General features: G+C 42.7%; 8 protein-coding genes, 1 long non-coding RNA gene, 1 other non-coding gene and 3 pseudogenes across 13 annotated transcripts; 7 read left to right on the top strand and 6 right to left on the bottom strand.

The window, feature by feature from the left end:
• Positions 1–301: 301 nt before the first annotated feature.
• On the bottom strand, positions 302–27,482 carry PYROXD2 (pyridine nucleotide-disulphide oxidoreductase domain 2). Its single transcript, XM_056120848.1, has 16 exons — positions 27,356–27,482; positions 23,949–23,968; positions 19,703–19,796; positions 19,548–19,621; positions 13,065–13,220; positions 11,966–12,119; positions 10,774–10,835; positions 10,585–10,682; positions 8,104–8,245; positions 7,636–7,770; positions 6,108–6,180; positions 5,857–6,013; positions 4,676–4,830; positions 3,659–3,765; positions 1,415–1,535; positions 302–378 (listed from the first exon to the last, which is right to left on the bottom strand). Exons 1-16 carry the CDS (start codon positions 27,480–27,482, stop codon positions 302–304), a joined length of 1,752 nt encoding a protein of 583 aa, XP_055976823.1.
• A 2,915-nt stretch (positions 27,483–30,397) lies between these two features.
• On the bottom strand, positions 30,398–52,303 carry HPS1 (HPS1 biogenesis of lysosomal organelles complex 3 subunit 1). 2 transcript variants are annotated; one of them, XM_056120624.1, is made up of 21 exons: positions 52,205–52,303; positions 51,831–51,898; positions 51,222–51,407; positions 49,515–49,628; positions 46,347–46,484; positions 45,981–46,120; positions 44,904–45,012; positions 42,100–42,266; positions 41,598–41,694; positions 41,081–41,167; positions 40,933–41,002; positions 38,753–38,808; positions 37,789–37,956; positions 37,525–37,704; positions 37,108–37,169; positions 36,257–36,391; positions 36,083–36,148; positions 35,218–35,362; positions 32,913–33,026; positions 31,802–31,884; positions 30,398–30,945 (listed from the first exon to the last, which is right to left on the bottom strand). In XM_056120624.1, the coding sequence occupies exons 4-21, from the start codon at positions 49,626–49,628 to the stop codon at positions 30,783–30,785; spliced, it is 2,094 nt and encodes a 697-aa protein (XP_055976599.1). In that variant the 5' UTR covers positions 51,222–51,407; positions 51,831–51,898; positions 52,205–52,303; the 3' UTR covers positions 30,398–30,782. The 2 variants fall into 2 exon arrangements, with proteins under 2 accessions (XP_055976599.1, XP_055976598.1); XM_056120623.1 differs by having other exon boundaries at positions 40,933–41,167.
• A 12,544-nt stretch (positions 52,304–64,847) lies between these two features.
• HPSE2 (heparanase 2 (inactive)) lies at positions 64,848–717,167 on the bottom strand. 2 transcript variants are annotated; one of them, XM_056120795.1, is made up of 12 exons: positions 716,878–717,167; positions 713,887–714,044; positions 651,287–651,448; positions 338,125–338,298; positions 315,207–315,378; positions 275,004–275,051; positions 226,156–226,249; positions 200,879–200,985; positions 195,815–195,929; positions 91,176–91,321; positions 84,955–85,101; positions 64,848–65,049 (listed from the first exon to the last, which is right to left on the bottom strand). In XM_056120795.1, exons 1-12 carry the CDS (start codon positions 717,165–717,167, stop codon positions 64,884–64,886), a joined length of 1,779 nt encoding a protein of 592 aa, XP_055976770.1. In that variant the 3' UTR covers positions 64,848–64,883. The 2 variants fall into 2 exon arrangements, with proteins under 2 accessions (XP_055976770.1, XP_055976771.1); XM_056120796.1 differs by lacking the exon at positions 338,125–338,298.
• Positions 223,305–223,415, bottom strand: LOC130029945 (U6 spliceosomal RNA). Its single transcript, XR_008793400.1, has one exon. It is a non-coding gene; the product is annotated as a U6 spliceosomal RNA (small nuclear RNA).
• On the top strand, positions 307,766–307,996 carry LOC130029994 (uncharacterized; annotated as a pseudogene).
• A 63,292-nt stretch (positions 717,168–780,459) lies between the features above and the next one.
• Positions 780,460–843,280, top strand: CNNM1 (cyclin and CBS domain divalent metal cation transport mediator 1). Of its 2 annotated transcripts, XM_056120581.1 has the most exons (12): positions 780,461–782,349; positions 817,115–817,258; positions 820,220–820,360; positions 823,612–823,781; positions 826,456–826,555; positions 827,389–827,436; positions 831,075–831,137; positions 837,142–837,305; positions 839,401–839,584; positions 839,687–839,836; positions 841,336–841,437; positions 842,954–843,280. In XM_056120581.1, the coding sequence occupies exons 1-12, from the start codon at positions 780,786–780,788 to the stop codon at positions 843,031–843,033; spliced, it is 2,910 nt and encodes a 969-aa protein (XP_055976556.1). In that variant the 5' UTR covers positions 780,461–780,785; the 3' UTR covers positions 843,034–843,280. The 2 variants fall into 2 exon arrangements, with proteins under 2 accessions (XP_055976557.1, XP_055976556.1); XM_056120582.1 differs by lacking the exon at positions 831,075–831,137 and having other exon boundaries at positions 780,460–782,349.
• Positions 806,151–806,263, top strand: LOC130029949 (uncharacterized; annotated as a pseudogene).
• Positions 843,281–847,837: 4,557 nt separating the features above from the next.
• Positions 847,838–881,183, bottom strand: GOT1 (glutamic-oxaloacetic transaminase 1). The gene is made up of 9 exons (XM_056120937.1): positions 880,952–881,183; positions 869,582–869,763; positions 858,448–858,571; positions 857,643–857,755; positions 857,337–857,441; positions 855,461–855,611; positions 855,204–855,369; positions 854,226–854,368; positions 847,838–848,243 (listed from the first exon to the last, which is right to left on the bottom strand). The coding sequence occupies exons 1-9, from the start codon at positions 881,067–881,069 to the stop codon at positions 848,104–848,106; spliced, it is 1,242 nt and encodes a 413-aa protein (XP_055976912.1). The 5' UTR covers positions 881,070–881,183; the 3' UTR covers positions 847,838–848,103.
• An 88,239-nt stretch (positions 881,184–969,422) lies between these two features.
• On the top strand, positions 969,423–972,009 carry NKX2-3 (NK2 homeobox 3). The gene is made up of 2 exons (XM_056121044.1): positions 969,423–969,795; positions 971,249–972,009. The coding sequence occupies exons 1-2, from the start codon at positions 969,423–969,425 to the stop codon at positions 972,007–972,009; spliced, it is 1,134 nt and encodes a 377-aa protein (XP_055977019.1).
• Positions 972,010–998,384: 26,375 nt separating this feature from the next.
• LOC130029605 (phosphoglycerate kinase 1-like) lies at positions 998,385–1,000,119 on the top strand (annotated as a pseudogene).
• Positions 1,000,120–1,045,661: 45,542 nt separating this feature from the next.
• Positions 1,045,662–1,056,618, bottom strand: SLC25A28 (solute carrier family 25 member 28). The gene is made up of 4 exons (XM_056120554.1): positions 1,056,313–1,056,618; positions 1,049,325–1,049,553; positions 1,048,135–1,048,191; positions 1,045,662–1,046,471 (listed from the first exon to the last, which is right to left on the bottom strand). Exons 1-4 carry the CDS (start codon positions 1,056,601–1,056,603, stop codon positions 1,045,966–1,045,968), a joined length of 1,083 nt encoding a protein of 360 aa, XP_055976529.1. The 5' UTR covers positions 1,056,604–1,056,618; the 3' UTR covers positions 1,045,662–1,045,965.
• LOC130029573 (uncharacterized) lies at positions 1,049,460–1,055,063 on the top strand. Its single transcript, XR_008793371.1, has 3 exons — positions 1,049,460–1,049,581; positions 1,052,282–1,052,439; positions 1,054,941–1,055,063. It is a non-coding gene; the product is annotated as an uncharacterized LOC130029573 (long non-coding RNA).
• Positions 1,056,619–1,073,104: 16,486 nt separating the features above from the next.
• Positions 1,073,105–1,105,607, top strand: ENTPD7 (ectonucleoside triphosphate diphosphohydrolase 7). The gene is made up of 12 exons (XM_056120462.1): positions 1,073,105–1,073,238; positions 1,074,688–1,074,867; positions 1,086,498–1,086,703; positions 1,086,917–1,087,067; positions 1,088,978–1,089,081; positions 1,091,642–1,091,698; positions 1,092,936–1,093,069; positions 1,096,595–1,096,761; positions 1,098,712–1,099,036; positions 1,101,126–1,101,211; positions 1,102,649–1,102,810; positions 1,105,368–1,105,607. The coding sequence occupies exons 1-12, from the start codon at positions 1,073,231–1,073,233 to the stop codon at positions 1,105,597–1,105,599; spliced, it is 1,812 nt and encodes a 603-aa protein (XP_055976437.1). The 5' UTR covers positions 1,073,105–1,073,230; the 3' UTR covers positions 1,105,600–1,105,607.
• Positions 1,105,608–1,118,762: the final 13,155 nt, after the last annotated feature.

Here is a 1,118,762-nt window from a genome sequence, read left to right on the forward strand (position 1 = left end):
GACGGGTGGGGATCATGCATAAGCCAACGTGTTGGTCTAACAGACTGTTTGGAGCTGATGTGAGGCTGCTAAGCATCCCGAACAAATGTACCCACCTGTTAATACACTATCATGTGTGACTACATAGGAACTTACATAACGACTACGTATTACCCGTTCCCCTAATACACAGAAAAACACGCAGGCGATCTACATGAAACATTCTTTTTAATTAAACAAAGCTCGTTTATTCATGAACTCATGGGTGCAAGGTTGACAAGCTCTAAATGTCACTTGTCTGTTTCTTTTAAGACACAGCTGTTCAGGATGACATGTTCTTGAGGTCCTGAAAAACCACGTGGGCTGAGTTGCGTCCAGCAGCTCCCATGACACCTCCTCCTGGAAGGGAACCGCCGAGGAACCAAAGCTTCCTCCACTCCCAGATCCCTCTCCCAGGGTGCAGGCAGGGCCAGGGCTCAGAGGAACCACCCAGTGGAGCAGCAGCCTGAAGGGAGGAACTGGGCCCTGGACTGCAGTGAAGCTGATCTGGGCTCCCTTCCTTGTTCCTGTATACTCATCTATACTCTGGGGGAGGGTTGGCAGTTGGCGGCACAGTCCAAACAGTCAGAGAGCACATGTGCCACGTGACCACAAGACTCTAAGCAAGTGAACTAAAGGGGAGGGAGGGAGGGAGGGAGGGAGGGAGGGAGGGAGGGAGAGAGAGAGAGAGAGAATGTGTGTGTGCAAGAGAAAGAAAAAGAGAAAGAAAGAAAGAAGAAAGGAAGGAAGGAAGGAGGGAGGGAGGGAGGGAGGGAGGGAAGGAAGGAAGGGAAAAAGAAAGGGAGGGAGGGAGGAAGGAAGGAAAGGGAGAAAGGAGGGAAAGAGGGAGCGAGGGAGGGAAGGAAGGAAGGAAGGAAGGAAGGAAGGAAGGAAGGAAGGAAGGAAGGAAGAGAGGGAGGATGGATCAATTCCTTGCAGAAAGGCTGAAGAGTCTGGGTAATCCCCAAACCCTGCTCATGGACCTGCCAACCTGGGTTCCATCCCCAGCACCACATATGGTCCCCACCACCATGCCCTAGAGTAATCCCTGAGCACTGATGGGAGTCCCCCACCCCACCCTCTTTTTCCAATCTATCTTAAAAGGTGTCGCTGATCCTGTTCTGAAGTACAGGTGGGGATTTACTTAGAGGCAGGACTCTGGAGAGCCAAACTGGAATGTGCAGAGCTCCCTCCCTGTGCTGGCCCTCAGACTGTGAAAAGGGCTGAGGCAGCCGGCAGAGGCCAGCAGGAATTCCTGCAGTCGGGCACCAAGAGTTCTGAAACCGGAGGGGACCGGCCTGTCTGGGCTGATGTCTCGCTCACTGATATCCCGCCAGCTCTCTGAGAGCCTCCGGCTACCAGCAACCTCCCGGGAGTGGGGCCCCAGCTCACTCACCAGGATGGGCCCCACTTCCGCAGAGGTACAGGCCGGGGAGAGGGCAGCGGTAGATGGAGTGCAGGGGCACGGGGCGGGTGAAGTAGAGCTGGTCCAAGGCCATGGCACCGTGGAATATGTTCTGGGGAGGAGAGGCCCAGGAGCATCAGCCTAGGAGCATCCCTGCTGGGCTTTCTCCCCGCACTCCCAAACAAGTCTCCTTCTGGGTGGCTTGGAGCGGGGAGAGAGAATGGATACGTGTCTTAGGGTCAGGATGGACTTGCCCAGAGGCCTTTGGGAGGTGAAGAAAGAGCATGTGGAACAGGAGGGAAGGCATTACGGAGATCTCAGAGGTTTTGTAGTGGTCTATGGATTCTCCCACTCTCTCACAATTAAGAGAAATTGGCTTTGATTGATTCTTGGCGCCCTATTTCCTTGGTTAAGATGCCCCAAGATATTGGAGTGGTGGGGAAGCTCCAGTTGGGGGATCCCAGAAAAAGCAGTTGAGGCCCTGAGCTGAGGTCCTCATTAGCCCAGAGCAGAGAGCCGGAGGAGACTTGGGGGCAGGAGGCGTGTGCGTGGGACAGGAAGACAGCTTCTCTGGATGTCCCCACAGGGGCACCTTCCTGTGGTTCCATCCATGGGCCTGGCCTGGCCTGTTCCCTTCCGCAAGTTCCTGATGCCCTGGATGACACCTCTCACCTCACCACTGGGCAGGGTCCTTTACCTCTCTCCTCCCTGGGCCTCTGTGTCCACACTGTTTCCGAGGGTTTCCCAGTCACTGGCTGGACCTTCCACACCCAACCATTTATTTCCCTGCCCACAGTCTGGTCAACTGGATTTGGACTTGTATCACCCAGTAAAAATGTGGTGTGAGATATGTGTTTTGTTGAGATTTTCAGTAGCCTGTGAAAGGGGCCCAGGAAATAGTTGAAATGGATGGACAATATCTCTTACAAGTCCCATATTTGATCCCCGGCACCACACGTTCGCCATCCCTCCCAGATGTGACCTTGGTTGACCCAGCTCCTCGGAGCCAGGCAGCATGACTGGGAGTGGCCCTCAGACCCCTCCCCACCAAGCACCACTGGGTGCGGGGGTGGTCATCCCTTCAGACTTAATGAGTCTCCAGGATCTATATGTTCTAAAGCTTTTTTTGTTTGTTTTCTTTGGGGGCTTTGGGGCCACACCCAGTGATGCTGGGGGTTCCATTCCTGGCTTGGTGCTCAGGAGCGATCCCTAGCGGGTCTTGGGAGACAGTATGTCGTGCTGGGGATTGGAACTAGGTACAGTTGCATGCAAGACAATCTCCTTAAACCCTGTACTATATCCTCAGCCCCATGTCCTATTTACTGAGCTATCATTAAGACAGAACAGTCTACTGGTTTTAGTATGCATGTTATTTTAGCTATCAAGTAATAATTAGCCGTGCAGTGGGAATATGGAGAAATGATGACCACAAGCTTAGTGACAATCTCAATGGTGACACCTCACCATTGAGAACTTTTAAGAGCTACTTGCAGAGCAACAGCATGATGTTGTTATAATATGTCACCTATAATACAATGTTTTATTTAACCCTGTAGGCAAAATTTATGGTCATTTTAACAGGTAACCAACCTACCAATCACCGACAAGACATTTAACCTTGACTCCATGTTAAGTCGGCAGGTCCCACGCACACACCTGCCCCTGGCCACAGGAGCCAGCTGTCTGCTGTGCTGGGCCTGACCTCCCAACTGCTTCATTGGCCTCTCATCTCATCAGTGTCTGATCAAGAGAAGTTGAAGAACTTGCTGCCTGGCAGAGCACAGCTCTCTCTGAAGAAAGTTGGCAGGAGAGGCTGGCAGGGCTAACCAAGTGGCTGGGTCCTTCCAGGTGGCCCTCTCAGCATTGCTCTCTCCAGCTTCCCACCCCCAGTCCTCCTACTGACCACACCACTGTAACCGTCCCCACCGTGTTTTCTGCCTCAGTCTTCCCTTCCTGATGCATTCAGGGAATGGAGGGAAGAGAGAGAGAGAGAGAGAGAGAGAGAGAGAGAGAGAGAGAGAGAGAGAGAGCCCAGAACGCTGGGCTGGAGATAGAATAGGGCGCTCACCTTGCATGTGGCCTATCCAGGTTCAATCTCCTGAGTACTGTTAGGAGTAATTCCTGAGCTCAAATCCAGGAATGACCCCTGAGCATCACTGAGTGTGGCCTCAAAACAAAACATAAGGTGGGGTGCAGGAGGAGACCGTGATGAAGAATCCCTGGGTGTATACTCACCCCTCCAGGAAGCCCAAAGATTCTCTCCAGGTCAGGAGGTGTGAGGATGTCTCTGCCCAGCACGGAGCTCTTAAAGCCAGGGGCGTAGGTCTCTACACAGTCAAACACTGGGCGCCCACAGCAGGAAACAGGTGGTACAGGGGCAGAAGTGGCATCGGGGTTGAACAATGTGATTACACTATTCCCTTTAAATAGGTTGGTTATCTGCATAAGCAAATTCTGTCTCAATAGCAAGAGCAAAGTGAACCACACCCAGGCAGAAAATTCGGGGTGAAGGCCTACGCGTCTCAGGGCTAGACCAGAGCCCTGCTCACCTCTCCTCCTTGCTCCAACCCTAAACACAAACTTCATTGTCTTCTCCAGCCAGATAAACCTTTCTTTGCCTCAATGTTTGGCTCAAACTCTTCCTTTAGCTTGAAATGCCCTTTGTTGCCTTATCAACTCTAACTCATCCTTTAAAACCCAGCTCGAAATGTCCCTTCTGGGATTGGAGTGATAGTACAGTGGACAGGGTGTTAGCCTCACACACGGCCAAGCTGGGTTTGATCCCCAACATGGCATAGGGTCCCCTGAGCACTATCAAGAGTGATCCCTGAACCCAGGGACAGGAGTAAGCCCTGAGCACTGCACTGCTGGGTGTCCTGTCCCCCTCCACCACCCCACCCTACACACACACACACACACACACACACACACACACACACACCACCTCCCAAAAAAGTCTCTTCCTTTAGAAAATTTAGGAACCACTCTTCTCTGGCCTCACAGCTTTTCGCTCCCACAGCATAGCACATTCCATGCTTGCTGTCATTCCTAATCTCCCCACTGGAGTATGAGGACTGTGAGGGTAGAACTGTGTTCTGTCTTTCTCATCCCCCTGCCTGGCTCCAGCTGGCATTCACTGAGCTGGTGCTGATGTGGGTTCTTTCTCCATTGCCAGGCACAGATCCTGCTGAGCCTGAATGAGGAGAGGGGACAGGTCCAGCCGTCACTCCGGATACCAGCGTCTCCCGTTACCTTTGTCTGCGTACGCGTTCCTCTCCTGCTCGTCCCAGGCTTTGCCTCCTGCCAGCGTGTAGGGCGTGTACTGAGTGAAGAGGGAGATCACGTGGCAGCCAGGGGGAGCCAGGGTGGGGTCCAGCGAGGAAGGGATGCAGAGCTCAATCATGGGCCTGCAACCAACACAAGGCGAGGGCGGGTCAGGTCTGAAGCCTGCAGCAGCCCAAGGGAAGTGGTTGTGGACGTTGAGGGCCTGGAGCGGGTGAGACCAAGGCCAGGCCAATGAGCTCTGAAAGCAGTGGACAGTCCGTAGAGCACAGTTCTAGCCACCGCTGAGGCATTGTAGACCCCTCCTAGATTCTCCCTGACTGGGCTTCCAGATCTGGGGGCTCTCAGTGCCACCTATCTTCCTCAATGTGTGGTCTGTGCTCCTCCTCTTCCACTCCACGGACTGTGCTCTTGCCAGGTCTTCTGGCACTCGCCTTCTGGACGGGTGATGGGGCCGGGCCTAAGGCAGTTACTGCTCAGGGGCAGGTTTTAATTAGCCTTCCTGGTGGATAATGCCTCCTGCAGAGCCACCAAAACAGAGCCCTGGGATGCCAGACACTCCACAGAAGAGTCCCCTGCCCTCTGGGGATGGGGGAGGTAAGTTCTGAGCTAAGTTCTTTCTGAGTGGCTTTTTCCCGGGAGTTCGTTTTTCCTATCTTCCAGCACCATCGTCATTCAAGGCCTTGACAAAGGAATGCAGGGCTGGAGCTATAGCAAAGTGGGTAGGGCATTTGCCTTGCATGTGGCTGACCCGGGTTCGATTCCCAGCATCCCATATGGTCCCCTGAACACCGCCAGGAGTAATTCCTGAGTGCATGAGCTAGGAATAACCCCTGTGCATTGCTGGGTGTGACCCTCCCCCCAAAATAAAGGAATGCTCCCACATCCCTTACTGGCAAAGCTTTATCAGAACTAGATGTTCAGCCAAAAGGACCCAAGCCTGCAAGCCTGGTCTCCCCTAAATCTCCTTCAACCCCCACTGCTTGGCCATGCGAGCATCCCAGATGCTCCCCTGCTCAGATTCCCACCTGAGTTGCCCATGGTATCCTGAGTACTTCCACCCACATTCTGGAGGTAGAGGCTGCCACTGGTATGTCTGGGCAATGGTTACTCCCATCCCAGCCTACATGGGAGGCTTTCCGGAGACCCACCTGCTGGAAGGGCGGCCACCCGCAGCATCCTCAAAGGCCTGGTGGAGGAGGTGGGTGTCTTCACAGTTCAGGTGGATGGAGCACTGGTGGTGAGGCAGTGGCTGGCCGCCAGCAGCGTTAGGGGCTGCCAGGAAGCTAGGGAGTCTGTCGACGGCCACTGAAGACCGAGGAGCAGGGTCAAGGCCCAGCGTTGGGAATGTCCCCCTTAGCTCAGGTCTCACGAGAGAGCTCTGGGTTCCGGCGCTGCTTACCGTTGATCTTGGTGACTGGTGACTGCGTGTCCAGTTGGGAGATGCTCTCCACAAAGTCCTCGGGAAGCCACGTCTGGAAGGAGAAGTTCCCACCTGGCCTCAGGCTAGTTGGGGCTCTCAGGTAGGGCCCAGCCGCCTTCCTCCCCTGTTCACGCTGGTTCCTCACCCTGCATCTCTGGAACACTCCTCCAGCCTTCAGAACTCAGCCAGATCCCTTCCGCTGGGAAGCCCTCCTGGTCCCCAAATGGCTCAGCGCTAACCATTCCTTCCTCCTGCTCCACCCGCTGTCCCGATAGGACACGGCCCACATCATGTCCTGCTTTGGATCCAGCCAGTGGTCTGAGGGTCTCAGTTTCCTCTGGCCTAAAAATCCTGGGAAATGACCAGTCCCCCCCATTGCCTTAATCTAATACTTTTCAGCATATGCTTATGGAATTGTATGAACACAATAACTCTGAAAGAGGTGCTTTGAACCCAGGGAGTTTTTGGGGTCTGCCCCCACACACAATTGTCTTGTTTTGTAGGACATAGAAAGTGTGGTCGGTTGTGAATCTTCGCCCATCCCTGCCCATGCCCTTTGGTAACACCCTTCTGTATGACTTGGGGCTGGACTATGTGAGCATATGCAGTGAGACCACTTCTAGTGACCCAGGGAGAAGGAGCCTGTCTCAGGCAGACCTGGTTTGCTTCTCTCCTCTGCCAGACCCTGAGCACATGCCTGAATCATTGAGCTGGAAGACAGAGACACGGAGCTGAACAGACTCATCCCAGCAGAAAACAAGGTCACCATGGCTGCAGCCAGTCAGCCCCCCTGAGCAAACCCATGGAGGCAGGAAGATGCATGAGGGAACCCAGAAAAGCAGGACTTAGGTACGAGCAACTGAATTTTGTGGCTCTGGATACTATATCAGACACAGTATGGACGGTGTGTGCTTATCAGGCAGCACTCCCGGGGCCACAGGTAACTGATAACAGGCCAAGACTTGGTCAAAAGGGGGACATCTGGGGAGCAGGAAAGCCAGAGAAAACCTTCTGGGGGGATGGAGCGATAGTACAGCAGGTAGGGCATTTGCCTTGCACGTGGCCGACCTGGGTTCGATTCCCAGCAACCCATATGGTCCCCCAAGCACCACCAAGAGTAATTACTGAGTGCAGAAGTAAGCCCTGAGAATCACCAGCTGTGACCCAAAAAGAAAAAAGAGAGAGAAAGAAAGAAAGAAAGAAAGAAAGAAAGAAAGAAAGAAAGAAAACATTCTGGGCTGAAAGTCAGAGCTGGATTTCAGTTCTGGCTCTGCCTGGGTTATAGCCGAGGCACCACACATGTCCAGCCCCGTCTCCCTCTCCCCCCATGACACTGCTCTCCCTGTTGACCACCCGCCTGTCAGGGAAGGAACCACTGCTTGGATTCCCCCCTCGGGGATGTGGCATACATCTGCCATGCTTCTGGTCCTGGCTCCCTGAGCACTCCCCCACCCACACTTTCCACCTCTGTCTTGGCAGGTATCTGACCCCCGGTGCTGGGACTCACCTGGGGTGTCAGCTTCAGGAAGGTAGTCTGTGGCGAGGCGTTGGACAGGACCACCTTGCTCCTCACCTCTGTGCCATCCTGCAGCACGACTCCGTGTGCGCGCCCTCCACTGTCCACCTGCACCGAGGCCACTGTCTGGAGGCCACAGGAGGGACAACCCAGAAAACACGTGGAAGGCAAACCTAGGTTGCACCTTGGGGGGGTCCCACTACCTGCGCCGACACCTCTTCCCCAATCCCATGGGGGTAGCTGCACTGTGGGGCTCAGTCTGAGAGTAGCTGAGGGATGGGGCTTTCAGTGGTCAGAGGACCTGGACCCTGGCTGGTGGCTGTCCAACTACTAACCACTATAGAGACTTGGCTGTGAGCCCTGCTGTGCCAGGGACCCCCAATCCTGGGACTAGGGGGGTCCTTCCTTCACTCTTGGGGTCCTTCCAGTTACTGGGGTACAATTAGAGGGAATGCTCACCTTTGAAGTGAAGATACTTGCTCCATATGCCGTGGCCGACTTGGCAATGGCATCCGAGAGGGCCCCCATGCCACCCTGGACGTAGCCCCAGGCCCCAGGCACCCCCTCAAGGCCCCCCATCACATGATGCAGCAGCACATACCTGGGGAGGGACCAGAGCCCGAGGCTGGAGGGGCACTTCTGGTCTCCAGGTTTCCTGGCCAAGTGCTCCTTCAGCCAACCTCCCGACGGGGACTCTTAGAGGGTCCAGCTCTGCCTTCTCCTCCCCCCAGTCACATGCCTGCACTGTGACTGGGAGGAAGAGGACCCACAGTGCTCCAGCCTCCCTGACTCCTTCAGCCCCACCTGAGGTGCCCTCGCATCTCCTAGCAGTTGTTTTCGAGACAGCACCTTAGACTCGTTCCCTTTCCCCATCTCCCGGTCCTCTTTCTGCCTGAGTCATCTCCAGTGAGGATGTCTTCCCTTTCCAGCAGATACCTGGGCATCCCCATACCCCTACTTCTCCCCGCCACCCACTCCCTCCAATCACTGACTGTCCCCCTCACCCCCGCCCCAACCTGCATCCTATGTCCTTGCTGCCCCCGTAGGAGCTTCTCCCAGCCCACTCCTACACCTCAGACAGCCCAGCCGAGTGCTCCTGATGTGCCCACCTTCTCCCACACCGCCTCCATGCAGACCCCCCCCCCCCTTCATGCCAGAGGATCCTGGTCTCCCTCAAAGCCCAGCTCTACTCCGGCCATGTCTCCTGTCATCTATGCACTTGGCAGCCAGTGCCCAATGCTCCTGCTTGTCCATCAGCCTCATCCTCGAAGTGCTCACCCTCCAGCCCCGAACTCCCACCCAGCCATGCCTGCCCTCCCTCCCTCTTCCCTCATGCAGTGCATTCCTCCATCCCTAGTCTCTTCCTGATGCAATCTCTCTTCCTCACTTTCCCTGTTTATTGCCCCGAACCAGCCCTGTTGCCGGCACCCCAAATTCACGAGCTGCTCTGGGTTCCTCTCATTAGGGTCTCTGCTCCCTTCCCTACCCACCCTCAGCACTCAGCACGGGCTGGTGCTCCATCAATGTCCATCGAAGGAACTAATGAGGAAGCAAATAACTTCAAAGACCATTTCAGACAAGGCAGGGGCCTCTGAGAGACCCATGGAGGGAAGAATGAGAAGCTCAGCTGGGAGATCCCAGTTGGCAGGTTGATCACACACATTTGCCCAAGGAATAGAAATTTGCCAACGTCTGCCTTTCCCATGGCCCTGAGGACTTTGGGAAGCTTTAAGAGTGCTGAGACCATCCAATGGGGTGCTTGGTTCCCACAGAGAAAAGCCACACTGACAACCTCTAGCTGCATCTTCTGATACACTGGAAATGGTCCAACCCTCAGCAAGATCCTTTGAATGCAACACACGTGCATACACACATGCACACATAGGCATACAAAGGCACACATGCATGCCCACATATACACACACTCATGCACACGTGTGCATGCACATACATACATACTCTACATGTGCACACACACACTCCTCCTTATAGGTGCATGTACAGTCAGATCACAAGCGTTCTCTGTGCCTGGCTGGCCCGCTTGGCACAGTCTAAAGGCAGCCTGAAAGGGCCTGGACAGCTGCAGATCCCACAGCTCAAGGGGCAAAGGGGCTTCAAGGGAAGCAAGAGACAGGAGGAACAGAGAGAGAGAGAGAGAGACAGACAGAGGGAGAGGGAGAGGGAGAGAGACAGAGGGAGGGAGGGAGGGAGGGAGGGAGGGAGGAGGGAGGGAGGGAGGGAGGGAGGAAGGAGGACAGAAAGAGGGAGGGAGAGGGAGAGAGAGGAGAGAGAGAGGAGAGAGAGGGGGAGAGAGAGAAGAGAGACAGAGACAGAGTCAGAGACATAGAGGGAAGGAGGGATTGGGAGAGGGAGGGAGAGAGAGAGGTAGAGAGAGACAGAGAGGGAGAGAAGGAGAGGGAGAGGGAGAGAGGGAGGGAGAAAGAGAGAGGAGAGAGAGACAGAGAGGGAGAGAAGGAGAGGCAGAAAGAGAGAGAGGGGAGAGAGAGGAGAGAGACAGAAACAGAGAGACAGAGAGAGACAGAGACATAGAGGGAGGGAGGGAGAGAGATAGAGATAGAGAGGGAGAGAGGGAGAGGGAGAGAGGGAGGAAGAGGGAGAGAGGGAAAGAGAAGAAAGAGAGAGAGAGAGAGAGAGAGAGAGAGAGAGAGAGAGAGGAAAGTGGGGAGAAGCTCTGAGAGGTGGGGTTGAGGTGAGGGAGGAGCTTTCCTGAGTGGGATTCAGGGGCTATGAAGAACTATTTGTGGGGGCGGGGGTGTCAGATTCTGGGCTGGCATTCAGCTGTGCTACTCCCAGTTGCATGTGTAGGCACCGGGGGGCCATCCCCAAACCCAACACTCAGATGTGCACTGAGGGTCCACAGGCTTGGAGCTCTGGGTTCTGCACCCAGCTCGCAGGAGGATGGGGATCACGCTCACTCACCCGCTCCCCGGGGTGCGGGGGCTCAGCATGGCTCCGATCACCGCGTCTGTGGCCAGGGTCGCTTTGAGAGGCTCAGACTCGAACCACTGATCCAGCACCTGGAGAGCAAAGCAGCCAGGCGAGGGCTGGGGGCTGTGGGCAAGGGGACCCTGCCCTGGGGGTCTGGCCTGAGGCTGGGGACCCCCTCACCTTGGTAATTGGAGCTGTGAGGACCTGGTAGTACTGGGGCAGCTGGGTTCCCAGGATGCGGCCTACAAGAGACAGACCTGAAACTGAACAGAGCTCGCTCCAACCCCAGGAAGCTCCGTGAGGGTTAAGCGACACGCGAGAGCTGTAGGCTCCCTGAATACAATCAAGCTTCGCACATTAATTTGGGGGAAATATCGACCCGCTCATTATTAGCCCCTCACTTTTTTTTTAATGGAGGAGTATTGTTATTTATTCAGCCATTGACTAGGCTGATTGAATTGGGCATGAACTGTGCCTTACTCTTTTTTTTCTTTTTTATACATTTATGTATTGAATCACCATGAGAGCAGTTACAAAGCTTTTGGGTTTAAGTCTCAGTCATACAATGATGAAACACCTGTTCCTTCACCCGTGTCCATTTTCTACCACGAAAAGCCCCAGTATAACCCCCATCCCACACCCTCCCCCTACCTATGGAAGCCCCTCACTCTGAAATCTGTCATATCAGTGCCTTGGGAGGCAGCAGGTAGAGGATCCATATTCCCGACACCCTTCAGACCATCCCTGTGGAGAGCTGGGCTCAGGCCTGAGGAGTCATGATCACTCCCAACAACAGCCCAGGTCTCACCTCGGATTGTTCAGGTGAGGACGGACCTCTATTTCTCTCCTAGGGCTTCTCTGGTACCACAACAGGATGCCCAGGAGATTCCAGGGGACACCCAGAGATGCACCACCCAGAAGTTAACATCCACCAAAGGAAGTGAGACATGGGGGCACCTGTGAGCAGTGTAGGCTATACCCGATGAGCCGCTGCCCCTCATCCCTTTCTTCACTCGGGAATGGTTCTTGTGTCCTCTCCAGGGGACTCCGAGAGGGTCCCTGCAGGGCCCAGCAACTCCATCCCCCGTGGTGGCCAATACAGAGTCACAGCCTGGCTCTGACTCCTCTCTCCGGCTTTACCGCTTTTCCTGGTAAATGACCCTTCAAGATGACCACTGGCACATCCAAACCTCTGCCTCTGTCTGGGGGGTGGCGAGCCCTGGGTGAGACTTTCTCAGTAAAATGCTCTGGGCCGTGGCTCATAATTCAGCACAGTTGGTGGCTGTGTTGGGGGCTTCGGGGTTTTGTCCAGTCGTGGAGGACACAGGTTCCGCTCACTGAAAGTCCCTCTTAGCCCTGTATGTGGACCCACCTGCCTGCAGCAGCGGTCGAAGGGTGGATAGAGACTTGAGTCTTTGCAGGAGGGGGCCCTGCTGAAAGGCCCCCGGGTCCACAGGGGGTGAGTCCAGCAGGGGGTCCACTGCCAATGCCAAGCGGTGCATGAACGTCTCATAGCTGGGAAAGACCTGGAACAGAACCCGAGTGGGGGCCCGGAGCCTAGTCTCCCCCCAGGTCGTGCCCCTTCCCTGCATTCTGCTCTGCACGGCACCCCCGAAGGTCTGCGGTCCCTCCCAGCCCAGCCCTGGTGGTGCCCGGCGCTGGCTGTGCCCAGCTAAGTGTAAGTCTGTGCAGGTATCAGCATCAGGAGGTAGGGGAGATCCTGGGCATCTGGGCACTCCCGGGCAGAGGCAGGGCTGAGAGAGGTTAACAGTGGCCGGTACCTAAGGCCAGCCATGAGCAATGGCGAGCACCCTAGGGTGTGGGTGCTGAGGTCGGCCAGAAGGGCACATCACAATTCTGCCTCCGCCCCAACTTGCCATATATTGTGGCTGAAAGCGAGACCTTGGCCCTGTTTTGCTCATGCCAGCTCTTCTTTTTCTGGCGGAGGGGGAGGTTGGCACAGGGTCTTCATTCCTGGATCTGTGCTTGGGGGACCATGGGGTGCCTGGACCTGAATGTGGGTCGACCACATGTGAGGCAGTAGGCTCCCCCCAAACCCTGTGCACCCCCATGGCCTCCATACTCTCTCCCCATCCTTGTTGACGGCTCTCTCTTGGCCTGCCCATCTCCCACAGCCTCTGCAGTGCTCCCCCATCAGCACTCCCCACAGGATCTTTTCTGATGGCTGGTTACAACCTGCAAGCTTCTTTCACTGTCTGGGGCATGGGAGCAAGGAGGTCCTGTACACACCAAGGCCTTGACTCTCTTCTCAGCCCACAGCACTTCATTTCTTGATCTGTCTACACACACTTAGGTTATATATATAGAGAGAGTGTCCACAGGTTGTAATCTGTGTCCTTCATCCTCTTCCCAGTGCCTGATCTCAGAGGCTGGCACAGGGCACAGCCCTCCACAGGGCCCGTCCGGGCTGGCAAGGAAGGAGGAGGCTGGGGTGGCACTGCTCTCCCTACCTGGGCATCCTTCTGGGAGAACTGGGCGATCTGACGCTGGTTTTCTTCCATGTCTGTGCCCAGCAGAAGGGACCTGGGTGCCTTGTTCCCTGCACCCCCTTCCAGCATGGGGGTGAAAGAATAGGGATCCCGGAGATGGAGCTTCAGCCCATGTTTCTGTGGAACACAAATAGCACAATCTACGTTTAGTGGGACTGGTGGCCTCTCCCATGGACCTCGTGTTTGCGTGACCGTTTCGGTTCCTCTATTCAGGTTCCCAAGGCGAGTGGCCCTGGCTTGGGTTGTTTCAGTGTGAGTATAAAAATATCTCTTGCCCAGGACCCCTATGGCAATCATATCAGAGGATGCCAAACCATACCACACACCACACGCCACTCCATCCCACACCACACTATTGGTGTGCCATACTATACAATACCACATCACACTATACCACACTATCCTAATATGACACAATATGCACCACACACACCATGCCACACCACACTATACCACACCAAAATATTGATATACCATACTGTAAATACCATACTACACAATACTGTACCACACTATGCCAATAGCACACAATATACAGCACACCATACCACACCGCACCACACCCCAACCATACCATACCACACTATACCACACCACACTATTGATATACCATATATACAACACCACACCACACTATACCATACTACACTATCCTAACAGTACACAATACACACCACCACACCATACCACTCGAAACCATACCAACACACCACACCATAACACACCATGCACCATACTATACTAGACATACAACACAAGCCACACCATACTACACTATGCCACACCATCACCATACCACACTAAACAACACTATACCACACCACACATCATACCATATCATATTACACCACACTATACCACTACACTGCAATACCACAATACACCCATACCACATCACTACAAACCGCCTCATAGCACACACCATACCCTGCTGTGCCATCCCAAACCACACCATACCATCCAATACCATCCCATCCCACCCCACCCCACCCCAACCCAACCCACCTCAACCCACGCACTATGCAACCTTGTGCTAATCAGGGTACTAAAATCTCCCCTAAGCACCTCCTAACAATCCATCACATATAGCATCCTCATTGTGCAAATGCAGCGACAGAAGCTCAGAGCAGTGAAGTACCTTTTCCAAGGTCACATTGGAGGTGAATATGGTTTCAAGAGCGCATCTCTGTGACTCCAGAGCCCTGGCTCTCGGCACTAGTCTGTAAGTGCCTCCACTCCAGAAATAAATAATTAACATTCAGAAAGACACGAAAGAAACGTTTATGTGAAAATCCATACTTACAAGGTAGATAAATTATTCACATTAAAATATTGTATTTACTTTGTGGATTCATTTACTCCAGGGTCGTTTTAAATGGAGATTCCCTTGGTGCATTTAAAAAATGATTTGATATACAAATATTTGACTAGCACACAGAACTTTCCAAGTGCACATCCCGGTCTTTAAAGGAGGTACAGCTCCAGCTCCTCCTCCTCCTCCTCCTCCTCCTCCTCCTCCTCCTCCTCCTCCTCCTCCTCCTCCTCCTCTTCCTCCTCCTTCTCCTCCTCCTCCTCTTCCTCCTCCTCCTCCTCCTCCTCTTCCTCCTCCTCCTCCTCCTCCTCCTCTTCCTCCTCCTCCTCCTCCTCCTCCTCCTCCTCCTCTTCCTCCTCCTCCTCCTTCTCCTCTTCCTGTCACCCTGGAGATGCTCAGGTGTCATTCCTGGCTCTGCACTCCAGAATCACTCCTGGTGGTGCTCTAAGGACCATATGGGATGCCCAGGGATTGAAAACCATGTTGACCGCATGCAAAGCAATAGCCCTACCCACTGTACTATCGCTCTGACCCCCAGGACCCCCCCTTTTTTTTTAAAAGCACTTGATTGAAGCATGATTGACACACAAAGAGCTGTCCATACTTAAACAAAAACTACTTGGAGAATTTGACCACAGCGCCTTCATTCCCCAGGTACGTGGCGCACTGTCTGACTTCTTGTAGGTCTCTGCTCAGATGTTTTCTTTTTAGCAAGGCTTCCCCTGACCCCCACCCCTTGCCCAATTACTCTGCTTTATTGTTATGGGGTACAGATCATCTCCTGTCTGCTTTCACACGCTGTGCCCCCTTCTCCACTGGGGCAAATATAAGCTCTTTGTGGCCAGGGGCCTGGTCTTGTTTGTGCTGTGGGTCCAGCACTTGGATGCAGTGAAATCAGCAAATGCATGAAGATGGAATAAACGAGCCTTCATTGCAAACCCCCTCCCGCTGATCGTAGATTTGCTCGAGCGGGCCCAGTAACGTCTCCATTGGAGACTTTGTTGTTACTGTGTCTGGCATATCGAATACTCTCGGTAGCTTGCTGGGCTCTCCGAGAGGGGCGGAGGAATCGAACTCGGGTCGGCCATGTTGGCCGCGTGTAAGGCGAACGCCCTACCGCTGTGCTATCGCTCCAGCCCATTGCAAACCAGGCACAGTTACAGAAACGAGATGTGTCTGTGGAAGTTCTAGAATAACACAAGGAAACCAAAGAGTTTTCCAAGAGTCATAGCTGAAGTTTCCCAAACTGGAGGCACTCCAGATGGCAGGAAGTCCCCGGTTGGACACTCTGGGGAGACAAATCCAAACACTAGCTGGGGCTGGGGCTGGAAGGCTCTTGGGTCTTTGAAGACTGAGATGGGGCATTCTGACACTGAAGTGGGGGGAATTTTTACTGAGTCGGGGCTATCCCCTGACTTCCGAGAACTCCCTCTCTGGGAAGCCTCTGCAGTTCCTGTCCCCCTTGGCATCCCATGTCTTGCCAAGTCTCACCAGCCCTGCTTGTCTCCATCTTTGCCACTTCTAAGCCCACGCTGCCCCCTTGTGAACCAAGGCCCCAGCTCCCTCTCTCGCCTGTGACCCATGACCTGCAACCCTGCCTGTCTTCCCCCGAAGCCTGTACCTGTGTATACTGATCAGTCAGGAAGCCACAAATCCCTTTGCTCCACTCCCTGACGCAGCCTCTCTACCTGCTCCCCACTGCGCTCAGGACAGAACCAGGCCCTTTGTCTCATGGGTGTGAGCCTGCCTCTGCCTGCTCCTGCCTCCTCCACCCTTCCCTCAGGCCAGCCACTGCCCTCCTGCTCGGCCACCCTGACCTTCCTTCCACCTGTGCTTCTCCACAGGAATCCGGCCAGGCAGAGTGACTTGCTGGCACTTGAACATCAGCTGAAGTGTTACCTCTGCAGGAAGCCTTCCTGGTCAGTTTCTTCCCTTCACCCAAGCAGCCTTTCTCGAGATCTCTTACTAGGAGCTGAGGCCCTACTTCCCCGCAGCCTCTGCCTATTTATTGGAAACTCTCACTGAATAAAGGCATCAATAACCAGCTCCAGCCCAGGGGGCTAGATCCAGGGGAGGCTGGGGCTCTCCTTCTCTATTGCAGCCTCATTTTTCTCTACTCCCAAACAGGAGCAATGAGAGGCACTGACAATTATTGTCTACTGGCCATGCCCCAGGTTAAGCATTAATAATTACCAGGCCTAATAATTAATAGCCGTGCTAATAATTCGTGAACATACTAATGCCACAGTGGAAGGTCCTGATGAGGAAGATGAGGAAGATGATGAGGAAGATGAGGAAGATGAGGTTCTAGGAGGAAGAAGATGAAGAAGATGATGAGGAAGAAGAGGAAGATGAGGTTCTAGGAGGAAGAAGATGAAGAAGATGATGAGGAAGAAGATGAGGAAGATGATGAGGAAGATGAGGAAGATGATGTTCTAGGAGGCCAAGTTATATACTGGGAAGGCAGTGGCATGTGGACCCTACCCCAGGCTCCTGATCTCAGACCCTGGCTGGAAATTCAGGAGGGCTAGTGTCTGGGACCCCCATTCGCTGAGAGGGCAAAGTGCTGGTGGCATGTGGGGCTCAGCAGGGTTCTAGGGTGCCTGGGGCAGCAATCTGGGCTCTAGAACCAGGAGGAGGAGTCCCTGACACCTGCTTAGGTCCTCTGCGAACCTCCGTTCCTCATCACGAGAAGCAGACAGGCAGGCAAAACCCAAGTCATAGAGCAGTAAGTCACATTGAATCCCCTAGCTCAGGAGGTCAGAGCCATAGTCCAGCAGGTAGGGTGCTTGCCTCACTCACAAGCGCCCTACCCGCTACTACCGCAGGTTCGATTCCCAGCATCTCATACGTTTCCCTGAGCCCCATCAGGAGTAATTCCTGAGCGTAGAGCCAGGAGTAAGTTCTGAGCATCATCAGGTGTGACCCCCTTCCCTGTCCTCCAACAAAGCAAAGCAAAACAAATAAATCCTGTAGCTGAAACTTGTCATGGATACAAATAAATGTTCTGGGGGCTCGACCATAGACGGCAGACTGGAATATGTGCTATGCCTGGAATATGTGCTATGCCTGCAGGAGACAGAGTCTACCCCCAGTATGGACCCCTGAGCCTGGGTTAGAGGGTAAGGGGAGGAGAGTGCTCAGCACACAGCTGAGGGTCCTGAGGGTACCTAGCACCCCTTATATGGATCTCCAAACAAATAATAATAAAATAATAATAATAAACATAATAATAGTAATACTTTTTAGAACATTAATTATTTTAGAAAATAATATTAACGGAGTTGGCCTCCTACAGTTGCCCTAAGTCACCCCTGTCTTTGGAAACTGGGGCTCCATTCTGGAAACCGGGCAGCTGGGTGATCAGGCAGCAGGGCCAGAGAAGCCAGACCGTACACTTACTCTCTCTTGAGAGCTTCTAGGGAAAGATGCTGTGATAAAGACCATTTTCAAATGAGCCACATATTTTATGGAAAGAAAAGAATCACTGAGGTTAGAGCAATAGTACAGCAGGTAGGGTGCTTGGCTTGCACCCATATGGTCCCCAGAGCCCAGCAGGAGTGATCTCTGAGCACAGAGTCAGGAGTAAAAGCACCTCTGGATATAGCAACACCCCTATCCCCCCACCCAAATAAAAGAAAAAATAATCAAGTGAGAATTTCTGTTCTGCGATTCTTAGTTTTCATAAGAATGGTTTCTCCAGAGAAGGGCCTCACCCAAACCCTAACACACACACTTACACACACACGCACACACACACACACATACACGCACGCACTCATATACATACACCCATACCCACACACATGCACACACGCACGCACACATGCACACACATACACCCACACATATATATATACACACACATACATATGCCCATGCATGCAAGCACACATGCATTCACACATGCACACACATATACCCCCACACATGCACACACATATATACATACACCCACGCACACTCACGTACACACATGCACACACACATACACCCACACACACGTACACACGCACGCACACACAAGCACACACATGCACCGCCACACATATATGCACACATGCATGCACATACACATGCACATGCATGCACACATATACATATGCCCACACACAAGTGCACATACACACATGCACACACACACACACTTTTGCCTGCATGCATTACATTTCTCAAATGCCTTCAGCTGCTGCGTGGTATGATCTGGACTGACAGCCAAGGGCCATTCTCAGACCTCAGTGGCCCTCTGAGGGGCAGCTTCCTCTCTCCTCACTGCTGCTGACTCTAAGGGGCTCCTGAACTATTTCTTCTGGAGATGTGTAGTTCAGAGACCCACTGGGCCTGGGTCAGTGAAAGCAGCCAAACAGCTGTGACTGGCAGCTGAGCAACTTGCTAAACTTCTACCCACCCCCTTGAAGCCAAGGGCTGTGTGGTCTCTTGCACGAAGCCACTGTCTCTCGGTGGTGGGTGGCACCGGCCCGGGCAGACACCTGCTCTGGTGGTGGGATCCATGCTAGAGGCAGTGGGACTGGGGAAGGTGAATGGAACCTGCAGGGCAGGGGGCTGAGCTGGGCAAGTCAGTGGACCCCCTGAAGCAGGGTCTCAGAGCCCCGGGAAGACGCTGTGGAGGGAGGAGGGCATGGCCTTAGGCTCTGGCTTCCTGCTCAGGCTGCCGAGAGCGGGAACAGGATGGGAGTTTAATGAGGTCAGGCACGAGGCTCGGTCCTGAGGCAGCTTTGGCAGCCCAGAGACTCTGGGCTCCAGGCAGGCTCCTTGGAGTCAAGGCAGACAGAGGAGGCAAGGAAGGAAGTTGGGGGGGGGGGGGTGTCTGGGAGCAGCACCAGTGGCCAAGCAGGGGACAGGCAGGCCTGCAGTGCAGGAGGAGTGCGGTGACCTACGCATGGCAAAGCTCGCTCCTGAACAGGCTTGACCTCTAGAGAAGACATGAGGTGGGATGAGCCCCTTCTGGACAGGCCAGCGAGATGCTGGGAAGAGAGAGAACCGGGGGCCACTGAGCCATGTGATGGAGCCACTGAGTCACGGAACAGGGCCTTCGCAAGGACAGGGATGCAGCGACCCACACAGATGCGCGCGCCGTCTGGCCAGGGGCAGAGGGGCCCCGGGGGCTCTACCTTCAGCTCCAGGTCCTTGTAGATCTGAGGTCTCAGCAGGGAGAGGAGGTAGGACGCTCGGGAGAACTTGAACCCTGAAAACAATCCAGTGAAGTGTCACCTGAGGTCACCCGGGGTGGCCCCTGCCGCCCCCTCCACCAGCTCCTGGGGCTCACCTGGGATGATCTCCTCCGTGACAGCTGCGCCCCCGACCAGGTGGCGCCTCTCAAACACCGCAGTGCTGACCCCCAGTCTCTGCAGGTACGCCGCCTGAGGGCACATGGGGCTCGGATCCCCCAGGCATGCTCAGGGTCCCTCCCCCTCTCCCTCCCATACATTCCCCCTCTCCCAGGGGTCTTTGTTTGCCTGGTTTGGGGTCACACCCGATGGTCCTCAGGGCCTAATCCTGGCCCTGTGCTCAGAGATGATGTCTGGTTGTTGGGAGCCTGTGCTAGTTAATATTAAGAAAGTTATTGTCCCGGGGACGTGTTGTCTAAAGGCTGGTTTATTAGAAACCATTGTCTTGGGGTTAGACTATCTAAGGGCTGACTTTCTTGTTTTTTCTAGCGGGCTCTTTCCCCATTCTTGGGGCAGAACATGTTGCTAAGGTGTATCAATATATAACCAAGGAAAATATCATGGAAACTACGTAACTATAGAAAACCATCATTGACGTCTAGAAGCCCAGTTGATTCTAAACCTGAACATTCCTGGATATTTTTCCAAAGTCTATTTCCTTCTAGAGACCTATATAAGTCTGTTGCTTATCGATTCTCAAAAAATTAGAAATTGAGCTCCCATTTGACCCAGCAATACCACTCCTGGGAATATATCCCAGAGAGGCAAAAATGTATAGTCGAAGTGACATCTGCACTTGTTTGTTCATTGCAGCACTCTTTACAATAGCCAGAATCTGGAAAAAACCTGAGTGCCCGAGAACAGATGACTGATTAAAGAAACTTTGGTACATTTACACAGTGGAGTACTATGTAGCTGTTAGAAAAGGCGAAGTCATGAAATTTACATACAAGTGGTATACATGGGAAGTATCATGTTAAGCGAAATGACTCAGAAAGGGATAGACATAGAAAGATTGCATTCATCTGGGGAACATAAAGTAACAAAATAGGAGACTAACACCCAAGAATGGCCAAGATTAGTACCAGGAATGTTACTCCATGGCTTGGAGGCCAGCCACACATGCTAGGGGAAAAGGGAGCCCAGCTAGAGAAGGGAGCACCAAATAAAGGGTGTTGGGAGGATCCTCCCAGGATGGGAGATGCATGCTGAAAGTAGACTATAGACCAAACATGATTGCCATTCACTGCCTCTCTTGCAAACCACACCCAAAAGGAGAGAGAGAACAGAAGGGAATGCCCTGCCACGGAGGCAGGGTGGGATGGGGGGTGGGGGGTGGGAGGGATACTGGGATCCGTGGTGGTGGAGAATGGGCACTGGCGGAGGGTTGGGTACTCGATCATCGTATAACTGAAATCCAAGCACAAACATTTCTAAGTCTTAAAAAGAAAAAAGTCTGTTGCTTGTTCAATAAAGACGCCGCATGAGCATTGCTTGTCCTCCTCACCCCATTGCCCTTCTCCCTCCGCCTCGGGAGACCCTGTTCGACTTAGCCGACCTCGTTGCCGGGAGGGGGGGGGACATGTGTGGTCCACAGGAAACAATCCTGATCCATTGGCCTCGGGTTTCCTCCCATGGAGTCCTGGGGCTGATGCTAACAATACCCCACTCTGCCTGCCTCCTGGGGTACCGAGAGAGAGAGCACTGACTGAGCTGGTCCCTAAGACGGACTCGCTCTGGACCCCAACGTGCGCCCAGGAGACCGAGTGTGACGAGAATGCAGCTTTGCTCTGGGGAATCAGCGGGCACCAGGTTTCGCTTGTGTTTGTTTTGGCACTTGGTGAGAAATCAATAGATGCCAATAAACTTCTGTGAATGACACTGGCTGCCAGACCTGGATGAGTCCCTCTGTCCTCCCCTCCACTCCAGCTCTGCCACCGTCTGGGACCATAGGAGTGGTCAGACATTAGGGAGTCAACTCAGGTTCAGCACTTGTGGGCATGAGGCCCTGGGCTCTCTCTCTGGTGCCACAGTAAATTCATAAAGTAAAACTTCACTTGGCGGCTGGAGCACATGGCTGGCTGCCGAGGGGCCAAGGCTAATTCCTGGTCCTTCTGGGGGTGGCCCTGGTGGCCCCCAGCATAGCTGGGCCTGAACATACCAATCATAGTTCACCTCCGTGCAATCCCTGAGAGTTTCCCCCACCAGAGCCCCCATGGAATAAACCAAGTTCACTTGTTGACTACTCTGTGGTAGAGGCTGACCGCAGCATCGCATCTCATCTGCTGAGCCCTGGACGCAGGCATGAGGCTGCCTCCCGTTTCACAGATGGGCACACTGAGGCTCAGTGAGGCCCAGCCGGCCTCAAGCTCACGGCGCTGATGGGCAGGGTGCGGGGTGCTGAGCTCGCCATTCTGGCTCAGGGTGTGTCCCGATGAGTCCTCCCTGAGAGGAAGAGCAGAGAGCTGCGCACTCCGAGGGGAGGCCGGGGGCAGAGCAAGCCCATACCATGGTCTTGGTCCAACGCAGAGCAGGAAGCAAGGGCCAGAGGGAGAGACCAGAACTGGAGCCAGTGGCTGCCTCCCCTCTGCCCTCTCTCTGAGCTCCCTCTGCACCTCAGACTCAGGGAGACCCCCAGAGCAGCTCCCTGCTCTCTCTCATGGCTGTGCTAAAGCGACCCCCCACTTTGAACTCCCCCATTCTCATCCGGGTCCCTAGTCACACACAGGTTCCTCTGCCACCTCCATCTGTCCCAGACGCCCTGTTGTCTGCTTGTGGGGAAGGCTCTCCCCAGCCCATCACCTAAAAGGGTTCCTGGGGCTTCAGCTGGGGGCAGTGATCCCGAGTGCCTCGGGGGCTTCCAGGATTCACCCCACCTCTGAGCAAAGCTTCCTAGGCCAGAGGCCCGAAGCACAGAGGCCCGCTCGGTCTGTTGCCCAGACTGATGACCCGTCCATGCCTTCAGGATGGAGCAGGGGAAGCTGGGAGACATAACGTGCTTGTAGGCAGTTAGTGTGATATTCTGGATATAATCTAAGTTACGGATTCCAGGTAATACACCTATAGAACATATACGTCATAGAGTATTTATATACATGCATATAGTAGTATATATTAGTGTATCTGCTTATTCTAATATCTTTTAATATATATTCCAAGTATATTTGATATATATTGATACCTTGATATTTTTACATGAATGATGCTTTCTTTCTTTTTTTTTTTTTTTTGACTTTTGGGGTCATTCCTGGTGATACTCAGGGATTCCTCCTGCCTCTGCACTCAGGAATCACTCCTAGCATTGGTCGGGGGACCGTATGGAATGCCAGGGATCAAACCCGGGCTGGCCCCGTGCAAAGCAAACACCTTACCCACTGTACTATTACTCTAGCCCTGAATGATGCTTTCTATTAAAGACAAATGTCTTTTATTTGGGGGAGCCATGCCCAGTGAGTTCAGGGACCACTTCTGACAGTGCTCTGGGGACCCGATGGGACACCAGAGGTGTGGACCTGGGTCAGAGGCCCTACACTTTATTTATTTGTTTTATTTTAGGGTCCTGCCTGGCTGTGCCCAGGGCTCACTCCTGGAGGGGCACAAGGGACCACGTGTGATCTCTGGGGGTTGAACCAGGGTCAGGGGCATGCCAGGCAAGGGCCCTACCCTCTGTACCATCTCTCCCCCTCAAGCTCAATGTCCTGAGTGACAGATTGGCTGAGCAACCTGTCAGGATGTTAAGGAAAATGGACAGGCTTGGCAATCTGGCAGCTTAGCATGTGCTTTTCTGAGTCCCTGGCACCGAGACTGATAGCTGCTGCTGCCTGAGGGGTACCCCGGGTGTGTGGTGTGGCTGGCCACCCTCTGGCATACTCCAGGCCTCTGCGGGTTTAGGTATGGCCTCAGGCCCGCCCCACTGGCTCCACTGGGACTAGCAGAGGAGCAGCAGGTAGGGCCTGGTGCCTTTGTATCACACGCTGCCTCCTGTGTCCGGGGCTCCCTTTGTGCCTGGAGCTGCTGGCTGCCTAGACACCCCCTCCCCCAACTGTGAGGCGTCCGGGGGCCTCACCCAGCCCAGAACTTGGACCCCTGGCTCTGCAGTCTCCAGTTCACCCCTGGCTCATGACCTCCTCCTGAAAGCTCCTTGATCCTCACAAGGTCATGGGGATCCCTCAGGCAGCAGGGGAGGGCCCTCCTCATTCCTGAGGGGTACACCCCACCTCACCCCCTGGCCACAGGTCAGGGGGGTCTGTGTCTGTCCCTCCCCGTCCTGTCCCCTGGGGCCTCCGCATGCCACCCCAGAGCCTCCCGCAGGGCCAGGTTGAGAAGTTTGGAGTGGGGACTCACCGCCACCAGCCCGTTGTGACCTGTAATGAGATGGGGAAGGGGGGAAGCACAGCTGGTCAGCAGGTGGACACATACCCGGAGCAGTGAGGTCACCCCTCCCAGGCTCCTGGCCCCTGAAGAGCCTGGAGGGCAGCAGAAACACGGGGACTCCCTGTCCAACAGCTGGATGAGGGAACAGCCTTTAACTCTGGGTCTCTGTGAGGCCAGTCAGGGTCAACAGGTGTGGCCTGTAGCTCCTGGCTTGACGGAGAGGCCAGAAGGAGCCCAGAGTTCCCCAGAGCATCCTTTTGTGGACTTCCTTGGGGTTCCTGGGGGTGAGGGGAAGGACCATCCATCACCCTTCACTTGGCCTTGGCTGGAAAGACAGCAGAGAAGGGGTGAGGCCACTGAGCACCCCACCAGCCGTGTGGGCGTGGCCACTGTAGACCCAGAGGCTTATTTTTTCTGTTTGTTTTTGTTTCTTTTGTTTGTTTGTTTTGGAGTCACACCCAGCAATGCACAGGGGTTACTCCTGGCTCATACACTCAGGAATTACTCCTGGCGGTGCTCAGGGGACCATATGGGACACAGGGGATTGAACCCGGGTCAGCAGCGTGCAAGGCAAGTGCCCTACCCGCTGTGCTATCGCTCCAGTCCCCCTAGACCTAGAGGCTCGATCCATCTGGTTTGTCTTGGTCAAGCCCCACTCTGGCCAGGAAGAGCAGGAGAGTGGGGATGGAGAGGAAGGGAGTTTGGCTTCACTGTGTGCCACAAAGAAGAGGCTTGGGGGGAGGGGCGGCCAAATAGTTCTCTTCTATAAAGAGGGGAGCTTCCCACCCACCCTTGGTTAAGAGCGGAGCTCGGGGTCCCCAGTTTTTGCTCACAGCCCATCAGGAGTGGGGACCTCCGGGCTGAGCTTGGATCGCACTGGGAGGTCAAGGAGAAAAGGTCCAGATCCCTCTTCAGTGTTGACTTAGCAGGAGGGGATCCCCAGCTTCAGGGCTGACAGGACCCCCAGACTGAGCTGAGCTATCCTACTCTCTGGACAATGGTGGCAGCTGGCCACTAGCTGGGTGAGGGGTGGAGGGGATGTTGGTGTGGCTTCCTTCCTTCTTCAGAGGTAGCTGCCCATAGCTCTATCCTCTGAAGTCGCGGGCTCAGTGGACTCAAGGCTCCCCTATATTGGGCTGAGCTGGCTGGGCCTTCCTGACCTCAGTTCTTCACCAACTCCCCATAGCAGAGTTCTCACAACCGTTTTGGACCCGGCTCCCAGAAGTAACCCCACTTTATATCGTAACCGCTCACACACTCACATCTAATTATCTCTCAGGAGTCAGAATTTGGTGAGCTGACAGTAGACCCTGAGGAAGGCGTATTTGGCCGTATTTCAAATTTTCTTTTCTTTTGTTTTGGCCACAGCCCATGGAACTCAGGGCTTGCTCCTGGCTCTGCACTCAGGCAGGGCTCAGGGAACCAAATGAGGTGCCAGATATCAAACCTGGGTTGGTTGTGTGCAAGGCAAGTGCCCTACCCTCTGTGCTATTCCTCCATCCCTGGATTTAGATCTTCAAAGCTGACTTGCATGCTATTTCACATACTTTGGATCCTTCTCATTAAAGAGCTTTGGAGTCGTGCTATATAGGCCACGTGAGCAGACTGTATCTCTCCTCAGATTAAAGGCTAAAGTTTCCCCCTAGAGCTGCTATTTTTTGGGGGGAAAGTGGGGCAGAGAGCCTTTTCAGCTACCCAAAGCCTCCAGCCCCACCATCTGCCACAGGTGCCGGAGGCCTGGCGTGTTTCAGAACCACTGGGACAGATGTAAGACTCCTGACCTGGTGGCCTTGCTCAGAGCACTGTCTATTTGCTAAAATTAACCCAGGCTTCCAGGCACTGGGGCCAGTTTGCGCAGGTCTAGACACAAACAGGCCTCACCCAACAAAGCCAAGGGACCGGCAACCTGGGCTCTTCTCTCCCCAGCTGCGCCGTCTTCTCCCAGGCCCCGAGTGCTCCCCGGCTGCTGTTGGCTCCCTCCCTGCCCTCCCCCTACTGAAGGGGCTCATTAAAGGCGCTGCCTGTTTAGCTGATCTTTGGGGGTCCCCAGGCCCAGACCTGTTGGAGGACTCTTAGAAGAAGATGCCCTGATCATTGGGTCCTCATGGTGTGGGCTAGAGGGGCCTGGATCAGAGCATCTTGGTATGGAGGGGGGACATGTGGTGACCTCTGGGGGGGGGGGGGAGTGTCACCTTCTAGCCTCAGCACCTTAGTCACCAGCATCTGGAACTGGCCTACGAGCTGACCTCCCAGGTCACTGCAGCAGATTTAGTCAGAAGACTCACCAGGCCCATCTCACAGGAGGCTCCCTGGAAGGACTGTGGCTTCATCCTATGCCTTTAGTGTGTGTCAGGGGGCTCCCCTGTGTCAGGGGTCATTCCTGGTGACACTTAGCCCAGCAGCCTGGGTTCATGTGGTGGAATGTGGTGACTGGGATTGAATTTGGGGTGGGGGTGGGGGGGCGTTTGCAACTGCCAGGCATGAGCCCAGCCCTTTGAGGCTGCTCTCTGTCCCCTCTAAGTGAAAGAGGAAATAAAATCACCAAACAAGGATAATTCCAGAACTCTCCTCACTGGTCAACTTCAGCCACAGGCTGGCTATTGAGTGTTGGCAGAAATCACACTCAGGGTCCATGGGCTCCCTGCAGTTCAGAGCATACATGGATGTACGCATGTCTGTTGGAAAACTGTGAGCTTTACTCTTTAGCTTTGGTATCCGCACGAGCCTCCAGCATGTGAACACTCACACGTGCCCCCGCAGAGCCGGCTGTTTAAACATTCACCTGCACGCAGCTGCTCAGAGCATGCACTGAAGCGAGAAAGCGCTGCTCTAAGGCCGAGGGATAAGCCCCTCCCGCCCCTCCACAGGCCCCTTGGAAGTGTCGCAGGAAACTGAGAAGACTGGGGGTGGGGGGTTTGGTGCTGTCTGCAGCCTTCTATACGCAGATGAGCCCAGCACAGCACAGCGGAGCCCCCAGACTCATAAGGAGGTGACAGCCCCCATTGGCATGAATTTCCAGTTCCACGTCTGTCTCTCTGTCACCCCTTTGGGGAGCACACCATCCTGGGTGCCCTATGTCAAAGTGATGGTGGGCCCTGGGAGTCCGCCAGCTCTCCCAGGTCTCACACTCCTCCTGCCCAGCCCCCAAGTCTTCCAAGAATGTGGCTGCCACTAGCTGACTTGGCAGGAGACGCCCCAGGAACCAGCCCCCAAGACCTCCCCAGTCAAGTCTTCCCAGAGAGGCAGAGGCCCCAGAACCTGCCCGGGAGCCCAGGCGGGAGCCTGGGCCCCGGACCCCAGTTCCCTAGCCCCAGGGCTGTCTAGAGGAGGAGGGAGGCCAGGAAGGGTCCTGCCCACGGCAGGCTCGGCCGCTTTACCTGCTCCAATCACCACAGCGTCGTACTCGGGCTTCGGGTGGGCCCTGGCCTCCGAGTGGGTGCGTCTCCCAACGGGGCGAAAGGAGGCACCCAGGCCTCTGCAGAGGCCCCAGCCACTTGCCGCCATCTCTATGGGGGACAAGGCCAGGGGTTTCCTTGCTCCGGGTTATCTGTGTGGCCGGGCTGTGGCAGGCTGGCTCACGGGGCTGGCCAGGTCTAAGTCCAGGGGCATTGGGAGGAGCTGGCTGCTGCTGGGCTGAGGCCTCGAGAGGAGTGACCACTGCAGCTGTGTGTGTGGGCCTGGGAGTGACCACTGCAGCGGTGGGGTCCCAAGAGTGACCACTATAGCTGTGTGTGGTAGTGGCTGAGAGTGACCACTGCAGCTCTGTGTGGGGGTCTGGGAGTGACCACTGCAGCGGTGGGGTCCCAAGAGTGACCACTGCAGCTGTGTGTGGGGCCTGGGGTTGACCACTGTAGCTGTGGGGAGCCCCAGGAGTGACCACTGCTGGTGTGTGTGGTGGGGACTGGGAATGACCACTGCAGTTGTGTGTGGGGTCCAGGAGTGACTACTGTGGGGGACCCAGGAGTGACCACTGAAGCTTGGGGGGGATCACGGCCCGGGAGTGACCACTGCAGTTGTGTGTGTCCCAGGAGTGATCACTGCAGTTGTGTTTGTCTCAAGAACTGACCACTGCAATTGTGTGTGTGGGTCCCAGGAGTAAACACTGCTGTTGTGTGGGGGTGGGGGGTGGGGATGGAAGAGACCACTACAGCGTGGGGGGCCCAGGAGTGACCGCTGAGCCTATGTTGGGGGTATTGCTCAGGCTTCCCACCCAGTAAAGCCCCCTCGAGATTCCTGGTGAGCCCCGGGACTCCCACCCTACAGACAGGAGCAGAGTCACGGGGGAGGGAGTCCTGGGGGGCCTCTGCAAACCTGTATCTTCTGGGGCCCCTCAGCACCCAGGACAGCAGCACCTGCCCCGAGGGTTCGTCTCCTGCCGCAAGGGCACCTGCTGGCTGAGGGCGGGCCTGACCCAAGACAGACTGAAGGAGGGCGGAGGAGAGTGGAGGGAAGTAGTGAGGGCACCCACGGAGGTGCTCCTTAGCCCGGGGTAGCAGGAAGCCAGGAGGAAAAACCCTGCACTCCCCAAAGTACAGTTCCCTCCCAAGCTCCTGGAGCTTTAGCTGTGGCCTGCCGAGCATGTGGGAGAGCTTGCTGTGGGGGGCAGGTGGGAGTGGCCAGTGTGACCCTGCAGCCAGATGGTGGACACAGAGCTAGGCATCCATCCGGGGCCAAGGGTCAACCCAGCACACGGCAGGTGACCAGGAGACTGCACAGGGAGAAGCCCTCAGCACAGGGGTGGGAGACGTGGGGTCTTGAGGCCCCTCCACTCTCCCCTGGAGCCTCCCCACCCTGCCCCGCCAGAAGGTCCACACTGTGGGCACTGTGGTTCCAATCCAACGGGTCGCATCACCATGTTGCTGCTAAGCACTGGGAAGTCGAGGGGATTGGTCACACCAAGAATGCTGATGGAGCCGCAGAGATGCCTCCAGACCCCACGCTAGGCTGAGTCTCGTCCAGTGAGCCCAGCACCCGCCCCAACAGAGCCCCAGTAGCTGAAAACCTCCAGAACCAAATTGCTGCCATGCTCATGGCCAATCACCATATGGTTGGAACAAGCCTCAAACATGAGAATGAATCTGCCGGAAAAACAAAACAACCCCCCCCCCCCCCCCAGGTATGTGGGATTTGTGGCTGAAATTTCCAGGCTCTCACAGAGTCAGGAATAGGCTACCCCCACCCCCTGACCCCCTATTCTTCCGGGAGCCTGGCAGTCATGCCCATGAGCTGCCTCTGGTGCCATATAAGCTCATTAATGGCCATGACCCAGAGAATCACAAATCTCGAAAGAGAGCCACAAGCTGCAGGGATTCCTCCAGGCCCCGAAGTCACTATCTAGTTAAAAATTTAACTTTAGCACTATCACCTTATTTAAAGTTTTAGAATTCCTAGAGTGTACAGCTGGAACATCTCATCCTTTAAGCCACTGATGCAGCAGGAGTAGCACATTACATTAGATGGGTGTAATGTAGAAGGCAACTGATCTCAATAAAATATATATACGTACATATATATATATATATATGCAAACAAGGCTTAACCTATAAACATGTTAGTAATCTCTTATACAAAAGCTTAATGGCTCCAGGGTGAGACACAACAATCTTCACACACTTTCCTCTGAGGAAATGTTTTTGGGATCATTTTTAGCAGATTATTCATAACAAGCAATACAAAATAAATTATTTAGGACTACTGCCTTTGGGGCAGGCTTGGGTGGTGGTGGTAAAATTCAAAATAATAGTGGTGGGAAGGTGTAATGGTGGTGGGATTGGTGTTGGAATATTGAACGTAATAAATTATTGTGAACAACTCTATAAAAATAAAAAATAAGGATGGTGACAGTCAGCTGCAAAGCAGCTAGGCAGGATCAGGTGACCCAAGTGGGGTCCCCAATAGCACTGAGCAGTTGGGACCCATGTCCCCTGAGACTCAAGTGTCCCCTGTGCATCAGTCACTGGCACCACTCGGGTTTTCAGCTTTTGCTCAGAGTCTGGCTACAGGAAGGACGAGCAGAGCACTCAATGATGCTGTCCCCTGCTGTCCCTGTCTGTGGACACTCATCCGAGCTGGGGTCACGGTTCCTGCCCAGCTGCTTTGCAGAACAGGAAGCCCAGGGCTCTAGGCAAGAACGTCAGCTGGAGACACGAAGGCCAGCAGGAGGCTGATGGTCCACCCTGCCTCAGGGCTCTGCGGACCTCCTCAGCCTTGTGTCCACGCTGGGATGGGGCTTTCTGGATCTGATCCCTCCTGGGCACTCCAGGCCCTCCCAGGAAGCTTCTCAGGACCTGGGGTGGGGGATGGAGGGAGTCATGGGGGACAAGGAGGGGCAGGGAAGGGGCAGCACTTGGCAGGGGCTTGTTGGCATCAAACAGGATTCGGAGCTCAGGCATGTCGGCTCAAACAAGCATTTATTGAACACCTGCTGTGTACCTGAAGCTGTCCACTGGGGGGAGGGGTGGTTGGGTGAAGGAAACCTCCCCTAACCGGTGGGGTTGGGGGTCCAGATGAGGAAAGATGGAGGAGGAATCCCTCCCCAACTGTAAGAGGGCACCCCAGGGCTCTGGAACTTTCCACCCCATCCACAGGGGACGGAAGGACAGGGCAGCATCAGGAGAGATGGACAGAACCCCAGCATTCCTCCTCCCTTAGAGGGCAGGATCGGGATTTGTTCTGCGTGGCCCAGAGGCTGATGGGGTTGGGATGAGGTTTCTTCCAGGAGCCCTGGGGGCTGTGTGAGGAGGGCAGGGGCATGTTGCAGCTGGGTCAGGCCGGAGCTTGAGGCAGAGGGGCAGTCAGGGGTGCTCAGACCAAGGGCACACGGGAGGCATCGCACAGGCGCCCGGCCAGCTCCCCGGCCTGCTGCACCAGCACCTCCTGCGGCAGCACCGACAGGTGCAGCGTCAGCAGCTCCCGACACCTGACGGCCTCGGCCGGGTGGGCCTTGCTGTAGTAGCGCAGGAGCTTCCTGGGGGCAGGGGCGGGACTCAAGCCGGGGCGCCTCCCGCACCATGGTCCCCCAGGTCTCTCCCCGGGGCCTCAGTCCTACTTGTGCAGCGGGATGGGGCGTCTGCCGAGCGGGGTCTGAGCCAAGGGCGGCCACAGGGCCAGTGGGAAGCTCTGGGCAGACGGCAGGCGCCTGCTCTCAGCACCGGTGCCAGCAGAGGGGACGAAGGGCAGCAGCTCCCCCCACCCCCGAGCCCACACACCTGCCCTCGCTGCACCTACAGTGCCTTTGCAGCATCGAGCTCTTAGTGTGTATGTGTGTGTGTGTGTGTGTGTGTGCGTGCAAGTGTGTATGTGTGTGAGTGCATGAATGTGCATGTGAATGTGTATCAAAGTATGAGTGTGTACTGTATGTGTGTATGCATGACTGTATGTGTGTGCATGAATATTGTATAAGTGTGAGTATATGTGAATGTGTATATATGAGTATGTGCGTATGAGCAGTGAATGCATGTGTGTGAGTGTATGTATGTGAGTACATGTATGTGAACCTGTGTATGTGTGTATGTGAATGTGTGTATGTATGTGTGTATGAGTACATGTATGTGAATGTATGTGTATGTGTGTACAAGTGTGTGTACATATATGTATATGTGTGCATGAGTATGTGTATGTATGTGTGTACGAGTATGTGTTTGTGTCTGTTTGTATGCATGCAAGAGGACATGTATGTGAATATTTGTGTGTGTATGAATGCGTGTGTGTGAATATGTGTGTGAGTGTGTGAATGTGTGTGTATATGTGTGTGAGTGTGTGTGTGCTGTGAGGTGCTCTAGAGCCAGAGTGGCCCCACTGGGGGGCCCTGCCCCGCCCCTCACCTGTAGTAGTCTCCCCCCAGCACGCCCACGGGGGCCGAGTCGTCGGACAGGACGGGCACTTCCATCATCTGCAGTTTGAAGCCCTGTGGGAGGAGGCGAGTGAGGGTGGGCGTGGGACAGAACAGGGCCCTGAGGCTGGCACACGGGGCAGGGGCGCAGCTCAGTCTGCCCAGGTGCGTGGTGCCAGGAGCCGCCTGGACCCCACGCTTTCCTCTCCGAGGGGGGCAGTGCAGGAACACGAAGCACCGAGTGCCAGGCCTGGCATGAGGAGTCCTGCCCACCAGTGGGGGCAGAGCTGGGGAAGAGCTGCTGCAGGGAGGGGGTGTGAGGGACGAGATGGTCACGAGACCCCTGCCGCCCAGTGAATCCTGCTGGAGAGATCGGGCTGTCCAGGGCCCAGTTTGCAAGTGGGGGTGGGACAAGCAGACTGTAGCTGTGCTGGGCATGTGGGCGCCAGGCCACCGGCACCTGGCCATGTTCTCACAGGCAGCTGTCACCCCGGGCCCCCCACTCTGTGTGTGTGTGTGTGTGTGTGTGTGTGTGTGTGTGTGTGTGTAGGTGGGGGTGTGGTGAGGACAGGGATGAGCACCCCATTGCCCACAGTGACTGACTGTGTGGGGGACAGGGCCCCTCTCACAGTGCCTGAAGAAGAGTTTGTCATGGGCAGTGGCGAGGGACAGGAAAGGGGAGGGGAGGGGAGGGGAGGGGAGGGGAGGGCAGGGGAGAGGAGAGGAGAGGAGAGGAGAGGAGAGGAGAGGAGAGGAGAGGAGAGGAGAGGAGAGAAAAACTGGGGCTTGGGGCACAGTCAGCCTCCTCCTGGGCTGGTGGCTTAGCTGCTTCCAGCCTCAGTTTCCCTAGCTCTGCAGTGGGCATGCGGGGCTGCCATGCCCTGGTGATGCTGTGTGTGGGGGAGGAAGCAGGTGGCGAGGCCCGAAGCCGGGTGTCCCCCCTTCCCAGGGCCTTGCGGGGCAGGATGGAGGGTCATCTCGGCTACCTGTCATCGGGAAGGATGAGGCGAGGCCGGGAGGTGGCGGCAGAGAAGGGGCGTCGGGGACCAGGGCAGGCAGCATGGCGGTGCACCTGCGAGTCATGGGAAGAGGCTCAGACCTACCATCTCGTTCTCGAACCACAGGAAGTAGGAGCAGTAGAAGTCACCATCGCGGAAAAGCAGCGTGGTGTAGCCCTTCTGCAGGTGCTGGCGTGCCAGCCGGATCAGGGACCACACCTGGGCGGGGCAGAGCGGGCACAGCTCAGTGCACGGGGCTGGGTGTCGGGGGACAGCCCACATAGTGACAGCGACTGCTCAATGGACACCGAGCATGCAACTTCACACACACACACACACACACACACACGAAACATCCTGGCTAGAGAGATCAGCTATCACTGCAGGAGGTCAGGGTGTGACCCTGGGGCACCTCCTGCTGTCAGGGTCACTGGAGTCCCCTGAGGGACCCTCCTTCCCCCACCCCGGCATCTCTGGCACAGAGTATCCCAGGCCCCGGGTGAAGTCTGGGCTCACTACAGTCGGAGCCAACAGGGTTGGCAGGATGATGGCCTCAGACTCTCCCTAGCTCCTCTCACTGGGCTCGAGGACAAACTATGGTTTGCCCCAGGGAAAGGCCGGATGCTGCTCTCCTCAAAGAGTTGGCAGGAGGCCGGCCCAACCCAGGCCTGACTGCAGAGTGCGATCTGCACGTGAGTGGCCAGGGGCTACTTGACCAGATGGTGTGTGCTTGCTTCCCGGCTCTACAGGATGGCATGGCAGACAGGGAGGAGAAGGGGTGGGCTGGTCCTTGGACCCTCCCCACCCCACCCCCAATATTTCCATTAGTATCTTGTGCAAAAAAGAAAGGCAGAGACATCATTAATGGATGGAGACTTACGTGTTACTGACATTTTTGAATAAACTGTTGTTTCTAAAAAAAAAATAAATAAAAGCCTGACCACAGAGCATGGTCTGCCTTGATGTGGACACACATGTACATGAACATGCACACGTGTACACATGCATGCATGCACACGTACACATACACACACACACGTGCATGCACACACACATGCACAGGAATGCTGTCTCTCAGGAGCACACCCTGACGGGACAGAGCATCTAGGACCACAAGCATCCCTCCCCCTGCACTCAGCGTGTTTCTGGGAAGCCACGCTGAGGGAAGGCTCGGAGAGGAGCACAGAGGCACCCACGCACCGAGTGGGGCTGTGGAACTGTTTAAAACAGTGAAGGGCAGGGACAGCTCTGCATGCCCAGCAGCGGGGGAACAGCTAAGTGAAGGAGGCCAGCTTCCTGCGACGGGCCGCCCAGGGCCGGTACAGGTCATGGTGAGGAAGAATTAACGGCACATGGAAATGCATCGGACAGGAAGTGAAGTGGATATGTGGGAGATGTCATGGCACAGGCAGGGTCATCCCAGACCCAGAAAACTGCATGGGGAAACTGTGGGACAACTGTGACACTGTCCAGAAAGTGGGACAGAGAGGGGCAGAGGCTGCGGCCACCAGCAAAGGCTTAGGGAATCCCATCCGCTCTGGTACCATGTGTGAGGAAAGCCTTAGGGAAACCCACCCGCACTGCTACCATGCGTGCTGGGCTGAGCACTTCACATGCATCATCTCCCGCATCTACAACCTGGTGAGAAGCCTGAAGTTCTGGAGGGCTTTTCACCCTCCTCCACAGAGGAGGAGATGGAAACTAGTACCAGACAACATCTTGGGGTACAGGCGAGTGAGAGACAGGTCCCAGCAGGCGTCCGTGGATAGCGCACTCCACACACACGGACGGCTCGGCAGTTCTGTGCCTCTTTTCCACACATACACAGCAGCACAGCGCCTGTTAGCCACACACACACACTATCACCTGTCCTGGGTACATGCACCAGCTCGTGCTGAAGAAGAGTCAGACAAAAGAATTCCAGGGGCCTAAGTGATAGGACAAGCAGGTGAGGCACCTGCCTTGCATGAGGCAGACCCAGCTCGATCTCTGCCATCCCGTATGGTCCCCTGAGCACCACCAGGAGTGATTCCTGAGTGCAGAGCCAGGAGTAACCCCTGAGCATAGCCAGGTGTGGTCCCCAAATAAAACAAAACAAATAAACAACAACGACAACAACAAAAATACCAGAGGATGTTTCCTGGGTAGAAGCCGCCTAGCTATAGAAACCCAATGGGATGAAACCCACGTTTCTTTCTCTTCTAGATAATTCAGTCACTCAGGCATGGAGTGAAGCCAGCCGTACCGTTAGGCCCCAGCTGTCTCCGCAGATGGCTGTGACCTCAGCGCCCAGATGCTCCCAGCTGCAGGGCTTACGGAAACACATGGGCAGGTGCAGGATACAACACGGGACCTCAGGGTTGGAGGGGCACAGTCCCCAGCGAACCCTTGGAGGTCAGGTGGCACTTACCCTGGCTTTGACAAAGGTGGCCAGGGGCCCCTTGCCCAGCTCTGAGGAAATCCTCTCGCTGCTGTTGAGGGAGGGGGCCACCATCTGGCCGGTCGTGCGGTCCACATAGATGAAGTGTACGAGGCCCGGGAAGTCCTCCAGGTAGGTGAGGGCTGAGTTAAGGGGCCTGCGCAGGCAGGAAGGAGGGCAGCGGGCCTCTGTCCCCCCCCATAACCCCCTCCCCACACAGCAGCCCTGAAGCCTCCCGACATGTCCACGCCTCCTGAATCCACTCTTTCCCAGCTCTCTCTTAATCTTCGAACCCCCCCCCCCCGCCCCCACCAGCCCTGAGAGACTGCAGGTGAACGTGGTCTGTCTGGGAAGACGAGCTAAGATGACTGACGCAGGGGTGGGGGGCCTGGGGCATGGGCAGAGCTGAGGCCTGCACCCAGCACACTGGCTTGGCCCACACCCTACACTTCACCTGGGCCACTTGCAAGAGGAACGGAGGCCCAGGGTGGGGGGGGGGGGGGGCGCAAAGGGACTGCCCCCCGCTGTCCCTGTTACCTGCATCCTACGGACAGAGGTCTCAGGGAGGGGAGGCCTCACCTTAAGAACTTTTCATCTGGGAAAAGCCGCCCTGTTGAGGGTTCCAGAGAAGGGGCAGCACGGAGTGAGGTAGGGGTGACCTAGTTTGGGCCCAGAGCATTGGCCTGCAGTCTGCTCCAAAGGGTGGGCACTATGTCGCGGGCACCCCTCCAGGCCCGTGGCATAACCACTGAGCCCCGCTTGCCTGGTCCTGGGTGTTCCAGACCTAGGGGTCTACCTACTCCCACAAGGAGGCAGACGCCGTCCCCTATTCCCAGGGCTGCGACCCTTAGGATATGACACCATGGTGACGTTCCTCTTGCTCTTCACCAGCAGGAAGTCCTTCCAGTCCATCAACTTTTCTCTGTGGAAGGGCAGGAAGGAGGGAGGGGTGAGTGGCAGTTCTCCCTGCCCCGCCCCTCCCTCCCCGTGCCCTGTGCCACTCCACCCCACAGGTACCAGCCCCACTCACTGCATGAACATCTGGAGCTGGTCCTGCAGGTGCTGGGGTAGTTGGGGCCCCCCCTGGCCGGGGGCCTGGCCCAGGAAGCTGAGGCGGTACAGGGCACAGAGCTGCCGCTTCAGCTGCGCACACGCCTGGAGCAGCCTGGGTGCAGGGGGGCGGTTTCAGCACAGGGAGGACCCTGTCCCACCCCAGCCCAGAACACACACCAGAGCCAAGTGGCATCTTCCCTCATGGCCCCCGCCCGGGACAGTACTCCCTCGCCTCTGGGGGAAGAGTCACTTGGCACCTTCTGGGCTCAGGGAGAGCATGCCAGGCAGGGGGACAGAAAGCTTGAGGCCGCAGGAGGCAGTGTTGAAGCTGGGCAGGACCTTGGGCTGCTGCTGTGGGGTCCCCACAGCCCTGCCCCTTCCACCATCCTTTGCTTCCCACCCTCTTCGGCAGCCCCGGGCTGTGGGCAACTATCCTGGGGGCCGTCCTGGCTCCGTCTGTGCTCACCCACACTTCTTAGTCCCTTGGGAGACAGAGGATGCCCACAGTGACCACCCAGAGATAACCCAAAGACCACCCAGAGGCAGCACCCAGAGACATCACCCAAAGACCACCTAGAGAGACAACAGAGACCACTCAGAGACCACCCAGAGACTACCCAGAGAGACTACCTACAGACCACCCCAAAACCATGCAGATAGATCACTCAGAAACCACCCAGAGAGACCACCCAGAGACCACTCAGAGACTACCCACCCAGAGACCACCCAGAGAGACCACCCACCCAGAGGCCACCCCCACACAGACCTACACAGGGTCCCTGCACCCAGCCCTCCCCACTCCACTGCGTGTCCCTGAGGCCCACTTACTCGGCGGGTGATCCGGGCTCACTTCTGGAGAAGGCCTTGGCCTTGAACTCCTGCCAGGTGCTCTGTAAGGGGACAGGTGCCGGGGCACTGCTCTGTGAGGGCTCTGAGCAGGCACTGGGGCTGCTGCTGCCTCTCCCAGCCTCTGCACCCAGCAGCGTTGAGAGCAAGAGTCAGCAGGAGAGACCACCCAGAGACCACCCAGAGAGACCACCCAGAGACACCACCCAAAGACCACCTAGAGAGACACCAAAGACCACTCAGAGACCACCCAGAGACTACCCAGAGAGACTACCTAGAGACCACTCAGAGACCATCCAGAGAGACCCCTCAGAAACCACCCGAATCCCTGGCCCGGCAGCCAGAGTGAACACACAGGCCCTGTCTCACGGCCCAGGGTCCCAGGGCCCTGAGTCTCACCTGAATCTCCTGCCGTCCTCGGACCTTGACGAACTTGTCCATGCGCTGGCGCAGGTCGCCCAGGAGCGGGTGGGAGCGCAGGCTGCTCCCCGTCTCCTGCCCCTCCTTGATCTTCTTCTCCAGCACGACAAACCCATCCAGCAGCTGGTACAGGGCCAGGGCCAGGGGCGTGCTGGGGCCCTATGGGGAGGGAGGTGGGCGGCCCATGAGGTGTGGCAGGGGTGGGGGGTGGGGGCTGGGCGACGAACTATGGGGCTCCCCTACCTTGGTCAGGAGCACCAAGTTGATGCCAGGCCACAGGGGCAGGCAGTACATGGTGTGGGGCACCAGGGGGCAGTAGCTCTCCTTCACGCTGGCATCCAGGAAAATCCTCCGGGGGCTGCAAAGTGCTGGGGACTCAGGGACCAGCGTCTGGAGGATGTCCTCCGCAATCTGTGGGGACAGAGGTGCGGACAGGGTGCGGGGTGGGGTAGGGGCATCGAACAGGCAGAAGAGACTCCCTAACTTGGCCTCAGAGCATGAAACATTTAATTTATTGGCTTTTTGGGTCACACCCAGTGATGCTCAGGGGTTACTCCTGGCTTTGCACTCAGGAATTACTCCTGGCAGAGCTCAGGGGACCATATGGGATGCTGGGATTTGAACCCGTGTCAGCTGTGTGCAGGGCAAACGCCCTATTTGCGGCACTATCACTCCAGCCCTGAGAGTGAAGCATTTTAATGAAATTAAGGAAATAGTTACTGATACCAAGAACACTTCTCTGCACAGATGTGTGTGTGTGTGTGTGTGTGTGTGTGTGTGTGTGTGTGTGTGTGTGTGTGTCTGTATGATACTGGGGGCAGGGGACGTGGGGCTGGCCAGTGATTTCTGTACCTCTTCCTGACTTCTTCACCTTGTGTTTGCCAAATTTTCAACAATGAGAATCTATTTGGCTTTCTCATTTAAAAAGTCATTAAAAATTAGGTTGGCTGTGTCACTCCCAGACAGAGGAGGGCAAGGATTTCTCAGGGCCTGGGGGTGGTGGGAAGGCCACCTTCTCCCCTTCCCCCAGTCCTGTCCTGGGCCAGAGTTCCTCTGTCCACCTACAGTCCCAAGATTGGGGTGAGGGGGAGCAGGAGCTAGGACAGCGTCCCCGGCAGGAGAGAGTGGGTCCCAGGGCTCAGACCACATCCGTAACCAGCTGGTGGGGTGGCAGGGCCGCCCCCTCCCCGCCCCAGAAGACACTCACCTGAACAGGGGGGTCATCAAGGGGTGGGGTGCCCCCTTCCAGCCAGATGGTGCTACCTGCAGGCCACAGGTAAGCACAGGACATAAGTAATGGAGAAAGCAGACAGCGGCCCCACAACCTGTCTGGGGCCGGGAGGAAGGAGACCCCCACCCATCTGCAGCTCGCAGCCTCTGCCAGGCCACAGGGCACAACTAGTCCCATGCCAGGCTGGTATGCATGGGGTACTGTCTGCTCCCAAGGCTAAAGTAACCTGGAGCTGGGGAAAAATGTGGGGCATGTGCCACCAGGCCATGCCCTCCTCGCCTCTCAGGCCTCCCTGGCTGTCATATGCCTCTCCAGTAGGGTCAGCCCTCGCCACTTCCTCCCCCACCCCATTCACTCCGCAGTCTTCACTGAGCACCTACTACAGCCAGCAATCTGGCTCCCGAGCTCCATTTCCCCTCCTGCCATAGCTCACAAAGGCCTGGGGAAGCCCCCGACAGGTATAAAATATTACATGCTTATAATAAACGCCCTCTCTTATATTTCACTGCGGAAAATGAACATTTATAATCATGTTTCTCGGGGGAAGCCCATTCCTACGGTTTCAGACACCTGACTTACAAATGCACGGATCCGCCCGGAGTCATTTGTAAGCGGGTGGCTGTGTGCACAGAGGAATGGTGTTATTTACAGCACCAAGGCAGAGAAAAGTCAGCCAGGGAGAGCGAGGAGCCCAGGAGGACAGGGATGGTGAGGGAAGGAATAGTAAGGGAAGAAAAAAAAAACGCCACAAAACCAAAAAATCCAGTTTCTCTACCGAAGGTCACTCCAGAGCTTCTCGGCATGGCCAGGCTTGAAAAAAGCTCAGAGAACCTGGGGACACTCATGGACCCTAGCCCCAAGGAACATGTCCTCAGGGGACCAAAGTTTATTTTATTTATTTATTTTAAATAATGTAGGAGTACTGCTATTTGTTCAGTCACTGATTAGGCTGATTGAACTGGACATGAACTCCACATTACTTTTTATTTTATTGTATCACCATGAGATAGTTACAAAGCTCTCATGTTTGAGATTCAGCCATACAATGATGGAAGACCCATCCCTGCACTAGTGCACATTTTCCACCACCGATTATCCAAGTGTCCCCCCTCCCCCACATCACAGTCCTCACCCTGCCTCTATGACAATTAGGGGACCAGAGTTTAGAACATCAAATCCATGCTATCCAGCCTTGGCTGCGCCTGTGACCTCTCGGAAGCTGCAATGCCCAAGCTTGCTGGGGCCTCCAGCCCAGGCCCACTCTGGGGGCTTTCAGAGCTCTCCCCCGGGGTCCCAGGCAGCTAGGTGTGAGAGCCACTCACAGCCCCCATCTGTGTTTGCCATGGCCCCATGTATTCATGTGCAGGACCCACAGGAAACGTTCCCACAGGTGCCCAGGAGGGTATCAGTGGCCTGGCTGACAGCACCCAAGACACACTCACGAGGGTCAGGCAGGCAGGGGCCACCCCTACAGTCAGTCCCGGCCATGGGATGGCAAGTGGTTGGCCCATTCTGGCCCAGCACAAGAGGCCTGGCAGCTCATGCCATGCGCTGCCTGCCACCACAACCCCATACGCCACAACCAGAACAACTCATCCCCTGGGAAGTTTCTCCTCCTGTGACCCTGGCGGGCCTGTCCTCTCTATCGGGGACCAGGAATGGCGGGGCCCAGCCCTTCTCCCGAGCTCTTCCCAGAGCTGTGCCAAGCTCACCCACGTGTCGTGGCCCAGGGTTCCCAGGGCCAACCTCCGTGCTCAGTGAGCCGCCTCCTGGCTCTCTCTGGCCTGTGTGTGACTCCCAGGATACTTTCCGAGGCCTGTTATTGACTGCCCACATACTTGGGAAAAACACACAGAGCATGTGCTGGAGGTTGAATGACTACGTTTTGAAGATTTGGAATCAAATGACGACTGCCTGATTCTACTGAGTTACCTGTTGCCTAAAGGAGCGGAGGCAGAGAAGATCCCCCTCCCCCGAGGGCCGCATTTTAAATGGGATCAGCCTGGCAGAGAAAGGTCCCCAGTGTGACCTTGACAGCCCTTTAAATTCAAGGCAACTCAAGGGGGGTAAAGGGGCCAGACGGAGTCCGGTGCTTGTGCCTGGGGGGGGTTCCGACCAGGTTTGGGGGGGCCCAGGACAGGTCCCCGGGGTCTCACCTGAGCTCTCCTCCCCAGGGGATGCGGCGGGCGTGAAGTACTCCTCGGGCAGAGAGAGGCTGTCGGTCTCCTGGCGGGGAGCAGAGGGGTCAGCCGCCACCCTGCTCCCCACGGCCCCGGCCTGCCATCGCTCAGGGGACAGACTCACCGTCCCTGTGGAACTCCTCCGGGGGACTGCTGGCGCCGCTGGCCGCACGGGGATGTTTTGGCTGCTCCTGGGCCGCCGTAGGGAGGGCTGTGAGGAAGAGATGCAGGTGAAGATGGGCCTGGGGTTTTCCCGCTAGCACCCCACGCACCCCATGGCTTCACCACCAGACGAGTCTCATGTCTACACAGTCTCATCTCTCTAGAACCGCCAAAGGGCCAGGAAACCCCTGTGTATGGCCTCGGGACAATGGTGAGGACATTGTGGCCGGGAGCACGGGCTCCTCTGCTCCCATCACTGGGCCGGCACTTCCTGCCACCAACCAGTGAAGCCAGGACGTCCCACATGGCAAATGGTCATTCGAAACCATCACATCGCATGCATTCTAGAATTCTCCAGACCACTGAAAGCAGCAGGACGGGGAAATGTCCTGCCCAGCCCCCGGAGTGCTCCCACCCCCTCGCACCCTCCCCGGCCCCAACACCCGCCCGCCCAGCCTCCTGGAGCTGCCTCCTGGCACCTCGACGCCGTCATCCTCGGCGCTGCTCTCGCTGGGCTGCAGGTCCTGCACCAGGAGGATGAGGGTGAGCAGGTCGGCGGGACGCAGGGCGCTGTGGCTGTAGGGAGAACAGGGGGGGACGGTGGGCCCCAGCCCCCAGGAGGCAGTGCAGCCCAGCCCCTCCCTGTCCTCAGGGGGGGTTACAGTCCCATGCCTGTGCTGGGGGTGCCCCGGGTGGTAGGGGGTGAAGCTTGGGTTCCCCAGGCATGCCAGGCACGTGGCCCTGAATGCGTCTTCCTGGCCCCCTTAACTCGTGTCTCTGGTTGTGCGAGAAAAACCACCCACAGTGACCCAGAGGGCCTCAGATCAGGCTCTGAGACAGGGTAGGAGCAGCCCCCCGGGAGAAAGAGGGGGGAAGGGGGAGGGGAGGCGAGGGGGAGTTGGAGGTGAGGTGAGGGCCCCCTCCCAGCAGGGAGCAGGGCTGGGCAGGGGGCCGGCAGGGGGTCGGCAGGCTCAGGCTCACCTGGAGTAAAGGGCCAGCAGCCTGGTGTGCACCAGCAGGAAGGCGTGCAGCACCTCCTCTCCCGCCCGCTGCCGCTCAGGCCTGGCGTTGATGGCCTGCACCACGTGCCGCTCCAGCGCCTCCACGCACAGCTCGCACAGCTGCGGGTGCACCAGCCGCTCCACGGCCTGGCCCGGGGCAGGGAAGGGGGCACGTGAGGAAGGGGACACCCTCTGCAACCCGGGTCTGGCAGGAGGGGTGGCAGGGTGGGGTGGGGTTTCAAGTCCACACTGAGAGCAGTCTAGGGACAGACACATGGGGACAGGGCAGTTCAGGCTGGCACGGGCACAACCTGCCTGCCTGGGCTTTCCTGAGGTTGGGAAGGCACGGGGAGGCTGCAGCCAGGGAGGGTGGGGGGATAGGAATAATGTGGAGCCCAAGGCACCTGGGGGAGTCAGAGCAGCCAAAGGAAATGGCCAGGTGGCAGCAGTGGAGCCCTCTGCCCACAGGGAAGGACAGAGAAGCCTTCAGAGAAAGATTCGCGGGGCAGAGAGATGCCACCACCCGTGGGATCCAGAGCGAGTGCAAAGTCCCTGAGGTGGGCAGAGGGGCTGGACATGGGGGCGCCTCCCTGAGGCACAGTCTCGCAGAATTCCCCCATCTCCAGCCACAACCTTCAGAGAGTAAATGATGAAATGCGTGAGATGGAAGTGAAGACTTTTAGTTTAGCCAGTTATGCGAAATTATCAGAACACCGATGCTGGCCTTGATGGGGGTGGGGGTAAGGGCTGGAAAGTCTAGCATGCCATCACCAGAATCCCACCCACCCAGACCACCCTGTTCAGTTCCGCACCAAAGGGGCGGTGGTGAGTATTGACCACGCCCAGATGGAAGGTTGCCCAGGAGGAGAGGAGGAACAGAAAAGGCAGAAGAGAGGGCAGGTGGGGGAGAGGGGGTAAGAGGGCTTAGAGGAGGGGGGGAGGGGGCTGGAGGGAGAGAGGGCAGGAACTGGGAGGGGAGAGAGGGCAGGACTCATCCAACTGCATCACTCCCTCCTCCTGCCCTTCCTGGGTGCAGAGTCCTGGCAGGCAGCGAGTGGCTATCCATCGTGCATGCTGGACACTGGACACATACTGATGAATGGCAGCCCGGGTGGGCCGGAAGTGAAGTCCCCCAGCCCGGATTCCCACCTCGGCTGCTGTTTGACCGGGCTCTGAGCCTCTGCGTCTGCGGCGTGCAGACGGAAGCCACCTGCATCCCAAGTGTGCGAGGTGCCCGTGGCTGGCTCCAGAGCCCCACGTTCACACTGAGATTTCATTTCTAACTTTTCTAGACAGGGCTCCGATTCTGATCCACCTGGTCGCCTTTCAGTCTGCTCTGTGGTTCTGCTCCTTGCTGTGGGGCCCAGTATTCGCATCCTTAAATATCCCACAGCGAGTCTGCACCCGGCACCCAGTAGCGCGGCCTTATCAGGCTCCCGGGGATTGACCCTGTGGGTGAGGATCCCCGACTCTCTCCCAGGTGGGCTCATCTTACCGGGCACCTGACCTTCAACCAAGGGCTCCTATTTGCTCTTCTGTCCTCAAAAGTAGCGGTTTCTGAGGGGCAGCTAGTGACCCATGTTACCTGGTGACCTGGCACTTATGAGGAATGTAGCTTTGGGGGGTCCGCTCCCCTCCTGAACTAAGAAACTGAGGGTGAGGCCCAGTAAACCATGTGTGAAGATCCCCTAGGCCCCTCTGCTGCTCCGGGGTATGAGAAATTCTTAGACAAAGTACTTGTGTATCTAGGGGTGGGGGTGCGCAGGCCTCGAGAGAATGCTCACTTGCATTTGGGGGAGGAGGGGAGGGGGGAATGCCTGGTTGCATTTGGAGGAGATGAGAATTTACACTGGGCAAGCCCTCAAGCTTGTATACGTGCTTGTGTATGGGAGAATTGTGTGTGCATGTTTGTGTATTAGGGAGAATGCGTGCTTATATGCTTACCCGTGGGGGAGTGGCGAGAATGCCCGTCTGCCTACAAGGCTGCCTGGGCCAGTCTCGCTTGAAACCCGGGTCCCATGGTCATGGTGCCCCATGGGTCACGGTGGTATCCTCCTTGGCCCCCACCAGCTCCTGCCCCTTCGGGGCTGCTCCCCTCCCACACTCCCCACTCAAGAGTTTCATCGGCTCAGTACAGACCCCCTTTAGCAGTGGGGGGTCGGAGGTGGGCAGAGTCACAGGGGGCTGTCTTTCCAAGATTTCCTGTCAGCGCCAACCTGTCCTCGAGTCTGTCTTATCTGGATCAATGGCTCTTTCCTGGGGAGATGCCGGAGCAGCCAGCCTACCTGAGGTGGCCACTCTAGACACAGCAGGGGTGGCCGTGCCCATCAGGGGATCAAACTCAGCATGAAAGTCTGATGATCCTTCTGACTGCCTTCAGTGGCTCCCCGCCACCAACCACCCTCAGTGGTCCCCTGCCCCCTCTGACTGCCCTGGGTGCTTTCTGCTCCTCTAAACACCCTGGGTGGCCCTTCACCAGGTCCTCTTGGGTGGCCCTGCCCTCTTTGACTGTCGTAGGTTGCCCTTCCTCCTCTGCTGCCCTGGGTGGCCCTCCTCCCAAGACTGCCCTAGGTAGCCCTCCCACCTCGGGCCCCCTTGGGTGGCCCTCCCTCCTCTGACCACCCTGGGTGCTCCCTGCTCCTCTAAACGCCCTGGGTGGCCCTCCCCCTTGACTACCCTGGATGGTCCCTGACTCCTCTGGCGGCCCTGGGTGGCCCTGCCCCCTCTGATCGCCCTGGGTGTCCCCTGCCCCTCTGACCGCCCTTGGTGGCCCTCCCCCCTCACCTCTACGGCGAAGCTCTGCTCCCGGTCCCTGAGGCGGCTGTAGGTACGCAGCAGGCTCTGAAAGTGCTTCCACACCTGCTCGCGCTGCTCCAGGTCCCGGGGCCGCAGCCTGCAGGCAGAGTCGCAGAGATGGGGAGAGAGAGGGCAGTGTCCGAGCTCAGGGAAGGCCCACGGTCCCAGACACCCTGAGCTCCTGTTAGGGACCGAGTGATAGGGTGGCCAGGCGCACAGAGCGGTCCTCAGCAAGGAGGGGAAGGCAGGGACAAAACTGGCAAAAGCTCCCCCACAACTGGACCTGTGGATACTGCACATATATACACACACACACACACACACACACACACACACACACACACACTAATTCCAGCATCTGGCAGGAGGTGCTGACCGAGAGGCTAGAAGGCACCGGGGCTGTCCAGAGTCACCCGACTCCCAAGGGAAGCCAGTTCCTCTCCATGTGTCTTTCTTGCCAGAAGCGCACACAGACCACCCCGCACGGGTAAGCTGGGAGACACAGGCCTCGGCCTCTGCAGGGTCTGCCTGCACCCAGGAGACCCGGGACGGCCTCAGTTAATCTGCCAGTGGCTGATGGGGCCCTGCTCACCCTTCTCCAGCCCAGATCACTGCACTTCCGAACTCAGCAGAACCAGGGGTGACCTTGGCCTGGCCAGCCTAGAGCTTTCCTATCCAGGACACAGTTCCGCCAGGCTCCTTCCCTGGGGCCCATCCCCCCTAAGTCTCCTCTGAGCCCCCATTCTCAGGCTTTGTACTGTGGACTGGAGGGGGGATCTGCTCCCTTATAAAGTGCTCAGGCTTTCTCCGTAGGGAGCAGAAGAGGACAGACAACTTGCCTGGGGCACAGGGAAGGGGGACTCAGTCCGGAGCTGCTGGCTCAGGGCTGGGCTGCCCGGGGGAAGTCATGTGTGTTTCCTCATCAGGAAAATCAGGGAGCTGTCAGCTCTCCATGGCTCCCGTGGGCTCTGCTTCTCTGACCCAGGGCCCCAGCCAGGGACCGTGTGTGCAGCTGGGAGGCACTCGGGAGGCCTTAGACGGGGACCCTCAGGGGCGGGCACTCACTCCTTCCGGATGAGCTGGCTGTCCACGGTCACCAAGCCGAAGTGCACCTCAAACAGGTACTTGAGTACACAGAGCTGGTGGCGCAGAGTCCCTTCATCTGTGCCATCTCCGCTGATGGCGATGAACAGGCACTCTCCAAACTGCAGGCACAGAGGGGCTAATGGTGGGGACCACATGCCCTGGTCCCTGGGGGCTGGTGTGGTGTGTGTGTGTGTGTGTGTGTGTGTGTGTGTGTGTGTGTGTGTGTGTGTGTTGGGGACGGATGGGGGTACCCGGGGATTTGGATCACAGCCCTGCCTTTCTCTCCCAGAGGGAGAGGTGGGTGGAGCCCAGGGCGGGGAGGAGGAGCTGGCGCAGTGAGCTGACCAGGTGCAGGGCATACAGGTGGGCACTGCCCTCTGTGGAGAAACAGGTGTAGGTGTCCGAGAGCTTCTCCATCATAGTCATGGAGGAGATGATGACCGGGGCCAGCAGGGTGCTGAGCTGGTCCTCCAGGGCCGGCAGCTGCGAGAGGGCAAGAAAACAGTGAACAGGTACCCAATGATGGGGCAAAGGAAAGGACAGGGTGCCCGAGGGCAGCACAAGGGACAGGACCAAAAAAAAAAATCCCGCAACTCAGAAGACACAGTACCCAGTGCCCTGGAAAAAGGAGAGAGAGGGCCAGGCAGTGCCACTTAAGAGTCCCCTTTAGGAGTCAGAGGCCCACCTGGGAGGGGTCACTTCCCTGATAAGGAGGATGATCCCAAATATAGAATTTGCTGCCCCCATGAGTCATTAGGAGGGCTGGGAAGGGTCCGCTAGCTAACTGGGCAGTTCCGGTTCCGACTGGACAATGGGCTATTTGGGATCGGCTGCAGAGCAGAGCACTGGGGACAACTGGAGGTGGAGCTGGCCGACTCAGGGGGGCACCTGTCCCCTGTACGCAAGCCCAAGCATCTCTGACACAATCTACCTTGGGAAACAGCTGACCAGAGACAGGGTAGAGATGTTCACTGCAACATAATTTATAGTGGCCAAGACTGGAGATAATGCAAATGTCGAGCCCAGAGAGGACCATAAATAACGGCGGCTCTAGTGGAGGAACACACACACTCCTGAGACTCAAGTGTTGCCAGTGACGTGGAAAATCGCTGGGGTCCAAAGGAAGGTCCACCCCCAAGCAGCTGTGCTTTCAACTGCACAGACAGAATGTTGCGGGGGAGGGGGGCCAACAGTGTTGGTTACTACTGCAGGTAAAGGCCAGGACTGACTCCCCCCTTCGGCCTGTACATTCCTATTCTTTCCCGGTTTCCATAACCAGCGGACACCGGCTTTTAGATCCTCTTTCCCCATTCATTCTCTCCATCCGCTAAAATGAGGAACAAAACACACAGAGCCAAACCAGACAAATCAGTTGAAAGTCTGGGCCGAAATACGGGGTAAATCAGAGTACTGAGCAGGGCACAGAAATGATGGGGGAAAGCTGAGTGCCCACTCTGAGCTGGAGAAGACCACAAGGAACCTGCAGGCACCAGGCCGGGGGTGGCATCGGGTGAGTTTCGCCAGTGAAAACACAAAGGACTCATCACGATGGGCCACTCACATGTGGCGCTAAATGAACAGCAGGCTGAGGAGATGGTGCGTGTGAGGGCTACAGGGTTTAAGCCCTGGCACCACATGGCTCCATGAGCACTGCTGGGTGTGGTCCTGATGACCCCGCTCCACCACTCCACAACCCACGTGGCCTGAGACTCACAAGTGCTAGGCTGAGCCATCAGGCCTGGGGGAGTATTTCTGGGGGTGACCCAGCCTTCCCCAACTCCCCATGCCCCTTCCCAGCAAAGCTAGGGGTATGCTCACTAACCCCCCTTTCTCTGTGTATATGCGTGCATGCATATTATGTGTGTGTATATATACATACATATATATACCACACACACACACACACACACATATATACACACATACATACAATGGTCTGAGCCTCATATACATATGTATATATACACACACATGCACGCACACACACACACACACACACACACACATATATGTATTCTTATGAAGAAACAGAGCAAGGACCAGGGGAAACCATCCTGATTTCAACTTGAACAACAGTGTCTTTCAAGACAATTTTTTTTCTTTTACTGGGTTGACTGTGTATGGCCCGAGTTCACAGCCTGTCAGTTATACCCCAATCTAGCTCTGTATGGTTTTTTTTTTTGGATGCTTTTAAACTTTGTTATTGAATCACTGTGAGATAAACTACCACAGAGCTGTTTATGGTTGGATTTCAGTCATACAGTATTCCAACACACATCCCTCTACCACTGTACATTTCCCAGTACCAGTGTCCCCAGGTTCCCTCCCATCACCACCCACCACCCAACCCCTTCCTGCCTCTATGGCAGGTCCCCCCCTGTCTCTGTCTCTGTCTCTGTCTCTGTCTCTCTCTCTCTCCTCTCTCTCTTTCTCTCTCTCTCTTCTTTTGGGCATTGTGGTTTGCAATATTGATATTGAAAATTCGTGAGAGATGTTTTAAGTATAGCAATAATTTTGTTATATATACATTGAGATTAATACTACTGCTACAAGTATATAGTATAATTCAAATTTTAAAAATTAATTTACAAATGGAAAACATAGAATAAACTTTTCCCTTCTGGCAAAAGACCATGTTCTCTCTTGAACACCCTTCTTTCTCTCTTTCTTTCTCTCTCTTTCTCTCCTCACATTTCTCTAAGTAAATTTTGCTAAATAAAACTATTTAGTTTCACTCAAGTCAGTAAAATATACAATAAAATTAGGGATTAAGTATAATGTTGTTATATTTTTAAGCTTTTGTTTTGTATGAGACATACAAGTTGGTTAAACAATACAGCCAAGCAATAAGTGCTAATATACATGCTAATATTTAAATATTAAAAGAGAAGAGACCAAAAAAATAAGAGTAAATAATAGCCAAAATCCTTTCTCTATCTCAGCTGCCTTTCCCCCCAGATGGTTGGAGGGCTTCTTGGGGAGGGAGATACATGCTGAAAGTAAGCTATGGACCAAACATAATATCTGCTTAGTATCTGTACTGCAAACCATAACAAACCAGAGAGAGAGAGAGAGAGAGAGAGAGAGAGAGAGAGAGAATGCGCCTGCCACAGAGGCAGGGGGTGGGAAGGGGTGGGGGTGGTGGGAGGGATACTGGGGACACTGGTGGAGGGATGGGCACCTGAACACTGTATCACTGAAACATAGCTCTGTATTATTTTAACGGGACCGTGCTTGGGCTTCAGCATTCCAGGCTGAGAAATGGGGAGCGTACTGAACTTCCACTCTACGATGCGGCCCTCACCCAGTGGGAAGGAGGGACAAGGAGGTCCCTGCACCCGAGGGACCTCTGTGACACCACCTCAATGATTCAATTGCCAGGGAGAAGTGAGGTCCAGGCTCCCTCCCGGCACGGTGGTCCTGAAAGGAGTGGCGGACGTGACTCCACCACACACACCCACATCCTGCTGCTCCTTCCATTTCCCATGTCCAGCCGTCGTCCCCGGCACTTACCTCGCCTTCATGCTCTCCCTGCCCAAACCGCAGCCGCAGATTGTCCTCAAACTCCTTGTCGGTCCAGTAGAAAAGGATCTCGGCACCGTCTGTGGCCACAGCCACACACCTCATCTGTTGGGGAGCGTCAAGGTCAGGGTCCCCGCCCGGGGGGTGTGGGGGAGTGGGTGTCATCAGCATCCTGAGAAACACAAGCCTTGGAAAAGGGTCCCCAACCCCTTTGGAGTCAGAGAATCTTCGTTTGCTAGTCCCTGGCGCAGGATGTGGGCACATCTAGGAAGGGCAGAGCTGGGGGCTGGACCAGGCGGGCACTTTCCCTGGTGCTCTCAGGCCCCTCTCACCGGCCCAGAAGGAACGACGGTTCCTAACGATGGTTCCTATCTGGAGAATCAGGTGCACACGGGTGGGCAGCGAGCCTGGCCTGGAGGGCCACAGGCACATCTCTCATCCCAGCAGCCAATTGGCCCTGCACCACACACACCGCAGGCTGCTGCATCACATCCTCCTGCTCATGACTGGGGTGGGCAGGGGACACGGGCTGGCCTGGTCCTCACCCTTCTTGGCACTCAGCAATCCTGGCCTCTCCCTCCCAGGCACCTGCCTTGGGAGCCACACATCCTGATGTGTGACTGCACCAAGTGAGTGTGCTTTTATTCACCAACTGGGGACTCCTTCTCCTGCTGTGCCTAGGCCCCTGGGGGAAGGCACTGACTCCCTAAGGAGCTGGTGATCCAGAGTCTTGGGGGATCCAGGCCTCCCGTGGCCTTGAGTGTGCCACATGGCAAAGGTGAGCTGAGAGAAGGCCCCGTTGGATTCTTCCTCATGCACATGGTCAAGGTCCTTGGTATGATGGGGAAGTCTCCAGAGGTTGGGCTCCGCTCTACTCTCCTGGGTACCCCCTGTGGCTAGCTTAGTGGGGCTCACCGACTCCTTCCCGACACCTCCAACAGCCTGTCAAGACTCACTCAGAACACAGGGGGAAGTACAGGAGGGCTTCTAGCCCAGGTCACCGTGGGGGGCCAACTGGGCCTGGGAGAGCAAAGGCTGCAGGGAAATGTCCCGCATGGCACAGGGCAACCTGGAGGGGGTTCCCAGGCAAAGATGACATATATGTGGGGGGGGGGGCGGGGTGAGGGCGGGCCCGACCTCAGAGAAGTGTGTGGTGGGAAGGGGGGAGGGCTCTGGACAGCGAGCTGTGGCTGACAGCTGCGAGTTCCAGTAGCCAGGTCAGTGTGGGAAGTGATGTGGACAGGAGGGGTGAGGTCAGGGGTGCGGCTGCTGTGGGGTCGTGAGGTCAGCTTCTAGGTAGAGACAGGGGGAGAAAGTGAGAACCAGCAAAGGTGACATGACATGATAATGCTGTGCTGGGGAGGGGTGAGAATGAGAGGGCCTGGGTAGGGGTGAGGGTGAGAGGGCTGGGGCAGGGGTGAGGATGATAAGGCCGGAGCAGGGGTGAGGGTAAGAAGGAAAGAGCAGGGATGAGTGAGAGGGTCGGAGCAGGGGTGAGAGTGAGAGGGCTGGGTGGAGGGTGAGTACAAGAGGACTGGGGCAGAGGTGAGGATGAGAGGGCCAGAGCAGGGGTGAGGGCGAGAAGGACAGAGCAGGGGTGAGTGAGAGGGTTGGAACAGAGGTGAGAGGGTGAGAGTGAGACGGATCAGTGCAGTCCACTGCTGCCTCTCTCTGCCAGGGCTAGGCTGGGTCCTCTACCTTGGCAAAGGACGCTTCGGTTCTTATGGTCCGCCAAAGGTTCAGCAGGGGCTGTGGTGTCCAGCGCCCTGGGCAGCTCCAGGAAAAGCAGCAGAGACGGATGCCTGAAGGGTCCTGCCAAGGCTTCACACTCGGGGCAGGGGTCCCCGGGCCGGCTGACTCACTTCTGTCCCCTGCAGCCAGCTCCTGTAAGGGACAGACCGGTGAGGGTCAGGAGGCCCAGGATCTGGTGCTGGCTTTGGGCAGACTTCTCAGTACATACTCCCCACCCCCATCCCCAGGGGTGGCCCAGTGCTCCTTGCGGTGGAGAACATGAACTCGGCAGTAGAGGGGACCTGAGACACACAGGAACTCCCCGGTATCCTGTGCCCTTGGTGGGCTGTCACTCAGCCATGGTGTGGTCAGCTGCAGGGGTGAGATGGGAGACAGCTTCGCACCTCCTAGGGCTGGGGACCCCCAGCGGGGAGGAGCTACCCCCCACCCCCAAGATGCAGGGAATAAAGGAACAGTCAACCACTGGCTCCTCTGACAAGGCCTCATAGGGGCTTTATTGAGACCCGAACCCTTCCCAGCACGGCCACCCTCGGGGCCGAGCTTAGCTCTGCTTACACAGCGGCGGGCAGGGGCTTCTTCCCGGCTGCCAGGTCAGCGGACAGTGTCTGTGCAACCACCGACGGCTGAGGGTCAGAGCAGGGGGGGACGGTGTCAAGCTTCCTAGCCTAAGGAGGAAACCGGACAGCGACGTGCGCGCGCGCGGGCAAGACCCAGCCCAGCCGGGGGCCGCGGCGGGGGCACCCAGGGTCCCCACGTCCACCGCCAGGCAGCTGCTCTGCACCGCGCACCGCTTCCCCCTTCTCGGACCCTGCTGCGAGAGCTCCGGAGCCCAGGCCGCGGGACCCCCGCGCCCGTCCGACCCCCGACGCGCCCCAGCCCCGCCGCCCGGCCCAGCTTCGGCCACGTCCCCGGGAGGACCCCCGCCTCACCCCCAGGTCCCAGCTCCCCGGGGAGCGGCTCCGAGTCGGGCCCAGCGGGGCAGCTGGACTCCCCGGCCCGGGACAGACCCCGCTTCCGGGATCTCCCGCGCCGCCACCCACGTGACCCCCAGGCTCGGCCCAGGGGAGGGGCTGGGGCGGGGTCCGGCCCGGCGGGCGCTGCCCAGCTTGGCGTCCCGGGGAGGGCTGGCCGGCCCCCGCTTGGTCTGAGGCTGCGTCGCGGGCACTGACTTGGGGGTGGGGGAGCCAGCACTATGCTGCACCCTTTCCACTGCGCAGTAGCGAGGCGTCCTCATTTTACAGAAGGGGAAACTGAGGAAATCACCCCTCTCCCCCCCACCCCTTCCTAAGGAGCACTAACTCGCGCCGTCGGGGCTGAGAACTGGGAGCCAGCCAGGCTGCAGAACACGTAGCATAGCAGCGCCCTCATTTCCTTGTGAAGACTGTCCACTGCGCGCTGGGGCTTTGTGCGCAGAATTTGCAAACCTTATTAAGTTGCATGCATATTCTTAAATGGGGGCTGAAGGTGGGCAGCGGATGGTCACTGGGAACTAATTCTCACCCCAGCCGCCACCACCCCACTCCCCCTTGGAACCTCGGTGCCGCCTGATCTGGCACTTTCCAATTTCTTCGCACCCGGCACCCACACTTGCTAGCCTGTCTTCAGTTAGCCTAGGTGTGAAGTGATGTCGCATCCTCCTGACTTACCTGAATCAGGATGATTGCGCTCCATCCTTCACGTGCTTTCTGGCCAGTTGTGAATCTTGGCTGAAGTGTCTGTTCAAATCTTTGGCGCAGCTAAAAAATTGTCTTTTATGACCGAGTTGTAAATGTTGAGAGTCTAGATATGAGTCCCTTCGTTGATGTGTGATTGGCACTTCTCCCCTCCGTTTTGTGATTTGCCTTTTCACTTTATCTTGCGGCATAAAAGTTTTCCATTTTGATGCAACCCAGCTTTTATATTTTTAACTAGGTTCAGGGTTTTGTGTCAAGTTAGGTTTTTATTCTACTCGTGTGAGTACTTAGGAGTTGGGTGGCCAAGCTTTGTGTTAGGCTGATGTTTATATTGCAGAACTATTTTCTGTTTTCTAAAGCACCACAGTCATTTTACATGCAGGCTAGCCATGTCAGTGGCTCTGTCATCCGCGGTGACTTTGATCCTGTCCTTTTAAAACATCAGCAACTCCAATAAGACAGAGTAGCAGCACCACATCGTGATTTGCATGTACACGAAATAAAATGTTCATTTCATTTACTCTTTCATTTCCTAATGTTGAACTTTTCATGCACTTATGTCCCCATTTCTTATAGAAACTGTCAAAATTGCTTATCTATTTTAAAGTTGATGGAGACGTTACTGGGCCGGCTGGAGCAAATGGATGAACAACGGGAGGACCGTGACCGTGACTGTGATTGTTTTTCCTATTAGCTATATGATTATCTTTGTATATCTGAACACTAGTCCCTTATCAGAGAGTAACTAATTTTAGTTTGCTTTTTGGTCAGTCTATGGCTTTTTTTTTTCAATTTTCTTCTTGGGGAGGGGGGTTTGGCATCTCCCAAGTGGCAATCAGGGGACCACTGAGAGTCTATCCCCAGAGATTTTCTACTATCTAGGCCCTGTGGTTGAATGTTAAGATGCCAGGAGGCAGTGTTGCATGAACCCAGAGTCCTGGGGTCTTCTCCAGGTGATGCTTGAGGTCCTTCAGGCCACATCTGACACTGCTGGAGTTGGGGGTAGGTGATATGTGGAGCCTGTGCATGTAAGACATATGCCCTAACCTCTGTTCTGTCCCACTGGTCCCTTTATTTTCCTTACAGTGACTTTCAAAGAACAGAAATCTTGGTGCTTTTGGTGAACTAGCTAAAGAACTTTTGAATAAGTCAGGGTCACAGAGTCTTTATAGTCTCAGTTTTTGCATGTAAGCCTACGATTCAAATTGATTCTGGTAGGTATTGTGAGAGAATTGTTCAGGTCTCTCTCTCTCTCTCTCTCTCTCTCTCTCTCTCATCCAATTTTTCTAGCATGAGCTCTAAGCTTTGAGCTATCTCCTTGGCCTCTGCCTTTTCTCTTTGATAGTTTCTTATGGTAAAAGCTGACCCACTGATATGAGGCATTTTGTCTTTTCATAAAAAAGAGTTGAGTACCATCAATGTCCCCCAAAATGCCACATTATGAGCACCCACAACTTTTGTAAGTTGTATTTTCATTTTCAATTCTCTAACTGCTTTCTAATTTTTCAATTGACCCATAGGTTATTAAAAGCATGCTATTGCTTTCCAAATATTTGGAGATTTGACCATATATCTTTCTGTTATTGGTTTTTATTTTAATTGTACTTGGTCAGAAAATATCCTTTATACTACTAGAATATTTAAAATATATGAATATTCTAAGATATGATTATTACCTTGGTGATGATCCATGTGTACTTGAAAAGAAGATACATTTATTTTTTTTGGTTGTTGTTGTTTGGCTGAGTCATCTCTAATTGTGAGTTGGGAGTAAACTGAAAGGAATAATTGAGTCTTGTATAAAAATAATTGTATTTTCAACGATTTTCATGTGCTTATTGAAAATCAAGTGTGTGGTGAGCTGCTTTTAATTGTGAATTTGTCTATTTCCTTTTGTAATTCTGCCAGTTTCTGCTTCATATATTTTGAAGCTCTGTTATTTGACACACAGGCATTAATGACTTTTTTGTCCCCTTGAGTTAACCCCAATACCATTATAAAATGATCTGTTAATGTTTGGCAATGTTCATTATTCAAAGTCTACTTTTTCTGAGACTAGTACACCCTACCATTTTCTTCAATTTATGTTACCAGGCTATGTGAGTGAGTTCGGGACATGTTTCCACAAATACGTCACTTTGCTCTATCAATTATTTTGTTTTGTGTTTCATTTGGAGGCCACACCTGGCAGTGTTTAGGAATCACCTCTGGTAATGCTCTAGGGACCATATATGGTGTCAAGTACCTAAGTAGGATTTGCTATATACAAGGCAAATACCTCAATCCCTGTTCTCTTTCTAGCTCCTATATTCATTATTTTGAATAAAGGTGTTTGAAAAACTGCAGGGACAGGGTGTGCATGTAAAGTTAAGAAGTCAGGCAAATATCTGAGGATGCTTCTTACTAGCCACTTAGGTTTCGCCCATTTTCACAGTCTTTATTTTTCAAGTGCCCTTGCAGTCTCTTACTCCAGTGTCTAATCAAATACCTATTTTCCGATTGACCTCAGTTCCTTTCTGTTGTGAACTAGATTCATTCCTTCAGGGAAAAGCTAGAGAAATGGGGATCTTAGCTAGGGTGGTTCCTCTCATTCAACAATTATAATTAAGCTTTTCTCTTAGTTTAATTTTAATTGTTCTACACTGCCTTCAGAGAGTTGGTATTTTGGCCTTTGTTTTCTACTTTTTCCCCGGTTTATAACTGTTATGGTGAAGTGGTCAGTATGATCAAACTTGAACACTAAGTTGAATTTCTTCTTGCATATTTTAATATGTAGTATTTTCCATTGCATTTGAAATATCTCCTACTCTTTTTATTATGACTTATGCTTGACCCACAGATAATATATGTATATTTCTTAACTTTCAAACATCAGGTGCTATTTTAGTTACTGTTTCTTTACATTTCTACCCACACTTCTTCACCTTTTTTTCAGAGAAATTCATTGCATTTTATCATTCCTTTTTTTTTCTTTTTTGGGTCACACCCGGCAATGTACAGTATGTATTTCTGGTTCAAGCATTCAAGAATCTCTCCTTCTCTCCTGGTGGTGCTCGGGGGACCATATGGGATGCTGGGAATTGAACCTGGGTCTGCCGCATGCAAGGCAAACGCCCTACCTGCTGTACTATTGCTCCAGCCCACCTTTTATATTAAAAAAAAAACTTCATGTCATAGCACATTATCAGGTTTTTAAATATTTCCAAGTGCCCTTGAAAAAAAAGACTAGTCAGTTGTTGACTGTGGTTTCATGCATACAAATATTTAAATAAAATTGCACTGGAGCGATAGCACAGCGGGTAGGGCGTTCGCCTTACAAGCGGCCAACATGGCCGACCCGAGTTCGATTCCTCCGCCCCTCTCGGAGAGCCCGGCAAGCTACCGAGAGTAATCGATATGCCAGACACAGTAACAACAAAGTCTCCAGTGGAGACGTTACTGGGCCCGCTCGAGCAAATCGAGCAAATTTTGTTAATTGGAAGTGTTTGCTGAAGCAACAGCACAGTGGGTAGGGCATTTGCCTTGCATGCGGCTGACCTGGATTCGATTCCTCCACCCCTCTCTAAGAGCCTGGCAAACTGCTGAGAGTATCTCGCCCACATGGCAAAGCCTGGCAAGCTACCCGTGACATATTCGACATGCCAAAAACAGTAATAACAAGTCTCACAATTTGTTGTGAGACATTACTGGTGCCCGCTCGAGCAAATCGATGAACAATGGGAGGACAGTGCTTCATTTTTAGGAAAACTGGTATTACCTAAATCTTTCTCATTCTTTCTGATTTTGCCTGATTTTTGTCTTATTTGCTGAGAGAACTGTTCAGTGCCAAAAGGGCCTATCTGGCAGACTCAAACAAAAGGGAACTGAAGCCCTCTCAGATGCAGAGATCTGAGAAACCGGTGGTTGGTCTGATGTCACATAGTTCATGGAGCTCCCAATCTGGAGACCCAGTGACACCTGGAATTGCCTGCAGGTACTGCTCCAGGCTTCTCAGGTGGGTTCAGTTGCAGGGATGGACACTTGTGATATCTGGGTAAGGTATTCACTAGGTCTATAACTCCATCCAGGTGGTCCTGGAATCCACATTAGTCTTTAATGTTTATTCTTTGCTTTTTGTTTTGTTTGGGGGCCTTACCCGGTGGTGCTCAGAACTTACTTCTACCTCTGTGCTCAGGAATCACTCCTAGTGTGACTCAGGGAACCATATGTGATGCCAGAAATTAAACCCAGGCAAGCCACATGCAAGGCCAGAGCCCTACCTGCTCTATACTACCTACCACTCAGCCCCTACTCTTTGAGGATTTCATTTATATTTTAATGTGTCTAGTAGAAGATCAAGCATCTTATTCCAGGTACATCCTAACAGGATAGCAGTGGAACAGCATAGAGATGGTTTTCTGACAGAAGTCACTCACATTTGAGAATGGGGTTTGAGTAATGGCAGGGAAAAGAATGCTCCTTTGGGTCATTATCAAGTATATAAAAAAGTCCTTTGAATTCAGGAATCACAATTGTGACTCTTGATGGCATATTAGCAGGAGGAACTCATTATCATCAGTGCATTCTCTAGCAGCCTATCTGTCAGAACATTGTTCTCTTCTTCATGATTGTCTTAGAACCCATCTGAGTCACCAAAACAGAAATACTACAAACTGGGAGGTTTATGTATTTATTATTATTTGGGCCTGGGGTGGGATTGGGTCACACACTGCTGTGCTTAAGTCCTATGTCTGGCTCAGGGATTACTCTTGCTCAGAGGACCATGTATGGTGCTGGGGACTGAATCAGGATTGACCACATGAAAAGCAGGCAACTTTTTTGGTTGTTGTTTATTTGTTTTAGGACCAGAACAGACAATGCTTATGCTCTGCACTCAGGAATTATTCCTAGAAATATTCAAGCAACCATATGGTATGCTGGGGATTGAACCCAGGCTGACTGGATGCAAGACAAATGCCAGATTTTCATTCCAGCCCTATCAAGGCAAGTAACTTAATTCCTGTATTATCTCTCTAATTCTAACTGGAGAGATAGTTTATAGACAACAGAAATATATTCCTTACAGCTCTAGAGTCTGGGATGAAGACTGACTAATTGTATGATCAGGGCCCATTTCCTGTTCATCACTACCTTTTTGAATATGTCCTTATATAGTGGAAGAGGCAAAGGAACTGTCTGAGGCCCCCATATATTACCAAATCATCTCCAAGTACCATCACACTGTGGATTAGGTTTATAAGTTTGGGGAATACAACTTTTCAGATTCTAGAGATAAAACGGGCTGTTGAGAAGTGGCTGCCTAGCCAGACCTCAGCAGCCGGATGGGATCAGCAGAGAGAGCATTGGGCACTGAAAGCAAATGGAAGGAGTGTCTGCCAGACCAGGTCTGACCCCGATAACAGGCCTTGCCTCTCTGTCCTTCTCTACCAGGGCCCCTGGATGCTTAATAGAGAACCGTGGATGCTAAATGCTGACGCATCCAGAGTCTTCAGCAGTCTGAATACCCTAAGGATTTCACGGAAGAGATCACTCTCTATCTTACCCCTTACCCACAACTGAACATCACATAATATACGCAAGAAATAGCTTCAGTTGTGAAACCTTTGAGGTTCCGGAGCTAAACTGTTACTGTCGCAAACACTTTAGTAAGTCAAAGATATCAAAACTGAATCATCAGATCTAATTTTCACTTAGGGCCCTTCAAGTGAAGCTTCTTGGGTAGCTGGGTGGGGGAGAGGCATGCAGTTGAAGATGCTGTCATGTGTTAGTCCATCAGGCAGCCAGTCCTGTGTGGAGGTGTGGGATGGGTACCAGGGGCCTTGCCTGCCCCACAGAACATCTCAAGATGAGAACAGAAAGTGAGAGTAGTCACATTTTATTACTTACAAAACAGCACCTCAAAGTATAAACTACCTCATGGGCCAAAGCTCTCTGCAATTACCAGGCTCATATAAACCTTTAATATCGTCTGCTTTCTAAAAGGAAATATTAACACCTGCTCAAATCCCCTGCAGAGAGAAGCAACTTTCCCCGGGAAGTGTTCTTGCACTCATTTTAACAATGTCCAGGTGAATGAAACTAACTTTTTTTTTGCTTTTTTCCAAAATATAATTTAAGACATGACATTTACAACTTGAAAATGAACACTGGGTATTTCTGGAAATACTAATAGGGCAGTTTTGGTGACTTGGATGTAAAAGAGGAGAACCTTTTCTCTGTGGGGTGCACAGGTCAGGGGCTGAGCCTGAGTTAGCCACTTTGAACGTGGGTCTGTTCCTCTCAAATGCTGGTAGGGCTCAGAGGCTGATCTGGCATCAGAAAGAATCAGCTGCTGAAATAGTTGATAGACTATTGCTTGCAAATATCACTCTAAAACAAGAAGGCCAAATTAGTATAATTCCCCAAGGGCTATGCTTAATAGATCTATTATTAAGTTCTGGAGGCTTAAGAGAAACTTCCAGACTGCTGGGTGATAGGGAGTAGTGCTCTCCAAGAGAGAGTGTGTATGTATGTATGCAAATTTGTGAGAGTACATGTTTGTGACTGTGTGTGTGTCTGTGAGTGCATGTATCTGAGTTTTGTGTGTATATGTGCTAATACATGAATGTATATGTGCATGAACATGTGCATGTGCTTATATATAAGAATGTGCATGTATGCATACATGTGATTGTGTATGTGTGTTTAGTGACTGTGTCAATGTATGTGTGTGTGCATGAGTGTGCAAGAGTGTACACATCTATGTGTTTATTTGTATATATGTGTGACTGTGTGTATATGTGATTGTATGTGTGTGAATGCCTTTGTGTGTGTTTATGTGCATACATATATGGCTATGTGTGAGTGTATGTGTGTTTAGGTATATGTGTAGCTGTATGTGAGTATATGTGTGAGTATGTATATGTGTGGCTGTATGTGAATGTCTATGTGTTATTATGTGTATATGTACACATGTGAATGTGCATGATTATGTGAGTGTGAGTATGGCATATGTGTGACTGTGTGAACATCTGTGTGTATATGTGTATATGTGTATATGTATACATGTGAATATATATGAATTGTTTATGTGTTTATCTGTGAGTATTTATATATGTGACTGTGTGCACATATGTGTGTGTGGGTTTTTTGTGGGTGTATGTGTGTGTGTATGTGTGTGGTGTTGTATGGTTTGGCTACTTACCTCTAGGACTTAGACATTGCGTTGTCCCAGTGAGTAGTAGACATGGAAGAGGGACTTTTATTGTTCTATAAAAACCATGGGGAGGAAGAGACCAGGAGGTCACCAGGGGGCTGAGGTGAGCATGGATTCAAGATTCCACAGGCATGGATGTTCTGAGCCCTACCCACTCTCCAACAGAGCTGCAAGTTGAGTCCTCCAACCTGAGAGATCTGTCCTGGGTGAAGACCGGCTAGGGCTCTCTGCAGACATCGCAGTATGTTATGAAAGCTAGCTGTGGAAAACACACAGAGAGAAGCTATCCGGGTGCCAGCCAGAGTTCAGTGACGAGGCATGCGTCTCACCTGGGTTCCAGCACCACAGGACTTGAACAGTACTGCCTCCTTGAACCCCTCGAACCCTCACATTACATAGTAGGGTCCAGTTCACTGAAAAACTACTGAGTGGCTCCTGGAGCCATTCAGTACTACTATGGAGACCCCTCAAAAGTTTATCACTGTCATTTCAAGGAGAGAGATGGGAATGTTTTGTTATACTTCTCTGTAGCATTCTGGAATCCTATGCCCCATTCTGCCACTCTGCTTATCTCCATGGCTTTGGACAAATGTCTATCCTTCTTCCCACTCATCACCAAGACTGAGCCGAGAGGCAGTTACAGAAGCCTTCAAGTCTCCGTTAGTGGGACTAAGAGCAGTGGCTCCGCTGATTCCAGTTGTTGGGGCTTTATGATTACTGTTTCTCTCTGAAGACCCTTTACAGTCTTATTTTGAACTCTGGACCATCCTAAGCAAATATTGCAATGGGTCAAAAACCCAAATTTAGTTCCTCTCAATTTAGCATATTTCCTTGGGTTTTGGATGGGGGTGGCATGGTTGGTGGCGGGGAGGTGTGGAGTAGGAGTGAATGAATGAATGAGTGGGGCAGAGCCTGGCAGAGCCCAGACTGTGCCTTGGGTGCTGAGGTTGGAGAATGGGGCAATGGACGAAGCTTTTGAAAGTTAAGGATTCCCTTGTCCTCTGCCAGCCCTATCCCACAGTCCTGGATTGCTCTCTTGCTATTTCAAAAATTTAAAGTCTGTCCCTGTCTTGGGGCTTTATGAACTCATTTTTCTTGACTTTTGCAGAGATCAGAATAGAGCTGCTCTTGTGGTTTTCCACCCTGTATGCTGCAGTGTAAGGGGCGTTGGGTACAAGTTAGGGAGGTGACTCAGCACTACAGACCTGCCAGGTCCTCTCCATGCCCACCTCAGGAAGCTGAGAGGCTCCCTGGTTCCAAAAGTGGGGAGAGGGCTCTCAGGTTGAGTCTGCCAATAGCCCCTGCTCCATAGGAGTGTGCAGGCTCAGGGCTCTCTACCCAGGAATACTCTCTGCTCTACTACACAGAGCAAGGGGACTTTTGGGAATTGGGATTCTGGCAAGCCAGACCCGAGTCTTACAGCCTCCAGTCCAAGATCTTGCTAATATTTCAAGGTGACAGCTTTTCCAGGGTCGTAGAAGAATTGAGACTTTCTCTTTAAAACTACAATGGGAATGTGTTCTGAGCCTTTGCGATAAGAAAGGAGAAAGAAAATCATTCCCGCAGACTGGAGGTGCAGAAAATCACCTCAACAAAAGGCATAGACTTCTCATTATACGTTATTATGCTTTCAAACAGACATTTCTGCAAGCCCATTCTCTGGTTTAAAATAGAGTGGTTCTTAAATCTTAAAGGATCTCAGCCCTCTCTTGTTTTAGGAAGAGAAATCTTCCTTAAAATGGTGGGAGGGATGGGATTAGCTCTTTTGTTCTTTGCACCTTGATGTGGCCCAGAATGCTGAGTGTCGCACAGGCTGTCTTTGGGGTGGAAGTGTGTGAGGGGGATTCCCTTATAGTGATCCCCACCTATTTAGTGACTAGGCCCCACAACAAAAATTACAAAACCACAACAAATGTCCTGTACTAAGATTTTTATGGAATGTGATGTTGTAGCGAGTTTCTTGATATCCTCTGCACATGGCAAATGCATCTTCCACGAGATGATTGTGATCTTGGATGTGAAGGACTCCGAAGATAGATTTCTGAAATTCTCTCCTCCCCTTTGATTAACCAAAACAAAACAAAACAACTAAAAAAAAAAACCCACAAGGCCCCGAGGAGAGCAGCATTTAATACGCAGAGAAAGACCAAAGAAGCAGGAACCACTCCTTTTGTGCCAGCTTAGAGTCCCAGTGAAGTCCTGGCTCTCCTTTATAGGGTAGGTTTAAAAGGTGCCCAGGAGGGTCTGCGAGTCCGACTTAGAATCTACAAAGGGGAAGGCAGAGGAGCTGTGAATCGCCACTGAGCTTGGTGGACAATTGAGCAAGCTCTGGTTTATTCCCTGCTATTGTGCCTCTCCATGCTTCCTAAGGAAAATGGGGGTTGATATTACTAACACCTTCAGGGACTAACGTGTAAAGCAAACTAGCTCCAGGACCAAGGGCCACTCATCATCTGGGGCTCCACAGCTATGCCAATGTCAGCATGGAGAAAAGATTTTGCTGCCCATGCAAATTTGAAGGTGTTATTTTGGGAAATAACATCGCTGTCCTCTTCTCTCTCTCTCTCTCTCTCTCTCTCTCTCTCTCTCTCTCTCATCTCTGCTGCTTTCTTTGTTCCTTTGGACCCTCCAGTCTGGCCCCTGTTGCGCCTTCCCTCTCTCAGACTTGAGGCTTGCAGGCGATGCCTGTGGTCAATTCAGTACTGACTGCTCGCTCTTCAGTTGCATGAGCAACTCCCTGACCCTGTGCATCCTGCCCTCAGTTTCCCACCTCTTTATTTACGACAGCATGCACCTCTCGTGGACTATTCCTCTGTATCTACCACAGCATGCACCTCCGGTGGGCTATTCCTCCGTATCTAACACTAAGCAGGTCCAAATACAAGTCTCTCTCTTTCTCATACTAAGAGAAGTCTGATGAAGTAGGTGATAGAGAAGAGGTGTCAGCTTCCTTCCTGAGCGTCTAGGTTGAGACTCCCCGACTGCTCTCTCGCCTCTTCCTCCTCCTGTCTCTCACCTCAGCCTTCAATGTGCAGACTTGGCTGTGAATAAGCCTGGGCCCCAGCATCTGAGTCACCCCCCCGCCCCGCCCCACCGCCCTCCTTCTGTTCCACTCCTTCCACAGCAGCAGAAAGGGTTGGGATCTATTAATTGAGCCCTAGCATCTTGTCAAATCTCTTTCATCTAAAACAGCATCTTTCTGCCCTTTATGCTGAGAAAGAAAATCATTTCAGATGCAGTTTGTTTGCAAAAAAGACACACACACCACCTTGAATCATAGAGGTTTTGATCAAGAAGGGCAAATCATTCTGCTTATCATTCTGTCCCCAGATGAACTGGGGGCTTCTCATGGCCCCCCAACTTCCAGCCCCCAGTCCCCTCCAGAAAAGCTTGGGTCTGTGCTCAGTGATGCTGGTTTGTGACAGCATGGACCTGGGCCTCTAAAAGCACCAAATACAGTTTTTGCCTTGTAAATAAATACTGCCGAGAAGTGCACAGCTACTTGGGAAGAGGCAGAAGGACTGGCTCCACTGAGCCTTACAGTGATGACCTTTGCTTTTCACTTCAACTTTAAAACTTGGTTTTGATCAACTAAAGCATTAAGGGCTTACCTTCAAGGGTTCTTCTCATTCCCTTCAGTTTTGAGACAAGTCTAATTATTTGCTCTGCTCAGTGTATCTGTGTGAATGTATGAGTGTGAGTTTGTGTTATGTATGTGTCAGTGTGTGAAGGTATGTGTATGTATGTGTGTACGTATGTGTGTGTGTGTGCATGAATGTGGGTATGAGTACGTATGCGTGTGAGAGTATGTATGTGTGGATATATATATATATACGTGTGTGTATGTATGTGTGTGTGGATATGTGTGTAAGTGAATATGTGTGTACATATATATGTGTGTGTGTGATGAGAGAGAGAGAGAGAGAGAGAGAGAGAATTTCATGTGCTTTCTCTGTGTAAGGAAATGCCCTCCCTCACAGCTCCATGACGAATGACGATTGCTTTCTGTGGTGCCTCATACATTGTTCTTCACTCAGTGAATGTTGTTACCTGATTCCCCTACTAACCTTGGGGAAATCTGAATTCACGGAGGCATAGAACCTTCTTACAAAATCTGGAGTATGATTGCAATTTTACTTTTGAAGGACCCACTTCCCAGAGGAATAGCCAGTGATTGATGCCACCCTCAGAAACCCAGATGTACGCTCTCATACATCAGCCGGGCAGGTATAGGAACAGCTTGCCCAGCGGGCCAGTGCTGACTCCCTCACCCCACTCACTTCCCAGTGGGAAGAGAGGTGACAGGGAACCCTGAGCAACAGCAGGGAACAGACAAAGGAGTGGAGGGAGAGGAGGTCTGAGCTCCTGTCTTCACCAAGGGCAGCAGCCACAGGTGGTGGAGTGAGTGCAGTGTGGCAGGGCCGTAGGGCCTGGTGGGGGAACAGTTGTCCTGGGGACCAGGTGCTCAGCTGGTTTTCCTGCTGGCGCACATCAGTGGAGACACACAGCTTGGCCTGTGCCTTCCTCTGGGGAGAGGAATGCCGGTGGCCTGCACTTTCCCGGGATGGATGAGATGTATGGAGGCTAAGCTCACGCACTAACACCTTGGTCTCTTCAGAGGGTGAGACTACACGGATTCCAGCAGGATGGGGTGGCAGCGACTGCTGTGTACAGGAAGGCACTACAAGGCAGAGGAGTGGAAGGCAGTCCAGCGCAGTAGGTCGTGAGCGTTAGGCTGGTTTATCGGTAGCGGCAGGCCAGAGCGTTGACGTTCTTGACCACGTAAAAACCCATGCTGACTGGAGGGATGACCAATGTCCGGCCAGCCCGCAGTGGGCGGGGCTTCAGCTCTGGCAGGGTGCCGTCATCCACCATCACTAGGGGCTGCCCATTAAGCTGCACGGACCTGCGGTGGGGGAAAACAGCAAGGGCCGCATTAGAGAGCAACGCCACAGAGTTTTGACCTCAAGCTGAAGAGGCTGCCAGGAGTTTCCTCTTGAACCCAGTTCTTTCGTTAATCTATGAGACAGATTAGAACTGACCTCAAGTCACCTTTCTAGTGCTGCTCTGGAGGCATGTACAGAGACATCAGACCAACTCTCCCTTTCTGAGACTCAGTTTCTCACCCAGCATTTCAAGGGAGCTTTGACAGAAGTGACACAGTGAGGAAAGAGCTAAAATAGGCACTTGGAGTGGCCATTCCTCTATCCTCTGGCATTCATCCTTCCTGTGCACTGACCACGTCCAGCCCTGAGGAGGATGCCAGAAACACTGCATGACCAGTGCAAGACAGAGGAAACGGCTCACCAGCTCTCCTTGGCCTGAGGGTTCAGATAGAGTATGTCCCTGCTGAACCCCATGGTTCAGTGTCTAATCTGGCCATCTATCCAGACTGAAGCACAGTTTTACAGTAAGTAGAAAAGGTCAGGGCTGGGCCAGACATTGGAAGTAAAGTTGGGAGTAAGGAAGGAAGGAGACTTCCTTCAGAAAGTCAACATCGGGGCCACAGAGAGAGCACAGGAGGTAAGGCACTTGCCCTGCATGCAGCCAACCCCAATTGGATCCCTGGCACTGCCTATGATCCCCTGAGTACAGCCCAAAGTGGTCCTTGAGCACAGAGCCAAGAATAAGCTAATTACTACTCCCAATTCTCCCCCAATAAAATCAGTATCACATAATAAGGATGATGAGGCCTGACCTAACCTCCCCTGTGACAACACTACAGTGACTGCACTCAGCTGTGAAGAGAACACAAGGTTACACGTTGCTGAAGAGGTCTTTGTTTGGGGTTCCTCATGTGCTGTGAATGATAGACTGCTTGAGAGAGAGATAATCAGACTAAGTTCCCATAGAGCAGTAAATCCCCAGGGAAGAGTGCATTGTAAATTGCTCCCAACCTGGAGAGCTGGGCAGACAAGCAGCTCCAGCCTGACTCCACATGCAGAAATGCGGGCCTGACTCGGACTTGACAGGTCGGTGGGGCAGGCCTCCTCTTGTAATGACTGAGGTGAGAAGGCAAAGAGGCTTTCTGGCATGAAGAGCCAGGGCTGGCTCAGGCAGATGCTGGAGAGACAAACTGGAGAACTTATTTGATAGGATGCTAGGTATTGCATTTGAGACATTTGATATGCAAATTTGAGTGCATCAAATATGCAAATCATATAGCAAAGAGCTTTAGCTCCCTATTCCAGGGATCCCTCTGCAGACCACCTAGGGGAGGCAGGGTGAAGACAGGGGGCTCTATTGTATTTGACAAACACCCTGACGGGTCTTCACAGTGAGTTTGGGTGGGTACCTAGCCAACAATCCTCTCGCAAACATGTTCAACAACATCAGGGTCTTTCCAAAGTCGGCTACTTTCACATCCTTTCTCTAGGTGAAGTCCATCAATGCCTCCCTTCTATGGACTCTGGTAGAGGCCACCCCCTTAAGGAATTAGGTAATGCCTTTTTAGATTCAGCTGATCCTAAGCAGTCGCATCCTTGGGCTTTGGGAAGTGAAAAGCCAAGTGTGAAAAGTGTGTCTTTTGATTTCTACCAGAATAACGAGCAAGTTCTCCTTTGGGAAGAGGGTCTACTGGATTTACTTATTGGCTGGTGAAAGAGAAAATAGAATGCAGGTAGAGCCAGCAAGATGGTGAAGATTCTCGATCGATCTCTCATTCAGGAGCTAAGCCACTCACTTGCTAGATGGGTTTGGCAAAAAATCTTAACCTTGCTTTCTGCATTTTTAAAAAAACATGTGAGAAGGCTATATGGGTCGTAGTAAGTATGAAATAAAATGTATGAAAGTGCTTTGAAACATAACGAGCCATAGGAGTGGAAGATGGTGTCTGTGGCATTGTTGCCATATCTATTGTGGGCAGCTTCTGGTCCTTGTACTTGATGGCTCTGAGGCACTGTCAAGGTCCAGCCTTCATCCCTGAAGCTCTGTCTTCCAGGATGGCTCTTACAGATCTCTCTCGGCTTCCCTTTATGTCTAAATGTTCTTTCTTTGAAGGGGCATGGCTCCTATTTAACTGAGAGATGGAGTGTGTGTGTGTGTGTGGGTCTGTGTGTGTTCCTGGCCTCTGTACCTGGACCCTTCTCTTTCTACACTCTGGGTGCTACTGCCCACATCCACTATTTTGATTTATACCTCCCTGTCAATCCTTTGAAAACCTGTATCTCTGGCCTTGCTTTGTCTAACCGATGTATATCCCCTTTCCTGACCCTGAGGAACCTCAAAGTCACTGTGTGCAGTCCAAATCTCTTTGAGTTCTATCTTTACTTCAGCTTTTAAAAAAATCTTTGTGCTTTTACCACTATTTATTCAATTACTGAAACCAGCAAGCTGGGAGTTATCTGAGACTTACCTCCCAATGCCCATGTTTGGGGTCACTAAGTCAAATCAATTCTTCCTTTAGTATTTTTCAAATCTGCTGTTATTTTACTACAGGACTTGACTTCTGATCTCTTTCTTGTTCCTTCCAACACCGCCCACTTGTCACATTGCCAACAGAGCTATTTGCTGCCGTTATTGCTTCAAATTCTCCAACAAATCCCCATCCTGTCTCCTTTAATATGGATCATGAAGCCAAGGCTTCAGCTAACTCCCAACCTTGTTCTGACAGTCTCTGCCCACCACCCCACCACCTTATTCCAAATGCTGACTGAGAATCACAGTTCTCTGAGGATGGCTGGAGGACGGGCTGGCAGTTGTGAAAAGGACATCATCAACAGATGCTTGATCAAAGGTGGTTTACGAACAAAACAGTAAGTCTTGTACATCGATGAGGTAACTGCTTCTCAACTGAAAATATACATAGACTATTGGGATTAAAATACGCAAGTTTATTTAAAAGAATAGTAAACATTTTTCAAATGTAAATGTCAGCAGATGCTGCTGGTATTCTATTTGTTTGTTTTTCTTTTTCTTTTTGGGTCACAACTAGGCAATGCACAAGGATGACTTCTGGATCATGCACTCAGAAATTACTTCTGGCGGTGCTTGGGGGACCATATGGGATACTGGGAATCGAACCTGGGTAGGCCACGTGCAAGGCAAACACCCTACCCGCTGTACTATTGCTCCAGTCCACTGCTGGTATTCTGAAGACAAAAGTTAAGTTATAACTTAGAAAAGTCCTAATAGTTTTATTGGGGAGGAAGGGCAGGAAGAGCGATTATGTGTCCTTTTCAAACATGTCATTTTGAAGTGACAGCGATCTGTGATCTGGGTGGGTGATGTAATTTGTTGATATTATAAAGAAATCCTCATACTTAAGGCTGAAGAGATACAACAGGGGTTCAAAGGTGCTTTGCCTTGCACATGGCTGACTTTAGTTCAATCTCCGACAGCACATATGATCCCATGAGCACCACCAGGAGTGGATCCAGAGCAAAGAGACACGTGAAAGTCCTGAGCACCACCAGCAATGCCTCCATAAACAAAGAAACAGAAACTCTTATACTTAAAAAAAAGCCAACATCTTTGTGCAGAATTCATGCCTTGCACTTGCATTTCTGGGTCCCTATAGCACACACCTGGTTCTCTGTCCAACAAGATGACAAGTCCTTGAAGGACTTTTGTTGCTCCTCTGGGAAGAACTTCTTTGGCACTGGGCTGGGTAAGGGTCCCTGTACCTGCTCTCTCTTGTATCCCCCAAACTTAATATAACAGCCACTCTGAGTTATACTGATTTACCAGCTCTTTCCTCCACTGGGCTCAGTAAAAAAAAAAAAAAAAAAAAAAAAAAAAAAAAAAAAAAAAAAAAAAAAAAAAAAGGATTTGTGTCTTTTATCCCCAAATCCTCAGCGTCTAACACACGCTTAACACAAAGGAAGGATGAAATATTTTTTGAAGAAGTGAATGAAACTTTTAAGGCTCCTATCATGATTTCTACTCTCCCCAGGTTTCTCCAGCTCGACAGAGGCTCCCCGAGTGCCCTCACAGATTTCATTAATGTACCAATTACTCTTGCTCTCAGTGGCTCTGGAGATGTTAGATAAGAACTGAATTATCGCTGATTCTCACAGTCACTCACTAGATACCTTATCCCAAGCTGACACAAGGCTATTGATCATTACTAGTGTTTTTCATCTTTGAAAATGATCTATATGGCCATCTCTTAGCTAAGCCAACAGGAGTTAATTCTGTGAGACCTTGAGTGCTCGTACGTCCTTATCTACAAAGTTCCTTCATTATAAAGATGGACTGTGTGCTTTATCACCTTCGTTCTATTTTTCCTGCTTATGTTTTTCTTTTAATATTTACCCTGTTACCCAGTGAAGTCATATCACACTAAACATTACAATAATCTTTCACATTTATGGATTGTCCAATATGTATGTTTGCACACATAATCACACTCATGATATAAATCAGCAATTATTGAACTGTGCAAAAGGCACCATGCTATGACTTACTTTAACTATTTGAGTTCTTACAACTGCCACCCGAGAGAGGTGACAGCACCCCTATGTTACAAACAGGGAAACTGAAACTAAGCAGGGTCTGAAATTCACTGAAATCATGGAGCCAGGAAGGGACACAGCCAAGATGTTCATGGATGCCCTTCATCATAGGCTCTCTGATCCCTGCCTTGTGCTCGCTAAAGAGCCCTGAGAGGCACATAGGGCAAGTTTTATTATTATTATTATTATTGCAACTCTCCTATTGAGATGGGGTCAGAGAGGTTAAGTAGTCTGGGCAAGGTCACAGAGCTAATAGCTCAGTCTCCAATTCAGGCCTCCTGACACCTCTTTCGATCACTTCATGGTGATCTTAATTCCAGATGGCACTCCAAAGGATTGTGTTTCTTTCTTTGAAAACCTTTCTTATCATATTTTCATCACATTCTGGGACCTTCTTACTGGCCCATGACTTTTCAAACCCAATGCCAAATGATCCAGCCTCTGCTGAATTACTCTCTTAATCCCCAGCCTGCCTGCATGGCTGGGGGCACTGAAATTATCCAAATATTAGGACAACTGCATTTTATCACCATCTGTTTTCACAAAGTCTGAGTTACTTTGCAGCTCCTACACTTGTTTTCTTTCTGTTGCGTGCTATTGGAAATAGGATTCAATATCTTGATTAGAAGTCATCCCCCAGGTCTCTGGTCTCCATGGGAGATTCTTGGCCCGGTCAACCCTACATTCCCCTGTTTCTACACACCTGTCTATTCTCTCTGGATCCCATGTCTTATCATGTCTTACTAGTTATGGATATTGAAGCAAGCGCTAAGGCCTTATCTCAACTGTTCCAAGGCCTCGGGCCACAAATAAACACAATTTGTGCCAGTCCTAAAGATAATTTATTGGATTCTGGGATCATGTGAACGTTTTTTAGGAGTAGATCAAGGGGGAACCTATATATTATGAGGAGCATGTTTGGGAGCTGGTGTCGAGTTCAGGCTGTTTATTTATTTTAAAAACGATTTTATTTCATTTTTTTTCTTTTTTAAATTTTTATTAGTGAAACACCATGAGGTACAGTTGTAGACTTACAAATTTTTGTGCTTGGGTTTTAGAGCCTTGAGTTGGGAGGTGAAAGAGGAAGTAACTTGACCGAAGAGGACAAGTTCCATCCCTGCCACTTGGAAGAAGTGATTTGACTTCTCTGAGCACAGGTTTCTCCCCCTATAAGCCAGACTAGAAGAACACCAAGATTCCTTGACCATTTTTTTGGGAGATTGGGGGTGTTACCTTGACATAACGGCTAGCCTGAGGCAGAGTTTGATGCCAAATTGAGAGTGATCTTGTACAAACAGAAACCAAACACCAGGGTCACACATCTCCAAGTTCAGAGGCTCTCCACTGATCGCAGCACATGATTCAAACCCCTCCTAAGACCCATAAGCAAATCCCTTACCTACTTTTCCAGTTCCTGAGAACTATTTCTGTTCTCCGTCACCTCCCTTCGCTTCTCTAGTCATGGTTTCCTGTAATCTCAGGGGTTTTGAACATGTTCACTCTGTCTGGAACCTTCTCGATGACCCATGCTCCAGCCACATCCTGCTTTACTCCCTTCCAGCTTCCTCTTCCTGGTTAACTCCTACTGTCCACACCTCTCCATGTTTCTACGATCACCTGGCTCCCAGGTCTCAGCACTCATCCCAAGGAAGTGAGCCTCTAATCAATCGCCCATCTTTTTCTGCACCAGCCCAGAACCCCTGTCTGTTCTTCCCACCTCACACCCACATCCACTAACCCACATGACAGGTGTGTCACAGGAATGGATGTGAGCACGTGGACCAACACACTATAACCCAGAAGGTAAACACGCTGCATCAAACGTCACCGAGGTCTATTCCTGATGAGCAGGACATAGGTAGATATAGCTCCATTCTGCTCTGGTCTCAAGTTTTTGGCCACTGAACAATGAGTGACAGAGGGAGGAAAAAAATGTATGGAGGGTGTGGGAAAGAAGAAAGAGGGAGAGAAAGGCGGACGCATAAGAATACGTGTGCTTGTGTGCATGTACACGACCGTTCTCCTGGCCCCTAGCTAGGGCCAATGTGCTTGCCCCATGCCACTAGAGGTCACTCTTGCTCCACACAAGGATGGTGCAGCGTGGGCTTGGCCCTGCAGGGCTGCTTCTGCGCCCGCAGCCGCACTTCAACAGGGGACAGCTGAGTTCCCTGAGCTTGGTCCTCCCGAGGAACAAACCACAGGAACCGTCAAACAAAAACTTCCTTGCGGTCCTCTTAGCAGGGGACCCCACCTGCAATGTTCCTGGTGTGAAGGAAATGTAGCGAGGCAGGCTGCAGTTCCTGCCGAGAGACCTGCCATCCGCCCGCCCGGGTGCTGGAGGAGGGACGTGGGCTCAGGGTCAGCGCGGGGCTCAGGCAGCTGGCCCAGCCCACCTGCCACGCTTCGATTTGCTCATCACAGCCCCCCCACCCCCCACCAGGCTCGGGTAGGGTTAGGAAGCTGGTGCGTACAACTTCCTGCCTGCCCTCACCAGGCGAATCAAACCGGGAGCCAGCTGGGGTTAGAGAACCACAAGGTTCTCTCTCTCTCTCTCTCTCTCTCTCTCTCTCTCTCTCTCTCTCTCTCTCTCTCTCTCTCTCTCTCTCTCTCTCTCTCTCTCTTCCTCCCTTCCCCTCCTTTTTGGGTCACACCCAGCGATGCTCAGATTTATTCCTGGCTTTGCACTCAGGAATTACTCCTGGCTGTGCTTAGGGGACCATGTGGGATGCGGGGATCGCATCGTCCAAGGCAAATGCTCTCCCCTCTGTACCATCGCTTCGGCTCGGGGTCCCGCTTCTCTTCCCTTGCTTGGGAGAGGCTGTGCATTTAGGGTCACTTAATAAAGGGGTTCCACTGAAATGCCTCTCCCCTGCATCAGCCCTCCCTACTCCCCACTGCTGCACACAAAGCGGGAGTACGCAACAGTAGATTCGTGCCCAGTAAATCCCAGCTGGGCAAGAGCTGCAGGGGGCTCCCAAAGTGCTTCTCAGGGTGCCTCCCCATGGGGAGGGTTATTCCCCCCCACGAAGTGTGTGCTGAAGCTTTCCTCCTATGTGCTTCGGGCCCCACCTGGTATCTGTCCCAAAGTCTGCTCTTCCCTCACCAATGCTGCAACTATCTCAGCCGGCCCTCATGGCTTGGCTTTAGCTGTGTGCCCACTGTGGGGATTGCTCTCATTCTTGATTTTCGATAGCACCTACTGCCGTGCCTTTCATGCCTAGGAAAGTAGTTCAAACCGACACTTGCCCAATTTCACTCCACCTTTCTGGTTTTCATGCAGTGGAATGACACTCCCATCCCTTTGTATTTTCAGAGGGGAGCTTGAAGGAGAGGAAACACTGCAGATGACTGTTTCCTGTCCTTCCAAAGCCCATGATGGGCATATGGAGTCTCGGAAACATTTTGAGGTAATTAGTTCATTTGCCCTTGTCCTATTATTTAAGGGACATATTGGAAAGACGAGTGTTTTCCTAGTTTCTGCCAAGCAGAGAGAAGAGGACTCCTATCTGCAAAGAGCGCCGACGGGGTTAGGGGCAGGTTGTCAGGAATTGAGTCTTTTCTGGTTTGCAATTAGGTTTGGAAGTCACCATGTGATCTGTGTCTCCTCCAGGTCTGGGCAATAATGATCCAAGCCGTAATGGGACTCATCCTCGTGCTTCTAATGGCTCACGATAATTCTGTACATTTGGCAGACAAGATGTGAGCTGAGCTCAAAAACCTGGATTTATTATACTGATACTGTTAATGTCTAATAGCAGAGGGAATCATCTGGGGGAAGTTTGAGTAGAAAATAAGATTCTGTGACCTTTCAAAGCTCCACGTCATAGGTATATCACCCTCCAACCACAGGACACAATCAAGCAGCTATAAAAACCAAGGAGACTCTAAGATGGGTTGAAAAGGGCTCCCTTTCCATTGTACAGTCAATGCCATGGTTTCTGACATTCCTACACGGTGTGCCAGGGGCTTTGCTCATATCACTATATTCATGTGTTGCACAAACTCAGTTGTAAATGAAGAACATTCCACTTGCTAATACAGAAGACATGCAAATGTGTGGAGAGACACAACACAGTGAAGATATGAGGAGAAAAAGAAAACTTTCCAGAGGGTTGGAGCAATAATACAGTGGGTAGGGTATTTGCCTTGCATGCAGTTTTGATTCCTGGCATCCCAGATGGTCCCTTGAACAGGACCAGAGTAATTCTTGAGTGCAGGGTCAGGAGCATTGCCAGGTGTGACCCAAAAAGCCAAAAACAACAACAATAACAACAAACCCTTCAGCCTGGATTTCAAGGCCTTCTACGTTAGACTGGCTAATTCGGTTCTAATATAACTCTCTGAGCTTTCGTCTTACTCTGCAGAGCAGACTGTATTCTCCTCATGCAAAATGATGATCCCTGCTCTGCCCTGCAGAACAAAATGGGTCTTGAACATCATAGATCTGAAATTTAGAGAGATCTTTCTGTTGCTTAGAATCAACATCTGCCTGACTTCCTATCACCACCCGCTCATCTCTTTGGTGCCTCTCCAAGTGATGCTCAGTCCTAATAAACGCACTGATTCCCAGAGTAAGAATTGATCTCTCCTTTCCTTATATTTTTACTCTCCCAAACGGATCCTCTTATGGGCCCTCTTTCAAAGTGAGAAATGAAAGCATCCTCTGTGGGAGGAAGCCAAGGTGCTGCAGCCTGAACTGTGTGGGGCCAGAATAGGTAATAGTGTATGTGAGTGAGTGTGTGTGTGTGTGTGTGTGTGTGTGTGTGTGTGTGAAGCATTTCTTTTGCAGATACCTCTATAGGTACTCTAATAGGTGAAATGAAGACAGACACTTAAGAAGGTAGAGGTGTGTGTGTGTGTGTATGTGTATGTGTGTGTGTACACTTGTGCACAGATAAAATTTCCCATGACTGTAAGATTTCCTACCCATGACTGTAAGACTGAGACTCCCTGGATATCTATTTAAGGGTATTAAATTAAAGAGATAAATATCTCAGTTTTATTACATTCTAGTATTGTGCTCTGGCATATTCTGAAAAGTGAAAAGTAAGCTGTCCTAGATTGCAGAAGCTCTATTCTCAGGTATACAGATGCCAAGGCGTGCAGTGACCGAATCACTCTTGCCAAGACAAGCTGAGATGAGACAGCTGTCAAGTGATAGCTGGCTCCTGTCAGTTGGTTCACTGTTGCCCTAGTCCTTTGTCTATAGTGAGCGCCATCCTAGCTGCTGCTGTTAGGTTTAAAACAAAACCAAACAACTGGGACCCGAGCTATGGTGTAGGAATAAGTTGGATTAGGACTTTCAGTTTCCTGGAGCTTGTGTTTGTCCATTCTGCAGCCTTTAGAAGATGTGAGAGAGAGGGAAGGCAAGACGATTTTCAGTTTGCCAGAGCCACATTCCTATTCTGCTTCTACCCCTTAGTCTAGACTCAACAGCGTGGAAACATGTTAGCTTTAATCCTGAAGTCTTCATTAACCAATGTTTCCTTTGGGTCATCTGAAGCAGAATGGAAATCTCTGCCTGCAACCAGAGCCCCCAAGTAAGTGGAGGAGGGGAGGGGAGACCACAGCCTTGATGGACGGCAGCTATGCAGAGACATTCCAGCTGCTGCGAATAAGCTGGAAGAAAACGCGTTCTGGAGCTGAGAACAAATGGAAATCTCTAAGAAAATAACAGTGAAAACCGTGGATGCCTAAACAACTTGGTTTAAGATGTCAAGTCACTGTAAAATAGAAAAGCATTTCCTAATCCTCTAATCTGCAAGTGATCTGTATATTACTAATCTGGGAGTTTAAACAAAACAAACAATAAAGCCTTGGGGAGCCATACACATCCTTCCACACAGACGCAGAGAGCCTCCAGGGCCCTGTGGCATGTTCACACCTTGGGTGAAATGGCTCAGTGCCTGAATGAAAAATGGAATCTAGGGGAAGTCAGAGATGCAAATCAACTAGAAATTTGTCCCTGTATTTTCAAGAGGTGTGATGGCTCTCAACTTGGCCACATATTTGAATCATCTGGGGAGCTTTTAAAAAATACTGATGCCTGGGTCCCAACCCAGAGAGTTTTGTTTAATTGGTCTGAGATACCATTTGGGCATTGTTTTTAATTTTAAAGTTCCCCAGGTAATTTGAAGCTTACCACAGGCTAGGGCGTGGAGGTTTAGGGGTGAGAATCAGGGGTGGGGGCTCAAAAAAAAAAGAACACTCTCCTGGAAGGGGCTGCTGGAATGTGCTCTGCATGAAACCCTATCACTAACAGTATTGTAAACCACGGTGATGAAATTTATTTCAATTAACAAAAAAGATGATTGGAATATGTATGCAACTTTGACAGTACAACCACTGATTTCTTTCTGATAGTACTTCAAAATGTACCCCAACTATCTTAAAGAAGCAAATATTTAAAATGAAACAAAAGAGAAACTAGAAGATAATAAAATATTTATGATTTCATACACACACACAAACATACACATGTAGAATGCAAAAAGATGAAACAACAAACCACACAAAGTGAGACAGATTTAACTATACAGAAGGAGAAGATTTCTGTTAAGTCAAGATAATAGCCTAAAAGTGAAACTGTTGGAAGAACAGGAAACAAGATATAAGGGGAAAGATTACAACAGTATGATAGGTAGCAAAACGAAGTTGCCTTATATTAGTAAAAGACTTACAGGTTATTAATATTCCAACAGGTTATTAATATTCCAACAGAAAGATAGGCAGACAGAAATCCATAAAAGTGATGTTACTAAAAGACATGAAATTTAATTTTATTGACCTCAAGAATATACATTTTGAAATACTGTTTTTTTAATTTTGAAGTTAGCAAATATTTGAAAAATAATACTGTTTTGTTGTGATGTAAGTGTAGTAACAAATTACATACCACTTTGACCTCTACAATAAATCTGGTTTTATGTAAGAAAACATATATTTCATCATATATAATAAGGTTATATAACAAAAAATTCCAAAATGAACAGAATTATGAAACCAGGCATTTGATGAACAGCTGATGTTGCTAAGAGTGGAGATTAGAACTCTAACGGGAGGAGGATATGCTGAAAAAGAAGGTATAAATGTATCCTACTTAATTTTTCTAAAGCAAGGATAGCAAAGGGAGAAAATACCCTTTGGACACATAAAAGGAGTTGATCTGTCCCACAGCCAGAGTTGTTCAGTACTGGGGGTGGGGGGGATGACTCATGGGACAACCAGGCTCACTAAACAGATAAAGACAGGCTAGAACATCAGGATTAATATAGAAGAACTTCCTGATCTCTAAGGGTACTTCCAATTTTTTTCTTCCTAAAGTAATTTTTTGAACAAGTGCAGAATGTTTATAGAGTGGTTTATTTTGAGAATAAATTGATTTAAATGATTCCAGACAAGTGAAGACGATGGAAGACTTCAGGGAGTACATCTGGTCGACCAGAATTTGAAACCTCCAGGTACCAACTAATATTGGCAGTACAGAACTTAACATTTAGATGCCTTGAGCCTACTGAGACAAATGGAGTAATGGGTCATTAGTTTCAGAACACACGGCTTGAGGGTTTGTTTCTGAGTGTGTGATTGCAAAGTCTTCATATAGAATTTGTAATCTACTTTTACACTATCATTCCATGTCCAAAACCAGAAATGATGCTTCTTGTTTTCAGAGAGAGATATTGTGGTGGCTCAAGTGGTGGTCAGTTCATCCCCTTTTTCACACTAGCCAAACTCTAAATCTAGAAATTAAGGATCATAATGTGCTTGATTTCAACAGGAACATAAAGTTATTTTTAAAGTCTTAGCACCTGGGAGTTACTTGAGTATTTTCAGAATCTTTCTGTTTGGCTAACATCAAATGACACCTCTCTAAAAGCATGTGGTTAGATGCCAATACTTTTCTTTGATACAAGATTTAATAAGGGTGAAATCAAAGCAAAATTTATATTCCAGGAGGATGGAAAAAACAAAATCTATGGAGAAAAAGCAAATAAAAAGATATTTAGTTCTTCATAGAAGAGGCAATAAGAATGTTGGTTCATAGGAGTCTTGAGATTATTTCAGCTAAAATCATGGCAACTAGAGGAGAGACTCATGCAGATATAAAATCTAAACATTTAATATGAGACTTATTAGACCCAAAGCAGAAATGCTAATCACCTTTCAAAGGCACCACACATAGGCTACTTCCTGTTAGTTCTTTCTAATTATAGAGATGAACTTTGAGGGCAGGAACCCGAGAATATCCTTCCCAACATCCCACATTAAATAGACCAGGTGATGGGATGGCCTGGCATTAGAGGGGAACTGGAGACATTCTGATTTGGTGTATTCACATTCAATTACATTCAGACTTTTTTCCTAATTTGCCTACTTAGTCTTTCTGAATTCTATGGATATAGTACCATATTTTCCCCAAATGTAAATTTCCACTGTAAATTACATGGCTGAAAGGGAATAAATTGCAGATGGCATAAAGTAGAATCTCAATATAAATTGATAAGTGATGGAAATAACTACCATTCAGATTCCCTGGGTTGCCTTTTCTGCCAGAACATTTTCCTGAGAGATATCCTCTGTGGATGGACTCAGTGAACAGCAGGGAAGCTGGCAGAGAATACATATGGGATAAACATAGGTCATATAAACTGACCTTTGTAGCCCTCAAATTAAACCAATTTACAGTCAACCTCAATATGTAATTTTGTTTGAGAAGACAATTAAAAAAATAGGGAAGTCTCCAAAATTTTTGAGTAAAAATCTGCTTTTACTAAAATTTTGTAACTGGGAAATAAAATCTGAGCATCTTCTCAGAGAAGATCTTTTAAAAAAGCATCTGAATTATAAATCATGAAGAAAAGCTAATGAAACTAGGAAGAGTTGGCATAAAGGCGACAACACAGTTGAGTAGACTAATCTATTCATTAGGAGCCTAAAATGGAATGAAGCCAGGCTGTACCCTGACCAAACTCAGTATTTTATGTTGTATATTTGTCAATCTCTAATTTATAGTTTTTATATTTTTGCATTGTTCGGGTAGCACAGTGTTGAAGAAAGCTTATTGAATTTGGGATCAAGAGAACTGGATGCAAGGTACTTTCTCGATCTCTAAAGAGTTGTGGAACTTCAAATCACCGAAACACCATTGAAATCATGAGACCTAAACTTTAACAGCCTAACTTAAAACAGTGCCTGTCAAGAGGGCAGACTTGTAGGGTAGGAGGGTAGGAGAGGGAACCTGGGAACACTGGTGGGGGGAAGTTGATACTGGTCGAGAGGTCAGTGCTGAAACATTGAATGTCTGAAACCCAATTGTTAATAACTGTAAATCATGGTGCTTTAATAAAATAAAATTTCAAAAGAACTTTGGAACTTTAATAAGTCACTTATTAGGCTTAGCTTCTTAAATTATAAAATGGTCTATAGTCTACTTTCAGCATGCATCTCCCATCCTCAATTCCTCTTTTGAAAACCACAGCACCCAAAAGGAGAGAGAGAACAAAAGGGAATGCCCTGCCACAGAGGCAGGGTGGGATTGGGGGGATGGGGGGTAGGATTGGGGGGATGGGGGTGGGAGGGGTACTGGGATCAGTGGTGGTGGAGAATGGGCACTGGTGGAGGGATGGGTACTTGATCATTGTGTAACTGAAACCCAAGCACAAAAATTTTTAAGTCTACAACTGTACCTCATGGTGTTTCACTAATAAAAAAAATAAAATAAATTATAAATTGGAAGGGAGGGAGTAATTATTCTACTTGCTTCATGGTAATGTGTAGTTCATAAATGAAATAGTGGTTCTAAAGACTCTTTGTTCCCTCTAAAGTGCCACCACCCATGGGAACAGTGAGGTCTGGTGCTCTTATAAAGGGAAGTGTTCAGAGAGGATAAAACTGTGAGCACTTCTTCCCTAAAGGTCTTTAAATGAAGAGCATTTTCTGGTCCAGATGGCTGAGCCATAGACTCTCTGAGGGCAGGGAAATGAACCAGAGTACCTCCAAATGTCATTCTACCCCAGGATTCTTCACATCTGTTGGTTCCCTCAGGTCAGTGTGTCAGAAAAGAACCAATGTGATGAAAATGGTTTCCTTCTTTTCTAATTTTTGGATAATTTTCTCTCCAATTGGAATTGAAGAAGACACATAGGCAAGAATACTGGGGTCCGACTAAAACACCTGCTCTTGGTTTGATTTTTCCCTAAAAAGTGGGTCCCTTTACTAATATTTTCTGATGTAACTTAATTTATTTGGCCCCAATTCATGTTCGTTTTATTTTTGTTGAAAGACATCAGGGATACTTACATCTTGGGAAGAACAGATTCCTTAGAGGACAATGTTTATTGATTTGTGATGACATGAGGTGTTGGATAAATTCTTTTCCTTGTCTTTTCCCCTTGACTTGTTCAGTCTTCCTCTCAGACAGGCAAGAAACTAGGGAGGAATCTGCTCACAGAGATTTCCTGGAGAAGAACTAGCCTGTAATAACCACACTTCCTCGTATGGCCGTTAGTGATTGAAGAGGTTACTTTGCTCATGACCAGATCAACAGGATCCAAAAGTGAAGTGTGGGGGCTGGGAAGGGGAAGGTTAGGAAGAGGAATAGAAGAGAATACCAGTCTAAATTTTAGAGGATAACTGGAAACAGCAGCCTTTAACTGCAACCTCCCACAGAAAGAGAACTCTCAGAAAGCCTTTAAAATGGCTACTCTGAATAATTAGGCCACCTCCTGCGAAAGTCCCCCTTCACATGGTCAGACTGATTAGGCAGGTAGGCAGTGAGGGAAGTCCCTCTCCCAAGGCAATGGCAGTAAATTTTCTGGGAAGTCATAGCCTGACCTTGCTAACCAGGAACTAAGGCCTGATAAGACCTTCATCTGGAGCCTGCAACAGACCCAGAGAAGGTCAGGCAGAAACAAAAGGCCAGGAAAGGAATTTCAAAGAAGACCATCACCATTCCCAACCCCTTGGTAGCCTTCTTGGCAATGGACTTTGACCTATGTAGAAGCCCCAAGTGGGGGCAGGCTGGAGAAACCTGATAAAAGTCACCTGGAACATAGAAAGGACCCTTATAAGCTGCCTGAGCCCATGTGCTGCTTGTGCCCATGTGGACGAGCACATCTCCCCTCTTGAAATGTGCAGTTTCATGCTTTCATGTCTAATGCTGGGATGTGTGTAGTGGCTCTCTCTACTCTTGGATAAGCCCGTGTTCTCTCTTGAGCATGTTACTCTCTACTCTCTCCTACTTTCTCTCCCTCCTTCCCTTCAAAACCTCCAAATAAAATCTGCTTTACTTCACTGCTTGTCTATTCCTGAAATTCTTTTCTGCGAGGCAAGACAAGAACCCAGTAAACCCTCGATCCCGGGTGGCAGAAGTGGGTGGGGAGAAAGTGACTGTCCTTCTCCTCCCTGCTTCACATGAGCCACCTGTGGGGCTCATCGACATCAAGACCAGGTGAGACTTTGGAAAATAAGTCCATTTTGAGATGAAATTTAAAAAAATGACAATCCCTGATTTTCTGTAATTTAGAATGTATTAAATCCAATGTTTTCTGTCATGCAGATTTGAAGAGAGACCTTCCAACCTACCTTCTTTATCTCCTCTGAATGATTTCTCTCCATTTTCTTCAAAGATTACTTGAAGAATACCTGCTCCAGATACAGAATACCCTTCCCATTTTAGTTTTCTAAAAGTTTTCATTCTCATATCCTCTGGGATGACTTTGTCTGGTTCCTAGAATGGGCGGACTCTCTCTGAACTAAGAGTTAAGACTTGAGCACCAAACTTATGATCAATGCATTTACTGAGATGAGAACAGAAACTATTCTTACAGACCAGATGACTAGTCGATACCTGACTAGAGGTTTCAAGGTGCCATACCTGGCATACCCAAGTTCTACGGTCACAAGGAGATACTCCTTCAGAGATTTCAAGTATTTCAAGCCCCGATAAAAATTCTAAGAGAATGGGAATTCCCTATAAAAATTCTGAGAATAGGAATTTTTTAATGCTTTCAACAAATCAAAAAAGTTTGCTGTGACCTCCCTACTGCTGAAATGTGTCATGATTACTTGCTCTCTATCTTCCTCTCCGTTCCCCCAGACAAAAGCAATTACAGGTTCCTCTGTTCCCAGAACTTTCCAACTTCTTCTGGGTGAATATGGATCCAGGCTGCAGCAAGGAATGAGCAGACACAGAACACAGAATGTGGCCCCAGAGGCTTATAAAAGAAGGAAGGAGACACTCAAGGTTGAAATCACTTCCTAGTATCCCCTTTCATGCTTTCCTGCAGAGTTTGCTGCAGTGAAACCACACCCTTCCTGTGGGACCCTCCCATCTTAGAACCACTGAGGTCTCACTCTGATTTGATAGTTAACTGAGCTGACAGCTGGATGAAACACGAAATGAGCACCTGGTGGCCCCTGCCCGGCACCTTCAGTTCAAGATGGCACAGGCCAGTGCCAATGGGGTCTAGAATAGGTGGTGTGACAACTGCAAGTAGGCTGCAGGCAACAAGACTTAAGAAGTAAATGAAGGGCCTGAAGTTCCAGAGTGAAGCAGTGGGCAGATTTGGGGTTAGAATCAAGTTCTCCTGACTTCCAACTCCAAACTCTCTTTAACAAGGCATGTGTGATAACAGGCATGCGTGGCTGTATTTGTTCTTATATAAGTGTGTGGATGGATGGGCATATGAAATTTACATTTGCAGGAGCTCCCATTTCATTCCTGTGCTCTAATTTGACTCTCACAATAATCCCATCTACTATAGGAGTGGAGGCTGATCAAGCAGAAAATGGCAGCAACTGGATCCTGATCCAGTTTCTGTTTCAGATCCTTCCATTGCCAGCATCCCTTTCCTTTCAATTGCATGGCCTTAGGGAACTTGTGGAATTGAACCCTCTTTTCCTTGTGCCTCTTAGATGTTCTTCAGAGCTTGAAGAACTCTTGAGAGCATGATGACACGGGGAGGAACAAGACCATGCAACTGAGGTATATAACACAATGGTGTCCAAGCAGAGTCACTTTAGTCATTCTTAAGGACAGGGACCAAATATTGGGAGAATACCCCTGGAAGAAGGGATGTACAGGCGGGAAATAGGAGCAGGGGGCTGAGCCCTTGTTTGGGTGAGAAATCAAGTGCATAGAAGAATGCCAGTCTCTGACTACCATTGCCTCCTGTTTGTGATTTTTCTTTCAGGCAATTATCATCAGATCTTTTTATTATAATCTTACATTTGTCTTATCAACACATCATTTAAAAATCGAAGACAGCTCCATTTTTGAAGAACATCTTTGGAGAATAATTGTTCCCTTTTTCCCCAGCTGGATAGAGTTCCAAGTTAAGGAAAGGGAGAGCAGTAACGGGCATTAGCTGAACATTTACTGTGTTTAAACTTTATACAGAAGGGCTAATTTACACTTCTTCACATGACATTTTACAGGTGAAGAAATTGAGACTTATAGTTTATGCAATTTGCCAAGGGAAACACAGTCAGAGAGTGGCCGAGCAGGAACTGGCACCACGGTCTTTTCGATGAAATCATTTGGCCAGTTTCTTCTGCACAGAACATATGATCTTCCTAACATGCTGAAGGTTCAGCTCCAAATCTCTGAGAGGACCCTGAAACCGTCACAACCCCCCGCTGAGAAGTTCCAACCCTCTGCCAGAACGGACTTTATTCACTGGCAGTGGGCAATTTAAAAGTGCTTAGGGGACTCAGATAATAAGGCCCAGTGTGAGAACTTTAGAGCTCAGAGGGCCCTTAAAGCAGCCCTGGAATTTTACAGATGACGAAATTGAAGCCAAGGATTAGGATTACAGGATTTCCCATGGGTCATACGATTATTTAGTGAAGCCGGGACAAGCACTGGTTCTCCTGCTTAGGGTGAAGACCAGAAATTCAGCACACCATCCCTGAACTACTGGGAAGTAGAGAGAGATGGGGCAGGGGGAGAAAAGACTTGAGAGAGTTCTGTTGATGTAGGTGGATTTGAGAGGAAAGGAAGTAGACACAATAGACACGTAGCCAGAAAAATGAGGCAGCATGTGAACCAAGGATGAAAATACAGAGCTAGGGCGGGCTACAGAGACTCAATAAGTGACTTCCCAGATTGTGTTTTGTTCCCATTGCACATGCAGTTGGAAGCCAAATGCAAGCCACCAAGGTTGCAGTGAAACAGCGAACAATTATAGCACACATAGTTGTGGGCAGCTGTGGGAGTGCAAGCCACCTGCTCCAAGTTTACAGCTTTGTTAAACTTGGTAAACATTAACATGGGATGGGAATGTTCCCAGTCTGCACAGCATCCCATACCCTTCCTGGGAGGCCTGGCGTGGGGAGATGGGGTGGCCTTGTCCTTGACTAGGCAGCCTTGAGCTGCTTTTTGTTGGAAGAGGTCAGTGTTGTCTACAGTTGCTCGCAGTGATGGACGGAGGTAGGGAGTATCACAGATCATATATTCATAGAGTTTGAAAGGCACACAGAGCCCCCAAGAAATATGCTTTTCTCCTAACGTACAAAGAGGCTGAGATTCAGAGCGGTGATAGGCCCAAAGTTCTAAATGTAAGGGAAGAACGGACTGAACTTTTGACCCCAGGAGGTTTACAGAAAATGACAAACAGGGAATTAATGCATTGCAGAATATTACATCTTGGAAGGGACAGGGTTTTCTCTACCTGGGCATTTAGTTGTCAGAAGACTAGGAACTCCATTAGCGTTAGGTGGATGGTAGCCAAGGATGCCCAACAGCTTGAAATGTGATAATCCCGCATAATGAAGAACTATTTTGGGCTCAGGATATGGTGGAAGTGGTCAACTACATGTCAAGGCATGTGAGAGGCTGTGAATTCAACCCCCAGCACTTGCAGTGCTTCCTGAACCCTGATAGGTATGATCCTGGTGGCCTCTAAGCACTGCTGAGAGTGGCCCCTATTTTTTTTAAAAAGTGAAATGTCTTGCCTGGATACCAAGTGAGCCTTTGCTAAGAAATGTTTCATCTAGTAGTTGACATTATAGTTGAGGAATATAAGCAAGCACAGAGAGAGAGAGAGAGAGAGAGAGAGAGAGAGAGAGAGAGAGAGAGAGAGAGAGAGAGAGAGAGACAGAGACAGAGAGAGAGAGACAGAGAGAGACAGAGAGAGAGACAGAGACACAGAGAGAGACAGAGACAGAGACAGAGAGACGGGGTGGCGGGGAGGTTGAGCAGGGAAATACAATCAACAGACCCTGATTCCATCCTGCTGAGCCCGTGAGAGATCGACAGGGCCCAAGATCCCTTTAGTAAAGGCCTAGTGGCTTCACTTTCTCTCCCTTGGCTCCTGCTGTCTCTGCTCTGGACTGGTTTCCAGGCTGGCACTTACTTGGATTTCAGGCCCTCTTGTCCATAGGGCTGCAGCAGGTACTGGTGGACGAGCTTATCCCTGAGAGTTCCGGCCAGTTTGATTTTCTTCCTTGATCGGTGCAGGTTGATGATGAAAAGTGTGATGGATCCACGGACATAGTTGTGGCTGATATGCAGAGAGAGAAAGAGCGGGGTTGGGGGTTGGGGGTGGGGGAAAATGGGAGCAAAGTGATCAGTTAGATGTTTCCAAATATTTCATAGACTGCACAGCACAGGCCCAACCCAGAAGAGGACATAGATTTTGTGATTCTTGGCCATTCTAGGCCTTCATAAACAGGAAGGTCTTTTTACTGTGGTTTCCTGCAAAGAAGATACCTACTTTCAATTACCCTATTTTTTCTTTTTGCTTAAATATAATGATTGAAGATAAAATCTTATTTTTTTCCTAAGAATGGAAGTAAAACATGATACTGAATACAAAAAAATTGAGAAACACAAAAGAAAAACATTCCTTGTATTTCTAGCATAAGAATAAGATTCTTCATATGATCATAATATTTTGAAATGATGATATTTTGGTGAGCATTATTCTAGTATATCTTAGCTTATTGCTGACAAATATTGATTGAGAGTTAATGATGGGATTTAATTAGTTCACTAAATTGTTGTATTAATTTGCATTTTTAACACAATTCTACTGTGTTGCTGCTCCTTTTTGTCTGTTTACCTTTTAAAATGACTGCTCATGTCCTCTGTCCATATTACTATTGACATACAATTATTTATTTAATAAAAAGAACAATTTTTTCTATGCATGTATGCTGCAAAACTTCTTTCTTTTTTCTTTGAGAACCTCAATTTCCTTGCATTGTATTCTGCTGTAGAAAGATTAAAACCTTCTGAGGGAAATGGATCAATCTGCTTGATTCCTGCTTTTTGCTACTCTACCTACCCCAGGACTAGAAAGCTATTCACCATTTTGGAATCTGTTTAAGTGTTCACAGGATGTTCAGAAGTCTAGGAAAACTATGTGCCTACATGTAAAACAAGTCTCCCAGCATGTATCAACAAAACTATAATGATTCCCTTTTCTCTCATAGGAAAAAAGACTTTATTTCTGAGGGGTCCCTTTGGGCCCCATCTGGATGGGTTAATGAGAGGAAACAGGAAAAAATGACCCGGTCTTGCCTTCAAAGGAGCAGTTCAGAGAAACTCTTAAGTCAGCTTTGCCCAGAGGAAAACCTCATTCCTAGCAGGAACTAAACCTCTCAGGCACTGGGCCACTCTGCTTCACTTCTAAAGGTGCGATTAAGGGTTGAGGAACCAAGTTCAGGTCAATGTGATAAATTGTTTTTATTTTTTGAAATAATACAGTTTTCAGGATTCATCCCTTGGAGAATTCTGGTCCATCCATTTGGGATCAGGGCTTGGGAGCCTCTGTGAAAAAAAGGCTTTCTGGGATATTTGGCAGACAGAGTGAGTGGGGTTGTGAACCTCTTGCCTGGAACAATCCATTCAGGTTATAAGGAGAATCCCCAATGTAGAGCTCTCTGGTTCTGTCAGGTCATTTTTCTTGTATCTGTAGGAGGGTGCATTGATGTATTTAGGCTTTTTGGATTCGTACATTGATAAATTATTAAATGACTTCTCTATCTGATCCTTCTCCTCCAGGCCTTCTTCTCACTGCCCTGAAGTAGATGAACTAGGTTTTGGAGCCAAATGACTTAGGTACAAAGAGAATGTACCTGAGCAGGCATGTCATTAGAATTCTATAAAAAGAACACCCATTATAGAACATCCATTATATTCCAGTGGAAATGTGCAGAATTGAGGAGGATACAAATTAACTACATATACTCTGGACCACAGAGTGAGGGTAAAAGTAGGCATGCATGGGGACCAATTTTGCTTAACTACAGTAAACCCTTTTGTTTTACCATCAAACAAGTTTCTCAGAGGTTAGCATGGAGGAGGAGAGCCCAGGGCTTGCATTTATGAGTTTCTCTTCTGTAGAGACAGAACGAGCCCACAGAGACGGGAGAGGAGAAGGATGAGATGTGGGGAAGTAGTGGGTGGGAGAGACTTGAAATCACAGCGTGGCTTCAGGGAAAACACTCCTGTTAAGCTTTGAGGGCCATAATCTGCTTCCCATTTACACAGCTCCCTTGGGGGAGACAAACCTGCACTGAAAGCCAGCCCAACAGCAACGTGCAGAGGTTCTCATAGCACTCATGGAGTCTCCTCAGGTAGGGACTGGCACTGAGCGTGGAAGATAGACACACCATCCTTTTCCCTGCCTAGCTGATGGGTGATGACATGAAGCAGAGTCCTTGGGCTGCCATGACACTTTCTTGGCCGGGATTAGATAGCAAATAGCTATTCTCAATAGCTATTTGAGCACCAACTCAAATAGCTATTGAGAATCCAGATTTCTGAAGAATAGATATTATCTTCCCACAGCATATTCATCCTGGAGATCCCTCTGTTCCCTAAGAATATGGTCTGAAGGAAATTTCTGCCCTTGCATTGTTGTCTGGACCAGGTGGTCTTGGGTTCTTCTGGTGGATGACCTTCCTTGTCTAGTAGAACACCTGTCTGATTCTATGTATCCCTCAGGGTACTATTATTTCACCAGTGGAGGTTCTGTAACTGCCTTTCATCTCTCTGGCTGTTCTTTGCTGCCTGACATGGCGGTCATGTTGCCATGGAAGGGAGAGGAAGTGAGTCAGGGTTGAGAGACTGGAACTAAAACAGCCTGGATAGAAGAGGTAGGGGATGTCAAAGAGGAGGCACATCTTGACTTCCACATAAAGGAGAGTCTTCAGTGGAACTGCAGGATGAGGATGGAGAAAGGAGGATGAAGCTTGGGATTCCATGGCCATTCCCAGTGAGTCAACGTGCCTGGAAACTGGGTTGGTCCATTGTCTTCAAACTGAATTCAAAGTTTTGGGTTCGGTAAAAGTCAGGCCATGTTTGGCCAAACATTTTTCCCCTAATTTCAAAGCCCCTGTGTATTTTAAGGGAAATTTAATCCACATGTTTCTGATTCATTTACACTTAACTCATCAAAATATTGTTTTGTAAGAGCCATTTGATGTCCAAGAAGTCTCAGGAACCTTTTTTATGAGTCTTTAAAAAAACTTCTGAAAAACAGGAAGTTGTGTTTTGCCAATAATAAACTAATCTGAACCCCAAAAGGCTCAATTTTGCTTCAATATGCACAAGATTTCTATTGATTATGAACTTGGCAAAGGACCCCAGCTCCTCCCTAGAAACATACATTGTCTCAGTGGAATAGTTTACAGAAAGATTTCCTAGTCAGAATTTGTTTATTCTTTGAACAAGATGACCTGTGAGGGAGACTGCATTGCTGGCTGGGCCTAATTTGTTAATTTGCTAGAACAGAGCACAAAGCACCTGTTGGTATTGGTATGGATATCTAAGATTTTCCCCAAAATTAATCATGAAAGACAATTTTCTAGCAAGACAAAAATGCACAAGAAAGACAAGAAATGCCTAAGAGGCAATGTGGTAGCCAAGGAGAGGGTGTGTGATTGTCAGGGAGATGATGAAAGAAATTTCTATATTGTATAGAACACTGGATTAAAAGATCTTCAATGGTTCTTTTGCAAAAGTAAAATTCACTGTCACTGTCCTCCTGTTGGTCATCAATTTGCTCGAGTACACCCAGTAACGTCTTCATTGTAAGACTTGTTACTGTGTTTGGTATATTGAATACGTCATGGGTAGCTTGCCAGGCTTTGCCGTGCGGGTGAGATACTCTTGGTAGCTTGCCAGGCTCTCCGAAAGGGGCGGAGGAATTGAACTCGGGTTGGCCATGTTGGACACTTGCAAGGCAAACGCCCTACCCACTGTGTTATTGCTCCAGCCCCAAAGTAAAATTATTTGTGTTATACATTTTATCATTTGTGCATATGGCCCCGACCATAACCACTTGACATAAGCACTGCACTGTCCTCCGGTTGTTCATCGATTTGCTCGAGCAGGCACCAGTAACGCCTCCATTGTGAGACTTGTTACAATTTTTGGCATATTGAATACGCCATGGGGAACTTGCCAGGCTCTTTCGTGCAGGTGGGATACTCTCAGTAGTTTGCCAGGCTCTCAGAGAATGACGGAGCTAAAGAACCTGGGTTGGCCACGTGCAAGGCAAATGCCCTACCTGTTGTGCTATTGCATTTAATTAAGCATAAAGTCAAATAACTGGCAAGATGCTAAGTATGCAATAAGCATTCAAGAAACACTAGAATTCAGGTATGCTATTTTTGTCATCTTAACTTTTTCCATGAACCTATCACTAGTTTAAACTATTATCACTAGTTTAACTATTATCACGGTGAGAAGCACCGTGGCTCTCTCTTCCCAGCAAGTTTCTGAAGCAAGCTTGACACACAGAGAAGTTTGTCAATTCAAATGATTGTAGTTACTTATTTTAGGTTTCATGATAATGAATGGGAGGATTCTTGGCAAATACACCACCCCACCTCCTTCTGGTTGATGTGTTGATATCAAAGGGCAATAGAGCTAGAATTATAAATCAGTAGTAACATCTCAACGCACTATTTCTGCATTCTTTTACTGGGGTCTTCTCAAGTCAGTGCCATGACTCTGAGAAATTAAGCTTACAAAATTGAATTTTAAGTTACTAGTCCTGAGTTCATGGACTAGACAGAATATTAAGAAGGGTAACTTTCCACAAGAATGTAAAAGAATGACAGGAAGATTACTAAGGATGATGTGAGGAGTGTTCTGTGAAGACATTCAAGTCCTTATAAGCCCAGGGTTACTGATATTTTGTGTCTGGACCCTCAGACTGGTAGCATTAAGGCCACAAACAGATCTTCTTCCCAAGAGTCAGAAGGTGCCAAGAGCAATTTTTCTCCCTTGAAGGTGGGGGTCTACCTTTTGGGTGGTTACCTCAGGCCAGGACAGAGACAAGGAATACAATGTGTCCTTGTGTGGTGATCAGATAACTTCAGTCAAGGCCATAAAGCAGTCACTCTCTGTCAGGTATTGGACTGAGCTTCCTGTTGAGCAAAAGGGATGTTGAAAGCCTCTGGCCTGTGCCCAACCCAGCCTCCCCTCATCCACAATAGACACTTGTCTCTACAGACAAGACAACTGGCCCCTGGCCCCTTCAGCTCAGAGTGATCCTTTGAAAAATCTTCTCATGATAAATAATGATAAAGCTTGACTTGGCTCCTCTCTCATCAAGGAAGGGGGAAGGAGTGTCTGTGGTAACCTGACCACTAGCACCCTTTGTACTATCCACTCCCCAAGGCCAGTCCTAGATAGGCCCGGTACGATGAGGGTCTGGCTGGAGACACTTGTTGCCCCTCCATGTGTACCCCTACTCCTCAGCCCAGGCTTCTCTGCACAAAGAGAAAAAGGATTCTATTTTCTAGGGCTAACCACTCTGCTCCTTACATAGGAAACAGTGCAAGAAAGTCAGAGTTGGCCAGATGTGAGTTTGCTTTAGGCTTAGTTTTATGTTTTCACCTTGTGAGTATCATGCTTTAAAATATTTTAAAATCACCTGCCAAACTTTATATGGTGATAATTATTATTTGTTTGAAAGATAACTCTGATGAACAACCGGTGCTTGTGAGCTAAAAGAGAAAAAAAAATGTTGAGTTGCTGTAAGTCCAATTCTGTGGAAAGGAGGCATATGCTTTATTTAAACACCCAACCTTTTGAAGAGCTGAAAAGACTTTTCACAGGGAATGAAAATGGTGCTAAACTGGCACAAATAACTACCTTTGGGCACTCATTTCCCTCGGGGGACCCCAAGATTGGGACATACTCATGCAGGGAGAGGTTCCCAGCAGTGAAGCTCTCCAGCACACAATTTTGAAGCAGAGACCTATTGCCTCAGCTCTGCTGGTGGGACACAGGAACAGATTTTATCTCTCTCCTGTGGTCCAGGCGTAGGCACACAAAAAGCCTCATGGGCATTACATCAACTGGCACAGAGAAAATGCTCAATAAAAATCTTGGATGCAGAAGTAAATCAACAAATGGCATGCATTTTTATGAACCTTTTATGGATAAATCCTCTAAGTGTGACAAAGAGAGTTTGTTTACGGCAGAAAAAGCGATTTATCAGAGATCACTTGAAACCTGCACAGCACAGATGGGGTGGATCCAGAGAGGCTTTGAGTAAGTCTTAAAGAGGCCCAAAGACCCAAACCATCTTGGTTGTGCTCTGTGGAGACTTACTTGTGGTGGTTTGTGCAGTGAGCATAAATCCTTAGTTTGTCTCGGATCACTCGGCCTGGCCGTGGCTTCCTCTGGAGTCCAGCCACGTGCACAGCTAAGACTTTGGGGCCGATGAGGCGCTTGTAAAGGAGAGAGAGCCAGTAGTCCTGAGGAGGAGAGAAGATGAAGAGTCAGGGAGATTGGAGACCGTCAGATGTTCTGAGTGAATAAAACAAACACTAGCCGAAAGGGGCTTCCTGGTAGGCACACCCTGGATCACTTCCATGGAGACCTGAATCCTGTGAACGTGATTCCCCACCGTGGGGCTGACCCTGCAGAGGGTGAGTGGGCACTGGCTGAGCCCCTTTCAATGGCCAAATGGGGAAATGCTGGTGGAGTGGAACCAGGGACGCAAACACACCAATTAAAGTTTTCACGTAAGATGGAGTGTCAGGTTTTCAACTTTCTTTACCTATGTCTTTACTTTGACACTGGCATATGAATCTCATTTACTTGTAGAATGGCAGCTTGCCAATTGTTAGGACTGTCACCAACGCGGGACTCCAAAGCGCTGTACTCCAAATAGTGTCACTATAGACCATTAACCCTGTGGGAAGGAGGTGAAGTGACTCTTGAAAGTCCATGCAAACAGGTTTGCAAACCAGAGTGCTGATTTTTCAGTCATAATCAATGAGTCCTAAAATTCAAACCCAAAAAGAATCATAAACTTTTCATCACTTCAGGTGCTATAACCAATCAATAAATATTCAGTCTGGTAATTCACACACTGATTACACGCATTGAGATCTTGTTTCAAACAGGGCTTCCTTATTTGTCTATGTGGCCCCCTTCTCTGTCCAATTCTGGGATTCAGTGAAGTTATTGTCCAGTACATATGCTAATCAAGAGCTTAAAGACATTAGTCATGTCTCTACAATCTTTTAAGTTATGATAGTGTTAAAGTTTAAGCTTTGGGTTTTCAAAGTTACTACATCATCACCCACCCAGGGTCAACTCCCCTCCATCACAGTCTTTAGGTCACTTCTAGTCCACCTAGCCCCCTCTGCCCTCCCCACCCCTCACTGACCCATTCCGTTCTCACATCCCCTTTGGTAAACTAAGATCAGTTCTCCTGTCAGGAGTCCAAGGTTTTGTTTTCATTCACCACTGTCCATTCCCTTTTTTCTCCAGAGGCCAATATGAATGAGATCATCAGCATTTGTCCTTTTCCCTTGACTTTTGTCTTTTTTTAATGATATTTTGACAGGGGGAATTTAAAATGTTTATAGAAAAATATATATCAATACAGATTCTATTCTTTTGTAGTTAGAAAATCCTTTCTCACACAAGGATTTGGACAATCCTCACATATTTTTCTAGTATTTTTAAAAAAATTATCATTAGAAATTTAACTTTTTAATTCATCGAAAAATATTTGTGTCTATGGTACTAATTTTTATATTATTTATAAGTAATTAGCTGGTTGTTGTACCATTATTTAGTGGATGGTCTATCTTTGTGAAGATATTTTTCACAAACTAAGTTTCTATGTAATATTTTAAGGATACGTACACCATGATATAGTGATAATACATTACATGTAATTTTGTCTATTAATTTCCACTGAACTCTTCATTTTTAAATCAATTTAATATTTGTTAAATTATGATTTAATTATGCAATTTAATTACACCATTAAATTTTTACAACAATAATAAATTATAATGGTAAATCATAGTATAATTTACATTTTAATATCTGGAGGTTCAAGCTCATTTCATTATAATTTCCTTTTCTTGCTCAAACTTCAATTAGTCAATCATTCTCACTTATTTGTCCCACCAAAACTCTGAAATCAATTTTTGTTGGTTTTTATTGTTGTTGCAGAGATATCTGAGCCTAGCATGACTTTTATTCTGTTTTGCTAACATGTTTGTTTTGTATCTTTTCTGTTTTTCCAGAATGCTTAGAGGGGGGTCCCGCTTTATCCCTGACATTTAACTTTTATTAGGAATGGGTCAGCATGGGTTCCTGTTTAATTTGCTGGTATTTGAATAGTACTTTTGATCAGAGAGACAAAGGCTTGACTTTGACATGCCAGAATTTCCCTGAAATACACTTTTTAATTCTATTTCTTTCTGCTGACTCCAATCTCTGTTTCAGGAGTCTGTTAGATTTCTGTCCTCAGTTCTGTGCATCTATCATAGTTTTTCACATCTTGGTTTTCCCTATGCACCATAGTGCATATCCATTTTCTCCAGGATCATTTCTGTCATTTAATGTGTCCAGTGAGTACTTTAATTACTGCAACTTTAGTTTCCTTATTTCATTTAGCTTCCTTGGTTGACACACATTTGAAATAGTTTTGCATTTCCTGTGCACTTTATACATGCTTCCTAGACTGGAAGAATGCACATGAATTACATGATAGATCTCAAGCATACGGGAACTTGCAATGACAGTCACCCTAGAGCAACTAGTTATCTCTCTCTTCCTTCTCCTGCTTTTGTGTTTTTTAATTTCTTTGCTTCGTATTTTAGTTTCATCCAGATATTGGTTCCTAAACGGTATATTTAATCTATTAGCCTTACTTTAAAGACTGGTTTCATGCACTATGTCATTTTCTGTGGTTCACTTTTTTCACGTAACATAACACCTCAAAGATTCATTCAGACTATTGTAGATACTTATATTTCATTCACTTTCGATGTTGTAAGATCCTTCATTATGTGAACATACTAAACTCTATTTATTCATCATTCTTCTACTCGATATTTGGGTTGGGTTCAAATTATTATTATTATTATGAACAATATGGCTTTTGAAGATTCTTCTTCCTCCTTCTCCAGGCATGATGGAGAGATCTGGAGAAGCATTATTCCAGCTCTGACTGGAAACCAGCAGTGGTCTGGTTTCTAGAAATGCAAAATCAATGGTTTCTAGAAATGAAAAAAAATCACGAACTTTATTTCAGACCTGCTGAATCAGGTCAGAAGAGAAGCTTCCAAACTGTGGGATTTTCAGTGACTTGGATATTTTTTAAAGTTAGCAAAGCACTGCTCCAAAGTTTACACCTAAGACTGGAATTGCTTTGTTAGACACAGATTTACTAACAGCCAACCTTACAGGGTAGCACCAAACTGTGCTCCAGAGCGCTCAGGATTCTTCCAATTTATTCTTTCTCCAGCAGAACCTTTGCCTGTTCCCTTTGATCCACGTCCTTGCTGACACCTGCTCCTTGCAGACTTAATTTCTGTCAATCTAGTGGGCATGAAATGTCTAGCACTTTTTTGTGTGTGGTTTCAGAAGTGCTTTCTCATGTGCAGTTCATAAAGATGTTTTATGTTTTCTTTGCAAATATTTAAAGTTTTTCCTTTGCTAATAAAGCCTTTAATCAAGCTAGAATTGATCTGCAGGTGTGATTTCATGTTTTCTGATCTCCTGTTTTTCCCCAGATGGAGAGCTGATGGCTGCGGCATCATCTGTTTAGCACCCTCCTTTCCAGAGATCTGCAAAGCTCTCTGCGTCATATATCAAACTCCCCTACATGCGTGGGTTTGTTTCTGGGCATTCTATTCTGTCCTACTTTTCTGTCCTGCACCAGTCCCACACTGTTCTAATTACTATTGTTTTCTATACATCTTGAAATCTGGCAGAGCAAGTCCTCCTATCTTATTCTTTAGGAATGGCTTTGTTAATCTTGTGCCTTCGCTCAGTCATAGTATTTCAGAATCAGATTATTAGGTTTCTAAACAAAAGCTGCTGGAACTTTGGAATTTCAATAAATTTGTTGCTAGAAAGAGGCAAATTAACATTGAGAAGGGGGTGGGTCAAACATTTGGTCATGCTAGGGGTGACCCCTGCAGGCCCTCAGGGGACCATATGTGATGCTGGGGATTTGAACCTGGGCCTGCTGCATGGGACAGAAGCAACTTACACACTGTACTATCTTTCACGCTGTGAATTTATACTTTTATGTTGTTTAGTCTTTTTATCCATAAGTATAGAAGGAGCTAAAAATGAAATCCATTGAAGAGATTTTCCTCCTTCTTTACATTTGAAGGTAAAATTTCACATGTAATTTTTTTCTTTTTTTTTTTTTTTTGCTTCTTGGGTCACACCCAGCGATCCACAGGGGTTACTCCTGGCTCTGCACTGAGGAATTACTTCTGGTGGTGCTCGGGGGACCATATGGGATGCTGGGAATTGAACCCGGGTCAGCTGCATGCAAGGCCAATGCCCTACCTGCAGTGCTATCGCTCCAGCCTCATATAATTTTTTATATTAAAATTACATTAAGTCATATACAGTGAAAAATTCAATGGAGAATAAAACACGAAAATATTTCAGGGACTGAAATCAGAAGACATTTTATTTTCAAAAGTTTTCTATGCATTTAGCAATAAGTATAAGCAAGACTGAGAATCTGGTATTAAGAGCCCCAAAGTCTTTTTTTTTAAAGAAAATATTTTTTTTAAAGAATACTTTCTATTTCTGTGTTCCTTCTCTCCATACCTATCTTTTTAGTATTATATGAAATCCATCTGTGATGGATCTTTTTCTTTCTATTTTCAAAAGAGAGTATGGATGGAAAAAGGTCTTTATTCTCTTCCTCCTTCTAGCCCTTCCCTAGGAATACAAGGATAATGTGACCAGAAAAGGTGTGTGTAATTTTCATGTGCTTATGCAAATGTTTGCTTTCTGTTTTTTAAAAATAGCTCCACATTGCATTTATACATACTACTTATAAATACACAGATGTCATAAATTAGTGTGCACAAGGAGTATGTTGAAAACATTATTGGGATAATGGTGATTTGGGTAGGGCAGTTGGAACCAGGAATGGGGGAGTTAGAGAATTTGGAAATTAACAGGAGTTACTGGTAACATTTTTGTTTGGAGGTTGGGCAACATATTCACTGGTGCTGATTGTACCAATTTGTTTTAAAATTACTTTTTTCTGTTTGTATCAAATATATATATACATATATATATATAAATAGACATGTATTAATCAAGATCCCTTTCTGGAGATGACACTGTTTATCTACCCATTGGGCTGGCAGCACATCTTTGAACTGTTTCACCCAAGCAACAATGGATTTGTAGTGACTTGTTCTGAGTTTACCATCTTCTATTTCAGAGAAATGGACAAATAGTTGTTAAATGCATTGATGTGGACTAAAAGTCAAGGTGAACATACTGCTTTTACCTTTAATTAGCTCTGTATACCATATGTAGTTTTTCCTGGCCCTCCCAGAGAGCCCGGCAAGCTACCGAGAATATCCTGCCCTCACAGCAGAGCCTGGCAAGCTACCCGTGGTGTATTTGATATGCAAAAACAGTAACTTTAATGGGTCTTATTCCCCTGATCCTGAAAGAGCCCCCAATATGCCATTGGGTTACACTATCATGCAACAGGGACAAATAGAGACGCTAACTGGTGCCCGCTTGAGCAAATCCATGAACAATGGGATGACAAGTGACAAGTGATCATATGCAGATCCCCCTTACCATAATATTTTATTTCCTATTTATCTTTTCCTTAAAAAAACACAACTTTACCTCCTCTCTGTCTTTATCTATCCCTCATGTAAACCAGATCTCAACAGATTTAAATATTTCCTTTATTCCTTCCTCCTCCCCTCTCTTCCTTCCCCTGGCTTCTCTCTTTCTTTTATTTTACTCTGAAGATGTGCCAGTTACATAACTACATTCAAAATTAAACAAATTAAATGATTCCTAAAAATTTCTTAAGTAAATTATTTAATATAAATATGAAATACGATCTTTATGAATAGAATGAGGAAGGGAAATATATGTACATATATGTATGTTAAACAATAACAAGAAACACATTGTATGAAGGATGAAATATTATTAGAGTTTATCAGATAATAAAAACTATCAAGAAGGAAGGCAAATATAATGACTTTTATGCTAACAAAAAAATCCAAAACAAGTAATGTGTTGCAATCCTTAAGGACAAAGACACAGATAGACATCCTTTAAATATATCAGACATGAGAAGAGAATGAAGAAAATAGTGTCCATTTATTAGGGGGAGACGGAAAACTAATGACAGATGACATGAAGAAGACAGTGGTTTTAAATCTTTTCATTTTCTTTAGTATTTGTCAAAAAGTCCATTTTTATCTGAAAGCTAGACAAGTCAGTATATGGTGTAAATTGAACCAAAATAAATGAGAAAAGAAAAAGGAACTGACAGAGGGCTGCGGAATTCACAGGATTAATCACTGAACTGTGTGCTCCGAGAAGTCGAAGACTATTTGCCCTTTCCTGTAGCACATACCGTGCAGAATGGCTGGCTAGGAGGAGGTGCTAGAATTCAGCTATGGGATGAGTCCTGTATTTATGACTGTGCTAGGTCTCAAGGGCAGGGAACAACAGTACATAAACAATTTTTGTTGGCATGAAGTTTATAAACAAGAAAGACAGCCTTTAAATTAAGAAGTTAGGTAACTGGTTAATTTCCATAGTGCTGTGATTATGGAATAATCTCTGAGATGGTATAATAGAAGATGCACCCCAGTTGAAGGCAGGGAGGGTGGAAATACTAGTTATGGAGGGACTTTCTCATGGTGTGACATTTAAGATCTGAGGAAAAGAGGGAAGGTGATAGAAAGTGTTTGGTCAGGAGAAAGAGATTCTGCACAGATATCAGAAGGGAAGGCACTTGGAAAGCTTGAAAATTTGAAAGACCAATTCAGCCTGGAACTCAGCAAGTGGAAACAACACGAGGATGGCAAGGCTTGATTATATAGAGCACAGGGTGTTAGAATTTGCTTTAAAATAAATGAGAAGCTATTGTAGAATTTTAAGAAAGTGGCATTATTCAATTACTATTTAGCAAGCTGCCTTTGATAGCGGTGCAGAAAGTGAATTGGAAAAAGTCATTTAGGAGGTTAGTGTAGAAGAAAGATGATAGTCTGAGGTGACAACGATCAATTATAGAGAAAAGGAATTTGAGAGATATTTAGAAGATAAAATTTGTTGGACATGGTGATTTATTGGATATAGAAAATGAGTCTGAAATTAAATTTATAGCCTTTTAGATGTTAAAATCCTTAATTTCAGAGGATGGGTACGAATGTACAGAGAGTACAGTATTTTCTTTATATTTTCAACTTTGTCTCTTCCTAATCCTCCTCAGTGCACCAAAATTTAGTGAGATCACCTTCCACCAGATCTAAGAAAATAAAACAAAGCATCCAGTGTAATAGTAATGTTTTGCACATTGGTTAAATCCTTCATAATGCGTTAGAAAATTAGTTCTAAAAAATTTGTAACTATGAGTGTACACGGATCCATATATGTTTTGAAATATCATTGTTCACCTGACTTACTATATGTCATGTCTAATATTCCCACTAGCTTAGAGCTGTACAAAGTTATCCTTGGTTTAGAGAAACAGCCAGACTCTCCTCCAGTTAGTCATGTTCCTATCCATGGACAAGAAGTATACAGTACCAAGGGCATGTCTCTCTTTCTCCACCAGGTTCTGAGCCCCCATGAAAGCAGAATTTTCTAGTCAGAGAGTTTCTTGCTTGCTGCCAGTATCTCCATGGGTCTGCAATCTGGAGTCTGGATTCTAGCACGTTGAAGTCTAAATCTGAATTGTGTACCATGATGCAGGAAAGGTGTCAGGGGGAGTTGCTTGTGGAGGTACAATCAAAACCTGGGATTACAGGCTGGTTGTCTAACAAGAGACCAATAAAACTTTTATGATACTTTAGATCTAGGGCTGAGGAGGGGCCGCTGAGCTGTGGTTCTACGCTCTTACCCATGCAATGAGAGCTGTGAATATGTTATTTTATTCTACAAGCACTTCCTGAGGATTCAAGATGTTCTTTTTTTTACCTGGGGTGAAACAAAGACACTTCCTTGTCCTCAAGTACCTTTGGGGCCAAGATACATGTAAACAGCTCTGTAAAACAAGACTGACTCAAGTCAACACTACATGAGCAGGAACCACTTGAAGTACTTTGGGAATTTAGAAGAGGAAATGGTTATTCATGGCCAGAGACTTAGGGAAGGCTTCACAGAGAAACAAAAGTGGAAAAGTAATTTGCTTAGAGTTGAAAGATATATAGTCAAATCTTGGAAAGTGATTTATTGTCCCCAAACCTCAGTTTCCTCATTGGAGTTTGATGAGATAAGGTACCTGAAAACATCCATCATGGTGTCAAAAACATAAAAGTATTTAATACATGTTTTTACTCTTTTCTATATTCCTTGAAATGGTTTTCTCCTTAGGAAAACTGCTATCCTTTAGTACGAACACATTCTATTTTAAGTTGTCTTGAGAACATAAACCTATAGTTGGAGTGTGTGTGTGCATGCGTGCGTGCATGTGTGTGTGTGTGTGTGTGTGTGTGTGTGTGTGTGTGTGTCCAGGTGTGCATGTATTGGGAAGGTTAGGATGGTTGGAAAGGTTTTTGAGGTCTTGAGGTCAGGGTTTACTTTTACATCCATCCACTAGTGAACATATTTACTAGTGACTCAACAAATATTTAAACAAGCAATCAAATGAAGGTTCATCTCCTGAAGCTGATGGGAAGACTCCCAAGGCTGATTGGGAGTAAAATGGAAATTTTATTAAGACCAAAACGCATGTTTTCTGCATCACTGAGGGAGGGATGGAACTTTACTGCAGGTGCTACATTTGTTCCATTTCATTCTTGTTTTGCTTCCAGGAAATGTGCCAGGGCTAAGTGTGAGAGCAGAACTATGACGGGTGGTTCCTTTGTGGAGCCGCTGTTAAACTTCCAAAGTCGTGAGAATTTTGTTCACTCAGATGGGCACAAATGAGAGATGGACAGACATCTGACCTTAGAGTGCTGAAAAGAAGTGAAGTGAAAACCTTCACTTCAAAAGGGTTTTGTACCAGATGTGGTGGTATGTCAGAGCTCAAACGCACAGGCAAGAACCCCGTGGCTCCCACTTCCTCCACAGACAGGGAGTTGCAGGATGATCCAGAAAGTTTCCATGTGACTCAAGTATGTCTTTGGAAATACTAAAAGCTACATTTCCCCTGTTGCCTTCTGTAGAAGGAATGAAATCCTCTCCAGCCGTTTCCGACCACCCAACTTAAAACTGTCAAATGGTTTCCCCATTGCAATGGTTATAATGAATTGAACCCCCTTCCCACCACCACCCACCCTCAGCCCCCAGACTGCCTCTTCCTCGCGTTTCTGTTCAAGGACATTTATTTATTTTCCTATTCCTCCCATGAACAGGACATTCCTATCTTGATAATTACCTCCCACGCCCATCTGTACTTCCCACCCCAGCAGGCATGTGTGACACACATATGCATTTATGCGTGTTTAAACCGAAACTGAGGTGTTAGCTCCAGGGTCTCCTAGGGAAGGCTTCCTGAACCACTTTTGTCTCTGACCCATTTCTATATGAAGCGTTCTCATTTAGTATACTTCCTGTTTCTAAGGCAACTTGACTCAGCTGCTAATACATTTTTGGTGGAATTTCCTGATCCGTTTGTTGCTTTGGTTCTAGACTGTGAGTGTTCCAAGATAAAGGCAAGTGTGTTTTCTCATCACAGTATCCCTAGAGCCTGCCATAGCACCTCAAATATTAAGGTGCTTAAACAACAGCTGGAACTAGAAGGGCCTAGAGGTATCCTCTCTCCACTAGGTCTGTCTCCTGTCCCTTACTCCTCTTACCAAGTCTGACCTACAGCAGGACTTGAGGTTATCTATTTGAAACAAATAACCAGTTTTTTTTTTTGTACTTAGGCCCAGTAGTCCTGGACATGAGCCAGGATGGAAGGCAGCATTGGTGCAGTGGGGCTCCAAGCACCAATGGTGGCAGCAGTGTGGCATTTCTCCTGATTATGATGGGATGACATCCAGATGAGAATACTGAATGCGACTAAGACCCTCAAAGTCTTTCGCCTCCCAAGGTAGTCCTGTGGGCCATCATACCAGGAACATGGAAATCTCTGGGGCAGGAAATCAGAATTCAAGGCATATTGCAAGGAAAAGCAATTGCAAATATGAACAAAGAACTATAAAAGATTACCTTTTTTTTCTCACTGGGGCAAGGTAGCTGGTATTTTCTAGGTTCAAAACTGATAAGCTTTTAGCCCCCAAAATATCAATCAAATGATATACTTTTCATGAGAGTTATTTTTGGCAAAAATATATTTGAACTGTTGTTTCAACAACTTGGATGTCAGCTGATAAATTTTTAGTATGTAATATGTCAATGAAACATTTCCTAGTGTTTAGTTTCAAGAAAAATTGCCAAATGATACAGCTGTTGTGAAAAACAGCTTGGCAGTTACTCTAAAAGTTAAACACAGAATTATATATGACCCAGCAATTCCACTCCTAGGTATAGACCCTGAAGAACAGAAACTGTGGGTGAATTTGTATTACAGCATTATTCATGAAAGTACTTGTCAGTAATGGAAACTCTAAGTGCAGTTAACAGAGAAGTGGATTAAAAAAACTCCAACAAAAAAGACAAAAATATGGTATATCCATGTATGCAAATATTATTAATCTATAAAAGGGAATGGAGCAAGAAACAACATGAATGAAACTTGGAAACATTATGCTCAGAAATAAAGCAGACCAGACACAAAAAGACTAATATTATATGGTCATACTAATAGGAGATATAAAACAGGTATATTAACAGACATGAAAAGTTAAATAGGGCTTATAGGTGTGGCAAAGGCAAAAAATCAGAGAGTTAGTGTTTAATGGGTACATAGAGTTTTTGTTTGTAGAAATAAAGACTTTTGGAAACACAGTGAAGACTGTTGCACAGCATTGTGAATGTACTTAAACCCACTGAGTTATATATTTAAAATAGCTAAATTTGAAATTTTATGTAACATACATTTTATGCAATAATATAAAGAAAGTGTGGAATGGAGGCTGGGATGGGGAAGGAGTCTGGGAATACTGTGGAGGGATGCTGACATGGGTGGAGGGATTGGTACTGAACCATTGCACGCCTAAATGCAACTATGAGTAACTCTGTAAATCATGGCTCTTTAATAAAAGCTTTTAAAGACAGTATTAAGAAAAACTAATGAGTTGCCAAAATAACACTTCTAGAGAATAACTTGCCAAGATACCTCAGAAGCGTCAATTGCTGCACACCTTTTTTTAAAAAATTTTTTATCAGTGAAACACCATGAGGTACAGTTGTAGACTTACAAATTTTTGTGCTTGGGTTTCAGTTATACAATGATCAAGTACCCATCCCTCCACCAGTGCCCATTTTCCACCACCACGGATCCCAGTTTCCCTCCCATGCCCAATCCCCCTGATCCCACCCTGCCTCTGTGGCAGGGCATTCCCTTTTGTTCTCTCTCTCTCCTTTTGGGTGCTGTGGTTTGCAAAAGAGGCACTGAGTGGCAATCATATTCGGTCTATAGTCTACTCTTAGCATGCATCTCCCATTCTGGGAGGATCCTCCCAACACCCTTTATTTGGTGCTCCCTTTTCTATTTGAGCTGCCTTTTCCCCTAGCATGTGCTGCACACCTTTTAAGCCAAAAGAGAATGACTTCAGTGGATTTATTCTGTGAAGTGGCACCTTTAGGAGGCTGATCATTCACTGGTGACACCACAGACATTCCGCATTGCCTGCATTCTATTCTTTCCAGCCTGGTATTCAGGTACCCCATTTTCTCTGCTAATATTCAATATATTCCTTCCCTCGCTTTATTTCCTATGGCCATCAAAACTTAAGTTGTTCAATTATCATCAGAGCATTATTATTATTCTTATTGGGCTGATAAGCCCTGGAAACAATTCATGCTCATTTAATAATCTGTGGGTAAATAAATCATAGTAGACCCAACTATGCTTATTTTTCAGTTGCTTAAACTTGTATTTTAGAATTCAGTGATGTTAAAAAGAAAACCACGCATGAAAAAAAAAAAACCCTCATAGAGTCTAGAGAAAAAGAGAAGGCTCTGAGAAAGAGGCAATTCTATTTTTGAGGGAAGCTAAAGTGTTTCTTGTGCAGTTCAACCTGAGAGATGTACACCTCGATGAAACAGCAGCTGTCAGTCCGTCAGTAATACTATCTTCCTCGAACAGCTCCTTGAAAGACCGATTCAGCTGTTCCTTTTGTCTGGGAAAGCTCTTTCCCCTTGGCTAACTTTTTCGTATCTTTGGGTTTCTGCCTAAGTGAAATTTCCTCTAGGAAGCTACTCTGAAATCCCAAGCCTGGGATTTTCTCTTGGACATGTTCCTATGAACCTTGCAGCCCCCTGCGTGGCACTTCTAATAGCGCACCAATTGTCAATTTATCAGTGTGTATTCTCCACCAGGCCCTGCAGGGAGATCAGAGTCCACGTTTGTTCACAACACCGCCAATGCACCTTTCTTGAATGCTTAACATTGGCTTCATCTATTATTACAGAATTCTGAAACAATCCTATAAGGAAGCATAGTATTTTTTCTTAATATAGATGAGGACAGATCAAGCGAGCTCTTGCCCCTCTGCTCCATGGGAGGTTTCTGTCCTCCCTGAGCTCGCCTTAGGACACATGCGATACCGTTTGACAGGTGTACCGCCCCAGTCAAACTCCCTACTTGGCACTGTCCATGGAGTGGGCCATGCCTGACCACTCTGAGGCCGTGTGCTTGGCACCCGAAGCGAGGGCCCCTCGGGGCTCGCCCGCCTCACCGGGTCAGTGAAAAACAAACAAATAAACAAACAAACAAACAAAACGATCAGGACGGGCTGAAGTGATAGCACAGCGGGTAGGGCACTTGCCTTGCACTCGGTTGACCTGGGTTCAGTTCCTCCGTTCCTCTTGGAGAGCCTGGCAAGCTACCCAGAGTATCCTGCCCACTCCGCAGAGCCTGGCAAGCTCCTCATGGCATATTTGATATGCCAAAAACAGTAACAAGTCTCACAATGGAGACATTACTATTGCCCGCTTGAGCAAATCAATGAACAACGGGAGGACAGTGCTACAGTGCTATACATGAGGACACCAAGGTTTAGAGCTCTAGCGCAATGCACCTGAGTGATGTAATTGCAGTCCCAGCACAACACTGAGTTATCTAGCAAGTATTAATATTTGACTAATTAATGTATAAATGTACAAAAATTCGCCAGATGCATTTTATTGCTGCCATTTTCTGGGTCTACAATTAAAGTGTTGGTAGAATGGCAAGTTCCACCCTTATCAAATGGTAAGATATTGGTATGCAGCTTGTCTAGTCCGGTGTTTCTAAACTCTTTTCTGACTGTGGCCTCTTCCAACCTTAATGCCTTCCTATTGTGCTCCAATCCGATCAATTTATGTAATTTTCACTTGTAGCTCCTCTTGGACTATTCTGGGGGAGGGTTTGATAGAGGGGCCCTGGTTGAGAAACAACTGGTCTAGATCCTTCACAACACTATGAGAAGGATCCTGAAGCAAAAAGATGTAGCCTGGGAGAAATACAATAAGCAATTGACAACTTCAGGAAGAGAAAAGGCTTTCAAAAATCTCAATTTTAAGCCAGGATTCAGCAAAATAAGTGATATGAAATTTCTTTTTCCCCCCTAGGATTGTCAAATTTCTTAAAGTAACTGGGTTTTCCCTGATTCTTTGAGAGATTCTGTAAAGAATAAGACCAATATATGGGTTTCTGACAGAGAGGTTCTTGAAATTTCTTGGAGTACATATATTAGATTCCGGCGAGGTAACTCTGGATGAGTTGCTGGATGAGGATTTATCACCAGAAAGACCAAGTCATGGTTAGAAGGTTTGGAACTTGAAGCCCACCCCATTCTCTGGAAAGACATGATGGATTTGGAAATCATCATGGTTAATAAATGGATTAATAAATTTATGCCTACCAAAGCCTCCCTAAAGCCCCAAATAAAGAGTTGAGTTTTGAGATTAGTAAATGTACCCACCCACATGCTAGGGCAGTTATACACCTTAGCTCCATGAAGATCGAAGCTCTTATGCTCAGAATTCTTCTAAACCTCTCCCTGTGCAGCTCACTCACCGTCTGACTGTTCAAAACCCTCACCCAAATCTCTTATCATATCCCTTCCTATAGAATAAACCCAGGATTCTGTGAACTATATTAGAAAGTTATCAGATCTGAGGGCAGATGTATAAAGATCTGGGGTTATAGTTCGTTGCTGATCAGAAGGACCCCTGAAGGCAACCTGAGACTTAGAACTGGGATCTCTAGTGGAAGTGGGAAGGCCTGTGCGACTCAGCCTTTAACTTGTGGTATCTGATGCCAATTCTAGGTAGAATAATACCAGAACTGAACTGAATTTTAGCGCCCTTCCCCCACAGCTGAGGCCAGAGAATTAGTTGATTTGGAAAGAAACCCCATACATCTGGCGTGACAGTGTTGTGAGAGCAAAAGTTGTGATCAAGCTAAGACCTGCCTGACTCTTTCAGCACATCTTAAAAACAGTTGAGGGCAGATAGAAATGCACTGCTAGGTTGATTAGGGAGGCTCTTAACCGTGAATCACAACAGTCATTGGGAGATGGTCAGGGCCCACCTGGGAGGAGATAATTGAAGGCCAGGGATGGCAGGGCTTTGCCACAGAGTGTCCTTAGGCACTGGGTAAGCCGACTGCTGGTGTAGAGGTTTTGTTTCACTTTGAAGATCTCTTTTACATAATTTAAAAAGCTACAGTGCCAGGGGCTGGAGCGACAGCACAGCGGGTAGGGCGTTTGCCTTGTACGCAGCCAACATGGCCAACCCAGGTTCGATTCCCAGCATCCCATATGGTCCCCCGAGCACCGCCAGGAATAATTCCTGAGTGCATGAGCCAGGAGTAACCCCTGAGCATCACCGGGTGTGACCCAAAAAGCAAAAAAAAAAAAAAAAAAAAGCTACAGTGCCAGTGGTAGTAACTGAAATGGACCATGGTAGTTCAAGGTCAATTTCAGCATTTTCTCAGTGAGATCAGAACCCTGGGAAAGTCACTTTCTCTCTAAATCTCAGGCTTGTCAATCTATAACATGGGAACGAACATATGTGGGCCTACCTCCTGAGATTGTTGTGAGGAATAACAAAACAACGCGTACAAAATGACCAGTCGAGTGCATGGTGAGAAGAACTGTCTTCTGTAAATGCCTGGGCTTATATGTTGTATCTAAAAAAACATTTAGAAAAAAACAAAAGATGGAAAAAACAAGGTCTAAAGCAGATAAGAAAGAACCAAAAAAGTAACTAAAGAGAAGAAAACAAAGGATCAAGTGTCTATGACAAAAAAAAATGTAGATGCAAGATAGAGAAAGTGGGTTTAAAAAAAAGATTCAAAGCCAATAGTGGTACTTTATGTAAAAGCTGAGGGCCAGTACATGTGTCACTGTCACTGTCCTCCCGTTGTTCATCGATTTGCTCGAGCGGGCACCAGTAACGTCTCACAACAAATTGTGAGACTTGTTACTGTTTTTTGGCATATTGAATACATCATGGGTAGCTTGCCAGCCTTTGCCGTGAGGGTGAGATACTCTCGGTAGCTTGCTGGGCTCTCCCAAGAGGGGCAGAGGCATCGAACACACGTGCAAGGCAGATGCCCTACCTGCCGTGCTATCGCTCCAGCCCCAGTACATGTGTACGCAGTTACAAATCTAAAGAATCAGGCTAAGAACAAGATCCCTGCCTTCACCTGAAATAACAGAAAGGAAATAGCTTTTGTCTACTAGTACTCATCATCAGTTCGCATTTGCTGAGCACCCATGGGACCTCTGGGAAACAGAAATAACAAGACTTCTGTCTGACACTTTGAAGAGCTCAAGGTTTAGTTGATCAAAAGTCAGCATGCTCTGGAATTAGCTTTTGAATTCACTCCGCAGTCCACCTCACCTTCTTTAACTGACTCATCCTTTGAGTGTTGGGACTCAGAGGGCGCAAACCCCTCCTTTCTCTCCTAAACTGACCCTTGACCCCTAACGTGTTTCTGTATCAGAGTTACTTGCACAGCTCAGGTGAGCTCAGAGCCCAGGAGGTGCTGACCTAAGAGACTGGGGCAGCTTACAGAAGTGAGCTAGTAGAGACATTTCTGGAAGAGCAGTTAGAGAGCTCTTGGTTCACTTCTTTGTCCAGGGTGGCATGACGTTGGCACCTTTTTGATGGCAAAGCACAGAATCAATTTTGTGAGGTCAGCCAGAGACTGAAGGTCACAGTTCCAGCAGGCCCCATAGCAGGGTCAACCAGACGCCAAGGACGCATTCTTGCCAGGACTCAGAAGAACACACACGTGAAGGGGGTCCTTCCCCCACACTCCCCTACCGCCCCCAATACCCAGCCACCGCTCCCCCCACACACGGCTCCAGAAAAGCCTGCAGAGCATTGTGTTGTCCGCAAACTCTTTTGCAGCTGCTTCAATTAAAGAATTAAACTATCTCTTGAGTAGCAGCAACATCCACAAGAGCCAAATTGGATTTCTCCTTGGAAAACAAGCTACAGACCACATCTTTATTGTGCAGACACTCATTAACAAATATGTAACAAAAAAAACCATTGGAGAAAGATGTTTTCCTGCTTTGGAGACTTTTAAAAAGCATTTAATTCAATCTGGCACGCATGGCTGAACCTGAAATGGCTACAATGTGTAACTGGTGGGAAAGCATGCCCCAGGCGGTTCTATCAGTCCTGCCTCCACCAGACAGACGGACTCAGAAATCAATGGGGAGGGAGAAGAGGAGCAGCGATCCCCTGGTTCTTTTCCCGCACCCTGGAGAAGGATTTTCAGCTTCAGATTAAGATACTTCAAAGTTCAGAATCTTTCTTGAGGAAAAGAAAGGCTGGCTGCAGATAATGATTTAGCGGCTTCCTTTTTTTTCTCCTTGCTCTGGAGCAGAATTTAAATTGCTCGGCAGCCCACAACATTTAGATCCTCAGGCTACAGAGAGATTTAAACACTGATTTCCAAGAACTGGTCTCAAATAACCACACGCAACACTTTATTAAGTTTAGAATACATTTGCTGCCTTGTACTTTATTATTATTTTTTGTTGTTGTTGTTCATTGGCTGTTGAGACCCCACAGCCTGCTCTCCGAGGTCCAACCTTAACCAGAAAGTGGATCTTAAATTGCTCCTCTCAGGGGAAGAGGGCTGAAAGGTGCAATGTAGGTTGCTTTCCTCAAGAACAAAGGATCTAATGGCATTTAGAGTGCCTCCATTGATAACTGCCTTTATGTGGTTTAAAATCCAATAGTCTGTAATCTCAAAAGTGCTATACCCACAGCCAGGATTTATGGGTGGAAATAAGAGTAAGAAAAATCAGAGTCAAGCTGAGTAGAAACAGAATTTCTGCAGGCTCTCCTACCATGTGCTACAATGGAAGTTGGTAAGTGGTTTGCTATTAACAAAGAGCAGGGTATGAGACCTGTGGAATCATTCTGGGACATGAGCATAAACCCCAGCCTCAGGGGATCTTGACAGGAGGAAACAGCAGAAACAAAGGCGGCAGACTCTTTCTGTCTCACCTGTGCCTTGAATATGCTTTTCACTTTGGTGACCAATTGGGTTGATGCCAAATGAACAGGAAGACTAAAAATAATTAACCAGTAAACCTATGTTGCCAAACTGGCAAACTTGTGTTGCCAAGCAGAATCATTACCAACAGAAAAAAACAGTCGAAGCAACGTTAATCAACATGGTCATTTATATAGCACAATTTTTTCAGGAATATGGCTCAATTCTTCCTCTATGGATGCTGGATTAGGACTAGAGACAAGTTGTTTGTTTCTCTTGGTTGGACAGAACATGGGGCCAGTGGAAAGATGTTTTATTTTTCAGTATCACCACATCCTTACTACTCAGGGTGAGAGTGAGGATTAGTTGATAGGAACACTTCAAGTAGAGACATGACCAACATATTTTAGTACTCTTAGTAAGTACATTGGGAAACTACAGTACCAACCCAAGTAATTACCCTTGAGATTTTCATATACAATTTTCACATATTAGAAACCAATCGTTATAAACCAGAAAAGCCTCATTTTACAGGGTATTAAGGACTTGTATAATAAAATATTAGTTGATGGAGAAGTCTGAAAGAACAGCAACCTTGGCACAGAAACTCTCTGTGAAATAGAATATGGTCTCTTTGAAATGTGCAAAACTTTCAAAGTTCAAAGCAGAGTACAATTCTAGAAAATTTCCAGCTGGAAAACAGCTTATTGAACACTGAATGAAGACATTATTATAAATCTCATTACATAATTTGATAATTCTGACATTTGCAAAAGCATACTGACACAAGTCTTGAATTGCACAAAGTCAAATTCTCCATACCAAATAAGCTGGGTGGAAAATTCTGTCCTAATTTTCCTGTGATCACCATTCTCCAGTTTTAAGTGACAGCAGTTGTTTTAAAAGTATAAGTGGGACACTAAAAGTGTACTTAGAATTTTCCTTTATGAGTAGAAATTAATGTCTATGTTGTGTAGGTCCACTAGCTGGTTTCTTCTACCTATGTGAAGTCTCCTAGTCAACTAAAATAAAAACAAAATAGCAGAGCCATTACTTCCTTCTCAACATCTTTAACCGAACATATAAGCAATATTTTCAGTCTTGATACAACTGGACCAGAAAGACCAAAAGAACTGTCATAATACAGTAAGAGATTTCTTTGGGCAGAATCGGGCTCTGTTCTATCTGTTTTCTACCAACTCCCCAATACTATAATGCTTTGTCAGTCCCATGCTCAGAAGGGCTCTGTGTTCAAAAGGATGTTGTACACTAGACTGATCTTCGTGGGTGCTGTCTTGAAAGTCTTAATAATTTTGTCTCTGAACTTATGTTTTGAAGCTGAAGTCCATGATGACAAAGTAGCATGCCCATGGGTAGGAGAGAAATGCATAATGTTTACCCACAGCTCCCTGTTATTCGGTTAATATAAAATGTTGATGATGTACTGTCACTGTCACTGTCCTCCTGTTGTTCATCGATTTGCTTGAGCGGGCCCAGTAACATTGTGAAATTTGTTACTATGTTTGGCATATGGAATATATCACGGGTAGCTTGCCAGGCTTTGCCTTCAGGCTAGATACTCTCAGTAGCTTGCTGGCTCTCTGAGAAGGGCTCTCTGAGAAGGGTGGAGGAATTGAACTCGGGTCGACCAGGTCGGCCGTGTCCAAGGCAAACACCCTACCAGCTGTGCTATTGCTTCAGCCCAGTGGGTAGAAACTCAGGTGGATCCATGTTACGTGAGCATTCAATAAGCATTCAATAAGACTCAAAGTGAGTGCACGGTGAGTGTGTGGAAGTGGGGGAGAGGTGAGGCTTACTTGTATCTACACCAGAAGTTGTTCCAAACACAGGAAGAGAGAAACTACTAAGACACACAAAGGATTCCATTATAGCCTTTCTTATTTTCTACCAAAATATGCCAATTACTTACTGAAAATTGTAACAGAAGTAAGGGGAAAGATAGGGTAACCTATAGTTTAATTTTTTTTTCTGTACTTCTTTAATTGGGCTGGAGCGATAGCACAGCGGGCAGGGCGTCTGCCTTGCATGCAGCCAACATAGCCAATGCGAGTTGGATGCCTCCGCCCCTCTCGGAGAGCCCAGCAAGCTACCGAGAGTACCTTGCCCATATGGCAAAGTCTTGGAAGCTATTCTTGATGTATTCGATATGCCAAACACAGTAACAAGTCTCACAATGTTACTGGGCCCACTCGAGCAAATCAATGAACAATGGGAGGACAGTGACAGTGACTGTGACTTCCTTAATTAAAGGTGGAGAGTATGAGAATATGCACATAACAAAAAATAGTTGGTTTAATTCTGTAGTGGTTTCACTATTCTGGTAAGGACAACATACATATGCATGTGCCAGCTATAACACACAAATTGTATAAATTCTGTAATTTGTATACAACTTAAAGTCTCTTACATTAGCATTGAATCTCATGTATAAATCAGAAAGATGCATGGCAAAATTTATGCTAATTATTTAAATTAAAATTTTTCTTTACTATTAATATTAAATAGTAAAATTAAAACCCTGGAGAGGAAGAGAGAGAGAGAAAGAGAGAGAGAGAGAGATTGTGAGAAAGAAAAATACATTACTTATTTATTTATTTCAGTGCTCAAGGCTTACTCTTGGCTCTGTTCTCAGGGCTTGAGGGATCATACGTGGTGTGGGGGATTGAAGCAGGGTCAGTCACATGCATGGTCAGCATCTCAATTCCTATACTATTTCTCTGGCCCACAGCCCTTACTTTCTCTTAACAATTTCATGGCATCACAACACCCACTTTTCCTTGTTACATTATTTATGTGTCTTTTCTCTTGTGGAAATGGCAATTAAATCATTAGATATATCAGATCAACTCTGATATAAGTTTTATTTTGATTACAACACTAATTACAATATTAAATTAAGCTCCATAACAGAGCATTTAGCACTACTCATGGTAAATCAGTCTCATTCCAAAATCACTTTTTTGGGGGGGTTCAGATTTCAATGCCTCATGCAGCAAGGCCATCTGCTCATGACTTCAAAAGTAAATACAGACAACACTGTTTCTAAAGAACCTGGAGGCTAAAGTACTGAACATGGTCAGCATTAAGTTTACAGATGACACTAATGGGAAGAAGGGTGGGTTAGGAATTCCAAACAGGAATAAATGCTGGGTAGAGGCCTGGAGAGAAAATCACAACCATAAAAATGAATGATGGTGAAGGACTGCCTTTGTGTGGTCATGATTAGATTAGGATCAGGGCTCATTTGGGTTGGTGGAGATGAGGCTGGTATAAATTTTGGGGGGCCGTGGTCTCCGGGAAAGGGCTAGGATCCAACTGTGCAAGTATCTATTTGTATAATTTGAAAAGATTTTTCAGTCCTTCCTTGCATGGGAAGGGATGGAAAGATTTTAAGAAAAGAATTCAAACTCATTCTGAGGAATGTACTGGGTTAGTGTGATTTAGGCTCATACTATCCCAATACTTGAATCAAAAGGATGTAGGATGATTATGTTGCTGAGAAATAATTATTAACAGTATTGGCTGGAGCGATAGCACAGCGGTAGGGCGTTTGCCTTGCACGCAGCCAACATGGCCGACCCGAGTTCGATTCCTCCGCCCCTCTCGGAGAGCCCGGCAAGCTACCGAGAGTATCTCGCCCACATGGCAGAGCCTGGCAAGCTCCCCGTGACGTATTCGATATGTCAAACACAGTAACAACAAAGTCTCCAATGGAGATGTTACTGGGCCCACTGGAGCAAATCGATGATCAATGGGAGGTCCTTTACTTTACTTACTTTACTTATTGTAAATCACAAACTCTCAAAAATAAAACATTAAAAAATAAAAACAAAAAATGATGTAGAAAGCACACAATGATACAATGATTCCTCTATTTCGTTCCCATCCTGCCTTTCCACATGTCGTTTCATTTCTATTTGGGTTTATTCCTGATAGATCTCTGCCCTGTTCCCTTGGCTCCTTTTCACTGCCATTAATTATCCAACTCTGAGCTACCAACCAGCAACAGCCTCCTTTGTTCTCTCAGCTGCCACTCTCTACATTCTGTTCTCCACAGAGCCACTAAAGTCATCCTCTAGAAACTGAAATGAGTCTTTTCTATTCCTTCTTAAATCCCTTCACTGACTTCTCATTGCTCATAGACTAAAATCCAAGTTCCTCATGGGAATCTATACTCTGCATAGCCTTGACTCAAGTTTAGCTCTCCAGGCCTACATAGAATCATCTTGTACCCATCACTACCAGCTTCTCCTGCCCCACTACATCCAGCTTCTCTTTCCCTACTATAACTAGCTATCTTCTCTGTTCTTTCCCAGACCTTTTCCTTCTAAGGCCCTTGCATAAAAGCATTTCCCCTTGTTCTTTTTTGGGGGTGCCCCAACTCCTCCTGCAGGTCTTTCTTCACAGACAATTAATTAAGTCATTATTATTATTCACTGTCACTGTCCTCCCATTGTTCATCGATTTGCTCGAGCAGGCCCAGTAACATTGTGAGACTTGTTAGTGTCTTTGGCATATCAAATGCATCACGGGTAGCTTGCCAGGCTTTGCCAAGTAGGCAAAATACTTTCAGTAGCTTGCCAGGCTCTCCAAGAGGGGCGGAGGAATCAAACTCGGGTTGACCAAATCGGCCGCGTGCAAGGCAAATGCCCTCCCTGCTGTGCTATTGCTCCAGCCCCATAGCCCCACAGCGGATAGGGTGTTTGCCTTGCACGCGGCCCTCCCTCTGGGCTGACCCGAGTTCGATTCCTCCGCCCCTCTCCGAGAGCCTGGCAAGCTACTGAGAGTATCTTGCCCGCACCGCAAAGCCTGGCAAGCTCCCCATGACGTATTCGATATGCCAAACAGTAATATTAAATTATTATTATTATTATTATTATTTTTAACTGAATCACCATGAGGTACATAGTCACAAAGTTGTTAATGATTGGGTTTCAATCATACAATGTTCCAACACCTGTCCCTTCATCAGTGTACATTTCCGGTCACCGATTCCCACATGCCTCTCCCCCTGACCCCACCTCCAGCCCTGGCTGCCTTTATAGCAGATAGCAGGCACTTCTCTCTCTCTCTCTCTCCCCCCTTCTCCCTCTCTCCTGCTCTCTCTTTTTCTCTCTCTCTGTCTGTCTCTGTGTCTCTCTCTTCTTCTAGGCATGTCTCCTCATAGACATTATTCCCACTTGATCTTTAATAGGCCTTTCTCTGGGTGTCTCCAAACTCTAATCACATTTCTCATAATCTGTCACTGTCCTCCCATTGTTCATCGCTTCTCTTGAGCGGGCCCAGTAACGTCTCCATTGTGAGACTTGGTTGTTACTGTGTTTGGCATATCGAATACCTCACGGGTAGCTTGTCAGCTTTGCAGTGCGGGCAAGATACTCTCGGTAGCTTGCCGAGCTCTCCGAGAGGGGCGGAGGAATCGAACTCGGGTAGGCCATGTTGGCTGCATGCAAGGCAAACACCCTACCTGCTGTGCTATTGCTCTCATAATCTATTGCACTTATATATCTGGTTGCCTGTTTATTATTTAGCTAGAAGCCAGACTCGGAATTTCTTAAAGTCAGAACTGACATAAGACTGGCAATCAAGACCTATCTGTTGTATCACTGAAGTGCTTCTCATCACAAGGAACTTAAATGCTCAGTGTATTTTAAAACTGGACCTCTGCATCCTTTGAGCATTCCTGGGAAAGGCAGCAGCTGCATTGAATGGACAAACGTATTTGGATGGTAAATGAATCGCATTTTCAAAGGGCTATATGCAGCCCTTTGGGGTTAGCCGGGTGGGTATGGTGCAAGGCCAAGATCATCTCTGAGATTTCTGTTACTATACAGGCAGGTATGGCAAAATTGTGTGTTTGTGTGTGTGTGTGTGTGTGTGTGTGTGTGTTATGAGTGTTTGTATATTTTCCACCTCTATATCCTATGGCCTAAAATATGCCTTGACATTTAGTATCCCCTACATCCTTATTTAAGAGTTTTAACATCTGCCTTCTAAATCTGCGATGAAGATGAGAGAGACGATTAAATGGTTCCTCGCCCTGACAGCCTCACAGCAGGCATCCTTCTGCTCAGCCCAGAGTCACTCAGCACCCCCATGTCTGTCTTCCCCCGGCCAGCTCTCAGTTCATTGAACTGGCTTCAATTCAGTACACTTAAGTTGTGAAAGCTGAGCTTTATGAGATATAATTCAAGACACTTATAGTCTCTGCATCGTGTCATTTTTATCAAAAAGAGCCATATGATGTGAGTTTTAGAGGGTATTTCCAGAAGCAGAGCTGAGAGGTACATAGAGAAACAGACAGACAGATAAACAGAGAGAGAAAGAGGGGAAGGGAGAGGAAGAGAGAGAGAGGGAGAGAGAGAGGATGAGAGAAAGAGAGGGAGAGAGGGAGGGAGAGAGAAGGAGAGGATGAGGAAAAGAAACAGAGATGGAAGGAGAGACAGAGGGAAAGGGAGATCCAGAGAGAGAGAAGAGAGAGAGAGAAAGAGAGAGAGAGAGGAGAAGAGGCTGCACTTTGATCAACACTCATCTCCCAGCCACATGGCAATTCCATCAGCGATGCTAAGTGTGTGCAGATCAAACTGTGAGAGCCAGTGGAGGACAGACACCCAATTAGTTATAATAACCTTTGACTGGTAAGTGAAAGGAGAAAACGATGGAAACATGGACACCCAGAAATAATTCTGGGACCAAACCAATCTGAGTTTCCCATCTGATGTGTCAGCTAGACTTGCAAGGCTCTGAGAAATGTGCTGAGCGTTCATTAGAGCACCGGGGGCCAAGCGATCAGGAGGCAAGAGCCCCAAATGGGTTTACAGTAAGTGCACATGAAAAGAGAAAGCCATATATTTTTAAGAGAAAAGCCATATAAATCTGACAGCCCCACCCCGCTCCTAATAAATCCAAATCATCTCTAGCCAAACCACTCTATTTTCTTGACACAGACTTGCACAGTGGGGAGATATTATGAAAATTCTGTGGTAGTAACCGCAAACCATTCATGGTTCATGCCAGGCACAGTTATAATATCTTAGGGTACATCCAGGACAAAGTTGATTGTCTTCTGTTGTACACATGCATGCCTGTACACACAAGTGTGTGTGCACGCATATGCACAAAAACCATCACACACTAAACCCTCATTCAGCTACCTCACACACAGCAACAACCACATACATACACTCAATATTTTAAATTGCATAAGGGAATTTTCTGCTTCTTTCCTTTAATCATATTGAACTCTGCTTTGAAAAGCACATAAGTTGTTTGTTTTAATAATTCTATTACTCAGTTAGTGCTTTTGTCTGTATTGTCTTGAAAGGAACTTATGAGAATAAAATGGGTATAAAAAACCCTTTACTAGGGGGAGGCGTCTACACCCACTGATGCTCCAGACTCACTTACGGGGGTGTTTGGGGACCATGTGGTCCCGGCAATGGAACAATTGACTGCTGCATATGAGACACAAGCTCCAGTTCTCTGAGAATCTTCCGAGTCCCTTAATTTTTTTCCAGTTAAATCTGCAAATGTATGTTGGCTGATAGTAATATTTATCAATATTTAAAATGCACACACTGTTTCTTTCTAGGTCTCTTTACTACACACGCATGATAATACATATCCTTAACCATCTACCTTCTCAGTTGTGGATCCAAGCAGCTGAATGTAGCTGGAGAATAAAACTAATCAGGCAACAGCTTCCTCTTTAAATATGATCGCATGCACTGTCGTATGCTCGGTGCTATCAGAAAATGTATAATGTTCCTCTAGTTTCTTCGTCAGGCTTATTTATCTAATCTCTGAGATGACTACTTTGTACATTTTCCATCTGTCCGAAGTCTCGTCTCCACTCACTCACTTTCTTCTCAGTCAATGATCTTGCCTCATGCTTTGAGCATTATAAGGAAACTATGGCTTGGGAACTCCCTTTCCTTTTCATCACACACTCTATGCACAGTTGTCTGAGTACCCTATTACCTTATTCTTAACTTTCTGTACCAGTTGGATAGGCTATTTCTCCCAAATAAGGTTAGTGTCTGTATCTGTCATTGCTCATGCTTTTTTTTCCTCCTCCTGCATCGCAAACTCTCATAGTTTTACCTGGCTTTAAATATCCCGACAAATTTATATCTTCAGTCCAAACATCGCTGAGCTCCAGACTTGTGATTAATACTCCACTTGGATGACTCCCACACATCTGAAACTTAACATGTCTACAGTGGACCCTTGATGCTCTCTTCCCCCTGCACACTTACACTTCCTTCACTCTCTCTCATGACAGGGGATGAGTGGGAATGGTCCTACCACTCATTAGCTATCTGGGTCACTGTCTTCAATTCCCACATTCATTCCCTCTATTCATGGCAGTCATACATTTTATTTATTCATTCATTCGTTTTTTTCCTAACCAGAGGTTGAGGGAAGGAAGCAGCGGGGAGTTAGTGTGTGTACTCTACTGCTGGGCTATATGCTCAGTTGGTCCTCCAGTTGTACATTTAAAATATAGATATGTCTTTAATCTGTCTATCTCTAAAGCCACTAGCCTAGCCCATGTTATCCGTCACAATCCTGCCTATATTACTGAAACAGTTTTCTTCCTGGAATTAACTTGTTCCAGTACAATCTTTTCTTTAAATGTATTTGAGTAAACTTTAATATATTTATATATGTATCTGTATATAATCATATTACTTTCCTGAATAAAATTCTCCAGAGAATTTCCATAACACTTCAGGGAAAACCCAAATTTCTTACCATGGCTTATACAATATTTTATAATTGGTTTCTGCCTGTATTTTTTACACCATCATTTCTTTATAGATAGAAAACACTATATAAACAAATAGAAGATAAAGCATATTTTATAATAAAGGCAACAAGTAAAACAAAAAAGCACATATTGAATATGTAATGAAATTATTACAATTGCAGTGTCAGAGATTTACACCCCGCCCCCGCCCCCATGAATAGGTGTTTGGGCCACAGTGGACAGGGGTTCAGGGAAACGCCTGCACTGTCTCTGGACCCTGAGTGTCAGGATTGAGTAAGGGCCTCACACATCAGGGCAAGTGCTCTACTGCTACACCCCTGGCCCCATGAAATCCTAGTTCTTAACAGCTAAAAATAAGAGAGAAATCATTTACTTATTTTGCTTTTTGAGTCACACCTGGCAGTGCTCAAGGACCATTCCTGGCTCTGCAGTCAGGAGTGACTGCTGCAGGTGTCCAGGGGACCGGCTGTGGGCCCAGGGAATCAACCAGGGTCCCTGGCTCGGGCTGAAGTGGCAGCATGCAGGCAAGTGCCTTAGCTACTGTACTATCTCTCTGGCCCTTGAAAAGAACTCATTTAAAAAAGGATAAAAGTAAAGCTTATTTCTTATAGCTATACATGAATATATATTGAAAGCCTATCTGTTAAGGGGTTAACACTACCATCTTGCAGGTGGGTTTCTGCCTGTATTTAGCTTTTTGTAAGTACCTTGAAAATGCTGTTCCTCCCCATTTAGGGTTCTGCAAATTCTGATCCCTGTGTCTGGAATGTACTATATGATCTTTGGATCCCAAATTTAATGACAAGTTCTCAAGAAGTTCTTCTGTGGGTCATCAATCTGGGTGCATGTTACCTGTTATTTTTATATTAGGATACTTCATTTTCCTAATAGAACTTCCACAAGTTCCAACACACACACACACACACACACACACACACACACACACACATTCATAAATCCTTCCCTCAAGATAACAAAGAGTAAAAATAAGAGCAATTAATATAGAATATTTCAGTAAATTAGTGAATGTAAGAATGTCATAATTATAATAACAAAAAATGTGAACTTAAATTGTTATTAATAAGTAAAAGCTAATGTAATCACTGTCCTACCGTTGTTCATCGATTTGCTCAAGTGGGCCCAGTAATGACTCCAATTTGACAATTGTTACTGTGTTTGGCATATCAAATACCTCACCGGTAGCTTGCCAGGCTTTGCTGTGCGGGTGAGATACTCTCGGTAGCTTGCTGGGCTCTCCGAGAGGGGTGGAGGAATCGAACTCGGGTTGGCCATTTTGGCCGCTTGCAAGGCAAACGCCCTACCCGCTGTGTGATGGCTCCAGCCAAAGCTAATGTAATATGATGGCAAATTGTTTGAGGTGAAGCTATTTACACAGAGATAGGAAGCTATCCAAGATAATGTTAAGTAAAAGAAACCAAAGTGCAGAACATGGTATTTAAAAAGTTTTGTGCCACACATAAATTATTGTATATGTGTGGAACATTTCTAAAAGTAACATGAGAAACTGTTAACTGATACTCAGAGAATTCTTTATGCTTTAACTTAAATTTCATAAGATAATTGTTATTTTTATAATTCAGCAAATTTCTTAAAACACAGATATCAGTTAACAAAAACTAAGATATATATTATATCCCAGCTCAAAGAAGTCCTCCTTGCTTGAAACTACTAAAGTAAAGGTTGCATATCCTTCTCATTCATTAATGAACACCCATTTGCCTTGCTCCACGATGTTACCTCAACGTGGCTAGGAACTGTGCTCTATACAAGTGTGAGAGAGAATTAGAAAAGGTGGGTTTGTCAAGCATGACCTTGTATGTGGATCAAGTAGTTTTCATCAAACAAAATGTGAACTATAGCATCACAGAAAACTTTGGGCTTTCTAAAGTTTCACCTCAGTAGATACAAAAATTAATATACCAGAATAAATTTAGCTTCTTCACAGCGTTTTATGATTCTAAAGTCACAAATCAGAGTGTACTCCTATTGATTCTCTGCTATCAATAACAAAATGGAGTTATCTTTAGTTATAAAGTGCTTGAATGATCAGATTCATCCTGGATGCTTCTGGCACAGATCTTTTTGATCCTCACCTATTAACAGGGCTGAATTTGGCTTAAAAAGTGCGGAACACGTTGGGGCCCACTGGTTGCTTTAGAATTCCTATCTATTACACTTGTCCACTTGATCCTAGAATAATATAAGAGTTAGGGGTGCTGTCTCTGCACAGTAAAAATTCTGCATATATCTCTTTCCAACTCCCCTCAAAATATAAGGTAAAGCTAAAGGCCCTCCCGTTGTTCGTTGATTTGCTCAAGCGGGCCCAGTAACATCTCCATTGGAGACTTTGTTGTTACTGTGTTTGGCATATCGAATATGTCACGGGGAGCTTGCCAGGCTCTAATAAAACATAACTACTTACTAAATGTAATTAGTAAGGCTGTTGACCAAGCAGTCTTACTGATAACATTTGTTTACATTTCTTAGGGCCACAGACTTATCACAGAGGGTAAGGTACTTGCCTTGCACCCACCAGCCCAGGTTAGATCTCTGGCATCCCACATGATCCCCTGAACCCACAAGGAATGATTCCTGAGACAGAACCAAGAGTAACCCCTGAGCACTGTCAGGTAGGGCCCAAAACAAAACAGCACAAAACATTTGCTTGGGCTGGAGTGATAGCACAGCGGGTAGGGCGTTTGCCTTGCATGTGGCCGACCTGGGTTCGATTCCTTCATTCCTCTTGGAGAGCCTGGCAAGCTACCGAGAGTATCCTGCCCGCATGGCAGAGCCTGGCAAGCTCCCCATGGCGTATTCAATACACCAAAAAGAGTAACAACAAGCCTCGCAATGGAGACTTACTGGTGGCCACTCGAGCAAATCGATGACCAATGGGAGGACACTGCAGTGCTATAGCACTACTCTCCCCAGCAAATAACACCATTAGTGGTCTATCTTTATGTGTTTTGATAACTTTGACTTTTTTTAAAAACAAACTTGTGTATGTTTATGGTAGTAAAGGATAAAATAAACATAGTTTATGCCTTTGTGCCCTACCTAACTTTTTATTGTTTAAAAATATTGCTTCTCTTTACAATAGCCAGAAACTGGAAGAAACCTGAATGCCCACGAACAGATGACTGGTTAAAGAAACTTTGGTACATCTACACAATGGAGTACTATGTAGCTGTTAGAAAAGATGAAGTCATGAAATTTACATACAAGTGGTACAATATGGAAAGTATCATGCTAAGCGAAATGAGTCAGAAAGAGAGGGATAGACATAGAAAGATTGCATTCATCTGGGGGATATAAAGTAACAAAGTATGAGATTAATACCCAAGAATAGCTGAGATCAGCACCAGGAGGATTAGTCCATAACTTAGAGGCCAGCCGGGTATCCTAGAGGAAAGGGCTGTTCAGATAGAGAAGGGAGCACCAAATAAAGGATGTTTGGAGGATCCTCCCAGGAGGGGAGATGCATGTCGAAAGTAGACTATGGACTGAACATGTTTGCCACTCAATGCCTCTTTTGCAGACCACAACACCCAAAAGGAGAGAGAGAACACAGGGGATTGCCCTGCCACAGAGACAGGGGGGATGGGGGGATGGGGGTGGGGGGATATTATCCATGGTGGTGGAAAATGGGCACTGGTGGAGGGATGGGTATCTGATCATTGTATAATCGAAACCCAAGCACAAAAAATTGTAAATCTACAACTGTAAAAAAAAATAAAATAAAGGGAAAAAATAAAAAAATAAAAAAATATTGCTTGACTATACTGTTCATCTTTGAGGGTTTTTAAAATTGTAGCAGATCTTCAATACATTTCCAGTATGTTTCTTCTCCTCCCGCACCAGCATCCTGGCCTCCTGCCTCCAACTCAGTGGAAAGTGAGCTCCCGAAGAGCAGAGAGACTGCGAAGGAAGGGACTGGGCCCTGTGGAGAAGGCCTGATAAGTCCCTTATTACTTCTGTTTTGTTCCTGTTTTTTCTGTCTCCTTCCCTCCCTCCCTCCCTCCCTCCCTCCCTCCCTCCCTCCCTCCCTCCCTCCCTCTCTCCCTCCCTCCCTCCTCCCTACTTTCTTTCCCTCTCTCCCTCCTTTCCTTCCTTTCTTCCTCAACATTAAAACTGAAATCACACTACTTGCTGGTACTTTAGGGACAGAAAATATGAAAAACTCAGCATCATCTTCAAACAGTTCAGAACTCCAGTGGAGGAGACAGATATCAAAGTAGTTACCAGGAAAGATCACAAGCAGTCAATGCTCTGACACAAACCTGTGGACACAAGAGGGGTCAGAAGGAGGAGCAATTAGCTCTAATTGCAGATAGTAGGGAACCTTTAGAAAGAGGAGACTAGTCTGACCTGAGGAAAGGAAGGGAAAACCATGACATCTGGGCTTTGAGGAACATAAAATACTAGATTCTTAGTAAGGCGCCCTTCTCTCTGGGAGTCTGGAGGGGAAATGGGAAAATTGTTTCCAAGATTTTACTTAGTTATGATGATGGCATCAGATGGTTCCCACTGTAGCTCTGTCTAACTGTGATCAACATCCTAAATTCACAGCTACCACCCAACCAAGTCATGAGATTCTGCAAGTGATCAGCAGACTCAACTACCTTTTCCTCTAAAGGGAGTGTGGTCATGCTAGGGGAAAAGGGAGCTCAGATAGAGAAGGAGCACCAAATAAAGGGTGTTGGGAAGATCCTCCCAGGATGGGAGAAGCATGCTGAAAGTAGACTATTGACCAAACATGATTGCCATTCAATACCTCTTTTGCAAAACACAACACCCAAAAGGAGAAAGAGAACAAAAGGGAATGCCCTGACACAGAGGCAGGGTAGGATTGGGGGATGGGGGGTGGGAGGGATACTGGGACCCGTGGTGGTGGAAAATGGGCACTGGTGGAGGGATGGGTACTTGATCATTGTATAACTGAAACCCAAGCACAAAAATTTGTAAGTCTACAACTGTACCTCATGGTGTATCACTAATAAAAATTAAAAATAAGTAAATAAAGGGAGTGTGGAATGATAAATCCACCAATTTGCAGACATCAGTGTGTACCATTAGTGGTTCTAATATTAGGTTTTTCAACAAATGGGACTATCTTAAACTATGAAGCTTCTGCACCTCAAAAGAAACAGTGACCAAAATACAAAGACAGCCTACAGAATGGGAAAGAATATTCGCCAAATACACATCCCACAAGGGGTTGATATCAAGGATATACAAGGTATTGGTTGAACTCTACAAGAAGAAAGCACCCAACCCCATCAAAAAATGGGGCAAGGAAATGAACAGAAACTTTCGCAAAGAAGAAATCCGAATGGCAAAAAGGCACATGAGAAAATGCTCTACATCACTAATCATCAGAGAGATGCAGATCAAAACAACAATGAGATATCATTTCACACCACAGAGACCCACATCCACAAGAACAAAAGCAACCCGTGCTGGCGTGGATGTGGCGAGAAAGGGACCCTCCTTCACTGCTGGTGGGAATGCCGACTGGTCCAACCCTTTTGGAAAACAGTATGGACGATTCTCAAAAAATTAGAATTTGATCTCCCATTTGACCCAGCAATACCACTCCTGGGAATATATCCCAGAGAGGCAAAATAGTATAGTCGAAGTGACATCTGCAATTGTTTGTTCATAGCAGCACTCTTTACAATAGCCAGAATCTGGAAAAAACCTGAGTGCCCGAGAACAGATGACTGGTTAAAAAAAACTTTGGTACATTTACACAATGGAGTACTATGTAGCTGTTAGAAAAGATGAAGTCATGAAATTTACATACAAGTGGTACTACATGGAAAGTATCATGTTAAGCGAAATGAGTCAGAAAGAGCGGGATGGACACAGAAAGATTGCATTCATCCAGGGAACATAGAGCAACAAAATGGGAGACTAACACCCAGGAGTGGCTGAGATTAGTACCAGGAATTTTGCTCCATGACTTGGAGGCCAGCCACACGTGCTATGGGAAAAGGAAGCTCAGATAGAGAAGAGAGCACCAAATAAAGGGTGTTGTGAGGATCCTCCCAGGGTGGGAGAAGCATGCTGAAAGTAGACTATAGACCAAACATGACTGCCACTCAATGCCTCTCTTGCAAAACACAGGACCCAAAAGAAGAGAGAGAGAGAACAAGGGAGAATGCCCTGCCACAGAGGCAGGGTGGGCTGGGGAGAATGGGGGGTGGGAGGGATGCTGGGACCCGTGGTGGTGGAGGATGGGCGCTGGTGGAGGGATAGGTACTTGATCATTGTATAACTGAAACCCAAGCACAAAAATTTGTAAGTCTATAACTGTACCTCACGGTGTTTCACTAATAAAAAAATAAAAAAAATTTAAAAAATGCAAAATGTAAACATTGGAAGGCAAAGTAATATTCCTTTAAGTCCAACTGGCCACTGATAGTATTTATGATATATGAATATATAATATCCATATGTAATATTCATATAAATCTATTGTATATCCATATATTCATATAAATATGTGAATATACATATATATGAATATACACTTTTTTGAGTAAGTATAAAATCCTGGAGCCTTCAGAGATAGTGTAACTGCATGTAGGAGGCCCAGGTTCTGATCCTTAGCACTACAAGTTTCCCTGAGTACTTCCAGGATTTGTCCCTGAGCACAGCTGGGTGTGGTTTAACACCACCCCCCTCCCCCCACATACACAAAATTAAACAATGAAACAGGAGAAGATAATCCTAAAAGACTATTCCTAAATCAGATAGGTTGATTTTGGTCTCTCATCATACATTTTAGTAGATGGAGCAATAGCCTTCCCTTTTTCTGGGGTCTAGAGAATAGACTTTAGACCCTAGGGAAGCTTACCTTTATCTATTTTGACCTTTATTGATTCTGATCTTATTAATTCTTGGAAATGAGGACCAACCTGGTTCTTTATCTTTCAGAGGTCTGAGGCCATCTCCATTGCTGCAGATGTTCTGGACTAGCTATTATTCTTTTCTATTTTGTATTCACTGGGGACCTCAAATCAGGTATACATCCCTTCTTGGAAACTTGGTGTTTGCAGGTTGCAAGGACTGGGTGATGTATAAGGTCCCTTCTAATGTCCATGTTCTAAGATTGGGTAGGTCTCAGTTTTTCCAGTGTTTCTACCTTTTTCAGGTGGATATCTGACTGTGACTACCATAAAGTGAGATACAGTCAAGGGCTATATGGGCAACAAAGATTTCAGCTAATGGATTATACTATAAATGAAGAAGTTGTGATATAAAGAAGCATCATCATAAATTTTAGGCTCAAACAGCAAAAAGTAGACTTTTATTTAAAATGGTAGATTTGGGGAAGTTATTTGTGAGAGTCACAATGGGACATTCTGAAGATAGACTAATGCCTTAATACAAAATTTCCTGGCTTTCTTTTGAGTCACTGGAACACAGTGTTTATGTTTCGTAATGTTAATCACATGCAATTCTTCTAAATCTGGGATCTAATGGATGCAAAAATTGGTCCAAATGTCAATTTTAAACATATGTTTTTTATATTGAATAGACCTGTATGGTTCCAAATACAAGTTAACTCTTTGAAGAAATTAGGGTCTGATTTTTTTTTAGAGGCATTTCTGATTGGTATTTTAGCTGGGGGGAAAATCCTTAGATTACTCCTGCAAATGGGGTCAACAGAAGGGTTGAAAGGTATTTTTCTAAAGCCTGGAATAGTTCAGTGAATATTGTTCACTCTGAGGGGTGGAGGGAGTTAGGAAGCTGTCCGGCAGACTGTAGGATCTGGAAATTTCAAAACTGGACTGAACAATGAAAGCCAATGTGAGGAGCCTTTCGTGGGGACTTTAAATGCAGATGGAGAACATATTGATTTTTTTGGTCATTAATAGTCATTCTGAATTTCAAAATGATCGTTTTCATTTTTTTCTAATGATGTGAAACAGTTTCACTTGGTCCTCAGAGAGCAATTAACCAGACTTTTTTTTTGTTATTAATGTCCAACAACTGGGCTTGTTGTTTTGTCTAAAGCAAAGGAGGCTGGGAGATGACGTCCATTCTTAAGACAAAAAAATTTATAGTTTAAAAAGTGAAGAAATAAGGGTAGGAGTGAAACCTTACATGCCAAGGTATCACAAATTGATGAACTGAACTGACCAAGCATATGACACAAAGGGAGAAGCTACTCAATGATCTGACAGCCGCCACCTGTTTGGTTCTACCAAGGGATTGAATAATTAGATTCTTTTTTTGAACTAAAAGTTGAAATGAAATTGTATTATGACATTATGCAAGTGCACATCATTAAAACTCAACAGAGGATAATTTGATTCGTAAAGTGGCATGCCAACTTGGTCATTTGGTGCTTCAAATAACCCTGCTATTACTAGCAACCATGTGGATATTTAGATTGGAATCACCTTTGAAGCCAGTAAAAGTCATGGAAGAAATCCTCTTCATAGTCAGAATCTGTGACTTTTTTTCACCGTATGTGAATTTTCTCAGTTAAATTATCCACACCATTCATTAGTCTTGGCTCCAAATAACATTCAATTATTTAAAAAAAATCCAACCCACCACTACAGGATATAGATTAGCCATGGATAAGAAACTAAAAATGTGCCATAAACTCAGGAAACAATTACTAAATAGATGTTCCACAGATATTTCGAGCTAAGTCACTGTCAAAGAACTGCAGAATCTTCTGAAGTGACATTTTGAAGAGGATTCCTTCATTTGGTTATGTAAGTTTCAGAATGTTTGACTAAAAACTTAGCACACTATCTCCAAAAATTACTCCTATATATGAAATAATCTCCACCACCCTCCCCATTTACTTCATATGTGAGATAGTCTCCACACCCCCTCCTCAAATCCACTATTAGATATTAGGAAAACAAGTACAACATTTTATTGAAAATTCTACTAAGAGTGGGGTCGAGGTATTTACAGATAACAAATTTACAATAAGTCTTTCCTATACTGAATAGTACCTGAAAGTTGATTTCTTAATTTTTTAAAGCCCGGCAAGCTACCGAGAGTATCGAGAGTAGCTTGCCGGGCTTAAAAACATTGAGTATCACGCCCACACCGAGAGTATCACGCCCACACAGCAAAGCCTGGCAAGATCCCTGTGATGTATTCAATATGCCAAAAACTGTAACAAGTCTCATAATTTGTTGGGAGATGTTACTGGTGCCCACTCGAGCAAATCGATGAACAACGGGAGGACAGGACAGGACAGGATGGGCAATATCATTTTCAAGTATTTGAAAGTCCAGTCTAATCTTATACCAAGACTTCAAGTTTCTACTCAACTTGATTTGTTTCAACATACATCAGAAAACTATAGTGGTGAAAGGGGATACCTAGTTTTGTTTGTTGGATTGGAATTTTTGTGAAGGGAAGGGCACACCTAGTAGTACTCAGGGGCTACTACAGGTTATATATCTAGAATCCCTCCCACCAGTGCTTGGGGGACTTTGTGGTACCAAAGATTAAACTTGAGTTTCCTGACCGTTGAACTCTCTCTTCTCTGGCCCTTGTTTTTCATTCAATTTCTCTACTGCTCACCAACTCCTAAGAAGTAGGGAAGAAAAAGAAAGAGAAAATAATGGCAAAATAATGTCAATGTGATACCATGGAATTTAAGGCTTCATGTCCCACTTTATTGATTGTTGTTATTGTAATATGGCTGCGGTGCACCATCTAAGGGAGACATCCTAAGATGGAACATTCTCTTCTGGAAAACTTTTGTAGATTCTTTTAATATTTCTATTGTACTAGGATAAAATGTTACACTATTTTCTTATTAGGCAGTATTCTACAAGGACAACCACTTAAAGCTACTCTAAACTTCTACATTGGTGATTTTTCTCAGAGCCTCCTTCAGTGTATCTCCTGGTGTATGATTCTTTTCTCTCTCATTCTTATTCTCTCTCTGGTTTCTGAGATATACTTGACTGTGCCCAGGGCATATTCCTGGTTCTGCTCTCAGAGATCAATTTGGGTGAGCTCAGGGGACCATACAGGTTGCTCAGAACTAAACCCAGGTCTGCCATAAGCCAGGTAAATAGCTTATCCACTGTCTTAGCTCTCCAGCCCCTGATCCTCTTAAGACCATTGATGCTCGATGACATTTTGACTGTCCACTATAGTCCAGGGAACATGAGCACCCTTACTCAGTTCTCTGTAGAGATGTAACCTGATAGCTCAGTAGTCCTCTAAATCATTCAATTGTTGAGGATTGCTCAGGTCAGCCTTTTTTAATTACAGCCTTGCACGGTGAGGACCAGGCATAGAATTTGTGACTATCAAACATATACATGTTAGGGTATACATGCCAAAATTTCCTAAGGACTCTCAGTCCAGCCTAGAAGCTCAGTCCAGAAACTCTCACTTGACTCACCAAGTTCTCACTTGGCTTGGGGGATGAGAGAAAGAACCTTCTTCCTACCCCAATGCCAGTCTGATATGACTTTCCTCAATCTTCCAGCCCCTCGTTTCCTGGGTATATGGACAATGCACTCCATCTGGTCCGGCTCCAGAACTAGTTTGGCGTATCCCATAGAAACTTCTGCATGGTTGATCTGCTCTAAGTAAGCAAGATTTAGCATGTAAGCAACACTTTCTACCCATTTATCTCAGTTTGGGGGGCATAAATAGACAACAGAAACGCCCTGTTTCAAAAGAAAAGGCTCAATAAGTATCAGTGCTGCAGCAGAACCAAAAGGACACCCTATTTATCATCCAAAAACTCATTTCAGATCTTTTCTTTGGGGGGGTCACACCCGGTGATGCACAGGGGTCACTCCTGGCTCTCCACTCAGGAATTACTCCTGGCGGTTCTCAGGGGACCATATGGGATGCTGGGAATAGAACTTGGGTCGGCCATGTGCAAGGCAAATGCCCTACCTTCTGTGTTATTGCTCCAGCCCCACAGATCTATTTTTTTAAAGTTATTTAGGACTAGTGGAGCACCAACAAAAATTGATAAAGAAAATCTGGTGGAAACCGTTGGGCTGGAGAATATTTCTGATGTGGTCAGAGAATACTGAGGGTCATTCTGACTGAAAAATTATGACTGACTGAACGGTGATGGATCTGGTTACCACAGAAGGCCAAGAATAGGGAAGGTCAGGGTTAGTAGTGAAACATCAGAAAGGGAGGTAATAGCATAAAAGGCCAGAGTTAGGTTTGATAAACCAAGATTTAAAAAAAAAAAAACGAAGTGAACTCTGAGTCTGCTAGACAAGAGATCCATTGTTGTTCTGACTCAATAGATGAGCACTAGTGATAAAGACAATTATTAGGGAGATTAAGGTTTTAAGTGTCTGAAACAATCTCTCACACATATAGATACACATGTCCACATGCTCCTTGAGTATTTATTCTGTCTGGAGTACTGTGTTAGGCACTGGGATTATAGCAGTGAGCAAAATAAAGCTGAGAGATGAGAGAGAAGTGAACTGTATTTGGGGACCTAGGAGAAATTCTGTTTGGCTGGAACACTGAGGGCAAGAAGACAAGTGGCAAGAGATGGGTCTGGAAATGTGGGCAAAGACCAAGTTATGTGAATCCCTGTGCATCATTTTAAAAAATTTGAATTTTACCAGAGAGTCAATGAATTGAAATGTTTTGAGCAGACATTAGCGATGCCAGTTTTAGAAAATAAGTTGGATGCATTTTAGAAAGACTGAGGACAGGCAAAGCTGAAAGAATGAAATAAAAGAGATTTGGGGGAATGAGTTGAAGAGGTAAGTCAAGGTTTCTAGCTCAGGTAACTGGGTGGATGATGATACTATTTGTTTAGATGATACTATTTGTTTAGACAGGGCATGGGAGGACACTCACTTATGGCAGGGGAGTGAATGAGTAGGGAAGTTGACATATTGAGGTAATATAAAAATTTAAAAACTTTCTTTTTTGGACCACACTTGATGGTGCTCAGGGATCACTTCTTCGGTGCCAGTGATTAAACCAGTTCAGCTGCATGCAAAGCAAGTGCCTTAACCCCTGTGCTATCTCTCTGGTCCCATGAGTTAACATTTAGACTTGTCTGTGAATCATCAAATCAGATCTTGATCACTTGATCACTTGACATCCCATTACTCATCAATTTGCTTGAGTGGGCGCCAGTAACATCTCCATTTGTCCCTGTCCCATGCTAGTGTAGCCCAATGGCGTTGGCTCGCTCTAGGAACATGAAGAGCCTCAAACGGATTATTCAGGGTCTTGATGAAGAAGTTTGACCATCTCGTAGGTGGGCAGCCACGCAATCTTTTGACGTCCCGTGGAATCCAGTTGGTAATGGCTCTAGTCCAGTGGTCGTCTCTAAATTGCATTACGTGTCCAGTCCATCTGATTTTCGATGAGAGACAGCATCCCTGACTCTTGATCATCGACAGAGGTCGGAACTCTGAATTCTTTCTCTTACTTGAGTGAAGTGTGATACTCCAAGCATAGCTCTTCGATTCTTCTTTGGGAGACCTAAATAGTGTTCTCATCCTGTTTTCGTAGGGCCAGGTTTCTGAGGCATATGTTAATGCAGGAAGAACAGTGGAATCGAAGAGATGTGCCCAGAGCCAGAGGTTCTTCATCCTCTTAGCTATTTCTTTGACGCTCTTGAAGGCGTTCCAAGCCACTTTCTTCCTCCTGTGCAACTCAGGTGCCAGGTCATTCATCATGTTGACTTCCTGACCTAGGTACACATAACTGTTGCATTTGGAGATGAGAGTCAGGAATGAGACTGTTTCTCATAAACATTGTCTTCGTGAGATTCAGCTGTAGTCTGAACATTCCACACTCATGGTAGAAGTCGGCCAGCATTTGTACCACTTGGCTAATGTTTGGTGTTATTAGACCAATGTCATTAGTGAAGAGGAGGTAGCGTAGTTGCCGACTGTCTATCTTCACTCCCATTCCTTCCCATTTCAGTTGTTGCATGACGTTCTCGAGGGTGGCACTGAAGAGTTTTGGTGAAATGGTATCACCCTGCCGAACCCCTCTCTCGACTCAGATGATCACTTCCTTGTAGAATGGTGAGATCCTGGTAGTGAATCCATAATACAGCTCACAGAGGATCCTGATGTATTGAGTTTGAACGCACTGTTTGGCTAGGGCTTCAATGACCACTTCAGTTTCAACAGAATCAAAGGCCTTCTTTAAATTAATGAACGTTAGACAGAGTGGCATCTTGAACTCTTGAGAAACCTCAATAAGCTTGGTTATTGTGTGGATATGGTAGATTGTGCTGAATCCTTTGTGGAACCCGGCTTGCTCGCATGATTGTCCTTCATCTAGTGTTCTGCTAATCCTATTCAGAATAATTGGAGTGAACAGCTTGTAGACGACAGACAACAGGTAGATCAGGCAATAGTTGTCAATGTCCTGGATGTTTCCCTTCATGTACAGTAGTACAGTCCTGCTGATTTTCCACTGGGACGGAACCTTGCATTCAGACAGGTAGCATGTGAAGAGCTGAGTCAGTGTATTGATGAGAACTGACAGCAGGTTCTCCAGGTGTTTAGGTCTGACCTTGTCTAGGTTGGCTGCTGTTCGCTTCTTTACTGACAAAATGGTGTATGGGATTTCGAAAGGGAGAACATTGGGAACAACATATCTGTCCTGCGTAATTTCGTATGTGGGCAGGTGGACGTGCCTATCGAAGAGATCCGAGTAGAAGTAATGGATAATCTTCTCCATTGCCCTTCTGGAAGATGTGATAGATCCATCAGGATGTCAGAGGGCAGTCATCTTGGTCTTGTGGTTGGTGAAGGACAGGCGGGTGTTGTGAATGCTTTTCCCGGCTTCTGCTACATCTACCAGCACTGCTGCTCTTCTCTCTTTGAGGTCTTCCTTTATTACTTCTCTGCATTGCTTTGCAAGCTCGGGATTTTGCTTGCGGTTGCCTGAAGCTTGCCCCAAGCCACGTTGGCGAATGAGCTCAAGAGTTTTTGAAAACAGGTGTCTTTTTGTGGCTATCTCTCTCTCGGTGTTCCTCACACAATCATGGAGGTGCTGAACCAGTCGATAGTATTCTTCCTCAATGTTGTCAAGGACGGCATCTTCCCATGTTGCTGCAATAGTGCTAAAGACCTCCCAGTTGGTGGTCATTCTGGGAGTTCTCTTCTTAAACGTTGCAGCCATTTCTCCCCACTCCATAAAGTAGAGTTTTGCATGAAGGAGATGGTGGTCTGATACCATTTGGAATTTTGGGACAACAGTGACATCGGTCAGGCAAACCCGTCAATTGAATATGATGTGGTCAATTTCGTTGTGGCGCCGTCCACCAGCAGACTCCCATGTCCAATGTTTAGATTCGGCATTCTGGAACTAAGAGTTACCATGGATGGTCTTGGTTGACATGATGAACTCAGATAGTCTCTCACCCTGTTTTTTCCATTCTAGGCCATGGATCCCAAAGTGTAGTTCTTTGGCTGATCTTCTCAGTCCTATCTTGGCATGAAAATTGCTGCCAATGGTCTTGTTGAAGGTGTGGTTTTCCTTATAGAACTTCTCCAGATCCATGTAGAACTTCTCAATTTCTTCTTCATCATAATTGAATGTTGGTGCGTAGACAATGAAGATAGAAACTGCCGGCAGTGAGCCACATCTATTCAAGTGTAATCACCGATTCGGGTTGTTAGGCATTAGAATGAATCAATGCTCATGGCCAAGTTCATGTCGACAAGGACACAGACACCACCATCACTACCTCCACTACCTCCATTACCCAGCTACCACCATTCTCCAGGCCACTTTCTGGACCACGCTGCTGCAAAGTGGCCATGCGACACATCGTAAGACACTTAATACCCATCTTCCAAGATTACTGCACCATATTTGATGGGGTTCAAATATGGTTTAAACCATGGCAACACCTGCAAGGGCGATTAGAGGCCGCCCTAAAGGCCTCTATCCCTCTCGAAGAACCTGGCAAACTACCAAGAGTATCCCGTCCGCATGGCACAGCCTGGCAAGCTATCTGTGGCATATTCAATATGCCAAAACCAGTAAATACAATGGGTCTCATCCCCCTGACTCTGAAAGAGTCACCAATATGGCAGCGTTAAGAAGGATGAGGAAGGAGAGGCTGATAAAATCTCAAGGCCAAATTAGGCTGCCAAAACGAAGAAGGACAAAAATGACTGTCTGTACTTTCAATGCACATATACTGGCAACGGATGCATCCACCGAGGACGGTGTGATGGTGCAAGCACGAAAGATCAAGTATGACATCATTGGTCTGACTGAGATGAGAAGGCATCAATCACATCATGCCATTTTCGACACTGGAGAAGAACTGTTCCTCAGAACATGTGACAAATCAGATGTGTCCAATAAAAAAACAAAGACCATGTGAGAGAAATGGACAGAACATAAGAATTTATGATTTATTGACAAATAGATGATAATCAGAGCTATATGAATGAAGGAGATTATATACTGTATATATAGAATAAAAAAGAAGTAACACTAGAAAGGAACTCTAAAGAATACTAATATTTGCAAATGGGCAGAGGAAGAAGAGCTTGCAAAGGGAAATGAAGTGTAGCCAGGATAGTATGTGAGAAGAAAAAAATGATATCTCAAAGCCAAGCATTATTAGTCTCATCCATTGGACTTTTTCACTTATGGATCCTGACAATCATGAAGCTTCTTGAAACTCAGCTTACTCGGTATTGATGGTAGATTTGGGAATGTATTTAATTACTATTTTCATTAGCTTTTTTCAGAAGATGGGAGCTAACAAGATTATTATTCCCTCTTATTTATTCTCTAGATCTTGTCCCAGAAATCCCCCTCCCCCCTAATAAATTCTATTAGGAAGGTCCAGGTTCTGAACTTGGCTCTATACTAAAACTATCTGAGGGAGTTTTCAGAAGTATAAATATAAACTTATAAAAGGGTCTCACCCACCTCCCCCTCCACCTTCCCTCCCATGCCTCCACAATGTTTTGATTAAGTAGGTCTAGAACATTGCCTGGGAAATAGATATTTTTGTTGTTGTTGTCAAATTTGTGTGCAATGCCCTGGTTCAGTATTCAAGGAGTCAGCCCCAGTTCCCTGAGCAGTGCTTAGGGAACCAAGTGGTGGCAGGGGTCCCACCCTGGTCTTCCAGATGCAAAGCACCTGTGCCAGTCTTTGTACGATCTCCCCTGGCCTGGGAATTAGAATTTTAAAAAGTCTCAAGGTGATCCTAAATGTGTAGACAATACTGAGAACTGACCCTCATTAAGATAATATGATCTTGCACCATTACTTCCTAATAAAGGATATAACATTTCTCTCTACAGAACTGCTTTTATTTTTCAAATTAGTGGGAGAAATGCAAAGTTTGAGCGAGCTCTCAAGGAACTCAAGGAGATAGGAGTGAGCAAGCTCTTACAGGGGGCCAGGGAAGCCCTAGGTGAGCCTCAGAAGTGATTTCTAATATATTGTAAAGCACTTGGCGTATTTTGTTGATAAGTTGGTCAATGAAAGAGCCACCCAGGCTGGCCTGCCAGGGGCAGAAACAAGCAGATCACCAGAATACCATTTTGCAGTGCACCCCTCTCTGCCCCGCCCCCCACGTGGGGCAAGAAAATGGAGAGCCTAATTATATGATATCAGTCTCAGGAAAGTCGATGAAATTTTGTTTTTGGCAAAATCAACCCTGCTTTTACATGCAATATGAGGTGTATGTTCACTACGCTGATGCATGACAACAGTGGAAAAATGAGGAGGATGAAAACGTCAAAGCTTTGGCACAGTTGAAGGCAGTGCCACCAAATTGAACCAGTGGATGTTTACTTTACTTTACTTTACTACCCCACACCTATAGCCAGCAGCAACTCAGAAATAATGTAAGCAACAATAATAGAAAAACCGGTTTCACTTAATGAAGTTCTTTCTGAAGCAATACAACATTTATTTATGAAATCTTGATCCTTGAATAAAAATATTTTAAATATTCAATGTGGTAAAATAGGAAGAACATATAAACTACTTCTGCTGAATACTTCAGCATGGCAATTATTATTTTTTTTCGATTTTTTTAGATGGCAATTATTTCAAGGAAAAGCACTTATGTGATGTAAGTCAAACTGCTTAGTTTTGTGTGTGTGTTTGTGTGTGTGTGTGTGTAACATAGCTGTTGCTTAAATGAATGAACGACAATGCTTAGTTTTGTGTTTGTGTGTGTGTGTGTGTGTGTAAAATAACTGTTGCTTAAATGAATGACTGACAACTATGCTTATTCAGACTTGAGTATTTTGAGGCATTTTATCTCAAATGAATAATGTAAGTCTGTTGCTTCAAGGGAAATGACTGACATGTTTGTTGCCACTAATATAAATTTTGAGCATTTCAAATGAAAATCAGAATTTTGGAAAACCTGAACGAGCCAGTTTCCCAGTAGTTAATGATTTTATGATAAAATTGGTAGTTTGCATAAATGAAGAGATTTTAAGTGCAATATAATGAGATTATAATCTTTGGGAGATCTATATAGTACAGTGAATATTGCTCAATAAGCACAATATTTTCCTGGTAAACAATGAATAATGTGATAAAATCAGGCATAAGTAAAATATTTATTCAAATTGCAAGACAGATGAATGGATCTTCAGGTATCATTGGATACAAAATTCATTGATAAGAGTTTTTGATTATGCATTAAAATTGATATTTGAAAAATTACTTTAGATGTATAAAAAGAGAAATATCTTCGTTCTTTAATTGAACCACTGTGAGATACACAGTTACAAAGTTGTTCATGATTGAATGTTCCAGCATCCTTCATTGGTGTACATTTCCCACCATCAATGTCCCCAGTTCCCCACCCACCCCAACAGCCTTCCTTTATGGCAGACACTTTTCTTCTCTCTCTCAGAAGAGGAATATCTTAATTCCCTAAAAAGGTTATTAAATATTCTCCTCTTTTCCAATTACATTGTGTAAATATAAACTACTTGTTCTATGTTTAACTAAAACAACACAGTGAAAAATTGCAGATTAGCTGAAAATTCAGATATTTTCAATTAAATCAATCACTAAAGTGATTTGCAAAAGTATAAAAATTATGATGGATTTGAAGCAATAATGCAGAGGATAGGGCACTTCAGGACAGCTTTGCACACGCTGTCCCAGGTTTGATCCCCAGCATCCTCTATTGTCCCTTGAATACTGTCAGGAGTAATTCCTGAGTACAGAGTCAGGTGTAACCCCTGAGCATTGCTGGGGGTGGCTCCTCCTCAAAAACAGACATTTAATTTTACTAATATCTTATTTGAAATGTGACAATTTTATAATATGTGATTTATATTAACATAAAATGAGATTTATTATTCTTAAAAATTAATACGCCGATTTAATTTTTCTCAGGTTTTTTATAAGGTAAATATTGATGGATAACCATATATCTTTGGGTTCTTCAATCACTTTTTTGATTTTGTTTAATTAACCATTCTTGGCGGTGCTCAGGTATCACTCTGGAGAGCTTGGAGGAACATATGTAGTGCTGGGGATCACAGCTGGGTTAGTCACATGCAGGGAAAACACCCTGCCTGCTGTACTACTATTGCTCTGGCCTCCTTCAATTATTTTTAAGAATGTGTGTGTGTGGTGGGAGGAGGGTATGCGTCAGGGGAGGGGGTACTTGAGCTCCCAAATTTTGAGACCCTGGTCAACAAGATAAGCCAATGGAGGACAGGAACGTATTCACAAAACACATTCAGCAGATGGGCTTAGTACACAATTACATATTAGCTTTATAACAGACCAAATCCCTCTCCCCAAGAAGAGGTGATAAGGCAATTCATTTGCCCTTTGATTTCTAATTACTGTTCTAGGTACAAGGAAGAAATAAAGAGATCAACAAAAATCCTTTTCCTGTGGAACTTATTCTGAGATTTAGTTCTTATCTCTAACTTATTGTGTAACTTCAATGAATAATTTATTATTAGAATTTAGCTTTCCCTATGTAAAATATTGAATAGAGTAACATGTAAGGGCACAGAATTGTATCATTATAAAACTGTGCCTGGGATTCTAGATGTGATCCTAATTATTTTCCTGGAATGCCAACTAGCTAATTTTTCACAATCAGACCTACATTTCACTGGGCTGGAGAGATAGCACAGAGGGTAGGGTGTTTGCCTTGCAAGCAGCCAACCCGGGTTCGATTCCTTCATCCCTCTCAGAGAGCCCGGCAAGCTACCAAGAATATCCCGCCCACAGGGCAGAGCCGGCAGGCTCCCTATGGTCTTTTCGGTATGCCAAAAACAGTAACAACAAGTCTCACAATGGAGACGTTACTGGTGCCTGCTCGAGAAAATCCACAAACAACGGGAGGACAGTGACAGTGACATGGAATAGAGTAGATATATTAATAGACATTAGCAAAGATGCTACTCTATTTTCTTTTCTACATTTAGCTTCACTAATTATTAACCAATTCACTTGATTTCAAAAAATCCTTAGCATTTTTCTATTTGTATCACAAGTTACATAGAATAAGACATGTACTATATCCTACTTAATCATCATGTTTATCATCTATGATAGAATAGTGGTGAAATCTATATGAAAATTCTAATAGGACTATAGGAGTCTCTTTACCTGGCGTATCTCCAGTAACCAAAAAAGTGAACATAGGAGGAAGTCAATAATTTATTTTTTTAATAACTGAATAAATTTGTTGCCTGAAAAACATGGAATCCCCTTTCCTCAGCAGAGTGGTTGAATTTGGATTAATTCATACAGATGTTTCCCTCTAGTTTCTCTTGTGGCTAAAAGTATACATTTGAGTCGATTTCGAACAAGGCCATGAGCATGGTCTGTTATGTAAATGGTCTGTTATGTAAAAGGATCGTGACCTTTACCATCACCGGACCGTGAAGAGATAATGGGCCAGATGCAATTTGGGTTGACTTGACCACTCTCTAAAGCCATTTACAAGTGTATCAAATACATTTTTGAGCAAATCAAGAGCATATGAACAAAGAAAAAGAATAATTTAAAAATATAGGTTGCGTGAATAGAGAACAGAATCCAGAGGATCACTAAGCAATAAACCAAAGATACAAAACATAAACTCCTTCAAAAGCACATAAATAACTTAAATAGATAATGTTTTCTCTCTGAAAGCATAAAGATAGAGGGAAAGTTAAACAACAGAAAATTAAGTAAACAAAAGCAATAAAACCACAACACATTAAGATTTATAATCCAGTTAGGAAACGCAAGTTTGAAATGCATAGCCATTTCAAATGCATCCACCATGATATAATTGGATTCTTTATGTAAAAAGGAAATATCAGGATAATTAAATTTAAGGTTGCATAGACTTTAAGGACTATAATATAAACTGCATCAAATTATAAAATAGATGCAAGAACAATATAAAGAAGAGAAATAACTGTTCATTTAGAAATAATCCTTATTTAGGACTAAGACCACTCATTAGAGATATTTTTATATTAATTCTCTTCACAGACTTTTAAAAACCACTGTTTAATGTAACAGTTTAGTGTGGGGTAATGTTTAGAATTATAGCAGCTGGAAAAATAGTTTTACAATTTTCAATTATAATTTAAAAGACTTTAACATTAGACTATCCCTACATTGCTACATCAGGGTTTAATTGTTAAAATTTAATTTTTCAGAGTTGAATATTAGTCAAATTCTCAACCATCCAAAAGCATTATATTCATATAAATATTGCAATTGTATCCATAATTACTTAAATTGAAAACTAAAGTGAGGATATTAAAACTGACTTCCTCCTGTCCAGGAATTCATTTAAATTAAGAATTACTTGAACTAGAAAAAAATTTCCCAGGAAGTTGAGTAAGAGGTCTTTCTCTCCACGATAATTCAATTTAAAGACTTCGGCATTTTGAGATTCCAGCCACTGTAAATACAGACATGAACAGCTTAGTCCTTGCCTTTCAAGGCTGATGGTCCCATAGTGGATGAAACATCTGAATATACAGCTATAATATAATGACTGTTATATATTTCATAAGAGGACAAAGCATTATGATCACAGTGAATAGAGTCACTTCCTTTCTTCTAAAAACTTTAAAGTTTTACCATAATCTTGATGAGTGAATGAGGTAAAAAAAAAAAGTAATGTTTTTGACAACAGGGGAGCAAATCCCCTCTCCCCTCTCCCTTCAAATATAATTTTAGAGATTCAGAGATGGTCATTAACTATTTTTAATCTTCAGTATTGGGGGCACAAAGAGCTCCTTGGAACACTGACATAGATATACCACAGTAAGAATTCCACTGAGACATTGAGATCATAGAATCATTCCTCTTAATTACATTATCAAGTACTTTAGTATTTGGCTCCACCTTGGAACTTAAGAAAATTTGCTCGATTTGCTCGAGCGGGCCCAGTAACGTCTCCATTGGAGACTTTGTTGTTACTGTGTTTGGCATATCGAATACTCTCGGTAGCTTGCCGGGCTCTCCGAGAGGGGCGGAGGAACCGAACTCGGGTCGGCCATTTTGGCCGCTTGTAAGGCGAATGCCCTACCGCTATGCTATTGCTCCAGCACATTTAATCTTACTTTTGTACTGTTTTCTCTCACTGTGTCAGGTAATGAGATGGATCCTTCGATTTACCTCTTAGCAATCTGTACTGAATTCCTTCCCTCCTCCCTTCCTTTCCCTTCCTCCCTTCCTCTTGCACCGTTCCTTCCTTGTCCTTCCCTTTCTTCCCCTTCCCTTCTCTTCCTTTCTTTTCCCTGCCCTTCCCTGCCCTATCTTATCTCCCTTTTTCCCCACCCACTTCCCAGTGCTCAGGAGCTATTCCTGACTGTACTCGAGTGACCCCTGGTGATGTTCAGAGGACCAATATGGTGCTTCAGATTCCAATGGGGATTGGACACATACAAAGTAAGCATTTTATCTCCTATACTGTCTCTCCTGCTGCTACTGAATTTCTTACAGAGAATTCCAAAACCATCTCTGCTTCCAAGAGTACTGACCCCTCTCCTACTCCCACTACACTAACCTCACCTCCTTTTACCCACTTGTAGTAAATGATCTCAAATTCTATTTTAGTACAAAATACTACATCACCTGAGGTAGTATCCTATTCTTGCTTACTAGTAACCTCAAACTCTTAGTTATTTTACAGTGTGTGAGTTTAAAGTGGATATTCTGGGATCAAGTTACTTGGAATTAAATCTTGCTTAAACCACCTTGGATAAGTTGTTTAAAACTGAGGTTCACCTATAAGTGAGACAAGTAATTGTATTTGTCTTACATAATTTTTGTTTGTTTTTTGGTTACACCCAGCAATGCTTACTTCTGGCTCTGTACTCAGAGATCACTCTTGGCTGGGTATGTTGGACCAGGTGTGATGCGTATACCTCACACGATGAGCAAACTTCTTAAAAATATCTCTAATTCCTGATTCTTTAAAATCACCTGTTCATGAATTTCTGTGTAATAGTTTCTGTGTTACAGGTGATTTTTTTTACCACTAGGATCTCCTCACTAACTTTCGTACCATTTAGAATATGGTGAGACTATAAGCCAGGAGGAAGATTCTCACCAGGAATCAGGTCTGCTGGAACCTTAGTACTGATTCTTTTTAGCCTCCAGAATGACGAGAAGTTAGTTTTTGTCTTTAAGTCATCCAGTCTTTGGTATAGCAACCTAAGCTGATAAGGATAGTGATTCTTCCTGTCACCTACTTTTAAACTTTCCTTCTCTTAAAATTTCCACTCCTATTTGGAAAAAGACATCAATAGCAACACAATACTAGTGGGAGACTTCAACACCGCTTTGTCACCTCTTGATAGATCAACCAGACTCAAGCTTAGCAAGGACATACTTCATCTGACGGAAACAATGGAAGAAAGGGACTTAGTAGATATATACAGGACACTTCAAACTCAAAAGGCTGAATACACATTGTTCTCAAGCGTACATGGAACATTCTCCAAGATAGACCACATGCTGAGCAACAAAACATACCTCCATAAAATTAAGAAGATAGAGATTGTATCAACAATCTTCTCAGACCACAATGCGCTAAAATTAGAAGTAAATCACACACAAAAGCAGAAAACTAAATCAAACACCTGGAAATTAAACAGTGCGCTATTAAACAATGAGTGGCTTAGAAAGAAAATCAAAGAGGAAATCAAAAGATTCCTAGAAACGAATGAAAATGAAGACACGAGTTACCAAAACTTATGGGACACAGCAAAAGCTGTCTTAAGAGGAAAGTTTATAGCTCTACAAGCATTCCTCAGGAAGGAGGAGCGAGCACACATAAATAAACTAACCTCACAGCTTAAGAGCTTGGAGAAGGACCAACAAAAGGAGCACAACCCGAACAGGAAGAAGGAAACAATAAAACTCAGAGCAGAGATTAACGAGATGGAAACCCAAAAAACAATCCGAAAGATCAATGAAACCAAGAGCTGGTTCTTCGAGAAAATTAACAAGATCGATAAGCCTCTAGCAAAACTCACAAAGAAGGGGAGAGAGAAAACCCTAATAAATCGAATCAGAAATGAAAAGGGGGTCATAACAACAGAAACTACAGAAATTCAAAGGATCCTCAGGGAGTACTTTGAGAATCTTTATGCCACGGAACATCAAAACCTCGAGGAAATGGATGAATTCCTAGACTCCTACAGACTCCCAAGGCTGAACCCAGAAGACCTGGAATACCTGAACAGACCTATCACCACCAAGGAAATTGAAATGGTAATAAAAAGTCTCCCCAAGCACAAAAGCCCTGGCCCAGATGGATTCACTAGTGAATTCTTCCAAATCTTTAAAGAGGACTTACTCCCAATCCTCTTTAAGCTTTTCCATGAAATTGAAATATCAAAAACACTTCCGAACAATTTCTACGAAGCGAATATCACACTGATACCAAAAGCAGACAGAGATACCACAAAGAAAGAGAATTACAGGCCGATATCCCTGATGAACACAGATGCAAAGATCCTCAACAAACTACTAGCAAATAGAATCCAACTACTCATCAAAAAGATCATACACCATGACCAAGTAGGATTCATCCCAGGGATGCAAGGATGGTTCAACATTCGGAAATCAAACAACATAATCCATCATATCAACAAAAGAAAAGATAAAAAGCATATTATCATATCAATAGATGCAGATAAAGCATTTGACAAGATCCAGCACCACTTTATGATGAAAACCCTAGCCAAAATGGGTATAGAGGGGACTTTCCTCAACATAGTTAAAGCCATCTTCCACAAGCCTACAGCAAGCATCATCCTCAATGGGGAAAAACTGAGAGCCTTCCCTCTAAGATCGGGGACGAGACAAGGATGCCCACTCTCTCCACTGCTGTTCAATATAGTACTGGGAGTACTTGCAATAGCGATTAGGCAAGAAAAAGATATTAAGGGCATTCAGGTAGGAAAGGAAGAAATCAAGCTCTCACTATTCGCAGATGATATGATACTGTACTTAGAGAACCCAATAACCTCCACCAAAAAACTCTTAGAAACAATAGACTCGTATAGTAAAGTTGCAGGCTATAAAATCAATACCCAAAAGTCCATGGCTTTCCTATATGCAAACAGTGAGAGAGAGGAAAGCTACATGAAAAAAAAATCCCGTTCACAATTGTGCCCCAGAAAATCAAGTACCTAGGAATCAGCTTAACTAAGGAAGTAAAGGACCTGTACAAAGAAAACTACAAAACGCTATTTCAGGAAATAAAAGAGGACATGAGGAAATGGAAAGATATCCCCTGCTCATGGGTCGGGAGACTTAACATTGTCAAAATGGCAATACTACCGAAAGCATTGTATAAATTCAATGCAATTCCTATAAGGATATCCATGACATTCTTCAAAGAAATGGAGCAAACACTCCTGAAATTTATATGGAACAATAAGCCCCCGCGAATAGCTAAAGCAATTCTTGGGAAAAAGAAAATGGGAGGAATCAACCTCCCTAACTTCAAACTGTACTACAAAGCAGTAATAATTAAAACAGCATGGTACTGGAACAAAGGCAGAACTGCAGACCAATGGAACAGGGTTGAATACACTGACATCTCCCCTCAATCATACGATCATCTAATCTTTGATAAAGGTGCAAGAAATGTGAAGTGGAGTAAGGAAAGCCTCTTTAACAAATTATGCTGGCATCACTGGACGGCTACATGCAAAAAAATGGGCTCAGAACTCTGCCTAACACCATGTACAAAAGTAAGATCAAAACGGATTAAAGACCTCAACATCAGACCAGACACCATAAGGTACATTGAAGACAAAGTTGGCAAAACCCTCCATGACACTGAGGCTAATGGTATTTTCAAAGATGCCATACCACTGGCCGAGCAAGTGAAAATAGAGATAGATAAATGGGACTATCTTAAACTAAGAAGCTTCTGCACCTCCAAAGAAACAGTGACCAAAATACAAAGACAGTCTACAGAATGGGAAAGGATATTCGCCGAATACACATCTGACAAGGGGTTGATATCAAGGATACACAAAATACTGGTTGAACTCCACAAGAAGAAAACATCCAACCCCATCAAAAAATGGGGCAATGAAATGAACAGAAACTTTCTCAAAGAAGAAATCCAAATGGCAAAAAAGCACATGAGAAAATGCTCTACTTCATTAGTCATCAGGGAGATGCAGATCAAAACCACAATGAAATACCATCTCACACGTCAGAGACTGGCCCACATTCAAAAGAACAAAAGCAACCGTTGCTGGCGCAGATGTGGTGAGAAAGGGACACTCCTTCACTGTTGGTGGGAATGCCGACTAGTTCAGCCCTTTTGGAAAACAGTATGGAAGTTTCTCAAAAAATTAGAAATTGAGCTCCCATTTGACCCAGCGATACCACTCCTGGGAATATATCCCAGAGAGGCAAAAATGTGTAGTCGAAGAGACATCTGCACTTGTTTGTTCATTGCAGCACTCTTTACAATAGCCAGAAACTGGAAGAAACCTGAGTGCCCAAGAACAGATGACTGGTTAAAGAAACTTTGGTACATCTACACAATGGAGTACTATGTAGCTCTTAGAAAACATGAAGTCATGAAATTTACGTACAATTGGTAAAATATGGAAAGTATCATGCTAAGCAAAATGAGTCAGAAAGAGAGGGATAGACATTGAATGATTGCATTCATCTGGGGGATATAAAGTAACAAAATATGAGATTAATACTCAAGAATAGCTGAGATCAACACCAGGAGGATTACTCCATAGCTTAGAGGCCAGCCGGGTATTCTAGGGGAAAGGGCAGTTCAGATAGAGAAGGGAGCACCAAATAAAGGGTGTTTGGAAGATCCTCCCAGGAGGGGAGATGCATGTTGAAAGTAGACTATCTACTGAACATGTTTGCCACTCAATGCCTCTTTTGCAGACCACAACACCCAAAAGGAGAGAGAGAACAAAAGGGAATGCCCTGCCACAGAGGCAGGGTGGGAGAGGGGGGATGGGGGGGATATTATCCATGGTGGTGGAAAATGGGCACTGGTGGTGGGATGGGTATTTGATCATTGTATGATCGAAACCCAAGCACAAAGATTTGTAAATCTACAACTGTATCCCATGGTGCTTCACTAATAAAAAAATTTTCCACTCCTGACTCAGATGAAAAATACTATGGATTCAAATCCTATGTATCTGCAGTATCTCTTATGCCTATTTTTTGGTTTTGCCACTTACTATTTATGTGATACTGGGCACATTACTCATCTTCTCTGTATAATAGAAATAATAATAATACTTAACATGTCTATATAGAGGGCTTATAATGGAAAATAAGACCTCTGCCTGGCAAATTATAAGTACTATATAAGTATTAAAGAAATAAATGAGATAAAGTTGCATATAGATCTGCACTTAAGGAAGAGCATTTGTGAGTAATAACCCTATAAAGAGTGACTGAAGTCACGTGAATGATCAAAATCAGTACGTAGTATATAAAAACAGAGAGACCTCTATTTGTAGGCTATATCTCATTTCAATCTGTCAAAATTCTTTAACTTCCACATCATCAATTTGATGACTTCCCCCATTTTAAACATCTCTGTAAATGTGATGCTTCTTTCAATCAATGATAGGTTATAGTTTAATAATCAGAGTTCTTCTTACTGGTACATAAAGTAATTGTGTCTTTCAATCATAAGTACTTTAGATTTCATGATATTTCACATACATTTCATCTGCCGAAAATTATTAGAGATATCAGTCAACTGCTTGACTACAATATCCCCAAGGATCAAGAAAATTCTGGACTCCGTTCATTAAACAGTAACTCTCCCTTCACGAATGGCCCCCGCTCCTAACAACCACCATTTACTTTCTGTCTGATTGAGACCCCTTGTAGTATTTCATCACATAAGAGTCTATTATGACTGTATTTGTCTTTAATGATTGGCTTAGTTCACTTAGCATAACGTCCTCAGCAGCCATGTTAGTTCATGTATCAAATAGAATTCCCTTACATTTTAAAATAGTGTAATAGTTCCTAGTATTCACTTATCAGTTTGTTTACACAGTCCTTGATGGACACACATGGCTTTTCTCCATGTTTTAGCTATTGTAGCTAAAACTGTTATAAACTAGCGTGTACGATGACCTCTTCAAGATGCTCATCTATTGAAGTGCTACATATTCATCCATATTCAACTCCAGCAGCATCTCTCAGATTTCACTTGGAAGCAATAGTCTGTTTCTGTTCTACAATTCTTTACTTGTCTTGTTAAACTTATACAGACTTTTCTGGATCTTGAATTATTGTTTAAACTTAAATATCTAATTACCCGTATAATTTTAAGTCCCCTTGTGGTCTTTTCTCAGTATATATAAAATCACTATAATATTTTGTTGAGTGACTACACAGGGAAGAACTTACTTATATCATATCATAAAGGTAAGTTGTAGTCAAAAATGTAAGTTGAATATTAGAAACCCTTTCTACTTTGAACTCTCAAAATCTGGATATCTTGCCAATTTTAAAAGAAAGCATGCTAGTCTGATAATTAAAAGACACAGGTGTATATCAGTTCTTCCTTGGGTGAGTTATGTCACTTTTTCTCCAATTTTTTTTCATAGTTGAAATAAGCAGATTGCTCTAGATTGATGTTTTCCAAATTTTGGTGTTTTGCAATATCTTCACAATACTTACATTTTAGTTAGTTTTATTTTCCCTAAACCAATTCAGACTTCACTATTACCAATTTTAAACTTACTTTATTTAAAGAAGGATATTGAAGAAACCACAGTCTCATTGTGTTTGCTGTGATATTTTTTCTAATTTAAATTAAAAGGTTACTATCCAAGTAAAAAGACTTTGTAGTTTTAAAATGATTTCTTCTGTCAGAAGTGTCCCAACGACTGGTCTCTGAGGAACAGAGACTACACTCTCCCTGAGGTGCTCCTAGCAATCACAGCTCTAGCTTCTCCGCACAATTCATGCACCCTCCTTGAGCCATTTAGGAAAATAAAACCCAAAAAACAACAACCCACATTCGTTGAATTTTTAAATGTGAGTCTTTTAGCATTCACCCCAGGGAATAGAACGCAATTAGTCTTCCACACTTTTAATTGCTGAGATCCACCCTCTTTACGCATCTCCTCTGAGCCCAGCTGTTGCCTGGTCTGCCTTTTCTGCAGCCTTTCTCTTTACTGCAGGGTCTTGGATGGGTTTGCCTGCCCAGATCTCTCCTCTGAGACCTGTTTATATTTGCACACTCGCCTTGTCCTACAGATTTGTCTAACTAGCCTCCCTTTAAGGGCTGTATATTTTGGCACAGTCTGACTCTCTAAGGGACTTTTGGATCCATTATCACCTCTTGTCTTGAAGTTATACCAAAGTCTTTTCTGCCTTGCCTCAAGCAAACAAGTCCTTCCAATTCGATTCTTAATGATTCTTCTGTGTATTTCTCTTCATTTTCTATATTTGCCTCAATGAACATGCATAAATCTCTTAATAAAAAGTACTATAAATTTTCATTTTTAAAAATGTGAGGGAAATATCTGGTTCCAGATGATATAGTAAAAGCATTTCTAACTTCATTTTCCTTCTACAAAACCCTTTGGCCAATGAAAAGAAAGATGAGTCTTTAAGAAAAGGTCCATTATCAATGAAATGATAATATTTCAATATACCCTGATCATATACCATGGTTATATAGGATTTATAACAAGTGTTAGGGTTGTTTGCTTGAGGCAGAATAAAAATTTCCTGAAAAGTGTCATCATCTAGAAAAAGTATTTTTGTTGGTTAAAGAACCTAAGGGTAAAAATGGCCTGGCAGAAAAATTCCCCTATAGCGTTGTCCTATTGAGACTTGGTAATTTACCACAGGAAGATGAGGTTGAAGGAAAAGCCATGTTAACTCCCCACTTGCCACATGAAGTTGACCACCTGCACTTCTTCAAAATAGAACAACGGTGTAAAAGCGGAATGAGTGAGCCCACTGGTCAATAATAACAGAGTTCAGATCTAGAGAATTTATTGTGAATGAACTGACTCCTGGAATGCAGAGAAATGCAGATATGATGCCCATTTCTTTAGCAAAATGAAGGCCCCAATCAAAGATGAATAATAATCAGAGTAGAAGAATCAGCAAAATGAAGACCCCAATCAAAGATGAGTAATAGAGTAGAAGAAACAAGCTATCCTTATTTTAAAATGTTATTAAACATGTAGAAAATTTAAAGGTATCTATCAATTATTTGAATTGAGTGAATTTAGCAAGTTACTGGACATAAGATCAACATACTACAATCCTTTCAGAGCCAGGGAGATAGTACAGGGGTTAATGTGTCTGCTTTGCATGCAGCTGACCCGAATCTAATCCCTGGCACGACATGGTTCTCTGAGCACTGCTGGAAACAATCACCCAGCACAGGGCCAGGAGTAGCCTCTGAGCACTGTCATGTGTCACCCAGAAATCTATTTTGAGGAAAGGAGATTTACATCAGTGAGAGAGCAGTTGCCTTTCATGTGTGAGGCTGAGATCTATTCTAGATACCACTAAAGAAAGAAATCTATTTTATTTCTCTGAACTAGCAAGAGAAAGAGAAAATAGAGTAAGTAAGGTGCACATGGTGAACCAGAATCCAATCCTTAGCATCCCATAAAGAATTCCAGGCTCGCGTGGAATCCCTGAGCACAGAGTGAGGAGTAAGGTCTGAATGCTACCCGTTGCCCACCCCCCATAAAAAAAGAAAAAAAGAGAAGTATTTCATAAAAGATATAACTTTAACAAATATAAGATGCTAAGAAATATATCTAAGGGAAAGTGTGTAATAGCTCTACTCTGAAAAAATATAAGATATTGTTAAGAGAATTGAAATAGCACAGCGGTAGGGCATTCGCCTTACAAGCGGCCAACATGGCTGACCTGAGTTCGATTCCTCCGCCCCTCTCGGAGAGCCCGGCAAGCTACCGAGAGTATTCGATATGCCAAACACAGTAACAACAAAGTCTCCAATGGAGACGTTACTGGGTCCGCTCGAGCAAATCGACGATCAACGGGAGGGCCTTTACCTTTACCTTTACCTAAATAAAAGAAGGTATTTACCATATTCATGGAACTAAAAGCTTCGCTGTTGTAAAGGTTTTAATTCTCCTTAAATTACACATTTAATGCAATTTCTATAAAAATTTCAGCAGCTTCTTTTGAAGAAAAGAGCAAGCTACTGGCTACAAAATGCACATGGAGTGCCAAAGACCAAACATATCCAATGTAATCTTGGAGGAGCAAAACAAAACTGGAAGAGACTTATCTCACTAGATAGGAACACTCATTATAAAGCCATCATAGTCAAGATAGTGTGGTTTTAGTACAAGAATAGACAAACTAACAAATTGAATACAATACAGAGTCTAGAAACAAATCTTCACATTACATTATAGCCTGATTTATGACAAAGGCAACACTGCAGAATGCTGGGGAAAGGATGATATTTTTCAATAAATGGTGTCAAGTTACTTCAATATCCATATGGAAAAATGTTTATTGACCTTACCTTATACCATGCAATAAAACAATTCCAGATGGATTTCAGAGTTAAATATAAAAGGTAAAACAATAAAGCTTTTTGAGGAACCATAGGAGAATTTTTTTGTTAAGTTACGCATGCGAATATTTCTAAATAACACACAAAAAATGCTGACCATCAAGAGAAAATTGATAAATTGGACAATTTTTAAGTTCAAAACATGTGTTCATTAAAAGTCAGGTGGCTGATGGAAAATGGTACTTAGAACATGAATCTGTCAAAGGGATTCATACCTAGAATATAGAAAGAAAAGGGAAGACAACCCAACAGAAACATAATCAAATAACTTGAGCAATTATCTCAGAAAGAAAATTATCCAAATGCCGTTGGCCATAGGAAAAAGTGCTCAACTTCATTAGTCATCAAGGCAAATAGAAATTCAAACAAGAAAGTCAAACCAGTCACCCATAGAACAGCTAAAACGAAAACAAAAATACTCAAGTGTTAACAATGTTATGGATAAAACTGTATTTCCATACACTGATGGTGGGAATGTAAATCTGTACAAACACTTTGCAGTATCAATTAGAGCTAAACATACACATATTTTACGACCCTGCCACCTTACTCCTAGTTATATGTTCTGTAAAAACAGGTACAGTATTCACCAAATATAACAGATGTTCTTAGCAGCAGTATATGTAAAGTTTACAACACTGAACTGAAATGTCCTTCAGCAATGGAATGGACACAGAAACTGTGGTGCATTTGCACAATGGAATATTTACACAGCAACAAGACTGAGTGATCCATAACTACATCCAACAATATGGATGTTTCTCATAATACTGTTGAGTGAAAAAGTTTCAGGTACCCACAAAGTTAAATACTAAATGTTTACATTTGCATGGAATATAAAACTGGAAGAAATTATTCTGTGATGTTCTGAGTCAAGACAATAGTTACTACTGAGGCAGTAAAGTCCATATGGGAGGAGATACAGGATGCTTCTGGACTGCTGGTGAACAGAATACTGGTTAGATGGATATATTCGATTTGTGAAAATAGACTTAGGATTTGTGTATGTTTCTTTATATATGTTTCTATTAAAAGTTCCAGAGTCCTGATCGGTTTCTAATCTTCCATAAGTGGGTTATTTAGTGAAAAAACACACATCTACAATCTCTTCAAAAACATTTCAAGGTTTTCCCATCGTGGCTCACCTCCAATGTGCTTCAAGAGCTGAGCTCCTGCTGTTGTCCCCTCTGCTTCATCTGCCTCGCTATCACCAACCTCCATTTCCACCTTATTTATATCAGCACATGCCCTGACCCATGGCTTTGAAGCCTTCTTTGTGGAATGAATGCACTGACTCTTACCTGGTTGTGGTTATCTTCACATTCCCAAGACCCTTTTCGTCTTCCCATAATCTATGTGAATAGTTGACAGCCTGTGAAGTCATTTTTTCTTTAAATATAGCTCAGTAGCCATTGCAGAGAAGCTGCATTCATTACCTGTCTCCTTGAACCCAGTGGAAGAAAGGGAATTGCTTTTTTTTTTTTTAAAAAAAAACCTGTTAAACAAATAATTGCCCGAGAAGTCATATGGACCATGAAACTGATAATTATGACATTTTAGCAGGATAGTGAAGTACCCCTTTCACCCTTTCTAGAGAACCAGTAATGATTCTTTCCACCGATTCATAGATTAAGCCTGTTAACTAATCGAATCTTTTTATTTAATCATTTATCTCATATTCCTTTTTTTCTACCATAACCCCTGCCCCCGACTTTGTCCTCTCTCCTTTCCTGATGTGGGGATAGGGGAAGGGGAATGTTGTAGGTTTCCCAATCTGAATGTGTGCTCTCTGATCTGCAATTCTTTGATCACAAAAAACATATTTGGTCTTTTTTTAATTGCCTCTTGAGTTTTTATGTTGACATCCCACATATTAATTCTCTTAATTTTTCTGTACACCACTAATCTAACTAACATTTATCAAATACCTATTAAATGACATACTCTATATCAAGGGAAGATGAATCAAGGAAGAGTTTTTGTTCTTGAGAGGCTGAACCTCTGGTGAGAAATAAAAACACAGATTATCACTATTCAGATCATCGATAATAAGTATCCTAGTGAGCCTAAGATGATTCTCTCCAGGAGACAGCATATGTGTATTGGTGAGGAGTGGGGGAGGTTTCTGGAGAATCCTTATGGAAGAGAAATGGTTTGTCCTGAAGACCTGACAGTTATTTGGATACACAGAGAGTAAAGGAGGTAATTCCAAATAAAGGCTGGATCTTGGTCTCATTTGGAAGAGAGTAAATATTGCAGTGTGACTGGATATACTGAAGGGGAGCAGTAGAAAGTAAGGTTGGAAAATTAAGCTGGGGTCAGATCGTGGTGGATCAGAAATGTGTCACTAAGGACTTCATTTTATAAAGAGTGGAGGATATTGAAAGATTTGAAAATAGAGTGCAGAACTGGAGCCAAAAAGATTCCCTTTCTCCACACTCATCTCTCCCACTCTCTCTAATGCCCTCGCCTCTCCCTTAAGTCCTATCTATTATTAGGACAATCTCATGTCCATACCAGTATTAGGTTCTGGGAATGATGTGTTACCTTATTCTTCCAACCATATTTTTTTTCGGGGGGGGGATATAAGCAGATAGAAGAATGAGAAAACCCACACAGATCTTCTCTTCTTGGGATGCGCCTCATGGATAATCCAGCCCCCTCCTTGATGCTTCTCTGATGAACCCTGGGCAATTGCACACCGTAACTCAATCTTGTCACCTTGAAGGTACTGTCTTACACTTTGCCTCTCAGGTTTGTTTTCTTCAGATTATATTTTCTTGTCCAACTCAGGACATTTCTTCCTGAGGTCACAACTGCTACAACTCCTGAAAGGTTGCGCAGCCACTTACAGAATGCAAAACACTTTATTCCTTTGACGCCTCAGTGATGCTATTTGAGTGGGCTGGGGAGGCAGTGACTAGGGCTTCTGACTCTACAGCATTGCTGTTGTCCTGCATATAACAGATACTCAGTAATAATGCCAGGCTGAGTGCTTAACAATTTATATATAAATCTCTCTAGAGGAATTCTTACTTTTAACTTGTTCTATGCCTACTTCATTTTATATAAGGTTTAATGTGAAACATCTGATTTTGAGATAGAGAATTAGATGAGACCGCCTAAGAGTGACAAGAGATACTCTTACAGGGACAGAAAATAGGGACTTCCCAGATGGTAAGAGTAGGGTTTGTGGGGTCTGTTGAGTTGGCATCCTGCTGATGCCCCTGACTTACACATGGGCCAACTCCTTATCCTCTATAAGCCCTCACTTTCCTTAGCTGTTAAATGGGAATGAGGATACCTTTAATCCATGGACCTCATGAGGATGTTGACATGGAGGAGGACACACTCGGCTGTGCTCAGGATTTATTCCTGGCTCTGTGCTTTGGGGGTCACTCCTGGTGGGGATTGGTATAACTTATGGGGTGCTGGGGATTGAACCTGAGTCAATCACCTGCAAATCAAGTACCCTACCTACTGTGCTCTCTCTACAACCTCCAGAGTATGAAGTGCAAAGATCTATAGATCTATAGAGCAGTACTCTACTGACAACTCCCAGAGGATGAAGCACAAAGATATATACATTTTTTCCCTTCTCTTTTCTCAGAGATGGCTGGTTTGATTCCCTCTGCTGTCAGGAAGTAGTCTTACATCTAGGTCAACCAAGGGGGACTAGAAACTAGTTGGTGCCATGTTCTCTTTCTGGGAAGCATGTGCCACTGTGCTGGGAACTACTGTCTCCAAACTCAGGCCACTCAGATTGTAGCTCTGACAGTGATGTGAGAGTGGTGTTTAGTTCTATGTTAGTGACTCTATTTTCTCATCTGTAAGTATACACAGAAGAATTGCACTAAAATCTCAGCTTTCTTGAGGATGAAAAGTATAATATCGGTATAGTACCTGGCGTGCTGTTAATTATTATTATAATTTTCGTATCCAGGTAGTTGTCCGTAGTCTCATCTTAGATTTTTCATTGTCCAAGAACTTGTTAATTTCTAAACCTAAGTATCTCTTCACAATCAGAGGCAGAGTTTTACTAGCTTTAAACTCATAAAGGTGGCTCATGCATATCCACTAGCCCACAGCACAAAGCAATTTTTGTTTGGCAAATTGAGTAGTTTAGAATGCTGTTTCCATTAATTTTACTACCTACATACCTCCTGGAGGCAGGGCAAGGCAGTTTAGTTAAACCAAACAAACAAAGCATTTTAGGGATTTATAAATGAGAACTTAGTTGTTCTAAATCACCCTTGCCAGATGGGCATGTTTTAAATATTTCCAAGGAAGAGATTTCACAAAGCTCTTTTCATAACCTCTTTTAATATTTTCAACCTTTGCTGAAAGTCCTCTGAGAATATAATGTCTGAAGTGACTCAACAAAAGATCATCAAACTGGAATTTTTAAACAGTATTAGTAATTATTATAGGGAAAGAAAACAGGGTAACTGCTTGGACATGTAATTATCCTACCAATGGCAATCCCTCCTATTACAAGTGTTGTCCATGCCATTTTACTTGGAGTTCAGTGGAGAACAACTAGTTCTTTTGGTACATATGACAACTTCATATGCTTAAGCTTTTGCTTTGCTGTTAAATGGATAAAAATGAATAAAAAAAGAAGTACTCTGCTGCATTTTTGGCCACATGACAACTCATACCTCACACCACCCATACTCCAAAAGTACCATGCCACATTTGATGGAGTTTAAAGTAGGAAGCAACCCATCTTAGAGGGAAATTTTTTTACAGGTACACACACACATAAATAAAAATAAGCACACAAGGCTCAATCTTTTACAACATGTTACTGATCTCTTATAGAAGGGCTTAATGGCCCCTGGGTGAAACACAACAATCTTCACACTCTTTCCTCTAGGGAAACTTTTTTGGAGTATTTTAAGCAGTTTTTCATAACAAACAATAAAAAATAAATTAATTCGGTTCTGCTTTGGTGCAGGGGTTGTGGTTTGGGATGGAAACATCCAAAATACGGTGGTGGGGAGGTGTAATGGTGGTGGGATTGATGTTGAATATTAAATGTAATCAAATATTGTGAACTACTTTATAAAATAAAAAATATTTTTAAAAAGGTATAAATTTATGTAGGCAAAAGATTATTTCCTTGTTATCCTTCCATTCAGTGATGAGGATAGTACTAATAGTGCCCATAATAAACACTGGGCACTCTTGTGAATGCTTTACATGCATTAATTTATTTAATTTTTATCCAAAAGCACATCATAGGCATCATCCTTACTTAAAAGATGAAGTAATGGGTCACAAAAGGGCACCTTACCTAAAGGTAAAGGGCCAGGATCTTTACCTAAATTGAAGCTCAGTGGCTGAGCTTTTAACCAAACTCTTTGTTCCAGTCCTTCTATAATACTCTGATGGCTCAAAGTCTTTTATTGTGGTATCTCAACTTAACTGGCTGTCCCAGTACAGAGGTGAGTTCTATTTTCTGCTCCTGAGGTAGAGCAAAGAAGGGGTTTGAACTATAAAGTTTCCCATGAAAGTGACTTAGTTCCCACAGATCCAGAAAGAATAGGAAAAACAAAAAAGAAAGGCTGGAGAGATAGCACAGCAGGTAGATCACTTCCCAGGCACGTATCCAACTCGGGTTTGAATCTGGGCACTGGATAAGGTTCCCTGAACACTGCCAAGAGTGATCCTTGGGCCCAGAGCTAGGAGTAACCCCTAAGCATAGTTGGGTGTGGCCCTAAACAAACAAAAAATACAGGAAGGAAGGAGGAAAGAAAGGAAAGAAGGCAAGTAGGAAGGAAGGAAGGAAGGAAGGAAGGAAGGAAGGAAGGAAGGAAGGAAGGAAGGAAGGAAGAGAAATAAGGAGTGAATCCTGAGCACAACTGGTGTTGCCCCCCCAAAACAATGGGAAGGGACAGAATATGGATGAGAGGTATAGGAGATCAAATTCAGTCACTGAAAGAGCTTTTCCCTCTAATTTCGATCATCTTCTGCTGCACTATGGTGTCAGGAGAAGAGTGTACAAGACAACATCTATTCAGCAGAGTACACGGCAAGAATCTTGGGGAGGTCACAGGGACTGTGCCAATCACAAATACCTTCCGGGAAGCATCTCAAAAGCAGATTCCTAGGTCTTGTCCCAGAAACGATTCCCAGGAAATGGCATTTTAAAACAAGTTTCTTTACTGACTCTGGTGCAGGTAGCCCAAGCAGCACGGCTGTAAAGGGATTCCTGTTGGAGTGTGAGATGAGGTGGGAGGCAGGGCGGGAGGATGGAGAGAGGGGCGGACACACCTCCCTTCTGAGCTGAACCATATGGTTGGGTGAACTTTACTCCTTTAGTCTCTCTAATATTAATCTTCTTTTTGGATGTTTATTCCTCGGTTTCCTGACAGAGAATGCTTGAGTGACATATGAGGTGAGAGATCTGGGGTGTAATAATACCATGTCATGGAAACACTCATAAAGCCATGACCCCATGGCATATGAATTCTATGTGGGGTTTGCACAGGTATTAAATGTTCTGTGGTTGGCTTTGGGAGGCCTGCTCTATCCTGACACCAGGATTTCTAAGCTGGCCTGGAGGGAAGCAGGCCTGCAGCTTCCTGGTGTTTGGAGCAGATGGGGAAAGAGTCTGAAATATTCCTTGTCATCACCTCCAGCTGACAGACCACAGGCAAAGGAGGCAACAGGGAGAAGTCAGACCAGTTGATCTGGGAGAAAAGAGAAATCAATGGTGATGCCTTGTGAATATTTCTTTCTTCATGATCCTCTCTAAATGGATGGATAAATGGATGGAGAGAGTGTGTTGTGTGTGTGTGTGTGTGTGTGTGTGTGTGTGTGTGTGTGTGTACCAAAGTGCGCAGCACTTGTCTCTTGCTGGAGACAGTAATAAATCAGGGTGTACAAAACCACCACTAGCCACCTCCTGCAGGCCCTGTCAAAGAAATAGGCCATTGCGAGCACAGCTGAGCCGGCAGGATCCCCAGTACTATGGCCCCACGGCATGGAATGAATATCACACATCTGGGATCTTGTGTGCCAGATGTGCAAAGGGCTAACACAGAAAAGACACTGCTGGGAAGACCGCACTGCTCTCAAGAACATTAGTGATAGGTTCAAAGGTTTCCTAAGAACTCAGTCACCTCAGTGCTTTTCTGAAGCTTGTGTAGTCAACTTTTTCCTGCAGCTCACTGCTCTGTCTTGGGAAGTCAAGAGGAACATAGAAGGCAGTTGAATAACTGGGAAAATCAAGATCTAGAAGCTACAGGAGGCCTGGTTGGAGTCCTGCTTTTGAAATCACACAAACGCAAGTGTCTGATCTTGGGAAAATTCACTTCACCTTCGGCAGACCACTTTTTCTCATCTATCTGTACTTCTCAGAGAAGTGGGGGCTTAATGAGCTAACCCAGAGCCAGTTCTAAGCTCAGGGCTGGCACTGTGGCTGGCTCAGCCCCATGACAGAGAGAGGGAGACGAGCATGTCCAACAAATCCAGCAGCTCTAGTAGGTCAGTTCCCAGAAATGTGCTTCTTGGGCAAACAGAGGGTGCAGGGAGGATGGGCAGAAAAGGGGAAAGAACTTGCTCGGGCTCAGCGGTGCCCCAGAGGGCCTGTGTTGATAGCACAGTTTATAATTACCCTTTAAGAGTCTCAACTAAGGCTGCTGGCAGAAGTACTGCATTGTTACCTGTGCCATCAACCTGGCTGGCTTCTCTTCCGCTGGATCTGACAAGTCCCTTTCTCTCCCTAAAGGTGCTTGCACACGTCCTTCCTGTCTGAGGCCAAGGACCTTTCCTCCCATGTCTATTCCCACGGCTTCACCACCAGGGTGATTTCTGCACAGCAGCAGTGACACAGGACTCAAGAGATGGTTCAGGTTTCCACCCCGCCGAGAAAGATAGAACATTCCTAGCAACCACAGACTTAATTCTCATTGTGTTGATGTGTTTTAAATTAAAAATAAGTCAGACAGGGCTGGAGAGAGAGTATGGGGGTTAAGGAACTTGTATGTGGCTGACCCTGGATAAATTCCTGGAACCACATACAATCCTCCTTGCACCTTCAGGAATGAGCCCTCAGCAAAGGGCCAGGAGGAAGCCCTGAGCCCTGCCGAGTGTGGCCCCCAAACCAGAAACATAAGTAAAAATCCCAATAAAAATAGGTCAGATACTGCTAGTATATGTAGGTTTTTTTTTTAGGGTGACAGAATGTGACTATAATGAAACACACTGCAATTGTACACTTTTTAAGGCTACATTTTATATCTCAATGAAGCTGTTACAGAAAAAAGGTAGGTTATTTTTTCCATTTTTCTGCCTTTCTTTAGTTTTGATTGAAATAAAATTATAATTAAGTTATAAATTTAAATCAAAAATTTAAATTATACAATGCAAATTTAATTAAGCTAGAAAGTGCCATAACACATCATGTAGTATTTTGAACCAAGATTAAATACCACCTCTAGTCTTACAAATCTATATTCATTCCATTATCTCTCTTTAACTCAACTAATTCTATTGTTCCTCTCTAAATTCAATTCACCTTTCCAGAAAGTTCTTCTCTCTAATCAGTTAGCAAATCTGTGCACAGTAACTGCTGTCTGTTCCATGTGAATTGGTAGGAACAGAGTTGCCTACAGAGATAAGGAGGGGAAGGAGAGCTTTTAGCTCCCCTCTTGAGAATTCTTCTACTCAGCATCATCACTATTTACCTCTGGTACAGCCTGGAGCTGATGCCCAAATCTCACCTCCTGACCCCAAGAGAAACTTCTTACTCCATTTCCATCTACTTTCTCCTCTAAATTAAGGTACTGACATGATCCTAATTGCTTATTGAGTTCATCTAAATGCTCAGAATCTTTATTGGTCCAGATTTTTCTACTGCACTGGCAACTCCTGCCTCTTACCAATATACTCACTGCACTCCTGACCTGGTTTTCTCGGCCTGGGTTCTTGGTAGATGAATCCTCTCCCTAAGCAACTCATCTGAACATTCTTTCTCATTAAAGAACACCTTTCCCCTAGAGAGTCTATTCTACATTTACCTTGTCACTCGGGGCTGACTCCTGGCTCTGCACTCAGGAATAACTCCTGCTGGCGTTTAAGGGACCAAAAGGGGTGCTGAGAAATCGAACCCAAGTCAGCATGTGCAAGGCAAGCATTTTAACTTCTCGACTCTCACTCCAGCCCCTAACATTGTTTAACAAGAACCCACTGCTTCCTTTAGAGCTCCCTTTCTAAACTATGAGAAACTTTATTATTGCTTTTTCAAACTGTAACCGTCCATGTATCAAGCACTATGGGAACTTTTTATTTCTTTCTTCCTTTTATCAAAACCTGGTTGTTAGAATAGGAAGACTAGCAGTTAGTGGTCTGTAATTGGATTCACTGTTTTGTCTGCCGAATCCCCATCTAGCAATTCTCTGAACTTTCTATGTAAGTGGAGCATCAGATAGGTACTGAGCTATTGCCCTTCGTGCAATGTGACCCTCCGGTGCTCCCTGTACAAATAGCTGGTGGACAACTTAGCCAGGCTAGAGCAACTGGAGTTCTTTCCAAAAGCATCTTGTTCTGACTCTAAGTTGGAGGGCTGGAGCAATCTACCCTGTTTAAATAGTCATTTAAAACATACTAACCCTTCCCAGATCCTTTTTTAAACTGTATACTGTTAGTTATTGTTTGTTTAAAGTTCTTCGTACTGTAGAGTATAGAATTTCAAGGGTATAAATCTAATGAAATATGCTTGCTGCAGTCTCACTAAGGGCAGCAGAACTGTACAACTTTCTTTTAAAAATATAATTCAGGCAAATAAAGGCATTAAGTTATACTAGTGCAATGAAAGATTTATTATCTGAACTTGGAAAAGTCAGGAAATTCCAGAGTTAGATTCCAGGGGATAGATCTAGAAAAGAAAGTAGAAAAGACTTAATTTTGTCAGTGTATGGTCTATTTGCTGCCTGGTACAATAATCCTGTAAGGCTTTTGTAGAGATTCTAGCCTTGTACCTGGCACAAAGGAAACCAATATTTAGTGACTATTAAATGGTTTTTCAAAAGATCAAGGTGATTTTGCATTTTTAAATGCTTTTATTCTTGTGTTAATGGATCCACAAAACTACATTTTTTGTTATAAAAGGTGAAACTGAGGGATTGGAAAACAAAGTAATTGACTCATGTCTCCTAACATATACATAGTAGATCTACGGCTGTGCTCAAGATTAATTTACTTTAGAGGCTGGACTCCAGTTTTGAAATTACCATGTTCATGGATTGCTCACTTATTTGAAGAGAAATTATAAGCAGAATCAAGGGTATTCGAAGGTGACTCGAACAGGCCTAATTAAAAAACAAACCATTCAAAGCTATTGCAATGCAAGGGGATTGCTAAACCCGATTCTTTTCAAAAAAGAATAAGGCCCAAGCTGATTCTTTTCAGACATTGGCAGGTGGACAAAGCTTATTTCTTAGAGCTGAATATATGATTAGGATTAATCTACTCTAGGTTCAAAGTCTCAGGGTTCTAATCTACGGAAAGGGGATTCCTTTATTTTCTCTTCCTTTTTGTTGTGAAACTCTTCCTGCTTATTTATTCATCTTAATTATTCATTTTTAAAAATTTATTTATTTATTTATTTTTATTACTTTTTGTCTGGAGAGAGCATCTGTGTGTTCCAGTTTTATTTGTTTCTATGAGCATATGAGCATATAGCCATTATCTCAGAGTATTTGTTTCTGCTAGGATCATGCTCTGATTGTCCCCCTTTCTTAATCTGGTCTATGCATGCTCACATGCACTAGGGATGATAGCAGTTGGGTTTCTTCCTTCTGAAGGACCTATCACCTATATCTACCACTCCATCCTCTCCACTTCTCTACTTTTCTGCTTTCTTATGAAGGGACTCATCTATGACTAAAAGTCTTCTCTTAAAAATGAAAATCCCTTCTTTGAAATTATTCAGATGCTTCACATGGGCTCTAGTCTGTAAGTCCTCTCTAGAGAATACACATGGCCAATCCCCAGGCAATCTTGCACAGATGAAACAAAAAAGAGTATTCTACAAGTGAGTTTATACCCGCATGCAGCAGGAGCCAACTAGAGGCCGAGTACCTGCTGCCAGTGAATGAGACAGGGATTACAGCAAGGCCCCAGACTTCAAATTATCCATACTTATCAAAGTGTATGTTATGTGAATTAAGAACCCAGAGGTCTAATATCAGACTCAGGCTCTTAGAATGCTATTTAAGACTAAAATACACCAAAGACAGTATGATTAATGACTTAATCTTATTTTCCTATTGTAATAGGAGATTCTACCTTACTCCTTAAAGTACTTGCAAGAATTTAACTAGTCAAAGTATTACAAAATAGAAATCCAATGAATGCAGAGTAATAATTCTTTCTAATTTTTGCATTTTTATTACTAGGTATTTATTTATTTATTAAGGGATATTTGGCCACACCTGCCAGTGCTTGGGGATGACTCCTGACTCTGTCCTCAGAGGTTGCTACTGGCAGAGCTCAGGGGACCATGCATTTTTTATGAGTACCCTAGAGTTAGCCATACAAAATCTGGAACTCACCTTGCTGAAAGGCTTTCAGATGCCTTTTGTGCAGAGGACATTTTTTGCCTCCAGAGAAAATGATCCATTTTCACTAGCAGGAGAATACAGTCCACTCTTACTTAGAAGGGTTACTCACAAAGATGAAAGGGGACTTTGGGTTCACTGCCCTCCATTTGTGAATCACAAAAGAACGGGGTAAAAACAAGCTGACCCCTGCTCTGTGTCACTAGTAATCTGGTGCCCTTCAGCTCTGGCCCACCTCTGCTTATTTTCCATAACAATCACAGTTTCATAGGTCATGGCTTAAAAGAACTGGAACTGCTATGGAAACTAGGGTTGTCACAGAGCAGGCTACCTGCGTGGATGAGCTGAGCTGACGTTAAAACCACTGGCACCTGTTAGGCCTGGCAATGTCCTCTAATTCAATTAATCCTCATAAAGAATATCTAATGAGATCACTATTTTATTTCTTTTTCTTTAATACAGCATTATGGTGCTGTAATTCACATACTATATACTTTGATGAATGTGTACACTTCAGTGTTTTAATATATTCAAGTTGTGTGTATAGCACCACAATCAATTTTAGAATATTTTCCTGATCTCACAACAAAGGAACTTGCACCCCTATACCATCTCTGGCACCTTCCCCAAACCGTTACCTTCTCCACTCACCAGGGCCTAGCCCAGGACACCACTGATCTACTATATATCTCTTCAGATTTGCCTATTTTGAATATTTGACATAATGGAATAAAACAATATAAAGCCCTTTGTGACCCTTTTGAATAACTGGCTTTAGGCTGTATACCTGGTCGTGCTCAGGGCTTACTCCTGGCTCTGCACTCAAGAATCACTCCTGGTGATATTCAGAGGACCATATGGGGTGTCTGATATTGAACCCAGGTAGGCCGTGTGCAAGGCAAACACTGTACTATCTCTTCTGCCCCTGTTGATGGCTTCTCTCATTTAGCATTCCTATATTTCTTGAAAACAGAGAGATCTTCACTATTTATCAAGAGAAGAATTGCTAAATTAAGCACAGGGCAGCTATACTGTGGCTCACCGTAGTTTAAAAAAAATAAGTAGGCCTACATATATTAATAAAGTTCCCTAGTACATGCACATAAATATGAAGGCTGGAAGAATATACATGCAATGATAGCAGCAGAAACCTCCAGAGAGTTGGGGAAAGGAATAAAACTGTTGGGGGAATAGAAAGAAGGCTCAGCTTGGTCAGACAATGTTAATTTTTTCAAGGATAATTTATTCATATATTACTTTTATAACTGAAACTTAATTAAAAAGAGAATATTTGACTTTAGGTTTCAAGTTCTGCATGTAAGAAGCTTGGAAGATTCTATTCTAATAATAAAAAAGTTGAAGAGACTGGAAAATCAACTCTTTGAGATACATGAGAGTGAGGAGACAGGGCAGAAGGCTGCCCCAGGGGAGAGGCAGGCGGGAGAGCAGAGCTGCAAGAATCCATAGCAACTAGGGCTCAGGTAGGGAAAACTGAACAAAAATGGACTTGGAGGAGGCTGGAGCGATAGCACAGTGGGAAGGGTGTTTGCCTTACATGCGGCTGACCCGGGTTTGATTTCCATCATCCCATATGGTCCCCTGAACACCGCCAGGAGTAATTTCTGAGTGCATGAGCCAGGAGTACCCCCTGTGCATCACTGGGTATGAATCTCCCCCAAAAAAAGCAAAAAAAAAAACTTGGAGCATGAAAAACTTCAGGGGGAACCCAAGCATTGATCCCCCCTCCCCCAATGAAGTGTAATTTATCTTTAGAAGCTTGCTTAGGTTCTCAACATAATTACAGAACAATCCCGGGCATGGCAGAAAAGAAAGAACCAATTTTGAAATATACCAGAGCACTAGGCCCCTCTTAACTAGACTTGTCCTTAGGTGAAACTAGTTAACCAGGTAGTTAGTTAACTCTCCCCCAGAACCTAATCTGCTGGGGAACAGCTAACCAGAGCCTGTCTAATCTAGGGAACTGCAGTCACTTTACCCATGCCATCTCACCTAAAGAGAGAACAAACACTGAGAAATGTTTGTGAAGCTCACAGCGAGTGACAGGCTCACAGGGAGTCCGAGACCTCGGCATGGGGATGGCTCCTCTCCCCTCTCTCTCCTCTCACCACCACATCACTACAGGCCTCTAGGCGTTCATGAATCTTTTTCTGCCCTCTATATCATGCCAAATGAGTAAGGAAAAGTCACAAGTACATCAAAAAGGAAAAGAAAAATCCAACCTCCCAAACATTAACAGCCCCCCAAATGTGAACAGACTAGAGCAAGAATAAGAACCATACCTGGCGGGGACATTACTGTGTGTAAGAACAGAAAACCAGGATAAACAGAGGTGGACATTTTCAGAAGCCAAAAAAAAAAAAATACCAATGACACAAAACCCTCATAAGAATAATGAGGAGGGCCCTGAATAAGTACAGTGTATAGGGTACTTGCCTTGCACAAGGCCAACCTGGGGTGGACCCCCAGCACATCGTAAGTTCCCAGAGCCTGCCCAGGGGCACAGAGCTAGGAGCCCGCCTAGGGCAGAGAGCTAGGGCACAGAGCTAGGAGCCTACCAGAGGACCACAGGGTGTGACTCCCCCAAACTAACAAACAACTAAAAGAGGAACTAGGAATGCCATTAACAAGGTTACTAGGAGATCATATAAGGCTGAGGGGAAAATATATGACTAGAGAGCAGAATCCTTAATACACTACTCAGAACTAAGAAAGAAAGATAACAAAGACTAAGAGGAGAAAATTAGAAATGAGAGTGAGAAGCAGGACAGGAAGTTCCGGGTGCCTGAGGCCTCCTGAAGAACTTGGAACTGTTCGGATACTGCAGAGCTATCTGGGTTGCCGACCTATCAGTGAACAGATAGACCCTTTGATAGCCCCTAGGTACAGTGGAATCAGTAGTAAGTTCGATGTCAACGACAGGACATCCCAAGTTCTCAGTTTCCAACTAACTGAGAGGAAGTGTGGGCAGCAAGTACTGAAAAAAGGCTCTTGAGAACCAGGACATATAAGGAGAAAGGAGCTTCTCTACCCACAATGGTTACACGGAGCCTAGAATCTAGTTCCTGGAACTGTGGGCACTACTTTGACCTTCCCACTTTCCATAAAGGTCAGTGTGTCACAGAGATGAGTGCAGTAGCTCACACAACAAAAAGGCAGGGAATTTTTTTCTTCTTTTCCTTTGTTCTGCATTCTGGCTTATCAGGGAAGAGACAGTGTGGGTAGGCTATTTCTGCAGCCAGTCATCATACAGAAAGATTCCTAAAAAGCTGGCTGAGCAGCCTTGGAAGAGAAGAGGTAGGAAAGAGAATCCTGGATTTGTGCAGCTAATCATGAGTCAGGAGCGATAGCACAGCGGGTAGGGTGTTCGCCTTACAAGCGGCCAACATGGCCGACCCGAGTTCGATTCCTCTGCCCCTCTCGGAGAGCCCGGCAAGCTACCGAGAGTATTCGATATGCCAGACACAGTAACAACAAAGTCTCCAATGGAGACGTTACTGGGCCCGCTCGAGCAAATCGACGATCAACGGGAGGGCCTTTACCTTTACCTTTATCATGAGTCAGGAGAAGAACGCTGGTTTGTTTTCAATAGGCTAATGTTGTTCAAGGCTTAAGCATAACTAAATTTGCATGTTCAATAGCCTCAGAAGAGATGTCTGCTAGGAATGATCCAGCGATAGGACGCAAATCCTCACACTGTGGCGATGCACCATGAGGATCTCTGGTGCCAGGGACTCCATGCCAGGCTGTTTTTTTTTAAAAAATTTATTTATTTATTGAATCACTGTGGGAAAAGTTACAAAGCTTTCAGGTTTAGGTCTCGGTCATGCAAATATCAAACACATTTCCCTTTACCAATACTTATTTTTCACCACAAAGAACCCCAATAAACCCCCACCCCCGACCCCTCCCAATGCCTGTGAGGCAGATGAATTCTAGTTAACACTCTATCTACTTTGACTAGATTCATTGTTTCGATGATAAAAGATGCATCATTATTATTTAGAGTTTACACTCTGAAATCAGACATGCTGAAAAAGCATTGTGAAATGATTTGCTTTCTACAGCTGGGTTCAAGAATTAAATGATGTCGGTTTTGGATTTCTGCTATTTTACTTATTAACCCTAGAAGTATTTATACTGAGAGTCAGATAATTAAGAGATTAGTTTTTGTGCTCTGGAGCCATGGCCGTGCCGGAGAGCTGCTCGTGGGGGGCAACTGGTGATCTTGGTAGGGAGTGAAGGACGAGCTGGGAACGACCCCCTTCCCATGAGGTTTTAGTCGCCCCATCACCACCGGCTCATACCTGGCTTTCCACAAGGCTCCCAAGCGACTGCCATCTTTCTTTCCAGAGGGAAGAAGGCAGAAGGGACCAACACCCTTTCCCCTCCGGGCAGACATGGTGGCGTGGATTAACGCATAGTCCGTTCACTTTTCATGCCAGGCTGTTTTATCTCGGGATGCCCCAGAGTGGGGAGAGCGGGAGCCCTCCCTGCCCCAAGGGACCCAGCCCCAAGAACCGACTTCCACGACCTAACCACTGCCATGCTCCAAGCCACTTTCCGGACGCTCGGGCTGAGCCTCATGCAGGAGTGAAGTCCCACGGAACCCACGTAATGCGGAACTTTGTGACCTTGGACTCTGGACTCAACAGACCCAGGAGCAGAGATCCTCTGCCTGCTTCCCTCAGTCTGGGGACCCAGGGGTCACACCCATAAGCCACACCCTGCCAGCACCAGATAATCTCCTCAACCACCACGCTACAGAACTCACGGCTGCTCCTTCCATACGGGAGTATAAAATGAGGCCCCCATAACCATACCACCAGAGTCTGTGACAGGCTGTTTTCACTCAGGGTGCCCCAGAGGGGGGCAGGCAAGAGCCTTCCCCGCCCCAAGGGTCCCAGCTCTGGCAGCTGACCTTCACTACCCAACCTCTGCCATGCTCCTGGATGCTTTCCGGACCACACGGACACATCATAAGATACTTCCTACCCATTTTCCATAATTACCACCACACCATGCTTTATGGAGTTCAGACAGTAGGCAACAAATTGTGTGTGTGTATATATATATATTTCTCTACAATTACATATATATGTATATATATATATATATATATATATATATATATGCATATATGCCTCTTGGAGAGCCCTGCAAGCTACTGAGAGTAGCCCGGCAAGGGCAGAGCCTGGCAAGCTCCCCGTGGCATATTTGATATGCCAAAACCAGTAACTATAACAGGTCTCGTTCTCCTGACCCTGAAAGAGCCTCCAATCATTGGGAAAAACGAGTAAGGAGAGGCTGCTAAAATCTCAGGGCTGGGATGAATAGAGACGTTACAGGCACCCGGTTGAGTAAATTGACGAACAATGGGATGACAGTGATACAGTGACAGTGATCCAGAGTATAGTGAGAAGGGCAGAGAAGGAAAGAAAGCAAGACGGGGAAGAAGAGAGAGATGGAAAGCAACAGGGGCCAGGGGAACTCCAACAGCTATATGGAGTAAAGGAGTGGAACCATCCAAATATCCAAACCACAGAGTCGACAACACTGAAAACAAGAGCTCCAAACAGCAAAAACCAAAATTTAAAATGTACCTATCAAAGTGGCAGGCAGGGGACTTGTGGGGCTGGGTGGGAGGAAACCTGGGGACCCTGGTGAAGGGAAGAAGACACTGGTGTTGGGATTGGTACTGAAACACAGTATGCCAAAAACTTAAAAATGAGTGACTTTGTAAATCATGGTGCCTTCATACAATTTTTCTTTTAAAAAATGAACTCATTTACCCTGACAGATGCCCAAATAGTTAAAGATACTAGTCTGAAGCAAAAATAAGTTCATAGCAGCAATAATCACAGTAACACTAACAATGATGTAGCTTATTTATATTAAGTTCTTACTGTGCACCGGGCATTATGCTAAGTATTTCATATTCATTATTTCAACTGAGCGTCATTGTTACCCCTATTTTGCAATAAAGAAGTAGAAATCAGAGAGAGTAACTTACTTAAGGTACACAGCTAATAAGACACATTACCTCTTGCCTTCTGGTTCCAGTTAAATATTTTTGCCATGTTATGAGGCCATTGTTCACGTTTATATCCAATCCCTCCTACAATGGAGGAGGAATCTTTAACTTAAAAACGTTAATTCCCTATAGCTTCCTACTTTAGATAAGTGAGTGAATCTGTTGCTGTTATTTTTAATTATCTGTTTAATTGTAAATTCACATGATAAAAGCTAGAGTTCATTTTAGTAAATGATTATCCACTAGAATTTTCTAAGTGGAATGGAATGTCTGCTTCCCTCTTTATTGGAAGAACTATGAGTAAAGATCAAAATCTGTGTTCAGAAGTGATTTGGTTATTATAAAACTAAACTTCTTAGTGACTATTACAGATAAAACTTAGAGTAGGTTAAAATAATCAGAGGTGTCATAGAAGAGCACAAATCACCAGGGAAACAATAAAAAAAAATCTGGCATATGAGAAGGTAGACTGTATTTACCAAAAGAAATAGAGTAGGCTGATCTGGGGATTGGGGTGGGGGAGCCCTTGAAGACCACTCTCACAGAACAAAGTCAAATGAAACAAAATCAAATGAAGATCACAGAGAATGGTATAATGTGTGTGTGTGTGTGTGTGTGAGAGAGAGAGAGAGAGATAGAGAGAGAGAGAAAGAGAGAGAGAGAGAAACAAAAAATGCTGAACTCATCTGCTTTTTCAATTATGAACAGGAAACATAAAACTATAGTCAATAAATACACCAAAATTGTAATAAAAACTACTCTAGGTCCTTGCCATAGCCAATGAAAGAGGAAAAGGAGAAGCAGAGAAGGGAGGGAGTGGAAGAGAGAACAATGAGGATGCTCTGCGGGGTCCCAGGGACTTCTGCATCTGTCACTGTCAGACCCCCTGGCAGTGTTTGCCCTCCTCTGGACTATTCCATTTCTGCTTCCTTGCTGCCTAAAACTTTCCCAGCACTTCCTTGGCTGCCTTTTGGCCCCCTCCCCACACTGTTGCTAACCTCCTCTCCTCTTGAGAAAACTGGGAGGTTAGCAATGGTCCCTTTCATCATAATACATCATATTCCCCATGCTTTTGGTCATTAAGTGATCACATTCCTACTTACATGAGCTAATGAAATACCTATCAAGAATTGTGGATTTTTCCCAAATCAATCTATGCCCGTTGGTGCTAATCTTCACATACATGTAATTTATTATGAAATAATAAATAAAATTACATAAAAGGAAGTTGTTATTTCTCTAAAAATTTGAATATTTAAAAAGGCTCACTGCAGAAAAAATAATTTTTTTTCAGTTTTCTTCAAAAAGAAAATTGCTGCTGATCTAGATGTGGACAAAAGACTGGGGACAAATGACATTGTAACCATGAAACCATATAAGAATTCTGGTCTTCGATTATTCTCAAGAATGTTTAATATCTGTAAGGCAATGAAAAGTATTCAATAAAAACAAATTCTTGGGTTATGACAACAGATCTGAGGTTACAAAGCAGGAAGGGGAGGTGGGAAAGGATGGGATGGAGTAGATCTGACATAGGACAATTGAGGAAGGCTTTCGAGTCATTGGTGGCTGTATAGTAACTTTGCACATTAGAAGCATAAACATTGACACTGTTGTAAATGATGGTAAGAACTCAATGATATAAAATTTAACTTTAAAAAGAAAAATAAAGAATTAAAAGGAAAAAATTAATAATTTGGCTTTACCTTAGTGAATGTAAAACTGGAAAATGCCAAAAGGAATTATATACGTTTTAGGTTGGCAATTTTTGTATTTTCTCGGTTGTATAAATGCTGAGACTACAAAATTAGAGGCAAACATATGTCGACCTGTCATTTTGCTGAAGGAAATTCCAAAATATTTTGAGACTTCAAATATTTGAAACCCCAGAGCTCCAAATACATTTGCTATATAGATTTTAAGAAGATTCTGAGATCAACCTTAGTATGTAAATGAATACTTCATGTTATTTTGGTTCTGCACAATTCAACTCATATAAATAAGGAATTCATTTTTGGAGAGCTGAAAATGTTACTCCATGAAATAATATAGTCTCTTAAATGCAGATGGTTAAAAATTAATTGAATAAAAGACGTGAAACCAACCTAATGAAGCATTCGACCAATTAGAAAACTAAAGTTTCTGATCATTAAAACTAAGCTGCTTTCACTAACATTTGAATGGAAGAGCTCCGAAAATGGAATCAGTACTAAAACCGAATTTTTTTTTAGTCATGTGGCTTATTCCAAGTCAAAATATTTGATACTCAAGTTGCTTCGTTTATAACATTGGGATAAGTAACACATGAATGCTTGTATGTCTGAAAGAATTAAGAACATTATAATATCTCATTACAACTTTTCTGCGGGAAGGCAATATCAAGTGCTCAGGGCTTACTCCTGGCACCATGGTCAGAGGTCAATTGTGGCAGTGTTTGAGTGCTGGGGATCAACCCCCAATCAACAGTGTATAAGGCAGGCACTTCACCTCCTATACTATGTCTCTATCCTTTGAATACATTTAAATTCGGAAAATATTAGAGATTCTTAGAAAGCTGCAAAAAATAGTACACAGAGACCATCTGCTCCCTTCCCTTCATTTCCCTGAATGGTTATACCTTAATGTAAACGTCATTATACTGAATTTCAAACCAGGAATTTGGAACAGGTCTGCTAATGTATAGCTCTCTGTCATCTTAGTTCATATGTACATTTATATAGCCTTATAATCAAGACAGGGAATGGTTTCACCAGAGAAATCCCTCATACTGTCTCTTCTCTTTATAGTCACACCTACTACAATCCTCTACCATCTCTAATTCCTGGCAACCACGATGTTCTCTACCTTTGTAATTTATAACTTCAAGTGGAATGTTTTATTAATAAAATCATACATGATTTGACCTTTTATATTGGATTTTGTCCCTCGGTATACTGCCCTTGAAATCTATCTAAGCTGTTATGCATCAATGGTTCATTTCTTTATATTTCTGAGTAGTATGCATGTCCCACCTATTGGGAGATGTTTGGTTGTTAGCAGGTTGGCTATCACTAGTAAAACTTTTGTGAACAATAGCGTATATACTTTTATGTGCTCCTAACTTTTAACTTCTTGGAACAAATGCCTAGAAGTATGGTTATGAAGTTGTATGGTATGATTTGACTTAAATTTAATTCTTTTAAAATTTCCAAACTACGTCTTTAGATCAGTTTTCTTATTCTACAGTAAATGTATGAGACATCTAGTTTTTCTGCAGTGCAAAGCATAGAAAACTGTAAAAATGTAGACAAATATGAGGTGACCTGTGATTATTACCAGTATTGTAGAAATGTCAATTTCTCTCTCATCTAAGGAAGAGAAACTTCATTTACTGCGCCACTTTTCTTAGTATGACAATAGGAAAATCAAATAACAAGGCTCTCTGTGTTAATGTTGAAACCAGGTGGATAACAGGATGACATGTCCTGCTGAGTAGACTCAGGGAGTGGGAGGCAGAGAAATGTGTCCAGTTCAAATCTTAAGTTCATAGTGTGACAAGCCGGTTACCTTAAATCATTCACATCAGATTCCACTTGCAGATCTCAGACACCCAGCCATGATGAAAGCATTATAATCTCAGGAGGGGGCCAAAGAAGCTAGGGTAGTTTTCCTTTCTTCCCATGTCCTCAGATATGGACAGGGAAGGCACAGGGAAAATAATTTAGGTGACATTTTCTATTGTTTCAACTTTAATGAACCCAACCATTAGAAGCCTAATATTTATCATGGTTGATAAATATGCTAGACTACCTTAACATACTAGGGTACATGGATCTATAGATTAATAAGGTCAGGTTAATTTAGTAAACTGTTAATAAATCAGTTACAGAAATCCAAAGGCTGGGAATTAGAATAATCTAGATGAATTTTCACTCATGTATTTGGAGGTTGATGTTACCCATAAGTGAGGTCCTTCGATGAGCTATTGGTCATCTGTCCTCCCCTTGTTTTCTCAGTGGGGGTCAATCTAGGCTTCTTCACTGTATGGAGGCAAGGATGTGAGAATAAATGAGCCGAGAAAAGCAAGTAGAGTGACCACTGTAATCACCTACTCTCAGAAGTCAACTTGTGAATGTTCCATGGCATTCTGTTGGTGGAGGAAGCAGTGTCTTGCTCGGAACACAGAGTCCTCCTACATTCTATGTGAAGTATCAAGGTCAGAGGGACAGAAGTGCAGGTGGGATGGAAGACATTATTGTTATGGTCAGGAAAAAAATTAAGGTGTAGGCAAACTTTTGGACTTTTGCTGAGTGAGTTTCAGTTCTTCTAGGTTCACACTAGAGCAGTTCTTTCTGAAAAGCTCTCCTCTTCTCAGTCTTTTCTATGGCCAGGAACTTTAGGAGGAGAGAAAGTATAGGCTTCGTGGCATTTCTTCTGAAGAGACTGAGCAGGTGACTCTCTCTGAAAGTGTTTGGCAAGAAAAGGGGTGCCAGGGAGGTTCCTGACTTCCCCTGTCCCTTTCTCATAGAAATCAATCAGGGTAAGCAGATTTGGTCACCAACTTATGGAATATTCAAATGAACAGTACATCTTTAACCTAAAAAATGGAGAGCATGAGCTTCACACAGTAACACCTGTCTCACATACCCTTGCATATAAAGCAGAGAGAAAAGGACATATTGGGGTCAACATATATTCAAATTTGCAAAGATTCTACTGAAGTGAACTTGGAAACCTAGTCTTCAGAATCAACTCGTAGTATCACCTGTCAGAACTCCTAGAATTTCTCATCAATTGACATATAAGATACACAATGAGGCACTGAGAATGAGTGGTTTCTTAAATTATTTCCACTTAACGTGGAGGTACAAGAGAAATGTAAACCACGATTTGAGCATTGGCTGTAGCATTTCTTCCCTCTGCTCTACCACCGCCTTCCAGGTTGCATCACTAGAGAATTCTTTCTCAGTCTTTACAATTTAGTTAAATATCCCCTCTTTGTGGAGAAAGCTAACATTTTCTTCTTGGTAAACCTGCAACTGTCTAACTTTTTATATTACAGCACTAGCCACACTAAATTAGTTCTTTAAGTGTCTAAAATTTATCACAAGACTATAGAGATTTTTGAGGGAAAAATGATAACTTGCATTTTTGTAATCCAACACTTTGTACAGTGCTGGGACAGAAGAGAAATTGAATAAAGAATAAAACTTGGGAAGCAGAGTGGGCAGGAAGACAGGCTAGCAGGCAGGAAGGATAAACTGATGGGTATTTTAGATTAAAATAAAAAAAAAACCTTTATAGATTTCTAAAATGTTAAGTTAATTATATGAGAAATTTCTATAATTCTTAGTTATGCAGGTTATATACTGGCCTTATTTTCTTTCTATATATTTCTTTTATTTCTTTTATTTTTATATTTCATACAATCTTTCTATTAAACAACAGGTAAATTCATATGCTTGCCATAACAGGTTGTAGTTTCAGATGGTTTTATCTTGCTTTATTATAATCATTTAGTGACTATTATAACTCTTCATATCCTTCTTTTTTTGTATGAAAAGATTTTCAGCATTTAAAAAAACCTGTTGGCTACCCCCAAGAGTTCAACATCTGGTATTGGTAAAATTCAGTCTATTCTTTCTAACGAATTAAACTAATCTCTACCTTGAAAATCCATTTTATCTTACTATAATTTAGTGTGGGCTTTAGAACCTTTCTGAGCTCAGAGATCTGATATTAATTAACCTTGTAATTCCTGTGCAAGGATCAAGTAGCAAACTCACAGAACATTTAGCTTAATTTACTATTAGGTTAACATATTGTAATCCCAATAACTAAAGTTGTTAGACATCTTCCAAGGCTTCAGTTACATCTAAACAGAGTTATATAATCTAATACCACTGGTACCTGGCCTCTAAGATGCTGTGGTATGGGAGTGCTGAATCAGAGATTTACAAAACATTTACAAATAATATGTCTACTAAAATTTTCTCTGCTCTTTATTGTCACCCATAAAATACTGTCATTTTTTATGCATTTTGCTACTTCTCTTTGTTATGTCACTTGCTATACGTATCCTTACCCCACCATGGCGCTTTGATTAATGAGAAAGAGACAACCTCAACTCCCTTTTTACCTTTCCTGTCTCAAAGACCCACATTTTCCGTGCATATCACAGATGAGAGAAAGTAGAAGAAAGCAGTTTGCTCCTGAGTCATAATGTTCTCTCAGGCTTTGCTTTTTTATAAATGAAGGATTAGCTTTCACTAAATTTCTTTCTTCCTCCTCTGACATTAAAGTATTTAGTCAGAAATTGGTATAATAGTTAATTTAGTCATAAATAAGTCTAATTTTCTTTTCATATAAGTTCCCACATACTTCTCTATAATAGTACTTGAAATAAGTAGATATGAAAGACAGGGAAAAAGTCAGAATTTTAAGTAGATGGGCATTCCTCACCTGGGACACATTTTTCAAACTTAAAACAGTCATTCTTCCTTCACGTTCCGTTCCTTTCTGATAAATGTATGATGGGATTTATTTGCTTAAAAGGTCTTTGTAGAGGAGGATATTATTTCCCTCTACTCTTGTATATGTGGAGACTGTGAATTAGACTGACAAGCGAAAGACAAATTTATGGGAGAAAGACACAGAAAATTTATTTGTTATCACTTGAATTTTTACTTACATTGCGGTCTTCAAAGAAAAGAAATAAAGAGTGAAAGATGTCATTAGACTTGGAAATTAAACTACAGACTATATCCACAGAGGATCACAGACTTGAGGAAAGTGAGAAGACTAAAGAAGAGGATATTGAATTTCTAGTAGTGGCACATGGCACATATGAGGTCACTAGCATACTGATAGGAGATAAGTGTTATTTTTATTAGGGCTGTTTGTACAGATCTATCTTGGTGTTGACTTTTTGTCTCTAGTGACAATGTTTTTTCTTGGTGTGAGAAAGGGGAGAAGGAAGACCTTCACCAAAGAAGATTTATGTGCCACTTTTAAGTCAATAGAGGAAAGCAAATAGTTATTTCTGCATTTCCTGATTTTTAATTCCTTTAGCCCCAATCAAACCTTATGCCAAACTGAAATATTTTGAGGTGGCATATTCTGATTCCCTTCATCTCTTCAAATTCATCAATTTTTTTTGTCAATTTAGGTCAGCAAAAATTTCCTCATTTTTTTTTCTTTTTGGGTCACACCTGGTGATGCTCAGGGTTTACTCCTGGCTTTTCACTCAGGAATTACCCCTGGCGGTGCTCAGGGGACCATATGGGATGCTGGGAATTGAACCCAGGTCGGCCGCATGCAAGGCAAATGCCCTACCCGCTGTGCTATCACTCCAGACCCCAAATTCCTCATTTTTAAGCAAAATAACGGCTTAATTTTTTTCAACTTTTAAATAACAGAGCTTTTATTTTAAAAGTTTAATACTTAAAATTTTGTAAATAGTGGAAAGAAGGTTCACAGTGGATGAAAAATAAAATAATGCTCTTCAATCAGTTGTCTCTGTTATGAAATTGTATGAAAAAGATTCATGTGTAACAATAACATTGCTTTCATGTTTCAATATTCACCAGTTCTATTCTAACTCCCAAAATTGTTCACCACTTTTAAATGCATCATCTTTTGATACTTATTATTTTATGAGTCATTTTCTCTTCTTAAAGTGATCTTTTTGAGGGTGGAGCAAATGTTCTTTATTCCTTTCAACAGTAGGAGCTACTTCTCACCATCACTGTTCATCCAGTGATTATTCAGTAAGGTAGAGCACCTTCATGTCCCAAATGCCACTTAGTGTCCCAAATGTCCACATAAGCATCAGGCATCTCCATTAGTATTTCCCAATAATTAAAAAAATACTATTTTTTAAAGACTTAAGTATATAAACTGGAAGTGTAATATTGAGTTACATAATTTTTAAGAGTATAATTTTTTATAGCTAGAAAGTAACCATAAAATAAGTACTATGAAAAAAATGCATCACGAAATTTCTAGTTAGAAAGCTACCAAATGTTCTGAGCCTGAGGCTCTTTGTAAAATGGGAGAGTGGCGAGATTGAAAAGGTGTAAAGTTATAATCCATCAAACTGAAAATTGCTTTTAGACTTTAACAGACAGTCACACGGGAATAATTATCCCATTGTGGATTCAATATTATGAATTTTGTTTTGTTTTTTTGTTGCCACACAAGGTGATGCACAGGGGTTATTCTTGACTCGGCATTCATGAATAATGAATGGTGGTCAGGGGACCATAAGGAATGCCGGGAATTGAACTGGAGTCGGCCACATGCAAGGCAAATGCCCTGCCAGCTATACTATCTCTCTTGCCCCAATATGTCATTAATGCTATACCATGTTTCTCCTGTCTCATTTGCAGTACCCCTAGGTTCTTTTCTTCACAGGGAGTGGTGTGTCTACACTTGGGAACCACTGCTGTAAGAGAACACGGGTAGCCTTTGGAGGCAATGCTGGGCTCAGATCTGAGCAATACCGTTTCTAACTGTAACTATGTCTCTTAACCTCTGCATACTTATCTCTTAAATTTTGTGAGCATCACTTTTTACTTCTGAGTAAATCACATCTGTCAGAGTGAGTGATACAGATGATATAGTGATATAGAATCATATGTGGAAATCTTAACCCCCAGTGTAATGGTATTTGGAAGCAGGGCCATTTGGGATGTGGTTCAGTTATGAGGGTGGGTGAATGAATGGGTTGTGTACCCTTATAAAAGAGACTTCTTATAAAAGAGCTCCTCATACATCCTTCTATATGAGGATAGAGAGAAAAAAAAATCCAGCTATGAATCAAGAGGCAGATTTTACAAGGTACCAGACACTGTACCTGATGGTTTTTGTTGTTGTTGTTGCTTTGCTTTTGAGCCACACCCAATGGTACTCAAGGTAGACTCCTTGCTCTGTGCTCAGAGATCACTCTGGTTCTGCACTCAGGGAATCACTACGGGGAGGGATTGACAGACCTTATGAGGAACTGGTTGGCGTGTGCAAGGACAGGTGTCCTACTCACTACAATATCTCTCTGGCCCATACATCATATCTCATGGTGCCACTCTCTTGAATTTTTCAGTCTCCTGAATGGGGAGGAATTAATTTCTGCTATTTGTCAGTGTGCCAGTCTATGGTATGTTTGGCATAACAGCCCTCATGGACTAAGACAGTGGGATACTTCGAGGACTATAGATAATGTGCATATACAGAGGTAACTTCTCTATCATTACCATTCTTCAAGGTCAGAATCATTCTTCAAAAATGCCACTTGTGCTCTTAAAATTTCACAGCACTCTGAGTATAATTTCATGGCAACTGAATCACTTATGTATCTCTCATTTGCTTGGTGAGTTCTTCAGGGAAGGGTCTCCTCTCAGTAGACATAGATTGAAAGCCTATTATGTTCAAAGTTTTTTTAAACATATAACTGGGAGGAAAATATGAATTTAATAACCAAGGTACAGAGTAGTTAAAATGGCATATGACTACATCATTAGGACAGTTGCTCAGGAAACAACTTTATAGTTGCTTTTCAGAGCAAGTGATATATTTTTCCACTTTGCAAATTAAGAGATATTTAAGGCCAGAGAATTCTCCACTATGGACCTAGTAGGTACTTGTTTCCCATCCCAAGCTGTTCCTCTCTGTTCCTCTTAATAAATTCAACTGTACAAAAAAGGGCAGCTAATACACAAGTACAATACCTCTCCTTTCTGACAACTGTCTTGATTCAACTATTCCCCCAGCCAGCTGAACTTCGGGTAACCCCTCTGTTAAAGCCCGATGAAAAACTTCTGCCTTCCTTCCCCAAATCAGAATGCTCCTTTGGAACCTTCTCTTGCCTGGCACTTTGAATAAAGGCTTATGCTAGAATGCTCTGTTTCTTTACTACAAAGGCAGTAAAGCATAATGAGAATGGCATTTTGAGATCTCAACCTAACATATTTAAATTTTTATTATGACATATTTCATGAAACAAAAGAATATATAAAATAACCAATTTCATTTTATTCTCTGTAACCAATTTTAGCTTTCATTCTCTGTAAATCTTGTTGCCCTTCACCTCTTTATATTTAGACATCAGGACATTAGAGCTTCTTGAGAAGATCAAATGTACTTAGAATAGAAAGATCCATGCTCAGACTTGAGCTCTGAATTAGCCTTAACAAAACACAGGGAGGAAATGTCATGGAAAGTATATTTTCAGTACCCTCTTAGCTTTTTTTTCAGTACACTTTAAAGCTTTTCTCAGTACAACAAAACTTAAAGATCTGAACATAAAATTTCACTGTAGAGAGGACTGAAGAGATGACATCAGGAAGGCTGATAAAATTATTGGATGAAATCAGGGTTAGAAAGTGGGTTGGATCAGAGGGAAAAAATATCCAGTGTTCATTCACCCAAATCTCAGGCCAAAAAGAAGAAACCCAAAGAAGTGTGTTAAGTGTCTCTGTTTCTCATACGAAACTCGAGGCGGGGACTATGTAAGACTTAGGGCAGCTACAGTGACACGGAAATATGACTTGGTGTGATCTGCACTAGGAGGGCATGACTCAATGCTTTTGGTTCTGTCACAGTCTGCTTGATTGCAGGAATTCCTCAAGTTCCTATGCATTCTGTGAGACTATAGAAAACTGCTGAAGAAACTAGTGTTCTAGAAGAATTTTGTGATAATACAAGAATTTTGTGATAATACAGGGTACTGGAAAGGTAATAAGGAACTATGGTAAAGTTCAATCTCAATAATAGATGAGAACATGAACTAACACCCATGCCTTCCACCCACCCAAAAAATATCAGGTTGTGTGCTAAAGAATCAGGGAAGATGACAATGAAGGCAAGTCAGTGAGTAATCAGATATCAACAAATGAACCCTCCCCATTATCAGCACATAACATCAGCATCTCTTTTGTACCCTGATGACCTCTACAGGGAAGACCAGAAGGAGAAAGATTAAAAAAACCTGTGAGATTATCATGAAATAAAGACTAGGCAACTTTTAGCTGGCAAGTTGATGGTGGTTGTGACTGTATTTTGTTACTCCCAAGCAGATTTAGGAGGATCCCATAGATGATTAGTTACTGTGCTCGAGCGGGCCCAGTAACGTCTCCATTGGAGACTTTGTTGTTACTGTGTTTGGCATATCGAATATGTCACGGGGAGCTTGCCAGGCTCTGCCGTGTGGGCGAGATACTCTCGGTAGCTTGCCGGGCTCTCCGAGAGGGGTGGAGGAATCGAACTCGGGTCGGCCATGTTGGCTGCGTGCAAGGCAAACGCCCTACCGCTGTGCTATCTTAGTGAGATAAATTTAGTTTTTAAAAAATACCTTTGAGAGGTAGAGTATAAATTCAAGCCCTCCTGTTAAAATAACATAGTTGTTAAAATGAAGTACTCTGGGGTCAGATTTGGGCTGCAAATTCTGGCTCATCCCTTTCAGCAGGAGTAAAGATGCTTATTTTAGTTTCCCTTGGGGCTATAGTTCTGCACCTTACAAGAAATCTATGTTCTACAGAAGCGATATAAACTCTCATATGTGAGACAGTGTTTCTGACGCTGGACAAAAACATTTATATTACTTTGACTTTGCTGTTCTTTAGCTTACCTTCCATTACACTGCCATCCCATACTCCTAAATACCATTTACATTCCTAACCATTCAGGCTGCTCTCCCTTAGAAGTATGCACCAGTTGTGTATACTTCCTTCACTTCTATTCCATAATGGTGCATAGCACAGCTTGATAAAGCTTCACTTTTATCCTCAGCCTTGATTGAAATGGTTCTTTTTATTTCCCTTGAATCCTCATTCTTTGATTCACACGTCTCATGGAATTAGTGCAGAATTTAGCCTGCCAGGAAGAGGTCTCCTGTTACTCCTGTTACAATTTTCCCTGGCTGGTGGTCTCCAATTAGTTGGTAGATTTATACAAGGAGATAAAATTAATTAGAAGGTCAGTATTGAGTCCAACTGCCCTTGGTCACTACTCTATGGAAGTGGAGGAGAAAAATGTGGTAGAAATTTTCAGTGATAACTAAGTACTAGAAATGCATAATAAGATGACTCTAACACTGCTATATGGTATAGATGAATGTTGACAAGTAAACCCTAAATGTTATACTTCTAAGAAAAGAAAGAATATTTGTTTTTTGTGTGTATGAGATGACAGATGTTACCTAAATTTTTAGTAGCAGTCACAACATAGGTTAATCAGCCCATCATGCTGTGTGACTTATACTTACTTACTTTTTTATACTTACTTACTTTTACAAAAAAAATTACATAATAATAAAATAAAAAGGGAAATTAGAGAGCAAGATAGGGTTATCAGTGTCTTCCAACACCAATACTCAACATCTTTTCCTTTCTCCTAATCAATGAAGGTAACTTTCCATTCTCTCCATTCCCAAGAAAGAAGGAAGAAGTCATTCTGTCAATAGGACTCTATGGGAACACTTCACCCCTTCTTTCACTTTGGAATTTTTCTCTCAGTTCAGGATTCTATAGTAATAACTGTAATAGAGAGAAGAGTCTGAGTTGGAGTCTCAATATGCTATCTGCCCACAGGCATTTCAGTTTAGCTTTTCTCTCCAGTCCAGAACAATGCAGTTAACTTAAATAAATAATCAAGATATAGATAAAACTTAGGATTAGATGCTAACTTCATTCTGATATAGCTTTTCTCTCACTGAGAACCAAGATACATATATACATATACTACATATGTATATATATACATATATATACATATATATGTAGTATATATACATACATATGTATGAAGGCTATATATATATATGCCTTTAAATACAATAAAGTGGTTAAAGAATAGTTCCTGGAAGCAGACTGAAGATTGGATTTGAATTTTAGCTTCTTCACTTATCTAGTGGGCAAATAATTTAATACCTCCATATTGGTTTCAAAAACTTTCATATGAAGTCTATATTCTATGACTTTAATAATAAGGTCTCCTAGTGTTGTTGTGGCATTAAAAGAGTTAATACAGTAAAATTCTAAGACCATCCAATCAATCAAATCAAGAAGGGGTTTAAATTATGGAAAGAAAATTCTAAAATTTTTGCATTTTCATCATTCTTCAATTTCTTTTGCATCTGGCAGAATAAGAATAGCTGCCTGCTATCATATAAGCCATGCCAATGAGAAATTACTCTGAATGCCTTGCAGTTTCCATGACTTTATTGGGTTCTTCCTCAAACAAAATTTCTCTGTTTCTAATTATTTTGCCCCAGATGTACCTAGGGCATACTTTCAAGCTGAATCTCATTTCCCTATTTCCTGTCTATATTTCTACCTTCTCCAGACCTCCTGAATAATTTATCGATTGCACTAATATTTGTACTTAAATAAGTATAGACCTGCTCCTTCTTAGTCTTTGGACTTGGAAAATATTTCCAATCATTTTTCAATTTTTTGTGGTTCTGAGAGAGCCAAACATGCTTTTTATGGGAAAATTTAACCCACATGTTTATGATTAATTTATATGTAATTGGTGTCTTTAAGGCATTTCATTTGGTAAGCTACTTCTCTCTCTCACCTTTCAAATTCTCACATGTCCTACTTAAGTTTGTATGGAATTATTGCACCCAGAGATTTCAAAACTGGCAAGATACTTTGAAAAAAGGAGTCTGAATACATCTGAGTGCTATTCTGTTTACAACATAGTAGAGACATATCGTTTGAATGGTGGGAGTCTTACAGCATAAGGAGTGATTAAGAATTTGTAATCAGGACCCTATTCGATAGCATCTATAATTGTTCCTTGGGTTAGGGAAGGCTTATTCAGTCACACAAAATTTGAGCTAATTTCATCTTAATCCCAATTTAATAATCTTTCCTTATGCACCCATCATGTTCTAATAATTATAAATTATACTACACTCTGACTTCAACTTGATTAGAATATAAAAGGAGAGCTAGATCTGTGTCTTTATAAATATTATATGAGAACCAAGTATAACACAAAGTGATAACAGAGAACCAAACGGAAAAATTCCTAATGGAAACACTGGAAAAGGTGGCATTGGAGGTGGTATTTCAATGAAGTACTGAGTATAGGAAGGTAATAATGAGTAGATGCTTTTAAATGGAATAACCTTCTAATTAATACTTACTGCCATTAGAAGCACTTAGTCACTATTACTCATTATTACCTACAGGAGTATCTGATTATAAATAATCCTCAAAAGGTAGAGTTAGAAAGTCCAGGCTTTGGGAAGCTTTGAATGGCATGTTTAGGAGTTGAGGGAACTGTGTACACAATAGGGGACAAGCAAAGGTTTATGGAGAAGGGAATAATATGACCATGTGTCTGGAGGATTCTAAAGAACATCAATTGCAAAGGGAAGGAGTTACATGCAGTGGAACCATTACGAGTTCACAGTGACCATCCAAACAAGGGCTACAGAGGATCCGGTTGGTTACAGAGCCTTGAGTAAGTACAGAGACAGTTTAGCTTGGAGATACTCTGTGGAAACTGAGATGAGCAAGATACAAAGATCATATACGTATTGAGTGACCTCTATATTAAATATTTTAACTCTCCTGGGCCTCCATTTCCAGTTGTTCTAAGGATCAACAAGCCTGCTATGAAATAACCTACTTTCTGGCAGAGAGCTCTCATTTCATGGTAGCTAAGAAGATGAACATGATAATGAGATAAATGAAGAAGTTTTAGGACAATTTAACATCCACACTACTGGATCTCTAAGTCATTTGCATATTACAGCCACAGATAATTCACATGTATGCTTTCTATAAATATTGTTATTACTTGATTCTAAAGGCTGTTACAGAGATATGTATTCTAAAGAAAAAGGCCTGGTTTCATACAGGGACTCTGAACTGCTACCATTCATAAGCTTACCCCTAAGACCTAATGTGGGTAATCAGCACATCTGAACCAGCATTTTCCTACATTGGTCTGAGACAACTGAATTAAGCAATCTCTGAGTGTCTCTTAGGTAACAACTGTGTTGTAGGTACTAGAAGAGACATTAAGAAACTATAAGCAGAATACCCACCTTATACATGCAAGGAAATTATATCTAAAAAGGGAAACAGAAAAAAATCTCATAAGACCAAAATATTTATAGATAACAGTATGTCTGCCCGGCTGAGCCGGGTTCGACTTCTCTCCCCCTCTTGGAGGGCCCGGCAAGCTACCGAGAGTATCTCACACACATGGCAAAGCCTGGCAAGCTACCCGTGATGTATTTAATATGCCAAACACAGTAACAAGTCTCATGATGGAGACATTACTGGGCCCACTCGAGCAAAATGATGAACAACATGAGGACAGTGCTATCTGACACTGCAGTGCTATGTCTGCTAAATACATATATCACTTAATCCCCATTATTCATTGATTTACTCGAGCGGGTGCCAGTAATGTCTCCATTCATCCCGGTTGCGTGCTAGTGTAGTCCAATGGTATCTGTTCGTTCTAGGAACATGCAGAGCCTCAAACCAATCATTCAGGTTCTTGACGAAGAAGTCTGACCATCTTGTAGGTGGGCGTCCATGTGATCTTTTGATGTTCCGTGGAATCCAATCAGTAATGGCTCTAGTCCAGCGGTTGTCTGTAAACCTCATTACGTGTCCAGCCCATCTGATTTTTGATGTCTTGGCAAATGAGATAGCGTCCCTGATTCTTGAGCGTTGACGAAGATCAGAACTCCAGATTCTATCTCTCATTTGAGTGAATCGTGATATTCCAAGCATAGCTCTTTGGATTCCTCTTTGAGAGACCCGAATAGCGTTCTCATCCTGTTTTCGTAGGGTCCAGGTCTCTGAGGCATATGTTAATGGAGGAAGAACAGTGGAATCAAAGAGATGTGCTCGTAGCTGGAGGTTCTTTGTCCTTTTAGTTATTTCTTCAACGTTCTTGAAGGCATTCCAAGCCGCTCTCTTCCTCCTGAGCAACTCAGGTGCCAGGTCATTTATCATGTTGATTTCTCGACCTAGGTATATATAACTGTTGCATTCGGAGATGGTGGTTCCAGTGAGAGCGAATGGAGCGTCAGGAACAAGGCTGTTTCTCATAAACATTGTCTTCATAAGATTCAGCTGTAGTCCAACCTTTCCACATTCACGGTCAAAGTCGTTCAGCATTTGTGCTGCTTGGCTGATGTTTGGTGTTATGAAAACAATGTCATCAGCACAGCGGAGGTGGTGTAGTTGCCGACCATCTATCTTCACTCCCATGCTTTCCCATTCCAGTCATCGCATGATGTTCTCGAGGGTGGCACTGAAGAGTTTTGGTGAAATGGTATCACCCTGCCGAACCCCTCTCTTGATATGGATGATTACTTCTTTGTAGAATGGTGAGATCTTGGTAGTGAATCCGCAATAGAGCTCACGAAGGATCCTGATGTATTGAGTTTGTACGCCCTGATTGGCTAGGGCTTCCATGACTGCTTCCGTCTCAACAGAATCAAAGGCCTTCTTTAAATCAATGAATGTTAGACAGGTATCTTGAACTCTCGAGAAACCTCAATAAGTTTAGTAATCGTGTGGATATGGTCGATGGTACTGAATCCTTTTCGGAATCCGGCTTGTTCACATGGTTGTCCTTCATCTAGTGTTTTGCTAATCCTATTCAGGATGACTCGAATGAATACATATATGGATATGAATAAAATATTAATGATGTTTAAGAGAAGGAGAAATAAAACTTTCACTTAGGATAATTCAAGAATAGTTCCAAGAAAGTTGATCTGTGAGAAGGAGCTTCAGTTACTGGGGTTGGGGGTGGGGAGCCAACGACAGGAATTGAAGAAATCCAATTATGTACTCACACGGATCCTCTCTCATTCAACATGTCCAAGTGCCTTCTAAGTGTAAGTGTAAGAAAGACAAACATTTAAATAAATAAATAAATAAAAATAAAGTATCTGAATCTAAGGTTTCATAGTCACTTTCAATTTATTTTTATTGTTTTTTTATTTTTTGCTTTTTGGGCCACATCCAGCAATGCACAGGGGTTATTCCTGGCTCTGCACTCAGGAATTACTCCTGGAGGTGTTCAGAGGACCATATGGGATGCTGGGAATCGAACCCGGGTCCACCCCATGCAAGGTAAACGCCCTACCCGCTGTGCTATCACTCCACCCCCAAATGCGGAAGCTTTCAAGTTCAAAGTCTATTAAATAAGTCAGGCTAGCAGGCTAAAGAGCTATGTTGCACTCATCCTTCACGCCCTACCAAGGTCACGAGTTGCCCCCCGAGTGGCTCTCTGGCACGGCATGGTCATGGCTCCAAAAGCACAAGGACTTAATGCAGAGCCTGGCAGCTTGCGGCAGAAAAGTAAATGGACTACGCGTTAATCCACACCACCATACCTGCCCAGAGGGGAAAGGGTGTTGCTCCCTTCTGCCTTTTTCCCTCTAGAAAGCAAGATGGTGGCCGCCTGAGAGTTTTTTGGAAAGCCAGGTATGAGCCGGTGGTGACGGGGTGACTGAAACCTCATGGGAAGGGGGCACATTCCTGGCTCATCCTTCACGTCCTACCACGGTCACGAGTTGCCCCCCATGAGCAGCTCTCCAGCATGGTAATGGCTCCAGAGCCACAGAAACCATTCTCATAATTATCTGACTCTCAGCAGATATTCTTCCAGGCTTAATAAGTAAAATACCAGAAATCCAAAATCGCATGGCTGCTCTTGTGGCCATGTGACATCATTTGGTTCTTGTAACCAGCTGTAGAAAACAAATTATTTCACAATGCCTTTTCAGAAGGTTTGATTTTGGGATGTAAATTCTAAATGATAATGGTGCATCTTTTGTTGAAACAATGAATCTAATCAAAGTAGATAGAGCGTTAACTAGAACTCATCTGCCTCACAGGCATTGGGAGGGTTGGGAGGGGGGTATATTGGGGTTCTTGGTGGTGAAAAATAAGTACTGGTGAAGGAAATGTATTTGATGATTGCTTGACTGAGGCTTAAACCTGAAAGCTTTGTAACCTTTCCCACAGTGATTCAATAAATAAAAATAAAAAATAAATAAATAAATAGTTATGTTGCAGTTAGATTCCAAAGGTAGATTGCCTTCCAATTTGTTTCTATTAAAGCTTTCAATTGGTTGACTAAGACCCACCCACATTATGGAGGCTAATCTGTTTTACTGGAAGTTTATCTACTACAATCTTAATCTTGGGGCTAGAGATGTAGGACTAAGGTGTATGTCTTACATGTGATCATTCACAGTTTAATCCTTGCACCAGATGGTCCCCTGAGCATCTCATTACCTGGTATAGCCCTAAAGGCCCTGGAGCATTGCCATGGTAATCTTCATAGCACCATGTCCACAAGCCCCCACATTGAACCACAGGCCATGTTGGGAAATAAAGGCAATTAATAGGACTATAGTAGAAAGACATTGGTACTTTGCTTATGAGTGTATTATGGTATCATAAAAGAGAGGTGAAATTTTACCCCTAAGAGATAAACAGTTCTATAAGTCAATATTACCTCAAAAAAGTACCATTATCTAGAATCATGTTTGACTAAATATTTGGGTTCTTAGATATTTGTCTTGGATTAGTCAAGATGACACATAGCACTAACCATTTATTGTATGAACAAATGGAACATATTTAGTTTCAGTCCATTTCAGTCATGTTAGTGAGTGGCACACACAAGTATAAATCCAAGTTCAAGCAAGAGTGCAATGGAGTATGTTATTACAACATGCAGTTACCATATGCCCTAATTGTTCTTGGTGAGTATGCTAGACTATGGACAGAGCTGTCCTCTGATAAAGAGAAGTTTACGCAGTACTTACATAACATGGTGAATTTCTGTAGTAGGCAGCTGAGGGGTCAAAGTCACCACGTGTTGATTACCAGGGAACTGCTCCCTCCAATGGAGAGGACAATGGGTTGGTTGCTTGCCTCAGTGCCTGGGCTTATTTATTTTTTTTAAAGTGCTGGCCCTCTGACCCTGAATTCATTTCTAAGTTTCAAACACAAGGACTTGGGGTTACTCCTGGCAGGACTTAAGGGATCATCAGTGGCACCAGTGATCGAATCCTGGTCACCACACGCAAGATCAGCACCTTATCTTCTATTCTGTTTCTTGTGATGTTATGATATCCCATCCCACAGCAACTAAAACTGCTTTGTCTAATGTACACCACAACGCCCTATCATGAAGATGCTAAAAACAAAAACAAACCCAACACAAAATATCCAAAACTGTACCATTGAACACTGAATATTTAAAAAACAAAACAAAAACAAAACAATGTCACTGAAGATAAAAATAATAGGACTAAGTCAGAACTGTTCACTCAAATTCCCACAAATCCCATTACCCTGCCATTCTCTTCTCACACCTGCTGAGAAGTGACAGAGGGAGTACACATGGAGATGGCCTGGCCAGTGTTGTGGAGACTGACTCAGGAGGCTTTAGGCGCAGGGGGGCGGGGTCCTAGACACAGATACAGGCAGTGGGATCCATCACCATCACTAGTCACACAGTGAGATGAACTGCATCTAGGTGCGTGCAGGCTGCCTCTGTGCCTGGCTGTGGAGGACCAGGCTTGGTGGCAGACAGAAGTGGCAGTGCTATGCCCATTGTGGTGGGACTGACCCTCCTCTCACTGCAGTCCTTTACTTGTGCTCTTCTTCTGAGAGGACACAGACTGCCCCCAGTTTCTCCAATGGCTGACTCTTCAGGGAAGCCTTCTGGAGCCACGGAGCTAAAGGTGACCTTTCCTCCTGCTCTCTTACTAAGCAGCCGGTTTGCTGTCCTACACAGTGTTGTCTTCAACTAGAGCACGAATCACTAGTTTTCTTACTTAGTTTTAGTATCTCTTAGACTAGCCTCAGGGAGCCTGTCTTTTCTTTCACCTCTCTATCCTCAGAAACCAGAACAGCATCTTTAGATAGATACTTAAATATTTGTCAAATACGCTAGTAATATTTAGTACTAAATGTTTCGTTACCATTGCAGGCAGGTGGGGGAACAAGAGGGCCCTCGTAATGGATGCTGGGGAAAATGGTGAATCCTAAACAATCACAGGGGCACGAAGGCTTTTGGCACAAAAGCCTGACTCCATCTCAGGAGCTGGAAAACCACTGAGATGCAGAATTCCAGGCCTGGTGCAAGGAAGCTTCCCAAGAGCGGAGGTGGCTGCACCCCTTGGCAGGGGAGGCTCGACTTCTGGAACAGATGTCACGCAAGAACAGCAAGAGAAGACCACTACCTGCTCCAAACTGTCCCCTTTGGCAACCACCCTGGCAATGGAGTGGGGGAGGGCAGTTTAGGAAAAGTGTCTGTAAACTAACTTGGACAGAGAAAGAGTGCCTGGGTGCCACCAGCGCACATGCCGCCTGCACCCACGCTGTTGGGCACATGTTGCCCACACACATGCTGCCAGCGTCTCTCCTCTTGAAATGTGTATTTACTTACTCTCATATTTTCTTACTTTCGCATTGGGACGGGTCCTGGCTCTCTCTGCTCTGGAGAAGGCTGTGTTCTCTCTTGAGTATGATTCTTAACCTATTTCTCCCCTTCCCTACCTTTATTTTCCAATAAACTTGTTATACTTCATTAAGTTGTCTCCTCCTGAAATGCTTTTCTGTGAGAGAAAGGCAAAGAACCCAGAAGCTCTGGGTAAGATCAGGCCTGACTTAACTTTTCCAGCAAAGAGTAATTCCTCACTTCAGCCTCAACCCACGGCCCTCTGAAATATTGGGTGGTGGGGATCGTCTCTCCTGCCGTGCAGAACAAGTGGATGTCAACTGCATGATGACAACTGCCTCATGGGGCTGGCAGGATGTGAGTATCTGTGTCGTGCAGGCGCTCATAGCAGACTTTCATCAGTCCTAAATCTCTCAGGCGCTTTCCCAGCTGATAGAGGTAGACAGAGAAAAGTGGTAGATTTCTATTTTGATGCTGCCATCTTTCTCTCCCCCACTTTGCATAAACCACCCAAGGAAATGTCACCAGCAACCTCGACAGCTGAAGAAAAGGTTGCATATAGAAAAGTAGAGAAAAAGAAAAGGTAATATCTTTGTTTTTGCCATCTTTCAGGTTTTTATTTTTAAATTTATTTTTGTTTTAATAATTTCTTCAATTTTATCCTTCTCAAAAAAAGGTGATTTCTATTCTTAGTGGGGAAAATCTGACCTCTAATTAAAAGAAACCTCTAAGCCTCTTATTCTATCATTCTTAATTATGACTACATATTAAAATCACCTGGAGAGCTTTAAAAAATATTGATACCTTGGGTCCTCTGCAGACCAACCAAGACATAATATCAGGGATGAAACCTGAGCATTAGGTATTTGGGGGAAACGTACCTCCAGTTACACTATGTGAATCAGGTGTGATAGCTGAGGTCATACCCATCTGTGCTCAGTTGGGGGTTAAAGTTTTGAAATCCCACACATGCAAAGCAAAGCATGCGCCCCTAATCCCTGCACTCTCTCCCAAAATAGAGATATTTTGGGAGATGGTGACTCTACCAGGTAGTCAATCTTGGTGGCAATCTCTGCTTTAATGGAATGTGGCTAAGAGGAACTTGCTACTACGACAAGGGCATGAATCCTGAAGAGACTATCTGTCCAAGTCAAGTTAGGGTGAATCCAGTTGGTTTGTTTGACTCCACCCCTTCTGTGCCTAAGACCAAATCATGCAACAGAGATTGAGCAAAGTTTGACATTAGTGGGTTGGGTGCCTACTGCTAGAGCTTTCAAAACACACAAAGAGTATAGCGTATTGAAATAAGGATGAGAATGCGGAGTTTATGTTGACTTGTTCTGTTTCTGTTTTAAGACTGCCTTCTGTTTAAGCAACCAACAATAAGGCACATAGCTACAATAAGAATTACTAATTAGAGAAAGTGTAATATACTAGGTTTGGTCTCATGGTTATTTCTATTAATGCATTGTTTGTTATCACTGCACATCACTGTACCCTTATTATTTGCAAATACACTATTTAAAACCAAATAACATTAATTGTGGTAATCATGAAAGATCATTCCAATCCACCAGAGGGTATTTTATTCTTTCTTTCCCTTCTTTGTTTTTACTCCCTCCTTTCCTCCTCCCTCCTTTTCTCTCTGGTCAGATAATTTTGAGATAATTTTTTAGTAGTTTAGTGGACTTGATGAGGTCAAAGTGGATGCAGCTCTGCTCATTTCCTGGGCTGACCGTCCTTCTCCATCATCTGAAGATTGCTTTGGAGATGGCATACTCTGCTCCTAGGCTCAAATGCAGCGAGGCGATAATTGCTTTCCTTAATTTATTTTAGGTTGCCACACAATTTGCTGTAGCTGTAATCCCTCACTATCACAATCTGTGAACAATATAAATGGTTGATGGCAGAGTGAAAGTTTCAGTTGTTGCTTCTCAGTGATTCACATAATGTGCTGTCATTAGCACTTTGATGTGACAGATCATGGTTTCCAGGGCTTATTAGGCCATTTATAAATACCAAATGAGGGTGTTGGGCCTAGTAGTGCAGTGTGGTTATTGCCAATTATTGCCTTCCCTGGGAAAGCATCTCCTCTAGAAGAAAACAAAATGCAATCTTTAGTTTGTCTTTGATTATTTGTAATCAATACCACTCAAGTGCAGACAGTGCAGAAATTGCAGTTTTCTGTTCTTCTATTTGAGTAATTTAAATTTTACCCAAATAGCTACTTTTCCTACTTAGTCACTACTACTTGAATTGGTTTTCAGACATCTGTAACAGATACCTAGTTATATCCGTATCTATAATAGTTTTGCTCACATTACTAATGAGAATTATTACTGTGATTTACAGCATTTTACACTTTACATGATATTATAAATAATAACAGCAGCTAGCATTAACTGGGTATTTTTTATTTGCAATAAAAGCGACAAACACATTGGATCCTGCAATTAGCGCCAACAACCCTCTGAGCTAGACGCCATTACTGCCTCCATTTTATGAGGAGAAATTGATATTTCTTGAGGCTTAGGGATCTATCCAGGAAACCAAAACTAGTAAATAGTAGAGCTGCATTGGAAATTCAGGCTGGTTCCAAGGCCAATACTTTCAAGCACCACATTCAAATACTGCACACTCCCTACCCAGGACCACGCTACAGAGAAGCAAACAAAGACTTCGTTGCTTGAAAATGGCTCCGTGTTTGGAGTCTGCTCCCGAGCAGAGCTTGTTCTACTTCCTGAGGCAGCTTCATCAGCCGGAGCTGTCACAGCAGTTGACCTGCCTCTGACAACCCAATATCCACCATAAACAAGCATAGGATGTGGGCTTCTGTGTAAAAACATGAAGAACTGCGAGCAGCTGGCCTGATGAGACGATGCAGGCATGAGCTCTGATCACAGAAGCTGGGGTTTAGAGGCAGGGGAGAAGAGAAGGAAGTCATGCCCAGTGGGCACGCAGCCCAGGCACCCAGTCCTCGGCCCCGGAGCCAGCCTGGGACCCACTGATTGATCCTGCAGCTGGGGACATCCTTCTCTCAGCAGCCCGAGCTTCCCACAAAGGCAGCCTCCACATGGAGAAGTCTTTGTCATGGCCTCGGATGACAGGATAGGGTTTCACATCACAGCTACCCCTAACCAGGTACACTCTGCTGCTTTCATCTTCCTGATGGCTCCCACGGGAAAGCGAAGAAAGAGAAAGGAAGTTACCCCAAGCACCAGGCCACAGGCTGGGTTGGCTGGGTTTCATGTCTCTCCCCCATCCCACTCCCCCCAGATCCATGGCTTGGAAATGCTTTGATTTCACACACCCTGTGTGGCCACTGGACAGCAAAAGCTTTCCTAAGTAATTTTTCATAACCCACCCAACCACGACTTTCTGGAACACAAGCCCCTCTATCCCCCTCTGCACACACTATTAACTCTGATTGGAAGAGCCTCCCCAGACCTTTTCTTTTGAGGACTCATTCGTCCTTTCCTCCAAGATGCAGTGCATGCGTTGTCTCCTCCAGAGACATATCTTGGTGACCTGTGCCCACCCCGGGAGGTAGGATTATCTTTCTCTTCTGTCTTGCTCAAATTCTTCTGTCAGTTCCCCCTGGCCTTGTGTTATTCCTAGCACACTGCAGGCTCCCTGAGAGTCAGACAGTATCTCTAGTGCCCAGCACTGCATCTAGCCTGTGGCCCAAGTGAAATCAATGTCTGTGAATTAAAAAAATCAAGAGTGATAGGTGAATCAAACTGGAATAACACATTGGATGGGTTATTTATAGAACTGAAGACTCTCAAAACACCATGGATAAGTCTTTTTTCAGATTCTAAAGGCCAAAATGCTGATATTTCTACAATAAAGACCCCAGCAACCAAAGCAAACTCCTGTTAACATTTAGATATAATCCTTTCTAATAATTCTCTAGATGTAGGTATGTCTAAAGTCAGCATCTTTCTGTTCTACTTAAGTTCCTCAAGAACTATATCAGAAAGTTTTGGAGGTAGATGTGGGATACATTTTTACTGCAAACTGGGGTCCAAAGATAGACATTGAATTAATGGTTGATCTAGGACCAAAACACACAAATCTTGTGTAGTCTTATGCTCCTGCTGCAATTTTCTATAGGGCCACCTAATGGTGATAGGGCCCCTAATGGTGACTGGACCTTCTAATGGGTGATGTTTTTACAAGAACAAACTGTGCATCAGTAGATTGTGGGTTTGTAATTGGATGTTCTCCATAAGAACTGACTGAAATGGATCCTATGTCTAAACCATGCCCAGTAGTTGTAAGGAGGAACTGTCTAACATTTCACAGAGAAATAAGAATTGGGTACCTTGAATCTCAGCCCTGCAATAGGCTAACCCACAGGGCTAGGTAGGCATCATTAACATTCAGAGTTTCTTTCTAACAGCCAAAAAATATCTAAATAGTGTTGACCTGGTGCAGAGTAAGTTGTTATGGAAACCACAACCACAGTCCCATTCCCCTCCGGGTGAACTGTATTACAGCTCATGCCTACAGACTGTATCCCAGAACAATGTCCACAACAAATGCTCAGTGAGTGAAGATTGGGCCAAACTCAATGTTTATTAGTATTCAGCAGGAACAGTTGGCAGAAAAGGATGTTGACAGCAAATATAAGTATCCCCACCCTGCTGCCCAGCATGGAAAAGGTAATAATCCAAAAGGAACAAGTTTTCTATTTGATTCTAAATAAGAACCTCAAGCGTGATCTTCCTAAACACATCCCAAATTGTTCACTCTACAGATGAAGAAACCATATCTCATTTATCTGTGTGTCCCCAGAATACCTAGTACAGAGCCAGACACATTTGAAGTGTCAGTGTTTTTTGAATTGAATTATTTGCTAGGCTGGCGTGGGAGTTGAGAAGTTGTTGTCTAGTAAATCACCATTCCTTTCCCTGAAAGCTCTGTAAATCAAGCTCATAAAAAAAAATAAAGGAAGGAAGAAAGAAAAAGAAAAGCAGCAAGCTAAAATTCCAAAACCCTTTCTTAGGGATAAATGCCCACGGCTGGTGGGGTCTGGACTATGTCCACTGAGTGAGCAGAGCTCTTCAGCACAAACATCCCTTACTCCCGGGGGAGCTCAGGACTGGCTGACTGGCTGTGGAGACTCACACATCCTCTCTTTCCCAATGGCAAGGGGGCCCAGAGGACAGGGTGGGAGTCGGGTGATGAAGCACTGCTGAACTAAATGTTCTCCTCTTCCCAGGAGGAGGAAAATCTCACAACAGAGGGAGGGTTGGCACTTTTCTAGAGGAACAACGATAAAGATCGTGGGACGTGACTGAAAATGATTTGTTGTGAAGACAAGTTTCTTTTTTAAAGGGCCACTCTCGCATTCTAAGTCTTACCTTAGACGGGAATGGTGCTACAGGAATGGCCTTGTCAGAACTGGGCTGAGCTCCTACAAAAATTGCGGCCAGGACTGACTTGGTAGATGAGGGGGTAAGAGTGAATATGGGTTGAAGAAGCACAAAGAGGGGCTGAGATTTCACTTCTGAATTGATCCCAAAATGAACAAACACAAAACAGCGTTTGCTAATAAGATCCGTCCCTGAAATGTACTAAGCTGGTTTGAAGGTACTGGAATAGAAAATGCTGATTTTTTTTTTTAATTTCCTGGGAGGCAATCAAAACACAACTCACAATCTCCCAAGCTCTTCCCAAATTCTCGTTAAGATTTAATCACAGTGTAAAATCTGTAAGTTTTTTTGGGCAGTGTTGGTTATCAACTGCACTCTCTCTGAGGTGGCAACCAAATGTGCTTCTCGGATCGCTCTCCAGGATCCATTCCAAGCGCCTGCTGGAAAGGCTGCCACAGTGGTGCCCTGGTGGAGCCTTGTAAATTCTTTCCAGGGAGACTCAGGACATACACTCTCAATTGCCAAGCTCTCCACTTATAAGGTGTAGAATTTACAAGTGCAAAGAGAGGCACAAAGAAGGCCTCCACCTTTTTAAGTGCTTTTACACGTGGTTTCTCTGGTAGAGCTTTGTGGTCCCAGAAATCAGCTGCCCAGTTCGTTTGAGCCTTTGTTTCTGAATGGGACTTAGTTTAGTTTCCTCTCAACTGTGAGCTCTGAAGCTACTGCCTATAGACTGAGTTCTCTTTGCCTTTGTTTTGAAAGGAAGTCACCTATGGCAACACTGCTTTGGAGGGTATGAGGGAATGTTTTGAAGCTAAATACAGCCAAGCAAAGGGAAAACAGAGAGCTGACGTACAATCCTGGCTGATTCAACTCAGGAATTGAGCCTTCTTGTCATTCACAGGCCATCTTTTTTTCCCTAGCCTACATTTTCTTCACTCCAATTCCTTGCAATGTGTGTTCCATTCCAGACTCTTGTGAAATAAGTACTGCTCTCAGACTCTAACATAGACACCAAAGAAATAATGTCTCCATTGACTCTATTCTAGTCCTCCTGCTGCTTATTTATTTATTCGTACAGAAAAACAAAACAAAACTCGATTTAGAAGTACAAAAGTGAGAGCTCCTAACTTTGTTACATGTACAAGTCTGACCTTGGGAAGTCACCTGAGAAAACTCTAGTTTCTCTTCAGCGAGATATATATATATATATATATATATATATATATATATATATATATTTCTCTCTTCAGGCTCTCTGGAGTAATTATGACAAAGGGCTTGTTTCTTAATTGCATCTTAGCATTTTTCACTATTCGGTATGCTTCCTCAGGTTACAAACTCCAAGCTTCTGTTATTGGTTCATCACAGAGGGTCATGGCCAGGAAAAGAGGATAGCACACAGGTTGTGATCAATAGGAATGAATGATATCTGAATGAGTGAAAGAAAAAAATAAAGAAAAGCAGAACAAGGGCAAAGAAAAGGCAGAAAGAAGGAAAAGTTCTGGGGGTGGAATGACAGCACAGTGGGTAGGACACTTGCTTTGCACATGACCCACCAGGTTTGATTCCTGGCATTCCATAGGCCCCTAAGCCCATTAGGAGTGATTCCTGCATTCTGAGCATTCTTAGGAAGGAGTAACCCCTGAGCACCTTTAGGTGTGGTCCCAAAACAAAAACAAACAACAACAAAAGACCCCCTCTAGTTCTGGGGGATTATTAATGAACTATAGATGGAATCATATGTGTCTATTAATAAAGTACTATACGTATTAATTCAATTATACCTAATGCTTGATGCATTAATTATACCATTGTTATCTTTTAAAACATGCATTGTTTCATGTTATATCTCTTCATATAAACTTCCAATAGCTTTTCATACTACCAACGATAAAAGTCAAATTAGTTTTAGCTTTTAAGTCTGACCCAGGCCACCTCATGTTGAACCAGTCTTTGCAACCTCCAACCCCCTGCCCCCAAATTTGGCACCATCAAACTCATGTTTTGTGTTTCCTTAAACACACTAGTTTGTTCCCACCTTGGAGTTTCCCTGCCTGAAATCAATTCTGCAGTGTTTGCATGTCTGGTTCCTTCTCATTGAGCTCATAGCTAGAAGATACCTTCTCAGAGAAACCTTCTCCAATGCATATGCCAAAGGTGATTCCATTGACTCTATTCTAGTCCTTCTGCTGCTTATTTATTTATTTATTTATTTATCTATTACTAGTTTCCTCTCTGCAGCCTGATGATCACTAAATATTTATTGTTATGCGGTAGGGTGTTTGCCTTGCACGCAGCCAACATGGCCGACGTGAGTTCAATTCCTCCGCCCCTCTCGGAGAGCCCGGCAAGCTACCGAGAGTATCTCGCCCGCACGGCAGAGCCTGGCTAGCTCCCCATGACACATTCGATATGCCAAACACAGTAACAACAAAGTCTCCAATGGAGATGTTACTGGGCCCGCTGGAGCAAATCGATGATCAACGGGAGGGCCTTTACCTTTACCTTATGCAACTTTATACTGATTTCATGCTTATATTTCAAAGATACTTTCCTGGTTATCATTTATATCCACAAGTGTATCAGGTCAAAACAAACAAACAAAAAAAACCCCCTATGATTCCAAACATAAGATGTTCTTCCTAGCCCTCTTCAAGCTCATGTTCCAGCCCCTCCACTGAGTGAATAAATTCACAACTTTGAATAAAAGCGACCATGCCAACTTAATCTAGAAACAAAGGCTCAAATGAACTGGGCATCTGATTTCTGGGAACACAAAGCTCTACTCAACTGGAATCATGCATAGCCAGTGATATAATACTCAGTACTCCAACTCAGAAGGATTCTTCTGAGCAAGGAGATGATGCTGTAGGGTGCCAACTATTCTCTGTTCTCTGTTCTGGGCTCAGAAGCCTCCTGGTCAAGAGCGTCCTGGGAATAAAAGGACTAAAGGGAGGTAACAGGTGGAAGGATGGAGCAAGCAAATGGCAGGAACATATACAGGTTCCAGTGGCTTACTCACTGTATACAGAGCAGCAATGATTTTGTAGAAAGAGCACTGAACCAGGGCTCAGGGCTAGGCTATAAGATTGCTGTACATGCTCAATCAGTCCCTCCATTATATGATGTGCAACTGGCTCACCTCCAAGGGAAATCCCAGTTCAGACATTCTCTGAGTTAATGAGAAGAATCTGACCTTTTTCCATGAATGTGATGCCTGTGAAAAGGATAGCCCATGCAATGTTTCTGATAAGTGCAGCTTTTCCAGGCTAAGAGGAATTTCTTTGATCAGTCAATACAATCACAGGAGGAAGCAGATTAAGTCAAAATCTGATTCTGCCAATCTACTTAGTGCCCCATCCCACTGCTTTCCGAGAAAAGATGGTGCTCTGGGCAAACGTCTGTGTTGTTACAGACAAAGCAATGCCTAACTGTAAGTGTGCTTCAGCCACTCTCCAAGAGATGGGTTCCTACCGTATCTGATCTTTGCCAACACTCTCCCATCTGCTTTCAACATGCCACATCTGACATTAACTAATGTCTCCTATTAGCATTAAAAGAAAACAATCTGGAAAAATTCACTCTCAGGCAGACTTCAAACAGGCCACAAGTAGACATGGAATCCCAACTGAACAAGGTTGGTTAGGATAATAGTGGAAAATAGATATATACTATGTAAATGTGTATATGTATATATGTATACATATGTATGTGATTAAGTAAAAAGTCTGTAAAATGGGTCAAGAATTTTTCTATCTGATTTATGAAATTACATAGTAAGAGAAAGAGGAGGAAAATCCTCCCAGAGTGGATTAAGGCACTATCAAAAGAACTAAATGACATGGAAAAAGAGATTCAAAATCTTTATCCCAAACTTACCGGTAATGGGTTAAAGTTCTGGTCCACAAGATGATTGTATCCATGGTCAAAAAATGAATGCCGTATCACCACATCAATGCCTTGATTGGCCAGCATCCCTAAAGTGTTCAACCATCTAAAGAGAGAGGTAAAAGGCTACGTCAATACATTATTTTTTTAATGGCATACAATAAGCTCTTTAGTGATTGGCTAAGATTTGCACACACGTGAAATTTACCTAGTACTTTAAAAGTTATTTAAGCATTGTACACAGCTGGAAGAGATTTTAGAGATTATCAAATTCTACTTCTTTGTTTTATAGGAAAGGAAACAGAGGTCCGGGGAAGTAAACGGAATTGCTTTTGGTCATAAAATAGTATGTTACTAATAAGTTATCTTTTATTCCTATAATACCACAAATAAAGTGAACACCCTAATTGCTTGTAAGCCAAAAGTCACAGAACATACAAACCACAGGAGCACATAAACTTTACATCCCTCACACTCCCCTGCTTATACCTTTCAGGTGACTACAATCAACATACACCTATAACCTTGCAAGAATGGGCCTGGGATTTGCATCTCTCGTATGTCACTGTCAGCAGCAGAGGTAATAATGTTTTCCCTTGGCACCATAATGAGCAATGCAGGGATCTGAACATGCTGCCACAAGAAACATGTTACCTTGGAGGCACTGCATCGCTCATATTATTTATTATACACCCCGTACTAAATGCCAAATACCCAATCCCAGGAGCAAGCAATTCTTCAAATACTGCTTTTCACAGCTACTTTTTCCAACACCCACTAATCACCTACCTTCATTATTTGCTTATGAGTTCGTGGATTCATTTTCCCTCATTTTCTGTATTTCTACTTTTGAAACTTGGGAAGTCTCTAATTGTAGTAATTTTTGTGTAAGAAGTATGACTTGTACCTTCGATATCATTAGTGTCAGAGACAAAGCACTTCACAAGGTTTTCTGGGTGTATGCCTGGCATCCCCATCACCTCTTCACCCCTCCTGTCTCATTCTATGCTCCATTCCCTGGCCTCTAGGCCATATAAAAATATTCTTGGCTACTCAAACATACCATGGTTTCTCAGAGTTACCTACATTTTTATACATGCTTTCTCTTCTTCTTAGCACACCTTTCCTATAATCCACCTCACCTGGCAAATTTCTTCCAATCTGGTCATCTTCATATCAAATGTCAGCTGTTTAAATCCTCCTGCTCCAGACAACAGCAGTGCCTTCCTGCCCTGTACCTCCCCAGAGTCCTTACTCACACTCTGCTAGCCTGCTGCATACTTATTAGTTCTTTGCACTCTTGCAGTTGACTCTGGATTTATCAAGAATACACACAATGTTTCAGCTTTTTTATACACCAAACCACCCATCACATGCTGTGATGATGAAATTTGATCCGGGTAGAATTAGATTCCAGGACTTTTCAGGATCACAATTCAATAGGAGGGAAAAATTATGCATAGTTACGATTTTTGATACCTGAAACCACATGTAGTTCCAAACCAGTGGTTTGTAGGATTAAGGTGTTTTTTTTCTTATTGCAATAAAGATCATTGCAAATGTTTATATTATGAATGAATATCATTAATATTTTCAAATATTTTTCACATTTATAATCATATTTCATTGCATAGGAAAATAAATATTTACAGGTAATTAGAAATTTAAAATAAAATAAATCCAAGAAAAACACAAAAATAAATATTTTAAGTCAAAAGAAAATATGACAACAATAAAATAGCTGAATCATTTTCCCTTTGTTCAGACTGGGACATTGTGACCCAGGGCACTGAAATTATTTTTAGAATATCACACAGCTGGGGTGGCAGCGATAGTACAGAGGGCAGGGTGTTTGCCTTGCATGCGGCAGACCCGGGGTTCAATCCCCAGCATCTCATATGGTCCTCCGAGCACCGCCAGGAGTGATTCGGGAGTGCAGACCCAGGGGTAACCCTTGAGCATAGCTGGGTGTTGCTCAAAAAGCAAAAACAGAAAAAGAGAAATTGCAAACTTTTAAATCTATCTGCATTCAAAATTGACTCTAGCCAGAGTCAATTTATGTTTAGAGTAGAAGGGTTAGTAGTGAAGTTATATTAATCTTTTTTCTCTAATAACACGCGCCCCTGGTGGGAGGTATAAAGGTGTTCCAATGGTGGTTTCTTTCATGTTTAAAGTAAAGAAAGGTGGTAAGATTATCGGTACATTCCACCAAGGATGACACTTCACCTGTTATTTCCCATTCCTCAACATTTATTGAATTTTTATTATACACCAGATACTACACTACAGTATGTCAAGGATGGATCAATGCATCAAAAAAGTATCAAAGCTATAGTTGGGGAAAGTACCTTTTAATATTGATTTTTTAAAAATCTATGCATGCATGTGTTTATGTGCTAGCAAGCTCTTAGTTGTACCATATATTTATTTTTAAAAATCTGAAAAAATGCCTTTTTTTGAATTTTCTTGCTCACCTTTTGCAACTTGCCCTAGAATACTTTCATCCCCTTTTCCACCCCCCAAGAGGCAATTTGTGTTTCTTTGAGAGGCAGACTCAAACTGCATGTTACTAAGGACTGAGAGCACAGGGACGAGAAGAAAATAAAACAAGGAGCTGAATAAACTGATTTTGGGCGCGGGGTAGGAAGGTCACACTCAGAGATGCTCAGGGGTTACTCCTGGCTCTGCACTCAGGAATTACTCCTGGTAATGCTCAGGGAACCATATGGGATGCTGGGATTAAACCTGAGTTGACTGCGAGCAAAGCAAATGCCTTCCTATACTATCACTCTTCAACTGATTTTCATTTTATCTGTCAACCAAACATTGAATTGTTTGATTGACAGATAAATACAACTAAAAGAATCTGAACAACTATTAGGTTTGTGCTCTTCAAAGTGACTGCAGAGACCTACGACTATTTGGCTGGTGCTCATGAACAGGCAGGGTTAACTAGTCTCTTCTGAGAGAGGCATTTGATATTTCACAATCCACATGATTCTCTAAAGGGAAGGATGCTCATGAAAACAACATAACTCAATTGCTTGCTGGACCCTGCCTGGAGTCCTTCAGTGACAGCTGAGCAAAAGCCATTCTTCTGCTGATCTCAGCGGGTCCCTGTTTCACTGCCAATATGCCTTGGCTTCCTTATGCCAGAGTTCATGCTGAAACTGGGTAGAACGTGTATTTTTGAAAGACTCAAATGCTAATTCACTCCATTTCATTCATATATACTATCGTCACCAAACAACTGCTCTGTGCTACTTGTGCCAGATGGTGAAGACGTAGATATTGAAGACCCAAAGTACCATCCTGTATCACACAGACTTGTTATCCCTACCTGCATTCCCCAGAATTCCATCTTAAATAGACGGTGTACTTGACTGGTCTGATCTGCTCTTCACAATGTTTGGGATAAGCTTTCTTCTCGATAGGGTCCTTCATCTGAACAGTTACGAACAGTCTAGCTCAGGGCAGAGCTGCAATTTATAAGAGGATCTCTCTTAGTCCCTGGTCCTGGCAGTTTATCCCTTGTCACCTGTCACTAACAGGATGATCAGAAATCCTTATGATTTTGACTTGTTATCTCCAGATGACTACTGTAGTTTTCATCTAGTTTTTCTTTCTCCTATCTCTCAAACTCTTGTACATACTATCACCAAGGTTATTAGCTCATAATAATATAGGTCAGATAGTCTCCTTCAAAATCTTAAGTGCTTTTCCACTGAGCATAGAGAAAGTTTTATTTTCTCCACTTGGATTTTAAGCATTTCTATGTTTTAAGGTTTTAACCCCCTTTCTACCTCATTTCATCCTTCCAGATACTAAGGCTTTTGACACATTCATTTCCTCCTTTCCCTGCCTCTGTCCCTAATATTGCTTTAGCCTGGAACTCTCCAGTCTACCATCAATACCAGCCTCCATCAATGGCAATTAGAGTTGACTTTCTATGACCCTCTCCTCAAATACCATTTCCTACATGAAACCTTTTCTTATCTCCTCCATTCAGATTCCTTTGATTGTTCATCACAATTTTTTTTGGTGGATGTACTAAGTGAAGCAGAGAGAGATGGTGTAATATAGGAGGAAAGCTAGATTCTTAAGTAGATTGAGATCATACTCTGCCACTAATTAATAATTGCATATACCTCAATGGGTTCCTATGAAGTAACTTCATATGTTTCACTGGTTATTAAATTATTAAGTTTAATTTAATATTTCAATGAAGTGCTTCAGATGTCACTTGGACATCATAATAAAGCACTATATAGTTAACTTATGATGATTTACCTTCTAACTTTAAAGTAAAGCTTTACCTTTTCTCTTATTATTATTTTTTTTTGCTTTTTGGGTCACACCTGGCAATGCACAAGGGTTATTCCTGGCTCTGCACTCAGGAATTACTCCTGGCGGCGCTCAGGGGATCATATAGGACGCTGGGAATCGAACTCAGGTCGGCTGTGTGCAAGGAAAACGCCCTTCCTGCTGTGCTATTGCTCCAGCCCAATCTCTTATTTCTTATTCTTAGGTGGTTGTTCTATTTTCAAAGCTTCTGTGGTTTATTTTATTATTACCTTTAATAGGGGTCACCCCAGGCAGTGCTGCTCAGGGGCCACTAGGGCTATATCCAGCAGTGCAGAGTATAGGGGGCAGACAGCAGGGGATACGGGAGGGCATGGAGTGCCAGAGATCAAACACAGGGCCTCATGCTGGCTAGGGGAGATGCTCTAATACTTGAGCTATCTCCTCAACAACCTGCCTTATTCTTAACTCTCTCCCAGGACTAAGATGAAAATTAGGTAAGAAAATGTATGTTGTCTGTACTATGTTTTGCATTGTAGACAATAAATAATGTTCACTACTACTATTATCTTTGCATAATGCCTGCTTCTGGCATCCAAAGAAATCACCATTTTTTTAACAGAAAATGAATGAATAACTTTCAGAGGGAACCAGTCCCTTGCCCCCACGAAGGGCACAATATGAACGGTGGCCTGGTTTCTCTGGTTTTTGTTCTTCATTGCCTCAAGGAGTAAAATTACAAGTGTTACTCACAAGAATCCTGCAGCATAGGAGTCTGATAGATTGTTTGTGCCTCCCGCTGAGGTTGTCACCACACCTTCCAGCCAAATCTTCTTTCCAGGGGTGTAAGTATTAACCACCTGTTCAATACAACAGAAGCAGAAGGGGATAATGAGATTTTTCAAATCTATTCCCAAATGACGAAAAACACGTTTCCTTAAGGAAGTTAGACGCCTTGCTCCCAGGTGGCCATGATCTCTACTTCTTAAAATTGTGATGTACTTATTAAGCAAGCCGGTAAGGCATGTGCGCATGCACGCACATGAGCGTGCGCGTGCGCGCGCACACACACACACACACACACACACACACACACACAATAACACTGACACTGTCTACTTCAAGAATTGAGCTTTTTTTCCCCTTTAGTCAACCCAAGTGAGAAGCGAATAATACATACACTGACTGAAACATCCTTTAATGGAAAAAAATATCTCTTAGAATATTTTCCTGTTAACACTATTAAAAAGCAAATTTTCTTTATACTCTGTTTTGACACTTTCCTAGGTGAGTATGTCCATGAACTTAAAACCATGAATTACAGCAGAGAATAGAGATCACACACACCCCACTGCTGCAGACACACCAAGGGCTCTGTTTCACCACTTCATGAATATTCCATGCTGAGACACTAAACTGCAAATGATTTCAGGTACTCAATGGCCCAGACCATATATCCTGGAGTCTCTATACTGCATGACACCTCTTCTCTGTACTGAAATTCCAGTAAGAGCACACCAAATTAGATGAAAAAGTAACACAGAAGCCAACTAAAGTCAACAAACAAAAATAATAATACAGAAGGCTAACTTGCAACAAGCAGCTTAATAAATTCTTAGACAAGGACTTAACAACCCCATGGTCAGATATAACAATTTTCACATAAATTGATTTTTATACATATTGATTTTAATACTGGAGCTTTGTTAGCTAATAATTTTCAACTCTAGAATGATATCAACTGTTGTGGCATTAATCTATATTAGAATAAATTAAAAAGGATTATTTTTTTTAAAGGAAGTCTTCTTTTTTTTTTTTTTTTTTTTTTTTTCTTTTTTATTAGTGAAACGACATGAGGTACAGTTGTAGATTTACAAATTTTTGTGCTTGGATCTCGGTCATACCCCGATCAAATACCCATCCCTCCACCAGTGCCCATTTTCCACCACCAGGATAATATCCCTCCCCCCCATCCTCCCATCCCCCCATCCCCCCCTGCCACTGTGGCAGGGCATTCCCCCCTGTTCTCTCTCTCCTCCTGGGCGCTGTGATCAGCCAAAGAGGCATTGAGTGGCGAACATGTTCAGCCCAGTCTACTTTCAACCTGCATCTCCCCTCCTGGGAGGATCCTCCAAACACCCTCCACTTGGTGTTCCCCTTTCTATCTGAATTGTCCTTTCCCCTAGAATACCCAGCTGGCCTCTAAGTTATGGAGTAATTCTCCTGGTGTTGCTCTCAGCTATTCTTGGGTATTAATCTCATATTTTATTATTTTATATCCCCCAGATGAATGCTATCTTTCTATGTCTATCCCTCTCTTTCTGACTCATTTCGCTTAGCATGATACTTTCCATATTGTACCACTTGTATGTAAAGTTCATGACTTCATTTTTTCTAAGAGCCACATAGTACTCCATTGTGTAGATGTACCAAAGTTTCTTTAACCAGTCATCTGTTCTTGGGCACTCAGGTCTCTTCCAGTTTCTGGCTACTGTAAAGAGTGCTGCAATGAACAAACAAGTGCAGATGTCACTTCGGCTACACGTTTTTGCCTCTCTGGGATATATTCCCAGGAGTGGTATCGCTGGGTCAAATGGGAGCTCAATTTCTAATTTTTTGAGGAACGTCCATACTGTTTTCCAGAAGGGCTGAACCAGTGGACATTCCCACCAACAGTGAAGGAGTGTCCCTTTCTCGCCACATCCGCGCCAGCAATGGTTGCTTTTGTTCTTTTGAATGTGGGCCAGTCTCTGAGGTGTGAGATGGTATCTCATTGTGGTTTTGATCTGCATCTCCCTGATGATTAATGATGTAGAGCATTTTCTCATGTGCTTTTTTGCCATTCGGATTTCTTCTTTGAGAAAGTTTCTGTTCATTTCATTGCCCCATTTTTTGATGGGGTTGGATGTTTTCTTCTTGTGGAGTTCAACCAGTATTTTGTATATCCTTGATATCAATCCCTTGTCAGATGTGTATTCGGCGAATATTCTTTCCCATTCTGTAGGCCGTCTTTGTATTTTTGTCACTGTTTCTTTGGAGGTACAGAAGCTTCTTAGTTTAAGATAGTCCCATTTATCTATCTCTGTTTTCACTTGCTCAGCCAGTGGCGTGTCATCTTTGAACATACCATTAGCCTCAATGTCATGGAGGGTTTTGCCAACTTTGTCTTCAATGTATCTTATGGTTTCTGGTCTGATGTTGAGGTCTTTAATCCATTTTGATCTTACCTTTGTACATGGTGTTAGGCAGAGTTCTGAGCCCATTTTTTTGCATGTAGCCGTCCAGTGATGCCAGCACAATTTGTTAAAGAGGCTTTCCTTACTCCACTTCACATTTCTTGCACCTTTATCAAAGATTAGATGATCATATGATTGGGGGGTGATGTCAGTGTATTCAACTCTGTTCCATTGGTCTGTAGTTCTGCCTTTGTTCCAGTACCATGCTGTTTTGATTATTACCGCTTTGTAGTAAAGTTTGAAGTTCGGGAGGTTGATTCCACCCATTTTCTTTTTCCCCAGAATTGCTTTAGCTATTCGTGGGGGTTTATTGTTCCATATAAATTTCAGGAGTGTTTTCTCCATTTCTTTGAAGAACGTCATGGGTATCCTTATAGGGATTGCATTGAATTTGTACAGTGCTTTCGGTAGTATTGCCATTTTGACAATGTTCAGTCTTCCGACCCATGAGCAGGGGATGTCTTTCCATTTCCTCATGTCCTCTTTTATTTCCTGAAGTAGCGTTTTGTAGTTTTCTTTGTACAGGTCCTTTACTTCCTTAGTTAGGCTGATTCCTAGGTACTTGATTTTCTGGGGCACAATTGTGAACGGGATTGATTTTTTCATGTAGCTTTCCTCTCTCTCACTGTTTGCATATAGGAAAGCCATGGACTTTTGGGTATTGATTTTATAACCTGCAACTTTACTATACAAGTCTATTGTTTCTAGGAGTTTTTTGGTGGAGGTTATTGGGTTCTCTAAGTATAGTATCATATCATCTGCGAATAGTGAGAGCTTTATTTCTTCCTTTCCTACCTGAATGCCCTTAATGTCTTTTTCTTGCCTAATTGCTATTGCAAGTACTTCCAGTACTATATTGAACAGCAGTGGAGAGAGTGGGCATCCTTGTCTCGTCCCTGATCTTAGAGGGAAGGCTCTCAGTTTTTCCCCATTGAGGATGATGCTTGCTGTAGGCTTGTGGTAGATGGCTTTAACTATGTTGAGGAAAGTCCCCTCTATGCCCATTTTGGCTAGGGTTTTCATCATAAAGGGGTGCTGGATCTTGTCAAATGCTTTCTCTGCATCTATTGATATGATCATATGCTTTTTATCTTTTCTTTTGTTGATATGATGGATTATGTTGATTGATTTCCGAATGTTGAACCATCCTTGCATCCCTGGGATGAATCCTACTTGGTCATGGTGTATGATCTTTTTGATGAGTAGTTGGATTCTATTTGCTAGTAGTTTGTTGAGGATCTTTGCATCTGTGTTCATCAGGGATATCGGCCTGTAGTTCTCTTTCTTTGTGTTATCTCTGTCTGCTTTTGGTATCAGTGTGATATTTGCTTCATAGAAGCTGTTCGGAAGTGTGTTTGATATTTCAATTTCATGGAAAAGCTTAAAGAGGATTGGGAGTAAGTCTTCTTTAAAGATTTGGAAGAATTCACTGGTGAATCCATCCGGGCCAGGGCTTTTGTGCTTGGGGAGACTTTTTATTACCATTTCAATTTCCTTGATGGTGATAGGTCTGTTCAGGTATTCCAGGTCTTCTTGGTTCAGCCTTGGGAGTCTGTAGGAGTCTAGGAATTTATCCATTTCCTCGAGGTTTTGATGTTCTGTGGCATAAAGCTTTTCAAAGTACTCCCTGAGGATCCTTTGAATTTCTGTGGTTTCTGTTGTAATGACCCCCTTTTCATTTCTGATTCGGTTTATTAGGGTTTTCTCTCTCCCTTTCTTTGTGAGTTTTGCTAGGGGCTTATCGATTTTGTTAATTTTCTCAAAGAACCAGCTCTTGGTTTCATTGATCTTTCGGACTGTTTTCTGGGTTTCCATCTCGTTAATCTCTGCTCTGAGTTTTATTATTTCCTTCCTCCTGTTAGGGTTGTGCTCCTTTTGTTGGTCCTTCTCCAAGTTCTTAAGCTGTGAGGTTAGTTTATTTATGTGGGCTCGCTCCTCCTTCCTGAGGAATGCTTGTAGAGCTATAAATTTTCCTCTTAAGACTGCTTTTGCTGTGTCCCATAGGTTTTGGTAACTCGTGTCCTCATTTTCATTCGTTTCTAGGAATCTTTTGATTTCCTCTTTAATTTCCTGTCTAAGCCACTCGTTGTTTAATAGCGCACTGTTTAATTTCCATGTGTTTAATTTAGTTTTCTGTTTTTGTGTGTGATTTACTTCTAATTTCAGCGCATTATGGTCTGAGAAGATTGTTGATATAATCTCTATCTTCTTAATTTTATGGAGGCATGTTTTGTGGCTCAGCATGTGGTCTATCTTGGAGAACGTTCCATGTACGCTTGAAAAGAATGTGTATTGAGCTTTTTGTGGATGAAGTGTCCTGTATATATCTACTAAGCCCCTTTCTTTAAAGGAAGTCTTCTGAAGTTTCAAAATGCTCAGTTTCTGATCCACAAATTGGAGAATCACTTAACTATCCAGATTAGGATTTAGAGATAATGTTGCATTCTGGGTAGTCCCTGAAAGCATGGACTGAGACAAAGGTTTGTCTATAGGTAGTTCATATAGGAACTAATAAAAGAGAGCAGGAAACATAAACTGGGGGGTTGGAAGAGTAAGAGAGGAAAACCAAGGGCCAGAGCAATAGTACAGCAGGTAGGGTTCTTGCCTTGCACATGGCCAACCTGAATTTGACACCTGACACCCCATATGTTTCAGTTCCCCAAGCCACCAGGAGTGATCCCTGAGCACAAAGCCAGGAATAAGCCTTGAACAGGTTTGGTCCCCCAAATACACACACACACACACACACACACACACACACACACAGAGAGAGAGAGAGAGACAGAGACAGAGACAGAGAGAGAGAGAGAGAGACAGAGACAGAGAGAGAAGACGGGAAAATCAAAACAAAACTATTTTTATCAAAACAAAACTATTTTTCAGGTTGACCAAGGGTGGTACTCGATCCCACAAAAATCTTAGTATGACCCAATGAACTCTGTGTCAGAACTCTCTCCTCCTCCAGGTGATATGGGGAAGCATTTATCTGTTATACACCAAAGGTGAAGAGCAACCTCCTGGGGAGACTGGAGAGATGGTGCAGCATGTAGGGTGCTTGTTTTACACACAGTTGACCTGGGTTCCATCCCTAACAGCACATACAGTCCCCTGAACATCACCAGGAGTAATTTTTGAGTGTAGAGCCAGGAGAAAGCCCTGAGCACAATCAGGTATGGTTCATAAACAAAATAAGAAAAAGTGGCCTCTTAACCTCACCCTGCCCATGATCCCCATTTATTTACTTATTTATTTAATTGATGGAGATTTTGTGATTTATAGTACTGTAAATGATGGTTTCTTATGCACATAATTCCAACACCTCATCCATCACCAATGTAACACATCTCCCTCTCCCAAGACCCCAAAACCACCTCTCCCTTCTCTCTCCTCTCCACTTTTGAGCAGGCATGAATGCTCAGCAGGCTCCAGGCATTCCACATCTCTGCCTTGGAGAAGTTCCAGAGTCAGGATTGAGAGGTGAGGTCATACTTCATTTCAGCAATTCTGGGTGCAGCCTCTGCACCTGCTAACTTGGGTGTATCTCGTTTTGATCTCTGCAGTGATGGCTAGAGTAGAAGCAGGACTGAATGAATGCTGTCATGCCCAAGAGGACTGAAGCAGGGTGATGAGGTCCTACTGCCCACAATTTCCTCAGTTCCTAGAGAGACAGGCCAAAAGAATTCTTCCTCGGGTCTCTGAAGAGAATAGTATGCAAATGTTATGACATGATAGAGGAATCAAAAAAAAAAGAAAAAGTGTTAGATATAACCCCTAAAATAGTAAACAACAGACAAAATAAATTCAATTAAATGCAGCAACTGAAATTGCCTTTGATGATTTTGTGCTGAGTTAAAAAAAAACCAGAATGAGACTATTGTGCAATATTATGTATATAATCATTCATTCATAAACAACAAAACTAAATAGTATATAAAGATGCATGTCTTTTATAACATACATCACTCAGAATGGAAAGGGCATATATGAAAGTATGAAAGAGATGAAGGTGAAGTTAAAATAAAACAGGGGTTCTGCATGAACTGAACAATAGTTTGCTATAATTTCATAGTATGATTTTAAATTAATTCTATTCATTTGAGTTTATTTTTTACAAATTAACAAGAAAGTGGGATGTAGCATATATGCCAGACCTTTCATTTTCTTAATCTCATGGGCAGACAGCAGTAACAACCAAATTCCTCTGTCCATGTTTCAAAAGATATAGCTTCTGCTCTCTCTCCTCTTATATTACAGAATTTGCATTATTTAATTCCTGTTATAGAAGTACTGTTGGCAGGGTACTTGACCCTTTAAGGAATAAAGCTGTAAAACTAGCTTACAAATTAATACAAAAGCAAAGGTTTTGATGAAAAAAAAATAAAGGGGGAAGACCCTGAGATGTGAAATAGGAACAGTGTTTAAGATTAAATAGGAATTCTCCCTTGCACCCTGAGAGAAGAACCACCGAAGATACCAACAGGCGGGTGCTGCCTTGTTGAATGCTCAGCTGCCTCAGCCATTGAGGAGCTGGAAACAGTTTAATTAAGAAATTGAGAAAACATTTTAAATGATCAAAGGACAAAGCTGTATGGCTAAAGAACAACTTTCACGATTTCCCTTAAAATATAGCACTAGGTTACAGGAGTCAAGAGGCTTGTCTGGCAAACAGCTGACTCTAATTTGATCCCTGCCACTACATGGTTCCCCCAATATGACTAGAAGTAGCCCTGTGCACCACCAGGTGTGGTCCCATATCACTGACACTATCTTCCCGTTGTTCATTGATTTGCTTGAGCGGACCCAATAACGTCTCCATTGTGACACTTGTTACTGTGTTTGGCATATCGAATACGTCACAGGGAGCTTCCCAGGCTTTGCCATGCAGGCAAGATACTCTCGGTAGCTTGCTGGGCTCTCCTAGAGGGGTGGAGGAATCGAACCTGGGTGGGTCGAGTTGATCATGTGCAAGGCAAACACCCTACCTGCTGTGCAATCGCTCCAGTCCATGTATATATACATCATGATCACGACCATCCTGTTGTTCGTCGATTGCTTCGAGCAGGCCCCAGTAATGTCTCCTTCATCCTAACCCTGAGATTTTTTAAAAAGTGCCATATTCAAGGCTCTTTCAGGGTTAGGAGAATGAGACCCATCATTGTTACTGGTATTTGGCATATTGGGTACGCCACGGGGAGTCTGCCAGACTCTGCCGTGTGAGCAGGTTACAATAGGTAGCCTGCCGGTTTGTCCAAAGTAAGAATGAGATAATAAAATATTTGCAGCTGCGCTTCCAGGAAGTGGGTTTTATAGTCTCTGGGTCTGTGCTGTTGATGGGATTACACGATGCCAGGGGGCCATTTGGTGGGTGTGACCCCTGCCTACTGGAATATGGAGGATCTGGGTAGAGGATGCTCAGCCCCAATCCAAGCAAGCCTGGAGATCTCCTATATATATATTAGGAGAATATCTGTATTCCTGATAAAATTCATGTTTCCTTTATGACTAAAAAAACCTGAAAAACCTATTTGTGCTTTTCTTTTGCCATTGGATTCCAGGATATTAAGAGTTTAATTTTGTTCAAATCCAGATATTGAAACAAGGCAGTTAGAGATAGGGGTTTAAGTTACACAAAATAAAAAGATAAATAGTACTCCATGAACCTTGAAATCATTAAGTTAGGTGAAAGAATTCAGACATAAAAGGCCACAAATGATACTATCCCATTTATATGAAATGTCCGGAATTGACAAGTCCATAGAGACAGAGAGAGGATTAGTAGTTTCCTAGAGGTGCGGCTGGGGGTGGGTGGGGTCAGGGGTTGAGGAGTGGCAGAGAAGGGAGTCACTGCAAATAAGTATGGGACTAGGGAGGGCAGGGTGAGTGAGAAACACGCTCTAAGATTTAATGCTGGTGATAGTTTCATGATTCTGTTAATGTATAGGAAAATAGTCAAACTTTTTTTAAAGAGTTAATCTTATGGCATGAGTTATATCTTAATAAAACTCTGAGGTGTGTGTACATTATCGAAGAGAATCATAAAGTCTAAATATAATAATAAATCTATAATATAAATCCTCTCAGAGAGCCCGGCAAGCTACCGAGAGTATCTCGCCTGCACGGCAGAGCCTGGCAAGCTACCCGTGACGTACTCGATATGCCAAACACAGTAACAACAAGTCTCATGATGGAGACGTTACTGGGCCCGCTCGAGCAAATCGATGAACAATGGGAGGACTGTGATATAATATAAATAATGATATAATATAAGTATAATATTATATAATATGTATATAAGGATGATAGACTTGGATGGAGGTATAATACAAAAAAGGGAATGTACTGCAGAAACTTGGGGATGTATTACACATTAGCTGTAAGCCTTTTGACTTGTTATTATCTTGACATCAATTTGCCAGCATGTAAGATATGAATCTGGAGTAAATGAAGGTCTCGTCCAAATATGAAAATGTCAAAAAAGCATTAATTCTCTGTAATATTAATACAGATCTTCTCAACTTCTATCTCTCAAAGGTTGAATATCTTTGATGATGTAAGTTAAATTATATAAAAAACACACAAAGAAGATCAAAAGAAAAAGTCATACATCTTAGAGAAAATTATTTCAGAAGCAATGATCTGAGCTAGAGTTTAATAGTGCGAGTGGTTAAATAAAAAATGTCATAGGAATAGGTGAAATTGTCTAAGAAGACTGTAAAAGGGGAAATAATCATAAACTAAGGGTGTCCACCCCAAAACATTAGGAACTTATTAGATGTTAAGTTATTATTATTAAATTATAAGTTATTTATTAAAATATTACTTGTCAGATACCTGCCAATGCCAAATAGAAGACTAGTGGCAGAATCTGGAGTGAATGGAACAGAAAATATACCTACTCTTAGAGGCTTACATCTTAGTCAAGTTGAGGAAACTAACAATAGACATCTAAAGAAAGAATTTAGAAATAATCAGAGATTGAACAAAAATACAACAGTAACTTCACTGAAAGTTACTTGGCAGAAAGGGAGGGTGGATATATTTGACTGTGGTCAGAAAGGATACTTGAAACCTATCATGGTCCTACAGGAGCAGCCCCAGAAAAGGATATGAGTGTAAAATGAAGAGAAGGTTCTGTGGAGTTCAGTGAGTAATAGAATAAAATATTTAAAATACAAGGTAAGAGAAGAGGGGCCGGAGTGATAGCACAGTAGTAGGGCATTTGCCATTTGCCTTGCACATGGCAGACCCGGGTTTGATCCCTGGCATCTATATGGTCCTCCGAGCACAACCAGGAATAATTCCTGAGTGCAGAGCTAGGAGAAACCTCTGGGCATTGCTGGGTGTGACCCAAAAAGCAAATGATGAAAAACTACTGGGATGATTTTCTAAAAACCAGTTAGGAATTGACAGAAGTAAAACTCATGGTGAGTACAATGAGATCATATGCATATGCTGAATGTATTAAATTATAAAGGTACATAAGTAAAAGCATTGGAAAAATTTAGAAAAATATATAATATAAAAGAATCATTAAACCATATAATGTGAGAGGAATTAAAGTTTTATTATTTCTGTGAATACCCTTAACTTCAGTTCCTTCATTTGTTGTGAGATGGAATTAGAAAGACAAGAAGATTGTTTTAAGGATCCTAACGGCTAGTCCAAGGAGATCTAACATTAGGCTAATCAAAGGATGATCCTAAGAGCTAGTGGGAAGGTGTAAATATAGAGAAAATTAATGTTTATGTGAATCTCTCTAAGTAATGGATGAGTTCAAAGGAACCGGTGCCAAATACTCCTAGTTTAGTGGTGAGATTCCGAACTATCATTGATGACATTAAGGAAGAAGTTCAGGAATCTATAGGCTGCTTTCTAGAAACTCCAACTCTCAGCTCTTTTGTAGTCATGCTGTCTTACTGACTTCCAAGCAAAGTTCCTGGCACAGAGTAAGTGGTTTTCTGGAGATTGTGATGTTCTAGTCACAAAAGAAAACAGTATGATTCTACATCTGCTCATGTATAAGTTCATAGGAAACTGTTGTTTGTGAGGGAAATGAAATGACTTAAGAAAGGCAACTAGATTGGCCAAAGAATCAGAATCGACAGCCTGATAGCATAACAAGCTTAGTGATAAGAAAAAAATAAAGCATATATTCAAAGTTTGTAATAGTATGAAAGATCAAGATAAGAACAACATATACTGATTTGGTAAATAAAGCTGCTTTGCTAAATAAAGCTTAGTATATAACAGGCCTGGAGTCTGCCTATCAGATTTTGATATCCAGCAATTTCAGAGAAGGAAAGGGATTTACTATTTTGTCTATTGAGTAATTTGTAAATGGAATCTAATAATCCCAGGCATGATAGGGTGATAGGGGAAAATCTCTATTCAACATGATTTGGATTACAGGAGGATTATATGAAGTATCAAACTCTTATTATCTTAATATCTTAATATTATCTTAAATGTCATATAAGGACATTTGCCATATGTACTTAGCTGGAAGGTTGGCAGGCCCAACTTGGAGTAGCAATTTGTATCATATGTTTTAAAGCAAGTTCAAAATTTAGCTCCAGGAATGAGGACTTGTTACCAGAAAACAAGACAAAAGACCCTGTAAAGACATAGACACTGTGTAAATACAAGTTCATCTGAGTTCTTTTTTCATTTAAAACCTTTAGAAAGAAATACTCTAAGCACAATGGTTATTGATGAGGTAGCACCAAATAAAGGTTAGGGAGATGGAACCTGCACATAGACTACCAATGTTTGAATCTTGACTCTATCACTTACTCACAGTGTGACCTGAACTGTGTTACATTAGCCTCTCGGTGTCTTAATTGCTTCAGCCATAAAGCTAGAATTATATTATCTATCTCATATGTTTTATATTTAAGTTGCCAAGCAACTGTGAAGAACTAGGAAAAATCCAAGCAAATATAAAGCTCAGTGGAGTTGATTGTATTTCTCTCTCTCTCTCTCTCTCTCTCTCTCTTTCTCCCTCTCTCTGTTTTATTTTAGGCACCATGGTTTACAAAATTGTTAATGAAAGTGTTTCAGGCATAAAACATTCCATCATCAAAGTGTCTGCTTCCCTCCACCACTGTCCCAGGTCCTCCTCTGCCTCCCTAAGCTTCCTACCAAGGACCAGTTCTCAGTTTCTGTTGCCTTTGGGCATTTGTTACTCCCCTATCATGTTTTTCATTTTTTATATCACACATGAGAGAGATCATTATGCGTCTGTCGCTCTCCTTCTGAATAACTTCACTCATCATGACACTCTTCAAATCCATCCATGTGGCAGCAAATTGCATGATTTCATCTTTTCTCATAGTCAAGTAGTATTCCATTGTGTAAATATACCAGTTTCTTTATCCTCTCATTTGTTTTTGGACACTTGGGTTGTTTCCAGATTTTGTATATTGTGAATAATATTACAATAAACATAAGAGCACGTATGTCCTTTCTGAGTAAAGTTTTTGGGCCCTTGGCATAGGTGCCAAGAAGTGGAATTGTTGAGTCATACTGTCATCCCTTGAGGTAGATGCCAATTCTTCGCATTTCTTAGGGAAGATGTCAACAGTTGCTGAGTTAATTCCTAGTTTTTTGAGAAGTGTTTATATTGTTTTCCAAAAGGGCCTGTCCAACTAGCATTCTAACTAGCAGTAAATGAAGGTCTCTCTTCCCCCATTTCCATGACAATACTGGTTATTTTTTCTGTTGCTCTGATTGGTATTTTCCCGATGATAAGTGATGCAGAACATTTTTTCATGTATTCTTTGAAGAAGTTTCTGTTCATCTCTTTGCTCCACTTTTTGGATAAGGTCAGTTGTTTTCTTCCTGTAAAAGTGTGTTTCTCCTTTCTATGGGTGCTTTATACATTTTAGATATTATTGGTTGCTTTTCTTTCGGATACAACTTTGGTAATGATAATAGCCTACATGGAATCAAAGTATCAGGGAAAGGTTGGTTATGAATTTTAAATGCACATGGATGATTTATATTAACACCATTAGCATTCGGAATTCATTTATCTACTCTTAGATCAGAAGCAAACCTTGTGCTCTCCTAGAAGAGCATCATGAACAAAAAAAGACAACGAGCTATAATTTTGATATAAAACCTAAAGAAGTAATAGGAAATGTTCTTTGGGGGAGAGATTTATAGAATGCATTAACAGTAAGACTCGGGTACAAATCTACGGGAATATTTTGAGCATTTATTGTTTGGGACATGATGAGAGGCTTTTGTGTATCTACCATAAGCAGAGATGATCTCAAAGATGTGGACAGGAGAGGAGGCACTGAAACTGGGTTCCTCCCCTGGTTTGAAGTAAAGAGGAAATCAGTATGAGAGAAGAGAGAGAAAGATGAGGAAAAGCAGAGGGAACCACCTGCAAAATTCCCTTAGAAAGTAAAACTCTGAGCAACTGAGGGCTATAGTTCAACACTGTGGTTTTCTTGTAAATATGATTCTCCCTGTGCTGAAAGAGGGAAAACTGAAGGACTGGAAAGGATGAGGGTACAGTTCCTGGTGAGAAATGAAGTGCCAGTGAAGGTTATTTTAAGGAACAGATTGTCTGGGGAGGAAGAAGTACAAATGCTGATGATGGAAATAAAAAAAGTTGTGTGACTGGCTTCCTTTCAGTAGGTTTTTTTTTTTTGGTTGTTGTTGTTGTTCCAAATAGACTTCAATCCTTGGGCCCATGAGGAGAAAGGAGCTTTGAGGAACCAGAGAACAGTTCACCAAGTGGCCGGCCAGTGGTCACTCTGAGTCCTTGGCCTTCTGGGAGCACAATTGTCTAAAGGAAACACCTCCAGCTTCCTTCCCTCACATTTTAGTGGTTGGAGACATAATCCTTTCACATGGTCATTGAGTAGAGAGGGAGTGGGAGGAAAGAGGGCAGAGAGATGAGGAAAAACATCACTGACTTGTTTTGTTTTATTTTATTGTGTTTTTTTTTGGGGGGGACACATCATACTATGATAAGGGCTTACTTTTAGCTCAGTACACAAGGATCTCTCCTGGTGATGCTCAAGGGACCATATGGAGTACTGGGGATGGAATGTGGCTGTAGGCAAGGCAAATGCTCTATCCACTGTACTATCTTTTCAGTCTCCTTGAAAGATAGCATTGGCTGTAAAAAAAAAGTTTTATTTTCCTTATTAAATTTTTTGCAAAAAATGTAGCACTGTAGCACCGTCCTCCTGTTGTTCATCGATTTGCTCAAGTGGGCCCAGTAATGTCTCCATTGTGAGACTTGTTGTTACTGTGTTTGGCATATCGAATACATCACGGGTAGCTTGCCAGGCTTTGCCATGTGGGCAAGATACTCTCGGTAGCTTGCCGGGCTCTCTCAGAGGGGTGGAGGAATCGAACCTGGGCCGACCAGGTCGGCCATGTGCAAGGCAAACGCCCTACCCGCTGTGCAATAAAAATAGGAAAAATAACCTTTTGGCATATTCTCAGTCCTAGGCTTCCTTTTCCTGTTTCTCAGAAACCGTGATAGATGATGGAAGTTTTTATAAAAGACTCCCAAGAGTCTGGTTTTAGCCACTGGCAAGAGATGGTAGCCTTGTAACAGCAGATATGTTGTTTATGATTATCCAAATCCAACACCTTTCTTAATGAGAAAGGAAGCAATAAAACAGAACAGTGGACAGGCCAGCTGTGCTAATCAGTCCTCGCAGGAGGCCCGCCCTCCAAGAGAAGCTGGAGTCCATTAATTCCAACATCTCCTCTACTTGGAAATTAACTTCCTAGGACTTCAGAAAGAGCAGTAGCTCTTTAAGTATCCAGAACCGGTCTTCTGCATTGTTAACTCGGGGAAGCTGAACAGTTTCTTAAACCATACCTGTTCACAGAGCTCTTCTAGGGGTTCCTTTGTTCCTTACTGTATTTATAAGAGTATTCTTGTATTTACCAGATGAGAGCTCAGTACATTGCTTTTCCTATTTCCAGTGTTTTGATTCTAAGCTTACCTACTCTATTACAAAGAAGGGGTTAATACCCTCTGTCCTTTTCTTTCTCAATGCTCCTTCCTGCCATTTCTCCTTTGGTCCTCCAATGTCTAATCCCTTCTTTATTCAGTCCATTCTTTAGGCTACTGTCACTTGTTAATTTGAAAGTGTCTTCCCAATTTCAGAATCTTCATTAGCTTTTCCCTTTACTAGCAGTAGTATTGAACAGTGTTTCCACAGAGAAGTCTGTGTGCACTCACTCTGGGAGATAAGCTATATATAACATGCTTATCATAATTTTGAAAGTAGTGATCTGGCAATTCATTTCATAAAATTTGGCAATTTCATAAAAATAAAAGGAGCAGGGCCAAGAGAGACAGCATAAGAGGCAGGGTGCCTGATTTGAATGCAGTTGATCCTGGGTGGAATTCCTGGCACCACCGATGGTTCCCTGAGCTATGCCAGGAGTGATCCCTGTGCTCAGAGCTAGGAGTAAGGCTCTGGAGCACCATCAGTATTGCCCAAAAAGCAAAACAAAACCGAATTAAAAACTGTCACAGTGGGTAGGAGGGATAGTACAGAAGGTAAAGCACTTGACTTGCACACAGTCGACTCAGGTTTAATTTCCAGCACCACATATACACAAGCCCTTGAGGACAGTCAGAGTCAGGAGAAAGCCCTGAGCACTGCCAGAGGTGGCAAACTCTTCACCTCCAAACAACTAAAAACACATTTTAAAATATTATCATCATAACCTTATTTCAATTAAAACTAATTATGAACTGTTTCTTAACTGAAAGAACTATGCATGAGCCAAGAACTGAATACAACTCATAAAGTGTTTCATTCATTTGTCCACAAGAGTACATTAGACAACAAACAATGAAGGTGAGAACCACTGACTCATAAGACATAATGTCCATCAAATGCTTTATATAACTTGGTGCCTAAAACCCTTCATTAACTTATCCCTTAATAGCCTCTTTCCTTCTCCCTCTCAGAGACCCTTACTGCTTACAACACAGAAAGGACTCCCTGCTTTTTAAAAAAATATTTTATCTTTTTTTAATTGAGTCACCATAAGATACACAGTTACAAAGCTGTTCATAATCAATTTTAGTAATACAATGATCCAACACCCATCCCTCCACCAGTGTACATTTCCTACCACCAGTGACCCCAGTTTCCCTCCTGCTACCCCTTCTCCCCTAGCCTACCTCTATAGCAGGCACTTTCCCTCTCTCTCTCTCTCTCTCTCTCGCTCTCTCTCTCTCCCCTCCTCTTCCTCTTCCTCTCCCTTCCCCTCTCTCTAAAAACTCACTGTTTTTTCAACCCAGGATCTTCTAGGTTTGGGGTTCTTTTGTTTTTTAATTGTCTCCCATACCGACGTCTTACTCTTGTTCCCAGATTTATTTTGCATGGTTTTCAAATCAAAACTGTGAAATTCTCCTTATGCATTTAGAAAATTAGCTCTTCTCTCCTCTGTTCTCAAGAGTTGTTTGGGTCTATCTCAGACCCTGTGTGTAATGTGCTGAGTGTAATTTTTCATTTGCCTATTCGTCTTCTCTAAGATACTCAACAGCTTGAGAAAATCACAATCTCCCTTCCCCCTGCCCCATCTGCCTTTTGCATGCCTCATAGAATGCTTATTTTGCTTATTAAATACCTGTGAAATGATATAATAAAATAACTTACTATTAAGAGAGAGGGAGGAAATATTTCACCAATGAAAAGGCTTACTTTCAAGGAAGATAACTTAATCACTAAAAACACCTTCAGCACACACACGAAATCCTCAGTTGCAGTTCAGGGCTTTTCCCACTTTCATACTGAATTTTCTTGTTTGAGGAAACCTAGAAGCTTCTGGGTGACTAAACTGCTTCCATACTTAATCTGTCCTTGTTAGGTTAGACAAGCTGGGCTATTCTGAGCTCAGCTCTTCCAATATCTCATCACATTCATCCTGATTTATTTCTTCTGTCTAATGTACTTCCTTTCAGTTTCATTAATTTTTTTCTGTATAATTTCTTTTTATCATCTCTTTGTTCCGGAGGGCTATATTTGCCCGTTTTCTTTTGGTATCAGATCAATTTTTAATTTGTGGCTTCTGTTTCTGTGTCATTTTTAGGGTTTAAAATTGCATTCACTGCTCTTGTTATCTCAAACCACAAAAAAGCAATTGAATTTGTAATTCCAACAAACATAAAATTAAAATAAGAGCATACAAAAAAGATAAAGCCACAGGGGAGGCAAGGAAATTATGAGCATATGCAAGAAAATACGGAAGATAGTTCCACAGGGTCCCAAAGCAGTGACTAGGGCTACGTTTAAGAAGTTCTGGTGGAGGGAGAGTTTGGACAGCAGCTACCTGCACATAAATCACTCTCTTCCCTTCCTCAGTTTTTTTTGTGTGTGTGTGTGTGTGTGTGACTAATGAAACCCTCAGGTCCATTGTCAAAGCAGAGGCTCCACCAGACTCAGAGGATATTTCTTCTGGCTCAGGCCAAAACCTATATCCTCCATATGGAAACTCCGGAAAAATCACCTTAAGTTGCCTCTTTCTCTGGAGGAAGACTTTTGTTCCAAACAGAAGTTTGTTCTGAAGACCACTCATCCCAAGTGTCCATAAGTAGTATCTACCTTCATATTACCACTGCTTTGCATAACAGAGCCTTATTAAACGATCAAAAGTCAATACTGAAACTGATGAAAGGAGTACAGTGCATGAAAGCGAGAAAAGCCAGGTTGTCCTCCACGAGCAATCTTCTGGTTCTATCAGACATTAGCTAACCGTGGTGCCCAGCTTTCACTCTGCTCTCACTTCTAGGACATACGCCCCAGGTCATATTACCAGATTGTGGTGTCAAGCTTATGTTCTTTCACAGAAGCACTCTGTATTCTTCTTATAAAACTTTTTAATCCTATGTTTAGTGATATGGGTATTATACAGGGTATGAAATAAATGGTTAACAAGTATGGAAGAGGCAAAATGGTATACTGGATGAGGTCTGGAATTAGCTAAGCCTGAATGTAAATTCTAATTTTACTACTTAGCAAGTATGGCCTTGAAAAAATTGCTGGTTTCTTCAATGGGTTAGTAAAATACAATAAACTCAATAAATGACATCTTTAACCTAAAAGGTCATGTAATAACTATTTCTGTAAGTTAATAATGTATTTTACCACATTTGAATGCTTCAGAAATCAGAATGTTATTTTTATAATAAGTATCACAGGAAATGTGCCAGCTTCTCACTCTAGCACTCCTCGTCCCACAGCTGTTATTAAATTGAGGAGACATTTTATTTTATAATTTTTATGTTCAAAAAATCATGGAATTAGGCTTATGGCATAATAACTGTGACTTTTGGAACTCTCCTGTGGTAAGCACAATTTTAGATCCAAATTCCCTTATTAACTATGGGTCACTGTCACTGTCACTGTCACTGTCCTACCGTTGTTCATCGATTTGCTCGAGCGGGCCCAGTAATGTCTCCATTGTGAACTATGGGTGTCTTGTATAATAAAGAAAGAAGTCAAAATTTTCATTGGGTCATATTCTCCCTTTGCAGGTGGACAGCCAATTTGGGTCACTAATTTAATGGTCATGAAGCTTAAATTTTCAGCTTCCCATGGTCACTGGCCTCTACTAATGTTCTAGGAAGGTAATATGCTCTTGTAGTCACATATATTTCTAAAATATACTAATTTGCTTTGTTTTCTTTCTCTTAGCAAGATCTCCAAAAGTCATAATCCCCCATGAATGTCATTCCAAGATATTTATATGAAGTGTTTTGTATTTGGGGTCTTCTTGCCTCTCAAATACTTCTTTGGACTCTGTTCATCTTTCCATTCCATCATAACTTGATCTTGGGAAAGGAGCAAGTTTGATATGAAAATCTTAGTATGCGTGCCAACCAATGTAGTTTACTCTCCTCAGGGTATTTGCATTATGAATTATCCTCCAAATGTAAAAGTAAATGTTAATTTTCTCAAATAAAAGATATGGCATTAGCAAGCTGACTGAAATGTTTCTTTGAGCTACCTCCTAGACTTTTTTTTAACCTCCAGGTACATATCCAGAAGACACTTTCTACTATGTTTACATATAAGCATAGACTAAGCTATTTATAGCTACCTATGTCAGTTTCTATCTATTCATCACTATGCTCTGAAGTTAACAGATTATATTTTTCTGCATGTGACATTAGAGACCACAGGCCTGATGTGTTAGAGACAAAGAAAATATTACTTTTGTGTTTCTACCACCCTTCCACTGTTCATTCACCTTATCTTCTCTGACTCCCTCTAAAATTTATGAAGCATCTGCCAAGTCATAGACTTTATTGTAGGCAGGCACAGGGTTTGAAATAAACATTCAACATTATTGAATTAATGAGAGAATGACTCAAACACTGTCCTGTCATGATAGCACTCTTATTACACAGTATATATTATAGAAATGTTGCGTCCATTTCAATTTTCTTCATTATAAAAGGTTAATATTACCATGGTACTCATTTTCTTTTTGGTGTTTGTGTTTTGGGTGACAACTCGCAGTGCTCAGGGGTTACTCCTGGTTCTGCACTCAGGTACTATTCCTGGTGGTGCTCGGGTGACCATATGGGATACTGGAAATCAAACCAGGGTTGGCCACATTCAAGCAAAAACCCTACCTGTTGTACTATCCCTCTGGCCCTCACTGCCCTCATTTTTCATGTACTTTGAATTAATCCACGATCCTCAATAATAACTGTTACTGAGCAGGATCCAAACTCATGAGTGTCTGACAGATTACTTCTAAGAAGGCTGACTTCAGGCTCAGCCCTGCTGAGAGATAAGCCACAAAAGAAAAATTCAAATCACAAAGGTCATTTTGCATAGTAATACTTTGAAATCTGGGGACACAATTTCAGTTCATATCATCATCATCTGCATTTTGTATGTACTATGTGAGAAAAAAATTGATTTTACAAAAAATGATGATAAATGTTATTTTTGTTATCTGTTTTACACTGACTTAATAAGAGATTCAATAAGTAAACAACTGGAGGGTTGACTAAAAATATGCTTTTCAGAAAAATGTATTAATTATTCCAAAATTCTTATTTATGCTATTGCCACATTTGTTCCTATGGTTCTGCAAATAAGATATACAGGGAAAAGTGTCATAATGTGACTAAATTTACTGAAATTTCAAAAGAAAGTTTTCTTTATTAAATATAACTAGTAATCATAAACTATATTAACAAAAACAGTAAGTGTCATACTTTTAACCACATAAACCATTTCTTCCACCTTTTGCATGTCCTAAAAATTAGCACCTTAGCACCTTATGTATACTCTATAATATGGAGTCACGATTTTATAATAATTGATATTTTAATTAACTAAACTATTTCCAATTAGACCATATTGCTAATGAGGATAAGCATCACTTTTGTTTTCTTACCATTTTACCGTCAGAGGTCTGGAAAATATAAAAAATATTACAAACAAATGAAGGAAGGAAGAGGAAAAAAGAAGGAAGGGAAGAAGGAACTTTTCAAATAGTAGGGCAGCCAACAGTTCAATTTAGTGTTCAAAATTCATCATAGAGACAGTATTTTTGAAAATAAAAATAATTCTCTTATGACTGGGATTTCACCAACTCTTTCCTGTACTTATTGAATTGCTGAAAATAATATAAAAAGTGTTATTTCCTCCTCTGATTCCTCTAGGAGATGAAGATACAAACTGTAGAGTTCAAATGACTGAAGCCAAAGTGGTTCTTCTTGGTTTTATGTCATTGTTTTGGAGTTGGCCCAGCTATCCACACTATACCATCTGCACTGTATCCTACATTTCTCACTTTCCATCTGATTATTGCCTGCACTGTGATTCTTGACTCTTTTCCTTGACTCATCTCCCAAAGTACAGATGATTATCCTCATTCTAACTGAAGGGGGAGAGTGTGTGGATCATTCAAAGAAGAGGGTTGTCCAAATATTGTCTCTACATTTCAAACACATCATGAGGATTTCACATAACCAGAATTCACCCACTGCTCCGAAAACTGAGAATTCTATAAGTGGCAGTCCAAATTTGGAAACCACAGCTGCTTTTAGGGATTGAGTCATTGCCTTCCAGGTGCCAAAAATATCACCTATCATAGTCTCCAGGGTTCAAAGAAAGAGGAAAGAAAGAACAAAAAGCAAAGAACAAGTTGAGGATGAAGGTAACATGAAGTTTCTCCAGTCACATAAATTATTATTAAGAATAATTATAAAAACTACAATAATGCTAATACTAGCAATAAGGACCAGCACTCAATAGCAATGAATAAATGAGTGTCTAAGTTCCCTAAGTAGAAAGAAGGATCGTGTTTTTATTTTACAAATTAAGATACAAAATTCAGAGAATTTAAATGAATTGTCCAAGGTTTTACAGCTAAGCCTGATCCATCATTAAACTAGTTTGGGGACTTGCAAGAAAGCCGTCTGGCCTCTCTGGGTCAGCCTGTACCCTGGACTCTACTTCTAATTTCCTTCCCACCCACCATGGACTTCAAGAACAGCCAAAGAAATTTTTTAAATTTTTTCATTAGTAGTTAATGTTTATAGAAGTATTGTTGGTTTATAACACTATTAATACTTTATAAATATATTTTCATGCCTCTTCAAATGTATGCTTCTATACCATGCATGCCACCTAAGTATCAATAAACTTCATTGAAAATATGTTAGATTTCCTCTATCTTTTGATTCTCATCTCCCCCCACCCCCCCGCCCCAGTAATCTCAGTTCTTCAGTCAGAATCCAAGACTTGACTTTAGTTTGCCTTTTACATTGTTCTCTTGCTTTGTTATTATTGTTTTTATATCGTATATATGAATGAATTCACTTGGTATTTTTCCTATTTTTTCCTATTTTCGCTTTGCATAATACCTCTTCATGGTATCCATGTCACAGCAAATTGAAATATTTTATCTTTTTTATAGGTTAATAATATTCTATTTTGTATATGTACCACATCTTCTTAATTCACTCATCTGTCACTGGGTACTTGGGTTGTTTCCTTTTCTTGGCTGTGATAAATAGCACTGTAATAAATATCACAGTAGATACATTTTTGAATATTTTTACTGTGTTTTTGTATTCCTCAGGTAAATACAAGAGGATAATTTCTTGATTATTTGTTACATATTGAATATTTGAAGAAATCTCCATGCCTTCCATAGAGGCTGAACCACTATGCTACCAACTATAAGGGTTCTTTTTTCTCCAAACCCTAATCAGACTTTTTATCTCTGGTTTGCTGATATGTGCCATTCTCTCAGGTATGAACTGAAATCTCAGCGGAGCTTCAATTTGTGTGTCCTGATAATCAATAATGATGAACATTTTTTCATAAGTCTTTTTTTTTCATATATCTGTAGGTTGTCTTTGGAGAGTTGTCTATTCAGTTTTTCTGTTGGTGTTGTGTTTTGTGAGTTATTTTTATAACTTGTATATTATCCCTTGTCAAACATACGGAGTCTAATTATCATTCTTCCATCAGTGAAACATCTTTCTTTTGGGGAGGGAGCACACCCATCCTGTGATGCTTAGGATTTACTCCTGGCTCTGCACTCAGGCTTCACTCCTGGCAGGCTCTGAGACAATATAGGGTGCCACGAATAAACACAGGTCAGCCGTATGCAAGGCTGACCCACTCTACACCTGTATACTATCACTCAGATTCTGAAATATCTTTCCATTTAATGATAATTTCTTTCACCATGCAGAAGATTTTCATTTTGATGAAATCCTTTTGTTTATTTTTGCTTTCACTTCCCTTATAATTGGAGTCAAGACCCAAAGACATCACTGAAGCCTATATCACAGAGTGTATGACCCATGTTTTCTTCTGTGTACTTTAAATTTTCTATGTATTTCAAAATATTAGATTTGATAATACGTTTTATATGTTATCTGTTTTGACTTAATTTTTGTGTCTGGTATAAGACAGTGGTCCAATTTCACATTTTTTATTTTGTTTTGCTTTTGCGCAGGGGCCATGCTAATCTTCTCTGTATCGTCCCAATATTAGTATATGTGCTGCCGAAGCGAGGGCTGGAGCGATAGCACAGTGGTAGGGCGTTTGCCTTGCATGCAGCCAATATGGCCAACCCAAGTTCGATTCCTCCGCCTCTCGCGGAGAGCCCGGCAAGCTACCGAGAGTATCTTGCCCGCACGGCAGAGCCTGGCAAGCTCCCCGTGACGTATTTGATATGCCAAACACAGTAACAACAAAGTCTCCAATGGAGACGTTACTGGGCCCACTCGAGCAAATCGATGATCAATGGGAGGGCCTTTACTTTACTTACTTACTTTGCTTTTGCATGTGGTATTTCAGTTTTCCTAGTACCGCTTGTTGAAGAAAACTTGGTGACCCCTCTTTAGCTTTCCAGCACCAATTTCCCCAAGACAAATTAGTGCCTAGAACATTCTGGACTGTGGTAAGAGACACTCATCCTAGAGGCCCTAACAACTGGCAGAAAACTGCTGCAGACAAGGGAAAGTCTGACATCACATGTGTCCCCCAAGCAATATTAGCTATTGCCCCGGAGTCTCCTGAGTACCACTGGGGTGGACCTGGTGGTAATTGGTACCATAGGCCATAAGCATTTCTGCATCCTCAGGCCCTAGCATCAACTGCTGGATAGCCAAGTATCAGAGAGAGTGACCCATAGGCCCCTAAGCATTCTTGAGAACCCAAAATGACCCTCTACCCCACATACACCAAAAAAAAAAGTGTTAACTTCCTCTCCACTCAATGATCTGTTAACCTTGGTGACTGTCTCAATAAACAGACTGTGGATGACAGGGTGCCCTGTGACTTCTGAGGTTGTGTAAGTCTGGGAATCTAACCTAGACCTCCTGCAAGGAAAGCATCAACTAAGTGTTTTGAGCTATCTCACTGGCCCTCCACAGCTAATTTTACATATGTATCATTCATTTACCAGTCCCTTCTTTATTCATTGTTTTCATATTGAAAAAGGGTCTGCTTCCTCATGGGATATGGGAGGATCTGGTCCCTCTCTTCCCTCCACCCCATGGGACCCTGAGATAACACCCACCAACTGCTTACTACTAAGCTCTTTAACGGCCATGATCCAGAGACACTTAAAAGAATCTTGGAACCGAGAAGCTCACTGCAGAGATCTCTCAAGACCCTAACTATCAAAATTTTAGAATTTCAGGAGCTTGCAGCCATGAGAACAGCTGCGTGACATCATATGCTATTCATAAGAAGCAAAACAAAATAAATTGTCTAGCATTGACTCTTCAGCAGGTCTGAGTAGTGGCGGGAAAATTCCAAATAATAATGGTGGGACTGGCGTCAAAATATTAAATGTAATCAAACTAGAGAGAGAGTATTGTGGAAATTGTCTGCCACACAAGCAAGGGAAGGTTTGGGATGGGGGGAATACTGGGAACTTTGGTGGTGGAAAATGTGCACTGGTGGAGGGATGGGTCATTGTGTGACTGAAACTCAAACATGAAAGCTTTGTAACTGCATCTCATGGTGATTCGATTAAAAAAAAGGCCTGCTTCAAAAACAACACAAAGAGAGAACTGATTAACACAACTGAGTTGATGGAGGAAGGGGATTGAAAGGGACATAGTTGGGGGCCTTGGTGGAGGGTGGTGGGTACACTGTGATAGATGTGGTGTTAGAATTACAGGAATCCATCATGAGCAGTATTGTAAATCACAGACCCTCAATCAGTAAAAACGTTTTAAAGTAAATTACAATAGGGACCAGAGCAATAATCCATCAGGTAGGGCACTTGTCTTGCCTTGCACAACTGGATTCAATCCCTGGCACTCTATATGGTACCCCAAGATGCCAGGAATGATCTCTGAGAGCAAGAAGTATGCCCTGAGAACAGTTGGGTGTGGCTCAAAACCAATAATAATAGTAATAATAATAATAATAACATTACATTTCAAAAGACTGCTTATTTAAATTTTCTACAAAATTTTGGTTAATTGGATCAAGAAATTGAGCAGAGTTTAGTGTTCAAAACCATATGGTAGAAAAGACCTGGAAAAGGTCTTTCTTGGAAAGGACCTAACTAGGCAGCCAAAAGTTAGGTATCACCATTTTCTCAAGGTTTCACAGAAGTTTTGGACATAACAAATCCTCACATTTAAGGAGTAGCTAATTCCATATATCTCAAATTGTGCTATACATTGAGTAGACTCACTCTTATGAGCAGAGATGCCTAGAATCCATTCTAGACATACCAAATCAGAACGTCTGGAGTGAGAATGGAAACTCTATGAGTGAGTTCTGGTGATTCTGCTTGTACTTAAGTTTGAGAACCCTGGACCAATAATGTCTTACTAACAGGATTTATAGGTAACTGCATGATATAATATGGCTTCCCCTACATGTCTATTAAAGAAAGATGCTACTTAGCTGATTCCAAGCCACCTTGGAAAAGTGCAAATATGGTTGAGAAATGCCAATACCTCAGACCAGAAAGTAACTGAATAAACCTTTGCCCTCCCCATCAAAAAAAAAAAAAATCAAAAGAGTAAAGTAAACCTGTTCTTTCCCTTAAGAAACTGAGGAGATTAAACATATTTGTTATTGAAATGTAGCTTTTCAACCTTGATATGGCACATCCAGATCCTTCTCAATGTAAAGACAATAAACATCAGTTGGGAGAGGATCACAGTCTGGACTGTGACCAGTTGACAGCCCTAGTTCCCACAGTGCTGAGTCCAGCTGGGACCTTGTGAACTTTCCCTTATCTCATCCCCAAAGTCATTCTTTTTTTTCCAAGGAGAATTTTACTCACTTTCTGAATTTTCCTAATCTGGTCAGAGAGTGTGTCTAACAGGCGAGTTTTCAGGAAGTCCATCACCTTGACCACCCGGCCATCAATGTAGCAACTGGAATAAAAATAAAATAAGGATCAGATAAAATCTCAGGAGACTATAAATATACTTCTCTTGCCAGAGGTCTCTGTTGCCTGAGAAACAACCCAGGGTTCACTTGGGGGCTCTCATACCCTTAAAAGATTTGACCCTGGGTTCTTTTCAAATGATAGGTTTTTAATCTTAATCATTTCCACCCCCATTTGTGAGATGATATTGTGAACGTTTTCTCTTCTCAATCTTTTTCATGTGAAACTGCAGTGCTTTGTCTATAGGAAATAATAGCAATTCATAACCACTTGGCAATGGGGACATTTGACTATTTGGCAATGGGGAAAAGTTTATTTCTTTTCTCCCAGAAAAAAACAATTTAGCTCCATCCCATGCCTTCCCTATCCCCACTTTAAAGTAATGAAAGTATATGGAAGAAAGAAGATGCAAGCATTTGATAATTTCCATACCTTTAAATAAGAAAACAAATACAACTGCAAAAACCTGCTTTAGGGCAATGAGTGGGTCTCAAAACTCACTTCTCTGAGCAAAACACCTAGTAGCTAACATTCTCTGACCATCCCCAGAATAAATGGATAGATGGATGAACAAATAATATGGGGATATTAAAATCTAAGACTCCTCTCCTGAAATAATACAACTTTGGCATTCACTGCTATAATGATATCTGGATTGTATTTCATTAAGGTGATAGATCAGATTGTTCTAATTCTATATTCTGAACAATTTTACCATAATAGATACAATAAACTTTGTAAACACACCCCTCCCACACACACACACACACTCCAACACGCATATTTTAGTAGATTTTGTAAAGATTAAACTGGTCCCAGATTAGGCAAACTTCATTATTTTAAACCTGCATATTCCTATCATTGGAAGGCTCCAAATTAAATCAATTTAAGTTATTGCTTTGACTCCTGGGTGTCTTTAGAAACACATTAAGTCCTCCTTAACTAATGTCTAATGATAGATTACTTCATTTTTAATAAGACACCAATCAATTAGTATATAATATAGAACTACAGGAAAATTTTCTTAAAAGCTAAATCCTGACTCCACTATGTGATGTGGTAGAACGCTTCTATATTTTTTAAATTTTAGAGTGGGTACTCCTGATACATTGCACCCACTCAGCTTTCCCCTTGGCCTTTCTCATCACTTTAACATTTTTCACAGAAGCCCATGTTGAAGTCGCTGGTATGGTAGGAAGAGAATAGGTTTTGGAGACAGAGAGATATCTGAGTTCCAATTCCAAATGAGCTATTTGCTATCTATATACGCTTGAACAAATTACTTGACCTCTGTAGGTCTCAGTTTTCTCATTTTTAAAAAAGATGATAAAATATCTACTTCTCAAAATTAATTGAAGATCAAGAAGATAACAAAAATAAAATAACTGACATGCACTGGCCCTCAACAACTCAGTTCTTTCTAATTTCTTTAGTTTTCAGCAAAGATAAGATAAAAAAAAAAAGCAGAGAACTGATAAATTAAATTATTCGCAAGTATAGAATCCTAAAAGTAGAATTTCTATGTCAAGAATACATGCTTTTCGAATGATATTTGTGGCCACCAACATTAGAGAATGAGACAACAGTTACCTTAATCTTCTTCCTATCAGTACTCTACTCTCAGCACCTTTGATTTTGTTAAAGGTTATTATTAGAGGGAATACTACATAAAGCTAGGCATATTAAAAATAATGTTAAAATTAAAAATAATTTACTCAATGGATTTTGTTTGTTTGGGGGACATACCCAGTGGGATATGACTCAGGGGGTCACTCGTGCTGGTGCTTGGGGGACCAGAGGCGAAACCCAAATCATAAGGCAAGTACCTTATGCATTGTATTATATCTCTGTCCCAACTTATGAATATAATCTAACACACTTATGGATATGAATTCTGGCTACTATATTACATGACAATGAAATATATGATGAAAAGTAAATTAATTGTTCTTTAAACATAAAATGTCCTCATTTCTCTTTGTTAGCTCCCGGGAACTATTTTAAACATCAGTGCTCATGATTTTTGCTGGTAATACATATCAGTTAATGTGTATTGAGAGAAAAATGATGGATACAATTTTTCTTTTTTTTATCATTTTTTTTATTAGTGAAACACCATGAAGTACACTTATAGACTTATAAATTTTTGTGCTTGGGTTTCAGTTATACAATGATCAAGTACCCATCCCTCCACCAGTGCCCATCCTCCCCCACCACGGGTCCTAGCATCCCTCCCACCCCCCATCCCCCCCCCCCCCGTCCCACCCTGCCGCTGTGGCAGGGCATTCCTCCCTGTTCTCTCTCTCTTCTTTTGGGTACTGTGTTTTGCCAGAGAGGCATTGAGTGGCAGTCATGTTTGGTCTATAGACCACTTTTAGCATGTCTCTCCCACCCTGGGAGGGTCTTCACAACACCCTTTATTTGGTGCTCTCTTCTCTATCTGGATACAATTTTTCAATACATACATTTCCCTGGGAACATGCTTCATACCCCACATAATTCATATCCTAGTTTGAGGGTTCTTCTCTCATCCTTCTATCATTTCCCACCCCTTTAGATTCTGTATCCACAAAACTTGTAGAAAACAGTTTATTAATTTAGAAAACAGTTCAGAAAGAGGGCAGAAAAGGGAACAATTAGAGTGTTTCTGAACAGCCACCACCCAATCCCTCCCCGAATTACCCTCCCCCCCCCAACCAGAACTAAATACAGAATCCCATGTGAGGCCACACTGAGAAAGTTCACTGGAGAACCCAGCACAATAACCAAGTGATTCTTTGCTACAGAATAAGAGGTGGTGGACACTTGAAAGGAGCAGCGTGCTGACCGCGAGGAGGGGAAAGGGTGGTATGATACTGCTAAGTCGTGAAAACTTGCTCAAGGAAAGGATACAGGTGAGCTTTATAAAAATAACAGTGCTTAAAACTATACTCTTACAAAACTGATCTGAGACAAGAACTGGGTTGGCAAGCTATTCAGGTATTAGTAGCAGGTGTTCATAGGAAACCCCCTAGAAGTCAGCAGAGGCATCTACTGCTTTTCTCTTTGGGAATTGGGAGCGGCCAAAGTGCACATTCTACCTTTCCAAGCTTAAGACAGAGCAGTGATGGCTGAAATCCTACTATAATAGCCACTTACTCCAGGTGACACAAGTCAACATCTGATTGATTGCAGCCAGTAGAATGAAGGGCTAGAATCAGAAAAGGCGGACGGAATCTACAGAAACAGGCAATAAACATACATTGCCTGCTGTACCCACATTTAGTCCTTGTTTGAGCTATTGAACATTTGGTTGGAGTCCAGGTCCGGTCAAAATTAGGGTTAGATCACAAGATGTTTCTCAGATAGGTTTGAAACTGATAACACTGACAATATAAAGATTGCCAGACCCTGGGAAGTGCAATTACCCTAGTTAATACCAGATCTTCTTAGAGTTATAGGTATAGTTGAGTGCTTCTGACCATAGACACCCCATTTGCTGACCAAACCTGTGGGGTATCAACACTACAGACACTGACAGGCAACTGTGAATTCCAGAATGTAACGTTGGTTTATCTTTCCTTGGGGATACAGTTTATTCGGGCTGGAGCCATAGCACAGTGGTAGGGCGTTTGCCTTACAAACGGCCAACATGGCCGACCCAAGTTCGATTCCTCCGCCCCTCTCAGAGAGCCCAGCAAGCTACTGAGAGTATCTTGCCCACATGGCAAAGCCTGGCAAGCTACCCATGACGTATTCAATATGCCAAACACAGTAACGATTGTCACAGTGGAGGCGTTACTGGGCCCACTCGAGCAAATTGATGAACAACAGGAGGACAGTGACAGTTGATTCAGTGAGCTTGTGTCTGAAAATTGTCAACATTAGTCCAGGGCTATACAAACTTGAAAGTCTGTAGGTGGAATTAGTGAATCTGAACCCAATTCAATTATGCCCCTTCCCAACCAAAAACAAATAAACCAAAACACATACACACACACACACACACACACAATCTGCATTCACACTCCACCAGACAAAATGAAGAAGTGAAAGAATTCACCATTAATAGACTAAGACAAAAATCTGAAAATTAATAAAAAAATTAATTAATCCCAAGGGCTCTCTAAACTCCCTGATGAAGACTACACATGATAATGATAAAGATGTTCACCAAATCAAGGAAAGCAATGGAGAAGCACTGCAACTAGTAATGAGTATGAGAAAAGTCTCATACTAAATCACTGAAATGAGGAACCTAGATGCCAACTAAAAAATACCACAAAGGGAGTTCAGAAGCAAAAGTACACAGGTTGAGGAGCTAATCAATATTTTTGAAGACAGAGTACACGAAATCATAAAAAAACAAGAAGAAAAGCAAAGAAAACCTAAGAGATCTATAGTAATGTCTACATCTTAAAGGTTCTAGAGGGGAAGAAAGAAAGAATGGGAAAGAACTATGGTTGAAGAAATTATACCAAGAAAGGTCCTAATCTGAAGATTGAGCCATACACCCAAATGCAAGAATCTTAAAGAGTTCCAAACAAAATAAACCCAAATAGAACACATTTGTTCTGAACACTGGAATTAAAATGTCAAAAGTCTAAGATATAGAAACCTGAAAGTAACAAGAGCAAAGGAAAAACTCACACATAAGGGAGCCCCTGAAAGGGTCACAGTATATCTATCAAATGAAACCCTACAGACCAGAGGGAATGATATGATATGGCCAACAAATCAAAGGAAATTGGCGTCCAAACAAGAATAACTCTGGATAGCTGGGTTACACTCAAATTCGGAGTAACATGAAGGTTTTCAGAAACAACTGTTAAAAAAGTTCATGGTCACAAATCAATTCTGCAAGCAGGTCTTCTATAAAAGGTAAAGAAATGCTCCTTGAAAATAGTACAATGCTAAAATACACGAGATGTGGGAAAGGGGTAGAGAAATAATGACTCAATACTCACTTGCTCTGAACTTAAGAGGAGATATAAGCTAATAATCTCAGAAGTAAACTCCACGATAATCTAAAGACAAATATGTTTAGGAGACACAAACAAGAAGAGGCAAATGAAATCAACCATTACATAATAGATATAAAAGTACAGAGAAGAAAAATAAAAGGGAAGGCCACAGGAACAAAGATAAAAATCCACAAACACCCAGGAACCCACAGAGAAAAATTGTAATAATTCCTTTATTTTAATAATTACACTTGATGTCATTTGCCTGAACTCAATAATTAAAAACAACAGAATGGCCTGACAGATCAGAAAATCTGATCTTCCTCTACGTATAAGAAACACCCACTTGAATAGTCATGATAAACATAGGCTCAAAATAAAAGGCTATAAATTAGAGAGGAAAATGGTAGCCAAATATGGCTGTGATGGCCAGACTTATTTCAGATAAAATAGACATCCAACTAAAATAGGTAACGTGAGTCAGGAACGAGCATGACATACTGACTAGGAAGATTTACTACTCATTAACATATGCACTCAATGAAAGGAGTACTGAAATATGTAAAGCAACTACTAGCAAGTCTGGGGAAAGATACCGAATGCAACACAACAGCAGTAGGAAACTTAGCACCTCCCTCTCGCTGCTGGGTAGATCAACCAAACAAAGTATCAATAAAAAGCAGTATGAAAGGAAGAAATGGGATGTTTCATATATATATATATATGTCTTTCCACCCACAAAAAAACCAACTACATATTTTTTTCTCCAGTGCACATGGACACATTTCAGAATAGATGTCATACTCGGACACACAGGTGAGGAATTCCAAGGGAATAAAACCCCAAAAACTTTGTCTAAAACTTTTTAGAGGTATTTCTTGACTCCCCTTATAACCTAACTAGCTAGATTCAATCATTTTTATTTGGTCTCTGCCATTCCTGTGGATTGTGAATTAGATTGGGCAAGAAAGAACCAGTAAGGAAACTGGTGTGATAAGGTAATCCTTTCTCAGTGGTACATGGAGGCAAGGTTCTGGGTTTGGTAAAGAAGATCACTGAATGCAGTAAAAGTGAGAGACTATGAAAAAAATCAAATAAAATTTTATGGAAAGTCAGACAGGAAGTCTCTGATATGCATGAGCTTATAAGATGTAGGATAACACTGTTTTGTCCTTCCTTCATAGCCTCAGGTAGTTTAGGTTTATTGGGTCGCTCCCATAACAGTGCTCCCATTTCTCTGTTTATTTGTAACTTCTTTCTTTGTGCTCTGTTGACTTGTAAATATTGTTTTTTTCTTCTCCCTAAGTCCTTTGTGAAGTTTATTCAGAGCAATGTCCTTTTTGTATGGACACAAGAAGACATGCTCTTTTGTAATGTGACTCTCAGTGATATTTTCCTCCTGGGCATCTGTTCTCTCACCTAAGCCTCAGCTGCCCTTTCTTCCTACTGCCCCCCAAAGCAGGGTCCTGATGAGGAACTGGATGGAACCAGGGCAAGCGGTAAGCTATGTGCTACCCTGGCATCGAGATGGTCCTGGCCAAAGCGCCATAATGCTTAACTATAAGTTAAGAGCTTGGTCATGGACAAATGCTGTCATGATCCAAAAAAGTAATAACTAGATTTGGACCCTGCTAGGGTTAGGAATTATTAATCTGGCCTGAGCACTGTAGTCTGAGTCTGTGGCAAGATGTTCCCAGGAAAGCTGCCCTGCAAGTCTCAATGTTATCTCTTACTGTGTCCATACAAAAACAGCTAGTATTGATATGTTGATAGTTATTGGACTGAGGAAAAGAGAAAAACACCTTAGGAGGTATTTTAGGTGGTGTTCCCTTTGAACTTGGTGGGCCCTCAGGAAGGGCTTTCTTTTTTTTTTTTCTTCTAATTTTTATTAGTGAAACACCATGAGGTACAGTTGTAGACGTACAAATTTTTGTGCTTGGGTTTCAGTTATACAATGATCAAGTACCCATCCCTCCACCAGTGTCCATTTTCCACCACCATGGGTATCACCCAGTATCCCTCCCACCCACCCCACCCCCATCTCACCCTGCCTCTGTGGCAGGGCATTCCCCTCTGTTCTCTCTCTCCTTTTGGGTGTTGTGGTTTGCAAAAGAAACATTGAGTGGCAATCATGTTTGGTCTATAGTCTACTTTCAGCATGCTTCTCCCATCCTGGGAGGATCCTCCAAACACCCTATATTTGGTGCTCCCTTCAGGAAGGGATTTCTTATGTTGATTTGGCTACTTGACTGGGGGCAGTGACAGCCTGGAGAGATAAGGGAGTTGGATACAAGACTGCTGGAGAGGAGAGAGCAGAGAGGCTAGATGGACCGTGGAGAGGCTAGCAAGGGGGACAGAGAGATAAAAATGTAGAAGGAGGAGGAGCAGGAGCAGGCACGTGGAGAGAGAGAGAGAGAGCCCAGGCTGCAAGATGGAGCATGGAGAGATAAGCGGGAGAGACAGGAGGAGATGGGAATAAGGAGCAGTGTGAAATCAGAATGGGAGGCTCAGAGAGACTGGGGCAGGAACATGGTGAGAATGGAATAAATGGCTTCTGATCAATCAACTGGATTGGACCTCTCTTCCTCTGCTGTCTGCCCCAGGGCCCGGGCCGCCCTGGCTGCGGGAGCGGCCTGGGCCCACCCCTAATGCAGGTGGCTAGAGGTAGAGCCATTGGGGCCTTCCCCCTGGCCGCCCTCAAAGAGTTTTGTACAATAAGGCAGAATGCCTTAAACACTCGCACCAAGGCAGTAGCACTACTGCAGTCAGTCGACCAGCAGTTGGGTCTGTGAAAAGAGATGAACAATTGTTCGCGGTATTAATGAAAAGTATCAATCACGGGTAGCTGGAGATAGAGAAGGAAGCGCAGAGGAAAGTCAGAATAGGAAATGTGTCGTCTCTTCAGCCTCTAGATACTTGAAGAGCCCATGCTGCAGATGAGTTCACCAACAGAGAGTGGGGAGTTAAATAGATGTGAGAGTTTTTTTAGTACTTCTCAGATATGACAGTGGAAATTGATTTCAGCTTTGGTATAGCTAACGGTCCCTTCCTTACCTAGTTTGACCAACATAATAACTTTTTAACAATCCGAGTCTGTGTCAAACTAATATTTGGATGTTAAAGAAAAATACCACAAGATACTAGAAAGTTTCAGTCACTTAGAGTTATAACTTTAAACCCACATTTATATTGTACTATAAATACACAAACTTTGTTCTCTCTGAATTGGAATCACTAAGGGAATCATTTAGTTTATAGGTAAGAGTCAGATAAATAACTGTCTTTTTTCTTGGGTGTTGATGGACAATTCACTTGCTGCATTTACCCTTGGTAAATATGAGACTTCTAGGAAAACATTCAACCTCAGTAGTTTGTGGTTATTTGGAAACTTCCTGCCTGTTTCAGACTTTGCTTCTTTGCTATCAGTTGCCTGTAGAAAAGGGACCATTTTATCATTTAGGCTGGAGCGATAGCACAGGGGGTAGGGCGTTTGCCTTCCACGCGGCTGACCCGGGTTCGATTCCTCCGTCCCTCTCGGAGAGCCGGGCAAGCTATCGAGAATATCCCGCCCACACGGCAAAGCCTGGCAAGCTCCCCGTGGCGTATTCAATATGCCAAAAACAGTAACAACAAGTCTAACAATGGAGACGTTACTGGTGCCCGCTTGAGCAAATTGATGAGCAATGGAAGGACAGTGCTACAGTGCTACAGATGTGGACGTGAAAGAGATAGAGAAGTCTGAACTTACCATTTAATATGACCAAATTGATAAAATAATAAAGATGGTAATTTCTAACCAAGCTAGGTGAAAAGGAAGAAGGTTGTATTCCAACTCACTAGTGGTGTGGTAGCTTTATAACTATTCTGTAATTAATTCTCTCAATGGGAAGATAGGGATGATTCCTGGCTACCAACCACGCTCTCCACAAGCAGTAATTAATTTAGTAATTGCCACAAAGTGATCAAATGAAGGGCTAGGAGGTACAGTACAGCAATTAGGGCACATGTCTCATATGCATCCAATAAAAATTTGCTCCCTGGCACCACCTGGTCTCCTGAGCATCACGGGAGGCAGCCCTTAAGGTACCCCTGGAGGGCCACTGGGGTGGCTCTGGTGTCCCTGACATAGCAGAGCCTGAGAAGAACCAGATTCTCAGGTCTGGAATGGAGCCATTGGCTCGGATGGCCAGGTGATTCAATTCAGGTGGGCCTAACAATCACTTTGGAAGTTTGTCTCTCCACAAAAACCAAACTATCAGAAAAGGGCCATGATTAGTGTGTACCTAACAGAAATTTGGTCCCTGGTAGAATCTGGCCTCCTGAGAATGGCCAGGGAGAACCTGGAGGTCCAAGTCCTGCCTAGGTGACCGTGGTGGTCCCCACACATTGCATCCTTGGTTTCCACTATTGAACCACAGCCTGGTTGGTAGAGTATTACAGGGAGTTGCCCACTGGACCCTCTGAGAACCTACTGGACGTCTCCCCTCCTGTAAAAAATAAAAAACCCAAAGTTATCAGAAGACTAAATAATTCATCGAGGAAAGGAAGGAATAAGGGAAAGATCGAAGAAGTAGTCCAGAAACAACAGATGCTTAGAGAAACAATTTCCCTCCCAGCACTCTTGAAATTGTAGCATCGCTCCTACAAGCATCTGAACTGTTCAACTAAAAACCGAAGCCAAGAAAGACTGCAGAAATAACCTTTCTGGAAACTATTATAAATGCAATGAGGTTGAAACCTTTGTGCGTGGACAAATAACCTGTCTGGCTCAATACCAGCAAACGTCATTCCTTCCTCTGCTGGCCGTTAGATTGGCAGTTTGTATCAGCACACATCTGAGGTGGTGGCAGAGTATGTATCCGAAGGAAATAGATGCACATACCAATTTATTCACTGATTTGCTTCCCATTCTTAGTTTTTCATTTTATTTCCAATTTAAAACATCCAATCTTATTTAAAATTTGCCTCTCTTCGTTTTTGAGAAAAGAAATAAACTTGTAGACAGATTTAAAAGTACACATAAAATAACGATATAAGAATGAAAATTGAATTACTGAATCCAGCACAGAAATCTATGTTAACATTATGCTGTATACTCTTCCAGAGTTTTTCACTGTAAATATACACAAAATCTCCTATAGTTATTTATTTAAAAATAAATAAGTTTAAGTTATTTATGAGTAGATCCTATTCTACTAAAATATTAACTTAAACCTGCCAAAGCTGAGACTTTCAGGGCCCATCATAGGGATAGTAACAGACACATTAGCAACTCAAGGTCAAACCATCTTAATTCCACTCAGACCATTTTGGGGGGTACTTTGCCAGGGACAGGTTGCATCTCCTCCGGCTTAGCCAACCTGATTTTCACCCCATCAGATTCCAGTCCCCAGCCCCCCACCTTTTCCCTAGGCCCCTAGATGGAGGAGTCTATATAGGATTGTGCAACAATTAGCCACTTATTCCCATTAGCCATTTAAAACATTAATGAGGAGAGTTGGTTGGCTCCAGGGCAGCTGGTTTTGTTTACCAGGCCCTTTACTTGAAAAGGAAAAACCTTTGCCCCTTATTATCTGACCTCTTCTTTTATTTCAGGTAATTGCATTAGTGCTGGCTTCCCAAAGCTCAGGAATTTCCGGACCTATTTTGCAGCCCGCTGCTCTCAGGGAGGAGGGGCCCAGAGCTCAGAATTCTAGCACCATCCTGCTGACTGCGCAGGTAAATGCATAAAACCCGCGGTATCCCTGCTGAAGGGGAGAAGCATGGATAATCATTAGAATAATTCTTTTGATCAATAAAACCTATTTCGACACCTCAAAAGCTAAATGCAGGAGAGGCTGACTTGATTCTTTCCAAAGCTTTATAAATGTGTTTGTCCCTTATTCCAAGGCACTCAATTTGGGCTCCCGCTGAGCACTTCTTTTCTTCACTCTTGCCTTTAGGTTTTCCTTCTGAACCTACATTGTTCCAGAATCTTTACAATGAAACGACTTATCTTGTGCTCAGATACTCTAGGCAGTTCTAGGATGAAACAAATTTTACAAAAAGGGGGAAAAAGTCCTAAAGAACTAGCTGACTAAAAGGTTGTGGCTAAGGAATTTTAAGTTTCTTCACTGTGAAATGTTATAGAAAAAAAAAAGGTACAAAAAAAAGGTCATGGTTTGGGGCAGACACGGAAAGGGTACATCAAATGAGATAGTTCATGAAAACATAAGAGTCAGTAAAATCTAACCCACACTAAGCCAGGGGGTGGCCCTGAGCTCAAGGGCTGTTCCCAGGGTTCCATTTTCTTGATCTCTTTCTCCTAACTCATGATAGGGTCTTGGGCTTTCAGCTCAGATCATTGTCCCTCAGAAACAGAAGAGGGAGAGACATTGTGTCTTGACAGATGATCTGACAGGAGAAGGCAAGGGTTAGGAAACACTTTGAATTTGGCACCAAAATTGTGTGTATAAACGTGGAAAACTGCAAATATACATTCAAGTTTGGGGCTCTGAAAGTTAAATAATGGGATACATTTTAAGAAAGAAATCATAGGTAAAGGTAAAGGTAAAGGCCCTCCCGTTGATCGTCGATTTGCTCGAGCGGGCCCAGTAACGTCTCCATTGGAGACTTTGTTGTTACTGTGTCTGGCATATCGAATACTCTCGGTAGCTTGCCGGGCTCTCCGAGAGGGGCGGAGGAATCGAACTCGGGTCGGCCATGTTGGCCGCGTGTAAGGCGAACACCCTACCCGCTGTGAAATCATAAGCAAAAGAAAAATCAAAATTAGGGGTCTGGAAAGATAGTACAAGTGATAAGGTGCTTGTTTTGCATGCAACCTATAAGACTTCAATCTCAGGCACAGAGTATACTCCCAGAGCCCTGCCAGGTGTGATCCCTAAGCAAATCCAATGTGGGATTAAAAAAAAATCCCAAAAAACCAAAGCTTAGAAAAACACAAAATTAGATAGAAAAGTAAATATGTAGAGTGATCAATTAATCGCAAGAGAACCCGACTCGTCCCCTCCTTCTCAGAGAGCTCTAGGCAATTTAACAGAAATTCTGACGCAGTGATGATAGGAGACTTTCCCCACCGCTTGTTAGAGCTGGTTCAGAAGGAAGTCTCCACTCCCTGCTGCTTGCTTGCCGTTGGCCTTGGGGATTGGACTGGCATCATAGCACAGTTTCTTCTGGAGCGTTTGACTGACAAAAGTTGGTAATTGTGTAAGAACTTTCTATTAAGAAAGCTAGAGAGCTGACATTTGCTAGGGCAAATGTTTTTGTTTTGTTTTTGTATGCATAGGGCTTCTGGGTTGGCAGGTTCTGCCTCTCAGCATTATATGCCCCCCTCTCCATGCCCCCACCCCCCGGGACCCAAGGTGAGGCCACAAGTGACAATTATGTAACTGACGGCCCAAGGCATGAGACCCAGAAACCAACCTGTAGGGTAGGGCATGTGGGGCTAAGGAAGGAGACAAAGTCAGAAGTGGCCAGGTTGAGGAAAGAGAGACACCACTCTAGGACCAGGTAAGGGATACGGGAAGCTCCCCCATCCTCCTGGCCAGGCAGCAGGTCACTGTGTGCTCTCTGCTTCCCAGGCGGCCTTGTTTCTCCACCTTTCAGAAATGTTTGTTTTATAAATAATGGCTAGGGCTTTCAGTTCTGCTGATCAGAGAAGGGGAAAAACATTTGCTTTCTTAAAGCAAAAGTTGCTGTAGTTATTTTTAATTGGAATTCCAGACATCTTAAATCTTCATTTTAACCTTCAAAATGAACAAATAAATAAATAAAGCTTTTATATTTACAGCCAACCCTTTTTCTACAATTTGATTCCAGATAGATTCCACTAGTGTTTATATTTTACATGGCAAAAACTGAGTCTAAAAGAACTAAAATATCTTAAATAGCATAGGGCCAATATTTGAAGCCAGATCTGTATGATGAGTTATCGTAATACATAATTACATCCTAATTATGAAAATATGAAAATCAGTTATGAAATACATTTCTGATTACTTAGATTGGTGCTCTGAATATAATTGTTGTAACTGATTTGACTAGATTTAGCTAATGCAAATTTTAATATAATTTCAAGGTGAAATTTCATGTAGCTATGCAAAAAATGTTTATCATAATTTCTTTTAAATTATTCCAAACAATTGGTATTTTCATAAGCACTGTAAGCACTGTCCTCCCATTGTTCATGGATTTGCTCGATATTGCCCAGTATCAACATGGGCCTCCATTGTGAGACTTGTTGTTACTGTGTTTGACATATCGAATACGCCACAGGTAGCTTGCCAGGCTTTGCCATGCGGGTGAGATACTCTCGGTAGCTTGCCGGGCTATTGAGTGATAGAGGAGCAGAGGAATTGAACCTGGGCCTACCAGGTTTGCAAGGCAAACGCCCTACCTGCTGTGCTATCACTCCAGTATATGTGCCGCTTCGGTGGCATATATACTAAAATTGGAACAACACAGAGATTAGCATGGTATTTTCATGGTGCACAAAAATTCTAATCTTCACAAATTCATGCTGACACCAAAGGGGACTAAAATTTAGAGAAAATATCAGCAAAAGAAATAAAGAAGAAAACAGATAGTAAGGAAAAATATGGTGAAAGCTAGGTGAAGAGGGAAATACCAGCATCTACTTTCAGGGAACTTTTCTGTTCTCCAAAATTTAATTTACTGCCCTCTTGCCTCTGTTCAGGCCTCTGAAAGTCCACCAAGCATCACCATTCAACGACTTCATCTCTTCAAAGATTAGCTTCTTCCTTTTTCTGTGTTTCTAACCCTGTGTTTCTCTGCCTGTCAACCCCTTGTTCAAGCTCAGCTCCATCAATGAACTATAGCAAAGCAATTTTAGCCTACATGCCCCCCTCCCACCACCACTTTCCTGCTATACTGCCTACCTCTAAATTCATGAAATAATACATCACATGGAATGACAAATAAACACCTCAACCTCTGCTTCCAATACCTAGTTTATGCAAACATTCTTGAAAAATCTGTAAGTCCAATTAACAATTAATCCACTTTGAAAAGCCGTCATCTGATCAGCCCATTCCACATAAATTCCATGGTGTCCTTGGGCCAGTGTGGTATCTGGACTCCAGACAGATCTATGCCTTCTCCCAGTGCTTCTTAATATTGTGTGCACTTGTATTCACTAAGTTAAGATAATGGCACCTCAAAATTTTCACCAGTTTAGTACTCTAATCAAGGAGCTGGGATACCCTGTTCTGTCAATTGCTCGTTTTGTAAACTCAAGCAAATGACTAAACCATTTTTTTATAACCTTACCGACCACGGTAATTTCTGAGATTGTCCTGGGTGAATAAATGATCTTAATCTGGCAGTTTCAGTCTCATAAAATTTGATGCTGTTATTAGATGCTCATATATTTATGATTGTTATATTAGTTGACTCCTTTGGTTATGCTGTTATAAATTAATTGACTCTTGATTATTATATGAACTCCCACTTTATCCCTTATAATTTTCCTTGTTCTAAAGTTGGCTTCTTTCCATTTATGTTTGCATACAATATTTTTCTCCATCTCTTTATGCTTAATTTATATGGATCCTTATACCATTCATGGTGGGATTATGGAAGTCATACAGGTACCAGGGATCAAGTCTGGTTTGGCCATGTACATGACAAGCACCTTTTCCGCTGTGCTATCTCTGGTCCCCACCAGTAAGAGCTAGTCTCTTATCTAAGCCGTAAAATACTATGTCATATCAAATATTTTATTTGGTATAGTTTGGCACAATCCAGTTTGAGATTGAATTAAAAAATCCATTAACTTTAGCTTGTTATAAATAAACTTCCCCTTCTAAGAATTTTTAGACATTTTTATATTTTCCTTGGGTTAGAATTTGCTCTCATTAGTGGTGCCATGAGTAAATAAGGGTTGAAATAATATAATGAGAGCTACTTTTGTTTTTTCAAAACAAAATTCTCCAAATCGTGGACTATTTCTCTGATAAACTTGAAGGACCGTTCTGAATGAGAATAGGGCAGTTTTGCTTTCTTCTCTTACAATGAAGAAGATAATCCAGGATTTCATTGCAGGCATTTAGTCAGGGATTTTGTAGGACCGGTAAAGCAATGGTAAATGGAGACACTTTGGGAATTATGAGACTAACAGGTTTATGAAGAATTACCTGCAGATTTTTTTCTTTTATAAAGAGACAGATTAAAAGTAATTTGAGGCTCTATTATATTTATTATAATTTCTCAACTCTGCAGTTGTAATCCCAGGACAACTGAAAACCATAAATTGATATGCATAGTGATATTCCAAGAAAACTTTAATTATGGACACTAATATTGGAATTTTATATAATTTTGTCATATTGCAAAATAGTCTTTTATTTTTTTCACTCATTTAAAAAGGTAATCAGCATTTGGTAATGCTTTCAGTCCTAGATAAATCATGATGGACTGGATCTGGCAGGCAGGTCATACATTGTTAGTCTCTATATCCTTAAACAGTTAAAATCTTTATAGTTATCATCTGGGATCAAGCATTATCCAACAGTGTTCCTACAGGTTTTATGTATGTATATGTAACATGCAATAAATATCCTGACAGACTGGAAAATATATTAAAAACACTTGTTTATGCTATTGATTAAAGCAGCTACTTGTTTATGAGGACAGTGATAAAAAAATGCAAGTCAAGGAAAAACAAAAGTCCTCCTGTGCCAATAGCGAAATCCAAATTAAAACTTATTCCTGTGGTATCACTCCTCTGAAGGTAGTACAAAATACAGGAGCTGAATTAAGTCATTCTCAAATGCTTTTGTATTCTATACCTGCGGGTCTCTAAAACCTTCTCCAAATTTTGGCAATAGCTGTGAAAGACTTTTGGGAGAAGCTTCTGCTTTTTCCCAGAGGAACTCGCAGCACAAGGAGACAGGCTGTGACTTAAAGAGTAACTCTCTCAGAGCTTTGCCTTAGTGCTTCATAACCTCCCCACAACCTTCCATTGTGAATTGAACTGTATGCTTATTTTTTGGTAACATAGACTTCCCTCAGTAAATTATATTGTGACTATATGAAACTGGTTTGAGTCAAAAAGTAAAATCTTTTTACCCAAATGGAAGTTAGCATGTTGAGATACAAACCTATTACAATACAACCACCAATGGGAGGGTTAACATATAGTACATATATAACAATTTTTACACTGGAGTATATAAATAATCGTCTTAGAAAATATGTTTAATATAGATAAGATATCCCTGGGTCTAGCCCTTGAATCTACATTTTTAATCAGCATCACACAGGTTGTAAGATTTGTTAAGTAGATTCAAACTCTAAGAATACCGGGTTATTAGATTAGTATTAGATCCTTATTCAGTACTCAGTGACAAAGAATGGTGAGCAAAATAAAAATAAAGTCAACTAGAAGATGCTAAAAGTATACTTGGCCTTCTAACATTTGACAATAGTTGTATAAACCTCTGATTCCTCTATTTTACTATTGCTGATTTAAATATAGGAATTTAAATTCCTTCTCTGTGAACTCACTCTTTTATCTATTACACCCCCTATAACTTATAGTTATACAAAGCCATGAATCCAGAAACAACGCAGTGTCATATTGACCATGCTAATCTAAACTGACTTCATAAAAATGGAATTCAGATTTCTAAGTAAATACACATGACTTAGAGGATATTAGGAATCACCTGCCCCCCACCATCTAGTCTTAAACGATGTAGAAATACTGCACAAATAAAACAAAGAATATTAACTAGCCTAAAAATGAAGCAAAATACCAATTATTAGAATTAAATAGGGACTTAAAGTAAGAATGCTAACTGCATAGAACCAAGAGAAACTGGGTCAAGTACATGTCTCCTATTAACTGAGGACTATAATTCATACCAAAAATTTCAAAGAGATTTTCATACATAAAACAGGAATCTTGTGAAGTGTTTGTTCATAACTTTTTGTCTTTTTTGTTTTTGAAAATTAAACTCCATTTTTCCTTATTGATTAGCCAAAATATTTTATATATTTGGGATGCAAACCTTTTGTTGTAGATATATTTGGCTATTGTTTCATGTGTAACTTTCATTTCCTCTCCTTATATGTATATATTTTGCTATTTTAATAAACAGAAATTCTTGATTAAAGTGACATCTAAAAATCAAGGTTTTTTTCATGACGGCTGATTTTTATCTCCTATTTCAGAAATAATTGTCTGCTCGAAATCATAAGAATATCCTCTTTTTTTGAAGAATTATGTCTTTTACCTTTCACATTTAAGTCTGTGACTGCTCTTGTATTAATCTGTTTTGGTTTATGATATGAAGTACTTAACAGAAAAAAAATCTTAAAAGCAATAAAAGAAAACTTAGGTATTACTTTCCAAAGACTAATCATATTATTCTCATCAACCAAAAAATTATACTTATCAACACAAAAATTCTTTGTGTATATACTTAATGTTATTAACATACATTTATAACACACTTAACATACTCTGTGTTTTTTTAAATTTAGGAAAATTTTAAAAAATTTAACTATTTTATACATTTATTTTTTGTATGTAATCAGTGGCATTTAGTACATTAGAAATATTTGTAATCATCATATTTATCTAGTTTCAACAGAGTTTCTTCCCAAAAGGAAAAGACAATACCCAATTAGCAAGCATTCCCCATTCTTCCCTTTCCCAGATGCTAGTAACCACCAATTTTCTTTTTTTTAAATTTTCTTTAATTTTTATTAGTGAAACACCAAAGGCACAGTTGTAGACTTAGAAATTTTTGTGCTTGTATTTCAGTTATACAATGATTGAGTACCCATCCCTCCACCAATGCCCGTTCTCCACCACCAATGATCCCAAAATCCCTCCCCCACCCCATTCCACCCTGCCTTTGTGGCAGGGCATTCCCTTTTGTTCTCTCTCTCTCCTTTTGGGTGCTGTGGTTTGCAAAAGAGGCATTGAATGGCAATCATGTTTGGTCTATAATCTACTTTCAGCAAGCATCTCCCATCCTGGGAGGATCCTCCCAAAACCCTTTATTTGGTGTTCCCTTCTCTATCTGAGCTGCCCTTTCCCCTAGAATGTGCGGCTGGCCCCCAAGCCATGGAGCGAACCTCCTGGTACTTATCACAACTATTCTTGGGTGTTAGTCTTCTATTTTGTTACTTTATATTCCACAGATGAATGCAATATTTCTATGTATATCCCTCTCTTTCTGACTCATTTCGCTTAGCATGATACTTCCCATGTAGTACCACTTGTATGTAAATTTCATGACTTCATCTTTTCTAACAGCTGCATAGTACTCCATTATGTAGATGTACCAAAGTTTCTTTAACCGGTAATCTGTTCTTGGGCACTCGGGTTTTTTTTTTTTCCAGATTTTGGCTATTGTGAATAGTGCAGTAATGAACATAGAAGTGCAGATGTCATTTCGACTATACTTTTTTGTCTCTCCCAGATATATTCACCACCAATTTTCTTTGTCTCTCAAAGAATTGATCTACTCTGGGCATTCCATACAAATGAAACCATATATAGGGGTTTTGTGCATCTGTTTTCTTCTACTTAGCACAAAGTTTTCAGTATTCATTTAGATATGCTACATATCAGTACTTATTCCATTATGCCACATTTTATGTATATATGTATCTCTCTACTTATGCACATTTATTCTATTTTTGTCTTTTGATTGCTTTCAGTTATGTTGCTAAAAGACTATTCATCTACAACTAATTTTTTTTTAAAGAATACCTCTTACAATGGAAAGACTATCACTGCAGTATAGTTGGGTATGTAACTAGTAATGGAACTGCTGAGTCATATGGGTAGTCTATCTTTAACACTTCGAGATTATTAGCTTCTTGAATTTATGATATTTTCTTGGCCATTATACCTTCAAAAATCTCTTTTGTTACATTTTTTTCTTCTTCTGGTAAAGTGAAATTATAAGTACAGTAAAAGTCAACTGAATCCCACATGGTTCACATAACAATTTTCCACTATTTTTGGAATATTTTCCTGTTCACAATTAGTCCTATTCTTTAAAAAAAATATAGCTTGTCTTCTATTAAACTCATCCAGAGAGTACTTAAATCTGATAATTTTTGCACTTCTAGATTGTTTACTTTATCTCTGTAAAAATAGATTGTTTTTGTTTCCTCTATTTTGGGGATATATTGAACCAAGTTGCTTTTCTGATAACTCCAATGTCAGAATTCCGCCCCCCCCACCCCCAGTGTGCACATGACACATGCCCACATGTGCATGTTTCTCCTCTCTTAGCTACTAATCTTTGGGTTCTATTTTTAGCGTGCTTCAGAAATTTTGAGTGGATTTGGACATTGTAAACAACAACAACAATAAAAATCATAGACTATGGATGATTTGCCATTCTTCAAAGAGAATTATATTTTCTTTAGGAAAATAAGATAGAATAATAACAGATCATCTTGATTCTGCTCATTTGCCACATGGGTTTGGTGGGTTTGGTTTATTTCATATTTGTCCTCTTCCTAACATGTATTGTTCTTCAGTCTCAATGGAAAACAAGTTTATGAAAGCCCCTACACACTGGCAGAATGTGAACTCTTACCTCTTTTCACTATGTGATTGCTAAAGTTTATGGGAAGCAATTTAGCTTCTTGGCTGCTTTCTTTTTAGTCTGTAGGAATCTCATCGCTTATTTATGAAGCTGAGGAGCTGCCCAATGATTCGGGAGAAATTATTATTTGTGACTTTGGGGTCCTTCTCTATGCTTTTATTTTCTTTAGGGTTCTGTCCTGAAATGTTTGACCACTTTAAAAACTCAAAAACTCTGGCTCTCTCTAGCCCAATAAGAATTCTGTCTCTCTTCAACAACCCTAAACTCTGACTCACCCTAGCCCAGTCAGAATGCTGTCTCTCTACAAATTCTATACCTAGGCAGAGATCTAGATAATGACCTTAGAGAAAAGCTTAGAGATAATGGTGGTACAAAGTTAACTTCTTAATTTCTTTCTTTCAAGGATCCTTACTTCTCAAGCCTCTCTGTTTTGATTATACTTTAGTGCCTTTAGGAGGAAATTTTATTATTTGGCCAGTTTTTAGAATTGGTTTTGGTGGGAGGGTTAATTCCATACAAATTACTTCACGGTGGTCAGACTAGTTCCATTCTACAAAAAAATTAATGAAATTCTTAATGAACCAATAATACCACAGATAAAAGAAAACTACTAAAATTATCTTATGTTAGCAGATTCCCTACTCTCAAGGCAGTAAAGAATAGTGCAAGAGAACAAAATTTATAGACTCATCACATCTGAATAGGGAAGAATATCGAAATTAAATATTTGCAAATAGAATTAATCTATCAATTTTGATACTCCCATCTATATAGGTTTTATCCTATAATTAGAAAGCTAGTTCAATATCAGACTCTATCCACGTAATATGGTACATGGATAAAATTTTTTTTAATTTATTTTTTATTGAATCACTGTGAGATACAGTTACAAAGCTTTCATAAAGTAAAGCTTTCATAAAGCAAAGTTTCAGTCATACAATGATCGGACACCCATCCCTCCACCAGTACACATTTTCCACCACCAATATCCGCCCCCCTACAATCTCTCCTCCCCCTGCCTCTATGGCAGACAATTTTCCCCATACTCTCTCTCTACTTTTGTCAGGCCTTATTCTAATGTGTATATAAAATCTTTATAGAGGGAAATCAAAACTAAGCCTGGACAGTGGTGTGGAGGGCAACTCTTGGCTTTATCAGCTTGGGCTACATTTTCATTCCTGTCAACACGGGGCTTTCTTCAGTCAGCGGGTCCATTTTCAAAAAGAGAAGTAATATGAGTCACGATCTTTTAATTTTACTGAATCATTCGTGGTAAGACAGTAACTGATGGTTTGGGCTCTAGTTTTGATTTAAAACAAAACACCCCCCTCCCCCAAAGTTGTTTCTCTATGTCCCAGAGAGGAGTGAACTTATCCAATATTTGCAATATTTGTCTTTCTTCCTTTGACATACACTTAGCAATACTCTCCCTGCTTTCACCCATGTTGTCACAAAAGGCAAATTTTTATTCTCTCAATATTTGAGTAGCATTCTGTTTTATATATATATATATATATATATATATATATATATATATATATAGCACCATTCCCACTTGTGTGTTCTGGGCACCAGAGTCATCTGCAGATTATGGCTATTGTAAATACAGTGCTGTAATAAACATAGGAAAGCTGGTACGTGGATAAAATATTAAAAGAGAAATCTACATTATTTTTTTAGAGACAGAAAAGAAGCTGGATTAAAAAATGACATTTTCTATTACCTAAAAATGTAAAATAATGTTTCTCTAGTGATGGGACACATGCTTTGAGTGTGTGAGTCTTAGATTTGATCTCGGACAAAGCATGGTCCCCCAAGCACAGCAAAGTGTGGGCCTGGAGACCCAAAAGAATTTCTGGGTATGGCCCCATAACTAATAATAAAATTCAGCAAAACAATGTTTGAATATCTCTCTAATTTGATAGAGGAAATCAACCAAAAACCCAGAGAAAACATATTTTATGGTGAAGATTAAGTGCTATCGGAGCGATAGCACAGTGGGTAGGGCTTGTTCGCCTTACAAGCGGCCAACATGGCCGACCCGAGTTCGATTCCTCCGCCCCTCTCAGAGAGCCCGGCAAGCTACTGAGAGTATTCAATATGCCAAACACAGTAACAACAAAAGTCGCCAATGGAGACGTTACTGGGCCCGCTCGAGCAAATCGACGATCAACAGGAGGGCCTTTACCTTTACCTTTAAGTCATTCCTATTCAAGAACAGATATAAGGATATCTTTACCATTTAACATTGTACCATACATAGGTTCTAACTAGTAAAACAAAACAAAACACAACAACAACAACAAAAAACAAAACCCCGAGTACTTTAAAAAGCATCTATTTGTGGGAAACAAAGAAACAATTTTTATTAAGAGAGCCCGGCAAGCTACCGAGAGTATCCCACCTGCACGGCAAAGCCTGGCAAGCTACCTGTGATGTATTTGATATGCCCCAAAACAGTAACTAGAAGTCTCTTTTTACTATTTTTAAAGTCTATTTTCCCCCCTCGTGTTCTGGCACACACCCAGCAGAGCCCAGAAGCTATTCCCAGCTTGGTGTTTGGGGTCTTTCCTGGCTATGTTTAGGGAAACACTGTGTAGTTCCAGGGATCAAACCATGGGCAAAGCATACACTCCAGCCCTTTGGGCTATCTTGCTTGCAGGTTCCTAAAAATCTAATTTCTAACTCACATCCAAAAATAAAAATATATTCCAGGTAGAGTTATACTAAAGTATTAAAAAAAACCCACCATTTAAAATTCTTAAGGGGGAGGCTGGAGCGATTATTCAGTGGGTAGGGCGTCTGCTTTGCATGTGGTTGACCCGGGTTCAATTCCCAGCGTCCCATATGGCTCCCCAAGCACCGCCAGAAGTAATTCCTGAATGCATGAGCCAGGAGTAACCCCTGTGCATCGCCGGGTGTGACCCCCCAAAAATAAAAAATTCTGAAGGGAAAACAAAATAAAATAAAATTTTAAGGGAAAAACATCTTTATGGTATTATAAGAGATGTTTTCCATCATATTGCATAGCTAAGAAAATAAATTTATATGTAGCAATATGCACAAAACTTATGTGCAAAGAAAGCAATTTGCATAATATGTGGCGTTATCACTCTGTAATTTTCAATTATGTGATGTATGCATATGTCTAAAGCAATTCAAAGATGATTCATAAATTTTCACTGTTTTAGTAAAAATGTAAGAATTACTGTGGCCAGAAGTATAAAATCTAAAGTTATTTGAATGGCTATTTTAGCTGAAGGAATGGGATTAGGAAGAAGAACAGGGAGATTTCAATTTTATGTCTAATTGATATTTATTTTTAATTTTGAGCCATACCTAGCAGGTGGCATACTCCAGGTTCTGTGCTCAGAGATCATTTCTAACGGTACTTGGGGGACCACCTGCAGTGCCAAGGATAGAACCCAGGGTGAGCTGCATAGAGAGCAAGTGCTTTAACCTCTGTACTCTCTTTGGCCCTATCTCTGTCACTGTATGTATGTGGTATTTAATTTTTATAAAATGTAACACGAAAAACTTAATGAGATTAACTATGATCGTAGACATATGAATTGTGGACATTAATATCGAGTATCCTACTTACATGGAGCTCTCTTGAATCTTGAGAACTCCTGTATAGGTGAATCAGCAAACTCAATGTGCCCCTGTATTTCTTCCCAGAGATAGTGCTGTTTGCTCCCCTAGGAGGAGTGAGGGGAGGTTCTCTTATTTGGAGGGGTATTTGATTTAGTGCCATGCAGGCGGGTCTTATGAATGTACTCAACAATCTGCCCTCTCTTCTATTGCTTATTTATGTAAAAATTTTTGTTTTATTATTAAATTGATTGCTTTTATTTGAAGTCAAGTCGACAAATATTTTCACACCATTCTTTCTGCTGCCATTTCTGATTTCTTATAAAACATAGCAGCACAGTTCCATAGATTGGTTTTTTGAAATTATCCTCTCATGGCAGGAAGTCACTGGAGTCCTCTTTGAAGAAGTGCATGAGGCAGGGGACAGGGGGGGATAAAGAAAATAGGAAAAACTTAGGTCAGAGTGGAAATAAACCTTTACAGGAAAGGGAGTTTGTTTTTAGAGATGGAAAGGAGAGCTAACAGTGGAAGCCCAGAGTGTTCGCATTTTCCTCCCAGAGGTAGGTGTGGCCAGCTTCGTTGAGTACTTGTGAGGCATTAATGAGTAAAGAATGGGAAAGTTATGTCCTTGTTCAATTAAAATTTGGTTGCAGGATCATTAAAACTAAGCTGTCTTGCCTGCAATTAATTTCATTCTTGGCTACTAGGTTGGTTATTTATTTGTTTGTCTGGATGAAAAGGGGAGTTGCTGGTGGGGCAGATTAAATTAAAGTGCACATGAGGGAAAAGGCATGGTCATGTGTTAATGAACAAGAAAGCTGATTCTGGAGTGGTTCTCAGCACAAACTTCTCACTGCAAATTTATTTCCTCAATTTGATGACAGTTTGAGTGTAGGAATGTACAAATGCCTGGTATTTCTGGGTTTCTTTTTTCCAGTCATGCTTACTTTAAAATTGTCTGTACATCATAACTTCTTCAAGCCACAGCAAAGACAGGGCTGGAGCAATAGCACAGCGGGTAGGGCGTTTGCCTTACACGCAGCCAACATGGCCAAAGACAGGTCAGTGTATTTAAAAAGGCCAGCTGATATCTGGCTTAACCTGTCTCTCTGTGACTTAATTTCCCTATTTAGAGTCATACATACTCAATAATATTTGTGAGCTTGCACAAGATATGACCACTTTCTGCTTCCTTTGTTAGGGCTGATGGTACAATCACCATGAATTAAACTGCTTTAAGGTCATATCAGTGAATGAATCTGGAGCAAGTTACTCTGCAAAACATTTCTTTCTCTTTCATACACATGTTTTCAAGCACTTTTAATTCTAACTTTTTCTTTTATTGTGGAGGCAAACCTGGAAGTGCTCAGGGCTCACTCCTTGCTCTGTGCTCAGGGATCACTCCCTGTGGCCTTAGGGTGCCTTATCAGAAGCTGGGGATCAAACCTGGGTCAGCCTCCTGCAAGGCAAAAGTGCCTTACCCACTGTATAATATTTCTAGTCTCATGTTTTAATCTCTAATATTAATTCGAGTCTCTAAAACTTCAATGAAGGAAGTAGACACTGGTGAAGGGACTGTTGTTAGAATATTTATCCCTGAAACTCAATCATGAATAACTTTGTGACTCTGTAATTTACAGTGATTAAATTTTAAAAAATTAAAGAAATAAATAACAAAACCCTTTATGATATGAGCCACAGGCAAACACCATAATTTCCATCAGAGTCCATGTTCCTTCACCACTGTCTCAAAGTTTGCTCCCTCTCACCCTGCCCTTTAGCAAACTCAGTTCTGTAGGTTGACTCTCAGAGTCTATTACTGTTGACCATTTGTTATTCCGTTACTGTGTTTATTTGTATTACATATACGAGAAAGTTCATTCTGTATTTTTACCATATCAATGACTTCATTCAGAACGAAAACTTTTAGTTTCATTGACTCTGCAGTCAATTGCATGATTTCTTACAGCTATGCAGTAAGATAGATAGATAGGTAGGTAGATAGATAGATAGATAGATAGATAGATAGATAGAAAGAAAGAAAGAAAGATAGATAGATAGATAGATAGATAGATAGATAGATAGATAGATAGATAGATAGCCCAGCGATAGGGCATTTGCCTTATGCGCAGCCAGTCTGGCTGAGTCGGGTTTGATTCCTTTGCCCCTCTCGGAGAGCCCGGTCAGCTACTGAGAGTATCTCACCCTCACAGCAGAGCCTGGCAAGCTACCCGTGACGTATTCAATATGCCAAACACAGTAACAAAAAGTCTCAAAATGGAGACATTACTGGGCCTGCTCAAGCAAATCAATGAACAATATATATACATATATATACATATATATATATATATATATATATACTTATCTATTCTTGGGTGCTTCTGTTTTCCAATCTTGGCTGCTGTGAATAGTGCTTCTATGAACATGCATGCAAATACCTTTCAAAATAGCATTTTGGGGCTCTTGAGGTAGATGCCAAGAATTGGAAGGTTGGGTCACATGGAAGCTCAATTCTTAATTTTTTGAAAAATTCCCCTACTATTGTTGTTGTTTTTTAAAAAATGATGTTGAACCAGACAACATTTCCACTAGCAGTGAATAAGAATGTTCCTTATGCTCACATTCCCACCAGCACTACTCTTTTTGACGACCTTTAATCTCAATGGTGTGAGGTAATATCTCCATGTTGTTTTGATTTGTGCTTCCATGATAGATAATGAGAAATATTTTCTCAAATACCTATTGGTCATCTCTCTGTCTTCTTTGAGGAAGTATCTGTTTTGCTTTTCTCCCCATTTAAAATTTTGTTGTTGTTGTTAAGTTTTGTGAATGTTGTTATATTTTGTGATATATCTTGGGCCTTTTATCAAATGTGTAGCAAGCAAAAATGTTCTCCCATTCTTTCATTCTAATCCTCATTTATTTGTAGAGTAAAAGAATTTTAATTTGATGTAATCCTACTTCTTTACTTTTGCCTCTGTTGCTTGGCCAAAGGCAGTGAGTTATTGGAGATGCATGTAGAGTCAATATTACTTAGAGTTCTGTTTGTGTTTCCCTTGATGCAATTTATGGATTCAGATCTAATATTGTGATCTTTAATCTATTTTGAATTAACTTTTTAAATAAGGTATAAGATGGGGATCCAAATTCATATACTAAATATTTTTGTCAAATATTAATTGTAAGATCATCTATGTTTGATTTAGATTGAACAGTATAAAACTGGATTCCTTTTTTTGGTCAGGAAGTTGAATACTGGCAACTTCACATAGTTCTGCTAAATGCTTTGTGTGACCTCCCTTTTTTCCCATTAAAATTATTGTTTGAGGCATATATTTCTCTTATTACAAACTTCAGAGAGAAGTTGCAGTTTCCTGAAGCAGAGAGCTGCATTTTTGCCCACTGACACAGAGAGCAATGGCAGGTGAGGGTAGGGAAGCTAACTACACCCAGGGCTGATGGATCAGACCCTGGCCCCACCCACAGAGAAGCAGCAAGTTCAGGCCATAAAACACATTCCTTGAACCAGCATAAGCTCTACACAACTACATAGTACCATCAAATTGAGAGGGAATAAGTTTGACAGGGAAAGATGAGATCACCAATGACCAAGTTCACCTAGCAATCTTCCTGGCAGTGTGGGTGGAAGCACTAACAGTAGGTGGACAAACACACCTCAGGCTACAACAGGCACCATGGAAAAACGACACTGAATCCCATCATGTGTAGCAGGCTAACCAGCAAAAGCTCAACCAGCAATAACCACTTATCTAATCTCTCTGAAAGAACTTCAGAGAGGAAATGTTGAGGATGTTTAATGAGCTCAAAGAAACAATGGACTCTCTCTCCTATTGGGTGTTGTGGTTTGCAAAAGAGGCAATGAGTGGCAATCATGTTTGGTCTATAGTTTACTTTCAGCATGCTTCTCCCATCCTGGGAGGATCCTCCCAACACCCTTTATTTGGTGCTCCCTTTTCTATCTGAGCTCCCTTTCCCCCTAGCATGTGTGGCTGGCCTCCAAGCCGTGGAGCAAAATTCCTGGTACTAATCTTGGCCATTCTTGGGTGTTAGTGTCCTATTTTGTTACTTTATGTTCCCCAGATGAATGCAATCTTTCTATGGATATCCTTCTCTTTCTGAGTCATTTCGCTTAACATGATACTTTCCATGTAGTACCACTTGTATGTAAATTTCATGACTTCGTCTTTTCTAACAGCTACATAGTACTCCATTGTGGGAGAGATACTGGGATCCATGGTGGTGGGAAATGGGCACTGGTGGAGGGATGGGTATTTGATCATTGTATAATTGAAACTCAAGCACAAAAATTTGTAAGTCTACAACTGTATCTCATAGTGTCTCACTTATAAAAATTTAAAAAATAAAAAAGTTAAATAAAATAATAAAAAAATAAAAAATAAATAAATAATGGAATGGGAAGTCAGTAAAACACAAGAGGATATGAGAGTAGAAATAATTCTGGAATAAATTAGAACCAAAATAAAAAAAACTCATCAAAAAGATCATACACCATGACCAAATGGGACTTATCCTGGAAATGCAAAGATAATTTAACATACAAGTCAATTGACATTATACACCATATAAATAAGAGAAAAAATAAAAATTACATGATCATACAAATAGATGAAGAAAAAAATTGATAAAATCTAGCACCCACTTATGATAAGAAATAAAATTCTCAATAAGATGGGAATTATAGGAACTTTCAAGTTCAAAGCTTTTTACCACAAGCCCACAGCAAACATTATGCTCAATGAAGAAAAACTAAAGGTGTTCCTTTTAAGATCATTAACAAGACAAGGTTGTCCATTCTCACCACTTCCATTCAATATAGTATACTAAAAGTATCTGCCATAGCAATTAGACAAGAAAAAAAATTAAGGGCATCCAGATAGGAAAGGAAGAAACCAAGCTCTTACTATTTGCAGATGACATGGTACTATATTTAGAAACCCCTGAAGACTCTACAAAAAATATCATATTAATAATAAATTTTATAGTAAAGTAGCAGGCTACAAACATAGCAATCAAAAGTTCATGGCTTTCCTATATGCAAATAAAGATATATATCTTATATAGAGATAGAGACAGTAAAAAAGATGGATTTGGGGTATCAGTTAATGTATGATAAGAGGGCAGGAGGAAATGATGCTCAACTTAGTTCTTAATACAGCATCTTTGACCTTCATATGAGATCTATGGATAGGTTTCAGGAAATCCATAAAAACCTGAAAACCTTATAAAAATTGTGTGTACTTCTGCATATGTGCGTATATATGTATTTTGTAAAGAAAAATTAATAATTTTCATCAGAATTATGAAAAATTGACCTTTAATAGTATCTTGATGCCAAAGAAATAGAACTGGAGATCCAGCTCGTGTTGTATATGGATTACATCCTGGGCATTCTTTTCTTTCCTAAAATTTCCAGTTCTATCAGCCCAAAGTATGCCCATTCAATTGTCAGAAAGCACTGTTTTGCTCAAACATCGAAAGATCGGTGCTGCAGGAAATGCTACTAATTTAACTGTTTGGATTAAACTTTGGAACTTCCAATGTCAAAAAAAAAAGCAACTCTTCATGAACTGAAAACATCCATTATGCCACAGAGAAATCATTCAGGGAATGCCAAATATCCCAAAAGGAAGAAATTTCCAAACGCAGTTTGCAGCTCCCTCTTTGCCTCTCCTCCCATGCTGGCTAACCCCAAGTTTACAAAATCACCACACAGAATAGGAAATGCAAATGTTAAAGTGCTCATAAGGCTCAGCCACATTTCTCATGTGATTCACATTAAAACATCTTATGCACCAGTTGAACAAGCACAGAACAACTATGTTGATTACATAGAATGTAAATGAATTTTTAAAATTATAGAAAATTTGAATTCAATGATTTCTATAGGCCAAGTTAGAACTTTAACAGAAGTGTTTGTTGATGATGGTTCTTTTGTTACCCTTAACTTTGTTTCTTTTTATTTATATGAAATGAAGTGGGAAGAGAGAGAAGGAAAGGAACGGGAGAAATGACAGGAAACAGCCCTCCACCTCCGCACCAAAATACCAGAAGAAAACCACAGTTATGCTGCCATCTAACAATAATATATTCTGTTTAGAAAACTCCATGATCCCAGAAACAGCCATGAAACTCTAGACAATAATGAAATTACATCCTGCACATGCTCGAAACCATCCTCCATACCTCTAACATTAATTTCTTTCTCTTTGCTTTCCTAAACTTTCAGGAGATTTTATTATTAAGAAATGAACCTTTGACTGTCAGAAAAGGTGATGCTGGTGGGCACAGATGTCATAACGTACGTTTTTTAGGAACCTCCAGTTTCAGTTGCCATATATTTGGGAGCTGGCATGGGAGCGCTTGATCATTTATTCAATAAGAGGAGAAAGAAGTAGTCACGTAAGAAGAAATGTCTGTCAAGATAATGATTCACACAAGGACTCAGGCCTTTCTCATATGACAGTAGCTGGGATCAGTCACAATTTGTCATCAAAAGACCTGCCATCTCTAAGCTTCCTCAGAGGAAGATTTAAGTAGCTGCTCTTAAAAATCATGCAAGATACAATTCAATTTTCATTTGCAAACTCTCAAATGAGAGTGTTCCTTACATTTTCTGAGACAAAGAGAAATACTAAATGCTACTCCTACTAACTTTTTCAGAGATGAACTTTGAAAAGTGCTGCTCACTCATAAATATCACCCAGGATAAGCCAATGGAATGTACTATAAAATGCTGAAAATTGGGCCGACTTTGAATAGTATAATTTCCTCTGGTACTGTCAGGTATATTTTATCTAGAGATCTGAAGGTGGGAGATATAAAGATGATACTATGAGCACTTATGATCCAGTCACCTGTGAGATTGCCATGTTCTGAAATCCTAGACTCCAAACTCCCCAATGAATATAATCAACACTCCATGTAATCTGAGGAATACAATCAGACATGCTCACTGCACAGAATAAGCCCAAAAGTCAAACATCCACATTGAGGTAATACAGCTCTCAAAGGGATCAAATGACACCAGAGACAAATGTATCAAGTTGTTGTGGCAACTTATCCAAAGTGTGGTCCAGCTGTTCCCAGTCTGTTTTCCCCAGATCAGAGACTATTCACTCAAGATGAACCATAAAAATACCTCTTGTTGCTCATAAAAAAAGAGATATTCCCTGACTTGTATGCCAGATTGTTCATCTCCTCAGGCCATGCTTTGCCTTTTCCCATTCGATCCTGTCTTCTGCTCATCAAAGTCAGATTTGGGGGAAATCTTGCCAACAATTACAGTTGGGTTCTTTAATGCAACTGAAAGGCACATTACCTCACAAGAAACAGGGGGCATGTGACATCTTCACTGCCACACACAAACTCAATTCTAGTCCTTCTTTGGACCAGGTGTTTACACTCAGCCTGTCTGGGCAAATGCTTTCAAAACATGTTCAAGTGGAAACTGACCTATTTCTTCTTTTTTCCTATAAAACAGATTAGGAAATATATCTACTGAAAAGAAAAAATGAGGGAAATAGTATTATGGGGGAGAAAGGAGTATTCTTTTTGAGCAGAATTCAGTTAAACCCTGGGCCAGTTACTGCCTGTGAGGAATTAGACAAGCTACCTGTGCTCTTAGAAATTACTTTGCTTATGTGAGAAAGATGGTGTAAATGAAATTTGTTTTGTTGGGGCAGTACTTCTTAGACTTTAAAGTGTATAGGAAACAGCTGGGGACCCAATTAGACCATAAATTACAACTCAATAACTGGTGAGGGGTGGGATCAAGAGTCCACATTGCTAAGAACTCTCAGGCTAATGGTGCTAGCCTGGGCCATACTTTGAGTAGCAAGGCAGTCAATTCAAGGATTTGACTTTATTCACATGAAATGATTCCAGTTAGTGCTCATCCCTTTTATTTTCATAATCTTCATAGGTACTCCACAACAGTAGATGTAAAACACTACATATGCTTCCGAGGGCTTGCAGTATGAGCCAGCAAAAATAAATTCTAATAACATAAAATATCCTGTTCTTGTCTTCTAAAATAAGAAGAAACATGTCAAGGGAAAAAAATGGCTGGGTTGGTTGGGAATATGGAAAAGCCATCCCTTCCAGAAGATAGCTGAATTTTTGACTATCATAGCCTTTCGGATAATAATCCATTAGAGACTGCTAATGCAACAGAAGACACGGAACAGTGATCACATTTCTCATTTAGATCTAAAAATTTTCATAAACCAGTTTAAACTTTTTTATGACACTTGTCAAGAAAAATCACTCACATGTAATAAGTATTTTTATCCTTCCTCAAAGTAGTAAGTATAAAAGTCCAGAATACATAAAGAGGAAAGTAGCAATTTCAAAAATCCCCCAGTCAATGCACGAGTTTCAAAGAACTTATTGAATCTTTTTATTCCTATTGAAATGTAACTTCTATAAATATTACAATAAATAATCATAGCCCAAGCCTACTAAAGAATAAAAATTATAAGTACTAATGATAAATGTTTTATAAGCTTTCTTTTATTTATCCCAAGTATCCTACGTGGTGAGAATCAATATGAAGCCCAAGGCTCACACTCATATCTTACGTTGTGGGGGGCAGTTTGGGTCATACCAGGTGGTGCTCATGGGCAATACTGGCTCTGTGCTCAGAACTAACCTCTGACAGAGCTCAGGAGACTGGGAATCAAACCAGGGTCAGCCCAAGCAGCTGCACATAAGGCAGATGCCTTACCTCCTACACCATCTCTCTGACCCCAAACTCACTCTCATCCTGTAGCACTTGTTCTCGCTGCTCTTGTTGTCTGGCTCACATTTCCTCTGGGTATCTGATTAGCTTTTACATCTTTGCTTAAACATCACTTTCTCACTCTATTACTGCAGTTATCCTCTTCTCACAGCACTTTCTTTATCCAAACTTTTGATCTAATCATATACCCTATACTTTGCATATTACATTTATTATTTACTGCCTTTATACCAAAATTCTTCTTACTGACCCACATCTCAGAATAAAGCTCGACAGGGCAAAGGAATTTGTCTCTTTTGTTCATTGGTACTTGGAACACAGCTTGGTACAAAGAAGAAACTCAACAAACTTTTTTTTTTAAATAGAGAAGCTGGAGCAATAGCCCAGCGGGTAGGGTGTTTGCCTTGCACGCGGCCAACCTGGGTTTGATTCCCTGCATCCCATATGGTCCCCTGAGCACCGCCAGGAATAATTCTTGAGTGTATCAGCCAGGAGTAACCCCTGTGCATCACTTGGTGTAACCCCCCAAAATAATAATAATAAAAAAATAGATAATCTCTTGCTGTCTTCACCAGGGCCCCTTAGAGGGGGTGCAGATTGAGTTTTCCTTCCCGCCCCAAGCAGAGCCCCAGGAGCCCCAGACCTTTGGTACCCAGCCACAGCCATGCTCAAGGCCACTCTCCACATGCTTGGACGAGCCTCACACATAAAGGAAATGGCAGAGGAACCCAGGTGCTTTTGTTGAGGGGCTGAGATCTCCAAGCCTCCTCGAATTGGGACTGGGCCTCCTCCACCCAGATCCCCCATTTTCCAGTAGGTAGGCAGTTACACCCACAAACTGCCCCCTGCGCCATGAAATTCCATCAACAGCCAAGATCCAGAGACTATAAAACAAAGCTCCCCGAGGCTTATAGTCTAGGTTTTCTTCTTGGAGAACCCGGCAAGCTACCGAGAGTATCCTGCCCGCACGGCAGAGCATGGCAAGCTTCCGTGGCATATTTGATATGCCAAAAACAGTAACAATGATATGTCTCATTCCCCTAACCCTGAAAGAGCCCTCCAATGCGGCAGTTTTGGGAAGGACGAATAAGGAGAGACTGCTAAAATCTCGTGGCTAGGACAAATGCAGATGTTACTGGTGCCTGCTCAAGCAAATCGATGAATAATGGGATGACATTTTTACAGTGATGATGATGACAGATACTTATTTTATAGGTGCAAAAACTGATGCAGTATCGTTAAATGATTTGCATAAGATAGTTAGCAGTAGGGCAGATTTAAAAATTGATAGAAACCAGAAACCAGACTAGCACAATACCTGTTCAAAAGAGGTCTGAAAAAAGTGAGGGTCAGGAGCCTTTATGTCTAAACTCGTTCCCAAAACCTTTCTATTCCCCATGAAGTTATAGCATGAATAGATATAACTAGTTCTTCTTCAGGGTTTTTTGAGATAAGGACAAGTAAGATCTGGCACAAAGACAAAAGAGGTGATCATGGGATTTCAAGGCTAAAAAGTCTCTAAAAATAGCATATTTAATATTCAGACATCAAGCTATTACCCTTGGTATGATACATACATAGTGCTGGGGCCACATTAATAAATGGCATATGCTATTGGCTATGTGCAAGGCCATAGTCTTAAGGTTTAAAATTTTATTTTTTCTAATCTCCCTTCTCTTTTTTACCTTTAAATTTTATCTTATTAAAACACCATGATTTACAAAGTCATTCATAGTTGAGATTTAGACATACAAGTTTTGATTACCGATCTTGCTACCAGTGTGTAAACTTCATCCCAGATTTCCTTTCCTACACCCCACCCCCACCTCCAGCCTGCCATCTCGACAGACATCCCTTCCTTCCTTCCTTCCTTCCTTCCTTCCTTCCTTCCTTCCTTCCTTCCTTCCTTCCTTTCTCTTTTTTTAAAATTTTATTGAATCACCGTGAGATATTTATAAGCTTTCATGTTTGCGTTAAAATCATTCAATGATCAAACACCCATCCCTCCACCAGTGCACATTCTCTACCACCAATATCTCCAGTATATCCCCTGCCTCCCCAGTATATCCCTCCCCCTGCCTCCATGGCAGACAATATTCCCCATACACTCTCTCTACTTTTGGACATTATGGTCTGCAATACAGACACTGAGAGGTTATCATGCACACATCTCTCATCCCGACCGGTTCCTCAGGCCATCCTTTTCTTATTTCTCTATTTCTCTATTCCAGCTGCCCTCTCCCCTTTGCTCATGAGGCAGGCTTCCAGCTATGGAGCAGTCCACCTGTCCCGTGTATCTACTATCTTTAGGTATCAGACTCATGTTATGTTGTTTTATACTCCACAAATAAGTGCAGTCTTCTATATCTTCGACAAACACCTTTTTACGTTTGGCTATTAAAGCCTGGTCTCATGGATGAATGGTAAATTGTCTGTTATCTGTATTGTAAGCATGGTTATACCTAATTTACAAACGAAGGCTTAACATTTTTCTGATCCCAAGGTCACAAAGACAGCAGGTACTTAGCACTTTTTAAACATAAGTTATCAAAATCCATGCTCTGCTAATATCAGTAAGTAATTTAGTGCAGGGGGAAAAAACATAGAAAATGCTCAGTTAAAATAAAATACATATGTGTACGTATAATTTACTTTTGGGCTGGAGCGATAGCACAGTGGTAGGGTGTTTGCCTTACAAGAGGCCAACATGGCCGACCCGAATTCAATTCCTCTGCACCTCTTGGAGAGCCCAGCAAGCTACCGAGAGTATCTCGCCCACGCGGCAGAGCCTGGCAAGCTACCCATGACGCATTGATATGCCAAATACAGTAACAAGTCTCACAATGGAGATATTACTGGGCTCATTGAAGCAAATTGATGAACAACGGGAGGACTGTGACTATGAATTTACTTTTAAAATTTATAGCTCTTCTATTCTTCAACTTGATCTTATAATGGTTTCTTTCACAGAAAAGAAAAAAATTTCTCTATTTGTTTTATTTTTTCAATTTTTATTAGTGAAACACCATGAGGTACAGTTGTAGACTTACAAATTTTTGTGCTTGGGTTTCAGTTATACAATGATTGAGTACCCATCCCTCCACCAATGCCCATTCCCCACCTCCAATGCTCCCAGCATCCCTCCCACCTCCCCCATCCCCCATTCCACTCCACCCCTGTTGTAAGGCATTCCCTTTTGTTCTCTCTCTCCTTTTGGGTGCTATGGTTTGCAAAAGAGGCATTGAATGGCAATCATGTTCGGTCTATAGTCTATTTTGAACATGCATCTCTCATCCTGGGAGGATCCTCTCAACACCCTTTATTTGGTACTCCCCTTTCTATCTGAGCTGCCTTCTCCCCTGGCATGTGCGGCTTGCCTCCAAGACATGGAGTGAACCTCTTGGTACTAATCTTAGCTATTCCTGGGTGTTAGTTTCCCATTTTGTTACTTTATATTCCCCAGATGAATGCAATCTTTCTATGTCTGTCGCTCTCTTTCTGACTCATTTCACTTAGCATGATACTTTCCATGTAGTACCACTTGTATGTAAATTTCATGACTTCATCTTTTCTAATAGCTGTATAGTACTCCATTATGTAGATGTACCAAAGTTTCTTTAACCAGTCATCTGTTCTTGGGCACTCAGGTTTTTTCCAGATTTTGGCTATTGTGAATAGTGCAGCGATGAACATAGAAGTGCAGATGTTATTTCGACTGTACTTTTTTGCCTCTCTGGGATATATTCCCCAGGAGTGGTATTGCTGGGTCAAATGGGAGCTCAAATTCTAATTTTTTGAGAACGGTCCATACTGTTTTTCAAAAGGGCTGAACCATTCGGCACTCCTACCAGCAGTGAAGGGGAGTCTTTTTTCACCACATCCACGCCAACACCAGTTGCTTTTGTTCTTGTGGATGTGGACCAGTCTCTGTGGTGTGAGATGATATCTCATTGTTGTTTTGATCTGCATCTCCCTGATGATTAGTGATGTAGAGCATTTTCTTATGTGCTTTTTAGCCATTCGGATTTCTTCTTTGTAAAAGTTTCTGTTCACTTCATCACCCCATTTTTTAATGGGGTTAGATGTTTTCTTCTTGTAGAGTTCAACCAGTGCTTTGTATATCCTTGATATCAACCCTTTATCAGATGGGTATTGGGTAAATATCCTTTCCCATTCTGTAGATTGTCTTTGCATTCTGATTACTGTATCTTTTGAGGTGCAGAAGCTTCTTAATTTAAGATAGTCCCATTTGTTTATCTCTGTTTCCACTTGGTTGGTCAGTGGAGTGTCGTCAATTTCTCTATTTCTTTTTGCATCTTTCCTCCCCTTAATACCATTGGTGCTACCAGTACTTTTCTTCTACTTCTCTAGGAGGAGAATGATGCAGTTTGTAGAGCTGATCACAAAATGAATAAAGTGACTACTGAGAAACGCATTAAAATCCCCAGGGTAAAGAATCTTGTTTCTTTATTCTGCATAGTGTACTCAGAACAACTAACACAGTATTTAAACATAGTAGGTGTTCAATAAATATAACTTAATAATTATCTTACAAAGTCAGTCAATATCCTCTGTCTAAAAGACGATAAGAAAAACACTTAAAATATCTGCAGTTTATAAAAATGCTCAGTAATAGAATATGTGTTAACATCTGTGTATTATATAGTGAGATATTTCCATAAACAGAAAACTCAGGAGGGACTATAACAAGACAGAAGAAGGAAGAGAAAAATTCATATTGGTGAGACTCACTATGTTCTATGTATATTTCAGAGGGATTTTTCTTGCATTAACTCACTTAGTCTTCACAATAGTTTTGTGAGGGGGCATTAACCCCACTTTGCAGATGGAAAAACTGAGCTCTGAAGGATTCTCCCCAAATCTACTTACAGGTCACAGATCTATTAGGATGCTGCACAAATTCTGCATAGATCTATTTCATTTTAAAGTCCTTAATCTATTTAATTTTAAGGTCTTTGTTCTTTCTGTCCATCTAAAACTACACAATTCTTGCTTTTTGGGTCACACCTGGCGATGCACAGGGGTTACTCCTGGCTCTGCACTCAGGAGTTACTCCTGGCGGTGCTCAGGGGACCATATGGGATGTTGGGAATTGAACCTGGGTCGGCCACATGCAAGGCAAATGCCCTACCCACTGTGCTGTCTCTCCAGCCCCTCTTTTTTTTAACTTTTAAAATAGTGTCTTAAATAATGTTTTACAATCTTGTGAATCAATTACATTGTTAAATCTTTCTCCCATTCTTTTTCTTAAATGAGATCTACACTTAATTAGCATTCTTTTCTCTAAAATTGAATATCCATGTGATATATTCCTCAGATTTTCCTTTTAAGCAAAATTGTTGCTTAACAAGTCATTCTAATGTTCCATTACCCTTGAAAATGTTCATGAATTTCCAATAGATGCTATTCTCAGAATCATTTTGCTCACATTTACTTACACTGTGGGCAAATCCATAGTAGCTTTTGAAATGACTTTTTAAAAAATGATCACTTTTATCCTATTTAGTGTAGCCAAAAATCTAGATTATAAAATTGATCTTTTAAGATTGATCTCTTTAAGCTGTAGTATACCCACCATAGTTTGGCTTTTTTGCAACGGCAGACATGAAGAGTGATGTATATAAATGTAGGCTAAGACAAAGAGAGAAAAGTGCTGACTTTTATGTCAAAGAAAAAGTTACTGAAAACTAGATGACTTGAAGCTCTGACTTTGACTGTAAAGTGCAGCAGTGTTCTAATGGCCAAAACCAGGACAACATTTTTACATCTTTCTCCCATCCACATGAAAAGAAGAGAAACCACAGAGAAAATTTCATGCTAAAAATATAGGGATGAATGTATTCTTAGAAATCGGATCTCGTTAGTCATCCTCTGTGCTATTGATTCCCAAGCTTTAGAGGCACCAGAATCCTCTGGAGGGTGTACTAGATCACACAGACTGCTGGGGCCTTGCTCAGTTGGTCAGGGATGTGGGGCTAGAGAAGTTGCATTTCAAAGAAATGCTCAGTTGATGCTGTTAGAACTATGCCTTGAGTGTCCTCCCTGGAGTTTAAGCACATAGGGCCTCTGCAGCTCCATCAGGAGGTTCCAGAGCAGTAGTTCTCAGTCCTTACTCGGTATCAGATTCACCTAGTGAACTTAAAAGCACTGACAGCTGGTTCGCACAACCACAGTTTTTTTTTCTTCTTTTGGACACTGGTGGGGCCCTGAGATTGGGAACACCTGGGTTTGCCTAACTTGACAAATATGAGAAATGCATTTCATAATTTCTGGAAAATAATCTTTGCTTATTAAAAATAACTCTAGGGGAATAAAAAAAACCAGGCAGCAGGACTTCAGGTTAAATGTGGGAGTTTGAATATAAGCATTTACTAAGGTTCCCACTAAAAGATTGGTAATAGGATTCAAAGAGAGGGATGTTGCCCAGTCTAAGAGAATAGAAAAGAACAAAAGCACAATACAAATACCGCTTTTAGAAAACAAGAATCAAGATTACTGATTTAGTTAACCTGAGGAGGCTGAATTCTGTACCTATAAGCTATTTTAGGGAAAACTTAAAGCAGATTTTTCTGCTGTGAATTCCAGAAACTCTCAGAAATGCCTCTGACAATAGAGCTGGAAGAGATGAACTAAAACAGGAGAATTGTGACTTAAGCAAGATCTCTACCCTCACTCTACAACCCTGATTATTAGAATGTGTCTACGGGGGCTTTTGGGAGTCCCCAAGACACTTTCCAGAGTCCATGAGATAAAAATTACTTTTGTAGTATTTCCACAGTAATACTAACACTTTTTCCCTAATGTTAAGATGATTTATCATTGTCACTCTCTTTTTTGCACAAGTGTACGGTGGGATTTGCCAGAGTCAGAGCTGTCTCTGACAATTAATAGAATTGTATTTTTGCAAATTCTTGTTTTTTAAAAAATATTTTCAATATATGGTCTGGAAGAATAAATATGTGATTTTAAAGGTTAACCGAGTTGTTCTCAATACTTCTATATTCCTATAATCTTGTTTACCCATTATAATCTGTATAACCTCGCAATCACCCAATAACTCATTCTTTGCTTATATTTATATTACATAATACATGTATTACTTATTAAAATTATTTCTTCAATTTTTCCTTTTGTCTACATGAAAATAAAAAATGCTGTTGTTTTGTTTTATAATAATGTTTTACAATTATTTTGAAGACTTCTAAATTTTAACTTGGAAATACTGAGAGAGTAAGTTATCATGTTACTTTGGCTAGAAACATGCTTATGAGAGTTAGGCGAGTAGCTATTGATTGAGAGTGAATGTTTAATGGATGAAAAGTAAGTAGAAGAAAAGAGCCCAGAGCCATATCCCAACAATTCCAGAAATTGCAGTAAATTAAAGGTTTATGCAAATTTATAGATAAAATATTTTAGGATATTAATATCTGAATAATTCTTATAAATTTAATGAAGACTGGTTCCAATTACTCTTTAAGATCTTTTCTGTGAATGTGTAGCACTAAAGTTGTGATGCAATATATGTATTAAAGAATTTATTTGACTCTCATAATTTATACTGGAAAAACAATATTGACATTTAGATGATGGTACAAAAGGAACAATGGGTGAAACTACTGGCATCTTGGCACAGATTTACTCAGGAGCATGAAACCATACTGGCAATAATTGTCACAATAAATGAATAATGTGGCAGCAAAAACAAGTGTCAGTTTTACTTAAAAATTCCCTGATCCTGTAACAAAATTATTAATTGTACTGTTTTAACCCAAGTATACATTTTTAGAAATATTCTGTATGACGACTTAAAATAATCATAAAAGACTTCACTTTCAAAGCAAAATGTAAGTATCTCAAAGATAAACACTTGTATGATTATTTGAGTTGAAAACTTAATTAATCATCCATTTCAAAGCACAAAAGTTTTACCTGAAAGAATGTCTGATAGACAAATTATACTTATTCATGACTGGTTACTTATAAAATTTTTTAATGAACAAAACAAGCCTGCCACTTGAAGGAAAACAACTTGTTGCCAGTTGTAAATTTTAAACTATTAAGTGTAAATTTGCTTTTAAACATCTGCATCTGCCATCACAAGTAGATTGGCTTCCAAAACTTAAAGACTTTTCTTCTTAAGTCAGAGATTATACTTAAGATGTGATTTTAGAAATTTTGTAATAAAGTATGAAAATGCTATTTCAAATTGTAAAACCAATATATTTTATTATTTTTTTATTAAAAAATTTGTTTAATAGTGAGACATCATGAGGTACAGTTGCAGACTTACACATTTTTGTGCTTGGGTTTCAATTATGTAATGATCAAATACCATCCCTCCACCAGTGCCCACTTCCCACCACCATGCATCCCAGTATCCCTCCCACCCTCAATCCCCCCAACCCACCCTGGCTCTGTGGCAGGGCATTCCCCTCTGTTCTCTCTCTCCTTTTGGGTGTTGTGGTTTGCAAAAGAAACATTGAGTGGCAATCATGTTTGGTCTATAGCCTACTTTCAGCATGCTTCTCCCATCCTGGGAGGGTCCTCCCAACACCTTTATTTGGTGCTCCCCTCTTTATCTGAGCTCCCTTTTCCCTAGTATGTGTAGTTGGCCTCCAAGTCATGGAGTAGAATTCCTGGTACTAATCTCGGCCATTCTTGGGTGTTAGTTTCCTATTTTGTTACTTTATGTTCCCCAGATGAATGCAATCTTTCTATGTCTATCCCTTTCTTTCTGAGTCACTTCGCTTAACATGATATTTTTCATGTAGTACCACTTGTATGTGAATTTCGTGACTTCGTCTTTTCTAACAGCTACATAGTACTCCAAAACCAATACATTTTAAGGCACAGTATAAATAATCAATTGCTCTGACTAAATAATATAATCTCTAAGATTCTACCACTTGATCAAATTTGTACAGTATCTGAAAATAACAGGCATGATGACCTGAAAAAAGGTATGCTCATTCAAATATTCCTTACTTTTCAAGTCACATACCATCCTAAAGCCATTTTACATATTTCTTAAATCAAAACAACAAACCACCGTAGAAGATAGATGTGTCCCCAATGTAATTCAACAAGATATCAATGAGATCTACAAAAATATAAAACTAGCACTCACTCATTTTTAGTTTTCTGAAGATAGTATTTAGTGGCTTTATTATTTTAAATGTTTTAAAGATTGTCTTTTATTCTAACACAGTACAAATCTATATGTAAACTAAATAATTGGAAAATACAATTGATTTCCTCAGATGCAAAAATGCTACATTTATACTTGAGAGATTTCTACATTGTAGTTATGAGAGGAGATAATTGTTTTCTGAGAAAGCTAGCCTGATAGTCAATACCAACATAGGTGGACAGTTAGAGGAGTCTCTTAATGTAGTAATGGACAGGTGATCCCAATAGACTTTCACTAGTTGAGAACAAATGACTGTAAACAAAAAATGTTTAATCAATTTTTCATGTCACACTCCTAAAAAGGATTAGGAATCCATGAACAATTTGGCATTTGAGAAAAATACTTAATGTAAGAGACAGAAACAACAACAAAAAAATGGAGGTGGAGATGGAGGGAAGGACAAAGAGGGGGAAATTTTAACACAGAAACCATAAAAAATGATTGAAGAAAGAAAGAGAGAAAGAAAGAAAGAAAGAAAGAAAGAAAGAAAGGGAGGAGGAAGAATCTTGGGAGAAGGAAGTAAAGAAAGGAGAGAGAGGGAAAAGAAAGGAAATAAACACGATTAAAACAGATATTCACAGAGAAAAAAAAGACAGTACTGGGGCCAAAGAGATACTAAAGAAGTTAAGGTATTTGCCTTGCATGCAGCAGGCCCTATAGTATATTTTTTGGTACTACAAAAATTCCTTGAGCACTGAACAACACCAGGAGTAATCATGAACACACATCCAGGATTAAGCTTCTTTGGGAGTGACTCAAAAACCAAAGGGAAAAAAAGGAAAAGAAATACATGGTTAAGGAGAGAAGCTATATAAAATGAAAGTTTTGAGGAATAAATAATTTTTAAAATTTTGAAATATAAAAATAGAAATTTCACCATATAATTTAAATTATTACAGAAATTTATTAGAAAATATATAAAAGATGGGAGTATTACTTAAGCATTTCCAATCCTTAAATAGTGGAAGTTCCAGAAAAAGTTCACATAATATAAAATAAGGAAATTTTTTTAAAAAATTGCAAGAAAATTTACCCATACTGACAGGGCGGAAATTATAGGTGGAGAGGATTCACTATACACACAATAAAATAATGAAAGACACAACATGGGTTTGGGGCATGAGGGGGTGATGGGGGAAGGAGCAGTTCTAAAAGTCCTCCAAAAGGGGGTAGGGGTCACATAAAGCGTTTGTAAAAGAAAATGACACCAAATATCTCAAAAATTATAAGGAATGCTAGAATGAAATGAAATCAAAGCATCAAAATCTGAGGGAAATTTATAAGCATCAAAAACATAAATCAAACTCTAATATAAAGTCTCAACATGTTTACCTCACATTTATCTTTCCTCAGGAAATTCCTGGAAAAAAAACCTGTTTCTCCAAAACGAGGGAGTAAACCTAAAAAAAAGGCAGGAATCCAGCAAAAAAGAAAGTCAATTGGCTGTGGGTGAAGGGAGCTCCCAGGACAACAGCTGCACAGGAAGTGCGGAGATCAACTGGTCCACACGGGACCAGAGGAAGAAAGACTGCCCCAGCCAGCATCTCCCAGGAGAATGGGAACTGATGGCTACCCTGGTTTTTTGCATATAGGAAAGGAGATTTGTCCCTCTGGTATAGAGTTTATGAGTGAACTAGAAACAGATTAGCAGGAAACAACTGGAAGAACAAAACAAAACACTATTACTAACTCCAGGGAAAACAGAAAGTTGAAAAAAGTAGTCCTATCATGCTACATTCTCTACTATGAATCAAATTGACATCATTAAAAATGTGAGTGCCGAATTCTAATCTAACCAGTACTTAAGCAATAATCTGTTGAAAGATGTGTACAGGCATTTGCTTTGTGTGTGAGGTGATATGATACATCGACAGTTTTCAGAAATTAGAATGTAGACATTCTCGAGGTATGTGTAGCAGCTGCCTATCACAGTTACCCACAATTATGATTACCCTGTCTTCCTGAATTAACCCTTTTATTATTAGAAATGATCTCTCTTTGTCTCTGGCAATATTTTTAAAATTTGCAGCCTATTTGCCTGATTTTAATGTAGCTTTATCAATTTTCCTATTTTACCTGCTTTTATGGTACATCATTCTTTACTTTTATTTTTAACTGCTTTTACATCTTTATACTTACATTTTTTCCTCCAAATTTTGGACTACACTCAACAGTGTTCAAGGAGGGCTACTCCAGGTCTACAACATAAATTTATATTTATAATAAAAATCTAATACATTTATATTATAATTAGCTGTCTTTTTAATATGCTTGATTTTTTTGAATTGTGGGCTACACTCTCTGCTCAAGAGCTACTCCAGGTCTAAATTTATATTTATAATATACATGAATATGTTTATATTACAGTCAGTTGTCTTTCTAAAAGAAACTAAGAGAAAAATCATTTTATTGATCTACAAATTAACCATTTTCATACTTTTCATTATTTTTTGAGATTCAAGTTTCTTTATATTTTTGCCTATTTAAAGATTCCTTCAATATTTCTTTTTGTTTTGTTTGTTTGAGGGCCTCATCTGTTGTCTGTCAGGGCAGAGGATTTCTCCTTGTCATTCTTTGGGAGTGGGTGAAACTCAACCTGGTTGTCCTGCATGCTTTGTATGCTTTCAGTTCAGTACATTGAGCTCACTGACCCTTTAGTATTTCTTATAGTACATGTCTACTGGCTTTCATTTATCAAGAAAAAAAACATTATTTCACTTTAATTTCTAAAGAATGTTTCTGTTGGATATGGATGGCTTGACTTTTTTCTTTAATACTTTAAAGATGTTGTTTCTCTGTCTTCTGTCTTCCATTGTTTCTGTTGTCAACTTAGCCATCACTGAGTTCTTGATTAAAAAGTGTCATTTTCTGTCTTGATAATTTTAAAGATATTCTCTTTTTTGGTCTCAGTAGTTTGATTATGATATGTCCAAGTATGATTTTTCTTGTATTAATTCTTCAAGTTATCTTGACTTCTAACTTGCTGATTCTATTCTAGTATCTTGGTTCTATTAGTTAATGTTTTTCACCAAATTTGGGAAAATTTAGCTCTGATTTATTTTAAAAAATAGTTCTATCTAATTTTCTCTCTTGTAACTTTGAATTCTACATAGATATTGACTAATTTACATTGGCAATGGTTATCGTAAATTTGATCACTGTTATTCCAACATCTTTCTGTTTTTTAATTGCATAATTTCTACTGATATAATGCAACTTCCTGAACATTCTAGTTTCTAGCCTCTTGCTTGATAAAGACAAAATTTTCACTTTAATTATTTATTCCATTAATAATTTGACATTCTTTTAAAAATAGCTAGTATTCATTTCACTGCTGCTATTTTCCTTTGTATTCCCTCAATATGGGCATTTCCTCTTAACTATATGAATGCATTTGTAATAGCCATTAAAATTTTTTTATCACTGATTTTAATGTTTGAGGCATCTCTGTTTGAATTTATTGCTCATTTCCTTGGCTATGAAATACATTTTTCTGTTTCTTTGCAAGTATAGTTATGTTTTTATTATACTCTGGAAGGCATGAATTATATATTGTAGAGACAGAAGAGTAACGATGTTGTATCTAGCAGGAAGTGGGTAAAAAGCTGATCATCTTGTTCTCATGAAATTATCAGTTTATACTTTGTTAGGGCAGTCTAGTCTTGAGACAAGAACTTACCTTCCAAGGTCTAATTGCTTCATTTACTTTTTACGGGAGAGTACATGGCTTTTATAAAGTTCTCATACATTTGTGAGATTTAATTTCCAGTCTCTTTCTCTTATGTGATAGACAACTGCTTAATTTGCTGTTCAATTTTTCCAGGTCTCTATCTGTTGTTTTCTATCAGGCTTTTTGGAATCTCCCTTGAATATGCACATTCCAAGCATCAAGCAAAGATTTAAAGGGAGTTTATATTCATGTTGGTATTTTGTTCCCTAGCCCCTTCTTCCTGTGATTTCTAGCCTTTTGCACCTTCTAGCAACATAATCAGGCATTTTGGTTGAGTTTCAGCCATCTGCTCCTGTATGAATTGTCAGGTAACCACAGAGAGGTAATTTAAAGGTAGGGTTCATCTGTGCCACTCATTTCCTTCAGGGATTGAACATATTCTAGTTTGTGCTTCCGTATATGGATTTCCAGCCTGTTGAGAGTATGTGTGTGTGTGTACTTGCTGTTATTGTTTAGATTTACTATTGATATTCTGATATAAGATAATCATCCTTATAATTAGAACTTCATATCACTAACTCTTGCTACTAAATTTTCAGACTGCTGAGTTGCTTAGTGGATAGGACTAACCATTACATAATGTACCTTGGTTCTCAAAAATCCAAGTGCATAAACTTTAAAATCAAAATAATCTAATTATATAGGACTTGAAAGATAGACTAGAAGTTAAGGCACCATTACCTTGCACATAATTGACTTGGTTTGATCTGCGACACCACATATGGAAACACGGCTAGGAGTCATCCTAGAGTAAAGAGTCAGGAGTAAGTTCTGCGTGCTGCTGGGTATGGCCCATCCTTTAATCTAATCATATAAATTGTTTCTTCACTGCTTCAGACTCAGAATAGCACTTGTTCCACTAATCAAATTGCAAGTTGAACATCCCAATATTGAATGAATTCTTCTGAAAGGCTATATGTACACACAAAGTCTACATTCTTTTGTCTTTCTGACAGTCACTCTTGATTTCTTTTATGTTCAAAAAAATTTTTCACCCCAGCATATTCCTTGGTTAGTAAAAACAAGACATTTGGCTTTAATTTATACTGAGTCCTTCTGGTCAGGATTTACTGAGTTTGTTTCAAGATTATTCAAGTCTTCAGTGAAAACTATGGCTGACAGGGATACATGCTAGATTCTAGGTGCTGCCTGTGGTCCCAGATGGACGCTGATCCTGGAGCCAAAAGAAATAAAACCCCTTGCCTGCTTAGCGGGGTATTTCTGAAACAGTTGCAAACACATGATATTTATTTATCTTGAATAATGGCCAATTATTTAAAGTAGCTAACAAACAAAATACTTTTTTTTGAAGAAGGATTTCTCCATTATAAAAAATGCTGTGCTCACTTCATTCTCTTTGTGCTATAGAGAGTGCTAGGGTAGGGAACAAACATTTTTCTCTGATCTGTCTCTATAAGTCATGATTATCAAACAAGTCATAGATTCTTGCTGAGTAATTTTTGTACCCTGATGTGATTATTTCTCTCTACACTCACTATAAATTCTTCAAACTTCAGACTTTGTGATGCATTATCTGGATAGCCCTTGGTTATGATGTTGAAGAGGATTTTAATTCTCCCACATATAATAAATATTCATAAAAATACCCTTTTGTTAGTAAAATAGTTATCAAGAGGTAAAGCCCTTGGAATGATGCAGGTGGAACTTAAAGTTAAAAATTTGCCACTTTGTTCACTAAAATTAAATTTTAAAAAATTTTCCACTTTCTTTTTTTTGGTCACACCAGGCAATGCACAGGGGTTACTCTTGTCTCTTCACTCTGGAATTACCCCTGGCGGTGCTCAGGGGACCATATGGGATGCTGGGAATCAAACCTGGGTCGGCTGTGTGCAAGGCAAACACCCTACCCACTGTGCTATTGCTCCAACCCCAAATTTGCCACTTCATGTGTAAACTTTTAATTTTATACAATTTATAAACTGAAAAAGAGAGATTAATAACAATAGTAACTTCATTTGGTTCTTTATAAGGGTTTGTTTAGCCACGGTCAGAACTTATTCCTGGCTCCATACCTGATTTAATTCTTGTAAGGATCAGCAAATAAATGTTTGAAGTAGTACCTGAAATAGTACTTGCCACATTGTTATTATTATTAATCATCAATGTTGTTATTCTTCCCTATGGAAAATGCCCAATAAAAAAATAAGTAAAATTTAAAAAAAATTAAAACAATGAAAATGCCCAGTGAACAACCTTCATGAGAACTGGTTGAGTTGACTAAGTACTATTCTTGTGCAAGAGAAAAAGGAACAATTTATAAAAAGAAGTTATTAAAATGATGAAATAAAAATACGCAATATCTAAAAAGCTAAAAAGGATAATTAAATGGAGAACATGTTTTCATCAGTAAGACATCTTGATGAGGATGACATGTGAGTTGATTCTTATGAGATGAGATCCTTTAACCTCACTAAAATTGGGATTCCAGCATTTCAGGCAAAGGAAATAGCATGTACAGAAATTCCAAATCAGAATTCTTGTAAACTTTCTAAGAGCTGAAAGATCACCAGTATGTTGAAACAGAATGAGAGATGTCAGAGTTGACACTAGAGGCAATCAGAAGAGAACAGTAACAAATGGTTTAGAAAACAAATGGTTTTAGAAAACTGAGCAGAAATTTTGGTTTTCAGTATAAGTACAAGGGGAAGACACTGAGGCATTTTACACAGGCAATGGCAAGATCCTCAAACCTATTTAATCCATGACTCACATAAACAATCTGAAGCAGCGAAAGCATTTCAGAAAACATTTAGAACTTAATCTTAGAGACACCGAGAATAGAAACATGTAGTAAAATATTTTCATTCATGATTGAAGTTGTTGATTTCCAACAAGTCAGTCTTTAGGAGATACTTGATATAGATTTCATCCACCTCTCTTTCTTTTAAATAATATTAATATGCAGGATACTGTGACCCACTTAAAATCAAGAGTAGAGAAAATTTTAGCTATGAGAGCCAAGAAAGAGCATAGATTTGAGTTGTGAGGTCCACAGTAGATGAAAGATGGTCTAAAAGGTGCTATGAGATAGATTACTCACAAAGACAGAGGGTAAGATTCCAAAATTGGCAAATCACCGTGAAAGGCAGGTCAAATGCATTCTATGAGTCTTACACATTACAAAATTTATGCACCAGATCATCATCTTTACAAGTTACAAGTCAAGTAACTTAGGGTAATAGGTCTTTGCCACTGTGAGCTTCTTCTTGTGCGATTTATCCCTTTCTCTTATTGTTGCTTCATTATCTTCATATTCGTTTTTTTCTATTTTCTTCTAACCTATTACGTATTAGTGACTCTCTTGACACTAGTGAAGATCACTACCTTTAATATAATAAAATATTTCTATTTTCACATGATAACTGACACACTGAGTAATTGAAACAATATTCTCTTTCTGGAGCAGCACTGCATCCTTGGGCTCTCAAATTAAACCATCAGGCCGGTTGGCTTACAACCACTGGGACCCTGGCTATCACTTGGGAGTTCCCCCACTCCCAACAAAAATCCACTTTCTCTTTTAAACAAGAACATTTATTCTTAAAAATAAAGACCATGGGGGGTGGTGCTGGCATATTCAGATTCGCATTACCTCTTTGCATATTGATTAAATATATACATATATATATATATATACACACATACACAGATGAGATTTCTAAAATGTCAATTTTTTTAAAACCGAAAAAACTATGTAACTAAGAGACAGCCACATCATAGGAGAAGCTTTTGCTAGTTTTAATTGTTTTCTTACAGGATGAAGGATAGTTTATTAAGTGTCAGCTATTAGCTTAGTAACAAGTAATTATCTTTTACTTCACAGACACTGATGATAAGAGGAAAAATGGCGAATACCTACTGTTGCCAGGTAACTGCATCCACCGTGCTTCCTGCCACCTTCATGAATCTGCACAGAAAAGAAGGAACAAAGATATCTCAATTTATAGTAAACCACATCCCCAAGATTAAAATAAGGTCAGTGAAAAAATAGGTCAGACCAGTTCCTAAGCAGTTAAGTGGACTTTTCTCCATACATTCTTTACCACCTGGAAATAAAAATTCCAATGTATTATATCTATGTATACTTATATCCCTCTTCCCAAGTCCATGCCTTTTACTTTTCATGTGATTAAAACTTCTCTCTCTCCTTTCTATTTTCTAAATACTCTGAGCTCTGGTAGGAGAAAAATAGGTGATAACACTTCCCAATGGTCACCAGACAATTGATAATTCTGAAGAAACTTAGGCATCTCTTTCTAAAGAAAGCATGGGAAAAATCAAATATTCATATTAGTATAAATCACTATAAAACATATACCACAAAGACTACCCATTACAGCAATCTGAGTGTAGGAACTGACTGCCATAAAGAAAACTTTCTGAGATTTCTGCGATTAGAGGAGTTTGTACTATGCCTTTCATAGCCTGGTTGGAGACCGATACCCTAAGTGTCGGCTGATAAACAGGCTGAGCTCAAACCAAAGCACATAGTAAAACCTGTTAGCTACTTAGTTACCTTCCACCACTCCTTTGCTTTGCTCCAGGAGAACTAACAGGCTAAGGAGGGATCATGGGGCCTCACAGATGCCTAGAGTACTATGAATAGAAAATGAATAAATCATTTACCCACATGCCTCTTCTTCCCCATCCATGTGTTCTGATGCCACATGCTGGAATATTTGAGAGGGGGAGGTAAAATGGTAAGACCTAAGTTTAGATCTGTGTCACTAAAAAAAGAAATAATTTGAAAATACATCTATATAAAGGTAAAGGTAAAGGCCCTCCCATTGATCGTCGATTTGCTCGAGCGGGCCCAGTAACGTCTCCATTGGAGACTTTGTTGTTACTGTGTCTGGCATATCGAATACTGTCGGTAGCTTGCCGGGCTCTCCGAGAGGGGCGGAGGAATCGAACTCGGGTCGGCCATGTTGGCTGCGAACGCCCTACCCACTGTGCTATCGCTCCAGCTCCTATATAAGCCTTGCTCCTTCAAATAATCTCTAACGTCTCCGAAAAAAGAAGTATCTTACACAAAATTGACTCCACTTATATATAAAAATAAACATGGTGGTAACATATTATTGTGGTTGTCTAAAAATTTTTAAAAAATATATAATTTCATGTAACTCTTAAGGTAACCTCATTGGGAGCAGGGGTCATACCTTGCCTATGAAGAACCTGGGTTTGATCCTGGAACTGCAAAAACAAACAGCCCTACCTCACCTGATTAGAAAAATATTCATTATTAAATGAAGACAGCTTAGTCTTATGAGTGCTTATGAGACTTACTCGAAGTTATAATTATTGCAGACTAAATCCATAAAGCTTCACTCTCTGATTCCAAACTCAACTCTTATTCTTGTAGTCTGTGCTGTCTACAACGTATTTCGCTGAAGCCAAGGAAACACAAAACAACTTCAGGATGCCAAAAAAATAATAAGTTGAACTATTACCTTGAAAAAATACCACCATATTTATCAGAAATGTCAAAAACCTGAGCCCCTTCTTTGCTCGTTCCCTTCCTCTCACAAATGCCAGCATTTCAGTACTTATTTATAAGAAAATGTGCAGGGGCAGATATCAACAGATGACTGACTCAGGGCCACTGCTACAGATAATCACAACAAAGACAAATTCCAATCCTCAAGAAACCTGAATTAAACAGTCATTTGATAATAACAGGTTTACATTCACAAGGAAAGTAGGAGGGAAAAAATCATCAATGGTCTGGGTTAAAGCCTGAACATATAAGCTCTGACCCTCTGCTTGCTGCTTTCTGAGACAACTAGCCATCAAGGTTACTTTATGCTGCATTATTCGTACAAACTAAATGCTGTTGGGTAGCCATCATGGGAAGTCTGCCTTTATAACATTAAAGAAAAGCTTCACATGCTGAAAGTAGACTATAGAACAAACATGATTGCCACTCAATGCCTCTTTTGCAAACCACAACACCCAAAAGGAGAGAGAGAACACAGGGGATTGCCCTGCCACAGAGGCAGGCTGGGTTGGGGGGATGGGGGGGTGGGAGGGATACTGGGATCCGTGGTGGTGGGAAATGGGCACTGGTGGAGGGATGGGTATTTGATCATTGTATAACTGAAACCCAAGCACAAAATTGTGTAAGTCTACAACTATGCCTCATGGTGTCTCACTAATAAAAATTAAAAAATAAATAAAATAAATAAATAAAAAGAAAAGCTTCATATCATACACAGCATTGAACTTGACACTGAAAAGTTAGGATTCTGCCATGAGAACAGACCACATAAAGGAAGAGCATGAGCCAAACCAAAATAATTAATAATAATAATAATAATATAGTCAAGGCGGGGGCTAGAGCTATAATATTGTGGGTAGGGAGGGCCTTTTCCTTGCAAGCAACCAACCTGGGTTTGGTCTCTGGCACCCCATATGGTCCCCTGAGCACTGCCAGGAGTAATTCCTGAGTGCAGAGCTAGGAGTAGCCCCTGAGCATTGCCAGGTGTAACCCCCCACCCCCAAACAAACAAACAAACAAAAGTCAAGGTGACTATTCTCAGGAGTCCAGAGAGGCTTTCTGTATGTCAGATCTCTAGTTGGGTCAATGAATGAAGAAATGAATGTAAAAAGTTTTATTTTTCATTTGAAAGAAGTGTTTACTTGCAGTGCTGAGTCTAGCCTTTTTCCTTTAACAAAGTACAAGTTCAGGTACCATTTAGTTTTTTTTTTTTTTTGACTAGTACCCAACACAATATTGTAAAGCAGAAATAGCCCCTCCTTCATCTGTATTTGTTGGACTGATGCTGAGTTTAAGTAAGAGAGTCTGTGGGGATCAGATTACAGTTTCAGGAAGATCCTTCTGGCTAAATGTAAAGGGTATTGGTGTGGGCTGTTAGGAGAGGAATCTAGACAGACAAAAGGCTGTGAAATTTTAGAATGAAACAAGACATATATGAGAAGCATTGCTGGGCAGTTCAGGAGGACATGGTGGGTGAGTTTTCATGCAGGGGTTGGGGCTTTAAGAGAGGACTCCAATGTTGTCACTGCATCAGGTTCTTGGGATGGGCACTCAGGAACAGACTTTTGATGTTTATGTTGGTGAATGTACTCTAATCCTCAAGAAATGTGTATAAAAAAGTCATTGACAATAACCTGTCATTGATAATAAAGGCCCTCCCGTTGATCTTCGATTTGCTCGAGCGGGCCCAGTAACGTCTCCATTGGAGACTTTGTTGTTACTGTGTCTGGCATATCCAATACTCTCGGTAGCTTGCCGGGCTCTCCGAGAGGGGCGGAGGAATCGAACTCGGGTCGGCCATGTTGGCCGCTTGTAAGGCCAACGCCCTACCCTCTGTGCTACCGTGTCATTGATAATAACAGGTCTATATTCACAAGGAGGGAGAAAATCATCAATGCCCTGAATAAAAGACCTGAACAGATAATTAAGAACACATAGCCCCGACCTTCTGCTTGCTGCTCTACCATCCAGGTGAGGCCTACATCTGGCTGATATCACAGGGCCTATTCTGGAACAGGAGGCAGAACTTTTCCCTAGTGGGTGTGTTCCTGAAGCCTCCACATCCGAACTGCGCCATATTAAGGGCCTATACCACAGCTCTTTCCTGATCTTCTTGCTTGCTGTTCCATCATTCCACTGGGCTCTTAAAGTGTATGGCCCCCTTTTGCGGACGTGACAAATCCACTCAGCAAATTACTCGCTGCTCATAGTTATTCTTGTTATTCTGTGAGGAGGGGCAAAGAAGACAAAGAGCAATCTCTAGCTTATCCCTTAGCATCTTCCAGGAGGGTCAACTACACAGACTCTCCTTCAGCAAAGCAAGAACAGTAGAAAACTGTGTAAACTCAAAAAGGGGGCAAAGCACAGCGGCGGTGGCTCTATCTCTCCCGCCGCCTGCATTCGGTAGTCTCACCCTTCTTCCCCCACCTCGGGGAGGTCGATGGCAATGGAAAGGCAAGGGAAGGAACGAGGGCCAGGCTGGTTGGTCTTAGTCGCAGTTTATTCCAATCCTCTCTCCATCCACTCCAGTCTCTCTCCTCCGCCTCTGCCCCTGTTTCTTCCTCCCCCATGTTACTTCATTCTCCTCCATCCCCCTTCATCCTCCTTCTCTGGAGTCTGGATTCTGATCCTGATCTTCTTTCTCCTCCTTCTGATCCCCCAGCCCACTCTTACAGTACAGTTAAATCCCAAAGCATGAGGGGTTGGGGTAATAATCACACATAGGTGTGGTCACAATCAACAGGGGTAGAATTCTTTCCCTCAGGGAAAGCCGCTCCTAGGACAGATCCGCTCTCAGCAGGTCGACCCACCCTAGAGTGGGATCCCATGGGTGTGTTTCTCCTCTCCTTGTCCGACAAGCATATAAATATATATATATATATATATATATATATATAAAATATAAATCATTTTGTATGGATACAGTAAGAAATATCTTAAACTTATAGAATTTCTCTCCTAGGGTCATCTCGATCTCAGACTACAGAGCTCAGGCCAGATAGTTTTTCCCACCCCTAGCAGGATCCTAGTCTCGTTGTTACTTTTGGATCATGACAGCATTTGTCTATGATCAAACTCAACTTATAGTTAAGAATCGTGGCACTTTGGCCTGGCCCATTTCGATGCCAGGGTAGCTCACCGCTTGCCCTGCGTCCATTCAGTCCCTCATCAGGACCCTGCTTTTGGGGTGTTAGGAACTAAGGGCAACTGAGGCTTAAGTCGAGAAAGCAGATGCCCGGGAATGAATAATATTCAAAGTCAAACAAATCCAAAGTTACAAAGCATAATGTTAATGGTCTTCCTGTATCTATACAAAAAGGGCATTGCTTTAAAGTAAACTGTTCATAAGGCATAAGGAGAGGAGAAAGGCAATATTTCACTCATACATATAAAATCATAGATTTCTGAGGAATCTAACCTTACAAATTAACAGAGTCTGATTAGGGGGAAAGCTGATTAACTGGTTGGGGAGGAGAGCATAGGGAAGAATTTACAGACAAACACAATGGAATAGAAGTGCCTCAGGAGCACTGTAATGGGTGAACCAGATAAACCTAAGCTCCTTGTGGAGAAAGGACAAAGCAATGTCATCCTACAGAAAACCGATGGGCAAAACACGTAGAAGACTGCCAATTAGAGAAAACGATTTCACTAAAAACATAAACAGCACCAGTAAATCCTCAGTGTCTTTAGTGACACTACATTGGGATGTTCAATGAGTTCAAAGAAATGATAGCACAGGTAGTCAGCAAAGCACAAGATAGTATGAGAGTCTAAATAAAAAAATACTATTACAGTCATAAATGACAGAAATGAAGAACATGGTAGGTGGTATTAAAAAAAACTCATAATAAGCTCAAAACCGCAGAATAACAGAAGTTGATCAAAAGATGAGGAGATCCAAGATGAGAAGGAAAGTGCTAGGAAACAGAAGAAAGTGAAAAATAGTCTGAAAAGAAATGATCAGCATATGAGAGAACTATGGGATGAACTCAAGAGGAACAATATAAGAACCATCAGAGTCCCTGAAGAACAGGAAGGCAAATATGACAAAGAAGCAATAATTAAAGAAAGCATCAATAAGAACTTTCTAGAGTTGAGGATTACAAGCACCAAAATCCAAAAGGCCCAAAGGGTCCAGTGAAACTAGACCCAATTCGTAAAACTCCAAGATATTATATTAAAAATCACAAAATACAAAGGCAGAAAACTATTGAATGAAATAAAAAAAGGAACTTATATACAAAGGAAAGTCCATAAGATGTACAGTAGGTCTACCAAATAAGACTCTACAAACAGGAAGAATATGGAAAAATATAGTACAAAATCTCAGCAAACTGAATACTTCACCAAGAATTGGTCCTAATATAACTACACCAGGTTGGTCCTAATATAACTCTATCCAGACAGATTTCATTCAGATTTGAAGAATCCATAATGAGCTTTATGGATAAGTAACATCTTAGGGAATTCATAGCTTTGAAACCCAGTTTTGAAAGAAGTGTTAAAAGAGTTCCTTTAAAGGACAGGAGAAATCTCCCATCATGCAGTATTGAGGAAATACACTCACCCATGATGCCTATGTATTTCTTTATCTCTTCTAGATTAAGAAAAGTTAAAGACAAATTGAAATTAATCATTACAGATTAACCTCTAGCGATATATTTTCTAATAATTCTATTTCCCATTTCTTTAGGTTTTATTGGACCAAGCAACATGAAATAGATTGTTTATATCCCTGCCAAAGGGGCAGGCTGGGAGGTGGGAGGGAACTTAGGGATATTGGTGGAAGGAAGAGGCCACTGATGATGGGATTGGTGTGGAACATTATATACCTGAAACAGCTCTATTATGAACAACTTTGTAAACCACAGTGTATCAATTAACATTCCTGAGTGGAGAGCACAGTGACATGATAATAAATTAGAAAAAAAATTTACTTGTATACATTAGCAGTTAGAAATTGATTCTTCCTGGTAGTAAAAATCTGAAAAAAAAAACCTATCTTTATTTATGCATTGTTCTTCTACAGATTGGTCCTAATATAACCCTCCATTATCAAAAGTAGCATTATAAAAAGAGAAAAAATGGGAGCTCTGAATATTAGAGTTAATTAACTCTACATTCCCAGATCCCTCAAACAAAATCTATAAAATGTCTAATTAAATATAAAATATACTGACATGCAAGTAGAATATGACATTTTTTACATATTTTTAAAAGTTACATATAGGAAATAGCAAGATCTTGGGTAGAAAAATCAATTCTTCTTCTAAAACTACCTCATGAGTTTAATGAAATTCTAATAAGACAATGTACCAATAGATTGGTTTTAAGTCTTGGTCACGTTCTTTACAGACTGATTCCATACAGTGTATTTTTCACTCACAGAGTGAAGTTCCCAGGTACGAGTGTTTGATCGTAATGGTATATTTTCTGTGTCTCTAACTTTAAAAAAGATAATGAAGCATGGTGGATAATTTTTTTCTTTTTTAGAAAAATATATCTAGGAGATCTTCAGTCTAACGCTCTCCCAACTGAGCTATTTCGGTGAAATTTAGTGATAGCACAGCGGTAGGGTGTTTGCCTTGTATGAGGCTGACCAGTCGACCCGGGTTCAATTCCTTCACCACTTTCTCGAGAGCCTGGCAAGCTACCTAGAGTATCTTGCCCGCACGTCAAAGCCTGGCAAGCTCCCTGTGACGTATTCGCTATGCCAAACACAGTAACAGTAAGTCTCACAATGGTGATGTTACTGGGCCCGCTGGAGCAAATCAATGAATGATGGGAGGACAGTGACAGTGACCAACAGATATTTCTGAAACTTTACAAAATCATTCTGATATTTTTCTGGAAGAAGTCAAGAAAATTCTGAAAAGTTAGTCTAATGAAGGTACATTTATCTGAATCAGCATTTTTCCAACTGGGCAACCTTAGGGGTGCTGAAACATTGTAGGGCAATAGTAGTTTAGAGTGCAATGGGGGAGGGTCATTTTCTGTTCGTTTACTTTAGAAGGCATATATCTAGGCGGACACGAAATGATTTCCTTTTTATTCTGAAAATGTGGGTGGTAGATAAACAAGTTTGGGAAATACTGATATAATCTACCATGTATTAAAATAAAATAAAATAAAATAAAATGCAGAATCGAGAAGGATATGGAAGGAGAGGCTGATAAAACACCAAAGCAGACATAGGCTACCAAAACGCAGAAAAACAAAAATGATTGTCTGTACTTTTAATGCTCGTACCCTGGCATCTGCTGCATCCATTGAAGACCTTATGGTACAAGCACGAAAGATCAAGTACGACATCATTGGTCTGACCGAAACGAGAAGACATCAATTCCATCATGCTGTTTTCGACACTGGAGAAGAACTGTTCCTTGGAACATGTGATAAAAGAGGCGTCGGTGGTGTCGGTATCCTTGTCAACACAAACTTAGTCACGAGCATTGATTCATTTGAATGCCTAACAACCCGAATCGGACGATTACACTTGAATAAATGTGGCTCACTACCGGCAGTTTCTATCTTTGTTGTCTATGCACCAACATCCAGTTATGGTGAAAGAGAAACTGAGAAATTCTACATGGAGCTGGAGAAATTCTATAAAGAAGATCACACCTTCTACAAGATCATTGTCGGTGATTTTAATGCCAAGATAGGACCAAGAAGATCAGTCGATGAACTCCACATCAGAACCCATGGCCTGGAATGGAACGAACAGGGTGACAGACTGTCTGAGTTCATCATGTCAACCAAAACCTTCCATGGTAACTCACAATTCCAAAAGGCTGAATCTAAACGTTGGACATGGGAGTCTCCCGATGGACGGTTCCACAATGAAATAGACCACATCATATTCAATCGGCAGTTTTGCCTAACCGATGTTGCTGTTGTCCCAAAATTCCAAACGAGATCAGACCACCGTCTTCTTCGTGCAAAATTCTACCTCACAGAACGAGGAGAAAAGAATGCAAGGTTTAAGAAGAGGACTCCCAGAACAACCACCAACTGGGAACTCTTTGGCTCTGTTGCGGCAACATGGGAAGATGCCGTCATTGACAACATTGATGAGGAATACGATCGAATGATTCAGCACCTCCATGATTGTGCAAGGAATGCCAAGAGAGAGATAACCACAAAAAACCGTCTTTCTTCGAACACTCTTGAACTTATTCGCCAACGTGGCTTGGCACGTGCCTCAGGCAACCACAAGCAAACGTCCGAACTGGCAAAACAGTGCAGAGAAGCCATCAAGGATGACCTCAAAAACAGGAGAGCAGCAGTACTGGTAGATGCAGCAGAAGCTGGGAAAAACATTCGTAATGCCCGCCTGTCCTTCACCAACTACAAAACCAAGATGACTGCCCTCCGACATCATGATGGATCTATCACATCTTCCAGAAGGGCAATGGAGAAGATTATTCATGACTTCTACTCAGATCTCTTTAATAGCCACATCCACTTGCCCACATACCACATACCACATGATGGATATGTCGTTCCCAATGTTCTCCCTTCCGAAATCCAACATGCCATCTCGTTGGTAAAGAAACAAAGAGCACCTGGCCCAGACAAGATCAGACCTGAACACCTGAAGAACTTACCATCAGTACTCATCAATACATTGGCTCGACTCTTCACACGCTACCTGTCTGAATGCAAGGTTCCATCCCAGTGGAAAACCAGCAAGACTGTACTACTATACAAGAAAGGAGACATCCACGACATTGGCAACTATCGCCCAATCTGCCTATTGTCTGTCATCTACAAACTATTCACTCGAGTCATCCTGAATAGGATTAGCAGAACACTAGATAAAGGACAACCATGTGAACAAGCTGGATTCCGAAAAGGATTCAGTACCATCGACCATATCCACACAGTAACCAAGCTCATTGAGGTATCTCGGGAGTTCAAGATGCCACTCTGTCTAACGTTCATTGATTTAAAGAAGGCCTTTGATTCTGTTGAGACGGAAGCGGTCATAGAAGCCCTAGCCAATCAGGGCGTACAAACTCAATACATCAGGATCCTTCGTGAGCTCTATTGCGGATTCACTACCAAGATCTCACCATTCTACAAAGAAGTAATCATCCATATCAAGAGAGGGGTTCGGCAGGGTGATACCATTTCACCAAAACTCTTCAGTGCCACCCTCGAGAACATCATGCAACGGCTGGAATGGGAAAACATGGGAGTGACGATAGATGGTCGGCAACTACACCACCTCCGCTTTGCTGATGACATCGTTCTAATAACACCAAACATCAACCAAGCGCACAAATGCTGAACGACGTTGACCGTGAATGTGGAAAGGTCGGACTACAGCTGAATCTTGTGAAGACAATGTTTATGAGAAACAGCCTTGTTCCTGACGCTCCATTCGCTCTCAACGGAACCACCATCTCCGAATGCAACAGTTATATATACCTAGGTCGAGAAATCAACATGATGAATGACCTGGCACCTGAGTTGCACAGGAGGAAGAGAGCGGCTTGGAATGCCTTCAAGAGCATTGAAGAAATAACTAAAAGGACAAAGAACCTCCAGCTACGAGCAAATCTCTTTGATTCCACTATTCTTCCTGCATTAACATATGCCTCAGAGACCTGGACCCTACGAAAACAGGATGAGAACACTATTCGGGTCTCTCAAAGAGGAATCGAAAGAACTATGCTTGGAATATCACGATTCACTCAAATGAGAGATAGAATCCGGAGTTCTGATCTTCGTCAATGCTCAAGAATCAGGGACGCTGTCTCATTTGCCAAGACATCAAAAATCAGATGGGCTGGACACATAATGAGGTTTACAGACAACCGCTGGACTAGAGCCATTACTGATTGGATTCCACGAGACATCAAAAGATCACGTGGACGCCCACCTATAAGATGGTCAGACTTCTTCGTCAAGACCCTAAATGATCGGTTTGAGGCTCTACATGTTCCTAAAACGAACAGATACCATTGGGCTACTCTAGCACGCAACCGGGATGAATGGAGACGTTACTGGCACCCGCTCGAATAAATCGATGAATAACGGGGATTAAGTGATTAAGTGATTAAGTATTAAAATATATCACAAAGCTGCCATTATCAAAACATTCCTAGGAACATGTCCCAGTAAGGAGTCCTCAAGGATTAGAAAAGTGATCAGAAATTAACAAGGGTATTAACAAGGGTATTTATAAAACAATATTTTTAATTATATGTGATAACTAATTAATGGTTGAATTTAATATAGGAGTGACTATAACTTTCTAGAAATGGTTTTGGACACTTTATTTTATAAATTCTACTACATTTTTAAAATTTATTTACCACTGACATTCAATAATATATAAATTTCAGGAGTATGTCTCTCTGTAACCTGTACACACCCATGATTGCAATCAGAACGATCAATACAAGCTCCTTGACCTTTTCTCTGACTGTTCCTCCTCTGGTAATGACAATATTTTTTCAGAGTCTAAGAGATATTTTACTGTGATTTTGCTTTTATATCCCACAATGAGAGAAACCATCCAGTAATTGTCTTCTACTTTGTGTCTTTTTTTCTCTTAGCACAACCAAATCAAGTTCCATCTATGATGTTGTAAAATAAAATAAAAAATAAGGATTTTAGTTTTGATATAATATATTAGGGGTGAAGGCACCATAATTTATAAAGTTATTCATAGTTGATTTTCATACATACAACTTTATCACACCTATCCCCATCACCAGTGTCAATCTCTCTCCACCAGTGTCCCCATTTAGACTCCCTCCTCCAAGCCTGCGTCTTTGTCAGGCACATTTTTCAGTTTGAATATTATAGTTTGTATCTCATGCTTTTGGTTTCACTGATTCTCTGGTTCTGAGACTTCACTTTTTAAATAGCTAAGTAGTATTCTATTGAGTATATGTATCGCAGCTTAGATATTTTTATTTACAAAGTTTATAATAGGGTTTCAGAAGTACTTTTATATGACACTGCACAATTCAAGATTATCTCGAAAAAATTAAAATCAGCTCTTCACCTAATAATTTCTATACATTTAGTTTTATTATATTTTAAGGATGTTTTATCCATTATTTTTATTTCTAAACAAATACAATTATCTGATTACTTTCAGCATTTATTGAAGAAGCCAAAAAGTTGTTCAATATAACTTAAGGAGACACCATTATTGGGAAGAGAGTGGTATTTGGCCACACCCACTTAACCAGGGTTTAATCCTTGCTCCTTGCTCAGGGATGACTCCTTGTGGGACTCAAGGGACCACATGTGGTGCTGGGAAATCGAACCTAGGTCAACCATGTGCAAGGGTTGCACTTTACCCACTGTATGTTAAAGCACAACTATTAAGAATGTGTTTGTGTCCACAGCACTCAAAAGGAGAGAGAGGGAAATGCCCTGCCACAGAGGCAGGGTGGGATGGGGGCTGGGGAGTGGGAGGGATACTGGGATCCGTGGTGGTGGGAAATGCACACTGGTGGAGGGATGGGTGTTTGATCATTGTATAATTGAAACCCAAGCACAAAAATGTGTAAGTCTACCAGGAGGATTACTCCATAGCTTAGAGGCCAGCCGGGTATTCTAGGGGAAAGGGCAGTTCAGATAGAGAAGGGAGCACCAAATAAAGGGTGTTTGGAGGATCCTCCCAGGAGGGGAAATGCATGTTGAAAGTAGACTATGGACTGAACATGTTTACCACTCAATGCCTCTTTTGCAGACCACAACACCCAAAAGGAGAGAGAGAACAAAAGGGAATGCCCTGCCACAGAGGCAGAGTGGGAGGGTGGGGGGGGATATTATCTATGGTGGTGGAAAATGGGCACTGGTGGAGGGATGGGTATGTGATCATTGTATGACCGAAACCCAAGCACAAAGATTTGTAAATCTACAACTGTACCTCATGGTGCTTCGCTAATAAAATAATATAAAAAAAAATGTGTAAGTCTGGAAAAAAAAATAAAATGTTTTTTAGTGGAAAAAATAAATAAATAAAGGTTGGCAGGAGCAAAATTTAGAAAAAAATAAATAAAACACAGTAAAAGCAAAATGTAAAATGTTATATAAAATAAATATGCATATAAATAAAAGTTGTAGGAATATGAAAAATAAAAATACTTAAAATGTTTAAAAAAAGAATGTGTTTGTGTAAAATTATTTTAAATCTCATTCTTTCTTTTTCTCATATAGAAAAATGATGAGACAAATTTCAAGCAGATGAAAACATTTCTGCACTGATTCTAAGGGAAGTGCAATTTGCAAATAACATCAAACAAAATTTGCATTTTCAAATATTACTAGGATAATCAAAAACATACCGTTTAGTGGGGAAGTGTAAAAGAAAAGCTCATGTGGGGGGGTATTAACTGGAGAGAGTACAGAAGGTAAGGCATTTGCCTCACATGCAGTCTGCTCTGACACCACATATGGTCCCCTGAGCACGACCAGGGGTCACTTCTGAGCACAGAGCCAGGAACAGCTCCCCTGCATGTTGCTGGGTGTGGCCAAAGACTGAATAAATAAGTAAAATGAGGAAATAATTTGTTTCAAGAAATTTTTTAATGATAGAACTTTTTAAATGAGAAAAACAGAAAACAACCATACAAATTACACGTAGAGAAAACTGAGTAGACACAGCTCCAAGGAATGGAGGGTTTAGTAACTGAGTTGGGGGCATATAGTCCCCAGTCCCGTGCTTCATCACTGGAAATCTCTGTATATCATTCCTATACATGGTTTTTCTATACATGTATATCAGCACTGTGGAGGAAAAGTGAAAAACATAATTTTCCTTGTTCACATCTAACAATGATGGATTCTATTGCTCTCTAGTTCGGCATGTTTCTCAGAAGTTGGCCCAAACCACATAAATGAATAACTTTAACACAGCTGCAGAACGCCCAGCAAATGTAACGCTAGAGGTGGACTAACACGCACAAGAACTGCTCTGTCAGGAGTGAAATACCACTGGCAAAGAGCATTCCACTTAGGGTCTGAACATATGCAAGGATTGTCAGCCATCTACTTACTTTGTAATTCCCAGATTGAGATCCATGAATCTGCAAGTTAAAGATGACCCTGGATGGGGATAATGACAAGAGAGGAGGATCTTGGCTTTCCAGAATTTGATGTCTTAATATCTGAATGATGAAAGAAGTTTCGGAGGATTATTTTGGATAACAAGAGGCATCTTCCCTATAATGAGGTTTAGGGATATAAAGGAAGGTAAGAGACACAAGGGGGCAGGGGCCTCTACTGAAAGAAACTGGCCAGTGCCATGTAGCTATTCAGTATTTGGAGATCTTTCCCACTGGAGCCACTCTGCTTCTATGGAAAAGAACAAAATATCCCCTTTCATTGTGAGAGTTCCTTTACTTTCCCCAGGGATGCCAAATCTGGGCGAATTTCTTTTCTTTGTTATCCACCTGCACGTATGACGTATCTGAAATATTGTTGAGCCTTCTCTCCGAGGGCATATCACAGCTCTCTTATAATAAGGCACATCTTTATTCATGGTCTTTGGAGTTTGAGTTCTACTTCTGGACCACAGAGTACAACCCTGGAAACTGAATTCTGATTTTTTTGTTTTGTTGTGCTCCCAGGAAAGAGGATAAATCCTTCACAGGGAACTGAATGTCCAAGTGAATACAAATGTTAACAAGAATACAGAAACCTGGTCTTTATTTCCTTGCCCACAAAGAGAATTCTGGTTATTTAACTAAAGAAAAACTTGCGGGAAAATTATTTATCTTGAGTTAGAGCAAACCAGGCATCTTCCAGTTGGTCTGAAGCTACTGAACTTTCTTTCCATGACTCACCTTAAACTATATCAGGTGCTGCAGAGAACAAATAAAACATTGGCCTCTCTCTCTCTTTCTCCCTCCCTCCCTTCCTCCCCTTCTTTTCCTTTCTCTTCTCACCCCATCCTTATTTTACATTGGCAGAAGGTTGTTAAAGAGCAAATTTATGTGCTTTGTTCATTTTAGTGTCTAGTATGTCTCTCTGTTTATACTTCCATTTTAGCTTACATTTTACCTTAATTTATAAAAAGTTTAATACTGCTGTGACAATACTGGTAAAACCCTTCATTTGTCTTTCCATTAGAGGTTAAATTCCTGAGATTTCATTTAAGGACACTTAAGGTAAAAATAAGCTAGCTAACATTAATTGACTGAAAGTCACTTAAAAATAGTTTACATAATGTAAATTTCTTTAACGTCATTATTAACACTCATTTTATAGATTGAAAGAAAACTGCTTAAGAGCACACAAGAAATAAGTTGCAGAATTTGGGATTCAAAAAATCAGTTCTAGTTTTAAAGCCCTTGTTTGAATATGCAGATGGCAAATTTGTGATATGTATGTTACTCCTTTTATCTTAAGGCATGGTAGAGTATAGTAATAGATGCTCATACTCTTAACTAACTTCAGAATTGTGAGACTCCTCCTAAAGGCACGATGTACCAAGTTCTCTAACCTGCATTTGATCCCAAGGATGAAAACTATTGGATGTGAATGAATATTGGGAGTGGGGGGGCTATCAGAAGGAAAATGGATGGGGCAATGGAGGTGAATATGAGCAATGTTATGCAAAGGACGAAGTAGTTTGCTTGATTAAAGTGCAGACAAATGGCAGGAAGATGGGCATGAGGAGAGACTCTGTAGCAACTGATGTAGGATGCAATGGTTGCATGTGGAAGGTGCTGTTCAAAGAAATGTTATGATAGGATATTTCAACAATCTAAAATGCTACTACAGAAAGTATTAAATCCTGGATTCAGGCAAACAAGGCTATAACTGACCTTACATGATTTTCCCCAGGTGTGGTGCCTGAGGAAAGAAGGAATGTGCAACAAGATTACATGATGAATTTCACACAGAAAAACCAACTTTTCAATAGCATAAGCCCTGGTATGAAATCAAGTCTATGAGTAAAAACTGTGGAACTAGGGTGGAAAAATTTATCATTTATCTAGTATGAAAGACCAGGTGGCTTTATTTTATTTATTTATTTATTTATTTATTTGCTTTTTGGGTCACACCTGACATTGCACAAGGGTTACTCCTGGCTCATGCACTCAGAAATTACTCATGGCAGTGCTCAGGAGACCATATGGGATGCTGGGAATCGAACCTAGGTGAGCCATGTGCAAGGCAAATGCCCTATCCGCTGTGCTATTGCTCCAACCCTCCAGGTGGCTTTATTAAAAGTTCAAGGAAAACAGTACCATGGGTTAAGAAAGACCTTGGGTCCAAGAGACGGATATATGATTTGACAACTGGATTCCCAGCTTATTAGCTATAATATCTTGGGTAAATGGTTTAGTTTCCTTGAACTGTTACAAATGTAGAGAAAAGGATCTACTTCCCAAAGATTATATATGTGAAGGGGCAAGGGGGTCCGCCTGGAACAGCATTGGCACTCAATAAATTACAATAAAGATAATAAAATAAGATCTACCTATGCTGGAATACAACAATTATCATATTTTGATGTATACTGGATTTCTTAGGGTTCTGGTGCAAAAATATCAATGTGTCGTTCCCATCTTCACACATTCTAGTTGGGAGGGCTGGTCCAGAACCAAATTAAAATGCTCTCCATGTGTTTTTTATGCAGCAGTATCATAAACCACACCTTTGACAATTTTGACTTTAGCAGTGGGAGTAGGTCATTTTTGGAAAAGAAAGTAGGGCTATAAAACAAACAAACAAATAAAACAGAAGAGGGAAGGGAGGAGACAAATGGAACAAGAAATTGAGGAACAGTATTTTCCAAGACCAAATGTATCAATTCAAAGTCCACAACTCAGGCCTTTAGACTCCTCCTGTTTTCTTTCGTTCTGGTTTCATCCAGACTTTTCTGATATTAGAGGACGAGGATTATAGAAATAAGTGATAACCTTGAGCTTGGGAAAGGCATGGGCCCACTTTCCTACTCCAGCAATTAACACAACACTCAATTAGGGAACAGACCCTTGCACTAGACACCAATTCTTTCTTAACGAGCACTGACCAGCAGCTGGCATGCCCTGTCTTTAGAAGCAGAAAGATGGCAAGACTCATATGAACCAGGAGGAATAAATTGTTCTTTCCCCCCACAGTTTGGTCAAGTCATAGAACTCTTTCACAGTTGAAATAAAACAGAACAATTATTAGGAATAACATTGTGATAATTACTCTGTGCACCAAATTGTCCCCAGCTGTGTATCCTCCCACTCCAAATGAGAATGTGGTATAATCAGACTTCTGGGTAGGAGGTAGAACTGTGAGCCCCCTCAAAACATTGACATGTTACTGTAGCTCATCTTTCTTGTTCTCATCCATACTCAGTTCTCAGAACTGCTTAGATATCTACCTCGGGTCAAAGGCCCAAGAGTCATTTTTAGAAATCTTTCATCTTTGAAATACAATTCTTGATCATTGTGGCTAACTTTCCTTTCGGTGTTAACATTTGGTATGAATTGTGCTAAACACTTTAAATCAGTTTCTCATTGATATTCACTAAAATGCTAATGCCAGATATAGGTAATTTCTTTAGTCCCATTTTCCAGATAAGACGACTTAAATTTTAGAGAGATTACATAATTCCTCAAGATGATTTAGCTAGTAAGTAACCTAGTTCTCACAGAGTTGCAAACACATGCTCTTTACCATCCTGATATGTATGTTACTTTACTTAATGTATGTATACACACACACACACACACATATATATATAAATATATATATAGAGAGAGAGCTGTCCTGATATATTGATTCATTACAGAATAAAATAGAAGGGTATTTTCATAATATTTCATAATGGAATGATGGAATATAAAATTAAAAAATGTCTAGGTCATACAAAAATTACAATAGGAGTTTGTATATAGTAAGATAGTGAGGATTTTACTTATCCATGTTATTTGTTTTTTGCATATGTTCCACATCTGGTGATGTTCAGGGATCACTCCGTGGGCCATATTCAGTGATGAAAATCAAACCTGGGTTAGCCATGTGTTAGTCAAGTGCCTCACTTGCTGTACTACATTTCTGGTTCCATGTTTATTTCTATCTATCTTTAAGTTCAAGTAAAGGTTATAAATACACATTAAGAATGTAGTAGAATGAATGGCTCCACCGCTCCTGAATGGCCATGACCCCAGAGGCACACAAACCAATCTCAGAACCCAGCAGCTTCTGGCAGAAATCCCTCTGGGCTTAATTACTAAAATACCAGAAACTCAAAATCGTGTGGCCACAGGACATCAAATGTTCTTCATTATCAGAAAGTAAAGTAAGTAAAGTAAAGGCCCTCCCGTTGATCATCGATTTGCTCGAGCGGGCCCAGTAACGTCTCCATTGGAGACTTTGTTGTTACTGTGTCTGGCATATCAAATACGTCATGGGGAGCTTGCCAGGCTCTGCCGTGCGGGCGAGATACTCTCGGTAGCTTGCGGGGCTCTCCGAGAGGGGCGGAGGAATCGAACTCGGGTCGGCCATGTTGGCTGCATGCAAGGCAAACGCCCTACCCACTGTGCTATCGCTCCAGCTGAAATAGAAAACAAATTATCTAATAATGCCCTTTCGGCAGGTCTGATTGTTGGGGGAAAATTCCAAATAATAATAGTAGGTCTTTTGTCGAAATATTGAATGTAATCAAAGTAAAGAGAGAGTAAAGTGAAAATCATCTGCCACACAGGCAGGGGGAGGGGTGGGGTGGGAGGCATACTGAGGTTCTTGGTGTTGGAACATATGCACTGGTGAAGGGATGGGTGTTTGATCATTGTATGACTGAGACATAAACCTGAAAGCTTTGTAACTGTTCTCACGATGATTAAAAAAAATAGTAGAATTTCTGATCATTAGAAATTTCAAAAAATTAAAATTCTAGATATAAAAGACCATTGAGCACACAGCACAATTCATATCTGCTGTGATGGAAAGAACAATACAATAAATGTAAAAGTCCGAATTTAAAAATGCTTACAAATGTGATTAAGAAGACTAATGGCATGTTGTTAGAGAATCACCTTACTTACACAAGGTTACTCAAGAAAAGGTTACTGAATGAGAAGAAACCAGTGATTCAGAGAGCAGAAAGAAATGTCTGGATAGAAAGTGCATATGGAAAGGCCTCCAAATATGAAGATAAATACCAGGCAAGTGAGGCCTAAGTGAAATAAGAAAACAGGAAAGTGGGGAAAGAAAGAAGAGTTGGGCTGCAGCCAGATAATTCATTATGGAGCCTTGTTAGTCATAGTAAAGAGATTAAATTTTATTCTAAGGGCAATAAAAAAGTCATTAAAGAGTCTTTAATAGTGACTGACATCATTTAATGCATTAAGTTTATAACAGAATTTTCTGGCAATGAAGTGGTGAACAGATTGAAGAAGACAAGAGTGGAAGTGAATAAACCAGTATAAAGGCAATGGAAGTGGTCCAGGTTCTCTAAGTCATCTAAAATGTAATTCTTTTGTCATTGTGTGCTCTACTGACAACCTAACCTACAATAATGTTCATATTCCAAGCCAAAGAGATTCAAACATGTTAGCAGAATACTAGGCCCTCAAAATGGCCTCTGAAAATAAGGCTCCGTAGCCAAATATGTTTAAGGAATTCTGCATACAAAATTCCCTTATTGTAGATTCAGAATGTAAACCAATATATTAAAGGTTCGAGGAATGTTTCAGTAAATTTATCTATTCCAGCATTTCTTAAACACATTTGACCATGGTACCTTTTATTTCTCAACTGATTCATAATGTCACTGCACTGCAGAACCAATATTTTCTCGAGCATGTTAAAAAAATGCTAAAAGAATTACTCCACATACTTGGTTTACTGGTTCTCCTTTTTTCCCTCCTCTATTCATCATTTAAATTATTTTTAGACGATAGTTTCTGACTTTGTACATATTATTGAAGAATATAGATTTTTTTTATGTTTTACTTATTTTCTCAATAACCATCATCTATTATGTCAACTGCCCTTTCTTTCTTATATTATAAAGTTAACTTTCCTTCTTTTCTGTTATATTTTTCTTCCTTGCTTCTGGGTCTGCTATGAAAACATCCACTAGATATCTCATATTAATTCTCTATTCAGTAATATTCTATTTAAAATTTTCCAAACTCTCTATATGGGCTATTTCCTAGATTTTATCTTCTAATTCTTTTAATGGACTTTTGAATGTTTTCTGTTTCATGAGATCTAATTTTTACTGTTTTATGAGATATAATTTTATATAATTTACCTATTTAAGTATACAACAATAAATTATTGTATAGAGTTGAACAGGCAACTATAACTATAGATCCTTTTATTTCAAAAAGAAACCCTATACCTATGAGTATCACTCTCCATTTTCCCACAGTCTCCATTATTCCGAAGGAACTAACAATCCTTTTTTTAATCTTACGGATCTGTCTGTTCCGGATAACTCAGAAAAGAGAAGTCACAAGGATGTGAGATGGTACAGCAGTTAGGGTTCAGGCCTCCATGTGTCTGGCCTCAGTTTGACCTCTAGTACCAAGTATCTCCAGATGTATCTCCAGGAGGCTTGAGAGCATCACTGGAAGTGATTGTTGAGGTTCCTGAGATTGACTGGATGGCTTAATGGTCCCTGGCACCATAGGGCCCAACACCAATCTTCAGGTCTAAGCATTAAAATACTAGCCTGGTTGTTAAGTATTGGTAAGGGTGGCCTCTGGGTATCCTGAGCACTTTTGGAGCGATAGCACAGCGGTAGGGCGTTTGCCTTGCACGCAGCCAACATGGCCGACCCGAGTTCGATTCCTCCGCCCCTCTCGGAGAGCCCGGCAAGCTACTGAGAGTATCTCGCCCACACAGCAGAGCCTGGCAAGCCACCCGTGATGTATTCGATATGCCAAACACAGTAACAACAAAATCTCCAATGGAGACGTTACTGGGCCCGGCTCGAGCAAAATCAAACAAAATAAGATAATAAAAGAATTCATAGTTTTTGTAACTAGTTGCTTTCAGCTAACATCATGTATTGGTACTTCATTGACAGTTATCATCAATATTATATTGTGTAAATATGCAAATTTTATTTACCTGTTCTTCATTTAATGGCATTCGACTTCCTTCTGATTTTTGGCCATGAATAATATAACTATGAATATATGTGTACAAAATTTTGTATTGACATACGTTTTTATTTTTCTTGGATATATACCTAGGATTGGAATTGATGATTTACATCAAAACTCTATGTTTAGCTCACACCATTTTCCAAAGCACTAACACCATGATATTCCCACCAGCAGTGTAGAAGGATTTGAGTTTCTCTACATCCTCTCTAATATTTGTTAGTTTATGTCTCCAAAAGTATTTTAAATGAATATGTTTCTTGACACTTGAAGCATCCTTACTCTATAGAAAATAAAATAATAAAACTACAAATAAAAGAGTTTCAGGTGGAAATTTTAATTATTTTTAAAAGCTAGGTAAAATATGAACTATAAATTTTATCCTAACTGTGTAGAGAAAAAAAATCAGAAAATATTATCAACAAGAAAATAGATGAGAATTATAATAAAATTAATTTCTGAAAAAATGTGCATTTTAAAGTAATAAGAAAAGTAACAGATTATGACATATTTGTCATTATATAGATTATGCATAAAAGTTTAAAAAAGAAAACTAGAAGAACCTGATATACCCCTAAAGAACAATTCTTCATGCTTGTAGGTAAAAATCAATGACTAAGAATGGCCAGTTCCCAAATGAGGAAATGAAAAATAATAAAACAAACATTTTATTAAGTATTTCCCATATTGCCAACAATAAGCTGTCCCCAAAGATACAAACATGGAGATTATCTATGGAGACCTAGTAGAGTTCAAATCCTAACTGGGAAATAGCTTGATAAGCCTAAAAAATTATTTGAGTTAAAATAAAAAACACTTTTAAAATGAGCCTGAGTCTAGAGTAGAGGGAGAAGGAAAGAAATAGAGTGGAGGGGAAGGGGAGAAGAGACAAATGAGAAGCAATGGGGTGGGGGCAGCAAGGAGAGATTCAGGTACATAGGTGGTGCTAAGGAATTAACAGAGCTAACCATCCAAACCACAGTGTCAACAACACTGAAATTATGAGATCTGAACTTTTAACAAGTAAACTTAATGAGGTGCCCTTCAAGATGGCAGGATGGGGTGGAGTGGGGTAGGGTAGAGAACTTGGGAATTTTGGTGGAGGGAAGTTGATACTGGTGGTGGGATTGGTGCTGGAACAATGTATGTCCAAAACTCAAAGATGAATAACTTTGTGAATCATGGTGTTTTAATACATTTATTTTTATTTATTTATGTTTTTGCTTTTTGGGTCACACCCGGAGGTGCTCAGGGGTTACTTCTGGCTCATGCACTCAGGAATTACTCCTGGCAGTGCTCAGGGGACCATATGGGATGCTGGGAATCGAACCCGGGTCAGCCATGTTGGCTGCGTGCAAGGCAAATGCCCTACTCGCTGTGCTATCGTTCTAGCCCCAATAAAATATTTTTTAAAAAATTAGTTTGGGTCTATAAAACCATTTTGGTGAGTTGTTATAATTTATGCAAATCAGTGGACTTTATTTAAGTTGCTATTTGTCTGATGATTCATAAAGTTTCTTAATCACAATTATACAGACTGTTTGCAGGTCAGAATAATTTAGAGCAAGACAGTATACATTCAACGAGCACTTACATCTGTTGATGGGATGCTGTTTCTAATTCACAGTATAGGCGGAATGGAATACATGTAAACAATTTGATATGTCTACAGCAGAAAAATAAACAAAAATGCCCAAATGACAGAGGTAATAAGAAATCCTTCCTGAAGATGTCAGAGAATATCTATTAGGAAGAAGGAAAACACGAGAGAAGTGGCATTACCTCACAAAATGACATGAAATAAACATATGCAAAGGTAATAACGAATGTAGCGGCTTCTGAGATGAGCACACACGTTGATGTTGCACAATAGGATGGGAAGGAAAATAAATGGCTGCTTAGCAGCTGCAAAGTGAGACCTAGACTGGTCTGAAAGCCAGGAGTACATGAGAAAGGGTTTGGGTTCAAAGGAAGGCACTTGGACTGGAACGATAATACAGTGGGTAGGGCGCTTGCCTTGCACGCAGCCGACCGGGGTTCAATTCCTGACATCCCATATGATCCCCCAAGCACTGCCAGGAGTAATTCCTGAGCACAGAGCCGGGAGTAACCCCTGAGCAACACTGGGTGTGACCCAAAAAAGCGGGGAGGGAGGATGGGGACGGAAGGAGCTTGACAACTTGCTGCATTTATAAACCTGAACTCAGAAATTTACATATTGAATTATTTAGAACATGAGAAATCATTTGTGAGGTAAGTGATGTTTTAAAATAAAACAAAAAGAAGGAATATGCGTGATGCTAACTTGGAAATAATAGAACTTAACTAAGAGTACGAAGGAGAGGAATAGATCTAAAAGTCTCCTGTTTGCACCTCAGGTAAATTGCTTACTGTGTTATTAACCAAACTTGAGGTAGAGGGAAAGGACAAAGCATTTAGAAAATATTAAATTTCTTCTTATAGCTGACAAAGTTTTAAATTTATTTTTTGAAACATTTTGTTTACAGTACTATGAAATTTCAGAAGAGCTTTATACCTCTAAACACAAGACTCACCAAATCCACTAGAACAATTTAATTCTAGGATCAACACACTATTGAAATTGACCCCTCTATTCTTTCCAACCCTTTCCGAGGTAAACACCACATTTTCAGCCCAAATAAGAAGTTTTGCCCTGTTGTGACAGTTCATTGCTTCATTTATCTATCATCCATGTATCAGTGAAACCATTCAGTAATTGTCTCTCACTTACTAACTTCCTTCACATGACAAAATCACTTCAAGTTCTATCCATGTTGTTACAAAAGGCAGTATTTCACCTTTTAAAAATAGATGATTAGTATTCCATTGCATATAAGTCATAATTTCCTTATTCCAGTTCTCAATGCAATGTACATTGTTTCAATGTTTCCATTACTGTTGATTTCATTACTATGAACCTGAATGCAATTATCCTTCTGAATTAGTGTTCTCTTTAGATTCTCTGGATAAATTTATAAATTTGCATTATTTAGATAAATGCCCATGAGTAAAATGCTTAGATAATATGCCATTCCCATTTTCATTTCTTAAGGGATGCTATTTCCCATAGACAGCAATGCACACTCCCACTAACCTGCCAATAATATACAAGAGTTCCTTTTTCTCCACAGCCTTGCCAACACTTGCTTGAAGTAATTCGAATATAGACACTGGTAGTATTTCACTGTGGTTCAAACCTGGGTCAGCTGCATGCAAGGTAAAAAAAAAAAAAACCTCTCTGTGTTATTTCTCCAACCTGATTCTAAAATTTCTTTTTGTTTATCTGATATATTATATGAATTTATTTGAGTATATCAAACAATCTTTGCATCCCTGGAATGAATCCCAGTGCATGATTCTTTTGATTTAGTGCTAGATTTCTATTTGCCAAAGTTTTGTTGAGGATTTTTGAATACATTTTATCAGAGATAATGCATGCATAGTTTTGTTGTTGTTGTGCTATCTTAATCTGGTTTTGGCATCAAGCTAATTTTAGCCTCAAAAATTTGTTTGGGATCATTCTTCAGTCTTTATAATTTTGGGGGAAGAATTTGAAAAAGATTGGTATTAGATCTTATTTTAAAGCTTGATAGAATTCACTTGTAAAGCCATCTGGTTGGTCATTCTCAGGGACCCTTTTGATTATCGTTATAATTTTGTACTTGAGATTGGTTGATTTAAACTAATTATTTTTTTCTGATTCAATCCTTGAAGGCTGTACGATCTAGAAATGTGTCCATTTCTCCTACATGGTCCTATCTTTTCATATCGGTTCATAGAAGTCTCTATAATTCTTTGTATTTCTGCATTATCAGTTCTTACTATTCTCATTCATGTCTGAATGAGACATGAATTATTTTTATATTAATGACTTTATCTTTTTTCCTTAGCCAATAGTTTATAACTTTCTAGATTTTAAGTTTCATTGATATTTTGTACCATCCTTTTGTTTTCTATTTTATTTCCATTCTAAATTGTATTGTATCTTCTTTCTGATTTTTGGTTTCACTTGTTATTTTCTACTTCTTTTACATCTAAGATTAGATTATTTATTGGAGAGTTTTCCTCTTTACTAATGTGAGCTTGTGCTGTTACAAGTTTTGCGCTTAATACCACTTTCACTGCACCCTCTAGAATCTAGCAACTCCTCTCTTCAGTTTTGTTATTTTCCAGATAATTTTTAGTTGTTCTTTGATATATTCACACCCAAGAATTTTTAGTAGTATTTTAGTTGCTATATATTTACATTTCCCCCCTCAGTTTTCTTTTTGTGGTTCATTTCCAACTACATGTGCTGAGAAATAACACTTGATAATATTTCAATCTACATATAATTAATAAGATTTATTTTTGTTCCATCATATATATGATCAGTACTTGAGAATGTTCTATGTACACCTAAAGAAAGTATATTCTTTTATTTTGGGATGGTATTTTCTGTATGTCTGTTAGGCTCTCTTGATCGATCACTTAACTTAAGGCCATTAAGTTCAGATGATATAATGATATAAGTGGATAATATTTGTTTCTCCAAGAAGGAGTGAAGGAAAGAATAGGAGGGAGGGGGAAAGAGGCAGAGAGAGAGAGAGAGAGAGAAAGAGAGAGAGAAAAAAGGAGAGAAAAAGAGAAAGACAGAACCAGTATACTATATCTTCTTTATCCACCTGTCATCAAGCATTTGGGCTGTTTCCAAATCTTGAATATCATAGAATATCATAAATAGCACTGCAATGAAAACATACTTGAATATGACTTTTTAAATTATTTTTGTATTCCTTGGATAAATACCTGAGTGAAATTGCTGGATCAAAAGTTGATATATTTTTAATATTTTGTTCTCCATATTTATTTCCATAGGGACTCAGCAACTTTTCATTACCATCAATAATATATGATTTTTGGTTTAACATTCAAGTTTTTATTTAATTAATTTTTGTATAGAGTGTAAGTATTTCCTAAGACCAGCTCATTCAACCACTTATACAATGTGTTTATTTTCTTATTGATTTAGTCTGGTTGATCTGTTTATTAGTGATAAAGGGTTTAACCCCCAACTACTATCTGTATGTGGAAACATATACACATACTTTGTGTGTGCATGTATATGTATACATACACATATATTTAATATCTATGTATAAGAGAGATGTGAATTTCTCTTCAGATCTATTAATAGCTTATATATTTTTGTGTTCCTTCATTTGGTGGATTTATGTTGACGAGTATTAAGTTTTTTTGATATATAGATCCATTACAGACAACTCTGGGTATTATTCGTGGTGATGAAATCTTTTTAAATGTTCTTGCCTGAAAAGCTCTTTGTGACTTCTTGAAATACAGATTATAGCCATGCTGGGTAGCAAAGTCTTGACTGGTTGTCTTTTCCATTCCGCACTTTGAATGCCATTCTGCTCCTTTGAGATCCTGCTATGAAACATGCCTTTATAGTTTTTTTTTCCTTTGAGCTCTCTTACATACGACTCTTTGCTTTCCTCTTTCTGCTTTTAGAAAGCTTTCTCTTTGACTTTTGGAATTGTTAATTACATATGCCCTGGTGTGTATTTGTTTGGGTTCATTCTATTTGGAATTTTTTTTTTTTGGCTTTTTGGATCACAAACTGTTCAGGGGTTACTCCTAGCTCCCCATTCAGGAATTACTCCCCACAGTGCTTGGGGAACTGTATGGAATGCTTGGGGATGGAATCTGGTTCGCCTGCCTGCATGCAGAGCAAATGCCCTACCCGCTGTACTGTCACTCTGGCCCCTCTATTTGGAATTTTTAAGCTTCCTGGATTTGAGTATCTGTCTCCTTCTTCAGTTTGAAGGACTCTTTTTCTTCAAACAATGATTCTTTCCCTTTATCTTTTTTCTCCTCTGGTGCTTCTGGATATAAGTATCATTCTAATTAAAGTTTCCTCATAAGTCTCTTACGTCAGCTTATATTTTTCATTTTTGGTGATTTTTATATGGTGTCCTCTACCTCATCCTAAAAGTTCAATGAACTCAATCATTGTGTTCTATTACTTTTCTCTTGAGTTCCTTCTTGTATTTTTAGTTCAGCTACAATCTTGTTTAGCTCTATGACTTCTGTTTGTGCTTTTCTCATGTGTTCTCTCTTTATTAAGGTTTGTTTTCAGTGAGCTCCTTATTTCTGTTAGTATGATTAGGATTATTGCTTCCAAGTTGTTTTCAGAAAATTTACGTAGCTCTGTTGTACTTGAGGTTCTTCCCAGTGGATGCTCTCTGTTTCCTCATTACATGTCTAGTGTGACATGAGAGCCTGGGTCTGGTATATTTGGTCCAGTAAGCCTGGATGATGACTGCGATTTCAAATCTCCAATGTTAGACAGCTGCTGTGACTCTGAGTTCATATGGACCTGGAAGACTACTCAGAATTTTCAGACGCAAGTGTCCTGCAGCAGCCGAAACACTGATATCAAGCATTAAAGGGTTTGAAATCACTATTGGTGACTATAGCTATAGTGACAAGGCCAAGCAGATTCTAATGGTGACCTGAACTTCACAAGTATTGCCCAGCAGTGGTTGTGGTGCAGAAGTGAAGAAGACCTGGGCAGTGGCTTGTATTTCATGTTCACAAGTGTCCAGAAGAAGCTGTGGCACCATGCAGGCCTGGGTGAACATGATAACAACTATAGCACCAAGGTCAAACAGACCTGGACAGTAGCCAGGGGACTGGGGTAATGAGTGGCTTCCAAGGCCTGAAGTACCATGTTTGAGTGGACTTGGTTTCTGAGCAAAGGTCCAAGGTCACGAGTGCACAGTGGCAACCCAATTTAAGAACATCTGGATGGCAACCACAATTTTGAAATCACGAATGTCAGGTGGCACCTTTGAATCAAGTTCAAGAGAATCTGGGCATCAACCAAAAGCTAAAGGTTGCATATGCCTATTGGTACCTGTTAGTCCAGTTTGACCGGGCCTGGGTAGTGACCAATTGTGGTTGTGCAAACCTGGGAGGCAATGAGAACCCATCCCAGGGGCTTTAAATGGAGGCTGGCGCCTTAAAGAGAATATTCTCCAGGGCAAGCAGAAATAGATTCTGACAGCAAAGACTTGCTGATAGAGGAACACAGCAGGAAGTGGGGACTCTCAGGCCATGAAAGGTACCATGGATAGTTTTTGCCTATAGAGATTTGGTCTGCTTTTAAGCAATCAGATAAACTCTGAGAGTCCTGTCCGCTAGGATTTAGCATTCTTGATCGTTCTCTCACAGTGCCTAGCTAGCTTAACATTTACTAGGGACAAGGGGGCAAGTAATTTTTAAGAATTTACTTTTTTTATTAGTGAAACACCATGAGGTACAGTTGTAAATTTACAATTTTTTGTGCTTGGGTTTCTATTATACAATGATCAGATACCCATCCCTCCACCAGTGCCCATTTTCCACCACCATGGATAATATCCCTCCCACCCCCATCCCCCCATCCCCGCTGCCTCTGTGGCAGGGCAATCCCCTGTGTTCTCTCTCTCCTTTTGGGTGTCGTGGTCTGCAAAAGAGGCTTTGAGTGGCAAACAGGTTCAGTCCATAGTCTACTTTCGACATGCATTTCCCCTCCTGGGAGGATCCTCCAAACATTCTTTATTTGGTACTCCCTTCTCTATCTGAGCTGCCCTTTCCTATAGAATGCCCGGCTGGCCACTAAGCTATGGAGTAATCCTCCTGGTGTTAATCTCAGCTATTCTTGGGTATTAATCTCATATTTTGTTACTTTATATCCCCCAGATGAATGCAATCTTTCCATGTCTATCCCTCTCTTTCTGACTCATTTCGCTTAGCATGATACTTTCCATGTTGTACCACTTGTATGCAAATTTCATGACTTCATCTCTTCTAACAGCTACATAGTACTCCATTGTGTAGATGTACCAAAGTTTCTTTAACCAGTCATCTGTTCTTGGGCATTCAGGTTTCTTCCAGTTTCTGGCTATTGTAAAGAGTGCTGCAATGAACAAACAAGTGCAGATGTCACTTCGACTATACATTTTTGTCTCTCTGGGATATATTTCCAGGAGTGGTATTGCTGGGTCAAATGGGAGCTCAATTTCTAATTTTTTGAGAATCGTCCATACTGTTTTCCAGAAGGGCTGAACCAGTTGACATTCCCACCAACAGTGAAGGAGTGTCCCTTTCTCGCCACATCCGCAGCAGCATCGGTTGCTTTTATTCTTTTGAATGTGGGCCAGTCTCTGAGGTGTGAGATGGTATCTCATTGTGGTTTTGATCTGCATCTCCCTGATGATTAATGATGTAGAGCATTTTCTCATGTGCTTTTTTTGCCATTCGGATTTCTTCTTTGAGAAAGTTTTCTGTTCATTTCATTGCCCCATTTTTGGATGGGGTTGGATGTTGTTGTGGAGTTTAACCAGTATTTTGTATATCCTGAATATCAACCCCTTGTCAGATGTGTATTCGGCGAATATCCTTTCCCATTCTGTAGACTGTCTTTGTATTTTAGTCACTGTTTCTTTGGAGGTGCAGAAGCTTTTTAGTTTAAGATAGTCCCATTTATCTATCTCTGTTTTCACTTGCTCAGCCAGTGGCATGGCATCTTTGAAGATACCATTAGCTTGAATGTCATGGAGGGTTTTGCCAACTTTGTCTTCAATGTACCTTATGGTTTCTGATCTGATGTTGAGGTCTTTAATCCATTTTGATCTTACTTTTGTACATGGTGTTAGGCAGAGTTCTGAGCCCATTTTTTTGCATGTAGCCGTCCAGTGATGCCAGCACAATTTGTTAAAGAGGCTTTCCTTACTCCACTTCACATTTCTTGCACCTTTATCAAAGATTAGATGATCGTATAATTGAGGGGAGATGTCAGTGTATTCAACCCTGTTCCATTGGTCTGCAGTTCTGCCTTTGTTCCAGTACCATGCTGTTTTAATTATTACTGCTTTGTAGTACAGGTTGAAGTTCGGGAGGTTGATTCCTCCCATTTTCGTTTTCCCAAGAATTGCTTTAGCTATTCGTGGGGGATTATTGTTCCATATAAATTTCAGGAGTGTTTGCTCCATTTCTTTGAAGAATGTCATGGATATCTTTATAGGGATTGCATTGAATTTATACAATGCTTTCGGTAGTATTGCCATTTTGACAATGTTAAGTCTCCCGACCCATGAGCAGGGGATATCTTTCCATTTCCTCATGTCCTCTTTTATTTCCTGAAGTAGCGTTTTGTAGTTTTCTTTGTACAGGTCCTTTACTTCCTTAGTTAAGCTGATTCCTAGGTACTTGATTTTCTGGGGCACAATTGTGAACGGGATTGTTTTTTTCATGTTGCTTTCTTCTCTCTCACTGTTTGCGTATAGGAAAGCCATGGACTTTTGGGTATTGATTTTATAGCCTGCAACTTTACTATATGAGTCTATTGTTTCTAGGAGTTTTTTGGTGGAGGTTATTGGGTTCTCTAAGTATAGTATCATATCATCTGCGAATAGTGAGAGCTTGATTTCTTCCTTTCCTACCTGAATGCCCTTAATATCTTTTTCTTGCCTAATCGCTATTGCAAGTACTTCCAGTACTATATTGAACAGCAGTGAAGATAGTGGGCATCCTTGTCTCATCCCTGATCTTAGAGGGAAGGCTCTCACTTTTTCCCCATTGAGGATGATGCTTGCTGTAGGCTTGTGGTTAATGGCTTTAATTATGTTGAGGAAGGTCCCCTCTATACCCATTTTGGCTAGGGTTTTCATCATAAAGGGGTGCTGGATCTTGTCAAATGCTTTCTCTGCATCTATTGATATAATCATATGCTTTTTATCTTTTCTTTTGTTGATATGATGGATTATGTTGATTGATTTCCGAATGTTAAACCATCCTTGCATCCCTGGGATGAATCCTACTTGGTCATGGTGTATGATCTTTTTGATGAGTAGTTGGAGTCTATTTGCTAGTAGTTTGCTGAGGATCTTTGCATCTGTGTTCATCAGGGATATCAGTCTGTAATTCTCTTTCTTTGTGGTATCTCTGTCTGCTTTTGGTATCAGGGTGATATTTGCTTCGTAGAAACTGTTTGGAAGAGTTTTTGATATTTCAATTTTGTGGAAAAGCTTAAAGAGGGTTGGGAGTAAGTCCTCTTTAAAGATTTGGAAGAATTCACTAGTGAATCTATCCGGGCCAGGACTTTTGTGCTTGGGAGACTTTTTATTACCATTTCAATTTCCTTGATGGTGATAGGTCTGTTCAGGTATTCCAGGTCTTCTTGGTTCAGCCTTGGGAGGTGGGACATAGTGAAAAAACTCAATGAAATAAATGCCTCCCGAAAAATACTTTACCCAGCGAGACTCTCATTCATAATAGAAGGAACAACACACAGTTTCACAGACAAACAACAGCTCAGGAACTTCATAGACTCAAAACCATGGTTACAAGAACAACTAAATGGGCTACTTTAAGGCAAGAAAGGCCCCTCAAATACACCAAATTTCAACAGAACAATGGGACAAAATCCCATAACAATAATCTCTCTCAATGTCAATGGGCTAAACGCACCAATTAAAAGACATAGAGTGGCAGGATGGATTAGAAAATTGAACCCAACATTCTGCTGCCTGCAAGAAACGCATCTCAATAGTCAAAGCAAACACAGACTCAGAGTCAAAGACTGGAAAACAATCCTACAGGCAAACAGCTCCCATAAAAAAGTTGGGGTAGCCATCCTAATATCAGACCACATCGATTTCAGAGTGAAGAAGGTCATAAGAGACAGTGAAGGCCATTTCTTATTGATCAAAGGATCTGTACAACAGGAAGAACTTACAATAATAAATGTATATGCACCTAATGAGAGACCAGCAAAGTACTTAAAACAACTACTCATAGATTTGGAAAAAGACATCAATAGCAACACAATACTAGTGGGAGACTTCAACACCGCTTTGTCACCTCTTGATAGATCAACCAGACTCAAGCTTAGCAAGGACATACTTCATCTGACGGAAACAATGGAAGAAAGGGACTTAGTAGATATATACAGGACACTTCATCCACAAAAAGCTGAATACACATTCTTCTCAAGTGTACATGGAACATTCTCCAAGATAGACCACATGCTGAGCCACAAAACATGCCTCCATAAAATTAAGAAGATAGAGATTGTATCAACAATCTTCTCAGATCATAATGCGCTGAAATTAGAAGTAAATCACACACAAAAACAGAAAACTAAACCAAACACCTGGAAATTAAACAGTGCACTATTGAACAATGAGTGGATTAGACAGGAAATCAAAGAGGAAATCAAAAGATTCCTAGAAACGAATGAAAATGAGAACACGAGTTACCAAAACTTATGGGACACAGCAAAAGCTGTGTTAAGAGGAAAGTTTATAGCTCTACAAGCATTCCTCAGGAAGGAGGAGCGAGCCCACATAAGTAACCTAACCTCACAGCTTAAGAGCTTGGAGAAGAACCAAAAAAAGGAGCACAACCGGAACAGGAGAAAGGAAATAATAAAACTCAGAGCAGAGATTAACGAGATGGAAACCCAAAAAACAATCCGAAAGATCAATGAAACCAAGAGCTGGTTCTTCGAGAAAATTAACAAGATCGATAAGCCTCTAGCAAAACTCACAAAGAAAGGGAGAGAGAAAACCCTAATAAACCGAATCAGAAATGAAAAGGGGGTCATTACAAGAGAAACTACAGAAATTCAAAGGATCCTCAGGGAGTACTTTGAGAAGCTTTATGCCACGGAACATCAAAACCTCGAGGAAATGGATAAATTCCAAGAATTTACTTTTAGAAGACTACACTACTAGGTCACAGCAGAGCCTGGAAAGCTACCTGTGGCATATTCAGTATGCCAAAAACAATAATGGGTCTCGTTCCCCTGACCCTGAAAGAGCCTCCAATATGGCAGCATTGGGAAAGACGAGTAAGGAGAGGCTGCTAAAATCTCGGGGCTGGAATGAATGGAGACATTACTGGCACCCGCTAGAGTAAATCAATGAACAACGGGATGACAGTGATACAGTGATACAGTGATACTGATAGGTACGATTTCTATAGTCTATCACTAGAGAAGTTTCTCTGATCGTGTAGGGCCCCCGAAACCATGAGGAGGAACCAGAGCATCCTCTCCTGAGCGTGAAGCTAGTTCCAAGTACTGCTTTTACAACTGCCTTTCACCATTGATTCTTTCACCATTCTTCTCTTCCCTTGGGAGATGGAAGTGGGAGAGGAAGAGGGAGAGAATGTAGTCTGAGTGGTTTCTTAATTTAAAAAAAAAATTACTTTCAGAACTATTCCGCTGGAGAGTACACTAGCTTTGGCAACAGCCAGATTGTGAGAAGTTAAGATCATTCATGTCTTGCCTCTGACCCCTTTTTATACCCTAGATTCCTTGCCTCCATTTCCAGTTTTGTAAGTACAGGACAGTAGGACTGCAGTGTGAGAAGTTCAGCATAATCTCTGGCCCACCAGCATAAACATTCCTCACCTTCAAAATATCTCCCTGGTTACAGCTTGCCACCTTAAGGTAGTTTTTTTGGTTTGTTTTGTTTTAATGGAGTTGCGTCTGTCACCAATCTGAGCTGGTAATGTCCTTTTCTCTATTTTCTCCCTTGCTATGAAATCTTTGTTTTTCTGGGCTTCAGGTCAACTTCGGTGTAGACTGACCTGTGTTTTGGTGTAGATCTGTCACCATCATAGGCAGATGTTAGCACGGTTTCTTCCTATTTGGTCACCTTTGTCCCATCCCTCCATTAGCTTTTGTTTGGGAAAGATTTTAATCCACAATTTATTTGAATGATAATTTTCTAGGGTAGAGTATTTGTGACTGAAAGTTATCTTTGAAACTGTCATCCCACTATTTCCTTGTTCTTAGAGTTTCTGCTGCAATAGCTGATGATAGCTTGATTGGGGTGCCTTTGTATGTTATATCCCCCCCGCAGCCTTTAATATATACTTCTTTATTGTTGAGTTTTGATAATTTAACAATGATGTGCCTTGCATTAATTAAAATAGAGTAAATTATGAAAATGACATTACTCATTGATGTGGAAATATTAGGAGAGAAAGATACATTAAAACATTGCTTTACTGCAACCTGGTGAAATCATTCTGAAAAGAAATTTGGCAACAAACATAACAGCCATAAAAATTATCATATACTCTGACCCAGAAAACCAACTTTTTGGAATACAGCCCAAGGATGTAATTCAAAAGAAATAAAAAACCTATTTGTATAAAGATGTTTATAGCTGTGCTATATATTACAGACAAAAACTGGAAATTGTCCAAATACCCAACAGTGAGGGAAACACTTAGGCAGACTTTGATACATTAATGCAATGGAATATTTTATTACTATTAAAAATGAAAAATATGAGAACAATGCATATGTATAGAAAGGACAATAAAAAGCAATGAGTAAAAATGCAGAGCTCAAATCATGTATTATAATGATCACAGCTATGTAAAATTATATCTATATAACAAGGAGGATTGAAAAGCCTACACAGCTGGTAATTTAGAGTGCTGACATTCTTTATATTGTTGGTTGAGTTGCTGGAAATGTTTATGTGTTTCGAGTTATATTTTACTTTATATACTTAGTATATACATATTAAGAAAGACAGATCTCCATTCTTTTCCCAGAATACATAAGAAAAAACATACATATCAGTACCTTTTCCTTCCCAAAGTGGTTTCTCTAGTCTCTTGAGTTGTCTTGGCTTTTAGATGTGTGGAAATGTGGACCCTATCACTTGCCATTAAAGTACCTAGTCAAGTGTTTGTTCCTCTCACTACATGAGTTCAAATTTGTTGATCTATACAAAGAAAACCATGCATGTACTTATATTTATACCATGGACACCATCTGGGATGCTCTGACTGTTCTTCTTATACTTATTCTTATATTCTTAGAAGCATCTCCTCCTTTCAATCTCAGACAAAGAAAAGGACTTATTCATTATCATATGCTTCCCTGGGGAATGGCACCTGCATTTTATGGAAACCAGCCCCTTTGGACTCCATTTATTGTAAATTTAAAAGATTTTTCACTTTGGTAAGTCTTTTATTCATTAGCATCCATATAGCACTTCTCTTCTCCTGGGTAAGTCTCATCAACATAGAAACCTATCCTCCCATCTCCCACTTTATAGGGGATAACACCGACACTTTCTTCATCTCCACCATTTCAGTTTTCTTCCAACCTCCTTGTAACAATTTTCCTAGGTGTTATTGTATACACCCTCCTTTGAACTTCTCAATCTGCTTAGTCTTGTTTGTTTGTATTGTTCTGGGGTCATACTCCTGGTTCTGTGCTCATGATTATTCCTGGCAGAGTTCAGAAGACTATATGGGGTCCTTGGAATGAAACCTCGGTTGGCTGTGTGCAAGACAAGCACCCTATCCACTTTACTAAATTGTGTTCTCTTCCCACCAGTTCAGTGAATCCTGTTTCTCGAGGGGACCAACAACCAGGTCACTGACAGAATTCAATGACACTTCTCTCCTCCTATTATTGAGATCCTGCCTGGTCTCAGCACTATCAATGCATTGAAACTCTTCTTTTGAAAAGTGCTTGCCATAGAGGCAGGCTGGGGGTGGTGGTGGCAAGAGGGATATGGGGGATATTGGTGGTGGGAAATTTACACTGGGATGGGTGTTGAAACATTGTATGACATTGTATGACTAAAACTGATCATGAAAGCTTTGTAACTGTATCCCACGGTGATATAATAAACAAAACAAAACACCTCTTTTTATATTTTTTGGTTTGTTTGCTTGTTTTGGTGACACCTCAACCTCTTAGTTTCTTCTTACAAATGACAGAATTATCTTTTCTCACATTTTCAAATGTGGGGTTTCCTCTGGGTCTCTTACTTTGTCTGTGCTTCTCCCCCACTTCCTGCTCTCCCTCTAATTCTCTCTGATATCTTTCACCATGACCTCAAATACCATTTGAATGATAATAAACTCCAGAAAGAATATCTCTAACAAAGTTCTTGGTTTCTACACAAATTCATTTACATACTTGACATTGCCATTTAGACTCAAACATAATAAACAAAAAGTGAAAACTTCCTAGATAGCTAAGGGATTCTACACACTTCCAATAATGAATTGATTCATTTTACATTTTGTTAAAAGAGTTAAAACTTAAGTCATGATTTTCTTTACCAGAACAAGCTATTAATTAAGTTTTCCTATGAAAGCAAAAGACTACCCCACCCATCTGGTTATTTACATATCCTTGTATCACAGTACCATACACTTATGTAGTATATCAAGTCGTATGGATTCCACCTCCATAATCCATTCCATGGCCTTCACCCTAGTCCAAACTTCATTGTTCTGTCTTTGTACCTCTGCAACAGCCTTCTTACTGATTTCCTTGCTTCCTCTTCCATCCACTCCCACACAATATATAGAGCATATTGTTAAAATTTTTTATAAATAAGACTATTTCCATGTTTAGCTTTAAAACACTTGATATCTTTCCTATTGCACTGAGAAGAAATTCTAAGCCCTTCATAGAGTCTATGTGGCCCTATATAACATATCTACTAATTCTCTAGTTTTAGGTTCTATTACTCTGCCCCTCTCGGAGAGCTCGGCAAGCTACTGAGAGTATCTCGCATGCATGGCAAAGCCTGGCAAGCTACCCATGATGGATTCGATATGCCAAAAAAGTGTCACAATGGAGATATTACTGGTGCCTTCTTGAGCAAATCGATGAACAATGGGAGGACAGTGACAGTGACCTTTCTTTAGCAAACTAAGCCATTTTAATGACCTTCGCACATATTTTCTATAACACAATGGATAATGTTTAATTCTTACTTTAATGAACTATTATTTATCTTTCAGATTACACTTAAAATATCATTGTCTAGTGTGCTACTTACTTACGAATTTTTCTGTGATTTTCTAACTTAACCATATCTTCCACTTATGGTCATTCATAGCACCCTGTTCTTCTCTTTGGTATTGTCTTATTCTTTATTTTATTTTATTTATTTTTTATCAGACACCCATCCCTTCACCAGTGCACATTTTCCACCACCAAGAACCCCAGTATGCCCCCCATCCCAACCCTCCCCCTGCCTGTGTGGCAGATGATTTACACTTTACTATCTCTCTCTACTTTGATTACACTTAATATTTTGACAAAAGACCCTACATTATTATTTGGAATTTTCACCCAACAGTCAGACCTGCTGAAAAGGCATCATTAGATAATTTATTTTCTATTGCTGATTATGATAAACATATAATGTCATTTTGGACTTCTGATATTTTAGTAATTAATTCTGGAGGGATTTCTGCCAAAAGCTGCTGGGTCCTGAGATTGGTTTATGTGCCTCTGGGATCATGGCCATTTAGGAGCTCGATAAGTAGCTGAAGGAGCTGTTTGTGGGTGGCAACTCGGGGTCTCGTTGGGGCAGGGAAGAAGGGCTGGTTCCACCCCCTATCCTGTGAGGCCCCGCGTGTCTCGTCACTGCAGGTTTGTACCTGGCTGTCCAATAGGCTCTGAAAGATGGTGGCCACCATGCCGCCAGGGGATATTGTCTTCTTATTATTAAGATCAACTTATTATTATCTGTATTACTCCTATCATATTACATATCCTATGAGGGCAGAGAGATTATCTGTTGTTAATACTAACAGTTCCAAACATGGTACCTGGAACATACCACTTGCCCAAGAAAAATTTGCAACAATAATGAATGGGTAACTCAGCCAGAATCATACAACTGGAAAAACATTTTAAGTCCCAGAAGACTACATTAGTAACATCATTAAATAAAAATTATTATCCAAAACTACAACTATGTGAACTTAAATGATAGTTGCTGGCATCTTAAATATCTGACAGATGAACAAAACTCTACATGTTTTTCTTATTCCCTAATTACAACTCAAAATGAAACCAGTATCTTCATCTCCAACACACACACACACACACACACACACACACACGCACAAACTCCAAAGTTCAGTGTGTGGAACCAAAATCATTAAATTGCTCCAACATGACTGAATATAAGGAGAAGCTGTGTTTACCTACTTCTAAGATGACATAAAATCTACCTCAAATTATTGCTTAATCTACCCAGAAACAAACTTGAAACTCCATATGAAATATGCTTTCCCTAACCAGGAACAAAATTCAGTATCCATGCAAAAAGAAAACAGAGAAATACTGTCACTAAGGAAAAATAACAATTCAATGCAATATGCTGTAATCAGACTTTGAAGCTACAGGACTTTACCCTGGAGTATGAAGAGGAGTTTCCCCAACACTTGGCACTCCAAACCTCCAATCCTATACTTATAACACTAGAAGGGAGGAAGACACTATAGGATATAAAGTAGGATCAGTGTCACCAGCAGGAACCATTTTGATGACTTCTCACAACTTTGGTTAGTAGCACTGGCAGAAGCCATATGGTAGAACAAACTTTTCATACTAACAGACCCTCAGGCTATCCCTGAGGATACCTACTTCTCTAACCCTAGTAAAAAGCTAAACTAGCTGGGGAAAGCCATATGGTAGTAAAACAGACCCTACTACGCTCACCTGACTTTCGGCTTGCACATTATATCCCTATAGCCAGCAAGCATGCGATCAATGTGCTAATGCACTGTGCTCCCTCACCAGTCCCTGGCCAACCAGAGTTTGTTCTGAGTGTATTCTCCATCACCAGCTGAGACTGAGCCTCATCCCTGACCCAGACCCAATCCAACCTGGGGCCCCCAGTAGACTCCCAGATCTGTGTGACCACAAGCCGTAGTGGTGGCTAGGCATTTTTTACTACAAAAACTCTAGTTATGTCTGAGGTCCACTTGATTCTTCACCACAGCCCATGCTAGTTGGGCATCATTGTAACTCCCCAGGCACCATGCAGACTTAATGAACCTTGGCACCTCAGTTGCTGTCACCCTTGTGACTGTGAATCCCCAGCTACAGCCCACTCAAACATAGACCAGGCCCTGACCCACTCAGTCTTCATGCATCAAAAGACATAGAAAGGAAAGAGGAATTTACTTACACTGATAAATTGAAAAAGAAAAAGTCTGAAAATAAACTAGAATACAACAGAGTTACTAAGCAAATTTTTAGAGAGAAAAGACTTAAATTTATATTTCAGGCTGCCATAATGTTAATCCATCTGCCTATCTAAACCTTTAGTAATGTCAGCTATTGTTTACTAGCTCAAACCAAAACTCATCCCCCACAAAAGGGAAGAGAGAGTCACAAGAATCATCCCGCCACAAGGACCATAAGGACAGCTGTCAAAGGTCTGGCTTTCCTGGTACATCTCTGTTTGTGCTGTCATGAAATTTATCTAATATTATGTGGTCTGTGTACTTTACCCCAAAACATCTTTCTCATCTTTGAATTTTCAAAAATAATTATATGCATTACACAGTAAGACATAATGCCACCCACATAAAAGAACTGCCTCAGTCCATACTATGTTCTAGAAGAATTCTCAACTCTCCCAACTGTTTTCCTGTTCCAGTTGCATCTCCAATTTGAGTACTGGATTCAACATTTTCATGCTTTTACATGCATTCTCTCAGACACTTCCTCTCATTCTGTGTAATGCATCCAACCTGCATGAACATTCAATTTATTCAATCTGGGCCTTGCCCACAAGCAACACAGTGCCTCATCTATAACCAATGCTTTAAAATGAATATTAAGATTAAGTAAAAAATAATGTGCTAAAATTTCTCCAGGATATCAGATAATAAATTTATTAGTTAAATTATATTTTATAAGTATTTGTACTATTTTGTAACTTTTAAACTAGTTCTACTGGCCAGGATTTTATCATACTTTGCTTCTTATAAGAGACTACAACAACACACAAGGGAATATTTTACTTTTCCTTCTTTTTATATACCTCCAATATGAGCCTTTACAGTGATGCTCAGGAGCCCAAAGTTCCCACATTATGTGGCCCAGCAGTTCAGTGCACTTCTAGGTGCTAGGGTCCTCCAAGGCCACCCTGGTAGCACTCATATGCCCTTCAGGTCACATTGACAATGCTAAGGGAGCCACATAGTGTAGGAATCACACCAGGGTCTTGTGTTCCACCCTTTGAGTCATTTTTCTAGCCCAATAATACTTTACTTTAGATAAAAGTTAAGATAATTATGTTATGCGCTAAACCACGGCGCCATGCCTTCCCAGGAGGGAAAGGGTGTTGCTCCCTTCTGCCTTCCCCGCCCCCCCCAGTAGCAAGGTGGCCACCACCTCAGAGCTTATTGGATAGCCAGGTATGAGCTGGCAGTGATGGGGCAACTGCAGTCTCATATGGGAGTATGGGAGTACCCACCTTTAAAAAAAAAATGTCTGTTCTTAAGACTTGAAGTAACTAGGAAAAGTGCAAATTACAAATTAATTTACTACATTTAATGAATAATGTTATAAGAGCAGCTAAATAATCTGACCTACCCGTCTAGGAGGGTGATGACATTCTTCCTGGGCCGCCCAATATTAGGGCCATACAAGCTGGCTCTGGAGTAAATCCGGATGGGCTGCAACAAGCTCTTCAGCTGGATGTAATCCTTCCCCAACTGGCTGCCATTGACTGCACGGCCATGCATGGTCCGATAGTTATTTGGCTCTAGATTAAAAGCAGACATGCAAGTCAGAGTTGAAAAGGATGAGGCTCTGCCAACCTTTTCCTGTCCACAGAACTCTCTCCCTTTCTCTAACATGAATAAAATAACACAAAGGGCTGTGTACACTAGCTTGACTTGAGGAAACATCCAAGTTAAAAAAAAAAGTATAATGCCATCTTACCACTGTAATCCTATTTTTTTGATACCCCTGGTCCTCATTCTAGACATTAAAAAAATAAAGGGTACAATGAATATTGCACGCGGCCAACCTGGGTTTGATTCCCCCCGCCCCTCTTGGAGAGTCCGGCAAGCTACCGAGAGTATCCCGCCCGCACGGCAGAGCCTGGAAAGCTCCCCGTGGTGTACTCAATATGCCAAAAACAGTAACAAGTCTCACAATGGAGACGTTACTGGTGCCCGCTTGAGCAAATCGATGAACAACGGGGGGACAGTGCTACAGTGCAGTGCTACAATGAATATAGTGGAGGCAATTTGGTGAAAGGAATGATAGAGTAACTTTGTTCCCATAAACATCAATAAACACTTATACTCTTGAGAATGTTAAAAAAAATTTCACCAAAGATCACTAATCCATGAAACAGACTGTACTGATTTTCAGGTTATATCTTATAAGGTATTAAATAGTATGTCTCTTATTCAAGTCCATGTAGTCAAACAGTAAATCCACAATTCAAGTCCACTCAGAACTTAAGAATAAGACTATATTTGGAAACAGGATCTTTGAAGATAAATTAGTCAAGATGAGATTTTATGGGAATAGGGTAGCACTGTCCTCCCATTGTTCATCGATTTGCTCTAGTGGGCCCAGTAACGTCTCCATTGTGAGACTTGTTGTTACTGTGTTTGGCATATCGAATACGTCATGAGTAGCTTGCCAGGCTCTGCCGTGTGGGTGAGATACTCTTGGTAGCTTGCCGGGCTCTCCAAGAGGGGCAGTATGCCCTAAATTAAATGATTAAGTGACTGATGTCTTGATAAAATTAAGTGGTGGGTGGAGGGGGGGGGATTAGGGAGGGGGAGGGGGAGATAGAGAGATTCTGATACATAGACGTACAGAAAAGAAGACCAAATATCAAGGGAGCAAAATTTGGAGGGATAGTAACAGTATTGCTAGCAGCTATAAGAAGCTTGGGATAGATTCTCACTGTGCTTTCAGGAGTAATCAATTCTGCCATTGCTTTGATTTTGGACTTTTGTGATCCTAAATAATTAGATAATAAATTTTCTTTACGCCACTGAGTATTTGATAATTTGTTATGACTTAATCATAGTTTGTTGGGTTTTGTAAAATAATATAAATGGTATGGAGGTTTTAAAGAGATACTCATTACACAGAAAAGTTTGAAAAGCCTTAATGTTCAATGATCTCAAAATGACTGAATAAAATAACTTTGAGCTGAGCCACACCCCAGTTTCTGTTAACTTGGTAGTTCTAAAAAGCAAAATCATTAAAATCTAGCAGTTTTCCTGCTATGGGTAGCCAATGTGATTTGAAATAAAGCACATTCCCCAAGGGAATGTGCTACCTTGAGGTTGTAACATTAGTAGGAGGAAGCAATAGACCAGTAGACTTTCAAGAAATTTAACAGAGAATTTGGGGATTAATACAACTACCATGGGCTTTGGTAAATCCACACAAATCTCTGCTAGTCTGGAAGGCTGTGTGTGCTCCAGAGAGACTGGAGAGGGCACTAGTTATCCATGCATTCTCAGATGAACGTGAAACCTAGTCCGTTCAGAATGTAGTCCATAGAAAGCACAGCAGAAGGTGAAAGTTGGCAAGATGTGTAAAAAGTCTGAATTTTTAATGTGTCTCCCAACTCACACACAGATTCACTGGCAAATGATAGATGTGGTAATGGTTTCATGCATACACAATCTCTGATCAATCATTATCTTACCATTAAGCTATGCTGACTCAGGGACAGCCCCTAGAAAACTGGCCTTAAAGTAAAGTAAAGTAAAGGCCCTCCCGTTGATCGTCGATTTGCTCGAGCGGGCCCAGTAACGTCTCCATTGGAGACTTTGTTGTTACTGTGTCTGGCATATCGAATACTCTCGGTAGCTTGCCGGGCTCTCCGAGAGGGGCGGAGGAATCGAACTCGGGTCGGCCATGTTGGCCGCTTGTAAGGTGTACACCCTACCCGCTGTGCTATCACTCCAGCCCTTAATATGTATGGTAAAACATGCAGTAGTCTTTTTTTTCCTTTTGGGTCACACCCGGTGATGCACAGGGGTTACTCCTGGCTCTGCACTCAGGAATTACTCCTGGCGGTGCTTGGGGAACCATGTGGGATGCTGGGAATCGAACCCAGGTTGGCCGCATGCAAGGCAAACACCTTACCCGCTGTGCTATCGCTCCAGCCCCATATAATATATTGGGTGAGGGAGAAAGCTCAGGTGGCAGAAAACACACTCCTTATGTATTTGAGGCCGTGGGTTCAATCTCCAGAACTACAAGTCTTTCTCTCCCAGAGCATCCAAACACTGTAGGCCCTGGTGGCCCCTGAGCATCTCTCTGTCTCGGCACGACTGGCTGTACTGACTCAGTACTGCTGGGAGTGGCCCCAGGTCCCCAGGCACTGATGAATGTGGGTTCTATTAAATAAATATTTTCTTAAATTAAAAAAAAAACTTGTGATAGCTTCGGCTACATGACACAAAAAAAGGGACTACAAAGTTAGTCTAGGTACATTATTAAACAAACAAAAAACAACACACACAACCTCTGGGAAGGAAATACAGAAACAGGAGTTGTTCTAACTTTATCTGAGATGCATAGTTTTCAGCAACAAAAATTATAACAGACCAAGCACTAGGAAAGTATAACTAATAAATAGGAAAAAAAGACCATCAATGGATGCTGTCTCTTAGAAGAGGGCATCAAAACTGCTACTGTAATTATGTTCAAAGAAAAAAAGAGAATAATAAATAATTAGAGTATGATTGTGATCTAGCAACTAAATAGAAAGAATATTTTTTAAAAATTATTTTAAATTAAAAATCAAGGGACAGAGAGATATTACAGGGTGAAAGGCACTTACTTGCATATAGCTGACCCTGGTTTGATCCCCTGTACCCTATATGATCCCCTAAGTACTACCAAGAGTGATCCCTGAGCACAGAGTCAGGAGTAAGTCTGGACATGGACAGATGTGGCTCCCAAACAAAAAAAAAATCAAATGGAAATTTTGAATGATAGTAACAGCTGAGTATTCATCAGAAGACAGTGGGATGATGGAGTCAAAATGCTGAGTTAAATGGTCAACTGAGAATTCTATAGATAGCACATTATACTTCAAAACTGAAAGCCAATTTAGACATTTTCAGAAAACAGAGGATGAAATCTGTTGTGCAAGAATTATAAACACATTAACTTAATTATATTAAATTTTTTAATGAAAAAATTAGGAAATTGAGTTCTTTAGGTTGAAAACACTAGATGATGACTCAAAATCATACCACAAAATACATTAAAACAGTAAACAATTAAATAATGGTGGCATAAAGATAAATTATAAATCTGTAGTGAGTCTTATTATATCTACAGATCTAATATCTATAATGGCACAAAGGAAAAATAAATGGATTTTCATTGGAGCAAAGATTTTATATATATATAGCACTGCACTGTGGCACTGTCCTCCTGTTGTTCATCGATTTGCTCGAGTGGGCCCAGGAACATCTCCATTGTGAGACTTGTTGTTACTCTTTTTGGCATATCAAATACGTTACAGGTAGCTTGCCAGGCTTTGACATTCAGGCGAGATACTCTCGGTAGCTTGCCGGCCTCTTCATTTTATATATATACATGGAATTAAGTTAATATGACACTAAAGTGTATTGCAATGTGTTAAGATGTAGTATAATATGAAACTGCTAATAAAATAATAAACAAAACAAAAAAGTAATTAAAATGGTACCTTAGGTAATATCTTCTACACAAAAGGGCACTTAAGATGATACAGAGGAACATAAAGTCTATGAAATAAATAGAAAACAGCAAGAGAGCAAAGGAAAATTCAACCATATCAATAACTTCATTAAATGTAAATAGTATAAACATTCCAATTTTAAGTTGGAATTAATAGCAGTCTGAATGAATAATTAATATACAACTAAAGAGTCATGCATTAGACTCAGAACATGAATATATTGAAAATCAAGGATGAGAAAACACTATGTCATGTTAATAGTGACAAGAGAATTGATCTGAATGTAGCAATATATATTCAACAGGTTTGAAGACAAAAAAAAAGTGAAACACTTCATAAAGATAAAAAATAAATGTATCAGAATTATAGAGCAAATATAAACATACACACACTAACAACAAAAATAAATTAAACAAAAGTTGAAAGAAAAATAGAAAATTCAGCAGGTCTAGGAGACTTCAATATCATGATTTCAGCAACAGAACAGCTCAACAGATGATCAATCAGCAAAAATACAGAAGACTTGAAGAACACTATCTGTGTCCATGCAGGACTGACACCCCACCCAATAAGGACAGGTTAGATATTCTTTTCTAGTCTTACCATTCAGGGAAAGACATATGCTAAGCCATAAAGCAAGTCTTGTAAATGTAAAGGATTAAACCATATGATATGTGTATCCAAACCTCAACAGAATTAAACAAGAATTCAAAATAGAAAGAAATTTGAGAAATCTATAAATATTTTAAAATTGAACAATTCATGAGTCAGAGAAGAATGCACAACGTAGAATAAAAAAATATTTTGAACAGTATAAAAATTAAAATTTGATGTATGGATAACACCAATTAAAATATGGATAATATCGAAGGCCCGAATCTATTAAAGAAGTAATAAGAAGACTTAAAATTACAATCTTCTCTGCAACAATGTCAAAATAATTAGAAAACAAGACATAAAATGGAAGAAAGTACTTACAGAATAGAACTCTGATAAAGTATACAGGACTATTACACATACAAGCAAATTTTAAAATTTTACAATAAGAAAACAATCAGCCAACTAAACAATGGACCAAAGGCCTTAATATACTCCCCATCAAAAGAAGATATATAGATAGCAAATAAGCATGTGACTGATGTCATGAGGGAACACAAATTAAAATGAGAGACTGGACCAGAGACACAGTTCAATGGACTAGAGTGCATGCTTTATATATGAGACCCAGGTTTGATTCCTGGTACCATATGGTCCTCCAGGAACTGCTGAGAGTGACCTCTGAGCAGAGTCAGAAGTAGCCAAGAACACTACCAGGTGTGACCTCAAAACCAAAAGAAAATAAAAAATATAAAATGAGATGCCACCACACACTTAGTAGAATGGCCAAAATCCAGAATAAGTATAGCACCCAAATGCTAAACATTTTAAGAGCAAGAGAATTCTGTTTTATTCTTTGCTGGTGAGGATGAAAAAAAATAGTTTGATTGCTTCTGACAACACAAAGCATTCTCTCTCCATAAGATCCAACAACTGTGCTTCTTGTTATTTATACACATACAAACACAAAACTCATGCACACACATTACCTGCATATAGATATTTACAGAATAATTTATAATTGCTCAAACTTAAAGGTAACAAATACATCCTAAAAAGGTGAATACATAAACTGCTATATCTGGAAAATAGAATTTCATTCAACATTAGAAAACAAGATGCTCTCAAGTTTTAGAAATATGTGGAAGAAACGTAAACTTGTATCACTAAGGGAAAGAAGCTTACTGTTAAAAAAAAGCTATATACTTTATGATTTCAGCTATATAAAATCCTGGACAAAGCAAAAGATCAGTGGTTGCCAGAGGTTGGAGAGAGAAGACAGGGCTAAACAAGCAAAATGGTATTTTTAGTGCAGTGAAACTACCTAACACTACTTTGTTTTTGTTTTTATTTATTTTTATTAAAAACACCGTGATTTACAACATTGTTCATTATACAGTTGTTTCAGGCATTTACCGTTCCAACACAACTAGGATGATCTTCCCTCCACCAATATCCTCATTTCCCTCCCATCCCCAACCTGCCCCTTTAAGCACAAAACAAATTTACTTTATGTCACTTTTTCCAACAAAACTTTAAGAGGTGGTAAATGGAATGATCAGAAAATAAATCAGTAAGAGCCAATTTGTGATTGCTATATATTAACCTATGTAAATAAGAAAAATAAAACCCTTTAGTAAGATATAATAAAATACTTATTCTTGTTTACATAAAATAGGTTCTCAACTCTGGAATTTAAAGTATATTACACTTAAATTTTATATTAGATCTAATATTACTTTATACACATGAATTATACATTTGTCCAAACCCACAGTATTATGCAACTCAAAAGTAAACTTCAGATTTCCAGTGACTATGATGTATCCGTACAAGTTTGTGAAAAGTACCACTCTGGCAGAGGATATTAATCATAAGGGAGGTTGTACATATGGGGAGGCAAGTGATAAACAGGAAATATCTGTAGCTTCTTGACTGAACCTAACACTGCCCAAGAAAATTTAAAAGAAAATTTGAGAACACAAAAAGACATTAGGGATACAAACATATAAGGAAAGCAATGTGATGACAAAGAGAAAATCTAGTTGCAAGCCAAGGAAAAGGGGCCCAAGAAGAGGTCTGCCAACCAGATATGCAATAGCTCAGTCTTTGACTTAAGTCTCCAGAACAGTGAGAACAGTAACTTTTGTTGTTATGAAAAAAGGGGGAAACGGATGCTTATGAGGAAACATATAGAAAGATCTTCAGCCAACACTTCCCAGCTGAAGAAGAATGAAAAGGAGAAGAAAACTAGACCCAAAGAAAGAAGTTGAAATAAAAAACTAAGAATTCAAGTGGCAATTAATACTATTTTTAAAAATAGGTAAAAATCAATGAAACAAACATTAGCTCTTTGAAAAGATTAACAAAACTGATATAACTTTAATCTAGACTGACCAAGGAAAAAAGAGATTATAAAAATTAAAATATGAAAATACCATGACAGTGCCACAATATTTTAAAAAGAAATTAATATGAACAACATTTTGAAATAATTTAGAAGTTTAGATAAAATCAGAGTTATTGAAAATAACACACAAATGATTAACTCAAAGTGAATAGAAAATCTAAATAGATTTTGAATAGAAAAAGATACACAATAATTAAAAATATTTCCAGAGAGAGAGTTTCATAGCTGGAGCACATGCTTTCTATGCAGAAACCCTGGATTTAATCTTCAGCACAGAATTGTCCACTAAGTATTTTTCAATTCACTTATAAGGTCAATAGTCCCCTGATACCAAAGCCAGATACACACACACACACACACACACACACACACACACACACACACAAATCCCAACAGAAAATATTCTATATAAACATAGATTTTAAAATCTACAACAAAATATTTGCAAACTTCATCTATAAAAGTATGAATATTATACACTATGACCAAGTAATATTTAAACTAGGAATGTGACAATTGATTATCAATATCCAACATAAAAACCATATTGGTTTTAAAAAAAGCCTGACTCACAAATAAATCTTGGAGGAGAGAGCAATAAGCCATAAATATGCCTCCACACCCTGAGCCAGGCTGAGTTCATCAGGGTGCCCCGAAGGAGGGCAGGAGAGTCCACTACCCACCCCAACAGAGCCCCGGCAGTCAAAAACCTCCAGAATTCAATTGCTGCCATGCTCATGGGCCATCTCCACAGGCTCAGGAAAAGCCCTCCACATATGAGACGGAATATGCTGAAAAAGTCAGTTATGCCCATTTTGTGATCAAAATCTCCAGCTTATACAGAGCTCACAGAGAGAGAATGGGCCACTTCCTCCCATCTCCCTGTTCTTCCAGGAGCCTGGCTGTCATACCCATGACCTGCCTCTGGGCGCCATAGAAGTTCATTAACAGCCAAGATTCAGAGACTCACAAATAAATCTCAGAAGAGAGCAACAAGCCATAGAGATGCATTTAATTCCAACTACATTGCCCCATTAAAATTTTTAGAATTCCTGGAGCGACGTCTTACATTCTATACCAGTGATATACCAAGAGTAGCACACCACATTTGATAGGGTATAAAGTAGAAGGCAACCTATCTCAATCAAAAAAATACATATATTAGCACATAAGGCCCAACCTAAAATAACATGTTAGTAATATCTTATACAAGGGCTTAATGGCTCCAAGGTGAGATTCAACAATTTTCATACACTTTCCTCTAAGGAAACCTTTTTGGATCATTTTTAGCAGATAATTATTAACAAGCAATACCAAATAAACAATTTAGAAGCTGCCTCTGGGGTGGTCTTGGGTGGTAGTAGGAAAATTTGAAATAATGATGGTGGTAAGGTGCTGGTAGTAGATTTGGTGTAAGAATATTGAATGTAGTGAATTACTGTGAACAACCTTATAAAAATAAGTAAAAAGTAAAGTAAAGGCCCTCCCGTTGATCATCAATTTGCTCGAGCGGGCCCAGTAACGTCTCCATTGGAGACTTTGTTATTACCGTGTCTGGCATATTGAATACTCTCGGTAGCTTGCCGGGCTCTCCAAGAGGGGCGGCGGAATCGAACTCGGGTGGGCCATGTTGGCAGCGTGCAAGGCAAACGCCCTACCCGCTGTGCTATCGCTCCAGCCCCTATTTTATATATATATAAATAAATAAATTTTTAAAAGATTAAAAATAAAATAAAAGCCCTATCATCTCAACAGATGCAAAATAAATAATTGAGAGCATACGACAAAATTCCAATACGTATTACTGATAAATACACTAAGCAAACTATAAATAGAAGAGCACTTATTTCACCTTAAGATTATATCTACCATAATCCTACATACTACTGTTTAATCCTCTCCCAATTGGATTATTTCAGCAAGGCTAATAAAAATCTAAGTACTTAATCCTGGAGAATTAGCATTAAGAGGTGAAATTCCTGCCTTGCACAAGCAAGGCCAGAGTTTGATCCCCAGCACTGGAAGAACCAAAGGAGACATAAAACCCTACTATTTGATAGTGAAATATTCAAGTATTATGATTTTGAATATTGATATTGAATATTCAATATTGAAATATTAAAATCTTGGAATCCTACCAAGATTGATAACAAGACAAGGTTTCAGTGTAATTAATCAAAGAAAATAAATAAAAAAGCAACTGGATCAGAAAATAACTGAAACTGTCATCATTTGCAGAAAAAAAATCTCATCTACAGAGAATCCTAAAGAGCTTACCACATATTTCACTGTCATTGTCACTGTCCTCCCGTTGTTCATCGATATGCTCGAGCGGGCCCAGTGACGTCTCCATTGTGACAATTGTTACTGTGTTTGGCATATTGTATATGTCATGGGTAGCTTGCCAGGCTTTGCCGTGTGGGCAAGATACTCTCGGTAGCTTGCCAGGCTCTCTGAGCGGGGTGGAGGAATCGAACTCGGGTTGGCCATGTTGGCTGCTTGCAAGGCAAACGCCCTACCCGCTGTGTTATCGCTCCAGCCTACCACATATTTAGAAAAAAATATTACATAAAAAGTTCAGCAACGCCCCCGAGATGCCTGAAGAGAAGCAGTTTTGAGCGTCTGCCCTGCCCTCTTCACTCCTGACGGCGGCGCCTATCTCATCTTAGATCCAGGTCAGCACAGCTGCTGGCTTGCGACCCTGGGACCTCCATCTTTCCCTGCAGGACCCCAGGTGTCCCCCGAGATGCCTGAAGAGAAGCAATTTTGAGCGTCTGCCCTGCCCTCTTCACTCCTGACGGTGGCGCCCATCTCATCCCAAACCCAGGGTTCTGTAGAGGCGTGGCCTCCTCAAAAGTGGGTGTGACCTCAAAGTGGGCGTGGCTTAATTTCTGGCGGGCCAACGCTCACGCAGCCGCAGGTTGTTTTCCCATACTAAGGAACCTAGTCCCCAAGGAATCTAGTTCCCAACCTACTCAGCAATATGAAGAAACAAAGAAAATCTCCAACACAAGGGGAGAACAACGAAAACAATCTAGACCATTCCGACAATAGAGCTCACCTAAGGGACCTCTCTGACATAGAATTCAGGTACGAAGTCATCAAGATGTTCAATCAACTCAATGAAACAGTCAGACAGACAGCCAGTAATACCACAGAAAAAATCGACAAATTACGAGAAGAAATGAGAGCAGAAATGTCACGATTAAAAGATTCCATAGATGAAATGAGAAACCCAGTTTCTTCTCTTAAAAATAGAATGACCACAGCTGAAGAGAGAATCAGTGACCTGAAAGATCAGCTGCAACAAGCCAACACGCAACAACAAACAGTGGCAAGGGACCTCAAAATGGCTCTACAGAGAATCAGAGTCCTAGCAGATGATTCCAAGAGGAACAATATTAGAATCATGGGACTACCTGAACCTCAGGGAAACAATCCCAACGAAAAAAACACCGTCAAACAAATCATTGCTGAAAACTTCCCAGAGCTGCACAATGCAACCATTCAGGTTCAAGGAGCCCGAAGGGTGCCAGCTAAAAGAGACCCCAACAAAAACACTCCAAGACATATCATAGTTAGAATGCTTGATACTGCCGATAGAGACACAATACTGCAAGCAGCAAGAGCAAAGAAGGAAATCACATACAAAGGAGCATCCCTTAGATTCACAGCAGACCTATCAGAGGAAACCCTACAAGCCCGAAGGCAGTGGCGAGATATAGTCAAAAAACTCATGCTTCCCCAAGAATACTCTATCCGGCTAAACTCTCCCTCAAAATCGAAGGAACGGTACACTATTTTATAGATAAACAGCAACTCAGGAACTTCATAGACTCAAAACCAAACCTAAAGCAAGGCCTAAAGGGGCTACTATAAGAAAAGACAAACCCTACAACCACAACACACCCGCAAAGAAAGATGACACAAAACCCCATAACCATTCTCTCTCTCAATGTCAACGGTCTAAATTCACCAGTTAAGAGACACAGAGTGGCAAAATGGATACAGAGACAGAACCCAACATTCTGCTGCCTACAAGAAACTCACCTCAACAGCCAGAGCAAACACAGACTCAAAGACAAAGGATGGAAAACAATCCTGCAAGCACACAACTCCCTCAAAAAAGCTGGGGTGGCCATACTAGTATCCGACAACATTAATTTCACCTTGAAAAAGATTAGAAGGGACAGTGAAGGCTATTTTCTCTTCATCAAGGGATACGTACAACAGGAAGAAATCACACTCTTAAATGTATACGCACCTAATGAGGGAACAGCTAAATATTTAAAACAACTGGTAACAGATTTTAAGGAGGACATCACTACCAACACAATAGTACTTGGAGACTTCAACATCGCCTTATCACCTCTGGATAGATCAACAAGAACAAAACCCAGCAAGGAATTATTGACTTTGAAAGAAGTAATAGAAGAGAAAGGGCTTATGGACTTATACAGGGCTTTACACCCCAAAAAGAAAGAATACACATTCTTCTCCAGCACGCACGGAACATTTTCCAAAATAGACCATGTGCTAGGACACAAAACATACCTCAACAGAATCAAGAAAATAGAAATAGTATCAGCCATCTTTTCAGACCATGATGCACTGAGGATAGAAGTGAATCACACAAAGACACGGAGAACCAAATCAAACACCTGGAAATTAAACAACTCGATGCTGAACAATGAGTGGGTCAGGAACGAAGTCAAGGATGAAATCAAAAGATACCTGGAAACAAATGAGAATGAAGACACAAACTACCAGAACTTATGGGATTCAGCAAAAGCTGTATTAAGGGGAAAATTTATAGCTCTGCAAGCATATCTTAAGTCGACAGAAACGATGCACATAAACAATTTGACCTCACAGCTCAAGACCTTAGAAAAGGATCAACAGAAAGAGCCTAAATCAGGCAGAGGAAAGAGATCATAAAACTTAGAGCAGAAATCAACGACATGGAAAACAAAGAAACAATCCGAAAGATCAATGAAACCAAGAGCTGGTTCTTCAAGAAAATAAATAAGATAGATAAACCACTAGCAACACTCACAAACAAACAGAGAGAGAGAGAACCCTAATAAATCGAATCAGAAATAAGAATGGGGATATCACAACAGAAACTAAAGAAATTCAAGAGATCATCAGAGACTACTTTGAAAGTCTGTATGCCACGAAACACGAGAACCTGGAAGAAATGGATAAATTCCTGGATTCCTACCATCTCTCAAAGCTGAATCAAGAAGATATAGAGTACCTGAATAGACCTATTCACATCAAGGAAATTGAAACTGTAATCAAAAGTCTTCCCAAAAACAAAAGCCCAGGCCCAGACGGATTTACTAGCAAATTTTTCCAAACATTTAAAGAGGACCTATTGCCAATTCTTCTCAAGCTTTTCCAGGAAATTGAATAAACAGAAACTCTCCCAAACAGCTTCTATGAAGCCCGCATCTCTCTAATACCAAAAGGAAACAAAGACACCGCAAGAAAAGAAAACTACAGGCCAATATCCCTGATGAACACGGATGCGAAGATTCTCAACAAAATACTAGCCAATAGAATACAACAACTCATCAAAAAGATCATACATCATGACCAAGTGGGATTCATCCCAGGGATGCAAGGATGGTTCAATATTCGGAAATCAATCAACATAATCCATCATATCAACAAAAGAAAAGATAAAAATCATATGATCATATCAATAGACGCAGAGAAAGCTTTTGACAAGATCCAGCACCCATTCATGATGAAAACCCTTGCCAAAATGGGGATACAGGGGACTTTCCTCAATATAGTTAAAGCCATCTACCACAAACCTACAGCAAACATCATCCTCAATGGGGAAAAACTGAGACCCTTCCCCCTAAGGTCAGGGACGAGACAAGGATGCCCACTCTCTCCACTACTGTTCAATATAGTACTGGAAGTACCTGCAATAGCGATTAGGCAAGAAAAAGATATTAAGGGCATCCAGGTAGGGAAAGAAGAAATTAAGCTCTCACTATTCACAGATGACATGATACTATACTTAGAGAACCCTAAAACCTCTACCAAGAAACTCCTAGAAACAATAGGCTTGTATAGTAAAGTGGCAGGCTATAAAATCAATACCCAAAAAACCATGGCATTCCTATACGCAAATAGTGAAAGAGAAGAAAGTGACATCAAGAAAACAATCCCATTCACAATTGTGCCCCAGAAAATCAATTATCTAGGAATCAGCTTAACTAAGGAAGTAAAGGACCTGTACAAAGAAAACTACAAAACGCTACTTCAGGAAATAAAAGAGGACACGAGGAAACGGAAAAATATCCCCTGTTCATGGATGGGGAGAATCAACATCATCAAAATGGCAATACTTCCCAAAGCACTGTACAAATTCAATGCAATCCCTATAAGGATACCCATGACATTCTTCAAAGAAATGGAGCAAACACTCCTGCAATTTATATGGAACAATAAGCCCCCACAAATAGCTAAAGCAATTCTTGGGAAAAAGAAAATGGGAGGAATCAACCTTCCTAACTTCAGACTCTACTACAAGGCAGTAATAATTAAAACAGCATGGTACTGGAACAAAAGCAGAGCTGCAGACCAATGGAACAGAGTTGAATATACTGACATTTCCTCCCAAACATATAATCATCTAATTTTTGATAAGGGGGCAAGAAAAGTGAAATGGAGCAGGGAACGCCTCTTCAATAAACTGTGCTGGCAAAATTGGACGGCTACATGCAAAAAATTGGGCTCAGATCTCTGCCTAACACCATGCACAAAAGTAAGATCAAAATGGATTTATGACCTCAACATCAGACCAGAATCCATAATGTTTATTGAAGACAAAGTCGGCAAAACTCTCCATGATATTGAAACTAATGGTATCTTCAAAGATGTCACGCCACTGGCCGAGCAAGTGAAAACAGAGCTAGACAAATGGGACTATCTTAAACTAAGGAGCTTCTGCACCTCAAAATAAACAGTGACCAAAATACAAAGACAGCCTACAGAATGGGAAAGGATATTCACCAAGTACACATCCGACAAGGGGTTGATATCAAGGATATACAAGGTACTGGTTAAACTCCACAAGAAGAAATCACCCAACCCCATCAAAAAATGGGGTGAGGAAATGAACAGAAACTTTCGCAAAGAAAAAATTCGAATGGCAAAAAGGCACATGAGAAAATGCTCTACATCACTAATCATCAGAGAGATGCAGATCAAAACCACAATGAGACATCATTTCACACCACAGAGACTGGCCCACATCCACAAGAACAAAAGCAACCGGTGCTGGCGCGGATGTGGCGAGAAAGGGACCCTCCTTCACTGCTGGTGGGAATGCCGGCTGGTCCAACCCTTTTGGAAAACAGTATGGACGACTCAAAAAATAAGAATTTGATCTGCCATTTGACCCAGCTATAGCACTCCTGGGAATATATCCCAGAGAGGCAAAAAGGTATAGTCGAAGTGACATCTGCAATTGTTTGTTCATTGCAGCACTCTTTACAATAGCCAGAATCTGGAAAAAACCTGAGTGCCCAAGAACAGATGACTGGTTAAAGAAACTTTGGTACATTTACACAATGGAGCACTATGTAGCTGTTAGAAAAGATGAAGTTATGAAATTTACATACAAGTGGTACTACATGGAAAGTATCATGTTAAGCGAAATGAGTCAGAAAGAGCGGGATAGACACAGAAAGATTGCATTCACCTGGGGAACATAAAGCAACAAAAAGGGAGATTAACACCCAGGAATGGCTGAGATTAGTACCAGGAATTTTGCTCCATGAATGGAAGGCCAGACACACGTTCTAGGTGAAAAGAAGCTCAGATAGAGAAGAGAGCACCAAATGAAGGGTGTTGTGAGGACCCTCCCAGGGTGGGAGAAGCATGCTAAAAGTAGTCTATAGACCAAACATGATTGCCACTCAAAGCCTCTCTTGCAAAACACAATACCCAAAAGAAGAGAGAGAGAACAAGGGGGAATACCCTGCCACAGAGGCAGGATGGGACGGGGGGGGATGGGGGGGATGCTGGGACCCGTGGTGATGGATGACGGGCACTGGTGGAGGGATGGGCACTTGATCATTGCATAACTGAAACCCAAGCACAAAATTTGTAAGCCTATAACTGTACCTCATGGTGTTTCACTAATAAAAAAAGAAAAAAAAATAAAACAGAAAAAAAAAAAAGTTCAGCAACATTGGATTATAAACAAATAAACAGAAAATTGAGTATTGTTTTGAAAGCACTAATGCAGACAACAAAAATAAAGAAAATAATTCCTTTCACAGTTAGATAAAATAAACTTTTAAGCAATAAATTCAACAAAACCAATGCAAAACTTGTATAATGAAAATTTTAAAAACATTGCTGAGAGGAACTAATAAATAAGAGAAACATTAGAGACCAGAGCCATAGTACAATAGGTAAGGTGCTTGCCTTGCTTGCAGCTGGCCAGATTTGACCCCTGGTACCCCATGTGTTCCCCCAAAACCTGCCTGAAGTTATAATGGAGTGTAGAGGGAGGAGTGAGCCCTGAGCACTGCTGGGTGTGGCCCAACCCTCTAGGGCCCCTGAAGAAAGATAAATATGGAAATAATCTGTGCTCTTGGATTGGAAGTTTCAGTATTGTTACAACTGCAGTCCTCCACGAATTAATAGGTTGAAGTGAATAAAGTTTATTAAAATTCAAATACTTTATTGAAAATATTAACAAATAAAAATGATCCTAAAATTTACATGAAAATATAAAGACTCAGGATAACAAACAATTTTGAAAACAAAAAACAAAGTTAAAATACCTATTTTTCAATGTCAAGATTTATTATAATATCCTAAAGTTATTGCAATCAAGACTGCAGACCAAAAACAGAGACAGCACAAAAATCAGCGGAACAGAATTAAGAGGACAGGAATTAATATTTGCCAAACTGATTTTGACATAGGTCACAGGAGGATTCAATAAGGGAAGGATAATAATTTAAGTGAATAATGCTAGACACTTTGCTAGCCAGCTGCAAAAAAGAAAAATTTACATTCTTTTAAACATATATATACAAAAACCAAAACTTCCTAATAAACACCCTACAAAGACATCCACCCAAATCTCCAACAAGGGAAAGCAGTCTAGGAGGGAGTACCAAGGAGACCAGCCTGTCTCACAGAGGCCTCTGTCCCACCTCCTGCCCCCACAAGGGAAACCAGTTGGCAGAGGTCCATCAGTGAGACTTAACACTCACTAACCTATAAGCACCAAACAAATGAAGAATCATTAAAGTGATTCTTCATCAGGTCTGCTGGTAGTACAACAACTACCACCAGGTCTGAATAAAAATACTGATACCAACACAATAGTTTTAGAAAATTTTAACACCACACTGTAACTTAATAAGTATATCAACCAGAGAATAAATAAGAAAATAGCAGTCTTAACTGGAAGAAATAGATCAGCTTACTAAACATCTATAGGGCTTTCCATTACCAAATACCTGAATACACATTGTTTTCCAGTGCTTGTGGGTTATTCTCTAGGATAAACTAGGTACTGGGACACACAAATAAAAGTCTCCATAAAATTAAGACAATGGACATCATATCAAGTATCCTCTCCTATTATAATACTTTGAAGATAGAAATAAAACCACAAACAGAAGAATAGGAACAATTCAAACATTTGGAAGTTTAGCAGTGCAATTCTAAATACCATTGGGTCTAAAAGGAAGTGGCTAAGGTATTTGTCTTTCAAGTAGCTAATTCAGGCTTCATTCCCTTACCACATAAGGTCCCATGAGCCCTGCTAAGAGTAATCCCTGATCACAGAGTCCAGTCCTAGGCACCTCTAGTTTTCCTGTGGCAGAGAAATAAATATTTAAAAGAATAGATTCCTGGATATAAATGAGAATGAAGAATAAACTACCAGAATCTAAAAGACATAGCAAAAGCTGTACTCAGAGGGAAGTTCATAGTACTATACGCATTAATCAGAGAAGAACAGATGCCCCCAAATTATCTAATCTCATGCCTCAAGAAACAAGAAAAAGAATAATGGAGGGATCCCAAAGTAAGCATATTAAGTAAATAAAAATTCAAGCAGAAATCAATAAAATTAAAAATAATAAAAAATATTGATGAAAAAATAAGAAAAGCAATTATCTGGCAAAACACATACATAAAAAAGTAGAGAAAATGTTCATAAATCACATTGGTAAATAAATAAAAAATTATTTCCCTCTTCTTAATACACATTACCACAACACACCAACCACTAACTGCTGATATCCTTCCATTGCTGTCCATCGGACCCTTCCCTATTTTGGTTCCTCACACTTTTTCCCTTCTGGTAGCTCAGCTCTGAGGTCAGAGTCCAAGGATTTGTTTTCTTTTGAATTTTTCGCCATTGCTTTTCCGTACCCAAATATGAATATATTAATATGATATTTGTCTTTCTCCTTCTGATGTATTTCCCTTAACACGACTCCCCCAGTTTCGTTCCTATTGTCTCAAAAGGCAAGACTTTAATTCTTAGAGTTGAGTAGCATATGTGTGTGTGTGTGTGTGTGTGTGTGAGAGAGAGAGAGAGAAAGAGAGAGAGAGAGAGACAGAGAGACAGAGAGAGACAGAGACAGAGACAGAGAGAGATACGTATTTATTCACTCATTTGTCATTAGGCATCTGAGTTGTTTCCATATCTTGGCTATGGTAATAAACACAGGTGTGCATATATCTTATGATATTGGTGCTTTTGTGTTTGCATAGATATCTAGGAATAGAATTATTGAATTACAAGGTAGATAAAATTTTAGAATTCTGAGAAATTTTCATTGTTTTTCATAGGGGTTAGATCAATTTACATTCTCATCAATAGTGTATCAAGTTCCTTTTTCTTCACATTCCCACCAACACTAGCTGCTTCTGGCATTGTGACATAGGCCATTCTCACAGGTATTAGATGATATCTCATTGCCATTTTGATTTTAATTTTTCTAAAAATAAGTGATTATGAAATTCTTTTTCCATTTTATGTACCTTCTTTGGAGAGATATATCTGCACAAATCTTGCCCCTGTTTTTTAAAAATGAGCTTGTTTATAGTTTTCTTCTTGAATTCCTTTTATTTGGATATTACTCTGTCAGATATATGGTGTATGAATATTTTCTGCCATCTGACAGGGAACCACTTGCTTTAAATAAAATTTAAAGATTTTTAACAGATAAAATTATTTTAAGTGTGTAGCAATCTTTTCTTTATTTTTGCTTTTGTTTTCTTTGCCATTATATTTGATTCCCCAAGTCCATCAAGAAAGTCAATATTTTAACACCCCAAATCAGAGAGAGAGAGTAAAAAGGACGGTACCTGCCACAAAGGCAGGGAGTGAGATGGGGTAGGGGTGGCGGGTAGGATGATGGGAACAATGGTGGTGGAAAATGTGCACTGGTGGAGGGATGGATGCTAGACCATTGTGTGACTGAAACGTAATCATGCAAGTTTGTAACTATCTCATGGTGATCCAGTAAAACTTCTTTAAAAAAAAAAAAAGAAAGTCAATGTTATTGAGTATTTTGTCTCCATTTTATTTCAATGTAATTTATGGCTTTGGGTAAAATGTGAAACTTTTGTATTAATTTTAAGTTAACTTTCATTTATGGTGTGAGACAGTGGTCCATTTTTATTCTTTTGCTGTTTTCCCAGCACCATTTATTGAAGAGACTTCTCTTACTCCATTTTACACTTTGTTCTGTTGTAAATAAACTGTCCATATTCACGAGGATTTAATTCTGGGCTTGCAATTTCATTCCATTCTCTGTGTGTCTATTTTGATTCTAATACCATATTGTTTTTATGTTTATAGATTTGTAGTAAAGTTTGAAGTTTGGAGTGTGACATTTGCATTTCAGTACAGACTTGCTTTAGCTATTTGGGAATTTTTGTGGTTCCATACAAATTAAATTATATTTGTTATATATCCTTAAAGAATGCCACTGGATTTTTATAAGGATTTCATTGAGTCCATAGAAGGCTTTGGGTAAGATGATTATTTCAAGAAATGTTAATTCTTTCAATCCATGAACACAGAATGCCTTCGCATGTTTTTGTTTTATTCTATTTATTTTATAACTTTTTAATGTAAAAGCATTTTACTTCATTTATTAAGTTTATTCCTATATAAACAATTATCTGGTTTTTATATTTTTGTAATGAGATTTAATCTATTTTTCTCAGTTAGTTAACTACTTTCATACAGAAACACATCAGAACCATATTGGCTAAATAGTCACAGGGTTGTCCAACACAGTTCCCTGTACTCCCAAGAAAAACCAAAAACCTCTCTTCTCAAGTGCACATGGAACATCCTTCAGGATAAATCACGTGTTAAAATCATTAAAGAGGGAAAGTTTTCAAAAGCATGTCATTTTCTGTTAGAAGTCCAATGTTCCTGACATAGACTTAACACTGCTGTAAGTGAAATCACTGCTACCTTAGTGATTTGTATTACCTCTCTAAATCCATTTTGTCATCCGTATAATATTTGCTTTACTAGGAACTTGAGTGCTTTTCATTTCAAATACAAAATAATTGGAAAGTGCTACATAAATTAAAGACTATAAACATGTAGAATGACAATATTGTTGATAATCATAAAATAAACCTCCGAGGGAAATAACTTTAATTTTTTCTCATCAATCTGTGGCAAGGAATATGCAAATTATATGTCCTTAAGATAAAACATACAATGACATTCTCTCTAGCAGTATTGAGCTATAAATTAATACTACACATTTAAGCAAATTAACATATATAAGAAGTGATATAAGTGGTTTAACTGTTTACCACACACAGTAAACTTGAAAACACTTCCATCACCCTTAAAAGAAACATTATGCCTTTTAGAAGTCACTGCTCACCCCCATCACTCCCTAAGACAACTTTTTTGTACATTTTTTTTTTGGTATGGGCATCATCAGGTGTGGTCCAAAAACAAAACAAAAAATAAGCTTTTTTTTTTTTAGTATCTATGGTTCTATCTTTCTGGGTCTTTCATATAGAGAATCATATACTTTTCTTACTGAGCTCTTTAATTTAGCACAATATTTTCAAGGATCATTCATGCTGTCAACTCTACTTGAACTTTATTGCTTTTTATGGTCTAACAATAGTCTATCAATAGTCTATCGTTTGTCAATAACATGTGATGATTCTAACCATTTACCAACTGAAAGATATTTGGGTTGTTTTCATTATTTAAAAAAATTAATTTAGCTATCAAAAGCCATGCTGCTATTAATGTTTTCATATAAGTTTTAAGTGAATATATGTTTTCACTTCTCTTGAATATATATCTTGGAATGGAATTGAAAAGTCATATGATAACTCTATGCTTAACTTTTTGAAAAACTTTCAAAAAGTTCAACTTTCAGATTATTTTGCAAGTGGTCAAACCATTTTAAATTCCCACCAGCAATTTGTGAGGATTCCAATTCCTCCACATCATTGTTTGCAGTACTAATTCTCCCTTTTAAGAAATATAAATATTATGGCTAACCTAGTAAATAAGAAATGTGAGCTCATTGTGGTTTTTATTTGCTTTTCCCTGATGGCTAATGATATTAAGCATCTACATATGATGTTCTTATTGGCTATTTACAAATCTTCTTTGGAGAAATGTCTATTCATATCATTTACCCAATAGTATTTTAATTGATTTTTTATTGTCTATAATAGCAAGCAAAATAACCTGATATACATAGTTTCAATAAGTAGGTTTACAACATGGCTATATTTTTTTTACTTAATACGTTTTACTTTTAGAACAATTTACATTTACAAAAAAACTGAAAACTTAGTATAGTTTCTATGTAACCCATCTGTACTCTCTACATATACACATTTTCTTTTTTCATTCACATTTTATTTAGTATGGTACAACTGTTACACATGATGAATCCCATGTTCATAAAGTGCATACTTTCCATTAGGATTTACTCTGCATTGTACAACTGAATAGATTCTGATAAAATGCATTATGCCACATACCCACATTTACGGTGACTGGGTAAATTTAACCCTAGGTTGTCTGTGCTCAGTCTATCCATCCTCTCTTCCATGATTTACCATTTCTCTCCACCCTCTCTACATAGCTTGCCTTTTTTCTGGGTGTCATACAATTGGACTCATGACTCAGACTTTAAGATGAGATATAGAATTACCCTCACATGTACTGAGGCTCCACTTTGGGTGGATATTCAGCACCCAAAGCCAAGAAAACTAGAACAAGTTTTCTTCAAAATCTTGTCAGTGTGTCTTGACAAAGAAGTTATTGTCAGGTCAATGCATTACACTAAAACAACAGATTCAGATTTTGTTGGTAAACAAGTTACAAAAGGTTTCTAAATGTTTAAGAATAGCAGTTAGTTCTAAGATCAAATATTTCTATGACACGAGAAGGTGGAAAGAAGCAGGTAAATCTGAATAAAGGAGACAAGAATATGGCAATCTGTATGATGAAATGGACTTTTAGTGGAAAACTTAATATTGCATATATTTATGTTGATTTTTAATAATTCATACTTAAAATTGATGTCATACTGCAATTAACGTCAATAAAAAGTCACAACAAATATAAAAGTAAAAATAAAGTATATTCTCAAATAAAAGGCTCTGTAGATTGTAATTAATTGAATTCACAGACATTTTCATTTAGTCTCCTAAATCTAGTGGGGAGGGGAATCCAATGAACTGGGATATTGGGTTTTTAGCACAGTGTTAGGGCATTTGCCTTGCGTGCAGCCAGCCCGGCCGAGGCAGGTTTGATTCCTCCACCCCTCTTGGAGAGCTCGGCAAGCTACCAAGAGTATCTCGCCCACACGGCAAAGCGTGGCAAGCTACCCGTGATGTACTCAATATGCCAAACACAGTAACAACAAGTCTCAAAATGGAGATGTTATTGGGCCTGCTCGAGCAAATTGATGAACAACAGGAGGACAGTGTGTGACAGTATGTTGTGGCAACATATTTTTCGAGGAGACCTGAAATTTTAAACTTAAGACATACATACAAAGTTGTGTAAAGGTAAAGGTAAGGTAAAGGCCCTCCCGTTGATCGTCGATTTGCTCGAGCGGGCCCAGTAACGTCTCCATTGGAGACTTTGTTGTTACTGTGTCTGGCATATCGAATACTCTCGGTAGCTTGCCGGGCTCTCCGAGAGGGGCGAAGGAATCGAACTCGGGTTGGCCATGTTGGCCGCTTGTAAGGCGAACGCCCTACCTGCTGTGCTATCGCTCTTATCTCAATCAAAAGAGAGACATGTAGGACTGAAAAAACTTTTCGAATAAAAATCTATCGAGATTTAATATCAACCTTCAAGAAGTGCAGACACTATTTAGCAGTCTCCACTGAGTAACACTTTTGAATTGTTCTCAGGGTTATCTTCTAGGATGATTGGTCCTTAAACCAAAAATTATAAAATACAGCTCAGCCTAAGTTGACAAGTTTTCCCCTAGCTTAATAGGCATATGGCTAATTACTAATAACACACAGCATTTGCCCCACATTTAGAATGAGGGAACTAGAAACAACTGTTGATGCAAAGCGAATGAAGTCAAAAATTTACTACCCTTCACCACTGATCTTTTACTATTTGAAGAACTCAGTTGCAAATAATCAGACTGCTTTTTCTAAACCAGTGTACCAAAAGTGATTCGACCAAGACTTATCTCAATTTATTTTTACTTTTATGTTGTCAATTAAGAGGAAATAACATCCTTACTTACCATTACCAAGTTCCCAAGAAATGTTGTACTTTTTGCTGGCACTGTACTTCAACAGACTCAGGGCACTAGAACTGTTCCAGGAGTTATTGGGATTGCGACGCAGAGCATTTAGAGCAAATATCAGGTGGAGTCCAGAGCAATCAGCAAAGTTATAAAGTTTGTCTAGAGACCTGGCTGGGAGGAAGCAGAGAAGGCTTGTAACTTTCAAAACAACAGTCCAACACAAGGAAATACTAGTTATTACAAAAAAAAAAAGGCCTTTCTACGAGCTTCCTTTATAGTAGCAATTATACAGTCAGTCTTTTGAGTGACTTTCTATTTGAGCTACATTTCAAGGTAATTTTAGAAAAGAGGATACACGATTCCAGGCAGTGGCAGCAAACTGGAAACCACATCTATTTATGGTATATTTAATTGTTAACAAAATTTTGAACTGCTGATACTGAAAGGAGGAAAGATATCATGAAGTAATATTTCTAATTTCCTTGGAAAGAAAAATCAGAACTGGCATTGCTTGATATGTACTCTTGAATTACAAGGTAGAAATGATGTCAGGAGGCAGGACCAGGAAAGATGACTGGTAGAGTTTTGGCAAATAGCTCAGCCTACCAGCACTTCTAAATACATTCACTCAATTCTGATATTTCTAATAGTTAAAAAAAAATTCTAACTTCTGAGAATGAAAATATCATAATAATTAATAGGCATGTGTTCACTTTCAGGTTGATGCCAAATACCATCAACTCTACTCATTATGTGTCCCAGTCCCATCCCATTTCTTTATTCTGTTGCTACCATTCTTGGGCTGGAGCCATAGCACAGCGGGCAGGGCGTTTGCCTTGCAAGCGGCCAACATAGCCAACCCAAGTTTGATTCCTCCGCCCCTCTCAGAGGGCCCGGCAAGCTACCGAGAGTATCTCGCCCGCAAGGCAAAGCCTGGCAAGCTACCTGTGACGTATTTGATATGCCAAACACAGTAACAATTGTCACAATGGAGTCATTACTGAGCCCGCTCGAGCAAATCAATGAACAACGGGAGGACAGTGACAGTTGCCACCATTCTTATTCTGACATTCATTTCCACTTGCATTAATTTTACAATGTCTGTATTTGCCAGTATACTTTGAGATTCTTCCCATCCTGTCAGATTTATGTTCCCACAATCATTCTCATTAGTTTTACTCACTCTTCAAAACTTAGTGGATTTTTGAATCTTTTTCCTCTTGAAATTCCAAGGCCTTTACTATTAAACCATGAGGCCCCTACTGAACATCTTCTTGCTCACAAATTATCCTCTCTATTGCTCTCTATAAGTTCTTTTTTGGTATAAGTCAGCCTATTTATTAAATAATCTCTGAACTATTGGTCAGTGTTCTATTTCAGCGTGCAATTTTTCTTCTTTTAAACACATAAAGACTTGTCATTTTAGGCAGTTTCCTAAAATATGGTCAATATGACTTTTTAAGTTAAAAAGAATGAAAAATTTCAGATTAAAAATTATGTACAGGAGGGGGCCTGAGCAATTTTATAGTGGGTCCGGTGTTTGCCTAGCACACAGCCCAACCCAGGTTTACTCCCCTATATCCCATATGGTACCCCAAGCTCCACCAGGAATAATTCTCGAGTGCAGGACAGGAGTAACTCCTGAGCATTGTTAGGTGTAACCCCCCCAAAAAAAGTTAAAAATAAAAAAATTATGTACAAGGTCTACATTATTCTGGTATTCATTATCTAATTTCCCAAATCTATTTTTCCAAATGCAGTCTAGTAAACACTAAGGGAGGGCCCACTAGATGTGACTTAGGGCTTTTGAAGAAATTATTCAAAGAGACTAAGGCCCCATTAGTAATTGTTATAAATGCCTAGAAAGCAGGGCATTCATAATTGATCAATTTCACTATTAGTTTCTGAAGTAAAATCAGGGGCTTTACAATTTAAGTTTCACATTTTAATGAAAAGAAATAAAATTTTTTTCAAGAAAGAAAGTTAAATACTAGTTATCTTTTTTTTAATGCTCAACAAAGGCCTTTTAAAAATGTGTAAAAAAACGATTTTAAATTTTAAACAAGATGTAAAGTACCAATTATTATAATTATTACATACTACCTACCATGACTGCATTGGGTCGGAGTAGGGGTTGGGCCTCACTTGAGCACCACTAAGTGTGGTTTCTCCCCCCAAAAAGTTTGAGAAGACTACACTAGAGTTAAGAGATACACGGAGGAAAAAAAAGTTATCTAAAATATCAAAACACCAAAAATACTCACTGTTTAACCAAAAACTAATTCAAACAGTCCCATGCATGGGACTGTGTTTTTCAACTCCTCTAACACAATACAAAATCAATATAAAAATATTGACAAACTGAGTTGCAAATCTTAGAAAAAGAGGCAGGAGGATTTCATGACATCAGTGACAATATTGTCTGATAATTGCTAAACTCACAGGCAAATAGAGTTAAAACTATTATTGAATCAGTCAACACTGAATAAGAGAAAACACACAAGGATGATAACTAAGTAAATGCCTCAAAATTAATTCAAATATTAAAAGACCAAGGAACTTCTATTTTGAAGTCTTTTAATATGTTTATTGTGTCATATGAGTTAAATTATTTTATTAGAAAAATACGCAGCATTTAATTAAATAACATTTTGTTCAGTTACAATGGCAGATAATTAAGTACATAATGAAAAGTTGAAATTGGAATATATTAATTTAGTATAATTTACAGAATAAAAAACTTTTGCAGGGGTGGGGGTAGGGGGGTTTCTTCCATATGGTGCTTAGGACAGTTCAGGGATCATGTGATGCCTGGATTAAAAGAGGTATGCCCTCATGCAAGGCAAGTGATTGAACTCCTTCACTATCTCTCCATCCCCAATAAAATAAAATCTCTTTGTTTACTTTGTGTCACACCTGGAAATGCACAGGGGTTATTCCTGGCTCTGCACTCAGGAATTATTCCTGGCGGTGCTCAAGGTACCATATAAGATGCTGGGAATCGAACCCGGGTCGGCCGTGTGCAAGGCAAACACCCTATCTGCTGTACTATCACTCCAGCCCCTATAGTGGTTAAGTGTTTTAAGTTTTTAACTTTTAAGTTTTGTGTTCAGTTTGGAGTTACTTCTATGGATGAAGTATAGGTGACTGTCCAGTAGAGGCTATACTAACACAGGAATGTCTAACAAAAGCCAGGAAATATGAAAACAAAATTCTAAACTCTAAACCAATTCTGCCTCTTACAATTCAGAAAGAAACCAGCAGTTAACAGGAAACCATTTGAATCAGTGAGTACAGTCAGTAAAAAAAAGACCACTTTAATAGTAGCTATTAAAAGAGAACAGTTTAAAATTGTCTAGGAAGGAAACAGCTATTTGAAAAAGAGTGAAGATATCTTTAAGTGCTAATTTTAATAAGATAAACAGTTTCAGTTTAGCCAGAGCAATGAAACTGAACAGGTCATAAGGAAATCACCATAAATGTCTATAATTTGACTAAAACTATTGAAGAAAAAAGAGATTTGGGAAATGTCTATGAATAAAAATCACAACACTAGCAAAAGAATCTGGGCTAGAATGTAACTATTGCATTAATTAATTTAACTAAAGGGAAATATGAATGGTAGTAACTATAGTGGTACCACTGGATCCCATCACAAGCCCATTTAAATGGTGACAGAAGAAAAAGCAGAAGAGACACTGATGTTGGTCAAAGAGGCTAAGAATATTTTTAGGAAATGTAATATTTCTCTTAAGAAATGTTCTCTTAAGAAGCTAACTTCAAAAGATGCAAATAGGTTTCAGAGAGGAAGCTCAGTTAGCTAAGTGTCCTGGTTCAATCCCTCAGCCCAAAGTTTCTCTGGTTGTAGCCACCAAATCAAAAGAAAATCTATAAATAAAATGTTGAAATATTATTTCTAGAGAATAGTTTGCAAATAGAAAAAAATTAATGTACATTCCCTTAAAACATGCAGTCCCACTATTAAACATTGTTCCTACTTCAAAATTTTTCCAAAATAATATAGCTAATAACTGAAAAACAAATCAAATGCTTATCAAATGGGGATTATTTGAACAAATTATAAAGAATCTATGTTATGGGAAGGGAATCCAAATGAGAAAAGGAAAAATAGCTTTAAACATTCCTGTGCAGATGGAATGGAATTCCAAATCTGAGTATAACATAATTTTAAATGTATGTAAAGATGGACTAGAATGGGCCCAGGAAGACAGTACAGCAAGTAGGGCATTCCCCTTGCATGCGGCTGACCCAGGTTCGATCCTTCAGCATCCCATATGGTCCTTTGAGCACTGCCAGGAGTAATTACTGAGTGCAGAGCCAAGAGTAACTCCTGAGCACCACTAGGTGTGGTCTTCAGGTTCCCCCTCAAAAAGAAAAATCCAAAGATGAACTGGTATGCAAATATATATATATGGTTATGATGGTATAGATAGGTAGATAGATAAATACATAAAGAGATAGACAGATAAAAGCAAATCATAATCACAATGAAGGGACAGAGAGATAGTACATTGGGTAAGGCACTTTCCTTGCACATTGCTGACTAGGGTTCAATCCCTGACACCCCATATGATCCCCCAGTCCCACCAAGTATGATCTCTGATTGTAGAGCCAGAAATAAGCACTGAACAACACTGGGAGTGACCCCTAAAAAACAAAAAACCATAGTGAGACACACTGCACATAAGTTAGAAATGTTTATGCCAAAAGATTGGAAATAAGAAACGTTTGTCAGAATGTTCAGAAAAAAATACCTGGTATGCTGTTGATAAGAATCTAAATTGGTGTAGCCTTTATGGAAAATGTTGGGAGAATTTATTTTTAAAATGAAAATGAAAATACAATATGATTAGGCATTGTTTTTTTATGCATTTATTTGAAGGAATAACAGCATTAATCTAAAAAAATAACTGTAACCCTAGGTTTACAACAGCATTATTCATAATAGATGCCAAAATATAGACTCAATCTACATGGCCATATATAGATGAAAGGATAAAGAAGATGTGGTATACGTACTCAATAAAATACTATTCTCCTATTTAAAAAATGGGGGAAAAGAGGTAAAACTGTACCATTTGAATCCAAATAGATGGATGGAACTTAGTGTGACTATGTGTATAATCTCCAAGGAAATGTAATATTGCTTTTAAGAAATGTTCTCAGAGCCGGGGGAGGTCCCAACGGCTCTTTCCCTAGCCCCTGTGTTCGGATGGACCTGGGCCGCTCCCGCAGCCAGGGCAGCTCAGGCCATGGGGCAGACAACGGATGAAACGAGGGCCAAGCTGGTTGATTGATCAGATGCTGTTTATTCCATTCTCCCCACATGACTGCCCCAGTCTCTCTGCGCCTTTCATTCTAGTCTCACACTGCCCCTCATTCATGTCTATTCCTGTCTCTCCCACTCATCTCTTTGTGCTCCATCTTGCAGGCCTGGCTCTCTCTCTCTCTCTCTCTCTCTCTCTCTCTCTCTCTCTCTCTCTCTCTCTCTCTCTCTCTCTCCACGTGTCTGCTCCTGTATTCTTCTACATTCTTCTCCATCTGTCCCCCTTGCTAGTCTCTCCTCACTCCATCTTGCCACCCTGCTTTCTCTGTCTCATCTCTCCAGCTCTCTCATCTCTCTCCAATTCTTCCTTCATCTCTCTCCAATTCTTCCTTCCCAGTCCCTCATTCCTCAGTCCCAGTTTTCTGGATTCAGCCTCCCTCCAACCCTCCAAGCACTCTGGGCGGAGCTGCACCCAATCTGGTAGCCAAATAAGAAAGCCCTTCCTGACTGCGAGACTCAAGGGTGAAAACATCACCTAGGGTTATTCCAAAGCCCTTCCTGACTGCCCAAGGGCAAAATACCTAAGGTGTTTTTCTCCTTGGTCCAATAACTCTATCAACATCTTAATCACTGTCACTGTCATTGTCACTGTCCTCCCTGTGTTCATCGATTTGCTCTAGCAGGCCCAGTAACATCTCCATTGTGACAACTGTTACTGTATTTGGCATATCAAATACATCATGGGTAGCGTGCCAGGCTTTGCAGTGCGGGCGAGATACTCTTGGTAGCTTGCCGGCCTTTCCGAGAGGGGCGGAGGAATCGAACTCAGGTCGGCCATGTTGGCCGCTTGCAAGGCAAACACCCTACCTGCTGTGCTAACGCTCCATTTTTGTATGAACACAGTAAGCGATACATTGAGGCTTGTAGAGCAGGTCTCCTGGGAACATCTTGCCACAGACTCAGACTACAGAGTTCAGGCCAGATTAATCTTTCCTAACCCTAGCAGGGTCCAAATCAAGTTATTACTTTTTGGATCATAACAACATCTGTCATGACCAAGCTCTTAACTTATAGTTAAGCATTATGGCACTTGGGCCATGCCCTTCTGGATGCCAGAGTAGCACATAGTTTACCACTTGCCCTGGTTCCATTCAGTCCCTCATCGGACCCTGCTTTTGGGGGCACTAGGAAGTAAGAGCAGCTAAGGCTTAGGTTGAGAGAACAGATGCCCAGGAGGAAAATATCACTGAGAGTCAATAAACTCCCAAGTTACAAAAGCATAGCATATACTGTATTCTTATGTCCATACAAAAAGGACATTGCTCTGAATAAACTATGCAGAAGACTTAGGGAGAAGAGAAAAACAATATTTATAAGTCAACAAAACACAAAGAAAGAAGTTATAAATGAACACAGAGGAATGGGAGCACTATGAGGGGAGCAACCCAATAAATATAAACTACTGGAGTCTATGCAGGAAGGACAAAACAATGTTATCCTACAGCTATACTAATTGAAATAGGAAGTTAAAGACAATAACTAGAGACTGATTTGTTAGGTTTTATGTGTCTGTAGCACACACACACTCACACACACACACACACACACACACACACATATAGAAAGCTAAAGATTTTGGAGTCATCTGTATGCTCAAAAAAGACAAGTCTGTTAAGGCAATATCGGGGCTCTGGCTGGAAAGATACTGCACCTTGAAATGTGGACTAGGGACAAAGATGTCCCAAATTGCAGAACTGAATATCTCCTTGATCCTCCCTAAGCTTATCTATCTTCCCATAGCACTGTCCTATATGGGAAATGCCGCAGAAGAGAACAAGGCCGTTTTAGGAGTCGCACTACTTTCACTACTATTGTCCAAACTGGTGACTAGAAGTAAAGCCTAGCAGTTCCCAGGTTAGAAAAAATTAAGAAACTCTGCAGTTAAGGAAGGAGTTGTGGGAATTACTCAGTGTGTATCAGCAGGAACAGGACTGTATCTCTGGGATCTCAATTTGAAGAACAGTGATCAAAGAGGACAACATCTAAGATGGAACGGTCAAGACCGACTTGAGATAGTTTTCTTGGTATGTGGAATTTAACACTCCAGCAAGGATCCTAAGAAGTGGGCAAACAAATGCTGAGATGACGTTCAGCAGCCTGGAAACGGTAATGGCTGTGTTGAACATAATAAAAATACCTGTCTCACCCTGACAGATGATGTAGCAGGCAAAGGAAATAAAAGACACTGAGGGAAATAGCTATGCTAGAATGGTTATAATAATAATGTCAGAAGACCAACTCAACAGAGGATTATGATCCAGAGAAGAACCTAAAGGATATCATTCCACCAGGGCAATAAAGAATATGGTGGCTACAACTAAAGTGTGTGACCCCAGGGGGCACCACATTAAGTGTATGTGACCCCCTCCACACACCCCCCAGTATATCATCACACACTAAAAACAATAATAACACAGAGCAGAAAAGGAGAGAGACTTTTAAAATTAAAATAAAATTTACGGGGCTGGAGTGATATAGTACAGTGGATAGGGCATTTGCCTTGCACGCGGCCGACCTGGGTTCAATTCCCAGCATTCCCTATGGTCCCCCGAGCACTGCCAGGAGTAATTCCTGGGTGCATGAGCCAGGAGTAACCCCTTTGCGTCACCGGGTGTGACCCAAAAAGAAAAAAAATTAAATTAAATTTGAAAAAAAAACAGAAAAGTATATGCTAAGGAGAGAGAGAGATGCTATTATTAAGAAGTTAGAGGGAGCTCAGATCTGCAGGTCATTTATGGCATCTCAATAACCACGTGGATTATGGGTCCCAGGCTGTGGTGGTTAACTGTGAGAAATTCAAGTGCTGCATTTATTATAATAACCATTAGTGTTAGAGTGGCAGCCAAGTAAGTCTGATCAGCAGGGAGTTGAGGATGGTTAAGAGAGGATCTTATCCCTCAGGGCACACAGGAGGCAAACAATAGCTGTGCAACAACTTAATACCTACAGCTACAAAGAGACAAAAATAGATGAACAGGAGGTTGATGATGGCTGCTTTAAATGCAAAGTCCTGATTCCTTGCTAGTTCAGACCCAGAGCTACTGACTGAAGACACAGCTAGGTCTAAAGGAAGAAACTGTTACACGTATATTATACAGGCTCTCCTTTCCCAATGGGAATAATAGTATTTATTCAAGTGACTTTAAAGTAAAGAAAAAGAAACATCTAGATATTTTAAGAAATACTTTGTTCAGTGACTGCACATGCAGTAATACCTAGAGACCCAAAGTATCCACAACCATAAACTACAGTGCCGATTATGAAGGCCAGGTGATAAAGGCACTTCTAGAACTGTGCCTAATGGAAATAAGATGCTCATAAATTTTTAAATCAGCAGGGTTGGAGTGACAGTACTTATTATCGGGAGTTCTGACTAGTGCTCTACCACTTGTGCGCAAGGCATGCAACTGACCCAGGTTCAATCCCTAGAATTCGATGGGGACCTCCAAACCTACCAGGAGTAATTTCTGAGTCCAGGGTGAGGAGTAATCCCTGAGCATCCCGAGTATGACTCAAAAACAAACAATACAAAATAAACAAAACCCAATACCAGAAAATATTGAGTATGGGAATTATTGCTAGGAGTTTGGAACTCTGAATAGAATATATTAAACTGATATCAGAGGGTTTTAGGAAGATGATTTCTTTTTGAACAGTTCTTTCATTAGGTTCCGGTAAGCTAATGAGGCCAGGAGGAAATTATCACTCAGTAAGGAAGATCTATTTTCTTTTCTTGTGGAGGCCCTCAACTTGTATTTTTGCCTGCTTTCCATGTAAGTTTCCTTCTGATGTGATGTGTCTGAGAGCCTACCCAGAGGTCTATGAAGCCCCACTCAGAATATAGGTATTCTGTATATCAGAAAGAAGTATTTAATTCAATAAACTATTCTTTTCTTTTAAATATATATCTTTAAATTTTTAATTATTTTCTATTATTATGTCCCTATTTTTTCTTGGAATTTTATAAAAATTCCAATTTTTAAATTAAATTTTATAAAAATTTTATAAATTCTAGGCTTCTGGTACTCTTTATCTCAGATCCTCAATCTGATTCTCAGATTAATTTTCTTTCTCTAAACAAGTCCAAGGGGCAGATAGGACCTATTCTCACATAGTTTTCAATGACAACTAATTATTGTGGTCTAGCCACTATTACTATATGCACGAATGACTTTCCATTTAATCTGCAATCTCTTGCTGTAAGCCTGATGGTCACAGACATTTCAAATCAGATAATCCTCAAGAGATTTAAACCTTTCCTGGGGAGAGACTTTTTGCATATGTATTGAAACTTTAAAAAATGCATAGTCCTGTGTCCACACAACATGTCTCACACCAGTCATACTCCAACAGCAGCTCACCACATTTGATGGGGTTTAAAGCGGAAGGCAAACTGTGTGTGTGTGTGTGTGTGTGTGTGTGTAGATTATATATATTTATATAAGCACACAGGTTCTGCCCTTAACAACATATTAGTAATCTCTTATAGACAGGCTTAATAGCCACTGGGTAAATACTACAATCTTCACATACTGTCCTCTAAGGAAAGTTTCTTGGGGCATTTTCAGCAATTTATTCATAATAAACAACACAAAATAAATTATTTCAGTTATGCTTTGAGGCAGGGGCTGGGGCTTGAGATGGAAACATACAAAATATGGTGGTGGGAAGGCATAAGGATGGTGGGATTGGTGTTTGAATATTAAATGTAATCAAATATCATGAGCTACTTTATAAAAATAACATTAAATTAAAATTTAAAAACTGCATAGGCCTGAGGTTGGAGCAATAGTACAGCAGGTAGGGTGCTTGCTTTGCACACAGCTTACCCAGTTCAATTGCCAGCATCACAAATAGACCCTAAGCACCACCCGGATTAACTACTGAGTGTAGAGCTGGGTGTGAACCAAAAACAAACACTAAAATGGCATGGACCTTTCAACAAAAAAAATCTCTACTTTTATCTAAGAAGATATACAAAACTGAATACTCAACTGAAAAAACTCAACTTATATCTAAGAAAATATACCAAATTGAAAGTGCATAAAAATGTCCATCACAGCTTTGTTTAATGCAGAGTGTAGGATTGGGGGAGGAAGAAAATAGAAGAAACAGACAGAGACAGTTCAAATTTGTTATAGAGCATTAAGAGAGTAATTTAATAGGAGTCCCATAAATGCTCTACAGAAAAGCCTGGGGCATGGGAAAATATTCATATATTTCTAAGTGAAAAACAACAGGTTGCAAACCAAATATAATATTAATGCTATGATGAAGATATAAATCATCACATTTTTATTGGCTTTTAACATATTTTGTGTTGGCTGCAATTCCATTCTTTTGTCTTATTTCAGCCTTAATACAAATCTTTTAAATAATATTAAAAGGAGACATTTAGATCATTTCGGGTAAAAGCAGAGACATACTTATTTTAACTTAAATATTCTTTCATCTTTATGTACAGAAACATAATCTATACTTATATTAATGTTTTGTCTTCACCATATACAAACACTGTGTACACACATATGTATATGGGAATACACATGAGCATACACATGAAGTGAAAGCAGAGCAAATATTAAGAACCAGAATCAAAAATTAAAAAATCAAACCTTAGTGCCCTGATCAACCCAAAGTTCTCCCTGGAAAAGTTAATACAGTATTTAAGAGAATAATTCCTATCTGCTCACATATAAGCTGTGTTGTTAATTCAAGAAAACAGAAAATAGAGTCACAACTAATAAGTCAACCTCACTAATCATTATTAAAATTATTTAAAGCACTATCTGTAAATGACTGCATATGCTCCCTCCTTCTTCCTGCCCTCTGTCCCTCTCTCTCTATCTCTCTATCTCTCTCACTCTCTCTTTTTCTCTCTCTCTCTCCTTCCTCCTCCATCCATTGGTCTATATTATCAGATTATCGTATGCATTAGCAAGTAGAAGAAGCCTCAATCAGCCACACAATCAGATAAAAATTCTAGTGAGGCTCCCAAGAGGATCCCACTCATTCCAACTCCACTGCCCCACTAACGTCATCCTCCTTTCCTTTGCTTTCATGGTTCTGGTTGGTAAGGCATGGTCTGGGCAGGGGAAAGCGCCAGGGCAGATGCTGCAGTTTTAAGTGAAATCAGGTGTTGCCTTCCCTGAAGTAAGATCTGGAAAATGTCAGTTCTTAAGTAACAGGTATTGGCAGTTGAACACTCAGCCTTCCTTTCCCCCTGCAAAAAGTATTAGAATTTTTTTCCTTCTACATTTCTCCCATCTCTGTTCTAAAGGTAAAAGAAAAACATATTTGTATGTATTCATCTGACATTATTTTAAGTGTTTTGGAGATAAAGAAGGGTTTTGGTAATTGACTCACGGTTGTCAATAGAACACTGCTGTTATCGGCGACTTAGGATTCTACCTGGAGAGAAGGAATAAATGATTTCTTGAAGAAATAACAGAGAGTTATTGGGGTTTGACTCTAATTCTTCCATATGCTGAGAGTTAAAGACAGAAACACATCACACACTTTATGCTTGATAAAGTCAAAGCTATAAATGGAGCTGGGAGAACATTAGATTTCCTTTCTTCTTTTTCTTCTGGGTCAGTTTGAACTATTCCATTGATGAATTGCACTCCAAATTGCAGAAGCACATATGTGCACATGCACAGTGAATGCGTGATGATCTTTATGGTGCTTGATTGACTGCATAAAGAGTCTCAGGACATTCTGGGATTGAACCAAGCAACAGTGGGGGATTTCTGGCTGTCCCTTCCTAATTAGGACCTCGTTACACAGGGAGAAACAGCCTCACCTATCCACTTGTTCTCCAAAATGACTCACCAAAAGTTTCATAGGTAGATAATAGAAGGAAAGAAAACGTGAGCAATTGATGAATGGTCCTTCAGTTTACATCTGGGTTTTTCATTTTTCAAAATAAAAACTGTAAAGGTTGATAAAAAATATAAAGGAGAAAGGAGAATAACCAATAGAGCTCTTCTTCCAGTAGACACTGTTCTTGTTATAAAACAGCCTGAATTGCTCAGAGATTATAAAACAATGGCAGTGAGGTCATTAAAGTTTAATTAACAAAGGCATTTACTCTCTTCTCCAAACACTTGAGGCAGACTTAATTCCCTAGTAATAATGTAGGTTATCTCAAATTTAAGCTTCATTCATAACTGACAAGGTACTCTAACAGAAAAATTTAATTAAAAGTCAAAGCATAAAATATTTAAAAAATTACAAACTAGCTGATCTTTATAATCAAAAGAAATACTTAACTTCATTTTAGAGAGGAGAAAAAGAAGGGAAAACAAACCAATCTGAATTTTTTCCTACTTTGCATAGCTGTCGAGGCAATAAAGTGCATTATTATGGGATTTTTGAAGTTTTTGAAAAGAAAACATGCTATTTTTTAAAAAATAGGCTGGCTGAAAAGTTATAAATAAATAAAAATAGGGCAGTTGAAAAGCTAAAAATAAAATTTAAAACACTGGATTGTTGGATCTTTGTTTTTCTTTTAATAACATTATTAATTTTCTATTTGTTTGATATATTCTCTACATTATACTTTTCTTCTGTTTTACACAAAATAAAAACAAACTTTTTCCCCTGTCAATTAAATATCAGATATTTTAAAGAACCAAAGAAAGTTAGCAAAGCATTGTTACCAAAAAGTGAAACCACAGCATCAAAATAAAACATAGAAACTCTATTATAAAAGATTTTTATTTGTCAATTTGTGTTGGCAATTATTTAATAAAGCAAACATTTTATAAGGTATTTTATTTGTACTTAGTGTTTATATATTTTAATATTGATGCTGCATACCTTTTAACATGTAAAAATAATAGTGAGGAAATCACAAATGCATGGTTATTGCTTAGTTTCTTATAGCATACTTTTTGAACTTTAATTTGTTCTTTATTCCAAATGATTACTAAGACAATCTTCTTTTTGAACAACATATATAGAACAACAATCATAAAATAAGATAGAGTCATGCTTAGCCGTTTCATTATAAGATTTTTTTTTAAAGTCAAAGCATTTATCAATAGAGGTCTTGCTTTAGATTTTTCACTCCAGCTGTGGCAGGGAAAGTATTCTGAATGCTAGAGAGTGGGGAAAGTTTAGAGATAGAAATAGAATAAACAAGAGTTTAAACACGAGTTTATTTTTAAGCTCCTGTTTATCCCATTTCTATTGCAATAGCATAAACAAACAGGAGCTAGACTTTTGTTTGATTAGAGAAAATTAAAGAACACAAGATAATTTCACGTATTTAATAGGATAGGAATGTGTGATAATATGCTTAAAAGAATTTTACAATGTGAAAATTTTTTTGTCTTTATTCAAATATTCTTTTTTTTTTTTTCAGTGAAGTCTTCTGTGGCAAGAAAAAAAGTGACCTAAACATTGTAACACTTAATAAGTTTACTTTGTTCCCTCCTGGACCTTGGCTCTCCTGGTAAATTCTTTTGCCACCCCACCACTTGGACCCGCAGGCCTGGGGTTCAAGCTTCTCTTCCTCGACACCCAACTTCTTTCAGTTCCTGAGGACTAGGCCTGAGAAGAACCAGCCTTGGATGACGCAGGTTTCAAAAAAGGTAACAAGTGAAGCTGACTATTAACCTCACTCTTCACAGTGATGAGTAATTTTCCCTTAAAGGGAAATTGGAGGAAAACAACTTCATATCTACCATAAATGAGGACATAAGAGAAACCTAGTGGTTAAATACCCACACCAGCAAGTCCAAAGAATGCTATTGGCCTAACAAAAGTACATTCTATCTAATATTTGGGGCACCTTTGTTATTTTGTTTTTATTATTTAGCACTAAAAATTATTTAGTGCTCATTTGAAATTAAAATTTAATTGGGCGCCTGTATTTTACCTGGCAAGTATGAGGACTGAGTCTAAGCCACACAGCTGTCTCAGAAGAAGTTAGTGGAATCACCAAGAGGAGATAAGAGAAAATGATGCAGGTACGAAGATTAAATAATAGCAATATGATCCACGGAAGGAGGTAATTTTCAAAATGATGTGATACAATAATGGATTTTGAAAAGTGGAAAAGATAGCTCATGGCAGATAAAGACGGAGAATTAATGCAGTGACTCAGAGAGCAGGATTTAAAAGGCTTCAAAACGGAAAGGATTCTCCAGTCAAAGTTTGCCGCAGAGTACAGCTCCAGTGTGCGGGGGTAAGTGGGGTAAGGTGTGTTAAATTAGAGGAGGCAGGGCATGCCTTGCCACAAGATGGCACTCCTAGTTCCTCTTTTCTACTAATAAATATTAGTAAAAAAAAAAAATTTCTGTCCCCTTTTTTAAAATTTTCATAGAACAGAGAGCATAGCTTAGGTTTCACAAGTCATACGTGATATTCCCTCATGCTCTAATATCACAGCTGTTGTTTTGTTTTTAGAATATGAAGATATAATTGAAGTCAAATAAAAATGGTAGGGGAGGAAGGGGCAGGCATAACCTGAAAGAGGAAATAAATGCAGAACTATTAGAGATACTCAACAACAAAAAAAGAGTATTGAATTCAGCCACTAGCTGAGCACTGATGAGCTTCCAGAAAACAAATACAACTAATGGAAACAGAAGCTAGATTGACTACCCAGCCTGGAGGCCTGATAGTGTGCTGGGAAAGCGGGCAAACTGCGAGTGGGGTCCACAGGCCGCTGCAAGAAATAGGAAGGTGGCTGGGGAGACCCGGCCTTTGTAAGGCATTCCTGTGCAAAGAAGGATTTTTCTTTTTCAAATTTCAAATATTAGACTAAATACTATTATATGTCTCATGCTCTACTGACTGAGAGCTCTCATGCTCTACCCTCTCGGAGAGCCAGGCAAGCTACTGAGAGTATCTTGCCCGCACGGCAGAGCCTGGCAAGCTCCCCGTGGTGTATTTGATATGCCAAACACAGTAACAACAAGTCTCACGTTGGAGACGTTACTGGGCCCGCTTGAGCAAATCGATGAACAACGGGAGGACAGTGCTGCAGTCACTATTATATGTAGTTACCCTTGCATAAAATCCAGACATCTAATGAAAATATTTCTAAATATCTCTTAAAACCAAAATGCATGGGGCTGGAGCGATAGCACAGTGGGTAGGGCATTTGCCTTGCACACGGCCAACCCGGGTTCGATTCCCAGCACCCCGTATGGTCCCCTGAGCACCACCAGGAGTGATTCCTGAGTGCAAAGCCAGGAGTAACCCCTGTGCATGACCAGGTGTGACTCAAAAAGGAAAAAAAGAAACACTAAAACTCACATGTGTTAATCCTAGCTAATGAGCCCCTTTAATCTCTGAATATTACAGCACATTTCTTTTCAAAGTACTTTCATATCTATCTCTAGTAATATATTGCTCAAAGGTGAATGTTTGAGCCAAGGCTAGAGAAAGCTCAAGATTTACCTGACATCACACAGCTAGAGAGAAACTGAAATCTGGGCCCAAGTTTTCTGATGCCTTATTTCATATTTTTTTTGCTGAATTACTTGTCCTGTCACTTGATTTCTACTCTAACTTTCCCATTTATCATCTAAGTTTCCTTTCCCAGCATGCATAAAATGATAATGACTTTTAAAATTACCCTGTTTTGAATGTTTTTCAAGCTAACTTAAATATTTAACAGTGAAAATTTGCCTGCTTCCAAAACAGTATGAAGAAATATGCTCATTGTCATCCCTGGTTTTTGCAAAACTCAATATAACCTTGAGCTGAATTTAAAAGAAGCACTTATAAGTGATCACCCCATAAGAAAGGTAAAATCCGATGTCTATTATTTCAGTGTTTAGGTGCTTCTACTAGAATACAGTGCTATTACACAATCCAAAACAGTTTTCTTTTCAGTCAATAAATCCAATCACTTACCTGCTCATTTTAACTGCTTTTTTTTCACCTTGCATTAGCAAGGTGAAGTGCAAGGTGAAAAAAGTACGGGTGCTTCCATTTGTACAAAAAGCTTCAATTTCTTTACAGAGAAAGAAAGGAGAAATGAAATTAACTGTAGCTTTGCATCTCTCATTTACTGCCCCACACCCCAAACATAGAAAAAAGGGTATAGGGGCTTCTATTGCTAGTTCACCAGTAACTCCACATAAACCAGACAAAAGAAAACTTCAAACTTGCTTTGTCGCTAGGCCTCCATGGGGAACAGCCTTCTTACTGCGTTGGAAAGAATAAAGGGTATTTTTGAACTTAGAAGTGTCTGAAAACATCATGTCTGCAAAGTATGGTTGGCATTTTTATGCATTTAAAAGAGTCTAATGAAGCCCAGCTCCTTACAAATTCCGACAGAAAATGAAGAATGGGAAATGGTTGCTGCCACCCAGGGGTCAGAGTGGTGGTTATTGCTCCAACCAATTGTACAAAGGAGATCTGTCATTTATAGATAGCTCCAAAGTCTTGCATTAGCAAGAACACCATGAAGACTGGCCCTTGCCCAAAGAATTTACTCAGAGAGACATTTAATATGGAGTAAATACAGCCTCAAAGAGAGCTGTTTTCAAAAAGGGCTTTGAAAAGGTCGGAAGAAGATGAAACGAAGAATGTTGTTACTTAGATCCTTTATTAAACAAATGCTTGCTTAGCTCTTCTCCAGCGCATCTCAAAACGTGGCAAAGTAATAATGACATGCCCACTTCACAGATTAAAAAAGAACCAACTTGGAATGTGAAATTTTTCATTAAGATAGGCCCTCAAGCCCAATTTAAGTGGGCTGTTCTCAAAATGCTATTTTGAGACGAGTTCCACCAGCCCCGAGTGGCCTCTCTTCTCCCTAAGACATTTATACTATTCCACGAAGTGTCCGGGACAGTTTGGCTTTCACATGTTCTCCCATAAACGCATAAAGGTCCATTTGGAGACTATCATGCCTGATCCTTATATCAAACCCCCTCTCCTCAATCCCTTATTCTAGGAGAGAGTAACCAATCGACAATACAGTAAGACAGAACTTTAGCTGTTTACACTTTTGGAATCATAGGCACTTTCTAGTATAAAATCAAGGAGTCTGTTAAATAAACCTTTTGTTATCCATAAAATCACTTCTTACAACTGATTTTTTTCTGCTACTAGTGATCTAGTCTTTGTGAGTATAAAAATATTCAATAGTACATTGAATGACTGAAACCCAATCACGAACAAACACCTTTGGAACTGTACATCTCATGGTGATTCAAAAAAAATCAATACTATTATGAGAACACCTGCTGTGTTTCAGATATTGTTTTAGACAATGGGCTTAGACCAATCACCAGGACAGATGAGGTTCCTGATTTCTAAGGACCTAGCTTATGAATAGATAATTTCCTAAAGAATAAGACATGATACAAAATAAATGAAAAAGATGAATCAGGCAGTGGTTAAGTCCCAAAATGATAAGAAAATAAGTTAATTTAGTTGAGACTGCAGTGGATGGAGGGGTCTACTTTGGTTTAAGTTGTCAGAGGCTGCTGCCTCAGGCGAATGGCTGAAATTTTGCTTTTGAGCCACAGCTTGAAGATAAGACACAGATCTGGAGGGGAATGCTGTCTGCAGAGAAAATAGCAAGTACAAAAGGTTTTCGGGCAGAACATGCTTGGAATGTTTGAAGAAAAAAGAAGGTCAAGGTTGTTGAATCCAAGGGAGAGGAATTGGCAGAGCTAGAGTGAGAGTTCTGAGACATCCCAGAGGCAGCCAGAGCCTGCTCAGTTGTGATGAAGACACACATTCGGGCATCCCCGGAAGTGTGAAGGTTATGAAACTCCTAAAAATTTGGTGTATTTTTTCCTAGAATCAAGGACGACTGTCAAAAATACCATGATCAAATATAGGAAATTATAATATTATTATCTAATTTATAAGCCTTTCTAAACTTTGACTAATGGGTCCCTAAGTGTTCATTTTATTGGCCTAACAAGGATCACTCACTTCATTTAATTTTCCATGTCTCCAGTCTTTTATAATCTGACACTGGTCCCCTCCTCTATCTTTGTATTTTATGACACTGACATCTAAAAGTATTAAACATCTGGTAGTATTCTTTTCATTTGGATTTGCCTGAGGTTATTCTGAGATTAAGTAAAGATTATGCAGATTATTACAGGTTTAGCTTTTTTCATGAAGAATATCAGATGGTAAATGACATCAATTTGCCCCATTACTAATGAAGTGGGCGGGCAGGTAGGGAGTGGAGTGGGGGGAAGAGTTTCTGGAAGCTATAAAACTAAGACGGGAACCTAAATCTGAAAGGAATTTCTCTGCCACTAGCCCACACAAAGGAGGCTGGAACCCCTCAGGAAAGGAGATGATTCAGCAGGAACAAAGGCCCCATAAGAATATGAATGTTTTGTGCAAGGAACCCTATCATTAATAGTATTGTAAATCAAAGTAAAATCTCATTTGACTAAATACTAAATAAAATTTTAAAATAAGTACATTTTAAAATAAAGTGAAATTTTACAATGACATAAAATTTTAAATAAAACTAAAAAATAAAAGTCATCAAAAATACATTTAAGGGGGTGGAGCCATAGCACAGAGTGTAGCGCAGTTGCCTTACACATGGCCAACCTGGGTTCGATTCCCAGCATCCCAAATGGTCCCCCAGCACTGCCAGGAGTAATTCCTGAGTGCAGAGCCCAGAGTAACCTCTGTGCATTGCCGGGTGTGATTCAAAAAGCAAAAAAATTTTTAAAAAACTAATAAAAATAATAAAAAACATTTCAAGTAGTTTTGAAATATTTCTCTTTTTATGAAAATAATCAACCAAAGGTTCAAATCTTTTCCCTGACAATGCCCTAGCAACATCTTATATGTACAGAGAGCTCCAAGCTAAGGCAACCTAAAGAAACCTGCCTATATAATCTCTATGTAAGAGTTCTTTAGGACTCTCTTGACTCAGAAAAGATTCTGCATTCACTCTTTTTTTTTAATTGGATCACCGTGAGCTGCAGTTACAAAGCTTTCATGTTTGAGTTTCAGTCATACAATGATCAAACACTCATCCCTCCACCAGTGGACATTTTCCACCACCAATGTCCCTAGTATCGCTCCCCTTCCCCTGCTTCTATAGCACAAAGTTTCCCTCTTACTCTCTCAAATTGTGGGCATCATAGTTTGCAATACAGATACTGAGCGGCTATCACTTTTGGTCCTTTATCTACTTTCAGCACACATCTTCCATCCCAACTGATCCCTCCTACCATCATTGACTTAGTGATCCCTTCTCTATCCCAGCTGCCTAGTTGCCTTCTCCTTCAGCTCATAAGGTAGGCTTCCAACCATGGAGCAATTTTCCTAGTCATCTTTCAACGAGAGGACAGTGCTACAGTGCTCCTACCTCTGTGGCCACTTACAATTTTCTAAATATTTTCTTTTCTAGGGTTTATTTTATTCTAATAATATAGCATATGATACATGTAATATGAAAAATAATAGTCAGTAAATTACTTATGTTATCAATGAGGCGACCTAAAGAAACCTGCCTATATAATCTCTATAATCTCTAAACCTGCCTATATAATCTCCACCTTTCCTAACAGTTGCATAGTATTCCATTGCGTAGATATACCAGAGTTTCTTTAAGCAGCTGTCTGTTCTTGGGCACTCAGGTTGTTTCCAGATTCTGGCTACTGTGAACAGTACTGCAATGAACATACAGGTGCAGATGTCATTTCTACTGTGCTTTTTTCTACATTCACTCTTGAATACATTTCATTTCCCTTACTCCTTTTTATTTTGTCTTCTTCTAAATTCCTTTCTGTAAGATGCAGACAATAAACCTAAGGAACATGGGTTGAGGTCTGGACTAATTTTTCCTTTTCCTCAAAAGAGCAAAACCTTGAATAACTTGAGAGTCATGGCTGGGTCCCTGAAAACTCTGGTGATAGGGAGAGTTCCTGATGGGTCTAAGGTACAGATGGACTCCTTAGTTAAGCTGGCATAAATTCACTTATTCATTTATACTTTGGGTTTGGAGTCCCACCGAGCTATCCTTGATACCATAGGCAAGTAGGGCAAATCTTTGTAAAAGGGGAATAATAAGGCCCATCTCATTAAAATATTTAATGAGATGGGCCTTATAATTGAGCAAGGTGAGGGTTAGAGTTGCCTATTCTTCACTATAGAAATCTCAGGTATAACTTTTGGCTCCCTCCCAAATTTAACTGCTGATGTTGGATGAAAGCTTCATTGATAACATAAGTAACTGACTGACCATTATTTTTCATATTACATGTATTATATGCTGTATTATTAGAATAAAATAAACCCTAGAAAAGAAAATATTTAGAAAATCGTAAGTGGCCACAGAAGTAGTAGCACTCTAGCACTGTCCTCTTGTTGTTCATCGCTTTGCTCAAGCAGGCACCAGTAACGTCTCCATTGTGAGACTTGTTACTGTTTTTGGCATATCTAATATGCCACGGGGAGCCTGCCAGGCTCTGCCGTGAGGGCAGGATACTCTCAGTAGCTTGCCAGCCTCTCCGAGAGGGACGGAGGAATCGAACCTGGATCAGCTGTGTGCAAGGCAAACTCCCTACCCTCTGTGCTATCGCTCCAGGCCTACTGCTCCACAGAGGTAGTAGAGACTAATGTGTTTGCCTTGAACGCATCCAGCCCCCAGATTCCCTTAGCACAAAGTCAGGAGTAAGTCTGAGGACTTCCGGATTTGACTTTAAACCACCTTCCCCAAATCTTAAGGAGGAGAAAATACATTTATAAATGTGGTACTGTTTTTATTGATATGTTAAGTTTATTCCATACATTACAAGAGAATTCATAATTAAATGGACTCAACTCATGTTATTTATGGGTCAGTTTATATGTATACTATGTATAAACTGCTTTGTATAAGAGCACTAAAATTTAAACTATTCAGATTTAGTTTTATGATAATCTCATACTCAAAATTTTAGTTATATAGACTAATATTTTTCAAATGAGTAAAATATCATGCAGGTGCTGTATACCAAGTATCCTATATCTCTAATCTTAATGCTTCAGAAAATTTCATGCATAAACTTAAATTTACTTTTAAATATTCTTATTTAAAGCGTTGATAATAAAAAAATTTTAAATATATGCAAAGGAAATGGAATATAAGGAGTACCATGTACCTATCACCCAGTTTCAAAAAATTTTTATTGTGGTAATATACACAGCACATAAAATTTACTCTTATTATAATAGTGTATGGGCTGGAACGATAGCACAGCGGTAGGGCGTTTGCCTTACAAGTGGCCAACATGGCCGACCCGAGTTTGATTCTTCCACCCCTCTCGGAGAGCCCGGCAAGCTACCGAGAGTATCTCGCTCGCAGGTCAGAGTCTGGCAAACTCCCCGTGACATATTTGATATGCCAAACACAGTAACAACAAAGTCTCCAATGGAGACGTTACTGGGCCCGCTCGAGCAAATCGATGAACAACGGGAGGACCGTGATAATAGTGTACAGTTCAGTGACATTAAGTACAGTGACATGCTGTTTGACATTCTCACATTTTCTTTTTTATGTCGGGTTTTTGTTTGGGGCCACACCCGACAGTTCTCAGGGCTTACTCCTGGCTCTGCACTCAAGAATCACTCCTGAAAGGGCATAGCCATGGGTCAGCCCCATGCAAGGTAAGTGCCCCACTTGTGAAACGATTGCTTTAGTCCCTGATTTTTGTTTTCTTACCTAAACATCTACCCACTTCTCACCTATCTACACTATGGTTAAGAGGATATTATTTTAAAAAAAAATCAGACATTTAACATCAATTTTCATCTAAATCCACAACTGACATCTTTTTTCTATAATCCTGTTTCCTATAGAGCAAAATGAGTATCAAAAGATCCCTGTTTCCCAAAGTTGTTGTGAAGTTTATTTATATACTTATTTATTTTTGGTTTTGGGCCACATCTAGTGGTGCTTAGGGACTACAACTGGCTGTGTTCAGGGATTACCCTGAGTGGTACTCAGGAGACTATTTGTGATGCTAAGGATCAAATAGGAGCCAGCTTCACACAAGGCAATTCCCTTAACCCCAATACTTTCTCTCTGGCTCAAAGTTCTTGTGAAATTTAAAGTAAAATCTGTCACAGAGCTGGTATTCTGTGACTACTGTCTCCATCACTAGTGCCAATTATATAGTATGGTGTTCACAGATAAGCTGTGTTAAAAACACGAGTAATTCCATTTCGTTGATGGTATGACTCTCAAATTTCGTTTAGAGCATTTTCTTGATCTCGATCACGATCACGACCATCCTGTTGTTCGTCGATTGCCTCGAGCAGGCCCCAGTAACGTCTCCTTCGTCCTAGCCCTGAGATTTTTTAAAAGTGCCATATTAAAAGCTCTTCCAGGGTTAGGAAAATGAGATCCATCATTGTTACTGGTATTTGGCATATTGGGTACACCACGGGGAGTTTGCCAGACTCTGCCGTGTGGGCAGGTTATATTCGGTAGCCTGCCATTTTGATGATGCCATTTTCTTGATGATGTCCCATTAATGGTACATGTAGACCTAATTCCAAATATGATGTGTCTTTGAGGAAAAGTAATAAAGTTCTTTTGATCTTGGTAGTGATATTTAACTATAAAGGAAGCAAAACAAACTCTAGCAAGGAGTTTCTCAATTCATCTCAGCAAGTCTGAACGTAGAGGTAGGCAAATAAAATTACCTTTGACTTCCCTATACTGAGTCATTGTGAAGGACACAGGAAAGCATTGAGTTCCCCCTTACTGATCAATGGAGGGTCTTTTGTCTCTTGTTTGTAATAGCTTCTTCCCATGCTCACTTTACCCTTCTGCACACCAAAAGGAGAAATAATCTTAATTAAGTCTAACTCTTAAATAGGCAGAAGACATGGGGCTGGAGCAATAGTACAACAGGTAGGGCATATGCCTTGCACGTGGCCGACCAGGAGTTCGATTCCTAGCATCTCATATGCTCACCCGAGCACCACTGGGAGTAATTCCTGAGTGTAGCGCCAGGAATAACCCCTGAGCATAGCTGGGTGTGACACCAAAACAATAAAATAATAATAAATAGATAGGCATAAGACTAAGCCTTCTCCTTAGTCTTGATTCTTTGACAAGCTCCAACAGATGACTCACTTTATGACTTCAGCTTACATATGAGTTGCTCAAAAATCACATCTCCAGTTCTCAATTCTCTCTGTACAAGAATCTTGTGGATGTCCAAATGTGCTCAAATGGAGCATATTAAAAATTAAGTTCATCACCATAACTCGTTTTCCTCACAGAAATCCTGTTTTTGTACCATCATCCTCTAGGCATTCCTTAGAAAATAACCTTATTCTTCCATTTTAAAAATCACTTTTCCCCACACTCAATTCAATTCCACAGAAGGGCATTTCTCTCAAATTTCTCTCTTAGACATATCTCTTTTATTTGCTCTGCTCGTTTTCCAATCCCACTGATTGGAAACTTTACAACTCAATTAATTCAATAGCTTATATGTCAATCAAATATAATTTCTTACATATAATGTTAAAACAAGAAACCAGAATTCTAAATTCCTTTAGGAATTAGTGAGAGTCATGCCTCAGCAACCCTTCAACTAAAACTTAGAAGAGTTTTAAAAGACATAAATCCTTTTTCTGAGCCAGAGAAAACAAAGTTCTTTTTTATTGGTAAAGCATGTTATTTTATAACTGGGTCTCAATAATGCAAACATCTGATAATCTTCAGAGAAATAACACCAACAAAATCTTAGAGAAAACAGGGCCCTCTCAAATAAAGCTCACATTGCCTTTATTTTCCAGTTCTCTATAAAACTTTAATTCCCATTATTATAGAGAGCTCTTAAAAGTTGCCTTAATGTTTCAGTCTAGGTTATCCCCAATTAGTGTCCTAGCTACTCTAGTTTTAAAATACTAGAATTCATTTACTTATTTAATATTCAAGCTTAAGGAAGAATACTCATCCCTAATAATTGGTTTTCATGGCAAGTCCCTACCTATACAAAACAGCTAATGCTCATATTTTAGAAAGTTTTCTTCTTAGTTTTCTTTCTCTTGCTATCTAGTATTTCTAAAGATCTTCCTTCTCAGATGATTCATAAAATGCTCAATACTTCAACTAAATATTTCATAAAATACTCAATTCTTTCACTCTGTTGCTTTGGAACTCAACATTTTAATAATAAGCAGGCAAAGGTACATGTATAAATATATTCATTATTGTCACTTTTGATTATAAAATTTTAGTATCTATTACATATGCCTTACTGTCTATTAATATGTAGTAGGACTGTTGGTAAATATATAGATGGGGCAAAACTATTTTGAGTTAAATGTTGAAACTGAATGATAAATTCATTAGTCAATTTCTCTGCTCTTTTGTATATACTTAATTTTTACCAAAATTGTTTTTTAATAAAGACAAATATCTTCTATGAATATAATGCAACCATAGCAATGAAAAGGACTGATCCATACTTATAAATAAGATTGTGATATGCAATTAGGTGAGAAAGATCAAGCTGCTAACCAATAAATATAGCATGGCTTCATTTTGGAGGGGTGAAAAGTTGAGATAAAGGTTTGGACCCATCAAACTAATAGCTAACCCTGTGCATCAGAAGGGATAAGAACAGACAATTATGTTTTATTTGCACTGAGTAAGATTTGATTTATTTTCACCAACATCCATAGAACTTTTAAAGAAGGAAAGTAATAATAATGATAGCAATAGCACTAGAGCACTGGAGCACTGTCCTCCTGTTGTTCATCAATTTGCTCAGGTGGGCACCAGTAACGTCTCACAATTGTGAGACTTGCTGTTACTGTTTTCGGCATATTGAATACGTCACAGGTAGCTTGCCAGGCTTTGTAGTGTGGGCAAGATACTTTGAGTAGCTTGCCGGGCTCTCTGAGAGGGGAAGAGGAATCAAGCCCAGGTCGACTGTGTGGAAGGCAAACACCCTACCCACTGTGCTTTGATGATAATAATAACAACTAAAGTATTTTATGTGACAGCGACTTGAATTTGTGTCCTTGGGACAATTAAGTACAAAGGAATGTTAAAAGTATACAAACAACTGTACTTCAAACCATACTACATACTGGAGGTAAAAATCTCTTGATTTGACTTAGACTCTCCTAGCAAATTTATTTATCTCAAATCATCTTTGTTACTTCCTGGTAAGATTTTATGCAATTCTTTGATCTTCCCATGTTGTAGACAAAACAGATGTAAGAAAACCATGAAGTATTTTCTTGCCTTTTAATCTGGTTCAAATTCAAAATTTTCTTTAAAATCATGATCAGAGTTTATTTGTGTTTCTATGGTAACCATGATTTTTCTACTTGGTCCAAAGAGAGTCCTATTCTTTTTTTATTTTAAGTTTTTAAATGAGGTACAGTTACAGACTTACAAAATTACGTGCTTAACGTTTCAGTCATACAATGATCAAGTACCCATCCCTCCGCCAATGCCCATTTCTTGCACTTTTTTTACCACCCTAGAGAATCTGGAAATGTCATTGCTTTTGTACCTGTTAATTCATATAATCTCAGGCTGTAGTTTCTGTGACTTTCACTATTTCTTTAGATGTAGAGGTTTCAATATCTTTCTTTATCATAGCACCTATCATATTAAAATATTTACTTATCCTACTTCTCAGTAAGACTTCAGCAAGAAGGCAAACAGGGGTGAGCCAAAGTTTCCTGTGACCTAAAACTAATATAATTCCGAGCCTGGGAACCCCGGGGGTGAGGGAGGTGAGCCTACCACCTGCCCAAACAGAGCTCTGGGAGCCAAAAATGTCCATAACCCAGTTGTTGCTATGCTTATGGTCAGGCTCCATAGTCTTGGGACGAGCCTCAATAATAAATCTGTTGAAAAACTGAGGTTTGTGGGTTCTGTAACCGAAACCTCCAGGCTCTTACAGAATCAGGGATGGGTAATCTCTCCCCATCCCTGTTGTCCAGGAGCCTGGCAGTTATGCCCATAAACTGCCTCTGGCGCCATATAGCCATATAAGCTCATTAACCTGCCATGATACAGAGACTCATAAATAAATCTTAAAAGAGATCAACAAGCTGCAGAGATGCTTCTGGACCCCAAAGTTACCAGCCAGTTAAGTACTTAACACCTGCTATATTACCCCATGAAAATTTTAGAATTCCTGGAGTATGAGGCTGCAAATCTCATACTCTACACCACTGATATACCAGGAGTAGGAGTAGCACACCACACTGGATGGGATATACAGTAGAAGGCCACAAATCTCAATCCGGAAAATATTAACACACAAGGCTGTAACATGGTAGTAATCTCTTATACAAGGGCTTAATTGCTCCAAGGTGAAATACAATAATCTTCACACACTTTCTTCCAAGGAAATCATTTTCGAACATTTTTAGTGAATTACTAATAACAAGCTATACAAAATAAATTATTTAGGCCTACCATTGGGGCATACTTGGATATTGGTTGGGAGAAATTCAAAATAATAGTGATGGGAAGGTGTAATGGTGGTGGAATTGGTGTTGGAATCACCATCACTGTCCTCCCGTTTTTCAACAATTTGCTCAAGCGGGCCCAGTAACATTGTGAGACTTGTTACTGTGTTTGGCATATCGAATATGTCACGGGCAGCTTGCCAGGCTTTGCCATGCGGGCGAGATACTCTCGGTAGCTTGCTGGGCTCTCTGAGTGGGGCCGAGGAATCGAACTCGGGTTGGCCATGTTGGCTGTGTGCAAGGCAAACGCCCTACAAAACTAATTTAGTTCAAAGATAATATAATTTAAAAGTATTATATATATTTATTCAGAAAAGGAAAAATTCTAACCAGTTGTTTAAATCTTAGAAATTAAGATTCCTCTCTGTGAGATTTTAGATAATTTACTAGAGATGCTTACATAGAAATGCCTCAGAATTATTATCTGGCATTCTTTTCTCATTACTAGCATTCCCAAGAGCCTTTCACAAATGATGAGTCAAGCCTAATAGCTTCATTAGTGTCACCATAAATCTGTGTGATGATCTCAGCAATCAGCTTAGTACTATTCATATTGGACCTTCAAAATGTAGCTGTGATCGTAAAAGCAGGGATGAGTAGGTTAAAGCCCCTACTATCAAATTGCTGTTACAAATTGCTCAAGGATTCATTCTTACTCTTTTTTATTTTTTGCCTCTTCAGCAGTTCTTGGGGGGTCCCAGGGACACTCCATTTCTGGTGATACTCAACCTGGCTGTGTGGATTTTATGGCTAAATGCTCTGACCAACTATGCAGTGTCAGGTATTGAACTTGAGTTCATATGTGTTCTTGTCTTTTGAGCTATCACCCCAGGTCTCTAGTTCCTCTTAAAATTAAAGACTCATGCATAATTTAGTCCTTGCCTTCATTTCCAATATGCTCTTTATTTATTTATTTATTTATTATTTAGATTTTTATTAGTGATCCAATATCCTCTTGAACTTCTCCCTTCTATATATGGCAACCTCCCTACTCCAGGACTTGTCCATAGGTGGCACTAGAGTCCCCTATTAATATATCAAATATCTCTGTCAAGGAAAATTTCTAGTCAAGATTAAATTTCTCTATCATCTCACTATTTCTTTGCCTATTTCTTTGAAACACATTTCAAAATTATAGTTCTTGAATAGTTTTAATAAATATTTTGCTACCAGAATGAAACCTTCAGCCTTCCTGAAGGTAGGGGTCATAATACATTTGTTTTACAGTTTACCACACTGTTGTGTACAGAACAGGCATTCAGCAGGTATTTGCAAAATGAATAAGGAAACAATTAATTAGAATAAATGCCTAAGAAGATAGAATTCTCAATAAATATCAAGGGAAACAGTGTCTAAGATCAAAGATATCCACTGGCCAAATGACACAATGGAAAGACTTCATAACACTAGAGTGTATAGGTGAATTATGTATATAGTTACGGTTTAAAATGTGTAATCAATTGTGTATATAGTAATGGGTTTAAAGTGTGTAGTCAATTGTGTATATAGTTATAGGTTTCCCTACTGTTCTAAAGTGGACATACCTCTTTGACATTGTTTGTTAGGTTAGTATTTGGGTCTGAAAATTACTAAAATTATTTTATTCAAATTAATGGTAACAATACACCCACACCCTCTGAACAAATATGTCACTGTCACTGTCCTCCCGTTGTTCACTGATTTGTTCGAGCGGGCCCAGTAATGTCTCCATTGTGAGACTTGTTACTCTTTTTGGCATATCAAATACGTCACGGGTAGCTTGCCAGGCTTTGCCGTGTGGGCGAGATACTCTCAGTAGCTTGCCAGGCTCTCCAAGAGGAGTGGAGGAATCAAACCTGGGTTGGCTGTGTGCAAGGCAAACGCCCTACTCGCTGTGCTATCTCTCCAGCCTGAACAAATATGAGCAAGTAATATTATAATCATCTTGCTAATTTCTACCCAAAAAAATACCACCAGATTTTTATTGCTACTGTATACACTCTATAAATTACCACTGATAAGCCTGAGATAAATACAGAAAAATAAATAAATAAATAAATACAGGGATAAATAGCTGGGAGTGATTACAACACTGTCTGTAATCACCAGCAACTTGGTCCCTTGTATGAAATCACAGACTATCCCTGGGAGGGTCCTCTGGGCCTTCTGAGCACTACAATGAAAATAAACCCACACACTCAGACCACAGCACTATGCACCAGAGGGGTAAGAAGGAGGGGGAATTGAAGGAGTAGGGGGTACAGTGGTTTGTGATGGAGAGACACTCATATTTTGGTGGTGGTGGCCTGAAATAGCATCCATAAAAAATATAGTCAGGTAAATTAAATGTTATCTTTATTAAAATATCAAATTGACATGCAATTAATTTGTCACTATCTGGATGAAACTGGTGGACATCAAGCTGAGTGAAGTCAGTCAGAAAGAGAGGGACAGATACGGAATGATCTCTCTTATAGTTAAGATATAGACACAGTAAAAGAACAACAAATGGTCAAATAAAACAAAACCTGAAAATTGATTTAGACTGAGCTTACCAAGAATGGCGGGGGAGGGTAAGGGCAGGGGGTGGGGTCCTGTGACAAGATAGACACATATGCTCTGATGGAGGGTGGTATGTGGTCTTGGAACATGTGGTATGCATGAAACCCTATTGTAAATCACACTGTAGCACTGTCCTCCCGTTGTTCATTGTTTTGCTCGAAGGGGCGCAGTAACGTCTCCATTGTGAGACTTATTGTTACTGTGTTTGGCGTATTGGATACATCATAGGAAGCTTGGCAGGCTTTGCCGTGCGAGCAAGATACTCTCGGTAGCTTGCCAGGCTCTCTGAGAGGGGCAGAAGAATAGAACCTGGGTTGCCCCGGTCGGTCACGTGCGAGGCAAACGCCCTACCCGCTGTGCTATCACTCCAGCCCTAATCATAAATCACAGTGCTTCAAATTGAAAAAAAATATAAAAAATCAGATTGATATCTTAACAATGAACACTATATATAAACCATGAACACAGAAAGTATCTCCATTTGTTATATGCAAATCTTAAACAGTTTTGTTATTTAGAGCTAATAATTTTATAACTTGGGGAATTACTATAAATACCATTATTACATTTTAGATTTCGATTTTCAATTATTCATTGTTAGAATACAGAATACAATTTTACTCTTGCATTCTGCAATTTACTAAATTTATCAATTTCAGTTCATTTTTGTAGATTCTTAAAAATATTTATATATTCATGCTGTGTGTGTACATGTAATATATTTCTCCCCAATCTCTATGCCCTTTTGTTTTTCTTATATCCTTTTTAATTTTTCCCACGTCTATTACCCTGCTGAATAGGAGTGGTGAGCGTGAACATCTTTGCTTTTCTCTTTACCTAAGGGGAAAATATTTAATCTTTCACTTTTAAGCAGTATTGGTAGTTTGTAAGATGATCTATATCAGGTAGAGGACCTGATATTTCCTTATATAACATATAATAATTTCTTATATTCTTAGTTCATTGAGGTTTCACCATTAATGAGTGCTGAGGTTTAAATACCTTCTGTGCCTTTAGTGATACCACCATAGGAGTTTCTTCTTTAGTTTGAAGTTGCTCTGATTTTTGAATGTAGAACCAGTCTGGCAAATAAATACCACTTGCTCGTTCTTACATAATCAAGTTGTTAATATTTTGTTGAGTTTCTATGTTCAAAAGAATATTGGTCGATAGTTTTTATTTTTGTAATGACTTCAGTTATTAGTTGGTATTAAAATAATATTAAAATAATATTTATCTCATAGAGAATGCATTTGTGTTTCCTTGTCTATTTTCTTGAAGTTGATATAAGATCAGTATTATTGGCCTGGAGAGATAGTAAAGGGGTTCCAGTATTTTCTTGCCATACAGCCAACCCATTTTATCCCTGGCAGCACAGATGGTGCCCTGAGCCCCACCAACTATGATTCCTAAGCACAGGGCTAGGAGTAAGACCTGGACACAGTTGGAAAGGCCTCCCCTTACTCCTCCCATAGGCTTCATTTCTACCCTACAAGTTTGGTATAATTCGCTAAAGAAGCAATCTTGGCCTGGAGTTTTTTTATATTAAACAGTGTTCAACTGCTGTGTTTTTTTTTTCTTTAATAAATATTGCAACATTTGAGTTGTCTGTTTTTTCTTCACTGACTTTTGGTAGCTCATTTTCAAAAATTTGTACATTTATTTCAGTTCTTAAATTTGGGGGTAATGTTTAAAATATTTATATAAATTTACTTTAGGATTTTCTTTTTCAATTATTTTTTTAGTTGGAAGTATTTTAATTTACAAATATTCGAGTTATTTTTAAATATCTAGGAAATTTTCTACATATATTCTGTTATTGGTTTTTACTTCAGTTTGACTGGGAAAACATATTGTTCAATTTAAATCTATCCAACAGAAAGCCACAGATAAGGTCATTTATGGAGTGATAATAATTTACAACCCAAGATATACTGTATTATATTTTCTATTTTAGTTGGGATATCTAATAAAATGAATTTAATTATGTTAGGGCATCATTACTCTTTAGGAGAAAAGACACGTTTTTTATATCCCTTAAATCTGTTAGACTCATACCACATCAGCTCAATTTAAAAGTGTATTAACAATAAATAACTTATTTTTTGCTAGCAATTGGGTCTCAGGAGAGTTGACTAAAATGCAACATAAATACAGGACCCTGCATAAGATCTCACAGTAGATCACTGCATCAATAAATCATTTGGCTTCTTAGAAGAAAAAAAGGGGCTATCCACAAAATTACAGCCTATGTTTTCTTTACTGAAACTGTAATATCTACTCTTATAAAGTACGCATAAAATGTATTTATTACTATCAGTATTTATAATGTAGTATCCATATGAAAGTTCCTTGGCCATTTTTTTTAATTAATCAACAAATGGTTGTGTTCAGTATTTTGCTCAATGGTATTCTTTATTTCAATATGTTTTATTGAACCAGTAAGCATCCTTTAAAAAAATTTAAATTACCAATTCAGTCACATTTGAAATAAAAATTTAAAATTCAATAGATAGAACATAGTCACTGTCACTGTCCTCCCATTGTTCATTAATTTGCTCGAGCAGGCCCAGTAACATTATGAGACTCATTACTGTGATTGGCATATTGAATACGCCACAGGGAGTTTGCCAGGTTCTGCCATGCGGGCAAGATACTCTCGGCAGCTTGCCGGGCTCTCTGAGAGGGGTGAAGAAGTTGAACCGGGGTCAACCATATGCAGGGCAAATGCTGTGCTATCGCTCCAGCCCCCAGATAAAACATATAAAAATTATTTTATAAAAATTATACAAAGAAATAGGTAATACTTAACACTCATTAGCTGTATACTATATATACTAAGATCATTTCTTTATTTTTTGGACCACACTCAGTAGTGCTCAGGGCTTACTCCTGGCTCTGTGCTCAGAACAAGAAGCAGAACCACTTCCCCGCCCTTCTAGTTGGTTCATCATCTCAGCAGATCCAGCTCCACATCTCAGACTGCATGACAACTTAGCTCTTCACACCTCCACTGCTCATACTTGTCACTGGGTGAATACCAGCAGGGAAAGAAAACAAGCAACTCCCTGTGTAATCCCTCAGAAACTCTCAAGGGGGCTAACTACGAAGATTCACCCTCAGCACAGCAGGAGCACCTCAAACACTGTGGGGAAGATCCATTGAATCCCACCTAGTTCAACAAACAAAAATAATAACGTGGAAAGTTTTACCAGTAACAACCAGCAATTTAAACTCCCAGACAATGACTAATAACACCAGGTTAAGGATCTTTAATGAGATCAATGAAATGATAGTACAGGTAGTCAGGGAAGCACAAGAAAATATGAGAAGAACATGAGAAAACTATAAGGGACATAAATAAAGAGCAAGGCAGGTGATATTAAAAGCTCAACAGAAGATCTGAGCAGCAGAATAACAGCATATGAGAAAAATGATCAATAAATTCCAAGATGAAATGCAGAAACCCTTTAGAAAATAACAGAAGATGGAAAGAAAAGTCAGAAGAAATGAAAATTCCACCATAGAACTATGGAATGAGTTCAAGATGAACTATATGAAAATCACCGGAGACCTTGAAGAAGAGAAATGCAAATTTGATGAAGAAGAAACAATAGTTTGAAATAGAAATCATAAATAAGAACTTTCCAGAGTTGAGTATTGCAGGCACAGAGATCCAAGAGGCCTGAAGGATCCCAGCAAGAATAGACTCAAACAGACAAATGCCAAGACACACTACAATCAGAAAAATCAGATGATAAAAGCTAAAAACAGGGACAGATTACTGAAAGCAGCAAGATCGGATTCACTACCAGGACCTCACCATTCTACAAAGAAGTGATCGTTGATGTCAAGAGAGGGGTTCGGCAGGGTGATACCATTTCACCGAAACTCTTCAGTGCCACCCTCGAGAACATCATGCGACGACTGGAATGGGAAGGAATGGGAGTGAAGATAGATGGTCGGCAACTACACCACCTCCGCTTTGCTGATGACATTTTTAATAACACCAAACATCAGCCAAGCGGCACAAATGCTGGCCGACTTTGACCGTGAGTGTGGAAAAGTAGGACTACAGCTGAATCTTACGAAGACAATGCTTATGAGAAACAGTCTTGTTCCTGATGCCCCCATTCACTCTCAATGGAATGACCATCTCCGAATGCAACAGCTATGTGTACCTAGGTCGAGAAGTCAACATGACAAATGACCTGGCACCCGAGCTGCGCAGGAGGAGGAGAGCAGCTTGGAACGCCTTCAAGAACGTCGAAGAAATAGCTAAGAGGACGAAGAACCTCCGACTCCGGGCACATCTCTTTGATTCCACTGTTCTTCCTGCATTAACATATGCCTCAGAGACCTGGGCCCTACGCAAACAGGATGAGAATGCTATTCAGGTCTCCCAAAGAATAGAAAGAGGTATGCTTGGAATATCACGTTTCACTCAAATGAGAGAAAAAATCCGGAGTTCCGACATCCGTCGAGGATCAAGAATCAGGAACGCTGTCTCATTTGCCAAGGTGTCAAAAATCAGATGGGCTGGTCACGTAATGAGATTTAAAGACGACCGTTGGACTAGAGCTGTTACTGATTGGATTCCATGGGATGTCAAAAGACCGCGTGGCCGCCCACCTACCAGATGGTCAGACTTCTTCGTCAAGATCATGAACGATCGGTTTGAGGCTCTTCATGTTCCCAGAGCGAACAGATGTCATTGGACTACACTAGCACGCGACAGGGACAAATGGAGACGTTACTGGCGCCCGCTCAAGCAAATCGATGACTAACGGGAAGTTAAGTGATTAAGTGATTAAGTGATAGTCGAGACCCAAGCACAAAATTTTGTGGATCTACAACTGTACCTCATGGTGTTTCACGAATAAAAATTAAAAAAAAAAAAGAATTTTTCAGAGCTGAGGAATACAGGCAACCAAAAACAAGAGGCCCAAAAGGTCCCAGCAAAAAAATATACTCAATTGGGAAAACTCCAAGATGCATTATGCTCAGAATGACAAAAACCAAAACCAGAATATTGAAAGCAGGAAGATGAAAAAAAAAAGTACATATAAAGGAGCGATAACACAGCAGTAGGGCGTTTGCCTTGCACACGGCCAGCCTGCCCGAGCCGGGTTCAGTTCCTCCCCCTCTCTCGGAGAGCCCGGCAAGCTACTGAGAGTATTTCGCCTGCAAGGCAAAGCCTGGCAAGCTACCCCTGACGCATTCAATATGCCAAACACAGTAACAACAAGTCTCACAATGGAGACGTTACTGGGCCCGCTCGAGCAAATCGATGAACAACGGGAGGGCAGTGCTACAGTGCTATACAAAGGAAACACACAGCAGTGCTATCAAATGAGTCTATAAGCCAGGCAGAATGGTAAGATGGTAAGACTTAGTTAAAAAAATAATAATAATACAAAACAAAACCGCAAAGAAATGAACACCCCACCAAGGATACTCTCTTCAGCTAGATTGTTATTCAGATTTGAAACAATGATTAGAGCTTCCTGGCTGGAATTCATAGCCTTGAAACCAGTTTTGCAAGAATTGTTAAAGACAGGAATAAGCCCCACGCAGCAGTGGGTGTGGTCCCAAGGCTCCCCACATCTTCAAAAATAAAAAACCAACAATAGAATATCGATACATAACTGAACATTTGTTTCATGAAAAAGCTACACTAAAGACAGATAGGGAAAGGATGGTTTGTTTTTCTTTTTAAAGAGATGATACTTAGTTAATTTGGTTTGTAAATGGGTAAAAAAAAATCTTGAATTACCCTCCATACTCATTTAATTTGAAAAATAGTTCAATGGGTGTTTTAGGTCTAACTGTAAAGGCTAAAATAATAGTTATCAAAAATAATAACATAGGAGAATACAGTGATTATTTGTGTGAGTGGAAAAGCACTTTCAGAATGGGGAAATGTTGATAAATTATAATTAAAAACTATCTTTATCTGGCTTTGTTGTCATGATCAAGGTCATATATGACAAACCCACCAATCCTACAATCTTAAGCGTTTTTTTTTTCTTTGAGATCAGACACAAAACAAGAATATCCAGAGAACAACATAGTATGACATGCTGCAGAGATGCCTCCAGACCCTCAGCTGTCTTCACCAGCCACTTGGAGGGGGGCTGGTGAGTTCCGCTCCCTGCCCCAACAGAGCTCAGGCAGACAAAAACCTTCAGAACTCAGTCATGCTCACAGCCACTCTCCACTGGCTTAGATGAGCCTTACCCATGAGTGAATCTGCAGGAAAACCGAGGTATATGGGACCCGTGACTAAAATCTACAAGCTTGCTCAGCGTGGGAATGGGCCTCCTCCCCGCATCTCCCAAGTTTATCAGTAGCTTTGGCAATCACACCCACAAAACTGCCTGTGGCACCAAATAATCTCATCAACAGCCTCACCCATGAGTGAATCTGCTGTATAATCGTGTTCTAAATTTTAGAATTCCTGGAGCATGACCTCTTAAACTCTACATCACTGATGTACCAAGAGTAGCACTCAACAGTTGATGGGGTTTAACAAACATGTTAGTAATCTCTTATACAATCTCTTATATCTCTCTTAATGGCTCCAGGATGAAATACTTCACACACTTTCCTCTAAGGAAACTTTATTGGACCATTTTTAGCTGGTTATTTATAACAAGCAATACAAAATTAATTGTTTTGGATCTGCTTTAGGGGGTATGGTTTGGGACTTGGGGTGGAAACATTCGAAATATGGTGGTGGGAAGATGCAATGGTGGTGGAGTTGGTGTCTGAATATTAAATGTAATGAATGATTATGAACAACTTTATCTAAAACTTAATTTTAAAAAAGAGAATAGCCATTCTACTTACCATTGTTCAATATAAAAAGGGAAGTCTTCACCAGAGCAATTAGGAAAGAGAAATAAATGGAATCCCAATTGGAAAAGAAATAAAATTTTTACTCTTAGGTAATATTATGATATAGCATTATACATGTGAAATTCTGAGGTTCCCACTAAGGCTCTTAGAATTAATAAATTAGTACAATGGCAGAATATAAAATCAACATACAATGTACAGGTTATAAGTCTTTTCTGGGTTCCTATCCTACAGATTTCGGACTTCTTAGACTCTATGAAGTGAAACCCAATTCCTTACAATCCGTCTGTTTTGTCTCTTTCTCTCCCTTCACAGACACAGACACAGACACACACACACACTCTCTCTCTCTCTCTCTCTCTCTTCACTTCATTATTTCTCTGTTAAGCCCTAATACAGCGCTCTTCCTCTTTGCTAAATGTCCTTTTCAAAGAATATCCAGATACAGACATTTCTCAGCATGTATGAGGTAATGATTCCAAAGCCCCATCAGCACTGTAGTACTGTCCTCCCTTGTTCATTGATTTGCTTGAGCAGGCACCAGTAACGTCTCCATTGTGAAACTTGTTACTGTTTTTGGCATATCAAATACACCATGGGTAGCTTGCCAGGCTCTGCCATGCGGGCAGAATACTCTCAGTAGCTTGCCAGGCTCTCTGAGAGGGACAGAGGAATCGAACCCGGGTCGGCTGCATGCAAGGCAAATGCCCTACCCACTGTGAAATCCAAATGTAGAATGTTCATATTCTTTATATAAGATGATATAGTATTTGTGTATAATCTATGCATTTGTGTATAATCTACACATATTCTCTTATGTTTTAGATAATCTCTAGCTTACTCATAACACCGGAGCGATAGCACAGTGGTAGGGCGTTTGCCTTGCACACAGCCAACATGGCTGACCCGAGTTCGATTCCTCCGCCCCTCTCGGAGAGCCCAGCAAGCTACCGAGAGTATCTCGCCCCCACCGCAGAGCCTGGCAAGCTCCCCATGACGTATTCGATATGCCAAACACAGTATGTTATATAAATTTTTAAAATATATTTACGCCTTACCTGGCGGTGCTCAGGGATTACTCCTGGCTAGCTCAGGGGACCATATGGTATGATGGGGATCAAACCTAGTTTGGCCGCATGCAAGGCAAGCACCCTACGCACTGTACTAACTCTCCAGTCCCACTATATAAATCATTTTTATACTGTATTATTTAAGGAATAAAATTCTAATGGAGCAGAGTGATAAGAGAGGGTAAAGGGGCTGAAGCAATAGCACAGCAGGTAGGGCATTTGCCTTGCATGTGGGCGACCTGGGTTCAATTCCCAGCATCCCATATGGTCCCCTGAGCACCGCCAGGAGTAATTCCTGAGTGCATGAGCCAAAAGTAACTTCTGTGTATTGCCGGGTGTGTACCCCCCTCCCCGAAAATAAAAAGAAAAAAAAAGAGTGGGTAGAATGTTAGCCTTGCATGTGGTCAACCTGAATTCAATCCCTAGCACCCTATTAGATCCTGGACCCTGTCAGGAGTGATCCCTGAGCACAAAGCCAGGAGTAATCCCCAAGCACTGCCAGGACTCCCAAACCAAAACAACAAAGAGAAGTATACGTTCAGTTAAGATTCAACCATCCTAGCCCAAACTACATAGAATGCATTTAATTTTTAAAATGATTTTATTATTTTCTATCAGGCACATGAGTAACACTAAAAATAAAATTTGTATTTAGTTACTCTATCTTTTGCTTATGCTGCATCTTTGTAGTTGAGGTAACATGGTTACAGTAGTTAATATTTATGTTTTTGGTATCCAAAATTACTGCACCTCTACCACCACCAAAACACTGCATATATTTTTAATCCATGGTTGCTTAAACTTGTGGAAAGAGAAACACCAGATAAGGATGATTGGCAGTATTTTTTTATTGGACGCCCAAAATTTTTGAAATGCAGCACAGTAAAAACATGCAGATAATGAAGGTTTAGAGAATAAAGAACTTTTTCCAAAGTTACAAGGCAGTGAAGTGTAAAGCCTCAGAATGCAGAATCCTCTGATCCTGGTACAAATTACTGGTTCTGTATGAGTTCTGACACCTTATCATGAAGAAAGCTTCACTTAGTTCTAAAACTCTACAACCAGTTCAAGAAAGAGTAGAGATCTTAACAGAGAGTTCTCCAAATAAAATATGCAAGTTACCAACAAGCACATGCTTACTAATCTTTGCTTATATAAAAATCATAAGGAAAAACAGAATTAAACCACACTGAAATGACACAATCACTGCAGTTATCCTTCAAAACACAAACTAACAAGTGTTGATGAGGATGTGAAGAAACTGGAATTCTTACACACCACTGGCAGAAATGTAAAATTATGCAGCAATTATTAACAACAGTTTGGAGGTTCCTTTAAAGTATTAAAGGGTTGTAATATTAAAAAATAAAGAGTCAGTGAGAGAGTACAGTGGGTAGAGGGCTTGCCTTGCACGCAGCCTACCCAGGTTCAGACCCCAAAGTCCCAGGTGGTCCCCTGAGCATCCTAGAGGTAATTCCTGAATGTAAAGCGAGGAGTAACCCCTGAGCACTGCCAGGTGGAGGCCCTTCAGAAAGATTAAACATAGAATAATGATAACACAGCGGGTAGGGTGTTTGCCTTGCATGCAGTCAACATGGCCGTCTTGAGTTCGATTCCTCCACCCCTCTCGGAGAGCCCAGCAAGCTACCAAGAGTATCTCGCCCACACGGCAAAGTCTGGCAAGTTACCCATGACGTATTCGATATGCCAAACACAGTAACAACAAAGTCTCACAATGGAGACATTACTGGGCCCGCTCGAGTAAATCGATGAACAACGGGAGGACAGTGACAGTGATAGTGACATAATTCAAATTTTTTTCCTCTGGATAAATACCCAAAAGAGTCAAAATCAGGGACAGTAACAAATATTTGTAAGTCCCTATTTATAGTAGCATTATTCACAATGGGCAAAAAGTGAAAGCAACCCTAATGCATATACAAAATGTGTTGTACACATACAATCGAATATATACATTAAATCTTAGAAAGGAAGAGAATTCTGATTTAAGGTAATAGCATAAAAAAGCCTGATGACATTGGGTAAGTGAAACAAAGCAGTTATAAAGGACAATTAGGTCTAAGATTCCACGAAAATATTCAGCAGAGTCAAATTGATCACTGTCACTGCCCTCCCGTTGTTCATCGATTTGCTCCAGCGGGCCCAGTAACGTCTCCATTGTGACACTTGTTACTGGTTTGGCATATCGAATACATCACGGGTAGCTTGCCAGGCTTTGCCGTGCGGGTAAGCTTGCCAGCCTCTCCGAGAGGGGCGGAGGAATCGAACTTGGGTCAGCCATGTTGGCTGCGTGCAAGGCAAACGCCCTACCCGCTGTGCTATCGCTCCAGCCCAGTCAAATTGATAAAGACGGAAAATAGAATGGCGACTGGCATGTAAAGAAAAGAAGAGGGCTAGGGTGTTATTCACTGAGTACAGTTTGAGTTCTGCAAAAAAACAGTTCCGGAGATGATGGTGGTGACATAAATACAGTAATATGAATGTATTTAGTACAACTGAATATACTTATAATGATTTAAATGCTAAGTTTTCTGTTATTTGCATTTACTACAATCACAAATAAAATTTTTAGGGGCCAGAGTTGTAAAGTGCATGCTTCACATTTATGGGGCCCTGATTCAATTTTTGGCAGAAAAAATAAACAATACTTTAAAAAAAAAACAAACCCAAAATCATTCCCAAGCAAACAAAAAAGTAAAATTCTTATCAAAGTCTTGAATTCTGTTTTCAGAGTGACTTCTCAATAACATCTTGGTGTATGAAATTTGAACCCTTCACTCGTCTTCAAGACCTCTGGGAGGCTTTTTAGTTGTTTTTTTTTTCTTACTGCTCTCACTAATTTTAATAGAGAAGAAGGAACCGTTTTTAGATCAGCATCATTCCTTTCACTTCTTACTGGGCAAAAGACACCTATGATTCAGAAACAGAAGGCTTCAGTATGGAAATAATAGGGTCAGTGAAGATTCCTAAACTTCAAGAGTCCCACCCTTCTGGGAAGAGTGAAGAGAATTTATAAGAATTATGCTGGGCACTTCCTGATTCTAATTAATTCTTTAGTAAAGGTGCTTAAATAGGTATAAACAAGGCTTATTATTTTAAACAAGACTTCTAATATTATGGGAATTTTTGCTTCACTTTAACCAAAGAGTTTGAAAAATAAACAACAATCTTGCATGTGGGAAAAAGACTTGGTGCTTTCAGATATTCTTAACATTCTCTGGTCAAAAGCAAACACACATTTCAGCCCTGGAGAGTCTGAGTCTCTTGCTCAGAATCAATGGGAAAGCAGGGCCATGCATTTTCAATAGTGGACATGAAATTCAATTTGATTCACAATAGTCCATGCAGATTTTTCCCAAGTTATTTTTATATTAAGGCATGCTTGAAAAATTTCAACCCAGATTTAGGTCTAAGTTTCCCAGACTTAGGAAGTAATTGCTGCTGTAATGAGTTCTTATGTCTTAATTTGGTCTGCTCCAGATGTTAACATCTAGATTGTTTGTTTTTCATTCTCCACCCCTCTGCATTTCTTTACAAAACAGTACATTTGCAAATGTTCTAATTTTTAAAAATATATATTAGAAGCGGGTTGCAAAAAAAAAATGAGAACAAAAAAGTCGGGTAGACCAGAAGTTTAGGATCACCTTCAATGCCAATTTAATCAGCTTGTGTGCTAGAGAAAAGTTCGGGGGAGGCTTGCCCTGATCTTCCAAAAGCCATCCTGACCTTTCTGTATTAGAAGATGGGGATGGGGTGGTCCTAAGAAATATGTATTTATGGCTGCTGGTATGCTTCCCCCAAGGCCAGGTGCTATATTGATAGTCTTCTTCGAGGAGGAAATAACCCTGTGACAGAGTTGGTTGTGCTGTATCACAATTCAGCTAATTCTCTTCCCCCATATTTACCGAGTCCTGTCTTATAAGATAGCACAACTGAATCATAGGAAAAACTTGGCTTATACATCCAGGCTAATAAAGTAATGCATTGATAGGGTATATTAATAAGAACCTGCATTTTAAACCCAGCTGCTGAGCAGCTGGGTGGCAGCTGGGAGATCTGGGATTATTCTCCAACAGATAAAGAAGACCTTGCTCAAGGGCAGTGATTCTCAAATTTTAGCAGGCATGGGAATTAGCTGGAAGGCTGCTAACAATGCAGGTTCCATGGCCACAGGCCTAGGAATTCTGAGCTAGCAGATTCTGGATAAAGCACAGAAATCTGCCTTTTAAACAAGCAGCCTCAGGTGATTCTGATGCAGGTGGTGGGAAACCACATTCTGAGAAGAACTGCTCTTCAGAGCTACTAATAGCATCATTCAAGATCTTTAGCAGCTGAAAAAGATAAATAGGCTTTCAACCAATCTTTCCGCTTGGTTTTTGACAGCTGAGTTCAATCCACAGCTGGTAAAGAGGTTGGATAATGACCACAGATAGGCTTGATCCCTCGGGATAGAATGCTTATAGTGGTTTGGGGACCTCTGTTTCTCCCCCCATCAATAAGGGGGTCTGGAAAGCAGCCACAGACTGGGCTCAAAATCCAGCTGGCACAAAACTTGGAAGACAATCCTCAGCGAGGTCTGGGTTCAATATCTAACTGCTAAAGAGCTTGGCTGTCCGCCTTGTGGTATGCAGTCAATCTCCACTTGATACAATGCTTCGATAACATATGAGCAGAACAGGTTAAACTCAGAAACTGGTTTTGTTTTGATTTTGTTTGTGTTTTTTTTTTCTTGGAAAAAAACAACTTTAGATAAAAGTCTGAAGACCTTAAGTTTGGTCCCCAAATGGATAGAAGCTTGGACTGTATTTGAGAATGAATCTAATCCTCAAATGGTAAGTTTTTGGATGTCAGGAATGAGGTCTGGGTTCAATCTCTTGTCATTAAAAAGCTTGGAAGACCAGCTTGGGGTCTGGTTTCAATCGTCAGATGGTAAAGAGTTCAAATGACAACAATGGTTTCTAGGTTCAAGTGAAAGCTGACAAACAGCTTGAAATAAACTGCAAGATCTGGGTTCAATCTCAAAATGTTAAGGGTTTAGATAATTGTCATGAGGAATGAATTCAGCTTGGAGGATTCTAAAAGTCTAGGTGAGGTAGCTAAGAATCTGCACCAGATGATTAGAGACAACTTGTGGTCGTGTCCATGTGGGAAAGGATTTAGATAGTGGCTACTCTTTTCAGATTATAAGATAAGAGAGGGTGCCCAGATACCTCTGATCTAGACTACGTATTTAGACAATACAGAAAGAAGCTTGAATTCCAGTCATGGTTTAAGAAAATGTATATACAAGTATGAGCTCAGGGGCTAATTTTGCAAGAGATTATCCTTAAACTTCCCCATATCCATAACTATGGAGATATAGGCACCAGGCCTGGGAATGTGATTCCTGAAATAATGATACTCTTTTGCCAGGACTTTTGCTGACAGAATGACTGTTTTATATGGCTAAGAGAGCAGATGTCTGAAATGCACTAAATCTATGATGTGTGTTCCTAAGTGAGATGACAAGCTGGCATCACTGCATAAAATCTTGTTCCTACTTTTACAGCTTCACTAATATTCTTCTTTTTGATTATTTTGATTTATCAACAAACAGCAATTCCTGGAACCTTTTAAAAGCATACTCAAAGAGTCAAAAAGCAGTCAGTTCTTCAAACACCTATCAATCCACAAGGCTCTTAGAAAAAAGTGGAACTTCCCTATAAAAGAAGCACATATCAAGCCATAATTTCTTACCTGGAGATCTTTATTCTTTGACCTGAGCATTCAAAGGGAATTCAAAAAATGTATCATTAGCAACTGATTTAAAGCATGCATATGTATATGCTAAAACCTGCTTTTTGAATCTGAGCATTTTATGAATACTACCTTTTAAATAACAAGGGTTCTTCAAATTTCTAGTACACATTAGACATTCATTTTAAGAGGCTGGTATTGAAATAATATTGTTATTAATAGGTAACATTTATTGAAGAACTTATTACATGTTAGATAACATAAGAAATATTTTATTGAGCAATAGCATAGCAGTAGGGCATTTGCCTTGCATACGGCCAGCGCGGCCAACCCAGGTTCAATTCCTCCACCCCTCCTGGAGAGCCCGGCAAGCTACGAGAGTATCTTGCCCACAGAGCAAAGCCTGGCAAGCTACCCGTGACATATTTGATATGCCAAAGACAATAACAACAAATCTCACAATGGAGACGTTACTGGGCCTGCTCGAGCAAATCAATGAACACCGGAAGGACAGTGCTACAGTGCTACTTAATCTTTAACCTAGCCCTGTAGAGTGGAACGTTTTGTTATTATTTTGTAAAGGAAGACTAACTACATTTCCCAGTATCCCTTGTAATTATAATAGTTGCAATAATGTGATTAAATGCAGCAACAAAAAAAAGTTAGTAGAAGTTGATATCATTTTTAGCCTAGAACTTTATTTGTTGGGGGCTTAGATGTTCTTGTTCAGGGGCTAGAGCTTGTTCCATGATGTTCAGGGAACCATGTAACGCTGGGGATCAAATTCAGGCCTCTGGCACACAAACATGTACTCATAGAGCTATCTCTCTGGCCCTCAGGCCTAGACTTTTGAAGCATCTGTTTAGTTCCCAGATTTTTTTTTATAACCTTGCTATAGTAAGTTTATAATTTAAACATATGCATACATAGAGAATTTGAAAAAAAATAGGTACATTCTTTAAATCAGTCCCTAATGGTGCCACTTATAAATATATAAGTCAATATTTTAGATATATTTGGGGAGGAAACATTCAAAATATGGTGGTGGGAAGGTGCAATGGTGGTGGGATTAGTGTATGAATATTAAATGTAATGAACTGTTGTGAACAACTTTATAAAATAAAATAAAATTTACAAAAAACAAAAAACAGCTATAACAAGATGGACATGTTATATCATTCAAGCATGATCTAATATGCTTGAATCAGACTTTTGGCAATAAATAAATCTTAATTTTCTTGAAGTATTTCAATAAACCTAAGATATTACTTTTATACAATGTTACTTTTACACTATACTATGCATTAATATTCTATATACCTTTAAATTAAAAACTGCTAAATAAAAAAAAACCCTGCAATTAACTGTAAGGGATAATCCTATTTCAGAGATGTGTATTAGGGAAAAAATGGCAAGTCTTAGTTTCCTGATTCCCTGTCAGAACTAGAAGATAACTTGAAGAGATTTTTTAACTAAACAATATAGAAAAAAAAACTTCAAAAACGCTAATAATTGCAGTTGGTTGAAACACCTGAAACATAGTTATGGTCATTAACCCACAATTTTTTTTAAAAAATAAGGTAATTTTTTGAGTGGGAATGGGGGGCAGAAAATAGTTTAAAGGTTTTATTTATTTTTAATTAATTTTTCAAACCAGTACTTGTATTATGGCTTAATACTTGCAATGCTGTGGTACCATACCCACCATCAGAGTGAGTACCAGGATTCCTCCACGACTGTCCCAAGGTCTCTTCCCTTCCTCTTATGACAGTTCTATTGACTTTATCTCAGTGTTTGTTTCTTGGTACAGCCTCTCTGGAAAAGGCACAGACACTTCTAAAAAATTGAAAACTGAGCCTCCACATGACTCTACCATTCTACTGCTGGGTATGTATCCCAAGAACACACACAAAAATTCAATCTGAAATGACAAATGCAAACTGATGTTCATCACAGCATTATCGACAAGAGCCAAGATCTGGAAACAACCCCACGTGACTGAATCAAGCGGAGTCTGTAAGCACCTCCCCCTTATGCGGGGTCCTGGCAGGCATCATAACCAGAGCCACAAGCCCCACAACCACGAGTATGCACCACCTCCTGCATCACATCAACAACATGAAGAGGGAAGGAAAATAAAAAGAAAGAAAAAAAGGAAAGGAAAATCAAAAGGCATACATATGCGTATATACTATTTTTGTATCCACCAAATCTCTGAGCAGCTAGTAGATAAAACGCAAAGAAGATTTCTATCAAAATATTCCAATCAAAACTTAAAAGTAAATGATAGTATCTCATGAGTCTCCAGTGTTTTCATGCATTTGGATACAGAGCAAGAATAGCTGCTATCCCTAGTTAAAAGAAGGATAATCAGATATCATATATCTCTCCTGATGAAAAATCCCCCAAACACTTCTAGGCTGGTCCAGAAATTCTCAAAGTGTAGGTGAAAGACTATTGAACCCTTTCGGGGGTAACCAGTGAGCTCCTTACATTTCCAGCTACATGGCAGCATGAGGCCAGGTTTCTTTTTACATTTTAAATGAAAACAACATAATGCAACAAATTGAATGCAAAATCAGATATGATAATCTAGCTGTCTTCTATTAAGCAAAACATTAAAAGATTTTCAATAAATGTAAAACAATGCCATTCTCACCATACACTTTGTAAAATATACCTATTTATGATGTAATAATGTTATTTAACATGTAATGGGTTGAGAGAAAGAAGGGAAATGTCTTCTATAGAGGCATGGGGGGGACATGGAGAGGTGAGAGAGAAACTGGTGACATTGGTGGTGGGAAATATACACAGGTGAAAGGACGGATGTTGGAACATTATATGACTGAAACCCAATCATAAACAACTCTGTAACTGTGTATCTCACTTTGATTCAAGAAAAAAAATTCAAGAACATGCAATGGGTTTATCATTGTTATTTTAAAATGAATTATTACGCAATTTTTAAAAAAAATTTCCTAGTTTTAGTTTTTAATATGGCAAATGTTGATCAAAATAACTGATATCAACAAAAGACTGAACTTTAAAAATTGTTTTGAAAAGAAATGCAATCTTGAAATGAAAAGTGAAATTGGAAATCTTATGGTCTTGTCAGAGGTTGAACCAGAGTCTGATCGAGTATCTGGACACAGCTGCCAATTTTCAGAAAATACAGAAGGAAAAGGAACAAGTTGAGCAGCAACATAAATATGTAATCAGCAAAACCAGACAATGGGAAACTTTACAGGTCAAATGCTCTGGATTCCTCCAAAATCTCTAGGAAAAAAAGCTGAAAGGAAAACTTACATAAAAGGGACTTCAAAACATTAAACGTTCTTAAAAGTACCAAGATAAAATTATTGTACATAGGGATGCACACCTGAGCAATAAAAGTATAAAGAAATGCAAGAGAGGGGCCAGAGAAAAGGCTCAGGGGTTAAAGTGCTTGCCTTACAGCCAAACTATGCTTCAATCCCTGGCACTGCAGATGGTTTCCTGAACAGCAACAGGTGTGATTCCTGACCACAGAGTCAGAAGAAAACATGAGCACCACTGGGTGCAGCCCCAAAACCAAAAAAAACCAAAAAAAAAAAAAAAACAACAACAACAACAAAAAACCCAAAAAACAAATGCAAGGGAGTGACTGCTATAGTGGTTAATTGGAATGGGGAGGGGATTGATTGGAGCAGGGCACACTGAGGGAATTCAGAGTGACTAAAAAATGTTTTACTTCATAGTTACTTTGGTGGTTCAAAAGGTGTTCACTGTATAATTCATTATCGCATAAAGTCAATCTTAGAATCAATTTTACATGACACGTTGCTTTGCCACTCACCTTGTCCAGTTCTAGAATGAGTACAAAGCCCGTCTGCTGAATTACAATGCTTTACTGATGCACTGCAACTTGAAAAAAACTCTCCAGTCACATATTTAACAGCAGATGAGATACTAGCTTTATACCTCATCAATTCTTACATCTATAACTCTCTAGTAATGAATTCTTACACTTTTTCTTCAGAGCTAAAATCACCTTTGAAACCTAAATAATGTTTCACATGTTTAGTGCATAACCTGAGTCACAAAGCAATCTCCTGCCTTCTTGAGAGCCTTGAAGTACTCCATGCAAATCTGTAGCACAGAACCTGGAATGCTTTGTTGTCTTTATCCATTCAGTCTTTCTTCATTCTTGCAAGAGTGATACAAGCAGCCTCTCAGGAGACCAATTCCAACATGCTCTGACAAACTTTACAGTGACTTCTGATAAGAATTCACCGATTTCCATACCAGACACATATCATTTATTCTGTACTTCCAACCTTCACAAAGAGTCTATAAACTCATGCAATTTTCTTAAGTACCTGATTGTCTAGATTATAAGGTCATTTCGGAATGAATAAATTAGAAATTTAGAAAGATGGTTATAGGCCAACAATTCAGCAAATGTGTACTGTGTACCTATTATATCCAACACACTATTAAATAATAGAAGATAAAAGTAATTGCCTCAAGTGAGAAAATCAAGAAACAATACAAAACAATTGAGTGACTAAATAATAATAACAAGATGCCTGATGTTGAAAAAAAGAAAAGATAAAGAGAGTAAGAGTGGGAGGGAGCAAGGGAAGGAAAGAAGGAAGGAAGGAAGGAAGGAAGGAAGGAAGGAAGGAAGGAAGGAAGGAAGGAAGGAAGGAAGGAAGGAAGAGCCTAACGGATTTTTTTCAATATATTACATTAGAATTCAACTAGAGTATATTTGTATGTGTGTGCATGTAGAAACTATAAATAAGTAGATAAAAATTTATTACAAAGTTTACACATGGGATCGGCTAGCAAGCCTGAAGTTACAGGGTAGGCCATCAGTAAGAACAGGCTGGACATCAGACAAATTGAAGCTGTTGTTCATAGGCAGAATTTCTTGTTCTTTCAGATGCTTCAACCCTGCTCTTTAAGACCTTGCGTATGACTGAATTAGACCCATCAAATAATCTAGGATATTCTCTCTTAAACAAAGTCATTTGAGAATGAGCTTTAACCACATCTATAGAATAACTGTACAGCAACATCTAAAATTAGCATCTGATTAAAAGTGTCTTTAGCTTTTAGTCTTGTCAAGTTGACACATTAAAATACCTCTACAGTACCAACACTCATAGTTTGACCCAGAAACATCAAGAAATACATGACTTTCAGTCAGTGATAATTTAAGAATTTTGGTGAGGCGGGGAGGAGCATCTGGATCATATCTGGTGATTCTCAAGAGCTGCCTGGCTCCGTGCTCAGGAGTGACCCCTGATCATGCTCACATACCAGGGATCTGAATCCGGGTCACAGCTGCCTCAACCACTTGCAAGACAAGTGCCTCACCTCCCATATTCCCTCAAGAATTGTTATGTTAGGAAACTTGTTGGGTGAGAATAGTAGCAGAGCATTTTAAATAGAATTTTCACAATATGTATGGTTTGGAAATAATAACTCTATTTCAAAGAATGGGACAAGTACCAGAAAATATTCTGGGATGGAGCTTCTGTTTTGTACAACACTTGGCGATACTACTATTTTTTACTTTCTACCAACAGAAATACAAAGAATCAAATACGTAACAAATATTAAATCAGGATAGTCATTACCTCATCAGAAGACACTGGAATTAGGAGGAATGTAAGGAACCTCAAAGTACATATACGAGCTTTCATTTGTAAAAATATCTGGAGAACATTTGATCAAAAATACAAATTTAAAAATATGGTAGTTGGTATATGGATATTCACTTTATTATTCTCCACGTGATTCTATATGTTCGTAGCATTTTATGGCCAAATGATATCCACAGGGGTCAGGAGGATATTTCAAAAGGAGAGAGCACATAGATTGCATGCACATGCTAGGCTCTGCATTCAGACCCAGATGCCCCCTAGCATCAGGGAAGTTTAGTCCCAGCGCTTTCCAGAATTGCTGGGCTCAAGCGGCCAACCACTGTCAGTAAGGCACTCAGTTGCTGCCTTAAAGACACAGCTATACTTGCAGACACATTATAACCCGGATTGGCACTCAGGCCCTAGGTACTATTTGGGAGAGCCTCTCTACCACCACTCACACAAAGATATCAGTAAAAGTGCATTACGTATTTCCAAGTAATTCTTTTAAAAATAGCAAAGATGTCTTAAAACAACAAGTTGGGATTGGCTTTTCTAAAGAAAAAAAATCTCTCTAATCCCCCCAAATCCTTTATTCTCTAAAGTCATCATAACTAGGGTTCAGATCATGCTGTAATTGATTTTAACATCAAATAGACCTAGCTTAAACCTCATAGCTTAGCTTTTGTGTGATCATAGATGACTTATTTTATCCTTTTTAGCCTCAATTCTCTATGAGTAAAATGAAAACAATATTTATAATAAAGTGGTGAGTATATATATAAACTAAACTAAGTAATAAAAATAATAATATAAAATCTGGCACTAAAGAGATCAATGTTTGTATTCTTTCTACCTTGTACTATAGTTTTTTTTTACATTTTCATCTCCTTGAAGAGAAAGATTTAAGTCCGATTCATTTCCAAGTTTCTCATAGCATATGATCAAGTATTTGGATGATCATATAAAGGAATGTGAAAAGGCATCAGTTTCTGTATCCTGTCCATGCTATTGTGCTATTGACCTCCAAGCACTCAGTTGCTGCCTTAAAGGCAGAGCTTTATTGAAAATACACATACTGGCATATTTGTGGAACACATATAGTCTTCACACAATACTGAAGGTTAGAAAGTTCTAATCTACTCTATGTTTAAAATTCATGAAACATCTAGAGAAGTTAGTATTACAGTGCAATAGATCAATTCTAGAAATAGGCAAATGAAAATATGATTCACATTATACTACAGTATGCCTTTACTAATGTAGGTAATGAGCCATTTAAAGAACATTCACTTCATTCATCTAGACATAATTAAAAACAAAAACTTTATAAATTAAAGGCCAAAGCCAACAGTCATGCAACATTAAGATTGAATATATAAGTGAAGAAGTTAGGAGAGGTAATTTCCTCATGTTACTGTTGTCTGAAAACTCAACTCACAGAGCACAGCTATTGCATTTGATATCAGTTATGAAGCACAAAACTCTTAGCACACTCAAACACTTCCTAACATTGTGTTCTTTAAAAATTAAAATATTACTAAAAAGAATGATGTAAAAGTGATACTTTTGTATTCATGATTCCACAATGTAGGATAACATTGCCACAGGGAGCTTAGGTTTATAGGTTACACCCATCACTGCTCCCAAGTCACTCCCATTCCTCTGTTTATCTGTAAACTCTTCTCTGTGCTCTCCTCCCCAGCCAGTTAATCACCTTTTCTTCCTAATCAGATTATGTTAGCTTGTAAAATCAGATCCTTCTAAGGACACTGAACTTGCAAGTTATGTCTTTTGCATAGTTTACCTTAAAGCAATGTCGTTTTTGTATAGACACAGGAAGACAGTTAATATTATGCTTTGTAACTTGGTTGTTGATTGACTCCGAACAATATTTACTCCTGGGCATCTGCTTGCTTGACTCAGTTGCCCTTAGTTCCTAGTACCCCAAAAGCAGGGTCCCAACAAGGGACTGAATGGAACCAGGGCAAGCTGTGAGCTACCCTGGCATCGAAATGGGCCAGGCCAAAGCGCACGATATTCAACTATAAGTTGAGGGCATGATCATGGACAAATGCTGTCATGATCCAAAAGTAAGTAACGACGAGACTAGGACCATGCTGGGGCTAGGAAGACTAACCTGGCCTGAGGACTGCAGAACGTATAATGAGATGTTCTCAGGAAGAACCAAACTATAAGTTTATATCTCTTACTGTGTTCATACAGAATAACATTGCTAGAAATATTGGAAGTAGACTTACTACAACTATTTAAGTAGATTACTGTCTGAGGAAAGAACACACCCTTGTTGGGATCCCACCCTTGAGCAGATCTCCTAGTAATCTGGAATAATCTCTTTAGATGAGATTTTATCCTTGAGGTAATCTCCTCCAGGAGTGGTCTTTATCTCTCTTTGCTGATTTGTTAATGTTCAACCCACCTTTGTGTCACCGCCTTACATGATTGCTATATAAACTAAGACTGTAAGCTCGGAGGTGGGGGGGGGGGGATGCAGCGACTGGAACAATAAAAGGGGGGACTTTCAGGTGGAGGCAGATATAGTGATGGTAAGTAACAAGTTTTTAAAATACAATTTCAGGGACCAAAGATATAGTACAGGATTACGCATATACCTCACATCCTAATAAATAAATAATAAAATAAAGGCCCTCCCATTGATCATCAATTTGCTCAAGCGGGCCCAGTAACGTCTCCATTGTTGTTACTGTGTTTGGCATATCGAATACATCACGGGGAGCTTGCCAGGCTCTGCCGTGTGGACGAGATACTCTCAGTAGCTTGCCGGGCTCTCCAAGAGGGGTGGAGAGGAATCGAACTCGGGTTGGCCATGTTGGCTGCGTGCAAGGCAAACGCCCTACCCCTGTGCTATCGCTCACATTCTAATAACCTGGTTAAATTCCCAGCACCACATGGTTCCATGATTATCACTAGGAGCATTCCTGGAGACACCTACACACCTCCATGCATGACCCTAGATAGAGGCCACCAGTTGAGTTACCTGAATAATCTCCAGAACTTCAAGAACCAAGCAACACTGCATTACTGGGCCCTTAGGTGGCACAGCTGGTAAAAATGTCAGGGGTGGGGGGGCTCAGGCTTCCTGAGCACTGCTTTGAACACCCTGCTCAACCAAGTGTGTAATTTGAGATACTTTATGAGAAGCCAAAACAAGAGATAGTTATACTTAAAATTATTTTACAAAGTCTTAAGATACATGTTCATATTTAAATATACTAATTTTTCTTTAAAACATGTCAATTTTACAGAGGCTTTGGGGTGGGTGGGTGGCAGGTAAAGATATAAAGGACTAAGAGATTCAGTGACTTGTCCATGATCGCTCCACTGGTGCACTTAAAGTTGCCTCATCTCATATCCATTATGCATTTCAGTAAACAAATTCGCTCTTAATTAAGAAAAACGTCCTGACTATTAAGAGAGGCAGGAAATCATGAACAAGACAAAGTGAATAGCTAAATCAGAATACATTACATTGTTGGTCAAGAATGGCTGAAAATAGGTGGAAACAGGTGGCAAGTTTAAAAGAGAAAGATACTGACACTGAATATCTTAGATATTAAAGAGTTCTGAGAAGAGGCACGCCACGAATGATGAAATAATAAATAAAAAATATGATAGCATAGTAAAAATGGATTGGAAAGATGATGAACTATAAACAGACAGCAGTTGGAAGCTCTTTCAATTCTCTAAAAGAGAGATGATAAAGGTTTGGACTGAGGTGAAGATAGTGAGAATAGAGAGGAGAGAGACACACATAGGTTTGGAAAGCAGTTAGATGGATTCAGGAGGAGATAAAATTTAAAAGGTTTCAGAGATGGACAACTTTTCAAGTCTGAATAGCTCAAAGATGCTAAACTAAAGATGTCAACTAAAATATGAAATCTAGAAGAAAAATGGTAATATGGTTAATCAACTCTTAGTCATCCTGAAAACATGAAAATTATTAAAGAAATAAGCATGCTTCACTTGGAACTTAAAAAAATAGAAGAAATGTTTATTTAAAGTTTTATCACTTTTAAGAGCATTTAAAATCTACTAAAATATTAAATTAATCATAATTCTTGGCTCAGGACACACTCTAATTACTATTTATTAAGTAAACATCTATTATATCAATATTTAACATAAAAATGTAATGCTAATGATACACACTTATTTACTATATCCACTTTCCCTACCCAATTCCCCATCTCTGGCAGTATTTACCTCAGAGTAAAATATACCTTAGAGTAACTATTATGGCAACCCTTTTCTATGATTCCCTTAGCTTTTATATATATATATATATATATATATATATATATGTGTGTGTGTGTGTGAGTGTGTGAATGTATGTGTATATATATTGATCATACAAATATCTTTAAAACATTTATTGGTTCGTTTTAGTTGTATTTTAGTAATATTCTATAACTTATTTTTTTACTTAAGAGCATTTTTCACTCAATATTCAGGTCATCCTTTCTTCTTGGTAGTTATAACTCATCTCTGAAATTATTGTTATGAGGGAAATTGGGGTAGAGTGCGTAATGTCATTACCCCACATAAGCACTGTAAGTCATAAATATTCCCTTAAAAAAGTAATTCTCATGTAATATGCTCAGATGAGAGTTGGCAAGGAAATAACAAAAAGTCCAATGTCTTTCCCTAGCAGGATACAAATTTAATGGGTTCTTGGGCAAGGATTCTGTCTGTCCTCCCGTTGTTCATCGATTTGTTCAAGCGGGCCCAGTAACGTCTCCATTGTGAGACTTCTTGTTACTGTGTTTGGCATACTGAATACTCTTGGTAGCTTGTCAGGCTCTCCAAGAGGGGCGGAGGAATCGAACGCGACTCTGCCAGGTCGGCTGTGCGCAAGGCAAACCCCCTACCACTGTGCTATCACTCCAGTCCTGGGCAAGGATTAATTTATCTTATTCAATGATTTATTTTCTCCTTTCCTAAATTATAACAGATATTCAAAAAAGTTTCTTATATACTGAAGCAATGGAAAACAGTATGCAGAAACACTTATGATCAAAATACAGAGTGGTTCATCAAAAGATAATATGCTTTCCTAGATGCAATTTACTGCAGCCTCTGAAATTTTCTTAGGACTAGATGGTCTTTGCTTCGACAAGTCTACTCTTTTATAATGGGACAGACTGCAGGTAGATAAACTGGTTCTAGCTGAGTTTGCCAAACTATTTGCCTCATTATTTTATAGTCATGTTATTGGATTTATTAATGTTGAACATCTTTTCTAACTTAAAATTCTATAGTGGGATACAAAGAAGATGGCTCATTTTAGGAGAATCCAATACAGAATACAATTAAATACATGCTCAATTATTATAAAATTGGAGTAAAACAATGGTATAGCAAACTCAAAAGTTAATTGCATTTTGACATTAGTATTTTGGTACTTATATTTGAATACAGAGAGGTTTTAGAACTATACAAAAATTTCAATAATTAAATTAAACCATAACAAAAAGACCAATGGGGAAAAACAAAAACTTCTTTTAATTCCCTATTTCCCACTAACAACTATCCCCTTCATAATTCTTGCTGTTGAAAATAGACTAACTATTGCTTGATCACTTGACATCCCGTTATTCATCGATTTGCTCAAGTGGGCACCAATAAAGTCTCCATTTGTTCCTGTTGAGTGCTAGTATAGCCCAATGGCGTCTGTTCGTTCTTGGAACACGAAAAGCCTCAAACCGAATATTATAGACTGAATATTATAAACAAATGGGCTGGAGCGATAGCACATTGGGTAGGGCGTTTGTCTTGCACACAGCGGCCAACCCGAGTTTGATTCCTTCACTCCTCTCAGAGAGCCCGGAAAGCTACCGAGAGTATCTCGCCCGCACGGCAAAGCCTGGCAAGCTACCCGTGACGTATTCGATATGCCAAACACAGTAACAACAAGTCTCAAAATGGAGATGTTACTGGGCCCACTCAAGCAAATCGAACAATGGGAGGACTGTGACAGTGACAGTGACAGTATATAATATAAATTAATATAATGCATACTATGTGGCATATTGCATCTCAATGAAAAATTAGAATTCTACAATAACTCTACAAAGCAATAAGTACAACTCCCTTTCTCTTTATTTTATTTTATTATTATTATTTTTTTTTTTTGCTTTTTGGGTCACACCCAGCAATGCACAGGGGTTACTCCTGGTTCATACACTCAGGAATTACTCCTGGCCGTGCTCGGGGACCATATGAGATGCTGGGAATTGAACCTGGGTCGGGCTGTGTGCAAGGCAAACACCCTACTTGCTGTGCTATCACTCCAGCCCCTCTCCCTTTCTCTTTAAATATCTATTTTGGTACATTACTCATTCACCACATTGGGGAAAAAGTATTCAAATGTTTTCTTTATAAAGCCTATGAGTAATGTGTTTATATTTTGGGGGAGTGGGATTATGGGATATGCTTGAGTTTATGGTGTTAAAAAATACTGTTTAAATAGTTATGTGATTTTGATAATCACTTAAATGCAGTAATGTGTCCAACTGTACTCTTCTTAGTCTAGGTAGCATATTAAAGAACCTTTAAAATGAACCGTTTAGGGGCTGGAGCGATAGCACAGCGGGTAGGGCGTTTGCCTTGCACGCAGCCAACATGGCCGACACAGGTTCGATTCCCAGCACCCCATATGGTCCCCTGAGCACCGCCAGGAGCAATTCCTGAGAGCATGAGCCAGGAGTAACCCCTGAGCATCGCTGGGTGTGACCCAAAAAGAAAAAAAAATGAACCATTTAAAATTCTTCAGTTTCAGAGATGAATATCAATGTAATGAATAAGTCAGGTTCATGAATTAGCTGTAATCACATGTTCAGGACACTGGAATTCTTGTCTATTCCAGGATATCAATCAGCCATGTGACCTTGGGCAATTCACTTTGCCTCTCTGAATTTCAGCTTTAACTTTTAATAAGTTACCACATTTACCACAAGCTTCCGAGAGTATCCTGCCCCGATGGCAGAGCCTGGCAAGCTCCCCATGCTGTATTCAATATGCCAAAAACAGTAACAAGAGTATCACAATGGAGCTGTTACTGGTGACTGCTTGAGCAAATCTATGAACAACCGGAAGACAGTGCTACAGTGCTACCACATTTTAAATATATGCCACAGAGTATGCATTATGTTAATTTATATTATATACATGTTTACAATATTCAGTCTATAAAACATATCCTAACAAGTATTACTATTCCCATATGACAAATGAAAAAATCTAAGGAGTGGTAACATTTAAAAAAAATTTTTTTTTATTTTTTTTATTAAAAGAAAATTTTTAACAATGAGACATCATGAGGTACAGTTGCAGACTTACACATTTTTGTGCTTGGGTTTCAATCAAACAATGATAAAATACCATCCTTCCACCAGTGCCCACTTCCCACCAGGAGTGGTAATATTTTTTGAGAAAACCAAGATTCTAACCCTGAGTTCTGAACAACCCCAACTTCTTTCCAGTCAACTCTTCCATTAGCAAGTTACATTACATCAAATCAAGAATATTAATTTTATTATGAGCAAGATGAGGCAGGTATTAAATGGGACCCAGATTTTGATGTCTTGGCTAAAGGCATTGTCATGTGTGGCAAATTAAATAGAGTTTACTTCTACAGTTGTAACTTGGAGGTGAAATGCAAGGAAAGGCTAAGAACAAGTCTTCCTCAGAGATGGATGCAATGATTAAATCTTGGAAAAAGAGAAAATAAAAAATAATTTTCCAAACTAAATTAAGAAGTAACGTGTTAGTGTCAAAAGCTCATTGCTTTAAGCCTGTCAACCCATTTAAATCAGTGCTGTAGCTCTATGGGTGAGTAGCGTTTCAACAAGTTTTTCATCTTTTACTGTTGGAACAGGTGGATGTTCTTGGGTAGATGTTCCTGGGTAGATTTCTCTTATGAGCACCAGATACAGCAAATCAGAAGGTTTAGTGGTGAAAAAAAAATGTGAATGTAAAGAAATGGAAGCACTGGGTCAGAAACATAGTATAGTAGACAGTATGCTTGTCTTGCAAGAGGTCAACCTAGATCCACCCCCATCTGGTCCCCTGAGCCCTTCAAGAAGTGATCCCTAAGCACAGAGTCAGTAGTAAGCCATGAGCACTACCAGAGGTGGCCCAAGAAAACAGAAAATAAAGAAAGAAATGGACATGTTTTCTTGAGAAGATTGTACTCTCTAAAAGCCATTCTCAATGGGACATTCTAGAAATGTTATGAGCAGTGACAGCATTTTATGTTTTCCATGGTGACCACTTTGTGGAACAGTCCTCAGCTGGATACATAAATTCTGTTCATGGTGCAGTTGGTTTGTTTTGTTTCTAGGTGAGCCTCATTACTTTCCAGTCACACCTGGTGCATGTCTCTGATGGGGCTGCGAGAGGGCTGGAGAGGGGACTTCCCGTCTACTCTCCAGTGCACAGGTGTATCACTGACTGACATAAAATTGGGAACCGGGTCATTTGTAGGCTAAAGACAGCTGGAGTCTTTAGAGCACAAACTTCTACTGTCTTGGGACGTTGAGAAAAGAAATCAGAATTTTAATTACCAGTAGTTGAGTTTCCCAACCAAGAGAAGCTCTTTTCCCTTGAACAGATGCAGAATAAGGAGTCTTGGGCCTTGCATGTGGTGTGGGATTTCTGTTTTCTATCAAGCAAGATAAGTTTACAGATCTCTTTAGCAGCCAGAATTTATTTGTAATCAGATAAATTTTTGTCATGGATGATTCTTCAGAAAAATAATATATTATGTTTTCAAATATAGAATTATATAGAAATATAGAATTATAATATTAAATATATTTTAAAACTACTTGTGAACCTCTAGTGGATTCTAAAATATTCCAATCCACATAAATCAGTAGTGAACCTGTTAAGCCCGGGATTCTGGGTTTCCAAGCTGCGAGATGGACAGAAACACGAACTCGATAATGCAAAAGCAGTAGGAGTTTTATTCCAGTAGACTGGGGTTAATCATCTCACCCACAGAGTAGTCTCTTGATAGCGACCCCAACTTCAGGCAGCAAGCAGTTTATATAGGGTTTGATTACATAAGCAGTACATGCCTTATTGTTTCAGAAAGAAATCTTACTTAACTACCAAACAAAGGTGTTTTGGCAAGTGTTTAGGGTAACAGTAGTCAGGCAATAGTTAAACAATAGTTTCCACTAGCAGTTTATGGTCACAGACCTAGTTTACCATATAGTAATCAAAGATATTAGTGCATGGGGAGATAGGGAAGAGGAAGGGAAGAGCAAAGGGAAGGGAGAGGAGGAGAGGAGAGGGGAGGAGAGAAGAGAGAAGGAGGGTGGGAGGGGAAATGGCAAAAAAAGAAGAAATAAAGGAAGGAAGTCAGACAATTCATTTATGCCAGATCAGAAACTAGAATCTAAGGCTCTTGGATCTTTTAATTATGCTATGCTGCTTCCCTCATTTGGTTACACTTCTTATTTACCACGACGTAGGTTTTTTTGTGATTACATGAAACCTGGAATATAGTACAAGGTATATATGAGTATGCTAAAAATGGAGACATGTTTTTCTATCTCCTGTACACATTAGTTTCTTGTTGTCTAGGAAACCCAGAAATTGGATCATCTGTGAAGATCTCTATAATAACAGATGCACAATTCAAACATCTTCATCATTAACAAAAGTTTACAGTAATATATGAAAAAATAAAAAAAGTTATAGGAATTCAGTACATCAACAAAGAAACAGATTAAGTAAATAAGCAAACACATTCCATTCCTAAAGCATATTTCATACTGTGGAGAGGTACATTGGTTTTCAATAGCGGGTTTCACACTGATTAATGCAGAAGATGATTTCCATGATATCATTCTATGCAAGTCAAAGGATGTGTATCTGCAGATGCAAACTAGCTCAAGAGAAATTTCAAGCAAGTATAAGACAATGAGGAAGAGCACTGATGAACTCAGCCAGCATGACCTGACCACCGACTCAGTCATCTTTTCAGCTCACTATCCAACTTATGACTCAATTGCAAGATTTGACAGGAAAGGTAAAGGTAAAGGCCCTCCCGTTGATCGTCGATTTGCTCGAGCGGGCCCAGTAACGTCTCCATTGGAGACTTTGTTGTTACTGTGTCTGGCATATCGAATACTCTCGGTAGCTTGCCGGGCTGGAGCGATAGCACAGCGGGTAGGGCGTTCGCCTTGACAGGAAAAACAAACTGAATTAAGAGCTATCCCAGAAATAAGTGAATTTTTACAAAGAGTAAAATCTATGTTCATTAGCCTTCCAGTTAGAGATGGGTCATACTGACACTCAAAACACATTTGGTAACTCTTATTTCTAACCATAACAGCAGCTGCCCTTTATTGAACACTTATGTGTCAGGAATTTGCTGAGAGCTTCATACTATCTCATTTAATAATCCTTGCAACGACCCTAAGAGGCATTTATTATTATCCCCCATTTTATATATATAAGAGAATGAGGACTAAGAAAATTATAGCTAATAAATTGTTGAGCCAAGATTGAACCCAAATTTGCCTAAACACTAACGTCTGTTGTTTTAACCACTACTCTAGGCATGGCTATTGGGTTTCACTTCATATGCCAATTTGCATGTAATAGGAATATATTCCTGGATTCTTAGACAAAATGTGGACTCAGTGAGAAAAATAATTTTTATCATTTATTGCTATGACCAATCAGTGGATCATTATCTGCTGTGAGCAAGACCAAAAAAAAGTGTTAATGGTGATATATACATCAAGTATTTGCCAACTCTGGTTGAGGTCTACTAACTATTATTCTTAATATATACAAAGTCTACTCTGTATATAAGCTTATGGTCATGTTCATGTAACCATGTTTTGCCATATTAATATCAATACAACTTGTATGTTAATAAAATTTTCTCAATTGGTAGGTTATTAAAATATCTAGGCTATATGGAGACTACTGTGGAAAAGACAGACAAAACTTAAGTTTCTCATAAACATTTGGCAGCTCAATTTAAATGGGAAAACAACAGGATTCAAGACATCAATTTCAAAAATAATAACAGGTCCGTGTCCCACTGCCACCCCATGTAAGCTCATCTACCTGCCCTGTTCCAGATACTCATCACTGTATCACTGTCTTCCTGTTGTTCATCGATTGCCTCGAGCAGGCCCCAGTAACGTCTCCTTCATCCTAGCCCTGAGATTTTAAAAAGTGCCACATTCGAGGCTCTTTCAGGGTCAGGAGAATGAGACCCATAATTGTTACTGGTTTTTGGCATATTGAATACGCCACGGGGAGTTTACCAGACTCTGCTGTGTAGGCAGGATACTTTTGGTAGCCTGCCAGGTCCTCCAGAGTAATAACTAGATTATAAGAGGTCATGAGGCCACAAATGCAGCCCCATGCTTCTGGGAGCAGGGTTTTATAGTCTCTGGGTCTTGGCCATTGATGGGATTACGCAGTGCTGGGGGAAGTTGGTGGGTGTAACGCCTACATACTGGAAGATGGGGGATTTTGGTGGAGGAGGCCCCAGTCCCAATTCAAGCAGGCTTGGAGATCTACGCCCCGAGGCCCGCACACCTGGGTTCCTCAGCTGGTTCCTTCATGTGTGAGGCTTGTTCAAACGTGTAGAGAGTGGTCTTAAGCATGGCTGTGGCTGGAACTGGAGGTCTTCAGCTGCCGGGGCTCTGCTCAGGGTGGGGAGAGAAACTCAACCCACACTCCTCCAAGGGACTCTAGTAAGGACAGCCAGGCGCGGAGGCAGGAGACTCTGCGCTGTTCTCTTCTGGGAGCAGGGTTTTACAGTTTCTGGGTCTTGGCCGTTGATGGAATTACACGGTGTCGGGGGCAGTTGGTGGGTGTAACACCTACATACTTGAAGATGGGGGATCTGGGTGGAGGAGGCCCCACTCCCAGATCTGAGCAGGGTTGGAGATCTATGCCTCTGGTCTCATAAATAAATATTAAAAGAGATCAAGTAGCCACTAAATGCCACCTCTCACCCTACCAAAATCCTGGCAGCTGATTCCACATCCTAAAGCCACTGCCATGCCTCTAGCCAGACTACTACCTCAGGACTGAGCTCCATAGGGAACCTAATCTTCAGAAATTTCAGGTACTCATGTTTTTTTTTTTATATTACTCCAGGACTTCTTGGAATAGGGATGAATTACCTCTCTCCACTTCCCCATACTTCTTGAAGCCCTGGTAGCCACACCTAGTTAAACATTCTGCCCAGTTAAATATTCTGTATTTTCTGGAGCACACAGCTGCACTTAACACCACATAAAATCTCTAAACTCTACAACACTGACATCCCAGTAGTAACACACCAGATTAGATGGGGTGTTATGAAGAATCCAACCAATCTCCATTAATAAAAACATTACACAGAAGGCTTAATTTTCAACTTCTTGATAGACCCTCAAACACAGACCTAATGTCACCATGATGAGATACAACAATTTTCACAAATTATCCTCTACAGAATTTTTAAAATCTCCATTAGCCATTTAATGATAATAAGCAACTTAAAGTAAGTAAAGGCCCTCCCGTTGATCATCGATTTGCTCGAGCGGGCCCAGTAATGTCTCCATTGGAGACTTTGTTGTTACTGTGTCTGGCATATCAAATACGTCACAGGGAGCTTGCCAGGCTCTGCCGTGCGGGCGAGATACTCTCGGTAGCTTGCCGGGTTCTCCAAGAGGGACGGAGGAATCAAACTCGGGTCGGCCATGTTGGCTGCGTGCAAGGCAGACGCCCTACCCTCTGTGCTATCGCTCCACCCAATAAGCAACTTAAAATAAATTATTGTAGGCCTGCTACTGGGGCAGGCTTGAGGGGTGGTTGGGAAAATGAAGATAATGGTGGAGGGAAGGTAACAGTCGTGGGGGGGATTGGTGTTGGAATATTGAATGGACTGTAACAAATCACCATGAACAAATTTATAAGGCACGGTGTTTAAATAAAGTAGGGGAAAATATTTTAACAAACCTTTATACTTTCCCTGGGTATTTTTGTGCATATTATTGTTAATAATTCAGGTAAAACTGGTCTTAGTGTTTATATCCCTGTATTCGTGGCACAATTATCCATAATAGACAAAACATGTAATCAACATAAAAGTCAATCATTGATAGATGACTAAATGAAGGAAGTGTGGTCTATATATGCAATGGACTACTATTCTGCCATTAAAGAACATAAAATTGGGACAAAACTCAGGGAGGTCTGTTATTGTTACCAGGGGAAAATAAGAAGAAAGTGGGGGCTAAATGGAAAGGGTATAGTAATAATTCTAAAAGGAAGGTGACAACAAAACTTTGGTGGTGAGTGACTTTTGTGCACAGAGAAATGTGAAGCTATATCACATAATGGATATGTGAAGCTATATCCCTTATATTCTAAAGTATTGCTGGAAAACAACAACAACAAAACATTTAAAAATGAAACAGATTTGTCTACAGCTAAGGGACTTAGTAAAGGACTTCTGAAAAAAATATGGGTAAGATCGACTTGTCAGGAGCCATGGAAAAGGATCAAAAACTAAGAAAGGCAAAAGCAGCAGTTAGAGAATCAAATTAAAGAGGGGAACTCTTGTAGCTCATCTCTCACTCACAAGAAAGAATTACTTATTGCTTATATTCTGGAAGTTTTTACCACTTTATCAAAATGTATGATACAAGCCAGTCCTGCGGATACAAAGAATGTAATATACATTACAAAGGCCATAAAAGTGGGTAAGATTGTCTAGATCCTGAGAGAATGGCAGAGAAATCAGGCTGTTAGCTTTAGTTTTGCTTCAATGCACTCTTAGTTGACAAATTGAACCAAGATAAGAAAGTAACTTTGCATTCCCTTTTGTCCTTTCATTGATGCTTTCCACATACTCCTTTATTTACTCTTTCCCTTCCTTTCAAAAGACACATTTGTGGGCCTATTATATTCCAAGTACTTTAGGCTTTCCCAGTTGAATTAGTTAACTCTCTGCCATTTCAAAGAAGATTCCATCACAACTTTTTAACACCTTATGAAGCATTTTTGTATTCCCAGGACAGAGAATAATTATCTTCTTTTTACAAAGGAAGAAAAAAGTTAAGTGAATTGTCTAATACCAATACTCTAGAACATAATATGGTAACAGAGATAAAGAATAAATATATATATAAAAAGAAAACTGATGATACTCTCATCCTCTCAGCTCATTGTCACTGTAGACTACAAAATGAATATAAATGCTTGAACATATGCGTACACATATGTGTAAAAAGTATCAAAAGATATATGTGAAAACACTCTCAGAATTAGCTAGGCAAGTATAAGTTTGTATCACTGTTTTATAGAATCAGAGTTAAGTAAGCAAGAATGAAGATCTGAATTATCAATCAGCTTGTACTAAATTGCCCTTACTACTTGTTAAAGGTAATACATTTTGAGGTTCAGTATGAATCATTCAAAAATTAATATGGGGTTGACTAAACCTATCAAATAAACAAAACAACAAAGAAATAAATGGGCTGCACAAGAGAGAAAATTACTGGATTAACCAAAAGAAAGATAAAGAAAAAATTAGAATGTTTTGAAGTGCAACTAATACAACTGTAAGATCTTCTAAAGAAAGGGAAATAGGAAAGAGGAAAATGTGGGAAAGCTTATTATTCTTCTTCAACACTTGGATAAATATAAAGAAGTCATCATTAGCTATGTTAGCTTTAAAAAAGTAAAATTTAATTTAAACATATATAATATGAAATCAAATACACCAGTGATATCACTTTTCCAAAGAAGGGCTAATTTTATACAAGTTAAGGGTAGAGAAGTTTCCTGATAGAAAAAACTTCTCTTAGGGTTGGGTGACTAGTACAGCACATAAGGTCCTTGCCACAGTGAGCGTCAAGCCCAGGTTCAATCCTTGGCACCACATATGATCCCCTGACCCCACCAAGAGAGATCCCTGAGTGCAGAGACAGAAGTAAGCCTTGAGCACAGCTGGGTGTGGCCCCCAAACCAAAACCAAACAAGCACACACACAAAAACATGCTCAAATTTGAAGTAGTCAGCACAATCTATGTCTTTGATGTCATTAATGGATGTTTTGAGCCTACATAAATGAGAGACACAGCTTGTAAGTGGTAAGAGCGGTATCATTAAACACTTTTAGCAACTTTGGAATTACTTGAAACAAATGAATAAATTTAAGCATTGACTGGGATCTACATATTGAGTTTAATATTTAAAATTATTGCTTTTAACCGATGCTGGCGCAGATGTGGCGAGAAAGGGACACTGTTTCACTGTTGGTGGGAATGTCGACTGGTTCAGCCTTTCTGGAAAACAGTATGAACGATTCTCAAAAAATTAGAAATTGAGCTCCCATTTGACCCAGCAATACCACTCCTGGGAATATATCCCAGAGAGGCAAAAATGTATAGTCGAAGTGATATCTGCACTTGTTTGTTCATTGCAGCACTCTTTACAATAGCCAGAACCTGGAAGAAACCTGAGTGCCCAAGAACAGATGACTGGTTAAAGAAACTTTGGTACATCTACACAATGGAGTACTATGTAGCTGTTAGAAAAGATGAAGTCATGAAATTTATGTACAAGTGGTACAACATGGAAAGTATCATGCTAAGCGAAATGAGTCAGAAAGAGAGGGATAGACATAGAAAGATTGCATTCATCTGGGGGATATAAAGTAACAAAGTATGAGATTAATACCCAAGAATAGCTGAGATCAACACCAGGATTACTCCATAGCTCAGAGGCCAGCCAGGCATTCTAGGGGAAAGGGCAGCTCAGATAGAGAAGGGAGCACCAAATAAAGGATGTCTGGAGGATCCTCCCAGGAGGGGAGATGCATGTCAAAAGTAGACTATGGACTGAACATGTTTGCCACTCAAAGCCTCTTTTGCAGACCACAACACTCAAAAGGAGAGAGAGAACACAAGGGATCGCCCTGCCACAGAGGCAGGGTGAGATGGGAGGGATGGGGGTGGGAGGATATTATCCATGGTGGTGGAAAATGGGCTGGTGGAGGGATGGGTATTTGATCATTGTATAATCGAAACCCAAGCACAAAAAACTGTAAATCTACAACTGTACCTCATGGTGTTTCACTAAAAATAAAAATAAAAACATTAAAAAAAATAAAATAAAATTATTGCTTTTATCCTCCAACACCTCCTGAAAAGTCAATGTCATTATTGTCACTTTATAAAAGTTTCAAAGAGATTAAACAATTTTCCGAGACAGAGACTCATAAATGCTGCTTCTTTACATTTTCTTTCAAAAGAACTGGGTGGAATAAATGTTTAATTAGGAGGCAAACCAAAAATGGAAGCCTTAAATGACTCTAAGCTTCAGATTTAGTATGCATCCATGACAAACTGAGTTGACAATGGAGCAAACACTAAACATCTGAAACTAACAAAGTCTGTATTTTGAAATTGTTCTACACAACTTAGACACCCAACGAAATGTTGAGTAGAGGGAAAGCTGGAAGGAAAGAAGTACCATATCAATAACATCCAGGTGACTTGGATTTATAAAAAGATACTGATGACAAAGATAGGGTGTTACCTGAGACAGGAGAGGTAGCCTTGAATTCTAAGTATGTCTTGATTGCTTCTTTTTCTTTTTGGAATCCTTCATGGCCCCTGCCCCTTGCCACAACTCAAAGGAGCAGAGATTTTTACAGTTAAAAGTCTTTATACTGGGGGGCGGGGGGAGGGAGAAGGGTATTGTTCATTTTGTTTTTTGTTTTCAGACCAATCTGGAGGTACTCAGGGCTTACTCTGCACAGGGATCACTCCTGGCAGGTTTGGGGGACCATTATGGGATGACGATGATTGAACCCAAGTTGGCCGCGTGCAAGGCCAGTGCCCTACCTGCTATACTATTTTTCTGGCCCACAAGTCTTTATATTTTTGTGCAGACCAAAGCTAGAAATGTGTTCTTTCAGAAAATGTATCATAATCAACACACACTTCTCTTCCCAAATCTTTTTATCCTTCCTCTTTCTGAAAACTATCTCTGGAATTACAAAATATAAGAGACAACGCCTCTCTTATGAAACAACTCTTTCTCTATAGTTTCTTCCTTGATTTTCCACGACTCGAATTTTCTTTTCCAGACTCCTATGCCTGTTGGGAGAGATTTTCTTTTTCTTTTTAATTTAACTTTAACTTTCATTATAAAATAACCCCTATGAGATTAGCACATTTTATCTTACTTATTCTTTACTTAAGTAGCATTGTGGTCTACAAGGTTCATTCTTGAGTTGTTTCGAACATTCAGTGCTCCAATATCAGTGACCTTCCCTCTTCCACGCTTCCCGATTTCTCAAGTATCCCCTGAGCCTGCCCCCTTAGCGGGTCCAAAATAATTTATTTTACATTACTTGTTACAACAAAATGGCTAATGGAATTATGAAAAAAATACGTCAGTAAAAGAAAATTTATGAAAACTGTTTTGTCTCACAGTGGGGTCATTAAAGTTATTGCCTGAGGGTTTGTGAAGCTGTTTGTTGCTGGTTGAGTCCTCTGTGTTACTGTTTGGGTTTACTAAGCTAAGTTGGCTTTGGTGCTACTTTTCTGTCTAATTTTGTGTGCTCCTACTGGGCTATCAGTACCATGGAATTTGGAGGTATTGCACTGCCACTTATGCGGCCATGAACTCCAGGAATTCCTGGGTCTATGAAACTGGGCTGATAAGTTTCAGTGGCTTTGCTTGGCTTGTATCTCTTGAAATTAGAGGTAAAGCTGAGGAGATGGGCTGTTGTTTACATAGCTACACCTCTGGAGTACTGGTGTGGCAGCTGGAGCTTCCAGCAGTATGGGGAAAGGCTGCTGATCCCTACGGGAAAGACCCCAGAGTTCTCAGCCCAGAAGAAGGTGTACCTCCTGGAAATTTTTCTTTGGTTTGGCCTCTCTGTAGACAGTAGTTATGAAACAGTGAAGCTGTGCCATTTGCGTGGTTTGCATGGCTGCCAGAGCTTCAGCAAGAAGGGGAGTCTCAGCCTGGTCCCTCCCAAGGGTACCTGAGATATGTTAGCCAGAAGACCCATGTACCTGTGAGTTTGTGAGGCTTGGCTTGCACAGTTTCCGAGATTAGTGGTGAAGCTGTGGAGCTGGGCCCTTGTTTACAAGGTGGCAGCTGTGGAATGTGGGTCGAATTTTTCTTTTTAAAGGTTCTCTGATCCTAAGCATACCTTCTCTTTTCAGATTAGGAGATTCTTTTAAAAGTTCTCTGATCCTACACTCACCTCCCTTAAAACCAAGCTACAATGCAGGATTTTGGGGATCATTAAGACAAAGAATAAATCCTTCCCTATTTAAATTGTGCTGAAAATAGTTTACTGCTTTTACTGCTACCTCCAAGGAAGTTTCTATGTTAGATCATCCAATTATTCCTAGAATCATTTTCTCTAATGAATAAGACTCTCCTGGAATCACCAAGACAAAGTCAAAATCTAAATGCTTCTTTCTCCCTTGATTTTGTCTTTTAATAGAGTTGAAAGGAACAAGTGCTGTAACTGGAAATTGAACAGAAAAGAAGACCACTCATGGCTTTACAAATGTAGGAGTTATCATGAATTATGAACATGACCATCTATTCTAACACCCACTTATATTTACCTTCAAAGAAGAAAATCTCTTTAGATGAAAGTTTCAAACATATTATACCCCTCTATCTTTGTAACCTACAAACTGAAGGAAGAAATTGGGGAAAGCAAGATGAACTTCTTCCCCCACCTGCCACTTGAGAGTTGCTGAATTTCTTGAACAAGAACTGCAAGTTCTCCTTTATGTAGCTAAGTTTCCCTGGATCAACTGTTTACTTGTTTACACAGTCCTTAGGCTCTCTGCTGGGCTATATGTTGTCTGGCTCAGCTCCAAAACAAAAGTTTTAAAATGTAAATTAAATACAAATGGCAAATGCCACATATCTGAATAGTTGCAAATGTAAGTCACGGAGACATTTTCATAAATATCTTTGTCATTAATTTTCTTTGAAAAAATTCCTAAGCAAGAGGCAATTAATGGGAGACCAAATCATTTTATTCTCACAGTTAAACATAGGGGAACAGAAAAATGTTAAATTCTAAGCATTTGTGGAAAAAAGACTTCTAAAGAAAATACAAAGGAGAAATGCTTTCTCTTTATGTTTGCCATAAAATTAAATAAAGCATTGAAGCGATTTGTTCCATTTCTCTCTAGAGAAGCAAGGTGATTCTGCATACAAAACTTCCCAATATTTTAGAGCCTAATGTAAGTTCTCCCCACAAAAAGGCACACCTTGGACATTGACAACAGATAGGAATAATAATAGTTTTCTATATTTATCTTCTTGTTCTTTTCTTTTCCTTTTGGGGGAAGTCTCATCTCCTTATATCCTCTTTTTTTCATCTACTTTCGTTTCCAAATATGTTTTAGGAAAAATGCTTTGCTGTAGTGAAGAAGTAAGTTTTAGAATGAAATGGCTCAAAAAGGGAGACATTATGATACACCAGGAACCTCACCCCAAGTAATATCTTTCTTAGCACCAACTATTCCCAATATTTGGAACTTAGTTCTAACATTTGGAACTAGTTTTAACAAAGAACTTGGAAATAGGAGCTAAAAATAATCCAACTCTTCCTCATTATATGATTTCGGTCCATTCACATATATTTTTTTGAGCTTTAGATACTGTATCTGTGAAATGGAACTGAAGGTCCTAACTATCTCACACATGAAATTTGCAAACACAGTGCTAGACAAGTGAAAAGAATTATTATCTTCTTTATTTCTGATTGCTTTCTCTTGAATTCTAAGTAAGTTACTTAGAAAAAGTCAAGATAGTAAGAAAGACTTGAACACCTCACTGTATCACTCTATCACTGTCATCCTGTTCGTCGATTTCCTCGAGCAGGCACAGTAACGGCTCCATTTGCCCTATCCCTGAGATTTTAGCAAGTGCCACATTGGAGGCTCCTTCAGGTCAGGGGAATGAGACCCATCATTGTTTCTGGGTTTTGGCATATTGAATACGCCATGGGGAGCTTGCCAGACTCTGCCGTACAGGCAGGATACACTTGGTAGCCTGTCGGGTTCTGCAAGAGTGAGAACTAGACAATAAGATTTATAGAAATTACGTGTCCTACTGACCTCAGAGGCGTCGTCAACAAGACCCCACTGGCAAAGAAGACATAAGAGGAAATAAACAAATGGGACTGTGTCAAACATAAAAGCTTTTGCATAGTCAAAGAAATGATGAACAAAGTAAAATGATACCATACTGAATGGGAGAAATTCAGAGAAAGCTCATTTCCAAGATTTGTAAATATTTTGCATTCACAAAATGCATTAACAGAAAAACAAACCATCCTATCTCCAAAATGGGGAGAGAAACTCAACCAACACTTCCTCAAAGACACATAAAGATTGTCAATAGGCTATGAAAAACTGTTCATTATCACTGATTGTCATAGAAACTCAAATTAAAATGACAATTATAAATCACCTCATCCCAATAAGAATTAACAAAAGCAACCAAGGTTGACAGGAATGTGAAGAGAAAGGGAGACTAACTTACTACTATTGAGACTATTATCTGGTCTAGCCATTATGGAAAATGGTGTGGAGATGCCTCAGGAAATTGGAGAAGCTTCATATGACTCAGCAGTGCCACCCTGAGCATTTATCCCAAGAACACCAAAACACTAATCCTTAAGGGTATCACTACACCTGTATTCATAACAGCGTTATTCCCATCGCCAAGGTCTGGAAATAATTCAAGCACCCAACAAAAGATGAAGAGAGTAAAATTGTGGTACTTACACTCTTACACGCACACACAAACACAGGAATATTACACATCTTTGAAAAAGATGAAGTCAGGCAATTTGCCATAATCTGGATGGAAATGAAGGATACCATGCTAAGTGAAGTTAGTCAGAAACCATGCTAAGTTACATTAGTCAGAAAGAAAAGGACAAATATCAGATGATCTCTCTCATTTGTAGAATTTTTTTTTAAAAAAGCAAAGGACTAGATAGTCCTCAACGTGAAAAGAGTCATAATATTACCAATGAGACTGCAAAGGGTCAACTGAGCTGCAAAAAATGAAGGCAGAGAAGAAGGGAGACATGAAATAATATAACAAGAAAAAAGCTGCTCCTTTACTCTGTGAATTGAGGATTTACAGAATGGGAATAAGAACTTAAAAACAAATATTTCTTGGATGTCTTCTACTCTTTCTCTTAATTTCCTCTAGGCTGATTTTCTTATATTGCACATTTCATGCACGCTTTACATCATAATGACTATTTTATGAGATGATGATTCTTTTAAGAGAAATGGTTTACTGTGTAATCAAGCAAAGAGTGAATGGTCTCAGGGTTCACTTACAAGAAATTCAATTATGAATTGCTAAATGTACTGTTCACACAGAGAAGATTGAAACCTGTTTTTTGTTTCTTTGTGTGTACTTTTTAATGTATCAGCCAGCATTAATGTCAGCATTTTTATGCTTGCTATGGTCAGCTCATGACTTTTCAAATTTCCACTAAGGAAATGAAATAACACTCTACAGACCCATTTGTCTAATGATCTGTAATTAAGGGCATATTTAATTGGAATTCAGCAAACATGTATAGACATGAATACTGCTACATGTAAGAAACTATGCTTGAGGGAGATGGAGAAGATAAAACTGCTGTCTTCAAGAGGCTGAAATTTTAATAGAGAGAAATAAATACAATATGTTACAATCAGATTGAGGCACATAAGCAAGCTAAAGGGGGGGACACTGAATCCTTGTGAAGGACACACAACACCCCCTCCCAGGCTTTTGGTTGTATAAGTTGTTCTAAACATATGGTTCCTGATACATAATATTCATCTGTGCGATTCCACAAATATTAACACTATTGTAACCATGTACCTAAGCTATAATATAAAATTAGGTAAAACTTAGTAAATGAGAGAAATTAATTTATTCAAATTATTTAAGAGTTCTGGTGTCACATCTAAAAGAACAAAGCAACCAGTGTTGGCACAGATGTGGGGAGAAAGGGACTCTCCTTCACTGCTGGTGGGAATGCTGACTGGTTCAGCCCTTTTGGAAAACAGTATGGACGTTTCTCAAAAAATTAGAAATAGAGCTCCCATTTGACCCAGCAATACCACTTCTGGGAATATATTCTGGAGATGCAAAAAAGTATATTAGAATATTGACATCTATACTTGTATGTTCACTGCTGCACTGTTTACAATAGCCAGAATCTGGAAAAAAAACCGTGTGCCTGAGAACTGATGACTGGCTAAAGAAACTTTGGTACATCTACACAATGGAATACTATGCAGCTGTTAGAAAAGATGAAGTCATGAAATTTGCATATAAGTGAATCAACATGGAAAGTGTCATGTTAAGTGAAATGAGTTAGAAAGAGAGGGACAGATATAGAAAGATTGAACTTATTTGTGGAATATAAAGTAACAGAATGGGATCCTAACACCCAAGAATAGTAGAGATAAGTACCAGGAGGTTTGCTCCACGGCTTAGAACCCAACCTCATATGCTGGGAAAAAGGCAGCTCGGATAGAGAAGGGACCACAAATAAAGGGTGTTCGGAGGGCCCACTAGGGATGGGAAATGCATGCTGAAAGTAGGCTATAGACCAAACATAATGGTCATTCAATACTTGCATTGCAGACCACAACAACCTAAATAAGAGAGAGTAAAAGGGAATGCACCTGTCACAGAGGCAAGGCAGGGAGGGGGAGGGCAATGGGGGTGGATGGGAGGGATACTGGGAACATTGGTGATGAAGAATGGGCACTGGTAGAGGGATGGGTACTTGATCATTGCATGACTGAAACGTAAGCACAAAAGTTTGTAAGTCTGTAACTGTACCTCATGGTGATTCATTAAAAAAATAAAAATTTTTAAACAAATTAAAAAAAAAATTCTGGTGCCAACTCATACTTTGGATATCTCCTCAGAATACAAAAGTCTTCACTCTTATTCTAATGACAAGAAACACTAATCAGAAACAAGAGGATTAAGTCCTTGACTCTGACCTCTTCCAGCTATGCTATAAGTTCACAGAGTTCGTCTTTATTTCCAGGAAAACCAATATCTCAATGGGTACTGCTTTAGAATGAGCCCTGGTTCCTCAATAGAGTTTGTGGTTTGTTGCAGTCTGATCGAGACTTGGTGCCAACTAAGCACGGAGTCTGAGCTTTTCTTTTTTCTTTTTCTTTTATCTTTTTTATTGGATCACTGTGAGGTAAAAAATTACAAAGCTGTTCATGATTTCGTTTCATTCATATGATATTCCAACACCCACCCCTTCACCAATGTAATTTCCCAGCATATGTCCCCAGTTTCCTCCCACCCCTTCAAACCACCCTCTACTCCCGCTTGCATCTATGGCAGGCACCTCTTCTCTCTCTCTCTCTCTCTCTCTCTCTCTCTCTCTCTCTCTCTCTCTTTATATTTTTCATTTTAGGCATTACGGTTTGCAATATAGATGCTGAAAGGTTATCATGTATATCCCTTTACCCACTTTTCAACACTCAGTTCTTGTCCAGAGTGATCATTCCCAACTAGTATTGTCATAATGATAACTTTCCTATCTTAACTACCCTCCATCCCCCACACCCTGTGGTAATTCCCAACCATTGACCGTCTTCCTGGTCCATTTTCCCTAATCTTGGATATTAGTTTCATACTTTTTAAAAAAAATTTTTAATATCCCACAAATAAATTCCACAAATTCTGTATCTGTCCCTCTCTGATTCATTTCACTCAGCATGATACTCTCCAAGTTCATCCATTTCTAGGCAAATTTCATGACCTCATTTTTTTCTAACAGTTGGGTAGTATTCCATTGTGTAGATATACCTGAGTTTCTTTATCCATTTGTTCTCGGGCATTCAGGTTGTTTCCAGATTTGGGATATTATGAATAATGCTGCAATGAATATAGAAGTGCATATGGTGTTTCTGCTGCATGTTTTTGGACCCCCACGGGGTATATTCCCAGAAGAGGTATGGCTGAGTCAAATGGGAGCTCAATTTCTCGTTTTTACAACATAAATAACACCTTCATCCCCTCTCTACTAATTCCTCACATTCAGCTTCTCAGTCAACTCTTCTCTGCAGGCCCAAGGTTTGATCACAGTTCTTAGAATTAGTAACTCAAAGGTATCATCTCTGAAAACATATCAGACAAATATGAAATCAGTTTTCTTTTGGGAACTTCAGGGATGATTAATCATTGCACTCTCAGATCTCCTAGCCACCTAATTATGTTGATTAGCTGTTCGTATTTATTACAGGTTCATCTATTTTATTTGTGATCCTCTCTAAGAAATTTACTTTCTTGCACAGAGAAGACTCCAGTTGCATTTTGTAACTAGATAATAGAAGAAATAAAATGACTTTATATTTATGTATATGTAGAAAATAGCTCACCGTAACATAAAGGCAACTGCTATTTGGAGTAGGAACAGTATGATCTTTTGGAATAAATTTTTTTTTCTCAATTAGTTGAGAAAATTGAATACCATAAATTTAAATCATTCCCCAAAGTCTATTGCTGTAAGTTTAATACTTACAAAAATAATGTTTTGGAATACATAAATACACACTAAATCAAATTTCAAAGATATAAAAAATTCTGCAGCGTGGATCTCAATGAAGTTGCCTTACACTAGGAACAGGATTATATTAATGATCAGAAGCAAGAAATGAGAGTAAATGAATGTGACTTTTAATGAAGAAGCATTAATAATGGAGATACCCAGGGGTTTTAAGTGAGACAGCTTATTTAGCATTTTATGCATTATCTGAAACAGGGAATGCAGAGTGCAAATTTTGTATTCAGGAGTACAGAAACTCTTCTAAGATGTAAGCTGTCAAAGATATGAAGGGGAAAAAATGAGTGTTATCTCTCAAAACCTTGCAATTAGGATAAATATAGCAATTGAACTATTTGAGAAAGTTTTATAAGGAAAAACAAAGTCTAAGAGATAAATAGTAGCTATCAAATAAGTCATAGCTACTGATAGCAGTATCAGAAATCATATATTCAATTTTTAAAAATACTTCAAGATAGTTGTTCCTTTTTATTTTACAGACTAGCTAAGGTTCAGAACATTTGCTTGTCCAATTAAAAAATGATTAAATGTCTACATGAGTAAGTAAGTCTATTTAAGTCATCAACATCCCTAGCTAAAATTGCTTTTTGAAATGTCAAAATAAGATTTGAGCCCCAAATTTAAATTCTGCCACTCAACCTTGATTATCCAGGATAGAACAAGTGCTTGCAGAAGAGCCCTAGTGTGTGGTTACTCAGCTTAAGTTTCTTGAAAACGGTGCCAACCTATGAAAATCTGAGGTAGAAGGCAACTATAGAATGAAATTTAAAACTCTTAATTCCTGTACTTGGTAGCCTAACTTCTTTTTAAAACCACTGTCTTCATTAACATATTGGCAGCAGTTTAGTGTAAAGTGTATTTGAAGAAACCATGGTCTGTACCGGACTGAAAGTTAGAGATGAAAAGTGCTGAAGGCTCTTTGGATCCATATGTGAGACAATCAGAATCAGTCCTACTAGTAAATGTGCTACTAGAAAAAGGTATTGTAAACCATTTGTAAGGGGAGTTAAGTCCCTGAGAAATCTGTTTATGATCATGTATTTGTGAATAAATCAACTAGCAGAGGGGACTGCTAGAAGAATACAGTAAGTATAGCCCCTAATTTGCCAATAGATTGGATAATAGACTTGTTTCAAGTCGACTCTTTAGAATTCAGAATTCATTTCACCAAGGGAACAATGTTCCAAATCGGGCTCAACATTATGACCCACAAGAAATCTATTCATCTGATTTTGTAAGCCCGATATGCTAAGAATGATTTAAATGTGTAAACAAAATTAAAAGATAACTGATATTTCATAGTATCTGAAAACAATATAAAATTCAAATTTCAGTGTCTATACATAACGTTTTACTGGTACAGAGACTTGTTCATTCCTTTATATATTCTCTATGAGTGCTTTCACATTTAAAAGCTAACTGGTTGCAATGACTCACAAAGCCTCAAACATATACACACAAACTAGCAGAATCTTTATAGAAAAAGAAAAAAAGCACCATTCCTTCTTGTAAATGATTACTGAATTCCCAGGTTGTCTAGCAAAGGCCAGCACCACTTAAAATAACTGCAAATGTGTTAACAGCATCCCTCTCACTGTATGTTTTGAGCCCTTTCAAGACTTCTAGTAGCATTCCACCTGGGAAACACTGAGTATCAGAACAAACCCTTCTGCCCTACTTTCCTTACTTTTGCTTATGCTGATCAGTCATCTTGAAATGTTCTTCCAAAGACAAAAATAATACCAATAACTTATGTTTTTGACTTAATAAATTTGAGTATTTTTGTGAGGGGTTTTTGAAGAGACAGTATAGAAAGAGAGGTTTTTTTTTTAAATTTTATTGAATCACCATGAGATAGTTACAAGCTTTCATGTTTGGGTTACAAACACACAATGATCAAACACCCATCCCTCCACAAGTACACATTCCCCACCACCAATATCCCTGGTATACCCCCCCCCTTCCCACCCTCCTTCTGCCTCCAAGACAGACATTATTCCCCAGAATCTCTCTCTACGTTTGGACATTATGGTTTGCAATACAGACTCTGAGAGGTTATCATGTTTGGTCCTTTATCTACTTTCTGCACACATCTCCCATCCCAACTGATTCCTCCAGCCATCTTTTTCTTAGCGATCCCTTCTCTATTCCAGCTACCTTCTCCCCTTTGCTCATGAGGCAGGCTTCCAGCTATGGAGCAATCTATCTGTCCCATGTATCTACTGTCCTTAGGTGTCAGCCTCATGTTATGTTGTTTTATACTCCACAAATGAGTGCAGTCCTTTTTATGTATGTCCCTCTTTTTCTGACTCATTTCACTTGGTATGATACTCTCCACGTCTATCCATTTACATGCAAAGTTCATGACTTCATCTCTCCTGACAGCTGCACAGTATTCCATTGTGTAGATGTACCAAAGTTTCTTTAACCAGTCATCTGTTCTAGGGCACTTGGGTTGTTTCCAGATTTTGGCTATTGTGAACAGTGCTGCAATGTACATATAGGTACAAATGTCATTTCTACTGTGCTTTTTTGCATCCTCGGGATATATTCCCAGTAGTGGTACCGCAGGGTCATATGGAAGCTCAATTTCTAGTTTTTGAAGGACTGTCCATTGACCCTTATTTAAATCCTGGCACTGAATGTGCCTCACCACACTCTCCCCCCCCCACCCCCCCCCCCGACATTGCCAGGAGTGATACCTAAGCACAGAGCTAGGAGTCCTGAACACTGCCAGGGGTGGTCCAACCCCACCCCTGCAAAAAAAAAATCACAGAAGATAATGTTCTTGCCTTTTAAGCAGAAAAACAATGGTTCTATCCCCAGCACTGCATACGGTCCCTTGGAGCACCACTAGGTGTGAAACCTGGATACAGAGCCTAAAGTAAGTCCTGAGCACTGCTAGGTATGGCCCAATCCCAACACTCACCAAATATATATTTACTCTCACTCACTATATTTTTATTTTAATGATTTTTCCCAGAATGGCTGGTATTTTTTAGTTTGAATAAACCCATTTGTTTATTTTTTGTTCCTGTTTTCCTTGCTGATGAAGTTGAATCATTGAAGATATCACTGAAGTCAGAATCACGAAGTGTTTTGTCCATTTTCTTTGAAGCATTTCATAAATTAGTTTATAACATATACATCTTTAACATATTATGAGTTAACTTTTGCACATGGTGTGAGATACTGGTCCAATTTCATTCTTTTACATATCAAGGTTTCCCAGCATCATTAAAGAGATTTTCCTTTTCTCCATTTTATATTCTTGGTTCTTTTGTCCTAAATTAACTGTCCATATGTCTGAAGATTTATTTTGGGGTAATCAATTCTATTCTACTATTATGTCTAGTTTTATTCCAAAACCACATTTTTTTTAATATTATAGTGTTGTTTGAAGTCAGGGAATGCAATGTCTCCCCATCTTCTTTTTTCTCAGGATTAGAATTTTTTGTATGTTCAGAAGGTTTTAATAGTATTTGTTCTGTGTTCTTGAAAAAAACTACATTGGGTTTTTATAGGATTTTATTAAATTCATAAAATTATGTAGATAGAATGATCATTTTTAGTAATGTTAATTCTTCGAATTCATTTCTTATTGATTATTTTTCCATTTCAGGGGTTCTTCTTCTATTTAACAGTGACTCACACTTTTCAATGTAATAAGCCTTTCACCTTCTATGTTAAGTTGATACCTACTTACACAGTTATTTTCAATACAATTGGAAATGTTATGATTTTTCTAGATTGCTTTCTCCTGCTATTCGTTGTTTGAATATAGAAATGCAATATATTTTTATATACTGACATTGTAGCCTGCCAATTTACTGTACTGACCTATTGTTTCTAAAATATTTTTTAGTGGAGCCTTTAGTGTTTCCAGCATATGCAAATAACATTAGTTGACCTTTTTCTAATTTGGATCCTTTGTATTTCTCTTTCTTTCTTCATTTCTAGCTAGGACTTCCAATACTATGTTAAAAAACAGTGGTGAGAATAAATAGCTTTGCTTCATGCTTGATCCTACAGCTTTCAGTTTTCACCATTGATTATGATGTTAGCAGTGGCTTAGTTTGCTTGAGTACTTGGGAGAACCGTTTTCTAAGCAGCATATCAATGTGTTATTTCATATTTAAAACTGCAGAGAAGATACAGGGGGTGACTGAGTACTAGGCCTAACTTAAGTTTTTCACAATTACTAAATTTAATTCCATGGTTCCTGGACCATGGAATTAAATTACTCCACCTCGACTGGCACTGAGTGTTTCACTGAGACATCAGCAGCAGGTCACCAACAGCACTGACGGACTGACAGAGATGACTCTCAGGAGTTACGGCTCTTTCTGAGTTGGGTCTGGGACTTAGGACAGCTGTCCTGGCAGCACCTTTGACTTCTCAAATGTTTGTCCTGTAAAGACAAAAGCTCTAAAAAGCAGAGCTAGTCTACTCTAGTTGTTGATGCAACTAAATTTCCATATTTCTTTGGACACAGCACTGAAAGTTGCCATGTATCTACCCTGTATGCCAACTTGTGATTCTATGACTTGGCTGTTTGATGGTTCCCGTTGTTAGGGCTTTTGAGTCTTTTCATTTGATTGCATTTATGGGTCAGATGTTAGACTAAAGGAAACCCAGAATCTTATCTAATACTAATTTAATATTTAATGCAAATGGCTGAGCAATGTTAAAGAGGGGTTTCGGCGCCACTCTGGTGGCTGAGGGGCTAAATATTTGCACTGTTTTTATTTTAATTAGAAAAACTGTATTAAGGAGCCATGATTTACAAAGTAACTGATAGTTGAGTTTTAGGCATACAATGAAACAGCACCAATCGTTCCAACAGTGTCAACTAGCACTGTTTTTATACTTATATTCATAGCTTCTTCTCTCCTCAGACTTCCACACAAGGCCTTTTAAACGGAGACTTAAGAAATTGCTGTCATTTATGTAAAAAAGTGTACTGTGACCAAGTTGTCTAAAACATCCTATGATTATTAATTATGTTGACCTTCAACCCACACTTTAAAGAGCTTTTCATATAAACAAATATTAAATCTTGTCAAACATTTTCTCTGTATCTATTGATCTGATTTATGATTTTTAACTCTTCTTTTGTTGTTGTAGTATTATTACATATTGAATCAGCCTTGCATCCTAAGATAAATTCTAGTTGGTTATGATGCATGATCTTTTTAAATACATTGTTGAATTTTGTTTCTTAAGATTTTATTGAGGATCTTTGCATCTATAGTTATCTGATATATTTTTCTATGGTTTTCTGTTTTTTGTGACATCCCTGCTTCCTTTTGATGTCAAGGTAATGTTGACTTCATGGAACTTATTTGGAAGAATCCTATTTCTTCACTTTTTAAAAATAAGAATTTGAGAAAGATGACTAACAGGTCATCTTTGAAGTCTTGGTAAAACTCATTGATATAGCACAGCGGTAGGGCGTTTGCCTTGCACGCAGCCAACATGGCTGACCCGAGTTCGATTCCTCCGCCCCTCTCAGAGAGCCCGGCAAGCAAACGAGATTATCTCGCCCACACGGCAGAGCCTGGCAAGCCACCCGATGTATTCGATATGCCAAACACAGTAACAACAAAATCTCCAATGGAGACGTTACTGGGCCCGCTTGAGCAAATCGATGAACAACGGGAGGGCCTTTACCTTTACCTTAACCTTTACCATTGATATAGCTACATAATACTTTCCATTTGTTTTTGAGGAGGCTTTTGACTACTGTTATTTCTTGTTAATAGTTGACTAGTTCAGATTTTCTATTCCCTCCTAATTCAGTATTGGAGGTTGTAGGAATCTAAGAATGTATTCATTTCTTCTAGGTAGTCTAACTTAAGTGACATAAAGCTGCTCATAGTAGTTTCTTATGATTCTTTGTATTTTTGTGATCTCTTCTTGCTTTCTGTTTTGATCCTACATTTAAATTTTTTAAAATCCTTTCAAAGAAAAAACTTTTATTTCATTGCATTTTTTACTGTTTTCTGATTAATATTTTATGTGTTTCTTCTCTAATTTTTATTATCTCCCTTTTACTGACATTATATTTTATTTGCTTTTATTTCTCTAGTTCTTAAAGATATGAGAAGATTAAATTGAGTTTTTGATATTAGCCAATATTGCTAGAGTATTCTTTGCTGGAGATATTTTCCATTCAATATTTTGCATAGCACAGCGGGTAGGGCGTCTGCCTTACAAGCGGCCAACATGGCTGACCCGAGTTCGATTCCTCCGCCCCTCTCGGAGAGCCCGGCAAGCTACCGAGAGTATTCGATATGCCAGACACAGTAACAACAAAGTCTCCAGTGGAGACGTTACTGGGCCCGCTCGAGCAAATCGACGATCAACGGGAGGGCCTTTACCTTTACTTTGCATATATCATGCAATTCCTTTCTGGCTTTCAGTGTCTAAGCAGTCTGCTGTTGAGTTTTTATGGCATTTCCCTTATTTGTGACTACTGGTTTTTCTTTTCCTGCTTTTAGGATTATATCTTTACCTTTTACATTTGTCATTTAAATTACGATATGTTCTCGTAGGCATCTATTTTGTTTTGTCTGGAGCTCTTTGAGCTTCCTGAATCTGGTCCTGTCTACTTCCATTTTGGATGAGTTTTGGGTTACTTCTCAGATATTTCTCCATTTAAGGGTTCTACCTCTTTTCTCTTTCTGGGACATTTATTATACAAATGTTTCTCTTGATGCTGTCTCATAGATTTCTTATGTGATCTTTGTTATCTTTTAATTCTTCTTCTTTATTTTATTTTTTGATGGTTTTCTCTACCTTATCTTCAAGCTCATTGATTTGAGTTCAATCATTTTCAATCACTTCTCTGCCGTACTTTTTAAAATTCAGCTACTGTATTATCTAACTCAATGACCTATTTACATTTTTCTCATATCATTTCTGTCCTAGTTGATGTTCTTCCGTCAATGTCCTCATTTCACCGAGCTTCCTTAGAACTGTCACTTTGACAATTCGATGTGCTTGAGGTTCTTCCCAGACTTCTGTCTTTATTAGTGAAGACTAAGTCTTCCATTTATTCATTATACCTAATTCAAAGTTCAGGGTTTGTGTTCAAAAAGGCCTAATTGGTAATCAATGATTCACACTCAAGCATTCAAGCAAGGGGCCAAGGAATAGCTCAAAGATCTGGAGGACATACTCTGCAGGCTTGAGTCCTCAAGTTTAATTTCCATCACTGCTTCGTTCCCTAAGCACTGCTAGGTGTAGCCTTTGATGATGCCCAGTCTCCCAGACCCCAGAAGTACTGCATTGCTAAGCTCAAGATCTGAACCACCAGGCTGGCACTGCTAAGTACAGAAGTGGCCCTGTCATCTATCTAAGAGCACTGCCTTCTAACATGTCTATCATGCCCATAAGTTTTCCTGTGCCCTTGTAATCTCCTTATTTATTTAACTGACTACTCTTCACTGCTTGGTAGTGATTAGTTTTGCATAGAAATCAGGAGGTGTTAGTCCTCCAACTTTGTTCTTTCTGAGTTGTTTGGGTTATTTTAAGCACATGTGAATTTTATTTATTTTTATTGATATTTTTTATAAAAAATCATTTATCTTTACTGACTGAAGATCATGATTTACAATAATGCTAATTATGATTTTTATCTACATATAATTTCTAGACCATGCCCATCACCAGAGTATCCTCTTCCCTCCCTCAAGATCATCAAGGTCCCTCCCTTTCTTGCCTTTCTACCTCCAAACTCAGTTCTATGAATCAATTCTCCTGCTGTGTTGCTTTTGGCTCTTTGTTGCTCCTTGTTGTGTCTCTTTAAATCCTACAAGATGTAAAAGAGATTATTCATTACCTGTAACTTTTCTTTTCACAGACTTCAGACTTCATATTGTCTAGTTCAACCCATGTTACAGAAAATTGCGTGATTTTTACCTTTCTTAATGCTACATAGTAATAATGCATAGTATTCCATTATGTATATATACCACAATTTCTTGATTCATTCATCTGTAATTGGGCATTTGAACAGTTTCCATACATTGGCTATTGTACTAAGTGCTGTGAAGAACATGATACATCCTGCATATATCTTTTCAAATTAATGTTTTTGTTTTGGGGGTTAGATGCCAAGAACTGGTATGAGAATTCTATTCTTATTTTTTTTTTGAGAGATCTCCATAGAGGTTGAACCAAACAACATTCCCACCTATATTCAGTGAAGAGTCCTTCCTCACCATACCTCACCAACATTACTTCCAGTCTTTCAGATATGGCAAGGACTTAGAACTGGCCTTCTTTTTAGCCTACCACACACACATACAGTTTCCCTAGCCGTGGTCAGGCCTGTGACCTGTGTGGTCACAACAGAGCAACCTGGGAGGTTCAGGCACCGGAAGCCTTGAACCTCAGGTTGCCACTCTGCCTGTCCCACTCTTGGTACACAGGAGCCTCTAAGAACACACTATACTGAATATCAGGTTGACTCCAGGTTTGTTCAGACTTGGCCCACAGATACCACTGAGAAGTAGAAGTCATGACTGCAACTTTAGTCACCCTCTAAATCTACTCAGACTTGCAAGATACCACTGGGGACTTATGAACTCCTGGTCTTGGTAGCTCTGATCCACTTGGACTTGTGCACAATTGTCCCTCTGGACAGTTGTAATCTTAGACTTCTTGATTCCACTCAAGTCTATTGAACTTGCCAAAGAGTGGCCTCCGGGCCTGTGTGACTGAATAATTCCTATAACCATCAAAGCCTGCTATAACTATGGACAGAGGTGGCAATGGTTTTCTGGTGATAGTTTTATGGACATACGCAAGTGTCGAAGCCATCAAATCAAACATTTTAAATGTGTATGGTAATATGTATATCAATTAAGCCCCAATAAAGTTTCCTTAATGGAAAATGTGAGAAAACTTCTTACTCAGATCTTAATCTGAGTAATAAGATTATATAAACTATTTAAGTAGACAAATATATGCAAGTGGAAATAGTAATGCAGCTTATTATTTCTTATCTTAGAAAAGTTGCACACTTTGAAAACATTAAGGGGCATTTGCTAAGTAACAAAGATTCATATGATTTTCTAAATGAATGCAATCAAAGGGAATTTGAAAACAGGAAACAGTTTAATAATGGCTAATGAAAATTGCCTCAGTCTTTAGACAAAAATAAAAAACGTGGCACCCAATAAACCTTTTTTGGATAAACTTATAAGTATTGGGGGGTTACGGATAACTGGGGATGAGAGATTGTTTTTTACTACCGAGTGAATTTTCATTGACAGGTTTTTTTGCTTGCTTTTGTTTTTCTAAATGGCTTCTATTTTAGAAAATGAACCCCCCAAAACAGTTGTTTCTAGGAGGTATTTCAGAAGTCTAAAGGATCTGGCAGACCTCACCCTGTTTTAATTGAAATCCTATATAAATTGAATTTTGTATATTAAAGTTTAAACAACTGGAATTTTAATTTGAAAAGCACAAAAGGAATAAATGTGGAACACATTGTTCATTTTATTTGTTATTTGTGCCACATTGTAATATTTTGTTTAAAAGCAGAAGGTCAACATTTTATAAAAATAATTATATAAAGGAGGAACACATTATTTTAAAGCGGCTTAAACCACACAACAAAACTTTCCTAGTAAACAGAGAAAGTACATCAGCAAAGATAGACGATTTCTAATGGAAAAACAGTGCCATAGGTTGGCAAGAAACAGAGCTATATATACCAGTTTATATTGAAGATTCACTGTGCGGCTATTATAATAGGAACTGACATGTTGAGAATTTACTAAAAACTGGGCTCCAGGATTAACATTTTGTATCTATTATAGCATTCAATCTGTCAATTAAGCCATAGAAGGTATTATTTTCCTAGTTGACTGATGAGCTGGTTACCTGAGTCTTAGAGAAATTAAGGAATGTAAGCAAGGCCCTACAAGTAGAATGCAGCAGAGTTGGAATGTAAATCCAGGCAGCCCTCGTTAATATGTAGATTTAGCTAAAAGCACACTTTTAGTTATATTAATTAAGAGAGTTTATAATAAAAGGACTCTTAGAATTCAGCATACTCATAAAAATACATAAATTAAAACTTTGATTCTCACATTTAATGAGATTCTTCAGCCTTTAGACAAAACGCAATAGCAATATGGATTTAAGGGTTCTTGCAGTAAAGAGGATTGAGGTCTCAAATTTTTCTATAAACATTCTTAAAAATTAAATATTTTCCTTATGTTAATAAGACAATTATAAGCAAATGCTTTCTTTTTTTACATTCAATGTGGGGAGGAAATCATTAGTTCGAAAATCAGGAGTTATCGTGAGTCTAAAAAAATATACAATAGAATGGAACTGCTGTGAGATATATCTGGCATCCAGTGTACGGGCATCTAATGTCTCACCCAAAACTCATACACATATCTTAGAAATTATGTTAGTTTCTTATTATTGCTAAAAAAAAGTCTTACAAATTTAGTTGCTTAAAATTTCACAAGTTTATTCTAAAGTTGGGCTGGAGTGATAACACAGCGGTAGGGCATTTGCCTTGCATGCAGCCAGCCCGGCAAGCTACCGAGAGTATCTTGCCCAAGCGGCAAAGCCTGGCAAGCTACCCGTGACGTATTCAATATTTCAAACACAGTAACAACAAGTCTCAAAATGGAGACGTTACTGGGCCCGCTCGAGCAAATAGATGAACAACGGGAGGACAGTGTTGTGTTTGTGTTTTATTCTAAAGTTCTGGATATTAGAAGTTCAAAATCTGTTCTACTGACTAAGATCAAGATGTCCTCAGGGCTAGTTCTTTCTGGAGTCCCTGAAGGGACTTTTCTAGCTTCTGGAGGTTGTCTGCCTTCTTGGGTTCAAGATCCTTTCTTGAAAACATTCCAATTTCCTGCTTCTATTGTCACACCTGCTGCTTTCTCTTTTGTGTCAAATCTCCCTCTACTTCTGTCTTAATAAAGACACTTGTGATTACATTTAGGGCCTGCCAAGATAATCCAGGATAATCTCTCCATCTTAAAATGCTTAACTTAATCACATCTGCAAATTCCCCTTTGCCATATAAGGCAACAGTCCCAGGTTCTGGGGTCTAGGATGTGGATATCTTTGGGGCTGTTATTCAACTAACATCAGTAGACAGGGTCCTGTGCTTATTGTATACATTCCTTTGCATTTTAGAATGTTTTACCTCAGTATTCTCATAGTCCATCATGTCCCAAATTCTACTCCTTGACATACTTGCCTTATAGAATCTTAAAAATATTTTAGACAAATTTCTAAGTTCTTTGGTAAAATGTGCTTTATAAAAACCAAGTACACACACTTATTACTACTGAACTTTTCAGACCTTTTAATAGAGAAATAAATTTCAAAATTTTCTATAAGGAAAGACTAATTGAAGTCAGTCTCAAAGACTGTTGACCATATGACTATCTTTTGTGCAGAATCTCCTAGAGTTACTGTTCCACTACATATTTTTTGTTTTATTTAAATTCAAATGCAATATATATATATATATATATATATATATATATATATGTAACTTGGCTGTATTCTTCATAGAGGCTTCCCAGGATGGCTACACGGATGGGGAAGAGGAGTTTCTTCAGCCAATATTTGGTCTAGTGGTGAGGGCCTGATGGTTTGGTGCTCAGGCCTGGTAGAATGAGAACCACCAGGACCACATCTGGCGATGCTGGGTAAGGAAGAGAGAAATTAAATGCCAGACATAAAACTCAGGTCCTTGTGCATATAAGGCATGTGGTCTACCCTTTTGAGGTATCTCTTTGAAAGCTTGCTATACTCTTACTTTATATTATGTGGTATCCTTAATACCAAGAAAATGCCAGACCTATTGAGACAATTTTCAGTTCCCCTGGGTGAATATATATATCACAAGACCCCAAGATCTTATAAGAATAAAAATTAAGTAGAAGTCCCTACAAAATTAAATATTTCCAAATTAGTAAGATAGAGCATGACAGTGGGTTTATTCTTTCCATTTTTCCTAATAGTGCTATTATTACCTTATGGGATATAGGACAACATAAAGGTAGAATAGGGCTGATCTTGGGCAGGTTATATAATGTTGCCAAGGAATCTTTATAATTGACTTTTTAATTTATATGACTTTGACAAAACAACTCCTTTAATTTAAGTAAAGTAAAGTAAAGGCCCTCCCATTGATCATCGATTTGCTCGAGCGGGCCCAGTAATGTCTCCATTGGAGACTTTGTTGTTACTGTGTTTGGCATATCGAATACGTCACGGGGAGCTTGCCAGGCTCTGCCGTGCGGGCGAGATACTCTTGGTAGCTTGCTGGGCTCTCCGAGAGGGGCGGAGGAATCGAACTCGGGTCGGCCATGTTGGCTGCGTGCAAGGCAAACGCCCTACCGCTGTGCTATCACTCCTTTAATTTCGGCTTTAAATAATCAGAATTGCTAGTATAAAACTATTTCTAAGGGGGTTGGAGCGACAGCACAGCAGGTAGGACGTTTGCCTTGCACGCAGCCGACCCAGGTTCGATTCCCAGCATCCTATATGGTCCCCCGAGCACCGCCAGGAGTGATTCCTGAGTGCACGAGTCAGGAGTAACCCCTGTGCATCGCTGGGTGTGACCCAAAAAGAAAGGAAAAAAGCCCTATTTCTAAGGTCCTGTAATATCACCATCTGTCTTTAGCACATAACCTAAAACTCTCGAGTCCATAATTATCATGAAAAAGACTTCATAGTAGGTGCCTTGTATTCTAGTCTTAATTATACCACTAATTAGTACATATATTTGGGTGGGTCACCTTTTGGACCCAAATTTGAACAATTTTACAATGAAAGGGTAAGCTGATAGGATCATTTTTAGTTAAATTTTCTGTGATTTCATGATACCTAACACAGCTACTGTCATGATTGTCCCAAATTGTAGTAAACATGGAGTCATAAACCATCAGAAATTTTTATCACTGCAAGTTTTATTTTTTTTCTGGAAGCCAAAATATTCCCATGGCTCTTCTAGGATTTTTATCTCCCAAAATTTCATTCCTGAAAAGTAAGTTATTCCTAACTCTGAATTTCAAGGATGGATTTAGAGATGGGAAAGTTTACTTAAATGATGTGTTAAAATCTGTCACTGAGATAGAAATAAAAGATTTCTTTTTTTCCTTAGTGGAAAAAGGCTACACTATAATATAGCAAACTAAACAGGAAAATACATTCTTTTTCATATATGTAGATGGAAATATATTGATAGAGAACATTGCATTAGAAATCAGGAAACCTGGTCTGAGGTGCTGACTTGCTGTGTGCCTGTGCACCCAGATAAACCTGTTTTCTTATCTACAGATTAGGAAAAATAATATATGTGATCTCCATTTAATGGAAGTGGTGAGAAAACTGAATAGAGCAGTGTGAGAAAAATGACCTTTGCAAAATAAAATACTGTAAATTTAAGAACTCTTTTTTTTTTTCTGTGCTTTTTGGGTCACACCTGGCAATGCACAGGTGTTATTCCTGGCTCTGCACTCAGGAATTAACCCTGGCAGTGCTCAGGAGACCAAATGGGATGCTGGGAGTCAAACCTGGGTCGACCGTGTGCAAGGCAAATGCCCTACCTGCTGTGCTATTGCTCCAGCCCAGAATTCTTAATACTTGAATTGTTTTACTTCCTATGAAAATCTGCTATGTATGCAGAAAACAGTACTAAGAGAGTAAAATAATATAACTAATAATACGTGAAGTAAATGCCTAATGAATGTACTTATTAAAGGAGATGGATAAAATCTAGGACAAGACATCTATTTTATTGAGCATTAATAAGCAGAAGCTTTGAAAGTTGGCACAATAACACAAGTGGATATAAAGCAGAGCTTGAGACCACTGTCATAATAGCAGCATTGACACAATGTTATAAATCTTAGCTTCATGTAAATGTATAAGGACAAAGAAATATGAAAGAAGAACAGAAATAAAAATCTAATGTAAAAGAATAATCAGTAAATCACAAGGAAAATATGCTTAGTATTTAAACTCATATATTTATTCTGAAAATTAGCAGAAACTTTCCTCTATGTAGCTAAAAAATTTCTAGCAAGACTATATGGCATTCTGTTCTTAATTTAATACAATATTAAAATGAAAAGTCTAAAAACTTTATTACAAAAAACATAATTATATAAGTAGATGAAAGGAATAATTAATCTTATGGTATGATCATTTGGTAGTCATATATATCTTCAAGTGATATATATATACATGTATACATATTGTATATATAAATGATATGTACATTTATACATATACATATATATGTAAAATATATATATACAGACAAAATGTATAAATGTGTGCATATATAGATTAAATTATTGTGTTATATGCTTTAAATGTTCATTATGTCCATTAATTATATCTCCAAATATGACTGTCCAGCAAAAGAAATAGAAGGAGAGGAGTCAATTGTATGGCAGGTGGTAGAAGTTGGAATTTTGGTACAAATTAAAATGTAGCACACATAGATAGATGCACTTGAAACTTACATAATATTCTAAATGGTCCTTCAATTAAAAAGATCATGACGACTTAGTGTCCTTCCAGGGGTTGTGTCATCATACATTAATGTAGGTAAAGCCCTCCACTTCATGCCTGGTACTGTGAAGCTGCTCCTCTGCCCTAGATTGTGGATGAAGCTCACACTTCCCCGTGCTAAGTGAGGACACCTAGCAATGGTAGCACTGAAGGCACACTGGCCCCCTGGAGGTCTTGGTGGCTGTAATGCTAAGAGAATCCCTGCCAGCCTGACTCCCTTCCTGGTTGGGAGGCTGGGTCGATGATGTCCCACACAAGCTCCCAGAATCTGGCAGTGGGCAGTGTGCAATTTGCTCATGACTCTGGGAGTGTTTGACAGCTCACATCCCTTTCAGGTGCCAGAAAGTATTTTCTTAAAAATGACTGAAAATTATGTGTGGAAAATGTCAAGCAATCTTGCTGATCTTTGAGTTCCCCTTTGGTTTCCACATTCTGTGATGTGTGTTACGGTTCACTACTATATATTCTAAGAGTTACACGAAAGCATTCTTTGTATTCTTCCCTTTTCTATAAAATAAAAAACTTCTTAATGTGTACTAAAATATATTTCCAAACAAACCCTAGTCTTAATGCCATTCTCTTTAGTGAAAGCTATCGCAAGTTTTTGCTAACCATCCAGTGATGGAACGAATTTGTACAAGATTTGCCACCGCTGTATTTTGCCCACAATATTCCCTCCTAAATAATACCCCTATTTATCCAAATTTTATTGTATACTTTAATTTCATCTCAAATTTCCCTTTTATGTGATCCATCCATGCCCCACTAATTATATGGCACCTCTTTCAGATAATGTGTGGCATTTTTCACAGGTGAGTATGATAGAGTAATGTGCACTCTCACCATTACTTTTTCACACAGTTTTGGAAGTCATACTCAGGGCATTTTGGTAAGAAACAAATATAAAAGAAAGCCATATTGAAAAAAAGGGAATAAAACTATTATTTGAAGATGACATAAAAAAATACACAGAAACTGTAAAGTTACCATTAAAAAGCTCTAAGTAATAATAGAGCAAAATGTCAGGAAACTAAACCAATATGAAAAGAAACCACTGCATTTCTATGTTCAAATAATTCAGTTCCATATTCAAACATACTCCACAATAGTAAAAAGAGAAATGAAGATAACAATCTCAATCACAATCTCATTATAAAGGATGAAATATTTTAGTGATCATAATAAAGGAGAGAAAGACAACAATAACTATAAGATGTTTTAAGATCTAAAGAAGAAAAAAGAAATGAGATATTGTTTATGGAGTAAAAGAATAAACATTCTTTAAATGGCCGTATTACCTAAAATAATTCAAAAATTCATAATTAACACAATTCCTATAAAAATTCAGTGTCATTTTCCCAGGAAACATAGCAAACAATTCTAAAATATACGAAACCACAAAAGATCCTGAGTAGCCAAGGAAATATTTAGAAAAATAAAGAAAAATGGATGTATCACTCTTACTGATTTCATATTCAAAACAGTAATGCATGGTGTTAGAACAAATACAAACAAAACAGTGAAATATAATTTCAATACATAAAAACACACACATTTATGTGGAAAGTTAACTTATGACAAAGGAATCAAAACCACACAATGAAAAAAAATGAAGGTTGTTGAGAAACCACATGGAAGAAATGAAGCTAGATCCATTATTTATCACCACGTACAAATTTAAGTCCATAAGATTATACTTGGATCTTAAACATGAAACCATAAAATATAAAGTTCCAAAAGTAAGAAAACAAAAGCAAAAATAAATAAGACTACACCGAACTAGAAAACTTTTGTAAAATAAAAGAAACTACCACAGCAACAGACAAGCTGCTGACAAGGAGAAGATACTTGACCACATATTTTGATAAGTAGTTAATATCCAAAATATATAAAGAACTCATTCAACTCAATAAAAACAACAGAATGTCATTTTTTTGAAATGAGCAGATTTAATAGACACTTCTCCAAAGAAAACATACAGATGGTGCGCAGGCCCACAAAACTGTTTGACTTCAATTATCAGGGAAATTCAAATCAAAACCAATATGAGATATCAACTCACATCTGTGAGAATGGCCTATATCAAAAAGACTGGAAACAACATGTGTTGGCGAGAGAATGCAGAGAAAAAGAACCTCTTGTAAATTGTTGTAGAAATGCAAATCAGGGCAGTCTCTGTGGGATGGAGAAGGAGGACAAGAGGGCAAAGCACAGAGATTTCTTTAAAAACAAAAATAGAAAAATAGAAGCTGGAAAATAGCTCAGGTGCATGCTTTGAACGCAGGAACCCCAAGATCAATTCCCAACATTATCTGCTCCCCTAAACACCCACAGGAGAAATCCCTGAGTACTAAGGCTCCCAAGAACCACTAAGTATACCCCAAAACATGTCACTGTCCTTCCGCTGTTCATCGATTTGCTCGAGCGGGCCCAGTAACGTCTCCATTGGACACTTTGTTGTTACTGTGTTTGGCATATCGAATACATCACGGGGAGCTTGCCAGGCTTTGCCGTGCGGGCGAGATACTCTCGGTAGCTTGCCGGGCTCTCCGAGAGGGGCGGAGGAATTGAACTCGGGTTGGCGATGTTGGCCACTTGCAAGGCAAATGCCCTACTGCTGTGCTAAAACATACTTTTTTTAAAATCTAAGAGCAGAAAAAAACAGATAATTCAGTAATATCACTTCCAGGTATTTTTCAAAATAATAAAGTATGAATTCAAAAAGATATCAACAATTATTTTCATAGAATTTTTTATAATAACCAAGAAATGTAAACATGCTATACATACCACTCACATATGACTAGATAAGGAAATCGGAGTGCATATACTCAAAGGAATACTAGTCAACATTTTTAAAAGTAAAACCCTTAACCTTTTATACATAAAATGAATGAAACTCCTTAGGTTACTATGCTGTAAGAAATAAAGTAAAAAGTGAAAGACAATTTCTTATTTCTCTCATTTGGAATACAGATTAGAAAAACAAATAAACTAGCAAGACACAAAAAATATAACACTTAGAATCTATAAAAATATGGTAGTTATCAGGGGAAGCAGAGGCTTCTCTCAGAAAAGGGTAAAATGAGACCCAAAAGGAGAGAGAGAACAAAAGGAAATGCCCTGCCACAGAGGCAGGGTGCGATGGGGGGGGATCGGGGGTGGGAGGGATACTGGGATCAGTGGTGGTGGAGAATGGGCACTGGTGGAGGGATGGGTACTTAATCATTGTATAACTGAAACCCAAGCACAAAAGTTTGTAAGTCTACAACTGCACCTCATGGTGTTTCACTAATAAAAATTAAAAATTAAAAAATTAAAAAATAAAAATAAAAGGAGACTGGCAAGTGAACTTTGGAGAAAGGTATAGTGAGGGTTAAATACATGTAAAGAGTGAAACATTCACCCCAAACTTACATAGTATTATAAACCCATGACAAGTCAAAATGATATATTTTTTAAAATCTAATAAGATAAAATGATTCCCAAGAAAATCAGATAATCTGATAAAATGCCATGAAAAATGTTAACCAACCTCTATAGTATTTCCATACTACATTTATTTAGGGAAGTACAAGCTTCTCCTGAATTCCTTTCAATATAAAAGACAAGATTAGGAGACTAAAAGGAGCATAAAGCCAAAGTGGTTCTATGATATTTATGACTTTACACCTATTTATATGTATTTCTAAACTATATAATTAGTAAAATGGTGTTAAGTATATCAAGACTTCTAGGAAGCTAGTCTCATAATTCAGTGAAAAAATATATTTCTATGTGGGACCATGTTACTTGAATATGGCCAAATATATTTGCTCAAAGAAACCGATTTACCTACCCTAATCAATACATTCAAAAGAAACAGAGTTCAAATGTCATTATCTGGTCGTTGCTCAACCTCTCAACTGAAAAATAAAATTGTAAAGTGGTAAGTTTTCTGTTTCTTTTGTTCTTACCATGAGAAATTTCTTTATCTTGTGGTATCCTCCAACTTTTAGCTGACAATCTGTTATGTGCTTATATCAGAGTCTGTGATAGTGGAAGTCATTATCTTCAAACTAAGAGGGAATTAGCAAGTGCCACTTAAACAAAATACAGTTATCACATCACAGAACATTCTGCTGAGCAAAAAATTTCATTAGAATTTGGAATTTTCTATAAGATACATTCTTTAGCATATTTCTATATTCTATTATCAAAAAAGTCTTCAAATTTGCAGCTGTTAGTAGAGAGTACAAATGCTATCTTAATTCTGAACTCTCATTTTTTTAATCATTAATGTTTCAAAATTAAAAGCCTGTCACAAAATCTAAAGGAGAAGATCAATGAGAAGGAAGAGGAAAAGAGGAGGAAAGATTTCTGCATATTTCCTAGAAAGAACACACAATCATACTTTGTTTTGTAGACAATTGGTGTTTTCCTAGACTGCTGTATAGAGTATTATTTTTTTTAAAGACTACGGAGACAAGGGTAAGCCCTGAGCAATGCAGATATGCCCCCCAAAAATAGACAAAAACAGAATGATGACCCAAGTTACTGTTACTCAAAAACAAATAATAAATACTTAAATTCCTCATATTTGATATCTACTATTACAGACCTTAATGGGTGATTAAAATGGCTTCTGAATGGCTAGACTAACAATTCTTTACATTCAGAAGGACTCTAAGCTCTGCTAGGAAAAGGAAATAACATAGTGAATTTAATGGCCTGAAGTCAAATGTACAATCTTTTCACCTGTCATAAATAACTCGTGTCTAAGCTATCTACTGCACATGTCTGAATATTATAGAAATGGGCATAGCCAATCTTATGCCTCAGAGAAAGGCATAAGGTTCTTAATTATTAGCTTGCTCTAAAGTATGTCCATCCATCTGAACACTGGAAAACTTTATAACTACTAATAATTTTTTATTAATTCAGAAAATAGCAAATAGTTCTACATTATTGTTCAGATGATGTGTTTGGAAGGAGATATAATAAAGAGTATAGTCTTAGGTATCACATTCCAAAGGTCAAAGCTAATAACCATAACCTGCCAACTGCCTGATATTTGGATACTTTTTCTCTCTGTACCTCAGTTTCTGCCACTTATATAAGTAATGATATGAAACCATGGTGTTGTATATCGACCCTAAGTGTTTTAGTCTTCACTGGTGAATTGCTGCTTTCCTCCTCCCAGAGAAGTTTAACATGCCCTTGCTAACATCCCTAATTTAGTTAAAGTTTATCTTTAACCTTTCCCTTGAATTTTACCTCTCCTTGTCACAGTTCCCCAAGTCAGTCTTGATTACTTGTAAGCCAAAACTTTCTGGTAATTCTGAACTTGTATTTGTACTGCTGTATATTTGTACCTGCTTTTCTATCTCCCCTATAGCCTCTTTATATTTTATATACAGCAGTGTTCTTTGGTTAAACACAGGAAGATCATTAATGCTATGCTCCTAATATTTGGGAGCTGACTGACTGAAATGTATCTGCTCCTGGGCATAATTGTCACTGTCACTGTCACTGTCCTCCCACTGTTCATCGATTTGCTCGAGCAGGCCCAGTAACATTGTGAGACTTGTTACTGTGTTTGGCATATTGAATATGTCACAAGTAGCTTGCCAGCCTTTGCCATGTGATTGAGATACTCTCGGTAGCTTGCCGGGCTCGCTGAGAGGGGTGGAGGAATCGAACTTGGTCGGCCGTGTTGGCCGCATGCAAGGCAAATTCCCTACTAGTTGTGCTGGGCATAATTGTACACTGTAGCACTGTCCTCCTATTGTTCATTGATTTGCTCAAGAGGGCCTAGTAACGTCTCCATTGTGAGACATGTTATTACAAGTCTCTGGGCATAATTATTTGGTCATAATTACTTGACTCAGGCTTCAATTTCTATAGTTCCTAACACCCCAAAAGGAAGGTCCCACCGTGGGACTGGGATGGACCCAAGGTGAATGGCAAAGCTACCCCATATCAAAATGGGACATCCTAGAAAGTATAAATGCATGGTCTTGATGCAAACTGTTACAACCTAAGAGACAGGACCCCCATAGGGAAGGACGAGATGAACTGGTCTGAGGACTTAGTCTGAAATTTACGGTAAAAGCCTTGCCTGCTCTCAGAGCCCAGAGAACTAAGTGTATGACTTGCTTGCTCTCAGCCCAGAGAAGTAAGTGTTGTTGCATACTTTGTTTATCAAAACAACTGCAAGTATTGATAATTATTACAACTAGAAGGAAAAATAAAAGCAATGTAGATGTTCCTAGGAGACAGAGTGTCTTTTTGAGTTGGTCTCCCCAAGAGAATTTCCTCTGCCAAATGTTTATCTATGTAAATGACCAGTCACACCTGTCCTTACCTCAACTCCCCTTCAGATGTTCTATAAATCTGCTAGCAACTCTGCATTAAACAGGCCATTTTCTCCATCAGATTGTGGTCCCCAGCCTCCCTGTCTCCCCTCTCTCTGTGTCTCTGCTGGGGAGGCCGGGGGAGATGGGGAGGCGGGGAGGCAGCTAAGGGACACCCAACACACACGCACAGGCACCTTGAAACTGCAGCCACTGCAGTTTACTTTGTGAACTTACACCAAGGTATCGCAAAGATCAAAATAAATTATGAATTAAGGTCTGGATTTGACCATCATTGTTTTCAACTTCATGTATCATTTTTGTGTTAAAATTATGCATGTTCTTTCCCACGTATACAGAGCCTCTCACCCTGTAGGTAAAAAATATCTCTGGCCCACTGAGGCTGTGTTTAACCAATTGACCTCTTTTAGTCAATGGATTGTTAATATAATTGACATAATCAGAAACTATAAATAATGTATTGTTTAATTTGCTCTCTTGTGCTTTGACGATTTTCCATAAGAATATATTCCTAACCATCAATGAAGTCAAGAACATTTTCATCAGCCCCAGTAGAATGTAAGCACTGTAAATAAATTTCAAAAGAAGAAAAAAAAAGACTACGATCCCAAGAAGTCACTTGTCCAAGGATAACAAGAAAACACACAGAATTTAACTCAACTGGCAGTCTGAACCCAAGTCTCACCCACCTCAGCCATATCCAACAGTCACAACTGACTCACACATTTTGAAGATAAAAGAGTTACGTTCTAAGTAAGCCTCTGAGACCTTAAAATCATCAGTACTATATTGATCAACTATTGAAGAAATAATGCAGCATAAAAACTACCCCCAAAAGTCTGCAGCATATGGTAATGAGCATTTATTTCCAGCTCTCTGAGATAGAGACGCATTAAATAAGCATAAGCATTTATAAATAAGCATTTATTTCTGCAGCTCTCCACTGGCCTGTGATTAATTCCAGAAGTTTCCAATTGGGTCTGGGTCTGCTCCAGAGACTTACTTACTCTCCTCAGACCAACAGCTACCCAAGGCATTTTCATCTCTTGGTGAAAAGCAAAGGTCTAAGGAAACCTAACTAAAAACACACATAAAAATCTGAGATTATTTCCTGTCACATCTACTAGCTACCATTAGTAGATTTTATTTGCCCATGTTCAAATTCAAGAGGAGGGAAAATAAACACTGCAGACTATGATCCCAAACAACTCCTGTTCAACATCAATGGGGTGGGGAAGTTTACTCTCTTAATGAATTTGAGGGAGAGAACTGAATATTTACTAAATAAAAATCTAATCTACCAAAGTAACATGTCAAAAACTAACACAAATATGTAACAGAATGTTTGGTACATAGAAAACAAATAAATAATAGATATCAGAATTAAACATGATCACAGTGATTTTTGGTTCCCTATTTTTATTACTTTCCTATAAATAAATTTATTAACATCTCCCTTCAAAATAATATAGTGTATGAATCAATTATATTATCATTTATATATCTAGGTGAATATAAAAAATACAACAAAGTACAAAAACTACATTTTGAAGTCTTCAATTTCATCCAAAATCCTAGGGTCTTTTTTCATACAGATTGATGCTAACATATCTTTCCATTAACTAAGAGATCACTTATCTATATGTATACTTAAGTTCATCTTGATATATATAATTACATTCTGTTCAGATATCTTGAGATTCTGACTTTTATCACTTTTATGTCATAATGAACTCTCTGGCTTCATCCAAGTCACTGAGACAAATGTACAGACAATACAGGAGGGAAGGCCTCAAATGGATTATATCTACCTAGGGAAGTCATGGAATCCCTACCCATAAAAAAAGAGCTGACAGCTTCCAGCAATAATAGACCTCCTTAAAATACTGGTAATTCTATGAGTTCATCATTCTTTCTACATTCTTCCTGAGCAGCTGCTTGCAGCCTGTGGAAGAGGAGGGTGGAGGCCCAGATCTGGAAGCAGAAGCAAACAAAGCAGTGCTTCTGGACAGAAAGTCAAGGGTCCAACAAACTGTCTTTGAATACAGGAGCAACGCTGGGATGCAAAGAGCAGTAATGGGCGGGGTATGGCCAACTTTCTTTTGACAATAAAGAGCTAATCACGCATACTAGGGAGGTCATCTTAAGAATATCTAAAAAACAAACACCCAAATATTTTACTCACCACACAAAATGAGTGTTTGTATTCATATTGATTTTGCACTGTGGTGTTTTATAAAGGAATACTTGGAAATAGAAAAAATGCAATGGTATGAAAGGATGGGCAGTGAAGAATAGTTTCCCTCTTACCTTTGGCCAACCCCTAGAGGCAGCCATTGTTACTCAGGTCCTACAGGTTTATTCCATGTAAATACAATAAAAAAGAATCAGAGGATAATTTAATTTTGAATATTCATTGTGTACCTGTTACATCTGAGTTATATATATGATGCTCCTGGAATTAACAAAGACTAATTTACTTGTTAAGGTCATAAGCCTAGAAGTAGAAAAATCAGTATCAGATCTGAAAAGGCAGACCTAAACCTTACTTAAAATGGGAACATGCTTACACAAAGGAAAACTACCCACCATATTTTTTAGGGAAAGTTTCCCAAACCTGCAAAATAAGCTATAGTCTGTTAAAGGGGCAGAAAGGGTCTTCCATAATACCTAGCTGTGATCATGCCCAAAATAGAAATCCCTGTCCCCCAACCTTAGCTACACCATGTCAGCTGAAAGGAGTAACTGAATTTTTTTCACTCTGTGAGTTGGGGATCTGGTATTTCTCAAAACCCTAAAATATTCTAACTGAAAACTGTCCTAAGAAAAAGGAAATGTTTCAATTTGAAATCCTTAATTAAAACCACATTCATAATTCTAAGTATTTAAGGAGAAAGTTAAAGAAGAAATTTACTTTTGCACATCACAGAGATTATAATAAACACAGAACCTTGCCAAAAGGCATGGCTCCAGCTGCACTGAAGAAACATCAGAGTAGACCAGCACTGCAGCTTCAGCAAGAGAACGACTGAAGGCAAAGTCATGTATGGAAAGGCAAACAACAGTAATGTAAAACTCATGTTCCCTGTTGGACTAGAATTTGGCAGAAATGCATTTTACACACACACACACACACATGCATTCGCACACACATGCACACACACACAACCCACACTGTTCCCCGAAATATAAACTCAAAAGTGTCAGCTGTAAATCTATTTTCTTGAGGTCCATCAAGGCCACAGATGTTTGATCCATGAAGCAACTGCCAATTTAGGGACAAGCTCAATCAATTTGTGCCTGAAAATGATTCACAAGGGTCTTTACACTGCAAAGCTCATTACTTCAGGGATTTCCCAGTTTTACATTCCTAAATGCCTGATCCAAAAGGAGAATGCATATTTATTTTTCCAGGATACACATCATGGCAGAAGGGGGAAAAATCCTAATGCATTTCTGTAATTCCTGAGAAATCTTGCCTCAAATATAGAACGATCTACCTGTTAATACAGAGGAAGCTGGGTTCCTACTGGTCACTACTTGGAATAAGAATAATTCTTTCTGGTTTATCTATTAAAACTGTTTATTACATACATACTATGTAGATGTGTATACCAGAAGCTAGAAAGTAGAAGTGTTATAAATAAAGCGAAAGACTAGCAGAATCTCTTACAGAATACAAGTGTGTAAAAAGAAAACCTTTAAAGCGCCACTATTCAGAGAGAAAAGTTTAATATATATAAATATAATGAATCAAAAGTCAAATATAGACACATACTATCTGGGCATAGAATGGGCATTGCATAGGGGGCAAGGTTATCTTTTCAACACTCATGACTTCTGCTACCATTTACATGATGAATCTACCTTCCACTTGTCCTCAATCACAACTTCATCTTTAGTAAAGAACAACACTGTCCAACTGCTAAAGTAGGAATGGGAAAGTAATCCTTGACTTCTCTCTCCCTTTCCTTTTCATGTATCACCCAATATAATTCATTTATCCACTTCATTCCACCCTGCTGTCAATACTGGAATCTTAAAACCACAGTCTCGATAACCACTTTATAGAAAATCTGCATTAGCTTGCTAATTGAGCTTTCACCTCTTGTCCATTCCAATTAACTCTGTTTAAAATTATTTATTTATTTATTTATCTGTTTTTACAAAGCTATTCATGATTGAGTTTCAGTCCTACAATCTTCCAACACCCATTCCTCCACCAGTGTAATCTTCCAGCACCAGTGCCCCAGTTTCCCTCCCACCAATACTATTAACTTGGAGACAGAGTGGTCTCCTGTAGAACTTTAGCACTGTCCTCCCATTCCTCGTCCATTTGCTCGAGTGGGCCCAGTAACGTCATCATTGTGAGACTTGTTGTTATTGTGTTTGGCATATCGAATACCAGACTTTGCCGTGCGGGTGAAATACTCTCGGTAGCTTGCCGGGCTCTCTGAGAGGGGTGGAGGAATCAAACCCGGCTCGGCCGGGCCGACTGCATGCAAGGCAAACGCCCTACTGCTGTGCTATCGCTCCAGCCCTAATAATATTAAATTTATTCTACCTTTTCTTTCATTAAAAGTATCAGTGATTTAGCAACATGTTATTTTGTTTTGGTTTTATATTTTATTAAAGCACCATGATTTACAAGGTTATTTGTAGTTGAGTTTCAGACATACAATATTCCAGCACTGATCCCACCAATGTCAACTTCCATTTACCAATGTCCCAGGTTCCCTCCCAAGGACCCCCCCCCCACAGGTTTCCCCAGCCCCTCTTTTCAAAATATGCTACCTAGAGTCTGCCCTCTTGACAGGCACCTTTTAAAGTTTGTTTGTTAAAGTTTGCGTCTTATGATTTCAGTGTCATTGACTCCGCGATTTAGATATTTAGCTCTATCAATCCTTAATACCACAGAGGTACCCAAATCCCCTTGATTCGGGGATTCAATCAATCCCCTTGATTCAGGATACAATTTGATACTGCTTCAAAATATGCTACCATACCCCACCTACCACCAAAGTAGAAATAACCCTCTCTCACAATCCACTGGACTCTTTTTCTCCTTCAACCCTCCTTCCATGAACCTCAGTTCTGAAGTCTGAGTTGAAAGATATGTGTTATTATTTTTTGTTGCTTGAGAGCCACACCCAGAGTGCTTAGGGCTATTCTCAGCCTTTGTGCATAGGGGTAGCTCTGGCAATGCTCAGGGGACCATGCAATGTCAACAATCAAATTCAGGCATCCCACATGCAAAGCATGTGCTCAGTTAGTTATCTCTCCAGCCCCAAATTTTTCTTTATGCTTTTTCTGTCACCCTGCTTTACTTATCTATCTCCCACCTATAAACGAGATCATCTGTCTTTCTCCTTCTTACTTAATGCACTTAGTATGACTACCTTTATTGCTATCTGGCATAACCATATTGAAATTAAAAGTAAGAGTTCAACTATTCTTAAGAATGAGTAGTATTTGATTGTTTACATATAGTCCACATCTTCATCCATTCATCTCTGTTGGGCACTTAGGTTCCCAGATTTTGGATATTGCAAGTAGTACTGTTATGAAATATCTTTTTTAATTAATATATTGCTTTCTTTGGCTATATAAAGAAGAGTGAATTGCTGAGCTGTGTGATATACTTCTATACAGGTTTTACTTAAGAGGGTGTGTCCAAGGTTGTGGAAAAGGGGTCCAAGATTCACTCCCTGCAATTCTCAGTTAAATAGACCATTTCACTGATGCCGTGATCTGAAGATGCAGTGCTGCTTGGGTCCTGCGGGGTCAAGGTGTACCAGTGCTGTATCTGCAATGTTCAGCGACCTCCAGGGACATGTCTGTAGTGCTCAGAAAGGTCTCCAGGGCTACACACAGCACTGTTCAGGGACCAGGTGGTGCCAGGGATAAAGCCCATGTTGAGCACATGCAAATCATATGGCCTAATTCCTGTAGAGATTTACTTCCTGGCCCAGCCCTGATAGATACACTTATTTAAATTTGAGAAATCTTCATACTGTTTTCCACAGAATCTGAACCAGCTCACATTCTGTCCAACAGTGAATGAGGGTTCCTTTTCATGCACATCCAGCAAACAGTTTCTGGCATTTTTCACATAGGCCATTCTCACAGGTATAAGAAGATAGATTATTCTCTTTTTTATTTGCATTTTCCTGATAATTAGTGATGGTGAGGTTTTTCTCATGTGCTTATTGGCCATTTGAAAGTCTTCTCTAGTTGAAGGTTCAGTTCACCTGCCTCTCTTTTTGTTGGGTTGTTGGTTTATTGTAATGTTGAGTTTTTTCGTTCTTTCTATATCTTAGAGTAGATAGGTCTTTGTCAGATATATGGTGAGAAAATGTATGCATGGTCTTTTTTGCTTCAATGATTCATTCTTTCCCAGTGCAAAAGCTTTTTAGTTTGATGTCATTCCACTTCTTAACATGACCTATAAACCTCACGTGTTCTAATCCCTGTAACATTCTCCAGCATTATCATAGCTTCTCACCACTTCATTCTTATCATATCTGACTAAATATTTAATATCTTAAAGAAACTAAGATCTCACTCATTTCTAGATACAAAACCTTATTCTTTAGTCTGGAAAATTTCATCTTCAATACATTGTCCTGCTTATTTATCTCTTATTTCTTATTTATCTCTTATTTATCCTCTAGGAAACAAACCCCTTGAGAGCAAGTCACCTACATTGTCTGTCTTGTTCAAATCTGCTACTCTAGCAACTAGAACCATATATGCAGACATAGAAACCCAATATATGTTATATTAATAAATATTTCAACTTTTAACATAAATGTCATTCTTTCTAAGAAGCTTTCAATGACCTACATAGAAAACGGATCTCACTATTACATACTCCTGCCACTGGCTGTGACCTAGAAACCACATCAAAGTGACAAGTAGTTTCCTTGTAACTAAGTGATCATAGTCCTGTGTTGCCTGCTGTTCAAGATAAGAAAACTATTTCTTTTGTAAGATTTTTTTACTTCCTTAAGTCAATAGCAACTCTGACTTTAGTTATTCCATCCTAGCTGAAAGTGGAACTTCCAGTTCATGGGAAATAGTAAAACTCACATATTCCTTGTAAGCACATGTGTTAGCACCCTGCAACCTTCAGCAAGCACTACAACCCCCATATGCATGAGCACCACACTGATCGAGTCAAACTTCAATGAGCATGTGTGCAAACACCTCAAGTAAATAAAGTGAAAGCTTCAGTGAGCACTGTGGTTGAGAGTATGAGAATCCCAACCTGATGGGTGACCACTGACAAGCACCATGGCTAAAAGTCAGTAATGCAAGCACTATATCCATTATTGGTATATTGGTTTTGGAAGTGAAGAAAATTTTAGAACTAATTTTTAAAATTTCAATGCTTTATCAAGTTAATCTTAATAATGATTATATCCAATAAATAAGAAAAATATAAAAATAATAATTATATCCAATTTACTATTTATTCCATCCATATTCCCTATTTTAAATTTCATCATATTCCCTATTTTCAAAGCAGCTTTAACTTTCAGTAAAGATTTGACAGATACTATACCAAAGATCAACTGACATAATCCTCAACAAACTTATGATATGGTGTCTATTATTATTCCCATTTAATTGATGAGAAAAGGAGGCACTGAAAGATGAAGTGACATGTTAAGATAACACAGCTGGGACACAATGGAACATGATTTCAATCTTTTTTTTAACACGTGTACTTTATCACTACTTAAACACCTATTACTTCCTTCTTCCAAATAGTAATATATATTGCTTAGAGTAAAATAGCTCACAATCTTTTAAAACTAAAATAGAAATTTAAAATAAAAGTCATGGTGATAGGAAGCATGCATTCCTTGGGAATCTAGATTAATATATGTTACTATAAAAGACACTAATTTTAGTTTCAAACTTTCTATCACCTAGGAGAAAAGAAGAAGCTCAATGAGTTGGACAAACAGACTTTATAACAAAAGGAACAAAGTTAATTCATCGTTTGAAAGGTACTTACAAAGTCCATTCATATATTAGAAATATTCCAAATCATAATAAACAATGCTGTTCTTCAGTATTGTCTTATAAAATATGTCATAGTAAACCCTACTTTAAAAAGTCATTCTAGGAGGCTGGAAAAGATAGTATAGTGGGCATGGAGCCTGCCTAGCACATGTTCAATCCCAGTTCAATCTCTGGAATCCCATCTGTTCCCCAAAGCCTTGCTCAGGTGATCCCTGAACACAGATTCAGGAGTAAGCCCTGAGTACCACCACGTGTAACCCCAATACAAAAAAAAGTATTAAAAAATAGAAAGCAGAAAGTCATGCTAATCAACATCGGTAGTGTAACAATAAAAACACAATGAAAGGCTGTAAATAAGATAATAGTGAGTTTCAGAAAAATATTCATCTTTTGGTATTGTATGGTCTTAGAAATTCAAAGAAATAAGGGTAGAGAATATACTTAGCCTATCTTCTTCATCAATTAATCATCTCAGCTAAGCCTGTAGCAAAACTTGTGTGACATCTGAGGACAAAGTTCTCTAGTGAGAGCCTGCACTAAAGATATTCTTTATGAAGTGACAACAAATAAAACCCATATGCTTTGGATATTAATTGATAGCTGACAAAGCTGTCATTTATATTGAAAATAAACAGGAAAAACCAACCTTCGGTCTGCTTATAGACAGGTTAAAGGGTGGCTGAAAAGATGTTTAACTTTTCCTCAAAAGGTAAAATGGAAAAGATGAGTTTTAGACAGGAACATTCCATCATTCTATGTACAAGTTATCTGCATTTATTTATAACTCAACAAATATTTGTAGAGGGCTTGCTACATGCCAGACTATGTGCTAAGTTCAGAGGTCACAAATAAACTTTGTGGTGTAGTTTCATTAAAACATTTGTTTTGGGAGGCACTGACTTCTGGTGGCTGTATACTAGAACTGGTTAACTCACTAATAGCCTTCTCTCTAAAAAACTGGTAACTAACATTTGAGTATTCTTTTCAAAGTTTAGTCATTCACTAATTTTAGATACAGTTTCCTGCTGTGAATGTTGGTAGTCACATCGTATTTTTCCTACACTGACTACTTTTTAATTTCTCAATTATTAATAAAAACTTAATTTCCAACTACAACAAAAAACTATTTCATACAACTGCTAGCATTTACTATTTGTTACTACTTTGGACTATTTTAAATGCTTAATATGTACCAACTATTGTGATCTTCATATAAATCCCATGAAATGAGGACCTTCTTTCGATTCACGTAATTGAGAACATGAAGACAGTCTGTCATGACACGATGATAGTAAAAATGACTGGAATGGGGAAACAGCTCTTGACTAATGTTGAGATTATATACCTCATGCTGACCACCAGAACTAGGCCTAATAATTTCTCTGTCATTGTAAGAAAAGGCAGTTTTACCTATAGGCCTGGAGAGAGAAAGAAACAAGATGCCCTTGGATTTCTGTCATTCAGAGAAATTTGATTGTACTCCGTTTCATAGTGCAGACAGGCAAGGGACAATCCTCTATGGAGAGCAGTTCTTCCTTGTCACACAGGCTTATTTCTTTCTCAAGCAATGCACAGGAAGGCACCTTAAAATGCATTTATATAACGGTAGATACAAGAGAAAAAGGATTTGTCCTAAAATTCTCCCTGACCTCCAATAAAGTAAGGAAAGGTTCGTTTTGATAGATGCTCAATGTATGGGCCACAAACAACAGATTTTTTTGCGATTATTACTTTGCATCTTCAGTAAGTCCCAATCTAATCAACAGGTTTCAACCTCTAAGGTAAAGGTAAAGGGCCTCCGTCGATTTGCTCGAGCGGGCCATAACTGAGAATATTTTTTGAAAAGGAAATATCTCCCAGTTTCATCAGGAAAACACAATGAAGTCCAGTTCACAGAGTTGTCACTCCTGCCAAAACAAGTAACACTTCACCTGCCTTTCTGGAGCTACCAGTTTCCTGAAATCCTTAGCTTCGGTCATTTCTCTGCTTAGAATGACCTATATATCTAAATCCTTCCTTGGAAGTGCCAATTAAAGGACACAGGGTCATGTTCCCACATGACTATAATAAATATTTGTTTAATCATGGGAATATTATCTTAAATAAGAATGAAAGTATACATTTTGTGCCCCGCAAAAGAATAAAAGTATATAAAACAATTAACTTTAAATATTTTCTATTAATAATGCAATATAATGCTTTAATATACTAATAATTGTATGTATTATTAATTACTCCCACATACCTAAGAATTCACTATATTTACTTGAAAGTACATAAGCCTTTTATTTTCTCTCTTAAAGGTCATATTCTAATAATACCAGCACCTAAGTGAATGTTAAGGTGTTAGAAAGAAAGAAAAGAAAGGCCCTCCCGTTGATCGTCGATTTGCTCGAGCGGGCCCAGTAACGTCTCCATTGGAGACTTTGTTGTTACTGTGTCTGGCATATCGAATACTCTCGGTAGCTTGCCGGGCTCTCCGAGAGGGGAAAGGTAAAGGCCCTCCCATTGATCATCGATTTGCTCGAGCGGGCCCAGTAACGTCTCCATTGGAGACTTTGTTGTTACTGTGTCTGGCATATTGAATACTCTCGGTAGCTTGCCGGGCTCTCCGAGAGGGGCGGAGGAATCGAACTCGGGTCGGCCATGTTGGCCGCTTGTAAGGCGAACGCCCTACCCGCTGTGCTATTGCTCCAGTTAAGGTGTTAAGGTGGGAGAAATGCATCTGTTTTTACCCAGTCCTCTGGCAAGATTATAAGGACTTCATATGAGTACTGTCCCTAAATGTCTTTTCCATATCAATTATACTGAGATGTAGAAGAGAAAGTTATGTTTAGCCTGTCTTTGAACTCTAGTCAGTTTATTGATTAGAAGTTTATTGCTACAAACCCCAAGAATAAACCAGGTACACGGTTAAAATCTTATTTATTGAGCAACCATGTTAGGTGTTTTGAAAACACCTTTCCACCATAGTATTGCAAAGTAGATAGAACTATTCCCATAATATACATTGGGAAAGAACTAGCTATTAAAAAATTTATGTGTTCTTAGTACTATATTATCTACAGAAAGGGTATAACTAATGTATGAGTATCTTGTAAAACTGGATAGAAATGAAATTGTAGTAAAAATAATCTGAAAAGTTCTTATTTGAGGTGTTAAGTATTAAGATAAACAAAATAAAACATTTTATTAAATATTTATAGATGAATTCTTATCTTTAGTCCTCTAAAAATAATATGAGTTCTTATTTCTTAATCATACCCCTCCTGCCACATCGTTTTTTGTTTTTTGTTTTAAATTTTTATTAGTGAGACACCATGAGGTACAGTTGTAGACTTACAAATTTTTGTGCTGGGGTTTCAATTATACAATGATCAAATACCCATTCCTCCACCAGTGCCCATTTCCCACCACCACGGATCCCTCCCAGTATCCCTCCCATCCCCCATCCCCCCTATCCCACCCTGCCTCTGTGGCAGGGCATTCCCTTTTGTTCTCTCTCTCCTATTGGGTGTTGTAGTTTGCAAAAGAGGCAATGGGTCTGCCACATGGTTTTAAAAGACAGGAAGAAGGAAAATAATGTAAACATTCACATACCCTTTAGAGTATTTCTATAAATGAACTTGGAAGGAAAGCCCACACCCTGAAGTGCTCAGAAGCTATTTCTGGTTCCATCCTCAGAAGTGATCCTTGGCAGTGCTCAGGGACCATGTGCCATGCTAGGAATCCGAACCGGGGTCAACTGCATGCAAAGTAAGTATATTCTGCATTATCTCTCAGGCCTTCTATAAGTGAATTTTATTCACGCATTTAAAACAGACCAAGTAAAACCACACTAGCTTGAACTAAATAAAATCCATACCCGACTAGGTTAGTGTCATATATTTAATAAAGTTTTATTACCTTCACATGTGTCCAACTCCACGTAAAATTTAGCACATACTGTACATAGTGCTTTAATACCATATAGACATGCGTATTTTTAACCAAAGAGTGCTAAAGATCTAGTAGGGGATTAAAGGCAAGAATGTTAGACCCCAGTAATAAAAGAGCATTATAAGAAAACTTCTACAGAGTTAAGAAAACTGAAAGGAGACAAAAGAAAGCATATATTTGGAAAGATATTCAGATTCACCCATTCAACAAATGAATAAGAGTTCCAAGCATATTGCAGTCTGAGTCCTAGATACTGAACTAGCTTGATGAGCAAACTATCAGGGATCGAGATTTAGAGTCAAAAAGAGTGGAGAGGCTCAGAAAAACATGACAAAATCTGTGTGTATACATTTACTGCATAGTCCATCGTGTGTGATTCCTAAGTACTTCCTAATGCGACAGGGCATGGGTAGCCAGCATGTATTTTAAGCAGGGGAGTGAGAGAATGAATCATGGATCTGGAAGATATAATAGTATAACAACTGGCTTAAAAACAGAAACCATTTCCAAATTTCAATGGTTCTCATTTACAATTAGATGCATTCATATAGTGTGGTCAGATGCTTCTGTTTTCTGAAGAAGGCAGAGAGCAGAGACCCATGGTTTGAGGCTGCAGAGTGAAATATGCAGAGGCAAAAAATTGTGGAGTTCTTTGGTAATCAATAAAAAGCAAAAACATCAATTAAAGTTCTATGACTGCCTCCCCTCAATCTATCACTTCAGCACCCTGCAGAGACCACTGGCATGAAATATCCTAGCTATTATAAACTGCAAAAGCAAAACTGATGTCATCCTTCCAACAATATACTTTTTAATGAATTTTATCTTTTCCTGTCTGAAACTCTCCATCATGCTCACGGGTGGAATCACGCCTAGTGATACTCAGGCCAGCTATACAGGTCTGATGGTTCAGCGCTCAGGGTGATGTGGTACTGTATGGCCCAGTGATGCTTCCAACACTCCACGGCCACACCCAGCAGTACTCAGAAGTCATGCAAGAGCAGGGATCTAACCTGAAATCTTGGGCTTGCAAAGCACATGCTCCAGCCCTGAACTATTTCCCTAGCCTCTGACTTATCATTCTTGATTTGCATTTATTCCCTCACATCTAGAATGCCTCCTGAACGAAAAAAAAAATCTGAAAGTTCAAATACATTTCTTTTCTGTCCTGTTGGGATTTTGGAAAGTACCATGTGCCAGTGAAAAGACACATACTCAGTCTCTGTTACTTCAGACATTACTTGTCCCTCTATTTTAGATTCCCCACCTACCAGAACGGTAAAAATCAGACTATATTGAAGGAAATGGAGAAGCCACCAAGTAGACCTCTGTTAGCTTCTTCCTCCAGGCATCCCTAACTTGAAACTCTGGAAAGATAAAGTTATCATTTCTATCAATTGTAGCTTATTTTGATTACTAATTATGGCAGCCATAATAAGGAACAGAGTATTCTTTCCCACCAGCCTGAGCCACAGAGAGGGACTAGCAAACTCCTTTCACAAATGAGTCCAGCTTCTCTGAAGCTTTAGGAGGTGTGATGAATGAGCCTCCAGGTGGGACCACGGAACCTCTAATATGTTCACACCCTGTGGAATTTTAATTCCTCAGAGTTTCTCTTTCTGCCACAATAAAGGGAAACTATCATTTAACCAATAAATTGTCTGTCTGGATCTCTTGCACACAGGACAACTGGTCTTCTATCTAGTTTCCCAACATCCAGAGGGACAAAAGTTTCTTTCCATCCTCACTGTTGGATGAAAAGTGGGGATGTTTTCCACAAACACTGCAGGTGGAAAACTTTTTCCACTAATCCTTGGGATTCGCCTTACTGGCTGACAAACAAGATCAACAAAACTCTAGTAAAACTAAGAACCCCCGCCCCCTTGGGTAGAACTGAAAAGGAGAGGTTTTCCGCTGGTCAACTATATTAAGAAGGTATTTTCAGTAGTGAAGCCCAGAAGAGGTTTTCCTTATTGAAGTAACTGGAAGAGATTTTCTTTGGATGATTAGAAAAAAACATTAATTATAGAAGACTTAGGAGTGGCTGCCAGTGTTCTTTCATCTCTAAATGATGATATTTTGACAAAACAAGTCTCTACTAATAAAACTGAGAACTAAGGGACCAGAGACCAAGTACAAGGGTTGAGGCACTGGCCTTGCATGCAGCCACCCAGACCTGGATCCATGGCATCACACAATCTCCCAAGCTTGCCAATCTATCCTTAAAGTCACCTGAGCCACATAGAAGTGGCCTTGGTGACACCAGCACTGCTTCTTCAGGCCCTAGCATTGGTCCACTCGCCAAGTTGGCGGAATTCTCAGCAGTGGCCTCTGGGCCTTCTAAGAACCATTTGGAAGAATCCTGTCCACTGCCCCAGTGATAGACAGACAGTCAGAAGTAAGCCTTGAGAAATAAGCTACACAATTCCCTTCAGTCAGATGCTTACACCATCAGGAGTCCAGGTTCAGATCTTCTACCTCAACACGTTATTCTACATTGCTATAGTTCTGAGGTTTGAGAACGGACTTTATTTTCGGTTTTTTGTTTTTTTGGAGATACACCTGGTGGTACTCAGGGTTTATTCCTGGCTCTGTGCTCAGGAATCATTCCCTGCAGTCTTGGAGAACAATCTGTGGTATCAAAGATGAATTCACATACAAGGCAAGAACCTTATCCCCTGTATTATCTTCCCAGCCCAGGTAGTGTGTGTGTGTGTGTGTGTGTGTGTGTGTGTGTGTGTGTGTGTGTGTGAGTGTGAGTATTCTAAGGGTCTTAAGTAAAGCTATTCTGCTTAATAAAATGTTGAGGACAAGGCCACATCAGTTGGTGGACTTAAGTCAAGCATGTAAGCACTATTAGGGTGCTTACTACCTCAAAAAAGAAGTCTTCAGAAATGATGAGTTGACCATGGAACAGGTTAAATCAGCACCAGCCTAGAGCAAGAAAATACCTGCACCTCTAGAGAGGTGCACAGTGAAACAAAACAGACCCTTTCCCAACAGTTTTTCTCTTCTAGGTTACAATTTTGGCTCTTGGAAATCCAAGGCTTAGCTGACACTATTTATTGTATACTTGGTTTTTCCTTTTGTCTGACTGAAGTGAACTACTTCAGATCTACTAGAATTATAAACTTTTAGAATTTTCATTTAGTATACTCTATAAAAATTTCATATTGGAAAAAATTTTAACAAATAAATTGATTAGAATCCATAAATAATAGAAAGTGAGGGGGCCGGAGCGAGAGTACAGCAGGTAGGGAGTTTGCCTTGCACGCGGCCGACCTGGGTCCGATCCTCGGCATCCCATATGGTCCCCCAAGCACCGCCAGGAGTGATTCCTGAGTGCAGAGTCAGGAGTAACCTGAGCATCACTGAGTGTGACCAAAAAAGCAAATAATAATAATAATAATAATAATAATGGAAAGTGATATATGTTATCTCAGTCTGTGTATCATGTCTCCCTCACCCACCATTACTGTAAACCTCTCTTGTGATCTTATTGAGAAGGAAAATCCATTTTTTTTTCAGGTTAAAACTAGGAATCAAGCTGTCAATTAAAACCTGGTAATCTAGTGTGAATTCTAGGGTTAGACACAAGTTACACTGATCAGTGTCTCTGCTTTTCTGTAGTAAGAGAAAAAGTTGATATTACTACTACCACTATTGTTGGCAAAATAACTAAGGACTGTGGTTAAAAAAATTAGTTTCGAGAAAAGGTCACAGGTGAGCTAGAGAGATAGTACAGTGGGTAGGCAAGCCCTCCTGGGTTTGATTCCTGGCATCCCATATGGTTCCCCTAGCACTACCAGGAATAATTCCCTGAGCACAGAGTTAGAAGTAAGCTCTGAGTATCACTGGGAGTGTGCCCCCACCCGAAAAAGACCACATACAAAGAAAATGTTAAATTTAATTATTTATTATTAACATCTCCTTCTATGTAGATGTTTCTGGTTTTAAAAATGTGAACCATGTGAATAACACAGAATCAGAGAGTATTTTAAACAAGGAATAAGACAGGTAAGCAGAGAGGGATAATGAAAGCCATGGGGTCAGGGAAAAGAGAATAGCCAAGTTGGCATGGGAGTTCAAAACTAAAATAGAATTAATCTGAGAAACATTCACAGGAAGCGCTTTAAAAATAAGCAAACAACAAAAACCAAACAAGCAGATAGATCAGAAATAAGCATTACAAAAAAAGCAATAGAATATAAGAGCGAAAATAATACACCCTTGAGCATGGAGAGGGAAAATCCATCAAGAGGAAAGTGAGAGTAAGAGGTGAAGAGAGAACGTGAGCTCTGGGCTAACCTGGTGCAAATCTATCTTTTGGGAAACAGGGAATATAAATTGTGCTAAAAAGAACAGGACAGGAAAGTTTCTTTCTTAACTGAAGCAACTTAAAATGAAAGTAAAAGCACAAAGGAATATCAATTGCAGAAATTAATGAACAAGGACAGAACAGATACACTTTTAAAAGAACATTAAATTAATGAACAGAGATGCTTTTACAAAGTGTGTGTGTGTGTGTGTGTGTGTGTGTGTGTGTACTTGCCTACACATGCCATGATAAAGTCTAAAACAGTCAGTCTAGCAGTGCATGGTAATCAGCCCTGAAAGATATGCAGTAAAAACAATATATTTATTTTCCTTTGAAATCTGTTGGTGCAGTCTGATCATATGTATTTCTATCCTTGAGGATATTGCTTCAGAATAACTCAAATCATTACTCAGAAATTACTTTTCCTGGCTGGAGCGATAGCACAGCGGGTAGGGCGTTCGCCTTACAAGCGGCCAACATGGCCGACCCGAGTTCGATTCCTCCGCCCCTCTCGGAGAGCCCGGCAAGCTACCGAGAGTATTCGATATGCCAGACACAGTAACAACAAAGTCTCCAATGGAGACGTTACTGGGCCCGCTTGAGCAAATCGATGATCAACGGGAGGGCCTTTACTTACTTTACTTTACTTTTCCTAGAGTCAGAAAAGGATAGATATTTTATCAAAATATTTAAAAATTATAATCATAAACATATATTCCAAACTTGCTAGCAAATTAAGGGAAAATATCAGTGAAATTCATTGGGACAACAATAGTGAGATCAGATTGGTACCACCTCACCTCCTATTGTCCGCTGAACCCTGAGTTCACTTTTCTGAGCTATAATTTTCTCATCTGTAAATGGGAATGATAAAAAAAAATACGCCATTTGAGATCTATACAGAAAATAAGAATAGAACAACCATATAACCTATTTATACCAGTTCTTGGCATCTATCCCCCAAACAGAAAAATATCAATTTAAAAGGATGTATGCACATCTATGGTCATTGTCACACTTAGTACAATCACCAGAATATGGCAACAACCTGAATACCCAAATACAGATGAATGGATCAAGAAGTGCGGTATGTTAAACACAATGGAATATTATGCAACATTTGGGGGAGAGGTGTGAGTGGCAGGGGCACACCCAGCACACCCAGGGGTTCCTCCTGGCTCTGCACTCAGGAATTACTCCTGGCAATGCTCAGGGGACCATACTGGATGCAGGAGATCGAACCCAGGTCGGTCACATGCGAAGCAATTGCGCTACCTGCTGTACTGTCACTCTGCCCCCATACTGTGCAGCTTTAGGAGAAAAGTACACAATTCTCTGCAACATAGATGGAACTAGAGGATAGCATGCTGAGTGAAGTCGGGAAGGAGGAAAATGATCTCACTCACATGTGGGACTGAAAGAAACACAGCAAGGTACACGAAGGGCCAAAGCAATGTAAAGGAGGAATTGATCCACACAACTGAATTGGTGGGGGAAAGGTTGAAAGGCAGGAGCACTGGGATCCATGGGGGAAGGAGTGAGTACAATGGTGATGGGTGTGGTGTTGGGAATAGGTACATAAGAAACCATCATCAACATTATTGTAAACCACAGAACCTTGATGGATAAAAAAAAAATCACTCCAGGGGCTGGAGCAATAGTACAGCACGTAGGGCATTTGCCTTGCACACAGAAGACCCAGGTTCAATTTGCAGCATCCCGTATGGTCCCCTGAGCACCACCAGGAGTAATTCCTGAGTGCAAAGCCAGGAGAAACCCCTCTGCATTGCCAGGTGTGACCCAAAAAGGAAAAAAAAAAAGGAAAAGTAACCCCTCCAGTCTGTTACACTGTCTTCTCATCCATCTCTCTTTCCTAGGACATGTGATAGAATTCAGGATAATTTGAAGATTATATGTGATATAGACAGAGGCATAATTAAATGCAAATATGGTATCTGTAAGTTTTAAAGTACTGTGTCTTCTCCTCACATTAGTTTCAGTTATGCATAAACAAACTGAAATGCACATAATTCACTTATATATCAAAAGATGCTTGTTTTAGTAACAAGGTCTTCACAAGGCCTTAGTAAATTTCTTATTAATCAGAAGCAAGTCACTTACTCAACAAAAACAAATAACTGGAAAAGCCAATTAAATTTAATACTTCTTTCCATCTTAATTCAAATACAAGTGAAAATTGGTAATTTGGGGCCACAACCGAATTTGTAATCTCATCAAAGATAGCCGTGTCAATTCAAACACACTCTCTCCCAAAGAAATAGGAATTTTTGTTTTAGCTTTTATTCTCTTCCTTCTTCCTCAATATAAATGCACTGAAAGGGTCAGGATCAAGACCCAACGTGAGCGAAGCACATGTCTAGCCCCATGCAAGGTCTTGAGTTGCATTCCAGGCACCCAAGAACCTAAGGGTGTGGTCCGATACACCTGCAGTGCCACCAACCCAAGTATTGCCCAGTGACCCATACTGCCAAGCGAGGCATTAATGAGAATGGCCAGCAGTCCCCCAAAGCACCGCCCTGTTTGAAATTAAAAAAAGAAAACAACTAGAAATCAGATTGAGTCTGTCTTATAGACTGGATTTATTTTGTCTTTTTAAACACTGGTTGTTGCTTAAAACAATGAAGATTTATTCTCTCCTAGTTATGATGGCCAAAAGTACAAAATTATTTCACATTATTTCTCCTGATTTATGTCAAGTTATTTGCAAGGCTGCGCTCCCCCCCCCCCCCCCCGTCCCACCCCCAAACCTCTGGGGAAAAAATTTAGCTCCTGGTCTCTTCTAGCTTCTGGGGCTGGAAACATTCCTTGGCTAGGGGCAGCCTCCCTCCTGTCTCAATTACATTGTCCTCTCCTCCATCTCTCTTTCAAGGACACATGCGCTAGAATTCAGGACAATTTGGACCGATCATTTGAATTTAATTAAACTTATCTTTCATTCAGTTATCTTATCCTTGATTTGTTTTTTGTCTTGGTCTTGCTTTACAGAATTTATGGGTGGCAATTGTGAACAAAGACCAACTAAGAATTAAGAAAGCACATAGAAGGAAGACATAGGCAGCCTTATGGCAAAAAGCAAGTTGCAAAAATTCACATGCCCAGGGCATCAAATGATCCCTTGGTCTTGGGCCACACAAGGTTAGTCTTGGACAAGTGACTTCATTCTTCTGAACATGAATTTATGAATAAAAAAAGATGATATTCTAAGCATGCTCAGTACCATTTGCTTCTGTTAACAAACTAGTTTGAGAGTAAAGCAAAAAGATGAGGGAAGGTAAAAATTATTCCTAGGTACTTGAAATTCTATACTCTCATTCATAGCTTTGGTAAACTGAATAGAGTTGTGAACAAATACAAATTAGTATAACTCTTTAAAAGAGCAATCTAGAATGCAAGATTCACACCGTGTTTCCAAGCTGCATTCTCTAGTTTTCAGAGTGGCAGGGTTCCTATGCCCATTTAGTAAAGTTGCTTAACATATTTATATCGTCTGTAAAATCAGTATAATAGTGTAGCTATTTGAAGGGGTTAATGTGACCATTAAATTAAGGTATAGGTACTTCCAAAATGGTACATGATAATTACTGAAGATGTGTATTATTTTAAATTATGCTTTGGTTCAAAAACTTCAGTTCTTGGGATCTGTCCTTAATAAATAATTGTAAAGATGAGACAAGACATTTGATAAGATAATATATTATAGTATCACTGACTATAGAAAGGGGGAAAAGGTAGAAATACCAAGTGTTGAACAAATAAATAGTGATTTTTAAAAAATCAATAAAGAATTAAGAAATAATTTGCTGGTTCAATCCCCAGAATCCCATATGGTCCCCCAAGCACCAGGAGTAATTCCTAAGGGCAGAGCCAGGAATAAGCCTTGAACATTACTAGTGTGGCAAAAAAAGAAAATAAAGAGAGAGAAAAAGAATTTAAATTATTTAAGAGGTAAATGATCTAATGGAAAAATATGGATTACATAAAGATGAACTAAATTGCTCGAGTGGGCCCAGTAACGTATCCATTGGAGACTTTGCTGTTACTGTGTTTGGCATATCGAATACATCACGGGGAGCTTGCCAGGCTCTGCCGTGCAGGCGAGATACTCTCGGCTGGAACGATAGCACAGTGGTAGGGCGTTTGCCTTGCACGCAGCCAACATGGGAGAACTAAATTGCTTGTACATTATTTCAAATATATAAAATGTGCATACATGTACATTAAAGATAGAAAAAACATGCATTGAAAATGATTCACTATGTTTGGATAAATTGAATTACAATATATGTTTCTTTTAAAAATATTTCAAATATTAGTGTGGCATTATTAAAAAAAACACATTTAAAAACTTAAGTCACTGGACAAAACCACACAAACAAATGAAAGAAATGAAAAAGCCTTTCATGTAAAACATAACATCAATAAATTAATGCTCAGGAACAGCAAGTTTTGTACACCCTGATGGCTAAGCAAAACCTCTATTGTCCGATGAGATGATATGATTTTGACATAGTATTGACATAAAATACATTACTAGTATTTTAACTTTTCTGTCATTCCAAGTACACCAAATATCAGTTGGATATCAAGTATTTCTCCTGAGCTCCCAGTTTATGAGCTAACATAAAGAACAACTGGATCAGAGAGACAGTAAGGCCTTCCTTGTAGCCAACTCTGGTTTGATCACTGGGACTGCAGAAGGGTCTCAGAGCACCGCTAGGGGTCACTCCTGAGCACAAAGCTAGACGTAGCTCAAGTACTGCTGGCTGCTGCTGAATCAATGAGGCCTGTCCCCAACAAAAAAACATCAGCCACACCTAAATTATCAAAAAATAAATAAATACATAAATAAATAAAATAACTAATGAAACCATCAAAAATACAGCAGATCATCAAAATTACTAAATAATCCCCTAAGTATGGAAGGGCTAAGAATAAACAACAAAGTATCCTCATAGATTCTGTGCAGCCAAACACCCAAAGATAAGGAACGTTTTTCTCCAAGTGATTCGTGGAATGAAATGTAATTAAGAGTTTTATACTCTTGGGCCAGAGCGATAATACAGCAGGTAGGGCATTTGCCTTGCACGCAGCCGACCCAGGTTCAATCTCTGGCATCCCCCAACACTGCCAGGAGTGATTCCTGAGTGCAGAGCCAGGAGTAACCCCTGAACATCACTGCGTGTGACCCAAAAAGGAAAAAAAGAGTTGTTATATTCTTAAAGCAAGTGAGGGAGAATTGCTTACACTTTTCATATTCACAAATCTTTCCAACAAAAAAGCAAGGAATATGGAACACAAACAAGAGAAATTAAAAAATGGCAATTTTTTCCTCAAAGTTAAGTGAAAGAAAAAAGAAAAACATGAGTAAAAGTAAATATATTCAAATACTAAAAGGCTCCTTGATAACAGGTAACACATATTGCAATATCCAATTCTTCATCCGTCAAAAGTCAAAACCAAACATGACAAACAAGGCCCCATCACAATGTCAAAGATCCTTTTAATTGACAGGATGGGAGGGGGAACCACAATCAGTGGTGCTGATGATTTTTAACCCCAGCTCTGAGCTTAGGAGTCACTCCTGGTAGTGCTCACGGGACCATTTGTGATGCATCAGGAATACGCAAGGCAGGTGCTTTATCCACTGTACTCTCTCTGATCCAAAACACAAAGATCTTAAGTTAGTTATAGAATGACACCAAAATGAAAATTCTTTGATATATTCTGATACCACCAATTTCATCTTTTGCCCAATTCAACAAAAAATTTATTGAGTGCTTATCACATTCAGAGCATGGAGGAAGTCTAGGAAATCTAGGAAACTAGAAAAGAACCAATAGGAACATCACTTTCCTAAACTCCCAATTTATAAACTTTCCTGAATATCTTCAAAAATCTCTTCAGGAACAAACAAGATATTCAAACTGGGACAGTGCTCTTTCTGTTAGTTGAATTTCAGTCTCAAGTTCTAAAATCCACAAACTAATTCATCAACCAGTTAACTGCCTGACAGCTAAAATAAATTGCCTTATGACAAGTCTCTTTTTCCCCTGAATGATTTTAATTATCCCTATAGTCAAGAACTGACTAACTTCTGTGACAGAAGTGAGAAGTACATTGTTGAAAAAGTCATTAACACTATTACACATTGGCATTAAACCTATCCTTTCTACAGGAGAAGGGAGGAGGGAGATAACTAACTTGAGTACTTAACAAATGTCTTACAATGGGGCTGGAGTGATAGCACAGTGGGTAAGGAGTTTGTCTTGCACGTGGCCGACCCGGGTTCAATTCCTCTGCTCCCTCTCGGAGAGCCCAGCAAGTTACCGAAAGTATCTCGCCCGCACAGCAAAGCCTGGCAAGCTACCCGTGACGTATGACGTATTCCAAAAACAGTAACAACAAGTCTCACAATCTCTTTCAAATATAGCAAGTAATACTATGAAGTAGTATCATTATCATCCTTTTTAGAGTGAGGTTTAAAAAGGTTTACTAACTGGTAAACTATAAGAAGTGAGTAAAGAAATTCCTTTTAGAAAATGAGGTATGTGTTTCATATAAACGTCTGAATTAACAGATTCCAACTACAAGAATTCCATGAGCTAAAATACTAAATATTAAAAGAGGATGCCTAAATTCCATTTTTAGTCAGAGAGAAAATTGAATGCCCTGAATTTCACTAAATCTGCAGAAAAATTAAAATCTGAATAAAATAGAAACCATCTTGGAAAATGCATACCAATCTGGCAAGAAAAAAATAGAAGCCAGAGAAATTAGTATATAGAAAGAAAGCAAGAACTAAATCCAAAAGCCCTGAGAGCAACTCCAGTACATGGAGGACTTTAACATCAGCATTATGCTACCTCTAAGTACAAGAACATAAGGGAAAGTTCAAAGTTTTACAAGACAGGACATCAAATAGATAATTTCTGCATAAAGTTGGATTCTCACTGATTTTGCCATATCAAAAACAAAAAAATTGTATTTAAGTTAAAAATGTTCCAAAATTAAAATTATCAGGTATAGAATTAACAAATGTATTTGTTTGATAGAGAGGAATTTTATGTTAAGCTAATAAGGCATACCTGAAAAACAAACAGAATATCTAGAATATCTTGGATATTCTGGAGAGAGAGAGTACAATTTAGGCACTTGCCTTGTACTTGGCCATTTCCAGCATCACATATGTATGATCTCTTAAGCACCACCAGGAATAATCCCTGAAGATAAAGCCAGGAGTAAGCGCTGAGTACCAACAATTATGACTCCAAACCACCTCCTCTGGCCCTTCACCCACAAAAACCAGAACTTGTAGAACTGAAATATTTTTACCTTTAAAATAAGAACACAATGAAAAGGTTCAATGAATAAGAAAGCAAAAGAGGAGTCAGAGTGATAATACAGCAGATAGGGAACTTGCCTTGAGTGTGGCTGACCTGGGTTCGATTCCTGGCACCAGAGCCCTGACAGACATAATCTCTGAGCACAAACCCAGGACAAGGCCCTGAACACAGCTGAGTGTGGCAGAAAGATGGAGAACAAGGAAGGAAGGAAGAAAGAAGGAAGGAAGGGAGGGAAGGAGGGAGGGAGAGAAGCAATCAGAAATAGAAGCAATGGGCTGGAGCAATAGCACAGCAGGTAGGGCGTTTGCCTTGCGCACGGCCAACCCGGGTTCGATTCCTAGCATCCCATATGGTCTCCTGAGTACCACCAGGAGTAATTCCTGAGTGCAGAGTCAGGAGTAACCCCTGTGCATTGCCAGGTGTGAACCAAAAAGTGAAAGAAAAAAAAAAGAAATAGAAGCAAGAGTCAGAAGGACAGAGAAACACAGTATGAGCTTTCTCATATACAGGATATAAAGATAAAGAACAGGGGAATAATGAACACCCCCAAACAATGGAAACAATTATCATGAAAACTGATATTCAGTAGGAAACATGCTGCTTGAGGGGGCTGGGGCAAAGGACAGGGAGGGGGCAACATATATGGGGGAGGGAAGCATTAAACTGGGAGGTGGAGGTGATGCTGAAAGGTGGTAAGCATTATGTATGAAACCCTGTGGCAACAGTATTGTAAACCACAGTGCAAACACACACACACACACACACACACACAAGCACACACACATACATGAGCATCTCATAGAAGCAGATTGGTGGAAGGGAGGCAAACGGGGTGAGGACCATTGGTGGAGGAAAGCGGACACTAGTGACGGGGATCAGTGTTTTAAAATTGTAAGCCTGATGCTGAAAGTAGACTATAGACCAAACATGATTGCCACTCAATGCCTCTTTTGCAAACCACAACACCCAAAAGGAGAGAGAGAACAAAACGGTATGCCCTGCCACAGAGACAGGGTGGGATGAGGGGGGTTGGGGAGTGGGAGGGATACTGGGATCCGTGGCGGTGGGAAATGGGCACTGGTGGAGGGATGGGTGTTTGATCATTGTATAATTGAAACCCAAGCACAAAAATTTGTAAGTCTACAACTGTACCTCATGGTGTCTCACTAATAAAAATTAAAAAATAAAAAAATAAATAAAAATGAAATACTCCATCTCAAAATTTAAAAAAAATTAAAAAAAATAAAATTGTATGCCTGAAATCTAATCATGAATAACTTTGTAATTTCAGAGTAACTAAACAGTAAATAAATACTGTCACTGTCACTGTTACTGTCCTCCCGTTGTTCATCGAGTTGCTCGAGCGGGCCCAGTAACGTCTCCATTGGAGACTCTGTTGTTACTGTGTTTGGCATATCGAATATATCACAGGTAGCTTGCCAGGCCCTGCCGTGCGGGCGAGATACTCTCGGTAGCTTGCCGGGCTCTCCGAGAGGGGCGGAGAAATCGAACTCGGGTCGGCCATGTTGGCTGCATGCAAAGCAAACGCCCTACCGCTGTGCTACTGTCCTGATGCCAGTAATGTCTCCATTGTGAGACTTGTTACTGTGTTTGCATATTGAATATGTCATGGGTAGCTTTCCAGACTTTGCCATGTGGGAGAGCTTGCCAGGCTCTCCGAGACTAAACAAATAAAATTCCAAACAAGATGGGCTGGAGCAACAGCACATAAGTAGGTTGTTTTCCTTGCACGCGGCCGACTTGGCCAATCCAGGTTCGATTCCTTTATCCTTCTCAGAGAGCCCGGCAAGCTACCGAGAGTATCTCGCCCGCCTGGCAAAGCCTGGCAAGCTACCTGTGATGTATTCGATATGGCAAACACAGTAACAACAAGTCCCACAATGGAGACATTAACTGGTCCCGCTCTAGCAAATTGATGAACAACAGGAGGACCATGCTACCTACCAAACAAGATAAACCTGCACAAAGACACATCATAGTTAAATATAAAAGACAAAGAAATAATTTGATTTTAAAAGCAACCAGAGAGAAAAAAGAAAGATTGGTGGAGAGAAAGATGGTAGTAAGGGTATAAGAAGCTGCCTTCTATGCAATAGATGCTCCAATTCAATCCCTGGTACCCCATGTCTCCTGAGCACTGTTGGAGTAGCCCTGGACCCCTAGCCAGGTAAACTCTAGCACCAGAGCCTGAACAATACCACATCCTTGAATCCTCACACTGGACACCACAAGCCAGACCAAGAATCCCCGGAAGAGGCCCCTGAGCCTCCTGGACATCATCTGGGAGGTTCCCGACACCATCAATCCTCACACACACAAAATTAAAAAGGAGGAATTTTTATAAAGGATAGCATAAATAGGAAAAACAGATGATCTTCTCAAAAACAATCCAGGTGCCCAACAACATGATTTAATAAAGAAATTGTAATGTATACAAAGTGGGTTACTACTCATCTCTAAGTAAAGTTGGAATTTTGCTTTATGCTACAACTTGGACGAAATGACAGAGTGTCTTGCTAAATGGAATAAATCAGAAGAAAAAAATAAATGATGACTGATCTCAGTCATATATGGTACAGAGAGAAACAAAGCAAGAGAACAACGTTGTCCAGTGCAAAACAAACCCTTGGACTCTGACAACCTAGAGATTGGGGGCAAGAAGAAACAATAGGTGAGCTAGAATCAGTCCGTAGGTCCCAAGAGGGTCTTGTAGGTCGCTACACTGTAAGAAGCTATTAGTTAGTGTAACTACTCTGTAACTACAGTATAACCTAAATGTCTGAACTTTCCAAAGGACCTACACCGGAGTGTCATTTTTTTTTTTTATCAAAAGTCAACTCTCTAAGAGGCTGGAGAAACAGTCTAGGGGCTAAGGCTTGCATGTGGCCAACTCCATTCCATTCCCATTATCACAAAAGATCCCCCAAACACTGCCGGAAGTGACTCCTAAGCACAGAGCCAGGAGTAATATCTCTAGGTTTGTCTCACCTCCTCCCCCAAAGAAATACTTATGACTACTAGGGAAAACAGAGGGATATTTATGCAAAAAGCAAAAAGAATATGTTCGAATAATTACTAACACAAAAATTTTCAGAGCACCATTCTTTATAATAAGAAAAAACTAGAGGGGCCTGAATGATAGTATAGTGAGTAGGGTGCTTGCCTTGCATGTGGTCTATCTGGGTTCAGTCTCTAGCACCCCATATAGTTCCCCCAACTCTACCAGGAATGAAACTTGTACACAGAGCCAGAAGGAATCACTGAGCACCTCCAGATGAGGCCCCAAAATAAAACAAATAATAAACTAAAACAATGCAAATGTCCATTAATGGATGAATGAATAAAAGGTTTGGTATAACTATACAATAAAATATAACTAGCAATAAATATAAACAGTATAGCAATGGTTAATATAAAACTAATTGTGTTGAATAAAGCAAAGCAAAAAGTATATACTGTAATATTTATTTTTATTCAGTTCTATAAAATAAAAGTTAATTTCCAATAATTGAAAGGATACTTGTTTTTTATTATCATAGTTTAGAAATTATGCTTGTAATCACTTTAAAATTTATGATTTAGCTGTATACTGACACACTTTACCACCACCAAAGTGCCCAATATCTTCCACCGATATCCTTGTTTGTTTGATTTTGGTTTTGGGCTCATACCCAGCAATGCTCAGGACTTACTCCTGCCCCTATACTCAGGGATCATTTTGGATGTGCTCAGGGGGCCATATGGAATGCTGGGGGCCGAACCCAAGTCATCTGTGTGCAAGATAAGTTGCTGTACTATCACTCTGGCTGCCTCCACCAATATCCTTGCTACTTATAATCTGTTTCTGCATTCCCCAACACTCCTCTATTTGGTAATCTCTGTATTACGATGTTTTGTAATACAAGGCTACAGGATTGGCATCATTCGATACTGTCTATTCCTTTGTTTTATTTCTCTCTATATCACAGATGAGTACATCATCAGATATTTATTTTTCCTCTGACTTACTTCACTTAACACGTTATCCTCCAGCTCCACCCACGTTTTCATGAAAGTGATGGTTTCATCTTTTCTTACCACTGCATAGCATTTCATTGTGTATATGTGCCACGACTTCTTTATCCACTTATCTTTTATTGGATATTTGGGTTGTTTCCATATTCCAGATATTGTACTAAGAACTGCAATGGCCATAGGTATGCATATATGTTTTAAAATTGGTGTGTTTGTGTCGGGGGGGGTGGAAGGCATAAGTCAAGAAGTAGATTCATTTGGTCATATGAAAGCTCTTTCCTTAAGTTTTGAGTATCTCCATATTATTTTCCATGGAAACTGAACCAGACAACATTCCCAGTGGCAGTGAAAGAGGGTTTTTTTTTATCAACAATGGCTGTTTCAAGTTTTTTTTATATATATCCAATTATTACTGGTGTGAGATAATAACTCATTGTTGGAAAGTGTTAGTAGGGATAGAGAGGAAGGCATGAGGAATAAATGGAAGATTTACAAAAGGGCACAAGACAAATTTTGCATATGTGGACATATTTGCTCAATATCTTGGTTCAGAGTTGTATGTGTATGACAAATCTTATCAAGCTGAATGCTTTAGAAAAATGTGGTTTATTATGCGATTATAAACCAGCGAAGTTATTACTGAAATACATAAAAGAAGACAACATCAAATGCAAATCAAATGAATAAAATTACAAAAACTAGCAAATGATGAAAAAGATACAGAATATTGGGATTCTCATGTTTTGCTAGTAAAAATATAGTACAAACATTTTGAACACCTATAGTCTTTTTGTTGTTGTTTTTGTTTTGTTTGAGGGCCATGCTCAGTACTACTCAGGGCTTATGCCTGGCTCTGTGTTCAAGGATCAATAACTTCAGGCACTCAGGGGACCATACATGGTGTGGTAACCAGACTGAGGTCAGCTACACACAAGTGCCTTACCCACTATTGTATCTCTCCAGCCCCCACCTGATGTGTCTCACATTTACTACATAATCCATGAATTCTATTTCCAGTTATTCACTAAAGAAAAAAGAAAGCACATTTCCATATAAAATATGTACATAAATATTCATATTAATTGTATGTATAGTAGTCCAGATTACAAACAACTCGAATGTTCATAATAAAGAAACTGTAGTATACTCATCTAATTGAATACAACCTAGTAATAATAAAAGAATTAGCTACTTAGAATGCTGTATGCCTGAATCACATGAACCAATTACCTCAAAATTCATTTAAAAACTGTAAACAGAATGAGCTACTGATACATATATGAAACTACATGAATAAATCTCAGAAACACAATGCTGAGTGAAATAGCCAGAACCCAACACATATTATAATTCTAATTTATATGGAACTCTAAAACAGACCAATCTAATTTACGGTGAGAGAAGCAGATTATTTGCTTCAGGCTAGAGGTAAAGGAGGGAACAAAAAGTAACTTTGGAGACTTAGTGAAATGTTTTCTAACTTGACAGTGGTAACATGGCTATATAAATCCGTCAAAATTACAGTTAAACTGCATATATTGTATGCTTGTGTGTTGGTAAATTGTATATTTATTATATTTCCATATTAATAAGTTTTATAGAAAAATGACTTCCTCCAAGTGACTGCAATAATGGAAAAATCTCTGAGCAAATTTAATCTCTAATTGTTCGCAAATATTGTCGAAAAATAAAATATGTTCAATTTCTCATATCTGAAACTTACAGCTACACATGGCTGCCTTGCCTGATCCATGAGAACTCTGTCAGAAAAACTTCCCATACTGAATCCAAATATACTTCTCTCAAACAGACATATTTGGTCCAACTTATGCCCTCTGCAGCTGCACCAAGTCATTCTTAAAGCTTTTGAATAATTACCCATTCACTACTTTTGAAACTTAAATATGTTATACTATGGATTCTCTGATCTGACAGATCTGGAATTTAACCCTGTCTATATAATTCATAAATGATCCTGAGCAAGTTACTTAATATCAATAGACCTTAGTTTCCTTTACTATTAAATATTCAAAATAATAGAACTACTAGGATTACTTAAATAATGTGTGTACTTTTCAAAATGTCTGGGATATTTCGCATTCTCAATTATTTTGATTAGTTTTCCTGATCTTTTTTTTTTTTAACTTACCAATACCACTTGCTGGGTGGGAATGATAGTGCAGCGAGTAGGGCATTTGCCTTGCATGTGGCCAACCAGGACTCAATCCCCGGCATCCCATATAGTCCCTGAGTACCACCAGGAGTAACTCCTGCGTGCAGAGCCATAAGTAACCCCTTAGCATTGACGGGTGTGACCCAAAAAGGAAAAAAATATTAACACCATTTCCCTCACTCTCCAGGTATTTAGTATCTAAATCAATCTAGTATTTAACATCCAGATTACCTGAACATGCTATAATTCATGTAATTATAAACAACCCAAATAGTCATCCTTAATTTCTTCTAGCATTAAGATGCCTTAGAACCTGAACTCACAATCACAAAACGCTGATTTCTGAGTTATAGAGTGAGACAAATAAAAATGGTGCTTTAATACTCCAAAATGTATGTGAAATAAAGTTTTAGTAGAAGTACTTGAGTATGATTGTACAAGCTAAAAAGTATGCAAAGATGTTTAAAGTAAGAAGTAAGAACTTAACTTGTGATCTTAGCCAGACTTTGCAATATCTTAAGTCATTTTGTCTCAAGTAGTACTCTAAAAGGGAATAACATTACTTGGTAAATAAAATTCTGTCTATACAAAGATCATGAGGCTTTTGTTCTGTTTTGTTTTGGGTTCTGGGTCACACCCATCAGTGCCCAGGATTCACTCCTGGCTCAGTGTTCAGAGATCACTCCTGGCAGGGCTCAAGGGTCCATACGGGGTGGTGGAGCCCAAACCGGATCAGCTATGTGCAAAGCAAATACCCTACCCTATGTACTATGCTCCACCTCCCAAGAATCATGAGACTTCTTAAAACATGATATTAAAGACTAAGATCATTTTCATATGAGAAGGTTGCCTGTTAATCACAGGAACTTCAGTATTTATGATGTGGATGATAATATAAATCAAAAGAAAGCTAAACTGTGGTTTGCAAAAGAGGCATTGTTTTGCAAACCATAGCACCCAAAAGGAGAGAGAGAACAAAAGGGAATGCCCTGCCACAGAGGCAGGGTGGGATGGGGGCATGGGGAGGGTGGGAGGGACACTGGGATCATTGGTGGTGGAGAATGGGCACTGGTGGAGGGATGGGTATTCGATCGATCATTGTATGCCTGAAACCCAAGCACAAAAATTTGTAAGTCTACAACTGTATCTCATGGTGTTTCACTAATAAAAATTAAAAAAGAGAAAAGAATGCTAGACTGGTGCTCTATTCTTCCCTAAACTACTTCTGCTCACTTGACATACAAATTTCAACCTACAAAACACAAGGAAGGAATTTAAGGTTTTCAGTGTCCTTTCTGACTTAACACCTTATCACATGTGCATGCACATAACTAAAATTCAGTGACTACGTAACTACTATTGCACTTCATTGTGTACAAATTTTGTGTGCAATAAAATTTATATATAAATAATAAATTTTAGTTAAATAAACACATACTAAAATGTTTCAGAATTTGCTATAATGCAAATATAATTTCTGTAACTAATGTGAAATACACCAAAAATAAATTAGAGAAATGGAGGGTAGATGTTTTGGTGATAAAGCAGATATACAAAAAATGTTAATAGCATAATCTACAAATGAGTGGTCACTATAAAAGCCTGCTGATGTCTATTTTTGTTTGAATTTCATAATAGAAAGTTGAAAATGCAATTAAGTATTTTTTTAAATATCATAAAAGTAACCTGAAGCCTCAATTTCTTCTTACATATTCAAAGAATTCCGGTCATCCTATAAACTCCAAGCAAATGTCAAGATTTTCTTCTCTAAAGAGAGAGAAAGAGAAGAAAAGTGTCTGCCATAGAGGCAGGCTGTGGGGGTAGGGTGGAGAGAGGCTGTCAGGAGGGAAACTGGAGAAACTGGCTGTGGGAAATGTGCACTGGTGAAGGGACTGAGACTCGATCATGAACAATTTTGTAACTCTATCTCACAGTGATTCGATAAAATTAAAAAAAAATTTTCTTCTCTAATATTTTTACATTAGTGCCTTATATTAAATATGAAAGAGAAAGGCTATGAAAAGATGACAATAACAAGTTTTGAAAGCATTATGAAAAAATTGGAACTTCTTTATGTTGATAATGAAAATGTAAAATAGGACAGACAGACACTAGATTGTCTCAAATGATTAAACATAAAACTAACCATCTGATCTGACTGCGTAATTTCTGCAAAAAATAAGCAGGAGAAATAAAATGTATACCAAATAAAAATTTTAGCACAAAGCTCATGACAGCATTATTCATGGCAGATAAAAAGTGAACATAATCCAAATGTTCATCAATTGATAAATGGATAAACAAACGTAGTATATTCATACAACGGTTACTTAACCATAAACAGGGATGTACACTACAATATGGATGAAATTTGAATACATTATTCAGAATGAAGATATTCTAAACAGATGATGTATTTATGATTCCATTTTATGAAATGTCCACCTTAAGGCAATTTACAGATAGAAGTAGATTCCTTCTACTTCCCTCAATGACTCCTAGGGAATTCCTTCAAATTCCCTGAGACTAGAGGAGGTGAGAGGTGACAATGACAACTAATGAATTATTTTCTTTTGGAGATAGGAAAAATGTTTTAAAATTGATTGTAGTGATATATGCACAGCTTTCTAAATATGAGAAAAGCTATTCAGTAATCCATTTAATTAGTAATATGTATGGTATATGAATGATACTTAACAAGGTTTATTTTTAAAGATAAAAATCAAGGCAAAGAATTGATTCCAGTACTCTATATTCCCTTCTCTACCTTGTGCCTCTAGCACTTGGGGTCAAATGAGACCTCACCAGAATTTTTTTCTCTAATTTCTCACCTTCGAGGCACTTGATTTTTTCTTACATAGTCCTGTAAATCTGTTCCTCAGATTTCCTTTAGAACCTTTATTTTTGGAATTATAATATGTGAGGCTTTGTGATTTTCAATCATGCACTTGAGAAATTTATATATTGGCTGTCTTTTCCTCTGTTAGGCACCAAAAGTATATGATGCTTCCCTCAAGAAGATTACAGTTTAATAGGGGATCTAGATAGGTACACATACAATTAAACCATAAGACAACATGCACCAGGAATGAAGTGCATGTTAGGAAAAGGATAACTATTTTATTGCTACAGTGGTAGGGCGTTTGCCTTGCACGCAGCCAACATGGCCGACCCGAGTTCGATTCCTCCGCCCCTCTCGGAGAGCCCGGCACGCTACCAAGAGTATCTCGCCCTCACGGCAGAGCCTGGCAAGTTATCCGTGATGTATTCGATATGCCAAACACAGTAACAACAAAGTCTCCAATGGAGATGTTACTGGGCCCGCTCGAGCAAATCGATGATCAACGGGAGGGCCTTTACTTTTATTGTTTAGTTGGGGGGGGGGTGTGCACACCTGGGAGTACTCAGGGCTCACTCTGGCTCTGTGGTCAGAAATCACCCCTAGAAAGCTCAGAGGACCATGTGGTACCAGAGATTGAAGTCATGTGGGTCACATGCAAGGTCAGTGCTCTACCTGCTCTACTACAGCTCTGGTCCAAGGGTAACTATATTTTAAAAAATAACTAGAGAAATACTTCAGGACCCCCAAATCTCTTATTCATCTATATTATAGAAATGAAGGTAGAAACTAGTTTCTATGGCATTTGGTATAATCCCTCAACATTAAAAACAACTATTGATAAAGAGCTGGAAAAATAGCACAGCAGGTAGGGCGTTTGCCTTGCACACAGCCGACCTGGGTTCGATTCCTCCATCCCTCTCGGAGAGCCCGGCTAGCTACCAAGAGTATTCCTGCCCGCATGGCAGAGCCTGGCAAGCCCATGGTGTAACCAATATGCCAAAAACAGTAACAACAAATCTCACAATGGAGGCGTTACTGGTGCCCACTCAAGCAAATCGATGAACAACAGGAGGACAGTGCTACAGTGCTGTTATTGATAAAGAGATTTTTTTCAATTAGTATATATAAATAGTATCAACATGGCACTATTTAAATAAAAGTATGAAGGAAGTAAATTGAGAGTTACTTATTCTGGAATCCAAAATTCTTTGTCACCTTCAGATGAACTTCATAATTTTAGAAACTAGCCCTGTAGGGCATAAACTGAAGCCTGAAACAGAAACTGAAAGAATGACATTCAGTAAGTCATGTAAAACGGAACTTCCCAGGGGCTGGAAAACAACTGTATAAAACTCTGCCTTAGATTGGATGCCATGCGGTCAAACTCCAGAACCCCCTTGAGGGTTTGGAAATACATCCCAGCTTGTGGGATGGCTGCCAGCTGATCCATCTCCATGAACCATCTTAGTTGCTTTCTCTAAGGCATGTAGCCTGTAGACAATGATAGGGGTCATGTGGCTCTGAAACTCTGACACCTCTTGACCTCAAGTATAAACGGTCACATCCGAGTTCCAGAGCTTTGGTGGAGTTATCTGGGTCCTTCATTGGAATTCAGCACAGTCCAACGTCTTTCACTGCTCAGTTATACCTTCCCCAGGAAATGCTGACTCTGAGACTTCTCAGGAAACTCCCCTCTACACTAATATCTACCTTAGAGTCTGCTTTCTGGGAAACCAAGTCAATAAGACAAAGGGCTACTGAACTATTTCATTGGGAATAATTATGATGTCAAGAAAACCATAGGTCTTGAAGTAATCTATGACACAAAGAAATTGATTACATTCTTGTTTAACCATGGTGTTCAACTCAGTATTTGACAACTAAATAAACTGTGGAAAAACCTGGAAAGCAGTCAGAGATCCTAATGGAACATTAGAGAAAATAGTAAAAGAATCACAAAATGTGAAGAAGGGAGCAAAATAATTAGTATCAGAATAAAGTATAAGATATATGTTAGATATAAGGATAAAAAGGTAAAGGTAAAGGCCCTCCTGTTGTTCGTCGATTTGCTCGAGCGGGCCTAGTAACGTCTCCATTGGAGACTTTGTTGTTACTGTGTTTGGCATATTGAATACATCACGGGGAGCTTGCCAGGCTGTCAATAATTAAATATGTAGGCTAACTTGGTATTGAGAGAAGGTAACATTCATTTAAGTATTGAAATCTTTAAAATCAATGACCTGCTTCTACTTCGTTGGCAGTTAATTTAAGCATGTCATACAATGGTGTTAAATTACTAGGTTCCCACAATTTATGAGAAGTACTATTATTAGATCAATTTTACAGAGAAATAAGTTAAGATTTATAAAATAAATAAATTAATACTTACAACATATAAATAATGAAGCAAGAACTGAAATTCAGGTCTTTTGACATAATATATGTTTACATGCCATGTATGTTTAAATACTTGACTATTAAAGGTAAAGGTAAAGGCCCTCCCATTGATCATCGATTTGCTCGAGCGGGCCCAGTAACGTCTCCATTGGAGACTTTGTTGTTACTGTGTCTGGCATATTGAATACTCTCGGTAGCTTGCCGGGCTCTCCGAGAGGGGCGGAGGAATCGAACTCGGGTCGGCCATGTTGGCCGCTTGTAAGGCGAACGCCCTACCCGCTGTGCTATTGCTCCAGCCCTGTGACTACGCCCTACCCGCTGTGCTATTGCTCCAGCCCTGTGACTATAAAACTTGAGATAATTAAAGGTACTGTTTAATTTCTCTTAATCCAGAGGAAATAATCACTAGTTAAGATAAACTTTAACAAATCATAAGTTTCAGGGGGCCTATACTGCATCTGTGTCAAAGAGTGTTAGTGGAGCCTTTTTAGACTAACCGTATTCAGAAAAACACGATTGCCTGAGTTCCCTCTAACCAATAGTCAAGATTTATTTAGGTTTTATTAGAAAAAAACTTCCAATATACTGTTAAGAAACTAGTATTATTCATTGACAGAAAAAATGCTGTAACTGACCTGGGAAGAGAGGGACCAAAGATAATGTCACTGGAGAGAGTCTCTTTCCAAGTCAAGTCTTGTCTATGGAGATAGTTCAAAGGGCTAAAGGCAGAAGATCTGGATTCAATTCCTGACACTTCATAGTTCCCCAAGCACTGCTAGAAACTACCCCTGAGCATTTAGCCAAAAACAGTCTCTGAGTATCACTAAATGTAGGTCAACCTCTCTAACCCACCAAGCCCTCTCCAAAATAATGTATTGAAAAGTCAAGTCTGGTATTTCTGGAGCACTCAGAAAATCAAAAAGTAGAAATTATGAAAACAGAGTAAATCAGATTTAGACAACAGGATGCAAAATTATTCAGATAAAAAAGGACTCTTAAAGATGATTATTAGAGGGCTGGTGGAATCTGGTGAGATGTGAAGTAATGTAGTAGGCCATTCAAGAAATACAGAATAACGTGAACAAAATCAAAATAATACCATGTTTGAGGAAGATAAATCTTAGAGAAATAAAGAACTCATTATCATATGGAATAACCTAATACCATCATTTTATGAAGTCAAGGGAACAGTCCACATCACTGTTTTACAAGGTTTTTCATTTCAAGAAGTAGGTAGAAATTTTTCATTTATCATGACATACATCTGAAGATTTAACTGCCATTGTACTGCCATTTTAAAACCAAAATATTTATTTTGTTTACTCACAAGTTAGGGTAATCCTAAATACTTTTAAGAGGAAAAATATATATGTATATGAATACAAAAGAATATGTGTATAAAAGACTTGAAAAGTTTCACCTAAGACAAAAATATATTGATATATATATGCACACAAAAGCAGACATATACAGATTTGTCCTATTTTTCTTTAAACATTTACCATTTGTATAGCTTTTAAATAAAAAAAAATAAACAGGAAGTTTGGTGTAGAGCTAACAGCTAAGACTTCATAGCTTCAAACCTAGTGTTCATCTCAATATATCATATACTTCATTGTCTCTATTACATTTTGGAGAAACGATTGGACAAAATTAACAAGTTTCAGAGTCAGAGCGCTAGCATAAGAGACTGGAGTGCATGCTTTGTACATAGGAGGCCTGGGTTTAAACCCTGCTACAGTCTGATCGATCCCTCAAGCACCACCAGGAGTATTCCCCAAGGAAAGTCAAAGAGTCATCATTGAGCAAACCAGATGTAACCCAAAATTCAAATTAAATAATATTGAAATGTTCCTAGGGTTTCAGACAAAAAAATCATATAAAAGCGTATTTGTACAATAACTGCTACTTACCTTAACATTTTGATATTTACATATAGATTACTAGAAAATAGAGAAGCAAAAGATTCTAGTCCATGCTGGCTACTATTAAAGAATAACATGAAAATATGAAAATAAAAATCATGAAGTTCTCTGCAACTTGAATGGAACTGGAGGATACCATGTAACGTGAAGTAAGCTGGAAGAAGGACAAGCACATGATGATCTCACTTATCTCACCCTTACCCTTATCTTCCAGATTAACTGGACAAGGGAAGACAAGGTGCTAAAGAGGAGAATAACTCATCCACCATTGGACCCTAGAATCTAGGAAGGAGATAAACATATAGGGAAAGAAATTGAGGGACATAGCAAGAAGAAGCAGATGGAAAGTAATAGGAGGCAGGGGTTGGGGGCCTCAAGTCCATCAGTGGTGTGAAGGAGTGATACAGCCATATATCCAGATCACAGAGTCAACCACACTGAAAGCACAAGACCCAAACTACAACCAAACTTAACCATGTGTCTGTTGAGGCAGGCGTGACTGGTGGGGCGTAGGGGTGGCAGGCATGGGGTAATGGAAGGGCACCTGGGAACACTGGTGGAGGGAAGAGACAAATAACTATAAATCACAGTGCCTTAACTACACACACACACACACACACACACACACACACACACACACTCAGGGGTAATTTCTATATATATATGACTTTTTTGGTTTGGTTTGGTTTGGTTTTGGGGTCCCACCTGGCACTGCTCAGGGATTATTCCTGGTTCTGCACTCAGGTACTACGCCTGGTGGGCTCTGGGGACCATCATGGATTTCAAGGATCAAACCCAGGCCAGCCACAAACAAGGCAAGTGCCCTACCCACTATACTATCTCTTTATATAAAAAAAAACAAAAACAGAAACTTACTTCTCACAGTTGTGGAGGCTGGAGTCTGAGATCAGGGTGTGAAGGAGGTCAGGCCCTGACAAGATCCTCCTTTAGAGTATAGTCACCCCACTTCTCTTTGTTTCTTCACAGAGCAGAAAATCAAGAACTCTCTTTGAAGTCTGGATCTCTTTGAAGACCCTTGTCCAGGGTCCCTCAGGGTGACTCTCAGCCAGCCAAGCAAGTCACTCAATGTGAGAGCCCAAGAATGTGGTGCAATGCTGGAGATCACCTGGAACACACCTGGAGATGTGGGCGGTGGGGGTAGACTTCCCGGCTCCAACTCACTATGCTTGGGGACCATGTGGTGCAGAGGGACAAACTGGACTCAGTCACTTTCAAGGAACACCTTACTCTTGTACGGCCTCTTTTACAAGTATACTCAATCCTTTCAAAACCTAGCTACTCTCCAAAGTCCCCAGTTCACAATTCTGGAAATATCCTGGGTTTCTGATGCTTAGTGAATCATAGGAGAAATTTCTCTAAGAGGGCAACATTTCTCTGAGAGAGAAAAAACTAAAAATTTCTTCATCCACTGACATTTGAGGGTTTATATTTTACCTCAGGAGCTGATACAGGTAACTTTTGTAATCTTCCACTATTCTTTTTTTCTGTTTTTCTCAAATACCAATAAGGTATATATAATATATGTACATGGGGGCACGGGGGAGAGTCATCTTTCGAAATACATGCCTTTAACCCAATCATTTCAATTTGGTAAACTTAGTCTATGCCAATAAACATAAGTGCAAACTTATGCAAATGTTTACTTACTGAAAGATTACTCAGTAAGTTTTTAAAAAGAAAATAACTTTGGGGTCATTTATAAAGGAACTGGTTTAGTAAATTATATCCAGGTGGAAGAATATTAAGCAGCTATTTAGACAATTAAATGAAGAATTTAAATGATGGGGGCCAATAGCTACAATATTATGTTAAATTGAAACTTGTTCAAATATGAAATAAAACATTCAAGAGAAATATGAACTATTGCTTTGCCAGCTTACTTTTTTTACATTTAAGCATTTTAATTAAGACACTGTTATTTACAAAGTTATTCATAGTTGAGTTTCAAGCTTACAATATTCCAGCACCAGTTCCCCCACCACCACCACCTGTGTCAATTTCCCTCCACCGCTGTCCCTGGGTCCCTTCCCACCCACCAGCCTGCCTCCTTGACAGGCACACTGTAAAGTTTGGTTGTTGTAATTTGGATCTTACAGTTATGTTGTGGGTTCTGTGGTTTAAACACATCCATTATGCCTCCCTCTAGCCACCTATGTCCCCATGGCCCTGCCCCCTGTCCTGTTGCTTCCTGTCCTCCTCTTACTTCTCCCCCCAATATCTGCTTACTTAATACTTTTATCTATGCATTAATATTTCCCTTCATTTTTTCTGGAAAGAAACCATACACAAATAAAGAGCATCCATTAAAAATAAGTTCTCTAACTCGGAGACAGAAAGTCACCAGCAAGACCACTGATGCAAATAGGAAACTTGGAAGGGCACTGAGGGACCACTTTCTTACTTCCCCAGAAATAGAAGAAAGAAGCTAACAGTTGTGAGGGAGAGGAACTATAGAATGGGGGCCAAAGAGAAGCAGTGAAACAGGGAAATGAAATAGAGGTGCTTCATTGGACAGACCTTTGCCCTGTCACATGCTTCTCACTGTCCTCCATCAGCCCCAGGTGGGTTCTAAGTCAGCAAGAAAGAATCTTTCTGGCTCTAGGGAGTGCATGAAAGATTCTGTTTCTTGAAAATGACATGAAGTTTCATGTATAATTACTAACTTACACATGACTTATTATAACTAACTGTAATGTAAATCATTAAAATTGAAATTAAATATGCCAAATAGCTTTTACATTTAATAGTAATATTATTTTCTTGTACATACCTAATAAATTTTATATAGTATATGTTTTACCATAATTTCTGTCATGTGCAAGCACTGATTTTACAGTTTCAAAACAAAGGAGCCATGAAAAAAAGTGGAGAAGGGAAAGTCTCTTCAACAAATAGTGTTTAAACAGTACTGTAACAGTTCTGTAAACTACAGTGCCACTAAATTTTTCTTTTTAAAAAGTGTCTATTATAGAGGCAGGAATATAGGTGGTAGAGAAACTGGAGATAGTGATGGAGGGAAGTGGACACCTCCAGAAGGCAATCACTGCCATGTTCAGGGCCGATTTCCACAGGCTCAGACAAGACTCATTCATGAGTGAATCTGCTGATTAATTCAGGTATGTGGGTTTTGTGATCAAATGGGACACCTCCCTTCATCTCCCTGTGCTTCCAGGAACCTCGCAGTCACACCCAGGAACTAACTGCCTCTGGCATCATATAAGCTCATTAATGGCCATGATCAAGAGACTCACAAATAAACCTTGGAAGAGAGCAACAAGCTGCAGAGATGCCTCCAGACCCCAAAGTCACCAACCAGTTAAAAACTTAGCTCCAGTTGTTATCAACCTATTTAAATTTTTAGAATTCCAGTTCCCGACCTGCCCTTCCAGTGTCCCAGCCACCTTCTAGGACACAGGCCATCCCATCTCAGCCCCCATGGCCACCCTCAGGGGCAGGGCACCGATCACCAGCACTGCCACCATTTTGTTCCCCACCCAGATGTGCGTGAGCCTTCCTGACCCACCCTTCCCGCGTCCCGGTCACCTTCTCAGACCCAGACCGTGCCAGCCCTACATGGCCTCCCTGGTGGGTGGCTTGCCTATCCCCAGCCAGGTTTGTGTGATGGATACCACAAATAGAGACACAATACTGCAAGCAGCAAGGTCAAAAAAGGAAATCACATATAAAGAGCACCCCTTACATTCACAGCAGACTATCAGAGGAAACCCTCCAAGCCTGAAGGCAATGGTGAGATATAATGAAAAAACTGAAATGAATGCTTCACCAAGAATACTTTATCCGGCTAAACTCTCACTCATACGTGAAGGAACAGTACACTATTTTCTGGATAAACAACAGCTCAGGAACTTCATAAACTCAAAACCAAATCTAAAAGAAGGGCTAACAGACTACTGTAATACAAAACAACACTTTTGTATTACAAAACACAAGCACAACAAACCCTTACAGAAAGATGACACAAAACCCCATAACAATAGTCTCTCTCAACGTCAATGGTCTAAATTCACTGCAGAAGAGACACAGATTGGCAAAATGGATTCAGAGATTTAGCCGAACATTCTGCTGCCTACAAGAAACACATCTGAAAAGTCAGAACAAACACAGACTCAAAGTCAAAGGATGGAAAACAATCCTGCAAACAAACAATCTCCTCAAAAAATTTGGGTGGCCTTACTAGTATCAGACAACATAGATTTCAGGTTGTGAAGGGACAGTGAAGGCTACTTTTTATTAATAAGGGATAGGGACAACAGAAAGAAATCACACTCCTAAACATATATGCACCTACTGAGGGACCAGCCAAATATCTACAACTACTAACAGACCTTAAGAAGGACATTGCAAGCAACACAATAGTAGTTGGAGATTTCAACACTGCCTTATCACCTCTGGATATATAAAGATTAAAACTCAGCAAGGAAATAATGACTCTGAAGGAAGAAATAGAAGAGAGAGGGCTTATAGACCTATACAGGGCTTTACACCCCAAAAGGAAAGAATACGCATTCTTTTCCAGTGCACATTGAACATTTTCCAGAATAGACCATGTGCTGGGCCACAAAGCAAACGTCAACAGAATCAGGAAGACAGACATTGTATCAACTATCTTGCACTATTCAGGTATTCTAGATCTTCTTGATTCATTGATTCATCCTGGATTCCTATAATCTCCTAAAGAGATTATAGGAATCCAGGAATTTATCCATTAGACCATAGACCATGATGCACTGAAGATAGAAGTTAATCCTGTATAGACGCAGAAAACCAAATCAAAAACCTGGAAATTAAATATCTCAATGTTGAACAATGAGTGGGTAAGGAAAGAAATCAAGGAAGAAATCAAAAGATACCTGGAAACAAATGAGAATGAAGAAACGAGTTACCAGAACCTGTGGGATGCAGCTAAAGCCATGTTAAGGGGAAAATTTATAGCTCTGCAAGCATTTCTCAGGAAGGAAGAAAAGGCCCACAAAAACAACTTGACTTCACAGCTCAAGGTCTTAGAAAAGGACCAACAAAAAGAGCCCAAACCAGGCAGAAGGAAAGAGATCATAGAACTTAAAGCAGAAATCAACGGCATGGAAACCCAAAAAAACAATCCAAAAGATAAATGAAACCAAGAGTTGGTTCTTTGAGAAAATAAACAAGATTGATAAAACACGCAGTTTCCGGGGCCGAGATCTCCAAGCCTACTCGGATTTGGGCTGAGCATCCTCCACCCAGATCCTCCAAATTCCAGTAGGCGGGGGGTCACACCCACCAACTGGCCCCCTGGCGCCGTGTAATCCCATCAACGGCCAAGACTCAGAGACTATAAAAACCAGCTCCCGGAACCGCGCAGCTGCATTTGCGGCCACGACATCCTTTCATAACATCTTATTATCTCATTTCTACTTTGGACAAACTGGCAGGCTACTGAATGTAGCCTGCCCACACGGAAGAGTCTGGCAAACTCCCTGTGGCGTACCCAATATGCCAAATACCAGTAACAATGATGGGTCTCATTCTCCTAAAGAGCCTTGAATATAATCCCAGGGCTAGGATGAAGGAGACATTACTGGGGCCTGCTCGAGGCAATTGACGAATAACAGGATGATTTGTGATTTGTGATTTGTGATAAAACACTACCAAGACTCACAACGAAAGAGAGAGAACCCTAATAAACCGAATCAGAAATTAAAAGGGGGATATCACAACAGAAAACAAAGAAATTCAAAAGATCATCAGAGACTACTTTGAAAGTCTTTATGCCACAAAACAAGAGAACCTAGAAGAAACGGATAAATTCCTGGATTCCTATAATCTCTTTAGGAGATTATAGGAATCCAGGATGAATCAATGAATCAAGAAGATCTAGAATACCTGAATAGTCCTATTATCAAGGGAACTGAAACTGTAATCAAAAGTCTTCCCAAAAACAAAAGCCTAGGTACCAGATGGAATTACTAGCAAATTTTTCTAAACATTTAAAGAAGACCTATTTCCAGTTCTTCTCAAGCTTTTCCAGGAAATTGAAGAAACAAAAACTCTCTCAGTTTCTATAAGATTCATATCTCCCTAATACCAAAAGGAAACAAAGACACTACAAGAAAAGAAAACTACAGTCGATATCCCTCATGAAAATGGATGCAAAGATTCTCAACAAAATACTAGCAAATAGAATTCAACAACTCATAATAAAGATCATACACCACGACCAAGTGGAATTCATCCTGGGGATGCAAGAATAGTTTAACAATCAGAAATCAATCAATATAATCCATCATATCAACAAAATAAAAGATAAAACCACGTGATCATATCAGTAGATGCAGAGAAAGCATTTGACAAGATCCAGCACCCGTTTATGATTAAAACCCTTGCAAAAATGGGTATAGAAGGGGCTTTCTTCAATAAAGTCAAAGCCATCTACCACAAGCATATGGTAAGCATCATCCACAATGGGGAAAAACTAAGAGCCTTCCCTCTAAGACCAGGGATGGGACAAGGATGCCCACTCTCTCCACTTCTGTTCAATATAGTACTGGAAGTACTTGGAATAGCAGTTAGACAAGAAAAAGGTATTGAGGGCATTCAGACAGGAAAGGAAGAAATTAAGCTCTCACTATTCGCAGATGATATGATACTATACTTAAAAACCCTAAAACCTCTATCAAGAAACTCCTAGAAACAATAGACTTTTATAGTAAAGTTTAAGGCTATAAAATCAATACCCAAATCCCATAGCTTTTCTATATGCAAATAATGAGAGAGAAGAAAGTGACATGAAAAAGTAATTCCGTTCACAATCGTGCCTCAGAAAATCAAGTACCTAAGAATCAGCTAATTAAGGACGTAAAAGACCTAGACAAAGAAAACTACAAAACGCTACTTCAGGAAATAAATGAGGACACGAGGAAATGGAAAGATATCCCCCGCTCATGGATTGGGAGAATTAACGTTGTCAAAATGGCAATACTCCCCAAAGCATTGTACAAATTCAATGCAATCCCTATAAAGGATACCCATGACATTCTTTAAAGAAATGGAGCAAACCCTTCTGAAATTCATATGAAACAATGACCACCCACGAATAGCTAAAGCAATTTTTGGGAAAAAGTAAATGGGAGGAATCAACCTCCCAAACCTCAAACTCTACTATAAAGCAGTAATAATTAAAATAGCATGGTACTGGAACAAAGGCAGAGCCGCAGACCAATGGAATAGGGTTGAATATACTGACACACTCCCCAAATATATAGAATCATCTAATCTTTGATAAGGGAGCAAGAAATGTGAAGTGGACCAAGAAAAGCCTCATTAACAAATTGTTCTGGCAAAACTGGACAGCTACATGCAAAAAATAAATGGGCTCAGATCTTTACCTAACATCATGTACAAAAGTAAGATCAAAATGGATTAAAGACCTCAACATCAGACCAGAATCCATAAGGTACATTGAAGACAAGGGTGGTAAAACCCTCCACGACACTGAAGCTAACGGTATCTTCAAAGATGACACTGGACAAGCAAGTGAAAACAGAGATAAACAAATGGGACTATCTTAAACTAAATAGCTTCCTCACCTCAAAAGAAACAGTGACCAAATTACAAAGACAGTCTAGTTACAAAGACAGGGGGGAAAGGCAGCTCAGATAGAGAAGGGAACACCAAGTAAAGGGTGTTTGGAGGATTCGCTCGGGATGCGAGATGCGTGCTGAAAGTAGACTATAGACAGAACACAATGGCCACTCAATACCTCTATTGCAAACCACAACACCCTAAAGTAAAGAGAGAGCAAAAGGGAATGCCCTGCCACAGATGGGGAGGCATGGATGGGGGGGCTACTGTGATCATTGGTGGTAGAGAATGGGCACTGGTGGAGGGATGGGTACTTGATCACTGTATCACTGAAACCCAACCACGAAAATTTGTAAGTCTACAACTGTACCTCATGGTGCTTCGCTAATAAAAAAAATAAAAATAAAAAATAAAATTTTAGAATTCCTAGAGTGCAACATCTCATACTCTACATCACTGATATAACAGGAATAGCACACAACATTGAATGGGGTGAAAAGTAGAAGACACCGATCTCAATTAAAAATAATAATAATAATAATAAATTAAATATATATATATATGTAAGCACATAAGACTCAACCTGTAACAGTATAGTGATAAAATCTGTTAAAAAGGGGTTTAATGGCTCCAGGCTGAGATTCAACAATCCTCACACATTTGTTCTAAGGAAATATTTTTTGGTCATTTTTAGCAGATTATTCATAACAAGTAATACAAAATAAATTATTTAGGGCCTGCTATTGGGGCATGTTTGGGTGGCAGTTGGGAAAATTCAAAATATTGGTGGTTGGAAGGTGTAATGGTGTTTGGATCGGTGTTGGAACATTGAAAGCAATAAATTATTGTGAATAACATTATAAAAATAAAATTTTTAAAAATTTAAACTAAATAATTAGGCTAATAGAAAACTAAATGACTTCATCACTGTGAAAGAAGCTATTACTAAAATATGAAAACCCTATTGAATGGGACAAAGTATCTAAATACCATACACTTGATAAAAAACAAATAACAAAGATACATAAAGCACTCAGAAAATTCAACAAGAAAATAATAATCCCATCAAGAAAATGGAAAAAACTGGCCAGACGCCTCTCAAAATAAGGCAGACACATGGTCGATAGAACAAGATTTCCATCATCTCTGATTATCTGGGATAGAAATCAAAATGATCATGAGATATCACCTTATACAACTGTGAATGGCCTACTCCAAAAATGACAAAGGCAAGTGTTAGTGGTGATAGGCGAGATAAAGAAAACCTCAGTCACTCTTGATACAAATAAAACTGGCTTTGCTTCTATTTAAAAAATGTATGAAGACTTTCAAAGAATTAAAAACAAAATTACTAGGTGATCTGGTAATTCCATTCCTATCTCAAGAACAACACCTTTCCCCCCCCCAAAAAAAAACAAAAACCCCACTAATTTTAAAAGATAGAGACACCTATAATTAAAATACTAATTATAATAGCCAAGATCTGGAAACAACCCAAGTACCCAATAACAGATGCGGTATATCCATATGCAATGGATTAATGGAATACTACTTTTAGCTATAATGAAAGAAGAAATCTTGTCCTTTGCTACAACACATATAGAACTAGATGAATGCTGTTACAAACTGAATACCATCCTCCCGTTGTTCATTCATTTGCTCAAGTGGGCCCAGTAACGTCTCCTTTTTTGAGACTTGTCTCCATTTTGAGACTTGTTACCTTGTTTGGCATATTAAATATACTCTCGGTAGCTTGCCAGGCTCTCTGAGAGGGGCGGAAGAATCGAACCCGGCTTGGTCGGGCTGGCTGCGCGCAAGGCAAACACCCTACCACTGAGATAAGTCAGGAGGATAAATAAAAATATTTAACAATCTAACTCAGACATTATATAAAAAAACAAACTTTTAGACTCTGATTTATTTTTGCTCAAGCGGGCCCAGTAACGTCTCCATTGGAGACTTTGTTGTTACTGTGTCTGGCATATCAAATACTCTCGGTAGCTTGCCGGGCTCTCCAAGAGGGGCGGAGGAATCGAACTCGGGTCGGCCATGTTGGTCGCTTGTAAGTCGAACGCCCTACCCGCTGTGCTATCGCTCCAGCCCGATAGCACAGCGGGTAGGGCATCTGGCTTGCACGCAGCCAACATGGCCGACCCAAGTTCGATTCCTCCGCCCCTCTCGGAGAGCCTGGCAAGCTACTGAGAGTATTCGATATGCCAGACACAGTAACAACAAAGTCTCCAATGGAGACGTTACTGGGCCCGCTCGAGCAAATCGATGATCAACGGGAGGGCCTTTACTTTACTTTACTTTACTTAGACTCTGATGACTGAATAGAAATTACCAAGGGTGGGTGATGGACAAGAAGGGTGCTATGGACAGTAGTAGAAAGATATTGGAGCTTGTTTGTGGGTATGGTGTTCACTTGACACACTGCTACTAAAAAATCTACGTTCTCTTTGAAGCTTTTCTGATTTCTGGTCAGAGTTGATCACTTCCTCTTTTGCATCCCTACTGCATCGCCTACTAGTCTGTAATTTCAAGCTCTATGTTTTGTATTATAATTCTTTATATCCTTTCTTTGAGAGGTCAGGTCATATCTTATTCTCTTTACAAATTTATGGCCTATAAACATTTACAGTCTTGTAAACTAGTCCTACCTGAATATATAATTTTTTTCCAAAGGATCTTTTTTAGCATGTCATTCACTCTGGAAGTTAGCATCATCAAAAGAAGGATGTTGTCTTAGCATGTCATTCACTCTGGAAGTTAGCATCACCAAAAGAAGGATGTTGTCTTTAAAAACATAATCAAAGGGCTTAACACTTCCCCAACTGCCAGTCTCTAGTCGTCTATATTTGCTTTTCCTCTGCAAATCTGATAAAACGCTGACAATAGTCTCATTCCACCAAAAAAAAAAAGTATGTGAGTGAGTAGAGAAAGAACAGAAGCAATTTACCCTTGGGGAAGTGGGAGTGTTTGAAAGTGTGTTACGGAAACATTTAGAGGAATATACATAAATAAAAATGTATATAAAACTCCAGATGAGATAAAACTGAAGCTAACCTTCCCAACAGAAAGGAGAGGATAGATAGGTTACCATAGACAAGGGAGAGCATAATACAAAAGAAAGGACGGCAAGAAACATACAAGCTTAGTATGTGTGCCTTTTTCTTCACATAGGATTCACAACATTCCTCAGAAAATTCAATTTAGTTGCCCTGTTCTAGCTTGCTAACCAGAACCAATTTAATTTTAAATCTACAGGCAGAGCCAAGGGGGACGAAATATTTTGCAATTACTTTTAGCTCCCTGTTGGAAGGCAGAATAAGATTTAACCAGTTCTGCTCCAGCTGCTATAACCATCCAGGTTTGTCAGAGGCCTAAATGGTGTCCTTTGGTTGAGGATTAGAGAATAGAAAACTCTGTACCGCAATTACTTGCTTTGTTTAACAACTTAATGGGACTGAATTTTTGAGAATGTGACAAATTGCTTTTGATTTATCTGCACAGGGCATGAAATACTGGTGCAAGAGAGCAATTTGTTACAGAGACAATGTCTACCCCTTGCTATAAATCTGCCCATTGTCACACTCTATTTGACATCCAGTTAGGTGATTTTCTCAAAACTACTTTATTACTACATTTAACAAAGAGCAGAAAACTGATATATGACTCTCCTGTTGCTTCTCAGCTACCAGGAACATATTTCTCAGATATCAGTCTATGCAAGCATTTCTTGGTTTTAGTCTATTGTGACAGGTAAACAGGCTGATAAAACCAAGTGTTTTCAAAAAGGAGAAGTTATCATATTCATGCATGACCCTGGCCTGTCATGAAACTTCAAACAGTTTCTGTTTCTGCTTACCATCTGCATAGATTTATTCCAACTAACATAACAAAGTTTGTTTCTTGGTTTCTTTCAACATAAATAGAACCATTAGGATTTGGGAGTGTTTATATTCGGGGAGATAATCAGATCATATATTCTGATTAGCCTTAACACATAGACTTGGCCCTGGGCTTAACACAGCCCTCCCCCCCCCCCCCCATCAGCCAGCATTACAGCTTCAGCATTTCTGTCCATATCTCTAGAGCATGTATCCTCAGACTCATTCCATGTCATGCCTCCTACTAGGAGGAAATGAGGCTGCTCTAGGTCTGACCAGAGTTCCCATCGGGCTATATTGTGGTTTGTCTTTATTAAAGGAAAAAGGAAGGACTCACATTGGGACTTGGCAACTATTCCAGATTGTGCCAGGTTCTTCAACTCTTGATTTTTTGGTAGGGGAAGTGGGGAAGGAGGAAGTCATTCATAAATGTTACACAAATACAAATCCACCCAAGACTATTTTATCACTGTCAACTTAAATGCAAACACTCTTCCCAGTACCCCAATTCAGCATCAGTCAGTTAAAAATTGGAGGAATTGGTGAAAGAGGCACAGGACTAGTGGTGTGTGTGTGTGTGTGTGTGTGTGTGTGTGTGTGTGTCAAGTATAGAACCCAGGTAGGCCATGTTCAAATGCACCTTGACCCCTGTACTATCTCTCCAGCCCCTCCACTAAACTTTTTAATACAAATTATTTACTCATTTTCTATTTATTAAGGAAAATATTTAAATGAAAAATTTCAATAAATTTTCATACACAAATCAAAAACAAAAATACTCTAATATTCATTATTCAGTCAATAAGATGGTTTTTTGAAATTTTATTTTCTATGTCATCATTTGAATTAGAAGCTGATATCACCAGCTTCCTAGATTGAGTGGGAAGAATTCTTCAGCAATGTGAATACATAAGCAATCTTCAGGAAATTAGAGGCAAATTATTCTCAAATAGATTATTTTGAAATCAGTTCTAGAATAGGAACTTTCAAAATATTAACTTCTGCCTTTTAATACTAGCTTCTAGCTTCCCCGAGCACTCAATTCCTCATCTTTAAAATGAAACTAATGGGCCAGAGCAATAGTATAGTGGCTAAGGTGTTTGCCTCATACGCGGTCAACCCAGGGTTGATTCCCAGCTTCCCATACGATTCCCATACGATTCCCATACGAAGCCCTCATACAAGTGATTTCTGAGAACAGAGTCAGGAGTAAATACTGCTGGTATAGCCAAAAAAAAAATTAAATTAAAAATAATCAAAATAAATAAAATGTAATATCCTCTCCCTCACAGAACTGTTCTAAAGGTTAAATCTTCTACTGTTGTGTCTCTTTAGTAAACCCACAGGCCAACCTCTGTGCTAGGTTCAAAATTTGTAAAGAGAAGTAAGATATGACCTGACCTCTCAAAGGAAGGATATAAAGAATTATAATACAAAACATAGAGCTTGAAATTACAGACTAGTAGGCGATGCAGTAGGGATGCAAAAGAGGAAGTGATCAACTCTGACCAGAAATCAGAAAAGCTTCAAAGAGAACGTAGATTTTTAGTAGCAGTGTGTCAAGTGAACACAAAAGAGTATATTCTAGACAAAGGAAAGGGTCTATCATAGGCAGACAGTGTGCAGAACTCTAATTGGTTCCATAGCACCGCAATAGAAAACACATGGGGGAGAAGAGGAGGAGATAAGGCGAGCAAGGTGGGCAGGGATGAATTATGAATTGCTTGGGTTTTTCTCCCTTCTCAATGCTAGTAAGTCACTGAATGTTTCTAAAAAGGTAAGATTTGTGTTTTATCCCTGCACAGAAGGTGAATTAAAACAGCAAGACAGAGGCAGAAAGAACAGATGGAAAGTTACTAAAATAATCCAAGGAAGTGAAGGGACTGAGCTCATACTATAGCACAGGAAACGGATAGTAGGAATAAATTTTCAATAAGTTTAAAAGATGAAATTAATAATCAGTTTTGGTGAATCAGTATTTATAGTAAAATAGAGGTGAAAAATACACACAAGTACATTTTTCACGTCATGTCAGAAGAGCACAGAAATGTGAAGCATTTAGAAAAATATAATAGATACATCAATGATAATGCTTAGATAAGATTCCAGACCAAAAAAAAAAAAAGTGGAGGGACCAGGTAGTTGACTGTGTCTAGAAAGAGGAAGGAAGGAACTATTATTGACAATGCATTCTAATGCTAGGGTATTTACACTTAAGAGTGGGGTGGGGAACTCACTGAAATGGAAAGTCTGCTGCATGGCTCACTTGACACTCGCAGTAAATTTTCAGAAAGTACACCAGTTTAGCAAGGCAATATGTAACTGTGGCAGACGTGGTGATGCCCTGCTTAGATCTCCCTTCAAGAGAACCTGCTGCCAGAAGCATAACTGTCTGATGGCCTCCAGCTGCTGTACCTTCAGATCTACCCTATCAGTCACTCGAATGCTATATGCCACACTCCCCGCCCGACCCCCTGACCCCATCCTGCTTCCAGGCAATGGCCAAGCACAGAAGACGCAACTGAGAATTGTAAAAGGAACTTTTGCCTGAAGTCTTTCCACCAGCCTGGTCAGGACCTTCTCAGAACTGCACTTCCTGCGCAGGTCCATCTTCCCATGTTTTGAGAAAGGTCAAGCTTGCATCACACTCTCCAGGCTCTCCCTGCCTTTTCTTGTTCCCTTATTCAAAATGTTTCCCAAATAAAACTCACACATGTCTAATCCTCTTCCTGATATCTGCTTCTCAAAGGACCAAAACTAGCGTAGTCACGGGCCATGGTGCCACCTGGGCAAAAATGTGAGATCCTGAAGAATAATCACAAAGAATCATGAAAACCTGGAGCCCTGCTCAGAAAACCTCACATCTATGTCACCTCTAGGAGCGGGAAATAGAACCAGCCTTCAAGATTTTTCAGAGATGACACAAGAGTCCAGTGTTTAAAAGCCCTTTCTGTCAGACATTTTATTCCTAATGACTACCCACCTCCCTTGGGTCGTATGTTCTATTCTAACTTCCAGAACATCTTTTACTAACATTTCATATAATTGAATTAAATTAGATTAAACTTCCCATAAAAATCGGGTTGAACTAAAAATAGTGAAAACTCTATCCATAAGAATTTTGTTTTGAACTGACTAAATTCTCAACTTAAATAATCAGTCTCCTTTTGAGCCCCAGGGGCACAAGTAATTCAGGCAGACAATATGGTCTTCTCTGGAGTACTACGGTTCATCCTCTTCTCTGGAGAATTTTCCTTTCCTGCTACAAGCAGCTTCATCCAGCTGCCAAGAGACTATTTGGATGACACAGCCTTAAAGTCAACACACAAGAATTCTATTCAAGGGAGACAATCTGGCATGATAGCTAAGTGTATAAGCTTTGTACTTCTATATACTTGGGTCTAAATCCTGGTTCCACCGGGTGCTGAAAAAAAGAGTAACCTTAGACAAAAGTTTGTTTCCTCTCTGATCCCATTTCCTCTTTGTAAACTGATTACAGTAAGTGTATATTATTTTGTTTGTTGTAAGGATTAAATGCACCAAAGCAGACAGAGAATTTAGCACAGTTCCTGGCACATCCTAGTACTCAGTAACTAGAAATGACTATTATTTATGTCAGTTTCTCAGCTGGGAAATTTTTTTTTTGCTCTGTGAGTGGACAGAGCTGCTCTTCACAGCGGAGAAGTCAGTAACTATAGAAAGTGATCTGGCATCTTTTTTGAGCAGAAAGCTGAGGAGCTCTGTAAGTGGCCACACATTAAGACTCAAATGTGTAGCAGCAAAGGCGAAGCTGGCCTCTCTCTAAATAAGGGGCAGACAGCTGGAGAGGGCCAAGAGTGGGATTACCAGAAGATTACGATGGTCAGGGGAAAGCTGAAATAACTATTTTAACAGACAATTTGTGCTCCAATTACCATCTAAATGTTCATGGTAAATAACGATACATAAAAACACATCTGTAAAACCCCAACGTTAGTGACTGGGGTTTTGCATGGCTCATTAGCACATAGTCCTTTGCCCAACTGTGACATCACTTATCAACACAGACCTTCTCTTTGCAAAGTCTATTCCCTAAACAACTGGAACCAATGTCCTATGAGGGAATTTTCTGAAATCAGTGTGGTTAGAAAACTTCTCTCAGGGATGCAGAAGAACCTGCAAAGGAAATATTTTTCATCTTTGTTACCAATCCTCTTTTAAGAATAAGGTTGGAAACTGAAAAATAGTGACTATGCATGAGGGAAGACTAAAAACTACAGTACATTATCACAACCATGAGACAGGAATTTGTATAGTCAAGATACAGAAAATTTTTATCATTACAAGGATCCTTCATGTTTTCCTTTCAGCATATACCTACTTCCCTTCTATGTCAACCCACCCTAACCCAACTGAAAACTCGAGCAAACACCAATCTGTTCTCTACATTCACATCTTTATCACCTCAAAAATGTCACAAAAATGGAATCATACTATATACTAGCTTTTCTGGATGAGTTTTCTTTTTTCTTCATTCAGCACAATTTTCTGGAGACTTCCTCAAATCCAAGAGTCCATTCATTTCCATCACTAAGTATCTCATGGTTTGGATACATCACAGTTAGTTCAATCACTACCCACTGGGAGACATCTAAGTCATTTTTAATTATAGGTCACTACAAATAAACTAACATGAATACTTTATGGATTTTGTTAAAGAAATGCTTTCATTTCTCTGGGATAAAGTCCAGTAGTTGAGTGGTCCTAGCCTGTTTAGTATTTTTTTTAGAAATCGCTGAAATGTTTTTCCAGAGTAGCAGGGGTATCATACTGTTATCCTTAATAGTTCTATGTTTCTTTGCATCCTCACCAACATTTACTGCCACTGTTTTAGTTTTTGCCAATCTGGTATACAGTTATATCTCATGGTTTTAATTTACATTTCTCTACTGGCTAATGGTATTGATCATCTTTCCATGAATTAACTTTATACTTTTAGATTCTCTTAAATTGAGGTACTGCTCATGATTTTTTCGAGTTTTCTAACTAATTGTTTGCTTTTTTATCCATTGTGGTTTGAAAGTTTATTACTAGTCTAGATGTAATCTTCTGTGATATATGTTTTGTATTAGTTTTTACAAGTCTATCTCTTGTCTCTTTCACAGAGAAAAATTCTTTGTTTATTTTTAGCTAATGATGTTCTGAGCACCAGATCTAAGAATTTTGCCTAGTCTTAAATCATAAACTTTTTTTCCTGATGAGCTTACAACTCATCAGATAGACATACATATCTATATATCTATATCTCATCTCTCTATCTCTATCTCTATCCATAAATATCCTAAGTGAAGATCAGGGGCACGGGCCTCCCCCAGCAATTTATTTTTTAATTTTTATTGAATCACCGTGAGATAGAGCATTACAAAATTGTTCATGATTGCATTTTAGTCATACAAGGTTCCAACGCCCATCCCTCTACCAGTATAATTTCCCAGCATCAGTGTCCCCAGATTCCTTCCCATGCTTTTAAGTCACTCCACACCACAGGCTGCATCTATGGCAGGCACTTCTCTTCTTCTCTCTCTCTCTCTCTCTCTCTCTCTCTCTCTCTCTCTTCTCTCTTTCTCTTATTTTAGGCATTATGTTTTATGATACAGATGCTGAAAGGTTGTTATCATATATATCCTTTACCTGCTTTCAACACTCAGTTCTGCCCCCAAAATTCTTAACTACTGAGCTGATGGTTCATAAAGAGGGCTCGAGGAATCTTGTAGCATTAGGGATTACCCAATCCCTAATTTACTTAACAGCCTCCGAAGCTACTTCAGGTGGTATTAGGGGGAACCAGGTGATCCTAGGGATTGAACCCTGGTTATATGCATGCAAGACATATGCCTTAACCCCTATAACTACCTGCATGGTCCCAAGATATGTCTGATAATTTAATGACATAACCCATTTTGAGTTGCTATTTGCTTAAGGTGTGAAATCTAGATAAAGGTCCATTTCTTAGGGCCAAAGAGATCCAAATGCTCCAAAACTACTCATCAGAAAGGGTCTCTTTTCTCCACTGAATGTGCATCTTTGTCCAAAATTCAAGTGAGCATTTGTACAGTCCATGTACAGACTCCTTATTCTGTTTTGCTAATCTGAGAATACAACCCTCTGCCAATGCTACGCATTCTTGATTACTGTAGCTACCTAAGAAGTCTTGAAATTGTGAAATCTTCCCATCTATTTTCTTTTTCAAAACTACTTTATTCTATTTCCTTTGACTTTTCACTTAACTATTAAAAAAGAATCTTGTATCCAGATGGGGGAAATCAGACAAATTTTTGTAGAAATATGTTAAATCTGTACATTCATTTGGGGGGAATTGATTTTTTACTACGTTAAGTCTTCCAAACAATAAGTATGGCCTATTTTTCCATTCCTTTAGACCCTCTTTTATTTCCTTTGCATTCTGAATAATTAACTTTCCCCCTTCCCTTCACTGCACTGTTGCTGTTACGACAGACGCAAATAGGTCTGATTCTACTGCTCACATATTCTGAGCTGTGTTGCCCACCAGAGGCCACACATCAGGCTGCAGTGACCGCACAATTGGTCATGGTGCTCCCGTGGCTTTCCCTCTTTAGCTGTGGTGCTGGCACTCATGCTTGCTAGGGATCACACTTTTAGTGAGGTAGCTGGCTATGGTTATGGCTTCAGTGCTCATCCTGGCTCACTAGATACACATGCCCACCAACATTAGCGTTTCTTGGCCAACGTGCTCACACACTGTTTAGTAGTGTTGTTCACCAGAGGTCGAACCCGTTTTGTGATACTTACACAGCTTGCAGCAAGGCAGCTGGAAATCACTTGTAGTTTCCAAGGATGAAAGCAGAAGACCAGGTCTGAGCTACTAATATCATGCTAAACACATGGAAGATGCTGGGGATTTGAACCTGTGATTATCTGCTCATAAGGCAGCCATTCTAAACCCCTACTCCTCTGGGTATCTTCATATGCATTTTGTAGCTTTCAGCAAACAAGTCCTATAAATGCTTTATTAGATATATATTGAAACATTTCATTTTTAAAGCAATTATAGGTGTTACTGTATTATTAATTTCAACATTCACATGTTCATTGCTAGTACAGAAAAATACAATCATTTTATATGCTGACCTTGTTTCCTGCAACTTATTAAACTCATTTTTTAGTTCTACGCTACTTTGTGTAAACTCCTTAAGATGCTCGACATAGCAGGTATGTTATCTGAAAATAGCAAAATTTTTATCTATGACTTTTTTTTCTGTAAGTACTTTATTTCCCTTTCTGACTTTATTGTAATGGTGATAACATTCAACACGCTCTTCAATAAGAGTGATGAGAACGCTCATTCTTGTCATGCTTCGCTTCCAAGCTTAGGGACAAAGTATAGCTCTTCACCATTAAGTATAATGTCAGCTACATTATAGGAAACTGCTTTTTATCAACTTGGAGAAGATTCTCTGTACTCCTATGTTTTCTATTATCATTACGAACAAATGCTGATGTTCATCAAATATTTGTCCAGTACCAATATATGATATATCATATTTCTTTTGTTAGTATGTCACATAACCTTTATGCTTTTAGAATATTGAACCAGTGCGACATCTCTGAAAAATCTCGACTTGATTTTTATGTAAAATTATATATATATAATTTACTGAATTCTGATTGCTAATTTTAGTTAATTATTTTCACAACTGTATTAATGAAGGATGTTGGTTTGTAGTTTTCATTATTTATACAGTTTTCTAATTTTATATTACAGCAATGCTGACTTCAGAAAATAAAATGAATTAAATTCATAAAATAAATCTTGCTATTATTTGGGGAAGAAATGGTTTAGAATTGCAATGAACTCAGCAGAATTCTCCAATGAAACCATCTGAGCCTGAAAATTTCTTTCTGAAAGTTTTCAATTACAAATTCAATTATCTTTACAGTTGCATAGCTATTCGACTTAGCTAATTCACATGGGGTGAGTTGTGGTAGCTTACATTCTTTGAAGATTTGTTTTTGAGTTTCCAAATTTATGTAGAACTTATTTCAAATTATCTGTAGCAGTCCCTTAAATATTTTTTATCTTCTGGGACTATGATGATAGGCTATAGAGTCCTAATACTGGTAATTTGTCTTTGACTCTTTTTGCTCTTTTTTGTCTTGCCAGCCTACAGATTTTATTGCTTTTTCGAAGAAGTGGTTTTTTATTTTATTCATTTCTCTATTGGCTTTATCCTTTCAATTTTGTAGATATGTCTCCTTTTCTTACTTCTTTCTTCACTCTTTGAGCTTATTTCACTATTCTTCTAAATATTTAAGATATATTTCACTATTCTCCTAAACATTTAAGATAGGTGCTTAATTTTCGGAGATGTTTATCCAGTTTTTAATACCGTTTTATTTTATATACCAAAAAATGCTATATTTTCCATTTTCATTAAAAGTATCTTTAGCATCTTTAGCATCATTTAGTAAACACAGAGAGAATGACTAATAGAGCAAGTAAATAGATAGTATGCCATCTGAGCATTAATTTTTAATTTCCTTGAGACTTCTCTGACTTATGACTTGCTTATTATATCATTTATTTTTAGATTTTAAGTACTCTGTGATTTTGCTGTTATTCTTCTGTTATTCATTTCTAGTTTCTATAATATACAATACACTGTATTTTTAATTCCCTTAAATTTGTTTCATATCTAAGAATATGATCCATTTTAGTATATGTTCTGTGGATACTTGAAAATAATGCAAATTCTATTTTTTTCCAGTGGAATGTTCTACAAATGTTCAACAGATCATCTTGCTCATGTTATTTTTTAGTTGCTCTGTGTTCTGCTAATTTATGTGTAGATATTACATTAATTGGTTATGAGACATTGTCAAAGTTTTCAAATTTTATGTACATTTCTCTTTTTCTTTCAGTTCTTTTTTACTTTTTGCTTTGGATATTTGCAACATGATTTTTTTTCCTGAAATTTTTATTAGTGAAACACCATAAGGTACAGTTGTAGACTTACAAATTTTTGTGCTTGGGTTTCAGTTATACAATGATCGAATACCCATCCCTCCACCAGTGCCCATTCTCCACCACCACCAGTCCCAGTATCCCTCCCTCCCCTCCATCCCCCTATCCCACCCTGCCTCTGTGGCAGGGCATTCCCTTTTGTTATCTTTCTCCTTTTGAGTGCTGTGGTTTGCAAAAGAGACATTGAGTGGCAATCTTGTTCAGTCTATAGTCTACTCTCATCACATATTTCCCATCCTAAGAGGAACCTCCCAACACCCTGTATTTGGTGCTCCCTTCTCTATCTGAGCTGCCTTTCCCCCTAGCGTGTGCGGCTGTCCTCAAAGCCATGGAGTAATCCTTCTGGTACTTGTCTTGGCTGTTCTAGGGTGTTAGTCTCCTATTTTTTTACTTTATGTTCCCCAGATGAATGCAATCTTTCTATGTCTGTCCCTTTCTTTCTGACTCATTTCGCTTAGCATGATACTTTCCATGTAGTACCACTTGTATATGAATTTCATGACTTCATCTTTTCTAACAGCTGCATAGTAATCCATTGTGTAGATGTACCAAAGTTTCTTTTTTTTTCTTTTTTTTTTTAAATAAGCATGTTTATTGTAAACTGTCAATCATGTTATTGAGAGCTAAAAGATGAATAAAACTATTATTTTTTTTATAGTGAAGCACCATGAGGTACAGTTGTAGATTTACAAATCTTTGTGCTTGTGTTTCGGTCATACAATGATCAAATACCCATCCCTCCACCAGTGCCCATTTCCCCCCACCCCCCCTCCCACCCTGCCTCTGTGGCAAGGCATTCCCCTTTGTTCTCTCTCTCCTTTTGGGTGTTGTGGTCTGCAAAAGAGGCATTGAGTGGCAATCATGTTCAGTCCATAGTCTACTTTCAACATGCAACTCCCCTCCTGGGAGGATCCTCCAAACACCCTTTATTTGGTGCTCCCTTCTCTATCTGAACTGCCCTTTCCCCTAGAATACCCGGATGGCCTCTAAGCTATGGAGTAATCCTCCTGGTGTTGATCTCAGCTATTCTTAGGTATTGATCTCATATTTTGTTGCTTTATATCCCCCAGATGAATGCAATCTTTCTATGTCTATCCCTCTCTTTCTGACTCATTTCGCTTAGCATGATACTTTCCATATTGTACCACTTGTATGTAAATTTCATGACTTCATCTTTTCTAACAGCTACATAGTACTCCATTGTGTAGATGTACCAAAGTTTCTTTAACCAGTCATCTGTTCTTGGGCACTCAGGTTTCTTCCAGTTTCTGGCTATTGTAAAGAGTGCTGCAATGAACAAACAAGTGCAGATGTCACTTCGACTACACATTTTTGCCTCTCTGGGGTATATTCCCAGGAGTGGTATCGCTGGGTCAAATGGGAGCTCAATTTCTAATTTTTTGAGGATCATCCATACTGTTTTCCAAAAGAGCTGAACCAGTCTGCCACATGATTTTTGAGGGGTACGTATATTGGCAGTTCTGTTTTCTTGGAGTAATAACCTTTATCATTTTTATTACGTTACCTTGATTTATAATATTAACTATACCTTTCATGCAAACATCATTCCAACACTACACATCCCCAGTGTGCCCCCTTTCCTCTACCAGTATCCCTAGGACCTCTTATGCCCATCTCCCATCCCAGGTAAGCTCAGTACTGCAGACAAAACTTCCAGTTCCAGTTCTTTCGGCCAAGGTTTGGTCCCTGTTTCCTTGTATCCCACTTATGAGAGAGATCTTTCTGTTTTTATTGTGGATGTGATGATACCTACACACACATACATGAATAAAGCTAAACTCTTGAATATTGTAAATTAATGATAAGTGGATCATAAAAATTTTTTTCAAATACTGCATATCTTTCTTTTTTACAGATATATAAAAATTTTAAAATAATAGTATGAATAATTTTATGCTAATTCATTTTAAATTACATGAAACAGATGAATGCAACAAATATACAATTTAATAGGAATGGGTCTAAGAAAATTTTAAAAGAATTAAAGAAAAATCTGAAAAAGCCCGTAAAAGTATAAAAATGTATTATATTTTAAGAAGGAAATATTGGTCTTATCTTAGAAAATATATTACAGATAATGTATAAGTATCTACATTAAAATAAGTAAAAATATTGTAATAAAAACCTCTATAGATGTAAAATATCACCTGAATAGAAATAGAACATTCAAATATGTGAAACATTAATTCATCATTGAAAAAGGATGAAAATTCTTAGCAAGCTAGGAAAAAACAGACCTTTCTGAATCTATAGAAGGCAGCTCTAGGTGCTGAGAGAATACTTTATCTATGACACAATGCTGAGCTTGTTTTTTCTTTAAAAAAGTTATTTTTAATGCTTCTTAAAAAACTAGTTTCAAGGCTATAAATCCCCTAAGTGGATCATAAAAATGTTTTTTTCAAATACTGCATATCTTTCTTTATACAGGTATATAAAAATTTTAAAATAATAGTATGAATAATTTTATGCTAATTCATTTTAAATTACATGAAACAGATGAATCCAACAAATATACAATTTAAGCTGTTTCCTGTCTACAAAGTTTTGTAACGTTCCTTCAACTCTAAATGATAATCTATCTGGATAGAGTGTTCTTGGTGAGGTATTCATTTCATTAAGGTTTTGTTTGTTTGTTTGTTTTTTGTTTTTTACTATATCACACCATTCTCTTCTGATTCGCAGAGTCTCATTGGACAGGTGTGTTGTGAATCCTACGGGCTTTCCTTTGTATATTAGGTCCTTTTCTGATCTTGCTGCTCTCGGTGTTATATCTCTTTGACTTCTGTAATTCTGATTTCAATGTGTCTTGGAGTTTTACTATTTGGGTGTAATAACCTTCTATAATTATTTAATGTTCTCCTTTGCTTATAATTTGAGATCTATTTTATCTGATTCTTTCCACTTCTAATTACAGTGGACCAAATTTTAAGATATTTAAAATATACAGTACTGTATCAAATATGAGCTGGAGCAATAGCACAGCAGGTAGGGCATTTGCCTTGCACGAGGCTGACCTGGCCGACCTGAGTTCAATTTTTCCGCCCCTCTCGGAAGCCCATCAAGCTACTGAGAGTATCTCGCCCGCACAGCAAGCCTGACAAGCTACCCGTGACTTAGTCAATATGCCAAATACAGTAACAAGTCTCACAATGGAGACGGTCCTGGGCCCGCTGGAGTAAATCAATGAACAACGAGAGGACAGTGCAGTGCAGTGCAGTGCAGTGCAGTGCAGTATATAAAATATATACACATTGTGGGGGGCTGGAGCAATAGCACAGCGGGTAGGGCGTTTGCCTTGCACGCAGCCAACATGACCGACACAGGTTCAATTCCCAGCACCCCATATGGTCCCCTGAGCACCGCCAGGGGCAATTCCTGAGTGCATGAGCCAGGAGTAACCCCTGAGCATCGCCGGGTGTGACCCAAAAAGCAAAAAAAAAAAAAAATTATAATAAAATATATACACATTGTGTAGAGATTTCCTCCGTAAATTTAACACATTCATCACCTCACACAAAATATATTATTATATATTATTCCTGCCTTCTTTGCTTTCAGTATGCATACACTACTGTCACTGTCACTATCACTGTCCTCCCGTTTTTCACCGATTTGTTCAAGCAGACCCAGTAACATCTCCATTGTGAGACTTGTTGTTACTGTTTTTGGCATATCGGATATGTCACGGGTAGCTTGCCAGGCTTTGCCATGCAGGTAAGATACTCTCCGTAGTTTGCCAGACTCTCCAAGAGGGGTGGAGGAATTGAACCCAGGTAGGTCGGGTAGGTCGGGTAGGCCTCGTGCAAGGCAAACGCCCTACTGCTGTGCTATCGCTCCAGCATACACTACTATATTTAGTTTCCTGAAAACACTCTGCAGTTAAGTAATATTTTAATCCACATATTCAATATCTGCCTTTATTACATATATTTATTAATAAGGTGGGGCTTAAACTTTGCACTATTTTGGAGCTGGAGCGATAGCACAGTGGGTAGAGCTCTAATTAATTAATTAATTCCAATTCTAATTAATTCCGCTTTTCTAATGTTCCAAGTTGCTCCTTTTGTTGTTTTCTTTAGTTTTAGAGAATTCTTTCTCAATATTTTTAATTGATACAACATTGCCTTATAACATGTTTTGGATATGTAATTAAAATTAATATGTGCTTTCATACACAATTGATATCTTTTAATCAATCACCCTATTACCCCTTTGCTTTTGGTAATCATTAATTGCTCTTTTATTATAAAAGTTTATTTTGTTTTACTTCATCCGTTTGTTTTCTCTATATGTCATGAATAAGTAAAATTATATAGCTTTACATTTCCCCATTTGACCAAAATATAAGAGTTATGATATTAATGCTTTCTCTCTTCCCAGGTTTCTCCCTTACTGGTCTTTTGTCTAAAAAAAAAACCTGGTTTTGTAGGGGCTCCTTTTTGTCACGCATTAGCATTTTTTAGATTGCTGATTTCTTCCATAAATCTGGTATACATGAGGTGAAAAGAAAACCCAGAGAACTCACCACCCTGTTGTTTCTTGGCTTTCAGTATGTTTTCTTCTTTTATCACTTTTCAGGGTCTTTTTTATACTTGTCTTTTATATATAACATCCAAGGGTTAATTATACTTTGCAAGAGAAGTAGGAAAAATTACTTCCACCCTGTCTTCCTGTAAGTCAAAGTAGGCTACGTTATCTTTTAAAATATTATATCTATTTCCATACTAGGAAGCATGCCTCAAAAGTTTAAGCTTTATGTCTTGCTATAGTAGTTTGTTAAATTAACTATGGAAACACAAAATAAGGGGCTCTCAGGAAAGAAAAATAGAAAGGAAACAAGAGTTTTTCATTGGTTCTGAGTCAGTGGGAGACAGTTTGAAGGTATAGAGGATGAATGAATAAAAGGTCTATATAAGAATTAAGCGTAGGAAACAAAATTAAAATAAAATATCACCAAAGCATAATGAAACATAAAGAATACGCAGAAGTGAACTAAGAGAAATAACTAGTATAATACAGATAGAATTACTCACTCATAGAGACATATCCTAATTTATTATAGCCCAGAGCTAGGAAGAAAATCATAAATAATGAGAAAAAAGGAGACATGCTTCATATTAGTTTTTAGGTAGTGAGAAAGTCTGCTCTCCCTAAATCATCACAACATGTTTATCTAAATACCTTCTCATTGTCTATTGTTATGATCACCTTCTTCCTAGCTTTAAAATCAATGATTATGACAGCTAAAAATCCACATGTCTTCATGGCACCGTAAAATCTGAGACAAGCTTTCATACCAAGCTGACATGGTGAACAACAGCAAAAATAAACAGTAGTTATTAGTATCCATTAAATCAAAGTTATATCTTCCCTCTTACCCATCTTTATTTTTTTCCATGACACTCAAACCCTGTCCCCAACTACAAATTAAACAAATAAGCCAACCAGACATATAAACAAGCTTTCATTTACCCAGTTACCACCAAATTGCACATGTCAACCACAATCCCCCACTCCTTTGAGTCCTCCACAGACTGTGATGTTCCCTATATCCCATCAACTGACCACATTCCTCTTAATACCCATGATTCATTGAATGTGCCTTATAAATGCACATAACATACACACAGTTCCATAAATACACACTACAGTCATCACACAAGGCAAAGAAAAAGAACTGTAAGTTTCAGTGACAGTGAACACTGAAGAACCTCTAGTTTTCCCTCCGTTTATGACTCCCTTGACCAGGGTTGGGTTATAGCTCTACTCATAATATAAATTTAAAATTTTATGTTATACGTTTATATCCTTTATTTGTTGAGTAAATAAAGGGCTAAGTTGATATTGATCAACACTCATTCTGAAAAGGTCCAGCCCAACTCTGTGAAGGAGTTCACATGTTAAATATCTGCTGAAGGCATAGGATAGTTCCCAGAATATGTTCCAAACATCAAAATTTGTGAGATTACAGGTAAAAAACACATTCAGAATTGTTTAATCTCCCTAGTGAAGAAAAGGTAAGACTTTATGTTCATATTTGTTTATATTTGCATATAGAAAGTCTTAAGCTGAGGGTTAGCAAACCATTGCCTCTAGTGGGCAAAATCATCATGATAAGACAAACCACTAGCTAAGTAAAAATGATTTTTTTTACAATTTTAGAAAGTATTTATACTCAGAAAATGTTTTCACTTCTGTGTCCACATAATACTTTATAGTTTATGTTGGCTATAGGTGCTTTGATACTATAACAATAGTTGTATAGTTGCAATAGAGACTTTAGGAATCATAAAATCTAAAAATATTTATCATATAACCCCTACAAAAATATGGTCTAAGCTGATCCAAATTAATACACAAGAAACTTTTTAATGTTTACCTAGGATAAAAGGGAGAAATAATGACAAATAAAAGACTTGCATTAAATATATTATTTAATCATTTTGATTTGACAGGCAGCCTCCAAGATAGTTCACAAGGATCCCAACTCTTTGTTTCCTAGTACTCATATTCTTGTATGGTCCCCTTGCCTACTCTATAAAGAAGGTCTGCATGATAAATAACATATACCAGATTAGATGTCACTTCAAAAATAAGTTATGAAGTGTGTGTGTGTGTGTGTGTGTGTGTCTGTGTGCCTGTGTCTGTGTCTATGTCTGTATCTCAGCTCTCCTGTTCCGGTTAAAACCAGCTGCCATGTCTTGAGGACATTCAGGCAACCTATGGAAAGGTCCAGTGGTGAGGAAATACAGCCTCTCACCAATAACCAATGAAAAATCAATCTGCCAAAAAACAGGTAAATGAGGTTGCAAATGAATCATCTCTTTGTCTATCCTTCCAATTGTAGCTCAGTTAATATCGATGGAAATCTCATGAAATCTTATATTAGAAACTACCCAACTAAGCAAGCTTCAGATTCCTCCCCCCAAAGAAACATAGAAGATGTTTGTAGTTAAGGTATTTAGTATGGAGGCAATTTGTTATACAGCAATAAATAACCAACAAGCCAACTAATAGAGACAGCTTTGTTAAGAGTAAAAAAATAAGGATAGCATTGAGGCCCAAAATCCCAGACTGAGATCAGCAAGGAAGCATAGGCAACATGGCGTGATGCTATTAAGTTTAAGAACAAGAAAACAGATTTGGTTTGTAAGGTAGTGAAGGTAGGAAATAAGCTTAGAAGTGATCGATAATGAGTCCATTTACATAAGTATTCAAGTGGCAAATATATCAAGTAACTGGCCTAAAGCAATTGAAGCAAAGAGCAGGGGACAAGAGGTGTTAACGAAAGAAGTCTGCTGTACTAGACACCAACAGACCAGCATTTCCTAATCCACTCCTGTTTAAGCCTATTGGGTCTCTCTGGATATTGTTTCCTTATCTAAGAAAGAAAGAGTTGTCTAAAATGCTGACAAATACGATTGGCGAGTTCTCTCAGCACAGGGCAGGCACATTCCTTTAAATGAATTCTAATTGAAAATTTTGATAGTCTTGAAGGTCAGAAGTATTGGTAAGACCTGTTTTCATCTTGTAAGGCAACCCTATCCATTTGCATTGCTAATTTAAAGAATACATATATCTTCCAAACATATTGTGCAAAGCTTTAGGGGCAAGAATAAATTTAAAAGATCTCAGAATGAATAAAAAAGTTGGTACCTTTACTCAGGAAACTCATCGCACACTTATCCTGTCTGGTCTTTCACAATCATACCTGTCTTTTGACTTAAGTTTAAGGTATCACTTTCTTTCATCCTTCTCTGAAATCCTTAGGTAGATTTAAAATTTCTTCATCCTTGACCCTTTTTGGCTTGCACATCTATTTGTCTTTTCTACAGACCTGACTTCAGAAGCAAAGGTGACCTTGAGAGCCAAAAACCTTCCTGAGCACTATTAATTCCAATAACCAGAAGGACCATTATTCCCTCCTTTTTGTATATTAATAGAGCTTAAGATTGCTTAGATTGTTTTTGCTGTCATACCAGAATGGTTACTCAGTCACCTGAAAATTCACCATGGTGAAAATTTATCTTATTAGCTACAAGATGTATGACATGAAAGTCTTTATAAATTGATTTGTTGAAATCAATATACCTTTTGTATATGGAATTCTCCAATATATCAAACCAACCTCACCCAAAAGCAAAAGCTAATTTACTTTGGCAGCGTTTCTTCTCAGTGAACACAAGTTGGTTCATACAAATTACCACTTTTCCCTTTTAAATGTTCACAAAGCACAAGCTTTATAATTCTCAATATTGTTTTTATAGATATTGGGATATATAAATCACTCCAGAGCTTTCAGAATTCATTACTTTTCCCTTAAAAAAAGACACATTTGTTCACATTTCATCTGATAGTTTTTTCATAGATGAATCAATGATTTGCTCATTGTCCTTTTTCTTCACCCTCCTATACACAAACTGCCAAACAAGAATTTATATGATGCCCTGTCTTTGGCAGGTGCTAGCTTCCATCAAAATAGTTAAGCTTCTCACAAGTACTATGTTTGCTCTCCTCAGTTTTGAACTTTGTTTTGGAACCTGTATTAGTATTAACTGTATCCTCTCTCTCTTTCTCTCTCTCTGTCTCTCTCTCTCTCTTGTGAGATTGTCTACAGACCAACAGATATAAGACAAATATTTTTATTTGAAGGAAAACATAGGAGTCCTCTTGAAACCGAGATTCAGGGGAATAAAGAATCCAATGAAAATATACAGAAGTCAAAATTCTTGCTACCAATGGCATCTTACAGTATCACCCAATATTTCTAACTACAGTTTGCAAACTTGGATAAATTTACTGCTTTCATTCTAAGCCAAATACTCCTTCTTGGTTAAATTTTATTTACCTCTATGAACCTGTTCTTTAACACATTCACTGAGTCACCAAGTTTTCATCAATCTTGTCATAGCCCTATTTGAGAACTTTATATTGGTACAATCTATCTTTAATAAAAAGGTAAAGGTAAAGACCCTCCCGTTGATCGTTGATTTGCTCGAGCGGGCCCAGTAACATCTCCATTGGAGACTTTGTTGTTACTGTGTCTGGCATATCAAATACTCTCGGTAGCTTGCCGGGCTCTCCGAGAGGGGCGGAGGAATCGAACTCGGGTCGGCCATGTTGGCCGCTTGTAAGGCGAACGCCCTACCCGCTGTGCTATTGCTCCAATCTTTAATAAAGAGTACAATAAAGATTCTACAATGAAACATTTCTATCACAATCAAAAGTAAACTAATATTAAATAGTAAGAAATAACCAATGAGTGGAAATATAGCATAAATTATTATCAGCACAATGTAACATCCTAAAGCCATTATATTATCATTTGGCTTGCTACCTAAAAAAGATGGAAGATATATGAAACATAATATTAAAGCAGGATAGAGAATGATAGGTAAATTCAATTGCAACTCTGTAAATGTTTAAGGGAAGAAAAGTGGCCAATAAGAAAATTTATATCTAAATTTACATATACATATATAGCAAGAAACTGGTTCTAAAGATGATACCCTATTTTTGTACACTATTGTTCAAATATATATTGACCATTCTTAGAGAAATTTATTGCTTCATTTTTAGAAGAAAAGATACCATCTTTGTGAAGAAATGACAAAGTCAGCATATGTGATCTGAGGATCCTCTGGACTTGTTGTTCTTCCAGGGAAGTCTCTTTCCTCTACATGCAAGAACATGGTCTGCTTTGAAGAAGCACCAGGGAAGTGATATAAAAATAATATATGAGGTGTAATATCTGGCCACGTTATTCATAGGCTAAGAGGAAAGATGCCAAAAAGCCTAGTTAAGTGACTTCAAATGGCTTAAGAAGACAAATAAACTTAGTGTGCAAGAAAACACGACAGTAGCTCTACTAGAAATTTTGAAGATGTTTTAAAAAGCTTGACGTCTGTGAGGGTTCCTTAATCCCATAGGATTCTTGCAGGCTAGTAAGCATGCTGAGGGCAGAAGCACAACATTTTTCTTCTGTGTATTTGCTAGTATCCTTTGAATTAAATAACAAAAGTAATGCTGTTATATACTTAGGTAACTAGATTCTCTGTTACAAGTTTAGCTCAACTACATTTTCCAGACATTTCTAACAGTTATCATAACCCTCTTATAGATGAAGTGATTAAAGGAAAAATATCTCACCCAAATTCATACAACTTTAATCTGTGAGGCCAGGATTCAAGCCCAGGTAGCTTATTTCAAAATCTTATCCACTTTTAGTCATAGACTAAATTACTGCTGACTTCCATTGCTATTCTTAGTTACTGAAGGGAATGGTAAGTGATGACTTCCTGATTTCATTCTAGAATCTTGTTTTTCACATGTAGTGATCAGATACTACATAACAATACAATTATTTAGAATGTGTCTTTCTTATTCTAATCTATTTCACTTAGCACACTCCCTCCAATTCCATCCATGTTGTAAGAAAAGCATGATTTTATCTTTTCTCATGACTAAGTGGTAATTCACTGGGTATATATACCACATTTTCTTTATTCATTTATCTGTCCTTGGGCATTCAAGTTGTTTCCAGATCATGATGACAATGAACATAAGTGTTCATTTATTTTTCCAAATTAGAGTTTTGTGTTCTTGGGATAAATAAGTGTGGAATTTTTGGATCACATTGTAGTTCTATTTTTAATTTACAATTTTACAATTTTTTCCAGGATGAAAATATAATGTAAGAAAAGTATCAATTATAATGTTAAATTTATAATTAGTACTCAATAATAGTTATTATCACTTAAAGATAAAATGAAAAAAGGAGTGCTAAGGTTTGGAGAAGACTTTAGACAGTAAAGTAGGATCGTCTAAAATCTCCATTCCACTTTTCCATTCTGTTTGAATATTAAGGGTACCAAATATTTTTATTAAAAATATTTTTGACTAGGGGCTGGAGTGATAGCACAGCGGGTAGGGAGTTTGCCTTGCATGTGGCCAACCCAGGTTTGATTCCCAGCACCCTATATAGTCCCCTGAGCACCACCAGGAGTAATTCCTGAGTGCAAAGCCAGGAGTAACCTCTGAGCATCACCAGATGTGACCCAAAAATTAAAAAAAATTTTTTTTGCTGGAGCGATAGCACAGCGGGTAGGGCGTTTGCCTTACAAGTGGCCAACATGGCCGACCCGAGTTCGATTCCTCCGCCCCTCTCGGAGAGCCCGGCAAGCTACCGAGAGCATTCAATATGCCAGACACAGTAACAGTAAATATCCATGAAACCACAATACTAAATTTTTTTCTCACAATCACAACAATCACAAATCATCCTGTTATTCATCGATTGCCTCGAGCAGGCCCCAGTAATGTCTCCTTCATCCTAGCCCTGAGATTATATTCAAGGCTTTTTAGGAGAATGAGACCCATCATTGTTACTGGTATTTGGCATATTGGGTACTCCACGGGGAGTTTGCCAGACTCTGCCGTGTGGGCAGGCTACATTCGGTAACCTGCCAGTTTGTCCAAAGTAGGAATGAGATAAGATGTCATAATAAGATAAAATTTTTTCTAAAATGGCAATATTAACAGAATTAGGAAGAAAATAATAACCTTCAAATTTTGAGAAGTACAAATTCGCTGAAATAATTTTGACATTTCTGTGAAAAGGGGGTCATTACAACAGAAACCACAGAAATTCAGAGGATCCTCAGGGAGTACTTTGAGAAGCTTTATGCCACGGAACATCAAAACCTCGAGGAAATGGATAAATTCCTAGACTCCTACAGACTCCCAAGGCTGAACCAAGAAGACCTGGAATACCTGAACAGACCTATCACCATCAAGGAAATTGAAATGGTAATAAAAAGTCTCCCCAAGCACAAAAGTCCTGGCCCGGATGGATTCACTAGTGAATTCTTCCAAATCTTTAAAGAGGACTTACTCCCAATGCTCTTTAAGCTTTTCCACGAAATTGAAGTATCAAAAACACTTCCAAACAGTTTCTACGAAGCAAATATCACACTGATACCAAAAGCAGACAGAGATACCACAAAGAAAGAGAATTACAGGCCGATATCCCTGATGAACACAGATGCAAAGATTCTCAACAAACTACTAGCAAATAGAATCCAACTACTCATTAAAAAGATCATACACCATGACCAAGTAGGATTCATCCCAGGGATGCAAGGATGGTTTAACATCCGGAAATCAATCAACATAACCCACCATATCAACAAAAGAAAAGATAAAAAGCATATGATCATATCAATAGATGCAGAGAAAGCATTTGATAAGATCCAGCACCCCTTTATGATGAAAACCCTAGCCAAAATGGGTATAGAGGGGACCTTCCTCAACATAATTAAAGCCATCTACCACAAGCCTACAGCAAGCATCATCCTCAATGGGGAAAAACTGAGAGCCTTCCCTCTAAGATCAGGGACGAGACAGGGATGCCCACTCTCTCCACTGCTGTTCAATATAGTACTGGAAGTACTTGCAATAGCGATTAGGCAGGAAAAAGATATTAAGGGCATTCAGGTAGGAAAGGAAGAAATCAAGCTCTCACTATTCGCAGATGATATGATACTCTACTTAGAGAACCCAATAACTTCCACCAAAAAACTCCTAGAAACAATAGACTCGTATAGTAAAGTTGCAGGTTATAAAATCAATACCCAAAAGTCCATGGCTTTCCTATACGCAAACAGTGAGAGAGAAGAAAGCAACATGAAAAAAACAATCCCGTTCACAATTGTGCCCCAGAAAATCAAGTACCTAGGAATCAGCTTAACTAAGGAAGTAAAGGACCTGTACAAAGAAAACTACAAAACGCTACTTCAGGAAATAAAAGAGGACATGAGGAAATGGAAAGATATTCCCTGCTCATGGGTCGGGAGACTTAACATTGTCAAAATGGCAATACTACCGAAAGCATTGTATAAATTCAATGCAATCCCTATAAGGATACCCATGACATTCTTCAAAGAAATGGAGCAAACACTCTTGAAATTTATATGGAACAATAAGCCCCCACGAATAGCTAAAGCAATTCTTGGGAAAAAGAAAATGGGAGGAATCAACCTCCCGAACTTCAAACTGTACTACAAAGCAGTAATAATTAAAACAGCATGGTACTGGAACAAAGGCAGAACTGCAGACCAATGGAACAGGGTTGAATACACTGACATCTCTCCTCAATCATATGCTCATCTAATCTTTGATAAAGGTGCAAGTAATGTGAAGTGGAGTAAGGAAAGCCTCTTTAATAAATTGTGTTGGCATCACTGGACGGCTACATGCAAAAAAATAGGCTCAGAACTCTGCCTAACACCTTGTACAAAAGTAAGATCAAAATGGATTAAAGACCTCAACATCAGACCAGAAACCATAAGGTACATTGAAGATAAAGTTGGCAAAACCCTCCATGACATTGAAGCTAATGGTATCTTCAAAGATGCCACGCCACTGGCTGAGCAAGTGAAAACAGAGATAGATAAATGGGACTATCTTAAACTAAGAAGCTTCTGCACCTCCAAAGAAACAGTGACCAAAATACAAAGACAGTCTACAGAATGGGAAAGGATATTCACCGAATACACATCTGACAAGGGGTTGATATCCAGGATATACAAAATACTGGTTAAACTCCACAAGAAGAAAACATCCAACCCCATCCAAAAATGGGGCAATGAAATGAACAGAAACTTTCTCAAAGAAGAAATCCGAATGGCAAAAAAGCACATGAGAAAATGCTCTACATCATTAATCATCAGGGAGATGCAGATCAAAACCACAATGAGATACCATCTCACACCTCAGAGACTGGCCCACATTCAAAAGAACAAAAGCAACCGATGCTGGCGTGGATGTGGCGAGAAAGGGACACTCCTTCACTGTTGGTGGGAATGTCCACTGGTTCAGCCCTTCTGGAAAACAGTATGGACGATTCTCAAAAAATTAGAAATTGAGCTCCCATTTGACCCAGCAATACCACTCCTGGGAATATATCCCAGAGAGGCAAAAATGTATAGTCGAAGTGACATCTGCACTTGTTTGTTCATTGCAGCACTCTTTACAATAGCCAGAAACTGGAAGAAACCTGAATGCCCAAGAACAGATGACTGGTTAAAGAAACTTTGGTACATCTACACAATGGAGTACTATGTAGCTGTTAGAAAAGATGAAGTCATGAAATTTACATACAAGTGGTACAATATGGAAAGTATCATGCTAAGCGAAATGAGTCAGAAAGAGAGGGATAGACATAGAAAGATTGCATTCATCTGGGGGATATAAAGTAACAAAGTATGAGATTAATACCCAAGAATAGCTGAGATCAGCACCAGGAGGATTACTCCATAACTTAGAGGCCAGCCGGGTATCCTAGAGGAAAGGGCTGTTCAGATAGAGAAGGGAGCACCAAATAAAGGATGTTTGGAGGATCCTCCCAGGAGGGGAGATGCATGTCGAAAGTAGACTATGGACTGAACATGTTTGCCACTCAATGCCTCTTTTGCAGACCACAACACCCAAAAGGAGAGAGAGAACACAGGGGATTTCCCTGCCACAGAGACAGGGGGGATGGGGGGATGGGGGTGGGAGGGATATTATCCATGGTGGTGGAAAATGGGCACTGGTGGAGGGATGGGTATCTGATCATTGTATAATTGAAACCAAAGCACAAAAAATTGTAAATCTACAACTTTAAAAAAAATAAAATAAAATAAAGGAAAAAAAAAATTTTGACATTTCTGAAAGTTCTTTAATCATTTACATTTACTTTATTGTTAATAGAAATTGTCAATAGAAATCTTTGTCAATAGAAATCTTCATATTGGCTTTAATGTTTAATAATTTTTTTCTAATGTTTTTACTTTTTTTTGTTTGGTTAGTTGCTGGTTTGTGGGCTATACCCAGTGGTTCTCAGGGCTTACTCCTGGCTCTTCACTCAGGGATTACTCTTGGAGGCTCAGGGGACCATGTATGATGCCAGGTATCAAATCTAAGTCAGCTACTTACAATGCAAGTGCCCTACTGGCTGTACCAGTGTTTTTTGTTTGAGGTTTTCTATAGCTTTTGTAGCTATGATCCTCCTTCCTGTACCTTCTCACCAATAAAATTCTAAAGTGTCATATCTTTTACAACCTGCTCTTATTCTTTAAATTTATTTTTTTAATTTTATTAGTTTTATTTTTTATTTATTTTTAATTTTATTGAATCACCGTGAGAAAGTTACAAGCTTTCATATCTGGGTTACAATCACACAATGATCAAACGCCTATCCCACCACCAGTGCACATTTCCCACCACCAATCTCCCAAGTATACCCTTCTTCCCCACCCTTCTCCTGCCTCCATGGCAGACATGTTTGATTCTTCGTACTCTCTCTCTACCTTTGGGCATTATGGTTTGCAATACAGACACTGAGAGGTCATCATGTTTGTTCCATTATCTACTTTTGGCACACATCTCCCATCCTGACTGGTTCCTGCAGTGATCCCTTCTCTATTCCATCTACCTTCTCCCCTCCGCTCATGAGGCAGGTTTCCAGCTATAGGGCAATTCTCCTGGTCCTTGTATCTACTGTTCTTGGGTGTCAGCCTCATGTTATGTTATTCTATACTCCACAAATGAGTGCAGTGAGGTACAGTTACATAGTTACAAACTTTCGTGTTTGCATTTCAGTCATACAATGATCGAGTACCCATCTCTCCACCAGTTCCCATTCTCCACCACCAATGATCCCAGGATCTCTCCTATCACCCCCATCCCAACTCCCCCCACCCCACCCCACTTCTGTGGCAGGGCATTCCCTTTTGTCCTCTCTCTCCTTTTGGGTGTTGTGGTTTGCTATGGTATTGAGTGGCCATCATGTTTGGTCTGTAGTCCACTTTCAGCTCGCATCTCCCAACCTGAGCAGGTCCTCCTGACACCCTTTACTTGGTGTTTCCTTCTATATCTGAGCTGCCTTTTCCCCCAGCACTGAGGCTGGCTTCCAAGCCATGTGGCAAACCTCCTGGAGCTTATTTCTACTATTCTTGGGTGTTAGTCTCCTATTCTGTTACTTTATATTTCACAGATGAGTGTAATCTTTCTATGTCTGTCCCTCTCTTTCTGATTCATTTTACTTAACATGATACTTTCCTTGTTGATCCACTTATATGCGAATATCATAACTTCATCTTTTCTAATAGCTGCATAGTATTTCATTGTGTAGATGTACCAAAGTTTCTTTAACAAGTCATGTGTTCTTGGGCACTCGGGTTTTTTCCAGATTTTGGCTTATTGTAAACAGTGCAGCAATGAACATGCAAGTGCAGATGTCATTTCTACTATACTTTTTTGTCTCTCCAGTTTATATTTCCAGAAGTAGTATTGCTGGATCAAATGGGAGCTCAATTTCTAATTTTTTTAGAATCGTCCATACTGTTTTCCAAAAGGGATGAATCAGTCACAACCTGCCTTTATTCTTACCCAACTAGAAGTCTTATGATTCTAGAGAAAAGAGAGAGAAAGAATGATTTTTTTCTCTTAGGAATTGTTTCCAAAGTACCATATTACATTCTGACTTACATTTCATTGGACAGAACTTACTCCAGATGCACAAAAGTTTGGGTAATATAGTCCACTGGCTTTGTACTGAGTGCCTTGTACAGGAAATAAAGGAAAAGAACTATTTAGAAGCAAATAATATTCTTGCTAAAGGTGGTCAAGGAAGAACTCTCTGAGGAGCTGATATGCCTCAATGATGAGAAAGAAGCCACGATGAAAAAATCTGCAAGTGTTACATTTCGATCAAAGAGATAATCATTCTGAAAACTTCCCCCTGGGAATGGAGCTCTTCATATCTTTGGGATTAGAAAGTTAGACCTCTGGTAAAAAAAGAAAAAAATAGGGAAAGAGTACGACAGTAGAGAAATCAAGAGACTAGACAGTTAAAACCATCAAATACATACTTTGTCTATGTTCCCTTGTTGGGATGTTTACCTACCAGCCATCTCCTTCAATAAAGTGATTTGTTACTCAACTCTCTCTCCCTCTCCTCACTCCCTTGGATTTTCCTAATCATTGGAGTGTGTAGGCTTTAAGAAGATCATGATACGGGTCTTGAAAAGAGATACAATTCAAGGTAGTTAAATCTTAAATTCACTCAAAATAAACATTTTGGTCAAGTAATATAAAATTTCATTCTTGGCTTCCAAGAAAAATATTCAGAAAATACTCCTTCACCTTTGTTTGCAATAAAATAAACAGCTCGACAGTTTCCCTTCTGCTTCTCCCAATTTCATACAGGGATTTGTGGGAAGAGCTCACATCTGCAGAGAGAAGAAAGGGAACAGCTGGAGGGGATGTCTCTTCTTCCAGCATTTGCTCTCTGTAAACTAACAATTTGAGTCACCTATCTTCCAGAAAATCTAGCTGTATAAAGATGGGATCTAGACTTCTAAGAGATTAGTAGGTTTGTTAACAAAATAGTGCCCAACTAAGGCTAATGTCTCAGAGTGTCTTAACTTTTCTCTATATATGATTCAAACAAACACTCAAACACATACACAAATACACATGCACACCAGGCAAAGTAATCTGCATATATTATGTTTTAACACACATGCAGAACCTGGCTGGTTGTGGTAAAGATCAAGTTAAGTCAAGGATTCGTCAAATAGTGAAGTTTTTCAAAAATTTTTTAAAGAGGTCAAATAGAGAACTATGGAACAAATGACAAACTGATAGAGTAGGAAAGTCTAGCTTCAATTAAATGAATTAATAATATAATAAAGATACCTTTCTGCTATATATCATTTATTATAAGGTAGGAAATTATTTTGCCGAATCTAATAATAGCAATAACCTTAAGAAACAGGAATTGTTTTTAGCATTTATAAAGAAAATGAGTACTAGAGAAATTAAGCTTATTGTCAAGTCTAAATAGTTGTGATAGAGCTGGACGCACCCAGATCTCCAACTACATAACACTGGTCAGTTCTATATGAATATTACAATTTCTCTTTCTGAAAGGAATGGAATCTATTTTATAGAGTGGAGGTGAAATCAGAGATGAGATAATCACATAAGATCTAGCCAAAGACCAACGTTAGACAAAAACAAAGGTCCTTGTCCCAAAAGTTAAAGATAATGACAGTATGTCTTCAGTTTATCCTTGCCCCAAATGCCTAAAGATAAGAACCATCTTCTTCATTTTGTCCTTCCCCAAAAGACAAACCCTTACTTTGTTTAGGCTTAGAGATAACGTAACCATGAAAGTCCAGTACCACTGCTGCTCCAGTGTCTATCAAATCAAACGAAAGACACAGTCAAAGGTTGAGAAAGAGCTTTACTGGCAAACAGTTGACAGATTGTGAAAGAAAGGATTCATGTCCTCAAATTAGCTATCATGTCTTCAGTGACACAAGACAGGGTTTTTATAAAGAAAGAGAACCGGCAATCACATTTTTAAGAAGGGTGACTTTCCAAGCTGGAGTTAATCAGGTGATCAATAAATTTACTGATCCCCTGAGTACACTTCTAATGTGACTAAATAAAAACAAATATTTCTCATAAAGTTCTAGTACTCTTATCCTGTAGGTAAAGCTAAGGGGGAATTCTAAACACCATATACCATCCCTAACCAGAAGGGTTTTCTGATTGCTTATATTGAATTCAACACCTAATTTCCTTATAGTGGCTTAAAAAAGATGAGTGTGATTCAAGGAACCAGCCTAAAAGAGAATTTTATTGTTCAGTCTGCATGCTCACTGGTCTGAAACCCACCCATTCTTCCTTGTTTTTTCCCTTAAAGCCCCCTTCTCCTGATCCTTGAACAACCTAGTTGCTCTGAGGACATATGAATCCATCATATTCCAACCTGCTGGCTTGTTGCCAGTAAAGTTCTTTCTCTACCCATCACATTGTCTTTCAAATGGACCTTTGTGGTGACATGCATTAAATTGAAAAAAAGATTCAAGCACATATAAAGCAAGGACCTCCCTAAAATACAGCTGCCAATGCTTTAATATTATTATTCTGGATAAAAGGTGATGAAGATATTGACCATGTTTTGTGAACGTTGACATGAGAAATGAATTCACACATCCCAAAAGAATCATTTCTTTATTATTTTGCATTCTGCTACAAATTATAATTCTTACCAAGATTAAAGCTAGGCCTTTGTGGAAAAATAAGATAGATCTTATAAATCAAGTAATTTCACATGCTCCAGAGAACTGAAAGAGATTTTCTCCAGAATCCCTTTGTCAAAAATTTTCCCAGAAAAAAATTGCCAGTGAGAAAAGAGACCCAGTGGCTGCTGATGTTCTGCCAAATCCAACACCAGTATCTCTTCAAAGGTCTCTGGACTCTGGACCATAAAGAAATACCACTCTCTGTCTTGAATGATGGCATTTATCTTAGATGTCAAGGCATCAAAGCACTGCTTGTGCCAAGATGTTTTGTGAAGTCATACTAACGTGTTCAGTGATCTATATATGAGAGGTTGTATTTTTGAAGCTGATAAACTCCAGCAAACCCCACTAGTGAAGTCCATTTTCAGTATATAAATGTCATCTGCATTTGAAAAGGCACCCATTATTCACATTCACAGAGACATTTATAGTCTAAAGCAGATTCACAGAGGATTGGGAATAGAGAACGTCATCGAGATATAGAAAACTAGAAAAGGTGCTTAAGAAATTAGGAATTTCATCCTTAACTAAAGACCCAAAGTGAGTTCTGGGGGCATAAAAGTTAGACTTTAGAAGCCTGTCTTTCTCCTGCTCCTTTACTGCCACGTGTGTATACATTTTACCCTCAAAAATATCATTTTCTCAGATACTACCAACCAAATGTCTAATCGTCCTTTTTCTATGAAATTTATATCTTGTCTATTGAAATTAAAACTGTTAAACCTAAAATTTGAACTGTTGATTTGCTAAAGAATTTTTATTTGAGTCTGTTACCAAGAGTGGTAAGATGTTATTAAATAATATTGAATCACATAAGGAAAACCACTCCCCCTTTCAATTCTTTTTCTGATATTCTAATTTGTTAAGAAGGAAGTTTCGGTAACAGGATGATATATGATTAGCATCTCTCCAACTTTGCCAAGCTCCCTTTTATAACGACTCAGTCTCAGAGCCAAGGAACAGGCAAAAGCACCTAGATAGAATTTAATAACACTATTTTATTTATATTATCTTTATTTTTAGGTAGTATTCATATGGCAAGTGAACTGGTTTTCCATTTATAGTAGTAAAATACAGTTTACTTTCTTAATTCACTTATTCTAATTATCAAAGTTTAAAGGCATCAACTGTAAGATGATGTGAAGATAAGGGAAAACTATGAACATAAATTTAAAATTATTAAATTTGAAACACACTGGCATAACGTGAAAGCAGAAAATTTTTAAATGTTTCCCTCTAATACCCCAAGGCACAACTAATTTCTCTCTCATCTGAACAACCCTATTCGTATTTTCAATATAATACGAATTCGTCTTCTACGAATTACAGTTAGCTATGTGTATTTCTAATTTTACCTATATGGAAAAATTATGAAAAGCTCATGAAAGTCTTTCTTCTCTTTGAAGATTCCTTATATGTTATTCAGTTTATAGTCTCTGTGAATGTTTGTTGACTTGGGAATTTGATCCATGCTGATCCTACTTACAGAGTACTGGTAGTCACCATAAGGATCTGTAGGAACCCCATACCTTAATATTTCTCTATAGCATATGATTTTTATTACACATTCAATATCAATAATAAATAACCAAGACTAACTTATTAAACAATCCACCATGTTAAAGTCTGTTGGGATATGCATAAAAAAACTAAAAATATACTTTTGTCCATTTTATGAAGGTAAATACTTAAAATGGTAATTGTAGAAAATTCTGACAATACTAAAAGCAAAGGCAAAAAAGTTATAAAATTAGATAATTCCAATACCCAAAGATAACTACCATTAACATCTTATATTTTCTTCCAATCTTTTCTTGCTTGCTTGTTATGAGAACTAAGATTATATTTGTACAATAAAACTAAGAGCAGAAATTAACTAGATGAAAACCCATAAAACAATGTAAAAGATCAATGCAACCAAAGCTGGTTCTTTGAGAAAATAAACAAGATTGATAAACCACTAGCAAGGCTCACAGATAAAGAGAGGAGGGACTCCTAATAAACAGAATCAGAAATGGAAAGGGGGACTTCACAAAAGAAAACACAGAAATTCAAAAGATGACCAGAGATTACTTTAAGAAACAAAATGACACAAAATGAGAGAACCTCAAAGAAATGGATAAATTCCTGAACGCCTATAATCTCCCAAAGCTGGCCAAGAAAACTTGGAATACCTGAACAGACTATTACTATCAAGGAAATAAGGAAATTAAAATGGTAATCAAAATACTCCCAAAACACAAAAGCCTTGGCCCAGATGGATTCACTAGTGAATTCTTCCAACCCTTTAAAGAGGACCCACTCTCAATCCTGTTCAAGCTTTTTCTCCTGATAAAGAATCAGAAACTAGCAGGTGCCGCCAGCAGGTCAATCTGTACCTGTGAGGCGAATGCATCAGCAGCTTGATGGTGCCTTCAGACTTCCAGATACCCCAAAATTGCTGCTATGCCTTTGGCCAGACCACAAAAACTCGGAGCAAAGTTTACCAAGAAAGCAAACGGCCAAAAGTTAGGTTTGTGGGAGACACACCCACAAACCACCTCTGGCTCAGCTATATAATTGGTGGCATGCCCTCTCTGGTTCCTGATCGAACTGCTTACCGGCCATGATCCCATAGACTCAGAAACAAATCTCAAAACCCAAAGGGTTTTGGCAGAAATGCGTCTAGTCCCTGCAGTAGGTTACAGGTGCCGGGACAACCCAGGTGGGAATAGGTTTCGTACATTGGCCTGTTCCCCCTGGTGGCCCGGTGGCCGCCATCCTCCAGAGACCACTGGATAGTCAAGTTTGGGCCCACAGTGACGAGACACACGGGACCTCACAGGATGGGGTGGAGCTGGCCCTTTCCTCCCCCTCCCAACAAGACCCCGAGTTGCCCACAAACAGCCTCTCGGCTCCTCATCAATCTGCTTAACGGCCATGATCCCAGAGACTCAGAAACAAATCTCAAAACCCAATAGCTTCTAGCAGAAATGCGTCTGGACCACGCAGTAGGTTACTGTCGCCGGGCTACTCCAGGGGAGAAAGGGTACTGTCCCTCTGCCTGCTCCCCCTAGGGGGCTCGGTGGCCACCATCGCCAGAGGTCATTGGACAGTAAGGTTTGAGCCCTCAGTGATGAGACACGTGGGGCCTCATGGGATGTGGGTGGAGCTGGCCCTTTCCTCCCCCTCCCAATGAGACCCCATGTCGTCACCCATGAACGGCCTTTCATGATCAAGCTGCTGAACAGCCATGATCCAAGAGACTCAGGAACAAATCTCGAAACCCAGCAGGTTTTGGCCAAAATCCCTTCAGATTTAATTGTTAAAATTTTGGAATTTCAAAATCATGCGGCCACTACAGCTGCCATGCGACATCATATGTTATTCATACCTAGCAATAAAAAACAAATTGTCTACGGTTGCCTTTTCAGCAGACCTGAGTGTTGGGGTAAAATCCCAAATAATAATGGTGGATCTGGTGTCAAAATATTGAATGTAATCAAAGTAGAGAGAGAGTAATGTGGAAATCATCTGCCCCACAGGTAGGGGGAGGGTGTGGGATGGGTGTATACTGGGGTTTTGGGGGGGTGGAGAATGGACACTGGTGGTACGGGTGTTTCATTGTATGACCGAGACTTAAACCCGAAACCTTTGTAACTGCTCTCACAGTGATTCAATAAATAAAATTAGGTAAAGGTAAAGGCCCTCCCGTTGATCATCGATTTGCTCGAGCGGGCCCAGTAACATCTCCATTGGAGACTTTGTTGTTACTGTGTTTGGCATATCGAATACTCTCGGTAGCTTGCCGGGCTCTCCGAGAGGGGCGGAGGAATCGAACTCGGGTCGGCCATGTTGCTCGCTTGCAAGATAAACGCCCTACCACTGTGCAAAAACAAAAGAAACAGAAACGCTTCCACACAGTTTCTATGAAGCAAATATCACCCTAATATCGAAAGTAGACAGAAATACCACAAAAAAAGAATTACAGGCCAATTTCACTGACGAATACAGATGCAAAGATCCTCAACAAAATATTAGCAAATAAAACCCAGTGACTCATCAAAAAAAATTATACACTACAACCAAGTAGGATTTATCCCAGGGATGCAAGAATGGTTCAATACTCACAAGTCATTCAACATAATACACCACATCAATTAAAGGGAAAATAAAAACTATATGATCTTATCAATAGGTGTAGAGAAGTCATCTGACAAGATCTAGCATCAATTTATGATTAAAAAAAACTCTCGACGAAATGGGAGTCAAAGAAACTTTCAATAAAGCTTCTGATTGGTTTCATCTCAAGGATCCTCTAGTTTAATTCACTAGGGGTTATGGGTATAAACAAAGAGCCCACCTCTGGGTCCAGAGGGAATCCATGCCTGTAACAATTCATCCGACTATCTCAGTCATCCATTCCCCGCTCCCCTAATTTAGTGTCCTCCATACATATGTTCTCAGTTCTCTGCTCTGTGTCTCTATAAGACCCCTCATTTTGAGAGAATTTGTCTGTATTTGTGGCATGTTATGCCCTGAACTCTCTTCCAAACACTAGTCATATTTTAATGTGTCTACAGAATATCTAAAACTATGTCTTGTTAAGATCATATGAATAACTCATTTTTGTGACATTTCCCCAACTCCCCACTCCACAAATCAATGTCAATCCTTGGTTTCCTTTCCTCTCTTAATTGCAGTAAACCAGTCTCCTAAAACCTTGAAATTACCCCCACCCCCCATCCCCCACCCTACCCCCACCCTGGCTTCTCCTTCTTACCCATTATGCTTAATCCTCACCAAATTCCATTGGTTCTTTGATCCTTTTCTAAAAACCTGAAGTCAACACAACCACCAAAAGTTGATGAGGGGTCCTTTCCCTGAACCCTTATCCCCATCCATGCCAACTTTGGGTGTTTTGTTGTTGTTGTTGTTGTTGTTGTTCTTTGTACTATGTGGAAGTTTCTGATGTGAAGTGATATCTCATTGTTCTTTCAGTTTGCATTTACCTGAGGCTAAGTGATGCAGAACAATTTTTTCTTTTTCTTTTTTTTTTCTTTTTGGGTCATACCTGGCAATGCACAGGGGATACTTCTGGCTCTGCACTCAGAGTCTACTCCTGGCAATGCTCAGGGGACCATATGGGATTCTGGAAATCAAACCCGGGTCGGCCATGTGCAAGGCAAATGCTCTACCCACTATACTATCACTCCAGCCCCCAGAACATTTTTTATTAGCCATGTGTATGTCTTCCTGGAGAAAATTTGTCTATTTTGGACCCTCAGTTTTGTTGTTATTGCTGTTGTTATTAAGAATTACTAACGCTCTATATATGAACCATGTGTCAGATTAGTTTTGGGCAAATATTTTTTACCAGTCTTTGGAATGTCTTTATATTCTGGTCATTGTTTCTTTCGCAGTGCAAAAGCTTCTTGTTTTGAAGCAATGCCATTTATTTATCTTGACTTTCATTTAGTTGGTCAATGACAACAAGTAATTGAAGATATCTCTAGATTCAATGTCTATCTAAGTTTAACTCAACACAATTTTTGTAGGGTTTTTTTTCTATTTGGTTTATAAACTGTTATTAGTAGGATAACTGTTATTAATAAATGATTATTAGCTAATTGTTATTAGCACATAGCTTACAAACTGTTGTGAGTAGGATTTCATACATGAACTATTCCAGTACCATACCCTCCACCCAGGTGTCAAGTTCCCTCCACCATTGTCCCAGAGTCCCTTACCCAACCTCTCCATCTCCACGGTAAGCTTCATACTGAAGACAAGTTCTCAGCTTTTCCCATGTAGAAGAAACTCTTGTGTGGAGTTGGAGATAGAACAGTAGGCAGAGTGCTTGCCTTGCACACAGTGACCTGGTTTCAATCCTGGCACCCCAAATGGTCTCTCGAGCTTTGCCAAGAGTCATCCTTGAGTACAGAGCCAGGAGTATGCCCTTAGCATAGCCAAGTGTGGTTCAAAAATGAAAGAAAAGAAGAAAAATATTCTTGTGTAATAGTTATCAGATCAAAAATAATCTTAAAAATTAAGGAAAATTAAAGAGAGAGATTATAAAGAAAACCAGAGAGGGACCACTTAGAAGTAGAATAAGAAATGAAAGTATTAAACACAAATCTTTCCTTGAGCAAAATTTAGCAAATTGCCACTTTTTAAAGAGTTCTAGTAATAGACTGAATTATGATTGTTAATACTACAGAGAAAGAGCTTCAAAGGCAGCAATATGATAGATGGCAGGGAATGGAACAAGAACATAGCTCACCAGTGGTGTTTTTTAAATGACATTATTCCTGGGAAGGAATTGTGTGATATCGCCAATATATGCAAGGCCTTTAGTTTGATCCCTGGCACTACAGGCCCTCTGAGAACTCTGAGTTCTGCCCAGGTGTCCTCGAAGCACTGATGGGTGTGGCTTCTACTTTTAAGAAATTGTTTTTAACAATTAAACAAGAACATTTTAAATCACCAATAGCCAAGTTGTCCATTATTTCTCTATCTCTAACACTGTCACTTAACTTCAACTAATCGTTAAATCTATCTACACTGGAGTTCAGACTACACAGGGCCCTTTCAGACTATGAAAAACTAGAGTTTTACACAAGAAATAAATGATTTTCTTTGCATTCTGAGATCAAACTCTTCCATGTGAACTTTGCTTTAAAGGAGAGAACAGTTTTTTAAAAATATAAAGATAGACTACAAACTTCTGAACTTTAGCAAGCTAAAAAAATATAGATAGATAGATAGATAGATAGATAGATAGATAGATAGATACTGTAGCTTATCTAAGTAAAGAGGCAGTAGATTACTCACAAAAGAGTTTAGCCACAACAATAGGTTGGTTTAGTAAAGTGGCAGGCTACAAAATCAATACCCAAAAGTCCATGGCTTTCTTATATACAAATAATGAAAGAGAAGAAATAGACATAAAAAACAATCCCATTCACAATAGTACCTCAGAAAATCAAGTACCTCAGAATCAGCTTAACCAAAGAGGTGAAGGACCTATACAAGGAAAATTACAAAACACTACTTCAAGAAATAAAGAGGACAGTAGTAAATGGAGACACATCCCCTGCTCATGTATAGGGAGGATTAACATTATCAAAATGGCAATACTGCCCAAAACACTATACAAATTCAATGTGGTCCCTATAAGAATACCCATGACATTTTTCAAAGAAATAGACAAAGCACTCCTGAAATTCACATGGAACAATGAACCCCCACGAATAGCTAAAGCAATTCTTGGAAAAAAGAAGATGGGTGGCATCACCCTCCCCAACTTCAAACTGTACTACAAAGTAGTAGTAATTAAGACAGCATGGTATTGGGCTAGAAACAGACCTGAAGACCAATGGAACAGAGTTGAATATTCTGTCACAGACCCCCAAATATATGACCACTTAATCTTTGACAAAGGAGCAAGAAATGTGAAGAGGAACAAGGAAAGCCTCTTCAACAGTGGTACTTGGAAAACTGGAAAGCTACCTGAAAAAAATGAACTCTGACCTCTGTCTAATGCCAGACACAAAAGTCAGATCAAAGTGGTTTAAAGACCTCAATATCAGACATGAATCCATAACGTACATAGAGGAAAATGTAGGCAGAACTCTCCATGACACTTAAGCTAAAAACATCTTTAAGGATGAAACAGCACTGACCGTGCAAGTGGAAGCAAACATAAACAAATGGGACTACATCAAACTAAGAAGCTTCTGCACTTCAAAAGAAACAGTCACCAAAATAAAGAAAGAGCCCACAGAATGGGAAAGAATATTTACCCAATACCCATCTGATAAGGGATTAATATCCAGGATATACAAGATACTAGTAGAATTGTACAAGAAAGAAACCTCTAACCCCATCAAAAAATGGGGAGAAGAAATGAACAGAAGTTTCCTCAAAAAAGAAATACAAATGGCCAAAAGGCGCATGAAAAAATGCTTCACATCATTAGCCATAAGGTAAATGCAAATCAAAACAACAATGAGATATCATCTCATACCACAGAGATTGGCACACATTCAAAAGAACAAAAGCAACCAGTGCTGGAGTGGATGTGGGGGAAAAGGGACACTCTTTCACTGTTGGTGGGAATGCCCATTAGTCCAGCCTTTCTGGAAAACAATATGAACAGTCCTTCAAAAACTAGAAATTGAACTTCCATATGACCTCGCAATACCACTTTTGGGAATATATCCCAAGGATGCAAAAAAGCACAGCAGAAATGACATCTGTACCTATATGTTCATTGCAGCACTGTTCACAATAGCCAAAATATGGAAACAACCCAGGTGCCCTAGAACAGATGACTGGTTAAAGAAACTTTGGTACATATACACAATGGAATACTATGCAGCTGTCAGGAGAAGGGAGTCATGAACTTTGCTTATAAATGGATAGACATGGAGAGTATCATGCTAAGTGAAATGAGTCAGAAAGAGAGGACTGCACTCATTTGTGGAGTATAAAACAACATAACATGAGACTGACAACTAACGATAGTAGATATACAGGACAGATAGATTGAACCATAGCTGGAAGCCTGCCTCATGAGCAAAGGGGAGAAGGCAACTGGAATAGAGAAGGGATTACTAAGAAAAAAATGGCTGGAGGAATCAGTCGGGATGGGAGATGTGTGCAGAAAGTAGATAAAGGACCAAACATGATAACCTTTCAGGGTCTGTAATGCAAACCATAATGCCCAAAAGTAGAGAGAGATTATGGGGAATAATGTCTGCCTTGGAAGCAGAGGGAGGGTGGGAAAGGGGGAGGTATACCAGGGATATGGGTGGTAGGGAATGTGCACTGGTGAAGGGCTGGGTGTTTGATTATTGTGTGATTGTAACTCAAACACGAAAGCTTGTAACTATCTCACGGGGATTTAACAAAATTTTTAAAAAATTTTTAAAAGGAAAAAAATATTAAAAAGAAAAAAGAGTTTAGCCACATATTAACTACACCCCAATCATGTCCCAAGCATGGTTCTGTACCAAGTTTATGATAAAGTGAAGTGCTATAGTAGATATGGAGTTTTACTTTTTTCTGTCCACTTAACCAGTGGAGGCCTTTCACGGGCTTCCCCTTATCTAACCCTTCAGCAATTAAGATGTGAACTGTCTCCAAACCATGTGAGGTTGGAACTTCCCTATACTTTGTCTCAGCACAAATACAAACTCTTTCTGGGAAAATCTGAGGAAAGCTCAGGAGATATTTGTATGTTTTATTTAGTTTTTCAAGTGGAAAAAAACAATAGCTATTTCCCTTTTCGAAAAGAAAAACAAATCCATTGACTCTTATATACAAATAACTCAAACCAGCTGACCTTTAAAATGTCAAACTTCACATGTGGTCAAGCTTCAGACAGATGCTAAGCTAATTTTTTTTTGGGGGGGGACTAATTTCAATAATGAACTGGTAAAGCAAATAAAGTAAAATATTCAGTTGATGATTCAGTTGAGTAACCACTAGTGACCCCAAACTGCCACTTGTTATGGATAGATGCCTTATAAGATTTTAACTTGGGGGAGTTTAGAAACAACCCAATTATAGTGGGTGTCTTTCCAAATAGACCAGGGTCTAGAATTAAGAGGCAAGGGAGTATCTGATCTATTCAAGATTGAAATTCTGAGGCCTTAGGGAATACTGGAAAAAAGTCTATCACATACATGACTCATTTATTCCTGGCTTGAATAATGATTTTTTTTTTCAGATTAAGAACTAAGACCTCTACAGAACTAAAAACTTATGGATTCTCCACTTCAACACATCCCACCACGTAGTTCATAAAAATAAAATTAAAATTAAAAAACAATGCTGGTTTCTAAAGAAAAAGATACAACAGGAAGCCCGACAAATTCCTTCTTTTTCCCATCGTGGCCATTTTCATGCTTCCTAAAGCTTCCTAATACACACACAAACACACACACACACACACACACACACACACACACACGTCTGATGTGCCTGTTTCCATTAGCACCCTACGTACATTCCTTAGTTTTCCTTCTGGATAGTCAGCGCAGTCTGGATTCTCACAGCTATGTTGTTCCAGGCTCTTATGATTAATACTCCTTCACTTTTGTAAAGTTACTAGTATGGAAACTTTTTTGTAAGTACTTTTTTTTACATAAGTCAAAAACACTTAACATCACTAGATAATTAAATGGTTATCTATGTGTAAGTGTGTGAGACAGTGAAAGAGAAAACAGACAGAGACAGAGAGAATACAATTTCCCAATGAGACTCCTGTCAGGAGAAATCGTTCCTCACACCACAAACGACTCAAGGCTGAACAAGATGTATATGTTTATACACCACGAAAAATTTATCTTGGCTTATGAAAGACTAAGTAAAGCCAAGTTTATATAAGTCAAGTCTTAGTAACCCAAGGTTTTCTATGCTAACCTTTCTTTGTTCCACCTGCTCTTAAGCATCAGAAAGGAAAAGTTCCGTTTGTTCCTAGTTCAGTTAGTCAATAGTTGCATTGGCCTGAAGTCCAGGGCACCCCCTAATAGTATAAATATTATTTATATTTTGTTTGTTCATTCATTTTACTCATCCAATTAAAAAATTATAGGAGAAAAATTCCCACAAGCCTCAGATGCAAAGAGAAAAGTCTGTACTTATTCTCTTTATATTTCTGGTTATGCTTTTCAAGGTTAATGTTCATGCTGGAACGTTTATTGAAGCTAACTAAGATGCAGTTGATATGGTGTCTAGCCCTTGAATTAATACAGACGTATTACAGCTATAAGTGAGTCATATTCCCACACTGATTCCAGTGCCTAACCGATCTTAGAAGTCCCTTGCAACTCTGATATTCTATAACTATTAACTCTTCTCTGCTTCAAGAAAATAGACTAGGGTTAGGTTGATAGAAAATTCAATATTGCTTGAGTCTTCTAGAGCAAAATGAGTTGATACCAAAGAAATACATTAATTCAAGTAATATATATTTTTCCTTTTCATTGCATCTCTTGAATTCAGGACAGTCCTTAGTACTCTAAAACAAAACAAAAGATTAGAAACAGACTTTTAAAAGCCATTTTTAGCCATGTCTGAAATTACTGCACAAATTTTACGGATGAAAAAGCATTCTTCTAGGATCAGAATGTGTATTTTAGGATTAGAATGATCCTCAAGCAGGTCATATTTGTCTTCTTTTATGTTTTCATTCTTAATAAGGGCCAGATCTAGAAATGCTCAGAGTGCCCAGAGGCCAGGTAATGTGAGGGATCAAACTCAGTGGCTTGGACATGCTGGGCAGGTGCTCTGTCTACCTCTCAAGCTATCTTCCTTTCCACAAAACTTGTGAAATCCCACATTTGTGAAATGAAAGAATTTTTCTATAGCATGAGCTTAGGATGTTTGAGGAAAGTAAATTAAAAGATGTAGTCAGAAGCCAAATCACATGCATGCTATGTTTTTTAAAAGTTATTTTACCCGAAAGCTTAAATGATCTATTAAATAATTTAATTATAACCATAGAAATAATCAAGTTTCTATTTCATAATATGGGCTCAAAGTCACCAAGATGGACATACTGTACTTATCTCCTAGACACAGAATCACATTAAACTAGAAGATAATAACTGTAAGAATTTCAGAATCACTGAAAAATATTATTTATATATTGTTTGTTCATTCATTTTATTCATCCAATTAGCAAAATTCTAATTAGTACCTACAACTTTGTGTCAAGCATCAGGGTTACAAAAAATAATAGCAAGATTCTTTTAAACAACAGAAAATTTCTAAAGGATTTTAATTGTTATTTAACTTTTTACTGTTATAACACTATTTTTCTTTGTTTTCTTGTGACATCAAGAGATACAGCTGAATTAATATACTTAGCTCATTACACAATTTCATCAATGGTCTTTACTAAACTCCACTGCATTAAATTTTATTTCTCTTTAAAACCATACAACATTCAAGACCACCTATTCTAAAGAGAGGTGAAAAACTTAATACTTTCGTGTATTTTTCTTTGTATATATTTTTATCTGTTAATTTGTGAGTGTGTATTTAAATTGAATGAATTGAATGGATACCCAGACTACTCCCAACTCCCTTCACTACAAATAAAGTTGCAGTAAATAATCCGGCTTATGTGCCTAAGTGGCATGAGAGTCTCAATGTGAGTAAAAACACCAGAGTAGTTTTAAAGAGAGTGTAAGAATACTGTTCATTTACCCTCCAGGGTGGCTTAGTAGTCTGCATCTTCCTAGCAGTGCATAGGAGTTCTTAGATCCCTCGTGACTGCTAACATTTGGATTTGCTGAACTTTCTAATTCTGTCAGTCTAATAGTAGAAGGATCACTGTTTTAATAATGCATATCTCCAAGACTACTAAAGATTTTGAACACGTGTTCGCTAGCTTTTAGGATTTTCTCCTAAAATAATTTTATAGTCTTATCTTTTACCTGAGAGCTCTTGTTGATTTCAGAAGTTCCTTACATACTGCATTGCACTGTAGCACTCCTCTGTCCTCCCATTCATCGATTTGCTCCAGCGGGCCCAGTAACATCTCCATTGTGAGACTTGCTGTTACTGTGTTTGGCATATCGAATACGTCACAGGTAGCTTGCCAGGCTTTGCTCTGCGAGCGAGGTACTCTTGGTAGCTTGCCGGGCTCTCTGTAAGGGGCGGAGGCCTGGGTTCAATTCCTTACATACACAAGATATTAATCTTTGATCAATTGTAGATATTGCTAATATCCTTTCCTATTGTATCTCTTTGAATATTTACTCCATAGTCTTCATTGTACACAGACCCTTAATTTAACTTATCGATGTTTTTATGAATACCTATGATATAAAATATTGTTGAGGGAAATAGAGAAAACACAGAAAGTAAGGCACTTGCCTTCCACGTGGCCAAACAGGGATTGATTCTGAGCATCATATATAGTCCTTGAGCACCAGCAGCAATTACCCCTGAGTACAGAGTTAGAAGTAAGCTGTGAACATCATTGACTGTGGCTCTAAAACTAAATACATATATATATGTATATATATACATATATAGATGAGCAGTCATTTAATAAGCCTTTAAAAATAATTAGAATTCACTTATAATTTATTCTATTAGCTCTATATATTCATCTTCACATAGGTCTGATGATTTGTGGTGCTACCTTATCGTGTGTTATGTGGGGAACAGATATACACAAAAACTTTCTTAGCAATGACTATTCTGCTCCATTGGTATGATTACTTGACATCATATCACTTTTTACTTAAGAAAATCCCTGCTACTACTTTTCCTCTTCCTATATTTTAATGCTTAATTTAAACCATCCCATCAACTCCCATTCTAAAGAGATTACAATTGCCAACAGAAGAAAGACAGCCACTCTGGTTCTATTTTATTTATACTAAGTCTTAGCCCTAATTAATATTACAGAAAGCATTTATTTCTCTGATATGTAGTGTTGTTTGCTGCTGCCATGTCGTGGTGCATTAATAAGTTACATATTTAGGAGAAGAGCTTCATGTAGACAAGTTTCTTGTTAAAGATAAAAAACACTTCTAATATAGATGATAAATTTTACTCATTGACTCTTGAATGATGTAACAGTAGCACCATCATGTTGCATCATGTGTGTGTGTGTGTTTGTAGATATATTTCACTAAGCAACAACAACAAAAAAATCGGAGTATTCTTTTTCTCACAAGGACTGCAGCTGCTTCCAACATACAACACAGTTCTGTAAGCATTTGTATAAAGCAAGTGGGAATAATAATAAACTATACTAATAAACAATAACCTTAAGGCATATTATAGCTTATGTCAATCAGCAGCAGTAGTAACTCTTGCCAAGAAAACCCTCAACACAACTGTAATACAAAATTGACAGTGTTTGCCATTTTCTGCACTGAATTATATAACCATGATTACAATTCTGTCAAAACTACCTGAATAAATAAGCAATCTCTGTCTAGATCAACTGCAAGTTACAACTTTGAAGCAGAGAAAGAAATTGCTGAAAGCTGTTACCTAGGTAAACGCTCCAAACTTTATCTCAGAATATCTTCCAATGCATCACCATCTGAGAACGCCCAAAGAACTTCCTGCTCACAAATTCCTTTGCCTCTGAAGATCAATTATCATAGGTAGTGACAATTCTGTCTTCAAAGTAAAATACCCATATATGCAAAACTTAAAACAGCATCTCTGTGTAAACCAGACTTCTGAACTAGATGATCTGGATGAGAACATCTTCTTTTATAGCAAAATATAATTTCAAATTTGCTTTACCAAACGTGAACAACTCTCAGGAACAATCGGTCATGGTCACGGTCCTCCTGTTGTTCATCGATTTTCTCGAGCGGGCCCAGTAACGTCTCCATCATGAGACTTTGTTGTTACTGTGTTTGGCATATTGAATACGTCGGGGGTAGCTTGCCAGGCTCTGCCGTGCAGGTGAGATACTCTCGGTAGCTTGCTGGGCTCTCCGAGGGGGGCGGAGGTATCGAACTCAGGTCAGCCATGTTGGCCGCTTGCAAGGCAAACGCCCTACCCGCTCTGAGAAAACATGCTGGTGTTTTTCATTGGAATTTTTCAGAATATCAAGGTAACTTTAGCCTTCTTTTCTATTTATCTTTATTTTTCAAACTGCCTATACTGAATAAAATGAATTAAAAACGTTTTTATAAAACTATATTCATCCTTATTATGTTCCATTTCTTCTCTACCAATATCAACACATACACAATAGCAAAAGAGAAGCTCATAATGGGGGAGAACTTGAGAGAACAAATGAATAATCTGCAATGCCAAAGGAAAAAAATGTTAATGCTATATTTTTAATGCAGTAAATTGATTTTGAAAGAGTATCTTCTGATATAGACATCATGAAAAATTCTAAGCAATGTGTTAGTTACAATAATTCAATTTTAGGTACTAATATATTCATAACAAAGTATCCAAAATCTTACTTGCTTATTCCTATTAACCATTAATAAATCTCTCTAGCTACAACCACAGATAATACTACATTAGAAGCAGGGAACTGATGTTAAATAAAGATAGCATTAGTGGGAAAACTTTATTAGTGGGAAAACTAATACTGTTAATATTGCTATTTTGGAGCTCGATGTAATAATGAAATGTTAAGATTTATTGTCTTTGGATAAATAACTGTATGAAGGCTGCACCATGAAAGTAAAAAAACAAGAATGTTTGTATAGCGGGGTATGGTGCCGCCAGCAGGTCAATCTGTACCTGTGAGGTGAGTGCATCAGCAGCCTGATGGCAATGTCAGACTTTCAGATACCCCAAAATTGCTGCTGTGCCTTTGGCCAGACCCCAAAAACTTGGGGCAAAGTTTACCAAGAAAGTAAACGGCCAAAAGTTAGGTATGTGGGAGACACACCCACAAACCACCTCTGGCTCAACTATATAATTGGAGGCATGGCCTCTCTGGTTCCTGATCGAACTGCTTGGTGGCCATGATCCCAGAGTCTCAGAAATGAATCTCAGAACCCAAAGGCTTTTGGCAGAAATGCGTCCTGTTCCTGCAGTAGGTTACTGGTGCTGGGCCACTCCAGGTGGGAATAGGTTTCGTGTGTTGGCCTTTTCCCCCTGGCGGCCTGGTAACCACCATCCTCCAGAAGCCACTGGACAGTCAGGTTTGGGCCTGCAGTTACGAGACACACGGGACCTTACCACATGGGGGTGGAGCCAACTTTTTCTCCCCATCCCAACGAGACCCCGAGTCACCGCCTACAAACGGCCTCTCTGGCACCTGATCAAGTTGATTAATAGCCATGATACCGGAGACAAATCTTGAAACCCAGCGGCTTTTGGCAGAAATGCATCTGGACTGCATATAAGGTGGCTGCCGGCTCAGATCTTATTGGAAAGCCAGGTATGAGCCAGCGGTGACGGGGCAACTGCAGTCTCATGGGAAGCGGGGTGGTACTGCCTCGTCCTTCACGTCCTACCAAGACCACGAGTTGCCCCCCACAAGCGGCTCTCTGGCACGGCCATGGCTCCAGAGGCAAAAGGACTTAATCCAGAGCCTGGAAGCTTGTGGCAGAAAAGTGAATGGACTATGCGCTAAACTACGGCGCCATTCCTCCACAGGAGGGAAAGGGTGTTGCTCCCTTCTGCCTTCCCTCCCCCCCCCCCCCCCACAGCAGCAAGGTGGCCGCCACCTCAGAGCTTATTGGAAAGCCAGGTATGAGTCAGTGGTGATGGGGCAACTGCAGTCTCATGGTAAGGAGGGTGGTACCAACTCATTCTTCATGCCCTATTGAGGTCACGAGTTGCCCCCCACAAGTGTCTCTCTGGCATGACCATGGCTCCAAAGGCAAAAGGACTTAATCCAGAACCCGGCAGCTTGCAGCAGAAAAGTGAATGGACCATGCATTAAACTACGGCTCCATGCCTTCCCGGGAGGGAAAGGGTGTTGCTCCCTTCCACGTTTTTCCTCCCTGGCAGCAAGGTAGCCGCCACCTCAGAGTTTACTGGAAAGCCAGGTATGAACCGGCAGTGATGGGGCAAATGCAGTCTTATGGGAAGGGGGATGGTACCGGCTCATCCTTCATGCCCTACCGAGGTCATGAGTTGCCCCCCACAAGTGGCTCTCTGGCACGGCCATGGCTCCAGAGGCAAAAGGACTTAGTCCAGAGCCCAGCAGCTTGCAGAAGAAAAGTGAATGGACCATGCATTAAACTACGGCGCCACGCTTCCCCAGGAGGGAAAGGGTGTTGCTCCCTTCCACCTTTTTCCCCCCTGGCAGAAATGTGGCTGCTGCCTCAGAGCTTATAGGAAAGCCAGGTATGAGCCGGCAGTGATGGGGCAGCTGCAGTCTCGTGGGAAGGGGGGGCGATACCAGCTCGTCCTTCACGCCCTACCGAGGTCACGTTATCCCCCACGAGCGGCTCTCTGGCACCAATCTCGTAATTATCTGGCTTTTTGCAGGAATCCAAAATCATGGCCACGTGGCATTATATGATTCTCATAACCAGCTATAGGAAACAAAGTATTTCACAATGCCTTTTCAGCAATTCTGATTGTTTGGAGGGAAATTCTAAACAATAATGGTGCATCTTTTCTCAAAGTAATGAATGTAATCAATGTAGAGAAGAGTTAAGTAGAAATCATCTGCCTCACAGGCATTTGGAGGGGTGGGGGGTATACTGGGGTTCTTGGTGGTGAAAAATGAGTACTGGTGAAGGGAAAGGTGTTTGATCATTGTATGACTGAGACTTAAACCTGAAAGCTTAGTAACTTTTCCCACAGTGATTCAATAAATAAAAAAATAAAATAAATAAAAATTAAGGTGGAGTTCATGCCCAATTCAATCAGCTAATCAGTGGCTGAATAAAAAGCAGCACTCCTACAAAAAATGTTTGTATAAATTGGTTTTAATTTCCTCTTCTTCCACTTTATTTCCTTGGTGTGTTCCTGTTTCATTTTTGTTTGAATAAATGCTTTTCATAAAAATTTATTAATTTAACAGAAAAATTGCAATAGTTGCTGAGATTATAATGTGGATATGTCTGGCTAAATCAGTGTGCACTGCTGCATACTTACAACGTTGGAAAAAACTACTGTGTGATACATTAACTACCCACAGAGGAAACAGTCACCTCTTTTCCTAAGACTTTTATTCTCCTTTTTTTATTCCTTTTATTCCCCTTTTATTCATTCTTTTTCTGTTTTTCCATGAGATCCATGGAAAATATTAACAATTTATAGAAAAGTATAAGCCCGTATTATTTATTCAGGGAGTCCTCTCTCACATAGAGGTCTTTAGACACAGTCATGTTGCAGAGCAGGAGTGAGTGGCGTCAGGAGGATTATCCAACAGAGAATAATTCAGACAATAGTAGAAGTTGGAACAAGTTAGACTTATGGCACCCAATATACCTAAATAAAATGTTGGACCTTAAGAATTTCTTCAAAACTCAAAAGAATTCAGATTAGGAACATCTGAGATCTGGAGGAACTCTTACAATTAATTCATCTTATAATTAATTCATGCTTATAAAATACAGTAGAAGAAATATTATTTTTCTCTGATAAAGCAAAATAAAGTGGCAATGTCTCAACCTATTTTTCCTATAAAATTCTCATCACTTACCAAACCTTCTACCCCATTCCCTATAGAACTTCTGATTTTGGTCTCTTGTCCTACCAACTGGAACTCAGCTGTTAGTTCTCCTACAGAATTTTCCTTCAATATAATTTTATGTATTTCCCCAAAGGAAACGAAACATATCTTTTTCTCCTGAACACCCAACAATAGTTGATAACAGTTAATATTTATTGGCTAAGTACCTACTATGTGCCAGGCTCTGTTCTAAAATGCTTTACATGCATTAACTCATTTAATATTTGTAACAACCCATTAAAATAAATATTATTGTAATTTTACAGACAAGATTTAGCCATGCCCACATGACTATTAAATTATATGGGTAGTGTAAGAATTTATAGCCACAAACAGATTCCAGAGTCTGTTTCTACTATCTTTTCTGGGAACACGGGGAAATAAAGGGAAACTTGATATTAAATTTCTCAACAAGAACTTAACGTGGGTAGCTGGAAAGCTATTTAGAACTTAATATACTTTTAAAACACAAGTCTTTAGAAGAGCTGATCTGTGCTTTGTATGTATTCCCATCTCCTTTTTTACAACTGCCAACATAAACATTCCTCACACCTAAAGTTAGGAATTGTATGTACCCTCATAAAAAAATAGATCTGACAGTTATTGCTATCTATGGGAAATTACCCTCCAAAATGTTCATGCTACAGCTCTGGAACTCATAAATATTAATTAACTTGTAAAAAAGGGCCTTTACAGATGTAATTACATGAAGGATTTGAGACATCATCTTGGAATATATGGGTGGAACTTAAATCCAATAACAAGAACCAGAAAAGACACACAGAGAGTAGGTAATGTGCACACAGAGGACGGAATGGCAGTAATTCAGCAATCAGGCAAGAGCAAGAAAGCAAGAAAGCAAAGCAAGCAAGCAAGCAAGCAGGAAGCCAGGCAAGAAAGAAAAAGAAAGAGGAAGGAAGGAATGAATGAAGGAAGGAAGGAAGGAAGGAAGGAAGGAAGGAAGAAAGAAAGAAAGAAAGAAAGAAAGAAAGAAAGAAAGAAAGAAAGAAAAAGGAGGAGGGAGGGAGGGATTCCCCTTTCTGCCTGAAGGCACAGCAGCCTGCAGCCACACCCAACACTTCCCAACACAGAAATGATCCAGCTCCAAAACTGAACCTCTTCAAATTGTCAAGCCACTAAATAGTTCCAGTTTTGTAGCTCCTAGATTGTGTGGCCACATAACTGGTTGCATGACACCTGAAAATTTCACAGTACTGTGAGACCAGTAGAATCACTGATTGGAAAGTGCACTGAAGACCACTAAGCTCAATGAGCCTAAATAATAACACAGAAGGTTCAACCAGCCCAGTATATCCTCAGACAATGAGTTTAGTAACATCATTGTGAGATATAACTGTTATCATAAATTGACTCTTCATGATCAAAGATTTGAAAATTCCTTTTGCCTTTGTGTCATAAAACACAATAAGTAATTTTGGAACTGTGGTTGAAAAACTGAGGCACTGGTGGAGGGAAGAGCACACTAGTGGTGGTACTGGTGTTGGAATATTTAATATCTGAAACAACTATATTATAAACAGGTTGGTAAATCATGGTGTTATAATAAAAACATTAAGTTGGGAATGTTGTTAAATAAAGCCTTCAGAAAGAATTTGTTAACGATAGCACAGCGGTAGGGCATTTGCCTTGTGCACAGCCAACCCAGCTGAGCCGGGTTCGATTCCTCCGCCCCTCTCGGAGAGCCTGGCAAGCTACCGAGAGTATCTCACTCACGCATGCGCCAAAGACTGGCTAGCTACCCGTGACGTATTTGATATGCCAAACACAGTAACAACAAGTCTCACGATGGAGACGTTACTGGGCCTGCTCGAGCAAATCAATGAACAATGGGAAGACCATGACCATGACTTTAAACAAACATAAGAGATAAAGGAAAAAATACTGTTGTCTCAAATTACTTCCATAAATAGGTCCTCAAAAAAAAAAGTGAAGGTTAGAGAATAACCTGACATATCTTGCTATTTTGCCACAGTTATTTTGTCTAAACAATAGCTTGTCCAGTGATTTGAAATTATTATTATACCTACTTGTTTCTGTTTTTCAAACATATAGTCTGTTAATAAACTCAAATCTTTACAAGCAACTCTAGGAAATATTAAGCAATGTACTATGTGGTGTTTTCTACCTTATTCTTTCTGATTCATTCAAAACATCATAAAAATTCTAAATAGTTTAATGCATAAAAAAGAAACTATTTTATAATAAATCCAATTACAACTGATTCTTATTATCACTGATTCTGTACTTGGAAGTTCATCTACTCGCTAAATTTATGTAACAGGAACCTAATTTCACCCAGGAGCAATCACTCAGAATTTCTTAAGGCAGTGGTCTCAGGAACTTCACAGAACATAACTAGTAGTTCATTTTTAGAAAAAGAAAAAAAGAGGCAATAGGACTGGAGAAACAGTACAGGGGATAGGGAGGGTGTTTGCCTTGTACATGGCCAACAGAGGTTTTATCTCTGGAATTCCATATGGCCTCACAAGTGTAGTCCCTAGCACAGCCAGGAGAAGAAAGAAAGAAAGAAAGAAAGAAAGAAAGAAAGAAAGAAAGAAAGAAAGAAAGAAAGAAAGAAAGAAAGAAAGAAAAGAGGGAGGGAGGGAGGGAGGGTGGGAGGGACAGAGGGAGAAGGAAAAAGGGAGGGAAGGAGGGAGGGAGGGAGGGAGAAGGAAAAGGGGAGGGAGGGAAATCATTTCAGTAATATATTGTCAAAAAATTCTTCCTGCTTTCCCAAAGGATATATAAGTAAAGAAAAGCAGAAATGTCAAGATAATTTTATAAGGTAAAAAAAAGGGAGTCACACTGACCACAAAACAAAAGAAATTATAAATGTAAAGTCACACTAGGAAACTATAGTTAAAAAGGAAGATATTCAGTTTTACATAGTATAATAAAATGTAAATAATACATTCCATATGAGATGAATACTACAGACAACTCTTAATACAAGTGTCTTCATTTTATAATTTTTCAAAAAGAATAAACATGATATTGAAATACAGAGAATTTTGTCTTCCAGCCTATGGTAACTCTTACTTTAAAAATAATTTTTATTGGGGGTCTGGTGCCGCCAGCAGGTTAATCTGTACCTGTAAGGCGAGTACATCAGCAGCCTGATGGCACCCTTACACTTTCAGATACCCCAAAATTGCTGCTGTGCCTTTGGCCAGACCCCAAAAACTTGGGGCAAAATTTACCAAGAAAGTAAACGGCCAAAAGTTAGGTATGTGGGAGACACACCCACAAACCACCTCCGGCTCAGATATATATAATTGGAGGCATGGCCTCTCTGGTTCCTGATCAAACTGCTTAACGGTCATGATCCCAGAGACTCAGAAACAAATCTCGGAACCCAAAGGCTTTTGGCAGAAATGCGTCCTGTTCCTACAGTAGGTTACTAGCGCTGGGCCACTCCACTGGGAATAGGTTTTGAGCCTTGACCTGTTCCCCCTGGCAGCCCGGTGGCCACCATCCTCCAGAGGCCACTGGACAGTCAGGTTTGGGCCTGCAGTGACGAGACATGCGGGGCCTCACCAGATGGGGGTGGAACCAGCCCTTTCCTCCCCATCCCAACAAGACCCCGAGTTGCCGCCTACAACAGCCTCTCTGGCACCTGATCAAGCTGCTTAATGGCCATGATCCCAGAGACTCAGAAACAAATCTCGAAACCCAGCGGCTTTTGGCAGAAATGCATCTGGTCCGCATACAAGGTGGCTGTCACCTCAGAGCTTATAGGAAAACCAGGTATGAGCTGGTGGTGACGGGGCAACTGCAGCCTCACGGGAAGGGGGATGGTGCCGGCTCGTCCTTCACGCCCTACCGAGGTCACGAATTGCCCCCCCCACGAGTGGCTCTCTGGCACGACCATGGCTCCAGAGGCAAAAGGACTTAATCCAAAGCCCGGAAGCTTGCAGCAGAAAAGTGAATAGACCATGCATTAAACTACGGCAGCTTGCTTCCCTGGGAGGAAAAGGGTGTTGCTCCCTTCAGCCTTTTTCCCCCCAGCAGCAAGGTGGCCGCTGCCTCGGAGCTTATTGGAAAGCCAGGTATGAGCCAGTGGTGACGGGGCAACTGCAGTCTCATGGGAAGGGGGATGCTACTAGCTCGCTTTTCACGCCCTACTGAGGTCACGAGTTCCCCCCACAAGTGGCTCCCTGGCACAGCCATAACACCAGACGCACAGAAACCAATCTCGTAATTATCTGTCTCTTTGCAGAAATCCAAAATCATTATATGATTCTCATAACCAGCTATAGAAAATAAAGTATTTCACAATGCCTTTTCAGCAATTCTGATTGTTGGGAAATTCTAAATATTAGTGCATCTTTTGTCAAAATAATGAATGTAATCAATGTAGAGAAAAGTTAAGTAGAAATCATCTGCCTCACAGGCATTGGGGGAGGTGGAAGGGGGGGTATAATGGGGTTCTTGGTGGTGAAAAATGGGTACTGGTGAAGGGAAAAGTGTTTGATCATTGTATGACTGAGACTTAAACCTGAAAACTTTGTAACTTTTCCCACAGTGATTCAACAAATAAATATAAGAAGAAAAAAAAGAATTTTTATTAAATCACCATGTGATTCAATGTTACAAAGATGTTCATGGTACACTTAAAATTTTTTAACTGATCTCTAAAAAAGTAAAGTAAAAAAGTCATAAATTAATCACAAACTTTTGTTTTGAGAATTTCATGACAGTCATGGTATTTTGTACATGATAAAAATTTAGTGATGCCAATAAATTATTTTTATTATTTAAATTATATAATGCTGTTCTTTTAAATTATGGGTTTGGTAACTTTATATGACCGAATATTATATTATTACAGAGCCCAACTTTTAATATTGAATAGACATTTAGACAAGATTTATGTCTAGTAGCTATGAACTGGCTGATGAGTCAAAATTTTTTTCCTTTATGACTTAATTTTTGCTGTGGTTTGACTGCTAATCAGGATGTGATGGAATATTATAACTAGAATGTTTCCAAATTCGACCATTTCAGTAGCTATCCCTAATGGAATATTTGACCAAACATAGGAATGTTTATGATAGGTAGCAAAATTCCAATGTATTGAGTATATGAAGTACTACAGGAAAAACAGCAATACCAACCACTAGATAATTTTTTAAAAATCAAATAGAATCAACATCACATTTGTATAAACTGGGTTTGCAAAGCCAATTCCTATTTAAAGTACTTTTCTCTATCCTCTTTTTGTGGGGTCCATAACTGGTGATCAGAAGACTGGGGTCACTGACAATAATGCTCAGGGACCACCAAGACCACCCCTGCTCAGAGGAGAGAAAGGAGCGTATGGAGCTAGAGTCAAAACCAAGGCCTTGAACGTGCAAGGTGTGGATGCTACCACATGAACCACATCCCTGAACTCCTCATGTCATGTAGTTCTCAATCCCAATCCTCCAAGTACAATTTCAGCTTTCCCTTTACTACAGGTCAGAATCAGTGTGATATAAACAGGATGAGAACAGTCTTTTAAAATAAAACAATGAGTTTAAGACTGGCTTTATCAAGTGCTAGTTAGTTAAGATCTTAAGCAAAATCCCCTAATGTCCTCATCTGGAGAGTCATTTAAACAGCATCTGTGAAAGGTTAAAATAGTATCCAATTTACTGATGGGTTCAAGAATGTCAATTCCTTGTATATCTTTTCTCTCTGGCCCCATGGGAAGATGCAGCTTTTACATAAAAGGAAGAATAGATTATTTAAAGTTCAAATTTCTATTTATAATATTGACCTATCTTCTAACTTCAATAACTTATAGACATTTCTACCCCTATAGTCTTTTATCCTCCCATACCCAATATATCTAAAACTAATTAACCTCTTGGACATCTTATGCTGATTTTCATAAAGCTCTTTTTTATTTCTTCCTTACTACTCTTCAAAAAGAAATCAACCCATTTATTCTTGTATTCATTCTTTCATATTCCCCTAATATCTCCTTACACTAATACTTAATTCCTATTTTAAAACAACACCCTTTTTACTGGCCTTCTTCACTCGAGCTATTCATTTGTCTGATCACTCATTCTTTACTAATCTTAAATCACTGTTTCCAAATTATCAGCTCTCCTAAACACTTTCCCCTCCAAAATTAGTATTTTACTTATATTAATCAATACATATACTTTAAAATACTTTTGGAAGGGTGCTGGGAGGATTCCTCCCAGGATGGGAGAAGCATGCTGAAAGTAGACTATAGACCAAACATTATTGCCACTCAATGCCTTTTTTGCAAACCACAACACCCAAAAGGAGAGAGAGAACAAAAGGGAATACCCTGCCACAGAGGCAGGGTGGGATAGGGGGATGGGGAGTGGGAGGAATACTGGGACCCGTGGTGGTGGAAAATGGGCAGTGGTGGAGAGATGGGTGTTTGATCATTGTACAATTGAAACCCAAGCACAAAAATTTGTAAATCTATAACTGTACCTCATGGTGTTTCACTAACAAAAATTTTTTAAAAAATGTAAATGATGGATAATGGGCACTGGTAGAGGAATGGGTACTGGATCATTGTATAACTGAAACCCAAGCACAAAAAATTGTAAGTCTACAACTGTACCTCATGGTGTTTCACTAATAAAAATTTAAAAATAAATAAATAAATAAAATACTTCTGGGAGAAATGCTTATCCCATAAAAAATTCAGGTAAGAAGACAAAATATCATTGTCATTAAAACAGTCTGTTAGTATGAATAGATCACCTGAAACTGTTTTTCAACTGCTATGAAATATATTCACAGAAATGGTGTCTCCAGAGGAATTTTAGAGAGTGAAAAGAGAGACTATATATAATTGACAAGTTCAAAAAAACATAGAAGATCTGGGGAAGAAGGATACTATAAAGAGTTTTCTCTATGAACTCAATAGATTCTCCAACACTTACAGAACTGTCATAGAGATTATTAATTCCTGGCTCAGTTTTAGAGTAAGCTCATTGGATGTCTGATATCTAAGGGCAAAGGAAATAAATTTTATTTCTTCTTGATAAGAATAAAAAAAAAGTTAAGAATCAGGAGAAAAGAGCTTTTAAGCAACTAAAACCAGATGTGGCTTTCCAATGTCAAAGTTGCTGGTAACCTATCATGAGAAACCAAGATAAAGTTATAAAATTCCATTCCACTTCAATCCAAAGTATATTTTATTAGTTATATAACTAAATAATAATACAAAAATGTATATTTTAGTCATCTAGTCATTTAAGGAAAATATTTTGGAAAAGGAAGGCACACCTAGTGGTGTTCTAGGCATGCTTCCAGTTCTGTGCTCAGGAATCATTTCTGGCAGTGCTTGGGGATCATATATAGTACCAGGGACAGGCAAAGCAAACACTTTAGCCTCTGTACTATCTCTCCAATCCCTTAAGGAGAAGGAAAAGGCTGACTCTCTATTATGTGATTATCCTTTGATTATATGTTGTAAAGAAACTATGAATGATAATTGCCTAAGACTAGAATGCAGAATAGTCAATGCAAAAGTCCTTCCTTATATAAAGAAGGAACTCTGCAAGTTCAAAGGAAAATTAATTGGAAAAATAGTAGGAGAAAGATCAGTGAATGGACAGGCAGTGCAGGAGAGTGGTGCAGGAGGGTGGGTGATAGACCAGTGTTAGAACTTTGGCTTTAATCTGAGAGACATGGGAAGCCAGAAGGAGATTTTCAAAAGAAAATAATCTAACTTAAAAGCATTTATGTTTGAATGCCAAGAAAAATTTCACTGTTACTGTCCTCCCATTGTTCATTGATTTGCTCGAGCAGGCCCAGTAACAATGTGAGACTTGTTACTGTTTTTGACATATCAAATACGTCACAGGTAGCTTGCCAGGCTTTGCTGTGTGGGAAACAAAAGTTTAAAAAACAATAATAACAAAATTATTTTTAAAATAAGTGTGGTAGGTTTTAAAGAGAGAAGAGAAAAAATGAGAACAGGAGAATAGAGATTTTTTTAAAATAACTGGGTATCTACAAGTTCTATTTCAAGTTAACAATCATGAGTTATAAACGTGCCATGTTTTTTTTTTTCTTGACACATAAAAATTTGGAACAATTTTGCTTAGGAGCAACATTGGAGCAAGTTGCAGTTAGACAACTCTACTCTCTCTAAACCCCTGCTGGATCATTTCAATTTTCAATCACTTCTTCTTCATTAGTTACCAATATTTTTCTTGACAACCATATAGCACTGAGTTCTTTTCATTAAGGTAAAAATAAATCAATTGCTAATTTTATCAATGTTATTTTTCATCTTTATCTTCCCAATCAGAATTTAATTTCCTAAAATCTGGAGACACTCCTGAAATACAGGATAAACTCCTATGTAGTAAAAGGTCACTTTTTAAAAATGAATGTTAAAAATGAAAAAACTGTTTTGTTGTATAAAATATATTCCCTCGAGCATAAGAGCACTAGCATATCCCCTGCTCCCTTCAGCTTTATGCATTCTTTAGTAGAGTTTCTATATTTTAAATAGTGTCTTTTTCATCATAACTAGGGTTTTTTTAAATAGAATCTATTCACTAATCTCATTCTAAAAGGGGCAAATAAGGCATTTTAAAGTAGAAATGTTAACATGTTCCAGAATACAAACATGAGATTATGTTGCTGCCAATTATTTACAAAGATCTATAGGGAATCTGAGGCAATGGAGGCTTTATTTTCAAGACACAGCTCAGCCTTTGGGTTGACTCAGTGGACAACAAAAAAATATTTAATTTAATAAGTATTTACTGAGTATCCACTATATAGCTAAGAATCATGCTATATCTATAAGAGGAAAAGGTAAAAAAAAAAAGAAAAAAGAAAACTACTGGATTCCAGGAATGGTAAGAAAGAAAGAGAGAAATGGTATTTGTAAATGAAGACAAAGTGTCTATGAAGGAATAATATCCCTCTTCCCAACAGGTAGTTTCAATGACAGCATTACAAAGTCTCATAAGTTGTATAAAGCAATTAAAATTCATAAAAATCCCAAGAATTCTTCATACTATTCTGATTAAAAAGAAGGAATTTAAAGCCAGACAAAAGTACCAATCCAAATCAAAATTCTTTGCAGTTGTTTGATCCTAAACAAATTATTTAACTTCTTTAAGGACCAGTTGAGTAGAGTAAAGGTGGTTGTAGGAACCAGTTAAGCTATAAAATATATTTTTCTAGCCCTGAATATGTAGGAAGAATATGTAATCTTTTCTCTTCTGATAACTTCATCTCAAAATTTGTCATATAGAATCAGACAGAATACATATCATATGTTTGTCGCCCATCCAACTGGTCATTCACCAAAGATTTAAGCCTTAGAACAATGAACAAAATAGAGAAAAGAGCAGGAAGCACTAACTGTGCTGAGTTAAAAACTGAATAAAACTTTACAAAAGTGGTATCCTCTGAACTAAGTCTTAAAGGATAAAAAAGGGTTAGGGTAATATTGGCCAAAGTGAATTATAAATACAATGTCATATTTTTAAAAATAAAAGATTTTCAAGTAAAGAATGCCCTAAAACTCTAAAGGAGATTTATTAAAATTTAATATAGTCGTCCTTTTAGAAATCAAGTTTTAAGGTTTATGAATGTCCCTGTCCTCCCAATTACAAACTGGTTCACCTAAACAACTCATGGAAATGTCATTCGTCAAGGCCTTACATCTTTCTTTCTGAATATATTCCTCTTTTTACCCTTCACTACCTCTTGAATTAATGTTTCATAAGTTGCATCAAAGAGTTCTTCCTTTTATTTTACTTAAGTTTCCATCTATGAAAACTTCAGTAACAGTCTTCCACTCTTTGGATTCTTTCATACATTGATTTTCTTCTATTTATTTCATACATAAGTTTTAATCTTTATACTTACTTCATGCTTTGCCGTTTGGGCGAGATACTCTCAGTAGCTTGCCGGGCTCTCCGAGAGGGGCGAAGGAATCGAACTCGGGTCAGCCGGGTCGGCCGTGTGCAAGGCAAATGCCCTACCCACTGTGCTACCGCACAGCAAACCCTGGCAAACTACCCATGACGTATTCGATATGCCAAACACAGTAACAAGTCTCACAATGTTACTGGGCTCACTGGAGAAATCAATGAACAACAGGAGGACAGTGCTACAGTGCAATGCTACTTACTTCAAGAACAACTCTAACATCACCATCGCTCCTTCCCTCTATAAATATTAGTTGAACCGTATGATTTCATTTTAGGTATCTGATTTATTCAAGGATAAGACAGTGTTTTCTAGAAAGTTATCAATACACATCATGAAATCAGGAAGCATTACTCCATAGCTTTTGGTTTCCATATTCATAACCATAGATACTGAAGTTCACTGTTTTTTGTTCTTTCAGAACAATGCATAAATTAAGTTTTCAAACTCAACAGAATGATGCCATACAAATTTCAAATTTAATATGTTCTAACCCATAATTTGAACGAATTATTTAGCTCTTTTAAGTGCTAGATCCATTAGTTTTCAATTATCACTTAATCACTTAATCCCCGTTATTCATCGATTTATTCGAGTGGGTGCCAGTAACGTCTCCATTCATCCCGGTTGCGTGCTAGCGTAGCCCAATGGTATCTGTTCGTTCTAGGAACATGCAGAGCCTCAAACCGATCATTTAGGGTCTTGACGAAGAAGTCTGACCATCTTATAGGTGGGCGTCCACGTGATCTTTTGATGTCCCGTGGAATCCAATCAGTAATGGCTCTAGTCCAGCGGTTGTCTGTAAACCTCATTACGTGTCCAGCCCATCTGATTTTTGATGTTTTGGCAAATGAGACAGCGTCCCTGATTCTTGAGCATTGACGAAGATCAGAACTCCGGATTCTATCTCTCATTTGAGTGAATCGAGATATTCCAAGCATAGTTCTTTCGATTCCTCTTTGAGAGACCCGAATAGCGTTCTCATCCTGTTTTCGTAGGGTCCAGGTCTCTGAGGCATATGTTAATGCAGGAAGAATAGTGGAATCAAAGAGTTGTGCTCGTAGCTGGAGGTTCTTTGTCCTTTTAGTTATTTCTTCAATGCTCTTGAAGGCATTCCAAGCCGCTCTCTTCCTCCTGCGCAACTCAGGTGCCAGGTCATTCATCATGTTGATTTCTCGACCTAGGTATATATAACTGTTGCATTCGGAGATGGTGGTTCCAGTGAGAGAGAATGGAGCATCAGGAACAAGGCTGTTTCTCATAAACATTGTCTTCGTAAGATTCAGCTGTAGTCCGACCTTTCCACATTCACGGTCAAAGTCGTTCAGCATTTGTGCTGCTTGGCTGATGTTTGGTGTTATTAGAACGATGTCATCAGCAAAGCGGAGGTGGTGTAGTTGCCGACCATCTATCTTCACTCCCATGCTTTCCCATTCCAGTCGTCGCATGATGTTCTCGAGGGTGGCACTGAAGAGTTTTGGTGAAATGGTATCACCCTGCCGAACCCCTTTCTTGATATGGATGATTATTTCTTTGTAGAATGGTGAGATCTTGGTAGTGAATCCGCAATAGAGCTCACGAAGGATCCTGATGTATTGAGTTTGTACGCCCTGATTGGCTAGGGCTTCCATGACCACTTCTGTCTCAACAGAATCAAAGGCCTTCTTTAAATCAATGAACGTTAGACAGAGCGGCATCTTGAACTCCCGAGAAACCTCAATGAGCTTAGTAATCGTGTGGTACTGAATCCTTTTCGGAATCCAGCTTGTTCACATGGTTGTCCTTCATCTAGTGTTCTGCTAATCCTATTCAGGAGTGAATAGTTTGTAGATGACAGACAATAGGCAGATTGGACGATAGTTGCCAATGTCGTGGATGTCTCCTTTCTTGTATAGTAGTACAGTCCTGCTGGTTTTCCATTGGGATGGAACCTTGCATTCAGACAGGTAGTGTGTGAAGAGCCGAGCCAATGTATTGATGAGTACTGATGGTAAGTTCTTCAGGTGTTCAGGTCTGATCTTGTCTGGGCCAGGTGCTCTTTGTTTCTTTACCAACGAGATGGCATGTTGGATTTCGGAAGGGAGAACATTGGGAATGACATATCCATCATGTGGTATGTGGTATGTGGGCAAGTGGACGTGGCTATTAAAGAGATCTGAGTAGAAGTCATGAATAATCTTCTCCATTGCCCTTCTGGAAGATGTGATAGATCCATCATGATGTCGGAGGGCAGTCATCTTGGTTTTGTAGTTGGTGAAGGACAGGTGGGCATTACGAATGCTTTTCCCAGCTTCTGCCGCATCTACCAGTACTGCTGCTCTCCTGTTTTTGAGGTCATCCTTGACGGCTTCTCTGCACTGTTTTGCCAGTTCAGATGTTCGCTTGTGGTTGCCTGAGGCATGTGCCAAGCCACGTTGGCGAATAAGTTCAAGAGTGTTCGAAGAAAGGCGGTTTTTTGTGGTTATCTCTCTCTTGGCATTCCTTGCACAATCATGGAGGTGCTGAATCATTCGATTGTATTCCTCATCAATGTTGTCAATGATGGCATCTTCCCATGTTGCCGCAACAGAGCCAAAGAGCTCCCAGTTGGTGGTTGTTCTGGGAGTCCTCTTCTTAAACCTTGCATTCTTTTCTCCTCGTTCTGTGAGGTAGAATTTTGCACGAAGAAGACAGTGGTCTGATCCCGTTTGGAATTTTGGCACAACAGCAACATCGGTTAGGCAAAACCGCCGATTGAATATGATGTGGTCTATTTCATTGTGGAACCGTCCATCGGGAGACTCCCATGTCCAACGTTTAGATTCAGCCTTTTGGAACTGCGAGTTACCATGGAAGGTTTTGGTTGACATGATGAACTCAGACAGTCTGTCACCCTGTTCGTTCCATTCTAGGCCATGGGTCCCGATGTGGAGTTCATCGACTGATCTTCTTGGTCCTATCTTGGCATTAAAATCACCGACAATGATCTTGTAGAAGGTGTGATCTTCTTTATAGAATTTCTCCAGCTCCATGTAGAATTTCTCAGTTTCTCTTTCACCATAACTGGATGTTGGTGCATAGACAACAAAGATAGAAACTGCCGGTAGTGAGCCACATTTATTCAAGTGTAATCGTCCGATTCGGGTTGTTAGGCATTCGAATGAATCAATGCTCGTGACTAAGCTTGTGTTGACAAGGATACCGACACCACCAACGCCTCTTTTATCACATGTTCCAAGGAACAGTTCTTCTCCAGTGTCGAAAACGGCATGATGTGATTGATGTCTTCTCGTTTTGGTCAGACCAATGATGTCGTACTTGATCTTTCGCACTTGTACCATAAGGTCTTCAATGGATGCAGCAGATGCCAGCGTACGAGCATTGAAAGTACAGACAATCATTTTTGTTTTTCTGCGTTTTGGCAGCCTATTTCTACCTTGGTATTTTATCAGCCTCTCCTTCCATATCCTTCTCGACTCTGCATATTCAGGGTTAGGGAAATGAGATCCATTTATTACTGGATTTGGCATATCAATTTGGTCTATTTGGCATAGACCACAGATAGCTTGCCAGGCTCTGCCGTGCGGGTTGGATATTTAAGGTACCCTGAAAACTTAGAGAAAAGTAAATAAATAGTTGCGCGACCGCAAACGCTCCCAGGAGCTTGTTGTGATAATCTCTGGATCCTGGCTGTTGTTGGGGTTACACGGCAGTTGGAGGGTGTAACTGTCTAGCTACTGACAGGTCCAGTCCCAAACCGTGCAGGCTTGGAGATCTCAGCCCCGGGTCTCACACACCTGGGTTCCTCTGCCAGTTCTGTTATGCCTGAGGCTTATCCAAGTGTGTGGAGAGTGGCCCCAGTAAGGCTTTGGCTTTTTTATGTTTTATATGTGTATTATAATTCTACCTCATAGGGTTGCTAAGAGAATAAAATAAAATATCGCCTATAAATCAATAAGCAAGACTTAGTACATAGCAAGCATTTCAAGGATATTAGCGATGATAATTGTTATGATGATGATAATGCCCAGTCCTAGTATATTCTTTCTAGTTTATATTTCAGTTTCCAAATTAACTCAGTTAACCAATCTCTTAGAGAAGTCACTGTTTGTTCTTTTTAAATTAAATTTCTATTCTGAATTTGGGTTTCTGTGTGTGTGTGTGTGCGCACACGCGCGTGTGTGCGTGTAAAAGTGTGCGCGTGTGTATGTATTTATCAATGGATGTATTTTACTTGGTATAATTTTCAATATAAGGAAAAGTTTTTATCAGAATTTGTAAGTATAATTGAAGTTCTAAGTTTAAAAAATGAATGTTCCATTAATAACTAAAAATTTACTAAAAGTTTCAACTTTCCTATAAAATACAAGGATTTCCATGTCCATTATGCCATTTCAGCTTGGAATAGAAAGGCCAGGAAATGTGGTGCACGTCCATTATCTTGACTTGTGCCACCTTGCAGCTCTTCTTTCTTTTAAAGGTAAATATAGTTAGGTGTACACCCATGCACGAGGTTGGTAAGTCTTTGAGGTTTTACTAAGCTGTTTATTGCTAGCTGAGCCGCTGGTTTTATTTGTTGAGTTTCGGTGGCTTTTATGTTACTTTCCCATCTAATTTGGTGTGCTCCTATGGGAGTTTCAGTACTGTAGAATTTGGAGGTGTTGCACTGCCACAATTCAGGATCTTTAGAACTGAAATGACTCTGCAAATATTCTGTTCTGAATTTGTCATTGGTTTACATTATTACAAAATTTCAGGAATTTTATTCCTCTAATCTGTGTAAAACTCACTACTCCTATCCTCAATGTTAGAGTGACATCTAACCACCATCCCTGGAGGTACTTGGTAAACCAGCCTGGGCAGTTCAATGACAAGGACTAGTGATGAGCATTACTTCAGCCTAGAGGAACTGAGCACACCAGGTCCATCCTTGTAGTGCTCAGAAGCTCTATTGGTGCTGTTTGAGGGATATGCAGTACTGGGAATCAAACTCCAGGTCTTGGCAAATAGAAGGTATGTGTTTCTGATCCCTGAGATACCTCCCCAGTCCCCGATTTCAGTTTTTGTTAAGGAATCTCAATATTGTTTCCATAGAAGTTGCATCAATCCACATGCCTAACAGTATACCAAAGTTCCATTTTCTCCACATCCTCACCAACATTGTTTTCAATCCTTCAGCATATGCCATTCTCAATCTGTATCTTGTTTTGATTTGTATTTCCCTAATAATCAACTTAGGCACTTTCAATGTGTTTGTGTGTGGGAAATTGTATATTTTTTTAGAAAAATATCCATTCGTGTCTTCTGCGTATATTTATTGGGTTGTTGTTTACTTTTTGTTATTGAGATAGTTGCGTGATTTCTTTATAATTTTTGGGATATTAACCCTTTGTCAGATGTACACTGTAGAAGTATCTTCATCCAATGTCTAGGCTACCCAGATAAATTCTTTTTTTTTATTTTAATGTAGGAGTACTGCTATTTATTCAGCCACTGATTAGCTGACTGAATTGTGCATGAACTCCACCTTACTTTTTTTAACACTTAAATACCCAGATTAATTCTTAATATAGTTATAAAAAAAGGTAAAGGCCCTCCCGTTGATCGTCGATTTGCTCGAGCGGGCCCAGTAACGTCTCCATTGGAGACTTTGTTGTTACTGTGTCTGGCATATCGAATACTCTCGGTAGCTTGCCGGGCTCTCCGAGAGGGGCAGAGGAATCGAACTCGGGTCGGCCATGTCAGCCGCTTGTAAGGCGAACGCCCTACCCGCTGTGCTATCGCTCCAGCCCAATATAGTTATATTCGAGTCTTTTTTTGATCCAAAGCAATTCTAATATTGCAATTCCCTCTTGAAATTTCATTTCTAGAGCTGGGGTTGTGACTCAACAGTACAGCATATGACCTGTATTCATGAAGCCCAGATTAAACCCCTAGAACACATACACACACACACACACACACACACACACACACACACACACACACACACACACCTTTTTTCTACTCATCAAATACACAGTTAAGGAAATGAAAATCCCCTCAGTATATATAATGGGATCATATTTTAAATATGTGTTTGCAAAACCAAGTAAGAAAAAGGCAAACAATTCCCCCTAAAAAACTAAAGAAGACATATGGACATAAAGTTGTGAAAAAATCTATAAATGAATAATCAACACAAGAAAAAAAACATTACCATGTGAAAATAAAATTAAAACTGTAGGACGTTTGTCTTACACGCAGCCAATCCAGGTTTGATTCCTCCACCCCTCTAGGAGAACCTGGCAAGTTACCAAGAGTATACTGCCTGGCAAGCTACTTGCGACATATTGGATATGCCAAAAACAGTAACAAGTCTCACAATGGAGACATTAGTGGTGCCCGCTCAAGCAAATGGATGAACAATGGGAGGACAGTGCCACATAATAGCATTAAATATAATGTTGCATCCTGAATTGGATCTTAACCAAAAAGGGCATTAATAAAAAAATCAATTAAGTACAAAAAAGTTTAGATTAGTTGAAACTATTGTAACAGTGTTGATTAATTTTTATCATTGTAACAGAGTGATATAAGACATTCAATTTTTTTTCAATGCCTGAGATTTTAAACCCAAACTTCACATGCAAAGCAAGTGTTCAATCACTGAGCTATATATCTGGCTCCATAAGATTTTTAACATTGAGGAGAATTTGCTGAAGGATTTCTGGAAACTTTGAAATCCAGACTTACAGAAGTTTAGCTAAACTGCAGAGTGAAAATAATTAAAAATTTAAATAATGAGGTCCCAATTCACATGTATTTTAACGGGTAAAATGTAAAAGTCTTAAAAGTTAGAAAGAATTTAAAACAAGCATAACTCTTATATATTGTTGGTGGAAATGTAAAATGATAGAACCAGTTCGGAAAATAATTTTGCAATTTCTTAAAACAAATAAACAGGGGCTGGAGTGAGAGTACAATGGTTAGGGTATTTTATTTGCATGCGGCCAGCCTGAGTTTGATTCCCAGAATCCCATATGGTTCCCCGAGCACCTCCAGGAGTAATTTCTGAGTGCAGAAGCCATGAGTAACCCCTGAGCATCAACAGGTATAACCCAAACCCCCCATCCCCCAAAACCTGAAAACAAAACAAAAACACATTAAATAAACACCGTATTCATGATTCAGCTATTCCACTCCTTAATAATTATGAAAATTATATATAGAAAAAGTTTGCAAAAACATTCATAGAAATCGTATTCATAATAGCCCCAAACTGGAAAGAGTCCAGATATCCATCAACATCATAAATAAAATGTGTATTTAGATAACAGAATAGTACTCTGCAACAAAAACAACAAAGAAGCTGCCGACTCAAACAAAAAGGCTGAATCTTAAAAAACACTATGTTTAGTGAAAGAAGCCAGAACAGAAGAGTACCTGACTCATAAACCTACTTATTTAAAATCTAAAATAATTCAGCCCAATACATGGTGATAGATATCAGGTCTGTCACTGTTTAAGGATGAGGCAGGGTGGGCACTGCCTGGGAAGGACCATAAAAACTACTTGCTGGGGTTGACAGAAATATACTGAGTGCTGATAAAGATTGGGTTACACAAAGGTAGGTATTTGTGAAAACTGAACAAACCATTCATTTAAGATCTTTGTATTTCACTCTATGTATACTTCAATAAAAATAAATTTTTGAACAACGTAAGTATGTGTTATTATTTCCTTTTGTTTCCTGTTCCTAAATAAATTCCATACTCTGTCAAAACAGACTCTTCCCATCCCAAAATTGATGCAATGACTACATCTGATAGACCTTTGATTAGAAAACTTGTTTTAGATTTTTTGAAAGTCAAACTGGATTATATTCACTTGTTCCCCTTAAAACCGCCCACAACTTAACAATCAGGAGACTGAGGGACTATAGCATTCCCACTCTTTGCCTTTTATACTTCAGTACCTTTTTTTCACACACAATTAAGAATATACACATAGACCTCTTATCTGAAGGAATCCTAAGTGTTTTACAAACCTTCAAAACGTATTTTTAAACTATCTAATATTTTATAGGAGGAACATTTCACGCACACTAAAGTACAGCAACATCTGGCCTGCAACATGGCAGCTGTTTAACAGCCATGACACCTCACAAAAGTTTAGGACAGGAAGTGAAGAATTCTACAGCCAACCAAGACACAAAAAAATGAGAAAGGCTGCAGAAGCAGAAGGCTGAAATGGCTGGGCCTGGAACACAGCCAGCACGATGTGGTTAACACCTCTGTCCTAATGAAAAGCACAAGTGTCATTAGTGGTCAGAGCCTCATCTCACAGAAGGCATGCCCCACAGTACAATGACCTCTTCTTTCCACCAGAAGTACTGGATGTTGTTTTTTTGTTTGTTTGCTCTTTTATTTTATTTTAGGCACCATGGTTCAATATTGATAATGGCAAGGTTTCGTTTAAAAGGAAAACAAACAACAACAAAAATATCATTCCAACAACCACACCTTCCACCATCATGTCAGCTTCCCTCCACCGTGTCCCAGTGTCCCTCTCCCACACCCTATCCCCCAACCTCCTACAGTGACATGCTTCCTATTAAAGGCCAGTTCTCAGTTTCTGTTGCCTTTGAGCATTTGTTGTTTCTTTACTGTTACTTTATATAACACAAGAGAGATCACATGAGAGAGATGGAGTATCTCTCCATCTTCTTCTGATTCCACTTAGCATGATACTCTCCAGATCCATCCAAGTAGCCACAAATTACATGGTTTCATCTTTTCTTACAACTAAATAGTATTCCATTATGTATATGTACCACAGTTTCTTTACCAGTCATCTGTTCTTGGATACTTGGGCTGTTCCCAAATTTGGGTTAATGTGATTAGTGCTGCTTGAACATGGAGTGCAAATGTCTTTGATGAAGAGAATTTTTTAGGCTCTCTGGGGTAAAATGCCAAGAACTAGAATTGTTGGATTATATGTGAGATCAGTTCCTAGTCTTTTGAGAAGTGTCCATGTTGTTTTCCAAAGAGGCAAGGCCAGTCAACATTCCCGCCAACAGTAGATGAATGTCCATTTCCCCCCAAGTTCCCATCAACACTGGTTGTTTGTAATCTTTGTGATGTGTGCCAATCTTATTGGGGTGAGGTTATATCTCATTTCAATTTGAATTTCCCTGATGAATGATGAGAGCTTTTTTTCATATGCCTTTTGGTCATCTGCATCTCTTCTTTGAGAAAGATTCTTTTCATCTCTTCCCACCCTTTTTTCATGGGGTTGGTTTTTTTTCTTGTAAAGTTCTACCAATGTTTTATATATCTTGAATATTGACCCTCTGTCAGATGATTGGTGAGAAAATATTTTCTCCCAGTCCATGGGGGTCTTTTTATTCTGGCCATTATTTCTTTTGCTGTACATAAGCTTATTAGTCTGATATAGTCCTATTTGTTAAGTCCTATCTTTACTTCCACTTGATTGGCCAATGGCATTTAACCATTTAAGGTGCGGCTATATCCAATGTCATCAAGGATTCTGCCAATGTTAACCTCAATATAATTCCTGTGTGATATCAAGGGTTTTAATCCATTTTGATTTGACTTTTGTGCATGGAGTTAAAGGGGTATGAATTCATTTATTTTTATATATGACCCACCAGTTTTCCCAACACCATTTGTTGAAGAGGCTTTCCTTGCTCCATTTCATACTTTCACACCTCTATTGAAGAGGTATGTACATGTATTCATGTCCGTATACATGTTAACCTATCTCTGGATTTTTTATTCTTTTCCATAAGACACTTCAAACCCCCAAAAATGAAGTGCTTATTCTTCTCCAGATATTCTCCAAGATAGACCACATCCTAGAACACAAAAAAAAAATAGCTTCATAAAATCAATTACATTGTATCAACTATCCTTTATAAGGATTTGAAAATCAGCCATAAATAAAAAACGCAGGTGGGGGGGGGGGGTAAATCAAACACTTGGAAATTAAACAACTTACTATTTAATAACCAATGGGTCAAAGAGAAAAATGAAAAGATTCCTGAAAACAAACAAGAGCGAAGATACAAGTTACCAGAACATATGGGACACAGCAAAAGCTGTGTTAACATCTGACAAGGGGTTGATATCCAGGATATACAAAATACTGGTTAAACTCCACAAGAAGAAAACATCCAACCCCATCCAAAAATGGGGTGAGGAAATGAACAGAAACTTTCTCAAAGAAGAAATCCGAATGGCAAAAAAGCACATGAGAAAATGCTCTACATCATTAATCATCAGGGAGATGCAGATCAAAACCACAATGAGATACCATCTCACACCTCAGAGACTGGCCCACATTCAAAAGAACAAAAGCAACCGATGCTGGCGTGGATGTGGCGAGAAAGGGACACTCCTTCACTGTTGGTGGGAATGTCCACTGGTTCAGCCCTTCTGGAAAACAGTATGGACGATTCTCAAAAAATTAGAAATTGAGCTCCCATTTGACCCAGCAATACCACTCCTGGGAATATATCCCAGAGAGGCAAAAATGTATAGTCGAAGTGACATCTGCACTTGTTTGTTCATTGCAGCACTCTTTACAATAGCCAGAAACTGGAAGAAACCTGAATGCCCAAGAACAGATGACTGGTTAAAGAAACTTTGGTACATCTACACAATGGAGTACTATGTAGCTGTTAGAAAAGATGAAGTCATGAAATTTACATACAAGTGGTACAATATGGAAAGTATCATGCTAAGCGAAATGAGTCAGAAAGAGAGGGATAGACATAGAAAGATTGCATTCATCTGGGGGATATAAAGTAACAAAGTATGAGATTAATACCCAAGAATAGCTGAGATCAGCACCAGGAGGATTACTCCATAACTTAGAGGCCAGCCGGGTATCCTAGAGGAAAGGGCTATTCAGATAGAGAAGGGAGCACCAAATAAAGGATGTTTGGAGGATCCTCCCAGGAGGGGAGATGCATGTCGAAAGTAGACTATGGACTGAACATGTTTGCCACTCAATGCCTCTTTTGCAGACCACAACACCCAAAAGGAGAGAGAGAACACAGGGGATTGCCCTGCCACAGAGACGGGGGGATGGGGGGATGGGGGTGGGAGGGATATTATCCATGGTGGTGGAAAATGGGCACTGGTGGAGGGATGGGTATCTGATCATTGTATAATTGAAACCAAAGCACAAAAAATTGTAAATCTACAACTTTAAAAAAAATAAAATAAAATAAAGGGGAAAAAAAATATTTGTGACAAATATTCATAAAGAATAAAAATATTCTTTAAAGATAAAAAAAAAAGACTGCTAATAAATTTCAAGTCTGGGTTTCAAACCCAATCATAATACTTTTCCTGTAAAGTCATTTAAAAGTGTGGCTGAATCATCCATGTATTTATTTCTATCATTATTTTAACTTATCTACCAGTTCAGGATAAAGACCTTTGTAACAAATGTGGATGTGAGCATACCAAAAAATAAATAAAACAAATTCGTATGTCTGTCCCTCAAAAAAAAAAAAAAAAAAAAAAAAAGAATAGCTGAGATCAGCACCAGGACGATTACTCCATAACTTAGAGGCCAGCGGGTATCCTAGAGGAAAGGGCAGTTCAGATAGAGAAGGGAGCACTAAATAAAGGATGTTTGGAGGATCCTCCCAGGAGGGGAGATGCATGTCGAAAGTAGACTATGGACTGAACATGTTTGCCACTCAAAGCCTCTTTTGCAGACCACAACACCCAAAAGGAGAGAGAGAACACAGGGGATTGCCCTGCCACAGAGACAGGGGGGATGGGGGGATGGGGGTGGGAGGGATATTATCCATGGTGGTGGAAAATGGGCACTGGTGGACGGATGGGTATCTGATCATTGTATAATTTAAACCAAAGCACAAAAAATTGTAAATCTACAACTGTAAAAAAAAATAAAATAAAATAAAGGGAAAAAAAGCCTGTGTTAAAAAAAAGTTCATAGCAATTCAAGTACATTAGAACGCAATAAAAAAAGTAAATGATCTAAAAATGCAGCTGTGCATGACTATCAATTATGTAATAGTATTGAAATCAAGGCACACATCCTCACCTGATACTAATAACTGAATATTTGTGGGAAAACTATGTGAACTGGTTAAGTTGCTGTATATGAAAAAAGAATTAAAGGTTAGCATCTTGAACAGTTTTGAGCTAAATAAGGTATCTGTGCTACCAGGAAGCTGAGGCCAAGCTGTCATGATTATTACAGGCATGCATATACCCTTATTACAAGAACCTCACATAGGCAAATAGTGCTGGCTAAAATGTCATAAAGAAATATGTTTTCTTTCATCTCATTTGCTTTTAGAATTCTCATCTAAATTCAACAAAAACAATATAAACTTTTCATTTATTACAGGGGAAGAATACTCAGATTTTCTTCTTTAACAAGACTAAAAGAATAAAATAAACATTTATTTTAAAAGTATCTGAAAGGACAGTGTTTGGATGTACCTCATTAACTCAAATCATGGTTTTCTCTGTTTTAAACAGAGAAAATATGTGGTAAAATACATAAAATTAAGTGCACCTTCTGCTATCAGGATAAACATCATGTTAAACATGATCAACAAGCTTGGTATATTTAAGATTTGGTATAGTATAGTATAGTATAGTATAGTATAGTATAGTATATCATATCAGAGAAAGGAATGGTTTGAAAATGAGTAATAGTACCACTTTTTCTGTTGCTATACAGAAAGTGATAAAAACTAGGACCTAAGAACTATATTTAAATACACACACACACACACACACACACACACACACACACACACACGCGCGCGCGCGCGCGCTCACTCAAATGGACAAAACAATAGAATTTCATGCAAAGCAAGTACACTAAGGCCTGTAAAAAACATCTAGATTTGGCAATTAGGACCTCACAATAATACACAAGAGCTTTGGGTCAGGCAAATAATCAGAAAGAGAAGCAGATTTCAGAGAATCAACAAATGTGTGAACTGAAATCTACAAGCTATGTGACAACATACACTGTCACTGTCACTGTCACTGTCTTCCCGTTGTTCATCGATTTGCTCAAGTGGGCCTAGTAACATCTCCATTATGAGACTTTGTTGTTACTGTTTGGCATATCAAATACATCACGGGTAGCTTGCCAGGCTCTCGCCTGACAACATACACATGTGCAAAAATTAACAGTGAAATAATAAAGAAACAGAACTTTATATTATATGCTAAACCTAATGTACCTGGGAGAACATTTAACTTTTTCAGTTCATTATTTTCATTTCACATTTAGTGAAATTCTATTATAAAGTGCCACTATGCTATAATCTAAATTAGACCATACTATGGGTCAAATTCTGTCCCCTGTTTGCCTGGTGTTATATAGGATATTGGTCTCAGGATATCAGAGAAAGGATATTATCATTGTTCACACACAGCTATCTATGCTATTATATGATAGAACTATGATTTGAATTTATTACACTAATGTTGCTTCACTGGGACTTTAGCACACTTATTATTTAAAATAAATCATCCAATTTCTCTAATCACTCTATATTGACAACTTTACTAATTTGGTGAAATGATGTTGGAGTATAAAATAACATTTATCATTTATGACAAATCCAGATGTTTAGACATATTAAAACACGATGGATACAAATGATTTATTCTCTCTCACTACAGGTCAGAATACATGGCTTAGAGAATACTTAAGAGTAGTGGGCTTTCTTTTGCAAACCACAGCACCCAAAAGGAGAGAGAGAACAAAAGGGAATGCCCTGCCACAGGGGTGGGGTGGGATGGGAGTTTGGGGGTGGGAAGGATGCTGGGAGCATTGGAGGTGGGGAATGGACACTGGTGGAGGGATGGGTACTCAATCATTGTATAACTGAAACGTGAGCACAAAAATTTGTAAGTCTACAACTGTACCTCATGTTGTTTCACTAATAAATTTTTTTAAAAAAAAAAAAGAGTAGTGGACTAAATTACTCATATTTCACTGTGGGAATCTTTGGTATTTAACATAAATAAATTATAAATTTACCAATGAAATACATTTGCTGGACTGTTGCAAAACTCAAGTCAAAATTGTTTACATCACATCAAATGTTATACTTACTTGCTTCTTTGATGCAGATCTAGTGTTAGCCAGTGTTCTCAAGTACACAGCTATCTTAGTAATTCAGACCTTAATTATATGGAGTTCTTTTTGTCAATGTTAGTAAAAGGAATAAAGATTCAATAGATACGATCTTGATTTATTTTCCATTTAAATGAAAAACCTGTTAACGTGAAAGACAGTTTGCAGCTAGGCAAGTACCAAAGCAAGGAAGCACTCAATGCTAAAAATGCTTTGCCACCTAAACCCAGAGGTGTTTGGTAATTGTCAATTAATGATACCACTGGTGATTATACTGCAGGGTCTGGTGGGAAAATGTCAAAAATCTAAAACTCCTGAAAATCTAAAACTACCTATATCAAGTCAGCAGCCTTTTTTCTATAAAAGGGGATAGTTAATATTTTAGGCCTTGCAGGCCATATGGTCTTTACTACAGTGACTTAACTCCCATTGTGTTGCAAAAGTAACTTTAAAGAACATGTAAGAGAATGAATATGTCAGTGTTTCAATAAAAGTTAATTTACAAAACTAGTTGGCCAAAGGAAATGTTCAACAGAAGCAAAACCCAAAGATGGAATGCATCAAAGAGACATGGCAGTGAACTCAAAGAGTTACCAATGGCCAAAACTGCAACAATTTAACAAGTAATATTGTTCAAATTGAAACAAAAAAGAGAGAGTAATATTGGCTCAGAATCAAAAGAATGAAGTCAATTATTAATCCTGATATTCAATTATTAATACTGATTACTGGCAAGCTACCGAGAGTATTCCGCCCGCACGGAAGAGCCTGGCAAGCTATCCGCTGTGTATTCGATAAGCCAAAACCAGTAACTACAACTGGTCTCATTCACCTGACCCTGAAGGCTTCACCGACATGGCAGCACTGAGAAGGATGAGAAAGGAGAGGCCAACAAAATCTCAAGGCCGACCTAGGCTGCCACAACGAAGGAAGACAAAAATGATCGTCTGTACTTTCAATGCACGTACACTAGCATCAGATGCATCCATCGAGGACCTGATGGTACAAGCGCGAATGATCAAGTACGACATCATTGGTCTGACCGAGACAAGAAGGCACGAATCTCACCATGCCGTTTTCGACACTGGAGAAGAATTGTTCCTCAGAACATGCGATAAAAGAGGTGTTGGAGGCGTCGGTGTCCTTGTCAACACAAACTTGGCCAAGAGCGTTGATTCATTCGAATGCCTAACAACCGGAATCAGACGTTTACATTTGAATAGATGTGGCTCACTGCCTGCAGTTTCTATCTTCGTTGTCTACGCACCAACATCTCATTATGATGAAAGAGAAATCGAAAAGTTCTACATGGAGCTAGAGAAGTTCTATAAAGAAGACCACACCTTCTACAAGATCATTGTGGGTGATTTTAATGCCAAGATAGGACCGAGAAGATCAGCTGAAGAACTTCACATCGGGACCCATGGCCTAGAATGGAATGAACAGGGTGAGAGACTGTCTGAGTTCATCATGTCGACCAAGACCATTCATGGTAACTCACAGTTCCAGAAGGCAGAATCTAAACGATGGACATGGGAGTCTCCCGGTGGACGATTCCACAACGAAATAGACCACATCATATTCAATCGATGGTTTTGCCTGACCGATGTCGCTGTTGTCCCAAAATTTCGAACGGGATCGGACCACCGTCTCCTTCGTGCAAAATTCTACTTCACAGAGTGGGGAGAAAGGGCTGCAAAGTTCAAAAGGAGAACTCCCAGAATGACCACCAACTGGGAACTCTTTGGTACTATTGCGGCAACATGGGAAGATGCCATTGTTGACAACATTGACGAGGAATACGATCGACTGGTTCAGCACCTCCATGAATGTGCGAGGAACGCCAAGAGAGAGATAGCCACAAAAAATCGCCTTTCTTCGAAAACTCTTGAGATAATTCGCCAGCGTGGTTTGGCGCATGCCTCAGGCAACCGCAAGCTAACGTCCGAGCTCGCAAAGCAGTGCAGAGATGCGATCAAGGAAGACCTCAAAGAGAGAAGAGCAGAAGTACTGGTAGATGCGGCAGAAGCCGGGAAAAGTATTCGTAATGCCCGCCTGTCCTTCGCCAACTATAAGACCAAGATGACTGCCCTCCGACGTCCTGATGGATCCATCACATCCTCCAGAACGGCAATGGAGAAGATTATCCATGACTTCTACTCAAATCTCTTCGATAGCCATGTCCACTTGCCGACATACCAAATTCCACAGGATGGATATGTCGTTCCCAACATTCTCCCTTCCGAAATCCGACACGCCATTTCGTCGGTAAAGAAACAAACAGCACCCGGCCCAGACAAGGTCAGACCTGAACACCTGAAGAACCTGCCGTCAGTACTCATCAATAAACTGGCTCGGCTCTTCACTCGCTACCTGTCTGAATGCAAGGTTCCGTCCCAGCAGGACCGTACTACTGTTCAAGAAGGGAGACATCCATGACATTGGCAACTATCGCCCGATCTGCCTATTGTCTGTCATCTACAAGTTGTTCACTCGAGTCATCCTAAATAGGATTGGCAGAACACTAGATGAAGGACAACCATGCGAGCAAGCAGGGTTCCGCAAAGGATTCAGCACCATCGACCATATCCACACAATAACCAAGCTCATTGAGGTTTCTCGGGAGTTCAAGATGCCGCTCTGTTTAACGTTCATTGATTTAAAGAAGGCCTTTGATTCTGTTGAGACGGAAGCGGTCATTGAAGCCCTAGCCAATCAGGGCATTCAGGCCCAATACATCAGGATCCTCTGTGAGCTGTATTGCAGATTCACTACCAGGATCTCACCATTCTACAAAGAAGTGATCGTTGATGTCAAGAGAGGGGTGCGGCAGGGTGATACCATTTCACCGAAACTCTTCAGTACCACCTTCGAGAACATCATGCGACAACTGGAATGGGAAGGAATGGGAGTGAAGATAGATGGTCGGCAACTACACCACCTCCGCTTTGCTGATGACATTGTTTTAATAAGACCAAACATCAGCCAAGCGGCACAAATGCTGGCCGACTTTGACCGTGAGTGTGGAAAGGTAGGACTACAGCTGAATCTTACGAAGACAATGTTTATGAGAAACAGCCTCGTTCCTGACACCCCATTCGCTCTCAATGGAACGACCATCTCCGAATGCAACAGCTATGTGTACCTAGGTCGAGAGGTCAACATGACAAATGACCTGGCACCCGAGCTGCGCAGGAGGAAGAGAGCGGCTTGGAACGCCTTCAAGAACGTCGAAGAAATAGCTAAGAGGACGAAGAACCTCCGGCTCCGGGCACATCTCTTTGATTCCACTGTTCTTCCTGCATTAACATATGCCTCAGAAACCTGGGCCCTAAGCAAACAAGATGAGAACGCTATTCAGGTCTCCCAAAGAAGAATAGAAAGAGCTATGCTTGGAATATCACGTTTCAAATGAGAGAAAGAATTCGGAGTTCTGACATCCGTCGACGATCAAGAATCAGGGACGCTGTCTCATTTGCCAAGGTGTCGAAAATCAGATGGGCTGGTCACGTAATGAGATTTAAAGACGACCGCTGGACTAGAGCTGTTACCGACTGGATTCCACGGGATGTCAAAAGACCGCGTGGCCGCCCACCTTCCAGATGGTCAGACTTCTTTGTGAAGATCATGAACGATCGGTTTGAGGCCCTTCATGTTCCCGGAGCGAACACATGCCATTGGGCTACACTAGCACGTGACAGGGACAAATGGAGACGTTACTGGCGCCCGCTAGAGCAAATCGACGACTAATGGGAAGTTAAGTGATTAAGTGATATTCATAATTGATTCAATAAACAAATAGAAGAGACAGGATCTCTCATGCAAAAAAATACAAATAATTAATCCAACTACTCCATCCTCAGGAAAGTAAATCATAATTCCTCATTCTGTATGGGCTGCTTAGATCCTCTTACAAAAAGAGGACCCAGGTAAATAGTAAAGCAGTAAAGGTCTTTGCCTTGCATGCAGCCAATACTGGTTCAATTCACCAGAACCACATACTGTCCTTTGAGCATAGAGCCAGGAATAGGTCCTAAGCACTGCTGAGTGTGTCCCAAGCCACGTTCTCCTTCAAATGAAAATAAGACTTCCTTACAAAAATCAATGGCTGGGGTGAGGGGAGAAAAAAATAACTTTATGTTGGAGAAATCTGACAAAAATTTATCTCATGCATTCTTGACAGGATGCAATAAGAACGGCACATTCCCTCTATGGGTTTCTTCCCAGAATTTATAGCAATAGCCAAACCATGAGCAGAAAATTAGGTAAATATCAAGATACGCAATATAAAAATTTCTTAACCAAATAATTTTAAAGTTATTAAAAACAATACAAGTCTGGTAAACTGTTACAACCAAGAGGAGTCTACAGAGACATGACAATTGTTACCTATTATCCTAGATGAGCTCCTAGGCAGAAACAAAAAAAAAATGTGTTAAAACTAGAATCATATGAATAAAGTATGAAATTTTAGTTACTTTTAAAAATAACAATAGTAAATGGAAGGCTAAGTTTGGTTTGGGTTACCCTGGGTTAATTGCTATATTCACTAAGGGTCATGGTGATCTCCCACAGCACAAAATGAAACACAGAAATAGATGACAGAATAAGAGATGTGCCTTTAGAGAGTTTCCAGTCAAGCCCCTTATTTTACAGATGAGAAAACAGGAGCAGCGAGGTTAATTGTCTTACCCAAAACTAACCAGCTTGTACGCAGTGAACCTAAGACTGGATGTGGTGTTCTAATTTGCTGGCAAACACCCTTTAAACTACGTCATGCTCTTTAAACTATACTATGTTGTTGCCCTCTTTCCTTTTTCCTCTGTATCTGATAATTCCAAATTACTCCAGAAACAAAGAAGTACTTTGGCAGTTCCCCTGACTGATATTCCCCAACCGCCCCCAACCTCAGCAAAAAAAAATTCTAAGCTTGCTTTCTTTGTAAATAAAAAACTTCCCCTATGTTCCTACAACTGAAAGCTAGAACCTAGGAAACATCAGGGCCCTTAAAGACTGACTCCTCACTGCTTTCCATCTCCTGATCTTGTTTACATGTGTTTGTCTGCAAAAATTTTAATGGACTAAGAGAAAACGAGTGCTTTAATTTCTCAATAAAATCTGTGCCGCAGTATGAGTCATTGTTTTCTTTTTTTACACTAGCCAGGGCAAAGCCTTCTGGTTTTAATAACTAATACTGCTGAGTTCAATAAAAAGCACTTAATTTAATTTAATCCAAACCTTGATCAATGCCAGCTTCCCCTGGAATTTTATCTTTGTTTTAATTTGAGTCTCCGTGTTCAGAAAAATGAGAGGCCAAAAGGAAAAGAACAGAAGTCAATTAGCTCGTAGGCTTTTTTTCTAGGCAAAGGACATGAAAATACAAGATTTACAGGTAGAACTCTAAGACTAGGATTTATGTCCTGTTGGACACACTTTTCCTAGAAGAACTAATGTTTTCTTTGGTCCTGAATAAAATAAAACCGAGCATGTCACAGTTCCATTTGGAAAATGTTTTATAAATAAAATATTCCAAAACCAATTAGTATCAGATTTCTGAATCAAAAGAATATTGCCTTTAATGTGTTAATAATCGAGAGATAGGCTACTGTAAAATTAGATACAGAAAGCTTCTAGAATAAGTCTGTTTGAATTCTAACACAGCCAGACTCAGTGCTTGGAGGACTGTAATGGATATGAGAACTGAAATGGAAATAGAATGCAGCAACCCTGAGAACAATTTGATAAGCTTTTCTTAAATGGTTCTTTTATTATTGCAATATAATTCAATCCTCTGTCTGAAACTATGACCCAGTTTAAAAGAACTGCCATTTACTATTATTTACTAAGACTACTTCCCTAACTTACACCTGAAAGTTTCTGTTGCCCTATAAAGTGTGAACCAAAAACTTTTCAAGGATTGAGGGAAATTGTAAAAAATTCCATTTTGGTTCAATAATGTGCTTTATCAGTGTAAAAGTTTTCCAAGTGTTCTGAGGGAACATGAAAGAGAACTGAATACCAGGTCTATCTTCGAATCGTACCGGTAGCCCCATGGCCTTCCCATTATCCTGAAATAATAAACTGCCACAGAGGCAGACTGGGGGGAAGAGGAAAGAAAGGGGGAAGAGAAACTGGGGACATTGGTGATGGGAAATGTACACTGGTGAAGGGAAGGGTATTGGAACATTGTCTGACTAAAACCTAATCATGAACAACTTTGTTACTACGTATCTCACAGTGTAGCACTGTAGCACTGTCCTGTTGTTCATCGATTTGCTCAAGTGGGCATCAGTAACGGTCTCACAACAAATTGTGAGACTTGTTGTTACTGTTTTTGGCATATCGAATACTTCATGAGTAGCTTTCCAGGCTTTGCCCTGCGGGCAAGATACTCTCGGTAGCTTGCAGGGCTCTCCAAGAGGAAGAAAGGAATCGAACTCGGGTCGGCCATGTTGGCTGCGTGCAAGGCAAACGCCCTACCTGCTGTGCTACCGCTCCAGCCCATCTTGCAGTGAATAAGTAGAAAAAAAATAAGTAAAGTTTTTAAATACAATAAATATAAATACTTATTTAAAAAATGACTCAAGAGTGGACCACTGAAACAAGGTGGTCAGTCTCTTGTAGATCCCAAATGTTCCTCAAGCACCTGGGTTTTCCACAGGGGTTTCATGTTTAAGTCTGATCCAACTACACTTCACAGACTTAGAATGTTAACCCTGGGAGGAAACCTAGAGAGTATCTACATCAGTGAATCACCTACTTAAGGAATTCATGAAACTAACATTTCAATAAATCTGGAGGACACCAAAACACACGTGCACATTTACTCAGTCACTTGGCTTAGAAAAAAATAAGTATCATTAAACAACCAACTTACATCAATTACCAACACCATTTCATAATGTCACAGATATTTCAGTAATGTCTATATACCTGGGACTAATATTTACTTGGCATTTAAAAATTAAATAAACTTTACCTCATTAAAAACTGGCCATATTATGCCCTGGAGGGAGGCGAGTGAGACCTCACCCGCCCCAAGAGACGCAGTCCCAGCAGCCAAAAACCTCCAGAATTCAACTACCGCCATGCTCATGGACACTCTCCGAACGCTCAGGCCAAGCTTCACCCATGAATGAACCCCTGGAAAACCCAGGTATGTGGAACTTTGTGACAGAACTCTGGGTTCAATGGGATGGGGAACAGAGATCCTCTGCCCATATCCTCCTATCTCTGGCAACTCAGCAGCCATGCCCAAAAACTACCTCTGTATGGCACCAGATAACCTAGTCATCAGCCATCACCCAAATCACATGTCCTCTCTGAGAAGGGAGCATAACTTGACACTCACCATAACCACGCTGCTGGAGCCGGTGCCAGGCTGTTTCACTTGGGGCATCCTAGAGGGGCGCGGGTGAGACTCTGCCCCAACCCAAGGGACCCAGCCCCAGCAGCTGAAAACCTCCAGAACTCAACCGCCACCACAGTTCACAGCCACTCTCCACACACTCGGGTGGAGCCTCACACATGAGCGAATTTATTCCTAGACTGGGCGGCCACATTTGCAGCTGTGACACTTCATACCACACACCCTACCCATAACCCCAGTAATACCACAACCACATTAGGTAGAGTTCAAAGTAGGAGGCAACCAATCTTAGAGGGAAATATTCTTTTTTTACGGATATATATATATATATGCACATAAGGCTCAATCTCTAAAACATGTTAGTGATCTCTTATAGAAGGGCTTAATGGCTCCTGTGTAAAATACAATAATCTTCACCTTCTTTTCTCTAAGGATACTTTTCTGTAGCATTTTCAGCAGTTTTTCATAACGAACAATACAAAATATATTATTTCAATTCTGCTTTGGGACAGGGATTTGGGTTCGGGATGGAAACATCTGAAATATGGTGGTGGGAAGGTGGAATTGGTTTTTAAATATTAAATGTAACAAAATATTGTGAACCACTTAATAAAATTTAAAAAATTTTAAAAAAACGGCCATATTAGAGTCAGGGTGTTGGTTCAAGAGAGTTAAGAACATTCTTTGCATGCAAAGTCCCCGAAGTCCCCGATTCAATCCCCAATTCCTCATAAACCCCTAAGCACCACAGTGTGTAGCCAATAATACAAGAAAGATAAAATATTTTTCCTATTTTCTTATTTAATCCTAATATCTGAAAACTTCATCTGAGACTATCATTTATCTGAGAATTGTTGTGAAGCAATTAATTAGTCACACTCTTTTACTTATAAGAATAATGGATTTCTGAAGCGGCAAAGAGAGGGAAAAAAACTCAGCGAAATTAAATTGACAATAAAAATCACACTAGGAGCCTATACCCCTAATTTTAAATGTTTCTTTTTGAATGGTAGACTATTATGTCATTTAGGAAAGGCAAAAGGCTTGGTTCCTGAATGGGCAGCCTACCAGCGAGACACTCTCAACTCCTAACCTGAGGGACAGGCAAGAACCAATGGACTCCCAGCTCCTCCCACAGGTTACAGCAGTGATTGCAAGATAGTCTCTCTTCCCCCAACCCCACCATGGGCAGTGGGTGGAAACCGTAATCCTAAAGACCCAGTCAGCAACAACTGTCTGTATAATATCTCTGAAAGGGATTTGAGTGGAAAATATCAGAATGTTTAATGCGTTCAAAGAAACAATCAATGGACCACCAATAAAATACAAGATATGAGAGCAGAAATGAGAAAACTACAAACAAAAATGTTGGTAGGCGAAGTGAAAAATTCACTGGAAGGCCTCACCAGCAGAGTAACAACTACTAAGGACAGAATCAGTGAGCTACAGGTGCAGAAAACCTTCAGAAGATGAGGGGGAAAGCCTCAAAATGAATGAACAGATGACAAGAGAGGTTTGAGATTAATTCAGGAGGAACAATGTAAGAATCACTGGGGTCCCTGAGGGCCAGGAAGACAACCTTGATGAAGAAGCAACGTCAAAGATATCATTACTGAGAAGTTCCCGGAGTTGGAGAGCAGATGCATCCAGATCCAGGAAGCCCAAAGGGTCCTGTAGCTAAAAGAGATTCATAGAGAAATACCCCAAGATACATCCTAATCAGAATAATAAGAGTGATAGCACAGCAGCAGGGCATTTACCTTGCACGCGGCCAACATGGCCGACCCAAGTTCGATTCCTCCGCCCCTCTCGGAGAGCCCGGCAAGCTACCGAGAGTATCTCGCCCGCACGGTAGAGCCTGGCAAGCTCCCCGTGACGTATTCGATATGCCAAACACAGTAACAACAAAGTCTCCAATGGAGACGTTACTGGGCCTGCTGGAGCAAATCGATGAACAATGGGAGGACCTTTACCTTTACCTTTATATAAATAGAGAATACTGAATGCATCAGAATCAAAACAAAAAAAAAAGAAAAATTACATACCAAGGAGCATCCTTAAGATTAACAGCAGATTTACCAAATGAAACCCTCCAGGCCCAAAGACAATGGTGGAATATAGTAAAGAAACATATCTGAACAGTCAGAGCAAACACAAACTCAAAGTTAAAGGCTGAAAGATAATTATTCAAACAAACAAACCCCTCATAAAGGCCAGGGTGGCCATACAAATATCAGACTACATAGACTTCAGGCTCAAAAAGGTTATAAGAGACTTTCAGGGTCATTTCTTAATTATCAGATATATACAACAGAAAACTCACACTCTTAAATGTATATATACCTACTGAGGGACTAGTAAAACACTTTTAAAAATTGCTTATATGCTTAAAGAAAGATACTGATACCAACACAATAGTAATTGGAGACATTAACACTGCTCTGTCATCTCTCAATAGAATAACCAGACTAAAAAATAATCAGAAAATACTTGCTTTGAAGGAAGAAATGGAAGAGAAGGTAGTTTTTCATCCCCAAAATGCCAAATACACATTCTTCTCCAAGATAGATCACATGTTGGGAAACAAAACATACCTCCACAAAGTCAAGAGGGTACAAATCATACCAACTATCTTCTCAGACCATGATGTACTAAAAGTAGAAGTTAATCACGAACAGAAATGGAGAAAACAATTCAAACACGTGGAAATTAAATAGCTCATTACTAAACAGCCAGTGGGTCAGAGAGGAAATCAAAGAAGAAATCAATGAAAATCCTGCAAACAAATGAGAATAAGGACAAACCCTACCAGAATTTGTAGGGCACAGCAAAAGTGATATTAAGAGAAAAGTTCTTAGCTATGCAAGCATTCTTCAGGAAGGAAGAAAGGACACATATAAATAACTTGACTCAATAACCAAAGAAACTGAAAAAATATGACCAACTAAAGGAGCCCAAAGCAGGCAGGAGGAAAGAAATAATAAAACCTAGAGCAGAAATCAATGAGCTGGATTAAAAAAAAAAATCCAAAAGATCAATGGAACCAAGAACTGGTTATTTTAAAAAATAAACAAGATAATAAACCACTGGCAAGACTCACAAAGAAAGAGAACCTTAATAAACCAAGTCAGAAATGAAAAAGGGAACATCACAACAGATATCACAGAAATTCAAAGGATCATCATGGATTACTTTGAAAATCTTTATGCCACCAAACAAAAGTACCAGAAAAACTTCACAAGTTCTTGGACTCCTGTAACCTCCAAATGCTGAATCAAAATTATTTGGAACAGATCTATCACTATTGAGAAAACTGAAAGAGTAATCAAAAGCCCAGGTTCAAACAGATTCTCTAGTGAGCTCTTTCAAACCTTTAAAGAGCACCTACCATCAATCTTTTTCAGTATTTTCCAGTACACTGAAGAAAGAGAAACATTACCAGTAGTTTCTATCAAGAAAACAACACTCTGAGGGGCTGGAGTGATAGCACAGTGGGTAGGGCATTTGCCTTGCATGCGGCCAACCCGGTTTCAATTCCCAGCATCCCATATGGTCCCCTGAGCACCACCAGGAGTAATCCAGTAATTCCTGAGTGTAAAGCCAGGAGTAGCCCCTGAGCATTGCCGGGTGTGACCCAAAAAGAAAAAAAAAGAAAAGAAAACAACACTCTGATACCAAAAGCAGAAAAGCTGGATGAGACAACACAAAAACAGAGAGCTGCAGGCCAATATCACTAATGAACACAGATTCAAAGATCCTCAACAAAACACTAGCAAATAGAATTAAACACTCATCAAAAGTACCATACAACATGACCAAGGGGGATTCATCTCAGAGATGCAAGGATACAATTCAATCAACATAATACACTGTCAACAAAATAAAAAATAGAAACATTATGATCATATCAAAAGATGCAGAGAAAGCATTTGACAAGAGCCAGTACTCATTCATGATAAAAAAAAAAAAACTCTTAACATAGTCAAAATCATTTTCCACAATCCCACAGCAAACACACTCAATGGGGGAAAAACTAAAACCCTTCCCTCTAAGATCAGACAGAAGACAAGGTTGCCCACTCTCAATATTTCTATTCAATATATTACTGGAAGTACGTAGCCATAGCAATTAGGTAAGAAAAGAAATATTAAGAGCATTCAGATATAAAAGATGTCAAGCTCTCAATATTTGTGGATAGCATGATACTATAGTTAAAAATAAATCCTAAAGTCTCTCCCAAAAAAGGTCCTAGAAACAACAGATTTGTAAACGGGGCTACATTAGTAAATAAGTAAAGTGGGACTACACTTAGAAACTTCTGACCTCAAAAGAAGTGAATAACAGGATACAAAAATAGCTCACGGAATGGGAGAAATTATTTACCCAACACTCATCTAATAAGGAGTTAATATCCAAAATATGTATGGTACTGGTAGAAATCTACAAGAAAAAATCCAGCCCCATCAAAAAATAGGGAGAAGAGATTAACAGAAACTTCCTCAAGGAAGAAATACAACTAACCAAAAGGCACATGGGAAAAAAAATGCTCAGCATCACTAATAATGCTGAGATTCAGTTTAAGAGTCAACTTTGCATCAAAGAGATGCAAATCAAAACAACAATCATCTCACACTACAGAGACTGACACTCATCAAAAATACAAGAACAACCAGTGCTGGCATGGATGCCAGGAAAAAGGGACGCTCATTCACTATGCCTGAGAATGTTGACTGGTCCAGCTATTCTGTAAAGCAACATGGGTATTACTTAAAAATCTAGGAATTTAATTTACATTTGACCCAAAAACCCCACACCTCGAAATACAGCCCAAGGGTCCAAAACCAAAAAAAAAATTGGAGAAAAGATATTTGCATCCCTATATTCCTTGCAGCCCTACCACAATAGCTAAAATCTAGAAACAACCCCAGTGTTCAAGAATGGGTGACTAGATAAAGAAACTATTGAACATACACAGAATGGAATATTAATCAACCACAGTAACAGGTAAATTCATGCAATTTGCTGATACATGGAGGGACCTGGAGAATATCATGCTAAATAAAGTTAGTCAGAAGAAGAGAGACCAACACAGAATGATCTCTCTCATAAGTGGATTTAAAATGTCTCCCTCATAGCGGCAGACTGGTGGGTGGGAGGCAAATGTGGAGAGATGGGGAAATTGATGGCATAAAGTGGGCACTGGTAAAGGCACTGGTGTTGAAATAATGTATGCCTGAAACCCAATCATAAATAACTTCATAATCTCACCAGGACTAAATGATTTTAAATTTTTTAATTGGCAAAAGATTATTTCATTTAATTGACCAACATTTCCTGATTCCAGACCATATATTTTTGGAAACATTAATAAAAAATTTTGTTTTTAAAAAAAGAAAGAAAGAAAAAGACAGGTTTTTTTTCTTTTTTTATTAGTGAAACACCATGAGGTACAGTTATAGGCTTACAAATTTTGTGCTTGGGTTTCAGTTATACAATGATCAAGTGCCCATCCCTCCACCAGTGCCCGTCATCCATCACCACGGGTCCCAGCATCCCCCCCACCCCCCATCCCCCCCCCCGTCTCATCCTGCCTCTGTGGCAGGGTATTCCCCCTTGTTCTCTCTCTCTTCTTTTGGGTACTGTGTTTTTCAAGAGAGGCTTTGAGTGGCAATCATGTTTGGTCTATAGACTACTTTTAGCATGCTTCTCCCACCCTGGGAGGGTCCTCACAACACCCTTCATTTGGTGCTCTCTTCTCTATCTGAGCTTCTTTTCACCTAGAACGTGTGGCTGGCCTTCCATTCATGGAGCAAAATTCCTGGTACTAATCTCAGCCATTCCTGGGTGTTAATCTCCCTTTTTGTTGCTTTATGTTCCCCAGATGAATGCAATCTTTCTGTGTCTATCCCGCTCTTTCTGACTCATTTCGCTTAACATGATACTTTCCATGTAGTACCACTTGTATGTAAATTTCATAACTTCATCTAAGAAAAAGACAGTTTATTAAGAATTTATGGTCAGGATATACAGAAGTCAATGGAAAATTAGAAAAGGGTAAAATAACATTTAATTTAGAGAATAATACATTGTGCAGGAAGATTCAGATTGTTGTAACAGTTTTAGCAAAAGGAGAGGTCACTTATTGTTGGTGAGTTCCATGATATCTTAACAGAAAAAAGAAAGTTAAAGTAAGTCTTAAGGGGGAATAAAAAGAAGTAAGGATATTCAAAGTTTAGTGCAGGTATGAGCGCAAAAACTAGCAGGAAATTAAGTTAAGGATTTATGATAAAGTAATCAATATTTTAATTTTGACAGTTTAAGAGTCAATAATAAGTAAAGAGCAAGATAGTTACTTTTGCATTTTAGTAAATGGCAATCTAAGAAGTCCACACCAATGCATCTCAAATTTCAGTGTATATAAAACTCCCCATAAACGTCATCAGAACAGGGACCAGAGCAATAGTACAATGGTAGAGCACTTGTCTTGCATGAGGCCAATCCAGGCTCAATCTCCAGCATCCCATACAGTGCCCCAAGCCCAGAAGGAAGGATCCCTGAACACCACTGGATGTGGCCCAAACCAAAAACAAAATGTTATCAGAACAAAGGTTTTGAGGTAACAGATTAATCCAATAGATCTCAGAAAGGCCTGGAATGTCTTTTCCAATAACTTCCTATAATATATGTACAGTATAACTTACTATGAGTGGCACTGTAAAGGCCATTAATATTTATATATAAATGAAAAACAGTCATAGCTGAGACTTTCTGAACAGAGGAGTGATATATTCACCATTGTCTACTCACTTATTATGGATTTTAAAATAGAATCTCACAAACACAAATTATTAACAATAAACCTTTATAATCCTCTCTCTTATGACTACAGCTACTCTCATAAAGTATACTCCAAATTTCAAATTCTTTGGGCAACAAGATTTTTTATTTTACTTAAAGAGAACATCAAATCAAAACTTGTCTGTAATTGAAAGTAACAAAAAGATAAATCAACAATTATTTTGAAAAGCCAAAATATTAGGAAGGAAACAAACTTCACATATTAGCTACTTTTTGAAAAAATCTTTACACATTAAAGATTATAAAAGCTTTTAAAAATCATATTTGGGATGAAAAACAACACTGAAATTGAATAGAAAGTACCCTGGGTAAGGTGCTTGCTTTGCAGGCATTGAAGGTGGGCTCAATCCCCAGACTAAATATGGTCCCTAGCGAGTGGTCCCTTTTCCCCAAAAAATAAGCCCTGAGCACTGCCAGATTTGGCACCCACCCCCCCCACACACAAACAAATACACACACACATACAAACACGAACACACACTATGAAATATATGTATATTTTTAAGATTCTTCATATTCCCTTAACAGTAAAAATAACTTTAACAATATATTCTCCCAGGGGATGGGTGAAAAAATTCATAAATTACAGTTCTGTGGAAAAGATACTGGACTTGATTCCTATGTTTCCAGGGTCGCAGGCAGCTATGGCTAAAGATAAGAAAGAATTTTCAAAGGTAAACTTTCTAAGTCTGTTCAAAGAATACTGAACAGGAGTCGGAGCAGATAGGAATGACTGAAGAGGATACAGTAGGTAAGGAATTTGCCTTGCATGCAGCTCACCCTGGTTTGATCCCCAACATCCCATATGACCCCCGAAGCATTGCCACAAATGATTCCAGAGAACAGAGCCAGAAATAAGCCCTGAGCATTTCTGGGTGTGAGCAAAAAATAAAAAATATATTAAAAACACCAAGATGACTGAACAACCTTGTGATACTGGATGTCATCCTATTCTGGAAATTTTTTTTAGAAGTTTAGTAAATAATTTTTCAAGTTTACTGTAAAGGGAAATTAATCAAGTTTCGGATAGTATATTGACCTAAATGCCCCCTATGATGTTATCCAATTCTCAGACTATCAGATTACTTTTTCATCCATCTCAGCACCTAAGAGTCATATGGAATGGTACCTCTCTGATTTTTTTAAAAGATTCATAGTCTACTTTCTAGCAAAAGAAGAGTTAGTATACTAACAAGGAGGAAAAGTGGAAGAAACAGGAACCTATTTTGAAGGGCAGTGAATTCCAGTAATAGCTACCCACCATCTGACAGTCCCTGAAGTTCCAACACCAAAAATCCTTTCCCTTGATCCGTGGAGATTTGTATTAAAACACCTCTACCAAAAACCAACTTTTTTCTGGGAAGAGAAATAACTTAAGACTATAGCAGCTTAATCCCTTCCCCACCTTTGGACTTCAGTTTTTCAACCTCGAAATAAGTGATTTTTGACAAGATGATCTTCATGATCTTCACCAGTATGAAAATCTGTCTTATAAGGTCTATAAACCAGAAAATCGAAGCAGTTCTGGTTGGATTTTCAAGGCTGAGAAATGAATGTTGAAATCACAAATACAATGATAAAATCCTCTCCTAACTCTGAAGTTATAGGGAAAATGTAAATATGTTTAAAATCTCAAGGGCAATTCACTCCCTTTGCACTGTTGGACAGCTTTAAGCTAATAAAAATTAAACAAATAAACATAAAAAATGGTTCTATCCAGTATCCTAAGAGGCCAGTTTTCTGTTAATGGTAGTGTTTAAGCCCTAAAAGGATATTAATTTACAGAATAGTGAAATCTCCAAACACAGACCAGAGCTTTAAAAGACATACAGGTGCCAAAATTAAGGGCCAAATTATGAATCTGTTTTAAATGATGGTCTGGGAATGCTCAGTATGACAAGAAAAATGTATGACAAATAATATCTTCAATACAAAGGAGAAGTTGCCTAAATTTATTAAAGGAAATGTGCTGTCTCTTGGGACTTTTTTTACCCACTCCCCAAAGAGGTGATTATTCAAATAGAATGGGAGATACAGCTAATGCAAAATGACCCTTTAAGCACAAAATAAGATCTTTTTTTTTAACTAAAACAATTTCTAAGTCAGCATTTGCCAAAATCTGAGATCTCAGAAATGAAGGAAATGCACATTCCATTAATATCAAAACTAGGTGCTTCCATGATATGCTAATGCCTGCATTATTCAACATGTGCAAAAACTTTAGCCAGAGTAAATCCGGCTGCCTCTCTGCTCACCGACAAGTTTAAAGAATTGCATTGGCAGCCCTACTGGATGACAGCAGAATGACTTCCTGTCAAGTAACCTCCATCCTCAGAGGTGACAGGAAATGGGTTTAAACACTGGTAATATCACTAATCAATTTGAGGGAGCACATGTTCCCAGCCTGCAATTGTAAAGTTTGGTTGCAATGTGTTAGCTGCTTGCTGGGCCATGTGATTCAGCATAATGACAGATGAAAGGAAAGGTCAGATTTACTAAGTGTTGAAGAGGTGTCATCAAGAGTTGCATATTACTTCAAGATGTCCTCCACATCAGAGACATCTTGTATATGGGAGCTGATTTCTTCTACAGAATTCTTCAGTTTCCCAATTACTTTTATGGAAGCTACCAAATTTATTTCGACACATGAAGAATTGGACTTTTTCTTATTCCTGATTGAGACTAACTAGTCCAAGGTAATGATCTTACCTTTATACGATCACACTTTGATCTTTAAGATAAGTGGATGCATAAACGTTCAAACTTTGCCAAATTCACACTTGTCAAACTGAAATAGCAAGGTTTTTCTCAAAAATTCTTTCTAGTATCCCAGTATCTTAATGTTTCAGGAACGAAGATGGCCTCCCCTCTCAAAAACAATGACATTTCTAGTACTTCTTTTTTTTAATTATTTCTAGTACTTCTTAAAGAAGCATAATTCATTTTATATTAAATAGAGCATGAGGAAATAAAATTTTTCCTTTATTTATAGAACAAAAAGGGACCTAAGTGATCAAGTCCCAGGGCCCCATCATACTACAGATTCGCTTCTATAACCATAACTACTTTTAGCACATTTTTACATCTGAAGTTGCTCTAGAAGTTACAATGACAAGTAGAACGAGGTGTGGCCCTGGGTCTCCTAAAGGCATTCAAACAATAAAGCATTAAATATTCAAATGAACGTATAATTAATAAATGAAATATTCAAAAGAATAATGATTCAAATAATTAAATCATTATTCAATTTATTAGCTGGGGATGAGTAAATAAACATTGAAAAGTGATTCCCTAAGCTCCCAGAATACTGGGCTCTTGGTTCCCAGCCAGTTCTTCATCACTATGTACCCCAGGGCACGTCACTGTCGTCCTTTTCTTGAACTGAAAGATGATCTGATATTCTATTCCCAAGGCAGTCTAACGGCAGATTCTCTATTGTGGGGCTTTCCAAGCTTTTGACCTTTCACCATAACGATAAAATGTTTTGCTCTTTTCTCACTTTACAGTAAAACCTGGAAAAGTGCAGAACTCCCCAACACACAAAAAACAATTGTGTGTTGGTGACGTTGCCTACGTTTTTGTAAAGTACAAAATCATGATTTCAAAAATAAGAAATAGTAGCACCCATATGGCTTGAGTATACCTGGGGATAGGTGTGGGGATGTTTTCTGAGTTATTTCTAGAATAAATAACAGCTTTTATCTTAAATACCAGCTGACAAAAATATTTCACAGTTCTTATAGTGAGGTAACATTATGCACGTAACTTGAAAAACTTGAACAAGCAACTAAAACCTAGGAAAATATTTCTTGGCGAGGAAACCAAGTTAAGACCCCCTAAAATATTTTCTTAAAAGTTAAGGTAACAGGATTGAAGAAAGAGACAGGGTTTGGCCAGGAGATAGTACAATTGTTAGGGTACATGCCTAGTATCCTGTGTACCACAGAGTTTGTATCCAGAATACCTTTGGGTACACCATAGGCCTAGCACCCATAGGCCCCAGACAACACCACGCTGGACCATGAAAGTACAAATGATATGAGCAGAGGTACCTCTCTATATTTGTAAATTTGAATAAACAAGAATTTGAAAAGTTCTTACTGTGACTGTATCATCTTATTCCTGCATGATAGCTAATATTAGTATTCCCAATTCATAAATGATGAAACAAAGGAATCTTACTAAGGTTAAATAGCCTACTCAAGGTTATACAACTACTAAAAGAGCCAAGTTCCTAAGCTGGTCACCATATTTATTATTTCCTTGAGGGGCAGAGCAAGATGTACAACATTTCACTACAAGGCTGTACTTCCTTTTTTGTTTATTTTGTTTTGTGTTATGGTCACAGTCAGCTGTGTTCAGAATTTACTCCTGGCTCTGTGCTCAGTAATCATGCCCCGTGGTGCTCAGGGGATCATATTTATTGCCAGGGATCACACTGTGTTAGCTGCATTCAAGGCATGCATCCAACTATCTCTCTGGCCCCAAAGTCCTACTTTTGGTTAATTAAGGCAGCTCTAGAAACAAACAGCAAGAAAAAATAGTGTAATCATACATTAATGCAGTCATTCACATAACAAAGCTGGAGAGATAGTATAAGGGTTAAGGTGTTTGCCTTGCACATGGCACATGATGATGTGCTGTATTTGATTCCTAGCACCACACACAGTCCTCTGATTAAAGCCAGGAGTGATCCCTGGTCACAGAGCCAGGAGTTAGACCTGCACACAGCCAGGTGTCAACCAAAGACCAAAAAACAGAGAAGGTCTGAAGCATTGTTAGGATAAATTGATTCACTTATCCAGTGATGTCTTCAATGATGCAAAGCATTTCCAATTTCTATTATGTTGTCTTTCTGTAGAGTATAATTTTTTTTGTCCGCAAAGTGTCCCTTAATGACAAAAAATATAGCTACAGAAGCTATAGGCATTGCGTCCTCATATGACTGTGTATGAAGGCAGAAATCCTTATACTTTCAGATTATACCTTATAGAAGTGAATAAATATTTTCTATAATCCCTAAACCCCAGTAGGTCTCTATTTTTACTTTCACTGGCAATTTCCAAACCAATCACTAGTGAGGAAAATAGAACCAACCATTTTATATAAAAATAATTAAGATTTACCTATCTCAAGTTGAGAAATCAGTGATAACTGCCTGATCCTGAAGAAATGAGGCCTTTCTACAAAGGAAGAGGGCCAGGGATGACAATTAGGTTGGAAACTAATAGTAAATGCCACATACCCAAACCAAACCCAATAGCACAGTGGGTAGGGCATCTGCCTTGCACGCAGCCAATATGGCCGACCCGAGTTCGATTCCTCCGCCCCTCTCGGAGAGCCCGGCAAGCTACCGAGAGTATTCGATATGCCAGACACAGTAACAACAAAGTCTCCAATGGAGACGTTACTGGGCCCGCTCGAGCAAATCGATGATCAACGGGAGGGCCTTTACTACTTTTACTTTACTAGAAGCTATATCAACTGAGGCATTTTCTAACCACTGCCAAATACCAGTTGACAAATGCTTTCAAATTTAATTATGTTTAAAGGCAAAATAGTAATCAATTCCAATTTGCTATGCCTTTAGAATAACAGGGAATTATAGAAGCAATTAAAATAATCATTTTTCAATTCATCTGATGTTATATTAATCTAATAGATATGTATATTTTGGAAATCTTTTGCTTTGGTACTATCCAATTTCAGGAATCCACTGTGGGTCTTCTTCCTTCAGAGAAGACAAAAGGCCCAGGATGGTTCCTGAGTATATAATCAAGAGTCAGAATTTCTTTAGGTGAAAAAGGTTTCTATCTATTCATTCCTAGAAATAAACATGGGCTTGATTCATGTTTTTGACACTTAAATTAGGGAAGATCTTCTCTGCACATATAAATAAGAGTTCTAAAATAATATACAAAACACTTCTTTGCAATTTTTAAAATTAGCTTCTACTGAGGTATTATAATTTATGACAGTACTGATAATACTGCTGCTGCCCTATGTCCACTCCCAGAATGTCAGGATCCCACCATCATTATACCCAGGTCACCTCCCTTCTTCCTAATATCATCGGTTCACATTTCTATTGACCATATCTCAGAGATTTTTCTTACTAGGAATATCTAATCCATTGCTTTGTTTCCTTATATTATGCATAATAGTAAAATCATTTGATATTTGTCTTTTTCTTTCTGAGCCACTTCATTTAGCATGACACTCTCCAATTCTATCCAAGTTGTAGCAAACTCATCTTTTCTCATGGCTGAGTAATATTCCACTGTGTATACAGATCATAATTTCTTGATCCATCATTTGTTGTTGGGCTCAGGTTGTTTAAATGAGGTGATGAGAAACTTATTTATATATTTTAATTGTAAAGGACCACTTGTGTTCACAATTTTAACAAGAGCAAGATTCACATGGTAGTGATCAACATATTGTGCCCAAAACCATTATGCCCAAAACCAAGTGCCAAAACCACTTTCTGAAGAGCATTAGCCAAAACTGTTGTTGAGATACGAAATGCTTGTTTGGAGTAATTCCCTAATTTACTGAGGTGGATGGGCACATTCTGTGGTGTTCAGGGACTACTCCTAGTTCTGTGCTTGGGAGTTGTTCCCAGCAGTGCTCAGGGGACCAAGTAGGAATAGGGATAGAACATAAGCCTCCTGCCTGCAAAGGATGCACTTTAGCCCTTTCAACTTCTGTTTTGACCCACTTCCCTAACTTTTGACCCTAGATTTGGTTGGCTAAATGAATTGCTTGCAGCAGCAGAGTGAGATTTAAATGACAAAGATCTATTTCTGAATCCAATCTGTAAGAGACCTTGCATGTTTGTTTCTTAATTACTTGTGCTCTCCTATGACATAAGAATAAGGTCAGATTAGCTCATTGGTCCAAAGAGTTCACTTGAACCAAGGCCAGAAGCTAGAATAGCTGATTCCCAGGCAGCTGACCCTCACACTTATGAGTAGTAACAAATATTTGTCACATAGAGCTACTGAATTGGGGGATTATTTGTTACATAACATTTGCAAGCCTGTAAAGTGTTCAAGTTAGCCATGTAAATCACCAGGATCATATGAATAAACAAGCTAGTCCCCAAAAAACAAGTTCCTCAAGAACTTTGTTCTAATTACTTTTTATATCCAAAAAACTCTCAAGAGGGATGCTAGATATTTTTCTTCTTTAGATATGTAACTAGGAGAACATATTCTCTTCCCAGCAATTCTCTTAGTACCCTTCGACCTAAAATGGACATCTTATTACTTAAACATTTGCTTGTTTAAATTAACTGAAGAATACGAAATTTGTCTTTTACTAAATATGACTAATTACAAAGTTACATAGGACATTTTCTTACATGAAACAGGTGCTCAATGAATGTCTTCAAATTGATTCAGATTCTGATTCTATTTAATTATATACTATATATAAAATATTATTTTTAAATTAAAATAATATTTTATATAGTATATAATTTTATATACTATATATAATATACTATGTATAATTTTATATATAGTATATATACTATATATAATTTTATATATAGTATATAATTCTATAAAAAATATAGAATCTCATGACCTACTCCAGTTTTGAGTGCACTAAGACAATCAATCACACTCATTTTTAACACATCCTTACTTCTACTAGCTTCCCAAGTACAAAAAATACTTCACTGATTTTGTGGCTATTAGGAAGAGTTTGTCTCTATTATTCTTCCAATAATACCCTCATTCAGCTCAGATCAAATTGCTCTCCTAGTCGCCCCAGTGCATACTCATGAGCGTTTTACAGGTTGAGTCTATCTTTGCCTTAAGTTTTTTTGTGTACCTACAGAAGTTCTCTGTAGCTGTCTTCCCACACTTCTAAGAGTTTTCTAACAGATCTGCTTTACATAATAATTGTCTTCCCACATGAAAATTAATGTTATAGCCAGATGCATCAATTGTTCTTCAAAGGTAATAAAAATGCAAACACTTTTAAAGTATAATAAGTTATAACATAGCATAATCAATCTTAAGAATTGCTTTTATCAGGTCTGTTATTAACTATCTTGAATGTGATGGGATGTGATTTTTTATGTGACTTTTTTCATCTTTTCAGACACCTTTTACAGCAGACATAACTATTTCTATTTTACAGGAGAGAAAACATTAGCTCAGAATAGCATGTTCAAGACTTAGAGAGTAATTGATTCTAATAATTATTATCATAGCATCTGAATCAACAAGTTCATATTTTTCAACAACTTTTTTCCCAAATTTTCTACACCAGACACAGAATACATCAGAATGAACACACAATGGGCTTCCATTAGCACTACCAGTGCTTAAGGGCTCGCTCCCTGAAACACAAGATGTCTGGTTCACTGTTTTATTTCTGCAATATTAAAAGTATTCAGAAGAGTTCTTTACCTTCCAAGCACTTCTCCACTCTAGAAGCACTGGGAGGGAAAAAGTTCCCCTTGAACTACGGAAACTCGAAGAACTTGAAAGGGAGCTTTTCTTTTAAAAAGAAAAGGAATAAAATGATGTGAAAAATAATTACTCTTCCTATTCACTGTATCACTGTCATCCCATTGTTCGTAAATTTACTCGAGTGAGTACCAGTAACATCTCTCTTCATGCCAGCCCTGAGATTTTAGCAGCCTCTCCTTACTTGTCTTTCCCAACGATTGGAAGCTCTTTCAGGGTCAGGGGAATGAGACCTGTTATAGTTACTGGTTTTGGCATATTGAATACACCACTGGGACCTTGCCAGGCTCTGGCCATGTGGAAGGGATACTCTCAGTAGCTTGCCGGGCTCTCCAAAAGGGACAGAGGAATTGAAGTCGGGTCACTCGCGTACAATGCAAACACCCATTGGTTGTGCTATAGCTCCAGCCCCATGGTGTGATAATTATGAAAAATGAGTAAGAAGTATCTTATGATGTGTCCAAGCAGCCCCAAAGTCCAGAAAGCATCCTGGAGCTTGGCAGCAGTTGGGTAGTGGAGGTCGGCTGCTAGGGCTGGGTCCCTTGGGGCAGGGAGGGCTCTCACCTGCCCTCCTCTGGGGTGCCCGGAGTGAAAACAGCCTGGTGTGGAGTCTTCCTATTAATAATTATATTCTGAGGTGAATTCTTTTTTTTCTTTCTTGGAATTTTTTAGAATCCTAATACTTGCCTGTACCCTCTGTTTTCGATTACTCCCAAATTTACAATGTCCTAAAGGCAGTACTTATTTACAAAACCCTTCTACAACCATATAATGAACACAAATACAAACAAAATACAGATCATATCCCAAACAAAACACAGATCACGTCCCATAAATAACACATCACACATTCAGACCACAGGCACACAATTTTCCAGTGTTGTATGACTCCAGTTCTTCTATAATCTTTCCAATACTTGTTATTTTCCATTTTTAAATTTATTAGTAGTAGTATGACTATCCTGCCAGAGTGAATTAGTACTTCATCTGAGTTTTCATTTGCATTTTCCAAATGATACTGAACATTGTTTTCTCCGTGTTTGTGTGTGTGTGTGTGTGTTGGCTTATTCCAAGTAGACCAAGCTTATAAATAACCAGGAGTTAATTTCAAGATTACCCTTTAAATTCTGTTTTCTCAGATGGAATAACATTCTAAATCACTTCCCTCTAACCCTTGTCTTTCCTATACAAAAAAAAAAATTAACTGGTTGAAATCAAGAATTTTTTTTTCTTTTTGGGTCACACCCGGCAATGCACAGGGGTTACTCCTGGCTCTTGCACTCAGGAATTACTCCTGGTAGTGCTTGGGAAACCATATGGGATACTGGGAATCGAACCTGGGTCAGCCGCGTGCCACTGTGCTATCACTCCAGCCCCTCAAGAAAATTTTTTAAAAGATAAAAACAGAAAATTGATAAGAAGAGAAGGTATAAAATGAACAAGAGACTATATAAATTAGCCAAAGATTAGATCCATCCCAGTCTCTTTAGTTATCAATATAGCTTTATTTAAGTATAATCAATATATAATAACCAACACATATTTAGTGTATATAATTCTACATATTCTTAAATATTATTATATATGCAATATGTTGTCACTACAACAAAAATAATGAACATAAATCACCCCTGAAAGTCTCCTTGGCTCTTACTATCTTACTATCTGTGCCCAGGTAACCACTAATCTAATTTTCATTACTCTAAATTGCTTTATAGTTGGGATAGTTTTATATAAATACAGGCTGAAGCGATAGCACAGCGGATAGGGCGTTTGCCTTGTACTTGGCTGACCGAAGTTCAATTCCTCCGCCCCTCTCAGAGAGCCCGGAAAGCTACTGAGAGTATCTCACCCGCATGGCAAAGCCTGGCAAGCTACCATGACGTATTCGATATGCCAAACACAGTAACAACAAGTCTCACAATGGAGACGTTACTGGGCTTGCTCGAGTAAAACAATTAACAATGGGAAGACAGTGCTACAGTGCACTGCTATATAAATACAAGTATTTTAGCTTGGTCGCAAACCAGAGTAACTTTCCACTTAATACTAATTTTATCACATTAATGATGAAATTCCCCCTGAGCAACTTATTTAATGCCCCATTAATTATCAGGATCTCTAGCTCTCACACCAAACCTACATGAACTTACAGACTGCTCATTCTACATATTTGGTGTAGACATTTCTGATCTCTCACATTGTCATCACACACTGAAAACTGTCATCCGCAGGCTGAAAACTCAATAGGCACCCTAAGGAAACGTTTACTCTCAGATGTGAACTCTCGCCATACCAGCCACCCTGGACTCCCATTTCATCTTCTCATTTCAGGGAAACCACTGGGCTTACTCATGCTTCCACACCACTCCAGTGTAGTCTGAAGATGAGCAGTTAAGCTGTACAACCATATAGCTTATTTCATTAACTTCTTTTTCTCAAAGATCTCTGCCCGCCACTATCTAATATGCTATCTTCAAAGTACTGTTTCATATATTTTGCCTAGTATTATAGACATTTCAGAAGGAATGGTAATTAAGCCCCTCTTGCTCCTTCTTGATCAGAAGCATAAGTCCTCACAGAACAAGAACGATCATCAGAATCTGCTTCCTTACCTCTTCTTTGATTCTTAAGTGAGAGCAATAATTTTTTTAGAGGCCTACAATTGGAAAATAATCTCAGACACAAAATAGTTCAATTTTTCCTTCTTTGTCCTACAGCATAAGTCCTAAACATATTTGGTAAACGAACCCCTTTTCGAAAACTAAAATTACTGAGTGTGGGGGATAAAAGGGGGAAACTGGGGACATTGGTGGAGGGAAATATACACTGGTGAAAGGATGAATGTTGGAACATTGTGTGACCAAAACCCAATCATGAACAATTTTGTAACTATGTATCATCTTTGATTTTAAAAAAATTTTAAGAATCTAAAATAAAATAGAATAAAATAAAATTATTCAAAAGCTCCCTGGAAATCCACCTTTTTAAAGAAAACAACAAGAAAGTCAGCATCACAACCCCCCTCCACACACACACACACACACACACACACACACACACACACACAGAGATCCTGAGGCTTCTACAGAATCCATGGATCAATCCAGTGGCCCCTACGGGGTGGTAACACCATTCTAAAGCACCATTCTTAAACTTTTGCCACTCATCATTGCCCCTTTTCACTGGACAAATTTTTATGCGACCAAAAGTATATATCAGGTATGCAATAAAAAATAGTATGAGAATAATACCCAAGAATAATATACAAAAAAAGAATAATATACAAAGACAAAGACAGTAGAATAGAGGGCCAGGAAGACTGATCCCATGGTAGGAAGCTTGATACAAATTGTGGGGGAGTGCAGTTAGGACAGAGATGGTACCACTATGACAATGATAGTTGGAAATAATCATTCTGGACAAGAATTGGGTGATGAAAGGAAGTAAAGTGATATACATAATAATCTTTCAAAAAAAATCTAAAACAGTGCCTAAGAGAGAGAGAGAGAGAGAGAGAGAGAGAGATTGGGGGATTGAAGGAGGGAGAGAGAAGGTGGAAAGAAGAGGAGGGGGTAGAAAGGAGGAATAGGGAGGAGGATATGGAGGGGGCAGAGGAAAAGGAAGAGAAAGATGGGGAGGAAGAAAGAAGGAGAAAGAAGAGGAGGAAGAGAAGGAGGACAAGAAGGACTAGAAGGAGGAGGAGAAGGAGAAATAGAGGGAGAAGGAGAAAAGTGTATGCCATAGAGGCAGGCTGGTGGAGGACAGGAGGTATTGGAGGGAACCTTGGGATATTGGTGATGGGAAAGGGAACTGTACACTGAAGGCATAGGTGTTAGAACATTGTATGACTGAAATCCAATCACGAACAATTTTGTAACTGTGTCTCTCACTGTGATTCAAAAAGGAAGGAAGGGAGGAAGGGAGGAAGAGAGAAAGGGAGGAAGGGAGGAGGGGAGGGAGGCTGGAGTCATATTACAGCATTTGCATTGTAAGGCATTTGCACTGCATGTAGCCAACCCAGGTTCTATCCTCAGCATCCCATATGGTCCCCAGAGCAATGCCAGGAGTAATTTCTGAATGTGGAGCCAGGAGTATAACCCCTGAGCATCTTTGGGTATGACCCAAAAAGCCAAAAAAAAAAGTTTCCCAAAAATATATTTGAGTCTTTTGCAACAGTCACCTTCTTTACACCCTCATTCATACGAGGTCCTGACCCACAGTTTATAAGATGCTAATTACTTTACTTGGTTAATTAACATTACAAAAAAGAATAATGTCTATTTCCTCTCAAATACTCTAGGTTCTATGAAACTTTCATTCCAAAAACATAAAACCTAGTGTGTTAGGAATAAAAATATTTTGCTACAAAATGTAAGAGACACATCTGAACAGCAAAATCAAGTCACCAAAGCTGGTTTAGAAATGTAAAAAAAAATGCTATGTATGTGGATCCATGTTAATTTCCCTAGCTTTTCAACTACAACATTATTTTATATAACCTTAGGCAATATTTCCTGAGAACTTAAACTGTAAATGGGCCTAAAGAAATAGAAGGAAAAAAAGAATATACTACCTCAAGGGATTTATAAATACTCAAATTTGTGGGATATATGAAATAGTAAATGAATCTATGACAAATTCATTTGTATTCATAAGGAACAAAAGAATGTTCCATGTTAATAGGATTTGCTTGCACCGTCTATCAGTAAGATGAGGAAAGGATGGAAGAAAATTCTAAATAAAAAAGGAATAAGAAGAAAGAAATAATAAACAGAACCAGAGCATGTCCAATTTTGATAATATTTGGACTATAAATAGAATAATATAAAGAGACAAAACAGAGAAAGACATTAAAGTCCTCAAGCACAGAATAAACTGTAGGGCCATCTTGAAGGTAAATGTAACATACTAGAAATGAAAAGAGAATTGGCTCAGCACTTTTTAGGTTTATGAAGAGACTGCCAGAGGTACAAATATGGCAAGCTATTAGTCAGTGATTTTTTTTCCTGAGATTTCCACTACCTTATTAAGTATGAAAGCAATCACAACATTCACAAAATATGCACAAATCAACCTATGCTTTTAGTCTTAGTTTGAATTTCTGAATCAATCACACCACATATATCTGACTGAAGTATAAGCATGATAATCTTAATCTCCACTTGCCACATCATAAATAAGACACTTTAAGGGTGTTTTCATAGATACCGCTGAATGTTTGAAGCACATCATCAGAAACTGAGAAACAGCTGTTGCATCTAGATTCAGCCAACGTAGGATCACATCAGGCAAAGTTTAGAAAATGTCTACAACCTGTCCCATTTACTTCTTCGAATCAGGAGGTCCCCCACTTCTGTTCATCCACTACTTGAGGGGACAGGTGGAATGGTAAAAAACATCAGCACAGAAGAAACTAAGGATCAAAACAAATATTCTACTACTAAATCATTAAAATTAGTGATATTGGGGGGCTGAAGCAAGAGTACAATGGGTAGGGTGTTAGTATCACATGTGGCCAACTCTGGTTCAATTCCCAGCATGCCATATGGTCCCCTGAATCCCGCCAGGAATGATACCTGAGCACACAGCCAGGAGTAAGCCCTTAGCACCCCCGTGTGTGACCCAAAAACTGGAGGAAAAAAAAGTGGCATATTTGGTAGCAATAATGCTATTTTACTTGAAATAAATTATTTACCACAGTTTTTAAACAGAACATATCATTGAAATCAGAGTAATGAATACCAAGATATTAGTCAAATATCTAATTAAGCTTCAAATGTTAGAGATTTTATTTTTTCTTACTAAAGAATGACATGCATTGATTTTTCAATCACAAATCACAATCACACAAATCATCCTGCTATTCGTCGATTGCCTCGAGCAGGCCCCAGTAAAGTCTCCTTCATCCTAGCCCTGAGATTATATTCAAGGCTCTTTAGGAGAATGAGACCCATCATTGTTACTGGTATTTGGCATATTGGGTACGCCACGGGGAGTTTGCCAGACTCTGCCGTGTGGGCAGGCTACATTTGGTAGCCTGCCAGTTTGTCCAAAGTAGGAATGAGATAATAAGATGTCATAATAGGATGTCGCATGGCCGTAAATGCGGTCGCGCGGTTCCGGGAGCTGGTTTTTATAGTCTCTGAGTCTTGGCCGTTGATGGGATTACACGGCGCCAGGGGGCCAGTTGGTGGGTGTGACCCACGCCTACTGGAATTTGGAGGATCTGGGTGGAGGATGCCGAATCAACTAGCCCTGAAAATGGATGGCGCTGGAGCGTCAGGCCCATACCCGGCCGTCACTGGCAGTCGGTGACGCGTGAGAGGAGGACGGGAGCGCCTCGTGATTTTTCAAAAGGCTTTATTTTTCATTTTCATTCAATAATCATTAGTTTACAGCAGTATGGAATTTTAGGACTTTAGTTTCATACCTCTATATGTCTATAATAGTTACCACACCCACCACCAAACTTTCAGTGCCATCCTACCATTAAAAATACTCCTCTTGGGCAGAAGCAACAGTACAGTGGGTAGGGTACTTGTCTTGCATGCACCCACCTTGGTTTGATCCCGAGCACTACATATTAGTCCCCTGATTCCTCTCCAAAGGCGTAGTACAAAGTATAATATCTGAACTAAGGAGGGCCAGGAGGTTGGAATTTGCCACAAGTGGTGGAAGAGAGGGTAGTAAGGATATAAAAGTATAGAAGGGACTACTATGACAATAATAATTGGAAATGATCACTCTGGACAAGAACCTAATGCTGAAAGTAGGTAAAGTATATACATGATAACCTTCAGTACCTGTACTGCAAACCACAGTGCCTGGGAGGGTGCAGGGAAGAGAGAGAGAGAGAGAGAGAGAGAGAGAGAGAGAGAGAGAGAGAGAGAGAGAGAGAGAGAGGGAGAGAGAGAGGGAGAGAGAGAGAGAGTATCCTCCATAGAGGAAGACTGGGGCCAGGGGCTAAAAGGAGAGAATCTGAGGACATTGGTGGTAGAAATGTGCCCCAGGAAGGGGGGAGGGGGACAGATGTTGTAACATTGTAAAACTGAAACCCAATCATGAACAATTTTGTAACTGTGTACATCATAGTGATTTAATTTTTAAAAGTTAACTCAAAAAAATATTTATCTAAAAATATCTGAACTAGAAATTCAACAGATCGGCTTACAAAATATTGGAGCCACTCCAACAAAAGATCACAGATATAAACTCTGAAAAAAGAAACAGAAAATAGTAGCAAAATTAAGTCTCAATGATCTGTATAACAATATCAGATCATTTAATATAAGTGCAATAAGAATATCAGCAGAAGAGAATGATATTATGAGAAGTAATTAAGAAAATATAATGCCAGCAGACTCTGCACCAGGCTGTTTTCACTCGGGACACCTCAGAGTAGGGCGGGTGAGAGCCCTCCCCACCCCAAGGGACCCAGCCCCGGCAGCCGACCTCCACTACCCAACTGCTGCCATGCTCCAGGCCGCTTTCTGGACACATCATAAGAGACTTCCTACCCATTTTCCATAATTGCCACACCATATTTTATGGGGTTCCGACAGTAGGCAACAAATCATAGAGAGAAATACGTATATATGCCTCTCGGAGAGCCCAGCAAGCTACCGAGAGAATCCCACCTGCACGGGCAGAACCTGGCAAGCTCCCTGTGGCGTATTCGATATGCCAAAAACAGGTCTCATTCCCCTGACTCTGAAAGAGCCTCCAATTGTTGGGAAAGACGAGTAAGAAAATCCTACTAAAAACTTGAGCATGAGGAATAGAGACAATTCTGGTGCCCGCTCAAGTAAATCGACAAAAAACGGGATGACAGTGATACAGTGATACAGTGATAATGCATAAAACACATCGCACAAATTTGATTTAAAAAACATAGACCGTATGTTTCTTATAAAGTATCTGATTCTTATATTCAAGAATCAGGAAAATACAAAGAGATCATTAGCACATCAGAATAAAATATCAGAATTGAAAGATAATAAGAACTCAAAACTGCTAGAGTAAATAAACATATTAGATATAAAGAAATAAGGCTACAAATTTTAAAATGACTTTTCAAAGTGAAGAAACTGAGACCCAAAAAAGGGGGAGAATAACACTTTATTTAATTTTTGTATTAAAGCTTTGTGATTTCCATAGCTATTCATAGTTGAGTTGCAGCCCTATTGCAGCCCCGCTCCCACCACTAGTGTCAGCTTCCCTCCACCCATGTTCCCAGGTTCCCTCCCATAAGCCTCACATCCAGCCCTCCTCCACTCTAGCCTGTCCTCTTGAACTTCCTAAGTTTGATTGTTAAAGTTTGGGTGTGTTGGCTTCAATGCTGTTGACTGTGGTTTGGATACTAGGCTCTTTCATTCCTTAATACCACCTTTGCAGCTGAATCCCATGACCTCGCCCTGGTTTCTTCCCATCAATCTCTTCTCCCTCTCCTTTCCTTTTTTTTTTCCCTTGGCTTTTTGGATCACACCACCAAGCAATGCTGTGGGGGAAGGGGGAGAAACTGTGGTTTATATACACAATAAAGAATGGAATACTATTTACCTATATGAAACAATTAAATCATGCCATTTGTGACCATGTAGATGTATCTGGAGAGTATCATGCTGAGAGAAGTTATAGGAGAGGGACAGATCTCCCTCATTTTGTATATAAAGTAACATAGTAAAGAAACAACAAGATTCAAAGGCAATAGAAACAAAATTGGTCTTTAATAGGAAGGATATCTCTACAGGGGGTTGAAAGGATAAGCTGGGGGACACAATACTGTTAGGTATAAGTGGAGGGAAGCTGAAACTCTGGTGGAGAGTGTGGTGTTGGTGTTTTTTGCATAAAACCCTACCATCATCAATATTATTTTTACCTAAAATAAATTTTTTTTAAAAAGCACACTGAAACATATCTGATTCAATAGATATACCTACTTCACACTAAAAGAAGTTTCTTTAGTGGCAATCTTGTTGCAGCCTAAACAAAGGAGGCCTAGTTGCCCCAGACCAAACTGCTGACCAAACAAGACTGTAGGGGCATATAATATTCCAGGATCCCAGTAGAACCTTGAAAAGGAAAAAGACCAACAGCTAATATTGGGTGGTGTAATTAGATTCCGAATACTTAAAATTATTACAAATGTAGGTGTTTCAGTTGAAGTCCCTACACACACACACACACACACACACACACACACACACACAATCATTACTAAGTCTCCAGCTCAGCCTCAGGTTATATTTGCTACCTTAGCAAGAGAATCCACACTGCTGAGTTGATTTGCTTCAAGCAGGGCAAAAGGTTCACATTTCCATGGAAAAGAGAATACAAGAGTCAGTAATACGTGATGAGAAAAAATGCCAACAATTTTTATAACACAGACTCTATGAGATGGGAGATCTGGCAAAGAATAGACAATTATGACTCCACTGCACTGGATTGGAATCCAGGCAATATAACCAACCAGATTATATTCCAATGGCATCAGACTCACATGGTTGAGCCTATAAGAAAGGCCTATTTCTCTCAGAGAAAGGATCTGGAGCCAAGAGGAATGGGAATTCCCAAATAATTGCATATACAGGATGCTGCCCACCTAGGGAAACCACCGACAGGAAATTCCTTCAAGACACCTGAAAACCTGAAAAATAAAAAATCTTCGAAACATGAGTCTTCACGCCTCCTAGTGGAGAATCAAACCAAATGCCAAAAAAGTTAAATTCAGTGACAAAATAAAAAAGAAATTTTTTCATAAATCAGTCTGAATGCCATGAAAATTATAAATTGAACATGAATTTAAAATAGCAACTATGAAGAAAATAAATTAAATTTATAAAATTAATATTAATATTATGTCTATGCTATATATAACACATAATTTGTGAAAGCTTTTCGCCAAAGAGACTGAAGCTATGAAAAAAATCAATATAGAGGAACTGAAGAGATAGTATGGAGATAAGGTGCTTTCTTTGCATAAGGTTCAATCCCCAGAACCGCAAATGGTCCACAAGCATCACCAGGAGTGATCCCTGAACAGATCTAGGAGTAAGTCCTGAAGCACAACCAAATGTAGCCCAACCCTCTTCCGCCCCCCCCCCCCCACAAAAAATACAGATACTAGACATAAAAAATACAACGAATGAAATAAAAGTCTCCACAAAAATCATAAAAATAGGCTCAATCTCACAAAGAAAAAATTAAGTGAAATTAAAGATGAAATTCCAGAAACAACTTAAATGGAATAGAAAAAAATAAGATTCAAAAAAATGAATACATCCTATGAGAAGTATTAAATTCTTCTACAAAAGGTAATATTAACACAATTAAAATGTCAACAGATAAGCATAGAGAAAAGGAAACAGTGTACCAAATTAAAGAAATTATAGCTGAGAATGTCTCTAATCTAAGGATTAACTAAATAAGTTAAAGAACTAAAAGAATACAAAAATTTCTGAATCAAAAAAAATTCACCAAGACATATAACTGTTAAATTATCAAAAATCAATGATAAGCAATACTAAATATTACTAGGAGAACAAAGTATACTGAATCTGATTTCCCAGCTACAACCATGTAGGCTAGGAGAGAGTGGAATGACATATTCACAATTCCAAAAGACAAAATCTTCATCCAAGACTAGCCTACCCTGCAAAATTACCATTCAAATATAATGAAGAATATAAGTTTTTTGAAATTTAAAAAAAGAGGTAATGGAGTTTATCACTACCAAAGTAATAAGAAATAATTAAAGGATTGCTTGTACAGAAAAAGAAAAAGAATTTAATCTGAGCAGGGTAATAGTAATATTGAATAATAAACATAAGAAGGAATATAACTTAGTAAACAATGCGCATCAAAGAGTAGGAAGAATAGAGGAGAATATGTTTAGGTTAAAGGTGACCAGTCAATACCAGCACAAAAAGAACTATCTTAAATTCAGAGTGAGCATATAGTTCTTATGGTAATCACAAAACAGAATTCTGCAGCAAAGGCACTTAAGGGGGAATAAAATGACTAAGTGGAGAGAATCACCAAAGAAAACTATCCAAATAAATTAAGAGGTTTTTTTAATAAAATATAAAAAGCTATTATACATTATGTATATGTATATAATGTATATACAACTTTTTTATATTATATATTTATATTATACAATATAAATATGTCCTGGAGGTCTGTGATGTATTCAATATGCCAAACACAGTAACAACAAAATCTCCAATGGAGACGTTACTGGGCCCGCTCAAGCAAATCCATATAAGAATCTCACATAAGAGGACCAGAGTGATAATACAGCAGTAGGATGCTTGCCTTGCATGCAGTCAACCTGGGTTTGATCCCCAGCACCTCACACAGTCCCTGGAGGCCACTAGGAGTGATCCCTGTGTCCAGAGCCAGGAGTAAACCCTGAGCATCACCAGGTGTGGAAAAAAAAACATAACATACAAACAAAAACTCATATAAAATATAGGATCAAACAAGCTCAGAGCAAAAAACTGGAGCCTAGTAATTTGATTCAATAATGCAGAGAAAAGGTATTGCAAATGATAATTCCCAAAAGAAGAGAGAGAGAGAGAGAGAGAGAGAGAGAGAGAGAGAGAGAGAGAGAGTGAAAAGTGCCTACCATAGAAGCAGGTGTGGGGGGTAGTAGCAGAGGGTGGGGAGGCAGGGGTGTGTCAGGAGGGATATGGGCGATATTGGTGGTGGGAAATGTACACTGGTGGAGGGATGGGTGTTGGAACATTGTTGTTGGAACGACTGAAACTCAACCCTGAAGGCTTTGTAAATTATCTCACAGTTGCAGATTCAATTAAAATAATAATATAAATGCAGAAAAAAAAGGGCAAAGGATGCAATTTTCAGATCTGATAACAATATAGTTTCAATGAAAAATAAGTAAAGTAAGTAAAGGCCCTTGATCATCGATTTGCTCGAGCGGGCCCAGTAACATCTCCATTGGAGACTTTGTTGTTACTGTGTTTGGCATATCAAATATGTCACGGGGAGCTTGCCAGGCTCTGCCGTGCGGGCGAGATACTCTCGGTAGCTTGCCGGGCTCTCCGAGAGGGGCGGAGGAATTGAACTCGGGTCGGCCATGTTGGCTGCGTGCAAGGCAAACGCCCTACAGCTGTACTAAAAATAATGAGACAAATTGGGTAAGACACGATGATCACGAAGATGCACTGGTCACCAGTATCAGTGCACTCAATATGGAGGCAACCAAATATCTGAGACAATTAACAGACTCCCAAGCATACATTGGCAATAACACAATGCCTGTAACCACTAAAAACACCGCTAAAAGCAAAGGACAGAAAATTCAAAAAAATAAACAATAGCATTCAATGAAATATGAAATGGACTTAATACATAAAGGAATTTCCACCCCAAAATAAACACACATGGAACATCCTCTAGGATAAATAGCATTCTGAGAAAAAAATAGAAGTTTTAATGAAACAAAAGTCATACCCGGAGGGGATTTGTGCTGTATCAATACAGTAGAGATGATAAAGACAAAAGGGAAGAAGGCAGGATGAGATGAGAACTATGGTTCCAAGAAAAGGAATTACTTGTATAGACTGTCACATGTGTCTGATAATATGAATAACCTAAATAAACAGTCTCTAGAAAACCATCATCTCAACATTCTACTCCTGTATTATTGGTCCATCTATGTTAAACTCAGTGAAAAATGCTCACCATCTGCTTTTGTTAAAAAGGTACAAAAGCAGGAAAGATTTCTACCTTTCTTTGGAACCCTGTTTAAGAAGATCTCTCCCATAATCCTGGAGCTTCTCTGCTTTCTTTTCTCTTCCTTTCTCTTCTCTTAAAATGTTCTGAATCCCACCATACAATCTCCGGTCTTTTGCTTCCAGTTTTGACTGCTTAAGGAAAAGAACCTGAGCCTGCTATAGCAGATTCACATAGATAATAAGTGTCTCAAATAAATAATATAAGTTTACATCTGATAAAACTAGAAAAGTAGGAACAACAAAAAAAAAACAAAAGTCAGAAGAAGAAAATAGTAAAAGTCAGAATGAAAATACATGAAATAAAAACCAAAAAAAGCAGCACAAAAAGTCAATGAAATCAGGAGCTAGTTCTCTTAAAGAATAAATAAAATTGATAAGTCCCTTTCTAGGCTCATCAAGGGGAAAAAAATAGAAGAAACTGGTGTTTTAAAAGATTCAGAAATGAAGAGGTAAAATTACAACTGATCCTGCTTGAATTCAAAGACTTACTAGACTACTATAAACATCCGTATACAAACAAATTAGACAATTAAAAAAGAAATTGACAAATTGTTAGACTCAGATAACCTTCAAAAATTGAACCACGAATTAGTAGAAAGTTTTAGCAGGCAAATCACAAATACAAAAATGGAAACAGTAATTAAAAGATACCCCCTACGAGTCAAAATTTCCCTCAGAGGCCGAAATGGCTTTATCAGTGAATTCTACACATTTTTACAAAAAAAATTAATATCACTTTAATCTTGTTCCAATTCTTTCAAAATACAGGAGAGAGATAAACACTCCGAAACACATTCTTCAAGGTCTAAATCATTCTAATCCCCAAATCATGAAAAGAACATAGTAAATACACACTCTAAGAAACAAGTTGGAAAACTCTCACACAGACAAATAGTAGCCTAAAAGTGTGACAACTGTGAACATCAAAACTATAAATATGAACTTGATTAAACCCAGGTTACCTACCCTACCACTTTAAATTTTAATATAAATAAATACTAAAATTTTTAAGACTGGGACCATCATCCTTACATTGGACGAAACAGATTTCAAACTTAAAATGATAGCAAGAGACAGAGATGAACATTAGATAATGATTAAGGAAACAAAATATTCAGAGAACTTAACACTCATTAACATCAATTTAAAGAAGAGAAATTAAGTCATTGGGAAAAACAGAGCTTCCTGGACACCTGGGACAATAAAATAGCACTTGATAACACATAATTGAGTCCTAGAGCTTGTAGAGGAAAGATTACTTGAAGAAATGATGGTGAAAGCTTACCAATTTTGATGAAAAAATATCAATTGTAAATCTCAAAACCAAGAGACTGTAATTTTAAGTGGTGTGTTCTCTGACAAGAAAATTATTAGAAATCAATAATAAGATATCTAGAAGATCTCCTGTATTAAAATTTAAATAACATACTTCTAAATAATCCACTGAAGAAAACGTAAGAGAAATTTTAAAATACTTCATGGGGCTGGAGAGATAGTACAGCAGGTAGCGTGACTGCCATGTATGCAGCTGACCCAGGTTAGAGAATCTGCCACCCCATAGAGTCCCCGAGCCAGGCAAGAAGTGATGCCTGAGCGCAGAGCCAGGAGTAAGCCCTAAGCACTGCCAGGTGTGGCCCAAAACAAAATCTTGTGAACAACTAAAACGGTCCTCAAAGAAATAATTATCATTTTCAATTTATATGTTATAAATAAGAAATTGCTTTTAAATAAATCATCTGTTTCCATTTTAATAACCTAAAAAGAGCAACTGAAATCCAAAGTGTCGAGACAGAAATAAGAAAATAAGCAAAAATCAGCAAAGATTAGAAAAAATTAACAAATCCAGTAACTTTTTTCTTTCAAAATATTAATAGAAATTGGAGTCAAAGCAATAGTAGAGCAGGTATGTCACTTACTTGCCTTGCATGCAGTCAACCTGGATTCAATCCCCAGAACCCCCTGAGCCAGCCAGTAGTGATCCCTGAGCACAGAGCCAGGCATAAAGCTCTGAGCGCTACCAAGTGTGGCCCCCAAAAAAGTAAATAAAATAATTTAAAAAATGTATAATACCTAGCAAGAATAATTAAAATAAAAGAACATAAACTAACAATATCAGGCATAAGAGAAAAGAAACATCACTACAGATCCTACAGATACTCAGCATATAAAATAACATTCTGAAGAAACTGCCAATAAATTCAACAACTCCTGTAAAATGAAAACACTTATTTTTAAAAAACTTAATGGAAATCAAGAATAAAGATAAAATATGAATATTCATGTGTACTAAAAAAACTAAATTTCTAATAAAAATTTACCATAACAGAAACTACAGGACCTGGTTTACTGGTAAATTTCATCAAACTTCATTAAAAACCTAATATTGATATTAAACAAATGTTCAGAAAATAGACAAAAACAAAAAATATTTCCACCTACTGTATAAGACAACTTAAACCTCATATCAAAATTCTGCAAGGACATTAGAAAAAAAGTAAAATTAGTAAATGCAAAAAAGATAGCATTTTTTCAATAAATATTGCCTGGATTACTAGATAAATATGTGGGCAAATAAATATTAATATCTCATTAAAAAATAGTATAAAATTAATCAGGGCCTCAATGTAAAAAGCTAACATAATAGAATGTAGAAAAGAAAGCATGAAACAAAAATTTTGTGACCTTAGGAGTAGACAAAGATTTATTAACAGGGTCATATGAAACATTAACCCTACAAGAACATTTTGATAAATTGGATTTAAAATTAAATTTCTGTTTAAAAAAAAAACTGAAAACAAGTTAGATGTTCATTAAAGAGAAAGCCTAAGCAAATTGTGGAATATTCATACAATGGAAAACAACTCAAAAAATTTTAATGAACTACAGATACACATAACATGGATGAGTATTGGAAACATTATGTTCGGCTTAAAAAAAACAGACATAAAAAAGTACATATGAAGTTCAAAAACAGGCAAGCTAGTCTATTGTGATAGAAATCAGACAGTGGCTACATTTGAGAGGTGGGAGTTGACTGAAAGGGACAATCAGGGTATTTCTGATGATGCAAATATTCTAAATATTGCTTGCGCTAAGCAGGTTAAGTAGGTGTACGCTTTCATCATAAGCAATCAAACTGTACACTTAAAATCTCTGCAGTTTATGATCTATGTTCTACTTCTATTTTTAATGTTATGTAAGGAAAAGAAATTTTCGTTTTGACTAATTATGTAATATCCCATCTAGATTTCAGAAGGCAGCAATTACCAACTAAAATTAAACTCAAGTGACCCATGCATCTTGCCTGAACCTAATTACAAATTATAACATAGCTAAAATGGAAGGTTTCCAAATTCACCCATTTAATGTGCTATAGATTAGAAAGGCATAGTCACTAGAAAGACAGCTACCAAACTAGTAGGAAGTCAGCAGTAAGGCGTTTTTATCTTGCAATCAGTTTCTTCCCTCCACCTCTCCAGTGTTCAAATTCCAAGAACAGTTCCTCTGAACTTTCAGATCAAACAATGCCCGTAAGCAATTTAGGCCTCACAACTCCAAGCTCTCCGAATCACTCCAGACCAGTCAAGAATCAAGACAATAGCCAGAATTCAAGGTCATTTAAGTCAGTGAGACTGACCTTTCTCAACATTAACCCAGGATTCTAATCAAGCTGACATAAAGATGAACTTATTTTGTCCCGCTAGCTACAAAAACACATGCATGAGGTTTTCTTTTCTCTCTCTCTCTCTCTCTCTCTCGCTCACTCGCTCGCTCGCTCACCCTCATGCAAACCTTTCCCTCCCCTCTTCCTGTTTCTTTTCTTTTTCACACATGCACAAATAGTCACGTCGTCATATGAGAAGTGAACACTGAATCTTAAGGGTGAAAAAAACAGATGTTTTCCAATTTTCCTTCACAAAAACCATATTTTATATTGGTTTCTTCTATGGATTTATAGCCAATGAAGAGATGTTACTACATTAGCTCATGGAGGCGGATGATAAAAACTGGAAAGGAAGAGTCAGACAAGGCAAAGAGAAGCTATCCAGAAGGCTGCAATTGGAGAAGCATGACAAATGGGCAGCACAGTTTTAGAGGGTTCCGGCAGAAAGGCAGATTGCCTGACTGGGAGAGATTCTCCACAGCTGGAGCATCGCAAACACCATCTGGAATTTCTTAAATCTGCTTTCCCCAGGTGATCTGATTCTCAGAGTGCCAGTGGAGATGGGAAAAGAAGTAATTGTATAGCTCAGAACAGCTCCAAATGCTCCCCAAATTAGTTAATGAAATCTTGTTTGAATCAGTTTCAGCTTCTCCTCCAAATTGAGCCCGTTGGTGTTGCGCTTCCCCACAAAGAAATTAAATGGTAGGAGTTTAACCCCTAAAGGTTTGCTGTATAGTAGAGAGAACAAACAGGATTCTTCGCACGGTGGTCAAAAACGGCCCTCAGACTACTGGATCTGGTCCAAATTTTCCAATACAGGCCAACAAAGCTTCATTTTCAGTCTCACTCCTCTTAAGTACTCTTAGCACTACTTTTAGCTGTTGCCAAATGGAAAGCCTACATACTGAGAATCCCCAGCTCTCTTTCCTAGATAATCCAAACTCCAGATATGAAAGAAATTAGATTTTTTAAATACAGAGCAACTGCAAACCCTCATAATAATGAAAGACTTTGTTCTTTATTTCACAACACATGTGTAATTGTAAATATAAAGATGGGGTGCACTGCAGGGATAAAAAAATAGATTTTGTTATAGTACAGCAGGTGGGGTATTTGCCTTGCATGCAGCAGATCCAGATTCAATCCCTGCACCCCAGATGGTCCTCTGAGCCTACCTGGAGTCATTCCTAAGCTCAGAGCCAGGAGTAAGTCCTGAGCACCAATGGGTGTGCCCACACACGGCGGGGGGGGGGGGGGGGGGGGAGAAGGGACGGAGGGAGGGAGCGAGGGAGAGAAAAAATAGATCTTTCTTGGAAATTAATAGAAAGGGCAAGAGAATAAATAAACAGAAAAGGGATTCCATCTCTATTACCATTTCTGCTCCCACCCACTTGTCTGTTTGTTTGATTAAGCCACACACAGTGGTGCCTAGGCTTACTCTTGGCTCTGCACTCAGGGATCACTCCTGGAAGAGCTCAAGGAACCATATATTTACAGGTTCTAACAAATTGCTCTGCGATTGTTGTATGCAATGTATATATAAAGAAATAGTGTAGCCCTGGCCCAAACTATGGGTACTAAAATTTGGATTTCACTTTTTTATGTATTGCAAATATTTTTTCAACCATTTTTTTAAAACTCTTTATTTCACAAACCATATGAGACAGTGGACCAAACTTGATCTATGAAACATAGTTCTCCAGCCCCTGCTCAAGGTCCAGTTTCAGCACAACACAATGGTCGCCATGAGAATTTTTTGATTCTCTTACTCCAAGCAAAATCTTTTTCTTTTCTTTTTTTCGCAAAGAATTTTTTATTATGACATAAAAGATGTATTACCACAATGAGGCCCAAGTAGAAAATCAAACTTAATAAAATATTTTAGATGCCAGAGTTGAAAACATTTATATAAATAAAAATAAGACATTAGATTCCATTGTATTAAATTCTTTTTTTTAAATTTTTATTAGTGAAACACCATGAGGTACAGTTGTAGACTTACAAATTTTTGTGCTTGGGTTTCAGTTATACAATAATCGAACACCCATCCCTCCACCACTGCCCATTCTCCACCACCACTGATCCCGTATCCCTCCCATCCCCCATCGCCCCCATCCCACCCTGCCTCTGTGGCAGGGATTCCCTTTTGTTCTCTCTCTCCTATTGGGTGCTTTGGTTTGCAAAAGAGGCATTGAGTGGCAATCATGTTCGGTTCACAGTCCCCTCTCAGCACGGATCTCCCATCCTGGGAGGATCCTCCCAACACCCTCTATTTGGCCCTCCCTTCTCTATCTGAGCTGCCTTGTCCCCTAGCATCTGTGGCTAGCCTCCAAGCCATGGAGTAAACCTCCTGTTACTTATCTCAGCTATTCTTGGGTGTTAGTCTCCTATTTTGTTACTTTATGTTCCTCAGATGAATGCAATCTATGTCTGTCCCTCTCTTTCTGACTTATTTCACTTAGAATGATACTTTCCATGTGGTACCACTTGTATATAAATTTCATGACTTCATCTTTTCTAACAGCTACATAGTACTCCATTGTGTAATTTCCAGGTGTTTGACTTGGTTCTCCGTGTCTGTGTGTAGCACTGCACTGTAGCACTGTCCTCCCGTTGTTCATCGATTTGCTCGAGCGGGCCCAGTAACGTCTCCATCATGAGACTTCTTGTTATTGTGTATGGCATATCGAGTATGTCACGGGTAGCTTGCCAGGCTTGGCCGTGCAGGCAAGATACTCTCAAGTTGCTTGCCGGGCTTTCAGAGAGGGGCAGAGGAATCGAACCTGGCTCGGCAAGGCAAATGCCCTACTGCTGTGCTATCGCTCCAGCCCAGTAATAACACAAAATAAATAAATGAATCCCCCAAACCCAAAACTTAGATTTAAAAATAATATACCTTCCAGACCTGGTTAACAATTTTATTTCACATTTTCTATTTTTTTTCAAAGACCCTGAAAAGCGCAAATACACAAAGAAAGCATCCTAATTTTGTACATATTCTTAGCTATGCTATAGGAAAAGGTAGGCTATTCTGGGTATAAAGATAGGAACACAGGTTTCTCTTTTTGGGGGTGCGCAGTGAGAGGTGGTCCACAGAAGGTGCTCAGGCATCACCTAGCAGGGCTCAGGGGATCATATAGGGTGTTGGGAATCAATCTGGGTTGGACATTTACAAGGTAAGTAATTGTCTACACACTATACTATCTCTCTAGCTCCAGTACAGGTTCTGTGTGTAATTCACTTCTATTCTCAGTGAATTGTGGTCTGAAATTGTGGTCTGGTTTATACTATTTCTATCTTCCTGATTTTATTGAGGTATGTTTTGTGTCTTAGCACATGGTCTATTTTGGAAAATGTTCCGTGTGCACTGGAGAAAAATGTGTACTCTTTCTTTTGGGGGTGTAAAGCCCTGTATAAGTCTATAAGCTCTCTCTCTTCTATTTCTTCTTTCAAAGCCAATGCTTCCTTGTTGAGTTTTTTCTTGTTGATCTATCCAGAGGTGATAAGGCAATGTTGAAGTCTCCAGCTACTACTGTGTTGCTAGTAATGTCCTCCTTAAAATCCCTTAGCAGTTGTTTTAAATATTTAGCTGTTCCCTCATTAGGTGCGTATACATTTAAGAGTGTGATTTCTTCCTGTTGTACACATCCCTTGATGCATAGAAAATACCCTTCGCTGTCCCTTCTAATCTTTTTCAACTTGAAATTGATGTTGTCGGATACTAGTATGGCCACCCAGCTTTTTTGAGGGAGCTGTTTGGTTGCAGTATTGTTTTCCACCCTTTAACTTTGAGTTTGTGTTTGCTCTGACTGTTGAGATGAGTTTCTTGTAGGCAGCAGAATGTTGGGTTCTGTCTCTGAATCCATTTTGCCACTCTGTGTCTCTTAATTGGTGAATTTAGACCATTAACATTGAGAGAGATTATTGTTATGGGGTTTGATGTCATCTTTCTGTAAGGGTCTGTTGTGCTTGTAGGGTTCGTCTTATCTTATAGTAGCCCCTTTAGCCCTTGTTTTAGATTTGGTTTTGAGTCTCTGAAGTTCCTGAGCTGCTGTTTATCTAGAAAATAGTGTAGCATTCCTTCGAGTTTGAGTGAGAGTTTAGCTGGATAGAGTATTCTTGGTGAAGCATTCATTTCAGTGAGTTTTTTTTACTATATCCCGCCATTGCCTTCGGGCTTGCAGGGTTTCCTCTGATAGGTCTGCTGTGAATCTAAGGGGTGCTCCTTTGTACGTGATTTCTTCCTTTGACCTTACTCCAAGCAAAATCTTTTTCAGCTGAAGTATTCTATCTACCATGAGGAATAGGCAATTTTTTTCATTCTCAGCAGACTTCCAAATAAGTGTATATCTGAAATAATTACATTTCCACTATAAAATTCTTCAAATAATTTATATGTATGGCATTGTATAGCAATATGGCATCTCAAATAACTATGGGAAAAGTGAAATCTTACAAAAATTGTATATGAGAAAAATCTCAACTCCCAAACAGATCTTGAGCAAATGCTTTCTTCCTTATGAGAACACAATTTAAAAAATTCCATAAAAGGTAATACTGAAATATAAACTGAATCCACTTACTTCAAAAAAATTTCCATAAAGAATAATCCCAATAAAAAGAACATAAATATAGTAAAATATAATAAATAAAACACATTAAACAACAATAACAACATAGCAATATCCTTGACACATATATTGATAAGGAGCGATAGCACAGCGGGTAGGGCGTTCCCCTTACACGCGGCCAACATGGCCGACCCGAGTTCGATTCGTCCGCCCCTCTCGGAGAGCCCGGCAAGCTACGAGAGTATTCAATATGCCAGACACAGTAACAACAAAGTCTCCAATGGAGACGTTACTGGGCCCACTCGAGCAAATTGATGATCAACGGGAGGGCCTTTACCTTTACCTTATATATTGATAAACATTTTCTTCTTCCTTAAGGACCAAAAGTGGCTGTGCTCAGAGCCAGGGCCTCTCCTGGCCAAGTTCAGTCTAATGCAGGTCAATGGTGTTCAGGTGCTACCAGGGTGCAATCAATACTGAATGTGGTGCTGGGATCAAACTCATGGTCTTGCACATTATTAGGTAAATGCTCTTACACTAGCTCCCCTGCTACCAACACTTTTTATCAATGTATTATTGCTTTGAAATATTCTAAAAGTTCAGGGCTTTCGCTTCATATGTCTCTTTGTACATAATGTCACACCCAGCACCAAAACTCTAGTGCCATTCCACCACCAAAACAGACTCCTCAATCTGTTTCTCTCATCCCCTCCTCTTTCCCTTTAGTAACAAGCAACTAAATGATTTTCACCAGATCTGGAGCAGATTTGGGTTTTTTTTAATTTATTTATTGAATTACTGTGAGAACAGTCACAAAACCTTTCAATTCAAGTCTCGGTTGGTCATACAATGATCAAACACCCATCCGTCCCTTCACCAGTGCACATTTTCCACCACCAAGAACCCCAGTATCTCCCTCCTCCCACCCACCCCCTGCCTGTGTGGCAGATTTCCACTTTACACTCTCCCCTGCCTGTGTGGCAGATTTCCACTTTACATTGTCTCTCTCTCTCTCTCTCTCTCTCTCTCTCTCTCTCTCTCTCTCTCTCTCTCTCCGTTGATCACATTCAATATTTAGACAAAAGACCCAACATTGTTATTTGGAATTTTCTCCAACATTCAGACCTGCCACAAAGACATCATTAGAAAATTTGTTTTCTATTGCTGATTATGAAGAGCATATGATGTCATGTGCCCACAGTAGCGGCCACGCAAATTTGGATTTCTGATATTTTAGTAATAAACCTAGAGGGATTACTGCCAGAAGCCACTGGGTTCCTAAATTGGTATGTGTGCCTCTGGGATCATGGTCGTTCAGAAGCCAGAGGAGGCGTTTGAGGGTAGCAACCCGGAGCACTGTCATGGCGGGAAGCAGGGCTGATTCCACCCCCATCCCATGAAGCTCCACGTGCCTCGTCAATGCAGTCTCATACCTGGCTGTTCATAAAAGATGAAGACCACCATGTCACCACCGTAAAGGGGGACAGGCGGAGGGACAGACACCCTTCCCCTCCCAGGGCGGCATAGCACCATAGTTAAATACACAGTCCAGATGTATTTCAGTTGGGCATTATCTTTTGCTCAGATTTTCCCACCACCATTCAAGCCTGATTTTCAGGGACAAACGCTAGATCGTTTACTTTCCATTGATCACTTTGCATATGCAGCCGCGCGGTTCGGAAAATAGTCCTGGTACCACATGCCAGAGCCATGCTTGTAGAAGCTCATGGTCACCAGGATTCCATCTGGAGAAGGCGGGGAGACAGCACCAACCCGTCTGGGACCTCCCGGTGATATCGGCTCTGAATTCTCCGGGAGCTGTGGGGCCCTCCAGACTTTTTTTTTTTTCACTGCTGTGTGCTGTAAGATGGCGCTGTGGGTGGGTTGTGGGTGTGACTTCCAGAATCAAAGGTTGCCTGGGGGCTGGGGCAGCCCCACTGTGGTTCAGAAAATAGCCCTGGTACCCGCATGCCAGAGCCATGCTTGTAGAAGTTCATGGTCACCAAGATTCCATCTGGAGAAGGCAAGATTTGGGTTTTGTGCCAGTTCTTGAGCCTTAAGTATTTACTTCCACAAATGAATGAAACCATCTAGTGAGTCTTTTCCTTCATTATTTGTTTCATTTAGAATAATCATGTTGAGTCCAAGACCTACCGAGATTTTCTTGTTTGTTTTGCCTGAGGCCGACCCTGATTCAAACTCCTGCACAACAGAGGTAAGTCCTAGGCACCAAGTATGGATATAAAACAAAAAAAAAAGAACAACAATAAAAGAAAGAATAATCACCTTAAAATACATCTGTTTTGTTAAGGCAGTATTTAATGTTTATAGTCTCTTGTGAATTCAAAAGTTCGAAGTATTTAAAACCATAGAAAATTCTAATATGCACAAAATAGAGAATTCAAGATAGCCAAGGAGATACTACAAAGGTTGTCTACCTGGGTTCGATCCTCAGCACAATCTGCTGGATATGTATCTGGAGGTCTCTGAAAGACTGCCAGGCGTCACCCTCGATAGCCTTCAGCACTGCTGGGGTGATCTGGTGGTCCCTGGCACCACAGGACCCTCATAGCATCATAACCTTGCGACCTTACATCCAATTGTCCGGTCCAGTTGGCAAAGAATCACCAGGAGTGGCCCCCAAGCTCCCTGAATACCACTTGGGACGCCAAATAAAAAGAATTCATGTTATCTAACTATCTGTAGCACTATCCTCCTGTTGTTCAACTATTTGCTCGAGCAGGCCCAGTAACATCTCCATTGTGACTTATTGTTACTGCGTTTTGCATATCCAATACATCACAGGTAGCTAGCCAGGCTTCGCGGAGTGGGCAAGATACTCTCAGTAGCTTGCCAGGCTCTCCGAGAGGGGCAGAGGAATTGAACCTGGGTCAGATGGGCTGGCCACATGCAAGGCAAATGCCCTACCACTGTGCTATCGCTCTAGATAGATAGATAGATAGATAGATAGATAGATAGATAGATTGTCGGTATCTAACTATCTAGTGACAAATAATTCGGGAATTAAAAGAAGACTGGGGACGGGAGTCATGATTTATAGACTACAGTCCTGTGCAGAGAATCCTTCCATTCTGGGATGAAAACCCAGGGATGGTGCACCAGAAACAAAGTGATGATAGGAAGGAAATGGTCCAGAAAGAAAATCTACTTCCCGAGCAAAGGGAGGCCACACAATTGGAAAATAATCCAAAAAACGCTAACAGAATAATGTTAGACTAGACCGTCAGAGAAAACCAAAGACAGTTTCACATCTCCTGTATATAATCTATGGAAAGAGTCAATAAACATTAGAATCAGAAAGTTCTTTGAGATGATCAGAGGCTAAGCACAAATTTTACCCAGAGATGAAAATTAATTAAAACAAAATTAGTGAGTTGCTGACAGGTAGGACTGTGTTCCTGTGCCCTCCCCCATCTCCAGATGGCTCAGTGAGTGTTCAATTGACTCTCATTCCTCCACTTCAGTTCTCAAATAATCCGTGTCAAATTCCTGCTCCTAGCAATATTTTCCTAGAAAAACTTGAAAATATTGCATTTGTATTTGAATCCATAATTGCAGGCTAATGGGTTAAGGGACTAGGTGTTCCCATGGTTTCAAACAAAAAAAATTTTTTAAATAAACGTAGAGGATAGTTACTATCATTAGATCCTGGCATAAGATTTATCTATACTTACAATCCTAACACTATGATTACTGATTTTATGACACTAAGCAACTCACTGCTCTAAAAATCATATTTTATATCTATAAAACAGAAAATAACAATAGTGCCTAAAACAAACCAAAAACAAATGTTGTGAAGATTGAGAAACATTTTACCGGGGGTGGGGGGGCCGAAGGGGAGACATTGAAAAAAATTTTACATGTAAAGTGTAGAGTACACAGCATGAACTACAGTAAACATACAATAAATAAATAATTATTAATTGCAATGAATGTTAACTATTGTTAAAGAAAATATTACCCTCTCTTATACCTTTGCCCATGAGGGGCATCATAGCACAACAGTTAAGATGGTAAAGAGCAGCAGCTGGATGATAGTCCAGCCAGTAGATATTTCCCTTTCATGTGGCCAACCATATTGATCCTGGCACCATATAGGTTCCCCAAAGCCCACCAGTAGTGATCCCAGACGACAGAACCAGGAGTAATCCCTGGGCACTACCAGATGTGGGCCAACCCCACCTTACCCCCTGAATAAAACCAAAAGAAGATGGTTAAGTGCAGTCTTTGTAATTCCCACAGTGTCCATGTTAGCTGTGGGAACTATCTCATGTTGCGTATCTGTAAATTGGGTTACATTAAAATGAAATGAAGGGCTGAAGAAATCATTCATCCCTTGTATGCTGAGGTCCCAAGTTTGACCCTTGGCACCAGACTATCACCCAAAAACCCACCAGGTGTGGTCTGTTGGCCCCCAGCTGCATATCACTGGGTCAAAGTACCAAACCTAAAGACCCACAGAGTTGGATCAAGTGTTGCTGGAAGTAGCCCCAGGGACCCTTTATGGACTGCAGAGGCTAAACCACCAAAATAAATAATGATGTGAGACTGCATACACAAACAATATCTTTTGCTTTTTAAAAAAATTTTTTTCTTTTTTTTTAAATTTTTTATTAGTGAATCACCGTGAGGTACAGTTACAGTCTTAGAAGCTTTGTGCTTTAAAAGAATTTTTAGGGCCGGAGAGATAGCATGGCAAGTATGGCCTTGCATGCGGCCGACCTGGGTTCGATCCCTGGCATCCCATATAGTCTCCCAAGCACCGCCAGGAGTAATTCCTGAGTGCAGAGCCAGAAATTACCCCTGAGCATCGCTGGGTATGACCCAAAAAGTTAAAAAAAAAAAAAAAGAATTTTTATTATTAAAGGGGGGGTGGGCGGGGACAGGGGCTGGGTCACACTCAGTGGTGTTCAGGAGTGACCCCTGGTGGTGCTTGAAGGAAAATAAGTGGCACCAAGAATCTGAACCAGGGTCAGCCACACGGAAGGCAAAAGCCTTAACCTCTCTACTATCACTCCAACCTGCAATATCTTTTTATAAAGGGGTGCTCTGAAACTTGTGTTAATAAAAATCAACCAATACAATCAAAACTTCCAACTGCTAGAAAGTATCAAAGAGAAGTTTGCCTTTTCCTTGCTGTTGCAGAAATAACAGTGCGCTATCATCTCCTGGCAAGTAGAAGAGAAGAGGCAGAGAAAGGAACTGCTTCAGAACTTCTACCAGCGCCATCAAAATCCTCCTCCTGAGGCTTTCTGCTTCAGTTAGCCTGGGCGGGTTTTTACCACGTCTGAGTTAGAAGCCCAGCTACTATCAATACTCTAGGGTGATGTTTTATTTATATGGCTTATACTATGTACAATGTTCTACACTTTGCTTTTTTATTTGACAACCACTTTAATTTCAGGCCACAGAGATAGGCAAGGTGCTTACCAAGGTGTTTTTGCAACCAGCCTCAGTTTGATCCTGGCACCAGAAATAGTCCCTGGGGCACCACAAAGGGTTCTTCCTGACTACAGAGTCAGAAATATGCCCCCTGATTGCTACTGGATGTGGCCCAACCTTCCCCCACCCCCAGATCCCCCCCAAAACAAAAAGATTGCTTTACTTTGTAGATTTGAGACTGGCTAAAATGTTCTTGGTATTTCTTCTATTGTTGCTTCTCTCAAGTCCCAAGTGACAGAATAATTTTTTTGGTACACAATATTTTTTTGAAATGGGTGGCACTTTATTTTACTTTTCCAACTTAGTGCATTTTTATTCCTTTATCATCAGTTTACAATGCTCTAGAATCTCTAGGGATTAGCTTTACATCTTTTTATGTGTATAAGACAAAAAGTGCCACTCCACCACCAAGAAAATGACTTGTCCCACCTGACCTCTCCGATCAACACCATAGTTTTCACCAAGTCTAGAAATAGTTTTTGTTTTGCTCTGCTTTATTTTATTTTTGCTTTGCAGTTTGTTTGCCAGTGATTTATATTCCACACAAATGGGGAAAAATCAGTAACTGTATCCTCACAGATTATTTCACTTAAACATTATCACTTCAAGTTTTGTCCCCAATGGTACAATGTCAGGTTTTTTATGGCAGAGAATATCCCATAGTGTATATATGCTACAAATATACTGTCCTCCCGTTGTTCATCGATTTACTCGAGCGGGCACCAGTAACATCTCATGACAAATTGTGAGACTTGTTGCTACTGTTTTTGGCATATCGAATACGTCACGGGGAGCTTGCCAGGCTTTGCCGTGTGCCTGGCAAGCTCCCCATGGCGTATTCGATATGCCAAAAACAGTAACAACAAGTCTCACAATGGCAGCGTTATTGGTGCCCGCTAGAGCAAATCAATGAACGACAGGACAACAGTGCTACGGTGCTACATTGATATATACATTTATATTTATTTTATATATAGTATATATTTACTTCAGTTTCTTTCTAGTCATCCGTGATTGGACTGTTAGGTTGATTCCACATTTGGGCTATCAGGAACACAGGGGTGCAATTAACTTTTCAAATGAGCATTCTATATCCTTTGTATAAATTCCTAGGAGTGGTGTCACTGAATCATATGGAATTTTCTTTTGTGACTGTGTGTGGTGGTGGGAGGGGTCCAGGACAGGAGTTGGGGGGAGTGAGGGAGGGGAGTTCCAAGCAGTTCTCAGGACGTTCAGGGACCCCTTGGTGATTCTCATCCAACCTAGCTGCCAAGTCAAGACAAGGGCAGCTGAGGCTCTGTGGTGCCAAAGATAACCTGAACCCTGGGGGAGCACTCAGAGCCTCCAAGTCTGCACCCAGCCATGTCCAGGGACTATGTAATGCCAAGGAGCCAAGGACCAAACTGGGGTTGGCCATATGCAAGGCATGTGCCTTAACCCGTGCACTATCTCTCTAGCCTCTCCATTAAAAAAAAAGAATATCCACACTTATTTCAATAGATGCTCACTCATTTGCATTCCCACTAACAGAATACCCACCAGAGCTCCTTTTTATTCACATCTTCACTAATACTTGGGGTTTTTTTGACATAGTTTGTTCCCACCAGTGTAAAGTGATATCTTTTCTTTTTTTTGGTGGGGGGCCACACCTGGCTGTGCTTAGGGTTTACTCCTGGCTCTGGGATGAAGGATCGCTACTGGTAGGTCTTAGACAATTATATGTGGTGCCTGGAACCAAGCCTCAGTCTTACAAACCTTGCCTGTAAGACTAGCACCTTAACCCCTGTACTATTTCTCCAGTCCTCACTGTAGTTTTTATTTGCAGTTCCCTAATGATAAGCAATGATTTTTTTCATGTGTCAGTGGACCATCTGTCTTTCATCTTTGAAAAAATGTCTATTAAAGGTTGACAGAAGATTAAGGAGAATTTACATGATTTCAATCTACTATCAATTCTGATAGAAGAATAAAATGTAGCACGCTGACAACTACTCCAACTTCTCCAGAAGTATTGGATATACAGTAGCTAAATTTTCTTATCAAATATTTTCAGGACATTTTAAAATAAATCCGTTTCTGTTGCCCTTCACCAACTCTACATCTTTCTGTCATCCATCAATACAAAGGCCAAAGAGCAGTACACTGACCTTCAACCAGTGCCAAAGGCTCAGATCTGGAAGCACGGGATTCACTGAGATTGCAGCTAGAATTCTGTCCATCGGCACAGCCAATGGTTAGAGCCAGAAATCATGAAGTAAGCAAGTTAGTATCCAAGATCTGAGCCAAGAATCATAAAACAAAGTTGGCAGGGAGAGGTGAGGGAGGAAAGTAAGTGTCAAATCTAAGCCAAAGGAGCTCCCAACACCTCATATCACCAGAACCACCCAGAGGCCACTACACAACTATTTTTGCTACTTTAGGCACAGCCTCCTTAAATTAAGACTATTGACCAAAATCTGGCCCTAAAGAGCAATGAATTTAGAAGGGAACATTCTCTGTCCTGTAGCTTCTACTTTGTTATGTTACTCCTTAGCCTATTCACTAAGGAACATAAGTGGGTCTAGTATTTCCTTGTCAAATTTATATTCCTAGTTTATTTCTTTCTTAGATATGAATGTTTGAATTGAAGTTCTCCTTGAGTCAGTCATTTAAACTCTACAAATATCAGCTAGACTATCTCTATAATGATGATAGTAATTCACAAATTCATTTTAAGGATTTTATGCGGATACAAATGAGAAATTTAAAGATTTGATTGCATAAAACTAAATTTTTAGTAAGACACCAAAACCAGTTAAAGATAAATGCTAAAGTTAGAAAATCTGTCACTGTCCTCCCGTTGTTCATCGATTTGCTCTAGCGGGCCCAGTAATGTCTCCATCATGAGACTTTGTTGTCACTGTGTTTGGCATATTGAATACATCACGGGTAGCTTGCCAGGCTTTGCCCTGCAGGCGAGATACTCTCGGAAGCTTGCCGGGCTCTCCAAGAGGGGCGGAGGAATCAAACTCCAGTCGGCCATGTTGGCCGCTTGCAAGGCAAACGCCCTACGCGCTGTGCTATCGCTTCAGCCCAAAGTTAGAAAATATAAAATTTTAAGAAAAATATTAATAGCCCTAATAAGTTTTAAGTCAAGAAATATAAAAAATACAAATGACATACAAATGACATGGTACACACAGACAAATCATGGAAAAAAAAAAAGATGCTAAGTCTCATAAGAGACCAGGAAATTGAAAGTAAAAGGAAAATACCACCTTTTAAGTTGGTGAAAATGAAATTATTAATACCACATTGACAAGAGTACAGGAAAATTATCAACACATAGTTTGAGAAAGTATATATCCCTTAGGTAAAGAATTTTCAAGTAAAATTTAAAATATGAATAACCTTCACTCCATGTATTCTGATGCTAGCAAGCTATCAATCATAAATCTTACCCCAGGGGTTAATTAGATCAATGTTTCTCTACTTTATTCCAACCATGAACTCATTCCAATCCTGTTTCCTTCCCAGGGACCCCCATCCTAGTGCAGTGTCCCCCACCCCCACCCCACACACACCATTTACATTTTCATTTGTGGAATATCCTGGAATCACCAGGAGGGGGCCTATGGTTCCAAATGAAAAATTCTGCATTAGATGATAAATGGTAATTAGACCTTCAGCTGTGCGCATGGAATGGTACAAACATGTGTAAAGTATAAAGCAGTGGACTGAAATATATGGTGCTGCAAACCAGTGTGTAACTTCAATAAGGAATAAATTAGATTAATATACAAAATTAAATATTATCATGATTTCATAAAACTACATCTCCAAGATATGTACCCAAATAGCTAAATTGTGATAAATATATTCAGTATGTTGTATTTTATCCTATATATACATAAATATATTTATATGTAAAAACAAAAACATCTAGAAGTTTAGATAACTGTTAATGGTATCCATTCTAAGTAGATTTAGAGAACATGGGAATAGCTCGTATTTTATAAATGCATATCATATTATATGTATATGTATTTATATACCCTGGGACGGGGAGACATTACTGTGAGTAGGGCACGTGCCTTGCACACAGCCAACCCAGTTTCAAATCTTATAGTCCCCGAGCACTCCAGGAGTGATTCTTGAGTACATAACCACTGAGCATCACTAGTGTGGCCCAAAAAACAAAACCAACATCAACAATAAAAACATATGTTCAAAATTTCTCCAACCAAATGAAACTTCACTATTTTTAAAGAAAAAACAAGAAGTGGTTAGCATATTATATACCAAAATTCATGTTATTATACTTAAATTATACTTTATCAATCAAAACAAATTTAAGGTAACATTTAAGTGTGAAATATTATCTACAGAATTTCTTGCTTAAATTAATTTTAATGCAAAAAATCAAACACAAAGTTGCAAACCAATGTCACCTCAATTTTTATTTAAAACCTCTTTCAGAAGGTAGGAGAGATAGTACAGCAGGTAGTACACTTGTCTTGCATACAGCTGACCTGGGTTCAATCCCCAGCACTGCACATGGTCCCCCAAATCCTGCTAGGAATGAGTAATCCCTAAGCACAGCCAGGTGGTCTAAAAAACAAACCAAAAACAGGCCTTCTAGGCAAGAGAGAGATAATTCTTGGGTAAATGCACTTGCCTTACACACAGCCAATCCCAGATACCCTTGAGTACTACCAGGAATCCCTTGAGCACAGAGCCAGGAGTAATCCCTGAGATCTGCCATGTGAGAACCAAAGATCAAATAAATAAATGAATGGTCTTTTATATGAGTAATAATGCAATAATACTGATTTTAAATATGAATTATTGATCTCTTTGGAAAAGAATGATCAGATAAAAGTTTCTTGTTAATGTTACTAATTCTTAACTTTTTACTATAATTCTCATGTGTAAAGCATACTACATACATCCATATATTCATAGAACACAATAAGTCGTGTTCTATGACCTATTTATATTCTGACCTATTTGTCTTCTAATTACTCTAAACTGAGATAGATTTTTTATATATGTCTCATTTTCTTAATTTGTCAGATCATTTTCAATTTTAATGTATTTCTTGCAGATACAGGATTATCACCTCATTTTTGTGATCTATAGATACCTCACATTTTATCATTGGAAGAATAGAACAATGTTATAAATATATTTTTAAAATAACACTAAAGAACATTATTCTCACCTGCAAAGATACTGAATCAGTGAAATTCACCTCTAGAATGTCCTTTGTCCTCTCCTGTGACTACTTCTCCTTTGCTGTTTCCTCTCAAGGTACTCCAAGCTCCCCACACCAATAAAACATACTTTTAGGAAAGGATTTAAAATGCAAATTTATTTTGATAAATGAATAAAATCTACACAGGAATAAAGCTATTAACTGTTAAATTTCAAAGATCAATTATTTTTATTCCACATAAGTAACCAAATGTTACCAGATATCACCTTCAATATAAACGAGATTGATGGGCCCTGTTTTCAGAGAGCATAAAGAATAGATAAGTCAACAAGCAGCTACACTGAAATGTGAAAATTCCCATAGAAGAACTAATGCCAGGCATTATGAAAAATAAAGTCTAACCAAGCATCGGAGTCAGAAAATTCTAGAAGAAATACCTAAGCTAAGGGTTAAAGCGTGGGCATCAACCAGACAAAGATCAGAAGACAGAATGAAGAATGTCATCCTGACACCTCTGAAATAACCCAACTGCATGTCTGACCCCGATGAGGAATAAGATTACAAACATAATACAACCTTTCTAAGTTCTAATTCCTTTCATCCTTTGGATCCATATCTCACACCTTACACAAAGTCAATTCAAAGTAGATCAAAGACCTTGATATCAAACCAGAATCCATAAAATACACCAAGGAAAATATAGGCAAAACATTCCAAAATTGGGAGCTCAAAGGACCTCAATTTTCAATGATACGACTCCAATGGCAAAACCTACCAAATCAAAAAATTTTTTTAAAATGGGATATAAAATTGAAGAGTTTTTGCAGGGTAAAAGATACATGTACAAAAGCTAAAAGACACCCAAAAAATGGGAAAAAATATTTACACTTATCCAACACATCAGATATATCCATAATATAAAAAGTACTCACAAAATTGGGCTGGAGCGATAATACAGCGGTAGGGCATTTGCCTTACAAGCAGCCAACATGGCCGACCCGAGTTCGATTCCTCCGCCCCTCTCGGAGAGCCCGGCAAGCTACCGAGAGTATCTCGCCCGCACGGCAGAGCCTGGCAGGCTACCCGTGACGTACTCGATATGCCAAACACAGTAACAACAAGTCTCATGATGGAGACTTTACTGGGCCCGCTCGAGCAAATCGATGAACAACGGGAGGACCGTGACCGTAACTGTGACTCACAAAATTAGCAAAAACAACAAAAAATACAAAAACCCTATCAAAAAACTGGGAGGAATAAATGAACAGACACTTCTCTGAAGAAGACAGATGGAGGGCCAATAGGCATGGGGGGAAGTGCTCATCATCACTTATGAGGGAAATCCAAATCAAGAAGACAATGAGAACTCATTTGGAAAACTATTTTCCTGACTTCCTCTCTTCAGCTTCAATGATCATAGAAAACAACTGATGAGGAGATGAGTAGTCACAGAAAATGCAAGCATGGGACAGAAAGTGAATAGGTATATGCAAACAGCTGGAGAAACAGTTTTGTGAGACTTCTCTGGAGGACAAATGTTTGGGATAAAGCAGAATTCCAATACAGAGTGTATATGCCCCTAAAGATTGCAGATTTGTCAGTGCAGTAAATATTCAACCCCAATGTCCAAACAGAACAAATATCTGCATAGTCTCTGCCAAACCAAGATTAAAAACTACTACTATATCTTCTGAAGTAGAAAATAGCCAGCCATAAATTTAACCATTTTCAGCTAAGCAATACGTAAAGGGAAACTTATGCTTTTAGAGATGCTTCTGTAAGAGAAAAAAATTTCAAGTCAAGAACCAAAACCTCTAAGATGAAATGCAAACTCAACTCAACTTTTTTTAAAAAAGGAAATACTACATATTAGACTGAATCTAGAATTAAACTAAAATGTAAAAGCTATAGAAAAATTGAAGAAAAATAAAACAAAACAAAACGCATCTCATAACAGGGGTGGGGGGAGGGAATGTCAAACTTTCAACAAGAACCACTAAGAGAAACAAAAGAAGACAGACGACCACAGTAAAAAGAAACACCTCACCACTGAACCTACAGAAACTGAAATAATTATAAGAGAATATTAAAAATAATTTGTAAATGTAGATAATTTAGATGAGATGAGCAAACTTCTAAAAAGATATCTTTGACCAAAATTTCTATTTCAAAAATAAAGTTTCTTTGAATCGACCTATAACTAGCAAAGATACTAAGTAAAAATCTTTGATCAAAGAAAAAATTGAATGCAGACTGCTTTCTTTATACATTTTATTGAACACTTAAGGAACAGTAATACCAATTCTTCACAAACTCATCCAGAAAATAAAATCAAAGAAAATATTTAACTAATTTTATAATCTTCCTTTTCGAGGTTATTCTCTGAACTGTGAGAGCAAAGAGCAAAAGTGAACGGGATCATAGAATTCAATTGATTCTGATCTCTCCAGGTTCCAAATGAATTGTTAAGGCCAAATAGGAAAACTAAAGATGTAGTTCAAATACATGTTAAGAAAGCTCTAGCACCAATATGGACCTTTTCAAAAACTCTTTAAAGATTTTCGATTTAAAGATATCTGATGGAGAAATTGAGAATGGCTACCTTAAAATGCCATCGTAAACTTTTTTGGCTTTGCTTCTGATTTCTACTTTAAAAAGTTATTTAGTGATGGGACCGGAACAACAGCACAGCCAGTAGGGCGTTTGCCTTGCACCCGGCCCACCCCAGTTCAATCCCTGGCATCCCAAATAGCCCCCAAACATGGCCAGGAGTGGTCCCTGAGCACAGAGCCAGAAGTAAGTCCTAAGCACCTCTGGGTGTGGCAAAAAAAGAAAAAAATAATTAGTAAAATATTTCAGCTTGCAAAGCAATACTGGAAGTCAGTCGTAAACGCTGGGCTTCACTGTCCTCAAATCACTTTATAGATTTTGTTTGCATTTTTTGTTTGTTTTGTTTTGGGACCACACCTGGAGATGCTTAGGGGTTACTCTTGGCTCTGCACTCAGAAGGGTTACTCCTGGCTCTTGCACTCCTGGCAATGCTCTGGGGACCACATAGGATGCCAGAGATAGAACCCTGATCAGCATAGTACAAGGCAACACCCCACCTGCTGTACTATCACTCCAGCCCAGGTTTTGGACATCTTAATTAAAGTGAATATATAAGGTTACTACACCTATGAAGAACAAACAACTTTCCAATTTTTTTTAAAAAGTATTAAAGAGTATATTACAAAAAGTAATGTTTTCTTCTCTCCTTCCTTCTTAAGGACTTCTTATTATATAGTCATATTTGTATAGCACAAGTACTAAATTAAATGCTGTAAGCAAAGCTGAAACAGTAATGGGCCAGAGCGATAGTACAGTGGGTACGGAACTTGTCTTTCATACGGCTGACCTGGTTTTGATACCTGCCACCCCATCTGGTCCTCTGAGCACCACCAGGAGTAATTCCTGAGTACAGAGTAACCCTGAGCATTTTCCAGGTGTGACCCAAAAGGAAAGAAAAATTTTAAAAAAGTAGCTAAATCAAAGATAATATAATAAAATCTAACATTTAGTTAGCATCTAGTGCTATCATGCATGAGATTCGCAATGTCCACACTGCCTATTTGTACTCATCTAGAGAGGTTTATATGATATAACCATAGCAGCTTTTTATTTAACAAAAATTTTCTTTAAAACTATGTATACTTGGGCGAAAAAAATTGAAAAGTGTGCCAGTAATAGAGGAAAGGTAGCTAAAAGGCAGAAAAAAAAGAACTCTGTGTTCTTTTGCGCTATTGAGGAGATTTTGAGGAAAAGTATAAAGCAAGGCTTTTTATTACTTGTCCACAAAATTTAGATATTTAAAGGTTTTTTTATAAAGTTATTAAAGATTTTTGTGCCGTATGAATATAAAAATGCCCAAAACAAGACCCATAAAGAAAAATGTTAAATGGAAATTCATATAAAATAAAAACTTTACTCTTTGAAAGACACTGTTGAGAGAATAAAAAGAAAGTCACAACTTGGGATATTTATATATCACATATATGAATGATTAAGAATTCTAAAACTCAATAATAAATAAACCCAATTTTTAAAATGGTCTAAATACATTTTTACAATGATATACTGAAATAAGTACTTGATAAAAATTGTACAAATAAGAACAATACAGAAATGTAAATTAAAACCATAATGAGTGCATGTGGCTAAACCAGATTTGATCCCTAAGTTCACAGGAGTGAACTGTGGGTGTGCCCCCCAGAATAAATTTTAAAAAAAACAATAAATGGGGCTGGAGAGATAGCACAGAGGGTGGGGCGTTTGCCTTGCGCGCGGACGACCCGGGTTCGATTCCCAACATCCCATATGGTACCCTGAGCACCGTCAGGGGTGACTCCTGAGTGCAGAGCCAGGTGTGACCCAAAAAAAAGAGAAAAAACCAATACTGAGATACTAATTATTTATTCAAAAACTAAACTACAAACTTCAAACCACGTGCTGACAAAAAATGTGCAGTAACTGTTACCTCCCTACAATACTAGGGAAAAGTGAAACTATTACAACTACTTAAGGAAATAATTTGGTAAAAGTTTTTAAGTGAATACACTCACCAAAGGCTGGAGCAATAGCACAGCAGGTAGGGCCTTGCAGGCGGCCAACCTGGGTTCGATTCCTCACCCCTCTTTGAGAGCCCAGCAAGCTACCGAGAGTACCCCGCCCACACAGCAGAGCCTGGCAAGCTACCCATGACATATTCAATATGCCAAAAACAGTAACAAGTCTCACAATGGAGATGTTACTGGTGACCACTCGAGCAAATCGATGAACAATGGGAGGACAGTGCTAAAGAGAAATAAAATAAATATCACCAGAGAAATAAAAACAAATATCATAAAAAATAATTGTAAGAAGCCAGACAATTATCATACAAGACTATTTATAGCAGTTTTATTCATAATAGTCAAAATCTGGAATAACCCATGATGTCCATCAACAGGTAAACAGATAATCAAATTGTGATAATTTGATAGAGCAGATTAATAGTCTACAATAAAAAATAAATAAATTATCACTATGTATACCATGATGAGAATAATGTCAAAATAACTAACTGAATAAAGAACAAAAGACAGTATATTCTAAATGATTCCATTTCTAGAAAATTCTTTATATGTGAATTAATAAATAATGGCATGAAAAGGGTCAGTTACTGGCTGGAAATGAGGGAACTGGGCAAGGCAGAAGGAATACTACACACACATCCCACAACTGCCATTATGTAAGTCCATTGCCCCGTTAAATATTCTGGAGTTTCTAGAGCATGCAGCCATATTTGTTGCCATGTGACACCTACAAACTCTATAGTGCTGACATCCCAATAGGAGCACACCAACTTAGATGGGAAAGTAACATAAAATGAAGCTAAGTTCAATAAATAAAAACATTAACATCAAAAGCTCAACTAGCAACAAACAGCTTAGTAAGCCCTCAGACAAACACCTAATGTTCCCATGGTGAGATATAACAATTTTCACAAATTTTCTCTACTAAAGTAGTTTTTGATAATTGCATTAGCCATTTAGTTATATCAAGAAATATAAAATAAACTATTTTGTGCCTCCTAAGGGGGTAGATTTAGGGGGTGGTTGGAAAAATAGGGACAATGGTGGACATAAGATCACACTGATAGTGGGATTGGTGTCAGAATACTGAATTCCTGTAACAAATGAATCAAGAACTTTTTAAACCAGGGTGCTTAAAGGGGGTGGGCATAGGAGGGCAGGAAATGCTATAATTAAAAAAGGAAAGGACATGAGATAACTTTTGGGAAACAAAAAAAGTGTTCATTTTCTTGGTTTTAGTGATGATTTCATGTATATAAAAGCATTTACACTTTCTGAATTTAAATATTTGAATATGTGCAATTGATTGTATTTCAATTACACATCAAAAATTTTGTTTAAAGATGAAATACCTTAGTAACTTTCAGTTACAATTTTTTAACCAAACTACTACTAGTTTTAATAAAATAATACTCAGAAACTAGTCATAAAACTGCAGTAATATCTGAATATCAATTGTCTTCCTCATTTTATAGATAAGCTGAAAAATAAAGAACTTGACAAATCTATAGACTTAACTAATATTGTTAAGATCACATTTCATTTCATTTGTGTTTTAAAGTATTTCTAATGTACCTTGAGCACTACTTTTAAGTACCAAGTATGAACTATCTTGATAATAAATAAAGTCAATAACAGCAATATCAAAGCTTTTGTTAATTGTTTAATAAACAATATAAACCATGTCTGTGGCATGTGGGAATAACGATTTGGAGAACAAATACCATAATGAATTTCCTTCTTAAAGCCATGGATTCTGTCAGGGTGAGGATATCTTTGGCACTGATTCTGGAGAGCAAGGAATGAAGTACTCCTTGGTATGTGAGAAAATAATGTTTAGAGTCCATCGCATTGTTTTACTTGGCATTATCCTGACACTGCTCAATCATTCTGTAAATGTAAGAGATGCCAAGTCTACATGTTTCTGATTTAGTTCCACTTAGCAAATCAAAGTGCTGTTTTATGAGTGCTGTTTGAGATTTAAGGCAATACTCAAGTGGTATCCTTTGAAATAAGGAGACTGAGTCAGAAGCCATCATTCAAGTGGCAGATGGGTTAAAGATGCTTTATACAAACCAGCTCTATCAGTTTCCACTGAAGTTCATGTTCTTGCCAAATGCATTCTCTTAGAATATACAATGAGATTTTTTTTTCACATTTATAGGCCAAAATTCCTCTTGCAGTCACATCTTGCTTTAGTTTATTTGGAATAAGTTTCTATCTCTTTTATATAATGCTGGTTGTAGAATATTTGAAGTCATGTTGCTTGAATTCTGGAGGAGGCAAGGAAAGTAGTGGAGTTGATAGAGAAATGAAGTACAGAGAACTTTAAGACCACGGTTGGTAGACGTACTTATATTTAAAAGCAAATTTATGGGAAAGAGTTGGAAATGTGTAAAATCAACCTTTCTTGAAATGGAGCTGAGACAGAGTGACGAATGATGACCTTGGTGTCTAGAATTTTAAAATAATGTCACCAGTTCACACAGATAAATAAAAAATAACTACTAATTTCATCTTCATCTTCTCTTTTAAGTTTTCACCCAAATTCATTTTGCTCTCCAACTTTCTAAACTTACCTTCTTCAATCCTGAAAAAAGGCATGCTCAATGAACATTCGGTAGAGAAGAGAAAGTGGGAGAAGGGGAATGAAGAAAAGGTGGCACCAATTTGGTAGAAATGGAAATGGAGAGGAAAAAAACAACGAATATGAAAATACCTGTGCACTGATAAGGTTTTTTTTTTTAATTTTTATTAGTGAGACAGCATGAGGTACAGTTGTAGACTTACAAATTTTTGTGCTTGGGTTTCAATTATACAATGATCAAATACCCATCCCTCCACCAGTGCCCATTTCCCACCACCATGGATCCCAGTATCCCTCCCACCCCCCCCATCCCTCCCCCATCCCACCCTACCTCTGTGGCAGGGCATTCCCTTTTGTTCTCTCTCTCCTATTGGGTGTTGTGGTTTGCAAAAGAGGCAATGGGTGCCAATCATGTTTGGTCTATGTCTACTTTAAGCATGCTTCTCCCATCCTGGAAGGATCCTCCCAACACCCTTTATTTGGTGCTCCCTTCTCTATCTGAGCTCCCTTTTCCCCTAGCATGTGTGTCTGGCCTCCAAGCCATGGAGTAAAATTCCTGGTACTAAAATCTCGGCCATTCTTGGGTGTTAGTCTCCTATTTTGTTACTTTATGTTCCCCAGATGAATGCAATCTTTCTATGTCTATCCCTTTCTTTCTGAGTCATTTCGCTTAACATGATACTTTCCATGTAGAACCACTTGTATGTAAGTTTTAAGTACTGAGGCAGTTTTAAAACAGGTCCTAGCTGGGGGCAGGAGAGACAGAAGAGCAGATAGGGTGTTTGCCTTGCATGCAGCCAGCCAACCTGGGTTCAATCCTGGCATCCCACATGGTCCCCCAAGCACCGCCGGGGGTCCTGAGTACCAATAGGTGCATCCTCAAAACCAAAATAATAATAATAATAATAATAATAATAATACCGAGAGTATTCGATATGCCAGACACAGTAACAACAACAATAATAATACATGATCCCAAATTTTCTGACACATTCCTCATTGATATGTGTGTTCTGTGTGCCTCTGCCTTTAACTCAGTCTAGCTTTTGACTATTCCTACCAATAGAACACAGCAAGAGTCACCCATTAGTTTCATCTAGAATATTTGTCTCCTGAAAGATCTCTCTAAGGATGCCACTGCTTGGTATCCAACCACAATGTTGAGTGAAGGCAAATTCATATTAAGAAAACATTAGTAGGAATTTGAGTACAGAGATATTTAAACTTTTTCTACATTATAGCCATTTTCTTCCATCCAAATATCTGTCCTGAAGAATGTTCTGTGTACAACTAGAAAAGAATGTGTTCCCACTTTTTGAGATGGGAAGTTCTGTATATATCCATTAGCCCCAGCTCTTCTAGCGTCTCCTCATTTAGGGCTCTTGTGTGTTTACTGATATTCTGTCTAGATGATCCATTCATTGATGACAGTGGAGTGTTGAGATCTCCCACTACTATTGTGTTCCAATGCTAGCTCTTTATATCTTAAAAAATTTTATGCAACATTGGGATATAGGCATATAAAATAAGTATACAAACAATTTAATGATAATCATAAATATATTTTTAAAGAAATTTTAAGCTTTTAGAGAAGCTCACATTCAGTTACATGAGCACATATAGCATTGTGACCCGTAGTTTAAGCAGTTAGTTTCCAGTCAACAATGCCAAGCTGAGTTCAACCTTTGAATAATATCATCCCAGGAAAAGAAGCCAGCAATAGGCATGGAGACCGCATTAAGAAGCACTCTTTGCTTGGCTTAATCTCAAATTTAAAATTTTGTGATTAAATTTTAATCTTAATTTTAAATTTCTTCATCATAAATTTCTTAATAATTGTGAATTATAAGATAAAATGTGCTATATACATTAACTGTTTTGTTAACTATTGCTTTGGAAAGTAGCTTAATGTCAGGAAGTGCCATCTTGAAATTGTTAATGATTGTGTTGAACTTTACATTTTATAAGTGAAATTGATGGAGCAATAGAGCATATGCATTAGTTGAAAAGATATGAACAACATACATGTTCTTTTCTTCCCTTCCCTCCTCATATTTAGCCTTCATGATGCTCTATGAATACAGAATTACAATACAAATTTACAAAGACCCAAAGTCAAGACAGGGTAGTCTGCTACATCTAAGACTGAGTAAGCAAAAAGAGTAAAAGTCCTCAGATGTCACAGTTCATTCAAATTTATGCTTTGAACACAGGAAAACGGTAATGGCTTTATAAGAAATATGAACAACCAAAGAACTAAGGAAACTTATCATATCCTTTCCTACTCATGTTCCTTTCTTATATTAATCATCACTTTAAATTAAAATAATGACATGGAAAGAAAAAGAAAAATTAAGTTACTTTTCCTTTAGATTTTTCCTTATTCATCAGTAAGTCAAAGGTAGATGTCTGTAGGATGTATAATAAAAATAAAGTAAAAACTATGATATAAATGACAGAGCATTTCCATTGTTATATAAGATAAAAATACACAGATATGTATGAACTATCTGAAGAGAAACAATTCTTGCATTACTGTGGCCTTAATACAAATAAAAACTCTTACATTTGATGGGGCTGGAGCAATAACACAGCAGGTAGGGCACTTGCCTTGCACGCGGCCAACCCGTGTTTGATTCCCAGCATCCCATATGGTCCCCCAAGCACCGCCAAGAGTGATTCCTGAGTGCAAAGCCAGGAGTAACCCCTGAGCATCGTCGGGTGTGACCCAAAAAGCAAGAAAAAAAACTCTTACATTTTCATTTAAAACTTACCTTGCACAATATAAAATAAATAGTGCTATAATTCTTCACATGTAATGCTACAATCTATATAACCTCACCATCTGCCATTTAGCCTATCTTTGGAAGGGCCAACTCACAAACTCTCTAAGTCTCAAATTCTTTATCTTATAAAATACAAACAATATTTAAAAAAATGATTTGATGGTTAAATATAATGTCCATAAAGCTCTAATTCCTGGAAAATAAGCTGATACCTCAAAAACACTGATGACAATTAATACTTTCCAAAGTGGGTAATATCATCCCATAAGGGTTCTGGAACAATTGGGGGAAATAGGCTTAAGTATAATTGGGGCATTTTCTATTTGTTCCTTTAAAGAAGCTGGATTTCCCTGAGAGTATTGAGTAATTTCTTTCCCTTAAAACCTCAGGAAAACCTCATAATGATGATGACTCAACTTCCTAAAGTTCCCCACACATTCTCATGTACCTTTACCATAAATTTCTTCCATATAGTGAACTAAAATGTTTCTAAAAATTTGTATCATATTTTACTAGAGCCTAGATGTAATAAAAGGTTTTCTAGAAACAATGATAGGGTATGTCCATTTTTCAAACTAAAGAATTACTACAGCCTTCCGCCCAGTCCTCTCTGGAAAGAAAGATGGCGGCCGCATGGGAGCCTGGTGGAGAGCAGGTCTGAGCCGGGGGTGGGGGCGCGATGGATACCTCATGGGACGAGGGGCTCTCCGGCCCGTCCTTCACGCCCGACCGAGGTCACCAGTTGCCCCCCACGAGCGGCTCTCCGGCATGGCCATGGCCCCAGAAGCACAAGGACTTAATACAGAAATCCAGCAGCTTGGAGCAGAAAAGCGAATGGTCTATGCATTAATCCGCACCATCTTGCCTGCCCCATTCACCCTCTCCTCTCTGGAAAGAAAGATGGTGGCTGCATGGGAGCCTGGTGGAGAGCAGGTCTGAGCCGGAGGTGGGGGTGCGATGGATACCTCATGGGACGGGGGGCATTCCGGCCCATCCTTCACGCCCGACCGAGGTCACCAGTTGCCCCCCACGAGCGGCTCTCCTGCACGGCCACGGCCCCAGAAGCACAGAGACCAATCTCTCAATTATCTGACTCTCAGTAGAAATACTTGCAGGGTTAATAAATAAAATAGCAGAAATCCAAAACTGCACGGCCGACATCATTTAATTCTTGAACCCAGATGTAGAAAGCAGATCATTTCACAATGAGTTTGGGGGGGGGGGGGGTAAAGTCTAAATAATAATGGTGCGACTTTTATCAAAACAATGAAGCTAGTCAAAGTAGACAGAGTGTTAACTAGAATTCATCTACCCCACAGACATTGGGGGGGTGGTTGGGGGGTGGGGGTTTATTGGGGTTCTTCGTGGTGAAAAATAAGTATTGCAAAGAAAACTACAAAACGCTACTTCAGGAAATAAAAGAGGACATGAGGAAATGGAAAAATATCCCCTACTCATGGGTCAGGAGACTTAACATTGTCAAAATGGCAATACTACCGAAAGCATTGTATAAATTCAATGCAATCCCTATAAGGATACCCATGACATTCTTCAAAGAAATGGAGCAAACACTCCTGAAATTTATATGGAACAATAAGCCCCCACGAACAGCTAAAGCAATTCTTGGGAAAAAAAAAATGGGAGGAATCAACCTCCCTAACTTCAAACTCTACTACAAAGCAGTAATAATCAAAACAGCATGGTACTGGAACAAAGGCAGAACTGCAGACTAGGGTTGAGTACACTGACATCTCCCCTCAATCATATGATCATCTAATCTTTGATAAAGGTGCAAGTAATGTGAAATGGAGTAAGGAAAGCCTCTTTAACAAAGTGTGCTGGCAGAACTGGACGGCTACATGCAAAAAAATGGGCTCAGAACTCTGCCTAACACCATGTACAAAAGTAAGATCAAAATGGATTAAAGACCTCAACATCAGACCAGAAACCATAAGGTACATTGAAGACAAAGTTGGCAAAACCCTCCATGACATTCAAGCTAATGGTATCTTCAAAGATGCCACGCCACTGGCCGAGCAAGTGAAAACAGAGATAGATAAATGGGACTATCTTAAACTAAGAAGCTTCTGCACCTCCAAAGAAACAGTGACCAAAATACAAAGACAGTCTACAGAATGGGAAAGGATATTCGCCGAATACACATCTGACAAGGGGTTGATATCCAGGATATACAAAATACTGGTTAAACTCCACAAGAAGAAAACATCCAACCCCATCCAAAAATGGGGCAATGAAATGAACAGAAACTTTCTCAAAGAAGAAATCCAAATGGCAAAAAAGCACATGAGAAAATGCTCTACATCATTAATCATCAGGGAGATGCAGATCAAAACCACAATGAGATACCATCTCACACCTCAGAGACTGGCCCACATTCAAAAGAACAAAAGCAACCAGTGCTGGCGCGGATGTGGCGAGAAAGGGACACTCCTTCACTATTGGTGGGAATGTCGACTGGTTCAGCCCTTCTGGAAAACAGTATGGACGATTCTCAAAAAGTTAGAAATTGAACTCCCATTTGACCCAGCAATACCACTCCTGGGAATATATCCCAGAGAGGCAAAAATGTATAGTCGAAGTGACATCTGCACTTGTTTGTTCATTGCAGCACTCTTTACAATAGCCAGAAACTGGAAGAAACCTGAATGCCCAAGAACAGATGACTGGTTAAAGAAACTTTGGTACATCTACACAATGGAGTACTATGTAGCTGTTAGAAAAGATGAAGTCATGAAATTTACATACAAGTGGTACAACATGGAAAGTATCATGCTAAGCGAAATGAGTCAGAAAGAGAGGGACAGACATAGAAAGATCGCATTCATCTGGGGGATATAAAGTAACAAAATATGAGATTAATACCCAAGAATAGCTGAGATCAGCACCAGGAGGATACCTCCATAGCTTAGTGGCCAGTCGGGCATTCTAGAGGAAAGGGCAGCTCAGATAGAGAAGGGAGCACCAAAGAAAGGGTGTTTGGAGGATCCTCCCAGGAGGGGAGATGCATGTCAAAAGTAGACTATGGACTGAACATGTTTGCCACTCAATGCCTCTTTTGCAGACCACAACACCCAAAAGGAGAGAGAGAACACAGGGGATTGCCCTGCCACAGAGGCATGGGGGGAGGGGGGATTGGGGTGGGGGGGATACTATCCATGGTGGTGGAAAATGGCACTGGTGGAGGGATGGGTATCTGGTCATTGTATAATCGAAACCCAAGCACAAAAAATTGTAAATCTACAACTGTACCTCATGGTGTTTCACTAATAAAAAAAAAGAAAAAAAGAAAAATAAGTATTGGTAAAGGGAATTGTGATTGATATTTGCATGACTAAGACCTAAACTTGAAAGCTTTGTAATTTTTCCCACAGCAATTCAATAAATAAATAAATTAATTTAAAAAAAAAAAGAATTACTACAGTCTGTCCCATATCTTTGCTACCACTGAACACTTCAGTTACTCCTGAATACTGTACAGTCAGCTAATATTGCTTCCTCAGAAATCCACAGCTATTTTGCATCATATTTTGTTATAACTAAGTGGTTATCTTTTGGTTGCTGTTGTTGAGGTGACTTGTTTACCAACAATATGAACTATTTTTTGAAGTACACTTTCCAGACCCCATCACTACCAAAGTTCCCAAGACCCTCCACCAGTGTCCTTAGGTTTCTTCTAGTCCATCTCTTCATTGTCCCATTTCTTCACCCATACTTGGTAATTTCAGTCGTATAATCCATGATCAAATTTTGTCATCATTCAATACCATCTCTTCCCCACTTTTCTCTAAATATGTAGATGAGTGAGATCATCTAGTATTTGTCCTCCCTCTAATTAATTCTGCTGGACATGATATCCTCCACTTCCATGCAAGTTCAGTAAACTGCAAAATTTCATCTTTTCCTACAGCTGCATACTATTCCTCTGGTAAATATGCCAAAATTTCTTTATCCATTCATCTGCTATAGGACACTTGGACCATTTCCATATCTGAACTATTGTAATAAGGGTTGCAATAAACATGGTTGTCTAAGCAAGCATCTTACTATCTCCCATCTTATATGTCCTATATATGCTATATCCTAGGCCATATTTCAACTTTAAAAACTGGAGAGTCATAAATTCTAAGCAATATTGGTTATAGGAAGGTAGAAATTTTGTCAGTTTCTGCTTGTTCTTTTTAGGAAGCTACATTTCCATGAGAATACTGAGTAATTTCTCAAACAAATTTCAATTTGTTTACAGCTAACTTGCTAGTGCCTGGTACATACTAGATACACATTATTGAATAAGTATTTTTTTAAAAAAAAATAGCTCAAACGAAGCATTAAAAACATTATTTATTTATACCTTCATTTCCATTTTATTTCCTAGGAACCTCAAAGTTTATAATTACCAGGACCCAAAATTAAGACCTTGGCATGTAAAATAAATATCTGAATGTCACAAACTACATTAAGTCTTTAGTAGAAATAAATAAAAGTGTAATTCCTATGTGTACAAGCATAAAAAAGAGAACCTGAGAGGACAAATTCATCTTCTAGCATTGAACATGCCTTTGATTACAGAGCTCTGCCCTAAGACTTTACAATAAAACAAGATTTGGGTAATTGAAAAAAGCATAACTTTAGAAAATGTCACTATCCAGAACTTCAAAAGAAACTAGACATATTTAAAACAAAGCTGAGCCTTCAAGAATTTAAAGGAATATTACATTAATAATAGAGAAATACTGTCTAATTTCCATTATAATGGTACAAAAAATATCCTCAATTAGAGCAAAAGATCCTTTTATCAAAAGCCAGAATTCACTTGTCAAGAAATATGAATACTCACAAAGGCTGCCAAAAGAGATATTCTTCTGCTCAAAACTTTGATGAAAAGTATATCCATCTTTCTAAGATGATTTAAGTGGATTTCTTCCCAATAGAAAGTGTGAACTAGGTAACTTCAAGGTCACTATTCTACATTGTTAAATCAAAAACATCTGTGAAAAAAATTAGGGAATTTTCAAATACCTAGAGTAACTGACGTGATAGGTCTAGGAGACTTTTTAAAACCATCTTTTCATTTTTGATAAGCTTTTATTAAATAGCATTACATAATTTACAATGAGTTCTCATGCATCTAACTTCTTTACTTTTATAAGAACATGGAACTTCAGATTTCCTGCCTAGTTTGGAAAGACAAAACTGAAGAGAGAACAGGTCAGAAGTCATGAATTTAAATAAACCTAAGTTACAGAACTTACAGAAACTCACTGAGGTCTCATTCATGGTAGACCCTAAAAATTTTTCAGCTGTAAGAACAAGAGAAGAACATTATAAAGGAACAGACCCGGGTCACAGAGACCACTAAGCAGGAGCAAAGTCTTCTCTTTCTCATTCCACAAAGCACTGTCTCTTCATGTTTTGCGGGCAATCCAATAAAAATCCTCCATTTCTTTTCAACTATCCTGACATTTATTGATCTTACGAATAAATGTTTATTGAAAAGAATAAATGTCAAAGAAGTCAAGAATTTTTCAAAAGGACTCACAGCAGCAGTTCAGTGGGTTAAAGCACCTGACTTGTTTTAACAATATGGTTACAAGTTCAAACCCCCAGTGTCCCACATGTGCCTAGCATGATCGTGACAGTTTTGCTCTTTGAGCCTATCAGTTCTGCTGTCTGTGGTTTTTGACACAAGTGATTTTCCAGCCACATCAATCAGGGGTGCACCACAGCCAAGAGATAAGATCTCTAGCAAGCACTATGTGAGCACCGGAGTAACCCCTGATGAGTAACACAACCATAAAGTGTACCAAAACTAAGAGTGTGAGTACTGATGAGCACATGTGCAAACACAGCAACTAAAAGGAGTATAAATAAATCTCAGTGAACACCACAATCTGATGTGCGCCCCTCGGTGCACAGCACCAAAGTCAGGTGTGTGCATAGCCCCTGGTTATTACAACATCAACAACAAGGAGAAAGGGGGATAGGGAAATCAAAGTTTTAATTTTTAATACCATTTTTATCATCACCATAAAAAGCACTGAAAATGTATCAATCAAATGTTTTGCTCACATGAGGTCTGAATTAAAGGCCCACAAACCTATATGGGATATGCATAAGTCCTTTTTGATTTAAAAAAAATTAGTAACAGCCAATTTTTTCTTCAAATGATCACTCCATTTTTCAACCTGAAATGGAAGTTAAAACTGGTGTGGACAGGCTGCTAATCACCCTCCTATTCCAAAGCCCAAGATCTCTTTAGCTTGTGCCCTTTTACAGAGGCCCATAAAACTCAATTCCTCCCCATCCTGAAATAAATGCTAAGCAAAGTAGTATTTTCAGAATGCTGACAGAAATGCCACAGGGAAGCATTTGCTTTTCTTGGTAACTAGTGCATTTGAGGGCACTGAAGTCCCATTTCCAATTCCAGAGAACTAAAGACAATGACACTGACTTCAAGATTTTCCCCCTAAGGAAAAATGCCAGAATAAAGATGTAAAGTAGCCTTTTTTCTTATGCAAATATGCATTTGGCCCATTGCACTGAGAATTTCCTTGGTGCACTTGGTTCCCCAGGTCAAAGGTTTCCACAAAAATAAATAAATACAGGATCCAAAAGTTCTTAAGGTTTAAGTTTTCCCTTATATTCAAGGGTTATTTTTAAAGTGAGGCATTTCTGAAAACAATGCCAGTGTAGGGTCTCCCAGAGAAATTACTTTTGCTAGGCAGCTCACCCCCCTGGTTAGGAAATGACTTGAATGAGGTCAATACTTTTGTGGGGGTTTTTTTTGTTTTGTTTTGGTTTGGTTTTTTTTTTTTTGTAGGTCAAAGCTTTTAATTGTATCCTTCAAAGTATAAAACTCTAAGAGGCAGAAACAAACGACCCCATCCCCAACCCCCATCAAAGCCCCAGGAATAACACAGTATATAGGGCACTTGTCTCGCACACAGTCAACCCAGGTTCAGTCCCCAGCTCCCCATACGGACCCCCAAGCACCACCAGAAGAACCCTGGTAAGATCAGAGATGGCACTTCTTCTAAATGCACAACTTTGATTCTCAGCAAACAGTTGTACCTAATGGACTTAAAAGAGCCAGATTCGGCGGATGCTACAAAAAGCAAGCCAATACAACCACAAGCCCCATTCAACACTGCCATACACACAAAAGTACATAAAAAATACCTAGCATGGCAATTAGAAAGATCATCTTTGCTTGTTTCTAATTCTCACTCACCTGACCAGCATCCTTCATACTACCAGCACAATACTTCCCTTCCTCTAGCACCTCTCATTTCCATCTCCCCCACTACCCTTTAGTTAGCCTACTAGTGTGAGGCAGAGAGAAGGCAAAACAGTGCTGAGCATATCCACAGTGAAATGCTAAATTGCATCAGTGCTGCTGAAACATAGCACAGAAAGAAAGAAAAAGAAAGAAAGAAAGAAAGAAAGAAAGAAAGAAAGAAAGAAAGAAAGAAAAGAAAACACAAGAATTGTCCAGAGGGGTCTTGCTTGTGTGCTTGTGTCTGTTCAATACTGAATAATGGAACATAAAAATAAAACCCTTAAGTTTACTTAGATACTAACTCCCTAGATCCAAATTTTTTAAATGAGGTCCAGAAAAAAATGAGTACTTTATCCAAGACTGTCTATGTGAGGTTAACACAGAGGCCAGAGATTATTCCCCAGTATGACAGTGGCAGGGCTAGTCACATAACTACCAACTAACTGCATCATCTCTTTAAGTAAGAGAAAACTACAGTGAGATGAAATGAACTAAATTTTTGATGAATCTTCTTTATGAATCTTTCTTTCTCACCAAACATCTTAACCCATGTTGCCTTTTGTACCTTGAAATCCTTCTGTGGCATCCATCGGACTGATTCCAACACCTTTTATATGGAACACTAAAACTTTACTGGATGGATAATCATATTTAAAGAGAATTTGAATGAAAATTAAAAAACACTAAATGTGAGTCTAAGAGATTCTGATATACTATCTATAAGAATATTTTTATTGAGAGAAATGACTGTAGTTTTACCCTGATATGGACTCAGATTGGAGAAGCGCAGTAAGAAATCTGAAGTCATCTTAGAGAAAAATACAAATTCCTCAGCTTCGTGTTCAAGGCTAAAGATTGGTCCCACTACTTTATCTCCACAATTACTACTCAATGCACACTGTGATCTCGCCATAACAGATACTTCACTGCTCTCCAAGATCAAGTACTCATCTTTGTTCAGACTTATCACTCCTAGAGTATTATTCCAATTACCCTCCCCACACCTCTGCCACCACACAAAACTAGTCAAGATCTTTATCAGGGATAGTTAAGATCTTCCCAAAAGAGCTGGAAAATACGAACTTTTTCTCTCCAACTTTCTTGACTTCCAGAATTTTATTTATATGTCTATTACAGAGTTTACCACTCCATACCTTCTGTACATAGAGCAGCATGACTGTCCCCTCAAAAAATGCCAAGTCCCAGGATAGCTAGGATTGGGTTGTAAGCATATAATGCCAGCTCTGGTTAGCCAAAAGGAGTCGCACAATAAAAGTTTGTTTAATAGAACTTAGAGGTTTCAGAAGAAGTTTATTAGGAGCATGAGCAATAGTACAGCATGTAGGGTGCTTGTCTTGCACACAGCCAACCTGGGTTCAATCTCATGATCCCCTGATCCCTGCTAGGAGTGATCCTGAGCACAGGACTAAGAGTAAACCCTAAGCACATCTGGGTATGGCACCCCTCCACCCCTGCAATTGAAAAAACGTATTATTAAACAAGCTAAATATGGAAACACAGAAGAGTGTTTTCATCTGAAGAATATAAATAATGATGGTCTCTGAAGTAGACAGGAAATTTTCCCCTCCTTCCTCTTGGAGTGTCCGGATAATCAAACAGCATCAGAGAAAATAGTAGGAAAGAAAGACCTTTTATATTAGCTATGTATCAAAAATCTACACAGGAATGAGAACTAATTTCAGTGAACAGGGAATCTACATAGAAATGGGGCTGTGATGGGGGACAGGCATAATAGATCCTCTGCTAAGAAATGGAACAGAGGCCTGGGACTTCAAGGAGAGAAGAAGGGGACTTATATGATGAGAGAGGCTAACTTATATGATGAAGACCATATGCTTGGAAATGACATGTGTGCCCTACCATATAGAGAAATACAGCTCTCAGAGAAATAGATCTATTTGGATGTAACCTAAAGATTTGTAATAATACCCCAAATTCCATCCTTCTAGGTAGTTAAGGAAATAGCAAAAATTTCTTGATATATTGCAAGGCCTCAAAGGACTTCAGCTCAAAAGAACTCTCACACCAGGTATCATAACTTGGGGAGCAATATTCTGAACATTCTTGGGGAGACCTGTTCTGAGCACTTCTAACTACATATTCAAATTAGATTCCTTGTGGAAAACAAATTATTTGAAAAAAATGTGTTCTTTGGGTGGTGACACAGTCTCAAAATAAAGACCCCTCTTTATTTACTACGATACAAAAAAGATCTATTTCTCTCCTTTGAAGATTAACAGGAGCTCAACCTTCACCCAACCCCCAATGAGAAGATAATTTTCTCATTCATTGACTCCAGAAGATGTCGAGAAGTTCTCAAACTCTAGACACCTTTAGTGTGGAAAAGGCATCTACCAAATTTTGAAATATAGCACTAGTTTGAAGAATGTTTGGCTCTCACTGTATTATTCTAAGTCTAAAATTATAGAATGACAGTGATCTTGGAATGTTGGCGTTTAGAATTTTAATTGCACTACATTGAAAAGCGTGTAAGAGCCAAAGGAAGAAAACTTCACCAGAGTCATTTCCTGCATGTTTGAAAAATCATGTGGACTCTTGAAAACACATTTGCAGATCATAATGTTTGTAAACTTAAGCAGTAACGGGCAGGGCCCATATTTTGCATATCCTTGGTCATCTTAATCCATCAGTGTTGACATTACCACAGAAAAACTTCCCTTTCATGGTTAGTAGCTTGTCCCTCTCAGCAAATCTGTGATACTTTCTGGCATCCCACACAGGGAATTATTTAATTTAATTTCTAAGGGCCAGATCCTGCCCTCGGATATGTGTGAGCAATAAGTATTGACGTCAATGGAAATTCTGGGTGTGCGTCTGAGGGCAGACCATGGTCCTCTGCATATTCCTAATGTGACTGCTGAAATTCTCTTTGTTGAGACTGGCTTGACTTTGGCTTCTTTCCTCTGAAATCTGCACATAATACCAGAAGTGATCATGAAGGCTTTGATCAAAGGAAGAGTTTCACAGTCAGGTAGGACCTTGTGTGGCCTTTTCACCTAAGAAGCTAAATTTTAAGTCCTCTGCATTCATATGTATGGTATTATCCGGATGAGCAGTCCAGAGCAAGATTTTTCATTTCCAGTTCCATCTCCTAATTAAAGAGAAGATCAAACCGAAATTCTGGTTACTGCTGATAATTTAAAAAACAGTTGCTGGGAATGGAGCGATAGCACAGCAGGTAGGCATTTGCCTTGCATGTGGCCAACCTGGGTTTGATTCCCAGCATCCCATACGGTTCCCTCAGCACTGCGAGGAGTAATTTCTGAGTGCAGAGACAAGAGTAACCCTTGTGCATTTTCAGGTGTGACCCAAAAAGACAGATAGATAAGTAAATAAATAAATAAATAACAGTTGCTAATAGTACTAAAACAAAAGTTGTACTCAATTGCAAAACAACTTGACTCTTTAACTGCTAAGTTGTATTTTTCTTTCTTTCCTTTTCATTTGGGTTTTTTTTTCTGCTGAATTGAACTTTAAATGAATAATTCCAAGCAGGACATTTAGGAGCACAAATAAAACATAAATACAACAGAGACAAATAGGTTAGTATGGCAATCTAGGCAACCCAGAAATCCAAGGACGATCCTACACTTTTCATTCTTCCTAGTCTAACCTTCACTCCGTCTACCCCTCCTTCAATCACACGTAAACATTCAAGTACCAAGATCTCTCAGTTCTATCTCATTCATATCTCCAGGCTCTCTCTTCTTTTTAGTTCCACTATTTTTAACCCTGTTTATTTTTCTCCCAGATAACTTCAACTGCTTGTTGTTGTTGTTGTTCTAATAAGTCTTTTCTCACCCTATCTTGAATACTATCCATTTTCTATACAGGTGGTGAATTATCCTTTAAAACTCTGAGGTAAGAAATATATTCTCACTAATAAAATTTAGTGGCTTTCCATTGGCCTGAATTAATACTTAACAGACCCTTATCTAAAACTGTTCCGAAAGTACAAATTCGATAAAATTAGATTCCTCTCTCAATCTATAACATTCACAAATGAATTAATCTCTGGTTTATAATTTTGTTTCTTTGAGAACCACCCTGGTGGTGCTTAGGGCTTACTCCTGGCACTATGCTCACTTCTTGTGGGCTCAGAGAACCATTTGGGGTGCCAGGGATCAAACTTGGGCCAGCTATGTGCAAGGCACGCACCTTACCCACTGTGCTATCTTCCAGCCCCATCTTTATAATCTTTAATTCCTAAACTTAAGAAGAAAAACAGAATCTTTGTGATAAATTATTTGGTAGAAAAGTTATAATGCATAATAAAAATCTAAAATGTGCAAGGTATATTTATTTTAAAATTATTAAGAGAAGGAAATCTCTTCTCCAAAAGGAATGCTTTTGTGATTGTCAGTTCTTAAATTAACTAATCTGAGAACATCAGAAATTCACATCAAGAAATAGCTATCAAACTATCAAAGTTTTACTAAATTTTGACATTTACTATTAAAATCCTTTTCTAATCAAGATCTCCCAAAAATTTGTAATGTGGATATTTCAACCCTCAATTCTATTTCTGATCACTCATCCTAAATGCAGTTCAGAAAGTATTTATTAAGTATACTTTCTGTTTTACCAAAGGACAGGAGATATTTCCCCTGGACTCAAAACTATTTTATTACATTAATAGTCTCGTGTGACAATTCTTAACCAGATTATTAAAACTCATATTAGAATACTGCAATGTATTCTTGGTGGTTTGGGGACCATTATTCTAATTTGAAAAACTCCCATGGCCATAAACCATCAGTCTTTTTTCATTTCATCCTTAACTGGCCAAACTCCCGCTCATTAACTCTTAATCTCTCTCCCCACTACATTCCCCTTGTTCACATCTCTCCTGGTACAGTGGAATCCTGAATATTCTTGGGATACAAAAGAGTATTCTAGAATACTGATGGTCTCTGTCCATATTCAATCAGCCTAGAATATTATCTTTAATTCCTGATTCACTTGCTACCCCCATCTCCATCCCCTGATCCTACCAGCTACTTAGCGATAGCACAGCGGTAGGGCGTTTGCCTTGCACGCAGCCAACATGGCCGACCCGAGCTACTTAGGTATTTCTCAAATATCACTTTCCTAATTCTTCCTATAATACCCTACTTACAATACACCTCTTAATTTCCTCTTCCACTTTAAATTTCCCTGTAGCAATCAACATTATCTAACAATGTAAATATTTCATTAATCTGGGTTTTTTCTCTCTCCTTCTAAAATGACTATAGTTATGTTCTATAACAATCAAAATTGTTTATGGCACACTCTGGGTCCTCAATAAATATATTGTAAAAGGATGAGGAAGGTTGCTCAAAAAAAAAAAATACCCTGTGTTTAGGATATTTTGATATAGCAAGGCTGTCCCATACAGTAAATTAGTATCAGAATATCTCCTTTCACAGTTATAAATTTAAAAATTGATAAAGCTAAGTAAAATATAAGTAGAGATGCTTAAATGAGAAATTCATGGACTAATAGTTAAATAGAGTCAGAAAAATTTTTCACACTAATGTGATAAATAACATAAAATGCTAATATAATTTCTAAAAACCATCATTTAATATGGGCCTTAATATGTATATCATTTTTAAAAAAATTTTATTAGTGAAACACCATGAGGTACAGTTGTAGACTTACAATTTTTTAAAATTTTTATTAGTGAAACAATGTATACAATGTATATCATTTTTATCTTTATTCTCTTATTCTGATGACAGTTTGATAAGGTTGTAATTCCATATTTTTCCAAATGTGACTGAAAGTCTATTTTCATTAAAAGTTTCTAAACTGCTTACTGGAATTTCCTGTCTCCACTCAAGAACTTGGACTAAGGCCTTTGAATCTTCATTTTTCTACTAAGTTCCCCAGGGAACATGTATGCGTATTTAAGTTGGAAAATTAGTGTTTAGATTATCAATTTTTAAAACCCATTACAATCATCTGTCTATCTTCTTCCCATAAGAGTCAGAATTCAAGTAATCTTTTTTATTCAAACGCTTGTATTCAATCTTGACTAGAAACCTAGATGTTATCTTTAGCTGTTAATAAACAGATGCAATTTTACAGGCCAAGACTTCTATCAGTGACAAAATATGAATCTAAAAGTATTAGGCCTTAACAACTTCTTGTATCCTACAAAATTAGGAAAACAAAATGGAAGTCCTAAAATATCTTAACTTTCTTTTTGGCAATGAAAGAGACACTATACCACAGCTAAACTTTTTAAGAACTTACTGAGTTCACTGTCACTGTCCTCCCATTGTTCATCGATTTGCTCAAGCAGGCACCAGTAATGTCTCACAACAAATTGTGAGACTTGTTACTGTTTTTGATATTGAATACGGCACAGGTAGCTTGCCAGGCTTTGCCGTTAGGGTGAGACACTCTCAATAGCTTGCCGGGCTCTCTAAGAGGGGTGGAGGAATCAAACCCGAGTCGGCCGCATGCGAGACAGAAGCCCTACCCCCTGTGGTATCGCTCCAGCCCACTGAGTTCACTACCTCATTTAACCTGAACCTCTTGAAGTACAAGTAACATTGTTGTCTGTCTAGACACTAAGCTGATAACTGCAAAACAAAAACTGAACTCTGGTCTCCAGTATCTAAATTATTTTGCAAGTATTAATCACTTCATCTGCCTATAAATAATAGTTTTTTTAAAGTCACAACCTGTACTTGTGACTATGGACAAATTTTCTGATTCCTTAAAAAATCTGAACTGCTCTAATAAAAAAGGGGAGGGGACACAAAGTCTCTGAAACATGCTACATTTGGTATTCTGTGCTTCATTCCCTTTTGTGCTACTTCTTGATAGTTCTGCCAGCCATAGTCTTCTGCCCAGATGCTTTTAATTTACTCTTTTTATGGGGGCATGAATGTCATTACTATGTCCCTTATTTCAAATGCTCTTGATGTTGCAGTTCTGCCATATCATTTTTTTCTGGTCCTTTTATTATACTCTCTTTCATTAAAAGACATGTTACTTTGTTCATTAACTTAAAACAAAATTCACTATGAGGTTTTAATTCTATTTGAGCTTTCTTTTAAGAGTTCTTCAATTTAACTCAAAAGCTGCTCTCATCTTTGTTACAAGCATGAGTTCAAATGCTGATACTCTGAGGTTTACAATTTCTTTTAGATGGTATGTCTTAAAGTATATTCTTCAGATCATCCCAGCCTCAAAACATGTCGAGGAAGTGGGGGGAAGAAACGGATGGGATAAATGTTACCAATCAAATTAGGTGAGGGAGGCCTCATTGTAGGGGGTCTGGTAGGTGGTAAAGTGTTATACAAAAAACCATATTCGTAACAGTATTGGAAACCAGAGTGCCTTAAAGGAAAAGAAAAAGTTGTCTGCTACAGAGGCAGAAATGGTGTGTGTGTGTGTGTGTGTGTGTGTGTGTGTGTGTGTGTGTGTGTGTGGTGGGGGGGGTGGCAGGGAGGGTACTAAGGTGGAGGGAAGTAGTGGACTCTGGTGAAGGAACTGGTGTTAGATTATCATATGCCTGAAACTAAATCATCAATAACTTTTTAAATCACCATGTTTCAATAAAATAAAAAAGAGAACTTTTTTTAAATAAGGTTAAAGAAAATCACAATTTTATACTCCATTCATTGAAATTTCACAGGTTGATCAGCCTACTAAAGACTAATAAATCCTTCAATGAAAAAAGCAAAACTGCTTAACAATTCAACCTTATACCCCCTTACTCGATCCCATTGGAAGGTTTCATAAAGAGAGAATGCTTATGAAATAATAACTGCTCAACAAGTGGCTGGTATAGGTCAATAAATGTCACAATAGTTAACCCATTATTCTAAGTACAGTTAACTGTAGTCCTAATATGTTCATTCCAAAGCACTTCGCTTATGTTTAGAAATAATGAAGTTTTCAACAACAACAACAAAAAAATTCATAGGGCAATGGGGCTAGAATACTACTACTGTGGGTAGGGTGCCTGGGTTTAATCCCCAGAATCCCATATGGTTCCCAGAGCACCACCAGGAGTAAATCCTGAGTGCAGAGCCTGGAGTAATCCCTGAGCACCACTGACTGTAGCATACCCCCAAAAAATAATTCATAGAGGGAAATATTCAGAAAATTCTCAGGAATCCAAGATTTAGTAGTTCTGAATTGCTAGTGCTTCAGATTAATCTTTCTGAATAGTGTTTTAAAGTACTTTTCTTGTATACAGCATTATGTATTTTGGCCTTGTGATGAAATTTGATAATATTTTACTGGATAAGTCATTTTAAAACAAATCATAAAGAAAAATCAAAATCACCTATAATGTAACACAAAGATATAAATAAGCAGTCTTTTTATATATGTTCTTTATAAATAACATATGTAGGGGCCTGGAAATAGTACAGTGGTTACCTGGGTTCAACTTCCAGATCCCATAACCCCCCAAGCATCACCAAGGACACCTGCAGGATGTGGTCATGGAGGCACCCCAACACCACCAGAGTGGCCCAAGTAGCCCTGGTTCTTTCAGATTAATGTCTAAGAGTGGAACTGCAGGGGTAAATTGAAGTCATATTCTTAATATTTTAAGAAGTTTTCAAATGAAACACAACCAAAGCATTAGTCCCCTCTGCAGGGATTAAGAGTTCTGTTTCTGCTGCATCCCTAAAAAAAAGGCCCTGCCGTTGATCGTCGATTTGCTCGAGCGGGCCCAGTAACGTCTCCATTGGAGACTTTGTTGTTACTGTGTCTGGCATATCGAATACTCTCGGTAGCTTGCCCCTCTCGGAGAGCCCGGCAAGCTACCGAGAGTATTCGATATGCCAGACACAGTAACAACAAAGTCTCCAATGGAGACGTTACTGGGCCCGCTCGAGCTGCATCCCTATCAGCACTTAATTTTTTCAGACTTACTGATACATGACATTGTTGCAGGTGTGAGGTGACACATATCTCATTATTATTTGATTTTCCTGACAGTGAAAGTGATAATGTTTTGACAGTTCAGAGACAAACCCTCAGATATATGGACTGCTCATTTTTAACAAAGGGGCTAGGCACAGGAAGGGGAAGAGAAGAGCCTCTTCCACAAATGGTGCTGGGGAATTTGGACAGTCATGTGCAAAAAAATAAAATGAAATGAAATCCCTACCTCACAACATTCACAAAGGACAATTCAAAATAGGTTAGAGACAATACAAAAACACAACACAGAAGAGACATCTGCACTCCTATGGTCACTGCAGCACTACTCACAGTAGCCAAAATCTGCAAACAACCTAAATGCCCAGAACAGTTGATTGGATAAGGAAACTTTGGTGCATGTACACAATGAAATACTACTGGGACATAAAATAAAATCATATAGTTTGCACTGCATGGATGGATCTGAAGAGTATCATGGTGAGTGAAGTCAGCCAAATGGAAAGAGACTGACACAGAATGATCTCTCTCACATGTGGGGATATAAAGAAACATAGTATGGGAACAACAAATGCCCAAATATAAAGGAAGAATGTTAAAAGTGGTCTTCCAGTTTGTTGGTTTGCTTTGGGGGAGGAAGGTGTGGGGGAGGGGGGAGAAGGGGACTAGAACTGGGAAGAGAACTAACAATGGCAGAGGGAAGGGGGGGAGTGCACAGAAAGATCATGATGCATAAAAACCCTGCAGTACAGTGCATAAACTACAATAGAAAAAGAATTTTAAGTGTCTGCCATAAAAAGGCAGGTTGGTGGGCGAGAGGAAAATGGGGTTCGTGGACGGAGGGAAGTGGACACTGATAAAGGGACTGGTGTTGGAACTATAATTTATGGTAGTTAAGCTAAAAAATTAATACAAATGAAGTGACAGAAATGAAGAGTGTGGTAGGTGATATATAAAAAACTAAATAGAGGGTCTGAGGAGCACAAGAATAGCAGCTGAGGAAAATATCAATTAACTGCAAGATGAAAGGAAGGAAACCTCTAAATAAAAAAAAAAGCAAAAGGTGGGGAAATGTCTAAAAAGAAAGGAACAACAAACCAGAGAACTATGGGATGAGTTTAAGGGGAACAATACAAGAATTATCAGAATCACTGAAGAAAGGGGAAGGCAAATTCGATTCCCAAGCAGTAGTTAAATAAATCAAAGATAAAACTTTTCTCAGAATTTAGGAGTGCAGACACTGAGATAAGAAGCCCTGAGGGTCCCAGTGAAAAAAGAGACTTAAATAGGAAACCTCCAAAAGACATAATCAGAATGACAAAAACCAACGACAGGGACAGAGCGATAGCAAGGCAGGTAGGGCGTTTGCCTTGCATTGCACGTGGCAGACCCGGGTTCCATCCCCGGCATCCCATATGGTCCCCCAAGCACCGCCAAGGAGTAATTCCTGAGTGCAGAACCAGGAGTGACCCCTGAGAATTGCTGGGCGTGACCCAAAAGGGAAAAAAAAGACAGAGGGAGAATATTTCGAGCAGTAAGATGAAGAAAGGAACTTACAAAGGAAAATTCTTCCCTATGATTCACAACAGATCAATCAAATAAGATTTCTGAGCCAGGGGAGAGTGGTGGGATATATAGTAAATAAGAGGAAAAGGTGAAAAACAAAAATCAATGAAATGAACACTTCACCAAAATCCTCTATCTGGTAGATTATCATTCAGATTTGCAGGAACAATACAGAGCTTCATGGACAGACAATGGTTTTGGGAATCCTTAGCTTGGAAACCAGTTTTGCAAGAAGCACTACATTGAAAGGCAAAACACACTTCTCAGCAAACAGCACTTTGCCTTTGCACTTTGCCTTTGCAAAGTGCTGAGAATGGCATTCACTCATGGTGCTATGGTTGCCCCTGACTATGTTAAATAAGGCCTGTTTATTCCATATTTGATAAGGGATTTTATACTTTTTCAATGATGAACTAATTTTTCATTTATATTGAGCATTCTCTGTCTATCCAGGTAATTTTTAATCTATAGAGATTTGTATTACTATCTTTTACTAATGCAGATGCTTAAATATTATGTTGAGAATACATTTAAAAAATTATCTATGTATCAGTACTTTTAAGTTTTCAGAAAACCTTAATTCCTAAAGGACTTATTAAAATAGTAACCACCCCATTTATTACAAATTGAAAATCTATTCCTAAATATCTGAGAAAAATTAGAATCAGATCCATTTATGATAATTTTAACAGGATTAGGATCAATATACACTCTTATAAAATCTTATCAATAATAGGTCACCAACAGTTTGGTTAAACCAATAAGTACCAAATACTTTCTGTTTTCGCTATCCTGCTGAATGAATTGTTAGGATTCTCACATGCTACTATACAAATAAAATTCCAAATTTAACATATAAAAATGGTAAAACAAAATAATATTTTAAACTTATTGTCTTTTCAGGCTTCGGTTATATATTTATAATGACTATCACTAACTTAATGAATATCATAAACTAAGCACTATTCTAAGCTCCCCTCCAAAAATAATGTTAATCTTAACATCAGTCTTATGAAATATATGTTAATATTATCCCCATTTTATATACAGAGAAGCTAAGGTTTTAAGAAGTTATTTCCTGAGGCCTGGGGAAGAGCTCCAAGGGCTGGAGTGCAAGCTTTACATGCAAAATCCCAGCCTCGATCCTGCACTGTGTGGTCCCCAGATCACTATCAGGAGCAAACCCCGAGCACTGTCAGATATAGCCCAAAAACAAAAAAAAAAATGTTTTAAAGAAGTTATTTCCCAAAATCCTACCGACAATGTTAAAATCAAAATTCTATTTTGATTGGCTTTCTGACTCCAACCTTTTAATAATAAATTATTCACTACGTTTTCTAAAACATGTCCCATGTTCTTTTATGAGACTAATCTTATAGCAGTGCAGAAATCTTTTGAAAAGGAAATTTAAATTTTCCTTTAAGAGCGCTTGGTTATGAAGAGTTAACTATACCTTCATATGCTAATAAGTTTCTATTCTAATATTGCAATTTTAAATATATTTTCCACCTCTGGTCTTCTAGTTCTTAGTTTCTCAGTGCTCTCTCCATAGACTCTCCCCAATTGAGTTATATCGTCCTCTACCTTAACCAACAGTGAGTAGCACTGTAGCACTGTCCTCCCGTTGTTCATCGTTTTGCTGGAGCAGGCCCAGTAATGTCTCCATTGTGAGACTTGTTGTTACTGTGTTTGGCATATCGAATATGTCACAGGTAGCTTGCCAGGTTTTGCTGTGCAGGCGAGATGCTCTCGGTAGCTTGCCAAGCTCTCCAAGAGGGGCAGAGGAATCGAACTTGGGTCTGCCGTTTTGGCAGTGTGCAAGGCAAACGCCCTACCCGCTGTGCTATCGCTCCAGCCCAACAATAAGTACAAATTATAAAATTTTAATTTTTACTTGCCTATTACTTCATATTTCTAAATTATATTTTTACATTAACATTTACTCTTAGATCAATATTTTATACTTTGTGTTTTGGCTATGCTGAAGATCAAAACATATTCAACTTCGTTTTTTATTGATTCCCAACATTGTATCTTATACACATCTAATTTTCAACTAATAAATGATTGGTTAGAAAAATACTATTGAAATATAAATAAATAGCATATTATTGGAATTATCATAGAACTTTAGGATGGATATTAAAATGTATCTTCTAGGACATTGCTCAGTGATTGTCTGGTTTTCTTAGAATAAGAAGGAAAACTAAATGAACACTAATTATCTCTTGGGCTCATTTTTCTAAGAGGTAATTCATTGACCTTCTGCAAATATTAATATTCTACTGGACTGGAGCAATAGCACAGTGGTACGGTGTCTGCCTTGCACTCAGCCAACTCGGCCAACCCGGGTTCGATTCCTCCACCCCTCTCGGAGAGCCGGGCAAGCTGCCAAGAGTATCTCGCCTGCACGGTAAAGCCTGGAAAGCTACCCGTGACATATTCGATGTGCCAGGCATAGTAACAACAAGTCTCATAATGGAGACATTACTGGGCTCGCTAGAGCAAATCGATGAGCAACGGGAGGACAGTGCTATAGTGCTACTGAGAAGCAAATAGGTCTAAGTGTAAAAAGACACTTTGGCACCTTCGATCTGTCTTGCTCTTTCAAATAGCACATAAAAATATAGAGCTAACTCGTGTAAAATAAAACAACAATATTTCTCTCCAGATGAAAAGTACAAATCCCTGAAACAGACAACAGATGACATTTGCAAATCACTTTAAAAACAGTACAGAGCTACTGGAGAGTCTTTTTTAAAAGGTACTGTCATTTCAAGTTTCAAGGCAGGAAATAGCTGAGAATAAAAAAAGACAGAGACAGCAAAATACTAACCGAATTATTTATAATTTAAGACTAACATGGACAAATTAAAAGAAAGAGTATTCAAAAAGTCATCTGACAGGATCACAGATCACAGAGGTTAAGGAATTTGTCTTGCATGCACCAGATCCCATTTCAATCCCAGGAACTACATACTGAGCACCACTAGAGTGATCCCTGAAAACAGAGCCAGGAGTAAACCCTGAGCACAGCCACATGTGGCCCAAAATGATTTTTTAAAAAATTAAAAATAAAATAAAGTAAAAAAGTGGTCAGTGGCAATCCATTGCAAGAGAAACAGAAAGTATTGCATCATAAAAAATCATAGTGTATTTTAGCAATAAAAAATTAAGCAATGTATACTTAAGTAATTAAGTATTTAGTATAAAATATAAAGTATTTACTAATAAAAATATACCTGTAATATTTAGAAATTTGTTTTTATAACCTTCTCATATATAATATTTCATGGTTAATTTATTTGAAAACTGCTCTTCCAATTGCATTTTTATGAGATCCCATCAACTTACGTGAAGGAACGTATGAGAAACTGCTTTTCAGAGGAAAAGAACAGTAGAATATAGGTAGAAAAATAAAATCGAAGACTTTCTTTTTTGGTTTGTTTGGGGGCCACATCCAGCAGTACATGGGACTTATTTCTGGCTCTATGCTCAGGGATCACTTGGGGGCTTAGGAGATCATATGCAGTGCCAGGAAAATGCCCCACTTGCTGCACTCTCTGGAACCCCAAAATTCTTTCTTACATCATCTTTTACAGAGTAGGAGTGCAAAGCAAGAAATAATCAAAGACCCTTGCAAACAAGTTTGTTTATTCTGCAACTTATAAAGACAAAATTTGTGTCAAATTGGGAGGTATCAATGTTCTCAACTCTAATTTTGAAAATATAACAAAAACCTCTATATATACGATTATATATATTCTTTTAGTGATATTCTAAATGCTGATTGAATGTTTTCAATGTGCCACTTGTAGTTTTTTTAATTATATCTTTCCCATTTCTTTTTTCACCGATACAGTAAAAAAATTTTTTACCAATACAGTAATATTAAATCTATTACATCTACTAATAAAAAATTAAGCTTGCAAAAAAATTCACGCTGTGTGATAGAGCATAAAAGGACTAGGAAGCAAAAAGTAAAGAGAATAAAGCTGGAGAAGAGAGGCTTTTCTAGTGACGTGTCTTTTAACCTATGACTCTGCATTTCTGTATGGCCTTAATTCTTACAGACATTCCATTTTGTTGATAATTCTATTGAGTTATTCTAAAAGTGTTAAGTATCATCCCACTTCTGTCTGTTCAGACTTGGAGCTTTATTTTGTAATAATGAGGAAAAACTTTATTATAAGCAAATACATATCTAGTTTGTATCACTGTGTTCAAAATGCTTAATAAATTATTAAAAATACTCTCCCTGTGACATATTTTCATAAACTTAATTCACAGAAATTTACAAATTTATTATTTTTCTAATCTTTATACACATCCTAGATTACTGAGAAAATCAAGGTTCTGAGACTTATATAATGAAGTTGCTATAAATTAACAGCAGTATTCAAAACTGTTTCTAACCAATTTCATTTTCCTGTACTATGTCAAGCCACGTTTTAAAAAGCAGAAATATTATAGGTTCAGCAAAGAAACTGAGTGGCCTACAAGATTAATATTTTCATTTAAAAGCATAGTGATGCAGAGATTCATAAATCTCGAGAAAGATAAACAGGCTGCAGAGATGCTTCCGGACCCCAAAGTCACCATCCAGTTAAAAATTTAACTTCAGCTGTATCACCCCATTCAAAATTGTAGAATTCCTGGAGCACGCAGCCACAACATCTCAAACTCTACACCACTAGTATACCAGGAGTAGCACACCACACTGAATGGGATATAAAGTAGAAGGCAAATAATCTCAATTAAGAAGATATGAACACACAAGGCTTAACCTGTAACAACATGTTAGTAATTGCTTATACAAGGGCTTAATGGCTCCAGGGTAAGATACAACAATCTTCACACTATTCTAAGAAAACCTTTTTTTGATCATTTTTCATAAATTATTCATAACAAGCAATATAAAATAAATTATTTAGGGTCTGCGATTAGAGCAGGCTAGGGTGGTGGTTGGGAAAACGGGAAAGTGCATGGCGATGGGAATGGTGTTGGAATATTGAACGTAACAAATCATCATGAACAACTTTATAAAAATAATCATTTTTCTATATTTTAAAAATAAGAGCATAGCGATTAGTCATAAAAAATGAAAACAAACATTTATTGAATACTTACTGTGTTCCAGGAACCATACTAAAGTATTATGTGTAAATAATCTCATTTAATTCATAACCAAAAGTATGCAAAGGTATTTCTCCAAGTTACCATACAACCATCATTTTACAGCAAATGAATAAAGCTAAATATAGAAATTTAAAACTTGGCCAAGAGAGAGGATAAGTGGCCATTCTAGAGTCTAGAGTCACACAAACTATCTCATTCTAAAAATTACATGTTATGGGGTCAGCAAGATAGGACAGTGGGTAAGGAGCTTCTCTTGAAAGCAGGTGACCCAGATTTGGTCCCTGATCCAGTCCCCTGAGCACTGCCAGCAGTTATCCCTGTGCACAAATCCAGGAATAATCCCAGAGTATTGCTGGATGAGCCTCAAAACAATACTAACAATTTTTTAATTAAATTAAAAATAAAATTCACATGTTGACCCAATACCCTACATGGAATCAAAAGCTACCGACCACTTTTACATTTCTGTTTCAAGAAACCACTATTATTCCTTCATTTATACAAAGATCAAATAGATGTCTTACCTTTATGAAGTTATTTTCCATTCATTTCTACTATAATTATTTGAATATAATACTGAATATAATACAATACTGAATATAATTTGAATATACGAATGGAACATTATTCTTCCAGTTTTGACAGATTGATATAATGTCTGAATACAATCCCAAGAGAAAAGTAATGCATATATTGCTACCTACCCATAGAAAATGGGGAGACACCAAAGTGTCACACAAATTAACTCACCTGGAAAGTCTTAGCTCAGAGCTGCCATCTCTGACTGAGAGATCTACAGACCCTGGTCCTGCCAATCTCATGTATGTCATAGTAACAGTAGTTCACCTCACTAAGAAATACTGAAGACAATGTAGGAAGCTAACCACAGGGTGGCTGGTAGGAAATAGGCATGGTTTGGAGGACCCCACAGGGGCAATGGTGGTAGAGAAGCAGACACTCTGGTGGAGAGCGTAGTGTTGGAATGTTTTGTGCATGGAACCCTTGCATTAACCACTTGTAAACCATGTTGCCTAAAGTGAATAAAATTTTGAAAGAAATTTAAAAAAAAAAAGAACATCTGCACTAACCGCATCATGAAGGCAAGTATTGGCTGCTGCAGCAGGAACAGTTAACAAGGAGTATCAAGGAGGAGTGAAAGGGGTTGCAGAGCTTAGGCAGGACATATGGCTCTGGGACAGGATGTGCAACACTCCAAATCTCATGACATCAAAATGCCACTGTGAAACCAATTCTGGACTAGGAATACTAAGTGTAGGAAAGAAACAACCCCAAACTGCCAGGTTGAAATACGAGCACAGAGCACAGAGGAGAAAGAAAAAGAAAATCATATACAACTCAAAGCCAAAAAGCAAACAATTCAGAGAAGAAATAAAAATGGTAGGAGCTGGGGAAATAGTGCAGCAGGTAGAGCGTTTTTCTTGCACATGGTCAACCAGAGTTCAATCCCCAGCATCCCAAGGATGGGATGTACAGAGTCAGGAGTAATGCCTGAGCACTGCCAGGGGTGGCCCCCAAACCAAAATGAACTAATTAATTAAAACAGTAGACAATGCAAAAAGATTATTACCCTCACTAATAATAAAAATATGTAACTAAGGGACTAGAAAAATAGTACAATAGGTAGGGTGCTTGCCTTGCATGCAGCTGACTTGGGTTGTTTCAATTCCCAGCAATCCTATATAATCCTCGAGCAATACCACAAGTAATTCCTGAATGCAGTGCCAGGAAAAAGCTCTGAGCAACACTGGGCATGTCCCCACCCCCCTCCAAAAAAATTATGAAAAAAAAATATATACACACATATGTATACATAATTAAAGTAATAATAACAAACTTTTAATAAAAAAGTGAGCTTTTTCATGAATTGTTCATGTAAATATAAACTGGAATATTCATCCTGGAAGTTCATTTACTAAATATCAAAAATTTAAATATGCATGCTTTTGACACTTCTTAGAATGTTACAAAGATACATATGCAATATATGTTTATGATGATATTGTTTATAATTATGAAAACTTAGAGACATCCATATCTGTCAATAAAAATTCTGTAAAAATAATTGTAACTTATGTAGTGTTATTATAATGTGGTCACTAAAAGGAATATGAATTTTTACTTGATATAGAAAGATGTATACAAAATACAGTTAAGGAAAGTATATTATGGCAAAAGGAATAGGCTGAAAACACACCTTATAGAATGAGGAAAGTATTTGTATACGATACATCAGATAATGGGTTAACATCCAAAATATATAAAGCGCTCACAAAGCTCAGCAGAAAAAAAAAAACTAAACTAAAAACGTCACCAAAGAATGGCAGGATAAACACTTTGAGTAAACACTTCTATATGGAGATCAATAGGTATATGAAAAGTGTTCATTACTATAGGATAACATTGTTTTGTCCTTCCCTGCATTGTCTCAGGTAGCTTAGGTTTATTGGGTTGCTCTCATCACTGTACTCCTATTCCTCTGTGTTTATTTGTAACTTCTTTCTTTGTGCTCTGCTGATTTGTAAATATTGTTTTTCTCTTCTCCCTAAATCCTTTGCATAGTTTATTCAGTGCAATGTCCTTTTTGTATGGACACAAGAAGACAGAATATGCTATCCTTTTGTACTGTGGCTTTCAATGATATTTTCCTCCTGGGCATCTGTTCTCTCCACCTAAGGCCTCAGCTGCCCTTACTTCCAAGCTCCTTCACAAGCCGGGTCCCGACGAGGGACTGGATGGAACCAGAGTAAGCGGTAAACTATACCCTGGCATCGAGATGGGCCTGGCCAAAGTGCCTAATGCTTAACTATAAGTTAAGAAATTGGTCATGGACAGATGCTGTCATGATATAAAAAGTAACAACTAGATTTGGACCTTTTAGGGTTGGGAATGATTAATCTGGCCTGAGCTCTGTAGTCTGAGTCTGTGACAAGATGTTCCAGGAGAGCTGCCCTACCAGCCACAATGTATCTCTTACTGTGTCCATACAAAAATAACTAGTATTAAGATGTTGATTGAGTTACAGGACTGAGGAAAAGAGAAAAACACCTTAAGAGGTATTTTGCCCCTGGGCAGTCAGGAAAGGTTTAGGAATACCTCCTAGGTGGTGTTTGCTTTGAACCTGGTGGGCCCTCAGGAAGGATTTTCTTAAGTTGATTTTGCTACCAGAGTGGGTGTAGCATGGGCCCAGAGGGCAACGGGGAGAGAAACAAGTAGGGGTGGAGAGACTACTGGGGAGGAGGTAGAATCCAGAGAGATGAGACCCAGGAATGAGGGGCTAGGAAGGAAGAGTGCATGAGATAGGAGATAGAATGGCGTCTGATCAATCAAATGGCTTGGCCCACATTTCTCCACCCTCTGACCCATGGCCCAGGCCGCCCCAGCTGGGAAAGTGACCCAGGGCTCCCCAAACCCCGGCAACCAGGGGGAGAGCTGCGGGAACCTTCCCTGGCCTCTCAAAGATTATTATACACATTACTGTTACCATGGAAATGCAAATCCAAATAACCATGAGATATAATCCCATATCATATATGCGTGTATGTGTTATATATATGTATATATATATGTAAAAAATATTATGCAACCATGAGAAAGAATTGTTCAGTGCAATTTGCATGGAACTGGAGAGTATTATGTTAAGCAAAGAAAGTCAGAGGAAGAAGGATAAAATACCAGATAACCTCACTGATATGTGGTATAGCAGAATCTAGACAGGAAAATGCAAAGTATCAAATGATGGTAAATCCTTGGCCCTGGATTAAAGAACTGAGAATGCCAAGTAGGGAGAATTTGAGTAAGAGAATGATGAGGTGATTGATGTACCATAAGGACAGTGATTGAGGGTCTTGGGCACTTTGGTGGTGGTGAAATGAGGTAACTGCATAATCAAAACCATAACTGCTAATAAACAGCAGTACTCCTACATAAAAAAACATAACTGCTAACATTATTATAAACATATGACTCAAGTATAACAATTAATTTTTAATGAGTTTGCCAAGGCAGTGGAGTGGAGGAGTAGGGGATCTTAGGACATTGGCAGAGAGATGCTGACACTGGTGGTGGGAATGGATTTGAATCATGGCACACCTGAAATTCTATTATTGGTAATATTTTAAATCATGGTATCTATACAAAAACTGGAAAGAAGGTGAAACATGTTTTAAAAAATTAATGGGGTCAGAGAGATACCACAGCAAGCAGGGCAATTGTCTTGCCTGCAGTCAAAGCAAATTCAATCCCTGGCACCATATATAGTCTGCCAAGTCCACCAGGAGTGATTCTTGAGTAAGGAGTAACAAAAAAAAAAACAAAAAAAAATAAAATGAAATGAAAATAATATATTAAGATATTATCACTGTCATAATAATAACCATTCCTATTTTGAAAAATATGTTTTTAATTTAAAGGTGTTCGTTTTGGTGAATAAGTATTCAGATGTTTATGGATATGAAATAGTAAAGTCAGTTTTATTAAAATAATGTGAAAAACAAATATTGTCACTATTTTTTAATATTGCTTTATAGATTTTTTTGCTTTTTGTTGGTTGATTAGTTGGTTTGCGGGCTACTCCCAGCTATACTCCATGTTCAAGGATCACCACAGGAAGTGCTCAGAGGATCAAACTGGGGTCATCAACATATTAACCCCTGAAATGGGGTTAATATGTATACATCCTATACAACTTGGGATTTTTTTGTCATTAAAAGGAGCGCCTGATGAGTGAGAAAAGTGCCTGCCTTGCAAGGGCAAGATGACAAGTTCATTCTCAGTACTTCCCACATGTCCAGATCCAACCCTGATCCTGGCAGTTCTGCTGTCTGAGAATCCCGGTCCACAAAGGTGTGTGATGATCAACGCACCACAGTCCAAGGGGTGTGCAAGCACTACAACATAAAGAGTGCAGCTTCCAGAGAGCAAAACAACCAGAATATGCATAGCACCTCTGCCAAAAGAGTGAGATTCCCAGCAAACACTGTGCAAATGATGCAACTAAAGTGTGAGATCCCGGAGATCTGGAGAGATACAGCAGGTAGGGCACTTGCCCTGCATGTAGCCAAACTGGGTTCACTCCAAATGCTTCATCAAAGAAGGTATAGAGATGGCAAATAAACATACTACTCAATATAATTAATCATGAAATTAATTGCAAATTAAAGCCATGAGATACTACTATACTTTCAGTAGGATGGCTAAAATCCAAGTATTGGCAAAGATGTGAAGGAACTAGAGCTCTCACACACTGTTAACAGAACACAAGCCCCTTTGGGAAGAATATCTAGCAATTTACAGCAAAGTTAACTATGAAATTATGTAACCTACTCATAGGTACTCAACTAAGAAAAATGAAAACATCAACTATGAAATTAAGTAATCTACTCATCACTTAATCACTTAATCACTTAACTTCCCGTTAGTCGTCGATTTGCTCAAGCGGGCGCCAGTAACGTCTCTATTTGTCCCTGTCGCGTGCTAGTGTAGCCCAATGGCATCTGTTCGCTCTGGGAACATGAAGAGCCTCAAACCGATTGTTCATGATCTTGACGAAGAAGTCTGACCATCTGTTAGGTGGGCGGCCATGCGGTCTTTTGACATCCCGTGGAATCCAGTCAGTAACAGCTCTAGTCCAGTGGTCGTCTTTAAATCTCATTACGTGACCAGCCCATCTGATTTTTGACACCTTGGCAAATGAGACAGCATCCCTGATTCTTGATCGTCGATGGATGTCGGAACTCCGGATTTTTTCTCTCATTTGAGTGAAACGTGATATTCCAAGCACAGCTCTTTCTATTCTTCTTTGGGAGACCAGAATAGCGTTCTCATCCTGTTTGAGTAGGGCCCAGGTCTCTGAGGCATATGTTAATGCAGGAAGAACAGTGGAATCAAAGAGATGTGCCCAGAGCTGGAGGTTCTTCATCCTCTTAGCTATTTTTTCGACGTTCTTGAAGGCGTTCCAAGCCGCTCTCTTCCTCCTGCGCAGCTTGGGTGCCAGGTCATTTGTCATGTTGATCTCTCTACCTAGGTGCACATAGCTGTTGCATTCGGAGATGGTCATTCCATTGAGAGCGAATGGGGCATCAGGAACGAGGCTGTTTCTCATAAACATTGTCTTCGTAAGATTCAGCTGTAGTCCTACCTTTCCACACTCACGGTCAAAGTTGTGCCACTTGGCTGATGTTTGGTGTTATTAAAACAGTGTCATCAGCAAAGCAGAGGTGGTGTAATTGCCGACCATCTATCTTCACTCCCATTCCTTCCCATTCCAGTCGTCGCATGATGTTCTTGAGGGTGGCACTGAAGAGCTTCGGTGAAATGGTATCACCCTGCCGAACCCCTCTCTTGACATCAATGATCACTTCTTTGTAGAATGGTGAGATCCTGGTAGTGAATTCGCAATACAGCTCACGGAGGATCTTGATGTATTGGGCTTGAATGCCCTGATTGGCTAGGGCTTCAATGACCGCTTCTGTCTCAATAGAATCAAAGGCCTTCTTTAAATCAATGAACGTTAAACAGAGCGGCATCTTGAACTCCCGAGAAACCTCAATGAGTTTGGTTATTGTGTGGATATGGTCGATGGTGCTGAATCCTTTGCGGAACCCGGCTTGCTCGCATGGTTGTCCTTCATCTAGCGTTCTGCCAATCCTATTTAGGATGACTCAAGTGAACAACTTGTAGATGACAGACAACAGGCAGATCGGGCGATAGTTGCCAATGTCATGGATCTACTCATAGGTACTTAATTAAGAAAAATAAAAATATCAACTATGAATCTAAGTAAATTACTCATAGATACTTAACTAAAAATAATGAAAACATCAACGAATACATCAGAAAATAAATATTTCTAGTGACTTTACTCATAAAACAGAAACAAACTATTCATAACATAAAAAGTTAATCAGTAATGGAAAGGAATGAAATTCTGACATATGCAACAAAATGAAAGAATTCTTCAATATACTCAAAGGAAAATAGTAAAACAAGTGTTATCACTTTATTATTTCACTTATTTTACGGATATTGGGTCTAACATAGATAGGGATTTATCCATGGGTAGAATTAACTGACATCAAAATGAGACCAGAGAACTTTTTGTGTATGATACCAAGGATCAGAGTAAGTACCTCACATCTCAGGCTTTGTGGTCTAGCACTAAAGTACATCCCCAGTCTGAAGACAAGAGAAGAATTTTTAAATTTAATTTTGTTGGTCTCTGCATTTTACATTACCATTAGTGATAATGTTTCGTGCATAACACTTTCCAACACTACACCCTCCACCATTATTCCAGTGCTGCACCTGACCTGACTCCCTGCCATCATATAAGTCTTCTGTATCTTACCAGTCAAGATAGTTAAATAACAACATAAGGGCCGGAGAGATAGTACAGTGGGTAGGGCACTTGCCTTGCATGTGGTCAACCCAGGTTCAATCCCCAGGACCCTATATGGTCCCGTGAGCCCACTAGGAGTGATCCCTGAGCACAGAGCAAGAAATAAGTCCTGAGCTCTGCAGGTGTGGCCCAAAAACAAACACACCAAAAGAACAGTACAGACATTTGTCAAAATGCATTTTTGCTGCATTAGGTTAATTCATAACCTGAATTATATTATTACATACTTTTATATGGGCTGGAGCGATAGCACAGTGGGTAGGGCATTTGCCTTGCACGTGGCCGACCTGGCCGACTAGGCCGACCCAGGATTCCTCCACCCCTCTTGGAGAGCTCGGCAAGCTACCAAGAGTATCTCACCCGCACTGCAAAGCCTGGCAAGCTACCCATGATGTAGTCAATATGCCAAACACAGTAACAAGTGTCACAATGGAGACGTTACTGGGCCCACTCAAGCAAACTGATGAACAACGGAAGGACAGTGACAGTGACAGTGATACTTTTATATAATTATATAGTTTTATATTTTTATATATTTATATATTTATGACTTTTATATAATTACATATTGTATACTTATCATATAATTATATAATTACTATATATTATATACATTCATAAACCTGAACTCATAAAAATTTTAGATACATAGCTTTTGACTCAGACATATCATGTTTAGATATCCACTCTACAAAAATATGTTTATAAAAAGTGTATAAAAATTAATATATATTAGTCAGGAAACAAGTAATATATGACTAATACTAAAGAATATAAGTCAAATAAATAATCCTAGAAATAACAATCACATAATAAATTTGACCACAGTGATCTGAGTCTACTTTGGAATTTATATGACTAAATGGAAAGGTGCAAAACTCAAAGTGGCATCCAATAACTTGTTAAAAATCCTTATAAAAAATATGGAGGCCACGATGAATGTCATTTTCATAAAAAAAATACAGCTCAGACTAACTAGATGACTTCACAGCACAACTAAATTTTTAATATTTATCTCATTTAGAATATTCATAATATTCTATATACTACAGGATTCTGAATAAGTATGGCTATTACGCTCCCTTTCATTTATGAGTTTATGTTTTAAACAAAATCTTCGAAAATGCTTTGTCCCTTAAATCTGACTTTCAACTTTTTTTTTTTGCTTTTCAATTTATTACAGTACAGGAATCCACAACAAGTTCCAATTTATACCTCAAAATGGATAAAGGAAAAGAAAGGTGAAGAGAGAGGAAATAATGTGAACCTATAAAATGAAATTAATTGGTATATTATCCTTAAAGTGTAGTCCTTAAGTGAATTCATTAATTATGTATACAAAAGAACATTTCCAACATATATAGAGAGCATTATTACATTGAAAATCACAAGGACAAAGAAATGGAAGACATAATGTACTTTTAGGTATTGGAATTTGGAACCACAACCAGACTGCACCAAGTTTACTCCTGGCTGGATTCAAGGAACCATATGGGGTACTGGTAATTGAACCTGGGTTAATCTCCTACAAGGAAAATGCCCTGCTCTCTAACTTTTCAGTCATGGTGTCCTTATTTTAAAGGCTCCTACTTGATTATCCTCATTTGTCACTTCTTGGGTAACATGAACAATGAGAGTAATACTCTCAGACTCAAGAAGTTGCAGGATAAACATACATATACATGACAGGTGAGTTAGTATAAAATGTCCAATAAAGAATTCATTACCATTTAAAATATTGTTATCCCTGAAAATCTCTTGTAACTGTTCCACTATCTTCCTATAACCTTAGATTGTCATCAAACACCCTCTGGGTTATATGAAGATAACATTATTCCCAATACTACGTAAAGAACCCTGTCAAAACATTAGGACAAGTGTTATACCTTGCAAAATACAATCTTGTTTCTAAAAACATCAAATACTTCAGAATGAGACTGAATTAAATAATGATAACTAGCTTCCATTAACTGAGCTGTCAACAAGGACTAAATTTAAAGTGTCAAAAACCCTCAAAGGCAGAAAACCATTTGAATGCATTTAGGGCTCCTTTTTAGTAATGATTATTAGCTACCACACAGAACATGAAGGCATGCCTTTCAACTCAATGCTGACAGTTAAGCATGAGTACCTAAGAATGAGGGCTGGCTCGTGAGGAAGAAACAACTATCCTTCTTTAAATGCTTTTAACCATATGACTGTTCTGTTTTATCATTTTTACTATACTAACATTTCCATTGTTTTTTTTCTATACTGTGGACAGTTATCCAATTTTTTTCTTTTCTTTTTTTAGATTTTTTTTATTAGTGAAACACCATGAGGTATAGTTATAGACTTATAAATATTTGTGCTTGGGTTTCAGTTATACAATGATCAAGTACCCATCCCTCCACCAGTGCCCATCCTCCACCACCACGGGTCCCAGCATCCCTCCCACCCCTCATCTCCCCCTCCCACCCTGCCTCTGTGGCAGGGCATTCCCCCTTGTTCTCTCTCTCTTCTTTTGGGTACAGTGTTTTGCAAGAGAGGCATTGAGTGGCAATCATGTTTGGTCTATAGACTACTTTTAGCATGCTTCTCCCACCCTGGGAGGATCCTCACACCAATTTACCACCAGGGCTGGAGTGATAGTACAAGGGGTAGGCATTTTGCCTTGCATGCGGACGATCCGGGTTTGATCCCCAACATTCCATATGGTCCACTGAGCACCACCAGGAGTGATTCCTAAGTGTAGAACCAGGAGTAACCCCTGAGCATCGCCAGGTGTGACCCAAAAAGCAAAAAAAAGTAAATAAATAAAATTAATTGGTAAAAAAAAAAAGTTAAAAAAATACCACTAAGTGACTAGAAAACAATTGCTATCCATGCACTGCTATCCAAACACATTAAATTCTGTAAATAAATTGGGAAGAAAGGTTTGGGGAAGGCAAAGGCATGAAAAAGCTATACCGCAGCAATTTTGGAGGACCAGTTTCCTCATCCTATTCCCAAATAAATATTTTCAATGCACATATTTCAAACATTATGCTCGTGTTATATAAAAATAAGTGGAACATCACCAAGCAGAAATTCTAGAGTAGGTGTTGTAAACGTGTTGGTAAAGAAAGTCACTTCATTTGAAAGGTCTCTGCCCCTTCAACCTCACCCTCCTTACCAATATACATTCATCACCGAAAAGGGAAATATTTACAAAAGTTAGTTTAGTTATGTTTAAATATTATGTTTAGCTGTCTGGAGACTATGTTCTCAAAATTTATACAAGAAATCAAGGATTAAACTTCATAACAATTAGAAAACCACACTGTGTAAAATCAAAGACTTAGTTAAAGGACATTAAAATAGTTTCGCCATTGGTACTAAACTGAAATGACTCCATCTCTTCTCAACACCTGGAACCAGAACCTTTTGAACTCTCGTGTAAACAAACCCGGACACACCAAATGCTCTGTCTGCTGCAAGGTACCACCTCTGCACAAGCATTTGGGTGAAAAATGTGGAAAATGCCTGAGGACTCTTTGAAGCAGCTTGGGAGAAGTGAGAGCAGGAAAGAGGCTCTTCTCTAGGGTAAGTTTGTTTAGTGGAAAGTAAGCAAGTTGTCAGGGTAAAAGTTGACAATGTTGATTCCAACAGTTTGAACTGCGAATAAACATCCAAAGGGATTATGTTACTGAGAATTAGAAAAGATTCCATTGAACTCAATAGAACACTTGTGTTTTCAGAGATAATATGCCTTCAAGCCACGCTCTGGATCCACAGTTTAGGGTTAGAATTACCCTAAGCTCTTTCAATGCCACATTAAAGAACATGAGGTCTGACCTCTCTAATATGTGTCTAAAAATATTAGACTAAGAATATAAGAAATATTTTATTTCTAATAATAGGATGGAAAATCACTAACCACATGTACATTTGTACATTTGAGGCTAAAGAAGCAATCTGGAGAAAATTCTATGTTCTTCGCAAACATCTAAACTTAAGCACAATTTCACTAACAAACTTAGGGAAATATATGCACTGATTGTAAAGCACTTTTAAGTTTTCCTCCATTAATGACCTACCAAAGAGCAAAATATAGGGTCTGCGCTTGTGAAATCCATAATCCACCCCTCTGCTCACCAAAGCCATACTTAAATCTGGCTTTCATCTCATGCTGTTGGGATTTCCATCAGGTAAAAGATGAAAAGTTGGAAGTGCTTTTTTAAAAGCAAAACATTTTGGTTGCCACTCAGCAATTCCTGGTAAAATGCCAGGAAGCCTATTAAAAAGTTAAAATTTTTCCTAACTTGGAACTACAAAAATAAATGTGAGATGTTTATAGCCTTTTAGACATCCCATCATACAGTTTAATATTCATAAACACGGGAAAACACACTTTAAAGACTTGTTAAATCTTATTTGGATCAATATAATGCAGATCTGCCTTACATGTGCTCAAGAAAATGAAGGTAATTTCAACAGTTCTTAGTTCATCTAAGTCCTTCATGATTCTCACATTAGAATCTGCTATTAGAATCTTTTCCAACACTTCACAAAAGCATGAAACTCGCACCCTTTTTTTCCTGTAAGTTTGCAGGCAGTCTTATGAAAACTGCTTTGCCGTGGATTTCTGACACACACACACACACACACACACACACACACACATCCCTTTTGGAATCAAGGATGTAAAGAATATAGTTTAGGTCTCATAGCCTTTTTGCTCATTTTATTGCTTTTTTCCCCCTCTTAAAAAGAAAATCATACTCCCCAGATACTTTCAACTTCACCACAAATAAAACATTTTCAGTCCTGTCTGTGGATAATTATCTATTTTACATTTCATCTTTGCATTCACAGAGTTCATAAAAAGGAGATATACAGAAAGGAGAAAACAACTACTTCTTTGACACCAAATTTAGTAATGCTCTCGATCTATTGGCACACTTCTAAAAGAGTTTTTAAGACGTCATTAGGTTTTTACTGGTTCTGTCTTTGAAGAACACACATAATGATTTGCCCATAACCTTCGGTCAAAATAGATCTGATAACTACAAGAAATATTTCTGATAAGAAGACAACATACATAACAGAGATAAAAAGATTAAAGTGGGTGGACACAGAGAGATTTAAGCCCATTTGAACCCCAATATAGTGTCTCCCACACATCAAGTTGCTGAGGGAGTTGTTAATTTTTAGTTTTAATATTTCAGCTGACTTCAATGGCCTTACCTGTTAATATGAGATTACTGTAAGTATTAGAGAATTGCTCCTTTAGAAGAACCAGATGCATCTGAGCAGCCTTCTCTCTTTGGAGCTCCAGCATGATATCTGGGTGTTGGGCAATTTTGCAGCCTTTCTGCTTGTCCAACGCAACATCACTTCGAACAATGTCTATAAAAAAAAAGAAAATAAAGGAAGTTGGAAACACAACCAAAACACACACACACATACACACACACACACACACACACACACACACTTCCATCAGAATAAGAAAATTCAAAGTAGGTCTGAACTAACTCCATTATACATCCTGCAAGATCCTCTGGTCACTTAAAATCATGGGAGAGTTGTTTCTTAGCTTTCTCTGACCTCATTTAAGATGCTAGCTCCTCCATTACTAATCTTAGTTTACCTCTAGGACCACTTCCTATGGCCTGTTTTTAACATTCCTTGTCATTCATTCTTTGTAAGGGGGGGGGGGGGGGGAATGCAACATAGAATACTAGAAACGATGATATCATTTCCTCCAACACTGGCTATTGGACCAGGTAATAGTTCCAGCATGTGTTTTCAAGACACTTGACCTATTTTCAAATTTACACCTACTCAAGTCCTTTTAGCACAATTAGGATTGCTATTCTGTGGGCCAATTACTCAGGATTTCTCCTGCTATTTTTCATGTTCTTCTGGGTACAGTTCAGAATCAGTTATCACTCTTTCAATCTAGAAATATTTTGTGGGTCACTGAAGAAAACAAGAGTAGGACTCAAGTCACTGCAGATTCGTCTCTTTTCCAATTATTTTCCCATTAGCAAGAAGCTGCTTTCAGTACTTCAGTATGAGTTTCACTCAAAGCAGATGTATTCTCCAGAAAACAGCCTTCTCCAAACAGAAACACTCATCTACAATGTGTCCCATTTAGGGAAGAGTTTTTATGCCCTAACTTTGTTTATTTTCACAAATTAAAATATAATTCAGCTGATTATCATAGAAATAAATAAAACTATCAACAATAATCTGAATTACAAATTTAGAAACTTTCCAATTTTACAGAGCAAAGTTTAAAAGGTTTGACAGAAAATGCTGAGAAAAAAAATGCTGTCACTATTGAAATTAGGAGCTTTGGAAGGGAAAAATAATAATATCCATTTTAATGGTATCAATAGGAAAGATATGACGCTTTAAGCAATACTCAGTGACACCCTACCTTTCCACTTAAGAAATCTGTATAAGCCAGAGAGATAGAACAGGTATTACTGTACTCTCCTTGCATCCTGTCCAGCCCGGTTCTAATCCCTGGCACAAGATATGGTTCCCCAAGCACTGCTAGGGGTCACTCCTAAACACAGATCTAGGAACAGTACCTGAGTATCACCAGGAGTGACCCAGACACACCATCGCCCTTTTTACCACCAATGTGTAGTAACAAAAGCTATAATATTAGGGAAAGGGAGGGGATTGGGATGTGCACAGATGATCATGGTTCTTTAAAATTTAAAACCAAGAAAGATCTCAGTGAACTGTGGTGGAGCCATATTAACACTTTTATGATGAGTATCAGATGATAACATCTTATCCCTAAAATATATATACATATATATACATTTATGCTCCTATAAATCAACATTACTTCAAACGTAAATATTTTAAATTAATATTTCAATAAAGACTGGCTGGAGTGATAGCCCAGCGGTAGGGCATTTGCCTTGCACGCAGCCAACATGGCCGACCCGAGTTCGATTCCTCCGCCCCTCTCAGAGAGCCCGGCAAGCTACCAAGAGTATCTCGACCGCACGGCAGAGCCTGGCAAGCTCCCCGTGACGTATTCGATATGCCAGACACAGTAACAACAAAGTCTCCAATGGAGTCGTTACTGGGCCCGCTCGAGCAAATTGATGAACAACGGGAGGGCCTTTACCTTTACCAATAAAGAAGTAAATCAAGGACTGGGGCTACAGTGGTAGTACAGTGGGTTAGGTGCTTGCCTTGCATGCAGCAGACCCAGTTCAATTCTCAGCATCCCATATGGTCCTCCAAGCACCATCAAAAGTGATTACTGACTGCGGAGCCAGGAGTAAGCCCTGAGCACCACTGTTTGTGGCACAAAAAATAAAAACAAAATAAAGCAAAAAGTAAATCAATGCCTGAAGAGGCAGTAAAGTGCTGCCATGACCACTGCTGACCCCACTTCCAATACCAGGAATACACTGGTCCCTAAGCACTGCCAAGAGTGATCCCTGAGCACAGAGCCAGGAGTAAGTCCTGAGCATAAAATAATTAGGTTTGTCTTATTTCTCTCACTTTGAATATTTCTGAGAATTATTTCATCTTATTACATGTATTTTGAGGAATTATTTCATCTCTATTGCATATACAAGAATGTCCCTCCGTTCCTTTTGTTTTTGTTTTGGGGGTTATTTTGGCTTTTTGGGTCACACCCAGCAATGTTCATGGGTTACTCTTGGCTCTGCACTCAGAAATTACTTCTGCCGGTGACTGGGGGACCATCTGGGATGCCAGGGGTCGAACCCAGGTCAGCCATGTGCAAGGTAAATGCTCTACCCGTCATACTATTGCTCCGGCCCCACATCATTCCATTTTATTGCTAAGTAATATTTCATTATGAATAGCTTATATTTTTGTCAATATCTATTGATAGTTATACCTTGTTTCTATTTTTATAATAATGAGTAAAGTCACTAAAAACATTTGTTTTCTGATCTACTTGTTGAAAGTTGTTTTCATTTATCTTAGTTAAGTACCTACAAGTAGCTGCTTGAAATAAATAGAAACTTTCTTTTGAAAAGGATCAAATGACTATCTCAGGGTTGAAAAATATAGTAAGTAAAATTTTAAATGCACTAGAAGATCAGAGGCAATAACAGAGACCAACATAAACAACCTAATATGAAAAACAGGAGATAAAAATAAAATACAGAAAAATACAAAAATACAAAAAATACAAATACAAAAAAAATGCAAAAAATACAAAAAAAACACACTTTTTCCCAGGTCATTACAAAGAAATCTAAACTTGGACTTGTGGTAAAACTGCTGAAAACACATCCAAAAATAAAATCTTAAAAACAAGAAAAAATTCATTTCATAGGGAGAGCAATAATAATAGTTAATTTCTAATCTAAAACAATGGAGGCCAGAAAGCGGTAGAACTGCACAGTCAAAATGCTGAAAGAAAAGACTATAATTCAGGAAAACAACAAAAATAAATAAATAAAAACATTTCCATAATTTAAAAAGATTAAATTTGTTGCTAGTATAACTGCAATACAAGAAATAAAAGTGTTAGATCAGAAAATGACATTAGATCAAAACTTGAATTCACATACAAAAAATGAAATACATTAGAATATAAGAATACAGATAAAGATAAAAATATACTTTATAAGCTGGCAGTGATGGGGCAACTGCAAACTCATGGGAAGGGGGGCAGTACCGGCTCAGCCTTCACACCCTACTGAGATCACAAGTTGCCCCCCACGAGTGGCTCTCCGGCACAGCCATAACACCTGACGCAAAGAAGCCAATCTCATAATTATCTGGCTTTTGGCAGAAATCCCTCCAGACTTAACTAGTAAAATATCAGAAATCCAAAATTGCGCAGCTGCTATGGTACTCATAACCAGCTATAGAAAACAAATGATTTCACAAAGCCTTTGCAGCAGTTCTGATTGTTGGGGGGACATTCTAAAGAATAATGGTGCATTTTTTGTCAAAGGGGCTGGAGCGATAGCACAGTGGTAGGGCGTTTGCCTTGCACGCAGTCAACATGGCCGACCCGAGTTCGATTCCTCCACCCCTCTCGGAGAGCCCGGCAAGCTACCGAGAGTATCTCGCCCGCACGGCAGAGCCTGGCAAGCTCCCCGTGATGTATTCGATATGCCAGACACAGTAACAACAAAGTCTCCAATGGAGACGTTACTGGGCCCGCTCGAGCAAATCGATGAACAACGGGAGGGCCTTTACCTTTTTACCTTTACCTTTTGTCGAAATGATGAGTGTAATCAAAGTAAAGAGAGAGTTAAGTAGAAATCATCTGCCTCACAGGTATTGGGAGGGGTGGGAAGGGGGTATATTGGGGTTCTTGGTGGTGAAAAATAAGTACTAGTGAAGGGAAAGGTGTTTGATCATTGTATGACAGAGACTTAATCTTGAAAACTTTGTAACTGTCCCCACAGTGATTCAATAAATAAAATAACAAATAAAAGGGATGCTAATAGCTAATCTGCAATAAATAGAAAATTTCTCAAAATGAAAAATATATATATACTTTATATATATACTTTATAACATTAAATATATATACATATACTTTATAACATTTTTGTTAAAATTCTTAAGATTGCATAAAAATTCTAGTCATATGTAAATTTTAATATATAAAATACAATGGAGATAGGAAAATGAATCTCACCTTCACAGCTTATCAAAATTCAGTTATCAACTTGAAGTTGACTTTGTTATGTAAAAATGCATAGTACAATCCCTAAAACAATCACTAAGAAAATAACTGAAAATACTATAACATAAAAACAAACAGAACAAATAATATTTTCTATTTAATTGCAGATACTATGGTTTACAAAACTACTAGTGGTAGGATTTTGTGAATAAAATATGTCAGCATCACACCTTCTAGTAGAGTGTCTACTTCACTCCACCTTTTCCCAATATCTCCTCTTATTCCGCACCCTCACCCGACTCCCAGGCTTCCTACTGAAGACCAGTTCTTAGTTTCTACTACCTATGGGCATTTGTTATTTTATTCCCCTAATATGTTTCTTTATATCCCATGCATGTCAATAGAGCAATTAGACAGATAATATAAAAATGCATAAATATATAAAATAGAATATATATACACATAATTTGTTTTACAAGAATAAAGGCAGTAAACATAAGAATGATAGAAGACATGAAAATGTCAGACACAAATTTAATCATATCAATAAATTATGTGAATGGGTTAAACATTATAATCAAAAGATATAACAGTCAAATCAAGATTTAAAAAGATTTAAATATATGCTGCTAAAACGAGCGATAGCACAGCAGTAGGGCGTTCGCCTTACAAGCGGCCAACCCGAGTTCGATTCCTCCGCCCCTCTCGGAGAGCCCAGCAAGCTATCGAGAGTATTCGATATGCCAGACACAGTAACAACAAAGTCTCCAATGGAGACGTTACTGGGCCCGCTCGAGCAAATTGACGATCAATGGGAGGGCCTTTTAAAATGAGACATATTTTAGACTTAAAGTCACAAAATGATTGAAAATTTTTAATGAAAAAATAAATACAAACATTAACAACAGGAAGCTAAAATGGTTAAAGTTAAAGTTAAAGGCCCTCCCGTTGATCGTCGATTTGCTCGAGCGGGCCCAGTAACGTCTCCATTGGAGACTTTGTTGTTACTGTGTCTGGCATATCGAATACTCTCAGTAGCTTGCCGGGCTCTCCGAGAGGGGCGGAGGAATCGAACTCGGGTTGGCCGCTTGTAAGGCGAACGCCCTACCTGCTGTGCTATCACTCCAGCCCATATTCTTTTTTTTTATTTTGATTTTTTGTTTTGTTTTGTTTTAAATTTATTTATTGAATCACCGTGAGAACAGTTACAAAGCTTCCAGGTTTAAGTCTCGGTCAAACAATGATCAAACAACCATCCTTTCACCAGTGCATATTTTCCACCACCAAGAACCCCAATATACCCCCGATCCTGCCCCTCCCCATGCCTGAGAGGCAGATGATTTCCACTTAACTCTCTCTCTCTCTCTACTTTGATTACATTCATTATTTCGACAAAAGATGCACCATTATTATTTGGAATTTTCTCCCAACAATCAAACCTGCTGAAAAGACATCATAAAATAATTTGTTTTCTATTGCTGGTTATGAAGAGCATATGATTTTGGATTTCTGATATTTTACTAATTAAGTCTGGAGGGATTTCTGCCAAAAGCCGCATAGCTCCAAGATTGGTTTGTGTGCCTCTGGGTCCATGGCCTTGCCAGAGATCCGCTCGTTGGGAGCGACTCCTGGTCTCGTCAGGGCAAGAAGGAAGTGCTGGTTCCGTTCCCCCACCCCATGAAGCCACAGTTGCCCTGTCACTGCTGGCTCATACCTGGGCTGTCCAATAAGCTCTGAGGCAGCAGCCACCATGTCGCAGGGGTAGGGAGTGGGGGAGTGGAAGGCAGAAGAGACAGACACCCTTTCCCTCCTGGGGCTGGGGGCACGGCACCATAGCTTAATGCATAGTCCATTCACAACTCTGCCAAAAGCTGCTGGGTTCTGAATTAGGTCTGTGTATCTCTGGGGTCATGGTGGTGCCGGAGTGAAATGGTTATATTCTTAACTGATAATTTTTTTTTGGCTGGAGCGATAGCACAGCGGTAGGGCGTTCGCCTTACAAGCGGCCAACATGGCCGACCCAAGTTCGATTCCTCCGCCCCTCTCGGAGAGCCCGGCAAGCTACCGAGAGTATTCGATATGCCAGACACAGTAACAACAAAGTCTCCAATGGAGACGTTACTGGGCCCGCTCGAGCAAATCGACGATCAACGGGAGGGCCTTTATAATTTTAAATTTACAATGACTAAATAAAATATTCTCTTTTGTTTGGTTAGTTATGTTTTTGCATTGTGGCCACACTTGATGATGCTGCTCGGGGCTTATTCCTGACTCTGTGTTTAGGAATCACTCCTGGCTTTGTGCTTAGGAATCACTGCCAGTGATATTTAAGGAACCAATCATGTACCCTCTGCACCATTTTTCTGGCCACTAAATAAAACAAACAACAATTAAATAATTTTAAAAAAATACTACAGAGGCAAATGGAGAGAATGTATGATAATAAAAGGTGAATATATTAGGCAAATATAACCATTATAAATATTAGATGTATGTGCACCTAACATGGGAGTTATAAATACATGAAGCAAAATTTAACTGAACTAAAAGTAGGAACTCAACAATTTAGAGCTGTAAAACCCTATTCAATATTTGGTAGAATTGAACAGAAATCACTAAGTGTATAGAAATTATGAAAAACACTAGCTAACAACTTAACTTACCAACATTAATAGGTCATAGAAAACAAAAGAATACATCTGGTTTCTACGCATACATCAAATATAATCAGAATAATCATAGATAATGAAATAAGTCTCATGTATTTAAAATAAAGTCACACAAATTATGTTCTCAGACAGCAATGGAATTAAACTAGTTATTCCTAATAAAAGGATCTCTAGAAAATTCACAAATACTGAAAAACCAAACTACACTTCAAGATAACTTAAGAGTCAAAGAAATCACATGGAAGATTAGAAAATATTTTAAACAGAGTTAAAATGGAAATACATGATATCAATATTATGGAACTGTAGTAAGAGAAAAATTACAATTTTACATACCTACATCAGAAAAGAAGTGAGAGTTCAAATCAATAAGTGAAGTTACCACTTGGAAATTAGGAAAAAAATGCAAAGCAATCAGAAAATAGTAAACATCAGAACTGAAAATTCATGAAATAGAAAATATAAAAACAAGAGCAATAAATCAATGGCACAAAATATTGATTTTTTGAAAAATAATAAAAAATTAACCAAAAATATGAAAATTAAAAAGAATAAAAAATTTTAAAAAGAGAGAACCCTTGAGTTAGACTGACAAAGGCACAAATTACAAATTACCCAAAATTAGGAGAAAAGACAGTCTTAAAATGCAATACACCGTATGTTACATGCATGCAACATTTCTTAAATGTCAAAACTTTGGTGATAAAAAATTTATGAAAAACAGCATGAGACTGTGGCTACTGTGCAGTGAAAGAGTTTGTTGTTATAGTATTCATATAAGTGATAAAATTTTGCAGAAATATAGACATACATAGTGAAGGGAAGTGGACACTCTGGTGGAGGGTTGTGGTGCTAGGATGTTTTATGCATATAAACCTACCATTAACAGTATTATAAAACACAATGCCTTTAAAAAAAAATTAACTTTACCACAAAATGCTCCTCACTCCTGAACAGCCATGATCCCAGAGGCACACAAACCAATCTTGGAACCCAGTGTGTTCTGGCAGAAATGTTTCTGGACTGAACTAAGCCATGGCCCCGGGCTGCTCTGAGAGGGGAAAGGTGTTTGTCCCTCCTCCTTTTCCCCCCTCGGTAGCAGCATGGTGACCGCCATCTTTCAGAGCCTACTGGACAGAGAGGTACAAGCTTGCAGTGATGGGGTGCACAGGGCCTGTCGGGATGAGGGGGCGGAACCGGCCCTTCCCCCCACCTGGATGAGACCCTGAGTTGCTGCCCTCGAACGGCTCCTCTGCTCCTGAATGGCCATGATCCCAGAGGTACACAAACCAATCTCAGAACCCAACGGCGTCTGGCAGAAATCCCTCTGGACTTAATTATTGAAATACCAGAAATCCAAAATCGCACAGCCGCACACATCAAAGGTTCTTTATTATCAGCAATAGAAAACAAATTATCAAATGATGCCTTTTCGGCAGGTCTGATTGTTGCAGGAAAATTCCAAATAATAATAGTGGGTCTTCTGTTGAAAAGTTGAATGTAATCAAAGTAAACAGAGAATAAAGTGAAAATCATCTGCCACACAGGCAGGGGGAAGGGTGGGATGGGGGATATACTGGGGTTCTTGGTGGTAGAACATGTGCACTGGTGAAGGGATGGGTGTTTGATCATTGTATGACCGAGACTTAAACCTGAAAGCTTTGTAACTGTTCTCATGGTGATTCAATTTAAAAAGAAAATTAACTTTAAGATCACCTAGAAGACTGGAACAATACTATCAACATGACCTAATGACACATACAAAACACTACATACAGCATCTATAGAATAGACATTCTTCAAAGAGTATGTGTGTGTGTATATATATATAACATTCCTCAGGAGAGAGCAAGTTCTGGTTCCTAAAATGAATTTCAATAATTTTTCAAAATCAAAAAGATATATATATGGTCACAGCTACTTCTATTAAAATAAGTAAGGGGCCAGAGAACAGTACAGTGGGTAAGGAGTGCTTGCCATGTATGTAGCCAATCTAGGTTGGAGCCCCTACATCCTATATGTTTCCCCCAAGCACCACCAGGTGTGGTGCCAGGAGTACAGTGGCAGGAGTAATCCCTGAGCAGCCCCTGAGAATCTCCCACTGTGGTCTAAAAACCAAAATTAAATAAGTTAACTTCTTTGTTTCTGAGCCAAAAGTCTCATATCTTCTGCAAACATCCTTGAAACTTAGGCATGAGTTAAGCTTGCAAACGGGGTGAATGCTCAGATTTTTCTGTTACTGAGATCACTGTGCTAGCTGAAAGCTCCAGTATAATAGTGACCTGTGGGCACTGATTTTAGGTGAAATGCTTCTAACTTTTTGTCATTCAGCATAAAACTGATGGGCTGGAGCGATAGCACAGTGGGTAGGCGGTTGCCTTGCACGCAGCCAACATGGCCGACCCGAGTTCGATTCCTCCGCCCCTCTCGGAGAGCCCGACAAGCTACCGAGAGTATCTCACCTGCACGGCAGAGCCTGGCAAGCTCCCCATGACGTATTCGATATGCCAAACACAGTAACAAAGAATTTCACAATGGAGACATTACTGGGCCCGCTCGAGAAAATTGATGAGCAACGGGAGGACAGCGACAGTGATAGTGATGAACATGATTTAAAAACATCCTAGGGCCAGAGAGACAGTACAGAAGTATGGTGTTTGCATGCTACAAACCCTGTTTTAATCCCCAGCACCATATACTGGTCACATAAGCATGGCCAGGAGTGATCCCTGAGCACAGAACTAGGAGTAAGCCCTAACAGCCACCAAATACTATTACACACACACACACACACACACACACACACACACACACACACACACACTACATAGACAAACACAAAAATCTGACAGCAAAAATCCTTAATGCATTTCATCTGGGAAGTTGCCTTCATAGCCTATCATAGTTGGTATTGGTATGGTTTTCAAAAGTGAATCTCTTTAGAATCAAAAATAAGGAAAACAGGGTTGAAGATACAATACAGGGGTTAAGGCCATTAGCCTTGCATGCACTTAACACTGTTTTGCTTCCAGGCACCAAAGGTTCCCTTGAGCATCACCCAGTGTGGCCCTGTAGGTCCCCAAGCACAGCCAGCACTTCAGGACAGCAATGATATCAAGCAGCACTGCACCCTAAAGTCCAAAAACAGAACTACAAGTCCAGCGGCCAAGAACCACTTGGCCTAAGACCCACTTGGTAGCACTCCCCCCCCCAAAAAAAATAATAACAATAACAAACAACAAAAAATAAGGAAAACATGCCTGGGAAGGAACTATTACAACTTCAGGTGAAGCAGCTTTTCATTACAGCCTTCCGTGCTTGATGTCTCACATTCATGGACCCCACAAACCCAAGCTCAGTGGTATCTTCAGTCTCAATGACTGAAACCTCCAACCCCAGTTTTCCAAATGTTCTCCAAGTTGGAACTGGCAGATCTGTTCTCTAAGAAGCTAAACAGTAAATATTTTAGGATTTGTGAGCCATATAGTTTCTTTGCACTACTCAGCTCTGCTGTAATACAAAGCAACTATAAACAATAGGGATAGCTGCATTACAGCAAAACTACAAAAACAGGTGACGGCAGCTCGTAATCAGCCAACTCCTGCTCTGCAGAGACAAGCAGAAGTAGAATCCTCTCAGATTTTACAGACAAGGAAATTGGAGTCAGGAATGAAGTGATCTGCTCAAGATTGTGCAACATTTTGTACCACGCAAAGATCAGAACCCAGGTTTCCTACTTCTAGTATTCTTTCCACTTCATCACCCAGCTGAAAAAATGATGCCCTGACAGAATTGGCAAGTATTTTCATTCATTTTTACCAACTATATGTAAGTATATATGAATACTTGGCAGATGCCCATAAATATGCATATCTCTGTTCCAGCTCCCTTCTTGATGGCCTGCAGTATATCTCTACTCTTGGTTCCAACTCAAGAATGTTCATGAAAACACACAATACAATTGGGTTGGAAGCTGAATCCAGAAGCAGTCTTCCCAAGTTGGATCATTCATCTTTTACGTGTTTCTAAAGCTCTCCTCACAATACTAATAATAGCCCTGATTTTTCATCAGCCCAAGGCCTCATGCCCAATAGACTTGAAATCTATTTTCAAGTGAGAATCCCTGTAAAACTGGGTCTGATGCTACTTTACACTAACAAAATGTATCACATCTTTTTCTTTCATCTTCAACTGCTGAAATTCCATTCACTCCTAAATACAGTGTTTCCTGAAAGGACTATATGTAATCAGAAATATTTATGCAGCTTAAAGTAAGGCATTAGTTCTTAGAAAAGAACTGGACTCAAACTAGAACAACTATGTAACCAACCTCCATAAAACCTAGGTTCATTCAGGGACTCTGGGGTTATTTTTTTCCCATAGCCAGCCTGGCCAACCTGAGTTCGATTCCTCTGCCCCTCTCAGAGAGCCCGGCAAGCTACTGAGACTATCTCGCCCCCGTGGCATAGCCTGGCAAGCTACCCATGACGTACTTGATATGCTAAACACAGTAACAACAAATCTCACAATGGAGACATTACTGGGCCCACTCAAGCAAATCTATCAACAATGGGAGGACAATGCTATAGTGCTACTTAGTCAAACTAAGGCATTAGGTAGACCACTGGGCTAGATTTTGCTTGTTCGAATTAAGAAAGGAGGTAGGGGAAGAAGAGATATAACTGAAAAACTATCACAGAAGACAAACTCAAGTTGGGAAGAATAAAGAGAATTTAGATATACAAAGACTTTTATTCTTCCTAATAGTCAAACAGTAAAATCCACTCAGAATCTCTAGAGTTACCCAATATCAAGAATCCCCTTGATTCTAAGCTTTCTAAAACTGGTTTAGAAATGTACTGCAACAAAGCAACAGACTTGGATATCAGCTAAAGCCAATAGCCTGAAGTATTTGCTCATTGAGCCCCAATATTCTTAAGAGAATCTCTACTGGAATCCAATATATTCATTCAATCTTTTGGAGTTAAACAAAAGTCAGGCAAGGATAAAAGCCAAAACGTACATTCAACACATGTCTTTTGATGAGGGAGAAATATTTTGGCACTAGATAGTTCATCAGTAGTCCCTGCCTTCATTCTATGCCCAAAAAACCCTAATTTGGCTTCTTTGAGAATAGATTTTCCCACATGGTATAGATAGATTACCAGAAATAGAATTCTTAGATCCTGGATTCTCATCATTTAGATATGAGTTTTCCAGAGAACCAAGTAATCCAAGACTGCTAATTGTCAAAGTAACTAGGAAATAAAAAAAATTTAATTACATCTGAAATTTTGACAAGGAATTGTCTGGCATCATCAATTTCTTGCCTAACTTGGAATCAAACCAAATTTTCTCATGTGGATGGCTTTGGAGCCTCCTAGTGGCAGCCTCAGGGGACCTACAGAACTCAGAGTCCTGAAAAGGACCAGGCTTTCAAGAGAGTGTGAAATATATACTCTGGCAATCAATCTAAACAAAAAAATCATCTCCTATAATATGTTCAATGATCAACATGGACCGCTAAGAATGCTGAGTAAATGTTGGTTTCTCCCTTCCTGAGACTCATAACCTACTAATAAAACAAGAACAAAAATAACTTGGAAATACCAAAAGCATAAATACGGGATGAGATTAAAGTCAGGGGTATGTATGTGATCAAAGGAATCACATCTAAATCAGTCTTTCACAAAGGATAAGTAAAAATCCAGCTAGTGTAAAATTCAAAGACATTATCCGTTTTTATGCCCTTACAAATCTTGTCTCTGGTTTGTAACTTCCCTTTTCCACATTCACTAAGAATACTAAGACTAGAGTACAGTAGTGTGGGGAAAAAAATTGGGAAACAAGATGGAAGCCAATTTACAAGTGCCTTTTTACTCCAAGCTTTATCTTCCATGCTTTACAGAGATATATGAATCAGAGAAGTCACTCACTATCAGCTATTTTTATGAGCAGTATGCAGAGTGTATTAGGAAAGCTGGGAATACAGAAACCTATTCATCTGTCATAATTTTCCAGAAGAGAGAAAAAAGACTGCTAGAAAAGCAGCAGGAAAAGAGAATTTAAGATTAAAGGGAAGCAATACCTGTGTGTCAAATGAATATGACAGAGAAAGCTGGCAAACAATTTTTTAAAAAACAGTTCAAATTTTCCATTAAAAGACAAGGAAAACAGTGAATGCAATTAAGGAAAAAAATATTTCCAAGGTAGGAAACACAGAAGTCAAGGGGCTACATAATAATGAGGAACTTTGGCAAATTTTATTAATTAGATCTAGGATTTATTTAAGAAACACTAGGAGGCTCTATAAAACTCTTAACTGAAAATATATATATATATATATATATATATAACATCTCAACATAATCATGTGTTATGATCACTAACACTATCAAAACATTATTTGTTATTTTTGATAGAGGAAAAGAAAAAAAGCACTTTCAGAGTCATAAATGACAATGAGAAATTGTCTAAATTCTCTTTAGAAAATGAAAGCTTTCTGTATTCAACAGAAGTGAACACATTATTTCCTTTACTTTTGTCGCCTTGATTTATTTTAAAAAGGAAAACATTATTTTTACCCATCCCTCAAGGAACTAGTTGAATTCTATCTTTACCACAAAAATCTATCTTATTTTTCCAAACCTTGTAAGTATTATCTTATCCTTCACACTTATATGCTAATATATCAGGTAAATAAATCTGAAATCTCCAGGTACTTGACATAAACAATATTCTAATAAATTGTCTTTTATGATTTGCTGGAGTTTTGAAGAAAACTACATTACGTTTTTAATGTAATATACTGTACTGTATTTAATGTAATGTACTGTATTTAAGTCCCTTAAAGAGCAAGCCACAGATCTGCTTTTGCTCTCTCAGTCTGAGACCAACTGATCATCCATTCCAATTAGTTACCCATTCCACCCCCTCTTATATTTTACAGATAATAAAGTAGGGTCAGGCAAGCTAAATAATTCCACAAGGTTTCACATATAGTTCGTGGTATGCCTCGGACTGAAGTCAGATGACTGGAATTCTGGCTCTATAAGATTTCCATGCTTTCAGATAATGCTCTGTAAATATTTATTGATCAACTTGTGCTGTTATACTTACTTTCCTATGAAGAAAAATTAATGAAATGTTCAAATGTCAATCATTTTAGCATGAAATGATATGTGACCTGACAGACACCAAGGAAGTTAGATGGGGCTTGAAAGACACTCTGGTAAACTTAAAATCATATCACAAATTTAATCGTTCAATCATGATGAAATTATAGGAACCAGATAAACCTTCTTCCTGTAAATAAATTTTAGAAGAACCAAGCTACACGCAAAATGATGGTTCCAGATATAAAGGAGCAGAAAACACAAGACATGTCTTCCAAAGAAAGAAAAATAAGCACTCTGAATCCTCTTTGCTTACCTCACTGCCTGGAGAGACATCTCTTTTATATAGGAACCCAAAGAGAATTTTGGGGTTCTTCTGCTAATTTGAGAAAACAGTTCAAAGTAAGGAGCGACCAAAACAACTAGACTTGACAGAAATGAGTGCAGAAGAGAATCAATAGAGTTGATTTATCGCCTGTTCCACCAGAGACTGTATCTGACTCCTCTGGGTAAGGGGCTGCTATAGGTGAGGAAATTCTGCATTACGGAAAAGAAACACCAGGCGTGAATGAGAGGGGCTGTAACCACAGGATACATAGGAATAGGCCAGCCAGACTGAAAAGACTTCCTAATACACTAAGTACTGAGTAAAAGGGGATTGCACAGAAAGGTACTTCCCTGGAAGAGTATTGTCTCAATAGAAAAACCAAAAACCCAAAGATTAAAAACTAACAAAGTTGTAAAAAAGTCTTCACAAAGTCTTCTAAAGGGATACTGGGATCCGTGGTGGTGGGAAATGGGCACCGGCAGAGGGATGGGTATTTGATCATTGTATAATTGAAACTCAAGCACAAAACTGTGTAAGTCTGCAACTGTACCTCATGATGTCTCACTATTAAAAAAATTTTTAATAAAAAAAAGAAAAAAAAGAAAAGAAAAGAAAAATGATTTCAAGGGACTTAAATATATGTCCAAAAATGATTTCTTTTTGATCTTTGAAGAAACACAAAAATATCTGGCTTCCAATAACATAACATTCAAATTTTGTGACATCTAATTTACCAAATGTAGCCTGCCCACAGGGCAGAGTCAGGCAAACTCCCCGTGGCGTACCCAATATGCCAAATACCAGTAACAATGATGGGTCTCATTCTCCTAAAGAGCCTTGAATATAATCTCAGGGCTAGGATGAAGGAGACGTTACTGGGGCCTGCTCGAGGCAATCGATGAATAACAGGATGGTCGTGAATTTCACCAGACATACAGAGAAGTAGTAAAATCTGACCCACAAATAAAATAAAAATCAATAAACATACCTAGAAATGACATAGATGAAAGCAATAGTGTAAAAAGTAGGTTCAAAATTATTTTTAATATATTCTATATACTTAAGAAGACAAAAGAAAGTGTAAGGGTTGAAATGAGAAACACAGAAATATGTGCAAGAGGGGCTGGAGCAATAGTATAGCGAATAGAGCATTTGCCTTGCACACAGCCAACCCGGGTTTAATCCCGGTCTCCCATCTGGTAGCATGAGCACCAGCAGGAGTAATTCCCAAGCGCAGGGCTGCCAGGAGTAACCCCTGAGCATAAACAGGTGTGACCCAAAAACAGACAACCAAAATATGTGAAAGAAAGAAACTTCAAGACATAAAAATATGATAAAAAGTATACTGTATTGAATGAATGGTAACTTAGACACTGAAAAAGAAAGATGAGTGAAATTTAAGATCTTTCAGTAGAAAATTTCAAAATTACAGGAAAGGAAAAAAGACTGAAATAACTAATAGAATATCACTGAACTAACAAACAGAGTAGCTCAAGAGTAGTCCAAGAGCACTTCCAGGTGTGATCCCAAACCCAATAAACAAAACCATAGATCTTTATAAACTTACTATTTCTCATAAATTTGCTCGAGCGGGCCCAGTAACGTCTCCATTGGAGACTTTGTTGTTACTGTGTTTGGCATATCGAATACATCACAGGGAGCTTGCCAGGCTCTGCCTATTTCTCATAAATAAATTACCAAAACACATTTGATAATTTAACTATATTTCACAGATGTAAAGGATCATGAGAGCATTCTTTTCTGAAAAAAAAAAGTCCAAGAAGATAAATTATCACAAGTGTGGCAATTATTAGCAAGAATATGCTCAAATGTCCTAACCAACAGACTAACTATTGTAGACTACATTATAATTAAGAGAAAAATGATCATTTATTTATTCACATGAAAAATAGACTATGAAATTTAATACAGAGACAAGTGAGCCAAAGAGAGTACATAGGTAAATGCACTTGCCTTGCTTTGTGGTCAACCTTGGCTCAATCTTTAGCAACCACATGGTCAGGAGTGACCCCTGAAAACAGAGCCAGAAGTCTCTCAAAGCACCACAGAGTCTTTCACAAATCACCCACACACAAATGAGAGAGAGAGAGAGGCACAGAAATAATAAATTAGTCTGCAAAAACGATCAAGTAGAACCGTCTTCTAAATCTTAACCTATCACTCAATCCTTTATGTCAGTGGTCTCCACAGTGGGTTGTGTATATACACAGAAGATATGGTCAGAAACAATGTAAGCAAGAGAAGACAAGTCAAAAAGAGACTAACTCTATTAAAAAATGCAGAAAAAAATCAAATCAGAGACCCCAGGACAAGAAAAACAAAATCAAATCGTATATTATATGCATAACTGGAATCTTAAAAGACAAAGAAAAGCAGATGAATCCAAAGAATCAAGGTTAAGAAAAACAAAATCAAATAGTATATTACATGCATAACTTGAATCTTAAAAGACAAAGAAAAGCAGATGAATCCAAAGAAGAGTGGTTAAGAGTTTCCCAAATTTAAGAGCGGTCTGAGGGTGTGGCTCAGGAACAAAACAGTTTGCCTTACAAAGCATAAGGCAGGAAGTTTGATCATCACTGACACCCATATGCTCTGAGCAAAGCTCAAGCAGTTCTGCTGTCTGGGACTCCTGACACCACACAGAGTGTGTGATGTCCAAAGCACTGCAGCCAGGTATCAATGAACTTAGTAACTGAAGTGTGCAAGAATGACTGCCAGATGTGGAAACCCTTGTAGATACATGAGCAGCTAAACAACCCGTGCTAAGTACTACAACCAGAATATGCCTGAGCAAAATTAAGAGAGTGTGACCCCTGGTGACTACATGTGCAACACTGCAACTAAAGTGTGTGGACTGGTAGATCACATGGCAAGCCATGAAACTAAGGGGTGCAACCCCTGGTGAGTATCACAGTCCAGCCAAGTACATGAGCACGGGAAAGAAGGGAAGGAAGGAGGGAAAGAAGGGAGGGAGGGAGGGAGGGAGGGAGGGAGGGAGGGAGGGAGGGAATTAAAAGTTTTCCAGCTCCACATACAGTTTCATGAGCAACACCAGGGGTCACTTGAGCACAGAACCAGTGTAGCTCAATTCCCCCCAACCCAATAAATTAATTAATAAAAAATCTTTTCTCAGATTCATACTACTCCTTAAAGAAAGTTTTCAGGCAAAAGAATTATTACATATTTCGTATATCCACAGAAATGTGGATACACAAAAATATTGAAGCATCTGAAATGAAATAAAGTAAAACAGTGTTTTTTATTAATAATTCTAAGAAAAATTAATAATTCAACAAAAATTAGAAAATAATGAATTTTGTGTATAGAATATACTAAAATTAATTATGTTAATGGGCAAAAGAAATGGGAAGGAAAATATGCTTGACAATACATGAAACCATATACTTGAGTAGTAATTGAAATTATATTCATTCAAAAGTATTTTTGAATCCTATTTTAAAAACACTGTATCACTGTCACTGTCATCCCATTTTTCATTGACTTACTCGAGCGAACGCCAGTAACATCTCTATTGCTCCCAGTCCTAAGATTTCTTTTGTAGGAGTACTGCTATTTATTCAGCCACTGATTAGCTGATTGAATTGGGCATGAACTACACCTTAATTTTTTTATTTTTATATTTATTTATTGAATCACTGTGGGAAAAGTTACTAAGCTTTCAGGTTTAAGTCTTGGTCATACAATGATCAAACATCTTTCCCTTCACCAGTACTCATTTTTCACCACCAAGAACCCCAGTATACCCCCCACCCCTCCAAATGCCTGTGAGGCAGATGATTTCTACTTAACTCTTCTCTACATTGATTATATTCATTATTTTGACAAAAGATGCACCATTATTGTTTAGAATTTCCCCCAAAACAATCAGAATTGCTGAAAAGGCATTGTGAAATATTTTGTTTTCTATAGCTGGTTATGAGAATCATATAATGTCACGCAGCCATGATTTTGGATTTCTGCAAAGAGCCAGATAATTATGAGATTGGTTTCTGTGTGTCTTGTGTTATGGCCATAGAGCCGCTCGTGGAGGGTAACTCGTGACCTTGGTAAGGCGTGAAGGACGTGCCAGTACCACCGCCCCCCTTCCCATGAGACTGCAGTTGCCCCTTCACCGCCGGTTCATACCAGGCTTTCCAATAAGCTCTGAGGTGGCAGCTACCTTGCTGCCCGGGGGGGGGGGGGGGGGGGGGAGGCGGAAGGGAGCAACAACCTTTCCCTCCCTGGGAGGCATGGCGCCGTAGTTTAACACATGGTCCATTAACTTTTCTGCCGCAAGCTGCTGGGTTCTGGATTAAGTCCTTTTGCCTCTGGAGCCATGGCCATGCCAGAGAGCCGCTTTTTGGGGGGCAACTCGTGACCTCGGTAGGGCATGAAGGATGAACCGGTAGCAGCCTCCCCTTACTCGTCTTTCCCAACAATTGGAGGCTCCTTCAGGGTCAGGGGAATTAGACCTGAAACAGTTACTGGTTTTGGCATATCAAATACGCCACAGGGAGCTTGCCAGGCTCTGCTGTGAAGGCAGAATACTCTCAGCAGCTTGCCAGGCTCTCCGAGAGGCATATATATATGCAGAAATATATATATATATATATATATATATATTTCTGTGATTTGTTGCCTACTGTCTGAACTCCATCAAACATGGTGTGGTAATTAAGGAAAATGGGTAGGAAGTGTCTTATGACGTGTCCGGAAAGTGTATTATGATGTGTCCGGAAAGTGGCCTGGAGTGTGGCAGCAGTTGGGTAGTAGAGGTCAGCTGCTGGGGCTGGGTCCCACACAAAAATGTTTAATGATTATACATCATCAAAATTAAATCTTTCTTAAAAACATATTTTAAGAAAATGAAAGGGCAAATCAGATATAAGGAAAATGTAATTCAAGTCGAATATTTTTTAATGTATTTAAGGGCCAGAAAAATAGAACAGTGGGTAGGGTGATTGGCTTGCACAGCCAGGTTTAATCCCTGGTATCCCAAGACAGTACCCTGAGCATCATCGGGAATGATCCTTGAACACAGTGCTAGAAGCAAGCCTTGAGCATAACTGAGTGTGGCCCCAAAACAAAACCAAATTGTATTCAAAAATATTTTTAAAATTTATGACTTAATAATACAAACTATCTCAAGATAAAAATAAAGACTGGAGGGGCTGAAGCAATTGCACAGCGGGTAGGGCGTTTGCCTTGCACGCAGCTGACCCAGGTTTGATCCTATCATCCCATATGGTCCCCCAAGCACCGCCAGGAGTGATTCCTGAGTGCATGAGCCAGGAGTAATCCCTGAGCATCGGCTGGGTGTGACTCAAAAAGAAAAAAAATAAAAATAAAAATAAAGACTGGAATAGACATTTCTATAAAGAAAATATTTAACAAAACAAGCACATAAAAATAATCAACATCAAGACCAGAGTGGTAGTACAGCAGGTAGGGCACTTGCCTTGCATGACGCCAACCTGGGTTCAATCATGGAAGCCATGTATGGTTTCCTGAGCACTGCAGGGAGTGATCCCTGAACACAGAGCCAAAAGTAAGACCTGAGCACCACTGGGTGTGGACTAACCTCCCCCCACCCCCAGAAAAAATAATAATAATCAACATTTAGTCAACAGTATGTATAAATGAAAGCATCACTGCATACAACTAGAATAGTTCAAGCAAAAAAGAATGCCCAGAGGGCTGGAAAGATAGCACAGTGGGGTAGGGCATTTGCCTTGCACGTGACCACCCTTGGTTCGATTCCCAGCATCCCATATGGTCCCCTGAGCACCTCCAGGAGTAACTCCTGAGTGCAGAGCCAGGAGTAACCCCTGTGCACCGCCGGCTATGACCTGAAAATCAAAAATAAAAAAGAATACCCATTCAAGAAGCTCTAATGAGACTGTGGAGAAACTGGAATTCTCATCAACAGTGGTGGGAGTGTTCAATGGTCCAATCACTTTGAAGCAAAGCATAGTAATTTATGAAAGAGTTAAGCATATACTTACTATACAATCCAGCAATTTCACTTTAACATATGTATCCCAAACAAATAATAAAACATACATCCATGCAAAGGCATGACTCTACAGAGTGATTTTATTCATAATAGACAAAAACACTCAAGAATCCATCAAGATGTAAATGGCATAAGTTAACTATAATATATCCATCTGGTCAATGGAGTATACTCAACTATAAAAAGAAACAAAGATTTATATGTGTAACAGCACTGTTGAGTTTCCAAAGCTTTTAACTAAGCAAAAGAATTCCATCATAAAAGATTATCTGGGGTGAGAAGGCAGCTGGAATAGAGAAGGGATCACTAGGACAATGACGGTTGGAGGAAACATTAGGGATGGGAGATGTGTACTGAAAGATAAAGAACCAAAAGTCATAACCTCTCAATATCTGTATTGTAAACCATAACGCCCAAAAGTAGAGAGTATGGGGGAAACTGTCTGCCATGGAGGCAGGGGGAAGGGTTGGAAAGGGGGGGAGGGTTATAACTGGGGACATTGGTGGTGGAAAACATGCACTGGTGGAGGGATAGGTGTTTGAACATTGTATGATTGAAACTCAAGCATGAAAGCTTTGTAACTGTATTCATGGTGATGGTGATTCAATTAAAAAAAGATTATCTGCTACATTCTTTAATTAAAAGTCTAGTAAATGAGGGGCTGGAGCAATAGCACAGCGGATAGGGTGTTTGTCTTGCACGCAGCCAACCCGGGTTCGATTCCCAGCATCCATATGGTCCCATATGATCAGGAGTAATTCCTGAGTGCAGAGCCAGGAGTAACCCCTGTGCATCACCGGGTGTGACCCAAAAAGAAAAAAAAAGTCTAGGAAATGTAAAACTAAGACTACAGAAAGAAAGATGGTAGTTGTTGACTATGAAGAAGTAAGAAAAAACCTTTTGAGAAATGTTCTATATAATGATACAGATAGTTCTGTATCATGATTGTGGTAGTAGTCAAAAAATATATTTTCAAAACTCATCTTGAATTGTATACTTAAAGTTGGCTGTTTTACCAAAGTAACACTGATCAATAAAAAGAAAATGAAGGAGGCCAAAGTGATAGTACAATGGGTAGGGTGATTTCCTTGCATGCAGCCAACCCAGGTTTGACCTCCAGCGTTCTCTCTGGTCCCAAACCACCACCGAAAGTAATTTCTGAGCACAGATCCAGGAATAATCCCTGAGCATTGGAAAGTGCAGCCCAAAAAACAGAAAGGCAGGGAAGCAGGGAGGCAGGGAGGCAGGGAGGGGGAAGAAAGAGAGGGGGAGAAAGAGAGGGGGAAAAAGAGAGGGGGAATGGGAGAGAAGAAGGAGGGAGGGGGGAAGGAAGAAGGGAAAGAGGTCAAAAATTTCTGAGGACCTTTTTGTACAAAGTCACTTAACAAAGGTACTTAATTGCATTGGTTCTATCCTCAGCAGATAATTACTTACCCTAAACTAATTAAGAACCCTGCTAAATATACTTGAAATGCCGACATATAATACAATGCTCTAGGGGGAAAAAGTATATTTATTATCTTCCTATATTTTAGAACTTCAGGCAAGAGATGGCTTAATAAAATCCTTACACCCTACTAGTATCCGACAACATAGATTTCAGGTTGAAAAAGATCAGAAGGGTCAGTGAAGGATATTGAGATCCCATTTGACCCAGCAATACCACTTCTGGGAGTATATTCTGGAGAGCCAAAAAAATATAATAGAATGACATCTGCGCTTGTATGTTCATTGCTGTACTGCTTACAATAGCTAAAATCTGGAAAAAACTCAAGTGCCCAAGAACAGATGACTAAATAAAGAAACTGGTACATTTATACAATGGAATACTATGAAAAGATGGAGTCGAAGTTTGCATATAAGTGGATCAACATGGAAAATATCATGTTAAGTGAAATGAGTCAGAGAGTGACAGACATAGAAAGATTGCAATCATCTGTGGAATATAAGGTATCAGAATAGGAGACTAACACCCAGGAATAGTAGAGATAAGGACCAGAAGGTTTAATCCAAGACTTGGGAGCCGGCCTCAAATGCTGGGGGAAAAGGCAGCTCAGATAGAGCAGGGAACACCAAGTAAAGGGTGTTTGGAGGACCTGCTCGGGTTGGGAGATGGCTTGCCAAATGTAGGCTATAAATCAAACACAATGGCCACTTAGTGCCTCTACTTGCAAACTGCAATACCCAAAAGGAAAGGGAGAGCAAAAGGGAATGTCCTGCCACAGAGGTGGGGTGGGGTGGGGGTGGGGAGATGCTGGGATCATTGGTGGTGGAAAATGGGCACTGGTGGAGGGATGGGTACTTGATCATTGTATGACTGAAATGTAAACAAGAAAGTTTGTAAGTACACGGGGGATATCTTATTATGAGATCTTATTATCTCATTCCTACTTTGGACAAACTGGCAGGCTACCGAATGTAGCCTGCCCACACGGCAGAGTCTGGCAACTCCCCCCCCCCACCCCCGTGGCGTAACCAATATGCCAAGTACCAGTAACAATGATGGGTCTCATTCTCCTAAAGAGCCTGAATATAATCTCAGGGCTAGGATGAAGGAGACGTTACTGGGGCCTGCTCGAGGCAATCGACAAATAACAGGATGGTCGTGATTCGTGAAAATCCTTACAATAAGAGAAAGTTTGGAAGTAAAGGTAGGACTCAACTAGGACTTTAAAAAGTAGTGTCACACTATGATAGAAAAAAAGTCTTCGGAAATAATTTGTTTAAACAATATGAGAACATCAAAATAGAAAATCAGTTGCACAGCTGAAAAACTATCTTTGGAAAAGTCCTTGAACTTGACAGGTATCCATAGGGGCTGGTTGGTCTTGGGCTCCTGCCATTTCAATCTTGACAAGTGGAAACTCTCTGCAAGAGTCCTGTTCTCCTGCATGACTTTTCCCCTTTTTAACACAACAAGAGACATCTCATTAACTTTTCTGCCACATGCAGCTGGCACCAAAGCAAACCAAGCTGTGGGGTGGCTGACCCAAAATTACGGATGAATGTTCAAAGTAAACACATTTTCAGCCAATCTGGAATGGTATATTTCTGAGAGGACAGAGAGCTCTTAAAATTAATTAACTCATCCGGACAAACCATCCATCCAGTGAAAGATTTTCAGTAATGAATATCAGACCACAGATCTTCCTGCAGCTGAGCTTGTTTATCATTCAAGGAGACTGCTTCTGCATGGCTTATGGATAGCTTCATGATTTTTATTTTCACTGGCTTCTGACTTCTTATATTTATATAAACAGGCCAAGAAAAAACACAAGAATGTAAGTTTAAATGGAAGATCCCACATTTCCTCAAAAGGCAGTGACACTTCCTTTCCTCTCCTTTTCTCAGAGTAGATAAGGAGGAAGGGTGGAGAAAACCATGTTTGGAAGGAGAGGAGAGGGCATTTGTCATTGTGGTGATGCTAATTAAGTGAATAGAGTGCTCTCAGTTGCAGTTTGATGATTGCCTAGTCGGGGTTCTACCCAGAAAGACATCAGATCCACTTGAAGCCTGCAGCTTCACCCTACATCAGGAAGCACCAAGTGAATTGCCTAAAAAACTCACTTGCTTGTATAGTCCATGTAACCATTTTTAGGTCAAGCACATTTTTCCCTGTTGATTTTGGTTGCTTCTTTATTTTTGTTTATTTAGCGTCTTTTGAGTGGTCTCTGACTGTGGCTCAAAAAGGAGCAGTAAATCTCATGAGGTTCTTTTGAAATAGAGGGAAACCCCCAAAAATAAACTAGAATTCCTTATTCTTAATTAACTGGCCACAATGTCTACTGGAAAGTACTTGCTATTTTCTTAATCACAGAAGGCCCAACAAATGTTCAAGCTAATAATGGGTTTACCGACCCCCTGAAAAATAACCTAAATAAATGTTGTATTTCCCATGTGAATCTGCATCACTACCTGTTAGAAAACTGTGGAGTTTTTATGACTTTATTGAACATAGAACTCTCCCACCACAGAGCACTTTATGGGGCTTACTGACTCTTCTTTAAAAGAGAGCAATTACCTATACATAGGGGACTATGCTAATACTTTATAAATCATTTCCATTAAATAACAGGACACGTAAGATCATATCATTCTGTTGAAACACAATATCACAGTTTAAAATACAGTTTCTCTTGTCTGTTCATTTAGAGTAATTTTTTTACATCACCACTTACGAACAAAATAGCCTTGGAGAAGATGTATCATGTCTTTGTTCCTTAGTTTCTACATCGATAAAGCAGAGAAAATGAATCTGTTTAATACAATTTGGTAAAGTTTAAATGAATTATTCAATAAATATTAGCCTCATTTCTATTTTTAATATAAAATTAAGGCTTAGTAAGAGTGAATGCTTTGTCCAGAATCACAAATCTAGAGTCCCAATATTGGGACACCCTATAATCAATGTCCTTACTACAGTTTAGTTTCCCTGCCTTGCAACCTTGCACGCACATGATGATGAGTTCAATCCCTTGTATCTCATCTATGCCTAGCGTGATATATGCAGCTCTGTTGTCTGTGACCCTGGCTAAACACACAAACACACACACTCTTATGCCTACTGTGATCCTGTCTGTGATTCCTAGCTACACACACATACACACATACCTGATTTCAAATCCTAATAGCTACTTCATCTCATATAATCCAATACTAGTTTAAATCTCAGATAACCCATCATTAGGTAAGTAATAATTTTTCTTCAATTTTTCTAAATACTTAAGTGAAAATATAATAAAAGTATAACATAGTGTCTGACAGAATAAAAAAATCAGCTTTCCTTCTGGAAAACAGTATGGACGATTCTCAAAAAATTAGAAATTGAGCTCCCATTTGACCCAGCAATACCACTCCTGGGAATATATCCCAGAGAGGCAAAAATGTATAGTCGAAGTGACATCTGCACTTGTTTGTTCATTGCAGCACTCTTTACAATAGCCAGAAACTGGAAGAAACCTGAATGCCCAAGAACAGATGACTGGTTAAAGAAACTTTGGTACATCTACACAATGGAGTACTATGTAGCTGTTAGAAAAGATGAAGTCATGAAATTTACATACAAGTGGTACAATATGGAAAGTATCATGCTAAGCGAAATGAGTCAGAAAGAGAGGGATAGACATAGAAAGATTGCATTCATCTGGGGGATATAAAGTAACAAAGTATGAGATTAATACCCAAGAATAGCTGAGATCAGCACCAGGAGGATTACTCCATAACTTAGAGGCCAGCCGGGTATCCTAGAGGAAAGGGCAGTTCAGATAGAGAAGGGAGCACCAAATAAAGGATGTTTGGAGGATCCTCCCAGGAGGGGAGATGCATGTCGAAAGTAGACTATGGACTGAACATGTTTGCCACTCAATGCCTCTTTTGCAGACCACAACACCCAAAAGGAGAGAGAGAACACAGGGGATTGCCCTGCCACAGAGACAGGGGGAATGGGGGGATGGGGGTGGGAGGGATATTATCCATGGTGGTGGAAAATGGGCACTGGTGGAGGGATGGGTATCTGATCATTGTATAATTGAAACCAAAGCACAAAAAATTGTAAATCTACAACTGTAAAAAAAATAAAATAAAATAATGGGAAAAATAAAAAATAAAAAAAATAAAATAAAATGCAAAAAAAAAAAATCAGCTTTAAACTATCAGGCTCCATCAGTTGGAGGTTGATATCCTTTCCTGATAAATAATAAATCTGGCCATTAATAAAAATATTAATGATCTACTGTACAAATTCTCCACCTCTTAAAATCATGGGTTATAAAAAAATTAAAAGACATAAACCCTACTTTCATGGAGGTCCAATGAGTTAGGTTGCCAAAAATCGTCACAGAGAACACCTTAAAACCATGATAAAGGTATATAATAAAGTTTGAGTTTTATAAAATTTCTATGATAAAAACACTTTTATTGTGATAACTACTCTTAAAATATGATCAACCCTCTTAAAACTTAAGTGTAGCTCATAATGTCATAGTGTTACAGATGCTACACAATGTTCTACAACAAATCTTTAAACCAATCATCTTGCATAGCTGAATTTTTTTTAATTGAATCACTGTGAGATCAATAGCACTGTAGTACTGTCCTCCCATTGTTCAATGATTTGCTCAAGTAGGCCCAGTAACATCTCCATTGGGAGACTTGCTGTTACTGTGTTTGGCATATAAAATACACACAGGTAGCTTGCCAGGCTTTGCCGTGTGGGTGAGATACTCATTAGCTTTTCGGGATCTCTGTGAAAGAATTGAACATGGGTAGGCCGCATGCAAGGCAAACGCCCTACCCACTGGCCTATTGCTCCAAACTCTCACTGTGAGATACACAGTTACAAAGTTGTTCATGACTGGATTTCAGTCATACAATGTTCCAACACCTGTCCCTTCACATACATTTCCCATCACCTATTAAACAGCAATTCCTCTAGTCTGCTCCGGCAGTCCCAGGCAAACCACCATTCCACACTGTCTATGTGTGTGATTCTTTTAAATACCTCATATTCTTTTAGATACTTCAAGTGGAATCATGCAATATTTGTCATTCTGTGGCTGACTTATTTCGCTAGGCATGATGTTTTTAAGATTCATCCATATTGCCCATATGGCAGAACTTCATTCTGAACAATATTCCATTGTGTGTATCACATTTTATTTATTCAGTCATATGTCAATGGTCACTGAGGGTGTTTCCATATCTGGCTATTGGGTAAAGGTAAAGGTAAAGGCCCTCCCGTTGATCGTCGATTTGCTCGAGCTGGCCCAGTAACATCTCCATTGGAGACTTTGTTGTTACTGTGTTTGGCATACTGAATACTCTCGGTACCTTGCCGGGCTCTCCGAGAGGGGCGGAGGAATCGAACTCGGGTCAGCCATGTTGGTCGCTTGTAAGGCGAACGCCCTACCGCTGTGCTATCGCTCCAGCCCTAGTGAAAATATCTTTGTGATGCTTCTTTCAAATTTTGGGCACGCGCAGGGCATGTGCCCCAACCCCTTGATTGTCTCCAAGCTCCTGACTGTTGTTGCTGTTGCTTTTATTGTGTTGCTTTGGTTTTAAGGCTCCTCCAGTCTGTTTTCTACAACAGCTACAGCATTCCACATTCCATCAATATTATTATACTAGTAGAGAGGCCCTCCCGTTGATCACCGATTTGCTCGAGCGGGCCCAGTAACGTCTCCATTGGAGACTTTGTTGTTACTGTGTCTGGCATATCGAATACTCTCGGTAGCTTGCCGGGCTCTCCGAGAGGGGCGGAGGAATCGAACTCGGGTCGGCCATGTTGGCTGCGTGCAAGGCAGACGCCCTACCCACTGTGCTATCGCTCCAGCCTATTATTATACTAGGATTGCAATTTCTTCATATCCTCTCCAACACTAGTTATTCTTCTTTTTTCAGGGGGATGAGGGGAGAACTTTGGGGTGTGAACCCGGCGATGCTCAGGGGTTACTCCTGGCTCTGCACTCAGGAATTATTCCTGGCAACACTTGGGGGATGGGATGTAGGGGATCAAACCCGGTGTTGGCCACGTGCAAGGCAAACGCGCTACCCACTGTACTATTGCTCTAGCCCCCTAGTTATTCTTTTGTTTTCTTAGTAATAGCCATTCTGACAGGATGATATCCCATTCTGTCAAACTGATGTCATCTCATTGTGTTTTGATTTGCATTTCCTTGATTTCATTTCATTTTCATCATCCTGTTAATCGTCGATTGCCTCGAGCAGGCCCCAGTAACGTCTCTTTCATCCTAGCCCTGAGATTATATTCACAGCTCTTTAGGAGAATGAGACCCATCATTGTTACTGGTATTTGGCATATTTGGTAGGCCACGGGGAGTTTGCCAGACTCTGCCCTGTGGGCAGGCTACATTCGGATAGCCTGCAAGTTTGTCCAAAGTAGGAATGAGGTAATAAAATGGGCTGGAGCGATAGCACAGCGGGTAGGGCGTCTGCCTTGCACACAGCCAACATGGCCGACCCGAGTTCGATTCCTCCGCCCCTCTCGGAGAGCCTGGCAAGCTGCCGAGAGTATTCGATATGCCAGACACAGTAACAAAGTCTCCAATGGAGATGTTACTGGGCCCACTCGAGCAAATCGATGATCAACGGGAGGGCCTTTACTTTACTTTTTTGCACGACATCTTATTACCTCATTCCTATTTCCTTGATGCTTAGCAATATTCATCATCCTTTCATATATCTGTTGGATACTTGTATATCTTTTAGACATTTGTAAAGCTTCAGTGAAGACCCGTCAAATCAAATCTTCTGTCCAGTTTTGAATCCATTTATTTGGTTTCGGTTTAGGTTGTAGCTTGCTGATTGACTTGAAAGGGTTCCTCATATTCTTTTAGAAATCAGCATCTTCTCAAATACATAGTTTGCAGAAGTTTTCTCCCTATAGAGGTTACCTCTTTATCTCATTTCCTTTACTGTGCAAAACCTTTTTGGTTTGATGTCGTCCCACTTATTGTGTGTGTGTGTGTATGTGTGTGTGTGTGTGTGTGTGTGTGTGTGTGTGTGCGCACGTGTGTGTATGTGTTTGGTTTGGATTTGGTTTGTTTGATCTGTGCTTTTTGTATCATATGCAAGTCATGTCATTCCCAAAACCAATGTAATGAAACTTTTCCTCTATGCTTTCTTCTAGGAGTTTTACAGTTTCAAATCTTACTTACATCTCTAGCTTTCGATTGAGTTTGTCCATGGTGTTAAATAAGGATCCAATTTCTCAGTATTTTTCAAATAGTAAAGATCCAGCTTTCACAACACCATGTACTGAAGAGACTATCCTCTCCCCAATGTGCATTCTTGGCACTATTATTTAAGGTCATTTAACCATATATAAATAGATTTCATTCTTGGCTTTATATTCTATTTCATTGATATCTATCTTTATGTCAATATCATACTGTTTTAATTACGGTATCTTTGCAATATACTTTGATGTCAGGAAGTATAACGCCTCTATTATTGTTTTTCAAGATAGTTTTGAATAATTTTTGTTCTATGGTTCCAAATTTTAGGACGGATCTTTTTTCCTACTTCTATGCAAAAAAAAATAAGTACCAAATGCCACTGGGAATTCACAGAACCTGTCTTCAATCTATATACCATTTTAGGTCGTGCATGCAGACATCTTAACAGGACTGTATTTCAATACATGGGCATGGGGTCTCCCTGCATTTGTCTTCTTTAATTTCTTTCATAAGTATTTTATAGTTTTTAGTGTAAATACATCTTTCGCCTTTTTGACTGTTTGTTCCTAAGTATTTTACTCTCTTAGATACTACTGCAAATGTGGTTGTTTTCTTAATTTCTTTTTTCTATAGTTTCACATTAGCATATAGAAACACAACTGATGTTTGTGTACTGATATTTACCCCTTCCTTCCCTTCTCTCTCCTCTGTTAAAGTTGTTGTCATGACCAGGAGTTTCACATAACACACTTGGTTGTGGTGTTCACACTTTCAGTTGTGGTTTTTATTGGGGGGCCACACATCAGGTTGTGATGTTCCCCCATTCAGCATCACAACTCATTAGCTGGGCTACTCATGCACATTCTGGATTTAGTACCTGCCAAGGGTCAGCACTAAATTAGTCATGGTACTCAAAGTTGTGCCAGCTGGGTGTCACCTCTTGACTACAGTGCCCAAACATCTTTTGTTGTGGTGCTTGCTAGAGGCTGTACTGTTTGATTTCAGTGCTTGTACAAAGCTGGTTGCAGTGTAGGCAGTTAGAAATCAGGGCATCAAGGATTGCGGAAAAAGAGCTGCCAGGCACAAACAGTAGCCTTGCCAGCATCGGGCTTCGAGCATAGGCAGCCCCAGGGATTGACCTCATGATCTCACAATAGTAAGGTAACTTCTCTAGCTACTGAGCAAAAGAACTCCTGTTGGTATTTTTGCAAGAAACATTACTGAATTAATATGCTAGTCTTAAAATAAGATTTATCATCTTAAATGGTATTTCTTATTTTGCCACAATTAAAAGAAACTTGTGATCCTTATGTAGCAAAGTGGTAGGAACCTAGAAACATGTTATCAAATATCTTGTAAATAATATCTTAAATCTATAGCAATACTTTCTTTAGGAGGTTAAAAAGGACAATAAAATTATGCTACTGATTTTTAGCTCCAAATCTGATGGCCCCAGTCTTCTGGAAATGTACTTATATACAGAGATTGAGGGTCAAAGGGTCTATCTGCATTTGAGCTCTGACATTTATTAGCTTTACATTCTTGATTTCCTCTTCTGTTTAATAATAATAGGCATAAAACTTAAATAAAACCACAGGTATAAAGGGATTACAATGTCTAGTTCATATTAACATAAATAACTATTTGATAATGATGATAATGATGATGATGATGACACCCAGTCCCAATTTATAAGCAAAAGGATAATTCTAGGACAAAAGGACAGGTTTAAAAGTACCCCCAAGGTACTTTAAAATTAACCCCAAGAAAGACTTCCCCCACATGTTGCCACGTTCATATATACTTGCCGCACAACATATGTCATAAATACCTAGGGAATTCTGACATACAAAATATAATTTCTACCCACCAACAAATACTTGTAAGCAACTTTTAACCTCATCCTCAATATAAATTGTTTAATTTTATTTGCCTTTTTGTAGAGGATTGGAGGGTTAAGGAATGAAAAAGGAGGATTGTTTCCAGTTGAACTGACAAAACCAAAAAACTTACTTAATACTGTTTCAAAATTAAGTTTGACTCAAGCCAATGCTATAATCCCTCAAATTTTAAGCATTGCTGTATCCCAGTGAATCAATTTTTTAAGTCTCCTTTTCATGTTAGAACTGGACCACAAATTAATTACAAAGGTTTGTATCCATATCAAATCAATTACCATGTCCTGTCAACTTTTCCTTTGTAAAGACTCCCTTACTAATCCTGTATTCCACTGCTGTCTCACTAAAGTAATTTGTCCTTTCTCTCCTGGATATCTTCACTAGCCTCTTTATCCTTCTGTAACTAGTAATCTACTGCTGTTCTATTCTATCCTATGAGAAGCTAAATTGTTCAATACAATTTTCTTAATCATAATCCTTCTTTGATTCTTTGTCATCAAAAGCAGAGGCTCACAAACTTATTTGGCCTACAACCTCCTTTTCAGAAAAAAAAAGGAAAAAGGAAAAAAAAATGTCACTCAGTGCCCTTTTCCTAAGCTCCCTTATTTAAGCAAACAAATAGAAAGTGCTCCCCAAATGCACCTGAGGCTACTTACTGCCCCACTTAACTATTCCATCATGCCTAGGGTATGGTATCACCCACTTTGGGAAAAACTGATGTAAACACTGATCTAAAGGATAAACCTAAACCTCTTAACTGGCAAGCTAATTCTCAGATGATCTTCCACAATCTGATACCAAATCCTGATCCAATTTCATCACTCATATAGTCTTTTACAACCGGTTCCTTCCCAAATAACCTGGCAAGTTGAAACCTGAAGTGTCCCAGTAACACATAATGACTGTTTTTAGTTCAATTTCCAAATAAGTAAGTTTGTCACACACACACACACACACACACACACACACACACACACACACACATACATAGAGAGAGAAAGGGGGGGGGGAATGGATAAAAGATAAAAGAGCATCATTTCACCTCCAAATACTCCTGACTGTGTTTAAAATTTCAAAAATAGAGCAAAGGGCAATATAAATGAACAAAAATCCATTCTTCATTCCCAAGAAAATTTTACCTCTCAGACTACACTTCTCAGTTCCAATAAGCCAAGATGATCAGATGATGAAGAGCATCACATAGTCTCCAAGATAGAAATAAATCAGCCTACCATTGTCATGCAGGTTTCACAATACTCATTTCCATACCCTCCACACAGACCTCTCACAAGCTAGTAAAGGAAACAAGATTATTAACCAAGGTGTCAGAGTTATACAGCCAATCAGTTGTTGTGCACTAGAGGTAACTTAAAAACAGAGGCAGAGGGTGTGGGCACTTCTCTGGTAGTGAAGGTGCAGCATCTTTGTTCATCAAAACCATGAAAGTTAACTCTACTGTAATCATGTAACCTAAATGACAATAATAACTAAATCTTTATCTCAAACAAAAATGTTTCATTGTAGTCAAGAAACAAAGGAAACATTCTTTTAGGAGATAAGCTGTATCTCAAACAAAGAGAAGTTCTTTCCTAGCTCAAGAAAAATTAAGCTTCCAGGTGAAATACAAAGAGCAGGGAAGAAAAGATACCCTTGGAATAAAGTATCTTGTCATTAAACTTTAGTAAGAAGAAAAATTCTCTGAGGATTTCAATAATCATGAATTCTTTCATATGCCAGGACAGAATATTGGACTCAATAATAAAGTTAATGTAATATATTTGATTTTCAATGATTCCTATCTGAAACTTATTTAATGTTAAAATAAAATGCTATGTCAATTTTTAAGCCTAATTTTAAAAATCCTAACAAGGCAGAGAAGATTTCTCAGAGGGCTGGAGCACATATGTTGCATGCAGAAGACCTGGATTTGATCTCTAAAACTACATGCTTCCCTGAACATTTCCAGGAGGATCTCCTAAGAACAGAACTGGGAGTAACCCCAGAGCACCAATGTAGATCTGTAAAAACATCAGTGGAGCAGACTGACATGCACTGTGCTTCACACGAGTGTATCAGAGTTTTCCTTGAGTATTTTATAAAACAGACTCACTCCTATTAGGAGTCATTCTCTTACACACACAATCATCAGTAAGTGCCAGAGATAGGATAATTTTGATGCTATAAGTCTCTTGTAAGTCTCTCTCCTTTCTCTTCTACTCTTTCACCATTGAGATCAAAGAGAAACAATAGCAGTGTTTACAAACAGATAACCATCAATATTCTGAACATACTTTCATGTATACTTACATAATATTCACCTTGTAAGTTAAGTCCATCATTTTATTTTTTAATGTTCAAAAAATTTTTATTTTAATTTTTTAAAATTTTTATTAGTGAAACACCATGAGGTACAGTTGTAGACTTACAAATTTTTGTGCTTGGGTTTCAGTTATACAATGATTGAGTACCCATCCCTCCACCAGTGCCCATTCTCCACCACCACTGATCCCAGTATCCCTCCCACCCCCCAACCCCCCACCATCCCACACTGTCTCTATAGCAGGGCATTCCCTTTTGTTCTCTCTCTCTCCTTTTGGGTGCCATGGTTCACAAGAGGCATTGAGTGTCAATCATGTTTGGTCTATAGTCTACTTTCAGCATGCATCTCCCATCCTGGGAGGATCCTCCCAACACCCTTTATTTGGTGCTCCCTTCTCTATCTGAGCTGCCTTTTCCCCTAGCATGTGCAGCAGGCCTCCAAGCCATAGAGAAAACCTCCTGGTACTTATCTCAGCTATTCTTGGGTGCTAGTCTCCTATTTTGTTACTTTATGATTCCCAGATGAATGCAATCTTTCTATGTCTGTCCCGCTCTCACTCATTTAGCTTAGCATGGTACTTTCCATGTTTGTACCACTTGTATGTAAATTTCATGATTTCATCTTTTCTAACAGCTACATAGTACTCCATTGTGTAGATGTACCAAACTTTCTTTAACCAGTCATCTTTCTCAGGCACTCAAGTTTTTTCCAGATTCTAAGCCCATCATTTTAAAGGTATAAAGAGCTCAAAGAAAGTAGAGGGGCTTTTCCTTGTGCTCTCAGAGATCCAAAGTAGGCTGGTAAGTCCCAGAATCTGCTGAAATTAGAACCTATTGGGAATAATTTCATTTTCATTGACGTTTCTTATTCTACCATTCTATGGTCTAAGTTTCTAATGCATCTCAATATTTTACACCAATGTTTGACATACTATTAGCCATTTACACGTTTGAGAGACTGGCTCAGCCTGAAATAAAATTAGAATTCTGTTTGTAGAAACACTTGTTGAGAAGACCATTTACAGAGTTAAAATATTTTTAACTACTTTCCCTCCCGTTGATCGTCAATTTGCTCGAGCGGGCCCAGTAACGTCTCCATTGGAGACTTTTGTTGTTACTGTGTCTGGCATATCGAATACTCTCGGTAGCTTGCCAGGCTCTCCGAGAGGGGCGGAGGAATCGAACTCGGGTCAGCCATGTTGGCTGCATGCAAGACAGACGCCCTACCCGCTGTGCTATCACTCCAGCCCGTTTAACTACTTTAACTAAAATTTTTTAACATGTTAGAACTTTAATGGCAGAATAAGTTATTTTAGCTATGTGGATCAACACATGGCTAAATATTATTGTGTGTTAACTCTCAGTTTTAATTCCTAAAGAAAAATGATCTCGACTTTCAAAATATCTAACTTATAAAGCTTATTTTTTGTTTTTTCCTTCTTTCCTACCTATTTCCTTTCCTTTGTTTCTTTTCTATATCATGGTGCTGAGGACAGAATAGAAGACCCCATACATGTGAAGCATGTACTCTACTGATGAGATATATCCTTGGCCCTCGCAAATTTTAGTACTGACTATATTTGCAAAGGGTTGGGTTAAGTATCTTGATAACTTATGGAGATAAAAAAATATCTCTCATTATCTGTATAAGTCAGCCTGAATGGAAAAAAGGTCAGGAGAATGCTCATCCTCTCTGGTCTGCCTGGTCCTCAGTGCAATCTTCAGTGCAGAGGGATCCATACATCCCTCAACTGGGTTGGTCTGGTAGGGATAATGTGCCTATGAGACCCTGGATCCTGAAACCACTTGGCTAGAAAAGCAAAAACAAACTCTGATAGAATAAGTAGAGATAGTTGGTGCCCCACTTACCTGGAAAGAAAAGGAGTACACTGATCAAACCTGGAAAATTATGCCAAATTGTTTTGCAATTTACTTTCACCTGAGTGATCTTATTTGATCTTCACAGAAATTGAAGTATATACTCTTATCCCCATTCTATGGATGAGACTGCTCATATAGAGAGAGGTTTCCAATCCAAGACTTCTGACCTAAAAACTCTATGTCTACTCCACCTCCTTTGTGTTTCTTTTTTTAAAATCAGATTTTTGAAAACTGTTTAAAATCAATAATACAGGGGGATGGAGCAATAGCACAGCGGGTAGAGTGTTTGCCTTGCACGCGGCTGAGCCAGGTTCAATTCCCAGCATATCATATGGTTCCCTGAGCATCGCCAGGGTAATTCCTGAGTGCAGAGCCTGGCAAGCTACCGAGAGTATCTCGCCCACCCGGCAAAGCCTGGCAAGCTCCCTGTGACGTATCGGATATGCCAAACACAGTAACAACAAATCTCACAATGGAGACGTTACTAGGCCCACTTGAGCAAATTGATGAGCAACGAGAGGACAGTGCTACAATGCTACAGTGCAGAGCCAGGTATAACCCCTGTACATCGCCAGGTGTGATCCCAAAAGAAAAAAATAACAAAATCAATAATATAGGGATGCAGAGATAGTGCAACCGATGGGGCACTTGCCTTGGACGCAGGCGACCAGGCTTCAATCCTGGCATCCCATGTAGTACCCCAAGATATGCCAGGAATGAACCCTGAGTGCAGATCTAGGAATAAACCCTGAGCACAGCCAGGTGTGGCCCACAAAATAAATAAACAAATTCCACAAAAATTATTTAATTACAGAAATATAGAAATAGAAAAACTTTCTTTATGACACTGTATAGGAATGTTTATATAGTGTTTTATATAGAGAAGTATCTTTCTTTTTCATTTGAGATTACAAGAAAAATATTTTCAATGGCTTCATAAATTATTCATAAACCTATTTCGGTTAGTGAAAACAAGCAGTGTTCTGAGGGTCCGGGAACCATTCCAAATTATCATTATCCCAATATCAGACAAATGGGCCAAGAGTTCAATGCTTGGGTCCTGCAAGGGCTAGGAACCAGTGTTCAGTAGCCTTCAAGGTTATACCCAGTGATGCCTGAGAGATTATTTGGTGCCTGGATTGAGCACATACTAATTCTAACTCTATCTCCAAAATTCATAAACATTTTTAAGGACTATTTCATAGTCCACTGAGTGGATGTCACAATTCTATTCTGCAGAGAGAAAGCAGAATATAATGCTTAAAAGCATTGACTTAATAAATAAATCCTTATATTGACTTCTGATTCTATCAATTTTAATTGCATTTACATGGCACTTAATTTAGTCACTTCAATTTCATGTTTTTAAAATAAAAACACACTTTCATAGGCCTATTCAGATTTTCCCGAAAATGTTCCTTAATTCTCCTGACTTATCAATTTCTTGTCAATTTTTAAATGCATTACTATATATTCATATTATTAATTTTTAAATTTTACATACCTTGTAAAAGAGAAAGATAGCTTTTAAAACATTTTAAACTTAACTGATTTCTAATTTTGTGGAATTTTAGGACTGTTATTTTAATAACCTATATGTATGTAGGTGTTAGTACCTCCACAATGATTTTTTTTAAATATCTCATATGTGAGATATAAAGAAATATGGGGGGCTGGAGCAATAGCACAGTGGGTAGGGTGTTTGTCTTGCATGCGGCCAACCCGGGTTCGATTCCCAGCATCCCATATGGTCCCCAGAGCACGCCAGGAGTAAGTCCTGAGTGCATGAGCCAGGAGTAACCCCTGTGCATTGCTGGGTATGACCCAAAAAGGAAAAAAAAAAGAAACATGGTAAGGGAACAACAAATGTTGAAAGTCAACAGAACTGGAGATTTCTGTCTATAAAACTGAGCTCACATAGGAGGAAGATGGCTGAGAGAGGGCATGAGAACACAGGTAGAAGAAAGCAGGCATTATGGTGTTGGAATGATATATGCATGAAAAGTATAACTAACAGTATTGTAAATCCTGGTGCCTCAATAAAAATGGTTTAAAAAGTAAAACGAGTAATTTTAAAATTAAGACTATAGTCCTTATCTGTTGAGAAAATTACATTAATCAACACTAAAAAAAAACTTTGAATGTTGCCTAATACAAAGTAAATACTAATGCTCTGTTCTTAAGATTTTGTAGGACTTGTATACTTACTTTAAAAGATTTCAGGAGGAGCCAGGGAGACAGCTCAAAAGAGATGCATGCATGTCTGCATGTATGCAGACTTGATTTTGATCCCTAGTACCACAGGGCCTCATGATACTGCAAGGCAGGGCTCTGTTGCCCCCATGCAGCCCCACATTACCAAGTCCAAGCATTAGTCAGACCTACGGTACCAGACTACTACCCACAGTAGTCCCTGGCTCTTGAGCACTCCTGAAGAAGGCACTCAAAAGCAAAACAAGATGCTTCCAGGAATGGAAATAATGAGATTTATTTTTTAAAGCTCTTGAAACATCTCACCAAATCACCTTCCAAATGTGTATAGTTCATTTACAATTCACCCTTCTGACAGTAGAGAAAATGAAGCTCCCTCCATACTGTGAATGCTGTTGGCAAAATGTAATAAATCTAGTACAAGTATTCTTTGGCATACATAATTTTTACTAATTAGAAGATTTATCTCTAATTAAAAATATAACTGAGGGGTGCAGCCAAGACTGCCAAATAGGAAGAACCTTTTTTTAACAACCTCTGTTGATAGCTCCTCGAAATCATAGCAGTATACATCAAAACTTGGGTTAAAATAAAAATAAAATGACCTAAAACCTGAACAAAGTTTTCAAAACAAGAAACAAAAATACAGAAGCCAGACATATTGACGACAGAGAACTGACCTTGCCAAGAAAGAACTGCAACTGTGGACTAGCTGCAATCAAGAGATTTTTTTTAAGGTACATACTTCACCTTGGGGAACAGGGTGAGTACACCAAACACCAGGCAGCCCAATCCTACAAACCTTTTCTTACAATACTGGAATGAAGTCAAGAAAACTACACTATAACGAAGGGTTGGATACCTAGCGGTCTATACCTTGGTGGCCTTTAGAAACCGTGCTGTAGCTGGGCTGGTGGATACGACTGTAGATCTCACACTGCAGAGTAAGAGGTCCTGCTGCTAACAAAGAGCAAAGATAACTGAAAGACAATTATCAAGGGTGATTGCTCCTGGCAGGCAAACAGGCCAGACACTGATCCAGTTCTCACTGCTAATAAGCAAGCTATGTCCTTATGGACACTGTACCCACAGATATCCCAAAACATAATCAGTTAACACAGGAAACCTAAGGAATACTATGAACAGCTTTAAGTCATGAAATTGGAGGACCCAGAAGAAAAAAAGATAAAAGTTTCAGAATCCTAAAGTCTCCCAACACTAAATCAGGAGAAAACAGAACATCTGAATAGACATACTAGAACAGAAAGTGAAAACGTGTCATGTCTCCCCCCAAAATAAAAGCCCAGGCCCAGATAGTTTCATTAGTGAGTTCTTGAAAACTTTCAAGGAAGACCAACTTTCCATATTTCTCAGGGTCTTCTACAAAGTAAAAAAAAAAAAAAACAGTTTCTATGAGGTTTATATTAGCCTAATACCAAAGCAGACAAGGACATCATTAAAAGAAAACTGCAGACCAGTATTTCTGATGAACATAGACACAAAGGTCCTCAACAAAGCCTTAGTGAATCAAATTCAAATATGTTGAGAGGATTATACACCATAAACAAGTACGATTTACTCAAGGATGCAAGGATGGTCAAATACGTGCAAGTCAATTAATGTGATGTGCTACGTTAATAGAAAGATAAAAGCCATGTAATAATATCAATAGATACAGTGTCCAAACAAAAAATGGGGGGATGAGGAAAGTTTTATAATTCCTCAATAAGTTAAACAAAAATTATCCACCATTGGTTTGTAAATCACAGTGACCAATTATTTTTTATTTTTTGCTTTTGAGGCCACACCCAGCAGTGCTCAGAGTACTCAGGGCTTACTCCTGGCTCTGCCCTCATGGATTACTACCGGCAGACTCAGAGGGCCATTTGTGATGCTAGGAATCAAACCCAGGTTGGTTCTGTGCAGGGCAAGCATCTTACCCACTCTACTATCACTCCAGCACCCAAAATAATTTTTTTTAAAGTACTGAATGCATTAGGGCAAAGGAGATAGTACAGGAAATAAGGCCCACCCTGGTTTGATCCCAGAACGATATATAGTTCCCTGAGCACCACCACGAGTAATCCCTGAGTACAGAGTCAGAGGCAAGCCCTGAGCACTGCCACCTGCGCCAGAACACTCTCCTATCCCCTGCCCACCAAAAAAAATCTGAATCTGCTAAGCGCATAGGAGGAGCTAGAAGGGACCTGGAGACAGAGGAGGAAGAATGCTGACACTCTTGGCAAGTATGAGAGAGTGACACTGTATTCCCAACACATTATTATTAACACTATTATATATCATGGTGTCTAAGTTAAATGAGAGAGAAAGAAAAGGCTTTGGAAAGGATGTGGAGAAACTAGAATTTGCATATTCTGCTTGTGGGACAAAAAAAGAATACATCCACTAGTAAAACAGTTGGTACTTCCTTCCCTCATTTTCTGTTGATGAGAATGTTGTCTAGTTCAGCCTTTATGGAAAATACTACAGAGAGTTCTCAAAATAAAAGAGCAGAACTTCCATATGACCCAGCAATTTCACTTCTTGATATATACTGCTAAAATACAAAAACATTGATCTAAAAAGACATATGTAGACCGATGTTCACTGTGGCACTTAACACAAGAGCCAGAAATAAAAAACTACCCTAAAGTCAAAAAAATAAAGAAGTTGTGGTTTTTCTCCATGACATTGAAGCTAATGGTATCTTCAAAGATGCCACGCCACTGGCCGAGCAAGTGAAAACAGAGCTAGATAAATGGGACTATCTTAAACTAAGAAGCTTCTGCACCTCAAAAGAAACAGTGACCAAAATACAAAGACAGTCTACAGAATGGGAAAGGATATTCGCTGAACACACATCTGACAAGGGGTTGATATCAAGGATATACAAAATATTGATTGAACTCCACAAGAAGAAAACATCGAACCCCATCAAAAAATGGGGCAATGAAATGAACAGAAACTTTCTCAAAGAAGAAATCCAAATGGCAAAAAAGCACACGAGAAAATGCTCTACATCATTAATCATCAGGGAGATGCAGATCAAAACCACAATGAGATACCATCTCACACCTCAGAGACTGGCCCACATCCAAAAGAACAAAAGCAACCGGTACTGGCGCGGATGTGGCGAGAAAGGAACACTCTTTCACTGTTGGTGGGAATGTCAACTGGTTCAGCCTTTCTGGAAAACAGTATGGACGATTCTCAAAAAATTAGAAATTGAGCTTCCATTTGACCCAGCAATACCACTCCTGGGAATATATCCCAGAGAGGCAAAAATGTATAGTCGAAGTGACATCTGCACTTGTTTGTTCATTGCAGCACTCTTTACAATAGCCAGAAACTGGAAGAAACCTGAATGCCCAAGAACAGATGACTGGTTAAAGAAACTTTGGTACATCTACACAATGGAGTACTATGTAGCTGTTAGAAAAGATGAAGTCATGAAATTTATATACAAGTGGTACAACATGGAAAGTATCATGCTAAGCGAAATGAGTCAGAAAGAGAGGGATAGACATAGAAAGATTGCATTCATCTGGGGAATATAAAAAAACAAAATATGAGATTAATACCCAAGAATAGCTGAGATCAACACCAGGAGGATTACTCCATAGCTTAGAGGCCAGCCGGGCATTCTAGGGGAAAGGGCAGCTCAGATAGAGAAGGGAGCACCAAATAAAGGGTGTTTGGAGGATCCTCCCAGGAGGGGAGTTACATGTTGAAAGTAGACTATGGACTGAACATGTTTGCCACTCAAAGCCTCTTTTGCAGACCACAACACCCAAAAGGAGAGAGAGAACACAAGGGATTGCCCTGCCACAGAGGCAGGGTAAGATGGGAGGGATGGGGGTGGGAGGGATATTATCCATGGTGGTGGAAAATGGGCACTGGCGGAGGGATGGGTATTTGATCATTGTATAATCGAAACCCAAGCACAAAAAAATTGTAAATCTACAACTGTACCTCATGGTGTTTCACTAAAAATAATAATAATAATAATAAAAGAAGTTGTGGTTTTTATCCACAATGAAATACTATGCAATCAGAAGAAAAGATAAAATCAAGCAGTTCACTGCATCCTGACAGAACATGTGTTAAGTAATATAAGTAGTGGAAAAAGGACAAACACAAATTATCTCATTCATCTGTAGCATACACGGAAACAAGATACAGTAATGGAAAGTATCAAATGCCAAACCTTTGACTCTGGATTACAATACTGAGAATTCCAAGTGAGGAGGGGAGTGGATGGCAGGGAGTGAGGAGGAGGACCATAGGGTGTGACCTGAAAAACCAAAAAATTAAAATCCCATATATTCACACAAAAACTTGCATAGAGATGCTAAGAGCATTGTAAGTGCCAAATGGTGGAAACACAAGTGCCCAATAAGCTAATGAATAAACAATGGATAAACAAAATGTGGTATGCCATATAGTAAAATGTTATTAAGCAAACTAGGCACTTGCTGGTTTAATCCCGAGCCCCCTATATGGCTTCATGTGGCCCAAAAATAGAAACAAAAAAAATCTCCCAGAGCTGAAATAGTACTATATGTTACAAGGATAAATATGAAAACATTATGATAAACAATTCAGACTCAAAGAACCATATGGAGTTGTACAAAGAAAACTACAAAACTCTACTTCAGGAAATAAAAGAGTACACGAGAAAATGGAAATATATCCCCTGCTCATGGATCGAGAGAATTAATATTGTCAAAATGGCAATACTTCCCAAAGCACTGTACAAATTCATTGCGATCCTATAACGATACCCATGACATTCTTCAAAGAAATGGAGCAAACACTCCTGAAATTCATATAGAACAATAAGCCCCCACGAATAGCTAAAGCAATTCTTGGGAAAAACAAAATGGGAGGAATCAACCTCCCTAACTTCAAACTCTACTACAAAGCAGTAATAATTAAAACAGCATGGTACTGGAACAAAGACAGAGCTGCAGACCAATGGAACAGGGTTGAATATACTGACATCTCACCCCAAATATATGATCATCTAATCTTTGATAAGGAAGCAAGAAATGTGAAGTGGAGCAAGGAAAGCCTCTTTAACAAATTGTGCTGGCAAAACTGATGGCTACATGCAAAAAAAAATGGGCTCAGATCTCTGCCTAACACCATGTACAAAAGTAAGATCAAAATGGATTTACGACTTCAACATCACACCGGAATCCATAAGGTACACTGAAGACAAAGGTGGCAAAACTCTCCATGACATTGAAGCTAATGGTATCTTCAAAGATGTCACACCACTGACTAAGCAAGTGAAACCAGAGATAGAGAAATGGGACTATCTTAAACTAAGAAGCTTCTGCACCTCAAAAGAAACAGTGACCAAAATACAAAGACAGAATGGGAAATGATATTCACCCAATACTCATCCGACAAGGGGTTGATATCAAGGATATACAAGTACTGGTTGAACTCCACAAGAAGAACTCATCCAACCCCATTCAAAAATGGGGTGAAGAAATGAACAGAAACTTTCTCAAATAAGAAATGACAAATGACAAAAAGGCATATGAGAAAATGCTCTACAACATTAATCATCAGGGAGGTGCAGATCAAAACAACAATGAGATATCATCTCACACCACAGAGACTGGCCGACATCCAAAAGAACAAAAGCAACCGGTGCTGGTGCGGATGTGGTGAGAAAGGGACTCCCCTTCACTGCTGGTGGGAATGCCAACTGGTTCAGCCCTTTTGGAAAACAATATGGTTGATTCTCAAAAAATTAGAACTTGAGCTCCCATTTGTCCCAGCAATACCACTCCTGGGAATATATCCCAGAGAGGCAAAAAAAGTATAGTTGTATAGTTGAAGTGACATCTGCACTTGTTTGTTCATTGCAGCACTCTTTACAAAAGCCAGAATCTGGAAAAAACCTGAGTACCCGAGAACAGATAACTGGTTAAAGAAACTTTGGTACATCTACACAATGGAGTACTATGTAGCTGTTAGAAAAGATGAAGTCATGAAATTTACATACAAGTGGTACTACATGGAAAGTACCATGCTAAGCGAAATGAGTCAAAAGAGAAGGACAGACATAGAAAGACTGCATTCATCTGGGGAACATAAAGTAATAAAATAGGAGACTAGCACCCAAGAATAGCTGAGATAAGTACAAGGAGGTTTATTCTATGGCTTGGAGGCCTGCTGCACATGCTAGGGGAAAAGGCAGCTCCAGATAGAGAAGGGAGCACTAAATAAAGGGCGTTGGGAGAATCCTCCCAAGATGGAAGATGCATGCTGAAAGTAGACTATAGACCGAACATGATTGCCACTCAATGCCTCTCTTGCAAACCACAGCACCCAAAAGGAGAGAGAGAGAACAAAAGGGAATGCCCTGCCACAGAGGCAGGGTGGGATGGGAGGGATACTGGGATCAGTGGTGGTGGAGAATGGGCACTCGATCATTGTGTAACTAAAAGCCAAGCACAAAAATTTCTAAGTTTAAAGAAAAGAAAGAGATTTAACCAAGGGAGTGAAATAAATTAAAGATTTTTGTTGCTAAAAAAAAAAGAACTATATGGTGTATAGATCCATTATATAAAATATTCAAAATAGGCAAACTTATCAAAACAGAAAATGCAATAGTAGTTTGTCTAGGTCAGTTAGTGTGAGGAACTTTGGGGACATACAGAACTGCAAGGTTTCCTTTTGGAAAGATAACAGTGCTCTAAAATTGACTGTAGTGATGGTTAAACAACAGTGGATACACTAACACTCATAGAAGTGAATACTTTTCATTTTATGTGAATTGTAGCAGTGTAAATTACATTGCAATAAAGCTGTTTTAAAAAGATTAAATGAAACAATCGTAGCAGTTTGGAAGTGCAATAAATGTAGGTAATGATATTATTGACCCTTTTTTCAGAAGAAAACACACTTAATCCCATTTTTTTCAAGCACTGTTAGTGATGAAAATCATCTGGAACCTAAATCTCAAAATTATAAAATTCAGAATAAACTTTAAACAATCTAAAACCTAAACTCTCAAGAATACATGGCAATCAAACTACTACCGAATAAAAATAATTTGTTGACAACTAAGCCTTCTTCAAGTTCTTCAGGTGCAGTTTACTGCTTCTTTCTCTGTAGTCTCTCTACTGATATCATTATTATCTATGTCACTTTTTCCCACTGAAGTGTGAGTTCTACCAGAACAAGGACAATGCCCCATTCACGTTGTGTATCATATAGAAAGAACATATTGCAATGGTACTACCCCATGTAAGATCCCTAGACTAGCAACAGGGACATGATCTAAAGTTTGTCAGAAATTCGAAGGTCTCATTTTAAATCGACGAATTCACGTGCATGCTAAAGTATAAGTCTACAGGCAAGTGGCTAAGCCTGGCTCTAAATTCAGACTTCGAAATTTGAACTTCACAACAGCACAGCTGGGGCACCTTCAGCAAATCAGTTCACCAAAGGTTCTTAACCTGGTGTGCACTTTGAAATCACAAAGGGAGATTTTTTTTAAGTTATAATTGCCTAGTTTCCACCCAGGAGGCTAATTTAATTGGCCTAAAGCCCAAAAGATTTTAAAGCTTCCCTGCCTAATTGTAATGTACAGCCAGATTGAGAACCACTGATTAATCTCCCTAAGCTTCTATCAAATGGAACAATTAATAGTACCTGCCTCATGGGATTGTGAGGGAAAACTGTGATCACCTCTAAGAAGTCCTTGGCCCAGTGTTTGGGATGTTTAAGTACTCAATAAATGGCAGGTATTATTATCATAATTGGAAACCTGGAAGTTTTCCTTATAGCAAGGATTTAAAAAAAAGACAAGCTCAAATGTACCATTCTGGCCCCATCCTACAGGTAAGTACCTGCCAAACTCAAAAGAAAGGGCACAAAGAACACATTTCCCCAGGATGCGTTTCTCCAAGCAGCAAACTGCTGATTGAAGCATCGAGGAAACTACATACAGTGTGTCAGGAAAGAGGCAATGATCTCTGCAAGAAATGTGAAGAGGCCAGCACCTTCATTTGGAATTTATCGGTAGAGGGTGGGGAGTACTATTTCAGCAGTTTTGTAACACAGGAAATCCCCCTTACCACACCTTCCTGATTTACAGTGATTCTTGATACACACCACATGTGTCCTCAACTCTTATTTCCCCTCCCTCCCCAGTTCTCAATCGTTTTGTTCCATATTTAGGTGATGAAAACTTAAAACCTGTGGTTATAACTTCTATGAGAAATTTCATTTTGAAAGCTTGCTAAATTTCAACTTTATTGCCATGAGGAAAACAGAAGAAACAAAAGACCTCAGTCATCCACTAACACAAAAACCTCTAGTGAAGACATTCAATAAGTATAAGTTTTCTGCTGCGAGTTGTTGAAAATTCTGACCTTTGGACTGGAATGTCATTCATTTGCTTCTGCAAAAGTCCTGTGAAACAATAGCATTTATTTTTCTAATGGTTTTAGGTTACGTGTTTAGTTTCACCTATGGATTCTAACTTGGCTAACCCTGGCCTGCAGTTTCCTTTGAATCTATATCTCACTAGATTAAACCTGAATCTACTCTTCCAAAGGAATTCATAATGGCAAGTAAGTCACCACAATTTTATTTTCCAACAACTGCAAGAAAAACAAACACTTAGATGAAAATAGCATACTTATTAAGACGCTGCATATTTATTAAGACACTGAGAGATAACTGATGTAAGTACATTCCTTTTTAAGGTATGTATGGTTTTTTAATTATTACTAGAGGGCTCACATTCCATTTACAGCATTTCTGCTTTCTCACTAAAGGCTTTCTCCTGTAATTGAATGAAGTTTTCCCTCCTTTCACTGGGTATAGAGTCGTGGCTAATGACTACCTGCATTTAATAGGCCTTTGAATTCTTTTTTGGAAGCCTTCTCAGTACTGCTTGCACATGAGAAAGTATCTCATGTCCTCTCTGTCCCATTCTAATATCATCCTGAATCTGGAGTCCAGCCTTAAGGAAGTCACGTCCATTGTGTCCAAGAAAGGCATTCTTTGGCCTGTAGGAGTTTGTCAATGAATTATTACAATTCAGAAAGAAGCAAGAATCCAGAACTTAACTGGACTGCATCATACTTACAAATATTCATGCATTCCAGCCCTTTAAGCTATCTCCTCAGCCTCTATTTACTTACCAATGTAATGTATGCTCATTAATATAACTTTAATAATACACATATCAAATATCCCCACACTCTTCTCCATAGACATAACTAATTTTGTAACTACTTGTAACAGACATATATTTTTTCAGGACTTTCTCTATGCATACAGATGAACAGAAATTATTAAGTACATAGTAGGGACCATATATAAATTAATTTTACTCAATAATTATAATCTTTTTTTAAATGGTTAAATGATAATCTACATGTAGATGAGCCATAGTTTAATAATTCTCTTTGCTGTAATCTGTTTTTCAAGAATTTCTCTTAGTCTAGTTTCAAGCAAAAGTGGTACTATAATATCATTGTTCTACATTAATATTATAATATTTTTTCCACATTAAAACTTCAACTAAATTCTTTATCTTCCCTAACATATTTTTAAACAGCCACTTTAATCCTTTTAGCCGCATTGAGGAAATGTCAAGAAAACAGCATTAACAAAAATAACTCTATGCCATCAAAGTATAGCTTCCTTCATAGCCAGAATCTGGAAACAAATCTGAGTGCCCACGAACAGATGAATGCATAAAGAAACTATGGCACATCTACACAATGGAATACTATGCAGCTGCTAGGAAAAATGAAGTCATGAATTTTGCCTATTTGTGGATGGACATGGAGACTATCATGCTGAGTGAAATGAGCCAGAAGGAGAGGGTATAGAATGACTACATTCATTTGTGGTATATAAAAATATATATAGTAAAAGACTATATATTCGTGGCCTCGTAAAAGAGGGGCGAGGAGGACTGGTCAATGGTTGGAACTAACCACAAGGATGTGGGGGGCTGAGGTAGGTAAGATAGAGAAATAGACCAGTATGACAATAATAGCTGGGAATGATTACGCTGGGCAAGATCTGAGGGTTAAAGTAGGTAAAGGAACATTCTTGATAACCTTTCAGTAACAGTAACGCAAACCACAATTCCCAAAAGGAGAGAGAGAGAGAGACAGAGAAGAAGAGCGCCTGCCATAGAGGCAGCTGAAGGGTGGGGTGGGGAGTGATGGGAGGGAACCTGGGGACACTGGAGCTGGGAAATGTACACTGGTGGAGATATGGGTGTTGGAATACTGTATGATGACTGAAATCCAGTCATGAACAGCTTTGTAAGGGTCTATCTCACAGTGATTCAATAAAATTTAAATTTAAAAAGTATGGTTTCTGTATATGACTGTGTGATATGAAATAGATCCTAGTTAAGATTTCTTGTGTCTCTTTGAATGTCATACCTATTATTAAAAACCTCTGTGAATTTGAATAGTAGCTGCTGGAGAAGGGAGAAATGTATAAAGATATTTATAATGTTTACTTAGAAACCAACTGAAAAAGGCAGAAGGCAACCATGTTTAATAACTCCCTAGTGGGTTGTTTGCAGGAGAAAAGGAATTTTACTTTACATTTAAAATGCTCTTTAAAGATTACAAAAACTCCTCTGATCCTTATAGGAACTGTTACAAATGAATAAAGATACTCTAACAAGTTGCTCAAAGTAACACAGCTTTTAAGAGAAAGGGGAGAGGTTCAAACCTGGTACCTCTAACCTTCAAGTCTAACACTCTGAAATGACATGTCACAGCTAATAACGCCCATTTGTGAACATATGGTTACTTCTGTTCTGTAGTGTTGGGCCAATCAGAAATTAATTTTCTGGGGGACTAGAATACATCCAGGGCTTTTATGTCTTGCATGTGTAGCGTGTGAAGTTCCAAGCTCCAGCTCCTCACAGCCTTCTGGCCACACTGGGCATAGCCCTGGTGTCCTCTGAGCACTGGTAGGTCCGAGCAATACCTTGTCACGCTGATAAACAGTCAGGTTCACATAGCCAACCCAAGAATTTCTAGGAGTGGCTCTGACTGTCCCTCCACTAGCAGTGCTGAGAAGACCTCCATACCAAGAAACAAACAAACAAAATAAAAAATCCAAACATTATGACTAAGGAAATTAAGTATGAACCAAAAATATACTATAGACTTTGAAAAATAAAACAATTATTGGAAAACAAATATTCTCTTTAACGTTTTAACTATTGGGGCTTGGAGCAATAGCACAGTGGGCAAGGCATTTGCCTTGCATGCAGCCAACCCGGGTTCGATTCCCAGCATCCTATATGGTCCCCCGAGCACCGCTAGGAGTAATTCCTGAGTGCATGAGCCAGGAGTAATCCCTGTGCATTGATGGGTGTGACCCAAAAAGAAAAAAGAAAAAATTTAAAAATAAAGTGTTAACTATTAAATAAGTGGCAAATAATCAGTTGGTCAACAAGAGGCACAAATCAAAAGATACTCTATTAAATGTAGACACAGGAGTGCTTATATAATCACTACTCTCAGTGGTTCATAATCTTGGATAAAGCTGAACTTTCTATAGAAAATTTTGATATAAAAATACACAAAAAATTACCTGAAAAACTTTCCATATGAAAATACATAAAAAGTTACCTGAAAACACAGGTTAAACAAGAAAATATTCAAAGGTGAGAATTATTATTTTTTTTTTTTTGCTTTTTGGGTCACACACAGCGATGCTCTGGAGTTACTCCTGGCTCTGCACTCAGGAACCACTCTGGTGGTTCTCGGGAGACCATATGGGATGCCGGGGATTGAACCCAGGTCAGCCGCGTGCAAGGCAAACACCCTACCCATTGTACTATCGCTCTGGTCCCAAAGGTGAGAATTCTTAGGGCTGGGAGACAGATAAGAAAGGCAACTGCCTTGCTCTTAGCCACCTTGGTTTGAGCCCCTGTACCCCATATGGACCCCTAAGCACCCCAGGTATAATCCCTGAGTGCACAGTGAGGAGTAAGCCCTGAGCATCACTGGGTATGGCCCCAAAACAAACCAATCTAAGGCCTGAATTTGAAACATTAAGAGTCTTAGGAATTCAGGTTCAATAAATGCTTGGTTAGCTGAGTTATTTTGAACTGAGACACCAAATTCATATAGATGGATGACAAACTAAGGGCTTTGAAAGGTAGACAGAATTCGAAAAAAGGTAGAAAGTGAGCAGGCAGATTACAGTGTAGAAGAGGCAGCAGGAGTAGAAATTAAGAGATTGGCAGAGAAACTAGGAATTCTGACAGGAAGCTACACGGTCTTGCCTATAAAAAGCTTAAAAATTCTGTGCTGAGGAGAATCTGGCCAAGGAGCATAGGTTGGTTCAAAAGGATGCTTTCCAAAGTGGGTCATGGGGTTCCTCCTACCAGGATGCTGGAGTAATCCACATGGGCAGTAGTAGTTTTAGACACAATTAGGGTGGGACTTTTAATTTGTTCACATAAGGAAAGTAGCTTACAGGTATTCAAAAAGATTCTGAGTGATTTTTTTCTGTAAAGGGGGTTGCAGGCCAAATAATTTTAGGAAACTCTGCTTTAGTGTCTACAAAAATTGGAGGGGCAATTTAGAAGACAGAAGTCCCTAAAGTTGTCTAGCTGGGCACTAACAAGAAAACAATAAAACATCAGAAATCAGGCAGAGCACAAAATTTGTAAGTCTACAACTGTACCTCATGGTGTCTCACTAACAAGAAAGAAAGAAAGAAAGAAAGAAAGAAAGAAAGAAAGAAAGAAAGAAAGAAAGAAAGAAAGAAAGGAAACAAATCAGGCAGAGGCTGGAGATAAGGAACCCAATTTCCGGAGAGCGATGACAGAGTAAGTGTGAGGTGATAAGTGCCCATGCCAGAAGGGAACAGCTAGCAGGGATATAAGAGTAACTGTCAATTATGCCCACTCTCACACAAACCTTCAAATCAGGCTCAAGCTCTTAGAAGCCCCTACAAGAAGGTGCTTTGAGACTTCTTGATAAAAGAATGAGGAACCTTATACCATGATACAATAATACAGGCAGCAAAAATCACCAACTTCATAGTGAGGCGATTCTGACTTCAATCACAGCTCCACTATGTACCAGCACAACTGTTTGATAAGCTAGACTTTGTGAGCCAGAGTGTACAGTGGGTAAGGCACTTGCCTAGCATCAGCGAACAAAAGTTTGATTCCTGGCACAGCATATGGTCCTGCAAGCACCACCAGAATTGATCCCTGAGCATGGAGCCAGGAGAAAGGCCTGAGCACCGTCAGGTATGCGCCTCCCACCCCCCAAAAAAAAAACTTTTGACAAAAATAAATTGAAATTTTAAATATCAGTTTGACTTTGTGTAGAATATATATATATATATATATATATATATATATATAACCTGTTTGTTCTTCGTTTTTTTTTTCATTTTTATAATTATGAAAGTGGGGGGAAGAGCAATAGCGCAACAGGTAGGGAGTTTGCCTTGCACATAGCAGGCCAGGATTTGATCCTCAGAATCGTACGTGGTCCCCTGAGCCCCACCAGGAGTGATTCCTCAGTGCAGCACTGTAGCACTGTAGCACCGTCCTCCCATTGTTCATCGATTTGCTCGAGCAGGCACCAGTAACGCCTCTATTGTGAGACTTGTTCTTACTGTTTTTGGCATATTGAATACACCCTGGGGAGCTTGCCAGGCTCTGCCATGTGGGCGGGATACTCTCCGTAGCTTGCTGGGCTCTCCAAGAGGGACGGAGGAATCGAACCCGGGTCGGCTGCATGCAAGGCAAACTCCCTACAGTGCAGAGTCAGGGGTAATCCCTGAGTACCACTAGGTGTGACCCAAACAACCCTCTAAAGAAAAGAATCATGAAAGTGTTTTCATTTAAATCTCTAATCCCCCAAAAATTTCAATTCAAAGAGAAAAATAAGGTTATGGGGGATAAAGAAAGGATTTTCATACACTCTCAGACCATGTCTCTGAATTGAAAGTTGCCAACACAGGTGTAGATAGGTTTTGGCTGAAATGGGGAAGGAAGTTCAACAGACTATACTGGAGGGATATTGAGTTTCGTTGGTGGCATTGTATGATAGCACTGGACTGCTAAAACAGATCAACATTTACACTTTTGTAAACTAATGACATAACAATAAAAAATGCAAAAATCTAAAGGTTTTCATGAAGCCTCTTATCAACAACCTACAAAGTTTCATTTGTTGTAGAAATTGAAGAAAGAACTAAGCAGAATACAATTTCAGTTTATAAAAACTAAATAAATACTAAAATTGCACCAATTTCACAGTAACTTTCCAACCACTTTTCTAATAATCTAATTTTCTTCTGTCAAAATTTCCTATATTAATAACACAATCCATTTCTATTATTCTCTTCAATATATCTGTTTCCAAAAATACCTCCTTAAAGAAGTTAATAAATGCTGTCAAATTTTATCACTTATTCTGCCCCTTCATTATGACCCAATAGATGACAAACACCTCTTCCAACTGCTTTTGTGTGGATCTATAATAATATTTCCTGGGTTTTGTTCTGTGTTATTTTGTTTAGGTGGGTGCTACTCTGTCAAGCTGTGTAGGCCTAGAGGTTCAATGTTGATACTCAGCAGTGCTGGGGGCCAACCGTGCTAAAAGTGGAGGATGGGAAATGATGCATTCCAGTCCTTTGAAGAGGGTAGAGGGGGTTGGGGTCACACCTTTGGGTGCTCAGAGCTTACTCATGACTCTGATCACCCTTGATCACTCAAAGATCACCCTTGGTGGTACCTGAGAGACCAGATATGGTGCTAGGAATCAAACTGGGGTCAGCTGCATATAAGGAATTCAGTTCTTTGAGTTATCTCCCAGGACCCATATCCCCACTTTGGGTTTTTTGGGTTTGTTGTTGTTGCTGCTAATTTTACAACCATTTTCTCCTAACACAAAACTTTTGACTATCCTCACAAGAATGTTTATGACAAATTGTTTTTAACGATCCACAACATTTAGTTTAGGGTTTTTGGTTACCTAGACTTCTTACAGAATCAAATCCTGACGATTCCCTCTTGTCATTGCTATGATTTCCTGAGTGTCTCATCTGTATGAGATCTTCCCCTGGCAAAATCTTAGAATTAGATGTTACATGTACTTAATATGATCAAGTTTCCTCATTTTATGAGTAAGAACAGCTTCAAGGAGGACTCCCACAGTTTGCTCAATGGCACATTTTAGAAGACCTATGACTAATACAAAAGTCTCTTCCAATTAAACCTGCAAGTTGCATGATCAATGTCATTGAGACTCTGGCCCACAATTCATTAGCTGAGTGATCTTGAGCAATTTACTAACCACTTCATACTTCCATTTTCTTCAAGTGGGGAAACAGTACTTTCCATAAAGTTTTTAAGATAATTGTTTTAATGTATACAGACTCAAAATAGTACTACTCTGACAGTGAGCAAGATATAACCTGCATGACAAGTATAAAGTAATAATAATATTAATAAACTATGAGACATGAGTAAAAAACAATTCAAAAATTTCCACATTATAAGTACTGAAAAATATAATAGTATTACTTCTATTACTGGGCTGGAGCGATGGCACAGCAGGTGGGGCATTTGCCTTGCATGCTGCCAACCCAGGTTCAATTCCTCCGTCCCTCCCAGAGAGGCCGACAAGCTACGGAGAGTATCCCGCCCACGCGGCAGAGCCTGGCAAGATCCCCGTGGCATATTCAATATGCCAAAAACAGTAAGAACAAGTCTCACAATGAAGACATTACTGGTTACTGGTACGCACTCGAGCTACAGTGCTACAGTGGAGGACAGTGCTACAGTGCTACTACTTTTACAGACTGAAAAGAAATTCGTTCTTCCCTACTATTTCACAGAAGCTCCCAATATTGAAATATTGCCTTTTCCTAGCTTCCAACCTCACCTTCCACTCCTTAAGGTATTTCTGCCTTTCTGGAACAAATGAAAATAAGATATTTAATGCCAAGCCCCTAATCAAATGTATAGATATAGTTACATATCTTCATCATTTCAAAGACTAATGCTTATATTTTTCCATCTTTATTCTTTGCCACACAAAAGCAGATAATATATTAGAGTTTGCAAATAACATAAATACTGTGCTTGACTTAATGTGTTCCATGTTGAGTGATGATTATCTCTATATGTATTTTTATGTATGTGTCAATGCTAATATATTTTGATTGTAAATTCCTAAATACATAAATGATGTCTGCTTAAATCAATCAAACATAAATTCCAGGGAATTCAAACAAAATTAGAGAGTGAGTATTTGGTAAAGAATTTAATAAAATTTCAGAGAACAAGAAAGACTTTATATGAACTGATTTTGAAGAATACTTAATGAAAGAGGAACTTGAGCAGAGCTTTGAAGAAGCATAATTTTAAAATCTAGAGTGAACATGAGTTGTCAAGGTAAAGAGCACAATCTAAGCAATGTGGAAGGCAACAGAGAAAAGATCAATCTGACTAAAAAATGTTCTGGAGACCACTAAAAGTTCCATTACAGATATAAGACCAGAGCACTTTGAGAATATAGTCCATGTTTTATTCCTTACAGTAGTCTAATATCTAACTTAGCAAATGGGTGATAATAAAAAAGTTTGCTTGATTAAGCAAAACTATACTATTTTTCATCGTACTGTTTAGAGAACTAAATCTAAATCAAACTCAACCAGATCTGAATTCAACAATGAAATTCAACAAACCATACTATCACACTGTCACACTGTCCTCCCACTGTTCATCGATTTGCTCAAGTGAGGCCAGTAACATCTCCATTTTGAGACTTGTTGTTACTGTGTTTGGCATATTGAATACGTCACGGGGCTAGAGCGATAGCACAGCAGTAGGGTGTTTGCCTTGCACGCAGCCAACATGGCCGACCCGAGTTCTATTCCTCCGCCCCTCTCGGAGAGCCCGGCAAGCTACCGAGAGTATCTCGCCCGCAAGGCAGAGCCTGGCAAGCTCCCCGTGACATATTTGATATGCCAAACACAGTAACAACAAAGTCTCCAATGGAGACGTTACTGGGTCCGCTCGAGCAAATCGATGATCAACGGGAGGGCCTTTACCTTTTACCTTTACAGGTAGCTTGCAGGCTTTGCTGTGCAGGCGAGATACTCTCAGTAGCTTGCCGGGATCTCTGAGAGGGGCGGAGGAATCGAATCCTGCTCAGCCGGGCTGGCTGCGTGCAAGGCAAACACCCTACCACTGTGCTATCGCTCCAGCCCAATCACTAGTCTATAAATATATATATATATATACTTTGTTATATCATTGACCATGGACAAGTATAAGAAAACACACAAAATTCTCTCATAACAAGACACACACACAAATACACACACACACACACACCACTCAGAGTGGCACTGCCATATGGCATGAAATAGATGAAATTTGATTAAGGCACCAAGAAGCACCAAAAAAAGACTGTTAATATCCACTCATTTTGTTAAATTCTCAGTAAGAGCTATTGACTACAGTAGCCCAGACTGTGTAACTTGCAGGTTGAGTAAGCCCTGAAAATTTTGAAATAAATTTCTTTTTTTCCATGAGGTATCCATCTCACCAAGAGTAGGAGAGATAATTTAAATGACTTTGAAAGAAGGACTAATATTTACTAATATTTGTTATTAGCAGCAATACCATTATTTGTACTGTACATGAACTTGCAAGAGTGGACTACTTCTGGCTCCAATGAGCAAGTGATAAATTATAGAAATGTGGTTACAACTGGAAGATTTATATGTTTAACTTTCTGATTCAATTAATTAGCAATCAATAAGCAACTGACCAGACTTTCCTAATCCCCGTCACTTCAAGCAGTTAGCCACAATAACTGAGACAAAAAGATCTGACGACTAAGGCTGTGAGATACTACATTCGAATTCAGTGATTCAGTGAGTTACAGCAAGCCCTCAGGACCTACCTTTCAATGATATCACTGCAATTTCAATAATTTTACAGAAAATATACTCATGTTTCCAGAAGCAGAATAAAATATGTAAAAAATCCAAATAATTTCTGATCATTGAAAATACAGTACTAAATTATAGCAAACCTTGATAAAGTTTCTAGCAGACATATTATGAAATGTTAATTATGAAAGGAGACTAAAGGGCTTTCCTGGCCTGAAAGTTTCTAGAAACTGCTTTTGGCTTAATGCTGCTGAAGTGACAAGAGGTCAGTAGTATGCAATTTGACATTTATGGTAAGTGCGCCTTAATTCATCTGCCCATTCAAAGTGTCAATCAAAGGTAAAGAACTAGGTGCAAACACAATGATGAAATTCATGAGTGAATTGATATTCTAAAATACCAATCTTTTGCTCTACAAAAGAAAAAAGGGAAACACAAAAGTTAACAAATTCTTTGATATTTTATGTAGCACCGTAGCACCATCTTCTCATTGTTCATTGATTTGCTTGAGCGGGTCCAGTAACGTCTCTGTTGTGAGACTTGTTGTTACTGTGTTTGGCATATCGAATACATCACAGGTAGCTTGCCAGGCTTTGACGTGGGGGTGAGATACTCTCGGTAGCTTGCCAGGCTCTCTGAGAGGGGCGGAGGAATCGAACTCAGGTCAGCCGATTTGGCCACGTGCAAGGCAAATGCCCTACTGCTGTGCTATCTATCCAGCTCAATATTTTATGTATCCTATAATAAAATAATAAAATTAATCCTTTAATTTTAATTGATCAAATATGCTTCAAAGCTTAAAGCTCATCAAATGCAGCGCTAATACACTTCAACAAGACCAGTGTTTTTCACCTAGGGTCATATGGTCCTCTATGGGCCCCCATGACATTTTAAGGGAGCACAGGTTGAAAAAATAAATCAAAAAAGTCTAGAACATGACACAAGACTAGGGGGTAACCAGAAACATAGCAGGGGCACAGGAAGAAAACAAGTACAGAAGGGGACTGTGGTCAGAAAAAGGTTGAGAAACACTAGGTTAGAGTGTGTTAATGTGGGCACTGATTTAGAAAAAAAAACAGAAGAGATCAAGAGTCATTGTCCATGTTGAAAACATGTCCTTCCCCTCCTCCAATGAAGTAAAAGAACTTCAGAAAAAAATTCCATTTTATTCTATTAAAACCCAAAGTTTCCATAATCTGGATTTGTCCAATCAATCTTGTCTCTCACACATTTACTTTCCTCTTTAATAATTAGATATATTGAGGCAATAAAAATATAATAAAATTTCTTGAAACTCAAAGTAGACACAATTTTATAATAAAGTTCTATTACTGTATATGTCATCTAATGTTATCTAATCACTAAGATATTAATTTATATGAATGGCATGGTCAAGAATTTTGTAGAGTCAAATTGGATTTGACTAGTGTTTTCTCCAGTTGGCAGAGAATTATGAGTTTTGATATATAATATCTCAAAGGACAAGTGCCCTTTTTATTGTATCAGGGAATACATAATATTAATATAACATCTGCTGATATTAATCTCAGTCACTTTATTAAAAGTATGTCACCACTGTAAAGTGACTATTTTCCCCTTTACTGACTATTCTTTAGGACTTAATGATTAAATCCAGCCTACACACAAAAGGAGAGAGTCAAGTATCTTGCCTATGGCAATTATGACTGTTGTATTTTAATGGCATCAGGACAATAAAGTTTATATTATCTTTATCCATCTTGAAACTAAGAGGTACAAAGCATCAATAAATGTAAAATGTTAAATGTTAAATGCAACTGAACTTCAGAAAACATTTATGTAAAATGAAATAAGATAATAGAATGTGAATAAATTCAAGGCAAATATACATTGTGGTGGGTCTGGAGCGATAGCACAGCAGGTAGGGTGTTTGCCTTGAACGCAGTCAACCCAGGGTCAATTCCATGTGGTCCCCCACCACTGCCAGGAGTGATTCCTGAGTGCAGAGCCAGGAGTAACCCCTGTGCATCACTGGGTGCGGCCCAAAAAGAACAAAACAATAATAAAAATAAAAGAAAAAATATATATGTATTATGGCAGCTGTGGTGTTCTTATATTCATTCTATGTCCAGATGAGTGGGATGGGAATAAAAAGAAAAATATCTTGGCCAGAAAGATAGTACAGGGAGTGAGGCACTTGCCTTGCATATGGTAAACCCCAGTTTGATCTCCATCTAATCCTATATGATTCTTTATGGTCCCCTGGAGCAATAGCACAGCGGGTTGGGCATTTGCCTTGCATGCGGCCGACATGGCTGACCCAGGTTTGAGTCCTCCGCCCCTCTCAGAGAGCCCGGCAAGCTACCTCTAATGAAATTTGAATAAAGGAGATCAATAAAAACAGTTATGCAGCACTATGAGTTTCCGCGTGTACTCACATTCATCACTGAGAATTTCAGAACCTTTCTGAAAAGAAAATCTTCAAAGATAGGAATAAAAAAAATAAAATATCTGAAAAGGTATTACTAAATTAGTAGCTTTTTGAGATACTGAGTTGGAAAATTAAGCTAGAAACTATGTAAGGCTAATAAGGGAGGGAGTAAAGGTAAAGAAGAAACAACACAATTTGGACTTCATAGGAATATGTATTGAAGGTGAAAAATTAATAGAATCTTCAGGAATGTGATCACTCATTTCTTCATTGGTAACTCCATTTCCCAGAGCCTTTTTGAGTGCTCTGAGCCTATTATTTGCCAAAAATATTTGCTAAAATTCTACTATGTGCCATACCTAATGCCAGACATTTATGTATTGCAATAATTAGGAATGGCCCTTCCTATAAAGAATTTGCAGTCTAGTTAGTATATATCAGTCATCAGCGATAGCACGGAGGGTAGGGTGTTTGGCCTTGCATGCGGCCCACCCGGGTTCGATTCCTCCGCCCCTTCTCGGAGAGCCTGCAAGCTCCGAGAGTATCTTGCCCACACAGCAAAGCCTGGCAAGCTACCCAGGACGTACTCGATATGCCAAAAACAGTAACAACAAGTCTCACAATTTGTTGTGAGATGTTACTGGTGCCCACTCGAGCAAATTGATGAACAGTGCTACAGTGCCATTATATATCACAAATACACATGTGAAAAGCTAAAGAGCAAAACAAAGTACCAGGGGCCAAAACACAGGACAAAGTAAAAGCTATAATAGTCCAAAGAAAGTAACTATCAGTACGGAATAATCTGTTGATGAAAAGGCTTTGCTAAAATAAGGGGCATCTCTACTAGGTCTAAGGAATTGAATGGCACTGGGGCTGAGCTTTGAACAGAAAAGAAAGGCATTCAGAGAAGAAATATACTCATATGCTCTCTGAACAAAGGTATAGAGTTGAGATAATGAAGGTGTTTTAAGAAAAAAAGTGAAAATCAAATGAGACTATAATGAAAGGTATATGAAAATATAAGGTACAGCTGCAAGCAGAGACTGAAATGAGAAAAGCTTTGAACACTGTTGAGGAGTTTGAGCATTTTCTGTAAGCAATCTGAAAATAATCACAGTTTTTGAGCAAAAGAGTGACATGACAAATGTACTTTAGTAATATTACACTGGCTTTTGATGTAAATAATTAGTGGCATTCATCTTGATTAAAGATATGGTTATGACAATAAAGAGACAGGCATACAAATAAAGCACAACTGGACATAAAACAACAAAGGGGCAGACTAGAGCAAAATAAACTTAAGAAGAAAAGGTTAACCCAAGATATCTTTATCAGGAATAAGTAAAACATAACATTATGTAGAACAGAGAGGATGTTAGGCAAAGAGTAAGATTCCAGAGAATGAAGAACAATCCTGTTTTTATTTCCTCTATCAACGCCATGTTTGTATGAAATTCGGGTTCCCTAAGCAGAGAGTGGAATGAGTAACTATACTAAAGGTGTAATCAGAGAAGCTCCCCTAAATCATACATAAACCAGGACTTTAGAAAGTTAGAAAAAAGAGTTACATTGAAGTGCTTAAACGCATCTGGAAAATAGAAGCCATATGACTTGTAAATTGCACTATTACTTCAGGGGAAAACAACCCCCCCCAAAAAAAATCATGGTAGCAATGTAAATGAATTAGCCAGAAAAGCCTATTTCCCCCAATTGTATCTGTCCATTCATTTTAAGAATATAAAAATTTAGGATTAGTCTCTTTCACCTGCACAAAGCTTCCCTATATTCTCCACCTTCATTCCTTAAAGACGTTTCCCTATTTCCATAATCCTCTCAAACAATTCCTTAAGTCTATCTCCTTCCTTTAGCACAAAATTTACAGCTCATCAAATCTTAGTCACTTCTTAATCCCACTCTACACCTTTAAATATGTATGTTAGAAATTTTCTGAATCACCCCAGCAAAAGAATACTTGGCCTTGCTGTTGACAAAATATTTTCTACACCTTACTCTTAGGATCTTCACAGAAGTAAAATACAGAAGGTTTTATCATCACCCGCGTGTTTTAAAGCAGCAGCAACCCCCAGGGCCATGCATTCAAAAAGCGAAGAGGCCACATATTTAAAAAGAAAAATGCTACAATGCAGGCTTTCTAAGTTCAAATTCCATATCCTCTTCACTATACCACTCTCTTGATGTGCCTTAAGTGAGTGTATCTTATTACTTAAAATCTATACTATTATTCTTTATTCTGTTGAATTAAATATAATTCTTTTCAGCACGGTGCTCATGCCCAAGTACACATTACAGGACCATTTACTGAAAGGATCTATTTTTGGATGTTCCTGATAATGTTACTCTTCACTGGATGAAAAGTGACAATTAAAATGTGCTTGCAAAATTGCTGAGACTTTACCAAAAACATGTCTGCCTTGAGTTCTTAGATGCAACATGGAACAACAAAGACAATATGAGTGATTCAAGGATATCCGACTATCAAAGGGCAGAAATAGGGCAGTCCTACTCTCTTTAACTCTGCTAAGGCCTCAAATACTGAAATAGTTCAGAGCATCTTATTACCAGGGAGACATAAATCAAAAGAAGTTCAGCTAGGAGCAATAAAACAGATTAGTGTCTGGAAGGACTGACTTTAAAGAAAGTTTTAAAAGAATTAAATCCAGGTAGTCTAGATAGAAAACAGCTATGAGGAAACCTTTTTCTGATGCTGACACTAACACCAAAGATAGAAGTCACTCTGATAGTAAATGTCTGAAAAACTGCAAAGAGGAATAAGCATGAATATTTTGAGAATATTTGAAAAGAGAAAGATTCAGGAGAAATTTGCCAGCAAAAAAACCTATGGGACAGAAGAACTCTCTCCCACGGGAGTGGTGAACACTACATTCCTAGAGATATTTAATACCAGGTTGGACAAAACAAGAAAGGGTTCCATGTGGAATAATCCTGCACTGGCCCCCGAACTGGTGGGAGGACTAAAGATGACCTTTTAGATCTTTTCCAATTCTGATACCTTTTGAAAAATCTATGTTAATTCTATAAAGTTTTCATGGGAATTTCTGCCAATTTGCTTTCTTCCCCTGATATCCACTTTCTCCTTTTACAAAGGGAAACAATTCGTATCCTTCACTTTAAGATCTCATGTTTTATGTTCATAATTAACTGGTAATATAACCATGTATATAAATAAATTTGTAGAGGGGGGGAAAGACAATTCCTAAGGTTATAATGGCCTAATTTTTTCATGCCAGTGAGTTCTGGGGCTCTTACAAAATTTTCCCCCAACTAAAGAGGAGTAGTTCAAATGGATTTGAAGAAGAGCTGTTTAATCAGGAGCACCATTAATATTCTCTTTTCTTGGGTCTGATCACTGAAGTGACAGTGACCCTGGGAGCCATAAAGCCCTGGTTCAAATTACCATCGAGCTGCTGTTCAGAATTATTCTTTACCTTTCAGCACTTCATGCAGAGTGACAGCAAAACCTACTTGCAACTGAATTTCCACGGCAAAGGCTTTCACCTTTGTAAAAATGTAACCTTAAACACCTACACACTTTGAAAAATGCCTAAAAAAATAACATTATTCCTGCTTCAAATTCAAGAAGCTACAGCTTCAACCTTCCCCCGCCCATGACACTTAAAAAAAAAATGTTTCTTAGCCACCCCTGAAACAGATCCTACCTCTCCAGAATTCCCATTCTGTAAAAGCCCCAGAAAATACTGATTTATAAGGACAAGATGTAACAAAATCCAGAGAGCGCTAAGAAAATGTCCCTGGGCCTTTCAAAGTATAACTGTGGCTCCCTTAGAAGGGGCTGCCAGGGCCTGAGAGGTCTCAGGATGAACTCTCAGATCTCTTTGGCCAGTTTAAACCCACCAATTCCCCTCTTGCCTGCAGTGAGAAAGAAAGCATATTCCTTACGAAAGTTCATAAGTATTAACACCAACCCTCTAAGCAGAATTTTAAATACCATTTTAAAGATTGTTTTCTCACATTAGAAGAGCATTTGGAGTTTTTCAAAGCCCTTCCAACATTTAATTCATCTGTTCCTGCCAGGAAAGAAGACTAGCTCTTATAATTCCATTTAAAAAAAAACTTTGATAATAGTTTCAAGGAGAACCCGCTGCTGAGATATTCAAACCTTCCCTCATAAGGGACCAATCTAATGGGTCCCTTAGAAAACTTTGGAGGGGTTTCAAACAAAGTTGAATCCCTCCATAGCCCCTGGAAGACAAAAAATAAGAAAAGGCACGTTTGAAGAGTGAAACGTGGCCGGAGCTTTTAATGGTCTATGAACGTGCCCGAATTGATTTTTTGTTTTCTTATTCAAGAAACCCTCAGTACCTTCTCCCCACAGGATTAGCTTGCCAGTACAGATCACCAGTTCGATACCTCCGACACTTGGTAATCCACAGAAAGGCCCAAGGGTCAGGACAGGGACAACCTGGAGAGACCCTTTCAGTAATACGGGCAAGAGTTTCACACTTGTGACCCCTCGTGCAGACACGCACGTACATGCACGCGCACACACGCTCATACACACACGCACACACGCACGCACGAAGCAAGCGCATGCTCCCACATTCAAACACCACTCCCCCGCCACCCCCCCCCCCCCCAAGATCGGGAAATATGCTTCTCACCATCCTCATAGTTTTTCAGATAGTAATCCGGGCCGGGGCCCCCACGACTTTTCGCCGGGTTCCTCAGATTCTGGAACTGCAGGAAGTCGGTCCTTTTGCCCCCGAAGCGCAGAAAGGCCGGCGAGAGTCCCCGGGCGAGGGTCACCAGACGCTTGGAGCTGCAGGGGTAAAAAAAAAGTGAGAAGCAAGGATCTAGCCCAGGCGAAGAGGCCGCCCCAGCCCTCGGTCAGCAGCGGCCTGGCGTCCCGCACCGCAGCCTCGCTCCGCAGCCAACCCAGCCTCCCGGGCCCACCGGCTCCCTGCGGATAAGCCTCCTGCGCCCAGCGGCCACGACCCCCTAGCTGCTCGCCAAAGCGATTTATTTCCCCAGGATTAGAGACCGCGTGTGTCAACCCTGTGTGTGCCGGATCAGGGGGAGGCGGGGGAAGGAGGGGTAGGACACTGGTACTGAGCGCAGCGACCACGCGCATTCACCGGCTGTTCGCGGCCCCAGGCCAGAAAACTCCCCGCGGGGGTGCAGAGGCTCGCTGCACGCTGACCGCTGCGCAGCCACCTCGGCCAGACTTGCGGGCTGCACTGCGAGCTGCCCGCCTTCTCGCCCCCCGAAGGTTCCCACACCCTTTGTGCCCTCTTTCCCTCCGACCTGGTGCCCTGAGGTCATGTTGATTCCGACTTTTCCAGTGCCTGTGCCAATGCTCCGTATCCACTCTATACTTACGGAGCCCGCATCTCCCGGAGCCCTGGACCGCACAGGCTCCGCCGGGAGCTCCCGGCGTGCGGGGCACACTTCCTCCCTCGTTTTGCCCAGTCTCCGGTACACCTGAAATAACGGCCTGAGCTTGAAACAGGTCACGTTTTCCCCTCCACTCCTCTCCCTAAGCTGAGTTTTGGCTTTTGCTGCCTTCCCACTTGGGATATCTGGAAGCCCCGGGCAAAGTGAAGGGAGATTGGGGGAAACTCGAGACCCGCGCACTGCTGGAAAAACCGCCGGAACACCAACATAACATTTACATCTATTTAGCTTAAGGACTTCCACAAAGAGGTTTATAAAGTCTAACGCTGCCTCCTGGAAAAGGGCAGAGACGGGGCCATGCAGGTGCCCTGGGTGTTAAGGGGATGAGTCAGCTACTGAGTTCCGATCGTGCACGCATGTTTAAGGTTTTGCGGGTCCAGGTTTTAAAACTTCAAACCCACATGGAAAAACCGGAGGACCAGGAAGGAGATGGATGGGAACGATGAACGGAGACGACTTTTTGGGAAGACTCGGGCCGTGGGGACAAATCCGGGAGCTAGAGGGTGCCTCAGCCGTGCCCCAGGACGGCGCTGGAGGGCGACCGCGGGGCTCGGAGCGGGCAGAAACGTCGGTGCGAGTTCGGCTCCGCAGGGACGCAACTCCAGCAACCGTCCAGCCAGAAGCCTGCAGGACCGCGTCTGTTTCCCGGAAAACAGCCTTCCAGAATCTTTTCTGCAACAAGCATTCAGTGCTCACGAAATGATTTTTTTTAAAAACAGGAAACTGAAAGAGTCTGCGCCCCTTGGAGTAGGGCAATGTCGATGGGGCGTGTGTCGCCCCCCACGTTTGCACCAGCTCCGAAACACGCTCTGCAACGCCGAGCAGCTAGGGAGGAGGAAGCCGGGCGGGCTGCGTGAGCGGATCCCGCCCTCCCTGCGCAGGCTCGGCGGGAACCGAAACGGCCTCGCTGGCCCCGCGGCCGCCGCGTCCTCCCGCAGCGCCCGCTCCACGCGGAAGCGCGCTCCACGTGGCGCCTCCCGATACCTGCGGCGTCCGCGCCCCGCCGGCCCCGGCCGGCCCGGGGAGCCGCGGCCCGCGGACCAGCAAAGAGCGAAGGAGGGGGCGGGGGTACTCACGAAAGATGCGCGGCGGCCTCAGCACGGAGACGCGGCACTGAGGGCGCTCGGAGCTCTTCGGGGGGGAGCCCCCAGTTGAGGCTCCAATTTGGAGGGAATTTTTGAAAACTCAACACTTGGATTCGACATTGCAGGCGACTTGTTTATTTATTCACACTGCCGCTCCGTGCCTGATGACAAGGGAGCGTGCTGGCCTCACTGCTAAAAGCAGTTAACAACCCGGCCAGAGTGTCAGTCCAAACTGATTCCAAACCACGGGCTAAGGGGACTGTGATCACAAACCTCCGGGTTTGCTAGTCCGCCGATGCCTGGCGCAGACCTCAAACATCCCCCGAGTATTTCTAGGACCCTTTCCGCCCTCCTTATATACTCTAAGACCCGAGTGAGGATTTTTTTTTTCTTTAAAGAAAAACTATGCAGTTACCGCAAGAGATTTAAGGAGGAGGGACTGGGAGGCCATTCCGTCTATTAAAAAAAAAATTAAAAAAAGTCTTACGAAGTCCTAAAGTCTGGAGACGACAGTAGAGGACATAAAACTAAAATTTTAAAATCCGATCCAATTTGCCCACCTCTCCAGCCTCTGCTTAAATTCATTTTTATTTAGAAGTGTAGAAGAACTGACGAAAGGATCTTTCCGTGGAAAATTCCACTCTCGTGCGATCCCCGCTTGAATACTCACAGACACAGGCAGACACGCACTCTGACACACACACACACACACACCCATTCCTCTCGGGTCTTTGTTGCTGGAGACCTTTTTGGCTTTTGTAACTGCCCTGAATCTCTTGTTTCTTTTTCAGAAGGAGACGGGGAGGCTAATTGTGGATATATGTAAGCACAACATTTTTTCAGTCATAACTGATAAGTTTCTGAAATGCCTTCTGCATTGCAAACATGTGCATCTTAATAGAAAACATTGCTTTTCTCAATCACCAGTTACAGCCTCACTGCAAATATTCCAGGAGGAGGAAAAGCCCCTTTCTTGTTTGGTTTTTTTTTTTTTTTCGAGATCCACTTGGCTTATTTCTTCTTCTTCTTCCCCCTTTGGAATGGGGGACAGAAAAGGATGGGGGTTATTACTTAATATAAGAAAAAAATGATCCATCGAAGCCCCTGCCTTACCTTAAGAAATCGAGCCAGCCATCATGAATGATGGACGGATCCAGCTGCAGAGAGAGGAAGTTCTCATTGACTGTCCTGACTGGGTTCTTGGTGCTCACATCAAGTAGAATCAGGGTCTTTTCCTTCAAACCTGGAGCTCTGTCTACAGGCAAGGGTCTCCTGTCTCCAGCTCGGGAGGAAAGGGAGAGATGGAACAACAGAGCCAAGAAGAGAGCCACCGGGGCTAGGCACGCGGGGGGGCGGGAGCTGCTGGAGGGCATGGCTTCAGGGAAGGCACAGAGCACCCTCATTAAATCCCTCTGATTTAAACCTCTCTTCCTACAGGGTCTTGCTGGTGACTAATTGTCCTTATCTAAAGTGTGTGTCTGTCTGCCTCCCCCCCCCCCCCGTTTTTTCCCTCCCTCCCCCCCCCCTCGCTCTCTCTCTTTTTTTTTCCTTTTTTTTTTCAGTGTTTTGGTGCTGGTGGAGGGAACTCACGCCCCTAGCCAGCCTTCTCCGAGACTCGTGCCAAGAGTACTCGTTCCCCAGCACCGCCCCTTTAAGAGATTTCGACTGCAGACATTTTTTAGCTTTTTAAAGGTAAAGGGGGGTGGGGGGCGGGAAGTGGGAGGAAGGGGTGGCGTTGTACCCTCCAGATTTAACCCTCTAGGGTCAGGCAGCCGGTGAAGCGATCGGAAGAGCACAGTCGGAGCTGTTTGGGGTCCGGGGCGGGACGTCTGCTTTGGGCTTCATTCTCGGCGAGGCTCAGGGGAGGGCGGATCTAGCTCCGACCCCGACGCGAAAGTCCCAGCTGCAGCCCCCGGGCGCTCGGGTCGAGTTCGCTCCCGTGCCGGGCCCTTTTTGCTCGGGGTTGAAGCTGTGAGGGCAAGGGTGGTTCACTTGCAGAACCAAGTCGCGGTGGCAACTGCGATTCCTGCCAGATCTCAGAGCGCAGAGAAAGACCCCGGGAGAACCAAACCTGACCTCTGCGACCCGCTGAGCAGCCACCACCATCCTCCGACCTCCAGGTGGCAAAGGGTAATCAGAGGAATACGCAGCGGCCAGGTCCTACGGCTTCCTCGCCCATTAGAGCAATGGGCCCGGTGTGCTTGGTGGCTCTTGCTTTGCTTGCATCGGAGGTGAAGTATCTTGGGGGTTTCCGTGCAGCCTGACTCTGGCCAGTTCAACACAGCCTGGTATGTGCCTGGGGTTTGGGAAGCGCTGGACACGGAGGGGCTCCAGCCCCTCCTTGTCCCTTTGACTTGCACCAGCAGAGGCGCTCCTGCCTTTCAGGGCGACCCTCGCTTACCCCTCTTTTGATACCATTGCAGAAGAGGTACATGATTTTTCAAACTGGGCTCCAAGCCATAGGCAGACCTGGCATCCTTGTAGCTCCTGAGTGCCAGAGTGGTGCGTGGTGCATCTTCGCTGCAGCTCACCCACGAGGGCTCCACACAGCACCTTCAGACCAACTAAAAAGCGGGGCAAGACACCAGGCATAATTGTCCAGTTACACCACTGGAGCCCACTCAGGCCTCCTCCTAGAACAAAATAAATCTTGGACTTGATAGAAACCTGCTTTATACAAGTGGTACATGAGGTCACCCCAGGGTCTCCTCCTTATCAAACAACTCAAATATGCAAAGCAGAAACTTTGCCCAAAGGCACAAGCAGCAGTCTCAGACCCAACAAACTGAAAGATCCATCAACCTGGCTCTCCCTTCTCCCAGCAGATAAGGCACCTGAAAAGGGCTGGAGTACATGAGCAGAAACTGAAGTTCCCTGAGGAGCTTCTCACAAGTTAAACTACAGGAAATCCAGAGGTGAGACTGGATTAGACCGAAAAGTGCCTTAAGATCCTCTTGATATAGAACTGCATGGAGTGAATGCCTAGGAGCAAGAAAACCCAAAGCATATCATCTAAAGATGATTTTTATAACCAAGATATTACATACTCAAAAGCTATGTTAGTCTCTTCAGTTCCTGAAAATTTCTAACACAAACTTTTTAACAATTTGAAATAAGTACATGCTTTTATTGGACAATGTGATATAAATTCCAGCACCAAAAATAGCACCTGAACACTGCCTAGAGATGGTGATAGCCTGGCAAGCAAAGAGCTTTATTTATTTTTATCTCCAGAACCAAGTACATAATAGGCTGTCAACATTTATGAAATACATTTGTGGTACATCAAGTTATGCTTAACACACTAAAATCATACACCCACAAACTTTTAGGGTCATGATTCATTCATTTTCCCAATTATCATCATTTTCCTGGTTATCTTCAGAAAATAATCATCTTTCAAACTTTAATGCCACTAGTTCATTTTTCTATACTCAGAATTAAAACCAATTATAAATATTTTAACAAGGGGATATATTTTCCAGGGGTCTTAACACCCCTGGCTTATAAATCAATGAATTTTTATTTTGTTTTTAGACCAAACCAGAATGCCCAGGGGCTACTCCCAGCAGGGTGATTAAGGGTTGCTCAGGGCAATGCTTCAGGAGCCATCCACATGAACCCAGCCTGTTGAGCTACCTCTATAACACCAATGTATTTTCAGAAGCCATGTTAATTTGGATCTGTGGAAGGTAACTTGAATAAAATAAGGAAATCGGGATGGAGCAATAGCACAGGGGGTAGGGTGCTTAGCTTGCAAGAGGCTGACCCAAGCTGGATCCCTGGCACCCCATATAATCATGAGCTGAGCTCTACCAGGAGTAAACTCTGAGCACAGAGCCAAGAGTAAGCCCTGCACCATTGGGTGTGGCCCACAAGCAAAATAAAATAAGAAAATTATTTGGCCACTAGATATCTGTAGTTAATATATCTTTCAAAACTCGTGACTAAGGGTGAACTTAGTTATGATGAGAATTTTCTTAGTTATAAATTTTACCTACCATTTTTTCCTTATTGACCCAGCTACTCTATAATTGTTCGGTGGCCTAGTACTTTAACCAGTATTTAATGTTTTCATCAGATCCTATATGAATCTAAACCAACCAGCCAAAGTACTTTTTCTTAAATTCCTGATGAAAACCATCTCTCTAGTCCAGCCATGAAATTCTATAGTCAAGTGCAGCCTCAGGACATCAGCAAGAAAGCAATTCAATAATATTTAAGGAGTTCCAGATAGCCCTGGTTGACTCAGATGACCTGACTGGTTCTTTGTCTAGTTTGGGTTTACAGCTACTCTTTCCAAATAGCCCTCCCTCCTCTTTCCTTTTAGTTTTTGTCTTACTTCACATCTAAAATTAAATTTTGTGTTGTAAGTGGCTCAACATTAATCTACATTAGATGATGTATACTTATCATCTTGCTAGGTGAAAACAATATGCGTATCTCTGTAGTTTGTAAATTCCTAGGGGACAAAACTTGGGCCTCTGTATAAAACATGAGTTATTTGGACTGGAGAGATAGTACAGCCAGGATGGCACTTGCCTTATATACAGTTCACCAGGATCACCAGGGTTCAAAATCTAACACCCTATATGATCTCATGAATGCTGGCAGGAGTGAACTATGAGCACAGAGCCAGGAGTTGGCCCTAAGCTCAATCAACTGTGACCCAAAAAATGAAAAGGAAATCATTGGGAACTAGAGGCACTGGGGTTTCCTTGAAAATATTCAGCCTGCTGTTACTGAATGATGCTTATAAATAAATTTCATTATTTCTAGAAGTCTAGTTTCTAAAGCCTCTAAGAAACATTGGAACAGTGATTAGATTCTAGACTCTGAGATTTAAAAAAAACACGGGTTAATAAGAAGGGACATATTTGCCAACTTTTTACTTCACCTAATAGGTCCTAAAATCTATCAACTATTGTTTTCCAAAAGAACATCTTATTAGCCAAAATTAAAGCTAAAATGATATGTCAAAATAAAGAGCAAATGTTTAAACTGAATAAATTTAGCTTTTAATAAAATAATAATCATCATAATAACCATAATAAAAACACTCTACTATTTTTGTCGTTTCATTTCAGACTAGTACAAATATTCCAGTGATCAACAAGTACAAGACTAGTGAATGGGATTAATGAAATATGCTATGTTTATTGTCAAGTTCCACTTTTTGGATATAATGTTGCTGCAAGGTGTGGATACTTTTTAATAATGGTAACCTTCACATTAATAACTTCTTCCACTTCTTCTATGTTTTTTTCCTCACTTTTAGCCTATTACAAACTCGCTTACTCTAACTAAATGCTATCATCTCCTTAACTCTCATTAAACATTCAAAGCTATCATTATTTTATGCTGTTTCCCCTTGTTAGAGTACTATATCTGGATCTCTAAGAACCAGAAAAAAAATTCTTTACATCTTAACAGGACTGGGAAACATGAATCTTTAGCAGGCAGTCAACTGCCCCACTGCTACCTCTGTTATTATCTCAGGTGACCATTTATTGAGATCAGATGGTCCTAGAATGGTACTGACAGACATGAATATGTAATTAATGTTTTAATAACCCTGAGAGGTAGATATACTTCATTACTATCCCTAGTTTACATGTGAGATAATTGAAACAGAGATGTTAAGCAAGAGTATGCAAAGGTAATTACTAGATAGAAATAGAATCTGACTCCAAAGCCCATACCCGTGTCCTTAACCACTGTGTTCTTCAGTAAATGACTAAAATGTTGTGTCCCCTCTAACAACTTGTGAATTTATAGTGGAAAAATCTTGGACTATTAGTTGGAAAGCTTGAGTTTAAATTCTGATTCTGTCAGGTCTTTGCATGAATAAAAATTTTAACTATTCTAAATCTCAGCTAATTACGCTGTAAAATTAATATAATGTCCTAAAGTAAGAATTTAACCTTGGGGTCAAAGCAATAGTACAGTGAGTAGGGCATTTGCCTTACAAGTGGCCAACCCAGGTTTGAACCTGGTACCCCATAAGGTCCCTGAATCCACCAGGAGTGATCCCTGACACAGAGCCAGAAGTAAGCCCTGACCATAGCCAAGTGATGCCCCTCAAAAAAATATAATCTTATGCATGAAGAAACTTTAAAATATTATATTAATTTGATATTTGTGTTTTATCCATTCTTATTCCTATCTCCCAATGCTTTCATAAATCTCCCTTAATTTATGACTGGTATAAGAATTAAGTTAGCTTGAAACAAAAGGTCAACTCCAATATGTCAACAAATATAATAATCTAACTATTCATACCATTTCTTTATATTTTGGAACATAAATTTTGTAACCATTTGTTCCATTTGATGACTAAACATCTTGCTGAAAGTCAGTTTCATGTTGTATTAAGAAATGTCTGCCTGTGATTAACATCTAAAAAGATAGAAAAGTCAAGGTTCTACAGACCTACTTAAATTTTCCACTAGGAGAGAAGAGACAAAAGCGAACAAAGAATGCTGCTGGTAAATAACAAAGTAGCTTTCTTAGCATCAGAGATTATCTCTCTATCCTGCTTGAAGAAGCAAAGGAGAGCAATACTTTCTACATGCAAAGTTAAAAGAGGAAAGAATTTATAATTTCATAATTTTTCTACCTCATTACTTAAAACTCTAGCTTTATGGTCTTTGTTCTCCTCGTTGCCATCAAGCATTGAACATATACATGGGAAAAGGAAAATCATAATACGTGTACTTGACTCTAACAAGTTTGGTTTGAAATTCCACAACATGTTTGGAGATAGGGATAATGATTATTCAGGGAATAGCTAAAGATGGAAAACCAAATTCAAGAAAGATAGATTGAAAGAATTCAAGTCGTAGTCACACCTATTGAAGAGTCAAATCACATAAACTTTGGCATTCAATTAAAATCCAGATCACAATTTAACTATCTACTCATTTTACATTTATTGAACAAGTCATTTATCTTATTTATTTTTTTAGCACAGTGGTAGGTCATTTGCCTTGAAAAATCCTAAAGATAATTTCTAAGAAAGCAAAATATATTTTTATACTTGCTTTGCATGCAGTCAATCCTGGTTTGATCCTTGGCACATTTTATAATCCTTTCAGGGATCACCTCACCACCAGTAGACATCCCTGAGCATAGATTCAGTAGTGAGTTAAAACAGATGTGGCCCAAAAACTAAACCGGGTTCGATTCCTCTGCCCCTCTCGGAGAGCCTGGCAAGCTACCAAGAGTAACTCGCCCGCACGGGCAAAGCCTGGCAAGCTACCCATGAGGTATTAGAGATGCCAAAACCAGTAACAACAAGTCTCATGATGGAGACGTTACTGGGCCTGCTCGAGCAAATTGATGAACAACAGGAGGAGAGTGCCACAGTGCTACTTTATTTTTTTTATTGGGTCATGCCCAGATGTGCTCAGGGCTTACTCCTGGCTCTGTGCTCAGGAATCACTCCTGGCTGGGCTCAGGGGACCGATAGATGCTAGAGACTGAACCTCAGTAGTGAGTCCTAACAGATGTGGCTCAAAAACTAAATAAATAAATAAGGTGTCCTGATGTTCTTTCTTCTCAATGAGTTAAATAAATACTGACAATTGAAAGTATTATATAGAATCAGTCAATTCATCAATAAGCAAATTGACTACCATTAAGTGTAATCCAATTTCTATGCACGACACTTAAATATTCTACCTCTACTTGAACATTAACATTTAACTCCCTAATTCCTTATAATAGTTTTGTTACCACATCAGCATATCTAAGTATTTCCTTAGTTCAACCAATTATACAACATCTTATCAGTTTTACATTTTCTACTTCTCCAGTTTTTTTTTTTATCAGTTACAGATACTGACATGCTATGACTTCTAGGAAATGTTTTATCTCCATCAAACTCTTTAAATGTTATATTTCTATTTTGGTTTTCAGAAGACTGGCCTGCAGAATAAAGGAATATTTCCTGTATTTGGATAGTCTAAGATGGTTTTCTTTTCAGGTAAACATTAAAATAATTGGAATACAGATCAATGATTGTCAACCATGCCACCCATTAATGTCAGTTGCAGTTTAATAATTTTTGTAAAATAATCAGGTCTACACTCCCCTCAGATATTCTGACAGTTGATTTGGAGTGGAGCCTGGACCTATTCTAAATCAATCCTGCTATAATTCTGTTTAGTTTCTATTTTCAGAGAGTAATTTTAGTAACAAGGGCTATTGCATTATTTGAATCTATTTTATTTCTAGGTTTCAAATAATGAAATAATTTGAATATTATTTCATTATTTGATAGCTCAAAAAGATTATTGGAATTTACTGATTTTCTAATTTTAAACCAATGAAATTTCAGGTAGTGAAGGAGCATCCTGAAAGCAGAAAAATTATGCAAATAATCATTATATATCCTATTAGCTCTGATGAATTCTCTACTAAGCTCTTCATTCAAGAGATGTTTTTGCTTGACACCAGTGTTCAACTTTTTTGCATCTGCAGACAAGAATCTGTCCTGCATACTGGTTCATGAGCAAGCAGTTAAAACCATGGTGAAAGAACAGTGGTTTTCAACCTTTCTAAACACCTCTGGACCAACAGTTGAAGACCACAGTTGTACACTGTGACTGGAGAAATTTGAATATTGGAAAACACTAATTATAAATGTGGAACATGGAAACCTTCTTACTGACTGTAGTGTAAAGTGGTCTTGCATATTTAGTGAAAATAAGTAAATGATTCCCTATGACACAGCAATGCCGCTGTGGGCATAAATTCCCAAGCAGCTCATAAAAGAACTGAAAAGTGAGGGGACAGAGAGATAATACAGTAGGTAAAGTGTTTGTCTTATATGTGCCTGACCTGGGTTCAGTCCCTGGTACTACATATGATCCCCCAACACTGTCTGGCCTGAGCACAGAACCAAGTATAAGCCCTGAGCATAGGTGTGGCCCAAAAGCCTAGACAAAAAGAAAACTTAAATGAGGATAGTAAGCAACCTTATTTTAATCAATAAGATATTGAGGCAATGAAATGACCATCATAAGGGAAATAGTAAAATGAGCAGAGCAGCAGTTAGAAGCAATGAATTTCATGTACATACAGCACGAGCAGACTTTAACTACAATGATTCGTGAAAAATTAGAAAATGAAAAATGAGATCAATGGCATAATAATACTGAAAATGAAACAAAAACATGATATTGTCCACATATTTTTCTAGGTTTTATAGTTTTCTAAAGAACATCTTTCAGTCTTATGAAGAAATTCTAGGCAGTTATCTGCATTATGAAGTGACTGAGAGAAACACCCTAACGTCTACTCACACTGACCAAGAAATCAGAAATTATGTTGCCCGAAAGTGAGTTTGGGATGAAATATTTATTAAAGGGTGAATATGAAAATTATGTGAGGTTATCAAGTTATCATAGTTTAGATGGAGATAGATTAGTGTGGAAGCTATGAGTCTGTATAGAGATATTAAAAACTGTCAAGTTTTTATTTTAAGCTCATTAACAGCCATGATCCAGAGACACACACAAAAAATCTCGGAACCGAGCAGCTCACTGCAGAGATTTCTCCAGGCCCTAACGGCTGTGAGACATCCTATGTTATTCATAGCGAGCATACAAATAAATTATCTAACATCTGCCTGTTCAGCAGGTTTGAGAGGTGGTGGGAAATTCAAAATAATGGTGCTGGGAAGATGTGATGGTGGTGGGACTGGTGTCAAAGTATTGAATGTAATCCATTATTGTGAACAACTTTATGAAAATTTTTAAAAAATTTAAAAATGTCAAGTTTTATATCTAATGTTTTGCCACGCCATGCAAGTTAAATTTCTACAAAAGAAAAAAATTAAAAACTGTAAAAGCAAACATAAAGCTTTATTTTACAAAGATAAAATACTATCAAGTCACATATCAAACAAGTAGTCAATATAGTAATTACACAAATATCAAAATTAATTTTTTAAAATATTTTGCATGTACCAATGTTTGAAAACATTTTCCTGCACTCAAGCAGTACTTTTATCAATTTTCTAGGTAACAAAAGGAGAAATGTATGAGAATAAATGACAGGCTAGGTAGGGTGTCTAACCTGCCTTCACTCCAATTCCTACCACCTTGGTACCCAAGGAATATATTTGTTTTTGGAAACCCCAGGGAGCTGGAAAAATAATCAGTATAACAAATACAAATCTATTTTCTAAGCACTATAATAAAGGGGTTGAACACTGCTATGGAATGCTCAAGTGATTATGACAATATTAATGTGTACGTGGGGGGTGTCTTTTACTTGATACATATAAATATCCCATTACAATAATATTAGAAATGCTTTAAATTTCAATGAGTTTCTGTATTATTGTTTTCTCTTTTTTGTAAATGTCTCTTGTTTTACTTGGTTTTTACCTTGGGAATACTCTACCTAAGGGTTGCTTGCTATAGAAATGTTGGAGTGCCATCTGCTGGTGAAAATGTTTCAGCGCCTTGTGTGTCTCCATTTTAAAACACAAAAAATATCACCACACCACTTAATTTTTTAAATCTGAAGGAATTTTGGAGATTATCTATTTTAGTACACTTGGTTCATAATTTTTAATTATTATTATTTACAATGCAAGTGGGCTGGAGCGATAGCACAGCAGTAGGGCGTTCGCCTTACAAGCGGCCAACATGGCCGACCTGAGTTCGATTCCTCCGCCCCTCTCGGAGAGCCCAGCAAGCTACCGAGAGTATTCGATACGCCAGACACAGTAACAACAAAGTCTCCAATGGAGACGTTACTGGGCCCGCTCGAGCAAATCGACGATCAACGGGAGGGCCTTTACCTTACCTTTATCTATTATTTACAATACATTTTTGATAGATAGGGATTCATGCTCAAGCCGGCCCACTAACATTGACTTATTGTTATTGTGTTTGGCATATCGCTCGAGCAAATCAGTGAACAACGGGAGGACAGTGACAGTGACAGGGATTCATGCATGACAATGTTCCAATGCTACACCCTTTACTAATGTCAGCTTCCCTCCACCATTGTCCCAGAGTACACTATCATTATTTGACCATGCCCAGCTATGCTCACTTAAGGCTTAATCCTGGTTCTGTGCTCAGAAATCTCTCCTGATGGGACAGAGGCCCATATGCAGTGCGATTAGACCCAGGTGAGCTATGTGCACCTTACCCTTTACTAAGGCTTCAGCCCCAGTACACTTATTAATGAGGAGAAAAAGAATCTCCTTACCAAATTTTATTGAATTTAAGTAAAATGCATATCCATATGGACATGTGCACATAGGTACACACATGCACACCTTCACTACAGCACTGTAGCACTGTCCTCTTGTGTTCGTCGATTTGCTCGAGTGGGCACCAGTATGTCTCCATTGTGAGATTTGTTGTTACTGTTTTTGGCATACTGAATACGCGAGGGTAACTTGCTAGGCTCTGCCGTGCACACATACACACCTTTAACTACCACTATTAGTATCATCAAACTCTGTAAAGAAAACTCATGAAGTTAAACTATCCCATTTTTTCAGATAGGTAAACATAAACTCCTTTACAGCATTATATAAGGCATGTTTAAACACTTATATAAAGCTCATTTCCCATTTAAAAAAATCTTAACAAGATAGTTTACTGCTATAACAAATGAATGGACTTTAAGATAAGATCTAAGTTCATCCCAACTATACTATTCATTTAAAAGTCTGAAGGAAGTTGGACTTCATGTATCTCAATTTCCTTATATGTAAAACAAGAACAGAAGCACAGCGGGTAGGGCGTTTGCCTAACAAGCGGCCAACATGGCCGACCCGAGTTCGATTCCTCCGCCCCTCTCGGAGAGCCCGGCAAGCTACCGAGAGTATTCGATATGCCAGACACAGTAACAACAAAGTCTCCAATGGAGACATTACTGGGCCCGCTCGAGCAAATCGACGATCAACGGGAGGGCCTTTACCTTTACCTAATGTATATAGTTGTTACAATAATTTCTGAGGTACATATAGTAAAAAAAATGTCCAGCAATGCCAGAAAAAAATTAAAGACTAAACTTAGGTTCAAATACTACTTCAATTGTGCTTCTTAAGCATCCTCAACAAAACTAAAAACAATAAATAGATTCTTCCTCTCATTCATCTTAGATACTTATCATCTGTAAGTTCTATAATATTTCATATCATTAATTCCCATAAAATGAAAATGTAAGACAAAATGTATTGTTCATTGCATATCTGGTCAGATAATACTTCTGCTCTAAGGTCTTGCTATTTAACGTATGGTCCACAGATCCATCTCTGTCAGTATTAACTGAGAGCTGGGGGTATTGTAGAACTCAGGCGCCACCACAGACCTATCAAATAAGAATCTACAGATTAACAAATTCCTCGAGTAATGAAAATTCCAATTGAAAATCTGAGACACTTCTCTTAGGAGACAGCATATAGAACCTGAGCTCCATTGATTAAGAAGACATTAACAGACCTACCCCACTAAATTTAAATTTTAACAAGTACTAAAACTTTTTTTAATTAAGTCAAACTCCTCTCTGCTTGACAGATAACACTTTAAAATGGGAGAAAAACCATACTACTACTACTATGTCATTAATGAAATGATGCTCCAAAGACAGAGAAGACAGATTAATTCCTACAAAAATAATGGGGGCTCGGGCAGAGAGATAGTCCAGAGTGTAGGGTGTTTGCTTTGCATGCAGCTGACCCAGGTTTGATCCCCAGAATCCCATCACATATGGTCCCCTGCGCACTGCCAGGAGTGATTTCTAAGTGATTCCTAAGAGCCAGGAGCAACCCCTGAGTATCCTCAGGTGTGGCCCCAAAACAATAAAAATTGTGCAAGAATGCTGAGACCAAAAAAAGCAAAAGGGAACTTTCCTTGCTTTGCTTTCAAGAAGAACAGCTAATTAACAAAGACATGGACACTAAGAGTTCCACAGCTTGGAGGGAGAGTAAGATACCCTCTACTCACCAAAGAACAAAGTACAAAGGCAATATAGAGGACATAGGAGGTCCACACTTCATTGCACAGAAAATGGGCATAGAGGGACACCTAGAGGTCACAGTAACAGAGCAAGGGGCTCAAGCAGTAGAGCAACCAACCCATCTATAGGCCTTGGAGAAAGGAAAGAAAAGATAATGTCCAAGTACACATCTTTTGTCCAAGTGATGTTCATATGGAGAATTGGGATGCTCCTCAAAAGCTGATGGTAGCAAGAAGGACAACAGAGAAAGTACTCTAGAGTTGATACACCGTTCCACTCCATATCCCTTCGGGATTCAAAAGGACCCCTACAGTGTAGTGATTGCATACAGATTCTATCAGATCCTACTTACCAGAGAGGAGGGATGTCATGCCATAAATACAACCAGGTGCTCCTGGACAACACATTCTCAACAGTAGCTGAGTCCCTCCATGTCCCTTCCCCCATTCTGCTGACACTACAATTGTTGACACAAAATTTCAGTTCCTACAGAAGTTGAAAAAGGTCTCCCAAAACAAATCAAACCAAATAAAATAAAATGTAATCAAATATAGAACTACCTGCTAGAAGTAAACATAGAATTCTAGGTCATTGATTCAGACAGTTAAATTTTTTATACATGTGAAATTTAAAGTAGCAATATAAGCAGACCAGAAAATACAATATATTACAGAGATTTCATGGGAATATTACATCACAATAGAGTAATTAGAATCTAACCTCAAAGACTTGATAGAAAGTTTATATATTCTTATCAGATAAAAAGTTCAAAACTGCCATAATAAACACAAAGAGCTAGAAGAAAGCTCATGAGCACAGGAAAATTCAATACAAGAAATGTCAGAAAAGCTAATCAAAGAGAAATTGAAAACTCAAGGATTAATGAGCTTAGAAATAAGACTAATCATCATAAGGTAGAAATACAGAATTTATATAAAAAATAAATTTTTTATTTGCTGGTTTGGAGTGTGTTTGGGGGCCATACCCAGTGTGCCAAGTCACTTTCCTTGTGTTCAACCTACCATATGATCCCCCAGCACTTCGGGGTTTCTCCTGATCATAGAGAAACCCCAAAGTGCTGGGGGATCATATGGTAGGTTGAACACAAGGCAAGTGACTTACATGCTGTACTCTCCCTCTGGCCTGAAAATAATAAAGACAATTGATGTGAAGAGCTCAATAAGTAAAATCAAAAGGTCTAAATCATACTTTGGAAACAGAATAGACCAAGAGGAGAATCAAATCAGTGAACTTGAAAAGAGTAATACGCAAATGATTTAGGTGAAGTAAAAAGAGAAATAAGATGAAATAAGATTCCTCCCACATCCCATACCTCCAAAAAAAGTGGGGGGGGGGGGAACTCTACAGGAACTATCAAACTGCAGGGGCAGAAGGAGATAGGAAGAAGGCAACAAAATAAAAATGGCTAACATGGTGCATAATTCAGTGGTGGAAGGCATGCTCCCCATGTATGAGGCTGTTTTTAATGCCCTGAAACTCCAAAAAGAGATCAAATCACAAATCATCCTGTTATTCGTCGATTGCCTTAAGCAGGCCCCAGTAACGTCTCTTTCATCCTAGCCCTAAGATTATATTCAAGTCTCTTTAGGAGAATGAGACCCATCATTGTTACTGGTATTTGGCATATTGGGTACGCCATGGGGAGTTTGCCAGACTCTGCCGTGTGGGCAGGCTACATTCGGTAGCCTGTCAGTTTGTCCAAAGTAGAAATGAGATGATAAGATGTCATAATAAGATTTTGCGCGGCCACAAATGCGGCCGCGCAGTTCCGGGAGCTGGGTTTTATAGTCTCTGGGTCTTGTCCGTTGATGGGATTACACGGCACCAGGGGGCCAGTTGGTGGGTGTGACCCCCACCTACTGGAGTTTGGAGGATCTGGGTGGAGGATGCCCGGCCCCAATCCGAGTAGGCTTGGAGATCTCGGCCCCGGAACCCGCGTGACTTTGTCCCTCTGCCAGTACCTTCATGTGTGCGGAGAGTGGTCTCAGCATGGTGGTGGCTGGTTCTGAAGGTCTTTGGCTGCTGGAGCCCTGGTCGGGGCGGGGAGGAAAGCTCAACCCGCTCCCCTCCAAGGGGCTCCAGCGAAGGGCAGCTAGGCGCGGGGGCAGGAGACTGCACTGTTCTCTTCCGGGAGCTGGTTTTTATAGTCTCTGGGTCTTGGCCGTTGATGGGATTACATGGCGCCAGGGGGCCAGTTGGTGGGTATGACCCCCGCCTTCATGTGTGCTGTCTCTTTTTCCACACAAAAAGAGAATAATAATAAAAAATATGTACTCCATGAAGGAAAAGAAAGGACAATATATTCATTCAATATATACATTTTCTTTGAGTATACTGGCCTCTCAGTATATTCAAAGAAAAAATCATGGAAAACTTCCCAAACCTGGGAAGGAACTAAAGCCAACCAAATATCTGACTATTTAAACGCGAAGAGACTTAGAGGGGAAGCTATCAAAAGTTCAAGACAAAGAAGGTGGCTGGCAGGAAAAGCAAAAACCAACATATAAATGTATGCACTGCCATCAGACTTCTTAGCAGAAACTCCAAACCAAGAAAGATGAAATGGCATAGCAAAACACTCAAAAATAAAAGGAGGTCAGACAGAGAATACAGAGGCTAAGGTGCTTGCCTTACATGCAATCTTCCCAAGTTTGAGTCTTGACATAGCATTAGGTTCCCTGAGGACCACTAAGAGTGATCCCTGAGCACAATGCCAGGAATAAACTTTAAGTATCACAGGTGGCCCCCAAATCCAAAATAATAAATAAATAATGCCAGCCAACAATACATATACTACATGAGAGTCAGATAAAAAGGACAAATGAAGACTTACACAGATAAATAAAAGCTGAATTAATTTGTCAACACTGGAGTCCAACCCCCTTCAAAAAGTGTTGAAAGGAGTTCTCCATTCTAAACTGAAAAAACTAAAGTGCAAAAAAATTTAACTGTCACTGTCACTGTCCTCCCCTTCCCAGTAACATCTCCATCGTGAGACTTTGTTGTTACTGTGTTTGGCATATCAAATATGTCACGGGTAGCTTGCCACGCTTTGCCATGCGGGCAAGATACTCTGGGTAGCTTGCTGGGCTCTCCGAGAGGGGTGAAGGAATCGAACTTGGGTCGGCCATGTTGGCTGTGTGCAAGACAAATGCCATACCCACTGTGCTTTCGCTCCAAACCAGATCACTAAAGTCATAATATCAGTATGTGCAAACCCTCATTTATCAATAATCACCCTTAATGTCACTATCACTGTCACTGTCATCCCATTGTTCATCGATTTGTTCAAGGAGGTGCCAGTAACGTCTCCATTCGTCCCTGTCATGTGCTAGTGTAGCCCTATGGCATACTGGGGGCTCTTTCAGGGTCAGGGGAATAAGAATCATCATTGTTACTGTTTTTGGCATACTGAGTACGCCACAGGTAGTTTGCCAGGCTCTGCCATGTGGGCAGGATACTCAGTAGCTTGCCAGGCTCTCTCAGAGGGATGGTGGCTTTTGGGGTAGCCTCTAATCACCTTTACAGGTGTTCCCAGTCAGGCATACATGCCGGCAGGATACTTTCGGTAGCCTGCCAGGTTCTCTGAGCGCAAAAACTAGACAATAAGAAGTTGCGTGGCCACAAATGCGGACGTGTGCTTCCAGGAGCTTGATTTTATAGTCTCTTAATATACCCTTAATGTAAATAAACTAAATTAACAAATCAGAAGGCACAAAGTGGCCAGCAGGATTAAAATGCAAAGCCCAACCATATATTGCTTATAAAGCCACACGTAAACTATAAAGACAGAGAGTAAAAGAATGAAAATTGGTAATGAAAAATGAAAAAATTTAAAAATTTAAAAGATAGGAATTGTTATAACTATATAGACTTCATGGGGGAAAAAGATAGCAAGAGGCAAAGAGAGATGTTATATAGTGATAAACAAATCAAGAGAGCGCTGAAGCGGTAGCTTAAAGGGCTGGAGTGCATATTTTGCCAGCAGGAGGACAGGTTCAATTCCTAGTACCAAGTGGTTCCCTGAGAACTGCCAGGAGCAACCCCTAAACACTGAGGCAGGCCTACTCCCTAAGCACCACTGGGTGTGATCCAGTAAATAACAAACTAAAAAATTCAACACAACAGGAAGACAATAACCACAACATATAGGCACCCAAATATATACAGTTCTCAAATATATAATGTATATATTAGCATAAAGGTAAAAAAAAGGTAAAGGCCCTCCCGTCGATTTGCTCGAGCGGGCCCAGTAACGTCTCCATTGGAGACTTTGTTGTTACTGTGTCTGGCATATCGAATACTCTCGGTAGCTTGCCGGGCTCTCCGAGAGGGCTGGAGCGATAGCACAGCGGTAGGGCGTTTGCCTTACAAGCGGCCAACATGGCCGACCCGAGTTCGATTCCTCCGCCCCTCTCGGAGAGCCCGGCAAGCTACCGAGAGTATTCGATATGCCAGACACAGTAACAACAAAGTCTCCAATGAAGACGTTACTGGGCCCACTTGAGCAATATATTAGCATATTTAAAGAAAAATACTGACAGCAGCATGTAAAGTAGAGAACTTCAACATCCATTTATAGCAATGTCTAAATCATCCAGAGAAAACATCTCTAAGGAAATAATGATCTTAAACAACAAACTTGAGGCAGAGAAACTGTACAGGGATGAAGATAGATGCCATGCATGTGGTTATTAACCCTGGTTCAATCTCAGCATTACATGCTCTCTCAAGCACAACTGGGTGCATCTCAGGAGGCCCTGAGCAACATGGTGGGTGACCTGGGTCATGCCCAGCAATCCAAGTAGCACCACTCTCAGGCCCTTACTGAACTGCCATGAAATTATTGCTGGGCGTGGCCCCTGGACCTCTTTAAAGGCAAAAAAATTGTGACAAACTAGACAAGATTAACTTTTAATACATATTTATAAAGCATTCTGTCTCCAAACAGCAGATGTACAATTTTCCAAGTAAAAAAAATTCTCAAGGATAGACCATACATATGTTAGAACACAATAGTCTTAATAGATGTATAAGCTGAAATCATACTAAACATCTTTCCATGTTACAGTCATATGAAGCTAGAAATCAAAAGGAATAGAGGGAAACCACAAAATCGTGGAGAATAAACAACATACTATCAAATGGTTATCGAATCAATAAGGAAGTCATAGGTTAATGTTCTTAAATACTTAGAGACAAATGAAAAGGGAGAGACAACTTATTAGAACTTATGGGGTATAGCAAAATCATTAAGAGCATCATAGTAATACAGAAAGCCTCAGAAAGTAAGAATCCAAAACATATACAATATTATGGTATAAAGCAATAGTACAATACAAAGAAATACTATAATACAAATCAATAGTAATTAAACAACATGGTATTGGAATAAAAACAAACACCCAGATCAATGGAACAAAACTGAGATCCCAGAAATAAAACTATATATATAAAAAAAATTCAACTCAAGCAAGCCATCAAGCAGCAAAATTGTTCTGATTGATCAATCTTTTGGCCGAAAACTCTGTGACCTTCTCAGAATGGGGATGGACAGATTTTCCTCCCATCTTTATAGGCCCAGAAGTTGCGACATACAATCTCCTCTGACATATAAATGCCCAGTTACACAGCTCCTGGAATGCACAACCACATAATCAGCTGAGTGACATCTCCTTCAAATTTCACAGTACTAACAGCCCAGTAGGAGCACAGCAAATTTAATGGGAAATTTGCATATAAAATGACCAACTTCAATGAGCAAAAATAATATTACAGAAGGCTCAGCCAACACCAACCAACTCATAAATTCTCAGATGATGACTGTAGTAATACTACTGTGAGATACAATTATCACAAATTGACTTTTACTGATCTATTTTCTAGTAATTCCATTAACCATCTTGTTGTGATAACCAATATAAAGTAAATTTATTTGTGCCTGCCAAGGGGACAGGGTTGGGAGGTGGGTGGGGAATGGGACACTGGTGAAAGGAAGGTCACCAATACCAGGTGGGACTGGTGTTGGAAACTGAACATCTGTATTGTGAACAACTTTGTAAATTAGTGTTTTTTTTAAAAAGAAAAGAATAAGTGAAAACAACTTACCTATGATAAAGTAATGAAGGGTCAATAACAGAATAAGAGAAGTCTCTTTAATAAAAGGAAAAGCTGAAAAGTAATATGCAAAAGAATGAAATTATACCATAATCTATTACCTTGCACAAAATTAATTCAAAGGGCTTGAAAGATAGAACAGAATAATCTGACTGTCTTGCACGCAGCCAACCCCAGCTAGATCTCCAGTGCTGCATACACAATCTCCTGAGCACTGCCAGGAATGGTCCCTGAGCACAGAGCTAGGAGTGGCTCCTGAACACCTCCAGATATAGCTCCCCATGCCCCCAAAACTAAGAGCCCATCTCATACAAAAATTGACTCAAATGGATTAAAGGCTTGGCTATAAGATATGAAATACACAGATTATGCACAGAATATAGACAATCACTGTATCACTGTATCACTGTCATCCCATTATTCGTCGATTTTCTTGAGTGGGCTAGTAATGTCTCTATTTGTCCCAGCCCTGAGATTTTAGCAGCCTCTCCTTACTCGTCTTTCCCAACGATTTGGAGGCTCTGTGGGTCAGGGGAATGAGACCTGTTATCATTACTATATTTGGCATATTGAATACACCACAGGGAGCTTGCCAGGCTCTGATCATGTGGGCGGGATATTCTTGGTAGCTTGCTGGGCTCTCTGAAATATATATATATGTATATAGATATATACATATATATATAATTTGTTGCCTAATGCCTGAATCCCATCAAATATGGTGTGATAATTATAGAAAATGGGTAGGAAGTGTCTTATGATATGTCACTTTGCAGCCGTGCGGTCTAGAAAGCAGTCAGGAGCATGGTGACAGTTGGGTAGTGGAGGTCGGCTGCCGGACCTGGGTCCATTGGGGCCGGGAGGGCTCTCACCCGCCCCATTCTGGGATGCCGTGAGTGAAAACACCCTGGTGCAGAGTCTGGCAGCATGGTTATAGGAGCCTCATTTTATGCTCCCTTCCAGGAGAAGCAGACAATGAGTTCTGGAGGGTGGCCAATGAGGAGATTATCTGGTGCTGGCAAGAGGTTGCTTATGGGTGTGACTCCTGGGTCACTGGAAACTGGGGGAAGCAGGCAGAGAATCTGTGCTCCCGGATCCTGTTGGGCCCAGGATCTAAGGTCATAAAGTTCTGCATTACCTAGGTTCTGTGGGACTTCATTCATGCATGAGGCTTGGCCCGAGTGTCTGGAAAGTGGGGCCTGGAGCATGGCGGCAGTTGGGTAGTGGAGTTCAGCTGCCAGAGCTGGGTTCCTTGGGGCTGGGAGGGCTCTCACCCGCCCCACTGTGGGGCGCCCCAAATGAAAAATTTCTGCCCAGTGCTCTGAATGTTAAAGTAATATAGACAATATGTTGTGATTTCTGCCCAGTGCTCTGAATGTCAAAGTAATATAGACAATATGCTCTTTAATGTCAGTCTTAGAGATGTGTTTAGAGATAGGAATGCTATCATGATTCAATAGCAACAGAAACAGAAACAATAATAAACAAAACTATATTAAGCAAAAGAAAAGAACTACAGAGTGAAAGAAACTATAATCAAGGATATCTTACTGAATGGGAGAGAAAACATAGCATATTGAACATCTTATAAAGGGTTAATAACTCAAATACAGAAAGAGCTCATAAACTCAACAATTATAAACAACTTTTTTTAAATGGGGAAAATAACTGAATAGCTACTTCTTGAAATAGCACATGCAGTGATGCAAAGGCCAGTAGGTATATAAAAAAATGTTTATCATCTCTTATTTTGGGGGAAATGCAAATCAAAGCAGAAATGACATATCAGTGTGTACCTCTAAAAATGACTATCATCCCAGAGACAAGAAACAAGTGAGGGAAATGACATGAAGAGAAAGATATTCTTTCACAATGTTGATGGGAATGTAAAGGTGCATTCATTATGGAAAACAGTATGATGGTTCCTCAAAAATTTTAACATGAAAAGGTCATAAATCTAGTTATCCCATTTCTAGGTATACACCAAAAACTACAAAAGCACTAATTTAAAGAAATTATGCATGCAATGCTTATTACAGTGTTTTTCATGATAACGAAGAATTGGAAACAGCCTAAGTACTCACCAATTGACAAATGAAAAAAGACATGATATATATGTGTATATATATATATATATACAATGGAATACTATTCAACTAGAAAGAAAATGAAATATTGTCATTGATAACAACGTAGATGGACCTAGAGGATCCTGTTTCATTTTGCTAAGTGAAATAAGCCAGATGGAGAAAGACAAACACCATATGATTGCATTCAACTGTGGTATTTAGAGAAATAAACAGATGAACTATATAAAACAAAAATGAACAAAAAATAAAATAAAGTCATCATTGTGATTCTCAGTAGTATTTCAGATATTTTGTTCACATATATCACACATTTATCATTATGATAAACTGAATACTAAATATTTTAAGTACCAAGTATGTGTGTAAATGTAAAAAATGTTTTGAGAAATAAATATGGAGCATAGCGTTTCTGTTACTAATGGTGTATAAGCAGTTATAAAATATAGAATAGATGAGAAATTGCATGTAAATAAATACCCACAGATGTTCCTGTGTATCTTTGTGAAGAGTAATGATAAAACACACACACACGCGCACACACACACACACACACAAAACTAACAATATATAGCAGTGTCTACAGAAAAAAAACTCCAAGTTTCTGGGAAGTCTGAAAGTCTAAATAGCAAAAAAGGAGAAACTTCGGGAGCCAAAATTTGAACATGGTTCACCTAAATTTTAACCAGATTATCAATAAACATGTGGTATACTGTTTATTATTCTGTGAAGACAAAAACAGCTATCAACACTGATTTAGTTCTCACTATATGCAAGGTGTGATAAGGGGAAAAGGGAAAATATACTATTTAAGAGAAAGAATAAACGCATAATAGGAAGATGGGCAGAATATTCATTTATATCTTCATCAACACAGGCATGAATTCCACTACCCATCCATAGAGACAAAAAATAATAATCAACTTTCTTTAGCACTTATTATGAACCAGATGCTGTGTAAAGCTCTTCAAAGCATTATCTCACTTAATTTTACAGTAACTTATAGGTTCACATGGCTTCATTTTAAAGAACATAAATACTGAAATTTTGTGAGATGAAGTAATTTACTGGAAGTCAACAGCAAGTTTGGGGATCAAAACCTATCTCTCATTCCAAACACTAACTCCTAATAACAGATGCTCTGAACCAGTTTATGAAAGTAGGTCCATATATTCAATTTAAGCTAATAAATATTTTGGCCAATGCAGTATGACTTCTTTTTTTTGGTGGTGGTGTCGGGCGGGGGGGAAGGGAGGAGGACACACCAGGCAATAATCAGGGCTTACTCCTGACTCTGCTCTCAGGGATTACTCCTGGCAGGCTCAAGGGACAATATAATATGCTGGGAGTCGAACCCAGGTCAGTCACAACTAAAAGTAAGTAAGTGCCCTACCTGCTATACTATCACTTCAGGCCCTATCAGTGTAGTACAACGTTTTTTGTTTGTTTTTTGCTTTTTAGGTCACATCTGGTGATGCACAGGGGTTACTCCTGGCTCATGCACTCAGGAATTTCTCCTGGCGGTGCTCAGGGGACCATATGGGACACTGGGAATCAAACCGGGTCTGCCACATGCAAGGCAAACACCTTACCTGCTGTGCTATCACTCCAACCTCTGTAGTACAACTTTTAACATTTGATTTCCCTCCTAAAACTAAATGACTCTCAACTCTATAAATAGGATATGTATTTTCAAAAAGCAAATTATTTCTTCCTTTTTACAGCAGTATTGATAATTTTATTTTCTCTGTATATTTTTAAATTTTATATATACTATTCATTAGTAAAGACAGTTTGCATTTTTATGTTCACCTTTACTAAGCATGCTGTGCTTAGATAGTAAGGCTTAGAGAATTGGTCTTTGTGAACCTCCTCAGAAATTTTGTGTGTACATTCTTGTTCACATTTACATTCTCCCTATCCCCCCACCCCCATCCCTCTGACCTCTTCTTTCTTCCTTCAGGGAAAGTTTCTATACTATAAAGTACATGGATATTGAAGCAAAGGAAAGCAAAAGCTCAGGTAAAATTGAAAGAGGAAAATAAAATCTCTGAAGGCAAAAAAAAATCTCTGAAGGCATTAGAATGTGCACGTGCATGCACACACACACAGAAACATACACACATACACACAGAAACACACACACAAACATACACACCAGGTAACTCCAGTTTATGAAGCTAGAAAAGCTTTTCTGACCCCTAACCTACTTCTTCCTGAAAGTTCATAAAAACTAATTTCTCACAAAAATAAACATCAAAAGAAAATAGCTAATCTCATGTAAAAATATTTTATAAAAAAGAGAATAGAAGTTGAATGATCTCTCTTGATATAATAAAATCATTCCACAGAAACAGGTACTAGTATTTCATTACTTGTATGCAGCTAATCCAGTTTAATCCCCAGTATCACATGGTCCCCCAACACCATAGAGTGTGGTCCTCAGCACAGCAGGGAAGCTGCAATGCATAGCTGGTATGGGTCCCCAGGCCTCCTGAGCACCCCTTGGAAGCCCACCCCCCAAAAAACCATACATATTAAAAGGATACATTTCATACAGAAAACCTAATACCTAGCAATGTCAGTAAAATATTGGATTAAAGAAAAGAGAATATTCTTATGCTCAATAAAACTGAGGAAAAATTAAAACATCACTTGGTCATATGCCAAAAAATGGTCAACTAAGTACAAGAAAGAAAATAAATTTATCATCAGATTTCAACTGTAACACTTTATGCTGGCAGACAATTCAATAGCATACTCAAAATTTTCAAAGACAGAAAATACTAGCCAAGGACATTATAATAAGTCAAACTGATTTTCAAATATGTCATAGAAAAATCATTAGGGACACACAAGAACTTGAGAAAAACCTTGTAATCCTAAACTCTTCCAAATAAATGTATTAAAGTATAAACTTTAGGCAACCTAAATGATGTGAGAGACATCAATATAAAAACCAGTCCATTACATAAAAGCTACAATAAGAGAATAGTTTTCCAAGAGAAACAGTGAATATAAATACACCCCTCTGGAATTAATTGATATAAATATAGGCAGGAAACCTAGAAGATAAGTGGATGGGTGAATGGATGGGTGTACGGAGGGTGGGAAGACGGATGGACAAACAGATGGAAGGACAGATGGAAGAACAGAGGGATGATCCAGGAAGTAAAAAGCCATTTTTTAAAAATTACTACCACCAAAGCAAGGAGAAACCTTTAACCATGGTAGACCAAAAAACTGGTTCATGAAGCTCTGACCAGTGAGGATATGTATGCTCTCTGATGCCACAGACACGGCTCCTAAAATCCAATCTGAAGATAAAAAAGATAAAGACAAACAGCTCATTAACCAAGCTGGGATCAAATAACTTCTCTAGAGCCATTTGTATGAATTAAGAATAAATAAATGTCATTTAATATCATGAGGCAAGTCTAAGGAGACAGGAACAGACACTAAGGACTAAGCTTAGGGCTCCTGAGCTGTAATCTATCAATCAACATACAGAAAAACAGAAAGTTTTCAGTACCTGCATTAAAATAGCCTCAAAAAAGAGCTGAGGGTAGGTAGATTTCTCTATTATTCCCCATTTCAAAGATTCACTCTCTCTCTCTGATTTCACTTCTGGGTGGTAAATATAAGTAATCAAGTTCTCTGACTAGGATAACACTTAAATTGTCTCAAAGCCAATTTTCTCAATTTCTACAAAACAAAATAGAGTAAGTCCTCACACAGTATAATGTCAAATGCCAGCCAGAGAGATAGTAGAAAGGGTACAGAGTTTTCCCTGCACAAAGTCCATCCTGGGTACCACATACGGTCTTATCAAGCCCTGTAAGGAGTGATCCCTGAGTGTAGACATGTTAGCTTGACCACAGGAGGGGGCGATCCAAAAATAACAACAAAAAATCAAATACCACAACACTAGCTGGGAAATATACAGCGGATTTGCCAAAATCACTAATATAGATAAAAGTGTTTTAAAGTAGGACAAAATTTTGCAAGGAATCTCCAGTCTACTTTTTGTTTGGTTAGTTGATTGGTTTTGGGTGGGGGAAGAACACCTGGTGGTGCTCAGGGTTTATTCCTGGCTCTGCATTCAGGGAACCATTCCTGACAGGCATAGGACCATATGAGGTACCAGGGAATGGATGCATGCAAGGCAAGCACCCGCCCCAAGGTACTATTTCTCGGGCTCCCTACTTCTCTTTTTGAAAAGATCATTTGCCAACACAACTGCAAGGAATTTGATTCACTCCACTGTACCACTTTAATAGTGGAAACAAACTGCTGAAATAAGGAAAGTCATATAGAAAGTTAGTAACTCAAAGAGGTCTAGAATTCAGTTCCTCCAAATCTGGTTTTATGGCCCTAACATAACTCGGGTACTTAAACACCCTGCTTCATAAATTTTACTATTGAAATTAAGACAAGTTTGGATGAAATCTTTCAAGTTTATCTGACTGTAAATAGGGTTTTTTTAAATTATCATTTCTCCTAAATGTGGGCCTATTCTCTGTTAGGGGTTATCTAGATGGCAAAAACTGTAAGGGAGACTATTCTTGATGCCTGTACCTTAGTACACAAAGGGAAGGGTGACCTAAAATTTGTCATCCAATCTGGGACACTTCTGAGAACTAAGGGGATACTATTATTAAGTACACATGAACAATGTCATATGCTGAATTTTTTCTGAACTAGAATGTATTATGACTACCCTACCTTAGTATTTATTATCTACTCCTATTGTCTAGGCCAAAAGAATCTCAGTACCAGCCTTTTCCATTCCTTCTTTTTTTTTTAAATTTTATTAGTGAAACACTAATGAGGTACATGTCACTGTCACTGTCTGTCACTGTCCTCCCGTTGTCCATCGATTTGCTCGAGTGGGCCCAGTAGCATCTCCATTGGAGACTTTGTTGTTAGCATAGCGGTAGGGCGTTTGCCTTGCATGCAGCCAACATGGCTGACCCGAGTTTGATTCCTCCGCCCCTCTCGGAGAGCCTGGCAAGCTACCGAGAGTATCTCGCCCGCACAGCAGAGCCTGGCAAGCTACCCGTGATGTATTCGATATGCCAAACACAGTAACAACGAAGTCTCCAAGAGGTACATGTAGCCTTACAAATAGCACAGCGGGTAGGGCGTTTGCCTTGCACGCAGCCAACATGGCCGACCCAAGTTCGATTCCTCCGCCCCTCTCGGAGAGCCCGGCAAGCTACCAAGAGTATTCGATATGCCAGACACAGTAACAACAAAGTCTCCAATGGAGACGTTACTGGGCCCGCTCGAGCAAATCGATGATCAACGGGAGGGCCTTTACTTTTACTTTACTTTACATGAGGTACTACATGAGGTACATGTAGACTTACAAATTTTTGTGCTTGGGTTTCAGTTATACAATGATCCAGCACCCATCCCTCCACCAGTGCCCATTCTCCATCATTTACATTTTTTTTTAAATTTTTGTTAGTGAAACACCATGAGGTACAGTTGTAGATTTACAAATTTTGTGCTTGGGTTTCAATTGTACAATGATCAAACACCCATCCCTCCACCAGTGCCCATTTTCCACCACCACGGGTCCCACTATCCCTCCCACCCCCCATCCCCTCCACCCCACCCTGCCTCTGTGGCAGCATATTCCCTTTTGTTCTCTCCTTTTGAGTGTTGTGGTTTGCAAAAGAGGCATTGAGTGGCAATCATGTTTGGTCTATAGTCTACTTTCAGCATGCTTTTCCCATCCTGGGAGGATCCTTCCAACACCCTTTATTTGGTGCTCCTTTCTCTATCTGAGCTCCCTTTTCCCGTAGAATGTGTGGCTGGCCTCCAAGCCATAGAGCAAAACTCCTGGTACTAATCTTAGCCACTCTTGGGTGTTAGTCTCCTATTTTGTTACTTTATGTTCCCCGGTTTTTGTATTTAATCCTGGTCCACTGTGCTCAATTCCCATTCTTTCCTCTTTTATGCCCACTACTAAGGTCTATTCCAGGAAATTCATTCATTTTGAATCATCCCTTTTCCCTTACATAACACATAGCGCCCTACCTGGGTCTTCTCTATTTCCTCTCCTCCAGCAAAATGATTGTAGTTTTATCCCAAAACAATCAAAATTTCACCCGGATTAACATTACCCAGACCAGATTTCCTCCGGCCAAAATACCTAAGATAGGACCTTGTAACAGAATCCTTCTATTGAGAGGAAAGGGAAGAGATTGGATCGTATATACATGCATATGAATGATATGAAATCCTATTAATTACAAGTTTAAAATACATGCTTTTATGAATATAGGTAAAATAATCAACAGCAAAGCAGAGATAAAAAAATTTGGTAGACTTTTAGTAACAATAGTATCTTATTCATCTTGTTATCACACATAGCACTTCGTCTCTAATATGTACCTAATAAATATGTATTGGGGAATTAATAAAACAAATTTCTTAGCTAGCTTAACATATGCATAACAATATTATAGTTATAATGATAATCATAATAGCTCCATTTATTGACACCTATAATGAGCCCAACAGTGCTTTAAATAAATTTTCTTTACTAATGCCTAGTCACCCTACAAGAACTATTCTAGGGGCTGGAGAGATAGTACAGCAGATAGGGCATTTGCCTTGCACACGGCAGACCCGGGTTTAATCCCTGGCATCCCATACCACCCCCCAAGCACCTCCAGGAGTAAATCCTGAGTGCAGAGCCAGGAGTAACCCCTGAGTATCGCTAGGTGCAGCCCAAAAGGCAACAACAACAACAAAAAAGAACTATTCTATACATGACTAAATGTCAATTTCATTAACATATAAATCCCTATAGAAAAGTGTTAAAATGTTGTACTTGGAGACTGTGCAAATGATTATCTAATCATAACTTCACAGGAATTTTTCCTCCAGCCCAGAGCTTCTCTACATTTTGAGTTCTTTAATAGTCATTCAACCAATCTCTCTTCTTTTTTCTTATGTTTACATATTCTTTTCCAAATTGTATTTATAATGCTCTTTTATAATGCTCATAGAGGTTTTGTTTAATCTATTATTTTTTCTGTGATTATAATTTTTCTTGAAAATCTCATAGCTGGAAAATAGAATAATGTTTTTATTCTATTTAGCAAAGAGGGTATTTAGCAAAGAGGAGATAGTACATAATATTCAGGATAAATAATGTGTAGTCAATATTTGATGTAATAATTTGATGTAATATAAATCAATTACAGAAGAGAAATAAAACATCATGAATCAAAGAATTAAAAATACAACAATTTCATTTGTATGTCTAATTTACAAAGCATACAAGTATTAATGACAAACAATATAGCTAATTTCTGCTAAGAATACTTGGATAATTTCAAGTAAGACAACAAAATGATAGAGTATTTCCAGGGATAATTTGGCAATGTATCAAATGTGTCAAATGCCTTAAACATTTTCTTTTTTTTTTGCTTTTATTTGTGGGTCACACCCGGCAGTGCTCAGGGGTTACTCCTGGTTCTACACTCAGGAATTACTCCTGGAGGTGCTTGGGGGACCAGGTGGAATGCTGGGAATCAAACCCGGGTCGGCCGCATGCAAGGCAAATGCCCTACCCGCTATCGCTACAGCCCCAACACTTCCTTATTTATTATTGGGACACTTTAAATTAGAAAGCTATTCTAAAGATATAATAATATTCTTATTGGAGGCTGGAGAAAGGGGTTAAGACCTTGCATATGGCCTATCCCATGATTTGATCCCCAGCACTACATATAACCTCCAGAGCACTGCCAGGAGTGATACCTGAGCATCACCAGCTTGTGGCCCAATCCCACCCCCCAAACAAGAATGATAAATAAGAACCAATTAACAAATACAAGCAAAGACGTATTATTTATTGTTGGAAAAAAGAACTAAATGTCTGACAAAAAGCGGGCAGTTAAAAAATATGGTAAAAGTATAGTATGAGAGTCTATCATCACAAAAATTGTTTCTGCCAAAATGTGAACAGACCACATCTGAAGAGACACTAATAAACTATGAAACTTTTAAGGAAAGAAGTCAAGTGACAAAAGTCTATAATCAACATTTTATGAATGTCAATTGAAGAGAAGTCCCAAAGGTTTTTATTTTCTTGACTGGGAAGGGGTATATAAAAGAAAACTTCAAACACTGAAAGGAGAGAAAAGTTATCTCCAAACTTTATCATTTAATGACTCAAACAGACATTATAATTTGTAAATTACATATATTTACCACGATACCAAATAACATCCATTTAAAATGCAACAATAACTAAATTAAAAAATGAAGATAATTTCATTTATTCTCTTGGGATACCTGTAAACAACCCAGGAAAATCAGAAAGAAGCTTAAGAGAGCCAAGACTCCTCTATTTCCGCTGCCTTCTCCCCCAGCTCATAGAGGCAGGGGGAGGGATACGATGGTAGGGGGAGATACTGGGGACACTAGTGGTGGAAAATGTGCACTGGTGGAGAGATGGGTGTTTGATCATTGTATGATTGAAACTCAAACATGAAAGCTTTGTAACTGTAGCTCATGGTGATTCAATAAAAAAAAAAGAGCCAAGACTCATCAAGAACTGTTCTACATTTACTAGATTGGACTAAAACATACCACTATTTTGTTTGCTGTAGAAAACAGCTCAGATCAACAGTTACATGCAAAGGAAAATAAGATTTGTGTTTAGTTTAAGGAGTATCTATCAAGTAAAGCTGTTCAATGAAAAAATAAAATGGGAAGATCAAAGAATACAGAAGTTTAGGTCAATCCCTGGCATCATATGTGGTCCTCAATCAATGCCGCAAGTGATTCCTGAGCACCTAGGGAAACTCTGAACATTGCTGCGTGTGGCCCCCAAAACCACAAATACAAAATTAAAAATTAATTTAAATAAATAAATGAAATCAATGCCTTAAGATCTAGTCAGTCCAGCACTGCTGAATGAAGTCACAAGAAAACAGAGATAATAGAAGAGGATTAGCTCTCCCCCGATGAAATCCTATAAAGGTCCCTGTACTGCTAAAGATACTTTAAATGCCACCCATGCCCTCCACATTAGACAACATTTAATAGAAATACTTAGTATTTGTGCACCTTGATCATTGTGAAAACAATAAGCTAATTCTTGACAGTAAAATTGCCATATGTACAATATGATACCATTTCACCAAAACTCTTCAGTGCCACCCTCGAGAACATCATGCGACGACTGGAATGGGAAGGAATGGGAGTGAAGATAGATGGTCGGCAATTACACCACCTCCGCTTTGCTGATGACATTGTTTTAATAACACCAAACATCAGCCAAGCGGCACAAATGCTGGCCGACTTTGACCGTGAGTGTGGAAAGGTAGGACTACAGCTGAATCTTACGAAGACAATGTTTATGAGAAACAGCCTCATTCCTGACGCCCCATTCGCTCTCAATGGAACGACCATCTCCGAATGCAACAGCTATGTGTACCTAGGTCGAGAGGTCAACATGACAAATGACCTGGCACCCGAGCTGCGCAGGAGGAAGAGAGCGGCTTGGAACGCCTTCAAGAACGTCGAAGAAATAGCTAAGAGGACGAAGAACCTCTGGCTCCGGGCACATCTCTTTGATTCCACTGTTCTTCCTGCATTAACATATGCCTCAGAGACCTGGGCCCTACGCAAACAAGATGAGAACGCTATTCAGGTCTCCCAAAGAAGAATAGAAAGAGCTATGCTTGGAATATCACGTTTCACTCAAATGAGAGAAAGAATCCGGAGTTCTGACATCCATCGATGATCAAGAATCAGGGACGCTGTCTCATTTGCCAAGGTGTCGAAAATCAGATGGGCTGGTCACGTAATGAGATTTAAAGATGACCGCTGGACTAGAGCTGTTACTGACTGGATTCCACAGGATGTCAAAAGACCGCGTGGCCGCCCACCTACCAGATGGTCAGACTTCTTCGTCAAGATCATGAACGATCGGTTTGAGGCCCTTCATGTTCCCGGAGCGAACAGATGCCATTGGGCTACACTAGCACGCGACAGGGACAAATGGAGACGTTACTGGCGCCCGCTCGAGCAAATCGACGACTAACGGGAAGTTAAGTGATTAAGTGATGTACAATAAAATGAAATATAAATTCTAAAAAAGATGATGGAAACTTCAAAATGTTTCTCATATAAAATTTTAATATGTATGCACCTGACTTTAAGAAAATATGATGTAGCCCATGAATGGCCCCCGGCTATTTTTTAAGCTCCTTAATGGCCATGATCCCAGAGACACACAAATGAATCTCGGAGCCAAGCAGCTTTTGGCAGAAATGCCTCTGGACTATGCATTAGGCCACCTTCACTGGGCGACCCCAGATGGTAGTACGTGCTGTCTATTCACCTGTTCCCGGGAAGCCTGGCGGCCACCATCTTCCAAGTCTCATTTAAAAAATCCAGGTACGGGTCAGCAGTGATGACACATGCCCGGGTCTCACAGGATAGGGGAGGAGCCAGTCCTTCTCCCCTGCCCTGATGGAATCCTGAGATGACGCCCACAAACGAACGGAGCACAAATGAATCTCGGAACCGAGCTGCTCTTGGTAGAAATCTCTCCAGACATAATTATTAAAAGTTTAGAATTTCAAGATTGCACTGCTTCAAGCATTATTTATAACCAGCAATAGAAAAGAAATTGTCTAATGTTGCCTCTTCAGCAGGTCTGAGTGTTGGGGGGAAATTCCAAATAATAATGGTGGGACTGGTGTCAAAATATTAAATGTAATCAAAGTAGAGGGAGTAATGTGAAAATTATCTGCCACACAGGCAGAGGTAGGGGTGGGTAGGGGGTATACTGGGGTTGGTGGTGGAAAATGTGCACTGGTGAAGGGATGGGTTTGACCATTGTATAACCGAGACTCAAACACAAAAAAAAGCTTTGTAACTGGTCTTACGGTGATTCAATAAATAAATTTTTAAAAAACACAAAGGTAACTGGAATTATCAAAAAACATATAAAAGTCAATTGATAAGCATTAAAAAAAGAAAATATATGTAAAATGCCAAAATTAATATATTAGTGACAGCAGTACTTCTCAAAATTCTTTGACAAAAAATGTATATAAAGTATTATGTATGTCCAAAAAAAGGTCTGAAATGTAGACACAGATATTTTTGGTTTATAAGAGATATTTGTTATTCACTATCCTTTTACATATTTCTAAAATATTCTATAAAAACATATTACTTATACAAATATAAACAAGTTATAAGAAATAAAATTTAAACTATAAGGTCAAGGAGGATTAATTAGAAACAAAAATTTTATTCTGTATCATTATTTTTATAAAAGTTCATTTAAAGGGTTATTACAGAAATAATGCTATCACAATCAATCACAAATCATCCTGTTAATCGTCGATTGCCTCGAGCAGGCCCCAGTAACGTCTCCTTCATCCTAGCCCTGAGATTATATTCAAGGCTCTTTAGGAGAATGAGACCCATCACTGTTACTGGTATTTGGCATATTGGGTACGACACAGGGAGTTTGCCAGACTCTGCCATGTGGGCAGGCTACATTTGGTAGCCTGCCAGTTTGTCCAAAGTAGGAATGAGATAATAAGATGTCATAATAGGATGTCAAGTGGCTCAAATGCGGTCGCGCGGTTCCGGGAGCTGGTTTTTATAGTCTCTGAGTCTTGGCCGTTGATGGGATTACACGGCGCCAGGGGGCCAGTTGGTGGGTGTGACCCCCGCCTACTGGAATTTGGAGGATCTGGGTGGAGGATGCTCGGCCCAAATCCGAGTAGGCTTGGAGATCTCGGCCCCGGAACCCGTGTGACTTTGTCCCTCTGCCAGTACCTTCATGTGTGCGGACAGTGGTCTCAGCATGGTGGTGGCTGGTCCTGGAGGTCTTTGGCTGCTGGAGCCCTGGTTGGGGCGGGGAGGAAAGCTCAACCTGCTCCCCTCCAAGGGGCCCCAGCGGCGAGGACAGTCAGGCGCGGGGACAGGAGACTGCACTGTTCTTCTGGGAGCTGGTTTTTATAGTCTCTAAGTCTTGGTCATTGATGGGAATACACGGCGCCAGGGGGCCAGTTGGTGGGTGTGAAGAAATAATGCTATAATGTTAATAATTGTTGAATAATAAACTAGACATAGTATTATATATATTGCTTAACTTGTTGCTCTCTCTCTCTCTCTCTCTCTATATATATATATATATATTTTGCTTTTTGCGTTACACCCGACGATGCAGAGAGTTTACTCCTGGCTTTGCACTCAGGAATCACTCCTGGCAGTGCTCAGGGGACCATATAGGATGCTGGGAATTGAACCCAGGTAGGTTGCATGGAAGGCAAATGCCCTACTTGCTGTGCTAATGCTCCAGTCCCCTATTTTCAAATGTAAGAAAAATATCAAAAGCCTTTTCATTTAGAGAGGTATCTTTCCAAAGACTACTCTGTGAGATTACTTTAAATGGTTAAGAAATCTGGTTCTGAAATCTGGCAGCGTTTAATTCGACACACTATTTTACTACATGCAACTTTTTGAGCTAGTTTAGGTTGCGTAAGTTTTCTGACCTCTAGTTCATCAGAAATTTTTTCATTAGTCTTGAAACGTGAAATAATGCAAAGTTTTAAAATCCCTAACCCAGTTACTAACATATAATAAATGTGAGCCAAAAAAAGTAGGAATCATTTCTGTCCCAATGTATATAATGTAGTTTTATTTATAAAACATTCATTGGGCTACTATTTACCATAAATAAATTCAAAATCTGAGGACAGAATTTCAACAAATGGAATGTTAGATATACAGTATTTGCAATAACATTCTCCGATTCAGTCTTTTATGACTCTGATTTACTAAACCTTCTTATGATTTTTCCCAACGCAACAAATTTGTAATTTCCTCACAACCTTTATACTTGATCTGTTTTCTGCCTGAGATGCATTTTTCCTAGCTCTTCAAACTGTTGATTTCTTGACATTCATATCTTGGTTCAAATGTCACTTCCTTATGAATATATGTTTTCTCAGTATTACATGAATTGTTGCCCTCTCCCCCCATACTATATATCTCTTTGCCCTATTTTTTTCTTTTTTAGGACTGCTATTATTTGTTTTATTTTTACTGCCTCTCAAAGTTAATATGAACTCCATTCACTCAAGGGCCATGACACTCAGCATATAGAACTGTACTCACATGTAGGTATTTTATTGCTGATGAAGAAATTAAATCTCATTAGATGAATACAAAATCATGAAACTTAGAATGTGAATATCTTATTCATGGTCACACTCTATAAATTAAGGCGTTTGGATTTTAATCCAGAGCTGGAATTTTAATAACTGCCAAACTTGCAATATAAGATTGGAACTATAACACTCGGTGATAGAAGTGAGGCCATGTTCATTACACAGATAATGATGAAAGCTAATTGTTTCTGAAATTTTACAGATAAATGAGAATTTTCTTGCTTGAATGTTCTGAACTGTACCTGTTTATTCTGTACTCCAGAGTGTGAAAGAAAGAAGAGGAAATTTTGTCAACTATATTTTTGGTGTTTTGTTTTGGTCTCCCAAGGGATGCTCACAGGGAGAGTGGTGTACTCATAGTTCTCAGTCCACATGACCAGAGGGTTAATACAAGGGCCAAAAGATGTGATGTTGTTCGGGCCCTGAAGTGCTGGGAATACTTGGGCCACCCTGGCAGTGCTGGAGGCCTTCAGCGTCACACTCAATAGTGTTCAGAGGCCTCCAGTGCTGCACCTGATGATGTGCAAGAAGCCATGTCGTGCTGGGACTTAAACCTGGGTAAGAGACATGCTAGATATACACCCTGACCACCTCCACCCATGTCCCCCAGCCTGTCTATGGCAAGTGCTTTCTTTCTCCCTCTCTGTCTCTCTCTGTTTCTCTCTCAGTGTGTCTCTGCCTGTCTGTCTGTCTGTCTCTCTCTCTCTCTTCCCCCTCCTTCTCTCTCCCTCTTTGGGGCATTATGGGTTGCAATACAGGTAATTCTGTCAACTTTTAACTGCTCTGATGAAAGGTGTGAAAGAGAGATTGAAAATGATTATTAGAGGACTAAGTATGAATCTCAAAGGTCCATTCTGTACTTTTTCTCTATGATCAGGGACATTTTAGGTTTTGCTGCAGATGTGAAATAAATTCAGAGGTCTTTTTAAAGATGTAGTGGCATTCAAACCACTTTGTGATTTGGCTGAACTTTTCTATTTTGACCTTTTCTTCCGTCATCACTCATCCTGAATCCTTCAGATGTTCTGGTTTATTCTCTGCCCCTCTATTAGACCTTTGTTCTCTTCCCCCTGTTTAGTTCCTGCTTAATGTGGCCTATAGCCTAATGATAAATCTGGGATAGTCACCATTTTTTTGAGTTGGAAGGAACTTTGCAGAACTTCTGACTTGGGACACAAAGGAGACTTACCTAAGGTAACACAAACATTAATGGCAATGCTAGCCAAAAAAGCCACATCTCCTGAGCCAGCAATCCAGTTTCAGTGTACATTCCTGTTCTGCTTTACTTTTGGGTTGCCTGAAACATTTTAAACTAAAGGATATACTGAGAGGCCTCTGGGTTCTACTCTGACATCAACTTTAAAATATGTACCAGTGTGAATTTTCATATACAGAGTACGGGATTTTTTAGGAAAGTCACGTCTGTTTTATTTATTCAGTGTAGTTCCTGACAGCAATATGCAAATATAGAATTTATTTAGTCTGCCTCCCCTGGTGACTTGCCAGTCTCCAAATGGGGAGGAGTACATTTTATGTTTCCCATGGGTTTTGTTTGTCATAGTTTGATTTTCCATAATGAAAAGAGTCCTGGGTAGCCCCATATGGGACAAAGCTGGAGATTATTAAATGCTTCTGTCTTATGTATGCTGGGCATTCATATTTACTTATGAAGTTATTCCATGCATTGAACTTGGGACTTGCGAAAATGTGCCACTCAGAAACTGGCTTCTTCAGTACTCTGAGGAACTATAATATTTGACAAAGGAAAACTAGTCTTTTTTTAAAATTTTATTTTATTTTTTATAAAGCATTTCACAATATTTGATTACATTTGATATTCAAACACCAATCCCACCACCATATTTTGGATGTTTCCATCCCCAACCCCAGGGCTGCACCTGGTGATGTGCAAGAGACCATGTCGTGCTGGGACTTAAACCTGGGTCAGAGACATGCAGAACGCATTGTTACGTTGTTTGTTATGAATAAACTGCTGAAAATGCTCCAAAAAACTTTCCTTAGAGGAGAGTGTGTGAAGATCATTGTATTTCACCCAGGGACCATTAAACCCAATATGTTGTTAAAGGTTGAGCCTTGTGTTTATATACATATATATAATACATAATATATACATATACATACATATATAAATGTATTACATATATACATACATATATAAATGTGTGTATACATATATTTCCCTCTAAGGTTGGTTGCCTTTTACTTTAAACCCCATCAAATGTGGTGTGCTACTCTTGGAGTATGAGAGGTGTAGGTATGAGATGTCCAGGAGTAAGTTCACTTGTGGGTTAGGCTCGGTCCGAACGTGTGGAGAACAGTCATGAGCATGGCAGCAGTTGAGTTCTGGAGGTGTTTGGCCGCCGGGGGCTGGGTCCTTTGGGGCAGGAGGGGCCTCACCCACCCCACTCTGGGGCGCTCCTAATGAAACAGCGTGGTGCAGTGTCTGGTAGCATGACTATGGCAGTGTCATTTTATGCTCTCTTCCAAGAGAGAACAATGAGTCTCTGAATCATGGCCATTGATGAGATTATCTGGCTCGAGCCAGAGGTGACCTGTGGGTGTGACTGCTGAGTTGCCAGAAAGCTGGGGGGACATAGGCGGAGGTCACCCATTCCTAGTTCCACTGAACCAAGATTAGGGAAGCTAATATTAAGTTTTGAAGTTATAGTATAAGAAACTGGAACCTGGGTTTTATTTATAATTTAGGAATTTCACTTGCTAAGTCTACTCCCTTAGTAAAAATAAAAGCCTTCTTTTTGACAACTATAAATTTTTCCACTTCTTTTTTTCCCTGTGCCAACATGGTCTTTATCAGAATAGATGGTTCAATTCTGTCTTTCTTCAGTTAATCTATCTGTAGTATTTCTTGGAGATAGCTCATTTATGTGCTATAACTTGCTGTGGTATCAGGAAAGAACAATGCAGTCTTTTCATGAAAAGGAGCCATTTTCTTCCTTCTTTCTAATTGGTTCTGTCATCTATCATAAAGAACAACAATTGCAACTATATGGTTCTGAAATGAGATTTTTCCCCTTGGATGATAAATGAAGTTCCAGGGAATTTATACAGACTCAGCTACTTGGAGAAAAACAATAGTTTTGTAAATTTTGTAAATTGTAATTTTGATGACTTAATCAGTTACCTTTGGTATTTCAAAGTGTAGAAGCTGAATATGAATATTTTTGGAATGGTAATTATGTGCCTAGAGCAGTCTCATTTTAAATATTTCACTACCACTGCCTTCCCCCACTGCAGTATTACTTAGGACTTTCATTAAAGGAAAGATCTAAACCTTTATTGGACCAACTACTTTTATTTATACTATATTTCCTAATAACTCTATACCTTTATAAGCTGGCTATTTGGAGATGGGGTAACACCCTGCTTGCTCAGGGCTTACTCCTGGATTTGTGCTCAGGGATCTCTCCTGGTGGTGCGGGGGCAGGGGGGAGGGTAGAGGTGTCATAGGCAGTGCCAAGAGTCAAATTAGAATTCCAGGCAAGTGCTTAAATAATCCTGTACTGTATATCTGAAATACTTATTTTAATGCTACTTTTTATTGATAAAGTAGGTGAGAAAATTCAAGTAATTTATTTAAAGTCACACGGTGTAGCAGAGCTGGGACTTAAACCCAGATTTGTTTATTTTCATGGCAGTGATGCCAATTGTCCACTTAACATTTATTCTCTCTCTTTCTTAGAAATAGAACCCCAAGATTATTGGAGGTGGCATAAACTATTTCTTAGCCTCCTCTTCAGCTAGGAGTTGGCAGGAGATATAAATGGAAACTGTTCATTGGGACTTCCAGGAATGATTTAGGTAGGAGTTATCTTTTGCCCTTCTCATATTCCTTGTTCCTTCAAGAAACTAGATATAATGGCTTGAAGTTCAATTGCTATTTTTCGAACACAAAAAAACTTTGAAAGTGAAAATTACATGCCAAATCTAAGGACAGTGGAAAACAAAAATAGTCTGAGACCTAGAAAACAATGTGTGACCACCACAGCAGACCATCAAACATAGAAAGAACAGTCTTTCAACAAATACTTCTGATAAAACTGAATATCCATAAGAAAATTTACGTCTAGGATAGCATGTGCTATTTACTTCCTGTGGATAGACTACAAGGGATTAGTTGGATTTTTCCTATAGTAGATCTATTTTGAGAAAATCTCCATACTGTTTTTCATAAGAGCTAGGCGAATTTACATTCCCAACAACAGTGTATGAAGGTTCCTTTCACCAACACCTACCTGTTACCACCTTTTGAATAATGGCAATTCTCAAAAATGAGGTAACATTTTGTTGTTATTTTAATTTACATTTCTTGATAATAAGAGAAAAATAGCATTTTTAGTGTTCCTGTTGACCATCTATATATCTTCATTGGTGAAGTTTTATGTTCAGTTCTTCTTCAGAGATTTAACGAGGTCATTTGTTTCTTATTGTTAAGTTTCATGAGGTGCTCATATATCTTGAATATAAGACTTGAGTAGATATATGGTACGTGAATATTTTCTCCCATTTACTCAAATGTAATTTTGTTTGGTTTCTTTGTTTGGTTTTTTGTTTGTTTTATAGGCCATATCTGGTAATACTCAAGAGTTAATCCTGGCTCTGCACTCAGGAATTATTCCTGTACATGCTCAGGAGACCATATGGGATGCTAGGGATCAAACCTGAGTTGGTCAGTTGCAAGGCAAACACCCTACCCTCTGTACTATCGCTCTAGCCCCTAAAATGTCATTTTGTTTTTATGATAGTTACTTTCACTGTGTAGTTTTTTAGTTTTATGTATCCTGTTGGCTTGTTTTTGTTATTGCTTATGCTGTGATTGAATTCAAGTAGACAATGACATTATTGAAGTAATACCATGGCACATTTTTTATGGGGTAATACATTCAGTGGTGCCTAGAGCTGCTCTGGTTACACTCAGCTTAACAGTGAGGGCAAGACCTTTGGTCAATGCTCAGATCTGGCTCTGTGGTATTCATGGCACGGACGTGTAAAAGGACAGCAGTATTTAAGGCCACATAGTGCTGGGGGGGGGGGCGATCCGACACACCCAGCTTTGAGCAGGGGCCATGTGGTGCAAGAGACCAAAATCAGGGACCTTACATATACTATGCATTATGCTCTACCACCTAAACTATCACCTTGGCCCTAATAATGACATAGTTTTCAATGTACATATTTCAATTTCTCTGTTTATTCGCAGGCATCCAGCTTTTTATTTGCTTACTTGGGACGCATATCTGCTGTGGTTTGGGCTAACTCTTAGCTTTGAGCTCAGAAATAATTCTTGGCAGTGCTCAGAACCTAATTAGTGTCAGTTGCATGCAAGGCAAGGGCCATGGTTATTATCTCTGTGACCCAAGTATTCAATTACTTTTATGAGTTAGTAAGATTAGTAAGATTGTTTTCTTTTCTTTTCTTGCTTTTTTGGGTGGTGTCCAGCATTGCTCAGGGCTTAGTCCTGGCTCTGAGGTCAGGAATCACTCCTGGAGAGCTTAGGAGATCATACAGGGTTCTGGGATTGAAATGGGGTCAACTATCACATTCAAGGCTAGTGTCCTATTCAATGTACTATCTCTACTGTCCCGAGATAGTTTTCCTGATTTCTTCTCTTATAATTCATTACTTGCACACAGAAATACAACTTGCTTTTATGTTGATTTTGTAGTCTGACATATCACTGATCTATTATTTTTATTTTTCTGTATTGCTTGATAAGCACATCCTAAAATACATAAGAAAATACAAAGAACCCCAAGTTATCCCCAAAGTTTTTTTTTAAAAAAAGGAAAGAAAACAAAATTCTAAGCAGCAAAACTTTGTACAAATCTATAGTGATCAAGAGAATGTGGTACTGGCATGAGAACAGGCATATAGTCTCACACTATATACAGAATTACTCAAAATGGACGAAAGACAATTAGAAGATCTGAAACAAAAAAAAACATAGCTGATAGCTCTTCAATATCAGCCTTACTGATATTTATGGATTATCTCCATAACAAGAGAAAAAAATAAAAAATGTCTTTATTTTAAAAAGCAGCCTACTGAATAGGAGAAGATATTTACAAATAATAACCAGAAATTAATATCCAAAATTTATAAACAACTCACACAGCTCAATAACAAACTACAGCACTGCACTGTCCTCCCGTTGTTCATCAATTTGCTCAAGCGGGCACCAGTATCGTCTCCATTGTGAGACTTGTTACTGTTTTTGGCATATCAAATACACCACAGGCAGAGGATCTGAATAGGCATTTAATCAAAGAAGACATACAGAAGACAAGCCATAAAAAAAGATGTTCTTTATCATTAGGGAAATTCAAATCAAGCCCACAGTGAAATTTCACCATAGACCAATTATATGGCTTTTATCAAAAGTAAAGAGAAGAAAAAAGAACAGTTACTAAAGATGTGGAAGAAAAAAGAATCTTGAACATCACTGATGTATATAAAATGCACTAAACTGATGATGCCACTTGGAAAACAGCATGGAGTTTCCTCAAAATGAAAAAACCATTAGTGCTGGAGATTTTACCTCAAGTGGAGTAATGGGCTTGAATTCCATCATCACTAGGCATGGCTCTATGCCACAAACACCATAAGGTTGAATGTGGTGGCCTCCTACACACCATCAGGTGTCTGTACGGTCAAATGATTTTCAGAAATAGGGCCAAGACCATTCAATGAGGAAAGAACAATCTTCTCAACAAATGTTAGAATACTTGATATCCCCATACAAAAGAGTGAAGTTAGGCCCTTACCTAACACTATATATAATCTAAAATGGATTAAACAATTAAATATATAAGCTTAAACTATAAAATGTTTAGAAGAAAACATAGGTGATATTCTTTGTAACCTTGGCTACTTAGATATGACACTAAACAAGAGTGACAAAAAAAATACATTAATAAATTTGATGAATTAAAAATGCTGTGCATCAGTAGGTACCAATATCAAAGTGAAAAGAGGAACAGGGAAATGGCTCAGTGGCTGACGTACTCACTTTACCAATACAAGATTGTGTATTCAATCCCTGATATCACTGCAAGTGCCAAGCCTTATTTTGGAAGTTCTGCTGACTGAGACTTCCAGTGCCACAAGTGGTTTCCAACCACATCACAGCGCAGTGTAGACAAGCACCACAACTAACGAGTTGAGCTCCAACAGACACCACAATTTTTGTTTTGAGCTGAAAACTTTTTGACAGACTATATTTACCTATTAGATGTTTTTCATATTTTCACCACACATAACAACACTTTTTAAAATAGGTAAATACTGGTGATGGGAAAATTTGAGCAAAACATGATGCCCAAAAGGAGAGACAGACAGACAGACAGACAGACAGACACAGAGAGACAGACACGGACACAGACACACAGAGAGAAAGACAGACAGAGAGAGAGAGAGAGAGAGAGAGAGAGAGAGAGAGAGAGAGAGAGAGAGAGAAAGTGTTAGGGAAATTGCCCTCCATGGAGGCAGGGTGAAGACTGGGATGGGATATACTGGGGACACTGGTGGTGGAAAGTGTGCACTGGTGGAGGGATGAGTGTTCCATCAATGTATGGCTGAAGCTCGAACATGACTGATTTGTAACTCTCTTATGGTGATTCAATTTTAAAAAACAGTAATGTGGAGTTCATGCCCAATTCAATCAGCTTAATCAATGGCTGAATAAATAGCAGTACTCCTACATTTAAAAATTAAATTAAATTTAAATTTAAAAATTAAATTTTTTTCAATTTTTAAATAGGTAAATACTATCCATACTTAAGATTATTTCTTGATGATCTTGGCTGCTGTAAAATATTAAGCCATAGCATAGTATCTGGGGTACCCAGATGTTTTTAAGAAGTATATTCACTAACGCAGTCTAGACAATTGTATTATAAAGCAAGCAGAGAATAACAGTAATGTCTATTTGTTTACTGTACTAACTGAACATAACATTTAGATGGATCCATAAATATTTTTCAAAGGAGCATCAATTATTTTTTTAAAATTTTTATTAGTGAAACACCATGAGGTACAGTTGTAGACTTACAAATTTTTGTGCTTAGGTTTCAATTATACAATAATCAAGTACCCAATCCCTCCACCAGTGCCCATCTTCCACCACCACAGATCCCAGTATCCCTCCCACCCCCTATACCCCCGTCCCACCCTGCCTCTGTGGCAGGGCATTCCCTTTTGTTCTCTCTCTCCTTTTGAGTGCTGTGGTTTGCAAAAGAGGCATTGAGTTCAGTCAATCATGTTCAGTCTATAGTCTACTTTCAGCATGCTTCTCCCATCCTGGGAGGATCCTCCCAACACCCTTTATTTGGTAGGAGCATCAATTATTACAACTTACTTATTTCTAGATTTTCATTTCAGTATGTATAAATTTAAAGCTTTGGCAACTAGTCTGTAACAATTTAAAAATCAAATGGTCATTGATTTTTATCATCAATAGACACCCATTGTATAAAATATGATAATTAGAAAATAACCAGAATATGATGTCATTGTTATTTTTCCCCTTTATTAGAAAAAATAATTTTAATTATTTTCTTCAAAAATGATCACAAATTTGGATATGAGAAAATAAACAAATAAATAAACATATGTGCCAGAACCACAACCAAGGTTGTATGCAACTCCCAGTCATCACATCAACATCATCAGCAGAAAAAAGGGAAAAAGGAGACAATTCAGAGGAGAAAATTGCAGAGAATACTACAAACAAAGAATAGAAGAATAGAAAGTAACTGTTTGGGGTATGGTGCCGCCAGCAGGTCAATCTGTACCTGTGAGGTGAGTGCATCAGCAGCCTGATGGCTCCTTCAGACTTCCAGATACCCCAAAATTGCAGTTGTGCCTTTGACCAGACCCCAAAAACTCGGGGCAAAGTTTACTAAGAAAGTAAACGGCCAAAAGTTAGGTATGTGGGAGACATACCCACAAACCACCTCTGGCTCAGCTATATAATTGGAGGCATGGCCTCTCTGGTTCCTGATCGAACTGCTTAACTGCCATGATCCCAGAGACTCAGAAACGAATCTTGGACCCCAAAGGCTTTTGGCAGAAATGCATCCTGTTCCTGCAGTAGATTACTGGCGCTGAGTCACTACAGGTGGGAATAGGTTTCGTGCCTTGGCCTGTTCCCCTTGGCGGCCCGGTGACCATCACCCTCCAGAGGACACTGGACAATCAGATTTGGGCCTGCAGTGACGAGACACGCGGGGCCTCACCAGATGGCTTCAGAGGCAAAAGGACTTAATCCAGAGCCCAGCAGCTTGAGGCAGAAAAGTGAATGGACCATGCATTAAACTACAGTGCCATACCTCACCAGGAGGGAAAGGGTGTTGCTCCTTTCCGCCTTTTTCCCCCCAGCAGAAAGGTGGCCGCCACCTCAGAGATTACAGGAAAGCCAGGTACGAGCTGGCGGTGACGGGGCAACTGCAGTCTCATGGGAAGGGGGTCAGTACCGGCTCGTCCTTCACGCCCTACCAAGGTCACGAGTTGCCCCCCACGAGCAGCTCTCCAGCACAGCCATAACACCAGATGCACAGAAACCAATCTCGTAATTATCTGGCTCTTTGAAGAAATCCAAAATCACAAGGCCACTATTGCAGTCACGCAAGATTATATGATTCTCATAACCAGCTATAGAAACAAAGTATTTCACAGTGCCTTTTCAGCAATTCTGATTGTTGAGGGGGAAATTCTAAACAATAATGGTGCTTCTTTTGTCGAAATTATGAATGTAATCAATGTAGAGAAGAATTAAGTGGAAATCATCTGCCTCGCAGGCGTTGGGAGGGGTGGGGGGTATATTGGGGTTCTTGGTGGTGGAAAATGAGTACTGATGAAGGGACAGGTGTTTGATTATTGTATGACCAAGACTTAAACCTGAAAGCTTAGTAACTTTTCCCACAGTGATTAAATAAATAAATATAAGAAGAAAAATAAATAAATGAATAAATTAATTAATCACTTAATCACTTAACTTCCCGTTAGTCGTCGATTTGCTCGAGCGGGCGCCAGTAACGTCTCCATTTGTCCCTGTCGCGTGCTAGTGTAGCCCAATGGCATCTGTTCGATCTGGGAACATGAAGGGCCTCAAACCGATCGTTCATGATCTTCACGAAGAAGTCTGACCATCTGATAGGTGGGCAGCCATGCGGTCTTTTGACATCCTGTGGAATCCAGTCAGTAACAGCTCTAGTCCAGCGGTCGTCTTTAAATCTCATTACGTGACCAGCCCATCTGATTTTCGACACCTTGGCAAATGAGACAGCGTCCCTGATTCTTGATCATAGACGGATGTCAGAACTCCGGATTCTTTCTCTCATTTGAGTGAAACGTGATATTCCAAGCATAGCTCTTTCTATTCTTCTTTGGGAGACCTGAATAGCGTTCTCATCTTGTTTGCGTAGGGCCCAGGTCTCTGAGGCATATGTTAATGCAGGAAGAACAGTGGAATCAAAGAGATGTGCCCGGAGCCAGAGGTTCTTCGTCCTCTTAGCTATTTCTTCGACGTTCTTGAAGGCGTTCCAAGCCGCTCTCTTCCTCCTGCGCAGCTCGGGTGCCAGGTCATTTGTCATGTTGACCTCTCGACCTAGGTACACATAGCTGTTGCATTCGGAGATGGTCGTTCCATTGAGAGCGAATGGGGCGTCAGGAATGAGGCTGTTTCTCATAAACATTGTCTTCGTAAGATTCAGCTGTAGTCCTACCTTTCCACACTCACGGTCAAAGTCGGCCAGCATTTGTGCCGCTTGGCTGATGTTTGGTGTTATTAAAACAATGTCATCAGCAAAGCGGAGGTGGTGTAGTTGCCGGCCACCTATCTTCACTCCCATTCCTTCCCATTCTAGTCGTCGCATGATGTTCTCGAGGGTGGCACTGAAGAGTTTCGGTGAAATGGTATCACCCTGCCGCACCCCTCTCTTGACATCAACAATCACTTCTTTGTAGAATGGTGAGATCCTGGTAGTGAATCCGCAATACAGCTCACGGAGGATCCTGATGTATTGGGCTTGAATGCCCTGATTGGCTAGGGCTTCAATGACCGCTTCCGTCTCAACAGAATCACAGGCCTTCTTTAAATCAATGAACGTTAAACAGAGTGGCATCTTGAACTCCCGAGAAACCTCAATGAGCTTGGTTATCGTGTGGATATGGTCGATGGTGCTGAATCCTTTGCGGAACCCGGCTTGCTCGCATGGTTATCCTTCATCTAGTGTTCTGCCAATCCTATTTAGGATGACTCGAGTGGACAACTTGTAGATGACAGACAATAGGCAGATCGGGCGATAGTTGCCAATGTCATGGATGTCTCCCTTCTTGAACAGTAGTACAGTCCTGCTGATTTTCCATTGGGATGGAACCTTGCAATCAGACAGGAAGCGAGTGAAGAGCCGAGCCAGTGTATTGATGAGTACTGACGGCAGGTTCTTCAGGTGTTCAGGTCTGACCTTGTCTGGGCCGGGTGCTGTTTGTTTCTTTACTGATGAAATGGCGTGTTGGATTTCGGAAGGGAGAACGTTGGGAACGACATATCCATCCTGTGGAATTTGGTATGTCGGCAAGTGGACATGGCTATCGAAGAGATTTGAGTAGAAGTCATGGATAATCTTAATTAATAAATTAATTAATTATGAAAAAATAAGGTGGAGTACATGCCCAATTCAATCAGCTAATCAGTGGCTGAATAAATAGCAGTACTCCTATATTAAAAAAAAGTAACTGTTGGGGCTGGAGAGATAGCACAGCGGGTAGGGCGTTTGCCTTGCATGCGGCCAACCCGGGTTTGATTCCCAGCATCCCATATGGTCCCCTGAGCACTGCCAGGAGTAAGTCCTGAGTGCATCCTGAGTGCAGAGCCAGGAGTAACCCCTGTGCATTACCAGGTGTGACCCAAAAAGCAAAAAAAAAAAAAACTAACTGTTAATGCTGTTAATGGATATTGAAATTTATTTTGGTGAGAGGAGCAAAGGATAAAAATATTGTGAAATTATGAAGTGCTGATGGTTACACAACTCAGTCAATATATTAATAACCACTAATTGCATATTTTTCGGAGAGCCCGGCAAGCTACCGAGAGTATTCGATATGCCAAACACAGTAACAACAAAGTCTCCAATGGAGACGTTACTGGGCCCACTCGAGCAAATTGACGATCAACGGGAGGGCCTTTTAATTGCATATTTTAAAAGGATGTATTTTTCCGGTCTATAGATTATAGCTCAATAAAAGTTTTTTTTTTTAATGAGTCAAGTGGGGCTGGTGAGACAGAGCAGGGGCTAAGGGACTTGCTTTGTACATAGGCATTCCCGGTTCAATCCCCAATATCACACTGCTCCTGTGAGCACTGCCAGAAGAGAACACTGAGCACAGAGTCAGGAATAAGCTCTAAGCACTGCTAAATGAGACCCAAAAAAACCTACAAAAGAAGTAATAATAAAAACAAAATATCGGGGGCCAAAGAATAGTACAATGAGAGGACACTTGCCTTGCACATGGCAGATCTGGGTTCAATCCCCAGCATTCCATATGGTTCCCCAAGCACAGGCAGGAGTAATTCCTGAGTACAGAGCCAGGACTAACCCCTGAGCATCCCTGAGTGTGACCCAAAAAGCAAAAATAAAATAAAATAAAACAAAATGTCATCCAAAATAACAAGAACAACCAGCGCTTGCACAGAAGTGGTGGGGGGGGAGAGTTACTCTCATTCATTGTTGATAGAAATGCCACCTAGTCCCACCATTTTGAAAAAAACAATATGGACATTCCTCAAAAAACTAGAAATTGTGTTCTAATTTGGCCCAGCAATGCCACTTCTGGGAATATACCCTGGGGACCCAAAAACACAGCAGAAACTCCATTTGTACTTGGCAGCACTATTCACAGTAGCCAGAATCTGGAAACAATCTGAGTGCCCGAGAACAGACGACTAGATAAAGAAACTGGATAAGATACATCTACACAATGGCATATTATGCAGCTACTAGGGAAAATGAAGTCATAGCATTTGCTTAAAGATGGATGGAGATGAAGAGTATCATGCTGAATGAAATAAGTCAGGACAGAGACAGATATAGAATGACTGCATTCATCTGTATGATAGTACTATGGCACTATCGTCCAGTTGTTCATCGATTTGCTCGAGTGGGCACCAGTAATATCTCCATTGTCAGATTTGTTGTTACTGTTTTTGGCATATCGAATACGCCACAGGGAGCTTGCCAGGCTCTATGATATAAAAAATAAATAGTCTGAGACCAATATTGAAATCAGGGAAAACAGGGATCATGAGGATTGGTCAATGGTTGGGATCTATACAACTGTGTGTGGAGCAAAGGGTAGGTAAGATAAAGAAGGGACCAGTATGACAATAATAGTTGGAAATGATCACTCTGGACAAGAACTGAATGTTAAAAGTAGATAAAGGGATATACATGATAACCTTTCAATATCTGTATTGTAAACCATAATGCCGAAAGAAGAGATGGTGGGGAGAAAGAGAGAGAGAGAGAGAGAGAGAGAGAGAATAAAAGTGCCTGCCATAGAGAAGGGGAGGAGAGAGATTGGGACATTGGTAGTAGAAAATGTACACTGGTGAAGGGATAGGTGTTGGGACATGATATGACTGAAATCCACTTATGAACAACTCTGTATCTTACTATGATTCAATTATAAAAATTTTTAAAAAATAAAATGCACATATAAACACTCAATGCATGAAAACATAAAAATATTCATTTGTTATTATAACTAAGATGCATAGAACATACAATTTAGAGTCAAATGAGACACTATAATACATATATTGGTAAGGTTTATAGAAAGGATGATGTTTTGGGAAAGATATAGAGAAAACTAGGACCCAGCATTTCTTTTGTTTTGGAGCTACCCCTGGTGATGGGAGGTCAAATACAGGCCTCCCATGCGTAAAGCATGCACACTAGCCATTTGAGTTCTCTTCCAAGCCCTCAGCACCTACTTTGTATGTAGTTTTGCAAGAGTATATTCAGATTCCCCTATGTATTGTGTAGCTGGCCTTGCATGAAGTCAGTGGTACCAAATACGGTCCCCCAAGCACCACAGGGAGTGATCCCTAAGTGCAGAGCCAGGAGTAAGCCCTGAATACAGCCATGTAGGAGCCAAAATAATAAATAAAAATAAATTCTAAATCATGTTGTCACTTTAATTATTATTAGTACTCAAATGAGAAAAAGGACAATTATATGAAATGTAGGACAAAAATTAATGCATGTTATCTCTAAATTAGATTAATGTGACTTGCAAAATTTACAAATATATGCATTTAACTAATCATACTAGTCAATATACCAAATCAACCTCCTTTGTAGAATTTATTTTGAAATATCAGCTCTGAAAAAATGTTTTTATATAAAGAAGTGGACAGGAATAGCTACCATTTTGTGATGGTAACATGACATAATTCTTGTTCTCCTCCATAGTTATATGACCCAAATCCGACAGTGATAGCCTCTGAAAATTATTTGTAATTATCTCTCTGTTAACAACTGCATTTGATGCTCCTTCAATTTTTTAAAATGTTGTTGAAAGAACTTTTTCATTCAGTTAAAAGAACTAAGTTAGGAAAAGATTTATGGCCCACTGCTCTGAATGACCCATGTTTTCAAGAACAGTAGCTTTCTTTCTTTCTTGCACCATAGCCAGATTAGGAATAGGTGAGATGCACGCAAAGAAAAGCAATAGTACTGAGTTACAGTAGGGGGTGGGGGGGGGAGGAAAGTGGGTGGAGGGTTTGGGTCATAGGCAAAGGTGCTTAGGGCTTACTCCAGGGGAGGGTGGGGAGGGAGGACAAAGACCTTAGTGATGCTAGGGATCTAACACGAGTTGGCCAAGTGCAAGGCAAACTCCCTACCCTGCTGTATACTAATCGCTCCAGCCCCAAAATATTTTAAAATTGTAATACAGTAGTAACTATGTTTCAATCTTAATGCATTAAGTAAAAAAAAAAAAATCAGGTGACAGATCACGTAACTGATAATTCCACAACAGTAAGAAATATTTCTACCTGCAGGGGGTTGGAGTGATAGCACAGCGGGTAGGGCACTTGGCTCGCAAGCAGCCAACCTGGGTTCAATCTCCTTCATCCCATATGATCCCCGGAGCACTTCCAGGGAGTAATTCTTGAGCAGAGCCAGAAATAACCCCTGAACATCGCTGGGTGTGACCCCCCCCAAAAGAAATATTTCCTTTTTTTTCTTTTTTTTTGGGGGGGGTCACACCCGGCGATGCACAGGAATTACTCCTGGTTCATGCACTAGGAATCACTCCTGGCGGTACTCAGGGGACCATATGGGATGCTGGGAGTCGAACCTGAGTTGGCCGCGTGCAAGGCAAAGACCCTACCCGCTGTGCTATTGCTCCAGCCCCGAAAAAGAAATATTTCTACCCGCACCATATGAATGACAATACTGGTGACATCTCCGGCGCCAGAAGTCCAGGTATTGTTAACACGACAGCAAGTGAGTCCTACTGTTAGCAGGAGCGCTAATATTCCTGAGACCTTCAATCACTGTCATTGCCGACAAGGACGCACAGTCTCATCTGGATCCTTAACGTGACCACGTGATCTGTCTAAGGCCGGGGCGGTAGTTCAGCCGAGAGCGCCTGACCCTTGCACGCGGCCACGCCGGGTTCGATTCCCAGCATCCCAGATGGTCCCCTGAGCCCTGCCAGGAGTCACTCCTGAGAGGGCAGAGCCAGGAGTAACCCCTGAGCATCGCCGGGTGTGACCGGCAGACAGACACAAACCAATCAACTCAAAGTGTGATTTTTCAGAACTCTCGTCATCACGGGCTCGTTCACTGGAAAGGCTGTGGTGGAGCCCCGGGTCGGGGAACCCTCCGAGGAGGCGCCCCTGGGCCAGCCGCCGGCGCTGCCGCCCTCCCTCTGCCGGGCTCTCGCTCATGTTTTATTCAGCTTGATGTGGAGCGGCATTAATATTTCACCGCCACGAGCGAGCCGCGGCTCCTACCCGCGCTTCTCTCCCCGGTTCCCTGGAGGGTCCTCCCGCTCCCCGCTGCCCCGAGGGCCCCAGAGCATCGCCGGAGCATGTTCTGGCACTTTCTGGGTCTCCGGGACCCCCAGGCCGCGCCCCACCCCCGCCACGAGCAGCACGTCAGGATCTGCCCAGGCGCCGCCGCCGCCTTCCCTCGCGGCCCTCAGGGGTGCTCCCCAGAGTGAGGGTGGGGTCCTCACCTGGCAGGGGGCGCCGCCGCCGTCCTCGAACGTGTTGCGTGGACGCGTCCTCGCGCGCCTCCGTCGCGTGTCGCCCGCGTGCTCTGGTCCTACCCCGGGGCGGGGGCGCCTCTGAGGCGAGGACTCTTCCGGGCGCTCACGCCGAGGCGACGGGTCCTCGCGAGAAGCGTTTCCCGCGCCCCGCGCGTCACTGAGGAGAGGACACGTCCGGGCCCTCACCCTGAGGCCTCGGCCGTTCCTCGGGAGAGGCGTTTCCCGCGCCCCGCGTCGCCTCGGTTCTCCGCGTCGCGCTCTCGAAGTCTCGCCCGCGGGATTGGCAGTGGGGGGGACCCCAGTTCTCGCGCGGGCTCAGGGCAGACAGGCCCGCAGGGTTGGGGGGTTACTGGGGCGCGGCCCTTCTGAGGGGCCTCCGCTCCCAGCTCCAGGACGACCCCGCGCCTGCCTGGTCCCAACCCCGCCTCGAACCCGCGCCTCAGAGGCCCAGGAAGGGCGCGGGACGACGGTGCTTCCTGCCTCTCTGGGTCCCTAGCTCGCTGCCCTCTCGCCCTTCCTCCTCTCTCTTCCTCTCCCTTCCCGCATCTCCTCTCCACCCTCCCCTCCCCACCCCACATCTGTCTCCGCCTTTCCCTGCTCCCTCATCCCTCCTCACCCCTCCTCTCCCTTCCTCTCTCCACTTGTTCCCTCCTCTCTCCTCCCCTCCCCTCATCTGCCCCTTCTCCCCTCCCCTCCCCATATCTACTCTCCACCTCTTCCCTTCTCCCTTCATCTCTCGCCCCTCCTCTCCTCTCCTCTCCCTTCCCCTTTTCACACCTACCCTCCACCTCTTCCCTTCTCCCCTCCTCTCTCATCTCTTCTTTCCTCCCCTCTCCTCATCTACTCTCCACCTCTTCCCTTCTTGCCTTCTCTTTTCCCTTCAGCCCTTCTTCCCTCCCCTCCCAGCATTTACTCTCCACCCTCTCCCGTCCTCTCCCCTCCCCCTCCTCCTTATCCATCCTCTCTCCCCTCTCCTCCCCTCATCTACTTTTCACCCCTACCCTCTCCCCTCCTCTCCCATCATCTCTTCCCCCCTCCCCTCTCAGCATCTACTTTCCACCCTCTCCCCCTCCTCTTTCCTTTTCTACCCCCCCTTGAAGTTATGCTTTGAATAATCTCCACAAGTGCTCCAAATAGGAAAATAATGGGAATATTTCCTTTCTAACCCCCCAGAAATAATATTCTAAAAACTTAAGAATATCCCATGAAGGAATTTTTCATCTTTATTTATATGGCAAATATATTGTCTATGCTTAGGAGACATTAAATAATCATAGACCCTGAAATCACAAAATCCAGATTCCAATCCAGGATATAGAGGAACAATTTGGCAGTGGTGATATAATGGGTAAGTTATGGATAAGGAAAAGAACAATTTCCAAAACCAAGGTTGAAGAATCAATAAAATCCCCTTAAAAGATGCATTTTCTACTGGTTAAACTCCACAAGAAGAAAACATCCAACCCCATCCAAAAATGGGGCAATGAAATGAACAGAAACTTTCTCAAAGAAGAAATCCGAATGGCAAAAAAGCACATGAGAAAATGCTCTTCATCATTAATCATCAGGGAGATGCAGATCAAAACCACAATGAGATACCATCTCACACCTCAGAGACTGGCCCACATTCAAAAGAACAAAAGCAACCGATGCTGGCGTGGATGTGGCGAGAAAGGGACACTCCTTCACTGTTGGTGGGAATGTCCACTGGTTCAGCCCTTCTGGAAAACAGTATGGACGATTCTCAAAAAATTAGAAATTGAGCTCCCATTTGACCCAGCAATATCACTCCTGGGAATATATCCCAGAGAGGCAAAAATGTATAGTCGAAGTGACATCTGCACTTGTTTGTTCATTGCAGCACTCTTTACAATAGCCAGAAACTGGAAGAAACCTGAATGCCCAAGAACAGATGACTGGTTAAAGAAACTTTGGTACATCTACACAATGGAGTACTATGTAGCTGTTAGAAAAGATGAAATCATGAAATTTACATACAAGTGGTACAATATGGAAAGTATCATGCTAAGCGAAATGAGTCAGAAAGAGAGGGATAGACATAGAAAGATTGCATTCATCTGGGGGATATAAAGTAACAAAGTATGAGATTAATACCCAAGAATAGCTGAGATCAGCACCAGGAGGATTACTCCATAACTTAGAGGCCAGCCGGGTATCCTAGAGGAAAGGGCAGTTCAGATAGAGAAGGGAGCACCAAATAAAGGATGTTTGGAGGATCCTCCCAGGAGGGGAGATGCATGTCGAAAGTAGACTATGGACTGAACATGATTGCCACTCAATGCCTCTTTTGCAGACCACAACACCCAAAAGGAGAGAGAGAACACAGGGGATTGCCCTGCCACAGAGACAGGGGGTTGGGGGGATGGGGGTGGGAGGGATATTATCCATGGTGGTGGAAAATGGGCACTGGTGGAGGGATGGGTATCTGATCATTGTATAATTGAAACCAAAGCACAAAAAATTGTAAATCTACAACTATAAAAAAAATAAAATAAAATAAAGGAAAAAAAAAGATGCATTTTCATTTCTGCCCATAAAAACAGTTTCTGTCAACGTCCTTCTAATGAATTTCATCATATCTCGGGCTTGTTAAAAAAAACCTTTCCATATGATAAACTTCTTGGAAATTTGTTTTGCTTGGCTGCAGAGAATCTGCAAACTAAAAAGATGTCATTCCTATTGGTTTCTCCATCCAAATCAATCTTTTTGATTTTATAGCAAAGGGTTATCAACGAAGCCCAAAGCCTTGGTTCCACCAGTCGTTGGGTAAAATGGGCAGAGGCTAAGTCATTGGGATACTCAGCACAGAAAGGTCTTACACTTCCTTTCATTGTTTTGGCCCAGCAGAACAGGTACTTCTCAATCCTGTTTCCAAAACACAGGGTTAGAGGTCTGATTTCGGTGCATGATAAATAAGAATATGTCAAATCATATATCCTCAACTCCTCTTACACCACTGAATTCCCTGCCTCTAAATGGTCCAGAAAACACCCTTTTTGTTGTTTTTTTTTGGGGGGTGAGGGTGCGGTGAGTCACACCTGGCAGTGCTCAGGGCTTATTCGTAGCTCTGTGTTCCGGGATCACTTCTATTGGAGCAATACATGTGGTGCCAAACCCTGATCAGCTGCATGCAAGGCAAACATCTTATCCACTCAGGCCCAAGCCATTTCTTTCTTTACTTTGGTTTCTCTTTTCTCTCCCAAGACTATATCACAAAAACTTCAAATCTCATTCTGCTATATTTTACACCCTTTTATTTTCCCATCACCCTTCGTGAATGGCTTTTCCTCTTTGTTAAAGATCAAGTATTCTCTGTAGCACTGAGTCCAATAGATAAGATTTGGAATCAACCTAGATATCCAAGGACAGATCCGTGGATCATGAATATGTGATATATGTGTGTATGTATATATATATACAGTATATATATACAGTATAGTATATATATACACAGTGGAATACAGTATATATACAGTATTCTACAGTGGAATACAATATATATACAGTATATATATGTATACATATATACACAGCTGTAAGATATGATGAATTTGTACAATTTGCTGCAAACACGGATGGAACTAAAAGATACCATGTAAATTAAGTAAGCCAGAAGGAGAAAGACTAACACAAGATGGTTTTCACTTATATGTGGTATTTATAGTACCTAGATGAGGAAATGCAATGGTTTAAAGGGGGGATACCTAGGTCACTCTTAGCCCCATAGTATATGGAGGAGAAGGAAATAAACAGAGTGAAAAGGAAGGGGAAGAGATAGATGAGAAGCTACAGAGGCAGGAATCAAGGCGATTCAGGTATATCAGTGGTGTCAAGGAATGATAGAGCTAAATATCAAAACCACAGAGTGAAAAACACTGAAATCTTGGACCAAGATATTAATAACCAATTTAAAAGATGCCTGGAAAGACACCAGGCTGGGGTTGGTGGGGAGGAGGAGAGGAAAAGGAACTTGGGAACACTGGTGGAGGGAAGTTGACCCTGGTGGTGGGGCTTGTGATAGAACATTGTATCTTAAAAATCCAACTATCACCTCCAAACTAGGGGAAAAGGCAGCTCAGAGAGAGAAGGGAGCACCAAATAAAGGGTGTTGGGAGGATCCTCCCAGGATGGGAGAAGCATGCTGAAAGTAGACTATAGACCGAACATGATTGCCACCCATTACCTCTTTTGCAAACCACAACACCCAATAGGAGAGAGAGAACAAAGGGGAATGCCTTGCCACAGAGGCAGGATGGGATGGGGGGGATGGGGGGTGGGAGGGATACTGGGATCCGTGGTGGTGGGAAATGGGCACTGGTGGAGGGATGGGTTTTTGATCATTGTACAATTGAAACCCAAGCACAAAATTTGTAAGTCTACAACTGTACCTCATGGTGTCTCACTAATAAAAAAAAAATAATAAATATAATAATAAATAAAAATAAAAATTTTGGAGCACTGTAGCACTGTCCTCCAGTTGTTCATCAATTTGCTTGAGCGGGCACCAGTAACGTCTCCATTGGGAGATTTGTTGCTGTTTTTGGCATATTGAATATGCCACAGGGAGCTTGCCAGGCTCTGCCGTGCAGGCAGGATACTCTCGGTAGCTTGCCAGGCTCTCTAGAGGGAAGGAGGAATCAAACAGGGTCGGCCATGTGCAAGGCAAATGCCCTACCCATTTGCGCAGTTTTGGAGAACAAAGAAAAGTCATGCATTCTCAAATATGAAGGCAAATTCTCATTTACTAGAATTCTCAAGGGGTAAACATGACAGTGACTAACTATCCAAGTGATGCATTTTCTGCTCTCCCAGCAGGATGAGCACCAGGAATCCAGAACCTCCAAGAATGGCTTTGGCTTCTCACAACCTAGCATTAACTCTCTTAAACTAAGAAATCATACCACCAATACGCAAACTCTGACCCTACCTACTGTCTGATATTTAACCTCAAACAAGTTTTATCTCACCTCTTTGCCCTTTGGGGTCACCGTTTGTAAAGTGGTAGTAATCATATCCTGTCTCATAAAGTTGTTGTGAGTTTAATGAGTTTTTTTGAAACGCAAAAATCTGAGCAGAGTCAGGAACACAGGAAGTGTGTGCTGGCTACTATTACATGCAGGGCACTGAGAGAATCAGAATAAGTAATATTTTAAAAGTTATATTTTAATTTTAAATGCTATTATGGGTAAATGATGATAAAAATGTAAAGATAATCACAAATTGTGATTAAACTACAAACAAGATATGGAGCAGGTATGGAACCTTAGATGACATGAGTGGAAGAAAAGAATGAAAAGAATCAACAATGCAAGCGACTGAAGGAATAAACAGCAAATGAAAATACCATGAAGTTGGAAAGTTCTAGAGTCAGCAAGGAGACCACTTGTGGCTGAAGACTGATGAACTCATGAGAAAGTGGTAAAAGTTAAAACCAAGAGTTAGGCAAAGGCCAGATTTGGAAAAACAATGTGCCTATTAAAAGGACTGCATTTACGAGACCAGAGGGAGGTTCAAGTACATGCACCTGACCTTGTGGTTCAATCCCCAGCACTGTACAGTTCCCCATGCACTGTCGGCTACAGATCATGAGGAGACCCCTAACTCCACCTGAGCACTGCTGGCATGGCCTGGGTAATCCCCTGACCAGCATCCTGAAGGCCTCACACCGAACCACAGGTCCAGTTGAAGAAGAAATTTGGGGAAGTTGGGGTTCTCCGAGTATACTTGGGAGGCCCCCAACCCCTGAAAATACATATTTATGCTAAATTTCATGGGAATCCCCTGGGGAAGAGGATTTGACCCAATGAATAACAGGATCGGATCTATGTTCAAAGAAGAATCTTTCTAGCCCTCTATGGCATGCATAGGCCAAAAGCAACCTGCCAAGTTAACCAAATTTTAGCACATCTCAGGAATTTAAAGATTATCCAAATTCATCCCCAGAACTCCTTCCAGAAAACTAACTGGTGTTTCTATTCTGAAACTTAAGTGAAAATATCTTTAATTTCTTTGATTACTCAGGATTCAATCTAAGTGCAGAGCCTTGTTTTATTCTCTCTGTGCTTTATTTCTGATAGTTGAGTCATGTCAGATAAATGCCTTTAATTGTTCTCTCTTACCTCCAAATTCCCAAATGCTAATCAACAACTTTCCACTAATGAAGTGTCCAAAACTAAAAACAGCATCCCAGGTGTTATCTCACTAGGGCCAAACAGAAAGAGCCATTGTCTCTCAATTTTGTGACAAGAAGCCAGTGCCATATTTTTTTTCCTCCTAATATAATACAACATGTATCTAATTTGCCACTTAGAATATCCCTGGGACTCTTAGAGCCATTACTGTTATGGAGATATCGCCCTCCCCCTGAAAATTTTTCTTTCCAATTACTTTTCCCCAGATGCCTCAACTTGAAACTTTTCCAAGCTGAGTGTCATTCTCTTAAACATATTGCTAATGCTTTCTATAATTTATCTGGCCTTCCTGGTGAATACAGCATATCCTCCTTGGAGGTCGTCTGCAAATTTCATTAACATGTTTGTGGACAGGATGTCGCTGTCAGGGAATTGTTGAGGGGCCTAGCTTCTGAGTCTTTATTAGTTGAATCTAGTAATGGAGAAGGAATCCATTCAAAAATTTGTCTCTGAGTATTGCTCAACTGATACAGCTCATGCCTAGAATATGTGATGCCCTGAGTTCAGTCCCAGCACTACCTGGTCCATAGCAATGCCACACACCTCCTGCCTGAACAAGACCCATAGACTGCCCCACTGAGAGATAGCACAGTCATTGTTTCTCAAACACTGAGCCGACCGTCAACTATATTCAAATCACGAAAGGTACGTTTTAGTTAGAAATGTATGTTATACTAAAAATGTAAAAAAAATAATCAAAAGGATTAAGTCTCTCTCCTGCTTCCCATTTCCTAGCTAACAATTTCTTTTCAAAGAGGTAACCACAGCTGTCAGCTTCTTACGTGTTCTTTAATTTGAGGAGGAAAGGGTGGTGGGCATACCTGAAGGTGGTCAGAGTTTACTCCTGGTTTAGCTCTCAGGGATTACTCATGGCAGGGCTCAGGGAACCTTACAGGGTGCCAGGGATCAAGCCTAGGTTGGCCTCCTGCAAGGCAAATGCCCTACACACTGTACTGTCTCTCCAGCCCTCACTTCTTATGTATTCTTCTAGAATATATTTTTCTCAAAAACTTCCCCTATGATTTTTTTATGATTGAAATAAAATTTGAAAATTAGTGCTCTAAAGAAGTGTTCATCCACCGTTCTGCAGACCAATGCTCGTTGTTAGGTGGAGAAAAGTTAAAAATGAGGTTGGAGCTATAGCACAGCAAGTATAGAGCTTGCCTTGTATGCAGCAAACACATGTTCCATCCTCAGAGCCCTATTAGGCCTCCTTGAGCACTTCCAGGAGTGATCCCTGAGCACAGTCAGGTATAACCTCTGAGCACTACCAGATGACACCTCCAAACAAACAAACAAAAAAAAGGTTTCAAACCATTGGCCTATTGCCTCAGTTATTAACTGCCAATCCATGATCTGAATGTGGGATGGGGGCCCTCCACAGATGTGAAAATATTGAGTAACATAGCTCTTTAGGAGAAAAAATTTAATGACACTGTCCCAATCATTTTGACTTTCTCTCCCATCCATTTTATTATTTCATTGTTCCTCACAGCTGCATAGTATTCCATTGTGTATATATACCAAATCTTCATAAACCATTCATTTGTCGTTGGATGAGGTTTATTCTATATCTTAGCTACTGTTCTAAGTGTGGCAATAAATAATGGTGTGCATATGTCCTTTTGAATGAGTGTTTTTATGTCCTGGGGGTAGATGCCCAATTGTATCTGGGTCATATGACAGTTCGTTTCTAAATTTACTGAAGACTATACTGTTTTCCACAGGGGTTGAACCAGAGAGCATTCTCATGTCAGCATAGGATGAGAGTTCCCTTTTCACTACATCCCTGCTAACAGATTTTTCCTACATTTTTTGATTCTCACTGGTGTGAGATGGTATCTCAACATCATCTTGATTTGGATTTATCTAATGGTAAGTGATGCTGAGCATTTTTTCCATGTGCCTACTGGCCATCCACTTGTCTTCCTCTGAGAAGTGTATGTTCATTTCCTTTCCCCGTTTTTTGATAGATTTTTAAAAATTCTTTTAATCAATCTTTGTGAGTACTTTGTATATCCTGGATATCAACCCTTTATCTGATGTGTTGGATATGAATATCTTTTCATTCAGCTTCTTTTAGGTTTAGCCCATGTTTATTTTGCCATGCAAAATCTTTTTAATTTTATGTAGTCCTATTTGTTTATTTTTGACTTTGTAGCCTTTTCCATTGAAGATAACACTGATATCTTCAAAGTTAACATTGAAATCTTCAAAGATAAAACTGAATACATTGAGGAATAAATCATGAAGAGTTCTGCCTATATTTCCTCAATCTACATTATATTTTCTGGTCATATCTCAGTGTCTTTGTGGTCATATCTCAGTGTCTTTGATCCACTTCGAATTGACTTTTAATCACTACCATTTTGAGAAAAACAAAAAAAAAGTTAGAATTTCCTTGTCCTAGGCAAAATCTCCTCTGTTATCAATAGCAAAGCTGTGGACATGCTTAATTGATATTTTGTAGATACTAATTCCAGAATACTTTAACCCTGCTATGCTGGGAAAATCCAACTTTCTGCTTCAATCTGACTCGGATCTATGACTTCAAGCAGAGTAAAACTGGTTTTGTTTTCAGATGAAGCGTTGTTGCATGTGGGATGGACTGTAAATAAAGCAGATGTGTTTTAAATGCCAATCCACCTCTTTTTGCACCTGAAAGGCTAATCCATTTATTAATATGTTTAAGGTTGCTGAGAATCAGAATTATTCATATTTTTTAAATGGGGGGGCCACACAACCATCAGTTTGACTAAATTTCAGAAGTGAAGAGTAAAGGACCAGAGAGATAGTGCAGGGGTTGAGATACTTACAATGTATGCACTGGCCCATACTCCATCCCCTGTACCACATATGATCCTAAGTCCAGCAGGAGTGCTACCTGAGTACGGAGTCAAGAGTAAACCCTAAGCACAGGTAGGTGTATCTCAAAAACCTAAATAAATAAACAAAACTTGCTTTAGAGCTAGGGAGTTTAGCTTAAATACAGCGGTAGGGCATTTGCCTTGCAAGCAGCCAGCCCAGCCAACCTGGGTTCAATTCCTCTGCCCCTCTCAGAGAGCCGGCAAGCTGCCGAGAGTATCTCGCCCACACAGCAAAGCTTGGCAAGCTGCCTGTGAAGTATTTGATATGCCAAACACAGTAACAGTAAGTCTCACAATGGAGACATTACTCGGCCCGCTGGAGCAAATCGATGGGAGGACAGTGCTACAGTGCTACATACATACATACACACATACATAACAACTGGAAGGGAAGGAGATAGTGTTGGGAGAGGAGGTCTTTTCATATCCCTTAACAGAGGAAGGTGTTTAAACCAATCCATGTAATAAAACCAACAAATAACAATAACAAACAAGGTTGGGGGGAGGGACTTGTAGCTGGCCAGTTGATCTACAGAATTGAATTGGTGGAAGGTGGGGGTTGTAAGGAAGAAGCATTAGGAGAGGGAGCTGGGTACACTGGTGAGTGGTGTGGTGTTGGAATTATGTGCATAAGAAACCACTATCAACATATTGTAAACCACAAAATCGTGAGCAATAAAAAACTTTTACATATCAAAAAAGAGTCTAATTTTTAAGTGTTCATTGAATATTAATAGATTATATTATTAGGAATATTAATACATTACCATAGTTTTTTAAATTGTATGCAAAAAAGGTAGCACAAAAAGATGTCATAAAATAATATTTTCATGGTCCTCCTGATAATTATATAAAAATGAATAAATAAATAAATGAACATGAAAACATCCCAAGGCCAAGAAAAATGCAGACAGAGCTGGAGAGTTATTCAGGATTGGGGCACAGCGACAGGCAGCCAGGCTCACCCCACTGTTCAAGCATACCCAGACCTGTCAGTCTTCTTCATTCTAAAACTTCAGAAGGAAAACCAAATTAATCACTAGCTCTCACTCACTCTGGAGTTGTAGATGCATGAAAATTCTAACCAGGGAACTGCAGAACTCAAGCTGAGACTGCAAGGGGGTTGTTCACATTCTATAGAACTTTAGTTACTTCATCAACATTCTTAAAGCATAAACTCTTCGTTTTCATTAAATTTCATTTCTTGGTGTATTCTTCCCAGGTTTTCCTCTCTATATGGATCCATATAACATACTAACAAGGTATTTTGGAGACCTCCTTCATAGGAGTGGGTATTAAATAGGTATGGTTCATGTCTGTCACCTTCAGTAGACTCTAAAGTTCATAATGGCAAGGATGGTGTCTGCCTCTGCCCAATATCTTGGACAGGGCCTGGCACTTTGTTAACCTGACAAATATTTACTAAATGAATGAACAGTAATGAAATATATATGTACATATATATAATATGTCAGTGTGCATATTCTGAAATAACATAGTCATGAGATTGGAGACAATGATCATTTTCCCTATCTCTCCAAGAAGTGAAGAGTTGCCCATTTTGTAAGCTAGAGAAACCATCAACACTCAGATTCTGGCGAGCTATTTTTGGCAGCTCTTCCTTACTAGAATCACACTGCCTGAATTTGTCCCCAGGAATCCTTTCAGTTACAGCAGATCTCAGGAAACCCAGTACTTTTCCAGAACCTCCTGTTGGGTAAAGGAAATGTACTCAGCTCCAGATTATCTTCACCCAGTGTATTTTAGCCCTCACTCATTATCTCATGAAAGGGTGGGATCTTAAAACTGTCTTTCATTTCACAAATGAGAAAAGGGGCTCAGAAAAAGATTAATAGATTGGCTTTCCTAATCCTTGTTAATGGTAGTGCTAATAAAAGAGGAAATAGAATCATCTTAAAATAGAATATTTTTTAATAATCTCTCATATGCATGTATATCAAATAATGTACTTGCACATAGCCAATAATGTAATAATGTTATTCATTAGAAATTATGACTATGAAATAAATTTTTAATGAAGTGAAAATATTTTACTGAGCAAAATAAACCCCACTAAAAGCATGCATATTTTATTTTAAATTAATATAAAATTATAGAACATAAAAATTAAACTTTTTAACAAAATAGGAGACTAACACTCAAGAATAGCCGAGATAAGTACCAGGAGGTTTACTCCATGGCTTGGAGGCCAGCCGCACACGCTAGGGGAAAAGGCAGCTCAGAGAGAGAAGGGAGCACCAAATAAAGGGTGTTGGGAGGATCCTCCCAGCATGGGAAATGTGTGCTGAGAGTAGACTATAGACCGAACATGACTGCCACTCAATGCCTCTTTTGCAAACCACAGCACCCAAAAGGAGAGAAAGAATAAAAGGCAGGGTGGGATGGGGGGTATGGGGGGTGGGAGGGATACTAGGATCAGTGGTGGTGGAGAATGGGCACTGGTGGAGGGATGGGTATTTGATCATTGTAGAACTGAAACCCAAGCACAAAAATTTATAATTCTACAACTGTACCTCATGGTGTTTCACTAATAAAAATTTTTTTAAAAAATTAAACTTTTTGCTGGAAAGAAAGATGGCGGCCGCACGGGAGCCTTGTGGACAGCAGGTTTGAGCCGGGGGTGGTGGGAGCGGCAGGGACCTCAGGGGAAGGGGGGTGTAATGGGCCGTCCTTCACGCCCGACCGAGGTCGCCAGCTGCCCCCCACGAGCGGCTCTCCGGCACAGCCACGACTCCAGGGCACAGAAACCAACCTCTTAACTATCTAACTTTTAATAGAAATTCTTCCAGGGTCAATAAGTAAAATAGCAGGCCGCGCGACATCCTTTTATTCTTAAACCAAGTTGTAGAAAGCAAATCATTTCACAACGCTGTTTTAGCATGTCTGACTGGGGGGGGGGGGGGGTCGTAAACTCTAAACAATAATTGTGCATCATCTTCTATCAAAACAATGTATCTAGTCAAAGTAGATAGAGTATTAACTAGAACTCATCTGCCTCACAGGAATTGGGAGGGGTGGGAGGGGGGGTTCTATTAGGGTTCGCGGTTAAAAATAAGTATTGGTAAAGGGAAATGTGTTTGATATTTACATGACTGAGACCTAAACCGAAAGCTCTGTAACTTTTCCCACGGTGATTCAATAAAGAAATAAATTATTAAAAAAAAATTAAACTTTTTCTTTGTTTAAATGAATCCTGACAGATCTCAATGCATGGAAGTCATAAGCTGAATTGTTTAGCCACATCACTGTTCCTAGAACATAAAAATTTAATTATGGCAATGGAAGTTAGAACATTGTAGCCTAGTAATAGATAAAGATGGGTTATGTGTATTTGCAAAGAATAATCAACCTGCATATCTAAAAATCTATGGATCTTGTTATGCATGTTATACTTCAGATTTTTTAAAAACACATGATCATATTACAAAGATCTTACTGCTAAGATTTTAAAAATATGTTTATTGCATTAGGCAAATACTCTTGATATTCTGTGAAAGCAGACTAGACATATATTTATATGGTTAAAGAAATATACCTATATGTGGGGGATGTATTTATGCGGTTTTTTCAATTATTTATGTAGAAAATTTTAAAGTGTGGGACAAAATATTAATAGTATTTGTTTCTGGTTAGTGAGAATAGAGGTTTTTTTATGTTTTACTGAATTTAAATTTCTTTCCAATGAGTATGTGGAACTTTATAATCAGGAGTTTCACTTTTTTAATTCCCGGACTAAGTTTTTTAAGTTCTATGGTAGGATTGGTCAGCTCCACACGGCAGAATAAACATCAGCCTGGAGTCTAAGGAAGTTTTACTTCAAAACTTGGTGTACAAATAGGTCTACTCGTATCTACACCTTAAGGCTATTTTGTGTAAGAAATAATACATATGAAATTCCTTTGCAGGTAAAACTTGATAAAGGTGCTATACAACTGATAAAGTCCTGAGACCTGAGAGAGGACCTTGAAATATCAAGGGCCTTTGTCTAAAGAGCTCTGGTTGGGATGAGAGAGATCTAAGGGTCAGGGAAACCATCATAAGCTCCACCCCACATCTCTCTTCTCCAATCCCTCTAATCAGTGCCTTAGTGTTCCCTCTGCGGATTAAATTTTCCTTTGTCTCTTAAGTCACACATGCAAGAAGCAGTTTGTGGAGGACAAAAGTCAAATGTACTTTTAAGACCTTGGACTTATCTCACATTCTTACAAAATGTGAAAGGTAGTCTATGCAAGAATGAGGCCAACGATTCTTGACACTTGTCCCAACCCCGGAAAGGGCAATTTCCATACTGGACGACAAGAGTTTGTAATGAAAAGGTTTCCATGATGCCCCAAAATAGAGACAGAGTAAAAAGAGAGGTGCCTGCCACAGAGGTAGGGGATTGGGTGGGGGTGGGGTGGAAAATGCTCACTGGTGGAGGGAAGGGTATTCGATCATTGTGACTGAAACTCAATTTTGAAAGTTTTGTAAGTGTATCTCACGGTGATTGCATTTAAAAAAAGAAAAAGAAAAGGAGGCTCCTTTTGCGTTCTTAGGCTATTTAGAAATCTTTCCATATCACAACAGGCAACCTACCCCGTTTTTTTCCGCTGCATAGTATTCCATCTCACCTTGGTACTGTCATTGGAGACTCTAACAAGGTAATCAAATTTAAACGACCTGGATTGTTTTTTTTTTTTTTTTTGAACGTGAAAGTTTGGCTGAAACTGGGACCAAACACATCCAGGGCTCGCCTCCAAAATATCCTTTGACCAGAAGGGGGAACACTAGCGGCAGGAGAAGAGGGGGGAAATGCTGGGAAACGTCCTCCACCAATGGGGAAGCTGTCGGGGCCTGCAGGGGATTACTGCCGGGTAGGAGCTCGGTGAGGGGCGCCCCGCTGCTGGAGGCCGAACCCGGCGTTTCCACCCGCTGCATCTCGGACGCACGGAAGCCCGCGGGCTCGCGCACGGTGCGGCGGTGCGTGACGCTCGCGGGCTGGAAGCCCGGGTGGGTCCCCCGCAGGCTCCGACCCCTGGCGGCTCCCGGGCTCCCGCGGTCGGGGGGCGTCCACGTGGTGACCTGCCTGGGGCCGGGTTCCCCGCGGCAGCTCCTCCTCCCCGCCGCTCGCGCTCGGCTTTCTGCAGTATCACGTGCAGCCGCGCTGGGTGCAGGATGGCGGCGGCGGCGGCGGCGGTGGGTGTCAGGCTCCGGGACTGCTGCAGCCAGAGCGCCGTGCTCCTGCTCTTCTTCTCTCTGTCCCCTCGGCCCCCGGCCGCCGCTGCCTGGCTGCTGGGCCTGAGGCCGGAGGACACGGCGGGAGGCCGCGTGTCCCTGGAGGGGGGCACCCTGCGCGCGGCCGAAGGCACCAGCTTCCTCCTGCGCGTCTATTTCCAGCCCGGGCCCGCGGCGCCCTCGGCGCCCGCGCCCGCGCCCACCCTCTCCGCGGGCGAGAACGGCACCGGCGACTGGGCTCCGCGGCTCGTGTTCATCGAGGAGCCCCCCGGCGGGAGCAGCGCGGCGCCCAGCGCCGTCCCCACGCGCCCCCCGGGGCCGCAGCGCTGCCGCGAGCAGAGCGACTGGGCGTCCGACGTGGAGGTCCTGGGGCCCCTGCGCCCCGGAGGCGTGGCGGGCTCGGCTCTGGTCCAGGTGCGGGTGCGGGAGCTGCGCAAGGGCGAGGCGGAGCGGGGCGGTGCGGGCGGTGGCGGGAAGCTCTTCTCGCTGTGCGCCTGGGATGGGCGCGCTTGGCACCACCACGGGGCCGCCGGCGGCTTCCTGCTGCGCGTCCGCCCGCGCCTCTACGGCCCGGGTGGGGACCTGCTGCCCCCCACGTGGCTGCGAGCGCTCGGGGCGCTCCTGCTGCTCGCCCTGTCTGCCCTGTTCAGCGGCCTGCGCTTGAGTCTGCTCTCGCTGGACCCGGTGGAGTTACGGGTGCTGCGGAACAGCGGCTCGGCCGCCGAGCAGGAGCAGGCGCGCCGCGTGCAGGCCGTGCGCGGCCGGGGCACCCATCTGCTCTGCACCCTGCTCCTGGGCCAGGCCGGAGCCAACGCGGCCCTGGCCGGCTGGCTGTACGCCTCGCTGCCGCCGGGCGTCCGGGGCGCCGGGGATGACTATGTGGACGCGGGAGTTCACTTCCCGTGGCTGCCCGCGCTCGTGTGCACCGGCGCCGTGTTCCTGGGCGCCGAGATCTGCCCCTACTCCGTGTGCTCGCGCCACGGACTGGCCATCGCCTCGCACAGCGTGTGCCTGACCCGGCTGCTGATGGCCGCGGCCTTCCCCGTGTGCTACCCGCTCGGCCGCCTGCTGGACTGGGCGCTGCGCCAGGAGATCAGCACCTTCTACACCCGGGAGAAGCTGCTGGAGACGCTGCGCGCCGCGGACCCCTACAGCGACCTGGTGAAGGAGGAGCTCAACATCATCCAGGGCGCCCTCGAGCTGCGCACCAAGGTGGTGGAGGAGGTGCTGACCCCGCTGGGCGACTGCTTCATGCTGCGCTCCGACGCCGTGCTGGACTTCGCCACGGTCTCCGAGATCCTGCGCAGCGGCTACACGCGCATCCCGGTGTACGAGGGAGACCAGCGGCACAACATCGTGGACATCCTGTTTGTCAAGGACCTGGCCTTCGTGGACCCCGACGACTGCACGCCGCTGCTCACGGTCACTCGCTTCTACAACCGGCCCCTGCACTGCGTCTTCAATGACACCCGGCTGGACACGGTGCTGGAGGAGTTTAAGAAGGGTGAGCAGGGGTCAGCCCCCACCCCCAACCCCCGCCCCAGCGCTACCCTTTCTAAAGCATTACCCGGTGGGAAGAAGGGGAGTAATCGGATTCCCCCAGAAACTTCTCTCCTAGGATGCCAAAAACTCCAGAAAGGCGCCTGGTTCCCTGACTCACCCGCTCCTTTCCGTTTGCGTCCTTCCCCCCCTCCGAGCCCCAAGCCGCCTGCCTCCACTGGACACTTGGCGCCCAGGCTGCCCATACAGTATTCCCTCCTCCCCCCACCAGTCCTCCTGCCAACCAGGTTCCCTGTACTTGGACTCGGGACAGCCTCGGAGACCAGTCTGGTTCCCCGATTAGGGGAGGGATGACCTCTGAAGGTCATCCGCGGGAACCCCTACAGGTTTCCCCATAAAGCAGCTTTGCCTTTGAACTCCTCGCCAGCGGGAAGCTTACCATTTGTCGGATAGATGCACTGCTGGACAGCTCCGGCTGCTGACAAGCCTTGATTTCCCTGGGCAGAAATGTAGGTCTCCCTAGCTTCTCTCTGGGTCCTCATTCTGCCCTGTAGGTTACATAGAGTCAGCGCCAGGCATTTGAGCCCTACTTTCCCTCTCTGGAACTCTCTATTAGCCATTCATTTCCCACGCGTCTCAAATACCCAGGTTGGAGATTCAAAGTTAACTTAAGGTACCAAACTGCCCTACTTGTGGGAACTGTGATTACAGGAGACTGTTCCAAAGGAGGCATCCTCTGTACACATGAGTAGGCATGTTTATTAAAAGCAAAACAACAGGGACTGAGATGTAACTCAGTACTCAAGCAATGCTGTGTGTTTGGCCACCGTTCCTCCTCATTCCCCCAAATAGAATGCCATGAACATAAAATAATCTCCCTGACTTTAAGCATCAGTCTTTAACTTTAGCTTCAGATGGCTAGCAGAGCTATCTATTTTTGTTTGTCAAAAAATTCAGTCTTCATATTACTCTTTAGGTCTTGCAAACAGAAATCTGGAGTCATCCTCATGCCATGGTATTTTTAGACAAATGAAAATAATTGCATTAAGTATAAAATTATAGCCTGAAAGGAAGGGGTAGTCTAGAAATACTTTCAGGAGCTGGAGAGATAGTATAACGGATAGGGTGCTTGCTTTGCATGTAGCCAACTCTGGTTCAATCCCCAGTATCCCGTATGATCCCAGAGTGTTTAATTTATAAATAATTTAGTATTTACATATAAATGTTACTATAGATATGTCAGTATTTAAAAAGTACTTTTATCTCCAGACTTTGTATCGGTATCATGAGAAAGAAGGAAATTAATATACATTGCAGCTAGATGAGCCCACTAGCTCCTCTTCTATTCTGCCCTACTCCCTGTGTGATTCATTTCCATTGTACTCTGAAGTTCATTCATCCTCTCTTAGACTTATATACATATTTAATATGAGAATGAAATCTTTTGGAGCATGAAAACTGTACACATCTACGGCTGATGTTGGAGTTCAACGCCATGCCTTGCCCAAGGCCCTAGTTTCCAACCTTGCCCAGAAAAAAAAATGGCTGCCACAATCAAATGCTACAGACACAGAATTTTATTTTCTTGTAGTTCTAGAAGTTTATAGTCCAGTTCTAGAAGATGTTGGTTGGTATAGTTTCTTCCGAGGTCTCTTTGCTGCCTTCTTGCCGTTTTCTCACTTACCCACCCACGCCTCGATCTGTGTGTATTCACCCCTGGAATCTTTCTCTGTGTTCTAATCTCAGATTGGACAAGGGCCCAATCTAGCAGCCTTGTTTTACTTCCTTTTACTTATGTTTTACTTTACTCTTGCATATGATAGGTCACAGTGAAGTGCATTTAAGATTTTCTCTCATTGTCTTTTGCTTCCTACAGATATTCTGGAAGGTGTGTTGGGGTATGGTGTTTGGGTTACACCAAGCAGTATCCCAGGGCTTTCTGGCTCTGTGCTCAGGGATTACTCCTAGAGGTGCCCCAAGGACTGTCTGCAGTGCCTCATGCAAGGCCTTATCCACTGTTCTATCCCTCCAGCCCAGAAGACATTTTTAATGAAATGTTCATAAACTCATTCATTTACTCATTTAATATGTACTGAGTATCTATATAGTGGTAGGCAACAGGGAAGGTAATAAGGCTGCCCACAAGAGTTAACAGTCTACAAGGCATGCAGTGTTAGAATAAGGCAGTCTTCAGAAGAAGAGATTGTGTTTCACTAACCTGTGAATGTCCAGCACCCTGCATGGTGCTTTGCCCTCTGTGGACTGCTCCAAATAAGTCAGTATTGATCTGAAATGAGACCTGTTGCAGAATTTCTAAATCTAGACTGAAAAAGACTTGGAGTGTTCTGGTGAATAGTTTGTAATTAGGTAGATCCCTAAAGAGAAATAGACCAGAGCAGTGAACCAAGGGAGCTGTTTCACATGCCTTCAGAGCTTTGCTCCTTGCTCAGGGTGTGGTCATTAAGCAGCAGCTGGAACCTCTCCTGGAAACTTTTTTAAAACTACAGAATTTCATGCCTCACTCTAAATCCACTAAATGAAGATCTGCATGTTAGCAAGCTCTACAGCCCCTGAAGACATTAAAGTTTGAGAGGCATTGCCTCCAGAGAACCCTAATTAAGAGTGATTGGTAGATTTTTTTTAGGAGAATATAGTAGAAGTGAGTAGAATGCCATGAACATAAAATAATCTCCCTGACTTTAAGCATCAGTCTTTAACTTTCAGGAGCTGGAGAGATAGTATAACGGATAGGGTGCTTGCTTTGCATGTAGCCAACTCTGGTTCAAATGCCGCCCTGCGATATCTTATCAGGACATCTTTTTATCATCTCATTCCTACTTTGGACAAACTTGCAGGCTATCGAATGTAGCCTGCCCACAGGGCAGAGTCTGGCAAACTCCCCGTGGCGTACCAAATATGCCAAATACCAGTAACAATGATGGGTCTCATTCTCCTAAAGAGCCTTGAATATAATCTCAGGGTTAGGATGAAAGAGACGTTACTGGGGCCTGCTCGAGGCATTGGACGAATAACAGGATGATGAAATGAAATGAAATGAAATAGTAGAAGTAATAATGATCCAAGGTGGGTGTTCTCAATCCCAGTCATTTAAAAAAGGGTTCATTTTCTCTGATTATGGTCATTTCATTCATGGTTATGCTTGTACAATGAATTAGGAGAAGAAAATCTGAATTGAACTTATTTATGTTTTAAAAAAACTTGCGGGGCTGGAGCGATAGCACAGCGGGTAGGGCGTTTGCCTTGCACACAGCCAACCCGGGTTCGATTCCCAGCATCCCATATGGTCCCCTGAGCACCGCCAGGGGTAATTCCTGAGTGCAGAGCCAAGAGTAACCCCTGAGCATTGCCAGGTATAACCCAAAAAATAAAAATAAATAAATTTTTTTAAAAAGTTGTATTTATTATAGCCCTTCCATTTCCATTATTTTTTTGTAGCTCAAGTGTTTTTAACAACCTAAACCTCTTTGGAGGTAGGAGAGGAAGTCCAGGTCATGTGACTTCAAAGTTCTTGTCCAAATGGAATTTTATTGTTACACTTCCTATCCCTTCAGGTCTTCAGTAGTAAGAAAGATAGAAAAATTATCTTTCCAGCTACCATGCTGACTTTACACAGGGCAGCAGTATTTCTCCCCATTGGACTATGAGTTCCCTAAGAATAGAGAACGAATCTTTCTTGCTAGAGTTGTCAGCACCAGCACCTGTCCACCATAGCTAGAAAATGAATAAACATTTGTTAAATAAATGAGTTTGATTGGTTCTATAGTTCTGTGTTTAAATGCAATGAATGCTATGAATGCTAAGTATAGAATAAATACCACTGTTCCATTGACCACAGTTAGTCTTTCCTCTTCCTGAATTCAGCATGCCAGTTAGTAAGACAGTCTTCCTGGTTAGAAACCTCTTTTTCACCACCACACTTGCTGTGGTTGTCACACCATTCAGTGCATTTCCTGCTTCCTTAATCCTCAGGAGTTCCTCCCTTTTTGACAAGAAGGAAAAGGGACACAGAGTTCCACAAAGATTTGGTTATGTGATTTAAAATTTTATATTGTCAGTGAGAAATAATACAGGTGAAAGGGAAGGTTTCGCCCTGCATGTCTGAGGCCCTGGGTTAGACCCTGGGCACAGCAAAAAAATAAGAAAAGTGATGTTTTAGTCTGTCTTAGTCTGCTTGAACTGTTATTTTTTAGTGGCATAAGTGAATCCTTAAACAAAAATTAATTTTCTCCTGTTCTAGAGGCTGAAAGTTCAAGATCAAGATTCCAGGCAGTTTAGTTTGTGGTGAGAGCTATCTTCCTGGTTTGCAGATAGTCCCTTCCTGACTATACATGGCCTTTTCTTATTTCTTTCTGCTTGTAGAGAGAGGGAGATAGGGAAGGACAATAGGAAAGGGGCAGATTTGGGTGTAGAGAGAATGAAAGCGAGCATGAACATTTACTCTGAATGTTCCTCCTCTTCTTAATAAGTTACCAATCTTGTTGAATTAAGGCCCCACCCTTATGATCTCATTTAACCTTCAGTCTATAGACACCCCACTGGAATTAAAGCTTTGACATATTAATATCGTATTCAACATATTCATAGAGAGGAAGAATGGGGAGAAACACAGCCTTTCAGTCCATAACAATCACTGAAGTCTGTCAGATATTTGGAACAAAGCCTCCTAAAAGTTTGCCCTTATTCCATCCAAATTATTTTGCTTATCTAGATATAAATTAGTCTACCATTTCTTTCTCTTATGTTGGTCACTGATTTTTCTCATCAAATAGTTATGGTGTGTAGGCACAGTGCAGAATACCAACCGTATGGTCTCTGTAGAAAGCTTTGATTCTAAAACAAGAGACAGAAATTGAGCAAGTTGCATAGTGATTAAGAGCATACGTTTTAGTGCCAAACTGCACACTTACATCCTGGCCTGCAGGAAGTCACTTAACTGATCTGTTAATTGTCAATAGGATAATAATAGTATCTACTCATGAGATTGTTTGAAATATTAAGATAATAGAGCATTATAAAGCTTATCTGGTAACTCATAGGAAATTGTAAACATTAGCTATGATTATTAGATCTGAACATGAATCAGCTTCTCCTTTGTGCAAATACCTCTTAAGAAGTTTTGCTTCTCATTTTTGCCGCGCTCAAATCCATACTCTCCAACTGCCACTAGATTATTCCCGATGATGTCATCTCTGTTTAATACCATTCTGCACTGCTCATATATGCAGGACAACATCTGAGCTAGAACCTGTGCTCCCCACCTACCTCTCCAGTCTCAATTCCTACCTCTCCCTGCCAGCTTTACCTCCAGCAGCACTGAACTCTTGCCATGCTGGCTAGGTCCTGCCTTGATCGCTTTACTCAGCTGGATTCTGTCAAGAATATCTATTTCTTGACTAATCCTGACTCCAGTTCCTCCTGAACACTGAGCATGGGGACCACCTCTTTCAGGAAGCTCTCCCTGTAATCCCCAATTAAGGGCTAGCTTAATTGTTTCATATGTTTGTTATTGAACCAAAAAGGTGTATGATGGGTATTTGTTTTATAGGTACCTATATAAGGAGCATCTGGAGATCAAAGACTGTCCTATCTTTCTTTATAGCTAAAGTACCTAGCAAAGGAAAGGATACTGAGCTGAGTTTCCTCTAAGGGTTTGTTGAGTGAATGACGGAAAGAGTTGAACTTAATGTGATAGAAGGAATCTATCAAGTGCTAGTAGATGAATCATTAATAGCCTAATTTTAAGTGTTGAAAGAAGAGTGTTAATATATTATTTATTTATAAAAATATTTAGTTCCTTTCTTGTTCAGAACACAGTACAGGGGCTGGAGTGATAGCACAGCAGGTAGGGCGTTTGCCTTGCACACGGCCAACCCGGGTTCGATTCCCAGCATCCCAAATGGTCCTCTGAGCATCGCCTGGAATAATTCCTGAGTGCTGAGCCAGGAGTAACCCCTGTGCATCACCGGGTGTGATCCAAAAAGCAAAAAAAAAAAAAAAAGAACACAGTACAAAGAGGGTGGGGCGGAGTGGGGCGCATCTAAGATATAATTTCTTTTCCCTAAGAACCCATCGCCTGATAGAATAATGGTATTCTCTTTTCTAAAATTTGAAGGCAATCTGAACTGGGGCCAGAGCAATAGTACAGTAGGTGGGGCATTTGCCTTGCATGTGGTCAACCCAGGTTCAATACCCAGTATCCCATATGGTCCCCCAAGCACCACCGGGAGTAATTCCTTAGTACAGGGCCAGAAGTAACCCCTGAGCATTGTCAGGTGTGACTCAAAAACGAAAAAAAAAAAAGTGGAACTCTAAACTGATCTTGCTTTCTACCCGACTTCCAGAATTGCACTTTATAAGTCATGTCTCAGCATGTAACTATACATGTGAGACAGCTACAGACAGCTAAAACAAGGTATTCTAATATAAATAATACAAATGAAATGAAGAGATGAAGGGGAGAATAACTACGGTTAGATTATTTTGCTTTTATAAACTTTTTGCTGAAGTTATACATTCCTATACTACATAATCATTACATAGAACTTAAAAAAAAAGAACAGAATAATAAAATCATATAGGGATAATCGCCTCACTACTATAAAATCATAACTCCTAATATTTTGTCATGTTTAAAATGTATTATGCAAAATAACAGTTTTAATCAGATTCTTAAAAATAAATAAAGGGGGGGAACCCATGATCTTGTCTTTCAATATTCACATATACCATTCTATATCCCAAGGGTGATTTTTTTTATATGATAATATTATTTCTTTGTAGTTTCTTTGAGGTTCAAGTCTATGATTTGGAAAAACTAATTTGTAAAATGGAGCCTTAGAGATTTATTCTACTTTATTTGTAAAATTTACTACTTTAATTTTTAGAATCTTTTCAGGAGAAAACCAATCCTGTATAAGCAATAGAGGAAGACAGTGAAGCTCTTGTTTGAAAGTCAGAGGCCTTAAAATACTCTATAGCTTGGTTATTTTTTTGGTTTGGTTGGTTTTGGGGCCACACCTGGCAGTACTCAGGGCTTATTCTTGGCTCTGCACTCAGGGCTTACCCCTGACAAGGCCTGGGGAACCATATGAGGTTCCAGGGGTTGAACTCAGTTGATGGCAAGTAATGCCCTACCTGCTGAACTATCACACCAGCCCTCAAATTTAACTCAGACAATTAACCATTTTCCTAAACAAAACACAGAGCAGTCTATATAATGCTGGGTTTTGTTATCTGTAGATTAGTATGGCTATTTGAAAAAAAAAAGTCTACTGCAATTTTTATACTGCATCTTGTCCATTCATTGATTCAGCAAATATTTATGCAATTCCTTCTTTGAGATCAGGCATTATATATCCTAGGAATAGAGTTATGAACATAACAGACATTGATTAGCCTTTATGGGGCTGAAAGATAATCTCTCCAATCTCTGATTCTACTGCATATTATTTGTTGTCTAAAGTAGCTCCAGTCGGTCAGTAAGTGTTCCTGGTGCAGACATAAATGTGTCACTCAGTAAAAAGGAAAATAAACAAACAAAAAAATCAGGAACCAAAGAAGGGTTTTCTTGGCAAGTTGGGAAGTGAGTGTGGACAGCACAAGCTGTGGCCTGAGTCAGCTTCAGAAAGAAGAAGGGTGGGTTTGACTTCTAGATACACCCTTGCCAGGGAGTTTGCTGGGGGCTATGCACACTTATGAAAGGGAATGACGAGCAGGCACAATTAAGAAGCATATAAGGAGTCATACATCACAGGTCCAGAAAAGGGAGGGAAACATAACCAGGCTTGTTTGGGGGATGGGAATGAGCAGCGAGGTGACTCTCTACTGAGAAGTGCTCTGTCACTGTCTCCAATTCCCAGATCAGCCTACCCAGGTCCACTGCCATCAGGAGAGAAGGCTTCTCCTCAGTAGTGAGCTTCCATCTGGGTCCAATCAAAACCGGAAGACCGTAAGAACATAGTTAGCCCCAAGCTGTGGTTGTCACACCATTCAGTGCATTTCCTGCAGGTGTATTTTTTGCTTCCTTAATCCTCAGGAGTTCCTCCCTTTTTGACAAGAAGGAAAAGGGACACAAAGTTCCACAAAGATTTGGTTATGTGATTTAAAATTTTATATTGTCAGTGAGAAATAATACAGGTGAAAGGGAAGGTTTCGCCCTGCATGTCTGAGGCCCTGGGTTAGACCCTGGGCACAGCAAAAAAATAAGAAAAGTGATGTTTTAGTCTGTCACTCCAAATTCAGGTGTGGGCTGTTTTAGCAGGAAGTCTATTCATCGCATTACTTAACTCTACAAAAAAGCTGCCAAAATATTAGTGTTGCATTCTTTATTTTTCTTAAAAGAAAATTTTTATTTTCCTTAAGAGTTTTTTTCACTAAAAGTCATGTTTTACCAGTGTCATTAGATAGAAAATGCTTTAAAATAAGCTAAGCTTTATTAGGGCCTGAGCAATCGTTCAGCAGTAGGGCTCTTGCTTTGCACAATACTGACTCTTATTTAATCCCCAGCAATCCATATCATCTCCTGAGCCTGCCAGGAGTGATTCCTAAGCACAGAGTTGGGAGTAAATCCTGAGCACTGCTGGGGGTAGCCCAAAAACAAAAACAACAACAACAACAAAAGGCTAAATAGTACTAAATAACAAGTAGTAGAAATGTTAACCTTATAATCTAAATAATAATTAGAGAAAATAGCAAACAAAGTGTATTGTGTGCAGAGGAAAAAAGTCAAATAAAATTAGATATAAGGGAAATAATAAATAAGATGCTAAACTTGTGAAATGTAGAAAGTTTTATTTGGATTGTTGTAATACTGTTCTGTAAAAACGTTCTTTTGCAGTCTGACAAATGAAGTAACTGTCAAATGTGAGCTGGAAGGGGCATGAAAAACTGAAGTCATGCTTGATTTTTTTTTCCAACTTTATTATGTTTTTCTGGCATCACAGCCTGTCTATCACACTGTTTTTACCTCATCTAAATCTCACAGACTTCAGCTAAGATCCTTTCCTCTTTTTTAATCACTTTTTTCTACATCCTCTTCTAGGTGTACAATCTTCACCTTAATCTTCACCCCAATTTCAGTTTTTAAAAACCCGAGTACATTTGCTTGTGTTCCGATTTTCTTGAAAGCATTTGAATGTCTCAGAAAAGAAAGTCTGGGTTTCCTAGTGCTCTTGAACTGATGATATGCCTCTGGGCCCATGTTTGGGAATCTGTGGATCTTCAATAACAACTCTGAAACCTCTTTAATTTCCATTGTCTGGTCAGTTCCAAATTAAGTTCCCGATTCCTCCTTCCTTCTCTCCTTCCTTCCTTTCCTTCCCTTCTTTCTCCTCCCCACCTACTTTTTTTCCTTTATCCCCTCCCTCCTCTTTCTTTCCCTCCTTTCTTCTTTCACTCCCTTCTATCTCTGCCTTCCTTCCTTTCTCTCTTTTCCTCCCTCTCTTCCTTCCTTCCTTCCTTCCTTCCTTCCTTCCTTCCTTCCTTCCTTCCTTCCTCATTATTGTCAGACTTCCTGACCTCCTAGTGTTTTCAGTCAATAAGGAGGTAGACACTAACCAATCTATAATCACAAGTAGTAACAAGTTATTTGAAAATAGATACACAGGGAGTTATGGGCTTGTAAGAGGGGTCTTTTTCCCAATTTTTGTATATTTTATTTTCATAAAGTAGTTCACAATAGTTCGTTGCAGATAATATTCAAACAGCAATCCCATCATTGAGCACCGTCTCACCACAATAAGAGGGAAATTTGTGAAGGTTGTTATATGTTGTTGTATTTCATTCTGGAGCCATTTAAGCCTGTATATAAGAGAATACAAGCAAGTATGTTAAAACCAAACAAACGTGTGCTGCTTTTGGTTCGTAAGTGTGTTAGAGTATTAGAGGTCCAGGAAATTTTGCATCTCTCTCTTCCCGATGCAAAATAGTCTATAGTCTCTGGATCTTGGCCATTGATGAGATTACATGGCACCAGGGTCAGTTTGTGGGTGTGACTGCCAAGCTACTGAAAAACTGGAGAGCTGGGGGGAGGTGACCCAGTCCCAATCCGAGCAGGCTTGGAGGTCTTAGTCACGGGGCCCACATACCTGGGTTTTTCTGCCTGATTCTTCTTGGGTAAGGCTCATCCAAGCATGTGGAGAGTGGTCTTAAGTATGGCAGCGGTTGGGATCTGGAGGTTTTTGGCTGCTGGGGTTCTGCTTGGGGTGGGGAGGGAGACCCCCTCAGAGGTGCTTTGGTGAAGACAGCCTGGTTTGGGGTCAGGAAATTCTGCCTGTGAGGGGGGTCTTAACCCGATCTTGTGGATAGGAAGGGTTAAACCCCACCCTCCCAAAGTAATATCTCAGTTGAGACCTAGAAGAGAACAAAGAAAATGTCCTCTGGAGAAAGAGCTTTCCAGAAGAAGGGAGCAGTCAAGCAAAGGCTCTGGAGAAAGAGGGCCAGTGAAAGTGCCATGCAAGTTCCCAGGCCAGGGTAACCGTCAGCTAGCTCTCCTTTCATCCTAGGTGACTGAGAATTCTCAGTACTGAATGGACATTCACTCATTGAATACCAGGTGACCAGGGCTCTGACTGATCAGTAAGTGCTATCGATGTGGGGGCATTGGGCCCACCAACAGGAAAGGAGGGAGAGATTTTGGAAGCAACAGGACCGGCTGAGGGTGCAGGCAAGGGCACCCGGACAATATCTGTAGAACAAGGGAAGAAGCAAACACAATGCAACAGAAGGAGGCTGAGAGGTCTGGGAATACTTGGTGGATGGGCAAGAGTAGGGAGTCCCATAAGACTGCAGAGAGGAAGGGGCCAACAAGGCAGGACAGACGCTGGAGAGTGGAAGCAGAGCAGGGGCCCACGCTGCCCGGGAGTAACAAACCCATGGGCACGGGCAGTCTCCGGCAGAGTGTGGGGGAACCAGGCCAAGGGAGGTATTTGTCAAACATGATTTTTATTCGCTCCAAAATGTCAAAACTGTATATGTTAACCATTTTTGGGTGGTGATAATATCTATCTTCCCTTTCTTAGCCAAGGAGCCTAAATAGAACTTTGTCTTCTCGTGATGGTACAGGATGACAATCATGAGGATGAAGTCATTTGATGCAGGATTATAGCTTCTCAGGCTACTTTTCTGGTTCTTTCAGCCTCAAGCAATCCCTGCCCCCCACCTCCCAGCTCTCATTACAAAACCCTCTTTCTGTGTCTGCTTCAGTGTCTATCGAACTGAGAAACCAAGTAAATACACGTGTTGGCAATCGTGTGACTAGTATACAGTGAGCTTCAGTAAATATTTGTTAAATAAATGATGGATTAAGCTTTGATTGGGTGCCTAGTGTCTGGGGTTGGTGTACAGAGAAGGGGATAATTCCCCCTGGGACCAAATTCAAAGCTTTGCAAAGCCAGACCTCCAGATAATGGGCTGTTACTCTGCTATTTTTGCAGTGTTGCTTAGCAAACCAAGCTGCCAACCAGCTGAGAGCCTAGTGACTAAGAACTATTTTTTATGCCCGGGTGATGCTGGTTGCCATGGTGCTCTGGGTGACATGCTTGACTTTTTAATAATTGCCTTTTAGTGCCTCAAGATTTTTACATGTGTGCGGTTTTAAAAAAGAAAAAGGTTGATTACTCTATTTTCAACAAAATAGAGCAGGACAGTTACTACAGAGGACAGTCTTTTCTGAAGTTTAACTTAGATAAAGGGACAGTTTTGTTTTTCAAGATCAAGGTGGTGGCTGTGGGTTTGGCAGGAGAACTTTGTGTTTATTTTCCTGATTTGATTATATAGATGAAAACGCTTTAACTCCTCATATAATTCCAAAGAAGTACTTAAATATTAAGATATAAACTGCAAGGCTTCACCGCCCTTTATACACTCCAGAGTCTGAAACTGTTGGCACGTGAAGATTTTGGTATGTCTTCATCAAGAAGCACCCTGCAAAGCCGAACTATAGCCCAGAACTATTTAAATTTACTACTCAGTAAAACTTTAGAGCCAGGAATGAAATAGAGGTGATCCTTTGCGCCCATTCTTTTATTTCAAGGTGCAGAAATCAGGGTCTAGAGAGGGCTAATAATAATAATAACAACAACAACAACAAAAATAATAATAATAATAATAGTCATGATACTCTCTTAGAATTAAAAGGTCTGTATTGATGTGGAAATCTTTTTGAAACAGTAACTCATTTTGTGCTCATGGTTCTTCGAAGGTCCTGCAGAATATTACTGAGTGAGACAGAACCAAAAGGTATAACTGTGACCTCCTGTGACCCTCAGACAGAGCCACCGAAGAAGAGCCAGAATATACCTGGGTTCAGATTCCAGCATCTCCCATTTATTACCTGTGAGCACATGGGTCAGGTCACTCTCCCATCGGTTGAGGCTTATCTTCCATCTTCTTAATGTGCAGATAATGATGCTACATTTATATGAACATGATCAAGGTAATGCACTTCATTAAAGCAGGGTGTCCTCTATTTTCTTTTTACCTTGCTGACCTAATTAAATGAATTCTCTCTAGTCAGTCATTTGGCATAACAAGTTCTCTCTCCTTGTCAATATCCTGTATAGAATCAGAAAACAAAAGTGAGAATTATTGTTAGGGGTGTAGCTCAGCAATGGATTTGTGAGAACCAGGGCTTGACCCCCAGAACTGCAAAAAAGAGAAAGCAAAATGCAGAAGTGGAATTTTTTTTGTTGTTTGGACGTGGCTCAGGAGATCACATTTGCATTATGGCAGTTTCCTGACGTTTCATTTATCCTGTCAACAGTGAGTATTAGATCTCCGCCCCATCACTTGCCCCTTCCTCAAACATCCCACGCCAAGAAGAATAATACTAATCAGTCACCATGGAAACAAAGATCTCAGAAGACCAGAGATGTGTCTCAGTGCTAGAGGGAACGTTTCACAGATGCTCAAATCCGCATACCTAAAATGAACAAGAACAAAAGCCATTATTATAGCCCGGAGCAACAAAAGCCATCAAAGCTCCAAGCAGTCCACTAAAATAAAAACTGGACTAGATCTAGAAAGGTTGGACTGGACCCAGGAAATCCTGTTGGGAGAGAATGACCTCTTTCCCCTTAGCCATTTGAAGACCTTCTTCTAGGGACATGCACGAGTGAGGTGCTGGTAGAAACTGCACACTTTCCTACAGGTGCTGGGCACTTACCCTAGCAGCCCTCATTTCTTTGCACCCATTAAAGACAGGAAACATGGAGGTTTAGCCTGAAGATGCAAGGAATGTTAGCGAGAGCAGGGCGGGTGTATGGGAGGCGCACACAGGCCTGAGTTCTGGAGTTGCACCCTGGCTCCGTGGCATACTAACTCTTGACAAGCTTTGGGCAAGTCACTTAATTTTTCTGAGCTCAATTTTTTCAGAGATGTTAGGACTAACAACTCCCCTGGGAGAGGCGTGAGGAAGCCCAGAGTGTGTGTTCAGTGTGGAAAGTGTGGGAATCACCACTAGGAGCAAACCTGAAACCGGGGTCAAGGTTGGCCCATGTGCTCAGGTTTAAATCAGAAACAGCACAGAGAACGCTGGCATGGTGGCAGGCTCTTCCACCTGGAGTGAGGGCTGCTCAGAAGGCCAGTGTTCAGGTCAGCACAGTGTCTGGCTTCCTTCAAACAGCCTCTGCAAGTCCTTTCCTCGGATTGCTCCAGGTCCAACCTTTGTTCAAGCCACTGGCCTGTATCCCCAGCTGGATGGTGCAGGCCAGGCCAGTCTGCCTTTCAGTGTACCTGCCTCATATCTGAGGTTGGTTTGTGGCCACACCATGAGCTAACACTTGCCAAATCATCAGGATCGGGAGCTGGAGTGATAGCACAGCAGGGAGGGCATTTGCCTTGCACACGGCCGACCCATGTTCGATTCCCAGCATCCCATATGGTCCCCAAATACCATCAGGAGTAATTCCTGGGTACATGTGTGCACCACTGGGGGTAAGCCAAAAAAAAAAATCGTCAGCATCACTCCCTCTTCACTGTTTTTTTGTTTGTTTATTTTGTTTGTTTGGTTTTTTTTATTTTTATTTTTTTGCTTTTTGGGTCACACCTGGCGATGCTCAGGGTTTCCTCCTGGCTCTTGCACTCAGGAATCACTCCTGGCTGTGCTCGGGGGACCACATGGGATGCTGGGAATCGAACCTGTGTCGGCAATGTTGGCCGCGTGCAAGGCAAATGCCCTGCCTGCTGTGCTATCGCTCCAGCCCCTGTTTATTTTGTTTTTTAACAATGAGGTAAAGGTAAGGTAAAGGCCCTCCCGTTGTTCGTCGATTTGCTTGAGCGGGCCCAGTAACGTCTCCATTGGAGACTTTGTTGTTACTGTGTCTGGCATATCGAATATGTCACGGGGAGCTTGCCAGGCTCTGCCGTGCGGGCGAGATACTCTCGGTAGCTGGCCGGGCTCTCCGAGAGGGGCAGAGGAATCGAACTTGGGTTGGCCATGTTGGCCGCTTGCAAGGCAAACGCCCTACCCGCTGTGCTATCGACGTTGTTATGGCTTATAAGACGGTCTACGTTTTAGCAGTACTGTCTCACTCCTCTTCCAAGGCATGTGACCACATCATGCCCAGCACCAGAATACAGCAGCCCACTAACCCCGGACCACCAGGACCCCTCTTCTTCTCACCTCTCACCCCGCTCTGCTGAGCTCAGTTCTGTGGTCAGAACCCAAAGGTTTGTTTTCTCTCAACTTTGTTTGTTCCCTTGCTTTCATTCTTTGTATCCCATGTGAGTGAAATCATCTAGTATTTGTCTTTCTCCTTCTGATTCGTTTCACTTAGCACACCATGGTGATTTTTTTTTCATGCATGGGAGCTTGGTGTTAACCTGAGCCTGGAGAAAGACAAAATTGCCCCCCAGGTGGCCTCTAAGTTGGTTTTTGTCTCTAAGGTTCTGGGGTTTATAGTTTCCTGCCTTGTTCAGTTGTGTCTTAAAACATTCCACAAACCCTTAGTAAAGGTGGGTCCAAGTTGAGAATTTGGTTTTACCATTTATTAGCTCAATATCCTTGGCCTATTTATTTGGGAAAGGGGGAATCACACCTGACAGTGCTCAGGGCTTACTTCTAGGCTCTGTGCTCAGAGACCACTCCTCATGGGACTTGGGGGACCATATTCAGTATTGAGGATTGAAACTGGGTTGGCCACAAGCAAGGCAAGTGGATTACCTGCCGTACTGTCTCTCAAGGCCCAAACCAGTTCACTACTAAATGGAGAATAAGTATAGTACATTCTGATAAATTAGGAGAAAGCCTGCAAGGTATATTCCCCAAGCCCGTGGAGACCTTCAGTGGTAGGAAGAAGAGTTCAGCAATAACCCTCTATGGGAGAAACTGTACATGTTTCGGAGAAGGGGAATAACGTCAGAAATGCAGTGTTTAGATGCAGTTGGTTTAGTCTAATTTTAGTATGTTCTATGGCTTTGATTTGGAAAAGCAAAAGGCTAGATTGGTTAGGATGGTAGTGCTGTTATCCGGGACATGAGGGACAAGGCACTAGCATTTGGAAGGGGGGGGGTCATCTCTGGGCATCAAATTCCAACTCCTCCCTAGCCTTCTGGACTGGTTCTACCTATGTTATATTTGCTCATAATGTCCTTAATACTTGGAGCAGGCCCTCCCTAAGGCCGATGCTCAGAGATTGTGGCATTAGATGTGGCCCTGCTGTGATCTCTAAATGCTGGAAACCGGTTCTTTTCCTCTACTTTTATCCCTTGGTCATTTTGATTCATGTCCCCAAAGATGTCGTCAATCCTGCACTTCCATTTCCAACTGCTACTTGGCATCACCAATGAAATGTCTAAAAGGCATTTTACTTAAACCAGCCCAGAATGAAACTCCTGCTCTCTTTGCTAAACCTGCATTTTACATGCTCTTCCCAGACTCCCTAAATTGCAGGGCCAATCTTCTGGTTGTTCATGCCCAAATCTCTCTCCCCCCTTTTCTCTCTCTCCCTTTCCCTCTCTCCTCTTTTCTCTCTCTTTCCCTCTCTCTCCTCTCTCCCCTCTCCCCTCTCCCCTCTCCCCTCTCCCCTCTACCCTCTCTCCTCTCCCCTCTCCCCTCTCCCCTCTACCCTCTCTCCTCTCCCCTCTCCCCTCTCCCCTCTCCCCTCTCCCCTCTCCCCTCTCCCCTCTCCCCTCTCCCCTCTCCCCTCTCCCCTCTCCCCTCTCCCCTCTCCCCTCTCCCCCCTCCCCCCCAGGCTCCAATTTCAGCACATCAAGCAAATCTGACTGCATGTCCCCACCTCCAATTCCTCCCTTCCCATCCAGGCAGTCAGCTATTGCTCCCTTGGCTGAATGCCCACACTTCCTTTGAGGTCTCAGCTTTTACTTCTGCTTTTACTTCTGCTCACTTTGTACTTGTTCTCTTCCCTCACTCCTCCCCCTTTCCTTCCCATTGTTTTTGCTGCTGCAGTAACTGGGAGGGGTGTGGCATACGTGATTGTATTGCTTTCACACTTGGTTGGGGTGCTTGCTGGGGATCACACACTTTTAGTTTGCTTATATACCTGCCCTCCATGCTCACAGCTCTTTAGTTGTGATGCTGGCCAGGGATCACACATTTTAGTTATGATGAAGTGCCAGCGGGTTCCTATAGCAGAGGCTCAGAAAAGGTGCTAGGTGCTTATGGTTGACATCGGGACCAGCCTTTGTTCTAAAAACAGCAGCTAGAGAGTCCTTTTAAAAATGTAAGTCAAGGGGCTGGAGCGATAGCACAGTGGGTAGGGTGTTTGCCTCGCACTCGGCAGTCCCAGGTTCAATTCCCAGCATCCCATACGGTCCCCCGAACACCGCCAAGAGTAATTCCTGAGTGCATGAGCTAGGAGTAACCCCTGTGCATAGCCACATGTGACCCAAAAAACAAAAACAAATAAAAATAAATAAAAAATAAAAATATAAATCAAGCCTGGAGAGAGAGCATAGAGAGTGAGGCGCTTGCCTCACATGCAGCTGACCCTGGTTCCATTCTTGGCACCCCAGTACAACCAGGAGTCACGCCTAAGCACAGAGCCCTGAGCAAATTGAGATATGCATCCCCCCACCACACACACACAAAATCCACATAAATTAGATCATGTTACTGTTTTTGAAAAAGAAAAGCACAAACGTCTACCATGTTTTTTGCCTATCTCAGGTGGAGTAAGAGTCAAATCCTACAGAAGTCATGCAGGCTACGTGGAGCTTCTCCTATCCCAAGCTCACTCCTTACCTTGTCTACTCCTGTCCTGTCGCTTGTTCTGCAACCACCATGCTGCTTCCCTGCAAGGACTCAAGCTTTTCATTACTCTACCAATTCTTGTTCCATGACTTGTATAACTCCCATCTACTGACTTCCTGTCTCACTACTTCAGACCTTATTCATATTTCACCTTTTTTCAGGGTATTTCTCCCTTGCATTCCTCCACTACCTCAAATCATCATGCCTGCCCCTCATCACACACACACACACACATACACACACACACACACACACACACACACACTTCCTCATCACCTTTCCTAGTTTTGCTTCTCCCATAGCATTGTGTTATAGATTTTATACTTGTGTCTGGGTTAATCTCTCTCATCTTCACATATTATAAGGCAAAGTATATAAGGAAATTATTTTGTCCATTATGTTTATTGTGCGTTTCTCATGTCTAGAAAGGTACTTGTCACTTAGTCAGCAAACTGTAAGTACTTGCAAAAAGAATGAAGACCAAAAAAAAAAATTGGAAGTATGTGGGGTTTTTTTTCTTAATAGGAACAATAGGAATTAGGTGAAAATTGGCTCCCGGTAACTGATAGGTTGATGGTGCTATTGACTATATAATAAAGAGGAAGGAAGAATGAGGATAGATCTTAAAGATCAGAATTCCAGTTTGCCTTAGTCATCAAGACAAGGGGACAGTTCAGGTAAAATTTCCAAAATGAGACGAGAGTTCAGAATAGACATTGGTGTTAAGATAAATTTAGTTCTCAGGAAAGAAGTGATGCGGATATTTAAAGTGGTGGCTCTGCTTGAATCATTGAGAGGGGAGAGAACAGAGTACCAAGGTCTAGGACAAGGGCTTAATCGACGATCAATGGGATGACAAGTGAAGTGATACCCCCGGCAGTCACCTGCGGACATTATGAACGTGCCAGGGCCTGCCCCACACCCCAGATCTATCACTTCAGAACTTGTAAAAGTGGGCTTCAGTTTCAGTGTTTGTATTTGTGCTAGACTAGGTATCAAACTCAGCTGTGCTTGACCATTGAGCCACATTGCTGACCATGAGAAGGTTTTCAAGCACTCCAGATGAGGCAGCCAGAGTGAATCACAAAGCTAGAAATGTTGAGATATATTTATTTTTAAGGTGAGAATAAAAAAAGCTATAATAGAAGCAGTAAAATACTGGTGATACGGGTAGAAAGGAAACAGGGTAGTCTTTCTTGTGGGGCTTAGGAGCCACTGGGTGTCCAGGGGCCACTCAAGGAGTTATTCTTGGTGATGCTCCCGCAAACACTGTTCCTGCCAAGCACGTACTCCAGCCCTTTGAGCCCACTCCTAGGCTGCTAGGGCAGTCGAGCAGCTGTCTTTGCTCTCAGACATGCCTTAGCATCCTAAGGAACTGCAGATTCTGATTCAGATTGCTGGATGAGGCTGGACTGTGCTTCTCCCCGGCTCCCTGAAGAGGCCGGTACTCTGGTCCAAGGGTCATGTTCTGTGCTATAGTGCCAAGAGCAGCTGCTTCCCCAGCTCCAGTGAGTATGAGGTCGTCCGGGGGTCTTGTAAAACAGCAGTTCAGCGAGATCCTGATTTTGTTGCCCCCCCCCGAAACCCCAGAAAAGGTCAGTGCTGTTGCTGGCAATGTACCTGGGGTCATAGAGGGTCACCAAAACCATTATTCGAGAGCAGAGGCACTCAAGAGTTCCTGCCAAAGGAATGGAAAGGCTTTCAGGATAATGGCAGAAGAATAGGGTGAAACTTCCCTATTTTATTTACTTTTTCCCATTTCATACATCATTTATTTTTCATGTGTTTATAATATTAGAATTAAGGAATTTACATAGTTTCTCTACTATCGTGCCTGTACATGTCCCTATTTTGTTAGTGGATATTTAGAAAAATAAAATGCAAAAATAACAATAGATTAATGGATCAGTTTTCCATGATAAAATAAAATTCTCTTTCCTGCTTATGTAAAAGAAGATAATATAATGTTATAAAATTTACATGAAGAGTTGTATTTGCCAATGTAGTTAATTTTACTCATTAATATGCTAGCATAAACTGGCTAAATTATTTTGGTAGTTGTCAAAATTAGTAAGGCACTAATTTAGACATCCAGATAATAAACTATTGTAAATTGAGTCAGGTAAATGGTACCTGGCATAAGTCTTGTTGGTCACACACACATACACACACACATTCCCACACACATACACATACAACACACTTTATTTAAACATTGTGATTTACAAAGTTGTTTATGATGATTTGTTACAGGCATTCAATATTCCAACACAAATCCCACCATCATTGTCACTTTCTCTCCACCCTTGTCTCAATTTTCCCAACCTGCTTCTGTAGTAGGTCCTCAATAATTTATAATTCTTATTTATTTGTCTAACAGAATGATGATTAAATTATTTCCATAGAAGGAAATTTGTGAAAATTGTTGTATCTCACCATAGGGACATTAAGTCCTTCTCTGAGATTTTGCTAAACTGTTGTTGCAAGTTAAGCCTCTGTGTGAATGTTTTTGTTAGTTGACATTGGGTGGCTTCTGCATTACATCCTCTCCACTCTGGTGTAATCCTACTGGAATGCCAGTGTTGTAGAGTTTAGACACATCACACAGCCACGAATGCAGCCACGTACTTCAGAAAATCCAGAATATTAAACTGGGCAATAAAATATTTAACTGGATGTGGCTTCCGGATCTTCAGGAAGTACAGGGAAGTAGGGGGAGGAGTAAGGGGGTCACCCAACCTGAATCCAAAAAGGTCTGGAGTTTTCAGTCACAAAGATCCAGTACCTGGAGTTTTCAGCAGATTAGGTTCTCTGTGGTGCTCCGTCCTGAGGTGGTGGGGAACTGTCAGAAGCCTCACTATTTTTTAAGGCAAAGGTCATAAAGCAGAAACCATCAAACCATAGAGTGATTTTTGTTTTCCTTGGTTCTCTGTTTCCAAGCAAGATGATTTCCTCCTGGCTGCCATCTGATCTTGGCAACAGTTACCTTGCAGAATCATTCTAGCTATTTTTGAAGGAGCAAAGAATCAATTATTTACTCTAAGGCAGAGGAGGGGTGCTAACAAGGTCCTTGGGAGTCCTCCTCCATGAGCCATCAGGAGATGAAGCTCTATTGATTTCAGCCCTTGGAGGATGCTTCAGCCTGGGAAAATCACAAACACTGTTGTGATCTTGATGCCATCTCCTAGTTTCTGTCTCAGAAGCAGTTTCCAGTCTCAGCACTCCTGTCCTTCCTCACTGGGGGCTCTATTCTGTGCATCTAGGGTATGGAACCCCATCCCTGGACTTTTGCCCTCAAGATACCAGTAGCATTCCTCACCCCAAGTTTTTTTTATTTTTATTAGTGAGACATCATGAGGTACAGTTGTAGACTTACAAATTTTTGTGCTTGGATTTCAATCATTTGCTCGAGCGGGCCCAGTAACGTCTCCATTGGAGACTTTGTTGTTACTGTGTTTGGCATATCGAATACTCTCGGTAGCTTGCCGGGCTCTCCGAGAGGGGCGGAGGAATTGAACTCGGGTCAGCCATGTTGGCTGCTTGTAAGGCGAACGCCCTACCGCTGTGCTATCGCTCCAGCCCCAATGATTAAATTCCCATTCCTCCAACCAGTGCCCATTTTCCACCACCACGGGTTCTAGTATCCCTCCCACCCCACATTCCCCCCATCCCACCCTGCCTCTGTGGGAGCGCATTCCCTTTTGTTCTCTCTCTTTTTGGGTGCTGTGAGAATCTTGCCCGCACGGCAGAACCTGGCAAGCTACCCATGACGTATTCGATATGCCAAACACAGTAACAACAAGTCTCCTGATGGAGACGTTACTGGGCCCACTCGAGCAAATCGATAAACAATGGGAGGACCGTGACTGACTGAAATTATATGTATATTATATGTATATTATATTATATTATATTATATTATATTATGTATGGGCTGGAGGGATAGCACAGCAGTAGGGCGTTTGCCTTGCATGCAGCCAGCCCAGTTGAGCTGGGTTTGATTCCTCCACTCCTCTTGGAGAGCCCGGCAAGCTACCAAGAGTATCTCGCCTGCACAGCAGGGCCTGGTAAGCTACCCGTGACGTATTGGATATGCCAAACACAGTAACAACAAGTCTCACGACAGAGATGTTACTGGGCCCGCTCGAGCAAATTGATGAACAGCGGGAGGACAGTGCTACAGTGTGGTTTGCAAAAGAGGCATTGAGTGGCAATCATGTTTGGTCTGTAGTCTACTTTCAGCATGCATCTCCTATCCTGGGAGGATCCTCCCAACACCCTTTATTTGGTGCTCCCTTCTCTATCTGAGCTCCCTTTTCCCCTAGCATGTGTGGCTGGCCTCCAAGCCATGGAGCAAACCTCCTAATACTACTCTCGGCAACTCTTGGGTGTTAGTCTCCTATTTTGTTACTTTATGTTCCCCAAATGAATGCAATCTTTCTATGTCTATCCCTCTCTTTCTGCGGGCCCACCATTATTATTTGAGATTTTACCCCAACACTCAGATCTGCTGAAAAGGCAACAGTAGACAATTTGTTTTCTATTGCTGGTTAAGAATAATATATGCAGTCGCGTGGCTGCAGTAGTGGCCATGCAATTTTGAAATACCAAAATTTTAACACTTAAATCTGGAGGGATTTCTGCCAAAACCTGCTGGGTTCCAAGATTTGCTCCTGGATCTCTGGGGTTATGGCCGTTAAGCAGATTGATCAGAAGCCAGAAAGGCCGTTCATGGGCGATGACTTGGGGTCTTGTTGAGGTGGGGAGGACAGGACTGGCTCCACCCGCATCACATGAGGCCCAAAATGTCTCATCACTGCGGGCCCAAACCTGACTTCCAATGGCCTCTGGGCATTCCTCACCCCAAGTTTTTTTTTGAATACCCATCCCTCCACCAATGACCATTTCCCACCACCACAGATCCAGTATCCCTCCCACCCTCCACCACCCCCCCCCATCCCACCCTGCCTCTCTGGCAGGGCATTCCCCTTTGTTCTCTCTCCCCTATTGGGTGTTGTGGTTTGTAAAAGAGTTAAGCCTGATTTTCAGGGAGAAAAGTTGGATGATTTACTTTCCATTGATCACTTTGTATATAAGGAGATACCCCGCGGCCACATAAGCAGCTGCGCAGTTTGGAATAAAAGTCCTGGTTCCCGCATGCCCGGGCTATGCTTGTAGAGGCTCATGGTCACCAGGGTTCCATCTGGAGAAGGCAGGATGCGGCACCTACCCCATCTGGGACTTCCCAGTGATCTCGGCTCTGTTTGGGACCTGGAGCATTCTCTGGGAGTGTGGAGCCTCCCAGCGGCCTTTCTTCTCTTTTGCTGTGTGCTGTAAAGATGGCGCTGGACACCCCAAGTTTTGACCACCAAAATTGTCACCAGACATTGCCTGTTGTTTCCTTGGGGCAAAATCAGCCCTCACTGAGAACCACTGCTTTAAAATCAATGTCTGTAAAATCGAATTGCCCTTTGAGTTTGAGTGTATTACTGCCAGGTGGTGGTGGGATCGTGCACTTCCAGTAATCAGCACCAGAATTTGCTCTTCATATTCTTAGACACAGAGAAGACAGTTTGATTTTCGGTAGTGGGAACTTTGATTGACCTCTGACCCATGGGGAGCCCAATAGATCGTGTGGGACTGCAAGATTGTCTCAGAGGTGCTGGGGTCAAAAGCTTTAAGGAGCACCTTGGCAAGCTCACGCGACCCTAACAGTCAGCAAACAGCCACTCTGCCCAACATCAGTTGCACCACCACCACCCCAGATGGCTTTCTGCAGTGGCCACTCTGACTGCCTTTTTATTTTATTATATTTTATTGCCTTTTTATTCTTGGGGATCTTGTCTTTTCACGAGTACTCAGTGTCTTGTGGATTTATTTATTTTTAACATGCAAAAGAATAAAGCATTTATTGCACAATGCTTTTTGTAAGATTTTAATTTCTTTGGTTACCATGTTTACATATTTTTATTTTATTTGTTTTTGGGGCCACACCTGATGATACTCAGAGGTTACTTCTAGCTCTGCACTCAGGAGACCATATGAGATGATTGGAATTAAACCTGGGTTGGCTACATGCAAGGCAAGCACCCTATCTGCTATACTATCTATCTGATCCCTGATCATGTTCATGTATTTTGAAGGAAAATGATAAGATTGATGCAGAAACATGGAATGCAGTTGACTCTCTACTCATGGTTAGCTAAAATCTAAGTTAACCTCGATGAGCATCTTATGATCTTTAACCCAGTGCACCCAAGGCACTAGAAGTAAGTAGAAATCTCAGTGTTCCTTTTCCTTCATCCTTTAGTATTTAGGCATTTCACATGTCTTTTTTTTTCTTTTTGGGTCACACCCGGCAATGCACAGGGGTTACTTCTGGCTCATGCACTCAAGAATTACTCCTGGCAGTGCTCGGGGGACCATATGGGATGCTGGGAATCGAACTCGGGTCGGCCGTGTGCAAGGAAAACGCCCTACCCGCTGTGATGTTGCTCCAGTCCCAGTATTTAGGCATTTTAAATGTCTCAAATGATACCAACATTTACAGTCAACCAGGTGAAACTTTGAACGAGGTATGTCCACTTTGGCAGTACATATACTAAAATTGGATCAATACAAAGAAGATTAGCATGCATGTCCCATATACAATAATGACACAAAGCATTGAACTCCGTGACATATATTCCAAACCACTGTGCATAGCAGATTTCACCAAGGGCACCTGTTTACTGGAGGACTGAACTATGACTTATTTCCAGAGACATGTTATCCTGGGTTTAAGATTACTTCTTCAGTTCCAAACCATCCCAACACTGATCAAACAAGATTGACACTACAGTGTATGTTCCCTACTTTGCCTCTCATTAGGATGTGGACAGTATGAAGCCGAGATTGTAGCTCAGAGACGGGGGGGAAGTAGCCAAGGTTGGAGGGAAGCAAACCAGGGCTTACAGAGCCCACCCCCTTCTGCTCTGAGTCTGGAGTGACAGGTATTACCAAGCCACGCCACCTGGATAGGGCTGGGCTTCTGCTGAGACTGAACACAGTCAAGCCAGTGTCAGAAGTAGAAACATTAGAGTCTGGGGATGCTCAGTGGTTAAAGCACTGGCCCGGTAAGCAAAAGGCCACAAATTGAATACTCAGTGTTTCCCCATGCAGTAAAAAGTCCCTCAGCACCAAAACAGAATGTGCAATTTCCGGTGTATGCAAATATTACAACTAAAATGTGGGCCAAACCCCCAGCCCCCCACCAGGGAGTACAAGAACTAAGAGGTGTGAGCACTACAGTTAAGAGCGGTCATCTCCCACAGGCTCGTGTGAGCACCACAGCCACCCTGGTGAGCATCACACTCAGAACGTGTGCCACTGCGAATGAGTGAAACCCCCGGTGAGCAACTTGACTGAGTGAGTGAGCACACAATCAGATGTGTGTGTCATGACCAAGTGTGCGGGCACCACACCAACGACATGACAGATACAAGAAAGCAGAAGGGAAGAGGGAAAAGGCTTTTAATTAAAAAAATTATAAAATGTATAACTCCCATGAACCTAGGATAAAATCTGTTCTTTTCAGTAACAGACTCAGCTGTAGCTTTAATTTTTAAAAAGTTCATTGCTGGAAAAAACCACTGTCTTTCTCTCTCAGCTGAGCCTAGAGATTTCCCATCTGTCAGTAATTGGTGCCATGAATATGGTCACGGGACATGTAAAAATACCTCATAAAGTAAGTAATAATTCTTTTCTATTTAAAGAATTACCATTTGCCTCTACTAAATAGGCTTTTAAAAATCAATTTGGGAAGCAGAAAAGATAGCATAAGGATTAAGTATTGCCTTGCATATGGCTGTCCCTAGTTCAGTCCTTGGCACCATATGGTTCCCCAAGCATCACCAGGTCCTGAAGCTCTACCACAATGGTTCAAGAAATCTGGGGTCTGAGCCACATCCTCAGGCACTGTGTTGGTCCACCAACCCTGTTGGCCAACAATCACTGGTAGAGGTTCCTGATCATCCTGAACACCCCTTGACACGCTTTACCCAATCGTTTTAATTGATTTGTTACTGGTTTGCAATTTTATAGCATCTCAAGACTCTAGCTTCACCCCTCTCTGTGTGTAGTTATCCCCACTCCCTCCATTGAAGTCTTAGTAACCTCCCACTACCACACATGCCCCCTCTTTGTTCCTCCAAATCACCTCCTTGCCCCTCTGAAAACTCATAGCTTTTCATTGAGACTCGGAGTTCTCTTTTTTCTTTTTAATTTTGTTTTATTGAATCACCATGAGATACAGTTACAAGCTTTCGTGTTTGAGTTACAGTCATACAATGTTCAAACACCCATCCCTCCACCAGTGCACATTTCCCACCACTAATCTCCCCAGTATACCCCCCCTTTCCCACCCTCACTCTGCCTCCATGGCAGACAATTTCTCACGTACTCTCTCTCTCTACTTTTGGGCATTATGGTTTGCAACAGATACCGGGAGGCCATCACTTTTGGTCCTTTACCTACTTTCAGCACACATCGCCCATCCCGACCAATCCTTCCAACCATCATTTTCTTAGTGATCCCTTCTCTACTCCAGCTGCCTTCTCCCCCAGCTCATGAGGCAGGCTTCAAACTATGGAGCAATCTTCCTGGAGTTAGTTTTCTTGTCGCCTGCCAGATCATTTGCTTTCTACTGTATATCTTAATGAGCTATAATAGCTCTTAAAATTAGTGAGTGGGAAGTTTGGCACTTTGAGAGTTCTTAGCGACTGGATGGATGGTTCTGTGTGCTGTGTGCTTTGGACTTATCTCAAGGGTGAGAGCGTGTGGGGAAAATCACTTTGCCCCTTATTTTTCTGCTCCTCCGCATCTGACGTTCAGCACAGCTTTGCCATCTTCTGTCCTTGTCTATAGTTAAGAAACGTTTCATGATTACGATCATTAGCTTAAATTATTCCACAAACTTCCTACATTTTTTTTAGAAAGTTGGAAAGAAATTTAAATGAAGGATTGTGTCGTGAGAAGGCACTTGGGAAATTCTGCCTGTCTGGGTTGGAGTAGCACAGCAGGAAGAATGTGAATTTCTCATTCACAGACCCTCTTAGGCCTGCAGAACTGGGGCACAGCCAAAGTGTAAGTGACTCCCCCAAGTCTGCCATTAAGAAGTAAACACAGCCTCCATTTATGGAAAACAAAAAAGCGGCATTTGGGGATGGAGCCATAGCACAGCGGGTAGGGCATTTGCCTTGCAGGCCGTCGATCCAGGTTCGATTCCTCCGTCCCTCTCGGAGAGCCCAGCAAGCTACCAAGAGTATCTCGCCCGCACAGCAGAGCCTGGCAAGCTCCCCGTGGCGTATTTGATATGCCAAAAACAGTAACAACAAGTCTCACAATTTGTTGTGAGATGTTACTGGTGCCTGCTCAAGCAAATCGATGAACAACGGGAGGACAACGCTACAGACAGTGCTATAGTGCTCAGAGAGAAGTCCCTCTGGACTCATGTCCTGCCCCGAGAGTTGATAAGATCTCCATTAAGAGAACCTCTGGGTTTCCTTCTCAAACCCAGGCCGCCAGGGTCCTTGGATTCTCTCTCATTCATCAGAGAGAAAAGCTCATTCCTGCTTATTCCACTGCCATCATGGGGGGCTCCTCCCCCATTTCTAGTCTCGGTGGCCTTACCGTGTCTATTTCAGGTGTCTCTTCTAGAGCACAAAATGATCACATTTTACCTGCATTCCTACCCATGTCCAATTAATATTGCCCTTTCATTCCAACCAATTCTCTTTTTATGAAGCCCTCTTATTTCTACTAAATTACATAGGTTGCTGCTTTCAAACCTACCACTTTCTTTTTTTCACTTTCTTCTTTTTTAAAATGAACAGCTTTATTAATAAAAAGGTGAGAACCCTACCTCCTGTACTGTCTCTCTGGCCTCACTTTTTTCTCTTAAAAAAATTTATTTTCGGCACCATGGTTTACAAAAATGTTCATTAGTAGGGTTTCATACACAAAACATCTCTGCACTGCACCCTCCACCAGAGTGGCCGCTTTCCTTCACCACTGTCCCAGTGAGCCCTCCCCCCATTCCTCATCCCTGTGGTAAGCTTCCTAAAATCTGTTCTCAGGTTTTGTTGCCTTTGAGTATTTGTTATTCCTCTAGTAGGATTCTTTATATCGCATATGAGAGAGATCATTTTGTGTCTGACCCTCTCCTTCTGACTAACTTCACTCAAAATGATATTCTCCAGATATTTACTGTTAATTCACTTAGCAGTAAATTTCATGATTTTATCTTTTAGAGCTGAGTAGCATTCCACTGTGTACCATAATTTCTTGATCCAGTCATCTGTTCTTGGACACTTCGGTTGTTTTCAGGTTTGGGCTTTTGTGAATATAGTGCTGCAACATAGGTGTGCATAGGCACTTTCTCAATAGAGGGTTTTTTTTTAATTTTTTTTAATAGTGAGACATCATGAGGTACAGTTGCAGACTTACACATTTTTGTGCTTGGGTTTCAATTATACAATGATCAAATACCCATCCCTCCACCAGTGCCCATTTCCCACCACCACGGATCCCAGTATCTCTCCCACCCCCCATCCCCCCCATCCCACCCTGCCTCTGTGGCAGGGCATTCCCTTTTGTTCTCTCTCTCTTATTGGGTGTTGTGGTTTGCAAAAGAGGCAATGGGTGACAATTATGTTTAGTCTATAGTCTACTTTGGGATCCTCCCAACACCTTTATTTGGTGTTCCCTTCTCTATCTGAGCTCCCTTTTCCCCTAGTATGTGTGGTTGGCTTCCAAGTCATGGAGTAAAATTCCTGGTACTAATCTTGGCCATTCTTGGTTGTTAGTCTCCTATTTTGTTACTTTATGTTCCCCAGATGAATGCAATCTTTCTATGTCTATCTCAATAGAGTTTTAAGACATTGGGATAGATTCCTAGAAGTGGAATTGCTGGGTCATATGGAAGCTCAATTCCCAGTTTTTTGAGAAGTGTTCGTGTTTTTTCCAACACAGGTTGAAACAGTCGTCTTTCTCAACAGCAGTGAACAAGGATTCCTTTCCCCCCACATCCACACCAACACTGGTTGTTCTTGTTCATTGTGATGATTGCCAGTCTCACTGGTATGAGATGATACTTCATTGTTGTTTTGATTTGCATTTCCCTGATGGTAAATGATGCTGGGGATTTTTTCATATATTTTGTGGCCACCTTATCTTTTGTCTTCTTTGAGTAGGTTTCTATGCATCTCTTTTCCACATTTTTTGATGTTGTTTTTCCTTGTGTGGAGTTCTAGTGCTTTGTATATCTTGAATATCAACCCCTTATCTGATGAGTGGTGGAAAAATATTCTCTCCCAGTTTTGGGGGTGTCATTTTATTCTGGTCATGGTTTCCTTAGGCTGGGGCGATAGCACAGCAGTAGGGCGTTTGCCTTACACGCAGCCTACCCAACCGACCCAGGTTCAATTCCTCTGCCCCTCTCAGAGAGCCTGGCAAGCTACTGAGAGTATCTCACCCGCACGGAAAGCCTGGAAAGCTCCCTGTGACGTACTCAATATGCCAAACACAGTAACAACAAGTCTCACAATGGAGAAGTTACTGGGTCCGCTTGAGCAAATCGATGAACAGCGGGAGGACAGTGGACGTTGTTTCCTTATAGATGCAGAAGTTTCTTCGTTTGATATAGACTCTATTTGATTATCTTCATTTCAGTTTGCTTGGTCCAGTGTTACTGAATCATTAAAGATACCTCTAGCTTCAGTTTCTACCACGATTCTTTATATCCCACATATGAGAGATATAAAATGGTTTATCTCTATTTTCCTCAATGTCTTTTTTTTTTTTTTCGCTTTTTGGGTCACACCCGACAATTCTCAGTGCTCGAGGGACATATATGGAATCGAACCCGGGTCAGCCACATGCAAGGCAAATGCCCTACCCACTGTACTATCACTTCAGTCGCCATATTTTCCTCAATGTAATTTATGGACTCAAGTCTGATATTGAGGGGTTTCCCCCCTTTTTTTTCTTTTCTGTATTTTGTGCCACTCCCTGTGATGCTTGGAGGTTACTCCTGGCTCTGTACTCGGAAATTACTACTGACTGGGCTTGGGGACCATATGGGATGCCAGGGATCAAACCCAGGTCAGCTGCATGGAAGGCAAGTGCCCTACCTACTTTACTATCACTCCAGCTCCTGATATTGAGGTTTTGGATCCATTTTGATGATTTGACTTTTTGGCATGCTATTAGAAAAGGGTCTGAATTCATTATTTTACGTGTGACCAGCCAGTTTTCCTAACATCATTTGTTGAAGAGGCTTGGCTTGCTCCCTAACTATCTGTATTCCTGGGGATCTTTCCTGAGCCTACCACATGCAAGGCTCAGCCTGTTGATCTATCTTTCTGGCTCCACACTTGTTGTTGTTGTTGTTGTTGGGCCTCCCCAGTGGTGCTCAGGAGGCCCAGAGTCCCTTCCCTGTGGTTCTCAGTCAACCGGGGCAATAGTTCAATGTTCAGAGGAACATGAGATGCCAAGGGTCAAACCAGTGTTAGCTACATTCAAGACATGTGCCTAACCCCTGCAATATTTCTCTGGTCCCCCAATTCATTGTCTTTATCTGGTCCCCCAATTCATTGTCTTTAATAGTACATAATTAAAACTTAAAACCTCTGTTTCCTGGGGAACATGTAGTGTCCTCCAACTGACCTTATAACATGTATCTTTGTGATGAATTTTCAAGTGGAAGTATAGGGGATTTTTGTGAAGTGTCATCAAGTGTTGATTTGTCTTTTCCTGTCATATGGTTAATCTCTCAGTGACTAGAAATGTGACTATATTTTGTATATTCAGGTCTCTGCATTAGAAGAATTATCCCATTATAGAAAATAATTTTAGGAAATCCGTTTTTCACATTTTTCTATTATGCCAGTCATTTGTTTTGGCATCTACTAACTCATGTTAGCTGAAAAGTGAGAACGGGTGCCATAAGTTTAAGAACAGTGTGTTGGGAAGGGAGGACCTTAAATTGAGCACAGACTAAAAATGAGTATACTCTAATTTAAGCTGAAAACATTTCAGTCCAGATGGGTAGGGGGCAGTGATTTCAGTGAATGATAATCTTAGAACCACTGACGCAGAATTTAAATACATTGTATTTTTGTTTGTTTGTTTGTTTGTTTGTATTTTTGGTTTTGGGGCACACCCAGTGATGCTCAGGGATTACTCCTGGCTCTGCCCTCAGGAATTACATGTGGTGGTACTCAGAGAAGCATATGAGATACCAGGGATCGAACCCAGGTCGGCCACATGCAAGACAAACTCCTTACCCTGCTCTCTCTCCAGTCCCCTAAAAACATTGTACTTTATAAAAATATAAATATTTTAGCATCTTGGTTTAATATCATCTACATATATCACCAGTGGATTACTGATAGATAGATAGATAGATAGATAGATAGATAGATAATATTAAATTTACTCAGTCTTAGTTCTGTTCCAAGGTGTTTTTATGGAGAAAACTCTGGGTATATGTCCTGAAGTCTGGTTGCATGTCCTCAAGGGCTTATGATCTGAGGATGAGGAATGGCCTAGAAAAGCAAGGAAGCAAGCGTGCACACGTGCACACGTGCACAAGCACACAAACACACACACACACACACACACACGCGCGCGCGCGCGCGCCCTACAGCAACAGCAAAGTGTGATGAAGCTCTAATAAATTTATCAAGGACTTAGAAATACAAGCAAGGAGAGGTTGATTCCATTTGAGAATGGCGCAGATCTGGACCCTGTGAGGAAATCTGACGGACCTGCAGAGACAGAGTGAGAGAAGGAAACAGTGTGAACAAAGGTTTAGAAGGTAGACATGCAGGAGTTCCAGGAAGCACAAGTAACCAATGCACCTGCTGTCTCAAAGGATTAGGGATCGAGGTGATGCAGAAAGCAAGAGCCATGCTTTGCTAATGCTTCTGGATTTGGTTTTTGTGCACACTAGGGAGTCGTGGCGGGTGTTTGAGAAGCACATGGGGATGATTAGGTCGGGGTGTGAGCATGGTAAAGACTAGGTTAAAGGTGGAGATGAAAGTAGACACCATTCTTGAGTGATACAAATGCCATCTTTCCAGTTAAAAATCTCAGTGGGCAACTATCTTATAATCTGATTACTTAATACAGAAATTGTTATTTTATGTTAATAAAAATGACGCCTCCAACAACTTGACTACCCCTACCAGGTGTTTCTAGCAATGACCAAGCAAAAGTTTAAAGGGTAACAATGATAAAGCATGAATCATTGTTTTCTTTCTTTTTGTTTTGGGGCCACACACAGCTCTTTTTTTGCTTTTGTGTGTGTGTGTGTGTGTGTGTGTGTGTGTGTGGAGTAGGGAGCCTACACCCAAAGTGTGTTGCTCAGAACTTACTCCTAACTGCACTCAGGAATCACTCCTGGCGAGCTCAGGGAACCATATGGTTTGCAAGGAATTGAACTAGGTCAGCTGGCCTCATGCAAGGTGGAATCCTTACCCACTGTACTATGGCTCCAGGCCCTCCAGCCAGATTTTTCTCCATAAATATCTTAGCCAAGGAAATGACTCACCTAGACTTTCATCTTAAAAACAGGACCTCAAGAGTGGAAAGCAAACCAAAATGAAGCATTAGAGGTAAGACTCAGTCTCAGATACCTGGGTCTGCCATCCAGTCTGCCTCTTGCAGGCTCTGTGACTTTTTGCGGTGGGGGAGTGGGGGGCATACTTGGCAGTGTCCAGGGCTCACTCCTAGCAGTGCTGGGAAGCCCAAGTGTGGTGCCTGGGATTGAGCTCAGTAGGCCACGTGCAAAACAAGTGCCTCAACCATTGCATGTTGTCCAACCAACCTGTGCTATACTAAACTAAGTTCTCGCATCTGTCAAATGGAGATGACAATGGTGCTTTCCTGGAGGCTTCTAATGAGAATGGAATGAATCAATACACATAAACCCAGGTATAGTTAGAGCTCAATAGCATAATGATTTTTATTCAGTTGCTAGGCAATGAAAAAAATAACTAACTCTGGGCTAAATGTGTAGCTAAACAATGAGTTGCCCTTGACAAACTACCTTTGTAACTGTGTTTACAAACCATTTCTACATAGTAACTAGGTCAGTGGTCTACATGGAGAAGTTAGCAAGGATTAAAAAACACTGCACTTGCCGACCTCAGTGCCCAGAAGGAGAGAGAGAGAGAGAGAGAGAGAGAGAGAGAGAGAGAGAGAGAGAGAAGAGAGAGAGAGACCAGGGGAGAGAGAGGAAGAGAGTGGGCGGAGGGAGGGAGAGAAGGAAAGTACCTGTCATAGAGCCATAGAGGCAGGCAGGGATGGGGAGAGGAAGTGGGAGGGAAACTGGGGTCATTGGAGGTGGGAAATGGATACTGGTGGAGGGAAGGGTGTTGGATCATTGTATGACTGAAACCTGATCATGAACAGTTCTGTAACTGTGTATCTCATGGTGACGCAATTTAAAATTTTTTCTTAAAAAGTAAGTAAAGTAAAGGCCCTCCCGTTGATCGTCGATTTGCTCGAGCGGGCCCAGTAACGTCTCCATTGGAGACTTTGTTGTTACTGTGTCTGGCATATCGAATACTCTCGGTAGCTTGCCGGGCTCTCTTAAAAGAAAAGAAAAGGAAAATAAAAAGAAACAGTGGAAGATGGAGAAGGTCACTGGCTTGCCAGGTATTACCCAAAACTCATCCCATGATGATTTGCAACATTAAGATATTATTGTAATCTGGGCAGGGGATAGAATAGAAAACCACTGCATTGGGGACTGGAAGAATGGTACACTTGCCTGGCACAAGGCTGACCCAGGTTCTATCCCCAGCATCCTATATGGGTCAGAAGTGTTTCCTGAGTGCAGAGCAGGAGTAACCCCTGAGCATTGCCTGGCATGGCCGAAAAAAAAAAACGAAAAACAAACACATAGAACATTGCACTGGGGAATTCGAGCTACAGATTATCTGAGCTTGTAGCTCGAATAAGGTGTTTCCTCATTACCAACGCTGCTAACAAGCCCCCACTAAAAGGTAGAGCCATAAAAGGGCCACCCTTTGATGATGCTCATAGATTTTGTGAGTCAGGAATTGGGTCGAGGTGCAGCAAGATAGACAGTCCCAGCCTCCCAGCTGGGATGACTGGGGAGAGCCCCAGAGGATGGCGCTGACCCACTGGAATTAGTGAAACAGGATGTTTCTTTGCTAAGCACATCAGCACTTTGGTAGGGTTCCTAGAAGATGGGGCTCTGCGGAGACCTCGCTTCAAAGTCAACTCGGCTGGTATTATTCCCGAACCCTCCACGAGGAGCCTAAGACTCAGGAGAGATTCTATTGTGTGCATAATAACTGGAAGATTGGTGGCAGAGGATGGGTTAAGTTGGAGGGAAACGGCAGCTAGCCTTACCATTTCTGATTCCAAACTCACATTCTGTTGTTAGATCAGTGTTTCCCAAAGTGGGCAGTGCTGTCCCCCATACCCCCCAGATGAAGGGCACAGTGGGGATAGTGGCCTCAGGTGAAGTTGGGGCATGCTAAGTAGGTTTTTTTTTTCCTGAAAAGGGAACTGTCACTGTCACTGTCACAGTCCTTCTGTTGTTCATCGATTTGCTCGAGTGGGCCCAGTAACATTGTGAGACTTGTTACTGTGTTTGGCATATCAAATACATCACGGGTAGCTTGTCAGGCTTTGCTGTGCGGGCAAGATACTCTCGGTAGCTTGCCAGACTCCCCAAGAGGGGTTGAGGAATCGAACTCCGGTTGGCCGTGTCGGCCGCATGCAAGGCAAAAGGGAATATTAGGTCAAATAAATCTGGGAACCGCTGACTTAGGCAATTCATTCTCTTTTTGTATTATGTATTTTGGTTTGGGTTTTTTCTTTTTTTTTTTTTAGAGGGGTAGGAGGCTCAGCAGTGTTTAGGGATTACTCCTGGCTCTGTGCTCAGGGATCACTCCTGGTGAGGCTGGGGAGACTATCTGGAGTGCTGGAGATCCAACCTAGGTTGGCTACATGCCAACTCTCTGAACTCTCTCTAGCCTCATCCTCATTTGGTTTAGATATACTTACTAATACGTGAAAGTCTGAAGGAAAAACATTGAACTGACTTTGGCCCAATAGGCCCTATGTCATTTCAGAAAGGAAACAGAGATATGTCCCCTATCTGGGGGCTAGAGAGCTAGTACAGCAGGTAAGGTGTTTGCCTTGCATGCAGCTGACCTGGGTTCGAGCCCTGGCACCACCCATATGGTCTCCCCAGCCCTCCAGGAGTGATCCCTGAGCACAGAGGATCCCAGCTCTCCAGGAGTAAGCCCTTAGTAAGCCCTAAGCCAGGTGCAACCAAAAAAAATGTTAAAAAGAACCTGCCTTTCAAAGAACTTCTGCACGAACTCACTTTCTAAGGAGTTCCTAAAATGGGTCTCTTTCCAAGATGATGAAAGAGCGACTTTGTGTCATTTTTCTTCCAGTGGAAAAGTTCCTGGAAATGTCCCAGAAGCTTCACAGGGCCCTCATTTGTTTCTAGGGAAATCTCACCTGGCCATTGTCCAGCGGGTGAATAACGAGGGAGAAGGGGACCCTTTCTACGAGGTGATGGGCATCGTCACCCTGGAGGACGTCATCGAAGAGATCATCAAGTCGGAGATCCTGGACGAAACAGACCTGTACAGTGAGTGCTCGGCCTTGGCCATCTCCCGAGGTCACTCTGGGTTCCTCTGAGGTCTCTGGGCTGGCTGAGTCAGCTCTCGAGTGTGCCAGCGTGGTGGGCCAGCCCTGTCATGGTCCCAGGTGCTGGCACGGGCAGAACGCTTCAATCCACTCCGCCTGCGCTGGAAGTGGGCATGAGATCACCCGCCAGCCAGCTAAGCTAATATCCTTAACGTCCCCTTAGACTCTGCTCCTCCGTGATTCTTTCCTAGCCCTGCTGCCCTGGTTTCTCGCGTTCCTCCCTCCCGCTCCAGTTCCTGTCCCTGCTCCCTTCTTTCTGGTTTCCTCACCCTCCTACCCAATCCCACCAGACGCTGTATGGATTCCTCTGGGTCCATTACAACCCTGCAAAGGTGCGATCCTCTCTGAGCGGGGGAGCGCTAACTCCATCCACGGGGTCCCCTAGGTCAGGATGCCTTTCCTCCCGGTAATTTCATTCTGTGGGAATGGCCTGGTTCATGCTCAGTTATCAATCAAACGTTCGGACACAGACAATGAATCATGCGGGTGTCAGTCCTTCCGAGTAATAGATCAAACCACTGAGCTGGGCCAAGGCTTGAGGTCACACAGGAGAGTCACGGCACCGCCACCAGAAGCCCACTTTGGCTGTGATGCCCCTGGCCAACCTCCTTCTCCCCTGATAGGAACCAAGCCCACCTCTGCTGCTTCCTCCCTGTCCCTTCTCCTTTGCCCCACACTCAATTTAGAATGGCCACAAGTCTCAAAGAGGTCTTAAGGAAGGCGTTCCCATGGAAGTGTTAGGGGCCGATAGAAGTGCTGGCCACCTTCGTGAGTTATCACCTTCTCACATCCTTCATGCTCCAAACACCATTGCAGTCAGCAACACGAAGCAGAGATGTGAGGCCCACTTCTCTGGTGATGAGCGTCAAATCCATCAGATGCAGGAGAGAAAGATGCTGTTGAGGCAGAGAGAGAGAGAGAGAGAGAGAGAGAGAGAGCAGAAGAAAGCAGCTTGCCCATGGCTTTGCTGTTCTCCTCCTGAGCAATCCTTGTTCTAAAGGAGAGTCTCTCCTGCCCTCATAAATAACCTACTGCCATGATCCCATTTCTTTTTCCTTCCTTTCATCATCCTTCCTTCCATCCTTTCTTCCATCCTTCCTTCCATCCTTCCTCCCTCCTTCCATCCTTCCTCCCTTCCTCTTTTCTTTCTTTCTTTCTTTTTTTCTTTCTTTCTTTCTTTCTTTCTTTCTTTCTTTCTTTCCCTCTCTCTCTTTCTGTTCTTCCTTCATCCCTCTCTCCTTCCTTTCTCTTTCCTTCCTTTCTCTTTCTCCCTTTTATCTTTCTTTCTCCCTCTCTCTTTCCCTTTCTTTCTTTCTCTTTCTTTCTGTTCTTCCTTCATCCCTCTCTCCTTCCTTTCTCTTTCCTTCCTTTCTCTTTCTTCCTTTATCTTTCTCTTTCTCCCTCTCTCTCTTTCCCTTTCTTCCTTCCTTCCTTTCTTCCTTTCTTTCTTTCTTTCTTTCTTTCTTTCTTTCTTTCTTTCTTTCTTCGCTTTTGTGCCACACCTGACTGTACTCAGGCATACTCTGGCTCTGCACTCAGGAATCACTCCTGGTAATCAGGGACTGAGCCGAATACAATACATAGGATCCCACATGGAAAGCAAGTCCCCTACCCACTGTACTATCTCTCTGGTCCCCTGCCATGATTTCTTAAGCACCCTGAGAAGGGGAATACTGGGTTTCTCTTGGCCCTGGCCCAGCAAACATCAGGGTCTGTGTCTCATTGTTGCAGTCCCAGGAGGGAGTGTCAGAGTTGGAGCCAGGTGATAGCAAAGGCTAGAGTCTGAGGCAAGACTGGTACATGGGAAGCTCAGTTCTCCCTTCTACAAGGAACCCAAAGAGTGTGGCAGAAATAGAAGAGGGAGAGCACCAGAGAGCCAGGTCCTGGGCCTTGAGCATCAGCCCTTTGTTTCATGACATCTGCTTGGCCGGTGCTGAAAGGTCCCTCAGCCTCACTTGAGTCCAGACTGAGCTTAGAGAAAACCCATAAGTTTTTCGTTGCTTCCCTTGGCACAGGATAGATAGGCTAGAAGAAATTTTGTAACTCAAAACTAAGAAAGAGTAAAAGAAAATGAGACGAAGAAATTGTGCCTCTCGATACAAACTTGAAGACATGTTTAACAAATTAAGTGGGTGGGGGGAGGGATCAATTTGGAAAAGGTAGTATACCTTTTATACGGCCTCAGTTTCTCAAGTCGCAGCTTCTGCTGAGATCCCCATAGGACCCCCCACACCACTGTCGCTGCCAGGACGGTGCCTGTGTCCCCCTTTATTTCCCCCAGTTCACTCACTGTGGAATAGCGATGGGGAGAACCTGAGAATTGTGAGTGACAAGAGACTTGCTCTCACCCCAGCCCCAAGTGGCTGGCCTCGGGCATTGCTCAGAGCATGGTTGACATCAGCAGGAAGCCAGCAGGTGAGTCTAGCTCTGAGGACAGGAAAAAAGCAGTGGCTCGAACTCCACCCCTGCAAACACACCATCCCTTATGTTTGCCTTCTTGTAAGCGTTTCCCAGATACCTTCTGGTTGGGGTCTCCTGCCTGCTGCAGAGGGGAGCAGAAGAGCTGGGGCTAATTAGCGTGAAGCTCCCTGGGTGCTGATGTTCACAGCACCACAAGTGGTAGGGAGGAAGACAAGGGGAGGCAGATCAAGAGCCCAGCCCATGGTCCCGCGCCACCCTACCAAAGTGTCGGTGCGTGAGATGGTTATTCAAGGGTCCTGGTCTGCCTGCTCCCACCGTCTCCTCCTTCTGGACATCCATCCTCACCTGGGAGAGGGCTGTGCTGGGCCCTGGACCTGACACTTGGCAGAAATCCCTGTGGTCCCAGAGGACGTGTCTGTGTGCGTCTGGGGAAGCCTGCCTGAGCAGCAGCAGCCACTGTCTCTCCCCTGTGACTCCACAGCCGACAATCGCAAGAAGCAGAGGGTGCCTCACCGGGAGAGGAAGCGACATGATTTCTCCTTGTTTAAACTTTCCGACTCGGAGATGCGGGTAAAGATCTCTCCGCAGCTGCTGCTGGCCACGCACCGCTTCATGGCCACAGGTAGGACCAGCATCGTGTGTGTGTGTGTGTGTGTGTGTGTGTGTGTGTGTGTGTGTGTGATGGGGAAGGGGGTGCTGGGATCTGGAACAATTCACCACCTGCAGCTGGTACCGCTCCAGAAGCTGACCTTGCCTCCAGCAGGGGAACAGGACGCCACAAAATCAGTTTCCCCCTCCCCGATCCTCTCTGGAGGGAAGGCACAGAGTGAGCTCTGTTTGGCTCTGCAGCTACCGCTGGAGAAAGCTCCAGAAACCATTGCCACCACTCTCCCACCTCCAGGTGGAGCCCAGGTAGACTTGTGTCCCGCTGGAGTTGGGTTCATCATGGGTTGTTGGAGGAGAAAGGAGGTTGTCCAGCAGCACGGGGAAGAGATGGTTCTCCCCAGCAACAAGGTCCTGGGATTCACTGTCCTCCCAGGGTCCCTGGAAGCCTGAGGACTGGGAGCTCTTCCAAGACAGAAGTGGACTGTGAATCTTGGAATCTTTCAAAAGAAAAAAAATAAAAGTAGAGCCTGCAAATTAATCACTTCTTTCTTCTTTTGAAGAAAGTAGTCTTTGAATCTTTTAGCCTCACCCAGACCTAGAATGGTCACACCCCATCACTGAGCACAATAACTAATCCAACATGGATTACTGGGTTGAGAACAAGTGCTAGTCCTGTTCCAGGTAGTAAGAATAGAAGCATTTAGATTGGAGCTTCTTTCCAAGTTAACTTATGGAATGCTACCTCCGGGTTTCTCTTTAACTACTGACTGATTTTTCGGAAGCTGGAAAATCAGAGAGGCTGAGAAATCAGCCAGGAGTTAAAGAGAATGTGGATGCCAAGTGAGGATGTTAGGATGTGGTTAGGATGCAGAGCCGACTCTCAGAGCAATGTCCGCATCTATTAATAGATAGCATCTGTTCCCCCTGAGGCATGATGTCATAGTGCTTCACACTCTTGAGGAGCATTTTCCACGCATAGAATTCATTGTCTCTCTTAAATTGATTTTGTTTCATTCTTTTCTTCGAAATATTTTATTGAGGTTCTGTGCTTTACAATACTTTTAATGATTGTTTCTCATACACATAATTCCAAGACCACACCCTTCACCAGTGTACCCACCTCCCTCCCCAAGGACTCCAGCACTCCTCCCTCGCATCCCCCACCTCCACCAGCTCAGTTTTATGGATCAGTTCTCCTGTTGTGTTGCCCTTTGGCCCTTTGCTGCTACCTTGCTGGGATTCAAGTCCCACAAAAGAGTGATCATTCTCTATCTTTCCCTCTCCACCTGATTGACTTCACTCAGCATGATATCCTCTAGTTCCATCCATGTTGCTCATTTCCTTTCATTCAACAGCATAAAATTAATACCAATAAGGTAGATTAAATTCTCTCTTTTTTTTTTCATTAAAGTCTTTATTGTTCATTAGACTTACTTTTCCATACTGAACTTTTTGGTTTGTTTGTATCTGTTTGGGGGGAGAGGGGGAGGGCATATGCAATGCTCAGGGGTTACTCCTGGCTCCATGCTCAGGAAACCATACATGGTGCCAAGAATGGATTAAGAGGGGCTGGAGTGATGGAACAGCAGGTGGGGTGTTTGCCTTGCACACGGCTGACCCAGGTTTGATTCCCAGCATCTCATATGGTCCCCTGAGCACTGCCAGGAGTAATTCCTGAGTGCAGAGCCAGGAGTAACCCCTGTGCATTGCCAGGTGTGACCCAAAAAGAAAAAAAAGGAATAGATTAAGATGCATGACAAACATCTTTACCCCTATGCCATCTCTTCTACCCCTTTCCCCAACGTTTGAAAACCATCATCATCATCTATTCTATCAATCTTTCCATCACTTCCAAACATTTTCTCCCACCTTATTTCTTTATTATTAGTAGTGTGATAAGACAACAACATGAAATTGACCTCTGGGCAAATCAAGTATGTATGACTGGGCTGCTGGCTGTGGGCCCCGTGCAGTGCGTTAGAGCTCGTGGGGTTACTCAGCTTGCCCAACTGAGCCTCTCTACCCTTGACCGCTAGACTTCCCAGCCCCTCTCTGCCCCCAACTCTCACCATGCTGCTCTCTGCTTTTTTTTTTTTTTTTTGGTCTTTGAGCCACACCCGGCAATGCACAGGGTTTATTCCTGGCTCTGCACTCAGGAATTACTCCTGGCAGTGCTCAGGGGACCATATGGGAGGTTGGGAATCGAACCCGCATTGGCTGCACTCAAGGCAAATGCCCTACCCATTGTGCTGTCGCTCCAGCCCCTCTCTGCTTCTATAGTTGCATGATGTCAAGCTTATCATTCAGAGGCGTCCTGTAGTGTTTGCCCCTCTGCAGCCGCTCTCACTTGGGCAGCCTCTCTCCTGCCAGGTTCATGCGTGTGGTCACAAAGGGCCAAATGATCTTCTTTTTATTTCTTTCCTTTTTTTTTTTTTTTAGTTTGGGGGAGGGGGTTAGGGAGATCAGGCGCAAATGCTTTACATGTCAGAAAGGTACCTGTCCTGAGTTCATTTATTCATGTATTTGCTTTTGGGGGTCATTCCCAGCGATACTTAGGGGTTACTTCTGGTTTCTCACTCAGAAATTATTCCTAGTGGTGCTTGGGGGACCATATGGGATGCCAAGGATTGAACCTGGGTTAGCCACATGCAAGGCAAATGTTCTCCCCACTGGACTATCGCTCTAGCTCCTCTCTTCTTTTTCAAGTCCATGTTCAACCTCAAAGAAACTTAGGGCCAGAGGTAGTAGAGGGGTTTGGACATTTGGATCCCTGGCACTGCAGACAATCTCCTGAGCCAGGAGGGCCGTCCTCCCACCCCACCCCCCCAAAAAAAGAAATAAGGTTAATAAAGAAACTTACCTTTCCAAAGTGGTGACCAGTTTCTCCTGCTAGTACAGGAACAACACTCTCCTTCCAGAGGGGATGGGGTAGGCAAGAAAGGTGGCACAGCTGGATTTAAAACCTGCACCCTGGGACCGGAGCGATAGTCCAGTGGGGAGGGCGTTTGCCTTGCATGTGGCCTACCTGGCTTCAATCCCTGGCATCCCATATGGCCCCCAAACACCACCAGGAATAATTCCTGAGGGCAGAGCCAGGAGTAATCCCTGAGCATCACTGAGTGTGACCCCGCAAATAAAGCAAAAATAAATAAATAAATAAAACCCGCACCCTTCCTGGGGGGATCCCAAGAGCCCCACCACCTTAGCATCTGGGAACATGAACAGAGACACTTGTACCCACCCCTTCTGCCTGCCACTCTCCCCTAGAGGTGGAGCCCTTTAAGTCTCTATACCTTTCGGAGAAGATCTTACTCCGACTCCTGAAGCATCCCAACGTGATCCAGGAGCTGAAGTTTGATGAGAAGAACAAGAAGGCGCCCGAGCACTACCTCTACCAGCGCAGCCGCCCCGTCGACTACTTCGTGCTGCTGCTGCAGGTGGGTGGGAAGGACCAGACAGGTCTGGGCCGCGGAGGAGAGGAGAGGCCAGCGGGGTAGGCTCAGGTGGGCCTTCTCCCTGACTCATGGACGGGACATAGATGGGGTGGCATGTCTGGGGGCGCAGGGCAGCCTGTAGTCTGAACATCAGTGATGTGTGATGGGCTGCAGGGGCCCCTCTCCGGTCGCGGGATTCCGCCATGAGCTTCCCAAACTGCTACCCTGCTGAGGCTCTCCACTGCCTCCCAGGCTCCAACGCTTTCTCGTTTGAAGTCCTTCTGACGGCCAAGCTGAAATCTCTCACCGGCTGGGTCTTGCCCCTGCGGCTCCTGCTCTGATCTCAGGGTGCGTAGAACACAGGGCTGCAGCTTTCTCCATCCCCAGAATCTCCTCTCCCTCCCGGAGGGGACCAAGTGGGGAGTCAGAGACTGAGGGGAGGCATGGCCTCTCCCTGGTCCTCACGTAAGGATGAACCGTCACCTGCCCTGGCACCTTTCCAGGAGGGAGCTCAGCTTGTGACACCGCTGGCACCCTGGCCGGGACAAACCCTTTGCTCTGTCACTAGTCCCCTCCTCTCCCTAAAAGACTCCGGTGAGCCCTAACCACAGTGATTCTTTGAACATCTGAATGGAGCCAGAGATATGGCTGGGGGGGGGGGGGGGGTGTAGAATGCATGTGAGTCCCTGAGTTTGATCCCCACACCCACACCCTTGTACCCCCAGGAAGGGGCCCCTGTAGCACTATGTAGCACTGTCATCCCATTGTTCATCGATTTGCTCGAGCAGGCACCAGTAACGTCTCCATTGTGAGAATTCTTGTTACTGTTTTTGTCATATCAAATACACCATGGGGAGCTTGCCAGGCTCTGCTCTGCGGGCAGGATACTCTCAGTAGCTTGCCAGGCTCTCTGGGAGGGGCGGAGGAATTGAACCCGGATTGGCTGTGTGCAAAGCAAACACCCTGCCCACTGTGCTATCGCTCCAGCCCTAGAAATGGCCCCTGTAGAAATAACTTAGCTCATGGGTGCTGGGAAATGGCCTTTCTTACGGCAGTTCACCCACAGACTTTCTGCTCCGAGGCCCCGCACCTCCTTTCCCCCCTTCCAAATAGCCCCAATAAAGTGAGCTGTCCTGGTAGAGCGGATGGACTAGTCAGTGTTGGAAATAGGGCAGAGACCCTATTACACTGTCTACCTGACACAGCACACATGTACAGTCTACAGCTAGATGATTCATGCAGATGTCACGGTTTTCAAATAAACCCTGGAGGTTATAAAATGAAGGGGTGAGAATTTAGGTTCAGAAATTGGAAATCCTCATATTTCCACCTCCTCATGCCCTGGCCCAGTTATTTAATCCCCTCGCCTCAAAATGGATGCATCTGTAAGCTGGAAGAAAAGCAATTATATTCATTTAAAAAGTAAAATAAAAAAATGTAATGCTATATTTTTTTTAATTAAGGCATCTTGATTTACAAAGTCACTCATAGTTGAACTTTAAGTCAACTGTGTTCCAGCACCAGCCTGGCCACCAGTGCCAACTGCTCTCCACGAGTGTCCCCAGGGTCCCTCCCATACACCCCCAGCTCCCTTGACAGAAAAATTTTTTTAAAAATTTATTGAATCACTGTGAATTATGCAGTCACAAAGTTATTCAGAATTGAGTCCCAGGCATACAATGTTCCAACACCAATCCTTCACCAGTGTCCACGTCCCTCCACCAACGTCCCCAGTTTCCCCCCTGTCCCCCAGCCTGCCTCTATAACGGGCTCTTTTTTCTTTTTTAGGCCCTGTGGCTTACAGGACTGTTCCCAAGAGGGCATTGTGCCTGTCACTTCTCCCCTTTCAGGAGATGCTGATGCAGTGAGAGCCCGTGTGCTGCGCCTTGCCTGTGAGGCCCTAGACGAGCTCTCTCTGTTGCATATTAGCCATTGTTATCATTGGGGATGAATTATACAAGACTTCCAAAGTTCAGGATTTTTGTCTTGGCCAGACTTGGCGATGGTCTGATTTCAGACTGAAACAGTGACAGTGTCCAAGGCCCTGGGGTAGCTGGTCTTGTTATGAGGGAGCCTTCACGGTAACAAGGAAACAAGGAGAGTTTGGCTATTTATACCAGCTACTTCTCTGTGCACCCATTCTTCAACTGCAGAGGGAGGGCTCGGGAGATACTCAGAGGGCCGGATGGTGTGCCTGGCATGTGGTGAAGCGTGCAGAAGCCCCCGTTTGATTGCTGGCACCACATGGTCCCCTGAGTACATAGCTATGGAGGTGTAACCCCTGCACCCCACATTGTTGGACCAAGTACCACCAGGAGTGGCCCCAAGCAGACCTCCTGAGCACAACTGGGAAAAAACTAACAATGGTACTTTGGAGTTAGAAAAAGAACATACACACACAACCATGGTTTGAGAGCTAGAGAGGTAGGTCAAAAAGCTGGAGTAAGAGGCCCAGATATGAACCCATACCCACCCGGTCCCCCACACCTCACCAGGTCTGACCCCCTCTCCACACACATACACGCAGGTGCTGTTTCTGAGCTGCAAGTCTGGCGGGATGCACATTGCCCTGTGATAAGGATATAAGTTCTTTGTTTTCCAGGCAGACGTGCTGAGGGGCTGTACTAGAGTTGGCTATGCTCATTCGTTCCCGTTGTGTACTTGCTTCCTTCTCCAGGGGAAAGTGGAGGTGGAGGTCGGTAAGGAAGGTCTTCGCTTTGAGAATGGAGCCTTCACCTACTATGGCGTCCCAGCCATCATGACCTCTTCTTGCTCAGGTACCCCAGTGTGATGTAGCAGCAGCAGGGAGGCTGCCGGAATTGCATCAAAGTCTTTTGTTTCACATTTTGGAGGGTTTTTTGGGGGGGGGGAACAGGGGGTTGGGGGCCAGACCTAGTCATGCTCAGGACTGAGTTGGCAGGGCTCAGGGAACCCTAGGTGGTTGCTGAGGATTTGAGAACCAGCGTGGGTCATAGGCAAGGCTAGTGCCTTAAGCCCTGTGTGATCTCTCTAGTCCCCCCATGCCCTCCCCAACTCCAGACTCAAAGTCTTTACTCCTGTTATGAACCCTGGACTCCCAACTCCAGACTCAAAGTCTTTACTCCTGTTACGAACCCTGGACTAGCCAATGTCCCTTCCTGGGCCTGGGTTTCTTCCATTGTGAAATGGGCCCGAGAATCATAAAGGTAGAATTTCCTATTCAGAGAATCTGTAGTAGTTTGAAGTAGACTCTATCAGGAATGTTTTGAAGGCCTGGAGAGTGGTATTTCTTTTTTTTTTCATTGCTTTTTGGGTCACACCCAGTGTTGCACAGGGGTTACACCTAGCTCATGCACTCAGAACTTACTTCTGACAGTGCTCAGGGGACCTTATGGGGTGCTGGGAATCGAACCCAGGTCGGCCATGTGCAAGGCAAACGCCCTACCCGCTGTGCCCCAGCCCCGAGGGTGGTATTTCTCAATAAGCAAAGAAAACCTCTTTTCCTCTTTGCCTTTTCCTTCAGTGCCCTGTGTTTTGCTGGGTCTGTGCTGGGTATGGGGAGCATGAGGGGGGATCCCCGAGGAAAGTGTGTCTGAATTGCTTCTGTAATACCAAGTCCTCTCGCCCTCAGATAGCGACGTGCGGAAGATTGGGAGTCTGACTGGATCCTCTGTCTTTCGTATGTATTTCTCAACCCCCCACCCCCACCCCATCCTTGTCCTCCCCACTGTGGTCCTGTCGCAGCCTGCTTGGGGGACGTGGACCGCACACTTTGTGGGATGGGTCTAATGAAAAATGCTGGCTACCTCTTTAGCACTGTTTCCTGCCAGGTACTAACACCCCCCAGCAGCTAAGTTTGTGTGTATGTGTCTGTGTGTGTCTGTGTGTCTGTGTGTGTGTGTGTGTGTGGAGAGTATTCTGTTGCTCTTGTGCAAGTGACACATGGCAGGGGGATTGGAGCAGGGCTGGTTTGGGGTGGCACCAATCATTGTCCTGGCAAACGTGGGCAGTTGGCTTATGTGCTTGGGTGGTGACTCATGCGGTGGAGTGCCAGCCTTCCCCTCTCTGCTGTGGTTATTCAGCCACGGGCCTTTATGTGGAAACCTGAACATGCTGTCTCGACTGTGGGGTTCAGAGGCTGTGACTGCAAGATTTGGGAACAGTGTCCCAGGCTGGGGGAACTGTGTTGCTTTTCTGCTTCTCTTTCCTCCTTTCCCACCTCGCCGCTGGTGGAGAGGTACCTGCCGTGCATGCCAGTGGCGGGGACTGATTCGGGGCTGCTGGCTGGTTTGCTCTGCCCCTGCTGTGCTCAGCCTCCTTGCTGTCTCCTGTCTGGAGTAACTGCACTTGTGTTCAGATGGCATGGCCTTCGTCGTGATCTAAGTGTGATGCAGAACGAATTCTTCTCCTAGATTTCTTTTGGATTCCTTGGTCTGAATTTTGCATTGCCTTCAGTGGTTATTTTTCACGGTGAACATTTTAATATCCCATGGGATGTTTGATCTCATCATGCAAGAGATGTGACCTAGCATATTCTACAGGGATTTATCAGAGAGTCCCTAGCTTGCTGTCACAAGTATGGCAGACACAGGGAAGGGAGATACTGTCTCAGCACAGAGACATCATGAAGTGATTCGCTTCAAGTCACCCATCGGGTCGATGCTTGACCAGACCCATTCAGTGTTCCATAAGCTCCTGGGGCATAATGAAATGCAGAGTTTAAAACCATCAGGTTCAACCTGCAATTTCTGTGTGGGAATCCCAGAACAGCTTTAAGTGTTGCACCCTAGACCACGAGAAAGCAGAAACGAAGCCAAAATAGCAGCCCACACCCAAGGGCTGGCGGGAACATGAGTAGGAAATTAAAACCCAGGTGCATTATTATATTCATATGAGCCATCAAATCTTAGGAAAGGCTGATAAGAGACTCTCAGGATCCAGAATGAGAAGGCAAACAGGTGAGGGATGGGCCATAGGACCTTGGAGACCTTGGTTTTCTAAAGGAAATTTCCACCACCGCATGTGTGATAGGAATGACTCAGGCTACAGTCACTCCTGGGACTCTAACCATTATTTTTAAATATATTAGCCCTATATGGACACTTCCAGAAGACCAAACGACATGGAAACTCCAGGGGCAGACAAGAGAATTACATTAGGTTCCCCAAATCCACTTAACTTAAATAATCTTTCTTTAAAAAAAAAAAAAAGTAGGTCCAGAGAGATGTCAAAGTAATTTGCATATGGGAGCTCCCAGATTTGTTTCCCAGTCCTGCACCAGTCCTCCAAGCACCTCTGGGTGTGTTACCCTGCCCCCATCAGAAAAAAATTATGTAGTAGAAAGATGCTGTGTGGTTTGGTCCTTGCCTTCTTCCTGTCTCTAGCTGTTTCTTGCCAGATCCATTTCAAGGGGAGGACAGGAGCAAACTGCAACAGGGTCCTTGCCTCCAAAGCTGGTGGACGGAGAGTCATTATTCAAGTCTGCTCCCCTTGTTCATAGCTCAGCTCCCTCACCCATCATCAGGAGGAAGCTGCATCTCAGTGGCCATGAGGGCCGAGAGACGCTCCCATCCTCCCCCTAAGGCCCTTTCTTAGGGAAGTGGGAAGTAGCTACAAAGCCCCCCAACCCCCACCCCTTGTCTTTCACTGGCCAAGAACCTCAGCCTGAAGGGTGAGGAGAGCTGAGGGCTGAGCCACACAGCTTCAATGCCAGCAGGGCCAGGACAGAGGTCCCTAAACTCATCTGGCCTACCACCCTCCTGGACATCTGCTTTCTTTAAATGAGCAAACAAAAGGTGCCACTCTGCTTTCATCTGAGATTTCTACTGCCCCCTCAGTTGGTCAGGTACCCCAGCATTGGGCTAGCACAGAATCCCTGACCTGGAGCCAGTCTTTGCAGGTGCTCTGTGAAAAATGATGCATTGACCCGATGACCTGTGCTTCAAGCAAGCTGAGGTTACAAGGTAGTCATGCTGGCTATCCTGGGCAAGATGAAGGGAACACAGTCAATGTTCTCCCCCTGCTCTTGGTTCTCTGGGAAGCTCAAGGGAGCCTGGTGAGCCCAGCAGTGTAGAGGACAAGACCGAGCTCCAGGAGTCAGAGCAGATGCCCACAGTGGGGTCCAGGCTGGGAGAGAGAAAAGGTCCCATCTGCAGGGTGGGGCAGACTTTTCATCTGCAGCCCAGGAAACACTGGGATTCTGCTGAGATGCTGGAGGTTTTTATGCCCGTGTGTCTGGCGATGCTGGGTGCCTGTTCAAGTAGTCTTTGATCAAGCGTGTCAAAATAAATGATCAGTGAGTAGGCCTCAAGTGCCCCACGGTCTCTCCGTGTGCATATGCCGTTTCAGCAAACAGGATGGCGGAAGTGGGCTATGTTCCTGTGTCACAGGCAGCCTGAGCACAGTTAAGCCGGGAAGCACTCAGGGAATGATCAGATCCCAAGATAAAGACAGAGGCTTACCCAGGGGGCACTGTCTGGTGAGATTCAGGAGGGGGAGGGACTGGAGTGTCCTGCACCCTTCACCCTGCCGTCGCTGGGGTTCCCAGTGATAGTGATAATAGTCCCTATACTGTGGGTGGGCAGAGGGAAGGGAAGGATGTAGACTGAGAGGTGCTTTGGAGTGCTAGGACTTGCTAAGATGCTACCAAGGCTGGAGTGGTAGTACTGCACTTGCCTTGCATGGGGCCAACCCTGGTTCCATTCCTGGTAGCCCATTTGGTCCCCCCAGACCCCTCCAGGAATGATCCCTGAGCACAGGGCCAGGAGTAAGCTCTGAGCACTGCCATATGAGGCCCCCAAATTAAAACAACAACAATAAAAGAAGAGACCCTGGGTGAATGGATTTTCACTCAGATTGCTAGAAGGGTTGCAGTACCTCTAACCTTAATGCAGTTCCTCCCCAGCGCTGGGACCACAGACTAGGTACCAGGAAAGCTGAGACCTAGGCAGAATTCGGCTTCCCGAAGAAAGACCCTAACAAGGGCCTGCCCACAAACACCTCCTGCAATGAGCCAGTCCCAGGCGGCTACCTGTGGCTACAGGTGACCACCCATGGCCCACTGGGAGCCTGGTATGGCCTCCCACACTCCCCACTGGGCTTTCATTCAAGATGACTCCAGCCAGTGTGCTTTTCCTCTGTTTTCTTTTCCTTGCTCTGGAGCATGGCTGTGAGAGGCTGCAGCTTCCGTGTGCAGAGAAATGTGACTCAGTGAAGATCCAGGAACAGACTGTCTGACCCACTTTGCTCTTTGTCTCTCCCTTTTTGTGTTTATCTTTCCCTTTGCCACTCACAAAACCTTGGCCTTTGACTCTTTAGTGCCCGTCTCTGTGTCCCGTTCCTTCGCCTTCAGCAGAGGGGACTCTCTGGCAGGCTCCCCAGGTAAACATGCGTGGGGACTGGGTTTCTGGAGCCAGTGGGGTGTGCCGGGGGTCTTGGCTCCCTGTGGGTGTCACAGCAGGAACACCCTGGTGGAGACAAGCGCTGATTTGGTGCTCAATGGTCCTGCTAGTTCTGCTCTGAATTCAACTCCTGGGTCTAAACCTACGTAAATAACCATGTGGAGAAATGGTTGGGGTGAGGGAGGCAGTGACTTCTTCCTCCTCATTTGACTGCAGAATGTCAGGAGGAGAAGAATAGGGAGGATGAATGGAATATAGAATGCTCTGCCTTGTTCCCACCTACTTTATCCTCTCCCTGTCCATTTCACTTACCACTAGCCCATCCTAATCGTCCTAGTCATATAACTATGTGGTGATCATATTCTCTCGGGCTCTTCAAATATCAGAGATGCTGAATGCACGTGTCACATTGAGCTGAATCTCCCGTGTTATTTATAGGAAACCTAGGGGGTCTGGGGCCGGAAGATAGTACAGGGCTAAGGGCACATGCCTTGCAGGCACCTGACCTGAATTTGATACCTGACCCCACATGGACTGGATGCAGTCCTGGAGGCCCCCAGCACCACCAGGGTGACCGGGGTACCCCCAGAACTGCAGGGCCCAAGTAGCATCACATCCTCAGGCCCTGACACTGAACAGATCCTCGGGTTGGCTGAAAATTGCCAGTGTGATCCTTGGACCTCCTGAGCATTGTTTAGGAGACTCCCCCAAAAGTTAGGGGGATTCTTCTACACCAGGTAAAACAGCTCCTTTGAGAGCTCCATGGTAACTCAAGGACAGAGGAGGATGCAATAAATAAGAATGATCCATGAGAGGGTTGGAGCTATAGTACAGCAGGTAGGGCATTTGCCTTGCACGTGGCCGACCTGGGTTCGATCCTCAACATCCCCAATGGTCCCCCAAGCACTGTCAGGATTGATTCTTGAGTGCAGAGTCGGAAGTCACTCCTGTGCATTGCCAGGTGTGATCCAAAAAAAGGGGGGGAAATGATCCATGAACTTTTTGCATTGTGTTCATCCCTAGTGGATGAACTATGAGGGCTGTGGAGTAAATAATGGTCAAACCAAGAAGTCACTCGTGAAATTGCCCTGAAATTAGAGCACGGCCCATTTTCTCCAGCCTTTACACCGTCTCCCCTATCCACGGACAGTAACTGGGATGTTTCTGAGCACCCACCATATCTTCACTCATCGTGGCTCCGTTAAGTCTGTCTCTGCAGCAGACTTATGTCCAGACCAAGTTGGCAACTTCCAAAGTGTTGGGGCTAACAGGTCCCTTCCTTCCCTCGAAACCCATCCGTGTTCCACGTTTATCTGTACAACACAAGGAAACTGTCTTCTCGGATACCACCAAAGTTTTTCCTCTCGCTTGATGGTGATTTTTCCACTTAGAAATAATCGCTCTTGCTTCATGAGATCTCAGCCTTTGTGAAATAATCGAGACAGTATGATAGATGTGAAATACCAAGCTGGTGCGCTCACCAGCCAACTGATTTGCTACATGCCAGCTGGGGCCAGACTCGACTCCATCACAGACCTTCAGGAACCTCCCCTGCAGGGCATCTTGGTGCATAAAGAATGTGTTGTGTTAGAGGAAAGGGATCTTATAAAAGATGATCAAATGAGAGGGTCGAAGCCGAAGGGTGCGCTCCTGCTTAATCAGTCCTCAGTGAACCAGACATCAGGCTGACAGCAACCTTAAAAGAAGGTTCGTTTTAGCTCACTGTTACTTAATTCTGAGAAACTTCATGGTAACCCCGTGTCAGACAGAGGTTCAGGTGACTCATTCATTAGACTTCCGACCCAACTCTGACTGCTCTGAGGTTTAACCTTCCCCTGATTTCTCGTAATTGTGGGCGTGAGACCAACCTAATTGAAAGTAGGTGTGAGATAAAGCGGTTAACTCAGGGCCAGTTTTTTGTTTGTTTGTTTTTGTTTTTGTGAGTTTGTCCTTGGTGTAACCTGGCAGAGAGGAGCAGGGATGGGCATGAACGGGAGAAGTGAGCAAGATTCCTTGCTTCTCCGGCTCTATTCTCCCCAGCTTCTCTTGCCTGGACTCCAACATTAGCCAACCCCCACGCCTTCCCATGGAAGGACTGTGGTGAGCTAAACATCCTCTCTTTTGCTCTGTCCCATCTCACCAGAAAAATCCCCAGTCGTACAGTCGTGTGGGAAAAACAGACCTGGGTCCCTCTGGCTCCAGGCTCGACTAAGAATCCAGACACAGAAAAGTACACATTGCCTGTGTCTTGCACAATGAATCAAGCCTTGATGGTTAGACAGAATTCTCTTGTTTTGTTTGATTCCCACAACCAACCGCGGGTGGTTGGGAAACAGTGAGTAAGGAGGAAGTCGCCCTCGACTCAGTCACTGTGTGTAGGAAGAAGGTAGAGGGACAGGTTCTAGAATCCAACTCTTCTTGGTCCTGCTCTGATTTCCGGGGACCCTGCTGCCCCCTCTCCAGGTTGGCCTTGTGCTCCCTCTAGAGGACTGTGACTTGTTGAAAGCAGCGTGCTCACAAACACGAGGCCAGACAAGCCATCCTTACCCAGAGGGAGTTTCCCTGTTTAGCCCGGGTCTGTGGACTGCCTCCTGGGTTGTGGGGTAATTGGCTAGGTTTGCAGGCGGCAGCAGCAGCCTCTGGAAACAGAGTGGTAGTCCAGCGGGGAGGGCGCTTGCCTTGCACACAGCTGACTTGGGGTCGATCCCTGATATTCCATATGGTCCCCAGAGTAAACCACCAGGAGTAATTCCTGAGTGCAGAGCCAGGAGTAACCCCTGAGCATCCCAAAAAGCAAAGAAGGAAAGGAAAGAAAGAAGAGCTGTTTCTGTCCTCAGAGAGGCTGTTTGTGTTTGAAATGTGATTCCCAGGGTGTGGAGGCTGGGTGCAGAGACTGCACTGGATCCCAGCGAGGAGGGAACCCTGGAGTGCAGCTGTGGCCCCCATTTCCGGCAGGTTCAGGAAGTTGCTTCGAAGGTGACCTGAAGCTATTGGCCTGAGCACTTCCCTGAAGGCTTCTAGGGCTTTGTAGCCATTGCTGGGCAGAAGAGGGTTTCTCCAACAGCCACGGCTGCTTCCTGCCTGCGCCCGCTCACACTCTCTCCCCTTGCTCCCCGCACAGCTGAGAGCGAAACCACGGGGTCCTATTTCCCACATTCCACCCACAGAAGCCTCTCTCCTGAGAGGCTGCCTGCCCCGCTCTCCCACCGAGAGCCACCAGGAAACACCTGGCTTTGCTGCCTTTTAGGAAAGTCACCGAGGGCTGTGGCCACACCAGAGGGATCTATGAGTTCTCCAGGGATCAGGACAAGGAACCCTGTGCCTGGGAGGCTCTGCTCTGATCTCGGTGGCACTTAACTAGCCCTCTCACCTTGGTGCCTGGTCACAGTAGTGGCCTCCCTCACCCAGAAGAGAAGGCTGGCCCTAAAGAGAACCACAGAACTTCCAGACTCCCAGGCTCTTATTTGACAGACAGACAGACAGACAGACACACACACACACACACACATACACACACACACACACACACACACACACACACACCCCACCCCCAGTCCCCGCAGCCTCTTCCTCCAGTTACCAGGGCTTTTGGGATGCTTTGATTCACCAGGCGCACTGCTTCTAAGGTGCAAAGGAAGAGCTCTTCCTCATCCAGGATGATTTGAGAGCGCTGAAACTTTTTAAATCAAAATTTAGATTCTAAGTTGAAATTCCGTGAGGCACCTTTTCCGTGGATCCATTCTCTCTGTTTTCATTCAGCACATGCTCTGGCCCCGTGCATGGTTGGGTTCCAGAAAACATCACGTGTCTGCCCTCCGGGAACATTGTGGTGAAGTGAGGAGACACAGCAGGGACAAGTGTGAGCGTGTCATGAGTGAGAAACGACAGAAAGGAGAGCGGGAGAGATAGTACAGCGGGTAGGCTGCTTGCCTTGCAATCTGGGTTTGATCCTTGGCACCCCATGATGGCCTCGCCTGCAGAGCCCTGCCAGGAGTAAACTCTGAGCCCTGCCCAGTGTGGCCCCAAGACAACAATAACCAAGAGCTGATTGGGAAGAGCCTTGAAGGAATCCACAGGGACAGTGATCAGGGAAAGCAGGAGGATCTCACTGGGTGGCTCTTCAGTTGAAACCTAGTAACAGATGATGCGCACATAACAGAAGTCGGGGTGAGGATGGGAAGGACAACAGGGAGTGGAACCCTGAATTCTACAGACGCCATCCTGGAGGCGAGGATCGCGTTGCTGTGGCGAGCAGGAAGCAGTGACTGTCATCTGGATCTTTCTACGACTTGGATTGCCTGGCCACAGTGGGGGTGTGTTTGCTGCTGCGGCAGGGAGATGCAGGTCAGGTGTTTTGATGGCAGCGTTATCTCAAGAGCGCTCCAGATCACCAAGCTACTACCCAGCAAGGGTAAAGAGTGGAAGAACGCAACCTTCTTTCAAAACCCTAGGCTCCGCCCGAGGTCTGCTCGCACCTCTTTGGGGGAAGAAATGCATAATGGCATCTGTTGAGAAGGAGCCAGGGTGGGAGCAGGGCAGTCTCTCACTGGGATTGACTCCAGGGTTGAGTTGGGTGCTAAGGTCACCTTCAGAACCTCTCTCTGAGCCTCCAAGGCCCGGAAGCTTACACAGTCCATGTTGAAACCATGCCACGTGGCCTTAACTTCACTGCGCTTCCACCCCTCAGAAGCCCCCTTTGATTGACATGTAGGGGGCCTCTGACAGAGGGGGATCAGGTATTTCAGCACCCACTGTGTGGTCCTGCAGGAGGAAGCCCTGCCCTGCATCCATTCCTTAGAGGACCCCTGCTTCAGTCCCTCCCCAGTCCTGCCCTTCTGTGTGTAGGGAGGGCTTCACAGGGCCAAAGGCATGAGTCCACCCAGGCCCAGCTCTTCCTCTCAGATCATAGCTCAGACCCCAGAATCCTGGAATCCCCGATTCAGACAACCCGAGGGTGGGTGGCACAGGGGATTGGAACTGTAAAATCAGAGGCTGCCCGCACCCCTACAGTCTGGCACCAATTTCTAAGGAGTCAGGAAGACCCGGCCTTCAAGTTGCCACGAAGGTGCATTTGTCGAGGACCAGAATCAGACGTGCTTCACAGCGTATTCACGAGGCCAGCGAGATGGACAGAGATGGGACAGTGACTGCCTTGCAGCCGACCCAGGTTGAGCCACACCGGGAATGATCCCTGAGCACAGGACCAGGAGTGAGCACAGAGCAGCACCACTGGGTGTGGCTCCCAAAGCTAAAACACAAACCAAAATGTGTTTGACGCACTTGCCACGTGTTTCCCCACGGGCTTGGGGCCTCCTTGGGTACTTCTTTCCAGGGCCCCTGCCCTGCTGGTTAGGCCTCAGTCAGCCCCTGAGGATTGGTTCTCTGAGCTCTGAGGACAGACCTCAGACCTAAGAAAGGTTTGGCTGGTCCTGGCCGGGGCCTTCCCACCTCCTGTGCCCGGCGCCTACTGGACGGAGCCCAGTGAGGGGCTGAATCACCCGCTTCTTCCGATGGAGGTGGTGGGGAACAGAAAAGGGTGACTGAGTTCCTGTGTCAGTATCTGCTTCTCCCAGGAATCAACTCTGGGGGAGCAGCTGCTGTCTGAGGGGTGGGGTGGCGTGGGGGGTGGGGGTGGGGGTCTGGTCTGCCTTTGTCTAGAAATCCTGGGGGACCTCAATAAATCTCTCTCCCTCTCCCCTCTCTCTCCCTCCCTCTTTCCCTTCTCTCCCTCTCTCTTATCCTCTTCTTCTTTCTCCCTCTATCTCTCCTTCTCTCCCTCATTCTCTTCCCCTCCCTCATTCTCCCCTTCTCCCTCTCTCTCCCTCTCTGCCTCATTCCCTCCCTTTTCTGTCTCTTCCTCATTCTTTCCCTCTCTCTTCCCTTCTCTCCCTCTTTGTATTCCTCTCTTCCTCTCTCCTCCGTCTCTTCCCCTCTCTTTCCCTCTCTCTCTCTCTCATTCTCTCGCTCTTTCCCTCCCTCTGCAGTAAACAGGTCCCCTTCTCGCTGCAGCGGCTTGAACCGCTCCGAGTCTCCGAACCGAGAACGCAGTGATTTCGGGGGCAGCAACACGCAGCTCTGCAGCGGCAGCAACAACTTGTACACGCCCGACTACTCCGTGCACATCCTCAGCGATGTGCAGTTCGTGAAGGTACCGGGGGCCCCACCCCCGGGGCCGCCCTTGGGTTAGGGCTGCATCCACCACCGGCCCCCACGGGCGGCCCGTGTGCAGGGAGCATGGAGCCATGCATCTGCCCTGGTGTCATTCACCACTCCCCGGTGGCACACGGCTGAGACAGAGGCCTTGGGAGTCTTCATCTGATGCTCATCACCAGCACAGAGCCCTTTCCTTTGGGTCCTCTGCCACCGGCACCACACGTGTGTGTGTGTGTGTGTGTGTGTGTGTGTGCGCGCGCGCGCGCGCGCGTGCATTTGTGTGTGCGTGCACGCATGTACATGCCTCGAGATAAATTTGCTGTAGACCAACAAACTAAGCATGGGGCAGGAAAGAGAGTACAGCAGGGAAGGTGTTTGCCTTCCATGTACCCAACCAGGGTCTGACCCCTGGCACCTCATATGATCCCCTGAGCCCCACCAAGCATGACCCCTGAGCATCTCCAGGTATGCCCCCCCCCAAAAAAAATAAAACAACAACAAATTAAGTGTGTAGAAGAAACCATACTAGGAGTCTTCCAATGGCAGACGCTTTTATGCATTGAAGTTTCAGCACTAAAGCACAGTTCTGCTTTATGGGAAGTGGAAATCCTCCTGAGTAAGTCTCGACCCCTTGGCCTGGCTGAGCTGTTGAACCTGGCTCCACCCGACTGGTTGCCTTGCACATGGCCAACCCAGGTTTGACACCCGGCACCACATATGGTCCCCCAAGCCCCGCCAGGAATGATCACTGAGTGCAGAGCCAGGAGTAAGCCCTGAGCACTGATGGGTGTAGCTTCCTTCATCACCCCACACACACACTGAAAAAAAGTAATAGAGGGAAGGTGGAAGTGGGGTGAGCGTGAGATAATGGAGAATCAGCGCTGTGGGTGCACGTAAGGAGAAGACTAGAACCAATTCGAGGCCTTGGATCTGACTGTCACCCACAGACCCCGGGAGACTGAGGGAGGGACCCAGAGCAGGCAGTGAGGAGAGGAGGAATTGGGGAGCAGGTGCAAAGAGGCCCGCTGAGAAGCGGCCACTGTTGGAGAGCCCTAGCAAGATGCCAAACCCGTCGCAGACGTCCTCTGGAGTCATGTGCCAGCCTGCTTTGTTGGCTTTGGTACCAGAGGTCCAACCCAGGGCCTTAGGCGTACGAGGCACGTGCTCTGCAGCTGAGCCACATCCCGGAAGTAGCAATTCAGGAGCCTCGTCTGCAGCCAGATGGCTCTGACCTCAGTGTCCTGGAGGGAACAGGGCCACAGGGCTGTGCGTTGTCTTTGCCCCCACTCCCTCCCTGCAGGGCCTTTGCTATTTCCGTAGCAGGGATAAAGGGACAGAAGCAACTCCGGGGATATTGACCTGGGCAGAAGCTGTGTCAGCCCCTTCCTCCTTCCCTCCACGCTTTTCACGCCTTTCACGGGGCCACAGAGTCCCACGGGGTCGCCTGTCTGCCTGTGCCCTCACCAACCCGTCTCCAGTGGGAAACCAGGATGCCCAGCATCCTTCCGTACACTGTCAGGGCATCCCTTCCGGCCTGCTGCCTGGGGGATGCCAGTTCCCTCTTGCTCGGGCTGAGCCCCACTCTGCAGATGCCCTCATTGGTGGGTGAGGAGTGACACCCCCCCCCCCCGCCAAGATCTGAGGAGGCCACTGGAGTGGGGGTGCAGGGGGGAGGGGTTGTTAGCTAGAGACTTTTCCCCATGGGGCAAACACAGCCAGGCTGAACCACAGCTAGAGTAGAAGTGCCTGGGCGGCCTCAGGCTTGCTTCCTGCAAGGGTGTGGCAGCCAGGAGCCCCTTCCCAAGCCCCCACTGCCACTTGGGGAGGAGGACGGCCCTTGCCCAACGTGCTGAAGACCACACGTGCTCCCCGGGCTTCTCTAGTGCTCCACCAGAGTCTGTGCAGGTGACCCAGGACAGTCTGGCAGCAAACCCATCCGGGTCTCCTGGTTGTCCCTCCCACTGGTACAGCCAGGAGAGACCCTGATTCATGGGTCATGGGCTGTGAAGACGCCAAAGCAGTCTTTTGGGGGGCTGCCCTTGAGTTGGGAGAGCCAACCCCAGCCCGCCCCCTGCACCCCTTCCTTGCAGATCACTCGGCAGCAGTACCAGAACGCGCTGACCGCCTGCCACATGGACAGCTCGCCCCAGTCCCCCGACATGGAGGCCTGCACGGATGGAGACTCCACCAAGGCGCCCACCACCCGGGGCACACCGCAGACCCCCAAGGACGACCCTCTCCTCGCCCTCCTCACCAGCAGGGGCAGCCTGCCGTGTGAGTCCCCTTGGCACCCCCCACCTCCCACCCCGCACCCCACTCTGGCCTGCGCCACCCTCTCTGGGCACACCCAGCTGATGGGTTGGCTGTCCCCTCCAGGCAGCCGCTCCGAGGGGCTGAGAAGCCCCGGCGAGGCCGTGTACCTGCGCATGGAGGAGCTGGCCTTCCCCCAGGAGGACGTGGAGGACTTCGAGGAGACTGACCTGCGGCCACTCTCGCTGTCCCCCTCAGCGGGTCCCCTGAGGGCAGGTCAGGGGGCGAGGGGTGGGGTGGGGGGAGAAGAGGGTCCAGAGGAGCAACCCTGAGAGTTGTGTCAGCCTGGGTGGCCCAGGCAGTGGGGGGGGGGCGCAGAACCCCCGCCCCGTCCACTGGCAAACTCCCCCTGCACCCCTCCCCTGGTGACACACGAGAGCAAAGTGCAGGGTCTTGGCCTCATCCAGGACTTTTGGGGCAAGTCCCTTTAGCGCCAGACTCCGTGTCATGTCTTGATCGCTGTGAAGAAAGCCGTCTGATGCTCTATGCCAGCCCCGGTGCCAGCCTCAGAGCATAGCTGTGCGCAGGAAGGGATTGACTCCCACTGGCCACGTGTCATGCTGGGCAGATCTCACAGACCCCACGGGCAGCGTATCATGCTGGGCGGTTCTCACAGACCTGGCTTACAGCTTTGGCTGGGCTCACCCTCTCCTGGGGACTCGAGACCAGAGTCCTCTGTGGGACCTACCCAAGGCCCGAGCTGCCTCTGCCTCCATGCTTCCATCCTGATGGGGCTCCTGGGGAGCCCCCAGATAGCCCCAGGGTCCTCTGTGCTTATCTCACTAGGACACGTTCCCCCCAGCTTCCCCTGCTAAGCTACAACCACGCCAGCCCACCGGCGGCCATCTGAGCCCCTCTCATCTGAGCCACCCCCCCCCCCCCCCCACACACACACACCAGGTCCAGAGCAATGACCTGATCCGCATGTGGGGATTGTGTGAGTCAGTGCAACCACGTCTGTGCACTCACCCCAGAACTCCGGGATGACACTGGAACCCCCATATTCTGAGGGCTGACGTGAGAAGCAGTGTCCTCCATGACTGAGGCCTGGGGCAGGGAACTGCAGCAGAGGAGTGAGCCTGGAGAAGCTGGGTGGTCTCTGGAGGTCACCTGGTCCCTCCACCTGATCTGACCTGGGGGGCCAAGGGGGCCTAAAGACCACAAAGGGCACAGACTTGCCCAGGTCCATACCCACCCGGGGTTTCGGGCTGGGCCCCTTCCCAGGGGAGAAGGTTCTCTATTGCTCTGAGCCCTGTCATTTTTCTGGGTCTGCACTCGCAGAGGGGAGGTGGCCAGACTCCTTTGGTCTCCTGCACCCTACACAGCAAAGAAACCCCCAGCTCTCCCCCACCCCTTTACAGCAAACAGAAAGTGCACCCATGATAGCACCCAATGTGACTGCCACCCCCTGGGTCATTCCAGCACCTGCACTCCAGGTGGGACTTGTTGGGAAGGAGTGGACTCCCACCACAGTGGAGGAAGACCAACCCCCCCACCCTCACCCCCCAATCTCGCGCCGAGTTCAGAACCGTCTGTGCTGGGGGTGCTAGGAGGGTTGGTTCCCCCTCTCTCTTCTTGCTAGTGGACCGACACCAGCAGCTTCCCTGTGACAGCCCAGCCCCATGACAGCCCACCCTGAGCTCCAGCCTTGAAGCCGCTCACGCAGGTACAATCTGTCCCACAGCCTTGGGTCTTTGCTCTCTCCTTGCTCACAGCGTCGGACAGTGACTGTTGTAACATCAACCTGGACGCCGGAAGCAGCCCCAGCAGCAGTGATCACGAGGAGACTGTAGGCAAGAAACTTCTGAGAACCCTGAGTGAGTGACTGTCCCCCCCCCCCCATAGGCCACCCACCTAGGCACAGCACAGCGGGAAGGGCGCTTGCCTGGCACGTGACCAACCTGGGTCACATCCCCACCCCCACACCACATCCCAGAGGGTCTCCAAAGTCATTCCTGAGCACAGGGCCAGGAGCAAGCCCTGAGTTCCTCCAGGTGTGGCCCAAAATCCAAACACTTAAAGCTACCCAACATGAAAAGTGAGTCAGGGTCTCACTGTGGGTGAGATGGGGCCTCCTCCAGGGAACCGCAATGAAGTCGGCATAGAACCCCATCATAGGGCTCGGCACTGCATCCCAGAGTTTGGAGATCCGGCCCAATCATTGGTAGTTGTCTAGGAAACGAGTTGGCAAATCCTGCCCCACCCCCATTATAAATGCTTATTGGACCATGGTCACCTCTGGCCACCAGGGAAGAGCTGAAGCATTGCAAGGAGGGACCCTTGGGATCCTTATACCCACCATCACCTTGGTCCCCCTGTCCCATAAGGGAAGAATCTGTGTCCAGGAGGCTGGAAGGAGAAAGCAGAGCAGGCTCCTTCCTTCCTCGGAAGCACGGGGTGCCCTGACGGACGCCCCCCACCCCCACCTCGCCCCTGTAGCCAGCAGCACTTCCAGCTGGGCCACGAGTCCTTATTGGTTGGACTGTTGAATGGCCAAGAGGTCAGCCCTCTGCCAGAGGGATCCAGGCCATGATTCTGGATCTTCTGCCAGAACATTTCCATTTCAAAGGCAGGTCACTATTTACAGGTTTCTAGGTTTTTTTGGAGAGACCAGCAAGCTACCAAGAATATCTCGCCCGCACGGCAAAGCCTGGCAAGCTACCCAGGACGTATTCAATATGCCAAACACAGTAACATGTCTCACAGTGTGACTGGGCCCGCTTGAGCAAATCGATGAACAACGGGAGGATAGTGACAGTGACAGGTTTTTTTTTTGAAATCTGAGGTGAAAGGTGGGCCTGGAGTGGTAGTATGGCGGGTAGGGTGTTTGCCTTGCATGTGGCCGACCTGAGTTCTAATCCCTGGCATCCCATATGGTCCCCCGAGTACCGCCAGGAGTAATTCCTGAGTGCACAGCCAGGAGTAACCCCTCAGCATTGCTGGGTATGACCCAAAAAAGGGAAAAAAAAATGAACAGGTGAAAGATGATTCCTAAGGGACCAGCAGCAGGAGGGGGCAGGGTGGGGAGGGGTCCCCTCTGCAAACAACCAGCAAGGGCATCTGGGCTTTGTTTTTTGGCTTGTGGGGGTCACACGTGGCAGTGCTCAGGGTTCACTCCTGGCAGGGACTGGGGGACCAGATGCGGTGCCAGGGATGGAACCAGGGTCAGCTGTGTATAAGGCAAGTAAGCGCCTTCACTCCTGCCCCCATCTCTCCGGCTCACAAGGACTCTGCCTCTCCGCTCAACTTTGAAGCGCCCTGGGCGCACCAAGAAACTCTGCACGTGTTCCCAGTCCTGCAGACGGACCCTCACACCGTGTGTCTGTCTTACAGGCGGTCGGAAAAGGAAGCGGTCGCCGGACGGAGAGCGCGCCTCCGAGGACAACTCCAACTTAACGCCGCTGATCACATGATGGGCAGCCGGCTGCGTGGACCGTGAGGCCCAGAGCTCTGGGGGAGGACCCACGCTCCCATCCTTCGCTTCCCCGAGGGCCTGTGCGGTGACAGGGCGCTCAGCTTTCTCTACCACCTCATCACCCCTCGCTGTCAGTTTGGCAGGTTTTGCTCCAGTTGGACTCAGAGCCTGGTGGTGGCCATAACGGACAGGGCTGCCTCTGCTGGAACATGCTAGAAAGTGGTCATGTCGGCGGCCACACCACTGCCTGCAACTGGAGGAAAAAAAAAAGACTCCCCAGCTGAGCTGACACCACCCCTCAGGGACTCCTGAGGCCCTTTTTTGTTCCTGGGGGTTCCCCTTGATGCCATATCTCATGCTTTGCTTAGCTCAGAGCCCTGGCAGGGGGCCACATGGGAGGCTGGGAGGGGTGCAGGGATGAAGTGAGCTCAGGAGCAGTACCCAGAGCGTGAGCACCGTGGGCCCTGCCACGGGGCTCTGTGCCCTGACAAAGACTGAAGAGCGCCGGTGAGTGTCCTGTGAGCCCTGGCCCCAGCCTCCAGGGAGGGGTGTCTCGGCTGGGGGGGAGGGAAGGTGAGCTCCCCCCAGGGACACTTCTGGTTTCACTCCTGCTCAGCTGGCTCAGTGGTCACTCTAGGAGACGGAGAGCAGGGAGAGGAGAGATCCAGATGGGAGCCAGAGATGGAATTTCAGGTTTTAAGTTCCAAGCAAAGCAAAATCAAAGAAAGAAAGAAAAAAAAAAAAACAAGCTCACGTGGAAAATACCTAAGCTGTAAAGCAAGTTTAAGCCATGACAAACCAAAGAGTGCCCGGGCCAGCCAAGGATGCAAGGATGCAAGCTCTCGTGTGCATCACACGGAAGAATCCCTCTTCCTTTTCACCCGTTTCCCACCCCACCGTCCCCCGCTATGCCCCCCAAACTCCAACCCCAGCAGGTCAGCCAAGTGTACTTTAGTTCAGGAAATAATTAAAGCGCTGATTTTTCCCACCTGTGGGGGTGTGCAATTCCTAGCCTGACCACAAGGTGGCACAAGGACTATACCTACTAACTCCAGGAATCAAGATTCTGAATTCCCGACAGCCAATTTGGGGAAAATGTGCCATGAAGGTTGTCCTTCGGACACTCACTTCCCTTCCTGTTCTCTCTCCAGCCCCTTGCGCTACCTTAACTGGGGTTCAGTAATCCAGTGCTACCTGCCTAATTGCCCCACCCTTCCCAAACCCGTTCTTCCTTCCCGTTTCCCACATGCATCCTGCCAGTGATCAGTTGTCAGGAGGGGTAGGTGGAGCTTTCCTCTGGGTTGTTTGCATCTCAGATGCTTCCCCACTGGAGCTTTAAACTCAGGGGTTCTTACCTTGGGGGCCATCACCCCAGGGGAGTCCACTGTTGGACTTGAGGGTCTGTGAAACCCCTAGCACTGTCAGAATTGAGTGTTTGAGTTCTTAGTTCTCTTTTTCTGAGAGCGTTATTGTAGGATTCTGAAAGGTCTCCGACCCACATGTGTTAAAAAAATAAGAAGAAAAGAACAAAGCCACTAGTTTAGTGGAATTTTCAGTCCCAAATTTCTGCAATGCAGAGAGAGAGAGAGAAAGAGAGAGAGAAGAAAGTGGCCAAGGGCAGCTTGAGTTGGGTAGGTACAGATGGTCTTCTCCAGTGTCCAGCCTCCCTCTGGAGGCAAGGAGTGGACAGCCTCACTCTTGGCAGGCCTGGCACAGCGATTCTCAAGGTTGGTGGCACCCCGGAGTCATCAGGAACGACTTACTGACCCTGAGACCTGGGCGCCCACTGGCGGGGAGTGTCCTCTCACTGTCCAGGCTGGAATCTGCCCCCCCCCACACACACACACAGAGGGGCAACTGCAGGAACTGCAGACACGTTCCAGGTGATTCGGATGAGCAGGAAAGGCCGAGAACCTCTGCACACGGGTCCTGTCCAACCTCGGTCGGCCTCGCACCCATCCCCTTACCCGCCAAAGCAGAACAGGTGCCATGAACCCGAGGGCCAGGCAAGGTCACAGCCTGCAGGGGACAGTCCTGGAGGCAGCGTGTTCCCGCGTCCTCTCTGGGCCTGGCCCTGCCAGAGGCGCAGCGTGCGGGATCTCTCCAAGTTCGCCTCTAGACACACACACACACACACACACACACACACACACGCGCGCGCACACACACACACACACCCCTGGGCCACTCAGCGTGTGGGATCTCTCCAAGTTCGCCTCTAGAGACACACACACACACACACACACACACACACACCCCTACTCGCACCCGGTAGGAATCGGAAGAGGCGGCCCGAGGTGCTGGGTGCCCGGCACCCAAACCAGTCAGCGCTGAGTCTCCCACAGGGCACCCAGGAGGTCGGCCCTGCTGCTCCTCTCCTTCCTTGGCGCCCCACCCTCCCACCCACCCACTGCCGGGCTCAGGCCGCTGCTGCTGTGACGTTCCCTTCCTTCCTTTGCAAAATCCCCAAGAAGCCTGTCACCATGCCCCGCTCTCATCCCTTGACTCTCCCCAGGTTTTCTTCAGGTTTGAAGAGAGAGATTTAAAAAATAAATAAAGCATTTATGAAGGCACAGTACATTGTAAATAATTTTTCAATAAAATGAAAATGCTTTTCCTGAATGTGGCCGTTTTCCTTGCTCCCGGGAGCCTAATGCCCAAGCAGCTTCCCCATGAGGTCTGTGAGGAGTGAGGGGACCCCAAGGCCACCTGCGTGAGCTGTACCTGCTGTGGCCAGCTGGAAGGTCCCAGGACAGTTCCAGGACAGCTCCACACGCTCTACGTCAGGAGGCCAGAGGGGTGAGAAACAGAAAGCGGAGCCCAGTGCAAAGCCTGGGGTTTGGTCAGGCCTCATAATGCTCTCCGTCAAAAAAAGGCCTGGGGTTCCAGCGCGAGGGGCAAAAAGGAGGAAACCACATCCTGTGTAGAAACACAGGATACTGGGGACAGGGGAAGCATCCAGCGGGAGAGCAAAACCCAACTCACTTTCAAGTTTTTGGAAGGTGCCTGGGTCAGAAGCGCCACTTTAGGGGCCGGAGCGATAGGACAGCAGGTAGGGGGCTGACCCGGGTTCGATCCCCAGTGTCCCCCATGGTTCCCTGAGCACCTCCAGGTGTGATTCCCGAGTGTAGAGCCAGGAGAAATCCCTGAGCATCGCTGGGTGTGGCCGCCAAACAAGCCAAAACACCCAGAAGCACCACTGCAGGACCTAAGTTTGTAGGGAGGAGGGGGCCGACCAGGCAGGGGGCAGGGGGAACCCAGAGTCTGCACCATGCTGAGGTCTGCGATGGTGCCGGGGACTCAAACTCGGGGCCTTGAGCATGCAGACCTGTGTGCCACCGCTGAGCCGCTTCCCCCCGGAGCTGCTCCGTGAAGGTGCTCATTCGAGGGACCAGCCGCCTCACCCTGCAGAAAAGTCCTGCCCTCCCTGATCCAGGGTGGACACGACCAGGTCAGTGTAAGCGAGGGAGAGTGACACTGGGCAGAGCCCTTGAGACTACAAGCTTCTACAATCTAAAGGAGTCCTAGAAAAAAACGGGCAGATGCTGTTAAAATGAAAATAGCCATCAATCCGTGAAAGCACTTTAGTCAGCCTAGAGAGACAGTACAGCAAGTTAAGATGTTCACCTTGCATGCATCCGACCCAGGTTCAATCCCTGGCATCCCATTTTGTCCCCCGAGCACTGCCAAATGTGATCCCTGAGTGCAGAGCCAAAAGTAACCAGATCATCACTGGGTATGGCCCCAAACCCAAAATTAATTAAAAAAAAAAAAAAAAAAAAAAAACCTCTTTAGTGATCTTGTGTAAACGGGAGTCACACCCAGCAGTGTTGGGGAAGAGGACTCGCCTGGTGACACAAGGTCCCTGCAGGCAGTGTGGCCTGGTGCTACAGTGCTGAGGTCACTAGGGCCACGCAGAGGGGCCAGTGCCAGGGACTGAATGTGGGGCTTGGTGCCTGGCACAGGGATGAGCCAGTCCTGCCACCTCCTCCCGTATGAAGACTCAACCCTGTCAAATGCAACAAACCCACTAGGCAGGTGCCCTGGTCTTTCATGGCGCCGTGGAGTCCCAGCTCTGCCGTGACAAGACAGCCGGCCACTGTGGACGGCACCCGGGACTTACGGCCACGCAGCTGACGGCCAGCAAGCCCGCTGGGATGTGTCTTGAGCGATGAGCAACAACATGCGCGGGTCACAGAATGGGCTCCCTACATCTCTCAATCACCACTTTTATTTTTTTTTTTGTGAAACAGAACAGAATAGACTAGAGACAACAGCATGGGGCACATGCTGCTAGGGCCAAACAAACACTGCTCTGTGAGACACGTTTGAGGTATGTGTGTGTGTGTGTGCGTGCGTGTGTGTAGTGTGTATTGTGTGTGTGGTGTGTGGTATGTGTGTGCTGTGTGTGTGTTGTATGTGTATGTGGTGTGTTGTGTGCTATGCTATGTTGTGTGTGGTGTGTGTGTGGTGTGATATGTGTGTATGGTGTGTGTATGACATGTGTGTGGTGTGTGTTGTGTGTGTGGCGTGTGTGCGTGCATGTGTACGCACACACACGCGTGGCAGAGAATCAACTTCACGTTCTGATTGCCCAACAGAACCCAAGCAGAGGACGAGGGGGCCACAACCATGCAGAGAGAGCAGGGACACATGTGTTCTGGGAAGAGAGGACACGTTAAATGACACAGCCAACACCCACAATTGTGGGTGGCTCCTTGGGACAACCTGGACGTAGGAGGAGCCGGCAACACTCCAGGAACCTCTGGCGGGTTGGGGGTAGGGACAGGATATCGACAGTGCATGATCCAAGGGTCTTTCTTTATTCTTCTTAAATAAAAAATCTTGATTTGCACCCAGCTCCAGGAGGGCTCCAACCCCAAGCCCCCCGCTTCTCCTCCCGGAGGTGTTCTCTGCACGTGGAGCCCGAGGCCACCTCCCCACACAGCCTCGGCCGGCCTCCCGCGATGGACAGCTAGACTCGAGTGGGTGTGGAGCATGCGGGGTGGGGGCAGCAAGGGCCGCTTTGGTGGTCTGCAGGGGTGGCGGGGGGAGGCGGGGGTGCTGCTCACTGGATCTTGGTGACGGCTTCGTGGATGGAGGTGGCCACGTAACTGAGGTTTTTGGTGGTCACGCCGCACATGTTGATGCGACCGCTGGGCAGCAGGTAGATGTGCTTCTCGTTGATCAGGTATTCCACCTGCTTGGCTGTGGGGAACGGAGAGAGGCAGCATGGTCATTGGTGCAGTAGGGGTTCTCTGACCAGAGCTTCCAAGGCTGCTGGACCCCGCCACCCCGAGCGACGGAACACATGGAGCTGCTTGGTCCCCTAGCAGAGGGGACAGTAGGCCCCAGGGAAAATGCTTGGGAGGATTCCGGGGCTCAAGAAGTTTTCCCAGGGACACTTAACACCTCTATTGCAAACTATAACACCCTAAAAGAAAGAGTGAGCAAAAGGGAATACCCCGCCACAGAGGTGGGGTGAGATGGGGGGATGGGGTGAGGGGTTGGGAGGAATGCTGGGATCATTGGTGGTGGGGAACGGGCACTGGTGGAGGGATGGGTACTCAATCATTGTATAACTGAAACCCAAGCACTAAAGTTTATAAGTCTACAACTGTACCTCATGGTGTTTCACTAAAAAAAAAAAGTTTCCCCAGAAGTCCTTCTGAATCTGGGGCATGTGTCTTACCTGTGACATCTCACAGGACATGGCCCTCCACTAAAGCAAAGCTCAGAGGGACACATCAGCCACCATCTACTTAAGCTCCCACACGGCCATGATCCAGAGACACACAAACACATCTCGGACCTGAGCAACTTGCTGCAAAGATCGCTTCAGATTTTAAATAATTTTAAAATTATTAAAATTTTAGAATTCCTAGAGCGACATTAGATTGTATCCATAACAAGCAATACAAAACACATTGTCTAGCATTGCCTTTACAGCAGGTATGAGTGGTGGTGGGGCTGGTCTTGAAATATCAAAGGCAACTAAAGTAGAGAAAGAGAGTATTGTGCAGATTGTCTGCCACACAGGCAGGGGGAGGTATGGAATGGAGGGGAGGGGGTGGATACTGGGGATTTTGGTGGTGGAAAACGTGCACTGGTGAAGGGATAGATGTTTGATGACTGTATGATTGGAAGCTCAAACATGAAAGTTTTGTTACTGTCCCTCACAGTGAATCAATAAAATAAACAAATAAAATTAAAAAAAAAAATAAACCAACGCTTGCACTTTAAGAAATGCCCCTCGGCGCAGAAAATGGGTTTTTGGTCACTTCCTTCCCTCATCCTCTCTGGTTCTGCTTGTGGTCGAGCCCCCGGCCGCAGCCTCCGAGATGGCTCCTGTCTGCTCGGCCCAGCCCTTCTCAGCTCGCCCTCAGACCCCACTTCCCTGGCTGAGCACAGAAACCGCCTCTTAAAGCACAGTGCCAAGGGCTTTTTGGATTTTTCGCAAACGGATGAGAGAAGCTTTTTGTCCCGGGGCCATGTTTAAAGACACAGCCAACACCCACAATCGCAGGTGGCTCCTCCGACGACCTGAACTTGGAAGGAGCCAGCAACACTCCAGGGTCTGGCAGAAGAATGCCGGCGTACTCAGGGCTCACTCCTGGTTCTACACTCAGGAGTCATGCCTGGTGGGCTTGGGGAACCATATGGGGGGGGGGGGGGGGAAAACGGGATGATCAAACCCGAGTCAGCCGCGTATAAGGCAAATGTCCAACCCACTGTACTCCTGTACTCTAGCTCCGGACCCAGGAGAATTTTTTTTAAGGGGGCGACTTTCAGAGGTATATTCAGACCCAGAAGAATGTGGGGAGACCCTGTGGGTCCCGGGGATCAAAGCCAGTGGCCTAGATGTGCCTGGATCATTGAGTCATGTCCCAAGCCTCCATCTACTCCCTTTTTTACAGATAGGGCAGAAGCTGATTAAAGGAGCATCCCCAGTGACACGGGGAGTCAGTCAATAGTAGGTCTGGGATTTGCAGGGATGCCACCTGGCCTGGATTAAACCCAGGTGTCCTGCATGCAAAGCATGCACTTAGCCCACCATGCCATCCCTCTAGCCTCCCCCTGTCTCTTTTCTTGGGGGGGAGTTGGGCCCACATCTAGCTGTGATCAGGGTTTACTCCTAGCTCAGTGCTCAGGGAATCACTCCTGGCAAGATGTGGAAGAACATATGTGATGCTGGGAGTTGAACATACGTGATGCTGGTTGTGTGAAAGGCCAAGTGCATTATCCGCGGTGCTACCTGTCCATTACCACGACCACCACCCCCATCCTTGTTAATCCAGTCATTCAATCTAGAGGACAGAAAGTGGCATATCGCTGGGGTTCTGATTTGCATTTCCCTGATGACTAAATGACGTTCAGGAACTTTTCATGTGCTTTTTGGGCCATCAGACATCTTTGACTTCCAGCTAAGGTACAGAAGGTGGATGACATCTGGCAGGGCTCGGGGATACACGGAGCTTGGTGCTGGAGGAGGGTGAGGGGGGTGACGGGGGTGTCACTCCTGGCATGCTTCAAGGCCCCTCTGCCTCAGTGGCTTGGCTCTGCTCTCTGGCCTCTTCTGCTACTCCTGGGGCCCTGGATCTGGGGGTGTTTATTTTTCTGGAGGGAGGGGATATTCTCTCAAATGGTCCTCAAGGGGCCTGGGGGGCTCCTCCTGGTAATTATGGGCCAACTGTGTTGTGGGTCCAATGCAAGGTCAAGAATACAGTGCTGGGGCTGGAGCGATAACACAGCGGGTAGGGCATTTGCCTTGCACACGGCCAACCTGGGTTCGATTCCCGGCATCCCATATGGTCCCCTGAGCACTGCCAGAGGTAATTCCTGAGTTCAGAGCCAGGAGTAACCCCTGTGCATCACCAGGTATGACCCCCCCCCCCAAAAAAAAAGAATACAGTGCTGTCATCTGGGGAACATAAAGTAACAAAATAGGAGACTAACACCCAAGAAGAGCCAAGATAAGTACCAGGAGGTTCACTCCATGGCTTGGAAGCCAGTAGCACATGCTAGGGGAAAAGGCAGCTCAGATAGAAAAGGGAGCACCAAGTAAAGGATGTTGGGAGGATCCTCCCAGAATGGGAGATGCATACTGAAAGTAGACTACAGACTGAACATGACTGCCATTCAATGCCTCTCTTGCAAACCACAGCACCCAAAAAGAGAGAGAGAACAAAATGAAATGCCCTGCCACAGTGGCGGGGTGGGTGGGGGGTGGAGGGGTGGGAGGAATACTGGGATCAGTGGTGTTGGAGAATGGGCACTGGTGGGAGAATGGGTACTCGATCATTGTATCACTGAAACCCAAGCACAAAAATTTCTAAGTCTGGGGCTGGAGAGATAGCACAGCGGGTAGGGCGTTTGCCTTGCACACGGTCGACCCGGGTTCGATTCCCAGCATCCCATATGGTCCCCTGAGCACCGCCATGTGTAACTCCTGAGTGCAGAGCCAGGAGTGACCCCAGAGCATCGCCAGGTGTGACCCAAAAATGGAAAAAAAAAATTCTAAGTCTACAACTGTACCTCATGATGTTTCACTATTTAAAAAAAAGGAATACAGTGCTGCTCAGGCCCTGGGGTACCGGGGATTATCCACATCATCCTGGTAGTACTGGGGGTCTCCAGGGCTGCAGCCAGACATGCTTGGCGGAGCAGTGGGGTGCGGGATTGAACCAGGTCAACTGCATACAAGGCAAGTGCCTGACCCGTTTTATCCCTTGGCTCCTGGATCATGGGAAAAAAAAAAATTTTTGTTGTTTGGCTTTTTGGGCCACACCCGGCAATGCTCAGGGGTTACTCCTGGCTCTGGAATCACTTCTGGTGGTGCTAAGGGAACATTATGGGATGCCGAGGATTGAACCAACCCTGATTGGCCATGTGCAAGGAAAATGCCCTCCCCGCTGTACTATCACTTCAACCCCTAGATCATGAATTTTAAGGCAACCTGTGATCTTCTGAGGCAGGACTCTGGGCCAGGATGCTGCGTCTATATGAAGGGGAAGATCTGGACCCTGAATCACATTCCCTGTGAGGCCCAACCAACCAACATAGGGAACTTCTGAGGTGCCCTTGCCTGACTTTACTCTGAGTCATCCAAGAAGATAGTCTAGGGAGCTGGAGAGATGGTGCAGAAGGAAGGGTGCTGGCCTCCCACGTGCCTGGTCTGGTTCAATCCCCGGCATGGCATCCCACATGATCCCCCGAGCCCACCAGGAGTGATCTCTGAGGGCTGAGTCCCCAGTAAGCCCTGAGCACTGCTGGGTATGGCCCCCAAACAGAAACCAACCACCAAACGAAGATACAGCTTAACCTCACACCCCAGCAGAGCCAGAGGCTCTCAGGTTTCAATGCCTCCACTAGGCCAGCCAGGCTTTGTCAATGCAGGCCCCTCCCAGCTTTACAGATTTATTTTGAGCAAAAGTAGAACTTCTCCACTTCTGTTAGAAAGAGGAGAGTGGCAGCTGAGCAGCTACTAAGTTATGGGCTCTTTCTCCACACAAAAGGGTGAATAAACATCATCCTACGATGATGATTTCAGGGCTGGAGGGACAGTAAGGGGCTTAAGGCACCTGCCTTGCATAGAGCCCTGGCCCCACAGACGCCCCCTCCCCCGCCAAACACACCCCAATGCTCAGAGTAATCCCTGAGCCAGAAGTAAGCTCTGAGCACTGCCCGATCCCTTCCCCCACAAAAATCATAATTCCAAGGGCTGAATGAATGTCTTATACACACCTATGGAGTGTCAGGTTAGAAGCCTGTTCTGGTGGGTAAACTACACTGAAGGCCGTAACACGAGACCTCGAGGCACCAAATGGGTGGGGAACTGGACTTTCCTGAGCATGTTCAAATGTTTTCCTGATGAAATGTTTCCCAATGCCAAGGAAACGTTAAGGAAGAAAGAATCCTGCTTTTTAAACAACCAATGGTGCCAAGTGCTAAGAATACAACTTTGTTTTCTGAGCATAGGCCAGTTCTCAGTTCACGGTAAAGCTGGTTCCTACTCCAGAGGGTGGGACACCACGGGTAAGGGTATTTCACGGAGACCCTCCCATCTGGTGAGTTTCTAGACCGGTCCTTCCAAGCTCCACTTCTTCGCACTTCACGTTTTTGTGTGTGTCAATTACATAATGATGGTTTTATTATTCAAGTAAACAAAGTCCTCATTCCAGAGTCATGAAGAAGGTCACCAAGGGCTACCAGGGCTAAGGAAGTAGAGGCCCTATGTTGCCAAAGGGCCTTTATTTCCTTAAAGCAAAGGCCTTTACATCTTGCCCCCTAAGTACCTTGAGGGAATCCGATATGCCATCTCCATAAGCTCTTTTGCTTACATCTATTTCCTTTGATTTTTTCTGAGCCCATTTCAGACAGGAGACGGGAGAGCCATCCCAGAGCCTCTGCTATTCTGCCCGTGTATCCCAGGTAGGCTCAGAGCCGTCCCCAGAGCCACAGGCTGACAGGCAGATGTGACCCCATCTGCACCCTGTGCCCGGGAGCTTGGCCAGCAGGTTCTCAGGAGTAAGTGAATTGAGCGAAGCCTGTCTCTACCAGGAGGAGCAGCCAGTGACCTATGCCCTGCCAGCGTCTATGCTCAGACACGGCGGCCCATGCGACTTCTCAGCTGGATTTCAGTTCCTACTCGCTCCTACGAAACAGATCCATCTGTCGCCTTGTTCCGCAGGCACTGCCTGAAGGCCTGGGAAGAGAGGTTGAGAAATCAGGTCCCAGGGCTGCGGAGAGAGCCCAAAGGCTGGCACGCAGGCTCCACAGGGGGCCCTGGGCTCAACCCCTGGCACCACAAGGTCCCCTGGGTACCGAAGTGTGGCCCAAAAACCTAGAAAGAAATCAGGTCTCTGGACAACCATCTATAATATTTATATTCAGGATTAAGGCCCAGCCGAAGATACCCAAGAGACCTAGTTAAGAGATCCATCAAGACTCAAGGTTCCACCCTACAAACCCTGGTACCTCCTGGCTGGCTCTGAGCCACAGTCCAGCCCTCCCCCCCCAACACACACACACACACACACACACACACACACACACCCCTCTTCAGCTCTGAACATAGAAGACAGCCCCTGGCACTGTTCTGAGGCCCCAAGAGTTCAGGGGCCTTAGTCACGGCTGACCACTGCGGCCAGGGTCACGCGTAGCCTTGTGCATGCAGAGGCCACTACTTACGGGTCAGCCCAGTGAAGCTGAACATTCCGATCTGCTCCGTGATGTGGTTCCAGGTGCCTGGAGTCTTCAGAGCCTCGAGTTGCGCCCTGAGTTCAGACCTCATGGTCAGAATCCGGTCGGCCATGGTCTTCACGTTTCCTGTCCTGGAGAAGAGGGCAGCTGTCAGGTGCACACCCACACCGGCAAGGACATGCCCTTTCCATGACATGATGAAATCAGGACCCAGAAACGCCTCTCCTATGGATGCTTGGAGAGGAAGCCAGAGGTCAGGGAGTTAGACCCACCCGAGAGAGAGACTTGGCAGCAGAGGGGCAGTGTTTGTGATGGAGGCTGGTCATCACAGCCTTGGCCACCCCAAGTGGGAATGCGGGATCCACCCGGGGCTGAGCTGTACAGACTGCCTGAGGTTCTTTTCTTTGGGGACTGGGGCCCCACCCAGCAGTGCACAGGGCTTACTCCTGGCTCTGCCCTCAGGGATCACTTCCGGTGGGACATGGGGTGCGGGGTTGGCTGTGTGCAAACCGAGTGCCCTGCTCTCCTTACTCTGGCTCCAGTGCCTCTGATGGATTTGCTCAGGCCCCACAAAGCAGAGACAGCAGGCTTAGCAACAGTCTATGAACGACTGTTCCCACGTCAGCTGGGGCGTGGAACAGAAGAATGAAGGGCCCCCACCCTCAGAATTCCAAATTGTCGGATTTGGAGCAGAGAGTCCACTAGGAGGAGTTCCTGCTTGTGTCTCCTGCCTCAGGGAGAGGGAAGTTGGGGCGGAGTGGAAGTTTGCCTGTGGGCAAACTCCCTGTCACCCAGGGCTGCGTCATACCCAGGGATCAGGGAGCAGGCACTGGTCTGAGTTCCTGGGAAAGTCTGAGAATTCTGAACCGGCCAGAGCCACCTCCTGCCTTGGCCAAGACAAAAGGCAGAGCCCGGTGTGTGTGGGGGGAGGGGGGGACGGTAGAGAGGGGAGGTGGGGTGGCTCACCACTCCTTGAAGAGCTGCGGGTCGGAGAGGGTGCGGGCCACGATGCGGGCGCCCTGCGCAGGCGGGTTCGACCATGTGATACGCACGATCTTCTCCATCTGGGACAGCACCCGCTGGATGCTCTCTGACTCCTTGGCCACCACGGTCAGGTTGCCCACGCGCTCATCTGGAGAGAAGGGAGAAGGGGTGTCGGTGTGGGGTTCCTGCTGTGGGGTGGGGGCAGGGAGAGCCGGGCGGCGGCTCAGGAGAGCACTCACTGTAGAGCCCAAAGTTCTTGGAGAAAGACTGGGCACAGAAGAGCTCGAATCCTTCGGACACAAAATAGCGGATGGCCCAGGCATCTTTCTCCAGGTCCCCGGAGGCGAAGCCCTGGTAGGCCGAGTCAAAGAAGGGGAACAGAAACCGGCGCTGCGAGGGAAGGAGAGCGAGTCAGGCCAGGAGATCCTCCGGGCACTGGACCACAGGCACCAGCCTGCCTTCCCCGACGGGCCAACGGGCCAATGGGCCGCTCACGCAGGCCCCTCCTCCCTCCGCCTCTCCCACTACTTTTCTCTTCCTCTACTCGGTTCTGCAACAGCCAACCAAGTCTAAAGATTTCGGCGGATTTGATGATTAACTCATCCTTCAAGTCCTCTTTGAGTCCATTGTGCTAGAGCGCTGCCAGGCCACGCTGCTAGCAGGGCCCAGGTCGGGAAGGCCTGGGCATCAGTGCCAGTTCCTCCCCCACGAATGCTCAGTGTGGAAGCTCAGATGAGGCTGCAAAGTCTCGTCTGGAGCTCAGGGTGATACGCACGATCTCCTCGATGGCGCCAGGTAGCAGAGAGCGTCGTCCTCGACTCTCATCCGCTCCGATGTCTCCAAACCCAGGCCGATGCGTTCTGACACCCCCACCCTGCCGCCAGCCTCTGAGGCTCAGGCTTCAGACGCTGCACTCTGAGTCCCGCCACTCCTGGGTCCCCTCCACCTGCTCCCCTCAGGCCACCAAACACCCTCTCCTTCAGGGTCCACCCATGCCACGACCACCCTATGCACATGCAGTCAGGCCACACGGGGGCACCAAAGACTCCAGAGTGTGTTGCCTGCCCTCCGGGTACTAACTAACCAGTGGCCTCTCGGGCCTCCCCACTGCCCAAAGCCCTGGGCCTCTCAGGCAAGCTAAGAATCACTGTCCCTTCCCTTCTATGGGCTGTGACCGCTGACCATGCTTTTCCTTGTGCCAGGAACATCTTCCCACCCAGCTGTCCTCATCCTTCAAGTCCCCACAGGGGGAAAGTGACTGAGTCAGGAAGCGCCCCATCCCACCTCCACTGCAGACTCACTCAGCCACTCACACACTCGCCCTCCTCAGAGTCTGGGCGGGAACCTCCCTCTGAGCCCCCGCAGAGATCTGGGTCACAGCACCTAAGTGCCTGCCCCACACACAAGAGCTTGGGGGTCCGGAAGGGCAGGGACCAGCTCTGCTCTGTACACTGTAAAGAGCAATCACCGCTTTTTACATATGACAACGAAGAACAGAGACCCAGAGAGCCCAAAGTGGTGAGCTAGTAGGTCAGCCCACAGGAATGCTGCCACGGAAGTCTCTTACTTAACTGTTCATCAGAGCACGAAGCCTGAGCTCTAAATGGCCTTTGGGAGATTTAATCACCCCCCCCCCCACCCCCAAAGCACGGGTCCTCGCATGAAGAAGCATGGGACCAAACAGGCGTGGTCCACTGAGGCGTCCAGGCAGAACACAGAGAACGCTGCGAGATAGTCTGGACAAAATGCCCCCCATCTTCCTGAAATAAACGCGTGTATAACTAGACAAAAATCCAACGCAAAGATACTCCTAGCCTGGGGCCGGAGTGATAGAACAGTGGGTAGAAAGTGTGCCTTGCATGCAGCCGACCTGGGTTCGATCTCCAGCATCCCATATGGTCCCCTGAGCACCACCAGGAGTAACATCTGAGCATCCCTGGGTGTGACTCAAAAAAAAAAAAAGGATGCTCCTGTGGACCTGGATGTCAGTGGGGCGGCAGCACAGGTCACTCAGGGTCCTGGTCACCTCTGAGCACTTCCCCACCTGCAGAAGGTCTGAGAGACCCTGCCTGGCGATACACATAGGGCCTCAGAAAAGCTCTAGTGGGCAGGTACCTTCATAACCACGGCGATCTCCTTCCACTGCTCGGGCGTCGGGTCGGTCCCTGTGGGGTTGTGGGCACAGGCGTGGAGGACGAAGATGGAGAACTCGGGCGCATTCTGTGGAGAGGGAAACCCCATCAGTTCTCCATAAGCTGGACGGTGGATAGGTACAGGGGGCAGGCGTGGCTGTCTCCCTGGCCTTGGGAGAACTCATTTAGGGAAAGACGCCTGGACTCACTTCCCGAGGAATCCAGGATCTGCCCTGCCCCTCCTCAGGCCACAGGACACAGGGGGTTCCGCTGCCTTCTGACCACCTACCTCCATGTCGCTCAGCAAACCCTTCAGGTCAAGTCCTCTCTTGGCTGCGTCCCAGTAGCGATAGGACCGAATGTCCTTAAATCCAGCAGCGGCAAATACAGCGTTGTGATTCTCTGCAAGCAAAGGGGGGAGTCGGGAAGCACATCCCCCAGCCCCAGGAGGCCGGAGAGAGGATGCCCGTCACTACCCGGGGCTGGCACAGCTCGGGCGGGCACAAGAGGCATGAGATGCAGAAGGCTGTGGCCATGCACAACTCTGCATGGGGGGGGTGGAGTGATAGGACAGTGGGTGGGGTGTTTGCCTTGCATGTGGCTGACCCGGGTTCGATTCCCAGCATCCCATATGGTCCCCTGAGCACTAACAGAAGTAATTCCTGAGTGCATGAGCCAGGAGTAACCCCAGGGTATCACGGGGTGTGATCCAAAAACCACACACATAAAAAATAGCATCTCTCGGGCTGGAGTGATAGCACAGCAGGTAGGGCGTTTGCCTTGCATGTGGCTGACCCAGGTTCGATTCCCAGCAGCCCATATAATCCCCCAAGCACCACCAGGAGTAATTCCTGAATTTAAAGCCAGGAGTGATCCCTGTGCATCGCCGGGTATGACCCAAAAAGCAAAAAAAAAAAAATTCTGCATGGACATTTGGGGCCTTCTGGGGAGTTTCACGGCCCACTGAGATGTAAGCTTCCGGATGTCAGATGACCCAGCCGGGGCTACAGCGTCCACATGGACAGTGAAAGTCGGGAGCGAGACTCCCTAGGCATCTGGGTCCCTCCCTCCATGCTGCCGGCTCAGGCACTCACCCCAGGTGGGCGAAGACACGTAGACGGGTGTGTCCTTGTTGTTGGTGCCATTGTACCAGCGTGCGAGGAACTCGGCTCCAATCCGAAGCGCACCAGTACCCCCCAGGGACTGCACACCTCCTACCTGGAAGAGAGGCAGCGTGGTGGTGGGGTGGTGAGGAGGAGGTTGGACGGGCCCGGGGGAAAAACAGAGCCCCGAGGGCACACAGCACACTGTCTGCCGCCCTTGGGTACCACCCAAACCTCACAGCGGTATAAAGAGGATCCAAGCGGCATGCGGAAACCAAGGCGGAGAAGGTAAACTGCTCTGAGGAACCAGTTCCCGGGTACTGGCTGAGTCTTCACCCCAGGAAGCCTGGCTCCCCTGAGGTTGTGCCTTCTCCAGACAGACACGAGTCATTCCCAGCTATACTGGTGGCCCGGAAGGCAAGCTCAGTCCTCTGGACGGCCATCCCACCCCCCTGCCACACACGAGAACGGCCCCTAACTCATGAAACAGCCAATGACAGTCATTTGTAACACTCCTCCTCACCACTACCATGCAGGCTTAGTATATCTCTAGAACCATCTTCTAGCAAAATGAAGGTGATGCTTGAATACTCCTTTCTTCTCCTGAACGTCCTCTCCTGGGACAATGACACCACACGGGCAAAACTCAAAGTCTCGTGTTTCACTGCTGACCCAAAGGCCCTGCCATGTGTTCTCGCTCGGTCCTCGAACACCGGCTCTGGAGAGTGAGTTCCAAAGAAACTGGCCAGGAGAAGGGCACTGCCTCAGCTGACCTCACCAGTGAGTGGCCAAGGGCCTCAGCTCAGGGTGCCCTTCCCTGGTCACCCGGCCAGCCTCTCTGTCCTGCTCTTTCCTTTGCGCCTTTAACAACTCTAATGAACTTTGAGGGTGACTCGGTGGAGAAATAGAATGTCTGACACACTGCTTCATATACTGAAAGGATTAAGGAGTAAAAGGAAAAATAAAACTGGAAAAAACTCTACAAGAAAGTCCAAGGTAAAGGTAAAGGCCCTCCCGTTGATCGTCGATTTGCTCGAGCGGGCCCAGTAACGTCTCCATTGGAGACTTTGTTGTTACTGTGTTTGGCATATCGAATACGTCACGGGGAGCTTGCCAGGCTCTGCTGTGCGGGGGAGATACTCTCGGTAGCTTGCCGGGCTCTCCGAGAGGGGCGGAGGAATCGAACTCGGGTCGGCCATGTTGGCCGCTTGTAAGGCGAACGCCCTACCCGCTGTGCTATCGCTCCAGCCCAAGAAAGTCCAAGTGTACTTAAAAAAAAAAAAAAAAAAGTCCAAGTGAGGGGCTGGAGCAACAGCACAGTGGGTAGGGCGTTTGCCTTGTACCTAGCCGACCCAGGTTCGATTCCCAGCATCCCATATGGTCACCCGAGCACCACCAGGAGTGATTCCTGAGTGCATGAACCAGGAGTAACTTATGTGCATAGCCGGGTGTGACCCAAAAAACAAAAACAAAACAAAAAACAGTCCAAGTGAAAGGAAGTGTGTGTGTGTGTGTATGTGTGTGTGTAGGGAGGGGGAAAGAAGGGGCTAAAGACACAGCTCAGCGGCCAAGCACACACCTCACATGTGCAGGACATGGGTTCAATTCCCGGCACCTCATGAGTGAGAAAGTTCCAGAGCACCTATGCACTGGATCATGACCATCTCTGGGGATGTGGGAATAGAGGCCACAAAGACTGCCACCTCAAGTGCACAAAGGAACTGGAGACTCATCTTTGACTTTGTTTAACGAGAAGAATGTGTTCAAGTATTCTTGTATCTGTCGAGTCTGGAGGTGGGATGTCTCAACAGGGGCCACACCCTATGGTGCTTTGGGGACCTGTCCCCCACCCCACCCCCCAGCGGCAGTATCCGGTGCCATGTGCCTCACAGAGGCTCAGCGCTCCGGCTGGGTGCTGTGGTGCTGGGGGCCCAGCAGTTCTGGGGGAGCACCAGGATGACACTCAGGGGTGCTGGGGTAGGAGAGCATGCGGTGCTGGGACTCCAACTCAGAACCTTGTTCATGCCCGGTATGTGCTCCACCATCGCCCCCTCCTTACACCCTATCCTTGCCGCCCAATTTGTGATTACTTTAAATGAATTTAAAAGCACAGGGACTGGAGCACTAGTACAGCAGGCAGGGTGCTAGCCTTGCACACGGCCAACCCAGGTTCGATTTCAAGCACCCTATATTTAGATACCAGGGAGTTGCTGTAAGTAATCTGCTGAGAGAGGAGAATGGGAGTACACAAGACAGGCCTTCCACGAGTCAGGAGATAGATACATGGGGCTTATTCATTACACTGTTTTTTTCTACTTTTTTATATATTTGAAATTTTTCAAAGCAGGGTAAGGAAAAAAAAAAAAGCCTAGAAAGACCAGACAGACAGCTCAACAGGCTGACTCATGCTCTGCATCAGGAGATGTGAAGATTGGATCCCTGGATTGGATCCCTAGTTGGATCCCTGGCACCACATGGTCCCCTGAACAATGCCAGGAGTGAACCCTAAGCTGGAAGCAGCCCCTGAGCGCTGCTGGGCATGGCCCAAAAACAAAAAATGAAAACAAGAATAAAATCTTCTTAGATAAAAGGAAAGAAGAAGAGGAGGAGGAGGAAGGAGGAAGAAGAGAAGGAAGAGAAGGAAGGAAGGGAGGAAGGGAGGGAGGGAGGGAGGGAGGGAGGGAAGGAGGGAGGGAGGGAGGAAGGAAGGAAGGAAGGAAGGGAGGGAGGGAGGGAGGGAGGGGAAGGAAGGAAAGAACATTGATGCTAAGATGAGAAAGAAAAACCATTTAAGAAGGAACAGATCCAAGCCAGGGATATATGTCCATGTCCATGGTAGAAAGCATGCTTTGTCAGGAGTGAAGTCCTAGATTTGAATCCTAGCAACACACACACACACACACACACACACACACACACACACACACACGCGCGCGCATGCACACATGTGGTGGTAACCTAATTCTTTCATGAGTACTGGCAAATTCCTAAATATTGATCAATAGAATGCATCCCACAGAACACTGGACTAAGATGCTAAAAATTAAAAATGGCCTGGAGGGATAATACAGAGGGTAGGACACCTGCCTTGCACAAAGCCAAGGCAGGTTCTATCCCCAGCATCCCATAGAGTTCCCTGAGCACTGCCAGGAGTGCCGATTCCTTAATGAACAGCCAGGAGTAACCCCTGATCGTTGCCAGGTGTGTCCAAAAGCAAAACAAAACAATCAAACAAAATCAGAAAAATACCCTGTGATCAAAGAGTTGTCCTCTGAAATGTCTGATTACGAAAAGCTATCAAATGTCATGCTGATAGAGAAAATAAGACACTCAGCAAAAAAAGAAGTGAAAGGTATATCCATCCTTGACATCAACACTTTATGAAAATAGTTGGGGAAACAATTCAATCCAGGAATCAGAGAGAGGGACAATACGGAGAATAAGCCGCCTGCCCTGCACGCAGCTGACCCCTGTTCAATTCCTGGTACCACAGATGATCCCCTGAGTACCACCAGAAGTGACCCCCGAGCAGAGAGCCAGGAATAAACTTGAACATCACTGAGTGTGCTCCTCCACAACCCCAAATAAAACAAACCCAAAAGACCCATTCAATTTTTTTTGTTTTTTGGTTTCTGGTCCACACCGATGCAAGGCAAGTGCCCTACCCATTGCACTACCTCTCTGTCCCTGCCCCTTTCAGCCATTCACTTCTTAAACTGGTTTCATGCCATTGGCAGAAATCCCCTTTAAACCAAAACCAAGACAATGGTACCCATTAGCACCACTATTACTCCCAATCCCCTTTCTGTTTATTTTCAGAAATCTGAGTCCCTGAATCAAGTGAAACCTAAGCAAGTTGAAGCTCAACAAGGAAGTAGATGAGGCGGCTGAGCAGTACAGAGAGCAGCGGGAGTGGGGGATGGGGGCAGGGGAGAAGGTGCTCAGGAGGTTCAGCTCCGGCTGACTCACTCTGTGTCCATGCTGAGCCCCGGGGAGCCTGGCCCTTCCTTGCATCCCCCCATGATCTGGCTCCGGCTTGGCGGGCTTCACACGTATGCCATTCAAGTCAATTAATGCAGACAGGACCTTTCAAGTCCAATCCAAATACGCACAGTGGTTCAGGGACCTGTCAGCCACTAAACCTAATACATTCTTTTTTTCTTTTGCTTTTGCTTTTTGGGCCACACCCAGCGATGCTCAGGGGTTACTCCTGACTCTGCACTCAGGAATTACCCCTGGCGGTGCTTGGGGGACGATATGGGATGCTGGGGATTGAACCAAGTCAGCCGTGTGCAAGGCAAACACCCTACCCGCTGTACTATTGCTCCAGCCCCAAGCCGTACATTCTTTCAACTTAAAATACCACTTCAATTTCAAGGATATGAGCTATTCCAGTAGGTCCATACTTCCTATACCAATGCTCAAAGCCTTCCCTGAAGGTGGTTCAAGTCAAGGAAATATGACAAAATGACAAGAATGTTTGTGTGACTATAGGTAAAATTATCCCCAGACATAAATTTTAATTTCCTATGCTTGGGGAGAGGGAGAGGCACACCCAGCTGTGCTCAGGGCTTACCCCTGGCTCTGAGCTCAGGGGGTCACTGCTGGCAATGCTCAAGGGAACATATTCGGTGCCAGGGATTGAACTGGGGTCGGCCAGCAGAAGGCAAGTGCCTTGACCCCTCTACTCTCTTCCTATTCCTCCTGCGCCACGCTGAATTGTAACTCTACCTTCTGTCCTCCCCATTCCAGAAAGCAAATTAAAAGTCACAAAGTCAGCAGGCCAATCTAAAAATGTGTTAGAAGAGAGAAAACCACTGCACTAACATTAAATGTTGATCCCTGGCGTTCCGTAACATACATCCTACTTGAAATTGCAAATTCACAAGAAACTATCGCTCCCAGAAAAAAGAATGGGTGCTGAATGGTTTTAGTGACATTCAAATTGCTCAAAAATTATCAGCCATGGGGCTGGAGTGGTAGTACAGTGGGTAGAGTGTTTGCCTTGCATGGAGCCGACCCGGGTTCAAATCCCAGCATCCCATATCGTCCCCTGAGCACTGCCGGAGTAATTCCTGAGTGCAAAGCCAGGAGTAACCTCTGTTATCCGCCAGGTGTGATCCCAAAAAGCAAAAAAAAGCTAGGAGGATAAACAAACGCAGAAATTAACAAAAACCAAAAACACAACAAGGCTTGGATAAGTCACCCAAGAAAGCCTGGAGCGGAAACACAGGAACATCCAGGTGCGAAGGAAAATGAAATCACGGAGGTCTCAAGGAGGCTTGCAACTGGACCTGAGTGGCGACCCCTGGGTGTCCAGAAGCAGGGACCCTGGGCAAGGGTTGTGAGATTCAGGCCAGAGATCATACCACAAGATATAATCGCACTCTGCTGGGCTCAGGACACCCGGGAGGGTAGGACCATCTGGTGCTGAGCTGCCTGCAGCCTGGAGGCAGGGGTCCCAGCGCCCCCAGCAGTTCCCAAGGGGTCTGGGATGTGGTACTCAGCACGCATGCGCTGAAGGATGGCATGGAAAAGACCAGAGCCACAGTGAAACCTTCCTTGTCCCCTAGACCAGGTCAAAGTGACACCCTGGCCTGTCGCTGTGGTGCCCACATGCCCCGGGCCACCAACTATGGCTCTGAAGAAAGCCTCTATATCACCGAGCAAGTGATGAAACGGACCTTTGGTCTCGATCTCAAGGTCTAAACATGGAAGAGCAGAGATAGTGAGAAGACCTGACCATGGAAGACGGTGAGAAAGTCGAAGGGAAGACAGTGAGGCGTCTCCAGGGACACGGGCTCCTGCATTCATGCCTCACTTTCACGGCTGGGCTCACCCGGCATCTCCACTCCACCATGAACATCGTCGTCAATATTGTGCCCACTCTCTACCGCACCCCACGCTTCCCTCCTGCCCTGCTAAGCTGCACAGCACCTGCCAGCTTTGAACACACTAGTTCCTGTTACATCTCCTCCATCCAAGGATATGGTTCTCTCCATAGCCAGGGGGAGCGTGTGTGTGTTGGTCATTACTGTGCCCAACGTGAAACCAAACATCTGGGAATCTCTAAGGGCCAGGCGGGGGAGCAACTAAATCCATCCTTCCTTCCTTCCTTCCTTCCTTCCTTCCTTCCTTCCTTCCTTCCTTCCTTCCCCCCCCCCCTCCTTCTTTCTATAAAGTTGTTCGTGATGACTTATCACATTCACTTTTCCAGCACTGACCCCACCACCATAAAGCCACTACTTTCAAGGTGATTAAGTTCCATGTTTTCAGCCACAGGGACAGTTGAGAGAGTTCCAGAAGATGAAGTCATGAAATTTGCTTATAAGTGGAATGGTCACGGGGAGTATCATGTTAAGTGAAATGAGTCAGAAAGAGAGGGACAGGGGCTGCAGCGATAACACAGCAGGTAGGGCGTTTGCCTTGCACATGGCCGACCCGGGTTCGATTCCCTGCATCCTATATGGTCCCCTGAGCACCGCCAGAAGTAGTTCCTGAGTGCATCACCGGCTGTGACCCAAAAAAGGAAAAAAAAAAAGAGGGAGACAGGGACAGACATAGAATGACTGCACTCATTTGTGGAATATAAAATAACATGAGAAAGGACCAAACGTGATGGTCTCTCAGCATCTGTATTACAAACCGTAATGCCCAAAAGTAGAGAGAAAGTATGGGGGGAATTGTCTGCCACAGAGGCAGGAGGAGGGGTGGGGTGGGGCGGAGATGGGGGTGGATACTGGGGACACTGGTGGTGGAAAATGTGCACTGGTGGAGGGATGGGTGTTTGGTCATTGTATGACTGAAACTCAAACATGAAAACTTTGTAACTGTATTTCACAGTGATTCAATTAAAAGAGAGAGAGAGAGAGAGAGAGAGAGAGAGAGAGAGAGAGAGTGTGTGTGTGTGTGTGTGTTCCGGGAACAAGTAAATACAAAAGTTGATTTGTTATGCACCTTAAGGAGGCAGGTTGGGGATGGGAGGGAAAATGAGGATATTGGTGGAAGGAAAGTCACACTGGTGGTGTTGGAACACTACATGCCTGAAGCAACTACATAGAGAACAACTTTGTATTTTTAATTTAAAAAGAAAAAATTTTAAGGAGGAAAAAAATTGATAAATTAAAGTACCATTACTTTACAAAAAGAAAAAAGAGTGTTCCGGGAAAAAGTTAGATGTATACATTCTAGAACAGTAAGGTCTATCAATGTCAAGCTGTGAACAAAGTCCTCTGATGACTCAAGGGACAGTACAACTAGCTCCAGGCCATGAGAGCTAAGGATGCCACCCAGAAGTGACCCTTGGGCGGCCTTGGGGACTTAAAGGTGGGGACTAGGGAGTGAAAATGGGAGGTGGGAGGGGTGCTCTAAGTAGAATAAATAGCTGAGGCAGAAGTTCCAGTTCCTAAGTGTGGCCGGTAAGTCCACCGCGGGGACAGGAGACGTGAGGCTCTGGGAGAGGGAGGAGAAGGCTGTGTGTGCCCAGCTCAAAGTCTGCAATCTGTCCTGGAGATAACGGAGAGGGAGGAGCAGGTGACATGGTTAAGTGGTTCGGTTCCCCCCACCCCCACTCCCGCCAAAAAAGACGATTCTAGCTGAACTTGCAGAATGTACTGGAATCGGGAGCAGATCAGCAGCAAGTGGCTGTGACGAGAATCCTAGTGAGATGACGGTGGGCTGGACCTGAACAAAGCCTAGGGCTGGGGGGACACATCCACATCGGAGAAGAAAGGCCCGTCAACTGTCCAGTCGAAACTGGCACCCAGCATGATGCAGACCCTCAGAGAGCACCCTGAAACATCCAAACACACATGGAGACTGCCACGGCCATTTCAACATGTTCTATGGGCAAACACTCAGCACGGGACCAGCTACACTAGGAGTGAAGGTTCTGCTCCACATGCAGCAGGCCCAGGTCTAGCCTTGGGAACTAAGTGACCAACACAGGAAGCCCCAGGCCAAACAAGGGTCTGCTCAGCAGTTAACCGCCACATGAGAAACGTACAATCAGAGGAAGAAGAGACCCAACACTGGCGCTGTTTGCCTTTCCAACAGTAGAATTCCAACTCATTTATCACCAGTGTCTGGGAAGGTGCAAAGCTGGCTCTCAGGAGTTCGAGCGAGCGTACAGCAGACAAGACACTTGCCCTGCACGTGGCCGACCCCAGATCCATCTCAGTACCCCAGATGGCCCCCTGAACCCTGCCAAGAGTGATGTCTGAGCACAGAGCCAGGAGTAAGTCCCAAGCACCTCTGGGCATGGTCCCCAAACCAAAACAGATTGCTTCCAGGTGCCAGAATTCCCTGGCTTCAAAGCTCCCTGGAATTTTCCCATCCTGTTAGCAACAGTGGGAAGTGTGAGGACAGAGCATAGGGGTTAAGGTACTTGCCCTGCAGGTGGCTGACCCTTTTTTTATCCTGACACCGCGCCCTGGGTGTGCCCCAGAAAGAAAACACTAGAAGATTTCCAGAGCAAAGATCCACAGCTGCTCCTGATCTTAACCCTCCCATTACTGACCATGAGTCCTTTGGTTCTCTGAGGCGAGTAAATCGTAAATTGGTGTCTCACACCAATCTGGCGAAAACCCTCATGGACTGTGGATGCAACCACTGACCTGAATTCCAATCCTTCCTCCAGGGACTCCCCGATTCCTGATACACCTAAGCAAGAAGCCAGGGGCAGCCTTCATGGCCACTGTAGACTTGTAGACTGGGGGATTCCGCCCAGTGGCTCTGAAGAAAAGTCCTGCTGGACCATGACAAAGTTTTTCCTATGATTTTCATTTTATATTAGAGTGAAAAGTTAATACACAAAACATGATTACAAATGATGGTTTGGGGGGGGGGGCGTAGAAGAGTGGGGGCACTTCCAGTGATGCTGAAAGCTATTTCCAGCAGTTGGGGGTCAGGGGAACAGAGACACAAGGTGCTACTGAGGACAAACCCAGCCTCCCCCCGGCAAAGCAAGCACCAAGTCCACCGAATTCTCACTCCCCTGCCCATAACGGTTTCTGCCTGAGCAGTCCACAAAGTATTCCTCCTCTCCTTTATTTTTTTTTTCTATTTTCGGGGCCCCACCTAGCAGTGCTCAGAGGTTATTCCTGGCTCGGCACTCAGGAATTACTCCCAGCGGTGCTCAGGGTATGCCAAGGATCGACCCCAGGTCGGCTGTATGCAAGGCAAACACGCGCCCTCTCCACTGTGCTATCGGCCCTATTCCTTCTCCTCTAAGTGGCCTATGGTAGAAGATGGGAACTGCTGATATGGAGGGGCCTGGAGTCTCCTGAAGCTGCTCTGGCTGGTCTCCATTGCACAAGGCTGGACAGTTGCACCAAACCTGGGCTCTTCCTGCTGCTTCCTGGGGCACGGGTTTGTGTTCCTCATTGGGTAACTCCTGCGTGCAAACCTCCGGCAGGCCTGCCCGATCCCCCTTGCCCAGTCCCGACCTGAATCAGGTGAGTCTCTTCAGACCTGATTTCCTCCTGTGCTCGGCTATTCCAAACGTCCCTCTCTCCCTTTCCCTCTCTCGGCCATGGGGAGTGGGGATTGGTTCTCAGTCCAGGCTGTACTCTGGGCATGCCCATGGAAGGACAGGAACTGCGGGCAAAAGAGAGACATGCCAGGATGGTACCTTCTAAGATTCCGATTTAAGTGGTCTGACATGGGGTGCTGCTATTGGCATGTTTCAGAACTCCCCAGTGGATGCCCCTATGGTCAGTGCTGAGAGCTGGGGTCCTGGCGCCACTCTCCACTTAAGGTTCAGCTCAGGTCCCGGCTCCCAGCTCCCTCTCCCCAGGATCCCTGCAACCCAGCCTCAGCCGGTCCACTGCCTGGCCACTAAGGGCCTATCTCGGGGCATCTGTTTCCAAACATGCTCTCTCCCATGTGTGAGACACGGTCACATGTCAGACCTAGAACACAGACCGGGAAGCACTGACACAGAGACAAGCAGAGCAGCTGACTTATCAGAAGCGTCAGGAATTTCAAAGACCATAGGGGCTCCTTAACTTTGCCGCACCATAAATTCCTTTTGGAAAAAAAAAAAAAATCTGAGGCTGGAGCGATAGCACAGCCCAGGCGTTTGCCTTGCACGCGGCCGACCCAGGTTCGATTCCCAGCATCTCATGTGGTCCCCCAAGCACCGCCAGGAGTAATTCCTGAGTTCAGAGCCAGGAGTAACCCCTGAGCATCACCAGGTGTGACCCAAAAAGCAAAAAAAAAAAAAAAAAAATCTTACAAAAGCCATGAACCTTCTCTCCCAAAATAGACACAGACATTCTGCATGAAACGCCGAGGGGCTCGTGATCCCCCTTCGGTGGACCCCCAATTCCAATAATACCCCTTACAGGGCCAGAGTGATTGTATGACGGGGAGGGAGGGCATTGGCCTTGCACACGATCAACCCGGGTTCAATCCCTGGCATGGATATGGCCTCCCAAGACTGCCCAGGAGTGATTCCTGAGTACAGAGCCAGGAGTAAGCCCTGAGCACTATCAGGCGTGACCCAAAAACAATAACCATAAAAACAAAATCAAATTCCCCTGACCATGAACCCCAAACCAGATTTTCTCCAGCGTGCAGGTAAGATGAAGGAACTGGAGGAGGAAATAATGTGCCTGCAGGCAAGGTATGGCACAGCTGGTACAGACCCTGCCCATCCCTCGCCCTTTGTGCCAGCATTCCACTGGACTGCTCCAAACCCAGCACCTCTGTGGGGGCTGGAGCGATGGAGTAGCGGGCAGGGCGCTTGCCTTGCAGGTGGCCAACCCAAGTTCTATTCCTGGCACCCCATGTGCTTCCCTGAGCCCCGCCAGGAGTGACTCTGGGCACAGAACCAGGAGCAAGCCCCGAGCACCGCTAGGTGTGGCCCCCAAACAAAACAAAAACAAATAAACCAAGCAGCTGCAGTCTACTGGGCAAAAACCAAAAAGCACTCAGGAGACAGGGCTTTGCTCATGGGAGGCCACAAGACTCCCAGCTCCATTCCTGCGGCCACGGCCATAAACCCTCAGTCACTGAGTGGGGACTGAATGTTGCACCTCATTACGGAAAACAACCCAGACGGTCCACCTCTTTACCCCTCTCAGTTGCTACGGAGAAAAGAGCCTCCCCCCCAGAAACTCACCCGCTTCTCCTTGAAAGCCGGACTGTCCCCGCCAAGGGCCAGGCTGGAAGCACAGGTCCGGAAGTCCGGCAGGCCCAGAATGGGCAGGTACTCGTGGTTGAGACTGTCGTCATTGGCGAGCTGCTGCTCCACCTTCCTCACCACGGGCAGAACCCAGGGCTGGCTGTCATCCGTGCGGTACGCTGGAACGGGCAGAGAGACGGCAGAAGTCTTAGGCGTCGGCCAAGTGAGCGTGGGGGGTGGGGAGCGGGGAGCGTTCAGCCACCATCCAATCCAAACCGAGCTGGAGAGGGATGAAACTCAGGTGTTCACTCACTGTCCACTTCAGACCAGGCACTGGGCCTGGTGCTGAGCAAACCAGAGGATGGCCATGGTTTCTGTGCCAACAGGATAGGCGCTTCTTAAATACTGGGGTGCTGAAAAGCTGAGTAAAGTGAGACTGGAAGAGGCAGAGAGTGACAGAGTAAGTGCTCTGGGCCCATGAAAAAGTTCACACAGGTGGAGGCCGGAGCGCTAGTACAGCGGGTAGGCCGTCTGCCTTGCATGTGGCTGACCTGGGTTCGATCCCTGGCATCCCATATGGTCCCCCGAGCACTGCCAGAAGTAGTTCTTGAATGCAGAGCCAGGAGGAACCCCCAAATGCAGAGCCAGGAGGAGCCCCCAAGCATCTCGCCAGGTACAGCACAAAAACAAAAACAAAACAAAACAAAAAAACTTCACACAAGAACAATGTCAGCATCACAGGGCCCTGCTGGGCTTCCAAACACTCCCGAGACCATCTGTCCTCTAAACCTCCCACAGGGACTTCTAGAAATTGGAGTGAGTGTGATGCCTTCCAACATACACCCAGTGAGTGTGCAGGCAGTGTGAAGGCCTGCTCCCTCTTCTTGTTCCCTAAAGAACAGAAACAGGACCACAGCGAACCCTTGCCCTGTGATAGAAGCTTCCCGCAGGCGGGGACGCGCTGGCCCCTGAACCTGCCCCACGACTCTTTGTCCTTCGCTTCGCTTTGACATCAGCCACCTGTTTACCGCTGGGCGCTTCACCTGCTTCATCTGCTTCCCACTTGGATCGATTCTGAGTTTATTTCATAACAGCTCGTCCTGCTTACGGCAGACTTCGAGCACTTCCTGAAAGAATTCCGAGTTCATGGCGAGCTCCTAGCCCGGGTCTGTTTTCCCCGGGAGCGCGTGATGCTTCTGTTGGGGATTAGGGCCTCCGAGGGCAGCTGCCTTGGCTCGCAGCCCGGCCAGGCTCTCTGCGGAGGCCGCTTGACGGCAGGCACTTGCCTCTGCTCTGCTCCGGACTCCAGCAACCCTGTACCTTTGCAGGGGATTTTGGAAGGGAAAACCGGGAGGCAATTGGGAGTCCTTCACGTGTTGACTTCTACCCAATGTTGACTTCTACCTCCCCTCTTTTTATATCACTTTTCCAGGTAACTGTTATTATTTATAGAATACATGTTACCTGTAAAAAAAACTTGGAAAAATCCAGAAAGTAAATACAAATATGGGGCTGGAGAGATAGTACAGTGGGTAAGGCAAGCACTTGCCTTGCATGTGGCCGACCTGGGTTTGATCCCTGGCACCCTCATGGTCCCCTGAGCATCACCAGGAGTGATCCCTGAGTGCAGAGCCAGGAGTAACCGCTTGAGTATTGTGGGGAGAAGGAGGAAGGAGAGGAGGGAGAGGATGTGGGAGAGGAGGAAGAAGAGGAGAAAGGGGAGGAGGAGGAGGAGGAAGGAGAAGAGGAGGAGGAGAAAGTAAATACAAATATTAACATCTATTCTCAACACTTGAATGGTTTTGAAATTTGGTGTTCCCTTCTGAGCTTTATTTTACTTTTTTTTCATAAATTATCAATATGTTTTTTCCTCTACTTAAATAAATGACTTTTTTTTTTTTTTGCTTTTTGGGTCACACCTGGCGATGCACAGGGATTACTTCCGGCTCTGCACTCAGGAATCACCCCTGGCGGTGCTCAGGGGACCATAAGAGATGCTGGGAATCGAACCCAGGTCGGCCGCGTGCAAGGCAAACGCTCTACCCACTGTGCTATTGCTCCAGCCCAATAAATGACATGTTTATCTTTATTCTTAGCTATTCTTCAGACAGGTGCTATAGTTAGTCACATGTCCTCATCTACCCTGTCCCTTCATTCACTGAGTTGCAAACACTTGCCCACCAGAAAGAGCAGCTGCTCTGAATTTCATCTGGTAGCAGTCAAAATTCCCTGTGCTTACGCAGGCCAATATGGCTTCTCTTTTTACACAAAAGGTAGCAGCAGGCAGAAAACTATTCACTGTTTTGTTTCTAGTTTTTTTTCCAGCTGAAGACCTTTTCATATCTGGGCATACAGTTACTCTGCTCCTTTTCAAGATACGTAACTGAAATGCTCCAGAACTGACTGTGCCATTCTCTAGCTGGTGGACATGAGCACTTTACTATTTTGGGCTGTAACAAAATTATACTTCAATGCTGTAGCAACAGAACAGCGGTAGGGCGTAGGGCGTTTGCCTTGCGCACAGCCAGCCCGGCCGAGCCGAGTTCGATTCCTCCACCCCTCTCGAAGAGCCCGGCAAGCTACCAAGAGTGTCTTGCCCGCACGGCAAAGCCTGGTAAGCTACCTGTGACATATTCATATTCAATATGCCAAACATGGGGCTGGAGCAATAGCACAGCGGTAGGGCATTTGCCTTGCACGCAGCTGGCCCGGCCAAGCCGGGTTCGATTCCTCCGCCCCTCTCGGAGAGCCCTGCAAGCTACCAAGAGTAACTCGCCTGCATGGCAAAGCCTGGCAAGCTACCCGTGACGTATTCAATATGCCAAACACGGTAACAACAAGTCTCAAAAACGGAGATGTTACTGGGCCCACTCGAGCAAATCGATGAACAACGGGAGGACAGTCTTTGTTTTGTTGTTTTACCAAATCTTGAAACATATAACATCTTAAGTACATGTGAATCTAGCTGTAACACAGGGCTACAGATATAAGAGCGAACAGAGAGGTGTGCTGTTTCTGTGCTTCCCATATAGATCCAAATGGCCTCTTTGGGGATTTACACAGCTTATGCTCCTGACAGCAATAAAGCAGGGCCCGTGTGCCCACAGCCTCACCCACCAAGTAAATTTTTGCCAAAATTTGGGTGGTATATAAGAGTAGTTCTGGGCTTCTTTTTTTTTTGGAGGGGGGGGAGAGGACAACCAAACAATGCTCAGGCCACCCCCTACAATACTTTGGTAACCAAGTTTGACAGTTCTGTGTAGGGCCCAATAATGTGGCGCTACTCAGTCCCTGGGTGCTGGGGGCAACCAGGCCCACACTCAGTGATGCTCAGGGCCAGCACTGATCACTGAGCTTTCTCTCTGGCCCCCAGGGTAGTTTTAATTTCCATTTCTCTCATTATTAATGCCAATGGGCATTTGTCATATATATGAGTAACTTATAAGACAATCTGCTGGCTTATGCTGCATCTAATTATTTGTTAACATAAGTACTGTGATGAATATTCTTATATCGTGACACAAGAGTACTTCCTTAGGAAACATTCTAGATGTAAAATTACTAGGTTAAATGTTATACACCCAGTGAGATTTTACAAAATCATTCTGATTTTGTGTCTGTCTTCTATCATATCAATGACCTATGCTCCAGGAATGTGTCACCTATACATCTGAAATGGCTATCAATCTAAAAAAAAAAAAAAGGTAAAAAAAAATAAAAGGAAACAGAGATTCCTTCCCACAAAGCCATGAACCAAGCAACAACCTCTGGGTAGGAGACTCGAACTCACAACACGGTCACATCACCTCCAGCAACTCCCTCGCCCCCGGACTGACTCCCCCTCTCTACAACACCGAAAAGCTGACTTTAGCAGGCAGGATTAGGTCTGTTTTTTTTTTAAGTAGTACGAAAATAAGTAGTTCCAAGTGAGAGTGTCCTGAAGCAGATCACCCAAGCTAAGATCACAATGCAGCCATTGTTCAACATGTTCTTGGAATTCTTTTGAAATTGTGTTTAGCGGCAACATCTCATTATTATTTTTGGAGCTTCTCAAAGATACCAGATCTTCATCCTTTCAAAGGATCTCAGTTTCCAGATCCCTAAAACAGAAATCTGAAGTTTTTAAAGTTAAAAATGTTTAGCTTTCAGAAATGGTTATCTGCATCATGTACAGCCGAGGAGAAGGATGAAGAAACTGGGGAATATTGACAACAATTATGAACAAATGGTCTTTTGTGAGGCTCGAACTTGCTTTGAAGGTGATTCCAAGAGATTTCCCAGAAATCTTTGAGCAAGAGCAGTATATATATACCAACTATCTTACAGGGAAGATACAATTGGAATACTCAAGAATTTGAGTGTTCATTAAAAAAAAAATTCTATTATGTTTCACACATCTGTTTGGGTGTAATATATTAGAATTAGGACATTATGTTCATTTGTAAATCATGATTATAAAAAAATTTAAATGTGGGGGCTGGAACAATAGCACAACAGGTAGGGGGTTTGCCTTGCACGGGGCTGACCCGGGTTTGATTCCCAGCATTCCATATGGTCCCCTGAGCACCACCAGGAATAATTCCTGAGTGCAAAGCCAGTAGTAACCCCTGTGCATCACTGGATGTGACCCAAAAAAAGCAAAAAAATAAATTAAATAAATAAATAAAATAAAAAGGTGAACATTAAAGAAAATAAAAGAAAACCACACTGCCACTGTTCTTTGTTCTGTTTGGAGCTCCCATCTGCCAGTGCTCAGGGTTCCTACTGGCTGGGTGCCCAGGAGGTGCTCCCAGCAGTACCCAGGGGAGTACACAGGGCCAGGAATCAAAACCAGGCCTCTGGCAGGCAGAGCATGTGCTCCATCCCTCTCTCCCCTACCCAGAAGCACTGTTCTCATCTGTGTACATTCTCTGTACAACACAGAAAGTTCTGAAAACACACCTGGAGGCACAGTCTGGGCCAAAGAAAAACTGTCCATTTGTAGCTCCCCACCCCCCCACCCCACCCCCATCCTGCTGCCCAGCTTCCCCAGCGCTCAGCTCCAGATTTATTCCCAGGGCATTGCCTCCCGGCCCTAAGGAAGTAGAGATGGAGGCAGTAAGGTCAAACATTAACAAGGAACTACTACTCCCATCCTCTGGGGGATTCGCATGCTTGTCGAACCCATGCGTTTCGTCGGAGAGCACTCCTTCGCTACCTCACTCATTCTACAAGATTTAATGAATCGACTATGAACCAGGAATGACAGGACACAACAACCCAAACATGAAAAGTAAATAAATAAAGACACTATCTGCCCTCCAGGAAACGGGGCCCCTGAGTGACCTTGGAGGGATCAAGGAAGATTTTTACAGAAGAACCGAGGAACCAAAAAAGATGGGAATACCAACATGAGCTCTGGGGAGCTTCAAGAGCGGAAGCGTTCAGGGACGTCTATTTTTATGGCTCAGCCAGAAGCTCTCAGAGGAACAGCTGGGAGTGACTCGGAGAGTCTTGGTGTCACTCTGAGAGAATTTTGCTTCAGAGGAGAGGAAAAGCCAGGAGCACTTAAGCAGGAGCGTGACGTGAAAAGCTGCACAGTTAAAGAGGATCACGAGAGAGACGGGATGGAAAAGAAGCAGGGATGCAGGACAGAGGCAGAGCCGGGGCCCAGGAGGCAACCACTCCAGCTCAGAAGGGAAACAGCAAGGTCTTGTGCATCGGGTGGCGGCAGCAAGAATCAGGAATAGGGGAGGGATTCCAGACAGTGACAGAAGACAGAACCTAGTGACAGGGATGGAGGAAAGGGTCGCCCTTGACAGCCGAGGGCCTGCTCTACTCTGGAGAAGGGCTTTGAAGGCAGCAGGCCCAACCACGATGCAGAACACAGGAGAGAAGTGTGAGAGAGACGGAGGCATGGAAATGATGCTCAGCACTGCTCACGTGTGGAAGCTGCCTGATAATTCTAGCAAGCTATGTAACCAGCGCACATCCCTCACTGCAGGGAGAAGTGCCGGCTGGCAGGGAAGGTTTCCTAACTACAGGCAACAGCAGGACCTGAAGCCTCAGTGATTCCAGGGTTTTCAGAACACACCAAGCAAGGGCTGCTGGTTTGGGTTGTTCTTTTTTTTTTTTTTTAACTCATTGAATAGTTACACAACAATTTACAAAAGAGTTATTGCAGTCGCGCGGTCCCTGTTTTCAAATCTGGGGCCAAAACAGCTGAATAGTTGGCCCAAGAGTACAAGGATTGTCAGAGTAAGTTTCTGACACAGAGGATTTTCTTATTTCATTTTGGGGTTACCATACCCAGAGATACTCAGGAGCGATTCCTGGCGCAGTGCTCAGGAGTTGTTCCCAACGGTGCCTGGGGAAACCACACAGAGCTGGAGATCCAACTTAAGGTTCCCAAAGGCAAAGTCTGAGCTTTCTGCATCTCTACCTGACCCCCAAGAGCTTTCTGAGAGTAAGAGTTGTGGAGAGCAAGCAAAACAGATCCTAGAGCACTGCACTAGGGAATGCTTTTCTCAGCATGCTCTGTGAATCACGGTCTTTCTCTGGGGAAGAGCGAAGGAGTCACATGGGTTTCAGATGAGCCCAGAACCTTGCTTTGCAGAAGTATAGGAAGAAAGAGATTAAGAAAACTAAACCACCACTCTCATGCCCTTGCAGGCTCCACATCCCTCACTGAGAGGGCCTGTGGGTACTTCACTAAGGGTTCAAAGATACCAAGGACCAGATTAAAAACAACAAACAGGGGCCGTGTGATAGTGCAGCAGGTAGGGTTCCTACTGGCTCGGTGCCCGGGAGGTGCTCTCAGCAGGACCCAGGGGGAGTACACACAGCCAGGGATCAAAACCAGGCCTCTGGCAGGCAGAGCATGTGCTCCATCCCTTTGCACTCTCTCCCCCTACCCAGGAGCACTGTTCTCATCCATGTACATTCTCTGTACAACTCAGAAAGTCCAGAAACATGCCTGTAAGCACAGTCTGGGCCAAAGAGAAAGTGTCCATTTGTAGCTCCTAATACCCCCCGACACCAACCCGACCCCCATCCTGCTGCCCAGCTTCTCCAGGGCTGAGCTCCAGATTCATTCCCATGGAATTGCCTCCCAACCCTAAAGAAGAGAGATGGAGGCATAAGGTCAAACATTAACAAGTAACTACTACTCCCATCCTCTGGGGGGATCTGCATGCTTATCTGCAGCCCATGCTGACCTGGGTTTGATCCCTGGCTTCCCATATGGTCCCCCGAGCACTACCAGGAGTAACTCCTGAGTGCAGAGCCAGGACTTAACCCCTGAGCATTGCTGGGTATGACCCAAAAAGAAAAATAAAATGAAAATAAAATCAGCAACGACAAAAAGCCAGAGAGATAAGACAGCAGCTATAGTGATTCCCCTGCATGCAGCTGACCTGGGTTGGAGGCCCAGCATCGCATTTGGTTCCCCCTAGGTACCGCCAGGAATGATCCCTGAGTGCAGAACCAGGAGTCAGCCCAGAGCATAGCCAGGTCTGGCCCCAACACCAAAACACAGCGACAAATATTAAAGTAAGTGTGGGATCAAAGGAAACTAAGCTTATGTGATAAACTGGCATCCGTGGAGAAATTTCTTTGCTGGAGTTGCATCAGGCTGAATCCATTATCTCCCCTACTTTAAACCACTTCTCTGAAATGTTGAGACACTAAAACAGACAACTGAAAGGGCACTTGGTTCTAAGTTTCCATTCCTGGTGGAAAATGTGATGCTGTTTTAACTAGAAGGAAATGACTGGAATAGTCACAGCAGAAGAAAATCTCTGGGGGAACCCTCTGCAAGTAGGAACTGGCTAATGAGATTACAATTATTCTCGACACATCTAGCGTCACTAGCACACGGGCTGAATAATCTCCACTGGGTTTTACCTTAACTAAGGGCAGCTGGGGGGGGAGGGGAAGAGAAAAATGTCACGAGTCCCTAACTCAGAGACTAATGAAATGTCCTTCACAAAGAATGTACTTGGAGATGTGCACAGAGCTGGAACATACTGGAAAGAGACCTTTCATTTCACTCCAATCAGGCCCTATTGTAGCACTTGCCATGCACAAAAAAGGGTGAGTCACAGTGATTATCAAATATATTCCTAGGGGTCAGAGCAATAGTGCATTAGGTAGAGAGTTTGCCTTCCATAAGGCAGACTCAGTTTTAATCCCTGGCGTCCCACATGGTCCCCTGAGCATCACCAGGAGTGATCCCTGAGTGAAGAGCCAGGAGAAGCCCCTGAGCATTGCTGGATGTGGCCCCTGACCAAAATAATATTCTGTAGCCCTTTTTGTTTTTATGTCACATTTCATATGTAATTTATTTCTTCCATCCTCACAACTAGTAAGCCGATAACATCACTACCCTACCCTGCAGTCATGTAATGTACATGCCAATAAACTAGAAGGGCAGACTGCAGAGTTTATCCAGCCCTAGCTTCTCATTGAGCAGACCGAGTTCCGGAAATATTAAATAGTTGTCCCAAGTCTCCTGGCTGGACCCAGACCTCCTGCTCTTTCTCCCTGCAGTATCCCGGCTAGCATCTTTGGCACCTGGAGAGGCCTAGAGAGAAGGAAGCATACAAATTCTAGGAGCTGAGAGACTCGAGCTCGAATCCCAGTGCTCCCTTCTCTGGCTGCAAGGCCTGGGCTGCTGCAGTCTGTGCTCCAGTTTCCTCGCCTCTAAGGCAGTAATCATAAGCACCCTCAAAGTCAAAGTCAGAGTCAGCTTGAAAGGACATGAAGGTCTGCTCCACGGCTTGGAAGCCAGCAGCACATGCTGGGGGAGAAGGCAGCTCAGATAGAGAAGGAAACACCAAGTAAAGGATGTTTGGAGGATTCGCTCAGGATGCGAGATGCGTACTGAAAGTAGACTATAGATCGAATACAATGGCCACTCAATACCTCTATTGCAAACTACAAGACCCTGAAGGAAAGAGAGGGAATGCCCTGCCACAGAGGCGGGGCGGGGTGGAGGGGTGATGGGATGGGGAGTGGGAGGGCTACTGGGATCATTGGTGGTGGAGAATGGGCACTGGTGGAGGGATGGGTATTCGATAATGGTAAAACTGAAATCCAAGCACGAAAGTTTTTAAGTCTACAACTGTACCTCATGGTATTTCACTAATTAAAAAAAAAAAAAACCCGAAAGGACATGAAACCCTAAGTCATTTACTCATGGTGAGGAGCAAGTTCCCGTGTTCCTGGAGAACGTGACAAGAGCACAATCCCAAGGGAGGTGACCCTTTGAGCCACAGGCTATGTTTCTGAGCCAATCTGTGCTGGCAGGATACTTTTTTCTCCGTGAGCAGTTGGCTTCTGAACCAATGTCAAGAAACATCTCATTTTGCTGTCCTTGAGCTCAAAGTTTATATTCACCATCTTTTAGGCAACCCCAAAGAGACATTAAGTCAACAGCAACAGCTAACTACAGAACTCCTACTTAGGGACCTTCTCTAAGCATACTATACAATCTAATTCTCACCAAATAAATTTATACTGTAAGAGAGTTCAAAGATACCTAAGCCAAGAAAATATGAAATTACTAAGTAAAAACATTTAGTCTCGAAAAATACTCAGAAGTTTTGGTTTAGATTGAAATTGCACGCTTGAATAGTACCCAGTCCTGTTCAATCCAATTTCACTCCATTTCCAACACTACTGAATGCCATGAATTCCCATGTTCCCGCTACATAGTATTATTGGCCTTTAAAAAAATACTTTAGGGGCAGGAGAGATAGTACAATGGGTAGAGGCATCCCATATGGTCCCCAGAGTACTGCAAGGAGTAATTCCTGAGTGCAGAGTCAGGAAAAACCCCTGAGCACTGCCAAGTATGGACCAAAAACCAAAAATAAACAAATAAAAATTTAAAAGAACTTTACTGTGGAAATTTGTAAGCAGATGTATGTGAGAAATATAAGGGCTGTCATGCACCTATTACCCAGCTTCAACAACTTCAACACAACATTACTTTTAAAAGGTATTTTTCTCATCCCTGGCCCAAACTCTTCCCACTTTTTCCACTGCAAGGACCCTAATCTTCAACCCCCTTTTCCCTACCCTCTGCTACAAACAGTTCAATTTCATCTTTCCAAAATACCTAGACCTTTGACTCCATATTTGTTCCCTAGTACGGAACTTTTAGCCCTTAATTCAGTTCCTTCTCCCTGGTTGGTCAGTCCAGATCTTCTTCTTGACAGATGAGGAAATTCTGAACTCAATCCAAAAAAACAGAAGGCAAGTCCAAAAACTAGAAGGAAGCCTTGAAGACAAGGATGTGTGGGAAGCACTGTTTCTACGTCTCCGACTTTTCCCATCCTCCTACCCTCTCTACATCACTTTTAAAAAGCATTTTTCTCATCCCTGGCCCATACTCTTCCCAGAAGACTTTTCCCACTGCGGGGTCCCTAATCTTCAATCCCCTTTTCCCTGCCCTCTGCTACAAACAGTTCCATTTCCTCTTTCCAAAAGGCCTAGACCTTTGACTTTACATTTGCTCCCAAGCACACCCCCGGGGAATCTGTGACAGCCCTGGGCACCAGACCTGTCTCAAGCATTTTAAGAGATCTATTCCTTGGGGCTGGAGCAATAGCACAGCGGGTAGGGCTTGTCCGCCTTGCACGCGGACAACCCGGGTTCGATTCCCAGCATCCCATATGGTCCCCTTCCCAGCATCCTATAAGGTCCCTTGAACAGCGCCAGGGGTAATTCCCGAGTGCAGAGCCAGGAGTAACCCCTGTGCATCGCCCGGTGTGACCCAAAAAGCCAAAAAAAAAAAGAGAGAGAGAGAGAGAGAGAGAGAGAGAGAGAGAGAGAGAGAGAGAAAGAGAGAGGTTTATTCCCGTGCTTAACAATCTGTTTATCTGAAGCTCCTAGTAGCCAAAATTTGAACCTCGGGTCCCCCCCCCCCATAAGTTCTAGTACTAGACTGAAACCTGTCCGCTCAAATACTCACCCGCCCAAACCAGAGGTCCCTGCAGCTGAGAGTTCTCCACCCCAAGCTTAAGTTCTCCACCCCAAGCTTAACGCATCTTCCTATTTTCCTCCTCCTCGGGGCCGTCCCATTTATTAAAAGTCCAAAGGATGTTGTAGACAGAACCCGTGATGGAATGGGAAACGCTGGGTTTGCGAGGTCCTGGCTGCTCCATCTGTTCCCCGCGCGCCCGCGTGCATTTCGGGAAAGCTGATATGCCCATCTGTAAAATGGGCGGGGTGAGCACGCCGCGTGGATCCGGCCGCGCCCCCGCGGTCCCCCTCTCCGGGAGGGCCCCGGCCTGTGTGCCAGGGGCCAGCGCCGGGGCCGGGCGCGCGCCCCACTCCCGAGGCTGTGCTGCCCCCCGCAGTCCAGAAACCTCGCATCCTTACCTCCCACTCCCAGGTTGACCTTGCGGGGGTCCGGGTCCTCCCGGAAGTCAGCGGTCAGTTTAAAGACCAGGACCGGCGGAGCCTGCGGGACCTCGGCAAAGACCGACGGAGGCGCCATGGTTCGAGAGGACACGAACGGCTCGGGCCGCTTGCAAAGTGCGCCTGGAGCCGCCCGCTCGGGTCTAGCCGAGGTGGCTGGAGGAGACACTCACCTTCACCTAGCTGGCGGGGGCGGGCCCGCGGGCGCCAATGGCCGGGCCGCGTCCGGAGCTTGGCAACGCGGCGAGCCAATCGCGAGCCTCTGACGCAGGCGGGGCGGGAGGAGGCGGCGCTATTGTCCAATCCAATCAGGAGATCTTATCTGCGCCCCCGGTAATGATGTAACCAATGCAATGGGCGCCGGCCGGGACGGGGGCGGGGCCTCGGGGTAATTGGCAGGTCGTGCACCTATCGCGGGGGCTCTTACTCCTCTGGGGCTTCAGCGCCGCGGGGTGGAGCCCAGCGGCCGAGGTGCACCCGGGGCGGCCTCCTAGACCTGGGCTCCGGGACTCCCGGAGGACCGGCCTTCCTAATCCCCTCAGAGCCCCCGTACGTTCGTGACTCGGTCTGGCCCAGGCTGGCAGCCAAGTCCTCGGCGTCCGCGCACGGGACACTTGTCCTGGGCCAGGACGTGCAGCACCGATGTCCGCGCCGTTGACTTTGACCCTCTTCCCTGCTGGACATGCGGGTATCCCGCCTGCCTTTGATCTCAGACAGTGAGAGTCAGCCTACCCGAAGGACACGGTTCCGTTTTCAGAAGTCCCCTTCTGCCGCGCCTGTTTAGTTTGACGGGTTTGCCCCACTGGTCCCGCGGGAGCTGTAATTAAGATTCTGGCGAGGCCTCCTTTCCCCCTCGCTCTCCTGGCATGCACACCACGAGAAGTTGCTGTCGTCTGCTGGCTGGGGCCCAGGCTGCTACTGCTGCTTTCTGTCTGTCCCCTGATGCTTTCCTCTCCACCTGTTCACTCAGAGCAGTTGCCTCCTTCCGTAACCCTAAGGTCAAATCTTTGCAGCGCTTCTGCGCCCAGTGGTGGGCAATTTTTCCGTTTTAGAAAACGTCCCCAGCCCCCATGCCAAACTAAGGTTTAGATTCTGGTTCTGCCGCTCCCTAGATTGGGCAGGTTTGGGCGAGTGACTTAAGCTCTGGATTCCTGCTGTGTCCTGCTGTGGTTGTGGGGATTCTGTGAGTTAATGCAGCCTAACATGAATTTATATTCAGGCGTGGTTGCATCTAGCAAGCTCTCCCTAAATGTTAACTGTACATATACAATAGTTCTTTGTCCATGGTAAGCTTTATTATTATTATTATTATTAAGAACTGTTCTTGATAGTTGAGTTTTAGGCATATAATATTTCAACACCTATCCCTCCACCAGTGTTCCCATATTCCCTCCCTGCCCCAACCCCCACCTATCACAGTCTGTCAATTTGACAGGCACATGACAAAGTTTCAATGGTTGCAGCTTAGATCAGTTTTGTTGAATCTGTGTTTTGGAGATATGGCTATACCACTCACCCATATCACCGGTATAACCGAAGCCCTGATGCCTGTTCATTCATTAAACATTTTTTTAAAATAGCGTTTAATGTATCCTCCAGATAAACTAACCCCCCCCCCCAACTCCAGTCTCACAATTCCTGTGTTCTGTCAATGATAAGAGAAATCAGTTCTCTTGGTGTTTATGAAGAAAACTCTGCTCATAGAATGCAACACATCTTAAATTGAATATTCCACTCAAAAGAATTGAGGCAAAATAACTTTGTGTGACACCTGCAACCTTCTGCTGCCTTTCAGAAATGCCACCTTCTATTCTGAAGGTGACTTCCGGCAGCGTTTCATTCCCCACACTTCTCCAGGACAGCACATTCAGCCCTGAAGGTGAAATGACAGTGAACTTTCCAAGCTTCCAAAAGCAGAGGCAAAGGACTGGTCTGTAGCTGCCGGGAGAGACCAGAAGGCTGTTCTATAGCTCAGCCTTCCCAGAGCTTTATAAGTCTGATCTTCTCAACACTGACCAAAACTATCAGGGTCACTTCTTATGTCATTCCCTGAAGGGACAAAATAACCCTGGCCAAGTCCAAATAAATCATTATTCACAGCCTACATACCATGATCAAATCAAATGGTACCATCGCCTTTCTCGTCAAGCCATCAGAACATAATGTCTTCTGAAGTTTAGATAGATGGGGGAAGGACGGGTAATATCATGTGGGACCCCAGCCTTGGACACTCTTCCTTAAGAATAGGAATCATCTTGGAGATTGCTTTCCTGGGGACTGAGGGTGAGTTGGCAGCAGCAGGCCACGGTGCTGACGGTGCTGGGGAGCGGGGGTGGATTTATTCCCAGTCAGTCCTCAGAGTTCACTCCCAGGGGTGTTCATGGGACTGTACAGCACTCGGGATCCAACACGGGGCTCCCGCATGCAAAGTATGTGCTCTGCTCATGCCTTTGAGCCATCTCCGTGGCCCTGCTGATTAGGTTTAAGTCAGTTCCCTGGTGTCTTTGAGCCCTGCAAAGGCCAGTCTTGAAATAAACAAAATGCTTCCCAGGCCATTGCTAATTTTAACACTTTGATTCGAATAGGCTCAGCACTGCCTCCCTGCTGAAAGGATAATTTAAGCCAGAGACTCTTAACAGAGAACATTGACCAGACAAGCTGGCAGCCAGGTAAAGTGGGTGTCTTGAGAAAGGGCAGGAAGGGGCAGAAGAAAGAAGAGCTGTTATTCTCTCTGCCTCCTGACTTCATTACGATTTATCCGAGTCCTTCCTACCTTTTCCCTTCTGACTTTTTCCCCTCCTCTACAGAAGTACTGGACTCACACAAGAATCATTGAATTCTTTTAGAATATACACTCAGAAACATGAAAACTTCAGGATGGAGAAAGGTTGTCAGTCTGGGTATCAGTGGGCATTGCATGGACCGCTGAGCCACTCCACACCTGCTCTTTATACCATTTCTTGTCCCCACTTATAAGGTCTCACAAAACTCAGGAGCAAGTCAGGAGAGGGGAGTTGCTCGTTACACTTTGCACTCAAGGGCAAGGGCTTTGGAAAGGTTCTGTTTGGGCATCGACTGTCACCTGGGGTTGTATATTGCTTCAGAAGCTGAGCTGTGTGCTGAACAAATGTTTCTTTCAAAGCCAGAGCTGTAAGAGGAGACCTGTTCAAAGTCACAGAGCTGCTCTGCAGTGGACAGAGAGATAAGGGCTGCTAAGGTGGTGCTGTGCTCTCACTGTACTGAGTCCACTCTTTGTTAAAGTAACTGCCTGTCAACCTCACAAATTCACAGGCTTATTTTCTGGGAGTGCCTGGGATGGGGCCAGCTCCCCTTGCTGCTCCCCTCAATGGCCTCCTCCCTCCCTTGTGTAAGATTCCTTGGGCCACTCTCACTAGCACACATGGATAAGACCAGGGGCTTGTTTCTTGCTGTTTTATTATCTCATGATGGGACTGTCCAGGGAGGCCTAGCTGGACAGAACCTAAGATTAATTCCTAAACCAGGCACCCACATTGGCAAAACCTTTTTCAGAGCAGTTGAGATGTTTGTATGACAGCAATATCAGCAAGACACACAACTGCTGATGTTTGATCTATTTATTGGATAGAATGAGGTTCTAGAGCACCATTTAGAAATTGTCATACTGTGTAGTTTGGGAGCTTTACCTAAGAAGCAAGATAGCATCGTGATTGGAGTCATGACCTCCGGAAGTATATTTCTTTTGTGCACCAGTCTCCTTCATTTGTAATATGGAAATACTCGTAGGTCTAAAAGTTGCCATGAGAATTACATTACTTAATGTAAAGTGTTTTGAATTGTCCTAGTACTTACTTAGTAAGTACTCGATGTGTTAACTGTTACAGCTGTCATCATCACCATCACAGGTGTTTTTATTTGCATTTGATATTTCTCTAGTTTGTTCACTGAATCTCGAGCAACATGGTAGGACAATGCATAGACTTTGCAGTCAAATTCTAGTTCTGCCTCCTAGTAGGTTTATTTGTTTGTTTGTTTGTTTGTTTTTACTGGGGGGAGCACCAAAATAAAAACAAACCAAAAAGAGGTTATTCCTGGCTCTGTACTCAGTGATCACTCTGGGCGGTGCTTGAGAGACCATCTGGGATTCTAGGGATAGAACCCAGGTTGGGCATGTGCAAAGCAAGTTCCCTCCCCACTGTATTATCATTCCAGGCCCTGATTTTTGAACATTTGAGTAAATGACTTGGTATGTCTAAGAAAGACTTTATTCTTTTTTTTTTCTAATATACAATTGGTGGAAAAAAATGTATTTAGAATGAACCAACTGGACTGTTTGGATAATACCAATAATGTTAACAATGTCCAAGGCATCCTAGTCAAGTAGTTAAATGTCAACGGAAATAAGCCTTATTCTCCCCATCATGTCTGAGCAGAGGGCTGACCTTGGCTGGTCCTAGAGTGCTTCACAGCCTGTTGCATCTGGTTCTGCTTGCCTTGACTTTCACAAGGAACACACATGCGCTGTCATCATCTGTCTTCTTTGTGGCTGACTCAGTGATCAGAGGAAGGAAACTTGACAGTGGCTCTGTGGTCAAGCTTGTTTCATTTCTCCTGGATCATTTTTCCAGGGATATTTGTGCTGCCTTCTCAGCCACAGTGTTTGGGTCTTTGAAAGGTAGGTGACTATTGGAAAGAAGATCCTTCAGAATGTGGGTGACAGGGGCTGGAGTGATTGCACAGCAGATAGGGCATTTGCCTTCCACATGGATGACCTGGGTTCGATTCCCAGCATCCCGTATGGTCCCCTGAGCACCGGAAGGAGTAATTCCTGAGTGCAGAGTCAGGAGTAACCCCTGTGTATCACCAGGTATGACCCAAAAAGAAAAAAAAAAAGAATGTGGGTGATATATGGATCTTCATGGTGTGTGTGTGTGTGTGTGTGTGTGTGTGTGTGTGTGTGTGTGAGATAAACCTTTCACTTTTGCTTTCTTGGCTTTCAAAGCCTTTAACTTTAATATGGGCAAGGGCTTTCATCTTGGCTTTCAGCACCATATTAGTGGAAAGTGCTTTTATTCTTAGGTATAATTTGAAACAAACCAACAAAACAAAAAGATTTCTTTGTGTTGTCTGATATAAACACACCTCTTAATATGGTGGTAGAGATTCTTATTATTGCCGTAGAGGTTGCATCCCATTCTTGGGGAGCTGTAGGACAGCAGTTAGGTAACTCTTTGAAGCAGTTCTAAACTCTTGCAGGCATAGTCTCTGAAATGTTTTTAACATGTAGTATGGGGTGGAGCATGGGGAAAATGAGGGAAGATAGCAGAGAACAAATTTTTGAAGTACTAGGAGTTCCCTAAGAAGTCTTTGTAGTGATCTAAAGAATATCACTATCACGGTAATTTGAAAGTAAGAAGATAGCAATTTAAATAGTTAAATGTCAATATATTAAAAACAACCTTTTATGACTGTTATCTTTTCTGAAGAGAAGAGAGGGTTTTTAGAAACACAATTCCACTGCTCTCAGACACAGCAGACAAATGTCTCCAGTCAAAGAAACACAAAGAAGGAAATGGACGCCTTAGGCAAAGCAAAGGAGACTCTGAACAATGGAAGAAGGGTTGTCAGAAGTCAGTAAAAAAAAACTTGCCCCTGCTCAATGTCTTCCTCAACATACCACATACAGCCTCTTATTTCTTGAACAACAGCTTAAACATTTTTCCTCCAAGTTTGGTCTCTGTATTGTTATTGTTGGGTCCTCTTGGGCTATTGTTGGTACAAGATGAAGGCTGATAAGAAGATCAAGGGGGAAACAAAGTCAGTTAGTTGCCAAGAACACATTTCTCTTAAACTCCTAAAGGCATCCTTTGAAAGCAATCTAAATGGTGTTTTGATGTGTATTTCCCTGATGATTGTGATATAGAGCATTTTTTTCATATGCCTCACGGCCATCTGTATTTCTTCTTTGACAAGCTTCTGTTCATCTCTTCTCCCCATGTTTTGATGGGGTTGGGTGTTTTTATTTCTTGTTCCGTTCCACCAATACATCATACTTCTGGGATAGTAGCCCTTTATCAGATGAGTGATGGGAAAATAATTTCTCCCATTCTTTGAGGTGTCTTTGTATTCAGGTCCTCATTTCCTTTGAGGTGTTGAGGTGCGTTGAATTAATGAGTTAATTTCACATATTTCCGTTTGTTTACCTTTGCTTCCACTTGCGTGGCCAATGGTGTTGCCTCCTTATAGATGTCTCTAGCTTCAATGTCCTGGAGAGTTCTGCGTATGTTTTCTTCTGTGTCATTTATATGCCGCTGGCAAAAGTATTGTAAACCACAATGCCTAAAGGGAAGAGAAAAAAAGAAACAAAGCACCTGGTGGAGGCATGCTGGGTAGGGTCTAGAAGGAAACTACAGGTTTTGATGGACTGTGGTGAAGGGTGTTGGAACCTCCTATGCCTGAAACTCAGTTATGAATGACTTTGTAACTCACAGCGACTCAATTAGGAAAAATAGTAAAAGAAAAACACGAAAACAATGCAACAATCTTCCACATTGCCTGCGGGGATTTACAACACCGAGCAGTAGAGGGCAGCACTGCCCTGCTTTTTGCAAAGGTCTCTGCCAAAAAGGCGAAGTTCTTGACCAGGATCGGTGGTTCCTTTTCTTTTTCTTCTCTTTCCTTTCTTTTCTTTCTTTTTTTTTTCTTTTCTTTTCTTTCTTTCTTTTTTAAAGTATTTCCCTTAGTGTTGGGGTGATTATGTAGAAAGAATGTCAGAGCCAGTATTACCTTGAAGTCACTGGGGGAAAACATGCAAGGATTTGGGTCCCTTGCTTAGCATACGGCTCTGTCTGGCAAAGATAAACAGTAGCCTGACCCCGGACAATCAGATAGGGGTATTGTATGAGCAGCCCTAATGCCCCTGCACCACGTAGTGCTACACACGTATGTAGCAGTCAATCAGCTGCATTCTCAGGATGTGTGCGTGTGTTAATATTGTGTGTAACTTCTGTGTTCTTAGTTCTGATAACTGCTTTTAAATTTGAAGTTATTGGCATGATTCTGCTCTCCTCTCTTTCATACCTGGGTCAGATCGGACTTATCTCAACCCTGCCATGTGTTAGGACTTTAAAGACAAATGTCAGACATGATGGGTCAGGAATGTCTTTCATGACTCTGCCCTTCGTGGAAGGGCTGCCTGCTGAACACAGGGAAATGCGTTTGCTAATCCTTATTCCACTGCAGTATGATTTCGGTCTGTCCATCAGTAAATAGAAAGGAAACAACAATCTGTTATTTCACACTAAAAATTAGTAGGAGAGTGGGGGAGTGGCAGGATGACACAAAAGAAATAATAATCCTAATTTTCACAAACCCATAACTGCAGTGTCCCCAGAATTTAGTTTATGCCTTAATAGGTATTTGGGGGAGGCAAATCTTCAGTATTAATTTGAATGAATCCTGTCAGCAGTGAGAGTAGAAGATTTGGAGCCTCGGGGCTGGAGAGATAGCACAGTGGGTAGGGCATTTGCCTTGCACACGGCCAACCCACGTTCGATTCCCAACATCCCATATGGTCCCCTGAGCACCGCCAGGAGTGCAGAGCCAGGAGTAACTCCTGTGCATTGCCAGGAGTGACCCAAAAAGCAAAAAAAAAAAAAAATAGATTTGGAGCCTCACTGCCATGTCTGTGTGTAAAAAAAAGAAAAAAATACAACCTCTGAACATTTGTTACCCCAACAATTAAGCAGAAAGAATGCCTCCTAGATTTACTAAAAGGGCCGATTTAGTGAAATAAATATTAAAGCGTTTTGAAAGTCATTTAAGTAACAAATAGTTCTATCACTGTAAAGCCTGCAGAGTTACTTTTCTGTTCTAAATTCCATAACACTCTGTGCCTTTTCTTCTCATTTGGTGGTGTTCTAGTCCCAGCAATTATATCCCCTTCCCCAAGGTAACTATAGCCACAAGATATTTGCGGGGCTGGAACGCTAGTCCGTCGTGGAGGGAGTTTGTCTTGAGCACGGCTGACCCGGGTTCGATCCCCGACATCCCATATGGTCCCCTAAGCACTGCCAAGAGTAATTCTTGATTGCAGAGTCAGGAGTAACCCCTGAGCATTGCCTGGTGTGACCCAGAATGCCAAAAAGTAGCACTGTAGCACTGTCGTCCCGTTGTTCATCGATTTGCAGTGCCAAAAAGTAAAAAAAAAAAATAAAAAAAAAAAAAGATATTTGGTACAGAATAGATATTTGAATACTGTTGATTGGTTAAAAAAAAGCTATAGTGTAGAATTTGCTTTATCTTTAATTGTGGTTAAAAAGCATATAACATAAATATTACCATCTTCATCAATGTGTGCAGTATTGTATTGTGAAGTAGATGTGTGTTCTTGTACTGCAGCTCTCTGGAACATTTTCATCGAAAATTCTTTGTTTTGTTGGTTTGGGCTTTGGCTCGGGGGCCATACCTGGCGGTGCTCAGGAACTGCTCCTAGATCTGTGCTGGAGGTGGGATGGAAGAGGGGTCACTTCCGGTGGTGCACAGTGGACCATATGGTGCCAGGGCTCAAACTGGGCCTCAGCCATGCAAATCACGCGCTTAGCCCATTGAGCTATCTCGCTGGCCCCAGAACTTATTCTTTTTTTTTTTTTAATGAATCACCGTGAGGTACAGATACAGACTTACAAACTTTTGTGCTTACATTTCAGTCATACAATGATCAAGTAACCCATCCCTCCACCGGTGCCCATTCTCCACCACCAATGATCCCAGTAGCCCTCCCACCACCCCGCCTCTGTGGCAGGGCATTCCCTTTTGCTTTCTCTCTCCTTTTGGGTGTTGTGGTTTGCAATATAAGTATTGAGTGGCCATCATGTTTGGTCTATAGTCTACTTTCAGCACGCATCTCCCATCCCAAGCAGGCCCTCCAAGCACCCTTTACTTGGTGGTCCCTTCTCTATCTGAGCTGCCTTTTCCCCTAGCATGTACGGCTGGCTTCCAAGCCGTGGAGCAATCCTCCTGTTACACATCTTTACTATTCTTGGGAGTAAGTCTCTCATTCTGTTACTTTATACCAGAACTTATTCTTAATCATGGTCTTCCACAGTGTCAGTCCCTGGGTTCCCAATTAACTTCACTGTTGACTGGTAGGAAACAAGGGAAGACATGCAGGACTTGCTCTCTGTGGTCAGGGTAGGTGGAACCAGGAATGAAAGCTCGGCTCATCTCATCCAGGTGTTGCCTTGGTCTCTCTCTAACTTACAGAACATTTTCTATAAACCCAGGAGGCAATTCAAGAAAGTGCTTCCACAAGTCATTTGCATTTAACATATAGTTATGTTTATATGAAAGAAACTATCATGTTAAAATGCACATTTACTTGCTATAAATCTAAATCTACAGTTGCTTTGTTTCCAAAAGGACTGATTTTGTTTTAGTGCTGGGGAAGGATCCCAGGGCCTCAGTGATCTATTTGGCATCTGCTGAGCTCCAGAGCCACGTCTCCGGACCAGGACACTGGCCTCTTGCTCATTACTGAACATGGAGTCCTATTGTTGATCATTATTGTGATGACAATAGCTTTTGAATTCGCTATTATGTGGGAGGACTGGGGTGTAAAAGAAGCTGTCACAAAGAAGAATCCTGCATTTGCTATTGATAGCTGGTGCTTCTGGGGCCCTGTCAGGATCCAGTATAGAACTCTGAGCTTGTGCTTTTATAAACAAGGCGCATCTTCAAGCACAGGTCTTCATCTTTCCATCATTACTGTTAATTATTAGATCAAATTTATTTGTTTTTTTTTTTTTTTGGGTCAAATTTATCACTGTGTCACTGTCATCCCATTGGTTGTCTAATTACTCAAGCAAGCACCAGTAACATCTCTATTCCTCCCAGCCCTGAGATTTTAGCATTTTAGTCATCTTTTCCCAATGACTGGAGGCTCTTTCAGGGTCAGGAGAATGAGATCTATTGTCGTTACTGTATTTGGCATATCGAATACACCACAAGGAGCTTGCTAGGCTCTGCCCGTGCGGGCGGGGTATTCTTGGTAGCTTGCTGGGCTCTCCGAGAGGCATAAACAGGGAGGAAGTGTCTTATAATGTGTCCGGAAAGCGGCCTGGAGCATTGCAGCGGTTGGGTAGTGGAGGTCGGCTGCTGGGACTGGATCCCTTGGGGTGGGGAGGGCTTGCACCCGCCCCACAGCCTGGTGTGGAGTGCGGAGGTCAAATTTATTTGAGATAATTTTTTTTTTTTTTGCTTCTTTGTACCAAGTCATCAGATAAGCTCAAAAGTTAGGAGTTAACACGTTATTTGGTTTCGGGGCAATACCTAATGGTACTCAGAAACTGCTCCTAACTCTGCTCAGGAGTGACACCTGAGGATGTTGAGGATATTATCTACAGTGCTTGGAATAGAACTGGAGTCAACCACATGAAGGCAGATGACTTAACCCTTTGCTATCTCTTCAGCTCACAATTTTAATATTTTAAGCTACAAACAAAATCAAGAAAATGATGGAGACTTTTGAAATAGTGTTTATAATAGACTTACCAGTTCCTGTCACAATCTCAAAAGCCATAAAGAAAAATGTGATTTGTATGATAATAAAACACTATAAAATAGGATGACTTGGAATAAAACATTTGGAGCATGCTTATTAGTTGTGTATTCAACTTCATTATATTGATAAAAAAATGAATTAAGGATATAAAGTAATCAATCAGGAAATGGAGAATTTCCATGCCAGTTTACTATACAATCTCCCCTCTAGGGATGTTTGATAAAGAAGTTGATACAGGATTGAAGCAATAGTACAGTGGGTAGGGCGTTCCACACAACCCACCCAGATTCGATCCCACATGGTCCCCCGAGCACCACTAAGAGAAATCCTGACTGCAGAGCGAGGAGTAGCCCCTGAGCATCACTGGGTATGACCCAAAAAAAGAGAAAAAGAAGAAAGAAATTGATACGATACCTCAAAGATGTATAGGTACAAAGGTAGCATTGCTTAATAGAAAAATAGTAAGCAGGGACGTATTTCCAACAAAGTAATACTTGTATCCTAAATATCAAAATATTATCGCAAAAATAACTATTTTGAAGACCAGAGAGAGTGTCCAGGGGTTAAAGTGTGTGCCTTGTAAGTGACTGACTGCAGTTAAATTCCCTCCACCGTGTAGTCTCCTGAGCATCGCTGGGTGAAACTCGGGGTTACCTCCATCGCCAGGCCTAAGCAACATAACATACCAGGCCTCAAAAACCCCCTGGCCAGACGGGCAGAGAATCCCACAGAATCGCCCCTGGCCTCCTGAACACCACCCGTGGGAGGTCCCATCACAAAACAGGTTTGAAAGAATCTTCTCACGAACACAAAATTGAGGCAGTTTCTAACAACAACAGTGGAAAATAGTTCTCCAAAGCACTCCCGAGGTAGAGATTTAAACTTTCCAAAGTTCATTCCTCCTAAAGAGTCATGCAGTATCCTGCTGTTGAGAGCTGACATGACACAGAGCAACCATTGTAAAATCACTTCCCAATACAAGAATGATCTGGGGCTGGGGGCCACCAACAGTTCTTGGCCGCCCACAGGCGATTCCGTGCAAGAGCCTGAGGCTGTGGTCTGCTCAGCCCCTGCAGTGTTGGGGATATTTGGGCCACCCTGGAGGTGCGGAGGGCTCCAGGGCTACACCCATGATGCTGAGGGAACCAAGCAGTACTGGGAATTAAACCTGGACTGGGGGCATGCGGAAAAGTACTGATTTTGTTCTGTTGTGTTTAGGGGCTCCACCCAACAGTGCTCACGGATTACTCCTGACTCTGTGCTCAGGGATCCATTTTGGCAGGTCTCAGGTGACCAGAAGCAGTGCTGAGGATTGAGCCCAGGCCAGGCAAGTTCTTCAAGCCCCATGCTACCATTTTGGTCCCTGAAAACAGTTGTAATGAATGTCTGGTTTGCCACATTTTATAATCCCTGGGAGGTCTTCGTTCCTGGCATGATGCTGTAATTGCCGTCTGACATCGTGTTCATTGCCACACAATGGTTTCAAGTTCAAATCAGAGCAGCTACCTACTGCAGAAATGGCAGAGTCGGGGCTTCCTGCGAATGAGGCAGAAGTGTCACCGTTTTTGAACTACTCTGAACAGAAATCTTCCTTTTGCAGCTAAATTGGGTGTACAGCTTAAGAACCTTTTTCCAGCGGCTGGAGCGATAGCACAGTGGGTAGGGCGTTTGCCTTGCAGGTTTGATCCCTGGCATCCCATATGGTCCCCCCAGCACCACCAGGAGTAATTCCTGAGCATCGCTAGGTGTAACCCAAAAAAGAAAAAAAATAACTTTTTTGGGGGGCAAGGAGAAAAGAGAGGGGATGGGTACAGGATAGCAGAAGGCAGTGGTATGAACCACACCTGGCAGTGCTCAGGGCTTAATCCTTAATCCTGGCTCTGTATTCAGGACTCACTCCTGGCAGGGGTTGGTGAACCGTAGACAGTGCCTGGGATCAAACCCAGACCGGCTGTGTGCAAGGCAAGCACCTTTCCTGCTGTACCATCACTCCACCCCCAACCTTTTTTTTTTCTTTTTTGAATGTTAGTCTGCCAACATACCACCTCGGCGGCTTTTCTCAGGACACGTTGGTGTGTACATGCATTTGATTGGCATTTACTGACATCCTGATAGGCACTGCATTGGTGTCAGGACAATGTGGCAAACAAAAAGACAATGTACTCTCTAACCTACAGAGAAAACAGATAACGAGAGTATCATGTAAGAAAAAGGACTAAAATGATGGCCCTGGTGAGAGTTAGAGACCTGTATGGGAGAGGCACCTAGAAGCATGTAGCCAGCCGGTTCCTTCCCCCTCACTTGAGCTTGTGCCCTCCGATGTGGCCGGCATTCCACTTCTAAGACCTCCCCATCCCAGCAACATTTCTTAGAGCTTACATTTTCCACAGACAAATCATAGATCCATTTTGGTACCCAATGTTTTTTTAAATTTATTAAAAATAGTATCTTTAATTTATTATTACTGATAGCTCTTTTACAACAAAAGATAAAAAGACCAAACAATGTTGATTTTCAAAAAATCTATAATATGCAGATACCCATGTTTTTCTCTTTGTGATTCAGTTCAGAAACATGAAGCAAGTGAGATATGGAAGAGCGTTGTAGATCTTGATGAAGTTAATTTTTTAAAAAATACTGACAGGGGCTGGAGCAATAGCACAGCGCGTACCCAGGCTGACCCGGGTTCGATTCCCAGCATCCCATATAGTCCCCCGAGCACCGGCAGGAGTAATTCCTCAGTGCAGAGCCAGGAGTAATCCCTGTGCATCACCACATGTGACCCCAAAAGTGCAAAAACTAAATTAAATTAAAAATACTGACAGAATCAAAAGTATTGATTTCCATGTTCATTATTTTTATATTAAATAAATCAATAAGGATGAGAGGAAAACTGGGGACAAAGAGGACAGGCCCGCCTGCCGTAGGTGAGGGGGTATCACCTAAGGACTGGCAGAGCAGGGGGCCTGAACTGAGCCGCAGAGTCTTCTCTGGATGAGAACTGAACCAAGAACATAAACGATGCATGGAAACAAGGAAGTCCAGAGTCGGAGCCTCTGGTTCTCCCTGGAGGATCAGGCAGTAGCAGGTGGAAGGAAGTGAAATGAACCCCAAAGGAAAGTCAGGAGCAGAGACCCACAAACCTGTCAGGCCTCTGCTGGCAGGAAGCTGGGAGGCTTGGCATGCTTTGGGGTTTTGTTTGTTTATCCTTCTTGTTTGGGGCGGGAATTCTTCACACTTTGTTGTGGTGTGGGGGCTTGTATCCAGACATAGATGCTGGGGCCAGGCTTGAACCCAGGGCCTCACACATGCAAGGTGTGTGCTCTTTCACCCCCTGGCCCCGCAGGCAGTGTTTCCAGCTCATGGTTAGCACATGCGCTGAGCCAGGTGTCCAGTTCCTCCTATATGTGTTTAGCTGGGCTCGAAGAAGGACTTATGAGCCCTCCATTCTTCATCCTCTTCCTTCCCTCCCTTCTTTGTTCTACCAAGTATTCCATATATTGGTCATTTGGACAGCAGCCATTGTCTTCCTTTGGACTGGACTCTCCATTGCATCCAGCTCACCATCTTCTATGAAGGTGTTTAGTGACCCCCAGTCAAGGTGATGTCAGTGTCACCAAGGTGCCTGTTAGAAATGCAGACTCTCAGGGTTGGAGCCATAGCACAGAGGGTAGGGCATTTGCCTTGCACACGGCCGACCCGGGTTCAATCCCTGGCGTCCCATATGGTCCCCCGAGCACTGCCAGGAGTAACTCCTGAGTGCATAGCCAGGAGTAACCCCTGTGCATCGCCTGGTGTGACCCAAAAAGCAAAAAAAAAAAAAAGCAGACTTTCGGGGCCCAGCCCAGGCCACTGAGTGAAACTCTCACCCTTTCAGAAAACCGTCTAGAGGACTGGGAGGGAGACCACTGAGTGGTACAAGGGCCCGTCTTGCAAACATTGGGTCATAGGTTCAGTCCCAGGAGTTGTTCCATGCTGTCAGGCTGCAGCCAGGTGTGTGAGCACTGCAACCATCCCTGGGGAGCACTGCAAGAAGGTACACAAGAACTACAGGTAAAGGAGTGTGATGCCCCCTACCTTACCCTCAAGAGCTGCAGCTAAATGCACAAAAGGCACAAGAAAGCATGTGCGAGACCCCAAGGCATGCATGAGACCCTCAGTCACTGCAACAGGAACCTCAACAGAAGGTGGTGTAGGTGATTAGTGGGAGAAAAATAGGAAAGGAAAATACCCCAGAATATCTTCTGAGCATGTTAAAATGGAGAGAAATCCTTTTATCCCCGTCAGTTTCCCAGACTGCAAAATGAGCACAGCTCTTACTGGCCTACCTTGCTTAGTGTCTTGAATTGAAGGTTTCAAGTTTTAAGTTGAGATTTGAAAAAAAGAAAGTGTTGCAATTAAAAATTTAAAAAAATCGCCAAACAGGAGTTGGGGAGATAGTGCAGGACTCAGAGAGCATGCTCCCCCCTAGGATGGATCCCCCATTACACCCCAAGCACTGCCAGGATAAAAAGGAACGATCCCTGACTATAGTCCGAAGTAAGCCCTGAATACCCCCAGATGTGGACCAAAAGCAAAACACAGAAAAAGAAGGGAGGACAGAGGGAAAGCAGGGGAAAGAAGGAAGAAGAAAAAAGAGAAAGGAAGAGAGGGAGGAAATCCAGAGATCCTATTCCTAGGCCTTCTGATTTAATGGACTCTGGCCTAGGCACAAGATGGTACAACCCAAGGCCACACACAGGGACTGACCTGCCCTCTCAGTCATACATTCTTTAAAGAGTCTCTGAGATTTAAGAGTAATGGCTCAAAGGGCTGGAGAACATACTCTCCATGCAGGAATAAACCCTGAGCACCATGGGCCCCCAAACAAAAGCAAAGACAGCCACCACCACGACCACCACAAAAAAGAGCCACTCAGGTAAATTTAACATACCACGAAATCCAGAATCTTAGAGATGAATAAAGACATGAAGAGTCAGACGTATTGCGTGATACACTAATGTAGAAATGAGAGTGAAAGAAATCAGAGAAATGGCTTGAGCTTTGTTACGGACCCTGCAACTCTGCTCCCAGCATTCTATCCTCTGAGAGTACCTGGTCAAAATCCTATGTGCCCAGAGACTTGTTAGGGCATTGTTTGCCAACACACTGAAGACAGTTCTAACATCGAACAGTCAGGGAGCACTCACAAAAGCAGGCACACCCACATAATGCAGCCTAGTGCTTGAGTTAAAAGCAGCACGGGAACACTTTGTGCACTCCTATAAAAATATCTCCAAGTCATGCACTATCCAGTTGAACAAGTTACCTAACATGTGACGTCTGGTCTCATTTATGTAGAGAGGTAAGTGTGCATATACACATATACATGCGTGTAAATGTTTAGAAGAAGCACCCGAGGAGCCTCACAAACTGTTGACAGTGGTTACCTCTGGGAAAGGAATGGGAGGGAGAGGGACTTTCTACTGTGTAAACGTCTAAATATTTCACAACAAGAATGTATCCACCAAGACTTGTATAACCATTCTCTACACATTCCAGGGCTGTTGGCTGTCGTACCATCTGTAATCCTGGAGAACAGGCCAATTATACCAATGATTATTTTAACATTACAATCAAGAATGTCTCATTTTGTGATTTACAGTAGTTACCGGGGGGAGGGGGGTGGAAGACTACATTAGGAGCCAAGGAGAGAGGAAGGCGGGTAGGTGCTTACCTTGCATGTGGCCTACCCGGGTTCAATCCCTGGCTCTGAAGAAAGACTAGGAGTTATCCCAAAGCACAGAGCCAGGAATAAGCCCTGAGCATATCCAGGTATGGTCCCCAAACCAAATCTAATAATCTACACAAAACTAAGAAGACCTAAGAACCCAGAGGATTTGCTATTGAACCCGTCGTGTCTTGGCAGTAGGGTTTCTGGAACCCTGTCACTCTGATTTAAGATGCCCGCCCTCCCCACAGTAAACTGGACATGGACTCCAACGGCTTATTCCTCGAATAGGTCCCCTGGCAAGCAGAAGGATCTCTCCGTGAGCACTTTGTAAATCCTCCCAGCCACAGCCAAACTATGAGCCACTGTGAACAGAGGTTACCTACAGCCACTGCAGGCCATGGAGAAGAGCTCAGCCACTGAGCTGAGGATGGAGAGATGAACTCCTCAGAGAGCTCTTCCTCTTTGAAACAGTGATGAAGCACTAGAAGGGAACAAGGAGAGAGGTTACTTAGGAGTCTGTGCTACTCAGCCCCAGGCCACTTTTTTTTCCTCTAAGAGAAACTTTTCCTCTAAGAGAATCTTTTTTCCTCTAAGAGTACTTTTTCCCCCCACTAATAGCTACTGGAACAAAGTCAGGGTGGAGGGTGGAGGTCCCAGAGCAAGGCTTCCACCCCCTTTGCCGTGGGGCCCGCTGACAGCTCCTTACAAGCTGTCCCTCTTCTGCTCATTTCTCCAGGTTACCGAACCTGACAGGATTTGATGGGAAAACCAAGGAGCAACATTCCCTGAGGCGCCCACTCCCCTGCTAGTCTATCTTGTTTGACAGATAAAGAGCACAGATGTCACCTACAAAACTCTTCACTCACCTGAATGAAGCTCACTGTAAGGACCACCCTGTCACCTCAAAGGACCCAACAGGGGGCCACCAGACCATGACCCCCTTCATTCCAACTGAGATTTCTCTCAGGAGAAAATCAATTTTAGCAAGACACTCCCTGGAAATTCAATGGCCTACCCCCTTCCCCACTTTGCCTCCCCAAAGTGCCAAACACCTCACAAACAACTCAGAGTAACCCTTGGCCTCCACAACAGTCTTTCCCAGACATGCACTGAGATCTGAGAAGTTCGTGGGACATTCCAGGCAGAATGTCTGCAGCTCCAATTCTACCAGACGCCCTGGAAGAGGAGTGTGGAAGAAGAAAACAGAAACAGCCCTGCAGACAGCAGAGGACACTGGCCCCTCAGCTCACTGCTTGTCAGAGTTCCCTGACTTCCACCCATCTCAGGAAAACTTAGAAAGCTCCTCAGAGTCCACAGCCTGCGTTGGTGAAGGAGGTGGACCACAGAACCGGCCTGGTCAGCCCTCCCCTGTGGCTCCCAGGGCTAGTGTCATCAGAGAGGGCTCCCAGGGAGGCCAGGTGTGTGTCTCAACCTGAGGTGATTCTAAGTGAGCCACTCAACACAAGGGTCCACAAGAGCCAGATCTCAGCAAAGGTGGAGTCTGTCATGTCTAGGATTCCCCTGGAGTGACCATTGTCTCCAGAGACCACTCCAAGCTGCACAGGCAACCCCCGCCCCCTGTGCACCTCTAAAGTCAAAAGTCCTGCTAAGCCCCAATGCTGCCACCCAGTCACAAAAGTGGCTGGTTTTGCCCACTACTTTAATTCTATCACAGATTCTAGTTTCTTTCTTTGATAGCGGTGCTGGGGACGGGCAGGGGTTAGTGGGGCTTCTGGCAATGCTCACCTGTGGTGCTCAGGGGTTAGCAGGGCTGCACCCAATGGTGCTTGGCAAGGGGTGCATATGGTGCCATTCACCATGTCTCACATCCTCAGCTCATCGATAGTAGCAAAGCTTAACTACTGTAGTTTAAACCTTGAAATCAAAAACATCATTAAGAACAAATGGTTCTCTTTCATTGTTCCTTATGGTTTTCCACCTAAACGTTTGGATACTTTCTTAAAGGGAACAGCTACTTAACTAAGTAGGAGGTTTTGGTTTGGTAATATCTAGACTAGGGCCTGGGGAGATGCTCAGAGGGAATGAGCACAGGCTTTGCGTGCTGGAGCCCCGGGTGCAGTGCCCAGCATCACATGTTCCCCTGAACACTGATGGAAGCAACCCCCAAGCCCTGAACGCAGACGTTGCTGGCCCAAATAAACAATAAAGAGAAAGAAATGTTGACTTATTTATTTATTTTGGGTTCGGGGCCACACTGATGGTGATCAGAGCTTATTTCTGTGGTGCTTGGAAGACCATATGCAGTGGCAGAAATTGAGCCTGGGTAGGCTGTATGCCTTAATTCTCCTGCTATTGCCCTTAAGAAGTTAGGGGGTTTTGGTTTCTTTTTCTTTTGGTTTTGGTTTTGTTTTAGGGCCACACCTCGCTGTTCTCAGGGGTTACTCCTGGCTCTGTGCTCAGGGATCATTCCTGGCAGTGTTCAGGGGACCACATGGGATACCAGGGATTGAACCCAGGTTGATTTCATACAAGGCAAGCACCCTAGCCCCTGTACTATCTCTCCAGCCCCAGTTTTTGTTTTTATTTTAAGAAAATCTATTCATGGCCCAGAGAAGTAGCACAGTGGGTAAGGCGTTTGCCTTGCATGTCACTGACCTGGGTTTTATCCCAAGTATGACATATGGTCTCCTGAGCAGTGCCAGGAGTAATGACTCCTGAGTGCAGAGTCAGGAGTAAACCCTGAGTACCGCTGTGTGTGGCCCGAAAAACAAAAACAAATCTAAACTTTAAAAAACATTGGAGGGGCTGGAGCAATAGCACAGCGGGTAGGGAATTTGCCTTGCACGCGGCCGACCCGGGTTCAATTCCCAGCATCCCATATGGTCCTCTGAGCACCGCCAGGGGTAATTCCTGAGCACAGAGCCAGGAGTAATCCCTGTGCATTGCCGGGTGTGACCCAAAAAGCAAAAAACAAAAACAAAAAAAATTGGAGATTTTTTAAATTGTTTTTTAAATTTTATTTTATATTTTTTATATTTTTTAATTATTTTATTTTACAAACAAACAAACACTGCCCTCCTGTTGTTCATCGATTTTCTCGAGCGGGCCCAGTAATGTCTCCATTGTGAGACTTCTTGTTACTGTGTTTGGCATATTGAATACTACCGGTAGTTTGCCAGGCTCTCCAAGAGGGGTGGAGGAATCAAACCCGGCTCGGCCGGGCTGGCTGCATGCAAGGCAAATGCCCTACCACTGTGCTATCACTCCAGCTTTTTATTTTATTATTATTAGAAAAAAAAGTATCACGATCATAACTCAGACTAAGCTCTTATTATGTGCCAGGTGCTGCTCTAAGCTTAAATAGTTGCTCTTGGCTTGCAGAGATAGCCCAGGTGGTATGGCAAACCACAAATACAGGACATATGCAGTATTTGGCCCCCATTTTTTTTTAAAAGCTGATATTTACTGAGTAATTTGCTTTGTGATGAAAAACATTCCTCTACTTAGCTCGTCACTTCCTCTAAGTATTTCAGACAGCAGATGAGAAAAGCAAAGAACAGACAAGTTTGTTTACTTGCCACAGACTGTGTAGCTGCTAAGCGGGAGAGCTAAGATCTGAACCTGAGCCCAATTCTTTCTATTCGGGTTGTTTTTTATTGGTCCACAACACCATGGAATTTCAGATGTTCAGTTTTACACCCCTCTATGTGCAAAGACTCCTGATAGCCACACTCATATTCTAGTATCATCTCATTCTTTTGCTGTTGATGTTGTTTAGGGCCACAAATGGCTGTGCTCAGGAGTTCCTCCTGGCTCTGCACTCAGGAATCACTCCTGGCAGTGCTCGGGGGACCATATGGGATGCCAAGGATTGAAGCTGGGTCATCCACATCCAAAACAAACACCATGGGACTGTCGCGCTGGCCCACATCTCATTCTAAAAATGGTATCTCTACCAACCATAGTTCAGTTATTAAGTACAAATCAAATCATAGTTGCTTCATATTAATGATGATTTACTCAATAAGGAGCTGCAGTAAAACTCTTAAGTTCCAATCTTTGGTGTTATGTTCCTAAGTATACAGTGACAAATGACAAACAAGACCAACTATGGTCCCTGTTTTTGTGGGCCTTAGATCTATTACGAATCAAACAGATAAGCAGTTCACTAGGGCTGTGTGAGGAGGACGAGGAAAGTACCAGGAGTCAGTGCGGGGCTAAGTGCTGAGATGCCTAGTTGAGACCAAAAGGAGCAAAGATGATCTCTCCAGAAAAGTGAGGTGTGAGTGGAGATCCTAAAGGGGAACTATGAATCAGACAGGCGAAAAGAAGATATCCAGGCTCAGGATGCACAAATGGGGAAGTGGAAAGAACACGTGGTTTGTGAAAGAACGAAGAGAGATTTTGTGGAACTATTGGAGAGTATAAAAGACAACGGGAGTGATGCGTCTGGAGACAGAAACAGGAACCAGATTCTGAAGCATGACCATGCAAAGCATGTCCAAGTGTTTAGGGTATAGGGAAGCAGATGCTATTGAAAGCATTGGGCACAGAGCCTGGGGATGTGGCTCCATTGTAGAGTGCTTCCTTGACTGGTGAGGCCCAGAGTTTGATTTGGCAGTGCCCCCATATCACCGAGTCAGTTCAGTGCTCTTGTGGCACCAAAGGTGAAATCCCCAGGGCCACAGGTGGGAGCCCAGCATTGCCACAGAGGATTCAACATGCTGTTCCAGCAAAGTGTGCCACCCAATACAGGGCAGCTCAAGTATGTGACTCCCAGCTCCCCAACACCAGCAAATACAGATCCTTGAGTCTCATTTCCACCACAAAAATAAAGTCAAAGAAAAAAGCATTAGATAGCATGTAGCTGAGGAGAGAGACTTAGCCTTCTCATTGCCTATATGTCATGGGTTTGTGGTGGTATCTGATGGCAGGGGAAGATGTTACCCAGTGCAGGGGGAAAGGCCTTGGAAAGCAGCCTGGAGAAAAACAGCACTACAGGGCTGGAAAGAGAAGGAACTCCAAAGAGAAACTCAGGAAAGCTAGGAGGAAAACACTGAGGGGACATAATTGCCCAAGATCACAAAGCTAGTACATGGCAAAATTAGAATTCAAAACATCTCTCATGAGAGAACAAAAGGGAATGCCCTGCCACAGAGGCAGGGTGGGATGAGGGGATGAGGGATGGGAGGGATACTGGTATCAGTGGTGATGGAGAATGGGTAATGGTGGAGGGATGGGTACTCGACCATTGTATAACTGAAACCCAAGCACAAAAATTTGTAAGTCTACAACTATACCTCATGGTGTTTCACTAATAAATTTTTTTTTTGCTTTTTGGGTCACACCCGGCAATGCACAGGGGTTATTCCTGGCTCTGTGCTCAGGAATTACCCCTGGCGGTGCTCAGGGGACCATATGGGATGCTAGGAATTGAACCCGGGTCGGCTGCGTGCAAGGCAAATGCCCTACCCGCTGTGCTATTGCTCCAGCCCCTAAAATTTTTTTTAAAAAAAATTACATTAATAATTTTTTTTCTCAAAGCCCCCCCCCAAAAAAGTCTCTCATTCATGCCTTGTTGAGGGGGCAGAGGAAAGGGACTCTGGAGGGAGTTAGAATGAAAATTGGTACAGCCTCTAAAATATAGTCTTGTAAAAACCCAAAAATTGAAGTTCATATATCTCAGCAATGCCTTTCCTATGTACTTATCAGAAGACAAAGAAAACACTAAAGTCAAAATATAGACACCCTGTATTTATCACAGTATGATTCCCAATAGCTAAGACATGGAAACAACTTAAATGCTCATCAACAGATGATGATCCCAAAGACACGATAGAACTTGTGCACGGTGAAATACTCCTCAATTGAAAAAGATGACAACTTGCCTTTTCAATTCTGGGATGGAACTTGGAGGTGATTAGGCAAGGAAAGTCAGTCAGAAAGTGAAAGACATTTTACCGGGTGGTTTCTCTCATATGTGGAGTATAAATAGCCAAAACAAGAGAACAAACAAATCACAGCAAAATAACTCAGACTCTGTGAAGAACACAATGGTTCCCAGAGTGGGGTGAGGGGAGGAGTTATGTGGGGAGCAGGGAAGGAGTCAATGTGATTATGGGGCCGGCACAAGAAGTTGGGTGATGAGGCTTCTACATTCACAGAGATGTCTTCCTGAAAGTTACGGAGAACTCTATAAGGGTGGCAAATCAATAAAATTTTATATTTTTTAAGCTTATGAATCTAAATTCATAGAAATTCACTCTTTTGGGGAGGAGGACTTTTTGGGTCACACCCGGCAATATTCAGGGGCTGCTCCTGACTCTATACTCAGGAATCACTCCTGGCGGTGCTCAGGAAACCATATGGGATGCTGGGGATCGAACCCAGGTCAGCCACATGCAAGGCAAACACCCTACCCACTGTACTATCGCTCTGGCCCTGAGGTCACATTCTTGACCTCAGCATGTCTTGAATATTGTTTTTCCTTGTAGTCTAAAGTTCATTGATTTAAAAATTACTCTTATTATTTTCTAGGAGTTTATTTATAAAACAAAATTTTTCTTAAGGCAGTGCCAAGGATCGAACTCCAAGTCAGCAAGAGTCTGACCTACTGTGGTAGCTCTCTGGCACCAACCATGTTAGATTGAGATATGCTTTTGCTCCACCAAAGTGTCCCCCAGGCAGGGCTTTGCAAGGCCCATCGGCAGCTGCTTAGGAGTTCTCTGCAGACGTCCTCTCAGGAGACACAATACAAATCCAGGAATCATTTGATCCCCCAGTTCAAGGACCAAATCAAGTACTGGTCTGGATCTCATCATTCCCTGCAATGTGTATGTCTTCTTCAAAAAATAGATTCATGAAGACCCCAGCTGCTTTTCTGAATTCTTTATTATCTCACTAAAGCAGTAACTGCTCATTCAGAAAATACTTACATAATTCGGTGCAGGACAAACAAGAGGTATAAAATAAAAACAAGTCAAGTTCCCTCCTCTTTCCTCCACCCCATTGCCTACAACCACGGTCCTAGTTATGCCACTGTTAACAGTTTGATCTAGATCCTTGCAAGCCGTTTCTTATATATAAATGTATAGGGGCAGAGAGGGAAGAGCAAACTCCCAGAAATGCTTAGGAGTGACTTCAGGTAGTGCTTGGGGGACCATATGTGGGACCATATTGAACCCAAGTTGGCCATATTCAGGGCAAGTGCCCTACTGCGCATTTTTTTATGAGAAGGATAGCGTTGTCTGCTTTCTTCTGAGACTATTTCCCTGTGCTCTCCTGCAGTGCATATTGCTTCTCCCTGCCTTCTGGCTGTCCCATCTATCCTATGAAGGTGTCATCATCTCTTCAACCAATCCTCTAGGATGGCCACTGGCATTGCTTGGGGAAGAAATGGGACATGCTTTTATTTTACAGAGTGTGGGGGACTCACACTCTAGCTGGGGCTGTAATTTGGACTGAGTATTTCCTCCAAATTGACATTGTCTTTATCTTTGCTCCTGTTTTCTTTGAGCTTGTTGGATGTTTTCCCCCCACTGTTCCCTCTAATCCTTGCTGCTACTCTGACTAAGGTATGTTTGTTGCTTTAAAGATCCTCTTACAGAATCTAGGACTTGGTGGCAGAGGTTAGTTCAACAAATAAACAAACTATTGTCCCAACTTTACATCCTGACTCTAGAGGATTTTAGAGGCACTGGGACAAGTTCTCTTGTTATCTGGGAATCGGCTTAAAAACCTCAAGTCATGTTTGAGCTATGCTTTTCATATCCTTTTAAAGAACATCCCAGGCCAGAGATTGACTGAATATATTTAAGTTGAAGGTATATCTTAGAACTTCAAAGAGGTTACCCTCTCTCAGAGTCTGCTGGGAGGCAAAATTAACATTAGGGAAACAATTAGAGAGCAGTTGAGTACTAAATTATGTGTTACAAGCCCCTGGGCACCAAAGGCTCATGAAAGAGGGACCCCAAAGGAGTTCTCTGCCTCTGAGGGTTAAAAAGCAGAAGAAAAGTTCTTAGAATTAGAGGCAGCCCCACAGAAGGCTTTTCAAGTACCTAGTAACTGTTCATTACCTGCTATCTTTTTAGTTTCTGTTTAGGGACTGCATATCCCCATGGAAACGTAAGGGCAAAGCTCTATTTCATTCACTAGTTCCTAGCAGGGATTCAGTGGCTAGCACATAGTGAACAGTCAATGGCTATATAATATTTGTGGGGGTACAGAGGGAGGAGTGAGAACTTTTAGGGAGCAGTGAGAAGACTGGCTGATAAGAAAGTGAGCTGACTTCTTGGGAAGCAAAGGCTGTGCAGCAAACCAGCAAAGACAGGGTCAACCAAGTGAGCCTGTGTGAGACTCCAAAAGATGGTGGGCAAATGGTACCCACTGAACAGAAAAGGCGGGTGAGCCACTGACCATTGCTAGGTGGACCCTGAAGCGACTATAAGGTACTTGAACCTGGAATCAAAGCACAAACAAACAGAGCAAGATTGTGCAGCCTCCTGGTTCTCTCCCTGCTCAGTCAGCTAGAGTTTTACTTAAAGAAAAAAAAAATTCCTTTAGTCCAACCCTTTCCTTATTAAGAGCCTGGCGAATTATTAATATGATCACAATAGTTACATAAACACTTCTGAGGCTCGTGTCCACTATTTACACAGTCTGATTCCTTGTATAGCACCAGTTATCAACTGAAATTGTTTTCTTTTTGTTTTTACATAAGCTGTTGCTTGCGGGTCTTTCCATCTTGTGCTTATACCATGGATTATTGGACCTAAAAGCAACGCTTTCTATCTACTCGTGGTGCGTCTGCACTTATTGATTTCAGACCATCTTTCACCGTATGGGATTCACTCTCAACTTTGATTTGGTCATCAATCAGAGCCGCCGCTCCTTTTAGCTCAGCATCATCCATATAGATGATCCGTAGCTCCCCTAAGGAGGCCTAGAGGTCATTTAGAGCGTTCTGGAGGGGTCAAGACATGCCCACCCATACACAGCCATGTGTAAAGTAAGAAATAGAGTGTCCAGGATTGGCAGTGGGTATGTGGGGCAGCACTTGAGGGTTGGGCTGGGAAAGACGTGGTGAGAAGGCAGTTTGAAGCCAGCCAAGGTCCCCCAGTCCCTTTGCACAACCTAGCAAGGTTTCTTGGAGGAAGCAGTATTTGGAAGTAAAGTGGGAGGAAAGAAGCCTGACAAGGAGAGGAAAAGGGCAGCTCAATCAGTTTAAATGAGGTATATCTTAGAACTTCAAAGATGTACCCTATCTGAAGGGGGTGGGGGGTGCGGGTGCATGGGGGGAGAGTTTTGCATCTAAACAAAAGGATGGGCAGCCAGCTAAGATTGAGCCTCCTCCTTGGCAGGCAGATAATAAATTCACTTAGAATTAGAGGCTTCTCCTTGAGTCCTCTCTTAGGGATAATTCCAACGCTGCCTTTTGTTGTTGCTGTTGTTGTTGTTGTTTCTTCCACTCCCCCCACCCCCTTAGACAGTCTCAGGTTTTTCCTTCTGGAATTCTGCACCACCAAGGAGCCTCCTGGGTACCTCTCCCCTCACCCACCCCGCCTGCGCTGCGAAATCAATGCCAATTCGCTTCCATCTCCCGTTAGGGCTCCCTGGGCCATCTGCTCCCACTCCCAGCGCGCCCTTCCCCTGCGCAGCGGACACAGTTGCCCACGCGGCAGCGGAGCAGCGCGTCTCCCGCACCCAGCCCTGCCCCCATTCACTTTATCTCCTTGGGCAGCTCAGAAGCACAGATGTTTTCACCCTGTCGCCCCAGCACCGGGGTATTTTCCCAGTGTCTCGCTGTGTGTACGCTCCAGGCACCATCTCTCTGGGGAGGGAGAGAGTAAATGTTTTCATTCCAAACCCTCAGGGTCAGGTCTTGTTTGTCTAAACTGTGTTTGTTGCCGTAATTATCAGATTAGTTGATCTCTGGCAGCAAGTTGGGGGGGGGGGGGGGAGCATTAACCCTTTGTAGACAGTGGCTGTGCTTTGTAAGGGGAATACCTTCGGTGGGGGGTGGGGGAGCTGGTGCTTCTCTTTGAACCGCAGGCTATGGTGAGAATTATTATTTTGTTTTTTGGCCACCATCCTCCTTCCTTTTCCTCCCCACGCCACACCCACTCCCTCCACGCCCTTCCCCCCCCCCCCCCAACCTCAGAAATAGGCAGTTCAGGCTCAATCCAACACGAGGATGGGGCACCTGGGCTGGGATCCGAGGTAAAGCATCTAGCAGAGATGGAGAGTTGATAGGGTATCTCTCCAGGGACTTACTGGGGGAAAGACAAAAATGGAACTTACCGGGCATCTGGATAAGAGCCCACAAAGGGGGTGTGTGTCTTTCATGGGCCCAGCAAGGAAACCTGGAGTATATATTGAGCGCTCTGCTTATCCCCACCCCACAAAGAGTGACACTCTGGCTCTACCTGAAGCCACAGAGGTTTGTTGCGGGGAATTTCTGTTTTGAAGACTAGTTAGATCCTTCTTCACCACTGCGGTGGGAACAAGACCTTCCGTCTTGGTCTTGGCAAGACATTCCCAAGCTTTCGTGAGCCCCCTCAGAAGGTTGATCCTTTCTAAATTTTCTCATCCAGCCTAGCCTACTACTATCTTCTCCATCGTACATCTAGAGATTGCTCTCCTCTGAACTTGGCCATTACTCCTTTGCATCTTAATGATCTCTTTTACAAAGAAACAAATCTTGTCTTCTCGAAAGTATTGGAGGCTCTTTAAGGACAAGAATGGTCACTGAGAGAGTTGACATGCAGCTGACCCCAGTTCCATCTGCCTCACCCCATAAGGTCCCCAGATCCTCACTAGGAGTGATCCCTGAGCACAGAGCCAGAAGTATGTCCTGAGCACTGTGATTATGGCCCCTAAACCGAAATCCTCCCTTTCACAAAGAAGGAGGAGGAGAAGGAGAAGGAGAAGAATCCTAGACATTGGCTACCTAGTAGAAGACCTGAATGGCTAGATAGGGGGTCAGTCACAGTCAGTCACGGTCCTCCCGTTGTTCATCGATTTGCTCGAGCGTGCCCAGTAACGTCTCCATCATGAGACTTGTTGTTACTGTGTTTGGCATATTGAATACGTCACGGGGAGCTTGCCAGGCTCTGTGATCCTTTATTTCTGAAACAGTCCCCCAATTAGTTCATACTCATCAACTCACTTCCTCTTCTCTTTTTCAATCCAGCAGTAATGAAGGTGACATTTACTGAGTGTCTATAGACTCAGCACTATGCAAACTTATCCTATACTCTTTTCAAACATCTTGTTTGAAACCCACATGGGTTGTGTGATAAGTGCTTTCTACCACATGGAAGTGAGTAGAACTTCAGAGTTAGTCACTTTACAAGCTCCTGCAATCTTAGGAGGGATGAAGATTGAGGATCCCGTGTCTTGCCCTAAGATCCATACAAGTCCCACCTTTTCTGATAACTAAAGTGGAGAAAAGTTCAATAAGGGCAATCACACTTTTGCCTAAAATCTAACTAGAAATTGACCAAAAACTCCTCAATATGTACCCCCAATGAACACAACCATAATGACATTTGTATTAAAAAATCTTAAACAACCCAAACCCAGAGCATAGATGTCACTTAGGTATACGTTATGGAATCCCTGTACCACTAGCCTTATGGCCCCTGAACACTGTCAGGAGCGCTTGTAGGGAGTGCCACCCCCCTCCCAAAAAAACACTTCAAACCTTATAGACAAAATTTGAATTTTATTGCATAAATTAGGCATTATTCTTACTAGTTACAAATTGAATTTGACTCTTCTGTCTGTGTAGTGGTAGACCAAATTTGTGCTGAAAGCAAGTGCTGATGTAGGGTATTCCTATCTTCTAGATGGAAGTCTTTACTCTTGGAAGTTTCTAAATGTGGTCCCATACGTGCATGGGACACTGTGAGGGGATCTCCAGAGGAAACCAGTTCACAGCCAGCATCACAGCAGTCCCACATCTGACGCCTGGAATGCGCCTCTGACGCCTGTGACGGGGCAGACGGATTGCCAGCAGCCTGCTCACCTACACAGAGGCTCCTCCCCTTTCTCTTCTCCTTCCTGGCAAGATTCAGGGCATCATTCAGTGCTCCAACTGAACCCTGGGCTCCTGCATGCAAAGTATGTGCTCCAGCCTTCTAACTACCCCCTCACACCTTTCTTTCTTTTCTAAGTATCAAGCATTCATTATGATTTAAAATGATATTTAGGGGGCTGGAGCGATAGCATAGCGGGTAGGGCGTTTGCCTTGCATGCGGCCAACCTGGGTTCGAATCCCAGCATTCCATATGGTCCCCTGAGCACCGCCAGGAGTAATTCCTGAGTGCAGAGCCAGGAGTAACTCCTGAGCATCGCTGGGTGTGACCCAAAAACCAAAAAAAAAAAAAATATTTAGGTGACATTAAACGTTTTTTCACATGCCCATTGGTGATCTGGATGTCTTTGGTGAAGTGTCTTTTCAGCTCTTCTATCCATTATTATTATTATTTTTTTTTGGTGGGGATGTTTGTTTCTTGTTGAGTTTTCAGCTTCTTATGTATCTTGAGTATTAGCCCTTTGTCTGTATAGTGTGCAAATATTCTCTTGACTCATAGAATGTCTTTTTATTTCATTTTCTTTGGATTGTAGGCTACACTCAACTGTGCTCAGGCCTTAATTCTCAACTCTGCACTCTGGGATCTCTCCTGGCCAGCTTGGGGGACCATATGGGATACCAGGGATCAAACGAGGGTCAGGCACTTGCAAGGCAAACACCTTACCTACTGTACTAGCTCTCTGACTCCAGATGTCTTTTTATTTTAATGCTAGATTCCTTCACTAAGCAAATGATTTTTAGTTAGATGTGATCCCATTTATTTTTGTTTTTGTATCCTTTGCTATTGGAGTTGAATGCCCAAATACATCACAGAAAGCAGTTTAATAGAGCTGTTGCCTTTGTTTTCTTTGATGGATTTGGGTTAAATATTCAAGTCTTTCATCATTTTGAGTTAACCTTTGTACATGGTGTGGAATACTGGTTCAGTTTCATTCTTTTGCATGAAAGGCTACAGAACTTTTCAAATACTATTTATTAAAGCGACTTTCCCTCTCCATTTTAATTCTCTTAGTTTCTTGGGGCCACAGCAGTAGTACAGTGGGTAGGGTGTTTGCCTTGCATGCAACCAACCTGGATCCCCAGCATCCTATATAGTCTCCCGAGCAATGCAAGGATAATTCCTAAGTGCAGAGCCAGGAATAACCCCAGAGCATCACCGGGTGTAACTCAAAAAGAAAAAAAAATTATCTTGATATGCCAAACACAGTAACAACAAAGTCTCCAATGGAGACGTTACTGGGCCCGCTCGAGCAAATCGACGATCAATGGGAGGGCCTTTACCTTTTACCTTTACCTATCTTGGCTTATTTATCATAAATTTACTATATATAAGTGAGGATTTGAAAAGGGGCTTGAGGCCACAATCGGCAACACTTGAGTGTGGGGCCCACTCCCAGATCTGTGCTTGGAGTCACTCCTAGCAGAGCTTGTGGGATCATACAGTGCTGGGGTTCAAACTGGGATCAGCTGCATGCGAGGCGAGTTCCCTAAACCCTGTACAATCTTTCCAGCCCTATGGGAGAATTAACGCTGGGATCTCAATTCTATTCCTTTGATCTCTGTGTCTTTTCTGATTCAATACCATACTTCAGGAAATGAGGCATCAGAATCTTTTAGAAATGAGCCTGTGGATATTATACGTACTGTGTGCATTATTATTATGCCGAGAGAGAGAGTACAGGGGTTAAGGCGTTTGCCTTGCATGCTGCTGACCCCAGTTTGATCCCCAGCATTGCATTTGGTTCCCCAAGCAGTGCCAGGACTCACCCCTAGGACAGAGCCAGGAGTAAGCCCTGAACCTCTCTGGGTATGGTTCCCAAACAAAACTAACAAACAAAAAGGTTTAATTTTAAAAGGATCAAATAACATTTCTTCTTTACAAACAGAAAAATAAAATCATATTTGCTAAAAAAAGTCATTAAGTATTCATGAAACTTAAGCCTCTGATTTAGATTTTAAAAAAATAGAAAAAATAAACCACCTACGAATGGAATCCCCAGTTTATATGTGAGGTAAATATTCTGTTTCTCAGAAACCGCCCAGGACTGGAGAGATAGTATAGCATGAAGGGTGCTTGTTTTGCATACCATGCACCCAGCCTCTATCTTCAGCACCAGGAGTGATATGGTCTCCCAGAACTGCCAAGAGTGATCCCTGAGCAGAGCACCAGAGGAAGGCCTAAGCACTGCTAGGTGTGGACAAAAAGAAAAAGAAAAAAAGAAAGAAACTGCTCAGTGTCTAAGTGATTGTGACATTTACAAATAACCAGTGATATGAGAACTCAAGTTCCTTCACGTGCTTGTACAGCACTTGAAAAAACTTGTCTTTTAAAAACTATAGCCACAGAGGAGGGCAGGTGAGACCCCTCCCCGCCCAAGGGACCCAGCCCCAGAAGCTGAAAACCTCCAGAACTCAACCGACATCATGCTCACCGCTGCTCTCCACACCCTTGGGCCGAGGACGCTTCATTGGACACACCCTACCCATAACCCAAGAGTACTGCACCACTTTTGATGGGATTCAAAGTAGGAGGCAACCAACTTTAGAGGGAAATATGTTATTTCGGTTCTACTTGGGGGCAGGGATTGTGGTATGGGATGGAAACACCGAAATATGGTGGTGGGAAGGTGTCTAGTGGTGGGATTGGTGTTTGAATATTAAATGTAATCAAATATTGTGAACTACTTTATAAAATGAAGCCATTTTTAAAAATAAATAAATAAATAAATAAATAACTGTAGTCCCTGTAAAAGTGTGTACTGATAGCCTATTGCGGTTTTAATTTGCATTTGACAAATAGAAAACGACATTGCGCATCTTTTAGTCTGTGTATTTTCTCTTAGCTCGATTTGCTCGAGCGGGCCCAGTAACGTCTCCATTGGAGACTTTGTTGTTACTGTGTCTGGCATATAGAATACTCTCGGTAGCTTGCCGGGCTCTCCGAGAGGGGTGGAGGAATCGAACTCGGGTCGGCCATGTTGGCCGCTTGTAAGGCAAACGCCCTACCCGCTGTGCTATTATTCAGGTGTGTAGATACTTTGCTCATTTTTAGAATTATTATTATTATTATTAAGGTAGCTTGGTTTACAATAGTGTGTTAACAGTATTGCTTTAGGACATTATTACTGTGCCACGCCTTCCACTAAAGATCCAATATTCCTCCACCACTGCCTCATCCTCCTTTCAATTATCAGTCTAATGTTTTGATTCCATTGGTATTATCACTTTGTTTCTTTATACACGACTTGTGAGTGAGATTATCCAATATTTATCTTTCTCCTTCTGACTCGTTTTGCCTAACACGACAGCCTCTCCTTCTGCCCAAGTTGTAGCAAGATACAAGATTTTATAGTTCCTTAAAGCTGCATATAGATACCACAATTTCTTTACCGTCTTCTGCTGGGCTCTTAGGTTGTTTCCAGGTCATGGCAATGAATGTAGGTGTGCATATAATTTTTTAATTAGTGCTATATTCTTAGGATATAGAAACCAAGGTGTAGATTGATTGGATAATACCATGCTTCTATTTTCAGTTTTGGAACTCAAAAAAAAAATCTCCAAACTGTTTCCCATAGGGATTGAAACAGCTTACAATTCCACCAACAGCAAATGAATGTCCTTTTACACCCACCATATTCTTACCATCACTGGTAGTTTTCGCATTTTTCACATACGCTATTTTCACTGGTGTGAGGTGAGATCCCACCATCAGTATTTATTTATTTATTTATTTAGGCTTTTTGGGTTACACCTGGCAATGCTCAGGGGTTATTCCTGGCTCTACAGTCAGGAATCACTCCTGGCAGTACTCCGGGGACAATATGGAATGCTGGACTCAAACCCAGGTCAGCGGTGTGCCAAGTAAATGCTCTCCTTGCTGTACCATGGCTCCAGCCCCTCCCACCCATCATTTTGATCTGAATTTCTCCTATCATTATGCACATGCTGGTCATCTGTTTGTCTTTAGAAAATGTTGGTTCATTTTTCTTTATTTTTTGATGGAGTTGTTTTCATGTTGTTTAGTCTTAGAAGTGCTTGGTATATCTTGGCTATTAGCTCCATGTTGGTATCTGTTGTGTGAATATTTTCTCCAATTAGTGGCTGTATTTTTGTTTTAGCCAGTTTCTTCCACAGTGCAGAAGCTTTCTGGTTTGGGCTACTCCCCTCTATTTTATGGATGCTTTTGCTTTCTTTGACAAGGGGGTCAAACTATTGAAGGCAGAGAAGTCTTCCTTCTAGCTAGCTGCTCTCTATACTCCTCTTCTCCCTGACACCTCTTGCCCCACAGTCCCTTACGTCTGTCACCACTGTCTCTGAAGAATACCGATAGACTATGTGCATATCTTGAATAGGTCAACTAAAGTATGTCAGTTGTCCCGATCAGCCATTCTGATAAGAAGCTCAGTGGCAGAGAAGTTGAAGCTATTGCTTTGTTTCTGGCTTTAGAAATCCCAGCCTAACTTGGAGGAAGATTCACTCGGCTGCACGAGGAACGTTTTTTAAGTAGACTGGGAAATGGAAAGAAAGATGATACAGGTGCTCGTGAGGAAACTCAAGGGAGGGCTTGGTTTTATTCTTTGCAGTATCAGTGAGGGAGACAGGAGACATGTAAGATAAGTGCAGATGTCAGGTAGCAATGTGATCCCCGGGACGCTGAAGAACCATTCTGCCAGTCTGTACAACCCTAAAGCCAAACCTACCCAGAATTGCAAAATGCCCCAGTGTCCGTGGGCAGTCGGTCGCCAAGGCTGGGCTAAGGAATACATATCTAGATCTGTAAGAGCATCAGATCAATAACCTGAACACTTGGAACATGACACAGGCAGCCTGGAACTTCCAGCTCCTTGACAATGAAACTCTAACTCTCGGCCTTGAGTGAAACAATGAAGCATGTTGCTGAGCTAGTTTCTCCCTTTTTGATGGTGAAACAGAGCGTTAGAAACTCTCAGAAGTAACAGGCAGGCAGTCAGAGAGACAGAAGCCCGAGCACTGGGTTTCTCACCAGTCCTTCCTCCCTATGAAGAGACGATGTTGAGCTAAAAAGGTGAAATGAGGGCTGGAGCAATAGCACAGCAGGTAGGGTGTTTGCCTTGCACGCGGCTGACCTGGGTTCGATTCCCAGCATCCCATATGGCCCCCGAGCACCGCCAGGAGTAATTCCTGAGTGCAGAGCCAGGGGTAACCCCTGTGTATAGCCGGGTGTGACCCCCAAAAAAAAAACGAAAAGTGAAATGAGTCTGGGTAGAAATTTGTAGGCAGTGTTAGAGGAAGAATGGCAATAAGATAGAAAAAAAAAAAGAATGACCAAAAGGGGGAGAGAGCAGGATATAGCTGGAGAGGCTGAAGGAGAGAAATTAAAGTCATGAAGCGGCTTTATTAAAAAAAAAAAAAGACTTTATCTAAAAAACAAAGCTGGAGCGATAGCACAGCGGTAGGGCGTTCACCTTACACGCGGCCAACATGGCCGACCCGAGTTCGATTCCTCCGCACCTCTCGGAGAGCCCGGCAAGCTACCGAGAGTTTTTCGCTTGCACGGCAGAGCCTGGCAAGCTCCCCGTGACGTATTGGATATGCCAGACACAGTAACAACAAAGTCTCCAATGGAGACGTTACTGGGCCTGCTTGAGCAAATCGACGATCAACGGTAAAGGCCCTCCCGTTGATCGTCGATTTGCTCGAGCGGGCCCAGTAACGTCTCCATTGGAGACTTTGTTGTTACTGTGTCTGGCATATCGAATGCACAGGGAGCTTGCCAGGCTCTGCCGTGCAGGCGAGATACTCTCGGTAGCTTGCCGGGCTCTCCGAGAGGTGCGGAGGAATCGAACTCGGGTCGGCCATGTTGGCCGCGTGTAAGGTGAACGCCCTTTCTGGATTCAAGAGAAAAATAGAAATATTTAACATTTTAGAAGAAATTGTTAAGGAAGAAAGATGGAAGGAAACCTACACTGAGTACTAAGAAAGCTAAGGGAAAAAAATAATGTTTGAAAAATTGGAACCTAGGGACCAGAGATATAACAAGTAGGTAGTTGCCTTACATGTGGCCGACTCAAGTTCAATCCCTGGCACCCCATATGATCACCTTGTGCTTCTCCAGGAGTGATCCCTGAGTGCAGAGCCAAGAGCAAGCCCTGAGCATCGCCAGATGGGGGCCAAAATCAGAAGAATAAATAAATAAATTTCAGTGTTCAAACTGGGATTGAAATTTTGCTTGAAGAAGTGGTAGAGGATGATGGCACTTTGATGACAATGCAGAAACTTTGTACATCACAGCTAAAAATGTTAATATTATTGTAACCATTTTACCTATACAATCATAAAAATATTTTAGCTATATATAGATATTACTTTTTTTCTTTTCGCTTTTTGGCTCACACCCAGCTCTGCACTCAGGAGTTACATGTGGCAGTGCTCAGGGGACCATATGGGATGCTGGGAATCGAACCCGGGTTGGCCGCGTGCAAGGCAAACACCCTACCCGCTGTGCTATCTCTCCAGTCCCTAGATACTACTCTTTGAATTCCCTTTCTGCATAAACAAGAATCCATGAAATATTTCAAGACTGGCAGAGGTCCCCAACTCCCCATTCTCTTTCACAGTGCCTAGCTGAAGATTATAATGATCTTAAAAGATGATTTTAAGACAGACTTTTGCTTTTTAAAAAAAGTAACTTCCCATTCCTCTGCTCTCCCCACCCTGCTTCCCCTCTCCCTCCAGGCATCCCATATGGTAGGATCTGTCTGAATAGGACCAGGATTCCATGAATACTCAGTAAATATTAACTCACTGACTGTTCTATTAGCCACCTCCCCCTCACACACACCCTATAAGTGTTTTTACTGTCTCTCAAATTCAAATCATTTCCTCTTCTTTTACCAACATGGTCATTCATGCATCCAATTCAAATCGTTGTTGACTGAAGGCTTCAAAGGTCCCCACAGATGCGAAGCTTAGTAACGGTATAGGACAACTTGATCAAAGGTGTGCAAGGAGCGAGAGTGTACAAGAGGAACACTGCAATGGAAGAACATCAATTTCCACCACAGCCAGACTGGACTCAAAGATTGCCTGGACTGTGAAGGCGAAGTATAGACAATCTAGCTCACAGAGTCACTGACCATGGGAAGCCTGGCAACGATTCTGAAGTGCCTCAGCCTCTGCAGTCCTCCCTGAAGTTCTACAAAGAAAGCAAGTGGGATTCAGTGGGGCGGACAGTCCTGTCCTGGAATTTCACAGCAGGCAACAGATGCAGCAGAAAGCTAAACGCACCCTGCACTCATCATTTTCCAACCTGTTTGGGGGGAGTGGTTTGGGATTAAACAGCTGTCAGAGGCTTCTCCTGCATGCCCAGTCTGTTCGCTTCCTCTCCTCCTAGACAGAAGAGGACATGAGATTCCAGGTAGGGTGCTCATCCCTGTGACTCTAACACTGAGGGTGGGGGACAGGGGGAAGGACACCTTAGATGGGGGAGGGGGCTGGCAGGGCCCTCACACCCAATGTTGGTTCAAGAAAGAGGAGGTATAATATATGGGAAGAGGTGCTGATGGCCACACAGACTTTCCATACTGTGCAAGGATCACATGTTCAATGAGGGAGAGAGTCCTCCCTCCCTCTATCAGCGCAGCTGCTCAGATGATGTTGTCTTTTTTTTTCTTTTTGGGTCACACCCGGCAATGCACAGGATTACTCCTGGTTGTGCACTCAAGAATTACTCCTGGCGGTGCTCAGGGGACCATATGGGATGCTGAGAATCTAACTCGGGCTGGCCATGTGCATGGCAAATGCCCTACCTGCTGTGCTATTGCTCCAGCCCCAACAATGTTGTCTTAGTCTATAGTAGTCAAGGTCCCTTTACTTGGGAGAAGTTTACTCCTTGAGTTGGTCTCCACCCAGGTGGCTTGCAGAGAGAACACAGAAGTATCCTTCGGCTTGGAAGTGAGACAAGGGACTGGAGTGATAGTACAGCAGGTAGAGCATTTGCCTTGCACGCAACCAACCTGGGTTCAATCCCAGGCATCTCATATGGTCCCGAGCACCACAGAGCCAGGAGTGAGCCTTCTGGGTGTGGCCCAAAAAACAACAACAACAAAAAGGAGTAGCGAGAGCAGCTGGAGTGCAGGGAGATGTACAGATGTGTGGTGAGAGACGTAGGAAGCAAGGCACATAATCAGAGTGACTCACCACCCCAGACTTGTTCAGTCCCCACCCCAAAGGCAGGCAGTGTGCTCCAGGAGACCAGAAATGTGGATGTTCAATGAGAAATGTGGTGTAGAAAGACATAAGAAAGCTTGGGACGGGGGTGCAGGGGGACAAGGACATGAAATGGCAGCTTTGAACAAGCTGTTTTCATGTAGAGGTACCTCTGGGCTGGGGGTTGGAGTGGGGGTGGGGGGGACAATTGTGCTCTAACTCACAAAAGACCAGAAGAGGTGACTGCTGAGTGCCTGGTGAGAGATGCAAGACTCAGTCTGCAGCCCCAGTCAATGGCAGAAACTGCTTTTGCTCCCTCTTACCCAAAATCCGGTTGGGCTATCCTGACCTCATCTCTGCAACCCCCCAGGGAACTGTGTGAGTATGGTAACTCACACAGACACCAATATGAACCAAAGTTAATCCACTTGGGAAAGAAAAGGGAACTGCAAAAGAATTTCTTTATCAGGGAGAATAAAGGGAGAAGGAAATGTTTTAGATAAAGAAATAAATTCTAGGGGAAAATTTCAAAATTCTCAGTTGACAGTCTAAATTTAACCTTAAAAAGCAAGTTTAGGTGACTGAAATGGGATGAAAATAATTTTATTTGTTGACTAAGTAATCAGAGGTTTATAAATTAAGTTTCAAAAAAGTTTTCGGGGGCTCCCAAACAATACTAGGACAACTGAAGGCTTGTATCCTGCAGTGCAATGCTACAGGCCACCAGGAGGAAAAAGAATCATTCAATGTGGAGGTTTGAACTAGGGGCCTCAAGAATCTAAGACCTTCTGAAATATCTACCTTTCCCAAGAGGCTTTTTCAAACAACAACAACAAAAAGTATTGTTTAAAAAGAAAAGAAAGGAATTCCGCATAGCATGCCCAACTTCTTTTTAGCTGCAGTGAAAACTTTTCCTCTTCACTATCCTATGTACACAGCTCCACTGTGTTAAGTTCATTTTCATTGTTCTACAACCCTATCCCTGGCACCAACCCCCAGAATTCTTTACATCTTGTTCAATTCAACAATAGCTTCTGACGTGCCCCTCCCTCCAATCCCTGGCAACCACCATTCTACTGCTGTACAGACTTGACTATAACTCAAGAAAGTAAAATCAGACAGCATTTGTCTCTTGGTGTCTGGCTCCTTTCACTGAGCATAATTGACTCCCAATTTTCAAACTAGATAACTAGATAAGCTATATAGATAGGTCACTGTCCTCCCATTGTCATCAATTTGCTTGAGTGGGCCCAGTAACACTTGTTACTGTGTTTGGCATATTGAATACGTCACAGGTAGCATGTCAGGCTTTGCTGTGCAGGCGAGATACTCTCAGTAGCTTGCCGGGATCTCTAAGAGGGGCGGAAGAATCAAACTCAGGTCGGCCCTGTCAGCAGCGTGCAAGGCAAACACCCTATCCGTTGTGCTATCGCTCCAGCCCCATATAGATAGGTATTCCATAGTAATTTACGTAGTGGTTAATGAATATAAATTACAGGAAAAAATGCTTTGCATTTCCAAGTATCAGACATGGATTTATACACGTGTGGCTTGTGGTTTATTGCTAAACCATATCCCTGGCCGTAAGAATTTAAAATAAAATGCAAATACATATTCTACCAGGCTGACATAACTATACCTGAAAGAAGAACAGATATGCCTCTTCTCACAGCTGGAGGAGGGAGCAGGTATCAGTGAATGGTGGGATCCAGTCAAATTCCAGGTACAGCTTTGGGAGCCAGGGACTTCTGGCCTTTTCCTGAATTTTTTTGAGTTATCACAATTTAATAATCCAGAGGGAAGGGGCTGGAGAGCTAGTACAGGGATTAGGGCACTTGCCTTATGTCCTTTTGGCTGTTTGAATTCCTAGCATATGGTCCCAAATTGCTGCCAGGAGTCACTCCTGAGCAGAGAGCCAGGAATAGTCTCCAAGCATTACCCGATCTGTCCCAAAATCCCCAACCCCCACAAAGAAAAGTTTTGGAGGTAATGTTGACATTAAAATTTGAAGTATTTCCCTTCATGTTTTCTGTAGTTTTCATATAAAGTCAAAGACACAGAGACATCAGAGTCCTCAATGACGTAGATCGGACTCCAAACTGCATCAACTCTTCCTGGTATGTATTTGTTTCTGTTTATCTGGACCAAGAAATGTTTAAGCCCCTTGAGTCAGGTCTTCTATCACTTACAGCCCAAGTCATCCTGATTGCTGTGGTATGAACTGTGTCCCCTCCAATCATTTGTTGGACCCTCAGCCAGCCAGTGTGATGGTCACTAGAGAGAGGGATTCTGGGAGGTGGCTATGAGGAGAGTGGGACTTCCAAGTGATTCCCCTCTGAGGGGGTAGAAGAGGAAGCAGAAAGCTGCTATCTGAGCCCAACAGGCTGCTGTCTGTAGACCAGAGAGCCCTCATCAGGACCTGACCTTGGCACTCCCATGCCTTTGATACGGCCTCACTAGCAAGCTGCCTTTGGCCCCCTCTGATTCCATCATTGCTTGGGACCCTGGGTGGAGCAGTAGAAGTCACTCCACGAGAAAGATTCTTGAGACCACTCAGAGAGGCACAGGAAGGGAGACCAGCATACTGTATCAGCCCAGGCCACTGCTGCTTTGGAGGGTCAGGATGAATGAACTCTTTAAAAATGTACCAACCACTCAAAGCTGGAAGTTTTTCAGAAAATTCTCAAATTATGAAGGTTTGGGGTACTTGGACTCCTGGGTCACTGACAAAATTAGTAATAGTGGCACAAGTCTTATTTGCTAAAATATGATGGACCAACTCCTTCTCCGCCATAGGGTTCACTAGGTTAACTAAATGTCAGCTTTCTTTCCTTTTGGACAAAATAGAATCAACTCCACTCATTAACCCTAGCTATTTTATGTAGTCAGCGTGACTTAGATTTGTTGAAATCTCAGAAATTTTTGGAATGTTAATGGCCAACCTGAACATCCAGCAGTGAAGCCATGAGTCATTGTGGGCATGAATACAGAGTGAAAACCTAAGATAATGAATGACTGCAGAGAACAATACTTTGGGGGGGGGAGCCTTGGTTATTAAGAGGTTGGGAATAACTTTTGAAAAACTTCTAGTTTTCTAATAAAATCTAATGTCAAGTTTAATGTAGCTATTCAAATCCTACCCCATACTTCTGAGATCTCCAGGGGTTTCAGATTTGGATGAATGCTTCTTAAGTTTATTTCGGAATTTCTATTTTTATTTCAGCATGCATTGAGACTTAAATTAGTGCCCATTAAATACTTAAGTAAATTGTTTGTGGTGGTATTCCAAAGGACACAGCACGGTGTATGTGCAGTGTTTAAGAAATTCATTTGACCACCGTGGTGTTTTTAGTTTGCTTGAAAGCTGGTCCTCTGGGGTGAAAAGCTTTGTAAATGATTCCAAGCTGTCAACTTACCTTCATCTGCTCTTTGGGCAACTAAACACGTTGCTGAGTAGAGTGTGTTTGTGTAGTTTTAGCCATGTTCTATTGTGCTACAAGACGTTACATGACTTCCCCTCCCCATTTCCTGTCGGCTTCTACCCTCATCACTTTGCTGCCCAGACATGGGAGCTCCAGGGAAATAGAAAACTTTCTTGTAATGGCATCTCCTGCAGAGTATCACTCTGGGATCTCATCCATGTTGGAGCGGCCCACATGCAAGCCCCAAAGAGCTTGTGGGTGAAAGAAACCCGAAGCTTGGGTGAATGAAGGATGGAGGGTGAAATAAAACCCTACAGTATTATTTTGGGGAAAAAATTAAAAGAACAAGAGGTTATCTGACAGCCCTTAAAGACATAGTGAAAAAATAAGAAATTACAAGACAGTTCTTTTTTTTTCTGGTTTTCTGTAGGACCGACTGTTTACTTTCATGTTCTGAGCTTCCTTTGCAAATGATTTACTGCATTTTAAATAATAGCCAAGGAAGGGGCTGCTGGGATGGCTGTGTCTCAGAGAAAATCCTCCTTGGAGAGGAATCAGCTGAGAGTGGAATCAGCGAGGGGGAAGAGGCTGAACTGCAGCATTTGAGCTGGTGTCCCCCAAAGCACTGAGGAGGTGGTCCTAGCAAATAGGGGTTCTACACTGGTACTTTTCCTGGTCCTCACTTTTCTTTGTTCTCTTAAATGTCTATGTCTCCTTTGTACTCCTCTCTCCTATGTATTTCTCACCTATCCTTTTTTTTCCTTGCTTAATTTCCCTCCACTACCCGTGACGTATTTGATATTCCAAACACAGTAAAAGGGTGTTGCCCCATTTGCCCTCTCCTCTCTGGAAAGAAAGATGGCAGCCGCATGGGAGCCTTGTGGACAGCAGGTATGAGCCGGGGGTCGGGGGCGACAAAAACCTCATGGGAAGCGGGGCGTTCCGGCACGTCCTTCACGCCCTACAGAGGTCACCAGTTGCCCCCCACTAGCGGCTCTCCAGCATGGCCATGACTCCAGAGCACAGAAACCAATTTCTTAATTATCTAACTTTTAGTAGAAATACTTCCAGGGTTAATAAGTAAAATAGCAGAAATAGCAGAAATCGCAGCCGCGCAACAACGTTTAATTCCTGAACCCAGCTGTAGAAAGCAAATCATTTCACAATGCTTTTTCAGCATGTCTGATGGGGGGGGGGGGGGTAAACTCTAAATAATAATGGTGCATCTTTTATCGAAACAATGAATCTAGTCAAAGTAGATAGAGTGTTAACTAGAACTCATCTGCCTCACAGGAAATTGGGAGGGGTGGGAGGTGGGGTTCTATTGGGGTTCGTGGTAAAAAATAAGTATTGGTAAAGGGAAATGTGTTTGATATTTACATGACTGAGACCTAAACCTGAAAGCTCTGTAACTTTTCCCACAGTGATTCAATAAATAAATTATAAATAAAAAAAAACCAAACACAGCAACAACAAGTCTCACGATGGAGACGTTACTGGTCCCGCTCGAGCAAATCGATGAACAACAGGAGGACCGAGTCTACCGTGTCAATTTCCCTCCACTCTCCTGCTTTTCTAGTTCATTCTCTCTCTTTCTCTTTGATCCCTCCTTTTCTATCCTATCTTCCATTCTATGAAAACATTTCTCCACTGGTTCTCCACCTAGCGCTGCAGACTGTGTGTCCTAAGGTGTGTTCTACCAAGCGCCAGGTGGATGGTGGGGGCTGAAAAAGCTGGTGAGAGTGGAGCAAGCTCTGTGGGCAAATGAGCTCAGGAATTATAGCCTCACACCCTCTGTGAGCCTATGAGCGTTTTACAGGTTCTAAAAATCCCTGCTGTGAAGAAAGTGGTGACTCACTGCAGTGTACTCACCCTGTACTTCCTTGACTTCAGTCTCTTTCCTTCCAAATGAATGAGTCTTGGGGCCTGAGAGATAGTCCAACAGGCTCAAGCACATGCTTTGTATGTTGGAGGTCTAGGTTCAACCTCTGGGACCACCGCCAGGCGTGGCCCCCAAACTAAAAGCAACTAAATGATTCTCATGAATAATCCACATTGAGGACATCTCTATTGAGGATGTCTTGTCTGGGCTTATTTGGAGGCATGAAGAATTACAAAGGGTAAGGACTTGGATCCACAGTGCATGGTGTTGGGGCCAGAGACAGTCCAGTGGGTAAGGCACTTGCCTTGAATCTGACCCACCCAAGTTCGATCTCTGCACCCCATATAGTTTCCTGAACACCACTAGGAGTGATTCCTGAGTACAGACCCAGTAGTAATTCCTGAGCACTTCCAGGTATGCCCCCCCAAACTAAAACAAAACAAAACCCCCAAAAAAGCAGTGCAGGGGCTGGAGCGATAGCACAGTGGGTAGGGTGTTTGCCTTGCATGCGACCGACCTGGGTTCAATTCCCAGCATTCCATATGGTCCCCTGAGCACTGCCAGGGGTAATTTCTGAGTGCAAAGCCAGGAGTAACCCCTGAGCATCTCCAGATGTGACCCAAAAAGAAAAAAAGCAGTGCATGGTGTTAAAGTGACTTCTCACTTGCCTGAGACTTTGGGGGTTGGTGGTAGGCCACACTTGGCCATGCTCAGGGACACTTCCAGTGATGCCGAGGGATGTGTGGTACTGAGGATGGAACTTGGGGCTTTGCATGCACTATAGCCCTTGAAGCCATCCTCCCTGCCCTGCTTGAGACTTTTATTCTTGTTCTGTTAAAACTGAAAAATTGTCAAAGATTGTTTGTTGAAGAACTCATATGTCCTCTGGCAGAAAACTGGGAAACATTTTGATTTCCTACCAGTGGCAATATTACTTGGTCAAATCATTCCAGAGGGCAATTTGAACCCTATATAGCCAGTCTTAAAGTCCTGCTTTGGAACTTGATCTTAAGAAAATCATTAAGAATGTAAGCACAGATTAGCTATAAGGCTTTTTTTTTTCCTTATGGAGTATAATTTATAATAGCAAAACCTTGGACATAATCTTACTATCCAACACAGGGGACTGGTTGAACTCACTGTAGGCTTATTCATAACACAGGCTATTCTGGAGCTCTAACAAGCAGCTTCAGGAGAGCATAGAACTGTCCCAAATTAATTCCATATAAAAGTATGCGTGGACCATGTGATTTCATTATTGTAAAGTCAGCATTCCCTGGATGTGATCTATCTCTATATCTATCTATCTATCTATCTATCTATCTATAAGTAAAAGTTAGAATAAAAGTAAAGTAAAAAAGTAAAAGGCCCTCCCATTGATCATCAATTTGCTCGAGCGGGCCCAGTAACGTCTCCATTGGAGACTTTGTTGTTACTGTGTTTGGCATATCGAATACTCTCGGTAGCTTGCCGGGCTCTCCGAGAGGGGCGGAGGAATCGAACTCGGGTCGGCCATGTTGGCTGTGTGCAAGGCAAACGCCCTACCACTGTGCTATTACTCCAGTCCCTGCACTGCTTTTTGGGGGGTTTTGTTTTGTTTTAGTTGGGGGGGCATACCTGGAAGTGCTCAGGAATTACTACTGGGTTAGAATATTCACCAAAATTTTGCTCTTACTGGATAATGGGATTTCGGCAACTTCCTGTTTCTTTGTAATTACTGATTCCTCCTCCCCTTTTTTGAGGGGAGAGGAACCACACTCAGCTGTGCTCAGGGCTTGCTCCTACCTCTGTGTTCAGGGATCACTCCTGGCAGTGAGTGATAGCTCAGGGGACCATAGGAAGTGCTAGGAACTGAACCTGGATCAACCCAAGCACCTTGCCCATTGTACTAGCTCTCTGGCCCCATGATTTTTCCATAAAGACCATGAATGGTTTAGGGTTTAGGTTCTTTTCAGGGTGGGGGTGGGGATTGGTGGGCTTTTCTTTTTTTGTATATTAAAGGGAAACAGAATGTTGGAAAAATGAACAAAAATGGTTGGTGAGCCGACACAAGCTTTGTTTCTATCTGAATTCCCAGTTTACTCCAAATAGGGTTCTGTCAACACCAACTGGGACATTTCTGTCTCCTGGGGGGTAAGTGCTCCATGAAGAAGGTCAGAGAGAATGTCAGCCTTCCTTCTGCTCGCTGAGGAAATACGGACACAAGGCCTGGCAGCTAGGTTATGGTGCTGCAATTTACTGGGGAGTGGGGGAGGGAGGAGATCAACACACCCCCACCATCTATTTATTTAATATTAAAAATAATATTTCACTGAGTTTGGCTGGCGTCAGCCTGAGCAGTTACTCATACAGGAATTCAAACAAAAGCAGCCTTGGCCTTGGGCCAGTGGGCTGGCGCTGGGTGGTCCATGTCGGTCCCGTCCGCTCCCAGGAGCTCCGCGGCTGCTTCCCGACCTGCTTGGGGCTGGGAAGATGATGTATTCATTTATTTATTAGAAATGTTTTAACAGGAAATGCTAATAGTTTGCATTTAGGGAGAACTGCCCCGGAGACAGCTGGAGGACACCAGCAGACGTGGTGGGGGAGGCGACGGCTGCCCCTGAGTCGGATCGGGCCTGTCCGGAACATCAGTACAGGGGCCAGGCGCATTGGCGCATTCACTGGGTCCCCGAGATCCTGGCTGCTTCGCTTGGGGACAGAAGAGGAAGAGGCAGAAGGGTTCTCTCAACTGCCCCCTTTCCCTGCTCTTTTGCCACATTTGTCTCTTAGGAAGCTGAAGGTGTGTTTTCCATGAGGCGGTGAGGACAGGGTTGGCTCTGCCCGGAATGAACAGGCCCTGTGTACACAAGCCTCCAACGCGCCGCGCTGGGTGTGGATGCTGAGAGGGAAGCAAGCACAAGGGGTAACCCGAACCCACTTTTACTCTGCCTGTGGGCTGGCAGAGTCCTGTGAGGGCTCAGGTACAGGTGCAGGTCCTTTCTGTGTAGGAGGAGGAGTGAAAGACAAGTCTTTGCAGGGGGTTGCAGGCACGCTCTGGGGTGCATTCCGGAGCTGGATCACGTTCATGGGTAGTTTGGTGGAGCTCAGAGAAAATTAAATAAAAAGGAGGCGCATAGATGACACATAGAGTGCATGCACGTGTGTGTGTGTGTGTGTGTGTGTGTGTGCGCAGGTTTGTGTATTTTTAAAATTCCTCTTCCAGCTGACTTGAAAGCAGACAGAACTTGACTGGTGGGGGGGGGGGGATGGGCATGACTACAGTGCTGTGGGGACTGGGGTCCAATGTCTAACCCAGTCTGGCACGACAAAAGGGTTGTTCCTGTGTTTCCAGATAACAATGGAGGTGAAGCCTGACCCTGGAAACCAGTCAAGATTCCCAGAGATAAACCCTCCAGCAGCAAGAATACTGTCAATGAAAAGAAACTGACCTTTTGCCTTCTGGAGTCACAGAATTCCCACAAATGCGGTGTTGTCCTCAGCAGCTCGGGCAGCCCCAGACTCTGACGCCATTTTGTAAACAGCATGGAAGCTGCTGCTGGCGTCTGAGAAGAGGCAGTGCTGGAAGTCAAGGCACCTGCCTCCCTGGCAATTCAAAGTACAGGATACCCCCACTACCCCAGTTTCTTTTCTGGTTGGCCATAGAGAATCATGAGGGTTTTTCTCCAACAGTGTGGCCTGGTCTGCCACTGCAGAAGGTACCTCTGCACTCAGGAATCACTCATGGTAGGCTCAAGGGACCATATGGGATGCTGAGGATCAAACTTGAGTCAGCTGCTTGCAAAGCAAGAGCCCTTTCCACTGTACTATCGCTCTTGTCCAAAAGGAAAGGGAAATTTAAGAATTGCTCTGAGTGGCTGGAATGATAGTCTATAAGGTAGGGTGTTTGCCTTGCAAGCTGCCAATGCAAGTTTGATCCCTGGCACCATTTTAGACTCTAACTATTACCAGGAATGATTCCTGAGCAACCAGGAGTAAGCCCTGAGAACAGCAGTTGTGGCCCTCAAACAACAATAAAGAATTTCTCCTAATGTTTTTTAATTACCTCCTTTTGAATAGTCTTAGAGAACGGTAAGCAAATCTTTTCATTAATTTTACTAGATTGTTCATTAATTTTACTAGATTGTTCAGTTACTAGATTGTTTTTCCTGTTCATTGTTGCTTTGAGATTGGACAACGTGTCCAGATTCTATTTGGATTATATATGACACCTCATTTGTCACATGTAAATAGTTGTCAAACCCTGTGGGCCTTTCCCTCCATTTCCCTTTTAGCTGTAGCATGTTTTAGAACACAACACTATCATCAGTGGTTGGTAGAATTCCTCAAGATGCCCAATTTCACCCCGACAGACTTTGGCTCTCTGATTGCTCAATCAGAATCACTGCCTGCTTCCATTGCTCTAAGTTCTGTCAATGCTTCCAGCCTAGCTCAGATCCCACCTGCTCAAGGAGACCTTCCCTGTTGATGCTGTACACACTCAACATTCCTTCTGCCTTGAACGAGTCATTCTCCAAAGCAACAGCAATAATGATAATGGAGATGGTGCCAGCCACTACTGTTCAGACTGAGCTCCTGGTATTCAGGCTCAGTTCAAGGTGTTTTCTGAAGATCATTTTATTTAACCCTTGTGACAACTCTATGAAGTAGTACTCTAGAAACTAAGGCCCAAAGGTCAGTGGTTTCCCCCAAGTTATCACATGACATACACATAGCATAGAGTCACAGAACACATAGGCAGAGACAAGTCATAGAAAGGATTTGAACCCAAGCTAGGGATTCTCAGTATTTCTTAAGCAAATAAACATATTAATTCTTCAAAACACGGGGCCAGAGCAATAGTACGGTGGGGAATGCATTTGCCTTGCACACAGCTAACTGGGTTTGATCCTTGGCATCCCATAGGGTCCCCTGAGCACCGCCAGTGTAATTCCTGAGTTACAGAACCAGGAGTAACCCATGAACATTGTTGGGTGTGGCCCAAAAAGCCAAGAAAAAAAATTCTTCAAAACATGCCTGATCCCATCCCTGCCCTTCTTGTGTTTACAGTTTTCATTAGTAACTACTTCACACTGGGCTCCCCCACTTCAACCCTGTTAAATTACTGCTTGTGTTTCACTCGCTATTGTCATGGCCTCTGCCATAAATTTACATGGATTTACATAGTCACTTAACAATTCCCACTGGTCTCCAAATAGAAGACACCCAGCCTGTGCATGATCAGGATTTTGATTCCAGAGATCCACTTTAGTTTGAAGCCTTCAGGGACACTTAATCTAAGAGCAGGGAGCTTATGTTTATAAATCTTACCTTTGAGCTTCATCTTCTTCCTCATAATGTCTTTGACGTGTCAGCTGTAAAGCAAACCACAGAATGGCCGTACTTGAGTGAGGCAGAGATTTAATGCTGCTGCTCAAACTCAAGTGGCTGTGCCTAGAACTCGAGCCGCGTGCTGCCAGTCACCGGGAAGTATACACATCGTGATTCAGCACAGCTTGGTTTATATTCACATGCAGCTCGGTTCTACTGTCTTGGGAGTGAGCAGTGCGGGTCCTATTAAAGCAAAGGACAAGCAGCTTAGTCAGGACTGGTGTTCGGGTGAAGAAAACTAGAGCTGTCTTTTTTTTTTTTTTTTTTTTTTTTTTTTTTTTGCTGTTTGGGTCACACCCGGCGATGCACAGGGGTGACTCCTGGCTCTGCACTCAGGAATGACTCCTGGCGGTGCTCGGGGGACCATATGGGATGCTGGGAATCAAACCCGGGTCAGCTGCGTGCAAGGCAAATGCCCTACCCGCTGTGCTATTGAAGAGCTGTAATTTTTTTGAGGGGTGTTGGAGCAATACTGGGGATCAAACCTAGGGTGTCATGCTTGCCAGGCCTAAACTTTACCACTGGGACACATCCCTGACCTGGAAAGCTATGATTTTTGATTGAGGAAGACATAAATGAATTCTTTTTTATCTGAAAAGCTATGTAACCCATATGGTTCTTTTAGAATAGAAGCACAATTTAAATTTAAACATTGGCTACTACTTCCAGCCACGATGAGATTCATTCTCCCAATTGGACAACACAAAGAATAACAAAATATGTGAAACTAGAGCTTGAAAGGCACTGGATACCAGATAAAGAAAGGCAGTAAATGGAGTATGTCTGTAAACCTCAAGCGAACACAGTGAGACACAGCACCCAGACACAGCAGAGACACACAGCTCCCAGTCATTGTATAGACTAGAAAAAGAGAAGACCAGGGGCCGGATAAATAGCACAATGTATAGGATATTTGCCTTGCATGTGCCCAACCCAGGTTCAATCCCCTGTATCCCATCTGGTTCCCCAAGCACTGCCAGGAGTAATTCCTGAGTGCAGAGACAGGAGTAATCTCTTAGCAGCGCCAGGTGTGCCCCTCACCTCAAACTGAGAGATGGGGGGAGGGAGAGAGAGACTACACAGAGAGGGAAGTTTTCAGAGAGCCTGCCCACCCTCAGTGTTCATTAATCAGTGCTAATGAGAGAGTTAGGAAACTCTCAGCCCAGGGAAAGAACCATCTGAGAATTAATGGTAGCTAACTGACACAGGGGCTCAGTAATAATATCTTTACAAGGGACTGGAGTGATAGTACAGCGGGTAGGGCGTTTACCTTGCACATGCCAACCCAGGTTTGATTCCCAGCATCCCATATGGTCCCCCAAGCACCGCCAGGAGTAATTCCTGAGTGCAGAGCCAGGAGTAACCCCTGTGTATCACCAGGTGTGACCCAAGAAGCAAAAAATAACAACAACAACAACAATAATAATAATAATAATAATAATATCTGTTCGCCATAGACTTGTTACCTCCAAATTCATGGGTAGAGGAATTGGTGTTGAGGATGCGGTAGGGGTATAACTATAAATGAGTTCTAAGTAAAGGGATAAGAAAAGATAAGCCGCACTAATGCTTAGTAAAAGATTATGACTGTGTTCATTTAAGATGGGAAAGATTTCAAGGGCACAGGGTGGGGCTCAAGTGGAAGCGCAGGCTCTTTGTTTGTGTGAGGTCTGGTCCTGGGTTCGACCAGCACTCGGATGGCTCAGCATACTTAGTGTAACCCCTGAAACAACAGCAGCAGAAAATGACAAAAAAGGAGTTCAAACCAAGAAAGTAGTGGAGGGAGGGGCCAGGGATGTAGGACTGAGGTCGGGAGGCTGTACCTGGCATGAAGAGACCTCAGGTGGATCCCTTTCCGGGGTTACCCTTTAGCATCACGCTGGCCCCCAGCACCACCAGTTCGGAGAGTCATTGCTTCACCTGGCCAAGCACCAAACTACCAGGCCACTGCACCAGGCTGGGTATCACTCAGGAGTGGCCCCTGTGCCCCCAAGCACCTGGGAAGCCACACCCCTAAAAAGAATATTAACAGGAATAAAGGTATTAAGTCATCAAAAGAAGATAATAATCCTAAATATTTACGTACCTAAGAGCAGAGCTTTGAAATACACAAAGTCAAAACTGATAGTACTTCAAAAAGGAATGGACAGAGTCACAATTATCATTTGACATTTAAGTACCCGTCTCTCAACAAGTCATAAAATAAGTAGAAAACTCAGGATGTAGAAGATCTAAATAACACTATGCACAACTTTCTCTAAAAGACATTTCTAGAACACTCCACCCAACAACAGCAGTTTCCACATTTTTGTCCTGTGCACACGGAACTGGCATTAAGACATGCCACTCACATCCCAAGCTAGTCTAACTAACTCTGAAAGATTCAAGTTATTCACATATGTTTTCTGATCAATGGAATTAAGGTATAAATTTGTGTAAGATATTTTTTTTTTTTGCTTTTTGGGTCACACCTGGCGATGCATAGGGGTTACTCCTGGCTCTGCACTGAGGGGTTACTCCTGGCAGTGCTCAGGGGACCATATGGGATACTGGGAATCGAACCCGGGTCGGCCACTTACAAGGCAAACGCCCTACCGCTGTGCTATCTCTCCAGCCCCTGTGTAAGATTTAATTTTTAAACGTATTTGAAAATATCTTTGGGGCCAGAAAGAGATAACTTATTGGGTCGAACACATGCTTTGTGTGCAGTAAGCCCGGATTCAGTCTCCAATACCACTTGGTCTACCAGGCAGTGCTCATAGCAGCCCCTCCATCTTCTAGTAAGTCTGAGTGTGACCCCAGAACACAAGAAGGAAGGAAGGGAGGGAGGGAGGGAGGAAGGAAGGAAGGAAGGAAGGAAGGAAGGAAGGAAGGGAGGGAATGGAAGGAAGGAAAGAAGGAAGGAAGGAAGGAAGGAAGGAAGGAAGGAAGGAAGGAAGGAAAGAAGGAAGGAAGGGAGGGAATGGAAGGAAGGAAAGAAGGAAGGAAGGGAGGGAGAGAGAGGGAGGAAGGAAGGAAGGAAGGAAGGAAGGAAGGAAGGAAGGAAGGAAGGAAGGATAAAAGGATAAAAGGAGAAGAAAAGGGTGGAGGATGAAAAAAGCAGAGTAAATCAAAACTAAAGAAGAAACAAAATATAAAAGAACCAAAATAGGCAAAAATAGCAAACAGAAAGTCAATGAAATAAAAACACTTAATCCTTGAGAAGACCAATAAAATTAATGAAACTCTAGACATACTGATCATGGAAAAGAAAACATAAAGCTAGTATATAGGGAATGAGATGTGATAGGATTACCAATTCTATAGTGGGGAGATAGGGGGATATTATATAAAGTCAATAATAATACATTCAACAACTTATGTGAAATAAGATATAATCAATTTCTTGAAAGATACAAGCTATCACGATTCACTCAGGAAGAAATGGATGATCTGCATAGCACTTTATTTGCTCTTTAAAAAAGAAAAGCTTTGGGGCTGGAGCGATAGCACCGCTCATAAGGCATTTGCATTTGCCTGAGACCAACCCGCCTTCGATTCCCAGCATCCCACATGGTCCCCCGAGCACTGCCAGGAGTAATTCCTGAGTGCGTGAGCCAGGAGTAACCCCTGTGCATTGCCGGGTGTGACACAAAAAAGAAAAAAAAAAAGCCCTTCCATATAGAAAACTCCAGGCCCAAATGACCTCATTGGTGAATTGTACCAAGCATTTAAGGAAGAAATAATACTAATTTTATACTAACTATTTCAGATAATTGAAAAACTGAAAACACTTCCTAACACATTCTCTAAGTTTCATTCTATAAATGACTAAAATCAGATAGTCATTACAAAGAAAATTAGAAATAGCAATATCTCTTATGAGCCCAAGTGCAAATAAATATTCTTATTATAATTTTATCAAGTAAGGCCAACAGTATATAAAAATGATACATCATGACTAAGTGAGGTTTATCCTGGGAATGTTAGATTTAACAACAAATTTCTATATAACTCACCATATCAATAATCTAAAAATAAAAGTGACATTACCGGGACTGGAATGATAGCACAGCAGGTAGGGCATTTGCCTTGCTCGCGGCCAACCCAGATTCGATTCCCAGCATCCCATATGGTTCCCTGAGCACCGCCAGGAGTAATTCCTGAGTGCAGAGCCAGAAGTAACCCCTGCGCATTGCTAGGTGTGACCCAAAAAGAAAAAAAAAGTGATATTACCATCTCAACAGTCAAATCATTTGACAAAGTTCAACATCCAGTGCTGGGGGGTTTTGTTGTTGTTGCTTTTAAGTCAACAAACTAGAAATAGTTAAGAGTTTTCTCAAGGGCTAGAGAGATAGTACAGAATGTAAGACATATGTGGTTGACCATTATTTGAATCTCTGGTACAATGTGTGGTTCCAGAACACTGTCAGGAGTGAACACTAATCACAGTACCAGGAGTAAGCCCCTGAGTACCACTGGGGAAGAAAAAGAAGGAAGGAAGGCAGGAAGGAAAGAAGAAAGGAAGGAAGGAAGGAAGGAAGGAAGGAAGGAAGGAAGGAAGGAAGGAAGGAAGGAAGGAAGGAAGGACAGAAATAACTATACAGTCTTACTTGAAACAGCCAGCAAATGTGGTGCCTGACAGACTGACATCCCCTTGGAACTTGTTATAAATGCAAAATCTTACATCTCCCAAACTGACAAGTGTTTCACTGAGCTATGAGTTGCTCTCTGGACTGGCATTGTCCAGCACTTTGAGATTACCTTCAGGTAACTTTGGGTATGAAGTATGAAGCATGAAGCATGCAACCCACTACCTCATTGCCCGCTCCAGATGAGGATGGTGCCCCGACCACACTTTAGAAATGACTTCTGAATTGGTTCTCAAGCTTCTCAAAGCATGGGCCGCAGGCAAATACAGATTATGACTTGGTTTGGGGAGGGGTGGGTCCCGAGACTCTGCATTTCCAAAAAGCTCCCAAGTGATATTGATTCTGCTGGTCCTTGTGACAAAGGCCATTCCGAGGGATGCCGTAATTTCTAACAAGCAATAAAGAATCCATGAATGACGGGATGGATCCTATATTAAGCTCTAGTTTGCACTTAGGTTCCCTAGGGAGCTAAAGCCCACCCCTCACTAGAACTCTGATCTGGAAGGTTCTCCTGACTGCCATGCTTTCACCATGAGCCTGGCCTAGAGATTCTCAATGTTAGACTCATTTATACAGCTATAAAAAAAAAAGGAAAAAAATTCTGTTTTGATTTCACTGATGTGGGGTCAAGATATTAGCATTTCATATGTTTGTAGGTGACATCCCAAGATGCTCAGGAGCTACTCCTGGCTTTGTGCTCAGGAGTGACCCCTGGGAGTACCTGAGAACAAACTAGGGTCAGCAGCTTGCAAGGCAGTGCCTTAAGTCCTGCACTGTTTTCCACCCAGGAACAGTATTTTCAAGATCCAGGTAATCTTCCCATGAGCCAGATTAAGCTCCTTAGAGCCTCTACTTAATCTTCTGTGCACCTGCCTCACTGTACCCTCCCCTCTCAGATTCATTCACCAAGTACGAATAGACCACCCTCTGCACCCCAACTCTGAGGGTCACCAAGATGAGCAAGCCAGAGCCCTGCCGTCTGCACACGATGCTCGGACCCATAACATCTGTGGCAATGAGCTATTCTATTTGACAAATCAAGATGGAAGAATATTCAAGTTTCAGGCATCAGGAATGCTGCAATGAGCAAGTGGGACAAGGAAAAAGGGCTCCTAATCTAAGCCACGGGTGATCAGAATAGGGTCTCCACAAGGCCTGATGCTTTTTGGAATCTTTTTTTGTTTTGGGACACACCCCATTGTGTTTCTGGTGCTCAGGGGACTGTATGAGGGCCAGGACTCAACCAACTCAGATGCATGCAAGGCAAGTGCCTAATACCTACAGTACATCTCTGGCTCCAACCTCTTTGAAACCTTGTACCCATAGGCCAAGGAAGAAAGGAGAATATTCCAGGCCTCCCACTAGGAACAGAATGGGCAAAGGTGTTAAGAGAAAATATGGCCAGTCACAGATAGCAAGGGGGTGAAGGGGTTTTTTGGGTTTTTTTTTCTTTTTGGGTCATACCCAGAAATGCTCAGGGGTTACTCCTGGCTCTGTGCTCAGGAATTACTCCTGGCAGTACTCGGAGGACCTTATGGGATGCTGGGAATCAAACCCGGGTGGGCTGCGTGCAAGGCAGATGCCCTACCCGCTGTGCTATCTCCAGTCCCGTGAGGGTGAAGGTATTTTCCCTGCATGGACAGACTCTCAGTCTGAAGCCCCAGCAGTACCAGGGGTCAGCACAGAGCCAGGGATAGCCCCTGAAAACCACCAAGTATGGTGCAAAAAAAAAAAAGAAAAGGAAAGAGAAAGAAAAGCAAGGAAAGGAGAAGCGAAAAGAAAAGAAGAGGGAAAAGAAAAAGAAAAAGAGAAGGGTCAAACAGAGTGTAATGGGTAGGGCATTTGCATTGTTTGGTCCAGAGCTCTGCCAGGAGTGACCCCTGAGAGCAACTGGGTGTGACCCCAAAACAAAACGAAGGAAAAGAATTGGGGGAGGCAAGAGAGGAAAGGAAAGGAAAGGAAAGGAAAGGAAAGGAAAGGAAAGGAAAGGAAAGGAAAGGAAAGGAAAGGAAAGGAAAGGAAAGGAAAGGAAAGGAAAGGAAAGGAAAGGAAAGGAAAGGGGAGGAAAGTGAAGGGGGAGGAGAGGAAGGGGGACCCATGACCACAGTGCTGGGGGTGCCTCCCATTAGCCCAGCCCTGCATCTTCCTTCAACAGCATCCTCCTGCCCCACGCTGGAGGCGTCCTGCCCCTTCCACTGGCTAGCAGGCACCCCTGTCCTCCAGCGCGTGCTTTTAGCGCAGAACAGTGCGCCTCTGACACCGTTTAGGAGGGACCCTCAAGCCAGAGCCCTCCCCCGCTCTTCTCCAGATCCGGAGATTCAGGAGCCCACCCGACTTGGTCACTGCCGCCGCCCACCTGCGACATCACCGGCCTCCAGGGGGAGCCCTTTCCCGCGGCGCCTCTGCCCCGGCTGCAAATTCACTCACCCGAGTCCACCTGCTCGCCTGGAAGTGCCCTCCCCACAGAGCCCCGAGATGGGGCGAGTTGGCAACTTTTGCTCTGACCGATCTGGTCGCAGACTGCATCCTCGGTGCACGCAGCAGCCGTGTGGCTCCCCGCCGTGGAGCACCCCAGCTTCCCCAGCTCCCTCGGCTCCTCCATTCATAATGAGTTTGGGTCCTCCACACCCCGAGATAAAGATTTCTCTGCGGCTGGAGAGATGGGACCCTTGCACGCGGCTGACCCGGCTCAATTCCTTCTACTCCATCTGGTCCCCGGAGCCCACCAGGAGCTGATCCCTGAGCCAGGAGACAACCCCGTGCACCACCAAAAGTAAACAAACAACAAAACAAGAAAAAAAACCTGCTTAATAAAAACAACTCTATCACAAGGGATGAGTATTATGGAGAGAAGAAAGCGAAGGGTCCACAGGACCACAAGAATTAAAAACTCTTGGCGAAGAACAGGTGCTAAGTTGTAGCGAAGCACCTTGAAATAAAGTATAACTTCTCTCATGCTATGTTACTTCTGACTATTGGCATGAAACGTGAACTCAATCAATAAAACACCTGAGCTGGAGCAGATGCGTTTGGAAAGAACTGGTGACGACTGGAGTATTTCCTGAACTGGTCCCAGAGGCAGACACCACTGCTGTGGCCAGTAGGTGTGTGGGACCTGGCCCTGAGCACATCTGCTGACTTTGAAAGCCTTGGGGTGGGGGACGTCCAGTGACTCAGCCCCAATCCTAGTACTTCACTCATCACCTTCAGGGCTCCAAGCAGGGGAACACCCAGCACCTCCTTTTGTCTAGCAGGGAAAGAGGCTGCTTGAGCTTTTCATTTTTCAAAGACTGACATGATCATATGAATAGGCATGAAATGTCACTCAGCCTCAAGAGAGATTTTCTCTGCTCGCATTTTTTAAAAAACCCTTTTCTCAAAGGGAAAAAAAAAATCTCGTAAGGAACAAGTGAGATCATGTCCTCATTCTGCCATGCTTTAGAGACACACACTTACTCGCACCTGCCGTGGCCCTGCCTCTATCTCTTAGGGTCCCTCAGTACCCCCTCGCTGACAGCATAACCAGAGGACAGACCCAGCCCCTGCTCTGGAAACACCTTCCAGCCCAGACAACGTCAGGGAAAGGCACTTTGGCCACTGCTAGTGCTTTAAGAATCGTGGCGTGTGGAAAGTGGCACATTCAAGCTGAGCTGGAGAAGGGGGTTGCAGGAAGAAAGAGGAAGATTTCACCCACCTGCAAACAGTGCAGCACCAACTTCTTTCAGCACTGAGCCAGGCACCAGAGGGGTGTGGAAGCAAGAGAAACATTGTGATGGGAAAGCTCTGGATCTCAGAGATCTGAGTGGTTTTGCCATTTTGCAATATGGTCTTTTTGTTTTCTTTGAGGAGATTCCCCCCCCCCCCAAAAAAAAACTCCTTTACCAACCCTAGGGGCCTTGTGAAAATCAAAAGTGAGTAAAGTGCTTTGTCAAGCATTGGGCCTGGGAGGGCTATTATTATCACGTACCATTGTGTGGAAGGAGGTTAGAGAAGGAAGAGGACTGGGCAGGAGCTGTCAGGGAGGACTTGATGGAGGACATGGGTCTAAGTGGACCTTGGAGGAAGGAAAGGATTGGGAAAGGCAGAAAAAGGCATCTGGCGGGCTGGGGCCGGTGGGGGTTGAGGGAAGGATTTGTATCCTGTGGGAGAGGCATGAAATAAGGAAACTTGACCTAACCTGATTGGAAAGTGTGGTTGAGGAACCACTTGGAAATCAGCTTAGTAAGATAAGGCAGATTGCAAAAGAGCTTAAAAAACATAGATGTGGGAAAGCACACAGATACTAGCTGAAGGATGTCCATCAACTTCGTCTTACCTCTACAATCCGCAAAATAGAGCCACTATTTCGGTGCTTCTGCAATATTTATTGCTCTATATGCAAAAACCAACAATGTTGGACAATGGACATGATGACAGCAATAATACAACAATAATATCATCTAACAGCAAGACGGATGTTTTGTGCAGAGAGGGTGCACTGTGAAATGTGCCCTTTCTGCTCTCAGGCACAATTGCATAAAACACATTTTTGCAATTGGATACAAAGAGGGTAGGGAGCAAGGAAAAGATAGCTACAAAGCTAATTCCCTTAAGTTCTCAGTATGGGAATTCTCTTTCCTGGAACATTCTGATATATACCAGTTCTAAATCAGCATGCTGAGAAAAATGGGCAGTATGCATCCATACTCTACCATCCACCAAAATTCAATCTGTCTTTCATGGTACCCGACTGTGAGTACTTGTATGCCTCTTCCATGGTTAAAAAAAATTCCATGTAAAATCTTTGTTATTAGTGGTTTCGTTTTGAGGTTTGGGTTTAAGGGTTTTCTGCACAGTTGTTCCTCTTGTTTCTTTGGTATTTTACTACCTTTGGAGATTGCATTTATTTGACTTGTTTCCTCCTTTTGAAGAGGAAATAGCTGAGGAATCTGGCTGAGTGTTAGAGAAATGAGGGGCTTCCCAAACATAAGGGAAAACTCAGTCCTATTTCAGCAACAGGATCATTTGGAAGGAATCATGCAAGACCTCAAAAGCTGTCGCCTCTCCTGGTCCTTGCCAGAGTAACCCAAATTTTCCACAAAATTATGGCTATTATTTTCAAGTTCTTGCAAAACAATTACAAATATAAATTAAATAAAATGTTTTTGAAATAAAAAAAAGAGTAGTAATTGATGCCTCAAACCTTGAAGTCAAAGGTGATGTCTTCTTCTTTTGTTTTTTTTTTTTGTCCCTCATCTGATGAATGCTTTTTAAATGAATAAATGAACATTGAATACTATCTAATGATGATAGTAAATAGTAAATAAGAAGAAGCTGGAGCGATAGTACAGAGGATAGGGTGTTTGCCTTGCACATGGCTGATCTGGGTTCAATTCTCAGCATCCCATATGGTCCCCCAAGCACTGCCAGGAGTAATTCCCAAGTACAAAGTCAGGAGTAACAGCTGTGCATCACTGGGTGTGACCCAAAAAGCAAAAATAAATAAATAAATAAATAAGTAAGAAAGCTGGCTTCTAGAGTCAACACAAAAATCAAATGGAAAGATTCATCTTGGTACAGTTCTAATGTACAAGTGTAAATGGAACCATGTTACTACTAGGAACAAATATAGATTAACTTCCCATAACACGAAAACAGCTTTGGAAGGATGGGGAACGTCCAGCCCATGGGTTGTAGAAGACCCATGAAATCCCATGGCCTGGCCCTTGGACATAATGGGACAGACACTCATTCTTCCTGCCCGCTGCCTTCAGACCATTTGCCTGTGGCATATGGCCCATGGTTGACGATATAAATAGTCAAATTACCCTGGGCAGAAAAAAAGTTACCCCACCCATTTCTAGAGAGTAAAGTCAAGTCATAATTCTTATCCTGAGAGAGCTTTAAGAGGAACAGAAAAAACTTTACAAATTTCTCCAACAGAAATATTTGAAAACAATTCTCTGCAGATTGGCGTGAGAAAGATGGTGTGTGAGAAATCACGCTGGCAAGCGGGAGGCTAGGCGGGGTTACTCAGGAAATATGAAATTCCTTCTCATCAAACACTGTTTTTGGAGGCTGCTTTTCCCTGATCATGACAAACAAAAGACAAAGTTAAGACTGAGAATGTTTTGGAGTTATTTATTTATTTACTTATTTATTTTTGCTTTTTGGGTCACACCCGGCGATGCTCAGGGGTTACTCCTGGCTCTTCACTCAGGAATTACTCCTGGCGGTGTTCAGGGAACCATATAGGATGCTGGGGATCAGAGCCGGGTTGGTACAAAGCAAATGCCCTACCCACTGTGCTATCACTCCAGTCACGACATTCTTATATGAAAAAGGGTGAATGGATTTCCTTCCAGTTCTGTGAGAAATGTACTCATCCTTCTGGACTCTAATTTCCTCCTCTGTAGGGTGGGATAATAAAGCCATTCTCGGGGCCAGAGCGATAGTACAGTGAGGCACTTGCCTTGCATGCAGTTGACTTGAGTTTTTATCCCTGGCATCCCATATGCTTTATAGGGCTCCACCAGGAGTGATCCCTCAGCGTAGGGCCAGGAGTAGCACTGTAGCACTGTTCTCCCGTTGTTCATTGATTTGCTCGAGCAGGCACCAGTAACATCTCCACTGTGAGACTTGCTATTACTGTTTTTGGCATAACGAATATGCCACGGGGAGCTTGCCAGGCTCTGCTGTGTGGAAGGGATACTCTCAGAAGCTTGCTGGGCTCTCAGAGAAGGATGGAGGAATCGCATACAAGGCAAATGCCCTACCCTCTGTGCTATGGCTCCAGCCCTGAGTATTTCTGGCTGTGGCTAAAAACAAAAACCAAAACCAAAATAAAATAAAGACATCTCCCACAGAATCATACCAGGGACTCACCAGTGGTACCATGCAGAGTGCCCCCTCACACCTGGCACACAGCAGGTGTGCCACACATGATGGCTGTTCTCTTCACATGGCTGTTGAGTGAATCCCTTTGGGATTTTGTTACAAGTTTTCCATTCTGACCACAACTTGTTCAAAGTCCACAGATACTGGTCCTTGTCCCAATTCCAGGCTTTGTTCACAACATGATCTTCTGTCAATCTTATCGGTCAATCTTGGAGCACAGGCTTCACATCAGTGAAATTGGGATAATCATATCTGTCCAGTATCTCACCTGATATGGTTATGAAAATAATGCATGTGAAAGTCCCTTAAAGCAGGTGTGCTTTAATTCTCCAGCCCTATGAAAGAAGTGCTACATTTAATAGCACATTCCCATGTGCTTTCCTTCACATTAGGATAAACTCCTGATTCTTAGAGAGCGTTGTGTTTTGTACGTCCGTTCATTCTCTTAGCAAGAATCTCACCTTCATTTGTTTAGGCAAAGCCAATGGCACTGTAGATAATACCAATGAGTTACCCATAGATAATGGGGAACACTACAAGCAACTCATTTTTGTTTTGTTTTGTTTCATTTTGGGTCACAGCCAACAGTACTCAGGAGATATTTCTGCCTCTAGGCTCAGGAGACTATAAGTAGTGCCGAAATTTAAACTTGGGCCAGCTGTATGCAAGGCCAGAATTTTGTGTCCTGTACTGTTTTTTTTTTCTTTTTTTTTTTCAGGTGGCAGGTGGGGGAGCACACCCAGTAATGCTCAAGATTTACTACTGACTCTGCCCCAGGAATTACTCCTGACAATGCTTGCTTGGGATACCATCTGGGATGCCAGGGATTGAGCCTGTGTTGGCTGTGTGAAAACCGAATGTCCTACCTGCTAAACTATCACTCTGACCCCTCTTTCCTTTTCTTTTAAGATCTTTCAGTTTTTCCATGATAACCTTTGAGGGATATTTCGTTAAGATGACTACCCAAGAGGGCCAGAGCAATAGAGGGTGCTTGGGTGACTATAGGGGATGTCAGGGATCAAACCCAGCCTGCCCACATGCAAGGCAAATGCCCTACCTGCTGTCCTATTGCTCCAGGCCCAAGTTTGACATTTTTAAAATTTTAGGTCAGACTTGCTCTTCAAGTCCGTATTCTCCCTTGAAGATATTTCTCTCGCTTGCTTGTCGCTCTCTCTTTGATTGCCTATTTCCACTCTGGAGAAGCCTGTGTTCTCTCTTGAACATACCTTTTCCTTCTTTCTCTCCTCTCTCAGCTTTCTTTTTTTTTTTTTAATGTAGGAGTACTGTTATTTATTCAGCCACTGATTAGCTGATTGAATTGAGCATGAACTCCACTCTCACATCTTTCTAAGTAAATTTCAATAAAAACTACCTTGCTTCACACACATACACACACACACACACACACACACACACACACATACACACACACACATTTTGGTAAGTTCAGTCAAAAATCATAGATAATAAAAACCATGTTGGAAATGTACTTAAATCGGCCATCAGCCAGATGTGCCACCCTGACCTTACTCTGGAAAGATCCCTCTGTAGTCAACACAGCCACGTCAAGTCTCTTTAATCACACAGGTTGCCGTGGAAGTCTATCCTCCTGGCAGACACATGGCCAATGAGACAAAATTAGTAAGAAGCGGATTCATATCTCCTGTCTGACTTCCTCTCTTGGATCACCCAACTGAGCTATATTACTGCATTTAAGGTCTGAACTGTTGAAGGGCTTGTCAGTCTCTGTCTCACGTTTCCAAAATTCCCTTTTACAAGAAAACAAATCCAACTTCATTAGTGTACAATGTACACAACACCTCCACCTTAAGTTTACAGTTTGAGTTTGACAAATGAATACACTTGTGGGGTCATTGCCACATGAAAGATATAGAACCTTTTTATCACCCCCAAATTCTCTTGTGCTTCCTTACAGGAAAGTCCTGCTCTTGACACGAGGTAGCTATATGAATTTTTTACAAGTCTTCTAAAATTTCAGATGAATGGAAGCATATAGTATGTATTTTACTATGAAAATCACCCACTTGAACAAGGGTTTAACCCGGTTATAAGTGGTAAAGCCTTTAATGTAATTTAAAGAGATGAAGGAATGTAATGAGGCTATAAAGGAGGGAAATTGCTCTATAAATATAGAAGTTGTTGAGTCATTTAAGATAGGAGAATCCAGGGTAGAGAGATAGTATAGGGGTTAAGGGGTTTGCCTTGCATGCGGCTGACATGGATTGAACCGTCGCATTCCCGGGCATGGCCCCCAGCAGAGTCATGAAGCCATAAAATCAACTTCAGATGTCATCTAAAAACACTCAGTTTTCAGGTTGCAAAGACGACTCAAAGGACCAAGTGTATGCTTTACCTGCAGGAGGACTGGATCCATTCCTGGCACTGCTTGGTTTGATACCCCCAACCCCACTCCACAGCCCAGAGCCTGGAGTAGCCCCCAGCCCAGATCAGCCAGATATCTCTGGAGAAGCCAAAACAAGCAACTATAATCCCAAACCCACACCAGTTCTCATTCATTATGTCTGTCTCTCTTCTCTCCGCCTTCCGCATCCTCCCTCCTTCCTCACTTTGACCTTGTCCTCTCCAGCCGGGGGGACCAGGGCCATTCCCCACTCTTCATCCCTCATTAGTTTTGATGCTGACTTTCCAACTTTCTCTTTCTTTACCTCTAAGTTCATGCTTCTCTTTCTCTGATAAAAAGTCACCTAGTAGGGCCAGAGAGCATGCTCAAAAGGTTGGGATTCATGCTTTGCATGCAGGAGCCCTGGGTTCAGCCCCTAGGACCACATGGTCCCCCAAGCACCACTAGGTATTTCCTTTTTTTTTTAAGAGAATAAAATAAGAACTAGTCAAACAAAGGTGTCAAGGACTTACTTCTGAAAATGTTTCTTTTCCAAGGGGCAATACTGAGAGCAAAGGAATATAACCATATGACAACAAAACAATATTTGGCCAAACTACTTCTAAGTGGCCTTTAGACCCCTACCTTGTTGGTGGAGTAAAAACCAACAATAAAGAGCCAAGTTAGTGGCCCCAGGGTACAGGCAGAAGAAGGAAAGAAATAGAGTGAAGAAGAAGGGCAGAAGAGATTGATGAGAAGCAACAGGGGCAGGGGTCAAGGGGACTCAGGTATATCGGTTAAGGAATGATAGAGGTAAATATCCAAGCCACCGTGTCAAAAACACTGAAATCATGGGACCAATACTTTAATAACCAAACGGGAAAAAAAAGATCTCTACTAAAAGGACAGGCTGGGGCAGAAGCAGAGGTAGGAAAGGGAACCTGGGAGCACCAGTGAAGGAAAGTTTACTCTGACACTGGTGGCAGATGCTGGAACATTGTCAAAAATCCAACTATGATGGGACTGGAGCGGGTAGGGCGTTTGCCTTGCACACGGCCAACCCAGGTTTGATTCCCAGCATCCCATATGGTCCCCTGAGCACCACAGGGGTAATTCTTGAGCGCAGAGCCAGGAGTAACTCCTGTGCATCACCGGGTGCGATCCAAAAAGCCAAAAAGAAAAAAAAAACCAACTATGAATAACTTTGCAACTTATGATGTTTAAATAAAATTAAATTTAAAAGGAAAAAAGGGGGACCGAAGCAATAATACCATGGCTAGAGTGCTTGCCTTGCACAAGGCTGGCCCAAGTTCTATCCCTGACATCCCATATGTTCCCCTAGCCTGCCAGGAGTGACTCCTGAGCTCAGAGCCAAGAGTGATCCCTGACCATCATCAGGTGTAACCCCCCCCCCCAAGCAAGCAAACAAACAAAAAGAGCCAAACACTCCTGCTTCTGGGGAGCAGGACAGAGTTGGAAGGGAACTTAGTAACTGCATGCTTAGCTGCACATGCCAGTTTTCGCTTCTTACTAGGATGCAAGCAAATTACTTAACCTGTCCCATCTCTAAAATGGGAATGATAGCTCCTACTACCATAGGTTCCTGTAAAAGTTCAAGGAGTTGGTGATATCTCTGAAGTTCAAGAAGAGCTGCTAAGAACTCATAAAGGTTTCTTCTGTCATTGTTTGAAAATCCAGCACTTACTTCCCAGGGCTGGAGAATTAAAAGGGCTCCTGCCTTAGGCACTTAGCACTGTTCTCAAGAACACACTGAATACTAAATTTTTATGGTTACTAAAGTGTGTGAGTGAATAAGAGTCTCTTTTTCTTTTTAGATTTTTGAGCCACAATGGCAATGCTTAGGGGTTACTCCTGGCTCAGTGCTCAGGAATTATTCCTAGCTAGCTCATGGAATTATCCGAGGTGTCAAGGATTTAGCTGGGTGGGCTGCGTGCAAGGTAAGCTCCCTGCCTACTATGCTATCTCTTCAGACCCTGGATAATCCGCAGAATCTGTGACTGTTACTTAACATGGAAAAAAGTGACTTTGCTGGATAAATGTTGCATTAGGGGGAGAGAAAAACTCAGCAACAGTCACAGAAGAGATCAATTCAAAATGGAACGAAGAACTAGGAGAGAATTTTCTCAATGAACATACATAAGTGTTCAATAAACACATAAAATAAATGCCCCACAGCATTGATCATTAGGGAATTACAAATCAAAATTACTGTGAGATATCATCTCATTCACCCGTTAGTTGGCTGCTATCCTTGCCAACAAGTAACAGATGTTGGCAAGGGTGTGGCAAAAACTGAACTCCTGTGGGAAAAATAAAACAGTAAGCCACTGTGGAAAATAATGTAACAGTTCTTAAAATAGACCTAACAGGTGACTCAGCAATACCACTTCTGAATACATAACACTGTAGCACTGTCCTGACGCTGTTCATCGGTTTGCTTGAGTGGGCACCAGTAATATCTCCATTGTGAGAATTGTTGTTACTGTTTTTGGTATATCGAATCCGTGACGGGAGCAAAAAAAATTAAAAGCAGAGCCTCAAAGAAATACTTGTTCACCCCGTGTTCACAGCATCATTATTCATAGTAGCCACAAGGTGGAAGCAATCCAAGTGTTTATCAACAGATAAATGGCTAAGCAAAATGTGAATCTGATTCTGTCTTTTAAAGGAAGGAAATTGTGACATATGGTACAACATGGTTGAACCTTGAGGCCACGAAGCCGGCGATATAACTGAGATAAGCAGAGTCCCAAAGATAAACACCATATGATTCCACTTATGAGACATAATTAGAGCCATTACAATCATGGAGATAGAAGGGAGGATGGAGAGGGGAAAGGACAGACATTGTTTCATAGGTTCAGACTTTCAATTTTACAAGATGAAAAGAGTTATAGGGACGGATGGTGGTGATAGTCACACAAAATTGTGCGTTTAAGACTCCCAGACTGTACACTTAAAATGGTTATGATGGTGGACTGTGAATTCTACCATGATTTTTTTTTCTTTTTGGGTCACACCTGGCGATACTCAGGGGTTACTCCTGGCTCTGCACTTAGGAGTCACCGCGGGCAGTGCTCAGTGGACCATGTGGGATGCTGAGCACATCGAACCCAGGTTGGCCATATGCAAGGCAAACACCCTACTCGCTGTGCTATCGCTCCAGCCCTACCATGATTTTTTAAATGAAGAAACTTCTTGCAGAAGAAGGCAGAGGCAAGCAAATGTACAGAGTAAGGATGCAATATTGCTAACTCTGGAGATGGGGGATGAGGTTGTAAACCAAGAAATGCTGACAATCCCTGTAACTCATAAATTTTGATCCTGAATTGGGTCAAGGAAGGGGCGTGCTCCTGGAGCCTCCAGGAGGAACCAGCCCTGCTGGAATCTTTTTTTTTTTTTTTTTTTGCTTTTTGGGTCACACCCAGTGATGCACAGGGGTTACTCCTGGCTCTGCACTCAGGAATTACTCCTGGCGGTGCTCAGGGGACCATATAGGATGCTGGGAATTGAACCCAGGTCAGCCGCATGCAAGGCAAATGCCCTACCCGCTGTGCTATCACTCCAGCCCCAGCACTGGTAGAATCTTACCTTTAGTTCCGCTTGTGAGCCCAAGAAATGTACGAGAATGAGTTTCTGTTCTTGAAAGCTGCTTTTTCTTTGTCACAGGGGCCCAGGAAAACTAATACTTGGGCTACCACTGAGTGCTCATTTCATTCTTACCTTCTTTATAGCCCAGTAGGACCCTTAGGAAAGTCAGAGGAACACAACTTTTGAAGATAAACAGAGGCATTAACACTCTTTGGAGAAAACACATTTTGGGGTACTGCTCTGGACCATTTGGGGAATCCAATCAACTTCCTTTTGCATGGAAGGAGAGGAAACAGCAGACGCACCCAGTCTATTTGCAGAAATGTAACAGTCAACAGCCCAAATGGTCCGTTTCGCAGGAATTTTTTTTTTAACAATGGGGTTTGTTATTTCTTTTCTAAATTCCTAGGTCAGGCCAGTGGAGGTCTGGAAAGCGACAGCTAAGATTAGCTTCCAGCCTCTGCAAGAAGACCTTGAGTGGCTGTCAGCCCTGCAGGGAACAGCAGCAAGCCCTCACGCAAATGGCCTATAAAAAAGACCTTGTCGGAGGCACCTTGACCTGCTGGGGCGGCTCTGGTACTCACATTCCCAGCGGCCCTCCCAGGGTTATGCGCCCTCGCATGATCTATTTCCCCTGCCTTTTTTAGAGCTGCATTATGCTTGCTCCAGGAAACAGCCTCTTCCTTCTCATAAACACAGCCCTGGGTTCCTGACCAAAAGCCCTGCCACTCTGCAGCTCCTCGTCCATCCATCACACCTTGCTGTCACACTGACTGTGATTGTAAAGAACTGGTCCCATTCCAGAGGTGAACCTAGGGTGGGGAGACGGAAGGGGAAAGCCCTGGGAGCAGCTGAGGGTCACACACACGCCCCAGTTCCAGCCCACGAAGGAATTCCTTAAGAAGCTGGCTGGCTGTGTGATGAGCAAGCTTTTCCAATGGCCCACAATGTGATGGAAAAGTCTTGATAAGATCACCACCAGCGCCCAGTTTGGCATGGCTTCTCTGCTCCGTGTGCCTGCCCCCCAGGAGGAGAGAACAGAAGCCTCACGGAGAGGTTATATTCTGGAAGGTCTGTGTCCAGGCATAAGAAAGGGAGAGGCAATAGGAAGCTCTTTTTGTAAGCCAGTGGAGATGGCTAAGGATAGAATTGGAAGGGTCATCTGATCTGCCACCAGCAGATCTCTACTGGTTTTAGCAGGGCACCCAGAATTCCCAACAAAAGCTTGGGGGGAAATGCTGACATCTATTGAGTGATTTCTATGTGCCAGGCACTATTCTCAGCACTTCATTTCATTTTTGCCATGCTCAATGAAAGCCCATATTGTCCTGTTTTATACATAAATTGAGATGCAGAAGTGTTAAATGGCCAAAGGTCAAAGAGTTAGTAAGTAGTAGAACTGAGATTCAAACCCAGAAGACAGACAGACCCATGGCTGCCCTTCCCACCGTTATGCCTCCTGCTTCTTAGGGCAGTTAAACATTCGGGTCATGGTGATCTTTCTACACCATGGTTTCATCGTCTGCGTTGAATCAGCTCTCCTCAATCACAGCCAAGGTCCTGGTAAATACGTTCCAGAGTGCTGGAAATGTTCTTTATCAGGATGGATCCATGACAGACTATGCAAAATGGTACCAAGATCATCAAGCTGTATCCTTAAGATCTATATACTTTTCTATATGGGATTTCACATTCTTGGGTGAAACAAATATTTTCACATTTCTTTCATCCAGAGAGAAAACACAGGTGTATTCCGGAGAGGATTAGGACTTCTCAATATTAACAAGGAGGCAGATGACAATGTTTTGATAAGTTCCAAAGGAAATTAGTTTGCAAACAAGAATTGAGACCATCAAAGGAGGTTAGAACAAAAGTCATTTTATTAAGTGATTTGTCTGTGCTCAGATACCATTAAGAGAACATTCACATTAAAACCCATTCTATACTATACTTCCTCTTCAGAAGAAAGTAATGGGACTTAACTTTATAGCAAATCTGTCTTTCAGCTGCTATGCCTCTGTCTTTCACCCCACTAGACTATCTCGCCCACCCGATTCTACTTTTAGGGCTCTTGGTGCTCATTCCTTCTCCCCAACTTTACATTATACATTCTCTTTGAAGGACATGGAAAATAGTAAGTCACCCCTAAATAATAAGTACATTCAAAAGACTGGGTTATTTTACTCCTTTGCTTTAATACCCTGCAGCTTTAATTACCAACAGTTTTCATCTATTTCATTAAGTAATTGATAGGTTTTCACCCAAGTGGGAGGTTCCCAGTGGGATTATTCTCTGTCCACAATGAACACATCCATGTATCACGAATAAGGCAACCCCTGCTAACCACATAGACGGATGTTATGTTTTCTGAGAGGCCACAAGAAGGAAAGCTGGAGCTCTTACCAAGCTTATAAGCTTGGCCTTGGAGACACAGTAGTAGCACTCATCTTCCCTTGGTGGTTCGATTCTCACAGGAACACCTTGAAATCAAAGTCATTTCATTTCTTCCTTTTACCCCTGAATGGACTGTCACTGGACCAGGGTTAACCTGGTTGTATAGGTTAGGACTTAGGACTCCAGCTCATGTCTGCCTGAGTGAGTCTCATGCATCTCACCTCTGGGCATAGCTGCCTCCACAGAAATGGAACCCTAAAATAAAATCGTGGTCTTATAATTCTAAGTCCCACATGGCAAAGTCAGTTTTTAATAAAATGGTGATAACTGTGAATACTTTTACAAATAGCAGTTGGAAATAAGAAATAAATTGATAATATGAATGATTACTATCATTTTGGGTTCCTCTCTTCCTATTCTTTTCCATAGATAAACCACCCCCCCCCCAAAAAAAGGCAAGAGAGATAGTACAGGGGACAAGGCATTTGTCTTACCCATAGCTGACCCAGTTTCAGTCCCTAGGACCACATATGGTCTCCCAAGCACTGCCAGGATTGATTCCTGAGCACTGCTCCAGGAAAAAGCCCTGAGCTTTGCTGGGTGTGATCCAACAACCCTTCCCCATACAAAGCACCAAATCTCTCTCTCTCTCTCTCTCTCTCTCTCTCTCTCTCTCTCTCTCTCTGTCACACACACACACACACACACACACACACGTACACCACACCCATCCTGGACCAGGGAGATAGCTCAGCAACAGACAGCTTGCTTTGCATCTGTGAGGGTCTGGGTTCAATTCCCAGAAATATAAAAATGGGAGAAAATATTTTTTTAAAACTCAGCTGCAAATATACTTCTAAGCAGAAGAGGCTGTAGAGTCTGAATGGCACCAAAGACCATCGACATCTCTTCCACCATGGCTCTGCTCATCCACATCAGCTAGAAACCTGGAAATAAGACAAAGAGTTATTAACAAAAAGTGGCTTTCTGAATACTCAATGATAGTTTGCATGCAGCAGAATCCTGGGAGAGAGAAGCAGGGGCCAGAGAGATTGTACAGATCAAGGCACTTGCCTTGCACATAGCCAACTCTGACTCAATCCCTCACATAGCACGTGGTTGGTTTCCTGGCATCAGCAGGAGTGATTCCCGAGCACGGAGCAGGAGTAAGCCCTGAGCACGGCTGGGTATGGCCGGAACCCTACCACCACCACCACCAATAAAAATGAGAAGAAGGGACAAAAATTAATAGGGGCTAGACCGATAGTACAATGGGTAGGGCATTTTGCCTTGCATGCAGGCAACCCAGGTTCAATCCCCAGCATCCCCAAGCACCACCAGGAACAACTCCTGAATGCAGAGCCAGGAGTAATCCCCGAGAATCTCTGGGGGTACCCAAAAAGCAAAAAAAAAAAAGTTCATAGCGCTGGTTTGTACTGAGTGTCATATGATAAACCTACAATAGCTGAATGCAGTGTAAGTCACAAGAAAGTATGGAGCTTTTAGTTTTTGTTCTTTCATTTTGGTTTTGAAGCTGCACCTGCTGCTCAGGGATTATTCCTGGCTCTGTGCTCAGGGATCACTCCTGGCAAGACTCATGACCAGAGGTGGTGCAGAGGACAGAACCTGGGTCAGCTGCATGCAAGACAAATAACCTGTTCGCTTTACTACTCTCCAGCACACAGCTGCATTCTAATTGATCAGTTAAAGTCTAATAACTTCCAAAAACTTTACTGAGAAAAATACAGGAGGAACTCCCCTTTCTCCCATCTCCCCATTCTCTTATTTTTCTCTCCTCTCAGCCCCCATCCATCACCTCCAAGGCAGAATAATGGTCTCCAAAGATGTCCATGCCCTAATCCCTGCATTGGGAATTTATTACTTTACATGGAAAATTTGCATTGTGATTAAGAGTACAAACCTTGATATGGGGGAAAGGGGGTTACTATCCTGGATGATCCAAGTGAACCCATGAATTCCCTAATTCCATGAATCCTTAATTTCAGAGAATCTTTCCCAGGGGATTAGAGAAAGATGCAGAAAAGTAGCAGCTGAGAAAGTACTTGCTGGCTGGTCACTGCTGGTTTTGAAGGTGGAGGTGGAATTATTCACCAAGGAATGTGGGCCGCATCCAAAGTGGAATTCTGCCTAGAGTCTGCAGAAAGACTAATACTTGGATTTGAGCTAGATGAGAACCATGGGGAATTTCTGACCTGAAGAACTCTAATATAAATCACAAACTTTGGGGCTGGAGCTATAGTACAGCTCCATGGCAGTTCAGGGTACGGTGTGTTTGCCTTGCATGTGGCTGACCCAGGTTCAATCCATGGCATCCCATATGGTCCCCCGAGCACTACCAGGAGTGATTCCTGAGTGCAGAACCAGCATCGCTGGGTGTGATCCCCCCAAAAAAAATTTAAATCACAAACTTTATGGCAATTTGTTATAGCACTGTAGCACTGTCCTCCCGTTGTTCATCAATTTGCTCGAACGGTCCCAGTAATGTCTCCAATGTGAGACTTATTGTTACTGTGTTTGGTATATCAAATACGTCACAGGTAGCTTGCCAGGCTTCGCCATGAGGGCAATACTCTCGGCAGCTTGCCAGGCTCTCCAGGAGGGACAGAGGAATCGAACCCGGGTGGGCCAGGTCGGCCATGTGCAATGCAAACGCCCTATCCGCTGTGCTATCGCTCCAGCCCAGTTTGTTACAGCAACAAGAGAAAATTAATCCTATCCTTTGCTCTGCCCCCCATCCCCACTCACGATGTTCATATTGACTAAATGCATGCCACTCTTTGTACTTGCTAAAGGAACTAATGATAGAAATCTGATGGGCAGGGCGGGAGCTGGAAGATAATACAGCGGGTTGGATGCTTTCCTTGCATACAGCTGACCCAGGTTTGATTTCTGGGACCCCATATTGTCCCCTGTGCACCACCAGAAATAATTCCTAAGTGCAGAGTCAGGAGTAACCCCTGAGCATCTCTGAGCATGGGCCCAAAACAAAACATAATTTTTTTAGTTCTGAACTCTAACAACTAGAACAGCATTTGGTACACAGGAGTAGCTGACGAAATGTTTCTGATTGATGGTTTGACTAAGCAATGGTAAGTCAGAGACATGTATCTTTTCCCCAGGCCAGGTGCTGGTGGTTCCTCTCTCAGCCTGGTCAGAATTTCATCTTCCTCCAAGAACAGGGGTGAAGGAATTGGGTCACTGGCTAAAAGCTAAGTTTGAAAATGACCCAGAAAGAGACCTGCTTGGTCAACGAGGACTTGAGTAAATGCTGTAAGTGCTGTGCCTGGTGATTCAAAGCTTTCTTAATCATTCATTTTCCCAAGTTGAAAGTCTACTATATGAAGCACAAACTTCCTTATTCTAAACAGGATAGTCACTGTGACCCCAACACAGCAACCTGTGTTATTTTATAAAGTGGCAGATTCTTTCACTTAGAAAAACTCATTTCGGAGAGCCCGGCAAGCTACCGAGAGTATTCGATATGCCAAACACAGTAACAACAAAGTCTCCAATGGAGACGTTACTGGGCCCGCTTGAGCAAATCGACGATCAACGGGAGGGCCTTTACCTTTACCTTAGAAAAACTCACTTAAGGGGCTAAAGAAATAAAACAGCAGGTAGGGTGCTTGCCTTGCATACTGCTGATCTGGGTTTGATCCCTAGCAACTCATATATTCCCACAAGCCCTACCAGAAGTGACCCCTAAGCACAGAGTCAGAGGTAAACTCTGAGCACAGACAGGTGTGGCTAAAAATCAAAGGCTAAAACAACCTCCCCCCCAAAAAAAAATAATTTGAATGTTACAATAGTGATGCAAAGAACCAAGTATCCCATTTTATGGAGGAAGTAACTGAAGCTCAGAAAAATAAACTGATTGGAGAGCTAGAACAGCCAGATAAGGCACTTGCCTTGCATGTGGGGGACCTGAATACAGTCCCTAACACACCATATGGTTCCCTGAGCACTGCCAGGCATAATCCCTGAGTACAGAGCAAGGAGTAAGCCCTGAGCAACTCTGGGTGTGGCCCAGAAACAAAAACAAAAGAATCTTAAATCACCTGTACAGTTTTTTTTATGACAGGTAAGTGGTTCGTGCCAGGCTTGGAATCCAGATCCACCTTGCTCCAAAAGCATATAATAATTATTTACAATTACATTATATAGTCACTCACATTTAACAAAGCACTTTCATCATCCATTCTCTTACTTACTTAGACAAGTTTATGGAATAGGCTTGGCTACCCTCACTTACCAAAGAAAAAACTCAGTTCATTTGCCCAAGACACAGAGTTCTTTACTTTTTTTTTTTTTTTTTGGCCTGGCAATGCTCAGGGATTACTTCTAGCTCTGCGCTGAGTAATCACTCCTGATGGTGCTCTGGGGACCATATGGGTGCAGGGGATTGAACCGGCTGGTTGCAAGGCAAGTGCCCTACCTGCCGTACCAATGCTTCAGCCCTTCACAGAGTTCTTAAGTATCAGAAACATGTGGACTTGATGCCCTTTCAATTATTTCATAAACTCTAATTTGCACACACAGACCCACCTGCTCTCAATGAGCACATGATCTGAGATCTATGAAAGGCAGTGTGAGAATTCAGCACGAGGCCAACAAACAGTACTGCTAGAATTGAAGCTCGGGCCAGGTGAAAATGTATTAATTAGAGCTGTGTTTAGCCAATATTGTCAATTATAATCACTTGCTTGATCTGATGCCAGAGATTTCATGTCATGTTGAGCATATTTTGCACATTTCTCACATTTGGAACAAGCCCCACTTTGTTCAACACTCTGACATCATATCGGTACTCATCAAGGCTTATGAGCTAACTTTTTCTGTCATAACTTTTTACAACAGAAAAACAGAAAAGGGAGGTCCCAAAAGTAATCAGTAAGCTACAACTTCTTCCTCGCTTCCAACCAGACTTCGTTAGCCTTTAGTGATTGTACAAGACCAAATCAGGCGTGGATCAAAATAAGCTTGGTGCTTATCAGGGTTACTTAAGAGTATTAGTGAGGAGAGAGAGTGTCTGTGAAAATTTCTTTAGTGATCACCTCTTAAGTCATCCCAGCATCTTCCATAGCATTTAGGACAAGGCCTGGTTCACGGAATTCATTGAATGGATGGATAAATACCTGAATGAATGAATGAATGAATGAGCTAATGTGTCAATGTAAGAAAAACCAGTAAGGCACTCAGGACTAAGTGAAAGTCCCTCTCCTTCCCCAACAGTGGAAAGAAAGCCAATATGGGGCGGAAGACCTTTATACAGAGTCACATGACCAGTCACTAACCCTGTGCTATTTTCTGATTTCACTATCACCAAGAATAAGAATAAAACTTGGCTTTTCAATACAGTGGACCAACCCATTCTGCCACTAGCAACATACTCTTCAGCAAGAGTATCCTCCCAAGTGTGAAATATACCACTGATGAGGGTGCAGAGAAGGACTAGTTTATTTCTAAAGTTTTTCTAGAGTCTCTGCCAGCAGGTAGAGACCCTTCACCAGGATATCCCATTTCATCTTCCTTCCCTGTTTGTCTACTGTGCCCACAAGTGTGCCCACATCTCAAAGTAGTAAGTGCTTCTGCAAGGGTATTGGAGAGATAATATAGGGTTTAAGGGATTGACAGTGACCCCAATTCTATCCCCAGTACCACCTATGTCCCCTGGACTCACAAATCAAAAGAAAAAGAAAAGAAGTTGTTTCTGCAGGAATCTTTCTCACCCCAAGATCTTCCTTTGTTTTAGGTGGTATAGGGTACCTCCGGGTGTGCTCAGGGCTTACTCCTGGCTCTGCATTCAGGGATCAATCCTGGAAGAGCTCAGGAGATCATATGTGGTGCTGGGCTCAAATCCAGCTTGACTGTGTGCAAGGTCAATACCCTATTCACTGTACTATCTCTCAGGCCCCTGGATGATCTTCTTGTCACCATCCAAGAAATCAACCAAAGTACTGATGCAAAATCAGTGAAGCCCAGATTCAGTGATGCCCATATTTGGTGGGGTGACAACCAGCTGTTCTGACTGAAGGTTTCTGGGAACTCCATTCTAGAACAGCTGCAACACAGCTTTGGATGTGTCATTCCTCTTCCTGTAAGGGGACTCAATCTCTCCCCTCTCAGAGTTCCCTCTCAGAGTTCCCATATCCATCCATTATACCTAATCATATTGATAAGTGATGTTTTCTGGGTCCATCCACAAAGTAAATCCTTGAAAGGACCCTAAAATCTCCTAACAAACCCAAGAACATTCGGATGCTGGTGACCCAAAAAAAAACTACTGTCTAAGACAAGAGGTTATGGGCCTGGCACAGTGGCCCTTACGGATTTCTAAGGGAGCTAAGGAGAGAATTCAAGTAATCCCTGAGGGAGGAAATCTTTATATGTATTAGTTTTAACTTTAATTTAGCATTTCGGGGCTGGAGAGATAGCACAGCAGGTAGGGCATTTGCCTTGCATGCTGCCGACCTGGGTTCAATATGGGTTCGATCCCATATGGTCCCCTGAGCACCGCCAGGAGTAACTCCTGAGAGCAGAGCCAGGAGTAACCCCTGTGCATCACCAGGTGTGACCCCAAAAAGCAAAAAATAAAATAGCGTTTCTTTCATTTTTCACTTTAGGGGACAAACCCAGCAGTTAAGAATTGTGCCTGGGGGGCTGGGGCAATAGCACAGCGGGTAGGGCGTTTGCCTTGCACCCGGCTGACCCGGGTTCGATTCCCAGCATCCCATATGGTCCCCTGAGCACTGCCAGGAGTAATTCCTGAGTGCAGAGCCAGGAGTAACCCCTGAGCATCGCCGGACATGACCCAAAAAGAAAAAAAGAAGAATTGTGCCTGGGACTTCATAACCAACTTCACTCATTGATACTTTCACAACACATGCCTGCAACAGCCGCATCATTGTTTGCTTGTTTGTTTGGGGGGCACACTTAAGTGTTCAGGGCTATCTCCTAGTGATACTCCTGGTGGGACTCAGGGATGCAGAAGAATCTGCAGCAAGTGGATTCTATTATAGCTCTGGCCCTTGGCATTTTTTTCTCTCTCCGTTTGTTTGTTTCTTTGTTTTTGGGGGGGCCACACCCAGTGATGCTCACGAGTTACCCCCTAGCTCTGACTCAAGAATTGTTTCTGGCGGTGCTCAGGGGACCACGTGGGATGCCAAAGATCAAATCGAACCTGGGTCGTCCTGTGTCAGACAAGCACCTTCCCTGCGGTACTATCTATCTCTCAGTCCAGTGGCCATTTCTTTTTCAAAAGAGACGGAAACGCAAAGCATTAGAAGTCAGCTAAATGGCTGCCCCAGGTCACAGGGCGCATGGGCAGTGCCCACCAATTATGACTCCCCAAGGCTTTACAGATTCCTAAGTAGCTGCTGAAAGCACTATCCAGTTTACAAATGAGGAAGGCGTCTGGAAGACAAGCCCCCAGCACCATCCACAGAGCGTGCTCTCTGCTGAGGGCTCGGAGGGCGTTGCCGAGTTTATCTGTGCATCCCCAGCGGGAAAGGAATCAGCATTCCCGCGCTGGGGACTTGAGGAAAATTAATGACTGGGCTAGACGCGTCCTGGGGACTCCCTCGCCTCCGAATCCTGACACGGAGGGCGCGATTTCCAGGCTGTTGGGGAAAGCCTGTCTTCGGGTTTTGGTCAAGACTAGGATTCCTTAGAAGGATGGGCGTGGGTGGAGGGGTGGGGGTTGAAATTGGAGGTTGGTGGCAATCCGCAGCCATAAATCCTGGAGAACCTTGCCTGCTTTACAAGGGAGTTCGCGGGGGCTGGTCTTCCCGGCCTTTCCTCTATTTACAACGCCCAAATCTCCGTGTTAATGGACCTGGGATAATGGTGTTTATTTTACCGCGATAACGCGCTCAGCTTCTTGGGGGAGCGGCTGTAAAATGTCCTGAGGTAGGGGTGTGGGGGTGCTGCGTAAAAGCGCGCGCTGGAACGGCCCGGGGCACCAGGTTCTCTTCCAGGCCGGCCCCGCCCTCCACCCCTCCACCCCGAGGCCGGCAGCGCAGCCCAGGCCTCGCGGCTGAGGACAGTTCCCACATAAATCATCCGCGCCGGAGTCTCGGGGAAAAGGCACATTTTTCATTGCGGGCCGCAGGGCAACTCCAGACAGCGAACGAGAAACAGAAGTTGTCTTTAGATAAACCGTTTACCGGAGCGCGCGTCCTGGCAGCGCGGCCCACAGCGCACAGGGCAGTCGGGTCCTGGCGCAGCGCCCCGGCCAGCCCAGCACCCCCAAGAGGCCTCAAGAAAAACGTGGAACCTCCAAAAGGGCCGGCATCACGTCCTCTCCCCGCAGGACAGGGCGAGACAAAGCGGGCAGAATGGAAAACAAGCGTTAAGGGTCTGGGGAGACCCGCAAAACTGCTCTCAAAACTTAGGTCAAGAGACAAAAGCCCCAGGCCACTTTTAAGGGCCTGTGATCTCCAGCAAGTGACTTTACCTCCCTAAGCCTCGGGATTCTTTGATTAGAAAACAAAATTTTAAAATTGGGGATGGGTGGGTGGGGAGAAGGGGCTGGAGCAATAGCACTGCGGGTAGGGCGTTTGCCTTGCACGCAGATTCGATTCCCAGCATCCCATATGGTCCCCTGAGCATCGCTAGGAGTAATTCCTGAGTGCAGAGCCTGGGCATTGCAGGGTGTAACACAAAAAGGAAAAAAAAATAGGGAGGAAAGGTTGGGCAGAGCTGTGGGTAGGGAGCTTCCTTTGCACAAGCAAACCAGGTAGATCCACCACATCACATATGGTCCCCTGAGACCCCCTGAAAGCCGCCAGGAGTGATCCCTGAGCAAAGAGCCAGGAGTAAACCCTGAGCACCCTTGGGGTGGCCCAAAACAAAACATGAAAGTACCACAGGGTGTGGTCTCCTACCACCCCAACAAAACAGAACTCAAAGAAGCTCTATCTTTCAGTGTGTTTGAGTTAGAAAAAAGTTTTCTTAATCCAATAATTATGTGTACAACTTGTCGATCAAATGTATTAATTCAAGGCTCCTGAGTTCTAGGATATTTCTTTAAGTCCTGGAAATAGTTGGGAAAGGACTGAAGGGGTCCCTACCTTACACTATAGTTCCAAACTGGTGCTAGGACCAGCAAACACTGGGACGCCCGAGCTAGTTCTGTGGCTGGAAGGCGCCTGTGGAATCTAAGGGTGACACTGTATTAGCCTGAGATCTTGCCCAGGTTACCGGGCTCCTGTTTAACTCTTCCGTAAACCGGGATTATGGTCTCTAGCCTGGTGGGGAGTGCCTGGTGCGGTGTCTGGCAGACAATAAATGCTGGTTAAATGCTAGATTGTTCGTTTGGGCTGGGGGGGGGGGGGGGGGGGGGCCAGGGGAAGTCGCAACCAGTGTCTCACCCAGAAGTGCTGAGGTTCAGTGCCCGCAGAGTCTGCGTCCCGCAAAAACTGCGGGGGGGACCCTTGGAGCTGTCCAGGGGCCTGCTGGCTATTCCGAGACACCCCTTCTGGTTCTGCAGCAATGATGTTCCCGACCAGGGGTCTGAGTCTTTTTCAGCCTGAAGGCTACCAAGGTCCAGTCGTTCCCCAACCCCAACTGCCCAAACACTCTCTGGTCGCGGGCCCCAGCGAGCTGGTCACCTGCCTGGGGAACGGATGGCCATTTGGCTCTCGTTGCCTCCGTGCGGGAGCGCTCCCGGGTGTGCGGAGACTGAGCCCTTTGAAGGCGGCTCTCACCTAACCCGCCGGCTGCCAGGCGCCCGGGGCTCAGCCCTAATCCGGATTTGGAGGCCGGAGCACTACACTGGCCGCCAGCGACCCGGGCCATCAAAGCGGCCGCCTCGGCCCGGGCTGGGGGTCTTGTTTACTTGTTGACGTGGACGCACCCAAGCGGGACGACCACGAGTTTGGAACGGCCTTGGGCCGAGAGGCAGCCCCCCTCGCCGCGCCCCTCGCGAGCAGCATCTCCAGCCCCCACCGCTCCGGAGGCCGAAGCTTCCTATCGCGCGCAGACACGTTTCCTTCCCTCCGAGGGTCAGGGGTCGCGCCAGGAGCGGCCTGTTCCCCAGCCCGCCGGGCCCACCCCGCGCGGCCTCCGGGAGCCCCGTTTCCAGCCGCGCCCCCGCCCGTTTCCCTCCCCCACCCCAAGCTCGCCATCCATTAGTGTAATCCCCCTGTCCAAACACTGCGGCCAGGACGGCCAGACGTTGGTGTAAACAGACCGGGGGGAACTATTCTAACGATATAAATAAAATAACCATTAATCGAGCAAATTGTTCGATGAGCTGGAAAGCCGCGCACGGGGACCGTGGCCGTGCTGGGATTTGTGTACACAGCGTGGACACCACATATCCGTCAGGTAAACCGAAGATTCTCGGCCCCGCCGAAATCTAAATTCTGCGCAGGTGACGCAGGCGCGCCACCTGGGACCCACCTGGGACCCACACGCACAGGCTCCCCCACGCTCGCGGCGCGGAACACACGCGGCCGCCGAACACGCCCTTGCAGCCCCGACGGCTGCCAGCCTCGAACGGATCCGGGGCGCGTTCGCTCCGCTCCAGCAAACCCGCGCGCCAGCCACCCAAGTGTCTCGGTGCGCCCGGGGACCCAGAGCATCCTCTCCTCCCTTCCTCCCCCCAACGGAAAGAGTGCTCCTGCACGCGTCCCGGGGTTACTAATCCTAAACTAACATTGATCGCGGGCTCAGCGTGCCAGGCCCGGCGCTCGGGACTGCAGAGGGGAACTCAGAGCGACCTACGAGGTAGGTACTGGCAGTGTTCCTGGAGCCGCAGCGCAGAAGCGCAGGAGCGCACCCGGGCTCTGAGAGTCGAGGACATTTTTTTTCCCCCTCCGAGGGAAGATTTGAACCCAGAGCTCTGCTCGCAGAATCGCACCGTGTGTACGTGAGTGCAGAAGCTCGCTCAGATTCCCACGTGTTGTTTTCAAGGCCTGGCGCCTTGGCTCCAGAGCGCCCCTGCTCCGGCGGCCTGCTGGGCTTCGCTTTCCACAGGGAAGTCACTACTTCTGCCCATGGGAGTAGGGCAGGGTAGCCGGAAGGGTCGGGACGGAGGCGAAGCGGGGCAGCCTCAAAACCTGATGCCGGAGAGATAGGACAGCGGGTCGGGCGCTTGCCAGGAGGAACTCCAGAGCGTTGCCGCCCGGGTGTGGCCCAAAAATTCAAACAAACAAACAAAAAAAGATGTATTCTCGGGGATGCGAGACCAAGTGTAGCTGGGGGCGGCCTTCAAGACACGGCTGAGGTGCACCTCTTGGCCGCCCACCCAGGCCTGCACAGACTTAAAGCGCATGCGCTTGGAAACCTTACAGACTCCCCCTAAACCCCCGCCCTGCCCTCCCCCGCCCCACAGGCATTGAGACCTTAGACAAGTCCTTTTATTCCCGTGGTCCTCAATTTCCAAGTATATGGGGGGGGGGGGCGCGGAAGGGGCTGTGACCTAATATCTGCCACATCGGGATGAAATCTGAATCGATCGATCGATCGGAAGAGGTGGTGGTAGACGTGGAACTTTTTGCCGACTGGTGAGCACTTTATTATGATGATCAATACTAACTCCGTGGCAGTTGCCCCAGAACACTGGAAGCCCATCTTCGTTTTGGACGAAAGAAGAGAATGATGGGGGGTCGGGGGAGAGGAGGAAAAGGAAGCAGTGTTGAGCAGGAAGGGGGGTATGAGGCCGGGCCCCACCTCAACCCCCTGCGCCTTCATCTGCAGGCGCCTTCTCCTGGGGCACTGCCCAGTAGCGGGCTGGAAGTTTGCAGAGGGACCAGGCTGTTTAAAATTACCCAGTAGGAATTCGCTCAAGCCCACTAAACGGTGCTAGGGCACGCAGTCCCTACCGGGTGAGAGCCTGAGAGCCGTGGGAAGGTGGAGGGGGTTGGGGACCTCGCCAGCAATCACAGACGCTCCCCCAGAGAGTGGAAGGCCAGAGAGGGTCACCTCACCAGTCCACACCCGGCTTCCTTCTCTGCAAAATGGTTACATTAATAAAGTAACATAAGAAGAAATAGCCATCTCCCGCACACACAGCTTTCCTGAAACTATTCTAAGATCTCCAAGTGGCAGTTCATTTCCCCGATTCCCCCGCAGAGGGGGACTTCCTCCGTAAGAGTTTTCCTGGTCGGAGGAACCCAGGAATGTCAGTGACTCTCAGCAGCTGCTCATGGCTGGTGGGAATGGTGGAGCTTGGGCAGCTGGTTCATTCTCCACTAACTAGCATAGCTCAGTCCTGGCCCGGAGAGGGAATCCTCATCGCAGATTGGGGAGCTAGCGAGCACTGGACGCCAAGGGCCTTCTACCCAGACCCAGAGGAGCGAGCATGCTGGAGGTCCCAATAGGAGAAGGGCTCCCACCACCCACCATAGGGGTCCCCCTCCCCCCTAACTTATTTACATTCCAACGGGGACACTAATTGGCTAGATCTTTATCTAAACACAATAACAATGACATGAGAGTTTGGGATTTGTTTACTGCCACTAAAAATGATGCATTTGTGGGAGCAGGGAGCGTCCGGTGTGGATCTGTTTGCTACTGCTACCACGGGTGAGGAGTGGGATCTGGGAGGATGGACCAGGATGGACCAGAGAACCCCGGTGTCCTGGCGTGGACTCCTCCCCCAAACCTGCACAATTATTTTTTCTTTTTGGGTCACACCCAGCGATGCACGGGGCTACTCCTGGTTCATGCACTCAGAATTACTCCTGGTGGTGCTGGGGGGACCATATGGAATGCTGGGACTCTTGAACCCGGGTTGGCCACGTGCAAGGCAAACGCCCTACCCGCTGTGCTATCGCTCCAGCCCCAAACCTGCACAATTGAATCCATAGAGAAATCAGGTTTTTTTTTTTCTCTCCCAAGCAATAAAAGGGACGCCTGGGAATCTTGATGCTTGGTCTCTGCTTCCGGCCTGTAGCTGAACAATCCTCACCACCATCACCAAAACACTGACTGCACATAGCAGGGCTGGCCAGGAAACATGCATTTCTTCACACATTTCCAGAATCCTCAAGGAAGTTCTGGAAAGACCTCACACTTATTATCTTTGCTTCTACAGGTGAGGAAACTGCTGCTTAGCAGGTGGAAGAACAGCCTCCAGGTTCCAAGGCTAGAGGTGCAGGAGCAGCCCCAGGACTGGTGGCTGACAGGTAAGTACCGTGGCCCAGGACAGAGATGTGAATACAACTTGGAGAAAGCCACCACGCTGCCAGGCCCCAAACTCAGCCTACAGGTGTCAACTGTCAAAGCTGGACCCAATGGTGCTTGTGAGACCGTGTGATGCCAGAGATCTCAGCTGTCTCCTGCCCTCCCAGCTTTTGATTGAGGGAAGGGGGTGCAGCGAGGCCACACTTATTCCCTCCTGTCAGTGCTCAGGGAGAACCTGGGTCTCCTGCTCGTGTCCCTCATGCTAACCCCCTGGAAGAATTGCTCTGCCTCCACACCTCCCAGATTTTTGTTTTTGGGACTTACCTGGAGGTGCTCTGGGCTTACTTCTGACTCTGTGCTCAGAGGTTACTCTTGGTAGTGCTGAAGGGACCATATATGATGCTGGGAATTGAACTGGGGTCAGACACATGCAAGGCCAGTGCCCTGCCTGCTGTACTGTCTCTCCACCACCCCCCCTCCCCACTCTTAACATACATGTAGCTTGTGAGTTGTGTATGTGCCCATAGACACATGCACAGATGTACTGGGTGTGAATGGTTAGAAAGGTTCCCATGTGCCCACATCCTTGCTCATTCTTTGTGGGGACACCCTACATATATTATATATATATATATATAATACATATATATATGCGCACCGGGCCCCACTCTTGTCTACGCTTAGGCAGGAGAAACATGTGGGGTTGAAAAAAATAGTACCTAAGTTGCAGAATAATTTCAAAGTGGTTTTATTAGTTTTAAGAACATACAATCATTACAATTCTGGTAATAAAACCTATTCCTTCCACTTTGATGGCAGCTTAGACAGGTCCTTATGGGACCACTTTGAACAAGACTAATTGCAGCGATCTCATAAATGGATAGAAATGGTACATCTGATTGTCAGAGGAGTGAGCCTTCATCTTGGATCATATAAACATGTCTGTCCGAATTTCATGTCACTGCCATGGTTCACTGAGGAGAGAGGGAGGGGAATTAAAAAGAGTGTTGGCCCAGCCCTCCTGCTGGGACCACATTCTCAGGGAACCTGTGTGGAGTCTGCTTTGTGGCAGGTCCTGGGCACCTCCTTTCTTGGGTCTGCCCAGCTGTGTCTTCCCATCAAGAAGCAGCATCCTTCCTCAGTTCAGGAGAATAAATGTCATTTGCGCAGCCATCCAAGCCAGAAACAAGCTCACAGAGGGTAGTTAAGGGGTGTAAGGTGGCTGGCTGCCCCCACACTGCTGAGAAATTGGTGCACTGGGCAGAAGGTCCCAGGCCCTGTGTCCTCTCCCCAGAGGCCCAGTGACTCAGCACCGCCCGGAGAGCCATCCCCTGCAGCTAGGAGGAGGGTGAGAAATTACTGGTGAGGCTGGAAGAGTTATGGAACCACCAGTCCTTACCAAACCCCTCCTGCTGGCTGATGTGAGGAACCGCCACTTCCCTTTCCAAAATTCTGACCATGCATTTTAATATAAATGTATGTACACACACACACACACCTCACAACCATCAGCACTCAGGGACCCCTTTGGCAGGGCTCAGGGGACCATATACTCTCCCAGAGATGGTTCTGGGGTTCTCCAAAGTGCCGGGGTCCCAGCATTTTAAGGTGCTCCCTGAAACTCCTCCCAAGTGGGATGAGCTCAAGCTAAATGCCTGCCACCCCCCCCATCCAAAGTGGGATTAGCAAGAAAGCAGGGAAGGGAAGATTTGTTCCTCTGTGTGTGTGACAGGGGAAGGGGTCAGCCCTGGTTGGGGAGCCCCCATCTGTCCTCAAGGGGATGCCTGGGGCCCTTATGGTCACCTTTCGCTCCACTGCGATCCTCTCCCACTGCCACAATAGAAGGAAACGCAGCTAGCAGCTCCGCAGGATCTGCCCGAGGCGGGGATTTCCACAAGGAGGGTGGCCAAGCCTGCCACCTGGAGCCCCCCCCCCCCACGGCTTAGGGCCCCCAACAGAGACTGACTGCTGGCAGTGGGGGCACGGGGAGGGGGGACTGGTTCAGAGGGAGCACCGCTATTGTACGCGCAGGATGGCTGGATCCTTTCCGAGCAGTAAGCACTGGGGTGAAATGGGGCGGGGGGGGGGGGGGGGAGGCTCTGGGCCTGAGGAGTCCCCCTTGCTCCCCTCCTCAGATGCCACTGCTGCAGCCCACCCATACAACTTGGGGTTTCCTCCAAATCAAATATCCCGAGGCCCCAAGGGGGAAAAAAAGGCCCCAGAAAGCACTGGAATGGAGGAGTGGGGGGGGGAGGGAGAGAAAAGGGGGTCCTCAAGGGAGAGGAGATGGGGGAAGGAGAAGAGTGAAAATGCAAAGCAAAAGCAAAAAAGAGGAAGGGGTGGAGGAAGAAAAGATAGGCCCCATGAAACGGGAGGGTCTAGGAGCGCCTGGTACACTAGGAGGATGGTGAGGACTACCTGAGTTCTGGAATCTTGGACTGAGGAGGGCTGGGGGGCTGGGGGGTGAAGGAAGAAGGATCTTCAGTCTGGTGAACAGGATTCTGGGTGCCTGCAGACAGGTTCAAGGGTAGAGAATGCCAGTGTGGGCTAGTTGCCTCGCACTTCTCCTGAGGACAACTGGAAAGTCCTCAGGCAAAGTCCTGCACTCCTGTCCCTGCTGCACCCACAAAGTGCAAGACTCGGCTGGAAGCCAGCGTCCAAGGCAAGCAGGGCGCAGTGAGGCGTGGGAACCCACAGCCCCCACAGCCCCACAGCCTGTGGCTACTCCGCAGAGAGAGGTCAAGGAGCCCAGAGACCAGGCTGGCCAGCCTCGGCCTCCAACCGGTCTGTCCTCTGTCCCCTGTGGCTACCACAGAGTGCCAAGTCTGGCCAGGGTCTCTGTCCTTTGGTCTTTTCTAGGCCTGGTCCCTGACTGATTCCAAGCAAGAGAACCCACGCTCTGCAGGGCCAGGAATGTTGGGGCAGTAGTAATTATTGGGTGCCCCTCCCCAACCTCAGGGAGCCATGCGCAAGTGGGCAGCTAGAGATGCCCACACACCATTGCCTTCTAAAGAGCAAAGGTCTGAAAGAAACTTGCTTGGGTCTTGGTCCCTGATGCCCTCTTGTCATTGGACCTCTAGGATAGACCCGGGAGGATCCATCCTTCTGTACTTACACGCACAAGACTCCTGCAAAGGTTTCTTTTCACATGAAAAAGCTCTTTTTTGTTTTCAAATGAGTTAAAGTTATTTGCTCCAACTTGACACCCAGGAAGATTTGGGGAAAGATTTTTTGGGCCCCTGAGGCCAAAGTCTCCCTAATGCTTTCGGTTGAGGGAAGTGGGTTGAGACTATCACGCTAGACACAGGAATAATCTCTGCTTCTTGGAAGGAGATAACCACATTCCTCCACCGCAAGGCAAGGATCCATCCGGAGCTGGAAGGGCTCTGGTTTAAGTGAAGTAATTTGCCAAAGATGGCAGCCTCTCTAGTGAAGTCCAATTGAATTTTAAAAGCTCCACAGGCATTGCCATTTCCATACAGAAAGTTTAACTTGCTCATACACACAAAGCTAAAGAATGCGCTGAAGATTCCAATTTAATCCCCCCAACAGCTCCTGCGCTCCCAAACAGCACACACAAATAGTACAAATATGTCTGCATATAGGTGTTCTTCCTTTAAGCATTTCTGTTTGGAAAATAACTGATTTCCATTTGACATAGGTTTAGTGATATTTTCTGCTTTGTGTTTTAGCTACACAACAGGACTGGTTTTGGTGATGGAAGACATATCTGTGCTGTTACCTTTAATTTTTTGGTCTTGTTTTGAGGAGCAGAGACGTACACATAAGACTGCAAGGTTTTCACTCAGAGAAATCGAAACTCTCCTCCTCAGCCATTGACAAAGAAAAACACTCACTGCTTGAAATTCTCCCGGTCTGATTTTCTCCCAGGGAACAAACAGAAAATTCAGGTCCAATTGGGGCAAATCAGATATCTATGCAAAAACATGCAGAACAGTTTAAAATTCTCAAGATGTATTACAAACTTTTCCTCTTACAAAGTTACTGAAGTGAGAGAGGGGGAAAAAAATCCTTTCCTGAAATCAGATCGGTTTAATGCTTTTAAGAACTGTCTAGATGATATATTATTAGAACTAGAAATTTATACACCCTTCTGAGAAAAAAAAATGCCTCTACTTACAAATTCTGGGTAGCTTTCTAACATCCCTAACTAAAAACCAAACGCAAACACATACATTCCACCACTGCCAACAAACGAAAGAACAAAAACCTGTGCAATGCTACTGCTAAAGACAGAACACGTTCTTGGTAAAACGGCACTGAAAATGAAACTTCTAAAAGAAATAAAAAGCAAAATCAATGAAAAAAATTACCCGAGGTTTATAGTTATAGCCGCAATCATCACAGGACAGCTATTCATGCTTTAATTAAAAAATTAATTTGACTTTTAAATTTAAAAAATCATGAAAACATTCAACTTTTTTGTGGCTTGATAACCTTAAATATTTACCTATTTGATAAGTTGACTAAGCAGTTGCACGTATAAAGAAGATGATCCATTAAATGCATGATACGTCTATTCATTAAGTAATTTTTGTGTCGAGAACTTATGAAAACAGTACAATTTCCAAAAAAATCGTCGTATGTTAGCTTGATGTTTCCTGTAGTGGATAGAATGTAGATTTTCTCAAAAAAGGAATAATTTCATTTTTTGTGCATGCATCTAAATAGTGCTTCTCCCTCAGAGAATTTGCCACTTGTTTTACTTTAATCTTATATAAGAAAGGGGGAGGGGGATTGGATAAACGTACAATGTGACAAAAGCAGAGGAGACAGATACACCCTATTAAAATAAAATCAATTGCTTCCGTGCTCATTTACTTTTTCTAACCGTAATTAGCTAAACTATCTGGAACAAAAAAACCTGTTATTAGTTGAGCACCAGCTCGCTGGAGGATTTCAAAGATGCTCTTTTACGACAAGAGAACGCAAATACTCCCGAACGCTAGTTAGTGTAACTGGATACTAGTTGGAACCAGATTCGAGTTCTGATAAGTGACTCGGAGACCCCGAGCGCTGCCTTAGAGGAAAGAGGGCTCTGGCGTTTTCCTATCAAACAGAAGCGCGCAGCTCCAGCTCCGTGCGCGCGGGGCAGCCGGCTTCGGGTCTGGGAAACCAGGCGGAGGATAACTTCGTTAGGACGCTCAGCCGCAGGCTACCAGATCTGCCAAAGGGCGCCTGAACAACCGGGAGAGAATGTTTGGAGAACAACTGAGATCCCTGCGTTGGGCAAAAGACCTAGAGCTGCTCTAGATAGAGGAGTTGCCCTCGCGTGCGCTAGATCAACCCTGCACAGAGGTGGCGGAGAGGCAGAAACGGAGGGAGGCGGCCCAGAAAACACCCTCAGGGCCTCTTAGCGCGACGTTCGGTCCCCCCACAGGCCCCTAGCACCGCAGGAAGGCTCGGACTGTGCGCTCCCGGGGCGGAACGCCCTGGAGCGACGCAGTTTGGTATGGGAAGGGGAGGGGGCTCAGGAAAGTCCCTCAGGCCTCCATCAAGGCTACCTGGGTCGTAGTGGGGCTGGCAGGTTTCTGGAGACAGTGGGGCGTGGGGAGAGCCTCGTGCACTCCCAGGACGCGGGGCCCAGGTGGACACCTTAGGCATCAGGATGTGCGTGGGGGGTGTGGGGTGGGGTGACTCCAGGTTCCAAGCGCCAAAGCCCCGGTTCCTGGACAGGGCGATCTAGGAAGGAAGCTAGGCTTACAGAGGGGCCTAGGAGTGGAGAAGCAAAGAAAACTGCAGGTTCCGCTGGGAAATTCGGTAGAGAGCTGGAGTTCGGTAACTGACAATTTAAGGGGGGAGGTGTTGTCCCTCCCCGCTTCTTCCTGAGTATAGAAATGACCCCTGGAAATCACGGGAAAAAATTGAGTGCTACCAGGGAACACACATTCCCAGTGCCCATCTTCCCTGGGGGTGGGGGATCGGGACCGGAGCACAGGCCCCTTTTCTTGAGCCCCCCACTCACGGACACACACACTTTAGGCCCCGCACCCAGCAACGCCGCGCACTCACCCCCACCTCTTTCTGGAGCTCTCTGCGCGAGCGTGCTCCCAGCCGCAGCCAAACTCTTGGCGTGTTCTCCTCCGCAGTCCCCGGGCCTAGTTTGGAGATGCCGGCCCTGCCTGGGTCGCCTAGAGTCTCGGGATGCAAAGACAAAAGGCCCCGACGCCTGTAGGGCGGCAGAGGCCCGGCTCTCCGAGGGTCAGGGTCGTCCCCGCGGGCCTCCTGCTGCCCCACCCTAACTACTCGCAGGCGCACGTGGCCGGCTCCGCATCGCAGCTCCCCAAGCGGCCTCCCGGGCCGACTCCCCGCACCATTTCCGCTCGCTCCAGAGCAGCCCCGCCTCTCCCCCCTCCCGACCCGCTGCTCCCTCTCTCCCCGGCCCGGCCCGGGGCACCCTCTCCGCGCCCCCCCTCGGCGTACCGCACCGCCGCGCTCCACTCGCGCCCGCGCACCCCAGTCTGTGGCCTCCGGGGGGCGTTGTCCGTGGCTCCGCAACTTCCCGCCTCCCGTCCAGTCCAAGCTGGTCTCCCCCAGCTCCATCTTGGCCGCTGGAATGCGTGGGGGCGGCCAGGACCGGATGAGGGGCGCACGATGGGGCCCCAAACCGGTTCCTAAATTTCCAGGCCCAGCGCGGCTAGTGGGTTTCCTGTTGGGCCTCGCAGCAGAGCCCGCATCCCCAACCCCCCTTTGCACCTCTCTGGACTGGAGGTGGGGAGCAAATACTTATTGTGTGAAAGGATGATCCCCACCAGCGTGGAGTTCACAGAACCTCACGGGACCCCTATGTTCGCCCAGGAAATATGGAGAGTTTCACAGGGACGCCAGGAAGAGTGGTTAGGAGGAACTAGAAAGATTCCTGCAGTGTTGAGGCCTAGTGCCTGGTGCCGGGTTTCATAGTGGACAAGTCAGGCTGTATGGTTGGTCACCTCCTTCCTGGGAACAGGCACCTCTTCAGCCACCAGGGCAGCTCACGACACAGTCACTGCTTGGGCTCTGCGGTGGTTTAGCTTGGCTTGGGTTAAGCGCCTAACACGTGCAGGGCCTAACCTGTTGGGCAGATTTAACGTTAGGTTCCCTGCCTCCACCCCTCCCCCCAAAAAAAATTCCTGCAGACGGTATTGCTGTCTTCCTTTTGGTAGACAAAGAAACTGAGGCTTAAAAACGTTCAAGGACACACACTGAATTACGTCAGGGTTGGAACTCAGAACTGTCAGGCAACGGAGCACAGTAAAAGCTCCTTCTTCCTCTCACCTGCCTGCATAGTGCAGCGGCTGCGTTGGCCTGGCCACGGTGACAGATGCAGCAGCCGGAGCCTTGCCCTTGGGGACACACAGGCAGGCGATATGGTGACAGCACTAGGTGGGAGGCATCAGTGACATGAACATTTTTTACTTACAAGTGCTCAGGGAAGGAGAGATAACTTCCGACTGGGCTACAGTAATCATTGGAGAAGGTGGCATTTATTTGAGCAACCTTTGGAGAAGAGTTTCCAACGTATGGAGGAGACAAGGTCAGGGGGAAAAAACTCAAAAGGGGGGTGGGAAGGGTACAGCTTGAGCAACTAGATGAAAGGGGCAAGTCGTCCATCCACAGACACATAAAATATTCCTGCTCCTTAAGAATCCTGATTCCGGTATTTACAAACCGGGAAGTTTTCCTGCCCCAGCAGTTGCTGGTCAAACGCTCCCTCTTGGGCCATCCTTCCAGGCAGGTCGTTTTCTGGACCAGAAGTCTCCCAGAACTGGCCCGGACCGGGAAGGTGCGGACAAGTGCAGCGGGAATCGTGATTGAAGCACTTAGGTCAGTACAGCCTGGCTCGCAGCGACTTGAACTTCGCGACTCTATACTAGTCCTTGTCTATTTCTGGTAGCGCCACCAGTCCGCGACTCCGGGGATGCTGGGGGCGTGGTCCACGTGAGCCGAGCCAATGGCGAGAGAGGCCGAGGCGAGAGCCCCGCCCCCGGCGTGACGCACGACCCTCGGACACAGGCTTCGCAGGCCAGGCCCCAGTCCCTGCAGTGGCTGTAACAAAACCCAGACCCCCAGGTCCGGGCCAATGGAGGCGATTTAGACTGGAGCAGGACTGCGTCTGTCAAAAAACCCTACTCAGCAGCGGCGGCAGAGTCCAGAAGCAGAGCTGGGGCCGGCGCGCTGCCTCCCCGCCCCCGCCGGGATTTATTGAGTATTTGGACTGGACAATTAAGTGGCCCTGATGATGTTACCAAGCCCGGTCACCTCCACCCCTTTCTCAGTCAAAGACATTTTGAATCTGGAACAGCAGCAGCAGCAGCAGCAGCAACAGCACTTCCACGGCACGCACTTGCAAGCGGACTTGGATCACCACTTCCACTCGGCCCCCTGCATGCTGGCCGCCGCCGAGGGGACGCAGTTTTCCGACGGCGGGGAGGAGGATGAGGAAGAAGAGGGCGAGAAACTGACCTACTTGAACTCACTAGCCGCAGCCGAGGGCCACGGCGATTCGGGGCTCTGTCCCCAAAACTACGTGCACACGGTTCTGCGAGACTCATGCGGTGGGCCCAAGGAACACGAAGAGGGGCCAGAGATCGTGAGGGACCGGAGCCAAAGTGAGTAAAGGCAGTGTGTGGGGGGGGGGGGGCTGGGGGGACGGGCGAGGGGGGAAAAGCATCTCACATCTGGAGCAATGGCGGGGCGCCCACAAATTGCCCAGGAATCTCGCCGTTGGGATCTATGCCTGGTCAACCGCAGCCACGGAAAGCGCAGGTGCCAGCGAGGACGCCCGGGTGGAGGGAGAAGGACGAGGTGACCGAGATGACCGGTGCGGCTGCCTCTCCACCCCTGCATAGGGGGAAGAGGGGGGGCACACACACAAAAGGAAAGTCTTTTTTTTTTTCTAGCCCCGATGTTGATCAGGGACCTGGGCTCAGCGTCTGGGTCCTTGCCCTTGCCAAGAGTTGTAGGGACAGGAGGCTGAACCCTTTCCGCTTGCCCGCTAACATGACTTCTCCGGGAAGCCTTCCGCTGCAGCATGATCCACGCAGGCTGTGTCTCAGCATCCGCAGGACGCAGGAAGTTCAGTGGAGGCCAGCGGGGTGCTGTCCTCCCTTCTCTGTTTGGAGCCCAGCGTTGTCCACTCAACCATGTCCCTGAAAATGGTAGGAGGGAACATGGCCTGTCCCTGCCTCTCCTCGGGGCTGGCCTTGTTTTTGATCTTAACAGTGAGCTTTCATGTCCCAGGCTGTGGCACTGTGGGCAGAGGGAGAACTCCTGAAACTTAAACTGAAGTCCCGCTTGGGACGGGAGCAGAAGTAGAGAGAGCGCTCAGGTAACTAAAGAAAGCCCCTCCAGGAAGTGTTTGTTTTGGAGGAGAAAGAATCGAAAATTCTTGTTCTTTTTCTTTCCTGGAGAGATAGGCCAGGCAGAAGCTAAGATCGAATGCCTAGCAGTAAACTTGGGGCCAAATTCCACAAAAAAAAAAAAAGGTCCCAGTTAGTCCATTCTATTTATTTCTCTCAGGAGAAACGCAGACGTCTTCACTTAAACATTTATCTATGGGTGTGAAACCTTTAAAAAGAAAGGGGGAGGGGTGGCTGAGCAATGAAGAAGCTGTTAAGCGCTACCATTGAGAAAATTTTATGCAAACACGGGCTCCTAAATACCGACACATCTCACCGCATCAGCAACCCGTGAGAGAGGGAAAGAGGTGAAAGAGAACAAGTTTGCAAAAACCCTTACTTGTTACAAGTAAGTAGTTGCAGCTTTCATCCCGAACATAATCATTAGCACGCCCGGGCCCCGCATGCAATACAGGGTAAGTCCTTCCTTGTCTCTCCCTAAAAAAGAAGGCGCACAAACTATCCCTCCCCGTGGAGCGTGCCACTGCCTGCCCAGGACACCAACTGCCACCAACTTATTCCCTCTCACCCACCCCTCAGCTCAAGCATTTAGTGCAGCACGCTCCGCTCAGTCGCCTGCACGAGGCCACGGTTCTGCGAGACCGAGGCGCCCGCCGGGTGGCCGGGACAGCTAAGGGACGCTGTTGTTTTGCTTCTTCTGCAGAAAGTTGCCAGCTGAAGAAGCCTCTGGAGGCGAGCGGAGACTGTAAAGCGACGGAGGAGAGCGAGCGGCCGAAGCCCCGCAGCCGCCGGAAGCCCCGGGTCCTCTTCTCGCAAGCTCAGGTCTTCGAGCTGGAGCGCAGGTTCAAGCAGCAGCGGTACCTGTCGGCGCCCGAGCGCGAGCACCTCGCCAGCAGCCTGAAGCTCACGTCGACGCAGGTGAAGATCTGGTTCCAGAATCGCAGGTACAAGTGCAAGCGACAGCGGCAGGACAAGTCCCTGGAGCTGGGCGCCCACGCGCCGCCGCCGCCACCGCGCCGCGTGGCCGTGCCGGTGCTGGTGCGGGACGGGAAGCCGTGCGTCACGCCCGGAGCTCCAGCCTACGGCGCGCCCTACAGCGTGGGCGCGGGCGCCTACTCGTACAACAGCTTCCCCGCCTACGGCTACGGCAACTCGGCCGCGGCCGCGGCCGCCGCTGCTGCTGCCGCCGCCGCCGCTGCGGCCTACAGCGGCAGCTACGGCTGCGCGTACCCGGCGGGTGGCGGCGGCGGCGGCGGCGGCGGTGGCGGCGGCGGCGGCGGCGGGGCCTCGGCGGCGGCCACCGGGATGCCACCCGCCTGCAGCGCGGCCGGGGGCGGGCCCTTTGTGAACGTGAGCAACCTGGGCGGCTTCGGCGGCGGCGGGGGCGCGCAGCCGCTGCACCAGGGGGCCGCGGCCGGGGCGGCGTGCGCTCAGGGCACCTTGCAGGGCATCCGGGCCTGGTAGGGACGGAGCAGGTCACGCGGCGGCCGCCCCACCGCAGCCTGGCGCCGCGGGACTCTAGCTCGAGAGAAAGGCTGGATCCGAGGGCCAGACCCCTCTCGTTAAAAAAAAAAAATGAAAAGAAATGAAAGAAGAAAAGAAAAGGACACGTCTCACTCCCCCAGAGTCCCCCGGAGCTCAGTTCAAGCGAGGCCTGCAGGATGCGGCGGAGGGGGGGAAGGGAGGGGGTCCGAGCGCGGAGACTGTCGCAAAACGAAAATCCCGTCCAGGGGGGCTGGGGAGGATGATGGTCCCTGACCCCAACCCGTCCCAGGGGAGTGCGAGAGGCTGGAACTCTGGCTGCCTCGTTCTGCTTCTTCCAGAGCGAGGAGAAGGACTTCTCTCCCTTGGCCATTCCGCAGCCTCCGCCAAGCGTTGGCAGCGCACTCAAGGACAAAAAGAAAATAAAGTGGAAAAGAAACAAAATCTTTTTTAAGCATGAAGGAGAGTCAAACGAGGGTGGGGAGTCGCGGCTTGAGAAATCCCCAGGCCCTGGAGAACCCTCTGTTCGCTCGGCGGGCCCAGAGCCCAGAGCCAAGAGAGTTTTCCCGCGCCCACCTCCTGCCCTCTGCAGCGGACACCTGGGGCCGGAACCACCGGGCTGTCCAGGAGCAGAAAACTCTTTGAGAGGGAAAAAAAACAAATTCAGCCCAGCGAGATCAAAAGTTGGGGCGGGATCTGGTGGCCCAGCGAAGGTGTGACCGGTTTCCTTTCTGTTTCATATTCTGTATCCAGCACATTTAATATATATCTAACTATATCCACACGCCGTGTACACGCCCGCTGCCATACACTACAGGAGTCAATAAACAAGGTGCAATATTTCCAAGCCTGGGCCTGCTACCGACTTTGTTTACCACCCCCAAGTGGGGAGGAAGGGTCCTTGAAACCGGGAGGGAAGGAAAAGTGGCCGCGAGGGAGTGGGGAGAGTGGACTTCCCTGGGCCATCGCAGGCCTGGTTTCCCGTGCGCCAGACCCGGGGCTGGCTCAGGCCTGATCTCTTCTTGCCTTTGTTGGTTCATTTCTCTTTTTATTCCTGTAGGGAGGACAGACAGGTCGCCGGCGAAGGACCTTTCTTTCGAGGTTCTGGGGCTTCTAACGCCCTCCCCTAGTTTTCCCCCGATGTTTTGCGCTCATGTCGGAGGAGTCTGCGTCCCGTCCAGCTTTCGCCAGTCCCACCTCGAGCGAGGGACCGCTCCGGGCAAGCGGACCTCCCCGATCCCCCCCAAAAGGCCCAGCGACTTGGGGCGGCGGCGCGGAGGCGGCTCCTTCGCCGCCGCCGCCGCAGGGGCTTGCGGCGCGCCCGGGGGTCGCTGCCGTGCGCCCCGCCGCGGCCCCGCTCTCCCCCGCGGCCGCCCTCCCTTCTCCCCCGGCGGCCGCGGCTTTATGCGAGTCCTTGTCACTTGCGGAGAATGGCTGCGCGGGGCCGGGGCTGCCACACGGCCGATTGTGAGCGTGCCAAGGCGGTGAATGGGGAGGCCTCAGCGCGCCGCGGCATTGTGGGGCCGCGCCTGGCTGAAAGGCGGCCCCGGGCCGGGAAGGTGCGGAAAGAATGGCTTTTTATTGGAGTCCCGAACAAAAGGTGTGGTAGGAAGGCGAAGTCCCCTGCGCGAACAAAAACCCCCGGCGCTTCGGGATTGACGTCGCCCCCCTCCAGCTCCCTATTGCTTCTCAGAGCCCAGGCTTTGTGCAGGAGTCTGCTCGACAGAGGGACGGGGAAATGCGCGGGGGTTTTGTTCCCCGCGTTTTGTGTGCTGGGGGAGGGGGTGCCCGGGGGCTGGGCGGGCAGCCGGGAGGGGCGCGCTGATTAGGCCCCGGCCGGGCGCCGGCGCGGACACTTTCAGCGGGAGTCGGCGGCGTGAAAGCGGGTCATTATTGCTACAAGTTTAGCAATTTCGCCCTTCCAGGAGGGGGTAGGGGCTGCGGCGGCGGCGGCGGCGGCGGGGCCCGCCCTGTTGGGGAACTGCAGAGACCCGGAGGGAGGAGGATGGAGAAGGAGGAAGGAGAAGAAGGAGAGGGAGGAGGGAAAAAGAGGAGAAGGAAGGAAGAAATAAAGAGCAGAGGAGGAAGGGACGGATGCAGACGAGGGAAGCCTCCCAGGCCTGCTGACCGCCCAGGATGAGGCTCGGTCGCCTCCAAAGGGCATAGAGGGGGACGGGGGCGGGGCGAAGACCCTCGCTCCCTCCCCTCGCCTCTCTTGAGGTTGAAAGACCCCCCGGAGCCTCCCTTGTGTTAGCGCACCGGACTGCAGGTCATTCCGCTCCTGACCCGCGGTGCCCTCCTCATTGGCCCTCGCGGAGCCGGGGACACCGTCCCCCGCCTCCCAAGGACCGCTCTCACCTTGGTGCCTTCCTCAACCCCCTTCCTGGGGAAACCTAACTCTTCTGCAGATATAACCGGGCCCGGGAATTGCCCAGGCTCGGGGCCTGGGAGAGAATTCTCCTTTCCTAACACATCCCGCTGACTGCAGCTAGCAAGGACTCATTTACTCCTTCACTCACCGTTCCGCAGCGTTTGCGGAGCACCCCCTAATAAAGGTGCGCTTGTCCTTCCCAGGTGCTTGGGATGGTGGAGAACCACTGCTGCCGGCCGATGGCACTTGATCTGTCATGTGTGTAGTTGGTGTGTATGTGTGTGTGTGTGTGTGTGTGTGTGTGTGTGTGTAGACAACTAAATGTTTAAATAAAAGTAGATAAGAAGAAGAGAGATAGTATAGGGGTTAAGGCGCTTGACTTGCATGAGGCCGATCCTCGTTCCATCCACAGCCCCCCTAGATGGTCCCCGAGCCCCACCAGGAGTGATCCCTGCATGCAGAGTAAGCCCTGAGCAACACCAGGTATGGCCCCCTAAAGAAAACAGAAAATAGTAGTAGATAGGGGCCAGAGGAATAGTACAGCAGGTAGGGTAATTGCCTTGCATGCAGCCCACCTGGGTTCAATCCCTGGCATCCCACATGTCCCCCAAGCACCGCCAGGAGAAATTTCTGAGTGTAGAGCCAGGAGTAATCTCTGAGCACTGCTGGGTATAACCCAAAAAGCAGGGTGAAAAATAGTAGTAGATAGATTAGATTCCAAAAGGTAATCAACCAGGTGCTGGAGGAAGGACTTTTTGCAGCAGGTGACCTCAGAAAGCTGATGCCAGAGTGACAAAAAGGAAGCAGTGAAAGGCAGGTTCTGCCCTGGTCTCTGTCACTGCCTCTTGTCCTGCAGAATGCCCTTCCAACCCACCTCGCTCAGCTCAACTCTTGCTCCACCTTCACGGCTGGAGTTTCTTTATTTAAAGGCATTTTAAAATATATTTAATTTTTTTCTCCCATTGCTCCCCTCACCTCCCCACCCCCCTCTCTCTGCCAGAGTTTCTTTCTTGAACCATCCAAGAAAAGTTCGGCCCCGCCTCCTATGTACCCCCAGAGTCTTAGGTACTTTCCAATGCCACAATTGAGTGCAACATTTTCTCTCTCTCCACCTGAGGTCGCAGTGAGGTCGTGGGGGGACCATGGGGCATCTTGCCCCTGGGACAAGAGGGTACTAAGAGAGCATGGGACTCCTTCAGCAGAGCCTTTTCCTCAGGGCTTGGGGGCACTTGGTGACACTCCCGGTGTGAGGTCACTTCCTGTGTGTGGAGTGACACTGACTGCTGGCGACCAGGGGTGTGTGAAATATTCCCAGAATCGCCCAGGGAGGAGCTGCCTGCCCTCCCAGATCCCAGGGGCGGGGGCTGGCTGACCACAGGGCTTCCCAGAAGGTCTGTTGCCCAGCAGTTCAACCCCCAGGACAGGACGTTGAAGACGTGGTAGAGATCCTGACCCTTGGACACAAAGTTTAGAGACCGTGGGACTCTGGGGGAGTAGAAATGGAGAACTGGGATTTAGGAAATAAATCCTGGGGATCTGCACCTGGGACCCAATCCCTCCCTGGAAAACCTGGGGGGGTAGAATGAGTGAGTTGCCCAGTGGAGCCCTACTCCTACAACTGATTTTAGTGCCTGCGTGCTCAAACCCCAGGTTCTTAGTCACTGCCTAATGCTCCTCCTTGCTCTTGGGGCTTTCCTATACAGGAGAGCAGCTTCCTTTTCTAATGCCTTCTGGCATCCTGCAGGACCCTGGCCTCTCTGCACACCCAGCACCTGGGCTCCACTTTCCTCATCTGACTTGCTCACTCCTGTTCTACCTCAATTGGCCTTAGTTCTGCATCCTCTTCTGTTCTGGAAGAGAGAGGAGTGACCCTCTTGGAGGAAACAGGGCAGTTTCTGTGGTTTGACTTCCATGCCCTTTTGTGTGTCTTCAGATACTTAAAGACAAGACAACCAGCCCCCAACCCTAGCCCCTCCACCCACTCTACTCTCTGCCCTGAAGTTTGAGAGTATAAATAGCTCTCATCTCCTAACTGAAGGATTTCCGCTGGGGGCCCTGACCAGCAGGGAGGGAAAATCCTTGACCAGGATCCCCCTTGGAGATCAGGACTCCCGATTCACTGGGTCCATTTTCCCAGGAAGCAGGAAGAAACACACTATCTGGAACAAGTGGAGGAAAAGTTGCCCCTCTGGGGGCTGGAGCGATAGGACAGCAGATAGAGCACTTAGCCTCGCACATGGCCAGCCTCAGTTCAATCCCCACCACTCCATATGGTCCCCAGAGCACGGCCAGGAGTGGTTCCTAGAACAGAGCCAGGAATAACTGCTGAGCATTGCTGAGTGTGGGCCCAAAACCATCCAACCAAACAAAAAGTAGCTCCTCTGGGCTCTGGTTTCTGAGCTCCAAAGCAGAGAGAGAGAGAGGGCTGGACTTTATGATTTTAGTCATCACGTCCTTGCTTCTCGGAACCAGTGGGTCCTCACTTTCTACCTAGTGACTGGTGGTACCACTTGAGCACAGGTGGTGGAGCACATGCTGAACACCTATGAGCCCTTTGGTTCATCCCTGTTCCTCTGGACACCGCTGAGCTCAGCAGGGTGGGACGAAAAAACGTGTGTGTGTGTGTGTGTGTGTGTGTGTGTGTGTGTGTTTGTCTTGAAGGGACAAGAGTTTCTTGACTCAAATGTATTTCCAAGACCACAGAGTCGCCCATTCGACTCAAGGCAAAGATAAGGCCCCATCCCTTTGAGGTATCTTGGGGCCCCACATTTTTAAAAATGTGAGTGTGGGAACTGGTGAGATAGTATAGAGGGTAGGACACTTGCCTTGCATGCAGCCCACCTGGTTCTACCCCAGTGCCCCCTATAGTTTCCAGAGCCAGGAATGATCCCTGAGTGCAGAACCAGGAGTGAGACCTGAGCACTGCTGGGTGTGACCCCCAAACCCAATAAATAAAATTAAAATGTCAGTGCACACCCAAAAGTGGAAAGCGGTCTGGAAAACCAGTACTTCATCACTTCTGGGCCCTTTGGCTAAGATCAAGTGTAGAGGGTCTGGAGCAATAGCACAGTAGGTAGGGCGTTTGCCTTGCACGAGGCTGACCGGCTGACCGGGGTTTGATTCCCAGCATCCCATGTGATCCCCCGAGCACCGCCAGGAGTAACTCCTGAGTGCATGAACCAGGAGTAACCCCTGTGCATTGCCAGGTGTGACCCAAAAAGAAAAAAATAAAAGATTAAGTGCAGAAATCCAGTATTCTGCAGAGTCTCGTCTTCAGAGTAAAGTTAAGAGGCTGGTCTAGGGTCAAATCGTCTGGACTTTACCTCCACGCTGCAGTAGTCACCCTAGATGGCAGGGACCTTGAGGGAGTAAGAGAAGTCCTGCAACTCAGTTTCCTCCGCTTAAAGCATCTCTCTTGGAGTTTGGGGGTGTTACCCCTGTTGTATATTTTACTGTGTTTTTTGTTTGTTTGTTTGTCTGATGTCTCTAGAGATTGAATTCAGGGCTTCACACCTGCGAGGCAGGAGCTCTACCTCTGAGCTACACCCCGGGGCTTTTCTCTGCAGTTGTTTGCTTGTGTTTGGGGAACACACGTGGCGTTGCTTTCTTAAGTGCGGGAGGGATCGTGCAGTCTAACCCCAGCCTTCCGCATGCGCTCCAGCCCTTGAGGCATCTCCCTGGCTCTCTCAGTTGCTTTCTTCCTTTCCCCCCTCCCCCTCTTAACCTACAGTAGTAAAAGGTCTAGCAACTCAGCGTACCACAGGATGAGAGATGATTGTTTACATACGTAAACATTCATTACCAATCACTTTGGCTTTGAACATTAAATGAGGTGATCCGGATAAAAGCAGCTTAGCGCAGCGTCTGGCACGGCACGCAGGGGCTATCGCGCCGCCGCCGCCGAGGTTACCGGCTCTTGCTCCGAGGCTGTCTGCTGAAAAGCCCGGGACGCTGTTGTGACCTGAGTCACCCCCGCGTATTCTGGATCCCCAGCACGACAGGTGGGAGCCAGTGGTGGTTAGGCGGGAGTGGGGTGGAGGGTGTCCCGCGGGGCCTGAGGAATCGAACCCGTGGGGAGGAAGGTGCAGCGGGCGTCGGTGGGCGCAGCGTCCGGAGACCCTCCGCCCACCGCATTTGCAGGAATTCTCGGGGCCCGCTTGGATCTGGGTCCTAGGCTCTCGGCCCGAGCGGGCCCGGTGGGCGGCGCCTCCCCCAGGCCCTTGTTACAAGGGCGGCTGCTCGTAGGCTGAGGTCGCCACCGCCGCTGCCAAAGGTCGAGGGCCCGCGGGGGAGGAGGACTTTTCTGGACCCCCAACCCCAGGGGCCAGCGCCTTGCACCCGCTTCCCCGCGCCACTAGGTCCAGATTCGGGGCTCGGCGGCGCCACCACCGCTCGCCCCGCCCAGACGCAGGTGCCGCCTCCCGGTCAGGTCCGGGGCGGTCGGGGCCGGCGAGACCCGGAGCGCCCCGGGGAGCCCCGGGAGCGCCCTGTCCACCCGGGAGCGGGTCCCGGCGGGAAGAGCCAGCGCAGAGCCCAGGTAGGAGGCTGGGAGGCTCCGGGGGAGGCAGGAAGGCTCGGAAGTGCCTGGGAGCACGCGCAAAGGGTGCGGGGCGCAGGAGCTGATCTCAGGGCCTCCTTGGTTCGCGGGATTGGAAGCACGCGCAGAACCAGAGGACCAAAGTCAGGAGCTAAGTTTAATGTTCCTACACTTCCCCGACGACGTGTAGAGCGTTGAAAGAGGAGGAAAAAGGCGTCAGTGCGTGGAGCCTGGACGCTGCCCCAGCCCCCAGGGAGAAGCCACGTTCGGCGCCCCCCTGCCCACCTCCCCACCCCTCACCCACCCTTCCACTCAGGTCTCCTTCTTGTCAGCTTATAACGGTATGGATTTCTTTGACCTGTGTGGGCACACGCATAAAGTTCCATTATGGAACAGAGGAACGGAACCTCAGCCATCTGGCCTCTCGCCTTTGGTGGAAAGCGAGTTTGTTCTCCTCACTTTAGCGAATTCCATTCTGTGAATACACATCCCAAGTGGATTCTTCCATTCTGCCCTGGATGGCCACTGGGGCGGTTCTCCGTCAGGAGTGCTGGAAGCAGCGACGACGTTACCGACATCCCAGAAGGCACCCCTGCAGCCTTGCCCCGTCTTGCTCTGCCCAAATGTCCTCTCGCTCCTTCAGTGCCATAGGGCTTGAGAAGCGGCTGTTGTGACTGAGCCCTGAGATGCTGCATCTAGCACAGCAGGTAGGGCATTTGCCTTGCACGCGGGCGACCCGGGTTCGATTCCCAGCATCCCAGCATCCCATATGATCCCCTGAGCACCGCCAGGAGTAACTCCTGAGTGCAGAGCCAGGAGTAACCCCTGTGCATCGCCGGGTGTGACCCCCTCCCCCCCAAAAAAAAAGCAATCACTGATTTAAATGCCAACAGCCGCATTTGAACACTGCAGTCCTAGTCTGTCTTTTGGTGGCACAACGTTTGTAGTACCTGTTTTATTCCGTAGAGGCTATAGCTGTCAGAGGCCATGGGCAGCTGCTTTTGTAGCTTCCCAAAACAGATGCGACCGCTTCACACTCCTCATGGCAATAGCAGGGCCTGCTCCCACCTGCTGAGATGATTTTTCTTTTTCATTTTAATGATTCTGGTGAGCATGTCATCCGAATTGGTTTTTTTTTTCTGAGTACGGAATATTTTTGGAAATTGTCTTCCCTGTAGTACAGATGATGTTGGTGCTTGGGGACTGAGAGAGGATTTGGGCCTCAGCAACCAGACCCCCACCAGGTGAGCCCTCCCGCTGAGAGTGGGAGCAAGTTAGCAGGGTGTTACAGAAAGGGCTGGGCGTTTGGAAGGGCATTTGGAAGGGCACAGCTCTTTATGCCTCTTTTCTTTTTTTCCTTTTTTTGTAAAAATTGAATCACCCTGAGATACACAGTTACAAAGTTGTTCATGATAGAGTTTCAGTCTTACAAAGTTCCAATACCTGTTCCTTCACCAATGTACATTTCCTTGTACATTTCCTGCCACCAATGTCCCCAGTTTCTGTCCACCCACTACAACCTGCCTCTATGATCTATGACAAACTTTTCTCCTCATCTCCCTACCCACCCACTCTCTTTCTCTCCCTCTCCATTTCTCTCTCTCTCTCTCTCTTTCTCTCTCTCTCTCTGCACTGTGGTTTGCAATACTGTTACTGAAAGATTATCATGTATATCTGCATATCACTTTACCTCCTTTCAGTGCTCAGTTCTTGTCTAGAGTGATCATTTTCAATTTTCCTTGTCCTAGTGGTCCCTTTAAAAAACGTTTTAATTGTTTTTGGGGACACACCCAGCAATGCTCAGGGCTTATTCCTGGTTCTGTGTTCAGGGATCACTCCTGGCAGTTGCTTGGGGGACCAAATGTGTGTAGGTGCATATGTCAGCTGTGTGCAAGACAAGCACTCACACTACTATCTCTCCTGCCTAAACTGCCATTGTTCTTTATTCTTTATTTTATATATATTTCGGAAATCTTTTCTGGAATATTCTACCAGTGGAGATAGTGAGTGGCTAGCTACAGCTGTGCAGAAAACTTGGTTTTGTGCCAGCTGGAGTTTCTGTTTGCAGAGTGGCTTGTAAAACTGATGTTAACAAAAGCTCTTTACCCCCCACCCTGGGAGCTGAGACTAGTTTCAGCCCCAGGCAGAAAAGCAGAGGGACTTAGCACTGCATGGTAAGTTGTGCATGTGTGTATGTGTATGTGTCGCTTTTGTAGATATTCTCTCAGGTCCTCTGGTAGCCGTGTTTAGGTATTCCATGTTTATAGTGTGGGAACTGGAGCTCAGAGAGGTTGAGTTCTTCCTCTCCAGGCTACACAGCATTCACCCAAATGGGGCTTTCCATGGAATGGCACTGAGAACTTTGCTGACGCTTTCTATCTCCCTTCTCTGAGTAAACAGATCTTGACATTCAGGATTAGATTAGATGCCCTCTGCTAAAGCTCCCTTTGGATGGACCCAAACTGATTATTGGTCTCTTGTTATGTTGTAATGAGGGTCAAATTCACCTTGAGTGCCACCCGAGTTCCTGGAAATTTGTGCACAACGAGCTTTTTGTTTGTGGGGAGAGAGCATGTTTTAAGTTAATTCTTAGTTTGTTACTTGAAAGTATTCAATGGTGAATGATTTTGTAAAGTGAAGGATGCTTTTGGAATTCTAATAAGAGCACCTCACGCAGATTTCCTCTTTAACTGAGAAGGGACATCATGCCAGTTTCATGGAGCCCATCCTGAGGTCAACTCCCTGCGGGGTGCAAAGGTTAATTTTCCTTTTTTTTTCCTAGCTGATAAGTAACTTGAGTCCAGAGAAAGCGAGTACAGCAGGTAGGGCACTTGCCTTGCATAATCCCTGCCACTGCCCTATGGTCCTCTGAGCACTGCCTGGAGTGATCCCTGAGCACAGAGCTAGAAATAAGCCCTGAGCACCACCAAGGGTGGCTCCCAAACAAAACAAACAAATGGACAAAATAAAACCCACCCCAAAGTGTAACAGGAAACTCATTGTCCCTGGAGGCTGTTGGTGGCTTCGGACTTAGCCAGTGCCTTTCACCAGGGAGACTGCAGGCAGGCAAGGGACTCAGGAGGCTAACGGGTGATTAGATTTTGGTGACCTTTCAATTCAGCTATAGATCTCGATGACTCCCCTCTGGGAACGAACTTACACATTATGGAAGTCTAATCACTTCCCCATGTCGGCTGCTGTCTGCGTTGTCCAGGGCACATTACCCACAGGAGAATGCTCACTGCACTGCTCCGGGGCTGAGGAAGCTCTGCTTGAGAGGGTTCTGCTCTCATGGGCTCTGTCTCCTCTAAGTCTCTGGGCGGCTCCTGCTCCCCCCAGGTGTGCTTCCTACCAGCCCTGAAAAACACTTGTGAACTATCTCTCATCCCAGTGGGCAGCTGCATTGCCTGCTGGCCGTTCTTCCTTCTTTGCAGTCTAGTCTCTAGGTTCCCTGTGTCATCTCCTTCTGAGCTGTTCTGGTGTGTTCCCCGTGGGAGAAATCTGCTTCTCAAGCCCCTAAACATTTTCATCTTCCTCTGTACCCTTCTGAGAGGGAAGAGAGCCCCATGCTCCTTGATGTGTGTTTTTGTTCCTTCATCCTCAAAGAAATAAGCGTCCCTTCTCTGAAAGTGATGCTTCGCCTTAAAGTGCTAAAGGGAAGTTGTGCTCCACACCTACAGTTCAATGTCACCTACTTTCCCCTTCTCTTCTCAAACTCTCTCCTCCTCCTCCTCCTTCTTCTTCCTTCTCCTCCTCCTCCTCCTCCTCCTCCTTCCTCTTCCACCTCCACCACCCTCTTCTCTTCCTCCTCCTCCTCTTCCCTTTTCCTCCTCCTTCCTCCTCCTCTTTCTTCTCTTCCTCTTCCCCTTTCCTCCTTCACCAGTTACTTTCCTCTACCTTTCCATCCAAATAATGCTTGTCTCTCCAAAAATGAACTGGGGTGGGGGGCTGTTGGGGTCACACCAGTGCGTGCTCAGAGCTTAATCCTGGCTCTGACCTTAGGGATCACTCCTAGTGGTGCTTAGAGGATCATGTGAAGTGCTAGGGAAGGAGCAGGGGTCAGCTGTGTGATAAAATGGGTATTGACATCCAGTTGGAAGTTACCTTTGTGTGCAATTCTTTTTGGTGCCTAAAACTCTTTTCTGGCACTCCCAAGGGTACAGATCTTGCCTCTCTTCCTCTTTATATGAGATTAATTCTTTGGGAGTCAAATGACTTTTTTTTTTCTTTTTGGGTCGCACCTGGTGATGCTCAGGTGTTACTCCTGGTTTTGCACTCAGGAATCACTCCTGGCGGTGCTTCGGGGATCATATGGGATGCTGGGAATTGAACCTGGGTCGGCCACGCCCTACCGGCTGTGCTATCACGCCAGCCCCAAATGACTTCTTTCTAGGCTTGCTTTATTGATTACCTCTCACAAATGTTGGATACTTTTCTCTGGAAAGTAATTTTGAATAAAAATGTTACTTATTTGCCTTTTGTGTGCAATTCTACATAAGTTAGGAGAGTGTAGCTTCCTACCACAAAATGCGTGTAAGCCTCACCTCATCACATCCGCCACCCAGTTCTCATGCCATTCCTATGACCACATTTGTCCCCTCCGCTCTCCTTCTACCCCTCCCCTTCCTCTTGGGGTACCACCTCATTTTTAATAGAATCTCTGAATTGTTTTATTGTGATTTATTTGTTTATTTGCTTTGGCTGTTTCTACATGAGTGGAACGTTCTTGTATTGTCTTTCACTTTTTGATTGTTTGTTCAGCATAATCACCTCAACCTTCCCCTCTGTGTTACAGAAGGCGAGATTTCATGTTTTTAATGACTGATCAGTAGTTCATTGAGTATTTGTACAACTTTTCATCCAGTCATCCATTGATGGGCATTTCATTTGCTTGCATTTCTTGGCGGTCAAGAATAGTGCATAGGGAGGTTATATATCATTTTTGTTTTCTTTTTTGGATAACACCCAGTGATGCACAGGGGTTACTCCTGGCTCATTCACTGAGGAATTACTCCTGGCGATGCTCAGGGGACCGTATGGGATGCTGGAAATTGAACCCGGGTTGGCTGCGTGCAAGGCAAATGCCCTACCTGCTGTGCTATCTTTCCAGCCCCTATATATCTTTTTTTTTCCTTTGGTATTTTCATATTATTTGGGTAAACACTTTGCAGTGGTATTGCTGAGTCATATCGGATTTTTATTTTTAGGGTTTTAGCAGTGCCAGTGATGGAACCCAGTGTCTCATACATGCAAGACAAGTGCTCTACCCTAAGCTGCAACCTTGGTGTTCTATTTGTTGTTGTTGTTGTTATTGTTTTGGGACCACACCCGGACGTGGTCAGGACTTCTTCCTCGCTCTGTGCTCAGGGATCACTCCTGGCTTGAGGGACCATAGGGGATGCAGAGGATCGAACTCAGGTCAGCAGCACGCTAGGCAAGCACACTACCTGTTGTACTATTGCTCCAACCCCTGGTGCTCTATTTTCAGCATTTTAAGCAATCCTCATCCCATTTTCTGTAGAGATGGCACCAATCTGCATTCTCAGCAGCAGAATGTACACACTCCTTTTTCTCCATACCCCTCCCAACAGTAGTTATTTTTTGTTAGACGGTTCTTACAGGTGTAGGGTGATAGATTTGTGTAGTCCTTATTTGCATGTTCTTAAGAGTAAGTAAAATTAAGCTTTTAAAAATGACTATTAAGTGTTTCTCTCGGCTCTCTGTATGCTTTCTTCACAGAGGTGTCTATTAGAATCATCTCTCCTTGTGTTCGTTGAGTGTCTGTTGCTGTTGAGTTGTGTGAGTCTCTATGTATTTTTACTATTTTCCTTATCTGATGTGTAATGTGAAAATGTCTTCGCCTACGGACAGGCTGTGTTTTCATGTCTGTGGTGGTTGCTTTTGTTGTTGCTGTTGTTTTGTTTTGGGGACACACCCAGTGGTGGTCAGGGGTTACTCCTAGCTCTGCACTCAGGAATTACTCCTGGCAGTGCTGAGGGAACCATATGGGATGACAGGGATCGAACCTATGACAGCCACGTGCAAGGCAAATACTCTACCCACTGTACTATCACTCCAGCCCCTGTGGTGGTTCCTTTCACAGTGCAGAAGCTTTTAGTCTGATGTCCTGTTTATCTGTTTCTGCCTCTGTTTCCTTTGCCAGGGGAGTTGAGTCCCTCAAACCCGCTTGGTGATCTGTGTTCCTGTGCGTATATGTATTGCCTAGGCTTTCTTTATTCTTGGTGTTTTTTGGAATGTCTGGTTGTGGTTTTCACACTCTGTACCTTCCGCCCCTCTCGGAGAGCCCGGCAAGCTACCGAGAGTATCTCGCCCGCATGGCAGAGCCTGGCAAGCTACCCATGATGTATTCCATATGCCAAACACAGTAACAACAAAATCTCCAATGGAGACGTTACTGGACCCGCTCTTGCAAATCGATGAACAATGGGAGGACAGTGACAGTGACAGTGGCAGTACCTTCCTGAGCATTTTCTCTCACAAGAAATAATAACTCCCCCCACCTTTGCCACCACCACTTGTGGGAGGTCGCCAAGCCTTGCTGTCTTCAGGTTTGTCTCTGCTTGCAGTGTCTGCTGTCCCATGGATGTCCCATGGATGGAAGTGTCTCTGAACCCACAGTTTCTCCCTCATCACATTTACTAGCATGTTACGTAAACCTGTACATTATCATTTCAAATTTGTCATCACCCCTCCCTCTTCATAGTCCAGCTTCTGCAAATGGCACTGCCATTCTGTTTCCACTTTCCATTGCTTGGGCCCTGGCACTTAGCTCTGAATTCCTGAGAACCTTTCTTCATCTCACCAGAAGGAACAGAGGGGACTAACATTGACTGAGCCATTAGTACACACCAAACCCTGGGCTCTGCACAGTCCTGGCCTGCTTTATACTATTCAGGTCCACCCTGAAAAGCACAATGCCAGGATTTCCATTTTAATGGGTTCAGAAATAAAGATTTGAGAATATAATCATTTTGCTCAAAGATACCCTTAATATATTTAATCGAGGAGTCACCCCCCCCCCCAGTGGTGCTCAGAGGTTATTCCTGGCTCTGTGCTCAGGACTGATCCTTCGTGGTGCTTGGGGGCCATGCAGAATGCCAGGGATTTGAACCAAGGTCAACAGAATGTAAGGCAAATGCTAACCCCCATACCATCTCTCTGGCCTCTAAAACTTAAGTACTTGGCTCTAATGGCCTCTTACCCTGGGCTTGGCTGTGAAACTCATGAGCCACATCCTCATAGCAGCCCCACATCCATTTTCCCCAAGCACAGCGGGTAGGGCGTCTGCCTTGCACGCAGCCAACATGGCCGACCCGAGTTCGATTCCTCCGCCCCTCTGCTACCGAGAGTATTCGATATGCCAGACACAGTAACAACAAAGTCTCCAATGGAGACGTTACTGGGCCCGCTCGAGCAAATCGATGATCAACGGGAGGGCCTCGAGCCAATTGAGCAAAAGGATACCAGCGAGCTGGAGGAATAGTCCAGCAGGTAGGGTGCTTGCCTTGCATGTGGCAGACCCAGGTTCGATCCCTGGCATCCCATATGACCTCCAGAGCACCACCAGGAGTGATTCCCGAGTGCTGAGCCAGGAGTAACTCCTGAACATTGTCGGGTGTGGCCTCCCTCCCTCCAAAGTCCCCCCTGAAAGGCGTACAATCCCTGGTGAGCACACATCCAACACCCCCAATTAATACATGTAGCCCCCATGGGTACCACAGGCAAATGTGAAGCACGGCAAGCTAATCTTAAACCCAGGAACAGTGGAAGTGTGCAAGTGTCAGGGAAGGCTTGAGAATGACCCCAATGCCTCATCAATAACAAGGAAAAGGAGAGCAGGATGAGTTTTCTCCAGGAGGCATATGCCCAGTCTGATGGCCTCTCCCATACCAGCCTGTGACCCAGAGCAAGTTGACCCAGAACAGTTCTCTGAGGCTCAATTCACTCATCTCTAAACTGGAGCTCCTTTAATCTAGGATCGCAGAGTTGCCACCAGCCTTCTAGAAAATCTGCTGTACAACATAGTACATTGGGCAGTTGGACTGTGGTCTCTTACCCAAATCTTACCGCGCTCCTGGATTTAGGGAAATGTGGAAGGCCACAGGGCTCCTTCCAGAGGGCAACCCTGGAGAGATTCTGCGTGGTAAGCTCGCCGTGGAGGTTGTGTTCCTTCCGGGCACACGTTACTCAAGTGTACAGGCGTGCCTCCTCGGAGGTATTTTGTGTTTACATTCCCAAGAGCACTGCGTATGGCATTCAACACGAACCAGGGGCCAGGAAGAGTGCAGAGTGGGGAGAGGGCCTGTGGGAAAGGAAACATGCCCGGCAGGAAGGGGCTGGAGACCGCAGCAAAGAGGAAGGCAGCGAAGGGAGTGGGAGAGGCTGGACGGCACGGGGCGGGGGGTGGAGGGTGGAATGGAGAGGCTGGGTGACCTGGGACACACGTAGGTGAGATCAGCTTCTCATCTTCAAAATATGGAGAACAGGGGGCTAGAGCAGTAGCACAGCAGGTAGGGTGTTTGCCTTGTATGCAGCCGACCTGGGTTCGATTCCCAGCATCCCATATGGGAATATCTCTCTGGTTCCTACTTTGGGTGTGTGTGTGTGTGTGTGTGTGTGTGTGTGTGTGTGTGTGTGTGTGTTTGGGCCACACCCTGCGATACTCCTGGCTGTTTTATCCCTTGGGCCCTTCGTTACACTTCTTAGTTGTGGGCACTGTCCATCTTTTAGTGGTGATTGATGAGGACCCTTTAATGGTGGTGCAGGCTGGCTCGGAGTGTGACTGACGTCATCACTCTTGCACCATGAATCAAAGACATCAGAACTGCTAGTTGCTGAGTCATGTGGTAGCACTAGGGGTTGAACTCATGACCTGATGATTGCAGTGCAGGCACCCACCACTGCTGAGCTAGTCCCCTGGAACCCGGCAGAAAACTTATTAAGACCATTGGCCGACTATGTCTACTCCACGCCCTTCTCGATGCCTGCTCTCGATGAGGTCCACCATCTAAGAACTGCCCCTGTGCCTTAGTTCGTGGGGTGCTGAGCTAGTTTGAGCAGCATCAGGGCGCTGAGACGCAGCAGCCTGTGTGCGCCCTCCCGTGGCCACTCAGGGATGTGCCACTCTTTCTGAATCTCCATCGGCACCCTCTGGAGTTGGTGAAGTCCCAGGATCCCTGTGTCTAGACAGCCTCGGGAAATGCAGCCTTCAGAGGTCTCCCCACTCCCACCCCCAGCTGTTCCTAGAGGAAAGACCTGGACTATCAGGGTCCCCCACTCCTGCCTAGTCCTTTAAGGAAAACCCACCCCTGTTTGACAGTGACTAAAATCAGATAAGACGGGGACTTGGCAGCACTTCCAAATTCCTATCTAGGGAGTCACCAGAGCATCTGACTCAGAGTCTGTGGAGCTGCGTCTGTTCCGGGCTCCCAGGGCCCTTTGTTCGCCGACACACCTATTTCTGGCATTGTGCTGTGTCCCCCACACTGGGTGCAGGTCTAGGACTCTCTGAACCAGCAGCCGCATCTGAGAACAGGAAGTCAGGTTTCCCTGGGGGGCCCGGCTGGAGGTCAGCAGGAGCCAGTGTGAGATTAGGGTATGTGGTCGTGGGGTGCACCCTCTCTCTCCTCCTGTTGAGTCCTGGAGGCTAGCTGGGGCTCAGATCACTCACAACCTGTGGTCAGAGGCTCCCAACTTTGTGGAGAGGAAAGCAGACCGACTCTGATTGGGTTCAGGGCTGGTGCTGGGGAGCTACACTCTGGGGCAATTAGGAAAAGGTGCCGCTTCCTCCAGGTGCCGGAGGCTGGTGCTGGCCCGGCCCTCTGGGGCCTCCCCTCTGTATTCTGTGCCCAGTGTAAGTGGAGGTGGATGCCTGGCTGTCCCCTGCAGTTTTGAGTCCCTGAACAACAGCGCAGTAAGCAGGCCATGCTGAGCTCCTAGCGAGGACACCCCACAGCTGTCTTGGGGGAGATTTAGTGATACACTGGTGGCTCGGGTTCTCCCTGGCAGCGGGAAAGTCCAGCCCCGTGACGGGGTTTGTCTGACTTCCTAAGTCCCTGGCACAGATCTTGTCCGTGACCCTGCTTGTTGGGGGTGGACCCTCTAATCGAAGTTCCTTGCTTTGTTCCTGCCCCACCCCAGGGTGTATAGGGGAAGGCAAGCGGCCCCTTTCAGTGACCCCAAACAGAAAAGAGAGGTCCAGAGAAGGACCATCACATCTCCCAAGGCACACAGCCCGGGCATGACAAAATCTTGGGCAAAACCCATTTGTCAAATGACAAAGCTCCTTCCACAGGATGTGTAACCGGAGGATGTCCTTGGCGCTCCGGGAGCGCAAACAGCTCAATAAGGCCCAGTCATGACCGAAATGGAGCGAGCTCTCCAGGGAGAAGGGAAGTCACTTACCCAGGACTCATTTACCAGGTGGACTAAATCGCATTTGCCCCGAGTCTATAGATCACATGTCACACTTACAGCCGGACACCACAGGTCTCCCTAATGGAGGGGCAGGCGTGGGGGTCCGGCACAAGGAAGATGATCTGGTTTCCTCCCGCCCTCTGCACCCACCCAGCGCCTCCCTCACTGGCGTGTCGGACCCTGGCTCCCAGGACCAGCTGCTCCACCTCCTCTCTGCCGGGCTCTCTGAGTACTTCAGTGAGCCACGGTTTCCTCTTCCCGGGCCTGTGGTGACCCAGAATTAGCAGCACAGCACCATCTTGCTCTCTGGCTTTGGGTTTATTAAGTCCCAAATTCCCACAGCATTCGATTTTTTTGTTGTTGTTGTTTGTCTTTCTTTTAATCACACTGGTCACTTTCTAGTCTGTGAGAAGATACTTAGGGGGTATTTGCTAGAGCTGAGTACTAGGTAGTACTAGGAAGAGAGTCTGTAAGCTCGGCCCATTGTCTGCAGTTAGTTAGAGCATCATGGCAGTAGAAGAAGTCACACTCAGAACATCCCCTCTCTTGGGGTTGCGAAGGGAGAAACCCGTAGGGTGATCAGGATAGGCTTCTAGGAGGAGGTGGGCCAAGTTTAGAGGCATGAATAGGAGTTGACCAGTGAAGAAAATTAAAACTAATTTTCTAAAAGGGGAAGTAGGGCATGGTGGGAGGGGTGAAGAGGGGCAGGGACAGACTCTTTGCCCCCATTGAAACCACCTCTCTGTTCTGGGAAGAAGGAGATCGAAATGCACAAGTTTTGTTTCAGCTCTAGAAACCATTTCCTCTGACCTTAAACGTATCAGAATAACGGGGGCGGGGAGGGGGGCGGGGGGGAATTCCAAGAGTGGAACTCTATTGGCTCAATTTTTCTGTAAATCGAAGAATGTGTGTGTTTTTTTTTTTAAATCTAGGGGTCAAAGAGGTAGTACTGGGGGTTTGGCATAAGGCACTTGCCTTTGGGACTGTTTCATCCCTGGCACCACATGGCCACTCCCAGCACTGCCAGGACTGACCCCCGGGTACAGAGATGGGAAGAGGCCCAAGCACTGCCAGATGTGGCCTCAATGCCCCCCAATAAAGTATATTTTAATCTTCCATTGGGTTCTCTATTTTTGCGGGGGAGAGCCCATGTCTGTCTCTGTTGTCCCTAAGAGCATGGAGCTCCCTGATTCTCTCCTCACCCTTATTTCTCTTGGTCCTTCTCTCTCTCATCTGAGGGAACCCACAGCCTGATTTCACCTCTGATCCCCACACCCCGCTCCAAAGCCATCACCTGAGCCCCAGAGATTGCACTTTACACTCCCGTTTAAGCCAGGGGTGGGGGTCAAGTTCCCCCATTTATAAAGTTTTATGGCCGGAGTGGCAGTACAGTAGGTAGTGTGCTCACCTCACTCCTCACTGACCCGGCTTTCATCCATAGCACCCCAGATGGTCCCCCGAGTCCCCTCAGGAGTGATCCCTGAGCTCAGAGCCGGGAGTAAGCCCCAAGCACAGCAGGTTGCGGCCCCCAAACAAAAGAAACAGCAAAAATAATAAAAATGCGCATGCAGGCAGGCATATTATCGGGAACCTCTCCGGAGCATACGTGCGGGTTCTCGGGAACAACTCCAGGGGGCATTAGGAAGCCTCGTACGTGCTGAATTCTCAAGTCACACCCATCAGCCCTGCTCAGCCCTGGAGCTCCTCATCCTTGGCTGGGGGCAGCCTTGGCAGACACAAAGCGGCCGCAAATACATCGGCCACCTGGCAGGCGCTGAGTGATGAGCAGCCAGGATGCGGCCGCCTTTCAGCACTGAGTGCAGTAACCCTACCCGTGGCTCACTGTAATCCTAGTGGTAGTGGGAGATGGCGGCGAGGGCAGCCTGAAGGTCTGCAGTTCTCTGCAGCCAATTCCAAGGCTCGCATGGAGACTCCGGAGGGAAAGGAGACGGTGGTAGTGTGAGAGGATGACTCTTTTCACTAAGGGAAGATTCTCGGCGTGAAATAGGGTATCAGCCTGCATGATCCCATTGAATCTCATTCTTGTTCCTCCCTAGGATGAGACACTGTGGTGTGTGTGTGTGTGTGTGTGTGTGTGTGTGTGTGTGTGTGCTCACATGCGCGCACATGAGTCAATGAACCCAGGGCCTCACTTTTACTCTTCTGCTGAGCTCTGCCTCCAGCCCCCATATTGTCTCAGACTTTTTGTTTTTGCTCAGGGGTGTGCTCAGGGACTGTTCCTGGCTCAGTGCTCAGATTCACTCCCGGCAATGCTTTTGTGGGGATCATGCAGTGCTGGGGATGGATGCTGGACTTCCCCCCATGTTAAGCCTCTGAGTTCTCTCCCTGGCTTCACAGCAGATGATTAGGATATAGGCTTGCTATATTTTTGGTTTGTTTTTGTTTTGGGGGGGGCACCAAAATGGTGCTCAGGGGTTATTCCTGGCTCTGCACTCAGGGATCACGATCACGCCTGGCAAGCTTGGGAACCTCTGGGGTGCCTGGGGATTGAACCCAGGTTGTGAGGCAATCACCCTACCCGCTGAACTGTCGTTTAGGCCCCCAGGTGCCTGCATGGTAATATTGGTAATCCACATGTGTTTGATCAGTGTCCAATGTGGCAGATTCAACACTTAGGTAGCCCTCTGCCAGAGGGTCTGGGAGCTACCTACATCTGTCAAACCAGCTTGTGCGTGATTACGTTGGTTTAGTGCATTTTGCCACAGTCACTATTAAGATATGTTCAGGTGAAGTACTTTATTTAATTTTTTCATCCTTGTTTGTGGGGTGAGTTCTTTTATTATTTCAGAAAGTGGCTCTCCCAAAATAAGAAATTAAAAAGGGGCAGAGTCTGGCAAACTCCCCGTGGCGTACCCAATATGCCAAATACCAGTAACAATGATGGGTCCCATTCTTCTAAAGAGCCTTGAATATAATCTCAGGGCTAGGATGAAGGAGATGTTACTGGGGCCTGCTCGAGGCAATCGACGAATAACAGGATGATTTGTGATTTGTGATTTTGTGAATAAGGGGCCAGAGTGATAGTACAACAGGTAGGGTGCTTGCCTTGCTCACGCCTGACCCGGGATTCGATTCCCAGCATCCCATATGGTTCCCTAAGCGTGCGTGCTCCACACACACACACACACACACACTCTCTCTCTCTCTCTCTCTCTCTCTCTCTCTCTCTCTCTCTCTCTCTCTCTCTCTCACACACACACAATTTGCCTTGATCGTAACTTATTTGCAGCCCTCACACACTGCCCCCATTTGTGTCAGCCCTGAGAGTCAGTCTTGACACAAGGGATGCCCTTCATCCTATCTCTGCTCAGAGGTGACCCTGTCCACTGGGCCAAGTTCCCAACCTGCTGTCTAGTCAAAACAGAAGCTGCTAAATCTATCCCCCCACCCCTTATTATGACTCTGATTGAGATTTAACTTTTCGGGGCCACGCCCAGCAGTGCTCAGGGCTTACTCCTGGCTCTGCATTCAGGAATTACTCCTTGTGGGCTTGGGAGATCATATGGGATGCCGGGAATCAAACTGGGTTCGGTCATGTGTAAGGCAAGTTCCCTACCTGCTGTGCTATCTCTCCAGGCCCCTTGTTTTTTGTTTCTGTTTGGGGGCCACACCTGGCATTCTGAGGGGCTTCTCCTGCCTCATGCTTCAGGGTCATGCTGGGCAGTGTTACGAGGAACATGTGCTGGTTTTGAAACCCAGTCTCCCCCATGCAGAGCCAGCACTCAGGCTATTGAGCCCTCTCTGCAATCCCCTGGAGGTATAACATACCAGTGGTCTTCAGTCACTGGGCCATGAACCGGTGCCGGTCGGTGGGGGAAGGGAGACTGGAAATCACTGGCCTGTGCCTTGGCTTTAACTGCCTGGATGTGGACCTGGAGAGGACAGGTGCTGTCTGCAGGTGGAGAAACGGTGAAGAACGCTGACTTATGAAATGATTTACTCAGCTCTTTTATTGTTTCCACATGCATCATTCATATAATATATACATCACAAAATTACACACACACACCCCTTAAAGTGGACGATTCAGTCATCTGTGGTACAGTCATAGAGTTGTGTAACCATAACGACCACCTGATTCCAGGAAATTTTCACCACCTCCTTCCACTAGTAATCACTTCTGTCTTCCCAGTCCTGGCAGCTAACCAGTGCAGCGCTGCTTAGAATTTTCCCACCCTTTCCCCTGCCAAGAAACAACTCGGGCGAGCGCCGGCAGAAACACCTCGGATTCATGGTGTGTTTAATTTTGAATTGATTTGCTGTTGTTGCAGACAGTAGGTACAAAAGGCTCAGAAACCTTTTACTGTTGCCAGACTTTCCACTACTCTCTATGATCCCTTATGGAGTCCGAACTCAGTTTCAGCAGCGTGGCGTTTATGGAGCCTCTTTGGAGATTCTTCTCTTTTGGAGATTTCTCCCTTTTTTTCCCCAAGAAGACTCCCAACCAGTGTTCAGGGACCCGCAGCATCACTCTGGGTGGTTCTGGAGTGGGAACGAACGCCTTTGAGGAAGCTTGATGTTCCGCCACGCTTCCTTCCAGATTCCGCAGAGACAATGACCACTAGGGGGCACAATTTCACCACTTGAAAGTCTGGGTCCTCTTGCCCTTACCATCCAGAGATTACGGAAAACAGACCTAAGGAATGAAGATGCTTCCAATGAGGGGAAAGCCGAGGCCCAGACTCAGTCTCTCCTGTCTGAGTTTCTCCCCGCGCCTCTTTCCTCTCGGCCATAGCTGGCATCAGTTCTAGTCACCTCCAGCGGCCAGCCTTACTTTGCTCCCTCAGCCAGACGTTTCCGGGAAGGAACTTTTCCCTTCTGTAAACGGTGCAGCTAAACGTCATTTGTGCTTGCAAAGCCCTGCTCAAGGCTCCTATGAGCTTGAAAGGACTTTCTCTTGGTTTCAATCTGGCCAGGAGCAGCAGAAAGAGTCTCCCTGTTTCTCTTCAGCCTACCAGCATCTTAGCAGGTGGTTTAAGACTTTACCTTAAAAATATTTGGGGGTGGGGGGCGGCCAGAGCTATAGTACAGCAGGCAGGGCGTTTGCCTTGCATGCGTCCGACCCGGGTTTGATTCCAAGCATCCCATATGGCCCCCTGAGCACCTTCAGGAATAATTCCTGAGTGCAGAGCCAGGATTCCTGTGCATAATTCCTGTGCATTGCCGGTGTGACCCAAAAAAACAAAAAAACGGGGGCCTGGGGAAATAGTACAGGAGTTAAGACCCTCGCCATGCAGGCAGCCAACACTGGGTTGATCTCTGACACTGTGTATGGTCTCTGAGCACTGCCAGGAATGATCCTTGAGCCCAGAGCCAGGAATAAACACTGAGCACTGCCGGGTGTAGCTCAAAAACAAACCAAAAGAAGGCTTTCCGTGAGAGGAGCAAGCTTTCCCTAGCAATCAACTTGGCGCTGTTACTGAAGGCCAATTCCGTGCTTTCCTTCAGTTTTAGAAACCTCCCTGCTCCTTCTCTTTTGCTAAAGAGATGTTTAAAGATGAGCAATTCTCAGTTTTTTAAACTGAGCAAGAATCATGCAGTGGATCATCATTAAAAATGCTGATTCTGGGGGCTGGAGCAATAGCACAGCAGGTAGGGCGTTTGCCTTGCACGCAGTCAACCCGGGTTTCGATTCCCAGCATCCCATATGGTCCCCTGAGCACTGCCAGGGGTAATTCCTGAGTGCAGAACCAGGAATAACCCCTGTGCATCGCCAGGTGTGACCCAAAAGGCCAAGAATAAATAAATAAAATAATAAATAAATATGCTGATTCTGGAGACAAAGAAGGGCTCAAGTAGTGGAGTGAATGCTAAAGCATCTGCCCTCCTGAGGTTAATCATCAGCATGGCGACAATCCCCAACCACCCCTGGATGTGCCCCGTATTCAAAAACAAAGTGCAGGGCCAATGTGACAGTACAGTGGGTTTGCTTTGCACAATGCTGGCCTGAGTTTGCTGCTTGGCATTCCATTTGTTCCTGAGCACTGCCGGTGTAACTCCTAAATGCAGAGCCAGGAGTAACTCCTGAGAATTGCCAGGTGTGACCCAAAAACTAACAAAAGCAATTTTTTTTAAGTGCCAGGAGAGATCGTACAGGGCTTAAGGTATTTGCCTTGCACCTTGCATGTGGATGACCTTGATCAGATCCCTGGCACCACCATGTCCCCTGAGCACTGCCAGGAATGAACCACAAGCACAGAACTGGAAGTAGACCCTGAGCACCTCCAAATGTGGCCCAAACTCTCTTCAAACAAAACCAAAAGATGCAGATTCCACCCCCTTTGCTTAGCTGCCCCAAATAAGAACATGTTGGAGGAGATATAGAGGCCGAAAACCTGAATGAAGCTGAGGGGAGTGTAAAACAGGGAGATGCTGAGGAAAGATGGTGGGTCATCCAGAAAGTGAGCACCGAGGAGTGGGGAGATAGCCCAGTTGGCCAAGCACAGGCTGGATGCTCGAGCCCCTGAGTTCAGTTCCCAACACGATGTGCCCCCAACTCCCAGCACTTCTGGATGTCATAAGTGCTCATGTGTGTGTAGCACACCAGTAGCATTACTGAACATGGTCCTGGTCTCTGGGCTCCCAAATAAATAAGGACAAGTTGAAGGATATGGTCCTGTTGGCCTCTGAGCTCCACTCACCCATGAACTCTGGGCAGGGCTGGGCACAATTTAAAAATTAAACATAGAATTACCATTTGATTCATCAGTATCATTTTGGGGTATGCACTGTAGCACTGTCCTCCCATTGTTCATCGATTTGCTCGAGCGGACACTAGTAACGTCTCCATTGTGAGACTTGTTGTTACTGTGTTTGGCATATCAAATACGCCACAGGGAGCTTGCCAGGCTCTCTGTGCGGGTGGGATACTCTCTGTAGCTTGCCGGGCTCTCCAAGAGGGGCAAAAGAATCGAACCATTTTTTATGTATGAAGCAAAATTTTATTGAATGAAATTTACTTGAAGGACGTGAGGAGAGAGAAAGAGAAGAAATACATATTCTAGAGAGAGCAATGACAAAGAGACATAGAGAGAGACATAGATAGAGAGCAAAGAGACATAGAGGTATATCCTAAAGTAATGGAAAATGGGGACCAACATGCATGTAGTAGACATGTGCAACTGTATTACTTGAAATAAACAAAAGGTAGAAGGAACTCAAGTATCTACAGGTAGATGAATAGATCATAGCAAAGTACAGTCCATACATCCAATGGATTATTCAGCCTTAAACTCTGATTCACAGTACAACATGGATGAACTTATAAAACTTTTGGCCAAGGAAAGAAAATCAGGCCCAGCAGGACAAATATGGCATATATGGCATATTTGTCATATATGAGAAATCTAGAATAGGTAAACTTGTGGCAACGGAAAGTGGTGAGGCATTAGGGAGAGGAACACTGGGACTTGTTTGGTGGGTGCAGAATTTTCATTTGGGGTGATCAAAGAATTCTGCAAGTGGACAGTGTTTATAGTGAAATTTGTGTCGACTTAAGGCCAGTCAACTGTACACTGGAATGATTACAATGGTAAGGCATTAGGGCATAAGAAAAAGAAGCTGCCAATTTTTTTTTAAGCCCGGATGTGGTTTAGCAATCCATACATGCTCTGTGTATGTGAGGACCTGGGTTTGATCCCAGGCACTGTAAAAAAAAGAATTCTAAGACCTCTGGCAGAGCCTAATTTTTCTTTTTGTAGGAGACGGGGCTTGGGACACTCCTCTTAGGGCTCAGGGGCTATTCCTGGCTCTATGCTCAGCGGTCAGGAATGACCCCTGGCAGTGCTCAGGTCATATGTGGTGTAGGGTTGATGGGATGCAAGGCCAGTACCTTAATCCTTACACTGTCTCTCAGGTCCTAGGGCCTAATTTTTCAATAACTACTTGTGCATATTCTCCAAAGTTAGGAAGCAGCTACCTTTGGCAACTAGTTAGTGGGATGAGGTTGAGATTTAAAGATTTTTTTCTGGGGCCAGAGCAATAGCACAGTGGGTAGGGCGTTTGTCTTGCAAGAGGCTGACCTGGGTTCAATTCCCAGCATCATACATGGTCCCCCGAGCACTGCCAAAAGTGATTCCTGAGTTCAGAGCTAGAAGTAATCCCTGAGCATCATCAGGTGTGACCCAAAAAGCCAAAAATTAAAAAATAAATAAATAAAATATAGATTTTTCTGCTTTGGCAAAGGGTTTAGTGGTGACCGTATTACCCATGAGAGAACTTGCCTTAAGATGGGGGAGGGGTTGTGATTCTGTCTTAAGAGTTCAAATAGGTTTATTTCAAATTATTCTGGTGTGTTTTTTAAAAAAAATCTCCCAGAAGGAGAAGGACAGAGAAAGGATAGAAATGAAGGAGTGAAGAAGAAATAGGAAGCAACGGGAAGCAAGGGTGGAGGGGATCTGAGTGCACAGTGGTGTAAAGGAGTGTTTTAGCTAAATATCCCAACCACAGAGTCAATGACCCTGAAAACAAGAGATGCTAACTGCAACAACCAAACTTTAAAAAGATGCCTATTGGGGCTGGAGCGATAGCACAGCGGGTAGGTCATTTGCCTTGCATGTGGCCAACCTGGGTTCGATTCCCAGCATCCCATATGGTTCCCCAAGCACTGCCAGGGGTAATTCCTGAGTGCAGAGCCAGGAGTGACCCCTGTGCATCACCAGGTGTGACCGCCCCCCAAAAAAGATGCCAGTTGCAATGGACCCTCCTCTGTCTTAACTTCTCTCCATCTCCCACACAGTTGACCAACCATTGACCAATCCAGTTCTCCTGGCCCATTTTCCCTGGCCTTAGATATTAGTTTTATACTTTTATTTTTAATCCCACAAATTTTAAATGATCACTCTGGACAAGAACTGAGTGTTGATGCCACCATGCTTGGTGGCTGGGAAGAAGTGGGGCTGGGCCGCAAAGCCCGCCCGGCACTAGGCATTCTGATGTGTCCTGGGTGCACAGGTGGTGTCCTGTCACCACCTCCTTGCTGTCTGAAGCTCCTTCCTTTTACCACCACTATAGTGCCAAGATGTCGCTTTCCAACAAGTTGACTCTGGATCGGCTGGACGTGAAGGGGAAGAGAGTCATTATGATAGTGGACTTCAATGTTCTTATGAAGAACAACAAGATAACAAATGACCAGAGCATAAGACAGCCATCCCAAGCATCAAATTCTGCTTGGACAATGGAGCCAAATTAGTTGTTCTTATGAGCCATCTTGGCCGGCCGAATGGTGTCCCTATGCCTGATTAAGTACTACTTGGAACCAGTTGCTGGAGGACTCAAATCTCTGCTGACCAAGAATGTTTTATCTTTGAAAGACTGTGTGGGCCCAGAAGTGGATAAAGCCTGTGCAGACTCTGCTGCTGGGTCTGTCATCCTGCTGGAGAACCTCTGGTTCCATGTGAAGGAAGAGGGGAAAGGAAAAGATGCTTCTGGGAACAAGATTAAAGCTGAGCCAGCCAAATTAGAAGCCTTCTAAGCAACACTTTCCAAAGTAGGGGATGTCTATGTCAATGATGCTTCTAGCACTGCTTACTGAGCCCACAGCTCCATGGTGCAAGTCAATCTACCACAGAAGGCTGGAGCTTTTTTGATGAAGAAGGAGCTGAACTACGTTGACCAGACCCTGAAGAGCCCAGAAAAATTCTCCCTGGCTATCTTAGGTTGAGCTAAAGTTGCAGATAAAATCCAGCTGATCAATAATATGCTGGACAAAGTCAACGAGATGATTATTGGTGGGGGAATGGCATTTACCTTCTTTAAGACGCTGAACAACATGGAGATTGGCACTTCTCTGTTTGATGAAGAGGGAGCCAAGATTGTCAAAGACCTGATGTCCAAAGCTGAGAAGAACGGTGTGAAGATTACTTTGCCTGTTGACTTTGTCATTGCTGACAAGTTTGACGAAAATGCCAAGACTGGCCAAGCTCTTGTGGCCTCTCGTATACCTGCGAACTGGATGGGCTTGGACTGTGGTCCTGAGAGCAGTAAGAAGTATGCTGAGGCTATTGGTCGGGTTAAGCAGATCATCTGGAATGGACCTGGAGATATATTTGAATGGGAAGCTTTTGCCTGAGGAACCAAAGCCCTTATGAATGAGGTGGTGAAAGCTACTTCAAGAGGTGCATCACCATCAAAGGTGGCAACGACACTGCCACTTGCTGTGCCAACTGGAATACGAAGGATAAAGTCAGCCATGTGAGCACTGAGGGTAGAGCCAGTTTAGAGCTCCTGGAAGGTAAAGTCCTTCCTGGGGTGGATGCTCTCAGAAATGTTTATTATTTTCCTGCCTTTTGATTCCTGTGCACAACCCTAAGTCAAGTTAGTACTTTTTGCATCTTCATGTGGCATTAGCTAAAATCTTTCCCTATGTCAAGATTCAGCTAGTAGCGAATAGATGAAGCAGCAGGAGCCCTGAACATCACCTCATCATTACACAGCATCTCAGCTTATCTTTTTACTGCACCCTGGATCTGCCTACATTCTCCAAGATCCCATTTGAGTTTCTTATTGACTAAACCATTGTGCATTTTAGAGTGCGTATATTTATATTTTGCCTGTTAAAAATGAACTGTGAGCTTAGTTCTCTTTTTGAAGTAGTTCATTCTAATAGTCCTTACCAGTGTTTTACTACTCAGCATGGAAACAAGATGAAATTCCAGCTATATGGAAGGAGGATGAAATTGGTGAACTATTAAATAAATAATAAAAGTAACCATTAAAAAAAAAAGAACTGAGTGTTGAAAGGAGGCAAAGGGATATACATGATAACCTTTTGATACCTGTATTGAAAACCATAATGCCTAAAATGAGAGCGAGAAAGAGAAAGAGAGAAGAAAGAAGCCTGCCATAGAGGCAGGCGAGGGTGGGGGTGGGGGTAACTTGAAGGGGTGGAAAAGAAACTGAGGCCACTAGTGCTGGAAAATTACACCGGCGGAGGGATGGGTGTTGGAACACTGTGTGACTGAAATGCAATCATGAACAATTTTGTAATTCTCCATCTCACTGTGATTCAATTAAAAAAAAGGTTGTTTTATTTTTTTTAAATGCCTGTGAAGGTGGCAGGCTGGGAAGGGATTGGGTAGGAGGGAGAAGACACTGGTGGTATAACTGGTGCTGGAACATAGTTTGTATGTTTTGTTTTTGTTTTTCCTTTGGGGCCACACCTGGCGATGCTCAGGGGTTAATCCTGGCTCTGAACTCAGGAATCAATCCTGGTGCTGCTTGGGGGACCATATGGGATGCTGGAGATTAAACCCAGATTGGCTGTGTGCAGAGCAAATGCCCTCCCCTCTCTACTATTGCTCCAGGTCCTGGAACATAATATGTTTAAAGCCCAACTCTGAATAACCCTGTAAATCATAAAGTCTTAATTTAAAAACAAAACTGACTAGCAGCAGTCAGGAAGAAAAAAAAAAAACAATAACGATGATGGTTTGCTTAAAAAAATATATATGTATTTTTAAATTTAAAAAATTTAAATTTTAAAAATTTATTTTAAAAAATTTTAAATAAAAAAAATGGTTTCCTTAAAAAAAAAAAGAATTTCTGCTCTGGTAGCAGAGTAATAGTTGCCTGGTAGAAGGTAAAGGGAATTTACTCTACCTGCCTTCTGGGGTGGTGGTTTATTTTAAGATATGAGGCCTGAAATACTTTTGTCCTTAGGAAAAACATTTTTTTCTTTTTAATAAAATAAGGTATTAGATGTGGCTGCTCTCTCCTATTCAAAGCAACACTGGCAGTAAAAACACAAATACCCACTCGAGCTAATATGTAGTATCCTCAGCTAATAATATGGATGAAGACGCCTTCGTAAACAGCAATTTCCAGGGGATGTTCACGTTGATGATCTGACTTAATCTCCCGCTCATTCTACAGCGGAGACTCGAAATGTTGCCTAAGCTGCATCTTTCTCCCTCCTGATCCTTGGAGTGTTGTCTTGGTTCGCTTCTCTGTAGTGTTTCTGGCTCTTGTTCTCGTCCCATAATAAAGTGTATTTGTAATTTGTTTGCTTGCAGATAAGCGTCCATCATTGAAATCGTTGAAAGACTATTGAGGCTGGAGAGGGGAAGACCATTACCTTCCTAGCCAGGTAGGACCTGGTGCTGCTAACTTTGTTTGCCTCCCAGGGTTATCATAACAAAGTTCCTAAAAGCAGAATTTTCTTGCGTGTCTCCATTCCAGCAGATCCAAGCTATTGTTTAGTCTGCTTGGCGGGCAGAAAGCACGTGGGATTTTTATTGTGTGTCCCTCCCTTTCACAAAAATTCCAACTGTCAGGTGGCTTTTGAAGAGTTGTGAATGGCTTTCTCCATAGGCAGAGAGAACCTCGGCCTATCAAGGGACGGCTTCCTGCTGGTCAATGTGTAGTTTTTAGTGATGAGGCCAATCCCGATGATTAGTATTGTTTGTGTAGCAATTGTAAAGACTTATTTGTGTACTTGTGTCAGGGTGGTCATTAGTAGTCCCAGGAAAATGAAAATGTCTTTGAACTTCACTATATCAACTTTTAAATCAGGACTGAGTCTCAGTGCTGGTAAAATCAAGGATCTCTCCAGTACAGGCTCAATCATTTATACAGCTCAGGGCAAGATGAAAGGGAAGGGGCCTTGTTAAAAAATTATGAACTTTCAAGATGGTGACCGAAGAGCATTAAACCCAGCCCTGGGCCCCTTGTAAGTACCCGCTGAACACGCATGAAGGCAGCCTCGGGTCTCTCTCGCACATGAGACAGATGGTTGTTGATTGGTTGCTAGACAGGACTTCAATGTATTGCAAAATCTAAGTTACAGAATTAAGTCTCTGCAGGGCCCATGGCTCCTGACTTTTTGTGTTCTTTCCCAGAGATGTTCATTGTTTTTAAACACACACGTATAATGTACGACCTGTCTTCCTCTATGACGACACACACATTAAGTAGCACTGTGATTATACACTTCTGCATTTGCCGTGTTCACATTCTGTCTTGGAGATCATTTCTAGTTTTTAACAAGAGCCCACATTTTCACTTCCTGTCCAGTGGTTAGGACACAATGCGTTTCTTATCAGTGAAACTGTCTTTAAAGGACTGTGAGTCAGTGAACCGACTGTCCTAATTCCTCCTTCTTCTCCTCCTCCTCCTTCTTTTTCATTTCGAGGTTGGGGGCACACTGGTTATGCTCAGGGCTTACTCCTGGCAGGGCTCAGGGAACAAACAGTGTGGGGTTATGGGATGCCAGGATCAAGCCCAGGGTCAGCCATATACAAGGCAAGCACCTGCCCATTGTCCTGTCTCTCCAGCCCCTCATTATTTCTGGATGATATTATGTTTTTAATCTTTTTCTTATTTAAATTGTACAAATGCTTTATCTTTTAAGGACTTTTTTTTTTGGTTTATGATACCTTGGAAATAATCTCCCAGCTAGGTTTGGCATTGCCTTGTATAATCTCTCTTAAATATAGTGACATTTATCAATTTATATTTTACGACTTCTGAGTTTTATATCGTACTCAGGAAGATCTCTATTTCCTTGCCTCTTCTAGAGCTTCTTTCATTTTATTCTCATATACGATCATTGCATGATTTGGAATTTATCTAAGTAGCACTGCATTGTCCTCCTGTTGTTCATCGATTTGCTCGTGAGGGTCCAGTAACGTCTCCATTGTGAGACTTGTTGTTACTGTGTTTGGCATATCGAATACGTCATGGGTAGCTTGCTAGGCTTTGCCACTCTCAGTTACTTGCCAAGCACTCCCAGAGGGGTGGAGGAATCGAACCCGGGTCGGTCAGGTTGGCCACATGCAAGGCAAACACCCTACCGCTGTGCTATCGCTCCAGCCCTACAGAGTGTGAAATAGAGATCCAGCTTATTTTTTTTCTTAGGTGACTTCTTGATCATCCCAACAATAGCTGGGCAATCACCTTTCCCTTCTGCCCTTATCAAATAGTAAATTATTAAATGTATCTTTGTCTATTTATGAACATTATATTTTATTTACAAGAATGGTTAAGCATAATGTGTCCAGAAAAACTTGTTTTTCTCCAATCTGAGGAGTGATTGTAGGGAGCTGTGCTTATCCCTAATTCAGCCCAATATACCCTGAAGACCATCTAGCCCTAGTGTATGCTTATGTTCATAAATATATCACTTAATCACTTAATCCCCGTTATTCATCGATTTACTCAAGCGGGTGCCAGTAACGGGTCTCAGTAAGCGGGATCTCAGCCCCGGGTCCCACACACCTGGGTTCCTCTGCCAGTTCTGTTATGCCTGAGGCTTATCCAAGTGTGTGGAGAGTGGCCTCAGTATGGCCTTGGCTGCGGCCTGGAGGTCTTCAGCTGTTTGGGCCCTGTCGAGGATATTCAGGCACAGGGTAGGAGACTCTACCTGGCATAAATATATGAAGGAGAAAAATGATCTTTTTTTAAATAATAGTTTCATCATTTTATTTTGGCTTTTTGGGTCCCATCCGGCGATATTCAGGGGTTACTCCTGGCTCTGCACTCAGGAATTACTCCCAGCAATGCTCAGGGAATCATATGGGATGCCGAGGATCAAACCCAAGTTGGCCATGTGCAAGGCAAATGCGCTACCCACTGTACTGTCACTCCAGCCTCGAGAAAAATGATTTTGGTTAGGAAATGTGGATATGGGACCAAAGAGAGAATATAGGAGTTAAGGTGCTTTCCTTGCATGTTGCCAACTCCAGTTCAGTCCCGCCAACCCCAATATGAATGGAGACTTGATGGTCAGATAGAGCTGGGTGCAGTCCTAGCCCCGTCCCGGGCTGCGTGACCGAGGTGGTCCCTGTCTTCCTCAGTCTTCAGTTGCCTGGAGTAATGCAGCAGCAAGTCTGGCACTTGAGTTGCCGGACAGTGAGGGTGACGTGCTCAGGCCTGGGCTAGACACCAGAGTGTTGCTGGTCTCCCGCTTCCCTTCCCTTTGCACACCGGGTTGCTGGCTCCTCATTCCCTTCCCTTGGCTGCCACGCAGGGCTGGGGGTTATGCTTGCTGGGCATCAGGCACTTGGTTCCCTGCTGGCACCTCGCTCCCCAGGGCTCATGCTCATGTTGGTGTGCTATGGATGCACACCTGCCCTGGGGTTCACAGGGGCACCAGGCCACTTGCTCACAGGTGCTCACACCCCTTTCTCAGTAGTGCTGTTTGCTCAGTGGGGCTGTCCTCGCTTTCCATTTACAGTGTTCAAGGACAACTGATCGTGTGCCAGAGATGCTCCCCTCTGCTGGAGTGTTAGGGGGTCCAGGGTAATAGGAACACTGGAGGTGTGACTCAGCACATCTGAGTCGCATCAGGGGTGGAACTTGTGGACTTGCATGCCAAGTTATTATTATTAATATTGTTATTTACCTAAAGGATGATCAACTCATTCCTACTTTTTTTTGTGTCACACCCGGCGATGCACAGGTGTTACTCTTGGCTCATGCACTCAGGAATTATTCCTGGCTTGGGGGACCATATGGGATGCTGGGAATCGAACCCGGGTCGGCTGCGTGCAAGGCAAATGCCCTACTCGCTGTGCTATTGCTCCAGCCCCAACTCATTCCTACTTGTCTAGAACTTTTCTCTTCCCCTGCCCAAGTTTTTTGATTTTGGAGAAATTCCCCAGTCTTGAAAACATGGGCACGTTGGGTCACTCTTCACCTGTTGTCAGGGACCATATATATGATTTTCTTTATCAAAACCTGAATGCGCTGCCCTCACATCGATTAGCTTGACTCTTGCAGTAATATCACAGAATGCAAAATTTTTCCTATACTGGAATCTTCGCTCTTATCTTATTCCAATGGAGTGCCCCTCCCCGGGGCTGGTAGACATTCTTTGGCCATCAGAGCCTAATCTGGGATTTCCTCTGGTTTCCCCCTGAGCTGAGATCAAAGAGAAATTCCACCCCCCCCCAACTCCCCACACCCCTGCCAAGAAGGGGAAGGTGCTGGAGAGATGTGGGGGTGGGGTGGGGGGGTCAAAATTCGGCTACAAGAAAACACCAGGAGAAAGACTCGAGGACCCCAGAAAAGAGTTTGCATGTAGCGTTAAGAAACAGCCACCATGCTGCAATGGGCTAGAATGCAAGAGGAAGGAGGTTTTGCTCAGCCCACTGTGCTCGCGTTAGCACTGTCAGGTCCCTGCTGTAGCTCTGTCTGTTCTCTAGGGCACAGTGGGGCCATCTGACAGGCTCTATTCAAACCGGCAAAGGACAGAAGGGCCTGGTGCTGACTGGGTGGAAGGAAGAAGAAAAACATCATTTGTGTTAAAGAAATCAAGCCTTAGTTTTAATTAGATTTTTTTGGGTGGGGACTGGTGGTGGTTGTTCCGGCTATACCTGGGGGTACTCAGAGGATGTTGTGCTGGAGATTGAACCCCTATCTATTGCATGCAAACACGTGCTTAGTCTTTGGGATTCTCTCTCTAGCTCAATTAGACTTTGGCTAACAGTGCAACATGGGACAACAGAGAGGCCTGGACTGAACATCAGATGGCTCAGTTTCCATTCCCTGTCTCTCACAAGCCCGCTGACTCCACTAGCCACTTGTGCTCCCCAACCCCCAGGTTACCCTCAATGGTCTGTGGGGTGCGGGCTATTCACAGAGATGTGCCCCTTCAAGCTGGCCATACAGGAACCCCCAGAGTTTTCCATACAGGGACCCCTGGAGCTTTCCACACAGGGACTCCCAGAGCTGGCCGTACAGGAGCTCCTTCAGCCCTCCATAGTTTCCTCAGTTATGAATTTGGTTTCAGGCCATACCTGGCTATACTCAGGGCTTCCTCCTGGCTCTGTGCTGAGGGATCACTTCTTTTTTTTTTCTACTTTTTCTTTTTGGGTCACACCCGGCAATGCACAGGGGCTACTCCTGGCTCACGCACTCAGGAATTACTCCGGTGGTGCTCAAGGGGCCATATGGGATGCTGGGAATTGAACCTGGGTCAACCACATGCAAGACAAATGCCCTACCTGCTGTGCTATTGTTTCAACCCCTGAGGGATCACTTCTGACAGGGATGTGAGGTCACACAGTGCCAGGGCTTGAACTTGGGTCAGTGAAATGGAAGGCAAAGTGCTATCTCCCTGGCCCAGGAATTAATTTGATGCTAATATTTATTGCTCTTGGTGATTAAGTTCTAATAACCCAATTGGGAGAAATGGGATTCTGTTACCTAAGGCTCCCTTGTCCCTTGGCTTCGCTGTCCCTGAAAACACACTGGGTTCTGCTGCCCTCCAGGGTGTCTTTGAGGTTGTCCTTAGAGCAACATTTTTCTAGCGGGAGGCCATATGACCCACCATGGACCCTTAGAAAAGCCCGTGGGAGCCATGGGTGAAAATGTGAGGACCCATGGGAAGGGGGGCGTTCCGGCCTGTCCTTCACGCCCTACTGAGGCCACCAGTTGCCCCCCACGAGCGGCTCTCCAGCACGGCCACGGCCCCAGAAGCACAAGGACTTAACGCAGAAAACCAGCAGCTTGGAGCAGAAAAGTGAATGGACTATGCGTTAATCCAGGCCATCATGTCTGCCCGGAGGGGAAAGGGTGTTGCCCCATTCGCCCTCTCCTCTCTGGAAAGAAAGATGGCGGCCGCATGGGAGCCTTGTGGACAGCAGGTATGAGCCGGAGGTCGGGGGCGACAAAAACCTCATGGGAAGGGGGGCGTTCCGGCCCGTCCTTCACGCCCTACTGAAGTCACCAGTTGCCCCCCACGAGCGGCTCTCCGGCACAGCCACAACTCCAGAGCACAGAAACCAATCTCTTAATTATGTAACTTTTAGTAGAAATACTTCCAGGGTTAATAAGTAAAATAGCAGAAATCCAAAACCATCATTTAATTCTTGAACCCAGCTGTAGAAAGCAAATCATTTCACAACGCTTTTTCAGCATGTCTGATTGGGGGGCGGGGGGTGGTAAACTCTAAATAATAATGGTGCATCTTTTATCGAAACAATGGATCTAGTCAAAGTAGATAGAGTGTTAACTAGAACTCATCTGCCTCACAGGAACTGGGAGGGGTGGGAGGTGGGGTTATATTGGGCTTCGCGGTTAAAAATAAGTATTGGTAAAGGGAAATGTGTTTGATATTTACATGACTGAGACCTAAACCTGAAAGCTCTGTAACTTTTCCCACAGTGATTCAATAAATAAATAAATTATTAAAAAAAAAAAAAGAAAATGTGAGGACCACAACATGAGATAGGGGGTCAAGTTACAGGACAGGGGACCACAGGAAGGAAAAAAGGTAGAACAAGGGCCACAAGTAGGAAAAGGGTGAGAAACATGCCTTAGGGAGCTGGGTGGTGAGGAAGCTGATGGCAAAGAGTCAGAAGAGCAGGAGGCGACTGTCTTGCCTGGCAGCCTCACCTGCTTCCCTTCTGCCATCTCTTGCTGACTGCCCTGATTTTGTTGTTTGCGTGGCTGGTTTTTGGTACACCTGGTGGTGCTCAGGGCTTACTCCTGGCTCTGCACTCAGGGATCACTCCTGGCGGTACTCCAGGGACCATTATGAGATGCTGGGGATTGAACCCAGATTGGCTGCATGCAAGGCAAGCATGCTACCCACTCTACTATTGCTCCAGTTCCTGTCCTTGATTTTGATATAGAGAATCCTCCTCCTAGATAACATCTGGCTGACCAATCACTCTCACCTGATCAACAAGAAAGATTACCCATTTGCCAATCGAATATTTCTTCCCTTGAATTATAATTAAAATTATTATTTTGTTTAATTTGTTTGGGGGCCACATCCTGCAGTGCTCGGGTTCTTCGCTCAGGGGTCATTCCTGGCAGTGTTCAGGAGCCATATGGGATGCTGGACATCAAACCTAGGTCAGCTGTGTGCAAGGTAAGTACATTGTCAGTCATACTATCTTTGGCCCCAGGACTTTCAGTTTTAAATGTGGGACTATCTGAGGCTGACTGGGATAATGTGGTCATATCAGGCTGTTGCCAAAAATGAAATGTGTGCTGTTTTTATTTATTTAATTAATTAATTTTAATTGAATCACTGTGAGATAGACCCTTACAAAGCTGTTTATGATTAGATTTTAGTCTTATCCCTCCACCAGTGTACATTTCCCAGCCCTATGTCCCCATCATCTCTCTCTCTCTCTTCCTCTCTCTCTCTCCCTCTTTATCTCTCTCCCCTTCTCCCTCTCTCCCTCCCTCTCCCTTTCTCCCTCTCTCTCCCTCTCTTTCTCTTTATCTTTCTCTCCCTCTCTCCCTCTCTCTCTCCCCTTTCTCTCTCTCTCTCTCTGTTTCTGTCTGTCTGTCTGTCTGTCTCTGTCTATCTGTCTGTCTCTGTCTATCTGTCTCTCTCTCTCCCTCCTTTTGGGTATTGTGGTTTGCAGTATAGATACTGAAAGGTTGTCGTGCATCTCCCTTTACCTACTTTTAACACTCCGTTCTCGTCCAGCGTGATCATTTCCAACTATTACTGCCATATGCATGCAGTTTTTAAAGTTTATGATATGGATGTAAACTTTTCTTTCCCCTCCATTTAGTTATTGCTACTGGGGTTTCTGCAGTGACTCTGGATCACACACAGCCAGCCCTGGCGCTGCTTCCCCAGACTCAGTGCTCACACGTTTGCGGTGCTTGGACCCCTTGACACCTTCTGTTGCACTTCCCGCCTGGGGTGGTGCACATGGGGGAGGCGAGTTGACAGTGTTTGCAATTCCTGCGCACTTTGACTGAGGAGCTCCCTGGGACTTGCACTCTGAACCACTAAGTGCTCATACACTTAGTTGAGGTGCCTTCCCGGTTTGCAGGTTTTAATTGTGGCACTGATGGTCTGCAAAGCCCCCAGGGTTGCATGGAGGCATGTGGAGGCAGGGCTGGGCACCCAGTGCTCTGCCTTCTTTACCTCATGCTTGCAAGACAGGTGCTCCATTGCTGTGCTAGCCCATGCCCAGATATAGGTGGCCTGGAAAGATCAAAATAAGGGCAGGAATGAATGCTTTGGGGTTCAATCCACAGCCTCACATGCCGCCCCCCACCCCCCCACCACAAGCATCACCAGAGGAGACGTCCTACCAGCACCTCACCGGGAGTAGTTCCGGAACAATTCTGTTTGTGGCATCACATTCTCAACTTAAAAATCAAAACAAGAGTAATACTTTTGTAAAACTCAAAGGGGAGTTTTTTTTTGGGGGGGTCACACCCGGCGATGCACAAAGGTTACTCCTGGCTCGTGCACTCAGGAATTACTCCTGGTGGTGCTTGGGGGACCATACAGGATGCTGGGAATCGAACCTGGGGAACCATACAGGATGCTGGGAATCGAACCCGGGTCGGCTGCGTGCAGGGCAAATGTACTATCGATCCAGCCTGGGGAGTTTTTTTTTTTTATTCTCATTATGTTGATGTATTTTTAGTCACAGTATTTATTTATTTATTTATTTTATTTGGTTTGGGGGGCATACCTGGCATTGCTCAGGGCTGATTACTGCCTCTGCATTTAGGACTCACGCCTGATGGTGCTTGGGGAACCATATGAGCTGCCCGAGATCCAACTTGGGTCGACCATGGGCAAGGCAAGCACCCTACCTGCTATACTATTGCTCTAGCCTCCACACTATTTAAAGTAATTTAATTTTTCAAATAATATTAATGGAGAGCATGAGATTTTTGTGTTTTGTGAAGGGAGGCAAGTTCACAGTGTTTAAGAAGTTCTGTTTACCAATTTCCTTTAACTTGGGAGCGGTAAAAGCTGATCAATGTACCCTGGAATGTGCTTGGGGCTTGGGTGAGGATCCCTGGATCAGGGACCTGTTCTGGGTCCACATCCTATCTGGGGTGGGTAACAGCATCTCTTCTGAGAAGCAGAAGGAGCCCCATACATGCAAGATGTTGTAATTATTGGTGGAAGGAAAGAGTACAATTGCAGATAATTTCTGATATCTGGGCCAAGAACCAGAGCCGGGTTGGTGCCGGCAATTTCAGAAGTGAATCCAGTGCCGATGCTTGTGTGAAGGAAGGAGACTGATCCGCGGGATTTGCAGAGTCCTGGAAAATACCTTTGGTGATGAAAAACATCTATTTGGATTAGGCAGCCTCCAATAAGTAGGCGGATTATCCAGCTTCCTTCGTTCAGAAGTGACAGGACTTGTTCGACGGCTTCCTCGCTATCAGGAAGGAGGACGAGGGCTTGTGCGTGTTCAATCTGGTGTGAGTCTGAAGTGTGCTGAGCTGGAAGACAACAAGGTGGGCAGGGGGTGTGCATGGAGGGAGTGAGCAGGTCCTAGAAGTGGAGGCGTGGGAGAATTGGGGGACCCCAGAAATGGGAGAAAGCACCAAAGTCATTCTGAATGACCCTTTAGTAGCACTGTCCTCCCGTTGCTCGAGCGGGCACCAGTAACGTCTCACAACAAATTGTGAGACTTGTTGTTACTGTTCTTGGCATATCGAATATGTCACCGGTAGCCTGCCAGGCTTTTCCGTGCGGGCGAGATACTCTTGGTAGCTTGCCGGGCTCTCTGAGAGAATCCAGAGGGACCAGTGATTTGGAGAAAATAAAAATAAAAGGGAGACTTGGCAAAAATATAGATCTCCCTCTACTTTTCCTAGGAAGTAAGAACAGAAATTCTTGGGAATAGCTATAATGAGACTCAAATATAAAATAGAAGGCAATGCAATATATTTTAAGTGCCAGAGCTGAAAACTTATCTATGTAAATAAAAGTAGTTTTTTTTAATATAATTTTTAAAAAATTTATTTTGGGACCATGCCTGGCAATGCTCAGGGGCTACTCCTGGTCCTGCACTCAGAAATTATTCCTGGTGGTGCTCAGGTGACCTTAGGGGATGCTGGGGAATTCAGGTAGGCCATGTGCAAGGCAAGCACCCTACTCACTATACTAGTTCTCTGGCTCCCAAAATTAGGTATTATATTTTATAGTATTAAATAATTTTAATTAATTAATTTATTTATGTAGGCTAATATTGTATAGCAATCAATCAGCACAAATTGATCTTTAATGATTTATTTTCTGATAATTGTATTTAGCATTCCTCTAGGTTTTCTTGGAGCAAACAATCTGAAATAATTTGTTTTGTGCCTGCAAATGGGAAGGCTGGGGATTGGTGGGAAATTGGGGATGTTGGTGAAAGGAAGGTCACACTGGTGGTGGGTGGGATTGGTGTTGAAATATTGTATGCCCGAAACAACGATATTACGAACAACTTTGTAAGCCATGGTGTCGTTTTTTGGGGGCTTTTTTTTTCTTTTTGGGTCACACTCAGTGATGCTCAGGGGTTACTCCTGGCTCTGTGCTCAGGAATTACTCCTGGTGGTGCGTGGGAGACCATATGGGATGCTGGGGATTGAACCCGGGTCGGCCACATCCAACTCAAATGCCCTACTAACTCTATTATTGCTCCAGCCCCATCATGGTGCTTTAATTAATACAAATTTTTTAAAATAAAATTGGGATTGGAGCTATAGTGCAGCAGGTAGGATGCTTGCTTTACATGTGCCTGACCTGGGTTCAATCCCCCTGATATCCCATATGGTCCCCTGGGCATTGCCAGGATTGATCCCTTAGTCCCTCAGTGCACATCCAGGAGTAACCTCTGAGCACAGCTAGGTATGACCCAAACAAAACCAAAAACAAATTCTTGAGAATAGATGTCTGCTGTCTTGGAACTGCTAACCTCATTGGATTAAAGTGGTCTTGAGCAAGTGTGTGTGTGTGTGTGTGTGTGTGTGTGTGTGTGTGTGTGTGTGCAGTCTTTTCTTTAGTTTCGCTGTTACACTATGGTTCCCAGCTGTCTTAATGAGGCCCCAGGGTTTGTTGTTAGTAGAGTCACACACATTTTCATTAGTACTATTACAAATATCTGGATATATTACAGATATTAAGTGCTTTGAAATGATAAAAATGAAAACGTTACTTCATGCACAAAGAACTACTTATATTATTACTTTATTATGTGTTTTTGATAGCTATATTTATATAGTGTCATTAATTTATTTGCAATACATATTTTCTTTTATGTACTCAATTGTGTTATTCTGAGTGGGGGTGGAGCGATAGCACAGCGGTAGGGCGTTTGCCTTACACGCGGCCAACATGGCCGACCCTAGTTCGATTCCTCCGCCCCTCTTAGAGAGCCCGGCAAGCTACCGAGAGTATCTCGCCCGCACGACAGAGCCTGGCAAGCTCCCCATGACGTATTCGATATGCCAAACACAGTAACAACAAAAGTCTCCAGTGGAGACGTTACTGGGCCCGCTCGAGCAAATCGACGATCAACGGGAGGCCTGTGACCCGTGACTTCTGAGTAGGGGTTCAGGGTTCCAGCAGTTTGCTAATGGCTCTGTTTCTTGCACTCTCCAGGCTCTTCTCTATGAATTATCCCTCTGCCTTCTGCCACCCCTCCTATAGTCCCAATACTTTGTACCTTTATGAATAAAATCCTTGGAGCCTGAGAAATAGTCCAATGGTCAAGGCACTTGCTTTGCATGTGGCTAACCTGAATTTGCTTTCTGGCACCCCATATGGTCCCCTGAGCCCTGCTAGGTGTGATCCCTGAGCACAGAACTAGGAGTAATCTCCAAGCACTGCCTGGTGTGCACCCTCCCCCCACCCAAAAAGGAATACACAATCTTTTAAGTCATTAGAAAGTTCTGGAGAAACATAAACAATTTTTTTTAAGCAGGCTTACTTGCTTTTTCTTCCAAGCCTGTTCTTAAACATCTCTCTCTCTCTCTCTCTCTCTCTCTCTCTCTCTCTCTCTTTCTCTCTCTGTGTCTCTCTCTCCCTCCCTCTCTCCCTCTTTCTCTATTTCCCTCTCTTTCTGTTTGGGCTTTATGGCTTGCAATACTGATACTGAAAGGTTATCATATATAATCCCTTTACCTATTTTTAACACTCAGTTCCTGTCCAAAGTGATCATTTCCATCTGTTATTGTCAAACTGGTCGTTCTCTATCCTAATTGCCCTTTGCCCAAAAATACTTGTGGCTCTCTCTCTTTATCTATCTATCTATCTATCTATCTATCTATCTTTAAGTAAAAATATCTGTTCTCATCATCCTTGTATGTGGATAAAAACTAGAGACTAAAAATCAAACTGTGTTTACTTAAGAGAATACTTATGGGCCAGAGAGATAGTACAATGGTTAGAGCATTTGCCTTGCTTGTGGCTGACCCAGGTTTGATCCCCAGCACCCCATAGAGTCCCCTGAGCCCAGCAAATGTTATTCCTGAGTACAGAGTCAGGAATAATCCTTAAACATAGCTGGGTGTGACCCAAAATACAAACAAGAGGGAAAAAAGAACATTTAAAAAATTTATTAGTGAAACACCATGAGGTACAATTGTAGACTTACAAATTTTTGTGCTTGGGTTTCAATTATACAATTATCGAGTACCCATCCCTTCACCACTGTCCATTTTCCACCACCACTGATCCCAGTATCCCTCCCACCCTCCAACCCCCCATCCCACCCTGCCTCTGTGGCAGGGCATTCCCTTTTGTTCTCTCTCTCCTTTTGGGTGCTGTGGTTTGCAAAAGAGGCATTGAGTGGCAATCATGTTTGGTCTATAGTCTACTTTCAGCATGCATCTCTCATCCTGGGAGGATCCTCTCAACACCCTTTATTTGGTGCTCTCTTCTCTGAGCTGCCTGGAAAAAAGAGCACCTTTACCTATTATGTCTTCAACGTAATTAATATAGCTTCACCAGTTTAAAAAAAATCATAAGATACAGAGGTATCCAAAGGAAAAATGTTCAGTCTTCCTTAACCAGGTTTTTTTTAAAGCATATCTCATTCCACATGACATTAGCACTGTAGCACTGTCCTCCCGTTGTTCATCGATTTGCTCGAGCGGGCCCAGTAACATCTCTATTGTGAGACTTGTTGTTACTGTGTTTGGCATATGGAATACATCATGGAGTGCTTGCCAGGTTTTGCCGTGCGGGCAAGATACTCTCGGTAGCTTGCTGGGCTCTCCGAGAGGGGCGGAGGAATCAAACCCGAGTCGGCCGGCCCGGCTGGGTGCAAGGCAAATGCCCTACCGCTGTGCTATTGCTCCAGCCCCCACATGACATTAAAAAGCATTAAAAATATTCTAACATGGAAAAATTTATGCCATTTATTAACTGAAAAAATCAAATAGAATCTCATTGTCCTTTCTGACAAAAGTATGCATCTCTGTCTGTGAAAATGCCTGAGTGGCCACATGTCAAGCAGGCATTGGGGTTCACCGTTTGTGATTCTGTGCCCATATTAGCCAGTACCAGTTCTGCAGGAGGAAAGGATATCCTGGCAGGTGAGCCCAGTGTTGACGTTAGGATTAGCAGCTTCAGGGTGTCCCAGCTGTATCCTGTGGCCGCCTGGAGAGGCGGCTCTGTGTCAGATGGCTGGTGCCTGGGCGGGGCTCCTTGGGCACCCCCTCGCAGCTCTGGAGTCTTGAGGCTTGCCTAGCAGGCTCCGGGGTAGAGGTGCTTGTCTGCTCCTATATCCAGAACACCTTTGTTTCTGGAGAAACAATTCCATGCATCAGAGGCCCTGCCAAAAAGAGAGCCCAAATGCTTACAATAAGAATGAGCCCACCTGCCTCCTAGGGGTGCACATGGAACAAGAGGATGTACCGAAAGTGCTTTGTAGCTTCGTAGAGTGCAGAGCCTATGGAATGGGGCGCTTGCCTTGCACACGGCCAACCCAGGTTTGATCCCTGGCATCCCACACGATCTCCCGAGCACCATCAGGAGTGGTTCCTGAGTGCAGAGCCAGGAGTAGGCCCGGAGCAATCCCGGATGTGACCTCAAAACAAAAACAAAAATATAAAATAAAAGCTGGATATGTTTAATCAGTAGAGTCCCAGGTGTAAGGTCCCCTGGGCTCTGTCTCTGACACCGCAAAACAAACGAACAATAGATATGACTAAAAACTGGGCCAGATCTTTACTCTTTACTCATTCTTGGAGTGTGACTATCATCCCTTCATTGTTTTTTATTTGTTGGTTTTGGGGGCCATACCCGGTGATGCTCAGGGGTTACTCCAGGCTCTGTCAGCTCTTTAAATTGATCCTGCTATATCTGATAACCTTTCATAACCTGTATTGCAAACCATAATGCCCAAGGGGGGGAGGAGAGAGAGAGAGAGAGAGTGATAGAGAGAGGTGCCTGCCCTGCCGTAGAGGCAGACGGGAAGGGGAGTGGTGGCAGAAGAAAAACTGGGGACACTGGTGATGGGAAATGTGTACTAGTGGAGGGTTCGATGTGATCCTGCATCCCCTTCCCATGTTGGGGTCTCAGATCATTTGTTCCCTGGGGAGCTCTGAGTGTGGGGACAAATGAGCATAGTCTTTGGGGCAGTGAGCACTGAGCTGTGTTGCTGAGTCAGAAAATCCCATCCCTGGACAGCTGGATCCAGGCTCTCTGGCCTCTGCTCAGTCCTGTTCTTGACACGGGACTTGGCCGAGCACAGTTCTCTGGAAGCCTGCAGCGGCAATGACCTGGCAGCTGAGCATGGTCCCTGCAAGTGTGTTTGGACTTAAAGGGGCCAGAGAACCTGCTGGTCCCCTTGCTCAGCTGGACTTAGCTGCATGCTAGGAGGGGTGTCATGCTGTGCAGATTTTATTCCTGGCCGTCATTCCAAGGCAATGGAATTCTTGGGAGCAACAGTAAAATTTTTTTTCTAATTAATTTCTTTTTGTTCCCATACATTCTTCCCTTCATTGTTGTCTGTGGCACGGCAGGCTGTGGTGTTGGGTCACTTGAATGCTCACCAAGGCTGGCCCTGTTTCAGGTGTGGGGCTGGCACACGTGCTCCCTGGGCTCACATGCCTTGTTGGGGCATGTGACATATGTGTATGGTTACAGGGTGCTGGGGGATACAGCACAGTTGTAAAGTCCTTACCTTGCATGTGTGAGGTCCTGGGACTGATCTCTGGCACTACAAAAAATAAAATAAAAGTTGGGGTTAAAGTGATAGTATAGTGGGTAGGGTGTTTGCCTGGCACATGACTGGCCCGAGTTCCATCCCCGGTATACCATATGGTGCCCTGGAGCAATTGCAGAGTCAGGAGTAACCTTGCCAGGCGTGGCCTCCTAAAATGAAATAAAATGAAAAAGAATGATGATGGGTGGTGCTCACCTGGAGTCACTCTGTGGAGCTCACGCATGGGCTTGGTAGAGGTAGCACTTCCTGGTCACGGCATCGTTCTCAGGTTAGTGCTCACTAGAAGTTTTGCCCCTTTTAGTGATGTTTACACATGCCTGGCTGCAGTGTGGCTGGACTCCCTTGTGGCACCGGGGACGGCAGAGATCAGAGCGTTCTGGATCATATTCATTGCACATAGGACACTGGGGATTTGAACTCCTGACCAGAGGCAGGTACTAAGCCAATGCAGTCTTCCACAAGGGTGAGTAATACTTATTGAAAGAGGAGCTGCTGACAATGCCGTTTCACTCAAGTAAACTGATGTCTTCCTATATGAAGGACACTGTGTACTCAATCCCACTAAGCCTTCAGGCCATCTACACCCAAACCATTATTCTTTTTGTTTTATTTTATTGTTGGGCCACACCCAACTGTGCTCAGAGTTTACTCCTGCCTCTTTGTTCAGTGATCACTCCTGGTGAACTCAAGGGACCAGAAGTGCTAGGGATGGAACGTGGGTTGGCTACATGCCCCGCAGATGCCTTACCTGCTCTACTATCTCTCTGGTTCTCACCCAAACTATTATTACCATATTGTCTTACTATCATGTCTTACTACCCTCTTACTATCATTTCCCTAAATGTTGGGTTTCAGTGAACTTTCTTTTTTTCTTAAAGAAGTTAATATGGGGGGACCAGAGAAGTAACTTGACGGGCTAGAGCACATGCATTACAGGATTAAATCCTTGACACTGAATTATCCCCTGTGCACTGCCAGGAATTACTCTCAAGCACAGAGCCGGGAATAGACCCCACACCCCACAGTCTCTCCGGCATCACCTCAGCACCTTCTGACATGACCCCTCTCATTGTCTCCCCACCTTGGCCAAGCCTGTGAACTCCTGAGGAATCACCACATTGCTTTCTCTCCCAGTTGTTCCTCAGGCCAGGCCTTTGTGGGCCTGCTCCCGGGGAGGCCCTGCTGTAAGTGTGGCTCCCAGGCCAGGAACCCGCTTCCACTCAGACCTGACTTCCTTCCTGTCGACAGAGGCGCGCCATGTTGTTATTGATTGGTGATGGAACGTGACCGTCTGCCCACTTTCCTCCCTGGGGATGGTGCACTCAGGCGAGGCCCAGGGGAAGGAGACCTCAGAGGCAGATGGACGGCGCCAGGCGCCAGGCTCAGGAGGGACTGGCCTGGCGGACTAAAGGGCATGCGCCTCGCACCCACCAGTCACAGACAAACACTCATCCCAGTGCACAAAGACCCCATGCACATCCCTCACCTACTGAAGCTCAGCAGCCCCCGACAAAGTGGAATGGGTGGACGTCGTCACATGCATCTCATCTGCAGTCCAGACTGGAGTGAGGCCTGAGTGGGCAAAGGAATCCACAGCAGCTCTGGAGTCTGAGGTTGCATCCACAACTCTAGGTGCATTTTTGTTGTCCTTGTTCTTGTTTGGGGGACACATCAGCCCTGAACTCAGGAATCATTCCTGGCAGTGCTCAACAGACCATATGAGTTGCCGGGGATTGAACCCAGGTTGGCTGTGTGCAAGGCAAGTGCCCTATCCTCTGCACTATCTCTCAAGCCTCTCAGTGAGAGAGCTCTTATCTCCCATTAGGCAGCCTGGGTTCAATCCCTGACCCACATAAACACACAACACACACACACACACACACACACACACACAAAATATGAACAATAATAATACAGAATACCCACATACATTTAAATCTCAGCTAAACCATGAATGAATGATTTTTAGTATAAGTACATCCCAAATGTTGCATGGACCATACTTAACAATTTTTTAAAAAGTGTGATTTTGCTGAAGCTTGACTTTACCTGGATGTCCTGCATTTGATTGAGACCCTACCTGAGAGAGAGCCAGGGGGAGAGCAGAAGGGATGCAGGAGGAACAGACCGGCCAGGCAGCTGGGCAGCCGGGCTCCGTGAGGCTGCCGGCCTTCACAAAGGCAAGTTTTTCTAGAAAACAAAACGGTCACCCAAGGATTGTCCTGGCCGCTGTGAGTTCTTCCGCCCAGTGAAGTCACTGACTTTACCTTCCTGCAACCCTATGGTTTCTGGGAAGGGCGTCTTGGAAGATGAACAATTGTCCAGGCTGTGAGGCTGGGGTGGTGCTGGGGGCAGCCTGGCCCACTGGCTGACCTGGACAAGCATAGCGTGCGGTATATATTGTTTGGTCTGAGCTTTTAAGTGCTCTTTCCCTGTTTGTTTGTTTAATTCCTGTGCTTTTGTATGGGATCCCCCATAAATCTCCCTCTCCTTAAGGACTATGTTTGACAACTTCATTTCCCCCCAACTGGAGACATTTCCCCTGCTAAGGGTCAGAAAGACTAATTATCCTCCGCCGAGGACTAGCGAGACACCCACAGGCTCCCACGTGGCCAGGAGTGCACAGCTCAGCCATGTGCAAAAGAATGAAGTGTGCAGGACCGAGCACACGGGCTGTGCTGTGGACCTGAGCATGCGCCTGTTGGGAAGCCAGTTCCCACCCCTTGACAGGGAATGGGGGGTGGGGGGGAGCCTCACGGTCTCCGGGGCACAGGACAGTGTCTGCCCAACGCTTTCGTTTCCATGGGAGAAAACTGAAGCCTTGAGAGGCAGATGGGCCTGGATTTACCAAGCACTGTAGCGCTGTCCTGTATCACTGTCATCCTGTTGTTCATCCATTTGCTCGAGTGGGCACCAGTAACGTCTCCATTGTGAGACTTGTTGTTACTGTTTTGGGCATATCGAATACACCACAGGGAGTTTGCCAGGCCCTGCCGTGTGGGCGGGATAGTAGCTTGCCGGGCTCTCCAAGAGGGACAGAGGAATCTAACCCAGGTCGGCCAAGTGCAAGGCAAATGCCCTACCCACTGTGCTATCGCTCCAGCCCCCAAAGAGTCCAAAATTAATGATGGCGCTGGGGCTAAAGTTAAGAGTTCCCAGTGGTCCTATCAGTCATCCACCTACCCAGTTTGGGCTTGGTGAGGGCAACTGGGGCATGAGGGGTAGTGAGGAATGGAGAGAGGCGAGCAAAGTATCAGCCGACTCTCACAAAGCATGGAATCCCAACAAAGGGCTTCTCTCGGTGATCCCCTTGAAGGCAGGTATAATTTCCCTTTGTGAGGGGGAAGCCGGAGCTCAAAGAAGTTAAGTGACTTGTCACAGGTCTCACAGCTCCACAAGTCAAGGCTGGCTCTTTGGGTTCTTGGCTCTGCTTCTGCCAGGCCCTGGAAACAGTGGGCAAGGTAAGAGCAGCTCACTGGCCTCTGCTGGTGGGGCTTGGGGTGGGGGTGGAGGCAGGCAAGGGTGAAGGAGAAGTGACCTGCGACGCCAACCAGAGGGTCCCTGTCCAGACGTCCTCTCCCTCACCGGCCATCACATCAGACGTGGGCCGGGGTACGGTCCCGTCCACCTTGTGGAGGAGAAACCTCAGTTCAGCAGCAGAGCTGGGCCTTGCGTCCACGTCTCTCGGAGTTGAGAGCTTCAGCAGGTCTCCGTTGAGGTTTGGGGGTCAGCAGGTCTCCAGGAACCGAGCGAGACACAGAGAACATGCCAGGAAAAAGAGCTGGAAGCCTTATCGGAACCAAGGGTGACCCTGGGAGGGGCCGCAGTCACGTCCGCTCTCCGTGGCTCTCCTCTGATCTGGACGCAAGTTAGGTTGGTTTTTGGGTTTCTTTGTTTGGGGGGAGGGTCACACTCTGTGGTGTTCCAGATCTGCTACTGATTTGGTGCTCAAGGGTCATTACCCTGCAGTGCTCAGGGGGCCGGTGCTCAGGGGGCCGGGTGGTGCAGCAGTCAAACCCAGGACTCCCTGGTGCTTTCCAAGTGCTCAGCCCACGAAGCCTTCTCTGCGGCCCCCGTAAACACGGATCATCCCAGAAGTGTGAGCCCATTACTTCTTCCCTTAAAGATCTGCAGGAGGTTTGGGGCCAGGGCTGGAGGATGTGTCTCCGTGGTAGAGCTCTGGCCTTGCATGTGTGAGGCCCTGGCTTCGATCCCCAGCACCACGAAGAAAAAGACCTGTCAGTTGGTGTGTGGGCTTTGCAGGTAGGAGAGCAGCACTCAGGGGCCAGGCTGCTTGGTCACAACCCTCGCCTCCAGCCACTGCTAGCAGCATTCCGGAACATTCGGATAGAATTAAAGCAGGATGACCCTATCTTAGATGAGAGCATGTCCCCTCCTCTCCTGCCTCCCTCCCACTTCCCACCAATTTCCTCCATTGTTTCCAAAATACCTGGGTGATCTCTGCCTCCACCCAGGGTTCCTGCTGGCTTCCAAGTAGGGAAATGCCTCCCAGACCTCCCTTAACCTTCCAGTCCACTGGTTCATGCATCTGTGGACAGAGACGTTCTGATTTGCCCAAGGACCTCCCTCTGACCAAATGCCTGATAGAGTCCTGCCCTGAGTTGCTAGGGAGGAAGAGGCAGGGGCTGTCACCGCTAATGGTTTCCTTGTTTAGACAGATCTTGTAGCTGATGAATCTCTCCAGCTTGGAGTCTGGAACATTCCTCACAGGCCTCCCCAGGAGGTCAGTCACTGGATGACCCTCCTTGTCCTCTGGGGGAATGCTGGGAGTCAGTTCGAGGGTCCCCACCATCCCACGTGGTCAGAGGAGCTGGGAGTCCCCAGCCCCAGGGTCATACATCAGTGAGCACCCCCAGTGTCCAAGGCCAAGTCAAAATGTTAGATTGGTCAATACGTTTTTGTGACTGTGTTGGAGGAGCGAGGAGGACAGCTGGGAACGGATGGAGACAGGGAAGGGGAGTGTGAAGATGAATACGTAGGGGGCTGGGGAGATGACTCAAAGGACTGGGCACAGGCTCTGCAGATAGGAGCCAGGGGGTTGAGCCCCAGCACTGTCTGGTCTCCTGAAAAAATATTGGAAGTGACCCTTGGAGCCCTCCTGGGTATGGCCCCCCCCAAAGGAAACAAACCCAAAAGGTGAGAGCTTTGGGGGTCAGTGAGAGCAGGGTCACACCCTGGATTCTCTCTTAGGAGTTACCATAACTTGGACAGGTCCCTTTTCTTGATGTTTCATGTGCAAAATGGGGGTGACCATGTCGAGCTCCCTCGAATAAATATCCAGGGATACATGAGATCACGACTGGATAGCGTTTACTTAGGGGGAGACCTGAGACTTAGGAAGGGCCCGTAAGCAGCAGGAAGAGGGTGAAGAGACACAAAAGAAACAAGGACCTCCCCAAGCACAGTGACTTTTCAGTGGGCCACTTAAAGCCCTGGACCCTGCACCCTAAATACACCACATTGTTGTAACTAGCTTCTGGCTTGGATCTGAACTTGGCTGGGGGCGGAGGCTCTTTCCTGACATTCCCAACTGGTCATCTTTGTGTGGTGGTAGGTAGTGGGAAGCCATGCTTGGCAATGCTCAGGGACATACCCGGGGGTGATGGAGGGTGGGGTGAGGAGGGACCAGGTGCAGTGCCCAGATTCAAACCAGGGTCTTGACTGTAGTGTCTTAACCTTGGTAATGTCTCCCAAGCCTCCAGGTGGTCATCTTAAAGGCCAGAGCAGGATGCTTACGGGTTCTTCTTAGTGTCCATGCTACTGTCATTTATTCATCACCACTCCGCTGGGCAGGATGGAGGGTGCCATGGACCAGCGCTGTTCTTGCTATGGATCCAAAATGGCCTGGTCCTTGCTTCCCCAGGAACTTGTTTTCCATCTGCTTCTCCCTTGCTCCTCTCTTTCCTCTGGTCCCAGCCTGTGTCTTTCCTCCAGCAGGCAAAAGCCTTTTGCTGCCATGTGCAGACAGCTTAGGTTCACATGGTCACAAATGCCAGGGTCAATGGCCGGGCATTGGCAGTTGATGAGTCATTCTTCATGGCCTGGGGTATAACTAGGAGGAACTGGAGGGAATGAAAGAGACACAGCTGTGACTGTCTGATCTGCAAATATGTCATTTCCCAGTTGCTTGTCCCCAGTTCCATTCCATGTCCACTGAGGTGTGTGTGTGTGTGTGTGTGTGTGTGTGTGTGTGTGTGTGTGTGTGTTGAGGGGTGATTTTGGGGGCAGACCCAACAGTGTTCAGGGATCACTCCTGGCAGTTATTTGGTGGGCCATGTGCAATGCCAGGGATAGATTCGGGATCGACCTTATACAGGGCAAGCTTCTTATCCACTATACGATTGCTCTGACTTCACTATACTGACTTTCTTAACTAGTCTTTGCCAAAACTCTTTGCCCAAGACGCTTCCTCTGCGTGCAGTCCCTTTGTGCTTTCCCCAAGGACCTTGGCTCTGTAGTCAGATGTGCCCTGTGCCCACCAGCCGGCCTTACCCTATCCTTCCAGGGCTGCGACACCTTCCCACCCACCACCCCCAGCATCGGCTTTCTCAGTTGCTCAGCTTCTCCACATGGCTGCGTTCCTGTTCATTTGTTTTATGGAAAAACTGAGTAACAATCGAAGCCCAGGACAGAGTGACAGGGAAAGTAGTCTATCTTGCTTATTCTCAGATTTACAGCTATTTTGGTAAGCCTCTTACAGTTTTTACATTGCTTACTTTAGGTCTTTTCAATAAAAATTCACTTTTTTTTTGAGGCCATTATTAAAAAAATACATACATATATATTATTTGTTAAAAACCTGCTTGTCTTTTACAACCTGTAAAGAAGTCACATAGTCGTCATAAATGAAACCTAAAATATGGACCCATGCCCTGAAAAGGGCTGGAGAGGTAGCTCAGTGGTTAGAGAGCATGCTTTACATGCAGGAGGCTGGGGTTGATCCCTGTATCTCATGGTCCTCTTAGCATTGCCAAGAGTAACCTTGAGCACAGAGTCAGAAGTAGCCCCCTGATACAGATAGGTGTGACTCATTTCCCCTGCTCCCCATCAAATGCAAAAGAAATGTAGTACATACCAAAGGAGGCTTCAGTAGGTTCTGTTCGATGAGATGCGGTTGCAGATATTGTAACTCAGTCCTTGAAAGGTGAATGTTGCGTCTGCATTAGTTCAAGCAAATTAAAAAATGCTTTCTTGTTAGTTTGTGATTTTTATAAAAGGTAAAGGCCTTTATATATATATGCTGTGCATATCGAATAGCACAGCAGGTAGGGCGTTCGCCTTACAAGCAGCCAACATGGCCGACCCGAGTTCGTGATTTTTATATCATAAAAAAATATTTTTTCCCATAAAGTCTATAAAAGAAGAAAGGACTGCCGCCAGCAGGTCAATCTGTACCTGTGAGGTGAGTGCATCAGAAGCCTGATGGCACCTTCAGACTTCCAGATACCCCAAAATTGCTGCTGTGCCTTTGGCCAGACCCCAAAAACTTGGGGCAAACTTTACCAAGAAAGTAATCGGCAAAAGTTAGGTATTTGGAAGACACACCCACAAACCACCTCTGGCTCAGCTATATAATTGGAGCTATCTCTGGTTCCTGATCGAACTGCTTAATAGTCATGATCCCAGAGACTCAGAGACAAATTTTGGAACCTAGTGGCTTTTAGCAGAGATGCATTGGTCCCTGCAATGGGTTACCGGTGCCGGACCACCCTGGGTGGAGGAAGGGTGTTGTCCCTCCGCCTGCTCCCCCTTGGTGGCTTGGTGGCTGCCATCCTCCAGAGGCCACCGGACAGTCAGGTTTGGGCCCGCAGTGACTAGACATGTGGGGCCTTACGGGATGGGTGTGGAGCTGATCCTGTCCTCCCTGTCCCAACGGACCCCGAGTTGCCACCCACAAATGGCCTGTCTGGCTACTGATCAAGCTGCTTAACGGCCATGATCTCAGAGACTCAGAAACAAATCTCGGAACCCAGCGACTTTTGGCAGAAATGTATCCAGTCCCTGCAGTGCCTGTGCCAGGCCACCCCAGGTGGGAATAGGTTTCGTGCCTTGACCTGTTCCCCCTGGTGGTTTGGTGGCCGTCATCCTCCAGACCACTGGATGGTCAGGTTTGGGCCTGCAGTGATGAGACACACAGGGCCTTGAGGCATGGGGGTGGAGCTGGCCCTTTCCTCTCCGCCCCAACAAGATCCCGAGTCCCCATCCTCTGGCTCCTGATCCAGCTGCTTAATGGTCATGATCTAAGAGACTCAGGAACAAATATCAGAACTCAGCACGTTTTGGCAGAAATCCCTCCAGATTTAGTTGTTAAAATTTCAGAATTCCAGAATTGCGCAGCCACTACTGCGGCCGCATGACATCATATGTTATTCATAACCAGCAATAGAAAACAAATTGTGTACTGTTGCCTTTTTGGCAGATCTGAGTGTTGGGGTAAAATCCCAAATAATAATGGTGGGTCTGGAGTCAAAAAGAAAAAAAAAAGAACAAATATGGAGGAATTAAAAATGCACATATACTAGTCCGTCACGGGCCTCCCGTTGTTCATCGATTTGCTCGAGTGGGCCCAGTAACGTCTCCATCATGAGACTTGTTACTGTGTTTGGCATATCGAATACGTCATGGGTAGCTTGCCAGGCTCTGCCGTGTGGGCGAGATACTCTCGGTAGCTTGCCGGGCTCTCGGAGAGGGTTGGAGGAATTGAACTCGGGTTGGCCATGTTGGCCGCTTGTAAGGCAAACGCCCTACCACTGTGCTATCACTCCAGCCCATGTATACTAATATCACCTTAAAATGTACAGAACAAAAACATTTGGGGGAAAAAAAAGTCGAGTATCACTGTCACTGTCACTGTCCTCCTGTTGTTCATCGATTTGCTCTAGCAGACCCAGTAACGTCTCCATTTTGAGACTTGTTACTGTGTTTGGCATATCAAATACATCACGGGTAGCTTGCCGGGCTCTCCGAGAGGGGCGGAAGAGTTGAACCCGGATCGGTCGGGTTGGCTGCATGCAAGGCAAATGCCCTGCTGCTGTGCTATTGCTCCAGTCCAAAGTCAAGTGTATTCTAAAAAAAAAAAAAAAAAAGGAAAAGACCCCCAGTATGTAAGTTAGACACAGAGTAGGTATAAAAATTAAAAATGTGGGGGGGGGGGGACTGGAGCAATAGCACAGTGGGTAGGACATTTGCCATGCATATGGCTGACCCAGGTTTGATTCCCAGCATTCCATATGGTTCCCTGAGCACCACCAAGAGTAATTCCGAGCGCAGAGCCAGTAGTAAACCCTGTGCATTGCTGGGTGTGACCAAAAAGAAAAAAAAATTTTAAATGACAGACTGGAGAGATAGTACAGGGGTAAGGCTCTTGACTTGTTTGTATGTGCCTAACCCTGGTTCTACTCTGGCACTGCACATGATCTGCCAAGCACAGCCAAGCGTGAAATATAAATATATATAGTAATATATATATATATATATTACATACATATATATACGTAGCACTGTAACACTGTCCTCCTGTTGTTCATTGATTTGCTCGAGCAGGTACCAGTAACATCTCCATTGTGAAACTTGTTACTGTTTTTGGCATATCAAATACACCATGGGGGGCTTGCCAGGCTTTGCCATGTGGGCGGGATAGTCTCAGTAGCTTGCCGGGATCTCTGAGAGGAACAGAAGAATTGAACCCAGGTTGGCCGCGTGCAAGGCAAATGCTCTACCCGCTATGCTATCACTCCAGTCCATATATATATATATATTTTTTTTAAATGAGCAAATTCTCCAACAAATGGTGACACCAACTGATAATAGCGTGTCCCCCTTCCCAAAATCTTCCCTCCACTTGTATTTTTAACATCACCCTAATTTTTATTTGGACATGTGAACTCCCTTCCATCTAGATACAATTGTGGGACTAGGTTCTGGACAAAAGCATTGCATGGGACTTCCAGGATGTTTTCCAAATGAAGGAGATGCCCTTTTGCCTGGGGATACTCTTGGTGGTGCTCAGGTGATGGTGGAAACTGTAGATGTGCTCAGGTGATGGTGGAAACTGTAGATGTGATGGCTGGCTCCTCGACTGCTCTTTTGGAGCATGAGGAAGAAGACCACTTCCTTGGGATGACATTGCAAAGAGCTAAAGAATGTGGGTGCTTGGTGAGCAGGGAGCTGCCATTCCAACTTGAGACTTCCTGAGGATTTCTTTTCATAAAATATAAATTATTTTTTCTCCCATTTAAACCATTGTTTTTCAGGTCTTAGCGTCTCAAAGTGAAGCTAATCCTAACTAATATTCTATAATTATTATTGTCATCATAATTTTATTAGCCCTAGCCCACAATCCTGCTCTCACACAGCTTCCCTCTTTAGGCCATTAGAAACAGCTTAAATATCATTACTAGTACAAAGAATGCTGCCATGAATGGGTCTCTGTTGCCAATCCATTCATGTCTTTAATGTGGGGGCCTTGTGCCTCCCCCACCCGTGATGGCAGGCCCAGCATGCCCACTGCTCTCTCCCTCTCTTTTGTTCCCCGCCCCCCATGCTTGGTGCATTCCTGAGCCCAGGTCTTTCCTCCTGATCCTGGGCTCTGCCTTGCAGTGTGCTCAGCTGACTGACGAGCTGGGACTTTGTAGGGAAGCTCCCGGAGAGCGGAGAAGGATTTGGATGAGGTAGAAAGGAGAGGATGCATTCCAGGTGGAAGGAAACAGAAGCAAAAGGAAAAAGCTAATGGGCATAGAATTGCACCCCAACCCCCCACCCCTGCCACCACCAAGGGAAGATGCAGATGGTTTCTGCCCATGGGTTTGGGAAGCGGGTGGGAGCCTCCCCCGGAGGGTCTTCAAGGCCCCGTCCAGGCATTTGGACTTGATCCCAGAGGAAATAGTCACTACAAGTTACTGAGCAGGGAAGTGACAGGAGGCAAATGATGTTTTCAGAGGAATTAATCTGGCTGAAGTGTGCAAAACAGATTGGAGGCGGGAAGAGCTGGAGACAGGGAGCCCGGCTTCGTTCTTGACCCAGTAAATCAGATGGTCAGATTTTGTCAACACACTTTGAACAGGGCCTTATGAAGCAACACGCTTCACATGGGACGGTTTCAGGGAGGCAGAATAAGAAGCTCTAAACAAAGGCTTCCCCCCGGAACTCCTGACACAGTGGCCGTTGCAAGCTTCCAGACGGTGAAAACGGCTGCAGTCCTTTTGGAAACTCATTTGGCACTGTGGGCCAAGAGCCTTAAATATGTTCACACCCTTTGACCCAGAAATTCTACTTCTGGGAATGCTAAGGAAATAATCCAAACTAGAGAAAGGGGGGAAAAAAAGCATGAAGATCTTAATCACAACATACTTGGTAATGACAAATAATTAGAAACAATATAAATACTAGCACTAGGAAAATGGCTCTCGCTGAGCTGCTGGCCAGCCCTGAACTCGAAGGGATTAGAAGGCAGATGACATGGGGAAAATGCTTGGAAAATAATTGGGAAAAGCAGGCTACAAAATGTATCTAGTGTGTCATTAATCAAAAAATACCCCAAAAATAAAAGGAAAAATAAGGCTGAAAAATCATCTTCTAAATTATTTTCAGTTGTTTAATTAAAATGGGAAGGATTATAGATTTGATTTTGTTTTTAGACTTAACCTGAGTAAGTGCTGAGGTGGAGTGTGTGTGTGTGTGTGTGTGTGTGTGTGTGTGTGTGTGTGTGTGTGTGTGTCTGGGGGGAGTTTAGGGAGTTGTGGCCAGGATCAAACCGGATCTTTTGAAAACACTCAGCCCGTTTGCTCGCACTATGGCTGCAGCCCAGAGACTGTAGATTGTTACCTTTCTCCTTGTGCTTTCTTCTCCCTGTGCTTTTAAAATATTGATGCTTACAATTGCAGTAATTATCAAGGAAAATTTTTCTTTTTCATTCTATTCATCCTGGATTGTTTGCTTTTCTTTATAAGAATGTGACAACCGTGTTTGACTTGGATATTTGTTTTACTTTTTGATTTTTTTTTTTTTTTTTTTTTTTTTTTTTTGGTATTTGGGTCACACCCAGCGATGCACAGGGGATCCTCCTGGCTCTGCACTCAGGAATTACTTCTGGCGGTGTTTGTCGGGGGTCATATGGGATGCTGGGAATTGAACCTAGGTCGGCCGCATGCAAGGCCAACACCCTACCCACTGTGCTATCGCTCCAGCCCCAGTTTTTTAATTTTTTGGCCACACCCAGAGATACTCAGAGGCAGAGGCTGTTCCCAAGGGTGTCCAGGGACCATGTGGTGTGGGGGATCAAACCCAAATCCGTGTGTGCAAAACATTCATTCCAGCCCTTTGAGTGGTATCTCCAGCCCTAAGCTATATATATATATATATGTATATATAATAATTTTTAAAATTTTTATTTTATTTTAGGAAGCGTGGTTTCCAACACTGTTCATGGGAGGGTTTCATGCCTAAATCATCCCAGCACCACATCCTCCACCAGAATATCTGCTTCCCTCCACCACTGTCTCATCACCCCACCCCATTTTGGTTTTTGTTTTGATTTGTTTGGGGGCCACACCTGGTGATCCTCAGAAATTACTCCTGGCTCAGGGATCGCTCCTGACTATGCTTGGGCAACCATATCCTCAGCTGAAGATCAGACACAGACCCGTCAGGTGCCTTTACCCCTTTACAATCCCTCTAGTCTTTATTTTTTTTAGTTTAAAACTGTGGTTTACAAAGTTGTTCATAGAACAGTTGTTTCAGGCAATCAGTGCTCCAATACCAATCCCACCACCAGGGTGACCCTCCCTTCACCAAGGTGCCCGGTTTCCCACCCACCCTCGAAGCTTGCCCCCTTAGCAGGCCCAAACAGATTTATTTTATATTACTTGTTATAACAAAATGGCAAATGAAATTATCAGAAAAAAAGATTCATAGGAGTCAATCTGTGATAACTGTTCTCACAATGACTCTGCTGAAGTCACTGCCTGAGGATCTGCTGGGCTGGTTGGTGCCCGCCGAGCCTTCTGGGTTATTGTCTAGGCTCTCTGGGCTTGTTGGGCTTCTGTGCAGCTTTCCCATAAGATTAGTACTGTGAAATATGGAAGATGTGTCATGTGGCAGCACCAGGTGTGATGGCTGCTGGGCCCATCCAGGCAGGGAGCTCGGCCTCCCCCATTCCTGAAAGCCTCGGAGTTTTCAGCCCAGATATCTGTCTTCCTGCAATGATTTGGTGACTTGGCGTCTTTCCCTGCCTCTTTATGGGTCGATTCATCCCTCTATCTGGGGGCCACAGGCCACTCTGCTGCCCTGGGGAGGCAGAACTACTCCTAGAGGTGCTCAGGGCCCCCAGTACTCAGTACTCAGTAGACATATAACTCAGGTAAACTCAGGGCCTCGCATGTGCTTGGCATGTGCTCTACCATTTGAACCACATCCCTAGCCCCTCAAACGAGTTTTCAAACATGAAATATATTAACAAATGCATGGAAACCATAAGAAAAGCTCATGTCATCCTAGGCATAAAGATTAATGCATCTTCTGTGTGCTGAAAGATAAAGGACCAAATGTGATAGCCTCTCAGTATCTGTATTGCAAACTATAATGCCAGAAAATAGAGAGAGTCGGGGGAAAATTATCTGCCATGGAAATAGGGAGGTGGTTGGAAAGGGGGGAGGGTATACTGGTGACATTGGTGGTGGAGAATGTGCACTGGTGGAGGCATGGGTGTTTGATCATTGTATGATTGAAACTCAAATATGAAATCTTTGTAACTATTTCACGGTGATTCAATAAAAAAATAAAAAAGATTATGCATCTTCTCTGTGGACAGAGATATAGTACAGTCTGGAGGGTGCTAGCCTTGCATGTGGCCGACCCAGGTTTGATTCCCCACACCCCAATGGTCCCGTGAGCTCTTCCAGGAGTGTAGAGACAGGAGTAAGCCCTGAGCATCACAGAGCATGGCCCTCAAACAAAAATCTTCTCTGTGATTTTGTTTGCTTTTTTTTGAAGGGGGAAGGGGCAAGGAGGGGGGCACACCTGGCAGTGCTCTGGGGCTACTTCCAGTTCTGAACTCAGGACTCGCTCCCACTGGTGTTTGCAGGTAGATGTGTGGTACAGGGGATCAAACCCAGTCCTCCTGCATGCAAAGTCCTCTAACCCCCCTCAGTGACCTTTCTGACCCCTTTGAAAACTGGTAGAAGGACCAGGAAGGTGGATCCAGGGGCTGAAGCACATTCTTTTTTTTTTTTCCTTTTTCTTTTTGGGTCACACCTGGCGATGCTCAGGGGTTACTCCTGGCTCATGCACTCAGGAATCACTCCTGGCGGTGCTCGAAGGACCACATGGGATGCTGGGAATCAAACCTGTATCGGCCATGTTGGATTCATGCAAGGCAAACGCCCTACCCGCTGTGCTATCGCTCCAGCCCCTGAAGCACGTTCTTTGCTACCCCAGGCTTTTGATCTACTAGGACCGTTTCTCATGAACATCACCAGGAGGGACTCCTGAGCACAGAGCAGGAAGCAGTCCCCAAGTACAACAAGATGTGATGCAAAACCAACACACACACACACACACACACACACACACACACACACACACACACACACGACAGATGCTTTGGAGTGGGGCTGAATGGAAATTCTGCCTTAGATGGGTGATGGGCCCTGGGTCCTAGGCAAAGGGGGATGTTCATGCCATCCCTGCAGAATGTCTGAGACCAGCCAGTGAGCGAGGCTAAGAAATCTCTTAGCACCGTGCCAACCTTCAGCAGACATAGTCCCAGAGACTCAACTATTGTCTCAATTCTCTCCTGCTGCAGGCAGGAGGCAGCTGTGACTTCCAGGGGGTGGCTGGGGAGAGACAGAAGGTCCAAGCAAGATCCTCTCCCATCCCTGTGCTCCTCTTTGCCCCATCTTTTCCTTCCTATGAAGTTGTTAGGCAACTCCTCCCCCATTTTCTGCCTTAGCAATACACCCCGCACTGTCCCCCTGTGTCCCCACCTCCACTGCCTGGACCACGCTTTTGCCATGGGATATAATAAACTGTGTTGGAACTGAGTTTATTTTCAAAGGGAAGTTTCATCCTCTAGCTCCTTAGCCAGCATGTATATAAGCAGAGTTTTATGTTTTCAACATTAAGGCTGGAAGCTAAAGTGGCCTTTGTTTAAATTTTTCTGTTATACTTCCACTGACCCTTGTTTTTATGTGGGTACCCATTTACTGCCCTGCCCAAGTCCCTTTGAAGGATGTTGTATGATTTCAAAGGGTCACTGAGATTGGGAGAGAGATAGAGGGAGAGTCAGACAAGTATGGCTAGGGGACCACCTACGACAACGCAAATTAATGTCAAGAATGATTGGAGAGCGGGGGGAGTTGCTGAACAACACCACTAATTTGCCCAACATTCTGCTTAATAAAAATTTCACACTTGGCCCTATTTTCCAAGTTTCTCAAGGACCACTTAAGTGGGGAACCCATTGAGAACTGTATTAAAGTGCAGCAGTTGACATTTATTGCCTCAGTGAGGTGTGTGGAGCCTGTTCGCACACATGCTCTCAGCTCATGGGTCTGCAGTCTCTGTGGGGGATAGAGCAGCTTCGCAAACCCAGGGCATGTTCAATCTGAGCTCAGAAACACTGTGGCTGACACTTGGCCCCCAGATTCTGTGGCTCCAAGAGATGGAGGCTGAGGATGCTGATGAAACATCGCAGGGCAGGGCTGGAAAGAGGTTTCCTGCCGCACAGGCCTCTGGGACCCCGAGTGCCATAGTGGCTACCGTCTCTGGTGTACCACAAGCCTGTGTGACCCCCATCATGCAGCAACAGCTAAAGGGAAGGAACCTGAGGATACACAGATTTTTCTGAGGTCTGGGGAGCTAGCACAGGGGTTAGCGTGCGTGTCTTGCATGTGTCTGATCCAGATTCAATCCCAGACACCTCTTGGCTTCCTGATCATTACAGGATGTAGCACTGGAGGTCCCCAGGCACTGCCAAGGTGGCCTTGGTGACCCCCCAACACCCCGGGACTCAAGGCACCACTTCCTTGCACTGAACCTCCAGCCCAATTGTTGAGTGTGGCCTGGAGTATCCAATGCCTGATTTCACCACATATACCTAACACGAACCTGGCATCTCCACTCTCTGGCACCACTGTCCATTTTTGGTCACACCGTAGTGGGCATGTATATAAGAACAAGAGATCGTGCTGGAGGTAAGGCACTTGCCTTGCAGGAAGCTGATCTGCATTTGGTCCTCAGCACGATCTATGTTTTTCAAAACAGCGAGGAATGAGCTCTGAGCAGAGTCAGGGATGAGCCCCAGGCACAGAGACAGGAGTGAGCCCTGGGCACAGGGACAGGAGTGAGCCCTGAGCATTGCTGGGTAGGCTCCCTAGACAAATTAGCAACTATAAAGAGCCTTAAAGTTCTGAGCATCCTCCACCCAGATCCTCCATATTCCAGTAGGCAGGAGTCACACCCACCAACTGGCCCCCTGGCGCCGTGTAATCCTATCAATGGCCAAGACCCAGAGACTATAAAACCCAGATTCCGGAAGCGCGCGGCCGCACGACATCTTATTATCTCATTCTTACTTTGGACAAAATGGCAGGCTACCAAATGTAACCTGCCCATATGGCAGAGTCTGGCAAACTCCCCGTTGGAGTACCCAATATGCCAAATACCAGTAACAATGATGGGTCTCATTCTCCTAACCCTGAAAGAGCCTTCAATATGGCACTTTTTAAAAAAAAATCTCAGGGCTAGGACGAAGGAGACGTTACTGGGGCCTGCTCGAGGCAATGGACGAACAACAGGATGATCGTGATCGTGAAAGTTCTGTGAGTCCCTCATCCTACCTCCAGCAAGCACTGTAACTAAACAATGTGTGAGCCCATCTTGCAGGTTCTCTGGCTCCTGGAGACCCTGGGCCATCCTTGGCTTGCCTACTCTGTTCTGGTCTCTGCTCCCCTTCTCCTCTCTACCTGCCTTCTCTCTGTGTGTCTGTTCCTTGCCTTCTTTTGGATGGGGGCTTCCCCAGTCATGCTCAGGAGGCCCAGGGACCATGAACAGTGATTCATGGCTGGGCCAGTGGTTCAATGCCAGGGCCCTGTGGTTCAATACTAGGGCCCGGTGATTCAGTGCTAAAGCCCTGTGGTTCAATGCCAGGACCCTGTTGATCAATGCCAGAGTCCTATAGTTCAGTGTCAGGACCCTGTACTTTAATGCCAGGGCTGTGGTCCTGGGAAGAGCTTCTCAGGTCACCCTGACGGTACTTGGGGCCTCCACAGCTACACCCGGCTCCAGAGGCCAGGTGCTGCCGGGGATCAAGCCCAGGTCAGTATATGCTAGGCAAAGCCCTACTGCTGTACTGTATCCCAACCTGTATCCCGACCTGTATCCCGACCCTCTTTCCTTTCCTCACAGGGAAGCTTGTCTAGGGGCTTAGGGCCCTCCTGAATTTGGAACGAACATGTCTCCATCAATGCTCACACCTGTTAAGACCCTGTTTCCAAATTAGATCTCATCCTGAGGCTTTGGGTAGATATGAATTCTCAGGGGAGATACCATTAAACCAAACTCACTATAACTCCCTTTTTCTCAGAGTCATCTCTTGGTTTCTGGAATAGCCTTTCTAAGAACATAAATCTGGCCACAGCCACCGCTGCATTCAGTCCCTGGTGATTCCCCGTCAGACCAGATGACAAAACCAAACCTCCTTAGCATTAGGGAAGACACGCAGAGAGTCTGTGTCTGGGGGGTTGGAGAACCCAGTTCTGAAAGTCTGGGTTTTGAACACTCCCAAATCTCATTTTTTCCCCGCTAAGAAATGGGAATAATAATACTGGCCCCTCAGTGCTGCTGGGAAGATTGGGTACAAACCAGGCCAGGATTCCTCTCTGAGGAAGCAGGAGATAAAGCCACAGTGAGAGATGCACATTTCCAATATGCACTGTTTACCATTCCTCTCTGACCCACGGTCAGCCAGGGTCCACCAGCACCAGAACTGGTGAAAGCACCCAAACATATACATCTGCACATACATACACATAGGGATGGTCTGCAGTTCATGTGATTATATACCTGGATACACTTTGATAGGCACATTTACAGAGAGAGAGAGAGAGAGAGAGAGAGAGAGATTCATATTTATACACATACACTCTTAGGCACAAGCTAAAACAGCAGCCCACAAGTAGAATTACTTCATTTTTTTGTTTGTTTGTTTGGGACCACACCTGGTGAAGCTCAGGGCTTACTCCTGGCTCTGTACTCGGGAATTACTCCTGGTGGTGCTCAGGGGACAATATAGAATGTTGGAGATAGAACTGAGGTCGGTCACGTGCAAGGCAAATGTCCTCCCCATTGTACTATTGCTCTGGCCCCTATAATTACTTCTTCAGGGACCCCTCACTACTGCTCTGAAGCCTTTCAACTGATTTAATTAGGTTCACCCAGATTACCTTGGGCTGTTATTCACTGTCACTGTCACTGTCCTCCCGTTGTTCATCGATTTGTTCGAGCGGGCCCAGTAACATTGTGAGACTTATTACTGTGTTTGGCATATCGGATGTGTCATGGGTAGCTGCCAGGCTTTGCCGTGCAGGCGAGATACTCTCGGTAGCTTGCCGGGCTCTCTGAGAGGGGCGGAGGAATCGAACTCGGGTCAGCCATGTTGGCTACGTGCAAGGCAAACGCCCTACCCGCTGTGCTATCGCTCCAGTCCAGGGTTGTTATTATTATTATTATTTCTTACTTGGGGTATTGATTATAAATTTTTTTATTCTGGTTTTGGGGTAACTCTGGGCTGTGCTCAGGGCTTACTCCTGGCTTTGTGCCCAGGAGACCATATGTGGTGCCAAGGATTGAACCCGGGTCAGCTGTAAGCAGGGCACACTCCTTACCTGCTGTACTGCCTTCCTTCCTGGATGCAGTACATCCATGTAGACATCATGTCCACAAAATACCTTTCCTCTAATGTCTGTTTTAGCTTGATTGACAATCTAGGGAATGTAGCTATGTTGGCACTAAAGATCTGCCACCACAGGAACCGGACATCTGCCCCAGTAGCTCCAGCCACTCGGTTGCATGTGGCCAGCTCTGGCTCTGTCCTACCCCAGTAGCCTTGGTTCCCACCCACCTCTCAGAGCCTGGCCACAAACCGTTCTCTTGGGAGGCAATTCTCAACTCCTTGTTGGGGAGTGCAGGGGGTCACAGCAAAAGGCCTTGCTCTAAGGTTCTGTTCCTTCCCCCCAAAGCTGGCTGATGACAGCAAAGAGTAGCCGGAAGAGAGCTAAGTTCCCACATGCATCCAAACCCTGATTAAGTTTCTTTCTCATTCTTGAAAGCCTCTTTCTCAAGTGCTCTCCTCTGGGCTCGTGTCTCTCTCCTCAGCCTGAGCGTCTCTCTCCAGTTTCTTCCACTCTAGTCAGGAGTTCTTTTCCTGTGTGTGATGTGTGTGATTCCTCTCAGCCTCTCTCTCTCTCTCTCTCTCTCTCTCTCTCTCTCTCTCTCTCTCTCTCTCTCTCTCACACACACACACACACACACACACACACTCCTCTGCTTTTCTTCTTCCTTTTTCCCCTCCTAGCTCATTAGCTGCCGAGTCAAATCCCAACTCCTCTGTCCATGTTTCTTCCTAGCCCAGCCTTCCCCGGTTGATATGACAACTGTCTTCACATTTGTGAAAGGCTGTCAGAGAGAAGGAGGGCAAGGAGGGTTTCGCGCTGCTCTGTCAAGCAGAAGGGGCTGACGGGATGGGATGGAAATGACAGCGAGGCCCACATGCCTCCACAGAAAGGATTTTTCTCTTTCCATTTCAGTGAATGGCCATGGGTTGGCAGGCACTGAGGGACTATCTCCAGAAGTGTGTGTGTGTGTGTGTGTGTGTGTGTGTGTGGTGTGGTGTGTATATGTGTGTATGTGTGATATGTGTGTGTGGTATGTGTGTATGGGTCTGTGGTGTGTGTATGTGTGTGGTGTATATGCGTGTGGTATATGTGTGTGGTATGTGTGTATGTGTGTGTGTAGTGTATGTGCATGTATGTGCATGTGTGTGTATGTGTGTGTGTGTGTGGTATATGTCTCCACTGGGCCCAGTGTGAGGGGACAGGAAATCATTCACCATCACACACTCAGTCTCAATCATCTGAGACAACTGATTGTTTAGATAGGATATTGCTTCTCCAGCCCCCCGAAACAGATTGGATTTTTCCAGAAAAATTTCTTCCAAAGATGGAGTTGTTAAAGTTTTGTTTTTTTTGTTTTTTTTTTTAGGTATTAGTCGTAGTTTATTCTGATTCTCTCCTCATCTCTCCTTCTGTCTCTCCCCGGAGTTGTTAAAGTTTTCCAGAAAGTGCGTGTTTATTAGGAACCTGGTGCTCAGGAGGAAGGTTTGGCTGGGAAGATTACTATAGCCCTACTGGCCATGGTGAGGCATTGGGCCCTGATAACCCAAGAAGATGCTTTGTTAAATGAATAGGAAAAAATCTGCCCTAGGGGCCTGGAGCAATAGTATAATGGGTAGAGCATTTGCCTTGCACGCAGCTGACCCAGGTTCAATCCCCGGCATCGCATATGGTCCCCTGAGCACTTCCAGGAGTAATTCCTGAGTGCAGAGCCAGGAGTAACCCCTGTGCATCTCCAGCTGTGATGCAAAAAGAAAAAAAAAATCTTGCCTAGGGTCTAAGACATTTTTAAATCATAAAAGAAAGAACTATATGACTGAGAATGGACATGGGGGACTGTGATGTGTGAGCCCTAGCATCAGTGAAGTTATAAGAGCTAGCGTGGAGGGCCCTGAGCTTCTGTGGGGCTCTCTCCCTGTGGAGGCAGGAGTCCGCCTAGGAGTGATTTGAAGCTAATGGCTTTCTCAAATTCCTGCTGCCTGAACCTGCAGCCCAGTCTCCAGCCAGAAGGTGGCGCCAGAGCACCTCCTTAGCTGGATCTCTTCAGGACCTCCCTGGCTCTCAGATACTGCCCTCCCACTGCACTGCACGGGCTAGTCAGTGACTGACCCAAGGAGCCCGTCATGGACGTTGACATTGCAGTGGTGGAAGAACATTGAGTGTAGAAAGATGTGCACCATCTACTGTTGTGTTGTTACAGAAGTCAGTTGCATACAGAGGGACCTGATTTTTTAATAAGAACAAAAATATAATACCCAATCTAGAGAAAAAAATACTAGATGGTGTGTACGTTAAATTCATACTCTCTGATCATGGGATGGAAAGAAATTTCTTTTTTGTGTGCTTTCTAAATTTGGGGTGCTGTGCCAAACCCAGAATACTAGGGGGTGACTCCTGGCTCAGTGCTCAGATCCAGGTGTAGGTTGGAGGGTCATGCAGGCAGTGCCAGGCATTGAATTTGGGGCATCTGCATGCAAAGTCTATACTTCAGCCCTTTGGGTCTCTCTGGGCCCTTATGTTTTCTAAATTTTACAAAATGTATTTTATTTTATTGTCTATTATGGGGGCTGGAGCGATAGCACAGTGCTTGCCTTGCACGCAGCTGACCCAGGCCAACCCCGGTTCAATTCCTCCGCCCCTCTTGGAGAGCCCGGCAAGCTACCGAGAGTATCTCGCCCGCACGGCAAAGCCTGGCAAGCTCCCCGTGGTATATTCAGTATACCAAACACATTAACAACAAGTCTCACAATTTGTTGTGAGACGTTACTGGTGCCCGCTCAAGCAAATCGATGAACAACGGGAGGACAGTGCTACAGTGCAGTGCTACAGTGTCTATTATGAAATTTTTTAAAAATTAATTCTACTGCTTATGGTAGCCTGCTACTCCTTGTCTGTTGACTCTGAATTTTTCTTTTTGTTTTGGCATCTCACCCGATGGCACTCCAGGCTTGTTTCTGCTCAGTGCTCAGGAATCAGTCCTGGCAGTGCTCAGGGAACCATATGGCCAACCTGGTTGGCCATGAGTAAATCAAATGCCTGCCTGCTTCACTATCTCTCTGGCCCCTGATTTACACTTTTCTGTCTCCGTAGCTCATTGCTGGTTCTGTAAATTCTGTATGTGGTTCTGTGTAATTTCACACACTCTCTTGTTTAGATAAGACTGCTTTGATGCCATGGCTCTGTCTCCCCAGATGAGGAAACGTTGCTCTCCTCGTCTCTCTTTCATCACACAGTCCGGTGTAGGGGCTGGAGCCCCAGGAGCCACGTGACCTGGCTTTCCAGAGAGCCTCCGGACCTGGGAATGCCCCGAGTGCTGCCACTCTCCCATAGGTAGGAGCTTCTGAAAGTGAGAATTTTGGGTCTGGAGTGATAGCACAGCGAGTAGGGCATTTGCCTTGCACATGGCCAACCCGGGTTCAGTTCCCAGCATCCCACATGGTCCCCCGAGCACCGCCAGGAGTACTTGGTGAGTGCAAAGCCAGGAGTAACCCCTGAACATCACCAGGTGTGACCCAAAAAATAAAAAATAAATAAATAAAATACAAATAAAAGTGAGAATTTTTGTGACTCAGAAGCCAGTCACCCCTTCCATTCACCCTTTTTCGCAGTTCTGACCGTGTCTTCTTTAGCAACGGTCCAAAGGAGCTGCACAAGTTAAATGCCATGTCCAACTTCCTTTTGGTGGGGGCTGGAATTTGGGTCACACCCGGAAGCTGCTCCTGTTTCTGTGCTCAGGAGTGAGTCCTCACTCCTGGTGGAGCTTGGGTACCCAATGGGGTGCCGGGCATTCGAACTGGAGTGGCCTATGCAAGGCGAACTCTGTATTCTCACTTTGCACTCAGGAATTACTCCTGGCGGTACTCAGGGGACCATATGGGAAGCTGGGAATTGAACCTGGGTCTGTGGCATGCAAGGCAAATGCCCTACCCGCTGCACTGTCGCTCTAGCCCCAGGAGAAGGAGGAGGTTTCTAGCCTAAGCTAGGACTCTTCTCCTGTCTCCATCCTGCATTGCTCTGCCATGCCACCTCGCTCACCGTCTCACTCCAGGCTGCCGTGTGGTGTGGCCTTGCCTGAATGACAAAGACAACAGCCTCCAGCCGGTCAGCCTGCCTGTCCAGTCTGGCTCCCCTTCTCCTCCCTCGGATGCCCGAGTGAGCTGTTCCCAACTGCAACTTGGATCACGCCACACCTCGTAATGCCGTGGCTCTGCCTCAGGCTCCCTGGCATGGCTTTGAACACTCAGTCCCTGCTGAGCTCATCCACCATGTCATATTCTCTGTAGAGGGATGAAAGAAAATCTATTTATTTATTTATTTTGCTTTTTGGGTCAAACCCAGCGATGCTCAGGGGTTACTCCTGGCTCTGCACTCAGGAATTACTCCTGGTGGTGCTTGAGGGACCAGATGGGATGCTGGGGATTGAACCTGGGGTGGCCGTGTGCAAGGCAAACATCCTACCCACTATCACTCTGTCCCTAGGAAATTTCTTTTTATGCTTTCTAAATTTGGGGGGCAGGTTTGCGTGACTCATGTAGGCCCTTTCATGACCACTTTCATACAGACGCCAACTCTCACATCCAGATCTTTGCTTAGATGTTTTTCTCTCCACTTGGTACCTTGTTCACCTCTAATGTCACTTTTTGCTTTTGGGTTTTGGGGTGTCACACCCATGATGCTCAGGAATCACTCCTGATGGGTTTTGGGGGACTCACAGGTGCCAGGGATCAAACCCAGGTCGGCCATAGGCAAGACAAGCACCCCACCTGCTGGACTCACTCCAGTATTCATATCACTTTTGTTGGAAGTGACCCGGTCATTCAAAGCTGGGTCAGGTTATTCCTTAGCTCTCTGAGTTTTTTAGCTACTAAAAATGCCGGGTTTTAATTTTTGTTTAATTATTTTAGCTTTTTGGGTCACACCCGGCGATGCTTGGGGTTACTCCTGGTTCTACACGCAGGAATCACTCCTGGTGGTGCTCAGGGGACCATATAGGATGCTGGGAATCGAACCCAGGTCGGCCTCGTGCAAGGCAAACAACCTACCAGCTGTACTATCGCTCCAGCCCTGAAAAAAAAATGCCAATGTTAGTCACTTTAGTTTGTTATTGCCTGCTTCTGGCTACCTTCCTCTCCCCTCCATCAGCTCCTTGAGGGCCCAGAACCCTGTTAACCGAGTGAATGACCAATGATAGAACAAGGAGAAGTGGAAATCTGGGGTGGGAAGAGGTGTCAGATTTCCATTCTGTGTTCCGAAGAAAGTACGGTGCCATCCAAGAAAGGAGCCGGCCCACAGGCAGAGTGAAAATCCACGGGACCAATCCCTCCAAGACAGCTCAGCCAGTCAGCAGGCAGGGAGCTTCTTGGGGACACGGTGGGCTGGAGGACGAGTCTTACTTCTGGGGCCAAAGAGCTGATTTAGAGGGTGTAGGGGGCTCTGGAGAGATAGTACAGTGGGTAAGGTATGTATACAAAGGACATATTGCTGGTAAGAAGGTAATGTCCAAGGCCAGGGAAAGTGGGCCAGGAGAACTGGTCAATGGTTGGAAATTACCCCAAGGGTGTTGGCGGTAGAGGGTAGTTAACATAGAGGAGGGTCCATTATGACAACATTAGTTGAGAATCATCACTCTAGACAAGAACTGAGCGTTGAAAGTAGGTAAGATCTTTGAAGCGTTCAGCATAAGAGAAAAAACACATGGAGGGTGCGGGATCCCGGAGGAAAAAAAAAAAGAAAAAACAGGTTCCAAAAAGATCACCCGCAAGTTCCAGATGGAGTAGGTGCCGCATCCCACCTCCCCCAGATGGAACCCCGGTGACCAGAAGCCTCTACAAACACAGCTCGAGTATGCGGGAATGAGGACTTTTTCTCAAATCTGCCGAACTACACCTCCCAGGTAACCTCTGATTCCGGAAGTCATGCCCACAGCCCGCCCCCCAGCGCCATCTTTGAAGCGTTCAGCATAAGAGAAAAAACACATGGAGGGTGCGGGATCCCGGAGGAAAAAAAAAAAAGAAAAAACAGGTTCCAAAAAGATCACCCGCAAGTTCCAGATGGAGTAGGTGCCGCATCCCACCTTCCCCAGATGGAACCCCGGTGACCAGAAGCCTCTACAAACACAGCTCGAGTATGCGGGAACGAGGACTTTTTCTCAAAACCACGCGGCCGCATAAGCGGCCGCGCAACATCTATATACAAAGTGATCAATAAGAAGTAAACCACCCAATCTTTCTCCCTGAAAGTCAGAGTTAAGTTTGGAGCACGGCCACAGCCCCAGAAACACAAGGACTTAATGCAGAACCCAGCAGCTTAGAGCAGAAAAGTGAAAGGACTATGCGTTAATCCAGGCCATCAAGTCTGCCGGAGGGGAAAGGGTGTTGCCCCATTCGCCCTCTCTTCTCTGGAAAGAAGGATGGCGGCCACATGGGAGCCTTGTGGACAGCAGGTATGAGCCGGGGGTGTGGGGGCGACTAAAACCTCATGGGAAGGGGGGCGTTCCGGTCCGTCCTTCACGCCCTACCGAGGTCACCAGCTGCCCCCCACAAGCGGCTCTCCAGCACGGCCACAGCCCCAGAAGCACAAGGGCTTAATGCAGAACCCAGCAGCTTGGAGCAGAAAAGTGAAAGGACTATGCGTTAATCCAGGCCATCAAGTCTGCCCAGAGGGGAAAGGGTGTTGCTCCCTTCCGCCCTCCTCCCTCTGGAAAGAAAGATGGCGGCCACATGGGAGCCTTGCGGACAGCAGGTATGAGCCGGGGATGTGGGGGCGACTAAAACCTCATGGGAAGGGGGGCGTTCCGGTCCGTCCTTCACGCCCTACCGAGGTCACCAGTCACCCCCCACAAGCGGCTCTCCAGCACAGCCATGGCCCCAGAAGCACAAGGACTTAATGCAGAACCCAGCAGCTTGGAGCAGAAAAGTGAACGGACTATGCGTTGACCCAGGCCATCAAGTCTGCCGGAGGGGAAAGGGTGTTGCCCCATTCGCCCTCTCCTCTCTGGAAAGAAAGATGGCGGCCACATGGGAGCCTTGTGGACAGCAGGTATGAGCCGGGAGTGTGGGGGCGACTAAAACCTCATGGGAAGGGGGGCGTTCTGGTCCGTCCTTCACGCCCTACCGAGGTCACCAGTTGCCCCCCACGAGCGGCTCTCCAGCACGGCCACAGCCCCAGAAGCACAAGGGCTTAATGCAGAACCCAGCAGCTTGGAGCAGAAAAGTGAAAGGACTATGCGTTAATCCAGGCAATCATTTCTGCCCAGAGGGGAAAGGGTGTTGCTCCCTTCCGCCCTCCGCCCTCTGGAAAGAAAGATGGCGGCCACATGGGAGCCTTGTGGACAGCAGGTATGAGCCGGGGGTGTGGGGGCGACTAAAACCTCATGGGAAGGGGGGCGTTCCGGTCCGGCCTTCACGCCCTACCGAGGTCACCAGTCACCCCCCACGAGCGGCTCTCCAGCACAGCCACAGCCCCAGAAGCACAAGGACTTAATGCAGAACCCAGCAGCTTGGAGCAGAAAAGTGAATGGACTATGCGTTGACCCAGGCCATCAAGTCTGCCGGAGGGGAAAGGGTGTTGCCCCATTCGCCCTCTCCTCTCTGGAAAGAAAGATGGCGGCCACATGGGAGCCTTGTGGACAGCAGGTATGAGCCGGGAGTGTGGGGGCGACTAAAACCTCATGGGAAGGGGGCGTTCCGGTCCGGCCTTCACGCCCTACCGAGGTCACCAGTTGCCCCCCACGAGCGGCTCTCCAGCACAGCCACGGCCCCAGAAGCACAAGGACTTAATGCAGAACCCAGCAGCTTGGAGCAGAAAAGTGAACGGACTATGCGTTGACCCAGGCCATCAAGTCTGCCGGAGGGGAAAGGGTGTTGCCCCATTCGCCCTCTCCTCTCTGGAAAGAAAGATGGCGGCCACATGGGAGCCTTGTGGACAGCAGGTATGAGCCGGGGGAGTGGGGGTAACTAAAACCTCATGGGTCGGGGGGCGTTCTGGTCCGTCCTTCACGCCCTACCGAGGCCACAAGTCGCCCCCCGCGAGCGGCTCTCCAGCACGGCCATGGCCCCAGAAGCACAAGGACTTAATGCAGAACCCAGCAGCTTGGAGCAGAAAAGTGAACGGACTATGCGTTGATCCAGCCCATCAAGTCTGCCGGAGGGGAAAGGGTGTTGCCCCATTCGCCCTCTCCTCTCTGGAAAGAAAGATGGCGGCCACATGGGTGCCTTGTGGACAGCAGGTATGAGCCGGGAGTGTGGGGGCGACTAAAACCTCATGGGAAGGGGGGCGTTTCGCTCCGCCCTTCACGCCCTACCGAGGCCACCGGTTGCCCCCTGCGAGCGGCTCTCCAGCACGGCCACGACTCCAGAACACAGAAACCAGTTTCTTAACTATCTGACTTTCAGTAGAAATACTTCCAGGGTCAATAGGTAAAATAGCAGAAATCCAAAACCAACATTTAATTCTTTAACCCAGCTGTAGAAAGCAAATCACTTCACAATGCTTTTTCAGCATGTCTGATTTGGGGGGGGGGGGGTAAACTCTAAATAATAGTGGTGAATCTTTTATTGAAACAATGAATCTAATCAAAGCAGATAGAGTGTTAACTAGAATTCATCTGCCTCACAGGGACGGGGAGGGGTGGGGGGTGGGGTTTTATTGGGGTTCTTCATGGTAAAAAATAAGTATTGGTAAAGGGAAATGTGTTTGATATTTGCATTACTGAGACATAAACCTGAAAGCTTTGTAACCTTTCCCACAGTGATTCAATAAATAAATAAATAAATAAATAAATAAATAAAAAAAGAAAGTAGGTAAAGGGATGTACATGATGACCTTTCTGCATCTGTATCGCAAACCATAATGCCTGAAATGAGAGAGGGAGAGGAGAGGTGCTTGCCATAGAGGCAGGCGGGGGTGGAAGGAAACAGGGGACACATGCTGGAAATTATACTGGTGGAATGATGGGTGTTAGGACCTTGTATGACTGAAACCCAATCCTGAACAGCCTTGTAATGCTCTCACGGTAAATCAATTTAAAAAAAAAAGGCATATATTGCCTTGTATACACCTGATCCAGGTTCCCATCCCCAGCATTCTCGATGGGCACCTGAGCACAGTCAGGAGAGACCCCTAAGCATTGCTGGTTGTGACCCTTCCCCAAAATAAACAAAAAATACCCAAAAGCTCTCAGCTGGGGTCTCAGTTTTACACAGGCTGTGAGACCCCGAGAGCCCAGCTACTTCGGCTCTCCTGAGCTGTCCTTGTTTTTCCAAGAGGGGTGACACCTGCACTGTCTGCCTCAAGCAAGGTCCTGTGGGAACCAAGCGAGACCAAGTACTTTTCCTTGTTTTACTTGAAACCTGTGTCATTATATTCCAAATGAGTTTGTGATACAGTGATTGCTTATTTAAAAAAAAAAAATCAAAGAGAGAAACTTTTTAGTCAGGGTAGTGAGATTACTGATTGGGTATATTTATGATATGCTTAAATTAAAATCTACCAGCCTAATAAAGGACTTCATAAAACCCTTAACATCGAATGAAAAATATTATGTTAAAAACCCAATGAATGTTATTGACCTCCTGTAATCTTCGTGGCTTGCAGCTTCCCTGGATAATTTGTTCTGCAGCTGCAGGAGGGAGCACAGCGCCTCCTGCAGGCAGAGCTGAGAGCGAAAGGAGAGATCTTATGACCACCCACTGCCTGAGAAGAGGGGCGAGAGTGGGGATCAGAGTACCATCCTCTAAGTGAAATGGGTCAGAAAGAGAGGGACAGACACAGAAGGACTGCACTCATTTGTGAAATATAAATTAACATAAATATGAGACTGACACCCAACGGCCGTAGTCACAAAGGCCAGGAATACTGCTTCATAGTTGGAAGCCTGCCTCATGAGCTTGGAGAGAAGGCAGCTGGAATAGAGAAGGGATCACTAAGTCAATGATGGTTGGAGGAATCATTCGGGATGGGAGATGTGTGCTGAAAGTAGATAAAGGACCAAATGTGATAGCCTCTCAGTATCTGTATTGCAATCCATAATGCCCCAAAGTAGAGAGAGAATGTGGGGGAAATTGACTGCCATGGAGGCAGGGGAAGGGGTGGAAAGGGGGGCTATACTGGGGACATTGATGGTGGGGAATGTGCACTGGTGGAGAGATGGGTGTTTGATCATTGTATGAGTGAAACTCAAACATGAAAGACTGTAACTTTATCTCATGGTGATTCAATTTAAAAAAAAAAAAAAAAAAGAGTACCAGCCTCGGGAGGGCCTGTCAAAGGCCTCTTGTTCCTGCCATCCAGGAGGGTCCTTGGAGCCTATTGCTGAAGCCAGGGGGGCAAGGCCAAGTCTTCAATCATCATGAACATCTGCAGACACAAAAATCCACAGGCATTCTCAGCAAACCTTCCCCGTGGGCCCCTGAGTGCCAAGAATAGTTGACAGTGTTTCACTGCCCCTGTGGCAAGACAAACCCAACGAAACCTTTTCATGTAAAGGCTTTTTTATTAGGAACCAGGGGAATGAGCTGCTTATTCCTCTCGAACAGTCTAAAGCAGATCACCAGGCCCGGGATGGAGGGGTGGTCGAAGGTGCCTTCATGGGGCCTGGAAGGAAAGGTCGGCAGGAACTGGCGCTCGCCAAAGCGCCAGCGGCCCGGGGTGGTGGTGGTGGGAGCCCCCCACCTTCCTTCCAGCTCCACTTGAGGATGGAGCATGCCGGGAGACAGAGCAGGTGGCTGGAGTGAGCGGGCTGCAGCCTGGTGTCCGAGCCCCCCTGGCTTCATCGGCACCCCCTCACTTGCCGGCTCTCCACTCTTCCTGCCGTTTGGTGATGATGTACTTGAAGAACTCATACACGGACCACGCGATGGCCGTGGAGGGGATCTGGTAAATGACTCTCGCCTGAACCCCTCGGAAGTAGGCGGTGAGCCCGCCCACTTGGTACACCGTCCTGAAGGCACTCGCCATGCCTGTGATGTTGGAGTTCCACGCCAGGGATTCCTGCGTGTTGAGCAAGGTTTTGCAAACGTCCAGCGGGGTGGTGGCGGCGGCGGCCACGGCGCCGGCGCAGGCTCCCGAGAGCACGTGGGAGCTGGGGTTGTACCGTCTCTGGGGGTTAAAGTGCTCCTGCAGGAACTCGTAAGTCATGAAGTGGATGGCTTGGAAGGGCACGTTCATGGTCAGCTGCGTGGTGTAGCTGCGGTAAAAGGCGCCGGCCCCTTCGTTCTGCCACACGGCCCGCACACAGTCCTTCACCCGATGGTAGGGGGAGTTGTACATTTGCATCCTCTGCTTGACCACTGGTCATCCACGCCGTCGACCAGGAAGGAGGAGACGGCGACAGTCACCGAAGGGAAGTGTCCGGGTTCAAGCAGGCCAGTCAAGGGAATGGGGGACAGAGAGGGAGAAAGGATGTGAGCTCTCGGTTAAGGTTGTGAACAGCCCCTGCTAAGGTTGGGGCTGGCTTTTTTGAGGAGTGGATAGAGCAGAACAGGTTGGTAATGAAATTTAATTTTTTTTTTTTTGGCTTTGGGGCCGTACCTGGTGATGCTCAGGTTGCTGGGGATCAAACCCGAGCCGGCTACAAGCAAGGCAAAAAAGGACCTTGCCTGCTGTACTAGCGCTGCAGCCCCCGGTAATTAAAAAAAAAAAATTATAGGCTTGTGCCAGAGAGAGCTCAATGGGCCGAGCACGTGCTTTGCACAGGGAACGCCTGGGTTCCAGCCCTGGCATCAGAAGTTCCCCCAGTGGCATCTGGAGCTTAATCCTGAGCACAGAGGCCGGAGAATCCCTCAGCGCTGTTGAATGCAGCCCCCAAAGGAACAACGGATCTACTTCCGAGAAGGTAGGATTTCTTGAAATCTAGTCCTAGTTACACCAGTCGTGTCTACGTTGGTAGGCACTCTACTTTCCTTGAAATATGTGCTGATTGGGGGCACAGTGGGTAGGGCGTTTGCCTTGCACGTGGCCGACCCGGGTTTGATTCCCAGCATCCCATATGGTCCCCTGAGCACCGCCAGGAGTAACTCCTGTGCATTGCCAGGTGTGACCCAAAAAAGCAAAAAAAGAAATACGTGCTGATCTATTGTTATTCTCTGGTCCTCTCCCACCTCCCAAGACAAGAGATTACTTGGTGGCCTTGGTGGCAGAGGAATGAGCCCGTAGCCCTCCCAGACCAACCTCATCCTGTCCCAGGGATACAGGATGCAGTGTGGTACCCGAGTGCGAGAACGCTGTGCTTAGTTTCCAAGCATCTCTATCTCCCAAGTACAAGCCTGGCTGCAGGGTATCAGCTGCAGTTTTGCTGTCCCTTTCCAGGCCCTGCCTGGCAAAAAGTGGGGCCCCTGCGAGTCATACGGCAACAATGTTTCCCCCTTCAGGGGTCCTTCTCTCCTCCCGAAAGCCACGTTCTAAGCGCAGCGCAGGGACTGGGCCCTACAGTGTCTCCTTTTATGCTGATCTCAGGCCACCGCAGGGAGTGGCCCGCACCCAGCCATGCTTCCTGGTTACTCTGGACCTAGTGCTCAGGGGAAACATGTGGTGGCAGGGATCAAACCTGGGGAGGCTCCTGCGAGCACAGCACGGGCTCCAGACCACGAAGCCATCTCCCTAGACCCAGGCCCCATTTTTTTTTCAATGTCAAAATCCATCTTCCCTTCTTAGAAGAAAAGCGAAAGCAACTACTGCTACGCTTTCGGATGAAAGTCGAGCTGCCTGGCAGGGGATTTCAAAGCCGGTCCAGGGAGCAAGCAAGTGGTGAGTCAGAGCTCAGCCAGGCTCCCCAAGGGGCGCCTCCAAAAATCCCGTCGCGGAGGGAGGGAGCACCCTCTAGTGGTCAGCCTGGCAGCGCTGCCCAAGGCCCTGGTTAGAGGGGCCGGCCGGCTTCCTCCCAGCAGGCCAGAACTGGGAGGGAAAACCCGGACACGGAGCAGCCTGCAGAGGGTAAGGCGGAGGAATCGTTACCTTCTGCTGGATTCATGGCTGCATCATGGAGCAACGTGGCCACACAGCCGGCTGCACCTGCGGAGGAAAAACAACTGCCACATGTAAGGCCACGCGAGGGCGGCCGAGTCGCTGTAGCCGCCACGGGAGGGAGTGCTGAGTGCCCCTCCAGAGAGAAGCCCGATGAAACCCAGCCCTGCTCCCAGGGGCCAGGAAGAGTCCACGTGGCCAGGAAGGGTCCAGGGGGTGGTAGCTGCTTTGGATACAGGGGAGGGGGGCATGGGGGACACTTCCTGTTTGCCTGTTTAAAGAAGACAGGTTGGGGTTGGAGGGACAGCAGAGGGTGCCTTGCAGCAGAGGGCTTGCCTCACAGATGGCCGGCCCGAGTTAGACCCCGGGCCTACCATACGATCCCCTGATTAGGCATCGCCAGGAGTAAGTCCTGAGTACTGCCAGGTGTGACCCCAAAACTAACTGACTAAATAAGATCTCCAGGGGGAGGCGCTGATTTTTTTCTTTCCTGGAACATGGGCTTCAGGCCAGATGGGTTTGGGGAGCCTTTGTTCTCGAGCTTTCCTGCAGATTCAGAAACACCCTCTTCCCCCCACCCCACCCCCACAATCTGCTCCTCACCCCAGTTCTGCCCTCCCTTCCCTTCCTCCCTTCCTTCCACAACCACCCCCATCTCTCTGGTTGCCCTGACCGGAAGTCCCGGGGCCTTGACCTCTCGCTGAGGCCCTGTCCTGCCCTCGACCACATGAGCTGCCTGCCCCTGGGCCTCAGGGATCCCGAAAAGGTGAAGCGGAGATCTGGGGCTCTGTGAGTGTCCTCCTCGGGCCAGCGGGGCCACCACCAATCCTGTACCGGTAAGCAGGACACTGCCTGGCTGTCACTGGTAGGGTGGGGGGGAGGAGGGGGAAGGGGTGCGGGGGAGAGTTTAGACTATGGCTCCACATTCCCCGGGGTGTTGGCAGATGCTGTCAGGGAGAAGATGAGTCAGTCGAGCTGGTAAGGAAGGGAGGAATCATAACCTACTGTCGAGGTGCCCCAAGAGACAGGAGGGGTGGAAGCAGGTGTGAGCACATCGGGTCTAGAAGTCCCTCCCCTACAATCCGGCCACCCCCCAGTCCTGAGACCGGAAAGCAATTGACAGCAGCAAAGCCCAGAGTTGGGGAAGTTGGGGGTGGGGGGGCACCAGGAAGGCTCAATACCATTGGCAACATGGCTGTTGCCCCCAGGATGGATTCTATCACTCAGTGTCTTTTTTAACTTTTCGTAGCAGGCAAAATAGAGGGCATGGGCCGGCCCAGCCCCCGTGGCGGTGACGTTCAGCCCCCGCATGGGCCTCCACAGGCCCTCGGTTCGTATAATCCTCCAGAGGGCCTCCAGCACGTTGCGGTACCGAGCTGCCGGGTCAGGCTGGAGGCTCTGCATCCGGGTCTAAAACGACAGGGGAAGAAAGCGCAAGGTCAGTGGCGGGAGCTTCTTGCCCAATCTTGGCACCCGGGCTTTGGGCCTTGGGCAGACATTTCCGCAGGGGACCGTGGCAGTGTGCGGGTCTGGGCACTGGAATCCGGCCTGGCTTCCTCCCCAGCTCACATTCTGTTTTTCCAAGTACCAAGTCTTGTTTTTTTATTATTATTATTATTTTTTTTTTTTTCTTGAACCAGCTATAACTCTAAGATGTAACGGTGTTTTCCAGGAATGTTAGGCGTCCTCAGGGTCCTGGTCCAAAATGATAACTGAGCCCCATCAACGAATATCAAGTGTGTGTTTTAGAAGTTGTTTCACGCCTAAAACTCAGAATACTTTACAAAACATATTCTAAAGTCAAAGACTTCCTTTTCACAACATACTTTAGGCACTATAGCACTGTCCTATAGCACTGTTCTCCCGTTGTTCATCGATTTGCTCGAGTGGGCCCAGTAACGTCTCCATCGTGAGACTTCTGTTACTGTGTTTGGCATATCAAATACATCACAGGTCGCTTGCCATGCTTTGCCGTGGGGGTGAGTTATGAGAAGTCATAACCTGAATTTTTCAGACTATCATGGCGGCTGGATGTCTAAATTGTTAAGTCTTGGCCAAAGCAGCATTCCTATTAGACGCTACTCCAAGTTTAGGAGAAAGTTAGTTTACCTGAAAGTAGGAAGGTGGAAACCAATCTAGTATCTAAGATTAAGGGGCTTCTAGATTTCTTTGCTATACTGATCAGATTCCAAAATGCATCTGTAAATAAAATCAGTATCAGTGAAACTTAAATCTTTGGAATCTCAAGGACTCAGTGACTGGAATAAAAAGCCTATGATTCGTGTGATATCCCAGGGCAAAGCTGAATGAAATTTGGAAGATGAACCTTATTTGTGAATTTCAATCTAGTGTTTATATCTCCTCAGGGGCTATAAAACCCATCGGAGGAGTTACTCAGAGATTTTACTGCATATGGTTATTAATACAAACAAATAGGATCTGATGGCTCAACAACTCTGTTTTTTTCATGTTTGAAACCGGTCTTGTTGGGGCAGGAATGTGGCTCCGTGGCAGAATACTGAACTCTGCATGGAGGCCTGGGGCTTGAGACCTGCCACCACACAGCCCCTCCAAACTGCTCGACTGGCCCCTGAGCACCCAGTTAGAAGTATCCCCTAAGCACCACTGAGTGTGGCCCCCAAAACAAAACAAAAGTTAAAACTGGTCTTGTAAAGAGAAAATAGTCTTCTGGGGCCAGAGAAAGAGAACAGGGGCTTGTCTTGCATGTGGCCTGCCCTGGACCGATTCCCAGCACTGCACATGGTCCCCTCGGGAGTGACGCAGGCGCAGACTCAGGAAGAATTCCTGGGCATTGCTGGTGTGAACCAGATACTGCTCCTCTCCATACCCCCCCCCCACCCCAAGTATATGGTTCTGCCAGAGTGAATGACAGTATCTGGGCAACCAAATATCTTTCAAAAAGGTCTGTTTTCAGTGGCCAGAGCAATAGTACCTTCAGGTAGGGTGCTTGCCTTGCACGCAACTGACCCGGGTTCAATCCCTAGCATCACATGTGGTCCCCTGAGCACAGCCCAAAACAAGAAAATAAAAAGCGATCCATTTCCAGAATTCTGGAATCCTTTCCCACACTGGAAACCTGGATTGTAAACATTTTTTCCTTTTCTTCCCTTGGGGGGCTCCCAGACAGGGCTCCCAGGATGACCCAGGGCAAACAGCTACACTGGTGAGGAAGCTCACAGCCTCATGTTGTCCAAGTCACCGGGTCATCATGCCCTGGTAGAACAGCTGTCAGGATCACCCAGCCTCAGCCTCTGCGGGGAGTGCTGGGGTTTGAACTTGCAGTACCAAACTGGCTGTGTAAGCACTTTAAACCACTGAGCCCCTGAATATTTTTCACACATCTAAATCCAACTCAAGGAAAACACACCCTTCTGGCAAGGGCTGGGGCAAAGTATGCCAAGTATAAAAATAAATGGGTTGGGGACAGAGAGCTAGTACAGAGGTTAAGGTACTTGCCTTACAACCCACCAACCCGCTCACCTGAGCACTGTCAGGTGTTCCTGAGCAGAGCTGGGAACAGGTGGGCGAGCGGGTATGTGCAACACACACACACACACACACACACACACACACACACACACTGAATAGCTCCCTAAATTTAATGGGTGAGTGGCTTTCAGAGAAAGATAAACTCTTAAGTATTTGAGTAACCTTCAATAAAAAAAAAAAAAAGGAGAAGAAGCAACATTTACTCTCTGTAAAGTCTTGGGTATGTCATTTCCATTCCTGGGCGTCAATGCTGTCACCTCGCTACAGAGTAAAGAGGGCTGGATCAGACCTGCAGAGCTCGTACCGCAGGTAAGACGGCTGCCCTGCATACAGCCAGTCTAGGTTTGATCCCTGGCACTGCATACAGTGCCCTAAGTGATCCTGAATGTAGAGCCGGCAGGAAGCCCTGAGCACAGCCGGGTGTGGCTCCCAGGGCTGAGCAGTTCGCTGTTCAAAGAGTCAACGCATATAAAAGCCCGGTACTTTATGAGATGCTGGAAATAAGGATTTTTATTGTATTCGAATATGATTCTCAGAAATATTCGTTTATGTCTTAGCATTTATAGAGCACGGCAGTGTTGGATGAGTCAGGGGACCGCTAATGGATACTTTTTGTTTTCACGTCAAGGTTCTCTGTGGCTATAGCAATCTGTATGTCCAGCTATTCCTGTGAAGGTCATGATGAAAGACAAGCACCCTTGCGAAAACTGCGTCTTGCGTGGCTCTTGAAAAACTGCTTCTGGGAGACTGTGCAGAAGGCTTGGAAACCAGAGACTTGACCCTGGGGTAAGTCCTGCCTACAACACTGGTCTGGTCCACAGCACTGTCAGGTGTAGCCAAGCCCACCTAAGTAAACCATGACTCTACCACTTAAACTCTATGACCTTGGGCAAGTTACTTACTTGCCTCCTTTTCTTCAATTGTAAAATAGTGAACAAGGCACCACTTCCTGAAACTGCATTTGAGTGTGAATTGTGTCAGTTACTAGAAAAAAAAAAATCAACTCCAATAAACCTAAAAGAGCATGTTCCCCCTTTCCTCATCTGCACTGCTCACAAAAAAAATGAGATGGCACTCGGCACAGCTGTTCGAGCAGTGCGTGAATGGAAGCCCAGTGCTGGGAAACAATGACCGTGGACTGAATACTTAGTACAGGCGACCGCCCACTATTTCAACTTCCTAATCGTCCACCGATGAATGAATGACCCCAGACAACCACATACACCTGGAGTTTAGAGAGGACTCACTGCCCCTTGCTCTTAATGTCTGAGATTAGGGCGATGCGGCTTCGCCACGAGAGCCAACCAGTGGAGACCCGGAAGTGCCAGTAAGAAATAGTCTCGGGCTGGAGTGCTAGCACAATGGGTAGGGCGTTTGCCTTGCATGCAGCCAACCTGGGTTCGATCCCCAGCATTCCATATGGTCCCCCGAGCACTGCCAGGAGTAATTCCTGAGTGCAGAACCAGGAGTAACTCCTGTGCATCGCTGGGTGTGACCCAAAAAGCAAAAACAACAACAACAACAAAATAGTCCCAAGCTCTTAAATTCTGGCTGCCAGAACCTGACCCTTAACGGGCAGACTGGTGCCCAGGAGAGGAAAAAGTGCGTTGATTTGGGTTCCAAGGTCCCTTATTATGACCATGAAAAAGCCGGCTGATTAACTGTGTCCTGACAAGGCTATGCTGACAGCCCATGGACCCGCTCAAGGATATTTTGCATCAACTTAAAGCTGGGGTAGGAGGGAGGAGGGGAGGGAGTGTGTGGGGGGGCACACCCAAGCCTGCATGAAGAGAAGCAAACATTGTGGTTGCTCTTTTAGGCTCCAGCCAGTCCCCAGACTTCGGGTACAAGTGGGTTGCTCTAGTTCCCCACCTCCTGCCCCGCAATAAGGGGGCAAGGAAGCACTTTCTAAAGGAAGAAGCTTGTGGGGCTGGAGCAGTAGCACAGCGGGTAGGGTGGTTACCTTGCACGCGGCTGACCTGGGTTCAATTCCCAGCATCCCATATGGTCCCTGAGCACTGGCAGGAGTAACTCCTGAGTGCAGAGCCAGGAATAACCCCTGTGCATCACCAGGTGTGACCCAAAAAGCAATAATAATAATAATAATGATAAAGAAAGAGGCTTGAATTTTACTTTCTGATCAGCACAGAAGTGTATGGCCTGCTTCCACTCTCTGTCAGTCTCACCAAGCTCTTTCTTTTGGTCATTTAAATACCAGCATTAATGGCAAATGGAAAGGATTCTGCTGAGATAGGTTTCTGTGTGTCTGAAGATGCCGGAGTATTTTTCCTCCAGATCAAATAACTAGTTCTTTAATGTGAGGCTTGGAGGCGTGACCTCAAGATCATATGACTAACTTATTAAAAAAAAAACACTAAAGTCCCAATGTTTATATAAATTAGTAAGAGCTGATCTTTAAAACGCTTGCCTTCGAAGGCTAGATGTGGCTTATCCCAGTCACACTGGGGTCACCCATAAAACAGTTCTGGAACTCCTCTTTCACGGGTATTCCCTGGATCGGATTCTCAGCCTGGAGGAAGTCAAATCAGCGGCCTGCATCCTGGCCCCTTCTTATCTTTGGGATAATTAAATCAGTGTTACCAATCAGCATTACTCATTTTGATTTCCCACCTTTCCCATCTTATTTGATTCTGAATGATGTTATTACTAAATCAACTCCACCTTGTCGGAGGACAAAGATTCACTACTTGTTTTTGGTTCTGGGTCACGCTCTGGTACTCGGGGCTCATTCCTGGCTCTGCACTCAGGGGTCACTCCTGGTGGGACTCAAGGGACTATATGGGGATGCTGGGGATCAAACCTGGGTCAGCCAAGCACAAGGCAAGTACTATTCCTCCAGCCCCCAAAATTTCCCTTTTAGTTGTTATTGTTTGGGGACTATACCCAGCTGTGCCAGGATTTAATCCTGGCTCTGTACTCAGGAATCATTCCTAGCAGGCTAGGGGGGACAATATGGGATGCTGGGATCAAACCCAGGTCAGCTGCACGTGCAAGGCAAGTGTCGTACAGGCTGTATGATCTCTCCAGCCCAGATTTGCCACGTTTAAGGGTGTGCACCCAAATATTCTAGAGGCATTTCTCATAAAAGAATTTATAAAAAAAATGTTGAAAGCAACAACATTACGCAACTATATGGTGTGAGGAAATAGCCCCAAAATTACTATATGGTATAAGAAAATACACTTAAATTACTATCTGATAGTACTATTTCTTGCATTTTTTTTTACACCATTAACTTCTGTTGCTCTGCTTTATTTGGTTTTCAGTTGACACCCTTCCTGAAACAAACTGCCTGAAATCTGTACTCACAGCCTTAAGCAGAGTGAGGTTACTCTGCACTGCACTAAGATATGAACGTTTGCCAGACATTCCACCTAGCCCCTATTACATAAACATCTGGATGTACTGATTCGTTTTGCTATCCCAATACTATCAGAGCATTAATCACCTTCTCCACCCCCCTCCCCAAGGATCTTACTGTTACCTTCTCTTCTCCCCACTTGACAAGGGTACTTAGAATTGCATCTACCTTAGCCAGGCGCATGTGCTAGTTTCGGTGGGCACTGACTGTCCTTGGTGGCGGTCATCTTGCAGTACTTCAAAATCCACCTACACCTACCAACTCCATGTCCTTCACAACGCTTAACGAGCACTCTCTTCCTTTGCTCCTCCACCGTTCCTAACAAAACCACGCAAAGGCACTAGACGCAGGAACAGACGGGCTGCACTCTCCACCTGCTATCTTCTCTGGAATCAGTTAAAATCGTGGGGAGAAAACCTAACACCAAAGACCGTTCGACAGCTCTCCTTCCCACAGCAAGGAGATGCGGGTCTCTGCCATCATCTCTTCCAACAGTCCCCAGGAGTCCACCGGCGGCTGGTTGGTCCCCGCGCTCAGGCAGGAGTGTCAGCACTTGGAAGCACCTGACTTCCGGTCCCCGCTCGTCGGCGTGGATGGCAAGTTATCCTTACCGTCAGGGGAATCGCGCCTGCCTGCCATCACTCTGCATCTTCTGCACGCTTCTACCGGCTCTCCAGTCTCACCCACCACGCTGCCCTTCTTTCCCCCGCTCCTTCCCGGCTCCCCGTTCACAGCTCAGGAAATAGGTGGGGTCTCAGTCTCCAAGCACAGGGAAACCGAAACCTGCTCCGGGACCCAGGACCTCCGAGTCCTCCCGGCTCGGCTTTAACCAGAGAGTCCTTTAAGGATGCCCGTCCCTGCTCCGTCCCCTCTAAGGGAGGACCCGGCAAGGAAGCTAGCTGGTCCACGCGCTCGCCCGGACCACACATCTCGGACCCCCGCTGAAGGTGCGCAGTCTTGAGTCTCAGGCACGTCCCCTGTGCAGAAGGTAGCACTGACCTGCGCCCCTCACCTCCCTCCCGGGGTGTGGGGTTTGGCGGGCACATTTCCACCGTGACACAGTCACGATCTCACCGAGGAAGTGGGTCCTGCAGCCTGAGCGCGATCGAGTCCCAGTCGGGACCCGGCTTGCACGGTGCATCAGCCGACCGTGCCGGGAGCTGCAGGCAACCAGGAAGGGGCCAAGCAGGGGTACCCGCCGGGATCCGGGCTCTGCACAGAACCCCCAGGAGTGGGCTCTGCCCCAGGAAAGGTTGGAAACTGGGTCCGGGGCTCACCTTGACGCAGTCGATGGGATACATCACGCAGTGCTCCAGGATCCCAGCCACGGCGCCCGCCACCATGTGCGTGGTGACAGTGGCTCCCGCCGGCAGCGCTTCGTAGTCCGGGCCGGAGTCCGGATCTTGCCGCACCGGGGGCCTGCAGGCCCCGGACTCCCCGCCGCCGGCCCCCCGGCCCACGCCCCGCTGCAGCCACCCGTCCAGCAGCGCCGACTCCCCGGGGCTCCGCCCCGGCCCAGCCGTCGGCCCTCCCGCCACACCGCCAGCACCCCGCCCCTCCAACTCCATCCACCCGGGCCAGCTGCGGCGCACACCCCCGCCGCCGCTGCCGCCGCCGCCGCCGCCGCCCCCCGGCCCCGTAGCGTCCGCCTCAGGCGCGGCCCAGAGAGCCCGGGGCCTCCGGCTCCCGCTTGGGCACCGTGGACACGCCCCTCAGTCGGCCATTGGTACATTTTCCACATCGGCACCGCCCTTTTGCTGACGTAGGACCGAGGCCTCTGTGCTATTGGTGAGGATTCCTGCCAATCTTCCGCCCAGCGGCGATGCTAAGCTAAGATGCCACCCCGTTTCCCCTTTGATCTTGGAAGCTTCTTGTTTATTGGCCACCGATTGGCTAGGAGATAAAATCAACCCACCCTCCGAGTTTTCTAGAGGGCGGGAGAAACTTAGGGTTGAATTTTGATAGGCTCGACCACTCTCGGTGCTTCGGCCGCAGTCATTGGCCCGCACCACGTCGGGATCCGATTGGTTGCTGCAAGAGCGCTCAAAGCCGTAGGGCCAGAGAGGCCAGATTTGGACCCGGGACCGGTACGGGTGGAGCTGCGGGTGCGGCAGGCGGTGATCGAGTTCGGGGGTGGGGAGCGGCGCCAGCCCTGCAAGGGCAAACCGCTCTGAGCTGCCGTTGGGACCCGCGCTCGAGCGCCCGACCCAAATCCCCGGAGGCGCGGGGTGCAGGCGGCCGCCCGGGCCCGAGAGCTCTGTTCCCGCGGGATCTCGGGCTGGCCGAAGGCGGAGCCAGCCCAGGGCGGGCATCCCCTGGCACTGCCCGCGGGGCTCCCCGAGGCACGAGGGGGGGGCGGGGTGGGAGCACCCGTTAGATTCCGGTGGGGCTGGAAGGTTGCCCTCGAGAGCTCGCGCAGCCCGGAGCGCGTCTCCCCCAGCGCGCAGTGCGCACCGGGTTTGCACGCAGAGTCACCGAGTTGCACGAACACTGTGGCCTTCAGAAGCCCTACGCCTGGCCCTGAGCTGGGGGGGGGGGGGGGGGGAGAGATAGAGAGAGAGGGAGAGGTGAAAACAGGGCGGGGATAATTGGAGAGGAAAGTCCTGCAGGTGGAGGGAGACCGGGCTGGTAACAGCACCCACGAACACACCGACCGCCTGCAGGGGTAGTCCGGACCTCTAGCCTGTCCCTGCTCTCTTGGCAGTGTTGAATCCCCGTCCCGGTAATAATTGCCTTTTGTGGTAAGACCGAGCCCTTTCCTGGGCCGCCTACTGCTAGGAGAACGATGATGTCCGCAGTCCCCAGCCCGGCTTGTGGGCCCTGACATTTCACGGGAATACCCGGGCCAGGTGGAAGAACTCGGGAACCCTTTGCGACCTGGATGGCTCCGGCTCCCTCCCTCCCGTGGGAGCGTGTCCACACATGCCTCCCCGCCTTCTGGGGCTCCGTCTTTCCTCCCCGGTTCACGGACACCGGGACGATGATGCAATCGCGAACTTTTCCATCTGTCCTTAGCTTTTACTCACACAGGAAGGTGATTTTCCTTGTTTCTCTAAGACGTTGTTTCTTGCGCCCTTTATTGGGCCTCTCTTTTTTTTTTGGTGGTAGGGAGGTGGTGGTTTCAGCTTTGAAAAAAGCTGACCTCTAGGTTTCCTTCTGCAGTGGTCATTGAACAACTCCCACTCCCCCAGGCAATCACAGAGTTTATGCGTTATTATCTTTTCCACGAGTTCGCAGTCCCTGAATATAACTGGTGGACCTCTGTTCATTAACCAGGTTACGGATCCTTCTACAGTATGTTGAACCTTCTTCAACTTTATGTCTCTTAAGAAGCGGCTAGGTGGGGGTTGGAGAGATACTAAAGCCGGTAGGACGTTTTCCTTGTTTCTGGCCCGCCAGATTCTATCCCCAGAATCTTATAGGGTCCCAGGAGCACCACCAGGGGGTAATTCCTGAGGGCATCGCTTGGTGTGACCCAGAAACCAAAGAAAAAAAAGAATAAAAGAAATGGCTAGGTCTCACAAAGAATCCATTCAGGTACACTCTGGTACTTATTTTTCAGAGAACTTGAGTGCCCAATACCTTAGAGATGCTCTATTCTGGTCTTAAGCCCTCATGTTTCCTCCTTTATCTAGTCCCTATTGACCTTCCTGAAACCTTTTCCCTAGTTTCAGGATCCACTCTTATCACCTCTACCTTTTGTTCCTGTCTCCTACCCTTCTCTTCCCACAGTGGTGACATTCCTAAAGGATTAGTGCATCTCACTGATCTGTACCTCCAAGAACTTGACTGTTCCAAAGAGGTATTTCCACTGGAGTCCTATCTAGATTGCTTTTTGTTGTTGGGCTTTTTGGGGGGTGGTGGTGTTTGTTTTGGATGGGGGAGGCACACCTGGTCTTGCTCAGGCCTTGTTCCTGGCTCTGCACTCAGGGATCACTCCTAGTGGGCTCTGAAAACTATGTGGGATGCTGGGAATTGAGCCCAGGTCAGTTGCATACAAAGCAAATGCCATACCAGCTATATCTCTCCAGTTCCTAGATCACTCTTACTGCATACTTTTTAAATTAAAATATTCATAAGGACTCTCCTGAGATAATGAGGACTAATTGTTGTCTTGTGGTATAGGACAGCCCTTGCTTTCATGGAGCTCACTTTAATGCAGGGAGGACAGTCAAATAGGAAAAATATCTGTTAGCCAGTGCCAAGTATTATGCTGTTAACCAAAATAGGGAGCTGTGGTAAAGTGATGGCTTGTATTTGTAGGGCCTGGAAGGCCCGAGATGACACTTGGCTAACGTTTGAGCAGTTCTGATAGATCAGACCCCAGGCTGACCTGAGGAGGGTGTTCTTGAAGAAACAGTAATTGTGATAATAAGATGAACACAGGTATTGCAGAAAGGTTGTGTGGTTGGAAAATGGTAAAGAGATAAGGAGGTAGAAAATGAGGTTAGAAAGAGGCAGAGTGTGAAGACTCTCATTTCTGATTTTAGTGTGTCTGCTCCAAACAACGTTTTCACCCAGTACTTAATTCCTTCGACATTTTCCTTTTTTGACAAATTTTCCTTTTCTGTTTGCCTAATCAGAAGAAGGGGAACTTCTTTGTCTGCCCTTTGAGAATAATTACCCTGTCAGGTTTGAGTCATGCTCTCCTTTTCCTGCTGGTAACCCTTTTCCAGTATCCGATCGCTGTACATCTTCACTGAACTGGATGTAGGTCTTTTAGAGGCCTGGGGGACTGCTCTGGGAATTGAAAATGAATTGCTTGTCCCGCTTTCCTGGAGAGAGACAGGAGGCTGGTTTTGACCCGGGCGGTGTGAGAGAGACAGGAGAACCACACGAGAACTTCCCTGACTTTCTTGTCTATGGAGAGTCAGAGGCTGGAGGTGTCATCAGCCTGGGATTCTGGTCAGTATGACAGAGCAGAGTCCGTCACCCCTGTCCTTACTAAATGGACCTTGGCTTGGGTAAGCGATTTAAAGACCGATGTGGTTTCAGGGGAGATTGAAAGATTATCCCTTCGCACAGCGCACGGCATAGTCTAGTTCAGGGCTTCCCAGACTTGAATATGATATTAGTCACCCAGGGTGTATGGTAAGGACTGAGCTCTGGCAGAGGACTTGCCTTGCAATTAAAAGACTCTGGACATAATACCTAACACCACAAAAAAGAAGAAAAGAAAGAGTGAGATATCTAAAAACATCTTCTTAAAAGGAAACAAAACCAGATTGGGTCAGGAAGATAATTCATAGGGGTAGACCACATGCTTTGCTGGCAGGAGGCCTGGGTTCAATCCCTGGCACTACGTGGTTCCCCTAGTACCGTTGGAAGTGATCTCCAGGCAAACCACAGGAGTTTGCCAGGGAGCATCACTGCCTGTATGGCCCAAGAACAACAACAGAATGTGTCAAAAGGCAGATTATTCTGCGAGGCTTGATGGGGACTGAGACTGTGTTTCTGACAAGCATCCTGGTGATATTGATGCAACTATACCTGGAATGAGCCAATAGTGGGGAGGAGTTTGAGGCCACACCCATTCTGATGCTTGGGGATCTGTGCAGGGCCAGGAATTGAACCCAGGACCTCATCAAGGCAAGTTATCTATCAGCTGAACCACATCCCCAGCCCATCCAGGTCATACTTGGTCATATTAGGTCATATAGGACCTAATCTAAGTACATCTGATTTGCTCCTCTCAATATGTCCGTACTTGCTGTGCCCTCTGCGTCACCAGCTCTTGAACCTTCCTACAAGACAAAGGAGCAACTCTTGTGATGTCTGTTACAAGCCCTCAGTATTTCCAGACCTGCTGCATCTCTGCCAGGCCCTAGAGACACCTTGGACTGTCATTTTCCTTGTTTCCCCCTCTATATCCTGTAATTTTTACTAGACCACTAATTGTCTTCTTATCAAACCTCATTTGTTTTATTTTAGTAATGGAAACCCTCGGTCTTACCTCGGGCACAGACTTCCTAAAGGAAATCACTATTTTCCCAGTGTCCCCTGTAGCACTGGTGGTGTGACTGACCGCTTAGTGGGATCTTAAGTGTGAGGCCAGACTTTCATGTTGTACCTTTGAAAGGAACGAGTGTGTCAGCCTTTTCCTCCCTTTCTCCCTTCTACAGAACCTACAAAACACGTCCATCCCTAACACCCTGAGGCTGCTTTCTGGCAAACTGTGCTGTTTCTCTCTCTCTTTCTCTCTCTCTCTCTCTCTCTCTCCTCCTCCTCCTCCTCCTCCTCCTCTCTCTCTCTCTCCTCTTCCTCCTCCTCCTCTTCCTCCTCTCTCTCTCTCCTCCTCCTCTTCTTCCTCCTCTCTCTCTCTCTCTCTCTCATGCTCTAGTGCATGAGAGAACTTGCTGAAACACTAGCTGTTAGTCTGCAGCATGGTTACTGCAGCTCATTTACATCCTAACAGACAGACGTGTGCTCCTTCCTAGAATTCATTTTTTTTTTTACCAAAATTCTCATCCTGGAAAATCCAAAATAGACCCCACTATTCCTACTGACTTTCATTATTCTTTCCCCAAACTGCCATCAGACACAAGAAGGTGGTAGAGTTACTTCCAAGCACGAGGCCACAAGCTTGATCCCGAGCACCATCCCACATGCCAAGTGTGATCCTGCTTGCATTGCCACTTGGTCCCTGGCTCTGTGAAAGTGCAGCCCAGTGAGTGTTACAGCCAACGTGCAAGCCCCACAGCCGAGTGGAGGCAACCCCCGGGCATTGCCACAACAGCCACACCACAGGGAAGGGCAATAAATAACCTGAGAGAAAAAGGGTTGATTTCTCAAGGTTTTCACTTTCATCCTGTCACGTGTTTTAACTTTTTTTCTATTTGGGAATTCTTTTCGGGGAGTGTTGGAGGGGTTTGCGTCACACCTGGCAATGCTCAGGGTTAATTCCTTGCTCTGCTGAGAGATCACTCCCTCCTGGTGGAGCTCAGAGGATCATATGGGGTACCAGGGATGGAACCTGGATCACCCACATGCAAGGCAAGTACCTTATCTGTTGTGTTACTTCTCCCATCCCTGGTTTAACCCTTAAAATAACACATTTGTGTTCCTAACAGAAGACAGATCCACTAAATGCAGAGACACGCAAGGGTGCAGGATGGCCGTGCACAGAGTAGAGGACGCATGATACTGTGAGGAACAGTCCTACAATGACATCAGGTCATAGCAATGGGGTTTGCAGGCACTCTCACCGCATGGGGGCGGGGCTCAGGGGCTGTAATCAGCTCTAATTGTGTTTGCCCTACAACATTCACCTTGACTGAGGCAAAGGAATGGCTTAGCACAGTTGCCTCCACCCTCTGCCTGCCCTGCCCCAGCTCCAGTATTCACCATTCAGCTCTCCGGCCACCCCCTGGCCAGGGGAACAAAGCCCAGGAAGAACCTGGCCAGGTCAGTTCAGAGCCAATAGCGGGGGCCCAGCAGTACCATCTGTGAAGAAGACCACAATGACCGAGGGGCAGCAGCCTCTTCTCCCCCTCCGCTAGGCTCTCAGAGTTATGTGGGATTCCAGACAATTCAGTTCCAAGGTCACCACACTGGCATGTCTCCTGCAGTCTCCACTGTGAGCCTGAAGGAGCCACCTCAGCCTCAGCTCAAAAAGACCCAGCAGGGACTGGAGCAATAGCACAGCGGGTAGGGCATTTGCTTTGCACGCGGCCGACCTGAGTTCGATTCCCAGCATCCCATATGGTCCCCTGAGCACTGCCAGGAGTAATTCCTGATTGCAGAGCCAGGAACAACCCTTGCCCATTGCCAGGTGTGACCCAAAAAGAAAAAAAAAAGCCAGCAGCGGTGCCTGGGGCAAGCAGACAGCAGAGCAGCCTGCAGACTACAGATGACAGCAGATGCGGCACCTGGGAAGAACGGTGTCAACTGGAGGGAGACATGCCCACAGCTTAGATCTCTGAGGGGAAGAGCACAAAGGAGAGGGGCCCAGAAGGCCCTTGCAGTGTCCCCTGATGGCCATCTACACCCAGCCCCTGAAACCCAAGTGCTCCCTGCCTGGGTGGAGGGAGAGCGAGCCTCAGCCAGTCCAGGTGCGGAGGGGACACAGAGGACATGCACCCCTGCAATCGGGTCCCCTCATGGTATGCACACGCGGGCTCAGTGAGAAGCAGAGACCAGTTGCTGTTCCCTTGGTGCCACCTGCATTTCTGAGCAGGCAGCCCATAGCCAAGAGGCAGGACCTGCCCCAGTAAGGCGCCGGGCGGGACCAGGCTCCAGCCTCCAGCTGCCTCCTAGGGCCGGTGGGAACCAGCAGGGCTGAGGTCTCAGAGGGCACAGCACTGGAGGCAGTGGTGGGACACAGTGCAGACTGTACTGGCCTGCCCGGAAGTGGGGTCACAGAGAGGGCCCTGCTCTTAGGCTGGTGTCTGCACTTGGAGGACTCCAGCTGGAGGGATCCCGGGGCACTCTGAGGAGGGGTTCTTTCAGCCCCAAGTCTGCGGGCAGGGCCAGCCTGGGTGTAAAATCCTTGGCTGTCCCCCTTTCTCCCAGTCCCGATCTAAGCACAAAGTTCAGACTCCCAGACGGCTCCTCTAGGACAAGTGTGCGGCCAGAGGGGTCTTACTCCAGGGATGGACCTCATGAGCTTCCCAGGAGATGATAGGGTCTCACCCCTGGACCTCCCAAACCTCTGAGCTGACATTTGGCACCACACCAGTTTTGGAAGGTCACATGGCCCTTCCCACCTCTGTGAAGTCACTCGCTGGCGTCCAGAGATTGGATGTCCCCTGAGGCCTGGCCCTGCCCCTGCTGTGTCCAGGAAAGCTGCCATTGCTCTTTTCCTCCCGCCCAACCCCCCAGTGGGCCTGAACTGGGCCTCCTTCTGTAGCAGGAGGCAGTGAATTAGCTGATAGCTGTGGCCCAGAGAGCATGGGGTTAACTTTCTACAGCCTCCCCCCCTCCCCGGCCCCCCACAAACACCGTCATTGTATCTTTACAATAAATAACTCAGCCCTGACATTATTACCTTGAAACACTGTGAGCTCCTGGCCAGATTGGCATGAATATCAATTATTTAATGGATGAGAAACTCGTGGATCTCATACCTGAGAGAGCTGCTCCTTTTCCCCTTAGGTGTTGGCGATGACTCATCACAGGAGCTCCAGTTGCTTCACGCTCCCTCCAATGAGAGACTGAACCCTCCTGCCCTGTCCTCATAACTAGGGACACCACCCCAGCTGGAGCTGGTGGGTCACCTCCCTTTGCTAACCTTGGCCTTCATCTGGGGCAGCTCTCATGGACCGGACAGCCCCCCTCCCCCACCCTTGTGACTTCCCAACAGAAGCCACGATGAGAAAGAGAATCCTGCTACTATTCCGTGGTCCTTAAAAGAAGTTGGATTACAAAAGAGTTCCCTTCCTGCCTCTCTCCCCCATCTTGGTTTCTTAGCAGTGGTGCTAAAATCACTGAGGGCAGCTTGCTGGGCAAATTTCCAAATCCTCCCTGTACCTGTCAAATCATGTTTTCCGGGAGACAGGCATGGGAACCTGCATTTTACAAGACATTATTCTTTTTTATTTCTCCTACTTTGGGGCCATACCTGGCAATGCTCATAGGTTACTCCTGACTTTGCACTCAGGAATTACTCCTGGCAGTACATATGGTATGCTGGGGATTGAACCCAGGTTGGCCACATGCAAGGCAAGCCTCTTACCTGCTGTACTATCACTCTGCCCTCTACAGGAGACTATTCTGTTGCAGGTGACCCACACACCTGTTGGAGAACTGGGACTTGATCGCCACTATCCCAGTCCAGACACATATGGCTAACAGTGTCCTCTCAGCAGGGGGCAGTAAAGCGTCATAATGCCAGTCAAGCCTTGTTCTTTCAAACACCCAGACCGGTTCCCAAGCCAGGTGGTAGGGACAGACTGGCAGAGCAAAACTGAGTGTAGGTTTGTCTCTGTGGATTTTAGGGCCTTCTGGGAAAGATAATCCCTGACCAGAGACTCACAGATGTAAAATTACCATAGAGATGTAGCCCAGTAAAGGAAAGTCTGGGAGACTAAAGCACGTCTTCAACGGTCTTGGCTTAGTTTGGAGGGTTAGGTCACAAAGGCACAGTGATGTTTGAAATTAAATCTTACTGGACAAAGAGAACATCATTGCAGAAGTCTAAGAGGACAAAGCCAATGTTTGGGGGCCAGAAAATGTATTCTTTTAGAGGACATATGGAAGGTAAGTTGGGGCCAGAGCAAGAAGACTTTGAAGTCTATATTAAGGGAATCAATTTTGTGTCTTAATAACAAGGTGGGGGGGTCTCATCCAAGACTTTTGCTTTGGAGTTGGTAACAAAGTTAGTTTTGCATTTTTTTTTTTGCTTTTTGGGTCACACCCGGCTATGCACAGGGGTTACTCCTGGCTCTGCACTCAGGAGTTACTCCTGGTGGTGCTCAGGGGACCATATGGGATGCTGGGAATCGAACTCAGGTCGGCTGTGTGCAAGGCAAACGCCCTACCCACTGTGCTATCTCTCCAGTCCCTAGTTTTGCATTTTGAAAAGGTCAGTTTGCCATGGAGAAAGACTGAGGGTAGCATCCCTCTACATTCTCTCCAGTCCCATCAAACCACTGACAGTTTTTGCCAGAATAGAAGTCCAAATGAGCAAAATTCCACACAAGATTAGAAACACCAATGGGGTGTACATTGAGAAGAGGACATCTGAACTGCATTTTGAAGAATAAGAGTTCATATGCCAGACCACATGGTGGTGGAGACGGTTCATCCTTTTCCATCTCCTCGCCCCTTGGAAGTCCTGACTATAATGCCCACGAACTGCCTCCGAGGTGTATTTAAGCACATCATGGGCTTGATCCAGCGACTCAGCAGTGAATCCTGGAAGACAGCAGCTTGCTGGAGATCTCTCAGGACCGACCCCGTGCCGAGTCGAACTCACCGGGGCTCCTCAGATGGAGCGGGTGTTCCCTCTCCACCCACTCCAGATGAACCCCCAGTGGCCACAAACTTTCAGAAGAAAAACACGGGAATAGGGTCTGAAGATGCTAGGCCACATGGTGACAGAGGCTGTTCGTCCCTTCTGTCTCCCCTTCCACCCCTTCGGGGTCCTGGTTGTCATACCCACAAACTGCCTCTGGGCCATATTTAAGTGCACCATTGGCCTTGATCCAGAGACTCACAAATGAATCTCAAAATGGATTAGCTCCCTACAGAGATGTCTCTGGACCCCAACCTTTTACATATTTAGAATTCCAGGAGCACGTGGCCGCAAAAGGAGCTGTGAAACCTCTCATGATATTCAGATTAAGCAACAGAAAGTAAATTCACTGTATCACTGTCCTCCCATTGTTCATCAATTTGCTCGAACGGGCCCAGTAACATCTCCGTTTTGAGACTTGTTACTGTGTTTGGCATATTGAATACGTCAGAGGGAGCTTGCCAGGCTTTGTCGTGCGGGCAAGATACTCTTGGTAGCTTGCCCGGCTCTCCGAGAGAGGCAGGGGAATCAAACCCGGTTTGGCCAGGCCGGCTGCGGGTAAGGCAACCGCCCTACCGCTGTGCTATCACTCCAGCCCAGAAAATAAATTATCTATGGTGGTGGGAAAATTCGAAATAATGGTGGTGGGAAGGTGTAATGGTGATGGAATTGGTGTTGAAATATTGATTGTAATCAATTAATGTGAACAACTTATGAAAATAAAATTTAAAAATTAAAAGAATAAGAGTTTATCTGGTAGAAAAGTGCATTGAAGTCGTACGTAAGTAACAGAGAAGGCAAAGGCTCAGGGGTAAGGAAAGACTTAATTCTGAGATCTGTAACTGTGAAAAGGTTGTGGGGGAGGATACTTGTTGGGGAGCATGGAGAATGTGTGGGCCGGAGCACATCATAGGAGGTAATTCACATCACACACATAAGACCACAGGTAGTAGACTCTGCAGATTCAGCTGATGGAGAAACAAGAACAATGTTGATGTGTAATCTTTCAAATAGTATCCTCTCTACAGGTTATGGAGCTCCTGTATTGGTTAGCTTAGCTAATCATGGTGTAATGTATATTAAAAACAACCCTCAGTTTTGTCTGCATTTCAATGCTGCTAGTCCCAAGCTTATCTGCCCATATAGGCAAAATGGTGACGTAGTCTACAATTACTTTTATTTATTTATTTTTTTCTTTTTGGCTTTTCGGGTCACACCCGGAAATGCACAGGGGTTACTCCTAGCTTTGCACTCAGGAATTACTCCGGGCGGTGCTCAGGGGACCGTATGGGGTGCTGGGAATCGAACCCACATTGGCCACGTGCAAGGCAAACGCCCTACCTGCTGTGATATGGCTCCAGTCCTACAATTACTTTTAAAGAGAGAAGAGGGACCTTCTCTCTCCTATTTTGTTAGCTTTTCAAAAGTCCAAGTTGTACATTTATATAGGCACAACCCTGGCAGAGTTTGGCTGGGTGCAGACCAGAGGTGCTTGTGGGCCATGTGGCACCGGGAGTTAAATCCAGGCCCATAAGCATACACCAGCATGTGACCCCACCACAGTCTCCCGAACTCATCATTATGTCAACTTCTTACTGATTTATACTTGCATCTTTTTAGGAAGGAAAAAAATCTTTTTCAGAAATGTCTTTTGTCCTCTTCATTTTCCTCATAACAACTAACTTCCCTTCAGTATCAATGGCTAGAATTACATAATATGCAGGTTCTTTTTTTTTTTTTTTTTGTGAAACACCATGAGGTACAGTTGTAGACTTACACATTTTTGTGCTTGGGTTTCAGTTATACAATGATAGAGTACCCATCCCTCCACCAGTGCCCATTCACCACCACTGATCCCAGTATCCCTCCCACCTCCCATCCCACCATCCCACCCTGCCTCTATGGCAGGGCATTTCCTTTTGTTCTCTCTCTCCTTTTGGGTGCTGTGGTTTGCAAAAGAGGAATTGAGTGGCAATCATGTTTGGTCTCTAGTCTACTTTCAGCAAATGCAGGTTCTTTGTTTGCATTTTGGGCTCATGCATTTGGATTACTTTCTGAACATGCTTGAGGTGGGGCCACTCCCAGAAGTTCTTGGGGGACCTGCAATGAGTGGGATCAAACCCAAGTTTCCAGCATACAAAGCAAGTGACTGGCTCTTAGAACCATCTTCCTGATCCCATATGTCCATTCTTCAACAAATTAGGGACAATATAATCATAGTTTGTTTCCTGGCCTGGTATTGGAGTCTCCATTTTTGTTTGTTTGGGGATCAACCCATCTAGATGTGTGACCAGGAATCACTTTGGTGGGACTTGGGACCACATGGAATGCTAGGCATGGAACTTGGGTTGGCCTCATGCAAGGCAAATGCCTTACTCACTGTACTCTCTCTCCAGCCCCATGGGATTATACCCTATGGGATTAAAAATATGATTAACCTTAGGAGTATAATTTCTCAAATATAGTTGGAATTCTGTTAACAAGATGGAAATGGTATTGGCTTTTTGTCTCTTCATTCTGCAGAATTTGCTACACTATGTTGAGGATTAAATTCTTAGGAAACCTTCCTAAAATAGGTAGTAGCATTATTACATTTAACACTATCAGGATGGAGGGACATGGGTCTGGAGATAGTGCCACCGTATATAAAGATGACATCTTCAGAAGATACTGGAGAGAATTTGAGGCATTTGAATTAAGAACACCTACTGAGTAATGGTATGAGCTGGGGAACGGAAGAAGGAAAAGTCGTAGGATGACTTGGAGATTTCTGCTGCGTGAATCATAGGCTATTTCATCAAAGTGAGGAATATGGTTAGAGGAGGCTTGGGTGGATAAAATGAGAGTGAAGAGACAATGATTTCATTGTTCATCTTCAATATTGAGGCACCTAAAACACACCAAGAGAGATGAATAAACTTGAAAGGAAGAGTTATGAGCATCGTATTCAAAATCATTTAGAGGTAAGGGCTAAACCTCACCTCTAAAGGAGTTGGAGTGTGCAGAATGGAGTACTCAAGGAAATGATGAAGACAAATAAAGTGATGCAGATAGTTGATACCTAGTATGGTGTGAGTTTGTTCAGTGCAGGATAAAGCCAAGGAATTTTTGGAGGAACTTGCAAAGGTAATTGTAGACAAGTCTTTTAAAAACGCAGTTAAAAACCTGTTTTGAAATACAGGCATCTAATTTGTTTCAACATGTTGAATTACACTAATTGAGATCGAGAAATGATGTCAATGTTTTTTTTTTTAAACATCCTGACTGGAAACTCAGAACTCAGCCCTGTAAGCTGCTAATCAGAAAGGCAAAGCATCGCAGGCTTTTATAAAGAATTCTGATTTTTACAGGGGGACCAGAGACACAGTACAGGGGTTAAAGTTCATGCCTTATATGTGACTGACCTCGTTCCATCTCTGGAACCACATGGTTCCCAGCACCACGTGAGCACTGCTAGGGTTCACCATGGCCCAAGTAGCACTGCATGCTTGGCCCTTCACAATGAACCATCCACCTGATTGGCTGAAAACTGCTGGGAGGGCCCCTCAGAGCCCCAGAGTACCTTCTGGAAGACCCACACATACCTCCCAAATCGTGCTTTTCAAATGCCTGCCAGTATATGGACATATTAAAGTATTGTCCAAGGGGCTGGAGCAATAGCACAGCGGGTAGGGTGTTTTCCTTGCACGCAGCCAACCCGGGTTCGATTCCCAGCGTCCCATATGGTCCCCCAGCACCGCCAGGAGTAATTCCTGAGTGCATGAGCCAGGAATAACCCCTGTGACCCAAAAAGCAAAAAAAAAAAAAAGTATTGTCCAAAAGAGGTGAACAAATTAAGTACAATGAAGTAATAAGGCTTTGGGATTAAAATATAGGGTTTTTTTTGTTTTATTATAGCAGTTGGCACGGTAGCATGGTCCTCCCGTTGTTCATCGATATGCTTGAGTGGGCCCAGTAACGTCTCCATCGTGAGACTTTTTGTTACTGTGTTTGGCATAATACATCATGGGGAGCTTTCCAGGCTTTGCCGTGTGGGCAAGATACTCTTGGTAGCCTGCCGTGCTTTCCGAGATGGGCAGAGGAATCGAACCTGGCTCGGCTGGGCAGCTGCATGCAAGACAAACGCCCTACCGCTGTGCTATTGCTCCAGCCCATTATAGCAGTTATGAGATATAAATTATAAGATATTTCCATATAAATTCAAATCTAAATCAATATAATTTATGAATCACATAAACTAGTTTAAATATAAATAGAAATTACATTTCTACTCAAGAGCATACATTTAGTAGACTATTGGAATTTAAAGTATGTAAAGAAAGGAATGTTTCTGAACATTTTTCTGTCTGCCTTGTTCCCAGCATGGAACTGGTCTCTGAAATAATAAAAGTACTTGACACCATGTGACTTTGTGATTAATTGTACCTTTGTTCTTCTATTCAAGTGGTCTGGTAGCAGGATGAAAGAGAACACTTGGAACAGATTAAGGATTGGAGGACAGAGTAGAAATTGAGATCTTAGGGGGCTGGAGCGATAGCACAGCAGGTAGGGCATTTGCCTTGCATGCGGCCAATCTGGGTTTGATTCCTAGCATCCCATATGGTCCCCCAAGCACTGTCAGGAGTAATTCCTGAGTGCATGAGCCAGGAGTAATCCCTGAGCATCGCCGGGTGTGACCCAAAAAGAAAAAAAGAGAAAAGAAACTGAGATCTTAGGATGGAAGAAGAAAAGAAAGAAGCCAACAAGATTAGAGTGTAGTAGAGGGGGAAAACCAAAAGAGAAGACCAAATATCCAAGCCAGACAATGTCAGACCATGTATGTCCACTGGAACTCTGAGCCACCATGTTGGTGGCCATCCACTAGGAGGAACTGTCAATGTCTTGATTTTTTTTTAATTGTCCCTGCCCTTCCTAACTAGAAAAAGCCAAGCAGCTCTCCCAAATTACTTATGTAAGATGCTCTCCATTATCTTCCTCATTTTATTTACGTGTATTTTTTGGGTTTGGGGCCACACCTGGAAGTGCTCAGGGATCACTCTTGGCAGAACTCAGGGAACCATATTTGGTTCCAGGTATCAAATGGGGATTGGCAAGGCATAAGGCGCCTTAACCCTGTTCTAGTTCTCTAGGCCCAGCTTCGTTATTTTAGCTTTTGGCTTTTGGGCCAAATCTCAGAACTTATTCCTGACTCTGTGCTCAGGGATCACTCCTGGCAGTGCTTGGGGGACTATAAGGGGTGCTGGGATCCAACCTGGGTCAACAGCAAGCATGGCAAACACCCCAACTGCTGTACCATCATTCTGGGCCCTGAGATTCCTTGTTTTATACATAAGTATTACATGAAAGTCCCCTCTCAAATGAGAGTGACCATCTGCCTAGTTTTAGCAAGTATAGGCTAATAGCCTCCTTTTGTCTCATTTGCATGGTCCTTTTTTTTTTTTTTTGCTTTTTGGGTCACACCCAGCGATGCTCAGGGGTTACTCCTGGGTCTCCACTCAGGAACTACTGCTGGTGGTGCTCTGGGGATCATATGGACACTTGGGCTTGAACCCGGGTTGGCCACGTGCAAGGCAGATGCCCTATCAGCTGTACAATGGCTTCAGCCCCACGTAGTCTTTGTTTTTTCCCAGCTATTAATTCACATATAGATGAGTATTTTATTTGCCAACATTGTGCCCAGCATTGATATGGAGACACATAGCTCCTGACTTTAAGGATATTTTGTCTATAGGGATATACAGAGAATTCTAATTCAATGTGGTTAAGTGAAACATCAAATAGATAGATAGATAGATAGATAGATAGATAGATAGATAGATAAGGTAGGTCAAGTAAAGCTCTTAGGGGAGGTGAGCCTTTAAGTGGGAAGGGATGAGTTGGTCTGGATGGAGGTGGAAAAGGAGGTTCAAGGCAGGTGCAGGAAGAGCAGGGGAGGCAAAATGACCAAAGCTGGAGAGGCTGCAAACCACTGAGTTAGTGGCTGGAGAGCAAGGGTGGCGAGGAGGGCATGTGCTGTCTAGATGTGGAACGCTTTGGATGTTCCACCTTTAAAGCGCTTTGCTCTTTCCTGGCAAAGCTGGTGTAAGCAGGAAGGAAGAATAGCTTTAAGGAAACACCTCCCTCGTGTGTCATCACTGTCAGGTCCGGAACGGCAGAGACACAACCTCTCCTCTCTGGCACACAGCACGCCGTCCACGAATGATGGATGATGGATGAATGAATCTAAGCATTTCGGTGTTGACGTTGTCGCCCCCAGTTTTGTTTATCTCGGACCAAGGTAATGAAGTCCGGGCATCGGAGTCGGAGGTTTTAGGACAGGTAGGGGAAGGGTAGGTAGAGCTGGTGGACACAGCCTCTTCGGTGCGGGCAAGGGATACACAGAGGCCAACAATCCGAGATCCCCTGTCTGGTCCCGGAGTGGGAGGCGGCTCAGCAGCCCGCAGCGGGACTCCGGCAGGCGACAAGGAAGCGGGCACCTGGCATCGGGGCGCAGCACCAGCGCGCTCACCTGTGCACCCACGCCGGCCCCTGCAGGCGGAGCCCCCTGCACGCCGCCCTTGCGGATTGGACCGCGCTGGAGGCCGGGGGGCGGGCTTTAGAGACAGCGCGCTCTGGGGATTGGCCTCCCGGGCGGACGGACGTGAGCCCGCAGGAGCCGGTTCGCGAGCCGCGGCTGCGGGCTGGAGGGCGGCCCCTCGCCGCGGGTCCTCTACCCGTCATTGGCTCCCGGCGGTTTCCTTGGGGACGTGGCGCCGCCACCGGCCCGGGCCTTCTTCCGGCTGGGCGAGAGGCCGGAGCTTGCTGCTCTGCCCCAGAGCCCAGAGGTGCGGAGGGAACCCGGCGGGCGGCTGGAGCCGGTGAGGGAGCGGGCGCGCGGCTGGACTGGAGGACCCGGGTGGGCAGGGAGGAGTGGCGGGACCCCTCCTCCGCCACCCCCAGGGCATGGGCGGCACCTCGAGCAAGCCGCTGGCCTCGAGAATTTTCCTGTCCTCACTCCAAGGAGCCGGGGTAGGATCTGCTGGGCCCCAACCAAGAACCGACGTGTCTGCAGTGGGTAGCTCGGCAGAGCCCGGGCTCCTTCTCTGCAGGTCTTTTCGCGAGGGCATTCCGGAGGGGTAAGCCTGAAATCCCACCAACTGTTTGCATGCTGCAGATTCGGGAGATGCCTGGGCCAAGGAGACCACCTTCTCAGGGCAAAAGGAAAAGGAGGTGACAGGCGTTGAGACGGCTGAAGGTAACCCATGGCTAGGTAAGGCTGCACACTTTCCCCACCTCCATTTGGAGGAGGGGTGGGCGTCTCCGGAGCGGGCGACACACTGTTGGAGGGGTCCTGGGGAGCAGTTACAGTGAGGTTTGCTCCAGGGTTGCATTTGTACATTGTAGCCTCAGCAGATGATGCTGAAACATCAAAGATGCATGGTGGGGGTGTGGGGAAAGAGGGCACAACAGGTTTCTACTCCCTAACCCCAGGGTGCTGTAATGTTTTATTTCCTTTCTGAAAAGTTCTAAGTTGAAGTGAACTCCCCCCTGTCCCCCCCCCCCCCAAACTCCTAGCCCTTTGCTCAGGGGTCACTCCTGACAGTGCTAGAGGGATTGAACCTGGGTAGAGTGTGTTGAAAGAAGCACCTTTCCCGCCGTACTATTTCTCTGGACCCTGAAGTCTTCTTTTAAATTTTCGTTTGAGTGAGACTGGGTCTCCTTAACAAGACAGAGCAAAGATGATTCTTTTTCAATGAACTTTGGAAACAGACTGAGGTCTCTTCAGATCAATATAGAAAGTGAACGTCTTATTGCAGTCCTTGCTTATTCATACCTTACAATACTCTGAAACTTTTAGGAGAAATTAGTTGATCATATACCAATATGGGGCAGCTGTCAAAGAGAGTAACTAGAGAAAGACACAGAATAGTAGGTATGGTGTAAACTCAAAAGGAACGGACTCACACACAGGGCTTTGTTACCGCATATGATGTTATTTGTAAATAAGTGTACTAGCTGCTTAGAATGTCCCTGGAAAAAAACACATAGAAACTAAGTTGTAATGATTACTTCTGAAAGGAAAATGGTGGGGTTAGGACAACTGATCCATTCTGATTCATTGAGTGCCTATTAAAACATTTTTTTATAAATCAGTTGAATGTATTTTCTGACTAGCAGGTTTTGTACAGTATTGTGTGTATGAAAACTGAAATTGTTCCAATCCTTCAATGTTTTGAGGTTTCCCAGAGAGAGACTGGTAATGTTTTCATTAATAAGAGATTAATTACTTGAATTGCAGTCAAAAGTACAATTTGGAAAAAAGGCAGAGAAGGCTTTTTTTTTTCCTTTTTGGGTCTCACCCAGCAGTGCTCAGGGGTTACTTCTGGTGGTGCTTGGGGGACCATATGGGATGCTGGAGATTGAACCTGGGTCGGCCGCGTATAGGGTAAATGCCTTACCCGATGTACTATTGCTCCAGCCCCAAAGAAAAGGAGTTTCTGATTTATATCATTAGGAACATCATGAACCTTTTAAGTGCTTTATTTAAAAATTTGAGATTAAAAGAACCTTTAGACATCTCGTACTGTGAATTTTGACCTTGATTAGGAAGTTTGACCTTTATTGCAGTTATTCTGAATTAATTGGAATTAATTCAGAAGATGGTTTTCCTGCACTCAGATGTTCTTATTTTCACTTACTAATGTTTGTTTTATTTCAGGATCAGTTTTTCCTACCTCTGCCCAGCTTCTTGGTACTTCACTGTGCCCACAGTGAGCCCATTCTCGCGTCAGCGGGCCTTCTTGTCACTCTTCTTCATATCCTGCCTCCTGTTACTTATGTTGATTGTGGACTTTCGACACTGGGGTGCTTCGTTACCACGAGACAGGCAATATGAAAGGTGAGTCAGTGCCAGATCATTTTCATCAGCTCGCGCATGAATGTCATAAGTTTTTTGATAAACTAAGACACCACTACCTTTGACCCTCTTGGGGATTACCGCACCATTTTCTTTGTTCCGTTTGTAGAGGTAGGAGTTGGGCGGGATGGGGGTGGGGGTGGGGATCAAATCCAGGACTTCACACATGCAGGGACCGTGCTCTGCCTCTGAGCCACATCTCAGGTGGTCCTTTACTTCTGTTGGTAAAACTGCATGCCGTGTACTGAGAATGAAGCCCGAAGCTCTGTTTTAGCAATGTACTGCCTTCCTTCAAGAATGCTGATACTGAGTTTAAACCATGAAAGACATCTTTCTATTTTCTTATCATGGTGGGCTGACTTACTGGGTGTATGCATATTTAAAATTGTTATGTATTCTTGAAGAATTCACTTTTTCATCATTATTATTAAATGACTTTCTTTATCTTAGGTTATGTTCTTTACCCTGAAATCTACTAGTCTGATATGAATATAGCTATTTAATTTTTTAATTAGTATTAGCAGAATAGATTTTTTTTTGCCCTCTGTTTTTAGTTTATGTCCTTAACTTTTATTTATTTGAGGGTGGGTGAGTCACGTAACTCTGCTCAGTACTTATTCCTGGCTCTGTGCTCAGGGATCACTCCTGGTGGTGCTTGAGACCATGTGGGGTTGGCCAGGTGCAAGGCCTAGCTGCTGTATTGCTCTCCAGCCCTTTTTAAAATTTATCCTTGTTTTCTCTGTACATGGTGTGACTTTTATTTCTGGCTGCTTTTAAGGTGTTATTTTTTCCCCCTGGTTTTGAGAAATTTGATTATGATGTGGCCTGGCACAATATTTTTTGTACTTTTTGTGCTCTGATTTGTTGATTGTTGGATGTGTGGAATTATAGTTTAAAATCACATTTAAGGGAAAATTGACCCTGTTATTCTTCAAATGTTTTGATTTAGTCCTATTCAAGCTTTCTGCTGAGGGCCTGAGTGAGGCCCTGTTCAGTTTGGTGATGTTTCCTCCCAACTGTAGTGCTGTTCATTTTTTTTCCAGTTTTTTTGGTGTCTCTGTGTGTTTCTTTCCAGGTATTTTATACTGCTATGATGTCCACTTCATTAGTCCTTTCTTTTGCAGATTATTGCTGTTAATTTTGTCTGGTGAAAGCCAATGTACACACACACACACACACACACATATATGTATATATATGCACTGTAGTACTGCCCTCCCGTTGTTTGATTTGCTCGAGCGGGCACCAGTAACATCTCCATTGTGAGACTTGTTACTGTTTTTGGCATATCGAATACATCAGGGGTAGCTATATATATATATATATATATATATATACACACACATATATAAAATATGTAAATATATGTAATATATAAATATGTTTTATATATACATGACACATTATGTTACATGTCTAGTCAGTTTATAGATATATATATACGGCGCTATTACAATAGCACTGTAGCACTGTCCTAACGTTCATTGATTTGCTTCAGTGGGCACCAGTAACGTCTCCATTGTAAGACTTATTACTGTTTTTGGCATATTGAATATGCCATGGGGAGCTTGCCAGGCTCTGCTGTGCAGGCTGGATACTCTTGGTAGCTTGCCGGGCTCTCCGAGAGGGGCAGAGGAATCGAGCCTTGGTCGGACGAGTGCAAGGCAAACGCCCTACCTGCTATGCTATCGCTCCAGCCCATTCCTTTACAATAACAATTTATTTTTCCTGAGCTGCTTGGGTGTTTTCTGTCTTGTTTTGTTTTTTTGCTTTTTGGGTCACACCCGGCGATGCACAGGGGTTACTCCTGGCTCACGTACTCAGGAATCACTCCCGGCGGTGCTCAGGGGACCACATGGGATGCTGGGAATCAAACCCGGGTCGGCCACGTGCAAGGCAAATGCCCTACCTGCTGTGCTATTACTCCAGCCCCTGCTTGGGTGTTTTCTAAAAACATTTTTAGTTTCCCTCTGTCTTTAGGATATAACTTTCCTAAAATGACTTAATAGGCGGAGCCTGATCTGACTAGCTTTATTTCCCGCCACTTGCTAATGATCTGAGCTCCCGCTATATTCATTTGTGCAGGCTTTGGAACATGTTTGTGTTCAGCATCTTCAGTGTGATTTTCTCTATTGCTTCTCAGAGATGTATTAATTAGGCAGTGTTAGGCTTCGAATGATCGTCAACTATGCACCTGTGCTGGCTCATATAGCTAGAAGTCAGGGATGGAGGGACCACTAGTTCCACATTGGCTGGCAGGATGAGTCTTTACCTCTTTTGTTCTTGGTGACAATTTACTAAAGGTTGCAGAATAGCAGCTAGTGGCACCTGGCGTTATAAGACACACATCCTCATTTAAGTCTCCATTAGAGAAACAGACTTTCTGTGGCTCGCATGGTAAAGGAGACCCTGCTCAGAAACCTCTAAGTGACCCTTTCTGTGACTCTTTTTCGCTCAAATTGGGACTAATACCTGCTCCCCTTCCTATGTCTGGGCTGTTCTCTCCACAGTATTTTTCGTTTCCTATCACTTTGGTCATCCATTTCTTGGACTTTTATTGAGCAGCTACTCTGACTGTAGGTGATCACAGGCGTTAGGACATTTTTGGTGCCTTTTTTCAATAAGTTTTATGCTTTGAATCCTCCCTCCTGTTTGTACTAGCAGTCCTATTAATTTGTCCTTTGAACTCTTTCCTTTCTATAAGAGGAAATACATAAACCATAGTTGACTATACTTAGACTATAGTTGACAACAGATGTCCTTAAGAAGCTTGTTAGTTTTGGAGAACTACATCCATAATTTGAGTTTCTTTGATGTTTGTTGGAATTTTTTCCAATCTAAGCAGTAGACCTAAGCAGTTCCCCACAGGAAGATAGAGTTACTCTAATTATGAAATTCTATGTTAGTTAATATGGCTGTAATGAAGAGTATCAGGGAGTGGGTGGTGAGGGGTAAAGTTAGAGAGGAAGATCAGTGGCCTGTTGAACCATTTCCAGGGCAGTTAGACATTGTCCTAACGACATAGGGAAGTCTTTGAAGGGATATGATTAATGATTTTGTTTTTGGGCCACACCCACTGATGCTCAGGGCTCACTCCTGGCTCTGCACTCAAGAATTACTCCTGGTGGTACTTGGGGGACCATATGGGATGTCAGGGATCGAACCCAGGTTGGCTGCAAGCAAGGCAAATACCCTACCCGTTGTACTATGGCTCCCACCCTCTTAATGATTTTTAAGGACAACTGACTTTGTGTCATTGTTGAGAATGAATTAAAGGGGAGTAAGAATAAAATTGGGCTGGAGCGATAGCACAGCGGTAGGGCTTTTGCCTTGCAAACGGCCAACATGGCCAACATGGCCAACCCGAGTTCGATTCCTCTGTCCCTCTCGGAGAGCCCGGCAAGCTACCGAGAGTATCTTGCCCGCAAGGCAGAGCCTGGCAAGCTCCCCGTGATGTATTCGATATGCCAAACACAGTAACAACAAGTCTCACAATGAGACGTTACTGGGCCTGCTTGAACAAATCGATGAACAACAGGAGGACTGAAGAATAAAATTAGGGAGACACATTGAAATACTACAACAGGGAGGTGATGTTGGTGGCCTGAATTGGCCGCTGCAGTCATAAAAACAAGTAATAGATGTATTTGAGAGCCATGCAGGAGTAGAGGAATCTTGATAGTTTGGTTCTTGTCAGCCACTACTCCCCAGGGCATCGGATCCAATAAATACTTGTTACACTTAATTGAATTAAGCCGGAAGTAGTGCTAAGGAGATCACCTTATCCAAGTCTGCTCACCCTGTGAAACTCTGGCTGAGCAGTCAGAAGTCATGAAGCGTGAAACTGCTGCTTCCTTCATGAACAATAATATGCATATTATGTATAAATTTATGTGCATATTCTCCCCTCCCCCCCCCCCCCCCCCCCCCCCCACTGTACCATACCAGACAGTGCTCAGGGTTTACTCCTGGCAGGGCTTGGGGGATTCTGGGTGGTTGTCTGGGAGTGAACTGGGCAAGGCAAGTGCCTTACCTGCTGTGCTGTCTCCCCGGCCCTTATATGTGCATACTCCACTGTGGAAAATTACATGCACCTATCATCACACTTCACACACAGCAGACTTGGTGTGTCATTGAAGTAGCAAAACCTCCGTGAGAGTGTGCCGGGAGCATGCTGCTTTGCCAGGCACTGGGGTACAGGATGGCCAAAACATCAGTCCTAGAACTCGTGGCGGTCCTAGACCAGTTCCAAAAAAACAGACATGCTTCCCACAAGATGCCTGATTGTGTATAACTGAGAATCCAAGAGGGACTGGAGCGATAGCACAGCGGGTAGGGCGTTTGCCTTGCACGCGGCCAACCTGGGTTTGATTCCCAGCATCCCATAGGGTCCCCTGAGCACCGCCAGGAGTGATTGCTGAGTGCAGAGCCAGGAGTAGCCCCTGTACATCGCCGGGTGTGACCCAAAAAGAAAAAAACAACCCCCCCCCCCACCAAAGAATCAGAAACTGCACTGTCCAGATTAAGGAACATAGTATAAGAATCAGAAATTAATCAGAAGAGGCCCGTGAGTGGCCAAGCTTGATATTGCCAAGTTCACTAAGTTCAATGTTCTCTTGTCATTTAAAGCTCAGTACTTTGCTGATAAGATAGGCCCTCACTTGGAGCATGCTTGCATTTGTTTCACATGCTGTTTTAATTAGGTTTGTTCTCTCTCTTGGCTCTGAACAAGTAACAGCACGCTAGAAGGGTGTGGAGGTGGGGAGTGCGTAGTGGTCATTAGATACAGCCCCAAAGATGACAATCGTCAATCATCCCCAGTGTCCAGACTGTGAGGCAGGACAGAGGACTTTTTGTTTGTTTGTTTTTGGACTCCCGGCTCTCTGTTCAGGAGTCTTTCCTGGCGGGGCTAAGGAGATCATATGTGGTGCTGGGAACTGAACTCAGGTCAGCCATATGCAAGGCAAGCACCTTGTCTTCTGTGCTATCTTTCCAGCCCCGAGAGAGGACATTTATTGGGGCTGGAGACATAGTACAGCTGGTTGAGTGCTTGCCTTGCATGCAGCTGATCCGGGGTCAATCACTAGTATCCCATATGGGGCTGGAGAGACAGTATAACAGGTAAGGCACTTGCCTTACCCACAGCTGGTCTGGGTTTGATCTCTGGCATCCTATGTGGTCCCTCTGCACCCCACCAGGAGTGATTCCTGAGCACAGAGCCAGGAATAAGCCCTGAGCACCACCGGTGTGGCCACAAAACCTAAACAAACAAAACCAAACCGCCAGTATAGGGGCTGGAGAGAGCACAGCGGGTAGGGTGTTTGCCTTGCACACGGCCGACCCGGGTTCGATTCCCAACATCCCATATGTTCCCCTGAGCACCGCCAGGAGTAACTCCTGAGTATAGAGCCAGGAGTAACCCCTGTGATTGAAAACTGTGAGTAGTCTGGCGAGGCTGCAGGGGGTCAGGTCATAGTCCCAAGAGAGATGCTGCTCTTACAGCCCTGGGGGTAAGTTATTCTGAGCAAAAAAAAAAAAAAAAAAAAGAAACGCCAGTATACCATAGGGTCCTCAGAGTACTGTGAAGAGTGCTTCCTGAGTGTAAAGTCAGGAATAAGCCTGGGTGGGTGTCCCAAAATTAAAATTAAAAAAAAAAAGAGCATTTATTAAATTAATTTTTTTTAAAAGATCGTTTATTAAAAGTAGACTCAGTGGGGTGGAGGGACAGTGCAGGGTTCGGCACTTTCTTTGTGTGCTCGCCATGCATCTGCTTCCCTGAGCTCCTCCTGGCGTGATCACTGAGCCAGAGCCAGAAGTAAGCCCTGAGCTCAGATGGCTTCAAAACTGTAACTGAAATAAGCTAAAAAAAATTTTTTTTTGAAATAAACTAAAATTTAAAAATTGATAATAATGACAAGGTGGACTTGCAAAAAGCAGTTTCTCCAAACCATTGCTATAGTGACAAGGAGTCCTACATGTTTTGTTAAACTGATTTCAGTGGGGCCAGAGAGAGCTCAGTGGGCTGGGTGCATGCTTGGCATATGGGGGCCCCAGATTTGATCCCCAGCACGGGGCTTCAGCCTGGACCGCTTGCCTCTAGCCGCTGGAGCTCCCTGCCTTGCCCCATTTCTTTCGTAGTCTTGACATTTAACCTTCTTCTTTGGAAGCCCTACTGCTGCCCTCACTGAAGGGGGAACCGTTTTTTTTTTTTTTTTTTTTTTTTTTGCAAGCATAATTACTTTTGTTTAAACAAATGCTGAACAAAAGCAGAGGAATTAATGCATTGCCAAATATTGTTCTGAGGAATCCCTTTTTAGTTATTTAGAGTTGGTGCCTTCCTATTCCTTTGCCATCCGGGGGTAGATTGTGAACCAAGTTCCTTCAGTTAGTTCCTCAGTATTAGCCTTTGGGAGGAATTTCACTTCTGTTTAAACCAAGTCAAAAGGGGGATAGTACTTTTGGTTAGAAAAAAAAATTTCCAGCTTTAGATTATACAGGGAAGTCAGAGGGTGCTTATGTTCTCTGGAACAACTCAGAGATTTTTTTGCTTGTGGGTTTGAAAGTATTTGTATTCACATTCATGCATCAGTGGCGGGTCTAGTGTTACTAAGCAGAGCATGGATCTATGCATGTTCCCGATTGTGCCTAATAATCTTATTAGGAGATAAGCAATAGCGAAACCGAAAGCTTTTTTGGGCCCATATGGGTCATCCGTCATGTGCAGCTGCCTTGGCTGTGGTGTCTTTCTGTTTGGTTATGACCCCTGAATGGAGGTGAAGAGTATGAGGGCATTCAGCAAAGAGCTAGTTCCTTGCTGATGGGGGCTGTGTTGATGGATATATGGCACATTACTTGGTTTAAATGCTAAAAGTGGTATAATTAGTGCTGATTTTATAGGGTAGATAATGTCTTGGTCAGTTACTGCTCTAATGCTATTAGTGTTTCCGGGATAATGGCAGTGGAAAGCCATTGTCTTCCCGTTCTATCCTGGGTGATGTATAGATGGCTCACTTTCTTTCCATTGACTCAGCAGTAAACCAGTGGGTGTTTCTGGGATAGAGGGGAGTGTGTGTGTGTGTGTGTGTGTGTGTGTGTGTGTGTGTGCACACGCAAGAGGATTGTTACATGTAAATGGTGAATTAGGTCTCCTGGGAAGGCAAATATGAGGGATTTTGGAAATTTTTTTCCTAGGGATTAGGTCCTCTCAGGGATTGGTTTCATGAAATATCTGCAGGACAGGGGGGTCCTGCTGTGCAGTGACCAGCCCTCCTGGCTGGGCAGGGGAAGGATCACAGAAGAAAGTATTGGGTGATTGAAAACTGTGAGTAGTCTGGCGAGGCTGCAGGGGGGTCATAGTCCCAAGAGAGATGCTGCTCTTACAGCCCTGGGGGTAAGTTATTCTGAGTCACTGCAAGATGAGGAGAATAGTGACTTCCTGCTATCTGCGTGAATGGGCAGAGATGAGCCTTAAATAGGAAGTGGCCACTGGTTTGTCTTCCTCTCTCCTATTCAAGAGTCAGCTGACGTTTTTTTCTGTCCCTGCACATATGCAGACTTTGAAGAGAAGAACAAAGCAAGGCGGAAGTGTCCCCAGATCAGAGCTGCTAGGTGGTTTCATGACAGGAGCCAAAGGGGGTACAGGACTCTTTGAAAAGCTGTTGAAACTTTTTAAGACCTGCTGATTTTTGTTACAGCCTTACAAGTGCAGAGAGGGGATCTTAATCACCCTGTTTCCAGTATGTGCTCCAGGGCCAAACCAAACCGGCCTTGGTGCATATCAGAAAACCATGGTGATAAGGTCATTGCTCTTGAGAAACTGATAATCCACATAAAGAGGTGAGGTCAGCAGCTGCAAAATAAGCCTCAGGGACTCCTCCTGAAATGTAAGCAAGCTGCTCCGTAATACTGACACTCAGCATTTTATTTTATTTTGTTTTTTTGTTTGGGGGCATACCTGGCTATGCTCAGGGGTGACTCCTGGCTCTGCACTCAGGAATTACTCCTGGCAGTGCTTAGGGGACCATATGGGATGCCGGGAAATCAACCCAGGTCTGCCCGCATGCCGTACCCACTGTACTATCTCTCAGTCCCCAACATTTTATTTTATTTATTTATTTATTTTCTTTTTGGGTCATATCCAGCATTGCACAGGGGTTATTCCTGGCTCATACACTCAGGAATTAGTCCTGGCGGTGCTCGGGGGACCATATGTGATGCTGGGAATCGAACTCGGGTCTACCACGTGCAAGGCAAACGCCCTACCGGCTGTGCTGTTGCTCCAGCCCCAGCCCCCAACATTTTAGACCAGAGGAGGGGTCCTCTAGATAGCCTAAGAGTCAGCTTTAGTGTGTTTTATTTTTCTGGTTTTAGAGCCACCCCTGGAGATACTCAGGGTACTATGTGATACCTGGGGTGGGTTGGTGGGGGGTATCAGTCCTGGGCCTCTGCACGCAAACTGAACAGTCCAGCCCTTTGATTTTTCTCCTGGCCAAGCGTGGGGAAGCGTTGGGTTGTGTGTTTGTGTCTTGGTAAGCATCAGCATCGGTGAGTGGAGGCTTCTGCAGAACTAGGAGCCCTGGTCAAAGAAGGGACGGGGACGCAGCAAGTAGAGAAACTGATGGACATTAGGAAAAGTCACAGCAGAGTGGTGGTTGTCAGTGTGTCACGGCATGTAACTTGGAAGCCCCCATGCACCCCCAGGGTGGTATGGAGAATCCCCAGCGGGGCAGGGCCTGAGCAGCGTCGTGTCCTCGGGCCCCTCACATGGAACCAGTGACCAGAATCAGTGACCGAGCATGCCTGGCCCGCAAGCACAAGATCCAGACTCCACCCCCAATGCCGTCCCAGCATCGCTCGCAGTCTTGGCAGCTCTCTGCTGTCTGTGATCCCCAGAGCCCAGGCGACCATAAAGGGGCGTTGTGGCCAGGAACTGAGACCCCCCACCGGTCAGCACCACAGACTCAGGAGTATGACCTTGGCGAGCGGTGTGCCCGCCCCACAGTGAAAGGAGCACAGGCAGCCCTTTGAGGAGCACCGTGGCTGGGTATTTGGGTCCCACAACCTGGGGTATCACTCCCTGCCTCCATCCCCCACTCCCAAACCCCTGCAAGCATTATAGTTAAAAATGTGTGAGCCCTGCAGCTTGGCATGGGTGTGACCCGCACCCCCCCCCCCCCCACCCCGACTCCAGTCTTTACTCCACCATAATGAAGAGGAGTCAGGGGAAGAAAATAAAATGAAATAAAGCAAAGCTCAACAAAAACCAACATAAAACAAGATCCATTCCCCCCCACGCCCGCCGCCCCTTAATCTGAGAACTTTTGTCTTAGAAGAGAAGCAGGAGGGAAGGCATGGAGACGATGAGAGAGAAGCAGAAGGGCTGATTTTCAGAGAGAGCTCCCGGCAGGGCAAGGCTCTCGAGGGCAGGGAATGAAAAGTGGGAACTGAGCTGGAGATGGACCGACTGGCCTGTTTCCCGCCTGTCGGGGCGTCTCCTGTGGTCGGTCTGTGCAGGTGTCTGGGGCTGGTCGTTCTGTGCAGGTGTCTGCCCAGTGGCTGGCCTCCTGCCGTGAGGTCAGCATGAGCTGTCCCGGGGTGGTGGGTGGCTGTGGCAGGTTGCTAAGGAAGGGAAAGGAGGGTGACATGGAACCAGGGGTCACCACCTGCTGCTTTTCCCATAGCTCACTCTCATTTCAGATCCAGGAAAAAAAAAACCAACTCACCTTATCTAGGGCAATAATTTACAACATTATCATGAAATGCAAACCCTTGTTCTTCCCTTAAGCAAATGCCTTTGGAGGGGCTGGAGAGCCTGCGGGCAGAAGTCACACAGTCCCCCAAGTTCTGCCAGGAGGCCGTCCCCCCAAACGTGTTTTGTATTGTAGAAGATGAAACGGGTCCAGCATGTAAAGGGTGGGCGGGTGGTGGTGTTGGGGGTAGGATTTAGAGTTTATTAGGAGGGGGATGGGGTAGGATTGAGATCTGATTGGGCACAATTCAGAGTAGTACTCAGATTTCAAGGAATTTCAAAAGAGAGTTGTAACATGCCTACCACCTGCATAATAGGTACTCTCAGCACCAAGAAGGAGCTCTCCTTTACTTTTAAAAATTTATTTGATTCAGTTTATTTTTTCAGTAGGTTTTTTTTTTTTGAGCAGTATTCTATGAGCCATTCTTACCGGGCCCCTCTGCATCCAAAGCCTCTGTTTGTTTGTCTTTGGGTCACACGCAGGCGATGCTCAGAAGTTAACTCCTGAGAGAAGCAAAAGGGCTTCTCAGGAATTACTCCTGGCAGTGCTCAGGGGACCATAATGGGATGGGGGGAGGGAGGGGCGATCCGGTCAGCTGCATGCAAGGCAAGCGCCCTCCCCTGTCTCTCTGGGCTCTAGCCTTTGAAAGGGGACTGGAATGTACTTTCCAGACCCTCAGGGTCCCAGGGAACTTGAGTGTTAATTAAAGCCCGGGCTCAGAAGCACTTTTTTGACTCATCCCAAACCTCTCTTCCCCACACTATCAACCTCTCCTCCCCCTTTTACCCCCCCACCCAAACAGAGGTTGTTCATCTTATTTTAGTGTTCTAGTGATAGCACAGCAGGTAGAGTGTTTGCCTTGCACACAGCCGACCCGGGTTCGATTCCTCCACCCCTCTCGGAGAGCCCGGCAAGCTACAGAGAGTATCTCACTCGCACGGCAGAGCCTGGCAAGCTTCCCGTGGCGTATTTGATATGCCAAAAACAGTAACAACAGGTCTCACAATGGAGACGTTACTGATGCTCGAGCAAATCCATGATCAACGGGAGGACAGTGCTACAGTACTACAGTGAGCATAGCAAAGTGACCCCAAATTTAGAGGGTCGTAATGATCAGCCCAGCTAGGTACTGCTGGTGGTACAAGATTTGCTGACCAGCCAGGGTCAGCACAGAGCCCAGAGTGGAGGAGTCATCCTTCTCCTTGTTAGTGGCCTCCCTACAGACACACCAGCTGTTATCTTGAATACATCAGCAAGCACAGACTGTCTCAGCCTGTCATTAGGAGACATGGTGGCAGGAGCCTGGCACATGTTGCTGATGATGAAGACTCAGGAACCAGTGAATACAGCAGAGCTGCCTCTAGTGCCCAGTTCTTCACCCTATGGTCGTCTCCATGGCACTGGGCCACAAAGACAGCCACCCCCAAGCCCAACCACGGAGCTCGGCTCCAAGCAGCAGATGCCGCAGTAGCTAAAACTTGTGTTTTCTTTTTTTCTTTTTTTGGGTTACACCCGACAATGCTCAGGGGTTACTCCTGGCTCTGCATTCAGGAATCACTCCTGGCAGTGCTCAGGAGGACCATATGGGATGCTGGGGATTGAACCCGGTTTGGCCGGGGCCGCGTGCACGGCAAACACCCTACCTACAGTAATAGCTGTGCTATTGCTCCAGTCCCCAAACTTATATTTTTTAACACTGGATTCTAAAAGTGGAAAATGTTTGGTTTTCATTTCTGTCTTACTGTCAGTGGGTCCGTGAATTATTTCTCCCCTTTTCAATGGTCAGTGGTCTGGAGAGGTTGAAGGGGGCTGCGTTGGAGGATCGGTCCTCCTCAGCCGTGCCTCTGTCTTTGCCTGGCTCAGGTATCTGGCGCGAGTCGGGGACCTGGAAGCCACGGACACAGAAGACCCAAACCTCAGCTATGGGCTGGTTGTGGACTGTGGCAGCAGCGGCTCCCGGATATTTGTCTATTTCTGGCCCAAACACAACGGGAACCCCCACGACCTCCTGGACATCAAACAGATGAGGGACCGCAACAGCCAGCCGGTGGTGAAAAAGATCAAGCCAGGTACGTCCCACACGCACAGGTGGGCACAGGTGCCCAGAGGGCGGGAGGCGGGCACCCCTGCTGCTTCTGGAGGCCTGAGTGGTCTTTGGCTTGCGGCCACGAACCCGAACCCGGGTCCCTTGGGCTCCTGGCCCAGGGGTGGGGGCATGCAGGAGGCGGAGCCTGGGGTGGCCGGGCCCCTCCTCCAAAGGGGGGTCGTTTCCTCTACCGCAGGCATCTCTGCCATGGCCGACACCCCCGAGCACGCCAGCGACTACCTGCGCCCGCTGCTGAGCTTCGCGGCCGCACACGTGCCCGTGAGGAAGCACAAGGAGACGCCCCTGTACATCCTGTGCACCGCGGGCATGCGGCTGCTGCCCGAGAGGTGAGGGGTCCGGGCAGGGGACGTGGGGCCGAGGGCTGGGGGCCGCTGTCTGATCTGTGTCCTTTGCCTGGGAGGTGAGAAGAGGGCCGTGCAGGGGCCGTGGAGGTTGAGGACTGGGGTTCCCCTTCCCTGCCCTGTGCCACCATGGGGAGGCAGCGGTAGAGGCCACCGGGCTCAGAAGCTGGGCAGAGCGCCCCCACCGCCCCCTCCACCCACCCACCTGTGTCAGGCTCAGTCTCTGGCATGGCAGGGAGAAGGGTTCCCCTGGGAAAGGCAGCTGTCTTCTGTCAGCTTCTGTTTCCGGGTCACACCTGCGGTGCTCAGGACTGGCTCCTGGCTCTTTGCTCAGGAGTCACTCCAGTAGGGACTTGGGGATTGAACTGGGTCGGTCACGTGCTAGTCAAGTGCCCACTGTACTATCCTCTAACCCTGAGAACATTTTTGTAATGAATAATGTGAAAGATCCGAGATGATTGGCCTAATTTATTTATTTGGTTTTGGGGCCACACCTGGCAGTGCTCAGGGCTTACTTCTGGTTCTGTGCTCAGAGATCATTCCTGGCAAGCTAGGAGACAGGTGTGTGTTTGTGTTTGGGAGGGGTATGCCGGGAATTAAACCTAGGCTGGCATGAAGGGCAAGTACTCTACCCACTGTACTATCACTAAGACCCCTATTAGTCCTTTTTTTTTAAAAAATTTTTATTAGTGAAACACCATGAGGTACAGTTGTAGGCTTATAAATTTTTGTGCTTGGGTTTCAGTTATACAATGATCGAGTACCCATCTCTCCACCAGTGCCCATTCCCCACCTCCAATGCTCCCAGCATCCCTCCCACCCCTCACCCCCCATCCCACCCCACCCCTGTGGCAGAGCATTCCCTTTTGTTCTCTCTCTCCTTTTGGGTGCTGTGGTTTGCAAAAGAGGCACTGAGTGGCAATCATGTTCTTTTAAACAACGTTTTCTCCAGATTCACATTATTCCAGTTTGGTTTCTTTATTTTCCTTTGTCTCATACTACAGATAACATAAAACTTTAGAGGAAAAAGAATTACAGATATACGAAGCTTCAACTATTTCCCTAAGATATTATCACCTTTGTATTTTTAATCTTTATAAAATGTGTTATCTGAAGAACCCAAAGAGGTCAGATAACATGTTTTATAAAGATTAAAAATTGAACCTTTTTTGAAATATGGAAGCAGGGATGAAAACATCCATTGTTAGTTTATGTAAAGGATCATGTAAAAAAACTTGTGGATCTAACAGTACTTACTTCTTGTGGAATTGTGAGGCATTGTTGCTGGCTTGTGTAAGATTTGAGGATGGTACGACATGCCAGCTTCCTTCCACAGTAAGAACACTGTCCGTGCATCCATTTTATAGATTAGGGAACTGGACTTCAGATTCTTGTGGCTCATTCTTACCCTATGAGAGGTGTCACATCATGGTTTCATCTTTCATGTTTTCAGTTGTCTTTTTGTTGTTTGTTTTGGGGCCACACCCAGCGATACTCAGGAGTTATTCCTGACTCTGTACTAGGAATCACTCCTGTCAGTGCCCGGGGGACCATATGGGATGCTGGGAACCGAACCCAGGTTGACCACATGCCAGGCAAGCGCCCTCCCCACTGTACTAGTGTTCTGGTCCCTGTATAGTTTCATCTTTCACACTGTCGTCTGGATTATAACATTAGAGAGAGGAGACATACTGCTAGAACCTTGTCATCCTGTGAGTAAGAGGCTAGATTGGGGAGGTGGTTCAAACCTTTGGAACCAGGGAGAAGTTGGTGGAAGAACCAAGTGGTAGAGGCAGGTAAAAAGTGAGTGGTGGCAAGGCTTAGTCGAAGGTCAGGATGATGAGGAGGAGTTTAATGATTAACTTTTGCTTTTCTTTTTTTTTGTTCTCTTGCAGGAAGCAGTCCGCTATCCTGAATGATCTAGTGAAAGATTTACCTCTGGAGTTTGACTTCCTCTTTTCCCAATCTCAGGCGGAAGTGATCTCTGGGAAGCAGGAAGGTACTGGGCTCTGAGGGGTGTGCAGGCTCAGCTTGTGACACTCGCTGTAGCTAGAGGATTACTTTACTTATTTAATTTTAATTTTTATGAGAGTTTTCTTGATTTGGCTGTACAGTTTTATGTGGTTAGTCGCATATTCTTGCTTTGATGTTTACTCTGGAACATGGCTTCTAAAAATGATACACGTGTGTGTGTGTGTGTGTGTGTGTGTGTGTGTGTGTGTGTGTGTTTCTTATGGGTTTTTGGGCAATACCAGGTGATGCTTGGGTTACTCTTGGCTCTGCACTCAGGAACTACTCCTGGAAGTGCTTGGGGGACCATCTGGGATGCCAGGATTGAACTCTGGTTGGCTATGTGTAACATAAGTGCCCTCCCCGCTGAACTTTCTCTCCAGCCTCAGTTTTAAACTTTGTGTGAAAAATACTGTGCTTCTCAGGATGCCTTACTATTCAGGGATAAGCGATAATAGGTCTTTGCTTAGCTATTTGTTGTTTTGAAACTTGCACCCAGGCGACGTACTGAGCATATAAAGCAAATGTCTCAAGCCTTAAGCAAGGGGCACTTTCATTTCAGGGAATGGTGAGTTACTCTGGTTTTGTAATGGGCTCTCATGTTATTTCACTAACTCTGTAACATTGATACTTTCCTGAAGTCCCACACTAATGGAGTCTGGGGTTAACGTCTTGAACATGTGCTCTTAGGGCCACCCAGATGTGGTCTGGGTGAAGAAATAGTTTCCGTTTTGTGAAAAAGAGAAGATCTTTCAGTCCCCATTAGGGAAAAGATCTACCTTTTGCAATCTTAGCTTGGTATGCTTTAGTCCTAAAACTCCATTTGTTTTTTTGTTAATCCTAAAGGGAATATTTATTCTGGGGGGTTGGTTCTAGCAGACAGCAGACCTGATTAGGGTCAAGTCTCATGTTCTCACCCATCTTCAGTGGGTTGTAATTCTATGGTTTCTTTTTGGGGGGGGAGGGGTCACACCCGGTGATGCACTCAGGAATTACCCCTGGTGGTACTCAGGGGACCATATGGGATACCGGGAATCGAACCTAGGTTTGCATGCAAGGCAAATACCCTTCCTGCTGTGCTATTGTTCCAGCCCCTGGATTCATCTTTAAAGCCTTGGCATTACAACTTGTCTGTGCTGCCAGTGCCCAGCCTTGAACCTGGACAGAACCCATTTAAAAGAATTGTCGATAGGCCCCCAACACCAACCAACCCACCCACCCAGACCCTTAGGCCTACATTTAGGGCAGATCTATGTGTGCTTGTTGCTTGAAGCTAAGCACAACGGCTTGTTCCCCAAAGATCCTTCCCTTCTTCCATGATCTCCCAGGCATTTCTTGCTCCCAAGACTAACATTCAGATCAGAAAGTCACCTTCCATGTCCATGATCATGGAGGACCACACAACAGAGGACAGAGAGAGGAGACAAAACTGCAGGTCCGCTGGCTCTTGAGCAGAGAGAGGGAGTCCCCATCTCAGTGCTGGACACCTGTCTGGTCTCTACCTCTCCTGCTGCAGGCTGCCTGGCAGGGGACAGGACTTTAAAAAAATCTAATGGACAGTGGGAGAAGGCAGAGAGGATAGTACAGTGGGTAGTGTACTGGCCTTGCATGCGGCTGACCCAGGTTCGATCCCAGGGCCTCCCACAAGGTCGTCCGAGCACTACCAGGAATAATTCCTGAGTGCAGAGCCAGAAGTTACTCCTGAGCATTGCTGGGTATGGCCCAAAAACTTTAAAAAAAAAAATTCAAGTGGAAGCTAAGTGATGATACAGTGGGTAGGGCTCTTGCTTTGCACATGGCCGACTTGGAGTCCCTGGCACCTATATGGTCTCCTAATCACAGAGCCAGGAGTAAGCCGTGAGCACCAGTGGGCTCCCCCAGCCTCCCCCCTACACCCCGTTTAAAACAAACAAACCAACCATCAAAGGATTTTCACTCCTTTGGAAACTTTGGGGTTCCTCTTTTGCTCCTTGAAACAAGATGCAAAGTCCTTAGCATTCTTCCTGTACACTCCACTTGTGCACCTCTGAGTTCCAAGCTGACCAGGCAATTTTGGGATGGGAGAGGGAGGGAGGCTTACTATTGGTCAGCTGGTGCTTTCACTTCTGTTCTCTGTCCCCGGGTTCTTGTTATCAGGTACCTTCAGAATTTTCAGAACGCCCTACCATGCTTTCTACCCAGAGTCTGGGTATTTGTTTGTTTGTTTGTTTGTTTTTCTTCATCTGTTGGGGAAATCACATGAAATGTGATTTATTCCTTCTAGCCCAGGACCAAGATGCCTTGATTTAAAAAAGATTTAAAAATTTTAAACTTCTGTTTCTGGACATTAGTTTCTGTTCACCAGAGGAAATTTAGAACCTGTGAATAGTTTTAAAAAGAGAAAGAAAAGATGTGGCAAAACCAGTCATTTTTGATTCATGCTCTGAGAGGCTGGGGTGAAATTTCATCATCATGTGCTTTGTAAGAATGGTGCAGAGGAGGCACTGGGGAGAGGCTCTGGCCTGGTATAGCAGAGGAGAGCTAAGCGGAGGCTCTTCCCTTTCTCCTAGGGGTTTATGCATGGATTGGAATCAACTTTGTTTTGGGACGATTTGACCACGAGGATGGTAAGTAATCCTGTCTTATGTGACAGTTCTTTAAGGATTGAAAGTGTAAGTCATAACCTTTCAGTAGATAGCACAGCGGGTAGGGCGTTTGCCTTGCCCGAGGCCGGCCTGGCCAAACCGGGTTTTGTTTCCTCTGCCCCTCTCGGAGAACCCGGCAAGCTACCAAGAGTATCTTGCCCGCATGGCAAAGCCTGGAAAGCTATCCGTGAAGTATTCGATATGCCAAACACAGTAACAAGTCTCACAATGGAGACGTTACTGGGCCTGCTTGAGCAAATCGAGGAACAATAGGAGGACAGTGCTACAGTGCTACCCAGGCGATGCTCAGGGGTTCCTCTTAGCTCTGCACTCAGGAATTACTCCTGACAGTGCTTGGGGGACCATATGGGATGCCAGGAAACCGGGGTTGGCTGTGTGCAAGGCAAACACCTGTGTACTATTGCTCCGGCCCCTATTTGTTCTAATTTTAAGTTATTCTTTTTAAAAAATGTACCTTTAATTTTTAATTCATTCCCCAGGCCTGATTTACTTTTTAAACTGATTTAGTGGTTGAGCATAGGCTTCACAAGTAGGAGATGCTGGGTTGTGTTCCAAGCCACCAAAATGGACAAAAACATATTATTTATTTTTAAAGTCCTGATATGGAAAATTCTAAACATTCACAAAAGATAATGATTCAGTTAACCTTTGTGGGGCTGGAGCAAATAGCACAGCTGGTAGGGCATTTGCCTTGCACGTGGCCAACCTGGGTTCGATTCCCAGCATCCCATATGGTCCCCTGAGCACCGCTAGGAGTAATTCCTGAGTGCAGAGCCAGGAGTAACCCCTGTGCATTACCGGGTGTGACCCCCCCCCCAAAAAAAAGAACCTTTGTAAATAAATGACCCAGGCTCAGTTTTTTACCATTTCTTTTTCTTTTTCTTTTTTTTTTGGGGGGGGGGGCGGTGTCATTGCCTGCGATGCTCAGGGGTTACTCCTGGCTCTGCACTCAGGAATCTCGCTTAGAAAGGCATGAGGAGAGAAAAAGAGGAAATGTGTTCAGGAGAGCACTCAGGCTTCTCCAGAGTGGAAATAAGCAAGATGCCCAGGACAAGCAAGTGAGGTCCATGGCCAATGGTGGGCAGGGGCTTGCAGAGCAAGTCGCTTTCAGTTTTTTTAAAGATTGCTGGTTCCCACCTCCTCCCACCCCCCTTTTGACTTCCTTGTCACATGCTAGACCCTTCCTGTTCCCTTCTAGAATCGGGTGCTGAAGCGCCCCAGGAGCTGACATCGGGGCGCAAGAGGACTGTCGGGATACTGGACATGGGAGGCGCCTCTCTCCAGATTGCTTACGAGGTTCCTCCCTCGACCACGCTCCTTCCTCCGAAACAGGTATCTTGTCTTTGGGGAGGTTCACTTGTTGGTATTCGAGATGGCGGGAGCACATATCTTTGGACTGTGTCAACTCCACTCTTCTCTGAGCCTCGTCCAGCGAAGTTCAGGTCTTACTTCTGTGTTCAGAAACTTGGAAGCTCATGCGCTTTTTTTTTTTTTTTTTTTTTGCCTTTTTGGGTCACACCCGGAGATGTTCAGGGGTTACTCCTGGCTCTGCACTCAGGAATTACCCCTGGCGGTGCTCGGGGGACCATGTGGGATGCTGGAAATCGAACCCGGGTCGGCCGCGTGCAAGGCAAACGCTCTACTCACTGTGCTATAGCTCCAGCCCTGCTCACACGCTCTTGATCAGTTACCTCGCGGAGTCTCATTTTCTCATGGGCGGAAAGGAAATAGATACTATCTCCTGCTTCATTAAGTTATGCTACAGATGCAGTGTGTCTAAAGCACTTGGCAAGTTGTCCAGCATGTAATGTTTAATAGCTTTGATTCTTTTTACTTTGGGTGGGGGGGGGGAGGTGCGGGAGCAACCACAGCTGGCTGTGCGCAGGGCTTGCTCCTGGCTCTCTGCTCAGGGATGACTCCTGTAGCTGCTTGGGGGACCATTTGGGGATGCCGGGAATCTGACCTGGGTTGGCCACATGCAAGGCAACTGCCCTACCCGCTGGACTGTCTCTCTGGCACCATAATTTTTTATAGCTTTTAGAAGTTACACATGTGCCCCCAATCTCCTAGAGTTGCCTGTATGTAGTCCTATAATACATATAAAATGCATGATATCACTGTATCACTGTCATCCTGTTGTTCATTGATTTCCTCAAGCAGGCACCAGTAATGTCTCCTTCGTCCTAGCCCTGAGATTTTAGAAAGTGCCACATTCAAGGCTCTTTCAGGGTCAGGAGAATGAGACTCATCATTGTTACTGGCTTTTGGCATATTGAATATGCCACGGGGAGTTTGCCAGACTCTTCCGTGTGGGCAGGATACTTTTGGTAGCCTGCCAGGTTCTCCAGAGTAAGAACTAGATAATAAGATGATTTGCGGCTGCGCACTTCAGGGAGCTGGGTTTTATAGTCTCTGGGTCTTGGCCATTGATGGGATAACACGACCAGGGGCAGTTGGTGGGTGTAACGCCTACATACTGGAAGATGGGGGATCTGGGTGGAGGAGGCCCAGTCCCAATCTGAGCAGGCTTGGAGATCTATGCCCCGGGTCCCACACTCCTGGGTTCCTCTGCCAGTTCCTTAATGTGTGAGGCTTGTCCGAACGTGTGGAGATTGGTCTTAAGCATGGCTGTGGCTGGAACCAGAGGTCTTCAGCTGCCGGTGCTCTGTTCGGGGTGGGGAGGGAAACTCAACCCACCCTCCTCCATGATAATACATATAAAATGGCAGGGCATGTATTTGATAAATTCTTATTTAACTAATATTTTTAGGAACATTTTTAATCCCCTTACCCTACATTCCTTTGCTTCTAATTTTCTTCCTTGACTGGGATGTAAAGAATGTATGTTTTGGTTGGTTGGTGGGTTTTGGGGTTACACCTGGCCTACACTTGGGCCATACCTGGCGATCCCGAGGGTTTTTTTCTGGCTCTGCACTCAGGATTTACTCCTGGCAGTGCTCAGTAGGATGCTGGGGATCAAACCCAGGTTGGTCACTTGTAAGGCAAGTGCCCGACCCACTGTACTCTCTTTCCAACCCTAAAAATGCATTTTGAGAGCTGGAGAAATTAACTCAAGGCACTGAGTTTGCATATGGGGGTTGTGACCCACTCTCTCTTCTTAGGATGGTAATTTTGGAATCAGTAGGAGAAAGAATGAAATCAGAAAACCCTGGGTGAGAAGTGAAAAGTAGACCGTGTGAACTGGATAAGGGAGGATTTAGATTTCAAGGGATATTTTGAAGTAATGATACAGGCTGGGTGGACCCTGAGGGTCCTGCCTAGATAACTAGTTGTAAGGTTGAGAAGGCCAGTTACTGAGAGACAGGCCACTTGGAAAGGGCAGGGCTGGTGCTGAACGAACCTAAGTGACCTGGATGGCTTGGATGAGACCATCTTTCTGGTTGTGAGCCGAGCCTTGGAGTCCTGCGGTTTGTGAAGTTGTTTGTGGAACACTGTATTTGAGATGGCTGAGAAGCAAGTGTCCAGATAGCTGACAGAACTCTTGGAGATACGGATTTGCACTTACCCGAGAGTGTATAGACCTAAGTTTTCAGTTCTCTTGTGTAGATGGGAATAGCTGGGCAGAAGAACAGTGTACTCAGTACAGCAATAGTTCTTTCTTTCTTTCTTTCTTTCTTTCTTTCTTTCTTTCTTTCTTTCTTTCTTTCTTTCTTTCTCAGATCCAGCAATGTTCATGTCTTAATTTTGTGCTTAGGGGTCACTCCAAGCAGCACTGTGGATTGAATCTGTGTTGGCTGCAAGCAAGGCAGTTCTTTTCTTTTTTCTTTTTTTTGCTTTGTTGCTTGGGGGACCATATGGGATGCGGGGATTGAACCCCAGTCGGCCATAAGGTAAATGTCTTATCTGCTGTGCTATCACTCTGGCTCCCATGCAAACCGTTTTTTTTCTTTGTTTGTTTGTTTTGTTTTGTTTGTTTTTAAATTAAATCACCATGAGATACAGTTACAAAGCTTTCATGATCGGGTTTCAGTCATACAATGTTCCAACACCCATCCCTCCACCAGTATACATGTCTCACCCCCAATATGCCCTGTATCCCTCTGCCCTCCTCCCCCGCCCCCACGTCTGCTTCTATGGCAGGCACTTTCCTTCTCTCTCTCACTCTCCCCCCCCCCCCCCCCCCCCCCCGCTCCCTTTTGGGCATTCTGGTTTGCAATACAGGTCCTGTTCGGTCCTTTACCCACTTTGAGCAGTTTCTGTGCACTGTAGAACAGCTGAAGCCGCCTGGAGCAAAGGTCGGGAATGGGAGCAAGAACCCTGAGGGCAAAAGGGAGTAAATGAGGAATAACATTTATTCATAACATTGAAGCCAATGTCATGAAAGGGCTGGGGATGTGGCTCAGAGGCCCAGCACTTTTTTTGCAAGTGTGAAGCCCCGGGTTCTGTCCCTGGCGCCACAAAAGTCAAAACAGGAAAAAGTCTTCATTTCTCTTGGACCAAAAATTTACTCACTGGTAAATTTTTTTTTAAATTTTATTGAATCACTGTGAGATAGTTATAAGCTTTTATGTTCGGGTTACAGTCACAAAATGATCAAACACCCATCTCTCCACCAGTGCACATTCCCCACCACCAATATCCGTGGTATGTCCCCCCCCCCTTTCCCACCCTCCCCATGCCTCTATGGCAATCACTGGTAATTTTGTGATCCTTGGCATCGCATCACACACACACACACACACACACACACACACACACAATAATGCTGTGGAGGTAAAAATGGTGTCATGAGAAAAGCAGTCATAACAAACGAGCCTGGTACGTTAGCAGTGTCACAGTTCTCCAGAAAGCCACTGGAACTCAGATTGGCTTCTTTCTCTCTATGTCCTGTTACAGGAAGAGGCAGCGAAGATCTTGCTGGCCGAGTTCAACCTGGGCTGTGATGCACAGCACACAGAACACGTGTATCGGGTCTACGTCACCACGTTTTTGGGTTTTGGAGGCAACTATGCTCGGCAGCGCTATGAAGACCTGGTGCTGAATGAAACGCTTCACAAAAACAGGTATTTATTTGCTGGGAGTGTGTGTGTGTGTGTGTGTGTGTGTGTGTGTGTGTGTGTGTGTGTGTGTGTGTGTGTGTGTGTGTGTTGGGGCGTGTGTCCGTGTTTCTGATGCAGAGCATAGCTTATGCTACAGAACTTAGGAAGCCGTATTCTCATGCTGCTAAGAGAGATATGTACTTGCCTGTTTCTCCTGCCTGACTGCCCCTGCCAGTAGGGTAACTTCTTAGAAACCCTTGACTGCGTGGAGGTCACGGGCTGAGCAGGTACTGTGCTCTTTAAGGACTTGGAAAAAGTATAACTGCTTATCGTCATAACCTGTCACTGCAGACTCGGTGGCATCAGGTGAGGCTTAATTAAGTCACTCACTAATTGAAGCCCCAGCTGTAGTAGGTCACTTCCCCCTTGTTCCTTCTGCATGGAAGCGGGGAGCTGTGTCTGTGGCATTACACTGGAGCCGAATCTTTGGAAGGACTTGGGGTCGTCGAGCATGTGCAAGATCCAAAGCGCATTGTGCACAGAAACTGATCTTTGGGGGCTGAGGGAGGAGCTCAAAGGGTGAGAGGACTTGACTGGCACACACAGGGCCCCAGGTTCAGTCCTTGCCACTGCATGTCCTCCCAGGCACTGCCAAGGGTCATTCTGGCGGTCTCCAGGCTCCCTGAGATCAGTCTTATTTGCATTAAGTCCAGACCAGCCAGCATTTGCTCCAGTGTGTCGAGATTGCTGAGTGCGTATCCTGGTGAAATAGACCAGAAAGTAAAGACAATTCTTTGATCATCATGCACGTCAAAGGAAAGCAGACAGAATGAGTTCTTTGCTCCTCTCTTCTCTTCTGGTCTGCGTTCCTTTCTATTCTAGTTGTTTCTCTCCATTCCTTTAGCCGAAAACACTAATTTGGAGAATGACATACACATTTGGAGTGATTTCCCTACAGCACTCAGTTACTGTAGATTTGGAACATGCTAATGAAAATATTGTCTCACGAGGGGTTTTTTTTTGGTTTGTTTTTCTTTTTGCAAGCCAAGTACTAAGAGTTCCAGGGCCTTTGGGAGAATTCTGTTGTTCCAGATGATAGTTGGATGTGTTAGCATGAAGCACTATGTTTCCATTCCTTTTGTTGGTTTTGGGGCGTACCTGGTGGCTCTCGGTGCTCTTCTGGCTCTGTGCTTGGGAGTGATCCCTGGGAGTGATCCCTGGCCGTGCTCAGGGGTCAGCCAGGTGCCAGGCAGGAGCCTTACTTCCTGATCTCTCTCCGGCCCACTGTGTTTGTGTTCTGAGAACATCTTCAGGTCCTTGTAAGTGGCCCTGGAGCAGGGGACAAGTACAGAATGCTCCTGCTGGCCCCGAGGCTTGTGAGAAACCAGGAACGCTTCACACCAGCGTTGTCCCTTCCCAGTGCTCCCCTCGCTTCGGCCCCTGTTTGTGCCTTCAGGGAGGAGAATTCTGCGTCCGGGCCAGTACAGAAGTGAAACCACCCGAACTCTGCCGGGCCTCAGTGGCAGTCATGACCCGTCCCTCTCCCTCACCCCCCTGGAGCCCTGCCCTGCCGCCTTAGGAGGCGCCCCCGGCCTTGAATCGTCTTCTCCCACTTGCGTTTTCAAAATGCTAGAGCCTCTCTCAGCATGGTGAGAGCCTTATTGTTTTTCAAGAGGCAAGTGGGCAGAGAGACGGGATGGAACTGCATCCCATTTCATTTTGACCACATTTGTGGAAATCCACGTGGCCCGGGAACTGACCACCGCTGACTGTCCCCGCGCCCTCCCGCCCTTTCTCCTTTTCTTTCAGCCCAATCAAACGTCCTAAGCTGAGTGCCCCCTTCTTCTGCCTGGATGGCACAGATGATCATAATAATGTAACAAGATTGTGGGGGGCAGGGGGCACGTTCACGGGGCGGGCCGAGGAGAGCCCCCGTGCCACAGTCTGATGAGCGGTTCCCTGTTGTGGTCACAGGCTGCTGGGCCAGAGAACGGGTCTGAGTCCCGACAACCCCTTCCTGGATCCCTGCTTGCCCGTGGGCCTCACCGATGTGGTGCATAGGAGCGATCGGGTCCTGCACATCCGGGGCAAGGGCGACTGGGCCACGTGCGGGGCGCTGCTCAGCCCCCTGCTGCTCCGCTCCAACGCCAGCCAGGCCTCGCTCAACGGCATCTACCAGTCCCCCATCGACTTCAACAACAGCGAGTTCTACGGCTTCTCCGAGTTCTTCTACTGCACGGAGGACGTGCTGCGCATTGGCGGCCGCTACCACGGCCCCACCTTTGCCAAGGCCGCTCAGGTATGGAGAGTTGAGGGGTGGGGGTTTGGGGGGGGGGGTTGTGGCTTGCTTCTGGATGCCTAATTTTTGTACCGGCCCCGTTGCTCCCAAGGAACCATGCCACTGGCATCCTGACCATTGCCCAGGAACCTTCATCCTCTTGGTGAGGGAGGGGGCTTAGAGAAGCTTGGGAAACTGCTGTGTGATTCTGCTCCCCTCTCCTCCGCCCCCGCCGGGTGTCCTGACACCCCCTGACATCCCATGTCCCAGCCTCAATGTGCCATGGCAGTGAATAGCTTTTCCTTCCACTTGCCAACACTTTTATTTTGTGTGTGTGTGAGAGGGGAAGACTTAGGGAGCAGGAACATGTCGAGGGGCAGATTCTGAAACTCTCAGGAGTGCAGTGCCCACCCTCTGTCCAGAGGCTCCCTATGAGGATATGTTGGACCCCACGGCCGTCTGAGACAAACTGCTGGTCAGCCACCCTGCCTTCAAGCTCATCCACGAGCGTGCAATGTGGTTCAGCCCCATTTCTTGGAGACGTGGATCCCTCTTGGTGCCAGGGAACTTGAACTTGGCCTGCCCTCGAGCCTCACTCATGAGCTCCTTGTTCTGAAGTCAGTGTGGATGGACATTGGCTTCTCCAGTGTGGACCCTGGCCACCGTGCGCCCTGCAGGCCCCCCTACCCCCACTCCCCCAGGGACTCTTTGGAGCCTAAGGCATGGAAACAGATAGGAATGTTCACTTGCACAGGACTGTCCCCAGGGTTCCTTCGGACTGAGGACACTCCCTCCGGGCTGTGGTGGGTGGGTGGGGGGAAGAGCACCATTGGTGTCACTGGGTGCAGATAACTGTGGGAAACTCTGGCTGTCGGTGGGGGTCACCTGGGGATATTTCCCCTCAGTGGGTGTTCTGGTCCTAATGTGCTTTTGGAGAGGGTGTGATGGGGTGGACAAGTCCATCTTCTTTTTCTTAGTGTGTGCCAGGGAGAGTCAGAGTGGTCTAGAGTCTGGAGGGGATAGTAGAAGTAGTAGAAAAAAAGTTGCAGAAAGCAGAGAATGGAAGCATTGTTTCCATTCAAGATGCAAGAAAAGTAAAAATCTACCTAACAGGTATATGGGACCTAAGCCTCTTTCATCTTCTCTGCTGAGGATTTCCTGGGGAAAATTCGGCCTTTCCTATGTGTGACCTGGCCCCGTGCTTTCATGCCGTCCCCCAGGGCTGTCCTGGTAGAAGTCTTCTGGTAGGCTAGCTCGAGCCAGCCTCCCGGCCAGGACTGTCCAGCGCCTGTGTTCCCTAGGAGTGTCCTCGCCTGCCCTTTCCTGGGCATCCTCCAGGGCCCCCTATGTGTCTAGGGCTTGGGTCTTCTCTCATCTCTCAATGGGCTCAAGTTATTTCTTGCCAAGATGCTCATGGTTGATAGTGCTCTCTTTCCCAGGTCAAAGAGACTGTTGTATCCCCCTCTTTTTTTTTTTTTTTTGAGTGGGGGCACACTTGCTCAGGGCTTACTCCTGGCTCTGTGTTCCAGATCACCTCCACTGGGGCTCAGGAAACCATGTGGGATGCCAGGGACTCTGCCTGGTTCAGCCATGTGCAAGACAACTGCCTTGCTTGCTATCCTGTCTCTGGGGCCCTTTATTCTCGCTTTGAAACCAAGTGTTCTCTTCTTGGGGACACGTGGCCTGGCCGCCCCTGGTGAGGGTGTGGCTTCCCCAGTGTCACCTTCGCCCTTCCTTTCCAGCCTTATTGTTTCTTCTCGTGTGTTTCTGCCATCCGGTGCTCTGTGTCCTGTGTGTGTGTGGACACACACAATTAACTGTCTCCCACTGTCATCTGTCTCCCACTACAAGCTTCTCGGGGCCCAAGCCTTTTGTCTCCCTTACTGCGGACCCCCGAGAACAGTGCCTCGCATATAGCTGGCATGCAGAGATGTTCCATGAACAAGCCCATGGGAAATTGCTTTGGTGCGACTCCCGGCAGGAGGCAGGCCAGTGTTGGCCTTTGGCCGATCAGTGCCCTCCTGCTCTCCCGGGTGCAGCTGGGACCAAGGGGAAGTGGTAGAGTTTGCCATGATTTAAATCTCGCGCTGTTTCTTTGTGACTGCTCCAGGATTACTGTGGCATGGCCTGGCCAGTTCTGACGCAGAGATTCAAGAATGGTCTCTTTTCGTCACACGCAGATGAACATCGACTCAAGTGAGTTTCTGCCTGACTCCCCCAGCCCTTACCCTGCAACAGATGAGGCTTTACACGGGAAGGTGGAAAAGGAGCAGTTCTGTAGAGTGGATTTTAGTGTTTAAAAAAAAAATGGGGGGGGTGGTGGTGTGGGAAGCATAGCTGGCAGTTCTCAGGGCTTAACGCCTGGCTCAGTGCTCAGGGATCACTTCTGGCAGGGCTCAGGCAAAGAGTGCCAGGGAGCAGATCTGGGTGGGGTGTGTGCCAGGCAAGCACCCTGCCTGTGGTACTGACTCTGTGACCCCAGACTGGATTTTATATTGAAGGAAAGTGTGATCATTTGAATTTTGGTTTTCTGTGGAACAGTAGCCAAAAATATGGAGCCTGCTTTAGCATAAGTCCAGGGAAACCATTGGTTACCGAAGCTCTCTTGAGTTCTTCACAATCAAAAGAGGTGGTCTATTTACTAAGAAAAACACACCCTTTCATTAAAATGTCAAAAGTGTAGATTTTTATAAAGTGTGAACATAAACTCTCAGGTTATTACCGCCCGAGTTGTTTTTTTTTTTTTTTTTGCTCTTTGGGTCACACCAGGCAGTGTTACTTTTGGCTCCGCACTCAGGAATCATTCCTGGCGGTGCTCAGGGGACCATATGGGATGCCGGAGATCGAACCCCAGCCGGCAAATGCCCTACCCGCCATACTCTCACTCTGTCCCCCATTACCACCCAAGCTTTACCAGCAGTATTTTGCTGGTTTGGTTCACCAGCCCTCTTGTTTTGTAAGTGTTTTAGTTAGAAAACTGTTTTTAAACAAAAATAAAACTGTAGAATGAAGTCCTGTCATCTTACTTTTGCTACCAGCTGCCATCACCAACTCCGGGCAGATCTTTTCTTTCGCTCTCCCACTCCCAACTCTCCCAAGCCCATGTGTGTTATTTTGAAGCTGGTCCTTGAAACCACATGATCCATTTGTAGACATTTCATTGTGTTCTTTGAGGATAATGGCACAAATATACATATATATTTATAAAATATAAAGAACAATGAAATTGTGTTCATATATATGTATATATATGTGTATATGTATATACACACACACACACACACATATATATATATATATATATATATAGAAGATTGGCCTAGGGATGTGTCTCCATGGTAAGACACATGCCTATTCTGTGTGAGCGTCCATCCCCGGCACTGCAGAAATGCACAAAGCCAGCAGAGAGAACAGCCGCAAGTTCATCATCACTTGAAGGTGCTTCTCTTTCTCAGTGATCACTGAGATGATTCAGTTGGCTGAGCTTTTGAAGTGTGAAGCATGAAGTGTTGGCCGAGGTGTGAAATGGGGAGAAACGGGACTCCTCTGACATCCACACGTAGTGTGCAAAGGAACACCCGAGAACTTGTTCTTTCCGTCTTTAAGAAAACATTACCCCCTTTCTCACCACAGATATCAGTGTTTCAAATCAGCTTGGGTGTACCAAGTCCTTCATGAAGGATTCCGTTTTCCCTACGACTATCCAAACCTGCAGACAGCCCAGCTGGTGTATGACCGCGAGGTCCAGTGGACCCTAGGAGCCATTCTCTATAAGACACGCTTCTTGCCACTCAGGTAAACACTTCAAGCTGCCCCCTTGAGTTTGGGTGTTCATTGGCACCACAGAGATGTAAATGATCCACATACCTCCCGCCACCAGGCTGCTGAGCCCCTGTCACTATCACATGAAATGTTATGACTGGTGACTTATGTCAAAGCAGAAAGGTCTCCGGAGAGGTATAGGCTGGAGTCTGTTTCTTAGCTCCACAATCTCGGAAATCCACAGCAAATCAGCCTTTAGGATTGAGTTCTTCTTACTACCCTGCTGACTGATAAACGGACACTCCATTCTTTGGGGGAAGGAACTGCCAAGCAGTGTCTGGGAGCCCAGGGGCTACTCCTGGCGACGCTTGGCCAAGTAGACTGGATAGTTCCGTGTTCAGCCTGGCAGTGTGGGTGCTCCTCTGCCCGGGGGTACTGGAAGGGGATGGTGGTGAGAGTGGTGTTACGTAGGGAGAGATGGAATTTGGTCTTTCCAAAAAAAAAAAAATTTGGGGATGAGGGTGGGATTTGGGCTACATTCAGTGGTGCTCAGGGCTTACTCCTGGTTCTGTGTTGAGGGATTGTTCCTGGCGGGGCACAGGGACCATATGTGGTGCCGGCGATCAAGACAGTGTTGGCAAAGCAAGTGCCTTAATCCCTGAACTATCACTCCAACCCTTTAAAAATATTTAATTTAGGTCATATGGTTATAATCATGTTAAAGCTTCTGGTATCAATATGCAAAGTCACAGCATCTTATCACTGTCGAAGTGCCCACTGCATTTTCTGCCATTGTCCCTCGGTCACCTCTGGTCTGTCTTCATCCCCCCTCACCAGTCCCCTTTCACCTCCCACTCTTTGTTTTATCATCCCAGGCCAAGGGTTTGCCGTTGTTCCCAGTCGATTCCCATGATTTGTCATTTGTCATCCCATATTCCATGGATGTGTGTGGTCATTGGATATTTGGGATTTGGGTTCTTACACATGTTCTGGACCCATTTCCCTATGTACCCCTGAACCCCTTCCCCACCCCGTCCCCCAGGCATTGTTATTAGGTTACCCTGGGACACATGTCTGACTCGGGTTCCAGTCTGCTGTCCAGAGGGTTGGTTTCTCATGGTAGTGCCTCTGGACACGGATCGTGTCATTGGGAACCTGGAAGATTTTTGATGACACAGAATAGGAGACACAAGATGTTTTTGGGGGGAGCTATTTTTATCTTCTGTGGTCATCCCAATCTTATGTACCATAAGGTGTTTGGGATAATTTCTACATACTCGCAGTGCAGGATTATTTCCAATAAACCAAGGGAAAATCCCGGCCTGGCACCTTTAGCAGCTGGCAGGTACTGAGAGAGGACCTGGGAAGCTCATGCCTCAGACGAGTACCTCTCTCTGATCTCTGTCACACAGATGTGCTGGCCCGAGCACCTGCCAGTTCTCATGTGTGGGTCAAGAGAAACCAGAAATCCATGTTTCATAATGTCATCTTTCAGTTTGGATTTTTGCACCTAAACTCTGCGCTGTGGGTCAAACAAAACAAAAATGGATCTTGGTATCATTTTCCTCAGTGAGCTGCTTTCATCCTGGACAGGCAGACACTTGAACACTGTTTTACATTTTTTTTTTCCAGATTACAGTGCTGTTGACCTGGCTATCTTGTTACCTCCTAAATAACCCAGGAAGAACGGCCAGCCTTTAAAAATTTTTTTTTTTTTAAATTAAACATACTTTGATTTTTTGGATTCCGGGACACCCTTTCCTCTGCAAGTACCATATTTACAAAATTTATAGACCAGTGAGGGACAGAGCCATTACTTAGCTTTATGCTGATTTTTGTCTTCACTGTTTTGTTTGTTCATTTTAGGGTTTTTTAAAATTATTTATTTATTGAATCACTGTGAGAACAGTTGCAAAGCTTTCAGGTTTAAGTCTCAGTCATACAAAGATCAAACACCCATCCCTTTACCAGTGCACATTTTCCACCACCAACAACCCCAATATACCTCCCATCCCGCCCTCCCCCCTGCCTGTGAGGCAGATGATTGCCACTTAACTCTCTCTCTACTTTGATTACATTCATTATTTCTACAAAAGATGGACCATTATTATTTGGAACTTTCCCCCAACAATCAGACCTGCTGAAACGGCATCGTCAAATAATTTTTTTTCTATTGCTGGTTATGAAGAGCATATGACAGTGTAGTAGTGGCCACGCGACTTTGAATTTCTGATATTTTACTAATTAAGTCTGGGGGGGTTTCTGCCAAAAGCGCTGGGTTCCAAGTTGGGTCCGTGTGCCTTGGGGCCATGACCAATCGGAGAGCCTCTCCTGGGGGGCAACTAGTGGTTTTGGAGAGGCAGGAAGCTAGTGGTTTTTTTTTTTTTTTGGTGGTTGGGTTGTTATTGGAATTAGGAGTGGGCTGGCTCAGAGGCTCCCTCTGCAGGCAGGTGAGGAGGGTGCAGGTGGCCCCTGGGCCCCCTGCAGAGCTTTACACTCCTCCTTCGGCACAGATGGACCAAGCAGCCCTCTATCTTCTCTGCTTCCCTCTGAAACTAACACTTGTGTCCACCTCCCAACTCGCCCCTAGGGATCTACGGCAAGAAGGGGTCCGGCAGGCCCACGGGAGCTGGCTCCGTCTCTCCTTCGTCTACAACCACTATCTCTTCTTCGCCTGTATCCTGGTGGTGCTGCTGGCCATCGTCCTGTACCTCCTGCGGCTACGTCGGATCCACCACCGGCACACTCGCGCCTCAGCCCCGTTGGACCTGCTGTGGATCGAAGAGATGGTGCCCATGATGGGGGTCCAGGTGGGCCCGTGAGGCCGAGGGTGGACCCCGGAAGCTCCAGGACCCAGAGTTGCTGCTCGTTGAAATTGATCCCACCACCCCTTTCCTGTAACAGCTCAGATGCTGCGCGTGCCTGGCGAAAAATCGGGCATATTAGGCCTTGGAGCTTCCTCTTCAGAATCAACACGTCTTCCATCTCAGTTTCCACTCTCCCTTCTGAGAGAAGCTGTAATTTAACCGGTGGAGAATTAAACAGTGAGAGATTGGTGCTAACGCAGGGGACCAATCTTATTCCTGGGGAAAGTCCATCTTTCTGTGACCAGTCCGGTGTGTTCCTGGGATCCTTCCCAGTGGTGGGCACGTCTGGTTGAGACCAAACCGGGAGCATCTGATAAAGACATTCTAGCAAGAGCAGCTTCCCCTTTTCTTCTCTGTAACAGAGATACCAGTTCTGTGGACTTTCCACAGCCTTTAACAGGGATCTGAGCACTCTACAGTTCCACGGGACAGATAAGCATTGCCAGGCAACCGAAATAATACAGCTTTCTCGCTTCCTTGACAAAAGAAGCCATCATGAATGTGGCCCATGATCCCTGGCATACGAGTTGCTGATTACTTGTATGTGATTTTAAAAGCTTAGAACCTCTTGTGAATCAACGGTCCATGGCAGATTTTGGCATCGTCGCTGGTGCCTGGAATGACCAAGATGGGAAAATTTTTCTTATCTATGTGCCTCAGAGGCTGGTTGGGCATTCATTTTTCTTTCTGAGCCATTAGCCTGCTTGTCGGATGGAGAAACTGGGATGGGATGGATGGCCTGGATCGGTCTGGTTTTGGGTCTCCAAGCCATCTTTGTGAGCTTTGTGATTCAAGAAGCGATCTGTATTTTACTGCTAAAATCAGTATGATGGTCGGAAGGGGATCATATTGGGGGCTGTTGATAAGGAAGAACAGTATCAGGACAGAGGACATGGTAACAAAACCCAAGTTCTTATTTATTGATGTTTTCCCGAGAAGAAGGGAAACATATGTTGTCCATATGGTCTCAGAGGAAGCCAAATCTACACTTTAAAAAGAAATATCGATTCATAAACCCTTTGGCAACTTTCAGAACCTTTGTAAAGAGATGGCTTTGTTAACAGCATTCCTGCAAATGAGGAGTGAGAAGAGCCGAAATAGTCCTGTTCCATCCACCAGCCCTCAAGAGCTTTGTTCTCCTTTGTATGGGAATGGCCATTTTGCAGATGGATCTCTCTCTCTCTCTCTCTCTCTCTCTCTCTCTCTCTCTCACTTTTTTTGGGGTCACACCTGACAACGCTCAGGGGTTATTCCTGGCTTTGCACTCAGGAATTACTCCTGGTGGTGCATGGGAACCATATGGGATGCTGGGCATCGAACCCATGTCAGCCGCGTGCAAGGCAAGTGCCCTACCTGCCGTGCTATCACTCCAGCCCCTGTTTCTCTCATTTCTTTCAACTCCTACTCCTCCATGGAGTCCTTCCGCTTTGCCTTTCCTTAAGGAGCCTTGATGGTTCTGCTCAAGAATACATTCCCCGGGCTGGAGCAACTTGCTTCCTTTTTGTCACCTTACCCTCCTCCCCACATCACTCCCTCCCCGTTCATTTTTTGTTTGTTTGTGTTGCCTTTGATTTCTAGGATTAGGTGAATATGGAATACTGTCCCTGACTCTAAAGGGGGCAAGGATAGCTGAATTCAAAATAAAGTCCATACTGGGAGCAGAAAGGAATTAAATGCCTTATAAAAAAAAACAGGAAGCAAAAAAAAAAAAAAAAGAAAAAAAACCCCAAGCGATCAAGACTCTCCGATAATAAATGATTCTGGAAATCAGTGGTTGGTGCCTGGCTGGTAGGTGAGAAGGTGACAGACTTTGGTGATTTTTAATTTCAGAGTCTTTTTTTTTTCTTTTGCTTTTTGGGTCACACCCAGTGATGCTCGTGGTGGTGTTGGGGGACCATATGGGATGCCAGGAATCAAACCTGTACCTGGGTCTGCTGCGTGCAAGGCAAACGCCCTACCCACTGTACTATCTGTCCGGCCCCAATTTCAGTCTTGGTTAGAAGTATTTTTTACTTTTCATCAGGACTTGTGTCATAGCAACTTTTAACTTTTAAGATACTTACATTGTCTCCCCCACACACACTCATTTTTTAACCTTTTGTGCCCCTGTAAATGAGCCCTGTAATCAGCACTGACCATTGATAACATCAAAATATGTTGTTTGCTAATCATTGCCTACTCAGGAAACTTTTTTCTGGAAGCCTTGGTTTCCAGATACGTTACTTCCTTGATTGTGAACAGTGTTTCTCAACCTTTCCCTGGCGCTGGCCCTCTTCCAGCCTCGTTTCCTTCCTGGGGTCTCCTGTGCTGCCTCTTGGCGCCCTAGTCTGGTACCATAGTTGTTCCCCACCGCCCATCTGATCTACAGGATTTCCCCCGGGGAGTCATCTTGGGGGGGCACACATGAAGCCATATGGCCCCAATTGAGAAATGCTGACCTAGAGAATAATCCGGAGTTCGATGATTGGCTGGTAATTATTATGTGGTATGCCCCAACTGGAGTTGGCAGGGAGGGGTGATGACTGTTCCTTTTGAAACCCTTATTAGAAAGTCATTCTTCATCTTGGTTATAATCATAGAAACTACCATTTATTAAGCACTGTGTGTCAAATGGTCTTAAGAATTTTATGTGTCTTATTTAATCATTATGACAACCTTTCAGATGGATACTGTGTTCTTTTTATAGCTGAGAAAACTCAGGATTCCCATGTTCATTATTTTTCAGTATAAATACATTCCTTTTTCCTAATATGTTTTAATTGGTGTGTTATATTGTTTCAGTAATACTGTATCTAAGCTTGTCTTTATTACCATGAATACTATTTCTCAGAGTTCCTTGTTATAAAAATCAGATATGTTTTGATGATGTTCCTTCAGAGAAAAATATTTTTTCTCCTTTTTGTTTTTTTTTTGGGGGGCCATACTCAGTGGTACTTGGGGTTGCTCCTTGCAGTGTTTAGGGGCCCATGTGGCAGAGATGGAACCCAGACCACTTGCATGCCAAACATATGCTCAGCCCATTGAGCTGTCTCTTTGACCCAGAAAAACCTAATTTTTGTTATTTGTTTTTGTTATTTGTTATTTTGTTCCTGTGCTTCTTCCATTTCTCCTAAAGAACAGATTTTTAATGACATTTCATTGAAGGTGAAATTTAGTGAAATTTCATTAAAGACATATCATTTATTTCCTTTGAGAACCAGTCATATATTTTTTTTCTCCTAATTAAATGTTCTTAACTCATAGAACCAGACCATTTGTGTTGCTTTGAATCCCCTTTTAGGCCTCCATTAAGGTTTTTAAGATTTCTGTGTACATTCCTGCATTGTGAGTGATTCCTCTGTCAGGATGATTGTTTTCATAAAATTCACATTCCACTGGTTCCTTTGAATCCTCCCAACCCTGATTGGAGCAAAAGTGAACCCGAACTGTTTGAGCACTTTTGTTATTCCTGAGACCCATCATGGATGTCAGAATTAGGCTTTATTCGTTAGTGCTGGCCCAACCATCACTTCCCTCAGTATTCTTTTCACTAGAATGTCAAGAAACTGTGTGTCGCTGATCACATGCCATTCCATTCACCAAGCTGCAATTGTACCCCGGGCCGACTTATACCATCCTTCTCTCCTTGGATTGATTTTTCTTGGTTAAGAAAATTTTAGTCACGTTCCACCAACCTTCTATCTCTTCTCCAGATCTCATCCAGAATATCTGGGCTCTCCCCTCCACGGCTTCAGACTTTCCTTTGGGCTTTAGACTAGAGATGTGAAACGTGTCTGATTGGAAGCCCGCCCTGTGCCTGTGACAGTCATATCCACACTCATGTTTCTGGAACAGAGCAGCCACCCCTTGTGACTGCTTCCTAGCTGGTGCGCCTTTCTCAAAATGTACCCCTTTCCCCAGACCCTCTTTTTTGGGGGGTCACACCCAGTTATGCTCAGGGGTTACTCCTGGCTCTGTACTCAGGAGTTACTCCTGGTGGTGGTTGGGGGACCATATGGGATGCTGGGGATTTCACCTGGGTCAGCCGAGTGCAAGACAAACACCCTACCCGCTGTAATATCACTCCAGCTCTTCTTTTTCTTGGTTCTGTGCTTTGCTCATTATCAGGAGTGAAGGGCACCCTAGGTGGACTTGACAAGAGCCGATGTGGCTTCTGTCCCTGCTCATCACTAACTAACTCTGGTGGTCCAGCCAAGTCATTGGACCTCTCTGGCTTATTTACCATCTAGCAAACCAGGTGCTTAGACAGGACAATATGAGGCCCCGTAGCAAGGGAACTAAGGGCAGGAAAGATGGTAAAAGAAAGCCCATTTCAGGCCAGAGGGATACGGCTTTTGGTTTAGACTGGACTGTGCAGGAGAGCCAGTGGTTGCTTGGTCTTCCCTGTCATTAATGTTGATGGGAATCAAGCTTCCAGCCACTGTCATTCATGAGTTTCAGAGGTTGAGATTTTGATGGCAGGGGGTTTCAGAGCCTCAACCCCCTTGCTTTTGTGAATGATGAAAACAAGACTGAGGGCGGTGCTGGTGAGCAACACCCCCAGCCTCTCCTGTCCTCTGTACCACAGACATACTCCCTGCTTGGACAGCTCCAGCGAAACCCTCCTGGATGAGGTCCCACAGGATTGTCTTCTAGAGAAGGAGAGATAGTATAGCGGGTAGGGTGCTCGCATCCCTGGCACCTCATGGGGGGTTCCCCCAAGCCCCACCTGGAGGGAGCCCTGAGCCCTGAGCCCCCAAATTGAAAAACCAAAAGACTTTCAATAGAACCCACTCCGCGTAGGCCACAGCTGCCCATCCTTGGTACTGTTGCTATTCATCTGTTACTGTTCTGCTCCTGTTTAGGAATAACATGCCAAAGAAATTCTGTTAGAAATGGTACCAAGGTTTTCACTGGTTTTCACTTATTTTTTTAAGACATTGAAGATTTTAGATATATCTTTTATTATTATTTTTTATTATTAGTGAAACACCATGAGGTACAGTTGTGGACTTAAAAACTTTCATGCTTGGGTTTCAGTTATACAATGATCGAGTACCCATCCCTCCACCACCAATGATCCCAGTGTGCCTCCCACCCCCTACCCCCACCCCACCCTGTCTCTGTGGCAGGGCATTCCCTTTTGCTCTCTCTTTACTTTAGGGTATTGTGGTTTGCAATAGAGGTATTGAGTGTCCATCGTGTTCGATCTATAGTCTACTTTCAGTACATATCTCGCATCCTGAGCGAATCCTCCAAACATCCTTTACTTGGTGTTCCCTTCTCTATCTGAGTTGCTTTTTCCCCCATCGTGTGCTGCCGACTTCCAAGCTGTGGAGCAAACCTCCTGGTACTTATCTCAACTATAGATATCTCTTTTAAACAATTGACTTAATTTTGTACAATTTCCTTAGCCAGAAATTGTAATTCATGGCATGGAAACCATCTAAATCATTAAGGTATAAATGCCCATTAGATTCACCTCAGAAACTTGGTTGTGGTTCTTGGGTACTTCCCAGACTTGTGGAAACAATGCTGGCATTTCTTTTTTGCTCTCTTTAACTTTCTTTTCAGACCAGTTTAGAAGGATTGTCTAAATAATTTCCCATTTTTTGCTGTGAAGTAACAATGAATTTCAAATTCTCCCAAATGAGTCTCTCAGATAGCAGGAGTTTGAGAATGCCATCACAGAGCTATCTGCTTCTGCCAGGTTGAGGATTTTGTTAGTGACACAAGAAATATTTGTTCCAGAGATTCCTTTCATGTCCTAATAGACTGGCTCCCTTGTAGGATCACACGAGTGTTCTCCTTTGGCCATTGCAGTTCAATATTTCTCAGTTTTGCCACCATTTTTTTTTTTAGAGGAGGAAAAATACCTCTTCTCCATTCTGCTTCTCAGAAGTCAGAGCCTTTGGAGAATTTTTTTTTTCATTAAACAAAAATTTTTTTGAAAGGAATTTAATTAGAGAAATAGCAGAAAGAGAGGATCTTCATTTTCAAGAGTGCAGGTGCTTCTCCAGTGTGCATTAACCCTTCAGAAAGTCTCTGTTTTGTAAAAACAAGCCATCACCCATTCTGTAAGGGCTTTCTCCTTCTAAAATGTACTCAGTAATTTCTTGCCATTCTTAGAAGAACCAAAGCTGGAGTTCTGAATCATAGGCTATATCCAGCCGTGTGTGTGTGTGTGTGTGTGTGTGTGTGTGTGTGTGTGTGTGTGTGTATGCTCACAGGCAGCTCTGAAGCCTGTCTTCTGTGCCTCTCCCTCTCTGGCATCCCCTCTCAATGACACTTGTCTCTCTCCACACCCAGCTGGCCCAGCAATGTCCCTTTCCAGGCTGTCCTGGATGTGCCTGACCCATTAAGGCTGCTCCTTTATTAGCTTAAAAAAAATCTGTCTCTGGGGCTGAAGCAATAGCACAGCAGGTAGACCTTGCATGCAGCCGACCCGAGTTTGATTCCCATCATCCTATATGGTCCCCTGAGCACCGCCAGGGGTAATTCCTGAGTGCAGAACCAGGAGTAATCCCTGTGCATCGCCGGGTGTGACCCAAAAAGGAAAAAAAAAAATCTGTCTCCGCCAGCAAGGATCCCAGACACATGCTATGATTGCTGATCTGTCAGTATGTTTGTGAAATTCTCACAACCCAGATCCCCATTACCTGAAGCCTCAAGACGTTTTGTCTTCTTTATTATTTCTGTCGTGAGCAGTGGAGTCTGCAGCAATGTGTTGGAAGGCATTTCACTATCTTCTTTCACTTGGGGAGTTGCTAAGGTTGTATGTCTTTCTAGTGCCTCACATTCATTTTTGCCGAACAGTTTTCCCCAAATCCTCACTGATACTGTGGAGTCTGCTGAGCTAGACAGACAATGCCCCCATGAAAAGAGACGATTGTCCTTTATGCAGGGACATGGGCCTGCCTATGTGTCATACCATTTGTGTCCTCTCTTTGCAACCCACAGTAGTTAAATCATAACCCCTGCCTCAAAGGACAGCATTTGTCAATCTATCTTAAAGGCCAAACACCCAGGCTAGAGAGAGAGCGCAGTGGGCCGGATCACGTGCTTTGCATGCAGGAGATCCAGGTTGATCCTGGGCACTTATAACAACTGGTCCCCAGAACACTGTCAGGAGTGACTTCCAATAGCCCTGTGTACCACAGCTGTGGCCCCAAAATTAAACAAAGTGAAATAAGAAAGACTCAGGAGTTCTTTAGATAGCAGATGCCCGTGATTTCTTTGTTGTTTTAAAAATAATGGAATTGGGGCTGGAGCACAGTGGGTAGGGCATTTGCCTTGCACACGGCTGACCCAGGTTCGATTCCCAGCATCCCATATGGGCCCCTGAGCACTGCCAGGGGTAATTCCTGAGTGCAGAGCCAGGAGTAACCCCTGCGCATTGCCGGGTGTAACCCAAAAAGCAAAAAAAAAAAAAAAAAAAAAAAAAAAAAGGAATTGTTGGAGCTGGAGAGTACAGCGGGGAGGGTACTTGCCTGGAATATGGCTGACCTGGGGCCAATCCCTGGTGTCCCATATGGTCCCCAAGTCACCCAGAGTGATTCCTGAGTTCAGATCTAGGAGTAACCCATGAGCATTTCTGGGTGTGGACCAAAAATAAATAAAAAATAATGGAACTGTTAAGATACTTTGAAAATATTACGGTAAATTCACTCAATCTTATACATGTCTGATGATTTATGTTGGTGTCTGGGAACATCAGTCATGCAATATTTGGTGCTGGGAATACAATTCAGATAATTTCCATTCACCATGAGCTTGTTGCATAATTAGTTCTATGGCTAAATGCAACCGGATATTTTGTCTTTGTTTATCATCTTTAATAAAAGAAAAATTAAGTAAAACGCCTGAAATTTGACGTTAATGAGTCCTTTGCAACATTAAAGGTAAAAGGTAAAGGCCCTCCCGTTGATCGTGGATTTGCTCGAGCGGGCCCAGTAACATCTCCATTGGAGACTTTGTTGTTACTGTGTCTGGCATATCCAATACTCTCGGTAGCTTGCTGGGCTCTCCGAGAGGGGTTGCAACGTTATTGGGGGAAAATGGTAAAAGCGTCAGCATGTGATTCTCTGTCTTAGACCATACTGCCCTCTGCTGGCTAATATGTTACTAAGGACAACCTCAGTTTGGGAGTGAGAATGGAATTGGGAACATTTCTTTTAACTAATTCTGGCTCAGGCAGGGGATATCCAGTGGCTCAGTACCTGAATGCATGTTGTGAAAACATGAAACTATGGGTTCATGCTCCAGCACCGCCAGAGAAAATTCTGTCTGAGCAGGGTGATAGTCTGTTAAATATACAATATCAAAACAGAAGACCCAAGCTAGAGAGATAGTACTGGGGTCAAGGGGCCTGTCTTGCACACAGTGGACCCACATTTAGTCCCCAGTGTTGTGGATGGTCCCCTAAGCACCATCAGGAGTGATGCCCTGGGCACAGAGCCGGGGTAAGCTCCCCCCTAAAAAACAAAAAACAAATTTAGGAGACCCCATGAAATTAAGTGGAATGAAAATTTAGAAGTGTTGGGAATTACATTAGTAAATTAAGGAAACTAGGCTAGATCAGTGCTTCTCAAGATTGTCTGCACATCTTGGAATCACCTGGAGGACTTAAAAATGCACCTAAGGCCCAAGAGCTAGCTCACCAGCCAATGCTTTGCAAGCATTAGGCCAAGAGTTTGATCCCCAGTGCCAGGCACATGTGCCCAGCATGGCCCGGGCAGCTCGGCTATACAGAGCCACAACTGTGCGGTCTCTGTGGCAGCAGAGATGAAGGGTGAGATATCCCCAAACCCAGCAAGCACTGTGGCTGTGTGCAAGGGTACCCCCATCAAGCTTGCATGTGACCACCTGTCACTGCACCAACAAAAGAAGGGAAGAAGGGAGAAAACACCTCCACCATTGCTACAGATGGTGACTTGACCAGTCTTAGTTGATGCTTGGGCTTTGGAATTTAAAGAAGGTCAGGTGTGAGAGGAGTGGGAAATCACTTCTAGACAAGCACCAGGACCTGGGATTTTTAAAAGTCAAAGACAAACTGTCTACTTGTTTTGAGAAGAGTTGTTTAACTGGGCTGAGAGCTCCCCAGAGGAATCACACGAAGACAAGTTGCTTATTGCGGTGCAATAAGCAAAGGGTCTTTATTGTCTAGCTTGGCTAGCTCGAGCTAGGGCCCTCGTCTCGCTCACCGACACAGTGGCAGCCTTCTTGGAACAAGTGGCCCTGAGTCTCAAAAGTGAGGGGCTTTTATACCATAACATTATATAACAGGGGCTTTCCACGGACCACCCTTTTGGCCTCAGTCTAAGGGGCTTTCCATTACTTGTAATTAGCTGATTGGTTGTAAGCTGGAGTTACTTAAGGGTTGGGTAAGAGTTACATAAGGGTTATATGGAGGTGGGGGGGGGGGCTTCCCTACCTGCCTTTGATTGATAACCCTTAGTTGATCTCACCATGGCTGTTTCACTTCAGAAATCATGACTCAGTTCCAGGTATCTGTGCTCAATTCCAGGAATCCTGGGGCCGAAACCTAGGCCTAGCTTCTTACGGCTTCTTTATGAGCCTGTCATGGCGCTGCTGTTGCTTCTCTATCTCTCAGAATCAGTTGGTACACTGTATAACACTGAAACTCACAGACCCTTAAGAGTTAAAAAGGAACAGGGATCATCTAAGTTCAGATTGTAAATGGGTAAATCTTAAGTCATTTTGACTCCTGGTGCGTCGGGGAGCAGGTGGTAGCTTATAAAAAGTTCTAAAGAACGAAATTAGGTTATTTGCCAATACATTCATATAAATTTCCAGAGAACTGACTTTTGTTTTACTTGGGAGCCATATCTGGCAGGGCTCAGAGCTCACTTCTGGTGGTTTTTGGGGGACAATATGCAGTACCTGGAGCCAGACTGGGGTCAGTTGCATGTAAGGGGAGCACCTCACTCTGTATTATCTTTGAAGTCCTCCCCAGTTTTTTAAAATAAATAATTTTGAGTCACATCCAACAGTGCTCAGGGCTTACTCTTTTTTTCCCTCTTTTTTGGGTCACACCTGGCGATGCACAAGGGTTACTCCTGGCTCATGCACTCAGGAATTACTCCTGGCAGTGCTTGGGGGACCATATGGGATGCTGGGAATCGAACCCGGGTCGACCACATGCAAGGAAAATACCCTACCTGCTGTGCTATCGTTCCAGCCCCGCAGGGCTTACTCTTGACTGTTCGCTTAGTAGGGATCACTCCTGGCATGATTCAGGTGACCATATGGGGTGCCAGGGATCGAACCCATAGCAAACACTTTACCGGCTGTACTTTATCTCTATGTTCCCCTCCCCATTTAAAAAAAAAAAAGTTGGGAGTGGGGTTGAATCACACCTGCAGTGCTCAGGGCTTACTCCTGGCATGCTCTGGGGATCAAAGGCCGCGTTAGTAATCAAATTGGGTCAGTTGTGTGCTAGCACCTTAGCCCTGGCACCATCCCTTCAACCCTAGATGTTTGGCTTCTTTTGAGAAAAGAAGCTAAAGGGATTTATCCCTTTAGCTGGAGCATCTGTGCTTTAATCTGTTCCCACCAGCTTCATCAGTGGGCACTGGATTTGGTACAGCTTACTCCTGCCTTTTGCTAGGAGGGAAAATTGCAATTTTCACCCCGTGCTGTCTGCTCTGTAGGCCCACGTGCATTCCTTCTTGGACCACATGGGTTGGTGCTAAAGGATCGTGTCTCTACGCTTTGGGATTGCTTGTCCCCACCTCACAGAGTAAACTCAGGCCCTTGAAGCTGTTTCTCAGACCCCACTTAAACTTTTTTTTTTAAAAAAACACTATTTATTATTATATATTTTTTAAATGAATCACTGTGAGAGACAGTTACAGACTTAGAAACTTTTGTGATTATGTTTCAGTCATGCAATGATCAAGTACCCACCCCTCCACTAGTGCCCATTCTCCACTACCAATGTTCCCAGTATCCCTCCTGCCATTCCCTCATTCTCCCCCTCCCCCACTTCGCCCGTCAGAGAGAGAGAGAGACAGACATAAATGACTACACTCATTTGTGGAATATAAAGTAACATAATGGGAGACTAACACCCAAGGATAGTAGCGATAAGGGCCAGGAGGATCGCTTCACGGCTTGAAGCCGGCCTCACAGGCTGGGGGAAAAGGCAGCTGGGATAGAGAAGGGACCACTAAATAAATGATGCTTGGAGGGCCCGCTCGGGATGGGAAATGTGTGCTGAAAGTAGACGATGGACCAAACATGATGGCCACTTACACTTCTTAAGCACAGAAATCTTGCTCGCTCTGCCCAGATGTCTCCAGTCGAAGAGAGTTCTTCAAGAGTTCTTCAAGAGTTGTGTCATGCTCCACCTTCTCCTCTTAGGTCTTTCTCTGCATAGACACCTAGAGGTCAGAGGCCTTTGTAAATCCTATGTCCAGAGTGAAATGCCTGTAACGCTTCTGTTGACGTTGGGTACATGTTCTACTGAGCCAAATCCGTGCGCCCAACCCTTTTGTTGTTATTTGTTTTGTTTTTGGGTCACACCCAGCGATGCTCAAGGTTGCTCCTGGTTCTGCACTCAGGAATTACCCTGGCAGATGCTGGCGATTGAACCAAGGTCAGCTGCGTGCAAAGCAAGCACCTTATTTAATGTATTATCTTTCTTATCTCTCTGGTTAGCCCCCTGCCCCTTGCCTCAGTCTGTTTTATCTGAGATAGTTGAAGCCAGGTTTCCCCAACCCCTTAATACATAACCCATTTCATGTTATCTTGATGATAGTCCTCTGGAACGTTTTAACTGCAAGAGTTATTACTAGCAATGTTGGTTGCTCCTTCCTCAAATATGATCTTTCTGATGTTTTCATCCAAATCAGTGACTTAAAGCTGATGAATAAGATGTAGGTCACTGGCGGAGTTCTTGGGTGAGGCCCTGGGTTCAATCCCTGGCACCATAAAGTTGCTATCATTTCACTTCAGTTAAGATGACTATTATCAAAAAGGAAAGAAAGAGTATTGGTAAGGAGAAAAGGGAAGCCCAATGCACTGTTGATGAAAATGTGAATTAACAGAGATACTATGGAAGACAGTATGGAGGTTCCTAAAATGGAACTCCCATATGATCCAGCAATTCTATTTTGACCACCTCTCAAGAGAAATAATTTTTTTTTTTCTCTTTGGATCACATCTGGTGATGATCAGGAGTTACTCCTGGCCCTGCATTCAGGAATTACTCTTGGCTGCGCTTGGGGGACCATATTGGATGCCGAGGATTGAACCTCTGGTTGGCTTCGTGGAAGGTGAATGCCCTACCCACTATACTTTTGCCATACCCCCAAAGTCACTTTTAAAAAAGGGAATTAAAAAAGATACATATACATGTCTTTTTATAATAGCCAAAATGGAAAAAACTCCAATGTCTATAAATATAGGTGATAGATGTATGTATATGTATATACATACATACAACAAAATACTATTCAATTATGAAAAACATGAAATCTTACTATTTGTGATAATATGGATAGGTCTTTAAATTCTTTATTTTAGTGTAGAAAAGAGTCACAACTTTTTAATTTAATTCTAGAATTAAAATGGATTCAATAACAAAGCTCCAATATTAAAATCAGTAAGTATAAAAAGATCAATTTATGTGAAAATTTGATTGTGGGGTTGTTAAGTCCTTGTCTAAGAATTCATTAAGATACTTGTTGCTAGTTGAGCCTTCTGTGTTATTGTTCGTTGAGTTTGGTTGGTTTCTAAGTTGCTTTCTCACCTCACTTGGTGTGCTCCTACTGGAATTTCGGTATTGAAGAATTAGGTGTCACACAGCCACATATCCAGACTTTAGGATCTAGGGTCTGGGTCAGTGAGTTGAATGATGGTGGTTGTGGGAGGTAAGTGTGGCTGTTGGGCTTTTCGGAAGTACAGGATTTTGGAGGGAGGCTGCCCATCCAAACTCTGAAAAACTCCAGTTCTCAACCTGGGCACTGGGTACCTGAAACTGTTTCTAGTTTGGCATCTCTGTGGAGTATTCATGAAGTGGTGGAGCTGAGCCCTTGGCTTAGCTGCAGGGGCTTTGGAAGGGTGGGTATTGGGCCCACCGGCCTCCTGAAGCTGCTCTGGGGTACCCAGTTGTA

This window comes from Sorex fumeus, unplaced genomic scaffold (genome assembly GCF_029834395.1).
Source record: "Sorex fumeus unplaced genomic scaffold, SorFum_2.1 ptg000043l, whole genome shotgun sequence".
Classification (NCBI taxonomy): Eukaryota; Metazoa; Chordata; class Mammalia; order Eulipotyphla; family Soricidae; genus Sorex; species Sorex fumeus.

Bases quoted from the DNA above. Each gene is read 5' to 3' on its own strand.
- HPSE2 (XM_056120795.1), bottom strand. From the start codon at position 717,167: ATGAGGGTGCTCTGTGCCTTCCCTGAAGCCATGCCCTCCAGCAGCTCC. The intron at 275,052-315,206 runs GTAGGTCAGATT...TTTTCTGTGCAG, and splicing joins GTCATCACCCTCCTAGACGG to ATTCATGAAGGTGGCAGGAA. The intron at 200,986-226,155 runs GTGAGTAAAATT...TGTATTGAACAG, and splicing joins AGATTAGGAAAATTCAGAAA to GTGGTTAATACTTACACCCC.
- SLC25A28 (XM_056120554.1), bottom strand. From the start codon at position 1,056,603: ATGGAGTTGGAGGGGCGGGGTGCTGGCGGTGTGGCGGGAGGGCCGACG. The intron at 1,048,192-1,049,324 runs GTATTGAGCCTT...TTTCCTCCGCAG, and splicing joins CAACAGCCATGTTGCCAATG to GTGCAGCCGGCTGTGTGGCC. The intron at 1,046,472-1,048,134 runs GTAACGATTCCT...GTGGATGACCAG, and splicing joins AGCCATGAATCCAGCAGAAG to TGGTCAAGCAGAGGATGCAA.
- PYROXD2 (XM_056120848.1), bottom strand. From the start codon at position 27,482: ATGGCGGCAAGTGGCTGGGGCCTCTGCAGAGGCCTGGGTGCCTCCTTT. The intron at 4,831-5,856 runs GTGGGTCTCCGG...TGTTGGTTGCAG, and splicing joins GGTGGCCGCCCTTCCAGCAG to GCCCATGATTGAGCTCTGCA. The intron at 379-1,414 runs GTGAGTGAGCTG...GTTCCCTTCCAG, and splicing joins CGGAAGTGGGGCCCATCCTG to GAGGAGGTGTCATGGGAGCT.
- CNNM1 (XM_056120581.1), top strand. From the start codon at position 780,786: ATGGCGGCGGCGGCGGCGGCGGTGGGTGTCAGGCTCCGGGACTGCTGC. The intron at 782,350-817,114 runs GTGAGCAGGGGT...ATTTGTTTCTAG, and splicing joins GCTGGAGGAGTTTAAGAAGG to GGAAATCTCACCTGGCCATT. The intron at 841,438-842,953 runs GTGAGTGACTGT...TCTGTCTTACAG, and splicing joins GAAACTTCTGAGAACCCTGA to GCGGTCGGAAAAGGAAGCGG.
- NKX2-3 (XM_056121044.1), top strand. From the start codon at position 969,423: ATGATGTTACCAAGCCCGGTCACCTCCACCCCTTTCTCAGTCAAAGAC. The intron at 969,796-971,248 runs GTGAGTAAAGGC...CTTCTTCTGCAG, and splicing joins CGTGAGGGACCGGAGCCAAA to AAAGTTGCCAGCTGAAGAAG.
- ENTPD7 (XM_056120462.1), top strand. The intron at 1,087,068-1,088,977 runs GTGAGGGGTCCG...GTTCTCTTGCAG, and splicing joins ATGCGGCTGCTGCCCGAGAG to GAAGCAGTCCGCTATCCTGA. The intron at 1,096,762-1,098,711 runs GTATTTATTTGC...TTGTGGTCACAG, and splicing joins GAAACGCTTCACAAAAACAG to GCTGCTGGGCCAGAGAACGG.
- GOT1 (XM_056120937.1), bottom strand. From the start codon at position 881,069: ATGGCGCCTCCGTCGGTCTTTGCCGAGGTCCCGCAGGCTCCGCCGGTC. The intron at 857,442-857,642 runs GTAGGTGGTCAG...CCCTCTCCACAG, and splicing joins GTTTGCTGAGCGACATGGAG to AATGCGCCCGAGTTCTCCAT. The intron at 855,370-855,460 runs GTGAGTGCTCTC...CCTTCTCTCCAG, and splicing joins CAAGAACTTTGGGCTCTACA to ATGAGCGCGTGGGCAACCTG.
- HPS1 (XM_056120623.1), bottom strand. From the start codon at position 49,628: ATGAGGTGTGTGGCTGTGGCCACAGACGGTGCCGAGATCCTTTTCTAC. The intron at 45,013-45,980 runs GTGAGTGCCCGC...CTCTGCCTGCAG, and splicing joins AGCCAGCTCATCCGGAAGGA to GCTGCGGCCCCGGGACCTGG. The intron at 36,392-37,107 runs GTAAGTGGGCCT...CCCTGCACCCAG, and splicing joins GAGCCCGGATCACCCGCCGA to GCTGCTCCAGGCGTGTGCGC.